Source organism: Schistocerca serialis, chromosome 3, assembly GCF_023864345.2.
Source record: "Schistocerca serialis cubense isolate TAMUIC-IGC-003099 chromosome 3, iqSchSeri2.2, whole genome shotgun sequence".
In the NCBI taxonomy this organism is placed as follows: domain Eukaryota; kingdom Metazoa; phylum Arthropoda; class Insecta; order Orthoptera; family Acrididae; genus Schistocerca; species Schistocerca serialis.
Window position 1 is genome coordinate 375139815 of NC_064640.1, and position 1147480 is coordinate 376287294.

A 1147480-nucleotide genomic window follows, 5' to 3' on the forward strand; every position below is an offset into this window, starting at 1 on the left:
CGTCCCAAAGTTCTCACTGGATTTTAACGTTTTGGACGACTGGCTGCTTTCTGATCTCTGCTAGCAATAAGAGTGGTCAGCCAGCTATGTTCATCTGGGGAAAGCTTTTGCCTTTATCCAACAAATTTTCATTTCCTGAAGCAGTGGTCTTTTGTTAAATTTATCACAATTTTATTTAAATGTGAGGTCGTGTTCATGTGCGTGCTTGGTGACACGCACGTTCACGCATAATTTGGTTAGTTTTATTATACTAATGATTTTAATAATTCACAAAAGAATAGTTTTCTTGAGCCACATTTTTGTTCCAGTGTTCATTGACACGAAGCGTCACGGTAGCATGCTGCATCGTCAGATGCCTAACTATTATTTATACGTCAATTATTATATTACGCATTCCTGTGAAGTGCACAAGAATTTTGCTGGCTGTGCCTGCGAGGTTATGTTCCGAGATATTATTGTTCTTGCCCAGAAATATGAATTTTAGTTTACACGATTTTCGTGCGTTGTATTATGTAAATAATGTCGAAGATATTTTTGCTTAGATGTAGTGGGAATATATCCTCACCTGGCGCGCGCGCGCGCACACACACAACACTATCATTTCACAATTTCTCCTAAAGTTCTTCGCAGTTGTGTGGCTAGTGCATGCCAAAGATTCAACTGCTGAGACAATACTGTGGCTACAGATATTTCTGTAAAAGTATGTCTACATAATTGTACTTATCCAACGTGGTTTTCAGTGTTCTTTTCCAAAAGATATTTTCTCATTATTAATAGGACAAGTACTCTTAAGCATCTATACTGTTAATTGTACAAGCATTCGCTAAAACCGAAATTTATTCACAATGACATCTTAAACATGCAAAACAAAAAGAATGACATAGGCCCGCTATGATAAGACTCCGTCAGAGGAGCGCGATGTGACAATAGGCACAGTTGACAGAGGTTTGTACAGTTGTCCATGGACCGCACGTGTACAGCATCCTACCATTATCCAGGTTTACATGTCGGCTGGCTGGCGCATGATTGCGACTTCCTAGCTCCATCGAGAGGCAGATGGGAGGTTAGTGCTAAGACCCTCCAGCGCGCGCGCTCTCTCTCTCTCTCTCTCTCTCTCTCTCTCTCTCTCTCTCTCTCTTTGCGCCAGAGCGTCAAATCAGCGACCTGTTTGCAAGTTTTCAGTTTATCGTCAATTTGCGTCATTTTAAAATTATTGACCTCTTTCCTTGCTCCCCATTCTAGACGGTTCCTGTTTGTTCCTCTCACTGTCGTCGTCGTCGTCGTCGTCAGTCCTAAGACTAGCTTGATGCAGCTCTCCACACTATTCTTCTCAGTGCAAGCCTCTTCATCATCGCGTAACTACTGCGTCCTACATCTATTTGAATCTACGAGGGCTATCCACAAAGTACATTACGTTTTCGTTTGTCCGTTAGGGGCGGGGCTAGCGCGGCCATCTTGGTGTCATGGCATTCCGCCGCTCAGTCGGCATCCTGCCGTGCTATTGAGAAGTTCGTGCTGTACTCCGTTGAGTTATTGTGACAGTTTGAAATGTCAGCGTTAATTGAAAATGCCGCGAAGTGTGAAGTGCGTGCTGTAATAAGGTTTCTGACTGCAAAAAACTGTACACCGATAGAAATCTATCGGCAGCTTTGTGAAGTGTATGGGGACAACATAATCACTGAAGGTGGAGTGCGTCAATCGGTCATAAAATATAAAAATGGCCGAACTAACGTTCACGACGAAGAGCGAAGTGGAAGACCCAGCATAGTGACTGCCGAACTTGTCGAAAAAGTCGATACCGCAGTCCGTGAAAACCGTAATTTCACAATAACGGAACTCCCTGAGTTTTCCACAAATTTCACGAAGTTTGTTGCACGAAATCATTACCGAAAAGCTTCGTTACCACAAGTTTTGTGCAAGATGGATACCAAAAATCTTGTCAGAGATTCACAAAAATCAGTAACTGGCTGCAGCGTTAACGTTTTTGGACGCTTACGAGAAAGATGGCGACTCATTATTCGATCGCATCGTTACTGGTGACGAAACATGGGTTAAGCATGTGAACTGCGAGACAAAATTGCAGTCAATGCAGGGGGGCACACACATTCCCCCCAAAAACGCAAGAAATGCATGCAGACAATGTCGGCAAGGAAGGTGATGGTGACTGTCTTTTGGGACAGAAAAGGTGTGATTTTTGTGGATTTCCTGGAAAGAGGCACTACAATAAACTCTCAAAGGTATTGCCAAACTCTGCCCAACCTCAGAAGAGCAATACAAAACAAGCGCAGGGGAAAGTTGGGCTCAAAGATCTTGCTGATTCACGACAACGCCCGGGCACACACGGCAAATGCCACTCGTGAAGTTCTCGAATCTTTTAAGTGGGAGTTGTTTCCTCATCCACCTTACAGTCCCGACCTGGCACCGAGCGACTTCCACTTATTCCCAGCAATGAAGAAGTGGTTGGCTATGCGCGTTTTGATGACGACGCACAGCTTCAAGAAGAGGTAACCACGTGGTTGAAGGCGATGGCGGCCGAATTTTACGGCGAAGGAATTTCCAAGCTCGTCCATCGCTACGATAAGTGCCTTAATTTAAATGGCAGCTATGTAGAAAAGTAGTATTTAAATGTGGCTTTCATCTGTATATAATAAAAAAAATTCCAATTCTTTATTTTTTATTCCAAAACGTAATGTACTTTGTGGATAGCCCTCGTATTTATTGTAGGCAGACATTGGTCTCTCCCCACAATTTATATCCCTCATGTTTCCCTCCAATGCTACAAGTAAACTGACGATTCCTAGGTGCCTTAAGATGTGTCCTCTGGACTGGTCCATTCTTTTAGTCGTATGGTGCCATAACTTCCTTTTCTTTCCAATTGGATTCAGTACCTCCTCATCAATTACCTTATCTTCCCATCTGCTCTTACGCATCTTGCAGTAGCATCACCTTTCAAAAGCTTCTATTTTCTTCTTGTCTGAAAATACCTTCAGAAAAGACTTCACGACTTAAATTTATGTTCTTAAAATTTTCATTTTATGAAGAGCTTTCCTTGGCTTCGCCAGTCTGTATTTTATATCCCCTTCACTTCAGCTATCAACGGCTGCTTTTATGCACAAACAGCAAAACTCAATATTTCTAGTGTCTCATTCCTAAACTAACTTCTTCAGCAATGCGTGACTGAATAAATTACATTTCATTACCTTCGTTCTACTTTCGTTGATATTTCTCTTATAACCTCTTTTAAAGGCACTAAACATCCGTTCAACCGTTTTTCAGAGTACTTTGTCTTCTCTGAAAGAATTAAAATGTCGTCAGCAAACCTAAAGGTTTTAACTTCTTCTCCCTGTACATAAATCCGTTTCCAAATTTTTCTGCTTCCTTTGTTGATTGCTCAATGTACAGATGGAATAACATAGGGGATAGGTTACAACCCTGCCTCACTTCCTTCTCAAATACTATTTCCTTTTCATGTCTTTAGACTGTGACAGTTACAATCTGATTCTTGTACTTGATGTAGATACTCTTACACTTCCTAAATTTTATCTCTACTGTCTTCAGAATTCCAGTGTGTGTGTTCCAGTCAACGTTGTCAAAATTTTTCTCTGCATCGACAAATGCTATAAACAAAGGTTTGTCTTTTTCTTCAACCTATCCTCTACGCGACAAGTAAAGTGAACCAGGACTCCGCCGACAAACTGAGACGTGGAAGTGTGAACCAAAACTAGCAAAAAAATCCAGTTACCATGGGCCCTAGAATGCATACCTTAAAGAGCTACGAGCACTTGTTCAGAAGAGAGATGTCTCGCAGTAGCAAATATGTAGTACTGAGAACTCTTTTAAGTATACACTTTGGAGCCCACGTTTACTGGACATTTTTGTTCTTGTTTTAGACCATACTAAAACCTCTGAAAGTTTGTCGATGGTGTTCTGGTTCACCCAATTTATCATTGGACATGACTTTTGAATCACCACGTATATTCCATCCACCTTCTAGCCTTCCCTTCTTTGCTTGGTACCGGCTTGCCATGCGATCTATTAAGATTCATAGAGGTGCCTCTCTCTTTTCCAAAGACTTCTTTAATTTTCCTACAGACGGCATCTACGTTTTTTACAGTCATACATGTTTCTAAAACTTCACATTCTTCCTCTAGCGACAGCTACTTAATCACTTCGCACTTGGTCAGTCTCATTTGGTTCACTTGCTGTAGTTTCATATTTTCTCCTTTCGTCAGATAAATTAAATATCTCCTGTGTTATCCAAGGATTTCTAATGACAAGGGGACAGCACCTACCCGTCATCACAGATTTCGTCCAAATTTATGGTAGGGCACCTCGACCAAATAACGCCACGTACACCTTTAACACCGCCCAAGTAATTTCGTGTAATCGTACCAGGCAGCGCTTGTTGGACGTATGGGTCTGTACTGTGATGCCAACCAGCCGCAGAACAAGGTATTAAAACTTCTCAATCACCCTTCATCTCAACGTCACGCACGCCATTGTGCCAAGCAACTGAACGGCTGCTGTTATATTAAGGTAAGCATTATTGGTTGTTTTTGCCGCTGTATTAATGAATAACTATATATAACTATACATTTCTGTGATCAGTCAAGGTCTTCTTTAAGGTTACAAAACTTAATTCATAAGAGTTATTTGTAATACACAGGGTGAATCACTAACTATTGCCACCAAGAATCACTCGGAAAGTATGATAGGAGCTGAAAAGTTTGTGGGACAAAAGTTGCATGGGACTATGGGGGCCATAATATGACGTTGGTTTTTTGTTGCTAGGTGGTGTCGCTTCAGAGATATGAAGGCCAATTTTTTTAATGAGATGCTGTAGTTCGATATTTATTTTCTGATAACGGCTATCGAGAGGAATCCAATGATATGTAACAGTAAGGTCTTTGAAGGTCAACGAAGGTCACAAACAAAAATCAGCTGCCGAAATTGTAAATAATGTCTCTCAGAAAATTGTTAAGCTGTTCTCTGTAAATAGAGCTGTGGCCGAGCTGTTCTAGGCGCTTCAGTCCGGAACCGCGCTGCTGCTACGGTCACAGGTTCGAATCCTGCCTCGGGCATGGATGTGTGTGATGTCCTTAGGTTAGTTAGGCTTAAGAAGTTGTAAGTCTAGGGGACTGATGATCTCAGATGTTAAGTCCCATAGTGCTTAGAGCCATCTGAACCATTTCTGCAAATACTCTCACTAAATTTTAAAAAGAGACAGTATATAAAAGTCTGTACAGAAATGGCATAACACCATTGATAAACATAGACTTTGAACATAAGTCTGTTGCTAACGCAGAAATTCAAAATTTCTGGATATGTGCATTGATGAGAAATTGAATTGGAAGAAAGACATCGACGATCTGCTGAAACCGTTAGGTTCAGCTACTTACGCTATTATGGTTATTGCAAATTTTGGTGACAACCATATCAGTAAATTGGCCTACTGTGCCTATTTCCATTCACTACTTTCACATGGCATCACATTTTGGGGTAATTCATCATTAAGAGAAAAAGTATTAATTGCACAAAAGCGTGGAATCAGAATAATAGCTGGAGACCACCCAAGATCACCTTGCAGACATTTAAGGAACTCTGGATATTCACAGTACCTTCGCAATACATACATTATTCACTTACGAAATTTATCAATTACCTGTCCCAATTCAAAAATATTAGCGAAGTGCACAGCTACAACACTAGAAGAAAGGATGGTATTCACTATTCTGGGTTAAATCTGATTTTGGCACAGATAGGGGTTAATCATGCTGTCACAAAAGAATCTTTCGTCATTTGCCAAATAACATTAAAAGTCTGACAGCCAACTAACATTTAAAAACAAACAAAAAGAATTTCAGAATGACATTTCCTTCAACTCGATGAATTTTTAGATATAAAGTAGTAACTGCACACAAAATAAGTAATTTTTAAAGAAAACTTGTGTTAAACTGACACGTTCGATATCATTACGAAATGTCGTATTCATGATCTATGGAGCACTATTCATGTAATGTAACGAGGGGTGGGAATGCTGTGAATTGACTTGCCCTTCTACTTGAGACAGCTCAGTTGGCTTTAGCAATGATTGAGAGGGGAAAGTGGTGGGGAACCGGCTCCTTTCCAGGCTTCGATACACTTCTGCGCCACGAATGTAATTCATTCTAATAAGGGCAATTACAAGCGTGCCAATTACTGTTAGTTTATTAGCAATAGTTACACCACTGTTGGCAAGACATGTTTGCTCTAGCTGGAAACTGCTGCATAGTGGATAAACTCATTAGATACTACTAGCAGGTTGTGGCAGTTTGGAGAACACTGACGGATTATCTCCCCGTCCCACGAATTTGTGTGACTTCGACTCCATGCCTGATCACTCCTCGCACACTATACGCAAATCGGCGGTCGCGCCATTCGAGTATCTGACTGTTCCGTGCGTTAATTTCAAAAATATATATCCAAGGACTGTTTGTCTTTACTATTATTTCACGCTGTTCTGATTAGTACTGAACCAGGTTTGTTTTCAAATTAAAATACCGTACCACAAATTCTGCTTCAATTTTTAACACTTCATGCACACATCTTATGAATGGTATTTATGTAATCTATAGAAATATTCGTTGACAAATGTAGCAGAGCCATTACTATCAACAATAGTATCCTGATAATGAAAAAAGTTCATTGCGGTTGAAAGGTATGACCAAACGTGTTACTTGGGTCCAGTTGTGCTTATATACACGGATGATGCAGGAACGAAATGAAACAAGAAAGACATACAAGCTAGCTAAAGCGAAATAGCTGCAAGAAAAACGTGAAGAATTCGAGACAAGAATGGTAGGCAGAAAACAATCCCGAAGACAAGAACGGCAAATACATGCAAAAACTGTCATAAAATCAGCTTAACAGTGCGTGAATCAAAGTTGCTAACCAGAAAAATATTAAATATGAAATTGAGGCTCTGTTAAACGACAGAATGGATTTTTGAAAGGTAACAACAGCAGAGATGCGGTAACGCTTGATAGTGGAAACAAGGTGAAAGTAAAATCAAGACACAATGAAAGTGTTTGACAATGCAAATTGGTGCAAGATATTTGAAATTCACACAAAACAGGAATATTCTGTCGGGAAAGATTGGAGCTATTCTATATGTCCAACAACAAAAAGAGAACAACAGTGAAAGACCGAGAGAAGGGCTCGAATTAAAAACGGCATAAAGCAAGGATGCAGCCTACCCCCGGTACTGTTCAACCTATAAATGGAAGAAGCAATGAAAGAATTAAAGGTTCGAAATTGGAAATAAAATTTGGGGTGAAACGATACCAATGATAACATTCGCTGATGGCATCACTATCCTTTGTGAAAACGAAAATGATTTGCATGGCCTGTTAAATGAAAAGGAGACTCTATAAACCAGAGAGCGTGGATGGGAGAGTAAACTAAAGAAAGGTTAAAGTTTTCAACAGCAATAGCAATGAGACTGGCGACAAAGTGAACATCTAAATTAGGGACCTCGTACTAAATGAAGTGAAAGAATGCCATCTTGGAAGAAAACAACGCATGATTGACGAAACATGGAGGACAGGAGAAGCAGACTAATACAGTCAAGACCGCATCCTTCGCCAAAATAAGTCTGCGAGTATTAAACATGTAATTAGAGAAAGAAATTTGTATGAATGTACGTGCGGAGCGCAAAGTTGTATGGAAGTGAATCATGGACTCTGGAAAAACGGACTAGAAGAAAATTCGCAGCTTTTGAGATGTGGTGTTGCAGAACAACGCTCAAAAGTAAGCTGAGGGCAAAAATTGTAATGGGAGAGCAGATCCAGAAATATGGTGAGCCGCATCAAACTAGTTAGGAGACAGATAACCAAATAAAGAAATAATCAGGAGAGTGATATGAAAAAAATAACGGAAAGAGGTACAGGATACAGGAGTCTTATACAGAATCAAACCTAATTACAGATGTTAGGTGTAACGGGCTCGGTGGTGAGTGACTTTTTACAAATTCCGTAAATAATTTATTCACTTTAGCTCTGCAGATTTTTTCTGGAGAAACATGCCACGATAGATAACTAGATAGAGAATAAACGAAAGATGAAGCGTGAATAGCAAATTTGCATACTTTCCTCAGATATTGAGCTGAGTACCACATCTTCGTCTCAGAGACAAGTCACAAACAGTTCAATCTTGGACACGCAGAGAAATTTTTATGCGACCTATATATACAAGGTTCCCCAGAAGGAATAGTCAGTATTCAGGGATATTACAGGAACGATCATTTGAAGCAAAAACTTTGCATGGACATAGGTCGTATCCCGAATTGTTTCCGAGGCAGCGGACATTTAATGTATATTCCTGTTTTATTCAATATATTGTCAGCTTGATACGTACACCAATGTACAACAGTTACTAAAACATGCGTTTTACAAATAATCATTTGAAAAAGATGTGGTTTTTAACACATTAAATTCTAAGCATTACCGTACACGTCACATTACAAATAGGGCACAGTTAACACCAAATTTTCGAATATCTCACCATCAACTTCAACACATTTGGGCACTCTATATGGAAATTATGTTACTTGTCTGAGTGCCTCTGCACATTCCCTAACGAGAGCAGCAGCGTCCATGATGCGACCAAGCAGTTAATCTCGTGTGTTCACCTTTCGTTTGTACACCTCTGAAATCAACCAGCCCCATAAACGAAAATCTAATGGTGTAAGGTCTGGCGATCTTGGCCAGCTAATTGTACGTCCACGATCAGAGCAGCAATTACCGTAAATGCAGTTGAGGTGTTCCCTCACAAGTGTGGTAAAATGTGGAAAAGCTCCTTCATGCTGCAAATACACTATGTGATCAAAGGTATCCGGACATCCCCAAAAACATACGTTTTTCATATTAGGTGCACTGTGGTGCCAGGTACTCCATATCAGCGACCTCAGTAGTCATTAGACATCATGAGAGAGCAGAATGGGGAGCTCCGCGGAACTCACGGACTTCGGACATTGCCAGGTGACTGGGTGTCACTTGTGTCATAAGTCTGCAGGCGAGATTTCCGCACTCGTAAACATCCCTAGCTCCACTGTTTCCTATGTGATAGTGAAGTGGAAACGTGCAGGGACACGTACAGTACAAAAGGGTGCAGATACCTCGTCTGTTGACTGGCAGAAACTGCCGACAGTTGAAGCGGGTCGTAATGTGTAATAGGCAGACATCTATCTAGACCATCACACAGGAATTCCAGACTGCGTCACGATCCCCTGCAAGTACTAGGACAGTTAGGCGGAGATCAGAAAACTTGTATTTCATGGTCGAACGGCTGCTCACAAGCCACACATCACGCCGCTAAATGCCAAACGGCGCCTCGCTTGATGTAAGGAGCGTAAACATTGGACGATTGTCCGCCCCCGGTAGCTTTTGTGGTCAGCGCGACAGAATGTCAATCCTAAGGGCCCGGGTACGATTCCCGGCTGGGTTGGAGATTTTCTCCGCTCAGGGACTGGGTGCTGTGTTGCCCTAATCATCATCATCATCATCATCATTTCATCTCCATCGACGGGCATGTCGCCGAAGTGGCGTCAAATCGAAAGACTTGCATCCGGTGAACGGTCTGCCGATGGGAGGCACTAGTCGCACGACATTTACATTTTACTTATTGATTGAACAGTGTAAATACGTTGTGTGGAGTGACGAATCACGGTACTTAATGTGGCGATCCGATGGCAGGGTCTGGGTATGGCGAATGCCCGATGAACGTCATCTGCCAGCGTCTGTAGTGCTGACAGCAAAATTCGGAGGCGGTGGTGTTATGGTGTGGTCGTGTTTTTCATGGAGGCGGCTTGCACCCCTTGTTGTTTTTGCGTGGTACTATCACAGCACAGGCCTACATTAATGTTTTAAGCATCTTCTTGCTTCCCACTGTTGAAGAGCAATTCGTGGATGGCGATCGAATCTTTCAATACGATCGAGCACCTGTTCATAATACACGGCCTGTGGCGGGGTGGTTATACGACAATAACATCCCTGTAATGGACTGGCCTGCACAGAATCCTCACCTGAATCCTTTAGAACACCTTTGGGATGTTTTTGAACGCAGACTTCGTGCCAGGCCTCACCGAGCGACATCGATACCTCTCCTCAGTGCAGCACTCCGTGAAGAATGGGCTGCCATTCCCCAAGAAACCTTCCAGCACCTGACTGAACGTATGCCTGCGAGAGTGGAAGCTGTCATCAAGGCTAAGGGTGGGCCAACACCACATTGAATTCCAGCATTACCGCTGGAGGACGCCACGAACTTGTAATTCATTTTCAGCCAGGTGTCCGGATACTTTTGATCACATAGTGTACATTGCAGTCCGCAGGGCCAAAGGAACGTCATCAGGGTGTTCAAAAAACGAATTTTCAACAAATAATGCAAGGTAATTCTGTCTCGTCATTCGCTCTCATAAAATCACTGGGCCTATCAACACGTTACCGATCATGTCGCACCAAACACTGATCGGAAAACTAACTTGGAAATCGGTTTCCACTGTGGCGTGTGGATTTTCCTGCGACCATCAATGATAATTATGTGTGCTGTTGATTCCATTCCATGTAAACGTGGATTCATCAGTAAGTAGTGTTAATGGAAGAAAACAATGATTGTCCTTTAAACAGTGACAAAATTTAAGTCGTGTTGCATTGTCACCAATGTGAAGATTGTGGACACTTTCTCTGAAGTAATGTTCACCATACACGTGTTCGTGAAACATCGATACGTGGAGAAAGTAGCCATATTCTCGTAGTAAAACTACGCTGCATCATTCTGACAATGAGTTGCTGTTACTTCACAGGTTCTTGCACTACACGTTCAGAAGGAAACTTAGAAAAGTAACTGTTTCATGCTATATGCTGCGAACTCTGGTAATCACTCTAGGATCAAAAATTCGACCTGTCGGCGCTTTCCGACAGTATTCTTCGACAGCAGCAGGAGCATTATCATAGCTGAAGCTGATATGCATACTCTTCATTGGTGTAGATGTTCGGCATATTAGCCAGCGAGTGTGCAAACACTGTCAAGCGAACATTGCACGTCCAATTCGATGACATTTGACATTTTCTGTTTTTTATTCTATGATGTACTTTGGCCTTTACTAAACATTTTGGTACACACTGAGGTCACAAAAGTCTTGGCTTAGCGATATGCTCATATAAAGACGGCGGTAGTATCGCGTACGCAACGTATAAAAGGGCAATGCTTTGGCGGAGCTATACTCAGGTGATTTATATAGAAAAGTTTCCGACGTGATTATGGCCGCACGAGGAGCGTAAAAAGACTTTTAATGCGGATTCGTAGTCAGAGCTACACGCATGGCACATTTAATTTTGGAAATCGTTAGAGAATTCGATATTCCGTGATCCACAGTTTTAAAAGTTTGCTAAAAATACCAAATTTCAGTCATTACCGCTCACCACGGAAAACGCATTGGCCAACGACCTTCACTTAACGACCGAGAACAGCAGCGTTTGCGTAGAGTTGTCAGCGCTAACGGAAAAGCAACAGTGCATCAGATGACCGCAGAAATTAATGTGAGACGTACGGCGAACGTACCCCTTAAGACAGTGTGGAGAAATTTGGCGTTAATGGGTTCTGGCAGCAGACGACTGACACGATAGCCTTGGTTAACAGCACAACATTGGTCGCGTTGCCTCTGCCGGGCTCGTGACCATATCGATTGGACTCTAGACGACTGGAAAACAGTGACCTGGTTACATGAGTACTGATTTCAGTGCCAATGGTAGGGTTCGAGTGTGGTGCAGACCCCACAAAGCCATGACACCAAGTTGTCAAAAAGGCACTGTGCAAGCTGTTGGTGGCTCCATAACAGGTTGTGTTTACATGGAATGGACTAGATCCTCTGTTTCAATTGAACCATCATTGACTGGAAATGGTCATGTTTGGAAATTTGGATACCATTTGCAGCCATTCATGGACTTCTAGACAAAGCACTATGTCACCGGGCGCCGGCCGCTGTGGCCGAATGGTTCTAGGCGCTTCAGTCTGGAACCGCGCGACCGCTACAGTCGCAGGTTCGAATCCTGCCTCGGACATAGATGTGTGTGATGTCCTTAAGTTAGATAGGTTTAAGTAGCTCTAAGTTCTAGGGGGCTAATGACCTCATATGTTAAGTCCCTTAGTGCTCAGAGCTATTTGAAATATTTGTCACCGGGCCACAATTGTTCGCAATTGGTTTCAAGAACATTCTGGACTATCTGAGTGTATGCTTTGCCCACGGAGTTAGCCCGACATGACTCCTACAAACATTTATCGGACATAATCAAGTGGTCAATTTGCGTACAAAAATTGTACACCAGCAACGCTTTTGGAATTATGGGCGTATATAGAGGCAGCATGGCACAATATTTCTGCATGAGACTTCCAACGACTTGTTGAGTCCATCCCAAGTCTAGTTGCTGCACTACGCCGGGCAGGAGGTTGTCCGAAACGATATTAGGAGGTATCCCACGACTTTCGTCGCCTCAGTGTATCATTCACTAAAAACAGACAATTTTAAGAGCTTCAAATTATATTTTGAAAGTTGACATGTAACACAGCTTTCACCATTCACGTTCACTGCCACAGTTACAGTCATATTTTGGGAACTGCACAGTCTAGAAGGCTGTGAATTGCCTTGTTCTGTGCCTAATGTTACGTCTCAGAAGTTTGCATTACGAATAAACAAATCAGTCCTTCGTTTGTGGCACTAGCTTTGCTTGAAAGTAGTAGGATAGCCAGCGATTTGTATTGGGCGCTTGCTTATATTTCTTTTTTTTACGCATATAAAACAACTAAGCGTGAAAGCTTGTCTGCCACAGTACCTAACGGTTACTGCTAATGTAATTGTTCTTCCAACAATGTCCCATAGGAGTAAACCAGTTGCGTGTTCAACTGCTGTTCTTGTACTTCAGGTGCCTGGGCTATGCATGGCTTTGTTTAAAAAGAACCGCTCGTTGTGGTCATACACCGAGCCTCGCGTGTCTGTTTTCATGGCCCACAGCTAATTTGCTGCAAGTAATAACCAGTAGCTATGATACTGCAATCAAATAGTCGATGCATTGTATACTTTATAAGATACACAGAAAACAAAATAAAAGTTAAATGACCAATTTAATAATAAGGGCTCTATTCTAAATCCTATAATTGATATGGACGACAGAAAATTATGTTGAATAATGTTTAGTCAAGAAAGGACACCTCAAGTAAATGGGAAGTGGTCCTACGATATTCAATTAAAATGCCAACAGAAAATGCCATTACCAAATGCATTTAAGTTGAGAGCATTGCGAGAATGGTACCAAAATCCCAAAACTGAAAAGTCATCAAAGATACGGGAAAACTAAGTCCATTTCGTAATCACGATACACGAAATATTCACACGCTCAGAACAGTTCAGAGTTCAACACGATTATTCACAAATTATCACACTAGATACAAAGAATAGTAACTCATACTCTGTCTATCCTCAGTTCCGCGATATAAGCAGAAAAGTTAGTCCTACTATGGGGCATATTCAGGTCTCTCGAAATATAAAAGCCCTTCAGAAGTTAAAGTATGGTAGTAGCTGTTCACCGCCCAGAATCAATCACTTGCACGATCGGATACGACTGGTTACCTCAGATAGGTCTGCCTCCTTCAAGCAAAAACGTAAAAGTGTCCAGAACCGCTCCCTTGAGCTCTTCACCCGAAAGTGTCTCAGTCTCCACTTGCCTCCCATAGTGTTCCGCTATTGTCTGCTTTCCCTTTGACTTTAGGCCGGCCGGCCGGAGTGGCCGTGCGGCTCTAGGCGCTACAGTCTGGAGCCGAGCGACCGCTACGGTCGCAGGTTCGAATCCTGCCTCGGGCATGGATGTGTGTAATGTCCTTAGGTTAGTTAGGTTTAATTAGTTCTAAGTTCTAGGTGACTGATGATGACCTCAGAAGTTAAGTCGCATAGTGCTCAGAGCCATTTGAACTTTAGGCCGTCTCCACGTCGTTCGTAAGTTCTGCAGACATGATCTGATTCATCTTGACCACTTTCTGGATTAAACTAACATATTACGGAGGTTGTCCAGAAAGTAATGCACCGCATTTTTTTTTCTCTCAGTGAAACAAGTAAATGAGGATTGATTTTCTCGGCCAATGGCGTCACTGGATGCGGTATGGAGGAGCGCTAGGTCCGCAGTTCACTCTCCCGGCCGTTGTCACTTTTCCTGACCTAGAGCCGCTATTGCGCGCTGAAGTAACTCCTCAATTGGCACCAGAAGGCTGTGTACACACCGTTCCAGTCGTCCCACCACGGAAAAATCCATGGCAATAGCGGGAATCGGACCTGGGTCTTTCGCATGGCTTTTACCCACGCACACCAGTCCGCTATACAGGCGGACTATACAATAGGTCACAGTAGAAAGCACCCTAATACTGTAAATTGTATCATCATCTCTAGTCTCAATAGTGGCCTAAACACGACAAATAAAAGAAATCACGTTCCTTCTGGTGTGCCATATTCAGCTGAAATCACTCATTGATGATTAGAATCCGTAGAGCTACCGTATTGCGGGAATGTTGACTGCTTCGTTTCACTTGCTATTCCAAATAGTCCCGGACGTTTTATGGTATTAAGATAGGTTGGCTTAGCAGGTCTGTCGAAGTGTGACAGAATGCCTAAAGTGTACATCAAACCAGGAACGTAAATGTACGACCATGTGAACACAAATGTTGACATCTTCCGCGACAGGAGTGTTCACAGCATGCTCACCATAAATAATTATATTACTAAGCGACCATCTTGGAATCCATTATCAGTTTCAGGTTGCCTATCTAACGGCTGCCAGGGCCAACAAAAAAAATTTTCAATATTTTGCGAAATTATTGACCGAATTTAAAAATTTTAAACCGTTTCCTAATGTACTCATTAAGAGGTACACTGAAGCTTCAAAGAAACTGGTATAGGCATGCGTACTCAAGTACAGAGGTATGTAAACAGGCAGAATACAGCACTGCGGTCGGCAACGCCTATATGAAACAACAAGTGTCTGGTGCAGTTGTTAGTTCGGTTACTGTTGCTGCAATGGCAGGTTATCAAGATTTAAGTGAGTTTGAACGTGGTGTTACAGTCGGCGCACGAGCGAAGGGACACAACATCTCCGAGGTAGCGATGAAGTGGGGTTTTCCCCGTACGATTATTTCACGACTGTACCGTGAATATCAGGAATCCGGTAATACGTCGAATCTCCGACATCGCTGCGGCCAGAAGAAGATCCTGCAAGAACGGGACCAACGACGACTGAAGAGAATCGTCCAATGTGACAGAAGTGCAACTCTTCCACATATTGCTGCAGATTTCAATGCTGAGCCATCAACAAGTGTCAACGTTCGAATTATTCAACTAAACATTATCGATATGGACTTTCGGAGCTGAAGGCCCAGTCGTGTGCCCTTGACGACTACAGGACACAAAACTTTATGCCTCGCCTAGGTCCGCCAGCCCCGACGTTGGACTGTTGATGACTGGAAATATGTTGCCTGATCGGACGAGTCTCGTTTCAAATTGTATCGAGCGGATGGACGTGTACGAGTATGGAAACAACTTCATGACTCCATGGACCCTGCATGTCAGTAGGGGACTGCTCAAGCTGGTGGAGGCTCTGTAATGGTGTGGCGCGTGTGCAGTTGGAGTGATATGGGATCCCTGATACGTCTAGATACGACTCTGACAGCTGACACGTACGTAAGCATTCTGTCTGATCACCTGCATCCATTCATGTCCATTGTGCATTCCGATGGATTTAGGCAATTCCAGCAGGACTATGTGACACCCCACACTTCCAGAATTGCTACACAGTGGCTCCAGGAAGACTCCTCTGAGTTTAAACACTTCCGCTGGCCACAAAACTCCCCAAACATGAACGTTGTCTGGTATGCCTTGCAACGTGCTGTTCAGAAGAGATCCCCCCCGGACTCTTATGGATTTATGGACAGGCCTGCAGGACGCATGATGTCAATTCTCTCCAGCACTACTTCAGACATTAGTCGAGTCCATGACACGTCGTGTTGCGGCACTTCTGCGTGCTCGATGGTGCCCTACACGATATTAGGCAGATGTACCAGTTTCTGTGGCTCTTCAGTGTATAATCCTATGTTAAAAGTTTAACACATTCAGACAAGTACTACAGTTAGAAACAGCCTGTTTGTTTTGACATAGCCTAACTGAAGGCGTGCAAATACCCGGACTCTGTTCGTCCACTGTTTGACAATGATAGCACTTTACGAGTTCCAACAAACTTTACACATTGTTTAGAAACGTTACGAAACTTTTTCTCGTTGGCACCCCTCACAACATGATGAGAGAGAAAATGTTTATAGCTTACTACATTTTGACTGTTCACGCAGATATGACGTTTTAATTTATTACAACAGTTCGATAATTTAAAGAACCGGGGGTTTACTGGTCTGAAAGGAAAGACAATACTTAGTCACCGTTTTGAATTAAAAATTGTAGTTCAGGGTCAGGTAACCTGTGTTAATGAGACACACTCACGGTACGAAAAAAATCCACAAAACATCATACAACCATCTTCGGCCTGAACCATACCCTTCACACACTGCGAGTTGAACACCTCACTAGGCCACCTTTTCACTCGATGCTTCGCATGAGGCAAAATCACAACTCGTCGGGCCACAGTAACCGTCTCCAGCCAGTTACTGTGCAGTTTCTGTGTTGTTTGAGCGAAATGTCCATAGCACGCAGCTGCCTGAGCAATGTTCGCTCGGAAGATGGTTGAGTCGGACCTGCATTCACTGACAGCAATAATTCGTGTCGGGAGTGAAACGAGTTGTCATTTGCATGGCGTGATCCGTGTCTGAGGTCAAGGTCTTTCAGCATCCTTTAACGACCATTGTTCTTATGCCATGTTACAACGTTGCTAGTGCTACACTATTCCTTGAAGACGCGTTTGACAGTCCTTGTTTATATACCACCGTAGATACACCAAAAAATTGGGCAACCTCTCTCACGGTGTTTTCATCATCAATGGCCTATACTTCGTAACGGATAACTGAAGTAGAGTCAGAAGGTACTTTCTTTGGTAACTTGGCGCCCACAGATGGGACAAACGTATACTACAGTACACCATAAGACGAATTCGTCGGAGGCGATTGTCTACAAGTTCGTTTTGTAGCTAAGCTGTTGAGCCAGACGGCGCCGTGGAACCTGTTGCCATCCTTGATGAGTTTCCTCCACGTGATACGGTCTTCGGCGAGCTCCTTCACTTGTCGCAGTCAGTATTAAATGCGTTCATATCACGCTTGACCGTAAGGTGTTTGTTGCCCCATACTCCTGTGCGGAGCTTCCCGAAAGGGTTCGCCGCTTTCCCAGTTCTAGCGTCTACAGAAAGATCTGACACTAGCGAACCGATGTAACAGAATTTGTCAACTACGTTCAACAAGGAGCCATCTAATCTTATGGCAGGCATATCTGTGTATCCTTGCGCCATAATCACAGATTTCTTTGCATTCACAGAAATGGAGATGGACTTGCACACAGCAGAAAATTTGTCCATAAGTCTTCGAAGGTCGTCATGAGGATCTGAGTAACGAAATGATGTAAAGTTTCTCATCAGCCCTGGTATGTAGATGGATGCCCAGGTTTGCTTCGCCGAAAGCAACTTTGAAGAGCAACGAGAAGAATATACCAAACTAGCCACAGGCCAGTACTCAGCCTTGACGAACTCCTCTTTGCACAAAAAAAGGATCTGACGTGCTTCCACTAAATATCACAGCACCCTCTACATCATTGTGAGCAGCGTTGATCGTCTCCAGGAGTTTTAGAGGACACCTTATCTTCACTAGTAAATTATAGACCCTCCCTGATAGCTGTGTTTTACTTATGTAGATAAAAGCAATGAACGATGGGGTCTTCTGCTCGGGGCATTATTCCTGAATCTGTCGGAGTGTGAAGATCATATCAGTAGTAGATCTCTGGGCTCGAAACCCACATTGAGACTCAGGGTACCAACGCTCTGCAAGTTTCTCCACTCCGTCCAGCGCCACAGGCAATCGCTTTTCCACGCCAACGCATCTTACTGCATTGTTTCCATACAACCAACTGGCACTTACACACTTCACTGCCACGACTTATGTAAACTGTTTAGGGTCTCGTGACCACCTGGTACCAGTTCTACGCCATCTACATTGCTCCGAATAGACTAATGTGCTCATTTAAAGGGCTAACTAGTATTTTGTCTAGTGAAATTATTTCCTGCGCCCCAATAAGCCTCTCGTGCCAAACTGGTGACTGCCATCAGTGTCCTTGGCCAATATCAAGAGATTGTTGCCCGGAGTTGTGGACTTTTTAATGTGATTGGCCCCTTACACTATAAACTTTGTGCAAAAATCACTTACTAAAAATGAGAGCAACTTCGAAGGTTAAGTATTCGATTGGCATTGGGGTATCTGCATCTGAGGAATGTTTAGACACCTCAAAAGAAAGCAACTGGCCTCAAGGACAGAAAGTATAAAGAAGTGATGATGCAAATACATGCTAAAAGTGCAATTATTGTTGCCGCTTTCCAAGTGTTACAGCCTTACGCAGGCACCATGTAGGCAAAAAAGGTTTTGCTCCTGGGAATACAATGGGTCGTAATTCTTGAGGTAGGGGGAGGGGTGGGTTGCAGGAGAGTTGGTCACTGAACAACACTTGAGAAGGGAGCGGGCGCAGGAGAGAAGACTGAAACACTTACACAATAAATAACCTCTTGCAGGGCAATTTTCGTAAATCACGTAATGCAGGCTACCACGACCAGTATTTGAGGTTTTGGTGATATTTCTTTTATCGGCATTAGGCCATAGTCCAAAGCATATTTCTCTGCCTAGCGTTTCCTCTTTCAGTGCTGGAGACGTCATCAGAGGCTACAACTCAGAAAGCAGTTACAATCTCAAAAAAGCTCAGGAAGCTACATTGTTTATGCGTATCCACGCAACGTTTGTGACGTCATCAGACAGCTGCCAAGGATCGCGCAGTCACGCCTACGTGCGTTATGGATTATGGTGTTTTATTTACTACTAAGGCCAACAAACTATCTAATTTAAATGCTTCTTCTTTTCTGCTAAAGTTATTTTTGTGTTTTTTAATTTCTATGACCTCTCCGTACACCCTAGCATAGTAATGACGAGATCTCGATTAAACCATGGAATCGGACAAACGGATTCGGTGGCCCCTGATCCTGCTGCATGATCTTCAAGGTTGATTTATCTATATTGGCCGGACAATTGCTCTTGTTTTCCTTACGGCGAATATTAAAGCTTCTTTTTGTAGTTCATATGAACACTTGAGTGCATGTGAAAGGGATTTCATGTACTCCAGTTGTGGCAAGGGCCAGGCAAAGGTCCTTTGCAGAGTTCAAATATTCGCGCACCTTTCTTATTGGTAAATACTGGGTCAATACTGTGTCTTCTGATTACTCTGCTGATGCGGTTTGTGTTTTTACCAAAGGGGTGGAAAACTTTCCCTATAGTTGCTTCTTATTCATTAGATGCTCCTGGCCATTTAGGGTGTAATGCAAGGATTCATCTCTTTGTCAAAGTAGCCTTTACTTCTGAAGGTAGTTCTTAAATGACCATGCTAGTCCTCCAAGTACTGTGGCTCACAGTTTCTTTTAGCCTGGGCCATTAACGTTTTGATAACTCCCCTTTTTCTGATTGGGATCGTGATTGAAATTCCTGTGAACTGAGTGAGAGTGGGCTTAGGGCTTACTGTAGATCAACCGATCAATTCTTTTAGTCACGTTATGCCACAAATTTATTTTCTCCCAGTTAATACCTTCTCATTAGTTACGAGGTCTACCTATCTAATCTTTAGCGTTCTTTCGTAGCACCACATTTCAAAAGCTTCTGTTCTCTTCTTGTCTGAACTGTTTAGCGTCCATGTTCCGTAAAAAGCTACATGCCAGATAAATGCTCCCAGAAAAGACTTCCTAACAATTAAATTCTCTTCTTCGGAAACGCTTTTCTTGCCATTGCCAGCACCATCAGATATTTTACTACCCAAATAGCAATACACATCTACTATTTTTAGTGCCACATTGTCTAATCTAATTCCCTCAGCATCGCCTGATTTAATTCGACTTCTTTCCATTACCCTTATTATGATTTTATTAATATTAATCCTGTATCCTCCTTTCAAGATTCTATACATTCCGTTCAACTGCACTTTTTAACCTTTTAATGTTCGGATAATAAGTTGCCGTCTCTTTAATCTAAGAATAGATGATCAGTGCAGCTAGCCGCTATCTCTGTGTAATGTCTTGTCTGTATAGATGTGTATCTGTTGTCTTTAAGATCCCTTCACCTTCACACATAAGTCTATACAGTAAAGTAAGGCCCTCCCAGTTCTTGGCTGATCCGTGATAAGACAGGCGAAAAATTAGACTATTGGAGGATTATTAGTATTATCTCTATTTTCATTCGCTCTCTCTCTCTCTTTCTCTCCTTTATCTATGTATAGTTTTTAATATAAGATTTCATTACGTGATACAGTGTTAAAAAGAATCAGCCAAATAGAATCTTTGGTGGAGTCCTTCGTCTTGGTAATCAGCGGCTGGCTTGCTGTAAGAGATCTTTACAATTATTATTATTCTTAAACACTGCAGTCAGTCGGGAGAATCAATCGTTTGGACAATTTCTTCCTTTTACGAAAGACTGCGAATTCCAGATGAGTACGAAGCCTTTTTGGCAGACTCAGTGATTGCAGGCTCTCTTCGACACAGCTGAAACTTCCACACTAATTACAGGGCCAACGTGATCAACAAATGATTCAGGAAAAACTCATCCGTTCATTCACTCCAGAACAAAAAAGTCACAAACCTTATTTATGGAGGAAATCGTGTATTAAATCCATCTCCATTACACGTCCAGATCTCCGGTGATTCCACACCTTAATTATTTTCCTTTTACAATCTCTTTCTCTTCAAAACAAACCGCTAGCGGCACAAATGTTAATTGGCTCGCTTTAGCGATAAGAAAAGCAGAATATGTGTCTCTCAAAAACACGTCAATCCCTCAACAGATACTCCAGAAGCTGTCCAAGTTACCCCTCTAACAACCATGGAGAATGCATATATGCATCTCTGTTATTTCAAAGAATAAATGCACTAGAAAATACTTTGACGTCGACGAGCTGTCGCCCCATATATTACGAGAAAATCAGATCAGATAACTTTTCCAACGTGAATGAATGTGGATGGTTTGATTGAAAATGATTAATTGGTGCGTGGTAGAGGGTATTTGCTGTGGGGACATTACAACTTCCAAGTCCTTTGCTGTCTCTGACAGGATGACACTGTCATCGTCAGACCTCACAGTTTTTATTTCTTCTATCAATCATCCAACATCTTGGATTTTTTAATTTCCTTCTGCTTTATAGTAAGGAAAACAGTCTTACTTCAACAGCCACATCGTAGGAGTGGGGGAAAACCCAGTAGATCAATTGGGCTAATTTTCAATTTCCCGCCATTTTTTAAATTTCCCATCATTTTATACATAGCCCAGTTGGACTTTGTCAGAAATGTGGCAACAGCACATGACAACATCGATGATGTCATTGTATATATTGCAACAGCGCATTCTACACCTGTTCTGTCCTTTTCTACCTACTATTGGAAACAGACCAGTAATCATTTCGACGTGGCTGTGGAAAGAGCGTGGTTGTCACTTGATGGAATCAGACTTCATCTGAACTGAGTTGGGGACACAAAGGAAAACAAATATCAGAATTTTTGGATAGAGATTTGAATTCAGTTCCGTCTGAATATGAGTCCCTGCATGACATTGATCCAGAGATTGCATATATTGGCCTAGAACCACTGAGTTTAGCAGATTCCACAGACAGAGTAAGGTAGCTAGGTTGTCCAACAAATACGTATTTATCTTCTTTTACGCATCACTTACCTTTGGGTGAGAGCACTTGCCTTGTAAGCTGGGCATCAATCCCAGGATCTTCACTTTCGTAACAACCGGTATCACATAGTAGCACATAATGTCTGTAACTTCAATACGCATTTTATGGTAACAGGAAAACTGCTACACGGGAATCTTTGATTACCTAAGAGTCTGCATTCAACCAGAAAAGGCAGGGGTATTCAAAAGTTAAGGACACAAGTTGCTAAAATAATTCTACAGACAATGAAAATCATTCACTTACTGTTTCTCTACAACTTTCCTGAATTCGTCCACATCACAAGAAAGATACTAATGTACCTGTGGTCTAAGAGTAGCGTTTTGGATCACTAATCCTTGGTCTCGGGTTCTAAACCCACCACCGCTTAAACTTTGATTAATAATAATAAGCACTGGCGGCCGAAGACTTCCGGAATCATAAGTCACCCTCATTCTGCCAACGCCCTTGTCAAAGAGGGCGGAGGAACGGACAGAGGTTCAGGGCACTCTCTTGACCTTCAGGTGGGAAACTGCCCCTAAAGGTGGAAGAATCGGCAATGATCAACGGCATGAGGACGCAGAAGGCAATGGAAATCACATAACGTGTATCCACAGGACATGTGGCCTGTAATTGAAAAAGTGTCGTAATAACCTCTCCATTGGCAAAATATTCCGGAATAGTCCCCCATTCGGATTTCTGGGAGGGGACTGCCAAGGGGAGGTGACCATGAGAAAAAGATTGAATAATCAACGGAAGATCAACGTTCTACGAGTCGGGGCATGGAACTTCAGAAACTTGAACGTGGCAAGGAAGCTATAAAATCTGAAAAGGGAAATGCAAAGGCTCAATCTAGATATAGTAGGGGTCAGTGAGCTGAAATGGACAGAAGAAAATGGTTCAAATGGCTCTGAGCACTATGGGACTCAACTGCTGAGGTCATTAGTCCCCTAGAACTTAGAACTAGTTAAACCTAACTAACCTAAGGACATCACAAACATCCATGCCCGAGGCAGGATTCGAACCTGCGACCGTAGCGGTCTTGCGGTTCCAGGCTGCAGCGCCTTTAACCGCACGGCCACTTCGGCCGGCTCTGGAAAGAAGACAGGGACATTTTGTCAGATGAGTATAGGGTAATATCAACAGCAGCAGAAAATGGTATAACGTAAGTAGGATTCGTTATGAATGGGAATGTAGGGCAGAGACTGTTTCTGTGAACAGTTCAGCAATAGGGTTGTTGTTATCAGAATCGACAGGAAACCAACACCGACAATGATAGTTCAGGTATACATGCCGACGTCAGGCAAGCTGAAGATGAAGAGATAGAGAAAGTTTATGAGGATATTGAACGGATAATTCAGTACGTAAAGACAGATGAAAATCAAATAGTCATAGGGGACTGGAATGCAGTTGTAGGAGAAGGAGTAAAAGAAAAGGTTGCAGGAGAATATGGGCTTGGGACAAGGAATGAGAGAAGACAAAGACTAATTGAGATCTGTAACAAATTTCAGCTAGTAGTAGCGAATACTCTATTCAAGAATCGCAAGAGGGGGAGGTATATTTGGAAAAAGCCAGGTGTTATGGGAAGATTTCAGTTAGATTACATCATGTTCAGGCAGAGATTCCGAAATCAGATACTGGATTGTAAGACGTACCCACGAGCAGATGCAGACTCAGATCACAATGTAGTAGTGATGAAGAGTAGGCTGAAGTTTAAGAGGTTAGTCAGGAAGAATCAATATGCAAAGAATTGGATAGTACTAAGGAATGACGAGACATGTTTGAAGTTCTCTAAGGCTATAGATGCAGCAGTAAGGAACAGCCCAGTATGCAGAACAGTTGAAGAGGAACGGATATCTCTAAAAAGAGCAGTCACAGAAGTTGGGAAGAAAAACATAGCTACAAAGAAGGTAACTGCGAAAAAACCATGGGTAATAGAAGAAATACAGGGCTATTACAAATGATTGAAGCGATTTCATAAATTCACTGTAGCTCCATTAATTGACATTTGGTCACGACACACTACAGATATGTAGAAAAACTCATAAAGTTTTGTTCGGCTGAAGCCGCACTTCAGGTTTCTGCCGCCAGAGCGCTCGAGAGCGCAGTGAGACAAAATGGCGACAGGAGCCGAGAAAGCGTATGTCGTGCTTGAAATGCACTCACATCAATCAGTCATAACAGTGCAACGACACTTCAGGACGAAGTTCAACAAAGATCCACCAACTGCTAACTCCATTCGGCGATGGTATGCGCAGTTTAAAGCTTCTGGATGCCTCTGTAAGGGGAAATCAACGGGTCGGCCTGCAGTGAGCGAAGAAACGGTTGAAAGCGTGCGGGCAAGTTTCACGCGTAGCCCGCGGAAGTCGACGAATAAAGCAAGCAGGGAGCTAAACGTACCACAGCCGACGGTTTGGAAAATCTTACGGAAAAGGCTAAAGCAGAAGCCTTACCGTTTACAATTGCTACAAGCCCAGACGCCCGATGATAAAGTCAAACGCTTTGAATTTTCGGCGCGGTTGCAACAGCTCATTGAAGAGGATGCGTTCAGTGCGAAACTTGTTTTCAGTCATGAAGCAACATTTTTTCTTAATGATGAAGTGAACAGACACAATGTGCGAATCTGGGCGGTAGAGAATCCTCACGCATTCGTACAGCAAATTCGCAATTCACCAAAAGTTAACGTGTTTTGTGCAATCTCACGGTTTAAAGTTTACGGTCCCTTTTTCTTCTGCGAAAAAAACGTTACAAGACACGTGTATCTGGACATGCTGGAAAATTGGCTCATGCTACATCTGGAGACCGACAGCGCCGACTTCATCTTTCAACAGGATGGTGCTCCACCGCACTTCCATCATGATGTTCGGCATTTCTTAAACAGGAGATTGGAAAACCGATGGATCGGTCGTGGTGGAGATCATGATCAGCAATTCATGTCATGGCCTCCATGCTCTCCCGACTTAATCCCATGCGATTTCTTTCTGTGGGGTTATGTGAAAGATTCAGTGTTTAAACCTCCTCTACCAAGAAACGTGCCAGAACTGCGAGCTCGCATCAACGATGCTTTCGAACTCATTGATGGGGACATGCTGCGCCGAGTGTGGGGGGAACTTGATTATCGGCTTGATGTCTGCCGAATCACTAAAGGGGCACATATCGAACATTTGTGAATGCCTAAACTTTTTGAGTTTTTGTATGTGTGTGCAAAGCATTGTGAAAATATCTCAAATAATAAAGTTATTGTAGAGCTGTGAAATCGCTTCAATCATTTGTAATAACCCTGTACTTCCGCTGATCGATGAAAGAAGGGAGGACAAAAATGTTCAGGGAAATTCAGGAATACAGAAATACAAATCATTGAGGAATGAAATAAATAGGAAGTGCAGTGAAACTAAGACGAATTGGCTGCACGAAAAATGTGAAGAAATCAAAAAAGATATGATTTTTCGGAAGGACAGACTCAGCACACAGGAAAGTCAAAACAACCTTCCGTGAAATTAAAAGCAAGAATGATAACATTAAGAGTGCAACGGGAATTCTACTGTTAAATGCAGAGGAGAGAGCGGGCAGGTGGAAAGGGTACATTGAAGGTCTCTAAGAGGGGGAAGATTTGTCTGTTGGTATAGAAGACGAAACACTTTAGAAGAGATATGGGATCCAGTATTAGAATCGGAATTGAAGAGAGCTTTGGGGGATTTAGGATCAAATAAGGCAGAAGAGATAGATAACTTTCCACCAGTATTTCTAAAGTCAATGGGGGACGTGACAACAAAACTAATATTCACATTGGTGCGCATGTGGCGACATATCATCTGACTTTCAGAAAAATATCATCCATAAAACTCTGAAGACTGCAAGAGCTGACAAGTGCGAGAATTATCACACAATCAGCGTAATAGCTCATGCATCCAAGTTGCTGACGAGAATAATATACAGTAGAATGGAAAAGAAAATTTGGGATGTGTTAGATGACGATCAGTTTGGCTTTAGGAAAGGTAAGGACACCAGAGAGGCAATTCTAGCGTTGCGGCTGATAATGGAAGCGAGATTAAAGAAAAATCTAGACACGTTCATAGGATTTGTCGACCTCGAAAAAGCAATCGACAATGTGAAATAGAGAAAGATGTTCGCAGTTCTGAGAAAAATAGGAATAAGCTGAGTATGTAATATGTGCAAGATCCAAGAGGGAATAAATAATAAGAGTCGACGGCCAAGAACAAAGTGCTCGGATTAAAAAAGGTGTAAGACAGGGATGTAGTCTTTCGCCCCTTCTGTTCATTCTGTACATCGAAGAGGCAATGATGGAAATAAAAGAAAGGTCCAGGAGTGGGATTAAAATTCAAGGTGAAAGGATATCAATCATACGATTCGCTGATGACATCGCTACCCTGAGCGAAAGTGAAGAAGAATTGCAGGATCTGCTGAATGGAATGAACAGTCTAATGAGTACAGAATATGGCCTGAGAGTAAATCGAAGAATGACAAAAGTAATGAGAAGTAGCAGAAATGAGAACAGCGAGAAACTTAACATCAGGACTGATAGTCAAGAAGCAGATGAAGGTAAGGAATTCTGCTCCGTAGGCAGCAAAATAACCAATGACGGACGGAGCAAGGAAAGTATCAAAACCAGACCCGTACTAGCAAAAAGGGATTCCAGGCCAAGCGAAGTCTACTTAATATCAAACATAGGCCTTCATTTGAGGAAGAAATTTCTGAGTATGTACGTCTGGAGCACAGCATTGTATGATAGTGAAACATGAACTGTGGGGAAACCAGAACAGAAAAGAATCGAAGCATTTGAGATGAGGTGCTACAGGCGAATGTTGAAAATTAGGTGGGCTGTTAATGTATGGAATGAGGAGGTTCTACGCAGAATTGGAGAGGAAAGGAATATGTGGGAAACACTGAAAAGGAGAAGGGACACAATGATAGGACATCTGTCAAGACATCAGGGAGTGACTCCCGTGGTACTAGAGCTAGCTGTAGAGGGCAAAAACTGTAGAGGAAGTCAGGATAGGAATACATGCAGAAAATAGTTGAGGAAGTATGTTGCAAGTGCTACTCTGAGATGAAGAGATTGGCACAGGAGAGGAATTCGTGGCGGGCCGTATCAAACCAGTCAGAAGATTGATAACTCAAAAAAAAAGAATCATTTTTCAGATAACTTTTTGTTGAACTTATGAAGAGTCTGGTCGACGGTGATTAAATTTTGAACGTTGTGAGTCATTTACAACTAAAACTGTATAGCTAGTCTTAGGTACAGTTCTCCGACTCCCTCCTACTTTCTTTCTCTGTTCTCTGACAAATCAGTACGGATGCAAGTGGGTACGCTCTGTAGTGTTTAGTTGTTATTGGGGAAGTTACCGCTGGTACATTTCAGAGTGCAGTTTCTCTGCAGTGTGGTTATGCTTGAGGTCTCTCGATTAGAAATCAGCTTTCCACTGAAGATACTGACGTTGACTGGAATATGCTATTTTAAATTCTGAAGATAGCAATGGTAAAATCCAGGAAGCGCAAGCTTATATACCACTTGTACGAAACCAGACGGTAGCTATAACAGTGGAAGAGAACGAAAGGGAAACGGTGGTTGAGAAGGGAGTGAATCAGGTTTATAGCCCATCCCAGACGTTATTAAATCTGTACATTGGACAAAGAGTAAAGATAGCCGAAGAAAAATTTGGAGAAGGAATTAAAACAAGTTTTTCGAGAAGAAATAAAAACTTTAAGGTTTGACGATGACAGTGTAATTCTGTTAGAGACAACAAAGGACTTGGAGGTGCAGTTGAACGAAATGGACGGAGTCTTGAAAGGAGGATACAAGGTTAATATTAACAAAAACAAAATAAGGGTAACGGAATGCAGTCGAATTAAATGAGGCGATGTTGAGGGAAATAGACAATGAGGCACTGTAAGTAGCAGATCAGTATTGCTATTTGGGCAGAAAAATAACTGAGGGTGCTGGCAATGGCAAGAAAAGCGTTTCTGAAGAGAAGCTTGTTAATACCGAATATAAATTTAACTGTTAGGAAGTCTTTTGTGGGGTCATTTATCTGGCATGTAGCTTTTTACGGAACGTGGACGCTAAGCAGTTCAGACAAGAAGAGAACACAAGCTTTCGAAATATGGTGCTACGAAAGAATGCTGTAGATTAGATGGGTAAATCGTGTAACTAATGAGGAGGTACTGAACAGAATTGGGAGAAAACAAATTTGTGGCATAACGTGACTAAAAAAAGTTGATCGGTTGGTTGTACACATTCCAAGACTTCAAGGAATCGTCAGTTTAGTAATGGAGGGAAGTGTTGGGGGTAAAAATCGCAGAGGGAGACCAAGAGCCGGGTACAGTAAGTAGGATCAAATGGATGTGGGTTGCAGTAGTTAGTTATACATAAATGAAGAGAATTGCACAAGACAGCATAGCGTGGAGAACGCATCAAACAAGTCTGGGGACTAAAAAACACAACAGCTACAACCTCAAAAGATGGTAGCAGTATAAAAATAAGAATGTAACAGAATTCTGTATGTATTTTTATACTACTGTATGGAATATGATGCGTCAACTCCATTGCTATAGATTTGCTGCATTTTTATACTACTGTATGGAGTATGATGCGTCAACTCCATTGCTATAGATTTGCTGCAATAAAGATGGATGGGACCCAGGCTTTTCCGTAAGTTACCTGGCTCTTCAATAGCAAGCTAAAACACTAAGGCAACCAAAGTCATGGGATATATCCTAATATCTTATCGGGTCTCCTTTTGGACGGCGTAGTGCAGCAACTCGAGGTGGGATAGACTCAACAACTCCGCTCAGAAATATTGAACCATGCTGCCTCTATAGCCGTCCATAATGGGGAAAGTGTTGCCGCTGCAGGAGTTTGTGCACTAACTGACCTCTCGATTATGTCCCATAAATGTGCGATGGGATTCATTTGGACGATATGGGTGGCCAAATCATTCACTCGAATTGTCCAGAATATTCTTCAACCCAATCGCGAACAATTGTGTCCCGGTGACTTGATAAAATTATTTCGGAACATGAAATCCACGAGTAGCAGCAAATGGTCTCCAAGTAGCCGAACATAACTATTTCCAGTCAATGACCGGTTCATTTGGATCAGAGGACCCAGTCTATACCATATAAACAAAGCCCACACCATTACGGAGCCACGACCAGCTTGCTCAGTGCCTTGTTGACAACTTGAGTTCATGGCTTCATGGGGTCTGTGCCATACTCGAACCCTACCATCAGCTCTTACCAACTGAAATCAGGACTCATCTGACCTGTCGTCTAGGGCGCAACCGATATGGTCACAGTCCTAGGAGAGGCGTATCAGGCGACGTCGAGCTGTTAGAAAAGGCACTCGCATCAATCATTTGCTGCCATAGCCCATTAATGGCATATTTCGCCCCATTCTCGGATAAGTTCTTCGTACGTATCTCATTGATTTCTGCGGCCATTTGACGCGGTGTTGGTTGTCTGTTAGCACTGACAACTATAAGCAAACGTCTCTGCTCTCGATTGTTGAATGAAGGCCGTCGGCCACTGATTGTCCTCGGGGAGATGTAATGATCTAAATTTGGTATTTTCGGCACACTCTTGACACTGTGGATCTCGGAATATTCCCAAACAATTTCTGAAATGGAATGTCCCATGCGTCTAGCTCCAATTACCATTCCAAGTTCAAAGTCTGTTAATTACCGTCGTGCGGCCATAATCAGGTCGGAAACCTTTTCACATAAATCACCTGAATGCAAGTGACAGCTCCACCAGTGGACTGCCATTTATACCTTAATTGTACGCGATATTACCGCCATCTGTGCGTATTGGTATCCCATGGCTTTTGTCACCACAGTGTATACCCAAACTATCGCTGCTTGAAACACGTTTGGTGTTTGCCACGTATAAGTTTAGTTAGATAGATATTGTCTGCGACAGTGGAATGTGGGATTTCTGGCTATTTGAAGCCGTAATAAAAACAGATTATTCCTGTTAATCTCTTCTTATCTAGGTCGATTTACTTTATGCCGACATACATAAATGGTAAGCCACTCCTGGTGAAGTTCTCGGTTTGTTGCAGTTCGATTATAGTTTGATACTTCGACATTTCTGATGATGTAGCATATAGTCCCGAACTGTTTTAGCAAGTAGGTATCATCTTCTTACCTTCTATCCTACCTAACGACAGTAACAAATCTCTAGAACTTCGAATAACTCTTCTAGCTTCATGATAAACGAAGTGAGGATTGTCCACCCGCGGACTGTGACGCTGATTTTAACTTCTTTCCAGAAGCATTTTAATTTAATTTCGGTGAAATTTGTTTTACTGGCGTTAGGCCGTGATCCAGGGCACATTTCTCTGTCAAGCGTTTCGTCTTTCAGTGCTGGAGACATCATCATAGACTATAACAACGCACAAAGCAGTTACATTCTCAAACAAGCTGAGCGACCCGGATTGCTTATACATATCCACCCAGCGGTCGGCCCGTGACGTCATCAGACCCTCGCCAAGGATAATCTGAGAAGATTCCTACAACTTAGCGTTTACGGTCACTCGCATTCAGCTTGTTTACTGCAGTGAGTCACACCTCTTACATAGCTGCATCAACATAGCAGCAGCTTGACGAGTGGTTTCGACGTTGGTGATCTGGAGATAATTCCGCATGCTGAATTGATTCTGCTCCGATATATCAGGTGCACTATGTAATATAGGTGGTTCAACGATCGGCATGTATTTTGGATATATTGCAAAATCGAAATCTCAAAACAATTCTGTGTCCTGCTTTGATACATTTGGCACTGCATCATGGAGTCAGTCTGCATGCTGACTGGATTTCTGCTGCTGCTGCTCAGATATATCAAGAACTGCGTCAGATATGACAGGGAGCTGTTGGGCTGAGGGTGGAATAAAAGAAAACAATGAAGAACACACACATACACATACACACTTAACGAATAATAAAAATTGAAAGAGAGGTATGGTTTAATACTTACAATCGACTATACAGGTAATTTTTTCCTGTCTGGAGCTCGTACATCTCTGATAATGCTTCATGATGATGACGATGATGATAATGATGATGATGATGATAATTATAATCAACCTCACACTTTGGCACAAACGGCAGGTCTGTTTATTGGCTAGTAAGCCTGAACGCTGAGCATGAGTGGTGGGGGTAGATGAATGCAGTACCAAGGAAATGGATTAACTATTTTGAGCTGACAATGTTGAAGGCTGCATCCATATCCCCAGATACGCCATCTTGAATTATGACGTTATCAAAGACGTCGTGGATCGCCATCTCGGAATGCCTGTAAAGCAAGATCATAGAAATATCATTAACTTACTAAGTGGTTTACAGTGTTGGAGTGTCACAAGTGAATAATATGCTAGAAATTCATAGCAGAGACTATTTCTGAAGTGTTATGACGGATGAGTTGTATAAGACGTCACCAGACAATTTAGAAGATGTTTATATGTAAGGATATCAGACGCTGGACGGTTTTGCTGACATACGTCAAGTTTCTGAAAGTGAGTGCACTGTGTGGTATTCTCATTTTCTATGCTTATTTTCACTGTTCTGGGATGGTTCTTACACACTGTAACCCAGTAACACTATCAGCGCTTCAGCGCTGAACGATGCAGTTATTTGTGCGGAATTCTGAAATAATTGATATCTATCATAATCTGACAGTACTACTTTCACGTCAGCAAATAGCGGATTTTCATAAATCAACACTACATTGGACTCTCGACCTGAAAACAATCCTATAACAACACATTTAACTTTGTAGAGAGTAACACCACATTCATTGTTGTGCTATGTGATGGTAGTGGCGTAGATGATGGAGATAGTGTAAACTCAAAGTCTAAAACAATTGTGTGCGTCATGGAACTTCTCTGGTAACAGTTCTGTGTGCTGCTCCAATATATTCTTCATGGCTAGTGAGTCAGGACGCTAGGGGTGAGTGGTGGATAGATATCTTCTGGAAATATTAGATGTCCTACGTACAATGTAACTCACTTATACTCGTAATTTATCTAAGGAATCTCTTAAAAATGCAGTGCTAGCCTGGACACCAGACCACATTCTGCTTGTAGGATGGATGGTGGGCGTTTAACGTTTCATCAGCATCGATATCAAATTTTCGTCATATAAAGACGTACCTACTGCGAAAATCAGTGTTCGGTAAAAAATGATAGTGTCACCATCAAAAGAATGTCTGATCACTCTGTTACAGTTGGCTGAGAGGTTATGAATCTACAACTACCGCTGGTTGGGGTCTATTGCAATGTGTCGTATGAATCTACCGCTACCACCTTACTGAATGGTATCTACTGTTTGAATGTACTGAATCTACAATTACTACTACTCTTATTACTACTACTACTACTACTACTATGATCACTATACTTTACCAACTGAGCCACATCGACCCAAATGTCTGTATGGACTATTATAGCATATTTTCCTATACAAGAACCCTTACAGTTCATCAGAAAGGATTTACAAATCCCTTGGAAACATTTCATGTATATGTCAGTGGTTTATGGATATAGAGATGTTCAAATGAAAAGGGCTACCCCACCATGTCTAGAACTATTTTCAACATTTGTAAGTACAAGACTTGCACTTCACTTCTGCTAAGCTGCAAGCTGAAACCTTATAAAAGCTACCACGAGAGTGGCGATTGATTTGGGTTGGATACAAACCGCTGAGACACAGATTTAAAAGTAAAATTCCTAGGTGACGCAAAATCGAAAACCAAAGTTGGATCCTCTCAAGACGTTAGAGTCCATCAAACGAAGATGTATGTGGGATGATGTGGGGTACACCATTACGCTATCACATTCTGGTTACAAACCAAGTCCGTTTTACAGCTGTAGCGATTGCAAGTCAGAGACAGAAAGTGGGAGGCTCTGTCAGTTCTATGCATACGTATCTCTAGGCATTTCTTGACAGTTGTGTGTGTGTGTGTGTGTGTGTGTGTGTGTGTGTGTGTGTGTGTGTGTGTGTGTCAGACGTCAAATGCTGATGCTTTGCATTTGTCTGTTTCCACCAAGGAAGGAGCTTGCTTTCATTGTATGTATTGATAAGTCTTTTATTTTGTAGGTATAACTGGTAACGAACTTTGGGTAACCTATGTAGTTGAGTTGAAGTGGCATCCTCTAGAATGGCAGAGATTTGAAAGATACATCATCAACGAATCTATCGCTATTTTCAGTGTTTGAGTGTGAAGAAGACTTTCACGTTTCTTCTGTCAAGCTACGAAACTGTGATCTTAGACGATGTTAGTTAGAAATGATTTAGAAATTCCTTAGAAACGTTTGATGTCTATGTCTGTCGTTTATGTATGTTGTGATGTAGGATATTCTCAGTCCTGTATAATGAACTGTGTTCTGTGAATTGCAGCGAATGTCCTACTGTGAAAAATTATATCAAACTCCTGTATAGGATGGGTGACTGGAGTTTTGTGTATGTTCCATGCCAGTGCAGTACTGCTTTATTGATTTTACTTTAACATATGGACTTACGGGCTTTTGGATGTCATTAAATCATCATTGGCACGTTTACATTGTGTTCTCACCTTGTGTGCATATGTCGGATTCAGTAGGAAGTACCGAGCGAGGTGGCGCAGCACACTGAACTCACATTCGGTAGGACGACGGTTCAAACCCACGTCCGGCCATCCTGATTTAGGTTTTCCGTGATTTTGCTAAATCGCTTCAGGCAAACTCTGGCATGGTTATTTCGAAAGGGCACGGCAGACTTCCTTCCCCAATCCGATTGGACCGATGACCTCGCTGTTTGGTACCCTCAACCCAAATCAACCGACCAACGAGCAGGAAGCGTTTTCATCTGAATATATGTCACTCAACAAAGATGAAAAATGAGCTACCAGTTCAAAAATTGCACATTACAGTCTCTTTCAACCTATCGAGGGCTTACCCGATCTCTGTAACACAGTATCACGACAATGTATTGGATGCGAAAAAAGATATACCAGCAACGCTAGTAAGTAGGTTTTCCCTTTTCTTTCAAGTACTGTCATTGCGTTGGTGCACTCAACTATACGTCTACATCGCTAACTCTGACAGATTGAGAGATGTTGTCTCCACTAATTTTTGGACCTAAGGAGTCTTGGACGGCATTAAATAATTACCAAGTTCATATTGTGAGTTCCGACACGTGTTCAGAGTGGCTATCAAAAACCAGGGAACACTTTCCACTCTCGACCCTTTCTCTGACGTTTCGAGAATACTGTGTGAACTGTCATTATGTTGGTCCACACAAGTAAAGGTATGCATGGCTAGCGCGAGTTGGCTGTTGAGTTCTGGAACATTTCTTATGCCCTTTCAAGAGACAGAATAACAACAAGCATTCCATAACTATTGGTAGTGATAGGTGCTTGTGAGGCACTGTAATCCTTGTGTATACATTAATGGTGCTGCAGGGTGGGTTGGTCAGTGACGGTGTGAGGGGGGTCTTTCAGTCTCTAATAGATCAGTCTCTAATAGATCGTAAATTAAGCACTGTGCTCGAAATGTTAGAAATATGTAGAGTGCTGTCTGATATACTTTGATGATGGATGTGTTCGAGAATTAACAATGCAACGACTTACTGCACAGTCATCTATCCACATTCGCAATGATACTTGCAAAGTGGGGGATGGGGTGGTTTAGCTATGACACTGAAATTGAGAAACATGCTGTCAAATCATTGATCGATGTCGAACTTACTGTAAAATTGGTAAAATTGTTCACACAATCAACTGTAATGATTATTATTTCAGTACATCGGGGGTGTCTTTTCCATCCCTTGCATCCACTGGTACGCTGTTGGTTACCACATAATGATTGACTGACATCTCTTGTTTGAGGTGGAGAAAGAATTTTGGTGGAGGAACAACACCTTCTCGGGACGGATAGCACCGAAACAGTGATCGTGTATATGACTGCAATATGGGGAATCAGTCCAAATGGAAAGCAGAGCCATCAGCTATTCAATCAATGTGACAGATGAGTTTAAATGTAGTTTGGAAACCCACGCCGACGCCGTAAAACTCTTCCAGTTTCCTTATGTTGTAACTGCGTTTTATTTAAAATCATCCAGTGTGTGCGGCATGTTATGGTAGGTGCAGTAACAACATGATTTACACCGTGCGACATCTAGTTTTCTGCGAGAGGCAATGTATCAGAGCGTGTTAATGTCAGTTTAGAACCTGACATCGACCTCGAAGTCGTGGTGGAAAAACAAAATGTATGGCTGTGTAGAAAGCGTGTTACAGCAGAAAAAAAACAATGTTTTAACAAGCAATGACACAGAGTCACAGGGAGCGTCTATAATCTGTGGGATGCAGTCATCCTCCTACAGTACAGGTGATGAAACCTTAAACTGATCTCTGCAGTGTGGATCTGTAGTACCTGTTGTCGTTTGGAGAAAGGTCGCTTGTTTCGAGATATGATTTCTAGAAGATAGCGTAACTCTAGACATCTGAAAAACTAGTGTACATTTGTTAAGACCTCAGTCAGCACACCATCTACTACTGTTTGTGATCCTCCTCAATCAGTCATCGCCTATAACTCAGTGGATATATCTAAGGACCTCTGACATGATATCGAGACAGAATACGTTACAAATATTGGAGAAATATCTAGTGTCAGCGGCGTGAGGGGGCTGCAAATAGCGGTTTCATACCACATTCCTTACCTGAATCTCTTTCAAAATTCAGCGATTTTATGACGGGGTTGCGTCGTGGGCTAAGTGTAACCAGACTACTGGTCTGATAATATACACTCCTACGATCACCGTCTCGGTATTTGGCTGGAAAAACCACGTGATTCGTAGGTAATGCCATACGTGGATTTATAAAGCCGGTATAGCTTTTAACACGGGTTCTTGTGTGCACATGTAGAACCAAGACGGCTTGTGAAAGTAACAAACAGTAGTTGTTGGGATCGGGTTTTTTTAACATCTGGCAGTTTGAAAGACGATTAAACATCTCTTTCTAAGACAAGGTGGTGGCACTTGTAAGAAAAACTTATGAGACATGTCCACCCATAGTTGATTTTCGGTCAGTATTATTTCATATCACCAACAATTATTCTTAGTAGTAGGGGGTGCGTGATAGGTTCGCCTTGAGCATCAGGCTTATAAAGTATGTGTTTGTATTCTGACATATGCAAAGGAAATGACTATGTCCATTCATAAGGAAGGTATGGATTTGACGTCGAGTACTGTGATAGCAAAGGGAAGAGTATGTAAAGTCATAAGAATGGTACAGATATTTCTATTTCCAGAACCACAGCTGTCAACAGGGCATATTTCCGATACTTTGCTCATTTACTTGTAACACCCCACCCGTCACTTAGCTGATTTTGGCGTGTGTTCACCCCAACTAATTCACTAACAGATCAACAGAAAGTGCAAGAACTGCCGCAATATCGGATAACGCAAAAAGTAATATGGCCCTGTGAATCCTGATTGAACTGCGGTGGCAGTGTTGACATTAATTTATTCAGAATTGATCACTTTCAATTAAAAATGGGTGCACATTGATGTTATATTCAGCTATTGAACACCAGATGCAAATGTTGAACCTAAAATTAATTAAGAAAGTGACTTGGGATTTCAACCACTTGATTGAAAACAGGTGCAGTCGATTACCACAAATTGATTTTAACTCCCGACCTTCAATCATCACGTTAAAAAACTCTCCTATCAGGCAGTGGTAATAAATTGCGTTTGCATGGAGTAAAGTGCGATAACTCAAAAGTAATTCCTATCGACTAACTCAGGCATAATGCGAAGTGCGAGAAGAATTCTACAATACACGGCCCATGAAACCCTTGTGGAAACTTTGACGACGTGATCCAACAAATTAATCAGTCGCCGGAGACAGCGCGATATCACCGAATACAGCGTGGTGGAGCGTCGTCGTTGTGCAGACGTCGGCCGACCTCGTGGTGCTGCAAGGCTGCGCACGTCTATTCACTCCTAGCTATCTTGCTCAGTATATAGCTGAACCAAAACTTCCTATCTGCAAGCTCAATCGTTCCATTTGCTAGGTCCTAAACTGCAGAGATGCTCACTCTTTCCCAGGCAAGCTGAGTAAAGAATGCCATGTCCGCACTCTAGGCAAGCTGGGAACGGAAGACATCTATGGAGACTTCTCACAGTCCGCTCTTCGCCTTGGTTTCCCCTCCAGCAAAATCACTTACGCCAATTGCAGCACAAGTCGCACTAATTATGCGTCGCTTTCCAGTGCTGACCAATGCCTGCTCTGGAAAGTGAACAAATGCCCACAAAATTTCCCTTCCTCTCAACTTCTGCTATTTCGCTCCTCCCTGGCCACCCATCAAGGTTAGCGTCTGCACAAACACCAATTTTTCCGGAATTCTGACTCCCAGGAGAGTACTTCCAATTCCTTGGTCCTACGTTCCCATTGGAGGCCGGCGTATTTCATGCTGTCGCTCTTTGCCTGATTTACCTCAGGTTCTGTGGACCGTGAATTCACCGTGAAGTTGCTATAGTCACGAACACGCATATTTTGACCTCTGTTGACCGCTCCACCGTAGCTTTGCGCAGCTTTTTCGCATGTTTCACAGAAAATGGGACGACGGACATTTATCAACAGGCGTAAAGTTCTCCGTCTGATTCCCGGTACACCAGCATGGAGTCGGGGTCAACCACCCACTCACTGTCACTCATCTTAAGGCGGCTGGAGGCCACGCCGCATTACTGCTTTCTCAGAGCTTGAGCCGCCCTAAGCTGCCTATTGTCGCTTCCCTTCGCCGTTCCCCAGCTGGCCACGGTCGACTCTAAATGCTTCCCTGGGATAAACTAGAGTTCAGTAAATCGACTCGTTTCCACAAAGTTTTCATGTCGTGTGAATTACTTTAAAACCATCACCCGACATTAATTATTCCAATACGTCCATACTATACCCTCTACAAGATGCATTGTGCCTTGTCAGTCATTTTTTGTTCAGCCCTACTGTTCGCTCAACATGAGTTAGGTGATCTTTAATGACTTCATGTAAGGGGCATAATTCTTGCCATCTTACAGTCTAATGTCATTCAACTGAGACCGCGATCGTAACATTTAGTTGTAAGTACAGGAATAAAAAATATATGTGACCGATTTCAAAGGATGATGATTCTACCTGTGTGTGCTCGGCATGCAGCGCCAGTGACCTGTGTGTGAATCATTCATGTTTCCTGTTAACTGTAGGAGCTGTCCAAATGGAGAGGCCTGTTTGAGTGTAGGAATGTAGATGATATAACTGTATTGTCCTCTAGACGACCAAATAGCGAACTAATACTTAGTATGTGTTGGATAGATTCCGTGATTGCGTGGAAATGTGAGAAGATTGAATATGAAGGTGAGTTTGCACTGGACCGTTATTCCCTCCCATGTAAATTGTTCGGTTGACTGCTTCTGCACATTTCTTGCCTTTATTTAGTAGTGAGAAGATAGAGTGTGGTGCGTGCATCTAGCATGTCGAAGACACATTTGCCGGTTCTCTTGACATGACAAACACCTTAGTTGACCTTGTAAATTATTGGGATGATTTGGAATCTGCTACATCACTGAAATTGATATTTGTGGGTGGAAATATCTGTTTTCTCTATTTTTTTCAGGTTTCTGCATAAATTTCTACATAGGCGTGACAAGTTTCTAACTAGTCACCGGTTAACATCACGCCCCACCTAGATAAAGTTTCGGATTTATACAGAAATAATATCCAGTCTATATCTTCGTAATTATGTAGCGCTTGATATCGAGAAGTACCGCGAAAATGATATACTATTATGGCAAACCATGCGAAAATACATGTGTTCTTGTAATGCCAGAGTCAGGAGATGGGTATAGAAAAGAAAGCAAGCTAGCAGTTCTGGACCAGAAACAGGAACGCGTTTGTGCTGAGTGGGAATGAGTCCGAACATGTAGAACAGTTCTGACAGTGACTTGGGTCCACTGAGGGTGCTCTGGTCACCTGTTGGGGGTGGATGACCACCGACCTCACAGGTAAATATCTAGTGTTGCGAGGAGTGTATACAGTGCTGTCTGTCTTCGCAGTAAATGTACGAATAATGTAAAAATGCTGATTTTGTATGGCGCAGGATACAAATTGTATGTTTGCTACATCAATACGGTATGCAGTGATATATTGCTGGGTTGGAGATCTGTTTCGCGTTCTAATATTCAAGCTCCTGTCCTCAGTGGGAGAGCAGTGTGATTGAGTAAGAGTCTTTCTGTGTTTGATGATCTGTAGGCCACTTTGCTAGGTTTAGTTGTCGGTGCAATATGGCGATCAGTGTAAAACAATTTTTTGCTGCTGAAAGTCTCATCTGCAGAAAGAAAAAAAAAAACATGGACGGTGCTTCCACACGGGTGGTATCAGTAATTCGGGGGGTAAATTCGATAAGAGCCAGTCATGATCTCCCATTCATTCACAAGACATACTTGGTGCTGCGATATAGGAGTCTCTACAAAGCGCTGAGAACATTTTTGTGTATGTTAAAAGCAGGAAGGATAACATGTGATGGATGGGGTGCCACATCAGGACCACGAGGAATAATGAATTCCCATTTTCATTGTGTTTCTATCAAAAAATGTTCAAATGTGTGTGAAATCTTATGGGACTTAACTGCTAAGGTCATTAGTCCCTAAGCTTACACACTACTTAACCTAAATTATCCTAAGGACAAATACACACACCCATGCCCGAGGGTGGGCTCGAACCTCCGCCGGGATCAGCTGCACAGTCCATCACTGCAGCGCCTTAGATCGCTCAACTAATCATGCGCGGCTGTGGTTTTATCAATAGTGATGATGATTAAAGTACACCAACCTGCGTCGGTGATGTCTTTACAAGCATTACGTCCGCGGATGCGGTATTCATTATCACACATAGTGCCAGATGCCTGTCCTTCAAAACACTTGTTTGAGAGAACCTTTTCAGAATGCAGCACCTTCCAGAAGCACTGAGTTTAAGACTTTGTCAGATAATTTCCTAGGACTGAGGAGAATCGAGACATAGCCGGTGTGAGTGTAGGCATACCATAATTTTTTCAGGCGCTGCACAGATATGAAAGATAACTGCGCTGTTTGTTTGTGTAAAATGTGTATATATTGCAGTGTAAAGTTACTGTGGCTTACGTTGTGGTATGACCAGAGAAGATGAGTGTGTGTCCTATCGTGAGGGACATATAGATTCAGCACATCAATAACCGTGAGGGTATGAGAGAGATTTTTTTATGTGTAATATTATGTGCGCTATATATACTGAGATTCATTCCAGAACCACAGCAGTCAAGAGGAGACATCACCTGTACATCGATCGGTGTCAGGCTGTAGCAGCAATCGTAATATTTAATTGTAGTTACACTGGTAAATATGTTTCTGGCTTCCAATGTTCTTGTGAGTCTTGTATGTATTTGATGATCTATAGACAACTTTTGTGAGCATAACTGTCAGTGCAATTTAGCGATCTGTGCAAAGTAGTTTTACCACTGAAAGTCTCGTGTGCAGAAAATAATGGCAAACAGTGTTCCCACCAGACCCACACCGCAGCTATGCATCATCGCACCAGCAACAGTAAACACATGTGCACATGGCCCAGAGGATGACTTGGCACTTATTTATATAGACATGTGACGTCAGTATAACATTTTAAGAACTTTCACATGCCGTTGGCAGCGCAGTGAGAATGATGGTTCACAGTGGCTTGCATCCGGTGCTAGCTCATGGAGGAAATCGACGCGTGGGCACCCTTGGAGCATCTGCGCTTGGCAACTAGGTCTTCGCCCCCATCTGGTTGCGTCAGCAATAGTGCCTAAATGAACACGTATTTCCAGAGGAATTTCTCAGGTGCCAAGTATGAAAGGGATGTTGCCGTCTCATGTTTGCGGGAGCCAAACGGACAGCTGTGCGTCACTTTGCGGGGGGTGCCGGTGCATCCTGACTTCTGGGAGCATGTGCAGTAGCCTTCTGTGCAGCCCCGTGGACAAGGGGTGGCAGGCAGTGCCTGCGTATGTTGTTTGTGTGTCTGTTGCATTATTTTGCGAGCAGGTCTGTAGGCTGTGCTATGCTTTATTTAGGCAGTTTACAAATTGATTTCGTGTCTGCACATAAGTGTACTGCTTTATTTAGGAGGAGTTTGCATGTCTGCACTGAAATTATTTAGGTAATTTAGGAGTTGTTTGTGTATCTGCAGAGCGTTATTTAGGGGTAGTTTACAGGTCTGTGGGCTGTGTGGCATGACCCCAAGCATGTCAGAGCATGTGTTTTGTATAAGTATGATGAATATACTATCTCAAATCCATCCCTACATAAATTGTTCCAAAATAAATAAAGTTCACTCCTTTCTCTCTCCAGCAGCCAAGCGCAGGCTGAGTCATTTTCCCCTCCAGACAGTCATCTTGGGTTATGCCTTAGAACGGACAACGGTGCCCTCTGGTGACAATACTGTGTTCTAGATCCATTCCTCATGGCGACCACACTGTTTCCCACCATTTTCCCACACTGTCTTGGGTTACATCACAGAACGGACGACAGCACTCTCTGGTGGCGGTACTCTGTACTGGGCTCGAGCCTCGTGGCAAACATATTCTCTCCCGCCATCTTGGATAATGGGACATCATGGCCGCTATCTTGGATTACCTCATGGAATGGACGACAGCACCCTGTGGTGGCTATATTGTGTACTCGGCCAGTTGGAGTCCGGGCCTTGTGGTGAACACACTGGCTGGCTGTACTGTATCAAATTGTTTAAATAAAGACTGGTGGATCCAAAATAAAGACTTACGTCCAGCAGATGCTGGGTCCTTTCCCAGCCATTTCCTAGGATGAGGTGGCAGTCAGGTGACTTAGGTTAGTGGAGGTAGCCTAACTGTCTTCTCTTTCCTGCCATTTCTTAGGTTAGTAGAGATAGCCCAAGTGACCTTTCTTTACCACCAAAATTCAAACTTCATGCCAATCCCTAGGAAAAAGTGGTGATCAGATGATTTGTCTTAGTGGAGGTAGCCCAACTGCCCTTTCTTTCCCGCCATTTTCTTAGGTTAGGAGGGGTAAGTTGTGTTGTCCTGATGGTATTTGAACTTCCTGCCTTTTTCTTGGGGAGGGGGTTACATTAGTGGAGGTTGTTGCCCAATTGACCTATCTTCCCACCAAAATTCAAACTTCCTGCCAAAATCCGCCATCTTGGATTATGTCATCAAATAACTTCACGGCCATCGTCTTGGATGATGTCATTGCAGCCATGTTGGATAACGGTACTTTTGGCCAGAAACAGCTTTGTCGCAATACTGATGTGACACAGAAAATATTACTTAAACAGTGCGCTTCACAAACTGAATATATATCACAAAACTACTCGGAATACACTTGCAAGGAAACCCTGTGAGAGCTGTGGTTGAGATATTTAAAAAAAATTTTGGAATATTGTTTATGGAGTATTGTATATTGTTTAAACAATTTGGGCATTGTGGGGAATATTTCACACAGTTTATAACTGAAGATGTCACAGGAACTAAATGTAACACTGCACAAAGAGCGAGAGAGCTTTACAGATGATGCAAGATTGTTTAAACAATTTGCGATGCAATTACACTTTTTATTCCGAGGAATACCGCCACACTTGAACACAGACTCTAATAAGATCGTGGCGGGTTCTGGTACACTTTTGAAATCTCCCAGTCTTCATTCAGCATCCCTCCCTGCGACGCTTCGCGCGCTTTTGTGGGAAATACCACAGCCTTCCCTTGTCTTTGAGCATAAGCTGCTTCAGGAGTTATTAAATCCAACTTAATATGTCTTAAAAACACTTTCAGAAACATCACAGTACAGTAGTTTGCTTCAAGACGTGTCATAAATAAATCGGTAAACGGTTATCCAGGATGAATTTCACAAATCGAATATGCACTTGCACAGTAGGAAATATTAATCAAAACTACAAATCGACACTACTTTGGAGTATTTGCGTGCATAAACAAATTAGGTGAAGTGTTTGACGCCTCAATACATATGCAAATGTTGCTTTAAACAATTTTACTCAAATACACTCACACACAAAACGCTGCACCGTCTTCCCAGGTGTATGTGGAACAGAAGTACATCGAGTAAAAATAAATGAATGCAAATACATTTGAAAATACATCGTACGGGGATACCGTTTATAAACTGACACTAAAATAAATGAGCGCAAATACACCATGCCAAAACTCTAAAGAGGATCCTACGTCATGTAAAAATATTGTTCAATACACTAATACAGTAGTTTGTTACACGAGGCACTGTCGTAACCCTGCACCCGCGAAGCGGCGCGTCCGACAGCGACCGCAGCTCGCCGACTAGAAGCAGGTTCTCCGGCTGGATAGACGAGCGCATCTAGCGCAGTGAGCTGTAACGTCACGGGTCATACCACCCTGGGATTTAGAGTCTCATTGGCTCCCGAAAATACTGTTCAGGATTTTCCATCAACCGCCCTTCCTGATTCATTTCAGCCAAATCAATGTGGCTATATAAACCTTAACTCCATAAGGATTCAGGACATACCAAAATTTGAGGCACAAAATCCTGGAATATCAGTTCACGTTTTTGGCCTGAAGAAGCAGAAAAGCAAGCCAGATGAAGATGATGATGATGATGACAATCAGCAACTGAAGCAGGACAAGCATACTGTAATTGGACCACTTCATTATTCGAAATGCGCAGGTGAACGTGATCTTCATGTAAACATGCTGCTCTTCTCTGAAGGTGATAATCAGCATTATGTATTGATCAAAGACATGTTCTGCCTCCTTCCAACTGAGTAAACATGTACATAAACAACACGTTTGCTTCAGGTGTCTAAATACCTCTTCAGAAAAAAGTATTTAAAAGCGCATCTGAAGGACTGTGAATCCAAGAAACCAGAAGAAAAAAAAGTTCATTAAAAGAGTTAAAAAAAAGTCCATTTGTTGTATACACTAGCTTCGAACGTCTCTTTGCCCCTACTACCCACTGTGAAGAGAACCACTTAGCCTCACATACCACCTTCACGCAAAAACATGTACCATATGTGGCAGCATACCAACTTGCATGCTCATGTAATTCAAGTCTTAGCTACTATTAATCTTATGTCAGGTATAATCCTGCGAATTGATTGCTCACTGAGCTTGAAAAACTGTCATGGAATGTTGATAGGCTTTACAGCACCAACATCCCCATGACCGAATCAGAGGAGGATAAAAAATTGTACAGTGATGCACTTAACTGTCATACTTGTGCCCTGCTGTTAGATTGAAAAGCTGAAACTCCTTGTAGAGATCATTGTTATCTTCAGGCGAAGTTCTGTGTTGCAGCTCAAATAGCATACAATTTAAAGTACAAGTTACCACGACACACACCCGTTTCCTTCTATAATTTAAGCGGGTATGATGCTCAGCATTTGGCTAATTTCGCTATGAAGAAAGATCAGGTCAGTGTCTTGTCTGAGAGTGGAGAAAGCTATATTTCTTTCTCGAAATAAGTGACACCAAAAATTACGCTCTGCTTCCTTGACTTCACTCCAGAAATTTGTTGACACTCTACCTCAGGAGGATATGCACATCACCCGATCTGCATACCTGATGACGAAAAGTTTCAATTTGTGACTAGGGAAGGTGTTTCCCTTATGAGAATCTGGATAGTAACGCGAAACTCAATGAAACCAGACTACCCGACATATCTACATTTACCAGTACTCTCACAGGCGATGCCATAACTAGTGCAGGTTATGAGCATGCAGTGAATGTCCGGCAGGAATTAAACATTCCCAATTTGGGTGAACACACAAGACAATACATGGGCACTGAAGTGTGCTTGCTTGTGGATTCTTTAGAAAAGTTCCATAGTGTATGCTTGGCCACATCCTCCCTGGACCCTACCTTTTATTACATGGCAATGCTCAAGAAAACAAGGCACAGCATTAAACTTTTGACCAATGCAGATATGATTCTTTCTTTGAGTGCAGGATTCATGGGGATTTCATCAGTGTTTCCATAGACACACCAAGGGAAATAACCCACATATGGGTGCACTGTTCAATGCCTCCCTCGATTCAAGTTATATTCTATATTTGGTTGTGAATAATTTACATGGGTATGCTATGATGCAGCCACAACCAATTGGTGGGTTTCAGTGGGTGCCTGAAAACGAATTGGAGGGAATAGAAGGAAAAATAATGGGTCTGGCGGCTGATTCTGATGTAGGGCATGAGGTGGAAGCAAACCTCATACACCCTGCTAATATGCATGAAATGACAAGCGACTTGCCATTATGTCCACGGGAACAAGTTCCACGAGGAAGCACTGTCACTGAACTAGTGACCACTGTTGGACACAAGCACAGGTACACAATTCATTATCATAAACCCCAGCAGTGTCTCAGTTTATGGATGGAGCTAGGTAGAAACACCCAGGTTATCTCCCTCAAGCAGTCCCCCTGGTTGAAGGAATATATTGAATTAAATACAGAAAAGAGGACGGGTGCGACTAGTGATTTCGAAAAAGATTTTTATAAATTAACGAATAATTCCATTTTCGGTAAAACCATGCAGAATGTAAGAAATGAAAGCAATATTTTGGTTAGGAACAAATAGGAGGGGCATTATGGTGTAAGAAATTGCTTGTCAGACCAAATTTTAAGTGGGTAACTACTTTCAATAAGAGCTTAGCTGCTGTGGAGATGTCGAAGGTTTCACTAGAGTTTACGGAACCTATCAATTTGGGTATGTGTCTACTGGCCATCTCCAAACTCCACATGTACAGGTTACACTATGAGTTAGCTAAAAGTCATTTTGTGGAATCAAAGTTACTTTATATAAATACCATAGCTTCATTTATTGGGTGAAGAACTGCAATCCATATGATGTAATGAGGTGTCATGGTAATGAATTCGACACATCTGGTATGCATCCAATAATCCTTCCGGTATTGTTCCTCCTCAGAACAAGAAGGTTATCGGCTTAATGAAAGATGAGTTCAATGGACTGCCGATAGTGGAGTTTGTGGGTCTAAGATCCAAAATGTATGCATATTGTACAATAGATGGGACCACCCAGAGGAGAGCTAAGGGTGTGTGACATGCAGCACCAGGTGTCCTCACGGTCAAAGACTACTTACAGTCCCTGTACGGTGGTGCTCCACCACAGCCTCTGCATATGGTTCGGGAAACTAGTTGGTTGGGTTGGGTTGTTTGGGGAAGGAGACCAGACAGCGAGGTCATCGGTCTCATTGGAGTAGGGAAGGATGGGGAAGGAAGTCGGCCTTGTCCTTTCAAAGTAAGCATACCGGCATTTGCCTGGAGCGATTTAGGGAAATCACGGAAAATCTAAATCAGGAAGGCCGGAGACGTGTGATGTAGGAATTTTCACCCAGTACTGTTAGTAATGTAGGAATATTCAGTCAGTACAGCAATGTAAGTTTTCAAAAATCAGCCAGCAAAACCAAGAACTGTGAATGTGTGTGTTTGTGTGTGTGTGTGTGTGTGTGTGTGTGTGTGTGTGTGTGTGTGTGTGTATGTGTGTGTGTGTGTAAAAAATTCAAACATAACAAGAACTGTGAATTTAAAAGCTAATTCGTATATTGTAAAAACAACAAGGTTTGTGAACACAAAGCAGTGTTACTACTGTATTTATGTCTGAATAAAAAAATTGTTATTCAGTACTATACGTCTTTGTTGTTATTTCACAAATCCCTACTGTCACAAATGTATGTAAAGGCTGTAGAAGATGCACAAGGTATTAATTTGAAACATTTAGGAGATGACGTTTGAGATGGATAAAAACAAAATACATGAAATGGTGACATGGGACTTTGCCTATGGTGCTGCCCGTATTGGGTTATGGGAGCAGACAGAACGTGACTGTGTCTGCTTCCAAAGACATACAGGAAACATGACTAAAATTATTTTGCCAGTGCTTGAGGAAAATCACAAGCATAGTATCTGGGCTAAACCACATGGATTAGGGTGAAATTAGTAAAAAAGGTTCATACATATTATGAGGTAAAAATTCATTTATTTCTCATCCCACTTAAGGGGAGTTGGAATGCCGGAAATTGGAAAAAATTCACATTTTCAGTTTTTAACCTTATAACTTAATTTGAAATTTTCTGCTTAAAATGGTGCAAAATTTGTTAAGAAATTCCAATTGGAAGTATTTTTATTTAATTTTTCAAAATTACATGTGCGCCCAGCAAAGTTACCCATCTTGTGATTTGTACACATTTAAATCTTCGCATTTCCGAAAACATTACATATAGAAGGCTGTGGATTTCACTCTTCAGTTGTAGAATCTTTGATCCTTCCATAGGTACCATTGTTTTTACGACTAGCTGTGTTTATTGTTCAGTTTTTGATCTGTGAGTGTTTGTTTTGAGCCTCGAGTTTAGTTTGTCGCTCATTTGGAGTTTGTTATCTGTCTTGTTTTGACTTTCAGTGGTGAGTGCGTAGTTTCTACGATGCCTAGGAGTGCATCATTATTTAAAAAGCGAAAGTTTCGCGGTAATAGATTTACAAATAACGTTTGTTCAAGTGATTCTGCTTCAGCACCTGTTGATGCTGGTGAAAGTTCTGACGTTTGTACAGCTGAGATGTGTGAAGGAGACACGCCCACCAGTGCATCAAAAAAGAAGTTATCAAACTGTGCAAGTGAAATTACAGATGAAGCTTCTAATGAACAATATGTTTTAGTCGACTTTCCTGTTTTTACTGAGTTTATGAAGAAATGTTTGTGTTGTAATCTTTGTGGAGGTTCTTTTGATATGAACATAACAAAATCTATAGGACTTTCCTGCAAAATTGCTATAGTTTGTGCCAGTTGTGAAAATGAGACCTGTTTTTGGAGCTCTAAAACATGCAGTAGCAATTTGTTTGAGAGTAATATCAGGCTAATGTATGCAATGAGAGCAATTGGTAAAGGACATACTGCTGCTCAAACATTTTGTGCCATAATGAATCTTCCACCTCCACCTGCTAAAATTGACAATTACACTGAAGTGATAGGAGATGCTGTTCAGTCTGTAGCAGATTTATCAATGAAAGCTGCTGCCAGTGAAGCAAAATATATAAATGAAGGAAACCCAGATATCCCTGTTGCTTTTGATGGAACCTGGCAGAAAAGGGGTCACACATCCAAAAATGCTGTTGCTACTGTTACTAGTGTGGACAGCGGTAAAGTTTTGGACTATGAAGTGCTCACTAAACATTGTTACCATTGTGCATCTGGTAAGATAGAAGCAGCTCACATATGTAGCAAGAATTATGAAGGTACGAGTGGAGGCATGGAGGCTGCCGCTGCTGTGAAAATGTTTAGCAGATCAGAAAAAGAACGGGGAGTATTTTACACAAAATTCCTTGGAGATGGGGACTCCAAGGCATACAAAAGTGTTACAGAATCCATGCCATATGTCAATAAGACAATAACTAAACTAGAATGTGTCGGTCATGTTCAGAAACGAATGGGCACTCGTCTAAGGAAACTGAAACAGAATCTGAAGGACAAAATTTTGTCAGATGGTAAAACCATTAGAGGTCGCCTGTCAGATAAAATTATAAATGAATTACAACAATACTATGGTATGGCAATAAGAAATAATGCAAATAATTTGCAGGAAATGAGACAAGCTGTATGGGCCACATATTTACATCGATCATCAACTGATGATAATCCTCAACATTTTGCTTGTCCAGATGGTCCTCAGTCATGGTGCAATTATAGAAAATCTCAAGCTACTGGGGATCCTTATCACCATAAAAATTATATTCCATTGGCTGTTATGGAAGTAATTAAACCAATATATAGAGACTTGGGGCATCCTGATCTTCTGCGAAAATGTCTTCATGGTTGTACCCAGAATCAAAACGAGTCGTTCAACAACCTCATTTGGACTCGTGTACCTAAGAATGTATTTGTTGGGATAAAAACATTGAAATGGGGAGTCAGTGATGCTGTTATTTCATTCAATGATGGTCATATGGGTAGGCTAAAGGTCATGGCAAGGCTCGGCATTGCTCCTGGTATCAACACCATCAGAGGTCTTCAGCTTCTGGACAGCGTGCGAGTAAGGAAGGCTCAGTATGCAGCTGAATTTAATACAAAAAAAGCAAGGGCAGCAAGGAGAAGAAAGCTTCTAGGTGAAGAAGAAGAACTAGAAGATGACCCTGATTACTCTGCTGGACACTTTTGATAATAGAATAAAAGGTATTTGTGAATTTTCATAATAAATTACTTTAATCGCATTTTCTGGCATTTGACATTTTTAGTGTTACATGTACCTTTATCTCATAAACCACTCAACCAACAACATTCAAATTTTCAGAAATGCTGCAAAACAGTTCAAAGAGGCCACTGAACTAGAATCATGACAAGAACTGGCTTATTCTCTGAACTAGGGAAGTTTATGTTATACTTTTTCCAATAAAAAATGGCTTAATGGTAAAAAATTCATAAATACTATACCAACAAAAAGAAAACATTGGTTCTAGTTCAGTGGGCTCACAATATATGCTGAAAACCTCTGCCAGAATTTCAAAGTTCTGAAGATAATAGTTCCAAAGAAAAAGGTACACAAAGTTAGCAAATTTAACATTGGCGAGATAGGGCATTCCAACTCCCCTTAAATGTAATTTTGCATTTTCATAACCATGCACAGCAACAATATTTTTACACGTCCTCTTCTTGAGACAATGGAGAGGAGGACACCCATACAATTTTAGGTCTTGAATAGCAGCAAACTTGAAGATTCAACACAACCATGAGATATTCTTCTTCATGTAGGTGATGGTATCTGTGTGGTCGAATAATCGAAGCGACATATCAACATCTTTATAGGGTATACCAGGATCATATACTGAGTAGACATCCTCCTCCTTCTTCTTCGGCATTTTCATAGTAAGAAGCACAGAACCTCACACACACATCATATGCTAGACTGTATGCATTTTCGTCCCACTGCAGAAGTAAGTTGTCATACGGGTAGAATTCTGAATTCAGGTAGATTCTGACATTAGTTAACTTGCAGTTTTTGAATACAGTTCAATCATTTGCTATATTCCCTCTTCTATCAGTCTGAAAAGCAAGTATGATGAATCTTGGCGTCTCTGTCTGAGAGGAGGTTTTAATAGCCCATGTTAGTGATAGATACGCACTGGCATTCAGAAATTTTAAAAGCTTCAAACACTCTTTGTTGAATCCTACCTACTCATCGAATATGAGGTGCCTATGAAACTTGCTTCTCGGATCGATAGACAGCAATTCTAGCAAACTGTATTAATTAGTTTTATTACGAAATGAACAATGGCAGTACTTTAACAATAATACAGACGTGTTGCAAGCAAAGGGCGACATGCAAATAAGAAATCTCTTCAGCACATACAATTCCTAAGTCGCTGGTCTTGAAGTGCCTAATCTTGATGTTGCTGTAGAAGTCATAGAACTGGGCCACGAACAGTCAGCGCAGTGCTTATGTCCTCGTCCCACACAGGTCGCTGCCATCACGCCGGAACACTGATGTGAGGCATTTTCCATATTATCTTGATGATTGTGAACATATTCTCTTGCGCTCCTTGAATGTATGAGCTATTATCTGTCACATTCGATAACAGTATGAGTTCCTGTTTCATAATAATCTCCTTGATATCCTCAACGTAGCCCATAAGCATTTTATAGGTATGCATGCAGTAAATCGTTTGTACCCTGCAACTGTTCTATCCACCCTATCATCTATGCACCATCCTGTATTTCCTAAACCATTCAAATCCATGGGTGATACAGAGATGTATGTTTTAAGGGTTACGTTATGCATCACAAAGGCTACTGCTGAACAAGGAGGAGAAAGCGTCACATACAGACCAAACATGAAACAATCAATAGTAATGCTAACTACATACAAAGATGCAATACGCGATACTTACTTTTTTGCTTGTTTCTCTTCTGGAGGGTTGGACTGGATCTCGACTGCTACTGCTGATGCTTCCTGGTTCGCCTCGTGCTGCTGCTGGCTGACAGTGAGACTGAGGTTGCAGACCTGCTGAGCCTGCCTTATATCTCCTCCAATGACTCCACTAGATACTGCAATTCTATTGGCTGAAGCCTATCACCTGACCAGATTCAGCATTCCTATTGATTTTCACTCTTTTTTTCTTGACTGCCGTCTTGGATTATGTCATCGAAGGGGATGGGGCGGAGAGGGGAGTGGGAGAGGCCCAAGAGCGCCCTCTGGTGGTGGTGTTGTGAACTAGGCCAGTTGGTATCTGAACCTCAAGATGAACAAACCCAAAATTTGATATCCCTGCCAATAAATTTGGATTTCCCACAATTTTTTGGATTTCCTGCCAAAACTCCAGGGGTGGAGAGGGCAGAGGGGACTGGAGGTACCCTGTGGGGGACACACATGCTGGCTGGGAAAACCCATGACATCATTAGGGGGTGGTGGTAATTAATTTATCAAATAATTAATTTGCATAATTTATTTGACATCAATATGACATCAAAATTGTCCCAGAACTGCTTTGTCCCACAACTACTTACTACCTTACAAACTACTAGCACCAACTTTAACTTTTCACTCCTTTACAGTTTACTGCCTCTCTCTCTCTGCTGTTGTCATTCTCAAAAAAGATTGTCAACTGTGGAAGAATAATGAATTATCTACATAAATATGAACTGCACAAAACACGGTTTGGTATTCAGTGAAATCAAAGTACAGAATTAACCACTGTGGAGTTTTCAAAAGGATTGCTAGAAGCACAAGACAAAGATAACTGCAAAAATTACGGAAGTAAGAGATAGGTACTGGTACAAATGAAGAGGTGAGAACGAATCGTGAGTTGTGCCTGGTTAATTCAGAAGGTTAGAGTATTGACCACGAATAATCATGTTCCAGGTTCGAGTTCCAGTTTTGCACAATAGTACATAATTTTAATCTGCCAGGAAGTTTCAGAACTGTGCACAATTAGTTGAAAATTGAAGATTCAGTCTGGAAAGATAACATTTTGGCATGCATCTTTTTAGACCTATCAGAGGAAACAGAGTGTTCCTGTGCTTTCTTTACTAAATTTCACTCTGACAATTTACTTTTTTATGAAGGAAAAAAACGGCTTATTATAATTTTAATGAAATAAATGGTTGGAGTAATGTCGTAAGTTGCATTAGGAAGTCTCCATTATTTATGTATGGTGACTAGTTTCTGACTTGCATCCATTCTCAAAGCATCCTATACTAACAGGATTACAACAGATGTTATGGTGGTAATACCAGTACAGCATGAGTGTACAACACGTTGCAACATAATACAAACAAGGTTATGCACCCTATTTTTAATTGAGTGATTACAGTTATGTAGGTACGCATGGAACAACCACAGCAAATAATCCAGAGATGGATAATGGCGGTGTGCACATGGGAAAAAATGTTTATTATCCAATAAACAGTTCTAATACTGTAATGTTATCATTACAAATTATGTAATAATAATCGAAACATATGTTTCATATTTCAGTGCTATAACGAGCTATGATATGGAAATCTGAGGCCACTCGACTGATGCAATTAAAATATACAGATTACAAAAGAGAGCAATCAGAACACTTAAAATATACATATTACAAAAGAGAGCAATCAGAACAATGGGAAACATAAGAATGAGATGCAACTGCAAACATCTATTCAAAAAATATAGGGTTCTAACTTTCTACTGTTTGTACATTTACAAAATCCTGCTCATGGTTTGGGAACAGAAATATAAATTCAACAAAAATGAGGATATACACCACCACTGTACTAGAAACTGCATGAAATTAAGAATTCCACAGCATAACACATATAAACCAGAGAGGATCAGTGGTTGTGCGACAATATAGCTGTTCAACAGTTAATATCACTCATCACAAACGCCAAATCAAAAGTTATGTTTAAAAATTTGTTCAAACAGCTATTATCAGAAACCCATTTGTATTCAGTCAGAGAATTTCTTTCACATAAAACTGACTGAAGTAAATAAGCAGAGTACAAAAAAATGTCCACAGGAGGAGAGAAAAAAGAAAAGTAAAATGAGGTACATTCTTAACGTCATTATTGTATATAAATGTCGTAACTTTGGTACAGTACCATTGATTTTAAATTTTTTATTAATTTAAACATGACACGAGCTAGAATATATATGCCCATATGACTGTTTTATGCTGTATATGTAAAATTATATAAGCACAGTATAAAATTATTGCAATTAAATTTTATTTCAATTGTGTACATAGCATATGCATGCCTCATAAAATCTATGTGACTTACTATAACTAAAATTATGTAACTATTATAGAATATTACAGAAGTATTGTGGCTAAAATCTATTAGTCATCTAAGCAAATCTGCAGTTTGAATCAGTAAAAGTTATGTATTTAAATCTAAAACTAACAAACCAAATATGTAGTTGGATGTGTTGCGTAGATGCACATCATAAGCTGCTTAATAAATAAACAAATAAATAAATAAACATTTATTTCATTAAAGATAACATTGCGGTCGTACTTCACTTACGGCATGCTGGTGATCCGTAAATGTATACTATATTTTTGTTTCCCAACGAACTTCTGCTCCATCTGAAATGACCTCGTTAGTTTTGGGACTTTAAATCTCAATCTTTCTTCCTGCACCTTCGACTATATTCATGTCTGTTTTGTAGCTTGAGGCACCTACAATGCTTTCTCTTATTGCGGTATACTGTTCGAACGTTGTACTGGATAAACCACTGAAGTGATTCTAGAAACGTGGTATATATTATCATCGACAATGACGACTGCTGTGAATGGCAGCTGCTCGCAGTAACAATTGCTACACCAAGGAATTTAAGAAGGCTAGAGTCGCATCCTGTGTCCAATTTACTGCTGGCACTAGATTCCAGCAAGACAACGACGAAAGAAGCAATACTTAATGTCTACGTCTTCTATGTGACGCAAGAGGAAACGCTTCTTCCTAGGTCTGCCTGATTAGCAGGCAGGTCGCACGTGCGATTGTCTGGCTGTGTCGCTCGGCATCTGGCCCATCAGGCAGTCAGTACCAATGAACTGTGGACATGGTTCGGCAACCTGGACCGCGGTACCTCGGAAATACAGTTACACTCATTTTGTTCCATGTTCTAAAGTGAGGTACTCTGTAACATCATAAAATATCTTTCAAGTAACAGCAATTTTGTAACAATGCCAAGAAAAGGATGGACATATCAAATAGTAACTAACCAAAGGCCACAGATGCACTCAACAAAAGGGAGTAACAGGCAAAAGCTTAAAACTTAAAGAAAGAAGAAGAAACAAAGAAACTATAATCTTATTAATACTACTAAAAATACTAATTTCTTTTCATTGTTCCTATTGTCTAACTATTATAGCTTCGTGGTGCTGGTTCAAATGGTTCAAATGGCTCTGAGCACTATGGGACTCAACTGCTGTGGTCATCAGTCCCCTAGAACTTAGAACTACTTAAACCTAACTAACCTAAGGACATCACACACATCCATGCCCGAGGCAGGATTCGAACCTGCGACCGTAGCAGTCGCACGGTTCCTGACTGCTTGCCTAGAACCGCGAGACCACCGCGGCCGGCTTCGTGGTGCTACACTTGATCTCCAGTAGCGTAGTAACTGAAATTCCAATGCCGTAAGTGTTGAATTATAAGGAGAGAAGGTGAAGGATTGAAGGAACTTGCTAGAGTGCTCAAATCTTGGCAGCACATGAACAGTGACCCCGTACTTTCACATCATCATCTTTGCAGGTCCTGCGTTCACTAAAGCAGTTGAAATATACAACATTAAAAATTGTAGGAATAGTGCTATTAGAAACTTGAGCTTAAAGTAAGGAAGATTAGGGTTTAATGTCCTGTCAAGGACATAGTTATTAGAGATGGAGCACAAGATCGGATTATAGAAGGATGGATGAGAAGTCGGTCATGTCCTTTCAAACGAAGCAACCTGGCTTTTACCTTAAGCAATAATTATCATGTTGTAAAAACATCAGTAAATAATAGTGGGAGGACATCATATTTAGTGAAAACAGGCTTACTTGGTATATATTATTTAGTGATCTTTTTACAATATGAGGATTTTACATCTGGCATTTCGTGGGAGCCAATATTTTCTTAATTTTATGGCCAATTTTGAGCTTGATGTCCTGCAATAATGTTGATGACATAAACTCAATCACTTGAAAATGGCATAAATGGCCGAAACATAGAACTTATTTAAATAAACAACAATACAGTCAAACGGCGGTGTGTTCATTTTAAAAAAGCACTGCTCTTTGTTGGATTTTGTCTACCTCTTCTATCTATCCTACCCGCCTAGGATCCCAGATTGATGACAGATGCTCAAGAATCGGTCGAACATGCGCCTTGTAAGACACTTCTTTCTGGATGACTTACATGTCCTTAAGATTCTTTCTATGAATTTGAATCTGGCATCTGTTTTTCTTACTATTTGTCTTACATGGTCATTCTACTTTAGGTCGCTTTGTATATGTGCTATTTCCAGCAATTTGTCATTGATAGTGTAGTTGTACAGTAGTGGATTTCTTTTCCTATATATGCGGAATATGTGACATTTATTGGCGTGCGAGCTCAACTGCCAGATCCTGTACCATTCAGAAATCCTCTGTAGGTCATTCTGTGAATTGATGCTGTCTCCTGGCGTTGCTACTTTCTTGTAGGCAAACACGTAATCTGCATCAGCCTTCAAAATCTTCCGACGTTTTCTACTAGATTATTTACATACGATGTAAACAGTAATGGTCCTGTCACACTTCCTTTGAAGTACTCCAAAAACTATCTTTACGTCTGTCGATTGCGTTCCGTTAAGAGCGACGTGTTGAGGTCAATCTGCAAGAAAGTCTTGAATCCAGTCGCAAATCTGGTGCGATATTCAATAGACCCACATTTTCTTCACTAGACGGCAGTGCGGGACGGTTTCAAATACCTTCCTGAAGTCAAAGAACACGGCATCAACCCGAACGCCGTTGTTTACAGAGCTATGGTTCTCATGGAGGAACAGAGCGAGCTGAGCTTCGCAGAATCTCTGCGAAATTCATGTTGAGTTGTACAGAGGAGATTTTCGTTCTCCAAAACGTCATAACTCCTGAGCATAAAAGATGTTCCATAATTCTACAACAGATCAACGTCAACGATTTAGGCCTATAATTATGTGCATCTGTCCTGCGACGCTTCTTCTAACGGAAATGACTTGCGCTGTTTTCCAGTCGCTAAGCACCCTTCGTTGCTCCAACAGTCTACGATAAACTGCTAGTAGACCGGGACCAGGTTCTTCCACGTGATCTTACAGGTATCTCATCTGATCCCGATGCCTTTCCACTACTAAACAATTGTGTTTGCTTTTATATGCCGCGATCGGCTACCTCAACATCTACCATTTCGACGTGCGTACGATGTTTGATAGGAGGGACCGTACTACAATCTTCCGCGGTAAAACAGTTTCGAAAGACCGAATTCAGTATTTCGGCCTTCTCCTTGTTATCTTCCGTTTCGATGCCAATATGGTCACTGAGTGATTGAGTAGAAGATTTCGAACCGCTTGCTGATTTTACATAAGACCAAAGCCTCTTAGAGTTTATGGTCAAATCGGTTAAATTTTACTTTCAAAGTCATTGAAGGCTTGTCTCAAACGGCTCTAAGCACTATGGGGCTTAACATCTGAGGTCATAAGTCCCCTAAGGCTTGTCTCATTGCTCTCCTTACGTTCATTTTCGTTTCGTTCAGCGTTTGTTTGTCAGCTAGGATCTGACTTCTCTTGAATCTGCAATGGAGCTCTCTTTGTTTATGCAACAGTTTTCTGATACGACTCTGAAACCACTGCGAGCCTTTCCCATCCATCAAGACCTTACTCAGACCTTATTTGTCTAAAGCATGTGAACAAGAACGACTAGCCAATCAGTCCATTTTATCAACAGAAACAAAAGCTTCAAATGAAATAGATTTCAACGACGTCATTAACAATTTCAGTAAAATAAAGGCACGAAAACGTGTGGTGTCACCGCCAGACACCACACTTGCTAGGTGGTAGCTTAAATCGGCCGCGGTCCATTTAGTACATGTCGGACCCGCGTGTCGCCACTGTGTAATCGCAGACCTAGCGCCACCACCAAGGCAGGTCTCGTGATACGAGAGAGCACTCGCCCCAGTTGTACGAGAACCTAGCTACCGACCAGATGTACGAAGCCTTTCTCTCTCATTAGCCGAGAGACAGAATAGCCATCAGCTAAGTTAATGGCTACGAACTAGCAAGGCGCCATTAGCCTTACAGTGATTGTAATTAAAGTCTCCTGTGTATCGTCAAGATCGATGTACCACAATGATATTAAAGATAAGTATTAATCAAGCTACGTACTTTTATTCTTAACATTAATTACGTAGCCTGTTCCAGTACTTCACGCCCGTCTGCGTTAGTCTAGCGTGCATTTTCAGCCATCTCAACTTCACGGTGTCGGCCCAGCTACCGACACAACAAAACGTACTATAATAATATCAATAATAACCACTATCTCGTACTTAAGTGCCAAAAATAACTGATATTACAATTGTAGAAGCTTTGTTTCCAGACAGTTAAAATAAAAGATAATTTTCTTTTTCTGTTCTTTATTACTTCTTTGCACTCTACGTGATGGTTGTTGTGCTAAATGATGATTCATGTTCTGAGTTCAAAAAATGGTTCAAATGGCTCTGAGCACTATGCGACTTAACTTCTGAGGTCATCACTCGCCTAGAACTTAGAACTAATTAAACCTAACTAACCTAAGGACATCACACGCATCCATGCCCGAGGCAGGATTCGAACCTGAGACCGTAGCGGTCGCTCGGCTCCAGACTGTAGCGCCTAGAACAGCACGGCCACTCCGGTCGGCTGTTCTGAGTTCATCACCCATATCTTTCAGTATGTACATTACAGTTACTAGAGCCTAGAGTACACACATTACAAACAGCTGATTTTATTATTGGCTATTACATCTACAACATTCAGTTTTTACAAAATGTCCATTACAAATACACCAGTTTCTAAGCAGACCAGGAGCCTCATTATAGTCATGCCACCACGGGCCTCCGACGCGTTTTCTTTGCTACTGCTTCTCAGCAGCCTCTTAACTTGTAAAACAAAAGAAAAGTCGCACGAAGCAAAACAAGGACTATTCGTGAGGTCATTTATAGCTTTAAATCTGTAGCTAATCAGTTAGTACATGCGCCGCTTCCTCAAGGCTTAAGCCTATTTGTATGAAACAATGTTATTCCTATAACTAGATGCGAAAACATAAGAACTTCCTTTTCCTGCAACGAGATAAAACGTTCCCTCTTCCTGTACGTGTTACACACATGAACGTGGTCTCACACAGACGCCGATCGTAGTGTTTTGGACCACCATTGAATGTAACATTTGGCCTCGATTCTCACATATTGACGGGTATCTGACCAACAATAGCTAAATCACGGATGTTTCGGAGCTCTGAGTACTGACCTCCTTGAGACAACCCCACATACCAAAGTTCGGTAGGGCAATGAGTGTCCACGCGTGTTGAGGAATGCATAAGACTTCTTCGAAAATGACAGATATCACTGTTTCACTGTCGTGTACGTTATTCTTATATGATGACCACAGTTGGTCGACACGTTGCTCGACATGGTCCTCCAGCAACTGTTGATGTTTCGTTAACTCCCATACAAACCGCATACTGGGAGATTTCCCAGGATGGTATCCATGCCCTCTTTGATTCCATGTCACAGCGTCTAGATCGGTAATTGTCAAACTTATTTGCTGAAGGGCCGAAATTGACATTGTGGGCAGGCACCTCGAGCTGCATTTGTATCTATGTTGTTATTAATTGTTAACCTACATAAATTAGTATGTCCTGAGCTCCCAATAAACTAACTATAGTAAGGGTGCGAAAAGTTGGCTACCGGCCCCCAAGTACTGATCGTTATATGTAGGCACCATTTGGAACTGTTTTCTGTTTTAAATTGCAGCCAGGCTCAGCGAGCCAACGATTTGGCACTGTAACTGCCTGGCGAAGTGTTGTTGAGCGTCTGTGTGAACGGATGTTTAACTGATTAATAACAGTAACTGTACTTACATTTAAAAGCGTTATGCAGTACAAGATGCGATCACAGATGTTTACTGAATGTTTTGAACGTCGTTTTTTCTTGCACTCACTGTGGTATATTACAACAGCCTTATTTTAATTTAGTTTTCCTCGTTACAAATGACTACTGCATATGAAGATGACGGTCTCTGCAATGCACGTTCATGAATCGATGTTACTTTCATGTCAAAATTCACACCGTAGCAACTGATCGGTACGAGTCACGCACGCCCTGCAGCTCTCAGTACTGGAAGACAAACGACAAAACATTATTCCTCTCACATCCTTTAACCCCACAATGACCGCAATACTTACCCTTCTGCTCTGAGTAAGCACCCAATTTTACGTAGCTCACGGCCGAATTCGCTAACGTCAATGAAAATTAAGCACATCTTAGAAAACCACTAAGAGGCCTGGCACGAAGTCGGCGTTCCAAAACATCCCAAAGGTGTTGTATAAGATTCAGGTCAAGACACTGTGCAGGCCAGTCCATTACAGGGGTGCTATTGTCGTGTAACCACTTAGCCACAGGCCATGCATTATGAACAGGTGCTCGATCGTGTTGAAGATGCAATCGCCATCTCTGAACTGCTCCGAATTTTACTGTTGGCACTACACACGCTGGCAGATGACGTTCACAGGGCATTCGCCATACCCACACCCTGCCATCGTATCGCCACATTGTGTACCATGATTCGTTACTCCACACAACGTTTTTCCAATCTTCAGTCGTCCAATGTTTACGCTATATACACCAAGCGAGGAGTCTTTCGGCATTTACCAGCGTGATGTGTGGCTTATGAGCAGCCGCTCGACCATGAAATGCAAGTTTTCTCACCTACCGCCTAACTGTCATAGTACTTGTAGTGGATCCTGATTCAGTTTGGAATTCCTGTGTGATGGTCTGGATAGATGTCTGCCTATTACACATTACGACTCCCTTCAATTGTCAGTCAACAGACGAGGTCGGCCTGTACGCTTTTGTGCTGTAAATGCCCCTTCACGTGTCCACTTCACTATCACATCGGAAACAGTGGACCTAGGGATGTTATAAATGCGGAAATCTCGAGTACAGACGTATGACACAAGTGACACCCAACCACCTGACCACGTCCGAAGTCCGTGAGTTCCGCGGAGAGCACCATTCTGTTCTCTCACGGTGTCTAATAACTACTGAGGTCACTGATATGGAGTACGTGGCAGTAGGTGGCAGCACAATGCACCTAATATGAAAAACGTATGTTTTTGTGGGTGTCCGAATACCTTTGTTCACAATATATACAGGGTGGTCCACTGATAGTGACCGGGCCAAATATCTCACGAAACAAGCATCAAACGAAAAAACTACGAAGAACGAAACTCGTCTAGCTTGAAGGGGAAAACCAGATGGCGCTATGGTTGGCCTGCTAGATGGCGCTGGCATAGGTCAAACGGATATCAACTGCGTTTTTTTTTTTTTAAATAGGAACCCCCATTTTTTATTACATATTCGTGTAGTTCGTAAAGAAATATGAATGTTTTAGTTGGACCGCTCTTTTCGCTTTGTGATAGATGGCGCTGTAATAGTCACAAACGTGTAAGTACGTGGTATCACATAACATTCCGCCAGTATTTGCTTCGTGATACACTGCCCGTGTTAAAATGGACCGTTTACCAATTGCGGAAAAGGTCGATATCGTGTTGATGTATGGCTATTGTGATCAAAATGCTATGTATGCTGCTCGGTATCCTGGACGGCATCATCCAAGTGTCTGGACCGTTCGCCGGATAGTTACGTTATTTAAGGAAACAGAAAGTGTTCAGCCACATGTGAAACGTCAACCACGACCTGCAACAAATGATGATGCCCAAGTAGGTGTTTTAGCTGCTATCGCGGCTAATCCGCACATCACTAGCAGACAAATTGCGCGAGAATCGGGAATCTCAAAAACGTCGGTGTTGAGAATGCTACATCAACATCGATTGTACCCGTATCATATTTCTATGCACCAGAAATTGCATGGCGGCGACTTTGAACGTCGTGTACAGTTCTGCCTCTGGGCGAAAGAGAAATTACGGGACGATGACAGATTTTTTGCACGCGTTCTATTTAGCGACGAAGCGTCATTCACCAACAGCGGTAACGTATACCGGCATAATAAGCACTATTTGACAACGGAAAATCCACGGTGGCTGCGACAAGTGGAACATCAGCGACTCTGGTGGGTTAATGTATGGTGCAGCATTATGGGAGGAAGGATAATTGACCCCCATTTTATCGATGGCAATCTAAATGGTGCAATGTATGCTGATTTCCTACGTAATGTTCTACCGATGTTACTACAAGATGTTTCACTGCATGACAGAATGGCAATGTACTTCCAACATGATGGATGTCCGGCACATAGCTCTCGTCGCCGAATCACCATACCATGGCCCGCACGTTCACCGGATCTGACGTCCCCGAATTTCTTTCTGTGGCGAAAGTTGAAGGATATTTGCTATCGTGATCCACCGACAACGCCTAACTACATGCGTCAGCGCATTGTCAATGCATGTGCGAACATTACGGAAAGTAAACTACTCACTGTTGAGAGGAATGTCGTTACACGTATTGCCAAATGCATTTAGGTTGACGAACATCATTTTGAGCATTTATTGCATTAATGTGGTATTTACAGGTAATCACGCTGTAACAGCATGCAGTCTCAGAAATGATAAGTTCACAAAGGTACATGTATCACATTGGAACAACCGAAATAAAATGTTCAAACGTACCTACGTTCTGTATTTTAATTTAAATAACCTACCTGTCACCAACTGTTCGTCTAAAATTTTGAGCCATACGTTTGTGACTATTACAGTGCCATCTGTCACAGAGCGAAAGAAGTGGTCCAACTAAAACATTCATATTTCTTTACGTACTGCACGAACATGTAATAAAAATGGGGGTTCCTATTTTAAAAAACTCAGTTGATATCCGTTTGACCTATGGCAGCGCCATGTGGCGGGCCATCCATAGCGCCATCTGGTTTCCCCCTTCAAGCTATACAAGTTTCGTTGTTTGTAGATTTTCGTTTGACGCTTATTTCGTGAGATATTTGGCCCGGTCACGATAAATGGACCACCCTGTATACATATTGCTTTCTTAATTATCGTTAGTGTTAGTGACAGTTGTGGCATAAGATAAAGCTGTCTTCTTAAGTCTGAGTCTAAGACCAGGTCCAACTTTGATAAATTACCTTAGTCAGAATTATTTCCTAATTAATTATAATCATTTCAAGTAATTAGTTTTGCTAAAGCTCAGTTCAATCAACTAACAGTAATATTTCCTATTCCAGTCACATTGTTGACATGTAAACAGATGTAGTTACTATATTACTGATAAAGTTAGTAAATATTACTGATAAAATTAGTAAAATAATTCATAGAAATCCTTGAAGTATCCATGTAGCTGATTTCAAAACATGGTAGGAACATCAGCACTTAATTAGCTTCTGGGTATTGTTTATTAAGCTGTTTTTTGCAGTTTCGCCATCAAGAAGGCTTATTTCAGTCAAAACTGTTATTGTAACATAGAATTCAGACCAAAACCAATTTTTCTGCACTATTCGATTAATATGAAATGTAGAATTCTAATTGAAAATCGTCGACATTTAACACATTTAACAATATGAAACTTTAGTAGCCATTTTTGCAAAGCTATATAAGCACTGGGCCTGAAGCCATTTCTAAGTCATTATGATTCGAGATTTCGAGCGTGGAACCCGTATCAGTCAAAACAGCAGTAATGTAATAGTGCAATGATTTGTTGTTGTGAATGAGAAAACGGACAGTGAAGAAGGACAATTAACAATGACTGCTGATTAATATAAAAGTGCCACACGTATCGTTCATCTGAGTGAAATTGTTGTAGGTTGGTTATGTTATAATGCGTAGTGACTATTGTCGTATAATCAGAAGTTGCAGTATGTGCATATCTGGTAAATGAGACAGTTACGTAATTAAGACACAGACTGGCCATAACTAATTCAGTGAGGAGCGTCTGACGTTCCTGGAAGTAAAACCTGTGAAACCAAATGTGTGTGTGTGTGTGTGTGTGTGTGTGTGTGTGTGTGTGTGTGTGTGTCGACCACAGTATTGGATGTAGATAGTGCATATATTCACAGCCAGTTTTCCGCCGTGATCGCTGCCACTGAGAAACTACAAGCTGATTTATGACCAGGCATGTCACATGGGCTCATTGCAATTAGCGTAGTCGTGCCTTCGCTGTGCACATAGGAACGTGAATTAGGGGGTTGTGTTATATTCTTAGACTCCTCGCTTAATACGGATTTTTGAAACTTTCGTGGGATAGATAACATCTTTCTTCTAGCGACTTCCAGTTCAGGTTTTTTAAACATTTTCATGAAGTTCTCTTGTGAGCGAAATAAACCAGTCATCACTCATGTTGTCCTCCTTCGTATACGTTCAATATCCCTTATTAGTTCTATTTAGTATGAGTCCTACACACTTGAGCAATACCCTAGAGTGGGTGATACAAGTTTTTATTTCAGTCACTTGTATCCTTCCATGTGTTGGAGCTTTCACAAACGTTGGTATATCAAGACTTTTATCCCAGTGGCAGGGAAAACTGTCAGTTTACGCAGAGGTCTCTCAGCCGCTGTCAGAATCGTAAATGTGTGTATTCCTCACTTCTCATTCCTCAACCCTATCACGAATTTCTTGTTTAGGTTACCAAAACAGGGTGGCTGTTGCTTCAGATGATGATGATTAATGATTTGAAGAGACTAAACATCTTAACGTCATCAGTCTCTTACACACCCTCCAGGATAGAATATGTGTAGTCCAGTAGTAGGTGTCTAATAGTTTCAGCACAGTTTGCGTTCACCAACTTTGACTCCATACAGAACCGTTGCACACAGCAACTGTATATTATTATAAGGAAAGACAGGAACAAAAAATGGTTCAAATGGCTCTGAGCACTATGGGACTTAACATCTATGGTCATCAGTCCCCTAGAACTTAGAACTACTTAAACCTAACTAACCTAAGGACAGCACACAACACCCAGTCATCACGAGGCAGAGAAAATCCCTGACCCCGCCGGGAATCGAACCCGGAAACCCGGGCGTGGGAAGCGAGAACGCTACCGCACGACCACGAGCTGCGGACAAGACAGGAACACAGCAATCAATGGTAATCCCATTTTTTTATATTCTTGCATCTCCAGATTTGAGCTATAAATAAACATTTTCAGTGGACTAGAGTGATATAAAACCCACAAACTCCCAGCAGTACCTGTCACCACACGACTGTCCGCCCCAGTAGCTGAGTGGTCAGCGTGACGGCCTGCCGTCCTCTGGGCCCGGGTTCGATTCCCGGCTGGGTCGGAGATTTTCTCCGCTCAGGGACTGGGTGTTGTGTTGTGTTCATCATCATTTCATCCCCATCCGGCGTGCAGGTCGCCCAATGTGGCGCCGAATGTAATAAGACCTGCGATATGGCGGCCGGACCTGCCCCGCGAGGGGCCTCCCGGCCAATGACGCCAAACGCTCATTTCCATTTCCACCACACGACTATTGCTGTACATGTACTGCTGGGAGTTTGTTATAACTCACTCAAATGCACTGAAGATGGCTATTTAGAGCAGAAATCTGGGTATGCAAGAATATAAAAAAATCACTGGGATTATGAATGCTTGCTGTAGTCTTATCCTTCCTTATAACAGTGTGCATTGTTGTCAGATTTATGATGACATCATCAATGGTGTAATGCATTGTTGCCACAATTCCCCTCCCCCACCACTCCAATGTCACAGCAGATCTAGGCCAGTTAACCTATAAAATAGCGGGAAACTCAAAAAATGGCAGGAAACTCAAGAATCCAAGGTGGTGGACATAGGTCACTTGTCATAATCGTTTACACAAGCCCTATGGCGTCAGAATCCAAGATGGCAGACATTAGCACAGTCCTCTGATGACGCAGACCACTTGTGCTAAGTATAGACTTGACCAACAAATTCAAGATGATGGACGTTAGCACAGCCCTCTGATGTCAAAGACCACTTGTGCTAAGTAAAAATCGAAGACGGCCAGTTGTAAAATCGAAGATGGCGGCCTTTAGCATAGCCTGCATGGTTGCCAGATGACTTCTGCTAATTTTAGAATCCAAGATGGATACTTGTCAAATCCGAGATGGCCACTTGTCCCAAGTTCAAAACTGTGAAATCACAGATCGCTGGCACAGGCTGCATGGTTGTCAGATTTACTGGATTTTCTCCACCCCTCTGGCATCACAGATCACTGGCACAGCTAGCATGGTTATCAGGCCACTTAACCGTAAGTATAAAATCCACAAGCCCAGTTTAAAATAAAGGGGAATTCAAATAGCGCAGTTGTCCTACATTTCAAATAGCATTTAAACAATTTCCCCCGCCTCTCTGATTTCACAGTTCGTTGATGTACCTTACAAGTTCCCCCACCCTAAGTTTAATCCTGTGTAACACAGTTGCAGGGTTTAAACATTTACGTTGTGTGTGTTTGTGTGTGTGTGTGTGTGTGTGTGTGTGTGTGTGTGTGTGTGTGTTTGTGTGTAGTAGGATAAGAGCAATTGCATCTCTGTTTATGCGAATGTAGGACAAACCAGGGAGGCCCTCCATATCGCCACTACCGCAATGCAGTTGTAGACCAAGGGCAACAAGCCCCAAGATTAAAATATAAGAGCCTACCTGTGTCTATAAACTGGCAGGAAAATCTAGTTTAAAGTGACGAGATAGTCCATTTATGGGAACGTCTTCCACATAGCCCCTCCACTTCTTCGTCCCACTTCACGTCTTCTTCACAAACTCCTCCAGATCCTCGTCAAACTCAGCTGCCGCCGTAGATTGCAGGCACCCAGTCCCAAATGTAGACTCCAAGAGCCCACCTATGCTAACTATAAGTTGGCGAGAAATTCCAGTTCAAAATAAAGTGACGCTGCTGAAAAATCTTAATATTACAGGGTTATTCTAAATGATGGACCCTCCTTTCATTGGTATAAAGCTTGCTCATTTTGGATTTGTACATGAATAAATACGAAGTTTTGAAAATGGTTCAAATGGCTCTGAGCACTATGGGACTTAACTTCTAAGGTCATCAGTCCCGTAGAACTTAGAACTACTTAAACCTAACTAACCTAAGGACGTCATATACATCCATGCCTCAGGCAGGATTCGAACCTGCGACCGTAGCGGTCGCGCGATTCCAGACTGTAGCGCCTAGAACCGCTCGGCCACCCCGGCCTGCTTTTGAAAAATGGATCCATCATTTAGAATAACCCTGTATATTGTTGTGTTCACAATGTGTACACTTCACAGTTGATCCACGCACATAAACCAGAAAGCGAATAAACAAAGAAGATGTACAAAGAATAGTAGCACTATAAACAGAATCACAGCTACTATTCAAGTAATCAGAACAGATCATCAATATGTTTTCTGTTGTAAATAACGTTACAAGTATATGGTTTGCCTGGACTGCAATTAATAGAGTCAGTCCTAGCTGCCACAATCTCAAGAGTGCAACGAGGCGTCATTCTAAGGTTCATAGTCGTTTTTCGACACAGCAATAATCACAACAATGTCCTTTTTAGGAACACTCCCTCTGCAACTGGACACTAGTAGGTAAAAAGCCCTATGATATATTATGGATCCAAGACAATCATGTGAAGTTCTTAAAACTGAGAGCAGCACAGAAGAAATCCATGCCACAACTGTGGCAAAGTCAGTGGAACTCTGCAGACAGTTGATATAAAAAATTCACGAATTTCCTCTGAACATTCAGAACCTGATTGCTGCAGAGATGTTCGTAATTTACCTGTCAAACCATCAGAACGACATGTGACAACCTGCTTACACCTGAGGACGAACTATGTAACTGCACAGTGCATGAGGACATAGCGAACAAAGATCAATAGTAAGTGATAATACTATATCGTAAACTATTGTTTGATTAAAATTACTTGATAGTAGACGTCTGTCAGTTACCGCTACAGTGTAGCCACATCGACTGCCTGCTGCCGCTCGATTATGGGTGACACACACACACACACACACACACACACACACACACACACACACACGGCGGGTCGCTTCACAAATGCTGTGAATCTGTAACTCGGGACAATGTTGGAAATGGCCGCCGCTAGGTATAGCGGAAATGTGAAATGCTCTATCGACAGCTGATTTTAAGTAACCAATGAGTGAATTGCGGCAGACGACGCGTTTTGCGGCCCTGAATTTAAACTCATTTCCTAAGCTAACCACAGCTTCGCGATGTCCAATGTATCTGAGAAAACGGCGGTGAACAATCTGTGGCAGAACTAAAATCACGATCGCTTTGTTCACGGCGATTAAAACTAACCTCTACTAGTAAACTCAAGACAAGAAATATTGTTTCAGCGCTAAAAGCAAACTGTAATTTCTCACTATCGGTGGTTACCTGGAACTATCCTCACACCAGCTAAAAGAGCTGCCGCGTTACCAACGGATGAGTGGTCCTCTTTGGCTCTCGGGTACATATTATAGGCGACACAGGCAGCTTCGAAACAAAAAAGCATAATAAGAAGAAAAATAAGAGCGAATGAAGTCAATTTGATGATGAAAATGACGCGGCAAAGGCTTAGAAATAAAAAAAATTACATTCAAACCAATTAACTCAATAAAAATAATAATCAAACTTTTTTGGTTAGATTTAGAAATTTAAAAAAATTGGCTACAGTGGACGAATTCGAACCTATGACCTTACACACTTCAGGTTAATACGCTAAGCAACAAGAGTGAGTTCAGCCGTATTATTTACGATTCTTGTCTCTAGTCGCAACGATGAATTGCAGCACAAAATTGTTATGCCTTTCGTGGCCATTTGTTGACAAACTGCTTGTTGGCATATGTCTCGGGTTCACGCAACATCGTGCAAAGCGTATCTAACGTAAGCCAGTCACTGTAACTATGATAACTGCGTATGTGACGCTGGATCGCGTATCATGCGGAGGTATCCAATGGTGTGTGGTTAGCACTGTGTATGAAACGTGTATATTTCATTAGCGTCGTTTTGTGTGTGCGTTGTTTTTGCTGTGGTTAACATGTGTCATGGAATACGAAATAAAAGTGCCAGACCCATTATTCTGCATCCAAACACATCAAGGAAGAATGTCGGACAAGGAATTGGAAATAAGTATCTATTGTTGTGGTAGCTTGGCAACGGCGAACGGTCCGGGAGCGCTCTGATTGGAGGAAACCAGGTGCAACGCGTGAAGTGTCAACTGCACGGAAGCGCCAAAGGAACTGGTATGGGCATGCGTAATCAAATACAGAGATATGTTAGCAGGGAGAATACGGCACTGCGGTCAGCAACGGCTATATAAGACAATAAGTGTCTGGTGCAGTTGTTAGATAGATTACTGCTTCTACAAAGGTAGGTTATCAAGACAGTGTGTTTGAACGTGGTGTTATAGTCGGCGCACGAGCGATCGGACACAGCATCTCCGAGGTAGCAATGAAGCGGGGATTTTCCCGTACGACCATTTCACGAGTGTACCGTGAATATCATGAATCGGGTAAAACATCAAATCTCCAACATCGCTGCGGCCGGAAAAAGATCCTGCCGCGCGGGATTAGCCGAGCGGTCTTAGGCGCTGCAGTCATGGACTGTGCGGCTGATCCCGGCAGAGGTTCGATTCCTCCCTCGGGCATGGGTGTGTGTGTTTGTCCTTAGGATAATTTAGGTTAAGTAGTGAGTAAGCATAGGGACTGATGACCGTAGCAGTTAAGTCACATAACATTTCACACACGCAAAAAGATCCTGCAAGAACGGGGCCAACAATGACTGAAGAGAATCTTTCAACTCTCAACGTGACAGGAGTGCAACCCCTCTGCAAATTGCAGCAGATTTCAGTGCTGGGCCAAAACAAGTGTCAGCGTGCGAACCATTCAACTAAACATCATCGATATGGGCTTTCATAGCCGAAGGCCCACTCAATGACTGCACGACACAAGGCTTTACGCCTAGCCTGGGTCCGTCAACACCGACATATAACTGTTGATTACTGGAAATATGTTGCCTGGTCGGACGAGTCTCGGTTCAAATTTTATTGAGCAGATGGATGCGTACAGCTATGGAGACAACCTCATGAATCCATTGACCCTGCGTGTCAGCAAGGGACTGTTCAAGCTGGTGGAGGTTCTTTAATGGTGTGGGGCGTGTGCAGTTGGAGTGATATGAGATTCATGATACCTCTAGTTACGACTCTAGCATGTGACGTGTATGTAAGCATCCTGTTTGTTCACCTGCCTCTGTTCATGTCCATTGTGCATTCCGACGGACTTGGGCAATTCCAGCAGGACAATGCGACACCCCACACGTCCAGACTTGCTACAGAGTGACTCCAGAACACACTTCTGAGTTTAAACACTTCCGCTTGAGCATATCTGGGATGCCTTGCAAGTAGGGTGACCAGACGTCCGGATTAATCCGGACATGTCCTCCTTTTTAGCTCTTTGTCCGGGGTCCGGGTGGATTTTTACAGTGTCCGGCTTTTTCGCAAAGTTGAGCGTAATACAGTTAAATTTACAATTCGTTCCGTTCTATTGCTCTTTTCTTAAATACTTTAACTATTGGCGCAGCCTTCGTGATAAACACTCATGAAGGCGACGTTAGTAGGTGGGACCAGGATCGTCGATGTTATCGTTGATCTACCTATAAGCGAATTCAAATATCGATTATTTAAAATTTTCGTTTCATATATTCGCTTTGTATTGGCTTGGCTTCCTGTAGTGCACGTGTGATTTGTGAGTGTAATTTTTAACCAAGTGAGTTACGTAAAATATTTGGCTATGCCTAAACGAAAGGGTACATTTTCTGATGTCCTTTCCTGCAAATATCCGGCTTTAGCCCGCATCTCGTGGTCGTGCGGTAGCGTTCTCGCTTCCCACGCCCGGGTTCCCGGGTTCGATTCCCGGCGGGGTGAGGGATTTTCTCTGCCTCGTGATGGCTGGGTGTTGTATGTCCTTAGGTTAGTTAGGTTTAAGTAGTTCTAAGTTCTAGGGGACTGATGACCATAGATGTTAAGTCCCATAGTGCTCAGAGCCATCCGGCTTTAAGAAAGGGAGAAATGAATTTGAAGCGGAATGTAAGATAGTCTATATGGAGCTGGAGCGTACGTCTCAGTGGCCAATAAAGGTAAGAAATAACTCGACAGATTAACTGTCATGGTTTTATTTCATTGTTTCATAGTCATTCAATTTATTTGTATTCGGAAGGTTAAAGTGCAGTTTACATGTCGTCAGCTGCTGCTTGAATTGTAGATGTTGTGTTGTTGACATAACAAAACAATTGACACCACACTGTCACCACAATAAATGTTTTTAATTTTTTTTATATTGCTCAGTTAACCACCACCTTACCATCACTAACAATTAACTACTAGTTTTACCGGTAATTCCCGGCAGTCACGTGACTTGTCCAAAGCTGACGGGTGGTATCCTCATCTGCAGTTGACCCGTTTGATGTGTCCTCTTTTTTCTTCCTTTGTCCTCCTTTTTGAAGCTGTTTGTCCTCCTTTTTAAACTAATGCTTCTGGTCACCCTACTTGAAAGGTGCTGTTCAGAAGAGATCTCCAACCCCTCATACTCTTCCGGATTTATGAACAGCCCTGCAGTATTCATAGTGTCAGTTCCCTCCAGCACTACATAAGACATTAGTTTAGTCCTTGCCATGTCGTGCTGCGGCTCTTCAGCGTGCTTGCTGGGGGCCGTACACGCTATTAGGCAGGTGTACCAATTTCTTTGGCTCTTCAGTGAATGAAGTACTTTTAATCAGAATATAGTGTTCAAAGATGAATCTAATGTGTACATTTTGGACAATACTGCAGATGCAGTATTTCACGAGGCCAGAGAAACTACACAACCTATGTGACTGCACCCAACAGACAGAGTGCCTTGCACAAGGAGCTGACAATGTGTGCCTGCTCAGGAAGCTGAAGGCTGTTGAGGATAACGTGCCACAATATGGAAGTCTCATGTCAGCGAAAACGCCCATGGAATCCGGTAGATAATGATTGTTGGATGTTATACTTCAGGAAGAATAATGACGATGGCCAACCACAGATGTGATTGTAACATAAGCACATTGAACAAAAAAAATTGTCGTGGTGCCCCAGGACACATCATATTCATACCATGTAACACCATCCCTAGCCATGATAACGGCGTCAGTTCGGTGAGAACAACAGTTTAAAAGTTTCTTCAGTTAGTATGTCATTTACCGCTGAAGTAGTAGTAGTAGTAGTAGTAGTAGCAGTAGTTTATTCATCCAGAGACAATTTACATTGCATGGATTTCGTCAAAAAATACATAGTATATATATACACACATATAGGGTGAACAATACTATACAAAATACAGATGTGCATAGTAGACTACGTAACATCAGACCACATTGAAATAGCATGTACAACTTTGATTATTTACATTGATGTATGAGAAAGACTTTTTACATGGAATACACAGTTGATATTTAGATATAACACATACAATTCTAGCACTTTTGTACATATTATTTAGTTAAGTCATAGCAACAGTCAGATAAAAATTACTATTGGCACAGAGTACATAAATATAATTGTTTAGTATGGAGCTATTACAGGTATTCTTTTACACTATAATAGCAGTTGGTCATTAAAAATTTGAATACTGCTTCTTTAAATGAAGACCATTTTTTTATTTCTTTTATCTTTACCGGTAGTTTGTTATACAATCTACTTCCTTGTATGTTTGTTTGTTTCTGCGCCAAAGCCTTGTTAACTCTTTTTATATGAATGTCATTGCACTTTCTTGTGTTGTAAGTATGTAGATCCGAGTTGGATTGGAAATTGTTAATATTTCGTTTTACATTAATTACGCTTTTCTGTACATAGAGGCACGATAGGGGTAGAATATTCAGCTGTTTAAATAATTGCTTTGAAGGAGTTAGCCTTGAACTGTTGGTAATTATTCTAACAGCTCGTTTTTGTAGAGTGAAGATGGTTTTGAGATTTTTCTTACTATGACCCTAGGAAATGAGGCCATAGGTAATAGCAGAATGTATATAAGCAAAGTAAACAGCTCTGCTACATTCCCTACTACATACAAAGCTAATAACGCGTAAAGCAAAGCAAGCAGAGCTTAACTTATGTGAGAGATACAGGATATGGGATTTCCAGTCTAAATTTTCATCTATATGTACACCTAAGAATTTTGTGGTAGCAACTCTCACAATTTCTTTATTTTGTATTCTGAGATCTAGATCAGAGTGTGACTTTGCTTTCCTGTAGGCTCATTGATTAATAGAACCCATAGAGATACAAAAATGCGGCAATGTTGAATGCTACAAGGCCTGTTCAGAAAGTAACTGTGGTGTGACGATAAGAGTCGGTGGTTTTTTTTCTGTTTTTTATGGGTTGGTCACACTGAGTGCTAGAGTAAGAGTGATCAGAGCGAGCATCGCTTGCACAGGGTTGTAAGTAAACTCACGTTACAATGTCCAGTTGCGTGAAAAATGTCCGTAAGAAATATCGCCAAGATGTCCAGTTGCGTGAAAGATGTTCGTAAGAAATATCGCCAAGATCAAGCCACATGATGCTATGATCCGCTTCCTACTTGCGGAAGGAATAACTCCTACTGAACATTTCACGCAAATCAAAACGGTTTACAGTGAAGATGTTAAGAAGAGAATGAGTGTGTTTAAGTGGTGTGGGGAGTTGTGTGGAGTCAGATTAAAAGTTCATGACTAACAAAGGAGTGAAAGGCCTTCCATTTTGACCGGTGAGTTGGTGCAAAAACTCGAGGAAATTGTTCGTGAGGACCACCAATTGGAAGTGGATGAAATGTCTGCGATTTTGCCACAACTCTCCAGCACTATCTTAGATGAGACACTCACAGAAACGCTGGGATAGCGAAAACAGTGCGCAAGATGGGTCCCAAAACAGCTAAAAGAGCAGCACTAAAAAAATCAGGTCCATAGCGCCTGTGAGTTTCTTGAGCGACGTGAATTGGAACATAAGGATTTCCTGAGTTAGATTGTGACTGGGGGTGAAACGTGGTTCGCTGAATACAATCATGAGACAAAAAGACAGTCGTCACAGCAGCGTCACACCAATTCCCCATCCGTCAAAAAATTCAAAACCTCAATTTCAGGTAAAAGATCATGACCTAGTGTTTTGGAACGAAAAAGGCATTATTGACCATCAATGCACAACGATATTATGAGACCCTAAAAAGCTGAAAAGAAGCATTCAAAACAAAAGAAGGGGAATGTTGATGAGAGGAGTGTGCTTGTCACACCACAATGCCCATACTCCCTCACACAGCTTTAGCCATCAAGGCACTCTTGGGCTCATTTGGCTGGGATGTTTTGAACCATCCTCCGTTTTCTCCTAACATGGCGCCTTCGGATTATCATCTCTACACCTCCCTGAAGCCACACAAGAGCGAAATTATATTTTTAACCGACGAGCATATGCAGAAAGAAGTTCTGAAGTGGGAGAAGGAAATGACTGAAGGATTCTTCAAGGAGGGCATAAAGAAGCTTGTGCCATGGCTCACCATGTGCATTGAATGGAATGACAATTATGTGGGAAAATAAACAACAACTGTAGCAACAATATCCCATAATTTTTTTCATATATAAGTTTTCTAAAAAAGTATAAAAATGTAGTACATTTTCTTACTGAATATGCCTCGTACAATTCACCTGCTCTTCCAGATAGTTCCAGACATTTTCTATGAGACTAAGAAAGGCTGTATTAGGAGATAAGGCAAGGTGCGATAGGGTGCCTGACTCTTCATCAAGCGAGGACGTTATGCATGCAGCACTGTGAAAAAGGCTGTTGTCATCTTGGGGGAACTCAGTGTCCCTAGCACACTTATCATCAATATGTAGAAAAATATGCAACACCTGGCCACCAAGAACGTTGCAATAAACATGCTGATCCCTGTTCACAGTAACCTGCCTCAGTGGGCACAAGTCACGGTATGAAAAACACCCCCAAAACACAACAGAATCACCTCTTATCTGAGCTGCACTCTGCACACACTGTGGGTTAAATACCTCTTTGGGTCGTTGATACAATCAGCACTTTGCATCATTTGAAAAAGGACAAAACTGCAACTCTTTGGTTGCACTACACTCCTGCAATCAGATACTATAAAGTTTCTGTGTTGTTTGCTCCATTGAAGACATGCAGCTCCATGTACCACTCTCAACAGGAACCCAACTACAAAGACCGAGTGAGGTTGCACAGTGATTTGTACACTGGATTTGTATTAGAGAATATGATGGTTTAAATCCATCGGACCATCCAGGTTTAGCTTCCCTGTGATTTCCCTACATCACACCAGGCAAGTGCCAGGATGGTTCTGTCGAAAGGGCACTGCTGGGTTTTGTTCCCCATCCTTGAAACAATCTGAGCTTGTGCTCCATCTCTAATTACGTCAATATCAACAGAATGTTAAACCTAAATCTTCCTTCCTTTTTCCATCTCCAAATGTCGACTGTAGTTTGTTCCTTTCACAACATTTGATGAGAAATTGGTTGAGATGGGCATGGACCTGACAGCAACAATTGCTATCAGATTTGAAACCTACACTCGTTAAAAAGCCATGGCACTCATCTCTGGTCCCTGCTGATTTTGATCTCTTTATGACCACTGTCCCTACACTGTATTACATGGCTGTGAGTGGTACACCATTCCTTGTAGACATGTTGGAGAGTCTGCGCCAACAAACTGGGCAAATTCAATCATGGCGTGGTCATGGGCACGTCCAAACATGATAACTTATTTCTGCTATTCTGGCATGCTTCCACATTGGGCCATCTTACTGCACTGATTCCATACAGGAGGACAGGATTAGTTTCATTTAGGCTGGTCCATTGTGAACATATGTTGGCAGTTGACATGCAACCTACCATAATGTTAGTAATCACAGAAAATTTTAATAAAATTGTTTTTTTCTGTTTTATTTTATTAATGGACAAAGAAGAGGATCCCTAGGAGGAGAACTTTCAAGCAGTCAACAACTGTGAGATTTAATCTTTCTTCAGTATATCTTTACAGAAATGCACAGCTAGATTTTCATTAAGTGCAGATATCAGTGTTCAAGCAAAACAGGGCAGAAAATGTGGTTAATATTTTTAACTGAACTATTGTGTGTCACATAGAGAGAACTCTAATGAATTTGAGGACTTGGTTGTGACCAGTCTGTGTTATAACAAATGCAAGAAGTATGCACTATGTACAAAAAAATGATACTTAGAGAATAAAAGAATAAATACACAGATTATTGTTGAAGAAGAAACAAATACAACTTGAGATATTAAATTAGGCTGAGCTGAAGCAAAATCTTTGTTCATCAGACACACTGAATTCTTCACAAAAGTTTTGGAAAAGGGTATGTATTTAAGAATGGTTGAGCGTACACTATCTGATCAAAAGTACCCAGACACCACTACATAATACAGAATTGACCACCAGATGTTATGAGAGGCAGATCTGCTATGAAGGCAGGAAGTATTGTGTTGTCAGTGGAGGAGCAGTAACAGAGGAATGGGTCAGTCAGGAGAGATCAGTGATTTCAAATTTTGACTAAGCACTGGGTGTCACCTGCATAAAACATCCATCAGCGACATTTCAACCCTTCTAAAACTGCCCAGGTCGACTGTCAGTGATGCCACTGCGAAGTGGAAATGCAACTCAGATCAGCCAAGACCATGCAGACCTCATGTAATAACAGGCAGAGACCTTTGAGCATTGCAGACATAGCTTGTCAAAAAAATGCATGAAATGAGTGGAAGGAATCACTTGTGAGTTCTAAAGTGCTACCAGCAGTCCAGCTAGCACAATGTTTGTCTATAGGGAGTTAAAAATAATGGGTTACAATGGTCAAGCAGCTACTCATAAGCCACACATTTCTCTAGTCAGTACAAAGAAATGCTTGAAGTGGTGAAAAGAATTATGCCATTGGACAGTGGATGACTGGAAATGAGTGATTAAGCAATCTAATGGAAGGTTTTGGGTTTGGTGAATGCCTGGAGAACATTACCTGCATGGTGTGTAGTGCCAGAAGTGAAATATGGGGGAGGTGGTCGTACAGATGGGGGTATTTTCATGGTTAGGCTGTGACCCAATTACAGTGCTTAAGAAAACAATAATTACAGAAGGATAAGAACATGTTTTACAACATTGAGTACTGCTTACGATAAAGGAACAGTTCAGAGAAGATGATCTGTATCACCATGACATTGCATCCTGTCATGAAGCATCAACTGTGAGGCAATGGTTTCTGTACAATAACTTTCCTGAAGTGGACTGGTCTACACAAAGTCCTGACTTGAACCCAATGGAATACCTTTGGGATGAGTAAGAATGTCAACTTTGCTCCAGAATACAGTGCCTGCTATCACTACTTTCTCTAGATTCAGCCCTTGAGGAAGAATGGGCTGCCATTTCTCCACAGACATTCAGACACCTCATTGAAAGTGTCTCCAGCAGAGTTGAAGCTGTCTGGCCACTCTCATTGTTGCTGTATATAGATGACTTTCTGTCTCATACTGAAAAAGCAGAAATTGTGCACTTTGCTAATGATACAAGCATCATGATGTTCAAGCCAACAGAGCTACAACAACAGAATGAGTAATAAATGAAAAATTCAAAAGTATTATTGATTGGTTCCTGGTTGTATCACTTAATTTACAAAAAACACAGTTCATTCAGTTCTGTACAAGGAAAGACATATCACCATCAATACAATACATCATGGGTGGAAGAAATTTGTAAATTGATTGTTCGGTGTTCCTGAGTGTGTGAATTGATCAGCAATGGAATTAGAAATAATGTGTTATTGATCATCTCAAATACTTGCATTCAGCAATGTTTGCCCCACATGTACTTGCTGATGAAAGCATCTGAAAATTTCCGTACTTTGTGCACTTCCATTCACTGCTGTGAAATAATTTTCTGAGGCTGTTCCACATATAAGCATAAAGTATTCATTGCATAGAACTGCACTGTAAGGCAAGGGCGATCATACCAGTGGCAAGGGGGGAGCAGGGGAGGGGAGAAGGGCCACAATCTCCCCTAGCTCTGAGTGGAAGGCAAGAAATATAGTGTAGTCAACTGTTTTTCTTTCAAGAAAATTATTTAAAAGTGGGTACTAAACAGTTTTTTCAACAGGGTCAGAACTGAATTTCTTATGGCTACTTCTAAGTTGCCATTCGTCTTCCACAATATAAAATATATACTCCATACCCCCAAGTCTATCCCCTCCACCCCATCTATACAAACTAAGTACAGTCCCCCTTACTGTGAGGATAATAACTGGCAGCGAACCTTAAAATTCATGTTGGGAACTCTTTAAGGAATTAGGCATACTTTTTGCTGCCTCACATTAAATTAACTCCCTTAAGGAGTTTATTGTGAAGAATCAGGCACTGTGTGAAAACCATAGTAGCAATCATAAATATAATACTAGAAACAAAAGTAGCTTACACTATTCAAAACTTAACCTTCTCTTGTGCAAAAAGTTGCCCAGAATAGAGACATTCTGAAAATCTCCCTTGTGAATTATGGGTGTTGACAGATAATAAAATTTTTAAAAACAAACTGAAATCAGTTCTACATGACAGCTACCTCACAGATGGGTATCTAAGTAGAAAGTATATATGTGGTTGGGTTACATTTACCAAACATTATTGTAGATTAAAACTGAAACAAAAAAATCAAGTATGTAATTGACCAACATATAGTCACACTTTCAGAGAGAAAATGTATCTTATTCATGAACCTGCTAACACATTTCACACCATGGTGAGTTGCTGTTAATATGAACCATTGGATATGCAAAAAATTAACAAAACTAATGCTTAAAGAAAGCATAGAGACTAAAAACACACAATCAAATGTAGTTGCAGTGGATTTACTCATACAAATGTTGCTGCCACCACAGACAGATGCAAGTCTGCAAAGCAGGTGTGAACAACAACACAGTTAATTCCTGTGCTGACTTAGCAGCAGCACCCACCTTCAGCTACATGTCTAATTATACAATGACAATGTGCAGTTGCAGTTCTCAGCTACCTTACTGAATTGATGTTAGTCATCAGGATGTTCCGATAGCCATCAAACTCCACTTACATGAATGTACTTTCACTGAAATGATAGGAAAAAAAGATGAGATCAGCAGTCTGCTCTGCAGGAATGAAAGCACATAGAGAAAATGAGATAATGGTTGTATGGCACCCCTCAAGCTCCAATGCATGGCACAGTTATGTTTCTGGTACATGTGGCTGGCCTATCAAAATTAATTAAGGACCTCTCAAAAACTGCAATGGTCAACAGACACTGTTAAAATTATAGCTGGAACAGGTTCCTAGCTGGCACATAGAAAACAGCTTAAAGACTTAACCTTGCAAAGTACCATCTTAAGCAGTACTAAACTAATAAAAATGATTTTTAGATAGAATAAATATTATCGTGCGCAATTTTTAGACAAAAAATATCTGTGAAATTTCTTGGTGTTCAGATAGATAAAAAACTTTACAAACTATGACATTGATTTGAATTATTATAGGGCTTCTAAAGAGACAATGACTGCATGATATCAGTTGGGAGATGGTAGCCTAGTCAGTTTCATAACCTTAGAAAGACAATTTGACTAAATGTTGAGAAATGATTTTGAGCATAGTGTGGGTTTACTTGCAACCGAACGTCAGTAGTAAGACCCTCAAGACAAGTTGAAGTGAATAATAAAAAATAGTTGATACATGAAAGAGGTTGCATATTCACAGCAGTCAGCAAGAAATTTTAATCAACTGAAATAAATACTGAGCTGGCATGCAAAATGCTTTGGGCAAGTTTAACAATCGGGGGTAGCATAAAAGTTGCTGTTAGATCCTTCTACCGGCTACCACTACATGTTCACAAGTAACTGTATCTGTAGAAAAACACCTCAGTTCAATAACACATAGTCTAATGTTCCAAATCTATACCGTAACAGCTGGAGAAGATTTGAACTACCTGACAATGGATTTGGAAAACTATTAATTCATCAATGATGAACAAGATAAAACATCATGAGAAACTGCTCTACAAGCTTTATCTGAAAATTACTCTTAACACATAGCTCTGAGAGTCACAGAAGCTGGAAATAGGTTTGTTGATGATATACAGAGCCCACTGGATACAAAAAGCTCCAAAAAGCAGCAGTCTACACATTATTAAATTGAATGGGGAGGAGGTTGCCTTATTCCTCAAATGGGAGTTAGAATTATTTTATTCAGGCAATTAATGTATAGAGGAAGCTCTACAAAAGTTGAAAAGCCTCAAAGCTTCTCATGCTTATAATTAAAGGAAATAATTGCTTTTAAAATCAGTCATTAGTTTATTGCAATATATGAAGTGTGATGGAGGTGAATTATTGTGTTATTAAGCATCGGTAAAGGGCTATGATTCTTCTCTTTGCAAACTTGGTACACTTTGTGCGTGAAAGGAATTCTTCTGATGCGTTCCTAGCTGGGAAGTCCGGCGACCAGGTGAACACAGGTAGTGCCTACGGGCAAGTGACAGTCGCGCGCCTATGTCGGCATGCTTCACAGAGGGCAGGCCCCCAGAGGATTAGTGACAGGCGAAGACACTGCATACATCAACACGCTGCCAAGGGAAGCCGTGGACATTCACACGTAGGCCCGAGGCAGCGGAAACTGTAAACTTAGAGCGAAAAACAGCTTTGCTAAGACTCTAGGTAACGTGGACAGAGCGGCAAGTTGAATAACAACAGCACAACTTGGGTGTCCAAGAATCTCAAGTGCCTGGGGAATTTTGGCCATTTCCTGTGAGCAGAACACCTGGGAATGTAGCAGCAATACTCAAAGGGAGAAGTCTTGGTTTATTTGTATACTCTGTCTCACACAGAGTATGGCTCTCATTTTCTCGCAGAATGCAATGGCAACGAGGGAGGAAATTTTGAAAGGGACTTCTTCAATGGCAAGAATCTAATGTTCACTTTGAAAAATAGTATGAGCTATGTAATTTGCGGAAGGGCAGAGACAAGATGCTGGAGGGGAGCGGCTCTCTCTCTCCAGGTGCGAGGAGCGCACTAGTATTGAGCATTCTGAATTTGCTTCTGAGGACGGTGGAGTTCTCTCTTGACTGCTTCCGATAAGTCGCAAGGATTCTCTTATCACTTGTCATGAGACAATGCACTTTGCATTCATCACAAACAGTGTAGAGAACAAAGTTTGTTAGATCCAAGTACGTGAGCTTCACTCACTGTGCGTGTTATCAAGAGCTTAACTCAGGATCACATTTTGATTTACTACATGTCCGATGACGGTAGTACTGTTGGAACAGTTTTGAGCTTTGTTTAATGCAGTTTCACGTAGGTTTGCACTTCCAGATGGACGCATACCGTCGTCCAGTAATGATAACTTCCAGTAGCAGGTTTCGGTCACTATTTTCAGCATAGGGCACGTTAGATGCTATCAACTATGTCGCCGGCAGAGTCTTGATGCAGTCGCACGCAATCAGCCAACTCCACCACCATGCCGATCACGCTATGAACATGGTAATACAGAAAAGCCCACTTTCCTAGCTGTGCATTCTTCTTTCGTTTTCTTCAATTTCTTTGCAATGCGTTAGATGCTCATAAAGACGAAAGACACAGTATTCACCGTTTGCCCGCTAAGAGAGTCATATGTTCAGCTGTTTTTTTTCAATTCCTTCCTCATTTAATACACCAGGTCAACCCGTCTCGCGTAATTTATTTATATGTTAAATTAGAATTAAGTCATACAATGCTCATGTTAAAAGGCAAATACCAGGGCAGGCACCTTATAGAATTCACTTGTTGTGAGCTCCTGGTGCCAATTCAATTCTATTTGTTGTTTTTTTTATTTTTTGATACTTTGTACAGTTCTGGTGACCCAAATTTTTTATTTTTGTTTATCATTATTTGAATAATTTGTGAGTGATTGTTAAATGAATTTGATAAAATTTCAATAATTACTGCATGTGCCGTTTAATGCAGTTTCACTGAATAAACCACTTATATGTTGAGCAGCACTCCTTGCATTTCATTTATAGAATCTAAATAAAATTCACATCTCTTTCTCCCTGCCACACTAGTTATCTTGCAAAGTGAGTACTTGAGTTAATGGTTAAGGGTGCTATGCTTACAAGAAATATCAGGAACCTTCTTCTAAAACAGATGCTGCTGCATAACAGACATGAGGCAAAGCTTAAAACCTCAGATAATAATCCAATGACAATGCATGAACCCCTATCTTACGAGAATCTAACTGTGGGAGCCCCTCCCTAAAACCCTGAATAATTGTGATAATACTTGTAAAGACTACCAGTAGCACAAAAATTAATGTCTAGGCATTTGTTGATAATATAAGTAGAAAAACAGTCAACAGTAAAATGAAAGTTGAAATACTGAACCCTCTATTCAAATTGAAGAATGTACACAGAATACAAAAGTAGCGTAGCAAACACTTGATACTTTGACACCAAAAAGTAGCTGAAATTGAGGAACTCCAGAATACATCAGGGTCCAATAGTGTCCCTGTCAGGCTCTACACAGAATATGTGATTGAATGAATTAGTCCACTCATAACTATAATTTGCTGCAGATTCTTCAAGCAGATAACTGCATGCTAGTTTTAGGAAGCCTATACAGGTCACATACCTATATAAAAAACAGCAACAGAACTTATCCATAGGACTACTGTCCTATACAGGGTGTCGCTGGAGGAATGCTCAGTATTCAGGCAAATGACAGGAATGATCATCTGAAACAAGAATGTCTAGCAGACATGGGCTCCAAAATGAATATCTTATGAGCTATCACTGCTTCTACATCTCTGATGCTGTGAAACAAATCTCTTCTACTGCAAGCTCTTTGCTTTCCATATTTTGAGAGGTGGTAGCATGGACCAAAACAAGAAAAATATCTGGTAAACATGGGCTCTTAAAAGCAAACCTAAAGAGTTATGAGCACTCGTTCATCTTCACTACTGTGAAACACATTTCTTCTACTGAACGAGTGCTCATGGCTCTTAAGGTATGGATTTTAGAGTCCATGTATACTAGGCAAAATTTTCTTATTTTGCTCCATACTACCTCCTCCTAAAATATCTCTGTCTTCCTCTACAGTTTTTGCCCTCTACAGTACCATGGAAGTCATTCCCTGATGCCTTAATAGATGTCCAATCATCCTGTCCTTTCTTCTTGTCAGTGTTTTCCACATATTCCTTTCCTCTCAAATTCTGTGTGAAACCTCCTTATTCCTTACCTTATCAGTCCACCTAATTTTCAACACTCATCCGTAGCACCACATCTGAAATGCTCAATTCTCTTCTTTTCCCGTTTTCCCACAGTACATGTTTCACTACCATACAATGCTCTTCTCCAAACGTACATTCTCAGAAATTTCTTCCTCAAGTTAAGGCCTATGTTTGATACTAGTAGACTTCTCTTGGCCAGGAATGCCCTTTTAGCCAGTGCTAGTCTGCTTTTTCAGTCCTACTTGCTCCATCTGTCATTGGTTATTTTGCTGCCTAGGTAGCAGAATTCCTTAACTTCATCTACTTCATGACCATCAATCCTTATGTTAAGTCTCTCATTTCTGCTACTTCTCATTATTTTGTCTTTCTAAGATTTACTCTCAATAAATATTCTGTACTCATTAAATTGACTCATTGAATTGTTCATTCCATTCAGCAGATCCTGTAATTCTTCTTCACTTTCACTCAGAATAGCAATGTCATCAGTGAATCATATCATAGATATCCTTTCACCTTGAATTTTAATCCCACTCCTGAACCTTCCTTTTATTTCAGTCATAGCTTCTTCGATGTACAGGTTGAACAATAGGGGTGAAAAACTACATCCCTGTCTTACACTCTTTTAAATCCAAGCACTTCATTCTTGGTCATCCACTCTTATTATTCCCTCATGGTTCTTGTACATATTGTATATTATCCATCTCTCCCTATAGCTTACTACCACTGTTCTCAGAATTTTGAACATCTTGAACCATTTTACATCGTCAAACACTTTTTCCAAGTCAACAAATCCTATAAACGTGTCTTGATTTTTCTTTAGTCTTGGGTTCCATTATCAACCACAATCTCAGAATGGCCTCTCTGGTGCCTTTACCTTTCTTAAAGCCTAACTGATCATCATCTAATACATCCTCAGTTTTCTTTTCCATTCTTCTGTATATTATTCTTGTCAGCAACTTGGATGCATGAGCTGTTAAGCAAACTGTGCAATAATTATCACACTTGTCACCTCTTGCAGTCTTCAAAATTGTGTGGATGATGTTTTTCTGATAGTCCGATGGTATGACACCAGATTCTTACATTCTACACATTAACATGAAGAGTCTTTTTGTTGCCAGTTCCCCCCATTATTTTAGAAATTCTGATAGAATTTTATCTATCCCTTCTTCCTTAGTTTATCTTAAGTCCTCCAACGCTCTCTTAAATTCTGATTGTATTACTGGATCCTCCACTCTTCTAAATCAACTTCTGTTTCTTCTTGTATTACATCAGACAAATCTTCCCCCTCATAGAGGCCTTCAATGTACTCTTTCCACCTATCCACTCTCTCCTTTGCATTTAATGGTAGAATTCCCATTGCACTCTTAACGTTAGCAACCTTGCTTTTAATTTCACCAAAGGTTGTTTCGACTTTCCTATATGAGTCAGTCCTTCTGCCAAACCTTTCTTTTTTGATTTCTTCACATTTTTCATGCAGCCATTTTGCCTTAGCTTCACTGCACTCCCTATTTATATCATTCCTCAGTGACTTGTATTTCTGAATTTCCCTGAACATTTTTTTACTCCCTACTTTCATCAATCAACTGATGTATTTCTTCTGTTACCCACAGTTCCTTCACAGTTACCATCTTTGTACCTATGTTTTTCTTTCCAACGTCTGTGACTGCCCCTTTTTAGAGATGTCCATTCCTCATCAATTGTACTGTCTACTGACCTATTCCTTATTGCTATATCTATAGCCTTAGAGAACTTCAGGCATATCTCATCATTCCTTAGTAGTTCTGTAGCCCAAGTCTTTGCACATTGATTCTTCCTGACTAAATCTCTTAAACTTCATCCGACTCTTCATCACTACTATATTGTGATCTGAGTCCATATCTGCTCCTGGGTACGTCTTACAATCCAGTATCTTATTTCGGAATCTCTGCCTGACCATGATGTAATCTAACTGAAATCTTCCCATAACACCTGGCCTTTTCCAGGTATACCTCCCCTTCTTGTGATTCTTGAACAGAGTATTCGCTATTACTAGCTGAAATTTATTATAGAACTCAATTAGTCTTTCTCTTCTCTCATTCCTTGTCCCAAGCCCATATTCTCCTGCAACCATTTCTTCTGTTCCTTCCCCTACAACTGCATTCCAGTCCCCCATGACTATTGGATTTTCATCTACCTTTATATACTGTATTACCCTTTCGATATCTTCATATGCTTTTTCTGTCTCTCCATCTTCAGCTTTTGACATTAGCACATATACCTGAACTATCGTTGTCAGCGTTGGTTTCCTGTCGATTTTGATAAGAACAACCCTATCACTGAACTGTCCACAGTAACAGACTCTCTGCCCTACCTTCCCATTCATAATGAATCCTACTCTTGTTTTACCACTTTCTGCTGTAGTTAATATTCCCCTATACTAATCTTACCAGAAATCCTAGTCTTCTTTCCATTTCACTTCACTGACCCCTACTATATCTAGATTGAGCTTCTGCATTTCCCTTTTCTAGCTTCCCTACCACATTCGCGCTTCTGAAATTCCACTCTTAGAACTTTATCCTTTTGCTGGTTATTCCATCTTTTTCTCATGGTCACCCCCCTACCCCTGCCCTTTGGCAGTGCATTCCCAGAGATCTAAATGGGGGACTATTCTGGAATCTTTTGCCAGTGGAGAGATCATTTTGACACTTTTCCAATTACATCTACATCTACATCTACATTGATACTCCGCAAGCCACCCAACGGTGTGTGACGGAGGGCACTTTACGTGCCACTGTCATTACCTCCCTTTCCTGTTCCAGTCGCGTATGGTTCGCGGGAAGAACGACTGTCTGAAAGCCTCCGTGCGCGCTCTAATCTCTCTAATTTTACATTCGTGATCTCCTCAGGAGGTATAAGTAGGGGGAAGCAATATATTCGATACCTCATCCAGAAACGCACCCTCTCGAAACCTGAACAGCAAGCTACACCGCGATGCAGAGCGCCTCTCTTGCAGAGTCTGCCACTTGAGTTTATTAAACATCTCCGTAACGCTATCACGGTTACCAAATAACCCGGTGACGAAACGCGCCGCTCTTCTTTGGATCTTTTCTATCTCCTCCGTCAACCCGACCTGGTACGGATCCCACACTGATGAGCAATACTCAAGTATAGGTCGAACGAGTGTTTTGTAAGCCACCTCCTTTGTTGATGGACTACATTTTCTAAGCACTCTCCCAATGAATCTCAACCTGGTACCCGCCTTACCAACAATTAATTTTATATGATCATTCCACTTCAAATCGTTCCGTACGCATACTCCCAGATATTTTACAGAAGTAACTGCTACCAGTGTTTGTTCCGCTATCATATAATCATACAATAAAGGATCCTTCTTTCTATGTATTCGCAATACATTACATTTGTCTATGTTAAGGGTCAGTTGCCACTCCCTGCACCAAGTGCCTATCCGCTGCAGATCTTCCTGTATTTCGCTACAATTTTCTAATGCAGCAACTTCTCTGTATACTACAGCATCATCCGCGAAAAGCCGCATGGAACTTCCGACACTATCTACTAAGTCATTTATATATATTGTGAAAAGCAATGGTCCCATAACACTCCCCTGTGGCACGCCAGAGGTTACTTTAACGTCTGTAGACGTCTCTCCATTGATAACAACATGCTGTGTTCTGTTTGCTAAAAACTCTTCAATCCAGCCACACAGCTGGTCTGATATTCCGTAGGCTCTTACTTTGTTTATCAGGCGACAGTGCGGAACTGTATCGAACGCCTTCCGGAAGTCAAGAAAAATAGCATCTACCTGGGAGCCTGTATCTAATATTTTCTGGGTCTCATGAACAAATAAGGCGAGTTGGGTCTCACACGATCGCTGTTTCCGGAATCCATGTTGATTCCTACATAGTAGATTCTGGGTTTCCAGAAATGACATGATACGCGAGCAAAAAACATGTTCTAAAATTCTACAAGAGATCGACGTAAGAGATATAGGTCTATAGTTTTGCGCATCTGCTCGACGACCCTTCTTGAAGACTGGGACTATCTGTGCTCTTTTCCAATCATTTGGAACCCTCCGTTCCTCTAGAGACTTGCGGTACACGGCTGTTAGAAGGGGGGCAAGTTCTTTCGCGTACTCTGTGTAGAATCGAATTGGTATCCCGTCAGGTCCAGTGGACTTTCCTCTATTGAGTGATTCCAGTTGCTTTTCTATTCCTTGGACACTTATTTCGATGTCAGCCATTTTTTCGTTTGTGCGAGGATTTAGAGAAGGAACTGCAGTGCGGTCTTCCTCTGTGAAACAGCTTTGGAAAAAGGTGTTTAGTATTTCAGCTTTACGCGTGTCATCCTCTGTTTCAATGCCATCATCATCCCGTAGTGTCTGGATATGCTGTTTCGAGCCACTTACTGATTTAACGTAAGACCAGAACTTCCTAGGAATTTCTGTCAAGTCGGTACATAGAATTTTACTTTCGAATTCAATGAACGCTTCACGCATAGCCCTCCTTACGCTAACTTTGACATCGTTTAGCTTCTGTTTGTCTGAGAGGTTTTGGCTGCGTTTAAACTTGGAGTGGAGCTCTCTTTGCTTTCACAGTAGTTTCCTAACTTTGTTGTTGTACCACGGTGGGTTTTTCCCATCCCTCACAGTTTTACTCGGCACGTACCTGTCTAAAACGCATTTTACGATTGCCTTGAACTTTTTCCATAAACACTCAACATTGTCAGTGTCGGAACAGAAATTTTCGTTTTGATCTGTTAGGTAGTCTGAAATCTGCCTTCTATTACTCTTGCTAAACAGATAAACCTTCCTCCCTTTTTTTATATTCCTATTAACTTCCATATTCAGGGATGCTGCAACGGCCTTATGATCACTGATTCCCTGTTCTGTACATACAGAGTCGAAAAGTTCGGGTCTGTTTGTTATCAGTAGGTCCAAGATGTTATCTCCACGAGTCGGTTCTCTGTTTAATTGCTCGAGGTAATTTTCGGATAGTGCACTCAGTATAATGTCACTCGATGCTCTGTCCCTACCACCCATCCTAAACATCTGAGTGTCCCAGTCTATATCTGGTAAATTGAAATCTCCACCTAAGACTATAACATGCTGAGAAAATTTATGTGAAATGTATTCCAAATTTTCTCTCAGTTGTTCTGCCACTAATGCTGCTGAGTCGGGAGGTCGGTAAAAGGAGCCAATTATTAACCTAGTTCGGTTGTTTAGTGTAACCTCCACCCATAATAATTCACAGGAACTATCCACTTCTACTTCACTACAGGATAAACTACTACTAACAGCGACGAACACTCCACCACCGGTTGCATGCAATCTATCCTTTCTAAACACCGTCTGTACCTTTGTAAAAATTTCGGCAGAATTTATCTCTGGCTTAAGCCAGCTTTCTGTACCTATAACGATTTCAGCTTCGGTGCTTTCTATCAGCGCTTGAAGTTCCGGTACGTTACCAACGCAGCTTCGACAGTTGACAATTACAATACCGATTGCTGCTTGGTCCCCGCATGTCCTGAGTTTGCCCCACACCCGTTGAGGCTGTTGCCCTTTCTGTACTTGCCCAAGGCCATCTAACCTAAAAAACCGCCCAGCCCACGCCACACAACCCCTGCTACCCGTGTAGCCGCTTGTTGCGTGTAGTGGACTCCTGACCTATCCAGCGGAACCCGAAACCCCACCACCCTATGGCGCAAGTCGAGGAATCTGCAGCCCACACGGTCGCAGAACCGTCTCAGCCTCTGATTCAGACCCTCCACTCGGCTCTGTACCAAAGGTCCGCAGTCAGTCCTGTCGACGATGCTGCAGATGGTGAGCTCTGCTTTCATCCCGCTAGCGAGACTGGCAGTCTTCACCAAATCAGATAGCCGCCGGAAGCCAGAGAGGATTTCCTCCGATCCATAGCGACACACATCATTGGTGCCGACATGAGCGACCACCTGCAGATGGGTGCACCCTGTACCCTCCATGGCATCCGGAAGGACCCTTTCCACATCTGGAATGACTCCCCCCGGTATGCACACGGAGTGCACATTGGTTTTCTTCCCCTCTCTTGCTGCCATTTCCCTAAGGGGACCCATTACGCGCCACATGTCCTGTGGATACAAATTATGTGTCTTTAATGCAGTGGTTTCCATTGCCTTCTCCATCCTCATGCCACTGGTCATTGCTGATTCTTCCACCTTTAGGGGCAGTTTCCCATTCCAAAGACAAGAGAGTGACCTGAACCTCTGTCAGCTCCTCTGCCCTCTTTGACAAGGCCATTGGCAGAATGAGGGTCCTGTTATACCCCTGAATATTGAGCATTCCCCCTAGAACAGCCTGTACAATTCATTTAAATTTCTATCATTTCTGTTTGTAGCAGAATTCTTGAACATAGCCTACTACTGGAAGACTCAGAAAGACAGGAATGATTTTGTCTGGAACAAGCAATAGTCTAATCATGGAAAGGAAGATGATGATGATAATTCTTAGCTCAAGTATAATGACCTGTTGTTGTTGTTGTGGTCTTCAGTCCTGAGACTGGTTTGCTGCAGCTCTCCATGATACTCTATCTTCATCTCCCAGTACCTACTGCAGCCTACATCCTTCTGAATCTGCTTAATGTATTCATCTCTTGGTCTCCCTCTGCGATTTTTACCCTCCACGCTGCCCTCCAAAACTAAATTGGTGATCCCACGATGTCTAAGAACATGTCCTACCAAGTGATCCCTTCTTCTAGTCAAGTTGAGCCACAAGCTCCTCTTCTCCCCAATTCTATTCAATACCTCCTCATTAGTTATGCGATCTACCCATCTAATCTTCAGCATTCTTCTGTAGCACCACATTTCGAAAGCTTCTATTCTCTTCTTGTCTAAAGTATTTATCGTCCATGTTTCACTTCCATACATGGCTACAGTCCATACAAATACTTTCAGAAATGACTTCCTGACATTTAAATCTATACCCGCTGTTAACAAATTTTTCTTCTTCAGAAACGCTTTCCTTGCCATTGCCAGTCTACATTTTATATCCTCTCTGCTTCGACCATCGTCAGTTATTTTGCTCCCTAAATAGCAAAACTCCTTTACTACTTTAAGTGTCTCATTTCCTAATCTAATTCCCTCAGCATCACCCGACTTAATTCGACTACATTCCATTATCCTCGTTTAGCTTTTGTTGATGTTCATCTTATACCCTCCTTTCAAGACACTGTCCATTCCATTCAACTGCTCTTCCAAGTCCTTTGCTGTCTCTGACAGAATTACAATGTCATCGGCAAACCTCAAAGTTTTTATTCCTTCTCCACGGATTTTAATACATGATCCAAACTTTTCTTTTGTTTCCTTTATTGCTTGCTCAATATACAGATTGAATAACATTGGGAATAGGCTACAACCCTGTCTCACTCCCTTCCCAACCACTGCTTCCCTTTCATGCCCCTCGACTCTTATAACTGCCATCTGCTTTCCGTACAAATTGTAAATAGCCTTTCGATCCCTGTATTTTACCCCTGACACCTTCAGAATTTGAAAGAGAGTATTCCAGTCAACATTGTCAAAAGCTTTCTCTAAGTCTACAAATGCTAGAAACGTAGGTTTGTCTTTCCTTAATCTTTCTTCCAAGATAAGTCGTAGGGTCAGTATTGCCTCACGTGTTCCAACATTTCTACAGAATCCAAACTGATCTTTCCCGAGGTAGGCTTATACCAGTTTTTCCATTCGTCTGTAAAGAATTCGCGTTAGTATTTTGCAGCTGTGACTTATTAAACTGATAGTTCAGTAATTTTCACATCTGTCAACACCTGCTTCCTTTGGGATTGGAATTATTATATTCTTCTTGAAGTCTGAGGGTATTTCACCTGTCTCATACATCTTGCTCACCAGATGGTAGAGTTTTGTCAGGACTAGCTCTCCCAAGGCTGTCAGTAGTTCCAATGGAATGTTGTCTACTCCAGGGGCCTTGTTTCGACTCAGGTCTTTCAGTGCTCTGTCAAACTCTTTACACAGTATCGTGTCTCCCATTTCATCTTCATCTACATCTTCTTCCATTTCCATAATATTGTCTTCAAGTACGTCGCCCTTGTATAGACCCTCTATATACTCCTTCCTCCTTTCTGCTTTCCCTTCTTTGCTTAGAACTGGGTTTCCATCAAAGCTCTTGATATGCATGCAAGTGGTTCTCCTTTCTCCAAAGGTCTCTTTAATTTTCCTGTAAGCAGTATCTATTTTACCCCTAGTGAGATAAGCCTCTACATCCTTACATTTGTCCTCTAGCCATGCCTGCTTTGCCATTTTGCACTTCCTGTCGATCTCATTTTTGAGACATTTGTATTCCTTTTTGCCTGCTTCATTTACTGCATTTTTATATTTTCTCCTTTCATCAATTAAATTCAATATTTCTTCTGTTACCCAAGGGTTTCTACTAGCCTTCGTCTTTCTACCTATTTGATCCTCTGCTGCCTTCATTATTTCATCCCTCAATGCTACCCATTCTTCTTCTACTGTATTTCTTTCCCCCATTCCTGTCAATTGTTCCCTTATGCTCTCCCTGAAACTCTGTACAACCTCTGGTTCTTTCAGTTTATCCAGGTCCCATCTCCTTAAATTCCCACCTTTTTGCAGTTTCTTCAGTTTTAATCTACAGTTCATAACCAATAGATTGTGGTCAGAGTCCACATCTGCCCCTGGAAATGCCTTACAATTTAAAACCTGGTTCCTAAATCTGTGTCTTACCATTATATAATCTATTTGATACCTTTTAGTATCTCCAGGGTTCTTCCATGTATACAACCTTCTTTCATGATTCTTGAACCAAGTGTTAGCTATGATTAAGTTATGCTCTGCGCAAAATTCTACCAGACGGCTTCCTCTTTCATTTCTTAGCCCCAATCCATATTCACCTACTATGTTTCCTTCTCTCCCTTTTCCTACTGATGAATTCCAGTCACCCGTGACTATTAAATTTTCGTCTCCCTTCACTACCTGAATAATTTCTTTTATTATAATGACCTATCTGGAACAAATTGCATTAACTGTATCAGTGTATCCAGAATGAGATTTTCACTCTGCAGCGGAGTGTGCGCTGATATGAAACTTCCTGGCAGATTAAAACTGTGTGCCCGACCGAGACTCGAACTTGGGACCTTTGCCTTTCGCGGGCAAGTGCATCAGTGTAGATTGCAAAAACATTAAAACACATGGAAGCAAAAGCTAAATGTATGGCAGATTTGTTTGTTTATAAATCTTAAGTAGATGAAAGGCTGTAGCCATGAAACACTGTCTTCTGTTTCCAGTTGCATTATGTGAAGGCAGAAATGTATGACTATTAAGAATAGATGGTTAACAGATTTGATAAGGATATTGAGATAATAAAACAAAATATAAGCCTCCCCTCTAATGATCTGTTTCCTCCTGGTACCCCTGATTAATGTGCTTCAAATTACTGGTGCTTATAAGTACCAGACAATTAAACATCAAGAAGGCCAGTTGTCCCATCTAAAAGTAACCCACAATACCTAAATTTATCTGCGGTTTGTGGATGTTATACTGCACAGTTTTTAAGCAAGAAGAGAATGTTGATGAGCTAATGGTGGTCACGTGGGTTTAATACAATGGAACACATGGAAATTATTTCCTGGAATCAGTACCCAATATTAAAAAGTAGAGTCTGTAAGAACAATTATATGTCATAAACAATACTCCAGTTGCTCCAGAATCTGTAACAATGAATTCAATGAAAGTTCCTGATTTGATACAAAAAAAGTACCCATCAGTCTACAGGCACACAGTGTCCCTCACAGGAATGAAAAATTGAAAGTAAAAGCAGGAATACTATGAAAAGATAACTGAACTGAAATCAGTGGGCCACACTGTACAAGACAAATTGATAATACTCATACATAGCGGTAATATTGTGAAAGCGAATGCAAGCAACAGTCTGGATTGGGAGGTGAAGAAGGTGGGGGGGGGGGGGGGGGTTATAGGGTATGGGTGGAGAAGGGGAATCAGCACTGTCTGGTGGAGTGTCCAGGGCCTCAAAGTAGCAGGACAAGGCTGCCAGGCACAGTGTTGGGAGACTGTGGTGGGAGGGAGGTGGGTAAAACAGTGAGCAGAAAGGAGAGGAGCAGAGAAGGGGGAAATACTGATGGGTGCATAGACAGAGAGTAGCATACAATGAGGTTGAGGGAACATGAGTTGGAAGGAAGTGATAGGACAGAGGGAGAAGAAACAATCAGGTGGAGGGTGTGGGGAAAATAGATTACCTTAGGCTGAGGCTGGGATGATTTCAGGAGCAGAGAATATTTTGTAAGGACAGCTCCCATCTGTGCAGTTTAGAAAAGTCAATGGTGGAGGGGAGGATCCAGATGGCTGTGATGTGTAGCTGAAATCAAGCATGCTATTTTTAGTTGGATGTCTTGCATAGGATGTCAATAATTCTAAGGCATGATAATAGACAGTCAAAGCCCTGATGAAGTATGTGGCTCAGTTGTTCCAGTCGAGGGTGATACTGAGTGACAAAGGGGGTGCTACTTTGTAGCTGGTTCTTGGGGATAGCGGGTGAATTGGGGGTGTGTGGTGATACAGCAGGGGAAATCTGTTTGCAGACTAGGTCTGGGGGATAGTGCCTGCCTGTGAAGACCTTTGTGGGGCACACACGCCACACCATTACAGAGTCTCCACCATCTTGAACAGTCCCCTGCTGACATGCAGGATCCATGGATTCATAAGGTTGTCTCCATATCTGTACATGTCCAGCTGCTCAACACAATTTGAAATGAGACTTGTCCAACCAGGCAATATGTTTCCTGTCATCAACATTCCAGTGTTGGTGTTGATGCACTCAGGTGAGGTGTAAAGCTTAGTGTTGTGCACCATCAAGAGTACACGAGTGGGCCTTCAGCTCTGAAAGTCCATATCAATGATGTTTCATTGAATGGTTCACATGCTGACACTTGTTGATGTCCCAGCACTGAAATCTGCAGCAATTTGTGGAAAGGTTGCACTTCTATACTTTGTACTAATACTAGATATTCCCTTTCCTGTTTGATTCACAAACTGAATGAGGGAAAAATGCCATGTTTTCATTTCAGCCCTCGTTTCTCTCACTTTGATCCTTACACAAGATGAATGTTGGTAGCAGTTGGACTGTTCTGCAGACTGTTGCGAATGCACTTTTTCAATAGTGCTTCATGAATAGAACATCTTCTTCCCTCCAGGAACTACAGTTTGAGCTGCCATAGCATTTCTTTAAGGGTGGTAGGACGTCAAACAGGCCGACTTGGAGCAGGAGATGCACCACAGTACATTTTATTTTCTACTGTCTATACTTTTACAAATAAATTCATAAAACTTTGTCAGCATGACCAGGAAGGATTCAGAATTCACACTCATAGCAGTGGAAGTGCAAAAACATAACAAAATACATTTTTTTATGACCAGGAAGGATTCAGAATTCACACTCATAGCAGTGGAAGTGCAAAAACATAACAAAATAAATTTTTTTTAGATATGAAATTTCATCATTTTTTCACTTACTGTTGGCTGCATTTGTTGCTATAGGTACGTTTTTCTTCACAAGTAATAGAGATTCTGTGATGAATTTTGCACAGCATCAAACCATACTTACAGGTGTATGAAACTCTAGAATTTTCCAAATCTATTAAAAACTGTGGTAAAAATTGAGATAATTAACTACAAAATTTGATTTTTGTCTAAACATAAAGTTTAAAACGTAACAGCTCATTCATTTTTTTCATAAATTAAATAGATTCTAGAGTTTCAGACACCTGTAAGTATGGTTTGTATACTGTGCAAAATTCATCAAACAGTCTCTCTTACTTATGAAGAAAAGTGTACCTATAGCAACAAATGCAGTGAAAAGATGATGAAATATCACATGTAAAAAAATTATTTTGTTATGTTTTTTAACTTCTGCTGCTACAAGTGTGAATCCTGAAACCTTCCCGGTCGTGCTGACAAAGTTTTATGAGCTTACTTGTAAAAGTATAGACAGTAGAAATTAAAATGTCGTGTGGTGGCTCTTCCTGCTCCAAGTCAGCCTGTTTGACGTCCTACCCCCCTTAATATGTGTGTTTTGATCTGCATCTACATCTACATTATACTCTGCAAGCCACGTAATGGTGTGTGGTGGAGGGTACTTTTGGTACCGCTATTGACCCCTCCAACCCTGTTCCACTCGTGAATAGTTCGTGGGAAGAATGATTGTCAGTTAGCCTCTGTATTGGCTCTAATTTCTCAGAGATAGAAGAACAATACTCAAGATAGATGGAAAATACTCAAGAGTCGGGTGAACAAGTGCCTTATAAGCCACTTATTTGATGGATGATTTACGTTTCCTTAATATTCTTCCATTGAACCTGAGTGGTGTCTGCTTTTCCCACTATCTGTTTTATATGGTCATTCCACTTAAGGATGTTCTGGATAGTTGCACCTAGGTATTTTACAGCAGACTCTGCCTCCAACTGTCTGTCATTGATAGTGATGAATCTGACTGATAACAAATCTAAAAATTATGACAGTGATTAGAGTCAAAATTATGAGTATTCAACAAAATACATTTAGGCATAGTTCTTAATGGGTGTAAGATAAAGAATAACGTTAAATGTGGTTTACAATTGGTTGCTTAATTACTAACCAAATATATTTCATCAGCATTTCCTTATCAAATTATCTCACTATTTTTTTATGCACAGTCATTTGTGATGAGGATGTTGGAGTAGACTGAATAGTATCAAGGGTTGATGTAACTTTGATGTGATGCTCTGAGTGCATTGTAAGATGTTCATCAGCTTCATTGTCAACAGCACCATATGCACCAGCTTATCTCTAGAATTACCCTACTTTGTGAATGTCAATCTGGCGTCTTTGGTCACACACACACACACACACACACACACACACACACACACACACACACACACACACACACACATATGCATCGTGGGGGGGTGGGGGCAAGAAAAACTAGAGAGAGAGAGTTCCATTGTTTTATTTTGCTCCTCCAGCTCTAATAGCAAGATTAGTTTAGAAAAAAGGCATCAATTAGAAGCTACATTTCACTTAAACTACCCCTACCAAGATATACATTAGTTTTCACTTAATGTCCCTTCCAGGATATATATTAAATTTGTAAACAGCATTCTTTTACTCATTGTCCCTGCCCAGGATGTCAAGTTTGTGGGAATCTTTTGTGAGGAAGGACAATTTTTAGGATGACTAATAAGTTGTAAATTTTTTTCAGGACTCAAGATAATTCTACATGTCCAGCAATGCGATATTGTGCAATAGTGTTGATACTGATATTTCATGTGTCCTGTTAGGGGTTCTCTAATTATTCAAATGAGGTATGTGTCACGTGAAATTTAATTATGTGTTCAAGTTGATTGCTAACAATAACAGGGGTTTCTTTCTCTCTCCGGTTAATAAATAATGAAAAGTTATGTCTAGACCATAGTGGGAATTTACATTGCTACAAGATCAAGAGTTAAGGTTTCGAACATGAACAAGGCACAGTCAGCCATGGTCAAGCGAAGTGTAGTTGTCTGTAGGGCAAAGTGGGTGCTATGATCAGAGTTGGGATGAGCTGGGGAAGCATAGTGGAAGAGCATGTTAGTGAAGTTCTAGTCACATACCAAGGCAACAGTGAAGACACTGGGCTCAACACAGTAGTGGACGTAAGAGAACAAGAAAACAGAGACACTTTTGTCAGTGCAGAAGTGGGCTCTGAACAAATAATGCTACCTGGCACAAGTTCAGTGGTTACAATGAATCTCTCGCTAAAAAAAGTTTGCATTATTGATGCAGAAGTTTATGATCATAATAAAAACCTTACTAAAGGACAATCAGTGCTTGAGGAGATGCTAACTAGAAAACTTGAGGCTCATAATAAGACTTTTAATGAGGGACAGCTAGTGTTCAATAAAAAGCCTCGTGAGAGACTGGGAAAATTCAGAGTTAGACTTGATTCAGTCATTATGGGGACTATAGTCATTGTGGAGGCAATGCATCAAGAAGTGACCAAAGTCAGGAAGGAGCTTCCTGCTGTTATACAGTGGAAAGATGAGACTGACACAAAAGTTGATGAGTTGCAAGGGAAACATCATAACTGTCAGATTGCTTTGAGATCCAAGTATTGGTGATTGAAAATGAGGGACAATGGGGCCAGATGTGACGTGTGCTGATAGTGATAAGATTAGGAAAATCATTGCAGAGGTTTATGGCTAAAACTAAGAGACTGCTGAATGAGTGTACTAAACAACTGACTCAACAAGGTTCTGTATTGCAAAAATATGAGACTGAGATGCAACAGGTGGCTAAAAAAGTAGATGCCCTGGTGACAAAAATTGAAGAGGTGTTATTAAGGAATGAATGAGGATCAAATCGGCTGCAACCACTGGTGATCAGTGAGAGTGAAGAGGTACTGTCCCTGTTACATTATAAGCAAAATCAATTTGAAATCAATCAGTACAATTGAGAAATCCTAGACCACATATGACAAATATAGACAGATGAGGGTGGTTTGCACACAGATGGAGGGCGAGGACCACGAGCATAAATGGAAGGAATTACAAGGAGTTAAAAATCTAGAGAAAAGACTGTGGGATATTCAGTGTTTCCCAGAATCTGTGAGTCTGCATGTTTGAGACAAAAGAATGAAAGCTGATGACGATGATTGCTAGAGACACTTCATGTTGGTGCAAAATTACTCACTGTACCTGACTCAGCCAAGGGACAACATCTGTCAGTATTGTTCAAGCAATTTGAAAACTTGATGGCACTTCCCTCGAGGCCTTTGTTGAAAATGAATTTCTCTGTAGCCATTTACAATAAGAGGCACTTGAGTAAATGCACATCTTAATGACTCACAGCTGGACATATGCTGAATTTTGCACCACTTTTCTGAAAGAGTTTTGGTTCAAGGGACAGCAGGATTGCATAAAACTAGGAATTCTCAGGATGGAGAGCTATGGCGACACGAGCTACTGCAATCTGGTTGCTTATTACAAAGAATATTTTTCTGACAAAGTTTCCACCAAAGCTGTAGCATGAAATTATCATACAGGGAGAGGTATGCAAGACCGTACTCCACTCGGGATGTATTTTCGGATATTTCCGCCAACGCTCGGTTTGCTTTGGGTTCACAGCTCATGATGCTTACTTCACACATGCAAAATGTCATTTTGCCACCACTGGATTCGGACAACAAAGAAAAACACATTTCCAGTCTCAGTGCCAAGTTATGCCCCTTGTGCTCATGTGTGTAGGAAGAGTGGGAGAAAGAGCTCACTACATTGAAGGGATGTGGAAAGAAGTATTTTTGCCACTGTATCAGTCCTGACAAGACACACACACACACACACACACACACACACACACACACACACACACACACACACGCACAAAATTTTCTGCTTACTTCCTACAAGTGCACTGCACACTGACAGATGGCAAACATTAGTAGTAGGCAACAATGCCACGGTACCAACTACTTGCAAAACATACCAACTTGAACAACAGCAATGTGGGCCATAACTCTATGAAAAAAGTAGTTATCTGCTGTTGGATCACATGTTCTGTGCTAGTTGTTTGTTAATTTCTTGCAAGTGTTTCCATGTGTCTGTACTGAGTTTATTCACAAAATGTCTGGCATTAACCAGAGAAAAGTGGGTGCTGAATGTCATCATTTCCAGGAGAAATAGATGGAGGATTGTTTCTTTGTCATTGGCAAGGATAAATCTGTTTGCTTGTTGTGTCATGAACCACTATTTGTTGTGAAGGAATGTGATATGAAAAGGCACTTTTCTATGAAAGACAATGTTCAACAACAGCTTACAGGGCAACTGCAGTCATAAAAAAGAAAAATATTAATTTACAATTTGGGTAAGCAACATAAAATGAATATATCTCAAAAACATGTTGTTTTTTAGGCTTAATTTGTTGGTGTGCTGTGTTGTGGTGGAAAAGGAGTGCCACAAATATTGGTACATTATCCCATAAACAATAATGTCATGGACACTATAGTTTTTGACATATTACATCACATGATGAGGTGGCTTGAGGGCTTAAGTAAGTATCTGGATCAGGTCTGTGAGTCACCAAAGGTTGCCCATGCCTGATTTAGAGTAAAACTACATCAGAAGTTCTTTTATGCCTGTACCTGATCCCACTAGTGTACACAGATGAAGCAGAATCAAAAATTCAAACAATGTAACAACAAAGAGTTATCAAACCCACTGTGAGCTCATACAGTAGTCTGCAGTTGGGTATACTCAAAAATAGATGGAGCAATATGGCTAATGTTCCACTCATGGCAAATCAGTACAGTACATAACCTGAATAAGATTGACTTGAGAGCCTGGATGAACTGCTACAGAAGTTCCATAAGATCCAGGTATAGTTTTCTGTAGATTTTAAGGTACAGTTATTGGCAAGTTGGCCTACACCATATTGCCAGCAATACACTGCTTTGCATTGTTATGTCAGGTATTTCCAATCAGGAATTTACGTTTTGGATTGAATGTATCCTCATTTGCCTTCATCAGTGGAATACTGGTGATTCCTGAACAATTGCAGTAAAAAATAACACAATATGTAGACAATGTATTGATTGCTGAGAGGTTATAGGTGGAACACAATCTTATGCTGGATGAGCTGTTTTGTGCCTTTTGTGCAAGTTTGGTGATGATAAATCTGAATAAATCAGAGCTCATACATAAAGAGTTCAATATTCTTGGCCACACTGTATTGCCTGAATACATCCAGTCTGACTGGGAGACATGACATGCTACACATTGGAATTACCTGTGCCTTGATCTAAGTGTCAAGTATGAACCTTCCTTGGATTCATTAATTTTTATAACCACTTTCAAAGAATTGAGAACTAGATGATTCCTCACCTGTGTAAACTCAAGGAGAAGCAACAGGAATTTGAAATGATGAAGATGGCACTGTTATCAGCACCAATATTAGCTCATCCTGACTTAAGCAAGGATTTTTGCTTATCATCCTATAGTTCATACTATAGCCTAGATGTGACCATGTCCCAGAAAAGTGAACAGGATAGGGCAGTAGTATCAAACACTATAGCCTTCATGAATCACATGCTTAATAAAGCCAAGAAAAACTATACGGTAACAGAACTAGAGGCTTTATCCTAAGTTTGGGGGTTTATTTTGTTATTATCTTTTTGAGAGAATGAGAAAAGTCTGTTCCAATCACAAAGTGTTGCAGTCCTTGATAACCAAAAAATTGGCCCATGGTTACTTAGCACTTTGGGCCCTCTACCACCAAGAATTTAGAATGTGCCAAGACCACAAATGTGGTAGCTGATGCCTTGTCTAATGCAGCAATAGAGTTTGAATGAGGAAATGACTGGAATGTGAACAAGAACTTGTATACCCTATGTATATGAAACAGGCCACCTTTGAAAATTACATATGGAGGACACTGAGGAATTTGGTGAAGGCACAACTTAAAGGCCCTGTTCTGAAGAGTGTGAAGGTGAAATTAGGAGACAGGGAAAGCAGCACTATGAAATTTTTATATAACCAACAACCACATTTTATTTGTAGAATGGACCCAGAGAAGGACAACTGAATTGTGTGTGTAGCAGATGACTTTGTCAACATGTTGATTTGGTATGGTAAGTCACGGCCATTCTGATCCATGCAAATGGTTCCGTAACCTACATGAATCAGTGCACTTCAATAGTTTGGAGAAACAGATTTCGAGGGCTACCTGCAAAATCTGTCAAAAACAAAGACACCAATTGTATCACATAGAATGTCTTTATTTCATATAATTCCAGCATGTCTTTGGAAATTTGCAACTGTTGATCTGTTTGGGGCACTGCCAAGAACCATATGGTGGTTTCAATGCATTTTCATTGTGGTGAAACTCATATCAAAGTTTTTAATGTTTATCCCCTTGAGGAATGCAAGGGTATGAATGGTGACACTCATGTTTCTAAATCATTTTTTGAAGAAGGTAGGTCATCCAGAAAAAGTCATCTTTGCTAACAGTCCACAATTTTAACTGAAGTTGATGCATATGTATATGACATAGCAGTGGATTATCGTGGTATCATCCTGCCTCAAACCCAACTGCACTTATCATGAAAAAATTGGGAAAATTATGCTGAATGCAATGTAACAAGACCACTGTACTTGGAAAATCTTGCTGCAGGATTTCCAGAATTAATGAATGGGCTTTTTTATGGGTCAACTGGATTGCCTCCCATCACTTTCCACAAAAATAAGGCACCACCAGATTGGGCACAAGAGTTAGTACACTTTTTGCAAAATGAACAAAGGAGACACACTGAGGTCCTGCAACTTGCTGTCGACCAAATTAAAAGCAAACTGAGGGTTGCAAGCATAGACAGAAAGGGAAGCTATGTTGGGACAATGTAAAAGCAGAAGGCAAAGCCTCGGTGAGCTCACACAGACTGTCAAGGAAGCGCTGATCCTTGTGATCCTTGTGTCACAAATTCTTCAGTGTGTATGCTGTATCTTTTCGTATAAGGAGGATTGTGTACCCCATGTGACAAACCTAAAATTATTCAAGGAGGACAAAGAAATTTGCGGTACCCTCCCACCAAACCTCTAGAAATGATGTTAGGTCATGTTCATTAACTTGTTGATATCTTTATGTATGCTGAATGTATTTGCAAATTAATGTAGTGGTGAGGCCAATATTGAATGTAAGGAGAGACTTTTGTTAGTACATGAGTACAAGAAAATCGACAATTGGGTGGTGGTGGTGGTTAGTGTTTAACGTCCCGTCGACAACGAGGTCATTAGAGACGGAGTGCATGCTCGGGTTAGGGAAGGATTGGGAAGGAAATCGGCCGTGCCCTTTCAAAGGAACCATCCCGGCATTTGCCTGAAACGATTTAGGGAAATCACGGAAAACCTAAATCGGGATGGCCGGAGACGGGATTGAACCGTCGTCCTCCCGAATGCGAGTCCAGTGTGCTAACCACTGCGCCACCTCGCTCGGTGACAATTGGGGATTCGGTGATTGATGAACAGTACTGTGACAAGCAACTCAATAATAAGCATATTTATTGTGGGGTTTTTTTTTTTTTTTTTTTTTTTTTTTTTTTTTTTTTTTTGTGCCATTGCAGTTTCAAGATTTAGGATTCTGTGCCATTTAGTGTCATTGGTTTTCAGTTGAGAAGGAGCACAATGTTTATCTTATGTTTTGTCGAGTTGTCTTGGAGGCAAGAGATGCACCAAAGAGTACAGAGAAGGCAGACTGAATGGAATATGGCAGACACTGTGTTCTGCTCAAATAGTCGCTGGAAACTGAGAATTAGGTACCCTGAAAGGAGAATTCTTGTGGAATTAATGTTTCAGGTGAGCTGTATATGTCTCAACCTTGTAAAAACAAGCTGTTTGAGAGAAGAGGACACTAAGGGAATGAGGACCTGAAGAGTCAATAGGAGCATTGAACTACCCAACACACATGGAGAAACAAAGTTTGTTTGGGAGAGGTATTTTGTGTGTGGATGTTGCTCATTACAGCAGTTATTTTATATGTAAAAAATGGAAAAACATTTGATGTTATGCAGAAGGTGGGTGTTTGGGTATGTATGTCCTTACTCAACAGGTTTGGAGGGCTACAATTGGAATGACATTGCAGATGGAGAAGCCTGAGGAAGATGGAAAAACAAAAATGTCTGTTCTTACTCAGTAGCTCTGTAGGGTTACGATTCTAATGATCTTGTTCAGGGAGCAGCCTGAGCAAGATGGGATGACAAAAGGGACTGGATAGGATCTCAAAATGGTTGGAAGAAGGATTGTGTCATTATTATTGACCATGAGAAAGTTCACATCCTGACAAGACCTGGTAAATATACTATACCATTTGGAAAAATAGGTACAGCCAAGATGAGCTTATGTAAAATCATACCCTTTCTTCAAATATGCAATGTGGCATTCTGTTTTGGAGCTGACCACTGGTTTGATACCTTGTGGCCAGTCACCTATTAATTATTGTGGCTGCAAGCACTGTTGCAGGTCTACCAATTACCAGAGGTGACTATGGAGTGAGCAGTGAGAAACAGGATTTGGTAGTGACTTCAGTGTCAAACCAAAGGAATATAGGTGAAGAAGAAGTCTAACAGATTGGCCTAGTGTAAATAGTTACATGTTCTTTATGTAGAAAACTGAGTGAGGAATATCTTCAGAGTGAAACCTTTACTCGAGTTTGGAAACATACACTACTGGCCATTAAAATTGCTACACCACGAAGATGACGTGCTACAGCTGCAAATGTTAACCGACAGGAGGAAGATGCTGTGATATACAAATGATTAGCTTTTCAGAGCATTCACACAAGGTTGGCGCCGGTGGCGACACCTACAACATGCTGACATGAGGAAAGTTTCCAACAGATTTCTCATACACAAACAGCAGTTGACCGGCGGTGTCTGGTGAAACATTGTTGTGATGCCTCGTGTAAGGAGGAGAAATGCGTAGCATCACGTTTCCGACTTTGATAAAGGTCGGATTGTAGCCTATCGCGATTGCGGTTTATCGTATCGCGACATTGCTGCTCGCCTTGGTCGAGATCCAATGACTGTTAGCAGAATATGGAATCGGTGGGTTCAGCAGGGTAATACGGAACGCCGTGCTGGATCCCAACGGCCTCGTATCACAAGCAGTCGAGATGACAGGCACCTTATCCACATGGCTGTAATGGATCGTGCAGCCATGTGTTGATCTCTGAGTCAAGGTTTGCAAGACAGCAACCATCTGCATGAACAGTTTGATGACGTTTACAGCAGTATGGACTATCAGCTCGGAGACCATGGCTGCAGTTACCCTTGATGCTGCATCACAGACAGGAGAGCCTGCAATGGTGTACTCAACGACGAACCTGGGTGCACGAATGGCAGAACGTCATTTTTTTGGATGAATCCAGGTTCTGTTTACAGCATCATGATGGTCGCATCCATGTTTGGCGACATCGTGGTGAACGCACAATGGAAGTGTGTATTCGTCATTGCCATACTGGCGTATCACCCGGCGTGATGGTATGGGGTGCCATTGGTTACACGTCTCCGTCACCTCTTGTTCGCATTGATGGCACTTTGAACAGTGGATGTGACATTTCATATGTGTTATGACCCATGGCTCTACCCTTCATTCCATCCCTGTGAAACCCTACATTTCAGCAGGATGATGCACAACCGCATGTTGCATGTCCTGTATGGGCCTTTCTGGATACAGAAAACGTTCGACTGCTGCCCTGGCCAGCACATTCTCCAGATCTCTCACCAATTGAAAACGTCTGGTCAATGGTGGCCGAGCAACTGGCTCGTCACAATACACCAGTCACTACTGTTGATGAACTGTGGTATCGTGTTGATGCTGCATGGGCAGCTGTACCTGTACACGCCATCCAAGCTCTGTTTGACTCAATGCCCAGGCCTATCAAAGCCGTTATTACAGCCAGAGGTGGTTTTCTGAGTACTGATTTCTCAGGATCTATGCACCCAAATTGCGTGAAAATTTAATCACATGTCAGTTGTAGTATAATATATTTGTGCAATGAATACCCGTTTATCGTCTCCATTTCTTCTTGGTGTAGCAATTTTAATGGCCAGTAGTGTATGAATGAGTGTGCGTCTAGTTTATGAGTGGGGTAAATGCAGATATGTGAACTACGGCATCCAAAGAGAACCAACCTGCTGTTATTCTTTTCTTGGCTGCCAAAAGACAAACATCATAGACATCTATTAGAGAATGAAGAATGCGTGTGTGGTAGCATGTCTGTCGAAAATAACCACTGTGTGCCAAGTTCTATGCTGGTCTCAATTCGACAAAAGACACAATTTGATCTGGGATGCTAGTCTCATCCATTACAGACAACAACGGGGCAGCTGATGTTGTGATTAGGGTGGACCACTGCAAAACCATTTATGCACTAGCAAAGGATATCGAAATTAACGCCACCAGGGATTAGCCGAGCGGTCTGAGGCGCTGCAGTCATGGACTGTGCGGCTGATCCCGGCAGAGATTCGAGTCCTCCCTCAGGTATGGGTGTGTGTGTTTGTCCTTAGGATAATTTAGGTTAAGTAGTGTGAAGTAGTGTGTAAGCTTAGGGACTGATGACGTTAGGAGTTAAGTCCCATAAGATTTCACACACATTTTATTTCGAAATCAATATCGGTAGAGTGCAACACATAATCTGGGTTGATGATTCCCATCAGCGAGGATGCGCAGCAGGTAGTTATGGACTTCTTCACACCACAGGACAGGGTGGTTTACCAAATGGGTATCTTCAACATGGTGCATTGCTTGAATCATTGCCTCAATACTCACAATGCCTTTGAGTGATTAGCATACGATTCTAGACGGAACAGCCTTTGAAAGGAAACTTTTTGATTGCCTTTATAACACCTCCAAAGTTTTTACTAACAAATAGGAGGATGAAACAGAATGGAAATTTTGTAAAGTATAGGTCAAGAGTCTTCAGTGTCCACCATGAACTTGTTTTATCAGCTGTGATGCTTCGAGAAGGAAGGTGATGGTCAGATGGTGGCGGCTTGTGCTAGACTCCATGAGTCGCTGGCACCACAGTCACTGCCATGCCTAGGAGTAGCCCTGCCTCATGCCAAGCTGTGTGGCCCTGGTGCTGCCGTCGCCACAGCAGCTGCTCCAGCACAGATTGCTGACTGGATGGGTCTGCTGTAGGGGTGGTGCCGTTACCACTACCCCTCTGGCTGCCACTCTTAGCCTGAGAATGCAGACACCACCTGGTCAGTCGCTGCTATCTCTGGTGACAGTTTGTAGTGGTATGCCGGAATGGACTTTGCAGCTCACACAGATGTCGATGACTGATGCACGTGCCATTCTGATCTGGTAGACTGTTGCCACAACAAGGGAGGTCTGAACTTAGTGCCACTCAGTGCACTGACCTACTGAGTGCCAAACTGGTCAGCATTTGCACATACCATTGAGCACAGTGAAATATATGGTTCTTGATGAGTGCCTGTCAAGGAAAATGGACTCAGGTGATAAGTGGTGACTGTGCTGAAGTGATAGTGAGTTGCCATAATGCAGAATTACCTTACAAATGACTAGCAGTCACTGCAAGTAGGTAAGGTGTATCGTCTGGTATGTGGACAATTTAATTTTAGTACCAGCTGTCATGCCTATCACACATCCAATGTCATGAGCAGACTCACACCAGTCAATCTTTATGGCGAGGACCATCAACGTGGCTGATTTATTCCAATACTGTGGTCAGACTGGTGTCAGAACAGATCAATTTCAATAGCAGCTGTTGTGCCTATGACAATCCCATGGTGTCACGCCAATAAATTGTATGTAGAGTCTCACCCACATGACAGACTTGTTTCCGCATGGTGGTAGTCATTAGCGATTACGGGTGGCTATCGTGTCTGCAGGTGAGCCTGGCTGTCCAGATGGCAGAAGATTGGTGTAGAGGATGCTGCAGGAGCGACATCGAGAGTACTTCAGGAGCGAGACTGAAGATGACTGGCGCTCTCACTTTCGAATACAATCTCATCATTGAGACCTTCCAGTGAAGTTGTCCATTCAGGTTGTCCCCAAGGGAAACACCTAGTTTATGTGCGATTTGTGCTGCTCGTGTAGCCTGTTGTCGGTCTAGCGCACTTAGTGTGCATATACGTTCTTCAACGTGTGAGTGACATATTCGCTTAATTATAAGTTTTTAACCATTGCCCAAAATGATGCTCTGCATATGAGGTAATTCTGAGCAAACATCAATATTCCAATCTCACATTATTCGTGCATCATTCATTTATTTTGCTTCGTTTTCTTGTACCACACTTTTTGTCACAATTATAAATACTACACAAACACTTTTTGTTATGGAAAATTTTCGTTTGTGGTGTTGTTTTGTATTTGACGTCAAACAATATTTTTTAGGTGTTAAGTTTATCTAAGCCAACTATTATTTTGAATGAGCATTGTAGGTAATTTACACTGCAATTCTACCTCTTCAGTCTTAACGATCCTTTTAGTTTCATTCCAAATTAGCACTGAAGATGCTATTGGACATGATAGTTTTGTTTATATTTCATGTGCTTGTGCATACGAGAGTTGAAAAACGTACGGCTCTCCCTCCTCTCTAACTATGAAGAAAATATTTTAATGAAACGTGAACGTTGGTTCGTTTCGTATAGACTGATGAAATGTGTCTGACTAAAACTGTCACTTGCGCATCATGCTTGTTGCATCATATTGCGTCTGCTACGCTAAATTCGTACCGTGATACGAGTGCATTAAAACGGATGGAAAGAAGCTGGGACGTGTAAAATGTTTTATTTCATTTACAACTATGGACACCATTTCAAGTTCCTACTTTCCTTATTCGATGTGTGATTGTCATTGAATGAGAATTAAAGTTCCGTGGTGGCAGAGAAAGGAAAGAGGCCACAACCGGCGGGAACGTTGTTTGGATACCAAATTTTAACGAAAACTTTCCCCTAGCACTCAAAACAGAGCGTCGGTTTGTACTTAAGGGAGGCGCGAAGCGTAAGTGAGACAGTCAAATGTAGGGCTTCAAACGAGAGGACGACTGGCGTGTTCAAATCTAACGAAAATTTTCTCCCGCCACTCTAAACAGGACATCGGTTTGGACGTAAGAGAGAAGCTTGAACCATGAGTGATACAGCCAAACACGGAGCTGCAAATGAACCATAGCTGGAGTTTTTTTTTTTAATTTAGCAGAAATCTGCCCCTCCTATCTGAGACAAAACCCCACTTTGGAAACAACAGAGGCAGGCAGGAGCTGAACGAGACAGAGGAACGCAGATTCTCAATAAAGAGGACGACTGGATGTTTTAAAATCTAACGTGCCTCCCTCCTGGAAAAGAGGGTTTCAAATAAGGATGAAGAAGTTACGATAGAAGGGAGAGAGGCTATTTGGTCATTTTTAAATTTAACAAATCTACCTTTCCCGCACTCCTAAGAACAGCGGAATGGCTACACTTGTGCGAATCTTCCACTGCAGTGATCTGTGGGCACTAGACACTTAGTAGCGTCTGCCTGATGTAGTTGTGTACACGATCGTGATCGCCGGAGCGCTTCTTTTGTCTTGATAGGGAGGTGTTCAGATCACGGCAGGGTTGTGTTGTTTTCTCGTTTGGCGACGCTTGTTTAGCGCAGTCACATTAGGGAGGCGCTTGGTGTCTTTCTGATGTCTCATAATGGTTTCGGATTCAACAAGAGCATCACATTTTCCTACAGGAACACCCTTATAATTGAGTGTGTTGTAAAACCTAATCGTGCTAACATTATTTGAGGAGCACTAACGTTGATGTCTAGCCATTAAATTCGTCTGAGCTGAATGCATCTGAGACGCCGTTGGACGTCAGCCCGGCATCCGCAATTTACGGGAAATATGTAAACATGTAATGTCAGATATCTCTGGAAACCTGAAGAACCTGCTGTAGCATGTTTGATCCGTCGACAATCCGAAGCAGTCATGGGGAGTGCAGCGCAATTTGTAACAGCAGTAGATCAAGACATGGAGTTGGATTTTTCATTACAAATGGGTGTTTTTTCATTGACTAACTGTAACTGTTACACAGGTAATCACTCTTATGATGACACTTCACAGTGATATCTAGAAAGAAGGGTGAATTTTATAATATGAAGCAAACTTTTGTTTTTGCACTAGTGATAAGGCCCGCCCGGTTGGCCGTGCGGTCTAACGCATGACTTTCTGGGCGGGAAGGAGCGCATGGTCCCCGGCACGAATCCGCCTGGCGGATATGTGTCGAGGTCCAGTGAACCGGACAGTCTGTGGATGGTTTTAAGGCGGTTTTCCATTTGCCTCAGCGAATGCGGGCGGGTTCCCCTTATTCAGCCTCAGTTACACTATGTGGGCGATTGCTGCGCAAACAAGTCCTCCACGTAGTCGTCGTGGGGTTGTGGACCACTGCGGCTGCGGCGGGGACGTAGCCTCTCCGTCGTTTCTAGGTCCCCAGTTAACATACAATACAATACAATACTGGTGATAAACTTTTGTTGCCATGTTTCCAGAGCCTTTGCACTGCTGAGTGTGAACATACTTTTATGGAGTTACATTGCATTTTCCCTCTTACGTAATTATGTTGTGAGGGAAACGTTAGGTGGCTGTACATCACTTAAAGGAGTGTGTCAAGCAGACTAATGTAGTACCGCTTCTATGACTTTACTTAAAAATAAAGGATCTATGGATTGCAAGATGGTGTTAAATCATTGTCAAGTTAGCATGTGGACTCTGATACGTGTTTAGTGCCACTGCAAACACATTTCACTGACGAACCATTCCTCAACTCTCAGTGGTTACAATGAATTCTGTTGGAATGACTGAAAAATCCGTGACTGTCGAACTGGAGTTATACCAGGATTTCATAAACAAATTATGCCATGAAACTATCTGGCAGATTAAAACTTTGTGCCGGACCGAGACTCGAACCTGGGACTTTTGCCTTTCGCGGACAAGCCATGTTGCCATTTTGTTTGCAGAGTGAATAACTGTATTTGATTCTTCGATCCATAGGTTCAGCGGTAGAGGGGCAGGTTTGATGTAAGAAAAGTGAGATGATAGCGTAAACAATTATTACGAAAAGCGAATGGAAGACTAAAATTTGTGTGAAGGGTTTTCGGAAAATGCTATGTACTGTCTCAGAATGTGTCCCACCAACCGACCCCTTCTTTTGGTCAAGTTATACCACAAATTTCCCTTCTCCCCAATACTATTCAGTACCTGCTCATTAGATACGTGATCTACCCATCTAATCTTCAGCATTCTCCTGCAGCACCACATTTCTAAAGCTTCTATTCTCTTCTTGTCTAAACTGTTTATCGTTCATGTTTTACTTCCATACATGGCTACAGTCCATACAAACACTTTCAGAAAGGACTTCCTGACACTTAAATCTGTACTCAATGTTAACAAATTTCTGTTCTTCAGCAACGGTTTTCTTGCCATTGCCAGTCTACATTTTATATCCTCCCTACTTCGACCTCATCAGTTATTTTGCTTCCCAAATAACAAAACTCATTTACTAATTTAAGTGTCTCATTTCCTAATCTAATTCCTTCACCACCATCTGATTTAATTCCATTATTCCCGGTGCTTTTGTTGATGTTCATCTTATATCCTTCTTTCAAGACACTGTTCAACTGCTCTTCCAAGTCCTTTGCTGTCTCTAACAGAATTTCAATGTCATCGGCAAACCTCAAAGTTTTTGTTTCTTCTCCCTGGACTTTAATGCCTACTCCAAAATTTTCTTTCATTTCCTTCACTGTTTGCTCAGTATACATGTTGAATAACAATGGGGATAGGCTACAACCCTATCTCACTTCCTTCTCAACCACTGCTTCCCTTTCATGCCCCTCAACTCTTATAACAGCTGTCTGGTTTCCGTACAAATTGTAACTAGCCTTTTGCTCCCTGTATTTTACCCATGCCACCTTCAGAATTTGAAAGAGAGTATTCCAGTCAACATTGTAAAAGCTTTCTCTAAGTCTACAGCTGCGCGGAGTGGCCGTGCGGTTAGAGGTGCCATGTCATTGAATGCGCGGCCCCTTCCTGCCAGAACTACGAATCCTCCCTTGGGCATGAGTGTGTGTGTGTTGTTCTTAGCATAAGTTAGTTTAAGTAGTGTGTAAGCCTAGGGACCGATGACCTCTGCAGTTTGGTCCCTGTGGTGTGTGTACTGTAAGACCTTCGGTACACACACCATCAGATTATTTGACTTATCGCTCTAACGAAGTAGGCGAGTGTTAGCAATATGTCTCGTGGTCTTATTGTGGCGTGTTTATCTTCTGCCGTTAGGTTAGATGATAGAAATGCCACTTGCACGCTTAGAGTAGCAGATTGATGGTGACCAACTTTAAACAGAACTTGATTAATTTTCACACACATTTATTAAAATAATAAAAAGCATAGAAATTACTTAACTTGATTCTGGATGCTATTTACAATTGACAATCTGAAGTTTCTTTGGTCTTGGTACGTTAATCTTATTCTCGCATATCTCTGATACTTGACAAAGTGTCTATACATTTCTCTTCATGGCTATGTACAGGAATATGATAATCTTATTAGGCGCAGACTGAAACTTGACTACAGACTAATGCAGACTGATTAATCGGAGGTCTGTGCACTCGTTATAATACCTCATGCATTCAGGTATCACTGCACGAGTGTGATCCGTGAGGAGAAAAGGTTCTACATTAACAGCAATCTCATTGGCTGCGTTACATATTAATACACGGTCGGCGGAAGCAGAATTTGGTCCGTCTCTAAGACAGCGCCATCTCGTAGTGCGGAGACGGACGAGCGCTGCGCCTGTGCTGTTGTGCTTAGCGGGGCGCACTCTATTGGGAAAGTTGTGTACGAGCTGACTACCCAGAACTATGTACACAACAGTCCCTTAAGAACTCACACACATTTGAACATTTCTAAGTCTACAAATGCCATAAACGTAAGTTTGCCTTTCCTTAACCTATCTTCTATGAGAAGTCGTAGGGTCAGTATTGCCCTGCGTGTTCCTACATTTTTCTGGAATCCAAACTGATCTTCGCCGACGTTGGCTTCTACGAGTTTTTCCATTCTTCTGTAAAGGATTCATGTTAGTATTTTGCAGCTGTGACTTATTAAACTGATAGTTCGGTAATTTTCACACCTGTCAGCACTTACTTTCTTTGGAATTGGAATTATTACACTACTGGCCATTAAAATTGCTACACCAAGAAGAAATGCAGATGATAAACGGCTATTCATTGGACAAATATATTATACTAGAACTGAGATGTGATTGCATTTTCACGTAATTTGGGTGCATAGATCCTGAGAAATCAGTACCCAGAAAACCACCTCTGGCCGTAATAACGGCCTTGATACACCTGGGCATTGAGTCACACAGAGCTTGGATGGCGTGTACAGGTACAGCTGCCAATGCAGCTTCAACACGATACCACAGTTCATCAACAGTAGTGACTGGTGTATTGTGACGAGCCAGTTGCTCGGCCACCATTGACCAGACGTTTTCAATTGGTGAGAGATCTGGAGAATGTGCTGGCCAGGGCAGCAGTCGAACATTTTCTGTATCCAGAAAGGCCCGTACAGGACATGCAACATGCGCTCGTGCATTATCCTGCTGAAATATAGGGTTTCGCAGGGATCGAATGAAGCGTAGAGCCACGGGTCGTAACACATCTGAAATGTAACGTCCACTGTTCAGAGTGCCGTCAATGCGAACAAGAGGTGACGGAGACGTGTAACCAGTGGCACCCCATACCATCACGCCGGGTGATACGCCAGTATGGCGATGACGAATACACGCTTCCAATGTGCGTTCACCGTGATGTCGCCAAACACGGATGCGACCATCATGATGCTGTAAACAGGACCTGGATTCATCCGAAAAAATGACGTTTTGCCAATCGTGCACCCAGGTTCGTCGTTGAGTACACCATTGCAGGCACTCCTGTCTGTGATGCGGCGTCAAGGGTAACTGCAGCCATGGTCTCCAAGCTGATAGTCCATGCTGCTGCAAACGTCGTCGAACTGTTCGTGCAGATGGTTGTTGTCTTGCGAACGTCCCCATCTGTTGACTCCGGGATCGAGACGTGACTGCACGATTTGTTACAGCCATGTGGATAAGATGCCCGTCATCTCGACTGCTACTGATACGACGCCGTTGGGATCCAGCACGGTGTTCCGTATTACCCCCCTGAACCCACCGATTCCATATTCTGCTAACAGTCATTGGATCTCGACCAAGGCGAGCAGCAATGTCGCGATACGATAAACCGCAATCGCGATAGGCTACAATCCGACCTTTATCAAAGTCGGAAACGTGATGCTACGCATTTCTCCTCCTTACACGAGGCATCACAACAATGTTTCACCAGGCAACGCCGGTCAACTGTTGTTTGTGTATGAGAAATCTGTTGGAAACTTCCCTCATGTCAGCACGTTGTAGGTGTTGCCACCGGCGCCACCTTGTGTGAATGCTCTGAAAAGCTAATCATTTGCATATCATAGCATCTTCTTCCTGTCGGTTAAATTTCGCGTCTTTAGCACGTCATCTTCGTGGTGTAGCAATTTTAATGGCCAGTAGTGTATATTCTTCTTGATTTCTTAGGCTATTTCGCCTGTCTCATACATCTTGCTCACCAGATAGAAGAGTTTTGTTTGGCTGGTTCGCCCAAGGCTATCAGTAGTTCTAATGAAATGTTGTCTGTTCCCAGAGCCTTGTTTTGACTTAGGTCTTTCAGTGCTCTTTCAAATTCTTCACACAGTCCGTTTTTAAGTAGTGAAAGTGCGACGGTAGTGTGCCAGTCTTGTGCTGCAGATCGCAATGGAATCTAAATCAAGTGTTCAAGAAATTCTCCACAATGTTTTGAAGAAGAGGAGTGTGTGTGGAAAGTTTGTCCCCCATACCCTGACTCCCATACAACGATGCCTGGACACTTGCCACACTGAAATAAAAAATAATTCTCTCCAGGAAAAAAATCGTCACATGAAATGTATTGGCAGCTGCGAATAGTCTATGATCAACCATCAGCTGTTGAAGGGGATGACAACAATGAAAATTTGTGCCGGACCAGGACTCGAACAAAGATTTCCCACTTTGACTAGCTGCGCACGACTCATTGGCCAGATCCAAACTTTAATATGTCGTCGTTCCTGCGTCACAACTTGTACTCACACACACTGTGTAATTCCCGTACGGGTGATGACATTTTAATTGAAAGTCGCTGCCTGGTATCGGCGGTTAAACACGATATTGCAGTGTCTGTGTTGTTAAGAAGAACGATGCAATGTTTCTTCGAACATGCACTTATGTCCGAAGAAACATTGCATCGTTCTTCTTAATATCACAGACACTGCAATATCGTATAAAATCATCACAGGTGGCGAGACTGTGTGTTATCAAGACAAACCTACCACGAAAAGACAAGGTGCACAAAATCACATGAAGGATCAACACTTTGACGAGATAACCGACACTCAAGTCAAAGTGACGTTGGAGATGAACAATATCCCAAATCAGGATTTTTCTGACAGTTTCACATGGTTGTATGAACGTTCTGCGCATTGTACTCTAGTGGGTGGGAGGGGACTGTGTAAAGCACCTGAAGCACTAAAATCAGCATTTTAACTTTCCCTTATTTTTCATTAATATAGTGTTGATAGTTTTTGGGCAGATGGAGAATATCCTATGGTACGTTTATATGTATGGCAAGGATTTTACCTTGTTGCCCGCAGCATCAGAGCTACATCCACAAAGAATGATCGAGCAATGTTTTGCATCACCCCATTTCCCAGAACTCCTGGAGATAGACGTTGACTGAATATTTTATCACAGACACAATCCCTTTGACTGTTCAGAGATGTCACTAAACCCGCCCAAAGATGTAAACAACAATGCATGAGCAAAATGGTTCAAATGGCTCTGAGCACTATGGGACTTAACATCTATAGTCATCAGTCCCCTAGAACTTAGAACTACTTAAACCTAACTAACCTAAGGACATCACACAACACTGTCATCACGAGGCAGAGAAAATCTCTGACCCCGCCGGGAATCGAACCCGGGCGCGGGAAGCGATGCATGAGCAGCGCCTGTTAGTTGGACGTGATTCGACAGCCGATCAGTTGCAGTCATTCCACCAGGAAGGAGGTACACGGCTCGTATTGTCTGCAGTTCAACTATGCCTAGATGGTCTATGCTGTGGTTCGATCGTGTCCGCATTGTTACTTTGTGCCAGGAAGGGCTCTCAATAAGGGAAGTGTCAAGGCGTCTCGGATTGAACCACAGCGATGTTGTTCCGACATGGAGGAGATACAGAGAGATAGGAACTGTCGATGACATGCCTCGGTCCAAGGGCTACTACTGCAGTGGATGACCGCTACCTACGGATTATGGCTCGGAGGAACCCTGTCAGCAACGCCAGCATGTTGAATAATGCTTTTCGTGCAGCCACAGGACGTCATGTTACGACTCAAACCTGTGCGCAATAGGCTGCATGATGCGCAACTTCACTCCCAACGTCCATGGCGAGGTTCATCTTTGCAACCACGACACCATGCAGCGCGGTACATATGGGACCAACACCATGCCAAATGGACCACTCAGGATTGGCATCACGTTCTCTTCACTGATGAGTGTCGCATATGCCTTCAACCAGACAATCGTCAGAGACGTGTTGGGAGGCAACCTGGTCAGGCTGAACGTCTTAGCGTTCTAGCGAGTGCAGCAAGGTGGAGGTTCCCTGCTGTTTTGGGGTGGCATTATGTGGGGGCCGACGTACGCCGCTAGTGGTCATGGAAAGCGCCGTAATGGCTGTATGACACGTGAATGCGATCCTCCAACCAACAGTGCAACCATATCGGCCGCATACTGGCAAGGCATTTGTCTTCATGGACGACAATTCGCGCCCCCATCGTGCACATCTTGTGAATGACTTCCTTCAGGATAACGACATCGCTCGACTTGAGTCGCCAGCATGTTCTCGAGACATGCCTGGGAGACTGAAAAGGGCTGTTTATGGATGACGTGACCCACCAGCCACTCTGAGGGATCTACGCCAAATCACCGTTGAGGAGTGGGACAATCTGGACCAACAGTGCCTTGATGAACTTGTGGACAGTATGCCACGACGAATACAGGCATGCATCAATGCAAGAAGTCGTGTTGCTGGGTATTAGAGATACCAGTGTGTACAGCAATCTGGACCACCACCTCTAAAGGTCTCGCTGTATGGTGGTACAATATGCAATGTGTGATTTTCATGAGAAATAAAAAGGGCGGAAATTATGTTTATGTTGATCTCTATTCCAATTTTCTGTACATGTTCCGGAACTCTCGGAACCGAGGTGATGCGAAACTTTTTTTGATATGTGTACAAAAATGACACCTATCAGGGGATAGAGCATCTCTTCAAGTTTCGATTCGTTGCACGTGCATAGTGAATTACCATTAGGTGTCAAGCTATGGGGGCCAGTGGGCTGTGGATTAAGAGGGGGTGGCACGACTGTCCAAACGACTGCATGCAACATTTAGTCTCTTCAGAACGTTTCTTGAATGGAGAAAATACAGATTTTAGTGTACTAGCAAGTGATGTGATTCAAATCTCCATCTAACGCAACTTTCTGCTCTGATGCCAAAATATAAAAAAAATATGCAAAAATATACACTCCTGGAAATGGAAAAAAGAACACATTGACACCGGTGTGTCAGACCCACCATACTTGCTCCGGACACTGCGAGAGGGCTGTACAAGCAATGATCACACGCACGGCACAGCGGACACACCTGGAACCGCGGTGTTGGCCGTCGAATGGCGCTAGCTGCGCAGCATTTGTGCACCGCCGCCGTCAGTGTCAGCCAGTTTGCCGTGGCATACGGAGCTCCATCGCAGTCTTTAACACTGGTAGCATGCCGCGACAGCGTGGACGTGAACCGTATGTGCAGTTGACGGACTTTGAGCGACGGCGTATAGTGGGCATGCGGGAGGCCGGGTGGACGTACCGCCGAATTGCTCAACACGTGGGGCGTGAGGTCTCCACAGTACATCGATGTTGTCGCCAGTGGTCGGCGGAAGGTGCACGTGCCCGTCGACCTGGGACCGGACCGCAGCGACGCACGGATGCACGCCAAGACCGTAGGATCCTACGCAGTGCCGTAGGGGACCGCACCGCCACTTCCCAGCAAATTAGGGACACTGTTGCTCCTGGGGTATCGGCGAGGACCATTCGCAACCGTCTCCATGAAGCTGGGCTACGGTCCCGCACACCGTTAGGCCGTCTTCCGCTCACGCCCCAACATCGTGCAGCCCGCCTCCAGTGGTGTCGCGACAGGCGTGAATGGAGGGACGAATGGAGACGTGTCGTCTTCAGCGATGAGAGTCGCTTCTGCCTTGGTGCCAATGATGGTCGTATGCGTGTTTGGTGCCGTGCAGGTGAGCGCCACAATCAGGACTGCATACGACCGAGGCACACAGGGCCAACACCCGGCATCATGGTGTGGGGAGCGATCTACTACACTGGCCGTACACCACTGGTGATCGTCGAGGGGACACTGAATAGTGCACGGTACATCCAAACCGTCATCGAACCCATCGTTCTACCATTCCTAGACCAGCAAGGGAACTTGCTGTTCCAACAGGACAACGCACGTCCGCATGTATCCCGTGCCACCCAACGTGCTCTAGGTGTAAGTCAACTACCCTGGCCAGCAAGATCTCCAGATCTGTCCCCCATTGAGCATGTTTGGGACTGGATGAAGCGGCGTCTCACGCGGTCTGCACGTCCAGCACGAGCGCTGGTCCAGCTGAGGCGCCAGGTGGAAATGGCATGGCAAGCCGTTCCACAGGACTACATCCAGCATCTCTACGATCGTCTCCATGGGAGAATAGCAGCCTGCATTGCTGCGAAAGGTGGATATACACTGTACTAGTGCCGACATTGTGCATGCTCTGTTGCCTGTGTCTATGTGCCTGTGGTTCTGTCAGTGTGATCATGTGATGTATCTGACCCCAGGAATGTGTCAATAAAGTTTCCCCTTCCTGGGACAATGAATTCACGGTGTTCTTATTTCAATTTCCAGGAGTGTATACTTTCTAATATTTTCTGCAGGCAAGATCAAGTTATGGAATAAAATTAAATCAATGTTCTTACCTTAATTAATAGGTTTGTAAACGAAGTCCTTTCTCCTCTCTTTCCCTTCAGCAAAATGGTCAAATACGAGCTCATTAAAATTATGCACATACAAAAGTGCACGTTGCTTTAAACCTCTTAATCGTCATTCTGTAAGCTGTATCCACCTGACATCTTTTATCGATTTTGCCAAGCATAGCAAACTCGATGCTACTGTTTGTGTAGTTCATTCGAGTTATGTTTTTTAACTTTGTCAGCTAAAGTGTCTAATGTCTGTCACTTCATGTGTGTTCCAGGCACGTTCTGCAACGTTCATTACCACACACACGAATCAGAGGAAAGCATTTCTTATTTCATATCCACACAGCCAGTCCGCATATTTATATAAAGGAGTAAATTTTCTGATAAAACTACTTTTGCTTTTGCACGCATTTTGAGTCTGTACAACGTTGAAATCAGGTCTTGGCAGTCCTTAACTTTTCAGTACCAACTTTCTCTCAAAAGTAAGATTTTGACTAACGGTAGTTAAAATACTGTTTACGCGATTTACATCATTCATTTTCAACAGGAAACTAGCGGATCAGTTATTCGCTAGGTCGCAATTTCAAACAGTCTGATTCACAAGGAAACAAGAAAACTACTACCACGGGTTCGGCACTACTGTTGCCTTCGACCGCTTCGCGCGGGCACCATCCGAAACAGCGCTGCACAACGCACTGTCCCCACCCAGCTCCCAATTCCTCCATTCTTCCACACACGTCTGTCGCCTGCTTTTAAACCGCCAGGATGGTTCGTCTAGACTAGAGTCCGACAGACAACTGATTCCAAAAACATTCATCGTTTGCTTACGGGGGCTGGTAGTTTACCCATTCTAAAAACATTTATCTTTCGGGTACACGGGTTGGTGGTCTATAAAAATTAAATATGTCGATTTTTGATTCACGATTCATGCATAGTGCAGCCTTTCAAGCGACAGGAATTATTGGGAGGGCGCCGCCCTGGAGTCCTCCAGGTATAGCGTGTCAAGTGTATCAGAAGCCCGGCAATTCGCGTCAGTGACTTTAATGGCGTATTGACGAGCGCGTCTCAAACGGTGCTCATACTGAGCACCAGCAATGTGAATTAAGAACTCGGAGCTGCGCTCTGTTCACTGATATATCTATTTTCTTTCTGTATTATAGTTTTCGTGTAGTTCTCTTGGAGAAACCTTCCAGGTAACACATACAGTTAAATTTAATAATATTTAGTACATTCAGAAAAAGGATGTTGGTAGATCTCATAAATTCATATGATCTGATGCACCGTGTTTTTTTTCCCACGAGGGTGCACAGGAACAGTAGCACAGCCATAGTCAACATTTTTATTCATTCTTCATTACTGGCTGGGCATTCTGTTAGTAAAATAGTGAATGGCCTTTCAGACCATGATGCAAAAATTTTAGCAATGAAAGTCTTTAGTACTCAAACAAATGTCACATTTAATTATAAACTATATAGGAAAGTTAGTCCAACTGCAAGAGAGATTTTTCTAAACCTTGCCAAAGAACAAGAGTGGCAGGACGTTCATAGTGCCGATAACATAGATGACAAATATGATGCTTTCCTTAATACATTTATCATGCTCTTTGAGAGTTCCTTTCCATTAGAACGTTCTAAACGGGGTACTAGCGGTAATATCAAACTACATCAGCCCATTACAAACATTTTTGTAAATTGCTTAAAATGTTATTAGGGAGGCAAAGAGTATGTGGTATGCAAATAGAATAGCTAATTCACAGGATAAAATTAAAACTATATGGTCAGTTGTGAAGGAAGTATCTGGTCAGCAACGGAAAGTCAACAATGTAAAGTCAGTTCGTAGTAAAAATATTCCTGTTACTGATAAATCAGATATATGCACAATATTTAACAATCATTTTCTGAGCATTGCTGGTGAATTAAATAAAAATTTTGGTTTCTACAGGGAATCATATAACTTTCTTGGCAAATGCCTTTCCGAGATTGATGTCTGAAATACTCCTCTGTGATACAGACAAGGGGGAAATTGAGTCAATAAGTAAATCACTGAAGACTAAGGACTCTCATGGTTATGATGGAGTGCCTAGCAGAGTATTAAAGTACTGCGCTGCACATGTTAGCCCTGTATTTAGCCATATTTGTAATTTTTCCTTTAGGAATGGTCAGTTTCCTGAACGATTAAAGTACTCAGTAGTAAAGCCACTCTATAAAAAGGAGGAAAGGGATAATGCAGATTATTTTAGACCTGTTTCTATGCCATCATTGTTTGCAAAAGTTATTGAAAAGGCTGTGTATGTAAGGATAATTGATCATTTTATGTCACACGATTTGCTATCAAATATACAGTTTGGCTTTAGATGTCGTTTAACAACTGAAAATCCTATATTCTCTTTTCTCTGTGAGGTACTGGATGGGCTAAACAAAAGGTTTCGAACACTTGGCATTTGATTGTGTTGATCACAAAATATTGCTCCAGAAGTTGGACCATTACGGAATACGGGGAGTTGTTCACAATTGGTTCACCTCTTACTTTAGCAACAGCCAGCAAAAGGTCATTATTCACAATGTTGAAAATGGCTGTGATGTGGGGTCTAAGTGGGGTACAGTCAAGTGGGGGGTGCCCCAGGGATCAGAGTTGGGGCCACTCCTGTTCCTGATTTATATTAATGATATGCCCTCTAGTATTACAGGTAACTCTAAAATATTTCTGTCTGCTGATGACACTACTTGGTAGTAAAGGATGTTGTGTGCAACATTGGCTCGGTTTCAAATAGTGCAGTTCATGACCTAAGTTCATGGCTTGTAGAAAACAAACTAACGCTAAATCACAGTAAGACTAAGTTTTTACAGTTTCTAACACACAATTCAACAAAACATGACGTTTTAATTTCACAGAATGGGAATATGATTTGTGACATTGAACAGTACAAATTTCTAGGTGTTCAAATAGATAGTAAGCTGTTGTGGAAAGCCCACGTTCAGGATCTTGTTCAAAGACTTAGTACTGCCATTTTTACTATTTGAACGGTATCTGAAGTGAGTGATCGTTCGACACAAAAAATGGTCTGCTTTGCTTATTTTTTCATTCGCTTATGTCGTATGGTATTATATTTTGGATAACTCTTCCCATTCTAAAAGGATATTTTTGACTCGGAAACGGGCGGTTCGGGCAATAAGTGGTGTAAGCTCATGAACCTCTTGTCGACCCCTGTTCACGAGTCTGAATGTTTTGACGTTGACCTTACTGTCATTTCTTGTAAACAATGTTAGTTTACTCCCAAGAATAAGCAGCTTTCACTCAGTTAATACTCGACAGAAATCAAACCCGCATTTGGATCAGACTTCCTTAACTCTTGTGCGGAAATGTGTGCAATATACTGCTGCTTCCATTTTCAATAAGCTACCACTCTAATTCAAAAATCTTAGCAGTAATCCACGCGCTTTCAAATCTAAACTGAAGAGTCTCCTCATGGGTCACCCCCGCAACACAATGGCATATGATATTATTATTACCTTATTTAATTATTATTTTTGTGGGAGGGCCTATCGATTCATGGTGATCCGCATTCTGTTTTTAATGTTGTTAACGAGATTCTAACTCGAAATAAAATAATTGTAAACCTTTCCGAAATAAGTATAAAATCGTTTCTAATCCACATAAACCCGACATAAATATACGTTTTTAGTAAGATACCTTTCCAAATCCATATCATGCACCCACCAACTTCGTTTTCTGAAAACGTCTTCAACATTAATCAATAACCTTTTACGCTTGCTACTACTTTTCCAACTATCTTTCACATGAATGAAACCAGCTCACTTTCTTTGTCTTCTGTTCCTGATCTCAATCATATCCCTTCTGCTCAGGCAGTACTAATAATGTCTTACCTCTCTCTACAGACAACAGCGGTTTTGAAATATTGGATCCCCATGCACATATCAGTCTCTGTCTACTCATGTCTGACAGACTTAGACCCTCAATGAAATTCGTAGCACCTGTTTATAGGAGGATTAAGTTTTCGCCATAGAGTTAACTCTCAACAAACACAAAAAAGTTGTTCTATTTACACAGGTACAAGGCACTGGTTCACATCTAACCAGGAGTGGTTGTTAAACCTCCGCTTTTCTGGAGATTAATTTCCGAACTGAGGCTCATACATTAGATTTCCAAAAGCAACATCTGCAGAATAATTGAATTAAGCCCCATCAGAATAATCAAAGCGCAGTGTTTCCAAGGATTTAGAAATACTGTAACGTGCCACAAGAAAAGTGTGCTCCATAAAGAAAAACTTACTTCATTTGTGGATCCAGGACCCACAGATGTTAAACAACACAACTGCATTCTTTGTGACGAAAATGCCGTTGACCAGCGTACTAGAAGAGTCTGGTCTTTATCAGGCTAGGTATGATTACGACTGATTGTGTAAGAAATTTCGCCTTGGCGTGCTCAAGTTTTCAAGCTCTGGTAGCGCCGTCGCAAGTTTCGCTGCAGTGTGACGCATCCCACGAAACTGTACCGCTGCCCCTATAGTGTCGCCGCGACAAATTTCGTCCGCCGCGAAGCCCGAGTCAGTAAGGAGAATGCCACGAGAAAGAAGCCTTTCACCACGGACAAGGAAAATGGACACTGCTTATCAACTATTGTAACCAAAAGTGTATACATGAAGAAATCAATATGGTATTAACAGAAGTCACGGCACGATATTACTGCAAGGTCTGCTTGAGGAATTACAAATAATACAAAGACATATCTTAGGGAAATTCTAGGTTCAGTCAAAGACAATTGTGGATTCAGATGACGCAACAACCACGAACTCCACGCTCATGTAAAAAGATCGCAATTCGGTTACATTGCTCATACGAATCCTGCAAGGTTGAGTAACCACATCTTCGCTACTTTCTCAGTAAGAAAACCAAGGTGATGTGGTTCACTGGTGTAGAAAACGATCTGCAAAAAGTGGCGAAAACACAGTACAGTATTCAGAAACCCATTATGCTCAATAAGAAACCCCCATAGGCACCTTGGTTTTGAAGAAAAGCCAAAACTAAAAATTGTCAGAACACAAACTGACGCGAGGAAGCATGGGGTGAACTTTGTTACAATAAACGCTTTCAAGAGTCAAACCTTCCGAAACAGAATGCAACTTCAAAAACTTTATAAAGATTTGTTTTGGCAGAACACAGAGAAACTTTGAGATTGTGAAACTTATGTTCATTTACTGCACCCTATGTGACAAACTAATAAGTTTTTATCGTTTCCTTGGGAGCGATGACATTCACAAGAACACCTAAATCAGGCAACGAGGTATATCTCAATCACTTTACCGGGCGTACAGATTAGGTGCGTCGGTGAGAGATTCCTAACACATGACACACGTACTGTCCCTACTGCCGTGTATGACACACCAGACGTGTTTTCTGGTGGTGGTTTCGGTTGACTTGTCATCAAACATTTGATGTTCCCATTTGAAAGCCACTACTACCTTTCGCCTACGAATAGAGTAGCTGTGCAGAATGAACTTTCATTATAGGTCCCTTCCTTACACTTCGCTGTTGCAAACGGACTTACACTACGACACAAACACAAATTTGAATACAGCGAACAGCGGGAGGGCGGTGGGAGAGAATTGGCTCTAGGTAGGTATGAACCCGGCTCGCTCGCATAGCAGTCCAACACCGTGACCACTGATCCACGACGCTGTTTCACCTTCCTGTGTATTGCACTTCTTATCCTCGGGTCGCTCACTGTCTCTATTTTGCCTCTTGTTTTTCGCAGTTCAGTACTGTATATTTAATTTTGTTGCATCTAATCTCATATATACCGAACCGCCAAAGTAACTGGTATAGGCATGCGTATTCAAATACAGATATGTAAACAGGCAGAATACGGCGCTGCAGTCGGCAACGCCTATATAAGCCAAGTAAGTGTCTGGCGCAGTTGTTAGATCGGTTACTGCTGCTACAATGGCAGATTATCAAGAGTTAAGTGAGTTTGAACGTGGTGTTATAGTCGACGCACGAGCTATGGGACACAGCATCTCTGAGGTAGCGATGAAGTGGTGATTTTCCTGTACGACCATTTCATGAGTGTACCGAGAATATCAGGCATCCGGTAAAACATCAAATCTCCGACATCGCTGCGGCCGGGAGAATATCCTGCAAGAACGGGACCAACGACGACTGAAGAGAATCGTTCAACGTGACAGAAGTACAACCCTTCCCCAAAGTGCTGCAGCTTTCAATGCTGCGCCATCAACAAGTATCAGCGAGCGAACCAATCAACGAAACATCTTCGATATAGGCTTTCGGAGCCGAAGGCCCACTCTTGTACTCTTGGTTACTGCATGACAAAGCTTTACGCCTTGCCTGGGCCCGTCAACAACGACGTTGGACTGTTGACAACTGGAAACATGTTGCCTGGTCAGACGAATCTCATTTCAAATCGTATCCAGTGCATGGACATGTAAGGGTATGGAGACAACCCCATGGATCTACTGACTCTGCATGTCAGCAAGGGACTGTTCAAGCTGGTGGAGGCTTTGTAACGGTGTTCGGCATGAGCAGTTGGAGTGATATGGAACCCTGATACATCTAGATATGACTGTGACAGGTGACACGTACATATGCATCCCATCTGATCATCTGCATCCATTCATATCCATTGTGCATTCCGACGGACGTGGCAATTCCAGCAGGACAATGAGACAACCAACACATCCTCAGAAGAGATCTCTGACCTCTGGTACTCTTCCGGATTCATGGTGTCAGCTCCCTCCAGCACCACTTCAGACGTTGGTCGAGTCCATGCCATGTTGCGTGCTCGGAGGAGCCCTACATGATATTATGCAGGTGTACCAGTTTCTTTGGCTCTTCGGAGTAGTATGTCCGGCCACTAATGTTATTTCTGTGTACAGCAAAACTTGCACATGTGGATAATTCAATACCATACTATACAATTATCACTGCTGTTAAAGGGATAAGGCTATTGGTCCTCAAATGCTACCCCAAGGATGTCTTTAGAGGAATATAGTTTAGATCTGATCAGTGTTACACTTCGAAAATAGAACTACTTTATCCCTAAGCCATTAATCTTTTTATGCCGTTTCCCATATGATGAGATCACATCAGTCATTGGGGGCTATCTTATTTCTGGGGTTCTAGCTTCTTTAATAAAATTTAAGTCAGCACTCACAAAGATCTTTGCACAACCTAAAAATATGCATGACATAGCTATCCTATTGCATATAAGTGTCCACAATGGGGGGTTGTGGGGAGAGGACGCAAGTGGGAGAGGGGGGCTGGGGGAGGGGGAGGTTAGGGTGACACCAATGATGACAATTATCTGGGATATAAGTTTTTCTTGTGTCATCTGTAAAATTTAATTCTTGGGGCATGACACATCTCGAAACTGACCATCTCATTTACATTTAAAAAAATGGCAATTTTCGTCTTACTTCTCCCCCCCTCCCCCCCACAAATAAATATCTGTAAGCACCCATAGATCTCTTTTTGTTGTAACAGTTTAGCTCTTCATTTACATCTCAGGACTTCATTTTCCTCAAATTCTCTGTGCTAAATAACATAGCTGTATTTGCTACAATTTATTTTTACAGTAGTGGCACTTATTTTTGGCAATTTTTGTTGAATCATCCCCACAACACTGAAAATAAACTTATTCACAAAATATAGTTTCTGTGGACCATTTATTTGCCCACTTCAATGAAGTTCAGATGGAATGCAATTTTATTTTATTTTAAATGTAGGTAGTGCATTTCACATTGGATCTATGAATTTTAAACTCCTAAAAATGTGAGAACTGAAACGAAATAAAAAATATAACATTTTATAGTGGATTTAAATTTACAATGCATATGTCTGTTAACAAATATAAATATTACTGTAAGAATTAATTTGCTTTCAGTTTTTTTGTCTCTGGCAATATCATCATGGTTCAGGGTCCACATTAAATTGTAGAGCCTGCTATAACAGGTTGACAATCACTCCAAATGTCAGGCATACCACACTCCAATAGGACCAGGACATATAAGGCATTATGATGTTCAAACCTTTACCTTTAATGAATACAGCATAAGATTTTTCTAAAAATCAAGCTGCATATAGTAATGAATACAGACTGATTATTTATCACCATGGCAGTTATAAATATGTGATTAGAAGCAGCTTGAACAGTTCCTTTCACAAAAAAAGTTAGAAAGTGACAAAAGTGTTTTAAAGGAGTTTGTGGCAAGAAAATGGAGGGTAGGAGATGTGCTGCCTGAAGTAAGGTCGTGAGGACAGATTGTGAGTGAAGCTTAGTCAGTAGAGCACTTGCCCATGAAAGGCAAAGGTCCTTGGTTCAAGTCCTGGTGTGGCACACAGTTTTAATCTACCAACAAGTTTCGTATCAGCACACACTCTGCTGCAGAGTGAAAATTTATTTTGGAAACATTACACTGCTTCAAGTAACATACCTAATATGAGAGACCTGACATTTTCTCTCCTGCAACTCATATTCACAGACTATCTTTCGTTTCCTTCCTATTTTCTTATTTTAATTTGTACACTAGATAACACTGTCTAGCTGAAATTGTTCAGTTAATCAGATGCACTTTGATCTCTATTCAAAAATATCTTTGAACTTATTATTTCGATCCTTACCAGCAAAGCTCTATCTTACTTTTTAGGAGAAATAATTATTTCATCAACATGCAATTATATTTCAAATATATTCACCTGTAAAGGTATATTGCAGTTCCTCTGCTTTCCATTTGGTGTACTTTTCACTACTCAGGTTGTAAATATTTTGTGGCTATTTATATTACGGTCAAAACATAGACCTTACATAAAGGTATTAAATTTAAATTCTCATAGCACTGCCACAAATTATCATTAACACAATAGATTTATCCTACTGGTAATTTCAGCTTTGCTACCGTGTAGCCATAATAAAATCTCTTTTCCACAACCAGAGATAGCACTGTCCTGGGGTACAACAGGTGCACTGCACTCAGGTGCAGGATCCACAAGTACCGAAGGTATGGCACACAACTGATTACTAAGCTAATTATCAACTGGTACTCAAACCATTTAATCATGGAAAACAGATAGTTTTATGTCCGTGACAGGCTTATAAACACTTTACAATTAAAATTTGAAACACTTACATATTTAATTAGAGTCTCCTTTAAGTAATTCTGATTCTGGAAATTCACTTATTTCATACTAGATATGACCTCAAGTTTTGCACATGGAGGGGAGAAAATACTGGGGCTAGAAAGTCAAAGCCAGGAGCATACAGCAATCACAGCCAGTGCTGCCACTACACTGTTTCCTTCATACCCTATCATCGCTGGCAGCTAAGCTCCCCTGGCAAGATGATTGCACCGAGAGGAAATTTGCATATGTTCCTCTGCCAGTACTGCGATTCTCGTGTAGACGATGGAGGAGTGCAGGTGGTACTCATGTTTGGGCAACTGTAGAAAACAAACCTCTCACTCATGTATTGGAATAACTCAAAGCATTCTGTTCCAAGCTGCCACAGTTGGCAGTCTTGTGCGTGTTAGGTATGTTTCCTCTCACTTTTTCTGACGAAGGCTGCTGCCGAAAGCTTATGAGCAAGGTCTTTTAATTGTGTTTGTCTACAACTTAATGCGTCACCTTTACGGTAAGTAGCAATGTATCTTTTCCTACATTGTTGATATTTAAAAAAAACAAATGTGGTCTTGTGAGGGACTCAAGTCACGTAAAGATGTATTACACTACTGCACCGTACCAAACTGCAGATTCTGTAACTTCTTCATAGTTGGAATTTGAACTCAATCCACATTTGGAGAAATGATCAGTAATGCAAAAGAAGTGTGTGATGCAGTTGATGCCAAGAATTTCCCCACATCATCTTAGCCACAGTACAGGAAAAAATATATTTTATGTATGGGCTACCGATGAGATGGTAACAAATCCAGAAACACATTTAAAAAAAATTTTTTTCTTTTACTTCCTGGACACCTTTATAACAAAATTTCACTAACACTTCAAACTTCTAAGTGAAAAATGACACTGCTTTCTCTTTTCAATAAAACTTATGATACGTGGAAAAAAATAGATTCAGGAGAAAGCATAAGGCTCTGATCAAATTCACAAGACTGAGCAGCAGCTTAAACAACTCCAACACTCATTTAAAAAAAATCTCTTTAATGAAATGGATCTAACTTGATGATTGCACAACCCCTTTAAACACACTGAATTATTTACTTTCAAACAATTTCAATTCAGTTCCCCCCCCCTCCCCCCCCCGAGATAACTAACACAAGTGACAGCAGTCTACAGTGATATATAATGTCTGTGTGTGTGTGTGTGTGTGTGTGTGTGTGTGTGTGTGTGTGTGTGTGTGTGTGTGTGTGTGGGCGCGCGAGTGTATACCCGTCCTTTTTTCCCCCTAAGGTAAGTCTTTCCGCTCCCGGGATTGGAATGACTCCTTACCCTCTCCCTTAAAACCCACTTCCTTTCATCTTTCCCTCTCCTTCCCTCTTTCCTGATGAGGCAACAGTTTGTTGGGAAAGCTTGAATTTTGTGTGTATGTTTGTTTGTGTTTGTTTGCTTGTCTATCAACGTGCCAGCGCTTTCGTTTGGTAAGTCACATCATCATATATATATATATATATATAATAAAATTAAATATAATGAATTATCTCAGGTCAACATTATCACAAAGCAGACTAACAAATTTATATCAGATTATCACTGACGACAATATCTATATAGAAATTATTTACTCTGTCAAGTATTTTGGCAACCCTAAAAGTTGCAAAGTAGATTTTCTTTAAACTTTTTTTTAAAACTTGAATGACTAATTCTATGTTTTAATATTGTGTGTATGATAATAAATGAAGAAATTGCAAAATATGTCTGTGTGTCTATCTTCCAATAATATCAGGATACTGGAAATAGGTTAGCTACTCCATTTAACTTCATTATCAGCTGGGGACACCTTGGTAGTGCTCATACCTTGGAATCAGATAGGCTAAGGTCACCTACATCCACAACTGTTGGTATATGAAACTACTTTAAATGGAAACTGTGTTTCATGGAGTAATTACGAGGATAAGGCTAACTGTCCTTGCACACACATGGCAATGATTTGGTGAACTTTTTGTATGTTAGTACTCATTGTGCAATAACAGAAATCAAAATGGAACAATTATCATCAGGTCTAGTGGCAATTAATTATGCAAGCAACAATGTTTCCATTGTATGTGTAGCTTTCCAACTAGCAAAAACAATGTTAACGACAAACACAAGTTCTATATACAGATGAATGATGTGGAATGTAGCACTGGTGATTTTAATGTAGCAGTACTGCATAGTCTGTAATTACAAAGTATACACACACCACCATTTCACTAACACAGCATGCCCAATATATCCACAGAAAAATCAAATGATAGTTTCACATTAACTTTAACTTCATCTACACCCCACCCAGGTCTCTTGATTATTTTGGGCCAAATGAATTTATTTTGTGCCTCTTGACTGCAGATAGTGAAAGAAAATAATGGCCATACAATTACTGACTTTTACTAACAGACCATTTCACTGAAACCATCGGAACATCTAATGATTATGTTAACCTGTAACTCAAGGAAGAATACATTACTGTTTCACACAGCAAAATATAAGACATTTAATTCTCAAACAATAACATGAAGTCTATAAGCACACTCCAGCAGTATCCACATTCTGCCTGATCATTTATGATTTATTATGTATAATTTTCTATTGACTATATAGGCTTGCATCAGGTATGGACCTCTAAACACGAAGATTGCCATGAGGCCGCCAGTGGCCACTGACTGCACACAGTGCCTGGTATGAGGCTTTGCTGGGTCTGTGGGTGGCCTTGTGACAGTCAACACATTAAGTACTTTCACAGGCTGAAAATGGCTTCCTAGAATGGAATGAAGCAACTCTGTGTGTTGAAAATATGTGTCCTTTTTATGGTTATATAGTACTCCCCTATTTGCTATATCATTGAAATGCATAAAATAGGTAACATGTATCAGATAATGCTGTCACACCACCTTTTTTGACTGCTTTTACAATGCTATGGTATCTTGAAATCTTCATGAACTTACCTCTGTTCCAGTAACTTTCCTGACATTTCTAAGAACCTTCATTAGGCTGAGTGTGTAGATGTTGGCAGCCTTTCAGTTTCCTTTTTAACATTCTCCACACAGTTTATCATTTTTACTTTGATGAGACCTGTGATAATACACTAAAATTTTGATTTATTTGCAGAAGTTTTATAGTTCTTCTAGAGTAATTATAGTTCTTATTCTACCTCAGATTTCAACCAAATGTGCAAAATATTACATGAATTAGTCATTCTCCTTTCATCAGACTCTGTTGTACTTTTTGCTAACTTCAGCTGCTATGTCTATATAAGGCATGGAATGCTTATCAGCATACATGTCTTTGGAAGCAGCACATGATGTATTTGACTGCACTAAATATGGCATTTCTTAGACCTCTGCTTTCTAAAAATGCCCCACTTGACTAAGCTTGTGTACTCTGCCTGCACCAGACAAGACTTTGGCATTGTTAAAATATGAACATGCCCTTCCTTTCACTGCACTGTCCCTAAAGCACTGGGTTTCTGACCGATGCTCTGGATCTCTCAAATACTGGGCAATGATTAAGCATCGTTCATTGATACTTGTGCTACGACAGTACTCACGCCGAGTTGTCCTATGAGGCGATGTAAGAATATTATGCAGCAATGAGAAAATATCATTCCCAACATATGCAGAAGAAAGGTTCTTTAGAAATCAGCAGATGTTATTGATTAATTTGAAAAAACAGAGATGCACTGGATAATTTAATTACAAGTGGTACTGGCAAAAACTGTGTTAGTAGCACACATTATCTCATACGTACATAGATTCATACAATTTTTGACGCGTTATCTCTCCTGTACTGGAAATAATGTACCCCCAAGAATCCCAGGCACTGCAAAAGCAATCCTGTTACGACTCGGGTAAGTTCCATAATTTATATATTACTTAAAATGTGTGGAGGGTAATTGCAACTCTTTAAGCAGCTCATTTTCCCACTAAAAAAAAAAGTAATTAAACACCTGATATCTCAAAGTATTTAGAATCCACTGCCATGGTTGATGTGGCTGTCTGACAAGTAAATTTTGATCATTTGAAGTAAATACAACTGAGAGACACACTTAAGGGCAGGACTCCAGTTCACTTCTGACTACTTCCTTGAATTTTTATTGTGGATGGTAATAATTTCTTAAGAAGTGTCTTTATGGGGATGGAAATATAGCCCAGTGTTTCTGGAATGAAGCAAACTTACTTTACCTGTCCAGAAAGATTGAAAATTGCTCCCTGAGAAGGGTAAATTATATCCACTACTTCTCTGCTTGGTAGACTCATTTATATCTATTCAAACCAAGAAAGACAACTACTACCATAAACGCATCATGCCAAACACTGAAGTCACAGTACAGAGCTGTTATCACATACCATCATAGTGGTGCATCCAGTGTATTAATGTGTAAAATTTTCAGCCATTAATGACAGGAATGCTGTGACATAAATAATGACTTACCTAAGCCTTAAATCATTCCAGACTGACCATAGCTGCTCACAAAACAATTGCAGCAAATATTCCACATACATGACTAAGGGCAAGGAGTTGGTATTTTTTACCTTATTAGGTATCAACCTCACTGGTATCAGTAATATCTTACAGTCACCAAAAGTTTGATATGGCATATGTTGAGTAAAAGCCTCACTGCCCCTCTCTGTAATAGGAGAATTGGAAAAGCAAGGTTTTCTGATTCCATTTATTAACGACACAAGTTATACCAGTCATTCCTGTCCCATGAGGATGGCTACATAAGGTGTGATTCAGATACTGCTGCTGTGTGTTCATATGTGAAGTTACTTCAAGACACAATAATAGGGTGGAAACAATTGAGACACTGTACACATTGTCGGCAAGAGATGGGTTATATCAAAATCATTCATCCGGACATCCGGAGAGAGGGGGAGGGGGTCGTGGTAGGTACGTAGGTTTATACAACTCTTGATAATGATTTTGCTTGTGAATCTACATTTTGCACACATAGGAGTTATCCATATTCATCACCGTAAACTACAATATCAACATTCCCACAGAAACGTAGCTTCATGAGCATAGATTCGAGCTTCAAACAGCAACTGCATGCAATCTTAATTTGTACTGGATATAGCATGTTCAACCTGCATTCATCCAGCAATGCTTGTGCATTTTTATTAGAAGAGAATTTGTATTTCTGGTCGAAGTTGGTCACTCAGAACTCCAGATGCAATCAACAGTGTCTCCCATTCAATAACTTTGTTAATCCTTTTTATGAGAAAATTGAAAGCAGTTGTACTTCAAGGCTGTCAAATTACAGTAAAAACAGTTAGGTTATGAGTGGCCAACGTGAAGCAAGTTGCATGCCATTTCCCTTACTATTATTGTCAAAGCTTCTGTCAAGCAACAAGCAAACTAAGATCTGTTGCAATGTGTGCTGTTTACAGATATTAGTATTTTAATGTTCCCAAAGCAAGAGATTTCAAACAATCTCACAGTTGAATAAGTAAGGCTTTGAGACAGGGATATAAAAAGCAAATACAGGGTCAAGCATGACGTTATAAATTAATTACACAACTACCACTACCAACATACATAGCTTCAACAATATTTTATCCTTCTTAGCACCAATATGACTTCCTTTGACAAAGTACTTTTAATGGTTTTCCTCAAAATATCTGCCTTGACAGGCTTCTGTTTGTGCCAAATGTCTTACTCTGTAAAGTTTAAGACATCAAGAATTAAGTCTACAACTCAAGTAGCATTTGTGAAAGCATTAGAAGCCTTATTATTACTTTAACACAAGACGCACAGACTTTTCATTGAAAATTAGCTAGAAGGTTTCTCTGAATACCCACAGGTTTACAATGAAATTAATGATAACCTTCGCTACCCAGTATACCATGTGTGTCCATGAATGACAATTTCTCCTACAATTTTTGCTCATTTATCAATCAACGTGTCTCACATTCACATTAACTGGCAAAGAAATGCATGCAGTGTAGGAAATGAGACAATATTTAATATGAAATAATACTGTGGTCCTCCCAGAAGCATGGGCAAAGGATTTTAAACATGACACTTTTGTCTTCGTCTCTCCCACTTTTCCTCCTCTTCTATCTTTTAAATAGATTTTTACAGCAATTTTCACTAATTTGTGCAAATGAGGCAGTACTTTTCAACTCTTTTCATCAACCAAACTTCTTTCCCAGTCATAGTTATGTGGCTTACACAGACATCAAATAAACAACAAAATTAGGTTTATAGCAGCAGGTAGATTGATGGCTTTTATATCATGCAACTCTATTGTGTATTTCTTTGTTGAAACCAACTGACAGGAAGCTGCAACTTTCTCTTCAAATGCTAAAAATTACAGTTTTTTTCTATCACCATGACTCCAATTTTAATGATTCATGACTGTGTAAAGCTTGTCATATTGTCATACAACATTCTCAGAACAAAAAAATCATTTGGTATCAAATATCACTAATTGAAATAACCAAATCACTTTAGCTGTGTTGTAAATTAATTTCAATGTCATGATCTACAGCAATTTTAGTCCTGCAGTGCCATCATGTTAATCAAATATGCGGGTCTGTCACGCAGTTACAAGGATACACCCAAATCATATCCATCCTCATATAGATGGGTATGCTGCCTGTGAGTAAACCAAGATGAAAGATGTAAACAATGGCACATCAAAGTGAGACATGCAATGGTTCCTGTCAAAACACACATTCTTAAACACGGGGCCAACAGAAACTGAATCACACTTAAAATATCAGTTACAAAGCCACTGTGTTACACTGCCCTGAGACTTTGCAAATCACTCCCAGGGCAAACATGAGCTCAGATAGCACTCACCAGACCCATTTCATACTAGCTCAGGCACAGTTTTTCTATCTGAGCAGCAGTCTGTAGTCTGGTTTTTAAGAAATAACTGCAGTTACTGCACAGTTATAATGTGTGAGAAATCCAGCTCAATAATACAGCCTCTTTTACAAAATCAACACTTTAACATAAACAAGCTACACAATACACACAGATAAAATGAGTAGGCATACTCATAAAATCCTTTCAATGCCAATGTTACAACAATTAACATCTAACACAAGGGCAATATTTAGGCAAAATTGGAAATAAGGCATACAAGCAACTTATTTCAATGACAGATGTATGTCTTGGCCTACACTACTCATGAATCTGCTATGACAATCCTATTTTTGTGTCGAGATTCCTTGGCTTTGCGAACACTTGAACCAACGGTCAAATCCAACCTAACCTAGACCTTGGGCTAAGCTACAGATCAGTGTCACCACAACCACATTCTTTCACTTTCACATTTGTTGGCTTCAGTGAATCATAACTGTCACAGGCCAAACTAACCTAGTCATTAGGCTTCAATACAAGTCTGTCAGAAAATCTTGGTTTTTCCAGTTACCAAATGAATATGAAAATCAGTTAGTAAGCCTGAAATTCATAGTAAGAGAGGTGTTCTGATAACTAGGAAGACAATGATGTTTAAAGAGAAAGGTGTTCACCAATTTGGCTGACAATACTGTTTGCTCCACATGATACTACTGTTGGGAATTTGGTATCTAAATCATTTATAGTATTATAATAAATTCATATACTGATATCCAACAGTACTTCTGTGTTGCATTGGTTTGTATGTAGTTGTGAATACAGAGGTCCAGCTCCCATTCCTGGCAACCACGTTAATATTTTCTGGCATGAGAAGGACACTAATACAGTCCACTAAGCCTTGAAATCTCATCTGAGCAGCTGTTTAAACAAATAAGCGGTGAAATTTATGTACAAGCTGCCAAAAAAGTGCCAAATTAAATGGCATACATCTAGCTAGGTGCCAAACAAAATTATTTTTACAAGAACTGTAGTATGTTTACGATCAGTAGAACAATCTGTTATCGTCTGTTTACTTAATTTCAATCACCTTTCACAAAGCGAAGGTATTACTACATTTATTACGAACTTCGTAGTTGTTTACATTACAAAAACGCCGATAAAGGAATCATAAGCTGCACTGCACAACAGGAACGAATGAATAATTATGTACACTGTTGGTGAAAACGCAGTTAATTTTTTAATTGCTGCAAACCTAAACCAGAGTTTCTGAGGTGGTAGTTGAACTTCACAGTCCTCGATATAGATCCGTTTTCATATTCCTTCCATTTTGCTCGGTCAAAAATATGTTGATGCTTTATGCATGTGACGCTTTTATTTGTGCTACTACTAAAAAATCTGGACGTTCCTCCTATGTTTACAAATTTATTCATTCTTTAACAAGATAATAAAATTAATTCATTGCTGGGAACTTTTAGCCAAAGTAATAGTGGAAATTATGTTAAGTACTGCATTATGCAATACACAGCTGTAATAGTATATTTTATGACAGATGATCGATCAAGGTCTAAGATCAGACCATCATCGCGCCCAGAAACAATCCCAGCTATTACCTGCGTCATTATAGCACCAGTTATCAAATGTACAATGTATCATCAATACTATTAGCTGTATAAAATTGTCAAATGTGACAGGTTGCGTGCACGTTATACATATACAGCTAGTAGTGACGATGGATCATTGTACATCTGATAAATGGTACTACAAATAAGCAGATGCGTGTTGACTTAAGTTTTTGGACCTAATGGTGGTCTGATCCTAGATCGAAATCTAGCGTCTGTAATACAGTGTACAGTTACAACTGTGTATTGCATAATGCAATTCGTAACATTCATTACAGCTGTACCACTTCCATAAAATAAAATTTATCTAAATCAATGCCAGGGGAAACGCGTTAGATTCATCATTCACGTTATACAAATCACGTCTTCTGTGAGAACTTCGCGTACACACAAGCAATTACCTTGTTCATATTTTTAAGCTTTTTTGTGCCTTTCTCTTTTCTGAAGCTTGTATGCTTCAAGTTACCTATCAATTAAATCATTTATATAAAAAAGGGAAACAAAACAGCAATAATTTCTGAAACTGCATGTACATATAACCATTGCGGTATTCAAAACATATATAACAACGTCCAAACTAACGAAATTAAAATCACCTATCCCTATTCCACGGCCATTGCCCTTCACGAGTTCACTGTCACCGTATACAAAGATATGTTCACATCCACCAACGATAAATTTTAAGATACTGTTAGTCGTCTGCGGTCTGTGACATTACATTCACGACCGACTGTGGGGCCATGACAACAGCTGGCACCAATAGGTGAACCAATTAAAAGGAGCGTAATATACGCACAGCTAAGCGAGAAATGATCAATCAATTAGGTTCCGAGTTGTTAAAAAAAACTGTAAAAATTTTGGTGGTAAGTAAAATTAGTCAGCGGAACAAGGTGACATTTGAATAGTAGGCACTAAAAACCTCTTAACTCCATTTTGTTAAATTTTTCAGGTAAAGCAAAAACGATTTCATAAAAAATAATATAACGTGATACAGGAAGTTGCTGCGTGTGTAACTGTTTGGTACAAGCCTCGTTATTGACAGATTAGTGAAATCCATGCACTTTCAAATCTCTTTTTGAATATGATTATTGGAATTACGAGTTTTCACAGACAGATGGAGTTACGAGTTTTAATTTCCTGCCATCGATATTCAGATGCTCGTTGATGACGGTAGAGCCGCGACCGAGTACAAAATTCTGCTTTCTAAAATAACTTGACCGAATACCACAACGCATTTCCTACTTTCGGCTGTCGCAGTTTCAAAAATGGCGACGTACTAGAGCACAGAACTGAAAATCAACTCAAGTTGCTCAATAGAGGAAAGAGCCCTGCACATGATGACGTTCACAAATGCCTGTCGGATTCTACGTTGAAAATGCGAAAGAACTAACCCCACCCCTTAGAAAAGTTTAGTGTACATCTCTGGATCAACAAAGTGTGACACGTGACTGGAAAAAGGGGCAGATCATTCCAGCTGATAAGAACGACCACAAGACAGATTTACAGGACTACAGGCCTATCACACTGACATCAATATTTCCTAAATTTTTTTACCGTTTTTGTGCTCTGATATGATGACTTGCCTGAAGATTGAACAACTCCTCTATAGGATCAAAATGGTATCTGTAAGCACCAGTCTTGGGAACCTCAACTTGCCCTGTCTGTTCATGAAGTCCAGAAGGCAGTGAATAGTGGAACTTGCAGCTCAGGGAGAAGGCATGCTTCTTGACTTCCAGAAAACTGTCGCTTAGTAAACGAAATACGCACATACAGAACAGCCACGCCGTACGCCATTATAACCGTTTTGTACATCATTAGTTTCAAGAACTCCTAACAAACATAGCTTAGCACATGGTTCTTAATGGGAAGGAATCTTCAAAGGCAGAAGTAGCGTCTGGTTTAACTCGCGGTATAGGGGTGCAACCACCTCTATTGCCTAACTCTAAGAATGACCTTATGGACAGCATTTACAGTTTTCTGAAAGTGTTCACAAATGGCACAGTTGGAGCAAATAGTGTTAGGATATTGTTGCGAAGTGCAGAAAGACTTGCAGATGATCAGTGTCTGGTGCAAAGATTAGCATCTGTCCCTAAAAGAAATTCGACATTGTTTGACAATGGAGTCAGCGATCAGTCAGTGGAAGAATCAAAACCGTTAAATATTGAAGTGCAATTCTCTATCATATCCTTGTTCGACCAATTCTGGTTAATCGTTCGACCAGTTCTGGAGAACTGTTCGACAATCTGCGATCTTATCAAGGTGGTTTAATGGAAGAGTTAGAGAGGATTCAAAGAAGAGGTGCACACATCTTTGAGGCTTCTTTGTCAGTATGAGAAAATCAAGAAACGTTTAACAAGTTACTATGGGATAAATACGTTATGCATAATGGAGACAATTATAATAATTTCTCCAACACACATTTGCAAAATGACTATGACAGTAAAGTTAAAGAAATTAAGGCTTTTAGAGAAGGATATTGGCATTATCTCTTCCAGCATACCACACACGTATTGAACATGAAAGAGGCAAGTGAATGTTGTACAATATGTTCCCTCCATGAGGTGCCTTGTGGAGTACAGATGCCACTATTTGACAAAGCTTCAGATGTATCTACATTGTAGCATTCTTCATGAACAGCACCTAGAAGTCGAGTCACTGCCATTATCTGACAGATTACTTACATACACACCAGGATCTGAGATAGAGAAAAGGACAATACATATTAGTTTCATGGAAGGAGGAGAAATTGAGGGGTTTGAAGCACAAATTCTCGCAAAATAAAACTCGGAATTATTAAAATATTGTGTTTATTAATCACCAAACATTATAATAGATATATTAAAATATTATATTTGTTATTTACCAAACATTATAGTAGGTACATTATAACTGGCTGCGATGTGTTCAACTGGTATTGTGTGGTTTGTATAAGAAACATGCACATTGTTTTGCTGTCAGACAAGTAGCATTTAGATACATGCGAATACTTTCTATATTCACATTTTAGTAGGTTTGAAATTGGCTGACAAAAATGTGAACTGAAAGCACAACGCCTCTGAATGCTCTTAGAATCCAGAGCTTTGTGGCATTTTCAGCTGCAGGGAGAATATTCGCTGTAAACGGCGAAATAGTTTCGAGATTCCACTACAAATGGTTTTGGGTACAGTTTCCACTAGTCGGTATCACTGACTATTAAAATGCCTGGCTTATTAGGAGCTGCTCGACCATTGTACCACATCCTTTTGAACTCCTAACACACAGTCATTGTGCTAGTTGGACTGCTGATAGCACTTTGGAACTCACGAGAGATTTCCTCTGCTGATTTCATGTAATTTTCTACAATCACCCTGTGCAACACTTGACAGTCCCTGTCTGTAGTACATGAGGTGTGCCTGGTCTTGGTTTAGCTCTAATCGTTCCTTTGCGTTTTCGCTTCACAATCACACAACCAGCAGATGACGAGGGCAGCCTTAGAAGGATTGAAATATCCCTGAGGGATATGCTACTCAGGTGACATCCAATGACTAGCCCGTATTCGAAGTCACTGCGATCTCTGACTGGCCCATTCTGCTGCTATGGTTTCTCTAATGACAATATAGCGGATAGTCCATCTCTTATGACATCTAGTGGTCAATTTTACGTTACATTGTAGTGTCTGGATTCCTTTCATAAGACAGTGTACATTTTTGCGCTATGCTGTCTTTACCTCTGCTTCTGACTATGGCACCTGGTTGAAAATGTTCTGAGTCCTATTTTGTTACTAATGCCATGTCTGGACACTGGACTGATAACCTGCTGATACTTATTTTGTTTAGAAGGTGACAATTCTGAACTACAGAGAAAGCTTTCCGATAGTCAACAGTCGTGGCATCAACTTGGAATCTTCTGGATTTTCTGAATGAGGAGAACGATCTGTTTACCATAGATCACAAGACTTGTTGAACGGTTCTACATCAGACCGAAGCCAGTGGTAGAAACCTGTGATGCTGGATATCTGTGCCTCGGACTTTCTTAAAAAAATGAAATGATCTATAACGTTTCTTGATTACTTGCAGTACTCTACTGCTCCAGAGATATATCATAAGCTGCTTTTTGAAGAAGGATCGAAAAGCCTTCGTCCTACTGAGTAACTTTAGTTACTTCTTTGTAGATTCGGCAAATGCCATTATTTTAGCATCTATGCGATACTCTCGGGTAGGAACTACTGTATTCTGCAGTGAAACTCTTATAGAAGACATAATTTAGAATTTCAGTCTTCCTTTCATCGTCTTCCGTTTTTGTACCAGTACGATCGAGAAGCGACCATATAAGTGATTTTGGTCCCCTTTCTTCATATGCAGTGAATGTCCCTCATATACACTAAAGCAAGTTTTAACTTCGTTTAGTATCTGTTGGTTATCTTTTGGCATCACTTGTATCTGCAGGGAACACACTCTTTCCTAGCAGTGCTGGCAAATCACGAACATTTCTTCCCATCTCTCTTTGTCTTCAACAGCAAATTCTCTGGGTTTGTGCTCTAGATTCTCTACATTTTTCTTCCAAGGGCTGAATGTTTGTTGCTGGTCTCAGATGATATTCACTAGTTGATCAAAAATAGTTCATTACTTTTCATCACTGCTAATAACTGATTGTACAACAGCCTTATGGCCACTGATTCATTCACTTATGGTCACTGAATTAGAACGTTTGGCCTTTTTTACTGTCAAGAGACCTGAGAAGGTACCAGCATGAGTTGACTCTGCAGCTAACTGTGCAATACAATCGCCAAGGAAGGAAGAAAGATTAGACACTAAAGATTCATCAATGGCAAGGTCAATAGAGGAGGACAACAAGATTAGATCAGAGAAAAATGTGGAAGGGAATCGTCTACGCATTTCCAAAGGAACCATCCTGGCTTTTGCCTTAAGTGATTCAGAGCAATTAAAGCAAATCTCTATCTTGATGCCTGGATGTGGATTTGAATCACTGACCTTTCAAATGAAAGTCCAGTGCCCTAACACTATGGCACTCAACTCAGTAGCGTAATAGTCAAAGAACAAATTTAGCACAATATTAAGAATTGTTGTCCATGCTATCATAACATTCCAGACCAAAAGAATAGTCCCCCCCCCCTCCAGGGGACATGACGCTAGTACATCGCCACTGTCCTTGATAATGGCATTATCCCAGGGAGGAAGAGAGTCCCCAGGCTTCTTCTTATGTTACCTACATACAGCTAAAGCTACTCGTTAATGATTAGATCTGATAGCGCTACCACATTGTGGGGATGTTGATTGTTACATTTCACCCACTGTTCCAAATAATTCCAGACTTTTATGTGGGGAATTAAGATTTTGTACATCTCTGTTAACATGGCTGTCGTCATCTTTGAAGACAGGAGTGTCCACAGCATACTCACTATGAGGATGTCAAAAAGGGGGAATACCTGCTCATTGAAGATGCTGAAATAAACATATTGGTTCATGCAAAATATCGTAAAACCACCTCTGGCCTGAACTACAACTTCCACACACTGCTAGTTAAACGCCTCATCAAGTCATCACTGCACTTGTCGCCTTGTGTCATTTCTCAAGAGGCAAAGTCGTGACTCTTCAGAAGATACAACATGCCTTCAGTCAGTTACTGTCCAGTTTCTGTGTTGCGTTCATATCAAAGATGTGCAGATTTATGAGCTGCTGTAATCGGTGTCCTTATGTGAAGCATCTGATTCAAAATGTCTGACACCTACGGTTTCCTTCGCGATTTTCGCACAGAAACAGGTTGGGATGGACCTACATTCACTGACAGCACACTGATACACAAAAAAATCAGGGAGCTTCGTTCATGGTGTAGTCCTGGGCACGTCTAAACATGGTAGGTCTTTTCTGCCATTCTGTCATGTCACCATGAGTAGTATGATAACACGGGGCTGGTACATTTTGTTACTGCAGGTTGCATACATTCAGGGGCAACCATATATTCAAGGGCAAATGTGATTGATTTATTACCCATCCCCTTAACCTATTGTTCTGTTAATTGATTAACGACTTCCTGGAGATAATCCATCCTTCTGATAACCTGCCCCCCCAAACCTTCCACTGCTATGGAAATCTGTGGTGGATGGGAAATACATTCAAGAAGAAGTAGGTTGCATCTATCATGTACCACACTAGCCCTTAACAAAGTAGTGGATATCTGGGAAATCCCAGACCTTCCGAAAATGTAAAGCTGAGGATATCTTGGAAATATTACTTCTCTCTATCAGATTCATTGACCAATTTATTAAATAGATATCCTTTATGTGTGGGCAGTTTTTTCTTCCATCCTATTGGTGGATACTAGGACTGGTATATTTGGTGAGAGTCGATCCTGCAGCCACCCAGTTACCAAATCCTTCTGGATTTTTTTCCCTTTGCCTGCTATTGCTGGATAATGCCACTGTTCTGTCATTTGGTAGGAAGTCCATTACATTGGAGGTAGCTGAAAGCTTTGTCAGACGTAGAACCTCTGGCTCTACTCCCCAGTAATATCGATGCATTAACACAGCAAGAACAACTACATCTTTGTCGGATGAGTTCCCTGTAGTACGAACTCTATCCTACGAGCTTGTGTATATGCTGTGAGAATAAAAGTATTCAGTGTGGCACATGATAGATGCAACCTATTTCTTCTTGAATGTATTTGTTCCATTCACTACAGGTTTCTATAGCAGTGGAAGTCTGAGAACAGAAGGATATACTGATTACCAGCGGCAGGTCTGCAAGAGTGGCGAGGGGGGGGGGCAGGCGAGAGGAATGGGAATGGAAGAGAGAGAGTTTGGGAGGACATCCTAGTCTGTGTGTGTTTTCATACATTGGTTGACACACAAACAGGAAGTAACCATTTGATAGCGAGGGGAGGTGGTTTCCCAGGTATCAAGTATCAAAAGTATGCCGGCTTGTGCTCTGGAGTCACTGGACTGTCTAGGTGGCGAAGGTCATGGCACTATCTGTGTGGACATTTAGTGAACTACTGCTCAGTATTCGTTCAGCTCCCTTCATGACCACGTGCATTACGGGCAGTGTGTGGAGGAGTGTCCTTATGTTCTCAAAAGTCCCTGCAGACAGGAACCCCAATAAATGGCGAGTGTTCTTGATATTTAATTGCTTGATTTGCTTATGTCTTTCTGCACACTTGGGAATGGACCAAGTCACTCTTTGTGATGTGATCTGCAGTAAGTAGTTCCCCCCGATGTCACTTTGGAATGCTGCGATTGCTCGCAAGTTGTCTGGATGCATGGGTACAAAGCTTCTAGCCACCGTGGGAAGCAGGAATGTTGCAATATATGTGTTTGGCTGGGGCTATTTCAAGATCTTTGTCGAATATTTAGATCTTTATTAGCGATTTTTTTGTGATATGTTATTCCCACCATCAATCTGTAGCACTGTAATCAGAGTAGGACATCACATCTGATGTTTGTGGCAGCAGGAAGTTAATGCTTGCTACCACCTTTCACCTATCAGCACAGCATTGCGAAGGCTTGCTGTCACCTGATGTTTTGTTCAGGGATTATCGCGACTTCTGGTCTGCTCACCACACAAGCCGGCATTGTGTGCAGGCCTCTCTCCCAATCTGTTTATGTGGGATTACTCATAGTGACTGGCACGTCTGCCCTGTGGTGGGTGTGAAGACATGATTGAATGATTTTTAACAGTGTAATTATGTACAGTGAGTTATGTTGATGTCGATTTTGTGACATTATTCCTTGCATGATCAGAAAAAAGTGAAGTATTTAATTACTTCTTTTCAATGTATTTTACAAGACATGTTAGAACACAGAGAATGATAATGTTTCCCCACCAAATAAAAGATAGATATCACCCTTGTAAACTGAAATTAAAAATAAACAGTATATCCTATGCTATGTAACTGACATTAGGTTGAATTTCCTGTTATGAGGTCCTTCCTCTCCACCACAGAAAAATTCCTTTTCCCACTAATGGGATGCTGCGGAATTTCCCAGAGGGGGAAGGGTTAATTAGTCAATTAATTTGATACCAAATGTGTGCTTCTATCGGCGAGAGCGTTTCTCAGAGGGGTGGGAAAGGAGGAAGGGTAGTGTGAGGGGTGTGGTTTTCTCAGAAGGATGGATTATCCCCAGGGAGTCATAAATCAATTGACAGAACGGTAGGTTAAGGAGGAAGGGTCATAAATCAATCAAGTTTGGCTTTGAATGTATGTTTGCCTCTGAACGTATGCACTAACAAAATGCACCAGCACCCCTGTTACCTGACTACTTCCAAGTGAACCCCTCTTACTGTGTTGACTGGCACATACACGCAACTGAAATATATGACTTAGTCAACATTAGGGTTCAAATGATTGCCTAGTATCAATTCTATACCACTTACAGAGGCACAGACTGACTACAGTGCTCTTTTAAGGGGTTTTGTAGAACGATCTTAGAAAAATGTGTGTAATATGTGGCTGAAAAAAAAACAACTAGTTCCTAATATACTATTACTAGATAATCCATTCAGCTATTTTATTGATGCTATTTAGCTGATGTGGTCAATTTCGAAATTATACAATTTCATCTTCTGACGTGCTTTAAGCATTCCAACTCAACCAAAATATCAATCATGTGAGTGGGATGTGCGTTGTATGTTGTATATCAGATGTGCTGTTTTCAATGTGGTTTTAGCTAACAGGACTTTAACTTTGAAATATTTCGAGATCTATGCTGTTGAATACTAAAATACCTGACAATAACGACCCCTTTGATTCTAACCCAATTAGAATACATCGTTTTCAAAAATAAAAGACTCTTGAGCACAATGCATGGTCTCTTTGATGTTGTACTATGTGGCACTCGATCTGCGATGTATATAAACATCTAACACATGTTAAAAAGTGAACCCAATATTACTTGTAAAATCAAAATGAATTTGCAAAGAAATTGCTCTATTATTATTTGTAATTCAACATGGCTTTGCAAAAATCGTGTAGTATTTGCAATGTCAATATAGCTTTGCAAAAAAGTAATCCAATATCACTAACTATACCATACATGTCATTATACATGAAAATGAATTGATTATATTTTTTGAGACCACTTGGATCACAGGTAAAATAAATATATAAACATCAATTATATCATTATACAAAGATAATGTTATATACAAACAGAAAAGAGATATTAGTTACCCTTGCCTTAATACTATTTTAAAGAAAACCAGTTTCTGCAGATAACAGAAACTGAAATAAGCAAAAGAAAACATAACTTTAATGAATATTAATCATGAAGATAACGTTCATAGATAGGGACAGTAGTATTATTAACAGTGATGAATCTAACATACCTATAGTACTATAATGCCCCAGTGTAATTTTTTGTATTTCATTATACATAATGTGTAGTTATTTCAAATTTCAAAGACAACCCATTTGTGTAAAACCATTCAGTGACTTTCACAAAATATCATTTATTATTTCTCTGTAGCTGCTTCATTTCTTGACTTCACACAATGTTTGTATCATCTGCAAACGGGACTAATTCTGCCTTCTGATATAAATAAAATGGCAGATCATTAACATAAAGTAAGAACAGTAATGGGCCAATGATCAAGCCCTGTGGGATTCCCATTGTAGTTACTCCCAGTGCAGGTGATGGGGTGTCGCTCTCTGTATTGCTCGAACAGCCTAAGGCAACATTTTCCATTCTGTTTCTTACATAGGAACTAAACCAGGCATTTGCTGAACTATATAGTTCATAAAAATGTGACTTCTCTAATAGAATATTATGACTGACACAACCAAATGCTTTTGATAAGTCAAAGAAGACGCCAGCTGGTGATGTTTTAGAAGTTAAATATTTTATTACATGCTCAATAGATGTACGTATAAGCAGCTGACTCAGTAGAATGGTCCTTTTGAAATCCAAACTGTGATTAGTGAAGTATCCCATAATTACACAGGTGGATGACAGTCTCAGAGTATATTATCTCCAAAAATTGTTATAAGATATCATGAGTCACACTGGATGGTAGTCATTGACATCTGTGGAGTCATCCTCTTTATAGACAGGTGTAAGAATGGGCTATTTCAGTCTTTCTTGGATAAGTGACTAAGAAAACGACATGTTATAGGACCACAAGTTTTTAGTGTGACCCAAGATTTCTTTAGTGACTTCTGATTATTTCGTTTCATTACACATTCTGGAAAACTACTTTAAAAATGGATGCAAGGTCATTAAGAACCAGGCTGAGTTTTGGGTTAGCAATACACTCATTGCTTGGATGATGTTGTCCAGGATACCGAGCAGCATACATAGCACACGCCCGTTGGGCATTTTGATCACAATAGCCATACATCAACACGATATCGACCTTTTCCGCAATTGGTAAATGGTCCATTTTAACACGGGTAGGAATGTTACGTGATACCACGTTCTTATACGTTTGTGACTATTACAGCGCCATCTATCGCAAAGTGAAAAAAGTGGTCCAACTAAAATATTCATATTTCTTTACTTACTACACGAATATGTAATAAAAATGGGGGTTCATATTTAAAAAAACGCAGTTGATATCCGTTTGACCTATAGCAGCGCCATCTAGGGGGCCAACCATAGCGCCTTCTGGTTTCCCCCTTCAAGCTAGACGAGTTTCGTTCTTTGTAGTTTTTTCGTTTGATGCTTATTTCGTGAGTTATTTGGCCCAGTCACTATCAATGGACCACCCTGTATACAGGGTGTTACAAAAAGGTACGGCCAAACTTTCAGGAAACATTCCTCACACACAAATAAAGAAAAGATGTTATGTGGACATGTGTCCGGAAACACTTAATTTCCATGTTAGAGCTCATTTTAGTTTCTTCCACCTACGCTCAATGGAGCACGTTATCATGACTTCATATGGCATACTCTACCTGTGCTGCTAGAATATGTGCCTTTACAAGTACGACACAACATGTGGTTCATGGAAGATGGAGCTCTTGCACATTTCAGTCGAAGTGTTCGTATGCTTCTCAACAACAGATTCGGTGACCGATGGATTGGCAAAGGCGGACCAATTCCATGGCCTCCACGCTCTCCTGACCTCAACCCTCTTGACTTTCATTTATGGGGACATTTGAAAGCTCTTGTCTACGCAACCCCGGTACCAAATGTAGAGACTCTTCGTGCTCGTATTGTGGACGGCTGTGATACAATAGGCCATTCTCCAAGGCTGCATCAGCGCATCAGGGATTCCATGCGACGGAGGGTGGGTGCATGTATCCTCGCTAACGGAGGACATTTTGAACATTTCCTGTAACAAAGTGTTTGAAGTCACGCTGGTACGTTCTGTTGCTGTGTGCTTCCATTCCATGATTGATGTGATTTGAAGAGAAGTAGTAAAATGAGCTCTAACATGGAAAGTAAGCGTTTCCGGACTCATGTCCACATAACATATTTTCTTGCTTTGTGTGTGAGGAATGTTTCCTGTAAGTTTGGTCGAACCTTTTTGTAACACCCTGTATGTGGCTAAAAGGACCCCTAGATCACTTTTCCTGTCAGATTTCTTCAACAAATTTATATTAAAATCACCAGAAACTATCCATTCCTTCTGTCTGACAGAGAATGCTACCAAAATTTTCATGAAAATCTCCCAATTACCCAGTGAAGACCTGTATACTATAAAAATCACAAATAACGCTTCTATACTCTGATCGATACAGAAGTTACTTATTTCTACATTTTTGTATTTGTGTCCCTTTTTTACGAATGTGACACCTCCACATTTATCCACACTGCATCTACAAGAACATGCAGCTAACTTATAACCACTTACTTTAAGATTTTCTATCCATATGGTTATATAGTGTTCAGACAGACAGAGGATGTCAGTTTCTTTCCATTACTAAGATCATGCAAACAAATTAGTAGCTCATGTATTTTTTGGCGTCTAACATTCTGATGAAGCAAGCCGATTTCACTTTTTCCTCTATTATTACAAGATTAGCTGAGGGTCTCTGTCTGTAATGCTGGCTACCTGAATTCTGAATCTCAGCTAATTTCAGAGTCTCATCTGACCCCAATAAGCAGTAGACTTTGCCTTTGTGTGTTGGTGGCCCATCTTATAGTTTCTGCTAAGTCTTCCTGCACCAACTACTGGAACAGCACTAACGTGAGATTTTTCATCCACCTGAAGGTGCTCTCCCAGCTAGCTCCATGTTTACTCACTTTACAGCATCGTTAACTCAGGGCTGGTAATAGCACGGCAGAAACTCTGCAAAATGCACCCAGTTGCTTCCATTTTGTCCAGGTCATCCCTAATACTGTCCTTTTCGTTTGTAGCTAGACCCACCTCTCGTGACATCAAGTGGTCAGTTCTGCATTATATAGGGTTTTTTGGAGACCCTTGATCAGACATAGTAGTTTTCGATTGGAGCTCGAGTTTTCATGCTTTCTACTACAGTATTACCGTCATTTGAAAGAGTATCTTTTATCTCAACTCGTGTATCATTAGAATCAGTCACTCTAAGAAGAAAATCTCTTGCACTTGCAGTAATATCATCCTTCCACATGACTTCTTTCTAGTGTTTGAAGAATCAACTAAAGATTTCTAATGGCTAAAATACTTCATTTTTCTTACTCTTTATTTTATCATTGCGAATTCAATACATATTTTATGAGGATGGGATTAAGTCAACAGCGTTAAAACAATGAGGAATTTAATGGATGTCCTATCTACATAGAATATTATTTACTCCTTTCCTTCATGCTCACAAAGTCAAAAACTGTGCAAAATAGTTATCAGTCAACTTTTTGTTGTGTTTTCCATCAGATACTGGATAGTCTGTTCCATCAACTATGGCAACCATAAAACCCATATGCAAGGGAGCATATTAGGAATTCGCCCATACATCATAAATATGGATCTTTATCTCTCTATCCTTCTTACGAATATTTCGGTTATTTTCAGTCTTCTCACTTACAGAAAAAGTCTGAAATTAGTAGCTTTCGATTGTGGTCATTTAAAAAGAATAAAGACATCATTCCATCCCCATTACAACTGTTTCATTGGTCTCATTATCATCATTCAAATTATCATTTTCATCATTGTCTGTTACAACCAATCTGATCATTAACATAAACAATGAATGAGGCAGTTCATAAATTAGAGGTGCACCAGTCTCAGGATTGGGCCTGACTAAGGCACTGATGTTTGTCTGTCTATGAGAGTTACTGTGTCCAGACTAAGCGCCCGCAACTCTCGCTTCCCGCGAAGCAGACCGGTAGAGCGGGCCCCGGACCGAGTAGGGGTCAGATGACCGGTCGTCCCGGAAACACAGACGCTTCTCAGAGACCACCAGGAGGCGTCCACGGCGCCGCAAGAGGTTGCTACAGCTGTGGACCTCTTTCCTTCCGCTCGACACGTGACAGCAAATAGAGCCAGCCATATCCGCCGCCGCCAACGTACCGGAGCCATCCTCACAGGGTCTCTACTCGTCCTCGGACTCAGGTGACGGCAACGTGGACTCTGCGCTGCTCTTCACGAGACGCCCGGGGCTTGGTTTGGTGAAGTTGTATGGTTACTACAGACAGTTTGTTTGGAAGAATCTCTGATTTAGTTATTGGGAGGCTTGGAGGATCAATCCTACCTCACGAATACTGTTTTGTAAATTTTGAAGAAAGACTTTAGTTTAAATAAAACCACTATAACTCACACTAAGATTTTCCTATCCGCGGACGGCGGATATATTGAGAGTGATCTGTATGCTTTACAAACAAACCATCAACTAAATTATAATTTATATTAAGATAAGTTCAAATTATATAATTTTAGAAACATAATTAGCGATTGTCTCATTGTTTGCTGCAGTAGTGATTACTGAAATGTAACACATATCCACTATTATCCATTTTATCCATATACAACTGAATGCCACTTTTACTAATAACTCTATACAGGGTAAGCGAAATTCGTGCACTTTGGCTTCGCAGCACGACTCCTCACATGCCAGTGACAAAATGTCTCTCACAAAATTTCGTCTGGCCGAGCACATCCGGCAGAAAAAGGACGTTAAAGAGTGGGAATCTGGCGACGCTGAAACCACATGTATGGTAACTGTCTCTGTATGCAGGTATTAGTTACGCTGCACAGGTGGTGCAGTGGAAAGAGTGTTGGATTATCATGCAGCAGGTTGACGGTTCGTTCCTGGGTTAGGGCAGATGTTTTTTATTTGGTAAATGTAGTGCAGGTGGTACGGTATCTGGCATCTTAATCGTCAACAGGGATTGCAGTGGGTCCTCTAGAAGACATTTGCACTTACAAACTACAATCGTAGAAATGGAAGATTGTTCAACTTTGAAAGAAGCCCTTTCCACGTCATGGGCATGAATTTATTTGCACCACCTCATCTACTAGATGCGAAACCTTTTTTCTTTGTACCCCCCTCCAATGGTCCCATAGATTAGTACCAACTATTTTTCTTGCCTCGTTCAGGTCCAGTACATTTCATTAGGGCCTTAAGTTACCAGCAGGACTAGCAACGCCCTTTGTGAATAATGTCCAAACTCGGTTACTATTTGTATGTGTTATCACCATGGTCCCACTAATTACGCCTTTCAACATTGATTCTGGTAACCACATGCTGTTTAGTATGTATCTTAATGCATTATTATTATTCTATCGATGGAATTGTGGAAACATCACGTCTATTACCATTAGGGAAACAGTATAATTCTAAACCGAACATGCAGAACAATATGTGTCAGAGGGATAATGCGCATTATGTGGAACACTGCACAGGTTTGACGGCGTGTTTATACTGTATGCACTGCCCACCAGAGAGGGACTAGTTGCGAGCAGAGTAACGCGCCCATGACAGACTCCAATGTACATGCGTACACGTATCGAATTTTCTCATTGTAAGCCTCTAAACCAGTGTGGCAGACGTATGGCGTACACAAACGATGAATATGCGGATATGCTTCTGGTCCTTGGTGCATCTGATAACCGGGATGGTGTTGCTGTTCGTGAATATGCTGCTAGATGTCCTCATTAACGCCATCCACATAAAAAATGTTTTATCGTCTGGAGCTGCGACTTCATGAGTGAGGTTCTCTCCTTCCACCATCGCGTGACAGTTCGTCCATGGACTTGCCATGCTCCAGCTACTGAGGAAGTTATTCTGGAGGTCATACACCAAGAACCTCAGCGAAGTACACTCAGTGTAGCTAGGAAGCTGCGTGTCTTGCAATGCACGTTCATTAACATGCTGCACGAGCACGGGCTGCACCCCTATCATTATGCTTTCATGCTACACCTGCATCCTGCCAATCGCCATCAGTGATTGCAGTTATGTGGATGGTTCCAACAACAGGAAGCCAACAATGACTTCGTGAACACTGTAATATGATTGAATGAAGCAGCATTCACTCGTGAGGGTGTCTTAAATATGTACAATGTCCACCATTGGTGTGAGGTTAACCCACACATCAACTGCGACTGTGGATATCCAGTTCACTACGGTATCAGTGTCCGGGACGGAATATTGGGCGACAGGTGTTTGGGCCCCTACGTATTGCCTGACAGGTTGACTGCACGAAGGTATCATGCACTCCTCTCGAACTATCTGCCTGATGTGCTGAAAGATATTCCACTTTATGTTCGCCAGAAGATATCGAATGTGGAAGAAGTGGAAGGGCGTGCTCATGCTGCTTTGCTGCAAATGGTCCAGAGCTGTATGATCCGGCAGGTTGCGCTATATTTGGGGGTGCAAGGAGGTCGCTTTGAGCATCTGTTGTTCTGAGGACAATGTATACTGTTATGGATGCGATGCAGTCATTAATATTGACATTATTATTGTCACTGGTTGTTAATGTGCAACATCTGAGCTCTCATATTATATATAATAGAAATGATAAGTAGATGTTGTGTTATTGTACTGTGCAATCATCTTTGGCATCTCGAAACAGCGTGACAAAATGTTGTAAATTTAGGAAACTTGTGACCTAAGAAACGGCATGTATTACAGTACGAAATGTCAGAAAGAAATAAGCAAAAAAAAAAAAGAGCGCCCCAACCCATGATTGAACCGTCGACCTCCTGCATGCTAACCTAAAACTCTACCCACAGCACCAACTGTACAGCATATGTGCTGACAGAGGTAGTTACCATACATGTGGTTACAGTGTTGCCAGATTGCCACTCTTTAATGTCGTTTTTCTGCTGGATGTACTCGCCGGACGAAATTTGGTGACACATATTTTTTATCCCAACATGTGAGGAGTCGTACTGTGAAGCCAGTGTGCGCGAATTTCGCTTCACCCTGTATATAGTCACCTGCTTTCATATTTCATATTTATGTCAGGCTTATCTGTATGAATAAATTTTTCTAAACCTTTCAAAGTGTATTGACCAATAGGAAGTATTATTGTTTATTCATCAAAATACAATTTGTTATTTTAACTTAATTTAGTGTGCAATAATAGGACCAGGTGGGGGTGGAAAAACAACTACATTGATTGATAACTATCTCTTAGCTCCACGTTGGTTAAAGTAGAATGAAATAAACAATTTATACATTTTCTCTAAAAGCTTGAATCACTCAAAGTAGCTAAGTGCTTATAAAGCAATATAAATGGATTGAGGAAGTAACACGTGACTTGTTAGCCTAACTTATTAGTAGCAATGATGACACTATATCATTAGGTGAACATCAAGATAATTCAGTAGTGGTATTTGACAACTATGTATTGGAAAATCAAGAAATTTTGCTAGAGTATTTTACTAGTGGTATACATACTCGAATAAACTGCCTCCATTAAGCTCAAATATATTTAAAGATACCTAAGCAATTAGGTAGAGAAAACCTCAGTTTTTAAATATATTTGGATGAGATGACACAAATGCATACCACCTTTACCGTGAAATGGTTGATGATAACAAGAACTTTGATGCATTCAAAAAATTATGCACAAGCTGCTGGACTGATGACTTTAGTTTCATTAATGTTGATTTAGTACATGGATCATGTTGGGATATATCGAAATACATTTATTAACATGTAACACTCACACACACACACACACACACACACACACGTTTTCTGTTATATAAATGTTTGCATAATACAATCCATAGGTCGGTAAATAGACTAAACGAAGCAGAAGAAATGTTGAAGAGTTAACAAGAAAGATTTAAGCTTTAGAAAAAGCAACCACATACACAGGATTGTCTTGTTATTGATGGAATGAAAGGAAAAGAAAATGAGACTGAAAGCGTTGGTGATAATGTAATAAAGGCAATAGAGGAAACTCGATAAGTTGGAAAGAAACTGATATATTACCATAAACAGCAATAACACGATTTATTTTCAGTTAGTTCATCAGCTGAATCAGTATATGAAATAGGTTCGTTTCCAGAATATGATAATGGCTCATTTGAATAAAATCGAGAATATACTTTATACTCGTAATTTTGGAGAACGTTCTGAGGTTTACATTGATAAAGGAAGTCAGAGAATATTTTTCATGCAAGAACATTCTCAGTCCGCAGCTCGTGGTCGTGCGGTAGCGTTCTCGCTTCCCACGCCCGGGTTTTGTGATGTCCTTAGGTTAGTTAGGTTTAAGCAGTTCTAAGTTCTAGTGGACTGATGACCACAGACGTTAAGTCCCATAGTGCTCAGAGCCATTTGAACCATTTTTGAACCAAGAACGTTCTCGGCATGAGTAAAAGGGTGGGGAAAGTTGCTCAAAAGAAAGAACACTCTCTGATTTTGTATGAACAAAACTAGAGGAGCTTCTCGCAAGCGTGAAGCAGAGAACATTCTGTGTTTTTGTAGTGAGCTGTGTAACACACTCTAAGCTGAGTAAATTCTGTTCGGGGTTAAGTTTTACTGACTTTTTGGTAGTAATGGCGGAATTTATGTTGCTTCGAACGTAAAAAAAGATATATGTAGCCCAAAGAAATGATGGAGAGACAAACTGTAGAAGTTTTTATGGGTTTAACATTAAAAACTTTATTTGCCTGCCGAGATTCCTTACAGAAAATCATGAAAGAAGAGAGGGTGACCTTTCAAACGACGTGAAAAATTGAAATATTTTTGTTGCTATTTAGCAGACCCAAGTTTTCAGATGGATGTGCGAGAAGACTTCAGTATACGTGAAACAACTGTGTCACTGACATTTCCAAATCTTCGTCATCATGCCATCTCTCTGCACAAATCTTATATTTTGATATGTTAGAAATAACTAGAGGGATCAGAAAAATTAATAAGTAGCAATCTGTTTCCGTAACAAACTCCATGGACAACCACTTATGTACTTGACATGTAGCAGAGAATTATGAAACGTATATAACCAAAATTATTGAGTGTTAGAAAAAGTTCCGCTTTGGAGTCGATGAAAATGTCATGTAATCTTAAGATTTCGTTCATATAATGTACTCACTTAACTTTAATAACGAAAAAGATTTCCGCATATTGGAAATTCGATAACATCGCACGAAAATGCATTTTGTAAACTGTCTGTAGTCATCTTAATAATTTGTTACTGGATATAAAAGTAAAATCGAAACGTAGTTCTTCCACAACACACTGATGCCAGTTCCATATTTGGTCACTGAAGAGTTTGTCTATTTGAATGAGTGGAGTGAAATGTAACATTTCACCTGCATTCTGTGCCAGCCATGGCAAACAACACACACTGAGAACCTTCTCAAGAAGGTAGGGAGATACTGAGAAGTAACTCGAATGTCAGAGAATATGCTTCGAAATTTTTATTCATACGAAATTGAGAACATTCCCACAGAATGTTGTTTTGTTCTGAGAATCTTCTTCAGAGGATGTTCTCTTTTTTTTATTTGTATGACCCAAAGATTCATTCCCTCTTCATCAAGAAGGTCACTGAAAACAATATTATCAGAACTAGAATCAAAAGATAAGACATTTGGCAGAAGACTGTAACAACAACAACACTGTACTATTGTACATATAAGTAAATTTTTTTTTTCCATCTGATGTTTCAATAAACTTGAGTAATTCATGTTCTGATTTCATTTGTTTTCTTGTTTCATGCCATTGTGTTAAGAAAACTGTAAACAATTTTCAATGTGAATATTAATGTTTATGTCAAATGTCAAACAATATTGTAATAGAATTGAAAGGTAACAAATGTTGAAACTGTTGTAACAGGTTTGAAATTGTAACTGTGCATCTGGTCCATACGTAGGCAATGTGTTAGAATATGTAGAATGAAAAACCTCGGGTGAATACCCTGTCTGTAAGGGAGCGGTAAAAGGTGGATGGCAGGCGGGCGCGGGAAAATGCGCACGGGCGCTGCACGGCACAACGGGCTCAGCAGTAGTAGTTGGAGATTGGCATTGGTCTGAGCAACACGTTCTGGAGCAAGAAGGCTCTCCTGGAAGACGTAGTTTCATTGAGCCTTGGATATGCCGTTCCAACGCCCATACAGCATGACAAAATTCCATAGGCACTAAATGGAAAAGTATTGCGACGCTATGAAGAAATAAAGTGCCGATACGTCAAGAGCCATAGCTGTGGTTGTATGTGTGCTTTGTGCCTTGCCGTCTCGCCGCCCACCAACCGCCGCATCGATACGAACAGGTTGAAACTTTTGGTACTGTATTCGTATGGACCAGTGTTACTTTTGTTCCATACTATTCAATAACAACTTAAATTTTACCAGAACTTTCCTATCATTTAATTATCCTCACAACTAACCTAGATAGGGTCCTTTCCAAATGTTGTTTAATCTGAGTGTCCTGAAATGGAAAATTAAATTTTGTGTTAATAATAATTACCTGCAGACCTAACTATGTAAGAATGGTGTTTAAAGAACTGTTTTGTTAATGAACCAGTAAATGAATAACGAAGGTCTGATAAAGTTGGAAGATAACTTTAATATTGATTTAGTAATGAAGTTTAATTATTTCGAGACAGATATAAAGGTATTTAAATGAGTAGGAAATAAGATAAAAAGAGTAGTAACTCATATACTGGAAATCTTGAGCGCATAATGAATTCAGTAATCAAATTTTTTTTAATACAGTGATCATAACAGTTTCAGGGTCCCTCCCTTTTTTTTATCCATTTGAATTCTGAGGTGTTCTGAATTGGTTTGACTAGCAAAAGTTAAAGTCAATATATATGTCAAAAGTTATTAGTGTTTTATCTTTATCAAAAATGACATTTTGTGTGTGGCCCCAAAGTGCTACTTCTGGGGTAACCTATGCCCGATTTTAATCAGATCAATAGACAGTACGAAGTTTGGTAGTATACATTTTAGTGTAGTGTTAAGTATTTATGGTTTTTTCATATCAGTACAGAACGTGAAACTATCAGTTCAATAGATTTTCTGGTTCTAAAATTCTACTATATTATGCAGTGTTACTACTTGTACAGGGAAGAAACTCAGTTAATGCCTAATTAGGCTGGCGACCGTATTATTAACAAATTGGTAGCATCTGCTGTGTTGCTTTTTGTCCGTCCTGACGTGTAGTTGCATTTCGGACTTATTTGACGTATCATTGTTATTACAGAGTGGGTGTAAGTCTGATTTGCCACCATTCAGGTACACGCGGTCAATATATATACAAAAATCCTGTCTCGTAAAGTGAACCACACTCACATACTGTAGTGCAGGCTTTAATGAGTATCGTGTGCCCCATGCGCACGTTACAAGACAAGTAGTTTATCAAAACAATATTGGAAATTTGGAAGTTGATTTCAGTAAGGAAGATGTTATGGCACGAAATGAGTGACACATATGTTTTACTGATATTATTAACAAAGAAGAGTAAAAATGAATTAGTTGGCATGTATACTCAAGATGCTTTTCAAAATTATAAGGAAATTGTTAACAACACAAATTTAATTTATAAAAATTTTTACTCAAACACCAATAGTATAAGATCTAGTCAGGTACAAAATAGATGTACATTTGAAACTAAACTGAGACTATATAAAAGAATACAAAGGATTCACAAGAAAAGATTCTATCAAAAAGTAAAATGACAAACTTGTTGAATATGTTTGGTGAATATTTGAACTGCTCTTCCGGCAAAAACGCTAAAAGTCATACATGTCAGCGAAGAGAACCCAATGGTGATCAAACGTAGGAGGTGCCTTGTAGCATTTTCTGTTCATGCGGAAAAGAATATGTAACTCATATTCTCTTTTTCACCTCATTCACACAATGGGGTACATGATCAGACGAACACAATGTGGATGCTTCCTATAACACCTGTGGTTCAATGTGAGGTGCATTGCAGGTTTATGAGTCTTCTATGATATTGATTTCTCTCATGCCAGTAGTTAGGAAACTGTACTGGGTTCGCTCTGACATAAACATTGCTTCAATATTTGCAGGTCTCCTGCCATTCTGCAATCATCTTATCTTTGATCTTCATTTAATAAATTTAAAAGATCGCTAGCCAGTAATTTCATGTGTCACCTCACTCCATCATATATGGATGCTTTGACTAGCCTGACGAATGTTTCAGTGCTAGGTATACCACAGTGTAACGCCAGATTGATAGGTTAATGGCAATTAATGGTGAGGAGGAAGTAAGCAAAAACTATAATTACAATGAAAAAGTTGATATAACACAGGCTAATAAGTAAATTCAATATCATTATCAACAATCACAGAAGCATATCTTATTTAGTAAAGTTTCTAACTAATTTACCACATTTTGGATGAGTGAAATATATGGAAAAGAACCAGTGAACACATTAATTAACAAGTTACCATTTGAAATGCATCTACCTGAATAGTCATGCTGTGGGCCTGACTCTAAGTTGTGGGAAAGGTTTGCAAAAAGATCTAAATATGTTGGTCCATTAGATGAGGTACATAAAAGACATGAGATAGCATAAAATAATTATAACGTTTTAGAGCACAGACATGAAGTACATGAAGTAATTCAAAAAATGGCAAAAGAAACAATCTACAGTAACAATACGTCATTTAATGAAAAATTAGCCACAACAGCAGTTATAAGTATAATTATGTAAAGAGAAAACTACATGTAGGTGTTGACATTTATGACAAAAGATAGACACTGCAGTATTTTTTTGTATAAAATCTTTACCATTGATAACACTGGACTGCCTACTAGTAAACAAACAGTTAAAGTACTTAAGCTCGATATCAATGAATTACACAGTAATGATGATTATTTAACTACTACTCAAAACAGGGAGAGAGATAAGAAGAATAATGGAAGCTTGCTGTTACAACTAGGCATGCATGTTATGAAGATGTATCTTGAACATCTTGTGAAAAAGAAGTAAGGTAATGGACTAATATCAAAAGTATCTGGACACCGTCAAAAAATATGTTTTTATATTATGTGCATTGTGCTGCCACCTACTGCCAGGTATTCCATATCAGTGAGTAGTCATTACACATCGTGAGAGAGCAGAATTGGGTGCTCCGCTTAACGTACAGACTTCGAACGTAGTCAGGCGATTGGGTGTCACTTGCTTCATACATATGTATGCGAGATTTCCACACTCCTAAACATCCCTAGGTCCACCTTTTCCGATGTGATAGTGAAGTGGAAACGTGAAGGGACATGTACAGCACAAAAGCGTAAGGCCGACATCGTCTTTTGACTGACAGACACCACCGACAGTTGAATAGGGCCGTATTGTGAAATAGGCAGACCTCTATCCAGGCCATCACACAGGAATTCCAAACTGCATCAGCACCCACTGCAAGTACTATGACAGTTAGGCAGGAGGTGAGAAAACTTGGATTTCATGGTCGAGCGGCTGTTCATAAGCCATACATCATACCGATAAATGCCAAACGACGCCTTGCGTAAAGATTGGACGATTGTACAGTGGAAAAACGTTGTGTCAAGTGACGAATCACGGTACACAATGTGACGATCCAATGACAGGGTGTGGCGATGGCGAATGCGTGGTGAACGTCATCTGCCAGCGTGTGTAATACCAACAGTAAAATTCAGAGGTGGTGGTGTTATAGTGTGGTCGTCTTTTCCATGGAGGGGGCTTGCAATTTGGGGATAGCGATTGCATCTTTCAACACGATCGAGCACCTGTTCATAATGCACAGCCTGTGGCGGAGTGGTTACACAACAATGACATCCCTGTAATGGACTGTCCTGCACAGTCCTGACCTGAATCCTCTTGAACACCTTTGGGACGTTTTGAAAGGCCGACTTCATGCCAAGCATCACCGACCGACATTGATACCTCTCCTCAGTGCAGCACTCCATGAAGAATAGGCTGCCACTCCCAAAAAAAACTTCCAGCACCTGATTGAACACATGCCCGAGAGAGAGGAAGCTGTCATCAAGGCTACACCATACTGAATTCCAGCATTACTGGTGGATGGCGCCACGAACTTGTAAGTCTTTTTCAGCCAGGTGTCCGGATACTGTTGGTATTTGCTGCATTAGGTGCACTAGGTTCATTATCAGGAGGAGCTGTTGAAATTACAAATGCAGTTAGAAATAAAAAGAAGATTCAGTGTCATCAGAACAAAAGGAACTTAATGAATAATTAGAAAAGAAGTGTACAGAATTAAAAAACCATTGCAAAAAATAATTTATATGTGCTCTAATGCATTGAAAAATTTTGTTGACTTGTTTGGTGGACTGTACAAAAAAAATAGTTACCAAGTTATGACAAAGTAAAGTCTACTACAGTGTGGGGAGATCACAATACTATGTTGAAGTAATATGTGGTTATTTGCATGTATTTGTCCAAAAGTTACCCTTAGATGGATTTATGTAATAAATGAACATTTTTAGATATAAGGTAAAACAATAAAACGAAGTAGTTACAACTAAAGAATTAGAAAAAATGAAACGTGACCTACTTACAACAAAAGAGCTAGAAAAGGGAGTAAAAAAGACAAATGTGTGAATGATTATATACCTAAAACTTTTATAAAATGGAATATTATGTCATCTTTCTTGGAAGAAGAGTAGTTGATATAGGTGATCCAATATGAGACTGACGCAGTTACAATACAGGATCTTGAAAAGAAAGTCATCAGCCTAGCTGCAAAATCTAAGTACACATGTATTGTAAAATGGTTCAATAACTATACCAGCATAACACAATTTATATAAAACATCATTAATCTAAGAACAATGTCTGATGACTTGTTAAATGTGTTTAATGATGAAATTAACAAAGAACGTCTGATTTTGAGTATGCTTAAACTGAAAAGATATATATTACCAGTTTACCACAATTTTGGTATAACAAATTAATATACACTCCTGGAAATTGAAATAAGAACACCGTGAATTCATTGTCCCAGGAAGGGGAAACTTTATTGACACATTCCTGGGGTCAGATACATCACATGATCACACTGACAGAACCACAGGCACATAGACACAGGCAACAGAGCATGCACAATGTCGGCACTAGTACAGTGTATATCCACCTTTCGCAGCAATGCAGGCTGCTATTCTCCCATGGAGACGATCGTAGAGATGCTGGATGTAGTCCTGTGGAACGGCTTGCCATGCCATTTCCACCTGGCGCCTCAGTTGGACCAGCGTTCGTGCTGGACGTGCAGACCGCGTGAGACGACGCTTCATCCAGTCCCAAACATGCTCAATGGGGGACAGATCCGGAGATCTTGCTGGCCAGGGTAGTTGACTTACACCTTCTAGAGCACATTGGGTGGCACGGGATACATGCGGACGTGCATTGTCCTGTTGGAACAGCAAGTTCCCTTGCCGGTCTAGGAATGGTAGAACGATGGGTTCGATGACGGTTTGGATGTACCGTGCACTATTCAGTGTCCCCTCGACGATCACCAGTGGTGTACGGCCAGTGTAGGAGATCGCTCCCCACACCATGATGCCGGGTGTTGGTCCTGTGTGCCTCGGTCGTATGCAGTCCTGATTGTGGCGCTCACCTGCACGGCGCCAAACACGCATACGACCATCATTGGCACCAAGGCAGAAGCGACTCTCATCGCTGAAGACGACACGTCTCCATTCGTCCCTCCATTCACGCCTGTCGCGACACCACTGGAGGCGGGCTGCACGATGTTGGGGCGTGAGCGGAAGACGGCCTAACGGTGTGCGGGACCGTAGCCCAGCTTCATGGAGACGGTTGCGAATGGTCCTCGCAGATACCCCAGGAGCAACAGTGTCCCTAATTTGCTGGGAAGTGGCGGTGCGGTCCTCTACGGCACTGCGTAGGATCCTACGGTCTTGGCGTGCATCCGTGCGTCGCTGCGGTCCGGTCCCAGGTCGACGGGCACGTGCACCTTCCGCCGACCACTGGCGACAACATCGATGTACTGTGGAGACCTCACGCCCCACGTGTTGAGCAATTCGGCGGTACGTCCACCCGGCCTCCCGCATGCCCACTATACGCCCTCGCTCAAAGTCCGTCAACTGCACATACGGTTCAGGTCCACGCTGTCGCGGCATGCTACCAGTGTTAAAGACTGCGATGGAGCTCCGTATGCCACGGCAAACTGGCTGACACTGACGGCGGCGGTGCACAAATGCTGCGCAGCTAGCGCCATTCGACGGCCAACACCACGGATCCTGGCGTGTCCGCTGTGCCGTGCGTGTGATCATTGCTTGTACAGCCCTCTCGCAGTGTCCGGAGCAAGTATGGTGGGTCTGACACACCGGTGTCAATGTGTTCTTTTTTCCATTTCCAGGAGTGTATTTAGCTTGAAAGAATTTTTTCTCTTTATATTTCAATATTTTTATTTTATTTTTCGATTTAAAAGTTCCATTGATTTCATTTATTTAATGAAAAGTTTTAATAAATAAAAAGTTGATAGAAGAATTAAATTTCTAGTTTTATTTTTCACAGTATATGCTTTTCCTTAACTAAATAACTTATTTAATGTTTATTCCTTAATTAATTTAGCTCATGGTTTTTTCTATTTCAACACAGATTGACAAGTAAGTAAAATAAATGGTTGGTAGGATTTGTCATCTTATCTTATAAATTCACCAATCATTAGTTTTACAATTAACATTAATAAATATAAAACAACTACTATAGTTCAAAATTATATTGATGAATAGGGTAAAACTGAATACCCCAAAATGGTGTTTTATTGTAAAATATTGAAATTATTAAGATTCCATTTGATAACTATAATGCAATAGCATCTCCTAGCTTATTTGGATTCAATCATCAAATTCCATAGAAAATTAGAAGTACCATTTATGTTGAATGTGAACAGACATCATGAGAGGGTCTGTTTTGCACCAAATTGTCTGGATCTCCTAGAAGGTAAGGATTCATTAAGGATAATATAATTAGTAATGGTATTAATTTTAATCTGAGGTATGGATGAAGTGCAATTCTTTCAATCTTTCCGTTTAACCATAAAGGGTTATCAGATATTGATTGGTGAAGAAAGAAAAAATGGATTGCAGTTATAATATGGTAATACAAACTGAAACATAAAAAATCGATGTAACATTGCATTCTATACAGCAAAACCTCTTCATAGCCATTGAGCTATATCTATCCCTAAGTATGGAAATGTTGGTTATAAATTTGTAATTACTGTTGCTCTTCAGAAAGATATTTGACCTCAAAGCAGAACATACCATATGACTGCAGAGCCTATAACTAAAAAAAAATACTGTTCTTGTGATTTTTGTGTGTGTTTATACATATATGATCCATAATAAATTCCCCATCCTACATGCAAATAAACAGAAATAAAAAATATAGAGGCTCCATTTGCAGGCAATATTTGAATAATTCAAATATTATTTATGTCTCAACAAATATGAAATATGTTTCTAAATTTTATTTCAATATTTGAGGTATAATGTATAGTTAAAAATAATCTGGTTACAATTTGAAGTTAGTAAACACAGTCCTAGTAATAATCCAAAATTTCATGAAAATGAAATGTTTGTTCATGCATGTAGTTCTCAATAATTGTAATTAAAGGGTTTCTTAATCCTAGCAGTTTATTCATTAGTATAATTATCTTGTTTTATGGCAGAGCCTTCATTAATATTAGTAATTTCAACCACTACTGATAATGCTAGAGATAAATAAATTATTATTATTATTGTTATAATGAATGTTGAATTATTATATAATTTTTCTGAAGATATTTTTGATTCTTTATAATTAATTGAATTATTAATGTTTATAGGTTCAGTATTTTTAAAGAAGTCTATAAATATTATTACAGCTGAAACAATCAGCACAAGTACAATAGTAATTCATATTGTTAGAGTAAAAATTTTTCCTGAAATATTTCGTTTGATGCAATTTTTATAACATTAATACATGAAACTAATATAACACCAAGAAATGTTAAAAATAAAATATATGATAATCAATAATTCTGGCTCTCCACATAGTGCTGATGTACATCAAGATCTGAGCATTGTGCTAGCAGTGATTGCCAACTGTAAATCACACAGGGAAGATACCTGAACACATGTTGCACCTGTTGTATGATCAGAGACTATTGGGAACCATCTGACTGAAGCAGGATTACGATCACATGTGCCTATGGCCAGGCTACAACTGACACCATGACACTATTAGGCATCGCTACTCTAGTGTCATGAAAGAATTGACTTGAGAGTGAATGGCACTCTGTTGTTTTCAGTGATGAGAGTGGGTTCTGTCGGTATGTGAGTGGTGATGTTCATGTGTATGGCATGGACATGGTAAGCTGCCTGTGTCAGAGTGCATTTGCCCATGTTACACAGGTCCCATACCAAGCTTCATGATGTGGGGGAGCCATCAGTTAGAGCTTGTGGTTATAAATTTGAGATGTATGATTTCACATATATATGTAGCAACTGCTGTGGCCAGCGAGATCACCATGTGTCTCGCCAACTACACATGAATGGGAGATGATAAAGTCGGATCTTACTCGTTCCCCAGGGCGTGCAAGAACTATTGCCAAGTTGCAATAAAAAGCGAAAGATTCTTGAGATAATCTATCGCAAGATGCCATTCAGAAGGACCTACCTTTATGATAGTTTGCATGTGAGAATACACGCCTGCACTGTCGCCAGAGTTCACTGTGCACCGATGTAACTATTTGGGCACAACTTACTGTGACATGTATGTTTCATTTCATCTGAATTTGTTTTCAGACATTCCTACAATCATGCATTACCTGTCACTCACTTGTCAACTAAAAAGATATTGTCCTTAAGGGTGCTGCATTCTTTCCAGCATTATATATATACAGGTGGTCCAATGAAGTTTTGGATAAGATTATCTCGAAAACTATACATCGGGTAAAAATATTGGGTAAGACAAGTTCGTAAGCTCAAAAACGGGGTGGGGCGGGGGGGAAACTTTGAGATCTTAAAAGGAAACCCCCATTTTTTATTGCAGAATCGGATTCTCCATAAAAAAGTAATCAAGTTTTGTCTGAAACATTTTTTTAAACCATTGACAAATGGCGCTGAAATCGAGAAAAATTAAAATTGGGGAAGAGCTCCATTTATTTAGAATGATCCTAGAAGGACGTATCAAATCGATACAAAATGTGCACCAATTCCTTCATTACACCAAATTGGGGGGACAAGGAAGGAGCCCCCACGCGTGCACTATCTGAGATAAGAGACCGAAAATCATCTGTCAGATAATGCCGGCGTCCCCAGGAAACGTTGCAATAAAAGACAACGGCCAATCCTTCCAACAGCGGAAAAGCAAAAAGAATGGGCCCTTCTCAGAGCCAACTCTGACGATTGCAAGCCTAAACATTGAGGATATCACCAAAAACAAACAACAAATCATATCACAATTTTGCTGCATGCACAACTGGGACATATTGTGTATACAAGAAACACACAAGAAAGAAGGGGCAATAAGACCAGAAATAGAAGGAATGAAATTAGCCATAGAAAATCCACATCCTAAATATGGCAGCGCTGTCTTCACAAAACCTGAGGTGACCATAATATCAACTAACAGAACTACATAGAATAACGTAGAATTACTGACTGTCGAGTGTAGCACCTTCACCGTAACGTCAGTATACAAGCCGCCCAGAGAGAAATTCAACTTGACTTTGCCGCCAAACTTCAACAACCAGAAAACACAGTTCATCTTAGGAAACTTCAACTGCCACAGCACATCATGGGGCTACAAACATACAGACGACAACGGACATAAATTAGAGCAGTGGGCGGAAATAAATAACTTATCCCTGATCCATGATCCCAAGCTACCATGCTCGTTCAGCAGCAAAATCTGGAAGCGCGAATACAACCCTGATATCTGTTTTGTAAGCGCAAACGTGGAAGACCGATGCTTAAAAACTGCATACGCACCTCTTCCTAAAACACAACACCGACCTATCGGAATCCAAATATAAGCTGCTTTGAGAACAACGAAAATACCATTCCGCAGACGCTTCAACTTTAAAAAAGCTAAATGGACAGAATATGCTGTGGAACTGGATGCAGAAATAAAAAATCTACACCCAATTCCAGAAAATTATCAAACTTTCGTAGAGGCCCTCCAAAAGATTTTTCGAAGACACATACCCCGAGGCTGCAGAGAGCATTTCATCCCATGTCTCTCTGACGAATCAAAGAACATCCTGAGGGAGTACGAAATGCTTTACGAACAGCACCCCTTTAGTGAAGAAGTAGTTCAATGTGGAGAAACACTAATGGAAATGATTAGTGAATCAAGACAAAGGAAATGGGTCGAAACTCTGGAAAGAATGGGTATGACCCACAGTAGCAAAGTCGCTTGGAACTTAATAAAAAAAACTTAATTGTGACTTTGGGACAGCTAAACAATGCTCTTCAGTAACACCCAACCAAGTTGCCCATCAGCTCCTACTAAATGGAAAACCCAACAAGAAATGTCAGAAAATAAAAATCAGAAGAATTCAGAGTCAAGAGTCAAGCATGTTAGAAATACCATTTACCATGAAAGATCTTAATCATGGAATGAACTCAATGAAATACGGGAAAGCAGCGGGAGTCGACGACATATGCGTGGAACAGATCAAACAGCTCGGACCTAGTGCCAAGCAATGGATCCTGCAGCTCTTTAATCATTGCTTAAAAACGTGTAAGATCCCAAAGATGTGGAGGAAATCAAAGGTAGTGGCGCTACTAAAACCTGGGAAAGACGCAGGTCAACCGAAGAACTACCGCCCAATAGCACTCCTGTGCCATCTCTACAAACTGTACGAACGAATAATCCTAAACCACATAGCAAATATCGCAGACCAAAAGCTTACTCCCCAACAGGCTGGATTCAGACCCGGGAAATCATGCACCAGTCAAATCCTAGAACTCACAGAACACATAGAGGAAGGGTTTGAAAACAAACAAATAACAGGTGTAGCATTGGTGGACTTAAGTTCTGCATACGACACCGTCAACCACAGAAAGCTCATGGAAAACTGTACTGTACATTTACGGATCATCAGTTCACAAAAATCATTGAATCTCTGCTGCAAAACAGACAGTTCTATGTAATGCTGGACAGAAAAAAAGCCGATGGCGTCGACAAAAGAACGGTCTCGTCCAGGGCAGTGTGCTGGCCCCCTTACTATTTAACCTATACACCGACGATCAACCAACACCGGAACGTACTACCCATTTCTTGTATGCCGATGATGTGGCCATTACAGCATAAGGAAATAGCTTCGAGGAAGTAGAAGGGAAATTAGAAAGCTCGCTACACGTAATGTCTGAATACTATAAAGAGAACTCCTTCAAACCAAATCCATCTAAGACACAGGTTAGCGCTTTCCACCTCTGCACAAAACAGGCAAACAGGAAGCTGAACGTCACCTGGAATGGCAACAAACTGGACCACACGGACAAACCAACATACCTTGGTGTCGTGCTGGATAGATCACTGACGTACAGATATCACTGTGAAAAAACCTGCCAGAAAGTTGCTGCCAGGAATAATATTTTAAGAAAACTGACGAATAGTAAATGGGGAGCTAGTCCGACCGTGTTACGAACAACTGCTCAAGCACTTTGCTTCTCCACGGCAAAATATGCATGCCCTGTATGGTCTGGATCCACACATGCCAAAAAAGTCACTACAGTCCTTAATGAAACATGCAGGCTAACAACAGGATGCATGAAACCCACTCCACTTGGGAAAATATACACTCCTGGAAATGGAAAAAAGAACACATTGACACCGGTGTGTCAGACCCACCATACTTGCTCCGGACACTGCGAGAGGGCTGTACAAGCAATGATCACACGCACGGCACAGCGGACACACCAGGAACCGCGGTGTTGGCCGTCGAATGGCGCTAGCTGCGCAGCATTTGTGCACCGCCGCCGTCAGTGTCAGCCAGTTTGCCGTGGCATACGGAGCTCCATCGCAGTCTTTAACACTGGTAGCATGCCGCGACAGCGTGGACGTGAACCGTATGTGCAGTTGACGGACTTTGAGCGAGGGTGTATAGTGGGCATGCGGGAGGCCGGGTGGACGTACCGCCGAGTTGCTCAACACGTGGGGCGTGAGGTCTCCACAGTACATCGATGTTGTCGCCAGTGGTCGGCGGAAGATGCACGTGCCCGTCGACCTGGGACCGGACCGCAGCGACGCACGGATGCACGCCAAGACCGTAGGATCCTACGCAGTGCCGTAGGGGACCGCACCGCCACTTCCCAGCAAATTAGGGACACTGTTGCTCCTGGGGTATCGGCGAGGACCATTCGCAACCGTCTCCATGAAGCTGGGCTACGGTCCCACACACCGTTAGGCCGTCTTCCGCTCACGCCCCAACATCGTGCAGCCCGCCTCCAGTGGTGTCGCGACAGGCGTGAATGGAGGGACGAATGGAGACGTGTCGTCTTCAGCGATGAGAGTCGCTTCTGCCTTGGTGCCAATGATGGTCGTATGCGTGTTTGGCGCCGTGCAGGTGAGCGCCACAATCAGGACTGCATACGACCGAGGCACACAGGGCCAACACCCGGCATCATGGTGTGGGGAGCGATCTCCTACACTGGCCGTACACCACTGGTGTTCGTCGAGGGGATACTGAATAGTGCACGGTACATCCAAACCGTCATCGAACCCATCGTTCTACCATTCCTAGACCGGCAAGGGAACTTGCTGTTCCAACAGGACAATGCACGTCCGCATGTATCCCGTGCCACCCAACGTGCTCTAGAAGGTGTAAGTCAACTACCCTGGCCAGCAAGATCTCCGGATCTGTCCCCCATTGAGCATGTTTGGGACTGGATGAAGCGTCGTCTCACGCGGTCTGCACGTCCAGCACGAACGCTGGTCCAACTGAGGCGCCAGGTGGAAATGGCATGGCAAGCCGTTCCACAGGACTACATCCAGCATCTCTACGATCGTCTCCATGGGAGAATAGCAGCCTGCATTGCTGCGAAAGGTGGATATACACTGTACTAGTGCCGACATTGTGCATGCTCTGTTGCCTGTGTCTATGTGCCTGTGGTTCTGTCAGTGTGATCATGTGATGTATCTGACCCCAGGAATGTGTCAATAAAGTTTCCCCTTCCTGGGACAATGAATTCACGGTGTTCTTATTTCAATTTCCAGGAGCGTACAAAGCAGCTGGATTCTCATCTCCTGAATCCCGAAGAATTGCGCACGAACATACAGAAAAATTTAAACAGATTTTCGACGAGCGCCACCTGTTGCATGGTTCTTCATGTGGACGTAGCAGACTTAAATCCCGCAATAGATTTCTCACTAGTGAATTGAATGAGCCTCCGAAGGACTACCCTGCCTCACTAGAAATACCCAGCGGCAGTACATCAAGATGGAAGATTTGGAGAACACTGAACCGCATCAGAACAGGCGTAGCACCAGTTAAAGCAAACCTAGTCAAATGGGGCTTCAAGGACGAAGGAGACAACAAATGCGACTGTGGTGAAGTACAGGATATGGAATACCTTCTACAGTGTTCCATCTGCCCCACAAGGTGTACCCTTGACGAACAATGGCTTGAGAAGAGAGAAACATTGGACTTGGCCCGAAATTGGGCTGAAAGGCTCTGAAACAAGTCTCTGGACACAAAAAAGTAAAGTAAAGTAAGTACGCCAAATTAAGCTCTTTTTTTACAGAATGTATCCTACCCACCACAGTTTTTGATGGGGGGAGGCGGAATAGTATTAAAATCTCGTTAGGGAACTCTTCACAACTGCATTACTCACCCGACTGTGGCGCTACCGTGGTCAAACTGCGAACTATGGCTCAGTATAAAAGTCGGTGCAATGCGATCAGACGTCACTTCACCTTCAGATTGTGAACCGTAAACATCAACTGACGAAAGTAAATGATTATTTTGCGAAACATGGCTCACTATCCTCCTACAGGGATTGTTGATATGTTAATTTTAGGTGAATGCCAAAACGCCAAAAGATATGCAAATACGAATGCATTTCTGCCAATGGGCCTTGGAAATGATAAGAGATGACAATGATTTTTTTTTACATATGTTCTTTTCACAGATGAAGCCACATTCGAAAACAATGGCGAATGAAATCGCCATGATTGTCATTATTGGTACCCTGTCAATCCACACTGGCACAGACCCATTGACAATCAACACAAATTGTCGTTAATGGTCTGGTGTGGAATTTTAAGCGGTTACTTCATAGGACCGATTTTTTTTTTTTTTTTTTGACCAGAATGTTACTGGGGAATCTTATTTACAACTTCTCCGTGATGATTTGTTGGAGCTAATGGAAGATGTTGATTTAGAAACTAGGCAACGAAGGTGGTTCCAACAGGATGAAGCAGTTCCCCATTGTGCTAAAAATGTGCGGAACGTTTTAAATTTACGGTACCCTGGTCAGTGGATAGGACGCAGCGGACCAATTCAGTGGCCTCCACGTTCACCAGACCTAACATCTACTAATTTTTTCTTGTGGGGGTATTTAAAAAATATTGTTTATGAAAGACAGCTCACAACCTGAAACGATATGGAGAAACGCATTCGAAGAGCGTGTGCAGCCATACCACGCTATGTGGTGCTCGAACCTGTGAACAACTTCCGCAGACGATTAACTTTATGCATTGAAGCAAATGGGGATAACTTTGAACAATTTCTTCGTGGCTAATTTCATTAATTAAGCGACCCAAATTGTGAGAGGCAAGGGGACTCACACTAATGAATCACCCCAACATGTAAGACACAAGGGGACTCACACTAATGAAGCACCCCAACATGTGAGAGATAAGGGGACTCACACTAATGAAGCACCCCATGGGAACATCATTCCACTACGTCCATGTCCTTGTTCCTGGGTAACGCTAAATGTTGGATACAGTACATTTTGTACAAAATAGCTTAATTTGACAAAACGAAAGAATTGGTGCACATTTTTTATCGATTTGATGCGTCTTTCTCGGATAATACTAAATAAATTGGAGTTCTTCTCCAATTTTTTTTCTCGATTTCAGCGCCATCCGTCAGTGGGTCAAAAATGTTTCAGACAAAACTTGATTACTTTTTTATGGAGAATCCGAATTTGCAATAAAAAATGGGTGTTTCCGTTTAAGATTTAAAAGTTGACCCTCCCTACCACCCAAGGGAGCGGGGCTGGAGGTCACGTGTAGTATCATTTGATGTCCCCCTTTGATCTTACTAACTTGTCTTACCCACTATTTTTACCTTATGTATAGTTTTCGAGATAATTTCATCCGAATCTTCAAATGGACCACTGCTGGAAAAAATTAAACAACTGTAGCAGACAGAGTATTAAACAACTGTAGCAGACAGAGTATTCTGAATATTATTTCCATCTGTTACATGTATCTCATAGCTTTGGCAGAATAGTTGCACTGTGCTGTGTTATTAATGTTCAAGGAAGTACAAATGGTTGTCATTGGTTTTAGGTGTCATAGACAGATGTTTTGTAAGAATTAACAGGCATAAAGCTGTATTTAAAATATCTAGGTCAGCACTCCACCTCCATTGCAATCTGTGTTGTAGCGTGTATAAGGATTGGCTTTGGCATTTAACAATTGACGTCGACAGAGGTTTTTTTCTGGGTTGACATTTGGTAAAAAAAGGAGGAACAAGTGGTTTTGCATGCACTCTGTAGATTCTCTCTGTCTTGGTGGGAGAATCATAATCAACAGTTGATGCTAAAGAAACGTGATAGGGTAAGCAATGAGAGAACAAATATTCAAGTGCACTTACACACTACATTTGGAAAGATATGCAAAATAGGGAGAGAAATATTAAAATAAGTAAAATGTGTAAAAATATTAATACAAAATGAGAACGCAGGATATTCTGTATTTATACAGAGGGAGTAATAGAGATTTGCGATGTAAGCACTCTATATATGCACAGGGTGTCCATTGATCGTGACCGAGCCAAGTATCTCAAGAAATAAGTGTCAAACGAAAAAACTACAAAGAACGAAACTCGTCTAGCTTGAAGGGGGAAACCACATGGCGCTATGGTCGGCTCACTAATGGCGCTGCCATAGGTCAAATGGATATCAACTGCGTTTTTTTTTAAATAGGAACCCCCATTTTTTATTACATAATCGTGTAGTACGTAAATAAATATGTTTTAGTTGGACCCCTTTTTCACTTTGTGATAGCTGGCGCTGTAGTAGTCACAAACATATGGCTCACAATTTTAGACAAACAGTTGGCAACAGGTAGGTTCTTTAAATTAAAATACAGAACGTAGGTACGTATGAACATTTTATTTCGGTTGTTCCAATGTGATACATGTACCTTTGTGAACTTATCACTTGTGAGAACTCATGCTGTTACAGCGTGATTACCTGTAAATACCACATTAATGCAATAAATGCTCAAAATGATGTCCGTCAACCTCAATGCATTTGGCAATACGTGTAAAGACATTCCTCTCAACAGCGAGTAGTTCGCCTTCCGTAATGTTCGCACATGCATTGACAATGCGCTGACGCATGTTGTCAGGCATTGTCGGTGGATCACGATAGCAAATATCCTTCAACTTTCTCCACAGAAAGAAATCTGGGGACGTCAGATACGGTGAATGCGCGGGACATGGTATGGTGCTTCGACGACCAATCCATCTGTCATGAAATATGTTATTCAATACCGCTTCAACCGCACACGAGCTACGTGCCGGACATCCATCATGTTGGAAGTACATTGCCATTCTGTCATGCAGTGAAACATCTTGTAGTAACATCGGTAGAACATTACGTAGGAAATCAGCATACATTGCACCATTTAGATTGGCATCGATAAAATGGGGGCCAATTATCCTTCCTCCCATAAGGCCGCACCATACGTTAACCCGCCAAGGTCGCTCATGTACCACTTGTTACAGCCATCGTGGATTTTCCGTTGCCCAATATGCATGTTATGCCGGTTTACGTTACCGCTGATGGTGAATGACGCTTCATCGCTAAACAGAACGCGTGCAAAAAATCTGTCATCGTCCCGTAATTTCTCTTTTGCCCAGTGGCAGAACTGTACACGACGTTCGAAGTCGTCGCCATGCAATTCCTGGTGCATAGAAATATGATACGGGTGCAATCGATGCTGATGTAGCATTCTCAACACCGACGTTTTTGAGAGTCCCGATTCTCGCACAATATGTCTGCTACCGATGTGCGGATTAGCCGCGACAGCAGCTAAAACACCTACTTGGGCATCATTTGTTGCAGGGTCCTGGTTGACGTTTCACATGTGGCTGAACACATCCTATTTCCCTAAATAACGTAACTATCCGGCGAACGGTCCGGACACTTGGATGATGTCGTCCAGGATACCGAGCAGCATACATAGCACACGCCCGTTGGGCATTTTGATCACAATAGCCATACATCAACACGATATCGACCTTTTCTGCAATTGGTAAACGGTCCATTTTAACACGCGTAATATATCACGAAGCAAATACCGTCCGCACTTGAGGAATGTTACGTGATACCACGTTCTTATACGTTTGTGACTATTACAGCGCCATCTATCGCAAAGTGAAAAAGTGGTCCAACTAAAATATTCATATTTCTTTACTTACTACACGAATATGTAATAAAAATGGGGGTTCATATTTAAAAAAACGCAGTTGATATCCGTTTGACCTATGGCAGCGCCATCTAGCGGGCCAACTACGGCGCCTTCTGGTTTCCCCCTTCAAGCTAGACGAGTTTCGTTCTTTGTAGTTTTTTCGTTTGATGCTTATTTCGTGAGTTATTTGGCCCGGTCACTATCAATGGACCACCCTGTATACAGGGTGTTACAAAAAGGTACGGCCAAACTTTCAGGAAACATCCCTCACACACAAATAAAGAAAAGATGTTACGTGGACATGTGTCCGGAAACGCTTAATTTCCATGTTAGAGCTCATTTTAGTTTCTTCCACCTACGCTCAATGGAGCACGTTATCATGACTTCATACGGGATACTCTACCTGTGCTGCTAGAATATGTGCCTTTACAAGTACGACACAACATGTGGTTAATGGAAGATGGAGCTCCTGCACATTTCAGTCGAAGTGTTCGTACGCTTCTCAACAACAGATTCGGTGACCGATGGATTGGTAGAGGCGGACCAATTAAATGGCCTCCACGCTCTCCTGACGTCAACCCTCTTGACTTTCATTTATGGGGACATTTGAAAGCTCTTGTCTACGCAACCCCGGTACCACATGTAGAGACTCTTCGTGCTCGTATTGTGGACGGCTGTGATACAATAGGCCATTCTCCAGGGCTGCATCAGCGCATCAGGGATTCCATGCGATGAAGGGTGGATGCATGTATCCTCGCTAACGGAGGACATTTTGAACATTTCCTGTAACAAAGTGTTTGAAGTCACGCTGGTACGTTCTGTTGCTGTGTGTTTCCATTCCATGATTATTGTGATTTGAAGAGAAGCAATAAAATGACCTCTAACCTGGAAAGTAAGTGTTTCCGGACACATGTCCACATAACATATTTTCTTTCTTTGTGTGTGAGGAATGTTTCCTGAAAGTATGGCCGTACCTTTTTGTAACACCCTGTATAGGAGATGAATGACACTGCATATGCACTTAGAAAAAAAAGCATTTTACAGAGGAAGTAATCGGAATTTGTGGTAGGAATTTTAATGTAACCACTAGATAAATTTGAGATGTATGACATCACATATATATCCTTTAATAGCATTGAGATGGGACATTCTAGAGATATGGTGACAAGATGAAGCTGCCATATTCCCCTACATGTCCGCCTTACTCCATCAGTAATAGGCAATCTAAAAAAATAGGAGGGAAGTGCTAGAAGCCATTTTGAGGCTGTGTCATATAAAGCAGAGTTACGTGACGTTAAAATGATATCCTAAAGGATGAAGTGCTGGAACTATTGCATAAGATTTGTGGACATAATGTAGGACTTATCTGGTATTTCAGCAAAAAATGGAGATGTGTAACTACCTAACATGAAAACCTGACTTCTTTGTGCTAGAGGAAGACTACCAGGGGAGTGATTATGTTATTTACAATCCATAAGGGCTATAAAGATGTCTGGAAGTTATAGCTCAGCTCATATGGTTCTAGATTACACAGCAGAAATATAGGTAACTTCATTACAATATCACAGTGATAGTAATACACTGCCAGAAAAAAGTTAGTACGCTTGGAAAGACGACATCGATTTTGATCCAATGATGGAATATACTACCTGGAGGATAGTACATGTGCCGATAATAGTTTTAACACTGAACACCCACAGGTAGCATAATGGCGTAGCTACCAGAGCACCATCTGTCTCTTCCCTTTAATAGGGAGTGCTCACGGCCAGAAGGCTCAGTGTGGTGTAGAATTATTAAGCAAGCAACCATGTCACCGAGATGTACTCATGCTTCCTACTGCCAACTGAATGAGTTTGGAAGGGGCAAAGTTGTGGTCTTTCGAGTGGCAGAACGGCCCTTTCTGAGAATTGCCACGCAAGTTGGACGTGCTGCGTCAGTTGTGCAACGATGCTGGTATCAGAGGTCATGTGAACATTCTCAGACCTATGGATGAAGTTCTAGATGTACACACAACCAGACGCCCGACAGAATCAGTGTTTTGTAAAGGTAGCGGTGGCCGATCTTACAGCTACCACAGCACAGGCCAGAGGGCTTGTGAGCCCAGACCTGTCAACATGAACTGTTGTGAACCGGTCATTAGCAGTGGAACTACGGGCACATACACCTCTTGCCCATCTTCCGCTCATGTGCATGGCTCAACTAGTACCGTCAGAGGATCACTTGGAGGATGGAATGGTGTGCCATGGTCTTTAGTGATGAAAGTAGATTCTGACTGCATGCAACTGATTGTCATTTACACATACGAAATAGACCTGGTGAGTGCTGTTTCATAGAGTGCTTTATCCAAGACACACTGGCCCCACATGAGGCCTTATGGTCAGGGCTGTGATAAGCTACAACTCTTATTGAGCTTTGGTGTTTCTGGCAGGGACACTAACCGGCACCCACATACATGCAGAATATTTTTAGACCAGTTCATTTCCCATTCTTGCAACAGTGGGGGGTGATGTGTTGTTCCAGCAGAATACTGCTCTTTGACACACTGCCCGTGAAACTCAAAGTGCTCTGCAAGACCTGCAGCAACTCTCCTTGCTAGTGAAATCTCTGGACTTCTCTCCAATATTTCACATGTGGTATATAATGGGACGAGAAGTGATTTGTGTGACTTACCAACCAACAACTTTTATAGAACTATGTGAACAGGTCGAGCAAGCATGGAATAGCGTATCCCAGGACAATCTTCGCCATCTGTATAACTGACTGGATGTCAGAGTAAGTGCCTGCATTGCTGCCTCTGGAGGCTATACCAAGTATTAATATGAGTGTTTCAGTATGGGTCGGTATCTGGTACCTCAGAACCACTTGTGCCACTGTCCTGTAAATGCAATCATTTCGTGCACTCAATATGTACTGTTGCAACAATAAATCTTCAATAAACTGGAAACCTGTAAAAGGGTACTCTTTTTTTTCAGCAGTATAGATTGAAATCAATTCATACAAACAGTAGGTTATCCTCCTCCTGACCAGTTATGTTATAATGATTGCAAGCATTTTGTTTACAGTCACCTCTATGACCTAGTTTAGCAACTAATACTATTTTCTTCGTTTGCCTAATTTTAAGACTGATGACCTCAGAAGTTAAGTCGCATAGTGCTCAGAGCCATTTGAATCCCTTGAACCTAATTTTAATTCAATTTTCATTATTTTCAGCATTTTTTCGATTGTTCTCTCTAGCAGTATCATTGCTGGGAAATTCACTGCTATCGATGTATACACCGATTTTCGAAGTGAAACTGACTTATACACATCTGCAGATTCTAAAGTTAGTTCCTTTTCGACATTCAAAGATGCAGCCCTTGCAAACAGCGCTCAAATCACATTGCTATGTGGTAGGTCAGGGGTGCCTTGGCTAAATTGTCAGAGCCACCGGCAGTACTAGCTATCTGTCAGCCAGCGAGTGTCTTTCTATGTATTATGGTTTTAATGTTGAACAGTCAGCACAATGCAACAAATACTCTCTTGCTATGAAGTGGAACTAGCGAAGGATTAGCTCTTTTTAAACATAAAAAATATATGTACTGCAAATGTCATTCTGTGGTAGTAAGAGCACATAAATTCGACTGGTGTAGAAGTACACTTTCCAGACAATTATGATGGTGAATCAAGGTTATAAACTATGCTTCTGTCTGCATACAGTTTTAATTAGTTATGGATATAACCTAGGAGGAGATAGTAACATAGATGATATACATATTACACAACAGGGTGTGTGTATGCCATAGACGACTGTAGCTTTTAATGGACCATTTGTGGTAATGGCAGGAGGCAGCAGCGCACACATCATTATTCTACTGAAAAATGGAAGTGACAGACGTATTGTACACTCTGTCTTGGTAGAAATCTTTGTTACGAATCTCATTCCATTGCTTTGCTATAGTACAAGTTATTCTTCGTAAGCGAATTGCTTTTCAAAATCATTATGGTATGTGTATCTATAGTTTCAGTGGAACATTCCGTAATGGTAGGATGCTCTATCATAGATAGAGACCTACTTAAAAAAGATAACTGTAGTGTATATGATCTTTATTAATACAGACTCCAACGAAGAAGACACAGGTGTTACATTAGAGCTGGGAAAACATTTTTTTTTCTCAGTACAGAACCTTGTTAAAGTGATATTCTACACATTGAAATTCGATATTCAGATGAATACTATTTAAATGAACCAATGTGTCGATCGCCATTCTGCAAATTTGCCTACAGGGGGAATTCTCTGTCTTCCTCCAGTTTTTACATGTACACTCCTCTCCATGACATAGTTTTGATACCTCGTCTAAGGGCCACTTTTGCTGGCACACAGTGCCAGCGGCAAACAACGAGGTGAAAGTCAGAACCCACAATGCGAATACCAATGATGCATTCTGCAGGAAGTAGCCTGGAGGATGCCCTCGCCTTCCTTAAGAATAGGCACCTAGCTAAGAGCCTGGGAGGCAGTGAGAAGAGTGCAGATATATATATATATACCCTTGCAGGCACTAAGACAGATCATAGAAATTCAATAGGAGTGCACACCTGGAGGCATGTGAAACTTCTGGTTGGCAGCAGTGATTTTCGCATGCCTTAAAAAGCGAGACACATGCTGACGTCACACCTTCACCTGCCCATGTTATGCAAAATTTTTCTGCCTGATTCATGTAGTACTATCACAGTCAGAGGGTGGTATGGGACTACAAGTCCCACCGCCACACCTCCAAAGTGAATTGCAGTGACGTAGTCACTGCCCTGTGGAAATTTACCGCCTCACCGACACAGCTAGACCGCAATAGACCGGTGATGCTGTAATGTAACTTATCACCCCGGACTACAAGTCCATTTTTAAAAAAAAAAAAAAAAATGATAACTGACGGACCCCTGTAGCGTATACACAAAGCGCTAAAAGCCGGCCCGTGTGGCTGAGCTGTTCTAGGCGCTTCAGTCTGGAACCGCGCGACCGCTACGGTCGCAGGTTCGAATCCTGCCTCGGGCATGGATGTGTGTGATGTCCTTCGGTTGGTTAGGTTTAAGTAGTTCTAAGTCCTAGGGGACTGATGACCTCAGATGTTAGGTCCCATAGTGCTCAGAGCGAAAGCGCTAAAAATTCGTGCAGGAAGGCTTGTGATACTAAACAACTGCAGAAGATGTCAACCTGCTTAAAAATGTTTTCTGAATGATAAGAATGTTGCTTATAAATCATGAACGACAGCAGATTCTTAGATAAAGTACAAACATGAGACTGACCAAGTCTCACCTAGAGATAATCGTTAAAAAAGAAGTGTGTGGCTGCTTTTACAGCAACTAAGGAATCCAGGAAAGCATCAGAACAAAGTGTGATCAATGCTGAGAATAGACTTCACAGTGTATATGTGAGAAACACGCCAATACCTGAGTCATACACCAGCCCTCGCAAGACAGAAAATTTCCACCCTGCACTGAGAGGCTTGTTCAAAAAATGGCGGTCAGACATTGGGTGGCATTGTAAATTTAGTTCGTCAATGACAGCGCCGACAGGAGGAAAAATTCGAAGAGTCTGTGAGCTTAGCAGATTGATGAGAAGTGAGGAGGAGTTGGTGAGACAGAGCGAAAGCAAGAGGACGTAACATGTTGACTTTGCATCCGATCCCGACTCCCACACTAATGTTCATCGTCGCTTTGTGACTTATTCTCTTCCTGTTCTGTGTTAAGCGGACGAATCCTTACCTTCCGATGCTTGCAAATGAAGTACTCGACTGAGTATTGCTATTTCTTACTAACATCCACCTGCACAGCCGCGGGACAGCAGGGATGGCAACTGATGCGCACCGCATAGATCCGAGGCCTCGCGCCGTACCGATCCAGTACCTGCTGCTGACGTCATCACATGACGAATGACCACGAAGAATAATGAAATGATTCATTCCCCCCTCTTCCTCTTAATAGCTGAGTCGTGTCCATGCCCAGTCAGAGCAACCCTGAGATTTGTAATGTGTGTGTGTCTGTGTGTGTGTGTGTGTGTGTGTGTGTGTGTGTGTGTGTGTGTGTGTTTTTGTGACAGGTACTGAAATAAATGCAATCATTTTATGGTGTCATAATCTTATCAATCTGTTCCAATCTCATAACCTTGTGATTTTTGAGTTCACTTAATTATTGATGTCGCTTAATTATTGGCTCTCAATATGGGCGATCTCATTAGTAATTTGCATACTATGTAATATCACATACGGGTTCGGAGGGTTTTCTACATTTTTGACGCCCAACAAGGGGCAATATGATTAGTAATATGCATGTCATTTTACACAAGAGATCAAAGTGTTCTTGATTCATGACAATTTAGATATATATGTATATATCCAAGATTCGTTCACTATGAAGAATGAGGAGGTATCGTCCGAAAGGCGAGGTGCCAAAGCAAGGCTGGTACCTCGCAATGCAACCACAAGAGAAGATGATCGCTGTAAGCCGCATCGACGGAACCATACCCAGAAACGTTTCACTATACCACCACAACCACTCTTCTTCATACGACTGTGCATAGTATTGTTCAGCCCCAGTTTGGGATCATCAAATAAGATGACAGCATCGTCTCCTAGTAGTTCAGTTATGTGTTCAATGTATTAGGCAGAACGATAGATGAAAGTTATTATTAAATTTACTCTGAGTAGGAGATTGAATTTTGTCTGCTTCAAGTGATATGACAATGTTCAAAGACAGCTGTAAATACTTGTGACATTCCTGTGGAAATGGATTGTAGAAAGTTAAGCAATTCTTCTTATATATGTTGTGAACTAATACACTGAAGAGCCAAAGAAACTGGTACACCAGCCTAATAGCGTGTGGGGCCCCTGCGAGCACACAACATGGAATGGACTCGACTAATGTCTGAAGTAGTGCTGGAGGGGACTGACACTATGACTCCTCCAGCACTGTCCATAAATTCGTAAGAGTACAAGGGGATGGAGCTCTCTTCTGAACAGCACATTGCAAGACCTCCTAGATATGCTCAATAATGTTCATGTCTGGGGAGTTTGGTAGCCAGTGGAAGTGTTTATACTTAGAAAAGCAACTCTGTAGCAATTCTGGACGTGAGGTGTCGCATTGCCCTGCTGGAATTGCCTAACTCCGTCAGAATGCACAATGGACGTGAATGGATGCAGGTAATCAGACAAGATGCTTATGTACATGTTTTTTGTTGGAGCCGTATCTAGACGTACCAGGGGTTCCATATCACTCCAACTGCACACGCCCCACACCATTACAGAGCCTCCACCAGTTCCGCTGCCATGCAGTGTTCATGGATTCATGAGGTTATCTCCATACCCGTACATGCCCATTTGCTCGATACAATTTGAAACGATAATCGTCCGACCAGGAAAAATGTCTGTGTTGACAGGCCCAGGCGAGGCGGGCCGTCCGACCAGGAAAAATGTCTGTGTTGGCAGGCCCAGGCGAGACGGGCCGTCATCAAGGGTACACGAGTGGACTTTCGGCTCCGAAAGGCCATATCGATGATGTTTCGTTAAATGGTTCCTACGCTGACACTTGGACACTTGTTGATGGCCCAGCATTGAAATCTGAAGCAGTACGTGGAAGGATTGCACTTCTGTCAAGTTGAACGATTCTCTTCAGTCGTCGTTGGTCTCGTTCTTGCAGGATCTTTTTCTGGCTGCAGCGATATCAGAGATTTCATGTTTCACCAGATTCCTGATATTCACGGCACACTCGTGAAATGGTTGTACAGGAAAATCCCCACTTCATTGCTACCTCGGAGATGTTGTGCCCATCATGTGTGCGCCGACTATAATACCATGTTCAAACTCTCTTAATCTTGATAACCTGCCATTGTAGCAGCAGTAGCCGATGTAACAATTGCGCCAGACATTTGTCATCTTATATAGGCATCGCCGACCGCCGCGCTGTGTTCTGCCTGTTTGCATATCTCTGTATTTGAATACACATACCTTTACCAGTTTCTTTCGCGCTTCAGTGTATTTTGTCCGTTATAGTATCCATTCGATCTCCTCCCAGAGCAAAGTACAGAACTCAATATTGTGTCAATGAGTGTATTTTCGTCCGATACAACAAATGACGCCAAGTCTGGTTGTTTCTATAAACTTGACTCACCTGCCTGCAAAATGTTACAGTGTGCCTCTTCCCTTGCATTAACCTTGGTTGTCTTTTGATTATTTCTTTGTGTTATATTGAGTGTTTAACCGTATCTGAGCCACCACAGGAAATGTCTCTAAACGAAGTTGCTCAGTTTCAGGCGTAGCAGATTGGACGACTGCTGCTCAAAGTACAACAGATGACAACCCACCCTTCCCAGCTAGCAGCTCCGCTGGCAGTTGCTGCACTTAAGTTTTGCCCATTCAGTGGCACGGAAAAGGAATAGTCCGAATACTGAGCGCAGTTGGAGGCTCACTTTGCCGCATACAGCATTACAAGTACGGCGCAAAGCACGTTTTCTTCAACAGTTGGAGCTGACGTGTACTGTCTTTGTTTAAAACTGTGTCCCGACTCTCGTTCCGAGATTCTAGTTAAGACAAACTGGTTTGACTGCTCAACTAACATGACAGTAAGGTGCATGTCGCACAGCACAAATCAAGCAGCAGTCAGCATTAACTTTGAAACAGTGGTTCGCCATTCTCAGAAGGCTCACAAGCCATTACAGATTTAAGTGCCCGTGTGTACTCAGACATTGTGATGTCATGTTACGTGATGTTCTCAAATTGCCAGATCCTGATCTGAAAACACTTATGCCTATTGTGGAATCTCAAACTATTGTGGACACAATTGAAGTTGATTTTGAGGCTCTGTGTGTTTCTATTGTTTAAAGTGCATATGGCACGCAGTCTATAATTAATGCTAGTGTTAAAGTGTTAGAAATAGGACTTAGACAAACAGCAAGTATAGACGTAAAAACTTGCACTCTCGTGGTAAACGACTTGCGCTACAGAATATTGTGAGGAAGTCCTGTCCTCACGCTTTCCGAATCATGACCGGAAACTGTGACGCAAAGTGTTCCAAGTGTGGAAAACAAGGCCATATTTAAAGTGTTTACAAGAAGACCCAGAATCGAGCAACGGCCGACGTGCGGGCGCAATGCTGCAGCACAGCTGTCAACAAGTGCGTTCTGTAATGGCAAGGCCATTAAAGCCAGCACAAGCAACAGCTTGCACTTCCGCATTGTGGAGTTTGTAGACAGGAGAACAAACTTTCTGTTCGATTAAGAGTGGCTCAAAGGACAATTAAATTGCAGTTGGACACTGGTGGATCTGTTTCTCTTACTAATAAAGACACATACGAAGGGATCGGTAACCCACAGCTACAGCAGCCTACTTCTGTTTCGTCTGCATACAACGGACACGAAATTCCAGTATCTGGGGTGTACAGTTTGCCAGCAATTTTTTGTGGAGTTACGAAATGTGTAATATTTCATGTACTAGTTCTAGAACCAGTGCAAACACTTTTAGTTTAGACTTCTTTGATTTGCTCAACCTATGCATGCTAGACAATGTGCTACAAATCAGCGTTTCAGTGCCTCACACTACGACTTGTGTAATAAGTACAAGGAACTGTTTAAACCAGCTTTAGGAAGGGCTAAAGATTTTGAAGTGCTCATTACTGTTTAAGACAATGTGCAACCGTGATATTTTTCGCACACGGGCTGTCCCCTATGTGAGCAGGTTGCTCAGGAGTTGCAGAGATGGAAAGACAATCGGGTTATTCAACCTGTCTCTGCAAGTCAGTGGGAATCGCCCTTGGTAACTCTCAAAAAGCCATCAGGAGGTCTGCCTCTCAGTGCTGATTTTAAAGCAACAGTAAATTCACAAACCGCCATGGTTTCTTTTCGTCTCTCACGACTGGAGGAATGAATGGATAGATTGGGAGCGGAAAGATTCTTTTCCAAGATTGATTTGCATGAGGCATACTTACAGTTGCCGCTCGGCTAGCACTCCAAGCAATATTTTATGATTAACACTCGCCTAGATTTGCTCCAGTTTCAAATGCTGCCATTCAGAAGTGGTTCAGTTCCTGCTATTTTTCAAGTAGGTCCTGGAACTATTTTGTGGTACTTCACTATTTGGAGTAAGGTAAACGTTGCAGATGGCATTGTTCTCACCTACAGCTTCTAAAGGTGTATGAAGGGGTACAGGTCCGCTATGGACAGAGGTAAGGACATATATTATATTCTCCGCCTGACACCCTGCTACAATCATTTCGATTTTTGTAATATCCCCAATAGCCACAAAGGGCAGGGATCCACGTTGCTGGAAACCAGGTTTCCTGGAAGGCAATGCAGAAAGTGGGTATAATGTTTAAGAGCTGTCATAGCTCAGCCAGGTGGGGAAAAGAAACTAACGTATTTCCACTGGAGGATGATGCTTTCTGTAGTCTGGGAAGGTGAAGGAACCAAGAGGCTGTTTACACCTCAGGGTCACCTGATACCACCTGCAGAGGCTTATGGTCTCTGCGTCCATTGGTTCTGATGAGATCTAGGTCCTCAGGGGACTATAAGATCTCCACCTCATCCTCAGAACTGGAACTTGCAGGAAGACCTCTTCCTTCTTCATCGTTTTTTTCTCCTGTCCTCTAGCTTCTCTTTCAGTTTCTCTGACTGAGAGGGCTTCTTTGAGTTTGTCTCAGGAACGTACGATGATTGTGAAGCCCTATGACTAGCAGTTTGTGGCTCCTTCAGCCACTGGCTGGTGTCCGGCTTCACACTAGCAGAAGCATTGGAAGGCAGTGTCGTGAGGGCCTCCTTCCTTGCAAAAGGAGTTGGAGGAGGCTGTTGCTTCACTGGTTGAGGGGTGGGGGTCAATGTCCCCAACAGCTGGGGGCTGTTGCTCCCTATCGAGCAACCATAAAGGGGGCAGGCACAGTTTGGTGGCACTGGGGGCCCACCTTAAGAGGCGTAGCTGATGGGGCTGCCATTTTCATAAAGGATGATGTTGCCGTAGCTATAGCATATGAGGATGTCATGTGTACAGGGTTAAGACAGTCTTATTTCTTTTTTGCCTCTGTGTAGGTCAGCCTATCCAGGGCTTATATTCTGTTACCTTCCTCTCTTTCTGATAAACAGTTCAGTCCGGCGAACAGGGAGAATGGTGTTCTCCGCAGTTGACACAAATGGAGGAGGGGGCACGTGGAATGTTCATGTGTGATGGATGTCTGCATTCCTGACATGTGGGGCTGGTGTTACATTGGGAGGACATGTGCCCATATTTTCAGCATTTGAAGCCACACATAGGGCTTAACGTCACACCGGCAGACCATCACCTTGACTTTTTCAGGTAACATATCACCCTCAAAGATCAAGATTAAGGCACTGATGCCAACCCTGTAATCCTTAGGTCCTTTATACACATGCCTGATGAAGTGTACACCTTGTCGCTGTAGGTTGGTGGGCAACACTCCATTAGATTGCAAAAGGAGATCTCTATGGAATATAGTCCCCTGGACCATGTTTAAGCTCTCTTGGGGGGGGGGGGGGGGGATGGAGAACGGTACATTACCCAGCTTGGCACAGGCGAGCAATGCATGGGACTGGGCAGGGGATTCTGTTCTTATCAGGACTGACCTGTTCTGCATTTTGGATATTCCCGTCACTTCCACAAACTTGTCTTCTACGTTCTCGTTGAAAAACAGAGGCTTTGTTGTCATAAAGGATTCCCCGTCAAACCCTGCACAAACTAAGTATTAAGGAGAATGTGCCTCTCCTCGACCTTTGGCCCTACATTCCTCCCATGATGTAGCCAGGGAGGGAAACAATTTGGGGTTGTATCGCAGCATTACGTCACATCATACCTCTCTTAGAGACTGCTGTGGCTGTTCGACCACCAGCGTTGGACAACTTCATTTGCTTCAATGCGGATCATTTGCCCTGATGCCACCCACTTTGATCTGGGGCTCTCCCCATGAGCACCACCTAGCCACAGAAAAGGTCACCTGATGAGATGGCTATTGCTGGGAGTCCTGATGTCCCAAGAATATGTACATCTACTCCTTGGCATACAGGGGAGTTTGCAGCTCAGGCAACAGCAGTGCAATCCCTGTGTTGTCAGGGGGCTACAACCAAGAGGGTACATGATGAACTCCACACGACAGACACCGCACCGGACATTGGGTGCAAAAAGATCCATTATTATTGTGGGTGCAGGAAATGACAGCACACAATGGATATGAAGTGTGCACCCCGTAAGATGTCCTTGCCCAAAAGGCTGGATAATGGGTGCAATTACATTTCCATAACAATAATAGGTGCAGATGGTCTCAGGGCACAATGGATACATGATGCACCACGTAAGGCATTCTTCCCAAATGGTCCACACTTCTGCAGAATGTGGAGGTCAAACCCAAAATAGGGACCATAGCTCATTAAGCCAAGAGGTAGGAGACTCCTTTTAGTTGCCTCTTACGACAGACAAGAATACCGTGGGTCTATTCTCGACCCCAAACCTGCAGAGGGGCACAACTTTACTAGCAGAAGTAGTATATTAATTAGTTCTGGAACTTCTTGTGGTGGGAGGTACCTGTTGGGGTGCTTGAACTTGCAGCCAGCTACCTCAAAAGTTGCACGTGGATGGTTATATGTGGGACTCCACCTCGTATTTTTAATTAGGTTTTTTATATAAAGGGCTTACCTATTTATTCTCATCCTATCCATGTGATGGGAAAATTGTTTAGATGGTAAATTTTGTGATGCGTTGCGAGCAGACTTTTTTTTTCACTGTTATTTACAAGTCTCACATGGGCACACCTGAGCCACAGGCTACTAATGCAGGTACAACATAGACTTGGTAGTTACACAGGAAACTACCCATCACAACCCCCTCAGATTTAGTGGTAAGATGGCCCAATGGATAGCCAGTCAAAAACTAAAAAAAAGCAAAATAGAAACAGTGAACGGTCCAAGAACAAAAAGTGCAATAATGAGCAGCCAGCGACAGCAATGGCATTGTGGGTAAGTGGTCATGGTGTTGGACTGTTAAGCAGGCAACCTGTGTTCAAAACTCCCTCAGGACATTTACTTATTTTTTCTCTCCCCCCCCCCCCCCCCTTATGAACTGTCTGTTTGGTCATTGAAATGTTTGTTCTCTTTCTGTAGTCTTGGCAGTTGTCATACTATACACTGGTTGTATAATATGTGCCATGTGGTAAGATGATGTCACCGTCACAAGTAAATGTGGTGACTAGTGAGAGCAGGCAAGATACCAAATAAATGTCTCACTGAAATGAAAAACAACAAATAAATGGGTGTGAACGATGTTTCAACAATGGAATTCAAGAGTGAAGCTTTCCAAAACAGAATGCAACTTCAAAAATGTTGAAAATATATGTTTTCACACAGCACAGAGAAACTGTGTGACTGTGAAACTGTTGCATTCATTTGTAGCAGCTTATGTGCAAACTATTATGTTTTCATCATGTCCTGGGGAGTGATCACATTTACGTTCGTATGAACACCTGTATCGGACAAGGAGGCATATCTCAGTCACTCACCAAATGTACAAGTTATGTGTGTTGAGAAGAGATTCTGGTATATGACACAAATACTGTCACCAATGTCGTGTATGAAACACCAGACATGTTTTACAGTGGCAAATTCCATTGACTTGTCACCTTGTCATAAAACTTTTGTGGTTCCCATTCAAAAGTCACTTCCTTTCGGCTGCTAACAGAACAGTTGTGCAGAATCAACTGTCATTATAGGTCCCTACCTTACATCTTGCTGTTGCAAATGGACATTACATCATGACACATAGAAAAATTTGAATAAAGCAAACAGTGGGGAAAAAAAGTTGGTACGAGGGATGTCTGAACATGGCTCGTCCATTTGGCAGTCCATCACCATAACCACAATGCCATTTCTTTTGCTGGTTGCTCTATATTGCACTTCTTGTTCTTGGACTGTTCACTGTTTCTATTTTGCTTTTTTTTCCCCCACAGTCCAGCTCACCTTCTTGCTATTTTCATGCTTGATCTGTGTTCAGTTTTTGATGGGATGTTCACTGGGCCCTCTTACCACTAAATCTGAGGGTGGTGCGATACAGAGTTTCCCTCTTTAGCAATAGTGTATTTGTTATTAAAAAATGCATCACGGAAATTGTTAAACATTTAAGCATCTCATATTTATGTGTGTGTTTTTCTGGGATACTGGGTGGCGGTCATGCTTTGGAGTGTTTACAGAAAATGCCATGACATCATGTAATGTAGCAATGATGTACAATTGGTACACAACAAGGGTTTGTTTAAATAACACACTGTGCTGTTTAATATTTAAATTCTCAGCAAGAGCATATTTTTGTTGTTCATAGTGCAATGCGGAAATTGTTTACCTTGGGCTATTGGCATATTTTGAAAAAATAATAATGTTCTGCAATAATTGTTAAGCATTTAGGATTGTGTATTTAGAAATATCTCAGAATTTAATTGTGGATGTTTGGAGAATATTGGTCAGAAATTATAAATTGCAATGGGAGGTGGTCATACAATGGAGTGATTATAGAAAACGGCTTAACATCATTAATTTATAGTAATTCAGACATAACTGTAACTTCAAAGTGTCTTACATTATAAATTTTGTTAGTATTTCCTGCCATTTTGTAGACTACACTAAGATGTCATTAAATTACAGCAGTTCAGCCACACACTAGTCACACACTGTAATGCCAAATTTCTTACCTCATTAGTTATGGCAACATTTACTGCTATTTTTTAAGGAGAATAACTCTCCTGATGATGATTCTCCCACCACTATGGTGAACAGACCTCAAATGATGAGACTGGAATAGTTTTAGAAGGAGATGGGGATGGTGCAGATTTTCCATCTTTTTTAAGCCTTCCTATTGGGCTAGAGAGACGAGGAGTAAAGGGAGGGGGAAGGGGAAAGGTGGTTTCATCTTACATCATTACCTGAACTAGAACTACTGCCTCCATTTTTACATCAAAGAACTGCCTGAGAGGCATGACCAGCGGAAGGGGATGACCTTCAAAGTACCTCACACAAGCACCCAACAGGCAAATGCTCATTATCAAGTTACACCATTATCTGATCTCACCTTATCCTATTTTGAGTGATGCATCACTCTATGTTCATCTGTGCCACTACCCACCCTGACCCTCTACTCAGATATGTGCAGTCTTAGAGATTTGATGTACAGTGAATGTTAAACTGTAAGCTTCTTAAAATCAAAAGACGAAGTCAGTCTAACACTCAGTAAATGAGTGTTGGGGCAGATGCGAGAATACAGCAGAGTTGTCCTGGGTGAGGTCCTTGTGGAGGTAGCCTTCCTCTGGCCTGTTATGAAGTGTCAACTGTCTATGTGTATGGCTGTGTGTGTGCGCCTGTGTATATAGTGTGATATTCCTGTTATTTGGATGAAGGGAACAGGATGAAACATGCCACCAGCAACTGGAAAATAGCCTGTTCCTCTCAAATGGCATGAAAGGTCCCATTGAGTTTGAGGTCGTCATCCAATAGACCAGATTGTCATCAACAGTAATAAACACCCTTATTCCATCAGATACTGTGAAGAGGTTTGGTAATCAATGCACATTACTAGCACGAAGTTTGGTGCTCAGGAACTAGACGCCATCGCCTCTCCTCCACTTGCCTGCAAAATAGTACCAAGTAAGGCAGCTAGGTCAGTTCATGGACAGGCAATGAATTACCTCCCCCATCCCCCTCACCTCAAGGCCAAGGCCAAGGCCAAGATCACCCCCTCTGCCTCAGCCATACTAGAGTTCTGGGACAGATTAAGTCCCCCAATCCAAGATGGCTGACTCAAAGACAGAGAACGGACTTCTCCAATCCTCTCTCCACCCTCGATGCCACAACCAGGTTCTGCAGTTTCTGAGACAGACAAAGGATTTTCCCTATTCTTCCCCCACCCATCCAAGATGGGCACTTCTGTGGAGGATTGCTCTCATGAGTGCAACTGGTCAGCCACGTTTAATGTTTAAACAGTTACCAACATCACCAGTACCATAAAGAATTTAGAGCATTACTGTATGGTATCTGTCCCCACCACTGCCACAACCATGTAGGAGGTTGTACATGTGTATACAGGGCGAAGCAGCTAGGACAAGCTATCCCAAATACACACAGAATGAATAAATGTATTGAGGTGCAGTTTTCGCCAAGTTATAGTGGACTATATGATGAATTTAACCGATTTTGTGTCAACATATTTATAATTTTCCCGCGATTTACATTTTATGAAAAAACGTCGTGGAGAAAACACTGACATAAAATAAAGCTGGCATGATGTTGGCCATCAAGTAGCGTTTACAAACATTACGTGGTTAAGTTTCTTGACACCAGGGTGCTTAATTCAGCGGGTTTGACCTAGTAAACATGTAAAAGTTGGAACTATTCATGCTGTATCTCCTACTGCTGCCAAGCTCTACTCTGCGCTCTACTGCACATGTGCAGTTTCGTGATTGGGATTCCCGTGACAACTTTGTCAAACCATATGTAGTGTGTTTTGTCATTTGGCCACTTGTAGTGCTAGCTGACACCTTCGCTCACTTTGCACTGCTCAAATGTTTTTTGTTTAAATACACCACCAATTACTTATTTCTTCATGTTGAGCAAAACGTGTTTCAAGTATTTAGTCTCGTTGTCACTTGCAGTATTTACATATGTATTTTTTGTGATGTTACACACACAATGCAAGTGATAGTTTGCGTGTGTGTGGTTTTCTACATAACTGAGGAGGCACAGTACCTGATAACCTCAAAAAGACAACTACAGTGCAAGAGATGCATAATACCACATATGCCACACCACACAAAATACATATGCAAATATTTGCACTCTAGAGCAAGAAAAAAATTCTCGGAATGTGTCGTACTGAGCATGAAAAAATACATAACTGGTGCAGTGTTTCATTATTTAAACAATGAATTATAGATGCAGGTTCCCAAAAACATTGACTATGAAATATGAAATTCAAAATTTTTCTACTTCCCAGACAATTATTGGTTCCTTTTACACCAGTGGATTTTTATTAATTAATAAACCTTCATCAGATAATAAACAATTCACCGATGAGTATTTTGATGCCTATTATGTACATATATCATACATAAAGTGCAAAAATGTAAGGGGGTAACATATAATTAACTTTTACAGCTTAAAATGTTATTTCTCACATTTTACATCATTTGTTTGGAGTCCCTTGAAAAGTGTAAAATTGGGGTTTCATGTATTTTGTCTTACTTACTCTCATCACAATCAGTACCAGTATTCATTTCATCACTCTCAGTCATATCATTTTCTTCATTCTGTTCCCACAGTACATCATCCTCACTGCCATCTAGCACATTTGATATGCAGCATTTTTTGAGCCCCTTGATGATGGATCTTGGCAAAGCAAGAATCCCCTTGCACAAAAGAGTTATGGGTGGCTTCTTAATCTTACCAGACAGTGTAAGGGCATGGTCTTCTTCCAGAAGTCAATCTGAATACATTTTTCTGAGGTTTTCCTTGAATGGTTTGTTCATGGCCACATCTAGTACCTGTAGTTCTGAAGTCATTCTTCCAGGCATTATGACAATATCTGTCTTTTGTGCAGCAAGTTTATCTTTTACTACAGAAGTTAGATGTCCTTTAAAAGTATCCCGAACTACCATGGCTCTCTTAGCAAGCAGTGCCTCATGTCTGCGATTACAAACAGCAGACAATCAGTCAACCGTCACCTGAGTTTTCATCCAGCCCTTTTCTTGGCATCAAATCACTAAGTCCACAAGAAAGTTTTCTTTTGGCATGGTTTTTCTGTTCAGAATGAGATAAGAGGGTAACTTTCCCATAGCAGCCGTAACACCTAACATCACAGATATTCTACATTTTCATTCCCGGTTCCTCTTAACTAGATACTTCTGTCACTTTCATGTCTACGGTCCTATTGCTCGGCATGTCATGAGACTGGAATTTTATCAACACTGCCAACTTGATTAAAACAGTATGAGTGACACTTTTGCAACTGGATGATGTTATGCTGGAAGTTGACCAGCTTCTCCTTGAAATTTGCTGGCATTCTCTGTGCTAGTGTAGTACTTCATCGGAGAGCAAGATCATTTCTCTGCATAAATCAACAACACCAACTAATACTCACACAGAATTCTCATTGTGCAACATTTAAGACTTCTGTGACTTCCAAGGCCTTCAGTTGGGGAATTCCTCATGACACAGGCATTCCGTCTTTCCTCTTATCTTGCACACTTGAAAAAAACCTTAGCTTCAAGTTCTGGATACTTGTCACATTTTGGTCCCTGTACGATTTTCTAATTGAAACTGATTTTTTACATTTTTCTTCTGAAGCAATCTACTGTTGCACATTAGATTCATCCAATCCATACTTTCTTCCAGCCTCTTTGTTGGTGGTTTTGGCATAATGCACAACTGTAAGTTTAAAGCTTGCATCGTAACTATGTCAAATTCCTTGGCTTGATGACACTTTTCACTCTAAATAGTTGTTCATACCATCATAAATCAGATTTTCTTATCATTATCCAAGTGAAACGGATTTAACGAAACAATACTGGTAGACCTACACTGTGTCAACACCAATAAAACACTGGCAAAAGTTTGCATTGTTGCACAATAAAATGCCTTGTCAGCAAGTTTGGCTATAAACACTAGCTGTATTGTTGCAAGTGAGCTTGATGTTCGTACAGCAATGGTTTATAAAACAAAAGGTAGCAGATATAAGCTGCAACATAACTTTTCATGGGTGAAATTTGGATAAAACATGTGGCTTATTTTCAGGGTCAAGACAGTAGTTTTCTCCACTTGCACTTCACTTTTGTATGACTGCAACTTTTGTTCCACGAAAAACCAATACTTTTACCCTGTTAAATGCATCTGCTTCCTTCACATTCCTCCTCCCTACCTACCAACAGCACATATTGTTAACGCACTCTTTATACAATTGTACCAGTGTTTTGTAATATTATAATATTAAACATTCATGCTCAGTGCTCACACTTTCTGTAATTTGAGATGTCTTCTGTCTTTCAGAGATCTTCTGGAAATTCACAAACAAGTGCCAAAAGAACAGTACAGGGTTTTTAATTTTAAAAAAGGCAACTGAAAAATTTCTACAAAATGATAGTAGGCTTTTTACTATTTACAAGAAAAATAGCACAGATCACATAGACAGATCTCTCATTACAGTTGTGAGACAGCACCTCAATCTTCATCTTTTAACTGCACCACCACTTTGCCTGTTGTTTCATGCCCCTCCATATATTCAAATGCTGAATTGACATCTGCCAAGGGAAATATTTTGGAAATTGCAGGTGCTGTTAAGCCCTGCTCACACATGTCTATGGCGTCTTGGACCGTTGTTCTGAAAGACAATTAGAAAATGCAGAATGTTTCAAATTAAAATAGAACTAAATATAATTATATAACATATTTAAGTAGATAACTACATTTTGTAAGACATGGAAAAGGTTGGGTGACAAAGTGGCATCAAATACCGTGAACTGAGTTACTGTTCGTGCGCAGACATAAGGTAGCACAAGAGGACTAGTTAATCAGGAGGAAGTGTGTATATGTGTGTGTGTGTGTGTGTGTGTGTGTGTGTGTGTGTGTGTGTGTGCGAGAGAGAGAGAGAGAGAGAGAGAGAGAGAGAGAGAGAGGAGGAGGGCAAAAAATTAAGAGAGAGCAAAAAATAACTATGTGATGTACAGAAAAATAATTTGATAGAACACAGACAACTTGTGAAACCTACTGATTACCAAGCAAAGTTCAGGGAGGAAACTTGCAGAGCTGTACAGAAGGAGATGGTAGTTCACAAAAGGAAAAGTGGAGTAATCTAAAGGCGGGTCCACACTGAGTGCGCCGCGCCGTGCTGCTGCACCCCGCGCACAGTTGTAGCAGAGAGTAGAGTGCTGTCCGTGCCGCTCCGAGGCGCGCACTGTGTTCCAGTTGGATCGCGCGCATGGTCTGAAGATCGAGCGAGCGAAGCCCCGTCTAAACTGAGCGCGCGCAAACATGCCACTTCCTTTGATGTACCGACAACAGCCAGAACATGGCGCGGCGCAGCATGACACGGCGCAGCGCGGTTCGCCGTCCACACTGAGCACGCAGAGCTGCGCACAGCCATTTTGCGCAGCACAGCGTGGCGCGGCGCGCTCAGTGTGGACCCGCCTTAAAAGTTCGCAGACAAAACAAACAACAGATATGTCTCCTCCAGCTACTCTCAACAGAAAAAGGCAAACTGTTATCTTCAAACACATCCAACAAGTACACATACAGATGGTCTGGAATGTGTAATTTTTATTTTGTTTATTTATTTATTTAAATTTCCTCCCCACACCCAACACCCTCCACACACACACACACACACACACACACACACACACACACACACACACACACACGCGCGTGCTTTATGCTCCACTGTGATCCCTTCCAACTTACATACTCCATTCTCTGGATACCTCTGTGTTAATAGAAACATTCTACTCTTTTATTTTTTTATTTAGGTTGCTTTAAACAACACAAATATTCATACCATTCTGATACACAAGCCACCTGTGTGTTCTCTCTCCAACCATCCATGACACAGTAGTGTCAAAAACTTTGAATAAACTAAATCTTGCCAGCAATAACAAATGTAATACAGATCTAAATATTCCAGAAAAAAATTGTAGATTTAGAACCTCTCCATTTTCATTATGTTCACTTTACTGTTAAGTAATTTTACAGTTTGTTTCTCTTATTTATCATCAAGGACTTGCTAACTATAAGTTATGTATTTTACGTAGCCTTGTGTACAAGACGTAACTGAAGAAGCATATCCAAGATGGTCACACAATGAAATTTAAAATAAAATAAAGTTGTTCTGTCATCCTCTCTTTTGTATTGCACAGACCTTGATAAATTGTCATATAATTAAGAAAACTAGTTGGTTTCTAATGAATTTTGAAGCGTAGCATGTTACATAATATACATACCTATAAATTTCTAAATCTGCTTTCCGGTATGATCCCAGAGAGATTCCAACAAGACTCATAGAACATGGTAAAAGAATACCAGTGGCAACTTGTTGCACAGTTCTGGATGCAAAACCTGCCAGGATGACTGTACCTTCATGGGCTACACTGAAAATATGCAGAAAGAGCTGTGTTACAACAAGCTAAACACAGATAAAAATCATCAGTAAAGTTTTCCAAAAGTCACTTGTTAATCTTTCTACCAATTATGAAAGTTTCCAACAGAAGTAATAGCACTTTGTGTAATATTTCAGTGCCTGTGTTAGTCTGATTATGATGCAAAGTTCCTTTGGACATGCTTGCGTGTCCAGAGGAACAGGCACTGTGGCGAATACAACTGCTATGAAATATGTGAACAACTGCAAATTTGTTTCATAACACTTTGTGTCACAGGTGTATCTAAGATAAGAACTACAACACTTTACTTGTGGCTAAGGGCAGCATTCCACTTCAGTAAGTTTTTGGACAGGATCAGTGATGAATAAGTATGATTTTAGTTGTGCTCAAATGCACTTGACTATAGGAGCTCCCACAATGACAAAGTATTCTGTTGAAGCATTTAGTTGTCTATAAAAGTATCCCATTACATTGGATTTAAAATGATGTAAAGACTAAAATAAATACATTTTGGAGAGTTCTGCCTCCAGCAAAACAAAAATTCTGTATTTTGTTCTTTTGCCATACATATTTCACTCTCATTACACTATTATCAGTAAGTTTCTTTTTATTTTAATTAGCACCACATATGATTATCCATATTGCCATCTGTCTTCTTTAGTTTAAATGGATGTTTTTATACAATTTGTCATCTACAGTATTTTTTGCATTACTAATTACATCACACTATAAAAAGGTATAGTTGTTAATAACCCAAATACCACAGTGCTTTACTCAGCGTGGACCTATTAGAGGTGGTATATTGTTGCCTTCAACCTGCCTTTGAACCGACTTATCCAGCCAGTTTTACGTGGATTATGAACCACAGTGCAACTCTGCATTTTTCACAATAACAAACACTGCCAGGCATGAAAGAGGTGAAAAGTGATACATAAAAATACATTAGACTAATCTCAATGTAAAATTCAACAAAAACACTCAAAATGGATAGTCTTACACAAAAAAATCAGATCAATTAAATTCCTTCTAAACTTCAAAAGACCATTAATGGCCCACCTTATATCACAATACCCATCTCTCCCAGATACTGCTGGCAAAGTTCTTTATTTAAATTCTGTTCTTTCTTAACAGCTACTGTCATTGTCATTGCAATCCTCTCCTCATTCTTTAGCCCTTCAGCCTTTATAATACTACACATATATTCAAATGTGCTATATATTAATCTATATTATTTTTAATACCATTTCCTATTACTGCATTATCATCATCATCATCATCATCATCATCATCACAACAGTTTGGTATGAAGCATCAGGCTTGGACAGAATACCTTTATAGTTTAAACTGAAAATACTGCAAAACTAGGCCCTTTCCTAGCTCACATTTAATGAGCAGTTCTTGTAAAGATCACTTCTGTCTATAAAGAAATGCACAGAACCACAAATTAATATCCCTAATACCTGTCTTTTGCACTATCCCATGGCATACAAGTTTGAACATTGTGATGTACCTGTAGAAAATAAGTTTTTCTGAAGAATCACCATGTGCTCAGGATAAAACCCCTCACATGAAACACAGCTAAAGTTATTAACCCACAATATCTTGCAAATGGTGTACGCTGGTGAACAGACAGATTCTGTCTTTCTAAATTTCTTAAATACACTCTCTGGCCCCTATGCATGCAGTTATTCGGCTTGACATTGATTGACAGAGTTGTTGGATGTCCTTCTGAGGGATATCATGCCAGCTTCTGTCCAACTGACAACTTAGATTATCAAAATCCAGGTCTGGTTGGAGGGCCCTGCCATAATGCACCAAATGTTCTCAATTGTAGAGATATGCAGCAATCTTGCTGGTCATGGTAGGATTTGGCAAGCTCAAAAACAAACATTAGAAACTCTCACCGTCTGCAGGGGACATTATCTTTCTGAAATGCAACCCCAGGTTGGCTTGCCACGAAGGGGAAGAAAACAGGGCATAGAATATTATTGAAGCACCGCTGTGCTGTAAGGATGCTGTGGATGACAACCAAAGGAGTCCTGCTATGAAGATAAATGGTACCCCAAACCATCACTCCTTGCTGTTGGCCCATATAGCAGGTGACAGTCAGGTTGGTATCCCACCACTGTTCGGGGCATCTCCAGACACATCTTTGCTTGTCATCGGGGCTCTCTTTGGTTGTTAATTTGTGGCACCCGCAACACAGTACAGCAGAACACCGACTATATTCTATGCCTTGGTTTGTTGCCCTTCATGGCAAGCCATTCTGGGACTACTTTTCACCAAGAGAATGCCCGCCAGCACACAGTGAGAGTTTCTTCTGCTTGTCTTCGCACTTGTCAAACCCTATGATGGCCAGCAGGGTCACTGGATCGCTTGTCTTCATGCTTACCAAACCCTGCCTTGGCCAGTGAGGTCACCAGATCTCACCCCAACTGAGAATGTTTGGAGCATTATGGGCAAGGCCTTCCAACCTGGTCAGAATTTTGATGATCTAAGGCACCAACTGAACAGAAGATGGCACAATACCTGTCAGGAGGACATCCAACAACTCTATTAGTCAATCCAACTGCTTGCATTTTGGCCAGAGGTCGACCAGTACATATTGACTTTTTTGTGTATATGTTCGACACTGTACCACTCTGCTGACTGACAAATAAGATGTGATGGTACAGATTATATTCTCAACTATCTCAATCTATCAAAGAATTATTTACTTATACAACTAAGCATGCTATACTGGGCAGTGAATGTTCAACATGAAGTAAAATAACATCAGATATGCCAGCAGAAAGTACAACAGGCCTGTTTATTGTTCTTAACCCTTACATTCATGGTGTCTTCATATGAGGACATACAAAATAAATGCTTAGTATATTGAAATTCATTAAATTTTACCATTTTTTATTGTTTCCTCATATCATCACAAGCAGAGAGTCTATTTGAGAATAGTGTCGACATCTCCTGTCAATCTGTGGTACCCCAAAAAAAAAAAAAAAAAAAAAAAAAAAAAAAAAAAAAAAAAAAAAACAAACAACTGAATGTGCACAGTCACATAGGCACTTCCCAGTAATCTTTGTATCTCCCATCAGCCAGTTAATATCTTCTGAGTTTAGGTAAAAAAAAATTATTTATGGGTAGAAAGGTGCATTCTTGAAGATGAAAACTAAAGCTGTCTTTCAGAACGAAAGGTATGTGACATATTTATAATTTTATACATTTCTCCAAATGAGGACATTGTGCTTGAAAGGTTGTAATAGCATAGAAATTTACAGTGATTTCACAATGTCCCGAGTCCAAGATGGACGAAGGCCACTTACAGAAGAAGAAGTTATAGAGCTCCTTAATTCACCTGAAATTGACAATGTATTTGATGATCCTGGTGATAAATTTGAACAAGAGGATAATGATGGAGGTAATGTTAGAAATGTTGTATCATTCGGTATATTGTAAGCTGAGTAGCCTAGACGCAAAGCCCACTAACAGCATGATAAGTGACACTGAGATAATCACGAAACATTCGTCCCATCCAAACGACTTTTCATTGACTGCGAGAAAGTTATTGTTGCGTATGAATTTGTTACAGCGCAGCCAACCTATAGCTGAATAAGAAAAATATCCATTCTAATCATAACAGAATGGAAGGTAGCTTTGAATGTCCAGATTGGTAAGTCTGATGTCTGTTCACATGCTTTGAATCCGGACATGGCAGGGTGACAGCCACGCCTACTGGGCATTTAGCGGGATTTGCACCCGAAGACAGCAGTTATCTGCTTTTGAAACCAAACACGATTTTCGACAGCCATTTTTCGATAGTTTGTAGCCGGTTTTGCTACCTGGAACATATTCCACCACTTAGGTGCTGAAAGAATCTATACAGCCATGTGCCCACCTCAAAATCGACATAAAATTAATTTAGTGGCTATTTCACTTGGGTTACTCAGATGCACGTTTTTTAGAGTTTTTATTTTCGTAATAGCATTTTTTACTACAGGGTTTGGAGAAAAATGTTGAAATCGACTGGCCAGAAGTTATTCAAGTTTACAATCAACATATGAGAGGGGTTGACAAGATAGATTTTCTGATCACAATTTATCGCACATTCATCAGATCACGAAAGTGGGCGCTTCACATGTTTGCTCATGCAATTGATATTGCATATGTAAGTGCATGGATTAAGTACAAGAAAAATGTATCAGAATTAGGTGTTCCTAAAAATAAGACTCTCGATTTGCTTCACTTAGGGCATGTGTGGCCAAAGTACTGACAAAAATAGATAAGCCAGCTGCCAAGAAAAGGGAGCATCCCATTTGTGAGAGTCCAATGCTATCTTCAAGAACTTCAAAACGAGCCAATGCGGAAGTTTGTCCAGAACTGATGTTCCTTTGGACGACATTATGCATCTTCCAGTGGTCAGTGACAAAAATCATTTGACAGGTGCAAGAAACCGTGTTGCAAAGGTAAAACCACATTTTATTGTGTAAAACGTAACATTCACTTTTGTCTCAATAGAAAAAAAATTGTTTCTTTGATTATCATTCTTTACAAGTGTAAAACCATAGTTCATGTATATAATCAATAAGTAAGCTTTGTGTAATTTATGTATTTTCATGAAATAAAATCAAATAAAATACTTTGACTTTTCGACTTATACTGCACCCACCTGAACACTATGTCCTCATTTGGGGACGTGTTGTATCCCCCCTTGGGGGGGCACCTCGGAAAATTTTATACATTTGAAAAATCATAATTCAATTTGAAGAACTGGATAGCAAAGCCATGATTTTTTTTTTTCCAGGAAAAAAATAATTTGTGACGGAGAGGGTTAATATACACAATTTATCAGATGAAATAGACAGCACTATTGTAGTGAATGGCATTAATCAGTACAGCAAAAAAGGCTATATATACAGGATGATTATTCTTAAACTTTTGCAACTTGAGAGGGCCCCCATGAAAAACGAGTGATCATAGGACAATGAAACTTAGTGGAAACATTTGAAAGGAGATGCAGAAGAGAAATAACAAATAAACCACTGAAATAAACACATTTTAATTTCCACAAGAGAGAGTAACATTTGTTAATTATGTACTGTTTATGGTCCAGGTTACAAACATTGCTCAGTGTGATGACCATCTGTACCCTTGACAGCCTGGACATTTGTTCAAATACTACAAGGGCAAATCAGAAAATCTTTGATCTTACTTTTTTTTTAGCCACATTATGGCTGTAAATCCAAAGTCAACATACCCATTCCCAGCATTGGACATTTCTTACTTTATGCCGGCCTTATTTGGCAGTAGCTCCACAGCACGGTGTTACTCTAAGTTGTTAAAGATGGCAGTTGTGCTTAACATTTCCACAGCATTAGAACCGCAAAGTGTGGTTCATTTTCTGTGGAGCAAGAGACGAACACACACTGAGCTCTACATGGAAGTGCAGCCCACATATGGGGAAAACTGTCTCGCTTTGAGAATGTGAGGTGGTAGTATTGTGAGTTTGACAAATGCCATGAAGTCTTGCATTACAATGAATGGTCCACTGAAAAAGTTACTGGTAGGACAGCAACTCACAAGTAATAAAGAAGCCACGACAGCAGTCTGATGGTGGTTCCATAGTCAGCCAGATGAATTATGCTGCAGGGGCATCTAAAACTTAGTGCTGCAATGGAACAAATGTGTGAACCAGAGTGGGGACCATGTGGAAAAATAGCATAAGGTATGGAGAATAAGATGTATATTTGTCACTACCTGTACGTTCCTTACTTTGGCTAATAAAAAATAGGGGCAAAGACTTTCTGATCTGCTCTCATATTTCACAGTTGTTTGCAGCACATTTTGAGCAGTGTAACATGGGATGTTTAGTTGTCATGAGCGATCTCACGCACTGCTTGAATATGAGACAGTGCATCCAGCATTCTCAGCCATGACAACAGTAACTTCTTCAACAATTTGTGGCGCAACTGGCTGTTGTTCTCTCCCAGGAGCACTTCTCAAATCATCAGTTAATTCAAACTTCTGAATATGTCCTTCAACCCCACTGTGGAAAGAAGACCTCTCTGTATTCCTTTAATGCATCAATACTTGTGAAGAGCAGCAGCACTATTGCTGTTGTTTTGATAAAACAGCTTTATGAGTAAAGCCCTGCTCACCTTGTCCAGACCCATATAGAGTGTCTGCAACCATAAGGCACACAGATGCTTGTGTTTCAACCCAATGTCATTCATATCTGTACTGGAGCCTAACTGCAAGTCATGACATAACCTACTAACAAAATAAATCCCGCAGCGCAGTCTCAACACCATTCCAATAAAATTGGGTACCCATATGGTAAATAGTTTTTGTCTATACTGGCTCAATTACTGAAAGTTTAATAATAACCACCCTGTATAATGATCCAAGGTACTAAAAATGAATGATGATTTCCTCAAGAAAAAGACTACTGTTGGACAAATTATGCTGAAGAATGTTTAATATTTTCTTACTTTTATTCGCCTATGAATGTAATGATTCTCATAAAATGATTGATTTATAACACCATTGTTTAATTTTATTTATTTGTTAAGAAATGTTGATATGAATATATGTCTACAGAAGTAAACTTATGATTAATTTATTTAATAACTGAACATATGCTGATAAATGCAACTGAGATTTTTTCATATGACAAATATTTTTATTTTTTATTTCTTTTATCCACAGCTGGCAAATGTTTGTGAAATTTATGTGCCACAAGAATGTAGCTAATAGCTGACTACTAAATTTAAACATGGAATTTACAGCTGTGTACACTTTGAAGTCATTCTATACGGACATAGTATGTTATGTTTAACAAATTTTATGATAAGAACACTTGCTGACTTTGCTGCAGCACTGATTGACGCATATTTCAAATGAAAATTGATTGAGTTGTCTGGAAAGAGATTGCCATTTGAAACAGGAAAATGGGTTGCTACTTACAATTACCACAGCCACTGTGTGAATAATAAGTAGAGTAATTGTCACATTGTTGTCAGAGCAACTCATAAAAGTTGGCATACGAAGGATAGCTCAATTTGGGTTGCAGGCAGAGCACTCACAGAGGCAACAAATTGTACAATCGAGAACTGTCATCCTGTGGCTGCCAAGTTTTCACGACTTGGCAGCATGTGGAGACTCAGGTAATTAGGAAAAATCACCGTGCAATATTTGAATAGGTTATGATTAAGACAGCTTATAACAGAATACTGAACCCCCATCCTGACAATAACCTTTTAACTACAGTTCAGTTTGGTTTCTGTAAAACCTTATGTTCAGCACAAGCAATATATTTCTCACAACCTCTAAGTCCTGGTAAAACTACGCATAAAAATTATCCTATTGGCATTTTTAAATATTTTGCTACGTCCTTTGATTGCCTGCATCATAATATTCTGCTACGGAAACTAATATGGTATTGTGATGAAGGCATTTCTCTTGTATTGACACTTTGAGGACTGGGCTGCTGGAGTGTTGTTCAACTGGCTGAGACTGCATATTTTCACAATTCTTCTGCATTTTATGTAACAAGGTCTATTGCACTGAATTTAGATCAGTTTATTGCATCTGAAAGGTGGATCTTTTTTTATGAAATGCTGCAAAGAAACAAAGTTCCATTCATGACAGGTTTTTTATACTGAAATGAAATAAGTTGTTTTCACAACATAAAATTTTTTTGTCTTTAATTTCCTACATGGAGATTGTTCCACTATAAAGTCAAGCGCCGGCATGCCAGTCAGAAACGTTAGAGCAGAGAGGGCTGTGAGACGGTGACAGCCTATTGCACACTGACTGACCCCTCTCCAGGATGACAATGGGACTGCAGCAGTCTCTTGGCGAAGAGGACATAAGCACCGCACCGACTGGTCGTGGTCCAGTTCTACATAAGCGTCAAGACCAGTAATCTGGATAGAAGCATCCATTGTATTACTTCACTTCTATTGGAATCAATATTCTGAAGACATTGATTATATAGCATTTCGTTCTTTGCTTGTGACACATATATGTATTTCTCAAAGTTAAGTATTGTTATTGATTCATTTCATAACAAACCCTTTAACACGATTTGCTTGAATTGTTGTCTAGCGACCCAAGAGGCAGGTCTCCTAGACACCCCATCTTTGTATTGAATATTGTGAAGAACCTAAAGCGTAGCTGCTTTTGTGTTTTGCTGGCACCATAATTCTACACAGGCTTTCCTTTGCAGGGATGTGTTTACTTGCTTTAATGGTCTCTCCTGTAGTGTTTTTGCTAATCAGTGTTTTCAGGTTGGTGTTGCAGAAATTTTCTTTGCTTTTGTACTTATTTTTATTGCTTGCCTTGTCTGTTTATTGCATTTGTCTCTCTCACAATGAACAACCCACCTATCCCACCCCCGTTCAGGCGCCTCAGCTGCAAGTGATATATACAACGCGGCTAACACAAACGTTTCAGTTTCAGAGTCAACAAATCACAACTCCACTAAGTAAGGTATAGCAGCTACTCACCGCTCAAGCTACCAGTACAGTGCAGCAGGCATCTACAGGAGCCCCGAGTGCCATACCACCTTTTCACCAGTTTAATGAACAACAAGAGGAATGGCTCAGGTGGTTGCAACAGTTTGAAGCCCACGTAATTTCTCACAATGTACCAGGTACTGTGAAACTCCATTATTTTTTGTCAACAGTAGGAAGTGCAGTGTTTCGCCTCATTCAGAAATTATTCCCAAATGCCGCACCGAGTGAACTTTCCTACGATCAGGTTGTAGATTTGCTAACTAACTATTATGACCAAAAAGTGAATGTGGTAGCAGCTAGATACCAATTCTTTACTTGCAAGAAAAGGTCAGAACAAACTTACTGTGAGTGGGTAACAAATTTTCAGGGTATGATGAGGAAACGCAAATTCAAATGTGCTTATGGTGCTTTATATTCAGATGTTATGTTGTCAGATGTTATGTTGCGTGATGCGATTGTGTACAATGTACCTGATGTCAGATTTAGAATACAAATTTTGAAACAGTCAGATTCACCATTTCAGCATGTAGTGCAAATACTAGATCAGTACAAGTCAGGAGCCGTGTCAGCCAATAAATATGAGCAGCCACCAATTTGTTGGGTTGAGTCTTCCCTTGTTCACGACTGGCCCAGTAGGCAGCAGAAACCTGCATGAGCCATGCTGCATAAATAGTTTTCCATGCTGCATGAACAGTTCTCTAACCAGGCGGCTACACAGGCAAACAGAACGAAGTCATGTCCTCTGTGCTATTAACGACACTACCGCCAAGACTGCCCGTCCCAACAAGCACAGTGTTACGCTTGTGGCAACAAAGGACATGTACAATCCGTATGTTTGCAATGGAATAAACGTAAGAATGCTGCCCACTCACAAAAATCTAGCCCATGTAACCAATGCCATGTACTCAAAGTGTGCTGCCGGCATTAGCAAAATTAGGAAGCAAACAGTTTCTTCAGTGCTACGCCAGTCCAACAAACTTTTTGTTCATTTGCATATTTGTGGAAACCGTGTGCAATTTCAGTTGGACACGGGTACCACAGTTACAGTGCTGAATCGTAACACATATGAACTGTTGGGCTCTCCATGCCTGTCTAAGACTAGCACACACCTGATGGCTTATAATGGACAAGACATTCCAGTTCTTGGAAAATGCACTTTGCCTGCCTGTAATTTTCACTGAGCTACAATTACGCAATTGTGAGAACATATTTGACCTTGATTCATTTGATTTGTTTGGTTTTCACATTCATGACAATATGTTGTCTGTGACTGCATACAATGCAAAAGACAGTGTAGTTCACTTGCTCCTTGAACTTTTTCTGAAGGTTTAGGCAAGGCTAACAATTTTGTTGCACATATCACTATGAAAGACAATGCTCAGCCGAAATTTTGCTGGGCCAAAACTGCTCCCATTGCATTATGGGACAAAGTCGCTGCTGAACTTAAAGAATTGCAAGATAGCTATTGTGCCCATACAAGCTAGTCAATGGACAAGCCCACTGGTTTTGCTCCCCAAACCTCCATGTCGCATTCGCACCTGTGTTGACTTCAGGTCTATAGTTGGCCCACAAACTGTGATTGATTCTTATCCTTTGCCACACCCAGAGGATCTTATGGACAAATTAAGTGCTGGTTGTTACTTTTCAAAAATTGATTTGCACGACTCTTAGCTTCAAATACCACAAGATGAAGACTCTCAAAAAGTGTGTGTTGTGAACGGTCATTTGGGCTTGTTTAAATATTTGTGTTTGCCTTTTGGCAGTGCTTCCACACCTGACATTTTCCAATGGTGTTTGGAACAGCTGACTGCTCATATACCAAACTGTTCAAACTATTTGGACGATATTGTCATAGCAAGTCGTACACCTGAAGAACACATTGCAAATTTGCATGCTTTGTTTCGTGTGTTATCTGATGCAAGACTAACGTGTAGACTGGAAAAGCATGATTTTTTTTTAAAACCTGAGTTGCAGTACCTTGGTCATGTCATAAGCAGTCAAGGTGTAAATCCTCTTCATTCACATTTGTTAGCCATACATGAACTGCAAGTTCCTTGCAATGTCACCAAATTGCAGTCAGTCTTAGGGAAAATGAACTATTATATTTGATTCATATCAAATAATGCACAAATTGCAGCCCCATTGCATCACTTGCATCGCCACAATGTCCCCTTTGTTTGAACAGATGAGTGCCAAGAAGCTTTTCAAAAACTTTAAGATGCATTGCTCAGTGATCGATGCTTGGTTCACTTTGATCCTGCCAAACAAGTTGTGTTGCAATTTGACGCTTCCTCTTATGGAATCGGTGCAGAGCTTTCACACAGAATTGGTGATAAAGACAGGCCTATTGGTTTCCCATCAAAAGTGTTGTCCAAAGTTCAGTGTAACTATTCACAAATAGCGAAAAAGTGTTGGCTATTGTGTATGGTGTCACCAAATTCCACCACTATTTGCATGGCAGAAAATTCTACTTAGTAATGGATCACTAGCCACTGCAGTCGTTGTTTAATCCAATGAGGCCGGTTCTTGTATGAACTGCCCAAAAATTGCAAAGATGGGCTTTGTTGTTATCTCAATACCAGTACGAGATTGTGTATCGTCTGACAGCTCAACATGGTAATGCGGATGTACTTTCACAGCTTCCAATTGGCCCTGATACAGACTTTGACGCTGAGGGTCGTTGTCTGACACTATGCCTTCAGGCAAACCTATGAGGCAAAATATAGAGGATATCACGTAGCACAGTTCTGGTGTTGTCCTCTATATTTTGCCTCAAAGGTTTGCCTGAAGTCATAGTGTCAGACAACGCCCTCAGTTCACGTCAAATGAATTTGAAACATTCTGTGAATGCAATGGCATACAGCACCTAACTAGAGCACCGTTCCATCCACAGTCAAATGGCAAAGCAGAAAGTTTTGTCTGAACCTTCCAGCAGCACATGGCCAAACTTTGCACTGCACACACCAGGGATCAAGCACTGCAACTGTTTCTCATCTCCTATCATTTGCATCCACAAGCTGGACCGTCACAGGTGGAACTGCTTCAAGGCCGCAGCCGTTGGACACTGCTCCACCTGATCCACCTTCTTCAGCATCTGGCGCCAAAGGAAGGCCACAAATATTGCTACGAACTGCATGATATTGTGTTTTTTAGGATTTTTAGTGGCAGCAGACTGTTGGTGCGAGGCGAGATCCATCATTGAATTGGCGCATGCATGTAGCTCATTTCAGGCTCAGACAGATTGCAGTGCTGACATCACAATCAAATTTGCCACTGTCTTGTGCACACTGATCCTTCTGTATCATTTTCCCCAGATTCACAGATCTCAAGGACAGCGAGGCCACAGCAGCCACCAGTGGGTGTCATCACGACACCGCGGGTCAACCCCATGGAGACAGAGCCTTCGCCTCCTCTCGTCATACCGATGGAGCTGGACCTGAGCACGCCGCAGCAGCCGATGTCTTCTACATCTTGCTATGGGCCTCAGAAGGTGGACACGTACCATTCTGGTCATTTTCCGGGGTACATTTCACCCAAAGCGCAGGCTGGATAGCGGTGTACGAGTGCAAGCCTAACGTCCCCTGCAGCCACACCTTCCGGTTCAGAGCAGTGTCCATGATCCTGCTTCCCCTCCCATTATCGAGCTCCTTATACAATGACGGTCTGTTGCTTTGGGGGGCGGGGAATGTTCTGGTGTGAAGTCAAGCGCTGGCACGCCAGTTGGAAATGTTTGAGCAGAGAGGGCTGTGAGACAGCGTCAGCCAACTGTGCGCTGACTGATCCATCTCCAGGACGACAACATAACGGCAGCAGCCTCTAGGCGAAGAGGACATAATTGCCGCACCGACTGATTGCGGTGCAGTTCTTTGAGTTCTACAGAAGCATCAAGACCAGTAACCTGGATAGAAGCATCCACCGTATTACTTTAATTGTATTGGAATCATTATACTGAAGGACATTGATTATATAGCATGTCGCCCTTTGCTTGAGACACATATATGTATTTCTCAAAGTTAAGTATTGTCATTGAGTCATTTCATAATAAAACTCTTTAATATGATTTGCTTGAATTGTTGTCTAGCAATCCAAAAATCAGGTTTGCTAGACACCCATCTTTGACAACTAGGCAGGATACAACAGGGATAAGATTAGAATTCACTTGTACTAAAAATAAAACTGCTTCAAAATGTGTTTTTTTTTTCATTTAAAATTATCTAGTTACATTGGAAAACAAATTCCTACTTCACATTCTTTGCAATAGTACCTGGTATCTCATTGCCACTTTGCCAGATCTTGTCTTGCTTTTTTTCTGCACAAACTTTTCATCTCCTCTGGGGCCATTTTTGACTTTTCTGAAGATGAAATCTGTTTAAGAAAATGTCTTGAGTCTGTTTACAGGTGAACTTTTTGGGTGGAATCTGATTAAATGAGGCCATCTTTGTTCATCAAAGCCTCTGCCAATTCAGTAATGAACTGAACACGATGTTTATTAGTAGGTCTCTATTTTTTATATATATTATATGATGATCAACATGGGGAAACATTGCCTTTCCTCTCGGATGGGTAGTAGCCCATTAGCTGATCACTGTCGTCCACACCAGCCTTGATTCCATTGTAATCCAAGACACAATCAGGTTTCATCTTCTCTATGATTCCTAGCTTCGTACTGACACTGACATTAGATGCTCTCGTTTTGTGTTTTGTTGTCAAAGTAAGTATATCCCTTGTGTCTTCCCATTTCACAAACAATAAATGGTCTCATCTGTGAAAAGGAAGTTCATTTTTTTTTTTCAGTCTCTCTGCTATTATATCTTTAGCTAGCCCTTTTCTATTTTTCATTGCTGTACCGACTGCCTTGGTTTTGTTTCTCTATAAGTGATCGATTAGTTCAGGGCGAGTGTAAAAATCATCCATATATAGAATACAGCCTCTATCATAGAAACTTTCACACCATCTGTTTACTACATGCAAAATGCTGTTATTATCATTTGCCTCACCACCAGAATACATTTCACATTTCAAAAAGTTTTCACTTTCACTTTGACATAACATAAAAAAGTTATGCTATATTTATTAGGCTCATTTTTCAAGTAGATCTTGAAACAACATCTGCCACAAAAAGGGTAAATTCCTTTTTCTATAGCCACATTTGCTTCTGGTTTGTAAGCTCTCTCACTTTTTGTCACGAATATATCAAAGTTGGGTCTTGCCTTGTGAACAGGATCATGCCCTTCTTGATTTTTTGAAATAAAAGTCACATTATCTATGAAATGTAACATTCACTGAATTGGAAAGAAAGGGGGGAAAAAGAAAAAAAAAAAAAGAAACTCTCTCTTGGTAAATACTTTCCTGCACAGGAGGTCTGCAGTATGGAATCTGTAGACGAACAGTTGGTCTATTTTGGTTTTCTAACAAGGCACATATGCATAACCACACCAAAAATATATATATTTCACTGGGTTTCACAGTACTCCACTTAAACCAAACTGAGTGTGGCTTCGGGTTCCCATTTGCATTTAGCTTGTCAACAGTTGTTCTAGTTGTCCTCTCTTTTTACCAGAAGTTCTTAATCAAAAACAGTAGGTGAAACAATCAAACACAGAAGAGTTCCAGTCAACTTGAATTTGATTTCTGCTTGATTCTGGAAAAAATTGGAAGCTGTGCAGCAGTAGTGTTGTCATCTGTCCACTGCCCAGTTGAAAGAGGTATACTGATAGGTCAAGAAAGAGGTATCTCTGATGCAGCATCGGCATCAGCATCAGGTGCTTCATCATTACGGCTCACTGACTCTTTATCATCAGAATGCCTTCTTCTTGTATAGCGTAAATAATAAAAATTAGCTTTCTGGTGTACAGTAGACAATATGTAAGCCTACAGAAAAGATGCGACAAAACAAATAGCTTACCATAACTGCTTTTGAAACTAGAGATTTATTCATCAAGCTCAGAGTCACTACTGTTCAATAAAAACTCTATCTCATCATCATGTAGGGCCATCTTGAAGGCAAACACGAAGTGTAAAACTGACAACACAGACAAAAATCAAGGGCCTTTGCTTCACACGTAACTCATAGGCACTGCACATGACGCCAACGCTGCAAAGCAGGTAACATTTCTTTCCCAGCAATATGATTGACAAGTGCTGCCAACTGTATTCTTTTATAGTAGTACAAGCATCACAACATCACAGAATGAATTACCAATGTAAAAAAAAAAAAAAAAAAAAAAAAAAAGTTGGGAAACACTTACAAAGCTGAGAAATGGTCGACGTAGCTCCTATTTCATTCGTCTCTTTGGAGTAAATTCGTGCAACGTAGTACAAGCTATGTTGCTTTTCTTGAATGTGTTACCAATATAAAATGGAGCGATCACATTAACAAATGATACCACAGGAATAAGACTAAATTTAGAATGGGTAAATGTTAAATGTGGTGTCCTAAAGATTTGGTGTTTACCACATTCCCGTTCTTGACTTATGTACATATTTGTCTGTGCATTGGAGGACTCTTCAAAATACTATAAAGTTTGTTGATGACACAAGTATACTGATAACTGGGCCTGACACAGTGAATTAAGAAAGGGGGGGAAAAAAAAGCATGCACGCACACACTGTAACTGTTTCACAACAAAGACATTAAGGGTTAATCTTACAAAAACTCATGCTCAGACAAATAGAGGCCAGGCACACATTGGATAATGATCGTTGCATGAGTTTCCTAGGCATCCAGACGGATAATAAACTAAGATGTCACCAGCACAGGAATAACTTAACCAAAAATCTCAGTCGTGCCTGCTTTGCTTTTGGAAATATCTCTCGCTGTGTTTATTTGCAGATGAGGTTGCTAGCATACATTGAGTACTTTCACTCGATACTGTCTTGTGGCATAATCTTCTGGACATCTAAAGTTAAAATAGTATTTATTCTGCAAAAATACTAGTAAGAAAGTTATGAAAGATTGATAACTGAGCATCCTGCAAAAACCTGTTCAGGGACCTAGGGACTTATACTGACATGGCAATACATTTACTCCCCAATAGTATTCGTGGTTAATAATAAATGGGACTTTAGGATGAACTGTGCAATTCACAACCACAATACTAGAAGTAAAAATGATTTCCATGTAGAGTATGCGTCCCTGTGTAAGGTTCAGAATGGAGTTTTATATTTTGGTTATAACGCATCGCCAGTAGACAGTCAGGAAACTCAAAATCCCCACACATTCAAACACAAAGCAAAAGCCACTTCTACTGTAATATGCTACAATATTTGGACTCACGGATATAAAATCTGCTTAACTCTAATGGTCATATTAACCCTCGAATGGGTGCGCTTGTGTATAAAGTTCACCAACAAATAATAAAATGATTCTGCACCGTTCCACTTTTGTTTCACAACTGCAGACCCGTACCTATACCTTCATTAATGCTTCAGGTAACACAATGATAATTTGTTTGTCATTTGTCCAAGCGAGCAGCAGTAACACAAAATACAAAGTGAGCTAGGCAGAAAAAATATGATCTGTGCAAAAAAAATTACTCTGATTATGAGCTAGCAGCCTAATACCACAATGAGGCAGTTGTCTACGAGATAATTAGTGATAGAATAGGCAGCTGGATGAGATCTGATGCCACTGCACTGCTTAATGCTTCAAGTGGGTCATTACTGTCTCTGTAACACCTGTCCTTGGTAACAGGGTGTTGTACTGAACATTTATTGCATTATTGTTTAATAAAACAGTGGTGTAGCTCATATTATGTAAGTTTATTTTCTTGTTGTTTAAATAAACTAAGATTAAATTGTGATTTTGATCATACATGACTCACATTGGCAACATAAATGAACAGGGTGTATACATGGACAAGGAAAAAAAATTCCCGGATTTTTCCCGGATTTCCCAGTTAAAAATACTTTCTCCCAGGTGACAGTATATATTGCCTTATTGATCCTTTGAATGGTTATGGTTTTATACACAGGCGTACAATTTCCCGGTACTGTAGAAAACGAAACTCAGGGAAAAAGAGACGTTTTGGAAATATCTTTAATGTGCAGCAACATGTACGCTGCGTATTTTCATATTACAACAACACACATTTGAATTCCACCAAACACCGCATGTTACTTTCCAAATCATTTAAATCGAGATTTCAATGCGCTTTTGTAAGCCGTTCGTAGCTCATGTCATGTGATCTCACCAGCCGATGACAGCGGATATTCAGAGCATAGGACACGTGATGTAGTCAGCCAACACCAACATCACTGTTAAATAGCATGAACACACAAACAGAGAAAGTTTATAGTTTAAATTAATATAGATAGTGTTGCTACAAGAAAAGCAAAGCTTTCACATATAATATTGGTCTCAAGCTGCAAGAGAAGCTAAGCTTTCGCATATACTGTTGATCTTTTTTGCACGTGTTACACTTACGATATATCACACAAACGTGCCAGTAAAATTTTTAATAAGGCATAAATGTCTAATCTTCAGGGTTCGAAATTCTTCTAACTGGCTCATCATCAAAGAGTTGATTTTTAAATGAGAGTCAAACGCTCTGTGATTTAATGAATTCATGGTACATTCTTGCACATAGCTCAACTTACGTAAAGGGATATTTACTTTGAAAGTAACGCTTTTCAAACCACCATTCGCAATATTTTCCCGCGAGCTGTTAGAAATAGGTTCGTTTCAGCAGTTGCAGGAGAGTGCAGATAACAGGCGACACCGCGCTTGAGTAGCTATCATGACGTAGGAAGTCCGTATGTACGTACGTGTAAAACATTGAAAGATCATACATTATGTCATAAAAGAAACAAGACATCAGAGAATACTGAAAGAGCATCGCAATTTCATGAGCCGTATTAAAATGTGCACATTTAAAGCGCATACTTAAAGGGCACATTCGTATGTCCAGATTCCCAATGAAATAGACCTCGACCTGATATTAAGCTTTTCAGTGTGGTTTTCGGGATGTAAATTTTCTTGGAGCACCGGTACTGTATTATATCATGTTTGGGTCTTTATTATGGCATAACGCCATACGTGTTAGAAAATGAAAACGTGCACTTGAAATGCAGTGAACAGTTGAAACTAATAAAATAAAATCTGAAACTAATGACATATTTCAGTCTACCATAATAATGTGAATATGTTTTAATTCACTCGATAGCTCCCAGCCACAGATATCCATTTTGTTTTCATTTGACATGAGAGTAAATGAATGGGAAACAGCAAAATCACTAAATGTAAACACGGGTCACGTGGAGACTACGCACTATAGCTGAAACTGCTCTGCGCATCAGCCCCAGATCTACGACATTTGCAAACCGGGTCAACATAAAAAAAAAAAAAAAAAAAAAATATCTAATTTTCAAAATATGTTCATCTTGTAGCACACATCTTTCTGAAAAGTCTGAAACATAAAACATACGTATTCGAGGAAATGTAAGACATATTATTGGGTCTTAAGTATGCCAAAGTGCAGTGCCACACCTCTTCATAAAGTATTTTTCTACCACAGGTCCTAACTATATTCAGGAGAGTGGAAGTTGAAATGTCCTTTGGTGCCTCTCCTGCTCCCAATAGGCCGGTTTGACAGCCTGCCCCTCTTTAAAAAAATCTCACAATTAATAGCGGATGGGATTATTTGTAATCAAGAAAACAAGAACTCTTCAGAAAATCTGAACTCTTTATTGCCTAATAGCTAATAATTTGCTGTTTTGCCTGACTACGCACTATAGCTGAAACTGCTCTGCGCATCAGCCCCAGATCTACGACATTTGCAAACCGGGTCAACATAAAAAAAAAAAAAAAAAAATATCTAATTTTCAAAATATGTTCATCTTGTAGCACACATCTTTCTGAAAAGTCTGAAACATAAAACATACGTATTCGAGGAAATGTAAGACATATTATTGGGTCTTAAGTATGCCAAAGTGCATAAAGTATTTTTCTACCACAGGTCCTAACTATATTCAGGAGAGTGGAAGTTGAAATGTCCTTTGGTGCCTCTCCTGCTCCCAATAGGCCGGTTTGACAGCCTGCCCCTCTTTAAAAAAATCTCACAATTAATAGCGGATGGGATTATTTGTAATCAAGAAAACAAGAACTCTTCAGAAAATCTGAACTCTTTATTGCCTAATAGCTAATAATTTGCTGTTTTGCCTGACATAAAATTAAATATACGATATATAAAACCATACTGACAAGAGATAAGCAAGAAATTACACATTTCTTCAAACCTTAGCTCCTAGCATTTTTTTCCTCTCTAATCTTGCTACAGCTTTACACGGCGTGCTTTCCTTTCTGCGAAAGAATCTATTACCTCATCAATGTTCATCAAACATTTTGCTACATGAAAAATCGAAATGTCGTTATCTAATACTGAAAAAGCTGTTAACACAAATGATACCCAAGACTGGTGTGGTTTCTCGATCTGATTACGTCTATTTTGTCACTGTCTGCTAGATAAAACAAAATAGGCCTTTCTAATATAGAAGCAATTTTGTAACACACCAAATAAACGAGACTGTTTTGGCACAAATGGCCATTTTTATGACACGACAGAATATAATCCAATAAGTACCAATATCAAATGCCTATTAGGCCTACTACAAGCAAAAAGCTTTATGTTAGGAAATAGTTTCACATTTCATTCATACGCACCAGTTTCTCAAGCATGAGATCGAAAAGTAGTATTACGAAATTTTTATATAAATTTGGAATCGTCTTATTCTTCCATAATTTGTGTGATGTCCCCGTTTCTTCTCCTTCCTCTTTCTAATAAACAATCTTGTCATCACCAATTCTGTAGCTATTGCTGTCACTGTCAAAATTTGTTCGCCGATTAACTTCACTAACCCTGCCAGAATCACAGGTTTAGTTATCCCACGATTATTTTCCAGTTAGGCATTATTACGTGTTCGAACAACACGTTTTCCGTGTTACTTCCAGAATAGAACTTACGCGACTGCTAGCTGGCGACTGTACTACTGGTCCTTACTAGTGTAGTGATCTGGCCAAAAATTTCATTTTCTTGGATACACTGAGAAGATAATACATAATATTTCTCAGCTGTTATTTCTGTCAGTCATTTATTTCCACTCTGGTAGTCTGAATCTATGGATTTCGCTAGTAATTATAACAACGCTGATCATTTGCAAACCCAATCAACCAAATAATCAGACAGCTATTGGCATTCATCTGTTCGGCTTTACTCCCTCAGTTCGTATAGCCCCGTCCCCTTTTGTCTGCAGAAAGTTTATTTCTAGAAGTGACGAGGATTCTCCTGACAGAGACATCACATACACTAGGCATGCATTCAAAAGTCAACTTATGATTCATTCAGAAATCAACTTAAACTGTGTTCAAAAATGTTCAAAAACCAACAGGGAAGCATTTCAAAATGATATGAATAATCGATATGCAAACGTGCGCTGGATGCTAGGTGCTTTGTGAAACAAGTTGTTTTCCTCAAGAATATGAATTTGGTGCCCCCTTTTCCCGATAGCATCTAGCTGCTTGCTGCGACTGCTTGCACAGTCAACAGCCACATTCCTGTTTCCAGAAGCAGGAGAATCTACTACCACAGTCTAGCTAGATTGTGCTACTACTCAACCGTGACTCAACTGTGCATGTGCATGAGTGCGCTCATAACTGCTAAAACAAATCGAATGTAAACAGTTGTGACTTCACGCTCTTGGAGGCGATTTGTTGTTATGGAGCACTGTATAGTCTTCCTAAAGGATTGCCTTATATGGATAAGGCAAAAAACAGCCTTTTGATGTAGTTTCCAGCTGATGGTAAAAGGTTTACGAACAACCTACTCAAACTTCGTCATTTTATAGTCAGTACTGCGAGAAGATGGCCGATTTATTTTGTAGTTTTTCTTTACTGGAAAAGATTTGTAAGTGATAAAGACACTATCAATATACACGACATAATCAACTGTAAGAAACTTGAATGTTTTGTATTTTATCACTGAACTCATTAAATATGGGACTTTAATACAGATGTATCAGAGAAGGAAGGGGGGAATCAGGCCATGGCCTTCCTGAAAGAACCAACCACCACTTGCCTCAAGTGATTTAAGAAATACGAGTGATCAAAAGTGTATAGTTGCCACAGCATGTGTTAAACTAACTGTGACTTGTCATGTGTGTAAAACATGAATAGTGTCTGCAGATGTAACAAGGAAGTGTAGGAGAATGAGTGACCAATTCTGAGGGACTAAAATACTTCAACTTTACTCATCTGAGTATAGTAGTTCCTTCATAGATCACTACAAGGCCACTTTTACTGCTAACTTGCTGCACAAAACAGAAAACCAATTCACAAATGAAAATTGTGTATAATTACTTAATAGAGCACTGTTTTGAAAAAGGGTTGTTTCATAACAACTAAGTGCTGGTAAATGGCTGGCCTGCTCAGAGCCATCAGCTGTGCCTAGCATAATATTCACGAGATATTCTTAAATGCTGATTTAATGTTAAACAACAAACATCCATTTCAATACCTTTTCTCAATGTTAACACAAGTATGTTTGCAAGATTCAAAGCTCTTACAAATACAGAGGAGGATGAAACCTCTTATTAAAATCAGTACATCAGATTGCAAAATCAAAACTGAAATTTAAAGTGAGATGAAGCTCAAACAAACAAGTGAACATGGGCATTTACTTGAACTGAAAATGTTTGCTTCCTTTTTCTTGCTATATATCCAAAAACTGGCAGTTATTATAGAAAGAAATCAGTTTCACTGCTCAGAGATTTGTTTGTGTACATAGCCTTCAAATTGTCATCATCAGCCCCCATCTCACCTGTCTTAGTCCAAGTTCTCCAAAATTCTTAAGTAATCTATGACGTTACAAATGTGCCACATTGAGTTTGTGTATTGTATTTTGTCGGAAGAATGAGTATTTGCAAGAACACAGAAACATGTAAGAATATTCTGACCCAAATGGAAAACTAAATTGCTAGAGATACTACACTATTCTATTGTTGTGCAGCTCACTAATATTTATGTAATAGACCTAGATGCAATACGTAAAATATTTTGAAAATTTTTACATCACAGTGAAGACTATTTTTCAAATTACAACCAGTAATTCACTGGTATTCATTCACAATAAGTTACACTACTTTCCTTACCACTAAATTTTACTATACTCAAAATAATTCAGTACAAATATAATCTCCAAATCATCTCTATTTAAAGTTTTACAAACACTCACCATTTAGTAACATGTTCAAAAACTTTTCCACCAACTGCATCAAATACCAAATCAACACCTTTACCATCAGTAACTTCATCTACTTTCTTAATCACTTCTTTTGGGTCATAGGTGAGGGCAGCCCATGCTCCTCTTTCACGAAGTAAACTCGCTTGTTCTTCACTTGCACACACAGCAATTACCTGTAATATTTAACAAGTGTTACACTCTCTTTCTTTGCCACATTTTCACACATGCTATAATGCAATTTCAGATTCTCAATATGTTCAAAGTGTAACTGAAAAGTCCAAACAACATACCATTGCTCGTATTGTCTAGTGTTTACTGAGATGATTTTGAAATTCATTTTAAGGAAGCACATGTAAGAATACAAAAATAAAAAGGATGAAACATGTGAAAAAACTACACTCATTTTCCATTTAGCAGCCACTGCCATATGTATTAGGCACATCATAAAAAGTTTTATGTCTTGTTTTTCGAAGATGAGTGAAGTACATGAAATATGAAAATCTTCTTTGGGGGAAAAATAGCATGAGAGGGACAAAATAAAAAAATCTCTGAAACCTGCATTCTTTATCAAACCATAAGTACACAGAGGTACTCTTTTTACTCTGACTGGGGTCATTATTGGTTTCAGCCGGGGTGGGTGGTGAGAACAGTGTGAATCCAGTCATCTCCATCCTCATAACTGTGATCAAATACATAATAATGTCAAATTGATTTCCTAAAAAAAAAAAAAAAAAGTTTCAGAAGCAAATCTGCAACACACTCATGGCCATTTGCACTGAACCTTTATTTACTAGCCCAGTTATGGACCCTCTAGAGCAGTTTGTTCCAATGCTGCCTCATTGGTCACGCGGTCCTGCTAGTGCACACAAGCAGGCACAAGTGGTGCAAGCAACCTGCCAGATGGCACAATTGCATGTATTCTGTGAATACATGACCTGCTTGGCCACCTCTGGTTTCCTGAGCTCAGCCAGTGCACTATAATCTGCTGTGCTGCAGCCCAGCTGTTTGCCCAAGCCTGCCCGTCCTATGGGAGGATGTGTGGGACACGTCTTGCATCTAGGTCTATTACAGGGGTATGAGCCATGAGGCAAGGGGTTTGGAGCAGGGGTTTTGTAGGGATGGACAAGGAAGTTGTGTAGATTCGATGGGCCATTGTGGATGGGGTGGGAAGAGAATAGTGGGTATGACATTCTTCATTTCAGGGCATGATGAGAGGTAGTCTGGCTGCAGGCAGAGCATCTGTGGACACCTCCTGTCAGTGGGGGCAATTGTCATCCATTTTGTGAGCCAGGAGTAGTAGTAACAGGTACATATAGTGCAGACAATGTGACAGCACCTGAGTACACCAGATCAACTGATGATGGTGTCTCAATTTCAGTTCAAACTATTGTGTCACAGTGACATTTCATCACTGGTATGCTTATAATCCATGTAACAGTATAAAAATAAGTCAAAGATCTTACTTCACACATCTACGACACATTATTCACTATTTGTATTATGGCTGCTTTGAATATACATGGAGAAATGTTTGTGCTTTTTGAAAAATGAGTGAAACTGACTGCTGTAACTAATTGTGAGAGACTTTAGATGAAATATTTCACAAACACTGCTGAATTAGTTGTAGCTGTGAAAGTCTGGACACTGAATTTCATCATGTGGAGGCATCTTTCCAGTTGTGCTACCACATCAAAATTTCTCTCGCTGTTAATTTTGTCATTTTCATTGTTCTGGCTCCCCTTAAGTCTCTCACTATATGCACGTACTTATACACAAATTTCCAACTGTGGGCTTTTGATGGTGGTTGTGTCTGATGGCACTGTTGTGTTACTGTAGCTGGTTTATGCCTTGGACATGCATTTCAGTCATAATCCTGCCTTTTTATATCGATTAAAACTTCAAACATTTACTTCTTCCACTGAGACTTAATAACATTTACTTTTTCCATTATGATTATAAGCACTATATCTAGTCTCCTCCTACTCAAACAGCTTACTAACATCACATCTGGGTATTCTAATTGCAGTATCACCATGATATATTGCACTTATCATGTATTAATCTTAAGAAACACATTTATTGAGACAAATAACCACATATTATCCCCATTTATTTTTCGCAATGTTTTAGCTTCTTCTTTCATTAAAAAAGTTACATATACAATTTGAATGTAAATTACCTTGGCTCGATAAACATTAGCTGCAACATCCACAGCAGCCAATCCCAGCCCACCAGAAGCAGCAGTGACTAGAACAGACTGTTTCTCTTTCAGCCGGCCTCGTCGTGTAAGCCCAAGCAAAGCTGTAGCATATGCATCAGCAAGAACACAGCCCTTGCGTAGCTTTATAGATTGTGGAAGTAACCATACATCCTGCAACATTAAATTACTCTTCAGGAGAAACTCAATAAGATATTAGTATAAGTTCGGTAACGTTATTCTGAATACTTTGAGAAATGAACATCAGATTCAATAAAAATGTAGTACTGCAACCACAGACACGCCCACTCTTAATGGTAGCTCCACATCCAGTTTTAAAAAGCATTTCTGTAATGTTAGAATGTTGTGTGTTATGTATTAATATACAGAGTAGATGACTCTGATGATTATGTGTAGATTGTAGCGTTGTGTTTTAATTGCTGAGTGACACAAGAGAGAGGGTGAAATCTGGTGTTGGACAGTAGCTTATTCGTCTCACATCACTTAAGGGTTGCTTGTACACACTTAATCATACCATCCAAAAGAACTGTCACCATGAACAATGTCTTATACTCTGACATTATAGGACATCTGGGACAGACCAGAATTTAACCTGTGACATCAGGACCACAACTATTTATCAATCAGCTTATAAATTTCAGTCAATGACCATCTTCAGACCTTAGTAAATGCAATATACTACACATATTGTGACATCAGGTACATGTTATGATTAAACTTTCACAGCTTGAGCCAGTGCAGATGGAAAACTACTTACTGTATGGGCACCCAGCTTACAGGAATGGTGTTCAGATTGTTTATTGCAGGATTTGTGTTATTAGTAATATTAGTATCATGACTTGTCATTAGGCTCCAGTACTGGTACAGTGACATAGGGTTGAAATAGAAGCATCCTTATGCATTACAGTCGCAGTCAGTCAAAATTGGTCTGGAGGTGAGCAGGGCTTTCCTCATAAAGCTGTTTTTAACCCAACATCAGGGATAAGTGCTGCTGCTCTACGCAAGTGCCAACACATTAAAGGAATACAGAAAGGTCCACTTTCCATATTTGGGTTGAAGAATATGAGTCAGAAGTTTGAATTAGCTGGCAGTTTGGGAATTGCTCCTGGGAGAGGCCGATTGCCAACTGTACCGAAAATTGTTGGAGTAGTCACTGTTGCCATGGGTGAGAATATGGGACACAATGTGCGACTTTCAAACAGTGCACAAGCTGTGTCACAACAGCTGAACATTTCATAGTCCACCATTGTTTTGGGCAGCAGTAGGGCAACCTCTAGTGTGGTTCCAGAGTGCTACAGAAGTAGATGGTCATTACATCGAGCAACACATGTAACATGGTACACAAGTAACAAAAAGTTACTCTCTCATATGTAAATTAAAATGTGTCTCTTTCAAAGGTTTATTTGTTATTTCTCTTCTGCATGCCCTTACAAATATTTCCACAAATTTTAACTGTCCTACAATCACTCATTTTTCATGAGAGCCTTCCCAAACAGCGAAAGTTTAATTATAACCACCATTTATATATATGCCGTACTGGCACAAGACTTGGCCGCACAAGCTTTGTCACAAAGTTACAAATTTGTGACATACACGTTAACATTTTGAAGAAACAAGTAATACTTTTTTTTCCAGTTATGCGTGCGAGTGGTTGCATATGGTTATGTGAGTGGTTGCCTATCCTAGATTTGGTCTCTCAGCAGCTTTGATTAGTAAGTAATTTTTGGTGTTTTTTTATTGTTACTATAGTATGTGTGGTAAGTGTTATGTACAGCAGTACTATGTTTTGGAGTTTAGTGTGGGTTGACAGTATCTTGGTGATTGTTTGCACTAAATAGGTCAAGTGACATCTGCAGTGTTGGATTTTGGAGTAATGTGTGGGTTTATGGTACTGCTGATTACGTTTGAGCCATATAGGTCAAATGAAATCTCAGGTACTTGTTTTGGAGTTGTGTTTGGGTTTGTGGCATTGTGGACTTCATTTCAGATGTATATATCAGGTGACATTTCCAGTAATAAGTCCCCCACCCCACGTTGGTCTTGTCTATTGCTAAGGATTTCATTTGCTTCATTTTTATGTTCATATTGATTTTCGTATGTCTTTATTATTTGAAGTGTTATTTATTTTGTTTGACTCCGCCTAAGACCCCCTAATTCACACAGTTGGCCTGATAGTTTATTTGAACTGATGTAATTATGCATATTATTTATGTCTGTTTGCAGGTGTAGTGAGTAACATCATGGTTGCATATTGTTTACATTTGAAATAGGGGTGTCCACTGTGTTGATGAGATCACAGGTCAAAGCTGACATATGGTACCCAATCTTCGTTTCTGCCAAAATATCAATAAAGTCATCAAGTATGAACTACTGTGATACAGAATGTCAGTGTACAAGAAAATGAACCCTTGAAGAGTAATAATGAGTGGTTATGATCTGAGTTGAATGTGAGATATCATGCTACTGATAAAATGCTATAAAAAAACTTACTGTTGCTGATAATGTGATTTGTTGTGCTAATCCTCCGTAGTCATCCTTGCTAAGGCCTACCACTTTCTGACCATTGGTAAAACCTTCTTTTGTTGCTTCAGATCCAACTTCAATTATCTCCCCTGAAATTTCATGACCAGGGACAAATGGCAATTTTGGTGTGAAATCATATTCTCCTTTACACATCAATAAGTCTGATTGATTCAAACTGCAATAGCTAACTTTAACTCTAACCTGCAATCAAATACATAGTATTAACAATTTATAACAAGTAGTGTAAATACAAAAAATAGTGACACAGATCACACTGACAATATGGAATATGTCCACTTATTTACAAAAATGACACAGTTTTTCAGTGAGTATAGAGCTGCATAACAATCATTTATAAGAGGTTGTTGTATTTATAATCAATGAAGCTTTTGGAATACAACTGTAACCAATTAATTTCTTCTCCAACTGTAACCAATTAACTTCTTCTGCAGACATTGACAGTGAAATGTCCTGTAATTTTGTGAGTCAAAAGACTGACAGAACAGCACTAATGCCTACCTTACACAAACCATGAACTATGTCAATACATATGCCGACATACTCTTTATCAGCTGTACAGTTAGTGAGGTAGTTACTTAGACCAGAGTGCCAAGATATACCTTGCTTGCATGCTCTCTCTGACGAAACTCTAGATCTTGAGCTTGGGGGGGAGGGGGGAGGGGGGGGGGAGGGGAGGGGAGGGGAAGGGGGAGAGGCAAAAAGCACTGACGCAGTCTTAAGAGGACTAAGGGAACACAAATAGGAGGACAACTGTGCCCAATGCAGACTATAACACTGATAGTTCAAACATCACCACTATCCAATAATGCATGGCAGTTCAGATCGACATTAGCCTAAAAGTGTTGGGTGCCATGCATGTAGACCTCACATTATAAAATGACAGATATGAGCAATGAACCATTAGTTTCTTTTTTTTAAAAAAATTCAAATCTCGCACACAGAAATGACACTTATTGAAAAGATTCATTGCTTCTATTATTTATTTCATGATAATTGGTCCTGAAATGGCTAACAAAACAAAAATACATCTCATTGACAATCCATTCAAATCTTTTCAAGCATTTTTTTTTATATATGTCAGATGCATCACTACAAAGAACCAAAAATATTGCAGAATACATAAATCATATTACATAGAGTAAACACGTCATGTATAAGGACATGGGGGATTGAAAAATGGATGATGAATGCAGGCAAGTTCAAAAGCATCTGCAGCTCCCCCGAAGTAAACCTTCCTTAGTGCAAGCCAAGGGACAGAGCCTGCACCCGAGCATGTGCTTCAGGGTGTGTAGTTCTCCACCGTTACACAATAGGAAATTATAGGTGGAAATTGAAATTTATGCAGATTAATTTGCAGATTTCTTGTGGATCTTTAAACAATACAAAGTAAGCACTTGTGGGCATGGCACATAGTCCACTTATCTTGGTGACCTGGAGGGAGTTTTTCAGGTGGTTGAGGCCAGTAATGATGGTTTGAAGTTATTACTTTACCTGTTTCCATTCTAGCTTTGTATGTAGTCACCTGCAACATGTTACTGATTTTCATAAAAGTTTTCTGGATCTCAATCTCAAGTGATGGATAATCATGTATCAGATGCCTATGCTTCCTCTGTAGGAGTCAACATGGATTCTAAAAACAACAGTCTTGCGAAACCCAACTGACTCAGTTCATCCATAAGACCCATAAGGCATTAGATATCACTGATGTATATATGAGGTGGAATCCAAAATTTTCAGGACTGGTGCTGCCATCTGGAAAGTAGGAGTAGTAGATCTTTGCACTGCTAGGTGGCAAGAGCTGCATATATGATGCATGGCAGTTCAGATCGACATTAGCCTAAAAGTGTTGGGTGCCATGCATATATATGGATTCTAAAAACAACAGTCTTGCGAAACCCAACTGACTCAGTTCATCCATAAGACCCATAAGGCATTAGATCTTTGCACTGCTAGGTGGCAAGAGCTGCATATATGATGAGTCAGTGTGAGGAGTGGAATTCAGCTGGGAGGACGTGTTGCATAAAAGTTTTCTGATGATCCATCTTTCTTGTGACAGGTTATCACCGGCGACGAGAGCTGGATTTACGGTTATGACCCAGAGACAAAGCAACAATTGCCCCGGTGGAAGAGCCCAGGCTCTCCAAGGCCCAAAAAAGTGAGACAGGTGATGACAGTTTTCTGATGATCCATCTTTCTTGTCACAGAGACTCTTATCAGCTGTACAGTTAGTGAGGTAGTCACTTAGACCAGAGTGCCAAGATATACCTTGCTTGCACGCTCTCTATGACGAAACTCTAGATCTTGAGCTTGGGGGGGAGGGGGGAGGGGGGGAGGGGGGGGAGGGGAAGGGAGGGGAAGGGGGAGAGGCAAAAAGCACTGAACGCAGTCTTAAGAGGACTAAGGGAACACAAATAGGAGGACAACTGTGCACAATGCCCCGGTGGTATTTGGATAAAAGTTTTCTGATGATCCATCTTTCTTGTGACAGGTTATCACCGGCGACGAGAGCTGGATTTACGGTTATGACCCAGAGACAAAGCAACAATTGCCCCGGTGGAAGAGCCCAGGCTCTCCAAGGCCCAAAAAAGTGAGACAGGTGATGACAGTTTTCTGATGATCCATCTTTCTTGTCACAGAGACTCTTATCAGCTGTACAGTTAGTGAGGTAGTTACTTAGACCAGAGTGCCAAGATATACCTTGCTTGCATGCTCTCTATGACGAAACTCTAGATCTTGAGCTTGGGGGGGAGGGGGGAGGGGGGGAGGGGGGGGGAGGGGAAGGGAGGGGAAGGGGGAGAGGCAAAAAGCACTGAACGCAGTCTTAAGAGGACTAAGGGAACACAAATAGGAGGACAACTGTGCACAATGCCCCGGTGGCATTTGGATAAAAGTTTTCTGATGATCCATCTTTCTTGTCACAGGTTATCACCGGCGACGAGAGCTGGATTTACGGTTATGACCCAGAGACAAAGCAACAATTGCCCCGGTGGAAGAGCCCAGGCTCTCCAAGGCCCACGTACTACAGGAATATGTAATAAAAAATGGGGGTTTCTATTTTTAAAAATGCAGTTGATATCCGTTTGACCCATGGCAGTGCGATCTAGCTGGCCAATCATAGCACCATCTGGTTTCCCCCTTCAAGCTAGATAAGTTTCGTTCTTTGTAGTTTTTTCAGCGGAAGGCGAACTACTCGCTGTTGAGAGGAATGTCGTTACACATATTGCAAAATGCCATAGCGGCATCTGGAAGGATTTATATATATATATATATATATATATATATATATATATATATATATATATATATATATATATATATATATATATATATATATATATATATATATATATAAAAATTCCATGTACTACTGTGATGTTTTGCAACGGCTCCTTGAAAACGTGTGGCAACGATGGCTTGAACTTTGGCGTCAAGGGAATTGGCTGCTGCATCGCGATAACACCCCCTGTCACATGTCCTTGCTCGCCAGGACCTAGTAGCAAAAAAAAAAAAAATAAAAAAAAAAAATACACATGGTGGTTGTACCCCACCCAACCTATTAGCCAGACTTGGCACCTTGTGACTTTGCGCTATTCCCAAAACTGAAACTCAAGTTGAAAGGCCATCAGATCCACACTTTAGAGACAATTCCAGAAGCATTGCTGGCAGTGATAAACACTCTCAAAGAACAGGACTTGCAGAAAACGTTTGACAAGGGTCAGACGCGCTGGGACCGGTGTGTATGTGTGGATGGGAACTACTTCGAAGGTGATGGTGACCATTAGTCCAAAGGTAAGGTTTTCAACAGATGGCAGCACCAGCCCCAAAAATTTAGGATAGCACCTCGTATGTAGACTGAAGTGACGAATGAAAATCTGTAACAAGTCTGGGATTCAAACCAGGGTCTCCTGCTCACTAGGCAGATGAACTAACCACTAAATCACCTCGGCACAGTGGCTTTGCACAACTGCACGGAACTATCCTAGCAAGCCTCCTTCTTCAATCCAAATTCCTACTCAGGCCTGAGGCTGCTCAAAAAGCATTGCAGATGGTCTCCAACTGTATTGGAATAGCACTTTTAATTAAATTAAACAATGTGGTTCTAGATACATCAACATGATATCGACCTTTTCAGCAATTGGTAAATGGTCCATTTTAACAGGGGTAATGTATCACGAAGCAAATACCGTCCGACTGGCGGAATGTTACGTGATACGACATACTTATACGTTTGTGACTATTACAGCGTCATCTATCACAAAGCGAAAAAAGTGGTCCAACTAAAACATTCATATTTCTTTACGTACTACAGGAATATGTAATAAAAAATGGGGGGTTTCTATTTTTTAAAATGCAGTTGATATCCGTTTGACCCATGGCAGTGCGATCTAGCGGGCCAATCATAGCACCATCTGGTTTCCCCCTTCAAGCTAGATAAGTTTCGTTCTTTGTAGTTTTTTCGTTTGATGCTTATTTTGTGATCAAAATGCCCAACGGACAGCCGCATGTGAAACATCAACCACAACCTGCAACAAATGATGATGCCCAAGTAGGTGTTTTAGCTGCTGTCGGGGCTAATCCGCACATCAGTAGCAGGCAAATTGCGTGAGAATCGGGAATCTCGAAAACATTGGTGTTGAGAATGCTACATCAACATCAATTGTACCTGTACCATATTTATATGCACCAGGAATTGCATTGTGACGACTTTGAACGTCGTGTAAAGTTCTGCCACTGGGCACAAGAGAAATTATGGGACAATGACAGATTTTTTGCACGTGTTCTATTTAGCGACAAAGCGTCATTCACCAACAGCAGTGACGTAAACCAGCATAATATCCACTATTGGGCAATGGAAAAGCCACGATGGCTGCGACAAGTGGAACATCAGTGACCTTGGCGGGGATGCGGCATTATGGGAGGAAGGATAATTGACCCCCCTTTTTATCGATGGCAATGTAAATGATGCAATGTATGCTGATTTCCTATGTAATGTTCTACCGATGTTACTACAAGATGTTTCACTGCATGACAGAATGGCGATGTACTACCAACCAACATGATGGATGTCTGGCACATAGCTCGCGTGCAGTTGAAGCAGTATTGAACAGCATATTTCATGACAGGTGGATTAGTTGTCGAAGCATCATACCATGGTGTACACGTTCACCGGATCTGACATCCCCGGATTTCTTTCTGTGGGGAAAGTTGAAGGATATTGCTATCATGATCCACCGACAACGTCTGACAACATGCGTCAGCGCATTGTCAATGCATGTGCGAACATTACGGAAGGCGAACTACTCGCTGTGGAGAGGAATGTCGTTACACATATTGCAAAATGCATTGAGGTTGACGGACATCATTTTGAGCATTTATTGCATTAATGTGGTATTTACAGGTAATCACGCTGTAACAGCATGTGTTCTCAGGAATGATAAGTTCACAAAGGTACATGTATCACATTGGAACAACCAAAATAAAATGTTCAAATGTACCTACGTTCTGTATTTTAATTTAAAAAACCGACCTGTTACCAACTGTTCGTCTAAAATTGTGAGCCATATGTTTGTGACTATTACAGCACCATCTATCACAAAGCGAAAAAAGCGATCCAACTAAAACATTCATATTTCTTTACGTACTACACGAATATGTAATAAAAAAATGGGGGTTTCTATTTTAAAAAACACAATTGATATCCGTTTGACCTATGGCAGTGCCATCTAGCGGGCCAACCATAGCGGCATCTGGTTTCCCCCTTCAAGCTAGACAAGTTTTGTTCTTTGTAGTTTTTTCGTTTGACGCTTATTTCGTGAGATATTTGGCCCGGTCACGATCAATGGACCACTCTGTATATATGGTTCCAGATACCTTCTCAAGTCTATAACATTTATGACGTATATATATGGACTGAAGAGATGAATGAAAATTGTCATTCATCGTTTTGGTCTGCATCCTAGATGTTTCAGACTTGAAAAGGTTTTTGCATCCATATAGTTTCATTAGACAGGGTGAGCACAAAGTCTTACCCTGATTATAACAATTTACTACAGAATAACCGTTTGACACAATAATTTACATTTGATGCCAATACATAGGTTAGTGTTACTAGTTTTTTTTAAGACTACTTATGTTAATAAACCTCAACGTGTGCTCCCTTGGTAGCTCAGAGAATGTCGAGGTGGTATTCCAGTTCCCGCCAGATGATTCGTAACATGTGTCCTGTCAAAACCCACAGCAGCTAGTATCCAAGCCTTCAGTTCGTCGATGTCAGCAACTGGTGTGACGAAGACTCTGTCCTTGATATGGCACAAGAAAAAAAGTAATCAAGGGGCATAATGTCTGGAGAGGGGAGTAATGTCCGGATCGGACTGGAAGGAATGGTCCAACACCCTGGCCACCCCACTCTCCAGGCATTACGCCCCTTGACTTTTTTTTTCTGGGGCTATATCAAGGACAGAGTCTTTGTCACACAAGTTGCTGATGTCGACGAACTGAAGGCTAGAATACAAGCTGCTGTGGGTACTGTGACAGAACACATGTTACGAAACACATCGCGGGAACTGGAATACCGCCTCGACATTCTCCGAGCTACCAAGGGAGCACACGTTGAGCTTTACTAACGAAAAGTGGTCTTAAAAAAGACTAGTAAGAGTAACCTATGTAACGGCATCAAATGTAACTTATTATGTCAAATGGTTATTACAGCTGCTACAATGGCAGGTTATCAAAATTTAAGTGAGTTTGAACATGGTCTTATAGTCGGCACACAAGCGATGGGACACAACATCTCCGAGGTAGCGATGAAGTGGGAATTTTCTCGTACAACCATTTCACGAGTGTACTATGAATATCAGGGATCCAGTAAAACATCAAATCTTCGACATCACTGCGACTGGAAAAAGATCCTTCAAGAATGGGACCAGTGATGACCGAAGAGAATCATTCCACATGACAGAAGTGCAACACTTCCGCAAATTGCTGCAGATTTCAATGCTGGGCCATCAACAAGTGTCAACATGTGAACCATTCAACGAAACATTATCGATATGGGCTTTCGGAGCTGAAGGCCTACTTGTGTACTCTTGATGACTGCACAACACAAAGCTTTACACCTCGCCTGGGCCTGTTAACATGGACATTGGACTGTTGATGACTGGAAACATGTTGCCTGGTCAGATAAGGCTCATTTCAAATTGTATTGAGCAGATGGATGTGTACGCCTGGTCAGACAAGTCTCATTTCAAATTGTATCGAGCAGATGGATGTGTATGCTTATGGAGACAACCTCATGAAACCATGGACCCTGCATGTCAGCAGGGGACTGTTCAAGCTGGTGCAGGCTCTATAATGGTGTGGTTCGTGTACTGCTGGAGTGATATGGGACCCATGATACATCTAGATATGACTTACAGGTGACACATATGTAAGCATCCTGTCTGATCACCTGCATCTATTCATACCCATTGTGCATCCGGTGGACTTACGCAACTCCAGCAGGACAATGTGACACCCCATACATCCAGAATTGCTACAGGGTGGGTCCAGGAACACTCTTCTGAGTTTAAACACTTCTACTGGCCACCAAACTCTCCAGACATGAACATTAGTGAGCATATCATGGGAGGTCTTGCAATGTGTTGCTCAGAACAGAGCTCCACTTCCTCGTACTCTTACGGATTTATGGACAGCCCCGAAGGATTCATGGTGTCAATTGCATCCAGCATTACTTCAGATATTAGTAGAGTCCATTCCATGTTGTGTTGCGGCACTTGTGCGTATTCACAGGGGCTCTACACGATAATATGCAGGTGTACCAGTTTCTTTGGGTCTTCAGCGTATTTCCACAATGCCTTGTAATGCCATTCTTAATGGAGACAAGCCTTCAAATGTAGAAACAGTTTTGGGCACATTCAAAGGAAGTATTATAGGGCAATTACTGTTCACAATATACATAAATGACCTAATGGATAATCCTGGAATCCCATGAGGCTGTTGTACATAGAGAAGTTACAATGCAAGAAAATAGTAGCAAAATGGAGGAATAACAGCAGAGAACTGCACAAGCAAAAAACTTACTGCATGATAATACGATTACCAAGCATCCATTAAATATCTGGGTGTAAGCATATGGACAGATGTAAAATGGAACGATCACATAAAAATAATCATAAGAAAGGCAGATGTTAGCCAGTCACTGGAAGAATCTCCACAAAGGGTAATTCACCCACAAAATCTTCATTCAATTCCTTTTCGAGTATTGTTTCTCAGTCTGGCAGCCCACCCAGTAGGAGTGACTGAGGAAACAGACAAGATAAAAAAAACTGCAGCACATTTCACAACAGGTTTGTTTGGTGAGCATGAAAGCATCATGGTGATGTTCATTCAAATCCAGTGATAATGATTAAAGGAGAAGTGTTGCTCATTGAAGGGTGGTTGGCTATGACTCATGATGTCAGCAAGATGGCAGATACCCTACTTAAAGGCGAGGAATGAATGCTAGCTGGACAAATGCACGGTGTATGTAATATTAGTAAGAGTGTTGTCCATGTGTAGAATGCTCTATCTGAGTTTGACTGAGGGCAGGTTGTGATGATCCGGAGGCTTGGCATGAGCATTTTGGAAAATGCATGACATGTCGGGTGTTGAAGGAGTACTGTGGTAAATGTCTTCAGCACACGGTGAAACGACGTCCAGACATTGTGCGGTTAGGTGGCCACACCTCATTACAGATGTCTGACATCATAGGCTAGGCAGACTGGTAAAACAGGAAAGGCAGTGAACTGCGATGGAATTAACATCAGACTTTAATGCTGGGCAGAGCAAAAGTGTGTCTGAAAACACAGTGCACCGAACACTCCTAATGATGGGCCTCAACAGCCAATGACCAATATACGTCCCAATGATAACACTATGACACTGGCAAATACAACTGAAATGGGCACACGACCACTGGCACTGGACATTGGCATAGCAGCTGTAGCAACAGTTGTAGCATGGTCTGATGAATCCCAATACCTCCTCCATCATGCCAATGGGAGGGCAAGAATCCATAGTCTTCCAGGGGAACAGCTCCTTGACACCTGTGTTGCGACACAGAGGCAAGCTGGCGGTGGCACCATTATACTCTAGGGAACACTCACTTGGGCACCCATAGGTCCAGCGGGGCTTGTGCAAGACACCATGATGGCCAAGGAGTATCGTACTCTGATTGTAGATCACGCAACCCCTTCATGATGATCACGTTTCCCTACAGCAATGGCATTTTTCGAGAAGATAACGTGTCACATCACAAGGCCAGGAGTGTGATGGAGTGGTTTGAGAACACAATGGTGAGTTCGAGTTGATGTGCTGGTCCCTGAACTTTCCAGATCTGAATCCGATCAAACACATCTGGGATGTGATTGAAAATGGCACCAGAGCTCCTCGCCCTCTTCCCCGAATTCACGGGAATTAGATGACTTGTGTGTGCAGATGTGATGCCAACTCCTTCCAGTGACCTACCATGCCAAAGGCAGTCATACCAGCTATTAGGTAGGTGGCCACTATGTTCTGGATGATCAGTGTATACGTCAATCTTAATATTGAAGACATACCAAAAGAAACACTAATGCAAAAATCAACAAAACAAAAACCACAACAACCAAAAGTTGAAAACACAAAAACAGGGAGTGGAAACTTCGCTTGACATATGTAGCTCAAATGAAGTATATGATACTATGAACCCACACAATTCTAAAAACCAATACTGCAAATTTCACATGATCTATATAGCTGAAATAAAGCAAACAATACCATGACCAAAAAAACCTAGAAAAATAGCAGTAGTGGAAAATTCACTTAACCTATACAGCTCAACCAAAATTCACTATACTACCAACCCCCAAATACCTATAACTCCAGACCACAATTCACGATACTCACGAATATAAGCTAATATGAGGGTTGGAACTTAAATAGTGGCAACTATTTATTCACAACCAACACAAAAGAGTTACATGTTTGCACCCGTTACTGTCCTTCAAAGTAGTCAGCAGCGTTTTGTAGAACCCATTGCCAGTGATACGGAAGGCGTAGTATACCGTTAGCAGAGCCTGTTCCGTTGATAGTGAGAATGGAGCAGTCTAAAGTTATGGTCATTCTTGTGTACAACTCAGATGGTGTTCTCCTAAAGCATTACGTTCCTCCACGGCAGACCGTCAATGCAAAGTATTACTGTTCGTTTTTGGAACATCACCTGCGACCAGCTTTGCGAAAGAAGCGGCGACACTTTCTGTACAACCCACCCATCATTTTGCATGACAATGCGCAGGCGCATACACCACAAGCTGTGGCTGCTCTGTCCGGTCGATGGGACTGGGAACTACTGTACCATCCACCATACTCCCCAGACTTAAGCCCTTGTGACTTTGATTTGATTCCGAAGATGAAGGAACCACATTGCGGCATTCGCTTCAGAACTGTTCCAAAGATTTGACAGGCAGTAGACTGCTCCAGTCGCACCAACAATAGAACAGGCTCTGCTAATGGTATACTACGCCTTTCACATCGCTGGCAGTGGGTTCTACACAACGCTGGTGACTACTTTGAAGGAAAGCAACAGGTGCAAACATGTAACTCTTTTGTATTGGTTGTGAATAAATAGTTGCCACTATTTAAGTTCCAACCCTCATAATTATGAAGTTCAACTACCAACCCAAACCTCAAAACTATAAACTAGTCCAACATAAATCACGACACTCACAACTCAAAAAAACAATTACACACGTAAACAGACCCACTACAGCCTTACAACACAGACCAAACACAACATGAGAATGAACTTAAAAGCCTCAGTCAGCTGCCAAATTAATCTAGGCTGTTCGTATCCCCCCCCCCCTCCTCTCTCTCTCTCTCTCTCTCTCTCTCTCTCTCTCTCTCTCTCTCTCTCTCTCTCTCTCACACACACACACACACACACACACACACACACACACACACACACACACACACACACACACATAACTATTTCTAAAACTCGCACCACACTAACAACACCTCCCCTAAACACTGCCCACCCACCAACTGATAGCCAACCCGTATCTTCCCAGAATACTAATCTAAGACAAATGGTTCAAATGACTCTGAGCACTATGGGACTTAACTTCTGAGGTCGTCAGCAGTCCCCTAGAACTTAGAACTACTTAAACATAACTAACCTAAGGACATCACACACATCCATGCCCAAGGCAGGATTCGAACCTGCGACCGTAGCAGTCACGCGGTTCCAGACTGAAGCCCCTAGAACCGCTCGGCAACCGTGGCCGGCAATCTGAGACACATCTACCACTCACACCAGTCTTATGCGTACATAACCAGACAGACAGACAATAATACCAATGATACATTAGAAAAACAATATACTGTATGGACGGCCTAGATTGCTCAACCCAAGAACCCCTCATAATCGAGCTCCAAATGTTATCACAACAGCACCAAAACATGTTCTGGTCCCTAGTTCAAGAAGCAGGAACTTGTTAACTTCATAAATTCACCACATGGATGACATCTCATACACCCCACGAAGAGGCCTGATAACTGTAGAAATTTCATAGTTGCAGCCACATCCTCACCCACAGCAGCCAGTAACAAACAACTGTTAAATTTAACTGTCAGATCCGTACCTAGCAACGAACGAAAAACACGCAAAATTAAATTCCTCAAATGATGAAATTTCACATGATCTAACAGGTCCAAAACTGAAGACAAATTGGTAGCCAATAACTAATGAGATTCAAAAACAACTCACTGACAAGCCAACAACAACAACCACCACCTTCAAAAACACCAAATACTACACAGCAAAAAGTACAATGCCACAGAAACATCACCCGCAAAGAAATTAGAAACATAAATATCCAACACTACAGTGTGCCACCACTGGCTCCAACAAGCCCTCTGCAAACAAGATCCATTTCAAAGATGCTGCATTTGAATGCCATCACAAAATACAACACAGATACATTAGGGATCAAAGCTGAGGGGTGGTATCGCAAAAATTGGTTGACACATTTGTTAACAGAAGAGTCAGCCAACATATGTTTTCTCATATATATACCTCATAAAAAGACCATGAGGGTAAAATTGGAGAGATTTAAGCTCGTATGAAAGCTTACCAACAGCCCTTCTTGTACACAATTTGCAATTGGAACAAGAGGGGTCAAGAGTGACAGTGGTCCAGGAAATACCCTACACCATGTGATATATGGATTACAGACAAATATATACATGGTCCAGTCATATTAATGTGACTAGTGCCTGTTTGAAGTCAATGTGCAACAACCACTCACATACAGTTGCTGGCAGCACTAGCAGCAGAGCTTACATAATGCTTGTTGGGGGATGCAGAAAACAGTGCACATGTTGTAATGCGGAAACAGAGAGATTTATCTGATGTCCAAGAGGACATTATCATTATCTTTTGGGTGTTGAATGGAAGCATTTTCAAAACAGCTAATTTCTTATACTGTTCCTGTGATTCCGTGGCTAAAGAATACCATGCATGGCAAAATGGCACTATTCAAAACTGGCACCAAGACAACTGTGATGCACACTGCCCCTATATGACATGGGTGAATGACAGCTGTGGAGATGTCTACAGGTGAATAGATGTGCAACTGATTACCCTGATGAACCTAATGGCTACCAAAAGGGTCTCCTCAATGACTGATACCTGGTTCATGCACCTATGCTGACTGCTGTACATCGATGACAAACCCTGTAATTTGCAAGCCAATAATGCAACTGGACGTCCACTGAGTGGCAACAAGTGGCCTTTTCAGATGAAACATATTTTATGCTCCATCGGACAGATGGCCATTGGCATGTACTGCATGAAATGTCTGAAAGTAAACACCCTGCAACAGTCGACGGAAGGGTCCAATCTGGAGGAGGCAGCATTATGGTCTGGGGAATGTTTTGGGGCATTCCCAGGGTGATCCCATCATTCTGCAAGGCACAATGGATCAACAGAATTATGCCCCTTTCCTTGAGGACCATTCTACCCCTACATGCAGTTTGTGTTTCCTCAGCATGATGGCATTTACCAGAAGGACAATGTATCATATTGCAGCTCTCAGTCTACATGTATGGTTAGAAAAGCACCAGGATGAGTTTACCATACTCCCCCAGCAAACAAACTTCCTAGATATAAGCCCAATCAAGAAACTGCGAGGCCACCTCAATCGGGCTGTATGCACCACGGATCATCAAATGAGCTACTGCAGCTGGCCATGGTGCTAGAGTCGGCATGGCTCCACATCCCTGTTAGTACCTTACAGAACCTCATTGGCTATCTTCCTGCACATTTCACAGTGGTCAGTGGTGCAAAAGGTGGTTGGTTACGCTTTTGAAAGGGTGGTCACATTAATGTGACTAAACAGTGTAGTAAAAACACTTTATAAGCGCATGCAATCAATGAGAGTTCAGCATCTTAGCTTATACATTAAAATGACATGAATCCTACCTACATCTTTTACGGTGATATCTGGTTAAGTTTTATGCCTCAAACAGCAGTGGAAACTACTGCAGAAGTGTTCGAGTTGATTCACAGTTTTTAGGACTATTTGGAGTGAATGTATTATTTTCCAGAGAATAATACAAAACCTGGTCTATTGTTGAATTCATGGCGACAAAGCTAATTACTGTCACGGAACAAATGCCATGATTATATGGCATAGTAAAATTTGTGACAAACAAATACCCTTTTTTCCTATTCTTTGTAGTTAGTGCAGATTTGAGTCCGATGATGTTAGGGTAGGACTAAAATATGCAATTATTTAACTGTGAACACAGATTTTTAAATGAAAAATGGTCACGTTATTATTGTCTCCAATGAAGTGTATTTGTGTCCGATATTTCATTATCAACCCAGATACCAACTACTGCGTAGTCCCAAAGCTGACGACATACAGAGGTTTGGGTCTGGCCGTGAGTCGTGCACGGATAGCCAAATGGTAAGGCGGCCGCTCGCGATAAGTGGGAAATCCGGGTTTGAGTCCCGGTCCAGCACAGATTTTCATTGTTGTCATTCCATTCTACAGCTGATGGTAGTCTACATCTACATACATACTCCGCAATCCACCATACGATGCATGGTGGCAGAGGGTACCTCGTACCACAACTATCATCTTCTCTCCCTGTTCCACTCCCAAACAGAACGAGGAAAAAATGACTGCCTATATGCCTCTGTACGAGTCCTAATCTCTCTTATCTTATCTTTGTGGTCTTTCTGCGAAATGTAAGTTGGCAGCAGTAAAATTATACTGCAGTCAGCCTCAAATGCTGGTTCTCTAAATTTCCTCAGTAGCGATTCACGAAAAGAACGCCTCCTTTCCTCTAGAGACTCCCACCCGAGTTCCTGAAGCATTTCCGTAACACTCGCGTGATGATCAAATCTACCAGTAACAAATCTAGCAGCCCGCCTCTGAATTGCTTCTATGTCCTCCCTCAATCCAACCTGATAGGGATCCCAAACGCTCAAGCAGTACTCAAGAATAGGTCGTATTGGTGTTTTATAAGTGGTCTCCTTTACAGATGAACCACATCTTCCCAAAATTCTACCAATGAACCGAAGACGACTATCCGCCTTCCCCACAACTGCCATTACATGCTTGTCCCACTTCATATCGCTCTGCAATGTTACGTCCAAATACACTCCTGGAAATTGAAATAAGAACACCGTGAATTCATTGTCCCAGGAAGGGGAAACTTTATTGACACATTCCTGGGGTCAGATACATCACATGATCACACTGACAGAACCACAGGCACATAGACACAGGCAACAGAGCATGCACAATGTCGGCACTAGTACAGTGTATATCCACCTTTCGCAGCAATGCAGGCTGCTATTCTCCCATGGAGACGATCGTAGAGATGCTGGATGTAGTCCTGTGGAACGGCTTGCCATGCCATTTCCACCTGGCGCCTCAGTTGGACCAGCGTTCGTGCTGGACGTGCAGACCGCGTGAGACGACGCTTCATCCAGTCCCAAACATGCTCAATGGGGGACAGATCCGGAGATCTTGCTGGCCAGGGTAGTTGACTTACACCTTCTAGAGCACGTTGGGTGGCACGGGATACATGCGGACGTGCATTGTCCTGTTGGAACAGGAAGTTCCCTTGCCGGTCTAGGAATGGTAGAACGATGGGTTCGATGACGGTTTGGATGTACCGTGCACTATTCAGTGTCCCCTCGACGATCACCAGTGGTGTACGGCCAGTGTAGGAGATCGCTCCCCACACCATGATGCCGGGTGTTGGCCCTGTGTGCCTCAGTCGTATGCAGTCCTGATTGTGGCGCTCACCTGCACGGCGCCAAACACGCATACGACCATCATTGGCACCAAGGCAGAAGCGACTCTCATCGCTGAAGACGACACGTCTCCATTCGTCCCTCCATTCACGCCTGTCGCGACACCACTGGAGGCGGGCTGCACGATGTTGGGGCGTGAGCGGAAGACGGCCTAACGGTGTGCGGGACCGTAGCCCAGCTTCATGGAGACGGTTGCGAATGGTCCTCGCCGATACCCCAGGAGCAACAGTGTCCCTAATTTGCTGGGAAGTGGCGGTGCGGTCCCCTACGGCACTGCGTAGGATCCTACGGTCTTGGCGTGCATCCGTGCGTCGCTGCGGTCCGGTCCCAGGTCGACGGGCACGTGCACCTTCCGCCGACCACTGGCGACAACATCGATGTACTGTGGAGACCTCACGCCCCACGTGTTGAGCAATTCGGCGGTACGTCCACCCGGCCTCCCGCATGCCCACTATACACCCTCGCTCAAAGTCCGTCAACTGCACATACGGTTCACGTCCACGCTGTCGCAGCATGCTACCAGTGTTAAAGACTGCGATGGAGCTCCGTATGCCACGGCAAACTGGCTGACACTGACGGCGGCGGTGCACAAATGCTGCGCAGCTAGCGCCATTCGACGGCCAACACCGCGGTCCCTGGTGTGTCCGCTGTGCCATGTGTGTGATCATTGCTTGTACAGCCCTCTCGCAGTGTCGGGAGCAAGTATGGTGGGTCTGACACACCGGTGTCAATGTGTTCTTGTTTCCATTTCCAGGAGTGTATTTAATCGACGTGACTGTGTCAAGCGCTACATTACTTATTCGCAACTGTGAATTCATTTGAACAGCTAGAAAAGTTGTATCTTCTTTGAATAATTTCTATAGTTAATGACAAATGGAAGTCATAACAGAAACAGTGCAGACATATTGCATACTTTCAGAAGAGGCAATCACTATATGTTTCTGTGCCATTCAAATTAATTTTACTTTATTTATTTAGCAAGTTCTATGGGTCCATGCAAGCCAGTCTACTTCATAGCTTAGAGAATGTTCATTGGAAGAATTATAAAAAAGTATTACTAAAACAGAAAAAAACATTATGACAGAGTATAAGAATAAATAAAACATTACAGAAAGAATTTTTCAACTACTGTGAGGAAGCCCTTACAAAAGAGGAGTGTGCCACAAGGAAATCTTCCAACTTAAGTCTTCTGACTGACCTTTTTTTTTAAAAAAAAACCCCCAGTTGTGCTGGAAGTGTACTGAAAATAAAAACTGTGGTAAAACTTTACAAAGGGCTGTCAGTAAAGTTTAGCTATATCTGTTGACTAGTGCATACTGTACAATACTCAAGAAAGTTTAATCCAGGTGAAAATCGTTTTTCCATTTGGTGTTCATGAAATGAATACTGCAGTTTGTTCTGTGTGAGCCAACACCGGCAATAACATATCTCATGATGGAGTATATGTACAGGGATAGCAGAATTAGGATTCCATGATGCCAGAACAACGGCCTACTTGAAGAATGCTAATTGACACTGCATGTCTACTTGACCATTCTTTCGTGGGATAAGAAACTTCTTAATGAGAGTACAGAGTTCCCCCAAAATATGGTACCATAGGACATAACACAGTGAAAGTAAGTAAAGTAAACAAACCTTTAAGTTTCAGTGCCACCTAAAATTCACTGCAAAGACAATAAACACATGTTGATATTTGTATGACAAGTCATGGGAGCATTCATGGGATCACAGAAGCATCCAATTCAACCGGTCTGCTTAGACCTATGACATCATCAATATGGCAGAAATGACCATTCTCAGCATCTCCAATAAGGCACCTAAAACGCCAATACCTAAACATGACAACAAACAATAAAATACATAGAAATACAACAATAACATCTCCCACCAAAAATATAGTCAAACTAACAGGACAAATGAGACAAACTAGGGGTTTTAGGGTGGGGACAAGCTAAATATAAACATATAAATACGCACACCATGATCCCAAACCACACAAAACGATGAAAAACAACTCCAAATTCCCACATTCTGCTATACTCACAAAATCCACAGGAATCAGTCACTTCCCTTCACCTACATAGGTCAACCGCAATTGTCGATACCACAAAATAAAAACCTACAACTACAAAAATTAGAATCAGACTGCAACTATTGATACCACGAAACCAATACATAAAACAACAAAAATTGGAACCGGACACTTCTCTTAACTTATATAAGTCAATCACAGCAGACAATACCGAAAACCAAACACCTACAACTGCGATAAATGAAACCAAACCCACAACACATCAAAATCCCCAACTCGGGAACAGTAGACCCAAAAAAATGACTATTTACGACAAATTCCGGCCCTAAGCACTAGGTTAGCCACCTCTCTCCCTACACGCGCGCGCGCGCACACGCACACACACACACACACACACACACACACACACACAAACACACACACACACACAAAAAAATATACAGAGGACACCATCAACCATAAGACGACATCTACAAAAACAACCAACTCGTAAACTAAATTTTGCGCAGTAATGATGTCACGGGTCAAAGCAGACAGGTGGGATGGGATGCCTCCGGTGACCCGCATTCATTCCATGCAATCCCTCTCCTGTCCTACTTCTTATGTTTAAATGAGCTACATCTATTCATTTGCTTAGCTCATGAAATCATGGTGGATAGTGTGCTAGAACGAGCAAGAATCAGTTGTACAGTTGATACACTCTGTCACACAGATAAAGTCCAGTGATCCTGTGCACTTACTATGTGACAATAATTTTTCTGATGTCGCACTTTACACAGGAAGCTCATGGTGTCATTTGCAAGAGAGTGATTAGAAAACTTCAAAAAGCAGTAACAGTACAATATCCTGAGACAGTAAAACTGCTGGCCATCAGAACTGCAATACAAGGAAGGATAGCAGATAACTAAATTTTACTTGTGTGTATACAACGTACTGTTGTAGGAAGGTAACATAATTAATTTTCTGGGAGTTTGAGGGTATATAAAGTGGGACATTTAGTACACAGAGCTGCAACCTCTGGAAGTAACAACAGCTCTAACTCGGCTGGTCATAATGTTGAACTGACCTTTGATGACAGATATTCAAAGACAAAAACATGTACATCCTTCCACGCTGCTTGCACTATATGTCAGACTTCATTAATCATAATGGCTGCCAAGTGGTGGCCTGGAAGTGTCTCAGTAGCCAATAAACATATGTTTTCAATGGGTGAGGGATCTGAGATACAGGCCGACCAGGTGTATGAATGTAGGTGGGCAACATATGATCTTCTGTTATAATGTCGAAAGGTAATGTCATAGAGGCCTCAAAGATAGAGTACAGCCATAAGTACTAATGTGTATCATAACACTTGCCCCCAAGTTACTGGATATCTGAACCAGAGGTCATTGTGTTTTGCACCCAATGACACCCCATACCATAACACCAGGTATTAGATCGACATACTGATGATGAATACAGTCTGGCAAGATCAGTTTTCTTTGGTGCTCCCACACATTGATATGTCCATCATGACGATGTATCATGGGACTCATCTGGAAAGCTATGGTGCCACTCCCGTCTCCAGTGTTGCTGCATCAAGATTAGCTGCAACAATGGTACACTACTGGCTATTAAAATTGCTACACAAAGAAGAAATGCAGATGATAAACGGGTATTCATTGGACAAATATATTATACTAGAACTGACATGTGATTACATTTTCACGCAATTTGGGTGCATAGATCCTGAGAAATAGGTACCCAGAACAACCACCTCCAGCCACCATAACGGCCTTGATAAGCCTGGGAATTGAGTCAAACAGAGCTTGGATGGCGTGTACAGGTACAGCTGCCCATGCAGCTTCAACACAATACCACAGCTCATCAAGAGTAGTGACTGGCATGTTGTGACGAGCCAGTTGCTCGGCCACCATTGACCAGATGTTTTCAATTGGTGAGAGATCTGGAGAATGTGCTGGCCAGGGCAGCAGTCAAACATTTTCTGTATCCAGAAAGGCCCGTACAGGACCTGCAACATGTGGTCCTGCATTATCCTGCTGAAATGTAGGGTTTCGCAGGGATCGAATGAAGGGTAGAGCCACGGGTCGTAACACATCTGAAATGTAGCGTCCACTGTTCAAAGTGCCGTCAATGCGAACAAGAGGTGATAGAGACGTGTAACCAATGGCACCATATACGATCATGCCGGGTGATATGCCAGTATGGCGATGACGAATACACGCTTCCAATGTGCGTTCACTGCCATGTCGCCAAACACGGATGCAACCATCATGATGCTGTAAACAGAAGCTGGATTCATCCAAAAAAATGACATTTTGCCATTCGTGCAATCAGGTTCGTCATTGAGTACACCATCGTAGGCGGTCCTGTCTGTGATGCAGCGTCAAGGGTAACTGCAGCCATGGTCTCTGAGCTGATAGTCCATACTGCTGCAAAAGTTGTCGAACTGTTCATGCAGATGGTTGTTGTCTTGCAAACGTTCCCATTTGTTGACTCAGGGATAGAGACGTGGCTCCACGATCCGTTACAGCCATGTGGACAAGATGCCTGTCATCTCGACTGCTAGTGATACAAGGCCATTGGGATCCAGCACAGCGTTCCGTATTACCCTCCTGAACCCACCGATTCCATATTCTGCTAACAGTCATTGAATCTCAACCAACGCGAGCAGCAATGTCGCGATACGATAAACCGCAATCGCGATAGGCTACAATCCTACCTTTATCAAAGTCATAAACGTGATGGTATGCATTTCTCCTCCTTACACGAGGCATCACAAGTTCAACGTTTCACCAGGCCACGCCGGTCAACTGCTGTTTGTGTGTGAGAAATCGGTTGGAAACTTTCCTCATGTCAGCACGTTGTAGGTATCGCCACCGGCGCCAACCTTGTGTGAATGCTCTGAAAAGCTAATCATTTGCATATCACTGCATCTTCTTCCTGTCGGTTAAATTTCACGCCTGTAGCATGTCATATTCGTGGTGTAGCAATTTTAATGGCCAGTAGTGTAGTTGTGCTGACAGTCTGCAGGGCTCCAGATGTCTTAGCAGTGACCATGTAAATAAGTGTCTTGCTGCGAACAGGCCCATTTCCAGGCTTAAAGTATGTGTAGAGGCTGTATGATTCTGCATGACAAGTGAAGAATATGCCTGTCCTTTCAGGAGCTAGGAATGTGTACCTGTTAAGATGCTACATAGCATTGAGTATGGCCCTCCTTAACACGTCAATTCCATATTGGTCCAACAGTTGTAGGATTCTAACCAACTTAACTGCATCACAGAACAATAAAAGAACTTTTGATATGCCACGATTATACAGTTGTCAAATTATAACGTGCCGGTAGATGTTTCTCCTTCTTGCAAGAAGCACAACACGATCTTCCTGAGAAACAACAGTTGAACGTGATTCTGATAGAGAAACTCAATGTGTAATGTTTCCTTATATACAGAATGTAAATGGCATTACTTCTACCTATTTTGTGTGGTTGTCACGAAATGCTAATCATTTGCATGTCCAAGCATGTGGCACATTTCATACCAACTTGACATTTGTTAAATGCCGTCTTTACGTGTTGAAATTCTAGTGGTACACAGTGTATTTATAATTTACGTATCCACTGACTATTCAATAAAAACCTATAGCTGGAATCTTCTACAGCTTACTAAAGGTAATCATTACATTCTATTGAAGAGTTTACATTTTAAAGGGAATACTGTTTAGCACCTGCCTGTTTCGCACTGTTCAAAAATAAATAAATAAATAAATAAATAAATAAAATAAAAAATAATGTTTGACTGTAGGTCTACATACTGAAGAAAACTTAAAAAGGGGAAAAACTACAGAGTTAACAGCTAAAACATTTAGGTTAGATTACTTTTGCATAACAATAATAATATTCTAGGTTGTGGTAACAGAAATGAGCATGTCCACCTGTTTTCATTAATTTATGAAGGCAATATTTAGTGCTGACTGCACAGACCGGTAAAAAATATTCATTAAATAACAAAGAAAAATACTATGACAAAAACACAGCAGTGAATCACAATACGGATTAAGGTCTAATACAGAACTATATCTGGAAGTTGATACGGTAACTGATGTAATGAGAAAAAGAAGATTAAAATTATATGGGCACACATCCAGGATGAATAATGACAGAATAAGAAAAAGGGTCTTTGACTTACTAAACAATTACAACTTCAAAATCACATGGCTGAGAGAAGTAGGAAGAGATATAGAAAGTGCAGGAGTTAACTTGGACAAAATAACAAACAGAACGTTTTTTAAAGAACCAATAGAAAAGAGTGGCTTTCAGGACAGCAAAAGGGAAGAACTGGGAGAAAGTGCACAAAAGATGAGAAGGAAACTACATATGACAACAAAGAAACAGAAACAATGTTGATTTGTCGAACACTACAAAAGGGTTACTCAACCCGAAATAAAATAAAACTGGAATTGTTTGTGATGTCTATAGATCATGGAGGACCCTATATTGGTAACTGGAACACCAACCAACAGTTTCAGCAATTCGTTTGAGCTTGCGAGTAAGAGAGATGTCGCATTCAAAACTGCAGTATTAAGAAGAAGAAGAATGGTCTCCGCTATTCTGTAACAAATCTAACTTTGACATAAGGTTGGTGCGCTAGTGACTGAAATAAAGAGGTATAAAACATCCGAACAATGTGTCCAAGAATACGAAGCGTGTGTCTGACAGCAGTAGTATTCTCAAATACAGATTATTATTAAAGTTATTTCTTCTTGACAACACGTATGCCGCAAAATAAATGTTGAATACAAACAAGTACGTTGTTACAAACCTGTAAACAGTCATAAGTAGCGACATAAATAGGTCTTTAAAGACGGGCGTTTAACTTTTGTTCAATTGACACAGTCCACATCAGAACGTTTATCGTCAATACGTGTGAAACACACAAACAGTAACTAAACTATACGAAGTACCTCGTTCTTGCGCAATTTTTTCAGCGGTATCTCCTTAATATCCAAATTTTCCTTGAATTCACGAAGAACTGCTGCCTTTACAGATTTAAATCTAGCACTAGTTGCTACATCAGAGTTTGTAACTTTCCCGAACAAACGAAACTGATTGAAAATAATGCTAATGCCTTTTCTGTTTACAGCTGACATTTCGAAAAAGTTTTCTTCTGGCACAACTGTCGATAAATTAAAAAGATGGCATTGTAAACAACACACCCACACTCAATTTCAAAATATAATAAACCAAAACAAAGATATTCCATATGAACTGACCCAGGGAACTCTTCAGGTACCAAGATGCATCTCGCCAAAGACTGGCTGTGCATTACAGATTGGCTATCCGACAAATTAAGTAATAGTCATCAAATAGCCTATAAAGCTGGTATCTTGTATGTTTTCACATTACATCACTTCATTTTATTGACATTATATCCCTCGCTTATATCTTAATAAAATCCGTGAATGCTTCTTACATGGTGCTACACATCCTTCTTCAGGAATTATCTTCTAAATAGATGCCGGTAATATACGAAATAGACGCTTGCGGGTAGCGTAACTGTTACTAGTTGCTAATAATCGGAGTGTAAGTGCTAGCCTCTTTCCTGCTGATATGGCTTGTCGATAATTTGTGTCTTGCTTTGAAATCATCAGGTCATCTGCAGCAAGAATGGGTGAAAATAGTCAGCTGACATGTGAGTGAAGCTTTCGCTATGGCTACAGCTGCAAATCACTCATCAGTGCCGAAGCATCCCCCATTTCACCCTCTCGCAAAAGTTCACAAACTTTTCGATGTCTACGCCACTTTGCTTCAGAGTACTTGCTACACAAAATAGAACAAACTGAACGCCTCTGTTTCTCATCGCGACCATAATGCGCTGCGTGGAATGAATTAAACGACATTTTCGCACTCAGGACACCACGTGATTGTGTCTTATTAGTTTCATAATCTAAAAAAACCTTTGATATACACATGCGTTGATTGAAATATTTTATCATTTTTGCAACCTCATTGGCCTTCACGAGGAAAACAAAACAGATGTCCTGGACAGTTTTAACGTAAAAGAATTTGCTTGCGTGCACAGCGACCGTTGAATGATCAGATTGAAGAAAGGACAGCAGTCAGTCGTAAAATCTGTAATTTATGGCAGATATGGATTTCGACTATAACATAGTCATCATCCGTACATTGCCAAAGAGTCATATAGATCCCAACATACCAGAGCATGACATATGACGAAATGACACTAGCCATTATATGTGTCTGCCATGTAAATGCTGGTGTCATTTTGTCATATGTTATGCTCTGACACGTTGGGACCTACATGACACTTTGTTAATACCGTGATGGTTATGTTATAGCCGAAATCTATATAGGCAATAAATGGCGGATTTTTCGACAGAGTGCTGTCCTTTCTTCAATTTGGTAGAATAATTGGTCTTTTAAACAGGAATTACACTGCAAATGCACAGGCGAGTTTTCAGCTGCAATGCAAATGGTCTCGTAAACAGTTTGAAAACAGATGCAAGATTGGCAGCCTCTTCAAAACGTTTGGTAAACTATCCTTGAAATTCTTTCAAGGCCACAATGAATTCTTCAGAACTCACGTATTCTTAAACGACAGTGAGCTTAGGGAAATGGACTGTGTTTTTTTTATCAGGCGATTTCCTTTTAAATGCGTCCCCATAAAATCGGAAAAAATTGTTTCTCACCTTGCTGTGCCTTACTATGGGCTTATTGACGGTGTCAGTATAGAGGCAGGGATTAGTGATCACGATGCCATAGCGACGACGGTCATTTAATCAATCGATATCGCCCATTCGCCCTCCGAATGGGTAGGCGGCCACTACTTCAGCAGGGTCTGAGCAGCTCACGGGTGCAGGATTTCCAACGTTAGGCACGTTATGGAGACTCTTAGAGAAATAGCGTTCAGTACTGGAAAGAAAGTCAATGTTCACTTGGTATATCTACCAGAGGACCTCATCGGAGATGTTGAGGAGACCTTGCCTGCGGGTGTCGAGTATGCAGAATGTAGTCTTCTGCAAGTTGTGGCTCACAACAGTACCAGTGGTGCCTGTCGCTTGAGTTCTGAGGCTAACCTCATTTCACCCCAGCGGCTATCGGATATGGTGAAAGGCTGCTACCCTGGCTCATGGGGTGCAAGCAAACCTCGCAACTGGCAGCATTGTTCTCAGGATTGATTGGGGTCATCTGGTTTGGAGCCAAGTGGAGGGCCTCAGTCAAGGGCTTTGTCGATCCTGTGATGGTCTTGGATGTAGACTTCTGATCTGTGTTATCATGTGGGAAGTAGTAGTACTCCCCTTCATAGGTCAGTGGTGTACTACACAAAGAAAGTAGCTATTTGAGTATCAGTGTGTTTGCATTGTGCACTTTTTTTTCTTTTTTTTTTTTAGTCTATCTAGGCAGTAGTTTGAAGTGTTCTGAGGATTCACTTCCCAGTCGACACACAGATAGCGGAATCATACTGTGTTCAGAGCAAGGACATTTCGGCAATCAAAATTTCATCGGTAATTTGTTGAAGTATTCATAACACAATTCCAGAAATTACTACCCTCCATGAAATAAGTCACACTCAAATTATTCTCAAGACCAAGAGCTGGCTGAAACCCAAAGTAGAAAGCTCTGAAACACTTAGCGAGACATGGGACATCTGTCGAAAAGACAAATTTGACGCAGTAGGAGGAGTTTTCATTGCAGTCGATATTGTCTCCATTGAGGTCGAATATGTGTGCGATTGTGAACGTACTTGGACGCATGTAAGTGAAATCAAATTGACTGTTGGCTGTTTTTACACGCCACCCGATTCCGCCACGACAGTTTTAGAGTCATTAAAAGAAGGTTTACGCTCTTTTAGCCTGGAAATACCCAGATCATGCAATATTAGTTCGAGGCGACTGTATAAACTATACACAGGAAACGGCTACACGGGTAACGGAGGCTGTGTGTTGGGGACTGGGCATATTTTTTTTTTTTTTTTTTTAGATTAAAGGGTACCGAGAAACAATAAAAAGATGTCAGTCTGAAAGGGTGTAAGGCAAAAATAGGAAGCTAAGCCCAACAATACTCAGTAGTATTGATGCAAACAGTCGTCACTGTGTTGAGAAAAAACCAGAGCTCCAAGTGCTAATAGAAAGCACTGAAGCTCAAATCGGTATAGGTACAGAAAGTTGGCTAAAGCTGGAAATAAGTTGAGATGAAATTTTTTCAAAGGACCTAACTGTGTTCAGAAGGGATAAAGAAAATACAGCTGGTGGTGGAGTTTTTATTACTGTCAGAAGCAGTTTACCTCATAGTGAAACTGAAGTAGATAGTTCCTGCGAGTTAGAATGGGTAAGAGCTGTACTTGACATGCAGAACATATTAAAGACTAGTTCCTTTTATCGATCGCGTTACCCAGATGCTTTAGTTGCTGAACAGTTCAAAGAAAACATGAGTCTTATTTCAAATATGTACCTCACACTTATGGTTATAGTTTGTGATGATTTCAATATACTCTCGACATTTTGGCAAAAAGACATGTTTAAGGCTGGAGATAAGCATAAAACTGCGTCCGAAATAGTATTGAATGCTTTCTCAGAATACTATTTTGAACAATTAGTTCAGGAGCCCGCTCGAAGTAAAATGCTTGCGGAAACATACTTGACCTCTTAGCAACAAATTATCCAGAGCAAATGGGAACACCCTGACAGATATAGGGATTAGTGACCACAAAGCAGTTGTGGCGTGACGGTATACCGTAACATACAAGCCCATAAAAAAAACGCAAAATGCAACAGATGAAAATTCACTTGACGCTTTTCTAAGATACAGTTTCCACCCCCTCCGATCTGACAATGTAGCCGCAACCAGCTGTGATTTAAATTCAAAGAAATAGTACCAACGACAATTGAGAGATATGTACAACATAAACTGATAAGTGATGATAATGATCCCATATGATACACAAAACGTGTCTGAACACTGTTGCACAAGCAACGAGAAAAACGTGCCAAATTTAAAATAACGCAAAATCCTCAAGATTGCCGAAGTTTTACAAAAGCTCGAAATTTAGCGTGAACTTCAATGAGAAAGGCTTTTAATAGTTTCCACAATGGAACTCAAAGTCGAAATCTGGCAGAAAACTCAAAGAGATTCTGATCAGATGTAAAGCCCACCAGCAGCAAGACGCAATCAACACTTTCACTGTGCGACAACAATGGTGACGCCGCTGATGACAGTGCCACTAAAGCAGAGCTACTAAACACGGTTCTCCGAAATTCCTTCGCCAAAGACGACGAAGTAAATATTCCACAATTCGAATCAAGAACAACTGCCAATATGAGTGACATAGAAGTAGATGTCCTCGGTGTAGCGAATCAGTTTAAATAACTTAATAAAGGCGATGCTTCTGGTCCAGATTATATACCAGTCAGGTTCGTTTCAGAGTATGCCGCTAAAAAAGCTCCATACTTAGCAATCATATGCAACCACCTTAAAGACTGGGAAGTTGCACAGGTCACACCAATACCCAAAAAAGGAAATATTGGTAATCCATTGAATTACAGAACCCTATCACTAACATCATTTTGCAGTAGGATTTTTGAACATATACTGATTTCAACTATTATGGATTACTTCAAGAAAACGATTTCTTGACAAACAGCCAACATGGATTCAGGAAATAGTGTCCTCGAGAAACACGACTAGTTCTTTATTTCCACGAAGTAATGAGGTCTGTCGACAGAGGATGTCAAATTGATTCCGTATTTTTATATTTCCGAAGGCTTTTGACACTGTTCTTCACAATGGACGTGTAATAAACTTGCGTGCTTATGGATTATCGTCTCAATTGTGTGACTGCATCCGTGATTTCCTGTCAAAAATGTCACAGTTCATAGTAACTGATGAAAAATCATCGCGTGAAACAGAAGTAATATCTGGCGTTTCCAAAGGAATTGTAATAGTCTCTCTGCTGTCCGTAATCTACATAAACAACATAGGAGACAATCTGAGCAGGCTTGTTGGCTTGTTTGCAGATGATGCACTCATTCTCCCTCTTGTACAGTCATCAGAAGATCAAAACCAATTACAAAGTGATTTAGACAAAATATCTGTCTATTACGAATAGTAGCACTAGCACTCCGTCTTCAGGTCACAAGTGGCCCTTCGTGGCCGTCCGACCGCCATGTCATCCTCAGCTGAGGATGCAGATAGGTGGGACCTGGGTAGAAAGCCTGTTAACACAAATGGACTGAGCAGGAAGATTGATGTATTATGAGCACTCGGTCACAGGCTTGCAGAATCACAGACGGTACAGGAACTGATGCAGACTGTGAGCTATTCAAAACATGGCTGCAATTCATTGTTCACTATGACTTTTTATGTAAGACAACCAGGCTTGGGCCACATATCATAGTGTCTGCTGCACTGTGAGATTGAAGCACATGACCATAGTTACCAGGACACAGACAATGCAGGACAATGGGTTGTAGAGCAACTGAATGTTATCAGTGGAGAACATAGAAACTGGATGTGGACCAGTATGTGAGAAACTGTGTATCATGTGCAGACTTGAGTCACCAGCTAATGCCATTTCAGGCGGTACGAGAGGCAACCAAACCATTTGAAATGATTGGGTTAGACATCCTAGGTCTGTTTTGACAGAAACCAGCTTGTAACTGCTATATTCTGGCATATATAAAAATTTTTGTAACGTATTACAATGATCACCATTCCAAATGAGAAAGCAAATATAGTAGCACAGGTGATTACAAACAGTTGGTTGTTGAAGTTTGACATCCCTGAAAAGACAATCACCAATTGGGGCACCAACTTCATGTCAGAGTTAACAAAACAACTATGTCACCTGCTACATATCAAAAAGCTATGAACTACTCCATTGCACACACAGGCTAATGGGAAGACTGAATAAATCCATAAAATGATTGGGAAGACGCTGAGCTATTATGTCAATAGTCACCATAATGACTGGGAAGTTTGCTGTTTGTATGTAATGGCTGCATAGAATTCAAAGCTAAATGATAGCACTGGTCGTTTTCCATATGGGGTAGTGTATGGAAAGCAGATGCCATCACTGTTTGAAGTTATTAAACCTAAGGTAGGAAAAAATAGGGAGCCCATATGGGACTTCGCAAGAACACTAAACGATGTGTGGAAGTGAATGCAGGTGAACACTACGAAACTTGAGTGCCAGGGAAAATGGGAAATTATAGTGGTGAACTGTCAGGGTATAGGGCTGGCCAGTGGGTGATGGCTCTGAGCACTATGGGACTTAACATCCATGGTCATCAGTCCCCTAGAACTTAGAACTACTTAAACCTAACTAACCTAAGGACATCACAAACATCCATGCCCGAGGCAGGATTCGAACCTGCGACCGTAGCGGTCACGCGGTTCCAGACTGAAGCGCCTAGAACCGCACGGCCACACCGGCCGGCGCCAGTGGGTGATGTTATCAAACCTGTATACACCACAGGATAAAGTGAAGAAATCTATTATGCAATATCAGGGGCCACATCAAGTTGTGTAATGATGTCACTGGTAAATGTTAAATTTCAGTTGCCAATATGGACAACCATTGTCCACATGAGGTGCATTCGTACTCCAGATACCTTACCACAGGTACCAGTGCCACTACCTGGGAAGAAGATAGGGGGCAAAGATGGGAGTAAGGTTACAAAAACGCACATGCAGGTCACATGGAAGATGCCATACACACTGAGATCACACAATCAGATAGGTAGGTTACCATGTGGTTTTTGAGCGTAATTATTTTTGTGATTAATTATGTACTGTTGTATTCTACTGCTGTATAGGCAGGTGGAAATAGAGAACCATCAGTTAGCACTCACAGTCGAATAACACAGCTCTTTACTTAGTACTGTATAGCCCCTGACTGCTATGACTGACAGAAACACACACGGAATTATTTACACAAATATAATTCTTGACTGTCCAAGTAAACAAGGAAACTGCCAAAGACACTAAGCTGTGTGATATGGCAAGTCTGTAGACCTTGCACTTTAATTGTTTTTAGTATAGTTGCTACAAGCACTATCTGTTAGACACAACTAAACACTGTGAGTATTGAAGTCTGACATAAGCTCGCCAGAGCGATGATGCGACGATTCTGTCCCCTGGAAGTCAAATTAGAACTCTAAATGTACTCCACAAGAACTCAAGACATAACTGCTACGGTTGTCCATTGTGGCTGTTTTTCATAAGCACTGCATTGCAGTGGTGCCTCGAAACTCCCGAGAGGCATGGCCCAAGCCTCGTCTGGACTGGTGCCGCTGGTGGTGATGTGTGGACATGCACCATTTTTGCAGTGATCGACTGCTGGTGTGACATTACCAATAATCGGTGGTGTGACAATACCAATAATCGGCGACACTATGTAGGAAATGAGGAGTCATTGGTAAATGGTGTGGAAGGTTACGATGTTTCATTTTCCTTGTTTTCCAGGGAATATTGTTTGTCAATATGGGCAGATTTGTGTCATTTATTTCGATGCTGTAGACAACCTCTTAGCCAGGGCAACCACAGCTATGACTAATCATCTTGGGTATTAATAAACCACTTCAGCTGTACATAGTCCTTTTTATTTTTAGAGCATTACCACTTTTGTGGCAGTAAAAGCCACATTTGCACGTGAACATCTGTATAACGATAAATTCAGAATGAATAACAACCAGAGAGAATTTTAAAAATTTTAAAATCTTAAAATAATTTTAGAAAATTATCAAGTCAATGGATGTCTCAGGGTTGTTCTTACTTATGAATTTATTGTTATGCAGTTGTTCACCTGAACCTGTGGCTTTTAGTGCCACGACACCGGCAGTGACCTAAAAAGAAAATCGTAAATACAGCTGAAGTGGTTTATTAATACCCCAGATATTTCGATACATTTTGTAAGGAATGAGGGAAGGGGAGGTTGTATTGGAATCTGCATCTACATCATTAGTCTGCAATTCACACTTAAGTGCCTGGCAGCCGTTCCACTCTGAAAAAGCGCGTGGGAAAAACGAGCACTTAAATCTTTCTGTGGGAGTTCTCCCCATGCAGACGGTTGCCAACAGAATATTTTCCCAATCTGAGAACAAAGTTTATGATTGAATTTTAACAAGAAGATCCTGCCACGACGAAAAACGATTTTGTTGTAATGAGTGCCAGCCCAGTCCACGTGCTCTCTCCCGTATTTCATGATAACACAAAACGAGCTGCCTTTCTTTGAAACTTTTCGATATCCTCCATCATTTCGTCTGATGTGGATCCCACACCGCAAAGCAGTACTCCAGAAGAGAGCGGACAAGCGTGGTGTAAGCAACGTCTTTAGTAGACCTGTTGCACATTCTTGGTGTTATGACAATAAATCGCAGTCTACGGTATGTTTTACCTACGACAATATCTATGTAATCGTTCCAATTTCAGTTATTCGTAATTGTAATCATTAAGTATTTAATTGAATTACAGCCTATAGATTTGTGTGATTTATCGTGTAACCGAAATTTAGTGGATTCCTTTTAGTACCCATGTGGATGACTTCACAATTTTAATTATTTAAAGTCAACTGCTACTTTTCGCACCATACAGAAATCTTGTCTAAATCATTTTGCAATTGGTTTTGATCATCTGATGACTGTACAAGAGGGTGAATGACTGCATCACCCGCAAACAAGCCAAGAAGGCTGCTCAGATTGTCTTCTATGTTGTTTATGTAGATTAGGAGCAGCAGAGAGCCTATTACACTTCCTTTGAAAACGCCAGATATTACTTCTGTTTTACGCGATGATTTTCCATCAATTACTATAAACTGTGACATTTCTGACAGAGAATCACAATTGAGGCGATACTCCACAAGCACGCAATGTAATTACAAGTCCCTTTGGGCTTTCGGAAATATAAAAATATGGAATCAATTTGACATCCTCTGTCGACAGACCTCATTACTTCGTGAAAAAAAAGAACTAGTCGCGTTTCTCAAGTACGCTATTACCTGAATCCATGTTGCCTGTTTGTCAACAAATAGTTTTCTTCGAAGTAGTTCATAATATTTGAAATCAGTATATGTCCAAAAATCCTACTACAAATTGATGTTAGTGATACGGGACTGTAATTCAATGGATTTCTAGTATTTTCTTTTTGGGTATTGGTGTGACTTGTGCAACATCCCAGTCTTTAACGTGGTTGCATATGATTGCTAAGTATGGAGCTTTTTTTATCAGCGTACTCTGAAACGAATCTGACTGGTATATAATCTGGACCAGAAGCATCGCCTTTATTAAGTTATTTAAACTGATTCGCTACACCGAGGACATCTACTTCTATGTCACTCATATTGGCAGTTGTTCTTGATTCGAATTGTGGAATATTTACTTCGTCGTCTTTGGTGAAGGAATTTCGGAGAACCGTGTTTAGTAGCTCTGCTTTAGTGGCACTGTCATCAGCGGCGTCACCATTGTTGTCGCACAGTGAAAGTGTTGATTGCGTCTTGCAGCTGGTGTGCTTTACATCTGACCAGAATCTCTTTGAGTTTTCTGCCAGATTTCGACTTAGAGTTCCGTTATGGAAACTATTAAAAGCGTCTCGCACTGAAGATCACGCTAAATTTCGAGCTTTTGTAAAACTTTGCCAGTCTTGAGGATTTTGCGTTCTTTTAAATTTGGCAAGTTTTTTTCGTTGCTTCTGGAACAGTGTTCAGACGCGTTTTGTGTACCATGTGGGATCAGTATAATCTCTTATCAGTTTATGTTGTACATATCTCTCAATTGCCGTTGGTACTATTTCTTTGAATTTAAAACACAGCTGGTTACTGTTACATAGTCAGATTGGAAGGAGCTGAAACTGTATCTTAGAAAGGCGAATTTTATCTGCTTTTTTTTTTTTTTAAAAAAAAAGACATAGATGCATTTTGTGTTTATTTTTGATGGGCTTGTATGTTACGGTATGCAATCACGCCACAACTGCTTTGTGGTCACTAATCCCAATATCTGTCATGGTGTTCCCTGTTTGGTCTGGATAATTTGTTGCTAAGAGGTCAAATATGTTTCCGCAAGCATTTACACTTCGAGTGGGCTCCTGAAGTAACTGCTCAAAATAATATTCTGAGAAAGTATTCAGTACTGTTTCGGACGCAGTTTTATGCCTTCGCCGGCCTCAATCATGTTTTTTTGCCAAAATGTCGAAGGTATATTGAAGTCACTACAAACTATAACCGTAAGTGTGAAGTACATATTTGAAACAAGACTAATGTTTTTTTTTTAACTGTTCTGCAACTAAATCATCTGAGTAAGGCGGTCGGTAAAAGGTATTAGTCTTTAATTTGTTCTGCATGTCAAGTACAGCTCTTACCCATACTAACTCACAGGAACTATCCACTTCTGTTTCACTATGAGGTAAACTGCTTCTGACTAATAAAAACTTCACCACCAACTGTATTTTCTTTGTCCCTTCTGAATACAGTTAGGTCCTTTGAAAAAATTTCAGCTCAACTTATTTCCAGCTCTAGCCAGCTTCCTGTACGTATACCGATTTGAGCTTCAGTGCTTTCTATTAATGCTTGGAGCTCTGGTTCTTTCCTAACACAGCTACGTCAGTTTACAACTACAATACCTACAATTTTTTGTTTTGTTAGCGACCGTGTCGTAATCTTAGAACACCGATAATCAAGGGAAGTTAGAAGCGATTATACGTTAAGCCCAATCGATGGAAAGAAAGAAGGCTAAAAACAAGGACTTCCCCTTGAAGAAACGTCCACAAAATACGCCACAGAGACAACGGAGGTCACAAACTGAAGATTAAATGTCCTTCGCCATATTGCTACGATGGATAAAAAGTATTTACGCGGTCGACAGCCCGCGCGTCGTTCAGTAAAGTGGCAGATAATTCAGACGACAAACGTACACTGGAAAGGAAGCGGTTAAAAACAGGGCGTTTGGTCAGGAATTGGCGAACCGTCAGAGATTGATGACAACGAGCACAAAGTGGCGGGGGATCACCACATAACAAATGACGATGGTTAAAATGATAGTGCCCAATACGCAACGTAGCTAGAATGATTTCCTTGCGACGAGAGGGCCGACAGGACCTCGGCCAAGCCGTTGGGAGAGGTTTGATTCCCTGGAGCTTGTTCTCGTGAAGAGAAGACCACTGGTGATGCCAAAGGGACACCGTCTGAAGACAGACGGCAACACGGAGATCATCCGAAGGAATGGAAGAGGTAGCAGGCCGAGATAGGAGAACTGCAGCAGTGGCAGCAGCCTTATTTCCAGTCAGACCAACGTGGCCAGGAACCCACAGGCACATCATTGTAGCTGCCTCAACAGCGAGCAAGTGGGAGCTTTCTTGGACCTATTGCACTAAGGGGTAGACTGTGTACAGCGCACAGAGGCTCTGGAGGGCATTGAGAGAATCGGAGCATATGAAACAATTAAAAAGCCTGTGTTGCCGGATGTACTGGGTGGCCTGATAGAGGGCAATGAGCTTTGTTGTAAAAATCGAGCAGTGTTCTGCAATCCGATACCGAAAACGGTCGGTGCCAATGACAAATGCTCACCTGTCACCGCTGTCGCTCTGAGAGTCATCAGTGTACATGAAGGTGCTTTCGCTAAGTTCCGTGCGAAGGTCGAGAAACTTACAGCAGTAGATCAAATCCGAAGCAGTGTTCTTAGGAAGTGAATGAAGTCCGAGATGAACAAGGGCAGTCACACGAAGCGAAGGCACTGAAGGGTCCACACTCATGGGGAACGTGGCAGGTAGTATTCTTAGGAAGTGAATGAAGTCCGAGATGAACAAGGGCAGTCACACGAAGCGAAGGCACTGAAGGGTCCACACTCATGGGGAACGTGGCAGGTAATATGAAGTCAAGATGTCAGAGCAGTAGCCAAAAGCGAATTCTAGGAGGCTGCAGAGAAAAATGGCGCGCCCCATACTGGCGGTCAAGGGAGTCATCGAAAAAGACGGCATAGGATGAGTGACCGGTCATGGCAGACAAACGGCATGCGTATCCACTGAGGAGGACACCATGACGGCATGACAGTAGTGGTTCGGCAATAATTGCATAGAACTCTCAAACAGGCTAGTGTAAAAGGCGGCAGTGGCCAAACGTATTCCACTGTGGTGGATTGTGTTAAGGTGGAGTACGATAGATGGATGTGCAGAGGAATAAACGAAACCCCCTTAGTCTAGTTTCGAACCGACAAGGGATCGGTACAAACGGAGGGGAGTGATGCGATCTGCTCCCCAGGAAGTAGCGCTTATGACATGTAATATATTGAGGGACAGGGTACAACATCCCATTGTGCTTCCAGAAATTCATACAAACGTTTCTGTCAGTAGAAAAGTGAAAGACATTGTTAATGCTCCACAAATAAAGACGATCGAGACATCGCTCAAGACGATGCTCAAGAAGACAAGTCCATGGGGAACTACAATAGATCGCAAAGTCATCGATGAAAAGGGAGCCAGAGATGTCTCGCATGAAAGTCCATAGTAGGGTTAATGGTTGTAGCAAAGAGGACAACGTTCAGGACGGAGCCTTGGGGCACCCCGTTCTCCTGGATAAAGGTGCCCAACAAAGCCGAACCCATTGTAGCTTGAAAACTCAGCCTTTCAAGAATTCTTGAAGGAAATGGGGCAGGCGATCTCAGAAGCCCCACAAGTATAGAATGCGGAGGATACCAGTCCTCCAGCAGGTGTCATAAGCTTTCTCCCTATTAAAAAGCACGGACATAGTCTGGTATTTCAACAGAAAATCCTTCATGACATGAGTTGAGAAAGTGACGAGATGGTCAACTGCAGAACGGCATGCACGAAATCCTCATTGTGTTGCGATTAGCAGATTGTGAGACTCGAGCCACCATACCAAATGGCCATGAGTCATACATTCCATCACCTTGTAAACACGACTGGTGAGAGGAACGGGGCGGTAGCTAGAAGGAAGGTGTTTGTCCTTACCAGGCTTCGGCATGGGCTCGTCACACTGGCAGCTGTCAAGTGGCAGCCTTCGAAGACTCACTGCTACAGGGGATAGAGGCTGGAGGATCCTGTTTCATGAAATCTACGGAGGCGGCAGCAATCTCCCTGGGTCAGCCTGTGGATTCCAGGACAGCAAAACGATAGGCGGTGCGCACCAGTGAAATTGAGGTCGCCTGGGTGAGGGTGTCAAACGGCGACACCATTGAAGAGGTTCTCAGAGTCGTGGAAGCAGAAGATCTTTTGCCTTTGTTCAATTTCTTAGAGCCTTTACGGTTCGCAAACGAAGACTCAGACGTTTGTTGGCTGGAGGGACGTAATAAGTTTTGGCGAGAGCGTTCCTTTTGTCCTTTCCAGCCTGTGGGTTGTGTAGCAGGTGATTTCGCCACCATGGTCGACGATTTGGTGGCTTGTTGCGAAGCTGCAGGAGAAGGCGATGGGGACGCTACCATGATACTGAGCGATATCAGAACTGCAGTACTGAACTGGAGGTTGCAAGTCTGTGTGGTCTGTCCTTTGTGGAGCGAGGCGTAGCAAAAATGGCACTATAAGTGGTGGATGGTAAAATTCGGGGCTTTCGACTAGCCAACAATTTGCGTGCGACAGGGTAGGGTAGTTTCTTATTCACCCGGATCTCCTGGACGGCCCACTCATCGAGATACGCTGGACAGTCACGGGATGAGGCGGCATGATCGCCATTACAATTGATACAGTGGGAGAGAAAGAAGAGATATCGTCTTCATATAGTTAAAGGCTACCCGGCCACTTACCTTCTTCTGTGCGAATGCGCACACATTGCCCGAACTCTTACGGGACTCGCCAGCTTAGTCTGGCGCGAGTAATGAGTGAATGGGCAAATATCTATTAGGAACACTACGAATGTAGGTTGTGGACAGTTGGGAATGTGGGATAAGTCCCTGCAATCGCACTATCCTCTGTGCCCTCAGTGGCTCAGATGGAGCCGGCACGGTAGCTCAGTCTGTTCGGTCAGTGAGCTGGCTGGCTTCTGTAATAAAAAAACTGAGTGAAAGGATCAACAAACGAACGGATGTCATGTGAGGTCCGCAACGACCAAACACAACGTTAAAAAAAAAAAATAAATAAACAGAGCGTCTGCCAACTAAGCAGGAGATCCCGGGTTCGAGTCCCGGTCGGGGCACACATTGTCAGCTGTTCCTAGTGATGTATATCAGCAACACCTGTCGGCAGCTAAGGGTTTAATTATCGTTTCATTCTAGAGAAGCTGCGCGGTCATCAATGGTATCTGTTCTTTCGGGAACAGACGCCATCTTGATATAAATATACATGGGATTAAGATATTTATTATTCTTATTGAGTAAAAGCTTTATATTTGAAATTTATTTTTAAAGTTCACATCGTTACTAAAGAGTTTTTTTAGTTTTTTAAACTTTATTTTATTTTGTATAAGCAATGAGGAGACTATATGATAACAAGTATAAATTATTTCATATTTTCCAGGATGCAAACATGGACAAGAAAAAATTCTCGGATTTTCTGATTAAAAATACTCTTTTTTACGGGTGAAACTACACTTTTCCAGGGTGAAAATACATTTTTTCCATGTTAAGTGACAATATACTTTCCATTGGAGCTGTAAAACTTACCAATCCTTTGAATGATAAAAGTTTTATACATCGGCGCAGAATTTACTGGAATTATAGGAAACGAAACCCAGCAGAAAATAACGCGTTTTGAAAGATCCTTGGTGCGCAGCAATGTGTACACTGCATATTTCTATAGAAAAGCTAATTACGGGTGAAACTGCTCAAGAAGCCTCGCACTTTTGTTGAAGGATAGTTATATTTTTTGCCATCCATATTACGTGATTTGTGATCTATAAATGAACTAAAAGAAATATGAGAAACTAGCCTTGACGTTTAGTCTCCTTTAGCGTGTTTTTACCATTACAATATATCAAACACAAATGTACCAGTAAATTTATATATATATATGGCTGGTCTCCTGAGGCTTAAATTTTTCCAAGCTGCTGATCCTCAAAGTGTTAGTTCTGTACAAGAGTCAAACTCTCCGTGATTTAAGAAAATCACAGCACATTCTCACAGAATTCATCTTGCATAAAAGGAAATTTTCTTTGAAAATAACGCTTCTAAAACCATCATTCGCAATTGCCCGGATCTTGCAGGTTGAACGGTTTCCTCTGAAACAGGACAGGCGACAGCATCCGGCTCAGCGACAGTGTCAGCCACAGACAGCACCTGGAACCTGTTTGTCAGACAAACTGAGGAGGCCTTACGTGCGGCCGCCTGGGAAGTCTTTCGCCGCCTGCTTCGCCCCGGGACGACCTCCCACTCGAGCACAGGTGAGGGGTCAGCCTCAGTGCGAGCAGTAACTGGGTTGGCCACCGGTGAGGACCGATTGGAGGACTTTGACGTGCTGGACGTCCGTTGGATCCCCACGGCCGGCCCACAACAGTGGTGCCCATCCATTGCAGCCTCAAGCTGTGTAACCGAACCCATCACAGCCTGAAGCTGAGAGCGAAGTGTCGCCAACTCGGCTCGCGTCCGCACACAACAATCGCAGTCGGTGTCCACACTAAAGGCTGTGGAAAACTAAACTATGCAGATAAACGGACTACTGGCATGTGCTGCGCAACTCTACTGTAGTCCCTGAGGAAAATGCACGAACTGTGTTTAGTAATACGCAGATATTCAAAAACCTATCTACCAAAGCACTCAGGTGAAACTAAGTAATTTGCCCTTGATTAGGAACTTTTAATATGTCACAAAACCGGTTTACTTTCCGACTCAAACGAAAACGCGACAACTGTGGCTATTAGATATTAAATTTACACGCAGATACACAAGAAACTGAACTATTAAAGCACACAGATGATATAATAAAATTCGCTCCTGGTTAGGAACTCGTAAATGACAAATGCCGTTTACTTCCCTGTTGCTGCGTCTGTCGCGGTCGGCTACTGCTGCCTGACTGGTTGAGGGCAATGAGCGCATAGTGGTTGGGGAGCACCACTTAAAAAATGGCGATTGCTAAAAAGACAGTGCACAATACGCAACCTAGCTAAAATGATCTTCTCGTGGCGAGAGGGCCGAGAGGAGGTCGTCCAAGCCGCTGGGAGAGGTTTAATTCCCCGGAACTTGTTCTCATGAAGGGAAGACCAGTGGTGATGCCAAGGTGACGCCACCTGCTGACAGACGGCCACACAGACATCATTGGAGAGAATGCAAGAACTAGTGGGCCGAGGTATGAGAACAGAAAACTTGGCAGCAGCGTTATCGGCCTCGTTTCGCGTCAGACTGACGTGACGAGGGATCTACATAAACATCACAGTAGTTTCATCAAGAGTGAGCAAGGTGAAAGCTTCCCTGAACCCATTGAGCCAAGGGATGGGCAGTATACAGCAAACAGAGACCCTGAAGGGCAAGAGAGTTGGAGCAGACGACACAAATGAAAAGCCTGTCTCGCCGAATACACTGTGTGGCCTGATACAGGGCGAATAGTTCCTTTGTAAATACTGAGCAGTATTCCGGTAGCCGATACCGAAAATCATCGGTGCCAATGACGAAGGCACACCTGACGCCACGGTCAGTCCGAGAGCCATCGGTGTACACAAAGGTACTATCGCGAAGTTCCGTGCGGAGGTCGAGAAACTTCGGCGATAGTGAGAGGCTGGAGTGGTGTCCTTAGGAAGTAAATGAAGTCCACCCTCATAGGGGGGGGGGGGGGGGGGGGAGCGCACCCGCCTTAGGTGATTGCTCACACCTACCGAACACCTGACAGAAGGACCAATCGGCAATTTGGAAATGTAGCAGCTCAGGCAATCACTCCTCCCTGGGCCTGGCCTGTACCAGGGGGTAGGTGCGAGACCCCTACCTGTCGATCCGGGTCTGGGAATTACGTCTTACCCAGTTACTCGTTACGCGTCAGACGCGTGGGCCGGCCTTCAGGGACGCACTAGGAGGAAGAAGAAAAAAAAGAACCTCAAGCGCCGAAGCAGAGGAAGGGTAGGAGAAGGGGAACGAAGAAAGAAAAAAGGAACGAAAGACAGTGGAGAGAGTGTTCTGATGTCGGCTACCAAAAATGCAGAACACGTTTCCAGAAACATCTTAGACATGTTCCCCAAAGGGGGGGGGGGGGGGAAGAATAGCAAGAGAACAGATACGCAGCACGGAAAGAAAAAGATGCTGTAAAGGCTAGGGCCCTGTGGTAGTCTAGCACGAACCCGCCTAAGAGCGGCTACCCCCCTTGGGCGCGGCCATGCCCTTTCCAAGGAAGCATCCCGGCATTTGCCCGGAGCGATTTAGGGGAATCACGAAAAACCTAATGTGGATGTCTGGGCGAAGGTTTGAACCGTCGTCCTTCTGAACGCGGGTCCAGTGTGCTAACTAAGTTCTCGGGACCATGTGAAAAGCATTAGGCAACAGACTGACGAGGTAATACCGCTGTAACAAGCTGAGGACTGCTTGTATAATATACGAAGCAAGCACCAAAAGGACAGCATTAGAAAACAAGACGCTCTGCAGAGAACTGCTACTAAATTTTGTAGAATCTGTCAAACTATGTATAAATAAAATAAAGTATCCTGTCATAGCCTTCTTCGAAACGTGACAAATCCGCAAGCTCTGAAATGACTTTAGTGTTGTCAAGTAACAGCATGATTTTGGTTGATGGTAATTGCTTTCCTGAAATTTGTGTTTTTTTTAACCAATGGTGCTACCATATTTTCCAAAAATTCAGAAGCGATGGATGACATCAGAGTGATATTACGGAAACTAGGGCTGTCTTCCATATTCAGCTACTGAAGAAAGTTGTTCGCGCCAGTTATATAGTATCTACCAAGACTGAAGACGTCTTATATTTTGTTAGGGTAACCCTTTGGGTATTAATAACGCAGCACCACACGTCATTACAATTTCCTCGTCTCAAAGCGTTACGTAGCAGACTATACGAAAACAATACGACAAATAGTGTTGCAGACGAAATGAATACACAAAGAGAAATGTTTGCCGTCATTGTGGACAGAAACAGAATAAGGAACAAAGTCGGTAACATATTGCAGAACCTCGCAGGTAACATGATTCTAACAGAAATATGTTTCTGGTGGCAGTGTGTGCGTGGCTTTAGAAGTGTAAACACACGGCCGACTAGAAACAGTTGTGACGTCACACTCATCGAAAGCAGTTCGTTGATACTAAATATTGCATAGTTTTCGTCCTAAAGTCTTTAAAGCATTTTACTGTTGCTTGTGTGCGCACTGTGTTTTGTTATTGCAACTGTCACTTTTTCTTCGTATCTAAAGTTATTCTCTAGTGTGTGTTTCATTGCTGCAGTATTATTCTGCAGTATCGGGCTAAAGTAAAATTCTATGTCAGAGTGTCAAAAATACAAAAATTTAACTGAAAACTAAAACAATTAAAAATTCCTTGGTTTTTCCAAATGAAAAAATTCCCGCGTTTTTCCTGTTGTCTCGGAGAGTATAATCCCTGATTTTAGTTCGAGCCATTTCAGGGAATATATTACCATTTGTCATGATGATCCTGGACGGGAAATCAGGTCAAAGTAATGAAATAGATCCATTTGAAATATTCCGTTACATATATGCATATCCACATACATAAAAGGTCAAACTAATAAAATCGTAAAATCGCGTAAAATACCAACTACGGAACAGATTTCTCAAGAAATATGTTTTATTAACGTAGAACTATTAAATCATAAGTGTCACCATACACAGCCAATGTTAAAAATACAATACAAACAAATAAATCTTACTGAACAACCAGAAAGAACATTCTCGGGAAAATTTTCTAGCGGCTTTATTCCGTCTTCACCATCAGTCCCTGCATTTGAGCTTGAAATGTCATGTGATAGCCATCCAATTCTTGGCCATTTATCCATGATAAACTAGAAAATAAATACAATTTTAAGTATGTACCTACGAACATGGAAATAACCTTACGAAAATTAGAATTTGTATCTGCAGTTATACGTTATCATAGCCATTACTGAATTTTAATAATACTAGCAGTACACACACACAGCAGTACACAGCTTAATTATTAATCCTTCTTTCACTTTGATTTACGCACCATATCTTTTGCGTCACGCCAAGCGGTGCATTAACTGTCGTCGTCAATCGAATGAGATGAAACAAACGAATGACGAGCAGGGGGCGAGCGGGAGCCGTCCACTGGACGCTCCCCGCAACCCGCTGTCTAACTGCACCCGAGCTGAATATTGGGGCCGATTCTCATAAACAACGATTGTGGGTTCTTCTCAGCACATATTTTACGCCATTCCAAAATAAATTTCGTAACTGTGGAATTATTTAACAGCCTAAAATAATCGAATGATTCAATGATAAACGTAATTTCGCGGAACCCTTGTGACTTTTCCACGGAACGCTTAGGTTCCGCGGAACCCACATTAGGCATCGCTGCGTGGGACAATCTCTAGCTGAATATCATAGATCAGGACGTGAATCGAGTCGATTTGCACAGTGATGAAGTACATCTTCACTTGATGTAGCATCATGGGTATAAAGTATAAATACAGCACACAGAACCCTCGGAAGACCACTTTTCAGTAGTTGCAATACCTGATAACACGCGAGAATTACGAATTTCTGAAATCCATAGGAGTGAAACACGGCATGTTGTCATTTGATATAACAACTCCAATTCAGCTGAGAAATGTATCGTTAGTTAGGAATATTTGTCCCACAAACCTTTTGCTTCAGCAATGTTTACTAATAACGATAAGATTTCTTATACTACATCAAGATGGTTTAACAATTCCAAGCCAGCCGTGGTGGCCGTACGGTTCTAGGCGCTGCAGTCCGGAACCGCGGGACTGCTACAGTCGCAGGTTCGAATCCTCACTCGGGCATGGATGTGTGTGATGTCCTTAGGTTAGTTAGGTTTAAGTAGTTCTAAGTTCTAGGGGACTGATGACCTAAGATGTTAAGTCCCACAGTGCTCAGAGCCATTTGAACCATTTGAACAGTTCCAAACAAGGGCTTTCTATATTTGGAAGGAGTATCTATAACTAAGAAGACTCCAGCAATGATGGTGACATTGGACCTTGCCTGTAATGCATTCGCCTTTATGTTGCAAGAAGTAAGATACGAACACAATGGCGTTGAAATCGACCGCACCAGAAACGCTGCAATCATACATACTCTTAAAACATACGTCTCTGCGTCAGTATCGGATCTGAATGCTTTGGAAACGCTGGATGGATCCTACACAGATTGATAGATGGCTCCATTAGTGTGTGTATCCCACTCAAAATGTTTATGGTGTTCTGTGAAGATAATAAACGTGTCACAGTATTTCGTTATTCCGAAATCGGATAAACCGACAATTCTGTGCAACAATAAGAATGCAGTGGGAATGTATTCACATCTGTTGGACGAATGTTATGAAAACAAACACACCAAACCGACATTTCACGTAAGTCACATCCAATGAAAATCAGTAACGGAACCATCTGCGTGTGGCGTGCTTAGAATTATGTAATATTTATATTTTAGGACAATTAATCTGTAAAAAACGCAGCACATATTAGAAAGAAAGCATGTAATCTGTCTGAAGATGAATCATAACGATTCGAAACCGGTAACGGTACCCTTTGAATGTAGGAACCGAAAGTAAATTTGTGGCTGGTTGCTGTCCCAACACCATCAACATCTGTTAACCCATACTAACCGTTTGGTCCCTGCCGAATGTAACCGTTTGGTCCCTGCCGAATGATGTCCAGAAATCTACTGCTTAAGCCGAATTTTCGATAATTCGTACTAAAAATTACGTTACGTATCTTATTCTTCGTCTAAACCATGTAAGTATGTACATATGTAGTGCTGTTTACGAATGTATTTTCCATTATGCCTTTCACATAATTTTTCTCCATAAAATACTGTACTGTAATTTCGCAACAATGGCCTAACCTCTTGCTTACTGCTCACGTGTCACTTCCATGGCGTGTGATACGAGGGCGGGGGACGAGGCCCACGAGAAAGACAGGCCGTGCGCGTACGTCACAGCACGTGACACTGCAGGTCTTAGAGTACCAACAGCCGTCTCCGCCGTGGAGCGAGTAACTATTTCAGATGAGTTTAATCATTCTTGACTGCGTGTTTAAAGGCATGCAAGTTCTCGATAGCACACAAGGAAATGAAGACCTTTAGTCTGTACCTTTTCAATTAAATATAGATTTCCCGTTGGCCCTGCATGGGGCCCAGCGTTCCCGGTATGTGGCGGACAACACTGCTTGAGGCCCATGAGAAAGACAGGCCGCGGAGCGTACGTCACGGAGGTCGGCCTGAACTCGCCCGCTCGCTCAGCTCAGCAGACAATATGCATTTCCAGTGGCGGCCGTTGGTGCCAAAAAAAACTTAGTTTGGTATCATCGAACGTATTACGGAATTTTGTCTATAATTCATATATTTCATAAGATATTATATCAAACAAAACGTATAGAGAAACAGAATTAAACACTTATTACAACAGAGCCCTTCTTGTGGAGAGTAAGAGATTGATATATTTCTGGAGAACATGATAGCAGGTGTTCGTATAAGAGAGAGAGAAAAAGAGAGAGAGAGAGAGAGAGAGAGAGAGAGGTTGCTTTAGCTATCTTTTTGGCATGTCTGCATGAGATATAAAATGTAACTCTAACTCCGAAAATCTCTGTCGCACACACAAATACACACGCGCGTACACATATCAGCAGCACAATTCTTCACTCCTCACAGGGTATACTCGGTCACTTTTACGTGGCAGTCGTAAGCAGAGGGTGTTTTGCTGTATAGTTACTTAAAACACCGGTGGAGATCGGACATGACCTACCACGTAACGACACCACCAACCTCAGCTAACAAATGGTTCAAATGGCTCTAAGCACTATGGGACTTAACATCTGAGGTCATCAGCCCCTAGACTTAGAACTACTTAAAACTACCTAACCTAAGCACATCACACACATCGATGTTCGAGGCAGGATTCGAAGCTGCGACCGTAGCAGCCTCGCGGCTCAGATAACAACTGCACCTTTGCTTTGAGTTGTGCTTGCTGGTTGTTTCCTTTTTTTATTTTGAAGTGAGTGCAGAGAGCAATCTTGCTCTGTCACAGGGTTCGAATATGACTCTCACAACACCAAATGGAATCAGCGATCCATATGTACATCATTACATCGATCCTGCCTTCCTCGGAGCACAGGGCACGGACGTAGGCTGCCAGCCCTGTGAGAGGGAGGCATGACTTGTGTCCCCCCCCCCCCCCCCACACACACACACACCGCTCTTCTCCACTCTACAACCAGAACTCCTCGTTTGTTTTACGTTCCCGGCCGACTGCCAGAAAAGTGTCCGATACAACATGGATGCCAGTGCGAGAAATAATAGAGCATGCATAAATTATTCGAACTCGTAATCTGGATTTTGCGAAGCAAATTTAATCAAATTACCAACGTTTAAAACTGAAAGCATTGTACTTACCAAAAGCAGCAACTCCATGACTTTGGGAAGACAGCTTCAAAATAATTAGTAGGAACGATATTGTAAATCAATTCGTCGCTCCTTCTTGTTGGCAAATAAATCTGTCATCTCAGATTGAATTGTTCGATTTTACACACGAATGACTTTTCACAGGATAGCATCTCTTTTTTTCATGGTGTTTCGTAGGAGAGTTTTAATTCTCTTTAGCATTGAAAAGCACCACTCAGCTTCTGATGTCAAGACAGGCGTTCTGATTAGCAATTTCAAAACTTTAACAGTCTCGTCGAATGTGTCACGAAGTTCATCCTCTAGAATCAGCGAAAGAAACGGAACTGCTTCAGAAACTGCTCCCAACTCAGGCCTAGCACAGAAGACTTGAAGAACACCCTTCAACTTTCTTTTTCCAGAAATGTATATGTGACTTTAATTTCAAGGTATTTGTCTGGAAAATCTGTGATGTATTTGTCAAACTGATTTACGTCAAATACGTTGGCTGCAATGAGGTGTCCAGTGAAATGAAAACGTAATTTTATTTAAGAAAGGACGAATTCGCGCACTTCCAAAGCATCTCTTTTTTTTATTCCCATCAATAATCCGTGACTTCTTGGCAGGCATCGTTTTGTCATTTTCGAAACCAATCTCTTTAAGTATGGAGGCAATGTCACCTCTGATGTTTTGCATTACCGCTTCAAAGTTCTGGTTGTCTTGCGTTGCTGTGGTCGGTTCGGTCATCTTCTTCTGAAACTGATTAAAAAGTACGTCTGCATGAGGCATTATCTTATAGAAAAATGATAGCCAGAAAATGAATTCGCTATCTTGCAGTCTTTGTTTGTATGAACCAGCTTTTCCAATAGCAGAGGAGTTTCGTGCTCCCACTTGTTTCAGTGACTTCCATAACAGTATTAAGCTTTTTCCCTGTTTTCAAAAACATCTTTTACAAGATGCGGAAGGTAATTCCATCTCGTCACACACACGGGTAAAGCTTTTTTGAATAATGCTATGCAACACTTTTGATCTCTGTGGCGAGTTAGGAAAGGAAGAAGGATTACCTGATAGGTGTGCAAAAAGGGTGCGGACTTTGCGATTAACGGAGGATGCCATAGACTTAAGGTTGAACTGATGCGCATAGCGCTGGATGTAGTTTGCATTTGGATATTTGTCTTTAGTTAATTTTTGAACCCTCATAACGTTTGCACCACCGTATCTCTGAGCTATTAGTTTTGCTCAATCATCGCCAATTAATGGTTCAATTTCTTTCAGAATACTCTCAGCTACATTATGAGCATCCGGACTTTTAGGATTAACAAAGTTCCAAAATCTTTCAACAGGTTTACCCTCAACAACATAATGCAAAACAATAACCAATTGAGATTCGCAAGACACATCTGTGCTTTCATCAGCGATTATTGCAACATAATCGGCAGGTTTTATTTCTTTACGAACTTCATCATGGTACACTTCCAACGGGCATTGCAGTAGTTCGTTCTGAACAGTCGTAGAAATTCCTTTGAACACTCATGCTTGAATAAGATGAACTTGAAGATCTTTATTCAGTTCCGCGCTGAACTGAATTAGCTCACGAAAAACTCCCTTATTTTGAGAAGCATCAGGTTCATCGTTGTCCCTGAGAGCCAGTTCCAAAGCACCACAGAACTGAATATAATTTATAATTAAATTCAATATATGAGGTGCGACAATAAAGTAATGAGACTGATTTTCTTTGCAAGATGGGGCAACTCTGCAGGCTTGCGTAGGCACAATATCTTTGACCTTGGTCTATAAGCTGCTTCTAGTCCAAGTGGCACATTGATGCAACTGCTCAGTTGTGAGTTGTGCTGTAACAAGTTAACACGTGTTTGTGTCTCTCGTCACGGAAATGGAACCGCATAATATTGCGAACGGTATGCCATTTCTTTTTGAGTTAAATTGGGCGAAAACGTGACGATAACTTACGGTGAGCTTCAGAAGGCTTTTGGAGAGGAGGTTATGTCAAGAGCTCAAGTTTTTCGTTGGCATAAAATGTTTAGTGAAGGCAGAACGAATGTTGAAGATGAAGACCTCAGTGGAAGACCATCAACCTCGCGGACGGATGTCAACTGGGCCAGGGTGCGTGAACTCGTACGATCTGATCGAAGATTATCCATGAAAATGATTGCAGAAGAACTGAAAATCAATCGAGAAACGGTTCGTCTAATAATAACTGAAGATCTTGGTATGAGAAAGATTTGTGCAAAAATGGTCCCCATACTGCTCTTTCAGTACAGCAATTTTTAACCTCAAAACAAATTTCAGTACTACCACAGCCACCTTATTCACCAGATATCGCTCCGTGCGACTTTTTTCTATTTCCAAGAGTCAAAACGGCGGTCAAGGGACACCATTTTGAAACAACACAAAATGTCCAAAAAGCTGTGACGAGGGTCTTGGAGGATATTACAAAAGATGAGTTCCAGAAAGGTTACCATCAATGACAGAAGCGCTGGAAAAAGTGTGTGCAATCAGAAAGGAACTACTTTGAAGGAGACAGCACTAAACTTGACTAAAACCGTAAGCAACATTTTTTTTCACATCAGTCTCATTACTTTATTGTCGCACCTCGTATATCTATTCTTTTCTACACGTTTGTTGTGGCTGTTAGTTGTTTGTCTACTTTGCGAATCTAATGCCTACTGAATGTTGGTTTTGCCTAGAAATGAAAGACTAAGCACATTATTCATGTGTCGCTTTGACGTTTCATGTACTTTCATTTTAGACCACATATGCCCAGTATCAGTTATTCCAGTCTTACACCAATGTACATCTTCCCCAAATAACACACAAGGAAAACAAAAAAACAGCGTTGCTTTCTTGACAACCACAAATCTATTTCTTCTTTTGGCAAATTCCTGGACTGAACTTTCGGCATCGATTTTTTGTTTGCTGGTACAGATTCAGATTTTGGAGTGGCATACCTAGTGTTTTTTATCTGAGAGTCCTGCTGCTAAATGGCGTTTTTAACAACTCATTTACTTTGTTCATATTTGGTATTTTCACAGTCAACTGAATTTTCCCTTACAGATAACATTGTGCAGACACCTACATACGGTCGATTACCTGACCTCACAATAACTACAACGTGTTTGTACAGAACTGTATTATGTTTAACGAGTATAAACCGAAATCCTACACCCTTGTTTGGAAAACAGATGCATAACAGGGGGTGAATACATCTTTTTTTCTGTAGCAATAGCCCTGCTGTTGTGAAATATAACAATATTGAAATATGCCTCTTAGTTTCAAAATCTAAGGGCATAATTATAATCAAATTACGTATAGGTATTTATAACGATATTTAAGTGTATTATTTCTGTATTCGAATTAATTGAGCATTAATTAGCGTTCTGGAATGCATTAGCATTAATTTTCAGAATGACTGTAAAACTGGATTACAAGAAATAGGCGTCCCGATGTATTCTAATGGGCTCTCATTAAACTTTGACAAAACACAGTATATACAGCTCCACACAGTAAATGGAATGATTCCATTAATAAATATAGACTTCGATCAGAAATCGGTAGCTAAGGTAGAATATTCAAAATTTGTAGGTGTATGCATTGATGAGGGGTTGAACTGGGAAAAAGACACTGAAGATCTGCTGAAACTTTTTGAGTTCGGTTTCTTATGCTATTAGGGTCTTTGCAAATTTTGGCGATATAAATCTCAGTAAATTAGCTTACCTCGCCTATTTTCATTCTCTGCTTGCGTATGGCATCATATTCTGGGGTAACTCATCATTGAGTAAAAGAGTGTTCATTGCACAAAAGCGTGTAATCAGAATAATTGCTGGAGCTCATCCAAGATCATCCTGCAGATACTTATTTAAAGAGCTAGAGATCTTCACTGTAGCCTCACAATATATATATTCACTTATGAAATTTGTTATTAAGAATCCGAACGAATTCAAAAGTAATAGCAGTGTACATGGCTACAACACTAGGAGAAAGGATGATCTTCACTAGTCAAGGTTAAATCTAACTTTGGCTTAAAAGGGGGTAAATTATGCTGCTACAAAAGTCTTTGGTCACTTGCCTAATAGCATCAAAAGTCTGACAGATAGCCACATAGCATTTAAAAGAATATTAAAAGAATTTCTTAATGGCAACTCCTTCTACTCATTAGATGAATTTTTGGATCTAGTAAGTGGGTAATTTCCCCAACGCTCCACAAAAAAAAGAATAAATAAAAAAAAAGAAATTAAGTGTCATGTAATATTTTGTGTAATGTAATTCTTGTATAGACACCTTTTATTAACCTGACACCTTCCACATCATTACGAAGTATCGTATTCATGATCTATGGAACAAGTACTAATCTAATCTAATCTAATCTGATCTCTACATGGCAGATCGTGCATCTATACGTCCTGTACTTTACTGCTCTCTGGCGGAAGGAACGTAAAGCTCTGAGTCAGATTAGCTGTGGCTCCACCACCGCCATAAGAAGAGTGTAGAAACCAACGGCTGAGCCTTTCACACAGCGCTTAAGAGAGCAGATGGTGTCAATCTGCAGTTAGCTCCGATCTTCAGAAAACTACCGCGTGAGCGCACGCAGCGAAGCGCGTCTCTTCAAATCAGAAAATAATTACTCCGAAACAATGTTTTATGCGCAGTTCGCATAGATTTCTCTTTCTTTCTTTTTTATACAAGTGGTACCAAGGCACAGCGGCACTACCTCAGAAGCCGCCCCTGTGCGTTTGTAAACCTTTTACCTCGAAGCTGGGCGTGCATGTACTAACGAGAATTGCATCTTCTACTGTAATCTGCTTTTATGAAGTCTTACTGATTGACAGTACTACAACAAAATATAATTTAACATCCATACGCGATACAAATGGTGTAATGGCTTGTTTATAGCATTTAGTCTCTTCTGCTTAACAGTCCTCATTTCATACAAGAAGTGGTGCCTTATGCAGCTGATAATCATTTTGGCATGATTTTAATTTTATTGTACCCCAGTACAGCCGTAACAAATTATAAGTAGACCTATGGACTTCCGATCAATGTAAGACTAATAACAGTAAGACTCCATAATAGCGGGTTCCAGAAGAAGATCCTCATTTGTATCTGCACACCTAGTAACGAGTAGAAACGTAGTTTGTCTGCCGAGTTGAGCAAGCGAGCGAGCTCAGGCCTACTTTCGCGGCCTGTCTTTCTCGCAGGCCTCGAGCCTGCTAGTGTGACGTCACAAGTTCGTTGCAGGGCCAGTGTATCTTGTTGTTGGCCCCGAGCAGGGGAAGAGAGGAGTTGGTCAGCATACCATACACAGCGTGTGGCACACCAACAATCCAGTGAGCTCTGTCTCTGTACGTGAACAGTGAAGGTGCGTTTTTCCTTTCGCTCCATCACTCGCAATATGCCGACGAAACTTAACAAAGTTAATAATGTTCTGACGCTAGAACAAAAGTAGAAAATTCTACATATGGTCGACAGAGACGAGAAGATTAAAACACAGGTTGCAGAACACTTTAAGATCTTGAAGTCTAGCCTCTCATCGATAATATGTTCAAGACAAAAAACAGAGGCAAGTCCGGCAAGCTGTTCATTTAGCGCCAATAGTAAATTCATCAGGCCAGCCAAATACGAAGAAGTGGAGGATTCACTGTTTGAATGGTTCTAACACATGAGCTCAGAGCAAATTCGATTGCCCAGCCCCATGCATCAAGAAAAGGCTCGTGAAATCGGCCAGAAAAGGGAAATTCTAGGTTTGTGTGTTCTAAGGAACAGCATTTTCAGAACAGGAATAAAATCAGTGCTGTCGATGTCTGTGGGGAAGTACATAGGGTAAACGATGAAGATGCCAGTGAGTGGGCGTTGGAAGTGTAAACCAAGCTCTCTGATTTGTATCTGTTTAGTATAGACGAAGCTGACATTTTCTGTAAGTTGATGCCTGAGAAAACACTACAGTTCAAGGGCGGAAAATGTCATGGAGGAAAACACTGCGAGGGGATACTGACGGTTGCCTTGTGTTGTAACTGAAATGGTTCTGAGAAGCTCAAACCATCAGTAACTGGAAAATACTAAAACCCACGTTCTTTTTAAAATGTCAGCCTATTTAATCTGCCATGCCATTACGAGAATAAAACAGCTTGGGTCACCAAATTCCTCTTCGACAACAAATTGCTGCGAGGAAGAGAAATATTTGGCTAACTTAGGACCACTGCTTGGGAAATCAGTTCGATGAAGTGGACCTTCCGATCATAGAAGTTGTCTTCTTATTAGCTGACAACACGAGCCGTGTGCAGCCACTGGACCAAGGAAATAATCCCATTAACGGAGCGTCATTACAGACGTCGACATGTTAAAGCTGCCATCAGTGCAACCGATCCACAAGAAACAGTTCCATATTGAAATGTACTGCAAGCTATCTACAACATATCTGCTGCTTGGGGTGAATTTACAGCAGATACCATAACTGGTTTAAGAAGACCTGGATGGTAGCTAACAACACCATTGAAACTGAAGAGGAAATCAGTGAGCCGATAACTGACCTTACTCGTAATGCGGATACAATTTCGGATTCTGATGCTGCTCTTCTACAGGCTTACATTCGACTGGTACCGTCAATATGGAAGAATCGACACAGTCAGACGAGAACATCATTCTGATGATGATACAGAAGAGAATGACAACACATTACTGTCATTTTATGAGAAGGAACATATACATACACTCCTGGAAATTGAAATAAGAACACCGTGAATTCATTGTCCCAGGAAGGGGAAACTTTATTGACACATTCCTGGGGTCAGATACATCACATGATCACACTGACAGAACCACAGGCACATAGACACAGGCAACAGAGCATGCACAATGTCGGCACTGGTACAGTGTATATCCACCTTTCGCAGCAATGCAGGCTGCTGTTCTCCCATGGAGACGATCGTAGAGATGCTGGATGTAGTCCTGTGGAACGACTTGCCATGCCATTTCCACCTGGCGCCTCAGTTGGACCAGCGTTCGTGCTGGACGTGCAGACCGCGTGAGACGACGCTTCATCCAGTCCCAAACATGCTCAATGGGGGACAGATCCGGAGATCTTGCTGGCCAGGGTAGTTGACTTACACCTTCTAGAGCACGTTGGGTGGCACGGGATACATGCGGACGTGCATTGTCCTGTTGGAACAGCAAGTTCCCTTGCCGGTCTAGGAATGGTAGAACGATGGGTTCGATGACGGTTTGGATGTACCGTGCACTGTTCAGTGTCCCCTCGACGATCACCAGTGGTGTACGGCCAGTGTAGGAGATCGCTCCCCACACCATGATGCCGGGTGTTGGCCCTGTGTGCCTCGGTCGTATGCAGTCCTGATTGTGGCGCTCACCTGCGCGGCGCCAAACACGCATACGACCATCATTGGCACCAAGGCAGAAGCGACTCTCATCGCTGAAGACGACACGTCTCCATTCGTCCCTCCATTCACGCCTGTCGCGACACCACTGGAGGCGGGCTGCACGATGTTGGGGCGTGAGCGGAAGACGGTCTAACGGTGTGCGGGACCGTAGCCCAGCTTCATGGAGACGGTTGCGAATGGTCCTCGCCGATACCCCAGGAGCAACAGTGTCCCTAATTTGCTGGGAAGTGGCGGTGCGGTCCCCTACGGCACTGCGTAGGATCCTACGGTCTTGGCGTGCATCCGTGCGTCGCTGCGGTCCGGTCCCAGGTCGACGGGCACGTGCACCTTCCGCCGACCACTGGCGACAACATCGATGTACTGTGGAGACCTCACGCCCCACGTGTTGAGCAATTCGGCGGTACGTCCACCCGGCCTCCCGCATGCCCACAATACGCCCTCGCTCAAAGTCCGTCAACTGCACATACGGTTCACGTCCACGCTGTCGCGGCATGCTACCAGTGTTAAAGACTGCGATGGAGCTCCGTATGCCACGGCAAACTGGCTGACACTGACGGCGGCGGTGCACAAATGCTGCGCAGCTAGCGCCATTCGACGGCCAACGCCGCGGTTCCTGGTGTGTCCGCTGTGCCGTGCGTGTGATCATTGCTTGTACAGCCCTCTCGCAGTGTCAGGAGCATGTATGGTGGGTCTGACACACTGGTGTCAATGTGTTCTTTTTTCCATTTCCAGGAGTGTATGACACCATCACCCCATTTTAAAGTTGCAGCTGCAGTTCTACAGAGATTTTCTGCCACTTCTGACGTTTCCATGGCATTTCAGGCTGTTCTAGATGTCTTATCTTCAGAGAGCGCCATAATATTACATGCAGCAGTCCGACAAACGACAATTAATGACTATTTTCAAATTAATGTATACAGATAAAATGTGTAATGATCAAATCCAAGAGTGTTAAAGAACTGTACATTAAGGTGTTTAAGATTGATTGTTATACTACATGACGCTATAATTCAGTGACTACAATATTGTTCTGCAATGTGTTCTCTGTATGTAAAATGGCAAGCATTTGACAAAATGTACGTAGCTTCCTCAATTTAAAAAATGCCAGAACTATTATAGTTCTTATACACTGTTCTTATTTTTGCTTTTTCTTCGAGGCCATGAAAACAGAGCACGCTCATTCACTGGTACCCACAACCAAGGGAAAAAGTGAACTTAAAAAGTCGTATATTTTTATCAAAAACCTCGTTAGGTCGAACTTCGTTCACCTGAATTGGCTATTTTTCGGTCCCTTGAAATTTGATTAAACGAGGGGGTACTGTATTATGAACGCTAAACAGGAGCTGATTCTAGTTGGAAGTGCTACTGATAATGACCTGTGCGTTCTAAGAGATGGAGAGGAAGACCATTAAAACTTGCTGAGTCGACTGGTATGGAGAGTACCGCATTTTTCTCTATCACATGAAGAGAATCAAACTTTTACATGTACTGAATTCTGGAGTTCAGCTGCCATTAACATTCCGCTGATGGGAGCTGTTTGGATTTCGAATCCTTCCAGAGTTATTTCGCGAAGCATGGGTGAGTAAGACATCTGTTCAGCTATAAATGCCCCGCTTTATTATTATAGCGCTGCAAACAGGCAGGAAAGGGAATCTGAGAAAGTATTTGAGCGTATTTGACAACTGTAAACTAACCAAGGCAAGAGTTTCCTAAACTCCTGGTTTTTCCCCACACGATAACTTGCAACATTACTGTGACAAAAACGTATTAGAACTATTGTATGACATGTATGCAAGGTTTTACCTATTTTACCATGAGACTGATGTTTTCATATGCAAACTCAGCCCACAGATGTTTAAGGATTTATCAGTCATTGTGGTGATAGATTGTTCAAAACAATGTGAGGCGGCAAAGACGAACTGTGGATGTACGTATTGAGTTCGAATCATCGCAAAACTTCCCTGCAGGGACCGCAACGTGTGCAGTATTACTGCATGACTATCTTGTAAACTAATGGCCACTAACAGGAATTGTACAACATGTAGTATAAATGTGGAGGTATTGCAAAACATGTGGAGTATTTTACAATGATGCCTCAAACTACGACCATCATCGCAGACATACAGACATTTCATGATGAGCTTGGACTATTTGTGTATATTCCACAATTGTTGCTTCAACCAAACCGTTTAGCTCAGTGCGGTATGCTGAAACTTTAAAAACAGCAGTGTGGTTGACACGATTTTACCACGCAGAACTCTGGGATGATGATGATGATGATGATGATGGAATGGCGTATGAAGATATGGTGTCATCGCTCCGGTGGTAGAGACAGCATACTTTAGTCAAAGGGCCTGAGAGGATGTCCTGATCTCAAGAAGTTAATGTAAATGCGTCTATTCAGAATCTCTAAACATGCGGATGTCTGCTCTCAATCAGCTGAACCAGAAGAAGAGACATGGAAATTTAGTTTACGAACACTTCAGAAAACGTACAGCTGCTATTGAATTGGTTCAACAATAAATGAATTTTTTGTGGTATGCCTATGTGGTATACCAAGGTAGGAAGACAGGTAGCCATGAGTAGCGGAGCAGTGAACTGTCGCCGTCATAGATCTGCAAAAGGGCAAATAATTAATCCGTACCAATAGTCAGTAAATGTAGTCTACCTTTACCTGAATCAGTCTTTAAGTAAAATCTAGACTCAGAGTGCAAGGTTGCAGCAAAATACATCAACATAAAGCACACAGTCTGTAAGGCAGAATGCGACGTAGTCTGATCTCCATCGCCGGCCAGTGTGGCCGAGCTGTTGTAGGTGCTTCAGTCTGGAACCTCGCGACCGCTGCGGTCGCAGGTTCGAATCCTGCCTCGAACATGGATGTGTGTTATGTCCTTAGGTTAATTAGGTTAAAGTTCTACGGGACTGATGACGTCAGATGTTAAGTCCCATAGTGCTCAGAGCCATCTGAACCATCTGCAGCGTTGTCCTGCATGACCTACTGGCGTCCGCCGAAATCTTGCTATGTGTTACCAACCTTTGCCGGAAGCCACATCCAATGATATCAATTGCAATGACACCACATACTTATTTAAAACTTTATTTATTCAGTTCATATTTTCTGCCTCCTGACTTACAGGCTGCAGGTAAGTAACATATACAGTGTGTCCCAGGTCCGTTAAGACAGTAGGTGTGAAAAATAAAAGTCATGAATTATGCTCACAAAACCATTATATTTGTTCAAGACAGCTTCCCCCCGGATAAAACCACAGGTGAAAGCGTTTTAAAAGTTTTTTGAAACGGCCACTGCTGTCCTTTTTTGGAGCTGCATTTAGTACTGCAGTAAAATTTTCTTGCATCCAAGAATTGCGTCATAACGGTGTCCTTTCATTGACAACTTAAATTTGTGGGCCAACCAGAAGCCGCTGCTGCCAAATCCGGCGAACACGGTGGGTGATCCAGGACTGTGATCAAAACCTCTTGCACAATCTTCGTTTGATGGGCAAGCGTGTCGTCATGATGTAACCAGGAACCTGCCTCTTGGTATTCGGGTCGAATTCGACGAACTCTCGCCCATAAACGCAGCAGGACTCAAAAAAACTTGATGTTGCCTCACTGTTCCATTGCCAATTTCCGACGAGTGTCAGAGCCGTACTGTCACATTCACAGCTAGGATACCTGGTGCAGCAATTTGACTTTCTACACAGCTGCTGTTTGAAACTTCAGGGATCATAAGGCCGTAACTCGCTGCGAGATAGCATTGCAGTTTGGAATTTCACACAAGTAGTTTTAATAGAACTAGGACACACTATGTAAGTTTACTGTGTTCCTTCTGCAGAATAGGAGAAATAATTTTGGAGATTTCAGCTATATAATGCTGTAAGTGGCAGCTGTCGATTGCTGCTTCCATCCAGGAGCTCTTCTGAACCTCTCTGCATATTGTTAAATGCCAGCCATCCAATGCGTGAATTAATGTACACACAGTGTCAGGGAAGTATACTCTTTTCTAGTGTCCACGTCTTTTGTACGAACAGGTACAGGCAGACACGAAGTGGATGTGCCTGGAGCTGCCCTGTGCAAGAGCCGGAAGAGATTTGGCGAGTCGCCTGTGCTCAGGTTGCACTGCAGTGGAGCGCTAGACCTGACTGGCCTTGAGCGTATTGTCTCCACTCAGGTTCCACTGCAGGAGGCTGCACTCGTATTGTATGGTGGCGGCACGTTCTGCGATTTCACTTCGCGTACATGGCGACAGTTGTGAAAATGTATGACATATCTGGATTTTTACCAGAGTCACTTTCCAGAAGATCGTGGAAGTGCTTTACACCTCGTGGTCACACCAGGATTAGTGACATGTATGCAGAGTGTACACACTATCGCAGAAAAATGCGTGACATCATTGTTTTTTTCTGAGTCACTTTCCACGTGGTGATAGCTCCTTGTCGCATCGGAATCAGTAGCACATGTGAAGCAAGAAGCAGCACACAGCGATTTCCATTGAAACACACTCCTGGAAGTGGCAGTTTGCCTGGTGATGAAATACTTTATCTTAGCACATGTGTATGCACAAATGGATGAGAGCACATCATGAGCCGGCCGGTGTGGCCGTGCGGTTAAAGGCGCTTCAGCCTGGAACCGCGTGACCGCTACGGTCGCAGGTTCGAATCCTGCCTCGGGCATGGATGTGTGTGATGTCCTTAGGTTAGTTAGGTTTAATTAGTTCTAAGTTCTAGGCGACTGATGACCTCCGAAGTTAAGTCGCATAGTGCTCAGAGCCATTTGAATTTAGCACATCATGACTCCTGCCTATATACTCCCAGTGCTCAACAGCTCCTACCCATTTCAGTCTGATCAGCGTCAGTCATGATCAATACATGCTGATGGTAACGATGAAATCCACAACCACCACTTCTCTATGGTATATTATACGTGGAGTTAATAAAAACCAAGGATATTGCAAACAAGTACCAGTTATTTTATGTGTGCCTAATTTTTTTCCGATCTTATTGACTGTTACATTGTTTTAAGTTTGGTTTATAATTTTTCGATGTGTCTCATAGATATGAGTCAGAGACCGGACGGATGTGATTGATCTCGGTATGTAACATATTTCCATACATTTGTAACTGTCTGTATTTTTCCCTACATTTTCAGACCCCATTGTGCATAATCTGCCTTCACCATTCACAGAACCAGAGCGAACACGTTTGAATATAAGGCCATATACTGATATGCTAGTTACGCCATCCCAGATATCTACCAATGATGATGATAATATGGAGAGAGAGTGAGAGAGAGAGAGAGAGAGAGAGAGAGAGCACACAACTGCTTAAGGAACAAAAAGTATTGCGTCTGTCGCCTACACCTGTGAGACCCTTAGTGAGGCTCTCTGATGACAAGATTGCAGACAACTGTGTGCAGTCAGGTGACGTGGAAATTTTTTTATGTATCTGTCTACACATATTTGCATGTTTGACTAATTTCACATGATACATGTAGACAGTTGTGATGTGTGTGTTTCAGAATTACTTGACAACCTGGAATTGCTGCCTTTGTGAGATGTCTGGAGGTGGGTTTGCTGCACCTCTAATTCGATGGGCTGGACCGTCACGAACAACAACAACAACACTGATGCAGCCAGACCTCTTATTAATGGGGCATTCTATGTCTATGTGTTCACACCTCACCCCGTCACGTCTGGCTATTGTCCCCAGCCTAGCAGCAGCAGGGTGGGACTGTTGCAAGCAAGACCTCCAACATCATCACTCGACCCCTCACTGATGTGGCCCCTCTACATCTGTGTTGTCATGACCTCGTAAGGGGCCATTTGGTTATCATCCTTGGCCTAGCAGTAGCAGCCCCACCACCCCTCTTGCTAATAAACACCAATCAAAGCATGCAGTTGCAATAGACTACTTACTGGTTACCGGTACTTTCAGGTATAGGCTCATGTAGTCCAGCATTCATAACACCAATGTGGAGCATTGAGATCTGACTACTTTCCTTCGTGCACGCCGGTCAGTGTTAGAAAGGGAGCTCTCTGAAATTATCAACGCCCAGTGGTATCCGCCAGTCAGGCGCAAAACGGTTCTGCGGTGTGCGCTGACGCAATGTGTAACAGTTCAGTGTTATAAATTACAGTGAACTGTTATAAATTACACTAAATATTTACGATTTACACCAGAGTCACACCCTGCTGTATGAAACCTAACAGCATAAAACCAACGTGACAATGAAATTTCTCGAATTTCGCATGGAATGTAGCAAGAACAGTCACGCCAGATATTATTAATATGTCAGAAAAACGTTGACAAAAGTTAAGAACCAAAGGTAAGATACACATACTTGAAATAGCTGAAGATAGAATCACCTCTGACCATAGTCTGTTTCTCTGTAGATGGAAAACATCTATGGTGTGAACTATCATAAATCACGAGAAATATTATGTCAAAATATTACGCCACACTGTATAAAACGGTACAAAATCGACGTGAAAATTATATTTTAGAATTTCACTTGAAATTTAACTAAAACCGTCATCAGATGCAGTCACACCAGATGTTATACATACGGCAGGACAAGGTAGACGTAAGTATCCCTCTTACTTACATAATTTATAAACGTAATATTATTTATGTAATATGTGATAATAAGAAATAAGACTGCAGTTTCTGTTGTACCTCAATAACTCACGAAATTCTTCACTTATAAAAATTAACTCTAATATCTCTGTAGAACTATAGCACATTGTAACTATCAAACTTTGTATACACAGGTACCTGAAAATGGAAATCTTCCGAAACGGCTATCGTAATACTCAATAAACGTTTTAAGCAGTGATACTGGAATATTACTTACAATTTATTGGAGTATCGTGTAAAAATTTGAAATAAAATGGTGTAGAACTTCTCGAGATTTTTTGTAATAACGTTAAACGACGACTTGTCTTTATATAGCAGCATAGATGGAAAGTCATTCTCCTCCTCACTTCGTATGATTTATGTCTGAATATATGCAATCTCTTTTGAAGAAAAATTGTATTATTACTGATATAAACTGGAAGTTAATTTGTTATATCAATGTTATCCTTTCACCAGTTAAGTTAGAGTGAGCACAGAATACCGTGGCCATGAGATGCGCAGATGGCAGGGCACATGTGGGTAGAATGGTAGTGGTGTGGGTTATGGCAGGTATTGTAGGGCAAATGAGCGGAGCTGGAGTCGAAGTGCCATTCTAAGCTGAAGCCCACTCTCATATTTTTTGTAAATATTACGTGGGGTCTCCCCACGCCCACACTTGCATGGGGACCATTCAAAAGGATCTATCACATCTGCTTTGATTAGTATCTAAAAAGAATTCCGCCGAAAATGCAGCGATTTACTTTCGACTGGCTTGTAAACTATTTGTAACTTTCAGAGAAGCTTCACAAGTGACTAATTTTGAGTGAAACCTACACATATCTCTGGTCAGCATGTTAAAATTTGCTTATTTTGCCAAGACAAAGCGTAGTTTGCACAGTCTCACCTTACTAACATGTTGCGCAGAAGCAACTGTGAGAGAATTCTGACACAGTGGTTCATTAAGCTTATTAAGTGGGGAACTGAGGAAAAGTAACGCCAGTAGCTTATAAAAGAGCACATCCTCGGTACAAAAAAAATTGCAATGTCTTCACTTATGTTGTTCCAACACCCATAACACTACTCGTTTCATCAGCTGTCGATGGTCTTTAAAAATTACATTATTTCATCGAAAAAGTCTTTAGTTAGTGGAATGACACGGTAGATAATGAAGTTTTGCGTAATAACGATATGGCAAAATACTATCCTCTTTGTGTGCTATCGTTTGTCAAACTCTCATTTCGATATCTGAAAGTGTTTATGAAATACAAGGAATATTGTGGATATTTCACACTGGCTTTATTGCTGGCGTAGCGCAATCACAAATGAGTTTGCTACGTCAGATCATTTTTCTCGAGATTGATGACAGACACCTCTACCAACTAATAAAGAAAAATTCAATATGTTAGCTAAATGTCATACGCAGCAACATATTAAGTAGTATGCACCAAACGCAAAATCATAGCGACTTCTATTTTTCATTGCAAACTTTTCCGAATTTTTCCACAAAAATATCATATAACGGAACGATGGGCACATCTTCATAAACCTGACAAATAAAGCTACACACACCAAAAAAAGTTTTGCATCACCCCAGTTCTGAGAACTCCTGAAGATAGACGTTGACTGTGGATATTGTATCATAGACACAGTCCCTTTGACTGTTCAGACATGTCGCTAAACCCGCGCAAAGATGTAAACTACCATACATTAACAAAAAAAAAAAATGTGTGAAATCTTATGGGACTTAACTGCTAAGGTCATCAGTCCCTAAGCTTACACACTACTTAACCTAAATTATCCTAAGGACAAACACACACACCCATGCCCGAGGGAGGACTCGAACCTCCGCCGGGACCACATATATTAGCATCGCCTATTAGACGGAGGGGGTCCGACAGCCGATCAGTTCCAGTCATTCCACCAGGAAGAAGGTACACGGGTCGTGTTGTCTGTAGTTCAACCATGCCTGCACGGTCAATACCGCGGTTCGATCGCGTCCGCATTGTTACTTTGTGCCTGGAAGGTCTCTCAACAAGGGAGGTGACCAGGCGTCTCGGAGAGAACCCAAGCGATGTTGTTCGGACATGGAGGAGATACAGAAAGACAGGAACTGCCGATGACATGCCTCGCTCAGGCCGCCCAAGGGCTACTACTGCAGTGGATGACCGCTACCTACGGATGATGGCTCGAAGGATCCCTAACAGCAACGCCACCATGTTGAAAAAGGCTTTTCGTGAAGCCATAAGACGTCGTGTTACGACTCAAACTGTGTGCAGTAGGCTGATGCGCAACTTCACTCCCGATGTCCATGGCGAGGTCCATATTTGCAACCACGACAACATGGACCGCTCAGGATTGGCATCACATTCTCTTCACCGATGAGTGTCTCATATGCCTTCAACCAGAAAATCGTCGGAGACGTGTTTTGGAGGCAACCCGGTCAGGCTGAACGCCTTAGACTTACTGTCCAGCGAATGCAGCAAGGTGGAGATTCCCTGCTGTTTTGGGGTGGCATTATGTGAGGCCGACGTACGCCGCTGGTGGTCATGGAAGGCGCCGTAACGGCTGTACGATACGTGAATACCATCCTCCGACCGATAGTACAACCATATCGACAGCATATTGATGAGGCATTCGTCTTCATGGACGACATTTTGCGCCCCAATCGTGCACATCTTGTGAAAGACTTCCTACAGGATAACGACATCGCTCGACTATAGTGGACAGCATGTTCTCCAGACGTGAACCCTATCGAACATGCCTGGGATAGATAGAAAAGGTCTGTTTATGGACGACGTGACCCACCAACCACTCTGACGCGTTGAGGAGTGGGACAATTTTTTGCGGAATAGTTTCTGTAAAATCGTTTGAGGAAGACTGCATGGCGTGCGCCTCGTTTCTGTCATCGGCAACTGGGCAAAAGATGGCAAACACTTGTCGGCCTCGCCTTCGGAACAAACTAATGAACTCGCCCAGCGCTTTGGACGAAAACTGGTCCCTGCGCATATGCCACGGTATCCCGTGCGGACTTTACTTTAGGATGGAAGCAAATATGATCAATTTTTTGTAGAAATATTTTTATTGACACGACACGACGAGCGGTGCTGTTATGTGAGTGGCCACCATGGCACCGCTCCAGAGGCCCACAGCTCACAAGACAACGTGTGATGAATTCTTACTCTGCAGCAGGTATAACAGGAGCTGAATAAACACATTTTTTACAAGACTATTTCATTGATTGGTAACCCAGAGCGGCTACTGTAGTAGCGTTAAAATAAAAATAGGAGAAAGAGAAAAAAGTTCATTTTCCCAATGAGGTCTTTAGAACCAGGCTTATAAAGTATGTGTTTGTGTTCAGACATGTGTAAAGGAAATGACTATGTCCATTCATAAGGGAGGTATGGATTTGACGTCGACTACTGTAATAGCAAAGGGAAGAGTATGTCAAGTCATAAGAATGGTACTGATATTTCTATTTCCAGAGCCACAGCCGTAAACTGGATATATTTCCGATACTTCGCTCATTGTCGAATGTTGTTCAAATGAGATCGCGATCGCAATATTTAGTTGTAAGCATAGGGATAAAAAATATATATATAACCGATTTCTTAGGGTGGTGATTCTACCTGTGCGTGCTAGCCGCGCAGCACCGGTGACCTGTGCGGGGATCATTCATGTTTCCCACTAACGGTAGTAGCTGTCCGAATGGAGAGGCCTGTTGGAGTGTAGAAATGTAGATGACATAACCGTGTTGCCCTCTAGACGACCGAATAGCGAACTAATACTTGGTATGTGTTGGATAGCTTTCGTGATCGCGTGGAAATTTGAGAAGATCGAATATGGAGCTGTGTTTGTGCTGGACAGTTATTCCCTCCAATGTAAATTGTTCGGTTGTCTGCTTCTGCACATTTCACTCCTTTATTTAGTTGAGGAAAGATCGATTGTGGTGTGTGCATCTAGCATGTGAAAGACACGTTTGTCAGTTCTCGACACATGAGAAACAACTTATTTTACCTTGTAAATTATAGGGGTGATTTGGAATCTGCTACGCCACCAACATCATAATTCGCGAGTGGAAATATCAGTTTCCTCTATTTTTTTTCGAGTTTCCGCGTAAATGACTTCGCAGACGTGACAAGTTTCTAGTTAGTCAGTGGTTTACAGCACGACACACCTAGCTAAAGTTTCAGGTTTGTAGAGAAATAATTTCCAGTCTATATCTTCGGAATTATGTTGCACAAGCGACCGGTTGAATACTGCTGTGCGCTTGATATCGAGAAGTACCGCGAAAATGGTATTATGGAAAATCATGCGAAAATACATGCGGTCTTGTAAACCCAGAGTGTGGAGATGGGTGTAGAAAAAGCTAGAAAGCAAGCAGGTCCAGACCAGAAAGAGTAACGCGTTTGTGCCGAAGGGGAACGAGCCCGATTTTGTAGAACAGTTCTGAGAGTGACTCTGGTCCACTGAGGGCGCTCTTGTCATCCGTCAGGGGTGGATGACCGCGGACCTCACAGGGAAATATCTAGTACTGCGAGGAGTGTATAGGATGCTGTCTGTCTTCGTGGTATATGTACGAATGTCGTAAAAGGGCTGATTTTGTATGGTGCAGGATACGAATTGTATGTTTACTACATCGACACGGTACCCGGTGATATATTGCTGGGTTGGAGAACTGTTTCGCACTCTGATATTCAAGCTACTGACCTCAGTGGGAGAGCAGTGTAATTGAGTAAGAGTCTTTCCGTATTTGACGATCTGCTGGCCACTTGGCAGGGTTTAATTGTTGGTGCAATGTGGTGATCTGTACAACATACAATCATAATGCTCTATTCATTCACAAGACATCCTTTGTGCCAGGACATAGGAGCATCTACAGACTGATTGGAAGAAGATGGAGGCAAGGTATGTACGGAAAGTTCCGAGAAAGCAAGTGTTGAAAGACAAGTTGAAGCAGACCATCCATCTCTGGCTGGGATGTCGTCACTCATCCGCCACTGTGGCATTAGGACATTTCCAGATCTGTACCTGTAGGATACCAAAAATTCCGGCCATTTTTTTTTCTCTTCTCTAAAACAGTGCTTCGAAATCTGTTTACGTAATTGTTCTGATTCCCCCCCGTCAGCGCTTGGAGAGTGCTCTCTTTCCAAACAACAAGAATGCCTTTATAATTAACGGTGTTTTCGCGAGCATGCACGGGCTTTTAGCGGTGAGAACGTTTAACGTTTCTGAGACATATATTGATAGCAGGACTGTGGTGTCACCGCCAGACACCACACTTGCTAGGTGGTAGCCTTTAAATCGGCCGCGGTCCGTTAGTATACTTCGGACCCGCGTGTCGCCACTATCAGTGATTGCAGACCGAGCGCCGCCACACGGCAGGTCTAGAGAGACTTCCTAGCACTCGCTCCAGTTGTACAACCGACTTTACTAGCGATGGTTCACTGACAAAATACGCTCTCATTTGCCGAGACGATAGTTAGCGTAGCCTTCAGCTACGTCATTTGCTATGACCTAGCAAGGCGCCATTACCAGTTACTATTGACATTGTGAGTAATGTACCGGCAAGACCTACGTTCACCATTAATGGATTAAAGTTAAGTATTCCACCAGCTACGTCCGTTTTTTCTAAATTCTAATTTCCTTGTCCTGTTCCAGACCTCACGCCAGCCTGCGTGAGCTAAAACGCGTGCCTTTCGGTTTCCTCTAGTAAAACGATGTTGGCTCTCCTGCCAACCCACAACAAGACGAACATTTTGCGCAATGCGTCAGTCACGCTGGGAATGCGTGCATGGCTAGGTGCAGTTCGCATGTCCTGTTAGGATCGCTAGGAACAATGCTCCCTGTGCTATTCTGTGATGTCAGTATCCGCAGGTATCGTGTCAGCAACCATGAACACACGTGCTGCCCAGAGGCGTCTCGCATATTGGACCAGCGTGAGCGCACCTTGGAGTTCTGTGACATCAGTATAACACTCGAAGAGCTCTAACTGCATACCCAAAAATAGACCCAACTTTCACTTGCTTGCTGTAGTCAGCAGCTGCGTGAGAGTGATGGCTCGTGCTGGCCGACGTTTGGTGGAGGCTCATGGTTGCGTCGACACGCGCGGCCCCTTGGAGCATCTGCATTCCGAAAAATGGGTCTTCTCTCCCGTCCGGTTGCGTCAGCAATGGTGCCTAGGTGATCACGTATTTCGAGAGGAATTTCTCAGGTGTCAAGTATGAAAGGGACGCCGCTGCCTCATGCTTGGGGGACCCTAACGAGCACCTGTGCATGGCCTGGCAGCTGCCGGTGCATCCTGACTTCTGGGAGCATGTGCGGTAGCCTCCTGTGCGATCCAGGCGCCAGGGGGTGGCGGGTGGTGCCTGTGCACGTTGTTTGCATGTCTGTTGCATTATTTTGCGAGCAGGTCTGTAGGCTGTGCTACTCGTTATTTGGACTGTTTACGAGTTGATTTCGTGTCTGCACATCAGTGTACTGCATTATTTAGGGGGAGTTTTCATGTCTGTGTGCTGTGTACTGAAATTATTTCGGTAATTTAGGAGTTGGTTGCGTGTCTGCAGAGTGTTATTTCAATAATTTACAGGTAGTTTACAGGTTTGTAGGCTGTTTGGCGTGACCACAAGCATGTTAGAGCATGCTTTTTGTATCTGTGTGATAAATACACTATCTAAAATCAATTCCTAAATAAATTGTTCCAAAATAAATAAAGTACACTCCTTCCTCTTTCCAGCAGCCCAGTGCAGGCTGAGCCATTTCCCCTCCAGATAGCCATCTTGGGTTACGTCACAGAATGGACGACAGTGGCCTCTGGTGGCGGTACTGTGTACTAAGTCATTTGGATGCAGGATCCCACGGCAACCACACTGTTTCCTACAATTTCCCCTACCATCTTGGATTATGTCATGGAATGGACGACAGCGCCGTCTGGTGTCATTACTGTGTACTAATTCAGTTGGACTCCGGACCCCATGGGAATCACACTGTTTCCCGCCATTTGCCCCCACTCCAGACCGCCATCTTGGATTGTGTCATGGAATGGACGACAGTGCCCTTGTGGCAGTACTGTATACTAGGTCAGTTGGACTCCAGACGCCATGGCGACTACAGTTGATGGTGGTACTGCCTCTAATTGTTAAAATAAATAGTGCATGCTAAATAGAGACTTATGTCCAGCACAGGTCAAGTCCCCTTCTCGCCATTTCCTAGGACGAGGTGGTGGTCGGATAACTTAGGTTAGTGGAGGTAGCCCAATTGCGCTTTCTTTCTTGCCATTTTCTTAGGTTAGTAGAGATAGCCCAATTGACTTATACTTCCCACCAGTTCCTAGGAAGAGGTGGCGGTCGGATGACTTAGGTTAGTGGAGGTAGCCCAAGTGACCTATCTTCCCACCATTTTCTTTGGTTAGTAGAGGTGTGTTGCATTGTCCTGATGGAATTTGTACTTCCCGCCATTTTCTGGGGGAGGGGACAGGGGAGGGAGTTAGGTTAGTGGAGGCAGCCCAACTGACCTATCTTCCCGCCAAAATCCGCCATCTTGGATGACGTCATGCGCTGTTGCCAAGTCTATAGGCCATCTTGGATGACGACGGCGTCGCCATCTTGGACACATCTGGTAACAATGGAGGGTGGGGCCCTACCAGCCTAGTCCCAGTACTATTGTAGAGGCACTGGGTGCAGTCGCGTGCCCGCCTATATCCATCTTTGGCGGCTGGATTTCACCTGGGAATGATTTGTGTGAAGTTAGGCAGAAGCATAATCTAGTGCGTGCTGTGTGAGCCTTGTACCACGTCTGACTGTAACTATGTCGCGCCTGTCTGGAAGCTGGCCGTGCAGTGTGACGCCCTCTCTGTGTATAGCTGTGTTCAATGTCTTTGTAGGACACAGCATAATGTAAGCGGCAAAGAGACCTTGAGAAACCAGGATATATGCATTGGACGTGAGAGCAGAATGTGCAGGCTGTCCTTTGCTCAGTAACTAGGATTGTATTGTATTGTATTGTATTGAACTGGGGACCTAGAAACGACGGAGAGGCTTCGTCCCCGCTGTAGCCCTCAGTGGTTCACAACCCCACAACAGGCTACAGCAGTCCACTCACACCATCGCCACCCCACACCGAACCCAGGGTTATTGTTAGTTTCAGCCCCCAGTGGACCCCCCCCCCCCCCCTCCCAGGAACATCTCACACCAGTCGAGCGTAACCCCCTATGTTTGCGTGGTAGAGTAATCATGTGTACGCGTACGTGGAGACAGTGTTTGCGCAGCAATCGTGGATGTAGTGTAACTGAGGTGGAATAAGGGGAACCAGCCCGCACTGGCCGAGGCAGATGGAAAACCACCTTAAAAACCATCCACAGGCTGGCCGCTTCACCGGACCTCGACACTAATCCGCCGGGCGGATTCGTGCCGGGGAACGGTACGTCTTCCCGCCCGGAAAGTCGTTGCGGTAGACCGCACGGATAACCGGGCGGGCTAGTAACTAGGATAATTTACTTGTTATTAGGCCTATAAACACTTTCCGGGTCAGCTTCATTTTCTCAGCACTTTACAACTACGGAACTATAATGTGTCTGAACAATTCGAGAATTGAAGTCGGATGGCCGTGATTATGGTCTATGGACACTGATTATTCTCTTTAACGGGAGCAGGTTAGCCTACACCTCAGAAAACCATGTTTATTCGCCCAGAGAAGTCAATTCCTTCAAGAGTGTTGGTTACAAATGAATGAGCAAGGTTACCATTTTATGTCACGTCGACATCGAGGTTGCGAAATATGGACCTTTAGCTTAGTCGGATAAGCAAACAAACCGATGCATTGCTGCAGGAATCATTTCAGCATACAAATGTCAGAAGGGGTGGCGCAGTGATGGGTACACGGGAGGCGCCATTCTGATTAACGTTTTCTGTGTTTTTCCCAAACTGAATATCGAGATGGTTACTTTGGTACGGACATGGCCCACTTCCTAGTTCTATCAGAAGTTGTACTGTATCTCTAATTACTCATCGACAGAATGCTGAAGCCAAACCTACTTTCCTACCCCCAATGCGAACACCGTATATTAACCATTAGGCCACTTCCCGCTGTCGTTAGCGATGAGCCTAAAATACAGGATATAAACGACTTTCACTACTGTTTTTCAGCATGTAATACTCGCCGCCACTTACTGCGTGTGCATCTTGCTCGTAGGCCAGATTCTAGAGACATAATATATGCGCGGTGATATTATTCATGTGATGCATAGTCCCACTTTCGGCTACCCCGTCTCCTGGGGTCACGGCAAACACGTCGCACGGAGATGGCCCTTGGTCATAATTTTTTTTCCATAGTAGATTTTTAACAAATAGCATTAGAAGTAAATTAGAAGGTTTTTTTGTTTTCGATTCACACAATCTCTTAAATTTAATCATAAGCGATAAGTAAAAAGGAAAATATGAATACTATTAAAACCTATAGATTTTTCCCTTACCTCTTTGGGAAATTAACTGCCAGGAAACAAACACCACTTGCAGATGGTGGAATAGCAGTTCATAAATCATCACTGAAGCCTTCGTTAAGTGATTCTAGACCTCGCTTTCCTGGTCCTGGACTTTGATTTGGAACTCTAATTGTGTGTTGCTTTGCAACGCATTTCATCTATACTGATTTGTACTCGTGCTACTTGCAGTCGTTTGTGGCACCGTCTCAACGTCGATCTTGGTTTTTAAGCTTTACATGGCACGTGGAAAGCGACGTGCCTAGTTTGTCAGACCGACACAGATCAGTATGTTTTATCAGATTATACAGATCAAAAAGGAGTACCACGCGGGAATGGCTCAAGGATGTACAAATTATTGCCTAATAACTACAGGAGTTGGACAAAAATATGGAAACATCAAAAACGACGCATTAACTTGCCTAATACGGTTTGAGAAACCCGTTGACGTTCAAAAAAGCTTTGCCTCCTCGGACTAGATATATAGAGTACCTGTAAGGTTTCCAAGGGAATCTTATACCATTCTTCCTGCAAAATAGCGGCAAGTTCAGGTACCGATGATGGAGGTGGGCAGTGATCAGGCAACCTTCTCCGCAAAGTAAACCACAAAGGTTCCATAATATCACAACATGTGACTGTTGGCCAGGAAAGATGCGAAAATTTTAGGCTCATCAGTGATGACCGCGGGAGGCGGCGCAATCGTTAATACGCATTCGCATGCGGAAGAAGGAACATAAATTCGGTTCAAATAGTTCAAATTGGTCTGAGCACTATGGGACTTAACATCTGAGGTCATCAGTCCCCTAGAACTTAGAACTACTTAAACCTAACTAACCTAAGGACATCAGACTCATCCATGCCCGAGGCAGGATTCGAACCTGCGACCGTAGCGGTCGCGCGGTTCCAGACTGAAGCGCCTAGAACCGCTCGGTCACACCAGCCGGCGATAAATTTGGCTTTAACGTCCTGTTGACGGCAAGTTATCAGAAATAGAACGTGGACGTGGAAGGAAATTGAGGAAATTGTCCTTTTCGAAGTAACTATCCCGACGTTCAATTTAGGAAAAGCTCATAAAATACTAACGATGGCGACTCCGGTGTACCAATCAGTGGGTCACCTCCCTCGACACTTGTGTACTGAAATGATTTCTTCCGCAATGTATCGGTTAGTTTGCTTATCCAACTAAGCTGCAGATCCATCTTTAGTGACCTCGTTTGTGACGACTACTCTGTAAGGAATTGACTTCTCCAGTGCACTAAGCATGATCTTCTGAGGTCATGACTGGTATAAGCTAACCTGCTCTCCTTAAAAACCACACTCTAAGATAAAAAACGACGCAGAACGAAAGAGTTATGTAAATTATTCAAAAATTTATATTCATACAAGTATCGACGGGAAATTCACAACTGTGAACTTTGGCGGCCGATAGATCAATGTGTGTCGCTGTAGCGCCAATTCACTGCGCTGCTGTGTGTGTGTGAAATGTGTGTGAAATCTTACGGGACTTAACTGCTAAGGACATCAGTCTCTAAGCTTACACACTACGTAACCTGAATTATCCTAAGGACAAACACACACACCCATGCCCGAGGGAGGACTCGAACCTCCGCCGGGACCAGTCGCACAGTCCATGACTGCAGCGCCCAAGACCGCTCGGCTAATCCTGCGCGGCATACTGCGCTGCTGGCAAAGATGGTAAAGAGGGGACATGTCGATACCAGGGTATAAAAACTTTGCGAATTTCAGTACGTGTACTCAGTTGGAGAGTAACTACGTCTTGCAGACAGGCGAATGGACAATATAAGCACACGTAAGCGTTTGGTGACGATGTGTAATTGGGCTCAAAGAAGCTGATTGGAGTAATCAGCGTATGGCTCGAGATATGAACAGGAGCTATGCCACGACATTGGCAGGGATGTGTGAACCATGGCCAAACAAAGTCATGTAGGATGTGATCGATCTAGAGAGACGCCAGAACGTGAAGACCGAGCAAGAGTCAGAGGGGCATTCAGAACCCAGGATTCATCACCGCCATACATCCGACGTACAACTTGCGCTTCAGTGACCACAAGGACCATTAATAGGCACCTCACAGAAAGGGGGCTGAGCTCTCGGCGCACCTTGAGCCTATTATCATTGACCTCTGTACACCAACAAGCCTGTTTGCTGTGGTGCGGGGCACATTCATCCTGGAATACCGTTGACTGGAAAAGAGTTGTCTTCAGTGATGAGTGCCGCTTAGAACTGAGGCGCGATGACCAGCGAAGACATGTCTTAAGACGCCCCAGGTAACGGTGGGATGCCAATCTGACTATCGCTCACCATACGGCACGACAAAATGGTTCAAATGGCTCTGAGCACTAGGGGACTTAACATCTGAGGTCATCAGTCCCCAACATCTGAGGTCATCAGTCCCCAAGAACTTAGAACTACTTAAACCTAATTAACCTAAGGACATCACACACATCCATGCCCGAGGCAGGATTCGAACCTGCGACGGTAGCAGTCTCACGGTTCCGGACTGAAGGGCCTAGAACCGCACGGCCACCGCGGCCGGCACGGCACGGCAACCGGGACTAATGGTGTAGGGTGCAATTTCATTTCACCACAGCATTTCGTCGGCATCCGCCGTACCCTTACGGCACAGCTACACGTCGACGACCTTCTATGGCCCGGTTTCATGCCCTTCATGGCAAGCCACCATGGGCTTACATTTCAGCAAGATAATGCCCGCCCGCACACGGCGGGAGATTCCACTGCTTGTCTTCATGCTTGTCAAACTCTACCTTAGCCAGAAAGGTCGCCGAAACTCCCCCAACTGAGAACGTTTGGAGCACTGTGGGCTGGACCGTCCAACCATCTCGGATTTTTGTCGATCTAACGCACGAGTTAAACCGAATTGGGACTATATCCATCAAGAGAAAATCCAAAAACCATATCAGTCAATGCCAAGTCGAACAACTGCTTGCATAAAGGCCCAGAGATGGACCGATGTGTTATCGACATCCTCAATTTGTGAAGTTCTTTCTCTTGAATAAATCATCCAAGTCCTCAGACTGTAATCGTTTGCCTCTACATGTACATCACATCTACCGATTCCCGTCCCATTCGGCTAATTCCTCCGTGGTGCATCCTTTTTTGTCTTAGACTGTATGATCATTGCCATTGGCCATAATCACGTTTTCTCGAATTGTTCAGACAAATTACTGTTTCGTAGTTTTATAGCGTTACGAAAATGAAGCTGGCCCGGAAATTATCCTAGTTACTGAACATAGAAGTGACAGCGTATTCTGCTCTCATATCCAATGCGTCTGTTTCGGTTTCCCAAGATCTCTTTGCTATTTATTTTGTGCTGTGTCCTTCAAAGATACGGTACAAAGCTATACACAGAGAGGGCGCCACGGTGCACGGCCAGCTTCCAGACTGGCGCTACATAGCTACAGTCAGACGCGGAACGCGGCTCACACAGCACACACTAGATTATGCTTCCGCCTAACCTCACACAAATCGTTCCCAGGTGAAAATCCAGACGCCAAACCCGGATATAGACGGACATGCGACTGCACACAGTGCCTCGACAGTTAGTTCGCCAGTATCAGCACTGCGCCTGAAGACGGCGTCAGGACTATTCTACAGTTATCGTCCAGAAGAGCCCAACTGGACATTCCGCTAGTTAAAGTAGTTATCGTTCACTGGATTCACGATGAGACCAGTGTTCAGACATAGATGAGTGCAGTGAACATTTAATTACATTGCCACTCATCATCTTCACAGTAATGTATAGTATGTTTAGTTAATAAAGTATTGTGAATTATTTCTAATCCGTGTTGCCATAATTTCTGCCACAGTTTCTTCCACAGTTTGCCTATACCTTTTTGGACCTGTGACGTGGCTGTATAGATGCTGCATGCAAGCAAGGCACCTCAGTAATAGAAACTACTTTCTGTGGTAGGGTGTTCTTTTCTGTCACATTCACATCTTAGCCGTCAAAGGCACTTGGTGAATACTACAGATTAATAGAATGCTGCAGACACTTTCCGGGCCATTTTTATTTTGGCAAATAGGCCAAAGTATACAAGGTGCAGAAAAACATTCTGATAATAAGGGCACATCAGTGCAAGCGGCCACCGATTAGAGAAAAATTGTCGACACGCCACCAGATCCAAAATGCCCCGTTGTACAGCAGTGTCTATGGAACGACAGTCTATCAGCACCGAGCACGCAGAAGTCTGTGCATTTAAAATAACTTGTCCCATCTAATACCTCGTACGCTAAAGAGCGCAGTACCCAATTACATTAGCTGAAGACAAAGTTTTCAGCTGAAATGTCAAAAGCAATGCAAACTTCAAATTTCTGTCAATGGCTGGTCGCACTATACGAGAATTTTCTGTAATGTTTACTGGGTAAAGCTTGTCAATTAAAACAACTACGCTGAAAGAAGAGTAGTGCCATTACATCGTTGAGGAAACAAGCTGTACTGCAGAACCAGAACTACAGTAAGACAGTCGGCATATGGTACTGATAGGTGTAACCTTATTATTAATGAAATCTGAAGGCCATACGTAGCAATTTTTGTTAATGTACTGAGAGCTTGAATGAACGTTTATGCTAACAAGTACAGTAGATCAGTAATAGTTAATTAAGACATTAGTGAAAAGAAAACAGAAATTAAAATGCAAACATCTTTTTTCTCGAATCACGGTTTATTTCATTTTATTTATTTATTTTACAGCAAATGCTTGAAATTCCTGGCTCGAAGTGCAATGAACTACAGCGTAAACAGCAGTTGATTATTCCAACAAAATCGCACTGCTAGGAAGATTCTAACACGTTCGTGCACCGGACGAACTTCCGTGCGCTCGTCTCTGATTCGCTGTTTTTCATGGCCATAGTTCCAGAGAGGTGTATTTCCGTCTATGGTTACATGAAACATTTTGATCTCTCTAAGCACTATGGGACTTAACATCTGAGGTCATCAGTCCCGTAGACTTAGAATTACTTAAACCTAACTAACCCAAGGACATCACACACATCCATGCCCGAGGCAGGATTTGAACCTGCGACCGTAGCGGTCCCGCGGTTCCAGACTGTAGCGCCTAGAACCGCGCGGCCACTTCGGCCGGCTGCCTTTTGCAAAGACGAATGAAATGGCACGTAAATCTAGCAACTAGCCCATTCATACAATTAAGAGATGCTCTAAGAGAAAGACAGTCCTTAATTTTTTAAATATTGTACAGTGTAATTGTTCATGAATGATGGTATTTATCACAATCGATGAATATGTAATGCCCTCGTCAATGTGCCAGGAATCGCAGCTTGGAGAAGGAGTCCGTTTTAACAAATATCTCCTTTTATTAGTATTGATGTGACGTGTCCTTAGTCGGTTAAGAGTAACGATATGAAACTTCCTGGCAGATTAAAACTGTGTGCCGGACCGAGACTCGAACTCGGGACCTTTGCCTTTCGCGGGCAAAGGTCCCGAGTTCGAGTCTCGGTCCGGCACACAGTTTTAATCTGCCAGGAAGTTTCATATCAGCGCACACTCCGCTGCAGAGTGGAAATCTCATTCTGGAAGTGTAACGATGTCTCTTCTCTTTTGTGCGCCAAGTTGAAAAACTGAGCGTGGCGTGGGATCTGCAGCTGAATCTCCCAATACCATGTGCCTTTGATGTTACGGTCTATGTCCACATTTTTTCTCCATTCCGTTTTTACTTGGCTATAGAGTCCACTTCAAAAATCGCTGTATGGTAGTGGAATATAGATGGTAGGAAGGTGCTGCGCCATTTTCACCAGTTGATCTGCACGTTCGTTGCCTCTAATTCAAAGATGTACCCAAATCCATTTAAGATGAACCCGTTGACGCAGCTCTTTTGACGAGTCACAGTGCTGTCATGGCTAAAACAGGTAGTAGCCTTCGGTTTGTCCGAAGAATACTTGGGAAATACAATCTGTCTACAAACGAGATTTCTTGCGAATTACTCGTGTCATAAATTTTCTAATGTTGCTTAAGTGTGTAGGACTCCTATCAAATAGGACTGAAACGGGATATTAAACGTAAACAGAGAGGGGCAGTACGATTGGTGACAGGAGATGGTGAGAGAGTATCACAGGGATGCTGAAAGACCGGAACTGGCAAACGCATGAAGATGTACGTAACCTATCCCGGTAAATCCTACTTACAGGTTTACAAGAACTGTATATAATCGTTCATTCTAGGAATATGTTAGGCGTAGTCAAATGAAAACGAGGCAGTTGGGAGAAAGTAAGCAAGCCGTTTATTGTTTCAAAAGTAATCGCCATAACTTAATAAATATGTCCTACTTTGAGACAAGACAGTGAACGCCTTCAGGGAAAATTAGATTGCCTATGGAATCATGATTTAACCCAGGCTTGCACCTCTTCGTCCAAAGCAAATTGGCGGTTTGCATGTTGCCACTGTTGTTTAGATTACGCTGTAGAAGCTTCGTTGGGAAGTCCTTATGTATCTTCCATGCATGCCAGATATCCTCTTCCCCCGGCCCCCACCCCCCACCCCCTGTGATTTCCGTATACTTAGAGCTCTGAGGAAAGGTATTCGTGGCCGTCGACTTGCTTCGGACGAAGGGGTGCACGCATGGGTAACAATCATAGTTCCGTAGGCAACGGCAAGCATCTTCCCATGAAGGCATTGACCGTCTTGTCTCACAGTTCAATAGTTTTATTACGTTATGGCGATTACTTTTGAAGTAATAAACAGTTACTTACTTTTATCCCATCTGCCTTGTTTTTATTTGACTACCCCTTTTATTTGTGGAGGCCTGTCTCAGCTACCTCACGTTATACAGTAATGGTCATGCCAAAACATTATAGCCACTGCCCACGGCGAATATGTACGCTGCCTCTTGCCACCGCGGGCCTGTTACGCGGTTAACTGAAGTATATAATCGGAACAGTGACGAATAGGGAATCGTTCTAGCGACGATGCAGGCCACAAAGAGGGAAATCCATTGACATGTCTATATTTGCATCCATACTTCGCAAGCCACCATACGGCGCTTGGCGGAGGGTACTCTGTACCACTGCTAGTCATTTCCTTTCCTGTTTCACGCGCAAACAGAGCGAGGGAGAAACGACTGTCTGTATGTCTCTGATAAGCCCTAATTTCTCGAATCTGATCTTCGTGGTTCTTACGCGAAATGTATGTTGGCAACAGGTACATTACGTATGTAGATTGTGGACAGCTGGGAATGTGGGTCTCACGGAAAGCGTGCAAGAGATAAGTCCTTGCAGTCGCGCTATTCATCTGTGTCCTCGCTGGCTCAGATGGATGGAGTGTTTGCCATGTAAGCAGGAGATCCCGCGTTCGAGTCCCTGTCGGGGCACACATTTTCAGCGGTCCCCATCGAAGTATATCAACAACGCCTGTCGGCAGCTGAGGGCTTCAATTAATTATAATTTGTAACAGTAGAATCGTTCTGCGTGCAGCATCAAATGCCGGTTCTCTAAATTTCCTCAGCAGTGTTCATCGAAAATATCGTCGCCTTCCCCCCAGGGATTCCCATTTGAGTTCCCGAAGCATCTCTGCAATATCTGCGTGTTGTTCTAACCTACTGGTAACAAATCTAGCAGCCCGCCTCTGAATTGCTTCGGTGTTTTTCTCTAATCCGACCTGGTTGGATCCCCAGCAGTACTCAAGAATAGGTCATACTAGCGTCCTATATGCTGTCTTCTTTAAGGATGAATCACAATTTCCGAGAATTCTCCGAATGCTGAAAACATACAACAGTCAAGATAGTATAAATATTTGTGTATTGGAAACAGTCGGTTTCGACGGACTTTGCTTTCGCCTTCAGGTCTTAAAAATCTTTTTGCTATGAAACGTGTTTATTTTACGTTGGGCCTCGCCCCAGGTTGCCATGTGGATATAGATCAGCACATTACAAAGGGTTTGTCATTACCAAAATAACGCAAAGCACTTTGTGCAAATGGTCATGTCCATGTATACATCGTTTGGTGAGCGATCACAAGGTGCTTTATGTTTATAAATATTTTAGTTATGACACACCTTTTATAATGTACTGGTTTTATCCACATGACAGCTTGTGGTGAGGTCCAACGTAAAATGAACACGTTTCATAACAAAAAGATTTTTTAAGTCCTTAAGATGATAGTAAATTCTGTCGAAACCGGTTATTTTAAACCAAGAAATATTTATGCGATCATCAAACTTCTCGTTCTCAAAGAAGTTTATTATATTCAAAGTGAGAATGTGTTCAAGAATTCTGCGGCAAGTCGATGTTAGGGATATTGGTCTGTAATTCTGCGGGCCCGTTCTTTTGCCCTTTTTACACACAGATTCGCAACAAATGCAAGCTAAGTAAGGGACTAATGTCGTAGAGTACTTTTTGTAAAACCGAACTGAGATTCCATCCGGACCTGGTGACTTCTTTTCAGCTCTTTCAGTTGCTTCTCTACGCCAGGAATGCCTATTACTATGTGTTCCATACGGGAGAGTCAAGCGACGATATATTTGTACGATTCAACTGTGAGAACGATTTCTTAAACACGAAATTTAAAAGTTCAGCTTTCCTTTTGCTATTTCCTACTGCCACACTAGACTGGTCAACGAGTGACTGGATGAAAGCGTTAGACCCGGTTAGAGATTGTACACAGTACCAGAATTTTCTCTGGTTCTCGGCCAGAACTTTTGCTGAGGTATGACGCTGGTAGTTATATGCTTCGCGCATAGAACTTTTTACATACGTACGAATCTCTATTAACCTTTGCCTGTCCTTTGTTTCCTCGGCATTTTCCGAGTTTCGTTGTTAAATCACGGTTTGTCTTTTCCGACCGTAATCCACTTCCTAGGCACCTACTTGTCCCTAGAACGATCTACGATCTGCTTAAACTTTGCCCATAATTCCTTTACGTCCATTATGCTGGCACTAAATTACGTCAGTTCATTATCTAAGAGAGATGCTAACAACTGCTTATCTGCTCTTTGTAGCAGAATCACTCTCCTAGCCTTCTTGACTTATTTACTTAAGTAATCGTAGTCGCTGTGATGACTATCACTAATCCCCTTCTATACGGATGCCGTCGGAGGGCGACTTCGATAAAGGAAGGCTCTATGGACCGCCACATTGGGACGAGCGAATCAGAAATGGCGAAGCTGGTCGCCTGTTCGTGTGCTACTGTCGCGAGCATCTGTAGAAAGTGATTGAAGGACGAGGAAGCCCCGAGTACGCTACAATGTGTTGGGCGTCCAGCCTCATAACAGAACATAGCGCAGGATAGCCGGAGATTTATGGCAGGTCTGAAGGCAGCCAAAACTGTTTCGGAACACATCGTTCAGCGCACATTGTTGAACATCAAGTTCCGCAGCAAACGGCACTTATGTGTACCCATAAGCCAACGAAGTCGTCAGTTACCACTGCAGTGCGCTCGGGATCATTCAGACTGATTCCTGGATCAATGGAAACGTATGAGCTGAATCATGTTTCTTGTTACACAGTGTCGATGATTGTGTCGGGATACCCCACCATCCAAGCGATCGACTGCTCCAAACGTGCACCTCGCTACGGATGCAGGCCGATGGGGTAGTGTTATGCTTTGGAGGACGTTCACCTAGGCATCCTGGGTCTTGCAGTGGTAACTGACGACACCGTGACAGCTGTGGACTGCGCGAACATTATTGTCGACCACCTGTACCCTTCATTCCTGGGTGCTGTCGCGCGGGGTAGCAGTGCGGTCTTGGGCGCCTTGCCACGGTTCGGGCGGCTCCTCGGTTCGAATCCTCCCTCGGGCATGGATGTGTGTGTTGTCCTTAGCGTAAGTTAGATTAAGTAGTGTGTAAGCCTAGGGGCCGATGACCTCCGCAGTTTGGTCCCATAGGAACTTGCCACCACCACTCTGGCTGCGATGGTATCTTCCACCACGATAACTGCCTGCGTTGCAAGGTTAGAACCGAAGTTTGAGGAGCATGATAGCGAACTCACGTTGATGTATTGGCCACCAAATTCGCCTGATCTGAACCCGATGGAACATCTAGGACGCCACCAGGAGCCAGCTCTGCGCCCGCAAACAACTGTCCGTAATTTACAAGAATTGCGTGACCCGTACCTATCCATCTGGTGCCGCATCGAAATGTGAATTATGTGCTTCACTAACACACAAATTTGGTCATCTCATGCAAACATAAATGAATAAAAACGCATAGGGGTGTGGAGTGGAATGACCACATTGGTTTATTCTTGTACAACGTCGAAACTTCCTGGCAGATACAAATTGTGTGCCGGACCAAGACTCGAACTCGGAACCTTTGCCTTTTGTGGGCAAGTGCTCTACCATCTCTCTCTCTCTTTTTTAAATCTCATTTTGTTCGTTGCATCTGCTCGGGGCGGACGTCGTAAGACATCCATTTAAGTTCGTTGTTGATCCATTAACTCAGTTTTTTTATTACAGAGGGCAGCTAACCCTCTGACCGAACACGCTGAGCTACCGTGCCGGCCTGAGGTACCAAAGCACGACTCACGCCCCGTCCTCACAGCTTAACTTCCGCAGTACCCCGTCTCCTACTTTCCAAACTTCACAGAAGCTCTCCTGCGAACCTTGCAGAAACTAGTACTCCTGGAAGAAAGGATATTGCGGAGACATGGCTTAGCCACTGACTGGGGAATGTTTCCAGAATGAGATCTTCACTCTGCAGCGGAGTGTGCGCTGATACTAAACTTCCTGGCAACATTAAAACCATGAGCCAGACCGAGACTCGAACTCGGGACCTTTGCCTTTCGCGGGCAAGTGCTTTACCGTCTTTTTTTTTTCTTTTTGTTCATTGTTGATCGTTGTGTTTGGTCGTTGCCGACGTCACAATGACATCCGTTCAAGTTCGTTTGTTGATCCTACCACTCAGCTTTTTTTTTTATTACAGATGCCAACCGGCTCTCTGACCGAACACGCTGAGCTACCGTGCCTGCATCAAGCATGACTCACGCCCCGTCCTCACAGCTTTACTTCCAGCAGCAGTCCTTCGTCATGACGCCGCCACGGTAGTTCAGCGTGTTCTGTCAGAGGGTTTAGCTACCCTCTGTAACAAAAAACTGAGTGAACGGATCAACGAACAACCTGAACGAGTGTCATCGGTCGCCCGCCACGAACAAAGTCAACGAACAAGAGACCAAAATGAGATTAAAAAATAAATAAAAAAATAAAAAAAAGATGGTAGAACACTTGCCCGCGAAAGGCAAAGGCCCCGAGTTGGAGTCTCGGTCCGGCACACAGTTGTAATCTGCCAGGAAGTTTCATATCAGAGCACACTCCGCTGCAGAGTGAAAATCTCGTTCTTGTACAACGTCATTGGGAGGCGTCGTTTCATTTGATAGAATTTTATCCAGAATCAAATGTGTGTGAATTCCTAAGAGACCAAACTGCTTAGGTCATCAGTCCCTAGACTTGCACACTACTTAAATTAACTTAAACTAACTTACGCTAAGACGAACACACACACCCATCCCCGAGGGAGGGGACTCGAACCTCCGGCGGGAGGGGCCGCGCAGTCCGTGACATGATGCCTCAAACCGCGCGGCCACTCCGCGTGGCGAATTTTATCCGACTGCAGTCCGTCCGTGAGTAAGACCTCTATAAAATATTGATGCTGTCTGCCCTGGAATTCTGCTCGAATATGTGGGATCGATGTCCATTTGGGGAAACCAGGGATCTTCAGTGTTGAAGGAATAGCAGTGTAATCCGTTACGCTACGCCTTAGCTCATGAAACTGTCACAGACATACTGAAATGTTCGAATTTGGAGACGCATGAAGAAGAGTGCTAACTATTTGACAAAATTTCTAGAACCATCTTTCTGTGCAGCGATTAGAAATGCAACAGAGATCCGAAATATTCTCGTGATTATGCTGAAAAATGTTATGCTATTTTCAGTTCGCACAGAGGTGTATGCATGATCTGTGAAAGGAAGACGATAGCTCCCAATATATGATGCCAATCATTTGGTAGTGATTTAGAAACCATGCAACTAGGCACGTGTGTATTGTAAGAGCAAGAAATGTTTATAGACGTCCATGGTTCAAAAATGGTTCAAATGGCTCTGAGCACTATGGGACTTAACATCCACGGTCATCAGTCCCCTAGAACTTAGAACTACTTAAACCTAACTAACCTAGGGACATCACACAACACCCAGCCATCACGAGGCAGAGAAAATCCCTGACCCCGCCGGGAATCGAACCCGGGAACCCGGGCGTGGGAAGCGAGAACGCTACCGCACGACCACGAGATGCGGGCAGACGTCCATGAGCATCGGGTTAAGACGTCTGGTTGCTGTGCAAATAGAGAACTGAATGTGAGTATGGAAATACACAGATTATTGTGCGACATTAAACAACTTATCAGCTTCTGATTCGGATATTTACTAACAACAATTTGAACTAGTTACGTTGTGCAAGTGTGTAGAGCAACTATCCTCGAGTGTATGAAATAGAACAATCAAATGTAGAGTTGAGCACCTTCATTCGGCCCACGTATGAACTGTGAAGAGAGAACCAGATCAATGGGGGAACTTAGACAGTCATTACCATATTTTCTAATCCTACATGACACACGATAAACATCTCACACTGTTGCTACAATTAAGCATCATTTGCTGTGACTGATGCAATTTATAGGTACAGAAGTAGGAGTGTCAGTAAAAGGTAATTGTATCTGCATCATCGCCACGATGCTATCCTTTTGGATGGGCGGTGAATAATCTTCAGCATCAGCCCAATGTTGATACAGTTGTTTTCTTCATACTTCGTCGTTGTAAAGAATATTTTTGCGTGTGGATTTAGTTTTCCGTACGCATAATGTTTCTCTTGATAACAACTGATATGCATTCTTGACGTTTCAAGTGGCCACAATCGTCAAATAGTCAGCTTTCACATCTTACGATTGTGAATAAAAAGCTACGTTTTCTGATTACCCCATATAGTAAAATCGTAGAGTTTTTGCAGGTTTTAAGCGTACTGTCGTATAAAATTTCTGTTAACACACTTCAGGCTCGTTCGTAATTAATGATCAGTTTTCATTCAAACAAGATGTTCACAATTTTAGCTTCGCCATTCAAACAGCTACGCTCTGGTCTGTTGTGTATCTGTGACCCTCGACGATTATTTTCATGCGCTTCCAGTCGTTTGGATTTTTTTTTTTTACTTTATTGAGTTTCGACACCTCCCTAAGGGGGCGGGCTGGCAGCAGCTTAGTACGTCGCTCTTCAGCCTACAGAATTTGTTTTAAAAAAATGAAGATAATAAATAATAAAAGTAGGCAGTAAAATCGGTGACTTAAATGGTAAAATGGCGGGAAATTGTGGAACTTAAAACAAATGGTTGGTGATGCTAATAACATACACAGGAAGCAGACAGGTAAAATTATAGACAGCCTGTCGTTTGAAGAGTACGGACTACTGAAGTTTATTGAGACGACTTGTCGGAGTAAGAGTATGTTAAGCATCTAGCCCACTACTGTCAACAAAATGCTGAAACTGTGAAGTTATAGTCAAACCGCAGGTTTATTAACACACACACACACACACACACACACACACACACACACACACACACACAGACGAACAGTATTTAATTATTTCGCACGCAATACGAATCTGGGAATGAAGAGCGTGCCAACTGCGCTTCCTGACGCCTGCTGTTGGCGGGGTCTACGTAGTTACTCTGTTACTGCACAGATGGCGGGCAAATCCTTGCATGGGGTGTGACGAAAGGCAACTGCCGCTTGCGCTTGCCGTCACACGGAAGTGGAACAGTGGTAGGTGAAATACACTCGTCGTTTCTCGTACATCAGAAGAATATTGCAAATTCTGCGACTTCTGAAGAGTTTGCTGACCATGACAACATTGGATTTCGACTGATAAGGCCCATAAGCACAGTTCGAGGTATTTATCATGTCATGTCATTTAACTATACTAACGTAAATGTGTTATATACGTTTCCCATGGCTAAAAAGAAGACAGCTTATTTACAAATACAGGACCGTCAGCGTAAACTATAGTTTAATATTTTCTGTCGTGTAAACGTTCCTTATTACTTTTCCTGACAGATACATTAGAAACTGTTTACTGTACACGTCCTGGTTTCCGATACATAACCTATACTAAGCATTAATTTAGTGTTAAAGATCCATCGTTTTGTTTACGAGTATAACAGGCAAATAAATTGTCAGTTCTCTTCTTGCCTGACACCTCGTTTAATTTAAGAATGTTTGAATTAGATTAAATTATTTCTCTTTGGAAACAGTTGTTGACGTTTGGTTAATCCAAACAAATATTGCTTTGTTTTTATACATAAAAATTAAATACGTTACCGATAGGTTTCTAGAAGTATACTTTTTTGACGTAACTTTCTTTTTGAAACCGCAGTTTGATTAGCGAACACATCCTCACGTGGTACAGCGTTGTTTACTGACGCTCTGAAATGAATGGCAACGTTTAAATAAAGACAGCATTATTACAGAAATAAAGGATTATTATTATGGTAGCAGATTAATGTTTGCACTCTAATAGGATAATCCACTTTGCTTTAGTTCAACACTATAGTAAACTTTTGTGAGTGCACCTCAAAAGAAGGATACCGTATGGATGGAGTTCGTCAGTGACTTATCTGGCATATCAAAATATCGTGTTTACCGTAAGATTGTCAGTTCGCAGCTGTTGGTCTGCGTCACGACTTGAAATACAGTGGCGACTTGCTCTCATCGCGACTGATGAGTTAGCACTTATATCGATGTCGCTCTGGTTGCGCGATATTTATAAAGGCGCGCACAGCATTTAGTATCCAAAATTCTAATCCAGTTTTTTTCTATATTTAGCGAAAAGATGGGCCTACTATGAAAGTCAACCACTAAAAGACTAAAAACCAGAAGCATATGCCTAGTCCAAAAATTTTATCTTCACAATACTTCATTAAAGCGTTCGTGTGACTTCAGGATCATAGAGAGAAGACCACAATTATTCAACACTGAACTGTTTCCGAAGCGGATGTATCTTTCTTTAACCATGTGTAGTGGACTAGCACAGTTTCAGCAAAGTCTACCGGATGAAATATTCTGAAGGACAGTAATATCTAGTACTTGTGCATTACAAATTTCGGTTTACGAAGGTAGTGTACCATCACTGTGTTTATGGACTGGTATTTCAGATCATTTGAGTTAACTACTTTCTCCTACAGACGCGTCGATTCCTAGTTCGATTTGACAAGAGAGTGATTGGGTCTGAAGGAGGAAAAGCAACAGATCAAACTTGCGACTGGCAAGGCTAAGTTCCAATATAATGTGAGAATGAGATTTTTCTATGCCCTAGCTGTCTGAAGAGGCTTTCAACATCACACATTCAGCAACCAAAATAAAGTGTTTATTTTCGTGAATTACATTAAACAAAACTATTGTAATGTCCTTAATTCAGCAAGCAGGAATGCAGATGAAGTGACTAGACCAATCGTGTAAAATTTGCTGTAAACTGTGGAAGTGCTCTAAATTTTTCATATGACTTTCTTTCCAAACTTTACCACCAGAATAGGTCATTGACACTGTTAAGATGTATACCTTCCATATAGATGAAACCAATGTAGGTGAGGACTTGCGAATCCTTTCCTTTGCCCATGAAAGGAAACACCTTGGCTAGATATTCAGTTTTCACCTTAACTAACCACTAATAACAAACTGGGAGCTTCAACTTTTACAGCTATGAACTGAAAGTGAACTGCAGAAGTCCAACTTTAATTACCGTATTGTTGTGGTTTGCAAAGTTATGCATAGCACAGCGAAGTGCATTGGCTGCCAGCGCGGATCGCTTGGATTCTTTATCTTTAAAAAATTAGCCTTATGAGTAATAACTGCTTTAATTTAGCATTTATCTTCAAATTCTCCGAGCAAGCGTCGTTTAAAGAGATGCCATTCTTAAAAGTGATAAAACACGTCTCCTGGAATCCTTGATGCCCAGGGACCACCTAATAATATTTTGGACGTGTAATGTTTGGTAGTCCATGAAATGAACTGCCAGGAATATTTTTCCATCTATATAATATTGTGCAACCAACACTCACGTAGGCCTTCTAACAAGACGCGCGAGAAACGTCAGAGAAATATTTCCGAGACGCCGCATGCAGTTGCGTGCACTGAGGATGATAGTTGTGGGTGCCTTTAGAAATCTTAAGAAAAGCCATGCCTCCTAACATCCGCGATACGAAATGCTCGTGAGTTCAGTCAAATCATTTTTAGCGTGTAACGGGGTTTCTGCTCCTTATTATCTATTACAAACGCGCTTGGCAGCGACAGTAGCCTGTTTCCTAATTTTGAACAAGTCTGGGAGGTGTGAGTCATGGCCACTGGGGAGATGAATCATGCCCTGACTTTAATTAACGTGATAACTGCACTCTTCTCTGGTGTGCGTGAGTACATCTCGCGTCACTGAGTTCGTTCCACTCATGTTGCTCTTCGTTAATTTTCCATAGTTCTTCGTTGCCATCATTAACTTTGAAATCTACGATTTCACAGACTGTTCGGGTCTCGTCACCGTAATGAGTATGACGTACGAGAGGCGTTCAGTAAATAATGCAAAATTTTTTTCTGAAAGCAGGTTGGTTGTATTCAGTGTTCCAATACATTTTGTTACTCCATTTTTTTGGTTGCGAAACCCCACCTTTCAGCATAATCTCCGTCAATACGGTGGCCTTACCCACGCCACTTTACTTACTGGTAGGACCTGTATGCCCGCGTGGTAGCACTCTACAGGTCGACGGCGGTACTATCATCTTGCTTCATCAATAACCTTCCTATCGTCCAGGTATTGTCCGCCCCCGGTAGCTGAGTGGTGCCGGCACGGTAGCTCAGCGTGTTCGGTCAGAGGGCTGCGTGCTCTCTGTAATAAAAAAACTGAGTCAAAGAACCAACCATCAACTTGAACGGATGTCTTGTGACGTCCGCCCAGACCAAACGCAACTAACTACATCGAACAAAAAAAAAGTGGTCAGCGCGACAGAATGTTAATCCTAAGGGCCCGGGTTCGATTCCCGGCTGGGTCGGAGATTTTCTCCGCTCAGGGACTGTGTGTTGTGTTGTTCTCATCATCATAATTTCATCCCCATCGACGCGCAAGTCGCCGAAGCGGCGAAAGACTTGCACCCGGTGAACGGTCTACCCGCCGGGAGCCCCTAGTCACACAACACTTTATTTATCCAGGTATTGCTTCCCGCGGAGTGCATCCTTTACTGGGCCACATGACTGGAAGCCTGAAGGCGTGAGATTCACGCTGTGGGGGGGGGGGGGGGGGATGAGGGGGAACAGTCCGGTCCATTGTAGTTTTGAGAGATCCTCTCGGCTGCGCAGATACGTGTGAGACATTGCGTTGTCATGGAGAAGGAGAAGTTAGTTTGTATTTTTGTGGCGACACATACGCTGAAGTCGTTTCTTCAATTTCTCAGTGTGGCACATAACACGTCAGAGTTGATCGTTGCACAATGAGGGAGCACATCAAACAGAATACTCCCTTCAGAGTCCCAGAAGACTGTCGCCATGACTTCACCAGCTGTGCTTGGAGCGTACCTCCGTTACACACGCCATTTTGAAGCCTACGTACAGCGCCGCCACCTATCGGAAATTCATGAAACCATAGGGGCCGAAGGGGACTTTTCTACGATGTCCACAACTTCCGCATATTTTAACCAAAATTGACTGAGAGTATTGCATTGTTTATTAAACGCTCCTCTTAGTTACAGTAGTTATACTGATAGGCATAGTCAATCATGAATAAAGCTTCAACCTGTGTCGTCACCGAAGTTCCGGCGAGGCTTGAGCGTGCATTTTTCTCGACATCTTTCAGTTACTCAGGCGCAAGCGATGTGCCCATACACACTGACCAAAGCTGTCCATGGCATTAGAGACAGCGTTGCAACACGCTCGCACGCATTGCAGTGTTATTTTGTGATCTACTGTGACGGTTCATATACACGTATACTCTGCAAGCTACCTGATTGTATGGAGGAGTGTACTTCAGGTACCACGACTGATTCGATCTTCCCATGTTCCATACGGGAATGGTGCGTAGCAAAAATGATTATCAATAAACTTCAGAATTAACCATAATTTCTCGAATTTTCTTGTGGTGTTCATTTCGAGAGACGTATGTGGAAGGAAGTAATGTGCTGTACAGCTCTTCCTGGAACGTACCATTTCGGAAGTTCAATAGGAAATTCTCCGTGATGCACAACGTCTCTCTTGTAGAGTCTGCCACTGGAGTTTACTATGCATCTCCGTAACGTTCTCGCGCTGCCTAAGCGATCCCGTGACCCCGTGACAAAACGCGCCGCTCTTTGTCGGATCTTATCTCACTCTTCTATTAATACGATCTGGTAAGTGTCCCAGATTGATGAACAGTACTCAACCATCGATCCCCCAAGTGTTTTGAACATCACTTCTTTCCGGGTGGTTTTCGTACTATTACAAAATTGTTGAGGCTTTCGTGGCCACTTGTTGACAAACTGCCTGTTGGCTTCTGTCTCGGGTTCTTCGGCCGACGTTCATCTAATGATTTTTCTGACGTTTCGCCAGCACGAGTGGCCGGCATTGTCAAAGCTTCACCCTCCATTGCCGGTTGTGAACTGGAGCCGAGCTCGCGGGCGCAGACTATATGTACCTGGCGCGCCAACGTCCGAGGGCTTCTCCGCGGTCATTTCCGGTGCGGTTCTCCTCTTGCTACCTGCGACGTTCGTTCGCTGCAGTACGGGAAGCCAGGATCCGTTGACCTTAAGGCTTTCCTCTTTCTTGTTCAAACTGTTCGCGTGTTTTCGTATTTCTACAGCTTCTCTGGTTCAAATGGTCTGAGCACTATGGGACTCAACTGCTGAGGTCATTAGTCCCCTAGAACTTAGAACTAGTTAAACCTAACTAACCTAAGGACATCACAAACACCCATGCCCGAGGCAGGATTCGAACCTGCGACCGTAGCGGTATTGCGGTTCCAGACTGCAGCGCCTTTAACCGCACGGCCACTTCGGCCGGCCCAGCTTCTCTGAACAAGCGCGTGTGATAGTGGTTCTCTACAGCCAGAACTTCCGTGTCGGCGAATTTTATTACGTAGTCGGTCTCATTCAGTGCGTGTTCTGCCACAGCCGATTTCTCCACCTGCCCCAACCTGCAATGTCGCTTATGCTCCTTGATCCTGGTGTTAATGGATCGTCCGGTCATTCTGACATAAACTTTTTCGCATGTGCATGGTATGCGGTATATTCCCGACATTGCAAGTGGGTCTCTTTTTCTCCTTCGCCGATCTAAGACACTCTTTGATCTTCCTTGTCGGTTTGAAAATCGTCTTTACGCCATGTTTGCGCAATATACGGCCGATTCTGTCCGTCACTCTGGGAATGTATGGCAGAAAGGCCGTACCCGACATTTCTTTTTCTGGTTCCTTACTTCGCCGAGTGTTTGGCTCTGTTACACTTCTAATATAATTTTTGGAGTACCCATTGCTCCTCAGGACAGTTTCCAGGTGTTGCATTTCTCGTCTGAGGTGTTGCGGCTCACATTTTCGTCATGCTCTCGTTACGAGCGTACTAATCATGCCTCTTTTCTGGCTCGGGTGGTGGTTTGACAGTTTGTGCAGGTGTCGGTCCGTGTGTGTCGGTTTTCGATACACGCTGTGTCCCAGATTTTCGCCGTCCCTTGTGACCAGCACATCTAGAAATGGCAGTTTCTTGTCCTTTTCTACTTCCATGGTAAATGTTATGTTGGCATGGAGGCTGTTCGTGTCTTAGGAAGTCACCGAGCTGTTCTTCACCATGGCTCCACACCACGAAAGTGGTGTGGTACAGGTACGTCGACACACACGGACCGATACCTGCACAAACTGTCAAACCACCACCCGAGCCAGAGAAGGGGCATGATTAGTACGCTCGTAACGAGAGCAGGACGAATATGTGAGCCGCAACACCTCAAACGAGAAATGCAACACCTGGAAACTGTCCTGAGGAGCAATGGATACTCCAAAAATTATATTAGAAGTGTAACAGAGCCAAACACTCGGCGAAGTAAGGAACCAGAAAAAGAAATGTCGGGTACGGCCTTTCTGCCATACATTCCCAGAGTGACGGACAGAATCGGCCGTATATTGCGCAAACATGGCGTAAAGACGATTTTCAAACCGACAAGGAAGATCAAAGAGTGTCTTAGATCGGCGAAGGAGAAAAGAGACCCACTTGCAATGTCGGGAATATACCGTATACCATGCACATGCGGAAAAGTTTATGTCGGAATGACTGGACGATCCATCAACACCAGGATCAAGGAGCATAAGCGACATTGCAGGTTGGGGTAGGTGGAGAAGTCGACCGTGGCAGAGCACGCACTGAATGAGACCGACCACGTAATAAAATTCGCCGACACGGAAGTTCTGGCTGTAGAGAACCACTATCACACGCGCTTGTTCAGAGAAGCTGTAGAAATACAAAAACGCGCGAACAGTTTGAACAAGAAAGAGGAAAGCCTTAAGATCAACGGATCCTGGCTTCCCGTACTGCAGCGAACGAACGTCGCAGGTAGCAAGTGGAGAACCGCACCGGAAATGACCGCGGAGAAGCCCTCGGACGTTGGCGCGCCAGGTACATATAGTCTGCGCCCGCGAGCTCGGCTCCAGTTCACCACCGGCAATGGAGAGTGAAGCTTTGACAATGCCAGCCACTTGTGCTGGCGAAACGTCAGAAAAATCATTAGATGAACGTCGGCCGAAGAACCCGAGACAGAAGCCAACAGGCAGTTTTCGTACTATTCGTTTTACTTGGCCATTCCATTTAAGGTCGCTCCGGATGCTTACTCCTAGATATTTTATGGCAATTATTGGTTTCATAAATTTGTCACCAATAGTGAAACTATATGATCAATTGTACCCCAATTTAGATTTTATTTTGCGAGCGAAACTATGGCTCTTTTTCCCGAAAATGTTTTTCTCACAGCGTCAGATAATATTTCTTTTTATTTTGATACCATACCACTTAACAGAAGTTAGTTTATCCGTAAGCAGGTTTTTCGTCTTTCTCTCTTTCTTTTTTTGTCTGCACCTCATTCACCCTTTCACGACGGTGCAATTGAGATACAACAAAAAAGGATGTCATTGGTGTGAACAGTTGCTCAGCCCACTATATTTACTGTCAGTAAATGGAAGAGAGGCGTAAGGTACGAGGATAAAGGAGCACACATTGAATCCCGAGGACAAGCTTATGTGGCCATTGTGGTAATCTTATGCCACCACTCACTCTACGTCTACATCTACATCCACATCCATACTCCGCAAGCCACCTGACGGTGTGTGGCGGAGGGTACCTTGAGTACCTCTATCGGTTCTCCCTTCTATTCCAGTCTCGTATTGTTCATGGAAAGAAGGATTGTCGGTATGCCTCTGTGTGGGCTCTAATCTCTCTGATTTTATCCTCATGGTCTCTTCGCGAGATATACGTAGGACAGAGCAATATACTGCTTGACTCTTCGGTGAAGGTATGTTCTCGAAACTTTGACAAAAGCCCGTACCGAGCTACTGAGCGTCTCTCCTGCAGAGTCTTCCACTGGAGTTTATCTATCATCTCCGTAACGCTTTCGCGATAATTAAATGATCCTGTAACGAAGCGCACTGCTCTCAGTTGGATCGTCTCTGTCTCTTCTATCAACCCTATCTGGTACGGATCCCACACTGCTGAGCAGTATTCAAGCAGTGGGCGAACAAGCGTACTGTAACCTACTTCCTTTGTTTTCGGATTGCATTTCCTTAGGATTCTTCCAATGAATCTCAGTCTGGCATCTGCTTTACCGACGATCAACATTATATGATCATTCCATTTTAAATCACTCCTAATGCGTACTCCCAGATAATTTATGGTATTAACTGCTTCCAGTTGCTGACCTGCTATTTTGTAGCTAAATGATAAAGGATCTATCTTTCTGTGTATTCGCAGCTCATTACACTTGTCTACATTGAGATTCAATTGCCATTCCCTGCACCATGCGTCAATTCGCTGCAGATCCTCCTGCATTTCAGTACAATTTTCCATTGTTACAACCTCTCGATACACCACAGCATCATCCGCAGACGCCTCAGCGAACTTCCGATGTCATCCACAAGGTCATTTATGTATATTGTGAATAGCAACGGTCCCATGACACTCCCCTGCGGCACACCCGAAATCACTCTCACTTCGGAAGACTTCTCTCCATCGAGAATGACATGCTGCGTCCTGTTATCTAGGAACTCCTCAATCCAATCAACTGCAAGTCGGACAGAGATGGATCCTAAAAACCTCCATTTACCTCTGACCTACACCTCAGTCTATTTTGAATCTTAGCAATTTCTTGAAATTGCTTTTAATTCTTAGCTTAGTGAGTGTAAAACGGGAGCCACAATGACAGCGGGGTGGGTGCACATTATGGAGGAAATGACCACGAGTCAGCCAAGTAAGGCCAATGTGGAGACAGCGAAGTATGGTAGAGTCCTCGGTAGAGGCCTGCATGGAGGACCTCCACAGATTAATAGTCTCCTTTATAACCCGTATTTTGTTTGATAAAGTTAGAGTGAGCCATTCTGTGTTCCAGCCAGCTAAAAGTTTTGCGATGGGAACTGACCCTCGCTCCAGATGCAGTTAAAGCTGGCAAGGATATGACGCTGACAATTCGCTGGTAGGTGCTTGATCATTTGCTTGTGGATGCGGTGTGGCCCTGGGGCTGTATCAGGGCAGTGGGCGAAGACCCTGATGAATTCCTACTCAGTGAATGAAGTATTATATAGCTCCAGGTGGTGTTTAGTAGAAGACAAATGCTTTCCCTCCAGCCGCTGTTTTCGGACACGAAAGGCAGGTTAATAATGCTCAGATGCTAACACTTGAGCATAGTGCAGAGAAAAATGTTTTGCGACAGCGTCTGAGTCAGTGTACACAGTGCCCTTCAAGGTAATACCAGCTACACCTGCAGGTGTCTAGTATCCATAGATATGTCTGATCTTAGCCCACACGTGCTAGCGAGAGGTATGTTTGTTTGTTTTGTTTTTGGGTGCAAAAACAACTTGGGTCATACGCGCCCATGTCAAAACTGTACAACACGAAGACAGAGAGGAGTTAAAAAACGACTACATCAATCCCAATGGACATAAAAGAAGACAGCTAAAATGGGGCCGTGGAGAAAGGTCTATAAAATACATCATAGGGAAACGGAGGTCCAGTACTAAAAATTAAATCGCCTTCGCCATATTGCTACGACTGATAAAAAGTAAAATGCGGTCGCCAGCCCACGTGTCATTCACTAAAACAGCCGATAACTCAAGACGGCAAACCCAAACAGGAATGTAAATAGTTAAAAACTGGGCATACCACCAGGAAATGGTGGACAGTTAAAACTTGGGGGCAGTGTGCACAAAATGGTGGGGGACTGCCACTTAACAATTGATATGGCTAAAAAGGCAGTGCCCAATACGCAGCCTAGTTAAAACGACATCCACCCTGTGGGAGGGCAGAGAGGAGAGAGGTATGTAATCTGATGGTTGAAATACAGGATCACTTCCTATCTTTTTATTAGGTAGTGGACCCAGGTACGAAGCCACGTAAAGGCAACGAGGTGCTCCATCAATGAGTGCTGCTTATGGTATTGGAGAGCCTGCCTACGATCTCGAATGGCCTCTGCAATTTCTGAGAACTGCCAGTGCACTGTCTTCTGTCGGCATGAGGCCCCGAGGAACAGAGAATTGCGAAACCAGCTGCTGGAAGAGTGACTGTTGTTGTGCTCTGGACTGACTCATCAGTATCTCCATACAGCAGGGAGTCAAGGTCGACAGCATCCCAGTCAGCACTGTTGTGATTCCCATCTGGGCAGGCATTCAGGGAAGTGACACTGAGGGAAGGACAGGGAGATCGGGAAATGGTCACTACCACACAAGTCATCATGGACCCTCCAGAGGATGGGTGGGAGAAGATGGGGGTTCAAGTGAAAAGGTCTATGGCCAAGAAGGTTCTGTGTGCCACACTGAAATGTGTGAGGGTGCAAGTATTCACAAGGCAAAGGTCAAGTTGTGCCAGGAAATTTTCGAGATATTTACTGCAGCCAGTGACCACGGTTCCACCCCACAAAGGGTTACGGATGTTGAAATCACCCCAGATTAGGAAAGACGGGGAGAGCTTAGAAACCAATGCGAACAGTATGTTCTGAGACACTTCACCATTAAGACAAAGGTAAACATTGCAGATGGTAATGTCTTTGAAATACCCTTACCTTAACATCTACAGCCTCCAAAGGTGTAACATGTGGTATGGAGAATAATATTTTCAATGTACAGTGAGGCTAATGAAGGGACCAAGGGGGCAACTTTCGCCTTAGGGTCACCTGCTGCCACTGTTATGGCAGCAATATACATAGGTTCTGGGTTCCATTGTGTGGTGTGAACCAGGGTTCCAGTGGCCGCCAGAAGCTCTGCCTCTGCCACAGGAGTGGAACAGGCGGGATCTGATGGCGTGGAGGCCACTGGAATGTCCTTCTTGAAGGACTTTTTTTTGTCTTTTCTCTCCTTGATGGATTTTGATGACTGTGAGGGCTACTCTGAAACATCTCCAGGTAAAGAGGTTGATCATGAAGTGCTGCGACCAGCAGCCTGTTGCTCCGTCAGCCACTGGTTGGTGTCTGGTTGTAGACTGGCAGAACACTTGGAAGAAAGTACCCCGAGGAAGCCCTTCCTGGCGAGAGAAGCGAGAGGAAGGTGATTTGTCTCTGGCAAGGAGGTGGGCACCAATGTCTGGTGGGTGGGAAGCCATTGATCCCAAAGTAGGTGTAGGGGAAGCAGCAAGAGGGGAGCTCGTAACCATCATGAGGGCAGGCATGGTTGAACAGCCCTGAGTGCCCACTGTATTAGGTGTAATGGGCGGGAGTACTGTCAATGAAGGGGGCGATGTCATAGCTGTAGCTATGACATTATTTGATATGCTGTGTGCAGCCACTCACACTGTCTTGATCTCTTGGAAACAGTTTGTCCAGTCTTGTATTCTTGAATTTTCATTTCTCTCTCTGGGAAAGAGCACAAGCTGATGAGCAAGGAGAATGGCGCTTTCCAGGGGAGGTGCACAGGGAGTGCTCACATTATGGGAAATCGGGTGGGGGGGGGGGGCGGGCGAAGGCGAGGGGCATACAATTTGACATCGCATTGGTATACAATCACCTTGACCTTTTCAGACAATGAATCGCGCTCAAAGGCCAAGATGAAGGCTGTGGTAGCAACCCTATTGTTGTTTGGCCCCCATGTACACGACAGGCAGTGTACAACCCATGGCTCCAGGTTAGACTTACAGTGCGTGACAGTCACCGGTATGTCACCCATCTTGTTACAAGCGGGCAGCGCCTGTGACTGGGTAGGGGATGCCATTTTGATCAGAATTGACCCACTTTTCATTTTAGCCACTTGCCAAAACTTGTCTTCAAAGTTCTCCACAAATAACAAGGGGTTTGTGGCCAAGAAGGAATAACAATCAGTCCTTGTAAAAACCAAGTATTGTGGGGAGTATTGCTCCACTTGCCACTTAGCCACACATTCGTCCCATGGTGTAGCCATGGAAGGGAGCATTTTAGGATCATATGGGGGGCCTTTGAAAAGTCCGTGCAAAGTCCGAGAGGTGGCACCACCGGCGCGTATCGAGGTCATGTCTTGGAAAGAACGCACACCAAGTTTCAGCCATATTGGTCTATTTCTTTGTGTTTGGCATTTGTGTGAATCAAGGAAGTCGAGTGATTGTCAAAAATGGACGGAAAAGAATTTCGTGTGGTGATTAAACATTACTTTATGAAAGGCAAAACGCCTCAGGAGACTAAAGAGAAGCTTGATAAACATTACGGTGACTGCACCTTCGATTAGAACAGTTTATAAGTGGTTTCAAAATTTTCGGAGTGGCCATATGGACACAAATGGTGCTGAACGTTTCTGGACGCCCTGTGGAGGTTACGAGGACTTTAAGCGTTGTTTCATCACTGTGGATGAAACATGAATACATTTTACTGTACTCCTGAGACCAAACAACAATCTAAACAATGGGTTACCAAGGGAGAATCCGCACCAAAAAAGGCTAAGACCATTCCTTCGGCCGGAAAGGTTATGGCGCCTGTCTTTTGGGATTCGCAAGGGATAATCCTCATTGACTATCTGGGAAAGGGTAAAACTATTACAGGTGAATATTATTCATCATTACTGGTCCGTTTGATAACCGAGCTGCAAGAAAAACGCCGGCTATTGGACTGCAAAGAAGTCCTTTTGCATCATGACAACGCACCAGCACACACCTCAGTATTTGTGGTCGCAAAATTATTGGAAATAGGATTCCAACTCGTTTCACATCCCCCCTATTCTCCAGACTTGGCTCCCTCGGACTACTATTTGTTCTCCAATTTGAAGAAATGGCTGGCGGGACAAAGATTTTATTCAAACGAGGAGGTGATTGCAGCAACTAATAGCTATTCTGCAGACTTGGACAATTCCTATTATTCGGAAGGTTCAAATGGCTCTGAGCACTATGGGACTTAACATCTATGGTCATCAGTCCCCTAGAACTTAGAACTACTTAAACCTAACTAACCTAAGGACATCACACACATCCATGCCCGAGGCAGGATTCGAACCTGCGACCGTAGCGGTCACGCGGTTCCAGACTGAAGCGCCTAGAACCACACGGCCACGCCGGCCGGCCCGTAGTCGTTGTGCTCTCTTTATCGGGCAATACTCTAAATTCGTCGTCTATACTGAAGAAGATGGCATTGTGGTCATTGCATTTGCGCACTGTTGAACTTTGAAGTTCGTTATCGGGGATAGATCTCGTGTAAGTATTAGATGTATATACCAGATTTGTTTCCCTGTATTCCTACCTCGGTGGTAACGATGTATTTATCACATAACTAAATTTTCGCTGTTTTACACCTCATAATTAGAACCACTGTTGTCACTTCAGCATTTATATGGTTTCTTGGCGAAGTGAAAAATCAGAAAAAATCATTGTTTCTTAAGTACGGTTTCTGAAAGCACGTACCATCTCCGCCCAGTTCCTCACTAATGTTTTGTTCTTCGGCCATAAACAAGTCACCGCGTACACTTCGAGTTTTAAAATTCGAATACCACGCGAGAATGTCTAGTATGAATTAAACGCATGGATGCGGACTGCGTGAGATTAGGGTTTACAGGTCTGTGTACTTTCATTAAGTCCGTATTATATTGGGAAATCTAACAGTTTGTCTCCTGGGAAGTACTTGCCTGATTAGTTAAAACGAGAACTGTACATTTGTTAGCACGCTGCACACGTTCAACGTCACACAATCATTGTCCTGAGTTACAAAAACGTGATGGTCGATCCTTCAGGATTCCAGCCACATACTACGCTTTGCCATGCACCCCACAGTATCTTGCCGATTATAGGTGTAGACAGCAGATGCAGAGATTATGTCTTTATCATTTTGGGCTTATTTGTGTCGTCTGGTAGATTTACGGCTACGACTTCACTGTTTGTCGTCGTTTGCGTAAATATGAGCTTCGGTACATTTTTCAGAATTCACTGAGTTTCTCTTCATCTATCCCAGTGTTAGTGCTGCTAGAGATGATTGATACGGCCGTTATTGACTCTTATTCGCAGCGTCTTCACTATTTTATGTATGATGTGTAGATCGCTGTGAGGTTCTGGCATTTGAAATATCTCCTAGTGTGTACCTGTCATATTCTGGTCTTCAGTTGCAGTTTCGAGTGGTGACTGATGAGGAAACTGTTCCCCTTCTGTGTAGGTTTCAGATCACTGTTACCATGTGGCAGGCGCGTTAACTGCGCCGCATTCTGCAGTCCGGATCCCTTTTACCTCGGGTGCAGTTCTTCCAGACATTTCTTCATCCCTCTTGTGGATAGTAACTTAAATCTTCGTATTTGCAAATCGGTAATTATGAGAACTAATTGAATCATTAGAGTATTCAATTAAAAGATTAGTTTGGTACAGCATTAGCCACTTTCGGTTGTGTTCTAATTCTGCAGGACCACATTGACAGTATTAGTAGTACTCTATTTTATCGTGTGTGGAGGGTATCTGACAAACTGCAGTCATACTCAACATGTATAGCCAACCGTTGTCGCCTTGGTATTGCACAAAGTCAGTTTCTATGCCTCATAAAAGCGATATGATTTTGGTTATCTGCGCGTAGCAATACGAAGAACCGCGTTTTCGACAGTTACAGTGTTTGTGGCACCTATCCATAATCGGTTCAGGTAGCTCCCTTTTCAGCAGCATATTATACGTGGCGCAGACGCTGCCTCTTTCTCATATTGCAAGTCAGAAGAGCTGTTTCTATTGGACCCCAGAGAACACTGGAGTCTCCTACTAGTCAACGAAGCTGAATGAAGTCAGAGTTGTGTAGGATATTGTTCTTTGCTGGATAGATTTTATTTCTGATGAGAGGCCACACAGTCCGGAACCGCGGAACTGCTACGGTCGCAGGTTCGAGTCCTGCCTCGGGCATGGATGTGTGTGGTGTCCTTAGGTTAGTTAGGTTTAAGTAGTTCTAAGTTCTAGGGGACTGATGACCTAAGATGTTAAGTCCCATAGTGCTCAGAGCCATTTGAACCATTTTTGAGAGGCCACATCTGTCAGTAATGCCTATGTCGGCCATAGCCCATAGTCACATTCCTCTGGGAAGCTTTTTATATTCTGTAAGGTGTGTCGTTAGAAGTTCAAATTGGGTCCTGTCCTCTACTTCACCTGCCGAAATGAATAAAACGTTCATTTTCACAGTTGGTGTATCTGGAGCCGTGCCTCAGATTGTAGGCAAGGGATTTTGATGGTACGCTGGGTGGCTGGTTAAAACATTTTTGTGTAGTAATCAGCTAGTTTTATGTACCCGCAGTGGCTTTTTGGTCAGTCATCTTTATTTCCTTTTCCATGCTACATCTGAACGGATTGTTCGTTATGATGTTAGTAAGAACTCCGGTAACAGCTGGTAAAATTGTTCATTAAATCATAACCGGTTTTGCGACCTGAAGCCACATCATCAGGTGCAGTCTACGTGGTGAAATGCAAATCATGGCGTCACCACATGTTGTGGATATTAAAATTAATAAAGGATTGTCTAAATTATACTCACAACCTTAAAAGATCATAGGCATACCCATCCCTCCCAGTCAGAACTTACTATTCAGTGAATATCGTCAATAATATGGCGAGCGAAAGGTAAAGAAGACGTGCTCCGTTCTTTAATATCTGTATGCATGTAAAAAGAAAAAATATTTTATAGAGGGGGGAGTCCACGCTAAAAGTTTTTCAAAAGGTGCCGGATTGGCGATAAAAAATTGTCACTGCTAACACGATTAGTCGCGGCACTATCCAAATTACTGCGTGGAAAGTATGATGTGGAAGTGTGTCACCAGTGTGACGGCAGGGCAAAGCAAAAGCGGCCCGCAAGAACGACTAAGAGAGGCTAGCTGGCTGGCGGAACGGAAGCTGTACATGTGGACAGTGTGACGTCATATATTCATTACTAGCAGCGCTGGGTCGCTACTTTCACAAGCGAGAACAATACAGAATTTTGCGACGCACTAGCACCTACTTACACAATCAAAATTAGCCATAATGCTACAGGTGCTTTAATTTCAATTGGTTATTCAGTGCGAACTGTGCCTTTTTATATCTGAAAATTTCTACTTCCTCTAATTAATTAAGAGAATAGACGTTTTTGACACATGGTAGTACAGGAGAATACTGAAGATTGGATGGGTAGATTGAATAGCTAATGAAGATGTACGGAAGCTAAATGGGAAAAAAATGTTTGGAATACAACTCGACTAAAAGAAGAAATTGATTGATAGAACATATCTCCTGAGGTATCAAAGAATCGTCAGTTTGGTAATGCAAGGGCACACGTGTGTGTGTGTGTGTGTGTGTGTGTGTGTGTGTGTGTGTGTGTGTGTGTGTGTGTGTGTGTGTGTGTGTGGTGGGAAAGGAGAGGCTCGCACTGAGTAGACTAGCGTGGACAGCTGCACCACACCCGTCTTAGGGATGAAAACCACTACAACTACTATAAAATATTTTGAGTTGTCTGAATGTGGACATGGTGGGTGTGTGTGTGTGTGTGTGTGTGTGTGTGTGTGTGTGTGTGTGTGTGTGTGTGTGTGTCATAGGAGCACTTTTATGTTAAATCTTTATTTGTATTAATTACAAGCATAGGATGTAGACTGAACTGTTTTGTCTCTCCGATGCTTTATGTACATCTATTGGCTATTCTGTAAGCACTTTTGGACCCAAATTTCTGTTAGTTTTTCTGAGTTCTTATAGTTAATTTCTGACAGAATTTGTAACGTACATCAGGTATGCCACTATAAGAGCGCCGCTTCGCATTTTGACTTGTGCGTGGTCACTAAAGACAGACTTATTCGATCGCCATCATCCATGTCAGATTCAAAACAGCTGGCACATGTCAGATGCCGACTAGGAGATCCATTCGGCGAGTGATTTGTATTCACACTTGTGCCATGGTTTGTAATCTGTAAAAGTCACCAGTAGGCGATTGCTTTACCGGCTCCTGCCGCATCCGCTTCGTGTCGCTGAGTTGCTGAATGGTCTAATGAAAAGATACACATTTGCTTTATGGTTGCCACGTCTGAGCCAGCATTCCTGTGTCAATACTTCAAGATTTCCCAATTCGTCTTAGTAGAAATTGACACTGCGCTATATCGGCTGTAATAATTCCGTGCCATTGTGGATGATCCATAAATGTTGATCCAAAACTCGTGCTGTACGGGTTAAGTTTCATTCTGGGTATTAACCCTAGGCTGTAGCCGAGGCTATTCTCCCCATATCCTCTTCCTCATGGGTACTTGTGGCTGATGGATTGAAGCCCTTAGTAGCGTTGGACAACCAGTTCATATGGATCATATCTTCGAGCGTTGCTTTTGAAAGTTCTGGCTCTGATTCTTGGCCTGTAAAACAAACAGGACGCTTCGAGCCGAAGAGGAATGGCACGAGGTTTTTTTGTGGCAGCGGCTAGAATGTTTTTTTCACCGTAAGCGTGTCTTTCCTCCATCACGCTGGCGCAACGGGATAGTTGCGTTTGTAGTTGCTTTGGTTATTCCGCGTGATAGTGACTTGGTCCTGTCCATAGTTGCTATTCTCTCATAAATTTCTTCGTAACAAAATAACTTTTATTTGCGGATTTGCTGCTTGTTGCTTTTGATATTTATGCTCGATAAACAGAACTTTGCTTGCGGAAGAGACACTTGCTCTCATTGTATACCCGTTAGAGATAATCGGTGCGCATGTAAGAGAAGTAAGTGAGGTACCGTGCATCGAAACGCCATCAGTGTCAAGGACACTAACGGTTGAACTACGGAAACCATTTGTAATACTCCAATCTCGATAAATATATCTGGGATAATTTTTTTAACCACACAAGTTAAAAATCTCGACTTAGGTTTTCTATATGCCAGCTCATTTCTGTTAGAAACAACAGATGCGGTCAACAGGAAACAGTTTTCATAACGGGCCGGCCGAAGTGGCCTTGCGGTTCTAGGCGCTGCAGTCTGGAACCGCGAGACCGCTACGGTCGCAGGTTCGAATCCTGCCTCGGGCATGGATGTGTGCGATGTCCTTAGGTTAGTTAGGTTTAACTAGGTCTAAGTTCTAGGGGACTAATGACCTCAGAAGTTGAGTCCCATAGTGCTCAGAGTCATTTGAGCCAGTTTTCATAACATAAATTTTGGTTTGTAGAATGTCACTAAAAGTTAATCAGACAGTAGTGTCTGTATCATAAAGTGATTACCACATGGCCCGCAGCAGGTTAAAGTATTATTAGAGATTTCATTTTGTTAGCTAATTGGTTAACGGCTTACAGGTAACTGTACATCGCTTCTGAAGTCAAATGCTATGGACAGTTGTCTCTCTCTTTCCGGTTTTCTCTCTGGTGGAAGGAACCATTTGTTCCAGACGTTGCCACAAGCAGTTAGGATGCAGAAAAGGAGAGCTTGTCTGGCGTGTTGAGGTTCCATTCTATTTGTGTGAATGAAGATGTTAAAAATGAAAGGTGGTTAGTCTAACCTCGTGTCAACACCGAGATCATGTGTGTGAGAAAAATAGTTCAAATGGCTCTGAGCACTATGGAATTTAACATCCGACGTCAACAGTCCACTAGAAGTTAGAACTATTTAAACCTAACTAAGCCAAGGACATCACACACATCCATGCCCGAGGCAGGATTCGAACCTGCGACCGTAGCGGTCGCGCGGTTCCAGACTGAAGCGCATAGAACCGCTCGGCCACACTGGCTGGCTTGTGAGGGAGAGAGCTCAGGCTCAGTTGCTTAAAAATTGAGACGAAATCGGTCACCTCAAACGGCTTATAACTATCTTTGTGACAACGTGATTGACAAACACGAGGCCCCGAGCGTTTGGAAAGCAATATCCCTTTTCGTGCTGCAAGTCTTATCTCTGACTTCCTATATACTCTCCCAGGGACTCAGCCAGTGATTCCTGGGAACGAGCATAGTGAACCCGAGGTTCCCAAGTCAGCGCAGCCACCCCTGGATTACCGTAAACTCTGGAAAGCTACAGCAACCATTGTGGGGGGTGACCGTGCACCATTGTGTGTTTCGGAGAGTGAGGATCTTAGTTTAACTGCCCGGATCGCGAGCCTGGTAAAAACATCTACCAGTTGCAAGATGTGATGCTTGCCGATGAGAAGTATAGCTGTTGGCGGAAAACAGTCGTTAGTGGAAAACATTAGTTGTATGAAGCTAACCCACGTAAGCAGGCATCTGCCTGGGAGGATTACCTAAGGCCCCTAGCTGTTCCTTGAATGGATCTGTTATGGGGATTGGAAAAAACTAAAAACAAAGCTATCACCGGAATGATTGAGCCGTCAGAGATCGTGTACACTCACACAACTAAGAGAGTTCGATAGAACAGTCCGCCTGGAATTGCATTAGGAAAATACAAACTCTATCATTCTAACCGAGCCCAACAGTGTCAGAATGACGTTTTATAATGGGGAGAAGAGGTCGATTTCGAGAACCGACAAAATTTTGAAGAATATTTTGGAACTAAAATCTGCCAATAGACATCGCAACGGAACACTCTTGGTCGAAACTGCTACGCCTCGCCAAGCGACTATACTTCGAAACTCTTAAGAACTGTGGCCAGTGTGCTGTAGCCGTAGAAAATACTGGTCGGCCGGTGTGACCGAGCGGTTCTAGGCGCTTCAATCTGGAATCGCGCGACCGCTACGGTCGCAGGTTCGAATCCTGCCTCGGGCATGGATGTGTGTGATGTCCTTAGGTTAGTTAGATTTAAGTAGTCCTAAGTTCTAGGGGACTGATGAACTCAGATGTTAAGTCCCATAGAGCTCATAGCCATTTGAACCACTTTTAGAAAATACTACCATTCTCAACTTAAATAAGGGTGTCGTAAGTTTTAGAAAGATCGTGGACACGGGCGCTGTTTAACTGCAAAAAGACTGGGAAATGGAAGGCGTAACAGAAGTCAGGTGCGGTGCTACAAATGTCAAAGATATGATCACATCACAGTAAGGTGTAATGGCAAGGGGACGTACAGAAATGGAGGGAAATACACCCACGAGGCTGGGTCATCATGTTCAATATAGTATTTCTGTGCAAACTGCTTAGGTAATTACGCTGCTTGGAGGAGGAATTTCCCAGTATTTTTAGAGGAAAAGAAAATTCAAGAAATGAGTGTGACTGAAAGAATTTAGTATACCGAGGCAAAAACAATTTGCAGAACTAGCGGATAAACTGAAGCGAAAGTCAGTGCTACATAAACAGAGACAATAGATATTGACACAAGCACGTGCACATGTAAATGCGCTTGCAACAATGCCCATGCTAAAGAGTCCGCAGCGCAGCTACTTCTAAGCCAGTTCCAGCAGAGGCAACAACCCTCAGTCACAAAGCTGGATGCACAAAGTAGTTCAACCCGTTCCAAACAACAAAAGGCAAAATACACGCAAAAAAGTCTAAGCAAGAGAAACGACTCGAAATCCTCAGATAACGGACGAAGATTAATCTGAAATGGAACTGGAAATACATGGTGACGAAAACACAAGTCGTTCTACTATTCGATTCGCTGTCTATCCTGTGACCTGTGTGTAAAAAGAAAGGAAACGCGGGAGAGGGACAGGGAGAGGGAGAGATTGGGGGATGGGTTGGGAGGGTGGAACGAAGGAAAATCCTTGTGAAAAATGTGGAGGAAGTAAAGCTTTTTAAAGCTTTTTAAGACAGGATAGGGGCCAAGGCGTGCACCTACAAGACACATTTCAGAGAACGCTATTTTTGAAGGGTACACTACCCACAGGAGCGATGATAGATAAGGTGAGATTAAAGGTGAAGTGTCAGTATTCGTCCATTATACACGCCATATGTATGGTGAGATTAAGGGTGAAGTGTGAGTATTCGTCCACGATACACGCCATTGTGTACCTGTTATCCTCACCAACCTCTTCCAGCCGTAGCTGTTAAGGTTTACACACCAGTAAGAATAACTGATCACCTTGTCTCTCCCACCTCATCAATCTGTGTATGACTTCCCTGAAGACTTCATCCGAAAATACCTCTGCCTCTTTATCCTCCTCAAGGATTTTAGTGCGCATCACATGAAGTGGTGGTTTACTTGTCCCAAGTGTCGAGTAATGGGAGGGTTCCTCTTGTTGAACGATGCCTGCCTCCTCAACACAAGGAAAAAGACACACTTCAATACTGGAAATTGATCTTCTCAGCCGTTGACCTTCGCTTTGCTCTCTGATGCTAACTAATGCAGTACTGTTCTTTGGGAAGCTGAGAACTTGCGTTTTTTCCCATTTGGATCCACCTTCCGCATACATGAACGTCTGCCGCCAAGCCATCTAACTGGGCTATGCAAAGAGCCAGCTGGATGCTTTGCAGCAAGCTGGCTGTATTACAGCACTAATTCAGCATCCAGGATATGGTAGACCATGTCACCACCACCATCCATGTCGTGTGAAAACACCTGGCTGATGGTCAGCATGATGGTGGAACTAAGAGTTTCATTTAACTGTCAGGTACAGGCGTGCAGCGCTGCGAACGTTCCATCACAATCCATCAGCTGACAATGTTTTAGACTTTCACATTGCTCTGACGAAAGCTCTGTACATTATCAGAGAGAAAAAAAGCAGTCGTGGCAAGAATTATTACGGTCTATTAACCGTTTAAACCTTCAGCAAAGATACAAGAATCTATGAGAATGATCACTCAGAAAGGTAAAGTGTGCAAAGTCCATTCAGTACAGTGGTGCTGTGAACATTACATTAAAAGCTGTAACCCAAATGATAGCGAAATAATTCCAAAAGATAACATCTAGTGTCAATCAAGATCCTTCATTTCAACACAGATGGAAATTATCTGAGAGGACACGTTTAACTTTAGCTCCAGCAAGAAAAGCGTGCAACTGGTCCTTTTGTATTGGGGAGTTAGAGCATATGCTACCTGTGGCTCGCAGTTCAGCAGCAGGGTTGAATTCAGCACGTGATGTGACATTTGAATACTGGTTCCAAGAACTACCTCCAAATGATTGTTAACAGCATCGTGTCTGAGGAGCAATACGCTGATCCTTTGAGGGAAGTAATCATGAACCTCCTTCTGAAATCTGGGAAGTATGGCATGAACACAAGTGACATTGGAACGAATGATCAACATCCACCAAATGACATAATAAGGGTTCTTGCAGTGTGGAATGGGTAGGGGGTGGTGGAAAGTCTTGTGAGGATATAATGACCCTTTCACTGACTAGAAACTGGTTCAGACTGCTGACTCCTCACACAATACAGCCCCATGCCCTGATTTTATTCGTTTTCAGATGATACAACATCTGGATGTTACTCAAAGGCAACTATCTTTGACTAGATGATTTCCCCCCACAACAGCGAGATAATACCATTGTACCCGTCCGTAAAACAGACAAAACCGCCACGTCCATCGAAAATATGCTCGGCAAACTGCTTGAAATGATGGTAGCCCGGCGATTATGATGGGTTCTCGAATCGCGTGAGATTTTGTCCCCCTGTCAGTGTGGTTCCTGACAGGGATGAACCACAATCAATCATCTGTCTAGGTTCAAACAGCAACCCAACAGGGTTTTCTAAATGCCAGCAGCTCACTGTATTCTCTTTGATGTACATAAGACACTGCTTGGCGCCATCACATTTTACTTAGCATCCATGACCGGGGCTTTTGAGGCTCCCTATCGATTTTTATTCGTCAGTTTTTATACCACTGCTTGTTTTAGGTTAGAGTAGGTACATCTCTCAGCTCCCCATGGGTCCAAGAGAATGGTGCCCTGTAGCCAGTGCTAAGTGTTACTATTTTCCTTATCACTAGCAATTGGCTAGTGACCTCTGTCGGACCAGTCCCAACTTGAGAGACTCCTCTTTGATAAAACCCTGACATGACTGCCCCATATTCCTCAACTAAAGACATGCTGCATGCAAAAGTGTAGCACTCTGTGCTTGCCCACACCTCCTGGGTTGCGGATTGCTCTACTCTGTTCCATATTTACAGGGCCCTGGTGTCGTTAAAATCAGTTGTCTTTCTCTGGGTCACAGGACATGTTTATATCTCGAGGAATGAACTGGCTTATCGTGTGGCTAGAGAAGCGGATTTATGCTTGCAGACAAGACCTAGCCTCAATAAGAAATGAAACATCTGGTGGGCTACTGCTCTCTTATTCTTCAGAAGGAATCCAGTGTCCGCATTGGCCATACCAGATTAAACCATAGTTTTATCTTATATAACGAGTCACCCCATGTTGTGGTTGCGGAACCTTACGGACAGTGGCTAACATCCTGGTGGAATGCCACCTCCACCTGGATCTCCAAGATAAGCATGGTCTTCCGGATGTTTGTCTCTGATATTGGCGGACTACTCACAGAGAGTTTAGCCCTTCTTTTTATCTGATAGTGATTTTTATTCTCAGAAATAACGTTTTGAACTAGTTTTGGGGGCTGGGTGGTTGTGGTCAGGGAGCATCCATCCGCGTGCTGGGTCTGGTGGACATCGATCGTACATGTTCTGCCAGCTGCTTTTGTCATCACTGTTTTACTCTTAATTGCTTTTAGGTGCAGTTAGCACCTTTTTCTGCCGCGCGCTATTTTCCGTTTTATGGTTCAAAATGGTTCAAATGGCTCTGAGCACTATGGGACTCAACTGCTGAGGTCATTAGTCCCCTAGAACTTAGAACTAGTTAAACCGAACTAACCTGAGGACATCATAAACATCCATGCCCGAGGCAGGATTCGAACCTGCGACCGTAGCGGTCTTGCGGTTCCAGACTGCAGCGCCTTTAACCGCACGGCCACTTCGGCCGGCTCCGTTTTATGGATAGCACTCCGATAAATAGTGGGCGCTGTTCCTGTTTTAAACACTTTGACTGCAATGGATCTGCAGTGGGAGGGATGTGGGAAGAACGACCGGCATCGCATGCAGCTCTACCCACCCACTGACCTGATTATTTCTGTCGTCGTATTTTAATATGCCGGTACATAAGTCCGTTATGATTGTAACCTTCTGACTGTTGCTCTTGCGAATCTCCTGACCAGACATTTTTTTGCTATGTAAGTGTTTTAGACTTTAACAGGGTGACGGGAGAGGGGAATCAGATGCACTTGGGGTTTCTCTCGCCACAGATGTATCCTGGGGGGGAGTCCTTGTGCATAGATTTACAGTACCTGATTTTCAATGTGCGTAAGCTATCGGGAAACGTTGTTGCCGACACGTCAGCCTTACCAACCTTAGGAAAATGAGGACAGTGTCCTAAATCACAGTAAGGACGACACAAGAGACTAGAATGGACAAGCTATCATATGGCTCTGTGCCATTTATGTAAGTCCGGGAGGGACGTTTGTTTCTCTAAACTTATATGTTGTCAACTTGATCCAGATACGTAGTCCACGGAGCAGTCACAATGTGATCACTGCCTATGTTCGACGCCAACATGCAGTAACCACTCACAGACAACAGGTGTTAGCACTAGCAGTGTAGGGTATATAAAACGTGTCGGGGAGACGCGAGAAACGGTGCAATCATAGTCGTAATGCAGAGACGAAGCAATTTATCTGACGTCCAAAAGGTTGTGATCATTGGCTTTCGGACGGAGGGCGGAGGCATTCCAGAAACGGCTAAGTGTGTAAACTGTTCGCATGCTGTACTGGTTAAAGTATACCGTGCATCACAGAATGGGCTATCCAGAAGCGTTGCCGAGGCATCTTGTGGTGCACCACGGGCCATAGAAGGCAGGGGTGAACGACAGCTTCTAAGGCACTGCAGTCCTGTACTGTGCGGCTGGTCCCGGTGGAGGTTCGAGTCCTCCCTCGGGCATGGGTGTGTGTATTTGTCCTTAGGATAATTTAGGTTGAGTAGTGTGTAAGCTTAGGGACTGATGACCTTAGCAGTTAAGTCCCATAAGATTTCACACATATTTGAACATTTTGGACGACAGCTGCGGAGATGGGTAAGGCTGAATAACCGTGCAACTGTTGAGCAACTGACTTGCCAGATGAACCGAGGGGCTACCTGTAGTGTCTCCTCAACAACCGTGTAGCGAACGTTGCTACACATGGCCCTCCGCAGCAGGCGCCAAGTTCGTGCACCCATACTGATTGCTGTTCGCCGGCGACGAAGGCTGGAATTTACATACTAATACTGCAACTGAACGTCCACTGAATGGCGGCAGCTGGCCTTTTCAGATGAATCACGTTTTGTGCTCCATTGTACAGATGGCAGTTTGTGCATACGGCGTGAAACGCCTTAAAGCGAGCACCACGCAACAATAGAGAGAGCGTTATGGTCTGGGGTAGTTTTTCGCAGCATTTCCTGGGTGATCTCGTGATCACAGTGGATCAACTCGTGTATGCATATATCCTTGCGGTGCATGTCCACCCATACATGCAGTTTTTATTTCCTCGGCATGATGTCATCTGCCAGGAAAACAATTGAACGTGCACACAGGTCGAAGTGTACGTGCGTGGTTCGAAGAGCACGAGGATGAGTTTACCGTATTCTCCTGGCCACCAGATGCCCCGGAGTTAAACCCAATCGATAATCTGTTGGACCACTTCGCTCGGGCTGCTCGCGCCATGGATCCTCAACCGAGAAATTGAGTCGGCCTGGTTCCACATCCGCGTCGGTACCTTTCAGAACCTCATTGACACTCTATCCGTTTCACGCTATAAAAGGTGATTATCCTGGCTTTTGACAGGTGTGACTGGACAGTGTATAACCTAACGGAACAGCCTTAGCCGAAACGTTAACTGCCGACCATGCTTTTAGACACCCGTGTATCATCGAAACCAAACTTCTACTTTGGGCTCGCACATGTCGTCGCAAAAGCGTGAGGGATAGAAAATGTAGACCAGATAAATTAATTTCCTTTTCTGTACGTGGAATAAGTACATCAGACTGTTATGTGGATTGTGACATTTGCTGAAATAGGATAAAAGAAGATTGAGCATTGTCGCTAGTACTGACCTGTTGCTTCTTTCTCATTCCCCACTGCCACACAGAAAGTGGATACTTGCTTTCCAGTTTGTGCAGTCAAAAATACTCAGAAAATTAGACTACACTAAAATCTCCATTACACTTAGGTTCTGTCAATACGATTAAAAATTTCCGTTTCTGCGTGTATGGAAATGTGACGTGCTACAGTGGCTCGGTAGTTAAGTGCTACGAATCCAAATGACTCTGGTTCGATCTCTGGTCAGTCCCTTTCATTCAATTATCACTTCTGTCGCCTCTGACAATGTTTGTTAACGTGCAAAAAACGTGCTTACAAGGGAACCTCCCCATCGCACCCCCCTCAGATTTAGTTACAAGTTGGCACAGTGTATAGGCCTTGAAAAACTGAACACACATCAATCGAGAAAACAGGAAGAAGTTGTGTGGAACTATGAAAAAAATAAGCAAAATATACGAACTGAATAGTCCATGCGCAAGATAGGCAATATCAAGGATAATGTGAGCCGAGGAGCAACGTGGTCCTGTGGTTAGCGTGAGCAGCTGCGGAACGAGAGGTCCTTGGTCCAAGTGTTCCCTCGAGTGAAAAATTTATTTTTTTATTTTCAGACAATTATCAAAGTTCAAGCACTCACACATAATCAACTTCGCACTCCTAAATTCCAGGACATGTTCAGATTTGCTTGGACATATGCAGGATTTGACGGTCTACACACGGAAAAATTTGAAAACGTTAAAAACGTTTTGCCAGAGCACAGAGAAAACTGTGCGACTGTGAAACTGTTGCATTCATTTGTTGCAGTTTATGTGACAAACTCTTACGTTTTCATCAGTTTTTTGGGAGTGATTATCACATCCACGAGAAAACCTAAATCGGGCAAGGTAGAAGAATCTTTTTACCCATTCGTGAAGTGTACAAGATAGGTGGGTCGACAACATATTCTTGTCGTGTGACGCACATGCCGTCACCAGTGTCGTATAGAATATATCAGACGTGTTTTCCTGTGGAGGAATCGGTTGACCTATGACCTTGCGATCAAATGTTTTCGGTTCCCATTAGAGAGGCACGTCCTTTCGTCTACTAATCGCACGGTTTTGCGGTGCGGTCGCAAAACACACACTAAACTTATTACAGTGAACAGAGACGTCAATGAACGAACGACAGATCATAACTTTGCGGAAATAAAGAAAGTAAAATTTACAGTCGCAGGAAGGCTTGAACCAAGGACCTCTCGTTCCGCAGCTGCTCACGCTAACCACGGGACCACCGCACTGCTGACTGCATGTGATCAATAATGTTCCTATATTGCACATGGACTACTCAGTTTCTATATTTTGTTTATTTTTTTCATAGGTCCACACAACTTCTTCCTGTTTTCTCGATTGATGTGTGTTCAGTTTTTCAAGGCCTATCCACTGTGCCAACTTATAACTAAATCTGAGGGGGGTGCGATGGGGAGGTTCCCTTGTTAGTAGAGCTCTGTAGTGTTCAAAACAATCTTCACGTTCCCCCCTGCGGGTTCGGGGGTTAGAATAGGCCCGCGGTATTCCTGCCTGTCGTAAGAGGCGACTAAAAGGAGTCTCAAACGTTTCGGCCTTATGTGATGGTCCCCTCTCGGGTTTGACCTCCATCTATCCAAATTATTCCGAAGAGCGAGCCAATTGGGGAAGGGCACCTTACATGGTGCACTGTATCCTTCGTGCAATTAGACCTATTGCCGTCTTTCTCGTCGTTGCGATGGTGTCCCGCTCGTTTTCGATCTCCTGGGCGATTACCACGCTGCACTCTGCAGTGTTTCTTTTAACTGTGACGACGACCTTGGCCATTTTTGCACCTAAGATCCAGCACGGTAGCCAGTCCGTTGTGGTGGGGTCGCCATGTACCCTCTTGGTTGTAGCCCCCTGACAACACAGGGATCGCTCTACTGATGCCTGCGCCGTTCACTCCCCACGTATGCCAAGGAGTAGATGCCCATCTCCCTGGGGCATCGGGACTCCCGGCAATGGCCATCCTGCCAGGTGGCCTTTGCTGTGGCTGGGTGGCGCCCGTGGGGAGGGCCCTTGGTCGGAGTAGGTGGCATCAGGGCGGATGACCCGCAATGAAGCGTGGTACATCATCTCTTGCTGGCGGCCAGCCGTCAGCAGTCTCTAAGCGTTCCAAGGCTCAATTCAAGGCTAATGTGTATGACCCCAAATCGTTCCCCTCCCTGGCCACACCGTGGGAGGAACGAAGGGCTATGAATGAGAGCGAAAGATACTCGCCCCGGTATCTCGTCTGTACCAGAGCTGACGGGGAATCTTTTATGTCCGTGAAGCCTCAGTTCTTTGTAGAGCATTTAGTTTGGGGAGGTGGAGGGCTTGTCTAAAATGCGCTCTGGGTCAGTACTGATACAAACGGCATCCTCCGCCCAGTCCCGCAGGTTACTTGCTTGTGACAAGTTGGGGGATGTTAACGTTTCTATTACGCCACATAAGAGTTTAAATATGGTCCAGGGTGTTATTTTCCATAGGGATCTCCTTTTGCAGTCTGATGACGAGCTGCGCGCCAACTTAGAACGTAGAGGTGTTCATTTCGTCCGGCGCGTTCATCGGGGTCCGAGGGACAATCAGGTTGCTACCGGTGCCTTCATCTTGGCCTTCGAGGGTGATACGTTACCGGAAAAGGTCAAGGTGATGGTCTACCGATGTGACGTCAAGCCCTATATCCCTCCCCCGATGCGGTGCTTCAAGTGCTGGAAGTTCGGCCATATGTCTTCCCGCTGCACTTCCAGCCTCACATGTCGAGATTGCGGACGCCCGTCTCATCCCGATACTCCATGTGCCCCGCCTCCCATCTGCGTCAACTGCGGGGAGCACCATTCACCTTGCTCGCCTGACTGCACAGTCTTTCAGAAAGAGCGCAAAATCATAGAATATAAGACCCTGGACCGGCTGACCTATACTGAGGCCAAACGGAAATATGACAGACTCCATCCTGTGAGAATGACATCTTCGTATGCAGCTGCTACAACAACTGTGCTAGCTCCATCAGTTGCGAGACTTCCAGCCAGCTCGATAAGCAGTACGACTCCTTCTGCCCCCTTGCCCGTGGGGGGCTCTCCCCAACCGGTTGCTCCTGCACCACCTACCTCAGGAGCAACCTCCTCCCACCCGACGGGGACGTCCGTCCCCGCTTCTCAGCAGGAGAAGCGCCTAACTTCTTCGGCTACTCTCGCCCGTAAGAGTTCCCTTGGGACGCTCCCTTCCCAGGGTTCCCCCAGCGGGAACGATGACGGCCACCAGTGGCATAAGTCCTCACCAGCAGCCGGGCGTAGGGCTTCACGATCCTCCTCTGTCCCGGAGACTGCGTCGGTGAAGCCTTCCCAGCCGGTGAAACACAAGGTTCAGCGAGAGAAGTCCAAGAGAAAGACCTCTAAGGCTAAAGAACTTGCGGTGGCACCAACCCCACCGCACCTTTCACGCTCTGCGTCTGAGGATGAAGTCGAGATTCTAGCGTCCGCTGAGGACCTTGATCTCGCTGGTCCCTCAGACGCCATGGATGCCTCTCGTCCGGGTACTGAATCGGTGGCAGTGAGTGAACAAGCGGCGTAAATTGCCTTCCCAGTCCTTTCACGCCTTTCTCAGCCATGGACAATACCATCCTCCAGTGGAACTGCGGCGGTTTTTTTCCACCATTTAACTGAGCTCCGCCAACTTCTCAGCCTTCGCCCTTTCTTCTGCATTGCTCTCCAGGAAACTTGGTTTCCGGCGATGCGAACCCCCGCCCTCCGTGGCTATCGGGGTTATTACAAGAACCGAGCAGCTTATGAAAGGGTGTCTGGTGGCGTCTGCATTTATGTCCTTCACACTCTGCACAGCGAGTCTGTCCCTCTCCAGACGCCTTTAGAGGCTGTCGCTGTACGCGTGTGGACGCCACAGGCTGTTACCGTCTGCAGTCTTTACATTCCACCGGATGGTGATGTCTCGCAGCACGTCCTGGCTGCACTGGTCGCCCAATTGCCGCCACCTTTCTTGCTATTGGGCGACTTCAACGCTCATAACCCTCTGTGGGGTGGGTCAGTGGCAACAGGTCGAGGCGCCATCGTTGAGCATTTATTGTCGCAGCTCGATCTCTCGCTGTTAAATGATGGTGCCTTCACACACTTCAGTGTGGCGCATGGCACCTACTCCGCCATTGACCTTTCAATCTGTAGCCATAGCCTCTTACCGTCTGTCCAATGGAGTGTGCATGATGACCTGTGTGGTAGTGACCATTTTCCGATCTTTTTGTCACTACCACAGCGCCACTCTTCTGGGCGCCCTAGCAGATGGGCTATGAATAAGGCTGACTGGGATTTGTTCTCCTCCACTGCCGCTTTTGAGCCTCTCTCTACCGATGACATTGATGCGGTGGTTCAATCGGTCACCACCGGCATCGTTACTGCCGCCGAATCTGCCATTCCCCATTCCTGTGGGTCCCCTCGGCGGAAGGCTGTGCCTTGGTGGTCGCCTGAGATCGCTGAAGCGATTAAAGATCGCCGGCGGGCGCTCCAGCGTCACAAGCGACACCCCTCCCTCGACCTCCTTATCGCCTTCAAACGGCTGCGTGCGCGGGCCCGCCTCCTTATCCGCCAAGGCAAGAAGGAGTGCTGGGAGCGGTATGTGTCCACCATTGGCCTCCATGTCACTCCCTCGCAGGTCTGGGCCAAGATTCGACGCGTCTATGGCTATCGGCCACCTGCCAGCGTCCCTGCGCTCTCACTGAATGGAGCAGTTTGTACTGACTCCGACGTCATTGCCAATCGCTTAGCAGAGCATTTTGCTATGAGTTCCGCTTCTGCGAATTACCCCCAGGCCTTCCGCTCCATTAAAGAGCGGATGGAACGTCGGAGCCTTTCGTTTCGCACCAACCACCCAGAATCTTACAATGCACCATTTAGTGAGTGGGAATTTCGCAGTGCCCTCGCTGCTTGCCCTGATACCGCTCCTGGGCCAGATGGCATCCACTGTCAGATGCTGAAACACCTTTCAGTGGACTGCCAGCGGCGCCTTCTCGATCTTTACAACCGTCTTTGGGTCGAGGGGGAGTTTCCGTCGCAATGGCGGGAAGGCATTGTCATCCCCGTTTTGAAACCTGGAAAGAACCCTCTGGAGGTGGACAGCTACCGTCCCATTAGCCTCACCAACGTTCTTTGCAAGTTGCTTGAACGGATGGTGAGCCGGCGCTTGCATTGGGTACTGGAGTCTCGGGGCCTTCTGGCTCCGTCTCAGGGTGGGTTCCGTAAAGGCCGCTCCGCCACCGACAATCTGGTGAGCCTGGAGTCGGCCATCCGTACTGCCTTTTCCCGCCGTCAGCACCTGGTCGCTGTCTTTTTCGACATGCGGAAGGCGTACGATACGACGTGGCGTCATCACATTCTTTCTACGCTCCATGGATGGGGTCTTCGGGGTCCTCTGCCGATTTTTATCCGCAATTTTCTGTCGTGTCGTACCTTCCGCGTGCAAGTCGCGGCCTCGTATAGTTCCTCCCACGTCCAGGAGAACGGTGTGCCACAGGGCTCTGTTTTAAGTGTCTGTCTGTTTTTAATAGCCATTAACGGGCTTGCTGCGGCCGTGGGAAATTCTGTCTCCGCTTCCCTGTATGCTGACGACTTCTGCCTTTATTACAGCTCTACTGGCATTGCAGCTGTTGAACGTCAGCTACAGGGCGCTATCCGTAAGGCGCAGTCTTGGGCTGTAGCGCACGGGTTTCAGTTTTCGGCAGCCAAGACCTGCGTTATGCATTTCTGCCGGTGCCGAACAGTCCATCCTGAGCCGCGGCTTTATCTTGCCGACGAACTCCTTGCTGTGGTGGAGACCCACAGGTTTTTGGGGGTGGTTTTCGATGCCCGGTTGACTTGGCTGCCTCATATCCGGCAGCTGAAACAGACGTGTTGGCGGCATCTAAACGCTCTGCGATGCTTGAGCAACACCCACTGGGGCGCCGACCGCTCTACACTGTTGCGGCTCTACCAGGCGTTAATCCAGTCCCGTCTGGATTATGGGAGCCTGGCTTATGGCTCAGCATCCCCATCTGCATTACGGGTGCTGGACCCGATTCTCCACAGCGGGATACGCCTTGCCACTGGTGCTTTCCGCACCAGCCCTGTGGACAGCGTACTAGTGGAGGCAGGTGTACCTCCGCTGCGGTTCCGACGCCAACGTTTGCTGGCCGCTTATGCTGCCCATGTTCTAAGCTCGCCCAGGCATCCAAACTATCGTCTCCTGTTCCCGCGGTCGGTCGTCCGTATGCCAGAACGTCGGCCCCGGTCTGGTTGTACAATAGCGGTCCGCGTGAAGGAGCTTCTCTCTGGGCTCCAGGGTTTCACTGTTCCACCTCCTTTCCGGGCTACTTTGCATACACCCCCATGGTGTGTTCGTCGCCCTAGCCTTCGGCTCGACTTGGCACAGGGCCCTAAGGACTCAGTCCCTCCAGAGGCCTTCCGCCGCCGCTTTTATTCTATCCTGGCCACGTATCAGGGCTCTGGTGTTGTTTACACTGACGGTTCGATGGTTGCTGGTCGTGTCGGATATGCGCTCACTCTAGGGGACCTTTCCGAACAACGTTCCTTGCCGGATGGCTGCAGCGTTTACACTGCTGAACTGGTCGCCATCTTTCGTGCCCTAGAGTATATCCGCTCCTGCTCAGGCGAGTCCTTCGTTATCTGTAGCGATTCCCTGAGCGGTTTACGAGCTCTCGACCAGTGTTTCCCTCGTTCTCGTTTGGTAATGGCTATCCACGAGTCTCTGCATACTCTCGCCTGTTGCGGCCGCTCTGTGGTCTTTGTGTGGACCCCCGGTCATGTCGGTATCCCGGGTAACGAACATGTTGACCGCCTGGCGAAAGAGGCCACCAGTCAGCCATCTCTGGACGTTGGCCTCCCAGAGACTGATTTGCGGGCAGTCTTCCGCCGCAAAATCTTGGCGCTATGGGACGATGAATGGCGCGAACTGCCAATGCGCAATAAACTCCGTGCTGTCAAGGAGACGACGGCTGTGTGGCGGTCATCTCTGCGAGCCACTCGCAGGGACTCAGTAGTTCTTTGCCGGCTCCGCATTGGCCACTCCCGGCTGACACACAGTTATTTACTGCGCCGGGAGGACCCTCCTCTATGTCGCTGTGGGGCAGCCTTGACAGTGGCCCACATTTTGCTGGCCTGCCCCCTTTTAGCTGTGGTCAGGCAGACATTTGCGCTGCGTGCTACGCTCCCTGCCCTTTTAACAGACGACTCCACTATGGGTGACTTAGTGTTACGTTTTATTCGGGCAGGGGGATTTTATCATTTACTCTGAGTGTTTCTGTTTTATTTTATTGTTTTGTGTTGACTCTGGCCTTTGGCCTATGATTTTCCACTGGTTTTTTAATGTGTTTCTAAATGGTTGGCTTTTCCCTATTTATTTCTATGGTTGGCCAACCACCGTCACACTCTGTGTGGTTTTAGTTCGTTTTGTCTTGTCCTTGTCTCCGTCTCTCTTGTTCTGTATCGTCTGTGATCTCTTCTGTTCCTCTTTTTTTATTCTCTGTGGGTGTTCTTTGTCTTTGGAAAAAGGGACCGATGACCATGGCAGTCTGGTCCCTTTCATCCCCCAAACCAACCAACCAACCAATCTTCACGTTGATGATACCTTTATCTTAATTGTTACGTATAAATATACGACGATCTATTACTGTTCGCGAAATTGCAGTGCCTGTGTTGTGAAGACGTGCAATGCAATCTTCATTCGGAAATGCCTATACGTCCGAAGGAACATGCACCGTGGTGACTACAACTGCTAGAAAGACAAATTTATTCGCAGTTGCGAATATGGACCACCGCTAGCTGTGTAATGAAATGACGACAGTGAAAATTTGTGCGGGACCCTTTCCCGTTTTACGCGAGCGGTCACCTTAAGCGCTTCGACTATCTGAGCACGACTCACGACCAGGTGCAAACTTTCACTGTCGCCGTCCATGTGTCATATCTGTACTCTTAAATTACAATGATTTTATTCCTGCACAGGGGAGACATTTTATTGGTAAGTCGCAGGTCCAGTATCGGCCGATAAATACTGGCCTATTCCCACGGAAATGCGTGACTCATGGACGACGACGTATGCAAGTTTGATCCTGCCAGTCAGTCGTGCTCGGATAGCAGAAGTTGTTACGCCGACCGCTAGCGCAAAGTGGGAAATCCGGGTTCGAGCACAGGGCCGACACAAATTGGCATTGTCGTCATTCCATTATACGGCTGGAGGTTGTTCATATTCGCAACTGTGAATACATTTCATTTGTTACTGTTCAGTTACCCTATTGGCGATAAATCACTGGAAACGACCCAAAAATACGTACGAGTAACGGCGCGGAATAAGCTAAAGTGGAATGGTCACGTGAAACTAGTCGTAGGAAAGGCAGGTGATAGATTCATTGGAGGAATCCGTAAGGACACGACCACGACCGAAAAATCAGATAAATTAGAGCACATATAGAGGCTTACCGATAGTAGTTCTTCCCATTCAGCATCCTATAAAGGAATAGGAAAATAGCCGGGGTACCAAAAGTAGGCTACCCTTTGCCACATAGGACAAGGTGGTTTGAGGAGTGTAGGTGTAGATTTTCATTTAATTTTCGTTTTATTTCAGGAAAAACGTTATGGTGGTGGTATCATAACAGTAACTCCAGCAATTTTCCAATCTATCAGTGACTCACATATGGATGTATGTATTGCTATTTATACACGTTTTCGCACTCTTGTTTGCCGTTGCCTTTGTTAATGTTTGCTTTCTTGTGGAACTACATATACCTAAGAAGGTGGTGACACACTTCGTAACACGGATTCACCGACGCTCTCAGTAAATGATATTTGTGTGTTCTTGTCTTTGTAAGCCCGTAATATTATACGCCCTGTGCACAGGAAAAAGACATATTTCCTCTAGGAGGAGGAGGAACGCTGCGAACGTGAATGAACTTGCGATTTTATGTTGCATGCAGAGCGGCTACTCTAAAGGGAAGAAAGAAAGTGAAAGTGCATCTTACGAAAGATCAATTTAATGTAGAGGCACGGGCACCGTTTCAAATGCCTCGTAGTTGCTGCTAACGACGCATATGGAGGTCCGGTTCACGTGATAAAATTTGCAACTGAGGCTGACTTTGCCTACAGGACTACGCAGTGAGTGGTAACCACGCCGTCACATCATATCTAAAAATGCCATCGGGCAGCTTAATGCACCAGCGCCTAGCATCAGACTCGTGGAGCAGAACCAAACCCCAGACCGAATCCGCGCACCTGGCTGGTGTACCGACCAACCTCAGAGCTGTGCTTGTGCAACCGGTTTGGCAAATTCAAAGCTGGTTACAACTGCTGCCCCACACACTCCGGACGTGCACTGTAACACGAAAGCCCACAGAGCACGGTTCACTGAGTCACACACGCTCTTCTGCCTCGTTTGTGTATTAAACCCAGGACTTAGCGATTATCCACAGCATGGTTTGTACTGGGGATATCAGTCCTGTAGCAAAATCGAAGAAACTCTGCGGAGTTGCGAAGCGTGTCGTTTCTTGACACTCGCCTGGGTGCCTGAGTTTGAAAATCATTGTCAAAGAAAGATGGCGATTTGGGTTCGTATGTTGGCGAGGGACATAGTTTGACCTGTCGCTAAAGTTCAGTTAAGTTAGCGACTAGGAGGATAATCTCGACAGGAAATGTAAGAAGGGCAGTATTTTACCCGTAGTAGCCGTAATCACTTCAGTTTAGGACTCAATAACAATCTTACGATCTAATATCGACATGGTTGGGAAATGTTGCTCCCTACTAAAACCAGACGTCGTCCGAATAGCGTCACTTCTGTTTCTGAAGTAAATGACTGAAGCGTTCCTTCCGGAAATGAAGTTGTAAATCAGCAGTCTCGACGCTTCATTTCCACCTAGCTTCATTCGAGCGACAGATGTCGCACGCACAAAAGATGGCGAACGTCTGCGTAAAATAAAACTATTGTACGTACGCGAACGCAGCGATTTACTAGAAATGATAACCTGTGGAATACCGGCGACACCAGGAGATTAAGATGAAGCGTCACCACCAAAACTATCAAAAAAATGGTTCAAATGGCTCTGAGCACTATGGGACTCAACTGCTGAGGTCATAAGTCCCCTAGAACTTAGAACTACTTAAACCTAACTAACCTTAGGACAACACCCACATCCATGCCCGAGACAGGATTCGAACCTGCGACCGTAGCGGTTATGCGGTTCCAGACTGTAGCGCCTAGAACCGCACGGCCACTCCGTCCGGCACAAAACTATCATTTTAACTGTTGCTCGAGGAAGCTGACAATGAGGAACCCCTCTGAATTTTATCGAACTAATTGGCGCAGTTGTTAAGATAGTGGAGTGGACTGGTCAAAACGAAATATTTCTGTTTTGCCCTCAGGCTTTTTCTCCTCAGGCTTATTGCAGTATAGTTCCTTTCTACACCTAAGTACATACTACTGAATGGCGGAGGATTATTTGTATCATTGCCTATCATTCCTTTTCTGTTTCACAGGCAAACGATTGCATGTGTGCCTCTCTGTACGACCATATTTTGTTCTCGCGGTCCTTAAGCGAGGTGGAGGTTGCAGGCACCACATAACCTGTTACTTCAACCCTTCCACAACTGAGCGAACTGCTTAGTCTAGGAAGACGAATACGTTAGACGGTTGTTTCGTTTTAACCTTTATGACATTAGGTGGTAAGAAGTCATTTTAGCCGTCTCAGAGCAGTTACTATTAAGACACATGTTTGTTGTGAAATCATGAAAAATGTGCAAACCATACGACCTGCCTATTTGTACCACACAAGACCTATTTCTCGCCATACAGATGCCACCACGGAGATTATCGCAGTGGTTAAGTAAGACACTGGACTTGCAGTCGGGATTACGTAGGATTCCGAACATACAGAGTCCCTAAAGTATTTAATACAAATTCCACGCTGGTTAATTTTCAAATTAATACTATCAGATATTCGGCTTTGTCTCTAATGAAGTTTCCGTCGACGGAACGTTAAAAGTCAGCAGCCCTTCGTCGTTTAATATTTTCTCGAAATTTATCGGAAATATTGTTCCACTATGTTTCATCGCGACCCAAGCCCGTTGCTGTCTGGTGTATTTCATAACTTCTGCGCTTTTGTTTTTTTTAGTCTATATTTGTTTGAATTACTTGAAGGCATACAACATTATCATGATAATGGTGACTGAACTCCTTGACGGTGGATTAAATTGCTCGAATAAATACAGCAACCGTCTGGTTGCTGTATTTATTCGAGTAATTTAATCCACCGTCAAGGAGTTCAGCCACAATTACCATGATAATTTGATACTCGTTTGAAACGCATTGCGGGATTGTCTCGCAAATTGATTAGTGCCGATTCTTTATGCCCTCCCCCTTCCCCCCTCCTCCAGGTGAACTGTTTTGACTAATGACCTCGATGTAGAAGATACATTCAACTCTTACCTTTTGTCTTCATTTTTTCCTTCCATAGCGTTTAAAACATTTCAGTACATAAAGGGAGGGTTCACAGTTACAAGTAAATATCGATGACGGTTGGTGAATGCTGCTGTTCACCTCTTTAAGAATGAGATTTGGTAGTTAAGCCGCCCTCACATTGGATAAGGAAGCCGATGTGGAAGTGGACGCGGATGGGAAATCCAACAGCGTGAGATAGCGAATACGTCACATGTGACGTGCTGGTTAACGTGATTTGCGACTGCAGCACTCTCCAGCGTCAACTGTCGGCCGTATGTGGCTCACAAACCACAGTTTGTTTACGAAAATGGACGCGCGTGAAGTTCCTGCGTTAGCACCATTAAAATGTCCTTCTCCTCCTTTGTCCATATGCTAGTCCTGTTGTTCTGTATGTAGTAAACATAAACAAAAACTTCAGTCAGTATTCATGAACATGTTACAAGACGAAAAGGAAAGTTCGGTGTTCCCAAAATTGAACAAACTCACTCCCAGCAGAGAGCGTACTTATATTTACATAATATCGAATATTACAGAAAATATATCTATTAAATTAATAAGAAAGTACGACCATTTTTAACAAAACACGAAGATGAAAAAAATTGGGTACAGCATGGGGGGAACCAGCTGCACAGGACTTCGTAATGCGACATGCCGATCTACTGTACTTCATTGAAGTAGTGTGACATACCACCTTGAATGTCATTTTGCTATCTCCTAACGATTTTATTACCCAATGCGGTATTAACTGACAATTATAATAAATCCTAGCAAGGAAAAAGTGTTATAATGAACCTTCAATGTGCCGTTGCCTTAAAATGGCATACTTTCATAACATGCACATTATAATACGAAAATAAATGTGGAAATTCCGTAACCGCCACTATGACGTTTCCCGTCTATTGCGACAATAAATCGTATCAATGACGACGCGTTTTCGAGACACATCGAGCGTGATGGTGCCTTGAAACAGCATATAATCGTAGGACTTTACCTGTAATATGAAAAAGCCACCAATTATGGGCTTCATTAGAAAACGGCTAAATCCAATATGGCGTCTCCCAAGTTCTGCCTGTGACGTAGAGCGTTGTCGCCTCTTATTGGTTCAATGTTTCGTAGTACCTTGCCAGAATATTGCAGGACTGACTTTGAGTTTCACGCGCGGCAATGCCTCCTCAACGTGCAGTTACAGGAAGCGACGCCACAAAACTCTTACAGCTCCACTACACGCCCGCTTCAGCTTTTACGTCCCATGTGGGTTCGCTTTGAGTGGACGTGCAGCGTCCCACTGTACACGCCTGGCGACATGCCCGCCAGACGCCACTCTGAGTCACACTGTTGGTACTGCGTCGTCCCTACTCGCCTCGTCTTGGCAAGACAACCATCTGTTACGATCAGAATACTTAACTTTTATTGCTTTATTACTCCGAGGGCACACTGAAGTGGAGACGTGGATTTGGCACAAAAGAACAGTGATGGATGTGTAAATTAAGGGATCATTGCGATATTACCTCGCTCCTAACGTTTGATGATACCCTCCATTCTTCTTTCATCCCCAGCTGCTGTTACGATACTGGGTATAGTACGAATACGTTTCGATATTGTGAAGGAGCAGACCATCTGGCTCAGACGCATGGCAGCATGCTTGTTGTCCTAAAATGGTGTGCGATACTAAACAATCAGTGTATATTTGTTTCTCGTGTTACTGAGTTAACTTGGTCCAAGTATGTACAAACGTGAGAGCATTATACCAATACGTTGGGTATAATCGAACAAAGTAGAGTATATTCACGAGGATGATTTATGCTCTGTCAGTCATCCTGACAAATGCTGGGATGTTTCCTTCAACAATGTCACGGCCAAACAAGTGTCGTCTCGTCATTAAGCACACATGTATACATTTATATGTCGATATATATGACTTAATTATTCCTTGTATTAAGCAGACAACCCTTATATAATGGGAAGAGTTACCCCAAAATATAATACCTTACGACATAAGCGGATGAAAATAAGCCAAGTAGACCAATTTTCGTGTCGAACGATCACTCACATCAGATGCCGTTCGGATAGTGAAAATGGCAGCATTAAGTCTTTGAACAGGATCCTGAACGTGGGCTTTCCACGACAGTTTCCACGACAGTTTACTATCTATCTGAACACCTAGAAATTTGAACTGTTCAGTTTCACAAATCATATGCACATTCTGTGAAATTAAAAGCCAGGTTTTGTTGAATTGTGTGTTAGAAGCTGTAAAAACTGAGTCTTACTGCGATTTAGCCTTAGTTTATTTTCTACAAGCCCTCAACTTAGGTCATGAACTGCACTATTTGAAACCAGGCCACTGTTGCACATAACATCCTTTACTACTAAGCTAGTGTCACCAGCAAACAGAAATATATTAGTGTTACTCGTAGTACTACAGGGAATATCATTTGTATAAATAAGGAACAGGAGTGGCCCCAACACTAATCCCTGGAGCACCTGTACCCCACTCAGACCCCACATCGCAGCCATTCTCAGCATTGTGAATAGTGACCTTTTGCTGTCTATTGCTAAAGAGGTGAACCAATTGTGAGCTACTCTCCGTATTCTGTAATGGTCCAACTTCAAGAGCAATATTTTGTGATCAACATAATCAAACGCTTTAGTTAAATCCAAAAGTATGCCTAGCGTTCGAAACCTCTTGTTTAACCCATCCAATACGTCACAGAGAAAAGAGAATATAGCATTTTCACTTGTTAAACGACTTCTAAAGGCGAACTGTACATTTGATAACAAATCATGTGCTATAAAATGATCAATTATCCTTACATCCACAGCCTTGTCAATAACTTTAGGAAACACTGATGGCATAGAAATAGGTCTAAAATTCTCTACATTATCCTTTCTCCCTTTTTATAAAACATCTTTACTACTGAGTACTTTAATCGTTCAGGAAACTGACCAGTCCTAAAGAAAAAATTACAAATATGGCTAAATACAGGGCTAACATTTGCAGCACAGTACTTTAATATTCTGCTAGGGACTCCACCATATCCATGAGAGTCCTTAGTTTTCAGTGATTTAATTATTGACTCAATCTCCCTCTCATCTGTATCACAGAGGAATATTTCAGACACCAATCTCGGAAAGGCATTTGCCAAGAAAGTTGTATGATTTCTCCTAGAAACTAAATTTTTATTTAATTCACCAGCAGTGTTCAGAAAATGATTGTTAAATACTGTACATATGTGATTTGTCACTAACAGAAATATTTTTACTACGAACTGACTTTACATCGTCGACCTTGTGCTGCTGACCAGACACTTCCTTCACAACTGACCATATGGTTTTAATTTTATTCTGTGAATTAGCTATTCTATTTGCTTACCACATACTCTTAACATTGATGCTGATGAATAGACCAATAAGTAAAGATTGTTTATGAAAAACAGTTTCCGTTACTTTCTGATGACACCTCGTACATATCGCATTAAGACCACAGCGAGAAAATCTGAGAAACTGGAGCTGATACTGAGGCTTATGGGCGAGTATTCTTTCAACGCACCATTCGCGAGTGGAACAGGGAAGAGGGTATAGTTAGTGGTACTACAAATACCCTCCGCTACACACCGACTAGCCGCGCGGTCTAACGCGCTGCTTCCCGAGCGGGAAGGCATGCCAGTCCCAGGCACGAATCCGAGGTCCGGTGTGCAGGCCAGTCTGTGGATGGTTTTTAAGGCGGTTTCCCAACTGCCTCGGCGAATGCGGGCTGGTTCCCCATATTCCGCCTCAGTTACACTATGTCGGCGATTGCTACGCGAACACTGCCTCCATCTACGTGTACACCATAATTACTCTACCTCGAAACCATTTGGGGTTACACACGTCTGGTATTTGAGTGAATTACGACATTGAACACAGAATTTCCTAAGTACATTTGTTCGCTTTAACGCTTCGCTAGCTTTCCCAACTTTATTGGATGGCTCGTACTGGCGTCACTATTTCGTTACTATTCCAGTATAATGTCTTTTTTGTACAAGAACATTCTACGAAAAGCGTTCCCATCTTCTGACTATCCCTGCTAATAGTAAATAACGCACAACACCTTCCAGCCTATTCGAGAACTACTTATTATGTGCTGACATTCTTAATTGACAGCGACCTGCCAGGTTAGCCAAGAGCGCTAATACGCTGCTTCCTGGACTCGGGTAGGCGCGCCGGCCCCGGAACGAACCCACCCAGCGGATTAACGACGTGGGCCGGTGTGCCGGCCAGCCTGGATGTAGTTTTTAGGCGGTTTTCCACATTCACTAGGTGAATACTGGGCTGGACACCGTCCCGTCTCGGTTACACGCCTCGCAGAGATCTGAACACCTTCAGACTCTTCCATGGATTACACTGGAAGCAGGCAGCTGGGGTTCACTATTTCTGCCCCAGGGAGTACGGTTTGGCGGCAGTAAGGGCATCCTGCCACCCCTTAACATCAACCTTGCCAGATCCGATTCTGACAATGCCGACCCTGCAAAACCGAGGGATCAAGGCACAAGCGAAAGAAAGAAGGCGTTGAATACTGTATCCCTTGCCATCAGTATCGTTTCGATCTGAATGCCGGAGAAAAACCGGTCGTAACATCTAGCCAGCGAGAACTGAATTTCTTGTTACCGTTTCAGCAGAGCAATTTCATCCAACAAGTACATTAGCGACTTATGGTTGGATATAGTCGCTTGAAACTGAATAAACGCGATATCATATGGTATATGCTGGTTGTTTTGACACTTCAGATTTCAAAATATTGCTTCTCTGCTGTTAGCATAGTCTATAGCTACAGCGAGAGCTACACTTAGCACACCTAACAGTGATAGAAAATTCTGTGCACATTGTATGAACACTTAAATTAATGGTTTGCTTTATTCAACAGATTTCGGTCGAAAGATGTTCCCTGCGTAGATTTTTTTTTTATGCTCTCGCAATTTTAGTGCTTCACCATCTTCGTTATTGATGTTTTACAGGAGAGTGAAAATTTCATTCTGGAAACATGTGTCCGCAATATCCTTTCTTCAAGTATTGCTAGTCCTGCAAGTTACACAACAATACTTTTGTTAAGTTTGGAAGGTAGGAGGCGAGGTACTGGCTGGGGTGAAGCTGTGAGGACGAGTCATGAGACGTGGTTGGGTAACTCAGTCGGTAGCGCACTTTCCCGCGAAAGGTAAAGGTCTGGCATACAGTTTTACTCTGCCAGAAAGTTTCATATCAGGTCACACTCCGCTGTTGATAGAGGGAGGAAGGAAAATAAGGGTTTAATGTTTCGTCAACGACGTCGTCCTTTGGGACAAAGCACAAGCTCATATTGTGGAAGGATGGGGAAGGAAATTGGTCGTTTTCTTTTCAAATGCTCCATCGTGACATTTGCCGTAAACAATTTAAGGAAACCACTAGTTGGTTCAAATTGCTCTGAGCACTATGGGACTTAACATCTGAGGTCATCAGTCCCCTAGAACTTAGAACTACTTAAACCTAACTAAGGACATCACACACATCCATGCCCGAGACAGGATTCGAACCTGCGACCGTAGCGGTCGCGCGGTTCCAGACTGAAGCGCCTAGAACCGCTCGGCCACTCCGGCCGGCGAAACCACTAGTATTTTGGAAATTACATTTGCTCGTCGGTGAACACGTGTACATTCACAAAAATCATGTAGATTATGAATTAATCTAAAAGTGCTGCCATTAGCACTAAGCTTCTTCACGGAAATCAGCATAAATATATGGATTTTTAAATAATGTAAATTTTTGTTGCTACAATAGTTACTTTTCATTGTTAAGTGCATTGTCGCGTAACATATGTCGCAGCTGTGTGTGTGTGTGTGTGTGTGTGTGTGTGTGTGTGTGTGTGTGTGTGTGTACACTTCCGTTAGGTGAAAAGTGCGCCGCCTCCGTCGACAAGACGTTTAATAAATGGCCCACGTCATACCTGATTTGTTCCAGTCACCCCTGTATAAATAACTACTGCCAGTAGGTATGAAACCGTTGTAGTATCATCTGTTGATAAAAAACCTGTCTATTATGACAATGATTTTTTTCGTTAATAAAGTAAAACACCGTTATATGATTTTCTTACACAAATTGATGGCTCTGCTATGGTATAAATTTGGACAGTTGTGCTAACACAACTTTCCGGAGTATTGGCTATTTAAAAAAAAAAAATTATTTATACTCGTCACGCCGGTCGTTATGACCGAACGGTTCTAGGCGCTTCAGTCCGGAACCGCGCTGCTGCTACGGTCGCAGGTTCGAATCCTGCGTCGGGCATGGATGTGTGTGATGTGCTTAGGTTAGTTAGGTTCAAGTAGTTCTACATCTACATACATACTCCGCAATCCACCATACGGTGCGTGGCGGAGGGTACCTCGTACCACAACTAGCATCTTCTCTCCATGTTCCACTCCCAAACAGAACGAGGGAAAAATGACTGCCTATATGCCTCTGTACGAGCCCTAATCTCTCTTATCTTATCTTTATGGTCTTTCCGCGAAATATAAGTTGGTGGCAGTAAAACTGTACTGAAGTCAGCCTCAAATGCTGGTTCTCTAAATTTCCTCAGTAGCGATTCACGAAAAGAACGCCTCCTTTCCTCTATAGACTCCCATCCGAGTTCCTGAAGCATTTCCGTAACACTCGCGTGATGATCAAACCTACCAGTAACTAATCTAGCAGCCCGCCTCTGAATTGCTTCTATGTCCTCCCTCAATCCGACCTGATAGGGATCCCAAACGCTCGAGCAGTACTCAAGAATAGGTCGTATTAGTGTTTTATAAGCGGCCTCCTTTACAGATGAACCACATCTTCCCAAAATTCTACCAATGAACCGAAGACGACTATCCGTCTTCCCCACAACTGCCATTACATGCTTGTCCCACTTCATATCGCTCTGCAATGTTACGCCCAAATATTTAATCGACGTGACTGTGTCAAGCGCTGCACTACTAACTGAGTATTCAAACATTACAGGATTCTTTTTCCTATTCATCTGCATTAATTTAAATTTATCTGTATTTAGAGTTAGCTGCCATTCTTTACACCAATCACAAATCCTGTCCAAGTCATCTTGTATCCTCCTACAGTCACTCAACAACGACACCTTCCCGTACACCACAGCATCACCAGCAAACAGCAGCACATTGCTATCCACCCTATCCAAAAGATCATTTTTGTAGATAGAAAACAACAGCGGACCTACCACACTTCCCTGGGGCACTCCAGATGATACCCTCACCTCAGATGAACACTCACCATCGAGGACAATGTACTGGGTTCTATTACTTAAGAAGTCTTCGAGCCACTCACATACTTGGGAACCAATCCCATATGCTCGTACCTTAGTTAGGAGTCTGTAGTGCGGCACCGAGTCAAACGCTTTCCGGAAGTCAAGGAATATGGCATCCGTCTGATACCCCTCATCCATGGTTCGCAAGATATCATGTGAAAAAAGGGTGAGTTGCGTTTCGCAGGAGCGATGCTTTCTAAAGCCGTGCTGATGCATGTACAGCAACTTCTCTGTCTCAAGGAAATTGATTATATTGGAACTTAGAATATGTTCGAGAATCCTGCAACAAACCGATGTTAAGGATATTGGTCTGTAGTTTTGAGGATCCGTCCTTCTACGCTTCTTGTATACAGGCGTCACCTGCGCTTTTTCCAGTCACTCGGGACTTTACGTTGGGCAAGAGATTCGCGATAAATGCAAGCTAAGTAAGGAGCCAATGCAGTAGAGTACTCTCTGTAAAACCGTAGCGGTCGCGCGGTTTCAAACTGTAGCGCCTAGAACCGCTCGGCCAGTCCGGCCGGCTGCAAAACTTTACTCCAGTCGATAGGTACTCTCACATTTAACCATTCGAGAATCAGCGAAGATCGCTTATATTTCCGTGCAGCTACGTTTGCGGCCGCGACGCTGCCGCGGAAGATACCTCGAGATTCGTGCTCCCAGGCCTTCTTGTCGCGTGTCATAAAGGAAACGTGCGCTTAACACAGATCGCGAAGGTGCCTTTGTTATGTTCTTCACCAAACAGTTTGGTCAAGGGCCAGCGTGCCGACCTAGTAGTTTTATTCGGTTCCTGTGCGCGCGTGTATCGCTTCTTGTTAAGTCCGATGCTTCCAGAAAGGTCTTTAGCCTCTGCGATGCACGTCTCCTCGTTGCGTCCTCTGAAACAGTTTGGCTGCGAGCACTTTAGTTGGTTGGTTGGCGAAGGAGACCAGACTGCGTGGTCATCGGTCTCATCGAATTAGGGAAGGATGGGGAAGGAAGTCGGCCGTGCCCTTTCAGAGGAACCATCCCGGCATTTGCCTGGAGCGATTTAGGGAAATCACGGAAAACCTAAATCAGGATGGCCGGACGCGGGATTGAACCGTCGTCCTCCCGAATGCGAGTCCAGTGTCTAACCACTGCGCCACCTCGCTCGGTGCGAGCACTTTCCCGTGAACTGTTGCCAAACCGCTAATGAGTTCAGAGTCTGGTTGAATCATCACGATTGCCTTCCGTTATTAGTTCCACGTGACGCAGTTGGTTTCTTCCGTGTTAGGCAGAAGCTAATTTATCATCACTCCGTTAAAGAGTAAGAAATCTGAACTGCAAACGATTAAGATTGCAGGACGTCCATTACGTTTCAATGGCCATGCCCACTCGAAATCAGAAGGAACAGCTAAGTAGCATGAATCAAGGCTGCTCCCACATGATCAATTGTAAAGGGATAAAGCGATAAGGTTTATTGCTTCAAATGAGACTGCAAGAAGAATGTAAAAATTTCAGTTCCTATGGGGACAGGTGTAAATATTACCGAACTATCAGTTTAATAAGTCATCATTGCAAAATACTGTTTAGAAATACATAAGAATGGAAAAACTGGTAGAGGCCGACCTCAGGGAAGACTGAAATCCGGAGATATGTAGAAACACGCGAGGCAATATTGACCCTACGACTTGTCTTACAAAAATGGTTAAAGAAAGGCAAACTTAAGTTCATAACATTTTTAGATTTGACTAAAGCTTTTGATAATGTGAACTGGAATACATCTTTTGAAATGATGAAGTTATCAGGGGTAAAATACAGGTAGCGGAAGGTTATCTACAATTTCGATAGAACGCTGGCTGCAGATAAAAAAGGCTAGGAAAATGAAAGTAAATCAGTATTTGATAAGTGAGTGAGAGAAGGCCAATCCCCGAAGTTATTCAATGTCTGTATTGAGGAAGCAGTTAAAGAAACAAAGGAGAAATTTGGAAATGGAGTGGAAGTTCAGGGAGAAGAGAGAAAAACTGAGGTTTGGCATTGGAATTGCATCTGAGACGGCATAGGGTTTGAAAGAGCAGTTGAACAGAATAGATATTGTCTTGAAAAAAGGTTAGCACATGAATGTCAACAAAAGTAGAGTATGAGTAATTGAATGTAGTCTAATTAAATCAGGTTGTACTGAAGACATTTTTTTATTGTGATGTAGCTTTATAGTGTCTAACGGGGCGAAAGTAACTGCTGAATAATGAAATAGTTAATTTCAAAATGAACAAACAGCTGACGCAGGAAAATGACTCCCTTCACGCATTTTCGATAGTCTTCCACTTAAACTGCGCCGGTTTCCTGAAGCATGGGAGAGCGATTGATCCCATTCCCAGTCAGTATGTGATTTTTAGAGAAGTATGAATATTTGGTAGACACTGCCTTATCTGCCACTTTCGATGACAAAGCGAGGCGGCGGCGTATCGATTAAGGCATTGGTCACGCAGGCTGAAGTTTTCTGCAGTTTCCAAAGTCACTTTAGATTGACGTCGCTGGCGATTCCTCCCAGTTATTCTTCAGTTGAGCCTGCATTCTCTAAATATGGATCTCGACATCCGCCAAATTTGAAAACTCTGGAATCTCTTCATTCTTTTCCCAGCGCACCATAGTCAGGCCCAGATCTAACGGGGAGGGGGGGGGGGCGCTTCATATGATTTTGAAACGCGTCCCTGTTGGTTTTTGAAAACACATTCTAAGTTGATTTCGAGTCATAAGTTAATTTTGAATGTGTGATTATTGTACGTGATGTCTCTGTCAGGGGAATCCCGTCGCATCTAGAAATAAAAAACTTCCCGAAGACAAAAGGGGACGGGGCTATACGAGCTGAGCCGAATAAACCCGAATAGGTGAATGCCAATCGCTGTTTATGTGGTTGATTGGGTGATCGAATGATAAGCGTGTTATAATTACTAGCGAAATCCATAGTCACCCTGCCGGAGTGGAAATAAACGACTAACAGGAATAACAGGTAAGAAAGATTAATATGGAATCTTTTCGGTGTATACAAGAAAAGGAAACTTTGGCAGAAAATTTTTGCCAGGTTGCTACACTAGTAAGGGTTAGTTTACAGTACCCGGTTTGCAGCCGCTCAAGTTCTATTCTCTGAATAGCGCGGTAAACGGTTTTTATGAACACACAATAACGCCTAAACGCAGAATAAACGCGGGATAATTAAACGGGTGATTCTGGCAGGGTCAGTGAAGTTAACCGGAGAATAAGTTTTGACGGTGGCAGGAATATTTACAGAATTACGAATGACAAGATTTTTTGTTAGAATGAGGAGGGAGAAGAAATGGGGATGTCACGCACATTATATGGAAGAACACGACTATTCCAAATTTATATAAAAATTTCGTACTACTACTTTTCGATATCATGCTTGAGAAAGTGGAGCGTATGAATGAAATGTGAAATGATTTCCTAAAATAAAACTTTTTGCTTGTAGTAGGCCTAATAGGCATTTGATATTGATACTTCGTGAATTATATTCTGTCACGTTATTTATGTAAATGAGTTACCGGTACCATAAAAATGACCATTTGTGCCAAAACAGTCCCACTTATTTGCCGTGTGTTACAATTGCTGCAGTATTAGAAAGGTGTATTTCGTTGTATCTAGCGTTGACAAAATAGACATAATCAAATCGAGAAACCCCACCATTCTTGAGTACTCTTCGTATTAACAGCTTTTTCAGTATTAGAGAACGATATTTTGATTTTTCATGTAGCAAAACGTTTGACAAACTTTGATGAGGTAATAGATTCTTTGGCAGAAATGAGAGCACGCAAAACTGTAGCAAGATTAGAGAGAAAAAAATGCGGGGACCTAAGGATTGAAGAAATCTCTATTGTCTTGCTCGTCTCTTGTATTTGCTGGTTTTATGTTTTCTATATTTAATTTTATGTTACACAAAAGAAAGTTGTTAGCTAATAGGCAATAAGCAGTGCAAGTTTTTTAAAGAGTTCTTATTCTACCGGTTACAAATAATCCCATCCAATATTAATTGTGAGGTTTTTTTTTTTTTTTTTTTTTTTTTTTTTTAAAGGGGGGTACGATGTCAAACTGGCCGACTGGGAGCAGGAGAGGCTCCACAGGACATTTTAATTTCCACTGTCCTGATTATAGGTTTGATGGCTGCCACTACAAAATATACGAGTTTGAATTCCACAGAGCGAAATAGTGACGTGCGATAGAAGAATGCTGCGTGAAGAGACGTGGTACTGCGCTTTGACACACATAACATGTCTTACGTTTCCTCGAACATATATGTTTTACATATCAAACTCTTCAAAAGGTATGTGTAACAAAATGAACATATTTTTGAAAAATCAATTTTTAAATTTTTGACGTTCTATCTCAAACGCTCGAGGGGAGGGGAGGGGAGGGGTGCCACTATCAAGTTTTTGCATCGGTTCGGAAATGTAGATCCGGGGCTGACCATAGTACCAAAGGCTTACACGATCAAGAAATGTGATCATATTTTCCAGACGGAACGTCGAAGGCGCTATGGAATAAGATAAAGTTTAATTACAAGACCTTCCAAATACGACAGGCTCCAAAACGTGTAGGTAGGTAAGACGTGAAAGCGAAGGCGCTCATTTTAAAAAAGTAGCGAAAGGGAATAAATGTGTTTCACAAGAAAACAATATCAGCGCTAGTAGCCATGCCTGCTTGAAAATGACGTTAGCATCATTGGTAGTCGAACCCATTTCAGATAGTTATTCGAAAAACTGGAACATTCGTTGAAGAAGCATGAATATTAAGATTAAACCTCGATACTTAAAACAGGCCAATACTAGTAAACATATCATGAAGTATACCATTATTTTTCTCGTTGGAAACATGTTGATGTTAGAACGTTTTGGAAGGGGTTATTGTTATACAGCTAAATTTCACAAGCTTTACTCTTCTGCATAAAATAATTTGCCGGATCGGGTGATAAAATCCGTAGCAATGATTAAGCTCTGTGTGTTCTAGAAAAGCTGATTATCTAATTAATAGTATTTTAAAAGTTCATTAATAAAATTTTCTTACCACACGACTAAAAGATAAAAGAATTCCCAAATTCAGAGACGCATGACACTTTCTGAGATGCAAGACGACAAAAATGCGTCTTTTTATAATACACTCCTGGAAATTGAAATAAGAACACCGTGAATTCATTGTCCCAGGAAGGGGAAACTTTATTGACACATTCCTGGGGTCAGATACATCACATGATAACACTGACAGAACCACAGGCACATAGACACAGGCAACAGAGCATGCACAATGTTGGCACTAGTACAGTGTATATCCACCTTTCGCAGCAATGCAGGCTGCTATTCTCCCATGGAGACGATCGTAGAGATGCTGGATGTAGTCCTGTGGAACGGCTTGCCATGCCATTTCCACCTGGCGCCTCAGTTGGACCAGCGTTCGTGCTGGACGTGCAGACCGCGTGAGACGACGCTTCATCCAGTCCCAAACATGCTCAATGGGGGACAGATCCGGAGATCTTGCTGGCCAGGGTAGTTGACTTACACCTTCTAGAGCACGTTGGGTGGCACGGGATACATGCGGACGTGCATTGTCCTGTTGGAACAGCAAGTTCCCTTGCCGGTCTAGGAATGGTAGAACGATGGGTTCGATGACGGTTTGGATGTACCGTGCACTATTCAGTGTCCCCTCGACGATCACCAGTGGTGTACGGCCAGTGTAGGAGATCGCTCCCCACACCATGATGCCGGGTGTTGGCCCTGTGTGCCTCGGTCGTATGCAGTCCTGATTGTGGCGCTCACCTGCACGGCGCCAAACACGCATACGACCATCATTGGCACCAAGGCAGAAGCGACTCTCATCGCTGAAGACGACACGTCTCCATTCGTCCCTCCATTCACGCCTGTCGCGACACCACTGGAGGCGGGCTGCACGATGTTGGGGCGTGAGCGGAAGACGGCCTAACGGTGTGCGGGACCGTAGCCCAGCTTCATGGAGACGGTTGCGAATGGTCCTCGCCGATACCCCAGGAGCAACAGTGTCCCTAATTTGTTGGGAAGTGGCGGTGCGGTCCCCTACGGCACTGCGTAGGATCCTACGGTCTTGGCGTGCATCCGTGTGTCGCTGCGGTCCGGTCCCAGGTCGACGGGCACGTGCACCTTCCGCCGACCACTGGCGACAACATCGATGTACTGTGGAGACCTCACGCCCCACGTGTTGAGCAATTCGGCGGTACGTCCACCCGGCCTCCCGCATGCCCACTATACGCCCTCGCTCAAAGTCCGTCAACTGCACATACGGTTCACGTCCACGCTGTCGCGGCATGCTACCAGTGTTAAAGACTGCGATGGAGCTGCGTATGCCACGGCAAACTGGCTGACACTGACGGCGGCAGTGCACAAATGCTGCGCAGCTAGCGCCATTCGACGGCCAACACCGCGGTTCCTGGTGTGTCCGCTGTGCCGTGCGTGTGATCATTGCTTGTACAGCCCTCTCGCAGTGTCCGGAGCAAGTATGGTGGGTCTGACACACCGGTGTCAATGTGTTCTTTTTTCCATTTCCAGGAGTGTATATTGAAGAAGGAAGAAGTGAACCAGTATTTCACAAAGGATCACCCTGTCTGACATGAAATAACACGAGAACGGCAAAGCGCAGCTATGATAGCTGTCAACAAAAATAAAATGCTACGCGATAAAATTCAAATTCACAAATATAAAATTTGATTCCAAATGTGGCTGATAGGCGGCTTCGGATGCTGTCGCTGCTTAGAGAGACTATATAGGCTCTCTAATGCTGCTATACTGAAAATGCTATGACATTTGATACGGCGTCATTCAGCTAACGTGAGAAAGTGCGTTCCACGAGTTGCGGCTGAGTTACAATTAAAGATTTCAACTGTGTAGCGAATCCTGTGGACATCTTACGTTTTTTGGCACTAGATAGTATTTAACACATTCGTGCGGTGCAACAGATGGACGAGTATGTGAACACCAGGCATGCCATGATTGTTATTTAATTGATCTGTTTCCATATGATTCGCCGTTTAGGCCCATTTTCATTTGAACGGTTTCGTTAACAGACAAAAATGGTGACTTTTGTGAACGAAAACCTGTATTTGTTTCACGAGGGGACCATTACTTTTCCTAAATTCCGTAATCGAATCATCGCTTTTGACTGTTGTACATTTACTGGGGCGCGCAGTGACTGTCCATCGTACTTCCCCGACCTGATCCCTACGATTATGTTATGTGCGGATATTTGATGTATATACAATGGCCACGTGTGTTGGAGAAGCGCATTTACAAATCATCTGACTCTGTGGGGCAACGACAGCGCCCGCATTTGTCGAGAAGCATTGGAACTGTAGAAAGTTTATCCCATTTTGACTGGTTTCCTAGTGGAGAGAACTCATGTTGCAACCTTGTATTTCTTGGCGCTTTTGCACTGCTTCGAAGTTAGGGAGCCGATTATGAAACATTCGGAAATAACTTTTTTGATGGTGACGGCTAATTAAACTTTTATTAAGAAGTTGTTTAATTCAAATAGCCAGCAGTTCCCTTTCATTGATCAAAATAACGTGTTCTGGTGCAGACAAAAATCATTTTCTTCATGAAAATTACGTTTTTGTTATTAACGTATCCAAAGCAATAGGAAATCTCACGTTAATGTTGTCAAGTGGCAGCACGTAAAGAGTCCAGTACTCCTCTACCGGACTTTCTAGACAAACTCGCTACCCACTGACAACGAGTCATGAGGGACAATCCGTTGCAGACCAAGTGGATTCGAGTGTAACGTAGCAGTTTTCGAGAAATCTAAACATTCGATCCGCTAAACGTGTACTTGAGGGGAAAATTTGTTGACAATTGGGATTGTGACCAGGTGCTACTAGATCTGCATTCATCTCTCAGCTTCTCTGGACGTGGTTTAAAATTGCACTACTTTTTTGTTTCTAAAAAGAAAAATAGGGCAGACAGAGTTACCACTTACAAGATGTACCTGCAACATGTTTTGAAACCCTACGCCACACACAAAGAAATTGCTTAGAAGTAAATTTTGTCCGGTCTGCGTTACTGCCAACATCCCTTAACCAATTGCAACAGCAGGCCGACCGAATTAGCGTGGAAACTATCTTCCACGATGACATCGACACTTCTGTGATAATCTCTATGCATGATTGCAGTACTACATTGTAGCTGGAAGAGGCTGTGCCGGATACTGACCCCTTATAACCTCCTGACCCCTGCCGTTTACTGAGTAGATCTCTTCTCAACAACTGACAGATACCATTCACTGTTACTTCGGTGCTCATGTCGCTGCTATGTTAAGGGGAGTTGGAACGCCCTATACCGACAATGTTAAATTTAGTGAGTTGGCTTCTCTGTATTTCAGGAACCACTGCAGCCATTGACATGAAACTTTTACAGGACATTAAACTGTATGTTCTGAGTCTACTGAACAACAATAATTGCATTTCAGCCACTGCTTTCGGAAATACAATTTTTTAATTACACGGTTAAAATTATGTGTACTTTTTTGTACGTTATCCTAAATAGTTTTAACTATGCATAACATTATGTTCTTCTTTTAGTTCAGTAGACTCAGGATATGTATATTATTACTCCCTGAAAATCTGAATACTCTACTCGAAGTGCCGGCCGTGTGGCCGAGCGGTTCTAGGCGCTTCAGTCCGGAACCGCGCTGCTGCTGCGGTCGCAGGTTTGAATCCTGCCTCGGGTATGGATGTGTGTGATGTCCTTACGTTAGTTAGATTTAAGTAGTTCTGAGTCTAGGGGACTGATGACCTCAGATGTTAAGTCCCATAGTGATTAGAGCCATTAGAACCATTTCTACTCGAAGGGATTTCTGAGCTAAGGAAAAATGCAACAGAAAATGTAAATTTTCAGGAACGGCTTCTAAAGTTTCAAAGGACTGTAAGTCACTTAATACACGTTTAATTTTTTAATTTTTGGTCACTCAGAAGCACCCTGCACCATACTGTATATCATCCTCTTGATCTTTTTCCAAGTTTTTTCTTCTTTTCTTCTTTCTGGACTCCTTAGTGGCCAACTATGCTACATACTCTGCTTTATCAATGCGAACCTTCTCCATCCGTTCAAGTTCTCCGATGCAGTTTGCTCCATGATTTATTCCCATATGCTGTAGCACTTTCACCCTATCAACGTTGCCATCATTAAAAGCAATAACAGCATCACTGACACCCCACTTTAGTGTCTTCATTCCAACAAAAACATTTTTTGGTAAGCGAGTCCATATAAGATTATTGAACGATTCATTGGGATTTTGAGTCTGACCATGCAGACACAGCTTCAGTAAATCTGGATTTGCCAGGTCTGTGTAAACAGGTTTTATGATACCCATGACTGCTGCTGGGGTGGAATGTTTATGGCTGTATGAAGTGTTTGAGTACTGGGCATTGTGGTAATTGCACCATGAATTAGGTCCAGGGGGGCAAAGGTGGTGTACTGGTTTTTCATCAGTTGACAGTCTGTGGAAGTAGGTAGCCCATACTGCCTGCTTCATTTTCTACAATTTCTCAGTATTATATCTGATGGCCATCCCATAATACTGCTGTAGTTCATCAATCATTTTGTCTGTCAGCCTGCCTCTTACGGTTTTACCATCAGAAAGTTTCTTGTCTCTCAAAATTTGTTTCAACCTCCTCAACCTGGTGCCCATCCTCTTGTGGACATGACCACCACATTCCAGTTTTGTGATAATCTTCCTAGCATAAGGCTGAGCGGCACGTAAAAATTTTATCATTTTCAACCGGTGTATATAATCATTTTATTTGGAAAATTGCAAATTCTATAAAGAGATAAAAATCCGAAAATTTGAAAAAAAATTTCCATTCTAACTTCCCTTAAATGTAAGAAAATAAAAGTTCTTTTTTACTTTTTTGTATTGTGCAGTTATTATGATCTTATGTCTTATGAGCCCTTTTTATCTTTAACAAATTACCGAAAGTGCTTACAACAGTAAATAAACGCGATAGCGATTGTTTTTCTACAATAATTTACTGAAATGTGCGCCAAGAAATCGATCCGTATGTCTGCCCCTATGGTTCGTATACAATGCACAGCATTTTTAATATTTGAATAAAATGCTAGACCATTGTTTCATCGCACTCATTTTTTCGCTATTGCGTTGAAATTTTGTGATGCCTTAGCACAATTGTTTGTATGTGGTAATAATGATGCGATGCCATACACTGATGTGTACGGTAGTTCGTGCAAAATCAAGGCATATCTTTACGACAAGGCCGCGATATGGTCCAGTAGCTGTTTGTTAGCTAATGTCTTGGCATATATCTCTGGACTCTAGGACGTCTAGTTGGACACTGGAAACGTCCGTCTTCAGAGGATGAGTACGGTGGGCTGGAACAACGTACCGAAGACACCGCTAAAAAATAGCAACTCTAAGGTAAAATGGCCGACTGAGAATTAACTTGCCCAAGGCCAGGAGGGGGTAGCAGCCAGACATAGAAACATTTCTTTGAGTATTCGTTTGGCACCATTTCTTTGAGTATTCGTTTGGCACATGAAAAAAAATTGGCACCAAGGAGACCTCCTGCAAGCAACGGATTAATGACGCTAAACCGCGTGGGATGGAAAAGGCACAACGGACGAACAAGCGCTAGTAAATGATGTGACAAAGAAGAGCGAGAGTAGAACGACAGCTTACCACACGGTTCTGTGCTGTTGGAGTCTTGGAGGAGTCAAGATGTCTCACTTAGCGGCACAGCAGGGGACCACCCCTACAAATGTATGAACGTAGTATCAGCTAAACATGCAATAGGTCCGTTTAGAACTCACGTAAATATGGCTATGACACAATAGAAAGCACACTCAGCGCTAGTGAGAAAACAGATAATCAGATGGCGCGCAAAACTAGCCATACATGAAGAAAAAACCATGTAAAAGAAATACGTAGATTAAAATGCGTACGTGCAAAACGTAAGAGGTCATACGAATTATGTAATAAAGATGCCCATGTATGAACAAAGGAAAAAGGTAAAGGTCAAATGATGATAGCGTGATACTAGCGAATGAAGTGTGTCATAAATGCCCAATTATGCGCAGTAAATTGGCTAAAATTGAAAGTGCATGTACAGCGCATGCACTCAATAACCAACAGAATCAAACATCAAGGTACCAGAATCAGGAGTTTCAAAAAGAAAGATCTGTCCTGAGACATAAAAAATACATAACAATGTAAAAATGAAAATGTCATAAACTAAATCCTTTTAAAAATCCCATAACAGTCCTCCCCGTAACTTCTCTCATACCAAAAAGGGCAATATTAAAATAAATACAGAAGTATCATTGCATCAACATTGTAAATATCAGTAACTTTGAATCATTATGTACTTGAATTTTTACTAATAAGTTGGTCGTTCAGTAAATTGTCGTTATCGGCATACACGTATTTAACAATTTCTAACTCCTCGAGCAGATTTCCCCTTCTGAGCAAGATGTTTTCCAATGTGGGAGACTGGTGCCCGCTTGACTTAAGATGCTTGGAAAAAGCGGAATGCTGTTTAACCTAGCCTTTCTCAGTCGTCAAACGCACACAAATCCTTCATACTTATGTGTGAGAGGTCGCTCATTCTGAATGTAATTGTGTTGAAATTTATTACCGGTAGTGAAGACAACACGCGTGTCCTGATTCCTAACAAGCTTAGCCAGACCGTATGAGAGATTCCTCGTGAACGGTATCCTCACAAATCTGGATTTCGAAAACAATGAGGCGGGTGAACTGTACTCTCAGTTACTGATAATGTTTCTTTATACACTTTATCTAGTATTGCAGGACTGTAAGCGTTGCTTAGAGCAATGTGTTTCAAGTCCCCTAATTATTTTTGTATGGAAGATGGGCTGAGAGGTATCTCACCAATGCGGAATACCATAGATTTGATAAAGGTTTGTACTGGTGAGACGTGAATTATAGGGTCGCTACTGGTGGATACGAGATGTCAAATCGAATCCCATGAAGCTGAAGCTGCAGTTCTAAATAGTAAAACATTCTATTATGGTCCATCGCGTCGTGAGTGAATATCACGTTTGGGTGTAAGGCATTAAATTCTTCTGCTATTAAGGGAATGTCAGAGACAGGGCCGTTCGAGATAATAATGATGTCGTCTACACAACGGCGACAGAAGAGGACATGATGCATGAATGCATCCATTTGTTTTACATAGTTTTATATTCATGTACGCGCCTTATGGCTACTTTTGCTCGCCATTTGCTTACCTTTTTCCACGCCCACGCTGTGTGTACTTTCTTGTCTGCCGTAAGGGCTACACACGCACTGACCAACCGATCGATCGACCGACAAATTGGATGTGTGTACTGTGTAAGTGTTTTGACCGACCAATCGACCGACGAAATTACCTTGTCAGAATGTCCCGCGGATAGGACCACCCAAAAAGCCGAAACCCCACCCCCCACCACAAATTGTACCTTGTGTACCGCTGTCGTGCCAACCGCACGACGTAAGTTCGTCTTTTGTCACTGCGCGCAGGATTAAATGCTGTTCTAATATCATATACATCACAGGATGTGGGACGTACAGCGACATAGATTCAAAAAATTAAGCACTTTTTCATTTTTCAGATAAATCCATAATCGTTTCATGTGGCCCACAGAGAAAATAAGTTTGTCGACGTTCTGTATTTCAGTTTTTAGGCTTTATTTCAGTTACTTACCGGAAACTAAATCTAAAAACAGAAATATCGGCATTCAATAAAATATACTTGCTTTATTGTTATCAGTGTTAAAAAAAAGTCCAGCCTGTATCCAAGCCCTATGCTATGAAAAGCGAAGTGTGAGATTTTGTTTACGGCACTAATAGTTGGTAAATGCTTCATTTCTTACCCGTCTGTTGTTTTATTTATTACACGATGTACGCCACCACCATCTGCAGTCTTTCTTCTTCCAACTTGAAATGAGTTCCTTGACGTCACCGATCATCTATTATGCTACATACATAAATTAATAACGTTTTAATGAAGGTCTTTTGTTTTATTTGTTTTGATTTACCATCATGTATTTCCTCAGTCAACTATAAATCACGTTGCAAGTTTCAGAACTCAATTCAGTTAATAATTGTAGGGATTTGAGGTCCTCTTAACTTCTGTTAGCGGCTAAAAATCGTAATGTAGCTAACAGCCTCTTCTCGCAACTTACAGCCTCTCTCATGACTGTATTCTTTTCGTTAAGAATGGTTTGATGATGCTCGACAGCTCCGAACTACATGATTCATCCATTCTTAGATAATTATGAAAATAATTGGCTCCCAGCTGCTTAAGTAACAGAACTGGGGTGAATTTCTTTCCTTGCAAAATGGTTCATAATGGCTCTGAGCACTATGGGACTCAACTGCTGAGGTCATTAGTCCCCTAGAACTTAGAACTAGTTAAACCTAACTAACCTAAGGACATCACAAACATCGATGCCCGAGGCAGGATTCGAACCTGTGACCGTAGCGGTCGCTTGGTTCCAGACTGTAGCGCCCAGAACCGCACGGCCACTCCGGCCGGCCCCTTCTTTGCTCACAGCTTCCTCTCGGCTTGTTACTTCTAAAACAGCCAAGGCAAACCCCCGTTTTTGCTTCTATGTAAAGCCCAGCGGGATCTCGTAGAACATAAACTCAGTGAACTAAAGGCCAAATCAGAGCAACAGGACGATACTGTAATGGCGGAGTGCAGTCGGTTGAGTGTTTGTAGGCTGTCACGGAAATGGTCGGTCGGTCGGCCGGCCGATAAATTGGTGGGTGTGTAAGGAAGTAAAGTCCTATTTGTGTGAGCGCTAAACGGACCTGTTATTCCGTTCACAGCTGATGCCGCGTTTATACTTTTGTAAGCATGGTCCAATGCTGTGCTGCTATGGCGCCATCTTACTGGTTAAATGAAATTTATTATATCGTATCGTCGTCTTTATTAGACATAACGTGGTATCCTTGAGACGTTCGTGACATTCTGCTTGTTGACATTCCTTCCTGGATCTTCAGCCTATGATTTATTGTTGTTCTGATATTTCGACAGTATGAGTGGCTAGCGTTCTTCAAAAAAATGTTCAAATGTGTGTGAAATCTTATGGGACTTAACTGCTAAGGTCATCAGTCTCTAAGCTTACACACTACTTAATGTAAATTATCCTAAGGGCAAACACACTCACCCATGCCCGAGGGAGGACTCGAACCTCCGCAGGGTCCAGCCGCACAGTCCACGACTGCAGCGCCTGAGACCGCTCGGCTAATCCCGCGCGGCTGGCTAGCGTTCTTCACCATTGGCCTTTTATTACTGGTGACGCCGATAATGCCAGCCATTCGTACTAACGAACCCCCAGAGAAACGAATAACATGATATGTTTGCATATGCAGTTCTGTCTGTTGTAAATCGGGCGTAGGATGTTTTCTATAATTTCTTACTTCTTTGATCTTTAATGATCTGTATTTGTGAAACATGTGAAGTTGCACTAGAATCAAGTTAAGCTGTAGGTGGCAACGCAGTTCAGTTAAAAACCTAGGCAAATAGCGGGATGGTTCCTTTGAAAGGGCACTGCCGACTTCCTTCCCTAATGCGAAGACCGATGACTTCGCTGTCTGGTCTGCTCCCCCTATACAACCCAACCCAATTCAGTTAAAAGGCAAGAGCGTATCGCCTGCAACAGGTTAAGTGCTGTGCCATTCAAGTCAACGTTCGGTTTTAGGATTATGGTTTGCTCATTATGTGAAGTATTTCTGTTGTACGTGTAAATTTTACTCAGAGTTTTTATATGAAACAAGCGCAAGTAATGTTTTTATGTTTGTGGCAACAGATAGGTATTATGGTGAAAATTTTAAGCGCTTCAGAGTGAAACACACCACTATTCAAGGTGGACGAGGCGAACTGTGTAAATATTTTGCGACGTGGAACATCTCAAAGGCTGACAAGCCACTTATATTTGTTTGTATCTGGTTTCAAGCACAAAGCGCTAATCTTCGCACTTTTTCATCTTTTTAAACGTTCGTTTAACGTGTAATCATGATCATTCACGCAGCGTCATAGTCAAATCACATTTCTTCCCCATTCTGTACACGGTGTTATGAAGGATATATGGAGCTGATAAGCGTATAGCGTCGTAAACGCTGGACTGAGCTTGAAGCACGTTGACGTGTGTGCTACGTCCGTTCAGTAGACGTTTAGTAATGGTCCTGATGACTGCTGATAATGTGTATGGTGTGTGTAGCGTGTGCATTGTTTGGCAGTGAAAAATAAATGAATAGGATAGCACTAGTTTTTACAGTAGTAAATATCTTCTTTTCAAAACAGTGTTGTATACTAGGGATAAACCGCACGAAGCTGCTCTGTTTTCAACAGACTCGCCCCGTATTCGGAAGTATGGAGTCTCCAAAAGACTGCTATCTCCGTCTGGCCATCCTTACGTTGGTTTTCGTATTTTTCCCTAAATGATTTCAAGCAAAAGTTCTTGCCACAAGGCCACCGCCGGCAATTTTTCCCCATCCTTGTCAAACTAGACCTTTAAGTACGTAAATCCGTGCATGTATGAATTATATTTTTGTTCATTTCTTAATTTGTAATACCATGACATGTGTCGGCGGCTGCTTCTTATTTTTCTTCTTCTTCTTCTTCTACTTCTGCTGCTGCTGGCGTGCTGCATAACGCTTAACGAATCAGATGTCGAAAGTAACCCGTGTGCTCTGGCGAAATAGGATAACACAGCCGTCAACAACAGAACTGAACTGTAGCGAGTTTTAAATGTGTTCAGAAACATAGTCATCCCGTTTACTGCACAAATATCTAATTGTACAGCTATACATCGCAAGTCAGCAAGGGGTGTGTAACAGAGGTACTTGCACCACTTCCATCTACAGCGCCCCCACTCCTTTTCCTTTCCAATAGCGAATTGTGCGCTTTTTCGACCTGCATTTTACATAGCTGGTTTGAATCTTTTTACTCTTTTTGTTCATTTCTAGACAACAAATATAAAGAAAATTGCTTATGTTTGATGTGGGAATGTATTTTAATTGTCTTGCTGTAGTTCCACAGTTGATACACATAGGTGTGCGGAAAGTTAAGACCATCACGCACATTGTTTATAGTTTACTGTACGTTCCTTCGATAACATCATCTGACTTTCGCGATGTACACCGCCAGATAAATTCAACGTGTGGCCGTTAGCTACTAAATTTCCGAAGATGCTCGCGTCTGACGAGTGAAACATGTCGACGAAGGAAATTTTTATGCGAATCGTCGTTGCTCCAGTTTCATTTCTAGCGGTCGCTGTTCCCCCTGCAGGCATTGTCTTCCCTCGCTCAATAACAATCGTGCCGTTGATAAAGTCATCGCCAGACTGTTATCTGGACGTATTGGAGCGAAGGGTCAACCGACACGGTCTAAAACCACGGAAGTATTTTAAAGCAAACCTCGCGGGCGATGAGTGGAGTCTCGTTCTTAACGCAAGATCCTTGAAAAACTCCTCAGGTGGTTCAGTACTGATTGATTTTTCCGTATACGAGGCGAGAACGGCGGCGTTGAGGAGCGGAATTCTGCGCGCGGGAGGGTAAGCAAACGCGAGGCGCCGGCTGCACGTGTGACGAGGCAAGGTCAGACAACAGCTGAGTCACGCCGACTTGCACTTGTGGCGAGGCCAGCGCCACGCCGCGTCAGTTGCCGCAAACACAGCCACAGCCCTACGTCGGCTGCTGCCGAGTGCGGACGCGCTGCTCCACTCCCAGGTCACTAAAGCTTGCAAACATTTTTCTTGGCAACTGCCTTTGTTCTCTTTGCTCTGACGACTCTTTCCCTTTGTAGCTCGCATGCCAGTGCCCTTTTTTCATAGCAACGCATAGACTCCTGAGGATACATTTTTGGACCCTTACATATACATCAATACCAAGCAAGCCACCAGATCGCGTATTGCGGAGGGTACGTCTGGTACCACTAATTGATCCCCCTTCCCTGTTCCACTTGCGAATGGCGTGTGGGAAGAATGATTGTTGGTAAGCATGTGTATTACCCTTTTTTTCCCATTACGCTTGAATTCGCCCTGGATCATAGGTATTTTACGGTAGACACTGTTTGCAGCAATTTGTCATCAACAGTGTAGTTTTACAGCAGCGGATTTTTTCCGAGGTACGCGCAATATGTTACATTTATTTACGCTGATGGTTAACTGCTAATCCGTGCACCATTCATCAATCCTCTGTGGGTCGTTCCGCAAATCGATACCGTTTACTGGCGTTGCTTCTTTCTTATAGACAACTGCATCATCTGCGAACAGTCTTAAAGAGCTTTCGACGCTTTCCGTTGGCTCATTTACATACATTGTAAGCCGGCCGGAGTGGCCGTGCAGTTCTAGGCGCTGCAGTCTGGAGCCGAGCGACCGCTGCGGTCGCAGGTTCGAATCCTGCCTCGGGCATGGATGTGTGTGATGTGCTTAGGTTAGTTAGGTTTAATTAGTTCTAAGTTCTAGGCGACTGATGACCTCAGATGTTAAGTCGCATAGTGCTCAGAGCCATCTGAACCAACCATACATTGTCACACTTCCTTGGGGTACTCCCGAACTTAACTTTGCATCTGTCGATTTTGTTCCGTTGAGAGCGATGTGTTGAGTTCTATCTGCAAGGAAATCTTGAATCCAGTCACAAATCTAGTCCGATACTTTGTCAGCTTGTACTGTTTTCACTAGATGGCAGTGCGAGACTGTGTCAAATGCGTTCCTGAAGTCAAGGAACACGACAACAACTTCAGAGCTGTTGTCCACAGCGCTGTGGATGTCATGGAGAAATGAGCTAACTGGGAGGGGTGAGGGCGTGAGTGTTGAAAATTATATTTCCTGATTCTCACAGTTGACTATTTGTATTCCACATCTATATCTGTGCTGTACGAGTCACTGTAAAGTGAGCTATGTTTAAAATTTCAGTTATGTGGCTCATCAGGAAGTTAGTTGAAAATCCGTTACAAAATTTATATGTACAGACAGATAAAGTTACCTAAAATTACGTATTAAAAATGGATTGATATGAAGACGCGTCAGAATGGCAGAAAGAGCTGTGGTGTTTGTGGGTGTATATGATCAGGCCGTGAATGAACTTGCTCGATCTGGTGGTGTATCAGTGCGGACTAACCAACGTGTGTACAAGGAATGATGTCTCACTCACAGCCATGTAACACAGCGTAAAAACAGTGGTTGTAAAAACTTTGCTAATCGACAGGCGTCGAGATGAGTATCACACCTTGCCAACGAAAATCTATTTTAAACCCTACAGTAAATACTGTTGTCCGTGAACGTAGGTCTTTCTTATGCAGTTTCCGAGCGACCATCGTGAAGGGGACAGTGTGGAGTGGACATTTGGAGTCCGGTACCTCACAAAGGCCCATTGCGCACAGCAACCACAGAAATTGGGGAATACCCGACTGGAGGTTAGTAGTGTGGTCCAACAAGTCGCGATTTTGCTTCTTTTTTGAACGATGCAAGGTGTAGATTACACCAATGGTTGAATGAGGCGTTTGACTCCAGTGTCTGGAGGGTGTAGTTAATGCAGAAGATGTTTCTGTGTTTTGGGGGTGTTGTTCATACAACCACATAGCTTCACGCGGTCATGGACCGTGATGTTTATTTCATCACCACCAGTGAGCAAGTGTTGCGTAGCGTAGGTTTCCATATTTTTGTGATAAATTTATTATGAATGTTCCCCACCTTCCAAGAAAACAGCTGTGTTCGGAGGGCTGCATGCAAATGATATTAGGTTCACGTGTAATCAGGCGCCCTATCGCTCCTGACTGACCCGCTAAGTCACTTCCGTCAGTATAAGATAATAATTATGCCACACCCTAACGGCAAAACGATTTTATTTGCCCACTTTGGTTTGTAGAAAGGATTGGTCGAGAGTGACGAGTCCCATCTCCTTTTATCTGCTGAGATTATCAAATAGAATATTCGGTACTAGACACACTAAAAATTGCAAAATTTACATGAAAAACCTCTCCACTGCGGAAGGTTAACAGTTTGGTGTGGTTTACCTCGCATCTGCATTATTGGGCTTTTTTGTGTATGTGTTGTGTCCTAACACAGGGTAGAGGGGCGACGGAGGCTTACAGGTCAGTCTGAAATTTCCGAGCGGTTAGGTGCAAATGCAGAAAGACAAACCTCCAATGAAGGCAGTTTGATAGCTTTGATCAGCATCATACACTGTCACAGTCCACCTACGAGAGGAATGTATTTTGGGACACTCAGATGCTTAGCGCAGGAGACTCAAGGAACTCAGGGATCTGATTAACACTATTTATTTGCACTCAAAGTATCTACTATCTGAAGGTTAATTCTAAACATTAGAAAAAGCAAAGGATGCTGCTGGTTGCACAAAAGAAGTCAGTGTCTCGAGTTCATGCTGTGAGAGCTAAGAGAAACACCAACCACTGGCCGAATGAATAGTACGAGAGCAGCACTCAAAGTGAGAAAAACAGACTTGTCAGAGCTTATCCGAGGCTGGCGACGATCGACTCGGAGTTGGCGTCCCAACGATCTAACCGAGAGCCCTCTGTACCAACAACTTGGGTTTTTAAAGGATTGAGGCGACGCAATGTTTCTCGCTTCCTATAGACGGTCCCCCAATCCACCGTCACCTTTCAGGCTTCGGCCAATCTGACGAGTGGCTGTGCAGCTCCAGGGCGTCTCTGGCCTATCACATTCAGATTCCTACCCGTCTCTTACTCGGTAGGTAGGGATATTTCTGGCCTTTACATTAACGAACTCCAAGTTTGGTAGCAACAATGTTCAGATGAAAGTTGAACGTCACTGCCATTCCTTTTATGGCTCGCAACAATTTTATTTTAAGACACTTGGTCCCGCCCGGAGGTCTCGTGTGTGGGGGACCGCTGTTATAGTGCTTCTACATCTACATCTACATTTATACTCCGCAAGCCACCCAACGGTGTGTGGCGGAGGGCACATTACGTGCCACTGTCATTACCTCCCTTTCCTGTTCCAGTCGCGTATGGTTCGCGGGAAGAACGACTGCCGGAAAGCCTCCGTGCGCGCTCGAATCTCTCTAATTTTACATTCGTGATCTCCTCGGGAGGTATAAGTAGGAGGAAGCAAAATATTCGATACCTCATCCAGAAACGCACCCTCTCGAAACCTGGACAGCAAGCTACACCGCGATGCAGAGTGTCTCTCTTGCAGAGTATGCCACTTGAGTTTGCTAAACATCTCCGTAACGCTATCACGCTTATCAAATAACCCTGTGACGAAGCGCGACGCTCTTCTTTGGGTCTTCTCTATCTCCTCTGTCAACCCGACCTGGTACGGATCCCACACTGATGAGCAATACTCAAGTATAGGTCGAACGAGTGTTTTCTAAACCACCTCCTTTGTTGATGAACTACATTTTCTAAGGACTCTCCCAATGAATCTCAACCTGGCACCCACCTTACCAAAAATTAATTTTATATGATCATTCCACTTCAAATCGTTCCGTACGCATACTCCCTGATATTTTACAGAAGTAACTGCTACCAGTGTTTGTTCCGCTATCATATACAGTAAAGGATCCTTCTTTCTATGTATTCACAATACATTACATTTGTCTATGTTAAGGGTCAGTTGCCACTCCCTGCACCAAGTGCATATCCGCTGCAGATCTTCCTGCATTTCGCTGCGATTTTCTAATGCTGCAACTCCTCTATACACCACAGCATCATCCGCGAAAAGCCGCATGGAACTTCCAACACTAACTACTTGTTCATTTATATATATTGTGAAAAGCTGTATGAACCCAGTGACATGGTTCTCAGGAGCTGCCTCCGCTAAGACATGACTTCTTGTGACCACCTACTGTGACGTCTTACAACAGCGTCTAGCCGATGGACGGAGTTACCAGTTACATCTCTGAAGTGAAGCTTCTTCCGTGGGACAGCTGCCCAGAGCGTCTGCAATTTGCAGGGCTCTAGCGTTACTGTTTACCTCCGGTAACCTAAACATTAACACATTTGCCTGCTCTCTGCATTGTGTCTTTGATTTCCTATCTTGGTGTGCCCACGCTGACTTCCAAGAGCCTTGAGCTTAACAGTGCACACCTCAATATATCGGTAGTATATGGCCGTGTGTGTGTGTGTGTGTGTGTGTGTGTGTGTGTGTGTGTGTGTGTGTGTGTGTGTGTGTGACGGTTTGTTTTTGTAATTACTTCCTGCCAGAATGTAGAAGTCGACCCATCAAGGTGCGGTTGCTAGCCGTACATAAAGATCACCTATAGTTTTAAAATTCCTTCAATGCGTGGGGATGTGGAATGTGTTACTTGGTCACGTGACCTCGACCCATGTGATTATTTTTTCATGGGACACTTAAAAGTTCAAGTTTACATGGAGAAGCACTTACCCACAATTCCTTTTTGGCATTACAATGTGAGAAATTCAGCAGTTTCCGCGCATAATTCTAAAAAAGAGTGTGGACAATTTAGCCACTCGTCTGCAAGAATATCTCGATCAAAGTGGGCGCCACCTAAGAGGATGTGATTTTTTTGCTTCTATTTCGTTGTGTATCCTCAAATGTCAGTGTGCCACTAATTTATAAAAATAGTGCGTTTTGTAGTATGTGACAGTCATCTCAGCAATACCATTCCTCTCTGCCGGTTCCTGTGTACTGGTTTTTGTAGTGCTGCCAAAGGAAGGATGTTCCAAAGCATTTCTTTATTTCCTTTTTATTAGAGAGGCTTAACTTCAGCATATTTCAGCGAGTCGGGAAATTATCCATTGATAGATGTTTGGAACACAAGTAGCTAAAGATGTTGCTAAACACGGAAATGCACACTGTAATTAAGTTTGTCACAGCCACTAGAATTTTTCAATGTGAAAAACTGATATCGAGCTATACCTAATGCCTCAACCTGTCACAAACAACTGGAAAGAAAGAAAGAAGGAAGGAAAGGTAGGAGGTGTAGCTTCTCGCAACATCAAGATCAATGGACACTGCGGACGGGGTTGATTGAGCAAGAATGGGGAAGTAAATCGACTCTAGTGTAACTGAAAGAACCAATCTAGCATTCACCTTGATTTATGGAAATCGACGAAAGCTTAAGTTCAAGTGAGAAAAGTCGAACGAGGACTTGAACCCTGCTCCGCCAGTATGTTTTAGGCTGTAGTGTTGCAACCAATGAGCCACCACGCTCAGTAAATTTGGTACAACTCGTCGTGCTTTATGTGGTAGACTCAAAAAGAAATTGAGGCACATTGTTGCCCATTTTCCATCGTTACACATGGGAGTACCTTTGTGTGACTGTCTATCGAGCAAAGTGGCCCCGGAGTTGGGACACTGAATTCGTATTCGTGAGGATCGCGTTTCAAATACACCTCCATTTACTTTGATCTAGATTTTACATGGTCTCCCTGAATAATGGGAGGCGGTAAACAGGATGGTTGATTTGTTAAAGGCACGGCCGATATTTTTCTGATCATCGTTAAATTTGAGCTGGTGCTGCATCTCCAACAACCTCGACGTAGATAGGTCAGTACTCTATCTTTCTTTCTTCCGTCCGTCCGTTTGGTTTTGTACAGTTTATTGGCGTTGTAGTGTTACTCTCAAAGAACGAATCCCGACGACTTTTTTTTTTTAAAAAGTATTGTAGGTATCAAATTATATTTGTGTACAAATGCCGTTTCTTAACAGGAATGCAATTTTCCGAGCTGACAGTTACTGTCCACTCTGTTCATGATGCCGGGTGACGAATACACGTGTGAACTTTAGCACATCGCCTGGCTTGCCCAATCACCGTTATCTGTTCAATTAAGCAGAAATCTCTTGTGGTACATCTTCCAAGAAAACAAAGTCTTTCAAAGCTGTAAACACGTACAATTACGTACAAGAGTCCCGTATGCTTTTCAATTTGCTGAACTATAGGAAAGACAATTTTTTCTACATAAGCATCCTGTAATGAAACCTCGCTACCCTCCGTTAATTTCTGTTGCGCTGATTGTCTTGGCCCTGTTTATTATTTTTCTTTGTAGTTTTTATGTAACGCTTGACATTTGTGCTTTTGTAATTGAGTGTATAAATTCTATTCCCCATTTTTATATATATTTTGTCTTTCTTCTAGGTTTCCGGGATTTTCCCTTGGTACCATCACATGCCAAAGAAATAGGTAAGCATTTCCTGCAGCGACAATCGTAAATTCCCTATTAATTGTGTACTAATTTCTCCAGAACCAAGGCCAGCCTTGATCTTAAACTTCTGGGGATACCTTCAGTTTACTTACTGCCAGTAAGGTTTATCCTTTCAGTTTCTGTAGTAACACTTTTCTCTCTCTCTGTTCTTTGTGCTGTCACTTTCTGTGCATAAAAGCAGAGCAATTTGATTATACTGTAGGACATCCCGGAAGACACAGATGCAAAGATAATGGAAGACTCATTATATGTATAGAATCTTGAAGAACTTACTAAGGAGAGCCTGGAAAGCGACTTTACTGTATGATTCAGGACGTGAACGAAGGTAAGGAAGGTGATTCACCAGATTACTGAAGTGAACCCTGAGGTTAGAACAGCCCTCATGAAAGGACAAAAGCATAACCTGTTTATTCGTCCAATGTTGGTAAAAGACTACCAGGTAGTGAGGCAATGCATGAAATTCTATGACCTCGGTTATGTGTCAAAATATCCTGTTAAACATGAATCCAAGAAAAATCAGAAGAGAAGATTTTGTCAAAAATTCAGAACTACGAGCCACCACAGAAAAGCAAACCTACTCTCGGAAATAGAAGCAGCATGGCATTTGGTACACTTCCCACAGCTATGAAATGAAGATTTTCAGTGCAGGATACGAACCTGCAACAAAAACGGTATGGGACATAGAGTAGCGACTTCACAAAAGAAACAAAAGTATACAGGACAAAAAGTATCGGGATGCAGCTCACTAGGCTGGAAGAGCCGATGACTCTTACTACAGCGTTAAAGCATCTAGTGACAGACTCCTAAAGGGGGAGTATATTACTACTCCCGTACGTTATTTTGTAAATTGGATCCATGTCAGCGTAAAAAACTTGTCGACGAATGTGGATAATCTGGAATACATTTTGAAATCGGCTTATACCAGACGAAACAAATTACTACTCTTAGATAGACTATGTGATCAAAAGTATCCGGACACCCCCAAAAACATAAGTTTTTCATGTTAGGTGCATTGCGCTGCCTCCGTGGAACTCACGGACTTCGAACTTGGTCAGGTGATTGAGTGTCACTTGTGTCATACGTCTGTAAGCGAAATTTCCACTCTCCTAAACATCCCTAGGTCCACTGTTTCCGATATGATGGTGAGGTGGAAACGTGAAGAGACACGTACAGAACAAAAGCGTACAGGCCGACCTCGTCTGTTGATTGACAGAGACTGCCGGCAGTTGAAGAGGGTCGTAATGTGTAACAGGCAGACATGTATCCAGACCATCACACAGGAATTCCAAACTGTATCAGGATCCAGTGAAAGTATTATGACAGTTAGGCGGGAGGTTAGGAAACTTGAATTTCACGGTCTAGCGGCTGCTCGTAAGCCACACATCACGCCGATAAATGCCAAACGTCGCCTCGCTGGTTGTAAGGAGCGTAAATATTGGACGATTGAACTGTGGGAAAATATTGTGTGGAGTGACGAATCACGTGACACAATGTGACGATCCGATGGCAGGGTGTGGGTATGGCGAATGCGCGGTGAACGTCATCTGCCAGCTTGTGTACTGCCAACTCTAAAAGTCAGAGGCGGTGGTGTTATGGTGTGGTCGTGTTTTTCATGGAGGGGGATTGCACCCCGGCACTGTCACAGTACAGGCCTACATTGATGTTTTAAGCACCTTCTTGCTTCTCGCTGTTGAAGAGCAATTCGGGGCTGGCGACTGCATCTTTCAACACGATCGAGCACCTGTTCATAATGCACGGCCTGTGCCGGAGTGGTTACACGACAATAACATCCCTGTAATGAACTGGCCTGCACAGAGTCCTGACCTGAATCCTATAGAACACCTCTGGGATGTTTTGGAACGCCGACTTCGTTCCAAGCCCCACCTACTGACATCGATAGCTCTCCTCAGTGCAGCATTCCGTGAATAATGGGCTGTCATTCCCCAAGAAACCTTCCAACACTTGATTGAACGTATGCCTGCAAGACTGGAAGTTGTCATCAAGACTAAGGTTGGTCCAACACCATATTGAATTCCAGCTTTACCGATGGAGGACTCCAGGAACTTGTAAGTCATTTTCAGCTTGGTGTCCGGATACTTTTGATTACATAGTGTACTTCATAAAAGCATTTCGTGATGACACATTGCTGCATAACGTGGAACTACGGACGTGCATGGTCAGATTGTCCATTTATATATCTATCATCCATAACGGAGAAAGGTGGAATAAAACTTAGCCAACTCAACGCAATGAGAAATGAAAGCCTATCGCACAGGGTTAGAAAAATGGCAAAAGCCGTCAACTTTGATGTATTGTATTTCCAAGACAGGTCACCAGTGTGTCAAGAACGATTAACACAGACACTAAAGGATAACGTCGTGTAGTAGCAGTTGTAGTATTTAATAAAGTCACTACAGTGATCGACTATCACAGTATTGTTCAGAACGTGTAATATGCATGGATATGCCTATCGGAAAGAAGAGTTGCATCGTGATTTTCATGTATTTTCAATTCAGCACTGAGACTGATGAGTAGCTAGTGAAGCTAAGGTTATTAAGCACCTAGGGCGGGCGTATGCCATCGATGCAAATAGGAAATTATTTTATGTCACAGCCGCCTGAATTATCTCCGTGGATGGAAGCTAGAAGGAACGATGATGGAAATCAATCTGAAGATAGTGACTACACCCCGTAATCCGCCAACTTCCGAAGGGAGAGTCTGAGAAACTTCAAATATAACAGCGCTAGACCGTTTGTAAGACTGGAAGATTTAGAGTGAAAGGACTTACAGTCCTCGTAATATCATACCCTATCTGCCACTGGTAGGGGAAACGCAAAGTACCAGAGGAAACGTGACGATAAGGGCAAAATAAAACATTTTGAGTGCCTACTGGGAAGAAATGAGACGAGTGTTTCATAATCCGGGAAGTCCATCGTCGGGTGGTGATGTAGATTTGAGAACACAGGTAGTGACAGAGACCATACATAGAGCAATGGAGCTGTCTATACCTATCATTAAGACGTCCTTCTCGGGGAGTATCTTGTATCTTGACCGAAGCATTGCATAAATTGATGTGAACCAAGAGGAGCTAAAAAACTCTGCCAGAGTAGGATAATCCAAGAAGAAAGAATCCGAAGGTGTCTAGTTACAGAATCGTGAAATAACACTTTAAAGAAGAATTACGGAGAACAAAAATTGAAATTATGGAGACTGTTCGTGAAAACCAACCTAGAAATGGGTCCTTGTGGAATACCACATGAAATAGTCAGCGGGAAGACACTATCAATAATAATCCGGCCCACGCTCAAATGAAATGAAATGATTGGACGGCAATAGAAAGAGGGGAACAGAAAGCTGCATTGATGGTAGAAGCACTGCTTTGTGCGATACAGGAGAAAGTGACATATGAGAGATGTTATGGGAGGTCTACATAAATAATAATCTTGTGTATCCTTTCACATAAGAAGAAATTAGGCGAAGAGTTTTACGGCTGAAAAAGAAAATAAAAATCAAAGACTGGATGAGGTTCCTGCAGGTGTAATAAAAGCTTTAATTGCTCAGCCATCTATCTGAGTTGGGTTCATGAAGAGCGCTTCTTGCTGGCAAGGGTGTCTGCACCATCTAAGAATGCTGAGGTGATGCTTATTACTTCCGATGTTACCCAAATCGTATAGTGTGTCTTGTTTCGTTAACGTCCTAGATAATAAATTCGAAAAACTTCTATGCAAAAATTGCAAGGCCGTAGACTACAACAAGGTATCAAACCTCAACAACGCAGTTGCAGGAGAAACAAGGCAACAGAAAACGCAATAAATAAGGCGATCTCGCTTGCGACACACATCTTGGTAGGTGAGAGCGATGACAATAGATATTACGGGTGCTTTCGATAACCTCTAGCCCGTATCCTTCTCTGATTGTCCGAGAGAGTTGGAATGCTTACAGACCCTGTTCAACAGCATTAGATTACTACCGTTGGTGAAAAGCATATTTAATGTGTTGAAGGCAGTCATCTTGAAAATTGTCCGAAGAGCCTGTGTAGCTCAGTTTTGTGTGTATACTGGAACCCGTATTACGTAAGTTACATAAAGCGAATGAAGTGATGTGCCGTGTGAGCGGTGACTCAAGAAGAATTTTAGAGGATAAATCTAATGCTGCGCTCTATGAACTTAAAGGATGTCTCAGATTCTCATTAGCACCACAGAAAACTGCATACCCTCTTCTATAAAGGAACATCTCAGGAAATTTCAAAGCAAAATTAAATTATGTAATGATTTTAAGAAGATTATTAATGAAATACTTTAGTTTACTATAGATGAACGACGGAACTTAACATATTATATAGAGGAGACAAGCATAAAAAATACAAAGGTGAGACATAAAATATCGCAATATTAGCGTCTGTTACGGGATTTGTTGCAACTGTGTGTGTCCATAAAGTAAACTTTTTATTACGCAGAAGAGAGCAACGAGGTGTGCTTCTGAAACTAACAGGCACCTTCCGTACGACCATCGATGAATTGCTGATAATCCTGGAAACATGACACCTGAATCTGGTAATCACAAAAAGATTATCTTTGCATTGGTTAAAGAACGGCGTTGAAACGGAAATACGCAAGATACATGAAAATGAGGGAAACACGGAACAAGAAATACACTATCACAGTGGCAGAATGAGTGGAACCCTCAGTCAGAGGCAGAACAACATACGAATTTCTTCCTAACATCAGGGACAAACTAAAAGTGTTATTATTGGCCCAACGGGTGGTCTGACACATACATGACTGGTCATAGCCCGTACGGAACGTATCTGTATAAGATCAGTAGACAAATAATATAAATGGTATTCGCGCTTGTGGCAGTAAAGCTACTCCGGACAAGACGTGGGACTGTACGCTCTACGAAGATGCAGTGCGTCATGGTTGGGAGGAGGATGTTGGATCCGAAAGCAGTACTGAGGAATGAGTCCACCTAATGCCTCTAGAAGTTCAGTCACTCGACAACGTGGTTTTATTCCCTGAGAGTCAAAGTTCTGTACAGTCAGGGAGAAGGTAATTAATGTAAGCGACACTGAAGGGAGCTGTCACACTGTACATCGTGTCAATGTGAGCGATTAAAGATAGTGGGTTTGTGGATGGCATAGTGAATTTTGGAAGAAACGATGCTGATGTGCCGTTCTGAGCCCAAGTAATCCAAAAGGTCAGATAATGGAAAAACGAATGACACGTGTACTGGTGTATTCAAAGCAACAGTAGTACCAGCAAGAGTATGAGTACTTCGATAAATGGTTAAGGACAGTTGCAATTTTGTAGTGACAGAAAGTAAATTTTTTCTCTCTTGTGCTGTTTCTGTTTGTGGTATTAGTTTCTGTGGTGTTGGTATCTAGTAAATATTTTTCTTTCTTGTTCCCTTTCTGTTGTGGTATTAGTTTCTGTGGTATTAGTATGTAGCAATTTTATTTCTTGTTCTCTCTCTGTTTGTAGTATTAGTTTCTGTTGTCTTAGTATGCAGTTAGTAGTAATAATTATTAAACACACATTTTATTTCATAAAATATGCTGGCCGTATGGCCTGTTTCAGCTGTCCTGATGATAGGATGTAATTGTAAATAAAGAAAGACTGAATAAATAAATAAATAAATAAAGAGATATAAATTTGTGTATATTTTTCAGTAAAATCTGTTTCAATTTGGTCTTTTATTACCCCTTAATTTTATGTAATTGTAAAAAAATATAAAGTTAGGATTCAAAATGTTTTCTTAAATAGATGATGAACTATTATTGAATAAATAGCAAATTATCATTTTTAAAATATAATAGTCATTAATATTAATAAAATGTTCAGAGGACTTGTCCGTCCGACAGGATTACACAGGCGAAGTACATTAAGGGACTGAAAAGTACCAAAAGGCTCATACAGCTAGTTAGTATTATTGCTTCTTGTAATACTTATAAAAACAGTTTTTTTCATCGACACACAAAAAAATATTACGCTCTGAACACTCTGAATGGCGTCTAGATTCCACTTTTGTGTATAAGCAAAGTTCATATCTGCCTCTGACTCTGAACACTATGCGACTTAACTTCTGAGGTCATCAGTCTCTGCCTCTTGAATCGGCAAATGTTGGCCAGTGAGATCCTATATTCTGAAAACGTATGTCGTTTCGTACGGAAAATGCTGCCTTTCTTCTCTTTGGAGTTGAAAGATGAGAAGTTTGATCATTTATGGGCCTACCCTTGAATGTAGACTAAAGATGTGCAAGATTGTGGAATGATTTCTTTTCTTCCACTGTGGATCAGGGACGGATACAGTTTGCATATTTTCCTCTTCATTCTCCTCCCCTTCCTCATTTGCATTTTCTACAGGCTCTGCAACATTTTGTAAAGTACTAGCAAATAGCAAAAGAGGTACAAGTTGAACATCTTCCTCATTGTCCGCCTCTTCGTCACCAGCACTTAGTGCTGGTTCTGCAATATTTTGTGCAATACTAGCACACAACTGAAGATTGGCTGCATTATTATTATTATTATTATTATTATTATTATTATTATTGCGCGAAGGACTCCTAATCATTTCATATTCACTGTCATCACTACGTTCAAGTGGTGTGTCAATATCACCTGAAAAATTTGCTAGTCCAGTGAGAATTTCTTCCTCTGTAAGACCTCTTCTGTAATAGGTTGCCGTAGCCTGAAACAAAACAAAATCTTACTAAATTCACTAATGTTTTGCTAGCCACGCAGCGTTTCTATTGTTTCTTATAAAACGAAACGCCGTGTTGTCCTCAGCAAGGATATGTTTTTATTTATAAAAGGTCTTGAAAGCAGAAAAAGCGATGGACATCAAAGAAAAGCAACCAAAACTCAATCTAACCTCAAGTTGTGAAGTCAGCACACTGTACTTGACGAGACTGCTAAGTCCCGATCATATTGTACGTTGTAATTGAATATTACGAGGGTACTGTATTGATGTTTTATCTCAATTAACAGTAGTATGTATATAGATAACTAAATAAATATTACCACACAACTCAATTCATATATAAACCTTACTTTTATTTACATAGCTTTGCAGCGTTGTTACACACACCAAGCTGTCATTTGCAAAACATCTGTTCACATTCCGGGCTGATGTATAGCGAGCGGTTCTAGGCGCTTCAGTCCGGAACCGCACTGCTGCTACGGTCGCAGGTTCGAATCCTGCCTCGGGCATGGATGTGTGTGTGTCCTTAGGTTAGTTAGGTTTAAGTAGTTCTAAGTTCTAGGGGACTAATGACCTCAGATGTTAAGTCCCACTGTGCTTCGAGCCATTTGAACCATTTGATGTATAGGTTTCCGAATGGCTTTCGGGTTGTACTAACATGAAGTGTAGGAAGCACGAACTGTATGGAATGGGACCTGACCCTTCCCACAGGTCTAACGGGCTGTTGATTTACATAAGTCCACACAAATTTTGCCGGGAATCCTAAGTCCCGCCAGTAAATGAAGGGTTAAGTTGTGTCATAGCTGCCTACGCAAAGTCTTACGAGTAATACTAGTTTTTTTCCTCACTCAAAACTCTTTAACTTTCCCTCCGTGTGCATAACACCGCTCTTTTCCTACCATTTGAGAAACTGAGTATTTGTGTCATTATGTACATATAACATACCCTCATAAAAATCCCAACTTGTACCACTTTTCCTGTATTGTTTTCCACAGTTTTCTGCTTTTATCCAGCGGGTCCAATATTAGATCTGGTCACATAGTGATTTGTCGACACATCACTTCCACTTGTCTCTCATTAACACGGGTTTTTATCATTAGCTGTTATATAGTCATTTTCTTAGGACATTATATTCATCATTGACTGTAGAATGTTTTTCTTTGACAAATGCAATTTGTGCCTTAGGGCCTTCATTAAGTGGTGTACTGCGGGCGGCTGTGCTTAAGCTCGTGTCAAACATTAAAATCCTCAGCGCTTACATGTCATCGTCGTATCTGAGCCTTATAACTGTAAGAATACAGCAACATTAAACGAGAGCAAGGCTGCATACGTCGTAAAGTGATACAAATTACATGAAATATTACAAATGTTGACATTCTTAACCGAATCTCAATGAACCAATGTTTCCGTACACTGTTTACTTGAGTGTGAACCCCAGTTATGAGTTATTATGTAGTTGACAGGTATAGAGCGAGGATCTGGGAGTGGCAGCTGTCAGGCCAAGAAAATAATTATTTCCGCAAAAGAAATTTGTTTTATTTCATCAGTCAAGTACCGCACTAAGGGAATGAAATGCATTAATTAGTTGTCAGAAGGCTTACAATAACAAGACAAACTTCGTGCCAGACAGACACCAAATATTTTGACAAAGGTTTAATCCAGACCGTACAACCAGGTGTAAGCCCGTCATTAGCCGTAGTCGTGCATTCAACCTGGCTTCCTCGCTAACATCACGCAGTAACTGCCAATACTATAACATGTAAGAAACAAGATATTAAAACCCTGCAATAAAAAGGTTGCACAACTGGATATACAGGATAAACAATTTCAAGAATATTTAAATCACAGAAGTGTCAGAGCTCTGAAAATTTTAAAATATTAACAGGACTATTATCCTTCATGATTCAGAACAGAAACTGTTAACATTATTGCAACTATCCATCTTAACTAATAAAATCAATAAAATGATTAAGCCGCAGAAGGCAGAACAAAAATTAGTGAAATGACAACTATGAACTTTAGGAAATACAAAGTGAAATTTTAAGTTTCTCAAGCTCTAAAAACTCATAACAGGCCCCAATCAAACTTAAGTCCAAAGGGAAATTCAATTTTCACCAAACCATGGTTATTGATATGCGAGGTGCCGGGGCTAGCAGTGTATTTAACACTAAATTCTTCTAGAATCTTCATATGGAAATGATGCTTAAGTCCCCCCCCCCTCCCCCTTTTCTGACTCCGACTTTTGCTGTTCCACATGGATTAAGAAGAAACGCGAACTGACTGTAATCGACCCTGCAAGTGGAGTAGAAAAGAGTTTGGCACCTGCAATAATTTAATGTGATAGATCTTAATGTGATAAAGGAAAGTTTCATGAACGTAGTGAGTAAGGAGAGTGCCGCGCGTTATTAGCCGAGTGGTCTAAGGCACTGCAGTCATGGACTGTGCGGCTGATCCCGGCGGAGATTCGAGTCCTCCCTCGGGTGTGTGTGTGTGTGTGTGTGTGTGTGTGTGTGTGTGTGTGTGTGTGTGTGTGTGTGTGTGTGTGTGTGTGTCCTTAGGATAATTTAGGTTAAGTAGTGTGTAAGCTTAGGGACTGATGACCTTAGCAGTTAAGTTCAATGCCTCTGAGCACTATGGGACTTAACAGCTGTGGTCATCAGCCCCCTAGAACTTAGAACTACTTAAACCTAACTAACCTAAGGACATCACACACATCCATGCCCGAGGCAGTATTCGAACCTGCGACCGTAGCAGTCGCGCGGTTGCGGGTTGCGCGCCTAGAACCGCGAGACCACCGCGGCCGGCAGCAGTTAAGTCCCATAAGATTTCACACACATTTAAACATTTGAGAAATGAGAGTGTTGCTCTACCGTTCTACAGAATGGAAGTTCTGTACAAAATAACAATTTGATTTATTATGACTAGACTTAAAATAATAAACAAGACATAAAACATTTACAAATAGCATACTCAAATAAATGCTGTGAAGGTGAAGTTGTCCATAAACTAGCTTGTGACGTTTATGTTAAATTGGTATGTGGAGCCAATTTCTTGCAACTCAAATCTTAAGAGAAACACCCAGCCAACCCAACATTAATTGCTGCTACAGTAGTGAGAACTCAGACAGTAAACACCCAAGACAGAACCACGTTAGAAAAGACGGGAACAAGCGCGCTCTGCTGAGCTCTGATTATCACATAGCAAAATTCCATATCTGCCGGTGCTGCGGACCTACATTACCAAGCTGTCTTATTAACTGCAAGGACACGATCTGGCGTACCGGAGGCGATGGCTGGTTGCTTCGACGTCCCGTCGTGGTGACGATAATGTCACGAGTATAGACCGCAACAAAATATCCTGGTCTGGTTGTTCCAGACTTCCTAGCAATACAAATGCGCCTCTGAGGGAGACGAAGAAGACTCGCCACACAATCACTGACAGTACAGTGATTGATTTTAACAAGCGAAGTCACACAGTAACTCCGATACAGTTAACTTTAGCCAAAACTGCTCAAGACGGACAACATAGGCCGCTTGTACGCAGAACGCTCAATTGCCAACTGTACACGGAAAGTTACGTTGAAGTCGAAACTTCAGCAACTTCGTCAAACAGTTACAATTAAATGAAAGTATATTGGACAGCCAACGGAAAGCAGACTGTCCAGAGCAGCGAGAGCTCCGTCTTGTAACCTACTCCGACCGAGGCGAGAGCCGACTCTCTCAAGAGTACCCGTACAAGCCGAACACAGAACATTACCGCCCCCACCACAGTGGCCATGGTTAAACGTGCCAATCAACAACTCGAAAACCGGTGGAAAATTTCACTCTATTGCCGAAGCACTACTATTCCATCAATGGAGATACTTGGCGCCAATTTCCGCGCCGATTTTGCTGCGTCACGGAGCTATTCCCTGGGCAAGCCAATCACAGTTATGATTTTGCAGAAAACGCGGGAATTTTCTCCCCAAGACTGCTTGGGAACACAAGTTATTCCCACGCCTCGCTGGTAGCCCATCAGAAAGTGTTTTCACTAGTTTCTGCGAAGTAACGGAATCTCTAACCCCAGCCACTCATTCAGGCCCCTGTAGGCGTGTCGCCCCCGCTCTTATGACAATGTCGGCGTCTGGACTGCCTCACACCCGTCGGCATAACCCTTTCAAGATCAACAGAACCCACCTGTCACCGGACCACCCGGGTGACGAGAGACGCTGCGTCGTAAGTCCGCGTGTGAAGGAATAGCAACTTTTCACCGCGTGCAATTAGAAAGGAAAATATTCATATCTTCTGAGTTTTCAATACTAGACTTGTAATGACCATACTCAGCTATACTTCCCCAAATCGAATTACTCAGAGTAAGATATAAGTCACTGTCTGCATCGTAAAGGCATGCCACCTCTCGGGTAGAAGGTCGCCACTTACAAATTTTGAATCTATATATGAGGAGGTATCACATCAAACATTACCGAGCGAGGTGGCGCAGTGGTTAGCACACTGGACTCGCATTCGGGAGGACGACGGTTCAATCCCGTCTCCGGCCATCCTGATTTAGGTTTTCCGTGATTTCCCTAAATCGTTTCAGGCAAATGCCGGGATGGTTCCTTTGAAAGGGCACTGCCGTTTTCCTTCCCAATCCTTCCCTAACCCGAGCTTGCGCTCCGTCTCTAATGACCTCGTTGTCGACGGGACGTTAAACACTGACCACCACCACATCAAACATTATTAAGTGAAAAAGAAAATACTATATTGGAACCATATGCATTGTTGAAGAGTTACATAGTGACCAATTTTCTGTATCTAAGCGGGTGCTGTGGCCAGTACCATCGAAACAGGATCTCATGGATGTTTGTTTTTCTGATTTCCAGGCACTTTTTAGACCTCTCCACGCATTAATATATGAAATAATATCAAGCAGCTGCAGCAGACCGCTTTAAATCGGACTTCTGTATTAGGCCAAAAATAACAGAACAGAGACGATTTTAAACAATATAATGTAGTTAATCCAAATTTGTCACAGAGGGATGAATGGCAGGTGATAGCCTTATCTAAGGGGCAATCAAAACGTTTCCGTTTGAAGACCATACAGTCCAGAATCGGTATGCCATTCAGGCAAAATCGTCGTGAGCATTTATTGAGGCAATCACATCACCGACGCACCGGGCTGAAGATAGCCGTTTGGTAAAACACGGTGTCCTGCTACGTGAAGAAGTCCGTAAGCGCCTGCTGCTCTTCCTCGTCCGACAGGAATCGTCGTCGCTTCAGCACCTTTTTTAAGCCACAGAAGAGGTGATACTCGCATGGTGAGGGATCAGGACTGTAGGGCGAGTGTTTGAGTGTCTCCAGCTTGACTTGCTAAGAAGTTCAAATGTGTGTGAAATCATGGGACTTAACTGCTAAGATCATCAGTCCCTAAGCTTACACACTACTTATCCTAAGGACAAACACACACACCCATGCCCGAGGGAGGACTCGAACCTCCGCCGGGACCAGCCGCACAGTCCATGACTGCAGCGCCTGAGACCGCTCGGCTAATCCCGCGCGGCAACTTGACTTGCGTAGTTTCTGCGTTACAGCATTTGCGATGTAGGTAAGCTGCACCACCCTTTGTCGTGCACCGTTCCACTACGGTAGTTTTCGACAGACATGCTGCCCCGTACACATTCTTCACTCTCTGGTGGATGTCTAACAGTGGTAGTCTTTCGGCAGCCGACAAAAGAAGAACAGCACGTTGGTCCTGTTTGGACTCATTCGGTGGTAATATCTTCGGTATAGTTCACGTTGCCGCATTTACCCCATGCGTGTCGGAAAGATACGAATGCCACACTGATCCCTTGCCTCGGAGACGCAGTACGTCGCATACACGCAGCAGCAACGCCCACAAACGGAAACTTTGATCACCCTTTGTATGTAAAAGGATTTATAAGTGAGTTTTATCTATTCTACTATGCGTGTCTTTTGGAAGTAACTAACGGTCGCCGCGGGGGATTAGCCGAGCTGTCTAAGGCGCTGCAGTCATGGACTGTGCGGCTGGTCCCGGCGGAGGTTCGAGTCCTTCCTCGGGCATGGGTGTGTGTGTTTGTCCTTAGGATAATTTAGGTTAAGTAGTGTGTAAGCTTAGGGACTGATGACCTTAGCAGTTAAGTCCCATAAGATTTCACACACATTTTTTGAACTAACTGTCGTTGCGGTGAACAGCGTGGCGACTTTTTCCGATGAGTTTTGTGGCGACACATGCCGATCGGACGCCATGTCGGCATTAGTGATCCACAGAAGAAACTATCAGACTGAAATGAATAACGAGGAACTACATTTGTAAACCATAAGTCGCTATTTAAACAGTGATTTTGTAAAAAAAATATTACTCTTCATAGAAGTGAGGTAGCAAGAATAAAATAAATGTCATATTTTACATTAGAAACTCAAAAAGAAAAAAATACTATAAAATGACAGAACAGTCTTCATCTGTCAATCCCACAGACAACATTGGCTGTTTATATTAGAACTAGCGTCACCACTTGTCGGCAAGGGACAATACACTTCAGGGCCACTTTTCCCGTCCTGACCACTTTACCACACCTTCCGCTAACGGTCTTACTATTATTTGGTAACCTATGTAAATTAGTATGTTATATTAATTAATAACAGTAAATGCAAGATGAGACACGATCACGAATGTTTACTAAATGTTTTAATGCCTTTTTTCTTTTACGTATTGTGCTGCCTTAATCTGATTTCATTTTACTTGCTAAGAAATACACCACATTTGAAGATGACTGTCTCTGTAGTGTGCATTCACGAATCCATGTTACTTCCGTTTGACATATATGCCATAGCAGATGATCGGTGCTAGTTTGCGCATGTTCTTGAGTTATGAGCTTCGAAAGACAAAATATTCCCCCTATCACTTCTATTAATCCCGCGGTGTCCGCGCTACATACGACTCTGTCCCTGTCGCAAGCGGCAGACTTTACTTACCAAATTAGGCAATAAGTTGCAAAAAACTGTCGAATTACAGTATTAATTTTCTTTATTGATGACTAATTTGGAGCCCTAGTGTCATTATCAAATCATTTACTAAGCTATGCAATACCATTCATTAAGACAGCTACACGACTGTTTATTTTAGTTAAACAGATCATTGTAAAGTAGTGCAGGACTGAACTTCATTCACCTAAACTTTACTTAGCTCACGGCCGAATTCATGACAGTCCGTTAAAATTAAGCACATCTTAAAATATTTTCACTACTTCTGTAATTATTATAATTTGTTATTGAGCAAAAATATACACTCTTAAGAATATAAACTCTCGCACTGTATGGCCATGCTGAGCTTCTGCCGTCTTTACAGTGTAGACTCTTTTTTTTCCTACTGAAAACACTCTAAAGAAGCTTTTAACGTTAGCAGACGTTCTTGGATGCTTGTATTAGTTGTTAGAAGCATACGGCTTAAAATCGCGGGCCGCACTAACACCTGATTCGGCTCGCATGCAGCTCGCGGGCCGTAGTTTGACGAGGTCTTCTCGCAGGAGCAAGGAGGCATGTATTATAGAAGTGTATCCGATGCGAAGACGAGTGAGGAGGACATCGTATCTGCGTGGCTGGAAGGAGGTACGCCATGGTGGAGATGCGGTCTTTACCAGATGCTGTTCGCTGTCTGTCAATGCCAACCACTCTTCTTCCCATCGACGCTTGCGTCTGTACCTCGACAAGGTGGCAAACTAAACGAACTGAGAATCGTGACACATCTCATTGGCTGCTACATCCGCAATTTCGTTCCCCTTAATACCCATATGCCCTGGCACCCAACAGAAAGACACTTACTTCCCCAATCTTTGTAACTGGAGAAAGGCGTCCTGTATGTCCCGGAATTCTTTATCTGCTGGCTACAAGTGTTGGAAAGAGTGAGTGGCGCTCAGGGAGTCGGAACAGACCAGGAATTTAGCAGACACGACACATGCCATCTACTCCAGAGCTCTCAAGACGGCGGATAATTCGACATCAAAGATAGTACAGTGTTAGGTAACCGAAACTAGAGGACACAATCAGGAGAAACAGTAGTGCAACCGACGGAATCCCTCTCTATATAGACCCATCCGTGGATACAGCTACATAGTTATGGTGCCCATTTAAAATGTCGGAAAATATCTTATTTAAAACATACGCAAGAGTGCAATCTCTCCTGTACTGAACTGAATCTAAAATTACTCCGGGGCTCTGCAGTAAGCAGGGCGGCAGTCGGTTAAAACTCTGAATTTGGGCCTATATTTCCTCAACACCAAGTGACTCCATCTCACATTTCACGCGAACCCCAAGCGGCTTGTTGCTCGTGGATGACTGGGGAGAAAGCGTTCCATAGCTGGATGAGCCACAGTATGGTACGCCGGCGAGTTCGGAGCAACGAGAATCTTAAATGCTTGACGTACCACGAGGAGTTGCCGCCGGATGGTGGGTGGCGGTTCCCCAGTCTCAGCACAGATTGTCTTTGGAGCTGGTCCTGCAAGCATCCGTGGCCAATCTGATCCCTCTCATGGTGGATTGCGTCACTAACCTTCAGGTATGAGGGTCTCGCTGACCCGCATACCGTGCACCCATAGTCTAACCGCGCTCACCCGAAAGACCTGTCCACCCCCGAAGACCTGTGGCTAAGGCACTTTGAGATATTGGGTGTGTTCTGGGCCCTTGCCTCCAGGTTCTTTGGGTGTGGTAGCCACAACAGTTTGGAATAAAAAAATGACGTCTATAACCTTCACCGAGTCTTTAACAGGTAGAATGGTGTCCCTCATATGCAAGTCAGGTAAATTAAAAATACGACGAGGACGATTAAAATGGACACAAAAACACTCATCTACAGAAAATGTAGAACCTGTTTTTACAGCCCACTCCAACATGTTCACTGTAAGTTTCAACTGACGAGTCAGTGTTGCCGTGTTGGAGGAGGAACAGCAAACTGCAAAATCGTCCACAAATATGAAGCATTGTACAGGTCACGTGGTGGTTGGTGGTGGTTAGTGTTTAACGTCCCGTCGACAACGAGGTCATTAGAGACGGAGCGCAAGCTCGGGTTAGGGAAGGATTGGGAAGGAAATCGGCCGTGCCCTTTCAAAGGAACCATCCTGGCATTTGCCTGAAACGATTTAGGGAAATCACGGAAAACCTAAATCAGAATGGCTGGAGACGGGATTGAACCGTCGTCCTCCCGAATGCGAGTCCAGTGTGCTAACCACTGCGCCACCTCGCTCGGTACACAGGTCACGAAGGCCCCATTGGTAGAGCGTCCGTAGAATACTATGTCTTCGAGTAGTCTTACGACTTACTGATGTCACACAGAATATACAGGGTGACGAACATTGAACTATATGAAAAAAACGTAAATTAGTTACAAACTACGGCGTGTACACACTTTATTCACCATATAAACGTCACAACAGATATTCGGATTTAGGTTATGATATGATCAATATGCCTGCCATCATTGGCGATTTTGTGGCGCAGACGAATAGCAAAATTCTGCATGACCCGCTGAAGTCTCAGAACATCGACGCTGTCTATGACGTCCTGAATGGCTGTTTTCGGCTGAGCAATGGTTTTGGGGTTATTGCTGTACACCTTGTCTTTAATATAGCCCCGCAAAAAGGAGTCGGGAGGAAATGGTGGCCAATCGAGGCCCATGCCAGTAGCCTCTGGGTATCCTAGAGCCGGAATGCGATCCCCAAAGTGCTCCTCCAGGGCATCAAATACTCTCCTGCTTCGATCGGGTAGAGCTCCGTCTCGCATGAACCATATCTTGTCGAAATCAGGTTCACTTTGGAATATTAGGATGAGATCATCTTACAAAACCTTCACGTACCGTTCGGTAGTCACCGTGCCATTAAGGAATGTCACACCGATTATTCCCGACTGGAAATTGCACATCACACAGTCATCCGTTGAGGGTGAAAAGACTTCTCGATCGCGAAATGCAGATTCTCAGTCCCCAAAATGCGTCAATTTTGCTTATTGACGAACCCATACAAGTGAAATGGCCGACAACAACAATGCACTTGCTCATGCGCGTACTAATTCCCATCATACCCCGCGGCCGACCGTGCAGTTTGAACGTGCTAACACAGACCGTTCAGAAGTTATGACGATTTTATTTCATATAGTTCAATAAATGTCACCCTGTAAGGATATATATACACTCCTGGAAATTGAAATAAGAACACCGTGAATTCATTGTCCCAGGTAGGGGAAACTTTATTGACACATTCCTGGGGTCAGATACATCACATGATCACACGGACAGAACCACAGGCACATAGACACAGGCAACAGAGCATGCACAATGTCGGCACTAGTACAGTGTATATCCACCTTTCGCAGCAATGCAGGCTGCTATTCTCCCATGGAGACGATCGTAGAGATGCTGGATGTAGTCCTGTGGAACGGCTTGCCATGCCATTTCCACCTGGCGCCTCAGTTGGACCAGCGTTCGTGCTGGACGTGCAGACCGCGTGAGACGACGCTTCATCCAGTCCCAAACATGCTCAATGGGGGACAGATCCGGAGATCTTGCTGGCCAGGGTAGTTGACTTACACCTTCTAGAGCACGTTGGGTGGCACGGGATACATGCGGACGTGCATTGTCCTGTTGGAACAGCAAGTTCCCTTGCCGGTCTAGGAATGGTAGAACGATGGGTTCGATGACGGTTTGGATGTACCGTGCACTATTCAGTGTCCCCTCGACGATCACCAGTGGTGTACGGCCAGTGTAGGAGATCGCTCCCAACACCATGATGCCGGGTGTTGGCCCTGTGTGCCTCAGTCGTATGCAGTCCTGATTGTGGCGCTCACCTGCACGGCGCCAAACACGCATACGACCATCATTGGCACCAAGGCAGAAGCGACTCTCATCGCTGAAGACGACACGTCTCCATTCGTCCCTCCATTCACGCCTGTCGCGACACCACTGGAGGCGGGCTGCACGATGTTGGGGCGTGAGCGGAAGACGGCCTAACGGTGTGCGGGACCGTAGCCCAGCTTCATGGAGACGGTTGCGAATGGTCCTCGCCGATACCCCAGGAGCAACAGTGTCCCTAATTTGCTGGGAAGTGGCGGTGCAGTCCCCTACGGCACTGCGTAGGATCCTACGGTCTTGGCGTGCATCCGTGCGTCGCTGCGGTCCGGTCCCAGGTCGACGGGCACGTGCACCTTCCGCCGACCACTGGCGACAACATCGATGTACTGTGGAGACCTCACGCCCCACGTGTTGAGCAATTCGGCGGTACGTCCACCCGGCCTCCCGCATGCCCACTATACGCCCTCGCTCAAAGTCCGTCAACTGCACATACGGTTCACGTCCACGCTGTCGCGGCATGCTACCAGTGTTAAAGACTGCGATGGAGCTCCGTATGCCACGGCAAACTGGCTGACACTGACGGCGGCGGTGCACAAATGCTGCGCAGCTAGCGCCTTTCGACGGCCAACACCGCGGTTCCTGGTGTGTCCGCTGTGCCGTGCGTGTGATCATTGCTTGTACAGCCCTCTCGCAGTGTCCGGAGCAAGTATGGTGGGTCTGACACACCGGTGTCAATGTGTTCTTTTTTCCATTTCCAGGAGTGTACATTGTATGGAAGCCTGCTGGACAGTAGCCTCTAGCAGGGACAGTTTGCTGACGTGACAGACATGTAGCACGTTTTCGGTATGGTTATTCAGGATAATTAACTTTAATTTACGTCGAAATTAGCAGCAGGAAACTGCACTTTCGGGCTTTAAATATTTGCTGCTGATTTTCGTGAACTAATATGCAGTTAAGTGCGCTTCTCCCCACGTGTTTTTGTATCTAGTACCCTGCTTGCAGTACTACATATATTAATTAATGTTTTTTATGCAGCAATTCATATGAAGCCATCATGCACGTAAGTGTTAACCTTGTTTAATAATTTCGTAAGGAAAACTGTAACTGTCTGTTTTCATCAACAGGATTAATCTTCGTGTTTTACCCAGTCTCACACACACACACACACACACACACACACACACACACACACACACACACTGAGTGACAAGTGATATGCTACCTCTTAATGTCGTGCAGGACCTCCATTTGCCCGGCGTAGTGCAACAACTCTGTGTGGCATGGACTCAACAAGTCGTTGGAAGTCCTCCCCAGAAATATTCAGCCAATCTGCCTCTATACCTGTCCATAATTGCGAAAGTGTTACCGGTGCAGGATTGTGTGCACGAACTAACCTCTCAATTATATCCCATAAATGTTCGGTGGGATTCACATCAGGCAATCCAGGTGATCAAATCATTCGCTCTAATTGTCCAGAATGTTCTTCAAACCAGTCGCCTACAATTGTAGCCCGGTGACATGGCACATTGCCATCCGTAAACAATCCATCGGGGTTTGGCAATATGAAGTCCATGAATGGCTGCAAATGGTCTCCAGGTAGCCGAGCATAACCATTTCTAGTCAGTGATCCGTTCAGTTGGACCAGAGGACCTAGTCCGTTCCATGTAAACACAGCTCACAACATTATGGAACCACCGCCAGCTCGCGCAGTGCCTTATTCACAAGTTGGGTTCAAAAAATGGCTCAAATGGCTCTGAGCACTATGTGACTTAACTACTGAGGTCATCAGTCGCCTAGAACTTAGAACTAATTAAACGTAACTAACCTAAGGACATCACACACATCCATGCCCGAGGCAGGATTCGAACCTGCGACCGTAGCGGCCGCTCGGCTCCAGACTGTAGCGCCTAGAAGCGCACGGCCACTCCGGCCGGCGACAACTTGGGTCGATGGCTTCGTGGGGTCTGCGCCACACACTGCCGTTATTTCACACAGTGTTGCTTGTCTGTTAGCACTGGCCGGCCGAAGTGGCCGTGCGGTTAAAGGCGCTGCAGTCTGGAACCGCAAGACCGCTACGGTCGCAGGTTCGAATCCTGCCTCGGGCATGGATGTTTGTGATGTCCTTAGGTTAGTTAGGTTTAACTAGTTCTAAGTTCTAGGGGACTAATGACCTCAGCAGTTGAGTCCCATAGTGCTCAGAGCCATTTGAACCATTTGTTAGCACTGACAACTTTTCCAAACGCGTCTCGTCTCGGCCATTGCGTTGTCCATGGCGAGAGTTAACACCTAAAATTTGGTAATCTCGGCAGACTCTTGACACTGTGGATCTCGGAATATCGAAACCCCTAACGATTACCGAAGTGGAGTGTCCCATGGGTCTAGCTCCCGCTATCATTCTGCGTTCAAAGGCTGTTAATTTCCATCGTGCGGCCATAATCATGCCGAATACCTTATCACAGCAATCACCTGAGTACAAATGAGAGCTCCGCCAATGCACTGCCGTTTCCTACATCGTGCAAGCGATAGTGCCACTATCTGTATATGTACATATCGCTACCCCATGGCTTTTATCACTTCACTGTAATTTCGCTAACGTGTTTATTTCCTTAAAAGAGTTTGAGGATTGATTCTGTGTTATATGCATATGGTTTAAAGCGACCCCTCAGACATCACAATGAGCCAAGCCCGCAAATTAGGTCCTACATTGCCCACACAGTTAGCGACCCATAAAACCTCTAGTGTGCTCGTACGGTCTTTCTTATAGTCAAGAAACTGGGTGAATACGTTATTACCGTCGAGAGGCACAATACGATCTCAGAATAGATGATGTGGCCATGTACTACGTCAGGACCGAACACACACACTCTCTCTCTCTCTCTCTCTCTCTCTCTCTCTCTCTCTCTCTCTGTGTGTGTGTGTGTGTGTGTGTGTGTGTGTGTGTGTGTGTGTGTGTTTCCAAATACCTTGGACCATATGATCAACCGTCTAAGACAGCGTCCTAGTCTGTGTAGAGTCAGGTGATATTATGCCACCATATATACAATAATCCTAACGGAGGTAGTTATGTAACAGGCTTTCCCACAAGGGGATCACGTGGAAGTTGTTTTTAGGTTTTGATACTTCTTTGAGAAAGTTCTAATATCCCGCCACTCCGTCGTTAATGGTAACAGACTCGAGAGTTACGGCCGTAGTATCTGTGGTTTCCGTGGGTCTCGTAGTTAATCTGCAACGTGGCATTTATGTGACCGTCCATAGTACAGTATTTTTTCCCCAGTGGTATTGCTGTGTTCCAAGACAACACGGCCCCTGTTCACACAGCTCGTATCGTTCTTGTGAGCACGTGAATGAGTAGTCGCATCTCCTATGGTCACCACACTCACCAGAACTCAGTATTACTGAACGTTTATGATCGATGAGAAGAGTGCGCGATCGCCATTCAGTTCCATCATCGTTACCTGAACTCACAATCATTTTGCAGGAAGAATGGTATAAGTTCCCTTGGAAACCTTACAGGTCCTGTACTTACCCATTCCGAGACGATCGGAAGCTGTTTCGAATGCCAATGGGTTTCCTACACAGTATTAGGCATGGTAATGAGTTGTTTGTGGTGTTTCCTAATTTTTATTCACCCGTTGTGTTTAGTCTTCTTCTTTTCGTCAATAAAAAGGTATGGTAATTTACTTAGACTTATTGTTATAAATAATTCTACCTCGCATGTAAACACTGTCCATTGCGCGATAATTCCATTTGTCGTCTTTCAACTTGCACACTTGTTGTATTGTGCAGAGGCCGATACGAAGATAACTGAAATTTTGACCTGGTTGAGGCAATATCCCTTTAAAAAGTAGTTTTACGTGAAGTAGGAATCACGATAAAACTTGACATTTTCGTACAGGTCATTGCTAGAGACATCTTTCATTGACAGGGAAACAAATTCCGAGCAGGGGTCGAAGCATGAAGCTTTGTTGTTGTAGTTACATGCCCATTTATGTACGAGGCTACAGCAACATTCAATATAGCATCACGCTTAAACCTATTTCCGTTAAAATGTCGCAGGAACAGTTTCTATAGTTTCGTCATTCTTGTGATGGTCGCCCCTACCACCCACCATGTTGGTCCAAAATAGCTCACTAAATCAAAAGTTAGTCGCATCTTAATAACGTAATACATTGATCAGCCAGAACATTATGACCACCGTCCTTCTATCGATATAAACCCGTCCTGACAAGGAATGACTGCTAGTCAGACAAACGCATGGTGCGTGTAGTATCAGTAAGCGTGCTATCCGTGTTTAGAATGGGGAAGGCATGAGGTCTATCTGAGTTTGACCGAGGGCAGATTGTGACGGGCCAGAGGCTCGGCACGAGCATTTCGGAAACTGCACGACTTGTCGGGTGTTCGAGGAGTGCTGTGGTGAGTGTCTTCAACATATGGCGAAACAAAGGTGAAACCACGTCCAGACGTCGTGGGGTTGGGTGGCCACCCGTCATTGCAGACTGGTAAAACAGGGCAGGCGGCGAACTGTGGCGGAAATAACATCAGGCTTTAATGCTGGGCAGAGAACAAGTGTGTCTGAACACACAGTGCACCGAACACTCCTAACGATGGGCTTTTGCAACCGACGACCCATGCATATGCCACTGTTAACACCACGACATCGGCAGTTCGACTGAATTGGGTACGTTATCATCGGCAGTGGACGTTGGCGTAGTGGCAGAGCGTTGCATGGTCTGATAAATCACGATATCTTCTTCATGTTGCCGATTGGAGGGCGCGAATCAATAGTCTTCCAGGGGAGCAGCTCCTTGACACCTGTACTGCGGGTCGGAGACAAGATGGCGGCGGCTCCATTGTGGTCCGGGGAACATCAAGTGGGCATCCATGGGTCGAGTGGAGCTCATGCAAGGCACCATGAGGTTAAGCAGTATCGTACAATGGTTGCAGACCACGTACCTCTTCATAGCAGTGACATTTTTCTACAAGATAACGCGCCATGTCGTAAGACCAGGAGTGTGATGGAGTGGTTTGAGGAACACAGTTGCGAGTTCCAATTGATGTGCTGCCCCCCCCCCCCCCCAACTCGCCAGATTTGAACCCAATCGAACACATCTGGGATGTGACTGAACGTGGCGTCAGAGCTCATCATCGCCCCCCCCCCCTCCCCGGAATTTACGGGTATTAGGTTCCTTGTGTGTCAGATGTGGTGCCAACTCCTTCCAGCGACCTACCAAGGCCTCATTGCTTGCATGCCACGACGCGTCGCTTCTGTTATCTGTGCCAAAGGTGGATGTACTGGCTATTAGGTAGGTGGTGAGAATGTTCTGGCTTATCAGTATACATCAACGAGCTTTGATCACAAATAAGATTCTTATTCGACGCGAACGGCACAGACGTTCTGGGTGCTCGCCGGCCGCTGTGACAGAGCGGTTCTTGGCGCTTCAGTCTGGAACCGCGCTGCTGCTACGGTCGCAGGTTCGAATCCTGCCTCGGGCATGGATTTGTGTGATGTCCTTAGGTTTAAGTAGTTCTAAGTCTAGGGGACTGATGACCTCAGATGTTAAGTCCCATAGCGCTCAGAGCCATTTGAACCATTTATTCTCCAACACCTCATTTCACATGCGGCCTGCAGGCGCTTGTTGCGCGACGTTGCGCCACTCAGCCGAGGTATGTTGAAATCTTGTGTGCCTGTCACACCGGTGCCGCATTGTTGGTTCCACCTTATACGTCACAAGACAATGACGCTTTATTTCTCTTTGCGCTGTACAATCTTCATGGCCACTACGGACACTAGAGTAGCCTTGCAGTTGTCACCCTCGCCACGTCTTTCACACCACAAAAAGGCTCCTGAAATAATTATGAACTGCGTCAAATCCAGGTCATATATTCTTTTTTCCGGCTACTGTAGAGACCGAGTCTGAACACATGAGATGGTGACAGCTAGAGACACGCAAAGTGATAATGACAGTTAGTTGGGCTGAATGCGTCAGTGAGAATGCGCGAGTGGGAGTGAATGTGTATGAGACATTTCCAGCGATGGACTAGTGCGTGTTACAGTTAGGAGAGCTTATGGAAGTGAGAGGTGAGCTGCACGTTAAAAAGAGCGCGAATATGATACCTTGCCAAAAGTTTTAAAGCTGCTGAGGGAGATAGGAGCAGCAGCTGGTACCCGACGTTTTAGTCAAAGTCTTTTAAATATTGTAATATTCGCCTTTTTGTGCTTTGATGTGTGCATTTTTCCGCTGGATGGATTCATGTTGGGGCCGGCCGGATGTGGCCGAGCGGTTCTAGGCGCTACAGTCTGGAACCGCGCGATCGCTACGGTCGCAGGTTCGAATCCTGCCTCGGGCATGGATGTGTGTGATGTCCTTAGGTTAGTTAGGTTTAAGTAGTTCTAAGTTCTAGGGGACTGATGACCTCAGAAGTTAAGTCCCATTGTGCTCAGAGGCATTTAAACCATTCATGTGGGGGAAGAGCGGGATTCAAATACACGACCTTAACTTCCACAAGACCATGGCTGGTTTCCTTCCCTGTCCGTGTTGAACTTCTGCATGACCCATCCCCTTGTGATCTCGATGTCGAATGACCGTTAACTCTAACTTCATTTTTTAATTAATATTTTTGGACCAGGCCAGTGATTTTGGTTTTCGATACCTGCCTCTGGGATCTAAGGTACATACGTTGCTCTGTGAAGCATTTCATACTGGATACAAACCCAAGGCTGGTCGCAGAACTGTTTTGGCTCGCACTAGCTAACTTCAGGCAGCGTGAGCATTTGTGGGTAGCTCGTCGGTTAAACGCTTAGGCATGGATATCGGATGTTGTATCTAATTACACCCCAAACCATTACGCTTGGCGTTTGTCAGCTATGTTGCTAAACAGTGCAGACCACCACAGTAGCGTGTTCACGTATCCGATTACCACAGTGGGGACTCTTCCAAGAGCACTACATTGAATCATAGCGATGGTCTCCACATGCCTTTTTTAGCCTGAGGCACTTTGGTTTCTGGAAGCTGGCGGAATACCATGCGCGCCACCACAACAGATGGCGCAGAGACATGGACGCTGCAGGTTCACACCACAATGTAGGCTCATCTGTACGGGTAGCTACAAACTTGTGGATAAGATGACGCTGAATCCCCACCCACACTGCTTTGGTCACGTCACATTGTCCAAAACTAGCTCTTCAGTGCGTACAACCGTTTCCTATCTGCTGGTTCCTCTCTCGGATCTTTATCATAGCAGCACGTCTCGTGCGAGCTGAAAGGTCACAGAATGAAGGGCAAAAAGACGACTCCCTGTGACCAACTGTTGAGCCCAGTTGGAGTCCATTTCCTTGGTAATATTGCTCTCTTCGAAGTTTACGAGGCATTTGGCTCTCGCTGTTGCTCTTTCACTTCTTGTGACTGCTCTTAACAGAATGAGCATGTTGACATACTGACCTTTCCGGCAACACAAAACACTGATAGTGCGTGTACGCCATCTCCCTGAAATCTTTATCATTTGTTGCTGGTACGGTATTTTATACATCGTCAGCTTCGGTTCATTCGGATCAGGGTTCATTCGGATCATTTTTTTCTGTGCATTTCAGCCGTCACAAACGTTAGTGTATAAATTGTAGGGTGTGCACAGTTGTAAATTTGTCGCATGGCCAATGGTAAGTAATACATAAAAATAAGCAGCAGAATGATAAATATTTACAAGGGTTTCTGTTTGTAACCCTTCAAAAGAGGGCATTTGAAATGTTTTTCAGCAATGACGATTTCTGTGACCAGATGGTGTATTGGCCTTTCGCCTGGAGACTTCTTTTATACTGTATTTCAGAACCACTTTTGCCGTCCATAGTGGCTGGTTCATTATACCAGCAGTAGCCACTCACTGTCCTGTTCCATTCAGTATGAAGCGATGGAAAACAATAGTGTATCTTCCCGTATGAGCCATAATGTCATATATTGTGTTTGCTTCAGATGTACGATAGACGGATTTCAATTCCTCTGCACAGTCCGCCTCTAATACCGTCTCATTAAATTCACTCAACAGAGTATTGTTGTGTTATGTTTCTTTCTTATGTCTCCTAAATCTCTCTGTTAACATTTAGTGTTAGGTGTAAAGATCTTCTTTACGGTTTCGGCAACTAGTGTATGAATCCCTCACGTTGAATTGACGAAGGCCTGAACACTTCAGCAGTACTTAACAGTAGGTTTTGCTAAATTCTTAGAAGCGGTTTCTTTAACAGATGGAATGCGGTTTTTTCTTTTTTTTTTTTCAAATTCTCCTGGCATATCTAACTCTTCTAATTAAAATCTATACTGCTGGTTTTTAGGTGTTCCTTCAATTTCATATCGTTTTGTAGCATTAGTCATGGCTATTGGGCGATATAGTAGACTCTAGGTTAGCACAGATGTTTTAATCGAGTACTATCGTATTCTTTCTTAATGATGTGGTATTACGTCTAATAGAAGACATTGTAGCTTTGTTGTTTCAGGGAACTAAAATGCCGGTGCATGTGACACGTGTATCAGTTCAAATGGCTCTGAGCACTATGGGACTTAACATCTGAGGTCATCAATCCCCTAGAACTTAGAACTACATCCATGCCAGAGGCAAGACTCGAACCAGCGACCGTAGCGGTCGCGCGGTTCTAGACTGAAGCGCGTAGAACCGCTCGACCAAAGCGGCTGGCAACATGGGTTTCGTCACCTTACATGATTTTTACTTGTCTGCTTTGCGCAGTTTGTCTTACGTGTATTCTTGTTGTTTTCGTTCAGTGCCGTGATTAATACATAATAATTCTGCATTTCATTAAATCTGGTATATGTTAATTTAAATGCTCCTGTAGTGTGCTGCGAAATGCATCATGGATGCCACGAAATAATAAGACGACACTGTTTACAACAACATGAACTATGTTACAGAAGACGTTGAAGCTTTAGGTAAACTCCGAGGTGCTTCCTAAGACCAACAAGATGGCCAATTTGTTAGCACACTGTACTCTCATTTGGAAGAACGGCAGTTCAAATTCCCGAACGGCCATTCAGATTTAAGTTTTTTGTGGTTTTCATGAACAGAGTAACGATTGTTCCTTTGAATATTTCTTTTCCTATCCTCCCCTGCTCAGTCCGAGCTTACGCTGTCTCTCTAATGATCTCGCCATCGACGGTAAAACCTAATCCCCTTTTCCTTTGACAAGGCCATATCGTATTTCTTACGTCATCCTTATTCAGTTGATCTAGTGCTCCATCTTATCAAACGCAAAGCTTGCTTCCTTCTTCATATTTTGCCTTTTACTTCGTGAGCTATAATCGTTCGGGATATAACCTGGATTGCTACAGTGGTCTTGGATACATAAGCGAGCTACTGTTGCAGACATTTTTTAGAACAAACCACGTTGTCTGCTGTTAGCGGGCTTCCTGATCCCCTAAGGTGCGCTTTATGCGAACAGGGGGCTGCATTTCTGGTGGCTTCCTGGCGTCTTCCGGCAGACTGCAGACGGGGGGAAGCTTTACTTGGTTGGGAGTCGGGACGCGATACTGTGGATTACGAAACCGATAGAACTCCGCCTAAGGCCACAAGACGTACAGGGGAGCATGGGATTTTCTGTAAGCACGTAACTTTTGTAAGACTGCTGAGAAGTGAGTGAAAAGCCAGTGAAATTTGAACCCCATGAAGAACGGCTCAGATGTAAATGAAATTATACCCATATGTCGTATGAAGATATGATTAAATGTAAAAGGCAATAAAACATTACATACTCAAAATAGGTGTTTGTCGAAGTTGCTATGGACTGTAATAGCAAAAAGTACATGTTCTAAATGCGCCGTTGAGAAGCGTTATTTCAGGTAGCTGTTATGAGTCCGAAGGTGAATTGTATCGGCTACTGGACATACATCGCGCAGACGTCGCTGACTGATGAAATCGTTCACGTGTATATTGAGCAGGCCAAGGACTAACAGATATCTCCCGTGCAACATGGGGCAGAGTACGGTTCTGCGGAAAAACATCTCCAGAGATATATTGAAGGAAGAGATCTAAATGAAGGATCTAGGAGTGCTCGCCCCAGTTAAAACGGATACAACGAATATTTCATAAGACCTAAAGATAATGAAACAAAGTTTTCGGCAGTCGATGATACGCAGAGGGAATGCTTATTTCACCACATGGTTGGAGTCTTAACAGTTTTATTTACCAGTATATTTTTTAAACGAAACGGTGAACTGCATGGCGGTTGTGTATGATTTGATGCAGTCCTAATTTGTCATGCGTTGTGTGTTTACTTCTGCCATCAGCCAACAGCTAGTGGCTCTGACGCTATACCTGTCCTGGGTGTACAAAAATTAGCCCAGCCACAAGCACCAGCTGCAATAACAACAAGGCATTGGTCGCTGTCGCGATGTCCACCAGCCCACTGGGAAAGAAGATGCTTAACAGGAAATTGCATGTTGGTGTAAAAATAAATACGTTGTATAGTAGAAAACTTTTATGACGACCACTTACATTTACCACCTCCAAAACAACTTCCAGGCAGAAAACTGTGCATTCCGCAGTTTCATCACTCCAACCACTTTTGCTGTCACCTAGCTGGCTAGCAGTTTTCAACATGGGTGCACGCACAGGCATTAGCTCCAGCAGTAATGACTCTGAGGAATTCATTTCTGGTTTCACTGCCTGGGAACTGCTTCAGGTATTGTACCCACTACATGCAGTGACTCCTGGTCCTACTATGACGTCAAATACATTTTGCACATCTTCAGACACTGCATATATTAATTTTGAGGTACAGGGTGAGTTATTTAAAGCGAATTCATTTGCATAAAGTCGATTCTACCCTATGCCACGGACTTCACTATTGCTTGCATTGTATGGATTTAGATGTTCTTTTAAATGGCATTTGAAATCACCTGATGGGAGAATTACAGTCCTTCAAAAATTATTCGCAACAGTGTCTACAGCATTGATGAACTTACTGAAAGCAATTAGTTTCCTGCATTCACTACCTGTATATCAGTTTTTGTTTTGTATATTACGAGGTTTCGGCTTCGTAGCCATTTTCAAGCAGCTGCATACAAATCAGAACAACGTAATTAGAATTCAAGGTGCAAAGCAGCCATTGGTTTTAAACACCAGAGTAAAGACCACTTTCAGTGTTTAACCCATTAAACATGTTTTCCAAGCTTGCCCTGTTAACAATAAAATATAATAAAAATTAAGTACAGGTAAAAAAGGTAAGAAGGCTATAGTTGGAAACACACAATAAAATGGCTCACCACATGTGCGGACCTGGAAACTGTAGCCATAATATCTGGTTCTGTACAAACAGTAGCACACAATCAAGCCATTTATTTATGTGCAGGATCACTGAACTGCATGCAGCGACACCTCGCCTTTTAGTATACAATCACTGGGTGCGCTGAGCACTCTGTACCCTCCAGATATACTCAGCGGCATCGCAAACCATAACCCCCTCTATATTCTTGTTACTGTAGTCAAAACTCCCTTTTACCGACACGCTAGGCACACCACAGCCTTTAATGGCATTTTCTTCGCACACGGAGGCCTCATTGGTTTGGCGTCAGATGTATGTTGCTCAAAGAATGCGACGTGTATTCGTAAGACAATGGTACAAAATTAACAGTACTCAAACCTTTAGAAAACACACTAGATGGCAGTCCACGACGCGGCACTATCATCAGGAACTGTGTGTCATTACAGACGTCGCATTTTATGGTCGACTGTGCGTTTTGTAATCCTGTGCTTTTCGGTTGCCGTCTTCGACAAAAAACATAATAGCAGTAACATTTCATTCTATATGGATTATAGTTTCACAATAAACGAGGAACTTTCACTAAGACTAATGATGTCCCTTTCCTCAACATACCAGTCCCACAGTGTAATTAAAAATGGCGGTAATTAACTAACAAATAATTATTTCTTCGAAATTTCTGTGGCGAGTAAAAGACAGAAACGTATGTTGTTGACTTTATGCAACATAGAATGTAGATAGGCAACACCTATGTTGACTCTTGAAGTGAAATAAAAAAATCGTACTCATCTTTATTTTCTTCATTTCGCAGAAATCGACTCAGCTTTGTCTTTTAATACAGCCGGGTATGCCCTCCGCAAGAGGACCAGTTCTTCCCATGTTTTGCGAACAATATCCTTTTCTGAAACTGATTATTTGATGTAGTGCCTACAAGCAATAATACTCAGTTCACTTTCGCAATAACTCTGCTGGATAAGTAAGTAATAAACTTCAGACTTCTTGTATTTTACCACAGTCAGAATCAAAACACAGTTGGGTATAAACATTTCCATATATCGTCGAATTTGAACAATTTGATATTAAACAGTTGCAAGGGAGACTTCACAGACTTGCCTCCCTACATCTCTACTCCATCGACGCTTCAGACAGATTCTCTTTCAACTTACTAACTTTAGAATAACACAAAGTTAAACAAAGATATTTCATTTCAACAGTTCAGAGTTTCATTGACATCGATACAATCCAGCCGCAGTAACTTTAACGCAGGAAATATTATTCGAATGACAGTCAAATTTTGTAAAATATAATTTCTTACGTAATTTTTAAATACAGGTTTTGTAACGGATTTTTAATATTTTTTGTCAAGAATAAGTTTATCTGTTGCTAGCTGGATGAAAACAGGACTGATCACATAGAATAATTAATATATTCAGAAAAAAGGCGAAAATATGGAGAAACGGATTTTCAAGATATAATGGAAAAAATATAATCTGATAAATGAAATTTCAAAACACTCACAGAGAAACTAAGTTTTGCAAAAGTCAAGAAATATAGTTGGAATAAGAATGGTATCTAGAAGATCATATGACACCGCTGTAGCGTCGACGAAGTATAGAGATCTTGTAGGACTTTCAGCACGGACAGTTTTATCCACTGTCAAGTGTAAACTTGACTTAATTTCATTTAATTGTTTATCCTGAAGCAAGTCGAGCTCTTAGAAGGGCACATTTCAGGAAATACAGGAGCAAAGTTTCTTGGTTTCTAACTGTCACATCCTATGGTCTATGGAGACACTGGAGAAAGAGTCATCTCTCAGATATACTGAGAGTCGCAGCAACGACGTTGTGTACGACCGCTAATAACAAGCAAAAAACATAATCTTTGCCGACGTGCAAGACAAAGACACCCTTCTTCAGCATGTGTAGCAAAATACACTACTGGCCATTAAAATTGCTGCACCGCGAAGATGACGTGCTACAGGTGCGAAATTTAACTGACAGGAAGATGCTGTGATATGCAAGTGATTAGCTTTTCAGAGGATTCACACAAGGTTGGCGCCGATGGCGACACCTACAACGTGCTGACATGAGGAAAGTTTCCAACCGATTTCTCATACACATACAGCAGTTGACCAGCGTTGCCTGGTGAAACGTTGTTGTAATGCCTCGTGTAAGGAGGAGAAATGCGTACCATCACTTTTCCGACTTTGATAATGGTCGGATTGTAGCCTATCGCGATTGAGGTTAATCGTATCGCGACATTGCTGCTCGCGTTGGTCGAGATCCAATGACTGTTAGCAGAATATGGAATCGATGGGTTCAGGAGGGTAATACGGAACGCCGTGCTGGATCCCAACGGCCTCGTATCACTAGCAGTCGAGATGACAGGCATCTTATCCGCATGGCTGTAACGGATCGTGCAGTCACTTCTCGATCCCTGAGTCAACAGATGGGGACGTTTGCCAGACAACAACCATCTGGACGAACAGTTCGACGACGTTTGCAGCAGTATGGACTATCAGCTCGGAGACCATGGCTGAGGTTACCCTTGACGCTGCATCACAGACAGGAGCGCCTGCGATAGTGTACTCAACGACGAACGTGGGTGCACGAATGGCAAAACGTCATTTTTTCGGATGAATCCAGGTTCTGTTTACAGCATCATGATGGTCGCATCCGTGTTTGGCGACATCGCGGTGAACGCACATTGGAAGCGTGTATTCGTCATCGCCATACTGGCGTATCACCTGGCGTGATGGTATGGGGTGCTATTGGTTACACGTCTCGATCACCTCTTGTTCGCATTGACGGCACTTTGAACAGTGGACGTTACATTTCAGATGTGTCACGACCCGTGGCTCTACTCTTCATTCGATCCCTGCGAAACCCTACATTTCAGCAGGTTAATGCACGACCGCATGTTGCAGGTCCTGTACGGGCCATTCTGGATACAGAAAATGTTCGACTTCTGCCCTGGCCAGCACAATCTCCAGATCTCCCACCAATTGAAAACGTCTGGGCAATGGTGGCCGAGCAACTGGCTGGTCACAATACGCCAGTCACTACTACTCTTGATAAACTGTGGTATTGTATTGAAGCTGCGTGGGCAGCTGTACCTGTACACGCCATCCAAGCTCCGTTTGACTCAATGCCCAATGCGTATCAAGGCCGTTATTACGGCCAGAGGTGGTTGTCCTGGGTACTGATTTCTCAGCATGTATGCTCCCCAGGGGGTCCACAACTCTTTTGTGGATACATGCGGGGCGAGCACGGGGCCCCGAGCCATTGCAGCCTTCTTTCTCTTCCGGGCTGCATTTCCTTTCCCTTTCCCTCCTTTTCCCTCCATGCTCCTTTCCCCTCGCCCTCTCCTCTCCCTCTATTGGTGTCCTTGCTTATGTTGGCCCCCCGCTATCCTCCTGGTTCTGTTGGTTTTACACTCCGGCTTTGTTGCGTAATCATCTCCTCCTTTTGGCATGCCTTGGTCCCCCTCTGGGGTTTGACCTCCATTACAGAATTTCTCCTCTGTAGTGTGAGCCATTTGGGGAAGAGCACCTTACCTAGTGTCTCCGATGTGTGCCCTCCTAGTACATTCCACCTTTTTTTTCACGTCGTTGTCTGATGCTAGGGTGCATAGCCAGCACGGTAGCCAGCCCGTGTGGTGGTGTCGCTATGTACCCTTTTGGTTGAGCCCCCTGAACACACAGGGATCACACTTCTGATACCTGAGCTGTGACCTCCTCATGCGTGCCTTGGAGTGGTTGCTCGTCATCCTGGAGCTTCGGAACTCCCGGCAATGGCCGCCGTGCCAGACGGCCCTTGCTGTGGCTGGGTGGCGCCCATGAGGAGAGCCCCTGCTCGGAGTGGGTGGTATCAGGGCGGACGCTATGCAGATGAAACGCATACGGGTCCAAAATTCTGGCCATTCTTCTGCGGTCATCTCTCTGCGTGGAACTGATTCCTCAAGTGCTGCTTCTCTTGCCCCTTCGGCCTTCCCTTCCATGGCTACCCCCTGGGAAGAGGGTCAGGCCGGTCATCTAGGGGCAAAACCTTTCCCCCGTTATCTAGTTTGCACCAGGACTGATGGAGATACTTTCACATTCTTTGTGGAACGCATTGAAGACAAGTTTGGCGAAGTGGACTCCCTGAGCAAGATGCGGTCGGGTTCGTTGCTGATAAAAACTGCTTCAGCTGCCCAATCTGTGGCCCTTCGTGCCTGTACCCATTTTGGCACAATTCCTGTGTCCATTACCCCTCACCAGTCTCTAAATATGGTACAAGGTGTGATTTTTCACAGGGACCTCATCCTTCAAACTGATGAGGAACTTCGGGACAATCTCGGACGGTGGGGCGTTCACTTTGTTCGGCGTGTTCAGAAGGGTCCTAAAGATAATCGTATTGATACTGGTGCCTTTATCCTGGCCTTTGAAGGGGATACCCTCCCTGAGAAAGTCAAGATTATGGTCTATCGCTGTGATGTGAAGCCGTACATCCCACCTCCTATGAGGTGTTTTAAGTGCTTGCGTTTTGGCCACATGTCTTCTCGCTGTTCCCAGGCCCCTCTCTGTGGTGACTGTGGACGTCCACTCCATGAGGGGAGTCCCTGTGTTCCCCCTACTGTATGTGTAAATTGTCATGGTAGTCATTCTCCACGTTCACCAGATTGCCCAGTATATAAGAAAGAAAAAAAGATACAGGAGTATAAGTCCTTCGATCGTTTAACCTACACAGAGGCCCGTAAGAAATATGCACGACTGCACCCGGTGTCCATGACATCTAGTTACGCCTTGGTTACATCTTCACCCCTTCCTCCCCTTTCCTTACCCCCATCCCGGACCCCTCTCCTTCCCCCCTCCCCTGCGGCTCCCACACCTTCTCCTATGGGCGCTGTTCCCCCTCCCCAGCCAGAGAAGTGTCCCACTCCTTCGGCGTCTGCCAGTCAAGGGCATGTCTCCCAGGATGCCCCTTCCCGGCACCTTCCAGGCCAAAGGTCTGCTGCCGCGCGACGACCGCGAGAGCCGCGGTCTGTCGGCCCCCAGGTCGCCCGGTCTCTTTCTGTTCCTGATCTTGCTGCAGCTGGCTCCTTTATACCACACAGCCCTCCTCGATCTCAGCCTGAAAAGAAGAAGAAACATAAGTCCCGGGACAAAGAGCCTCTGGTGTCACCGGAGGTCCCTTCCCCGACTTCACAACCGGATTCTGACCTGTCGTTCATGGATGTCGCCCCCTCCTTGTCGGTGACGGGTGGGGACCCGGCGGTATGACTGGATTTAGCGTGTTCAGCCCTCATTTAAACCATCGTTCTGTGGTTCTCCAATGGAACTGTAATGGATACTATCGTCACCTTCCGGAATTGAAATCCCTTCTTTCGTCCTACTCTGCAGCTTGTGTGGTTCTCCAGGAATCTCATTTTACTGATGCTCACTCACCGACCCTCCATGGGTTCCATGTTTTCTGTCGAAATCGGGTCGGACCCTTGCGGGCTTCTGGTGGCGTTTGTACGTTGGTCCGTACAGACATTGCTAGCACGTGGATTCCTCTCCAAACTACGTTGGAAGCGGTTGCTGTTAGGGTCCACTTAGACTCTGCAGTCACAGTTTGCAATCTTTATCTCCCTCCTGACAGGACTCTTACACCTGCTGCCTTAACCACCCTTCTTCAGCAACTTCCTCCTCCCTTCCTCCTCCTTGGGGATTTTAATGCTCATCATCCTTTGTGGGGCAGTGCCTTTCCATCTAGACGAGGTCTTCTTATAGACCAATTTATTGCAGACCACGACCTGTGCCTTCTTAATGATGGCTCCCCTACTTATTTCAGTGCCAGTCATGGTACCTTTCCTGCCATTGATCTTTCTCTTTCTTCTCCCTCTCTCCTCCCTTCGTTACACTGGTCGCCACACGACGAACTTTGTGATAGTGACCATTTCCCGTTGATTATCACGCTCCCTTCCCGCTTCCCGATGGACAGGTTACCTCGTTGGTCTTTCCACCGCGCCGATTGGCCTCTATACACTGCGCAGGTCGAGTTTTCTCCCTCTTTGTCGGGTTGTATTGATGACGTCCTACGTGACGTGTCTGACGCGATTGTTCGCGCTGCTAGCCTTGCTGTCCGGCGCTCATCTGGACCATTTCGTCGCCGGCAAGTCCCGTGGTGGAGTACGGCCATTGCCATTGCCATCCGTGATCGCCGTCGAGCTTTGCAACACTTTAAGAGGCACCCATCCGTAGCCAGCCTTACTACCTTTAAACGCCTTCGCGCTAAAGCCCGTTATTTAATCAAACAGAGCAAGCGGATATGTTGGGAACGATTCGTTTCTTCCCTTGGTTCTACTGTCCCTCTGTCACAGGTATGGGCTACACTTCGTTCGCTCCAAGGTTGCCATCGGCAGTCCACCCTCCCAGGCCTTCACTTCCCAGATGGCATTTGTACGGACCCATTAGTTCTTGCAGAACATCTTGCGACCCATTTTGCAGTGGCGTCAGCGTCAGCCTCCTATCCAGCTGCTTTCCTTCATCAAAAAAAGCAGGCTGAAGCTTCCACCTTATGTTTCACCCCTTGTAAGTCTGAATCTTACAACGAACCTTTTACTGAATGGGAATTTCTTTCTGCTCTATCTTCTTCTCATGATACGGCCCCTGGCCCAGATTCCATTCATAACCAACTGCTTCAACATCTCAGTGCTCCACAACGGCAACATCTTCTTTGGGTGTTTAACAGTATCTAGCTCCAGGGTTACTTCCCTTCTTAGTGGAGGGATAGCATTGTGGTTCCTGTCCTTAAGCCTGGTAAGAACCCCCTATCTGTTGACAGCTATCGACCAATTAGTTTGACCAATGTTGTTTGTAAGTTACTTGAACGGATGGTAGCCCGTCGGCTCAATTGGGTCCTCGAATCTCGGGATCTCTTGTCGCCTTAATAGTGTGGCTTTCGAGAGGGACGGTCTTCAATCGATCATTTACTTCACTTGGAATCCGCAGTTCGGCAGGCTTTTTCCCAGCGCCGCCATTTGGTTGCAGTGTTTTTTGACCTTCGCAAGGCCTGGCCTGGCCTGGCGCCATCACATCTTACTTACCCTTCATCAGTGGGGTCTTCGGGGCCCACTCCTGATTTTTATCCACCAGTTCCTGATCCATCGTCATTCAGAGTTCGAGTTGGTACTGCTTTTAGTTCTCCACGGACCCAGGAGATGGGCATCCCACAGGGTTCTGTCTTGAGTGTCCTTCTTTTCCTCATTGCTATCGATGGACTTGTGGCCTCTGTCAGTCCCTTGGTCGCCCCTGCCCTGTATGTGGATGATTTCTGCATTTGGGTTAGTTCCTCCTCGATGGCATCTGCAGAGCGGCAGCTCCAGGTAGCTATACGGCGTGCCTCTGCGTGGACCCTCTCACACGGGTTTCAATTCTCTCCTTTCAAATCGCGAGTGGTCCACTTCTGTCGCCGTACTACGATCCACCCTGATCCAGAGCTCTATCTCGCTGCACAACGATTGCCTGTGGTCCCACAGTTTCGTTTCCTGGGTCTTCTTTTCGACAACAAGCTCACTTGGTTGCCCCATATCAGACACCTGAAGGTAGGATGTTTCTTTAAACTCAATGTCCTTTGCTTCCTTGCCCACTCCTCTTGGGATGCAGACCGTTCCCTCCTCCTCCGTCTTTATCGTGCTCTAGTTCTGTCTCGCTTGGACTATGGTTGTCAAGTTTATGGTTCAGCTGCTCCTTCCACACTGCACGTGCTGGATCCAGTCCACCATCGTGGTATCCGTTTGGCCACCGGTGCCTTCCCTACTAGCCCTGTTGATAGCCTCCTGGTTGAAGCTGGGACCCCCCCCCCCCCCCTTTTCTGTTCGGCGGTCCCAGCTTCTGGTGTCTTATGCACTCACTATCCGTTCCTCTCCCACTCATCCTTCCTATTCTATCCTGTTCCCAGACCATGGACGTCGCCCACCTGACTCCCGCCCTTGGGCGGGTTTACCGGTTGGGCTGCGCCTTGCGTCTCTTTGCCGTGATTTTCAGCTTCCTTCTTTGTCCTGTCTTCCTCGCTCCCTCCCCTCCACCCCTCCTTGGTTAGTTCCTCGGCCTTGAATTCGGATGGATCTCCGCCGAGGTCCGAAAGATTCCATCCCCCCGGTGGTGTTCCGTGCCTTTTTCCGCCAAATGTTATGGGAGTTTCGGGATGCTGTTGTTTTTTACACTGATGGCTCTAAATCTGCTGATCGTGTTGGGTATGCCTTCACGTCCTCTGTTGGAACGGAAAGTCATCTGCTGCCACCTAAATGTGGGGTGTTTACTGCGGAATTGATGGCAATTTCCCAGGCCCTTACCTTTATTGAACAGTCCTAACACAACCGCGTTTTGTTATGTATGGACTCGATGAGTGGCCTTCTTGCTATTGACCGGTGTTTTTCGCGCCATCCCTTGGTCTCTGCCATCCATGACCATCTCGCTGATATTCACCGTGCTGCTTGTTCTATTGACTTCCTTTGGGTCCCTGGCCATGCGGGTATCCCGGGTAATGAGCTCGCTGATCGTTTGGCTGGGGGAGCAGTTACTTACCCCCCGTTTTCTGTAGCCCCTCCTGCAGCGGATTTACGGCTTCACATCAAATCCCACTTCGCACAGTCATGGGCCAATTCTTGGGAGGGTACTCCCCTGTCTAATAAACTTCGTGCAATTAAGGTGACACCAGACCCATGGCGTTCTTCCTTTCGCATCTCCCGAAAGGACTCGACCACACTGTGTCGTATCCGCATTGGCCATACTCGGTTGATCCATGGTTTTCTTTTGCGTGATGAGCCACCCCCACTATGTGGTTGTGGAGCCTTCCAGTCAGTAGCCCACATTTTGGTTGAATGCCCTCTTCTTTTGGCTCTGCGGGCTAAGTACATGCTCCCCCACACTTTACCTTTGATGTTGGCTGACGATTCCCGGATGGTCTCTCTGGTTCTCGGTTTCCTCCGGGAAAGTGGTTTTTATTCTCAGTTTTAAGGTTTTTAATCTCTCTGGTGTTGGGGCAGGGCGGTGAGTGTTTGGGTGTCTCCCACTGTAAGCAGTGTTCGGAGATTCCTGATTCACCTCCCTGACCGAATTCCTCTTTTCTTCCCCTTTTACTCTGTTTTTACCCTTTTTTTTTAAGGCTTGGTTAGTCTTTCTATTCCCATACGTACTTTCTACATTATAGCAGTTGTACCTTTTAAGTCACAGGTGGTCTTGCCTATGCTGCTTCAGCATAGTGTTGGGTTCGTTCTCTTGCCGACTTCCCTCATTTTGTTTTTTGCCAATGACGACATGACTGCCTTTTTACGTTTTTTCCCTTTTTCCGTTTTATTGTTCTGACTTTACTGAGTTGTCCCATTAGCGGAATGGCGCATATTTGAAACAAGGGACTGATGACCTTGCTGTTTGGTCCCTTAAACCTCAACCAACCAACCAACCAACTAATCAGCTTGTATGCACCCAAATTGCGTGAAAATGTAATCGCATGTCAGTTCTAGTATAATATATTTGTCCAATGAATACCCGTTTATCATCTGCATTTCTTCTTGGTGTAGCAATTTTAATGGCCAGTAGTGTAAATCAGATAAATGGACAGACGTATCTATACAGGGAGCGACAAACATATTTCATAGCCACTAAGAGTTTCGCAGAAAAAGTATTTATCGTAATTTTCTGTATACCGATGGAGATGATGTGCAGCGGCAAAATCTTGAATATGGATAACTTACTTCCCTTGTAACAGCTATTTAATTACTCTGTGTCACGATCGGTTTCAGAATATCAGATTTTAGTTTTTAAGTGCGTTTGTACAAATTACTAACGCCTTTGCAACATCACGAGGTAACTCTGCCGAATGTTCAGATTGCCCAGAGCGTTAACAAATGGTGCCAAAGCAATGCTTGCTACACATTCCCCATATGACGTCGTGAACATTCATAAAAAGGACCAAACAAGCATATAAGGAGACCAACGAAATATACAGAACGCAGATGCTGCAAATTTAAAAGACCTGGTTGTATAATAAGTGACGTAGCGAACCCCTGGAAACGCAGTCCTGCAGTTCTCGTGTACGGATGTGTCCGCACAGCAAACGTGGCATAAGGCTGTATGTCTAAAATGATGTATTTAGCAGTCATTTAAGTTGAATCTTGGTGCGTACGTGTTAAGTTACGATGTGCTCTACAAATGTTTCGTCCTGCTGGCTGAACAAATACTAAAACGTTTTGTTTCTCATTAATGATAAAAAACTATGCAGTAATTCTGTTTGTGCTCCGAACAACCAGAGTCCGACAAAACTTACACATACTCCTCAGAACACAATGGAATCTAATGAGCCTCGGTCAGGCACCAAAATGGTTACATAAATTGTGTAATCTACGACATTACCGGAAAATATGAATTATTAGCTTTTACAGTATTATATGGCATGTTCGTGAGTTATATCTCCATTTTGTTGGAACTAATTCATAAAAGTCGTTAGAATTAAGTAACAAAAGTTAGGTATTTTTTTATCTAATTGCTCATGACGGAAGATCTTTTTTAAAAAATCACCATGCCCTTTGAAAATCAACTACACATATTTTTAAAGCAATAATTTCCGTTTCCCTTCGAGAATTGCTTCTTGTTGCAATTCTCTAGTGTCTTCAGCCAGAACTTCCCAGTGCCATTGCACAAGTGTTATAATAACTATCTCCTGCTTTTGCTTCAACGACTGAAAGACGCTACCGGTACTAACTTCATAAATGACGCCCTGAACGGACATGCTGCGAAATTGACTACACTTCGTTCTGACATGTGGACAGTTTAGTGCGGCAGCGGTTGACTGTCTCTCAATCGGGATCGTAAGTCGCCAGAGAAATGCAGAGTCCGGAATTGGAGGATATGAATGTCTCATTGTGAAAGTGATCCAGCATGGTTGAAGTTTCAACGGATACTGTAATAGGGGCCGTATGAAAGCTAGAAAGGTAACTGATTATCAGTATATGGACTTCATTTGGAAGCGTCATAGCAGAAATAGAGCGAAAATCCTTGCTAGATGCTTTAAAAGATCCGCTTCTAGATGTACTGTACTCAAAAGAAGTACAGAATAAGATTGCAGAACGCTTTCTTTTGATGACTGCTGATTTTTGTTTGTATGGTGATGCAGTCCGACTGTTCTTTCTTCAGGTGAACGCAAAATTAGTCCATGGTCTCCCAGGGCATACAGTGGTATGTAGGAAATTACAAAGTGTGAGCGCTTACTTGCAAACAGCTCTGTTAGAAGTCAGAATGTGAGATGCATAATGGTGAATCTGTGTGCTCATTAAAACAAAGTTGTCCAATTTTTTACATGTCCAGGCTAACAGTTTCTCTGTCCGAAGACAGGCCACGTTCACATAAGGCTACATAATTGTATTCTCTTTTTGCCGATATGACGCACACAACAGCTACAAAAGGCAAAATGTACTGGCTTGTTTCATCAAATCATTTTTCTGTTGGTATGCTGAGTGGAATTTCTTGTATCTGAAATATTTGAGGAATAGGCATATGTTTATGAATGGGTATATATCGTTGTGTTTTATTGACTAGAATTTTCAACTCTCTTGAAAGAAAAAAAGATGAGCGTATGGTTTAATAGGTGTGTGTGTGTCCCTGCGGATCAGTAACGGCTTTCCCAGAATTCTCGAACGGCTAGCATTTCTTTAAATGTAAGAGCTGCATTAGCGTCCATCAGTGAACATAAATCTGACTTTCCAGTTACGTTCCGCATTAGTATTGTTGCCATAGTGTGGAGTTCAGAAATCTGTGGACATTAGCGAAGGATCAGCTAACTGGGAAAGGAACCAATCATAATTATGAAGCTCACAGACAGCACCATAGGCCCCCTGTTGATATAACATTAAGACTGTACATTACTATTCTAGTGATTATCTGGTAACAGGGAGCGAGGAACGAGACGTGAAGCTTTTCTATTGCTCCAATAACAGTGGTGGGCCACACACAAGAATGTGGCACTTTCGGAAGGATTGCGCCGATTAACGGCCGCAATTTTTTAGTCTCTTTCCTGTCAGACTATTTAAAAGTTATAGCCTGCTTCTCGTAGGGATTTTAAGGCCAGCGCATACATGTTATCGTTAGGGCTATGATATCTGTGCGAACCTTTTCGACTATTTCGGTTACCCCGTTCCCTTTTTCTGAAATGTAATTTAGCGAATTCGACATTAGTTACAGTAGGATGCGGTAAATATCCAAGGAGGAACTGGTCTTCATTGTGCTAACAACGGGACGTTAGCATGTATGACTTACTAATTAACCGGCTATAATCACTGTAGGGAGGTATGCTGTCGTTGCCTCATAGCGTACACCGGCCGAGGTGGTTCCGTGATAAAGTGCGAGGCAGATGTTGGGAAGAACGGGATTCAGTTTCATGCGTGGACATCTATATTTTGTTTATTACTTCCTTAAATCACTTAAGGTGACTACCTAGATGGTTTCTTTGACAAACCCCTTTCCATCCCCAAGATCCCTAACATTTCCTTATGGGGTGTCGCTTTACTCTCAAGAAGTAGTTTTCAAATCCTGCTAGCGAAAGGAATGTTCACCACTAGTATTTGGTCGCCAAGGGTAGGAGAGATGGTAGCGTAAAGTTCATTATTAGATTTAGCACCAATGTGCTGTGTTATGTTCCATCCATTGAAGGCGGAGGACACTGTTGATGGTGATCGTTCGTCGTATGTGAACGTTAGCTTCGCCAGCCCTCATTTTTCGAGAGGAATTGGTTGTGTGCCGGTATCGGGTTTCATTCTTTGCTCTGTCTGTCATAGTCATCAACAAGACACGGCACTGAAAGTCACAACGCACACATCAGTCACCAACACTCAAAAATTAGTCCAACAAATAGCACACTCGGCGAAGGAAGAAAGAAAACTTTTTCAACTAGCTAGCTGAACTTACCCTCTCGGGGTCTCTCAGCCAGTTACGTCATATGAGTGACTTTTTTTCCCCTCTGAAACAGAACGGCAGAATTTCTTCATCATCCTCGACCTGACTGGACTTGGTCAGTTCCAATGACTTCAAACCCTAATCTTCCTTCCTTCCCGATATGTAGTGTCTGAGACGCGCGGGATTAGGCGAGCGGTCTCGGGCGCTGCAGTCAGCGACTGTGCGGCTGGTCCCGGCGGAGGTTCGAGTCCTCCCTCGGGCGTGGGTGTGTGTGTTTGTCCTTAGGATAATTTAGGTTAAGTAGTGTGTAAGCTTAGGGACTGATGACCTTAGCAGTTAAGTCCCATAAGATTTCACACACATTTGAACATTTTTGTAGTGTCTGACACTTCTTCATGCCAACTATTCTTAGCGCCGGCGGCCATAGAGAAAAGGCGCTGCTCGGTGATCGCGCATCCGTTTTCGCTGTTTCACTGCGCAGTTGCTGTCCCGAGAGTTGCGCTTAAGATATCTCTAATGGGCTCTGCCACTACTCGCTGGCTACCGACAAGGCGATCCGGTTACGGCTAGCTGAGGCTAGTTAGTGCCGCCTATCATCAAACATGATATACATGGTGCTGCAATGTCATGGTCAGCAACTAATCGAAGAGGAGAAAGACCATAGAAGAGATAAATCCGTGAAAAGGGAGCCTTTATGTGTACCTTTCTCACTTCAGTTATACAAGGAACTCCACAGCAAAATGCAAACTTCTAGAAGGAAATGTTATTTACACCTAAATAAAAACTCAGACTGAAAGAATTCGATTTGAAGCTAAAATCTAAACAGTGTTAAACTCAACAGTTAATATTCCATCCACTGCGTAACGACAATTTCGCAATTAGACTGGAGTCTTAGATTCAGTTCGGTTTCAGACTACGTTGTGAAGTAGCATACTGGTCAAAATATTGGAATTAAAATCTGGAGGAGCAGTGGCCAAATTTCGTTCCGCGCGTCCTGATTTAGATTTTCCGTGATTTCTCTTAAAAAAAAATCAGCTTGATATGATTCCTCCATCGAGGGTCCAGTCATCATTTCGCCCATTTTCTTGTTAGACCAGATGTCTAAACGTAACGCCTCAGCGTTTTCTGAATTTTCGAGGACATCCTGGGGATGCTGATAATATCGATTGGCGTTTCTAGCAACTGAGGCTATGTAGGCAGTAGACTGCTCGAAAACTGACCCCCATCGCCACATTGCTGATAGGTGCACCGAACGAGGCGACACTGTGGTAAGCCACTGGACTCGCTTTTGGAATGACGGCGCTTCAAATCTCCGTTTTTTATATATTTTTTATAATAAGGGCCTGAGAGAAAGGTCATGTTCGATCATCCAGGTTTAGATTTCCCATGGTTTACCTAAATTGCTTGGGGAAAATGCTGGGATGGTTGCTTTGAAAAGGACACGACCCACTTCCTTCCCCATCGTTCCCTAATGTACAGCAGTGCTCCGTCCCTAATGATCTCGTCATCGACGGGACGTTAAACCCTAATGTTCGCCGGCCGAAGTGGCCGTGCGGATAAAGGCGCTGCAGTCTGGAACCGCAAGACCGCTACGGTCGCAGGTTCGAATCCTACCTCGGGCATGGATGTTTGTGATGTTCTTAGGTTAGTTAGGTTTAACTAGTTCTAAGTTCTAGGGGACTAATGACCTCAGCAGTTGAGTCCCATAGTGCTCAGAGCCATTTGAACCTAATGTTCCTACGTTCTATTGCTGACACGCTTAGAGTACAGATCTAGTAAACCGATGTTAGTCGATACGGAACTGACCACCGGCTGTCATATAAGGGCGCTGCAGAGCGCAGGTTTCTCATCGTGTGTGCAGTCAATTGTCACCCAATGGACTCAGACTTGCTACGGGCGATATCAGGAACTATTTGAATTTTTGCTTACAACTAACAGCAGCTTAGTGTTAGGACTTTATCTTGTGTTACTAAACTGCATATACCATGTGACTCGAGAATATGGAACTTACGTTAGGGTTCGTCACATCCAGCTTATCTTGAGTTTTTGGAAACCCAAGAACAACGCAATGAACAGCATCAAGGACAAACTCTGTGCTGACAAAAACTTCAACAGCGTTACATACAGCTATACCGACTTCACGCTGCTTAACGATACCACGAAAGATTAAGTACTAAAGTTTTCGATCTCTGATTAAAAGATCAAAGTTGTAGCATCAAGGTAGGAGTTCGCAATCGTATAGGGCTTGTGATTGTAAAATTATCGTGCCATCTTGTTACGAGGAAAATAACAAGATAAACGACCAATAGCTGTGAAGCGTGAAGTCTTCTCCGTCGAATGCGGTATTTCTGGCGTCTGTAGACACATCAGTGTGACCGTGGCCTACGTTCGTGTAAGAACTGTTATTTTGTTTTGCTGGAAAAATAAGTGTAATAATAGAGCAACAAATTGTCTTGAAGTTTCACATGAAACTTGGAAAAACTGCTACTGAAACCTGTGTTGTACTACAGGAAGTGTATGGAAAAGGCTTTAACACGAACATTTTGAGTGGTTCAAGCGTTTTCAAGATAGTCGAGAGGATGAAGATTACTCCCCAAGACGCTCTGATCAAAAACGGATGAAAATGCCGAAAAAGTTGGTAATCTGATTCGTTCTGACCATCTTTTGAGTAGCCAACTGATTGATAAAATTGTAGTAAATGACAAAGAATGATTAAGGCAAATTTTACATAACCCATTCATTATGAAAAAAGTGTGTGCGAAACTGGTGCCTAAAATTCTCACGATCGAACAAAAATAAGCTCGTGAAAAAGTGGGGACTGACACTTTGAATACCACTGAAAATGATCCTAATTTCTTGGAAAGAGTGGTAACAAGTTCTCCACTTATGATCTAAAAACTAAGGGCCAATCTATGCCTTGGCTTCACCGAGGGCGATAAAAGCTCGAATGATAAAATCAAGATCCAGAGAAGCGATGATTTTTTTTCCTTCGATGTTCAAGAAATTGTGTATCTATTCCTGAAGGTGTAACTATTAATCAGCATCACTACCTTGAGGTTCTTGCTGAACTCTGTGGGAAAATAAGAAAAAACGACCCGGACTGTGGAAGAACAAGTCGTGGATCCTGCATCAAGAAAACGCACCGGCTCATACCGCAGTGTCTGTTACGAGGTCTCCAGCGAAATACAGCATCCCATTGTTAGACCACTCACTTCATTTGCCTGACGTAGCACCATATGACTTATCTATCCCTGAAGGTCAAATCTGTGTTAAAAGGAATAAGGTTTCATCCGCTGAAGCAATGAAAGGAAAAGCGGCTCGCGTCATCAAGGAGCTCACAGAGGAGGATTTCCAGCACTGTTTCCTTCGATGTAAAATTCGCATGGAGCGTTATAGGGATAGAGGGGGAGTACATTGAGGGTGATAATAACTAAATATGTATGATTTTGAAATAACATGTTTTACAGCAATAGTCCCGTTATTTTATATACTCCCGTTCTAAGGAATTAATATTTCCCATTTTACTACTGGTTGCAAGTCACAGTGGATACGTTACTTAAGTTGTCGGATGAGGAATCGAACGTTAGTGTAATGACATTTGCTGGCTTGTCTGAGTCAAATTAAAATTTGTGGTGTGATGTAATACGATGTATTGCCAGAATAGTGTGGTTAAAACCGACAGACACAATTTATCCACCAGAAGTTTGAAGGGATAAACAAGAGGTTGCCAGTCCAGTTTGGACATACGCTAATATTAATCAGTTGGTTATTTAACGTTACGTGAGTTATATAGAACTGAATCGTGAATATATGGTACTTTGCTATTAGCAATAAAAATACTAGACAGACAGAACTTTCGATGGCTTCACTGAAATACCTCCAACAGACAATTTCGATCTGATACTAGAAACAATAACCACATTCTCATAGTAAGGTGTTCTTATAAAAGTTCTAAGTTCTCTAGCGCTACGTTTCCCAGTAGCATTCTAATCATAAACTGAAAACAACGCAGATTGGCGCACATGGGAGTATCAACATTAGATAGAAAATAATATGTAACACTTTTTTTTTAACACAGATGATGACTATATCTCAGTGTGAAGACGAACACTTAGTAAGTGTTCTGATTCTGTTTAACTTAAAAAAAAAAAAAAAAATTCAAAAGATGAACTTTTCAAAAGATGAACTTTTCAAAAGATGAACTTTTCAAAAGATGAACTTTTCAAAAGATGAACTTTTCAAAAGATGAACTTTTCAAAAGATGAACTTTTCAAAAGATGAACTTTTCAAAAGATGAACTTTTCAAAAGATGAACTTTTCAAAAGATGAACTTTTCAAAAGATGAACTTTTCAAAAGATGAACTTTTCAAAAGATGAACTTTTCAAAAGATGAACTTTTCAAAAGATGAACTTTTCAAAAGATGAACTTTTCAAAAGATGAACTTTTCAAAAGATGAACTTTTCAAAAGATGAACTTTTCAAAAGATGAACTTTTCAAAAGATGAACTTTTCAAAAGATGAACTTTTCAAAAGATGAACTTTTCAAAAGATGAACTTTTCAAAAGATGAACTTTTCAAAAGATGAACTTTTCAAAAGATGAACTTTTCAAAAGATGAACTTTTCAAAAGATGAACTTTTCAAAAGATGAACTTTTCAAAAGATGAACTTTTCAAAAGATGAACTTTTAAAGTGAATCCGGAATGAACAAAAACTGTATTTACAGATTGCTTGAACATTAAGCAGTAATAAGAGTTAAAGCATTAACTGTCATTTCCAAGATATTTTACGGCGCTATGGTACACGAATAAGATATGAAAGAGGAGCCTATTCCAGGTAACACGAAATGGGACAATAAAAGGGTACACACACACACACACACACACACACACACACACATAAATAAACCTTGAAATTTGATATATTCATTTCAGAAAAACACCGATTCACGACTTTACAGTTTGTTCTACTGACAGCTGTGCCTGAAGGCGGGATAAAATATAGAGGCTAAAGTCTTCGTTCTTGTCGTCCACTCAGTTTCTCTGTACATATGGCTCAGAATAGCGCATTTGACTGCATTTGGATTTTAAAGTTGTGACCTCTGATAATTTGCTGTGGAACCCTGCGTTTCAATTTTGCAGACCATGGACACGCAAACTGCAAGCATCCGAGGCGGTTACCTGCAAGTTCTTGTAATAGGCTAGCTAGTGCTTATCCGTCTTGCTGCTACGATAGCCTCTTCCTGACTGAGTGGGGCTTGTAAAAGGACGCGCACAAGTAGTGCCTACCGCCCTCTCCTTTGGTGCCTGAACACCTTTCCGTTTCAGAGGAACTTCTCCACCGATTTTCTGACTTAAATTGAAACTTTATACTATCGATCATCCCTATACATGGACTAGTCAATTAACTTCATAAAACAAACCACATTATTTACAGAATTTAGTTATAAATTCAGCTACAAAATTAATTTATAAAATCTTACATGTTTAGTGTAGAAACTGGGTTGTAGTGTTACAGAGTGCGGACTTCCGCAGACTTAATATTTTTTTTACAATCTGTATGTTCCAACGTTTAATCTGTATGTTCCAACGTTTGAATGTGCAGACCCATGCGGACTCGTTGTTTTCTGACATCGTCGTTGGTTCGATAACAACCTGAAGATGCATTCGGGAGAACTGAATGTCCTACGTAGGACGATATCTTCACATTAGTGTTCGAAGTTCCTCTGATATCGGAGAGGAACTTGCACGTTATGTATTATTTATTTCAAAATAGCTTTCCGCATAGGTTACTTAGAAAGGACATTAAATAGCCACGTAAAAAAGACCATGAATCACTAGAAGAATTAAAGTATCTTGTGAAAGGAAAAGGGAAATATATCTGTTGGCAAGAACCAGTAGAGATCCTGAAGTAGTTGCTCACTACAAGAAATATTCAAAATTACTAAGAAAGATTATTAAAAAAGCAAGGAACTTGGACATAATGCCAGAAAGACTATATGGGATGTAGTGAAACGAGAGACGAGACAACCAGCCACAGAACGGGATAACATCACTATTCAACTGAAGGGAAGTGCCATAAAATGACGAGTCACTGGTATCAAATATTTTTAATGATCATTTCTTACATATAGGAGAAAATAAAGGAACAAAGAGTTAAAGAGGAAAAATAACAGCATGATAAAAAAGCAGGTCTCATAAAATTCAATTGTGTGAATTTATCACAAGCTTCTCCCTCTGCAATTAAGAAAATTATGTATTCTGTCACAAATAAAAGTTCACCTGGGTTTGATGGTGTTTCGAATAGAGTACTGAAGATTTGTTCTCATATAATAAGCCCTGTCTTATCTGAAACGTGTAAAGCATCTCAAACTCAAGGCTTTTTCATGACGTTGTTTTCCAAAATTTTTGAGAAGGTCGTGTATTCTAGAGTAGTATCTCACTTGGGCAGCTATAATATTCTCAGTAAATCACAATTCGGAATTCAGAAGAGTTGCTCTACTGAGAACGCCATTTACACATTAAGTCCCCAAATTTTACAAGCATCAAATAAGAAAATAGTACCAGTTGCTCTTCCCTGCGACCTATCTAAGGCATTTGATTGTGTTAATCCCAATATTCTCCCATATTAATTGATGTTTTATGGAACTGGTGGTATAGACAACCATTGGATGTCATCTCCGACCAAAAGAATGCGAATTGAACCAATATAAAACGGAGCCATTATTCTGGCTGGGAGCAATCACATATGGGGTTCCCCCAAGGATCAATCGTAGGTCTGCTATTGTTCTTCATATGTGTAAACAATCTTCCGTCTAATATACAATAAGCAGCATTACTTATCTGTGGCGATGACACTAGTATTGTAATCAATCCAAGCATACATCCAGCAACAGAAGAAATGGTTGACAATGTTGTTAAGTGTCTGTGACTGGTTTTCTGCGAAAGGTCTTTCCCCCAATTTTAAAAAAGACACAAAATATTCAGTTCCGTACGTCTAGAGGTACTAAAGAAATAATAAATGTAACTCATGGCGAAGAAATAATAAATAGGGTAAAAACTTTAAATTCTCGTCAATATGGTCCCCTCAAATTTTTAAACTGGAAGAAGCACATTCTGGAACTCCTGAAGCAACGTAATTCAGCCGTATTTCGGTTAGAATCATTGCAAATCTTGGGAAGAGAGATATCAATAAGCTGATTATTTTTTACACATTTTCATTCAGTAATGCCATATGGAATAATGTTCTGGAGTAAAACTCGCCTATTAAAAAAGTCTTCATTGCTCAAAAACGTGCTGTAAGAATAATGTGTGGTGCTCACCCACGATCATCTTGTAGACATCAATTTGAGGAGTTACGCATTTTGACCACCGCTTCGCAGTATTTTTAGTCCTTCCAGAAATTTGTTGTAAATAATCCACTGCAGTTAAAAAGGAATATTGTTGTACATAATTACAATAACAGAAATAATTACGAGAGCTACGCCACTTTAAGGTTGTCTTCAGCACAAAAGGAATACACAATACTGCAACTAACATTTTTGCTCACGTACCCAGTGAAATGCCAGATAGTAAAGTAGAATTTGAAAACAAACTGAAATAGTTTATCTTTGACAACTCCTCCTATTCCACAGAATTTCTGTATGGGATGGTCAAAAAGTTTCGATTTGAGGGCGTTGCTGCAGCATATATGCAACGTAACGCGACTACGATGCTGTTATACACTGTCCAGTTACATTAATGTGAACACCGGTCAAAAGCCAGAATAAACGCCTTTTGCAGCCCGGACCGCTGCGAGACATGCATGAAGAGGTTCTGGAAGGCACCGACAGAGATGTGGGGCTATGCCGACACAAGTGTCTTGGCCAACCGCGTTATGTTTCTCGGTTGAGGATCCATGGCGCGTACAGCACGGTCGAGGTGTTTCCACAGATATTTTTTACTGGATAAAATCCGGAGTGTCTGGTGGCCAGGGGAGTATGGTAAACTCATCCTGGTGCTCTTCAGACACGGTGGACATGGTCCCCAAAGAGAGATGCAAACTTTTGTAGATCCATTATGCTTCCAGAATCTCGAGATCACCCAGGGAATGCTGCGAAAATTTGCCCCAGACCATAACGGTCTCTCGACCCTTGCGTGGTGTTCGCTTTCAAGCGTTTCACGCCGTACACACGAACGGCCATCTGTACAATGGAACAGTAAAGGTGATTCATCTGTAACGGCCACCTGTCGCCACTCAGTGAACGTCCAGTTGCAGTGTCGGAGTGTAAATTCCCGCCGGCCGGGGTGGCCGAGCGGTTCTAGCCGCTACAGTCCGGAACCGCGCGACCGCTACGGTCACAGGTTCGAATCCTGCCTCGGGCATGGATGTGTGTGATGTCCTTAGGTTAGTTAGGTTTAAGTAGTTCTAAGTTCTAGGGGACTGATGACCTCAGAAGTTAAGTCCCATAGTGCTCAGAACCATTTGAACCATTTTGTAAATTCCCGCCTTCGTCGCCGATTAACAGCAGTCAGCGTGGGTGGATGAACCAGGCGTCAGCTGCGGAGGGCCATACGCAGCAACTTTCGCTTAACAGTCGTTGAAGAGACGCTGTTGGTAGCCCCTTGGTTCATCCGGCCAGTCAGTTGCTCAACAGCTGCACGTCTATCCACGCGTACACATCTCTTCAGCCGTCGTTCACCTCTGTCATTTATTGTCCGTGGTGTACAAAAGTTTCCTTGAGGGTTTCGATAACGGCATTTTGCCACGCACGGTATAATTTAACTACGGCGGAACGCAAACAGTTTACAAACTTAGCCGTTTCGGAAATGCTTCCACCTGTGGTCCGAAAGCCAATGATCGTACCCTTTTGCACGTCAGATAAATCGCTCCGTTCTTCAATTACGACAGCGACTGCATTGTTTGCACACACCCCACCTCCCGACACGGGTCACATAAATGTGGCTGGATTGCGTATAAGCATCGACATGTAGGCAACAGATTAGTATGCCATTCGTGTCTTTCCGACGTGCGTGCGTTAAATGCGGGAACGTGAACAACGGCGACACCGTTACCAAATGCGTCTGAACAAGACCAACGTGCTGTTAGTACTTTCTTGGTTGCCAAAGGACAAACACCTGTAGACATTCATCGGAGAATGAAGAATGTGTATAGGGCAGCATGTCGAAAACCACCGTTGTGGAATGGTGCGAAAAGTTCCGTGCTTCATGATAACGTATGTCCCCAATCGCAAATGTCATAATCCTACAGTTATGCCAACCTAAGTGGGAGACACTCGAGCGCCCGCCCCATAGTCCTGATCTCTCCTAATGCGATTATCAAGCCTTCAGTCCCTTAAAAAAGGCCTTGAAGGGCCGAAGATCCCTTTCGGATGAGGATGTGCGGCAGGTAGATACATACTTCGTCACACAGCAAGACACGGTGTATTACCAAATGTGTATCTTAAACCTGGTGCGTCGGTAGGGTTATTGCTTCAAAGCTCACGGCGGATGTACGTGCGTGGCATACCGGTTTTGTACTGTACAGCCTTCGAACAGAAACATTTTAATCGCCCCTTTTCTTTAAGTAATTTGTGGAAGGTGGTGCGTAGGAATTACTAACATATGTATATTAAAAAATTGGTCAGCATGTAGCTATATTTACATAATAATTTGAGATGTGAATAGAAAATGACTCGTTCCACATCAAATAATTCCTGAAAAATAAAAACTAACTAATTACAACTGAAATACCTGAGTACTGGTAATTCCAAGATGTTATCTACAGACAGTTCTCACAAGGGAACCTCCCATCGCACCCCCGTCAGATTTAGTTATAACTTGGCACAGTGGATAGGCCTTGATAAACTGAACACAGATCAATTGAGAAAACAGGAAGAAGTTGTGTGGAACTGTGAAAAAATAAGCAAAATATACAAACTGAGTAGTTCATGGGCCACATAGGCAACATTAAGGAGAAAATGAGCTCAGGAGCGCCGTGGTCCCGTGGTAGAGTGGGCAGCTGCAGAAGGAGAGGTCCTTGGTTCAAGTCTTCCCACGGGTGAATATTTTACTTTCTTTATTTTTGCATAGTTATTATCTGTCCGTTCGTTCATTGACGTCTCTGTTCACTGTAATAAGTTTAGTGTCTGTGTTTTGCGGCCGCATCGCAAAACCGTGAGATTAGTAGACGAAAGGACGTGCCTCTCCACTCTGAACCGAAAACATTTGATCGCAAGGTCATAGGTCAACCGATTCCTCCACAGGAAAACACATCTGATATATTCTATACGACACTGGTGACGGCATGTGCGTCATATGACAGGAATATGTTGCCGACCCATCTAACTTTTACACTTGGCGAATGCGTAAAAACATTCTTCTACCTTGCCCGATTTAGGTTTTCTTGTGGATGTGATAATCACTCCCAAAAAAGTGATGAAAACATAAGAGTTTGTCACATGAACTGAAAATAAAAAATTAAAGTTTTCACTCGATGGAAGATTTGAACCAAGGACTTTTCGTTCCGCAGCTGCTCACGTTACCACGAGACCACGGCGCTCCTGCGGTCCTAGTGTCCTTAATGTTGCCTATGTTGCCATGAACTACTCAGTTTGTATATTTTGATTATTTTTTCACAGTTCCACACAACTTCTTCCTGTTTTCTCAATTGATCTGTGTTCAGTTTTTCAAGGCCTATCCACTGTGCCAACTTATAACTAAGTCTGAGGGGGGTGCGATGGGGAGGTTCCCTTGTCAGTGAAGAGAGCTTCGAGAGAATAGAAAATGAATCGTGGAATTTCCAGTATACTAAGCAGCCAAGAAGGTTTGATGAATGCTTCTCCTCATTCATTTCCATCATAAAACATACACTAATTGCCCCCTTGTTAATAAAAGATGCAACGAGAGCAGTAGGCACAAACCACAACATACAAAAAAGTGGCACACGACTCAGTAAAATCAGGACACTTTTATTCATGCTGGAGGACAGAATTAATGGCAGTTTTCAGAACAAGAGCAACTATATATTTATACAAATACGAAATTGAAGCAGAAAAATTAAAGCAAATGAGTACATTTTAATTTCTAAAAGTAAGTTTAAGCGACCTGGAATATAGTAAAAAGTGAAATAAAATTAGGAGAGGAAGAAATCATTATCTCAGTTGACTGTAATACTCCAAATGAATATTTTGTAAACTCTGTAAGTTCCTCTGTATCACGAATCAATGCTACATCTGATGCCGAGGGTTTGCTTTTGCAATCATGGTGTAAGAGACTTATGAAAGATTCACTTGGAGAAGAATTACTGCTATAGTCATTACTAACTCGCCAGACAAGCTGAAAAATTCCACAACGGGAGACTATTATGATTTCAGTAACAATGTTGTAAAATGTGTAATTAAGAAAGTCAGAATGCCCCTACTCTACATTGTAAATAAAATTCTTGACGTTGGTACTTTCCCTGAATGCCTTAAAATTACAATTACACTTCCAACATACAAAAACTGCGACAGAGACATACCAGATAACTACTGAACAGTATCAGTTGTCTAATGTGTAAAGTCATAGGGAGCTGTAGACATATACACATTTACATGTATGTTGAAAGCTACTTTGATTTAGGTCAAATCTATCAACCATAAAAGCCGTTAAAAACTTAAGTGAAATTCGTGATGATTGCGAAAGGAAATTGACCACCTGTGCCGCACTTATGGACTTAAGTAAAGCTCTTGATTTCGCATCACATGAGATTGTTGCAGAAAAAGCTATAATACTACGGTGTTGTAGATAAACCGCTAAATTAGTTTTTGGAAGACATCATCATTATTAGGGAACAAACATTGTACTAGGGGATGGACTTGATTAGCCAAAATAGTTACATAATCATAGGCAGTAATGCGACCTTGCAGAGTAAGCACGGAGCCGATGGAATACCACGATATGGCTGCCCAAATCATCACCGATCCCCCGCCGCGTTTCACTCTTGGGGCGTAAACTCGGCTAATGTTGGAAATAGTGTGAAAAAAAGACTCATCCGACGAAATGACTTTCTTCCACTCCTCTATAGTCCGGGTTTCATGGCTTTGGCATCAGGTTTTCCTGTTACGGGCATTTAAATCACTGATGTGTGGTTTTGGAATTCTATCTTCCACTTCAGTTCTCTACTTATAGAGCTCCCTTTGTGGTGTTTTGGTGCTGGCAAGATTCGCGAGTGCGACATTCGCTTCTGCATTTACTTTTGTAGCAGTCTCCCCTAATTTTTCGTAACAATCCTCTTCAATGCCCGTCCATCACGAGAACTCAGCACGCACTTCCGTCCGCGTTGTGACTTAGCGGATGACGTCTTTTAGCTTTCCCTTTATGCGGTATAAATCTTCTATACAGTGCCTCTTGAAGCACCAAACACTTCGGCTCCGTTGGTTACAGAAGCTCCCTCTGTACGAGCATCAACAATCTGCCCACATTCGAAATCCCTTAGCCCCAACACAACTACACGGAACACTTCTGACCACGACTGTGTCTAGCAGCGTACTGAGGAGGACGTTGCACAGGTGCCGTTCGTCGTCAAACACAACAGCGCAACCTGCAGGCTTTCCTACTATCTACATTAATGTTTAAGCATGCATTTCTCGCGGTCTTTCCACAGTTCCGTCTGGCCTCTGTGTATAAAGGAGGAGAGTATATATTTACTCATATAGTCTGTAGATACGCTATGTGATATACTAAAATATGATTGATGTGTAATGAGACATATCAGTATTTAGATTATATAATGGAAATCATGACTTTCTAAATGCTTTAAAACTGTATGTATCTAACTAAAAACTAAATGTACGTGTATAACTTCAGTTGACAAAGCCAATTGAATGGCAAACATGCTGAAAGGCTAATAAATTGACATCTAAAATTAACATTCAACGAATCGTATTTGTCATTTTCGTAAACTTGTGTTGGAGGCAGTGTCTGTTATGCTACTGACCCCTGTATTATTATTAATAATAATAATAATAATAATTATTATTATTATTATTATTATTATTATTATTATTATTATTATTGTTGCTGTTGTTAAGCGCGATTGTATCATATCGGATCACGCAAAGCTGCTATGTTTCAGGCCGGCTGTGGTGGCCGAGCCGTTCTAGGCGCTTCAGTCCGGAACCACGCGACTGCTACGGTCGCAGGTTCTAATCCTGCCTTGGGTAGGGATGTGTGTGATGTACTTCGGTTAGTTAGATTTAAGCAGTTCTAAGTTCTAGGGGACTGATGACCTCAGATGTTAAGTCCCATAGTTCTCAGAGCCATTTGAACGATTTTTTTTCTATGTTTCAATCTTTGGAGCGGCGTTTCCAAGAACCTTTCGTTTTTCCGTCGCGAATTTTTTTTCTTTCTTCAGTCCTCTTTGTCCCTGGTCTGGCGGTACATCATTCTCCGGCAGTATCTCTCATTTGCTAATTTTTTGTATGTACAAGTTTCTGTTGAAAAGTCTGATGGACTTAAATGAGCCTATTCTAAATCGTTAGATCCAGGGTTATTCTTTGCACGTCACAATTCTGCCACAAGATTCCTTAGTTTTTCGAGATTGTAGTCGGTATCAATCTTCTTCTGGGGCTGAGTATGCTTTTAAAATTCTGCGTTCTTATTTTATATCTCCCACATCACCTTTTCTGTGGAGTGAAAGTTTTTCTCTAGGGTACTAGACTTCAGGCTTAATAACTGTGTTATAGTGCCTCATTTGTGTGTGTGTGTGTGTGTGTGTGTGTGTGTGTGTGTGTGTACATACATTTTTTGTTGTGGATGATGTAGATTTTTGCATTCAAATTTTGCATTTTTTGTTGTGGATGACGTAGATTTTTGCATTCAAATTTTGTGTGGAATTTCCTCTCTCGCCCGTAGGTTCATGGATTATTATTTATTATTATTAATGTCGTTATAGCTTGTCCACGTTTTGCTTTAATTAGTTTGTTTACAACCGCAATCTATCACCAAAATTGAATATGCGTTCTAGTTTGCACGTTTGAAAACAGCAGCCGATATTAGTTTCCCATATACAGTATGACAGCACGACATTTGTGATGATTCTTGACGGTAGCTACTAGGCACGATGCATCAATCGGCGTGGGGATAGTTAGCCTGCAATCGCTCGCTCTACTCTGTGTTATGCAACGGGCGGAGTAGCTGCAGCTGCTGCTGCTACCCCCGGCGGCGCGAAGTGCCGAGTCAGCAGCGGGGAACATCTGCGCTGTCTCGTTAGTTCCTGCGTTTCCTTTTTAATTTCACCGACATACACCCACGCAGCGAGTATCTAGTGCGGGCTGTCTTAAGGATTTCGTGGGTAGAAAAGTAGCGCAAGGATTGAACGCGAAAGATAATTAATTGTGGCTCCGTGGGCTGATCCTGGATGTAACTGAGTTTAATCCCACTGTTGGATGAATTTTAAAATAATTTGAATCCAGCCGGAAAGAAGATCACACTATGGGACCTACTATTCCTTTTCCCCATCTGTTACTTTAGTGCCCCGGACTACATTCTAAATCTTTCGTCTCTTCTCTATGTAAGCTTCTACTTTCTTTGGGATATTATGTGTTTCACATTCCTTGTGAATTTAATGGGCCTTTAAACTGGGGTAACAAAGAACCATTGTTATTGAGCCGATGAGGGGATAGTTGCTAGGTGATTACAGCAATGCTAGTTGGTCAGTTTACGCAGTAAATTGTTTTGGGCGGGAGCTTTGAATTTATAATTTGTACAGTCCTTTTTTTTATGTGAATGGTCTTTTAGGATTATTCCCAAGCGTCTTGAAATGCCACAGAGCTATAACTCGATTTCCAAGCATACTTCTATTGATAGCGATTCTTTGTTTTTCAGAGGGTAGACACTCATCTTTGTCGTTACAGATTTTTGTACAAGTTGATTTCTGATGTAAAAGTCTATCTTTTAGTGAAGTTATTTTCCACAGTTTTCTAACTGATGAATTGTGGAGCTAGAGGAATAGTTCAGGCATAATATTTTAATCGTCTGTCTGTAGGTAAAGTAATTTTAGCTCCCAAACATGTCTAGAAAACGCGATATTGTAATTCTGAACAACACAGGCCCTGCAATATAGTATTTATTCACAGTCACCGGGCAAGCTACTTTCAGTTAAAATGTCTCCCCTGTATGGGAATGTACGTAATGAATGTACGAGTGCAGGTTGTCTGGTTGACGACGTATGAAAGTTTGGGTCTCGCCGTGGAGCATGCTCGGATAGCCTAATTGTGAGGCGAACGCTGGCGATTAGCGGGAAATTCGGGTTCGAGTCCCGGTCTGGTACAAATTTTCATTGTCGTCATTTCAATATACAGATGGTTGCCCATATTCGTAACTGCGAATATATTCCCTGTAATGTAGAAAACGTGATGTCTTCGTTTATACCCATTTAATTATTTTCGTGTCCCTTTTATGGGGACAGAGTGTGGAACATGTTGAATTCTTAAATGTCGATTTGTATCATGTTTTGCGGGAAATGGTTTGTCAATGTGAGACAGCCTCCGAAATGCTTATTGAAGTAACGAAATTGTGGAAAGCATAATCTTCCTTTTACGAGTAGCTCCTGCAACATTTTCTACGATCCGTTTTGTATTTGCATTAGTATTAATTTATAACGTCTAAAGAAATTTTTAAAAGCACTGTAAAATGAGGATGTACATATATATGGAATGCAAAATAAAAGATTTACACCAGAGGCGTGACTTGTCGCAGAAACAGTATTGGTATATATCTTAAGTGACAGCCATTAGTGACACAAATTAGCAAGTGTTGCTTCGGAAATCACATTAATTATCTCTGTGCCGTGCTATATGAATCACTTTTCAGCGAAAATTTCGGCGCCATTCTCCCGTAGTTTATCCACAATCGCGCTGAATGATATTGTCCAACAAAGAGAATAATGATCTTCTTTGTACTTTCCACTCACGACTATTTACCTCCCTGTCTAGCATCGCTGAGCAATGATGTGGTAGGCCACATGTTGAGGGATCAGTATGAGGAAGTTACCACACCAGCTATCTTTCTTTGTAGCTCCACCTATTTGACCATGAAGAGACCTAAGATCATCAGAACAAAGCGATCAGTCCTAATCAAGTACACGAACATAATATTCATTGGACCTGTTTGAGAACGTCACGTTATCGCATGACTATCTTTGAATTTTTGATGACGACTGATTGCTGTCTATAGCTACTAAGCATGACACTGTTGGATCTTCCTTTTTTTTACGAATGAAAGAAAGTTAAAGTGCCGCCCTATCGGCGTCGAGGTCATTAATAAATGGAGCACTAGCTTGGCAGTTCAAGATAAGCAAAGAAATCGGCCGTGGTCACCCGCAGTCACCCTACATGATTTTTGACACCAAGGGAAGAATGGTCTCATGGAAACTGGAATCGTGCTCCTCCCGAATGCCAACGCACTCCGTCACTTTTTTCTAATGATAGCAACAATTGTGACATTCACGCGTATAAACTATTTTTAAAATGCACTTTAGTTTTGTCTAGCAGGATCATGAACTCGTGTGTCATTCGAAAAACAGACATTTGCCTCTTTTTTTATATAAAAATGACGGGGCTGTAACTGTTTTCTCCTGGGAAGCTTCGAAATGCAAAGCTACTGGGAACTGTCAATAAAACTGTGGAACGAACACCACGCAGCGTCAGTGCTGAAGAACAGAACGTGTTTACTAGGAGATCTGAGTGCAGGGTAGTGGAAGCTCACTAAATTTATATAAAGGTTTTTATTGAAGAAATAGAGATGCTGGAAAATAAGTGAAGGTTCGCCGGACCCACAGAAGCTGCGCAGGGAGCGCACAAGTCAGAGAAAGGAGCAGGTGAGTTGTTTTTGCGGCGAGGCACGGAGCAAGACTAAGACTGCGCAGTGAGGATTGCGGCAATCTCTCCCCACCGCTGCCTCCCCTACTTTCCCTGCTATCGTCCACTCGTTTCCCCTCCCAGATTCTGCCCAGTCACCCTGATACGGCTCTTCTTCGTTGACGTACAGGACTCAACGCTTTTACCGGAGTTGTTGCCCAGTGCTGCCTTTGTTTCCTATCTGCTCCAGGAAACAGCTGCCGTTGTTTATCAGTTTCTCCACATTTAGATCATTGTCTTTTGCAGTACAATGTGACATGGCGCAATGATGGACTTTTCTACGAAAAGCACGGTTCAAATCCACATCTGCCATACCTAATTTGTGTCTTGCGTTGTGTACTCAATATCATCGAACAGTTATTGGAAGAACAACTGACTCAACTAGCGCTCATCTCTTCTTCTCATGTTATACATATACTGAAGTCGCCGCCTCGCGTCCGTCTGTATGTGCAGACTAATCTCCAGCACTGCTGTAGAGATTTTGACCCATTTTTGACTAATAGCTACACTGATTCACGTGGAATATTTTTTGTATATAATTTATGAATACACTCTAAGACAAAATGTTATGTATGAAGCGGAACTGTGGGCCTCATGGAAAAAGGGTGACTCGGCAGAGTCACGCAATTTGACTCTTAGTATGATCACGAGGTGTGGCCATTAACTGCACTCGTTGATCACGTAGGCTGACGTGAGGATCAATGAACTATACTTGACGGGATGTATCTGGAACATCTTAGGTGATTAGAAGTTAGTAGACAGGAATACAATTAAATACTTAGCTTTAATTCAGCATCAGCGGTGAACTTCGACCTTGACTTTGCACAATACTATTTACAAGTGCAGTTATAGACTGAACTGCGAATACTTCTTTACAATTCTGATTGCTTCACACATACAGATCAATTGTCAATGCATAAACTGTATGTGGCGCCTGCTAGGTCGTAGCTACTGACTTAGCTCAAGGCTATGCTAACTAGCGTCTCTGCAAATGAGATCTCTGAAGCTATATGAAGTGAACTGTTCCTATTAAAGTCGGCTGTAGAACTGGGCCAGTGCGCTACTTGTCTCCTAAGACCAGCCGAGTGGCGACGCTCGGTCTGCTAGCGTCGACAGTGGCGACTCGCGGGTCCGATGTGTACTGAGGGACCGCAGCCGATTAGAAGCCTACAACCTAGCAAGAGTGGTGCCTTGCGGTGACACCACACAAAAAAAGTTGCTAACGACACATCACGAAGGAATTATTGAAGCGGGTCGTAAATCGGTAGGTGTTATGTACATATAGATGCAAACAACTGATCACAATTTCAGAGAAATTGGACGACTTATTCAAGAGAAAGAATTTCACAAATTGAGCAAGTCAATAACGCGATGGTCAACCTCTGGCCCTTATTCAAGCAGTTACTTGGCTTGGCATTGAATGATGGAAATGTTGACTGTTCTCTTGAGGGATATCGTGCCTAATTCTGTCCAATTGGTGTGTGTTAGATCGTCAAAATCCCGAGGTGGTTGGAGAGCTCTGCCCATAATGCTCCCTAATGCGATCTTGTGCGCCGTCACTAGTGACCTCGGATGTCGACGGAACTTTCAACACTCATCTCCTCCTCCTCCAAACGTTCTCAACTGGGGGAGATCCGGTGACCTTGCTGGCCAAAGTATGGTTTGACAAGCACCAAGTCAAACAGCAGATAGTCTTGCCGTGTGCGGGAAGGCATTATCTTGCTGGAATGTAAGCTCAGGATGGCTTGCCATGGAGGGCAACAACACGGGGTGTAGAATATCGTCGATGTACTGCTGTGCTGTGCGGGTACCGCGAAGGGGTCCTGCTATGAAAAGAAACTCCACCGAAAACCATCCCTTTTGGTTGTCGGACCGTAGGGCGGGCGAAAATCAGTTTGGTATCCCACCGCTGTCTGCGGCGTTTCCAGCCACGTCTTAGGTCTGAAATCTGATTGACTGGAGTAGAATTGTCTTGAGTGATGAGTACAGCTTCGAACTGAGCCCCGATGACTAGCGAAGACGTGTCTGGAGTCGCTCCAGACAGCGATGGGCTACCAACTTGACTGTCGCCCGCCATACGCCCTGACAACCAGGAGTGATGGTCTGGACTGACATTTCGTTTCATACCAGGACCCCTTTAATTATCATCCGCGGCACCCTTAAAGCACAGCGGTACGTCGACTATATTCTACAGCCCGGTTTTTTGCCCTTCATGAAAAGCCATCCTGGATTTACATTTCAGCGAGTTAATGCCCGCCCGCACACGGTGAGAGTTTGGATTTTAACTATCTAATGCGCCCATTGGACAGAATCTGGCATGATATCTGTCAGGAGGACATTCAACAGCTCTATCAATCAGTGCGAAGCAGAATAATTGCTTGAATAATGGCCAGAGGAAGAAGGGATCGGTTGGTAGGGCATATTCTGAGGCATCAAGGGATCACCAATTTAGTTTTGGAGGGCAGCGTGGAGGGTAAAAATGGTAGAGGGAGACCAAGAGATGAATACACTTAACAGATTCAGAAGGTTGTAGGTTGCAGTAGGTACTGGGAAATGAATAAGCTTGCGCAGGATGGAGTAGCGGCCGACCAGGGTGGCCGAGCCGTTCTAGGCGCTACAGTCTGGAACCGCGCGACCGTTACGGTCGCAGGTTCGAATCCTGCCTCGGGCATGAATGTGTGTGATGATGTCCTTAGGTTACTTAGGTTTAAGTAGTTCTAAGTTATAGGGGACTGATGACCCCAGAATTTAAGTCCCATAGTGCTCAGAGCCATTTGAACCATTTTTAATAGAGTAGCATGGAGAGCTGCATCAAACCAGTCTCCGGACTGAAGACCACAACAACAACAATGGCTAGATGTGGGTGACCGTGTTAGTCACTCGTTCACTTTGTGAAGCTCTTTCTCTTGAATAAGTCATACATTTTTTTTCTGAAACTGAAGTAATTTCTTCACGGCAGCTCAGCGTTTTCGGTCGAAAGGCTGGCTGGCCTCTTTAATAAAAATATTGAGTGAAATAGTCAACGATCAACTTGAAGGGATGTCCTGTGACGTCCGCCCAAATCAAATGCCGAGAACAATGACAGAAAAAAGTGGTAAAGCGTCTGCCTAAAAACCGGAAGATTGTAGGATAGAATCCCGGCTGGTTCACTTTTATATTCACTCTGCCTTTTATCCTAGCTTTCACCTCTCAATGATGTGGAGATTTGCCAGAAACGAAACTTGACTCTGATGCCTCATTACGATGTAGCTTCCTTTTTCAAGTCTGGATAACTTGTTACGGACACGCAAGTTGCCAAAGTGATATCCAATTGATTGCAGTCGTTTCGTAACAACTGCATAGCGAAAAGAGCACTCTAATCTAAAACGCCTGGTTTCCAATTCTTTACGCATTAAGAAAAGCGGAGTATGTAACTCACTTTCAGATATAGATGCGAACACGATTCTCTGCTTGGTAGGGCGAAAGATATTGTTTGTTTAGACACTTTCAAGTTATACAGAAGACTGGTAAACGAATTTCTACTGGTGAGGATGAGATTTAAGCCTTTTAAATATCGTAAAGACATGGGCAAGACATTCTCGAATGGGATTCAGAAATTTCTTGCTGATGAATACACAATATTTACAAATATTTCTACAGATGGCTAGGGATGCATTTTGAAATGGTTCAAACGGCTCTAAGCACTATGGGAGTTAAGATCTGAGGTCATCAGTTCCCTAGACTTATAACTGCTTAAACCTAACTAACCTAATGGCACACATCCATGCCCAAGGCAGGATGCGAAACTGCGACCGTAGCAGCAGCGCTATTCCGGACTGAAGCGCCTAGAACCGCTCGGTCACAGCAGCCGGCACATTTCGAAATATGACGAAAAATTCAGACTGCGAATTTCTGCTTCCCTTACATTAGCAATCGCAAATGGCACTTTTAAGTCACTGAAAATTCTTCGAGCAACGGGCAGTGAATTACTCAACTCTGAAGTTTCGTAATAAATATGACCAATGAAGAAAAGATAGCTACCGTATCGTCAGGCTACGATGGAAGAGTTCCAGTTTGAAAGACTCAGATAATTTTATAAAGCTTTCTTCGAGTGGTTGTCTACGGCCGATAAATATTTGGAAAAATCCATTTTTCGTGCCAATAGCTGTATAGTTTTATTTATTCTGTACCGGTTTCGGTAGTGGGTAGAGTTTTCACAGGAAATTCTGCAGGGTACAACACAAGATAATACACGAATGTCATTTTCTACCATCTTACAACATGAATGTTGCTGCAAAAATTTTGAAGCGTCGGATACCTACATAACCTACATAAATTGCTCAAGAATACATCTCTGCCAAATACGGCACAAGTGTAAAATGTGACTAATTATCACAATAATTGTTTCACTGAATTTCCACTGTAGTAGATTTACACAAATGAAATGTGGTAACATGTACGCACTTAAGATTAACATCAAATAACTACCACAAGCTCAGCCAGAACATGCTCTATACGAGAAAACACTACTTCTTCGATATATATTATAATCTACAGTATTAACCCATAGTTTCCCTGAAATCGTTAGAGAACAGTTGCATAGTGAAAAAATATGCGAATCCAAAATATGTGGCGCTTTATTTTTTATGCTTCAAGTAAAACGTATCCCGTAAAACTACTTCAGCAACTTCTCTTCGCTTACATGGAGTACATTCTGTCAGCAGCGCAAGAGATAACTCAGCTTTCTGCTTTCCTCGAATCAGAACTACATCGTGGCACGCCGAAAAAGCCTGCTATCAAGAGCCTACGACAAAGAATTGCGGCAACGAGTCTCAACAATGCATCACAACGCTTAGAAAGCGTCACAAGAAGTGTGCTGCAACACGACTTATACATGTACGTCATGTGTGTATCTTTTATTTTTTATTTTGTTTGCGCCACCTCAGCCAGCCTCAGATACATTTTGAATCCCTTACGCATGCATACAGTATATTGGTTGTAAACGTAGTACTTACATCACGATGTGCTCCCATCACTACCATGAGATGTCACTCCAAACGCCAATTCTGCATGTAACAGAAAACACTCTTGCCTCCAGACAGTTTTCCTACCATGCGCTGCTCACGTCGGTAAGTTATATGAAAATGACGATATTCACGCACTTAACACTATTCTCTGAATAATTCGTGGCCCATAAAAAAGAAAGAACGCTACGCCAGTCAAGTCATATGGCCATAGGTATTTAATGCTACCTGTGCGAAACCGGGCCAGGTCGCTAGTTTGTTAATACTATCAGTGTCAACGTATCGTTACAACGAAATGATAATCTTTCGTAATTTATTTGGACGTTTAACTATCATGTGAAAACTATGTATACATCAGGTTCTATCACAAAAGCGAAACCTGATTTGGGCTATGCTGAGTGAACATTAATAAAACCGACAAACTGCAATAACGGATTCCTGACGGGAACGGGAAGAAGAAAGGTCCTATGAACATGTGTCCGGTGTGCGTGCAACGACAACAAAACGTGCCGGAACACCGTACAGAGGTAAATCACATACACTTCACAACAGATGTTCAAAGTGGCCTCCATGGAACGCAATGCACGCATTCACACGTCATTCATGGATTGCCGCACACTTTCGCACGTTCCGGGCTCTCTCCGAATAGCGTCACAGACGTCTTGAACACGCCGTTGAAGGGCCTACACATTAGTAACTGGTTCAGCATACACAACGCTTTTCAGATGCCCCAGAGATAAAAATCCAAGGGGTTTAAGTCCGCTGATCTAACAGGCAATGTTATAGGGCCGTTACGTCCTATCCAACGTCAGGGAAGATGTTGAAGTGTTGGTGAACTGTAATGCGGACCGAGGTGGTGCTCAATCATGCAGGAACCACATAACCTGTCGTACTGCCAAATGCACATTCTCGAGCAGCCCAGGCAGAGTATTCCGCAGAGATCCAGGTACGTCGCTCTGTCGAGGCGTTGTGGAATAATAACCGGTCCAAGTATGTGGTCGCCAAGAATCCCTGCTCGAACACAGATGTTGAATCGATGCTGATGATACGCCTCAACCATTCCCCGAATGTTGTATGCAGGCCACAGATGACGATTATGCAGATTGATGATGCCATTTCTGGTAAAGGTTGCTTCGTCTGTAAAGGGGCTGGTGACAGAAATCCCATAATTGTCATGGTCTGGTGCAAAAGCTATGGACAAAATCCTTCCCATAGAGGGAAATCCGCAGCTAATAATACTTGAGACTCGTTGCAGGTGATAGGGATGGTAGCGATTGTCATGCAGGATACACAGAATTCTTAGGCTTACACCACGTTGACGGGCTATTTGCCAGGAGATTGTACTAGGGTTCCTCTAAATATCATGTAAAACCCGCTCCTCCAAATCTGGTGTACGCACACACCGCCGCCTCCCTGTACGTTCGTCGGTCTGAAAAGACCCATGATCACACAAACACCCAAAAAGGGCGTGAAATGTTGTGTGATGTTGGTGTCTGTGAGGGTACTTCTTTTGGTCTAGTCGTGCTGCCTCTCTACCGTTTCCATCTGACAGATCGTACGTAAACGTGTCATATATATGCCTTGAAATTCTTTATGGTCCCTTCCCTTTTTTCGTTCTCATCTGAAAGTAACGTAGTACACAAAACCAATATTGTGGTCCATTGTCTCCACTGTCAGTATTTCGTGTCCATTCCTTCATATGAATTCATCACTTGACCAACATATGTTTGAGCCTAGTCACCATTTTTGTCTCATATATTTAACCTGCAAACACGGAGCAACTGAATGGCTACACTCACTCACACTAAACCTGTGCGCAGACTAACGAAACGCGTGGGCTTCCGGTTTTGACGTCAAGAATAGAGTCTCAATCTTCGAAACTGAATAGATCTTGCGTCACAGCATGTGGACGAAAATGTGTTTTATGGTGAAACGATGGGAATCAGAGAAAAAAGACGTTACATAAATAACTTCATGATAGTTATCCCACAATGTTCGAAATACGTTGTTCGTTAATGAAAGGCCATTTTCAGTTGGTCTGTTTCTATTTTTATTGAACTGTATATCAAAATTACATTATTGGGTACCAAGAACGTGTTACTTAAGTTGAAAATCGTTCAGCAGACACGAAACAGCTAAATTCTTAATTATAAAGTATAAACCAAATCAATAGGAGTCAAATGTTTGACAGAAACACCATCTCGGCTTGTTCCTGACTTGAATATCGGACCATTCTGTTGCCTACCGTATGCTGCGTCAGTCACACGTCCTGCAACACACAAGGAACGCACAGCACGTGGTGAGAGAAACTCTGATTCGTCAGCGTCATCTACTTTGGCAACGATGCATTTTCGGACAGATGTTCATAGGACCCTTTTCCTCCATTTCCAGTCAGGAATTCGTCCCTGCAGTTTTTAGATTTTATTAATGTTCACCCTGTATAGTAAACAATAATAGAAGCAAAAACATTCCAGTCATTAAGAGTCTGCAAATGAGCAGATTGCAAGATAACTGTGACTGTGTGGTTTCAAGCCACCACTGACTTATCTATGTAATATTCTCCAAGTTTGTACACATGTATTCGAAATGAAAACTTTTCGATTCAGTCCTCATCTAGTCGGGCTCAATTTGTACGTAAACCAATATGCTGTTCGTGAGTCACCACACCAGCACCGTTTCTTATTGAATGTGCAACTATGGTTGCTAGGTGATTATGTATCATTGAACCACATAGTTCTCCTCAGTCTTCGTTGTAGGATTGTCCAGGATTGCTTGAGGATGTTCCCCTTGCATTACTTTGGGGAATGTGGTACATGCGTGATTGGGGAGCTGGTACCTTTTGCTGCTGACGTAAGGCGGTGTCTAATGTGTCAAGATGCGTAGGTCATGCAGGGCCTGTAACTTAGCGTTCAAGATCACCTGACTACAATCCACTGTAGTTTTCGGTCTGGGTTTATCTAAGAAGTGAAGTGCACAGCACTAACGATGATATGGTTTAAGAACTGTAGTGGAGAATTACACAGTTTAGTTAAGCTGTACGAGAGGATCAGAAGGTATTAAGAGGAATTCATATCTCATTGAAGATACGTGTGTAGTATTGCATCCAAAAGCCAGTACGACGCGTGGAACACCATCTGTAAGAGGTAGGAGTGTAAAACAAACAGTAACATGCTGAAGCAGAAGTCTATGCAGTGGGCCGGTTATCATGTGCTAATGCACACTGTAAATATCACACTAAAATAATGCCATTTTTCTTTGAATGCGAGCCTGAAATCGCTCTAAAGTTATGCCATTACTCTTTGAATATACAAATAGAACGAACAGATACATGTTTTATAGCGCGCTCTCCGCAGTAACAAGAAACTAGTGTACAGTGCTAAAATGATGGTCAGTCGCACTGCGGTCAACTCTGAGAAGGGACGCAGCAGTATGTTTTTTATTGCACGTGCTCAGATGTGATGTCATCCCATTTGGCACCATGAGTGCTACTACATTGCTTGCAGCACGACGTCAGTATTTTTCTTTGAAGCTGCTTGTAGCATAATTTGCAAGCGTAGAGTACGAGGGGTTTTTGAGGAGCCATTGTAACTGCACAGTGCCTGAGTTTTCCAACGTAATGACTGACAATTCCTCAACCCAGGTTCGAGTGCTGCTGTTACCAAATTCTTTCCATTTCATTTCTCGTAATGTTAAACTATTAATTATAAAATTTAAATATATTTAAACAGTTGAATTCATTTACATAAAATTAATATAGTCAATTTAGTTACGATTGCTACCCTTGTAAGTAAAAAGGCTATAGCCTAGATGGTGAAAAAAAGCGACTATACGAGAAAATTTAGTATCAAAGTGTTTTCTGTAGATGATCTGCTAAAGGGCCCAGTGAATCTTTGGAGGATAAAGTGAGATTGAAAGAGTTAGGTAATCTAATTCAAGTGTAAATTTAACAACAGAGGGGTGTGGGATCAGGCTTACCGATCTGGCTTTTGTGCTACTGAAAATTTCTAAATATTTTCAAAATATTTTGATCACTTTCTTAATTGTCCAGAACCAATCCATAGGCTCAAATATTCAAAGACACATGGCTATCTACAAGATCATTTATTCCCAACTATCAAAGACTTAGAAGAAGTTATTAAATCATTATAAAACCAGTGGAGAAGACTCTACTACAGCAGAACATTTGAAGGAAAAAAAAAAGAGCTAAAGTTAATCTTTGAGAAAAACTTGGAAACAGAAAACTTCCGGGAGAGTAGAAGGTGACATTGACACGTAAGAAACGCAATAAACAAGATGTTAACAACTACAGAGGAATTTCTGTGGAAGCAGTTGCAAATAACATATTCTCCAAAATTATACTAAACAGAGTAGAAACAACACCGGAGAGTAATTTAGGTGAATATCAAGGTGGTCTTAGGAAGGGCAGATCATTTTATGGAACAAATACTTAATATGAAATCAATCGTATGCCACAGATTACTGAATTCAAAAGATTTTTGTCGATTTCCAAAAGGTCATTAATGTTATATGATGTGCACATGCACCTGCCCACTTACACTCAGCTTTATGACTGGCTCCAGGGTTTGATGGTTGATATCTGAAGGTGTTGGCTACAAGGCCCCGCGTTCTATAAACATTAAAAAGGAAATTCGTATAGCATGAATGACTGGGAGGCCCAAAAAGGGGAGGTTTAGCCACATAATAGGAAAAGGATCTTCCCTTCGCGGAATATGAAAGCTGTGTGCGTAAGTGGATCTTTGAAGTGTAGCATCACGTTCGTGTTGGAGATGATGAAAGGAGAGGGTGAAGCCCGGTGCCGGCATATAGCTTACTCCACTTGGAGAGCATCAGGGGGGCCTCCGAACTTAATGCCCCTCCGACAGGCGGATCACCATTAAGAGTGTCGCATGCCCTCACTTCATGAGGAACTGCGGAGAGGTTTGGAATTTAATCTAGGACCCAGGCGCAAGGACTGATGACCAGGGACTTTATGCCATCATCCCTCGTATCCCCTCTGCCATGAAGGCAAAGGGAAAATTGTCAATAGTGTGATACGAACATTTGTCATGTCATACGCTGTTCTGGGGAAACATAGCAAAAATTGGGACCCGTTCACTTTCAGGCAGGCTGTGGGACTCACGAAGTACAATACCATTTATTACTTCTAATGAATGAGGACATGTAAGCATTCTATTACCCTCGCTGAGTTATATGCTGAGCTACACCACTCAGACAAGTCAGTGGTCTACAGGTGGCTCTAACTTCCAATGAAAAAAGGGCTATGTAGTATGAACTGGCGGTGAATGGTGCTTTCCATTTGTAGCAAACAAGTTTTTGGAGAAAGGAGATTAGGAGTTAACGATCTGTCGACAATGAGGTCATGAGAGACTGAGTAGAAGCTAGGATGGGTAAAGAAATCAGCTGTGTCATCTTCAAGGAAACCATCACAGCATTTGCCTTAAGTAATGTAGATATACTGTGAAAAACCTAGCTCTCGACTGCCGGACGGGATTTGAACGGCAGTCGTCCTGAACGTGAGTCCAGTGTCCCAGCACTGTGTAAATTCGCTCAGTAGTTTCATGAGAGATTTTGTATGTGTGAAGGACGTTTATCTAAGGCAACAATATTCGATAACACAGAAACGGATATTTCTGTGTGGACTGTGTGAAATGCATGCTTTTCTCTATCTCTAGCGGCTTAAACACACATAAAAAAGAATCTTATAGCGTTGTTCGCTGGGCAACTCAAAGTGGTAGGTTCAGCTGCGTAATGTGGAAAGATTTTCTTCCTCCGCGCCCAATGGCTCCTTCCTTCGCGGTGTGCGAGAGTTGTAAGCGTTTCAGTTGAGTGTAAATGACTAATGGCAGTGTCTAATGTAGCATCGAGTTTTGTTTTGTATGCTATTGTGATAAATAAGGGAGAGAATGAAACCTGATGTCTAATCGTTTCGAGTAGCACTAAGGAAGACTTGGCATCTAGCTTAACGCCCCCTTTCACGAACGGGCCACTATCGGTAGCGTGACGAGCACTCACATCGTGGGACTCTACGGCCGGGTTTAGAACTTAAACCAGAACTTAAACGCAGAGTTTGGTGACCAGGAACTTTATGCCGTCAACCATCCTCCTCCTCTGGTCAAATACTTGCAATGAAAATTTCTTCCTCCACAGGGTTCGAACAGGTTACTTCAAAGTTGATTTCCACAGCACAGGCATATGTTAGCGAGCTTCATCAGTGTTCCCATTTTATTGAAATAGGCGTCTATAAGATCCCATCTTGGCATCCATACATCAATAAGCCGGCCGATGTGGCCGAGCGGTTCTAAGCGCTTCAGTCTGGAACCGCGCTGCTGCTACGGTCGTAAGTTCGAATCCTGCCTCGGGCATGGATGTGTTTGATGTTCTTAGGTTAGTTAGGTTTAAGTAGTTCTAAGTCTAGGGAACTGATGACCTCAGATGTTGAGTCCCATAGTGCTTAGAGCCATCTGCACCATACATCAATACATATAAGGTGAAGAAAAACTCCCGCACTAGGTGGTCGACATACAATTCCTCGTCCTAATTCAAGACAGACGCGGATCTAGCGAAACCTAGTCCCGCCAGTAGGTTTAATACAAATGCGATTTTTAAAACGACGCTCTGGCAACGCTGTAACTGCATGCAGCGTGGTCAAGAACAGGTGTAGCATGAACTTACACTGTGCCGGAGTCGTCCCATAAGCTCAGTAAGACGAGTCAATGCCGTGCGGAACGGATATGCAGATTCGCCAATATTAGAGTCGCGTGCGAGCAAACTTTTTTTTTTAAGTATCTTGTGTATTTCTTTCTGTTACTGTATCATTATTTGAGCATGAGCTTCTTACCGACGTAAACGACCACATTGTTTCCTCCATGACACAAATAAAACCAATAGGAAGTAATAGTGGACAGAGTAACATCATCTGTATCCAGTGAGGCACAATAAACACAATAGGTGGTCTACACATGATTGCACATTATGCTACGCACAATAATTCCATTCTGTACGTTTCATGTCCAGGTTTATCTTCAAAGAGCTAGTACCTCAACGTGCGAGCAACGTTCACTTTAGAGATGATGTTCAAAGTGACCACCTTGCATTTGTAAACACTTTGCTACTCGCTGGAGCATACTTCGTTGGGCCCTAAGCAACACGCCTGCAGCCACCACTGCCGAAGCGGCATGCACCCGAGCCACTCGTATTTCGCTGTGTACACCCACGGGTGGAATACTATAAATCTGTTCGTATAAGTATCCCCACAAATAAGTATCTTACGGATTAGGGTCCGGGAAATGTGGAGACCAGAACACTGGACTTAAGCACATTCATTCTAAAGTGCGGTTGTGCACTATCATACTGAAACCATAGCTGTCGCCAAACACCGAGTGGAGCGTTTTGTAATGCGTCCGGCAAAGTATTGCAAAGAAACGTACGATATGGGGGCTTATTAAATTTGTCTGGTAATAGGTAAGGCCCCAAAAGCACTCCTCCCACGATTCCAGCCCATAGCTTTATGCGAAAGCGTGCCTAATAGCTACATTCATAGGTGACATGTGGGTCGTGTTCCGACCAATAATGGCTGATGTGGCGGTTGAAAATACCTTCACGAGTGAAGCTTGAATCGTCAGTCCATATCATGTTGTTTATGAAACGTTCTGTATCTTTCTCTTGGTGCACAAACCATTCACAAAACTTTACTCGTCGAATGCGGTCTTCTGGCCGCCGGTGTAGAGTTTACGCATAATGATATGGATACAGTTCTTCAGCGTTAAACACTTCAACAACTAGTCTTTGAGATTCTGGAACTGTCCTGCGATAACACGGGTACTTCACCGAGGTAATTGGTGAACGGTTTCAAGAATCGTGTCCTCAGTTTGTGGAGTACGTATAGTCCTTCGAGTCTCTCTGTCCATTACTTGTGGACGAAAATTAAAGGTTTCCCGGAAGACGTTACCCCAGGCGCCGAAAATCATCCTTATCGGAACGGCGCCTTTGAGGGTACCGTTCAGCATACGCACGGGTAGCAGCAGCAGCAGCAGCTTGGTTATCGGACGCACACACCACCAAAAGCATGTCGATGTATTTATTGGTTGTGTGCTCCATCGGGAAGCCGCCCCACGTGAAACTGACGGGACCAGTTTATGGTTGTGCACTGCTCAGTTAGTAACACATGCATGCAGTTTAGTGGATCCCACTGTCATCCGGCCAACCTGATTTAGGTTTTCCGTGATTTCTCTAAATCGCTTCAGGCAATTGCCGGGATAGTTTCTTTGATACGGCACGGCCGTCTTCCTTCCGCATCCTTCCCTAATCCGATGAGACTGATGACCTGGCTGTTTGGTCTCCTTCCGCAGACAATCCAATCCCAGTATCATGTGAAAGACTATTGTCATGTAACAAAATGATGTCCTGCTTATAAACGACGATAACTAGGGAACAGACGTCTAAAATATAAAAAAAGGAACTGACGAAGATTCGTCATAACTCCAGGGTGGTCTGGTTTTTACGTCCCAGCTCTCTACTCAGCTAGCTACGAGAACTGGTATGGTAGTGCAGCTGATACACCTTGCTTTGCACGTTTCGATTCGCTCCACGATGTGACAGTGTTGCCAGCTCCTCGTATTCACACATGCGTTTTCAAGACGCTCCCAGTCTGATTTTGCTAGATAAGCTTTTGTCTTCAATCAGGATGAGGAATCGCATGTTGACCTCAAAGTGCGACATTTTTCCTTCTCCCTGTATTATAAAAGTGGATGTATGTATGCATGTATGTTTTTGTATGTACCGGGTGATCAAAAAGTCAGTATAAATTTCAAAACTAAATAAATCACGGAATAATGTAGATAGAGAGGTACAAATTGGCACACATGCTTAGAATGACATAGGGTTTTATTAGAACCAAAAAATACAAAAACTCAAAAAATGTCCGACAGATGGCGCTTCACCTGATCAGAATAGCAATAATTAGCATAACAAAGCAAAGATTATGTTCTTTACAGGAAATGCTCAATATGTCCACCATCATTCCTCAACAATAGCTGTAGTCGAGGAATAATGTTGTGAACAGCACTGTAAAGCATGTCCGGAGTTATGGTGAGGCATTGGCGTCGGATGTTGTCTTTCAGCATCCCTAGAGATGTCGGTCGATCACGATACACTTGAGACTTCAGGTAGCCCCAAACCCAGTAAGCGCACGGACTGAGGTCTGGGCACTTGCGAGGCCAAGCATGGCGAAAGTGGCGGCTGAGCACACGATCGTCACCAAACGACGCTCGCAAGAGATCTTTCACGCGTCTAGCAATATGGGGTGGTTCTAATAAAACCCCATGTCATTCCAAGAGTGTGTGTCAATTTTTACCCCTCTATCTACATTAGCCGGCCGAAGTGGCCGAGCGGTTCTAGGCGCTACAGTCTGGAACCGCGCGACCGCTTCAGTCGCAGGTTCGAATCCTGCCTCGGGTATGGATGTGTGTGATGTCCTTAGGTTAGTTAGGTTTAAGTAGTTCTAAGTTCTAGGGGACTGATGACCTCAGAAGTTAAGTCCCATAGTGCTCAGAGCCATTTTTTTTATCTACGTTATTCCGTGGTTTATTAAGTTTTCAAATTTATACTGACTTTTTGATCAGCCGGTATGTATGTTCCACTCTTCTCCTAACCCACTGAATCGATTTCAACCAAACTTTGTGCACATAACATTTACTGACTGGAGAGAACCATTGTGGAACTAAGAATCACCTTCCATTCAAAGGGGTGGGGGTGCAAAAGTACTGTAGCTCACGACGCTCTAGTAGCCAGATTATATACATCCCATATTTGCGACTGAGAGCACTTAGTGCCATATAACAAATTTTACACATAATTTCAAACCCTTACGAGACTTTTTCTTGCTGACGCCTTCCACAAAATAATTAAAGGAAAAAAGTTTCTCGCTTATTAAATTTTCGCTATTCAGGCATGAAAACTGCCGCATAGAGCATTCACAACGAATTTTGCAGACAGTTTTCACATATAACACCACTGAATGTATCTGAGAAAAATATGTGATCGTACGACACATAATTCAGGAGATGTTACGTCATAAAGATTGAGCTGTGTGGAAACGAAACTGCAGGGCGATATTCGCTAAACATATTGGTGAAATTTGTTAAATGCATATCATAAGTATGTTTTAGGGGGAACTGTCCATCTGTCCATAGCACATGACTAGCGGCTTTCCATGCGACGGTCCCAAGTTTCCGATGAAATCGGTGTTACAGATTTATGCGTCCCTCTTATACCTGTAACGTTAATTGTGTCTGACCGAGCGACGATAGTACATTGGCTATACGTTAGCGGTACAGGTTTAAACCCTGTTCGTGAACCTTTTCTCTCAATTTCATCGTACAGAATATCATTAAATAGTATATGTCATGCAAAATTATTTAAAAATAGCCATTTTCGCCGTAGTAATTTCATTAATAAATCGATTACTGCATGCTTTTTTCAAACGTGTGTTCCATTTGTAGTTCGTAGTTAAAATTCCAAATATTTGAACAGCTCGAAAGAGTTCTCAACGAGGGGCGAAGTAGTCTATTAGCAGCTGCGAAAGGGTTGTAGATACAGACGAAAGTACTCATCCCTTATGTAATTAATACCGATCAAACCGTCTTCCAGTAGGAATCGCCGGCCGCTGTGGCCGAGCGGTTCTAGGCGCCTCAGTCCGGAACCGCGCTGCTGCTACGGGTGCAGGTTCGAATCTTGCCTCGGGCATGGATGTGTGTGATGTCCTTAGGTTAGTTAGGTTTAAGTAGTTCTAAGTCTAGGGGACTGATGGCGTCAGATGTCAAGTCCCATAGTGCTTAGAGCCATTTGAACCAGTACGAATCGACGTACAAAAGTTCCCTTGCGGAAGAAGGAGAAGCAAAATCCGATGTAAAGAAAATTAATCATGCCTTCAAAGCGCAGTATACTGTAAGTGCGTCAGGAAAGACAGCCCTTTACGTTTTCTTATGTATGCAAGAACTATCCGGAAAATTGGTTGGTTCTTCAAAAAAGAGTTGACAAGTTTAATCAGAAATTTAAAAAATGTAATTGAGACTTCACGAAATCGGAGTTCACGAAACTGCTGCACGAATAGTTTTAAAATATGTCATTCGTCCTTACGTGAGACAAGAAAAAATTCTTTGCATTATTAATTCGTGGGCGGGGCAGACTGATTAAGACACTTCACGATCAAATCTTTGTAGATGAAAGACAAGCATGCTTCTGCATCATAAAAATTATCATGCCCAAATGTACTCCATTTTGCCAACCGTGTGAGGTTACTTTTTACAAGCAGGCTAAAAGTTTCAGGAAAAAATTTAAAAATCTCCCGATTTTCTGAAGACAAGGAAAGGTTCCATAATAGTATATGCTTTAATTCTACATCAGTTTCGTGAAGGTTCCTTCACAGGATTGATCAAATACGCGTGGTTCACATGAAGTTGATCGAAGAAAGAACAATCTTTTTAATTTAGACGAACTGAATTTTCCGGAATCGCTTCTGAAAAGACCGTGTGCCTGGAAGGCAGTAGCTGTCATTAAATGTGCGTGGTGCACTACGAATTTGTGTTTCGGTTGCTTCTGCGACAAATATCATCCGGATTCTATTTTAGCATTGCAAGCCGTAGCAAGTACGACGATTCTCTAATCTATTCTGGAACCTACGGAATACACATTTGAAGAAGATTTTCTGTAATGACCGATTTATTAATTAAATTACTACGGCGAAAATGACTATTTTTGAATAATTTTGCATGACATATACTATTTAATCATATTCTGTACGATTAAATTGAAAAAAAAGAAACAGTATATAGGCGGGGCTTGAACACGTACCACTACAGTACCCTCACTTGGTCGAAATGTGTCTAACGTTACGGGTAAAGTGGGCACGAATGGAGCTTAAACGTCGATTGCCTCGGAAACTCTGAGCCGTGGCATGAAAAGCCGTTACCCAGATTCTGAGGACAGTTCGTGAGTAGCAGATCTGATGGTCTCCTTGTTAGACTGCTGATATGATTTTTACGCTGCACAGCTCATTGTACTACGAAGTTAACTGTTTTTGGATGCCTTTATAAGTGTCCAACAAACAAGAGAGAGGGGGGTGGGTGCTGGTTGAGTTGTGGGTTTCCGATTTGGATCGAGTTGTGCGAGAACGTTCTGTATTAAAAATAGAGAGATCGGCATTTTGCTAGATTTACTTTTCCCTAGGTTTTGAAGAAATTTAGATGGAAGTTGATGAAGGAAAATCGTATGACGTTGGGTCCAACGTTGATAAATTGGTTATTAATGTTTTAGTGTTTTCATGCTGTAACTTGGGTACCCGTCATTCTACCTGTCTGAGACAGGTAAGTCGGCGGTCGAGCGTTCAAGGCATTGGATTACCAAGCTGCTGGACTGTGTTAGATTCTTGGTTGTAGCTTTTTTTCATTCCATATTTTCTCGGTGTATCTAACAAACCTGTGATGAACGAAAACTTTTTTTTCTTTAAATAACGCTACGATAGATATGATTAATAATCAAACAACTACAGAACTATATGTATTGATACCTAAACCTAAAGTATAATACTGCGTAATCTTAACTGATCGTCTATTCCTGAGCATTCTCGCAATCAGTGGGATCAAACCTATCATAGAAACAAGCGGAACAAATATTTCTCGCAGTGTGTAACTCACGAACGAAATCTAGTCGCGTTGACGTGTTTTCCGATACACTGTCCGTAGAAAACATATCTGATTCACATGTCCGCAACTCGTGGTCTAGTGGCAAGCGCTGTTGCCCCTGGATCACGGGGTCCCGGGTTCGATTCCCGGCCGGGTTGGGGATTTTCTCTGCCCGGGGACTGGGTGTTTGTGTTCTCCTCCTCATCATCATCATCATCATCATCATCTCTAATTCACAGTGCTAAAAACAGATATATGAGAGATCAATTTGGATGCATCTCAAGCGTATAAAAGCATATCTTGAAAGACAGGCATGGACATCTGGTTATGGAGCAACACATGAATTTTGACAGCGTACGTCCTATCTTGTAATTCTCTGCTCAGCTGTGTGTCTCATTATTTTGAAGTCATGAGATGAAATTCTGCACCTGTCAGAAGAAGTAAGCTGACACGGTTGACAAAAAAAAAAGGTACATTTCCATGGTATCACTTTCACAGTGCAGGTAGATTGAGAATCATCATTTACGAAAGTTCTATCGTAGCGCGTCATGTATCAAAATGAAAATAACTGTCAGTACATTATATACACTTACTTGTTTATAAATCACACCTCTGGATATTTTACTTAAAAAAAGAAACAGAGCAAAAGAAAGGTATTCACATTATCAGATATACTGAAAAAATATCGAATGAAAAAAAAGCCACGACCAAGAATCGAACACAGACCAGCAGTTTGGTAGTCCAATGCATTGCCCGCTGGACTGTTGTGAGGTAACGGGCGAGTTGTGGCGCCCTGGAAATATTCTAAGTTCGGAGTTGGTGCAGCCGCACGGGCCGCTCGGGAAGCCGGAGCCCGGCAGCAAACACGTGGTGCCGAACGTTAGCGGGACAAGAGGGGTAGCCCCAGCGCATGGTCCAGACCGAGCACGTGGCTGGGAATTCCATGGTGACGCTGTGTCAATGAAAGAGACTTGTATGCCGAGAGTGCCAAAAATGACGGACTTTGTGAAACCATCATGGCAGATTTTATTTAACTGCAATCTTTCATTTATAAATTTATATGTTACTTTCATAATTCGCAATTGCCGAGTGATAGAAACCTTCGACCATTCGATTCATGTGCGTATTCTTTTAGTATTCTGTAGATGGTTCAAATGGCTCTATGGGACTTAACATCTGAGGTCATCAGTCCCCTAGACTTAGAACTACTTAAACCTAACCAACCTAAGGACATCACACACACATCCATGCCCGAGGCAGGATACGAACCTGCGACCTTAGCGGTCGCGCGGTTCCAGACTGAAGCGCTCGGCCACTCCGGCCGGTGTATACTGCAGACTCAGCAGTATTTGGCCTGTAATGCGGCAACTACGTATCCTAGCCCCTAGACAACGAAACCAGCCAAAACATTTAATATTTCAACTGTGAGTCGGAGCGTACGTAGTTGAGGGCCACCATCATTTCATTAAGAATATGAAAGTCCACACTTTCCTAGACAAGTAGAATAGCTGATACCCAAGCTACATCATGAAAACACAAAGCCGTTAATAATTCGAACATTATTAACCTTGGACCGCGTATTATGTCAATAATAATGTCTGTTTTTAGACGATCTTCCGATGTAGAGCATTGGAAATGCAATTTTCCGACATTAACTTTGATCTCGATTTTTTAAAAAACTAGGGAGTGCCTAGTAAAAAGTCGAAATACGTGTCCGTTTTATTTTCATTAGAACGTCCTTTCAAAACTTGATCAAAATCTGCGACCCTCACGTTAGCCCCTCCCCTTGTACGTTCTTTACAGTTAGTAACACAATGTACACGAAGTGACATAAATTATTATTGTTGTTGCTGCCATTTGTTTCACTGAGTATTTCACGTTGCAAAGTAGACACGCAACAGTACAACCGAACGTGTCGGTTATTTTCCAACAACCGGTTGAATCTATCGTTTTCATTCGGTTGCTGCTGCAGTGTTCAGTGTTCCTTCAGCCTAATGCGTGGGGTAATCATTTTTTTATTATCGTCTCGAAAATAGAAAATTTCCAGTGGAATAACAATAAACAAACATGACTTATGCTGCTCATTCCCCAGTTTCGATAGTTACTATTTTCATTTGCATCACTTTTCTTCACTTTTAACTTTTTGTTCATCCCACTATAAGAAATAGGTTGCCAGTTGTATTCCCTTCAAGCAGTACTTTTATGCAGTCAGAAACGCTGTAACGTTTGCAGACCATAGCATTGGCACTCTCGCTCTTGAACTTTTACTCCTGGTCTGAAATTCTTTCTTTTCATTCATTGCGTTGTAGATATACAAGTAAACTACAATCGCAATAAGCCTAAATCCTGGCGTACTCCTTCCGCAACATGATATGAAATTCTTGATTTTTTTTTCATCTCATTACTCTCGATTTATGTTTGAAAGGTAATGTCGACGTTGTCCGTATCTGTGCTCTGTATTTGCTTCTCGTGAGGATTTCTGCAGTTTTCGTCCGCATTGAATTGTCGAAAGCTCCCTCTGTCTACAAATGGAATAAAGATGGACTCCATTTTATTTTCTCTTTCTTCTGTCAGAGTTAACATTATAACTGCTTCCTGGTATCTTTTACTTTCTCCAAACCCAGCCTAACTGTCGTTCATAATATCTTCATTAATGAGATAATTATTGAAGATATCTATGTATTTATATAATCTGAAGTTTCCAGCCCTGTCCATTCACAAATGAGATAGTTGTCGGTGTTATTTCCTTAAACCACTTAAGGTGAATGTGGGATGTCTCCTTTGAAGGGGCATGCCAGATTTACTTTCCTAATCCGAGCTTGTATTGCATCCCTAATGACTTCGTTGTCAACTGTTGTTCTCCATCTGTAATGGACTGTATCTTGACGAGACGAGAGATACAGAGTTCCCTGGAACATTTACCGCTGTCTTTTTGGAATGCGGGCCCAAGACATGACTTTCGCCGTCAGTCTGTTGCACGAGCATCTTATTAATACTCTTAGTAGAAAACTTGAAAGGGATTCTATTTTGACGATCGTCGCAGTTGCCACGCTGTTCGTTATTTTATTTTATGTTCTTCGTTATTTTTTTCAGTCTTAGTTGCTGAGGTAGGCAACACAACCTCCTGCAATGGTGCCCGAGCGTGATGTAGCTAGTTTGAAACTCGATGGTGGAAGTATCTAGCCAGGAGATGAGGAGAGGTTATGAAGTGTAGTTTCTGACCAACAGATTATACACCAGAGTCCTGATTGAAATCTGCAAGTTGTAGAGAGCGAATATATATTGCACTGCTGGTCTCCATTTGTCAGAAGGTGACATTAATACGGAAGGCCCCCATGGTGGTGGTAGAGAATGAAAGGCTGTGCCAGCATCGGGTTTCACGCTTCCCCTTGCTTTCATTGATATAATCTTTTGTAATACTACAAACACAACGCTGCTAGTGTAATCTGAAGAAACGGACTTTATTTCAAATGCACTTGTTTTACTTGTAGCAGGAAAGTATGTTCGTTTGGACGTATGTTCAAATTGCTCCATTCATTACGACGTAAACTTGATTTTATTTATTTCTTAACTTCTTCAATTCCTCCAGATTCACGACTGACATTTGAACATACTGATCAGGACATCTGACTTCCGTGAGTAACACGAGAAGTGTGCACAAGGACCTTATCCTGCGCCGGCCGAAGTGGCCGTGCGGTTAAAGGCGCTGCAGTCTGGAACCGCAAGACCGCTACGGTCGCAGGTTCGAATCCTGCCTCGGGCATGGATGTTTGTGATGTCCTTAGGTTAGTTAGGTTTAACTAGTTCTAAGTTCTAGGGGACTAATGACCTCAGCAGTTGAGTCCCATAGTGCTCAGAGCCATTTGAACCTTATCCTGCGGCAGGAATACGCGAACTGGAATAGAATAGGCTGAACGACGAGGTGGATGTATACACCACTAGTCATGGGACAACCAAGTTGTTTTAACTACCGATTGGTCAGGTGACTGTTTTCGTTCATTTTTTTTTTTTCAGAATAATGAAACAACTGAATGAGACTAATCGCTGCAACCATGTCAGCTATATGAATGTTTTTATTCATTCTCCTGGTTTCAGTGGTTCAGCTTCATGTGAGACAACCGACTGACATAAGTCTCTGACAGTTACAGAAATGTTTTCACTCAGTCTCCGGTTTTGAGTGATTTACTGGAATGCGATTTTTTCGTACTTCCAGTACTAAACATAGGTTTTCCGTAGCTTTTAAACGTTAACAACTGCTGCCACATTGTAAATTTATGTTTAAATAAATCAACAGTTTACTTTTTATTTAAATGTATTGCAGCTCTCTCTCCCCGTCTCGCAACCCCCCACCCTCTCTCTCTCTCTCTCTCTCTCTCTCTCTCTCTCTCTCTCTCTCTCTCTCTCCGCCTCTCCCGCCCCCCTTCCACTCCATCCCCGCTGGTTTGCATCCATCGACGATAACCACTTCGGTAATTGCTAAGGCGACGTCTAAGATACAATTCTTTAAATTGTTCAGTGAGTTAATCACTTGCTTTTTAAGCGTATACTGTCTGTCACTTCTGGAAAGTATTTTTCCGTCGACTTATTGAAGTTTTGCTTTTCTTTCTTTTTGTTTGCTTTATATGAATCAAATAATTTCCTCTTTTGTTTCTTTATTTCTTGTTCTATTGATTGGGATTCCTGTTGCTTCTCGATTGCGTCCCAGATAATGTTTCTGACTTCTCCCCTTTCTTCTGTCTTTTTTAGTAATCTTTTCTTCTCGGCAAAAGAATTATTTCTCTTGGGAACTGAAGTACTTCGTGCTGCTTGAGGTTCATTTACAGAAGTCTGTGAACTTTGGCTCTGGAGAGATCCAGCTTCAACTGTGCATGCATCATTAAATTTATCACTTTGTTCTATAGCGGTCGAAGGTAGGGAATCATCTTCGACGAATATCTGACGATCGATTGGGTAAATGCTGCATATCTTGAACGCCTTTGTTGCCTTCGTCTTAGTGGCCGTCTTTTGATAAGAGTTTCCAAACAATTCAGCAAATACATATCCAGCGTGGTTAATGAGCCACCGTTCGCATTCTTGTGAATGAAAGTCCATCAGCGGCTTGAATAAGCAGCGATCCAGTGACTGCAGTTTGTGGCTGCTGTGACGAGAAATGGTAAGCACATGAATGCTACGGTCTCTGAAATAAAGAACTGCATTCAGACACAAATGTGACGCCGGCCGCGGTGGTCTAGCGGTTCTAGGCGCTCAGTCCGGAACCGCGCGACTGCTACGGTCGCAGGTTCGAATCCTGCCTCGGGCATGGATGTGTGTGATGTCCTTAGGTTAGTTAGGTTTAAGTAGTTCTAAGTTCTAGGGGACTGATGACCACAGATGTTAAGTCCCATAGTGCTCAGAGCCATTTGAACCATTTTTGAACAAATGTGACGAGTGATTTACCAGAATTAACAAGACTAGATTTTCTTGCGTCGGCTGTGTATGTTTCTCAAAATGCCATGTGAAATATAGATCTCAGTTGATGTATCCCCCCTGCAGGTCCGGGGGTTAGAATAGGCCCGAGGTATCCCTGCCTGATGGAAAGTCTACTGAAATTAAAAGTAATTAAACCGAACATGGCTATAATTTGGAAAATGAAAGTTATTTTGTGCATTCACTCACGAACAACACTGGACAGAAAGGGGTACCATTGATCATGAATCCAAAAGTTACACTAATGAACGAAAAGGAAGTAATTAACGGTCGCCAGCCCACTAGGGAAATTTACATCAAAACAACAACAATGACTCTCAGTGACCTCAGCATTACGTTGTCAAAGAAATTTAGAAAAAAAAAGCAAGCGCTTTTTACTTTGCCGTTACTTATTTTGCAAATTGGATTTCATATTATTGTCTGAACAACTGAGCCCTTTTTACTGACTTGAACAGAATTAATACTAGAATACCTACCAAACTAAACAGCCAAGAGCTCCAAGCTTTATATAAAATAAATAAAACTTCCGCACTCTTAATTTGTGCATTTCTTTAGATTTGGATTTTTTCCAGTGATTGAGTCTCAAACTTGAAAAATGAAATTGCTCTACTTTAGTCGTGTACTGAAGCCTCTGTTGTACAACAGTTAATTGAAAGTAGTCTGAGGCTAAAATTCTTAAAAGAGAAGTTATTCATTAATAAACTGGCTGTAACTATTCAATTTGTTTCTTATGACACACAGTTAGCATATTAGGAAAAGAAAGGAACAAGGATACTGCTTGGTAACAATGTCTGGGGGCATTGAGGACAAAATCGCCCTGAGTTTAACTGATTATTATCTTATCAATCAAATCACATTCAGTTGTGCTGCTGGGTTAACCGTTAATACTTTATACTAATGAACAGTCTTACTTCAGTGCTGTGCATACGACGAAACTCGGAGCCGACGACGAAACTGTGTTGCTGGAACTTGCTGCTGTTGTTGAAGACGGCAGCATATTGTGGAGCCACGGCTAATTATGAGAACGGGCAATCGTAATTAATACAGCCTCTTCCCCCCGTCCACTGTCCGTACTCCTGCTATAGACATCTGGCCGCCGGCCGTAGTGGCCGTGCGGTTCTAGGCGCTACAGTCTGGAGCCGAGCGACCGCTACGGTCGCAGGTTCGAATCCTGCCTCGGGCTTGGATGTGTGTGATGTCCTTAGGTTAGTTGGGTTTAATTAGTTCTAAGTTCTAGGCGACTGATGACCTTAGAAGTTAAGTCGCATAGTGCTCAGAGCCATTTGAACCATTTTGAACATCTGGCCGGCGCGCGTACATGATGCCGCCGAAAATGGTACACTCTATTGCGAAAGCGTTAACACCACACTTCCGCACGCTACAAGCGCTGGAACCCGTCTCCCGCTCTCTCCGCGCAACAACTCCCTACCCAAAGATTTTACAGCGCATAAACACTGCTGTTATCGTTGCCAGTCGATGCAAATAAAAATCCCTTTGGCTTTTCCCCAGAGCTTATAAGTTTCACAGTAAAACACAGATAAATACAATGAAACGTCAATAGACTTCTGCCTAAATGTACACATACAGTGCAGCAATGTCCTTACCTACTAAAAGAAAGCATTTAAATTACACATATTTACATACAATAAAAAAAAGTTATATATCGGTAGCAGGTGCCATGCATCCTGCATTTCCGGTATTACAAGGGCTCTGTAATGAGTTTATCTGTACTTTTAGTGGCTATTAACCGTCTAGCAGCAGCTGTCGGACCGTCTGTCTCACCTTCTCTGTATGCAGACCATTTCTGCATTTCGTACTGCACCTCCAGTACTGGTGTTGCTGAGGGGCGCCTGCGGGGAGCCATCCGCAAGGTGCAGTCATGGGCTCTAGCCCACGGCTTCCACCTTACAGCCGCCAAGTCGTGTATCATACACTTCTGCCGGCGTCATACCGTTCATCCTGAACCAGAACTTTACCTTAATGACGATCCACTCACTGTAGTGGAGACATATCGATTCTTAGGACTGGTTTTCGACGCCCGATTGACGTGGCTTCCTCACCTTCGTCAGCTGAAGCGGAAGTGCTGGCAACACCTCAATGCCCTCCATTGCCTGAGCAACACCAATTGGGGTACAGATCGCTCTACGCTGCTGCAGCTCTACAAAGTCCTTGTTCAATCCCGCCTTGACTATGGGAGTCTGGTTTATGTTCGGCGGCGCCCTCAGCGTTGCGTTTACTTGACCCAGTGCACCACTGTGGCGTTAGATGGGCAATGGGAGCTTTTAGGATGCGTCTGGTGACCAGCGTCCTGGTGGAGTCGCTCCATTGAAGGTTAGGCGTGCAGAACTGCTCGCCAGGTACATTGCACACATTCGTAGTTATCCTTAGCATTCGAACGAACGTCTTCTATTCCCACCCACGGCTCGGGAGGACGACAGTTCAATCCCGCGTCCGGCCATTCTGATTGAGGTTTTCCGAGATTTCCCTAAATCGCTCCAGGCAAATGCCGGGATGGTTCCTTTGAAAGGGCACGGCTGACTTCCTTCCCCGTACTTCCCTAATCCGATGAGACCGATGACCTCGCTGTCTGGTCTCCTTCCCCAAAGAATCCAACCCAACCCCCCACCCACGGCGGTTCATCTCCCGCATCGGAGGCTCAGGTCAGGGCTTACGATTGCGGTTCGCATCCGATCCCTTCTGTCTGAAGTGGAGTCCTTGCGTTTACCACCTATACTCGAGGTCCATTCAGGTACACCTCCACACCACACACATGGCCTGGACCTTTCACATGGTCCTAAGGTCTCAGTTAACCCCACGGCTCTCCGCTGTCACTTCCTCTCGATTCTTGAGATGTAGCCGGACCATTAAGTGGTTTACACCGACGGCTCGATGGCTGATGGTCACGCTGGCTTCGCGTATGTTCATGGACGACATATTGAATAGCACTCCTTGCCAGATGGCACAGTGTATTCACTGAAGGGTTGGCGGCCATTTCTCGTGCTCTTGAGCGCATCCGCTCATGTCCTGGCGCTTCTTCTCTGTATTGACTCCTTGAACTGTCTACAAGCTATCGTCCAGTGCTACGTCCGCCATCCTTTCGTAGCGACCATCCAGGAGTCCACCTGTGCCATGGAACGGTCCAGTCGTTCCGTGGTGTTCGTGTGGTCCCCAGGCCACGTCGGAATCCCAGGTAATGAACTTGACGGCAGGCTGGCCAAACAGACTATACGGAAACCGCTTCTGGAGATCGGTATCCGCGTAACTGGTTTTGCTAATATTATTACTCCACAAGATTTTTCAGGTTTGGGAGATGGAATGGCATAATCTCAGTACGCACAACAAATTGCGTGCCACTAAGAAGATTACGAATGTGTGGAAACCTCCATGCGGGCCTCTCGCAGGGACTCTGTGGTTCTCTGCCAGCTACACATTAGCCATACGTGGCTGTAACTGATGTGCTATCATTATTACATCACAAGGTTTTTCATCTTCGGAGATGGAATGGCACAATTTCAGTACGCACAACCAATTGTGTGCCATTAAGAAGACTACGAATGCGTGGAACGCCTCAATCCGGGCCTCTCGCAGGGACTCTGTGGTTCTCTGCCGGCTACAAATTGGCCATACGTGGCTAACACGTGGCTACCTCCTAGGTCCTTGGTGTCACTGTGGCTCGCATATGAATGTCGCCCACATCTTGCTGGACTGCCCATTTTTAGCCCCTCTGCGGCGGACTTTTAACCTTCCCAGCACCCTACCTTCGGTGTTGGGCGACAATGCCTCAACAGCAACTTTAGTTTTTCGCTTTATTCGTGAGGGTTTTTTTTATCGTACCATCTAACGGTGGGCATTTATCCTTCTCTCCGAGGCCACCACCCTCCCTCCATTTTAACTCTGTCTTACTTTCTTTGCATTTGTTTGTGTTGGTGGTCGTCTTTCCAAAAATGGTTCAAATGGCTCTGAGTACTATGGGACTTAACATCTGAGGTCATCAGTCCCCTAGAACTTAGAACTGCTTAAACCTAACTAACCTAAGGACATCACACACATATATGCCCGAGGCAGGATTCGAACCTACGACCATAACAGTCACGTGGTTCCGGACTGAAGCGCCTAGAACGGCTCGGCCACCGTGGCGGCCGCTCATCTTTTCCCTAGGTTAGTTAGGTTTAAGTAGTTCTAAGTCTAGGGGACTGATGACCTCAGATGTTAAGTCCCATAGTGCTCAGAGCTATTTCTTTTCCCTACATGTGTTCATCCTGCCTTGTCTTTTGCGGGTGGACATTTTAATGTATTGCAGAGTGGCTGGCTCATCCTCTTATTGTGATCAGGCAGCCCAGACCATCTGCTCTATGTTTTTAATACCCTCTTCTTCTTTTTCTTGTGGTGTCTGCTTGCCCCGTTTTTTGTTAGTTCTATTCGTTTTCTTTTTAGGTGTGGTTCCTCATTTCTTATCCGCCTTTTGCTTTCTCAAACGTACTTCGGGTGTTTTTGTACCTTGAGTCTTGCTTGCGTCAGGAAAAAGGGACTGATGACCCTGTAGTTTGGTCCCTTTGTACCCCAAACCAACCAACCAACCGGGACAGTCCCGGTTTCAGATTAAAGTACTCGTTGCTCCGAAAAAAACTTTCGGGACGACAGTTTGTCCTCGAATTTGGATTTAAGAGAAATATTCTCATACTATCTATTTTTTCTCCAGATTCTTGTTTGGATCTGTATATCAGCTCCGGCTGTTAAGCTAAATACCGAAAGTTTTTTAGCGCAGCTGACTAAGTCCCTTAATAACTATTATTGCGCTGTAAGGCTGCCGAGTTCCCATTACTCTCCCTTATATCACTTCAGTATAAGCTCTGCACCAACTTAGTTCTCTGTTTCTCTGTCTCAGTCGTATCGCGTTTAATTTGTGATTAAAGTATTTGATTATTTCAAGTGAAATCAAAATGCCAAAGAGAAAGTGTTCATTCCAAGAAAAATTTTCAGAAAAATGTTTCTTCATAAATCAAGGGAGAAGTGATTGTAAAGTAGAACGTGTAAGTTGCGTTACGTTTCCATTGCACAAGGGGGAGAGCAGATATTAAAAAGCACGTAGCTAGCGTAAAACAATGTGCTATAATACCGTTAAACATCGTCTGTCTTTGAAACCAGTGGACTGTACCTCTACGCTAAACTCCAAAATTTTTAATGGTTCCGGAGCAGCAAAAAATTTTGGCCAGAGCAAAATCAGTAGCAATTGTGAAACCAATGATGGCGCGCGACACTGTCAAATATGGATAATTTTCAAAGAGCCGTTATTTTGGTATAGCTACAGACGGTAGTAATCACAAAGCCTTTAAAATGTTTCTTTAATGAATTCATTTTTTGGGCTTAAGAGAAGTGTCCCGGTTTCTGCTTCCCACTTTTCATTTCTTTTTAGTCAGTTTAAGAGAAATGTTCGGGTTTGTCATACAGAAATTATGGCAGCCCTAGTTTTGGCTTTCTAATCCAGACGAAGTCCACTATCAGGAAAACACCTATTCAGAAACATGGTTGAAAAACTGAATTAAAAGCTACTTATTGGCACTCAAAGAAAAGCAGATACCGGAACGGCAATAACAGTGACGACAGACTACAACAGAGCGCAGTTAACAACAATAATTGAACAATGGGAAAACGATCCAAGAACCATGGAAATAACGATGCCTCAGAACTGATCCACCAGACTTCATCGATAGTCGTCATTCTGTTGCTCCCACAAACTGGTCTCATTTGAACGAAATGAATAACAATCCTCCAGGTACGTAAAACAGACTGAATCGATTGCTTCCATTCGATTGTTCTTATCATTATGCTTCGGTGTGTTACGTTATCGTGATGTGAATATTTCAATGTGTGCCAACACTGCAGACGTGTAACTGACAGACAGAAATTAAAAAAGTATTTTATGTTTTCGAGGATTATCTGCCATACATCGCTGCCCGAGACTCCTGTTGTAGCCGCTCTACTTTCCGATGTGATGCTCGCAAACAATAATATCTGACACTAAGCCAGAATCTGGTGTAACCATCAGTTACAGCTTCATACCACTCATTCCCCCTGTTGCGTATTTCGCTTTACAGTCGAACGGGCTGTAGAACATTGAGGTCCACGAGGAAACCTGTCTAGTGGCACCCTTGTTCGTCATCCAGGAGATGGTCTTAGCTAATACTCTTGGTGTTACATCGCTCCTAATTTGTGTTGTTGTCGCCGTCCGACGAACAGTGGCTGCTCATCTGATCCGCGCTCCAGGGTTGAATTTGTATACTATGTAATCAAAGGTCTCTGAAGACATTGCTACTGACAACGCCAGAATCGATATATCGATAGTTAGTCAAATCGAAACTAGCCTCGTTTCTCTCGCACTCTTTCTGCACTGCACTGCTGATTTGTTTTGTCTATCGTGCTTTAAAAATGCCGTTGTGAAATTTTTAGGTGGTGAAGAAGTCCAATAGAACCATGGAAATAACGATGCCTCAATATGTCACAAGAAAACTGGCATGCCACAAGAACGAAGTGAGTGATCGTTTTATGGAATTTTCATTTGAACAGAAGACGAATACACAAAGTGACATCGCCTCTTACTAGGTTATCGTTCTCTCTCCCTCTCTCCTCAGGATGCTCACAACATTCATTTGAAGAAGCTTTAATATCTGTACAAACATGTGTTAAATGTTGTTGTAATGCCAATACAGCCTGATGATGAGGTATAATCTTCAAAACATGTCGCTAAATAAATAATTTAGTTATCATCAAATTTTGTGACTGGTAGCGGTATTTGAAAACCTTTTCATATTTTTGAAACAGTCACGGTCGATTAATAATCGATATGGCTTCAAAAGTCTTTGGATACCTATTAATGGATACCGGTAGTGATATGGAATGTGTCCACCTTTCGCCTTTATGACGGCTTCAGGTCTGCTGGAGAGACTTTCAGTGAAGTGCCTGAATATCCTTGGAGGAATGGGAGTCCATTCGTCCTCATGAGCAGAAAGCAGAGAGGGTAGTGTTGTTGGACGCTCATTGGACGCTCAGGCCTGGAGCCAAACTCATCCCAAAAGTGTTCTATTAGTCGGGTCTTCGGATAGGCCAATACTGTCAAGAATCCATTGTCTCATAGATGCTGCTTTATAACGGTGCATTTTCATGCTGATATGATCATCGGCTCCGAACTGTTAATCTACTGTACGCGGTAATACAGTGTTGTAAAATGTGTTCATATACTTCCACATTTAGCGTTTTCTTAAGCGCTAAATGGGAACGAAACCTTAATCGCCGGCCGGTGTGGCCGAGCGGTTCTAGGCGCTTCAGTCTAGAACCGCGCGACCGCTACGGTCGCAGGTTCGAATTCTGCCTGGGGCATGGATGTGTGTGTGATGTCCTTAGGTTGGTTAGGTTTAAGTAGTTCTAAGTCTAGGGGACTGATGACCTCAGATGTTAAGTCCCATAGAGCCATTTGAACCATCTACAGAATACTAAAAGAATACGCACATGAATCGAATGGTCGAAGGTTTCTATCACTCGGCAATTGCGAATTATGAAAGGAACATATAAATTTATAAATGAAAGATTGCAATTAAATAAAATCTGCCATGATGGTTTCACAAAGTCCGCCATCTTTGGCACTCTCGGCATACAAGTCTCTTTCATTGACACAGCGTCACCATGGAATTCCCAGCCACGTGCTCGGTCTGGACCATGCGCTGGGGCTACCCCTCTTGTCCCGCTAACGTTCGGCACCACGTGTTTGCTGCCGGGCTCCGGCTTCCCGAGCGGCCATTTGGCTCTGAGCACTATGGGACTTAACATCTGTGGTCATCAGTCCCCTAGAACTTAGAACTACTTAAACCTAACTAACCTAAGGACATCACACACGTCCATGCCCGAGGCAGGATTCGAACCGGCGACCGTAGCGGTCGTGCGGCTCCGGACTGAGCGCCTAGAATCGCTAGACCACCGCGGCCGGCTCATAGCCATTTGAACCATTTGAAACCTTAATTACGAAAAATACCGCCACACCGTAGTACCATACCCTTCGTACTTCATTGTTGTCACTACACATGATGGCGGGTAACATTGTACAGGCATTCGCCAAACCCATACCCTTCCATTGGATTGTCACTGGGTACAGCGTGATCCGTCACTCTAAATCACTCGTTTCCAACCATCCACAGTAGAGTGGCGTCTCTCTTTACACCACCTCAAGCTTCGCGTGGTACTGACTGCGGTAATGTGTAGCTTATCAGCAGCTGCTCGACCATTACACTCCACTCTCTAACCTCAGTCGTTGTGCTAGCTGAACTGCTGATTGAACTCGGAACTCACTAGCGATTCCTTCCGCTTGACGGTCCCTGTCCGTCTGTGCATGTCTGCCTCGTCGTGGTTAAGCTGTAACTGTTCTGTCGCGATTCACTTTATTCTGGTGACCTCCAATGACTAGTCGACTTTCGAAGCCCTCCTAACCGACCCATTTTGCTGTTACTGCTTGTCTACCGAAAACACAGTACTCCCCCTCATTTTATATTGGCGGGTCCGCCTGTCGTGATATCTCTTTGTCAATTTCGCATTGCATAGGGATGTCAGGATGCTTTTGATCAGATAGTGTAGATGTATATGGCTGTTATCTTAATATGTGATCGTATCTACAATAAAAAGGAGTGTGTGTTAGATGCATAATTTTTGTGGACTAATTTTCGAAGCGCTGTGCGGAGTTGATGGTGGGTTTCCTCTGTCTGGGCCCACTGGCACAACGTTCACTCAGAAATCGATACACCAAGGACAAGTTCGACTACAGTTGTTGCGTCTTTCAGATATAACTCGCAACGATCTGAGACCCATTCAGAAATAGAAGTCGATAACCTTTTAACACAGTGCGATGTTTGAAACAGGCCACTCGTTCAGCAACATTTTCATCTTCAGTACGCGATTTCTACTAGGTTCGTAGCACGGCGCTTTGAATCGTCCCTTTTACTACCCTCTGTTAGTACTGCGCACAAATACAATGTTTCTTACTTCACGTCTCCAGAGGTCGTCAACCTTCTTTCCCAGTAGTGGGTGTTATCCTCAGTTCAGCATGAAACCTTAAGAACTAGTGTAAAAATGTGGGCTACTACTGTTTTTCGCGAAATGTTTGGAAGTCTGGGACAAACAACGATTTACGTGAAGCTGGTGAATTTGGTGCAATTTTATTTTACAATGTTTAATTTCGTCGTAAGATTCTGACAGCTGAATGATTCTGAGCCCGCCTCGCCAAAAGCTGTGAAATTTTATGCTGATAGGCGATAACGCTTGAATTTGTGTATGGTTGTATCAGCAGTGCCGTGTTTTCCCGGACTTCACTCTGACGGTCCCACTGTGCGCAGTCATCGCGAGTGCGATACGAAGTTCACTAGTTATGTCGCAATCGAGATGTACGGTACTTCTATAATGCGACAAACACTCGCCATCTGCTTCGCCCCGTGATGGAAAACAGTGTGTTTGCTCTACATTAGTGTTTCGCAAGCGCTTGTTTTGTTTTTAGGAACAGTCTTCGCAGGAGATAATTATCCTTTACATTATATTTAGTTTGGTTCATTATGTCAGAATTGTTGTACAGCAAATGAACACATACACACAAAACAGTATAGATAATTTTGAACTTATCTTCTTTCATTGATCTCTTTCACGAAATACTCCACTCAATTCAGTGTTTCGAAGAATGCTAACGGGTTAATTGATTAACATAAACACAAATTAGGTGAAACTCATCGGCCACCAGTGCCGCTGTTATTACACTAGCGAAAATACATTTCTCAGTTGTACTATATAGTTCCACTACGGACGGTCCCAATACTGCAGTGACGGATTGATTCCAAGGTCCTTGCCTCGGTATGATGCTTACATCTTTTAACGCAAAGCTTACATATACAGGGTGTTACAAAAAGGTACGGCCGAACTTTCAGGAAACATTCCTCACACACAAAGAAAGAAAATATGTTAGCTTTTAAATAGTTTTTCTGGGAAAACCTAGCGTAGTTTTCGCGTATCGTATTTCAGTGAGTGTTTCTTGATTATCAGAGTAGCTCATCAGAAGATTATCTTGGGAATTTGTCACCGTATAGAGTAGGGTAAACATAGTCATGTGTAGGGACTGTGGTTGTTGTGAGCGGACGCAAGGAGAATTGGCCACTCTTCGGGGGCAGGTGGAGGCTTTGTCTGTTAGGCTCATCGAGCTCGAGGCGCAGGCGTCGGCTCGTAGTGGCGTTGGGGCAACTGTGGTGAGACCTATGCCTACTTCGGTGGCCTTGGAATCACATGGAACCCCTGATGTCGCTGCGTCTTCCGGCAGTGAGCATCTTACCGGTCAGCCATCACTCCAGGGTGAATGGCGGACAGTGGTGGGCTCGCGCGAGCCTGGCCGAAAGGCGAAGGTGGGATCTGGCCGCGTGGCAGCTGCCTTACCCCTTTCCAACAGGTACGGGGTGCTTCCTAGTGGTGATGACATCGTTTCCGAGCCACCACAGGATGCCTCGCCTGTTGGGCCAGTGGCCGATTCTCCGGCAAGGTCCCGACAGTCACAGAGGGCGGGCCTATTAGTTATAGGAAGCTCCAACGTTAGGCGGGTTATGGAGCCCCTCAGGAAAATGGCGGGTAGGTCGGGGAAGAATGCCAGTGTGCACTCGGTGTGCTTGCCGGGGGTCTCGTCCGTAATGTGGAGGAGGCCCTTCCGGCAGCTATTGAACGCACTGGGTGTGACCGGCTGCAGATAGTAGCACATGTCGGAACGAATGACGCCTGCCGCTTGGGTTCTGAGGCCATCCTTGGTTCCTTCCGGCGGCTGGCTGATTTGGTGAAGACAACCAGCATCGCACGCGGAGTGCAAGCTGAGCTTAATATCTGCAGCATAGTGCCCAGAGTCGATCGCGGTCCTCTGGTTTGGAGCCGTGTGGAGGGTCTAAACCAGAGGCTCAGACGACTCTGCGACTATAATGGTTGCAAATTCATCGACCTCCGTTATTGGGTGGAGAACTGTAGGGCCCCCCTAGACAGGTCAGGCGTGCACTACACACCGGAAGCAGCTACTAGGGTAGCAGAGTACGTGTGGCGTGCACACGGGGGTTTTTTAGGTTAGAGGGACCCCCCCCTTGGGCGAAACGATAAAATACCTGACGGCTTACCAGAGAGGACATTATCATCGTTGATAAAGAACGTCCGTCCTCAGAGACCAAAAACAGGAAAAGTTAACGTAATATTGGTAAACTGCAGGAGTATCCAGGGCAAGGTTCCTGAATTAGTATCTCTTATTGAAGGAAATAGTGCGCATATAGTATTAGGAACGGAAAGTTGGTTAAAACCGGAAGTGAACAGTAACGAAATCTTAGACACAGAATGGAATATATACCGCAAGGATAGGATAAACGCCAATGGTGGAGGAGTATTTATAGCAGTAAAGAATTCAATAATATCCAGTGAAGTTATTAGCGAATGCGAATGTGAAATAATCTGGGTTAAGTTAAGTATCAAAGGTGGGTCAGATATGATAGTCGGATGCTTCTATAGACCACCTGCATCAGCAACCGTAGTAGTTGAGCGCCTCAGAGAGAACCTGCAGAACGTCGTGAAGAAGTTTCGTGATCATACTATTGTAATAGGGGGAGACTTCAATCTACCAGGTATAGAATGGGATAGTCACACAATCAGAACTGGAGCCAGGGACAGAGACTCTTGTGACATTATCCTGACTGCCTTGTCCGAGAATTACTTCGAGCAGATAGTTAGAGAACCAACTCGTGAAGCTAACGTTTTAGACCTCATAGCAACAAATAGACCGGAACTTTTCGACTCCGTGAATGTAGAAGAGGGTATCAGTGATCATAAGTCAGTGGTTGCATCAATGACTACAAGTGTAATAAGAAATGCCAAGAAAGGAAGGAAAATATATTTGCTTAACAAGAGTGATAGGGCACAAATCGCAGAATATCTGAGTGACCACCATCAAACGTTCATTTCTGAGGAAGAGGATGTGGAACAAAAATGGAAAAAATTCAGAAACATCGTCCAGTGCGCCTTAGATAAGTTCGTACCGACTAAGGTCCAAAGCGAGGGGAAAGATCCACCGTGGTATAACAATCATGTACGAAAGGTACTACGGAAACAAAGAAAGCTTCATCATAGGTTTAAGAGTAGTCGAATCATAGCTGATAAGGAAAAGCTGAACGAAGCGAAAAAGAGCGTAAAGAGAGCAATGAGAGAAGCATTCAACGAATTCGAACATAAAACATTGGCAAACAATCTAAACAAGAACCCTAAAAAGTTTTGGTCATATGTAAAATCGGTAAGCGGATCTAAATCCCCTATTCAGTCACTCGTTGACCACGATGGCACCGAAACAGAGGACGACCGAAGAAAGGCAGAAATACTGAATTCAGTGTTCCGAAACTGTTTCACTGCGGAAAATCGTAACACGGTCCCTGACTTCAGCCGTCGCACGGACGCCAAAATGGAAAATATTGAAATAAACGATATCGGAATTGAAAAACAACTGCTATCACTTAGTAGCGGAAAAACATCCGGACCAGACGAGATACCCTTAAGATTCTACAGTGATTATGCTAACGAACTTGCCCCCTTTCTATCAGCAATTTATCGTAGATCGCTGGAAGAACGTAAAGTACCTAGCGACTGGAAGAAAGCGCAGGTCGTTCCCATTTTCAAGAAGGGTCATAAATCAGATGCGAATAATTATAGGCCTATTTCGCTTACGTCAATCTGTTGTAGAATAATGGAACATGTTTTGTGTTCTCGTATTATGACGTTCTTAGATAATACAAATCTCCTTCATCATAACCAACATGGATTCCGCAAACAGAGATCATGTGAAACTCAGCTCGCCCTATTTGCCCAAGAAATTCACAGTGCCGTAGACACTGGCGAGCAGATTGATGCCGTATTCGTGGACTTCAGGAAGGCATTTGATACGGTTCCGCACTTACGTTTAGTGAAAAAAATACGAGCTTACGGAATATCGGACCAGGTTTGTGATTGGATTCAGGATTTCCTAGAAGAAAGAACACAACATGTCATTCTTAACGGTTCAAAATCTGCAGATGTAGAGGTAATTTCGGGAGTACCGCAGGGAAGCGTGATAGGACCTTTATTGTTTACAATATACATAAATGACTTAGTTGACAACATCGGTAGCTCCGTGAGGCTATTTGCAGATGACACGGTTGTCTACAAGAAAGTAGCAACATCAGAAGACTCGTACGTACTCCAGGAGGACCTGCAGAGGATTAATGCATGGTGCGACAGCTGGCAGCTTTCCCTAAACGTAGATAAATGTAATATAATGCGCATACATAGGGGCAGAAATCCATTCCAGTACGATTATGCCATAGGTGGTAAATCATTGGAAGCGGTAACGACCGTAAAATACTTAGGAGTTACTATCTCTTCTTGACCAGAAGAAGGGATCGGTTGGTAGGACATGTTCTGAGGCATCAAGGGATCACCAATTTAGTATTGGAGGGGAGCGTGGAGGGTAAAAATCGTAGAGGGAGACCAAGAGATGAATACACTAAGCAGATTCAGAAGGATGTAGGTTGCAGTAGGTACTGGGAGATGAAAAAGCTTGCACAGGATAGAGTAGCATGGAGAGCTGCATCAAACCAGTCTCAGGACTGAAGACCACAACAACAACAACAACTATACGGAGCGATCTGAAGTGGAATGATCACATAAAACAAATAGTGGGAAAAGCAGGCGCCAGGTTGAGATTCATAGGAAGAATTCTAAGAAAATGTGACTCATCGACGAAAGAAGTAGCTTACAAAACGCTTGTTCGTCCGATTCTTGAGTATTGCTCATCAGTATGGGACCCTTACCAGGTTGGATTAATAGAAGAGATAGACATGATCCAGCGAAAAGCAGCGCGATTCGTCATGGGGACATTTAGTCAGCGCGAGAGCGTTACGGAGATGCTGAACAAGCTCCAGTGGCGGACACTTCAAGAAAGGCGTTACGCAATACGGAGAGGTTTATTATCGAAATTACGAGAGAGCACATTCCGGGAAGAGATGGGCAAGATATTACTACCGCCCACATATATCTCGCGTAATGATCACAACGAAAAGATCCGAGAAATTAGAGCAAATACGGAGACTTACAAGCAGTCGTTCTTCCCACGCACAATTCGTGAATGGAACAGGGAAGGGGGGATCAGATAGTGGTACAATAAGTACCCTCCGCCACACACCGTAAGGTGGCTCGCGGAGTATAGATGTAGATGTAGATGTAGAACATGTGTCCGGAAACGCTTACTTTCCATGTTAGAGCTCATTTTATTACTTCTCTTCAAATCACATTAATCATGGAATGGAAACACACAGCAACAGAACGTACCAGCGTGACTTCAAACACTTTGTTACAGGAAATGTTCAAAATGTCCTCCTTTAGCGAGGATACCTGCATCCACCCTCCGTCGCATGGAATCCCTGATGCGCTGATGCAGCCCTGGAGAATGGCGTATTGTATCACAGCCGTCCACAATACGAGCACGAAGAGTCTCTACATTTGGTACCGGAGTTGCGTAGACAAGAGCTTTCAAATGCCCCCATAAATGAAAGTCAAGAGGGTTGGGGTCAGGAGAGCGTGGAGGCCATGGAATTGGTCCGCCTCTACCAATCCATCGGTCACCGAATCTGTTGTTGAGAAGCGTACGAACGCTTCGACTGAAATGTGCAGGAGCTCCATCGTGCATAAACCACATGTTGTGTCGTACTTGTAAAGGCACATGTTCTAGCAGCACAGGTAGAGTATCCCGTATGAAATCATGATAACGTGCTCCATTGAGCGTAGGTGGAAGAACATGAGGCCCAATCAAGACATCACCAACAATGCGTGCCCAAACGGTCACAGAAAATCTGTGTTGATGACGTGATTGCACATTTGCGTGCGGATTCTCGTCAGCCCACACATGTTGATTGTGAAAATTTACAATTTGATCACGTTGGAATGAAGCCTCATCCGTAAAGAGAACATTTGCACTGAAATGAGGATTGACACATTGTTGGATGGACCATTCGCAGAAGTGTACTAGTGGAGGCCAATCAGCTGCTGATAGTGCCTGCACACGCTGTACATGGTACGGAAACAACTGGTTCTCCCGTAGCACTCTCCATACAGTGACGTAGTCAACGTTACCTTGTACAGCAGCAACTTCTCTGACGCTGACATTAGGGTTATCGTTAACTGCACGAAGAATTGCCTCGTCCATTGCAGGTGTCCTCGTTGTTCTAGGTCTTCCCCAGTCGCGAGTCATAGGCTGGAATGTTCCGTGCTCCCTAAGACGCCGATCAATTGCTTCGAACGTCTTCCTGTCGGGACACCTTCGTTGTGGAAATCTGTCTCGATACAAACGTACAGCGCCACGGCTATTGCCTAGTGCTAATCCATACATCAAATGGGCATCTGCCAACTCCGCATTTGTAAACATTGCACTGACTGCAAAAACACGTTCGTGATGAACACTAACCTGTTGATGCTACGTACTGATGTGGTTGATGCTAGTACTGTAGAGCAATGAGTCGCATGTCAACACAAGCACCGAATTCAACATTACCTTCCTTCAATTGGGCCAACTGGCAGTGAATCGAGGAAGTACAGTACATACTGACGAAACTAAAATGAGCTCTAACATGGAAATTAAGCGTTTCCGGACACATGTCCACGTAACATCTTTTCTTTATTTGTGTGTGATGAATGTTTCCTTGAAGTTTGGCCGTACCTTTTTGTAACATCCTGTATAAGAACTAAGATGTAAACACAGCGCTCGTTCAGGTAGATGATGATATGTCTTCAGTGATAACATGGGTGAAACACCTGGGGCTTAAAGAAAACCCAAAAAGTCACAAGTAATCTTAGTATCTCATCAGAAATTAATAAGTTCATAATTCCGTGAACAATTGCCTAATATGAAGCTCGCCGTTATTCCAGTATCGCGTCATAAAACAGTGAAGAACTTGGTGTAACGTTGGATGAAAATCTCAACTGGGTACAGAATACTGTCACAATGTGCTGGAAAACTTCCGCTTGCCTCCATGCTCTCAAAAAGTGCAACCTCCGCTATTATGACGTAATTCAGCACAGCAGGAGTAGCGAAAACGCAAGACGGTAATAACTAACGATGGACCCCTGTGTGCGTTACATCCGCAACTTCCGCCTATATGACCACTTTAGTGCTTCATACGCCCTATTAGTACGTGAATACCAAACGCTATGTTTACTTCACCGGCCCCTCGTTGCGCAAGCTCCCCATTACCTCGCATCGGGATTAAACACGTTTCATTCCACCATGATTGAAGCACAAGGTCCCACTGATCTACGATTCTAGCTGCGCCCCCTCATATAACAAAAAAATTCCGCAAGCTCCTTCGCTGTCGCTGCTTTCCGCCTGTGGAACAAGCTGCCCTGCACTCTGTGCACAGTTTACCGTTCTGCTGCTTTTAAGAAGGTGAAGCACTTCCTTCTGTCATCCTCATAACGTTCTCCTCAGAAATTAGCGAAGAAGGCCAACTTCCCTTCCGTCAAATATCAAAGCCAACGGTCCTGTCTTCTCCCCGTTACGTTCCTTTCCCTGACGGTACACCCGTGAAATGATCGTGCGGGAAAATCCAAATTCCCACTTCATAGCTGCCTCGGAGATGCTATGTCGCATCGCTCGTGCTTCGACTATAACACCACTCACTTAAACCTTAATAACCTGCCATTGTACCAGCAGTAACCGATCTAACAACTGCACCAGACACTTGTTGTCTTATATAGGGTGTTACAAAAAGGTACGGCCAAACTTTCAGGAAACATTCCTCATACACAAAGAAAGAAAATGTGTTATGTGGACATGTGTCCGGAAACGCTTACTTTTCATGTTAGAGCTCATTTTATTACTTCTCTTCAAATCACATTAATCATGGAATGGAAACACACAGCAACAGAACGTACCAGCGTGACGTCAAACACTTTGTTACAGGAAATGTTCAAAATGTCCTCCGTTAGCGAGGATACATGCATGCACCCTCCGTCGCATGGAATCCCTGATGAGCTGATGCAGCCCTGGAGAATGGCGTATTGTATCACAGCCGTCCACAATACGAGGACGAAGAGTCTCTACATTTGGTACCAGGGTTGCATTTAAATGCCCCCATAAATGAAAGTCAAGAGGGTTGAGGTCAGGAGAGCGTGGAGGCCATGGAATTGGTCCGCCTCTACCAATCCATCGGTCACCGAATCTGTTGTTGAGAAGCGTACGAACACTTCGACTGAAATGTGCAGGAGCTCCATCGTGCATGAACCACATGTTGTGTCGTACTTGTAAAGGCACATGTTCCAGCAGCACAGGTAGAGTATCCCATATGAAATCATGATGAGAACAGTACATACTGACGAAACTAAAATGAGCTCTAACATGGAAATTAAGCGTTTCCGGACACATGTCCACATAACATCTTTTCTTTATTTGTGTGTGAGGAATGTTTCCTGAAAGATAGGCCGTACCTTTTTGTAGCACCCTGTATAGGCGTTGGCGACCGCAGCGCCGTATTCTGCCTGTTTACATATCTCTATATTCGAATACGCGTGCATATACCAGTTTCTTTGGCACTTCATTGTAGATTTAGTATAAAAAGCTTATTAAAATATAGTTTAGTTGTAATTAAATTTTCGATACTTGAGCCAGTGTAGCCGGAAAAACTGTTGACCGTATGGGTCCCTAAATTTACTAAAATGACGACCATGCACTGCAGGACTCTGTAATGTTAGTTTCATGGCCTGCCGTTACGCGTCGGTACTGGTACGACGACGTAGGGTTGAAACAAGCAATAGTGTGCATTACAGTTGCAGGCAGTCAATAGGAGACTGGTCAAGGAGAGCAGGGCATTACCTGTAAAGCTGTTTCATCAAAACAACGGCAAAAGTGCTGCTGCTCGTCGCAAATATCGACGCATTGAAGTATAACAGGATGGACCCGCGAGCTTAGTGTGGGCTTGGATATTCTGCTGAGGAAGGACGTTGCACAGCTGAAGAAGGATCGATGATGATGGTTACAGTGACTTCTTCATTGAGTCTTCATTACAATCATTAGTGGTCGACGCAGAGAATATGACAGCGTGTCCCCAAAGAGTGCGGCCTCCGTCTGCTGACTGTGCATTCTGCTGCTGGGCTGTTGGTGCTGCGTCGCCAGGTTCCCGCGTTTCGTAGCAAACGTTAAATACTGCGCGGTTCCTCCCATTCCTCCATCCTTCTAGCAACTACTGTGGGATAATACTCCTGTAATCTGAACTGAATTGTCCGCCATGTCTTCCCCAAAGTAAGTGATATTCGTACTTGTTTACATATGACTCACGTTGCGAGTGGAGACTTCTAATTAAATGTATGTATTGAAGAATGGGTCGTAGATATGGGTGACTGTCCTGCTGTGAACTGCACTAACCATTGCAATAATGGTTTTCGCATGTTTAGATTTCCAAGTGACCCCAAACAAAGAGGAAGATGGACCATAAATTGCCACAGAGACAACTGGGAACCAGGATGTGGCGCTCAGTAGTGTATTGTACTTTTATGTTAATAAAATTGGTTATAAACCCTAAACCAATTTTATGCAGTTGCGTTTCTTCCCTCAGCCGAAAAGTATACTGAAGCAGTTCGTCTCAAAATTTTTTGATTCCTGATATATTTTCGCAGTTGGCAAAGTGGAGAGAGATGTTTATTGTGATGTATTTGTACATCGTTATCATAAATATACATACATAAATTGAGTAACACTTAAACCCATTTCTTTATACAGGTACGGTAGGACGGCTGATGGTTCAAATGGCTCTAAACACTATGGGACTTAACCTCTGAGATCATCAGTCCCCTAGAATTAGAACTACTTAAACCTAACTAACCTAAGTACATCACACACATCCATGCCCGAGGCAGGATTCGAACCTGCGACCGTAGCTGCAGCGCGGTTCAGGACTGATGCACCTACAACCGCTCGGCCTCAGCGGCCGGGTAGGACGGCTGATACTTAAGATATTTTTATAGATTGGTCATTCTGAGGGAACCTGCACAAGTAACATAACCTCCAGAGAATAAAATTTTAACCACAACTCAACTAGCAACAAATTTTTTGTCTTATTTTTGTGTTAATGTTGAAGACAATTCATAACAGAATGAATTCCAGGTACGAAAAATTTACATTTGGTGTTTGGGGTGTGGTTACTCAGACATCCGTGCTGGACAAGAATTAATTTAATCTAATGAACAAAAAATAATATAACATGTTAGTTTCAGGTAATAGGTCTGTGTGAACATACGGAACTTCTGGGGTTTTCATGCATGGTACAATTGTAGGGGCTTTGTAGTCATATGAGCCTAAATATCTATAGCTATGTAATATTACATTTCAGTTTTTCTGCTGTATGCTGCTGTATGAAAATGGCATTCTGAATATCTGTATACACGTTAATTGTTCGGCACACTTCATACATACCATATCAAATATTTTACAATAAATATTGTGAAAAGTTGTGTGAAAAGCTTAATTACACTCGAAGTAAACATTGTGGATCCTCAGAGTTGCGCAAAACATGGCGGACATGTCAGCCCATGTATAGTAGCTCCACTCGTTAGGGCAGCGGGATATATGGGCCCTGCACGTCACAGTACTCGGCTTGTCCACCACTCTTCGTGAAAGCTCGCCTGCGTGCAGGTCCTACGGGAAATCAACATTTAATTGATAAAATACCCAATAAAGGTCTGAATTATGTCGTGTGCTATCGAAAACTCGCATGCATTTAAACACGCAGTCAAGAATTATTAAACTTGTGGGAAATAATTACTCGCCCCCCACCAGAAACGACTGCTGGCACTGCAGTGTCACGTGCTGTGACGTATGCGCCACGGCCTGTCTTTCTCGTGGGCCTCGTACGGTGGTAGGTGACGTCAGAGCGACGTGACACTTTATGCGACAGTCGCCGTATTCGTTTCGTAGCGTATTGTTTATTGTATTACAACTTTCAGTATGCCATTTCATGTGCTCATGATGGCTATGTGGATGAAGACATCAACCTACGGAACCAAAGAAACCAGGTTCGCATCCAGCTATATGCTAACATGTCCTTTCTTCATCTTCGCCTTGTGAAACAGATGCTGACACCAACGATCACATTATATTCGCCTCTGTGTGAAGCTAACAAGCCATATTTGGTGATTTCCGTATTTACACTTGCGTATTACGAAAATACGCAGTTTCAGTGATATACCACATTAAAGATCTCTCCAAAACGCGTCATTTTTTACGGTTTGTCCTGCGGAAGTGTTAGGGAATGTACGTAAACGTGAAATGTGTGGAGGTAGTGCACTGAGTACTGAATTGAAGTTCGAGCTTAGCATTGGACGTACGTAGGTTGACACTTTTTGCTGGTTTCTCATTACAACTGAGGAGGAAATTTAAATGGAGACTACTAACTTAACCAGAAGAAAGACTGGCATTAACACTCTCTTTATTAGCAACATTTACGCTAGTGACTGTTTTGCATTTCAGTAGCTGCTATACATGAGGTAGGTTTTGGTGTCTGGAGTGACGTGTGTGAATCAGTTCAAGGATTTTATTAAAGAAACTAATGTCAGGAAATTAATGTCAATACAAAATGATTAATGAAATAGATATGTAACCTGTCACAAATGTTACTTGATAAAATCTCCTATATAGTTTGTTAGACCTCAGATGGCGTGATCCTGGGTAAACCATTTTTATTTATCATCAAATTTCTAATATAACAGTGATACATAATGAACGTACTCAACGACAATGATCAGGTCTTTCGTATATTCTTAATTTTAATCAGCGTAATAGATACATAGATACAGAGCTCTCTAGCTCTTTAACTCTTTACTCGCGCGAAGTGTTGAGTGCTATTGACAAGGGATTTAAAATGCATTCTGTATTTCTGGAGCCGGCCGCGGTGGCGGAGCGGTTCTAGGTGCTTCAGTCCGGAACCACGCGGCTGCTACTGTTGCAGGTTCGAATCCTGCCTCGGGCATGGGTGTATGTGATGTCCTTAGGTTAGTTAGGTTTAAGTAGTTCTAAGTTCTAGGGGACTGAAGACCTCAGCTGTTAAGTCCTATAGTGCTTAGGGCCATTTGAACCATTTTGTATTTCTGGATTTCCGGGAGGCTTTTGACACTGTACCACACAAGCGGCCTATAGTGAAATTGCGTGCTCATGGAATATCGTCTCAGTTATGTGACTGGTTTCATCATTTCCTGTCAGACAGTTTCGTGGTAACTGACGGAAAGTAATCGAGTAAAACAGAAGTGATTTCCGGCGTTCACCAAGGTTCCTTATCTATATAAACGATTTGGGAGACTATCTGAGCAGCCGTGTTAGGTTGTTTGCAGACGACGCTGTCGTTTATCGACTAGTAAAGCAGAAGACAAAAAAAAAAAAAAAAAAAAAAAAAATTGCAAAACGAGTTAGAAAAGATATCTGTATGGTTCGAAAATTGGCAATTGAACCTAAATATCGAAAAGTGTGAGGTCATCCACGTGAGTGCTAAAAGGAATCCGTTAAATTTCGGTTACACGATAAATCAGTCTAATCTAAAAGCCGAAAGGATAAGCTAAACACGGTTGGCGGTGGCATGTTTGTTGCTGTTAGAAGTTGTTTAACTTGTCGTGAAATTGAGGTAGATACTTCCTGTGAGTCAGTATGAGCAGAGGTCATTGTTGGCAACCGGAATAAAATAATAATTGGATCCTGTAACCGACCTCCCAGTTCAGATGATACAATTGCTGAAAGTTTAAAGAAAACTTGAGTTTGATTTCAAACGCGTTCCCCACTCATCCAATAATAGTTGGTGGTGACTAATTTACCCTCGATATGTTGGCGAAAATACATGTTTAATTCCGGAGGTACGCATAAAATATCATCCGAAATTGTGCTAAACGCATTCTCTGAAAATTATTTCTAGCAGTTAGTTCATGAGCCCACGCGAATAGTAAACGGTTGTGAAAACACACTTGACCTCTTAGCAACAAATAATCCTGAGTTAATAACGAGCATCAAACCCGATACAGGGATTAGTGAACACAGGGTTGTCGTAGCGAGACTGAATATTGTAACCGCAAATCCTCCAAAAATAAGCGAAAACAATACCTATTCAAAAAAGCACATAAAAATTAACTTGACGCCTTCCTGAGAGACAATCTCCACTCCTTCCAAATTATTAATATAAGTGTAGACCAGATGTGGCTTGAATTCAAAGAAATAATATCGGCAGCAATTGAGAGATTTTTACCACATAAATTAACAAACGAGGCAGCTGAACCTCATTGGTACACAAAATGGGTTAGAACACTGTTTCAGAAAAAACGACAGAAATATGCTAAATTTAAACAGACGCAAAATCTCAAAGATTGGCTATCTTTTACAGAAGCTCCAAATTTAGCGCGGACTTCAATGCGAGATGCTTATAGTAGTTTCCACAACGAAACTTTGTCTCGAAACCTGGCAGAAAATCCAATGATATTCTGGTCGTATGTGAAGTATGTTAGAGGCAAGAAACAATCAATGCCTTCTCTGCGCGATAGCAACGGAGATACTATCGAAGACAGTGCTGCCAAAGCAGAGTTACTAAAACAGCCTTCCGAATTGTCTTCACAAAAGAAGACGAAGTAAATATTCCACAATTCGAATCAAGAACAGCTACCAACATGAGTAACGTAGAAGTAAATATCCTCGGAGTAGTGAAGCAACTTAAATCACTTAATAAAAGCAAGTCTTCTGGTCCAGACTGTATACCAGTTAGGTTCCTATGCTGATGCATTAGCTCCGTACTTAAAAAAATCATATACAACCGTTCGCTCGACGAAAGATCCGTACCCAATGACTGGATAGTTGCACAGGTCACACCAATATTCAAGAAGGATAGTAAGAGTAATCCACTAAATTACATGCCCATATCGTTAACGTCGATATGCCGCAGGATTTTGGAACATATATTGTGTTCGAACATAATGAATTACCTCGAAGAAAACGGTCTATTGACACACAGTCAACATGGATTTAGAAAACATAGTTCTTGTTGAACCCAACTAGCTCTTTATTCGCATGAAGTGTTGAGTGCTATTGACAAGGGATTTCAGATTGATTCCGTAATTCTGGATTTCCAGAAGGCTTCTGACACTGTACCACACAAGCAGCTTGTAGTGAAATTGCGTGCTCGTCTCAGATATGTAACTGGATTTGTGATTTCCTGTGAGAGAGGTCACAGTTCGTAGTAATTGACGGAAAGTCATCGGGTAAAACAGAAGTGATTTGTCGCGTTCCCCAAGGTAGTGTTATAGGCCCTTTGCTGTTCTTTATGTATATGAACGAATTGGGAGACAATCTGAGCAGCCGTCTTAGGTTGTCTGCAGGTGACGCTGTCCTTTTTCGACTCTTAAAAATGTCATCACAATATCAAAACAAATTGCAAAACGATTTAGAAAAGATATCTGAATGGTGCCAAAATTGGCAGTTGACCCTAAATAACGAAAAGTGTGATGTCATCCACATGAGTGCTAAAAGGAATGCGTTAAACTTCGGTTACACGATAAATCAGTCTAATCTAAAGGAGGTAAATTCAACTAAATACCTAGGTATTACAATTTACGAACAACTTAAATTGGAAGGAACACACAGAAAATGTTGTGGGGAAGGTAAACCAAAGACTGCGTTTTATTGGCAGGACACTTAGAAAATGTAACAGATCTACTAATTTTTTTTTTTTTTTTTTTTTGTTTGTGGTTTTAGGGCGCAAAACTTCTATGGTCATTAGCGCCCAGCCCGTGACGTCGAAATTTAAAATCAGCAGCAATGGAAACAAAGTCAGAAAATTTGAGAAACTAAAGGCAGAAGGAATGCTTAAAAGTCCACTATAGAAAGGGGTTGGTTGTCCCCCAAAAAAAAGCTTCAAATGACTGGCGTCATTTCACTGTCTCTAATAAACTGTAGAACGCGGTCAGCTGAGCGCGTGTCATCTGCTAAAATCGACGATAGATCAGGCGATAGCTGTAGACGGGAGCGTAACGGATTAAAATAGGGGCATTCAATTAAAAGGTGTCTGACCGTCCACAGCTGAGAGCAGTGGGGACAGAGTGGGGGAGGATCACCGCTTAAAAGATGTCGATGACTAAAAAGACAGTGCCCTATCCGGAGTCGGGCTAAAATTACCTCCTCCCGACGACGCGTTCGGGAGGAAGAGGTCCAAGCGCAAGGAACGGCTTTCACTTCCCGCAATTTATTGTGGGGAAGTGTTGACCAATGCGCATGCCATAAATGAGTGACTTGGCGACATAAACCGCTCCGTAGATCGGTAAACGGAAGAGACTGAAGAGCTGGCCGAGGAAGAGAGACTGCAGCCTTGGCTGCTATATCGGCCGCCTCATTTCCACAGATACCAGCGTGTCCCGGGAGCCAGAGGAACGCCACTGAGACGCCCCCCAGGTGGAGCAAGCGCAGACAGTCCTGAATCCGGTGGACCAGAGGGTGCACAGGGTAAAGAGCTTGGAGACTGAGGAGAGAGCTGAGAGAATCTGAGCAGATTACGTACTGTATCCGCTGATGGCGGCGGATGTAGTGGACAGCCTGGAGAACAGCGTAAAGCTCCGCAGTATAAACCGAACACTGGTCGGGAAGCCGAAAGTGATTTGGGGTGTCGCCAACAATATAGGCACTCCCTACACCTAACGATGTTTTCGAGCCATCGGTGTAAATAAATGTGGCTTCCGTCATTTGTGCACATAGAGCAGCAAATGCCCGACGGTAAACAAGTGTAGGGGTACCATCCTTGGGAAATTGACATAGGTCTCTGAGCAAGTCGATCCGGGGACGGAGCCAAGGCGGTGCTGTACCCCAAGTTGTCAAGAAGGTTTTAGAAAAGCGGAAGGAAAGAGAATGGAGCAGTTGACGGAAGCGGACTCCCGGGGGTAGGAGGGAGGAGGAGCGGCCTGCATACTCGACATCAAAGGAGGCGTCGAAAAAAAGGTTATAGGCTGGATTAGCAGGCATGGAAGACAGATGGCTAGCATAACGACTCAGAAGGACTGCCCGCCGATTGGACAGTGGAGGTTCAGCAGTCTCAGCATAAAGGCTTTCCACAGGGCTGGTGTAAAAAGCTCCAGACACTAAACGTAATCCACGGTGGTGGATAGAGTCGAGACGCCGAAGAATAGACGGCCGAGCAGAAGAGTAGACTATGCTTCCATAATCCAATTTCGAGCGCACTAAGGCGCGATAGAGGCGGAGAAGGACCACCCGGTCCGCTCCCCAAGAGGTACCATTCAGGACACGGAGGGTGTTAAGGGAACGCAGACAGCGAGCCGAAAGATAGGAAACGTGGGAGGACCAGCACAGTTTTCTGTCAAACATAAGACCCAAGAATTTTGCGACGTCGGAAAACGGAAGGTTGACAGGACCTAGATGGAAGGAGGGCGGAAGAAACTCCTTACGTCGCCAAAAATTTACACAAACGGTCTTACTGGGTGAGAAACGGAAGCCGGTTTCGATGCTCCACGAGTGGAGGCGATCGAGACATCCTTGAAGACGTCTTTCAAGAAGGCTGGTCCGTTGAGAGCTGTAGTAGATCGCAAAATCGTCCACAAAGAGGGAGCCCGAGACATCAGGAAGGAGACAATCCATAATTGGATTAATGGCGATGGCAAACAGTACAACACTCAGCACGGAGCCCTGGGGTACCCCGTTTTCTTGGGAGAAAGTACGGGAGAGAGTAGTGTTCACCCGCACCCTAAATGTGCGCTCTGCCATAAATTCGCGAAGAAAAAGGGGCAGCCGGCCTCTAAAGCCCCAAGAGAACAGTGTGCGGAGGATGCCTGTCCTCCAACAGGTATCGTACGCTCTCTCCAGATCAAAAAATATTGCTACCGTTTGGCGTTTCCGGAGAAAATTGTTCATGATATAAGTGGAGAGAGCAACAAGATGGTCAACAGCAGAACGATGCTTTCGGAATCCGCATTGGGCTGGTGTTAAAAGACTGCGGGACTCCAGCCACCAAGCTAAACGGTAATTCACCATACGCTCCAAAACCTTACAGACACTACTCGTGAGAGAAATGGGGCGATAGCTAGAGGGGAGATGTTTGTCCTTTCCAGGTTTCAGAACGGGAACGACGATAGCTTCCCGCCATCGCCTGGGAAAGGTACTGTCGGTCCAAATTCGATTATAAAGGCGAAGGAGGTAACGCAGGCTATGGGTTGATAAATGCAGCAACATTTGGACATGGATACCATCCGGTCCTGGGGCGCAGGAGCGAGAAGAAGAGAGTGCATGTTGGAGTTCGCGCATGGAGAAAACAGTATTGTAGCTTTCGCGATTTTGAGAGGAGAAAGCAAGATGTCGCACTTCCGCTGCACGTTTCTTCGGGAGAAACGCTGGCGGGTAATTTGAAGAGCTCGAAATCTCAGCAAAGTGCTGACCCAATGAGTTAGAAATTGCGACGGGGTCCACCAAGGTATCATGCGCGACAGTGAGCCCAGAGACCGGGGAGAAACTAGGCGCGCCTGAGAACCGTCGAAGCCGACTCCAAACTTCCGAGGAGGGAGTGAAGTTGTTAAATGAGCTAGTAAAGAATTTCCAGCTTGCCTTCTTGCTATCGCGGATGACGCGACGGCATCGCGCACGGAGCTGCTTATATCGGATACAGTTGGACAAAGTTGGATGGTGACGGAAAATGCGAAGAGCACGTCGCCGCTCACGTATTGCGTCACGGCATGCCTCGTTCCACCAAGGAACTGGAGGGCGCCGGGGCAATTCGGAGGTGCGTGGTATTGAACGTTCCGCAGCTGTGAGAATAACGTCGGTAAAATGTGTGACCTCATCGTCGACGCTGGGAAAGCGACGGTCATCGAATGTCGCTAGAGACGAAAAAAGTGTCCAATCGGCTTGGGCAAACTTCCAGCGTCGCGAGCGCATATATGGCAGTTGAGGCTGCAGTCGAAGAACACATGGAAAGTGGTCACTCGAGTGTGTATCATCAAGGGCGAACCATTCGAAGCGCCGAGCTAGCGGAACAGTACCGACCGCAAGGTCCAAATGGGATAAATTTGCCGTGGAGGCAGACAAAAATGTGGGGACCCCAGTGTTGAGGCAGACTAGATCCGCTTGGTGGAAGACATCTAGCAATAGTGAGCCACGTGGACAAGGATGTGGAGATCCCCAAAGCGGGTGGTGGGCATTGAAGTCCCCAACCAGCAAGTAGGGGGGTGGAAGCTGATCAAGAAGATGAAGGAGATCAGCTCGTTCCATTGGTGTAGACGATGGAATGTATACCGTACAAAGAGAGAACGTGTATCCAGAAAGGGAAAGACGGACGGCGACAGCTTGGAAGGAAGTGTTTAAGGGGATTGGGTGATAATGGAGAGTATCATGGAGCAGAATCATGAGTCCTCCATGGGCTGGAGTGCCTTCAACAGAGGGGAGGTCATATCGGACGGACTGAAAATGAGGGAGAACAAAGCGGTCATGGGGACGCAGCTTTGTTTCCTGAAGACAGAAGATGACCGGCGAGTAGGATCGTAAGAGGATCGACAATTCCTCCCGATTGGCGCGAATGCCGCGGATATTCCAGTGGATAATGGACATAGGGTGAACAGAAAATGGAGGAACGTCACCAAGGGTGCTGTCAACTCAACGACTGCTCAGAGCTTGCGACCGACAGGATGGAATGGCATTCAGTCGAAGGCAGAAGATCCTGATCCATAGGTTGGTCAGGAGCAGCTCCTGCCACCAACGATCGGCCAGTTGACCGGCCACCAACAGTGCGCCTCGGCGACACAGAAGATGGCCGAGGGCGATTTCCGCCAGGTGGTGCTGTAGATGGGACACGCCGTGGCGGAGAAGGAGAGGAACTGTGTTTCTTCGTAGCCTTCTTGGAGGTATGTTTAGATGAAGGAGGAACCGATGGTTGTGAAGTTGCAGTACGTAAAAACTCTTCACGAGAATGCTCTTTTTTTGAAGACTTGGCGTCTGACTTTTGGGCTCGAGATTTAGCAGAACTCGACGAAGGGTGAGCCATAGAGTGGGCAGGCGAAAGAGGTGAGGTTGAACGGGCGATCTTTGCGCTGGCCGATCTGACGACCGTGGTACTAAATGTGAGGTCGCAAGTCTGCGTGGCCGCCTCCTTTGTTGGCCGAGGAGAAGCAAGGACAGCGCTGTATTTTCCTTTCTGAGGCACGGTGGGCTGTCGACTGGCGAGTAACTTTCGAGCAGCAAAGGTCGACACCTTTTCCTTCACTCTTATTTCCTGGATCAGCTTTTCGTCCTTAAAAACAGGGCAATCTCGAGAGGAAGCAGCGTGGTCACCCATACAGTTGATGCAGCGAGGGGATGGAGGTGGACAAGCACCCTCATGGGCATCCCTGCCACACGTAACACATTTGGCCGGATTGGAACAGGACTGGCTGGTGTGATTGAACCGCTGACATCGATAGCAACGCGTAGGGTTCGGGACATAAGGGCGAACGGAAATTATCTCATAGCCTGCTTTGATTTTTGATGGGAGTTGAACTTTGTCAAATGTCAAGAAGACAGTGCGGGTTGGAATGATGTTCGAGTCAACCCTTTTCGTAACCCGATGAACAGCGGTGACGCCCTGGTCAGACAGGTAGTGCTGAATTTCTTCGTCAGACAATCCATCGAGGGAGCGTGTATAAACGACTCCACGCGAGGAATTTAAGGTACGGTGCGGTTCCACCCGGACAGGGAAGGTGTGGAGCAGAGAAGTACGCAGCAATTTTTGAGCCTGGAGGGCACTGTGTGTTTCCAACAACAGGGTGCCATTCCGTAGTCTGGAACAAGACTTTACAGGACCCGCAATTGCGTCGACACCTTTCTGAATAATGAAAGGGTTGACCGTGGAAAAGTCGTGACCTTCGTCAGACCGAGAAACAACAAGGAACTGTGGCAACGATGGAAGAACCGTCTGTGGCTGAGACTCAGTGAACTTACGTTTGTGAGCAGACATAGTGGAAGGTGAGGAAACCATTGCGGAAGAATCCCCCATGATTACCGGCGTCTCCGATGGCGCGCTCCTCCCTTGTGGGGGCCCTCACCGAGGGCACACCCGCCTTAGGTGATTGTTCACACCTCAGGTCACACCTCCCGACAAACGGACGGAGGGACCAATCGGCACTTTCGGAAGGTATCAGCTCGGGTAATGACCCCTCCCTGGGCCTGGCCTTTACCAGGGGGTACGTACGTGTCCTACCTGTCTACCCGGGGCGGGGAATTACGCGTTACCCCGTCACCGGCTACGCATGGAAGTGCGTGGGTCGGCCTTCAGACACGCACAGGGAGGAAGAAAGAGAAAGGGAAAGGAAAGAAGAGGGGGTCTCAAACGCCGCAGCGGAGAAAAGGGTAAAGAGAAGAGGTAAGGAATGGAGAAGGACAAAGGAAGGAAGAAGACATACAAGCAAGGAAGAAGAAGAATGCGGTACATTGACAAGCGTCCGTCTCCGGACGTAGGCGCAAACCATACTCCCAGAGGGGGAGAAAGTGAAGGAAAGAGCCAGAGGTGAGGGGGGGGGGGGTGAAGACAGGGGATGGGGAAGGATGCGGAAAGGGAAGGTATGCAGCCCGGAAAGGAAGGAAGGCCACATTAGCTCGGAGCCCCGTGCTCGCTACGCACGTATCCACAAAAGAGTTGTGGATCCCCTGGGGGGCAGATCTACTAAGGAGACTGCCTACACTACGCTTATCCGTCCTCTTTTAGAATACTGTTGCACTGTGTGGGATCCTTACCAGATAGGAGCGACGGAGTACATCGAAAAAGTTCAAAGAAGGGCAGCATGTTTTCTATTATCACGAACTAGAGGAGAGAGTGTCACTGAAATGATACAGGATTTGGGCTAGAAATCATTAAAAGAAAGGCGTTTTGTTGCGGAGGAATCTTCTCACGATATTCCTATCACCAACTTTCACCTCCGAATGCGAAAATATTTTGTTGATGCCGACCTACATAGGGAGAAACGATCTCCATGATAAAATAAGGGAAATCAGAGCTCGCACGGAAAGATATAGATGTTCGTTCTTCCCGCGCTGTGTACGTGATTGGAATAATAGAGAATTGTGAAGGTGGTTCGATGAACCCTCTGCCAGGCATTTAAATGTGATTTTCAGAGTATCCATGTAGATGCAGATGTAGATATTCGCACTTGTATACTATCACGGAAATTTATTGTGCTTTTCCTTTCTAATAAAAGTTTTTGCTTGTTTACTCCGTTTCTGCCTGGTGCAAGCACTATAATGAAATTAATCGCCTTTATTACGTCTCCAATTGGATCAAATTGCTGCGAATAAAATAGTCATCTGTTTCTGCGATTTTCGAGGGCCCACTCACCCACAGGACAAGTGGTGTAACTGACGTCAGTGTCACACTCAGCTTACACGAAAAGTGCTGCAGGAGACGTACACGTCATTATGACGTCACTTCCGCATCTGCGGAGCCATGCAGGCTCTAAGCTCGTGTGTGTCTCCTGGCCGTAGTGATTGGCCGGCGGCGGCGGCGGCGGCGGCGGCGGCTGCAGAGACGTCGGGCTGTGTCACGCTCATAGGTCGGGGGCGTGGTCGTCTTCTGTTGGTACCCCGATGAGGGCAGAGATGGCTGGAACCTCCTTTCGTACTCCCGGGATGGCGGCCAAGCGCAGAGCTGCCCCTGGCGTCCAGAGTTTTAGGCGGCAAACAGCGGTTCGTTTCCTGGCTGAGGCAGAGGCGTCTGCGTCATCGGCGTGACGCGAAGTAGCACAAGCTTGACGTAACGTCACTGCCCAGCTGTTCGACGATGACTGTCTGGTTCGCACGTCCTTAAATATTGCTTCTCTCCATGCTGATTTCTCCTATTTACATCGGTTAGGCCGTATTACACTATCATATTTCTTTGACTTAATGTGATCAAATATTCGTCAAATTTCTTTGGCAAAGATCTTTGACGTGGCGCTAAAATGGGGTATTACACTGTCGTCATATTTTTCATCGATGTTCAAGATGACGGACAACAACTTGTTGTTATGCGCTGCAGTTGCTAGCACCCCAATTGCGCTGTGTATTTGGATGAAGAGCGGCGGAAAAAAAGGAAACCTACTTGGATGACGCCATAGGTATTTCGTCAAGATAGTAAAAGCATTCAGCAAAATTTGTTACGAGAGCTGTTAGTGGAGGACGTCAGGTCTTATATATAAATTACTTACGAATGAATGAGAGTGTATTTCAGTATTTGCTAAGTAAAGTGGCTTCTGATATTACAAAACAGAATACTCTCTTGAGACATGCTATATGTGCAGAAGACTGACAAACTGTGACACTGGGATTTCTTGATACAGGAGAGAGCTACTGTAGTTTACAATGCAGCACTGGAATATCATATTGCACATTAACCAAAATAGTTCCAGAAACGTGTGAAGCGATTTATAAAGCACTTAAGGGGGAATATGTGAAGGTAAATAAATGTTTAGTACACTATATAGGCAATAAGAACTTTTCTTATTTTTGAATAATTTAATTAATGGAATTAGTGTTCCAACAACTGCAAAATTAATAAAAAGTACGAAACAGATGAAGCGCTTTTTAACTTGTGGCATCCAGAGTTAAAAAATAAACAAAGTAGAATGGAGAGCTAAGAAAGAATTTTTTTTATTTTAGAATGTGACCTCATCCTCTATTTCGGCTTGCTGAAAAGCTGCCTGAGTGTTTCCAGATGTAGAGATGGATGGCTGTAGGTGTGATTGTGGACATTAAGTCGCCTGGAGCATATTACACTTGCCCATCAACACACAATTAATAGCATGCACTGTGCCCCTTGCTCACTCCCCACCCTAGTCGAAGAAAGTTCAAAATTGGTTCAAATGGCTCTGAGCACTATGGGACTTAACATCTGAGGTCATCAGTCCGCTAGAACTTAGAACTACTTAAACCTAAATAACCTAAGGACATAACACAGATCCATGCCCGAGGCAAGATTCGAACCTGCAGTCGCGCGGTTCCGGACTGAAGCGCCTAGAACCGCTCTGCCAGAAGAAAGTATATATTCCAAGGAACACACGAACTTCAAAGCCATGTTTACAAATACTCTACGGAGACGTCAAATAGCTGTAGCGACGCCAGCACTCCAAGCGGTTACATTTCTCATTGCAGTGAACAGAGGACGAACGGCTTTTATGATCAAATCTACGGCGAGGCATATTTGACATAATCATCTTTGAAAAAGAAATACTACAGTGTAATATCGGCCTTAGTGTGTCGCGCCGAACCATCCGGAACGTGTCGGTGAGGACCCTAATAATGCCGGGTTGAATAAATCAGTAAATAAAGTAAATGAAATAAAAAATTATGAGACATTGGAAATCCTAACAAATTTAAAAAGTTACAGGACTCCCAGAATGCTGTGAATGTGTGTACCGTTGGGCACAAATAAAATACTCAACAAAAATTTGTGACCCGTGCGTGACCTTTTTTTTACCTGACACCTCTTTCTCAATAGGAAACCGCTACCTGCAGTTACAGAGGATAGAAGTTAACTTGCATTCTCAGTGTACTAATGTAGTGCGCGCTGTCTCAAATTGTAAATGATTGTTTACGCTGTTTTGCCTGTCAATATACCACGAAGGGTCATTTCAAGTTTAGGCCGTGCACGCGCTGTCATTTAATGGCAAGTGGACTTGTCAGCACGGGAAGTTACACGCCGAATTGATGCACATCACAGTGACATAATTCGAACATTCCGCCGCTATCGTGGGGTACAAAAGATTGGAGATCTTCCTCATGGTGGTCACCGCAAGTACCAAGTGGCCAAGCGGTTCTAGGCGCTACAGTCTGGAACCGCGCGACCGCTACGGCAGCAGGTTCGAATCCTGCCTCGGGCATGGATGTGTGTGATGTCCTTAGGTTAGTTAGGTTTAATTAGTTCTAAGTTCTAGGCGACTGATGACCTCAGAAGTTAAGTCGCGTAGTGCTCAGAGCCATTTAGCCCGCAAGTAACAAATACCAACTGATGACTGGTAATTAAAAATTATAGCTGGTAGTTACCGCGAGAAGAATGCAAAAAAAAAAAAAAAAAAAAAAAAACCCGCGCGCCGCCTTCTTGGAGTCAACTTTCTCAGCACGGTCAGTCTGGACTCTATGCGTCCCTTTCTTATAATATTACTAACTCTCCAGCGTATTGGTGCACCAAGAAGCTGGGCAAGTGGACACCTCGAATAGCGCCTGGGCCAGTGGTGCCGGGACCTCTTCACCAACAAGTGCAGGGTTTGTCTGGTCATCGTAGAAGAGTGCGGAGGCGGGCATCCTGTTGTGATGTCGGATGCCTCTCGCCGCCGTCGAGGGTAATTTTCAGGGCTGTAAAGCATTGGGACACAATCTGCAATATACTTATCAGCCCTACAGTCAATATTTCGGCGATGGTTTCGTCTTCCATGATAATGCATGAGCATACCGCGCCCATTAGTGGACGACTTCCTCTAAGAGACAGATCAGCCGAATGGAACTGACATGAACCCGGCTGAATATGCTAGAACTCTGGTGAAACTCATAGTGCATCGTCATCGTCGGAGGGACCCTTCTCACCCATAGGCTGACCTGAGGAGGGTCACCGTCCACGCGATTGTGGGGGGGGGGGGGGGGGGGGGGTTAGGCTTCGATTGTAACGCCTCGACAACCCTCTGGCGCCCCACCCCCGTGTCAGTCTAAGCCCACACACATTCACACATGAGCAGTTTAGTTCTTAGTATAATAAGGCTTAATGTGCTTAGCAGAAAAGAACATCCACTCTTATAGTCCACAGATAACCAATTTCCATCGCTTGGTATCAGTACACTCACTTAAGTGCGGACAACGCAGTGGACACTAAAAACAATTGGTTTTATAGATATTAGTGCGTGTAAGTAATTAATTATACCATGGATCCCTCATACCAAACGCTAGGCAATACTGATTAGTAGACTATGTTTCCTTGGTAGCTGGGGTGTCTATTAAGCGTTTGGAAAAAGTGTACTAATTTTTCGTGAATTATTATCCTTAATTATGTTTTAGGAATTCTAGAAAAGTCAAACTACAAAAATGCTGCATAAATATTTAATTTTTTGCTTCCCAAAAAATAGTGATTACAAAATATATTACTAACTTCACGATTATTTATGTAGGTAAACTGTATGCTGTTTCATTAATGTACGCATTTATTTCGTTTCAGTAGTGCCTGTGGACTATCTCATGAATATCTACATATGCTGCGTTATGTTCACTTTACAAATACACTAGTGTATAAAACTATAGGATGAAGGTAAGAATGGTTCAAATGGCTCTGAGCACTATGGGACTTAACATCTGAGGTCATCAGTCCCCAAGAACTGGGAACTACTTAAACCTAACTAACCTAAGGACATCACACACATCCATGCCCGAGGCAGGATTCGAACCTGCGACCGTAGCGGTCTCGCGGTTCCAGACTGAAGCGCCTAAACCCGCTGGACCACAGCGCCCGGAAATGATGAAAGTAACTTTTGCATGATATGTCACTGCCAAGTAACAAAACTCTGTGAAACGCGGACCATACGTAGAAAGAACTGCTACAATATAGTACTGAAGGTAACTGGAAGAAATACACAATGAGACGAACACAAACAACTCTTTGTATGAAAGACAGTAATTACACTGACGTCACCGCGATTTGTGACGGTCCCATGGACATTACAAAAGGTGAGACAGGGCTGTTAATAGGGTATGTGATCACCACGGATGGAAATCCGTGCTCTGCAACGTGTTCCCATGCTGGCCACAAGATTGGTAAGGAGTTCTTGTTGTAGGGCGTTTCATTCGTGCTGGGTGTTTGTTGGTGCATATGGACATCCTGCCATACGTCTCCCCTACGCATCCAACATGTGCTCGATGGGATTTAATTTGGCGAAACGGACAGCCCAGTTTATTTACCGAATATCCTCTCGTTCCAGGAGCTCCTCCGCCTGCGCTATTCGATGCAGTCCATTCTTGCCTATTGCATAATGTAGTGGTCATCTGCTGTTGTGGTTACCCGTGGTCGACCATCTCCCCTCTTTCGAGCAGCAGTGCCTTTAGTCCTGAACGCTTAACTTCGTCTCGTTTCCCGATATTTCTTCCCCATGTGAAGTCATCCGAACTTTGTCTCCAGATCTAGTTGTAATGTAGAACACCTCCACACCGTAACTGCTCGCTGAATGACACACACAGTCTTTTCCCCTTCCTTCATCTGTCTCGTGTTGCGGGTCCAGCTCTATTTGACGCTACAGTCATGCTGACCTCACGCCATATGACGTCCAACATTCTGTGCACGACTGCGAGACCTCTAACAACATGCCCATGCACTTTAATTCATTTTCACGGAGTGGGTAATATCTTCTGTTACTTGCTCTACCTCGTCCTTAAATTTTGCGGAGCAATGTAGTGTTAAACTGCGTATAACGCTGAAACCAACATCCATAAGACGAAGCTGCCTGAGAAGGAAATTAAGAGCTCACAGGCAAAAGAAAGCTGGATCTTTTTTACAACGTAATTTTACCGGAAACCGAGTGTGTATGCCATACAGATAAAAGCTGGGTGAAATTCTGGTAAACAACCAGAAAAAATTTCTATCCATCCTGAATATTTTGAGAAACCTATCAAAAATGGTTCAAATGACTCTGAGCATTATGGGACTTAACTGCTGAGGTCATCAGTCCCAAAGAACTGAGAACTACTTAAACCTAACTAACCTAAGGACATCACACACATCCATGCCCGAGACAGGATTCGAACCTGCGACTGGAGCGATCGCGCGGTTCCAGACTGTAGCGCCTAGAACCGCACGGCCACCCCGGCTGGCAGAAACCTATCACTGATGGAGTACCGACATTAGCATTTGTACCTAAATTTAACACTTCAGAACAAGGTGAGAAAACTCAGCATAAAGCTCGAAAAACGACCAATGGGAAAGGATGCGACTGAGGTAGAGCTCCTGAAGGAAGTTTAAATACTCCTAACACTTTTGGCTGTTGTCTGGAAACTAGAATAGATTACATGGGTTGTACATCTACACACTAAACATGACGTGCCAAACTGAAACAAAGGATTAGAGGCACTTCAGTCCTATATAACCACCACGATGTCTCCTCAACCTCTGCAGTTACGATTACAACAGCTCTTTCGCCACGTTGGATATCATAAAAGTTGCTTTCGAGAACACACAGGGCAAATTTCTAATTTGAATGTAACAATAGAGAGGCTTATAAATTACACACTCCCGATCAGTTGACAGACAGATCATCGATAACACCTCAGAAGAATTTGCACAACATGCAAAACCTTATCTCTTATCAAACACTTACTCAAGTCCAAAGTCAAGTTCCGCTGTGAAACGCCTGATAGATTTGATGTGTAAACCACCAGACAAGGTTGTACGTTAACTGCGCCCTTTATTCAAACGCATACTAACATGTAGTTCATATAAAAAGATATGTAGCTATTGGAACATGGTAACCACAAGCAAAAGAAGCCACTAGGCTACAAACTGAATGATGGTAGTTCGAAATATTCAGATTTTCCTGGCGACCTGACTACTTTATGAAACGAGACAGGAGTAGTCACAGAAGGGGTAAGCATGCTTGAGAATACTGCCAGTTAAACAAATCGTAGCAGAAAAACCTTCAGACCTTTTTTAAAAATGAAGCGTTGTTTTGGATCGTACGTATTTAACAGCGTAGTTTTGCTGCAGATGTAGATTGGTTCACACGCTAACGTAATTTAAGAATGCTGCGTAGCTACAATAAAGACATGGAAAAGAGAGTTGTTATTATTACAGTTATAGTAAATGACTGCTGTCAAGTAATTTATTCAAAGAATTCGCTGGCTGAGACACTAATTATGATATCAAATATTGCGACAGATGCGTCACTTGTCTTGTCGCACCCATCCTAACTGAGCCTCAGAAATACTGAGATGGCCAGGACAAAGTTTGTTGGAGACATATCTAGGGCAGGCACTTACAATGAAATACGAGGCCTGTTCAGAAAGTAAGCTCCGATTGATTGCCAAATTGAAACCACAGTGAACATCAGAAATGTTTTAGTTGTAACAATTAGCTACACCTTTCAGCTACTTCTCTACGTAGTCGCCGTTCTGACTTAGACTTTTGTCATAGCGTTGTACCAACTTTTCAATAGCCTCATCATAGAAGGCAGCCGCCAGTGCTTTCCGCCAATTCTCCACGCTGGCCTACACCTCGTTGTCTGTGTCAAAATGTTGTCTTCAAAGACAGCGGTTCATGTGACCAGACATGAAACTCAGGGGGAGACAATTGCGGACTGTATTGTGGGTAATCTAACATTTCCATTTGAAAACGATGCAGGAGCATCTTCATTGCCCCTGCAGAATGCGGCTGAGAATTGTCGTGAAGACGAAACAGCACGACAGTTATGTAATGTTAGCTGCATAGCTTCAGGCGAAATTTCTCACCAGGCCCTCGTACTTGGCGGCAGACACTATTTTCTAGACATCTTTACGCACTCACTGCGAGCTCAGAAATGAGAAGAGCGACGTGATGCTAACTGGGGTTATACTAGAGACACTACCCAACACATCTGTGCAAAGCTTTATCGGATTTTCATAGTCGTTTCCATTTCGCGACCGATCGGAGCTTACTTTCTGAACGCCCCTCGTATTTAGTCGTTTGGAGCCCGTAGTAGTAACGCCGTGCTCAACTACGTTACAGCAGAAGCACTTTAACGGGATTGCTGACTGGTAGATGTTTTGTGGCGAAAATATGTTCTTTAATTTTCGAAGGCAGAGAAGACTTCCCACATAGTGTGATCGTTATGTTTTGCATAAGACACTCATCAATGATTGTGCGTAGCTCTGTTACTGTTTTTTGATTAATGTACAGTAATACTTGCGATGATAGTAGTACGCGTTCCGTTATACTAATGCTGACTGTAGATTAGAAATTACCTGTGACTTCTTCAGGTTCACCTTGAGACCCTAATTTTTGTGACCGCCTCAGTGCAGCTTGTTCTTCATGCTTGAAATGAATTGAAATATTATCTCAGGTCTGTTGTTTACATGCTACTCTATTTCATCAGCATCTAAATATTTGCAAATAATGTGGAACCACTGAGAATCACTGACAAATGAGGAAAACTAGTAGACCTAAATGGAGTCCTATGGGACTTACGAAACTAAATGCATCTCAGTTGTGTCATTTTCAACGGATGGCATACTATTGTCTACATTTCAGGTTAGTTTGGTAGGAATGAAGCAATAGTTCGAAAAATTAATACTTTGATATAACACTGATAAGATCAGTCTCAAAAATGGATGCTTAGTTTTCGTGCAAGACGTATAAGATCGGCAGTTGCTTTTGTTACGATATTTACGATATTGCAGTGCCAATGTTATTCTGATTACGATGCGAAGTTCCTTTTGACATGCATACACGTCCGAAGGAACTTCGGATCGTAATCAGAATAGCATAGGCACTGCAATATTTTATTTATCTGCCGATACCGGGCAAGCAACTTTCAAATATATCTGACCCGTACGGGAATATACATAATGGATGTACGAGTACAGGTCGTAGACGCATGGTTGACGACATATGGAAGTTTGGACTTGGCTGCGGGTCGTGCACGCATAGCCAAATGGTGAAGCGACCGCTCGCGATAAGCGGGAAATCTGCGTTCGAGGGTCGGCCCGGCACAAATTTTCATTGTCATTCCATTCTACAACTGATGAGTGTCCTCATTCGGAATTGCAAATTCATTTAATGTATTTCATTTCGTGTTACTTTTATTGGTTGTCGTGCCATACTGGGGTGTTAACCAAAGCCGAAATTATGCCTATCGTGCATGTTAAATGTAGTAACATGGTAGTAAGATGAAGGTTTAGATAAAAATAAGATGCTCATTTGGTTGTAAACGCAGTGTACTTTCGGCGGTATTTCAAATCTGGCTATTTCCTTACAGTCGGAAAATGGTGGGTATCTCTGTTTCATAAAAGCTCCTGCACATGCTTGTACTGAGACCATCATTTCATATCGCCTCTCTTTCTTCACTATGTCCATCACTATTTCTTTTAAGAATTTGTCATCTGTTTCATAGATACAATCCACTGCCTTCGATGGAAAATAATTTATTACGCAATGAGGACTGATTGCTGTTAAGAAAACAATCGGAACTCATGGCAGTGCTGTTTCCACATATGGGTCAGGGTTATATTCCCCGCCGTACATCCACTCCTCACTCAATGCCTCGGCAGATCATTCGCAATGACATTGCCGTTGTGCCGTCTGTCGCTCTCCGCAGTCGTATCTTCTTAGTATCTTATTAATAATGTCGTCTCACTTAGAGGTGCTGTGACAATACACGCAGATTCAAGACCATGGCATTCAAATGGTTCAAATGGCTCTGAGCACTATGGGACTCAACTGCTGAGGTCATTAGTCCCCTAGAACTTAGAACTAGTTAAACCTAACTAACCTAAGGCCATCACAAACATCCATGCCCGAGGCAGGATTCGAACCTGCGACCGTAGCGGTCGTGCGGTTCCAGACAGACCATGGCATTCTCGATTTGTCCAACATATTGTCAATCGCGAGACACTAATAGATAAAATTCTCACTGCATAAGATATGGGACTCTTGTTCAGCCTGCTACTTTCGAGTAATTATGATACGTTTAAATTTAGATAGCAATATGTCTTCTCAGCAAAATAGTCTTTGACGAGAGTTTAGGTATATGCATACACAGCATGGAAGAAGACTTTTAAGACACCCTTTCCACGCTAGATATAATTGCAGAAGTTTGACATACATATTAGCGTTCTGATGCAAACCTGTACTTCTAGATTTTTTTTTATTACTTAGTGTATCGGACTGACGATGTATTTTGTTTTCCTCTTCTACAGTAACATATGTGGAGGTGTTCAACTTACCAGTAGGTCCTCAATCGTTAGGCTTTTGTAGAATTCTACTAAATTTCAGACGAGGACAAACTGTAGATACCCGCATGTTTTATGCAGCCATGATAACGTTCTTAAATCTGTTAACGGTATATACAGCTACTGAGTGACACAATACGTCATTCTTAGGGAAACTTCGTCTTTCAGATGCTGTTGTGGAAGAAAAACTAGCACAAGGCTATTAAAGAGAATTTTACATCCAATAACAAGACCACCACAACAAAAGTGACTACCAAGCACATTATGCATCTGAAAGCACAGAATTAACGAAAACATGCAGCTGAAAACTGTAAAACAAATGGCCAAGACACAGTTGATACTGCTGAAAATCAAGTCAACCAAACAAATGTGAAGCAGAGCATTCTATGGTTCAAAGACCTGCACTGCCAGGTTATGTCACCACGCAATATGATCCGATAAATGTACACTTTATACTGTTATGTGCTACATGGCATGTTTTCGTGTTCAGAAAGCTAGGGGACATAGACAAAACAGGCTGGTCACTCCTGTCCGTGAAGCTGGGTGGAAGTTTTTTAATGGTTTGCATGATAACATCCCGGTTTTTAGTGAATCCTTCAGATCCATCAGACATGCTAATTGGAATGGTAGAAGCTAGTGTCTATGATAAAATTTCACATAAATATTTTCATCCAATGGCATTTGTTCACAGGTGGAAATGATTATAATGAAATGGCACTTCTCACCTGCCTTTTGTCGGCCGGGGTGGCCGAGCGGTTCTAGGCGCTACAGTCTGGAACCGCGCGACCGCTACGGTCGCAGGTTCGAATCCTGCCTCGGGTATGGATGTGTGTGATGTCCTTAGGTTAGTTAGGATTAAGTAGTTCTAAGTTCTAGGGGACTGATGACCTCAGAAGTTAAGTCCCACAGTGCTCAACGCCATTTGAACCTGGCCTTCGAAAGCAGTAGCAGTAGATTTGAATATTATTGAGGAATTGTGAACATTGTCAGTAAGCATACAAGATGTCCTTGACTCTGAATATCTGGTTACACTTTCAGTGTCAAGTTACCCACTTGGGCGATTTATGTTCAGGTCTCCCCCCCCCCCCCCCCCCCCGGCCCTGATGGAATCACCAGAGAGTGATCAAGCTCACCCCAGTCCATCGCCTCTCCTCCTCCCCACCCCTCGCCTCCTCCCTGGACCAATAAGATTCAAGCACCCCCTTCCCATCCTCATCTTTTATAACCTGAGCACTAGAGTGGCTGGGTTCATTCAGGAGCTGGAGAGGATCAGGGTGTGGCTATTTGTCAGTAACAAATTAATGTTATTGTAATTACCTTATGTCGCATCACTTGAGGTCTAATATGGGGATTTTTGTTAATAACAAATTAAATCCAATATTATGCGATTTTCGTCATTCGTGGGACAAGTGGATGCAACACCCAGGCAGATATATAAGTACTCTCATTTTTCGTATTTTTCAGCAATTTTACGTATTTTATGCACTTACGTAAGTTTTGTCCAACTGCTCATGAAGTCACATTACATTGAAGTCATGATGCCCTCAGCCAGTCACAAAGCAGCATGTGCCCTAAATCATCCGAATTATTTGTCATGGCTAAGCCACCGCTTCGTCACTGTGTGTGTGGGGGGGGGGGGGGGGGCGGGGAGGGGGCAGTGATAGTGTAAGTGGTAGAAACAATGCAGTCACAACGTACTCTGCGAAGTTAAGCTAAGCTATCAGTATATTACTAGAGTATGTGATGTCATAGTTTGTGTGTGTATTGTTGGAAATAATGACGTCATGGTAAATTTATGATTTCATAGAAAAATTCTGATGTGTTCCGATTTCCGACCAAAGATACTGTGTGTATAAAAGAATTAGCGCAGCGCTGCAAAGTATGCATCTAGAGCTAACCAGTATCTTCAGCCATCCCGCAGCAACAAGTAAGTCACTTGCAGGGTATATAGGACACTTCGAACACCGTTGCTTGGAGTGTGGCCGTGAACACACTGCGCCAACCACGCAATGGCGGATAAATGTGCGTTATTTTAGGTGTAATCCTCTCTTACGCGCCCGATGTAGTTACTGGTGCAAAAGGCACCGTTACTGTATCAAGCATTTAGCGAGGGGTCTTCCGCCCATGATGATAAAATAACGGCAAACCGGTTGTAGCATGCCAGTGCCCGCGTGGAAATCTGTGGCTGACTTTGCAGATAAGCATCTTCTTCTCCCCCCTTTATCGATAGACAAATCGGAAACAAGCCCGCTCCCCAACCATCATTACTTTCAAAACCAGCGCACATGTGTTGGCGGCATTAGTCTGTCAGCCAGAGGGGCCCAAGGAGAATTAAAAGTCACATAACTTACCACAACACGATATAAACTGATGCATTATTAGTGAGTGTGTGACATTGTTAGATGGCATGCAAATAACTACGAAAAAATCGGAGTAGAAGTCTTTGCCTTCTTTGGCAATCATTGGTAAGGTCAGTCTGGGGTTGCCTTCAGACATGGTCAGCAGTGTGTAACACTAATGTCAATCTCGATTATACCGATTTTATGTACTTCTGATGTTATCTATTACTGCTGTAGTAACTGTGTTATAATGTTCTTTAAATTTACACTTATAAAGAAATGATTGTTCTTATTTTTGTGAAGTCAAGTTAACAAAATCAATTTGTGAGTGTATTTTTGAAAACTGTTTTTCATGATACAAATATGGTAGAGTGTAGTATGTAAACCTGTTCATGCATAGGGAATGTACGATTGTACGAAATGTAAAATCCTCCAGGGAATTCCCTCAGCAACGAAAAATCTTAGGCGGTAGTGCAAAAGATGGTCTGGCGTGAAGAAGCACAAGTGGTTTTTGTAGCAGATATAGTCGGTGATCAGCATCCAACCAGCTAACATCCTGAGTACTTAATAAGGCAAGAATTGTGGAAAGACTAAATTAATTATGCCTCGGATGTTGATTCTTATTGGCTATTTGAGGATTTGCTATGAATCGTGAAATTTCGACGCCAAGAAGATACTTTATACTGCTCCTAGCCATGATTACTTCTGACAACTTTGTGTTTTAGCCACAGAATGTCGCCACAGTCATTATATTCAGGACAAGTAAAGTTTAGTATTGTGTTTATTTTTATGGACCAGTAATTTTTTGAACATTTTAATAGTGACTATTCCATTCCTAACTTCGTATCAAGAACACTGATTTATTCTCAGTCCCTTACCTGGATAGAGTCCTCTTCCTAGTGATGAAATATTCCCTGAGTCTCCGTTTCTAATGAGCTACAGAACCATTACTGTTCCAAAATATTTATTAAGTTTTGTGAAGTAATAATTTTCTCGAGTGTTTAGTTAATCTTTTGCATGAAATGTTCCTCCATGTGGTCAGTGAAGTGAATATTTCGAGTATTTCAGAAGAATGAGTGCAAAGAAAATGATTTCGTTGCAGAGACTATTTTCGATTTTTATTAAAAGCTTTGCAGAATAAGAGAAGCAATAGAATAGAACTGTGATTGTAAAAACCAGTTACAGGTCATAACAGTTAAAAGGCCTACACAGTTCTTATTTATTTTATAGATTTGCAATAGTGCTTTATTTATATATTTGTGTTTATGTGTGAGTTGTTACTGTGTCTTGTTCCGAGTGTTAGTCCAGAACCCAGTCAGTAGACAGAACAGTTTCTGGGTTCTCCACCTTACACTGAGCCGGTAGTTTAGTAAACTTTACAGTGGAAATATTTATAAAGGTTAGAAGTTATTCTAGAAACATTTGTACAATCAATGTCATAACTGACAACAACTTATCACGGCCAAAACAGATTTTTATAGATTCGGTTAAAAATAAAATGTACAGAAATATGTGATGCCAAAAGCAGGGTATATCAAAAAACACTGACGACGCTAAGTAAGTTGTGCGGTACGGCAAACTGGTCACTTTTCAAGAGAAACGCTTGTTCGGAAATGTTTAGTCGTCAGAGTCTGGGAACGATGATATCAAAGTGTCTTCAAATTGTGTTTGGCAGCCCAATTAGAGGTCATATGGAGGCTTATCGGCAATCAAGCATCCTACGCGCAGCAATCTCGGATGGAACAGGAAATGGATAGCGTAGGTGTAGAAGGAGAGGATCATGGACGGCACGTATCCTGCTGCTTCATTTGCATGATAAAACCCAGGAATGTCCTCCGTTGTATTCATATGTTTCACCTTTGATGACCCTTACAATCTACTTAACGCAGGTAACACCGTGAACCGTGCTCCGCTATTTTAATCACAGTCAGCGACATTCTGTCGTATCTTGGACCGACAGTAACGTATTGCGCTAAACAATATGTTTAAACGTAACTGTTGGTGCCGTAGTTATTAAGACACTTTTGCCTGCAGTAGAAATCCTCTTCCACTGTAACCTATGTTCAGGAGACAGGAGTAAGGAAAAATTTCAGATTTGAAATTCTTATCTGAGTATTATGAAGTTATCGTTCCTAACTCACCACATTCTCTTTTTATGTTACCAGAATTTCTACTTGGCTGTGTTTATTTTTTAAAATTTAGTAAATTTCCCGGGTTTCGCATCTGACCATAGGTTTTTGTGACTGCCACAGAGGAGTAATACGAATCAAAGTCGCTGCTCATCTTTCGTACGTTTGTGGTACATAAGCAGATGTAACAAATATTGTTCTGATACAATGCCCTTCTCTAGTTATTCCGAGAAACATAAGTTCAAACTAATGCGAACTTGTTGAATATTATACGAGAGCGCCAAACGGTTGACTAAATGCCTGCCCTAATTGTTTTTGCGCCCTAAAAGAAAACTGCGTTAGAGTTCCGTCATTTTTCCCCCTAATATTCCACCAAAAACTTGTATCGCTAAAACGTACCATGGTTCTTCGGAAAGGAACAACAACAATAATAATAATTATTATTATTATGGTTCAAATGGCTCTGAGCACTATGGGAATAAACTTCTGAGGTCATCAGTCCCCTAGAACTTAGAACTGCTTAAACCTAACTAACCTAAGGACATCACACACATCCATGCCCGAGGCAGGATTCGAACCTGCTATCGTAGCGGTCGCGCGGTTCCAGACTGTAGCGCCTAGAACCGCTCAGCCACTCCGGCCGGCAATAATAATAATAATAATAATAATTATTATTATTATTTGTATTATTATTATTATTTGTGAGGTACGTTGGGAGTTCAGGAAGTAGGTTAAATTTAAAAGAGATTTTTCACCAATCCGCTAAGTTTCTTCGTATTACTTTTAGACTCATAGATACATTTACACATTTCAGTTATTGTGCAAGTGAGATGAAAGTTACTTCTGTCTTTATTGTGTTATATTATCCAGATTTCTGACAATTATACTTCAGTTATTCTTTGTAATACTGAAACAAATGTACCTATTCGAAATTGATTAATTTTTAAAAAAGAATTAGTTTTGTATTAGAACAATTTTATAACGTTAGCCAAATGTTGTTCTTTCACATGAAACCAAACATCAATATCAGACTCCATCGTACAACGCCATATAGATTATCTTTGTTCAAATTCTCTTCCACAGAGGAGCTGTAGCGTTAATAAATTAAAAAGCGAAATGTTAAATTTAGAAATAATTACACGGAAATATAATCGTGTTATGTCTTCATAGTTTCAAACATACAAATATTCTTGAGGTGTCTAGCAGAGCAAGTTTTAGTTCTACAATAGATTAGATTTTTAGGTCTAATTCTTTAAGCAGTCCTTGATGTATTAGATAATCATTTTTGACCAGTTAGGTGCTGCATCTGTTCCAACCAGATTGGTTGGCTACATGTATTAAGTACGTTTAATGTGTATGATTTGTCGGCTGTCAGTTCAGACCTCTCGGATACGACGGGCAGCAATACTCAGTCACTAAATGCATACAAGCAGTAACTCTCTGATCGTGTTAGCCACTAAAATAATAACAAACAGGCTGGCTCTGAGCACTATGGGACTCAACTTCTTAGGTCATTAGCCCCCTAGAACTTAGAACTAGTTAAACCTAACTAACCTAAGGACATCATACACATCCATGCCCGAGGCAGGATTCGAAACTGCGACCGTAGCGGTCTCGCGGTTCCAGACTGCAGCGCCTATAACCGCACAGCCACTTCGGCCGGCTAACAAACAGGGATCCAAAACACAACCAGAATAAATAATTAATGGATCTCCCTCTTCTTCCCCCTTCTCTCTCTCTCTCTCTCTCTCTCTCTCTCTCTCTCTCTCTCTCTCTCTCTCTCTCTCACACACACACACACACACACACACACACACACACACACACACCAACAGCTGGCAACACTACTCACCGAACACACACACATGTTGAACACAAAATGTAAAGTGAAAGTTATGTTTGCGATGTGTTTAATCAAATGTGGGTGAAAGAACGCCGGAAATCGGCCAACTGGAGCATGGAGACTAATGAACACATCTGAAGGACCACACACAGGGGCTAACAGTGCTGGGAAACGATAATTTCACATCACGAAATTTGTTCTACAAAAGTTGATTCCAGCTTAAAAAACAAGAGAAAAAGACGACAAAATGTAACATAGTACCATTATAACTACCACATAATACGTTTACTATATGTGTAAAAAGGGACGTGTATTACAGGCCACTGAAGGCGCTTCACAAATAAAAGAAGCGAAACGCGTATGTCAATAAACAAACAGCCTTCAATTAGTTGCATAGACGGAACATACCTCCACGAATTTTGAAGCAACTATGGAACGACGGAAAACAGAAAAAAATGACGTATAATAAGGAATCTTGATGAAATGCACATTTACATATAGATACATTCATGCGCGTATCACAGGCACATCGTGCCAGTCATGACCTACTTTCAGTAACATACACTGTTTTTTGCGATACGCACTAAGTGTTTCGATAAATATTGGGTGTTTATAATTAAAGTGCAGCTATTCACAGAGGTCTACTGTGGGCTGTAATTATCGCATGTCACGAAACTTGGTAGGTATGGTAATGCGTTAACGCGGAGCCGTTTTACGCAGGAAATGAAATTAGTTCCAGTTTTGGCCACAAGGTGCAAATCTTGCGCTATGAATGCCAAGACGACGAATAGAAATGTTCCCCTATGTAATGGATTAGGATCGGGACGTGGGCAGAAAAGGTTTAACATGTGAGAAAGGCATAATGTTGATTTTGTTATTGACTGCCACTTACACAGTTTGCTCGATATTAGCACCGGAGACGTCAACGAGATGCTGTACGGCGCCAGATTTGCACTTGGTGGCCAAAAGTGTAACTAATGTTTTTCCAGCATAAACCGGTTCAGTATTAACGCATTAGCGTATCTACATAGTTTCACTGCCATACGATAATTACAGTCCACACTGGACCTCCGTAAGTAGCTGCACCTTAATTATAACTGCAAAATGTTCGTTTCAGTAGAATTCCTTGTTACAGTTCGATTAGATCTCACCACGAGTGAACCACAATGAGTATCATTATTATTGTTTCTTTCCGTAGCAACGTGATTTGTTGCAACGATACAAGTGTTCGGTGGAATGATTAAAACAAGAAGAGTCGACACTCGAACCGACTACGGGCAGGCTTCTATTCTGCTGCCTTTTTAGCTGGCTGCGCTAACACTGCTGCTCGACAGCTGGCGCTTTGTGTGATATTGAACAGGCTCGTCAGAACTTGCATCTCCACTGCTCGAAAACCCTCGAGAAGCGATTCGTACTAGAGCAGCAGTAGTCACAGCTGACCATGCCCTACAATCGTGCGAAAGATGAGAAAATTCGGTGAACCGCTGGGCGTATGTTTTCCTTGTTGGGACATTTAATGCAATAATTGTTTTCATCTAGGGAAAGAGTTATTGAAAATTTTACACTCTACTCAGTGATAATGGGATAGACTAGTCGCGGGTGCTTTTAGGACAAGCGTTATTCCTAGACTGCGGACGGATGCCAGTAAGCTGCATCATATCGTTTTCAGTAAACATGTAATGTTTTGTCTGCTCTCTAATTACAAGCGTTTCGTATATTTATCGGTCTAACCAAGCAATATCATTTGAAAATATTGCGCCAGCTATCGTGCCTCCTCAAACCTGTGCAAGTTTTAGATTTTTGGCACTTCATGCGACACAAATTGAATTTTACAGTCAGTTCCACAAGAAAGTGTACGCCACAATTTTAAATGTAACGGCCGCAGCGACATCTTCGATAGTGGTATCGAATCTGTAATCAATGCGCTTTTGCACAGTGTATGGATAAACAGTGCGAGAATTGAATGTTTTGTTTTGTCGGTTGCATTTTAAAAGGAGTGCAAAATGCATGAAGCGTCACGAGGCAGTGTTACCTGTAAATCATCTTTTTGGACATGGTCTCCTTTAAAAGCCTTGTGTACGAAGCGTGAAAGGTTACCTCAACCGACTGTCAAACATCCGGTATAAGTGCATGTTTGGGAATGTTTCTCTAAACGCGGTTTTGGCTATTTGCCCTCAGTTATAACCAATGTAAACGCTGAAAAAATGTGCAGTACTTATCAAAAATGCCTTCTGAGGTCCGTTAAGAAGCTATTTGGTTCGAACGAGGCAAACTGGATGCTTCAAGAGGATAATAACCCGAAACATGGCAGTCGTCTCTGTACAGCGTGGAAACACGACAATGGTGTGTCCACGATGGACTTGCCTGCAATCTCTCCGGATGCAAATCCTATGGAAAATGTTTGGTTGTAGATTAAGCTGAAGCTTAAAGGAAAGCCAATAAATACTTTGCAGCAGCTGTCATATAAAATCAGGACGGCATGGAGATCGTTACAGAGAGAACATGCAGAAAATCTCATGAAAAGCATGCCGAAAAGGTGCCAAGCTATGATCGATGGTGGCGGCTATTGGTTTAACTTATTCGATAATTGTGCAATTAGTAACAACATGTATTTTCATGTAAACATACGTTTATAGCAGTGTCTTATTTCATACAGATAACGGCGTACACTTTCTTGTGGAACTCACTGTATAATAAAGGTTAATGTAGTTCACCATCCAGAATTGCGGAATTAGCTCGATAATTTTAAACGTTACCTTGCATAGAAAAAATTTCTCCAGAACATTACTTCAAATCTTTCTTTTATGATGTTTTTATCTTGAGAAGAGGGGAAAACTCTTGGTTGGTCAGGAAAGATATTAAGGAAACTTTCTGTATTCGCCTACCGCCGGTCTTTGATCATTAACATTATGCAGCCCTGAAATTCTGAAGCCTACGAAGCGTGAAGTGTGTGTGTGTGTGTGTGTGTGTGTGTGTGTGTGTGTGTGTGTGTGTGCGTGCGTGTGTGCGCACGCGCGTGTGCATTATAGATGAATTTGAGGGAATTTTAGAAGTGTTACTTCTCAGCAACAGTTATTAGCTAGATCGTTAACAACTATGTTTGAATGCGCATTTATTAAAACGCCAGTAACGATGAGACTGAAGTCAAGTTGAGTGCTTGTCACGTACAGATTTCTGCAAATCATGCAGAGTCGCTTGTTTCTTATCTGTGTTCTGCTGCGAAAACAACTGAAGATAAGCGTTCTTTGGCAACTGCTTGCATATCTGTAAATCTTGTCCATCATCTGGCTTCAGTAACATTTCTTTGCAGATGCATCCCGTATTCTACTAATAAATACTTTTTCTATTAATCTCACGATTTTTAAAACATTAAATATAATATTTTATTTCTGTTAAACAGAAAACATGTGTCTCGAACTACCACGTGAAATAAATGCATAAATCATTGTACCAATGCAGCCAATTTCTTGTCTAGAAAGAAAGCTATAAATTCGAAAATGTTTTCTACTGTTCCTGCTATTCTCTGAAGAAAGAAAAAGCTTTGGTGAAAGCCTTGTGTGATGATGATAGTCACCGCGATCAAAGCTTTCTATAAAATCGCTCACATCTCTGTTAGTTGCTGGACGAGGAATAATAGATTCCAAGTTTAATGCGGAACTCAGGTTTTTTTTGGTGCATAATGAAGCAATGTTTCCGTTAATTGAGCCTGGTCATCGAGGAGAATGGCTGTAGTTAATCATACCATCAGCCATACCTAAGCTGTTACTAATTTAGATTACGTCTTATTATCACATTAATCCGAAACCTTCGCTCTGTGTGGGTCCTACCACATACATCGATTCTTTAAGTTTCAGATTAGGAAGGCACTATGGATAGTGGAGCTTATATTCCGTAAAGGCTCCGGACACTATTTGCTGTTCTTTCGAATGATGCCAGATGCATAATTAATGGTGTTCGATGTTCTTTCTCTAGTATTACAGTTTATAGTCTGCGGGAGAGGCTTTCTTCGAAGTTCTAATGCACTTTTGACGTAAATCATTTTCTTGCCGTCAGAGTCCTGATAAAGAGCTGTTGCTGTGTTGTCTACAGATTGATAAGAATTGTAACCACTGTTGTAGTTCATGCCAAAGTTGTCCGATGGCATTCAGAAGGAACGAAGATTAGTGTTCAACATCTCGTCGACGATTAGGTCATTACGGACCGGTTGCAAGCTCGGCTTGGGATAAGAAGTTTGAGGAAGGAAATTGGCCGTGTCTTTTTCAGCAGAATCGCCCGATATTTGCCTTTATCGATGTAGGGAAACCACGGAAAAATTAAATTTTGTTGACAGTAAGGAGATCTGAGCTCCAGTCCTCCTGAATGTGACTTCTCTTTCTTAACATATTGAACACATATCTCGAATAGAGGCATTATTCTCATTGTGATATTTGAGCCCACCAGCCCCGCAGATTCGCCTGATTTCCATCTTCTTTGACTGTCGATTAGCGGTCCAATCTGACCAGTGAAGACGACTCAAAAACAGTCACACCACGACTCAAAAACAGTCACACCACCTACACTGTCGCCACCGCACCCTTAGGAAAGCACATGTCCAAGTTCACCCACACCTATCGAGGGCCAGAACGGTACTTTTCATTCACTGAAATATTTTTCTGATGTTCAACAGACTATTGTGTTCCAGAATGAATCTTTCATTCTTCACAGGGGTATGCGCCAGTTTTGAATCTTCCTACAGGGTTAAAACTGTTTGCCGGACCACGGCTTGAACTGGGAACCTTTCCATTTCCGGGGCGCGCTCATATCGATTGAGCTAGCCACGCACTATGCCTGTGCCTCGATATCTGTCAGGAATAGCATTGCTCGAGAAAGGCAGGGTTCCGGCTTTATCTCCCGGTCCTGGTATACAGTTTTAATTTTTCAGGAAGTTTAAATTATGCGTTATTTGCACCACTACGAGCAACTTCACGCATCATTTGTTGCGGCTAGTGACTTGTAAGGACCAGCAGGACCATGAATGCCGGCTCATACTGCCTCTAGACGAAACGTTCTCATCGACCTCTGAGCCTGAAGCGTAACGTAAGTCCTTTGCAATAGCTGACAGGCGTGTCTGACAATTAGTTCTTGCAGCACGCCTCAGCTTTAGATTTCCCTAACAGGCACTTCGTTAGTGCTACCAGAGCGATTACTCATTTTACACTTCTCAGTCATGTCGGCAAAAGGAAAGCTGGATACAGTTAACTTCTGTGAAACCTTTCCGACTGGAGTGGGTGTAATTGTGAGACCCACTATGTTAGCCCGTTACAATGTTCCAACGAAGAAATTGGAGTGACTTATAATAGAAAACACTGCTATGACGTCCACGCATTGTACTTTCACTTACATACCCTCCGAAGCATAGCTGACGTCACATCAAGCGCATTTAGAGGCAACTTTCGGCCGCATAGTGTAAGTGCACCGACTCTAAATAAAATTATGAAAAGTAATGCCACTCAATTTTTTATGTGAAATCTCTTAGCGCTTTTTAAATAAAGCGAACGTTATTAGCGTTCTACATCATTATTCTTCAAGTATATACATTTATTTCTCAACATAGTCAACCTGCGAATGATCGATGACAGTGAACCCAAAGCGTCGGATTGTTGTTGATGTCGTTCCGCTCGTGTATGATCTACTATTGTCATGGTGAAGGAGAGGGTGCTCCAGGTGTGAAAGAACTCTTCAAAGTCTAAACTCAATAAAGCACGCTGTTTCTCACCCACCGACATCGTTGCGTTACATATCGCCATGTTACACGCTGCTATTCGGAGTCCTCTAGCGGCAGGGTGCTGCAAATATGTAGGGATGACAAAGATGTATGACGTTAATAAAGTTTATTTTATTTAAAAAAGCATTAAGAATTTTCACATAAAAAATTCGGAGGAATTCCTTTCCAACACGCCTTCGTATATTGTTGTTGTTGTTTTGGTCTTCAGTCCTGAGACTGGTTTGATGCAGCTCTCCATGCTACTCTGTCCTGTGCAAGCTTCTTCATCTCCAAGTACCTACTGCAACCTACATCCTTCTGAATCTGTTTAGTGTATTCATCTCTTTGTCTCCCTCTACGATTTTTACCCTCCACGCCGCCCTCCAATACTAAATTTGTGATCCCTTGATGCCTCAGAATATGTCCTACCAAGTGATCCCTTCTTCTAGTCAAGTTGTGCCACAAACTTCTCTTCTCCCCAATCCTATTCAATACCTCCTCATTAGTTATGTGATCTACGCATCTAATCTTCAGCATTCTTCTGTAGCACCACATTTCGAAAGCTTCTATTCTCTTCTTGTCCAAACTAGTTATCGTCCATGTTTATTTCCATACATGGCTACGCTCCATACAAATACTTTCAGAAACGACTTCCTGACACTTAAATCTATACTCGATGTTAACAAATTTCTCTTCTTCAGAAACGCTTTCCTTGTCATTGCCAGTCTACAGTTGATATCCTCTCTACTTCGACCATCATCAGTTATTTTGCTCCCCAAATAGCAAAACTCCTTTACTACTTTAAGTGTCTCATTTCCTAATCTAATTCCCTCAGCATCACCTGACTTAATTCGACTACATTCCATTATCCTCGTTTTGCTTTTGTTGATGTTCATCTCATACCCTCTTTTCATGACACAGTCCATTCCGTTCAACTGCTCTTCCAAGTCCTTTGCTGTCTCTGACAGAATTACAATTTCATCGGCGAACCTCAAAAGTTTTTATTTCTTCTCCATGGATTTTAATACCTACTCCGAATTTTTCTTTTGTTTCCTTCACTGCTTGCTCAATATACAGATTGAATAACATCGGGGATAGGCTACAACCCTGTCTCACTCCCTTCCCAACCACTGCTTTCCTTTCATGCCCCTCGACTCTTATAACTGCCATCTGCTTTCTGTATAAATTGTAAATAGCCTTTCGCTCCCTGTATTTTACCCCTGCCACCTTCAGAATTTGAAAGAGAGTATTCCAGTCAACATTGTCAAAAGCTTTCTCTAAGTCTACAAATGCTAGAAACGTAGGTTTGCCTTTCCTTAATCCATTTTCTAAGATAAGTCGTAGGGTCAGTTCGTATATTGTATGAGTTGTAAATAAATAGTTGCCACTGTTCAATTCTAACATCCGTATGTCACTGTTGTCATTCAGTGAGGTAAAATATACAAAACGTCCCACGCATAAACATTTAATCTAAGAGCTTCCACATACGTCCGGTATCAAAAACCGACTTGCGCGTTTCTGAGATACTTTCGCCGGTTTCTTCGAATCAACTAAATGACTTATGCGTCACGCGCGTAACCCGTTGTTTCATTGGCGCAAGCCGTCGTCTTCTGCGAGAGTAGCTAGTCACGGCGATAGCGCAATTATCCGGGAAAAAACCGTGCGCGATATTAAGCTGACCTTCGAGCTGTGACACATATGTCCGATAAGTCTTTTAATCGAAGTACTTGAGCCGAATGTCAGGGACTCGGGTTCATTTCCCGGTGTTTCCATTAAGACTGGAGTTCGTCCCACGCTTCGCTGTTGAGTGATTACTTTTTTTCTGAATGAATCGTAATAAAGGGGTTTTCAATGTCGGAATTTTTTATACTACAGTTTGTTGCGGCTTCGTTGCTAGTGTCAAAATGGTTCAACTGGCTCTGAGCACTATGGGACTTAACATCTGAGGTCATCAGTCCCCTAGAACTTAGAACTACTTAAATCTAGCTAACCTAAGGACATCACACACATCCATGCCCGAGGCAGGATTCGAACCTGCGACCGTAGCGGTCGCTCGGTTGCAGACTGCAGCGCCTATACCCGCGGGGCCACCACGGCCGGCTTGCTAGTGTCCTTACACGTTAAGAAATTTCTCTGTTTTAATAAACTCTCTCCGTCCGATCACGCCTCGGAAGGCCCAATGGTACTGACTGACCGCCGTGTCATCCTCAGCCAACAGGCGTCATTGGATGCGGATATGGAGGGGTATGTGGTCAGCACACCGTTTTCCCGGCCGTTGTCAGTTTTCGTGACCGGAGCCGCTACTTCTCAATCAAGTATCTCCTCAATTGGCCTCACAAGGGCTGAGTGCACCTCGATTGCCAACAGCGCTGGACAGACCCGAACGGTCACCCATCCTAATGTTAGCCAACACAGAGAGTGCTTAACTGACTTGACGGGGCCGGCCGGAGTGGCCGTGCGGTTCTAGGCGCTACAGTTTGGAACCGAGCGACCGCTACGGTCGCAGGTTCGAATCCTGCCTCGGGCATGGATGTGTGTGATGTCCTTAGGTTAGTTAGGTTTAATTAGTTCTAAGTTCTAGGCGACTGATGACCTCAGAAGTTGAGTCGCATAGTGCTCAGAACCATTTGGCCTGACGGGAACAGGTTGTTCTAATAAGAAATTATTTATTTATTGCTGTATTTATTAAAACCATTGCCTTGTGTATTCTATGCAGAGTGTTGAAGGTAATGAAACCAGTTTTATAATGTAAAACGTCTAACCTATTTACAGCTAACAGTGATTTAAAAAACTTAAAACACATTTGAATAACACAACGCAATTAGAAACAAAAACTGAAAATTAACTTGATAATACAAAATAAGCTAACCTGTTAATAGAAAAAGAAGAAGAAGCTGCTCCCCAACATCAGACATTAGATGAGTGTCCTCCAAAAGCTTCTAGTTTGCTCATAAGCCATCAGGTACTAGCCGAGTACGATATTATTGCACTTTTCCTCCAGTGCCAGTTTTGGGAAACATACGGTGACGTTACTGTAAAAAAAGTGCAGTGGTCAGCAAGGAAAACGCATCGCACTGTGAATGCTTTCACGACAGCTGCGCATGTGCTGTCTTGGTCAAGCGTGTCCTCGTGAAATTTCACGATAATTAAAGATAAGCCGAACGAAGCGCCCTCACTCTCACATGCAGGAACACTGTGGTCGACTAATACGTATTGCTTGTGTTTAGTAACAGTTACTTCTACGTGTACTGCTAGTCAAAACAATGTCTACTTGCACCGTATAACCAACCCTCTTGGTTAGACTTCTAAAGTTTCATGCATGCACTTCCAGTACGTGTCACTAATTTTGCCTTTACTATTTAATGTTCCAAGAGTAGATGCGGATCTGCATAAGTGTTTAAGGAGACCAAACAGCGAAGGTGATCCTCCGACTATGGCGCTGCGATCGGCAACACATATATAAGACAAAGAGTGTCTGGTGCAATTCTCGTATAGGCTACTGCTGCAACAATGGCAAGTTATCAACATTTAAGTGACTTTGAACGTGGCATTATAGTCGGCGCACGAGCGATGGGACACAGCATCTCCGAGGTAGCGATGAAGTGGGGATTTTCCCTTACGACCGTTTCACGAGTGTACCGTGAATATCAGGAATCCGGTAAAACATCAAATCTCCGACTTCGCTGCAGCCGGAAAAAGATCCTGCAAGAACGGGAACGACAACGACTGAAGAGAATCGTTCCACGTGACAGAAAGGCAACCCTTCCGGAAATTGCTGCTGATTTCAATACTGGGCCATCAACAAGTGTCAGCGTGCGAACCATTCAACGAAACATCATCGATATGGCCTTTCGGAGCCGAAGGCCCACTTGTGTACCCTTGATGACTGCACGACTCAAAGCCTTACTCCTCGCCTGGGCCCGTCAACACAGACATTGAACTGTTTATGACGGGAACCATGTTGCCTGGCCGGACGAGTCTCCTTTCAAATTGTTTAGAGCACATGGGCGTGTACGTGTATGGAAACAACCTCATGAATCCAAGGACCCTGCATGTCACCACGGAACTGTTCAAGCTGGTGGAGGTTCTGTAATGGTGTGGGGCGTGTGCAGTTGGATTGCTATGGGACCCCTGATACGTCTAGATACGGCTCTGACAGGTGACACGTACGTAGGCATCCTGTCTGATCCCCTGCATCCATTCATGTCCATTGTGCATTCCGACGGACTTGGGCAATTCCAGCAGGACAATGCGACATTCCACACGCCCAGAATTACTGCAGAGTGGCTCCAGGAACACCATTCTAAGTTTAAACATTTCCGCTGGCCACCAAACTCCCCATATATGAACATTGAGCATATGTGGGATGCCTTACAACTTGCTGTTCAGAAGAGATCTGTAACCCCTCGTAGTCTTACGGATTTATGGAGAGCCCAGAAAGTTCATGGTGTCAGTTCCCTCCAGCACTACTTCAGACATTAGTCGTGTCCATGCCACGTCGTGTTGCGGCACTTCTGCGTGCTCGCTGGGGCCCTACACGACATTAGGCAGTCGTACCAATTTTTTTGGCTCTTCTGAGTAATATATATAATGTGTGTGTGTGTGTGTGTGTGTGTGTGTGTGTGTGTGTGTGTGTGTGTGTGCAAGAAACTAATCAGTGGTCTGTTTTGAGAACTAATGAAGTAATATACATGATACAGTTAGAAACACCGATGACTTTGCAGTTAAATGATAACGGTTGATTTTGCACAGCCACATTTTAACACAGTTTTCCGTATACAATTATAAGTCGCAACAGGTTCGCAAACTATTGCACAAGAAAATCGGCACTACATGGAGCCATCTAGCGAATATTTATCGAATTTGACCACCAAACAATGTATCCTAAACACTCAACTGAGAGCCAGTAGAGAACTGTAAAACTTTTGGTGTATCAGTGGTCAAAGTAACCACTGCGGTCAAAATATATCCTGTTTACGGTACGTTAGGTACTAGATCTCGGCGATGTACCATTGACATCTCAGGAGGACACCATTACTACATATCACCGGACAATAGTATCTGTAGAATGTAGTTTCCACTTATCAGTATTGTTTGAGAAAACCGAGTCGTCGTTCCATTACGATAGAACACATCGTGATCAGTGATCCGGAGAGAGCGATACATTATGAGGAAAGAACACACTTTTGTAAATAAAAAGATCTCTTAAGTTTTGTTTTCTTTTGGTGTACTTTGTGTTTTGGAAGCTGTCACGATTTTAACCTTTTCATCAAGCAGTATCGGTTGTCGCCGGCGGTAGTATGTACGCGTAGCGACCTTGTCGGCGACGGGACATTAAACCACCAATCTTGCTTCTTCCTTCGTGTTAAGGATTTTTCGAATGATGATACAAATTTTCGTGCTCTTACCTCTAAATACTATATGATTATTGCTTTAAATGTAGAATAAATACACTCCCTAACAAAAATGTGAGGCTCTCAGACGACGAAGTCAAACACTATGTAACTTCGTATACGTACACATCATGAGTAGATCTGCAGTTCTCTGTGGCAGTTAGAACAGCCACCATTGCGCATTGGTGGTGCTCGGGCTTACTATTGTTACCAGTCCTGGTAGGATATAAGAGGCTGTGAACAGCATCAGAATTTGGGTGATAACTGTGAAGGACACAGGTGCCGTATACTCGTGTGAGACAGCGTTATCACATCCTGGCAGATTCTGAAAGGGGCCTCATTCTGGGTCTCCATTCGGTCGGGTGGTCGAATAATGCAGTATCCACATTTGTGAGAAATTCGGATGTGGTAGTGGTCTCATGTTGAACTACATGGGAACGCGAGGGCAGGCTTACTCGTTTTCAAGGTTCCAGCCGATCGTGTCTCAGCACCACAATGGGAGATCGCAATATTGTGCACGAAGCACATGTAATCCCTTCCCATCTGCGTCTGCCATCCGAGAACAAGTAATGAACTCGCAGCAACATCCGTGTCATCGCGCACCATTGGCCGGAGACTGGGAGCAGCCAGACAAGGGAATTACTGTCCCATGCGTATGTTGTCGTTAACACAAAAATTCCAACGCTGGAGTGTTGCCGTAATCTGAAATTATGGAATGCTGATGAATGGCGTCGGATTGTGTTAAGCGCGGATTCGCGTTACCCTGGATGTCCATCATCGGCGACCTTGGTTGCGGCTTGGGGAAAGGTCCCATTCTCCTAATGTTTTGGATAGGCACAGCGGTGTTACTCCTGGCATCATGGTGTGGGGAGCGATCGGATATGACTTCAGGTCACGGCTGGTAACAATTAAAGGAACTCTGACGGTACAACGCTACGTCACGGATATCCTGCGTCCTCATCTGTGGGCGCAGCCCCGAATACCCCCCGAAACCAGTTAGGTAAGCAGGTAACAGGACCGAATCCTCCCCAACCGACACAATGCGACAGAGCATTGTGTGCGCTAATGACTACAGCTGCCTGCGGCCACTTCGCAGTTCGCGGCAGATCGTTGTAGAGCAGGGCTTCACAACATCGTGCTCGCGGAGCAAGCTGTGAGCAGCAAGGCGCGAGCACGCTACCCCCACTACCGAACCAGAGCGGAGAGTGGGGAGAGTCACGTGGGGTACACAACAGCTGCCGCCAGTCGATGTAAATCCGCGGCCATCTGCAGGGATATCACTCACGAATTATTACTGCGATAAATGAAACAAATAAAGGAGAACGTACACGTGCCACATAATTTTATTAGCTTAGTGTATGCCTCTACCATCTGTAGACACTGAAACTAAAGAATTCCACGACAATCCTATATTTTCAACACTTTCTTCAACACTACTTAAAATATCACCTCCGGTTGTAGTGTTCTTCATGGCTACTACATCGAGGAGCTCCTCCCTCACCTGAAGATCTCTATTAACACCTCTAATAAATATGGCAAGCTGCGCTGTTCCAGTGATATCAACACTTTCGTCCAGAGCTAGAGAATACTCCATAAAATCTTTACAGATATTTGCAAGCTGGCTCTGGACGTCGTCTGCCATGTCCTGTATGCGACGCATAATGGTCATGTTAGATAATGGCACAATCCGAAACTGTTCAACTTGAGATGGACACAAATGTTCCGCTGCAACTACTAAACATTCTTTTATTAAATCGCCACCAGTTAAGGGGCGCAGGGATTTTGCTAAAAGCAAAGCAATATTGTAACCCACTCTGAGAGCTGCCTCAGTTGATGTTTCTTCGTCGTCCAGATCTTCTTCGGATAGCTTCCTTTTAAGTTTAATAACTTCCTGTGCACGATCTGGTCAATCACATTTTCCACGTCCGTAGTCTTTCGCGTGGTACGACATATAATATCGCTGCAAATTAAATTTCGTAAAAGAATTCAGCGTTTTGTGACATACTAAACATTTTGCAACACCACCTTTTTCAATAAACAGATACAATTCCTCCCAGTGGTGGTTGAACTGCGAAAGCATGGTTGGGGTTACACAACGGCGACTTCACATGATTCTTAACCAGCGAAGTGACTCTTAAGAGCTGATCGTAGTACTTTAAACGTTACACAGTCGGCGCGAATTCAATAGGCAAGCTGCGGCCCTATTCAAACGTGCGCGCGCATTTCCCCTCCCTCCCTCCCTACTCCACGACCTTGCTGCTCCTCGTTTCAAAAACTGCTGAAAGGTGGTCTAGTTCGATGGACAAGAACATTAATGGCTGCAGAAGTTTTGTTAAAAATATTTCTATTGAGGAGCTGGATGTCGTGGAGTGTCAAGAAGAGCACAATCATGAAGAAATGCCTCATAACAAAATTCAGAGGCAAGAAATCATTTCTGACCTAAAGAGAAAAGCCATAGAAGATATTTATGAGAGACCGTCAAAAATAATTCACCAGAAGTTAAAAGGAGAAGATACGCAAGATATAACTACGAGAGATGTCAACAATTTTCGTAAATCTATTTACAAAGCTAGGCGCAATATTCTGCCAAAACTGCCCACGAATGCTGTAGATGTTCATGATGTTATCAATACGCTGAATGTGGAAACCACAGACAGGACAAAGTGTCTATTAGAAAATAACACTGAGGAAAAAAAAAGTGATCATATTTTGTGACTCTGCATACCTTAAAACATTAACGCAGTGTGAATCTACACTCCTGGAAATTGAAATAAGAACACCGTGAATTCATTGTCCCAGGAAGGGGAAACTTTATTGACACATTCCTGGGGTCAGATACATCACATGATCACACTGACAGACCCACAGGCACATAGACACAGGCAACAGAGCATGCACAATGTCGGCACTAGTACAGTGTATATCCACCTTTCGCAGCAATGCAGGCTGCTATTCTCCCATGGAGACGATCGTAGAGATGCTGGATGTAGTCCTGTGGAACGGCTTGCCATGCCATTTCCACCTGGCGCCTCAGTTGGACCAGCGTTCGTGCTGGACGTGCAGACGGCGTGAGACGACGCTTCATCCAGTCCCAAACATGCTCAATGGGGGACAGATCCGGAGATCTTGCTGGCCAGGGTAGTTGACTTACACCTTCTAGAGCACGTTGGGTGGCACGGGATACATGCGGACGTGCATTGTCCTGTTGGAACAGCAAGTTCCCTTGCCGGTCTAGGAATGGTAGAACGATGGGTTCGATGACGGTTTGGATGTACCGTGCACTATTCAGTGTCCCCTCGACGATCACCAGTGGTGTACGGCCAGTGTAGGAGATCGCTCCCCACACCATGATGCCGGGTGTTGGCCCTGTGTGCCTCGGTCGTATGCAGTCCTGATTGTGGCGCTCACCTGCACGGCGCCAAACACGCATACGACCATCATTGGCACCAAGGCAGAAGCGACTCTCATCGCTGAAGACGACACGTCTCCATTCGTCCCTCCATTCACGCCTGTCGCGACACCACTGGAGGCGGGCTGCACGATGTTGGGGCGTGAGCGGAAGACGGCCTAACGGTGTGCGGGACCGTAGCCCAGCTTCATGGAGACTGTTGCGAATGGTCCTCGCCGATACCCCAGGAGCAACAGTGTCCCTAATTTGCTGGGAAGTGGCGGTGCGGTCCCCTACGGCACTGCGTAGGATCCTACGGTCTTGGCGTGCATCCGTGCGTCGCTGCGGTCCGGTCCCAGGTCGACGGGCACGTGCACCTTCCGCCGACCACTGGCGACAACATCGATGTACTGTGGAGACCTCACGCCCCACGTGTTGAGCAATTCGGCGGTACGTCCACCCGGCCTCCCGCATGCCCACTATACGCCCTCGCTCAAAGTCCGTCAACTGCACATACGGTTCACGTCCACGCTGTCGCGGCATGCTACCAGTGTTAAAGACTGCGATGGAGCTCCGTATGCCACGGCAAACTGGCTGACACTGACGGCGGCGGTGCACAAATGCTGCGCAGCTAGCGCCATTCGACGGCCAACACCGCGGTTCCTGGTGTGTCCGCTGTGCCGTGCGTGTGATCATTGCTTGTACAGCCCTCTCGCAGTGTCCGGAGCAAGTATGGTGGGTCTGACACACCGGTGTCAATGTGTTCTTTTTTCCATTTCCAGGAGTGTATATATGTTGATGGTACGTTCAACTGCTGTCCAAAGTTTTTTTGTCAGCTGTTTGCAGTGCTTATGTTAGTTAATGGCCATTACATTCCATTGGTCTTTATTGAACGACAAGAAAACTTCGTCGTATCAGTATGTATTTCAAAGCGTTGCTGATAAATGTAGTGATATAGGCTTGAACTTTTCGCCATCAACAATGTTTTCTGACTTTGAAGAGAGCACAAAAAAAGGTGGAAGTGAGGTCTAGCCTGATATTCGCATTCAAGGATGCAAATTTCATTTAACACAGAGCTGGTGGCGAAAAATACAAACAGTGGGGCTTGCACATGACTACTACGCAAAAAATGAAATTGGAAAGTTTTTGTCATACATATATGGCGACTGTTTTGTTGACGATTTCATGGCAGAGATACCTACATCGGAAAAATTGCAAGCCTTTTGTGACTATTTAGTAGAATCTTACATAGAAGAGAATGCACTCTTTCCTCCATCCAAGTGGGCAGTTGTAACAGACAGCCAACAACTAATGCTTGCGAAACTTTCCATAGCAAATATAATAGTCAGTTCTACTCCTCCAGTCCTGACATTTACCGATTTCTTGAAGTGCTGAAACAAATTCAGCTCGATTCTAAAATTGCAATAAATTCGTCGAAAACGAAGAAAAAGGAAAGAAATTGCCCACACTTGAAATTTATGGAACAGCAAGTGGCAAATTTCGAAGCTGGTAAAATTTCCAGATTTCAGTATGTAAAATCAGTTTCATACAAAATATGCTTTCCTTTGCCTGCTTGGAGTACTCATAACGCTTAGAACTGCTACCTGCTTCAAACGAGAGGATTCGGCCACATCGTTTTTCAGACCCTTGCGGGATTGGGTGGATTCGATACCATTTCTCTGACCGCGGTAGGATTCAGGTCTGCGCCCTCATGTGTACCTGCCATCAAAGGCAGCGACTCCCCCCCCCCCCTCCCTCCGAATATTTAGAAATAGGTGCCCCGCCCCCCCCCCACCCCCCACTCACAAACAATGTCCAAACATACGTTTCTCACCGCCGTCCCCACCCCTTCTCTGGGAAATTTGTTAAATGTACATTGTTGTTAATAGTACGTAATGATTAAGTACGATACAAATGCCGATTTGACGAGCTATAGCAGCTCATCTCTGCTACTGCTATAACGAGCTGTCTTGACAGGGTTTCCCCTACTTCTGTGCTAATGGAACATTTTTACATGGCGCCTGTCCGGAGGCACGCTGGGAACGGAAGTTTACGATCAGTTTGTAGCGCAATGGCTGCCCGGACAGGCCCCGCCTCCTCATCCCACGGCAGCCAGCATATCGCTTATAAAAGACCTGAACGTGTAATAGGTTACTGCGTCATAGAAGTGACACGAAAGTTGATGATGAGTCGCTAGAAGGACCAGGTACCAGTGAAAAGTCTCTACTCAGTTTTGTAGCTAATACAATCACTAGGTACAACAGGGCACACGAATCAACACTAATCACACAATGGCTACTTGTTGCTACGGTCCACAATACTGTTACGTAGCTAATATTGGAAGCGACCGTAAGCATTCCGGAGCGGCCCGAAGTCAGCAAACTTTCACCGATCGCAGAGGGAGCAAGTAAAAGTGTCCAATTAGCAGTCTATGTCCAAACCTCCTATCGTTTGAGGCATGTGCGCTAATACGGCAGACAGCGGACAGCGTTAGTGTTTAGTTAGTCTGTGACTCAGCTGAATTATTAATCACCCTTTCGTCCCTTACTGGACAGTTTAAAATGGACAAGTTTATATTTAGGAAGAAAAGTGCTAACGCGGCAAGTGTTACGTGAACCTAGACCGAGTGTCGATAGTGCCGTGTGTGAAAACGAAGACAAAGTGTTTACGAAAGTGTGGCAGTAACAAGACACTATTGCAAAGAGGAAAAAATCACAGTTGTCAGCAGTTATCAGCAATTTGCCTGAATCGATTACAGTGAAGTAAAAGATGTTATTTTTTGCAAAATATACAAACAAAAATGTGATGAAAATAGTTTTCAGTTTTCTCATAAAATGGAAAAAACTTTCGTAGGAACTCGTTTTTCGAACTGGAAGAAAGGGGGTAGAAAAGCTGAAAGTGTACGAAACATCAGGCTGCCACAGAGAAGCTGTACTGAAATGCAAACCGTTAGAATGGAATGCCAATATCTTTAGACATATTTCAAAAGAGAAACTGACAAAATAAAGAAATCAGAGCTTGTTTACGAAAAATCATATCTTCCCTCCATTATTTAGCAGTGCACGGGCTTGCAATATGAGGACATATTAATGGAACACGTAACTTTGACAATTTATTACGCCTTAGATGTGGATATAATCAGCAACGTTTAATGTGACTACAGTGCAAAACTGATAAATGGACATCCCACATTGTACAAAATGAAATTCTGACCATTTTAAGTCATATACTTCTTAGAAAAATAATATTGGATAACACCAAAAATGCAGAGTACTTTGTAATCATAGCAGATGAAACAACAGACATAGCCACCAAAGAGCAATTTAGTGTCGGTGTAAGATTTGTTGATTCTGTGTTAGAGATAGAAGAGTGTTTCTTTAGGGTTTTGCTGTAGTCAAAGTACTACAGGTAAGGCTCTATTTGATATTATTATCGATAATTTAAGACAGTTTGATTTACCTGCGTCTAACTGTAGAGAACACTGTTATGATGGTACAACTAACATGGCCGGATTATACCAGGTGTCTCTACAAAGAGTCGTCAGGTGCATTTTCTCTTGTGTTTCGGCAGATGTTTGCAATTTCGTTTCCGCTTTGCATAGCCGGAGTCAGCCCAAACAGTTATTGCTCGTCATGTCTTTCATGTGACGAGTGTCAACAGAAAGCGTCAGCTTCAGTCCTATTTTTAAGTTCTCACTCGATAGAGAGCTCCCAAATTAGTCTCGTCCGATATTCGTTTTATCGATGTGTATTAAGACGGATAGTAAAACGCGAAGAATAAATAGCAATCCAGCAGGGACTCAGAAGCGCTGCATGCTTGGCTGAGGCAGCAGCGCGGGTCATGGCAGTGCTATCGCTTCTGGTGTACCGGTTACTCTTCGAGATTTACTGTCCATATTATTACTTATCGATGAAACAAATATCGCACTAGATTAATATGGGATCGCTCCATCGACTGGCCACGTAAAATTCCTCTTTAAAAATAATTTTGTTTGTAACGGATAAAAAACCAACGTTTTTCGTCGGCACTGGGCGTCGCATAAAAGACGTGATGAGCACTATTTGTTTGGGCCGATTCCAGCAAAAACGGATGTTTGGGCCGAAACATCAGGGAAAAGTCGTCTGGCGACTATTACGAGAAATACTTTGTATAATGGTGTCCAGGCTTATTTTACGGAGATTGAGGAGAGAGCTGTATTTGTGCACTGCCTTGCACGCTTTTTAAACCTAACGCTACAAGGCACTGCGAAAGGAATCCTGGAATGTTGAATTGCATTGAATGTTATGAAGGATTTAATACATTTTGATAGAGATTCACTTAAAAGATTACATCTTTTTGTTCACTTAAAAACAGATGCCTCTACAAATTTGAAACCACTCTATCCTACAAGGTGGGCCATAAGGGGCAGTATCTTCGGTTTTGTCCAACTATACAGACCTTCAAGAATCTTTTTTAAGTGTTTCAAAAAATGACAATTCAGACACTGAGGCCAAGTCAAACGGCTCTGTAATTAATATGCAGACATCTGATTTCTTTTTCACGTCATCGGTTTTGGTAAAGCTGTCGAGTCACATTGAGCGGCACATATCACTACAGAGGAAGTTCAAAAATGGTTCAAATGGCTCTGAGCACTATGGGACTTAACTCCTGAGGTCATCAGTCCCCTAGAACTTAGAACTACTTAAACCTAAGTAACCTAAGGACATCACACACATCCATGCCCGAGGCAGGATTCGAACCTGCGACCGTATTGGTCGCGCGGTTCCAGACTGTAGCGCGTAGAACCGCTCGACCACTCCGGCCGGCTTACAGAGGAAGTCTCCACGCTTCTAGGAGCCCAGTAAGATGATTTGCACCCTTGTACAAATTTATGAAAAACAATTTTGAATCATTCTGGTCTGAAACAACATCAAAATGTAAAGATATGTATGTTGAGTTGCATGGGGGCTTAATTAAATAAATGAAAATAATTTTTATTTTTAGTAGCTGAATGTCCGGCTACGAAGTCTCGTAAACGGTTGGCCCTGATTAGTATTAGTACGCAATCTGACTGCACAGAATAACAACAAAGAATGAAAGAAAATTTCCGTTAACACAATTAATTAATTAAGTCCCCAGCAACTATAAAACCTACGAAACCAAAGCACAAGTGTAACAGTTCTGTGTGTGGAAGTGTGATTCAACGTACACATCTGGCACGGTTCTTCCTCAATAAGACAAGATATTTTAAATACCATTTATACTGAAGTAGTTAAAAAAAATAAACAGAAATACTATAATTGCACATCGAAACCAGAAATACAGTCTAATACAAGAACACGAGCCAGATGCTTTGTTGACTGAACCTGTGACCAAGAGGCATTGTTGTTTAAGACATTGAAATAATACTAAAAAAGGATTTTTTTTACCTTCATATATATTGACGAAAAGCACATTACAGCATCCCTAATCCAACAACATCTGGTGTCTAGCCCATCAAAACATCTGCACACAACATGGCCTCAAATAGTACAGGTATCAACACCCTTTCTCCAAAGCATTAACTATCACCGCATCTCAACAACGACTGACTACTGGGACTTGTCAACAAGCACTACCAGTGGAGGCGGCGCAATCTCTGGCGCTGTGGCTCAGTGTAGCCACCTTTCATATGCCCCTCCTCCACGGGCTAGAATTTGATGGTATTTTTGCCAGCATTGGTGGTGAAAATACCACCAAATTCGTAAAAAAAAAACAGACAAAAATAAAAGATAATATTAATACGTAAATATCACATAACTAGATAAAATTTTGGCTTTGCACTGACCTTTCAATAACCTAATATATAAATACAGTAAGGAATACAAATTATTTCATACATGTGACTTTACATAATAGTTTACACAAGTATCATGTGATTAAACAATTCAATCAATAGCGTCAGCAATGACGAATAGGTGTAGGTAAGAGTCTCATAACATTTCATAAACAGTAAATACACAAAAAATCAGTTTATACAAATATTCACATAAAATGCTTTCCATAGTTCAATAAACAAGTAGTTGACAGTTCCAGCAGTAGCACCCAGCAATGGTCAACAGGTGCAGACACCAACAAGTGACATCATCTCAGTAGAAGCAGTTGCATCAGTAGCACCCAGCAATGTTGAACAGGTGCAGACACCAACAAGTGACATTATTTCAATAGAAGCAGTTCCATCAGTGGCACCCAGCAATGTTGAACAGGTGCAGACACCAACAAGTGACATCATTTCAGTAGAAGCAGTCCATCAGTGGCACCTAGCAATGTTGAACAGGTGTAGACACCAACAAGTGACATCATTTCAGTAGAAGCAGTTCCATCAGTGGCGCCCAGTAATGTTGAGCAGGTGCAGACACCAACAAGTGACATCATTTCTGTAGAAGCAGTCCATCACTGGCACCCAGTAATGTTGAGCAGGTGCAGACACCAACAAGTGACATCATTTCAGTAGAAGCAGTCCATCAGTGACACCCAGCATTGTTGAACAGGTGCAGACACCAACAAGTGACCTCATCAGTAGTAGCAGTTCCATCAGTGGCTCCCAGCAATGTTGAGCAGGTGCAGATACCAACAAGTGACATCATTTCAGTAGAAGCAGTCCATCAGTGGCACCCAGCAATGTTGAACAGGTGCAGGTAACAGTCCATAATATTCACTATCACTAATTAGACAGTTCATCAGCAGAAATTAAACATCTCCAAGTGGCACCCAGCAATGTTGAATAGGTGCAAGCACGAACAACAGTTTGAAGGCACACACAATTGCTTTTACAAAATTATATCAATGCTCTTACACTAAACATACAAATTATAATAAACACAAGTGATATCAGATAATTGTCATATTAACTATAACAAATAAACAAATATCAGTAAACCTATAATATTTATGGGTGTCAGTGCAAGCCACAACAAACAAGTAAAATAACATTTAGGAGATAGGTCGGTACCAATTATTTGGGATCAGGAAAGGAAAACACACAAACACACTCACTCATCTTTCATCCACATTAAGTACTACTGTGTAATTGAATAGTGTTAACTGTGTAAATGCAATTCTGTCCAAAATTTTATGTTCAACTTGTGTATCAAGTAGTAGTGGCAGCAATGTATAACAGTCAATAATAGTTAGTCAACGTCATAGTCATCATGTCAAGACCAATGTTTGCCAAGCCAAATCAAAATATACGGTTGCTGAACAACTGTCAGTGAGCCAAGATATGAAAATACTTCCTCTCTCCAAAAAAAAAAAAAAAAATATATATATATATATATACTGCTTAGTGATTTAACAAAGTATGTGTGTAGACAATCTTCTTTCCACTCGAGTGTTCTAGGCTGCCATCTTCATCCTCCTTGTTCCATATAAACCAACAAAAAAAAAATGCTCCTCACTTACTGTACCTCTTATCCACCAAAACTCCAATAATCATCAGCATCTCATAATCTTAATACTTCAATAATACCTCTTACGTCGATACATATAAACCTTATGATCAATATCATTTACCTTACCTCTTGTCCACCAAAACTCCAATAATCATCAACTTCACACAATCTCAATACTTCAATAATACCTCTTCAATACGTCGATACATATAAACCTTATCACCAATATCATTTCACTTCCATAACAACTCTTTCCTCTAGTCAGTCTCCTCGAACAAGTACAGATAAAATCCTAGTGCAAACCTCAATTCATCATCCCATACAATCCGAAGACATAATGTCCACACACAACCTCTGTGTAGTCCACCTGAACCAAATCTTCTACTCATTATGAATTATAAAATACATTTTGGTTACCTTGTCCATCATTAAATAAAAGAAATGCATACATGACCTCTAACAGCCTTTAGTTTGAATAACTCTCAGTAAGTAAGTACGAGTACGAAGTGTGAATGGTAGTAATAATTCACAGTATGTACACCACTTCAAGAATCATGGCAAAACAGAAGCAAACATGTGGAGTATTTCTTGTGTCAAGTGTCATTTGCTATTTCAATTGCTCACGAAGAATGCAGTGTAATAACTGTCAATGGTCTAAACCTAGTGTTGGTATTTCATGTCATTAGCTTCCTTTCTATTAGCATAAATTTATACCGCTTCCATAAAACCTCCAGCTCATGTGACTTCTATGAAGTTTCTTGTACCAATGTCGTTCGTAGCATTATAGTAGTTCATTTCCTTATCTTTAAATATAAGGCACTGAGCGTAAGCAAAACATGCAATAACGAGTAAATATACCAGTAGAGAACAGAATGTCAAGCACAATCCCTACAACGAGGCTCTGCCAAGCGAACAATCTATAATTAATACCATAGTGTGACCTAAACTCCATGTTTGTACACAGTATATCAGCATTTCTATATACCAAAATAAAGAGTAGTTATGACAGCAAAACAAAAATGTATAAATATGCAATCCATACGCACAGCAGCAAATATATATCTTACACAATAAACAGGTCATTAGCATCATATCAGCATAAGCAAATAAATGTTCATATGTAATTAAACACGAAGGCGCAAGCAGATAAATCACAAAGTATAACTTACATACCTAACCATATCAGCACAACTAATCAGGTGACAATTATAATTTAAATAAATAAGCACAGCAGACACATAAAAAAAAGTGACATCAGTCAAAAAGCAGTGCAGCCAAGCGATACATAATATACACAAGTAACAACCCTGTTCATTAATCAATCATTGTCAAAATCAGTTAACACGAAGTATAAACCACGTAATCGCGAGCAGCAAATTACGTCTAAAGTACGTACCTAAGTGGAAATATGTTACCTGAAAAATAAACTCAATTAATAGTTACCTTTTTAGTTTATTAGTTTCTTCTTCGAAATTACATTCTTCCTGAAATTTTCTCGATAGCAAGTCCTCTTAACGTCGGACACACACAGAATTTACCTGAAGTTCTTAAATATTTTATACAACCGTATCCTGAAAAATACTGAACGTTAATAACATAATTTATCAAGTCACTATAGCTTTATACTGAATTTAATCGGAGAAATTAGACTGTGTATTTGTTTACGGCTGTCAGTGCATTCGCACTGAGCGCTCGATCAGCTGTAGGTACGCGTGACGTAGGAAGTGATTGTTTGCGGTCAACGACTGCCTTGTGCGGCGCGCAGACTTGACTGTTGCTTTGAGTCTGTGCCGCCGCCGGAACACGGCGCGGTATCCTTGTACTCTCCGCATGTTTACGTATAACTGTTGGTTTCTCGAAAGTATGTCATTCCACAAAAATTTTAACGTTAGATATATGATGTATTCCCTTAGAGCGTCGAGATTTAAGAGTTTCTACTTCGACAGTGTTATCATGAATAATTTTGCGAACTCTATATGGACCGTTATAAAGGAGAAAAAATTTGCGACACAAGTCTTTTCCTTTATGAGACAAACGGTGAGACTTAATTAACACCTTTTGACCAACTGACAAGATTTTTAAACGACCAGGACGTTTAGCTGATTTCTCTCTTCTAGCAGCCGCAGATGCAATATTTTGTAGAGCCAGATTCACAACTTCAGAATGCCGCAGTTTCCGTGTAGGCGGAAAAGGAACGATTTCAGAAATGCGATTTGTCGGTGCTTTATTTTTTAATATCAATACAGGCGGTAAAGAAGTTGAATCATTAGGGAGTTCATTCAGAATGTTTTGAAAAATATGAAGATACTGATCCCAAGTTCTGTGATTCTGATGACAATAAAGTCGACACAATTTATTTATTTCCTTCATCCATCTCTCTGAAGCGTTAGATTGAGGGTGAAAAAGTGAAATGAAAATTGGTTTAATCTTACGACGCCGTAGAGTACGAAGCCAAATTTTAGAACGAAACTGTGATCCATTATCTGATATAACTTTATGAACATGACCCACTTCTTTAAGAAAATGTTTGATGAAAGCATTAGATACTGAACGAGCTGTTGCTTTGCGTAAAGGTGTAAAACACACATATTTTGATGTCAATTCCACTGCTACCAAAATATACGCAAAACCATTAGTAGAACGAACCACTGGACCGAACAAATCGACTGCAGCTATGTCCTTTAATTTCGCTGGAATAATAGGAAACAACGGTGCTCTGTGACAAATAGTTGGCTGCTTAGCCTTTGAGATAATTTGCATTTGGCAAGAACAGATCGAATACGTTAGATAAATCCGGATGTGAAAGAAGTGGAGCAGCAACTAAAGCATCACGAAGTTGTTCAAATTCTGATTGAACTTCCTCATCCCAACACCAATTAGATTTCTTTCCAGATAGTTCACATAAACGAGGTGTGGCCAAATCGTCCAATCTAACAAAGCGTCTAAGAAAATTACAGACACCAAGGAAACTACGAACATCACGTTTTGTGGTAGGAACAGCATAATTACGAATAGCGTCTAGTTTCTCTGGATCAGGAAGAATACCTTCTGTAGAAATAATATGACCAAGAAATTTCACCTGAGAACGACCAAATTAAGATTTTTTTAAGTTCACTGTAATGCCAACTCTTGCAAAACTACGTAATAATGAATCCAAAATTTTGTTATGCTCGCTCCAAGAACGTTTAGCAATAAGAATATCGTCAACATATGAAGTAATATTGTCGCGAAGATAAACAGGTAAAATTTCGTTTAAACTACGAATGAATGCTGCTGAAGATACAGTAAGTCCAAATGGTAATTTCCGAAATCACTTTTGGGTAAAATAGTCATATCTGGTTATTATTTAACGACTCTCTAGATAGATTGATAGTTGAAGAGTTGTTTTGATAGATGCAAAGAATAGTAAAAGAGTAGGCAGCGGTGCAGAAAACTAAAAGGGAAATAGCACCACTACAGCTCGGGGCCCTGTGCACGCTACGGCACATATTCACTTAGCGTAGTGAATCCCCTGAGGACATTAATAGCCGCACATAAATTCCAGTTTGTGACTTAGTGGCCAATTTGGTGGAAGTGCGTACATAAATTGATCTAACCATGAACATGGATGTATGTCGTTCTTAGAATTGCGAAAGATCTTAAATTTCCGAACAGTTAAGAAGTGTTTATAGTCAAAGTTTTCTCCTCGTGGCGACAAAGACCTACCGCGTCTGTCCCAGTCCGAACGTCGATTATTGTCAATTTCGCGCGCCTGGCGCTCTCTTGTCGCATCCCGTAAATGAAATAAATTATTGTCTTCAAAGCCCTCTGCTATCTGTGATTCTAAATTTCTTCTGCTGTCTTTTCCTACGATTTCGCCTTCAATTTGTTTGACTTGCTTTTATAATGCCTCAAATTCCCTTTTAACGCGATCATTAAATTTTCCCTGATTTTCAACATGCTTATTTATGTTCTGGTACTCTTCGGTTTCTGCAAATGGCAATGGAGCTGTATCATCTGAATCTCTGTCCCCATTTAAACTAAGACTTGTCAGTTTATCTGAAATCTCCTCAACTCTTTCCGATGAGTCACCTATTTTTTCTTTCTGTTTATTTACGTCTTCCGTAAGTGTCGCGACGCGGGATTCAGTATTGACACATTTAGTAGTTAATTGTTCATACTGTTGTGTTAGGTTATTTATTCTGTCATTTGGTACGGATTCCTCGATTCCCTCAAATATTTCTTCCTTATCGTGTGCACGTTGTAAATTTAACTCTGAAAATTTTTGTACTATCACGCGATCTCTTTCTTCCTGTTCTCTATCCTGTTCCTTTTGTCTGATTTCTATTGAAATTAATCTATTATTGTGAGCATTCAAAATCGGTTGTACTTCTTCTCTAATTTCTTTCTTTAATTCATCTTTCATGTTTTTGAAACATGTCCCTATTCGTGAATCTAACCGTGTTTCCATTGTTCCCATATCAGTTTTAATTTCAGATCGTAACTGTGATCCCACTGTTTTTAATTCAGATCTTAACTGTGTTTCCATTGTTCCCATATCAGTTTTAATTGTTCCTATCTCTGTTTTAATTGTTCCTATTTGTGAGTCTAACCGTGATCCCATTGTTTCCATCCGTGATCCAAAATTTAATATAGCACCCATCAACTGCTCCATATTAACTGCCGGCCGCGGTGGTCTCGCGGTTCTAGGCGCGCAGTCCGGAACCGCGCGACTGCTACGGTCGCAGGTTCGAATCCTGCCTCGGGCATGGGTGTGTGTGATGTCCTTAGGTTAGTTAGGTTTAAGTAGTTCTAAGTTCTAGGGGACTTATGACCTAAGATGTTGAGTCCCATAGTGCTCAGAGCCATTTGAACCATTTTTGAACCATATTAACTGGTTCGAAATTCTTTTCGCCCCTAACATTTCCCGCAAAACTAACTTCCTTCGGCATAGCCATAAAGCTATCTGTGTTCGATACTATTCCAGAGTCTTCTGTCGTTAATCTCGTATTCTGAAAATTTTTTTATTGTGAAAAATTTTGAATTGGTTCCGGACTATTTTCCCGACTTATTAAATTGTTTTCAACTTCATTATTCATCTTAATGTTCTCCTGTGTTGGCGAGTTCGCCATGGTAACAATTTCGTCATTCTCACTATCCATCATTTTAGCCTTTTTCATCGATCGCATAATTATTTACAAAACATGCAAAACTCGTCACTATACGAAAATTACACACAATATAACACTTTATAACCAACAATACCATTCACACGAATGCTTCCCGACAAACACGTCTAACGAACAATTAAAACCTTCACAATTGCACAAAATTGTCAGACCTGTATACAAGACATCAAAAATTAAATTCTGCCAAAATACCATTAAAAGAATGACAATTACCAAATCTACACATTCAATATAGACTACAATTAGTAAACTACAAATTACTACAACAATACAACTGTCTGCTATTTTTACAATCAGAAGATTTCCAAGGAACGATCCGAAGCAGCGGTCGCCACGTGCATGGGGGCTTAATTAAATAAATGAAAATAATTTTTATTTTTAGTAGCTGAATGTCCGGCTACGAAGTCTCGTAAACGGTTGGCCCTGATTAGTATTAGTACGCAATCTGACTGCATAGAATAACAACAAAGAATGAAAGAAAATTTCGGTTAACACAATTAATTAATTAAGTCCCCAGCAACTATAAAACCTACGAAACCAAAGCACAAGTGTAACTGTTCTGTGTGTGGAAGTGTGATTCAACGTACACATCTGGCACGGTTCTTCCTCAATAAGACAAGATATTTTAAATACCATTTATACTGAAGTAGTTAAAAAAAATAAACAGAAATACTATAATTGCACATCGAAACCAGAAATACAGTCTAATACAAGAACACGAGCCAGATGCTTTGTTGACTGAACCTGTGACTAAGAGGCATTATTGTTTAAGACATTGAAATAATACAAAAAAAGGATTTTTTTTACCTTCATATATATTGACGAAAAGCACATTACAGCATCCCTAATCCAACAACATCTGGTGTCTAGCCCATCAAAACATCTGCACACAACATGGCCTCAAATAGTACAGGTATCAACATCCTTTCTCCAAAGCATTAACTATCACCGCATCTCAACAACGACTGACTACTGGGACTTGTCAACAAGCACTACCAGTGGAGGTGGCGGAATCTCTGGCGCTGTGGCTCAGTGTAGCCACCTTTCAGAGTCCCAAAAATTACCCCGTAAAAGAAAAATCCGCAAGAATACGATTACTCCAACACTTCGTGTGTAGATACATTCACTGAAGTGTGTGATAAATCAAGATTTTATTAGGAAAGAACGGATACGAATTAGATATAGACAAGGAACGCTTGCTTCTCCACAGAAGAATGTTTCATGAAATTATCCACACAGTGATTCTGCAAACTTTAATTCCCTGGATGATGCAGTGAAATATCTAAAAAGGGAAAAACAGCTAATTGACGTTCTGCCGGAGCTAGTGAAATTCATAAGCATAGTGCTGACAATTCCAGTAACGCCCTGTACCGCAGAGCGACCGTTTTCTTACCTGCGAAGGGTGAAAACGTACCTTCGGGCTGTTCAAATGGTTCAAATGGCTCTGAGCACTATGGGACTTAACATCTGAGGTCATCAGTCCCCTAGAACTTACAACTAGTTAAACCTAACTAACCTAAGGACATCACAAACATCCATGCCCGAGGCAGGATTCGAACCTGCGACTGTAGCGGTCGCGCGGTTCGAGACTGAAGCGCCTAGAACCGCTCGGCCACACCGGCTGGCCTTCGGGCTGTAGTGGGACAGGATCGTCTTAGCGTCACTGCCCTTCTCAATGCCCATAGTGATGAATCAATGAAACTTGACCTTGATGCCATATGTAACGAGTTCATACGCAGGAACGAACTGAGGAGGAGCACAGTTACCGCCAAAAATTAAGCAATGCTTCTTTAAATTTATTTATTTGTCTCTTAACACTTCCGACCAACTTCATGGGATACAAATATCTTAGTGCACCATTTGGTGACGCTGCTAACGTGTTTACATGCAGCTGGCTTGTTGGGAGGGGACAACCGATAGCTGCAATACCACCTGTCTGCTTTGATCCGTGATGTAACTGTGTTCTGTCGTGTGACGTCATGATGACGCGGTGTTTTTGAGTCGGATCTTGTTTGTAGGTGGCATGTTGTGGTATTTACTGGCGCTCTCTTTTTGTTTTTGTTTTGAAGTAGTACTTGATCATTTCACGTTGTTAGCTCGGTGTGCAAGTTGTGGTTGGAATTGCGTTCTCCGGTTCTCTAGCAAGTTACTTTGATTTTGCGTATTGTGGCTAGTGGATTCGTGCTTGTGTTTGGAATTATCAGTACTGTGTGTTTATCTCGGCAGGAAATTTAATATTTTTCTTCTTTGTCGGTTATGGATATGACCAATAAATTTACTAGGATGTCATTGTATGCGGCGATGGGCGAAGACATGTTGTCCACTATCAAATTCTTGCAGTTATTACGACTGTTCACACGTAAGGGGCCGTGCACCGTGAAGACATGAAGTATGCATGTTAATGTTTGTAGTTATCTTGTATATCGACATACCTTATAAAAGTTTTTATGAATTTCGGGCGTTTTATTGTTAATGTTTGGTAACTGAGTTGGATTGTGGATATTGCTTTACCGTCGTCAGTTAGGCTACGTTTTTCATATTAGTTATGGGAATGAGTATTGTTTTGCTGTACTTCGGGCTTCGTTCTGTCTAGTTAGGGTAAGTGAAGATTTGACGATGTAAGTGTTATGGTTTTCAGTATCGCGGGCTTCATTTGAGCTATATAGGTCAGACGAAATTTGCGGTACTGCGTTTTCGAGTTTTGTGTGGGTTACTGATATCGCGGTCTACGCCTGAGCTATGTAGGTCAATCGAAATTTGCGATACCGGGTTTTCGAGTTGTATGTAGGTTCCTGGTATTGCGGTCTTCATTTAAGCTGTGTAGGTTAAACGAAATTTATGATATTAGTTGTTTTGCTATTTTTGGTTGCTGATTGTTGAAAATTTTGTGTGCTTGATTTTTTGATTAATAATTGTTTTGGAATGGTACTGTTATTGGTGTTGTCGCATTTTTAGTTTGTCCTTCCCAAAAATCCTTAATACCCCGTTAGTTTCTTTGCTGAAGTTAAATATTTCGGATGATTTTATGTTTGTCCGCGGGTGTAATAAGTGACGTGTTGGTCACCAACGCTTGAAATAGGTATGTCCACCCTCTTGATGATGTCACGGGTCAGAGCAGAGGGCTGGTATCGTAACTTGCAGTTTTGCCGTTGGGAGCATTCAGAACACGGCCACAAGGAAACAAATGCAGAGTTATCTGTCACATGTAGTAGCTTATGTGGTGATCCTTGTGCCTCCCCCCCCTCCCCCCCAATAATTTTTTTAAGTCGACACCTCAGCTTTTCATGCGACGGTATCGTGGTGACTTTCTTCAACAGGGCAATGCTTCTTCACACGAGACGAGTGTGTCTATGAACTGTCTGCGCTACGTTGAGGTACTCCTGAGGTCAACAAACCCGATTAGTCCCCCATAGGACACGTAGGTCCAGTTTGGGCGTCAACTCTGGCTTAGTGTCAGTATCCTGGACAATAAGGACCAGTTGTGAGCCACCTTGCCTCAGGAAAGGATACAACAGCCTTATGACACACTCCTGAGCCGAAGCAGTGCATGCATCGAGTCCATAGGGGGTGCAATGTCGCACTGATCAGTGGGAACATACTGTCAAAGTCTTTGTAAATTTGACTTTAATTTGCAATCGCTGAAATAACATCAAGTACCCTCTTGACTCGTGGGGTTTCATTACGTTTCCTCCTCCACTTCTGCGTGCTTATCTTCTTTTGTCAGGTAATGTATGTATAATCAAATAATGTGAGAAACTGGTCTTCTGAAATATCCTTACTGCCGCTCTTCTACATTAAAGTTGCAATATGATCGATAACCGTCACAGTTAAGAAATGACAAGCAAGCTGTCTCCGTGATTTACAAATAGCACTGCTACTGTGCTTCGTAATGCCGAGGTCGCCGGTTTGAGTTTCAACTTCGCCACGGACGTGGCTTTTAAATGTGCGGGCAGCATAATCACGGAAGATTACTTTAATCTGTTTTTAGGTTGTGCCGTGTGGCTGTGACTCCAAAATATTTATAATGGTGTGTTGAAATATCAGTTTTGGTTGGCGTCTGGTTCCGATTAAAGACATCTACAGAGCATGCCTACACAGATGTAACACACAAAACTGAGAATATAAAGATCTAGTGGATCTTGCCATTCTGTGACTTCTGACCTTTTTAATGTAAGGCATCTGCAGTGCGTGGGAAGCGGCCTCGCAGAAATAACGAGCTAGTTAAGTGGAGCGGCTGCGAAGTCGGGCAGCAGATGCAAGGCGGATCGAGGACGAGTGTGGCGGTGTCACTGCCGCATTGTGCAGCCTAAGTTTGTACCGCCCCAGGCTGACTGCCGCGTCTGGCTGCAGCGACGTCAAGGGGCTGAGCAGCCGATACCAGGCGCACATCCGCCCTCTAGCGTTGCTGTGATGTCCTCAATGTCACTCCAAGGCACAAGGACAAACTTCGACTGGAGTCAGTATTTCTCATAGGGTTCTCCTGTAGATTGCGGACAGCTGCGTATCACTGGCGACAAAAACCATTTACAGTCTGTGGTAGGGTGTGTCCATAGCTGAGACAGAATTAGAAAAAGAATGTTACTGCACATTACTAATCATAAAATTGGCGCCATTGGGAATTACTTATTTGACTATTCAATATTCATTCTCATTTAATATTCTCTCTCGTTGTTCGTGTATGCATCTGTAATTAATGTTTGGTAGAAGACTTCTTAGTTTCTAGAGAGAACCATGAAAAACGAGTAAATCTATAACATAAGATAAGAAATAACTACCGAGGCAAAAAGTACACTACTGGCCATTAAAATTGCTACACCACGAAGGTGAGGTGCTACAGATGCGAAATTTAAGCGACTGGAAGAAGATGCTGTGATGTGCAAATGATTAGCTTTTCAGAGCATTCACACAAGGTTGGCACCGGTGGCGACACCTACAACGTGCTGACATGGGGAAAGTTTCCAACCGATTACTCATACATAAACTGCAGTTGACCGGCGTTGCCTGGTGAAACGTTGTTGTGATGCCTGGTGTAAGGAGGAGAAATGCGTACCATCACGTTTCCGACTTTGATAAAGGTCGGATTGTAGCTTATCGCGATTGCGGTTTATCGTATCGCGACATTGCTGCTCGCGTTGGTCGAGATCCAATGACTGTTAGCAGAATATGGAATCGGTGGGTTCAGGAGGGTAATACGGAACGCCGTGCTGGATCCCAACTGCTTCGTATCACTAGCAGTCGAGATGACAGGCATCTTATCCGCATGGCTGTAACGGATCGTACAGCCACGTCTCGATCCCTGAGTCAACAGATGGGGACGTTTGCAAAACAACCATCTGCACGAACAGTTCGTCTACGTCTGCAGCAGCATGGACTATCAGCTCGGAGACCATGGCTGCGGTTACCCTTGACGCTGCATCACAGACAGGAGCGCCTGCGATGGTGTACTCAACTACAAACCTGGGTGCACGAATGACAAAACGTGATTTTTTCGGATGAATCCAGGTTTCGTTTACAGCATCATGATGGTCGCATCCGTGTTTGGCGACATCGCGGTGAATGCACATTGGAAGCGTGTATTCGTAATCGCCATACTGGCGTATCACCCGGCGTGATGATATGGGGTGCCACTGGGTACACGTCTCGGTCACCTCTTGTTCGCATTGACTGCACTTTGAACAGTGGACGTAACATTTCAGATGTGTTACGACCCGTGGCTCTACCCTTCATTCGATCCCTGCGAAACCCTACATTTCAGCAGGCTAATGTACGACCGCATGTTGCAGGTCCTGTACGGGCCTTTCTGGATACAGAAAATGTTCGACTGCTACCCTGGGCAGCACATTCTCCAGATTTCTCACCAACTGAAAACGTCTGGTCAATGGTGGCCGAGCAACTGGCTCGTCACAATACGCTAGTCACTACTCTTGAGAAACTGTGGTATCGTGTTGAAGCTGCATGGGCAGCTGTACCTGTACACGCCATCCAAGCTCTGTTTGACTCAATGCGCAGGCGTATCAAGGCCGTTATTACGGCCAGAGGTGGTGGTTCTGGGTACTGATTTCTCAGGATCTATGCAGCCAAACTGCGTGAAAATGTAATCACGTGTCAGTTGTAGTATAATATATTTGTCCAATGAATACCCGTTTATCATCTGCATTTCTTGTTGGTTTAGTAATTTTAATGGCCAGTAATGTATTTATACTCTACGAAAAAAAAGAAAAGAAAACAGACGCACTATGAGGGAGTTATCTGAATGAGACGAAAAACGGTGGATGTGATTTGCATGTACAGATGAACAAATGATTACAATTTCAAAAAAATTTGGACGAATTATTTAAGAGGAAGCGCTTCACAAACCGAGCAAGTCAGTAACGTTGTGGTCCACCTTTTGCCCTTAGGCAAGCAATTATTGGACTTGGCAGCGATTGACAGATCTTTTGGTTATCCTCTTGAGGGATATTTTGACGAATTCTGTCCTACCGGACTGTTAGATCGTCATTATCCCGAGCTGTTTGGAGGGCCCTACCCATAATGCTTCAAACGTTCTTGCTGGGCAAAGTAGGATTTGGCTAGCACGAAGACAAGCGGTAGAAACTCTTGTCCGTGTGTGGGTGGCCGTTATCTTGCTGAAATGCAAGTCCTGGATGGCTTGCAATGAAGAGCAACAAAACAGGACGTAGAATATCGTCGATGTACTGCTGTGTTGTAAGGGTGCCGCGGGCGACAACCAAAGCGGTGCTTCTATGAAAAGAAGTGGCACCCCAGATCATTACTTCTGGTTGTCGGGCAATATGGTGGGCGACAGTCATGTTGGTATCCCACCGGTATCCGGGGCGTCTCCAGACACGCCTTAGGCCTGGAACCTCATTGCGTAGAGTAGAATTGTCTTCAGTGATGAATCCCACTTCGAACTGAGACCCGTGACCAGCAAAGACATGCATGGAGACGCCCCAGGCAGCAATGGGATACCAACCTGACTGCTGCCTGCCATACGGTCGGGCAAGCAGGTGTGATGGCTTGCGGTGCCATTTCATTTCATAGCAGGACCTCTTTGGTTGCCATCTGCGGCACCATTACAGCACAGCAGGACGTCGGAGATATTCTACGCCTCGCTTTGTTGCCCTTCATGGCAAGCAACCCTGGGCTTACATTTCAGCAAGATGACGACCGCCCGCACACGGCGAGACTTTCTACTGCTTTCTGCGTGCCTACCAAACCGCACGTTTGTCAGCAATGTCACTGCACCTCCCCCAATTGAGAACGTTAGCAGCATTACAGGCAGGTTCCTCCAACCAGCCCGGGGTTTTTACGATCTAATGCCCAAGTAGACAGAATTTGCCAAGATATCCCTCAGGAGGACATCCAATATCTCTATGAACAATGCCAAGCCGAACAACTGCTTGCGTACGTGCCAGAGGTCAACCAACGCGTTACTGACATGCTCAAAAAAAAAAAAAAAAAAAGCTCTGAGCACTATGGGACTTAACTTCTGAGGTCATCAGTCCCCTAGAACTTAGAACTACTTAAACCTAACTAACCTAACGATAGCACACACATCCATGCCCGAGGCAGGATTCGAACCTGCGACCGTAGCGGTCGCGTGGTTCCAGACTGTAGCGCCTAGAACCGCTCGGCCACTCCGGTCGCCCTGACTTGCTCAGTTCATTAAGCTATTTCCCATAAGTAAATCATCCAATTTCTATGAAACTGTAGTCATTTATTTTTTTGTAAATGTACATCAAATCTACCGATTTCCGCCCCATTTGGACAATTCCTTCACGGTGTTTTGTGACGGCTCCCAAACCCAAGGTCCTCGACAGTACTTTTGGGGCAGCCACCACAAATTGTATAAAGCGTGGGTAGTGACCAGGATGCAGCTATGTCTGTCGGCCGAAAAATAATTAATGACAAGAATTGCGCCAGCTAGAATGAAGCGATAACTTATCTTTATTTCTGACGAAACGTGCACCAGCAATACAAGTCCAAGTAATATCGAAGAGTAATCCGTGTACTGAGCCTAGTCGAATACAATAGCAAATATTACACTGCAATTGCTCCGCTATAAACTCCACGAAAGGCTAGCAATAGACAATAGACTGTCAGTCTGGGGGCCAGCGCTCCTCCTTATATACAAAAGGCAGAGGGCGCTGCGGACCCTAGCTCAGCTATGACGCGACGTCTTCCGTCGGCGGTAACGCCCTGAGACGCCGACGGCCGTGACAGGAACTGTGGCCAGCGATGTCACGGTCAGGGCGCGAGTTGGTTGGTTGGTTGGTTGGGTCCGTGGATACTACACGGTGCGTCCTTTTTTTTTAATCTTATAGTGTATTTTTTCAGTATGTGCGATACGCCAGGACAGGTGGCAACCTTTTGTCTTGGCCTATCATTTCAGTTACCTTGAAAAATGGAAAGTAAGACCTACAGATCTACATGGGTCGTGTTTGGTGATCCAAGAAAGCGCTTTCGAAGCGGATCAAAATCCGAAAAGTACCAGTCTGAGCCAGTCTCAGTCAGTTGCAAATGTGCCGCAAGAACCGGTGACCTGCAGATTGATCGTCTACGTTTTTGGATGACTTCAGCTGAAGCTAGACTACAGTGGTGGCTATTAAAGCGTTAGACGATGCTGTTGCGAAACTAGTGTCTCAGTATGACCTTGGAGCGTTGGACGCAGGCACCATCGCAGCTGTTATGAATTACCGTGACTCTCAAAAGTAACCACCAGGCTAAGTTAGCCGAACGCTGCTGGCACGAGTCATCTGCTTAAATGGTGCAAGGCCGCACATTGTCTCCGGGCGTATCCTAGCCTGCCTGATCGTCAGATATAGATGCTCCCTCGACGGATGGCATGGCAGTATCGTACAGAGACTGCTACCAATGTGCTTGAATTGAGTAAACTCGAAAAGTTAAACACTAATAACACATCCATCGCGCCTTCATACGACGCTAAGTGTACAGTTTCTCACTACAGGTGGCATTCGAGAGAGTTTCATATTCGTTTCTGAGCGCTCACATTTATAAGTCGGTTTTCTATGATGTTCCTAAAGTCAGTTAATGCAAATGCCAGAATAGCGCGTTCGAAACGTTCACTACTGGTTTAATGTTCTTCTTTGTCCCATCCAAGTTCACGCTCGGTTTTTAATGGCCTGTATGTCGACCGGACCTTATACCCCAAACTTTATTCCCTCTCTCCTTACTTTGTTTCGTTATTCCGTACTTCCTGCCCTCCTACCCCTACGATACCTCTCCGCTGCGCCGCAAAATATGTGCACCATTCCATTAACGTGAATATATCGAGGTAGAACAATGGTGTTCATTTTTATCACTATGCAGGCTTGAGTCCCCGTTCGTATCGTTCAAATTTTGAGAAAGTGATGTATTTGTGTAAACGCGCTCTTGTTAAAATATCAGGAAGGAAGATTAGGGCTCAAAATCCCGTAGAAGGCGAGGTCATTAGAGACGGAGCACAATCTCGGATTACGGAAGGGTGGGGCAGGAAACCGGCCGAGTCCTTTTCTAAGGTTCTCATTATTTTTGTCATAATAACTGGAAAAAGCAACACGCAGAGTGAATCACCTAAAACTTTCACCGCAAATATTCCGGTAATGGAAAGTGCTATTGATGTGTGGTTTTCACCGAATGAACTGGTAGTCAGGGGCTCGTATTGTTAGCAAATAACCGGCCGCGGTGGTCTAGCGGTTCCAGGCGCGCAGTCCGGAACCGCGCGACTGCTGCGGTCGCAGGTTCGAACCCTGCCTCGGGCATGGATGGGTGTGATGTCCTTAGGTTAGTTAGGTTTAAGTAGTTCTAAGTTCTAGGGGACTGATGACCACAGATGTTAAGTCCCATAGTGCTCAGAGCCATTTGAACCATTTTTTTGTTAGCAAATACACAGATTGTAATACTTAGAAAGTATTTTTTGTGTAAACATACGTATTTTAAATGGAACAATGCCTATTGACATTAACAAAGTAAAAGCAGCGTTAATTATAATGTCAGTGCTGTTTGTTGTAGGATTCTAGTCCGAGTCGTTTACGGAATATCGTAATTTGAAAAGCTCCCACACCGATACTTGTACAATATCTGAGATAGTACACAGCAGAGAATAACATAAGCGCATACACTAGTTGTGAGGATTCTGACCAGTAACGAGACAACTGACCATGACAGGTTGTATTCAAAATGACGACCGGCAGCGTCAGTACACGCTTCCAGTCTGGTATGGAACGACTGCAGCACACGTTACTAGCATTTCAGCGGAGTTGTCCGACTAGGCTGCAGTAACACGTCGTTACATATCATCTGGTATAGTTGGTATGTTCCTGTAGACAGCATCTTTCCCCATAGAAGAAAGTCTATAGGCGTCATAACGGGGGAACGGGCCGGCCAAGGTACAGGTCCGCTGCGTCCAATACAATGGTTTGGAAACAATTCGTGAAGACATGCTGTAGTACTTCGTGCATATTCGGCTGGACAGCCATTGTGTTGGTACCACTGGTTCCTCCTAGACTGCAGAGGAACGTCTTCTAGCATCCGTGGAAGACGGTCTGTTACGAGGCTGCGACATTTGTGCTCGTTCAGTGTTCCGTTTATGAAAAAGGGGCCTGTAAACAACGGAGATTGTCAATAGACTTATATGGCATGACTCGGAAGTTTACCTGGCCATGATTGGTAGATGTGGCTTCATCACCAAACATGCGGAGACTTTCAGTCGCGCAACTATTTCGTCTTTTCCAGAAAGTCTGTACAATCATATATATAGATGAGCACACAGAGCGAGGCAACATTCTAGTTGCTCTGGCCGCCGACAGGAACCCGAAGAAACTATCTTCGTCCTTTCTTCCCTCCCATAGTTTATGAGTACGTGCGGACACGGACGACGTTTTGCTTGCAGTCTCTCTGTTCTCTGCAGTTGAAAACTTTGAAGCTTGCAAGCGGGCTGTTGTTAGGGACGAAAAAATCGATAGTGGATTGGTCATAAATGAAGTAGGAAAGAGACCAAAATTGTTCAATAATACTTTAAAAGATTATTAGGAAGCAAATTCGAAGAGTAAACTGTGGGGAGAAGTGTGTTTAAATGTGTTCAGTTCGATCTTGGGCAACTATCTAAAAAAAAAAAAATAAAAAAAAATAAAAAATAAAAATAAATAAATAAATAAAAAAAGAAAAAAAGATCAGTAGCTTTTAATTTTACGAACTTGTTTTTACATTTTTAACGTTGCTATTTTATGACACTTCTTAATGTGTAGCTCCAAGCGCTAATAGAAAGCACGGATGCTCAAATCGTTATAGGCACTGAAAGGTAGCTAAACCGGAGATAAGCTCAGCCGAAACTTTTGCGAAGAACCTAATGGTGTTCCGAAAGGATAGACTAAACACGGTTGCCGGTGGCGTGTTTGTTACTGTTAGAAGTAGTTTATCTTGTCGCGAAATTTAATTAGATAGTTCCTATGAGTTAGTATGAGCAGAGGTCATTGTTGGCAACCGGAATAAAATAATTATTGGATCCTTTTACCGACCTCCCAAAGCAGATGATACAGTTGCTGAAAGATTCAAACAAAACTTGTGTTTGATTTCAAACACGTACCCGACTCATACGATAATAGTTGGTGGTGACTAATTTACCCTCGATATGTTGGTGAAAATACATGTTTAATTCCGGAGGTACGCATAAAATATCATCCGAAATTGTGCTAAATGCATTCTCTGAAAATTATTTCGAGCAGTTACTTCATGAGACCACGCGAATAGTAAACGGTTGTGAAAACACACTTGACCTCTTAGTAACAAATAATCCTGAGTTAATAACGAGCCTCAAAACCAATTCAGGGATTAGTTAACACAGGGTTATCGTAGCGTGATTGAATATTGTAACCCTAAATCCTCCAAAAATAAGTGAAAAATGTATCTATTAAAAAAAAGCACTCCGTCTTCAGGCCACGAGTGGCCTACCGGGACCATCCGACCGCCGTGTCATCCTAAAAGGAGCATGCGGATAGGAGGGGCGTGGAGTCAGCACCGCTCTCCCGGTCGTTATGATGGTATTCTTGACCGAAGCCGCTACTATTCGGTCGAGTAGCTCCTCAATTGGCATCACGAGGGTGAGTGCACCCCGAAAAATGGCAACAGCGCATGGTGGTTGGATGGTCACCCATCCAAGTGCCGGCCACGCCCAACAGCGCTTAACTTCGGTGATCTCACGGTAACCGGTGTATCCACTGCGGCAAGGCCGTTGCCTATCTATAAAATAAAAAATAAAATAAAAAAATTTCAACTTGACACCTTCCACAGAGACAATCTCCACTCCTTCAAATTAATAATATAAGTGTATACCAGATGTGGCTTGAATTCAAAGAAATGGTATCGGCAGCAATTGACAGATTTTTATCACATAAATTAACAAACGACGAATCTGATCCTCCTTGGTACACAAAACGGGTCAGAACACTGTTGCAGAAACAACGGCATCCGCGCAACCGCTACGGTCGCAGGTTCGAATGCTGCCTTGGGCATGGATGTGTGTGATGTCCTTAGGTTAGTTAGATGTAAGTAGTTCTAAGTTCCAGGGGACTGATGACCTCAGATGTTAAGTCCCGTAGTGCTCAGAGCCATTTGAGACAGACGAAAAATCGCCAAGATTGGCGATATTTTACAGAAGCTCTAAATTTAGCGCGGACTTCAATGTGAGATTCTTGTAATAGTTTCCACCAATGAAACTGTCTCGAAGCCTGGCAGAAAATCCAAAGAGATTCTGGTCGTATGTGAAGTATGTTAGCGGCAAGAAACAATCAATGACTTCTGTGCGCGATAGAAATGGAGATACTATCTAAGATAGTGCTGCCAAAGCAGAGTTACTAAACACAGGCTTTCGAAATGCTTTCACAAAGGAAGACGAAGTAAATATTCCAGAATTCGAATCAAAAACAGCTGCCAACATGAGTAACGTAGAAGTAAATTTCCTCGGAATAGTGAAACAACTTAAATCACTTAATAAAGGCAATCAGTCCAACTGTATACCAATTAGGTTCCTTTCAGAGTATGCAGATGCTTTAGCTCCATACTTAACAATCATATACAACCGTTTGCTCGACGAAAGATCCGTACTCAAAGACCGGAAAGTGCACAGGTGACACCAATATTCAAGAAAGATAGTAGGAGTAATTCACTAAATTACAGGCCCATAACGCTAACGTCGATATGCAGCAGTATTTTGGAACATATATTGGGTTCGAACATTATGAATTACCTCGAAGAAAACATTCTACTAACACACAGTCACCATGGATTTAGAAAACATCGTTCTTGTGAAACCCAACTAGCTCTTTATTCACATGAAGTGTTGAGTGCTATTGACAAGGGATTTCAGATTGATTCCGTATTTCTGGATTTCCAGAAGGGTCTTGACACTGTACCACACAAGCGGCTTGTACTGAAATCGCGTGCATATGAAATATCGACTCAGTTATGTGACTGGATTTGTAATTTCCTGTCAGAGAGTTCGTAATACGTAGTAACTGACGGAAAGTCATCGGTTAAAACAGAAGTGATTTCTGACGTTCCCCAAGGTAATGTTATAGTCCCTTTGCTGTTTCTTTTCTATATAAACGATTTGAGAGTCAATCTGAGCAGCTGTCTTCGGTTGTTTGCAGATGACGCTGTTGTTTATCGACTAATAAAGTCATCAGAAGATCAAAACAAATTGCAAAACGATTTAGGAAAGATATCTGAATGGTGCGAAAATTGGCAGTTGACCTTAAATAACGGAAAGTGTGAGGTCATCTGCATGAGTGCTAAAAGGAATCCGTTAAACTTCGCTTACACGATAAATCAGTCAAATCTAAAGGCCGTAAACTCAATTAAATACCTAGGAATTACAACTACGAACAACTTAAATTGGAAGGAACATACAGAAAATGTTGTGGGGAAGGCTAACTAAAGACTGCGTTTTATTGGCAAGACGCTTGTCCGTCCTTTTTTGGAGTACTTTCGCACGGTGTTTTATCCTTACCAGATAGGATTGACGGAGTACATCGAGGAAGTTCAAAGAAGAGCAGCACGTTTTGTATTATCGCGAAATATGTGAGTGAGTGTCACTGAAATGATACAGGATTTGGGCAGGACGTCATTAAAATAAAGGCGTTTTTCGTTGCGAGGGAATCTTCTCATGGAATTCCATTCACCAACTTTCTCCTCCGAATGCGGAAATATTTGGTTGACACCGACCTACACTGGGAGAAACGATCACCACGATAATATAAGGGAAATCAGAGCTCGTACGGAAAGATATAGGTGTTGGTTCTTTCCGCGCTTATACGGGACTAGAATAATAGAGAATTGTGAAGGTGGTTCGATGAACCCTCTGCCAGGCACTTACATGTGATCTGCAGAGTATCCATGTAGATGTAGTATTGGTAGAATAAGTAAGTATTATAATGTTGTTGAGTCGTCGTGAAATCGGAGACCATTTTACTGCCACGAAACAGACCTTCCAGGGGACGTAAAATAGGTTGAAAAATAATTGCGTATTTTGACAGCAGAGACAGTTCTAGCCTGGGATCCAGTGTCTATTCATAAGCTATCTCTGTAAAGTTGATTCCATCTCTCCTGCGGACGAAACTCTAGATCACCTAATATATTTTGGTTATCGTATCACTGAAATCGATTCTAACAGAAAGAGGTCTGCGGAAAATACGTCATTTGTTCGTCAGCATTCCAGACGTATATTCAATCCAATGAAGAGCTGTTGTATGCCTAGAGTTGTAAATTATCTTTAATGCAGTAAGCGTTCTTTTATTAAATGGGTGCAAAATATGCCTAGATACTTTGAAATTGGATTGTTCGAGTAGGTTTTTGCGTCTATAGCACCAATAATGTTAGGAAAATGGGTGTTTTTATAGAATTGTTGAGCAGTGTACAACTATTCGTCTTCACATTTCTCTGGCATAACAATAGGCTGCAAAATATTCCATATTTCAGTGCATGTTACTTTCACTATTTTGCGGATTGTGGTGGCACCAATCAAGTAGTTGTATGAAAGATCGTTGAATCTTGATCCGGTTGTTAGATACCTGAAAAAGTTGCAATACTTCATGAATTAGCCTAAATGATTTAAAGTAACAAAATTTTAGATAGTTTTATCTTTATTCCATGAAAATAAAATCTACTGAAATGTGAAGTGTTTTAATGCATTTTTCCCTAGGAGCGCTGGTACAACGAAAATGAAAAAAAAATGTAAGGACATGCTTTGTGAGAGAATTGCGTGAACAAGAATCAGTGAAGTCAGGGCAACCAGCGGAAAAGTGTTGAAAGTACAAATTTTACGATAAACTTTTGTTTCTTCTACAAAGCGTGCACGTACGTGAAACAAGTGGAAATGCCGAACGAGTCCTAAGGGATGAGGAACACAAGGAAATAATGTTCAAAGGCCACCTGTCGTTTGTTCTCCACATTCCTTCTCCAATCCAAATAAGAAGAAGAGTTATGAGGTACGTCTACTCGATGTACTTCCGGGGGAAAGAAACTTCATCGCACATGAATGACCCTGAAACATGTTTTGCATTGTCTCTTGTGTCTATGCAGACAGCACTACCGACTCACCGACAGATCGATGCACAAATTGAAATGCTTCAGGTAATAAGACATTTCCAGAGACCATGTCCACTAAATGACACACATGATAGTTTTAGTGGTAACGTTGGGTATTCAAATTTCTCCACCCCTGTGTGTCACCAAGCGAGGTGGTGCAGTGGTTAGGACGGTGGACTCGTATTCGGGAGGACGACGGTTCAAACCCGAGTCCGGGCATGCAGATTTAGGTTTTCAGTGATTTCCCTAAATCGCTCCAGGCAAATGCCGGGAGGGCTCCTTTGAAAGGGCACGGCTGACTTCCTTCCCCATCCTTACGTAACCCGATGGGACCGATGATCTCGTTGTTTGGTCCCCTTTCCCAAACCAACCAACCCTGTGCGTCTGTTGACTGGTACGTCTATGTCTAAGAGTCAACCCACGACTGGGAACAGCTCATGCACCGCCCTTACTTTTCATCAAGATTGCAGCAGTGTACAGTCATACGCATCTCATTTTTATGTGCTTTCAGATGGGTTAGAAACCATGTACGATGTCACTGCGCACAACAATACCTGCACTCATCATCTGCCTTGAGCACCCCACAAACCACCACCACGACCACGACCACGCTCTGCCGTTTTCAGTCTGTTGCTTTGGATATATTTATACAAAATGAAACGATTACTTTTGTTCACTGGTGTTCTTGAATAATAAATAATAATAAACTAAATAAAAATAGTATAATTTTATGCAACCTAGCATAATGTAACACCGAGCCTCACTTCCGGTGAAATCACCTGTCGCGTATTTGTATTTTGGTAGGTGATGGCACGTCCCAGAATTGTGACTAACACGTCAAATGATGTTACACTCATGCGGAAATAACTGAAGAATTTCTCTGGGTAGCGTCTTAGCTCTTTAGACATAAGCGGGTGTATCCAATACTTCCTTTTCCGTTGATTTTTCCCGTTTTGCATTATAGGAGCACAAACCACTGTAACCTCAAAAGAAAAATCCAGCTAAAAAACGTGCACTTGTCGACTCCGCTACAAAAACCCGTGAAAATGAGTCTGCTGCCAGGAAACAGTTGCTCATCGTGTGCGAGCTCTCAAAAACAGAAGTAACTGGAATGCTACATAAATGCAATAGTTGCGGAACAAATATTTTCCCGTGTGCGCCCGCCCACGGTCGATGTCGCCTGTTCCGTCTCTGCAGACGGAACGTATCGACACTCCACCCGCCGTCACCTTGGTTACCGACGACGTCTCCTCGGCTATCGTTGCTGGTCTTACGACTCACATAATAACAGTAAGTCCCCGGAGACGGCAGTTATCGTTTGTAGAACCTGTTGCCATTGGTTCGCTGTTAATAATCTTAATCAGAACTTTTTAGTAAACTACTATATACACTAGTAAATTCTGTTGCCATTATGCTAAGAATTATCTATCGAGTTCTTATATTTTGTATTACAATCACGCATGTACAGTACTTTTGTCGCGCTTCTCTTCACATTGTATCTGACTGGCTACTAGTGACGTCAGGCGAAAGGCGGGGGACGGAGTCTCGTCTACCCCGTAGCATCGTCACACTATCCAGCAGTTGACATCCATGTCTCGTACATACGGTCCCTGGGGTCTCTGGTCCGTGTCACCGCCTCCGCCTTCCACCTTTGGGTATATAATCAATTATTTGTTGGTGTTACTTTCAATTCTTGTTTAGACCTCCCTCTAAGTCTCTTAACTTACTCTTATTAAAGAGTACAGTGTGATGATGGTCTAAAAAAGATTGAAACCGGTCACCATTTTTAAATAAATGTGTTTATGCGATCAAGACTGCTCTTTAAATTTTTGTATTTAATAAATACTTTTCTAAGGCATTGTCCCGGAATTTGCCTTAGGGTATTTGGGGAAACCACAGAAAACGTAAATCTGTAAGGTCAGGCGGGGAATTGAAGCACCGCTGTCCTCAATACAATTCCAGTGTCTTACCACTGCAGCACTTCCCTCGGTGTGACAGTATAACATCAAGTAAGTTACAATGCAAGTCACATCTACACTAGTTGCTTTGGCATTGGTACTCTGACACTCTTCACCGGGAATGACGCCCTCTGCTACTCCAAACGTTTCTAATCTACAATTTGAGACATACGCATCGAAAGCATTGCTTGTTTTGCTTCCTGACCTTGCTGATCCACTGCGATATTTTCTCCGAAATAATAAAGTGAGTTAACAGCTACACATTCCTGGCTTTAATGCTTTTCTGTGCGCGAATCCCTTGATTGTTAGTTTAATTCCATCCAAAGAAACTAAGACCTCACCGTAACAAAGGCTGTAACGCTGCTTTGTATAAGACGTAGCAACAGTTTGCACCTCCCCCTTCTTAGTGTCAGCGAACGAGGTGGCGCAGTGAGGAGATGCTGGAATCGCATTGGGGATGACCCCCGTCTGGCCTCCCAGACTTGAGTTTTCTGTATTTTTCCTGAGTAGATTAAGATAAATACTGCGGTGGTTCCTTTGCAACGGCATAACCAATGTCCTTCCCCACCATTCCCCAATCCAAACTTGTGCTCCGTCTCTAATGACTTCGACGCCGACGTGCTTTAATCCTGAGGGGCCGATGACGTCAGTAGTTTGGTCCCATTAGATCTTACCAAAAATTTCCAAAATTTCCAGTTTCCTTTAATCCTGATGTTCCTTTCTTTTTCCTTTTCAGGGTGGAATGCAGAATTTGTTTAAACACGTACAGAATTGATCATTTTTAGTCACGCCCTCATTGATGTAAATCTAACAAATTTTAAAACATAAAACTCACTGTACTGAAATTACTATTTGACTGTTCAGTATTAGAAACATGCTGTCTTGTTATTTATGAAAAACAATATCCTGTAATTTTTAACCAGGCTGTCCGATACAAAGTGTCGATTAATTGTGGAAACTTCCATAAATTGCTGCTCAGTATTTTCATTTTTCTCATTGTGTACTTTTAAGTCGTGAATACCACAAGGAGACCTGAATGAATATATTTCTTCAAATGTATTCAAAGACGTAATCAGAACATGATGGGGGAAGTGCACGAAATAGGAACCATCGGTAGGTTGTATACCTGCGCTAAAACGTATGCTCATAGCAACGAGATAAAGTGTGAACTATCAATCGCCAGTGGTTTTGTACAGCCTTTATACCTCTATAATTCTTTTTAGCTGTAATGTAAAAATTTCCCCAATAAGTTCAAGTACTTCTGACGAAGATAACTTTACACTTGTTGAAACCGTGATCAAGGATTGTTAATAAACATTTATTCCTGCAATTAGTTGGCTGATTTCCTCAAATCATTCAATTCCTTAGTTGATTAGGTTTACTCATTTTGCTTTTGTGGCAAATATATAGCTACAGAATATAAGTGCGTGAATATTGTTAAATAATACTGAGCGTGTATGTTCGTGAGGTTGACGTATTACGTACCGTGCTCACATTACCCACCTATTTTTCGCATAGAATGACATATGTTCTCGAACAAAAGTCAGAACACGTTTGGCAGATGTGCCCACATTCCCCGTCCTATCACCTTCAAGTGACAGATAACCGGTGCGAGCGAAATTTAAAAGCTACACTGAGGCACCAAAGAAACTGGTATAGGTATGCGTATTCAAATACAGGGATACGTAGACAGGCAGAATACGGCGCAGCAGTTGGCAACGCCTATATAAGACAACAAGTGTCTGTCACAGTTGTTAGATCGGTTACTGCTGGTACAATGGCGGGTTATCAAGATTTAAGTGAGCTTGAACGTGGCGTTATAGTCGGCGCACGAGCGATGGGACACGGCATCTTCGAGTCAGCGATGAAATGGGGATTTGTATTTTCCCGTACGACCATTTCACGAGTGTACCGTGAATATCAGGGGATCCTGTAAAACATCAAATCTCCGACATCGCTGCGGCCGGAAAAAGATCCTGCAAAAACGGGAACAACGAAGACTGAAGAGAATCGTTCCATGTGACGGAAGGGCAACCCTTCCGCAAATTGCTGCATAGTTCAATGCTGAGCCATCAAAAAGTGTCAGCGTGCGAACCATTCAACAAAACATAATCGATATGGGCTTTCATAGCTGAAGTCCCACTCATGTACCCTTGATGACTGCACAATACAAAGCTTTAAACCTCGCATGTGCACAGCAGCACCGACATTGGACTGTTGAAGACTAGAAACATGTTGCCTGGTCAGACAAGTCTCGTTTCAAATTGTATTGAGCACATGGACGTGTACGGGTATGGAGACAACCTCATGAATCCATGGACCCTGCATATTAGCAGGGGACTGTTCAAGCTGGTGGAGGCTCTGTAATGTTGTTGGGCGTGTGCGGTTGGAGTGATATGGGACCCTGATACATCTAGATACGACTTTGACTGGTGAAACGTACGTAAGTATCGTGTCTGATCGTCTGCGTCCCTTCGTGTCCATTGTGCGTTCCGACAGACTTGGGCAGTTCCAGGAGGACAATGTGACACCCCACACGTCCAGAATTGCTACAAAGTGGCTCCAGGAACACACTTTTGTGCTTAAACACTTCCGCTGGCCACCAAACTCCCCAGACATGAACATTATTGAGCATATCTGAAAAATGGTTCAAATGGTTCTGAGCACTATGGGACTTAACATCTGAGGTCATCAGTCCCCTAGAACTTAGAACTACTTAAACCTAACTAACCTAAGGACATCACACACACCCATGCCCGAGGCAGGATTAGAACCTGCGACCGTAGCGGTCGCGCGTTTCCAGACTGAAGCGCCTAGAACCGCTCGGCCACACGGCCGGCGAGCATATCTGAGATGCCTTGCAACGTGCTGTTTAGAATACATCTCCACTCCTCGTACTGTTACGGATTTATGGGTAGACCTGCAGGGTTCATGGTGTCAGTTGCCTCCAGTACTATTTCAGACATTAGTTGAGTCCATGCCACGTCGTGTTGCGGCACTTCTGCGTACTCGCGGAGACCCTATACGATATTAGGCAGGTGTACCAGTTACTTTGGCTCTTCAGTGTATATATCAAAAAGGCCATAAGTGCGTACTATCAGAATTATGGCCCTAATTTTAACGCGGGATCGTTTTTTCTCCTTAAATATGTGGCCGAGATAGTAATGTTTCCTGTAAGTATCTACGGCCGGGAGGTTTGTTTGGAGTAGCTGTAATCTTTACTACCATACAGAGTGCTCATAAACAGTCTGAAAAGCTTGTAAGCGTGTTGCAGTGTAGGTTGTGTTGAGAAGTAAATGTTAAGTAAAAAATTTATACGTTGCTACCAGTACGAGTTAATTAGCATTAAAATTTGCCATTCAGACCTTTTCACGCGCAAATTCAAGCGGCCTGCCAGTTTCGGCGTCCCCAAACATGTCCTTCGTTTGGGTTCTTGAAATCGAACAAGAGAGCGATACAAACATTGGACCTGGGACAGTATTGAGGACCGAACCCGAGCCAAAGGCTGAGCAGTCTCGTTCGCTATCATCTACGACATGAGGAAAACTAACAGTAAGTGTGTCTGCAGGCCACTCGAATTCGTGCGGGCAACTGTCTAATAAAATAACTTCAGTGTTAATTAACTCGAAAACGGCGCAACGTATCGAATGTTTCTTAACAATTATGTATCACCGCTATCTGCCCTGCAACGCCCATACAAATTTTTGAGACTGTTTCTGACCACCCTTATAAAGACGAAGTCCTTCAACGTTGTTATCAAAAATCTCCTAAAGTACTTTACCTATTCACTTCACATTTTTGCACGATAGCTGTAATAAACTTTCGGAGGGGCATAGGCCATATATTTTAGTACATATTTTTAGTATCTGAAGGGGAAACGTTTGCAGAAAAGCTCAAGGGCGTGACCGATGTACTTCAATAATTATACGATGCTCGAATAAAAATTTATACCGACGTAGGCAATATATTTTTTTAAAGAAACAATTTACAGGTTTTCTGTTAAAATCAACTGCAAGAAAAAAGCCTAACTTTTTCACAGTCAGTTTTAACTATGATAGGAGGGCATTCAATCCATTAGAGAAACGGTTTACCTCAAACATATTCTTCCTCTTTATATATAATTTTAAACAAAAATTGTATATACAACAAAGTGTTGTGTTGTTTTCTTCCTCGCAGTAGGTTTTAGCAGAAAATAGGAAAGTAGTTTTTATGGCTCACTGGTTCATGATCAAAATTCTACAAAGGACTGTCAATCGTCAGAAACCCTCTAATCCTTCCCGTTCGCAGATGAAAACTATGAAGAATACTGTCATGGAAGCTACTATCCCTATAGATCCAGCAGCTGCAGAGATCTTTGTCACATCTCGTATACGAACCATTTTCCCATTCATTGTAAACGACTTCAACACCCCAGTCAAGGTTTCATTTGCAATAACAATGAACAAGGCTCTAGGTCAGAGAGAGGGTGGATGAGGAGCTGGATAGGGGGGAGGGGGAGGAAATGGACAGAGAGAGAACTTCCAAGGTGAAGGTGAGAGCCACATCTGACTTGTAATTCGCTTATCGTATTTCGGGACTGTTGTTTCTGTCGTCACAACAGCATATCTTAATCCACTGAATAATTTTTGGAAATATTTGCAAATTACTTTAACTAATGAGCACTTGTGCGGCAGGTGATGTAATTACAGGATTGAGTGAATCGTTCGCTCTGCTGCGCCAGTGTGAGCTGTTTAGAAACTTCCTAGGAGATTGAAAGTGTTATGGACCGAGACTTTTGCCCGGAACCTGGACTTTCGCGGCCCATGCTCTTACTGACTGAGCTATCCAGGTACGATTGAAGACCAGTCTTCACAGATTCACTTCTGCCACTGCATCTTTCCTACTTCCATTTCACCTAAGTTTTGGTCAAGCCATTTCTCCATAATACACGGTGTCCCAAGGGGAATGGTCAATGAATATTCCAGGGTATGACAGGAACGGTTATTCGAAGCAAAAAAATCTGGTAAACATGGACACTAAAATGAATACCTTCGGAGCTATGAGCACTACTTCGTTGAAGCTACTGTGAAAAATCTCTTCTACCAAAAAAGTGCTCATCACTCTTAAGGTATGCACTTTGTTTACCAGAAATTTATGTTTTGGGCGTTACTACCACCTCTCAAAATTGGAAAGCAAAGAGCTTGCAGCAGGAGAGATTTGTTTCTCAGTATCGAAGACGAATATGAAGACCTCATAGCTCTTAAGGTATGCATTTTAGAACCCAGTTTTCTAGACCTTTTTGCTTGGAATCATTCCTGCCATATCCCTGAATATTGACCATTTCTCCTGGGAGCCACAGTACAATTTGTCCAGGAGTAGTAGTCCACCAAGGTATATACGTAGATGACAAAAGTCTCCTGTGAGACAAAGCGTAGTGCAGCAACTCGACTTGGCATGGATCAACAAATCTCTGGATGACCCGTGCAGAAATATAGAGCGTGCTGCCTCTGTAGCCGTCCATAATTGCCAAAGTGTTGCCGGTGCAAGATTTTTGTCCTATAGATGTTCGATGTGATTCATGTCAGGCGATCTGAGTGGCCAAATCATTCGCTTGAATTGTCCAGAATGTTCTTCGGACCAGTCGCGAATAGTTGTGGCTCGGTGACATGACGCATTGTCATCCATAAAAATACCATCGTTGCTTGGGAACATGAAGCCCATGAATGGCTGCAAATGGTCCCCAAACAGTCGAACGTAATGATCGGTACAGTTGGACCATAGAGCAGCGTCCACTCCATGTAAGCACAGTCCACACAATTATGGAGCCACCACCAACTTGTACAGTGCCTTGTTGACAAATTGGGTCCACCGGCCTGTGTGGCCGTGCGGTTCTAGGCGCTTCAGTTCGGAACCGCGTGACCGCTACGGTCGCAGGTTCGAATCCTGCCTTGGGTATGGATGTGTGTGACGTCCTTAGGTTAGTTAGGTTTAAGTAGTTCTAAGTTCTAGGGGACTGATGACCTCAGATGTTGAGTCCCATAGTGCTCAGAGCCATTTGAACCATTTTGAACAAATTGGGTCCGTGGCTTCGTGGGGTCTGCTCCATACTCGAATCCTACCATCAGCTCTTATCATCTGAAATCTGGAATCATCTGACTGGCCCACGGTTTCCCAGTCATCTAGGGTCCAACCACCAGAATCACGAGCCTAGGAGAGGTGCTGCAGGCGACGTCATGCTGTTAGCAAAGGCACTCACAGAGGTCGTCTGCTGCCATAACCCATTGGCGCCAAATTTCGTCACACTGTCCTAACGGATACGTTCGTCATACGTTCCACAATGATTTCTGCGGTTATTTCACGCAGTGCTGCTTGCCTGTTAGCACTGACAACTCTACGCAAACGCTGCTGCTTTCGGTCGTCAAGTGAACTCCTTCGGCCTCTGCGTCGTCCGTGGTGAGAGGTAACGCCTGAAATTTGGTATTGCCGGCACACTCTTGCCACTGTGGATCTCTGAACACTGAATTCCGTAACGATTTCCGAAATGGCGTGTCCCATGAGTCTAGCTCCAACTACATTCTGCGTTCAAAGTCTGTTAAATCACGTCCTGCAGCTATAATCACGTCGGATACCTTTTACATGAATCACTTGAGTACAAATGACAGCTCCGCCAATGTACTGCCCTTTTATACCTTATATACGCGATACTACCGCCAACTGTATATGCGTATGTCGCTTTCCCATGACTTATCACCTCATTGTAGAAGAGAGCTTTTGTGAAGTTTGGAAATTAGGAGAGATATATTGCCGGAAGTGAGGGTGTGAGGGAGGGTCGTAAGTCGTGCCTAGATAATTCAACCGCTAAGAAGATTCCCACGGAAGTAAAGGTTCCGGGTTTGAGTCCCAACCCGTCGCAAAGTTTTAATTTGCCAGGACGTTTCAGTTAGAATAACGGCGCAATAAAACCGCATCATATTTACGTCAATGAAATCAAACTGACACACCAGTGCTTAATTGATGACAAAGTCATAACACTCATTTAATAAACCGATTCAGCCAGTGCCCAACCTGAAGTAGGCGGAAAACGTTACATGTATTACGCAAATGAACACACACGTGCGGTAAACCGACTGCGACATTGGAAAGATAGAAGCGAGCAGTTAGTTATCAAATGGCGTGCACTTGTACATCGTTTTGAACGAGGTGTCACACTGGTAAGACACTCTATTCCTATTAGGGAAGATAGCGGTTCAAATGTTCGTCCGACCACCACAAAAGAAGAACTACGTCGTTTGGTGCCTTTTCAGGGTGGTGGGGGAGGGCAAAGGTGGTGGCGGCGGGGCAGTGGTTCCAATGCTTCCGAAAGACACTGCAAACAACACTATTCAAAATGGTTCAAATGGCTCTGAGCACTATGGGATGAATCCAGGTTCTGTTTACAGCATCATGATGGTCGCATCCGTGTTTAGCGACATCACGGTGAACGCACATTGGAAGCGTGTATTCGTCATTGCCATACTGCCGTATCACCCGGCGTGATGGTATGGGGTGCAATTGGATACACGTCTCTGTCACCTCTTGTTCGCATTGACGGCACTTTGAACAGTGGACGTTAAATTTCAGATGTGTTGCGACCCGTGGCTCTGCCCTTCATTTGATCCCCACGAAACCCCACATTTCAGCAGGATAATGCATTACCGCATGTTGCAGGTCCTGTACGGGCCTTTCTGGAAACAGAAAATGTTCGACTGCTGCCCTGGCCAGCACATTCTCCAGATCTCTCACCAATTGAAAACGTCTGGTCGATGGTCAATGGTAGCAGAGCAACTGGCTCGTCACAATACGCCAGTCACTACTCTTGATGAACTGTGGTATCGTGTTGAAGCTGCATGGGCAGCTGTACCTGTACACGCCAGCCAAGCTCTGTTTGCCTCAATGCCCAGGCGTATCAAGGCTGTTATTACGGCCAGAGGTGGTTGTTCTGGCTACTGATTTCTCAGAATCTATGCACCCAAATTGCGTGAAAATGTAATCACATGTCAGTCGTAGTATAATATATTTGTCCAATGAATACCCGTTTATCATCTGCATTTATTCTTGGTGTAGCAATTTTAATGGCCAGTAGTGTATCTCTGTATTTGAATACGCATGCCTATACCAGTTTCTTTGGCGCTTCAGTGTAGTATCGCTACGAAATATGAGCCGTCGATACCCATCCCCGGTGACTATACACTACTGAGAAGTTCGAGAATTTTTTTTTTTTTTTTTTTTTTTTTTTTTTTTTTGCAGCAGCAGCAACATGAGTATTCAGTTATACGCTTCCTTCCTTTACTGTTCATGAACAAGAGCCAATATTTATTTTTGCAATGTCTTTCAATGAATACAGTCCACTGAGTTCGCATCCGCTAAATACATATCTCCCTGATTCATTGCCGGCCGGGGTGGCCGAGCGGTTCTACGCGCTACAGTCTGGAACCGCATGCCGCTACGGTCGCAGGTTCGAATCCTGCCTCGGGCATGGATGTGTGTGATGTCCTTAGGTTAGTTAGGTTTAAGTAGTTCTAAGTTCTAGGGGACTGATGACCTCAGATGTGAAGTCCCATAGTGCTCAGAGCCATTTGAACCATTTGAACCTGATTCATTTTAATTTGTTTACCAGAATGGAGAAAAAAGACCAACTTCTACACTATGCAACCGATCTCAAGAGACTGCCCATTAGAAAATTATATGTGCAGTTTATTTACAGACTTTTAAGAAAATTATTGTCATATAATTTATGAGTTATATGTATTAGTAAAGAAACCTTCTTATCAGGGCCTTCTTTCTGTTTGTTACAGAGAAAAATATGACTGGACAACAGTGTACTTTGTCGCGCGGAAATTGTGTGGGAGATGTGGACAAAATGACGAATCTAAAGGTAAGATGATGTTGTACCTTTTTTATGTACGAGTGTAACATCTCAGTATCATACCAAAGGATAGATTGAAAGATTGCGAGAATAAGCCCAGTGTTTGCTTACTGTCAGCCATTGTAACTCTTCTTTACGATATTAATATATTATTGATAGTATTAATGACCAATAGTTCTTCCGTAAGATCAGAACTTCTAAGTAATGTTTTAAATTTGTATTGCTCTTATCGATAACCAACATATAATTAATTGCAATTTCCTGGTATTTATATTTATTTTTTACCGTTTATTTACACATTTTAAGTATAATTGTTGGAGGATGTATTACTTGAAATAATAGTGCATTTCATGTTATATTAGTTCCACACTTTCTTGCCTTTGCTCAAAGTTTTGGAGCATCCTTCTATACCGATAATATATTGATCCCTGTCCTTACCATCCGTTCCTTCGCTCCCCGAGAGACACCATTTGATTATTCCCTGTTATTATTTACTGATGTTCTCTTCTACAATATGGCTAGTAGTTCCTACATTTTGTGTTAGGACGAATTGATTTTAATCTTCTCGTGTTGGGTGTGACTTGTTGGTGATGTCTGTGAATTTTGAATGGTTTGTCTGTGTAAATTATTTTATATGATCGGCCTTTACCGTAGTCATAGTATCCAATATCACAAACCTAGATCACAACTATGATCACATGATGTCTGTTAATCCACTTATCTCTGTTTATGTAGTTATGTTTCACGTTTTGACACATAGTGTAATCATACAGGAGATGTTAAAAAAAGTAAAAAAAGAAAAGTAAGGAACTCATCCGTGTCTTACTGGCCCTTTGTTTACCGGGACAGCGTACTCTTATGGCGCAGGGTTAAGGAAAATATTCCTTAGAGCTGGTTGGTTGACTTTTTTTTGTGATTTGGGGGGTGGGGGGGTGGGGGGAGGGGAAGGGATCAAACAGGGAGGTCGTCGGTTCCATCGAATTAGGGAAGGATGTGGAAGGAAGTTGGCCTTGCCCTTTCAGAGGAACCATTCCGGCATTTGCCTCAAGCGTTTCAGGGAAATCGCTGAAAACGTAAATCAGGATGGCCGGACGCGGGTTTGAACCTCGTCCTCCGAATACGGGTCCATTATCCTAATCACTCCGGCAACTCGCTCGGTTTCCTAAGAGTAAGAGTTTCACCCTGCTTTTATAGAGAGTGCACATTAATAACACTAACGAAGTGTAGGGACTGATTTCTGAATGGAAATGGAGGAAAATAGGTCTTATGAAGATGTATCCGGAAATGGATGTTGTGTGTGCAATGACAACAAATCGTCTCGGAACAGAGCACAGAGGTGCATCGCATCCACGTCACAAACAATGCTCAAAGTGGCCTCCATGGGATGCAGTGCACGCGTTCACGTGTCGCATTATGTATTGCCGTACTCTTTCACACGTTACGGTTTCTCTCCGAATCGCGTCACAGGAGTAAAACCCGGTCCTCCAGATCCGGTGTACGCACAATCACTGCACGTTCGTCTGTCTGAAAAGACACATGATCACACAAACGCCCACAATGGGCGTGAAATGTTGTGTGATGTCTTTGGTGTCTGTGAGGGTACTTATTTGGTATAGCCGTGCTGCCTTTCGAACGTTTCCATCTGCTTGGCCATACACCATCTTGCCTTGTTCCCGACTTGAGTACCAAACCATTGTGCCACTTACACTACGCTGCGTCAATCACACAGCCTACAAATATACACTACTGGCCATCAAAATTTGCTACACCAAGAAGAAATGCAGATGATAAACGGGTATTCATTGGACAAATATATTATACTAGAACTGACATGTGATTACATTTTCACGCAATTTGGCTGCATAGATCCTGAGAAATCAGTACCCAGAACAACCACCTCTGGTCATAATAACGGCCTCGATAAGCCTGGGCATTGAGTCAAACAGAGCTTGGATAGAGTGTACAGGTACAGCTGCCCATGCAGCTTCAACGCGATACCACAGTTCATGAAGAGTAGTGACTGGCGTATTGTGACGAGCCAGTTGCTCGGCCACCATTGACCAGACGTTTTCAATTGGTGAGAGATCTGGAGAATGTACTGACCAGGGCAGCAGTCGAACATTTTCTGTATCCAGAAAGGCCCGTACAGGACCTGCAACATGCGGTAATGCATTATCCTGCTGAAATGTAGGGTTTCGCAGTGATCGAATGAAGGGTAGAGCCACGGGTCGTGACACATCTGAAATGTAATGTCCACTGTTCATAGTGCCGTCAATGCGAACAAGAGGTGACCGAGACGTGTAGCCAATGGCACACCGTCTCATCACGCCGGGTGATACACCAGTATGTCGATGACGAATACACGCTTCCAATGTGCGTTCACCGCGATGTCGCCAAACACGGATGCGACCATCATGATGCTGTAAACAGAACCTGGATTCATCCGAAAAAATGACGTTTTGCCATTCGTGCATCCTGGTTCGTCGTCGAGTACACCATCGCAGGCGCTCCTGGCTGTGATGCAGCGTCAAGGGTAACCGCAGCCATGGTCTCCGAGCTGATAGTCCATGCTGCTGCAAACGTCGTCGAACTGTTCGTGCAGATGGTTGTTGTCTTGCAAACGTCCCCATCTGTTGACTCAGGGATCGACACGTGGCTGCACGATCCATTACAGCCATGCGGATAAGATGCCTGTCATCTCCACTGCTAGTGATACGAGGCAGTTGGGATCCAGCACGGCGTTCCGTATTACCCTCCTGAACCCACCGATTCCATATTCTGCTAACAGTCATTGGATCTCGACCAACGCGAGCAGCAATGTCGCGATGCGATAAACCGCAATCACGATAGGCTACAATCCGACCTTTATCAAAGTCGGAAACGTGATGGTACGCATTTCTCCTCCTTACACGAGGCATCACAACAACCTTTCACCAGGCAACGCCGGTCAACTGCTATTTGTGTATGAGAAATCGGTTGCAAACGTTCCTCATGTCAGCACGTTGTAGGTGCACCAGCGGTGCCAACCTTGTGTGAATGGTCTGAAAAGGTAATCATTTGCATATCACAGCATCTTCTTCCTGTCGGTTAAATTTCGCGTCTGTAGCACATCACCTTCGTGGAGTAGCAATTTTAATGGCCAGTAATGTACAAGGAACGAACGGCACGTATTCAAAGAAACTCTTGTTCGTCAGCGCCATTTACCGTGGCAACGGTATATTTCTAGACACATGTTCGTAGGACTTTTTTTTCCTCGATTTCCAGTCAGGAATCCGTCCCTGCAGTTTGTCGATTTTATTAATGTTCATCCTGTATACCTGACATGTAACAAAAACGTGTCGTCGAACTATGTCCTGTATATGCCTTGAAATTCTTTCTCATATGAAAGTAATTTAATACACAGAATCAATATTGTGGCCAATTGTCTCCACTGTCAGTATCTCGTGTCCATTCCTTCATACGAATTCATCACTTGACCAACATCTGTTTGAGCCATGTTACCATTTTTATCTCATATACGCAGCCTGCAGACACGTAGCAACTAAATGGCTACACTCAATTAGTGTCACGCTAAACCTGTGCGCAGACTAATGAAACGCGTGGATGTTCGGTTTTGACGTCAAGGACAGAGTCGCATTCTTTGAAACTGAATAGATCATCTGTCACAGCATATGGTGGAAAACGTGTTTTATGCTGCAATGATGGGAATCAAAGGGAAAAGACGTTACAGGAATAACTTCGTAATAGTGGTCCAACAGTAATCGAAATACATTGTTCGTTAATGAGAATACATTTTCACTGGAAGTCTGTTTCTGTTTTTATTGAATTGTATACCAAAATTACAATAATGGCTTCCGAGAACGAGTTAACTAAGGTGAAAATCGTACAGTACACAAGAAACAGCTTTAGTCTTAGTTATTCCCACAAGCCGCAGTATAAACTATCAGTAGGAGTCAAATGTTTGACATTCACGACACGTGGCTGACGAGCAAACTTTGGTTACTGCTGTTGCTGGAATCATCCAATTCACACTTACAGGGGTTGGACAAAAATATGGGAACACTAAAAAGACAGCACATTACCATGACTATCACTGTGTAGGGAACCGGTTGGTGTTCAAAACAGTCCTCACTCTCTCGGGATGGCCCAACAGGACCTGAATGGTTTTCAAGTCAATCCTATTTCATAATTCCTGAAAAATAGTGGCAAGATCAGGTAACGATGATGGAGGCGACGAATAGCGATCGCGCACCCTTCTCTTCAAAGTAGGTCACAAAGGCTCAATAATAATGAGAACTGGTCCTGTCCGCAGTTCGTGGTCGTGCGGTAGCGTTCTCGCTTCCCACGCCCGGGTTCCCGGGTTCGATTCCCGGCGCGGTCAGGGATTTTCTCTGCCTCGTGATGACTGGGTGTTGTGTGATGTCCTTAGGTTAGTTAGGTTTAAGTAGTTCTAAGTTCTAGGGGACTGGTGACCATAGATGTTAAGTCCCATAGTGCTCAGAGCCATTTGAACCATTTGAACTGGTCCTGGGGGATGCGATCTGTGTGAATGGCGGCTCTGTTGTCTTGGAACACAGTATCACCACTGAGAAATAACCATTGTATCATGAGATGGACACGATCAGCCAAAATGGTCACATACTCCCTGGCAGTAATATGAACTTGCAGAGTAACCATTAGGCCCATGGAATACCACGATATGGTCGCACAAATCATCACAAAACCCCCGCTATATTTCACTCTTTGGACGTAAATTTGGCCATAAGTTGCAAACCGTTTGCATCAACACTCACGCTACTTAATGACTTTCTCCCATTCCTCTGTACTCCAACTGTTATGGCTTTGGCACCAAGGTTTCCTCTTATGGGCATTTGTATCATTGATGAATGGCTTTGAAATTTCAGCTCGCCCTATAAATTCCTGCTTATGAAGCTCCCTTGCCGTTGTTGTTCACAGGGTTCTCGAGTGCCACATTTAGTTCTGCAATAGCTTTCGCGACTGCCACCCTCTCATTTTTCTTTACAATCCAATTCAGGTACCGTCTGTCACACACTTTCGTCCACGTTGTGACTTAGCAGATGTCTCTCCGCCTTCCTTGTATGCGCTATAAATCTTCGATAAGGTGCCTTTTGCAACACCGTACACTTCGACTGTTTTGGTCACGAAAGCACCACCCATACGAGCACTAAGAGTTTTCCCACGTTCGAATTCGCTCGCTTAGCTCCGACGTAATGCACTCACAGCTACATAGAACACTGTTCTGAACACAACTGGGACTTGCAATGTATTGAGGACATTGTACAGCTGCCGTCCATGGCCGAATACACCAGCGCCACGTGCAGGCCTGGCTAGCGTCTACATTTATGTTCAAGCATGCATTTCTAGCTGTGTTTCCAAATTTCTGTCCAACCCCTGTATATACACTACTGGTCCTTAAAACGGCTACATCAAGAAGAAATGAAGATGATAAACAGGTATTGGACAAATATATTACACTAGAACTGACATGTGATTACATTTTCACGCAATTTGGGTGCATAGATACTGAGAAATCAGTACCCAGAACAACCACCTCTGGCCGTAATAACTGCCTTGATACACCTGTGCATTGAGTAAAACAGAGCTTGGATGGCGTGTACAGGTACAGCTGCCCATGCAGTTTCAACACGATACCGCAGTTCATCAAGAGTAGTGACTGGCGTATTGTGACGAGCCAGTTGCTCGGGAAACATTGACCAGACGTTTTCAATTGGTGAGAGATCTAGAGAATGTGCTGGCCAGGGCAGCAGTCGAACATTTTCTGTATCCAGAAAGGCCCGTACAGGACCTGCAACATGCGGTCGTGCATTATCCTGCTGAAATGTAGGGTTTCGCAGTGATCGAATGAAGGGTAGAGCCACGGGTCGTAACACATCTGAAATATAACGTCCACTGTTCAAAGTGCCGTCAATGCGAACAGGAGGTCACCGAGACATGTAACCAATGGCAACCCGTACCATCACGCCGGGTGATACGCCAGTATGGCGATTACGAATACACGCTTCCAATGTGCGTTCACCGCGATGTCGCCAAACACGGATGCGACCATCATGATGCTGTGAACAGAACCTGGATTCATCCGAAAAAATGACGTTTTGCCATTCGTGCACCCCGGTTCGTCGTTGAGTACACCATCGCAGGCACTCCTGTCTGTGATGCAACGTCAATGGTCTCCGAGCTGATAGTCCATGCTGCTGCAAACGTCGTCGAACTGTTCGTGCAGAAGGTTGTTGTCTTGCATACGTCCCCATATGTTGACTCAGGGATCGAGACGTGGCTGCACGATCCGTTACAGCCATGCTGATAAGATGCCTGCCATCTCGACTGCTAGTGATACGAGGCCGTTGGGGTCCAGCACGGCGTTTTGTACTACCCTCCTGAAGCCACCGATTCCATATTCTGCTAACAGTCATTGGATCTCGACCAACGCGAGCAGCAATGTCGCGATACGATTAACCGCAATCGCTATAGGCTACAATCCGACCTTTATCAAAGTCGGAAACGTGATGGTACGCATTTCTCCTCCTTACACGAGGCATCACAACAATGTATTACCAGGCAACGCCGATCAACTGCTGTTTGTGTATGAGAAATCGGTTGGAAACTTTCCCCATGTCAGCACGTTGTAAGTGTCGCCATCAACGCCAACCTTGTTTTAATGCTCTGAAAAGGTAATCATTTGCATATCAGAGCATCTTCTTCCTGTCGGTTAAATTTCGCACCTGTAGCACGTCATCTTTTTCGTGTATCAATTTTAATGGTCAGTAGTGTATAAACCTCCACTGACATACTGCAAATTACTGTCAAGCGGCTATCATGTGCATGCAGTGTGAAGGTTTCGTTCCGTACCATTCATGGATAGTACTGTATGTGGCATGATTGTTCACTGATAAGTCTCTGTCCGAACTGTTAGCATCATTTTATCTTTACGGAGTCGGTAGACAGGAATCTGAAGAACATTTGTAGTTTGTGCTCTCAGATCCGCTTCTTGGATTTTTCTGTGCACGTTTCTGCTAGATACACTTTGTCTTTATCCAAATGTGCATCAGTGTAGAGATTTCAGCCTTTCTTTGTATACCTGTTGCCTCAGGATCTCACCAACAATCTTTAAGGTTCTTTTAACCCGTGAATTAAGATTCGTGTGCATGAGGAGTCTGTATGAGTCTGAAAATCAGAAACTGTACACAAATTACAGTTTATTAAAGCCATGTTCGAATCCATTTACGACTGTTCAGACAGCGTGCCCTGACTCTCATTACACATTTAACACTTTCACAGCTATTACTATCGATTTTTTTCGAGTGTGAAAAGACTTGTTTCACGCCGTTCCTGGTCCCAGATATGACTATTCTGACTGTTAAAGTAACAAGCACGCATAAGGTAGGCCTCATCTGTGAACAACACATGGACAAAAAAAAAAAAAAAAAAAAAAACACTAAGTATGCCATACAAGATGTAAAAACTGATGGGCCTACGGCAAACACCTTCTGAAGGTGGTGGCACACGTGAAAGTCTTACTCCTGCATAACTATCGAAATGAATACGTTTCTGTGCTTATAACACGTGGTATAGCACAAATATTGATTTGAGGTATAATAATAAATCACTCCATCCTCAAAATCCTGTGTTTCGACGTCACAGTCTCCGAATGGCTCTGAGCACTATGGGACTTAACATCTGAGGTCATCAGTCCCCTAGAACTTAGAACTACTTAAACCTAACTAACCTAAGGACATCACACACGTCAATGCCCGAGGCAGGATTCGAACCTGCGACCGTAGCGGTCGCGCAGTTCCAGAATGAAACGCCTAGAACCGCTTTTTTTTTTCATTAAAACATTTATTAAAAAAAACAATGTTACACATTCCAAATACATACTAAGTTATACATACATGAAGTTATTTAAACAAAACAGTTTGATCATTTCAATTATGCTGACGTTAAGGAAAGACAACAGAACATTGTGTTACTGACTAAATTACCAGAAAGAATTACGTTAAACATCAAGAAAAAAAATTTTTTTAAGGCATTTAAACTTCAACCTGAAGAAGTAAAATCTGCACTTTGAATTACATGAGCTGCAATCTTTACAGAAGCATAATTTCTTTATGATGGATATCAACAAGTTCGTGGGATAATTTTAAATATAAAACAATTTAATAATCATATTAGGCAATTTCTGAAATACTTGAGAATGGCGGAAAGGAGATATATATTACATTTATCAGATAGAATCTCATGGTTTTAACCAATCGATAAGGACATTTCTATAAAAACTGTCTATTTCCAAATTTTTAGTATAACCAATAATGCACCTTCAAGGTATTGTGTTTTGACACTATTAGTCACACATCCCAATGTCACATAAGTTCTGTACATTAGCTTATAAATTTCAAACACTACTCTCTGAAGTAGAAAAAGCACACATCATAAATATACTGTAAAATCGTAAATAGTATCCTTAAGGTAACTACAATACATCATTGTCAACACAGCCTTGTTTTTTATATTAACCAATGCCCATTCTTTCAAATACAATTTTTAACATATTGCCGAACTTTTTCTTGTGATTCGAATAGCTTCTAATTTTGTGGAACTCACACAGCATGTATACCTTGAACTCTATGAGGCTATCGGATCCTAATTTGTTAAGGACGTAGTTAATAAAGTTTCCCAGCAACCAGTACACAGCGTTATTTTTTGCTTCTGGGAAATAGCGTGCTTCAGGCCTGTGTATCAATGACAGCGATACATACTCAGGGGATGTTCTTGTAATCAGAGCTATTTGCTCCCGGATCCACTTCCAACTATTCATGTGACCACTGCAAGTATATCTATGAATTACTGTGTCAACTAGATGGCATTGTTGACATAAATTTGTTTCACAGAGTCCGATTGCATGCAGTCTTTCATTGGTGCAAACTATGTTGTTAACCGTCTTGTACCATGACGTTTTTATATTAGACGTGAGAACATTAGAACTAATGTTCTTCCAAATCTCAGTCCACTCCATGTTTGGAAATTGTCGTTCTATTTTGTTCCTTCCTTCGCTTTTCTTTCGTTCCCGCATTATGGCTCTCGATGTTAAGTGTCGGGACTGCCTGAGTTCGACACTGACATAACTAAACTCAACATAGAAAATCCTCACGTGCTGTAAGCGACTGTTGATATTCTGCACGTCAATCGGGGGAAGCAGGCTTGGAGGTTTAATGATTTCGAAAAGTTGGCTGGTTATGCTTTCTCGCGAGTCTCTTATTAAATTAACTTGCCTTTTGATAAAAAGAGCAGAGGCTTTATCCGTTATATCAGTTAATCCTAGTCCACCATTTTTAGGATCTAAAGTGGCTACTTTAGCAGGTACTCTGAACACTTCACCTCTCCACAAAAAGTTGGTGATTTTAGACATTATTCTCCTCGCTATCATTCTCGGTATTGGAAACAGCTGGGCAGTATAATAAGCCTTAGCAAGGATGCATGAGTTGATATACTGTGTTCTTTGAACTTGGTTCATATAACGAGTTAAATTCTCTACAATGGCTCCTTGCACTTTATCTGCTGCAACTTTCCAATTTAAAGCCGTCATTTTCATAGGGCATGCTGTCAGGGTGATCCCAAGTGTTTTATGTTGTGGGACTAATTTTGCCCACTCGACGTTTATATTATCAAAACCTCTGAGATTTAACATCTTACTTTTTTTTTCGTTTGCATTGGCTCCAGATGCTCTACAGTACGAATCAATCACTGTTGCTAGAGTGGTTACCTCATCATTGTTCCTTATAATGACCCCTATATCGTCAGCATAGGCTCTTATAACGGTTTTATTTCCTGATAATGTTAAGCCTTTTAATCTAGCATGGACATGGCGGAGGAAAGGTTCCAGCGAAATGGCGAAGAGCGACATGGACAGAGGACTTCCTTGAGGAACACCTCGTTGTATTTGCATCGGCCTGGATTGTTGACAATTCACCGCTATTTTAGCATTTATTCCAGTTGCTATGTTCTTAATCAACTGTATGACCCTATCGTTGAAACCTATTTTCTTCAATGTCTGTAGAAGATATTCATGATTTACTACATCGAACGCTTTATAAAAATCTAAAAACAATAAAGCACACTTTATGTTTGTTACCGAAGTTATAGCAATGATATCCCTGAATTCCGCTAGATTTTGAAAAATGGTTCTGCCTTGCGCACAGTTCTGATGTTGACTAATAATTTTATCTGTAAGGCATGAAATTCTCTTGTTTATTATTCTAGCTATTAATTTATAATCAGAATTCAGCAGTGAAATTGGACGAAAATTATTTAAATCTTTTTTTCCATTATTTTTGGGCACCAGAACAATTTTACTCTCCTTAAACTCAGCCGGAATCATTTTACCCTGAATAACCTCATTTACAATGTCCGTGATTTTCGCACCTACTATTGGCCAGTAACGGATGTAAAACTCTGCTGGCAGACCATCCGGTCCTGGGGATTTTTTTGGTGGTGAGGCGCACAGAGTCTCATACACGTCTTCTTCACTGACAACCTCTAGAAAATTTTCGTTGTCATCTTCTGTCAGCTGTGGGGCTAGGATGTCAAGGAATTCTTCCAAGGAAGCATCACTACTTTGATGTACAGAATATAGCTCGCAATAGTAGCGATAAATCTCGTTCATGATATCGTGCTGGGTTCTGAGAGTCGTACCGTGTTTTGTTCGAATTTCATCAATAAAAGTCCTTCTCCCGTTTTTCGTATGCTTCACTAAATGATATAGGGAAGTAATTTCATCTTCTGACACCGAATTTGCCTTCGATTTTATTTTCAACCCTTCCATTTGACTTCTCTTGATATTAAGTAACTTGGCTTTGACTTTTTTGATGTCTGCTATCCGAAGTGAGGAACCTGCGGAGACTTGATCATATAGATCTCTTAAAACGGAATAGTAATACTCTATAGTGCATTTCATTTCCCTTGCGCTCTGGGCACTGTATTGAATAAGAACTTTCTTCAACTTTGGCTTTGCCATTTTAACCCACCAGTCAATAGCAGTGGCATATCTACTACTGGCTCGCAGGCATATTGCCCATGTTTCTTTAATCAGATCTTCTAAATCATGATTTACTAACAAGGAAGTGTTCAAATTCCACTGATTCTTGAATCGGTGAACCGGCTGTCTTTTTAGATTTATGCAAGCTAAGACACTTGAATGGTCTGAAAAGTACGTAGGAATGGTTTCTACTTTTGTCACGGAAGTTTCAAGATTTTTAGAAATATATAGTCTATCAATCCTGCTACGTGATGTTGCCGTGACATAAGTGAACTCAACAGTGGAGGGGTATTTGATTTCCCATATATCTTTTAATTCTAAACCAGTAACTAGTAGTTTTAGTTCACTTGAGAAATTAAAATTAGGTAACTGATCTTTTCGATTTAAAACACAATTAAAATCACCTCCTAGTAATAACTGTCTTGGCGATTTCCTTAACAAGTATATCAGGTCATCTTTGAAGAAACGTGCCCTGTCAGCTCGATGAGAACTTCCTGAAGGGGCGTACAAGTTGATGATAGTCACATCATAGATATTTAGTCCTATTCCCCTTCCGGATTCCAGTCGTTCCACCTCGCTTACTGTAATCCCTTCCCTCACCAAAATAGCTGTTCCAGCACTTGTTTCGGGAGACACATTTATGTAACTGACAAAGCCGGGAATTACCAACTCCGAAACTAGAACTTCTTGTAATAGGGCAATATCAGTCGCGGATTCGTACAGAAATTCCTTAAGGGCCGATAATTTCAAACCGGTCGTGATTTTATTTATGTTTATAGTGGTGACAGAATAAGATTGCGTCATTGTGTTTTCACTATGTAGTTGTTTTGATGAACTAATTTAGTTTCCTTTGGTTCAGGGTTCAGCTAAGCTGTAACAGTTTTCTCGGAAGGCTGAACATGGAATAACACTTCCATCTGTTTATTAGTTACTGTCCCGTTTTTTTCTGCTTCTGATGTTTTCTCTTGTAACGCAAGCAGAATGATTTCCTGGTAAACTTTCTGATTTTTCCTCCAGTGATTCGTGTACGACCGTTTCGGACTGAACATTCTTTGGGCTTGGGTCGCCCCTACCGGATTTTCCCTTCCCTTGGTTACGAGCTACATTCTCATTTGGTTGCGTCGGTATTTTACTTCGCGGCTTATCTGGAGCAGCAGCAGACGCTTTCGCAATTTCGGTTGCCGGCGCCTGCCCTGAGGTGTTGACCGTGATTTCAGTTTGGCCACCACTTCCTCGTTCTTTATGAATTTCACTCACTTTCTGATCGAGGGAAACAAATGGAGACTGCAGTTTTGCAACCTCTCCCTGAATTTGTTTATTATCAGATAGATTCTGATCTTTGCAATCGCCTACTGCACCTGTTGTTTCTCGCAAATTAATGCTGTTTACACCCCCTTCATTTTCTGGTACCGTATGTGTATTATCTTTCTGTTCATTAGTTTCCATTCGCATTTTGCCTTCAGGTTCCTCTGCCTCCTCATCGCACTGTTTTTGCTTGCGTAGTGAGGGAGTGGGACAAGACAGCTCGTCCTCTGAACAACTATCAGTTATCTCCAGAGGTCGTTTTTTCGGTTGCGTTTCAGTTTCACGAGTAGTGGCAACAGGGTTTCCTTTTGTTGTTAACGGGGGAAATTGACTGTTATCGTGAAGGGACACATCAGTTTGGCCTGCTGCGTTAACATCCTCAACCAGTTGTTCCGGGCTATTCTTTGGTAACAGATCATTTAAGGTAAGCTTCTGACGCTGTATCAAATTACTTTTAAGAACAACAGTTCGCCGCGGACATTCCTGTCTGAAGTGGCCGGTTTCGTTACATATATGACATGTAGCTTCCTGACCTGTATAAACAATTTGTGCCTTATACCCACAAACAGTTATGTGGGACGGAATATTCGTCTTAACGTCCATCTCTACACTGCGGACACCGTTAAAACACTGCAGTTTAAAGCGAGGCGACCATCTTTCATTTGCAATTGATTTAACGTCCCCGTAGTTTGAAAGAGCTTCCTTAATCTTATCATTTTCAATTTCAATGGGAAGATTCAAGACACGAACGGTTTTGTAATGAATGTCCGCTCTATAGATGGAAACCTTACTTTTATAACCATTTCTATGCACAAAATCTACTTCATAGCCCCACTTTCGTAACACTTTATCAACAGTCGAAGCACTGATTAACTTGACAAAAACACAGTATTTTTCCTGATCCAGTTGCCAGGTATGAACGGTTTCAGAATTTAGTCCAATTACCTGTGTAATCCAGTCATCTATTTCCAGGGATGTCGGCTGAACAGGACGGGATTCCTTGTCAAACGCAAATACCAGCGTATTCTTCCTGAGGTTTGTAGCCATGGTTAATTCAGCGAAGCAATTTCGGTTAAACAACCGAAATTCCACGTAGCAGCAGCAAGACCAGAAAGAGCGATCAGATCACAAGGAACAGGAACGAACACGGAGATTAACGGACGGACAGCACTCGGCGAAGCACAAGTACAGCGATGTGATCGGCCAACCCGGCCTGCGTCACAGTCTCCACCAAGACGCTTAGTACATAGGCATTCCGCTTTTCGAAGGCGTAGGTGAAGTATAGAGAAGATACTATAGTGAGGATGTTGTGCGCAAGGAAACGAAAGCTCATGGGTGTCTTACATTGCTTACATTGCCCCTTGTCCGACTGTAACACGTACCAAGTGAGTGGACGCAATGGTAAGCGAGCAGTATTCCATTATTCTGATAGCCTTGTCGTCCACGAGACGTTATAAATCTCAAAAAGTCATTCCACTATGAACTGTACAAGTGTTTCGTGGGATTGTATTTTGTAGATAAACTGTATCCTTACCTATAACGCAAGTTCTGTCATCGTTCGTGCTCATATCTGTATACATTATTATTGAAAAGTATTTGTATTATGTGACCATTACTTGTTGTTACTTATTAATCGTGTACTCAAAGGATATTATTTTTTCACTATGTGGTCAACTTTAAGTGTCTGCACATTAATTGTTATGTACAAAGAGACATTGTCTGGAATATATTTTCAGGAGGTGGTACCCCACTTTTCTTATATTTTTGAAAGATGTCATCTTAACGCCTTCAGCTGCTAGTAAAATTCTTTATTTATACAACCAATTTCAGTCGTCTGATCATCATCATCATCATCAGGTTCATGAAAGTATTCACAACATCATGTTAGGTGAAATATAAAATCGATATCGTTAGGTGATAAAACCATGAACAACATTATGTCATTTCCTCTGCGTAGTATGAATCTGTTCACAGAGTTAATGCCGGTTACAGTTTTAACATAAATGTGTACACTTCATAGTACAGTTTTTATAGATTGACGACGTAATTTATATTACTATATGATGACAGTGTACTATGCATGGTTTTATCACCTGGCGGTAACGATTTTATATTTCGGCTAACTTGATGCTGTGAATATTTCTGTGAAATTGATGGTCAGACGAATGAAACTGGTTGTATAAATAAAGATGGTTCAAATGGCTCTGAGCACTATGGGACTTAACATCTGTGGTCATCAGTCCCCTAGAACTTAGAACTAATTAAACCTAACTAACCTAAGGACATCACACACATCCATGCCCGAGGCAGGATTCGAACCTGCGACCGTAGCAGTCACGCGGTTCCGGACTGCGCGCCTAGAACCGCTAGACCACCGCGGCCGGCATAAATAAAGAATTTTACCAGCAGCTCAAGACGGTAAGGTGACATTTTTAAAATTATCGATAATAATTTTCATACTACACAATATGTCGCATTAACAAGCTCATTTTCATCTCTTGTCTTGTGGCAGGTAGACCGTCAGGTTCCAAGGCTGCATTATATTGCCACATGTTACACCAAGGCAGTCATCTTCAAAATTAACCTCTAGCATAATGGAGATAAATAGTGTAATCTTTCGACTGCGGGCTGTGCAAACGCGTTATCTGATACTTGAGTAAGTTAAAAGTGCCTTTGAAACATTGTACTGACACAAGTTCATATGGAAAACGGTTTAAAATTCGCTAGTAGGTTGGCGTTTTTCTCTGTATTTCAGCACTGTCTCTGCTTCGAAGTCTATGGCCAGCTGTTTATTTTTCTGAGAATTTGTTGTGGATTGGTTCTCTATAGGAAAGATTTGCACGGTTCGGTCACGCTTATATGACGACTGTCTGGTTAAAAAAAAATGGCTCTGAGCACTATGGGACTTAACATCTGAGGTCATCAGTCCCCTAGAACTTAGAACTACTTGAACCTAACTAACCTAAGTACATCACACATATCCATGCCCCAGGCAGGATTCGAACCTGCGACCGTAGCGGTCACGCGGTTGCAGACTGAAGCACCTAGAACCCCTCGGTCACAACGGCCGGCGACGACTGTCTATGTTCGATGTCAACGTGCAATAACCATTGACAGGCGGCAGGTGGCAGCACTAGTAGTGGAGGATATACCGGGTGATCAAAAAGTCAGTATAAATTTGAAAACTTAATAAACCACGGAATAATGTAGATAGAGAGGTAAAAATTGACACACGTGCTTGGAATGACATGGAGTTTAATTAGAACAAAGAAAAAACAAAGTATTGCTAGACGCGTGAAAGATCTCTTGCGCGCGTCGTTTGGTGATGATCGTGTGCTCAGCCGCCACTTTCGTCATGCTTGGCCTTCCAGGTCCCCAGACCTCAGTCCGTGCGATTATTGGCTTTGGGGTTATCTGAAGTTGCAAGTGTATCGTGATCGACCGACGTCTCTATGGATGCTGAAAGACAACATCCGACTCCAATGCCTCACCATAACTCCGGACATGCTTTACAGTGCTGTTATGCCAATTATTGCTGTTCTCATCAGATGAAGCGCCATCTGTCGGACATTTTTTGAACGTTTGTATTTTTTTGGTTCTAATAAAACCCCATGTCATTCCAAGCATGTGTGTCAATTTGTACCTCTCTATCTACATTATTCCGTGATTTATTCAGTTTTCAAATTTATACTGACTTTTTGCTCACCCGGTATAATGCGAGTCGCGGGGCCGAGGTGGGGGGGGGGGGGGTGGGGGCGAAAAACAGCACAGTCGTAACTGTAATGCGAAAAAGGAGCGATTATCTGGCGTCCAAACGGCACGATCGTTGGCTTTAGGGCCAAACGTGGAAGCATTTCCGAAACGACTATGTTTGTTAACTGTTCGCGATCTGCCGCGGCTAAAGTATCCTGTGTATGGCAAAACGGCGGCCGGCAGATGTGGCCGAGCGGTTCTAGGCGCTTCAGTCTGGAACCGCGGTGCTGCTACGGTCGCAGGTTCGAATCCTGCCTGGGGCATGGATGTGTGTGATGTCCTTAGGTTTAAGTAGTTCTAAGTCAAGGGGACTGATGACCTCAGATGTTAAGTCTGATAGTGCTTAGAGGCACTTGAACCATTTGCAAAACGGCGTTATTCAAAACCGCTGCCGAAGTAACTGTGGTGCACCACGGGCCATAGGTGACAGAGGCGAACGACGGCTGCGGAAATGTGTGTCGACGAATAGACGTGAGACTGTTTAGCAGCTGACCGTCCAGATGAATCAAGAGACTGAAAACATTGTCCTCAACGACCGTTGCTGCGTGTGGGCCTCCGCAGCGGTTTCCTGATTCATGCTCCCATACTGACTGCTGTTCACCGGCGACGAAGGCTGGAATTTTCATGCCAATACCGCAGCTGGACATATGCCGAGTGGCAAAAGGTGGCTTTTCAAATTAATCACGTTTGGTGCTCCATCGGACAGAAACGTCTGAAAGCAAACACCCTGCAACAATCCTCGGAACGGCCCAGGCCAGAGGAGGGAGCGTTATGGTCCGGGGATTGTTTTGGTGGCATTCCGTGGGTGTTCTTGTCATTCTGGAAGACACAGTGGGTTTACACAAGTATACATCTGTGCTTGGAGTCCATGTCCACCCTACATGCGTTTGTTTTTCCTCGGAAAAATGCCATCTACTAGCAACATATCATACAGCTCGTGGTGTGCTTGTGTGGCTCGAAGAGAACTGCGATGAGTTTACCTTACTCCTCTGGCCACCAGACTTACCGGATTTAAACCCAATCGAAAATCTGTTGGACCACCTCGAGTGGGGTGTTCGCTCCATGGATCCTCACCCGAGCAACCTTGCGCAGCTGGTATGGCACTGGAGTCGGCATGCCTTCATACGTCTGTCGGTACCTTCGAGAACCTCATCAACTATCTTCGTGCACGTCTCGCAACGTTCCGCGCTGCTCGAGGCGGTTATTCACGTTTCTACAGGTGGTCACATTGCTGTGTCTGGACAAGTTACGACCTCACTCTAACCTGACGGGAGCCATTTTCATTACTTTATTTTTGTTATTTTTACCTGACTATTGGGTAGGACATAATTCACTTGCTCTTTGGCACAAATATAGGTGCATTATGAACTGAACATATCGTTGAAGCTATTTTTATTAACTGGAAACAGTGTGAACGTGAAATATGGACATAAAACGATTACTTGTTGTGAGTGAAATTGTTTTTGTGAGTTATTGCCATTTACGGCTGCAGAATGAAAGGACGATGCTGGAAATAAATAAAAGCTTTTACGGCTACTGTGCTGATTGAGAAACGTGTTTGTAATTTATTTCTGTCTTTTTTTTTTTAATTGGCCTCTGAATACCACAACAACTGCCAGCCACCATGTGTTGCAGCCATGTACACACGTAAAGTGCTCCGTAATCATAAAATTATTGTCAGACGATCACAACATGAAGTATTCTCATATAGAAAGTCACTCCTTATATAAACATTCGTTGCTGACTGGGATTCATTTGACACATGATGTCAACTTCATGGGGTCCCCATGGTTATTACGCTTCCGGAAGTTAATTATACGAGGTTAAATATGGGATGATGAGTCTAGTGTCTCATTTAATTAAAGGCTGTTGCACAGCTCCGTACTATACTGTTACAACGATCTGTCTTTACTTCCGCACGACGTCTTTTAACTTCTAGCACACCTTTTCCGCGCTCAGACTTCGCCTTCGACAAACTTTGCCGCTTTCTACACCGTATTGTTCGTTATCTATGTGAAGTGACCCCACAGCAAGCTGGTTTATGCATCTAAACTTCGTTTATATAGTTTTTTGAATCTCTATTCGGAGTTGTGTAGGTGTCTGTATATGGGTAAATTGTATGTCACCAATAGTTTCTGAAGTAACATCTCAAAATTCTGCTCAGGTTAGATAGAATTAGAGAGCAGGATAACTCTTTCAGAAAAAAATTTAGCTACCCTGTTTCATGAAACAGAAACATCTAATTCCCGAATTAGGGTACAGTTAAATTCTTTTTAAAGTAGCACAGAACAGTTGCAATTAGTTTCATCACCAAAACCGCAAGGAACTAGATGGAAATACATATCCGATTTTAGACGTGCCTTCCTTAAACTGAAGGTGTACTGCCACTAGCATACACTGCACGTGGATCTCATCTGATCAATAGTCTAACCACTTGGAGAAGTTTTCCATTCCTTAGGCCAGATATAACTTGTTCATCCTCTTCAGTGCCGAAACCGGTCTAATCAGATCAAGTGACAAACAGATTACTGCATTTCTTACTCCATGATTTTTTTTAATCCATTAAAGTGACAAAAGTCATTGGATATCTCCTAATATCATGTCGGGCCTCCTTTTGCCCGGCGTAGTGCAGCAGCTCGACGTGGTATGGAATCAACAAGTCATTGGAAGCCCCTGAAGAAATATGGAGACGTACTGCCCCTATAGCTGTACATAATTGCGAAAGTGTTGCCGGTGCAGGATTGTGTGCACGTACTGGCCTCTCCATTATGTCCCATAAATGTTCGATAGTATTCATGTCAGGCGGCCTGGAGTGGCCGAATCATTCGCTCCAACTGTCCAGAATGTTTTTTAGACTGGTCAATAACAGTTGTGGCCCAGTGACATGACGTGTTGTCATCCGTAAAAATTCCGTCGTTGTTTGGGGACATCAACTCTATGAATGGGCGCAAATGGTTTCCATGTAGCCGAACATAACCATTTCCACTCAATGATCCGTTATTTGGACCAGACGGCGCAGTCCATTCCACGTAAACACAGCCCATACCATTAGGGAGCCACCACCAGCTTGCACAGTGCCTAGTTGACAACTTGGTTCCATGGTTTCGTGGGATCTGTGCCACTCTCGATCCCTACCATCAATTCTTAACAACTGAAATCGGGAATCTTCTGACCAGGGCATGGTTTTCCAGCCGTCTAAGGTCCAACCGATATGGTCACGAGCCTAGGAGAGCCACTGCAGGCGATGCGTTGTTCAAAATGGTTCAAATGGCTCTGACAAGGGAACCTCCCCATCGCACCCCTTTCAGATTTAGTTATAAGTCGGCACAGTGGATAGGCCTTGAAAAACTGAACACAGATCAATCGAGAAAAGAGGAAGAAGTTGTGTGGAACTACGAAAAAATAAGCAAAATACCCAAACTGAGTAGTCTATGCGTAAGATAGGCAACATCAAGTCTGATATCAGCTCAGGAGCGCCGTGGTCCCGTGGTTAGCATGAACAGGTGCGGAACGAGAGGTTATTGGTTCAAGTCCTCCCTCCAGTGAAAAGTTTAATTTTTATTTTCAGTTTATGTGACACACTCTTATGTTTTCATCACTTTTTTGGGAGTGATTATCACATCCACAAGAAAACCGAAATCGGGTAAGGTAGAAGAACCTTTTTACCCATTCGCCAAGTGTACAAGTTAGGTGGGTCGACAACATATTCCTGTCATGTGACGCACATGCCGTCACCAGTGCCGTATAGAATATATCAGATGCGTTTTCCTGTGGAGGAATTGGTTGACCTATGACCTTGCGATCAAATTATTTTCGGTTCCCATTGGAGAGGCACGTCCTTTCGTCTACTAATCGCACGGTTTGCCGGTGCGGTCGCAAAACACAGACACTTAACTTATTAAAGTGAACAGAGACGTCAATGAACGAACGGACAGATCATAATTTTGCGAAAATAACGGAATTAAACTTTTTAGTGGAGGGAAGACTTGAACCAAGGACCTTTCGCTCCGTAGCTGCTCACGCTAACCACGGGACCACGGCGCTCCTGAGCTCAAGATAGCCTTGATGTTGCCTATCTTACGCATGGACTACTCAGTTTGTATATTTTGCTTATTTTTTCATAGTTCTACACAACTTCTTCCTGTTTTCTCGATTGATCTGTGTTCAGTTTTTCAAGGCCTATCCAGTGTGCCAACTTATATCTAAATCTGAGGGGGGTGCGATGGGGAGGTTCCCTTGTGAGCACTATGGAACTTAAAATCTATGGTCATCAGTCCCCTAGAACTTAGAACTACGTAAACCTAACTAACCTAAGGACAGCACACAACACCTAGTCATCACGAGGCAGAGAAAATCCCTGACCCCGCCGGGAATCGAACCCGGGAACACGGGCGCGGGAAGCGAGAACGCTACCGCACGACCACGAGCTGCGGACCAGATGCGTTGTTAGCAAAGTAACTCGAGTCGGTCGTCTGCTACCATAGCCATTAACGCCAGATTTCGTTCTTCGTACGTCCCACATTGATATCTGCAGCTATTTCACGCAGTGTTGCTTATCTGTTATAATCCGTTCATCATAATAAACCTGATGTAAACATTGCACTATGTATTCTTCCGCGTTTGCTGGAACCTCATTGGATTTCCGTTTCACGTGGGACTGCAGCCAAGCTGTCTCGAGTACTGTCAAGTACGATAATAAGGGTACGTTTTGTGCTGTGCGTTACGCGCACATCAACTTAGCGATAATACAGGACAACAGCTTTACCGGCGCATTTAGCTTTGACAGCACTGACTGGTCAGCTGGTACAGCTAGCGTGCAGGTACGTGGCCAGCTGCAGTACACACGTAAAAGGAGAAGAGCAGAGGAGCAATACACTTTCGAATGTCATTTAATTTTTAAGCAGAATGAAATAATACAATGCAAATCTACCACAATACGCTTCTTAGACGACTAGACGAAAACCACAACACATCGTTTTTAGCTAAAGTACTATTGTAATTGAAAACAAGAATGATTAAAATTCCCGACTTAACCACAGGGTAATTTTCCTGCGTAACCTGTGTGTAACGTACGAGAGTTAAATATTTAAGCTACTGGAGGTATTACATAGTCAGTCGTCTGGTAATCTCTTAGCACCTTCCTTATCCGAATCCGAGAAATACTGGAAGTGTCACTTGCTATGTTGATAACGAGCCTGTCAACAACAGCATCAATGAAGCAACCAGGCGCAGCATTTTCTGTTCTTCTATGACCAGCCGTTCTATATCCAGCCAGTGTTCGGTCGTGACGTGTGAAAAATCTGCGTGCGTTAGTTCCAACACGACTTCTCGGGCCAAATCCCGCAGCTTTGTTCCAGATCAGTTCTGGTGGGTTCAAATTGTAATGGTACAGTAGCAAATGTAAAAATGCAGCATTTGTATGACGTGCTCGATGCTGTGAAAATGATTGTTTTTCATGTTTCTACGATACTTATTTCCTCTGTGGTATAAAACGATGGACATAGTCCAAATAAAGTGGATTTGGTTTTTCATTTTCGCCTTAAAAATTAAATTGTTATGTTTTCTTTACTGAAGTAACTTTTATTAACAGTCTTTCATAAAACATCGATATTAAGAATTTGTATTTGAAATGGAAACAGGAATTTCGCGTCCAATGCCGGCCGAAGTGGCCGTGCAGTTAAAGGCGCTGCAGTCTGGAACCGCAAGACCGCTACGGTCGCAGGTTCGAATCCTGCCTCGGGCATGGATGTTTGTGATGTCCTTAGGTTAGTTAGGTTTAATTAGTTCTAAGTTCTAGGGGACTAATGACCTCAGCAGTTGAGTCCCATAGTGCTCAGAGCCATTTGACCCATTTTTTTTCGCGTCCAATAAGTAATTAGAAACAAGAAGACGCGCATTATTCATAAAAAATGATTAGTTTTATAATTATGAGATGTAGGTATCTCAAAATGAACAAGAAGCAAAAATGAAGCCAGAGAGATTTGAAACTACGCACGAATAATGGCATCTAGTTAACATACCAATACCCTATCGACTGCGCTACACGTTCATTGACGGTTAGTGAACAACTGCATTGTATACAACTCTGGGAAAACTTCTAAGCCGATTATCTCCGTAAATTTATGAAAATCATTAAGAGCAGCTATTTCTCGGCAATTTTTAATCGTGTTCAACGAGCATGTTTCACTACGGAATAGAAAGCAGCCTCAGCCATTTTCATAATGAGCATTAACAGCGCGACAATCAGAGCACAACGCTGCAGAGGCTGTGACTGTACACGATTTTTGAAATAAAAACTGCTTTGCTAAAGCGTGATTAACAAAAACGTTGATGGCTGTTAATGCATTTGTATATCTTACAGTTTCTTTTAATGTAACTTAGTAAAAAGATATGTAATACATAAGTAGGACCTACTTCCAAGAGCATAACACCAGTGTACGTGTGCTACGACTTCTGACCAATCATCGCGTTTGTGTTTGTGTACATCAGGTTAATTCTTATTATGAACGCATTATACGAGGTGCATTCAAGTTTTAAGGCCTCCGATTTTTTTTCTCCGGACTGGAAAGAGATAGATGCATGAGCATTGTTTTAAAATGAGGCTGCGTTCATTGTCAATACGTCCCAGAGATGGCAGACCGTACGGCAGATGGAATCTTACCGCCAGTGGCGAGAATGAGAACTGTTTTAAATACTTAAAATGGCGACGTTTTCCTTACGTGAACAGCGTGCAATCATTCGTTTTCTCAATTTGCGTGGTGTGAAACCAATTGAAATTCATTGACAGTTGAAGGAGACATGTGGTGATGGAGTTATGGATGTGTCGAAAGTGCGTTCGTGGGTGCGACAGTTTAATGAAGGCAGAATATCGTGTGACAACAAACCGAAACAACCTCGGGCTCGCACAAGCCGGTCTGACGACATGATCGAGAAAGTGGAGAGAATTGTTTTGGGGGATCGCCGAATGACTGTTGAACAGATCGCCTCCAGAGTTGGCATTTCTGTGGGTTCTGTGCACACAATCCTGCATGAGGACCTGAAAATGCGAGAAGTGTCATCCAGGTGGGTGCCACGAATGCTGACGGACGACCACACGGCTGCCCGTGTGGCATGTTGCCAAGCAATGTTGATGCGCAACGACAGCATGAATGGGACTTCCTTTTCGTCGGTTGTGACAATGGATGAGACGTGGATGCCATTTTTCAATCCAGAAACACAGCGCCAGTCAGCTCAATAGAAGCACACAGATTCACCGCCACAAAAAAAATTTCGGGTAACCGCCAGTGCTGAAAAAAATGATGGTGTCCATGTTCTGGGACAGCGAGGGCGTAATCCTTACCCATTGCATTCCAAAGGGCACTACGGGAACAAGTGCATCCTACGAAAATGTTTTGAAGAACAAATTCCTTCCTGCACTGCAAAAAAAACGTCTGGGAAGGGCTGCGCGGTTTGCTGTTTCACCAAGACAACGCAGCCGCACATCGAGCTAACGTTACGCAACAGTTTCTTCGTGATAGCAACTTTGAAGCGATTCCTCATGCTCCCTACTCACCTGACCTGGCTCCTAGTGACTTTTGGCTTTTTCCAACAATGAAAGACACTCTCCGTGGCCGCACATTCATCAGCTGTGCTGCTATTGCCTCAGCGATTTTCCAGTGGTCAAAACACACTCCTAAAGAAGCCTTCGCCGCTGCCATGGAATCATGGCGTCAGCGTTGTGAAAAATGCGTACGTCTGCAAGGCGATTACGTCGAGAAGTAACGCCAGTTTCATCGATTTCGGGTGAGTAGTTAATTAGAAAAAAAATCGGAGGCCTTAGAACTTGAATGCACCTCGTAGCACTGAAAAGCCGTGACGCAAACGACGCTGCTCTTGGTAGCTAAGTGAAGTCCTTCGGCCACTGCGTTGTCCGTGGTGAGAGGTAATGCTTGAAATTTGGTTCAAATGGCTCTGAGCACTATGGGACTTAACATCTGAGGTCATCAGTCGCCTAGAACTTAGAACTACTTAAACCTAACTAACCTAAGTACATCACACACACCCATGCCCGAGGCAGGATTCGAACCTGCGACCGAAGCGGTCGCGCGGTTCCAGTCTAAAGCGCCTAGAACAGCTCGGCCACACCGGCCGGCTGAAATTGGTATTCTCTTGACACTGTGGATCTCTGAATACTGAATTCTCTAACGATTTTCGAAAGTGAAAGTCCCACGCTTCTAGCCCCGACCACCACTCCGCGTTCAAAGTTCATTTATTCCCGTCGTGCTTCCATGATCACGTCGGAAACCTTTCCACACGAATCACCTGAGTGCAAATGACATCTCCGCCTATGCACTGCCCTTTTATACCTTATGTACGCGATACTACCGTCATCTCTAGATGTGCGTATCAGTAACCCATGACTTTCGCCACCTCAGTGTAAAGGGAGCCTGCATATTCAGTCAAAGTGTGATGACGATGCGTGAACAGCCCTCAACATTCAGAAGAACAGTAGCGATTGGGGTGCCATTCGCTTTATACGATATGAGCGTTAGGCGTGTCCATGTAGACGGTATACGTACGGGGGGAAAGGGGGTAATAAAGTTCACTGTTGTGATCATGTTGTGTCGGTATCGGCGTATTCAGAAGGAGACGGACGGATCAACCTCAAGAGAATTCACTGGATCATCTTCGCCCAGCCTAAACCACTAAGGATATAAACTTGAAATGTGGAGAGAGTGTAGGCATAGTATAAGAAGGGATTGTTCGAAATTTCACTCCTAAAGGCGTAAAACAGAACATGACAGGCTTTTTGAAAATATGTCACTATTAAGGTAATTTTTAACCTAGAACTGCGAGAATTGGTATTTGGTTTCTTAGTCCGAAATAAAACAATACGACTTTTAACATTTTTGGAAAGTCAACCACCAAGGGTTAAAAGAGTAGGTGAAAGTATTTTGAAGGTGAATCATTATTAAGGAACTACTAAAGCATTGTTAAACCTACTTTTATGAAAACTGGTATTTGACTTCTTGGTTCGAAATAAAAATCAGTGCTTTAGTATTTTCAGTACATAAAGCATACAGCCAACCTGTTGGCTGTAGGCTATTGACAATTTATTTACAGATGCTGCAATCAGCTATGTTTAAAACTGCGTATTTGAAATTCAACGCCCTAAGGGAGTGAAATATGAGGAAAAAGCTTTATGACATTATTTCATTAAGAAAGAAATTTCAAAGCTAAATCTACGAAACTTCGTATTTGGCTTCTCTGTGGAGGTTCGGAATTTGATACAGGATACTGTATTAAAGTGGTGAAGTGGTCAGAGTCGTACTCTCCTTATTTTTGCTCATGAAAATGCTGTTTCCCAACGAAATTCCAACTACCTTCTTCCGGGTCTTGTCACCACAGTTTGGAGACCTCAATGACAGTGTGTGTGTGTGTGTGTGTGTGTGTGTGTGTGTGTTCGTAAAGCATAACTCAGAATGAACAGACGCGAATTTGCTGCTTTTTGATAGCATACCAATTTTTGTGTGTGTATTTGGGAACAGAGGTAAATATCCAGTTTGCAAATGCAACTCAAATTTGTGGTAATAATTACCAGATCTACCCGCGGCATAAACGGTTACTACGGTTTCGATTGTTCTTACTCGTTCCACGTGAAGAACTCGCAGTTTGTTTGGTCTCTGCACTGTGACACAAATTTTTATTCGGCTCTTATACCCTTTACGAGATTCAGTCTTTGTTGTAAGATTCGTGCTGGAATTTACGTAGTGCACTATTCCACTGCGCGTCTATCATCAAGAGCAGGCCGCTGCAAATAGCCGTTGGCGCAGTGTGTAGTTACAGTACGGTAATTGCGTCGTGCGTGAGGTGTGGAGCAGTTAGCAAACTCTAGTTGGCGAGGGGACGCGTGCGGCGGCCAGTGCAGGCTGCGCGCTTTGTGCTGAGTCACCGCCCAAGGCCACGCCTCCCGCCGCCGCCGTTTTCAGATGCAGATCGACTACTCCCGCCGGAGGCCCCCGTTGCTTGGAATGTGTCTCAAAACACTGCCTCAGCACACCGGTTGATGTGGAGTGAACAGCGTACCCCAACTCCATCCTCCCTCCGTAAACTACCCTACGGCAGGTGGCGAAGGGTACTTAGTGTACCACTGTAATTCCACAACCGCCCTTGTTTCTCACTGCATTCGACAATAGTACGTGGGAAAAATGATCTTCCTTAAGCTTCCGTATGTATTCGAATTTCTCGAATCTTTCTCCCCGTGGCACAAAAACTCCTCTTCGTAGCGTTAGCTACTGGAGTTTGATGAGCATCTTCTTGACGCTATCACGCATGCTACACTTACCCTGATCTTCTATATACCCATCTACGTCAATACTCCGCAAATCACCTGACAGTGTGTGGTACATCTGGTACCACGAAATGATCCACCCTTCCCTCTTCTACTCGCGAATGACGCAAAGGAAGAATGATTGTCGGTAAGCCTCCGTATTAGACCTAATTTTTCGAATTTTTTCATCGTGGTCATTTCTCGAAGAGAAACTAATGTGCTGCCCGACCCTTTCCGGAAAACACTCTCTCGAAATTTCAATAGTAAACCTCTCCTTGACGCACAACGTCTCTCTTGTAGCGTCTGCCACTGGAGTTCTTTGAGCATCTCTCTAACGCTCCCGCGCCTACTAAACGAACCCGTGAAGAAACGCGCCGCTCTTCTTTGAATCTCTCCCCCCCCCCCCCCTCTCACCCTTTCTTTCTTTCCCCCCTCCTTTCTCTGCCTCGTGATGACTGGGTGTTGTGTGATGTCCTTAGGTTAGTTGGGTTTAAGTAGTTCTAAGTTCTAGGGGACTGATGACCATAGATGTTAAGTCCTATAGTGCTCAGAGCCATTTTTTTCTCCCCTACCATCAGTCCTACGTGGTAAGGGACGCAGACTGATGAACAGTACTCAGGAATCTGTCGAATAAGCGCGTTGTAAGCCACTTCTTCCGTTGATGAGTTACATGTCCTCAAGATTCTTCCTATGAACCTGCTTTCCCTACTATACAGTTTACGTAGTCATTCCACTTCACTCTGGATATTTACTCCTAAATATTTTGCGGTATATACTGTTTCGGGAAATTTTTCATAAATAGTGTAGTTGTACAGTAGTGGATTATTTTCCTATGTGTGCTCAATATGGTACATTTGTTTACTTTCAGTGTCAACTCCAGAGACTGCACCATTTATCAGTGTTCTGTAGGTCATTCTGCAAACCGATGCTGTCTTCTGGCGTTGCTAATTTCTTATAGACAACCGCATCATCTGCGAAGTCTTAAAGAGCGTTTGATGGTTCCTACTATATCATTTCTACACATTGTAAGCAGTAACAGCCTAATCACATTTGCTTGAGGTATTCTGGATATTACCTATACATTTGTCGATTTTGTTCCGTTAAGAGCGACGTGTCGACTTCTATCTTCAAGGAAGTCTTTAATCTAGTCGCAAACCTGATCCGATAGTCGGTAAGCTCGGTTTTTTTTTTTTTTCACTTGATGGCAGTGCGGGACACTTTCAAATGCCTACCTGAAGTCAACGAATACGGCACCAACGTGAGCGCCGCTGTCTTTAGCGCTATGGATCTCATGGAGGAACTTCTCATAGCCTCTATTAATCCTACCTGGTAAGCTTCACAAACTCATGAGCAGTACTGAACGAGTGTTTTGTAAGCTACTTCTTTGGTAGACGAATTCCATTTCCGTAGGTTACTTTCAATGAATGTCGGCTTGGCAGCGTCTCTTCAGGCCGCTCCGTACACATATTCCTGGCTTATGGCTGTTGTTCGCGGTGGATGATCACCACTCACGTAATTGAACAATAATGAGTTACTTCCCCTGTTTGTGCGCAATACGTTTCATTTAATCAAATTGAGGCTTAAATGCAGGCATCGATTCTGCGGTGGTCTTTTTGCAACAATTTTCTGACGTTGCCACTTTCTTACACACAACGTTATGAACTACTAACAGCCTCTCGGAACATCCGGCATTACTCACCACATCGCTTGCATATGTCGCGAACAGTAATCATCACAGAACACCCCCTTGGGATACGTCTGAAAATTCGCTAAGCTTCATTGACCTATCGACATGAGTATGCAAGACCTCGTCCGTGCAGATAAGGCCAACTGCAGTACTTTCGAAATTTAAGTACGTCGAAGATAAGAATAAATGTAAGTCATTTTGAGGTTATCAACGTGGCGAAATGCTTTCTGCCCCACTGCATTACTCAGTGGGGTGTGGAATACTCTGTAAACGATATGAGAGTTAACAGCTTGCTTATTTGGGCAGCTCTTGCGGTGTTGGTTGGTTGGTTGGTTTTGGGAAAGGAGACCAGACAGCGAGGTCATCGGTCTCATCGGAGTAGGGGAGGATGGAGAAGGAAGTCGGCCGTGCCCTTTCAAAGGAACCGTCCCGGCATTTGCCTGGAGCGATTTAGGGAAATCACGGAAAACCTAAATCGGGATGGCCGGACGCGGGATTGAACCGTCGTCCTCCCGAATGCGAGTCCAGTGTCTAACCACTGCGCCACCTCTCTCGGTTTGCGGTGTTGACGAGGCGTATATAGTATCCCAGTCCGTTTATTGACTTAAGTGATACAGCAAGGCCTTCTAGTGTTTTATGAATTTGGAAAGAAAATATTTCTTTTTCATTGTTCGTGTATATCTTTATGTTCACTAAAGAACGTGATCTTTAAATGAGACTGACTTCTCCTTTGAATCATCAACACAGGATCTCGTTTTTTTAGGTGCGAATGCCTTCCAACTGAATAACAGAACGCTTGGGACTATAGGAAAAAAGTGTAATCTCTCTAAATATCCCACGAGAGGCGAAGGATATACAAATCGATTTGTAAGCCACCGTACGGTGTGTGGCGGAGGATACGCTACACCACTAAGAGTCATTTCCTTTCCCGGTCCACTCGCAAACACAGCGAGTAAAAATAGACTATGATAATGCCTCCGTACGAATTCTAATTTCTCGTATCTTTATCTTCGTGTTCCTTATGCGATCGTTCTGCAGTCTGCTTCAAATTCCGGTTCTCTAAATTTTCTCAGTAGGTCGCTTTCCCTTTAGGGATCCGTTTGAGTTCCCGAAGCACCTCCGTAATACTTACGTGTTGTTCGAACTTACCGGTAACAAATCTAGCAGCCGGCCGCTGTGGCCGAGCGGTTCTATGCGCTTCAGTCCGGAACCACGCTGCTGCTACGGTCGCAGGTTCGAATCCTGCCTCGGGCTTGGATGTGTGTGATGTCCTTAGGTTAGTTAGGTTTATGTAGTTCCAAGTCTAGGGGACTGATGACCTCAGATGTTAAATCCCATAGTGCATAGAGCCATTTGAACAATTTTTGAAATCTAGCAGCCTGCCTCTCAATTGCTTCCACGTCTGCCTTTAATCCGATCTGGTGTAGATCCGAAACACTCGGGTAGTTGCAGCATTAGTGTCTTATATGCGATCTCCTTTTCAGATGAACTACACTTGCGTAAAATTCTTCCAATAAACCGAAGTCGTTCGTTAGCCTTTCTTAGTACAATCCATACCTGCTCGTTCCATTTCATATCGCTTTGCAACGTTACGCCTAGATATTTAATCGACGTGGCTATGTCAAGCGGCACACTACTAATTCTATATTCGAACATTACCGGATTGTTTTTCCTGGTCACCTGCATTAATTTACATTTTTCTACATGTTCAGCCAGCAGCCATTCATTTCCAACTAGAAATTTTGTCTGAGTGATCGTGTATTCTCCTACTCTCACTCAACGACGACACCTTCCCATGCACAACAGAATTATCAGCCGCAGACGGCTGCGCACCCTGCCCGCCAGACCTTTTATGTATATAGAGGATAAGGGCGGTCCTATCACACTTCCCTGGAGCACTCCTGAGTCCTGCTCTTGTGAACACTCACCGTAGAGGACAACGTACTGGGTTCTGTTACTTAGGGAGACTACAGTCTAGTCACGCATCTGGGATCCTAAACCGTATGCTCGCATCTTCGTTAACAGTCTACTGTTGGGCACCGTGTCTAGGAATATGGAATCTGCCTGTTGTCCTTCGTCTGTTGTTTGTACTTTGCAGGTTAGCCGGCACGGTAGCTCAGCGTGTTCGGTCAGAGAGCCGGTTGGCCTTTGTAATAAAAAACTGAGTGGAAGGATCAACCACCGAACTTGAACAGGATATCTTGCGACGTCCACAACGACCAAACACAACGATCAATAACGAACAAAATGCAAAAAAAAAAAAAAAAAAGATAGCTGAGTGGTCAGCGTGACGGATTGCCGTCCTATGGGCCCGGGTTCGATTCCCAGCTGGGTCGGGGATTTTCTCCGCTCAGGGACTGGGTGTTCTGTTGTCCTCATCATCATTTCATCCCCATCCGACGCGGAGGTATGTAATAAGACCTGCAGAAAGGCGGCCGGACCTGCCCCGTAAGGGGCCTCCCGGCCAATAACGCCAAACACTCATTTTCCATTTACCTAACCCGTGCCCAGCCAGGACTGCGAGTTTTGCCTGAGGTGTTTGCCATTTGACACGATCCAGGAGGCACGTGCAGCTTATCGAATGTTTCATGCACGGTGAGCTTTACTTCTCCTGCTCTGGCCATCACTACTTTATACCGTTGTAAATTTTATCATTCAGTTCCTGTGTGTTGCTGTAGATGCACGCTGAAGCATTCATGTCAGTGGTGGGACAGACAAATCATAGCGCCACATCATGTCCAAGATTAACACACTTGCCTCGAGGTATTTAGGAAATCACCCAGCCGTCTAAAGTGCTCATCGCAAGCTGAATCTTTCGTTAAATACCCTTTAAGACAAAAAAAAAAAAAAGGCGGACGACAAAGGAATTATCCGAATGCAACAGAAATCGATAGATTTGATGTACATGTACAGACAAACACATGATTACAATTTCAGAAAAATTGTTTGGTACTGTATGTTTTATTCAAGAGAATGAACTTCGCATATTGAGCAAGTCAACGTCGTGTTGGTCCACCTCTGGCGCTTGTGCAAGCAGTTATTGGGCTTGGCGTTGATTGATCGAGTGGTTGGTTGTCCTCCTGAGGGATATCGTGCCAAATTCTGTTTGATTGGGGAGTTAATCATCAAAATCCCGAACTTGTTGGAGGGCCCTGCCCATAATGCTCCAAACATTCTCCATTGGGGCGAGACCCAGCGACCTTGTTGGCCAAGGTAAGTTTTGGCAAGCATGAAGACAAGCAGTAACTCGAAGCAGGACTTATCGCTGAAGACAATACTACTCTAGTCAATGAGATTCCAGACCGAAGTCGTGTCCGGAGATGCCCCGTACAGCGGTAGTATACCAACCTGACCGTTGTCGCTATACGACCTGAGAATCAGGAGTGATGATCTGGGATGCCATTTCCTTTCACAGCAGGGCACCGTTGTTTGTCATCCGAGGCACCCTTACGGTACAGCGGTACGTCGACAATATTCTGCACCGCGTTTTGCTGACCTTTATGATAAGATGTCCTAGACTTACATTTCAGCAAGATAATGCCCGCCCGCACACGGCGAGAGTTTCTATTGCTTGTCTTCGTGTTTGCCAAACACTGCCTTGGCCAGCAAGGTCGTCTGACCTCTCCTTCCAACATATGGAAAGCAAAGAGTCTGCAGTAGAGGAGATGTGTTTCACAATATCGGTATGAAGTGCTCATAGCTCTTAAGGTATCCATTTAAAGCCCATATTCACTACACATATTTTTCTTGTTTTGGCCCATACTGTCACCCCTGATAGTTTGTAGATGGGGTTCCGGCTCACACTGTAGACAGTCATTTCTTCGTAGCTCAAGACGCGCGAATGGAGTGGGAAAGAGACTTACTAATATTGGTACAGTGTACCTTCAACCACGCACTGTATATTGGCTTGCGGATTATATACGTAGATGTAGAATTTAATAATGTTCAGATTTGCTTACCTGATGTAGCACTACAGTGGTGTTTACATAGCAAAAGGATTTTCAGTCCTAGAAAATATTCAATGACCGAAATTTATCAGTGCCTCATTGGCTAGTCAGTCCATGACGCTTTTGTAAAATCGAAGTGCTTTCTGTCTATAAGCTGTATTGCGTTTTTTGTGGGTAAAGTGTGAACACAGTATTACGCTGCACAAACACCGATCACATTCACTCATACCATACAGTTGTGCACATGAAGGATAGTAGGAAGCCATTCTGAAACATTTCCAAATTCAGGACCACTTGCCGATTCTCAATGCTTCATTCCATTATTGGGCGTGGATTCTCAGTATAAGAAAATATGACTTGAGGAAAAGGTTTCCCTTTGGAATAGGCCACCGGAAATGGGTCGTTAGTCACTGTCAATAGTGAAATATTTGTGGGTTTCCCCCGGAATGACTCACAATGAAACGACAATAGATATCTACTTGCGAAGGAAAGATAATGCCGTGATAACGGTAGAGAGTCATCCGAAGAATTCTGACAAGGGAAGTGCGTAACTTCGAAAGCTCAGAACTGCACGAAAATGTGTTTAGAATATAGACAATCGCATACAAAACTGCGTGTCTTACCACGAGAAACATTTGAATGATCACTTGTTCAAGGTGTAACAAAGGAACCGCGCCTACTCGTCATCACCGATTTCGTCCAAATTGATGGTATGTGTAGGACTTGACTAGAAATGGCAGTTGCAGAAGTGGGAGCGACAGATGACTAAGCGTTAAGCAAAAATAGCATTTTTGGAGCGGATCGTGTGAGACAGGAACCATAGTGTCGGAAGTTCCATGCGGCTTTTTGCGGATGATGCTGTAGTATACAGAGAAGTTGCAGCATTAGAAAATTTTAGCGAAATGCAGGAAGATCTGCAGCGGATAGGCACTTGGTGCAGGGAGTGGCAACTGACCCTTAACATAGACAAGTGTAATGTTTTGCGAATACATAGAAAGAAGGATCCTTTATTGTATGATTATATGATAGCGGAACAAACACTGGTAGCAGGTACTTCTGTAAAATATCAGGGAGTATGCGTGCGGAACGATTTGAAGTGGAATGATCATATAAAATTAATTGTTGGTAAGGCGGGTACCAGGTTGAGATTCATTGGGAGAGTGCTTAGAAAATGTAGTCCATCAACAAAGGAGGTGGCTTACGAAACACTCGTTCGACCTATACTTGAGTATTGCTCATCAGTGTGGGATCCGTACCAGATCGGGTTGACGGAGGAGATAGAGAAGATCCAAAGAAGAGCGGCGCGTTTCGTCACAGGGTTATTTGGTAACCGTGATAGCGTTACGGAGATGTTCAGCAAACTCAAGTGGCAGACTGCAAGAGAGGCGCTCTGCATCGCGGTGTAGCTTGCTCGCCAGGTTTCGAGAGGGTCCGTTACTGGATGAGGTATCGAATATGTTGCTTCCCCCTACTTATACCTCCCGAGGAGATCACGAATGTAAAATTAGAGAGATTCGAGCGCGCACAGAGGCTTTCAGACACTCGTTCTTCCCGCGAACCATACGCGACTGGAAGAGAAAAGGGAGGTAATGACAGTGGCACGTAAAGTGCCCTCCGCCACACACCGTTGGGTGGCTTGCGGATTATAAATGTAGATGTAGATGTAGATTTAGATTTATGTTAGCGTAGTTTCCAGGCAGTCGTAGGCACAGCGGAGAGTTCAGAACGGTAATCCGACGGTTGTGAGGCCCGAGTCTCTATGGGGAAACATTTTTTATTTATTTTTTATCAGTTTTTACGTTGCTTACTCTGTGTGCAAACCGAAATAATGATTAATGTATTGTATTTCTTAATATTTTAATAAAATGCGTGTAAAGGAAATCTAACGAAAATTTTGAATTGCAAATAAATTTCGTGCAAGGGATTGTACTTATGAGTGAGCACGAGGCTTATGCAAATACCTTTCGAAGGAGGGACTGTTGTTAAAGTGCGAATGGTTTTGTTATGCGTGGTGTGCTGCCAAATTGTCCTATGAGAAAGAACCTTTTATGAATGTAAACTAAGTTTGTTTCTCTATAGAAACCATAAAACAACCGTGTAATTGTGAAAGTGCGGCGTTTATAACGTGTCAAAGATACCGATAAAATTACTTCTTGCTTTTTATGATGAGTATCACTCCAGCACAAATAAATCATGGACTGCAAAATAATTAAAAGTGTTTAATTTTATATGCGAAGTTTTCATGTACCTAAAAATTTATTTGAAATCCCAAATTGACCTTTGCCTTTCCTAAAAATGGTTCAAATGGTTCTGAGCACTATGCGACTTAACTTCTGAGGTCATCAGTCACCTAGAACTTAGAACTAATTAAACCTAACTAACCTAAGGACATCACACACATCCATGCCCGAGGCAGGATTCGAACCTGCGACCGTAGCGGTCACGCGGTTCCAGACTGAAGCGCCTTTAACCGCACGGCCACACCGGCCGGCTTGCCTTTCCTTTTCATTCCTTTTATGAAAATAATAATGCAGTATATTGAGCAATGTTTTGGTTTATTTGCAGTGTAAGCAACGTTAAATTGAAAATAAAAAGAAATAAGGTTTCCGCGTAGAGACTCGTCCCGACGACCCTCGGATACCGGTCTGTACACTCTGCGCTGTGCCAACCGCTGCCTGAAAATCACTTTAATATAAGTGGCTCATATTTCACCCAGCCTGCACCAGAAGTGATGTTTTTTCTAAACGCTCGGCCGTCTGGGGCTGCCACATCTGTCAGTTTCCTTCCTGACCATGCCCTGCATATACCATAAATGCACCATTGTAAGAGAGGAACTATGATAAGGTGAGAAAACAAAATATCGGTATAATAGGATGAAAATCACACCGAAGGCAACACAGTGCTGCCAACCTATTACTGTGTACTTCTTTAGATAATATAAGCTTTACACGAGAATTGTAGTTGACTTTGTAAGACTAAAATGTGAAAAATCGCTAGTGAAGTTACACGATCAATTTCATCATCAACCACACTTCAGTCTACGCTATACAGCCAATTTTCTTCACCGAAGTACAAACCTATGTTATTATACGCTTGGAAAAGGCAGGCTATGTGACTGACACAGCAGTGCTATACTTTGAAACTGTAATTAATGTGGCGTTTGATTCTGGGCTGCTAGAATGCAGAAGTGATAGTGAACGTGAAAAAGTGGCTTTAGTTGGACGTACCTATTGTTCTATTCCACTTTGCTTCGACCACTTCACCGAAATCTCACACCTGAGTAGTTGTGCAACACTATCAGCTCTGTAGTTGTTTAGATAGCGTAATTATTTTAAGGAGAGAGAAATACATCAGTAAGTCACGACACTGAAATACGTGTGTCTTTGGTCCTGTTATATCGATATTTTGTTTCTTCGTGTTACCAAAGTTCCTCTCTCAGACCTTACGTAGCTGTTTATTTAAATGTCTGTCGTGGCAAGACGTTCAGTTTTGCATGCCAATGGCTCATACCACGGTTTTTGGGAATAGCAATTTACATTCTGAGCAGGTTTTCGTGTGCTTCTATGCGTTCGAGGTCACATGCTTCCCTTGGTAGAAAGTATAATTTATATTGTAGACGCAAAATTTCCTCGGACCTGTCCTAAAGGTTTGTTCTTCTGTCTGCGTTTCTTACCAAATGGGATTACCAGAAATAGTATGGAAGGTTTAAAAAAAGGCTGCCTGGTTCATCATTGGGAAAGGGTTACTACGCTGAAGGAAAAAAATCGTAGCACCAAAAAATAATTAAGGTAGTCTTTTGAAATTTCGGGAATTAATATGTTACCTAGACAAATTTAAGTGATTAACACTGGAAGATCACAGCCTAATGTAAGCGTGAGGTAAGTTATTGCAAATGTGAAATGGTAGTACTTCAATAATCGGTATAACCGCCAGAATGTCGAAGGCAAGCATGCAAACGTGCCTGCATTGGGTTATAAAGATGCCAGGTGTCAGTTTGTGTGATGCAGTTCAATGCCGGTTGCACTTGTTCGGTCAATTCGGGGCGAGCGTTGTCCTGTTGGAAAACACCCCTTGAAACGCTGCTCATGAATGGTAGCACAACAGGTGGAATCACCAGACTCACGTACAGACTTCCAGTCAGGGTGCGTGGGACAACCTCCAGGTCCCGTGCGTCTAGCGCGCAGACAGTTTGGTTGTAGGTCCTCAGCTGGCCTCCTAACCAACCACAACCATCCCTGGCACCGAGGCAGAACCAGCTTTCATCAGAAAACACAACAGACCTCCACCCCGCCCTCCAATGAGCTCTCGCTTGACACCACTGGCGTCGCAAATGGCGACGGTTTGGGGCCAATGGAATGCACGCTACATGGCGTCTGGCTCGGAGCTGTCCTTGAAATAACCGATCTGTAACAGTTCATTGTGTCACTGTGGTGCCAACTGTTGCTCACATTGCTGCTGCAGATGCGTACCCCGAATACGCTGGCCTCCATGTTGATAGTCCCTCGTGGCCGTCCGGAGCCCGGTCTTCTTGCGACCGTACTTTCTCGTGATCACCGCTGCCAGCAATCATTTACAGTGGCTAAATTCCTGCCATGTCTTTCTGCAATATCGCAGAAGGAACCTCCAACTTCTCGTAGCCCTTTTACACGACAGCGTTCAAACTCTGGAATTGTTGGTAATGGCATCTTTGTCGACTTAAAGGCATTCTCGAGTAACATCAACTCACCGCTCCCAATCGCAAAGGTAATTAACGCACATGGCCGTATTTAAAGAAAACCTAATTTATATCCTCACAAGCCACTCTCACGCGATTGGCGCGACATTTGAAACATCATCTTTCAGATGTAGAAACACGCCTACCAACTTTCTTACATGTCGCACAAATTAGATTTCTATTTAAACTCTACGGAGTTGTAGAAACTGCTTAGTTAGAAGGGCCAAATTGTTAAGTACACTACTGACCATTAAAATTGCTACACCAAGAAGAAATGCAGATGATAAACGGGTATTCATTGGACAAATATATTATACTAGAACATGTTATTACATTTTCACGAAATTTGGGTGCATAGATCCTGAGAAATCAGTACCCAGAACAACCACCTCTGGCCGTAATAACGGCCTTGATACGCCTGGGCATTGAGTCAAACAGAGCTTGGATGGCGCGTACAGGTACAGCTGCCCATGCAGCTTCAACACCATACCACAGTTCATCAAGAGTAGTGACTGGCGTATTGTGACGAGCCAGTTGCTCGGCCTCCATTGACCAGACGTTTTCAGTTGGAGAGAGATCTGGAGAATATGCTGGCCAGGGCAGCAGTCGAAAAGTTTCTGTATCCAGAAAGGCCCGTACAGGACCTGCAACATGCAGTCGTGCATTATCCTGCTAAAATGTGGGGTTTCGCAGGGGTCGAATGAAGGCTAGAGCCATGGATCTTAACGCATCTGAAATGTAACGTCCACTGTTCAAAGTGCCGTCAATGCCAACAAGAGGTGACCGAGACGTGTAACCAGTGGCACCCCATACCATCACGCCGGGTGATACGCCAGTATGGCGATTACGAATACACGCTTCCAATGCGCGTGCACCGCGATGTCACCAAACACGGATGCGACCATCATGATGCTGTAAACAGAACCTGGATTCATCCGAAAAAATGACGTTTTGCCATTCGTGCACCCAGATTCGTCGTTGAGTACACCATCGCAGGCACTCCTGTCTGTGATGCAGCGTCAAGGGTAACCGCAGCCATGGTCTCCGAGCTGACAGTCCATGCCGCTGCAAACGTCGTCGAACTGTTCGTGCAGATGGTTGTAGTCTTGCTAACGTCCCCATCTGTTGACTCAGGGATCGAGACGTGGCTGCACGATCCATTACAGCCATGCGGATAAGATGCCTGTCATCTCGACTGCTTGTGATACGAGGCCGTTGGGATCCAGCACGGTGTTCCGTATTACCCTCCTGAACCCACCGATTCCATATTCTGCTAACAGTCATTGGATCTCGACCAACGCGAACAGCAATGCCGCGATACGATAAACCGCAATCGCGATAGGCTACAATCCGGCCTTTATCAAAGTTGGAAACGTGATGGTACGCATTTCTCCTCCTTACACGAGGCATCACAACAACGTTTCACCAGGCAACGCCGGTCAACTGCTGTTTGTGTATGAGAAATCGGTTGGAAACTTTCCTCATGTCAACACGTTGTAGGTGTCGCCACCGGCGCCAACCTTGTGTGAATGCTCTGAAAAGCTAATCGTTTGCATATCACAGCATCTTCTTCCTGTCGGTTAAATTTCGCGTCTGTAGCACGTCATCTTCGTGGTGTAGCAATTTTAATGGCCACTAGTGTATGTTCCGCGTGGAAGGACTCGTCGGTGGTGCGGGGTTAACTGATTGCCGTGATCTGTGGCCGCCCGCTGCCGGACGCTTTCCGTGGCGCGATTAGGATCTGACGGTGGTACTGCGGCGCGGCGCGCTCCGTGCCAGCGATTTCCGTATCCAGGAGCTATTCCGTACGCATGAGGAACTGTCTTATTGAACCGCAAGTCTAAATATAGCGGTGCCAGCGCAGCCGAGACAGCCTGTGCTAGCACGGCCAGGCACGAGCTTGCCACCGGCTGCCGTGCGCCGACAGCAGGGACATGGCGCTCTGACGCTCACCACATCCTCTTTGCTATTCTTACCGCCAGTGCTGTGTAAGCAAAACGGGAGACTGAATTATATGCAATATTTGTTGACCTTGAGAATGTTTTCCATATTCAACTCGTCGCTCCAATAGACCATACTCTACAGTTAACTTTGACACGGAAGCAACAAAATTTACTATTATCTCGACCGATGAAGACTGCCTGGCAGTACCAATAGCTACCATCGATTTCAGAAATAGGTGAGACACACACTGGGTACGCCCTAGACTTAAACGGAGAGATCAGTGCGGGTCATTGTGACTTCGAAATTATTTGTCATAACGGAATTTTAAGCTCTGTTTCCATGCTTCAAAAATGGCCCTGAGCACTATGGGACTCAACTTCTGAGGTCATTAGTCCCCTAGAACTTAGAACTAGTTAAACCTAACTAACCTAAGGACATCACACACATCTATACCCGAGGCAGGATTCGAACCTGCGACCGCAGCGGTCTCGCGGCTCCAGACTGCAGCGCCTAGAACCGCACGGCCACTTCGGCCGGCTGTTTCCATGCTTCCAGATAAAAATAATGAACTAAAAAGGGTGCGACTTCTTGCAAGAACAATTCTTGTTTTATCCTCAAGCATATTTTACCAAAGTCGCGTCATATGTAGTGAGTTGTTTGTTTTGTTGTTTCTGAAATATACATTTAAATTTTATGTGGGTTATGAATATGCTGACATCATATTTTTGTAGTTGTTTAGATTACATATGCGCTTTGCCTTTTATTTGCAATTTATGTACCCTTTAGCTGCCAATAGAAATCAGCCAAAAGTCTGAAGTAATACATCATCTGCTACACAGGGGTGTTAGGGCAACGTCTGGATCGAATTTTTGTTTAGAAACTAATATATTTTGGTAAAATAGTGGCATAATCCCATTTTTTACGCTCATCATTGTTGTTCGTCTCCTCTGAACTGTACTTTGTTTTTATTCTCTTGTGAAATGTGTTGTTATTGATTTTATGTTTAAGGTAACCTGTGGATGTCGGCAAAATTTCGTGTGCTTTTGGTTTGGAACACTGTTGTGCTTGGTTTGCTATTTATAGGATGTGTTGCGGATTTACAACGGCGTCTACTTACCGTTTCCGCTGCTCGTTGGTGGCTTAGACGCACTTTTCGCTGCACATTTACGTTTCAGATACGCTGTTGACAGTCGTTCGTTTCACTGTTTTGTTTTCGATTGGCGGCCGCGAAGTTTGAATTTGTTCCGATGTGTTTTCATCTCTCACACACAAAATTTCAAACACGTTCCCCACTCATCCAATAATAGTTAGTGGTGACTAATTTACCCTCGATATGTTGGCGAAAATACATGTTTAATTCCGGAGGTACGCATAAAATATCATCCGAAATTGTGCTAAACGCATTCTCTGAAAATTATTTCGAGCAGTTAGTTCATGAGCCCACGCGAATAGTAAACGGTTGTGAAAACACACTTGACCTCTTAGCAACAAATAATCCTGAGTTAATAACGAGCATCAAACCCGATACAGGGATTAGTGAACACAGGGTTGTCGTAGCGAGACTGAATATTGTAACCGCAAATCCTCCAAAAATAAGCGAAAACAATACCTATTCAAAAAAGCACATAAAAATTAACTTGACGCCTTCCTGAGAGACAATCTCCACTCCTTCCAAATTATTAATGTAAGTGTAGACCAGATGTGGCTTGACTTCAAAGAAATAGTATCGGCAGTAATTGAGAGATTTTTATCACATAAATTAACAAACGAGGCAGCTGAACCTCATTGGTACACAAAATGGGTTAGAACACTGTTTCAGAAAAAACGAAAGAAATATGCTAAATTTAAACAGACGCAAAATCTCAAAGATTGACGATCTTTTACAAAAGCTCGAAATTTAGCGCAGACTTCAATGCGAGATGCTTATAGTAGTTTCCACAACGAAACTTTGTCTCGAAACCTGGCAGAAAATCCAATGATATTCTGGTCGTATGTGAAGTATGTTAGAGGCAAGACACAATCAATGCCTTCTCTGCGCGATAGCAACGGAGATAGTATCGAAGACAGTGCTGCCAAAGCAGAGTTACTAAAACAGTCTTCCGAATTGTCTTCACAAAAGAAGACGAAGTAAATATTCCACAATTCGAATCAAGAACAGCTACCAACATGAGTAACGTAGAAGTAAATATCCTCGGAGTAGTGAAGCAACTTAAATCACTTAATAAAAGCAAGTCTTCTGGTTCAGACTGTATACCAGTTAGGTTCCTATGCTGATGCATTAGCTCCGTACTTAAAAAAATCATATACAACCGTTCGCTCGACGAAAGATCCGTACCCAATGACTGGAAAGTTGCACAGGTCACACCAATATTCAAGAAGGATAGTAAGAGTAATCCACTAAATTACAGGCCCATATCGTTAACGTCGATATGCCGCAGGATTTTGGAACATATATTGTGTTCGAACATAATGAATTACCTCGAAGAAAACGGTCTATTGACACACAGTCAACATGGATTTAGAAAACATAGTTCTTGTGGAACCCAACTAGCTCTTTATTCGCATGAAGTGTTGAGTGCTATTGACAAGGGATTTCAGATTGATTCCGTATTTCTGGATTTCCAGAAGGCTTCTGACACTGTACCACACAAGCAGCTTGTAGTGAAATTGCGTGCTCGTCTCAGATATGTAACTGGATTTGTGATTTCCTGTGAGAGAGGTCACAGTTCGTAGTAATTGACGGAAAGTCATCGGGTAAAACAGAAGTGATTTGTCGCGTTCCCCAAGGTAGTGTTATAGGCCCTTTGCTGTTCTTTATGTATATGAACGAATTGGGAGACAATCTGAGCAGCCGTCTTAGGTTGTCTGCAGGTGACGCTGTCCTTTTTCGACTCTTAAAAATGTCATCACAATATCAAAACAAATTGCAAAACGATTTAGAAAAGATATCTGAATGGTGCCAAAATTGGCAGTTGACCCTAAATAACGAAAAGTGTGATGTCATCCACATGAGTGCTAAAAGGAATGCGTTAAACTTCGGTTACACGATAAATCAGTCTAATCTAAAGGAGATAAATTCAACTAAATACCTAGGTATTACAATTTACGAACAACTTAAATTGGAAGGAACACACAGAAAATGTTGTGGGGAAGGTAAACCAAAGACTGCGTTTTATTGGCAGGACACTTAGAAAATGTAACAGATCTACTAAGGAGACTGCCTACACTACGCTTATCCGTCCTCTTTTAGAATACTGTTGCACTGTGTGGGATCCTTACCAGATAGGAGCGACGGAGTACATCGAAAAAGTTCAAAGAAGGGCAGCATGTTTTCTATTATCACGAACTAGAGGCGAGAGTGTCACTGAAATGATACAGGATTTAGGCTGGACATCAGTAAAACAAAGGCATTTTTCGTTGCGAGGGAAACTCCTCACGAAATTCCATTCACCGACTTTCTCCTCCGAATGAGAAATTATTTTGTTGACACCAATCTACAAAGGGAGGAACGATACCACGATAAAATAAGGGAAATCAGAGCTCACACGGAAAGATATAGTTGTTCGTTCCTTCCGCACGCTATACGGGATTGGAATGAGAGAACTGTGAAGGTGGTTCGATGAATCCCCTGCCAGGCACTTGAATGTGATTTGCAGAGTATCCATGCAGTTGTAGAATAAAAACCCAGCTCAGCACAAGTAAACTACTTCAACGGCAAGCGTCAAAAAAGGTCTAATTGGCAGTATTTTACGGAATATATTAAAGTTATATTCTAAACAAAAATTTAATGTAGATGTTGGCCTGTGGTTTTTGTGTTGCCGATGACTATTGTATTAATTTAGACTTGTGGCCGACTGCTACTTGCAGCCACAGGGTACACATAATCCAAATAAAAGGTGTAAAAGGTGAAACTCATATCTAACACACACACGCAAAGATAGGCGTTGACTGAATAGTTTATCACAGACACAGTCCCTTTGACTGTTCAGAGATGTCACTAAACCCGCCCAAAGATGTAAACAATCATGCATGAGCAGCGCCTATTAGATAGAGGGGGTCCGACAGCCGATCAGTTCCAGTCATTCCACCAGGAAGGGGGTACACGGCTCGTGATGTCTGTAGTTCAGCCCTGCCTAGCTGGTCAAATACCGCGGTTCGAACGCGTCCACATTGTTACTTTGTGCCAGGAAGGGCTCTCAGCAAAGGAAGTGTCCAGGCGTCTCGGAGTGAACCGAAGCATAGTTTTTCGGACATGTAGGAGATACAGAGAGACATGAACTGTTGATGATATGCCAAGCTCTGGCCGCCCAAGGGCTACTACTGCAGTGGATGACCGGTACCTACGGGCTGTGGCTCGGAGGCACACTGGCAGCAACGCCACCATGTTGAATAATGCTTTTCGTGCAGCCACAGAACGTCGCGTTACGACTGAAACTTTGCGCAATAGGCTGCACGATGCACAACTTCTCTCGCGACGTCCATGGCGAGGTCCATCTTTGCAACCACAAGCCGGGCGATGTGACCGAGCGGTTCTAGGCGCTTCAGTCCGGACCCGCGCTACTGCTACGGTCGCAGGTTCGAATCCTGCCTCGGGCATGGATATGTGTGGTGTCCTTGGGTTCGTTAGGTCTAAGTAGTTCTAAGTCCAGGGGACTGATGACCTCAGATGTTAAGTCCCATAGTGCTTAGAGCCATTTGAACCATTTTTTGCAAGCACGACAGCATGTACCGCGGCACAGATGGGCCCAACAACATGCCGAATGGACCGCTCAGGATTGGCATCACGTTCTCTTCACCGATGAGTGTCGCATATGCCTTCTACTAGACAATCGTCGGAGATGTGTTTGGAGGCAACTCGGTCAGGCTGAACACCTTAGACACACTGTCCAGCGACTGCAGCAAGGTGGAGGTTCCCTGCTGTTTTTGGGTGGCATAATGTGGGGCCGACGTACGCCGCTGGTGGTCATGGAAGGCGCCGCAACGGCTGTACGGCGCATGACTGCCGATAGTGCAGTCATATCCGCAGCGTATTGGCGAGGCATTCGTCTTTATGCACGACGCTCCAATCGTGCATATCTGGCGAATGACTTCCTTCAGGATAACGACATCGCTCGATTAGGGTAGCCGGCATGTACTCCAGCCATGAACCCTATCGAACATGCCTGCGATAGATTTAAAAGGGCCGTTTATGGACGACGTGACCCACCAACCACTCTGAGGGTTCAACGCCGAATCGTCGTTTAGGAGTGGGACAATCTGGACCAACAGTGCCTTGATGAACTTTCAGATAGTATGTCACGACGAATACAGTCATGCACCAATGCAAAAGGCCGTGCTACTGAATATTAGATACACCGGTGTGTACAGCTATTTGGACCAGCACCTCTGAAGGTCTCGCTGTATGGTGGTACAACATGCAGCGTGTGGTTTTCATGAGCAATAAAAAGGGCAGAATTGATGTTTATGTTGATCTCTATTCCAATTGTCTGTACAGGTTCCAGAACTCTCGGAACCTAGGTGATGCAAGACTTTTTTTGACGTGTGTATTAGAGGGTTGTCTCCTTTACGGATGTGCCTAATAATCGATCAAAAACTAATATATGAAACGTATCACCAGAATCTGGAGTCATATCGGGAAATTGTTGTTTCTTAAAAGTCGACCAAACAGGAAAGCATGATTGTTTGCCTCAAACCGAAAAAAGTCCAAACCTTGCGTTGCTGATGTAGTACGTGCAGTAAAGAAAGCAAAAGTAGTCGCTCAAGCAAAATGTGATTGGCAACATCTTCTCGGGACGTTCGTGAACGCGTTTATGAACGGATTACATGCTATAGTATCCCACTGAACCACTGTGTTCAGCATGCCTTAACTAAATGGCGAAGCACTCTGTTGCTGATGGTAGCCGAGTTCTTTCATAATGAAATAAATTGTGCAAATAGGTTACCGAGCGTTACTCTCATATATACATCATTCTTTTAGATATCTCTATTTGTATCATTTTTTGATCGGTACACATCAACTTGTCACTTTGTATAAACTTGTTTTGTTCTCATTGTGCTAGATATATAGTGGGTGTGTAGATGACTGAAGAATTTCTGAGAAAGCTGGGTGTTTGCTATGAGCAACACATTTTACTGCCTGTTTTAATGCTGCCATCTACCCCACACACATTTTTTGTGATGAATTTTACAAAATACAACACAAACGACTTTCTTGGGCTCCTGAGCCACTACACAAGTCTTCACCAGGAGAATGAATGTGCTTATGTAATTTTTTGAATTTTCCTGCAGAATGTATGTGTGGGCTATTGTTCGTTTTAAACTTAGGAGAATTTTGAAATTCCCACCATTTTAGTGTGGGTTAAAGTATAAGTGTGCTTTTTGCATTTTCAAATTTACATGCCATTTTTAGTTAGGTCACATGGGCTGTGACTGCAGCACGATGACAAACAACATACTAGTGGCAAGAACTGGGACTATTATCCTGAAATTAACATTAGGCAGTCGAAGTAGTAGTATGTGTGCAGTGTCCCTGTTTGCAAGCTGAGAGCAAGCAGCTAGTGGGACTTGGTGCTCATGGCTCCAGCCCTCTGATGACGGCAATAGTGAGTGGGACATGGCGCGATGCATAAACCAGTGCACAAGGGATACCCGTGCTGACTGGCAGCAGCACATTGATAGGGGCGGTGGCAGAAGCCCTCTCTGATGTGGAAAAGACTACTGTTTGAGCATAGCACAAGTGGGCTGTGGGTAAGCTGTTAAGTTGTGACGTTAGAGGGGTGGGAGAAACTGTTTAAACCAAATACAGCTAATCTTTAACTGAGACTATACAGAGAAGAAATGACCTTTCTAACCAAGCAGACGTCAGTAGTATCCCAGAAGCCCCCATCTTATATTTATCACAAGAGACCTACTTCTACAATCTTAGATTTTCAACCAATAGGATATCTCTCCATGTTGGGTTCTTGAAATTCCTGTCAGTTTACACTGGGCTCTGAGCAGTGATGTCATAGGGGTGGAGGAAAACCCTGAAGCACAATTGGTATATTTTGAATTTCTCACCAGCCTTGAATTTACCGACATTTTATACAGAGGGCATAAAGAGGGATGGGTAAAATCTTGCAGCAATGCATAGTGCACCAGAAAGCATGCAGCCCCACCACTCTGATTCTCATACATTTCCGGTATACGACTGCAAAGCAAACAGTCTGATGTTTTAGACAATGGATTCGTATTCAAAATGAGCTAGTTTCAAATCGCCGTCAGGCCATCCGGATTTAAGATCACTCAATGAAATTCGTCTGAAGTGATCTAGAGATTCCATTCATCCTTGTTCAGCTGAGCTAGTGTTCCAGCTGTAATGATCCCAACATTATTGTTGAGTTGAACATAAACCTTTCTACTGCCTTTCCTTTCTGCGAGAGAAGCACCTTTAGTTGCGGTCTGAGGACTCCCTGAGAACAACTAAATACCTCGGTAGGCGATTTTCACGTCCTGATTAGCTGTATTGTTCCAAGTAAATGGTTACTGTATTCTCGGCATAAGAGCTAGTCTCCTCGTTTCTAGTGGCGTCTTGCTACTCAACACAGCTCAGTTATAAGTACACTATCTGATCAAAAGTTCTCGGACACCTACTAGTAGGCATTAATATAAAGTGTGCCCATCCTTCGAATTTATGACGACTTTAACTCTGCTGGGGATGAGGTGTCAATGTCTGTGGGGATGGTAGCTCTTTTTTCCTGAGAAACCGAAACGGGAGAAGGTAGTGATGTTGGACGCTGGAGTCTGGAGCGAAGTCGATGCTCTAACTCATCCCAAAGGTGTTCCATCGGGTTCAGGTCGGGATTATGGGTGGGTTGGTGGGCGGGTGGGTTGGTTGATTGGTTGGTTGGTTGGTTGGTTGGTTTAAAAGAGGGAGGAAGGGACCAAACAGCTAGGTTCCAAATAAAACAATGCCACAAGGGTGAGAATGAAACAAGCAAGACTGACAACACAAAATGGAGAGAAAGGAAAAACCACAAGAACGACGGAAGGGGAACAAACACTTAAATGGAAAAAAGGGGAGAAGAAAACCACAGAAAAGGAAGAAACAGGTAGAAGAGATTAAAACGACCAAACAGATTACCATGGCTGGCTGACCATGAGAATAAAAAGGAGAAGCCAGTCACTCTGCAACACATTAAAACCACCACCCTAAAAGCACTAGGGTGGAGGACATAAACAAAGGACATGCGCTAAAATTTAGATCAAATGATAAAACCCACACTCACGAATAAAACGTAAAACTAGATCAGCCGATGAGGCGTGGCCAGATAAAACTAGCTGTAACGAGTCCGGTAACCGAAGATTTCGTCGTGGGGCAGTGCACCAGAATATGGGCCACTGTCAACCGGGCGCCGCATCGACACTGAGGCGGGTCTTCACGGCGCAGGAGGTAGCCGTGGGTCGCCTAAGCGTGGCCAATGCGGAGCCGGCAGAGAACCACAGTCCCTGCGAGAGGCCCGCATGGAGGACTGCCACACATTCGTAGTCTCCTTAATGGCACGCAGTTTGTTGTGCGTACTGAGACTATGTCATTCCGTCTCCCAAAGCCGAAAAATCTGGCGACATAAAACGAACGCAGGTCAGTTATTGGAATTCCGATCTTCATAAGCGGTTCCCGTGTAACCTGTTTGGCCAGCCTGTCAGCAAGTTCGTTGCCTGGGATTCCGACTTGTCCTGGGGTCCACACAAACACCACTGAACGACTGGACCGTTCCAGGGCATAGATGGGCTCCTGGATGGTCGCTACCAAAGGATGACGAAGGTAGCACTGGTCGATAGCTTGTAGGCTGCTCCAGGTGACAGTACACAGAAGAAACGACACCCCAGGGCATGAACGGATGTGCCCAACAGCACGAGATATAGCCACCAGCTCATCAGTGAAAACAAGGCACCCATTGGACAAGGAATGCTGTTCAATATATCCTTCATGGACATACGCAAAGCCGACGTGACCATCAGCCATCGAGCCGTCGGTGTAAATCACTTCATGGCCTCGGTACATGTCAAGAATCGAGAGGAGGTGACAGCAGAGAGCCGCGGGGTGAACTGAGTCCTTTGGGCCATGTGAAAGGTCCAGGCGAAGCTTCGGCCTAGGTGTACACCATGGAGCTGTACGCGATCGGACTTCGAGTATCGATGTTAAAGGCAAGGACTTCAGTTCAGATAGAATGGATCGGACGCGAACCACAATTGTAAGCCCTGATCTCGGCCGCCGATGCGGGAGATGAACAGCCTTGGGTGGGAAAAGGAGACGGTAATTCGGATGCGCAGGAGAACTACGAACGCGTGAAACGTAACTGGCGAGCACTTGTGCACGCCTGACCTGCAATGGAGGAACTCCAGCCTCCACAAGGTCCCATCGCTAGTCGAACGCCACAGTGGTGCACTGGGTCGAGTAAACGCAACGCTGAGGGTGCCATAAACCAGACTCCCACAGTCAAGGCGGGATTGAATAAGGGCTCTGTATAGCTGCTGCAGTGTAAAGTGATCTACACCGCAATTGGTGATGCTCATGCAGCTGGGGGCATTTAGGTGCTGCCAGCACTTCCGCTTAAGCCGAAGAAGATGAGGAAGCCAAGTCAATCAGGTGTCGAAAACCAGTCCTAAAAATCGATACGTCTCCACTACAGTGAGGGGATCGTCACTAAGGTAAAGTTCTGGTTCCGGATGAACGGTAAGACGCCGACAGAAGTGCATAACACACGACTTAGCGGCAGTAAACTGTAAACCGTGGGCTAGAGCCCATGACTTCGCCTTGTGGATGGCTCCCTGTAGGCGCCGCTCAGCACCACCAGTACTGGTGGAGCAGTACGAAATGGAGAAGTCGTCTGCATACAGAGAGGATGAGACTGTTAATGGCCACTAAAAATAGAGATACACTCAATACAGAGCCCTGCCGGACCCCATTCTCCTGTATATGGGGGAGAACTATGGGAGGCACCGATTTGGACAAGGAAAGTTCGAAGCGACAGGAAATTCTGGATAAAAATCGGGAGTGGGCCTCTGATACCCCACTCGTACAATGTGCCAAGGATATGATGTCGCCAGGTGGTGTCATACGCTTTTCATAAATCAAAAAAGACGACAACCAGGTGTTGGCGTCTGAAAAGGCTGTTCGGATGGAAGACTCGAGCGACACAAGATTATCAGTGGTAGAGCGACCCAGGCGGAAGCCGCCCTGGCATGGAGCCAGTAGTCCACCTGACTCCAGGACCCAAACCAACCGCCAACACACCATACGTTCCAGCAGCTTACAAAGGAAGTTGGTGAGGCTGATGGGCCGATAGTTATCCACATCAAGCGGTTTTTTGCCGGGTTTGAGGACTGGAATGATGGTGCTCTCTCGCCATTGCGATGGAAAGACGCCATCGCACCAGATCCGGTTAGAGATGACGAGGAGATGTCGCTTGTAGTCAGACGAGAGATGCTTGATCATCTTGCTGTGGATCCGATCGGGCCCAGGAGCTGTGTTGGTTCAATGCGCAAGGGCACTGAGGAGCTCCCACTTTGTAAATGTGGCGTTATAGGGTTCACTGTAGCGTGTAGTGAATGAGAGCTTTTTCCATCCGCTGTGTGAGAGTGCGAAAGGCTGGGAGGGGGGGGGGGGGTAATTCTCCGACGCAGAGGCGCGAACATAGTGCTCAGCAAAGTTCTCGGCAATCACGTTTGCGTCGGTAGATACTACGCCATTTATGTTAACACCAGGAACACCTGTTGGGGTCTGGTACCCAAAAACTCGTTTGATCTTTGCCCAGACTTGAGAAAGTGAAGTATGGCACCCAATGGTCGACACGTACCTCTCCCAACACTCCTATTTCCGCCTTTTGATACACTGGCGAACGTGGGCATGGAGCCGTTTAAAGGCTATGGGGTGCTTCGGGGAAGGGTGCCGCTTATACCGCTGTAGAGCTCGCCGACGCTCAATTGCCTCAGCAACTTCCGGCGACCACCAAGGCACTGTCTTTCCCTGGGTGCACCCTAAAGAACGAGGTATCGCGTTTTCCGCCGCAGAAACGATCGTTGTAGTTACCTTCTCAACCACCACGTTGCTGTTGCCATGTGGGGAGATTCAAGGGTGACAGCAGAGGTGAATGTTCCCCAGTCCGCCTTGTTTGAAGTCCATCTGGGCAGACGTCGTGGGCCTGACGCCGGGGCAGTTACAGGAAGATGGGGAAGTGGTCACTACCACACAGGTCCTCATGTGCTCTCCAGTAGATGGATGGGAGAAGGCCAGGGCTGCAAACCGAGAGATCAGTGGCCGAATATGTGCCATATGCCACTCTGAAATGTGTGGTGGCCCCAATAGTTAAGAGGCAGAGGTCAAGTTGTGACAATAAATTTTCAACTCTGCCTCGGCCAGTAAGAACTGTGCCACCTCACAAGGAGTTATGAACCTTAAAATCTCCCAAAAGTAGGAAAGGTTTAGGGAGTTGATCAGTCAGTGCAGCCAATGTGTTCAGTGGTTCTGCTCCATCTGGAGGGAGATATATGTTGCAGACAGTTATTTCCTGTGTCGTCCTTATCCTGACAGCCACAGCTTCAAGAGGGGTTTGAAGGGCCACAGATTCACTGCATACTGAGTTCAAGACATAGCCGCAAACTTCACCTGACAGCCGGCCAGGGTGGCCGAGTGGTTCTACGCGCTACAGTCTGGAACCACGCGATCACTACGGTCGCTGGTTCGAATCCTGCCTCGGGCATGGATGTGTGTGATGTCCTTAGGTTAGTTAGGTTTAAGTAGTTCTAAGTTCTAGGGGACTGATGGCCTCAGATGTTAAGTCCCATAGTGCTCAGAGCCATTTGAACCATTTTTCACCTGACACTCTGTTATAGTTGCTACGGTTCCTGTAATATCCCTTATAGCCATGGAGGGCAGGGGTCCACATTGCTGGGAACCAGGTTTCCTTTAGGGCAATGCAGAAAGCAGGTGTAAAGCGTAACCGTTGCCGTAGCTCAGCCAGATGGCGAAAAAAACCGCCGCAATTCCACTGGAGGATGACGTTATCATGATGCTGGGAAGGCATGAAGTGCGCAAGGAGGCAGGTTATGCCTCGGGGTCACCTGATGCCGCCAAATGAGTATTTCATCCATTCCTATTGTGGATGATCCATCAGTGAGATCCAGGTCCGCAGGGGACGCTAAGATCTGCACTGCATCCTCAGATGCAGAATTCATAGGGAGTGGTGGTGTTGGGGCCACCAGAGGGCCCTGTTTCTTAGCAGACTTCATCTTAGTTTGCTTGCTCTCTCGCTTCTCTTTAGGGGCTTGCTGGGAAGATTTCTCCAAAGCAGCTTCAGACATGGAGGAAGACCATGAAGTTCTTCGTCCAAGAGCTTTTGGATCCTTGAGCCACTGGTGAGTGTTCTCCATGACATTATTGGGGACCTTGGCATAGATGGCCCCAAGGGACCCCTTCTGCATGAGAGGAGCCAGAGGAGGCTGCTGCTTCTCCGGCATTGGGGAGGGTACAGAAGTCCCCTGCATTTGGGGGGCCTTGCTCCCGACGTAGGTGCTATGGGAGCAACAGAGGAAGGTTTCCCTACCACCAAGGGGCGGATGTATTCTGGTGGCCCGGAGGGCCCACTGTTCGTGGCATAGAGTGAGGAACCACTGGCACTTGAGACTGTGATGGTGATGTAGCTGCAGCACATGTCGATATCAGCCGAATGGGGTGTAATCTTTCGAATTTACGTTTAGCTTCTGTGTAAATACCGGTAGAGGGTCTTGTACTCCATAATTTTCCGCTCGTTTTGGAGAACTGGACAGTCTGGCGAGCAGGGGGAGTGGTGCTCTCCACAGTTGATGCAAGTGGGAGATGGTGCACATGGAGTATCTGGGTGCAGTGGACGTCCGCAGTCTCGACGTGAGCAGCTGGAAGTGCAGCGGGAAGACGTGCCCGAACTTCCAGCAGTTAAAGCACCGCATAGGGGGAGGGACGTATGGTTTAACGTCACAGCGTTAAACCATCACCTTGACCTTTTCAGGCAGGGAATCACCCTCAAAGGCCTAGATGAATGCACTGGTAGCAACCCTGTTGTCTTTAGGTCCCCTGTAAATGCGCCAGATGAAATGAACACCTCGCAATTCTAAACTGGCGCGGAGCTCGTCGTCAGACTGCAAGAGGCGGTCACGATGGAAAATAATCCCTTGGACCATGTTGAGGCTTTTATGGGGAGTGACGGAAACAGGAATATTATCCAGCTTGTCACAGGCGAGTAACACTTGGGATTGGGTTGGGGATGCTGTCTGAATCAAGACTGCGCCGTTTCGCATCTTGGACAGCGCTGTCACTTCTCCAAACGTATCCTCAAGGTGTTCAACGAAAAATTGAGGCTTCGTCTGTAGAAAAGAGTCCCCATCGGTTCTGCTACAGACTAAAAACCGAGGTGAATATGTCTCACTCCGTTCTGTAGCTCTACGTTCCACCCATGGTGTAGAGAGGGAGGGAAACGATTTAGGGTCATACCTGTCGGCATTGTATTCTATCTTGCCCTTCTTAGAGGCTGCTGGTGTCGTACGGTCACCAGCAAGAGATGCCTTGGTCCGCTTCATTGTGGGTCATCCGCCCTGATGCCACCCACTCCAATCAGGGGCTTTCCCCACGGGCGCCACCCAGCCATATCAAAGGCCAACTGGCATGATGGCCGTTGCTGAGAGTCCTGATGCCCCAGGAAGACAGGCATCTACTCCTTGGCATACGTGGGGAGTTTACAGCTCAAGCATCAGCAGTGCGATCCCTTTGTTGTCAGGGGGATACCACCAAATGGGTACATGACGGCCCCACCACAACGGACTGGCTACCGTGCTGGATAGTGGGCGCACAGAAATCTAATATTGCCTTGCGGGCGAAAGAGGTCAGGAGACAACGGAAGAAGATGACATAGCCCGGAAAGTGTCCTCGCCCAAATAGTTGAATCGCAGCTGGGGATGCAAAACCATGACAAGATATTCAGGAGATCGAATCTAAGGGCACTCGTGCACCACGTAAGGCATCCTTCCCCATATGGTCCGCACTTCTGTAGAATTTTGAAAGTGGCAGGTCAAACCATAGAATGGGACCTGATCTCATAGGGCTGAAAAGTGTGACACTCCTTTTAGTCGTCTCTTACGACAAACAGGGATATCTCGGGCCTATTCTAACCCCTGGACACGCAGGGGTTGCGGAGACCTATGTGAGGCCTTGCGTTGTCATGGAAACAGGAGAAGTTTGTATCTTTGTGGCGACGAATAAGCAAGTAGTTTCTTCAATTTTTTGCGGGTAGCACAATACATATCAGAGTTGATCGTTGCACCATGAGCGAGTACATCAAACATACTAACCCCTTCAGTGTACCACAAGGTGGAAGTCGTAACATTACTGGCTGAGGGTGCGCCTTTGAACTTTTTATTCGGAGAAGAGATGGTGTGTCGCCAATCCATGAATTGCCGTTTCGTTTCCGGTTCGAAGAGATGAACCGATGTTTCCTTGCCTGTGACGATGCACGACAAAAAAATTGCCATGATCAGACTTAACGCGCAAGCAAATCTGCACACAGATAGTTCTTCGGTGTTCTTTATGAGCTTCTGTTAGGTGGACGAGTGTGTCAGCACTACTAACAGAGACGTCCATTTGAACAGTGAGGTGTTTTATTGTTATCCTTCGATCGCGTCGAATGAGAGTGTCCGCATGTTCCAATATTATAGAAGTCACAGCTTTGTGCGGCCGGCCGACACGCGGAAGATCACACAGATTTGCGTGACCTTGTTGCGATGGTTGCAGACGCCTTTGCCAACGACTCACCATGTCTTTTTTCACTGCTATGTCTTCGTAGACTTTCTGGAAGATCCTGTGAATATGTGCCATGTTTTGGTTTTCCGACGAAATAAACTCAATGACAACATTCTGCTTGTAACGCACCTCCGTTACAGACGTCATTTGCAGGCAACGTATAGTGCCGAAACATGTCTGAGCTTCATGAAACTATAGGGGCTGAAGCGGAAGTATTCCTCGCTGTCCCACAACAAATAGTGCATTTTTTCAACCGAAATTGCCACGAAGAAAATGAGTTGCATTATTACTGAACGCCTCTCGTATTAAACACACTGATCGGGCCGAACCTACTATCGACCCAAACCCGCCCAGGCGATAACAGCGTCAGATGACAAGGAATGGCTGCTAGTCAGACACACGCATGTTGTATGTAGTATCAGTGAGTGTGCTGTCCATGTGTAGAATTGGGGAAGGCGTGTGATCTATCTGAGTTTGACCGGGGCAGATTGTGATGGCCCAGAGGCTCGACACGAGCATTTCGGAAACTGCTCGACTTGTCGGGTATTCGAGGAGTGCTGTGGTGAGTGTCTTCAACACTTGGTGAAACCACGTCCAGACGTCGTGGGGTTGGGCAGCCACCTCTCATTACAGATTTCGGACGTCGTAGGCTGGGCAAACTGGTAAAACAGGATAGGCGGCGAACTGTGGCGGAGCTAACAGCAAACTTCAATACTGGGCTGAGTACAAGTGTGTCAGAATACACAGTGCACAGAACACTCCTAACGATGGGCCTCTGCAGCTGACGACTCGTGAATGTGCCAATGTTAACACCATGACATCGGCAACTACAGCTGAAATGGCCACGTGACCATCGGCAGTGAATTTTGGCGCAGTGGCGGAGCGTCGCATGGCCTGATGAATCTCAATACCTTCTTTAAAATGTAGGTGGAGGGGGCGAATCCGTTGTCTTCCAGGGGAACAGATCCTCGACGCCCGTACTGCGGGTTGGGGACAAGCTGACAGCGACTCCATTGTGTTTTGTGGAACGTTCACGTGGGCATCCATGGGTCCAGTGGAGCTCGTGCAAGGCGCCAAATTCTAAAGAAACGGATACAACTGCATAACAGATGTAAAACTAATATAGGACAATAGATAAAGAGATGCTAAATGAAACGTGTTTGGTTATCAAGAGAGCAATGCTTGAAACCTTCAGTGACTACTGTAGCAGAATATTATCAAAGGATCTTTCACAAAACGTAAAGAAATTTTGTTCGTATGTAAAAGCTGTTAGTGACACCACTGTTAGCATCCAATTACTCACAGATGATACAGGAAATCAAATTGAAGGTAGCAAAGCAAACGCACAAAAGCTTGTCTTTTCAAATGTTGCTTTACAAAGGAAATCAAGGAGAATTGCCCCAATTTAATCCTTGGATGAAAAGACGAGTGACATAATTGTTGCCGGCCGGAGTGGCCGTGCGGTTCTAAGCGCTACAGTCTGGAACCGGGCGACCGCTACGGTTGCAGGTTCGAATCCTGCCTCGGGCATGGATGTGTGTGATGTCCTTAGGTTAGTTAGGTTTAATTAGTTCTAAGTTCTAGGCAACTGATGACCTCAGAAGTTAAGTCGCATAGTGCTCAGAGCCATTTGAACCATTTTGAACATAATTGTTAGTATCAGTGGCACTGAGAAACAATTGTAATCATAAAAACTGAACAACGCTCCAAGCCCCAATAAAATCCCTATCTGATTATATACTGACTTTGCAGCGGACTTAGCCCGACTGATAACTATAATCTATCGTAGATTCCTCTAACAAAAAACTATCCGCAGTAGCTGGAAGAAATCATAAGTCACCGCCATTTACAAGAAGGGTAGAAGAATTGATTCATCGATTTGACATCGATTTGTTATAAAATCTCAGAACATCTTCTGATCTCAGACGTAATAAGAAATGTTGAACAGAATGACCTCCCTGTGCCACCCAGCATTGATTGCGAAAACATTGATCATGTGTAATCCAACTCAGTTTTCTCACATGACAGACTGAAAGCTCTGGATCAAGGCAGTCAGATGCAGTACTTCTTGATTTCCGAAAGACTCAGTACCACATCCACGCTTACTACCAAAAGTACGGTCGTATAGAGTATCAAGCGAAATATGTGACTGGATTCAAGGATTATAGGGAGGATGCAGCACGTTATCTTGGATGGAGCGTCATTTTCAAATGTAGAAGTAACTTCAGGTGTGCCGGCCGCGGTGGTCTCGCGGTTCTAGGCGCTCAGTCCGGAACCGCGTGACTGCTACGGTCGCAGGTTCGAATCCTGCCTCGGGCATGGATGTGTGTGATGTCCTTAAGTTAGTTAGGTTTAAGTAGTTCTAAGTTCTAGGGGACTGATGACCATAGATGTTAAGTCCCATAGTACTCAGAGCCATTTGAGCCAACTTCAGATGTGCCCCAGAGAAGTGTATTGGGATTTTTGCTATTCATGTTGGGTATTAATGACCATGAGGAAAATATTAACTCTAACTTAAGACTTTTTGCAGGTGATGGAGTTGTCTGTAATGAAGTACTGCCTGGAAGAAGCTGCATAAATATTCAGTCAGATCTTGATAACATTTCAAAATGGTGCAAATACCGTCAACTTACTTTAAACGTTCAAAAACGTAAAACTGTGTACTCCGCAAAACGAAACAACGTAATATCCTATGGCAATAGTATCAGAGAGTCGTGGTTGGAATGAGACAGTTCGTACAAATACTTGGGTGTAACACTTTGTAAGGATATAAAATGGGATGATGGCATAGACTAAGTTGGAAAGCATGTTTATTGGTAGAATACAGGAGAAATGTAATCAGTCTAGAAAGGAAATTGCTTGGAAATAACTCTTGCAACCCATACTAGAATACTGCTGAAGTGTGTGGGACCCGTATCAAACGGAAGACTACCAGGGGAAAATCTTATTCTGGAAACTAACAGGGGATGTTGAACATGTACAGAGAAGGTCAGCACGAATGGTCACAAATTTGTCTGATCTGTGGGAGAACTGAAGAAACTGAACTAACAGACTCTTTAAGATGACGCAAACTTTCCAGAGAAAGACTACTTACAACGTTTCAAGAACAGGCTTTAAATGATGACTCTGCGAGTATACTACAACCCCCTACATATTGCACCCGTAGGGATCGTAAGGACATGATTAGATTAATTACGGCATGCACAGTGACATTTAAACAATCATTCTTCCACTGCTTCATGCGTGAATGGAACGAAAAAACTCCAATAACTGGTATAATGGGACGTACCCTCTGTTATACGTGTCACAGTGGTTTGCGGGGAATAGATGTATATGTAGGTTCATTCAACCGCTCTCTAGTAAGATTTTACACCAATTCAGCAGGTTGGCGAGAAAATAGCGTTTCTTTAGTGGAAAGCTGCTGAACATTCAATCAAGATCTTGGATTTACTGGTTCAAACTTTACTAAAGTAAAAGATTACATTCCTTGGTACTCAAAAGGTATAAATTGATAAACCTCCAACACAATTTATCACTAAATATATTAGTCTTTAAAAACCACAACACACAGGACCAAGTCCCAGCAGGAATAACATTAATGTAAAACTGAATGATACAATCAAAAGAGAACTCTTAACCTACAATTACATTTTAAAAGAGAACAATTTCGTTCAGCTCATTGTACATCAAACAATGTAAAACATTACAACAAATCTCGATGGGTTCCTGCCCATAATGTGAAGTTTTTAAAGGAAATTCTAAAGTGTTCGCCAAAATTTTTTATTGTGAATAAATACGAATAAGTACCCTGTAACGTCAGATTTAACAACCTTTTTAGTAATACATTACAGGAGATAATAAAAATCACATAACTTCCAATCTAACAACGATATGCTAGCATTAACAAATGACTATTGTTCATTAGAAATTGGTTGCAATAACACTGACAACTAAGCAGTAAAATACCATCGAAAACTTAATCCCGGAAAATTTCTTTATCACTATACCTGAACATCCAGCTCTCGGCTGGTCAAGAGCGAACAAACCTGTTGTGTCTAGACAAGACAGCCTAGACACAATGAGGAAGCCGAAAGGCACGCGCTAAGCCAAAGCAGGGTGCGTGAGGTCTGAAACAGGATACGTAATGAATGTTATAAAGAACTTAACTTAACTTTAATCCATCCTTTTGGTACATCTGGAGATTGTGGAGATACAAGTCAGACTCTTTAGATACATGCAATGTTACTAATGGCGGCTTACTAGATCGTAGCCATTGACTTAGCTGAAGGCTATTCTAACTATTGGCTCGGCTAATAAGCAATGCTTCGTCCATGTAGTCGCTAGCAAAGTCGTCCGTACAACTGGGGCGAGTGCTAGTCCGTATCTCGAGACCTGCCTTATGGTGGCGCTCAGTCTGCGATCACACAGTGGCGACACGCGGGTCCGACATGTACTAATGGACCGCGGCCGATTTAAAGTTACCACCTAGCAAGTGTGGTGTCTGGCGGTGACACCACAAAACCCGCTACAGGTCGCTTGCAATTACGAAACAATCCCGTGGTAGCACGGAAAGCTAGTGCTCAGGGTGTTATCGGCTTCTACAGGAAACAGAAGTGAAACTAGTTAACTCAAATAATATATACGTCATTACGTGCGCCTAATTAGCAGTTGCAACGTGCTTAATGGACAAAACACAGCAATCCAAAACTGTTTTTTTCACAAATGCCATATATGCGAAATATGTAAACCCTCCCATAATAGCTTCTTTCGCAATTTCAACACCTAGCGTAGAAATGTACAATTAGCCATTTGAACGGAGCTTAAGGTTGGATTAGCACTATCAATTAGAGCTTTGAAATGCCTATAAGGACATAAATTCAAAATCCAGCGACTACAGCGAAGCCCTGTATAAAATATCTAATGAGCCGCGATGCGACGTCAGCACAGTCTCCGAAAGTTCAAAGTTCCAGTTCACCGTAGAAACAGCGGTCCAAAACTGCTACGAAACGCCTCTCACCTCACAAGTCGTCCACACACCGCTTCCCATCAAAACTAGGTGTTTAATCCGGCCCACGGTGCTCGCTCACTTCTGTCGTCTGCTCCTGTCCCCCGTAATGCCACACACGTAGCCACTGCCGGCACCAGAGTCTTCTGCGCCACCTCGTGTCCCACTTGCCAACCTCCCGCTCTGTCCAACCACCGCCTTTCGTCCAGTGCACTTCTTAAGGCCCTTTTCCTCGTCAAACGGCACGTGTCCGGGAAGTGTTCCGTCGAGTGTTGGGAGATGAGCAGTGAAATGACCACGCATGTGGACTTTGGGAAACTCAACTATTTTGTGGGACGTTGAGAAATTTCACAGTACGCGCAATATATTTTGTGACGGCTCCCAAACCCAAGGTCCTCGGCGGTACTTTTGAGGCAGCCACCACAAATTGTATAAAGCGTGGGTAGTGACCAGGATGCAGCTATGTCTGTCGGCCGAAAAATAATTAATGACAAGAATTGCGCCAGCTAGAATGAAGCGATAACTCATCTTTATTTCTGACGAAACGTGCACCAGCAATACAAGTCCAAGTAATATCCAAGAGCAATCCGTGTACTGAGCCTAGTCGAATACTGTAGCAAATATCACACTGCAATGGCTCCGCTATAAACTCCACGAAAGGCTAGCAATAGACAATCGACAATAGACTGTCCGTCTCGGGGCCAGCACTCCTCCTTATATGCAAAAGGCAGAGGACGCCGCGGACCCGAGCTCGGCCATGGCGCGACGTCTTCCGTCGGCGGTAACGCCCTGAGCACTATGGGACTTAACATCTCAGGTCATCAGTCCCCTAGACTTAGAACTACTTAAACCTAACTAACCTAAGGACATCACACACATCCATGCCCAACGCAGGATTCGAACCTGCTACCGTAGCAGCAGCGCAGTTCCGGACTGAAGCGCCTAGAACCGCTCGGTCACAGCGGCCGGCGGCTATCATTATAGGACAGGTGGGACGGGGACCTGGCCAACGAACTACACTTTGGCGTTTCACACACGAGCTATTGCGTTCACGTTTTCATTGCAGTTTAAGGTGTGTGTGGTGTCCGAACCCTGGAAGCCGACTTAATGGTGTGCATGGAGTTGTGCTCTGTCAAAATTACGGTATGGTTGTTTTGGTGCAGTGCATAAATCGCTTAGTAAATGGCAGGATTACCAATAGTACTGGTAGTATTGGTAGGGAAATAAACATAACTGAATGTGTAAGAGAGATACTGGAAGCCGACGACTTCTCTTTGTTTTTCATTTGTTTGTTTTGCACGTAATTAGAGCTGCAGATCGTCCATTATTGGTCCATTGTGTATTTTTCTCCTTAACTGTGCTGTTTCTCTACACTCACCAGGACGAATACTCGTGAAGAAAATTGGTTCTGGTGAGGTGGTAAGGAAATTTATCACTTTGTACGAACTTGCAGCATGCTGCATGTGAAAAATAGGTCCTCAGCGTGTCTTATAATTGAAATAAATGATTGTAGCTCCATCATAAGTTGCGTTAAGAAGTATGTTTTCTGTTTATTGTTAGTGACTAGTTTCGGACACCTATGTCCATTTTCAAACCATCCGTACCATAAGTGTGACAATACAGGCGAAAGCCTACGTATAGAAATTGCCCCTGCAGGGACGTTCTCCAATTTCTGTCGTATGTGGTTTATTTACTGGTGTTGAGTCGGTCATAGTGTCGCTTTGATAGTCACTGAAGGGGCAATTTCTGTACAAAGGCTTTCGTCTGTATTGTCATACTTACGATACGGATGGTTTGAAAATGGACATAGGTTTCCGAAAGTTGTAAACATCAAGAAATAAAAAATGTGCTCCTCAATTCAACTTACGACAGAGCTACAACCGTTTATTTTAATTACTTTGTGCCCGCTCACATCTGTCCATCCGTCAGTGAGGGCATTTGAACGTTTAATCTTATCTGTGACAACAGTGTTAACACGTTGATGTTCAGCGTTGAGCAAAGTGGTACCCATGGTTAAATGAAAACTTTTCCTCCAGTATTGGGTCTCTAAAATCGATAACGGGGCTGTAGCAATGACTTTGTTTACGTCTGTCAGAAGTTGTGGAAGTGCCCGGCGAAGCTGATGAGGTGGCGTTCGAGAAACTATGTTGTTCGTCAGGTGAGTTCGGTGACATAGTAGACACGGACATTTCATTAGTTGTTTCACAAGTGGTCCTCGAATTTTTTCCTCATCTTTCTAGAGGTTCCTGAACCACAAGTTTGATAGATTGTGGACAGATTCTACATCTCTGTAGGTTAGCCACGCAGGGTAGCCGTGCGATCTGAGGCGTCTTGTCACGGTTCGCGCGGCTTCCCCCGTCGGAGGTTCGAATCGTCCCTCGGGCATGGGTGTGTGTGTTATCCTTAGCGTAAGTTAGTTTAAGTTAGATTACGTAGTGTGTAAGCTTAGGGACCGATGACCTCAGCAGTTTGGTCCCATAAGACCTTACCACAAATTTCCACATTTTTCTGTAGGTTATCTCGCAGACGAGTAGCCACTGCATATTGGTTCCACAGTATTCATACATGGTTTCTGTCCTGTTTTCGATGGTGCTTGTATAATATAATTCCCATAATTCCAGACGATGATGCATGCTGAAGACCGATTGTCAATTACCAATGTTTCGTACGTTACACAGTCCTTTATATGTCCTCACTCAGTTTCTAGACGGTTCAACGCTTCGGATTTGAAGGGGAATCTCGCAAGGCACTGATCGCATACGTAAACAAAGCCATCGAAATGAGGTAACGCCGATAGGTATACAACACACCTAATTTACAGGTAACGCGGATAAGATCTTAACTGACCAAATCTGCTGGGGAAACTTCTGTAGTGTACGCTTACTTATGATAGCTTAAGGTAGTTGTACAGTTCTAGGTAAAAATGCCACTAGCCCACACTGCTTAAAGACGACGTCGATCCGTTGACGCAGAAAGGTGGAGTGCTCCAACTTCGAACCAGCACTGTGGGCGAAACTTTATGGTCCTTTGCGGCTATCCGGACAGGTTGGAGGTTAGCCTTGGCTATGGTTACATTGCGCAGCCCACCACCCACACGTTTGGGTGCACCCCCGCCCCTCTCCCCAACATTTCTATCTACTGCTGCAACATAGACTTAGCAGCACGCCTTGTATGAGCCGAAGTGTTACGGAGTGGCAAACACATATCGCGGAACCTATCATTCCGCCGCACTCGCATACATGCAGATATTGCGCGCTTTGACAACGAGGCATGCTGACATATGCTTTCTCATTTTCCACTTCTTTCGACGGTTCTTACAAAATAAGGCGTTGCAGTGGTTCAGATACTGAACATGCATTCGAGAGGACCGACGATCAGATCCTTATTCCAACAACGAGATTTACGTTTTTCGTCGATTCACGGAAGCAATTTCGTCTACATCGTTAGTCTGGAATTCACACTGAAGTTTAGTCTTTCATTGCTCGTAAACGAATTTATTCTGAATATTTTTCTTAGTATAGAAATTTTCACGAATATCAGTATGTATCATACTGATCATTGGCCGTTGTTGTGAGAATCCAGTTAACTCAGCTTTTAGGTATTCGTATATTGGTAGCGTTTGCAGCTATTGTCAATGAAGTAATTCCATCGGGTGTTTTAGGTGTGTTGTACGTTTATAATAATAAAGTAATTACCCGTGGTGAAATACACTGACAGAAAAATGGAAATCATGAATCTGAAATGGAATTTGATTTGTTAAATGGGCGTATGGGGTATCATTTCCTATGATTCGGTTCGTTCAGGAATTGATGCGTTCTTACGTCCTCTTTGCGGAAAGTTGTCTGAAAGCTGCTCCGCATTCTTCACCTAACTGCCCTGTAAGAAGACCGCTGAGCGTTGACAATACTGTGTAAGCAAACACGCTGTCAACACCACCAAGCATGATGTCACCATTACGTGGTGTCACCATTAGTGCGCTACTTATTTTACTAGACGTTAAAGATTATTTGCAATGCCAGAAGACTGTAGCGAATTGCAGGAAGACCAGCAGAGGACCAACAATAAGTGCAGGGACTGGTAACTCACGCTGAACATAAACAAATGTTACGTGTTGCGCAAAAATAGGCGAAGAGATCCACCATTGTTTAAATACGCTGTTGGCGACAAATCACTGGAAAAGTAACAAGCCAGGCCATCTTAAAATGGAATGACCACATCAAACAAAATGTAGGAAATATAGTTGCCAGGCGGAGCTTCATTGGTTGAATCTTAAGGAAATGTACACTGAGGTGATCAAAATAATGGGATACCTGATAATATCGTGTCGGACCTCCTTCTGCCTGGCGTAGTGCAGCAACTTGACATGGCATAGACTCAAGAAGTCGTTGGAAAGCCCCTGCAGAAGTACTGAGATATGCTGCCCCTATAGCCGTCCATAACAGCGAAAGTGTTACCGGTGCAGGATTTTGTATACAAATTGACCTCTGGATTATGTCCCACAAGTGTTCGATGGGATTCATGTCGGTCGGTGTGGGTGGCCAAATCATTCGTTCGAATTTTCCAGAATGTTCTTCAAACCAATCGCGGACAATTGTTACCCCGTGACATGACGCATTGTCATTCATAAAAATTCCAATATTGTATGGGAACCTGAAGTCCATGAGTGGCTGCAAATGATCTCCTAGTAGCCGAACATAACCATTTCCAGTTAATGATCGGTTCAGTTTGACCATAGGAGCTAGCCCATTCCATGTAAATATAGCCCACATCATTATGGAGCCACCACTAGCTTGCACAGTACCTTGTTGACAAAATGGTTCAAATGTCTCTAAGCACTATGGGACTTAACATCTGAGGTCATCAGTCCCCTAGAACTTAGAACTACTTAAACCTGACTAACCTAAGGACATCACACGCATCCATGCCCGAGGCAGGATTCGAACTAGCGATCGTAGCAGTAGTGCGGTTCCGGACTGAAGCGCCTAGAACCGTTCGGCCACAACGGCCGGCGCCCTGTTGACAATTTTGATTCATAGCTTCATGGAATCTGCGACACATTCGAATGCCATCACCAGATCTTACCAACTGAAATCGGGATTCTTCTGACCAGACCACGGTTTTCCAGTCGTCTAGTGTCCAACCGCTATTGTCACGAGTCGAGGATGTCGTTCTGTTGAACGCACTCTCGTCGGTCGTCTACTGTCATAGCCCTTTAACGCCAAATTTCGCCACATTATACTAATGGATACGATCGTCGTACGTCTCACATTGATTTCTGCGGTTATTTCACGAAGTGTTGCTTGTCTGATAGCACTGACAACTCTGCGCAAACGCCGCTGCTCTCGGTCGTTAAGTGAAGGCTGTTGGCCACTGCGTTGCCCGTGGTGAGAGATAATGCCTGAAATTTGGTATTCTCGGTACACTCGTGACACTGTGGATCTCGGAATATTGAATTCCCTAACCATTTCCTAAATGGGATGTCCCATTCGTCTAGCTCCAAATACCATTCCACCTTCGAAGTCTCAGTTCCAGTCGTGTGGCCGCGATCACGCTGGAAACCTTTTCACATGAATCACCTGAGTACAAGTGAGAGCTCCGCCAAAGCACTGTCTTTTTATACCACGGTATTGCCGCCAGCTGTATATGTGCATATCGCCATCCCATGACTTGTCACCTTAGTGTCATTCATCCACAGAAGTAGTGGTTCGCTAAACACGTCTTCGGCCGATTCTTGAGTATTTCCCACCATAACAGAAGTGTAAAAGAGAGAATCCAACGAAGACCGGCACGTTGCGTTAGAGGATCGTTGGGTTGGTGTTACGCAATTACGAGGAGCGATCTGTGATCGTGTGAGATTTGATCAGTATGTCTTCAATTCCTCCAGCCGTTATTGCCAGTAGATGAACCGTGGTGATGCCGCTGTTTATTTATTCAAACAGCTTCTCATGTGGCCTCGAGGAAACCGAGTGGACGCGATTCCAGACCTCCTTATCTGAGAAAAATCTGAGATAGAATCGGGAATCAAACCTGGGTCTTCCGCACCTCAGGCGGCGACGCTAACCATTCGGCCTCGAAGGCGGCCAATTAAAACTAATACGGAGGTTTGCAGAAAATTAGTCCTCCACGGACTATTTGTGTATTGAATAGGAAAGGGAGAAATATACAGGGTGTTACAAAAAGGTACGGCCAAACTTTCAGGAAACATTCCTAACACACAAATAAAGAAAAGATGTTATGTGGACACGTGTCCGGAAACGCTTAATTTCCATGTTAGAGCTCATTTTAGTTTCGTCAGTATGTACTGTACTTCGTCGATTCACCGCCATGATTTCATACGGGATACTCTACCTGTGCTGCTAGAACATGTGCCTTTACAAGTACGACACAACATGTGGTTCATGCACGATGGAGCTCCTGCACATTTCAGTCGAAGCGTTCGTACGCTTCTCAACAACAGATTCGGTGACCGATGGATTGGTAGAGGCGGACCAATTCCATGGCCTCCACGCTCTCCTGACCCCAACCCTCTTGACTTTTATTTATGGGGGCATTTGAAAGCTCTTGTCTACGCAACTCCGGTACCAAATGTAGAGACTCTTCGTGCTCGTATTGTGGACGGCTGTGATACAATACGCCATTCTCCAGGGCTGCATCAGCGCATCAGGGATTCCATGCGACGGAGGGTGGATGCAGGTATCCTCGCTAAAGGAGGACATTTTGAACACTTCCTGTAACAAAGTGTTTGAAGTCACGCTGGTACGTTCTGTTGCTGTGTGTTTCCATTCCATGATTAATGTGATTTGAATAGAAGTAATAAAATGAGCTCTAACATGGAAAGTAAGCGTTTCCGGACACATGTCCACATAACATATTTTCTTTCTTTGTGTGCGAGGAATGTTTCCTGAAAGTTTGGCCGTACCTTTTTGTAACACCCTGTAGTGGTATCAGGAAGTTTTGTTCACCACACATCGTAAGGCGGCTCTCGGAGTGTAGATGCAGATGTTCTGTACGTGTTTCCATCAACGGTAAGCTGTTGTATACAATAACATTTCAGTTCCTTTTTTTCTTTCTCTATAGTCAAAGTTCTTTCCAACATTAGTGCAAGAGCCGCTTAAAAACAAAAAATTACTGAGATACTGATTTTGGCCAATCCTTTGATGTAATTTTGAGAATATGATTTAAGATGTCAACAGTGTGGACATGTTGCACGAATATTTAGGACGAACTGAAACTGAATAATAATAATAATAATAATAATAGTCTGTATACTAATAATACGAGGGACGTTCTATATGTAATGCAACACATTTTTTGTCTTCACTAAACCGCTAAGCCGATTTCGATGAAATATAGTAGACAGCATAGACGCTGATGAAGAACGCAGGCTACTTTGTAAAGTGTGTGGTACAAGATATTTATTGATTTGAAGATATTACGCAAATAAGGGAAAAATATTTACTCTTTGAAGAAACTGTTTGTTCTTTGACAAATGAACTTTGAATTTGTGAAAATGCTTTTATTCATTTATATGTTCTACATAATACGATTCAACATAATGAATACAATGCCTGTACATTCGTCAACGTGCGTTACTCCAAACTTCCACACTATAATACAAACTGTGTGAAAGTAACTCTGTTAAGTTTTCACTATTTAACCGCTGGACCAATTTCGATGAAATCTGATACGGAGATAGCCTGAACTGTGGGGAAGAACATAGGCTGCTTTGGAAAGTAAAAAGAAAAGAAAAAAATCGACACCTGGAAGTGTGAAGTAGGGGATGAAACATCTTTTTTTTTTTACTTAAGTGGACATAACCATATTAAACAAGTATTAAATTTGTTGCGCAATGTACGCGTTGAATCATGTATAGCTACTTCAGCAGCACGATACAGGGCTGTGGGCTGCTACCAATACCGGCATGCACCGCTCGGCAGCAACGCTGTGTGCGTGTCGCATCACCTTGCATTGGGATAGTGGGAGGGATGGGCTGACGCACATCACGAGTTACGCTTACTTGAACAGGCAGACACATGAGTACAACTGACGTTATTGCACTACTGGTATGCGAGCGCAGCCAGTATTGCAGCTAGTAATAATAATACACTACTGGCCATTAAAATTGCTACACCACGAAGATGACTTGTTACAGGCGCGAAATTTAACCGACAGGGAGAAGATGCTGTGATATGCAAATGATAAGCTTTTCAGACCATTCAAACAAGGTTGGTGCTGGTGGCGACACCTACAACGTGCTCACATGAGGAAAGTTTCCAACCGATTTCTCATAAGCAAACAGTAGTTGACCGGCGTTGCCTGGTAAAACGTTGTTGTGCTGCCTCGTGTAAGGTGGAGAAATGCGTACCATCACACTTCCGACTTTGATAAAGGCCGGATTGTAGCCTATCGCGATTGCGATTTATCGTATTGCGACATTGCTGCTCGCGTTGGTCGAGATCCAATGACTGTTAGCAGACTATGGAATCGGTGGGTTCAGGAGGGTAATACGGAACGCCGTGCTGGCTCCCAACGGCCTCGTATCACTAGCAATCGAGATGACAGGCATCGTATCCGCATGGCTAGAACGGATCGTGCAGCCACGTGTCGATCCCTGAGTCAACAGATGGGGACGTTTGCAAGACAACAACCATCTGCACGAACAGTTCGACATCGTTTGCAGCAGCATGGACTATCAGTTCGGAGACCATGGCTGCGGTTACCCTTGACGCTGCATCACAGACAAGAGCGCCTGCGATGGTGTACTCAACGACGAACCTGGGTGCACGAATGGCAAAACGATATTCTTTCGGATGAATCCAGGTTCTATTTACAGCATCATGATGGTCGCATCTGCGCTCGGCGACATCGCGGTGAACGCACATTGGAAGCGTGTATTCGTAATCGCCATACTGGCGTATCACCCGGCGTGATGGTATGGGGTGCCATAGGTCACACGTCTCGGTCACCTCTTGTTCGCATTGGCGGCACTTTGAACAGTGGACGTTACATTTCAGATGTGTTAAGACCCGTGGCTCTACCCTTCATTCGATCCCTGCGGATCAGGCTAATGCACGACCGCATGTTGCAGGTCCTGTACGGGCCTTTCTGGATACAGAAAATGTTCGACTGCTGCCCTCGCCAGCACATTCTCCAGATCTCTCACCAATTGAAACCGTCTGGTCAATGGTGGCCGAGCAACTGGCTCGTCACAATACGCCAGTCACTACTCTTGATGAACTGTGGTATAGTGTTGCATGGGCAGCTGTACCTGTACACGTCATCCAAGCTCCGTTTGACTCAATGCGCAGGCGTATCAAGGCCGTTATTGCGGCCGGAAGTGGTTGTTCTGGGTACTGATTTCTGAGGATCTATGCACCAAAATTGCGTGAAAATGTGATGACATGTCAGTTCTAGTATAATATATTTGTCCAATGAATACCCATTTATCATCTGCATTTCTTCTTGGTGTTGCAATTTTAATGGCCAGTAGTGTAATAATAATAATACTCTCTCTCTCTCTCTCTCTCTCTCTCTCTGTGTGTGTGTGTGTGTGTGTGTGTGTGTGTGTGTGTGTGTGAGTGAGTGAGTTAGTGATAAATTTATTTAGAGTATATCAGTTGCAAGTTTCGATCATGGGCAACCAAGTGCCAGCTTGACATTGACCACGGCCGCGTTCGGTCCACTGTCAGCGAAAATTCATATGGCTTATATTAATTTTGGCATGTGGAGCAAAGCGAGACCATCCTCTTCCTGATATGGAGTGTTGCAGTATTGCATTATCGCCGTGATCGTCATATCATTAAACGAAAACCGTCGCCAGACACTTGGTCCAGTGGAGTAACTAGGCAATGCTGCCATGAGGCTCACGGACTATATGATGTAAAATCCGGGGACCACTGTCGTCGAAGGAACTTCGAACGTCAGAGAGAGAGAGAGAGAGAGAGAGAGAGAGAGAGAGAGAGAGAAAGAGAGAGAGAACCCTCCTGCTTCCCGATCGCCCTCCCTCTCCCGGCTCCTCTCATCGTCCCTCTCACCCTTGCCCCCTCCACTCTCCCACCCTCTGTCCCTCCCTCCCGCTCAACCTTCGTCCCTCTTGCCCACCCTTCCTCCCTCCTCATCTTACTGATCTCGTTGTCCATGAGACGTAAAACTTAAAATGAATAATGAGTGAAAGTAAAACAATAGGAGCATTATGCTGGGAACAATGCAGAGAATAATGATTATGCTAAATGGAATGGCAGAGGACATTGATTTCTTCATAGGTAGCCGAAGTTTCTTCTTCTTCTGCCTTTGTCCCACATCGGAACAGGGTTGGCATGCTTAATTTAAGGGGTGGCCAGATTCCCTTACACCTTCAAGGATGGTATATTGTACCCCAACTGTCTGTGTATAGTGTTATTCTTCTGGGAGTGGCTGAGGGGGGACTTGGGTACCAGCCCGGTATTCACAAAGTGGGATGTGAGAAACCGCCTAAAAACAACGTCCAGGCTAGCCGGTACACCGAAATGGTAATCAATCCGGCGGGCAGATTCAATGGGGGTCCGGCGCACCTTACCGTCCCAGAAGCGGCGCTTTAACACGCGCGATTATCCGATCGATTTTTGTGTTAGATATTTTATTTATTGTAAACTATTACATGCAAACAGTTAATAAGTACAGAGGCAGGCGACTGTCCCAGATGCTCAGTCATTGCTGGAATTACCGGCGCAAATCCCCGTTATTAAAATACATCACACTTCATTTCAAGTAAATAATATAAACCAGACGTATCAAAGGACATAAGCCGACAATGATATCAGATAGTCTCGCAACAGGTGGGTAGCACAACTTAGTGACACGCCCTCAACGCCCGAGCTGTTAGACATCAAACGAAAATTTTTTTGTAGTTATCTGTCCTTATCTACTCTCTACTGCACCGTAAACCATTACAAGGAATTGAAGATTTACAGGAAATAAACTTGGCTTAATGCGAGTACCTGCCTTTGTATGCGTAAATTGTAATCACAACGCTGACACAGGGAAGGGAACAACACAAACAATGTCTTTTTTTTCCGAAGACATTCTCCGGAACATATTTCGCTGTGTGTTCTCTCGATTCTCTCGACAGTATTTGAGGTTGACATGCGTTAAATAACAATTCTCAGAGCTGAGTACGGTATCTTTTGTTTCAGTCGGTCTGCTCGTGATGACCACGTACTGTCACTATCAAATTCATTTGCGTATTGCCTCTGATAACTTATCGTTTCCGAAGTACGACTGGTGAGATTAAGCTAATCAGTGACCCCTTGAACACAGGAATGCTCCACGGAGCATAATATCGTCATCAGATATCAAAGTAAATTCTCCTTTATTTTAACGAGAACGGCCGACTAATTTCATTTGAGAAACAATAAGTAACAGGAAGGAAACGGTACTTATTACTCGCTTTTGCGTCCTACTGGGCCACGCTATGTTCAGCAAAGGAGATTTTCAGAGATTTTTAGCTTTTCTTTGTGCCCATATTAATTTCATTCTCTCAGGATGTGCCATGCCAGCTTTCCAGTCTTGAATTTTTTCCCTTCAAATTTTTCTCTCTTGTATATCAAATTGTGTTGTTGCTACTTCTTTCTGGTTTTCTTTTTATAGTTCTAATTTTCGTTTCACACCTGTCTTCTACTTTGCCTATTTCAATCAAGTTTTGAAATTGTGTCTATCATGTAAAGATGTAGCAGTATTCAAGCTATGAGATGCATAGCTTCACTGGTTTTTGAGTTCTGAATTTTTAATGTGATTTTTGAAAACCAACCTTTGGTTCTCATACCTCAGTTTTCATATTCCAGATTTTTTAGGTATATTCACAAGACATTTGTTCTACAGTTCTATGCATTCATTCTATGAGAAATGTTATTAATTTACATTCGGTATTTTTTTCAGTTTCAAACTTAAATTTTCTTTAACTATCGGTACATAAATGCGGTAATAAAATGGAGAAACTATATTTTCGATAATACACTCTTAACACAAAAACACGACGCACCACGAAGGAGTTAAGCAAATGATCACAAAGTGATATTCATAGAATTATCGACGGAAAATGCAAAATTGTACCCTTTGGCGGCCGACGGCTGAATGTGTGACGCTACAGAGCAATTCGCCACGCAGCAGGCACGGACAGTAAACAGGGATATGTCGGCACCAGTCTTCGCGAATTTCATTCCGTGTATTCAGTTGGACATGAACTATACATCACAGAAAGGCGCGTGAACAATATACGGATACGCAGAAGTCAGCATTTGAGAGAGAACGTGTAACGCGGCTCAAAGAAGCCAGTTGGAGTAATTGGCGAATCGCTCGATATTTTAATAAGAGCGATGCCACCATTCGACGGTGTTGTCGGGAATGGGTGAACCATGGCCGAACACATCGTCAAGAAGGAGTGATCGACATAAAGGGACAACAGAACATGACGATCGAGCAATAGTCAGAGAGGCACCTGAGCCCCGGATTCCTCATTATCATAGATCCGATGTCCAACTGGTGCTTCAGTGATCACAATGACCATTAATTGGTGGCTCACAGAAATGGGGCTGAGGTTAAGGCACCCCCTGCGCCGACGTCCATTGACCTCTGTACACCAACGCGCCCGTGTGCACTGACGGACATATTCGGCCTGGAATCTCATGGAATAGTGTAGAATAGTCTTCAGTGATGAGTCCCTCTTCGAACTGAGCCCCGATGACCACCCAAGACGTGTCTTTAGACGTCCCAGACAGCGGTGGGACACCAGCCTGACTGTCGCCCGCCATACGATCCGACAGCCAGGAGTGATGGTCTTGAATACCATTTTACACTACTGGCTATTAAAATTACTACACCAAGAAGAAATGCAGATGATAAACTGGTATTCATTGGACAAATATATTATACTAGAAGTAACATGTGATTACATTTTCACGCAAATTGGGTGCATAGATCCTCAGAAATCAGCACCCAGAACAACCACCTCTGGCCGTAATAACGGCCTTGATACGCCTGGGCATTCAGTCAAAGAGAGCTTGGATGGCGTGAACAGGTACAGCTGCCCGTGCAGCTTCAACACGATACCACAGTTCATCAAGAGTAGTGACTGGCGTATTGTGACGAGCCAGTTGCTAGGCCACCATTGACCAGACGTTTTCAGTTGGTGAGAGATCTGAAGAATGTGCTGGCCAGGGCAGCAGTTGAACATTTTCTGTATCCAGAAAGGCCCGCACAGGACCTGCAACATGCGCTCGTGCATTATCCTGCTGAAATGAATGGTTTCGCAGGGATCGAATGAAGGGTAGAGCCACGGGTCTTAACACATCTGAAATGTAACGTCCACTGTTCAAAGTGCCGTCAATGCGAGCAAGAGGTGACGGAGACGTGTAACCTATGGCACCCCATACCATCACGCCGGTTGATACACCAGTATGGCGATTACGAATACACGCTCCCAACGTGCATTCACCGCGATGTCGCCAAACACGGATGCGACCATCATGATGCTGTAAACAGAACCTGGATTCATCCGAAAAAATGCCGTTTTGCCATTCGTGCACCCAGGCTCGACGTTGAGTACATAATCGCAGGCGCTCCTGTCTGTGATGCAGCGTCAAGGGTAACCGCAGCCGTGGTCTCCGAGCTGATAGTCCATGCTGCTGCAAACGTCGTCGAACTGTTCGTGCAGATGGTTGTTGTCTTGTAAACATCCCCATCTGTTGACTTAGGGATCGAGACGTGACTACACGATCCGTTACAGCCATGCGGATAAGATGCTTGTCATGTCGACTGCTAGTGATACGATGCCGTTGGGATCCAGCACGGCGTTCCGTATTACCCTCCTGAACCCACCGATTCCATATTCTACTAACAGTCATTGGATCTCGACCAACGCGAGCAGCAATGTCGCGATACGATAAATCGCAATCGCGATAGGCTACAATCCGACTTTTATCAAAGTCGGAAACGTGATGGTACGCATTTCTCCTCCTTACACGAGGCATCACAACAACGTTTCACCGGGCAACGACGGTCAACTGCTGTTTGGGTATGAGAAATCGGTTGGAAACTTTCCTCATGTCAGCACGTTGTAGGTGTCGCCACCGGCGCCAACCTTGTGTGAATGCTCTGAAAAGTTAATCATTTGCATATCACAGCATCTTTTTCCTGTCGGTTAAATTTCGCATTTCTACTCCGTATCTTCGTGCTTGTCAAACCCTATCTTGGCCAGCAAGATCACCAATCCCTCCCCAACTGAGAACGTTTGCAGCATTTTGGTTAGGGCTCTCCAACCAGCTCGGGATTTTGACGATCTAAGGCGCCAGTTGGACAGAATTTTGCACGATATCCCTCAGGAGGACATCCAACAAGTCTGTCAATCAATGAAAAGTCGAACAAGTCTTGCAAAGGGGCAGAGGTGGACCAATGCATTATTGACTTGCTCAGTTTGTGAAACCCATTCTCTTGAATAAATCATTCAATTTGTCTGAAATTGTAATCATTTGCTTGTCTGTACATTCACATCACACCCATTGATTTCCGTCCAATTCGGATAATTCCTGCATGGAATACCCCAAGACTACTTCTTGCAAAACTTTAATTGAATTTGGTTAATATTTGGGATAAAAAAGTTGGCAATGAACTAAGAAAAAAACTTACGGGAAAATGTATTTTAAAACTTGATTAAAAATGAATGTTAGTACAAGACATGCCGATTAAAATTCACGAGCACCGTACGTTTTCACTGCCAGGTCGTCCTGTAAGGCTTCTTCTTCTCCTTGTAATTTCAAGACCAGGGTAGCCTTTTTCTTAAATTTTTCCTTCTCCAGCAACCATCTTGTGGAATGCTTGTTCCGTAGTTCATCTGTGGATAAGCATACCTTTATCTGGGAGGATGATAAAGGAGTCCTGAGACCCCTGCTCTCTTCAGCCTTCAAACATCTCATACTGAACTGAGACACACTTCTACAAGACCCAAATATACCTTTTTTAATTTTTTTATTCTTTAGGACACTTGGACCAAATGACGCTGTGAAAACTTCCATTTGTTTTTTGTGTCTTGCCATCAGCGCATCTTACCAGTAGTGCCTCAGAGGCAGGTCTCTGATAGACAGGTACTATTTTGACCAATCGAAAGCTGTCAGCGTGCCATGGCCCCTCGCACGGTCCACATCTCAAATATTTCGTAAACGTACTTGTAATTCGAATACAGCCAAATTATTTTGCAATCTAAGAGTAAACACTCCAAAGATGTGGTATAGCGGTTACCCTTTTTTTTAAAAAAAAATTCAGGTTTTTGGGGTGGGGTCTTCCCTTACTATGCCCGTCGCACTGTAGCTTGCTTTTTTTCATATCCGAATAAATGTTGTATTCTTTTCAATTCCTTTATTAGAGCCTAGCCTGAGTTCCTTATTCAGAAACCTGGCTGAAACCAGGTGTTAATAGCACTGAAATTCGTGGACGCCGTTTGTGGAGGGTTGTTTATAGCTGAAAAAAATACTATAACATCTAGTGAAATTTGTACATATACCGGATGCGACATTATTTGGGTGATGATAAGTGTTAAAGGTGGATCAAACATGGTCATCGCGTCTTGTATAAAATTGGAAATTTGTGGTAAGGTCTTATGGGACCAAACTGCTGAGGTCATCGGTCCCTAAGCTTATGCACTACTTAATCTAACTTAAACTAACTTGCGCTAAGGACAACACACACACCCATGCCCGAGGGAGGACTCGAACCTCAACGGGGGGAGCCGCGCGGACCGTGACAAGGCGCCCTCGACCACGCGACTACCCCGTGCGGCTAGTGCTTTTATAGACCTTCTGTCTCATGATCCTTAGTGTTGAATCATCTAAGGGGAATGTTTTTTTTACTTTACTGACATTCTTTACGTACCGATACAGCCATCTCAACTTTATAAGCCCGCATCTCGTGGTCGTGCGGTAGCGTTCTCGCTTCCCACGCCCGGGTTCCCGGGTTCGATTCCCGGCGGGGTCAGGGATTTTCTCTGCCTCGTGATGGCTGGGTGTTGTGTGCTGTCCTTAGGTTAGTTAGGTTTAAGTAGTTCTAAGTTCTAGGGGACTTATGACCACAGCAGTTGAGTCCCATAGTGCTCAGAGCCACTCAACTTTATAAACGGATGTTATACAACGGTTCGTGTTGACAATTGGGGGTACACATAGGCTTCAAAAAGGACAGATTCCGACATAAAATAAGTTTTACATCCACAGTATACTGAAACAAGTAAACAAGACGAAAATGTAGCACAGGAGCCAGCCGGTGTGGCCGTGCGGTTCTAGGCACTTAAGTCTGGAACCGCGTGACCGCTACGGTCGCAGGTTCGAATCCTGTCTGGAGCATGGATGTGTGTGATGTCCTTAGATTAGTTAGGTTTAAGTAGTTCTAAGTTCTAGGGGACTGATGACCTCAGATGTTAAGTCTCATAGTGCTCAGAGCCATTTTTTTTGTAGCACAGGATACACAGAGGTAGTATGTTATAAAAATCCTGCTGGTAATACAGTAAAAAATTATAAAACGTCGCTGGTACACATTTGCGATATTTCCAATTCAAACCTAAATTAACAATAAAATTTTCTTTTTTATGTCCTGTAAGAATTGGTTGAGAACCTGCGTCTAGAGTATTGAATATTTGTGCGGGTTTGCAAATACCATCTAGACAGAACACGAGAACAGTATAGAGTAACCAGATTTGGGTATTACACCCATACGTACAGATACACCCTTATTGAGGTGAAACTTGGAGAATATTTCGCGTAAATTTTCGGGCCGTGTTATAGTACAGTATTTGGTAAAGACTTCAACTTAGCAGCTACAGAGTGAGGTCTCCTGAAATCCACACACTCCGCTGCAGAGTGGAAACTCATTGTGGAAACGATTCCCAAGGCTCTGACTAAGCGATGTCTCCGCAGTAGTCTTTCCTCCTGGAATGCTAGTCGCGCAAAATATGCTGGAGAACTTCTGTGAAATTTCGAAAGTAAGAGATGGGATACTAGCAGAAGTAAGCTATGAGGACAAGTCGTGAGTCATGCTTGGATAGCTCACTCGGGGGAGCAGTTCCCCGCGAAAGGTCCCAGTTTCGAGTCCCGGTTCGTCACACATCTTCAGATGAATGGAAATTCTTTCAAGGTTTTTGAGCCAGCTGATTTCACAAGTTCTGCAACACCTCCGTCTTTACCAGGTGCTTTGTTATTTTTTAATCTTTTAATTAATGATGATTATAATGATGATGAAGATGATAGTGAGGGTAAATCTTGGGTAATTTACGCTGAAATACCTTTCTTTCCGTAATAGACTATGGGAAGCCTATAGTTCAGGCACAAGTTAAGGAAGTAACAGCAAAGCACACATATACAGTGTGAACACTTGTCGAAAATATTCAAAAAATATCCTTAGACAATCTCCGAATTTTTGCCGGTGGAATTCGGGCTAGCCCTATTCATTTTAAGACATTACGATGATTGGCAGAGCACACTTTCCGTAGCCAGAAGTCTTCTCCGTTGTAGCCGTTGTATATTTCACAACCAGTACTTGTGTCGTAATTTCTCTGAATGCATCTCAGTGCTAAATGTAATGAGCTACTGGTGCAACGTACATGGAAGTGCACTATGCTCTGAAACTGGGATCAGACCGATACCCACGGAAAAGGCGGAGGCATAGTGGTAAGAGACTGGACTCTTTATTTCGGAGGATGGCGGTTTAAATTCCTGTTCGACCATCCACATTTAGGTTTCCCAAGATTTCTCAAAAATCGCTTAAGGCAAATAGTTCATTTTAAGAAACAAGGCCAAATTCCTTATCCATCCAGCGATCTGTACCCAATGACCTTGTCATCCATGGGATTACAAGTTCTTAAGCTCCCTTTTCCTACCTGAGCCACACCTGACCGAATCTTCATTGGCTTGATGATTATATTTCTGGTGGAAAAGAGAGGGTGGGTGCGATTTCTCGCTATTTCTCACTTGCATTGAGGCAAATACCTGACTGATAGCGAAAATCTGCTAGCAGATATTAAATCACAGAAGCTCCCAACACTGTTCACATTACTCGCAGACAGATGATATACGCGAGGTTCTTCCTTATAAATGAGGATGCCGTTGTGACGTCCGTCCTGGAAACATGGCGAACCCTGCTAGGAAAACTGCGTTGCGGCAGTAGAAAACATTTACGTGAACTGCCATCGACATTTTTCAAAAAAAAAAAAAAATTGTGTGTGAAATCTTATGGGACTTAACTGCTAAGGCCATCAGTCCCTAAGCTTACACACTACTTAACTTAAATTATCCTATGGACAAACGCATACACCCATGCCCGAGGAAGGACTCGAACCTCCGCCGGGATCAGCCGCACAGTCCATGACTGCAGCGCCCCAGACCGCTCGGCTAATCCCGCGCGGCTCGACATTTTTCACGTATCCTAGCTTTTCAAAGAGCATTGTAACATTTTGTATTGCTTTTAAAATTAATTGCCCACGAGATATGCATTTCGTTTGACAATTTCGTCAAAAGTGAATTTCAAACACAGGCAATTTTCGATTGTACAGGGTGGTCACAAACACACTGAAAAGCTTGTAAGGGCGTAGCAGGGTATTTTGTACTGATAAATAATTGTTAAGAAAAAAAATAATACGTTGCGCCCTTTCCGAGTTAATTAGCATTGAAGTTAGCCAAACAGGTTGTTGCGCACGCAAATTCAAGCGGCCTCAGGATGCAATTAATGTCAGTTGTTCTCATAGCTTAGATGATAGCGCACGAGACTGCTCAGCCCTTGGCTCGGGTTCGATCCTTTCTACTGTCTCGTCTCCAAGTTTTGTATCGCTCTCTTGTGCGGTTTTAGGAAACCAATCGAAGAACATGTTTGGCGGCACCGTCTCTGGCGGGCCGCTTGAATTTGCGCGTGCAATCGCCTGATTGGCTAACTTCAATACTAGTTAACTCGTAAATGGCGCAACGTATTGAATTTTTTTGTTAAGAATAATTTCAACACAACTTACCCTGCAGCATCCTCAGAAGCTTTTCAAACTGTTTTTGGCCGCCCTGTATATTGAAGTAGAAATCATTGGATAACACATAAAGTATAGAACTTGAAAGGAAATATAAAAATCCTGCAAACGAAGCAGGCAAAAAGGAATGCAGCCTTAAAAAAGAGAGATGGTAAAATGCAAAACGACGAAGCAGGTTGCTTTTCCCGTGGATAAAATGGAGTGCTGTAATATCCTATGCTTTACTTCAAATGTGTATGTAACATTCCATTTCCTTCAGATATTGACACGCGTAAAAATCATGTGCCAAGTAAGGCTATAAGAAGTGTTACGACGAAAATTCGTCAGCGAGTGGACGAATACATGGTCCTTTAACGTCGATTTAGGCCGAATGCAGGATATATGCACGTTCATTAATCCTACTGTGCAGGAGTCTGTGCTTACCCTGACCTTCTCGGGTTCCCGGGTTCGATTCCTGACGGTGTCAGGGATTTTCTCTGCCTCGTGATGACTGGGTGTTGTGTAATGTCCTTAGATTAGTTAGGTTTAAGTAGTTCTAAGTTCTAGGAGACTGATGACCATAGATGTTAAGTCCCATAGTGCTCAGAGCCATTTAAACCATTTAAAACCTGACCCTCTTTTGCTTAGCTGTACGTGTTCAGCCTTGTGGAGGCTCAAGACCAGTTTCCAAACGGGATCATTCGAGATCAAATAGGCAAACATGAAGTCGTGACCCCTCACATGCCCTTTAAGTTCGCGGCCATCGCATTCACGATGCCGCAAGACGACAATTCTACGGAATGACACCTCCGCTTTGCGGCCGAGGGTTGCTCAACGATGTACGTTCTTGACTGATTAATGTTGTGTACTGGACCGGAACTGTAATCAGATTCGATCCTGGTACTCCATAGCCTCTCAACCTGTAAGAATGTTTTAATATTTTACTGCACTGTACTACGAAACAAACTTTTACGTGACGATAGTATCAGCACATCTTGTAAATTTGAATCAATTACTGCCGAACTTCTTGATCGTCGTGTGTATAACGTAACTATTCTTAGTTTATGTCCATAGATCTACGATGAAACGCTAAGATTCTTTGATGTTACTACATGTAACTGAATTACCATTACTTTCCTCTACCGTTGCGTAGCTAAATGCTTTGACAGAAATCTTAAAAAAGGAATGAATCTGTAACTCTGCAGCGGAATGGACGCTGTTTTGTAATTTTTTAATATAATGTAGCTGTGAGCCAAACCGGGACTCGAACCTGAAACTGGCCTTCCGCGGCGAATGCTCTTATCTGCTCAGCTCAGAACGATTCACAACGCATTATCGCAGCTTCATTTCTGTCAGTGTCTTGTACCTATCTCCTAAACTTAAAGAGAAGCTCTCATGCTTTGCCCATGTAAAACAAAGTTCCAGGTTTTAGCCCCAGCCCGACACACAGTTGTAGTCTGCCAGGTAGTTTCATAATAAACTCACTTTACTGGTGTACAAACTCGGACCCTTTGAGCCAAAAGTCCCTGGAAAACCCCTGCCGTTGAAACACCGCGACGAGAAAAACGCATGAGCCGTGGTGAGGAGTTAGATCTCATACGGAGGTTTACCGGCAACCATTTTTACCACGCACCATTCATGAACGGAACAGGGAAAGCTGAAGAAAGGTAATGTTAGAAGTACTTGAGAATTTTAGTTGCAGATTTTTATCGTTCCAAAGACGCCAGCCAGGTGACTAATAACGTGTAAGATAAACTTTTGCTACTATTATAGCGTTCAGTGTTTGGGAAATTCTATGTGATATGTTTGGGTACAGTGAAAGGAGAATTTGTTTCCATCCTTCCTGAGATTCAACATTTCATTATTGTTGTTTGGTTTATGGGCAAATTGATCTAGCACGTGACCGGCACTCTAGTTAATCTCATATGGGGTTCAGCTCAGGACTTCTAGTAGGCCAAGCCAGCATAACCCACTGACTTCTTTAGAATCTCAACTATGTGACCCATGTTTTGTGAACATGGTTCTCATGGTGATAAAGAAAATGTTCACATCTATATTCTTGCTTCGGTGTGGGAAGTGTTATGTTTGTAAAACGTATTCGTAGATACTCACGATTCTTTATTTTTTTTAAAGACCATAACCATTGGTGGGAGGGCAAATCAGTAAAGGAAACCTCATATCATCATAAATCTCAACAGAATTAGCCACAACATGCTGGTCTTCAGTATCCATCTCGCTCACACACACTCATCAGAGTGTCATATCGTGCACGTTATGCGTTACTTCACAGTACCGTTTCTCACTACTCCACACGAATATGATGGTACTGTCTACAGTATTCAGCGATGTCACGCAATCCTCCTTATAATCACTGACTTCTGAGGAGTAGCAGCACGGTTATGAAATCAGTCATAACACCTCTAAACGGATCGTTTCTCACTGACATCTGTATCTCAGCTGCAATATAAGTCCTTTGCCGTAATTACGAAGGGTGACTCACGATTGACTGACTGCTGAATTACGCTTTCGAATTCGGCGGTCTGCAACAGTTAATTCCTTGGGTTTTTCAGAACTGTAACTGGATTTAGTGCTTCATTGACATCTGCAGTTAAGTTTATCACTAACTGACAAAGGAGGTTTGTTACTTCTCCGAAATTTCTCTGCCGGCCGAAGTGGCCGAGCGGTTCTAGGCGCTACAGTCTCGAACCGCGCGACCGCTACGGTCGCAGGTTCGAATCCTCCCTTGGGCATGGAGGTGTGTGTCCTTAGGTTAGTTAGATTTAAGCAGTTCTAAGTTCTAGGGGACTAATGACCTCAACAGTTAAGTCCCATAGTGCTCAGAGCCATTTGAACCATTTTTGAAATTTCTCTTAGTAAACACCTGAACTCCGGGCCCCTAGAACCATGCCACTTTGGAAATCATGCTCTTCGTCGATTCATTCTGGTAAAGCTGTCTGTTGTGTTGATTTCTTGTAACTGCATGTACTGTACAAACAGTAGTTTGAGTAGCCTGATATTGTACATGGTTGTTTTAGAGCTCCTTACCAAGGTTTTTGACCACACGGTGTAACATTGGCAGAAATTGGACGTCGTAGCTCTTGCCAGTCTGATAGCATCTATCGGCTCAGTTTAGGTTTCCATATACAGCTGTTCCTATTTCCCTTTGCCCCTAAGTTGGGGAGGCTTAAGCAAGTGTGCAGTGTTGTACTCGTTCTAAACCTCTATGGTCGAACAAACATTGGAAGCTTATCCCTAACAAATGAATAAGATGCAGACCATTCGAAGATGGTCTGAGCTGTAGGTGGCGGTTGTATTTACTGAGCATAAAAATACCAGCGGAGAAATGCTCCTGTCGGAGCGCAAAAAATGCGAATATGTTGCTGTTTATTTAAAAGGCTCTCACTGAAAAGTGGGGTACCAGCGACCCTCTTCTTGGGTGTAAAAATGGTCCCTAGCCCAAGAGCTATCAGAAACGCTTGACCCTACCATTTATCACCAACAGAAACCGAGGTTTGTGCACTGGAAAATTCCTTTTTTATGTGCGGCGCTTTAAAATCTTCCAATCAGCGACATGTGTTATCGTCAACTTTCAGGAATATATAAGAACGTAGGTATTCCGAGCCGTTGTCTGTAATGTTAAAAATTCTTGGGTTTTGGCACCAAGTCATTCGTGTACTATTTTCTGCTCCGACGTTTAGGCCTTCTTGCCGGAATTGGCTGCGCACCCTCAATCTACACTCCTGGAAATGGAAAAAAGAACGCATTGACACCGGTGTGTCAGACCCACCATACTTGCTCCGGACACTGCGAGAGGGCTGTACAAGCAATGATCACACGCACGGCACAGCGGACACACCAGGAACCGCGGTGTTGGCCGTCGAATGGCGCTAGCTGCGCAGCATTTGTGCACCGCCGCCGTCAGTGTCAGCCAGTTTGCCGTGGCATACGGAGCTCCATCGCAGTCTTTAACACTGGTAGCATGCCGCGACAGCGTGGACGTGAACCGTATGTGCAGTTGACGGACTTTGAGCGAGGGCGTATAGTGGGCATGCGGGAGGCCGGGTGGACATACCGCCGAATTGCTCAACACGTGGGGCGTGAGGTCTCCACAGTACATCGATGTTGTCGCCAGTGGTCGGCGGAAGGTGCACGTGCCCGTCGACCTGTGACCGGACCGCAGCGACGCACGGATGCACGCCAAGACCGTAGGATCCTACGCAGTGCCGTAGGGGACCGCACCGCCACTTCCCAGCAAATTATGGACACTGTTGCTCCTGGGGTATCGGCGAGGACCATTCGCAACCGTCTCCATGAAGCTGGGCTACGGTCCCGCACACCGTTAGGCCGTCTTCCGCTCACGCCCCAACATCGTGCAGCCCGCCTCCAGTGGTGTCGCGACAGGCGTGAATGGAGGGACGAATGGAGACGTGTCGTCTTCAGCGATGAGAGTCGCTTCTGCCTTGGTGCCAATGATGGTCGTATGCGTGTTTGGCGCCGTGCAGGTGAGCGCCACAATCAGGACTGCATACGACCGAGGCACACAGGGCCAACACCCGGCATCATGGTGTGGGGAGCGATCTCCTACACTGGCCGTACACCACTGGTGATCGTCGAGGGGACACTGAATAGTGCACGGTACATCCAAACCGTCATCGAACCCATCGTTCTACCATTCCTAGACCGGCAAGGGAACTTGCTGTTCCAACAGGACAATGCACGTCCGCATGTATCCCATGCCACCCAATGTGCTCTAGAAGGTGTAAGTCAACTACCCTGGCCAGCAAGATCTCCGGATCTGTCCCCCATTGAGCATGTTTGGGACTGGATGAAGCGTCGTCTCACGCGGTCTGCACGTCCAGCACGAACGCTGGTCCAACTGAGGCGCCAGGTGGAAATGGCATGGCAAGCCGTTCCACAGGACTACATCCAGCATCTCTACGATCGTCTCCATGGGAGAATAGCAGCCTGCATTGCTGCGAAAGGTGGATATACATTGTACTAGTGCCGACATTGTGCATGCTCTGTTGCCTGTGTCTATGTGCCTGTGGTTCTGTCAGTGTGATCATGTGATGTATCTGACCCCAGGAATGTGTCAATAAAGTTTCCCCTTCCTGGGACAATGAATTCACGGTGTTCTTATTTCAATTTCCAGGAGTGTATTTCTACACGAAGCCGTCAGCAGGAAGGATCAGAAGCTTCTAAAAGATGACGCAGTGCCAGTGACGAATAATTTTTAACATCTACTTCCAAGAATCTATTTTTAGGAAGAAATGCAACGGCTCTTTGTTTCGGCTTAGACACAGAGGATTTTAAAAGCAATAGCAGTAACGGAAACAACATGTTACATCTGGCGTTGGTCCATCTGCGTCCTGGCGGGCAGTTAAGATTCGTCTCGAATAGGCATAGACCTCTCTGAATTTATGCACTGCTCGTACCCGCCCGACACCCTGCGCGGCGCCCGCTTTCGGGACGGAGACGCGCCAGCCCCGTATCGAATTCGCCCTACGGATTAACGACAGCCTGCATGCTGGCTAATCTAGTGCTTTTTAGGCGGTTTCCCCCATCCCACTAGGTGAATACCGGGCTGATACCCAAGTCCCGCCTGCCTCGTGATGACTGGATGTTGTTTGATGTTCTTAGGTTAGTTAGGTTTAAGTAGTTCTATGTTCTAGGGGACTGATGACCATAGGTGTTAAGTCCCATTGTGCTCAGAGCCATTTGAACCATTTTGAACCCAAGTCCCGCCTCAGATTCACGCTATACAAGCGATTAGAAAACTTTCTCACACTTGTACATAGAATTTACTCTAAACGCATAATGATTCCGTCCTGAGGGTGGATGGCGAATGGGAACCGTAGATGTTTAGTCTTCTTCAACACGTAATCAGCAGCAGCCAGCAATGTACTGCTCGTCTCGAAGCACTTGCTTCCATAAATGATGACCAGCAATAAATAATTCCCATATTTTTGAGACGTTCTTGAAACCGAACCAAAATATAGGATACTACTGAAGTTGGGCTATTTGACGAGCGTGGTTGATGAATAATTTCATCCGTGTTTTAGCAGAGCTCATCGTGTGAATTGGGAAAGTGTCAATTCGGAAGACAACGACAATGCGGTCTGCGACCGACAGCATCAGTTGGAATTAGACTGTGCAGTAATGCGCTTTGTACGCCCGCCTTTGTTAACCCGCCCTATTTTCCTTAATTCGACGGAGGCTGACTTATTGGACTAAATTCCTCTCTTTGAGTCATCGTTGCTCGATGCTGAATATTCACCACACCTCACCATTTCCAGCGTAATTTCCTGTTGATGTTACCAACTTTCAGGAATGGTGGGGAAGAGTAAATGTATCAATTTCAGGTAAGGGACCTAAGTCCGGAAACGACCGAGTCGAAACGTGTAAGTGAAAATCTACTGAAATTCCGCCTTAGCCTTGAGCAACAGTCAAAGTTCCGAACCCTGATTGTGACGCACAGAATTTCCACTAAATATTCCCCAACAGCCTCAGAAAATTTAACATCTTGATAGACTTGTAACGACACACGTCCTAAGTATACGGTACTGTAATAAGGTAATCCATTTACCTGCACAGATTTCACAAGCTGCTACATTTAGAACAGTTTTCAAACTGGCATCCCCCAGCGTAGATTCTGGCATGCCGTCGTCACACAAAGTTCCGTCGTACCCGTTTTAATATCCCCAGTGTCGTTTTAACAGTGTCACAGGGAGTGAGAATTCTTGCGAGGAGGTACCCTTCAGTCTCGACAGGCATCTCGTACAAAAGACTTTTCACTTGGCCCCCACAAGAAGAAATCAAGTGGGATGAGGTCAGCTGAACGTCCTGGCCACGAAATAGGACCCCCTCTGCCTATCCACTTTTCTCGGAATGTCAGATGCAAGTGTTCACGAATCCTCAGTCGGGTGAGCACCATCATATTGGAACCACATCGGTTGACGAATAACAAGTGGGGTATGTTCAAGGAATCTGGGTAGTATTTCCCTGATAAATGCTGTGCACACTGGTGCATTTAAGTGGGGAGGAAGAAGAAATGGACAAAGTACGTAATCACTGATTATGCCTGCCATGAACGAAGAAAGAGACGAAGTACATAATCACTTACTGTGTCTGCGCACATGTTGACAGTTAATCTGTGTCAATGGCTCTCCACCTAAGTGCTCGTCGGGACTGCCTACCCTACGATCTTAACAACAACAGCACCGGTTCATGTATTCCATTGTCAGAAGTATCAGAAGGATTTTCGCTTATAACTTTAGACTCAAATTCGACTTCAGTTGATACAGTTACCCTTATCCATCATGCCTGAAAGTTAGTAACAGCATCACCGAAACGTCCTGTATATCGAGCTACGATTTTACTGGAAGTAGTTAGAAATTTAAACGTTGCCCCTTGGTGGAAGACGTTCGATTTAAGCCCATCATATCGCACTGTGGTTGCTTAAAAGATTGTCGGAGATGATCTCTCAGTTAGTGCTTCCCTTTCATTTCCATTGACTATTAGAACTGCACTCCATTTTCTGTACAAGCTGCAGATAACCTTTCGCCACCTTTATTTTATTCCTGATAGCTTCAAAAATAAAAAAGTATTCCAATATTTTTCTCTTCAACTTATATTTTAACAGAAGTCGAAGGGGCATCATTGCTTCTCGTGTTCCTCAATTTCTTCGGAGCCCAAACTGACCCTTTCCGAGGTTAGTTACACATAAAATAATGCGTTGATTCAAACGACACAAACCGTATTGTAAGTTATTTATATAAGTTTCAAGAGAATGGGGCGTGGCTGATTCATATTCCAAGGTCCTAATCAGTATGAAAACATGAGTTTGTACCACCGTATTACTTATTTAGTTCACTTGATAAGTCAGTTCTTAAGCGACAATTAGTTTCAGTTCTCTGCCTTCACCCTCGTCGACGTGGGATTTTCATTCGGAATTTCTTAATGCTTTGCGTAAAACACTTATCGCAGTACCACACTATCCATTGATGGCGAAGATACAAGCACACAGTGTCTTTTCAAATGGTTCAAATGGCTCTGAGCACTATGGGACTCAACATCTGTGGTCATCAGTCCCCTAGAACTTAGAACTACTTAAACCTAACTAACCTAAGGACATCACACACATTCATTCCCCTAGGCAGGATTCGAACCTGCGACCGTAGCGGCCACGCGGTTCCAGACTGAAGCCCCTAGAACAGCACGGCCACACCGGCCGGCGTCTTTTCAAATATTTGGTTAATTCGAAGAGTTTTTCAGCAATACAGGCAACGCGTTAGCCTAAAGTGCTTCTGAGAAATAAGTCACGTATGGTACGTAAACGACTTGGAGAACAATTATAAAAAAGCTTTGATTATTTACCGACAATGCAATTCTGTACTCGAAAGTTTAATTATTGAGTTACTGCTGGAAATTTCGGTGTGTCGTAGACAGAATGTCCACGGGGTGTAATGAACTACAGTCTGCTTCAAAGCTGGAAGTATGCTAGATAATGCTTATGAGAAACAGTAAAAATCTGCAAGGTTTCAGTGTACCATTACATAAGAATTTGCTGCTGGACCCAAGTAGCAACGATTCAACATGCATGTACTAACCATTGTGAAAATTACAACTCCACGGATACATGTTACTGAAGGTAGTAGCATACCACGTATTAGGTACATGAAAACACACAATGGGCACTTTGCATGATCTCAGACTTCGGGAAGCCAACATGTGTTCCAATCAAAGGTTGTAAACACGGTGGTATTAAATCAAAGAGCACCTGGATAAGTTTCTGGATCTCTTCCCACGCAGTTTGTAAGTCCATAAAACGCCAATAGCGGTTGTTGGAGGATCCTGACGGTCAATTTTTCAACCAAAAATATCTCAATCATGTGCTGAGATGAGCCGCATTAAACTACAGAGACATTACGCACGTATCGATTGCAGCTTGAGGCGTTTTTGGTTTCTGGTAAACAGAAGTAGAAAAGGTAGGAGGCTTAACGTCCTGTTAGTGGAACGGAAAGACGTACAACGAACTCGTGTAGGGAAGGAAATCAGCCATTTACTTTTTAAAAGAAGTATCCCAGCACCCTACAAAGTGTCGACGCTTGGCGCTGGGACTGCCAACTGATCCTCAACATAGGCAAAGTAATTTATTGCATGTACTTCGAAAGAAAGATCCATTATTGTATGATTACACGTTTGCAGAACAGTCACTGGAAACAGTTACTTCCATAAAATATGTAGGAGTATGCGTACTGAGCGATTTGAAGGAACGACCACATAAAATTAATCGCCGGCAAGGCAGATGTGAAACTGAGATTCGTTGGAAGCATCCTCAGGAAATGTAATCCATCAACAAAGGATGTACAGAGTGTATCAAAAAGAATCATGTGATTTAAAAAAAATCATAACTATTATGTTATTAGATATATGTGCGTGAACAACGTACTGTTGAAAAGAGCAAACTCTCCAGTTTTACATGGTTCCTGCTAGGTAGCAGCTATGTGCGCCCACGTCAGTTCTATTGAAAATGGCGTCGGGGCAACGGAAGGCGTTTTGTGTTCTACGTTTTACGTAGTGCGGTTCAGTAATAACGGTTCAGCGTGACTTCTGTACAAGGTATAGTGTGGATCTTCCTACGCCACACCGGGTAGCCGAGCGGTCTGGGGCGCCTTGTCACGGTCCGCGCGGCGCGGCTCCCCCCTCCCCCCCTCCCCCCCCCCCCCCCCCCCCCCCCGTCGGAGGTTCGAGTCCTCCCTCGGGCATGGGTGTTTGTGTTGTCCTTACCGTAAGTTAATTTAAGTTAGATTAAGTAGTGTTTAAGCTTAGGGACCGATGACCTCAGCAGTTTGGTCCCGTAAGACCTTACCACAAATTTCCAAAATTTGGATCCTCCTACACCACAGAGCATTAGACGACGGCATGAACAGTTTCGAGAAACAGGTTGTTTGCGTAAAGGCAAATCGCCTGGCCGTCCCTGAGTGTTTGACACAGACGTCGAACGCATCCGCCATAGTTTCTCAAGGAGTCTGCATAAATTCTGTCGCCGTGCAGCTCGACAGCTCATCATGCCCCCGATGTCCGTCAGGCGTGTGTTGCGTCGAAGTTTACACATGAAACCATACATACAAAATTCAGCTATTACAAGCTCTTCGTGAAGTCACAAACAACAATGTGTAGAGTTCTGTAATTTCATTCTTGGCAAGATGGAGGATGACAGCTTTCTTCCACGCTTAGTGTTTAGTGACGAGACAACTTTCCATTTAAATGGAAAGGTGAACCGTCACAATGTGAGAAGATGGGGTTCGCAACAACCACATGAAATTGTACATCATGAGAGGAACTCTCCAAAATTTAATGTGTTTTGTGCAGTTTCACAGGAAAAGGTTTGTGGCCCATTTTTCTTTGCCGAACACTATTAGAGGAAGCACATATTGCGATATGCTTGAGAACTTTTTTTCCCACAGTTGGGTGCTGATTCGAACGACTACATTTACCATCAGGATGGGGCACCGCCACACTGACATCCTGGAAGTGCGGGAATCTTTAAATCAAAGGATTACCGAACGATGGATAGGTCGCACTGGACGAAATGATTCAGCCTTACATTACTGGCGTCCAAGGTCACTGGGCCCGACTGTATGTGATTATTTTTTGTGGGGGCTTATAAAAGACACTGTTTATGTGCCTCCGTTACCAACAACAATGAATGAACTGAGACATCGCATAACAGCAGCTGTGGAAGCTGTAACTCAAGACATGCTCGCTGCAGTGTGGGAAAAATTTGAATACCGCATTGACATATGCCGTGCATCTCAAGGAGGGGGGGGGGGGGGGGGAGGGGGCGTATTGAACACCTATGAAAAGGTATAAAAAACTTTTTGAGTTTCCCGTTCATAAAAAAACAAAATTCATTGTATATGTTTATTAGTTTCAGAAATATAGAAGTGATACAGCCTGTAGCTTACAGAAACCTCGTTCGACCAATACTTGAATATTGATCGGTAGTCTTTAATCCATATCAGATGGGAATAGTAGAGGAAATATAGAAGATCCAAAGAAGAACATCACGTTTTGTTACAGTTTCGTTTAGTAAGTGCGAAGGTGTCACGGAGATGCTCAGCCAACTACAGCGGCATGCGTTGCAAGAGAGGTGTTCTGCATCACGGTGTGGTTTACTGTTAAAATTCCGAGAGTGTGCATTTCTAGAAGAGTCAACCAATATATTGCTGCCTCCTACGTATATCTCGCGAAAATCCATGAAGATAAAGTTACGAGTTCCGAGGCCTTAAAGAGGCTTGCCAGTAATCGTACTTTCCGCAAACCGTTCGCGACTGGGACAGGAAAAGGGAGAAGTGACACTGACACAAAAGTGGCTTGCGAAGTATAGATTTAGATGTAGAATCGGATTAGGGAGGTTGTTGAAAACCTACTCAAAGTGAGTGGTTGAGAATGTCAAATCCGCTCCCGGCGAATGTGGGTCCAGAGTGTTGCCCGCTGCGGCGCCATTTGCGGTTCCTGACGCGGCTGACGGCTGTGGTCATCGCAGTGCAAGAGACGTTCACAGCAGACGCATTTACTAGAGTGCTTTCGCCAAGCACCTGCGGCCTGCGGCTGAGACATGAGAATGAGTTTTCCGATTTTCTTGTAGAAAAAGAAAAATACTGTTCGTAAATGAAGCAAAACTGGAGGCAGTTCCTCACTAGAGGTTCCCTTTTTCCTTTTAAAAATTGAAAGTCATTTGTTTCATATTTACACGTATTCTCCACTATTAATACTTCTCATTCGATTTTGTGGAAATTAATTGCCACACAAAACTGATTTTTTCGTGTCTTGTAGTTTCCTGCCACAGCCTGATGATGAAGTGGCTGTTTTCTTAATACTGGTCATAGTTATTGCCATACTTGGAAATTAAGTAATCCATCGCATAAAATTTGAAGAGTTTGCTGTGAAAAATGTGGAGGGTGCCCATGTTATGTTCGGTTCACTTTAGGTGATACATTGCTGCGCACGAGATGTAATTAACATATATAAATTGTACTTACAGCTGGAACGAAAGCCATTTCTCACTAGACTGTGGAGAAAATAGGTTTTCATTTGTGGACGCTGGTGCAGAGCGCGCTGCCTGTTCGCGCTACATACAAGTAGCCTGCAGTTTGCGATCGAACAAGGTGGCACAGTGATTAGCACACTCGACTCATATTCGGGAGGACGACGCTTCAAATCTGCGTCCGGTCATCCAGATTTAGGTTTACCTTGGTTTCCTTAAAGTGCTCCAGGTAAATGCCAGGAAGGTTCCATTTGAAAGCCCTTTGCCGTTTTCCTTCCTCAGCGTTGAAACGGTCTGAGCTCGTGTTCCATCTATAATGACCTCGATGTCGACGGGGCGTTAAACCATAATCCTCCTTCCGTCCTTCGTGAGCAGTTCGTGGAAGAATACGCACGTTTCTCAAAACGAGTAAATGCGACTCATTTTTGTACTTTGTTGGAAGAAAATAATGAAGAAGTCATTCTGCTCTAACAGTTACATAATTAAGAAGCCGAAACACATCCTATCTTTAACAAAAGGCTTCACGAAGGTTTCCTTACGACACTTAAAAATTTTCATTTATTAAATGAAGACAAAGTTTTGCGAGTTCTTCAGGTTAAATATGGGCCAGTTTGGCTATGTCCTAGATCTGGTCAAAGAGGATCTGAGGATGGGTTCAGCATACATACATGGTGATCCAGAAAGAAAGAACAGATTTCATTTGTTTATTGCAGGCAAACTGTGAAACATAGAAAGACATTGCGCATGTCACTGCTTAGGGGAAGGTTCAGAGTTTTATGTTTGTACAGCCACAATGTCATAACACGAACACCATGCGTTGCTCGAGAAACATCGAAACGGTAGTCCATTTCACTCCTCAAACAAATCAACAGGTTCCCGTTTACTGAATCGACGCCATCAACAATACGATTTATCAGTTCCTGAAGAGTAGCTGCCATAGGTGGGACAAGAACTCTGTTTTTTATGTACCCCCACGGAAAAAATCGCAAGGTGTTGTAACACTACAATGAGGATTTAATGCATCCTATTAAAATTAAGCGCTATTTAAAGGTATTTTTCCCCACACTGACGATGTCCACTGTAACACTATCACAGCACACAGGGGTTGAATGCTGAAACTATCGTCTGCCACAATGGATACAAGGGGACGCACAGTGATGCTATGTGTGATTTACAGGTGAAAGTCTAGCGCGTCCGCACCCTACTTCTCGTAACTGAATTTCAATCAACTTGCTTACCTCGCGTCTCGTAGGTGTTACCGCAATTCGTTTCTTCTCCGTCGATCGCGACTCTAGTGTTTGTGCCATAAACAGTGCATAATAATGTGACAAGTAGATAGGTTTAAATGTTAAGCATAAAAAGAATCGTAAAGTGTTATGACGCCAACTGATTTTATTTTATTTCACAAATCGTAAAATTAGTTAAAAGATTTCTAAAGCCAGTCTATCGTTAATATTCATAACAAGATTCACGGTCATTAAACATTAGTTCCCGAGCACTACAAAAGTCACAGAAATTCTTCACACTATCTTAGAATCAACGAGAGATCTCACAAATATGTTTTCCGAGGCAAGTTTAACAATTAATTCTATCTTTACGCGGAGTCCCACTTCACACACTAGTTCGCATGTTTCCACATCGAAAATCGATCGTAGACTGCCTTGGACTAACACAAAATCGCCCAAGTACGTCATATGAGGCAGTGTTTCAACAAACTGTTCCGTCTTTACACGAGATCAGATTTTATACACGGATTCACGTATTACCCCCACGGACACCCATCGTAGACTAGTAGTGAGCTGTCTTAGAAGTTTGGCGCTTGCCAAGGGAAATGAAAATATAGCAGATTACATTCATTTTCACAATGACGTTAAAAAGGAGGAAAGAGCCAAGAGAGGGATTTCAATAGCCATCCATAAGAAGCACAGAAGAGATATCAAATGCTGAGAGGAAATTTCAAAATTTGGTACAAATTAATCATTGTCGGGCTTATGCACCTACAAATGACGCTAACAGGAAAGTCAAAGATGAGTTTTATGAAAAATTAACAAGTGAAAAACCGTTACTGGATATGTGTGAGACATTATCTTTGAGGATTTTAAATCGTTTCTTTCCTCAAAAGCAGATCCACAAGTATGCATGGGAGAGTCCTTCCAGAAATATCAGGTCAATAATAGACTATAGTAGTCAAAATAAAAATTCCAACATAAGAACAAATGGTGTAGAATCTACAGAGGTGAAGAAGGTGGCTCACACCACTTCCTATTAGGTGCAAAACCGACAGTAAAATCAAAGGGCCAAAGACAAAGTAAATAGGCAAATATTCCCACGAGAACAGTGGATACTATGAAATACAACTTGGATAGCTTGAAACAAGAGTCCGTACAATTTCTTTATAAATTACGGCTGTACAACAAACCGAGGCACTTAGAAGAAGAAACGGCGTAACACGTCTACCAAGGAATTAAAAAATACTTATATGAAGCAGCATTTGAAGCACTGGGTAGCAAGAGGAAGAAAGAAAGGTCGCCCACAATGGCGGACTCTAAGCACTGAAGAAAAAGTGAACCTAAAAAAGATGTTCTATAATAATTGGTTGAGAACACGGGAGAAACCATGGTAGAACCTTGTACACTGCTGGCCATTAAAATTGCTACACCAAGAAGAAATGCAGACGATAAACGGGTATTCATTGGACAAATATATTATACTAGAACTGACATGTGATCACATTTTCACGCATTGTGGGTGCATAGATCCTGAAAAATCAGTACCCAGAACAACCACCTCTGGCTGCAATAACGGCCTTGATACGCCTGGGCATCAAGTCAAACAGAGCTTGGATGGCGTGTACAGGTACAGCTGCCCATGCAGCTTCAACACGATACCACAGTTCATCAAGAGTAGTGACTGGCATATTGTGACCAGCTAGTTGCTCGGCCACCATTGACCAGACGGTTTCAATTGGTGTGAGATCTGGAGAATGTGCTGGCCAGGGCAGCAGTCGAACTATTTCTGTATCCAGAAAGGCCCCTACAGGACCTGCAACATGCGGTCGTGCATTATCCTGCTGAAATGTAGGGTTTCGCAGGGATCGAATGAAGGGTAGAGTCACGGGTCGTAACACATCTGAAATGTAACGTCCACTGTTCACAGCGCCGTCAATGCGAGCAAGAGGTGACGGAGACGTATAACCAGTGGCACCCCATACCATAACGCCGGGTAATACGCCAGTATGGCGATTACGAATACACGCTTCCAATGTGCGTTCACCGCGGTGTGGCCAAACACGGATGCGACCATCATGATGTTGTAAACAGAACCTGGATTCATCAGAAAAAATGACGTTTTGCCATTCGTGCACCCAGGTTCGTCGTTGAGTACATAATCGCAGGCGCTCCTGTCTGTGATGCAGCGTCAAGGTTAACCGCAGCCATGGTCTCCGAGCTGATAGTCCATGCTGCTGCAAACGTCGTCGAACTGTTCGTGCAGATGGTTGTTGTCTTGCAAACGTCCCCATGTGTTGACGCAGGGATCGACACGTGGCTGCACGATCCGTTACAGCCATGCGGATAAGATACCTGTCATCTCGACTGCTAGTGATACGAGGCCGTTGGGATCCAGCACGGCGTTCCGTTTTACCCTCCTGAACCCACCGATTCCATATTCTGCTAACAGTCATTGGATCTCGACCGACGCTAGTAGCAATGTCGCGATACGATAAACCGCAATCGCGATAGGCTACAATCCGACCTTTATCAAAGTCGGAAACGTGATGGTAGGCATTTCTCCTCCTTACACGAGGCATCACAACAACGTTTCACCAGGCAACGCTGGTCAACTGCTGTTTGTGTATGAGAAATCGGTTGGAAACTTTCCTCATGTCAGCACGTTGTAGGTGTCACCATCGGCGCCAACCTTGTGTGAATGCTCTGAAAAGCTAACCATTTGCATATCACAGCATCTTCTTCCTGTCGGTTAAATTTCGCGTCTGCAGCACGTCATCTTCGTGGTGTAGCAATTTTAATGGCCAGTAGTGTATGTTACGATGAATTGAGAAGTAAAATGTGACATGTGCAAAAGTAAACGTGAAACCTGGAAGGTTAAACGCGAAGAAATCGGTCGATGCATGGTGGGGCACAAAAGTGGCGGCAGCACGAAAAATGATTGCAGGACACAGGAAAGAATTAAAAGAATGTGCAAAACTGCCGATCATCAGTGTGGTAGAGTGGGAAAAACATTTTAAAAGCCTGTTAACGGAAGAAAGAGCAAAGTACAGGGAAATAAAGTGGGAGATACGTGGCTGGCCGGAGTGGCCGAGCGGTTCTAGACGCTACAGTCTGGAATCGCGCGACCGCTACGGTCGCAGGCTCGAATCCTGCCTCGGGCATGGATGTGTGTGATGTCCTTAGGTTAGTTAGGTTTAAGTAGTTTTAAGTTCTAGGTGACTGATGACCTCAGCAGTTAAGTCCCATAGTGCTCAGAGCCATTTGAACCATTATTTGGGAGATACGCGAGAACTAAGAGAGTGAACAGGTCGAGCAAATAACTACGAAAGAGCTACACAAGGCGACTACACAAATGGTAATAGGGAAATCACCAGGGCATTCTGTGTGAATACCTATGCAAGTTATTTAAGAAATGTACGGGATGGGAAGGAAATTTGAGCAGAGTGGAACTTAATGTGTCTAACCCCCTTACATGGAAAAGGAAGCAAGAAAGTATGTACAAATTCTCGTGGCGTATGTGCCACAAGTTCAGCTAGCAGGAGCAGGTTGAACGGGAGGATTTTAAAATCAAGAATGGAGAAGTTTGTAAATGAAATGGAAAAACAAAGTGGCTATAGAAGAGGCAGGTCATGTGTAGATAACATCTTTACCCTAGGACAGATCATGAAGAAGAGATTGGAAAGGAATCAAAGCAATCATCTGGTTTTCATAGATATTGAGAAAGCAGTTGTCACAGTGCCACTAAAGGTACTGTTCGAGTTGCTGGGGTTAGGGAAGTGCTGAAACTTTATATTAGAAGTATCGTAAACCTAGACAAGTCAGCAAAAAAAAAATGGTTCAAATGGCTCTGAGCACTATGGGACTTAACACCTATGGTCATCAGTCCCCTAGAACTTAGAACTACTTAAACCTAACTAACCTTAGGACATCACACAACACCCAGTCATCACGAGACAAGTCAGCAGAATGTGCCATTAAAGTAGGGGAAGAAATTTCTAAAGAAACCTTCAGAATAGCTAAAGGACTGAAGCAACGATGCTGTCTGTCTCACACACTATTTAAGATGTTTGTGCAAAAGACACTGGAGCTGAGGTGTAGAAAGTGCATGGGCATGGGGATTTAGTAGGATACCAGTGTACATACACGCTTTTCCTATACTGATGATCAGGTCGTTGCAGCAAAGAGGATGTATTTTACACGCTTAGGAAGTTACTCGAAGAGTATAAAAAGTGGGGTAAGTAAATTAATTTTTAGAACACGGAACACCTATATTTAGGAGAAGAGGTAGGTAACCTGGACGCTACGGACACTTTATTAAAGTGTGTAAAGAATTTAAGTACCTGAGTAGTATCCTATCATGTGATGTAAGATGTGACAGAGATGTCCAATGATGGATCAGGCTGGGAAGGGCGGCTACCAAAAAACTGAACTATGTGCTTTCGTCCTCTAAAATGAGCTTAAAGGCTAAAAATTATTTATACAAATCCATCGTTGAACCAATATCAAGCTATGGGAGTTAGTGTTGGAAACTCACAGAAAGAAATAAAAAGAGACTTATAGCTTTAGAAATATACCACTTGATAAAAGCCTGTAGAATTTTCTCACTTGACCACATAAGAAATGAAGAAGTTACAGAAAGGACACAGACTCCTTATAGTGTTACGCATAAAATAAAAGAAAGACAGCGAGAATGGTTTGGGCATGTCAGAAGAATGGATGAAGACAGATGGCCCAAGTGAGCATTTTCATGCCAATCTCTGGAAGGAGAAGAAGAGGAAGACCACGAAAATGTGGCTAAGTGGCATCCAGGAAGCGATGGAGAGAATAGGAATGTAAGAAGATGAGGAAGAATGACGAGATCGAGGCATTTGGCGACAGAGGGCGGGATGCGGCGACAGCTGTAAGACCCCCGCAACAAGAGGAAGTACTGTAAATAATAAAAATTCGCTTCTTGGCGACCAGCGTGGCAGGTGAATGCCTACTCTCTCTCTCTCTGCTCCAGTAAGATAGGGCTCTTGCTTGACCTGCCGACTTCACGCTGTGAGACCTTGTGGTGTGTCGTTACATGAGTCTGCTTTGTGATCCTACCTACTCGCTCGCATCCCGTAACAAGATCTTCCTATACAGTTCATTAAAACATAGCAACAAAAAATGGAATAAACCTGGGCACGCCACAGTGTGAGATCAGGCGACCTGAGATGCCAACAGCAGTGAACAAGATCTTGATGTCCACCTGTTCCAGTCCAACGTTATGGGATGGTGTTGTTAACATGACCCCACACTTCAAGGTGAAAGTGAGGTGTGGCGTCGTCATACATAAAAATGAAATCATTGGAATCTTCGTTACGTTGAGGAAACAGCCAGTGTTACAGCGTGTCCGGATATGACATTCCCGTTACAGTTTCTTCCGCAAAAAAGGAAGGTCGATAACCTTTGTGAAAAGAAACGGCACAAAAAACAATCGTTTTCGGTGAGTCTCTTTCATGTTCGACGGAGGCTTCAGGATTTTGTGACCTTCAAGTTGTTACATTATGCCGGTTTACTTTCCCGATAGATGAAACGTCAGTTCGTCCGAAAAGATGAGTCGTTCGCAAAAAGTGTCCTAAAATGGAAAATCCGTACCTTCTGTTGTGGTCACCGGGACGCAATTGCTGCAACTTGTAAGGCTTCGTATGCAGGCGTCGTTTCAGAACACGCCACACTGTTGTTTGATATAGTCGAAGTTCTCGGCGTGCCTGTCTTGTGGACCTCTGTGAACGCATCTCGGATACGCTCCACATTTTCATCAGACGTGCGTGGTCGACCAGTGCCCTTCCCTTTGCATATGCAACCAGCTTCCAAAAATCTTGTATGCCAGTCATAAATCTGCTTGTGCAGAGGCGGCTTCTCGCAGAATCAAAGGCGGTATGCACTTTGCACTTGAACGATGGATTGACTTCGCGCAAATTCCAACACACAGGATCCTTTCTCTTGTGGTGTAGTCGCCATGTTGCTACAAACAAGCAACAGAGCAGCTGTGTCTAAACTTTGAACCTTCCTCTGTCCAGTGACATACGCAATGTGTTTGTATCTTTTGTAGTTTGTCTGTAATAAACAACTGAAATCTGTTTTTTCACTGTGCGGCTGGTCCCGGTGGAGGTTCGAGTCCTCCCTCGGGCATGGGTGTTTGTCCTTAGGATAATTTAGGTTAAGTAGTGTGTAAGCTTAGGGACTGATGACCTTAGCATTTAAGTCCCATAAGATTTCACACACATTTGAACATTTTTGAACATCTGTTCTTTCTTTTTGAAACACCCTGTATATTTGTGTCGAATAACAACTGACGAAAAATTAGCCACAACGCCAAATGTGTGAAAAATCGAAAGACTTTGTAGACGACAGTGGTTTATTTACGACGAATATTCGATTTTTTTTAATATCCAGTAAAAACCATTTACAACGAACTGAAGTTTGTTACTCCATCGGGTAGTTTTTCCGTCATCTACAGCTGCAAAAGACTCTTGTAGCAGACATTCTCAGTAGCAGCAGCACCTTATTATAAGTTGCGGCTGCACTGTTTTCCGAGCGTTGTGCCGCACGGCTGACGCGGCTCATCTGTCGCTTTAAGGCCACAGACAGCGTCCGCTGCCGCTGCCGCTTCCGCCAGCCGCACGATGGGAACCGCAACTACTGGTTCGATAATGGAAGACAATAAAACGGCATGGCTGCCGCGCAGCAGAAGGTGTCGATCAGTGACTCAGGCAGGTGCAACATCTGTTGTGGTGCTGCTGTGTCGAGCCAACATTGTGCACGTAGTTGTACCGTGCCAGACGTTGTGGGGGCCTTGCAGTCCGGTGCTGGATCGTCTCAGCGTATGACCCTCGCTTCTAATGGCTGCGTACCCGAATCGTTTTTGTTGCAGCGTATCTTGTACGAAGCTGAGTGACCCAGTATGACAAATCTGGAAATTTGTGTTAAGTTCCTATGGAACCAAACTGCTGAGGTCATCGGTCCCTATGCTTACACACTACTTAATCTAACTTAAACGAACTTACGCTAAGGACAACACACACACACACACACACACACACACACACACACACACAGATGCCCGAGGGAGAACTCGAACCTCAGACGAGGGAAGCCGCGCGAACCGTGGTAAGGCGCCCTAGACCGGGCGGCTACCTCGCGCGGTCAGTATGACACACATTTTCCAAGAGACGAATCATTCTGTGCGCTCGAATTCTGACACATGCCGATACTGCGCCTTACGATGTCGACGGAGCATCACAGTACTTGCATCCAAGTTTCGGCTTCGTTCGACAGGTCTTCAGTGGCTGAGATTGGCATAACACTGATCTCTCCAATCAAACAAGAGAAGATGTTAATGGGCCTTCATGTGCACCAGCCCTCTGCAATCTTACGCACTTACTCCTGGAAAAGTGCTCTATACAATACGTTCTCGTAGTTAGAACACATAGGATCACTCTCTTTGCGTGTTGCGATATTCACTCTCGTTAATGTATTTGAGGGTAATTCTACAAAGTAATGTGAAGTACGTGGATTTAAAATCAGTTGTTGGGAGGGGTGATGGGTAAATTCGATTTATTGGGAGAATTTTAGGAAAGTGCATGTCAGCTGCAAACAATATTATGTACAGGTCGCTTATTCGACTAATTCTTGGCTACTCTTTGAGTATTTGGGCTCCTCATCTGCTCATATTAAAGGAAGAAATCCAAAGAATTTATAGTCATGCAGAGAGATTTTTAACCAGTTCAGTTTATAGGAACGTGTGACGGAGACTTCGGTGATCTTAAATGAGAATTACTGCGACCTTTTCACAATGTTAAAAAAAAAATGGCTCTGAGCACTATGGGACTTAACGTCTGAGGTCATCAGTCCCCTAGAACTTAGAACTACTTAAACCTAACTAACCTAAGGACATCACACACATCCATGCCCGAGGCAGGATTCGAACCTGCGACCGTAGCGGTCGCGCGGTTCCAGACTGTAGCGCCTAAAACCGCTCGGCTACTCTGGCCGGCTGTTCACAATGTGCTATTGGAATGTTTTAAAGATCAAATGGCCGAGATACGTTTTAACTCCCGTATATTTCGGGAAAACATCTTAAGAACGAGATGAATAACAATAGGGCTCATTCACATGGAACATTTAACGGCTGGATGAATAACGGTACGAAGACACGATGGCTTCGGTACAGATAATAGGCTTGTTGCAACAAACCATCTTCATGTAAAATCGTAGTGTTCTCCAACTTCGTGTCACCTGCGTCTGGCGTGTTGCGTGGGGGAATGTGCAGTATCCTACAGCGAGCACTACAGACCAACTTCTGTCACCGCAAGAACAGATGGCAGTCAAGGCGCATGACTGGTCATCGTCACCGCCTCAAGAGATTGTCGTTTTCCGTAATGCAATGAGTTCGTCTCGTAGGCCGGCCGGGTGACCGCTACGGTCGCAGGTTCGAATCCTCCCTCGGGCATGGATGTGTGTGATGTCTTTAAGTTAGTTAGGTTTAAGTAGTTCAAAGTTCTAGGGGACTGATGACCTTAGCAGTTAAGTCCCTTAGTGCTCAGAGCCATTTTTGTTTCTTCTCGTAGTCATGACTACAGTATGTAGTGCGTCTGAAAATTAGGTATGGGAAACATATTTCCGTTTGTTAAAGAGAGATTTCCGTACTCGTTACCTCCTAAACCGTTTAGCTGATGGCCAGTATTAATTTACCGAGCGGGGTGGCGCAGTGGTTAGCACACTGGACTCGCATTCGCGAGGACGACGGTTCAAACCCGTGTCCGGCCGTTCTGATCTAGGTTTTCCGTGATTTTCCTAAATCGTTTCAGGCAAATGCCAGTATGGTCTCTTTGAAAGGGCACGGCCGATTTCCTTCCACATACCTCCATAATCCGAGCTTGTGCTCCGTTTCTAATGGCCTCGTTGTCGACGGGACGTTAAACACTAATCTCCTCCAGTATTAATTTGTAGAAATATTGCAGTTCCTTTGACATAACGTATTAAATTCATTGCGAATAATGTTACTAAGAGGATGTAAAGCTCGCAAACGCGATAAGTGGGAAACGATGATAACTATTATTAGTGAACAAAGTTCTTGGAAAACTTTAGTTTGCAATTTCTGTGTCTCAACGGAATACGCAAATATACTTAACCTACAATGTTCGCACGTAACTGTTACGTACGTCGACCTAAATGAAATCCGAACGTGAGCAAATGATAACTGTGCATCCTGTGAGCGGTGTTGCCCTTTTACGTTAGTAATTGCAGTGTAATGTCTGATCAGTACTGGAATAAATGGTGTGCAAGACGTATGGACCAATATTTTACTTATTCTTAGCTGAAAGTCAACAATATCGCACCACTGGAAATTCTGGCTGCCTACTGTTAAGGAATAATAATCGTCATGTGAGTAAAAACGGCACAATTGTATTATGTAAAACTACATGCAGACTGCCTTGCCAAAAGTAGCAGCATAGGCCTTTTTTTATAATTACACGTTTAGGTAATTGTTTAAATCAAAATCTGTATTAGCAAACGACTGATCGGGAGCTTGGTCACATAGTTCATGTTGCAGATTGCCTAACGGCTTCCAAGGACAACAAAAAATTGATTTTCAATATTTCAGTTAATTATCTACGGAATTTAAAAATAATAAATTCTGTCGTAATCTCTTTGAGTGGCACAATCTAATGATACAAACAAACAAAAACTACGTCCGAACAGGTCTCGGAAGCCCCAACGTTACTGACCACCGCTCTGTCGTCTTCAACCGATAGGCGTAAGTGGATACGGATATGGAGGGGCATGTCGTCAGCACACCGCCCTCACGGCCGTTGTCAGTTTTCGCAACCGGAGCCGGCTACTTCTAGTCATAAAGCTCCTCAATTGGCCTCACAAGGGCTGAGTGCACCCCGCTTGCCAACAGCGCTCGGCGACGCGAATCTTATGTTAAAGTCTTAACACAACAAGACAAGTATTACAGTTAGAAACTATGTGCTTGTTTTGAGGCACCGTAACAGCGCGCAAATGCCCAGGCTTTAGTCATCTAGTTCAAATGATTCAAATGGCTCTGAGCACTATGGGACTTAACATCTGAGATCATCAGTCCCCTAGAACTTAGAACTACTTAGACCTAACTAACCTAAGGACATCACGCACATCCATGCCCGAGGCAGGATTCGAATCTGCGACCGTAGCGGTCGCGTGGTTCCAGACTGTAACACCTAGAACCGCTCGGTCACCCGGTAGGCTTAGTCATATAGTATTTGCGAATGAGAGGACTTAGCGACTTCCAAAAAGCCTTACATATAATTTCTAACCTTTAAGAAACTTTTTCTCGCTGACACTCCGCACAAAATGACGAAAGGAAAAAAGTTTATCGCTTATCACATTCTCGTTGATCGTGAAGTAAAACTTCAGCATCAGGTGCGACGTTTTTATTTATTACTTCTTTACCACTAACTCTATTCACAACATATTGTGCAGACATTATCCTAGTACACCACTAAACAAACCTGCAACACTATGTTATTGTACGACAATAGTTCAGGAAATATGACATCACAAGCACAGAGATGTATGAAAAATTTGCTTTTGCTTAAAATGGAGCTGAAATTACCCAGGCTATATTCATCCGGTGCTTCATAATGAGAGCACTCAGAGGCTTCCGACAAACAAAACATAATTTAAGACCTTTTCAAAACTTTTTCTCACTTACGTGCTTAAAGCCAAATATATAACACTTTACATTTTTTTATGAAGTAATGGGGCATTTGAAGTTGTTTTGTGCACGGGAGTTCGATAGTTCGATTCATCAAGGATTCGGGGGTTTACTTGTTAAATAACATCCCAGTGAAGACGCACGTGAGTGGAGAAGTATAATTTGGTAAAAAATAAGGAATTATTATTGTCAGCAAAAAAGTTACGAGATAAAGAAGCAGAATTCCTTACAAGACACGATACTGTTTATGCATATAGCCACCATACGTTGACATGAGCTGTAGAAACTGTACATGTAAGCGTTGTCGAAAAATTGTGTCTGTTCATCGGACCCCGTCTCTCATCCGCGAAGAAGGTAGCTAAGGAAACTCCTGTCTGGTCTATTCTCAAGGACTGTTCTCCTCTCTGGGGGTCACCAAACAGCGTTACCTGAATATATGGAAAAGTTCTAAAATAACTGTGAAATGTGTCACAAGTTTGTTTAAAAATGTAAGAGTATTTAGAGATTTGCTCAACAAAATTCGATGGGGAAATCTAAAACAAAGTAGTTTGCGTCATGAAAAACAATCCATCTTAAAGTCCGAGAACCCTCCTCCTGAGAGAAGTTAAGAAATTTATTGCTGCGAGACACGTATAGTTAAGTCACGACTGTATGCAGCTATTAGACTTCTCGTGAATGGCGGAGTGCACAAATACTCCATTTACGATTCGCCAATGGTCGTCATTCGGATCGTTTTTTCTTTGCGTGCCAGCGGTTTAACAGGACAACGAAGATAAATAACTCCTCTGCATGTGAATTACGGTCACTGATTAGATTTCTCAGTGTAAAAGGTCATCAAGCGACAGAAATTACGCCCTTTTGGCCCACGTTTATGGCTTTCAGCAATGAGTGAAGGAAAAGTAAAGTAATTGTTTTCTGATCTCGAGCAAATCGGTGTGAATATACACGATGGGGAGATGAGTGACACTCATATGCTCCTGGTGAAAAGTTGTTGGAAACACGCTGCTTCCCAATGAATGTGCTTGTATGTGTGTTTTGTGGATGTGTTCTGAATTTTACACTGGAGCAAATGAAAGGATGTTTGTAATCAATCACAGATGGACATGCCTCAGCAAACCTGACCAGCAGGCAAATTTGTTAACGTACACAACTTAAACAGATAATTACTATTAACAAACCGTACATAAATACGGCAATCACTAGCAGTAGTTGATAGGCATTGCTACAGCCATTTATTTTGTTCTCATTCTTGTCCAATTCGGGAGGACGACGGTTCAGACCCGCGTCCGGCCATGCTGATGCAGGTTTTCCGTGATTTCCTTAAATCGCTTAAGGCAAAATGCTTCCTTCGAACCGGTACGGCCGCCTTCCTTGCCCATCCTTCACTAATCTGGTGGAACCGATGACTTCGCAGTTTGGTCCCCTCCCCTAGATCATTCAACCAACCATTTTTGTCCAGTCCAGCTCTCCGTCTTTACGAACATGATTTTAACAGGACGTTAAACTCTATTGTCCCAATGATTTCTTACTTCCCACGGGCATGTCATGTACGGTGGTGAAGTTAGAGATATTAGGTCTTATACAAAGGCGTGTAGGCAACCTTTCTCCCTTGCATCATCTGCGAATATAAATTTTCTTATTATTTATTTCCGGAAGTTCCACGGAACCGTAAGAACCAAAGTTATTACGTCGCGGAAGAAGTAACTACATGTGTGATTCGATGGGCTCACGATCTACCCATCTGATCTTCAGTATTCTTCTGTAGCACCACATTTCGAAAGGTTCCATTCTCTTTTTGTCTGAACTGTTCATTGTCCACGTTTCACTAACGTACAAGACTGCACTCTAGGCGAATACCTTCAGAAAAAGACTTCTTAACACTTCAGTCTATATTCGGTGTTAACAAATCCTCTTCAGAAACGATTTTCTTGCCATTGACAGACTGCATTTTATATCCCCTCTCCTTCGGCCGTCATCAGTTATTTTACTGCCCAAATAACAAAACTCGTCTACTACTTTAAGTGTCTCGTTTCCTACTCTTAATTCCGTCAGCATCACCTGATTTAATTCTACTACATTCCATTACCCTTACTTTGCTTTTGTTAATGTTCGTCTTATATCCTCCTCTCAAGACTCTATCCACCCTGTCCAACTGCTTTTCCAAGTCTTATGCTGTCTTTAACAAAATTACAATGTCATCAGAAAATCTCAAAGCTTTTTTTCTTCTTCCTGATTTTTGATTCCTTCTACAAATTTTTCTTTGGTTTCCTGTACTGTTGGCTCTGTGTACAGATTGAATAACATCGTGGATAGGCTACAACCCTGTCTCACTTTCTTCTCAACCACTGCTTTACTTTCATGCCCCTAGACTCTTACAACCGGTGTCTTGTTTCTGTACAAGTTGTTGATAACCTTTAGATCCCTGTTTCTATCCATGTCCTCCAGAATTTCGAAGAGTGTAGTCCAGTCGAAATTGTCAAAAGCCTTCTCCAAATCTACAAATGCTGTAAACATAAGTTTACGGTTCAAATGGTTCAAATGGCTCTGAGCACTATGGGACTTAACATCTGTGGTCATCAGTCCCCTAGAACTTAGAACAACTTAAACCTAACTAACCTAAGGACATCACACACATCCATGCCCGAGGCAGGATTCGAACCTGCGACCGTAGCGGTCACGCGGATCCAGACTGAAGCGCCTAGAACCGCACGGCCACACCGGCCGGCTAAGTTTACGGTTCCTTAACCAGTCTTAGAAGATAGGTGGTGGGCTCAGTATTGCCTCATGTGTCCCTACATTTCTGCAGAATCTAAACTGATCTTCCCAGAGGTCGGTTTCCACCAGTTTTTCCATTCTTCTGTAAATAATTCATGTTAGTATTTTGCAACCATGACTTATTAAAATGGTAGCTCGGTAATATTCATACCTGTCAGCACCTGCTTTATTTGGAATTGAAATTATCAGTCTAAGGTTATTTCACCTGTCTTATACATCTTGCACACCAGGTGGAACAGTTTTGCTATGGCTGGCACTTCTAAGGATATCAGCAGGTCTGAGGGAATATCGTCTGCTCCAGGGATCTTGTTTCGGCTTAGGTCTTTCAGCGCTCTGTCAAATTCTTCTCTCAGTATCATATCTTCTATCTCATCTTCAATTACGTTCTCTTCCCTTTCTATAATATTGTCTTCAAGTTCATTACCCTTGGCCGGCCGGGGTGGCCGAGCGGTTCTAGGCGCTACAGTCTGGAACCGCGCTACCGCTACGGTAGCAGGTTCGAATCCTGCCTCGGGCATGGATGTGTGTGATGTCCTTAGGTTAGTTAGGTTTAAGTAGTTCTAAGTTCTAGGAGACTGATGACCTTAGAAGTTAAGTCCCATAGTGCTCAGAGCCATTTGAACCATTTTTGAACCCTTGCAGAGACCCTCTGTGTATTTCTTCCACCTTTCGGCTTTCCTTTCTTTGCTTATTACTGGCTTTTCATTTCAGCTTCTTACATTAATACAGCTGTTTTTCTTTTCTCCAAAATCTCTTCAATTTTCCTGTAGGCGGTATCTATCTTTGTATTGGTTATAATTGCTTCTATATCCTTACATTTGTCACCTAGCCAAACCTGCGTAGCCATTTTACACTTCCTGTTACTAATTTTTTTTTAGAAATTTATGTTTCCCTTTGACTGCTTGATTTGTTGTATTTTTGTATTTTCTCCTTTCATCAATTAAGCTCAGTATCTCCCGTAATATCCAAGTATCTCTGTTAGACCTTATCTCTTTATCTTTTTGATCCTCTGTTGCCTTCACTATCTCATTCGTCTTCTACTGCATTCCTTTTCCCTGTTTCAGTCAACCGTTGCCTGTTTCAGTCAACCGTTGCCTAATGCTACCTCCAAAACTCTCAACAACCTCTGGTTCTTTCAACTTACCCAAATCCCATCTCCTTAATTTCGTATCTTTTTGCATTTTTTTTCAGTTTTAATCTACCGTTTATAACCAGTAAATTGTGGTCAGAGTATACATCTACCCCTGGAAACGTCTCTCATTTTAAAATCTGGTTCCGAAATCTCTATCTTACCATTATAAAATCAATTTGAAACCTTCCAGTGTCTCCAGGTCTCTTCCACGTATACAACCTATTTTCATGATTCTTAAAACAAGTGATACCTATATTTAAGTAATGCTCTGTGCAATATCCTACCAAGTCGCAGTCTCATTCCTTTCCCCCAGTCCATATTCACCTACTAATTTTCCTTCTCTTCCTTTTCCCACTGCCTGATTCTAGTCGCCCAACATAATCACATTTTCCTCTCTCTTAATTATGGGAATAATTTCTTTTATCTCACCATACATTTCTTCAATCGCTTCATCATTTGCAGAGCTAGTTGGCATATGCAGTTGTACTATGTGGTGGGTGTTGCTTTCGTGTTTATCTTGACAACGATAATGCGTTCACTATGCCACTCATAGTAGCTTACCCGCTATTCCTAACTTCTTATTCATTATTGTGTCTACTCATGCATCACCCCTATTTGATTTTGAAGTAATAACCCTGTACTCACCTGACCAGAAGTACTGGTCTCCTTGGCACAGCACTTCACTAATTCCACTATATCTAACTTCAACATATCCATTTCCCTTTTCAAATTTTTCAGTCCGTCTGCCTGATTAGGGTAACTAACTTTCCATGCTCCGATCTGCAGACTACCAATCTTGTTTTTTTCTGATGACATCTTCCTGAGCAGTCGCAGCGCGGAAATTCGAATGGGGAGAATATTTCACCTTTTGAATATATTTTACCGAAAAGGATGCCATCGTCATGTAACCACACAGAGCATCACGCTCTTGGAAAAAATAACAGATGTAGTTCCCCTTTCTTTCAGCAATTCGCACTACAAGCACAGCAAGACGACGTTGGTTGATGTTAGGACGCCAGATCAGTCCGTGATCCAGAATGTTGCCACCCACAAATACTGAAAAGGCTGCCGACTCTCCTTTGGAACCTCACGTTTGTTTGGCTTGTCAATAGATACGCCTCATTTGAATGCACCCACGGTACGGCATGCGTATCTTCGATGCACGCAAGCCGACCCACGACGGCAAGGTCCATGGCTCATGAGGTGGAAAACCTGATTAGCCTGGTTAATGACTATCCGAGACTCCGCGGAAGACGGAATACCGCGGTTAATTCAGAGTGCACACATTTTTATCGAAAACTACTATTTGCTAAAGTTAGAACACATGATACATGTCACATTTGAACCCCCATTTCATTATTTACGCCTTAGCCTACTCCCCAGACACTGACAACTTATCATTACACATACTGTATTTCACTGTATTTCGTATATTCTGTTTTCAGTAAATAACAGTCAAAATTTTTTGTTTATTTTCGATTCATTTTCTTCCTGTCGACGGTTCTAGTTTTCTGGAGAGTCGAAACTTGGTACATTCAAACGAATTTTGTCCTGCATTATCTAATAACACCGAGCGAGGTGGCGCAGTGGCTAGCAAACTGGACTCGCATTCGGGAGGACGACGGTTATATCCCGCGTCCGGCTATCCTGATTTAGGTTTTCCGTGATTTGCCTAAATCGCTCCAGGCAAATTCCGGGATGGTTCCTTTGAAAGGACACGGCCGGCTTCCTTCCTCGTCCTTCCCTAATCCGATGAGACCGATGACCTCGCTGTCTGGTCTCCTCCCCCAAAACAATCCAATCCAAAATCTAATAACAGATCCACGAGTTTCAGTGGGTTGGCGTGCGTGATGACGAGTTCCTCCATCACCGACGAATTCATTAGATCATTTATAAAAATACGAGGACACGCTGAAAAGCAATTCCTCCGAATTTTTAATGTGAAAACCCTAAAGCTTTTAAAATAAAACCAATGTTATTAACATTCTACATCTTTATTCTTCATGTCTACATATTTAAAGCCCTTTGCCGCTAGAGGGCTCCGAATTGTAGGATGTGTGGCGGTATGTAAAGTAACTCTGTCGGTGCGTGAGAAACAGAGTTTCGAATTCGAAGACTTTGTCCGCACATGGCATTCTTCGGCATTACAGTGCCAGACCGCACACGAGCGCTGCGACATCTGCAACAATCCGACGCCCTGGTTGCACTCTCATCGATCTTTCTCTATACAGTCCCGACTCGGCCGAACCCGATTAGCATCTATTACGAGAACCTAAAGAACACTTTCGAACACTTCACCTTGGTGGTGATCAAACAGTGCAAGCAGAGGTGAGATTGTAGCTCGTCAGCAAAATTAAACATTCTACAGTGTCAGTATCAACAAACTAATCTTATCTACATCTACATACTCCGCAAGTCACCGTATGGTGCGCTGTGGAGGTTGTCCTGTACCGACACTAGCCATTTCGTTTCCTTTTTCAGTGTCAAATAGACCGAGAGAAAAACGACTGTCTGTATGCCTCCGTATGAGGCCTAATTTCTCCTGTTTTACCTTCGTGGTCCTTGCGCGCAATGTATGTTGGCAGTAGTGGAATGGTTCCTGATTATTAGAGATCTGATTAGGGGGTGAATCGCCTTCTGACGCTACAACGTGAGTCTCATGCATAATAGCGTACTCTAAACGGAAATATTCCTTCTAATTGTACACTACTGGCCATTAAAATTGCTACACCACGAAAATGACACGCTACAGACGCGAAATTTAACCGACAGGAACAAGATGCTGTGATATGCAAATGATTAGCTTTTCAGAGCATTCACGCAAGGTTGGCGCCGGTGGCGACACTTACAACGTGCTGACATGAGGAAAGTTTCAAACCGGTTTCTCATACACAAACAGCAGTTGACCGGCATTGCCTGGTGAAACGTTGTCGTGATGTCTCGTGTAAGGAGGAGAAATGCGTACCATCACGTTTCCGACTTTGATAAAGGTCGGATTGTAGTCTATCGTGATTGCGGTTTATCGTATCGCGACATTGCTGCTCGAGTTGGTCGAGATCCAATGACTGTTAGCAGAATATGGAATCGGTGAGTTCAGGAGGGTGCTACGGAACGCCGTGCTCAATCCCAACGGCCTCGTATCACTAGCAGTCGAGATGACAGGCATCTTATCCGCATGGCTCTAACGGATCGTGCAGCTACGTCTATCCCTGAGTCAACAGATGGGGACGTTTGCAAGACAACAACCATCTGCACGGACAGTTCGACGACGTTTGCAGCAGCATGGACTATCAGCTCGGATACCATGGCTGCGGTTACCCTTGACGCTGCATCACAGACAGGAGCGCCTGTGATGGTGTACTCGACGACGAACCTGGTTGCACGAATGGCAAAACGTCATTTTTTCGGATGAATCCAGGTTCTGTTTACCGCATCATGATGGTTGCATCCGTGTTTGGCGACATCGCGGTGAACGCACATTGGAAGCGTGTATTCGTAATCGCCATACTGGCGTATCACCAGGCGTGATGTCATGGGGTGCCATTGGTTACACGTCTCGGTTACCTCTTGTTCGCATTGACGGCACTTTGAACAGTGGACGTTACATTTCAGATGTGTTACGATCCGTGGCTCTACCCTTCATTCGATCTCTGCGAAACCCTACATTTCAGCAGGATAATGTACGACCGCATGTTGTAGATCCTGTACGGGCCTTTCTGGATACAGAAAATGTTCGACTACTGCTCTGGCCAGCGCATTCTCCAGATCTCTCACCAATTGAAAACGTCTCGTCGACGGTGGCCGAGCAACTGGCTCGTCACAATACGCCAGTCACTACTCTTGATGAATTGTGGTATCGTGTTGAAGCTGCATGGGCAGCTGTACCTGTACACGCCATCCAAGCTCTGTTTGACTCAATGCCCAGGCGTATGAAGGCCGTTATTACGGCCAGAGGTGGTTGTTCTGGGTACTGATTTCTCAGGATCTATGCTCCCAAATTGCGTGAAAATGTAATCATATGTCAGTTCTAGTATAATATATTTGTCCAATGAATACCCGTTTATCATCTGCATTTCTTCTTGGTCTAGCAATTTTAATGGCCAGTAGTGTAATGGAATGGTTAAGGCTTTTTTTCCAAATTCCACGAACTCTGTACTGATAATCTGCAAATCTGATGGGCACCCGTATAATCAGGAGCTTGCTTCATGTAAAAGCTGTAGGGCTCGACCTGCTGAAAACAATTAGTGTAAGACATAAGGAATGTTGCAAAACTAGCTGCAGTAAGGTAATATATTTTTTAAATATTTTACACAACAGGCCTGGTTCGGCTTCTTGACATTATCAAGTGACGTCTAGTTGGAAGTGACAACCATGTTGCATCCACAACAAATTTTTTCTGTCATGCCTTGGTAAGTATATTACCTTTTGTAGTTACGAAATGTAAAAATACGTTTTTGTCGGATTACCAAGATATGACAAAGAATTTACTACAGATGCTAATCGTTCGTCACTTCGAACTAGACGTCACTTGATAATGAAAATAAGTCGAAACTGACCTAGCGCGTTGTATATATATATATATATATATATATATATATATATATATATATACTGGGTGATCAAAAAGTCAGTACAAATTTGAAAACTTAATAAACCAAGGAATAATGTAGGTAGAGAGGTAAAAATTGACACACATGCTTGGAATGACATGGGGTTTTATTAGAACAAAAAAAAAAAAAAAAAAGAGTTCACTAAATGTCCGACAGATGGCGCTGGACAGTAAAACGTCAGTGACTGCACATGACAGTCGTGTATAAAAGGAGCTGTAATAGAGAGAAACGGATGCGCCAGTAGTCGCAGCATGTTGACGTTACCTGAAAAGGCGCTTTTAGTGAAGCTGTATTATCAGACACGTGAAAGATCTCTTGCGCTTGTCGTTTGGTGATGATCGTGTGTTCAGCCGCCACTTGCGTCATGCTTGTCCTCCCAGGTCCCCAGACCCCAGTCCGTGCGATTATTGGCTTTGGGGTTACCTGAAGTCGCAAGTGTATCGTGATCGACCGACATCTCTAGGGATGCTGAAAGACAACATCCGACGCCAATGCCTCACCATAACTCCGGACATGCTTTACAGTGCTGTTCACAACATCATTCCTCGACTACAGCTACTTTGAGGAATGATGGTGGACATATTGAGCATTTCCTGTAAAGAACATCATCGTTGCTTTGTCTTACTTTGTTATGCTAATTATTGCTATTCTGATCAGATGAAGCGCCATCTGTCGGACATTTTTTTGAACTTTTGTATTTTTTTTGTTCTAATAAAACCCTATGTCATTCCAAGGATGTGTGTCAATTTGTACCTCTCTATCTACATTATTCCGCGATTTATTCAGTTTTCAAATTTATAATGACTTTTTGATCATCCGGTATATAGCAGCTAGTTTTGGGGCATTCATTATGTCTTATACTGACGTATACTATGCTGCGGGCCCAACGGAACGTAAAATATTGAAAACGTTGAGTAAAACGTTCTCGGTTTTCCAGCCGCGTCAATTCGAATAAAATCCTCGAGCTTTCGATGGCGGAGACGGCCATCGAAAGCTAGAGGATTTTATTCGAATTGACGCGGCTGGAAAACCGAGAACGTTTTATTTTTTATTTTATTTTATTTATTTATTGCTCTGTGGGACCAAATTAAGGAGAAGTCTCCATGGTCATGGAACGAGTCAATACATGAAATTATAACACGATAGTAGAAATAGATCAAATGAAATACAAGAAACGTATTTAGGCGACAATTCGTAAGGTTAAATAAAGAAAATCAACAAGGAAACACTGGAATTTGCTTAATTTTTGAGCTCTTCCAGGAGCTCCTCGACAGAATAGAAGGAATAAGCCATGAGGAAACTCTTCAGTTTAGACTTAAAAGCGTTTGGGCTACTGCTAAGATTTTTGAGTTCTTGTGGTAGCTTATTGAAAATGGATGCAGCAGAATAGTGCACTCCTTTCTGCAAAAGAGTCAAGGAAGTGCATTCCACATGCAGATTTGATTTCTGCCTAGTATTAACTGAGTGAAAGCTGCTAACTCTTGGGAATAAGCTAATATTGCTAACAACAAACGACATTAAAGAAAATATATACTGTGAGGGCAATGTCAGAATTCCCAGACTCTTGAATAGGGGTCGACAAGAGGTTCTCGAACTTACACCACATATAGCTCGAACAGCCCGTTTTTTGAGCCAAAAATACCCTTTCTGAATCAGAAGAATTACTCCAAAAAATAATACCATATGACATAAGCGTATGAAAATATGCGAAGTAGACTACTTTTCGTGTTGAACTGTCACTTATTTGAGATACTGTTCTAATGGTAAATAAAGCAGCATTTAGTTTCTGAACGAGGTCCTGAACATGGTCTTTCCACAACAGCTTACTATCTATCCGAACGCCTAGGAACTTGAACTGTTCCTCTCGCTTATAATATGCCCATTCTCTCCGATCAAAATATCAGTTCTTGGTGAATTGTTCATGTATGCCGTCGCGAAAGACTCCGAGGACATATTGAAAAAGTTTTTAATTATTTGTAATGTTTAGCGGAAGATCATATGTGAAGAGAAGCCATAGAGCAAGAACTTAACCCTGTGGCGCCCCTTCCTGCTCACAGCACCCAGATATTTTTTTCGCTCTTTGTTGACACAGGGAAAGGGAGCAGCGGGCTGATGCGGAAGGTACGTACCCCGCCAGCGGCTGGCGGAGAACTAGTGCAGATGTAGATGAGGTAATGTCTGCGGCGGCGGCGGCGGCGGCGCGCGGTCGTGGCGCTGCGAGCCGCGGCGGCTGAGCGATAAGCGCGCAGCTAGGCTGACTCTGCAGTTTGGTGGCGGCAGCCTGAGCGGGTGCGTCGCGTTGCAGGTGACGCTGCTACGCCTGTGACCGCCGCCGGATAGCATGCGCTGTGCGCCCAGGACGCCGCCGCGACCACGCTCCACCCGGCCGCCCAGCTAGCACCCGAGACTCGAGCTCCAGCGCCGCAGTGCCTTGTTCCCCGGGGGGAGGGGACGGGGTGTCGGGGGGGATGTGTCTGTAGCGGCACAAACGGACGCCTGTGGCGAGTGCTCGTGTGAGCGATGGACGACGGCGAGGACTACTTGGGGGCTCCGAGCTCGGGACCCGAGGTCAAGGGTCAGCAGGCGATGGGAGGAGGCTGCGTCTTCAACAAGGCGGCGCCGGAGGTGGTGACCAAGGCGACGGCCGGAGGCAGCAGCGAACTGGGCGACATGACCTTCTGCATGGCCAACTACGTCAAGGACGCCATGAAGGTACCAACTCTGCTTTTCGCGCTTCCTGCTTGCGCACCACTTTCCCTCAAAGTAATCCTTATTTGTAGTGTCTGCACCGGCGACTTCACTATTGCAGCGTCAGACCATTTTCCTCTACCGTTACTTTCGACAAACCTCCGTTATACCCGGAGCACTAAATCGAAATTTGTTGGCATCAGCTATTCGGTTGGGTATTTTCTTTCTCCAATTTCGTATTCTCAGCAGTTCTCTCCACCTGCAAGAGAATTTGCGCTCACAACTGCCGTGCTTCTCGCTTCCGTGCCAAATATCACTATGCATCGCCTTTTCTTTTAGTCGACCTACTGTGACGTTGTCTAGCCAGCACGGAAATCTCATCGCAGCCTCCACAATGAGCCTAATTTCGCGCTCCACAAGGACACGTCTTTCCTCATTGTCAGTGCCCTCTGCTGGCAGCCGGAGAAGGACCAGCCGATGTCGTGACGGTGCTCGTAGATCGAGGAGGATGCGCCCGCTGGCAGTGTTCCCGGTAGCGTGATGTGTGACGTGCGCCGAGAGGCCCTGGTATCTGTGCATGGGTGCCGCTCACACTTATCACCAGAGTTCCCTGCCCGCCATCTTGCTAAGCAGCCACACTGTACAAGAGAGCGTTAATCGCCTAATGAGAGACAATTGAAGCTTAGGGGGCGTTACAGCCCGAGGGTCAGTCACCTATATATCCGCTGCTTCTCATCCTGTCTACTTACGCAGCTGTGTGAATACGGAACGTTAGTTCACCAGTGTAGCCCAAAATGAAAATGAATGGCAACGCTTTTTCCCATAACGTTGTAGAATATAGTAACAAACGGATACTCCTTTCCTTTCAATTTGCACCTACTGTACGGTCACAGCGCGTACGAATGATTAGTTGGACGTAAGAAGGCGTCAGAAACAAGACGGTTCTTGATAAGAAGAAAAGAAAAATAGGTTCATTGTTGTCAGTGACGCTAGTGTAGGAATGATTAGTTGGACGTAAGAAGGCGTCAGAAACCAGACGGTCCTTGATAAGAGGAAAAGAAAAATAGGTTCATTGTTGTCAGTGACTCTAGTGTAAATTCTGATTTTCTGAGACATGGTACTTCCATACAGGTCCAGCACTTAAACGCATTTATTATAGTTTATCCTCTCCTTTTTCGGACTGCGTATTGGGTAACTGTATGGTCGCAACTGGGCAGGGGGTTGCCGTTTTGTATATTAGGCTATTCGAAAAGATATATTTAGATTTATTCAGACTCTGGCTGATTAACTTCTAATTAGCAGCTATTTGTGTAGAATTTTAAGCTGACTGCGGTGGTATTGGTAACTCTGTAGTTATTCGATACCGTTCGCAAAAGAGATGGAGTCAAACTATCGGACTACGTGAATAGTCATACATCAGCATACAAGCGCGACTTCCACATTTTTATTACGATACTGAGATAAAATTGCTCTACTTTTTTTCACAATATACGCCATGCTGATTATTTGTTTCATGGGACACTAACTTCGATACTCTCCTTTCGTGGGCAATTTGTTAACACATGCACACTACTTGATTAGTAGTAAAAGGTACGTAGAGGACCCCGCTGCTTATTTCGTAATTTATGTACAATATCTGTACATAGTATGCATGAATACGTGTCGGAAACTTGTCTTTCATCTAACATACTTCTTCTGAATTTACCTCGAAGTTTTAGTTTTTACGGTAAAAAGTTCATTAAATATCACAAATTGTATTTTTAAGTGTTTTGACGAAACCGAAAGGCTGATGATTTTGACTGCACCATCACGTGTAACGGCGTGATATGTGTACTGCAACACCTTTTCACTCAGTTCTGGAGATGGTCGTTACCGACCGAAATTAATTATTTGATTACAAATAAACATTGCGATACAAGACTGAAATTATAATAAAGAAAATGACATAGTATTTAAATATGACGCTGACGTAAACATTAGGCTACGTTACAGGTCAGTCTGTTACCTCAATATTTATTTGGCTTTCACATTCGTTGGCTTCGCCAATTCACCATATTATCACCTTTCACCCTAACCTAGGTCTCGCGCTACGCTACAGGTCAGTCTGTCACCACAACAAAGATTTCAGAGGCCAATATCGCACTTTAACTAATTAGCTGTACTACACTAGCGCACAAGCACGACTTCCACTTCTAGGGTAAGATATTCGGGAGGAACAGAGTTTATTTAAATTCCCGTGATTTCTCTACATCCGTTAAGGCAAATACCGGGGTGATTCCTTTAAAGACACTGTCTGTTTCCATCCCTTCCCTTTCCTTCCCCTACCGTAATGACACTGCCGTCGACGGGACGTTAAACCCTAATCCTTTCGTAAGTCTGTTGAATTAAATGTCGACTGGAGGTTAAACGTTTACATTCCTTTCTTCTGTCCTTCCTACAAATGTCCGCACCTGGCGTCATTAATTTTCCTGTCTGTTAGTTCCGCTGCAACGCGCCTTTGTTCTTTGTATTCGGAATATTGCCAGGCTAGTTTAGTTGCAAACTTTGTTTCATTATTCACTATGAAGAGATAACAAGGGAACCGAATTATACGAGCGCACGTTCTGTGGAAATGATAAATTTCAGATAAAGAGTATATTTCATTAGGGATGATGTTAAATTAATATAGTTGTATTAGAATGTTCAGATGAATCTGCGCGTAGTAGTCTCAATTACTTGCCGTTAATACTATTGAAGCAGGAGTAATACCAGTGGTCTCAAAATGTTCACATCTACTGTTTTTTAGGTGCGATGTGAGTGCATCTCATTGAAATAAGTTACTTCACTAGTCAGACTGTGCAGAATGTAAGTATACTGGTTGTAAACGATAATTGTTTACATCGTAACACAATGGTATAGAGGAAGTCGAGACGTAAAATAGGGCACTACGTAAAATTGGCCTAAAAAAATTTAGGTTTTCAATATTTTCTCGCTCTCTTCGCACAAACTATTAGTCCTAGGAAAAAAGATAATAGGTGCTTTTGTGTAGGAAGTTCTAATTTTACACCGGGATACGTTATCGCTAGAAGCAGCGGTTTTCGAGTTATAAAAGAAAAACGTAAAAAAGCGACCTTTAAAAGCACTCCCAAGCACCCCTCCCGCCCCTCACGCGCGCGCGAGCGCACACACACACACACACACACACACACACATACGCACAGCACGACTCAGGATTTTTAATATGGCGTCCCATCTACCACTGTTCGAAACTTTGAGGCGCATATGGTAAATAATTCGTGTAGTAGCAAAGTTTTTTAGAGTGATAGGAGAGTGTGCCATGAACAACAAAGTAAAAACCCTGACCGGTGGTTAGTGAGGCGGGGGTTTCGCTGAAGGACACTTTTTTTACTTTTTTCTTGAATAGTTCGAAAACCGCGGCCTCTAGCGAAAATGTATTCTGGTACAAAATTAAATTGCATACAAAAATGTCCTATTATATATTATTTAAGACTAATAGCTTGCGCAAAGAGCGTGAGAGAAACTGAAAATCTCGCGCGACGTGCATGCGCACGGGTTTTGTAGGCCGACTCGAGGTAGTTACCCGGCTTGATTGACCACAGGTGTCCTGCATGAAATTGCTCGTCTCGTCCTCCTCTATACCACTGTGGTACGTTGTATAAATACCCAGTGTCAAAAATTATTTCGTATCTTGGGAACAGGTATCCGCGTGTGTTAAGGGTATTCGGTAGCGGTGGTTAACGACTTGTTGCGTAGTTTAAAGGGATTCGATTTTCAATTTTCATTCGTAAGCTGAGTCCACGATTCGGCAATTTCTGAGTCTCGCAGTCTAATTCCTATGTCCAGAATGAGTTAATGATAACGGGCAGTTATGCTATGTGACAAGCCGGGAGGAGGGGGTGAGGGAACGTAACGACCTACTTTTCTCTAATAAAAGCGTTTTTCTGGATTATTTACATCTTTGGGTGGTGGTGCACCTGGTCAGGGGATACGATCCCGTTTTTCGAAAATTTTTATGGTGAGATCGTTTCATCTCATTTTGCATTCCGGAAGACTAATATTTAGGATTTTAAAGAGCACCTGCTGCGTACGTTGTATTTATTTCATCCGCTAATTACTGTGATTTATTCTCCAAGCGGAAACATGCCGCACTACTGTGGTAGCGAGTATAGACACACCACATTCGGAGGCGTTTTTTCCGTTGACAATGTCTAGTCTTTCATGCTTACATGAAATCGGAGATTGTTATTAACGATATCTTTCGCGTTTGACTATCTACACGAAAAGCGTTCAGAACATTCACCACCAGACTCTAGATTTTGTTCATGTTATGCTGATTAGTTGATTGCTTCCTGTACCTTCTTCCAGGATGTTTGCGCCTGATTTCCGGAAATTTTAGGAATCACGATATGCTAAATGCTTCTAGGTCGCAACAGTTAAAGATTCACAGGGAATGTTTCGGTTTTACCAACGAAGAGATATTACTACGGAGTTAAATTTCCGAAGGCGAGAAATGCTTTACCCGCCATCATTTATTTGATATGTGCTTTCGCGTTCCCAGCAGCAACTTAAGTACTGAGAAAACGGACATTATCTCTTTTCCATTGAAAGAAATCAAGGTCAAGAAAAGCAAATGGAACATAGCGGATGATGCGAGAGAGCTGAATATTGTCACGTCACAGAGAGGGTTGCACCGTCAGTATTTTCCGTGGATGAAGTTTGACCTTTTTTAAAACATCTAAAACGCGGAAAAAGTCCACTCTTTATCAGAGGCACGTGTCATTCCGCGTTACTTGAGAACTGCACTTGCAGCAATTACGTTATTTGTTGCCAATGCAATTATTCCTCATTCGACCGAGCAGATAAATTGTGTTGCAATTATGTTGACTCCTTTGTCCGGAAGAAATAATGCAATGAAATGCAGCGAAACACCTACGAGATGTGAAAGTGAAAATATTATGTGAACGACATTTGTAATTTACAGGTGTAACACTATTTGTTATCCAGTTAACGTCATTTAGGCGAGCATCTTCGTTCATACCTTACCGTTTCCAAGACCATGCAAAACGTTTGCTTGGGACAATGTTATACTGCAGGTCGAATAGATACTCGCGACTCAGGTCGCGACTGCGTCGCGTGCCTTCTTCTTTAATTACTCTGGAAAATGAAGTCTCATGTGTGTATCACCAGAGGCCATAAAAACCAGGTCAATTTCCCTTCTGATTTTATATATATATATATTTCCAAGGAATCATGCAATACAGATTCCTCACAGATTCTCTCTCTCTGCGTCGTTTTCTTACATGAGTAGTGGACTTCGTATTTAGGAAAGCGCAAGACCATCTAGTATGACCACATGTAGAGATGAACTCATAGCTAGGTACTTGCACCATCATTCTCGAGAGAAAAACTATAGACCCATAATATCAAAGCAGCTCTCGTCAAATTTTATATTTGGAGTTACAGAGAAAGGCTTAGTGACGATTGTGGTATTCTAGAGGCTCAGCATCCACAGTTATGTGTATTGATAAAGGCTCCATTGAGCTGAACTTCAAAAGTTTACTTTGTGGACTTTGCACATTCAGGGCGCCAGTTATATAAAAATGTGTTTCATGGGATATGATTAATTTCTTCCAAAAATCTCGTTGTGCGGTAATATCGTTAAGCAGTCCGCTCCCGATAGCTGAGTGGTCAGCGCGACAGACTGTCAATCCTAGAGGCCCGCGTTCGATTCCCGGCTGAGTCGGAGATTTTCTCCGCTCAGGGACTGGTTGTTGTGTTGTCCTAATCATCATCATTTCATCCCCATCGACGCGCAAGTCGCCGCAGTGACGTCACATCGAAAGACTTGCACCCGGCGAACGGTCTACCCGACGTGAGGCCCTAGTCACACGACATTATCGTTATGCAATCTAGACACTGTGAAGACATTGCATAGATTTTGCACAACAAAAGGTTTAAAGGGTTTTTGCTTCTGTCTGATTTAGTTAACCGCAAATTCTTCCTTCAGTTCGTAGTTTTTAGCCGTGTTGCGACTTTCTGCATTCTTGTTATGTTGAACCGGCGCCAGAAAACGCGTCAGTGCAGCGACCACAGCAATTTTTTTTTTAAAAAACGAAAATTCCATTATTTAGGCACCGTGGTCATTTTACCAGAGACCACTCACCACCACGTCAATTTGGAATCTATTTCTAAGTGTTTGGCGAGAATTTCTAAATCGTTTTCTTCTTATCAACAACCGTTTGACACAAAAATGCCTAAATGTTATCCAAATTTTCTGGATCACATTTATGATTCCAGCGGATTTATAATTAGTATTTTGATCGCATGTTATCGACGTCAGTGAAACGTTCCGCAGAAGGCAAATGAGATGCGTAGCAGTTATATATATTTTTCCAGCATCCCTGGACAGCCGTACTTGATACCGTTACGTGCGTAACGGTACTAGGCAGTTAAGTGCACGATTTGGTCGGCATTTTCAGTCCAGCTAGTCAATATGATTCAAAGAGACTACGACCTCTTCATTGACTATAAAATTCATACTAAGGGCAGGCACTATTATTGAAGGCTTTGTGTTGATAAATGCTGGTGTTTGTTTGGAAGATGACAAAGATTCACAGTGGAAGAATTTGGCATAGATTCTCGGTCGCTAATCTTTACGCACCAGCTGCTTTGTCTTCTGAGATACTGTGAGAGCCATGACGACTCGAAAAACTTCACTCTTTCTAAATAAAAATAATTTACGTAGTATCCAGGCCGTTACCATTTCATAACCCGCGACCTTTTTAAAAACTTATCCGTCACAACATATCGGTATCCGCATCAAGCGGGTCTCTACCAAAATTTACGCCCTGTTATCCTACGCTCACTATATGGCGGAGAAAACCTACTGTCACTGCTATTTGTCTCTTTTCCTTACCATTATACAGATGCTGCATGACTTACAAAATGAGCTGAAGCAATGCTTTAAATATTAGACTCGTTTTCGGTAGGACGACGATTCAAACCCCTTCAAGTCATCCACATTTAGCTCTTACATAGATTCTCTAAATCGCTAAAGACAAATTCTGAGACAGTCCATTTTAAAAAGATACGGGCATTTTATTTCCCTATGCTTCCCCAGTCCTTGTATGCTACGTCTTTAATGACCTCATCATCGCTGGGACATGAAACAACAGTCTTACTTGGCTTTGGGTGTAAAGAAACGAGAACTTTCAAGCTTTAATTGTTTCGCGACTGCTCAGCTTTTTAACATAGTTGTCTTTATGTGATAGGATTTCACGGGCAAATGATATCTTGTATACTTTTCTCTGAAGATATATTTGTATAAAAATTTGGATTTTGTAGCTCAATGACAAAAAAATCTTAAATCATGTTACCAGAGGTATCTCAAGTCTTGAGCCAATTCGCAGTGCTTGTAGTTAGGGACGTATTTTTTTCTTTTTTATAGTTTTTCGGATGATCTCATTCAATTCCATACATAAATGGCAGAGACATAGCACAAGGTACTTAAGGGTTTCCCCTGCACAAGAGACAAAATCATGGTTCCTAATACTTGCTGGTTGCGCACGAAATATCTAGTACCTACAAAGCTTATTCATGATAATGAACCGTATCTTGCGAGGTTCCTAAAAAATCGTCGTCACGACATGTAAACTACTTAAAAAAAAGAAAAGAAAAACGAGGCCATACAGTTTTGAGGGGCTATGTTTATGTTGTCCAGATCACTGAACTCGCATTGTTCTACTTTTGTCGGACTATACACCACGTTAATTATTTTTGGAAAGGCAGAATTTTTTTTCCGCACTAGGACTCGAACGTGTCTACTTGGTTTCCACGGGCAGTTTGCTACCATATTTGCCAGCAGGGCAAATCTCACCGTCACTTATTTTGGGGATCCATAGAAAGAATCCGGAGAAACTCTGTCGATGAGCATATGTCTGACGTTCATCTTGTAACACACCAAATATTGTCTACCAATAAACTGGAAAGAAAATATGTGATTATAGCGTGCAAAGGATAACAAAACTGAAAATACAGGTCAGGTCGTATCTAGAGTTCCTTTGTGCTATTGGCGACAGTCTTACATAAACACCGATCACGCTGTTTGTTGCCTGATATCCACGCTTCTTACCTGGAGCTGAATGATGTAATGTCACTAGAATATAACAAATACGTACCAAACTAAAACCAACTACGACCATCTTAGTTGTGAAAAGAAAAAACGCTCTGTCATGCTACTACCGTGACCTCAACCCTCGTCTTATCACAGCACTCGATGATAAGTGCTGCATGTGAAAGAGTTTTCTGACGTTCTGTGCATATTGTGCAACTGTTAATGATTTCACTTGTATAAATGTTACAGCAACCGAATTCGGAGAGCAGCAAAAGTTCGTTGATACAAGGTAGTCCAGCCGTAGCGAGCTGTTGGCTTTAACTACAGTGAAACTAGAGCATTACTGAGATGTGTTAATTTAAAACAACTCTGAACAGTCGTCCTATGGCAGTGTGTCGTTAATGCGAGCCAGAGATGAAACATTTTTTTAGAAATAACATGATAAGTACTATATTTGAAAATGTAATAGCTATTTAATACAAATATTTCCTCTTTCGTTCACTGAGTATACCTAGCACTCAGAGTAAACATTTTTGGTTTCAGCATCAAAGAAGTCACAAATAATTTTGTCGGTCAAAAGTGTATATACATAGCAACTTGGTACAACAGCCGCAAATGTTAACAGTACTTAAAAATAAAAATCAAATGTACGCTTCATAATTTAGCTTGGTGTCCCACAAGTGAAGGTCGATATTCCACAAGTTAACAGGAATGGCCATAGGAAGCGAAAAAATTTTTACAGAGGAACTCTCAATTTCGGCTAGTTGTCGAAAACAATTATAAACATTCATATGTTTCCCATAATTTTAAATGGTTTCGTTTCACTAATTTTTATTCGTTATTGATTTGTTAGGTTAAAAATTTGCAGCAATTCACGAAAATTTCAGCAGTTTGTAATAATTATTAAAGGCCACACAAATGAAGTTCATAATAAATTTACCAATCCCCTAACTAGAGAAACTGCACATGAAATATGTCTCAGGTGTGTTGTGAACATGGAAGGTTTTGAGGGATAGTGTTGAGGGAGTGAGAAGGGGTGGGTGGGGGGGGGGGGGGGGGGAGGAAGCGGGCAGTTCCATCGAAGTAGAAATACATTGCGTTCCATGCGGCCAGTGAAAAGCCCTTTGGTTGTTCAGCTGAGGTATTTTATAAGGTAAGATAGTAATAGCTATTGATATTATCCAGACAAGAGCATACAGCTACATGAAATTGTTTTGCTTTAAACGGCCGTTTCTGTCACCTCCCGAAATACTGACCTGACATGCTACATTTATAAGGTGGCTATAATTTCGCATCTTACAAGCACTCATCTACATATTTTGCCGTGTTTTACAACCGGAATTAGGTATCATTTGATAGGTTGGAGGTCATATATATGAATATTTAAAGAAGACTGACATTGTGACGTACACCTTGTAAATAGTTGTTAACGCTTGCCGGCCGGAGTGGCCGTGCGGTTCTAGACGCTACAGTTTGGAACCACGAGACCGCTACGGTCGCAGGTTCGAATCCTGCCTCGGGCATGGATGTGTGTGATGTCCTTAGGTTAGTTAGGTTTAAGTAGTTCTAAGTTCTAGGGGACTAATGACCTCAGCAGTTGAGTCCCATAGTGCTCAGAGCCATTTGTTAACGCTTATTGCGTGAAAGGTGACGGGGTGTCTTTATTATCAAAACAGCGTAATGAATGACTGACTGCCTACAATAGTAGAGGTTGGAACGCCAGTGGAAATGAAACGACAAGTGTAACTCAAGCCCTGGGTGGAAAAGCCTGCACAGGCGTGTTGGTCCTGCTTGACACAGGAAGTAGCCGAGACGGATGGTCGGGGCACCTGAACGCTGAAGCACAATGCAGCGGCGGCCGGCTGGTGGTGTAGCGGGGCCGGAAGGATAACCGGATAATACTTCGGAAACTCTGAAAATCTTGGACGCGCAGAGAGGAACCAGGAAGCGTTACCTCGGAAATCACGCAGGATGGGTTATATCCGAGGATATTTACTCTGAGAAGCATACCATTCATTGTATGTATTCCTAATTAAGGGGTATGGGTATTTCCTCGCAAACTTTCCCCGCTGGACGACAAAAGACTAAAATATGATTGGTCGGCGTTCGGAAGAATCTGTAGAGATGGAAAATATTCCATGGTTTCGAGTATATGATTCGCCTTCTGCAGTTAAGAGGGAGGGGAGCCGAGCTTTGCTGGGAAGCCAGTGGTGGAGAAAATGAGTCTTCCGTTTTGACCGCCCGCGCTTGACGGTCGTTCAGTATCAGCCTTTATTGGTACAGACGGACTTGCTGTCTTTGCTCTCAGGAGGTTTTATAGTTATAACGGTTAGGCACTGCACTGTTGCGAACTTATCTGGACTTCGTCTCCGGGTAGGGAGTCGTCGTTGAGTACGCAGCGTTCAGTGATTGAGAGCACTTCTTCTGTCTATACCCACGTTGAGACGTTATCTGAATTCTGGTCTTGTGCCTTTTAGTTCGCGTTTCTTGTCTGTAGAACACAGAGAGAAGACGACAGTATTAGATTATACTAGCCAGAGGCCCGCCTTCTGCCGTCCTAGTGTTTGAAAGAGTTTTTTATTTTGTGGCTGGAGTTCCATCGTCGCTGACGTGTACGAGAACCATCACTCCGACACTGTACCTATTGCTAATTGCTTCGGCTTATTAGGGCTATAAAGTGAAACAGCTGTGATCGCGTAAATTTTATTTTCACTGAGGTTGCACACCACTGTAGATCATCTTTGAAAGTAGTTTCTTCTAGTGTTTGGTACGTAGATGATGTCAGTCATCTCCCGTTATTTATATTAGATTGCGTAGCCATAAAAAGGGGCAGATCTGGGCAATTGATCAGTAATATCAGTTAGGGAATTAATTTGTATCTCTTTTATGTCCACTGGACATTGATATATAAACATTTGTAATATACAAAAGGGGTTTTAATCTACAATAAATGTATAAGCAGAAACAACATTTATCATTTAGTAGTTACTAGTTCCCTTAATCATTCATTTATGTTCATGTTGTAATTTATATGTTAAAGAGCAAGAAGGAGAAAATAATATCACTATTAAGAGATCCGAAGATCTGCTTCAGTGGGTAGTGCGATAGGGCCAAATCTTCATTTTTGCGATCAGTATTTTCCGTTGCGCGCATTCATTTTTACACCCGCCTGGAGTAGCATCTTGGACATTCATCACATATGTGAGATTTTCGGATTACCAATTGACATTTGAACGCTACTGCTTGAATCTCTCACTAGAGAATTTGTTCAAGAAACAAACTACTGGAGATTGGAGAAACTGTTGACAGTTGTAGTTAGTGTTAGAATAGTTTGTTCCATTGCTCATAACAAACTGGACGTTAGTTATATTTGTACCAAATGCGAAACCTAGACTCCATCTTTGTAACGATGTCAATGTCAATTCAAGGAAGGAGTGAAACGTCTGTGAGGTATACGTAAATTTTTTATCGTCTTTGGAAGAAAGACTGATAGGTAACGAAAAGGACTAGTGCCTGACACCCCGTCGACGTCGGGGTTTTTAGAGACAGTTAAAAGAATGGGGAAGGGGGAGGGCAGAGAGACGTAGTCGTTCATCTGTCTAACACATTTTGTAACTGTCTTGTTCAGGGAGCCATAAATTAGGAAATTGTTCATACAGCAATACGTAGTAGTTTTTGTCGAAACAGTTTCATATTGTCTGTTTCGATTAACGTACCAGATTCATTCTATAATGATTTGATGCTTCTGAAGAGTCTTCTATCGCATTCTTGATGGCACTCTTTTCTTGTGACCACATTACATGACCAATCTACTTAATTCTCTTGGCTTTTATTTCTGCTATAATGTCGTGTTCTTTAAATATGTTTAGTTATCGGTTTCACCATTCTCAACCATTCTTCACTGCTCCAAAAATTTTACGCAGCGTTTTCCTCTAGAACATTCTGAGTGCCTCATCTGTTTCCGCCAGAGTACTGGTTTCACATGCATAGATTAGAAACTGGCTGTATGACTTATAGTCGCATATCTTAGTTTTAATAAGTATATTTGTGCGCTTTACGATCTTTAACAGGGCACAATACCAAATATTTGTATTTTGATCCTAATTTTCATTCTATTTTACATCATTTGCTGTATTGTAAAAAATCCTAGATATCTGAATTGGTTTATTTGCTCACATGTCTGTGGGGCTACGGATGAGCGCAAAATAATTTTTTCCTGTTTCGTTGACTTCAGTTGCAAACGAGCTATCTGAGGATATCGAGTAACTGATGTTTGAGAGCCTCAGTTTCAGTTTGTCTCCTAAAACAATTGTCACCAATACTGGAATTAAACTCTTTACTCGTCTTTTCCATACACACGTCTATTAGCCAAGTGGTAACTGAAACCTTGTAGCAGAATAAAACTGCGTGCGTGTTCTCCCCTGCAGTTGAAGTTGTTAAGCTGTTCCAGCCCGAGCCACTGGAGGGAGGCGTGTGTGAGGAACGCTGACCGCGCAGGCCTGAAGTTCCGGTGCCGCGCATTGTTTCAGCGTGCCACGAGGCTTCATAGCAGCTTACGCTCCACTACTACGTCTAAGAGCACTCTTCTTCATTATGGTGGAAATGCGCTGATGCTATAAAATTTACTCGAAGTATTATGCAATTTTAAAAGCCTTCAGAATCGTGGAAGTAGATGTAGCGCACAACCACAGTATCGCATTGTATGCTTCTCAGCGTACGTGTTAATGAAGAATGGACAGAATACCAAAAATACGTAAGAGAAACCTACCTGGAGCACCATTAACTCTTGACGGACTAACGTTGAAGAGAGTTGACCGCTTCAACTTCTTAGTGAGTCTCTTCAATGAGGACAATAGATTAGATAAGGAAATAAATGCACCTTTAGCAGATGATGACATAAGATTTTGCAGTTATGCCAAAATTCAAGGGGAAAGAACGTTTAGGACCAACTTCAGTATTGTATTATATCACTATACTATAATTCCGTACTATTTACATGGATCTGAAGACCTGAGAATAAGAAAAAATAAAGGAAATTCACTGACATTCGAAAGAAAAAAATTTGAAAACATTTTGGACCTGTAATCAATGGAGGTACAAATGAAGTAAGTAATAGAAAAAAAGTAGTATGTGAGTTTCACAAATATCATAGCTTTTTTGCTGTCATCAGTCTCCTGATCGGTTATATGTGGTCTGCCACGAATTCTTCTCCTGTGCCAACCCCGAGTAATACTTGCATCCATCGTCCTAAATTATTTGTTGGATGTATTTCAATCTTAGTCTTACCCTACAGCTTCTGCCCTCTATATCTCTCTCATTTACAACGAAGTTATTCCTTGATGTCTTAACACATTTCTCATCATGCTGTCCCTTCTTTTTATCAATACTGCCAGCTAAATAAAAGATTCTAACTACACTACTGATAGGCATAGTTAGCAAATGAAAGATTTTGATAGAGAACAATGTATTTACCTTAATAGTGTTCAAAAGTCATCATATATTTATATCAGTTCATGATATACAGTATTACAAATTTACTCTTTCTGATGGACACGCGTCCAGATCGTCCGCTCTCAAAATTCTGCCATCTCTCTTCCCACATCCACCACTGCTGGCGGCTCACCTCCAACTGCGCAACACCACGCGCTGTTCACATCCAGCTGCCCAACACTACAATAGCGAATATTCCAACAATGTCAACCAGCCACAGACTGCACACAGCACAGCCAGTGATTTTCATACAGAGCGCTACGTGACGTTACCAACATAAAAAACTAAACAGCCTACTTACATGTAAGTTTGCCCAGGTGAATCAAGGGGCTACCAACAGTGTCTCCTCAACGACTGTTCAGCGAACTTCGCTGCGTATGGGCCTTCACAAGAGGCGTCTCTTCACGCACCGATGCTGACTGTTATTCTTCAGCCGAAATTTGGACGCCAATACCGCAACTTATACTCCGTCGGACAGATGGCCATTGGCGTGTACGGCATGAAAAGTCTGAAAGCAAACACTCTGCAACAATCGTCGAAAGGGCCCAGGTCGTAGGAGGGAGCGTTATGGTCCGGGGAATGTTTTTGTGACATGCCCTGGGTGATATTATCATTCTGGAAGGCACAGTGGATCAATACAAGTATGCATCTATCCTTAGAGTCCATGGCCATACCGTTTGTGTTTCCTCGGAACTGTGGCATCTATCAGCAGAACAACGCGATTTGTTACACAGCCTACGTGCATGGTTCAGAGAGCACCATGATGAGTTTCCCATACTCCACTGGCCATCAAACTTCCCGAATTTAAACGCAGTCGAGAACAGACAACCTGATCGGACTCCTTGCGCCATCGATCCACAAGCGAGAAACCTTTTGCAGCTGGCCACGGCAAGTCGGGTCGGTATGGCTCCAAGTCTCTGTCAGTACCATCCAGGACCGCACTGATTCTCTTCCTGCACAGCTCGCAGCGCTCCGCGCTGTCAACGGGGGTATTCAGGCTTTTGATAGGTGATCACATAAATGTGACTGGACGGTGTACGTCATGGTATAGAAACTGAGTTATCGATAAGTGGTAGGATATTTGCTATGTATTTAATATTTGTAACTTCTTATTGCCGAGATATTCAAGGGATCGGGGCTTCTTTAATGGTATTCGAAAAAAAGTGAGGAAGTTCACGGCCGCGTCGACAAAGAAATCGTTAGAGGCTGAGCAGAAACTCGTATCGGACAAGGATGTAAGAAAAATCAACCGTGTTTTTGTCGAAAGAACCAGGCTGGCACTCCTCTTAAACATCCGGAATCCACATGCCTGGAAGAAAATTTGAACGCCAGTCGTACCGAATGAGGCCCAGTGTCTTAACCGCTGCGCCTTCTCGCTCGCAACGACATTTGACGTTTCTCGGGAAGAGTATACTAATATGACGCATGTTAGCGTTTGCAATGAAACTTTGTGCAAATAAGGCTATGATCGTAGTACAACTGAAAAGAAGACTGGCTGTCCAGTGCACATCCAATTCCACTCTGCCAGATAAACGGGAGGCGCAACTTTTTTTTTTTTTAACCTAAACTTCGTCTCTAAAGGCCCATCAGTATCGACCGACAGCCGTGTCATCCTCAGCCGATAGGCGTCACTGGATGCAGATATGGAGGGCATGTGGTGAGCACACCGCTCTACCGGCTGTTGTCGGTTTTCATGGCCGGAGCCGCTCGTGCTCAATCAAATAGCTGCTCAGTTGGCCTCAGAAAGGCTAAGTTCATTCCGCTAGCCAACAGCGCTCGGCAGACCCGAACGGTTACCCATCCAGGTACAAGCCAGGCCTGACTGTGCTTAACTTCGGTGATCTGACGGGAACCCCTGTTGCCATTGCGGCAAGACCGTTGACGCAGCTGAATTGCCGCTTCGTACGTAGACTTCAGTCTCGCATTCATGAGATTTCCGGTTCTTATTGTCTAATCTTTCACTGCAAACAATAACAAGAGTTATTGCGCTCCTCTTTCGAGAGAATCGAACGCCGCAAAAATGACACTGTTCCATTTAATCAGTCGTAGTATTTTATCGATGAATAAAAAGTTGAGTGCTGACTCTCCTTTTTGCGTACTATTGCGGCGCCGCGGTTCCGTACATCCTTTACCTGCATCTACCTGTGAACTCGTTGCAGCAGATCGCCGCTAGGAAAGCCGAAACCTATCCTACTGCAACTCGTACCACGCTGCTTACAACGCAACTGTCCCAAGAATCGGGGAAAGGTCTTTATTTTGAATGAAAGGTGGAAATACTGGCATAACTTCGGTATATTCTGAACCTTGATAATGTACACGTTCGCTGCCAAGCCTGTGCTTATCTTAACACAGTCATGCACAAACCCTTTCATTCACGTTAGCAAATTTATGGTAACGTATTTTCCGAAATCAGAACAGCTACTAAGCACGGATTGTTCTTAAATTAAAATGCTCGCCATGCTATTAAGTTTATTGGTGTGTAATACACTCAAGTTTTTAGTCACCGATGTGCTCAATATGCCACGCGGAATTACTGTCTTTTCTTATACACAAAATTACTTAAAAACCCGTGCTTTCTAAAAAAAAAACACACCGGAATAAATATGTCTTCACTTTAAAACACTTTTGGAACATGTAGCACAACTAAAACCGTCAAATTTCCTTCGGAGCTCATACTACACACGACCGTACCATTGAAAGGTTGAGCTCCGACTCCCTTAGACTGCTGTAAGCATTCTATATCTCCAAGAGAAAAGACGCGTGAAGAAGACTCCGTACTGGTTGGTCAGTTTTCTTTAAGGCCAACAGAAAAATATTAGATAACACACTTACGAACTGTACTTTTTCCCGGAATAAATATTTAACATTCTGATTTTTTGTTTATACTTTACGTTATTAACTATTTTCATTTGCGCTCGAATTAGCTTTTCTTTTACCATAAACTTATTTAACATACTATGATACAAAATTCCCCGTCGTCTGCATTCACTCTGTCTAAAAAATATCTCACGCTAGTTCGTACAACGTTTATCAGTAGAACAACGTTCTACATATTTACTTCAGACCACATTCACGTATCATTCACACTACTAAAAGCATATACAAAACTGTAAAAACATAAATAAATAAAAAAGCCTTCAAGAAATAAACAGAACAATTAACAAAAACATTCTCTTGAATGAAACTTCCTGGCAGATTAAAACTGTATGCCCGACCGAGACTCTAACTCGGGACCTTTGCCTTTTGCGGGCAAGTGCTCTACCATCTGAGCTCTTGAACTGTTTCCTGAATGTCTCTGTGCACTACTGTCGTCTAGCAGATGAAAATTAGAACTACGTATTCGACTGAACCTGCTTCAGACCATCTGTCACTGTGCACGCATGAATCATTTTCGTTTGAGTTATTTATGAGTTATCATCATCTGCATTGCGTCGGACAGCCTCTAAATTGAACCAGTAAAATGTGAAACTTGTCCAATTTTCTGTGCGTTGCTAACATTTACGGATTTGAAGGAATTCAGTCAGTAAGGTAGTATATTTAACACTTTACCATACATCAAGGCAGTTGCATTATTAACGTCATGGAGGTCAGTAACTACACCCACGCTCATAAATTAAGGATAATTGCAGAATGTGGTGCCACACAACGTGGCACTACACCAAGCTGGCGCTAATAGAATAGGCATATAGGGAACACATACGACACAGATCTGAAAGTCCAAGGTATTAGTGATAAGTTGACAAAACCGTCCCAAAAGACATCTGCTACAAAACGCCACTGTTTCCTGCGCATGTACCCCGACATCAATATGGGATATGATCACCATGCACACGTACACAGGCTGCACAACGGGTTGGCATACTCTGGATCAGGTGGTTGAGCAGCTGTTGGGTTATAGCCTCCCATTCTTGCACCAGTGCCTGTCGGAGCTCCTGAAGTGTCCTGGGGGTGTGAAGACGTGCAGCGATACGTCGATCGAGAGCATCCCAGAGGTGCTCGATGGGATTTAGGTCTGGAGAACAGGCAGGCCACTCCATTCGCCTAATATCTTCCGTTTCAAGGTGCTCCTCCACTTTGGCAGCTCGGTGGGGCCGTGCGTTATCATCCATCAGGAGGAAGGTGGGACCCACTGCACCCCTGAAAAGGCGGACATACTGGTGCACAATGACGTGCCGCTACACCTGACCTGTTACAGTTCCTCTGTCAAAGACATGCAGGGGTGTACGTGCACCAATCACAAACCCGCCCCACACCATTAAACCACGATCTCCATACAGGTCTCTTTCAAGGACATTAAGGGGTTGGTATCTGGTTCCTGATTCACGCCAGATTAAAACTCGGCGAGAATCACTGTTCAGACTGTACCTGGACTCGTCCGTGAACATAACCTGGGACCACTGTTCCAATGATTATGTACTGTGTTCTTGACGCCAGACTTTACGGGCTCTCCTGTTACCAGGGGCTCTCCTGTTACCAGGGTCAGTGGAATGCACCTTGCAGGTCTCCGGGCAAATAAACCATGTCTGTTCAGTCGTCTGTAGACTGTGTGTCTGGGGACAACTGTTCCAGTGGCTGCGGTAAGGTCCCGAGCAAGGCTACCTGCAATACTCTGTGGCCGTCTGCGGGCACTGATGGTAAGATATCGGTCTTCTTGTGGTGTTGTACACTGTGAACGTCCCGTACTGTAGCGCCTGGACACGTTTCCTGTCTGCTGGAATCGTTGCCATAATCTTGAGATCACACTTTGTGGCACACGGAAGGCCCGTGCTACGACCTGCTGTGTTTGATCAGCCTCCAGTTGACCTAGTATTCTACCCCTCATAACGTCATCAATATGTGTCCTTTGAGCCATTTTGAACACACAGTCGCCATTAGCACGTCTGAAAAAGTCTGCACACTTCTCGCTGCAGCGCACTATGACATCCACCAACACATCTCTGCGTATGTGGACTGCTGCCAGCGCCACCGTGCGATGACCGCAGATCAGATGCACCGTATGGTCATACCCCGAGGTGATGTAAACCCGCAATCCACTCACTAGAGCGTTGTTTCACCATGTATCAGCATTATCCTTAATTTATGAGCATGAGTGTAGGTCAGTATACTAAGTGGCATACTGAAGTGTCGCGCGGGATAGCCGCGCGGTCTACGACGTCTTGTCATAGTCCATGCTGCTCCCCACGTCGGAGGTTTCGAGTCCTGCCTCGGGCATGGATGTGTGTGTTGTCCATAGCGTAAGTTAGTTTAAGTAGTGTGTAGGCTTAGGGACCGATGACCTCAGCAGTTTGGTCCCATAAGAGATTACCACAAATTTCCAAATTTTCCAATACTGAAGTGTCATATTTTAAATTTATGGAGTGATTCGTAGATCATAACAACTTTATATGACATAAGCCAATCCGTAACCTCAATTTTAATGTCAGTTTTTATCGCCCTTACTGTTGTGTGTGAATCTGAACGCCGCATCCGATGCGTTACAAAATGTCTCACTACGGCTGTAGACCTCAGAACGCAGCGAGTTTAGTGTAAGCGTTACAAAAATGGATCAAATGGCTCTGAGCACTATGGGACTTAACATCTGAGGTCATCAGTCCCCTAGAACTTAGAACTACGTAAACCTAACTAACCTAAGGACATCACACACATCCATGCCCGAGGCAGGATTCGAACCTGCGACCGTAGCAGTCCCGCGGTTCCGGAATGAAGCGCCTAGAACCGCTCGGCCATAAACTTTACACTCTGGGTCCTTTCGCTGTGATCTTAGCGTGAAAAGTACGTGGGGGACAGAGAACTTGTCTCATATGCTCTGAAGATACGGTATCACGGGCTGGACAGAGGAACAGCTTGTGCTGTTATGTTCTGGCGGCCATTTCCGTGCGTTGTTTTGCTGAATAAACATGCATGTTCACCGTCACGCAGCGCTTCTCTGGAGTTTCTCAATAGTCTTTATCACTTGAACGTGTGAGTAATCTCCCATACCTGCTGAGTGCTAAAGAAATAGTCACGTCCGGTTTTTACGAGCGGTTTCTTTATTTGCAGTATTCACATCGATAAACCCTCTGTTTGTCTCCGCTTAAAGTACAACTGCTTTTCGCTGCTTCGAATAGTTGGGTATTACGGTGATATTCCACTCGATTTGTATCATGTTTTGTCATACGCTTGTGCATATTATATATTGAACACCAGTCTGAACGGTACTTTCGCCTTATATATTACATCAGTAAACCGTAATTTAGCGTAGGAACTGTAGGTTAAGACTCCTTGCAACGACATTGATGCTTATAAGTAATAGAAAGATTTTGCTGAATACAACAGACTTCAATCAACACGTGCTGCGGTAGTTCCTCTATACGAATGAATTTTACGAGAACAGTTATCAGGAGCAGTCATGTAAAAACGGCATCGTCACCAAAAAGATGTTTCAATTTTATCACCTGACAAATAATCTCTGTAGCTTGGTAATTATCTCACCGCAAAGGTCGTTCCCCCTTTCGTAGAGATATTTAGGTCGCTGACGTCTCTATCGTAGGACGTATATTTAAGTTGGTTCTCCCTCTACCTACACACTCACACACACACACACACACACACACATACACACACAACGTATTCACAGAATAGGCAGACGCTTTCTTTGCAGAACGATAGTTGTTCGTCCACAGCATTTCTGGGAATTTTATTATCAGTATAGGCACTACAAGTCTGTACTTTGACTCACAACTTCCACACTTTTTTTTTGCTTTTACAGCACATGAGGCCGTGTACCACTTGTTACGACTGTACTACTGCCTACAGCCTATAGGTGTACTATAATCCAGTGACCCTATCGTCTCGGCACTTACGTAGATGACTTCTTTCCTGGCTACTGGTCTGTTTTCTTCAGACTGATCATTATACATGAGAGTTCTTAATTTCTTGCTATTGATAATGCGTAATCAGTGTTGGTTTTCACAATACGAATGAATCACGCGTTATTCTACTTGGAAAGTGTTCTTTCCAGGATGATAGGCCGGTAGTAATCGGAACAGTTATATTAACTCTTGTTATCTAGAAGATATTTTATTCGTTCGTGTCGTTATTGTTCGTATGTTTGAACGGCTGTTCTCTGGATTTCTGCGACTGCTACATGAAGTAAGGTTGGTTCAATTTATTTTCTATTGTCACTAAAAACTAGTTCATAGTTTTCTCCTTCATTTCAGCAACTTCAATTTCCTCGTGTTTAGTATGTAGTTCTACATTCGACATGCATTAGCCAACGAGTAGACAAACACGACTGGAATTTTTATAATTTATTTCTGTTTAGGCGTTTGAAACTGAATAATATTTCGACGCAGCACTTTTGTTTCCAAATGTTTAAATCAACCCTTTCTCTTTGATCATATGCGACATTTCAATCTGTAGTCGTAGTTCTTATTGCGGTTTTTTGGTCTTAACTCTTTCCCTGTGCTGAGTCTTCATCTTTGTCTCCTAGACTCCGTTTTACTTAGCACATAGTGACCTGTACGAACAGAAAGATGTTCGCAGCTCGTGGTCGTGCGGTAGCGTTCTCGCTTCCCACGCCCGGGTTCCCGGGTTCCATTCCCGGCGGGGTCAGGGATTTTCTCTGCCTCGTGATGACTGGGTGTTGTGTGCTGTCCTTAGGTTAGTTAGGTTTAAGTAGTTCTAAGTTCTAGGGGACTGATGACCATAGATGTTAAGTCCCATAGTGCTCAGAGCCATTTTTGAACAGAGAGATATACACTCAGCCACTAATTCATTTCATATTCCACACTGGAAACGGGTGTCTGAGACTCGTGTTCTAAATAAACCAAGCGTTTTCTTTCCAATAGACCACAGCTCGGTGTCTCAGTTGGTAGCCGTCAAATAACAAATTCAAAGTTTCGAAGTTCGACTCCTAGTCGGCCATAGTGTTTTTCTGTCGCTTATCATTTCTTTTACTTCTGGCGACGATATGTAAGTGTGAAAAATGCATGGTTAGAAGTCCATCTTGAACTGTATGGCTGGCTAGGACAGTTCACAAAGTCGGAAGAAGGCGACGTCATATCACCTTCAATAGGGTCATGTCCAGTAAAACACTGTTGTGTTCAAGCCGAGTTTGGGACTGACTGTAGTATTACCTTTTTCTAGAACACGGTAGAAAGACTTTACAAAAAGAGTTATTGCTAATATAAACCATCCATCCAAAAAGTTCGGAGACTGATTTTATGCCTGGCATACAAGCGAGGTCAGCGCGGTAACTACGGTGGCTTCTTGAATTAACAACCATAAACAACAGATGTGCAGTCAGTTGTGGGCAGGCAGCGTGAAGTAGGGGCCGAGTGGCCGCAGTGTCAACGTTGTTGGTAAAATCCATGCCCGAGGCAGGATTCGAACCTGCGACCGTAGCAGTCACGCGGTTCCGGACTGAAGCGCCTAGAACCACTCGGCCACAACGGCCGGCTGTTGGTACAAATTGCGATGAAGCAACATCCCTATACGTAATGTTCAAGACATTCTTTAGAACGAGACGATCGTGTGAAAGCCAGCTCGCGCTATTCGTCCACGAGACTCAGAGGGCCATAGACACGGGTTCCCAGGTAGATGCCGTGTTTCTTGACTTCCGCAAGGCGCTTGATACAGTTCCCCACAGTCGTTTAATGTACAAAGTAAGAGCATATGGACTATCAGACCAATTGTGTGATTGGATTGAAGAGTTCCTAGATAACAGAACGCAGCATGTCATTCTCAATGAAGAGAAGTCTTCCGAAGTAAGAGTGATTTCAGGTGTGCCGCAGGGGAGTGTCGTAGGACCGTTGCTATTCACAATATATACAAATGACCTTGTGGATAACATCGGAAGTTCACTGAGACTTTTTGCGGATGATGCTGTAGTATATCGAGAGGTTGTAACAATGGAAAATTGTACTGAAATGCAAGAGGATCTGCAACGAATTGACGCATGGTGCAGGGAATGGCAATTGAATCTCAATGTAGACAAGTGTAATGTGCTGCGAATACATAGAAAGAAAGATCCTTTATCATTTAGCTACAATATAGCAGGTCAGCAACTGAAAGCAGTTAATTCCATAAATTATCTGGGAGCAGGCACCAGGAGTGATTTAAAATGAAATGACCATACAAAATTAATCGTCGGTAAAGCAGATGCCAGACTGAGATTCATTGGAAGAATCCTAAGGAAATGCAGTCCGAAAACAAAGGAACTAGGTTACAGTACACTTGTTCGCCCAGTGCTTGAATACTGCTCAGCGGTGTGGGATCCGTACCAGATAGGGTTAATAGGAGAGATAGAGAAGATCCAACGGAGAACAGCGCACTTCGTTACAGGATCATTTAGTAATCGCGAAAGCGTTACGGAGATGATATATAAACTACAGTGGAAGACTCTGGAAAAGAGAGGCTCAGTAGCTCGGTACGGGCTTTTGTTGAAGTTTCGAGAACATACCTTCACCGAAGAGTCAAGCAGTATATTGCTCCCTCCTACGTATATCTCGCGAAGAGACCATGAGGATAAAATCAGAGAGATTAGAGCCCACACAGAGGCATACCGACAATCTTTCTTCCCACGAACAATACGAGACTGGAATAGAAGGGAGAACCGATAGAGTTACTCAAGCTACCCTGCGCCACACACCGTCAGATGGCTTGCGGAGTATGGATGTAGAATTTTTCGAGGAAGAGTGTGTGCAAAGTTTGTCCCGCACTCCATGACTCCTGAACAAAAACAACGACCCGTGGGCACCAGCCGTTACTTGATTGAAATGCAAATCGCGGACAATTCGTTTCTAGAGAAAAATCCTCACAGGTAATGAGACCAGGATTTATCAGTACGATCCTACTACAAAAGACGAAGGGCAGAAATTCGGATGAAGTATCAACGCTTTGACAACACAACCGACATTCAAGCCAATGTGACGCGGGAGTTGAACAACCACCTATAGAAGAATTTTTCTGACAGTTTCATACGGTTGTGTAAACGTTGTGTGCGTTGTGCTCATGGTTGGGGGGGGGGGGAGGGGGAGGGAGGGGACTGTAGAACATCTGAAGCATTAGCACCACCATCTCAACTTTTCTCTGTTTTTTACTTTTTACTAACCCAGTCTACAAACGTTTTTGACTGAAGGGGTTTTGCACTGACTTTCGTACATAGATAACTAAGGGGACTTCATTTTCTCTACCATCGAAATTTACCAATCTGTAACGATAGCTTGTTACGTGATACAGATGTAAGGCAGATCTTGTCTTTGATTTTCATTTTTCTGGGAGAATTTAACGTACATCAAATCTTCTCGTAAACGGAGGACGGATGTTGGCTGTATTTCTCACAAGTGGATTTGGTCACAATCTGTCAGGTTTCGGAGAACGTATTCAGAACCGTTTCACAAATACGGTTATTTCTATCGTCTGAGAACAAAATCCCCTTTCTCAGAGTATTGTACTCTACTGTTGCGATTGTTCATTAAAGAGAGCTATGGTCTATTTTATTCTTCACTCTTGTATACATTGAACTTGGTTCAAATGGCTCTGAGCACTATGGGACTCAACATCTTAGGTCATAAGTCCCCTAGAACTTAGAACTACTTAAACCTAACTAACCTAAGGACATCACACACACCCATGCCCGAGGCAGGATTCGAACCTGCGACCGTAGCAGCCTCGCGGTTCCGGACTGCAGCGCCAGAACCGCACGGCCACCGCGGCCGGCATACATTGAACTTGCATTCAGATTCTGAAAACCTCGTATTCGACGAGAAGTGAAACGTAAGCTTTCTTTCCGTACTCCGGAACTCGTGTGGAAGAGCCGACTGCAATATTACTTGAACTGCCGATCTATTGTGCAAATTTAGCAATCGTCGATAGTCGTCATCCGTTGGAGCGGCCGCACTGGTTAAGGCACTGGACTCCTATCCAAAAGGAAAGGAGTTCAAATCCCTGCCAGACTTCGAGATTTAAATTTTTCGTGGTTACGATAAATAAAGTAAGGCGAATACCCAAATGATTCCTTTAGAAAGGGTGTCGCAGATTTCCTTCCCCATCCTTGTCCAATTGTAGACGGTGATCTGCTTGTAAGTGCCTTAGCGCCGACTGGAAGTTAAATTTTAATCTTCTTTGCTTCGTATTTCGCGAAGAGCTTTAAATAACGAGCGTTTTTTGATGTTGGAAATAATTCCGGTCATATCAAGAAATTTTATGATTATTCATGTCACCTTTGTTTCGTGTATTGCGTATCACGCTCAACAGGATGGTTGCAGATTGATCTCTGACTGATGCATGTGACGCGTAAGTGTGTTTTTGTGTCATTTGTGTTGAAAGATCTGTGCTGCACATTTTCACTGTATTTTCATATTCTCATCGTATGTTACGACGAAAATCGTCCTTTAAAGGGAATGTGGTCTGGATTCACTTTTCCATCATTACCAACTTTTCTCTCAAGCCTACGTAGATCCACTGTATGTTTTGAAATGATCCACGAAAGAATGTTCTCTCTCTCTCTCTCTCTGTTTCTTACAATAGACAGGGAATCACATTTTATAAAGGAGCTTATTAACATCTACTTCTACATCTACATCATACTCCGCAAACCATCTAACTGTGTGCGGTGGAACGTTCTTCTGGTACTACTAACTTATTTCCACTTCCCTTCTACTCTACTCTGTTTCATTCGCGAATGGCGCGTGGGAAGGGTGATTGTCGGTAAGCCTCTGTATGGTATCTAATTTCTCAAATTGTCTCTTTCTGGTGATTTCGCGAGACGTATGTGGTAGGAAGTAATATGTTGTCCGACTCTCGAAATTTCAGTAGTAAACCTCTCCGTGATGCACACTGGAGTTGGTTATGTATCTCTGTAACGCTCTCGCGCAAACTAAATGATCCTGTCACGAAACGCGCCGCTCTTCGTTGGATCCTATCTCTCTCTCTCTTTTATCTGTCCTACTTGGTAAGGATCCCATATTAATGAACGGTACTCAAGACTCAAGTCCTTTGCGGATGAGTTCACTTTCCTAAGGTTCTCCCTATGAATCTCAGCTTGGCATCTGCTTTTCCTTCTATTTGTTTTATGTAGTGATTCCACTTAAGGTCGCTCTGGATAATTACTCCTAGATATTTTACGTTGATACAGTTTCTAGCATTAACAACGTGGTAGTACCGTGTTGGTTTCCTTTCCCTGTGTATACACAATATGTTACATTTATTTACGTTCAAGGTCAACTGCCACAGCCTGCACATTCATCAGTCCTCTAGGTCATTGAGTGTTGCTACTTTGTTACAGACAACTGCATCATCTGCGAACAGTCTTGAAGAGCATGGAACGCTTTTTACTAGATCATTTACATACATTGTAAACAATGACGATCCTGTCACACTTCCTTGGCGTACTCCGGAGATGACCTTTATATCTGTCCATTTTGTTACATTAAGAGCGACGTGTTGAGTTCGGTCTGCAAGAAAGTTTTAAATCCTGTCGCAAATCCCGTACAATAATCGATGCTCGTATTTTTTCATTAAACGGCAGCATTAATTATCCTACTGAACAGACTACCCTAAGATACGTTCACTCAGTCAAAAACACACGTTTTGATTCCAGCCAAGCCTCACAGTTTTTCTGTACTGATTATATCCACACCAGAGTCCCAGGGGAAGAGCCGTGCTCGGCAACTCGCCCAGACGCCTTGGAATTTCATCGTGACGCATGTTTCTGTGATTTATCGTAAGGAATTCTCACCGAACTTGACACTGAACTCAGCAAACGCACAAGCGCCTGATTAAAGATAAAACTAAAGTTTCGATGAATCAACGCAATCATTACGTCATTAAGAGAGGGTCGCCCGATAAGTCCGCCTTTAGTCCGAGATATGGCGCAGCTGCAAAAGGTATTGTAATTATTGTTGATACGTAGCACTTTTTGAAGGTTGATGTTCATATGCATGATTTGACTCTTCCCGATTAGGAGAAAAAAAAAACCGGATTCGTTCACACATTTCAACAGAAAACGTTTCGTGTATCGCCGAACCATTTCTTGGAAGATAAAACATAGCCGATTTCACAAAACCATATCTTTCACATACACTTACAATCGTAGTGTAATTTTTACATTTGCCCTTAGGATCAAAATTATAATTTACCTTTCACAGATGTTCATTGTGCTCAGCGTGGCATACGCGATCGCATCGCGCTCCAGCGGCAGTTGCTGGTTGTACTTGGCTCGCAAATCCCTTTGTTTACGAAATGGATGGCATAAAATTTCTTCTTTAGTTCTGTTAAAAAGCACATTTCCCCCCCCCCCTTTTCCATATACTAGTCATCTTATTCTGCCCATACTATATATAAATAAAAACTTCAACATTCATGAACATGTTATGCGACAAAAAGGAAAGTACCATGTCCGGTAGTAAGGACATGGTCTTACAAAAGTTCCATTACAAATAGTGCGATACAAATTACAGTAGTTCTCCATGTAACGTAAAAATCTTTCATCTTTCTGACTTCCTAGTAAAAACCTAAGATTATTCGTGCTTGATCACTGTTCTTATTTAGTAGCAGAATCTTTACAACATGCAAAATACAAAAATTGAAACAACAAACTGCGACATATACTCGCGCGAGTAGTGAAAGCTGTCTTGTAGATCAAGCCAGTCGAACAAACTCACTCCTCAGAAAGAGCGCACTTATATTTATGTAACATCGAATAATACGGAATATACTTCTATTAAACTAATGCGAAAATCTCAGAACCTCTTAGAAAACGCGAAGGTCAGTAAAAAATACACACATGAAAAAAAAAAATTTGCATCACCTCGGTGCCGAGAGTTCCGGAACCTGTACAGAAAATTGGAGTAGAGATCAACATAAACATCATTTCCGCCCTTTTTATTGCTCATGAAAACCACACATTGCATGATGTACCACCATTTGGTGTAATAAAATGAATTATTGTAACTTGCGTATTATGACAACATGTCGTTTCAAAGCAACGACATCCTGATGATCCGTAAAAAACGCATTGTTCTTGGTACAATTTGTTAGAATTAAACATCAGTTACTAACATATCTACGATTAAAGCTTCCAGGAGATGTCAAGATGCTTGGTGTGGTCGTATACAACTCACGGCCGGGGTACGAAACGAGTACAGAAGCTGAAATTACAGGTAATAGGCTTGTTCGCGTCTCACTGTAACTAAATACTCACATCAAAAAAAGTTTTTCATCACTCCTGTTCCCAGAACTCCTGAAGATAGACGTTGACTGTGGGTATTGTATCACAGACACAGTCCCTTTGACTGTGCAGAGAGGTCATTAAACCCGTCCAGAGATGTAAACAACCATGCATGAGCAGCGCCTATTAGACGGAGGGGGTCCGACAGTCGGTCAGTTCCAGTCATTCCACCAGGAAGGAGCTACACGGCTTGTGTTGTCTGTAGTTCAATCATGCCTAGACGGTCAATACCGCTGTTAGAACGCGTCCACATTGTTACTTTGTGCCAGGAAGGGCTCTCAGCAAGGGAACTGTCCAGGCGTCTCGGAGTAAACCAAAGTGATGTTTTTCGGACATGGAGGAGATACAGAGAGACAGGAACAGTCGATGACATGCCTCGCTCAGGCCGACCATGGGCAACTACTGCAGTGGATGACCGCTACCTACGGATCATGGCTCAGAGGAACCCTGACATCAACGCCACCATGTTGAATAATGCTTTTCGTGCAGCCACAGGACGTCGTGTTACGACTCAAACTGTGCGCAATAGGCTGCATGATGCGCAACTTAACTCACGATGTCCATGGCGAGGTCCATCTTTGCAACCATGACACCATGCACCGCAGTACAGATGGGCCCAACAACATGCCGAATGGACCGCTCAGGATTGCAATCACGTTCTCTTCACCGATTAGTGTCGCATATGCCTTCAACCAGACAATCGTGGGAAACGTGTTTGGAGGCAACCCGGTCAGGCTGAACGCCTTAGACACACTGTCCAGCGAGTTCAAAAATGGCTCTGAGCATTATGGGACTCAACTGCTGTGGTCATTAGTCCCCTAAAACTTAGAACTACTTAAACCTAACTAACCTAAGGACATCACAAACATCCATGCCCGAGGCAGGATTGGAACCTGCGACCGTAGCAGTCGCACGGTTCCGGACTGCGTGCCTAGAACCGCGAGACCACCGCGGCCGGCTGTCCAGCGAGTGCATCAAGGTGGAGATTCCTTGCTGTTTTGGGGTGTCATTATGTGGGGCCGACGTACGCCGCTGGTGGTCATGGAAGGCGCCGCAGCGGCTGTACGATACGTGAATGCCATCCTCCTACCGATAGTGCAACCATATCGACAGCATATTGTCGAGGCATTCGTCTTCATGGACGACAATTCGCGCCCCCATCGTGCATATCTGGTGAATGACCTTCTTTAGGATAACGACGTCGCTGGACTAGAGTGACCAGCATGTTCTCCAGACATTAACCCTATCCAACATGCCTGGGAAAGATTGAAAAGGGCCGGTTATGGACGACGTGACCCACCAACCACTCTGAGGGATCTACGCCGAATCGCCGTTGAGGAGTGGGAAAATCTGGACCAACAGTGCCTTGATGAACTTGTGGATAGTATGCCACTACGAATACAGTCATGCATCAATGCAAAAGGGCGTGATACTGGGTATCAGATGTACCGATGTGTACAGCAATCTGGACTACCACCTCTGAAGGTCTCGCTGTATGGTGGCACAACATGCAGTGTGTGGTTTTCATGAGCAATAAAAAGGGCAGAATTGGTGTTTATGTTGATCTCTATTCCAATTTTCGGTGCAGGTTCCAGAACTCTCGGAACCTAGGTGGTGCAAAACTTTTTTCTGTGTGTATTATAGGGTTATCTCCTTTACGGACGTGCCTAATAATCGATCAAAAACTAATATTTGAAACGTATCACCAGAATCTGGAGATATGGCGGGAAATTGTTGTTTCTTAAAAGTCGACCAAATAGGGAAGCACGATTGTTTGCCTCAAACCCAAAAAAGTCCAAACCTTGCGTTGCTGATGTAGATCGTGTAGTAAAGAAGGCAGAAGTAGTCGCTCAAGCAAAATGTGATTGGCAACGTCTTCTCAGGACGTTCGTGACATAACTTTCGAGTTTTTGCATAATCGCAAAACAGTAATTGCAGAATATTATTCAGTGTTATGGGACTGAAAGACGAAATGAAAAATTTCTCCAGTTTGGCCAGAGGGGCGCTTTTTCATTGAAGTTACAAGTTACCTCACCTTCCAACAGCTTCAGCAGCAAAATTAATTAAATTACTCTCTTAAATCCTCCCTCGTCCTCTTTACCTTTCAAATTCAAAACGTTCGATCTCTCTTTCTGAATGTAAAAATGTGGCTCATAGGGACCAAAAATTGAGTAACGGTGATTTTCTACGAATACTGCTTTCAATAGTTGAACAGTTTTCAGTAAATGAAGATATCATAGTTTTTGACATTCAAGGCGGGAGAAATACACTCCTGGAAATGGAAAAAAGAACACATTGACACCGGTGTGTCAGACCCACCATACTTGCTCCGGACACTGCGAGAGGGCTGTACAAGCAATGATCACACGCACGGCACAGCGGACACACCAGGAACCGCGGTGTTGGCCGTCGAATGACGCTAGCTGCGCAGCATTTGTGCACCGCCGCCGTCAGTGTCAGCCAGTTTGCCGTGGCATACGGAGCTCCATCGCAGTCTTTAACACTGGTAGCATGCCGCGACAGCGTGGACGTGAACCGTATGTGCAGTTGACGGACTTTGAGCGAGGGCGTATAGTGGGCATGCGGGAGGCCGGGTGGACGTACCGCCGAATTGCTCAACACGTGGGGCGTGAGGTCTCCACAGTACATCGATGTTGTCGCCAGTGGTCGGCGGAAGGTGCACGTGCCCGTCGACCTGGGACCGGACCGCAGCGACGCACGGATGCACGCCAAGACCGTAGGATCCTACGCAGTGCCGTAGGGGACCGCACCGCCACTTCCCTGCAAATTAGGGACACTGTTGCTCCTGGGGTATCGGCGAGGACCATTCGCAACCGTCTCCATGAAGCTGGGCTACGGTCCCGCACACCGTTAGGCCGTCTTCCGCTCACGCCCCAACATCGTGCAGCCCGCCTCCAGTGGTGTCGCGACAGGCGTGAATGGAGGGACGAATGGAGACGTGTCGTCTTCAGCGATGAGAGTCGCTTCTGCCTTGGTGCCAATGATGGCCGTATGCGTGTTTGGCGCCGTGCAGGTGAGCGCCACAATCAGGACTGCATACGACCGAGGCACACAGGGCCAACACCCGGCATCATGGTGTGGGGAGCGATCTCCTACACTGGTGATCGTCGAGGGGACACTGAATAGTGCACGGTACATCCAAACCGTCATCGAACCCATCGTTCTACCATTCCTAGACCGGCAAGGGAACTTGCTGTTCCAACAGGACAATGCACGTCCGCATGTATCCCGTGCCACCCAACGTGCTCTAGAAGGTGTAAGTCAACTACCCTGGCCAGCAAGATCTCCGGATCTGTCCCCCATTGAGCATGTTTGGGACTGGATGAAGCGTCGTCTCACGCGGTCTGCACGTCCAGCACGAACGCTGGTCCAACTGAGGCGCCAGGTGGAAATGGCAAGGCAAGCCGTTTCACAGGACTACATCCAGCATCTCTACGATCGTCTCCATGGGAGAATAGCAGCCTGCATTGCTGCGAAAGGTGGATGTACACTGTACTAGTGCCGACATTGTGCATGCTCTGTTGCCTGTGTCTATGTGCCTGTGGTTCTGTCAGTGTGATCATGTGATGTATCTGACCCCAGGAATGTGTCAATAAAGTTTCCCCTTCCTGGGACAATGAATTCACGGTGTTCTTATTCCAATTTCCAGGAGTGTAGATCGAATGGAGAAAACAGAGGGACAAATTGTTTGGAGAATTCTAGGCCAAAACAGGTAGAAATGGCAACTAGAGTTATAAACACTCCCGTCCTGAGTGGCGGAGCGGTTCTGGGAGCTTCAGTTTGGAACCGCGCTACCGCTACGATCGCAGGTTCGAATCCTGGTTCGGGCATGGATGTGTGTGATGTCCTTAGGTTAGTTAGGTTTAAGTAGTTCTTTGTTCTAGGGGACTGATGACCTCAGAAGTTAAGTCCCATAGTGCTCAGAGCCATTTGAACCATTTTTTATAAACACGTTTTCAAGAATAAGACAAAAAGGAATGCAGAAGAATTATCACTGAAGAATAAATTAACGGTATAAAAGAACAAAAAGATACAGACAAGAAAAAATGAACATACAAGCAGAAAGACTAAATTATCGTGGTCCAGAGTTGGCTGATGATCTTTTCGTGGAGTCAGTGGTTACATGTGATTTCGTAACTAGGCTAACACTGTTTACAACTAGGAAGTCGTGCCCGAAGGAGACAAGGTGACTCAAGGGGTGTTATCGCCTGGAAGAGGTGGGGACGCCACCAGAAGGGACCGCAGCGCATTTTCAAGCGCTTTGTATAAAAAAAATTAAGGAACTGTGGTTTCATTACACAACAGTATGTTGTCATTTTGAGTATGTACACTTAACACGACCGGTTTCAAGCAATGATGTAAAATTGATGACAAGCAGCTGGAGTTCCCAGGACTCGAAATGCATCGTGCTTCGTAATAAAATCGCGATTTGTGACTGAAGTATGCTTGTTTACTTACCATTTCTACGAAAGTGATGCAGTCACGGCGACAGCACTGTCAGCAACTGACAAAATTAAGTCAACTCATATGTTCTCCTTCATCTAATAATTTGTAATGGAGTAAACGCCTGCATGGGGATAGTAATGATGAAGGGGGTTTTGAAGGAATGAATATTAGAGTTTGCCGCGCGGGATTAGCCGAGCGGTCTAGGGCGCTGCAGTCATGGACTGTGCGGCTGATTCCGGCGGAAGTTCGAGTTCTCCCTCGGGCGTGGGTGTTTGTGTTTGTCCTTAGGATAATTTAGATTAAGTAGTGTGTAAGCTTAGGGACTGATGACCTTAGCAGTTAAGTCCCATAAGATTTCACTCACAATAAAAATTAAATATTAGAGTTTCAAGGATGGTGAAGCAAATCGACCGTGTCCTTTAAAAGGAACTATCCCGGCATTTGCCTGGAGTGATTTAGGGAAATCACAGAAAATCAAAATCTGGGTGACTAGACTCGGATTTGAACTGTCCTCCTCCCGAATGGAAGTCCAGTGTGCTAATTACTGCACCACCTCGCTCGGTAAGAAAGTTTTGATAGATTTATCACATTCCTTACACCTTGTCATGGTCTTTAGTAGGAATGTGTGAACTTAAAAACTAGCGCTAATTACATCAGAATGATTTCACGGCTTAGCTAAGCTAGGGTATTCAAAATGGCGGTTGGTGTTCCTTCTGTAGCAAATGTGAGCACACTTATCATGCCTGCAATGTACGTATCGAACAGCTGTGTTGCAAGATGACAGCGTTCTTAGCGTGGACTCGTCTTTACGCTGACCGAATTTGCGTTAGACTTTATTTGGTTCTCAATGACGACCACTACACTTCTGGTTAGTGGGGCTCCTACCAGCTTCGTCGTGATGTCGGTAATATACACTGATTGTAACCAGACGTGATCCGGATAAGCAAACTGAAACGAATTTTTATTGCTTACAGAAATAATTGAGGTTATGTAAAGAAGAGTAACAGAATAATTTCTACCGTAGAGAGATCTGTTTTCTGATAAATGTTGAACCACTGAATATTATAAAGGACTGTCGCACCTGGGCGTGCCATCCATCCCGATGTATCTGGACCGTCGTCTTATGGACCCTCCTGTTTCGACATCCCGACAAGACCCAATTTTGTCCCGATTTTGCAAAATATTGTTACGAGCTTGGCTCAGGTACTCAATCAAGTAACGGCATCTGTTAGCGCAACATGTAAATGCAGCCTCAGTTAGTTTTATTTCTGTCAACAATTTTTTGTCGACAGGGTCGTGCGTATCCTGTATCGACGATGCAAGCATTTTCTACATCTAGCGCCATCATTCACAAAAATACCAGACTTCTCCAGAAGTACAGGCTAGTGCTATTTAAGCAGCGTCACACCGAAGAATCGGGGAATTTCCATTTGAATAGCGAGTTTATAAGACGATTCCTTCTTAACGTAACTACAAGCTGACATGCGTTGAGTTTTATAAATACGTACGAGTAAAAGGAAAGAAAGACTTGCAGAAAAAAGGTGAAATATTCCGAAAAATATGATGTACCAACTACTTCTGCCACAACAAGTTCCATGTAAATGTGTTCTAAATAAAAAGTAATTATATTAAATAAATTTTTAACTTCATTTGTACACTCCCATGTCAGTGTGCCCGATGAGATCCCAGCTAGATATGCAACCCTAGTCACACCAGAATAATTTTAAAAACTATCAAGCAGTATCTGTTGCTCGTATCCTGTGGCCTTTTGTTTTTCCCTTTGCTAATATTTAGAGCGCAATCTCAGTTACCTAACCAAATCTTTTCATAAGCTTTCAGCTTGGTATGAACGTTATCGTGGGTTACAAGGGAAGATCGTACTACAGATGCTGTCTATGCCCATGTCACCCTCTGATCTTTGAGTTAATTTATGCAAGTAGTCGTGGGGAAGGAAGGAAGATTGGGTCTATGTCCCATCGACATCGAGGTCGTTAGAGGCGTAGTACAAGCTCGGATTGTGTCAAGCATGGGCAAGTAAATCGGTCGTGTCCTTTGAAAGGAACCATTTGCTTGGAGCGATTTAGGGAAACCACGGAAAACCTAAATCTGGACGGCCGGGCGCGGGTTTGAATCGTCGTCCTCCCGAACGCTAGTCGATTCTACTAACGACTGCGCTACCTCGCTCGGTCTAGCCGTAAGAGACACTACAGTTTAATGTAGGCTACGAACATCGCTACGATTTTGCGTTTTTCACATTTATATTTTATTGCCAGAGATGAGAGTAGCGATAAGTGATAGAAAAATTCTATGACCGATTGAGGATTGAATATGGAACCTTTTGATCTGTAGGCGGGCCCCTGGATACCCACGGAGTCCCCGACTGTTATCTGCAAAATGTAAACACGAGATAAATTCCCTCTCGCTCCCTCGCTCACTTCAAGCCAGATTTTTCGGTTTTCGTTGCAACACGCATGTCATAGGCTAGCGAAAGGTGAAATAATTTTATTTCCTATATTCGAATATTATTTGTAGTAAATCAGCATAACAATGGAAATAGAAGGCACGTTATATGAAAACAAGCGTGTAAGTGTAGATAATTACATAAAATGATATAATGTTGTACTTATGGTAATATTTTGTGATTTATGGCTACAGTATTTGTTTTGCCTATGAAAAATCATTATGCATACAATTATGGTTGGTGGTGCCTTCAATCTACCCTCGATATGCCGTTGAAAATACATGTTTAAAGTCAGTGGTAGGCATAAAATGTTGTCCGAAATCATACTGAATGCTTCTCCGAAAATTATTTTGACCAATTAGATCAGGAGCCCACTTGAAGTGTAAATGGTTGCAAAAATATTCTTGACCTCTTAGCAACAAATAATTCTTAGCAAATAAGGGGTATCATGACCGATACAGAGATTAGTGACCACAACGTCGTTGTAGCAAGACTGGACACCATAACATCAAAATGCACCAAAAATAAACGCAAAACACACGTATCTCCAGATAAAGGAGCAAATTGGTGTGTCACTACAATTTTCAGAATGCTATATGTACATAAATAATGTACTGTCTTATCCATATATATTTATAAAAATAATCTTTGACATGAAACTCTTTTTAATGTAACAGTATTCGCTCTAAAATTCACAAAATCAATATCTCTCTGTACTAGTGTAAAATGCGTTTCAGTTGCATAAGTGGATATATGATCCCTTTCAAGACATGGGACGACTTTATTATATTACGCTATATCATAGCATCTTGACACTAATGTACTTGTAAACACTATGTATCTATCAAGACATGTGATGCATGTTAGAAATGTATTCTGTGACAAATCTAAAGTGCTCAATGACACAAATTCATGTGTGCAACAGTAAGAACGCGGTGGAAATGTATTCTGTGACAAATATAAAGTGTCCACTGATACAAATTTATGTGAGCAACGATAAGAATGTGGTGAAAACTACGAACATCATTTGTTGGACGAAAACGTTGAAAACAAATACTCCAGACCGACATTTCGCGTAAGTCACATCCCAGTGCAAATCTGTAACGCAACCATTCGTGTGGCGTACTTATAATTATGTATTATTTATATTTTAGACAACTAACCAATAAAGAAATACGCCACATGTTCTAATGCAAGCATGAAAGCCGTCTGACGATGAATTGTAATGATTCGAAACCGGTAATGGTACCGTTTGAATAAAGGAACTTAGAATAAATTTATGGCTGGTTGCTGTCTCAACACCATCAACATTTGTTTTCAAATAACAGTCATGGTCTCCAGCCATGTCATCATATGACAAAATTGCAAAATATATCTGAAAAAGTAGATACAAATTCGTTTGTCATCTTCCTAAAAGACAGTTTTCACTCCTTCCAAAATGACTATGTAAGCGTAGACCAGCTGAGACTTAAATTCGAAGAAATACTATCGACGGCGGTTGAGAGATATATAGCAAATAAATTAAAAAGAGATAGTACTGATCCTCATGCTACACAAAACAGGTCAGAACAATATTGCAGAAGCAACGAAAAAAGCATGTCAAATTTAAAAGAACCCAATATCTTGAAGATTGGTAATGTTTTACTGAAGCTCGAAATTTAGCACGGATTTCAATGCGAGATGCTGTTGATAGTTTCCTGACAGAAAATTCAAAGAGATTCTGGCCGTATGTAAAGTCACAAGCGGTAAGACACAATCAATACCTTCACTGCGCGATAGCAATGGAATGTCACTGATGACAGCGCCACCACAGCGGAGTTACCAAACCCGTTTTTCCTAAATTCCTTCACCAAATAAGACGAAGTGTATATTCTAGAATTAGAATCACGAACAGCTGCCAACATAAATAACTTACAAGTAGATATCCTCGGGGTAGTGAAGCAGTATCACTTAATAAAGGCAAGGCCTCCTGTTCGGACTGCATACCACTTGTAAGTTCCTTTCGGAGTATGCAGATACAACAGCTCCGTACTTAACAATGTTATACAACGGTTCGCTCGTCGAAAGATCAGTACCTAGAGACTCGAAAGTTCCACAGGTCACACCAGTACTTAAGAAAGGAAATAGAAGTAATCCGCTGAATTACAGACCCAAATCACTCTCGTCGATTCGCTGTACATTATGACTTACCTCGAAGAAAACTATTTAAAAAAATACCGTTCTTATTCTCACGAAATAAAGAGTGCTACCGACAGGCAATCTCAAATTGATTCCGTATTTATAGATTTACAGAAGGCTTTTACACCGTTCCTCACAAGCGACTTTTAATCAAATTGCGTACTACAGAGTATCGTCTCAGTTGTGTGACTGGATTCGTGATTTCCTCTCAGAGAGGTTACAGTTCTTAGTAATTCATGGGAAGTCATCGAGTGAATCAGAAGTGATATCAGGCGTTCCCCAAGGAAGTGTTATAGCTCTCTGCTATTCTAATCTCTATAAATGATTTAGGAGATAATTTGCACAGCCCACTTAGATAGCTTGCAGATGATGCTGTCATTTACCGTCTCGTAATGTCATCAGATGATCAAAACCAAGTGCAAAATGATTTAGACAATATACCGATATGGTGCGAAGAGTGGCAATTATCTCTCAATAATGAAAGTGTGAAGATATCCACATGAGTACTAAAAGGCATCCGCGAAATTTCGGTTACAATATAAATCACACAAATCGCGTTGTAAATTCAACTAAATACTTAAGAATTACAATTACGAATAACGTAATTTGGAACGACCACATAGATAACGAGGGGAAAGCTAACCAAGGACTGCGGTTTATTGGCAGAGCGTTTAGAAAATGTAACAGGTCTATACTACACTTGTCCGTCCTCTTCTGGAGTTTTACTGTGCAATGTGGTATGCGCATCAGATAGGACTGACTGAGAATATCGAAAAAGTCCTAAGAAGAGCACCTCGTTTTGTATTATCGCGAACTGGTGAATATGATACGTGAGTTGCTGTGACAATCATCAAAACAAAGGCTTTTTTCGTTGCGGCAGCCGGCCGTTATGGCCGAGCGGTTCTAGGCGCTTCAGTCCGAAACCGCGCTGCTGCTACGGTCGCAGGTTCGAATCCTGCCTCGGGCATGAATGTGTGTGCTGTCCTTCGGTTAGGTAGGTTTAAGTAGTTATAAGTCTAGGGGACTGACGACCTCAGATGTTAAGTCCCATAGTGCTCAGAGCCATTTGAACCATTTTTCGTTGCGGCAGGAGCTTCTCATGAAATTTCAGTCACCACCTTTCTCCTCCGAATGCGAAAATATTTTGTTGGCTCCTTTCTACATAGGGAGAAATGATCATTGTAGTAAAATAAGAGAAATCAGGGCTCGCACAGAAAGATTTGATAAGTATTACTTTTTCTCACGCGCTGTTCATAATTGGAACAGTAGAGAAGTAGCTTGAAGGTGGTTCGATGAACCCTCTGCCAGGCACTTAATTGTGAATTGCAGAGTAGTCCTGTAGATGTTACTCCCGTCAGTCACGTCTGCTTTGATAGAAACGCAGGTCCATGTTTCTTTTACTCTGAGAGAGTAGTGTTTGTGTGTGTGGCAGGGATAGCTTCATCTGCTTCCAACACACCCCATTCCTATTGCACACTTAAATTGAGTGTGTTAGTACGTTCATTTCGACGATTCGCTGTCGCTGCTCGTGGCAGTAAAGATAAGCAAATAAAGGCAATAAAAAATAAACAGTGAACTAAAGTAATTTGAAATCTCTTGCAGTGTATCAGGTCTGCTTTTCAAAAGTTTATCGTTGCTGGGATGAAGAAATGTGGTTTATTTTATAGTACAAGCGTTGCAAGCGGCGGATAATTTGCTTCTAGTAGGCTGTCTGTTGAAACTTCATGTTTGCATAAATTCTTTTACGGGATTTTATTACTGTCGAGATAAAATGGAAGTGTACTGTTGTCGAAGCCGCTATATTGGGTAACGAAGGGATAACAGATTGCGAAAATAATCTGACGGGGCAAAGGACGCTACCAATAAAATTGCAGCTGTTTGAGAAGATAATGGCCGTATTTGCAGCTCTAAATTCAGTTTTATGCATAGGGAGGCGATTTACCAGATTTAAGTTTGATCTCAGAAATTTTAGTGCATTTTGCTGCGGACAGAATCTTTAAAGATCACATTTGGTAGCGCACTGCTCGCGAAGGTATGGGTATGTGTTAAGAGTTTCGAAGCAGCACACAGTTTTTAATGTTTGACGAGTGCTGACGGATATTTTATTCCCATTTTATTTTCTTTTAAAGTAAATGGGTAGACAGGGGTATTAAAAACTCATTGTCCACTATCAGCAACCTACTTAGTTCCTGAAATTAATTGCACTAAGATGAGGGAGTAATATTTCTTTTATTTTTTGGCTGGATGCGTGTGCGTTCCTGGCTATGATTACCTGCATCGCATAGATGAAAAAACTATTCATTACTTCATGAGCAAATGACGACTAGTTGGCAAACCGTTTCAGCTACATTTGGCCTCCCTCAGTTTTGCATCGGTTCTAGAAATCAGCTGTTTAGCCGTTAAACATCCCTACGGGTAACGTACCAATGTTAAAGGTTCGTGTAAATCTTATTTAGTGTTAACGGTCATGAAAGGGAGAAGCTGACTGAGCGGTGAACAATGGAAGTCGTTAAAATGAGAGAAGTGAATAGCTGTCACAGGCTGCTTTAAATCACAGCATTCAGCATCTCCGTAAGTCTCTCCATTGGTTCGAAAGAAAAGATTTCATAAAAAACGAGTAACACGGTCCTAGAATTTTAGCCTCACCTAACAGACTGATTTACCTACAGCGTTTTTTTGTATTCATGGACCAACAAAGCTGAAAATTTCCCTCTGGTAGTCAAATCTTTGAGACTGCAGGCGAAGTGAATGCTCTATGGGATGAGTGACTAAGTCCCGGACAGGCGTGACGAATCGTGGTGGCCAGCTAGCGCAAGTCACGTTGTTTTCTGGCAACTGTTTGTCGACTCGGTATGGCGTGCTTCCTTTACCGAGGACTTGACCTTTTTACTGCGGCAGTATTCGTCAGTTTGGACACTGCTATGGCTATTGCACGAAAGTACCTGTTACTGCCTTCTACATCTGCATCCGTTCGCCGCAAGTCAGCGTACAATTTGTGGACAGGAGGGTACGTGATGTATTGTATTGTATGTTAACCGGGGGCCTAGAAAGGACGGAGAGGCTCCGTCCCTGCCGCAGCCGCAGTAGTCCACAACGACTACCGCAGTCCATTTCACCCCTCCGCCGCCCCACACCGAACCACTCTTTCACAACGACTACCGCAGTCCATTTCACCCCTCCGCCGCCCCACACCGAACCACTCTTTCAGCCTTATTGTGCGGTTCGGCCCGCGGTGGCACCCGCCGTGACACTCTCTTCCCTATTTCGCCTTAACAGCAAACGAGCTGCCTGTATTTAAAATTTTTCAGTGTCGTCCGTAAATCCTATCTGGTAAAAATCCCATACCGCTATCAATACTTTAGAAAAGGACAGAGAAGCGTTGAGTAGGCTGTCTCTTTTGTACATTTGTTGCATCTTCTAAGTGTTCTCTGTGTGGCTGGTCCCGGCGGAGGTTGGAGTCCTCCCTCGGGCATGGGTGTGTGTGTTTGTCCTTAGGATAGTTTAGGTTAAGTAGTGTGTAAGCTTAGGGACTGATGACCTTAGCCATTAAGTCGCATAAGATTTCACACACACACATTTCTATGTGTTGTGCCAATAAAACGCAATCTTTCGTTTCACTTTTCCACAACGTTTTTTATGCGATGGTTCCAATTTAAGCTATTTTTAATTGTGATCCCTAAGTATTTAGCTGAAGTGAAGACTTTAAATTTGTGTGATTTTACGTGTAACCAGACTTTAAGAGATGTTTTTAGTACTCATGTGAAGGACTTCGCACTTCATTTTGTTAAAGGTTGATTGCCACTTTTCCTAATAGTTTTGCAATTTTTTTGCTCTTCTGATGCTTTTACTAGAAGGTAAACGATGGCATCATGGCATCATCTGCATACGATCTAAGAGGCTGCTTAGATTGTCTTCCTAATCGGTTATATAGATTAAAAACAGCGGACGGCCTGTAACGCCTCTTTGGAGAACCCCAAATGTCATTCCGGTTTCACTAGATGACGTCCAGTCAATAACTACGAACTGTCAGCTACATGCAATCACGAATCCAGTTACGCCACAGAGTTGTGAGGAACAGTGTCAAGAGCCTCCTGAAAATCTAGAAATATGGCATCAATTTGAGTTCCCTGTGGACAGCACTCGCTATTTCACGTGAAAAAAAGAGTGAGTTGTGTTCTTCAAGAACGATATTCTCTGGCTCTGTGCTGGTTATGTGTCATTAAATCGTTTTCTTCGTGGTAATTTATAATGTTTAATCGACATGACTCCCCTGATCACCTTCCAACAGAACGGCATACTATTCTTCAGAGAAACGTTCAGCACAGAAGACATAAGCATCAGGAACTTGTACGGAAGTCACTCACCAGCCAAGAAAAGAGACAGAGGACGCCCCTCAAGGGGACTAAGGACTAAGCCGTTTCATAAAACCGCACTGAAACCCTTCAGTGTAATCAGTCATGCAGACAACACTCTAACAGTAGTCACCGGTAAAGTGAATATAATAGGTGCGCACTTCACGCCCAACAGAGAACTCGAGAACTTTATCGACCAGCTAGGAAAGGCACTGGAGAATGTAGAAGGTGGCAAGCCAACATTTCTGTTAGGGGATCTGAATTGCCGCATAGACTAACGGAACTAAAAAATTCAAATGGTCACAGATTTTTTCACAGGCTACCGTGTGAGACTGCTAAATCTATATCTATACCTACATCGACACTCCGTAGACCACAGAGAAGTGAACGGCAGAGGGTACGTCCCAGTGTACCAGTTATTAGAGCTTTCTCCCGTTCCATTCACGTATGGAGCATGGGAAGAATGATCGTTTAAATGCCTCTTTGCGTGCTGTTCAAATGGTTGAAATGGCTCTGAGCACTATGGGACTTAACTGCAGTGGTCATCAGTCCCCTAGAACTTAGAACTACTTAAACCTAACTAACCTAAGGACATCACACACATCCATGCCCGAGGCAGGATTCGAACCTGCGACCGTAGCGGTCGCGCGGTTCCAGACTGTAGCGCCTAGAACCGCTCGGTCATCTCGACCGGCCTTTGCGTGCTGTAATTGGTCTAATCTTATCCTCACAATCCCTATGGGAGCGATATGTTGGAAGTTGTAATATATTCCCTGTGTCATCATTTAAAGCTGTATCTTGAAACTTCGTTAGTGGACTTTCTCGGCATAGTTTCCGTCTATCTTCAAGAGTCTACCACTTCAGTTCTTTCAGTATCTCAGTGACAGTCTCCCGCGGGTCAAACAAACCTGTGACCATTCGTGCTGCCCTTCTATGTACACGTTCAGTACCCTCAGTTAGTCCAGTTTGGTACGAATCCTAAGTGAGCAATGTTGCAGGATGGATCATACGAGTCATTTGTAAGTAATCTCCTTTGTAGATTGATTACATTTTCGTAATATTCTACAAATAAACCGAAGTCTGCTTCTTGCTTAACCTATGGCTCTGAACACTATGGGACTTACCATCTCAGGTCATCAGTCCCCTAGAACTTAGAACTACTTAAACATAACTAACCTAAGGACATCACACACATCCATGCCTGAGGCAAGATTCGAACCTGCGACCGTAGCGGTCGCGCAGTTCCAGACTGAACTGCCTAGAACCGCTCGGCCACTCCGGCCGGCTTGCTTAACCTATGACTGAATATATGTGATCGTTCTACTTCAACTTCGTACTAAGTGGTACACTCAAGCATCTGTATGAGTTTAAAGATTCCAGCTATGACTCACTAATATTATAGGATACTATGTTTTTCGTTTTGCGAAGTACACAGTTTTACATTTAAAGCAAGTTGCCAATCATTGTACCACTTTGAAATCTTATCAAGGTCTGACTGAATATTTGTACATCTTAGTTCAGAAGGTACTTCGTTGTAGATAACTACATCATCCGCGAGAAGAGTGAGGTTACTATTAATATATATCGGCTGTATAAGTAAGAAGGAACCATGCATGGAGCCGATTTAAAGTCCGTCGTGTCAGCAACCTTAATGCGTTATCTTGCGTCACTTAACGGTTTGTACGACCCTCTCCTGCAATGCATTAATGGAATCCATACATCTGAACTACGAACGTCTTGCTGTAGTTAATGGTCTCACCGATCATTCGCATCTCAAACACAAGTTGCGTCAGTAACTGTTATGCCTTGTCATTACGAAAACGCCTAAAAATAGGGCGTCTCGAGATAATGCAACCCAGAAAGCGTCTATTCACCCGAACACACAGCACTTATCGCAGCAGTCAGTGCTCGTGTGTAAGCCCAATCTTCATCCCGTTAGAATTACGCTGGCTGATTGTTAGTTATGGCTACGAGTTGCGCTCTAAATCTTTCGGAAACTGTGATATCAAAATAAAAATTCATTTTTGCGGTTGTCTGTTCCTACATGTTACTTACAAACATACTAAAATTACTGAAATTAACATCTATTTCCTTAAGTTATTGGTAAATTCTGTTATGTTAAAAGACTGATAAATTTTGAGTTTCGTTTCTTTTTTCTTAACGGTATGCCAAGCGAGCTGGCCCACTGATTGAGGCACGAGTGTCTCTTTCCGATGCATCAGAGTTCAAACCTCCGTACAGTCAATCAGATTTAGATTTTCTGTTTGCATAACAGATGCAGACAAATGCGAAAGCGATCCATTTAAAAGCAAAAATGGTTCAAATGGCTCTGAGCACTATGGGACTCAACTGCTGTGGTCATAAGTCCCCTAGAACTTAGAACTACTTAAACCTAACTAACCTAAGGACATCACACACATCCATGCCCGAGGCAGGATTCGAACCTGCGACCGTAGCGGTCGCGCGGTTCCAGACTGAAGCGCCTAGAACCGCTCGGCCACAACGACCGGGTCTCCATGGACACTTCAAACTTTTTTCGTCCAATGATACTGTCACTTCTCCTCTTCAATGGATAACGTCTCTAAAGCATAGATGACCGAAAACGCAAGCGTTTGTGAGCTATTCGTGCTTTAAACTGCTGCCAGACGTAGATGGTAACATAATGAGTTTTCTCCTGCATGTTCTGTTTACACACAGGTGAGTTTTGCTGAATAAAAATCTTAAAACCCTTGGAACAATGTGTATCTTCCTGCACTCACAACTAAGCAAGGGTCGAATCACACGATGCACCATAGCAGACAGAAAACGGTCATCAAGGTTTCTCACGTCGTCTATCCGATTTCTTCTCAATAACAGCAAACGCTGACATTTTTCCTTTTTTTGCCTTTAGTTTGACTATTGCTAGAGTATTCTGATGTTCTACAGTTCTCGTGCATTCCAGGATCAGTGAGTATTCTTCGGCTTGCACTTGCCTACCACAAAGCGACTACATCTTTACGCGCCATTTTAAGAATCACTTTTTATCATGATGGACGATTCTTACAAAATACATACTGAGTCATTACTTGTTATACACAGTGCCCTTCATTAACTAAAGCCTCTTCGATAAATCTCTCGTGCAAAATGGTCACACTTTTCCTCGTAATCTGAAAGTAATCCACTCACCTAGTACTGGAAATAAATACTTCAAAGTGCTATATGCATGAAACAGAAATAATGTTACAGAATATCACAGAAAGAGAACTCACAGTAGTCTAAAGGCGAAAAACGTCAGCTTTACAACATTCGGCGGCTTCATTCCTTTGCTATATGATCGTGGATACTTCTGTAAACACGCCCCGTTATTACTACAGCGTAGCCCCAGTCAAACCACTTAAAGATATATTAAGCAATTTTAAACGCCTCAAACTGAATTTTTAGTGTATAATTATTCCTAAGAGTCTGTTTTGTTACTACATACTTCTCCACACGACTATAGCGTCGTGTGAGCCACACGCGACGAAAGACTTTTTTTCTAGGTTTTAGTTATGGACTAAAATTTTTTCAGTTAAAGTGACAGTAATTTGTGTGTTTTAATCGTTATGTTTCTTGTGACATAAATAGGAGCAGTTCCGGCCATGAAAGTTGATACCAACAATGAGGAAAAACCTACAGCAGGTAGCTGAATCACAGTCACTGCCCTTTTCTGAAATGTTAGAAGTGACGCCTGGTAAATAATTGGCATTAAAACAGCCAGTGCAGAATATGTATGTTTAAATTCTTAAAACAGTTTCCACAGAACTTCGCCGGCACGCTTCCACATATCTGAGAACAATAACAGTAATAATGATATGATGCACGAACTTATCTGAAGCATTGTGCGTCAGCGACGGTAGATCGGCAAATTGGAGGCTTATCGCTAAGCACGTGCCTTCCTATTATGTTGGAAATATGACGTCACGTGTATATATTTGCGAATTAAATGACGTTCATAGGCAGGTTTCGTGACATAGTTAAATGACTAAGTGCTACGTGAAAGACTGAAATCGCGATTTCTTTGCACCATCGTGTTTGCTCAGCGCTAGCAAGTCACACAATTGCAGTGACGCCCAGTATGAACGCGGAGCCATTACATTATAAAGCCACACTTAAAAAAAGAAATCTTTTTACTGTGCACCTCAGTACAACTTTCGACCACGGTGCCGCGACTTTTCTGCATTGAAACACATCTGCTTTCATATTATGCAAGTTCATAGCACAGAATACTTCCCATTGTACGGCGAATTAGTATTTTTTTTCCTTAACATTCCGGTACAGAGCGCGCCAAGAACGGCGGTTTAAATGCCTTTGTGCGTGCTGTGGTTAGAGTAACCTTGTCTTCGCGGTCCATACGGGGACTATATTAGGGGGCCCTAGTACCAGGTGGTTATAATTAAAGTGCAGCTACTCACAATGGTCCATTATGGGCTGCAATAATCGTATGGCAACGAAACTTGGTTGATATGCTAATGTGTTAATGCGGCACAGACTTACGCTCCAAAAAATTAGTTGCAACTTTGGCCACCGGCTGCGTATCTGGCGCTTTACAGCATCTTGTCGACGTCTCCGTCGCTCATATTGAACGAACTGTGTAAGCAGTGGTTCATAATAAAATCGACATAATGCCTTTCTCACATGTTTGACTTTGTCTTCGCCAGATTTGCACCTGGTTTCCAAAATTGGAACTGTTTTTTCCAGCGTAAATCGGTTCCACGTTAACGCGTTAAAATATCCACAAGCTATACGATAATTACAGTCCATACTAGAACTCTGTCAGTAACTGCACTTTATTTGTAACCTCCCGGTATATTCCTAGGTCCTCCGTTTAATTCTGCTTCTTGAAACTTTTTAAGTAAGCTTACGGGGAATAGTTGGTGTGTTCCTTCAAGCGTCAGCCAGTTAACTTCACAGCAGTCCGTGACGATCTCCTGTATGTTAAATAAACCTGTGACCACTCGTGATGACCTTGTTTGTTTACATTCAGTATCCCCGATGGTCCTATTTGTTATGTGACGCACAATTGTTTTTAAACAGTCTCCTTTCTTCATCTACGACTAAGCCTATGTGACACTGCTGTTCTATATCCCCACAAGTCGTTACAACCAGGTATTTGTATGAAGTAGTAGAAAATATAGAGAAACACATTACAACTACACTCATAAACAGTTCAACTAGAAACATCAACCTAATATCGTGTTGCACCCCTCTTGCCGACGTAGCATGTACACCACGAGACATCGGAAACGACGAGGACCCATCGTGAGCCATGGCCGCTCGATGACATAAATTGTGTACTCAATAAATTTATGGCAAAAACTGGTAAAAAGATGGGTTAGGTTTATAAGATACAGCAAAAGGCATCAAGGCTCAAATGGTTCAAATGGCTCTGAGCACTATGGGACTTAACATCTGAGGTCATCAGTCCCCTAGAATTTAGAACTACTTAAACTTAACTAACCTAAGGACAACACACACATCCATGCCCGAGACAGGATTCGAAACTACGAGCGTAGCAGTCCCGTGGTTCCGGACTGAAGCACCTAGAACCGCTCGGCCACAGCGGCCGGCAGGCATCAAGGAACTGTCAGTTTTTTGGTAAAGGAAGGAAGTGTATGTGTGTGTGTGTGGGTGGGTGGGTGGGTGGGTGGGTGGGTGGGTGGGTGGGCGGGTGTGGGTGGGTAGGTGGGGGTGGGAGGGAATAAAATTGTTTAGAGAGAAACTGAGGCTTGAAAACAGTAAGGAGGTTCAGATGGATGTAGGTTGCGGTAGTTATACAGAGATGAATAGGGGTGAACAGGATACACTAGTGTGGAGAGCTGTCTCAACCCGGTATTAAAACTGAGAGACCACAACAAAAAAACTGAAGTCACATGGTCCTAAGAAAGGAGGAGGGTCGGAGGCGCACAAACTCTGTTAAATTTGTGGACTGTTCTTTAAAGCATTCTGACGCAAAAAAGCATTCTGACGCAAACTGGAGGCGATAGTGTTTTACGTCGACATGGTACGTGATGCTTGTAGGATGCTGTAGGCGGACTGTGTGTTCCTGTATCGTTTGCCGGTGAGAGACCATGGTAGACGTACGAAGAATCTCATCCCATGTCAATATCCAACTCTAGAATACCTCCACCGCCTGACTGAACGACGCCCTGTTGCCATGTGGGCTGCATCGTCTCATCTGGTTGTAACATACACACACGCTGCCAATGGCATTTACGAACGAGTGCATTGACTCCTCAGTTCAGGTGTTTTTTCTCTATGATTAGAATATCTAACGGCGGTATTCTTGCATCCAGACTAATCTCCCTCCCCAGTGCTGAGCAGTGAGCAAGAGTTACACATATTTGGGAGTATGCGTACGGAACGATTTGAAGTGGAATGATCATAAAAAATTAATTTTTGGTAAAGCGGGTGCCAGGTTGAGATTCATTGAGAGAGTCTTTAGAAAATGTAGTCCATCAACAAAGGAGGTGGCTTACAAAACACTTGTTCGACCTGTACTTGAGTATTGCTCATCAGTGTGGGATCCGTACTAGGTCGGGTTGACAGAGGAGATAGAGAAGGTCCAAAGAAGAGCGGCGCGTTTCGTCACAGGATTATTTGGTAAGCGTGATAGCATTACGGAGATGTTTAGCAAATTCAAGTGGCAGACTCTGCAAGATAGGCGCCCTGCATCGCGGTGTAGCTTGCTGTCCAGGTTTCGAGAGGGTGCGTTTCTGTACGAGGTATCGAATATATTGCTTCCCCCTACTTATACCTCCCTAGGAGTTCACGAATGTAAAATTAGAGAGATTCGTGCGCGCACGGAGGCTTTCCGGCAGTCGTTCTTCCCGCGAAACATACGCGACTGGAACAGGAAATGGAGGTAATGACAATGGCACGTAAAGTGCCCTCCGCCACACACCGTTGGGTGGCTTGCGGAGTATAAATGTAGATGTAGATATGTGGCGCGGCTTCTGTACCCATTAGCCAGGTGGTGTTTCTGGACGATGAAACTGCCCTCCAGTCGTTGATGTCAAGAATTCAACGGGCGAGTAATTTGTTGCTTTCTGGCTCGTCTATCTGCTGTTACGATCTGCGATTTTCGACTGGGATAGCTGTCATCAATACGTCATTATCCAGGGCAGTTGACCATGGTAGTGACGATCTTCCCCGAGTTCGGACATTCACGGTCGGACTGCGAGAACGCGATTTGGATACATCGCAGTCACTCGACACGTCGTACTATTTCATTCTCCGTGGCGTCAGGGACGCATTCTTGCCAATAAGGCAGCAATGTATAATTCAGTTACTCATGAGTGTATTTACAACTACAGATGGCGTTAGGTTGTCCCCTCAGGAAGTACAATTCTGATGCAGCCACTGACATTGCTGCCATGTACAATTAAAATAATTGCGGGAGTGGGGGTTGTAACATTCTTAGCACTAATAACATTCAGTAAGCTACACATGTCTGCTGGGTCTGCAAATAATGAACTGTTCAGGAAGCTCGATCAGCAATGAAAGGGTACATGAGGAATCCAATTTTTCCTGAGCTGTAGATTGGTTAGCGTTGGCAGTCCTATGTAATCGTAATCTCTGGCCTTTTTTCATCGACCACCGTTGAACTCGGTCGTAACTCCCCGGAGCGTGATGATGGCACAACTATCTAGGATTAACTGAAGAATTCGATACCGCTTCCCCAACTCAAAATCAAACTGTCGCCTTTCGACCTAACCTAGACCTCTGGCTACGCAGCTCGTCAGTATGTCGCTATATCAAAGATTTAGTAATGACATTCCTCGGCTTCGCCAAGTCTGAATAAAATACCCACCTTCCAACCTAACCTAGACTTCGGGCTACATTACATTTCACCACAACCTACGTTGCAAAACCTAATATGGACGCAAGAGAAATATTGTCAGTGTTCTGGTCTCTTACTGTATAATCATAAATACTTTACAGGACAAAGCCACCATCCATGTCGGTAAGTTGCACTATAAGGGTGAGAAAAACAATTTTTCTTCTGGCGTACCATACGCATCGAAATTAGAAGGGGGGGCAGGGTAGGGGGAGGGCGTGGGGAGGCAGGTTAATGAAAGTATAGTGATATGTATTCTCTGTGACCCCGACCCCTACCATAACAGTCTGTGGTGTGGCACTGGGTATCAAATCATAACTTACAGCTGACGCACGTTATTTCCTGGAATGAATCACGTTTCCGAGAACATTTAATACTTTTGTTTTTCTTATTCGCACGTACCTAAGACTTTTTCCCACAACGAGGTCAAAGCAACTGACGTAAATGTCTAAATGTTTATTCGCATTCCTGTTTCATTCCAGAATGGAGCTAGACGAGGTGACCGACTATATGTATCTGCATGTATAAAACTACCTTCTTATGTGAAACACACAATTGAACTTTTTCTTTCTCTATCATATGCTTGTTCTTCGAATTTAACCCGTCTCTAATAAACTCAATGTTGACTGGACGTTAAACTCAAATCTTCCTTCTTTTTTCTATGGAATTTACCCCACAGTTTATTCTGAAAAGAAAGTCTTCTTTCTTCCAGCAATTCGCGTTTAAGTTCAATAGACATCTATATATCATTCCTGTACTGACGAAACCAGCCAGTTACAGTCCTACCAGAAGTCTTTCTCTTCCTCCATTCAGTCCGAATAACATGCGATCTATACAAAAATGCACTATTTTCCTCCAGAAGTATCCCAAGAAATAGAAGTCTTCAATTACTTATTTGTTAGTGTTTTTCCTCCGCTTCGCAACAATTCGCAATGTCGTGCTTAAGTATTAAATTGATGTGTTCGTAGGCTTATTATTATTATTATTATTATTATGAGGGCTGTTATGAGCACATTTGCTCTCATTAAACCGAGCTATATGCCACATTAAGTGTCTATGTCGTTCTTAGCTTCCTTTGCAACAAATTCTGGGAAGATATTTTTTAGTAATTGGCGTGTGCCTGGTTGATCATACTGTAAGGCCATTAGTTTCTTGGACTTCCGCGTCACCTTTGTAATCATTATTAACGGACGAGGGTAAATTCTTGTTCATTTCGTTTGCAAAGATCATACACATATCCGCAATACACAACAGTAGTGTACACAAACAGTTACACCACATTTAAAAAGGTTCACATGACCGATCGGTTCAGGATCTCACCTTTACACAAGGTATCTAGCAGTCACGAGACTTAAGAGGCTGGCGCGAAACGAAAGATTTGTTTCTGCTATGTATTCAGGGCGTTTCTTGCTTCCACAGCTGAGGTCGCTCTCGACCCTACAGGGAGATAACCGTTTCAAATTCAGTTGCTCTACGAAATAATTTCTGATCACCAGCATTTGTCCAGCAAAGAACGCGAGGTCGTGACGCGAAATGTGTTGTCATCAACTCTGCGAGTATCCTAGATGAAACTCCAGACTTCTTGCTTGCTCCTCGTGGGGTGGACATGTGATAGTGTTTTTGATGGCTCTGTCATTGGGTGGGGACGCAAAGCTCGACCAAACCCGCGGTGCCATTCGAGAGAAGTAGATCTGTGCGGGCATCGGGTCCTACACGCTTTTCCTTTAATAGTTTATCTGTCTAAAACATGGACACAACAGTACACTGCACAAGCAGTTATCAACAAGGCACAGATGCAGATTGGACACCATAGCGGGCTGGAGTGTGCTCCGTTTCCAGTGACCTATTCCCCCGAACTTGTACTCGCTAGGACAGCGCTTCGAATCCCTGGACGGCCATCCACATTTAGATTTTCAGTGGTTTCCGTAAATCGCTTTAGACGAACAGGAGATGGTTGTTTTGAAAAGGTTGCAGCCGATTTTCTTTCCCATTCTGAGTCTTTGCTACATCTATAAAGAACTCCATTTCGACGGAATGTTAACCCGTCCCTCCTCCCTTTAATGACGTGTCCGTTGACGGGTCTTTAAACCCTTATTTTCATCCCTATGTTCCTTCCTTCCTTCACCCTACCCTATATGTGATTAAACAGTTGATTTTATAAGCAGTTAGTAGAAACCATTTATCGAGACGGAAGTTCTGGTTTTTCTTTTTTCTTTTTCTTTTTCTTTTTTTTTTTTTTTTATACCGTGACACAATAATATGTTACAGAAAGACAGAGGAAACTGAACTGAGTCATGCCGAACATACTTCTAGTTTTCTGGTAGACGTCAGTCAAGTCAAAAAATAATTCTTATATCGTCGACACATTCAAGAAAAAAGAAAAGTCATGGGATAGCGGTATGCATATATGCAGACCGCAGTAGTATCGCGTACACAAGGTAAAAAAGGCCAGTGCATTGCCGGAGCTATCATTTGTATTCAGGTGATTCAAAAAAATTCAAATGGCTCTGAGTACTATGGGACTTAACTTCTGAGGTCATCAGTCCCCTAGAACTTAGAACTACTTAAACCTAACTAACCTAAGGACATCACACACAGCCATGCCCGAGGCAGGATTCGAACCTGCGACCGTAGCGGTCGCGTGGTCAGGTGATTCATGTGAAAAGGTTTCCGACGTGATGATGGCTGCACGACGGGAACTAACAGACACTGAACGCGTAATGGTAGTTGGAGCTAGAGGCATGGGACATTCCATTTCGGGAATCGTTAGGGAATTCAGTATTCCGAGATCTGCAGTGTCAAAAGTGTGCCGAGAATACCAAATTTCAGGGATTACCTCATACCACGGACACCGCAGTAGCCGCCGGCCTTCACTTAACGACCGAGCCCAGCGGCGTTTGCATAGAGTTGTCAGTTCTAACAGAAAAGCAACATTTCGTGAAACAGGAGTCAAAATTAATGTGGGGCGTACAACGAACGTATCCGTTAGGACAGTGCGGCGAAATTTGGCGTCAATTGGCTATGGCAAAGACGACCGACGCGAGTGCCTTTGCTAACAGCACAACGTTGCCTGCACCGCGTCTCCTAGCCTCGTGATCGTATCGGTTGGACCCTAGACGACTGGGAAACCGTGGTCTGGTCGGATGAGTCCCGATGTCAGTTGGTAAGAGTTGATGGTAGGGCTCGAATGTGGCGCAGACCTGACGAAGCCATGGACCCAAGTTGTCAACAAGGCACTACAAGCTGGTGGTGGCTCCATAATGGTGTGCGCTGTGTTTACGTGGAATGGACTGGATCCTCTGGTCCAACTGAACCGATCATTGACTGGCAATGGTTATATCTGGCTACCTGGAGATAATTTGCAGGCCCGGACTTCATGTTCCCAAACAATCAGGGAATTTTTATGGCTGACAATGCGCTATTTCATATGGCCACAATCGTTCGCAATTATTTGAAGAACATTCTGGACAATTTGAGCGAATAATTTGGCCACTCACATCGCCCGACATGAATCCCATCAAATATTTATGGGACACATTTGAGAGGTCAGTTAATGCACAAAATGTTGCACCGGCAACGCTTTCGCAATTATGAATGGCTATAGAGCAGGGGTTCCCAACTAAGTTTTCTAGAGGACCCCCTCATCGAGCATGATTGGTACCTTGCCATATCACAGTATCAGGTACCTAAAAAAGCCAAATTAAGAATCTTTTTATACGTTTTCTGCCGGCCGCGGTGGCCGTGCGGTTCTAGGCGCTCCAGTCCGGAGCCGCGCTATTGCTACTGTCGCAGGTTCGAATCCTGCCTCGGGCATGGGTGTACGTGATGTCCTTAGGTTAGTTAGGTTTAAGTAGTTCTAAGTTCTAGGGGACTGACAGTTGAGTCCCATAGTGCCCAGAGCCATTTGAACCATTTGAAAACCACGCTTTACAAACACTACTGTTTCAATACAGAATATTGAATATGTAAACAACACGGTCTGTGAAAGCACTGGCAATAAATTAACAATGGCCGATTGTCGTCTGAAATGCGAGTTTCTGTGTAAAGTGACTGTCAGTTGTCGGCTACAAAGAGGCAGCGCGCGTAGTCTAACGGCATACAGCAGAACTATTTGCCTCTATCTAATTCTAGTTTTGCGCTAGTGTGTGCTAGTGTCAGTTGGCTCCAGGAAGACGCTAGACGCAGAAGTTAGCGTTCGCTAAAGCTCTGCTCATGCAGGAAGCGGCGAAAACAAAAAATCTGTTATCATAAAATATATTTAATATATTTTTTTATTCTAATAGCATCTTGAGGACCCCTCTGGCATAGCTCGTGGACCCCTGGGGCTGGGGGTTCGCGGACCACCCGTTGGGAACCACCGCTACAGAGGAAGCATGGCTCAATGTTTCTGCAGGGGACTTGCAACGACTTGTTGAGTCCATGCCACGTCGAGCTGCCGTACTGCGCCGGGCAAAAGGAGGTTCGAACCGATATTAGGAGATATCCCATGATTTTTGTCGCCACAGTATGTGTTTTAACCTCGGGACGGTGGAGAAAAATGTGAGGATACCAGATTTTTATCATACAGTTGTAGAGATTATCGCCGAAGATATTTCAGCTCCCACGCTTGCGGGTTCTGTGGAGATCGAGACATTAAATGAACTGCATATTCATTCTTAAAGTTCACAGAAGATGTTCAAAGTCTCACCCAGAGACTCAGTACGTTTTTCAGACTATCCTAACAGTGGATGACACTCTTTAGAATATTTAATGCTCGTTTTGAATTAATTGCCGGCCGGTGTGGCCTAGCGGTTCCAGGCGTTTCAGTCTGGAACCGCGCGACCGCTACGGTCGCAGGTTCGAATCCTGCCTCGGGCGTGGATGTGCGTGATGTCTTTAGGTTATTTAGGTTTAAGTAGTTCTAAGTTCTAGGGGACTAATGACCTCAGATGTTAAGTCCCATAGTGCTCAGAGCCATTTGAACAACTTTTTGTATTAATTCACAAGCACAGAATCTTCGATCGAGCATTTAGTCCTTGTATCAGATTGTGTGATGTGCACGAAATCCCTTGCATGTTCCAATAAAATTTTTTTAACGGTAATTTGTTGTTGGAGAAGAGGATGGTAACGGTAATACGTTGCTAGAGAAGAGGCTGGCCGGTGTCGTCAGTATTTGCCACCATTTTGTACTTTACGTCCTGTGAAGTCTGGGATTCTGATGTACAGGATGTGGCTACATCTTCCACATACCTTGCTGTATTATTTCTACAAGACGGCACGATCTTTCTGTCGCTCGAATCGTTGTAGCCGTTAATTAACAGAGAGCTAGCTAGTATTTATGACATCAGGGGTTTTAGAAATTCTTCCAATCCATGTGTGGCATACAGCAAACCAGTGCTTAACAGTATTGGTTAAAAACAATTTTGGTTGCAATTTTAGTTTTTTGTTTTTCAACGGCGCGTTTCGCCTTATTTAGGCATCTTCATGTTATCTTTTCTAGATGGACGTGAGAGGCACCAAGATCTGCATAACGCTTTCCCGTCCACAGGAGCGCTGTGAACGGAAACGCGTTATGCAGATCTTGGTGCCTCTCGCGTCCATCTAGAAAAGATAACCTGAAGATGCCTAAATAAGGCGAAACGCGTCGTTGAAAAATAAAAAACTAAAATTGCAACCAAGACTGTTTTTAACCAATACTATCAAGGTTTTTGCTCCACTGAAGGGTTTGCAATGTTTAAAGCGCAGCGTAAAATTGTGAAAGTAATTAAACAAGTTTCTTCAGAGGCCTGGGCGCGGGCGCGCGTCCCTCAGATAACGAGGCTTATCAGCGTGCAGAGTCATGCTGGCGCGACATTAGCGCAGTTTCGCTCCCACTGCGCACTGACGGCTAAGCCAGCCAATCGGACCTAGCGTTCGAGCACGTTTCGTTCACTGCCCTTTACGACATGCTGTTTCACGTTCGTCCTCCACCTTTCTGGGTGGAGTTGTCGCTACCCTTCTCTCTGCCTCCCTCTTCTAATCTGTTCGTGCTTTCTGTTATACTTTCGCAAAGCTTCGTGAGTTCATTAAACTACCGGCTGCACGCAAAAATATAATTCTCTGTAGAATGCGGTCACGCACTGCTCTGTAGCTAGCGTCTCACACAGAAACAACACAATGTAGAAAAGGAAAATTAGTGTTTAGCGCCTCATCGAAATGGACGCTAGATTAATAAGTAGAATTCTCGAAGACGTCGCGCCTCATACCACTTCACTTAAACTAGTATAACTGGGTTTTGTAATACAACTTCTGTGAATGTCTCTGCCAGACTCCAGGAATTCGCTGTTGAATTATATAACATTTTATTACCCTTTCGTTGTTTATTGAACTCAACCAGTTGAAACTTATGTTTTCAATGATATCACAGTAAAATTTAGAGCAAAAGTTATAAACTAAGAATATAATATAGAAATGTACTAAAGTGAAATTCAGAAAAAACGGACCTTTTAATTTTTTTAAAAATGTAGAAATAAAGCTACTAATTATTCCTATGCTCTGCCAGTCTTTTGTGGAGAACTTAGAATCAGGAAAAGAAACAAAACTGCTGGAAATTTTGAACGCCATATGCACAATTTGATATTAAAATATCAGCTGTGTTAGAGTTCACAGTTTGGCTGTCGCATAACGTGTAGTTAATAATTCGAAAGTTGAGTGCGGCACATGTAGCCAACATTTTCAAAACATAAAAAAGTATGATACACATTAAAAATTTGTGAAACACGTAGATGTTTTTCATTGAGCGTCTAACAGCCCCCTCCCCGCAGTCCAATCAAGGAGTAATTGCGGAAATAGCTTAATTTAAAGAGTTATATTTCTTCGTCTGTACTGTCAGACATGTAAATGTATATCAGTTTATGAGTTTATCATGGGTAACGGCACTGTAAAATAGAACTTTCAGTGTTGGTCGTTGCATGAACTAGAAGACTATAATAATACTCAGCTAGATATTTCGAAGAAATTTGTGGCTCAGCTCGTCATCCAATACATTTTGGGCTATGATTCTTCAGGAGGCTAAGGTTCGAAACTTTTCAGTAAATATATTAATTTTCAGATAACAAAGCGTCTTGGTTGATCGTCAAGTTCAACGTATCGAACAAAACGTGTCTTGTTATAGTCGTTGGTTTCTAATTGATATTATTGCGTTTCTTTTTTTCGTTGTAGTGCTATAAAAATTTTATGTTAGACACAGTGTTCAAACCTAACGGTTCACAAAAAATACATCACTCCAGTTTACAAGAAAGTTAGCCCAACACTTGACTTTTTGCGACTGCACTCTCTCCATTTCTCTCAAAGACTACTACTTACAAATTAAACAAAGATAGCATAACTCGTTGGTGCTAAGCAGCAAAGATAGATCTTACAATATTAACATTACCGGTACAATATTTCCTGGTATTTACGAAAAATTATAACAGTTTTTGTTTTTATGGTTAGTGAAACGTTATGATGAACTTTTTATAATTAAATATTTTACAGTGTTAAATATGTGCCAGTTTCAGTCGAAAGAAATAATTGAAATTTATAGGCTAATTAGCGTTTTTAAAAGAAAAAAGTGCAAATGGATTTCCAAAATTGTATAGAAAATACAAAAAAGAAAGGGATTTCGAGAGGATGTTCTTATACAATTCATCGATCCCAAAGTTTCCCTTATTGAATGTCAGACATGCAATTGTCAAAAAAACATAGTTGAAAAATGAATTGAATCGTGAATTTCGTTAGTCAGGATGTGTATCGTAATCTACTATTAAACAGAAGTTCCTATAGCACAAATTCGTTATGAGCAGCATAATGCACTGCAGTCTTTCTTTTACTCCAAGCAAATTGGTTTGCCATAGTTCTGTAATTCCTACTTTGTTCGGGGCGTACAAGTCGCGTGTTTACGAGACTCGAAAGATGTAGGCTGTTCAGGTTTCTCTTGTTCATCATCAGTCTGTAGAATCATCCTCATGCAGAATGATAGTTCACGTGCGCTGTTGTGCATCAGCTAGCCTCCTATGCATTTTTGGATAGACCATTGCATTTTTGGAAGATTCCTCATAAAACTGAGGCTGATCATCTTCTGAACATCAGGGTAAGGATCACGACGAAAACTTCACTAATTTGTTCTTCCAAATTTGTTTCTAAGTTTGGTCAGTTTGCTCTCAGAAGTCGATGAGAACAACCGGAGTTTTCAGCCTGTTTTGAGTTGTGAGATGAACAAGGTCGTGGCTCCATGTTGTACGAATTACTTACGAAAGAATGTCAGCATTAACAATGAGAAATTGAACTGCAATAATCGCAGTAAACACAGAGGTGTGATAAACACATCTCACGAGCAGTAGTCACGGAACTGATAACATATGTTTGCGAGACATAGCTGCGGTCATACCGCGCATTTACTGAAGGTCAAGTACAGCGAACGGAATTCCGCGCTCACTGCACGGTGCCAGCACACCAACTGAAAGGTACGTTAAAGAAAAAGGCAGAACTCTCCCGTAAGAAGAGATGGTCACCGCAGTTCGGCAGCCGTTTCAGAGACGTATGATACCAGTTAAGTGTAAGTAATCTGTGTAACGCACTCTCCCGGATGCTAAATCGATGTCTTGACCACTGCCTCACTCTGAGAGACCACGAAGTCCTTTGTAGCTGCCAACGCACCGTTGTGAGGTAGCGGTAGAGCAACGCTCAGGACATCCCAGATCAGTTTCTAAAATGTTTCTACGACATTTTACGTAAAAATTTCGCAACAGTCATTTGTTTACCCTTGGGAACTGTCAGGCGATTAGATTTCGCTTTCGGTGAGCGTTTAGCGTCCCATGGGAAACTCTTTCTCGCGTCTCTTCTCTGCAGCTATTTGTTAACTTATGAAGATGATGTACATTTAAAAATACTTTCAGCTCCAGAAGAAACTTTCGGCTGTGTACTTGATTTGTAGATGGAAACGAAGGTAGTCTAGATTCAATTTCGCCTACATTTCGAATATGTATGGACACCTGTTTGGATGCAAAATCTTTACCGCGCAGTCCTTTAGAGCAGGGGCTCACGATTAATATATGAAGTTACAAAATCTGTAAGAGAACCCCTGCCGTGTCATGCCGTTATCCTTAAGTGACAGGAAAATCTGGGAAAACCTGTAACATGTTGCTCGGTTTATGGTTTGAACCTGGCGCCTTCCGAAAACGAGTCAGTGTCTTAACCACCGTGATACGCCACTATCTTTTATTTTATTATGAAGGGGCTTAAAAATGTCTGCTTAAAATACCACCTGTGCAAGTGCTGTAAGATGTTCTAGGCTCTGACAAACCTGGAAGGACCGCAACTTCGCTAATGTTAATTAATACTGTTCTTCTTTTGTCCCAAGTAAGATGATTTAGCATCGACACAACGGATAATTGATTAGAAAGAGCATGATGTAATTCATGATGGAACCATGCCGATTTAAGGCTTCTTAAATAAGTACCGGCGATAGTGTTAGTTACGTAAGACCACTACCGATATCTCAAACAGTCAAATGTGAATATGTGAGCTGTCTCGAATGGTCACCGCACCCAAAGGATTTTAAAATCCAGAAATGAAAGAACGGATCTAGGGACATCTTGTTTTATCATTCTAGTTCTCAGTGCAATCCACAAAACAGTTTGTAGCATTGCTAGAATCAAGTTGGAGTCACTAATATGCGTGTACTTCTTAATTCAAGGACATGGTCCAGGAATATGTGTGTTCTTCCTAAGAAAGTGAATTTTCGCAGAAAATTTTGTGAGAGAAGCCGAGACTTAAGTCACTAGACATACATGCGGTGTGACCCGCACAATGTAATCAAATACACGTTGATATTGAGGACGTCAGTTGTATTTCCATTGTCATTTAGTTATTTATTCATTAAAATACTAGTTTACATTGGTATTATACATTTCGGCTTATACAGAGGAAAAACATAGTTAAAAGATTACTAATTCAAATATATTTACAGGTCTAGTATGACAAAGTTTTATAGTGTATATACAATGCTGATTTGTATAAACATGCTTGCAAACAAATATTTTGGCAATACCTTCTTGTATAAACCTTTTTCAGTCACACAAATACTAGGCATATTAACGAAAGAATGCCACTAGCATTTCTGTAGGAGCTAATAAGCTGTTAAACATCGGCGTATGTAAACTTTTGATAGAACCTAAGTAACTGAATAATACCGTTGGGAACCAAGAGACTTCATTCGAAATACTCGATGAAAAATGATAAGGTAGGAAATATTACACAGCTCAAACGACTCTTCGGTGCCAACATCTTTCATCTTTCGGGAAAATATTCCTGTAAGAGGCGTAAATCTCATCTTCACATAGTTTAAGCTACAACCATTACATGGGATCGATGCAGAATTTATTAGGCAATGAATGCCAAACTAGTGAAAATTTGCAACAGATCAGGATTCGAACCCGGACTCCTTGCTTATGGCGAGCAGTCGCCTTAACTATTAGGCTGTCCGAGCATGCCTCCAGCACGATTTACTTTTAGAGTGTCCCTTATGTTTGTTCATATTAATTCCAAACAATGCAACCCGAGGTTCTCCTACAAGCTTTATGCGAATAACATTAGTGGGAGAGCAAGCAAATTTGGAGGAAGACAGAGGCTTACCCTGAAACGCAGGCCGGAGTGGCCGAGCGGTTCTAGGCGCTACAGTCTGGAACCGCGCGACCGCTACGGTCGCAGGTTCGAATCCTGCCTCGGGCATGGATGTGTGTGATGTCCTTAGGTTAGTTAGGTTTAAGTAGTTCTAAGTTCTAGGGGACTGATGACCTCAGAAGTTAAGTCCCATAGTGCTCAGAGCCATTTGAGCCATTTTCCTCCAGAACGCGAGTCCAGTGTGCTAACCACAGTCCTATTTTGCTCGCTAAGTTGAACTGAAATCTGATGTTTAAGTTGTGTGGTTGGGTAAGATATCTGAAAATTTGTAGGCTGCGCAGCGCAGCTTAGGATATGAGCACTAGCAGGCAGCTAATTTATTTAATCTTGACCGTCAAGGAGAGCCGCAGCAACGTGGTACGTCGCGAACCGGTTTTTGTGTGTCGTATTCTCTTACTTCCCTGCCCGCGTAAACAGCTTCACCTACACTAACTTGTAAGAGGTTAAGCGCTTTCTGTTACGAAAATACGAAATTGGAGAAACGGTATCATCCATCCATTATGGATCAAGGTACTAGAGGAAAAATCATTTCTTCTGTCAAATTAATTTTTGTCTACAAAAGAGAATCACAGTGTATCAGTTTATTACGCATTATTCTGTATCTGAATTAAGACACATATCTTCGCAAGTTTGGTACTTCATAGTTAAAAAAAAAAAAATAAGATGCCAAATATTCATTTGTTTCCGTAATGGCTTCATTCTTCTTGCCCTTCAGTGTCCTTGTGACGTATCTGAAATCTAAGGCTTTCACATTAACGAAATTTGCAACAAGGATATTATTACATCATTAAAAACAAATGCAAATGGCTGTATACAGGCGTTCAGGTTTACTGGCCCTTGTACTTAACTCTAAGTAGGCTACAACACTGAGTTGCAGCGATAAAGACTTCACCAGCGACTATGGCAATGACAGAATTTGTAAAATAAATCGAAAACCCAGTGAAAAGATAGGGCGACGTGACTTGATAGTTTAATGTTTGTAAATGGAAGGAAAAAACTTAGATTCCCTAGCAATAATGTCCTACGTCTACTAAAACACCGATATGGATAGAGCGACAAATGGTTCAACCATATCTCAAAATAGTTGCCTATATTCTTAATTTAATTTTATAAGCGTAAAAGTTTGAGTCGAAATCCTAGCCTTCTGGAATTATGTTCTGTTGTGAAGTTTACACTTTCACAGATGTCATAATAGATAACAGAGAGAGAGAGAGAGAGAGAGAGAGAGAGAGAGAGAGAGAGACTCAGTTCACAAATATAGCGTAACTGCTGATTATTAGAAGAAAAAGTAAGTAGCTGGATACTGTTGCGTTATTTCTTCCTTCTTGATTTAACACTCGAATAACGGATTTGTCTCCAGATACCCATCGTTTATTCCACTTATCCAAACATACGAGATTTAAATTTCAAACGGTACTCCAGCAACTTGCTTCTCGTAGGATTATTTAGTGTAAAACACACTGCAAAGTTATTTTTAGACTGTCCGTTTACTGTGTAACGTATGTAAGTGGACGCGTTCTGGTTTTTTTGTAACAGCAGCATCGATGGCCTGAAATAATATTACGTTTCGATGGAAAAATATATTTACAACTATGGTCTGGCGAAAACATTTTCATTCAACTCGAATAACTTCATTTTGCCTCTGTCGCCTACTTTTAAAACATTGTTAGCACTCCGTAGATTTATTTTTTGTTTTTACTGAAGACTTACCAGTTAAATATAAATGTAGGTCAAACCATATATTTGAATAGAGTTGTTCAGTATATACATACATCAGTTTTGTGGTCACTGATGACTGTTTAACAAAAAAACGTGAAACCCTTTTGACATCACATTGATTTTTTTATTTGTCACGCAGAAGATGGACGTTTCAAAAATAACATTGTACCATTATAAACAAAGAAGCAATCGACAAGGTACATACACCAAAATGTACCTCATAATCCATTTTCTTCTGTATTTTCACAAAGTCACCGTGGTATTAAATTAATCACTGGCCATTCCTTAAGGCTGTGACATACGGCCCTGTTTCTGACTTCTGACAGCCCCCAGTTTTCATTTGGTGAATATTCAGGGCTCAGTTGTCGCATCATCTATAGGCTCCACGTCAGCTGATACTGTTTCACTAATGAATATAGATAATATGTTGCCTCGACACGTTTGAAGTGATTCCTGTGTCATTAATATCGCATTGCAGACCACTAAAATCGCTATTTACTGAGTATCTGCTGTATAGAAAAGACTTCATGCCGACGTCTTTGGACGAATTGATGAGCTATGCACAGAACTAAAATCATCAAGCATTGTTAATTTATTTATACAAGTTTCATAGAGGATGTCATGTCGCGCACGATAACAGATACCAGTATGGCGATGTTTTCTTAAGATCCATCACTTGGCTCAACAACAAGTCACCTCTTCCGTAATTAACCTTGAGCCCTTTAAAAGTTCAAGGACAACCTTTTATGAGCTAAAGCGCTCAGTATACTTGCAAACTTTTCACGATTTTCAGGATACGAATTGTCGTATCAGAAATTCAAATAACTATAATAGGGACTCGATATTACATCTTGAGGATAAGAAATTATTTATTCAAGTGTGTTGCGACTGCACCATGAGTAGTATTTGTTCAAGTAAGAGAAGTATCGGTACTTAACTTTTTAGAAACCAGTTTCAGTGATTTCTGCCTTTTGCAGGCATAACGACAGAGAAATTGATGACTTTTCCTCTTGTCGTAGTCTTGGAAGTTGTCTTCATCTTTGTCTCTCAGTCTGTTTTACGGACACGTCGAATGCCTATACCATTTGTGAACGTGTGTTAGAATTTCTCTCGGATGTTTTCATTGTAATGCGGTTCCACTCGCTCTTTCTAGATATTTGCAGTTGTATAAAGAACTGCTTCTGTTTATTGAGCTGACACGTGTCCGTTTTCATTTAATGTGGTTTTGTTACAAATCTGAATACCTAATTTTCACTTCTGAATGGGCGACAACTGCTGCGAATACCGTGTTCCATTGAAGGAGCTGCAGTAAGCCTTACATTCTATGCAGGTCACATATCTAACAAAACCAAGCAAAACTGCGCTATATATTTTCTCAACGACGGCAGTTGTAACACGTCTTTGGTGAACATTTATGATAAGCAAACCATTGGTCCGTTGCCATCGCCAAATTCCAGGTTTCTCAAAATTCTCTCACTTCGAGAAACTTATGTAGGCAGAGAAAGAAGTAGTAACAGTGAAAATTAATGAACAGAAATACTGTTTCCAAATTCCTAAGTGTTTCTGATCCGTTTGGGAACTTCATGCAGCTTTACTTCAACAAACAAAAGTTAAGAATGAAAGTAACTTTCGCATGATGTGTCACTTCCAAATAACATATCTCAATCAATCTTAGACCATACATTGAAAGAACTGCTACAGTATACTACAGGAGATTATTGAAGGAGATACGCAATGAGACGAACGGAAATGACACTTTTATTCAAAGACAACAACTCCACTGAAGTAACCGCGATTTATGATGGTCCCCTGGAGACTTTGTTTTTAATAGGGTATTTGATTACCAAGGATGGAAATGGATGATCTGCAATGTGCTCCCATTCTGGCCCCAAGGGTGATAAGGAGTTCTTGTGGCAGGACGTTCCATTCCTCCACCAACACGGTTGACAACTGTTGCATGGTCGTTGGTGCCTGTGGACGTGATGCAACTCGTTCCTGGTTGCAGCATGATCGTTTTGGTGGTCCAGGTGTTATGGTGTGGGGAGGCGTAATGTTTCATGGGCGTACTTACTTCCAATTCTTTGAACACGGTTACTCAACAATCATCGTTACTGTGAACTGTCCTCCCATTTGCGTCTTTTCAGGGGTGCATTATATGAGGCGTGTTTTTTAAGTAAGTACCGTTTTGAAATTAAAAAAAGACGTGCTAAGATATATCAATAATTTTATTTTTGCATGAAAGCATGTACTTTAATCTACTTTTCTACATAATTTCCGTCAATATTGAGGCACTTGTCATAATGTTGTACCAGTTTTTGAACACCCTCCTTGTTAACCACTGCATCACAACTGTTTTGACTTCGTCATCGTCTTGAAGACGCTGACCACCCAGGTGTTTCTTCAAGTGCAGGAACAGATGGTAGTCACTGGGCGCAAGATCGGGGCTGTACGGAGGATGATCTAGAATTTCCCATCGAAAAGATGTGATGGGATCTTTGGTCTGATTCGCCACATGTGGACGGGCATTGTCTTGCAGCAAAACGATGCCCTTGCTCAACTTGCCACTTCTTTTGTTCAGAACTGAACGGCGCAGATTATGCAATGTCTTACAGTAAGCTGCTGCATTGATTGTCTCATTACGAGGCAGAAATTCCACAAGCAATACTCCTTTTCTGTCCCAAGAATCTGTACACATGATTTTCCGGGCAGAAATTTTTTGCTTAAACTTCACTTTTCTGGGTGAATCTGAATGCCGCCATTCCATGGACTGATGCTTTGATTCTGGTGTGACGTAGGCCACCCATGTTTCATCGCCCGTAACAATTTGGCTTAGAAATCATCACCGTCATTGTGGTACCGCTCAAGGAAAGTCATTGCACTGTCTGAACATTTGGTTTTGTGCACATCTGTCAACATTTTCCGTACCCAACGTGCGCACTATTTTCGGTAATTCAAGTGTTCGGTCACAATGCCATACAAAACACTACGAAAAACATTGGGAAAATCATCCCGCAAGGCGGAAATCGTAAAGCGTCTGTTTTCTCTCACCTAATTGTCCACTTCCTGCACCAAACTTTCATTAATCACCGAAGGACGCGCACTCCGTTGTTCATCATGCACATTTGTGCGACCATTTTGAAATGCTCTCACCCACTTTCTTACCATTCCATCACTCATAATGTTTTCTCCGTAAACTGCACAGATTTCACGATGAATATCGATCACTTTTAGGCCTTTAGCACTAAGAAATCTTATAACAGCCCGTACTTCACAGTCGGCGGGACTCACGATTATCGGAGGCATCTTAAACACTCAGTACACAACGTAAACAAGGAAGAATCAGACTGTAATGGCGTCAGTGCGTTGACAACAGATGTAGGTACCCAGTGCGCATGCCCAGAACGCCGACGGCAGCGCTGCGGCCGCGGTGTGGCAAAACGGTACTTACTTAAAAAACACGCCTCGTACTATGTTTTTATGGGTGACAATGCGCGACCGCATCGAACTGCACGGGTGCAGCCGTGCTTGGAACGAGGAATTTCGGCTAATGGTCTGGTCTGACCGTTTTTCCGACTTAAATTCCTTCGAGCAAGTGTAGGATGCGGCCGGCCGATGTGGCCGAGCGGTTCTAGGCGCTACAGTCTGGAACCGCGCGACCGCTACGGTCGCAGGTTCGAATCCTGCCTCAGGCATGGATGTGTGTGATGTCCTTAGGTTAGTTAGATTTAATTAGTTCTAAGTTCTAGGGGACTGATGACCTTAGAAGTTAAGTCCAATAGTTATCAGAGCCATTTTTGAACGTGTAGGATGCGATGGGGAGACATATTAAGCACTTCGACATGCACCAACGGCTATACAGCAGTCCCCAGCCGCGTTGGTGGAGGAATGGAAAGCCCTACAACAACAACTCCTTACCATCCTTGTGACCTGCATGGGAACACATTGTACACCATGCATTGCTGTCTGTGGTGTTCACACACCCTATTAAGAACCATCATGAATCGTGGTGACTTCAGAGGAATTATTGTCTTACAGTAAAAGTTTCATTTCGTTCACTTCATTGCGTATTTCTTACAGTTACTTTATGTACTGTACTGCAGCAGTTCTTTAGATGTACGGTCCAAGTTTCGTCGAGTTATGGTTACTTGACAGTGACACGTCATGCGAAAAGTTACTTTCATGGTTTAGCTGTGCACGTGTCTGTTCCCCCATCGTAGAGTTGTGCGTAGAAGGGACAGCATTTGACGCACGGTACCGAATCTAAAGTACAGAAACATTTTTGGAATTTTTTTTTGTACACGAGGAAGGTCTTAGACAACTGCGTACACCACGGACAAAGTTACCTAGGGATCATCTTGTTTACTGAGCGAGGAGGCACACTGAACAAATACATATTACACCCTCTGGAAGGGCCAAGTTCAAATCAACGTGCTGACTTACGGTTTATATGGTTTCCCAATATCATTTCACACGAGTGTCAGAAAGGTTTCTTTTGCCAAAGATTCCTCCCCGTCGGCTCTACACAGCTATTGCTCTACGAGGAGACAGGAGAAACCATTTTTTGCTCCTCATAGTTTGTATTATCTATATTTTCTGGATCTGTCACTTGAATTACCTTATACCAACGCCGTTAGATAATCCTAGGTGCCCAAATATTTTCTTACAGATGCTGCAATCTGGTTGTAGCTTTGGTGCGGGAAGCCCGTTTCTAGTTAGTTTTATATTGTTTTGCTGATTGTTGAGACGTGATTTGGCATTCGTTATTGGACTAAAATCGGATGAAACAGTGAGCAACTTCCAGGTCTGTTTTGTCGATTGCAGTATTTGGCTCCGTCGAATGGATGGTATAACCGCTTTTGAACGACTCGTCTTCCCAAAGGCAAACCCAATACCGTTGTTTCGTTCTTGCGCCCTCAAATTACTTTATCCACAAACTGTGAATTGTTTCTTAAAGGTATAATTCTTTGTGTAAATCACTCTTATTGTAATAATTTGACAGTCTAGCTTGCTTAAGAGGGCAACCGTCTCAATTGTCTTCATTTTTATAAACGAATAATGTTTATTTCTTCTTCTCATTCTTCTTCCCCCTTCGTTCCAGAAGAAATGAAGAATATATAAAACTTTAAATTGTTAAGCGTTTGCAAATTACAAGGTCAACCCGATTCATATTAATGAACAGTTTGGCAATATGAAGAGGTTGAAATGTCATTTAAAGTCAAATTTTAAGAATAGTCTTCTCCTTAGTTTGTACTTGTTTCTCATCGTTTCGTCACAACATCATCTAATGAAATTACTCAAAAGTTTCAAAGAAATCTATACAAAAAACTTATACTGCGCTTGCTTCTAAGAAATTACTTGTTTGGTCTTCGGAAGCGAGCACTTTGATTTATTCATGCGGCGCTTACTTAGTGATACTGTTAAGAATGGATTAATTAAAACAGACATCTCTCAGATTGCAAACAGTGGACGTTGCACTGAATTTGTAATCAAACTCCTGCATCAGAATATCGCTCACTGCAAGCGATTCAGCATGTTCCGTTGCAAGTAAACATGACATTTGAGAAAAGACTCATTGTTCACTGGTCGTCAGAATTCAAGGGAAGACGAGTTCATTCAGCAGTCACGAAACTACTTTATGGAAACTCATTTGTTATCGTGAAGTGGTGGCAGTCTGTGTTCGTACTTTCCTGATCGTAAATCCAATTTTCGCGTCTTGAAATTGTTTTTCCCCTCTCATGTTCCCCATTTCACTGACGAAAAAGAGACTGTTAGGAAATAAAAGGCTTACCAGCAGTGAATATTAATGTATTAATCATAATATTCCGGTGTTTCAACTAAATACGGCAGTGAATCTACACTGGTGTCCAAAATCAAAGCAACAAACCGCTGTTTCCTCGTCCTGTCCCTAATTCACGACATAATCATACAAACTGTCATTAGATGTCCGCACGATCGTGTATAGCAGGAAAGATGGCATTTCGGTCAACGAACAACCACGCGAACGATGAAACCAGGGCACCTATCAAACGGGGCATTGTTTGCCGGATAGTCTCACATCCACAATCGCTGTGTACACAGTCACATACGGTGCAGTCTGGCACACAGAAGACGCCTACCAGACTCTCTGCGGTGGAGGGCTATAGGAAGAATGGAAGCAGGAAATTCGCAAACTGATATGGCCCGATGGCTTAAAGTGAATCGTTCTGTTATTTCTCAGATGTGGCGATAGTTTATAGAGACCGAAACTGTTTCCCGAAGACCAGTACAGGAGCGACCACGTGTGACACCAAAAAGAGAGGACGGTTATTTGGCTATAAGGGCGCGATGATACCGCCTTAGTACGGCACGGCAACTGGCATCTGGTCTCGCAGCATCCACTGGACGTGGACTGCGTACAAAAGGATTCGGCAGAGTGGCCTTTATTGTCGGGGATCTGCTGTATGTGTATCTGCGACCCGTCTTCGGGTGGAGTCGTCAACATACCACTTGGACAGTCCTCTTCATAAAATTTTATGGTTGAATCGGCAAGGTTTAATTGCTGTCAGATATCGTGACAAGTTCTTGGGGTCTCATGTGCTGTTGTTGCGAGGTACTGTGCGACCAGACTTTGTTCTGATGGACGATGATGCTTGACCTCACAGAGTACGGGTGGTTGACGTTTCTTGGAAACGGAAGATACTGTATACATGGCGTGGCCTGCTCGTTGTCCAGATTTGAATCCCATAGAGTGTGTCTGGTATGCACCAGGGAGACGGGCTGCATCACGTCAGCATTCACCAACCATTCTCCAAGACGTTTCCGCTTTCGTTGTCAGGCCTGTATTGTTAGCAGAGGTGGTCACACCCCACACCGTGCACAGTAACTAGGTGTCAGAACGTGTATGCAAATCAGTTAAGTTGGAAGAAAAGAAGAACATTTTTGTTTACCGTTATGCATGTTGCAGTTGTTTACGTTCTGCGTTCATTACATTGTTTCTACTCTACTATCACCTGTTCATACTGTTTTGTGGCAAAATAAACGCAGCGTTATAAAATTTCCGTTTGTTGCGTTAATTCTGGACACCAGTGTAGATAGATGATAAGCGCTTAGCCCACTCACATCTTTCGCCCTTAGTTATCTCGATATTTTTGGGTTATTACAGTTTCTGCAGCAGATTATGAAAAAAAGTGTAATACAGGACAGCGTTTCTCTGTTCTCTAATGTAATCAGTTCTGTAATCATTTTCGCTTTCATGTGTTGCTGTTATCTGCGGTGTAAGCGAAAAAGATAATCCTTCGCGATATCTTTCACTTATCAAAGTGCCATGTCTTTAGTAATGTATATTTTAAGCAACTAATGAGCCCCCTTCTTTCTTAGTGTCCAAACTAAATGTTACATTACACAGTATCTGTACTGAAAATGTTGCAAACTGTACTTCTCTATTCGAAAGAATGAACAAAACAAATTGCTGTCTTCCATTTTCCTAAATCATTTAAGCCCATTACCTGTATGACTCCTGCAAAAAGGTCGATGTTCTTGTTGTTCCCTATCCTTGTCAAACTAAGCTTATTCTCTCTCTCTCTCTCTTTGTAAGAGACGTTGTACACAAACATTTCCTTTTTAGGCTACTTCGCTCCTATTCAACGCTGGGGTACTTTTCGATTCCGCGACTGTAGAAATCACGTTGTTTTAAGGCGAAGAACTCGTCGAGCCATTTCGGAGCGCATTTTCATCTGGAAAGGGAGTTTCTTGAAGGTTGTTGAGTAGAGAGCGGAAAATCTGAGGGTGCAAGATCATCTGAAGAGGTTGGGTGCGGAATGACTTCCTAACTCAACTGCTGTGAAATGCTTTTTGTCACTGTAGCAGACTGCTGGCGGGCCTTATATGGAGTAGCTTCACTTGACGCAGTCTTCCTAGTCGTTGTTCTTGTAGTGAATCTGCAAGACGTCTCACTTGTTGACAGTAAATGTCAACAGTGATGGTTACACCTCGGGGAAGCAATTCGTAGTACATCACAGCGTCGCCGTTCCACCAGATGCATAACATTACCTGTTGTGGATGCACTTAGATCTTTGTGCGGGGAGTCGCTGCATTGTTTGGGCTCAACCACTCCTTTCTTTTTCTTATGTTAGCATGAAGACACCATTTATAGTTACCAGTAACGATACAGGATAGGAATGGCCGGTGTTGTTCATGAGCCAGGTGATGACGAGCAAGCAGAGATGCACAAATGGTCACCTGCTGGTTTTTGTGATTTTGGCTTACAGCACGCGGTATCCATACACCCGATTTTTGAACCTTCCCCATCGCATGCAAATGTCACGCGATGGTGGAATGATCACAGTTCATCACATCTTTCAGTTCTCGAGTACGGTGACGTGGATCATTGCAGATTAATGCGTTTAAACGACCTTCAACAAACCCCGAAAGTCTTCCTGAACGTGGAGAGTCACTAATGTCAAGACGATCCTCCTAAAAACGAGCAAACCGTTTTCCTACCGTGCTCTGTCCAATGGCGTTATCCGCATACAGGCACATATGTTTCTGGCTGCTTCCGCCGCTATGGAACTCAAATTGAGGAATATGTCACAATGTTCCGATTTCTCCACTTGGCATTACATTTTCTAGCTTCCACAGCTTCATTCGCGATGACAAAATGACAACATGTACACAGAAACAGTAACAGTGAATTAAAAATGGCAATCGACAAATAAACCCATAGCAACGGGAATACCAGCATGCAAAACAAAAACGCTACGAACTTAAGCACCAACCTAATACTTACAAATTAACACTAGTGCTTGGAATTTTGCAGGTTGTCGTAAGGTTCTCCGTAAAAGTTATTTCCTTTTATTGGCGATTAGAGGTTCCATAGGTTTTCATTCAATCATATATCTGAGAGAGTGGCCTGTGTGATAGTGCTTTCGCTGTCATTTTAGTGAGATGGCGTATTTTTAGCTTTTCGGAAAACAATGAATGCAAACTTTACCGATGTAAGTGATTGTTCCTGTGTGCTCCAAAATTCGCTATGTGAAGAGAGCAATCTATTTTCTTCAGGAATGGCGTTACAGAAACCCTTGTTGATCTGAAGGTACACCATGCAGAGAGAGATTTGTTATGGGTGCAGGAGAGAGGCATTCACGCCTGGTGCAGCTATTCTTTCCCTTTACATCTCTTCAACTGTCTTCATCAGTGACTCACGTCATGATACGCTCAACCATTCTATCTTCAATGCATTATGTTCTTTGTTAGGCGTTTTTATCCTTTTTGACTTATTACTGGGCGTCTTCAATCCGTCCTAGATTAGTCCATTCCGAGCGTGGTGACGCAGGGTAAGGCTCATATTCCCGAGGACGGTGGTTCAGATCTCCACAAATGTGATTGCCAAGATGGTTTGTTTCAAAGGGCACGGCCGTCTCCCAATCCGGACTTGTGCTCCCGAGCACCATTATTTCGTTTTCTGTGTGCGTATTGTAGCCATCAGCTAGGACTAAAAAAAAATGGTGCAAACGGCTCTGAGCACTATGGGACTTAACATCTGAGGTCATCGGTCCCCTAGAACTTAGAACTACTTAAACCTAACTAACCCAAGGACATCACGCACATCCATGCCCGAGGCAGGATTCGAACCTGCGACAGTAGCGGTCGCGCGGTTCCAGACTGAAGCGCCTAGAACCGCTCGGCCACACCTGCCGGCAGCTAGGACTCGATCCATTTATACTGTCCAGTCGCATTAATGCGACCATCTGTCAAAAGCCTGAATTGCCTCCTTTGCAGCGCAAGATGTGCAGGAATAGAGTCAGTGAGGTTCTGGAAGGTACCGACAGTGATGTGGAACCATGCCGAGTCCAATGCCATGGCCAGCTGCGCTAGGTTTCTCGGTTGAGGATCCATGGCACGAACAGCCCAATGGAGGTGGTCCCACATATTCTCGAATGGGTTTAAATCCGGGGAGTTTGGTGACCAATGAAGTACGGTAAATTCGTGCTGATGCTCTTCGAACCTCGCACGAATGCGAGCTGTTCGAGCATTGCCCTGCTGATAGAAGCCGTGCACCGAGGAAAAACTAACTGTACGTAGGGGTGGAAATAGTCCCCAAGTACAGATGTATACTTGTGTTGATCCAGTCAGGGAATGCCACGAAAACATTCCCAAACCATAACGCTCCGTCTTGTTGACAGTGTGTTTGCTTTCAGGTATTTCACGCCGAACAAGCCAACAGCCGTCTGTCCAATGAAGCATAAAACGTGATTTATCCGGAAAGGCCCCTGTCGGCACTCAGGTGGACATACAGCTGCGATACTGGCGTGCAAATTCCAGCCTTCGTCGCCGATGAACATCAGTCAACATGAGTGAATGTACCAGGCGTCTGCTGCAACAACGTTCGCTGAACTGTCGTTGAGGAGACACTGTTGGTATCCCCTTGGTTCATCTGGGCGGTCAGTCGCTCAACAGTTGCACGTCTATTCTCCCCTACACACTCCGCGACTGTCGTTCACCCCTTTCATGTACGGCCTGTGCTGCACCACAGTTGCTTCGGTGCCGGCTTTATATGGCGTCATTTTTCCATGTACGGTTTACTTTAACCACGGCAGCATGCGAACAGTTTACAAAATTAGCTGTTTCTGAAATGCCTCCACCCTTGGCCCGAAAGCCAATGATCATGCCCTTTAGGAGTCAGATAAATCACATCGTTTCCGCATTACGACAACGACTGCAGTTTTCCGCGTTCTCCCGATACGCTTTGTACAGGGTGTCACTCCTGAGAGCCGTCAGCCGCATTCTCTCTGGTGTTTCGGCAGATATTTGCAATTTGGTTTTTGGAACGTGTAGCTGGAGTCAGTTCCAACAAATTTTGCTCATCACGTCTTTCATGCGACACCCAGCGTCGACGGAAAGCGTCCCTTTGTTACCTGTCACAAACAAAATGATTTTTAAAGTGGAATTTTACGTGCCCATTCGACAGAGTGGTCAAAAATTAGTCTAGTGCGATATTATTTTTACCGATATGTATTAATAGGGCCAGTAATACACGATGAATACCGAGTACCCCAGCAGCATCGGCATCGCCCTGTGTGCTACCTGCTACCTCCATGTGGCAGCGTGCTGCTCAGTCGCTGCTGTAGTACCGGTTATTCCTTGTTTTTTTACTGCTCCTGTTAATACATATCGATTCAAAAATGGTTCAAATGGCTCTGAGCACTATAGGACTTAACATCTGAGGTCATCAGTCCCCTAGACTTAGAACTACTTAAACCTAACTAACCTAAGTATACCACACACATCCATGCCCGAGGCAGGATTCGAACCTGCTACCGTAGCAGCAGCGCGGTTCCGGACTGAAGCGACTACAACTGCTCTGCCACAGTGGCCGGCTAATACATATCGGTAAAAAGAATATTGCACTAGACTAATATGGTAGCACTTTGTCGAAACGGCACGTAGAATTCCAATTTAAAAATATTTTGGTTTGAAACGGGATACAAACCAAAGCATTCCGTCGACGCTATGCATCGCATGAAACGAGTGATGGACATTATTTGTTTGGGCTGACACCAGCTACACGTTCCAAAACTAAACTGCATACACCTGTCGAAACAGCAGAGAAAATGCGCCTGATGACTTTTAGGAGAGATGCCCGGTACTCTCCACTGCCGCTGTCGTCTGCGAGTGGTTAGTGCTCGTTGAAGTCGAACATAGGCGGGGGTCACATTAATGTGACTGGACCGTGTAATAAAGAAACCGACTAAATTCCTGTTCACTTTCGATTATTACTGTTACGTCGTCAGCGAAACGTATCGTTGTCGTTTTCTGCCTGTCACAAACTCCCACGTAGAGAGAGCTTTTTGCTTTCGTGATGGTCTCTTCCATATGTAAATAAAATATAAGTTGTGACCGTGGGTAACTATGCGTACCACACATCTTGTATAATTTCAGCAGTGGTGACCACACCAACCAATTTCCCATAAAGCGAATGGATTATCCTTCTATCTCTGCATTTGTACCTTTCTGTCTAAGAAAAAAAAATTAAAAAAAAATTACGTTTACATAATCAAAAGCATTCCCTGAAATCTACGAATACAATATATGATCATTGTTTTCCTAAATCTGCCCTCTATTAGTATGCGCAGTGATAAAATTGTTTCGGGAGTGCCCCTGCTTTTCCTTAAACCGAACTGGTCCTTTCCTAATTTAATTTTAGTTTTCCTTTCGATTATTCGATGAAGTACTCTCACGAACATTGTTGTTGCTCGTGATTCCGAATTGATTGTGTGGAAATTTTTATATCAATCCACTCTTACTTTCTTCGCCAGTTTAGTGATCATCTAATGGAATATCCTAAATTACAAGGGTACTTCGAGTACCACTAACTGATCCCTCTCCTTTCCCTGTTTCATTCGCGAATGTCGCATGGGAAGAATGACTGTCTGTAAGCTTCTGTATTAGCTCTAATTTATAGAGTTTTCTCGTTGTGGTGATTTCGCGAGACGTATGTGGTAGGAAGTAATTTGTTGTCCGACTCTTCCCGGAAAGTACTCTCTCAAAATTTCGATAGTAAACCTCTCCGTGATGCAAAACGCTTCTCTTGTAGCGACTGCCAGTGGAGATGGTTAAGCATCTCTGAAACGCTGTGGCGCCGACTACGCGATCCTCTGATGAAACGCGAAAATCGCCTTGTATACCACTTCATTAGTGGATGAATTACATTTCCTTTAGATTCCTTCTATGAATCTCAGTTCTGGCATCTGCTTTTGCTACTATTTGTTTGACGTGATCATTTCACTTACGATCGCTCCGGATAAATACTCCTAAATATTTTGCGGTAGTTACTGTTTCCAGAAATTTGTCTTCAATATTGTAGTTGTACAGTAGTGGATTTCTGTTCCTGTGTATGCGCAATGTGCTACATTTATTTATCTTCACGGTCAACTGGCCGTCCCTACACAATTTATTAGTCCTCTGTACAGCCTTCTGCAAATCATTACTGTCTACTGGCGTTGCTCTCTTCTGATAGACAACTACATCATCTGGGAATTGACTTACAGAGCTTCCTACGCACTCTGGTAGATCATTCTATCAGACGTCCTTGGGGCGCTCCCGAAATTACCTTTACTTCCATCGATTTTATCCCTTTAAGAACGACGTGTTGAGTAATATCTGCAAGGGAGTTTTGAATCCAGTCGCTAATCTGGTCCGATACTCGCTAAGCTCGTATTTTTTTCACTCGTGGGCTGTGTGAGACAGTCGAGGAACACAAGAACCAGAGTGCCGAAGCCTACAAAAGTCTACAGCGCTGTGGATCTCATGGAGAAGCAACATCCCTGTTTCTGGTATCTGTATTGATTTTTAAAGAGGAGGATTTCGTTCTCCAAAAGCGTCATAATACGTGAGAATAAAACATGTCCCATAATTCTGCAATAGATTGACGTCAACAATATAGTCCTATATTTACTCTGCAACTCTGCACACGACAGCGGACGTTCGCATCCGATACCACCGCAGAATCGTCTGAGACTCTGGCTTATACCATCCATTCTGATCCATACCAGAGGAACGCGATCGATCCTGGCTACGATGCTACAGATAGCGAGATTTGCTTGCACCCCGCCTGTGATGTTAGCTGTCTTCACCATACCATCCATCCGCCTGAGGATGACCTTAGAACCCAAGGGGAGGCGTCGTTTGTCCGACATGACCCTCGATTTACAGCCGGTTGCACTCACTGCGCTCGATATCCGCCGGCAAGGCCTCCACTACATCTCTGACGAGATCTCCCAGCAAACACAAGTGCACGCTGGTACTCTTTCCTGACCTACATGCTATTTTCCTGAGGTACTCTATTACTTGCCTAACGCTGGAGCTCCATATGACGATCATACCAGTCCTCTGCACTTGTCCTAATTGGGTAGGAAAATCGGCCACTGGTCCAACAGCTGGCGTTCCGTGCTAGCTGAGAAGTATTATCAAGACTGGGTAGCATTTAATTTAGCTCTTGCCAAGGCTTAAGGAGCCAACGGTGCGGCCTGTTACCACTGCCTTACGCCCAAACACACGCGTACCCACCACTGTCCACCACTCACTCTGGAGTGAAGACAGACCAGTCTGGAGTTGCGTGTCGGAAGTCGCAGCGACAACTGTATCAACAGGTGATTCAACGGCACCAAAGGTGTCGGAGGTCTTGGCTCCGATGCCTCGATGTCGCCACAGCTTTGAGCAGTAGCCAGTAGTCTGCTGACCGTCGCCTATGCAGCTTCCAAATGTTTACGGACAGTGACCACTTCCCTTCGTGTGCCCACACAACAAGCACATACCCTATCCACACCGTACTTTGTAAAAAAAAAAAAAAAAAAAAAAAAAACTCTATGAAATAAAAAAGTACTGACAAAACAGTCTGGACTAGAATGAGATTTTTCGCTCTGCAGCGGAGTGTGCGCTGATATGAAACTTACTGGCAGATTAAAACTGTGTGCCGGACCGAGACTCGAACTCGGGACCTTTGCCTTTCGCGGGCAAGCGCTCTACCAACTGAGCTACCCAAGCACGGTGCGTGAGTCGTGCTTGGGTAGCTCAGCTGGTAGAGCGCTTGCCCGCGAAAGACAAACGTCCCGAGTTCGAGCCTCCCAGATTCCCGGGTTCGATTCCCGGCGGGTTCAGGGATTTTCTCTGCCTCGTGATGACTGGGTGTTGTGTGATGTCCTAAGGTTAGTTAGGTTTAAGTAGTTCTAAGTTCTAGGGGACTGATGACCATAGATGTTAAGTCCCATAGTGCTCAGAGCCATTTGAACCAATTTAGTTCGAGCCTCGGTCCGGCACACAGTTTTAATCTGCCAGTAAGTTTCAGCCTGGACTAGCTAGGATAGAACAAGCAGACCTCCGCAAAAGAATTACCGGATTCTAGCGTTACAAAATATAAACAATAAGAATAAACGATCTCTAAAATCTGATCTGTACGGTTCTCACAATAGCCTAAGATTTCGAGATCAGAAAGCTCTTGACACAGAATTAAATTACTCTGCTGACAACACATGTATCAACAGCTATTTGTCAATATAGACTTGACTTTCGCAGAAGCTGCTGCAGCAAATAAATACCATTGTTCTAAATGTAAATAAACAGTAGTCTGTCAGACAAAAACTCAGTTAATATTCACTTCTTGTCAGAAGTTTGCTTAGGAAAAAAAGGCATTGGACTAAACTAAACGCTGTGTAGTAACACAAACTGTTGACTCTACCGCTACTGGACGCTCCTGCTCCTGGGTTTTCATTCGGAGGCTGTGCATAGCTTCTTGATATGCAGCAATAAATACTGAATCTACCCTATCATCATCTTGCACCGTCTGCTCGTTTTCAATTGGGCTGATTTCTTTTGGGCAACTATATACGAGGGTTATTCCAAAAGTAAGGTCCGATTCGCCGTAACTATTGAAATTTGGCGCCAATGACAAAACACGCATGCGCGCCGACTCCCGGCAAGCCTTGCGCGTCAAACGCTGCCATTCGCTTTGTTACTGTTGCTGAGTGTAGTTCACAGTGTCACTTTACAATGTTTAAGACAATTGATCAGCCCGCCGATTGTGAAGTAAGGGCAGTGATACGGTTTTTGTCTGCAAGAAACAATTCAGCGGCGGAAATCCATCGGCAGATTACTGAAGTGTACGGTCCTAACATAATGAGCGACAGTAAAGTGCGCAAGTGGGTGCGAGCTTTTAATGAAGGACGGGATAATGTGCACGATGAACCACGGTGTGGCCGACCATCAGTGATTTCAGACGATTTGGTCAATGCGGTTGACAAAAAAATTCGTGAAGATCGCCGATTCACTATTACAGACGTAGACATGCATTTTCCGAATGTGAGTAGAACAACTTTGTACAGAATTGTGTCTGAACATTTGAAGTTTCACAAATTGTGTGCCCGTTGGCTTCCCAGGCTGCTTACTGAGCCCCAACGAATGAAAAGAATGGCTTTTGCTCTTGATTTTTTGGAGCGATATCATAAGGAAGGTGACAGTCTTTTAGACAATGTTGTCACAGGGGATGAGACATGGGTTTCTCACATCACTCCAGAGTCTAAACGTCAGTCAATGCAATGGCGTCACACGTCATCGCCAGTCAAGGTCAAGGCAAAGCAGACAATCTCAACACGTAAGGTTATGGCGACTGTGTTCTGGGATAGACGTGGAGTATTGTTAGTCGACTTTATGGAGAGAGGAACAACGATTAATAAAGCCGCCTACTGCGCTACCCTGACTAAACTTCGACGTGCAATCCAGAATAAGCGACGTGGTCTTTTGTCGTCTGGAATCTTGTTGTTGCATGACAATGCCAGATCCCACACTGCAAATGAAACGCAAGCTCTGATCAAGAAATTTGGATGGGAACAGGTGGACCATCCTCCTTACAGTCCGGACCTGGCGCCAAGTGATTTCCACCTGTTCCGTTACTTAAAGGAGTTTCTCGGCGGCAAGCGCTTCGACACAGATGATGAAGTGAAAGAAGCAGTTAAGGACTGGTTATCGTCACAGGCGGCCGATTTCTATAACATGGGCATTCAAAAGCTTGTTGAACGGTGTGACAAATGTTTAAATAAGTATGGAAGTTATGTAGAAAAATAGATAAAGATGTAAGGAATGTAAATAAAACAATTGTTTTGAAAAAAACATTTTAGTTTTGATTTTTTTTTTTATAACCGGACCTTACTTTTGGAATAACCCTCGTAGTTTCTCCCCATAATGTTCGATCTTCTCTCTTTAGTTTCTACGTCCATTGACTAATTACCTTTTCTATCTCTAATCACTGTGCACCTCGTTCTGTGCTCCCTGGAAGGACTGTTAGTCCGTGTGCAGCATCTTGTTTCCGTCTTGCGTCTCTCTCATGGCGGCTTTCTTCCATCTATTCTTCTTTAGTCTCTCTGGACTTCTGAGTAATTTCATTCTTGAATGAACTACGTTGCTGCTGTTCACTTATAACTTATGTATATCTTTGTCGTTTCTGTATTAATTGTGGTATCTCATCTGTTACCAATTGCTATCTTATTTCTCCCTTTTTCAGTCCTAGTACTTTTTCTTTTGCATTTACATTTATTTTAAGACAGGTGCATAGGTTTTCCACAGCAGTATCTCCCTGAAGTGTTGTTTTCTTTTGTCACGTGTTCTCCCAAGAACGTTTAAGTACCTTGTCTAAATCCCAATTTTACAGGCACTTCTTTCATTTCAACAGGCATTTCATTAGTACTAAGTTGTAGTCTCTATTAACGGTAGCACGTGGATAACTCTTGCAATCGTTAAATTGATTTATGAACCTCTACTTTAACGATATGTAGTCAATCTCATGTCTTATTTGATCGCTGAGGATCTTCTATATGTACTTCCTTCACAAAGGGTTCTCGAAAAGTGTATACGCAACGTCTAACTCCTGTCTAGCACAGAATTCTTCTAAGTCGTCTCTTCTCGTTTCGCTTTTTGAGACCGAGCTGCCGGCCGGTGTGGCTGTGCGGTTCTAGGCGCTAAGTCTGGAACTGCGTGACCGCTACGGTCGCAGGTTCGAATCCTGCTTCGGGCATGGATGTGTGTGATGTCCTTAGGTTAGTTAGGTTTAAGTAGTTCTAAGTTCTAGGGGACTGATGACGACAGATGTTAAGTCCCATAGTGCTCAGAGCCATCTTGAGACCGAGCTGTCCCGTAATTTTCTGTTCATTACCTACACGGGCTACTGTATTTCAGTCTCGCATTTTGATTAAATTATCATGAGTTGAATAAGATCATCATACACTTCTTATATTTCACAGCCATCTGCATCTCTGGTTGACATGCGTAGTTGTTATATTACAGTATATGGTGTCTGTCCATTCAGTGTCATCATCAGTGTCCTTTCTGTTTGCCGCAGGCAGTACCTTACTCGGTTACCAGTTTTCGTATTCGTTACAATCCATACTTTGCGCTTCTCTTTTCTGACCCATTATGAAAAGTCCTATGATCGCCATTTCATAGATCTCCTGCTCTGGACATCAACTCTCTCTGATTTCTAAAATATCTACCTGCTTAGCTGTAAATGTTCTACTTTTACGTATCATCTTAATTAGAGTTCTATTCTTGTCTGATAGCTTCTGTCTAGTAGTCGCGCTCGTATATCTAACTGGGGGATTCCTTCACTTCCGGAATATTTTACCCATGAGGAAGCCATCAAGACGTTTCTAACAGATAACTGGATGTAATAAGGAAAGATAATGTGGTGGTTTCCCATTGCCTCCCGCATATGATGCTGTGGCTGTTAACGCTTGAGTGGGTGCGACAGTGTATGAAGTGAAGTGCTCCAACCCCAATAACATTGTCTTGTACCGCTCCATTGTTGTTCTGCAATTGCGAGCCCGTACCTATTCCTTCATTATTGTTTCAGCTAACAGAATGATAAGTTGTGTTGTTATGGTCCAATTGGGCAGCAGTAATACAAAATAAACAGCTAGTGTGTCATCTTAGCGTTCAAAGTACATCGGGCGCCCGGTCATGTGAGTAATATCTCCTTCAGTTTTATTTTGTCACCTTTTATGCACAACAAAATATAATTCGTAAAAAAATGGGTTCATATCACTCTGCGTAGGGCGAGATCAAAGCTGACCGACAGCGAGGTTGAATGACTACTCAGTGAGGATTCAGGTTTCAGTACCGCAGCAGACAACGAAATCCCTCCCGCCGGTGGTTCGAGTCCTCCCTCGGGCATGGGTGTGTGTGTTGTTTTAGCATAAGTTGGTTTAAGTAGTGTGTAAGTCTGGGGACCGATGACCTTAGCAGTTTGGTCCCTTAGCAATTCACATACACACACACAACAGAAATGATGACGAAGAAGTGGAACTTATCACACAAAGTAACCACGATACAGATTCTGAACAGTAACACGCTTACCGAGCGAAGTGGCGCAGTGGTTAGCCCTGTGAACTCGCTTTCGGGAGGACAACGGTTCAAACCCGCGTCCAGCCATCCTGATTTAGGTTTTCCGTAATTTCCCTAAATAGCTTCAGGCAATTGCCGGGATGGTTTCTTTGAAAGGGCACAACTGATTTCCTTCCCCAATCCGATGGGACCGATGACCTCACAGTTTGGTCCCATCCCCCAGACCAACCAACCAACCAACCATCCAACCAACCAACCACAACACGATGCAGTTGATGACCGTGAAGAGCAGCTGTCCACTCGTGATATTTTTACTGAAAAGAATAACACATTTATATTGAAAAATGTGGTAACGTGAGCACAAAAACGAAAAGAAAAATTGTTGCAAATATATTTCCTGGGCCTAAGGGAAGGGATGGGTCGTTTGGGGAAGGAGACCAGACAGCGAGGTCATCGGTCTTGTTGTGTCTAGACAAGACAGCCTAGACACAATGAGAGGAAGCCGAAAGGCACGCGCTAAGCCAAAGCAGGGTGCGTGAGGTCTGAAACAGGATACGTTATGAATGCTATAAAGAAAAGTACGTAGCTTCTGGAATACTTAACTTTAATCCATCCTTTTGGTACATCTGGAGATTGTGGCGATACAAGTGAGACTCTTTAGATACATGCAATGTTACTAATGGCGCCTTGCTAGGTCGTAGCCATTGACTTAGCTGAAGGCTATTCTAACTATCTGCTCTGCTAATGAGCAATGCTTCGTCCATGTAGTCGCTAGCAAAGTCGTCCGTACAACTGGGGCGAGTGCTAGTCAGTCTCTCGAGACCTGCCTTGTGGTGGCGCTCGGTCTGCGACCCCTGACAGTGGCGACACGCGGGTCCGACATGTACTAATGGACCGCGGCCGATTTAAAGCTACCACCTAGCAAGTGTGGTGTCTGGCGGTGACACCACAGGTCTCATCGGATTAGGGAGGGACGGGGAAGTAAGTCGGCCGCGCTCTTTCAACGGAGCCATCACGGCATTTGCCTGGAGCGATTTAGGGAAATCACGGAAAACCTTAATCAGGATGGCCGGACGTGGGATCGAACCGTCGTCCTCCCGAATGCGAGTCCAGTGTGCTAGCCACTGCGCCACCTCGCTCGGTGCCAGAGGAAGACAAGAAGGAAGAGTAACTGGTAAACTTGCTGCAGTACGGCAAATTTTAGATGAGTTTGTGGTGAACTGCAAGAACAATTACAATGCAGGCAATTTTGTGACAGAAGAAGAAAAGTTGCAAGCTTTCCGGGGTCGCTGTTCTTCTGTTCAGTATATTCCTAGCATACCGGCGAAATACGGGACAAAGATTTTTGTTTTAGCAGTTAATAAAACATTCTTCAGAAGTGACACTGAAGCGTATTGTGGGACACCACACAGGACCACACGACGCACTCAGTTCTCTCTGTGGAGTGGCAAGGCTTGTTACTCACACTGAGGGCTGTGGAAGAAACGTTTCAATGAATAACCGGTACACCAGCAATTCTTCAGCCACCTCCTTATTGAAAAAGCGGCTAACATGCATCGGGACATTGAGAAAAAACAAACGCGGGATCCCACAAGACTTTTTGCATGAGAAAGGTAGGGTTGTCCATTCCTCTCCGTTAGATTTCCAAAAATATATGTCGTTAGTTTCATACGTGCTGAAAAAAAGGAAGCATTACTAGTTTCAACTACGCACGATTTTGGAACTGTTGACGATGCTACAGGTAAACCAGAGATAATTCTGCATTAAAATGCAACAATGGGAGGAGTCGACACAGTCGCATACTGGAATGTGCGTATTCCGTCGCACAGGTGACAAAAAGGTGGCCATTGGTCGTATTGTAAGCGCTAATGGATATAGCAGGAATCAATGCTCAAATTATTTTACATGCAAATGAGGTAAATAAAAAAGAGAAGGATTTCTTGAAAGACAGCATTTTCCCTTATGAAGCCTCAGCTAGCGGAAAGAGCGAAGATTCCTTCACTTCCTGCTGGCATAGCAACTTTCCTCGATAGATACAAACGACCACAGGTTGAAAGAATTGAGGAGCCAGCCACCAAGAAAAAGAGGACTGTGTATGACATGTGGACGAGCACCCCTCCAGAGTGTAAAGAAGTACATCGGCCATTCTTTTAACAAATCAATGCCACCCGAAAAAAACTTCGACCACAATCAGGGGGACTTTTAGAACAACCCTATACATGAAGAATTCATTTTCTAGTTGAGTTGAAGGTTAAGTATTCGAGATCTTGTTACAAAACACAGAATATTTCATTATTAATGAAAACGTCTTTTTGTTGATTACTATTGACTGCGTATATAAGAATTAATTTGTTGTTAGTGGATCGTCGGGAACGCGATGAACAGATGGAGCAATCACTATCGTGCTGTTTGAACGCCAGCGTTCGAAGTGACTAGAACATTAGGCAGATAACGTCCCAACTGTTTCAGATAACGGCTCAAGTGCGGAATCGGTGGCTGCGTCTTTCATTCGAGAAGCGGAGAGTCCAGTTATCTTGGCTTAAGCTTTCTCTCGATTTCGTAAATTGCCAGGCTGTTGGGTGTGGGTTGATCCTTACGGCTAAGTGCCGATCAGAGCAGTAGTGGCACATGGACTGCTGTTAAAAGTAGCATAGCTGACAACCCCAAGGTTGTCACTGTATTCTACTAATAACTGACATTCTCTTACTTCTTACCAGCTTATGAGTTGGATCACCTGACAGATTGCAGGTGGACCTATAATTTACATGGAAGCCAAACTAAGACGTATTGTGGTGTTTTTCGTATACACAATAGACTGTCTGAAGAGAAAATCTCGTTATGTGCTAGAAAACGTGTAGCAGCGAACGCCAATCGAGTCTCGTATTTATGGAGATTTAATTTGAAATTTAACTGCCCAATCTGTCCTATGTAGGATTCCTTTAAAATTATATTTAAAAGGGAATTGTAATTGGTTGTAGAGGACAAAACTTTGGATTTCATTTCACATCTCGCGCTGTTCCTTGTGCAATTCGCGCCTGTGAGCATTTGCTGCTGAACAAGCATGACTACACGATTCCTATAGAGAGTGCAAATTTGCTGAGCTTTGCATGCCCTCCCACGCGTCGCTGTAAGCCTTGCACCAACTGGACCACTAGCCACGGCTCGTCAGATCGCTAAAAGGCCTGAGAGCTGAGCAGAAATACGAAGATATCTGCAAGAACCTCAAGAGATTATACCATTCGTAATTGACCTTTAACTTTTACGTCTGTGATTGACGTCCCATCTTACTGTGAGGCCGTTTCAAATAATCCCGTCGTCGACAGGGCGTTAAGCACTCATCTTCCTCGTGACTGAGCGAGACTGTGCGTTGTCCCAGTGGGACAAAACTGGAGCAATAAAGTGACCACTTTTCATTTAAGAAACCAGTCCCGAATTCACTTCAGTGATTTACGCTATCACAAAAAAGCGAAATATGAATGTACTGGAAGGCAATTGTAACTATGTAATAAAAAAAAGCACTCCGTCTTCAGGCCACAAGTGGCCCATCGATACCATCCGACCGCCGTGTCATCCTCAGATGAGGATGCGGAAAGGAGGGACGTGGGGTCAGCACACCGCTCTCCCGGTCGTTGCGATGGTTTTTCTTGGACCGGAGCCGCTACTATTCGGTCGAGTAGCTCCTCAATTGGCATCACGAGACTGAGTGCACCCCGAAAAATGGCAACAGCGCGTGGCAGCCTGGATGGTCACCCATCCAAGATCCGGCCACGCCCGACAGCGCTTAACTTCGGTGATCAGACGAGAACCGGTGTATCCACTGCGGCAAGGCCGTTGCCTTTAAGTATGTAATGTCCTATTTGTAATATTTCCATTCTTCGCTCAGTTAATATTATAATATCTGCCCTCCGTATGCATTTTCATTTTTTCGCATCGCCACATGTAGCGCATATTTTTATTGACGTGTTGACAGAAACACCCTTTCACTGTTTGGAATGTTGTGCTGTGTAAAGCTAAAGCATTTTCTTGGATTTCTGCAGACACGGAATGTAAAATCAGTGTAGAATCTATAATATCTAGATTATGACATTAAAAGATTCCCTCATTTACATGGCAAATGTACTAGGTAATCAAGAAGAAAGTAGGGATTTTAGGCCCTTTGATTAATCACTCCTTCTCTTAATGGCAGTATGAAACACGTTTGGAAGAATTTGTAGAACACTTTAAGAATGGACGAGGGGAGCCAATGTTGTCAGAGTTGTTTGCTAATTTTTATATCTATGGCTTATTCCCTACTATGTCTGTTAAGCTATGGACTATAGACCTTATTGCTTTCAGGAAAGTTTTGCAGTATAGCCAATGTCATAGTTGCAACACATTTGGGAAGGGTGAGGTTTCAGTACCTAGTGGCCATACAGATTCAAGTTTTCCTTATTTTCTAAATCACTTAGGGTGAATGCTAGGGCAGCTCCAATTTTGCGACCAATTTCGCTTCACATCACAGGCCTATCAGAGCATGTACCTAGTCTTCACCTATCTCACTGGCAACGGTACACTAAATTGTAATCTTCTAATCTTCCTTCTTATTCTGTCGAGTGGATGTTGATTCTGTGTGTGTGTGTGAGTGTTTTTGAATGATTACTAAACACCACATAATATTGCAGAGAGATGTTAAATGATAGTCATTAATCAAGTAGCATTATTTTTAAGTTCTTTTACACTCATTTTACATAATTAGATATGACTGAATGGTGACTAATATGTGTATATTTATTGTGTGATAACTTTATTGATACATTTGCAGTATACTCTTGCATTGTCTTTGTCATGTCATAGATTAGTCTGGAAATGAAGGGAGGGAATAGGTGAACACTGGTACCAGCTCATAATTTACTTCTCCTGAATAACATCAAGAGATCTGGAGTGCTTAATGTCCTCATCCAGTGGATGAAGCATAGTAAACAGAGCTGAGTGTTCCCTCTCCATGAGACACTGCAGAGAGATTGGGGGTGTAAACCTATATGTACTGACAATGGGAAATTTGTTCCACCCCATGATTTTAATCAATTATCTCCAAGCCGAACGCCGTCACTCTGTGTTACTGGCCTTGGCCATTGCAGGATAATTAGATTATTATGCTTTTCAGAATAATTTCCTCTGTGATCAATACATACATCTCATAATCATTTTTTGACCCTCTCCTATCTGATTACCTGGTCACATTTATTGTTCTATACCTGTAGGAGCTCTTCATCCGTGAAAATTCACCATTCTTTGAGCTTTGTCTTTGCTTGTGGAAATAAGGCAATAGGGGAGTACCCTAAAGAAAAATGCAACCAGTTGCAGCCAAATGACTAGGATAAATTTTTTAGTGGAGTCCTGAGACATTATCATGGCGAAAGAGCCAGCTGTCTGGTTTCAGTCTCTGGCATATTACAAGTGTTACTGCCATTTGGGACAGGCATTGTTATTTGCACCACTTCCCAAATTTAAATACTTGCTGATGTCCTCCTCCTCCTAAATGTGGTTTACTAGCCATGGCAAATCATGTTGAGGGAAGACATATTCAGTTCGTAACTGGGAGATGTGCCATCCAAATCAGAAGTTAATCAGTTGCCAAACAACAGGTCATTTCAGGTGATACTGTCTTGCAGCTTATTCCCATTTTGCTTGTATTGTAGTAAGTGCATATGAAATATGTCTGTAAGGTTAAGTGGGCAGAATCTCACGATTCACAAAAAAAGTCCCCTGTAACACTTATAAGCCCCATTTAATGACTTGGTAACCATATGAAGTTGCTAGCAATAATGTTATCACAATTAAAAAGAGCCATTGTCTTGACAACAACATGTTTATATGTGACATATTTATCACAATACTGAATCACTAATTTCTTGCTTTGAAATTTTGTAGGAATATTGTAGCACTGGAACCACTGAACTGTCTTTAATATTGTTGTTCATATAATCATATGCACAATTCTCTTATTCCTTGAGTATCTGTAAGTACCACATTTCATGATGTACCATCTGCTCCTCCCTCAAAGACCATTGTACCTATGAGGAAGATATCTTCACATGATAGATGGATCCTGAAGAATGTTGTGAACTGCAGGAATGGGTAGGCCCAAGTTACTTCTGCAGAAGTCATGCCAGTTCCCTCCAACAGTCTCCTTTCTTCAGTGAAATTGTCTTTGGTTTTCCTTATGCTTGTGTCCAAAGCAATTGAACATTGGGTAAAAGAAGTCATTTTTTCCCTGACACAATATATTATTTGAATGAGACACCTTGTTCATCACTCTTGGCCAATTTCAATCTAACAGTCATTTTCAAGGGCACAGCTACTGATAGTTAATGTAGATCTACATGTGTACAGTATAACACATATTTCATTTGGCAATAGCTGTCAGCATAGGTACCTGGTATTGCATTTTATATTCAGTTGGATCAGTTATGCTTTTTTAACATGCCTTTACATTTTTTCTTTGTTTTTGATTTCATGTATGAACTGCTATTTCTATATGCATAATTGTATATACATGTACACATGAAAATGACCATTAGGCTAAAATTAGGCAATAGTGGTGAGTAAAGCATCATATTCAAATAATATGAAGCTTCATTGAAGCTAGGACTTATTTTAATTCTCTGTGGAATTACATGGAGGATCATCCACAAGAGTAAAGAGTGAACCTACTTACCAAAACTCTCCATCTATTACAATGACCTCAATGACACCTAAGTGGTGACCGCTAAGCTTCCTTTCTTGTGAAACACTCTTAACTTTCTAAATACCTTAGTGTTTTGTGGGTTTCTTCACGAAGTACTAAAGAGACATTTGATGATCAGTTGTTAGTCTTTGAACAAGTATGTACCACAAAACTGCAGACCAATCTCCTTTTAGTGCTAACTAATTAGCAGCCGTAGCAAACTCAAAGTACTACTATGAGCTCTTGTCTGTAATGCATGTAGGGATAGGTCTAAATGCATACTAAGGCATATGGTGGCTTCTATGCAAAGAGCATCACAAAACTTTGGTAGTTTGCTTTGTAGTATTCAGACTAAAAACATTAACTGGAAATTTATGGCCGTAGAATGTATGGAAGTATCTTTTACTGCATGTGTCCACTGTTTTCTTTGTTTTATGAGTTGAACGATGATGTTGCCTCCTCACAAACACAAGCATCATCTTGAACTATCTCACTAATATAATTTAGAGTCACAACTATTAAATACAGAACTTGTCATACTTCAAGTAACTGCAAGTCATCCAGGCACAACAATGAGCTTTTCTTTATATAATGGTTTCTGGCTCAATCTGCCATGATAACTGACAAGTGTCTACTCATCCATGATGTTAACTTTACATGTATTTCTATTAGCTTGTATTTACAAATGAATAGAATAACTTTTTATGCTCTAAAATAACACTTTCACTTAAAATGATGTGTAACATATGTTGTTACAGATGATGTGTATGATGAGGAGTAATCGAATGCTAACTGATGTGGTACTGGAGGTTGGCTCAGAACTCTTCCATGCACACAAAGTTGTTCTTGCTGCTGCTAGTCCATACTTTAAGGTGAGAGTTCTGTGAAATAGAAAAAAAGTAACTCTATGAAGTTGTTTGCCACAGTTCTGGGTACTTTTGTGTAGAACGTGTGCCATTTATTGCAAGTGCTATTCCATAAGAAAATGTAATGTTACAACAAATGTAAAATAAAAGTAGCAAACTTTTTAGCTAGTATTGTCCTTAACACAAGATCTTTGTTGTATATAATGAACTGTTTATTGAGAGAGGTGATGTATGTTGACTCTATATTCTTAATATTATAGAATTAAAAAAATATATATGCACCTAGGACAATAAATTAGTTACAAGTGCAATTTTAGACATCTGCAGTTTGTGAAGAAAAAGGTCGAGTGGTGGTACTGAAGGCAACAGTTTAGGGAGTGTCGAGTAGTGCTCAGTGTGTCCAAATACATGATCCAGTATTATAACAACATATTAAACATGGAACATAACACTGATATAATCAAGTAGCAAAAGCAAGTGAGTTTCATTGGGCGTACCAAAAGTAATTCACTAAAGAAGCTTGGAGAATTTACCAGTGTGCCACCACATACTGCTGTAACATCTAAGCATACAGTGATTCATCCAGCAATTGTAGCTAAAATGAGATGACAGGTTGGGACTGCCAGAATATATCCCTCCACATTGCTAATAATGGCTTTGCTATGTCATTTGAATTAGTATTCTTTTGAAAACTTCTGGGACCTTTTGGAATGAAATGCGCAGAGAGCTAAAATTCTTCCTCATTGATTAATTTTTGTCCCTAACTATGCAATTCAGTCATTTGAAAATGACTACCACCTACATTCAACATCAACATGCAATGACCACCTGGCACTAGCTGTGGATGGTATCTAACGTGTTTAGCGGGGACATGGAAAACAGTGCAGTCATTGTCATATTTTGGGAGCAACTTATCTGACATCCAGAAGAGCATGATCATTGGATTTTGGGTCAAGGGTTGATGCGATTCCAAAATAGTTTGTAAACTGTTTGTATGCCACCATGATTGAAGTATGCTGTGTCCAGAAAAATGACGCAATCCAAAACCAGAGCCATGACAACTGTAGTGCACCATGGGCCATAGATGATAGGGGTGAATGACAGCTGCAGTGATGAGTGTGGGCAAATAGACATGCAGTTGTTGAGCAACTGACCACCCAAATGAACCAAGGGGCTACCAACAGTTTCTCCTCAATGACTGTTCAGTGAACTTCACTGTGTATGGGCTTCTGCAGCAGGCACCTGTCTCATGCAATCATGCTGACTGCTGTCGATCAGTGACGAAGGCCGAAATTGGTGCGTGAATACCCCTGCTGGACATCCAATGAGTGATGGCAGGTGGCCTTTATAGAAGAATCACAGTTTATGCTCCATTGGACAGGAAGCAAACACCCTGCAACAGTTGTCGGAAGGGTCCAAGCCAAAGGAGGGAGTGTTATGGTCTGGGGAAAGTTTTTGTGGCATTTCCTGGTTATCTCGTCATTCTGGAAGGCACAGTGGATCACCCCAAGTATGCATCTGTCCTTGGGGACCATGTCCACCCATACATGCAGTTTATTTTTCCTTGGCGGGATGGGATCTGCCCGCACAACAGTGCTTCATGCCACACAGTTTGCAGTGTACGTGCATCATTAAAAGAGCACCAGGATGAGTTTAACATACTCCAAACTCAACAGATTAAAACCTAGTCGAGAATCTGTGGGACCACCTTGACTGGGCTGTTAGGGCCATTGATCCTAAACTGAGAAATGTAGTGCATCTGGCCACAGCATTGGAGTCAGCATGGCTCCACATCCCTGTCAGTGCCTTCCAGAACCTCATTGACACTCTTCCTACAAGTCTCACTGGGATTTGCAGTTTGCACTGCAAAAGGCTTTTGACAGGTTGTCACATTAATGTGATTGGACACCGTAATATGATTAACTTTATCTAGATTAACAGAGATTTTATGCATTCATATCAGTCTGTTTGCTAGGATTATTATTCTATACAGTGGCATTTACTGTTATTTAAGGTTTACTGTTAAGATTTCCCATGTAACTTTTTAGTGAACTATATCTTTGTGTTCACAGGCAATGTTCACAGGTGGTCTGAAAGAATGTGAAATGTCTAGAGTGAAGTTACAAGGTGTATGCCCCACTGCAATGGCTCGTCTCATGTACTTCATGTATACTGGTCAGATACGTGTCACTGAAGTTACTGTATGTCAACTTTTACCTGCTGCAACTATGTTTCAGGTATGGTAGAGATCAACTTAGGCATACAATCTTAAGATGTTTGGCTCCATATATGGGATGTCACTTTTATATGCTTTCTCAAGATATAAAATATACAAATTAGTTTTGCATTACACTTTTAAAACTGTAGCATTTGTAGAAATATATGGTCTAGATGTGCGCATTCATTACAAGAGCATAGGCTCCCAAAGGAAATAACCGAATTAGCCTTGATGTTACTCTTATATGCAATGCTTATCCCAAATAAAAGCATATTCTGACCCACTGTTGACCATAAAAAACTGAATGGCCATGCACATAAATATTAAAAAAAAACACAAAAAATGTTTCTTAACGAATATGTCTGAGCTAGCAATAAACACAGGAAACATGGCAATCGTGAAAATAGGAATCTGTTTTGTTGCTGAAAATTGTGACACTCCAACTGTGACAAGTGCAATGGGAAATAATGATGAACTGGAAAAGCTGTAGCCCTCTAACAAAATATAGTTGTAGTTGTACCATTGTGCAGTTCAGGTGTTGCAGAAGTAATCAGAACTCGCAAAATATAACTTTCATACTTCAATACACTGTACAAAACACTATTAGAACATGAATACATGGGTGTGTGTACACATGCGCATGCGTGTGCGCGCTAGTGTTGCAGTAGTGTAGTAATGTCTGTTGATGGTAAGATGGAGTCAGTAATCTAATAACGGTAACACGATTTCCATTTGATCTTCAAAACTACTTTAGGCCAGTAAAATGCTGATTGCTGAGTGTGATAGTAGTGGAGTTCATTATAAACTTGCATGAATTAATATGTATACAAGATTGTAGAAAGATTTCATTACATTTTCTTCCCAACATGTTGTTCTTCATGTATCAATTGTTTCATTAACTTTTCTTTTTCCATTTTATTTAGGTGACTAATGTGATAGATGCTTGCTGTTTGTTTCTTGAGCGACAGTTAGATCCCAGCAATGCAATAGGCATTGCTAAATTTGCTGAGCAACATGGCTGTAAAGATTTATGCCAAAAGGCAAATCAGTTCATTGTACAACATTTCACCCAGGTAATAATGTACTCTGTGCTTTTTTATATTTTATATCATTATTATTTATATTTTTAACTTACACATCTCAGACAATAATAGCCACTCCTGCAAAATCCCAGAGAACTACTAGACCATATGCAGATACTTTTCCATAATTTACCTTATTATGTTATTTTGTATTTTGTCAGTGATGTAAACAGAGATATTTTGGAAGGTGATACATTAATATTTTGGCCCATTCAGTATCATGCATTGATGTATTGCAGAATACGAAAACAAAACTTTATTAATAGTGATAAAGTTTGGTAAATATTCCATTTTTTCATAATATTAAATCGCTGAAAAACTGATATCATTGCATCATGGTGTTCAGTCTCAGAAATGTGTTACTATATTATTTGCTAACCACTTGAAGATTTAAATTTATGAAATAAATAGTGAACATAAATGTAGTATTGTCATAATTAATTAGTCTCTTCGACATTCAAGCTCTTATAAACTAGTATCATCACATGAAACTTTTATATTATTTGTATTAGATGAAAGGGCAACAGAGCATTATTTCTGCCTACAGGCATGAGTTTCTTTAACAAAGATTCACTATGTTCACCATCTCTTGTCCAGTTTTCATTTTTTGGTTCCTTTTAAGATGTTTTGAATGCTGTAACTTAATGATAAAAGACAAACAGTGCACTTAAGTACAAGAACATTCATTTCGGGAGAATTAAGCAATACATTCTTCTCATTATGATGAAAACTGTAGGTAAATGTTAGTGATGACAGTTTACTTCTATCAATAAAAGCTATTTTAGTTTGTGAACTGTATTTATCTGAGTGAAGTTAGGTATTTGGAAAATAGTAATGAATGCCTGTCTATATATAAATTTAAAATGCCTATCCATATATAACTCACCATGGCCCAGTGCAACAAGAAAGTACCAAATGTAGTATTTCAACAGGAACCAGCTTCTTACATCAGAGTCTCAAACATATTTAGTGTGCCATCCACACATCCTTTCCCTTTTGGAAAAAAATATGTATCCCCAAGTACAAAAGGCAAAAGAACAGAACTATGTACAGACTAGCTTTTTTGCCTATGAGCTGTCTCATTTAGCCTGAAACTCCTTGGGAGAATGTAATATTCAAACTATTTTTCTCATAGTTAATGTGACTGGTGAGTTTTTAGTCCCTGACAATAGCATGCTTCTCTGCTTGTCTCCGTGCCCGGGTTCCCGGGTTCGAATTCTGGCAGGGTCAGGGATTTTCTCTGCCTCGTGATGACTGGGTGTTGTGTGATGTCCTTAGGTTAGTTAGATTTAAGTAGTTCTAAGTTCTAGGGGACTGATGACCATAGATGTTAAGTCCCATAGTGCTCAGAGCCATTTGCTGCTTGTCTCTCACTGAAGGTCACTCACTGATTTTGCAACATTGTTGTGTAATACTGCCATAACTTACAAAAAAATATACGTGTTTTGGGCATATAGTTGTAACTTGTGAAAATGATTCACCTTCAACAGATACAGACATGAAGAATGATTTGCTAATGGAAGGTATTACTGGTACTGGTATTTTGTAGTTAATGTTTATAAATATTCTGGAAAAATGTAGGGTCATGTAGTCCTGAAGAAAATGCATTTTGACTGTCAGAAACTAGAGTTTCCTAAGAGTTGATTTATTTTTGTAATTGAAATGTGGTGTTATAATAACCTTTTGATTGCAAAACTGGCATTTTTGTTTGTGTATAGGTCTGCCAAGAGGAAGAATTTCTTCAGTTGTCAGCCATACAGTTGGTTGCACTGATCAAGAAAGATGAGCTTAATGTAACAGAAGAAAGAGAAGTGTACAATGCTGTTTTGAAATGGGTGAAATATGATGAAGAAAACAGGTTCCCAAAAATGGAACACATTCTTCATGCTGTAAGGTGCCAGTTTCTTACACCAAGCTTCTTACATGAGCAGATGAAGAACTGTGATGTTCTAAAGAAATTACCTGCTTGCAGAGAATATCTTGCACAAATTTTTAAGGTTAGTGAATGGATACAGTGTCAAAATTTTATAATTTTCTGAATTATTGTTGAAAAATGTGAAATACACTCCATCTATTTCTCACAGAATCATCTTATAAAGTTGTTTGCAGTAAATGTCCATCAATTATTACATTTTTCAAACACTCTCTACAAGAGACTGTGACAGTGCTATTGTTTTGTTTTTAATGTGGGTCAAGATGATGCAACTTCAGCATTGCTGCCCATTAGCTGAAACAAGATATAACAAAACCTTCATGACAATCAGCAACTTTTTTTTTCAGGATCTAACTCTGCATAAACGGCCATGTGTGAAGGAACGAACACCAAATACTCCAAGAGTTATTTATATTGCTGGAGGCTATTTTCGAAATTCACTTGATGTAATGGAAGCATATAATGTGGATGATCGTACATGGACAAAACTTGCTAGCTTAACTGTTCCACGATCTGGTTTGGGAGGCGCGTTTCTAAAGGTGTGTATAGTGCATTTTTCATATTCAGAAGAGGTAGTGAATAATCAGAGTCTAAAGAGGTTATTAAAACTCAAGTAAAACTGTGTGTTCCTTTTGTTCTTTACCAGAATCCCAACATGCATTTAGAAGGAACTGTTCAAATGAATCAGCAATATTTGTTCTGTATGAAACAAATCATGCAATAGATAGTATTTGGTGTCATAGATGTATGTATTACCTAATGGCTGGTCAAATGTCTATTTTATACCACACAACACTAGATTTACAGGAACTGTAAATAAATAAAAAAGTAAAAAATTCTGGCTGTCACCAAGAAAAAGAATTTCTAGAAAACTAATCATATTGTGCAGTCAAACAAGAAGAGTATCTAGGTCTCTATGTGTCCCTTTAGTATGAAAAATTCTGTGATACAGTATGCATTATTGTAGACTTAAGTGATCAGATGTAGTTATCAACATGCATCAACTGGAAATTCTGGTGATTCCTATAAGAATACACACATGAATGATGTACCATATATTTCCCATACAACAGACTGGGTATAACAGAAATGATAAAATTTTATCTCCTTCCACTGCTTCTCTGGCTCTGTCAAAACAACATAGGAATAGCAGAAACTGAGAATAAAATAAAAACAAAATAAAAAACTAAACTGGAAACATAACTGTCACTAGCTTCAGACTTTGCTAATTTTGTTATGATAGTCATAATTTCCAACTCTTTGTTGTCTATTCACATCTTGAGCAGCTTGGAATGAGGGGGCATGAGAGGAGCTATTGACATAAATGTGTATATTATATGCTGACATTAAAATACACATTTTTTTTAAAATCTTGATCCCAGTTGTTGAGGTTTCTTTCCAGCTTTATGGTCTGTATTATTTGATTGGGATTACATATAAATGTTTCCATAGTTGAAGGAAAATACCTGCTAATTATCTAGGAAAAGTACTATTAGAACATAGAAAACACATAACTTACCGTACTGAATAATAGTTCTTCTACTAATTACTATGTGACTCACATTTTTTTTTACACTCTCATATCTTGCATAGGAAACTGATATCAGCTGTTTCTCACAATGAAATTCACATTGTGTACATTATCTGTGTTACAAATACTGTATATTTCTTGTATTTGACTTTGTCTTTATTGAGACTTATTCATAAATAGCATCAAACATTGCTCTCCTAGATTGAATCAACATTTGTTTTCAGTTGTTTTGATTCTCTAAATAACCACCTGTGAAATCCCATTTTGCTAAAAGTTATAATAATTGTTTCTCTGCCCTGATATTTTGCCTGCATCCAACATAACAGATTTACCAATTGATTTCAGTTCTATTTACTACATTTCAGGTCCAAAATTTGAACTACCTGAGACAAGTGAGACAACAGATAATCTCCTCTCTCCCTCTCCCCCCAACCCCCTTCCCCCTTACCCCCCCCCCCCCCCCTCCTACCACAGCCTCACACACCTCTTATTGAGACAAAACTATTTACTGTTCTTCTAAAATTACAACTTACACCTATAAAATTAAAATAAGGCATATAATCATATACATCATTTTAACACACTTATTGTAATAACTGTTCGTTATGTACAATAATTAAAAAATACTACTACCACTACTACTACTACTACTACTACTACTACTACTACTAAATGGAGACTTTTTAAACCATTTTAACAAAGGTAACATAATGTCCTGTGGTGCAATCTCATATTCTGTTGTTCCTAACAGTTTTGGATGTTGCAACTATAGTACAATCCAAGATGCGATGAGCCTACCCATTGTATAATGTTGCAGTTCCTGAGGTTATTCATTCATAAATATGAGTCAATTGTCAATTATGCAAATTATGTATGTTTGTTCTCCTTTGTGCTGTTGCTTTCTATAGGTGCCCCATGGGCCATTCATTGTTACTAGGAAGTAAGCTTTATAAGTCTTCACCACAAATAATGCTGCTTGTTCATAAATCATAATAGCAGAGAGACTTTAAGCAAAACTAGTTCCTATTTTGCATTGCTCTTCTGAAATGTAAAGTCTATAGTTATTTTCAAATGTAATCCAAAATATCACATTCTCTTATTGCAGGGAATGTTCTATGCTGTGGGAGGCCGCCACAACTCTCCAGACTCTAGATATGACTCAGACTGGGTGGACAGGTATAATCCTGCTAAAGATGTATGGAGACCTTGCAGCCCCATGTCTGTTCCGAGAAACCGTGTTGGTGTGGCTGTTATGGATGGTTATCTGTATGCAGTTGGAGGTTCAGCAGGCTCAGAGTATCACAACAGTGTTGAAAGGTAATTATATTTTACTTTACAGCAACATGCTATCAATTCCTTCCATGTTGTGGGTGTCCTACAGCTGTCACCACATCCCACATCTCTGTCATCAAACAACTTGATCTCCACATACTTCCTCATCCTCTTATATTCCTCTTCTCTCCACCACTTCTTGGATATCCCTTAGCCACCCTTTTCATGGACATACTTTTCTTTTTCTTTAACCATCCCAGCTGCCTTTCTTCTATCCTATCCATAATACTATGATAGATTTGCATTCTTTCTTGTATTTTCTCATTTATTGTCCAGTGAAGTCAGGAGATACTACATGCTCTTCTCAAGTGGTCCATTTCTAAAGCTTTTAATCTCTGTTTTTGTGAGTCCTCAATACACTTTTCCATAACTTGTTACTGGTTCCACTATGGATTTCTGTAATTACATTTTAACTTTCAAACTTATTTTGTGGAACAAAGTACAGGACTTAATTTTTAGGTAGTCACTCTTCCCTGCCTGTTCCATCATTGGATATCAGTCACATCTTCCATTATGTAATTACCCAGATGCTTAAACACATTACAAACTTTGATCTGATGTCTATCAATGGCCAAGTTATTTCTCTCCTCTCCACAACTTGGATATTCTGTCCTCACAAAATTAATTTTCAAACCCCACTTTTTATATTCTTCCAACAGTTTCCTAAGTGTGTAAGACATATCCTCTTAATTGTTTGCTTCGATGACCTGATCATTAGCATGAAAAAGTATGTGATAGGCAAAGGTCCCAAGTTCGAGTCTCGGTCCGGCACACAGTTCCTCATTTTAATTTCTTTCCCCATACTTTTTGACTGATTTCTTTCCCTGTAATTGACAAGTCCAGGGAAATGATCTGTCTCTAATTCTCTAATGATGTTGTTGTTGACTGAATGTGAAACTCAAATTTTCCTTCCTGAACTTTCTTGTAACAGTTGAATATAACTTGAAAGCTGGTTTATTTATGAGTGGTACAACATTTAGGCCACCGACTGAATAATATAGCAAATCATGTTCTGGAGAAAGCTGCTCTTGACTCGGAGTTAACAGGCAGGCTCTTAATTGCAATACAAGATAGTACACCTATATACTTGCAGAATTCTATTCACATGGATATTTAAATTTCTAACCATGGGGGCACAATTTGTTCAAGCTGGAGCCACCAGACTTGTGGGCCTCTCCTGGAAGGACACGTTCATGAGCATGACAAACTGCAGAATATGAATGGAGCCACCTTATTGTCACTGTGGCAGTCTTCAGTGCAGGACTGGTTTGATGCAGTTCAGTGTTAGTCCATCATTTGCAAAACTCTTCATCTCTGCATAACTACTGCATCCTACATCCATTAGAACCTACATACTGTAGCAAAACCTTGGTCTGCTTCTGAAATTTCAGCACTGCCTCCCCCCCCCCCCCCCCCCAACTTCCCTCCATTACCAAATTGATGGTACATTGGTACATTGATGTATCAGGATGTGTTTTTATCAACCAGTCCCTTCTTTTAGTCAAGTCCATGGCTATCTTAATTATTATAAAATTGTCCACACTAAAATTGGTGTATGTTGCATACTTTAATTCCGTGGTGTCATACAGGCTATAACTTTGAGAAAACTTGGTTCAGACTGAAAGAATATATTTTGTCTGAAAGCTAACTGTCTGAACCCTATGTTCCATTCACTTTCACTGGGAATCTTAATTTAACATTACAGAACATGTACTGACTCACAAGACTGCTGGTTGAAAACAAGAACCTCAATGAGCACTCAATGAACATAAGGCAGAGCTATAATATCTATTTAGGGAACACATTGTTAACTACTGTTCAGAAAGGTGTCTGAAACATAAATTCTTGATCAGTTTCCACAATGGTTGAAGACTTTCACTGTCAGACTGCAGGTTTCCAAACTCAAACCCACACTTTGCTGAAGGAAGACTTTAGATCAAGTTAACTGAGTTTTATTATGCAATGGAATAGCAGATAATAGTTTTTGTTTCTAAGTATTTTAGATCTTATCAGTTGTTTTATTATGATTATAAACATTTCAAGTACAGCGTATGTTGATGTAAAGAGGATACTGGCTTATTGACTTGACCCAGCCATTCAAATTTGGGTTTCCCATGGTTTTTCCGAATCGTTCCTGTTGTTGTTATTTTAGTTTATTTTTGCTTGTTAGATACAGGTATCTACACATCCATAGTTGTTGTAGGAACAGATAATATCTACTTGAAGAGGAAATTCATCCTGTTGCACAGGCACCAAATTCTTTCGTCAACAATTTTCTGGATATTTACATCTACAAACATACTCTGCAGGTTATCATATGGAGCATAGCTGTGGATACCTTACATCACTGTTAATTATTGCCTTTCCTGTTCCCCTTGCAAATGGAGAGAGGAGAAAATGACTATGCTTCTACATCTACACAAGCACTGATTTCTCATGTGTTCACAGTCCTTACGTGAGGTATATGCTGGTGACAGTAGAATTGTTCTGCACTCTGTCACAAGTGCTAGTTCTCAGAAGTCTCTCAACTGTGTTTTGTGAAAAGAACATAGTCTTCCCTCCAGCAAGTCCCATTTGCGATCTCTGAGCAGTCTAATAATATTCATGTGTTGATTGAATCTAGTGGTAACAAATCTAGCAACATGTCTTTGATTTGCTTCGATGTCTTCCTTTAATCTGCCTTTGTGTGATCCCAAACACTAAAGCAGTATTCAAGAATGAGTCGCATAACTATTTGGTATGTGTTTGTTCTCCTTTCTTGTAATTATTTCAGTAGACCAAAGTGGACCATTCATCTTCCATGACCATAGGTGCCCTTTTCATATGCCAGTTATCTTTCACGTGACTTGCAAATTACTCAGTTTCTGATTTCTGTTTTGTTTATATTGTATGCAAAAGTGAATTTTATGAAATTGCAGTTCCTGTTTTTTGCTCCTACCTGATCAGCTACAATCAGTTGTCTAATTAATTAACAGTGATTGATTCAATCTGAACACAGCGTATGTTTTTATCTTCTGGTAAACCTTCCGGGATGTAAGGTCGTGGTCCATGAAACTCTTCAGCTCCTAACGTTTCATCCAGAGCTGCGCTGGACATCTTCAGAGGGGTGTTTCTCCTCCGGTGAGTCTTGCCGAGTAGAAACACCCCTCTCAAGATGTCCAGCACAGCTCTGGACGAAACGTTAGCAGCTGAAGAGTTTCATGGACCACGACCTTACATCCCGGAAGGTTTACCAGAAGATATGTCATCCGGTCGTGAAAGCTTTCATACTATGAACAGCATATGTTGTTCACATTTCAAAACATGAACAAGAGTATAATTAAATTCCTATGGTGTATCCTTTCCCAGTAATCTGCACCTTAATATCAAGTTATTGTTTTTGTTTCATTTTCACCTTGTTACCATTAATTTCTGTGTAGCTGATATTATAATATATTCTGTGGCAGTGTGTTACTGACAACTGAACAAAAGCTGTTTAAGTAATGATGATCACAAGATGAGGTGCAGTGGTTAAGACACTAGACTTCTTCTTGGACCTGGGCTTCAAATGCCAACTTGTCACTCTGGTTTAAAATTGCATTTGTTTCATTACAATACTAGGATACTGATGGCCTCAGAATATTATGGGCAACATATTGAAAATTATATATACTTACAGTGATGCAGCATTGTACAATAATCATTGTTTGTTGGTGATGTGAACCATGCTTTTTACCTAACACCTTCAGACATGAATAACTTTATTAATATATGCATTTCATTTTAGCCTACATTGTTAGGTGTGTGTTTGTTTCTAAAATTCCATATGTGTCTGTGTAATGTAAATTGAATTCTACTCACCAAGTGGTGGCAGAACATGTACATGAAAGGAGGTTATAATTAGGTAAGCTTTCAGAGCCACTGTCTCCTTCTTCAGTCAGACGAGTTGGAGGGGAAGGAAGAGAGGTGAAGGAAAAGGACTGGAGAGGTCTAGGAAAAGGGGCAGATTTTGGGAAAGTCACCCAGAACTACAGGTCGGGAGAGACTTACCACATGGGATGAGAAGGAAAGACTGATTGTTGGGGACTGCATCGGACAAGATTTGAAAACCTGAGAGCTTAAAGGTGGAAGATAGGGTAATATGCAAGACAGAGTACTGCTTAAAAATTGTGCCGGAGTTAATAAGAGTGAAGAGCTAAGTGCATTGTACATAACATGGGTAGGAGGGAGGGGGGGGGGGCAGTGAAAAAAGTACAGGTAAGACAATGAAAGATGTAGAAAACTAAAATGCAGTGAAGCAAAGAGTAGTTACTGTAAAGAAATGCTGAGATGGAAGAAACTGACTTAAATTAAGGTTAGGTGGGTGGCAAGAGCAAAGGACATGTTGTAGTGCTGGTTCCCACCTGTGGAATTCTGAGAAACTGGTGTCCGGGGGAAAGGATCCAGATGGCACATGTGGTGAAACAGGTATCAGGCTCATGACTGTCATGTTGTAGAGCATGTGAAATGGTACATGTCATATGCCAGCTGTTACGTAAACATTGTTCAGCCTTTTACATCAGTACAACATCAATTAGGATGAATGGGCACAGGCAGAAAATGTACACTGACAACATGCAATATCCTCTTGCAGAGCATGTCCTACAACATGAAAATCACGACCTTGGTACCTGTTTCATCACATTTGCTGTCTGGACTATTCCCCCCACACTCCAGTTTCTCAGAACTCCACAGTTGGGGTCCGCAGCTCGTGGTCTAGTGGCTAGCGTTGCCACCTCTGGATCACGGGGTCCCGGGTTCGATTCCTGACCTGGTTGGGGATTTTCTCCACCTGGAGACTGGGTCTTTGTGTTGTCCTCATCATTCCATCATCATTTCGTGGAAGTGGCTAGATTTAACTGTGCACAGATTAGGAATTTGTACGGGTGCTGATAACCGTGCATTGAGTGCTCCACAAACCAGACATCATCATCATCATCATCATCATCATCATCATCCACAGGTGGGAACTAGCACTACAACATGTCCTTGGTTCTCACCACCCACCTGGCCTTAATTTACATTAATTTCTTCCACCTCAGCATTTCTTCACAACAACTACTCTTTTCTTCACTCTGTTTTAGTTTTCTACATCTTTCATTGTTTTATGTGTCTGTTTTTTACTGCCCCCTGCCACCTCTGTTATGTACAATGCACTTAGCTTTTCACTCTTATTAACTCCTGCATGATGTTTAAGTAGTAATCTCTGTCTTTCATATTATCCTGTCTTGCACCTTTAAGCTCTCAGGTTTTCAAATCTCGACCCATGCAATCCCAAACAATCAGTCATTCCTTCTCATCCCATGTGGCATGTCTCCCCTGACCCACTGTTCTGGGTAAATTTCCCAAAATCTAACCCTTTTCCTTGATATCTCCAATCCTTTTCCTTCACCCAACTTCCTTCCCCTTCAACCTTTCTGCCTGAAGATCAAGTCACTGCTCCGAAAGCTTACCTAGTTATAACCTTATTTTATGTGTGTGTTCTGCCACTGCTTGTTGAGTAGAATTTTTATCCATCCAATTAAATTATTTTGTCAAAAATTGATTGTTTTTGTTGTTAAATTGAATTCTTTTTTTTTTTTTTTTTTAAGGTTTGACCCTGATGAAGACACATGGACAAATGTGAAGCCAATGCATGTGAAACGATTAGGAGTTGCTGTAGCTGTTGTCAACAGGTTACTTTATGCTATAGGAGGTTATGATGGCAAAGCCAGGCAGAGTAGTGTTGAATGTTATCATCCAGAGAATGATGAATGGACTATGGTGGCACCTCTTAATGTCAGTCGCAGTGGTGCAGGTATGACATTATTAATAAAAGTCTTTTGGCATTCAGCATAGAATTCTTATCTTTGTGAGTATGTATGTGTGCATTCATGTAATATATGGCAGTAAATGCTAACAAGTAATTGGTTTTGAGTCCATCTTTGTAGCTGAGTGGTCATCATGGCATTGATTTGCAGAGCAATTTGGGAATGATGAAATGCTGAAACACACACACACACACACACACACACACACACACACACACACACACACACACTAGAAATGCAAGAAGGACTGGTATGGGGTACACTCAGTCTCCTGATGTGAACTGAGGAGCTACTCAACAGATCAGTAGTGGTTAACAGGTAATGTCTGGGAGAGCAATGTGTTGACAATATGCCCCTCCATAGCACAACCAATGATTCCATTGGCAGAGGATGACACAGTGGTTGATCAGGGAAGATTGGCTCATCTAGGACCAGAAGACAGAACTTTACCTTCACCTAACTGATTTTGAAGGTGTTTTTTCTTCTAATAAAATGCCAAAGTAAAATAATATGTAAGAAATGAAGATTAATTTTGTATGATACCCAAATAAAAGTTCGTTGTGAGATCCAAGTTCTCCCAACACATACAATGTTCAAATAACTTAAAAGAATGCAGCTGGGTGTCATCATCAACAATCACTGATATTTCGACGGGTGATCACCCTGTCATTTTCAAGGCAAAGGTGCAGCATGTAAGCCCTGTACAACGGAATTTAAAACCTTGATTTGCAGAGCAATTTGGGAATGATGAAATGCTGAAACACACACACACACACACACACACACACACACACACACACACACACTAGAAATGCAAGCGCCACCACACAACTGAATTTGACTAATGCCAGACCTTATCAACAGTGAAAATTACTAAACAATATGTCAGGTACCATTAACTCTGTCCCTCTGTTTTTTCATAAAGAAGAGAGAGCAGGATTCCACACAGAATTTAAGCAAAAATCTCCATCTCTATTTATAAGGTTACTTGATAATTTAATTTCAGCTGCTTCCATAATAAGACTATCCCAATAGCTGGAAACGCATGCCAGAATCTCTGCATTGTTATGTTCCACAGGATGACTGCTGCCAAAACAATGTTCTACAATAGCCAATTTTCTTGACTACTGTAAGCATGTTGTGATGCTTATGCTCAGTACACTAGCCCTCCATGGTCCTAATAGTCTGATCAATATATGACATTCCACACTTGCAAGGAATACAATAGACATCTGCTTTATGCAAACCAAGCTCATCCTTAACAGAACCTAAAATAGCTTTAATCTTGGATGGAAGTGTGAAAACACATTTCATACCATATTTCCACAAAATACAGTCAATTTTGTTGGAAACACCTCTTGTGTAAGGCAGAAAGGCAGGAGACCATGATGCCAACTTGGTATTACCATCACTCACACGGTGCATGATCAGTCAGCAGCACAATGGACAACTGATCTGTCTTTCACAATACCCATTCTGATGAAAGGTGTCCACAACAGGGGTTAACTCCACCAACAAAGTCTCAGAGTCTGAAACTGCATGGACCCTGCGAGCCAATATACAAAGTACCCCTTCATGCTGAGTCTGATGGTGACAAATAGCAGCTCATAGATACAAGTCATTGTGAGTAGGCTTCCTATAGCCAGCATGTCCAAACATACCATCAGCCTTCCTCCAGAGCAACACATCAAGGAAGTGAGGACAGCCATTCAGTTCCACCTCCATCATGAAACAAATATATGGGTGGACTGAAGCAGGTGTTTTGAGATGCCATTCAAATTCTCATTGACATGAGGCTAAATGACAAATTCCTCAAAGTCGTCCATAAACAAATTTGCAATACTACATGGCAATGTGCTTCCCATGGAAACTCCATCTGTCTGCTCAAAGTACTGGTCATTGAATAAAAAGTAAGTGGAAGTCAACACATGTTGAAACAGGTTTGTTAATTCAATACCAAGCATTTCTCAATTAGCTGTAATGAATCAGACAAAGGAACGTGAGTGAAGAGAGAGATCATATCAAAACTTGCTAGAATTTCAGAGCCATTTTTATTTATTTTATTTTACACATTTAGTACCATAGGACCAAATTGAGGAGCAAATTTCCAAGGTCATGGAATGTGTCAGTACATAAAATTACAACAGAAAAGTAATAAGAGATAAAATAAAATGTTTATGGATCCAAAAAAAATGACAAGCTATAAGTTTATGTAAATGCAATCAGCTTATTTTTTCAAGGAACACCTCAACAGAATAGAAGAAGTGACCCATGAGGAAACTCTTTATTTTGGATTTGAAAGTGTTAAGATTTTTGAATTCTTGTGGTAGCTATTGAAAATGGATGCAGCAGTATATTGCACACCTTTCTGCATGACAGTCAAGGAAGTTTGATCCAAATGCATATTGGATTTCTGTCTAGTGTTAAGTGAATGAAAGCTGTTAATTCTTGGGAATAAGCTGATATTGTTGACAAGAAATGACGATAAAGAATATATATATTGAGAGGCCAGTGTTGGAATACCCAGACTAACGAACAGGGGTCTACAAGAGGTTCACGAACTTATGCCACTTATTGCCTCAACCACCCATTTCTGAGCCAAAAATACCCTTTGAGAAAGGGAAGAGCTACCCTAAAATATAATACCATACACTATAAGGGAATAAAAATAAACAAAGTAGACTACTTTTCATGTTGAACTATAACTTACTTCAGATTCTGTTCTAATAGTAAAAATGGCAGCATTAAGTCTTTGAACAAGATCCTGAACGTGGGCTTTCCACAACAATTTACTATCTATCTGAGCAACTAGAAATTTGAACTGTTCAGTTTCATTAATCATATGCACATTGTGTGAAATTAAAATGCCAGGTTTTGTTGAATTTTGTGTTAGAAACTGTGAAAACTGAGTCTTACTGAGATTTAGCCTTACTTTATTTTATACAAGCCATCAACATATGTCTTGAACTGTGCTATTTGAAACAGTGCCAATGTTGTGCATGACTTCCTTTACTACAAAGCTAGTGTCATCATCAAACAGAAATATTTTAGAATCACCTGTAACACTAGAGGGCATATCATTTATATAAATAAGGAACAGGAGTGGCTCCAGCACTGATCCCTGGGGCAACCACCTCCCCCCCCCCCCCCCCACATTTAACTGTGCCCCACTCAGACCCCATATCATAACCATTCTCAATACTGTGGAGAATGACCTCTAGCTGCCTGTTATTAAAGTAAGAGGTGAACTTCCCATATTCCATAATGATCAAACTTCTGGAGCAATATTTTGTGATCATCACAATCAAACGCCTTTGTTAAACAAAACAAGAAGCCTAGAACTCAAAACCTTTTGTTTAATCCATCCAGTACCTCACAGAGAAAAGAGAATATAGCATTTTCAGTTGTTAAGCCACTTCTAAAACCAAACTGTACATTTGATAGCAAATTATGTGAAATAAAATGCTCAATTATCCTTACATGCACAGCCTTTTCAATAACCTTAGCAAACACTGATGGCATAGAAATAGGTTTAAAATGGCCTACATTATCCGTTTCCACCTTTCTATAAAGTGGCTTGACTAACGAGTCCTTTAAACATTCGGGAAACTGAGCATTCTTAGAGGCAAAATTATAAATATGGCCAAGTACAGGGCTAACATATGCAGCACAGTACTTTAATATTATGATAGATATTCCATCATATGCATGAGAGTCCTTTGTCTTCAGTGATTTAATTATTGACTCAATCTCCCACTTGTCAGTATCACAAGAGGAGTATTCCAGACATCAGTCTTTGAAAAGCATTTTCCAAAAGTTATATGGTTTCCTGCAGAAACTAAGTTTTTATTTAATTCACCAGCAATTTTTGGGAAGTGATTGTTAAATACTGTTCATATATCTGACTTATCAGCAACAGAAACATTTTTACCATGTACTGACTTTATATAGTTGACCTTGTGCTGATGACCAGACACTTCGTTGATTACTGCCCATATGGCAAATTAGCTATTCAATTTGTGTACCACATACTCTTTGCCTTCCTAACAACATTTTTAAGCATCTTACTGTACTGTATGTAACAGGCTACTGTAGCTCAATTGTGACTTCTTCTAAAATTTTGATATAATTCCCACTTTGTTCTACATGATATCCTTATTTCACCAGTCAGCCACCCAGGCTGCCTTTTACTGCTAGTACCCTGTGTAGAACATTCTAATGGAAAGCAGCTTTCAAAGTACATGAGAAATGTGTTAAGGAAAGCATTATAGTTGTGAGCTGTGTTATCAGCACTATTAACATCCTGCCACTCTTGTTCCTTAATGACTCTTAAAGAGCTCTCTATTGCCATTGGATTAGTTTTTCTGCATAGTTTGTAATTATATATAACACCTCTTTGAGTATAAAAACCTTTTAGTGTTAAAATCTGTGCATTGTGATCTGGAAGGCCATTCACTCTTTTACTAAGAGAATTCCAATTCAGTAATGAAGAACGAATAAAAATGTTGTCTGTGGCTGTTCTCCTGCACCATGGCTTGAAAAAAATACAATATGCATCAGATCATATGAATTTAGGTGATCTTCCAACATCATTTTCCTTGCACAATCACATACAAAATTAATATTGAAGTCGTCACATGCAACAAGTGAATCAGAACTAGCTTGAGCAGAAATGCTCTGAAGTCAGAACAACAATTAGAAGTTTAGTTTCACTGAATTCAACTTCCCTGAATAACAGTCAAATACGTGTTCAGTGCAGTGCTTTGATATGTCTATGGACTCAAATGGAATACTGTTTTATATATACATGGCTATTCTCCCTCTCCACAAAGAACACCTTGAAAAACAGCCCGCTAATATGTTTCCTGGTAAAGCAAGTCTCTGAATTGTCAAATTATTTAAGTGGTACTCCGATATACCAGTAATGTCAGAGTCAACATCTATAAGCAGTTCACTGACTTCATCTCTAATACCTCTTATATTTTGATGAAATATGCTAATTCCTTTGCTACTTGGATACCTGGCCTCCTTTGAAGGTGGTTCCTTTGTTAGAGAGACTTCCTTTAAGCAGGGATACCTTTCAACTGACTTCCATCTAAAAAAGATGCAGCTTTAACACCAACTACTACAGGAATTTTCCCGTGAGCTCACTGTCACCAGTGAGCTTAGACAACCTATCCTTCCCGTACCTATTGAAATGCAAGCCATGGCTAGTGAAACCCAATCTATTGATAGGCTCAGCTGGCACCACTGCAATGTGAACCATGCCCTCCACCATCAGTGCCTTCTAAAGCCCTGTCTTAACATGCTTAACAGCAGCATTAAGATGAGACCAATCATGATGCTGAAACAGTTTGAGTAGCTATCTTTTCCAGGTCACCCCCTACATCACAGTCCTTGTCCCTATGAAGACTATTCTGCTCCACCCACAATCACTGCTTGATCCTCTTTTGTAAAATTTCTACCTAACTCCCCTATGTTAACAGTCTCACCTGAGCCAACCCTGCACTAGGCTTCACAATTCTGGTGACCTGGTACTTACTCCCCAATGTTTCTTGCAACTGCTGGCCTACACCTTTGCCATGTGAATTACCTAGCAGCAGAACATTCTTCTTTCTATTAGAATTTGCAACTGCTCCTTAACTGCTGAAGTTTGCTGCATGTTCCTACACCTATACCTTCAGCTACAAGAGGCTCCTCTCCATTAAACTCTGACAGTTGGGCAAATCTATTGGTGATAAGCGAAGTACAAATGTGTTCATATCTTCTCCTCCTATCTGTCTTCTTACCAACTGCCAGTTCCCACTCCCCAGCACCCTTTTCCCTCCTTATCCTATCTAGTTCCTCCTTTGCATTTTGTAACTGTACCTGAAGGGCACAGAGCTTATGCTCCTGCTCCTCTATCAAGTTACTTCTGCTACAAATTCTGGATTTTCAGGAGTGGATCTCACTAGAATGCCCACTGGCTCCCCCACTGCATAGCCTCCAATGAAAATATTTTGAAAAAATTTGCACACAGTAACCCACTATGCATTTCCTCTAATCAACCTAAGAAATCCATTGAGTTCATAATGTGATCCTCACACTGACCAACTAGTGGGATCAACAGAATAGCAAGGTGTTTTGCTACATGATATGTCAGAGTACCAATGTTATTTGCAACTGGATGAAAAGGAAACTCTTCTTTCTGGATATTTGGAAGACTGTATAGCCTATGGGGAACAGCATAATAAGTATTAAGACTGTTGGTAATCTCTTGTGACAAGGAACCTTTCTTTAGGAAGCTGTTAATCTTTCTCTCAGCACTTGTTGTGGAGTTAGCACTGATGCCATAATATGCTGAATGAGATAGTAAACACTGCAAATTTTCAATGTAATCCTGCTTGTTCAGAGCAACTGGAGCATTGCTCTTTTCCACAAGTAAAATAGCAATATCCAGATCAACTCTAAGTGTATGTAAAGCAACCCTCTCTGCTGTTGTTATATTACTCTTAGGTGCATGTGCCCCAGGCAGCACACAACAAGCCTCCCCCCTAATCTCCTCTGCAGCCTCAGAAGGTAGTTTAAAAACAACCTGTTCAACAGTGTGAAGGGGTACTTTGCACCTGGATTCACAGGGCCAATGTCATTTCAGACACAAAGAGTTTGTCTTTTCAGTTAACCCATCTTGAGGTCACTTTCATCAGAGCAATGAAAGATAGATCAGACGCGAGTTGTGCTATTGACCAACCATGAAACAGGTGAATGATCATAATACTGAGATGTCTCACACTACTAGTATGCATCATCTCCATGCCCTTCACAGTGATCGCTTAACATCTGATGCTGTTCATGCCCAGTCCTGGTAACAACACTGCTGATGAACAACACTAATCCACCTGTCATGGAGGATTACAACTCTTTATCACCCTTATGCATGGATCATTTCCAATAGTATTTGTCATATTTTGCAGAAATATGATGTGAAATGTGTTTTCTGACTTCCATCTTAGGGTCCTTTTAGGTTCCATTAACGATGATCTTGGTTTACATAAGGTGAGTGTCTGTCACATTCCTTGCAAATGTGGCATGTCATATATTGATCAGACTATCAGGTCAGTGGAGGACTGATGCACTGTGCATGAGTATCACCGGTGCTTACAGCAGTTGAGCAAATCGGCTATTGCAGAACATTGTCGTAGCACTGGTCATCCTACGGAATATAACAATGTAGAGACTGTGGCATGCAATTCCAGCTATTCAGATACTGTTATTAAGGAAGCAGTTGAAATTAAATTATCGAGTAACTCTGTAAATAGAGATGGAGGTTTTCACTCAAATTCTGTGTGGAATCCTGCTCTCTCTCTCTTGTCAAAAAACTGAGAGGCAGTGTTAATGCTACCTTAGTAATTTTCACTATAAGTAACTTATGGCATTGGTTATCTATGAATCTTTGTTATGTGGTGGGGCTAGTGCTTAGAGAGAGAGAGAGAGAGAGAGAGAGAGAGAGAGAGAGAGAGAGAGAGAAATTAACAAAAGTTATAAAAGAAGATAAAGATGTAAGCTAAAATTTTCAGAACTGAAGGTGGACATACATATTAGCCATTTATTGAACAAGAATGATAGGGAAGTAGATACTGATCACCAATTGGAAGAAATACTGTGAAAGTACATAAAAGATAAACTTAACTGCAATAGATCAGTTAAGGTACATAGACAGAAGTGAAAACATGGTTGGGATTTACAGAATGCTATTGACCTTGCAAGGACCCAAGTAGAATATATGCCAAAGAAAAATAAAGGAAGAAGAGGTCCCTTGTTGAGATAAGGTAAATGTTGAGGCATCACAGATAACTTGGAAAATCTTTTGAATTAAAATGTTCTCTGCTTGGCTAATAGATGGCCTGACAAAAAAAGTGACTCACTCAGAAGGTGTGAGGAAATGAAATAAAACACAGTTTTACAGTTTGAAAATGTATATGATGTTATTTCAGCAAATATTGAGTCAAATTTACAGAGAAATTTCCAGTATGTGCACACTTATTAGTAGGATATTGCACCTCCTATGGCATGGATGGATGCACTGATTTGGTTGGAAAGGGTGTCATAACACTGTATCCTCTCCTAAGGCAAGCTACCCCAAAACAGTTGTAACTGTGTTTGATATCCATAATACTGGCACTGGGATGGACTTGACATCCTAACTGGTACCACACAGGTTATATTGGGAACAGATCTGGTGATGTTATTGTTGATGGGAGTACCTTAGCATCGCTCAGATAGTTGATAGACACACATTCATCATTGTGTGTGTGTGTGTGTGTGTGTGTGTGTGTGTGTGTGTGTGTGTGTGTGTGTGTTACTGTCACAAGAGAGATTACACATAAGTATGCAGGATATGTGTGACATGCCATTGTGCTCTAAAAGACTTCCCTCAATCACTAACAGTGATGACCTGAAGTCCATTGGAAGAATGGGACCCCTCCCCCCTTACTGACAATGATTATTTGGGGTAGTCCAGAACTTTGATTCATCGCTGAACATGGTGCGATGCCATTCACCAGCAGTCCATGATTGCTCGTCATGGTGCAACTCCAAACATAGGTATTTAAGTTGTGATGTTAATCACAATCTGTATGCGGGATAGTAATACCATAGTGTGGCTGCTGCTAGTCTCCAACCAATGGTGCAGGATGATACAGGCTGTTGCAGGAGTTCATTACTTGCTCTCAGGTGGCAGGCACAGTTACGTATGTGTTAAGAAGTGCTTGGTGCACAACACAGTGATCCTCACTTGTGGCAGTCAGACATGGTCAACTGGAGCCTTGACAGTGCATATGCATACTCTCATGTCAGTGTGCTGCTCAACACTGGGCTACCATCAATTCTGAATTCCCCATAAATCTGGGTGTTACATGATTCAACCAGCCAGCCAATTGGAGACCCCTAACAGGTCAGGTGCTTATAAAGCTGTCTCACATTAGTATGTGGCATCTCTGTGTCCTTCACAGTGATCACTTAATATTTGATACTGTTCATGCCTCTTATATACCTATCCACACTAATGCACTTGCACTCTGATGGCTGTCCTACCTGTCACAGAGAATTGCAACTCTTTATCATTTACATACCTGTTGATACTGTTGGTGTGTACAACCATGTCTTCCGGGTGCTTCACTTTTCTTTGTCCTACAGTGTATAGTGATAAAAGAAATCAACTGCGTGTAGGCCAAACTGTGCAGGCCTGTAATAATGGAGTCTTCATTTATGACTTACTGCAAAACTGAATATCTGAGTAACTAGTTGTAGAGTGATTTTGGCTTCATTAGGTTATGTTTGCCACAAATTTGAAATTTTGATATTTATGCAGTTAAATTTTGTGAGGTGTTGCATGTTTTGGCGTGTTTTATTACATCTTAGGTAAAGTATACCTTTTGTATTTGTAAATTTTTGTATTTTATTGTAGGTGTGGCTGCACTCAACCAGTACATTTATGTTGTGGGAGGTTATGATGGACAGCGACAGGTAAATTCAGTAGAGCGCTATGACACAGAACGTGATATCTGGCAATTTGTTGCAAGTATAAGAATTGCTCGCTCTGCTCTAAGTGTTACTGCTTTGGATGGAAAACTTTATGCTATGGGTAAGTCATGGTGTTAGTTTTGTAGTAAAATGTAAAACTATATCCTGAAAATTTAATTCTTGGTATAATAATTTGCATGTGATTAAGGACAATTTTGTGATGTTAGTAAAGGCCATCGACATGCACTGAAATTTTTTCGGCAGGTGAGGTTGGCATTTACAAAATTCTAAAACTTCCAGTTTTGATGCAAATGAGTTGGTCAGTTTTGAAATGTGTCATGCCATGAGAATTATATTTTATATTGACACAAGAAAAATATTATGTCCTAGAGAACTGGAGGTGATTCATTCATTATTAGTCGTACCTGATTCTGTAGTGATAAAAACTCTGTACTCAAGATACTGCCGCCACCGCCCTCGTCCTCCCCCCCCCCCCCCCTCGTCCTCCCCCCCTCTCCTGCCACTCCTCCCAAGGGAGGAGCTGTGGCCCCTCTTCTGCCCCCTTCCCCACATTTTTCCAATAACTATGGTTGTGGGATCTCGTGTGTTAAGTTTTTATCTTCCAACAAACATTTTGTTAACCCACCTCTTTACTAGGGAACTGAGTCCATAGATTTGTATACATTGTATCCACCCCATGTAAGACTGGCTATCCTTGCAGGAAACTGTGGCAGGTGTTTCAGAAGTGTATTTCTTTATGCATCATATCTCAGCAGATCCAGCTAAAAGTTGTTATTGCTTCTCCATCCTTCCTTCAAATGAAAATTGTACAATAATTATAACAGTGGTGCCGACAAACCTCCACTCAGGTATTAATATAAATTTTATATGTGACACAGTGTTATCTTCATCAGAAATCCATTACACACTTTCATAATGGTGGTGAAACTAACTTTATATTACGTACAAAGTAAGGAGCACATTGTCCAAAATTCATACCCAAGTTAGCCAGCGGTCTCTTCATCCCAAAAACTACAAGGTCCAGTATGAATGTAGAAATTGTAGTATTATGACATATTATGCAGAGCTAATTTTTTTATAGGTTTACTACAGAACTGAAAAATTTGAGTAACAAGCCTAAATTTTGGAATCAAACAAATTGAAGTGCTTTCTTGTGGTGCTCTCCTTTTTTTTCTGTACACGTGTTCCTCACAGTAGCTTAGAGTCTTGTGGTATAATACATTATTTATTGCAGATACTTTTGTAAATAAGTCTTATGTTTTTTATTAATTTTTATAGTGTTCTTTGTTGGTTTATAAATTTTGACATCAGCCTTCTGTGAATGACATAGTGACTCATTTCCTGATTGAGTACCTTAGGCACCAAACTGTCACAGAACCTGAAAAATTAAATTAAAGATTGTTACTACAATAAACTTAGTAGAAGTGGCATTTTGATTGTTTCAAAGAACAGTGCAAATGCTACTTCTGCTGACAACCAGAAAGTTTTTCAATTCCTTAGAAACAATAAAATACAAAAGATCTTTCAATGGCTTGTTGTAAAGGTAGTACTTTGTTACATTGTTTTTAGTGTCTGTATTAAAAAAAAATGTGTTCTTCTTAGTTGATTTACAAATGATTTACAAATGTGGTATCTGATATTTCACAGGTGGCTATGATGGCACAGCATTCCTAAATATTGTGGAGGTGTATGACCCTACAAGAGATGTGTGGGAGGAAGGACAACCACTTACAAGTGGCAGATCAGGCCATGCATGTGCAGTATCATATCCACAATGCCTCATACACTGTGAGCACATGGACCAACCTCTTACACTTATGGACACACCAACTCCAACACCAGGGACCAGTGGTGCAAATATATAACCATGTGCAGTTTTTAGGATTTTTGGAAAGTGTTAAGTGCTTGCTTGAAACAGTGGTTCTCAGCAGAATGGTCTGAATTGTCATAACCGTGACCACAAATAACTCTGAAAACAGTTTAACTTTTTGTGGGGGACAGTTTTACAAAACATAACACTGTGTGTGTGGACAAGCATCATTATGTTATTGCTTGTGACTCATGCCAGATGAGTAACTTCTCAAAGTTAACTCTGGAGAAGCAAGATGTATTAGAATGTAATGAATCAGACAGAAGTGATAGTGTATAAATATTGTGCTGTGAATTTTGTAGTTAACTAAAATTGTGAATGATAATGTTTTGTGGTGTTGGAAATATGTTTTATGGTGCTTGCATCAATTGTAGACATGCAACTAATGACAATTTTAATAACATGGGAAGGCTTTACAGTGAGGAGAACTTTGTGTCTCTTGTTGTTCCCCAGATTTAAAACATTCATCTTTCTCTTGAACAGTTGTAAAAGACACCAGAACCAGGACAATCAAAAGAATATTGCCATGAAATCGAATAACATTTCTGGCAAAATTTTTACTTCCTTCAACATATGTTTGCTGTGAGATACAATACGCAGTCTTGTAAGTATAATCATCTGAAGAGTCTGTGGGAGCCTAGCAGTTTTGAGAATAATGACTTTGTTGCACCTGTGTCCTGACATTGAATTGATATTTTAATTAATTTTATCTGCCACTTAAAAATTTTATTATGCATAACTGCAGCAGAAGATCTTTTTTGTCAAAAAATATCTATTACTGACTTCTGCTGCAGCAAAGTTTTTTTGGAGAGCTGAGAACTTTGTTATAGGTTAATATCATCTTTAAGTAAATATAAAAGCATACCATCAGTGTGGTATGGTGATTCCTAAAAGACTGAATTGTTATTGTTGTTGTTATAATTATTGTTATTAATCTTATTATTATTATTATTATTTTCTTTTTTAGATGTAAGCAGTAAACAGAACATAATGATCTTCTACTTCTTGTTGATCCTTTAATCTAATTATATAAAAAGTGGTGCTGAAATTTTTTGACAGCATCACTGAAACTTTGTTTAACAGTTTCATTATATCTTTGTTTTCCAATGTTACACCAGTTAATATGTGATTCTTTGATAAATTACATCGCATAGTCTGGGTTACAGACATTTACATATTTGAAGTGAAATTTTGGAAATTGAATAATTGTCTTAAATGCTATTGGTGTTTTCAGTATAGCAATACAAACCATAGGTTTATTTCTGTGACATCAGTTGTTATGATACATGGATATAAGGGTCACATTTCAGCAGATTGTGGCTGTTGGTTGTGATGTAAGCTCATATACTGAACGAACCTAAGGTTGGATGTTTACTGAAAACTTCAATTTTTCAAGATATATGGAAGTGTTGGTAAACAATAATGTACCCTTTAAGAAAGCATAGATTGAAGAAGAAAATAAAGGAAAATATCTCTGTGTAAATATTAATTGGGACCATCAAAATTTTGAGACAAATCAAGGAAAAATGTGAAATGTGCTTGTTTACAACCTGGACTTTCCTGTATGCTTATAGTTGTATGTAGGGGCTGTTGTCGATGTGTCTTATTCATATATGACAAATAAACAGTTGTCTTTACTTTCCTTCCTCAGTAATATTATCATAATCTTCTTCTTCTTCTTTTCTGCCAAAATGTTGATCATTATGCTGTTAATTTACCTTTTATTAGTAAATTCAGCAATTTTCTCAGTGCATATTTTCTTTACTTTTAAAATTCAGAAAATATCACTCTTTAAAGGTTTTCCTACTGCAGTCATGGAGGCTTCATAAATTTTCATGGAACTCTTATTAAACTGATTTCTTACATGAAACAAACAATTTTTACTTATTGTTGGTACTTGTACATGAAGGAGCGAGAAGAATCTTTGTTCTAAATGTTGCAATGGTGTTGTGAGATATGAATAGAGATTATAATTAAATAAGTTAAGCATATTGATTTTCTACTACTATTATATTGTGTATACAGTTAAAATTTGAGTCTTATATATTCTTTAAGGGGACATGTCCTATGCTGCCAATGTTAAATTATCAAATTTTGTGACCCATTATCTTGGAAACTTTTGAGACACCAACTTACAATTTTCCATAATTATTGAATGCACTTTTCTAGATACACTGAACTAGAATTATTACTAAAATTGTATTGTGGGGCATATTATCTTCTTTTATTTTCAAACACTCAATTTTTTGACAGAATTTTGCAAATAACTGAACATAAAAACAGAACAACTTAGGCTATTTTAATTATTCTACTTCCATATGTGTTGAATCTCACACTTGGCATGCTGTGAAAATTTCATGTCTCTACCATCAGTACTTTTTTAGAAAACGGGTCATTTATTGCATAAAATGTAGTTCATAGACATTGAGGTTTAAAACTTTTTTAATTACTAATTCTTATACAGACTTACATTTCAGCATCTTTTAAGCACTAGAATTGCCATGGCCCACAGTCTGCATCTTCTTCAGTGTTACCACAGCCCAGTGTTTGCCTCCTCCTTTTCTTTCTTGCTTCTTTTGTCATTTGCTGAGCAGTTAACTCTGCTTCACGTACATGAAACTCATCCAGTTTCCGCAGTCCTTTAGCTGTGTTCTGTCCAAATCTCAAGCCTAATTTCTCCAGAACCGTAAGTTTTTCATAGTTCCCACCATTAAAAGTTATCACAGAATCAGACACTGCTAACTTTACAGTCATAAGGCCTAAAAATACATTTTTTGGCACACTGCACCACACAACATTACTGAAGGACTCATTCACAGTCTGGGTCTTCCCATGTAAACACTTTTTTAGTAGCTCAGGATTTGCCAAATATCTGTAAATAGGTTTGATTGCCTCCATTACTGCCAAAAGAAGAGAATGTTTATGTGTAAATTCATGTAGGGTGCCAGAAAATTCTGCTTGCCTATATTTACAAGTGTTTGGTGGAGGTGGACACAAAGCATGACATGACTTTTCACCAGTTGATATTCGATGAAAGAAAGTGCTCCATACAACTCATTTCATCTTCTCTAAATTGTCACAATTATCTCTAATGGCCTTCGCATAATATTCCTGTAATTCACCAATTACTTTGTCTGTTAGTCTTCCAGCACATTTTATTGTCTTGCTATCTGACAGTTTTGTGTTACCCAGCTTGGTTTTTAGCTTTATTAATATTGCCAACTTCTGAAATGTAGCAGTAGGCACAAAACAAAGCAATTCACAGCCTTTTAGACTGTGTAGTTCCCAAGATATGACAGCTCAACTGCGGCAGTATATGCATAGCTGCGAAATTTGACAGTCACACGTCATCATTCAAAATATTATTTGAAGGTCTCACAATTGTCTTATTTTAATGTATTATATACCAAAATGTTCAGGAAGTCCAAAGTACATTATAGAGTAGAAAGCAGAAAATGTCAAATTTCAATGAATTTCATGTACAATGTCCCCTTAAAGAAGAGAAATGCTCTATGGAAGAAAGAACAACAAAGTTACAAGAACTTGTACTTTTATGTGTGACAAACTTAACTGACAGTATCTGTGAACTATTACACAGTGTTTCATATACCAGTCACTGCACTGCTTGTATTTTGAGAAAAGACTGTGTAGATAGTGCAAATCTGAAAATAGGATTACACACAGTATGTAGAGTATTAGCAGTGCTATGTTGTTGTTGCTAGTCTGTAGGTTGTTTTGATACAGCCGTCCATGCAAGTCTATCCTGTGCTCCACTATATCTAACTTCAACTTATTTATTTATCTTTTAAAGTTCTTTAACCTCCTTACAATATTATGTGATGTATGAGTCATTTCTCTGACTCATGTTATACAATAAAGCAGTATCGCCCCAGTAAATGTTACAGCTATAGTTTCTCTTGCTTTCAGCTACACAACATTGGTAACATAGAAAGTCCATCATGGCTAAAGTTACAAGGCCAGATCAGTCAATTACCTAGCCTGTTCCCCTTGCAACTACTGCAGGGTTGCTCTTTACAATTTAATTAATTCATAACCCACAGCAGATGTACATTTTTACAAAATGTTTGTGTGATGTGGGTATTAAATTTTAAATAAAAAAAGTTATTGTAGAGTTGAAAGTGAATTTTGTAGATAGGAAGGTCCAGTTTGAAAACTACAGTATTGAAATGATGGTGGATGAGGGTGTTTATATGTTATTGATTAAGGTTATTAAAATTTACTTAGCACAAATTAACAGAATTGAAGAATTGTGTTGTGAGACATGAACTACTGTTTTCATCCATTTGTAACCTGGAAAAATATTGGTTGAAAATTTCCTTCAGAGCAGAACTCATTTGTGGAACAAAAGTTTTTGAAATGAGAAGCATTGTGACTCACCTTGACAAACTGTTTACTTTTTTTAATTTATGATTTTGGCATTAATTTTTGATACTATTTTTAAAATATAAATGGTGTAGATTGTACAATTACATGAACTAAAATTTCAAACCCACCACCCACCTATTCCATCCTGCCCCCCCCCCCCCCCCTCTCTCTCTCTCTCTCTCTCTCTCTCTCTCTCTCTCTCTCTCTCTCTCTCTCTCTCTCTCTCTCTCTCTCTCTCTCTCTCGTGTGTGTGTGTGTGTGTGTGTGTGCGCGTGTGTGTGTGTGTGTGTGTGTGTGTGTGTGTGTGTGTGTGTGTGTCCATATAGGCAGTTTTGAAAGGCGTTGTTTTAGGTTCAAGGTATGTTGATACCATGCTCTGTTTCACTGTCAAAATGAGTGCAGTTCATCAAAAAACACAGAAATTAATGTTAATCGGATAGTTGTGATGACTATCTGTCATACTACATGTAATGTGTTGTTATGCTAAAAGCAATAGTCTTGTTAGTAACATTTATATTATTATTATTGTCATTGTCTTAGTGTATATTGTTAATTTTTCACACCATCATTGTACTTTCAGAATTGTATCACTACACAGATGTACAAATAGGTATTTAATTTGTAATTTTCTTTCTTTCTTTTTTTTTTTTTTTTTTACATTATCTGTAATAACAGATTTCATGTGGTAATTGGAGAGGAGATGGAGTTGATCAGAGAATTGTGATATATCTTTATTCAGATTTTATTGGAAAATGTGATTTAAAGGTACAGAATTTGTCAAAATTATAATATGTGATTGAAGTTTCATGGATGCCGTTGCTTTGTAAAAATTATATTCAGCTTAAACTTGTGTGCCACAAAATCATTTAGCATCTGTCTGCATTGATATGAAATGAAACAATATGGGAGACAATATGTATAGTACAAAGACGAACTAGGTGAATAATAGTACAGTGAGATTCATTTTTGTGTTACTCAAGTAATTGTGGGGTAGTGCTGAGGAGAGTTTAATGGAAAGCCACTATTATTGTAAACATTTATTGAAACAATTTTTGTCCAGAGCAGGCGCAACTTCTACATTTGATTATTTATGTAGTACCGTAAATAGCATAGAGTCATATGAAAGTTATTGTCAAGGTACAGAAGTTATATAAGCATAAGAAATTGTTAGACAAATCAAAAATTCAGTTATATCAGCCAGAAAGAATATTTAGATTTTGGACACCTGACAGCTGGGGACTTGTTGAGACTGCTCTTAAGAAGAATTTTGTTTCATAATTTACCATGTGACAGTGTATAGTGTGATCTAAAGTTAACTTGTATGCTAAAACAGTTTTGCAAGCATTAATATGAAAATTTACACATATTTCTTCAAGTGATGTATATCTGATTTAGTATGTTTTTTGCTGAAATTCTGAGAAAAAGCCTATACATGGTTACATAGAGACATGGTAGAACATTCTTGAATCACATAAGTGATTGCTTATTTACCAATCTGTCTTTGCTGAGTGTGATGATGATATGGTGATGGTGGTGATTAGGAGAAAATGACATGTAACAACATGTAATAGCTATAATATTTGAATTTATGTAGTCAGAATCAGTTAATACAAATAATATTTGTTTTAAAGAAAATTTGGATTTTAAATAGTACTAAATGTAATCCAAACATATTAAATGCAGTAGTATGTGTAATTTGACCAGGAATGATAATGGTGGTGAGAATCTTCAAAGAAATAGCAGAATTTCAGTTAGGTTTTTTTATTTGTTTGGTATGACATACTATATGAATACTGATATTCATGAATAAATTATCATTATTTCTGCAGAAAGCATGAGAATTTGTATTTATGCAAAGTACTGAGTTAATTTGTTAGGCTATGAACTTATTCTACTTCTTTAACTGTTTTTGATGCCTAATAATAATGTGCACAACATTTTGCATTAGGTTTCCTTCAGATAAATGGCAGTAACTTAATTTTATGTGCTTGGAAATGTCCTCAGTCTGTATCAGTTTTTGAAAGTGCTCAGAATATGTTTGCAATATGTTAACTGTTATGAAGACATTTTGCATTAATATTTATGTATTGTTAAAGTTATATGTAAGAATACAATTAGCTCTGCCAGATATTGATTTTAGTCTATGTGTCAGTACATTCTGTGACATATAATTTATTTGAATTTGTGTAGAGACTGTTATAGATAACCAGAATTGAGAGGTAACTATTGTTACAGATTTGTCAACTGAGAATTTTTTTGTGACAGCTAAAAATAATTTTCTTTTAGTGCCTGGTACTGTGAACAATGTGTCTATTTACATTATGATGTTCCTACTTCCATTTTCTATGAATACCATATAAACCTCTGGACGAGTGATAACAGAAATGTGCAATAGTCCACTCTTATTATGAATATCAAATGGACATTAACTGACTAGCATAATATTACAGTTACAGGTTGTAACAATGTGACATAAATGTTAGGATACATCAGTAGTTGCCAACTGGTGACTGAAATTTTCAGTATAATATACTGTGTGTATATATCTGTATAATACTATTTAACAGGCCTATGGGCTGTCTTAGCATGAAAATGACATTCATTTGAGATAGCTGATATTAATGATATCACTTATTGATACTTACTGAAATGCTTGTACTTAACAGTACATGATTTTCTGCAAAGTGCAATCTAAGACAGTATGTGTAAAGTTCTTTCATTACCTTCGTTTGTGTGCTTACAACTCTGTCAGTCCATGATTTTCAGTTTTATTACAGGATTTGATTTTTAATTTTTTTCACTGTTAGGGTATTAGATATTGTTAAAATTGTATGATATATTTTTATAGGTCCTCCATTTTCCTCATTGAGGTAAAGCTTTAGAAATATAATATGACATTACTTAACATGTTGTCTCATGAAGTCATGTATCCCAAATAATGTATTCTCAGATAATAATTTTAATTCACCAGAAAAATGTACACAGTATGAACAAACATATAGCATTAATTTAATAAATTATATAACATTATTTATTCAGTACTATAAAGGTCCTAATTAAGTGTTTCTTGCAGTAGGTTATATATAATTTATTATTTCCTTCTTCTGTTTCCCACTGAAGCACTAAACCAGTATTTCACACACAGCTTACATGTAAAGTATGCCATGTTGAGTTTTCATGAATTCAAATTTTAAGGAGTGCATCAGTCTCATTTATTTAAAAATTTTCTTTCCAATTATAATAGTTTCTGATTATGCCTTGTAATATATATTATTCTGTTTTTACCTCATTTTCACATCACTAGAAAATGCTAAGCATTCATAGCCAAAGCTAAAGATCTGCATGTTGCAGTTCTTTTACATATTATTACTGTTTGCTGAATGTTTCAACAGTATCTTTCAAAATAAAAACAACAGTTTGAAATTTATTAGCAATTGTTTATTATGGAAGTCACCCAGTCCCAATAACTACAAGTTTTGCTGACCATTGTTGCAAAACATTTGTAAATGTGAAATTATAGGAAATGTGTTCCACTGATTTTTGAACAAAATACAAATTATCATACTTGTCACCTGAATATATTTCAGTAGAGCTATAGTAACTGAAAGTCCTTGATGGAATATACATCATTTAACAAGTGAAAGTAACAATTCACTGAGTACCTGAGGTGCTAGGTTACCACCAGGCTCATAAACAAGACTGGGAACTTTACTAGCTTTTCAAAAAATCATCATTGAGAGCCAGGAAAAACACAAATACACACAAATGACTACATAGTCATGGTCTGGGTGGCTACAGTTTGCCAGAGAGCATGCCCATCAACCACACACAAAGTTTTATCAGTAGAAATTTTGTACTGTTGGTCGTCTGTAGGTATCACAGTATGTGGTTTTTTAAATGTATTTCATTCATTATTACTGTTACGTTCCCCTGTCAGTATTTCTGCTGTAGTTATTTGGACATATTTACTTCATTTGGTTCTACAGTTGATACATTATTTGTGGTTTTTGATTATATTTTATTTGATCTGATCTTAATTACCTCGTTAGAGTTGAGTTGAAATGTGTCGTGTTGAGTCTTTTCCCATTCAATCATTATGTTTTCATATTAAAAAAAAAATCTTCCATTTCTTTATTCAATACATGTAGGTTAATGTTGCATTTTGGACCATTTGAAGCAGATAAGCTTCTTGTTTTGTGAGACATATCAGTTAAACTGATGATTCTGCCATGAAAATTTTACATCCTTGTTTGAAATCAAGCACAAAATCATCATTATTCCATTACACTATGCCCTATGACAATGGTGACTCATAAATAATGCAAATGGGGATTTATATATGAATTTAAAATCTTCCAAGCACAAAGTTTACACAATTGTTCTATTAAATGTAACTATAAATGAAAGTAATTGTCTAAATTATATCAGTGTCAACTGTACAAGATAAACAACCATACCTATGCTCAATTAATATACATACAGTCCTTTCTTCTTCCTTTCTTTCTTTGACCAAACAACTCAATAACTTGTTAATTGAAATTTGGTGTGCATTGTATCATGTTGTTTTCTATGGAGAGAATTATTAATGCACTCAACCTAGGCTTGATCATGGTGATTTTGGAAAATGACAGTTGTGATGTGCCATGGCATCGAGTCTGAGGCACTAAGCAGACATCTTAATCCATGACTGCTCAGCCACCACCCACCTTGTGAAGACTGCTCAAATGCTTGCATATGGTATCCCATATGTGCTCAGTACATTCGGGATTAGGCATCCTAGGAGGCTACCTGAGCTGGATAGTGGCTTCTCTACTCCAAAGTACAAAAATGGTTCTGGTTGCTAGAACTGCTCATGTTGTTGTTGTACAGCATTGAATTGGAAAATTATTAGCTACACTGTAGCCTATCTGTTAACTGTTACAGTTCATGATAGTCTGTGTACCTCAGAAATTGTCTCAGATGTATGTGGTTTTCCCAGAATCGAAGGTGATGGTACAACTCAAAAGCCAAATACCTCCATAAATTCAGATATGGAGTGTCCATTGTGTTTGGCACTCACAGTCTGATGTAATGAAATACATTTTGTATCAAATTTTTTTGTGGCTCAACTGCAAAGCCATAAAGCCAGTGTCCAGTACAAGGTCTGAACTCACAGTCAAGTTACATATAGAAATACTTGATCTATCATGGCCACAAGAGGCCCCCCTCTCTCTCTCTCTCTCTCTCTCTCTCTCTCTCTCTCTCTCTCTCTCTCTCTTGCTTGCTTTCTCTCTACCCTGGCATCTGTCTCTAAACCTGGATCAGAATAACAAATTTACTAACAGCCAGTTGTTTATAGGACAGCTAGCATAGCAACAACCAGTCAGAGCACAAGTTTGGTCATGCCTCTCTTCTCTGCACAGCTGTTATTGCTCTGATCCATCAGCTATTGGTTACTAGTCAGTTGTGGACTAAAACTGCAGTCTGCAACATAATTGTTGTGATATGTTCTTATATCCTTTTTTTCTCAGTGAACATGCTCTATATGGAACTATAAAGCAGCTGCTTCTGGAGCCATATTGTGCTTGGGGGTAACAATCAACTGGTATACCCCTCTTCCACACTCAGCTGTCAATCAAATTGTTATTCATAATAGTTCATGGATCCCCCATTTCAAGGTCTGTCATCTGGCTCAACATGAGAGGATACATCGTACCTTGATACACAGGGTTTATGTCATTTTGAACTCAGCCTACCAGCTGAGTTAACTAACCTAAGTTATGCTTTTAGACAGGTTAGTTACAGTGAGTAGCAGATGGTTGCATTTTGTGTTCATGACCAGCTGTAAATCCAAAGGATGTACAGACCAAGGAGTCTCACAAATCCATAGCTATTTGCACTGTGCAGGAAGTATTGGATCCCTCCCATCTACATGTTGGTCACACACAGGCCAGACCACCAGGGCCACTGAAGTCCATTCTACTGAAATTTAGTGTCACATATTTTATAACAATGATGCAAATCTGTGATTGTAGAACACTGGTTGGCCACTGGCCACCCTATGGAATTTGTCAATAGAATTGTTTGTTAGTGCAACCATTTCCAACTTAGGTTTAAGTGATGTTGCACAAACAGGTCACACTGCATTTTGTGCCCTGGAATGGGGAGATGAGCTGTCGAAATAGTGACAGGATCTATCAGTTTTACTGAGTCGCTTTTGTGTGATCTAGTTGAATAGTCTATGATCTGGAAGACGTTAAGGGTTAATAATTATTATGAAATCACTACCAGAGCAGTTTTTTCTTTTAAATTTGTGTGGTAGAAAGCAAAGTGTGTTACTTCCATGTCCCTCACACAGCAATAGGCACTCTCAGTTTGGAGCAGTTAGACACGGAGTCCCAGAAGATTTTGTTTTACCTTCTTTGTTGTTTCTAATGTATATTAATGAACCTAGATTTGCATTGTCACAAGATGATTCAGTAATGTGTTATAAAACTTAATTAGTTCCAGAAATTCCAGTGGAGACTTTTTCAAAACAAACTGGTATTATGATGACTGATTCACAAAGCATAAATTCATTAATGTTCTTTTTTGTGACTAATATTTCTCTTTACTCAAACATTAGTGCAAAACCTAATTATAGTGGCAGGAAAAAGAAACCTATACAATAAAATAAAGGGTTTAATATTAGTACTAACAAAGCCAGATATGTGGATATACATGCATTCAGTGAACTGCCAGAGCTTCCTAAATATCTTGTGGGTGATATAGTGAGTCAAATAACCAGCTATTGGCCAACTCCTATTCCACTGGATAGAATTCTCACACTGCTGCCCACATTTTGGCATTCATCTATTCTGGAAAATGTAACATGATATCACATTTGCTGCAGTAAGAAGCTGCTGTTTCCATTTATTCCATAACAATTGATTAATCCCTTAACACAAAGTTATCTCATTCTTATTATTTTGACAGAAATGGAAAATCCTGAGTATGATTTGGCCACTTTTCATTCCTACATTTGTAGCCTGGCTGCTATGTTTTGGTTCAGGTGGTTGCTAATAGATATCGCTTTTACTGTGTACAGCTTTAGATACTTGACAACAAAATGAACGCTTTCGTCCTCTGTTCTGTGTTACTGTTTAGGCAGTGCTTCAGAAAATGGATTTCCATAGTCATCCTAAGATTGACATTCATTTAGTGGCTCAGAAAGTGAAGAAGAGTGTAATGTTCCTGCATTAGAGACAGAAAGTGATGACAGTTTGTCAGATGACTGACAGGTGCTCGCACAATGGTACAAGATACATACATCCACTGTGCTCCATCCAGATCCTTCAAGATTTCCATTTATAGGAAACCATACATGATTTGATACCATATATACACAGAAACTAAAAAATAATTTTAAATTTCAAGAATCTTAGTCAAAGACCAGTGGACAAGTATACTCAGGATTTTATTAATTGTGACATTCAAAAAATTGTAACTCATTATTTTGAGCTCTAAATGTTATCTTTGTATGTCTGTATGTAATGTCATACTATTTTTGTAATATAATTTGTAAAAAAATGGAACAATATGTTAAGAGGTTGAATGTGGTGGATAAATACTAAGAAAAAAAGAACATTGTGCTCTCAAGATGGTAGAGTTAATAATAAAAAAAAAGTGAAATCAGGGCATCTAAAGGAAATGTCCCATCATTTGTTTACTATCCATAAAGAGCAACAAAATGTGTAAAGAATCCATGAGTCAAGATTTTGCTTTTAATATTAATACTATGAGTACCTGCCTCTTGGCACATATTTGCAGATCACCCACAAAATATTTAAATTAATAATTTTCTTCTACTCTGAGTTCTCTGAAATTCCACTCACCACCACACATTACCTTCTACTGTGTGGTTTACAAGCTGATCTTTTAAAATACTTTAGTATCTTGAAATCACTTCTCATTTTCTGACTGTCAGTAGTTCAGTATCTGTAACAGCAAGGCATCTCACCTGTCTGTGAGTGCATATCCTTTTATCACTTGCTTTGAATACACCACAAAACAACAGTGCAAACCACTGGCCAAGCTTATGTCAGAAGGCTCTACAGTTGGCTTTGTTGAATACTATAGTGTTTTAGATTAGTTTACATAAAATTTATTTGGCACTAAATATGTACAGGGTGTCGTAGGAGGAATGGTCAATATTGAGTGATATGACAGGAACCATCATTCAAAACAAAAAAGTCTAGTATATGTGGGCTATGAAATACAAACCTCAAGAGCTATGAGCACATCATCTTTGATACTGTGACACAAATCTGTTCCACTGAGCTGTCCACATAACTGATGTGTCATTGGCACACATACCAGTTTTCTGATCCAAATTGTCAAAGAAATTATTTACGTAGAGTGCATGAAAACCACCCTAAGTACCAAACACTGTAGATTTCCATCCTTAACATGTAATAACTCCAGGCTACAGTGGGGCATATTTCCAACATGTGTATTATTATGATCCATAAAAATTTTCTTTTTATCAGTTTTGAGCTTGAGATGATATAAGCACTAACTGCAAGTTGAGTTTTTCTAGTTGGTAGCAAAGAGGAGGAAAATTAACTTTAGCCTACTCCTGTCAGTGTGCCTTGCACTGTGTGGTACATATCATGATGGATAGAGTTTACTCTTAGGATTTTCTGGTATCCCACCTGAAAATGTTAAAAGTAAGCATATAACAAACGATATTTATTTGGCACCTGCCTACAGTATAAGGCACATTTTCTCTCCACATATTCCATTTTATGGAGGTTTTTCTTGGTAATATTGATAATGGAATGTGGTAAAAATACTCTGAGCATCCCACATAAGTCATCAGGTGAATATTCTCCAATATTTTGGTAGATATTTGTGATTTTTTTAAATTTTTTATTTATTTATTTATTTATTTTTTTTTTTTTACTGTAGCTGGAGCCATCCCAAACAAATATGTCTTATCATGTTTCTCCTGTGATGCCCAGTGTCAATGGAAACAAATATGAAGACAGTAACTGTTCTGAAAAGAACGGATTCCACTGATGATTGTGCAGCATCTCTAGAATAATTGATAATTAATTGAAACCCTCAGCTGCTGAGGACACAGATGAATAGCATGACTGCAGGGACTTATCCCTTGCACGCTTCCCGTGAGACCCATATTCCCAACTGTCCACAATCTACATACGTAATGTTCCTAATAGATACTTTTAAATGGCTACTTGGCCATTGACCTTCTTCTGGGCAAGAGCGCAACGTAAGTGGGTGCAAGTAACAAGTGGATGGGCAAAGTATCTATTAGGAACATAATGTATGTAGATTGTGGGCAGTTGGGAATGTGGGTCTCACGGGAAGTCCCTTCCGTCATGCTATTCATCTGTGTCATCGGTGGCTCGGATGGATAGAGCATCTGCCGTGTAAGCAGGAGATCCTGGGTTCGAGTCCCGGTCAGGGCACACACTTTCGGCTGTCCCCATCAAGGTATGTCAACAACACCTGTCGGCAGCTGAGGGTTTCAATTAATTATCATTTAATGGAAACAAACTTATTTTTAAAGTGGAATTTTACATGCCTGTTTGACAGTGGTCTCAAGGCAGCCTAACCCAATATTCATTTTATCAATATGTATTATCTAGGACAGCAACACAGCAAGAATAACCAGTACCCCAGGAGCAACTAAGCAGCACTGCAGCATGAAGATAGCAGTCCATGCAGAGCAGGGTCATGCTGTAGCTGCTGCAATACTAGTTATTCATAATGTTTTACTGTCTCTGTTAATACATATCATTATCTCAAAAATCTCACTAGACTAATTTATAACTGCTCAATCAAATGGACATATAAAATTCTGCTTTAAAAATGGTTTTATTTGTAATGGGAATCAAACTGATACTTTCTATCAACACTGGGCCTCATACAAAAGATGTGACAAGCACTATTTGTTTGGCAGGACTCCATCTACACATTGGGAAAATGATATCGCAAATTTATACTGAAACAGTAGAGAAAATGTGCATGATGACTCTCAGAAAGGATAGCCTATATATGTGTGTTTCCTAGTGACTTTTGATCTAGTTTACATTATATCTAGGTACAGTAATCCACTATCAGTTTACACACTACATATGTTAAATGAATTTTAGTGTGTGTTACTTCTGTAGTCCCATGTTTTGTACCTTATATGTATCCACTGATATTTCTATGCTCTGCAAGGACAGTTGTTAATTATAGACCATTTCCTTGAAGTAGTTTTCATTAGAATGAAAATTGACCAATACTAACAAAACTAAGCTGTTCTTATCATTTATTTTCATAGTGCTGACTTCTAATTGAAAATTAATCATCCAAAATTATACATACCCTGCCTTTATTTTTTGTCAAATGAAAGCTGAAAATCTTTGTTCTCTTTTTACTGTAAATTTTCCATTTAGTGAGTAAATGTATAGGTAAAAAACAAGACTAGTAAGTAAATAAAATGACACTGATCAAACAAAAGGTAACAATGAGAAGCAGACCAGAAAGGTAATAATTCTAGTAATTTATTATCACATACAATTTTATTTTTGTTCTTAGTACAAAATATTTGCCTGTATCTGCTACTTTCACAATGATCATTACTCTTTTAAGTACTATTTACAATATCTGTGACATCAGCTGCTTATTAATTTTTAACAGCTTAAGCAGCATGTCTCCCCAGACATTGTAGGTATTATAGAAATGACCTTTCTCTCATTTCCACAATTTTTGCAAATCTGATTGTATCATTAATCTATAATGAAGAACATGAACCCAGTCTCAACAATGTTTTTTTTTTAAGTTCACATGCTACTCAGGAGCAGCAAACATTTACACAGTTCTTTACACTCAGTTTTTCATTCTAATTTACAATGATGACTATGTTTTCAATTTTGATAATCTCACTCATATTATATATATTAAAAGTTTCTTATAAAGCATCACTCAGGAAAGAGTTGCTCTGCAACATTTCTTATAATGAAAATACTGACAATTAATACTGACATGTGAATCATAAATTAAGTTATCAAAAAAAGATATTCATTCTGCATTAAAATAAATTTCACTTTCAGTGCAAAATATCATCACTGATGTATTGTTGATAATTTGACACACATTAGTGATATGTACACCACGAAATTCCTTCTGAAGCATCAACATTGGTTCTTTGGTTTACAAAATAATGTTCAGTAACATTCTGATTAACATTCCTTCACCTTGGATTTTTGCTTTTATCAGGTGCAAATAACTTCAGCAGTGAAACAATAGGTGCTTCAAAAGCAAGTGAAAGAATGAAAGAAAGAATGTATGATGCCACTACTTGTCCAGAAAATAATATGAGCTGCAAAAAGAAAAGAGACTTAATTAATGGTATTTCATCAAATACTTTGTGATACCAATAATATGAGCAGTTAAGTTCATCATTAAAAAAGAAATAATCTTATTGTTCATGAAAATAAAGATAACAATTCAGTAAATAGAGGAGGTACTGAGTAGATGATGAGTGCACAAACAAGAATTTGAACACTGTTCTTCAGCGTACAAACTGGTGTTCTCCTGCAGCACACACAGACTGGTAGAGCAATATTTTCTAGCTCGGCCTACTCTAGCCTTTATATGCTTTGAACAACAGCACAAGGTCATAATATACACAGTTATATTCAAGTTCTTGTTTATACTGTAGGCACTTAAATGTGACAGTCCAATGCAAGTGTAAACAAATGAGAAATTAAACTGCTATTGGGAGAGGATAAGTGTAGGGAAACAAACTTTGCCTCCTTCTCATGGGGCTGACAACCTACATGCATTTTTTGCGCTTCTGCAGAAGCAGAACTGACACTAGATCATAGGACTGACCAATCCCTTTTGGTGACATGCAAGATGTACTTTACTACAAAAATAAGAAGTAAAGAGAGATCACCCTCCACGCACATTAATTATGACATTATAATATTTGTGCATTTTACCACTAAGAAGAAAATTCTATATTAAAATGCATTTATGCATTAACAGTTTTCTCCTAATATACATACCACTGTCACTATGCTTAGATGGAAGGGGCCATCTGTTGTCATCGCCATAACTCTTATCATGAGAGGATGAACTAAGTATGCACAGTATGTCACTCTGCTTAGAGGATATAGTTTTGTTGATGAAAGAATTTTGTTTATGATTCCTGGAAAACAAAATGAAAGGGAGCTGTAATTACATGGTTTGGTTTGACATCAAACATTACAGTTTACAGATTATGATAATTGTAAATATTTGGTTCATGCTGCAGCACCTCTCCAGGTTACCATAAAGAAAAAAAGATTATTATTGTTCAATAAAATACCAAATTCTAGGAGTGCCTCATATTTTAATATCTCCCAAGACAAATGGATGGTGATGGCACATGCTGAACATAAACAATACAAACAGAGATACTGTATGTGAAATTTAAAACTTTTCCATTATATACACTGTTCCATGAAATTTTAGCCAAACCTCCAGATGTTAGTAACTTTCTGCTGTGATGATTCAGTAGAGAGTCTTCTGGCTGTATTGAACTGTACAGTGATGAAAGTACACTGAGGTCACCTGTTTAAGACCCACCAACACATGCAGTATGAGATATTCACTCTGCAGCGGAGTGTGCGCTGATATGAAACTTATTGATTCTGCAGCAGTGTGTGCGCTGATATGAAACTTCCTGGCAGATTAAAACTGTGTGCCGGACCGAGACTCTGTAAAGTTTGGAAGGTAGGAGACGAGATACTGGCAGAAGTAAAGCTGTGAGGACGGGGCGTGAGTCGTGCTTGGGTAGCTCAGTTGGTAGAGCACTTGCCCGCGAAAGGCAAAGGTCCCGAGTTCGAGTCTCAGTCCGGCACACAGTTTTAATCTGGCAGGAAGTTTCAACACATGCAGTGTTTTCCAAGCTGTCACCATGTGTGTGTTGCTTGAGCACATGTGCTGCAAGTCTCTGCACTGCTCTGATCACCTTCCATGCTGAAAGCTCATCTCATGAATATAAAGGTCAATTGTCTTCACATGATAAAGTCACAGAATGACACCAGCTACATGGTGCACAAAGTTTTTCTGTGACAGCATTCCATGCACCATAAATGAAAACTGCTGTTCTGATTGACAAGGGCCTCAGAATGTTGTTTGCCCTTTGGTTAATTGAGAATGGAGTCCCAAAAGTTCAAAGTATGGGCCACAATTTGTATTTCATTGTATGTCATTGAATGACCAGTAGAAATACAGTGTTCAGCAATATCGGATTTGCTAGGTTGGAGAAGGTGAGTATGCCACTGATGTTCCTCGATGCACTCCTGAACAGTGAACATCATTTTCCCTGTATAAGGTTTGCTGCATTCATATGCAATCCTATAAACACATGCCTTGTATGGCTATAAGTTACCTCTGTTCAGTTGTAGAAGTGCTTATAGTTTGATGGAGGATGAAAGATCACTTTAACTTCATGGTAGACTAGTTTAACATTATGGTATTGCACTACCCATTTTTGTAGAAACATTTTCAATATTTGGCAGATAAACTGTCATCTTGATGGCCTCATCCTCTTTCTTGTTCTGTCACTTATGTCTGTAGACCTCTCTCTACCTGGTGAGGTGAATATCCACGTCCCAGGAACACAGTTGAGAGATGTTCCAGTCCCACTTGCAGGTTATTGGCTTGGTGATATAAGACTTCAAAATAAGCAGCATAGCATGTGCCATCTTGCAACAAATGCACCGGGGGAAATTTCTTGGGAGTCTTGCTCTGTGTTGACAAGAGCCACACTGCTGAAGAGCAACATACCTTCTATGGATAAGGTCGCCCTCTCTATCTTATGAGCAGATGTGGATATGATTGTACCCAGAATCAGATGAAATCAACCTTACTGTTCTCATTCCATGGAACGAACATACTGATATGTTCATAATTAAGAACAATTGCATCTCACACACTCAACTATTGCAAATTGCTATTATATGGTTTTAAGGTTTCATCATGATCTTTTTTAATTGATATGCAAGCTGTATCTCACATAAAACCCTTAAATTGTTCCAGTCTGGCACATTGCCTCAGTATGATGTTGTGTATGTCAAAACATGTATCTATTGTTACTGTTCATAGCCTTTCACATTTGGGGTGCATAAACCCAGGTATCGGTCTTTTTTAGTGTACAGACTTGGTGAAAGTAGGTATTTCTAGTGTGTTGTGGTCACAACTTCTGGTAGTGTATTACATGATGTTAATTATGGACATATACTTGGAGATAATTTCCAAAATTGTTTGCACTTGCATAGATGTGAATGCCACCCCGAACATAAATTCTATGTTTCCTATGTCAATGTGAGAGTGTTTGAACATCTAAATCTACATACACACTCTGCAAGCCTCAGTATGGTATGTGATGGAGGGTATTTTGTACCACTAATAGTCATTTCCCTTCCTGTTCTAGTCACAAAGAGAGTGAAGGAATAATGATTATCTATATGCCTCCGTACAAGTCCTAATTTCCCTACTCTTATGTTCATGGTCCTTACACAAAATGTACATTGGTGGCAGTAGGATTGTTCTACATTTACTTCAAATGCCAGTTCTCTAAATTTTCTGATAGTGTTCCTCGAAAATACTGTTGCTTTCCCTTGACGGATTCCCATTTGAGTTCCCAAAGAATCTCCGTAATACTTGCATGTTGACCAAACCTACCGGTAATACATCTAGTAGCCTGCCTCTGAATTGCTTCAATGTCTTCTTTTAATTTGACCTGGTAGAGGTTCCAAACACACAAGCAGTACTCAAGAATGGGTTGCACTAGTGTTCTACATGCAGTCTTCTTTACAGGTGAACCACCACTTACCTAAAACTCCCCCATAAAGTGAAGTCGACTACGCACCTTCCCCACTACAATCCTTACATGCTCATTCCATTTCATATTGCTTTGCAGTGTTATGCCTACATGGACCTGATTGTGTCAAATAGCAAACTAATAATGCTGTATTTGAACAGTACATGATTATTTTAATTACTCATCTGCATTAACTTACATTTTTCTCCATTTAGAGTTAGCTGCCATTCATCACACTAATTATAAATTTTGACTAAGTCATCTTGTATCATTCTATAGTCACTCACTGACAACACCTTCCTGTACACCTGCAAAATCAGCACATAGCAACAGATTGCTGCTCACACTGTCCATCAGATTATTTACATGTATAAAGAATATTAGCAGACCTATCACATTTCCCTGGAGCACTCCTAATGATACCCTTGTCTCTGATGAACACTCATCATTGAGGACAACATGCTGGTTCTTATTACTTAATAAATCTTTGGCCATTTACACATCAGAGGACCTATTCTGCATGCCTGACCTTTGTTAACAATCTGCAGTAGAACAGTGTGTCACATGCTGTTCAGAAATCTAGAGATATTGAACCTGCCTGTGGCCTCCAGGCATAGTTCACAGAATATCATGTGTGAGAAGGGCAAGCAGAGTTTTGCACAACTAATGCTTTCTAAATGCATGCTGATTTGTGGACAGCAGCTTTGCCATCTCAAGGAACTTTATTATTTTTGAACTGAGAATGTGTTCAAGAATTCTGCAGCAAACTGATGTTAAAGATATTGGTCTGTAATCCTGCAGTCAGTTCTTTTACCCTTCTTACATGTAGGAGTCACCTGCACATTTTTTTCCAGTCACTTGAGACTTTGTGCTGGGCAAGAGATTCATAATAAATGCAAGCTATGTAAGAGTCCAGTGCTGCTGAGTACTCCTTGTAAAACCAAATTGGAACCCCATCCAGACCTTTCGACTTATTGTTTTCAACTCTCTAAGTTGCTTCTATACTCCAAGGAAGCCTATTACTATGTCCTCCAAACAGGAGTCTGTGTGATGATCAAATGACACTATATTTAGAATGTCAGATTTTCTTTTGCTATCTTTTACCGCCGCACCAGATTGTTCAACAAGCAACTGGATAGAAGCCTTCGACTTCCTTAGTGATGTTACATAAGACAAGAATGTTCTCAGTTTTTGGCTAGATTCTTTGCTAAGGTATGCCAGTAGTAGTTCTTCTATGCTTTGTGCATCAATCATTTTAATGATACACAGCTCTTTACTAACTTCTGCCTGTCATCATTTGTGCATTCACTTTTAAACTGAGAATGCAACATTCTTTGCTTCCCCAGCATCTTTCAGATTTTGTTATTAAACCATGGTGGATCTTTTCTGTCCTTAATCTGCTTATTCAGTACATACTCCTCCAGAGCAAATATTTATGATCCATCTAAACTTTGCTCATAATTGCACTTTGACATCAAACACAGGCATTGGTCATCTTAATGTGAATGGGCCATGTATATATTCCAGTGGAGTATTGTCCTGTAACCTCCCCCTTAATATTTTTCAGAGCTGAAGATGGCACTTTAATTTTGCTAAAACTAGTTATCAATGTACAAATATTTGTGATCTTGGCTAGTAAAGTGTTCCCACAAAAAGACGACACCATTCATATTAATAGGATCAATGTTTTACTATGTAACAGAATATCACAAGATTGATTAGGACCCTACTAACCACATCATAAAACAAACGGCGGTAATTTTGACTTTCAGTACTATACTAAACAAGATCATTAAGAGACTGAGAGCACATGTTTCAGTTCCACCTAGGCTGTATGGATTGCCTAAGATCCTTAAAAAAGGTATACCTTTATGACCTACTGTGAGCAATATTGGAGCAGACACCTATGACTTGGCCAAGTTCTTGATGTCTTTCTCATACAAATTGCAGAAAAGTATTTACATCATATAAGAAGCTCTACTCATTTTATCAGCAGATGTAAGATGTGTATAATTTCCCGTGCAAGTGCAGCAAATCCTATTACATTGATAACAACACATACTGTTCATGAGCATATTGTGGAATATCAACAGCATACTCTCTTCCTCTAATCCAGCAAATCTGCTATTGCTGAACACACAATTTCTACTGGCTTTTTGATGAAACACAATGGAACCCCACTATAATGAGTCAATGGACTTTCAGCTGTCTGAAGCCCTTGTCAGTTGCTACAATGCAGTACTTTGTGCTCTGTGTGGCCAGCTTCAGTCTTCGATTTTACTATGTGAAGATGATTTATATCAATGTGCTGAGTTTCCACAATGGAGGTTGTTTAGAGTAACACACAAAAAAATGGTACAAATGGCTCTGAGCGCTATGCGACTTAACTTCTGAGGTCATCAGTCACCTAGAACTTAGAACCAATTAAACCTAACTAACCTAAGGACATCACACACACCCATGCCCAAGGCAGGATTCGAACCTGCAACCATAGCGGTCGCTCGGTTCCAGACTGTAGCACCTAGAACCGCACGGCTACTCCGGCCGGCCGGAGTAACACACAGACTTGCAACAAGAATGTGTGTGTTCAATCAATGAATGTGCAGTGACAACTGGGTATCCCATTTAAGTGCAGGCAGGGTCTTAAAAAGAAGACAGCAGTGCACTTTTGCCAATATATGCCTGAGGATGGGCAGAAGACTCTGCTCCAAAATATCATTGCAGGTTGTTACTGATGTTGGCAGTTTGACCAAAATGTCATGGAACAAACAGAAATACAGTGAAACCTCACTTTTACACTTTTTAAGGAAAAAAGATGCAAAATGGAGAAAAACATAAAAGGTGGGAAATTGCTATTTAAGTAGTGAAAATTACATATAGAACAACCTCACTCACATTTTCATAATTTATAAATGATATATGTAAATAATGTGCATAAAAATACTCATCAGAGACTTGTTCATAATCTAATAAAGGTTTTCTGAGTTTTGTACTGTGTTCATCCACCAATGTGCCATTTCATGACACTTCAGCACAACAACTTGCACCAAAAATGACTTATTTTGGAGAGAGGCAGAAAGTAGCAGCTGGAGCTTTTGAGAAGCTAAGGAACAATATTTGGTGATATTCGTGGATGGTTTCATGCAAGTGTGACATAATGAACAAGTTGGTAAAGTTGTTCTTCATTTTAAGGAAAAAAAAAGTGGGTTGTTTTAATTTTTTCACTATGTTTTTCCAGTTCATAAATATGATGGAAAGCTATAAGATCTACATCTGCAGGAGAAATATATGTTTTATTGTCTTCACTGCTGCATTTACATCTGCACTGAGTTATCCAGTTGCAGCTTTTCCCACAATGAAGCAAGTAGGGTCATCATTATTACACAGATCTGGTGTGTCACACCAATTTCCTTCATCTGCTTGAATTAATCCAACTTTTTGAAAGTAGTTGGAGATGGTGGACTCTGTAACTTCTGTCCATGCATTGGCAAAATAGAGTAAAGCATCTAAAATTGGCACTTTAAAGGAAGATGGATATTTTCTACCTTCCAGCAAACTTAATATCTTCTGCACAATGGCTTTTCTGTAACAAGTTTGAAGGTATGGATAATGACCAAATAGAAGGGCTGCACATCGCTTGTGCAGTCTGGTGGCAGGAACTCTAACTTCACATTGGTTAAATTTATATTTTTTGAATGTGTAGGGTGCCAATGGGCCAACGGCCTTGCTACAGTGGTAACACCAGTCCGTCAGATCACTGAAGTTAAGTGCTGTCAGGCTGGGCTTGTACTTGGATGGGTGACCATCCGGTCTACTGAGCAGTGTTGGCAAGCGGGGTGCATTCGGCCCTTGTGAGGCAAACTGAGGAGCTACTTGACTGAGAAGTTGTGGCTCCGATCTCAGAAACTGACATACGGCTGGGAGAGCAGTGTGCTGACCACATGCCCCTCCATATCCGCATTTAATGATGCCTTAGGGTTGAGGATGACACAGTGGCCGGTCGAAACCGTTGGGCCTTCATGGCCAGTTCGGGAGGAGAGAGAGGGTGACAGTACACAAGTCTGATAGTTTTCCTGTTATACATTCCCATTCTTTCATGAGGGATATGCAGCTGCTTCTTGAGTAGTCCCAATTACGCTTTGTTATTGGCAGTGTAGTTCATGGGCAAAGATTTATGTGTTAAAAATGTGCTTTTTTCCAATTTTTCCAATCACAAATAGTTTAATTCTGTTAAAGACACCAGTATTTCTGTCTAGCTTTATTGTAAGACCAACTTTACTGTGTATCCCCACATGGAAATTTCATCTCTAAAGGCAAGTGTTTTGTTTGGTAGGGTGCTGAAAGAGAGAACAGTTTCATCTATGTTGAAGATGTCCTTTTGTCCTTTGTAAGTGCTTAAAATTTATCACTCTGCCATTCGCTAACAGTTTGTATGGTTACACTGTTTCCTTCATCGCATATTGCTTTGAACACCACATTATATACCACTTCTTGAACTTATCGATCCAATCATTAGGTGCAGAGAAGTCCTTGATTCAAAACATATTAGGTGCCTTCAGCAGCTTTTTGTGCATCATGCTATCCATGATTATGTTGGAAGCATGTGCAGTCAGAAACCAGTTCATCATAATTTCTTCCAGAACTGCATATTTAGTGTATCTGGCATATTTTACAATTTTTAGTTCCAAAACATAATGTTTTCAACAACTGTGTCCAGCATCATCACAGGTACCACTAAACTCTGTGCTTATGCAATGTGCCATCTGAAATGAACTTGAATTCTTTTAAGAATTTTTACTTTCTTGTGTATCAAAAGGGTTTTCCTATCTCTTTTTGTAATATTTTCCATTTTAAAACTGTGACAAGAAACACTCAACTTCTACTTTAAAGAAACAGATAAAACCACAGTACTTCAATCACTTACACAAGACTGTGAATAACACCACACAGTACTCTTGCCACAGTTGTTGACAGAAATCTACATTTTTATAAAGTATAGAGTGCAGCAATCTAGTGCCTAGCCATTATTAATGCACTATTTTCTAATCTTGATGCATGTTCGTTCCCTGTCGTTCGGGCACCAGCCATTCAAAGAAATGTGACTGATGCCTGAACAACATGGAACTAAAATGCATTGAGATTAGAAAATAGTGCATTGATAATGGCTAGGCACTAGCCGAAATATGGATTTGCATAATAAAATCTGCAATAAAAGAAAGGATGACTGATTGCTGTGCTATATAATTTATAAATCACATAACAGTCGCTGAGTGCACCCACTTTCCTAATGGAAGGTAACATGAGAAATCTACTTGCCTTGGTCTGTAGTGACAGCTTTGTAAGAACAGCCAACATAGATGACCTTAGTTAGCAGATTACACTGTGTCTCTGTGTATTCAACCCATAAAATAAACTATATGATTAGTTATAAATTCTGGGAAGTGGACATCATCTGCTTATGGTCATAATCACAGAGTTCTGTGTCTCTGCCAGATGTGGTACACAATGTCAGCTTCAGAAAGCACCACACTCCAAGCAGTCTCAGCATGGCACCACACACAGTAACGGCACACATACCAGCGACTTTTTTATGTTTCCACTACAAAACATTCAATTAGCACATTTATTTGGCAGTAGTTATGTCTGCTACCACAGAGAGTGTTGAAAGCCAGAACTAGTTGTGGCATCCCCAAAATAGACTTCTGTTACACATAACTGTGCCAAGTACAATATTTAAGCAGCTGCAAACTGATGCTCAGTCAGTTTGATCCATTTCCAGTTACCTTTAGTTGCCTACAGTTCTTAGACAGTCTTCACACAGTTCTTTTCTACATCTATCAGTTGCTGACCAGGAAACCATCAGACAGTAAAGTGTCAAAGATTGTTTGAAGTGTTAGTCAATATGTTTACTTATTGAGAGACAGAACTTCCAGACTCTGTAACTACAGTCCAAATCAAACTTCAGTTACATTAGTCAGTAATCATCTACTGTGTTAGGTTACATTAAGCCCGCCCAGTTGGCCGTGTGGTCTAACACATGGCTTTCTGTGCAGGAAGGAGTGCCAGTCCCCGGCACGAATCCGCCCGGCGAATTTGTGTCTAGGTCCGGTGAGCCGGCCAGTCTGTGGATGGATTTTAGGCAGTTTTCCATCTGCCTGGGCAAATGCGGACTGTTTCCCCTTATTCCGCCTCAGCTACACTATGTCGGCGATTGCTGTGCAAACAAGTTCTCCAAGTACGCATACACTACCATTACTCTACCATGCAAACATAGCGGTTACACTTGTCTGGTGTGAGACATTCCCCGGGGAGGGGTGGGGGTGGGGGGTGGGGGGGGGGGGGGGGTGGGGGAAGTGGCATCCCGTCCACCGGGAGCCGTACCGCACAATAACTGTGGGATGGTGGAGGGGTGAAGTGGATTGCGGTAGTCATTGTGGGGTTGCGGACCACTGCGGCTGCAGCGGGGATGGAGCCTCTCCGTCATTTCTAGGTCCCTGGTTAACATAACATAACATAACATAGGTTACATTAGATTAATAACTTTACATCACTGTCATGCCTTCTTACAAAGCAAAAGCTGAATATTTTTTATGCAAATTTTTAAAATAAATTATTGTTCCTGTTACTCATGTGTTGCCACAGTTATTCTGCTTTACATATATTACCCTGTGACATGACTGTGGTAAGCATGCTAGTAGGCCCCTTTCCTATAGCCATGGAATGCTGTAGCTGGGTGTTCACTTCCTGCTCTCTTTATAATGGTTACCGTACTAAGTTAACACAACCAAGAACAGAGTTAACACTGAAACAATATGCCGACAATAAAATCAACATACAATACTGCTTATGTTATGGCAAACAGAACTAAGAGCTAAGGATCATAGATCAAAAAGTGATTCATTTTTAATTAAATTATTGTTACTCAGTGATAGTTATGTATTAGGTAATGTAAAATTTTAATGTTTGTCATTTTCTACAATGACATATTTGGCTTTTTGTGTACATGGAAATATTAGTTAACTAATTAATGAATAAGCAATGGTTTTAGTACCTCATTTGACTTTAGGTATATTCTCCAGTTGTATGTATATCATTCAGTACCTGCTCTGTCAAGTGACACTTTGCTTATAAAAATCACATGATGTGTTTAGGAGTTACACTTCCAATGCATATTATTTCTAAACCATAACTCACTCAGAGCAATTATTAATACTAAATAATTCTCCTCTCTTCTTCAACATGACACCACTCACTTCACTGAATAATTAGAAGTTTACACATTTTATCTGTTTCATGTGTGATTTAGTTCATGTGATCCCAACTTACAGGCGGATAGTCAACCCAAGTCTTACAGTATGTGTAGTTAAATCACTTTCATTTTTTTAACAAGGATTAACCACTAGTATGACATTTTCAGCATATAAATTTTGTATTGTACATCTTTCCATATGAAGCAGCTTGTTATATTCCCAGCCTAATCTCTCATTGTGAATGCCATGCAACTCTAAAAGTAAAATAATATTTCTGTGTTCACAGACACATAGTGCTATTTCAGAATAAACTGGGTCACTTAACACACAAAATCTGCTACATGGAACATTAAACCCTACTTGTTTTGAGAGAGACACAATTTTTAAGCATATTTTCTATTAATTTAAAATGCAGTTATTAAATTATTGTGCATATGTCTATCATAAAACAGAACATGGTGATAATTATTTGCCTTAAGATACTGTAATCTGTTGAAACAATAAGAGTTGTTAGATAAACTAAAGTCTAGTAAAAATATTTTCATATAAAAATGTGTCATGTCCCTGCATGTATAAACTGAAGTTCACCTTACTATTCTTATATTTGTTATGATAAATAATTTCAAGTGATAACGTAGTTGCAAAATACTCAGTCACAAAAAAGGAAATGTTAGTCATCATTTCCCATAGAAAATTTTGATTATTATGTTTACTGCTTTACACAAATATTTTGACTCCAGTACTGTTATTTCAACGAAGGAATGTTTACTTATTTATTTATTTACATTTTCTTTACGTGGAGCCATCGTAATGATGGCTTTTGCAAACGTCACACTTAATACTATGGTTAAATTTACACTTATAAAATACACTATATTCTGTAGCTGTTGCCTCTTATGTCTATTTTTTACATTTATCACATTACAACCGATATGTTAATGCCTCACGCTACAATCACTATCTTAAAATTCGTTGAAAGAATATAAACATTTTTCTATTAGAAAAGATTTTAATTTTGCTTTAAAAACATTTCCCGTGTACATTCTTAGAGTGTTAGGTAGCTTGTTATACCAAATCAAACCACTGATATATGGACTTCTATCAGTCATTTTTAATGTTGTTCTGTTACGGAAATAATTACACTTTGTTCTAGTGTTGTGATCATGTACATCACTGCCCTTGATAGCTTCTGTTGGTTGACTTATAAAAAATACAGCTATTTTGAAGATGTACAGAGAATATATTGTCAGATATTTCTGCTGCACAAACACTTCGTGACATGAATCTCTATGTCCCATCCCATGTATATGTCTTATTGCTCTTTTCTGTAGTAGTAGTAGTATTCTTTTTAAATGTACATCAGTTGCACAGCCCCATAGTTCAATTCCATAATTGAGAAAGGGGTGAAGTGTTCCATAATATACTAATTTCAGTGCTTGGCTAGGAACTATCTTTGCGAGCTCGCTGAGGAGATATATGGCACTACTGACTTTTCCACATATGAAATTAATGTGGTATGTCCACTGCAAATTTTCATCAACATACACACCCAGGAATTTACAGTTACCATTTTCTGTTGCAGATATATTACACACACTATTCATATTGTTGTGGTGAGAACTGCCTGTTTTAAATTCAGTAGTTTAGATTTGGTGACATTCACCCTGAGTCCATGACGATTGAAGTATTTTGTTACTTCTGTTACACCACTAGTAGCAAGAGATTCTAGCTCATTAGATTCACTTCCATAGATTAAGATTGACATGTCATCTGCATAGCTTACAATATGGGAGTTAATGGGTTGCGCAATGTCGTTGATATATATAAGGAAGAGAAAGGGTCCAAGGACTGAGCCCTGTGGTAAACCTTGTAATACAGGTTCATTGGTGGATTTTATTATCTAGTTTGTATGACAATTTAGCACTTTGCTTACGATTTAGCAGGTATGTGGTTAGAAGATTCATGGCTTGATCCCCAATACCATAAGATTTTAGCTTTTTAAGAAGTACCCTATGGTTTGCTGTATCAAATGCTCTTGTCAGGTCGAAAAATATACCTGCAGTCTGCATCTTCTGATCCAACAGACAGTAAGCTTCATGGATGAACTGTGTAACTGCTGTGGTTGTACTTAGCTCTTTTCTGAAGCCATGCTGTGAATCTACAAGCAGTTTATGTTTTGTGAAAAAGGTACTTAGCTGAGAAAGGACAATGCTTTCGAATATCTTACTAAAAGTGGAAATTAATGATATTGGTCTATAGTTGGAGACATCTTCCTTACTTCCCTTTTTATACACTGGTTTCACTACACTCATTTTTAGAACCGTTGGATACATGTTTTCTCTAATGCTGCAATTAATCAGGTGAGTAAGAGGTTTAGAGATTTCTTTTAAGCACACTTTAGTAATAGCACTGGATACGTGATCCCATCCAGATGAAATTTTTTTCTTTAGCATGTATATTGCCCTGTGAACTTCCAGCTCATTCACTTCCACAAATTCAAATTCGGTACACTGGGTGAGATGGCATCGGGTCTCTAGCTGTGAATCTATAATATAGGTTGAGTGTTCACCAGAAATGTAGTAGTTATTAAAAATATTACATATAGTATCTGGGTTTATTATAATGTTACCATCATGTCTTATGCTGAGTGGTTCCATGTTCATCTTGTTAGGACCTTTCCGGTATTTGTCAATCAGCTTCCAAGATGCTTTGCTTATGTTATCAGACTGTTCCATTGTTTTGCTGTTAATCTGCTTCCTTAGGTTAACAATTTCAGTTTTAAAAGTTTGCGTAGCCCTATTGTATTTTTCCTTGAAAACCTGCATAGTAGTAGCTTTATAAAGCTGGTATAGATCATGTACTTGCTGCCTGAGCCTAATCAGATTTGTTGGGAGATTTAGTCTAGGATTACTTCCATTTTGACAGTGTTTAAATATCTTCTGGATTTCTCTGACTGGACAACTATATTCATAGTGATGCAGTAGGGTTGAGTAGAATTCACTCCATTTCTCATCTGACCCTTTTACCTGGTACACAGAATTCCATTTCTAATTTGCTAGTTTGTCTTTAAGAGCATTAGTATTTGAGGTATTCAGCATTCATTTCTGTAGCACAATTTTTGTTATTTTAGGCACAACTGAATTTTTGTATTCTATCACCTTTACCTTATCTATAACATCTTTGTTGATTACAGCATAATCTATTCTAGCGGAACATGTGTCCATCACTCTTGTGTCAGAGTTCATTATATTTACAAGATTATATGAGGTCAGTACATCACTGAGTTTCAAGTTTACTATTCTATTTGAGTTTGCATCTATATTAAAGTCACCTAATATAATAAGGTCATTAGAACTGGCCTGACCAACAACACAACTAAGTTTATCCATAAACAGCATTACATCAGTGTTTGGTGGCCTATATACTCCAATCACGTTATGCTTTTGTAACTTAAGTTCATTACTGTCATTTCAATTGATCCTTCTTTGGTGTGGTATTCAAGAAAGGAATTTTTTTTAGCTTCTATAGCCTTATTAACATAAACTGCCACACAACCACCTTTATGGTTTTGCCTACAATAACTATTTGCTAGTATGTAACCTTCTAATCTATAATATATTATTTCACAGCATTTTAGCCCATGTTCCATTATTACTAGAACATGTGGCAAGTGTTCCTCTATAATATATGTTGATATTCTCCTGAAGTGCACTATGGCTTACATATAAGGATTATAATTAACTTTTTTACAACATTACACAAATAATATCATGTATAGTGCGTTTACACTGTGAAATCCTCAGACCTTTTCCAAGGGACTAATATATTAAGGAGGCAATAACATAAGTGCCATGGTCAATATTTTTAAGTCACAGGTCTACAGGAATACTGATTCTATCAGAGTGCTTTCTGTTGACTCAGATGTTGAATTCTGATGTCACTGAATATGGCTATAAAATGTAATTAATTACTAATGGACTGAGTAGTTCTTGTAAAGGTAGAGTAATTTTTGAAAAAACGTTTTTGCTGTTACATGCAAGTAAAGAAAATTTAAAAAAAGATTATATCATAGATTTACTGGACAAGTAGGGCCTAGAAATACATTTATTTTGTTATGGAATTTAGTTACAAGTCTTACCACCATAGCCTGTTGAACAAGCTACAACAATCCATCCCAGAGCCAATGCCCAGGCAGAATGACTCAGTGAAGAATATGCAGCACCAGTTACTGGGTGCAGTTCCACATTGTACAGGCCATAGATAAGTGCCAGGATGCCTGTTATTGACAGCAGCCATCCACATATCACTGCAAACTAAATTAAATGGTTCATTAAGAGCAGGGAAAATATGCTTTACCCAACTGAAACACATTAATTATAATTAATTAATTCAGTTATTTAATAAATGTTTTACTATATGAGTAATATGAATAACTCATCACAGATGAGATAATGTGTATTTGAGAACCTGTCTAGTTGTGTATGTGAATGTGAGCATCTTCTGTTAGAAGAAGAGCCAGAGCTCAAAAGCTAGTTGTTAATAATATGTTCTGTTACATGGGTCTATTTACAGCACATAAGTCAGCTGAATGTGAGTGACTGCCCTTCCTTTATTTTTCATATTCACTGAGGTCACAAAAGTATCTCCTAATATTGTGTTGACCTCATTTTGCCTGGAGTAGTGCAGCAACTCACATTGGCATGGACTCAACAAGTCATTGCTCAGCCATGTGCTTTTTGTCAAAAACTGACATTTTGAGTCCATGGTTGTGTAAAAAATATAGGTTGACTCTTGTATAGAAGATAACAGCAACCAGCCACTTTTACAATGCTATTTATTTATTTAAGCAGTCCTGTTACTGGTTTCGAACTGACAGGTTCATCTTCAGATGGCTACTCTGTGTTTTACATTAGCTTTCACCTTTTGTTCCCCCAACTGACAAAGTTTCTTTGGGGTGGTGGTGCCCTACAACTAAAACAAAATGTGAGACAATGTCTTTTTAACTGTAATTGTGCCTCACAATGATTTTAAGTGATGTAAACAAGCTATTAAAGGGAAGATATTTCGTTTACTTACAATGAAAAATCCACATCATTGTGTTCCAGTGCAGACTGCTTATGATCTAGCAGCAGTAAAAAACTGTATGATGCACTTTTTTTTATGTATATATATGCACATAATGTAAAACGAGAGTGGAAGAGTTTGCCATTGTTATGGTTGTAATATCACCATCCTTGTATACATACCTCCATGTGATCAAACTTCTTAGTGTGTTGCTTTACATTATGTGATATATATATATATATATATATATATATATATATATATATATATATATATATATATATATATATATATATATATATATATATATATATATATATATATATATATATATGTATATATATAAATAAGAGTGCATGATACAGTTTTACGCTGCTACAAGATCATAAAAAGTCTGCACTGGAACATAATGGCGCGGATTTTTCATCGTAAGTAAATGAAACATTTATCATTTAATAATTCATGGAGAAGAAATAAAAACTTTGAGGTTCGCCGATGACATTGTAATTCTGTCAGAGACAGCAAAGGACTTGGAAGAGCAGTTGAATGGAATGGACAGTGTCTTGAAAGTAGGATATAAGATGAACATCAACAAAAGCAAAACAAGGATAATGGAATGTAGTCTAATTAAGTCGGGTGATGCTGAGGGAATTAGATTAGGAAATGAGGCACTTAAAGTAATAAAGGAGTTTTGCTATTTGGGGAGCAAAATAACTGATGATGGTCGAAGTAGAGAGGATATAAAATGTAGGCTGGCAATGGCAAGGAAAGCGTTTCTGAAGAAGAGAAATTTGTTAACATCCAGTATTGATTTAAGTGTCAGGAAGTCATTTCTGAAAGTATTCGTATGGAGTGTAGCCATGTATGGAAGTGAAACATGGACGATAAATAGTTTGGACAAGAAGAGAATAGAAGCTTTCGAAATGTGGTGCTACAGAAGAATGCTGAAGATTAGATGGGTAGATCACATAACTAATGAGGAAGTATTGAATAGGATTGGGGAGAAGAGAAGTTTGTGGCACAACTTGACCAGAAGAAGGGATCGGTTGGTAGGACATGTTCTGAGGCATCAAGGGATCACCAATTTAGTATTGGAGGGCAGCGTGGAGGGTAAAAATCGTAGAGGGAGACCAAGAGATGAATACACTAAGCAGATTCAGAAGGATGTAGGTTGCAGTAGGTACTGGGAAATGAAAAAGCTTGCACAGGATAGAGTAGCATGGAGAGCTGCATCAAACCAGTCTCAGGACTGAAGACCACAACAACAACAACAATTTGTTTACATCACTTAAAATCATTGTGAGGTGCAATTACAGTTAAAAATACATTGTCTCACATCCTGTTGTAGTTGTAGAGCACCACTATGCCATGGAAATTTCATCAGTTGGGGAAACAAAAGGCGAAATATAATGTAAAACGTGAACTAGCCCTCTAAAGATGAACCTGTCAGTTCGAAAACGGTAACAGCACTGTTTAAATAAATAAATAGCATTGTAAAAAGTGGCTGGTTGCTGTTATCTTCTATGTAAGAGTCAGCCTATATAATACTGAGCCATGTTGCCTCTACAGCCATCCATAGTTATGAAAGTGTTGCTGGTGCAGGATTTTGTGCATGACTGACCCCATGATTATGTGCCATAAATGATTGATGGCTAGCCAAATCATTCACTCAAATTGTCCATAATGTTCTTCACACCAGCCATGAACAATTATGGCCTGGTAACATGGCACATTAACATCTGGAAAAATTCCATCATTGTTTAGGAGCATGAAGTCTATAATAGCTGCAAATAGTCTCCAAGTAGTTGAACATAACCACTTCCAGTCAATGATCAGTTTAGTTGGATCAGAGGGCCCAGTCCATTCTGTGAAAACACAGACCACACCATTACGGTGCCACCATCAGCTTGCACAGTGCCTTGTTGACAATCTGAGCCACACTCAAACCTTATCATCAGCTCTTACCAACTGAAATCAGGACTCATCTTACCAGGACACAGTTTTCCAGCTGTCTTGGGTCCAACCCATATGGTGATGAGCCCAGGAGAGGTGCTACAGGTGATGTGCTATTAGCAAAGGCACTCACATTGGTCATCTGCTGCCATAGCACATTAATATCAAATTTTACCACACTGTCCCAGTGGATACATTCATAGTAGAAGCCATGTTGATTTCTGTGGTTATTTCACACAGTGTTGCCTGTCTATCTGCACTGAAAACTCTATGCAAACACCTCTGGTCTTGGTCATTAAGTGAAGGCTATCAGTCACTGCATTGCCTGTGGTGAGAGGTAATGCCTGAAACCTGGTATTCTTGCTGCACTCTTGACACTGTGGATCTTGGAATATTGAATTCTCTAACAATTTCCAAAATGGAATGTCCCACATGTCTAGCTCAAATTACTGTTCCACATTCAAAGTCTGTTAATTCCTGTTGTACGGTGCTAATCATGTCCAAAATGAGTCACCTTAGTACAAATGACAACTCCACCAATGCATTGCCCTTTTATACCTTGTGTATGTGATACTATCACTATCTGGATAGGTACATATAGCTATTCCATGACTTTAAATTTAAATTCAAACATAAGGGAATTAGTCGTAAATTGTAAAGAAGAAATTAATATGTAATATATTGTAAAAAGTCATCTACATACTATGCTGCAATCTTTTTTTATATATATATAGGTTAAATTTTAGAGTAGACTATGTAAATGTCATTGTACCATCAAAATGACAGGGCCTGTATGTAATGATACAACATTTATCACTCATAATACATCTAATGACTGAAATAAATAAATGTATTCAACATTGTAACTGGTGACAAGATACATGGTGTTTCAAAAAGAATATACTTATTTTGAACACATATATTTATTAAATTGTAAGACATGCAACTATGAAGCTTGGGACATATATTTATAAATCTCTCAAGTTTAGATTACGGATGTTCAATATGTTCTCCACCAATGGCATGAACAATGTCACATTGATACTCACATTCCTTTCATACTAGAGAATGCATGTCCAGTGTGATTAACGTTATGGTAGTACTTATTTGGTTCTTCAACTCCTCTAGGTTCTGTGGTAGTGTTGGTACATAAACATTGTTCTTAATGAAACCCCACAAGAAGAAGCCATAGGGCTTCAAATCTGGTGACCACAGAGGCCAGCTGTGAAGGGCTAAGTTGCCAGCTGTTTCACAACCAATCCAATGGCTGAGTAGAGTTCCATTCACTTTGTGACTCCAAAGAGGGGGTGCCTAATCTTGTTGATAAATGGAGTTTCACTTGTACATCCTCAGAAATAACCAGTTTTGTAACATAGCAGGATACTACTGACTGTTAATAACAAGTTGATTTTATAGGACTACATTGGAAAGCAGCTGAATCTGTGTGACATTTTCATCAGAAACATGAGGGTGGCTGGGACTCTTTCCTTTACATACACATTCTGTGTCTACAAACTGTCGATACCGTCTGTGAATGTTCCATCCATTCAGAGGATCAGTTTGGTACCTCATTCTGAAATGTTTTTGTACTATAATCATGGAATTCCACTTCAAAAACTTGAGAGCACAAAATGATTTCTCTTGCAGAGTAGCCATTTTGCAACATGATGGTAATCAAGAAACAGAAGACAAACAACATCTGGCAGCAAGGAATATAAACTAGACAATGTATTTGTTCCTCCAATAACCAAGCTGTGGCACAGTGACTGATAGATAATACATTGTAACATGTATATCCTTTTTGAAACACCGTGTATAACTCTATCAATATGTCCCAGGGACAAAATAGTAGTCACATATCTGGAGCTTTCCTGTTGATGGTTATTTGACAAATGTGATGAAAACATGGAGCATGGGTAAATAATGGTGCAAACTTTCTTTACCAGTAGTGGGCACATCACCACAATTGGGTCTGAAGAATGAGCAACAGTAATGATGGATCAACAAACTGAAGTATGCTTTCCTAAACTTCTTTGAAGAATCCAGGAGAAAGAGCCACAACAGGTCCCATGTGATCTGCCCATGTGCATCTGCTCACACTACAGAAGAGAGAGAGAGAGAGAGAGAGAGAGAGAGAGAGAGAGAGAGAGAGAGAGAGGGGAAGGATGATGAAACTATTGGAGATGGAATACAATCTCAGAATGGACAAGAAGAATGGGGGTCAAATTAGCAATTGGCTCTGCCCTTCTTGAAAGGAATCATTTTAGTGTATAGATGAAATCATTGAGAGAAATCACAGAAAACTTAAATTTGGATTGGTGAATGAAAATGTGAACACCATTCCTCCAAACTGCAAATCCAATGTCTCAATCACTGAGAGTTTGTTAAAAAAATCTTAAGGGTTTTGGAATAAATGCATTTTAGCATCCAGCTTATAGTCTAGTCTGATCCCTCGGGAATTTTTATCTTTCCAAAAGAGACATAAATTATCTGTGACCATTGTTCTGAGCCCCTCAAAATGACTGTGTCTGCCTGCAAGCCCTGATAAGTAACTCTCCCAAGGAGACAAAAGAATGAATCTTCACTATACAATTGCTGAGAATACAATGGTGGATAAGCCACCGAGAAAATGTAAAGTTTTTGGGAATAAACCAGTTTGTGTTACTTTCACAGAACTTGCAAAGTATCCACATAAAAGACAAATAAACCTCAGAGTTTATGAATGAATAATCCTAGATACATATATCCACAATAATGGCCATATAGGGTATAAACTGGACTGTCAACAGTTTAGGAATGCAATAAATAAGAGCATGGAAAAACTATTTCATTTACATTTTTCTTGGTACCTTGTTCATTGTTATTTTGCAGTCAGTTTTGTACAGTAGCCACCCTACACACATTCCAATGATATATGGACCTAATCTGGTCCATGGTTTGTCATATATCTTATCAAACAATGCTAGAGGATCATCTTCACTGAAAAATAAAGAGAAAAGTAGTTATTATTTACATTTTATTGGATTGAATGGAAGTAATACAAGCAATGAGTCAAAACAGGTTCCTTGATGATTGCTACTGATTTCATTGGGAACAATATTGGCACTAGCATACAATGCAAAATACAGTGAACAACTGTAAAGTGCCCTGGATTCTGTTTTATCATGGGTTTTCAAATAAAATTTGTGTCAGAAAGTATTGTTGTGCTATTATATATGTAGCCTTGAGTGATTTATACATTTGTATTGTAGTTTTTGTGTTGGTAATAGTTAAAAAACAAATAGTGGAGAAGAGATATTAATCCACCGTCTAAACTATAATTGATTAGGTGTACAAAATTTTGCTAATGAATGTATGACTTTTCCACAAACTAAATCTATGGGGTAGTAATGATAATGGAATGAACAAAAAATCTCCCTAAGTAATTGTTATTATTGACAGTCAGTCAACAAAAGCAGGGAACAAAGTCCCTGAATTACATGCATCCAGTTAAATACTTTTTTCATCACAAAGACAGCATTAATTATGCCTAATTCAATACATTACTGTGTGTTTTAGTTGTGTTCACGATTATGTTATCACTTCGTCATGACCTAAGGTTTTACATCATCAGTTTCCAGTACATTTCTCATCTCATCACGGCATCATATACACAAGATCACAAATTGACTTATTCTGCAACATATTGGTCAACAAATAAATAAAAGACTTAATAATGAAATACTAGAAAACATAATAGAGTTTGTCTAGTCATTCCAAAACATTTAAGATTACTGCTATGTTACATTATAAGTTATTAATAAATAACATTAACAGTAGTGATCCTATCTCCCTAAGCTGAGGCACACCTAGCTCTTGCATGGGTTGAAACATATCTTAACATCAAAAAGCAAAGGAACACATTAACAAATAATACAACAGGAATAAGACTAAATTTAAAGTGGAGTAGCATTTAATGACTCATAAGAGTCAGTGCTGGGCTCACATCTATTCTTGACATACAATAATTATTTACCCATGACATTGCAGGAAATGTTTTCTGATGACACAAGCATACTGATAAAGGGTTCAGATATGCCCATATGAAACATAGGCAGGAGGATAATGGAATAGACTTACAGCTGTTTCACAGCAGACAACTTAAACCTTAATTTTACAAATATTCTTTTTACAGAACTACAAACAAAAATGACTTAAATGTACCAGAAGTAGAGATCAAGAGGCACACAAAGGATGAGGCTCCATGAGTAGAGTTCCTTGGCTTCCAGATGTACAATGAACTGAAGTCGCTCCAATACTTGGATAAATTAATCAAAACACTGTCATGCTTGTTTTGTATGAAGAAATCTGTGTCATTGCTTTGACTGGCAGATGGGATTGCTACCATACTTTGCATACTTTCACTTAATGTTCTCCTATGGTACAATCTTCTGGAGCACCTCAGCTAATCTCAAAAAAGTAACTACATATTTGGTGTCTGGTCTTTTGGACATGTCTGAAAGAACAGACACCATTTTGACACTATAGCCACTATGAATTGAGACACAAAGGAGATAAAGACATTAGCTGCCAGTGGGCATTGAGTTATATCAGTGGGGGTAGTTGAAAATTTGTGTCAGACTGGGATTCAAACCTGGGTCTCTTGCCAACTAGTCAGTTACACTGACCACAATTCCATCCATACACAGTGCTCACAACAACCATGTGGACTACCCCAGCATGCCTCCTGTCAGATTCAAAATCTCAACATATACCATACACTATTGATATAGTGCCCCTGCTCATTAGCTTCATTACTCATGGAATTTCGCCAATTCCTGTAAAAGTTCGAGCTTGGTATGCATCTGTACTGAAGGGATCATTAGCCACCATCACCTTAATTAATGACATATGTAGCGGCTAGTCTTTTGGACACGTCCTAAAGAACAGGCACCATTTTGATCTAAATAGACTCCAATTGATCCAAATGGATCAAAATGGTGTATGTGGTTTAGGATATGTCCAAAAGGCCAGACAACACATATATAATTAATTAAGGGCATGATGGTCAATGACCCCTTCAGTGCAGATGCACATCGAGATCGGACTCTTATGGGAATCAGTGAGATGCAGCAAGTAATAAGCCTAACGATCAGGGTCACTACATCAGTAGTGGGTAGTATAAGTTAAGGATTTGGGTTTGACAGGGGGCATTCTAGGATAGTTGATGCAGTTGTGGTGACCACTGTGTCTGGATGGCATAGTGATCAGTGCAACTGCCTAGTAAGCGGGAGACCCAGGTTCGAAACCCATGTCTGCACAAATTTTCAATGTGCCCCATTGATATAAATCAGTGCCCACTAGCAGCTAATCTCTTAAATTCCCTTGTGTCTTGACTAAAAGAAGTGTTTATTCTACAGAAGTGTGTTCTACGAATATTATGTAAAGCTGATAAATAACAACCTTGCAGAAGGGCTTTGGGATTCTTACACTTATATGCCAATGTGTAAACTCCCTAATGATATTTGTGATTAATAACAAAAGTAAGTTTATGATTAACAATAAAATTCACAACCACAAGCCTACACTGCTGGTTACTGAAACAGGAATACAAGAAGGGATAGAAGATACATTTTACTTATTGTGCATATACATCAACATGCCATAAACATTATAAGTATTGCCCACCCTGATGTGGGATGCCACACGATTGCCTTGTGGGCATGTGATGCGGTGAGAAAAGTACATAAGCAGAGCAGACATGATGGGGGATCACCCTAGCATAGATATGGGCTGCAAATGGGAAATTCTATTGAGATAAGCAACTCTGACAATGGACAGATTATTATTACGTAGAGCCTATGATTGAGTATCTTGAGAATAATGAGGCTGGTTGAATGTTCATGTGCTATTGTCATGACCATCTCCAGAAAGAGGAAGAAGGACAGTGAAACTACCACTAGGTGCTAAATGGTTGGACATCCCTGACAAACCCAGAACATGGGGTTTGGAGGCTTGCCTGCTCTGTAAAGTAGGATAGATGGTGATCTGTCGTATCTCTGTTGAAAGAGCACAATGCTGGTGCATGCACAAGTGTTTCAGAGCATACTGTTCATCATACATTGTTGAACATGGAGCTCTGCAGCAGACCAGCCCTATGCATTCACATATTGACCCAATGACATCATCAATTATGACTGCAGTGTGCCCGGGACCATCAAAATTCAATCGTCAGCCAATGGAAATGTGTTGGTTCTTTGGGTGAATCACACATTTGTTACACTAGGTCAATGGTCACCTCCACAAAAGTCATCATCAAGGTGAATGGCAGCTTGAAACTTGCAGCATGCCACAGACACAGCCTTGTTGGAGCAGTATTATGCTAAGAGATACATTTTCCTGTGGTTGCATGTGACCTGGTAGTAATCAAAGACAAGCCGACAGATGTGGACCCCCAGCACCTCTTCATGCTTGATGTATTCCCTGAGGCAATGTCACCTTTCAGCAGTATAACTATCCATGTCTCAGAGCCAGATCTATGCCACAGTGGTTTGAGGAGCATTATAGTGAACTGATATTGATGTCTCGATGGCCAAATTCACCTGATGTAAATCCTATTGAATCCGTAAGGGTCACTATCAGGTGCTCTCACCGCATACACAAATCAGCAGCCCATTATTTATGCAGAAGAGGAGGGCATTAGTGTTTAACGTGTTGTCGACAATGAGGTCATTAGAGATGGAGTACAAGTTCAGATGGAGGATGGAGGAGGAAGTTGGCTGTGCCCTTTCAGAAGAACCACCCTGGTTTCCTCAAACGATTTAGGGAAATCATGGAAATCCTAAATCAGAATGGTTGGATGCAGGTTTTAACCACAATCGTCCTGAATGCGAGTCCAGTGTACCCACCACTGTGCTACCTCACTCAGTGTTATTTATGTGAATTGCATGACCTTTGCATAGACGTCTGATGCAACATACCTCCACAAACCCACCAACAAACTGTCAGACCCCTGTATACAGAATCAGTGATGGACAAACAAGCTATTCAGCAGGTGGTCATAATGTTTTGGATCATCAGCGTACAGAATAACAGAAAGAATATGTCATTAAATTTGTAGGTGATTTGGTGGTATACAAGGTGCAGAATTTACTACACAGAGCTACCATCCCTGCCAGCAACAATGGCTCTAAAACATCTGGCACTGGGTTGAACTGAGCTTGGAGTACAGATATGGGTATGTCATTCCATGCTGGTTCAGCTCTGTGCCAGAGTTCAGTGATCATTGTGACTGGTGAGTTGAGGTGTGCCAGTCTCTCAACAACCCATGACTAAATATTTTCAGTGAGTGAAGGCTCTGGAGAACATACTGCCTGGGGCAACAGACAAGCAATTGAGGCTAGGTCAGGATAACATGGTCAGGGTTTGGTCATGCATTACCTTATTGAAAGATATTTTTATCAGATCTTGAAGTTAAGCACAACCACTGGCCTTAAGATGTCAGAAATGTAGCCCCTTCAGTCCAAATTACCAGCTAAGTGCCAGCCGGAGGGGCCGAGCGGTTCTAGGGGCTACAGTCTGGAACTGTGCGATCACTACGGTTGCAGGTTTGAATCCTGCCTCGGGCATGGATGTGTGTGATGCCCTTAGGTTAGTTAGGTTTCAGTAGTTCTAAGTTCTAGGGGACTGATGACCTCAGAAGTTAAGTCCCATAGTGCTCAGAGCCATTTTGAACCAGCTAAGTCAACAAGGGATGGAAAAAAGACAGTGTGTATCAATAAGTGATAGAGTAGCATGGAGAGCTGCATCAAACCAGTCTCAGGACTGAAGACCACAACAACAACAACAACAACAAAAGTCAACAAGGGACCCCACACCTTCATGTCAGATGCTGGCTCTATATGATGTTAATTCATTCTGGAACCTCCAGACACACACACACACACACACACACACACACACACACACACACACACACACATGTAGATACATACATTGTGGTGCTAACACAGAACTAGGACTCATTAGAAAACATGACATGGTGCCACTCCTTCTGCATCCAAGATTGTCATAGGGTGCACCAATGTCAGTGTGCCTCTCTTTGCTGCCATGAGAAAGAAAACCACAACAGTGGCCACAGACAGTCCAGTGTGTTCCAGACATCATCGCGCTTCTTGTGTAAATACAGGGTTATTAAAAATGATTGATGCGATTTCACAGCTCTACGATAACTTTATTATTTGAGATATTTTCACAATGCTTTGCACACACATACAAAAACTCAAAAAGTTTTTTTTAGGCATTCACAAATGTTCGATATGTGCCCCTTTAGTGATTCGGCAGACATCAAGCCGATAATCAAGTTCCTCCCACACTCGGCGCAGCATGTCCCCATCAATGAGTTCGAAAGCATCGTTGATGCGAGCTCGCAGTTCTGGCACGTTTCTTGGTAGAGGGGGTTTAAACACTGAATCTTTCACATAACCCCACAGGAAGAAATCGCATGGGGTTAAGTCGGGAGAGCGTGGAGGCCGTGACATGAATTGTTGATCATGATCTCCACCACGACCGATCCATCGGTTTTCCAATCTCCTGTTTAAGAAATGCTTCTGCTTTAGCCTTTTCCGTAAGATTTTCCAAACCGTTGGCTGTGGTACGTTTAGCTCACTGCTTGCTTTATTCGTCGACTTCCGCGGCTACGCGTTCAACCGTTTCTTCGCTCACTGCAGGCCGACCCGTTGATTTCCCCTTACAGAGGCATCCAGAAGCTTTAAACTGCACATGCCATCGCCGAATGGAGTTAGCAGTTGGTGGATCTTTGTTGAACTTCGTCCTGAAGTGTCGTTGCACTGTTATGACTGACTGATGTGAGTGCATTTCAAGCACGACATACGCTTTCTTGGCTCCTGTCGCCATTTTGTCTCACTGCACTCTTGAGCACTCTGGCGGCAGAAACCTGAAGTGCGGCTGAACAAAACTTTGAGGTTTTCTACGTATCTGTAATGTGTTGTGACCATATGTCAATGAATGGAGCTACAGTGAATTTATGAAATCGCTTCAATCATTTGTAATAGCCCTGTACTTGCATTGCTGCAAACAAGCCCATATCCTGACTCAATGTGTGTGACACAGTTCTATTATCCTGCATTGTTGAGCAAACAATGTGTCTGTCCTCCCATGAGCCCAATGACTCCACATTCACATGACAGTAGTGCATTTGCAACTGATGCAGATTGCAGTATTGCAGAATGATAAACCACAACCCAAAGAGGCCATCATCCAGCAGCTGTTGACTTCCATGTGTTGGTAGAAATTTCTACTTGTTATGCAAGTCTTAACTCAATCGCCTTTCAAACAAACCAACTTTCAAATGTGATTTGTGACAGAGAAATCTACTGCGTAATCTTTTCTGATATACAGAATGTAGATGGCATTTCTCCTAGATGTTTTGTGTGACTGGACCATACATCCAAGATGTAGTCCATGTCAACTTCATATTTCTTGCATGTCACCTGCACAGTATTGCAGTTTTAATGGAAGCACTGTTTAAGGAAAAATAGCAGCCATATAGGCTATGAATCCATCTTGAAGGTTCAGAATGGAGTTTTATATTCTGGCACAAAAGTCTATAGCAGGTGGTTAGTAAATTTTGAGTACAATTTTGAAAATCCCCAGATATTGACAAAAACATAAAAGAATATTTTATGAGCCATTCCTTCTACAATTTATCAGAATATTTGGAACCGCTTATCTTCAAATTTCAGAAAGGAGCTATACGAATCATAACACATAACTCTCCAAGAACTCATTGTAGGCCCCTTTTCAAAGAACTGCAAATACTCACAACACCAACACTGTATATTTTTAAAAGCATTGTGTGTACAAGAGCACATATGAAAAATCTACGTACAAATGAGGACTGCCATAATTATAATACTAGAACTTGTAAGAATTTGTATGTAGAAAGGGTAAGGACAACACAAACCCAAAAGCATGTAAGTTATTTTGGAATAAAACTTTACAATGCTCTGCCAGTGTACATGAAGGAAATAATAGATGAAGTAAAATTTAAGACTGAGCTTAAAAATTACCTTTTAAGCAAAACTTTCTATGACGTAGAGGAGTACTTTGATTGTGTGTAAATTTATTGCCAAAAATTTTAATTTATATGTCTAAATTTGTACTTTTTAAAAAAATGCCTTGAAAGTGATATTCCATTATTATGTCTGTAGTACTTGTACTAGTATGATAACTTTGTTGTGACAATTCCTACATCATGTAAATGATTTACAGGAAGATAATAAAATGAAATGAAAACACAAATATAATAACCCAAATTATTCTTAGATTATATCCAAATTTAATGCCTGAAATTGATTTTAAAATCTCATATACAGAAATGTGATGCAGCTTACAACAACATGTTTCAGAATGTATGGCACAACAATTTATTGAATTGTCCTATATTTTGTGTGTCACATGGGAAGTGGATAGTAAATGACATTACACACATCAAAATATAACTTAAATCATAAGTAAACATTTTGTAATGTTAGGAATATACACTGTTGTGCAAAACTTAAGAACAAAAGCAAGTTTTGCATGGTGTGTCACTGCCAAGTAATACAACTTGATGAAATTTAGAGCACACACAGAAAGAATTGCTGCAGTGTAGTAAAGAAGGTAACTGAAAAAAAAAGACATGCAATGAGATGAACAGAAATAACACATTTGTTCAAAGGCAATAATTACTCTGAAGTCACCATGATTTATGATGGTCATGGTACGTAACAGGGTGCGATCATCATGAACAGCATGCCTGCCCTGCAGTGTGCTCCCATGCCAGCCATCAGGTCAGTAAGGAGTTCTTATGGTAGGGTGTTTCATTCCTCCACTGGTACAGTTCACAAATGCTGAATAGTCATTGGTGCATGTGAACATGTCCAATGCATCTCACATGTGCTTCATGGGATTTAAGTTTGGGGAATGGGCAGGCTAGTCCATTCATTCAATACCTTCTTGTTGCAATAGCTCCTCTACTGCACTATTCGATTTGGTCATGCATTGTCATCCGTTAAAGTGAAGTCAGGGCTGAATGCACCTCTGAAGAGACACAGATGGAGAAAAGACACACATGGAGAAGGAGTACAGTGTCACAATAACAGTGACCAGTGCAGGGACATTACTAAACCCACCCAAAGACGTAGACAATCATGCATGAGCAGTGCCCATTAGATGGAGGGTGTCCGACAGCCAATCATTTCTAGTCATTCCACCAGGAAGGAGGTTACACGGCTAGTGTTATCTGTACCTCAACCATGCCTAGATTGTCAATACCATGGTTTTATCATGTCTGCGTTGTTACTTTGTGCCAGGAAGGGCTCTCAACAAGGGAAGTGTCCAGGTGTCTCAGAGTGCACCAAAGCAATGTTGTTCAGACATGGAGGAGATACAGAGAGACAGGAACTGTCAATGACATGCCTCACTCAGGCCGCCCAAAGGCTACTACAGCAGTGGATGACCACTACCTATGGATAATGGCTCAGAGGAACCCTGACAGCAACGTTACCATGTTGAATAGTCCTTTTTGTGCAGCCACAGGACATTGTGTTATGACTCAAACTGTGCACAACAGCCTGCATGATGTGCAAATTAATTCCTGACATCCATGGTGAGGTCCATCTTTGCAACCACAACACCATGCAGCGTGGTAGAGATGGGCCCCACAACATGCCAAATGGACTGCTCAGGCTTGCCATCATGTTCTCTTCACTAATGAGTGTCACATATGCCTCCAACCAGACAATCATGGACACATGTTTGGAGGCAACACAGTCAGGCTGAACGCCTTAGACACACTACCTAGTGAGTGCAGCAAGGTGGAGGTTCCCTGGTGTTTTGGGGTGGCATTATGTGGGGCCAACATATGCCACTGGTGGTCATGGAAGGTGCCATAATGACTGTACGATATGTGAATCCCACCCTCCGACCGAAAGTGCAAGCATATCAGCAGCATATTGGTGAGGCATTTGTCTTCATGGACGTCAATTTGTGCCTCCATCGTGGACATCTTGTGAATGACTTTGATCAGGATAATGACACTGCTCGACTAGAGTGACCAGCATGTTCTCCAGACATGAATCCTATTGAACATGCCTGGGATGGATTGAAAAGGGCTGTTTATGGATGATGTGACCCACCGACCACTCTGAGGGATCTACACTGAATCACTGTTGAGGAGTGAGACAATCTGGACCAACAGTGCCTTGCCACGACAAGTACAGAAATGCATCAATGCAAGAGGATGTGCTACTGGGTATCTGAGGTACCGGTGTGTACAACAATCTGGACCACCAACTCTGAAGGTCTTGCTGTATCATGGTATAACATGCAATATGTGGTTTACATGAGCAATAAAAAGGGTGGAAATGACATTTATGTTGATCTCTGTCCCAGTTTCCCATACACATTCTGGAACTCTTGGAACTGAGGTGATAGAAAACTTTTTTTGATGTGTGTATTTGGAGGTCAGTACACACATGCAGCATTATGTCTTCTAACACCATGATACCTGGACCACCAAAATGATCATGACTGAGAAAGTTCCTGTGCATGTTTTCACCTCTCTTCACATAAGGATACATCCAGAATCACTACTCAAGCTGAATTTGCCTTCATGTGAGAAGAGGACATGACTCCACTTCTAATTGTTTCAGTCCCTATGCTCTTGGCTCCATCACAAATGGTGACACTGTTGTTTAGGTGTCAACAGAACTCAAAATCCTTTGGGGAGCAGTGCCTGTGGTGAGGAATGCTCCCAATGCATGTGAAACAATGCTGTGAGCAACATCAAACTGCAGGGCTACACATGTCACACTTCATCCTTATTTCAGTTTCCTGATGATTCTTATTCATATGAAGTCACCCAAATGTTATCCTCAAGTCATGTTATAATGAAGAATGCCACCACAGTGCACTATAACTGCTCACTGATTGATTTCAATTTACCAGATATCGACTGGGACACTCAGATGTTTAGGACGGGTGGCAGGGACAGAGCATCGAGTGACATTATACTGAGTGCACTATCCGAAAATTACCTCGAGCAATTAAACAGAGAACCGACTCATGGAGATAACATCTTGGACCTACTGATAACAAACAGAACCGAACTTTTCGACTCTGTATGTGCAGAACAGGGAATCAGTGATCATAAGGCCATTGCAGCATCCCTGAATATGAAAGTTAATAGGAATATAAAAAAAGGGAGGAAGGTTTATCTGTTTAGCAAGAGTAATAGAAGGCAGATTTCAGACTACCTAACAGATCAAAACGAAAATTTCTGTTCCGACACTGACAATGTTGAGTGTTTATGGAAAAAGTTCAAGGCAATCGTAAAATGCGTTTTAGACAGGTATGTGCCAAGTAAAACTGTGAGGGACGGGAAAAACCCACCGTGGTACAACAACAAAGTTAGGAAACTACTGTGAAAGCAAAGAGAGCTTCACTCCAAGTTTAAACGCAGTGAAAACCTCTCAGACAAACAGAAGCTAAACGATGTCAAAGTTAGTGTAAGGAGGGCTATGCGTGAAGCGTTCAGTGAATTCGAAAGTAAAATTCTATGTACCGACTTGACAGAAAATCCTCGGAAGTTCCGGTCTTACGTTAAATCAGTAAGTGGCTTGAAACAGCATATCCAGACACTCCAGGATGATGATGGCATTGAAACAGAGGATGACACGCGTAAAGCTGAAATACTAAACACCTTTTTCCAAAGCTGTTTCACAGACGAAGACCGCACTGCAGTTCCTTCTCTAAATCCTCGCACAAACGAAAAAATGGCTGACATTGAAATAAGTGTCCAAGGAATAGTAAAGCAACTGGAATCACTCAACAGAGGAAAGTCCACTGGACATGACAGGATACCAATTCGATTCTACACAGGGTACGCGAAAGAACTTGCCCCCCTTCTAACAGCCGTGTACTGCAAGTCTCTAGAGGGACGGAAGGTTCCAAATGATTGGAAAAGAGCACAGGTAGTCCCAATCTTCAAGAAGGGTCGTCGAGCAGATGCACAAAACTATAGACCTATATCTCTGACGTCGATCTGTTGTAGAATTTTAGAACGTGTTTTTTGCTCGAGTATCATGTCGTTTTTGGAAACCCAGAATCTACTATGTAGGAATCAACATGGATTCCGGAAACAGTGATCGTGTGAGACCCAACTCGCTTTATTTGTTCATGAGACCCAGAAAATATTAGATACAGGCTCCCAGGTAAATGCTATTTTTCTTGACTTCCGGAAGGCGTTCAATACAGTTCCGCACTGTCGCCTGATAAACAAAGTAAGAGCCTACGGAATATCAGACCAGCTGTGTGGCTGGATTGCAGAGTTTTTAGCAAACAGAACACAGCATGTTGTTATCAATGGAGAGACGTCTACAGACGTTAAAGTAACCTCTGGTGTGCCACAGGGGAGTGTTATGGGACCATTGCTTTTCACAATATATATAAATGACCTAGTAGATAGTGTCGGAAGTTCCATGCGGCTTTTTGCAGATGATGCTGTAGTATACAGAGAAGCTGCAGCATTAGAAAATTGTAGCAAAATGCAGGAAGATCTGCAGTAGATAGGCACTTGGTGCAGGGAGTGGCAACTGACCCTTAACATAGACAAATGTAATGTATTGCGAATACATAGAAAGAAGGATCCTTTATTGTATGATTATATGACAGCGGAACAAACACTGGTACCAGTTACTTCTGTAAAATATCTGGGAGTATGCGTCCAGAACGATTTGAAGTGGAATGAGCATATAAAATTAATTGTTGGTAAGGCGGGTACCAGGTTGAGATTCATTGGGAGAGTCCTTAGAAAATGTAGTCCATCAACAAAGAAGGTGGCTTACAAAACACTCGTTCGACCTATACTTGAGTATTGCTCACCAGTGTGGGATCCGTACCAGATCGGGTTGATGGAGGAGATAGAGAAGATCCGAAGAAGGGCGGCGCATTTCGTCACAGGGTTATTTGGTAACCGTGATAGCATTACGGAGATGTTTAACAAACTCAAGTGGCAGACTCTGCAAGAGAGGCGCTCTGCATCGCAGTGTAGCTTGCTGTCCAGGTTTCGAGAGGTTGCGTTTCTGGATGAGGTATCGAATATATTGCTTCCCCCTACTTATACCTCCCGAAGAGATCACGAATGTAAAATTAGAGAGATTAGAGCGTGCACGGAGGCTTTCAGACAGTCGTTCTTCCCGTGAACCATACACGACTGGAACAGGAAAGGGGGGTAATGACAGTGGCACGTAAAGTTCCCTCCACCACACACCGTTGGGTGGCTTGCGGAGTATAAATGTAGATGTAGATGTAGATACACACTGTCTTTTTTCCATCCGTTCAACTGCCTAGTGCTGCAGGGCCAGCCTCATTTGGTGCTATAGTCATACAGACCTCATGCCATGTGATGTCTAGCTTTCTGTGTATGACTGGAAGACCTCTGGCAACATATATCTACACTTTCATTCATTTCCAACAAGTAGTTAATATGTTATGTTACTTTTTCTGTCTCATTCTTAAGTTTTGCAGAACAGAATATTTATATCAAATAAAAGATGTATTTAGTTAATAAATCATATTCAGAATAAACTAAAATGTGGTATATTACAAGAACATACAAACGTAAAGGACAATATGGTGACATCAAATTTGTAAACTGTAATGGGTCCTTAATATACTATACTATTAAATGCTACTATGGGATATATTCTGATGCTTTAAGCCTCATATCTTCTCAGAAGCAATATAGCAGTTATTACAAAAATTGGTTATAAAAAATCTAGGAAGTCAGATACTTAGTTTTGAGTGATGGCACAGTTACATAATTTAGTCCATAACACTTAAATTTTGTCTTAACTTACTGGAATAATTATTGTTAGATTAGATGTAACAATTTTAGTAATTACTTATAACTCAGCTGGGGCACAAAATATTGCAAGGGGGAGAAAAAGATTTTCTTGTACTGTATCTTCATGGTTGTAATTCAGAAACATATAATTAGATATCTGGTAAATCCACAGTTTGACTGTACCTTGGCATATGTTTATTTGTGTAAGCAATAAATGCAGTTGTGCACCATGAACTCATTAGAAGCATCACAACCATTGCTGCTGCTACCTGAAAATGGCTGAAAAAGACAAATTATTCTTTACTCAACAAGGAAATTTAATTTATTGTACTTATAATCAGCTTTTGAATTTTAAGCTAACAAATTTTTGACAGTATACAAAAAGATTTCTTTAATCTGTTTCAAAAGCACATTCTTTCATTGTTACCTGCTATATGATATGTTTCAGTGATGAAATAATCATTAGAAATAGCATTCATGCATGGTTCTTACCTAGCTGCCACAATAAGTATAGCTATCCCAAGTATATAGAACTGTGTGTCATCTGCTAAATACCAGCTCCACAACATGCACTGAAATGGAAAAGCGTTAGTTTTCAGAAGAAAACTGAAATAACAATGTCACTAAATCACTTACTTCTTAAAAATTCAGATTAGGTTGCAGTATATATTATTTTGTAAACTGAAGACTTTGATTCTAAAAAAACATCTGATCCTATTACTGACAAACTAGTATGTAGCTTAAAATTCAGGTTATGTATATGAAAATAACTGGCAATTATTTTGTCCATCGTAATATTGGTGAAACAACACTAGGTGACTTCATTGTCTGAACACCAAGACCACTTGACTGTGAATAGTTGAATTCTGTGTAACCAGTGGTATTTCTTGTTTATATATTAATTACAGTGTTATGTGTAAAACTTCATAAGGAAAATAAGGAGACTAAAATTCTCTTAATTAGTTATAATAAATGAATATATGAATAACTGAATGGATATTTGGTACTATAAAAACCTCAGAGGTCATCTGAGGTACTGCAAGTGCCAATACAATATGTTTACGTTAATAAACTTGTATAAAAGTCAATAGATTGTTTGTATACACACACACACACACACACACACACACACACACCTAGTCTCCAATCACTGAAAAAATACATATTACATTCATGTCCATTTACAGCCAATACCAAACTCTACAACTACAAGAGTACATATATATCAAGTCACATCCATTTCTTATGTTTCATTAGAAATGCATCTTTTTTATAAACATTTATTTCTGATAGAAATATTTTGATGTTTTCCTTGAACTGATATGACAAGGTATGGCAAAGCAAGTCGATGTTTTTGATTAGTTAAAACTGAATGATATTAGGTCATACTTGATCCTAGTATTCTGGCCATTATTTTACTATTGATAGCAGTAATAGTTCTCCCTGACATGCTTCAGGCAATGTATAATAAATAATGTTAGCAATCTTATAATATGAAGTATTCTAAAACTCTGTCTACAATGAGCTGTAGGTATTACATTGCAGATTATTCTCATTGCCTTAAAAGCATACCTCATTACTAGTAGTTAATAGCTAGAATAGTGTAGACAGACAATTTTAAACAACTTCTTCTCTGTAGTAACGTATTTATTCCACACCTCCAAAAACTCTCCTTCAATCTGAGATTTGTAGGACACAATGTGTAAGTGAATGAATAGCCATATCAGTATGAATGGTATGATTTTTCAGAAGTACAGGCAGAAATTCCTTTTAACTGTTAATTTACATTTTGTTGTGGTCTACTTCTGTTACATTATGATGTAAGTGAATATCTTAAAGCCCAGTGAAGCTGACCATGATCATGAAGTTATGACTATTTCACAATGGAACCAGGAGTATAAAAAGTAACACATGTTCAGGATATTGTTCTGGGTCTGAATTAGTATTTTTTGCCTAAATGAGAAACTTCTCTCACTTCTGTATGTTGCTGTTATAATTTTTGTGGTGTATTTTTGATTTTCCTCTTTCATCTAAATTGCTTTCCTTTTGATAGATCAGATACAAAATTGTTCTGAAAGCTCAAGATTCTGAATTCTTATATGTTTTTCTGTGAAGCAGTTTATTTGGTATAGTCTTTAGTGGTAAAATAATTGTTAGTGAAAATAAAACTGATCTATGTCACGAAGAATGTGATCATGGGTTTGTAATGAAATAAACATATGCTGAGGGAGTGCTTCACATTGGACTAACTGTATAGATACTATGTATTGTTGTACAGGCAGATGGTGTTGACAGTAATATGGAGATCCTCAAATGGAAGCAGAGCACAAAGGAATTTTATTCAGTACGTCTTGAAATTTTGCTGGCATAATGAGTGTTCCATAAGGTTTTGCGATTCGGATATGTGATGACTGCTTTCCATAACAGTTTATCTGACAATAAAGCAGTCATATTCAAGAGAGTTTTACAACTAGTAATTCCTTGTGCACATTGTTATGTTTATACCAATAAGGCAATTTTTTTGTATAAAGCAATTTCCAGTTATACAGCTCATTGATGGTGAATGATGGGCTGTCAATTGGAATATCATGACAAGAAATTGACTCAGCTGGCTGTAAACTGAAATATTGTTGATATACAATCACAAAAGATTGATTTATGCCTTCATAAAGCCATGGCATGCAAGTGTAGGGTTGCCAACACTGTTTCATTGATGTGGAAGGAAATATACTTAATGATGGACTGAGTGAGGTGGTGATATGGTAAGACACTGAAATTACATTCAGGATGACACAGGTTTATACCTCTGTCCAGCTATCCAGATATAAGTTATTGTCCAGCCATCCTCTTTTAGATTGTCTATGGTTTCCATAAAATATAGGGATTACTCCTTTAAAAAATAAATGGCTTAATTGCTTCACCAACCATTCCTAACCCATGCTTCTGGTCTTGTTCTAATGATCTTGCCATTGACAGGACATTAAGCCCTAATCTTCATTTCTTTAACATATTTCATGATGGGAGAAATACAGTAAATTAAAAATTGGTAGAATTGCATGCAATTACTCTTCAGTGGTACATCTTGACTAGCATCTTTATTCCACAATGTAGTTTCTGTAACCAGAATAAGAGAGTTATATTGACTATAGAAACAGGGTTCTGCAGTGAGAATACTCAACTTTCTTCTCTGTACTGGTATTCTGTGACAGGTAGAAAGGTCGCCAGAGTGTTGTTCATGTTTAGTGTTTCTACCCGGCTTGGGCATAGACAGGATCAGATGTTGACCGATGTCTGTGAGAGACACAGTCTTGCTATGTACGTGTGGGAGAAAGTGTTGTAAGATCCTGCCATAACTTGAAAGGGGCCCTATTGTGGGTCTCTGTTTTGTCAGCTGGTTGAATTGTGGAGTATCCAGATTCTTTGGACATGTGGACATGACAGTGGCCTGATGTTAGACTGCATGTCACTCACAGTTCTATTCAGGAAGTTATGTGGTAAGTGTGTGCAACAATTAATTCCTGAATATAACTGTGAGTGACATTTCAACTAGAGCCATGCTGCATGATTTTAATGTATAGAAATTAACAGGTCCTGTTTTCTATAGCAGAAGAGAAATTAGAAATTTTTTGTCACAAACAAGAACCATGATAGATGCCAACATCACTTCTGACAATTCTGAAAACAGATTGAGATTGGAACTTTGAAAAACTGGTTGGAATATAAGGAAAATTGAACTCTGGACATCTGGTTCACGTGACACAAGTACATTTCTACAGTTGTTTACATTTCTGTGTTGTGCTGTACTTTATAGGAGTCTGGGAAATATTGCTAATAACTACAGACATTTGCATCATAAGAATTACCAGTAGGGGTGTTCAAATATTTTGACATGGCATAGTTTTCAGCATTACTAGACAAGATTCAACAAGAATCAGAGGAGGGGAATAGGGTAGAACTAATTCAAACAGCTGTAGAAACAATAGAAATCAGTTCTTCAGGTCTAGAACAAGCAGGAAATAATGTTTCACAAAACCTTGCAAACATTTTGAATAAGCTAGTTGATCTTCCTGCATGTAAACCTAACTCTGCTCAAGAAATGGAGGCAATAATCAGAGAAGCTATGAAAAAATAGGTGAAGCTAAAAAAATAAAAATAAAATATAATATACAATAAAAAAACAGTAAAGGTGACTCAGATGAAAGTGGGAGATCCAATGTTAGTAAAACACATTAGAGATCAAAGTTAATCACTTCAGAATTGAAGAAGGTTTTCCAAATTTATATTGGACCTTTTGAAGTTGTGGAAAACCCTCACCAAAATGTTTATAGGTTAGTCAACCCAAGATCCACAGAACTGGTTGGTTTGTGAAATTTCACAGATTTGAAACAACAAAGAAAAGCCATAACAACATAAGGGACCTAACAAAAGACAAACTTATTTACTGCAATCTGATGTATGTTATGTGGAAAACAATAAACTTTTCACATACATTTACTTCAGGGGGCACACAACTTTTGAAAGCCATGTGCCTGACAAACAAAAGAACCCCATCTCTACAGTGTTATTCTTCTATTACTAATGGTTGTCATTGTACCTCATTTTTGGCTTCTGATTTTATTTATTACATGTGTGCAAATGAATGTTTCATTAACAGTATCTTGCTATTAGGTTAAATAAAATGGAAACTTCAAGTAAGCACTTTTAATTATGCTCTACTGAACAACTAAGATATTTAGGTTTGAGAATAATTCATGATAATTCCTGAGAATAATTCCTGATAACATTTACCTAACAAGTATGATGTTTTCTTATGTATCCTGATTAATTTTGTGTAACTCTTTTATTTTTGATAAGACACACCAATGTTAGTTTATATTATATTGTGTGCCTAGTCAGTGTGAGTTAGAGCTTCAAATGCTTCCTCATTTTGAATATATGTATTTTATCTGCATATTTACTTCCTTGTTCATTCAAAAGAAACTGACTTTTCATGCTATTTTGAGTAACTTATTCAAATCTCAAGTCAAGCCATAATACTTGATTATGTGCCAAGATCAAGATGACAAGGGTTGTTGCCAGAAGTAACACAAGAACTGTAGTTCTTAGTATTGAGGGCACATTCTGTGATGTTCAAAGAAGCTGCAGAAATACATCTGACATTGTTCTTATTTTGTTTGAAATGCACTAATAATCATTTTATATACTAGTTGGACAATATTCATTTTGTAGATTTAGTAGAATAAAACTTACATATTTTCCTAAAACTTTAACTTTACTGTTATGTCTAAAAGAGTCTGCTACACAAATTGTTGTAGCATATAAGGTGTCTCATGAAAGACTGATAATTTAATTTTTTGACACTTGCTTGGTTTTAATTATGCTTTCTGTTGTTCCTTGCACATAATGTATTATGTAAAATCTATGGTTCTGACAGAGGAGGTTGTGTTACCCCAAAGTGAAAAATTGTATTTTTCATCTTGGCATTTTCATCTCAGAATTTCTTTTTATTTTTGTTCATGGGTACACTCCCAGTCTTCCAGTTATTTTCAGGACTTGGAAGATTATAATTTTAAGTATCTGGGTTCTGTTGTTGAGAAAAAATTCTACTGTTGTAGGGAAAAATCACATGCTAGAAAAAATCAGCCCTAAAAGGGAACATCTGCTGAATACAGAGAGACAAGAAATAAGAGCATGGAGAAAGATGTTCAAGAAAACTGATGACACCAAGAGAGGTTTTGGCTGTTTTTAATTCTGAAAAACATCAAGAGGAACATTTTGTAAATTTCTTTAACCATTAATTAATCAATTATAGTTCATAAAAAAATCTTGATTTAAAATCATGCTTCTTACACAGGTTAAAATACGTAATGTCATTTTAACAATTCAAAAGCTTTAGTATCTTCATTTTACCTTTTTAATGTGTTAATTTAGTGTACTTATTTACACACGTTTTCAAATACACAGAATTAAGAAAAACAAGTCAATTTTATCTGACAACAAACATGTATGTTTTATAAATACAGAAATTCTAATGTATAAATGGGCAAAAATGTTAGAATTCTATCCACAATGGAATATGAATGCAATACTAAAGGGGTGCTGTAACACTTTAGGCTAGGTACTGGTTAGTTTCCTAACCAGCCTCGTCAGTTGTTGAGCACTGAATCACATGTGCTAGATGTTGATCTATGCAGATGAAGTTTTCATGTTCTATTCCAGTGAATAACACTTGTAGTTGAAATGAATCTTTGTTATTATATTACTACATGGTGTCTGTGTTCTTCAGATATGTCAGAAAGAATGGACACTGTGTGGAGTGTACAGCTGTGATATATATATATATATATATATATATATATATATATATATATATATATATATATATATATATATATATAAAAATTGAAGGTGGTGGGGGGGAGAAATGAAATCAAATGAACTATTGATGTCAACTGCATCAGGACTTTATTTAAAATCAGCAGCAACAAGTGAAAATGTGTACCAGATTGGGACCCAAACCTGGGCTCTCCTGCTTACTTGACAGTTGTATTAACCACTGCACTATCTACACACAGTGTTTATTGCAGTTGCGTGGGCTATCTCTGCATGCCTCCTGACTGACCCACATTCCCACTTAGTGCAACCTATCTCCAATCCTTGTCCATGTGCTCTATGCTCACTACTTTGAGATTCCCACAGGAGGTCAAACAGAATATTGCTGCATTGAGGGTGATGGATTCATTGCCCATCCAGGTGAATCAGTTATTTGAACGTGTGGTGTATTTGTATAACTCATTCACCTTCACGGGGAATGAATTCACCCCCTTCAGTGTAGATACACAACTCTGTTCAACTTCTTGCAGGAATCTCAAAACAGCGAATGTGGAGGGAATGGGCAGGGACTATGGATTGGTAGCACTAAGTGGGAATGTGCGTCAGCTGAGAGGCATGCCAAGATAGTCCACAAAATTTCAATAAAAACTGTGTCCATTGGTGCAGTGGTTAATGTAACTGCCTAGTAAGCAGAAGATCCTTGGTTCAGATCTTGGTCTGGCATACACTTTCACTCATCAACACTGTTTCTGCATAAAGTCCCAATTCAGTTGACATCAATAGTTTTGTCCATTTCAATTCCTTTCTTCCCCCTCCATCTTCAATTTACATAATCTTTGATATAATCCTTGTGTTCCCTACACTTAATTAGCATCACAACAGTTGATTTATATTTTTACATTTATAAACAATAATAAAGTTTGACTAACAACCCATAATGACATCCACATTTGAAAATATGCAATAACTCAAAACCAACATACTGCAAAGCAGTTCAAGTAACAATAGCATGCAAAGTAGTCTGATAATGACCACAACTTTTTAAATAGGCATGTGAGCTACTATGAGATGGAACTGGTACATAAACTGACAAAATACATAATTTGCAAATTTAGTTATTACAAAAAGCAATTATCTTTCTAAGAATTAATACCTCATCTGGAAGCTTAGGTGGTAGAGGATCCAGAATACATTCCATATTTTGTCAAACATGGTGGCTTGAATCAATATTGAAACATAAAAAATTTAAAGTACATCATGTTTCTGAATTTCAAAACACATTACAAATGTAAAATTGTTAATATCACTATTCATTTTGGATTTTTGAACCATTAAAATAACACACAACAGTTAAAAAGACCTCTTCCAGAAAAAAAAACTTTAAAATGAAAATTTATCTAGGGAATTTCTAAACAACATCTTAGATTGAATCATCTATACTTATCAACGCAAAAATTATAAATTATGTTTCCAAATAAAACAATGAGTACATAAATTCTGAATTAGAACTTGAAAAGCATCAACAACTGATATGTTTTTATCATAAATATTGGGCTCTTTTAATAGGGAGGTCAAAATGTAATAGTGTAATTGAAAATTGCAATTTATCTGCCATTTGAAATGTTGAGACACTGTCTGGAAATTCTGCAATGCTGAACAGATGCTTTTCTTGTTGCACTTTTCTATAACTAGCGTGATATCATCATGTCAGTCTCTGTGCAACATTCTATTACTTCAAACGAAAGTTACTCTAATTGTGAATAAATGACGAGTTGTAACCAAAGTTATGGTCTTTGTTTTTATCTGAAGTTTCACAAGACCCTATTAATGTAAATTATCTAAAAAAATCTGAATCTGAGATGTACAGTGACTTAGATTCAACATCAAGGGAACAAATGCAACAAAAGATAAGTAAAAAGTATTAATTGAATGTATTCCATTTTTGTATAGATTTTTATTTTATAGGGTTGACATGGTGTGATGACTGATTGCAACTATGAATGCCTGCATAGAGCTGTGAGTGACATTTTAGTCAGAATGTGGGGGCAACCATATTTGTCATCAAGGTTCCAGACAATCACACATAACCAACAAGAGGGAGGATTGCCATATTCTGCACCAAGCACATCACAACCCCTTCATGTCTGTGCCTGTCATCCAAGAATAAGCAAAACATGAAAATATATATGGCTGTGACCATTCAGCTGATGGAGGAGGTGTCGGGGGGGGGGGGGGGGGGGGGGATGGGGAGTTGAGTTCCTAGTCATATTTCACAGAACTGTAAATAATGGTATTTTTCCCAACAAATTTTTGGGTGAAAAAAGGAATGTCACATAGACTTAATAGATTTCAAAGAGTGTGTGATCATTATTACAATAGGAATAGATAGACAGGTTTTAGAATAATAAAAAAACATTATCATAACCAAAAATAAGTGATTCAGTCAGACCTTAAAGCAAGCCATAAAAATTCTAAAGCACAAAAAAATTTCTACAGAAAAGAAGAAGGATTAAAACTAGACAAGTGTAGGCACTAGTACTAAATAAAACAAACAGTGCCATCTCTTCTTGACTACATGCTCTGTAGCAGAAATTGGCATGACTCTGCAGTCTTAGGCAGTGGTCTGATGACTTCAAAAAATGACTGTTGCATGGATACATAAAACAGTTCAGTTTCATGAGCTTGTTTGAGTCTGTAATAACTTTCCAAGACAGTAAAGCCTCTGATGATGTCTCCAGTGATGGAAGATGAAAAGACAATTATGCCTTGGACCACAGCCTTATGCCCAGAAATCAAATATCAGAAACAATGCAAATACCAGCCATAAAGGCCAGCATTTTATGAATTAATAATAGTTGCATCAGACAATAAGACACAAGCAATGTGGAAGATAATTAACTGTGGATGTAATAGGGAAGGAGTAGTCAGACCCAGTGTAGTAGTTTAAATTTTTCACATTTCCATAGACTTTTAATGAGAATGTACAAAAAATAATAAGGAATGTCAACACTCCCAATGTAACCGATGACTGTAACTACTAATTGGAGAATGTACAAAAAATAATAAGGAATGTCAACACTCCCAATGTAACCAATGACTGTAACTACTAATTGGAAAATATTGCAAAGCCAGGACACACATTTAGATTTAGATTGGCTGAGGTGCAAGATGTTTTTAGTATGTTGAAATAAAAACAAGGAACAACATCAATAGTCACATTTATGCATCATATACAATAATATTAAAATATGAATGAAGTTGAGTAGTAAAACTGCTTACACATATAGTGGACACATACTTATTCAAAGTCCAATTTCCATGGGCATTAAAGTATGTGAAAGTTACTTCAGTTTATATGAAAGATAACTTTTCATGTTATAACAATCACAAGCCTGTATAAACTGATCCATTGCTATCCAAAGCTGCAGAAATGGAAGCTGCAGAAATGGTGCTCAATAACTAAGTTGTAAAATACTTTGAGGAACACATAATCTTCAGCAATAGTCACTTTGTTTTCAGAGCAGGTTTGAGTACAGTTAAAGCTTCTTTGTCAGTTCTGACAGAGGTGCACTTAGCAACTGGAGAATGGGTAGGTGTTTCAGAGTAGAATTTCCAATTAATCAAATTTTCATCACAGTGATCTATGAAATCCTGTTAAACAAACTGTTGTTCTATGGATTCAAAGAAAATGTTTTTGAGTTAGTAAATTCCTCAAGATTCTTTACTGGCTTCTATCTTATTTATTATCGATATTAATGATTTCTCATATAATGTCAGAAACAGTAGAGATATCTAAATATGAAAGAGCTCAAACCACTGATAAAGTTATATTATATACTGTATATATGGTCAGACCACCTTGATAACTTCAATGCAGATGCACAACAGGATCCATGTCTCTTATGGGAATACAGCACTTGCTGCGAGCAAGTAGGTGAATGGACAGTGACTAGCGCGTGACAAGCTGAAAAATTGGGTTGGATGGGAAGCAAGTCTGGATATCCAAGTTGGTTAGGACTACCACTAACATTAAGTTGGAGATCTGGGTTTGAGTCCTGTTCCAGTCCAAATTTTCAAACTTTCTCTATCAAATTGTTTTTGTGCCTGATTGCAGCTGGTATGTCTTTCTTTCAAAATTTGATATTTTTTGCAACTGTCTTAACAACAGTGTGGCATTTGTTCTGTTGGACATGATGTCTCCAGCACAGATGTCCAACAGAGCACATACACACACACACACACACACACACACACACACACACACACACACAGGTGTGACTGCCTTGACAACTTCAATGTGAATGCACAACAGATTCTGAGCCTCTTGTGGGAATACAGGGCTCACTGCAAGCAAGTAAGTGAATGGACAATGAACACTGTTTGCATGTGACAAGATGAATATTTGGGTTGGCTAGGAACCATGTCTGGATGGCTGAGATGCCGGCATGGTAGCTCAGCATGTTTGGTCAGAGGGTTAGCTGCCCTCTGTAATAAAAAGACTGAGTTAATGGATCTTGAACAAGTGTTATGGGACATCCACCCCAAACAAAGACAATGAGCCATAATGAACAAAATGAGATAAAAATAAGGTGGTTAAGCCAACTGCTCACATTATGTGGGAGGTTCTGGTTCGACTTCCAGTCTGGCACAAATTTTTAAGTTTCATCATCAAATTATTTCAATTGGCACTGGTCTTTCCTTCACAGACTGATTAAGTTGACCTTTGGTGTAATGTAAATTATCTCTGCATCAAGCAAAACAAATACCAGGATGTACATATTAACTAGTATGACAACATGCCACTGCAACGAGACTTAAGTAATGTTAATTTCTGTGAGCTAACAATTAAACCCAAACTCTCTTGGGGTAGACATGCTTAAGCATTGTTATACAACATTAGCAAGGATTTATTTGCTTATTATTTTTATGTAATGTCTGATGCACATCAAAGGAATCTATCACAGCTGTCAACAGTAGGATATGTGCTAAAATGGCAGGAACAAAAATGATCTGACATAGTTGCACAGTAACTACTCACAGAATTGCTTTTTATTCAGTTAAACTGTTGAGTGTCACACCAAAATGTTTTTAGATTAAGCCTTTACCTAATTCCTTACTGTATCAAATTTCTCTGTCTAATCACTACAAACTGGAAGTCTAAAATCTCAACAGTAGCAGTGCATCAGAATATGGAATTGTGTTCTTGTTACCTGAAAACACTGACACAAAATTATTACTTCTGGATAGTTTATTCCCACAAACCATATAAAATCATTATGATGCAAGATGCAGGTCATAATTAGAGTCTCAAAATAGACACACATTAATAAAAGCCCAAAACTCAATTCCATACATGTACAATAATAATTGCTCAGTTCTTCTGGCTTGCCTGCCATTGTCTTTATAGAAACACAGTCTTCAATTTCTTCTCTAGTATCCCTACATAACACACTTTACAATGTTCAAATAGGGTTTCACCAGTGCGAGTAGAATGGTATGTACTCTAGTGATATGCTCCCCGACTGCATTGTCTGTCCTTGATTCCAACTATTTATAGACTCTCCTTCTGGTGGCAGCTCACAACTTCACCTATTTTTTTATCAATTATAAGAAAATGGTAAACTGAATAATAATACTAAAAAGTAAATATTGTAGAGTTTTCCAGGCGAGATTTTTAAGACTAATTATTTCATGTGCCAAAAAACAAAGGCACTCCTTTTTGATATCATAATTTAATGTGCAATAAATTTCCCTTGCTTCTAATGACTGAATATGTTACTCACCATGTCTTGGACTGGGTAAAAGGTGTTGATGAAAAGTGCATTTCTCCACCAGTATTTTGGACAATTTATATGGTCCATTGTTGGTGGTTCAAATACAGAATTATAATAGAACCATTTCATGCTTATCTCCACAACTCCCAGAACAAACATATATGGAACAGTCAGTCTGTATGAAAATAAGGACAACTGAATCCATTATTTGAAATTAGCAACATGAGATTTTTTAATTACAGACATTAATCAAACAGTAATGGATTTGAAAAATAAGAATAATATTCTCAATGTTATGTGACTTAAGCAAAGCTCAGATTCATTACTAATGAGTGTCTGCTGTAAGCCTTCATTTCATTAGTGTGTGTAACTTCTTGGTAGCAGTACTCACAAATTTTTGAATATTAGATTACATTTCTTTCTATTAGAAATACTTAGTGAAAAATTTATGCAAATTTACTGGAGGACTCTACTGCTGGATGCTTTTCTTTGTTGTTATCACCTTGCTGATCATTATTTTATGTTAATGATGTTTCATTTAGTTTAATGGTAGGCCTTTACCTACATCATATCAGGACATTTGAATTCTATGTCAAGTAACACAGCAAGCTAATTATTCTACACTAAATTAGTTATCATTCATATTTACTACATAATTCAGACAGAAACAAATATTTTCTGATAGTACCATCTAAGAAAATAGAAATAAAATAAGTTATATGAGATGTTCTTCGTATTTGGTTCCCCTTGCCTTCACAGCAGGTGGGTTCTCCTTAAACAGAGGTTTGCCCCTCTTTTCCAACCTTTCCCATCCAGTCTTTTTCTCTTTACTGAGGAAGGAACACACAAGCTCTGAAAATGTTCGTCACAAATACTCGGAATCTTGATGCTTGAAGGTAATTACCAGCCAGCCAGTCTGTCCCCTTGTAATTTAACAGTTTTCAAAAGATAAATTCAATGTTGACTTAAGAAATACAATGTTTCACTGCCAAGTTGAGAAATTCTCTGTCTGTATTTTCAAAACCTTTCAATCCAACAAATATTCCCAGAAGATGGTTCTTACACTGAAGATCCTCCTTTGCCGTAGCCTGTATTTCACTTGGTTTGTCATTGGTCAAGTGCCTCAACTTGAAACCACAATGACTGTAACTGAAAACCTTACTGAATTCTGTAACCCACATCAAATGACTGTTGGTCTGATATTTTGCATTTGGAGCTGGTAAGGGCTACACTTCCACAACTACCTGGATTAGTGAAGTCTATACAGGTTATCACATTCCTCTCTGTGGCTATTCACACCACATTTTGTTAAAGGAATAAGTTAGGAAATCATTCTGGGATGTTAGTTTTAAGTACTGCAACATATGTTTCTGCATTCAGTTTACCTCATATTGTAAGCCTTAAATGAGACATACTGCAGTTACAAATACAGGGTGATGCTTGTATTCTTCTGTTTTGATGGAGCTGAAGTATATTTCTGTGCATTCTGAACTGTACCAGTTTGTCACATCCATATTAACTTTAGATGTTACTGTGTGGATATCCACCATTATCCTACTATACTTTCTGGGGTATCTCTTACTACACTATATCTGTGACTGAACTACTGCAGTGCATGCATTACATTTCTTATTAAACTTCCCCACTGATTGTGATGTTTGTGTTGATAGAGTGATGTAATGATAGATTGAAAGAACCACTACCATATCCTCTTGTCTCTCTCTTGTAACACAACTGCCATTTGTTTGTGCCTTAAACAAGGCTGTAAAGTTTGCATCTGTGAATTATTCCACAAATTTTTGGGCGTGCATCTGGGACATCATTACTTCCTCTCCCAATATTTTGGTTGAGAACTTTCCAGTCACCATAAATGAAAGTCCATGACTGACTTCCAGTGTTACGGGTGCCTATTTATTTGTTGAACTGCCCAAACCACTCGACTCAAAGCTGTGCTGGTGAGTATAACATGCATGCATCACAGATGATGTAGTTGACACAACGGTGCCAAGTTAAGTATCAAAGATAAAATGATGCAAGTGCTGAGTACAAACAAACATAGAGCCACTTAAGAAGCTGAAAAGCCACTATGATTATGATTAAGGTGGACCATCATTCACATTTGTGAGAGAAGCCAGAGTAACAGGCAGCAAAAGCTCAGAACAAAACCTGCAGTGAGAATCAAGTCATAAAATTAGATGATTTCTCTAGATAGAGGTCCTCATCAAACATGATCTTTTCAAAAATCTAAAGTATGGTTTTAGAAAATGAAGATCTAATGTTGACAGCAGTAATAACTTTCGTACATGAAATATCATACAAACTGGATAAAAGAGATAAGGAATCAGGCACTTTGCAGGTATAAGTAAAGCTTTTGATACTGTGAATCATACCACTTTGTTGTGTAATTAGAAGAATGGAATGAGAGGTGTAGTTTTAAAACCACTTAATTCCCTTTTAAAAGACAAGGAACGCTGAGTTGAGTTAACTTATAAATGGATTGAACAATTGCTAGCAGCTATATCTACCTAAAGGATACTTCAATATGGCATGGTTCAAGAAACTATATTGTAGCCTATTCTTTTCCTTGTGTTTGTTAATGATTCAACTGAACGCAAAAAATGCAAGGCCACAAGCTATGCAAATGTCAAAATTTTTGGTGGCTGGGACAGTAATCTGCAAACTTGTACCCACATTAGTGAAACTGGTTACAATATTCCATAAATTTACCTTGTTGCTAATAAGCTGTTTGTAAAAAGACAGTGAGAATGCAATTCCTACTTTGCTTTAATCTAAATACACTCCAAACGATACTCTATTAACTCCTCCACTGGCACTTATCTATACAAATAAACACAAGATTTTGGGTGTAATTGTGAATGAACATCTGTCATGGAAAAAGTATAAAGATCATACTTGTAAGCAAGTCAGTAAAAATATATTTTTACTAAAACAGGTCTCGGCCTTCCTGGACTATGATACTTTAAGGCAAAAATATTTTGGATTAATCAATCCACATCTTAAGTGTCATATTGAGATCTGGGGTGGATACCAACAGTGTATAGTACAAATAAGCTTTAATATATACAAAAAATGCAGTAATAATGATAGCTAAGTTAAACACGAGGGAGATTTGTAAAGAAATTTTTAGAAAAATTGAAATACTTACCATTTATGCATGTATATCCTGCAGGCAATCATGTTTGTCAAACTAAATCCGGAATATAATGTAATGACAGTGATGTACATAACTACAATATATACAGAAGAGGAAACTTTCACAGCATTACATACAATAAAAAAGGCTGCAGACTGCAGTCCATATATGACAGGGACAGTTTTTTTATAACAGAATATCATATGATTTTAAGATAGATTATCTAAATATCTTAAAAATGAACTCAAGCACTTAGTAACAGAGAAATGTTGTTATTCAATGGAACATTTTAAACTGTAATGTTTTCTTGTAAAACTGTTAGTGTGCATAGCAATTAGGTTGTTTTTGTAACAGAAAATTGATTATATCTGATCTTCACTTTGTATTCATATGTCAATGTATAAATTTATCTTCTCCTGGTAAGAGAAGTACAATTAGTACAATCTCATATCTATATATGTGTGAACTAAAGCTATGACATTTTCTGAAAACTGATTGTTACATGGACAGCAAACAAATAAATAGTGGCTAAACAGGTCATCTGCCAGATGTTCTTCATTGGAGTCATTAGCCATAGACTCCCAGAAAGATGAGGCTGTGACACACACTGAAAAATCTTGGAAGGTTGTCAGCCAAAATTTTGTAAGAAGTAAAAATAATGTCCCAAATGCATACCTTAAAACTGGTGGAGTAATAAGAGCCTTGCTCTGAATTACAATGTCTATGTGTTCTGCATACTTTAGATTGTAGGACGTCAGCTACAAGTCCAGAAGGGCCTGACATCCTTTCTTAATATCAGTGAAAGAGCAACAGCTATCTCAGAAACAAAAGAAGCATCCCCAAAAATGTACCTAGGTTTCAGTCACGGACCACAGGGTCAAACTTTGTGCAGAATATCTTGGACACATCAAGAGTGCTTAGGTAAGGATGGTGTTCAGAACACCAGTGCCAGTGCAACAGAAAGCATGTGTAAAATGTGAAGCAGCTCAGTCAATACACCAGGGAGTACATCTAAATCTACATGAATGTAGAGCATATGATGATGATGAGTTGAGTAGCCAAATTATTGTACCAGAGGGAATACAAGGAGCCAGTCTTCAGTGGTGGCTGGTGTTCATTTTCATTGGTGGGGCCTAAAAAACAGTCAATAAACTTTATAATGGGATTGCTCCAAATTATTTGTTATATAACTTTCATTTATGTCTAACTGCTTCAAAAGCACTAGAAAAATAGTAAATATGGTAATTATACACTTATAAATATAGGCCTAATCCGAGGAATACAGTATCTAATAATAAAGTGTATACAGAAGTGATTTCATTTTTGTTTTGTTTTTTGTGTGTTGTGTGTAATATTGTAGTTGGTTGATTTGCACCTGACCACTTGATTTCTAGCTTCTCTTCCATACTTAATAAATTAAAGGGCATTTTTAGCAAGCAATCTACTTTATTAATTTTTAAAGAGCTCTAAGAATACTTGAGTCTCAACATTGCTCCTGAATACAGAACACTACTGAGAGGTGGGCCCATTTGCTGCTTAACATTTCCTGTTGAGGAATGGCAATATGGGTGAAGGGAGGGGGTTGGAATGCAGGACCAAAAATGTATCAGTTCGGTTATATGTCAGCAGTGTGTGTAATTCATACACCAGCTGCCTACATAGCCAGTTCATCTCAACAGTGGAGCTGTTGCTGGAAATTTGCTACAGTATTGTAGGATCTCAAAGGTTGAGGACAGGATGTTGAAGCTATTTAATGGAAGTATTCCTATTTTTGTCAATTTCAGCCAACTGAGGACTGGAGCAAAACTGTTTAAGCTAGACTGCTACATAATATTTGCTAGAATAATAAGTGAAACAGGAAACTTTGTGTAGACAAGTGGACAGCAGGACAAGGAGGGGAGAAAGAGAGAGAGAGAGCTGGGTTTTGGGAGAAGGAAAAGAGAGATACATGTGAACTGCTCCATATGGGGGGCCTGCCCAAGCTGGCCCTTTGCTATGCTACAGTGAGGGGCAAAGTGGAGAAAGGGAAACTGCTGGGCCATGTCACTGTGACTGCAATTTTATGATCAGGAGATGTGGAGGGAGTATGGGCCATCTGATGCTGGGCCCTGGTGCTAGTCAAATGACCTGGCTACTTACAACTCAGAGTAACATCATGCCTCTGCAATCAAGCAGTGGAAACTGGGCCTGTGTACCTCTGGTCTGTGTCACTTTTGCTACATCAAAGTCATGTCACACTCATAGTGTTTGGTATAATAAATACACAGAATAAAATTACATCACAAGATTTCTGGTTGGGCTGGACCCCTCTGGCTCTTAAGAATGAGCCACCACTGCCAGTATCTTACTTGCAAGAATATTGGTACCAGTAGAATGTCAACTATTGTACTTATTTACTTAGGCAGAGCATATGAGCCAAGGGCAGCTTATTTAAGTTAGGGTGCACAGATCCCCAAAATATCAAAAGTTAATATAGAAACACCAAATGTTAATATAGGCTTTACCTAAGAAATCAAGTTATTCAGATTTTTTACACATTGCTCACTGAAAAATTGGAACTATTGTCTTTTTTCCTACAGCACTTTTTATCTTCAGGATCCAGATGGTAAGTAAAAAATTAGATTGTTTGTAATATTTACACACACACACACACACACACACACACACACACACACACACACACACACACACACACACACACACACACACACCAGCTCCTCCTTCCCCCTTGCTGCCTGTCCATTTCCTCCCCCCCTCTTTCTCCATATTATCACATCCACACTGATAGGGCACTGGTGGCTCTTATCCCCACAGAATTTCTTTTCGGATTGTAACTGATATGTGTAGCAAATTTGATTGAAATCGTTTCAGGTGATTAAGATTAGTTTTTTATCCATGTCATTGCTCGCATACACCCATGTGAAATACATGATATACTGATATGTGATACAAATTTGCTTGATATCATTCCAGGGGATTAAGATCAACTTTTTATCCATGGCACTGCTTGCATAAATATATGTCAAATACATTTCACAAATGTTTAACATACTTCACCCTTATTTGTACACATATTTCTCCTGTATCTCGAGTGAATTTCGCACTCCAGTTTCACTTTCACAAAGCTTTATGTTTATGAAGTATCTCCTGAACTATGGAATGTGCAATGATACAATTTTGCGGGTATGTCTAGTGGTTTATGTGGCTGCTGTCTGCAAAATGTGTTGTGAATAGAGTTTGTAGTAAATAAGTAATAAATGAAAATGTCATGCTGCGCAGCATTTGTGCACCGCCGCCGTCAGTGTCAGCCAGTTTGCCGTGGCATACGGAGCTCCATCGCAGTCTTTAACACTGGTAGCATGCCGCGACAGCGTGGACGTGAACCGTATGTGCAGTTGACGGACTTTGAGCGAGGGCGTATAGTGGGCATGCAGGAGGCCGGGTGGACGTACCGCCGAATTGCTCAACACGTGGGGCGTGAGGTCTCCACAGTACATCGATGTTGTCGCCAGTGGTCGGCGGAAGGTGCATGTGCCCGTCGACCTGGGACCGGACCGCAGCAACGCACGGATGCACGCCAAGACCGTAGGATCCTACGCAGTGCCGTAGGGGACCGCACCGCCACTTCCCAGCAAATTAGGGACACTGTTGCTCCTGGGGTATCGGCGAGGACCATTCGCAACCGTCTCCATGAAGCTGGGCTACGGTCCCGCACACCGTTAGGCCGTCTTCCGCTCACGCCCCAACATCGTGCAGCCCGCCTCCAGTGGTGTCGTGACAGGCGTGAATGGAGGGACGAATGGAGACGTGTCGTCTTCAGCGATGAGAGTCGCTTCTGCCTTGGTGCCAATGATGGTCATAAGCGTGTTTGGTGCCGTGCAGGTAAGCGCCACAATCAGGACTGCATACGACCGAGGCACACAGGGCCAACACCCGGCATCATGGTGTGGGGAGCGATCTCCTACACTGGCCGTACACCACTGGTGATCGTCGAGGGGACACTGAATAGTGCACGGTACATCCAAACTGTCATCGAACCCATCGTTCTACCATTCCTAGACCGGCAAGGGAACTTGCTGTTCCAACAGGACAATGCACGTCTGCATGTATCCCGTGCCACCCAACGTGCTCTAGAAGGTGTAAGTCAACTACCCTGGCCAGCAAGATCTCCGGATCTGTCCCCCATTGAGCATGTTTGGGACTGGATGAAGCGTCGTCTCACGCGGTCTGCACGTCCAGCACGAACGCTGGTCCAACTGAGGCGCCAGGTGGAAATGGCATGGCAAGCCATTCCACAGGAGTACATCCAGCATCTCTACGATCGTCTCCATGGGAGAATAGCAGCCTGCATTGCTGCGAAAGGTGGATATACACTGTACTAGTGCCGACATTGTGCATGCTCTGTTGCCTGTGTCTATGTGCCTGTGGTTCTGTCAGTGTGATCATGTGATGTATCTGACCCCAGGAATGTGTCAATAAAGTTTCCCCTTCCTGGGACAATGAATTCACGGTGTTCTTATTTCAATTTCCAGGAGTGTATATCTCCTGAACTATGTATTGTACAATGATATAATTTTGCTAGTATATTAGGTGATATATGTGATTAGTATCTCCTGAATGAGTCTTGAATATAGTTGCTCCCTGTGGCAGTTTTACTGCATGAATAGTGAAAATGGAGAAAGTGATAAACTCTTTTCCTTTTGTCATTTTGTGGGGGTTGTCATTGAGAAAAAGTTTCTTATAGGTTTGAAATTATGTGTAAAATTTGTTGCAAGTCACTAAGCACTCTCATTCTCAAATACTGTGTGACTAAAGCATCATCATAAGCACGTCAAGGACTACACTAATTTTTTGCCTCCACCCCTTCGATAGGTGGGTGGGTCTTATCTCTAGAGCGATTCATTCCAGACAATAAATAATATGTGTACCAAGTTTGGTTGAAATTGGTCCAGTAGTTTAGGAGGAGATGTGGAACAAATGTACATATACAACATTTTTTTTCAGCTGATAATCATTCACAATTAAACCACTAAATTCACATATTACTGACAATGGTATTCTGTTACTTCTTTTTCACATTTATATCTGGTTATCAGTTTTTAAATACTGGTATCTCACAAAAATGCTCCTTTATTAACTAAATGTTCTTGAATCATTTAATGAATTTCAATTAATGTCTGTTTTTATAACAAAATTTGGTTAAAGTAACAAACCATATTGAATATAAATTTAAGGAAATACACATAAATAGGTTTGTTTGACATACACATGAAAGAGATCGCTTGGCTAATCATTGAAATATGCCATAGTTGCTGGTGAGATTGCTTTCACAGTTAGAATTTCACATTTGTCATTGTCATATGCACTATGCACACAATGCATAAATGCAAACATATCAGTAGCAAATTTGGTAAATTATGTGAATAGGATCCTGCAGAACATGTTAAGACTGCTGCTACACCAAGAAGTCACAAAATTCAGATTCTGATTAAATGTAGGCCAAAGTCTAATATCCTGCCTGATATATTACAATTTTGCATTTAAAAATATTAACAACTATCTAATTACCTGCCATATCTATAGGCCAACATGCCAAGGTATTCCAGAATCTTGGATTTGATGCCTGTTGTTCTTGTCAGTCTCGTTACATCTACTTTAGAGATTGTTCTGAAGTAAAGGAAGGAAACCAAAAGCCCACTGAAATTAAAACGAAACATGGTTATTTCACTGATGAATTAATTCTTAGTGTAAAAAAAAGAAATTTCAAGACTTCAAAAGAATATCAAAGATGGGAAATATCTATATGTTTCTAAAATTATGACTGAGCCTTTTTTTAGCTCAAGAGGTAACTCTGTGATGTACATAGAGTGTAAAAAAGTATGTGGACAAGCTTTGAGGGATTGTAGACAGGATGTTGAGAAACAGATTGAGGGTAAGAACCCCTGTCAGGGAATTCAGGGAATGTAACACAACAACTCTACAGAGCATCAAGGTTATAGGGGAAGACAGCTGACATTAGGCTACCCTTTTAGCAGCAGACATATGTTTGTGCACTCTACAGTATTCCTGAGGCATGTGTGAATGTGTTTGGTGCCGTTTAACATCTTATACGCTGTATAGGTTTAATGATAGGAGTTTTGTGTGTGTTCTGTCATCATACAAACTCCTCTCTACTGCTGAAGGGGAGGCTTAGTGCAGACATTTCTCCTACAACTTTGATGCTCTATAGTGACATCAGATGACATTTCTTTATGTAACTTCTTATGATCAACTTGTTTTTCAAGGTGCCATCTACAATGCCTCAAAGTTTGCCAGTATATTTCTGTTGCACTCTGTATATATTCTAATCAAATTATTTGGTCAACTCATTATTATTTCCTTACATTACACAGTGTTTCAGACTTTCATAAACATAGACCTTTCAACATGTTTTATATAGTGTGAGATTCTAACATTTCAGAAATAAGGTGTCCACATTTGTGCATGGGTTCTTACAAGGGTGCTTGATAGTAAATATCTACAGGTGACTGTGGACTGCTGACATTCTCTGTTATATGAAAGTCTGTCTTTAGCCAGCAGTATTTTGGCAGTATTTTCTGCAAACACACTCTGAAAATTACTACAGCAAAATCTGTTGACACTATGTGGCTGCATTACTGGCTTATGTAGCAAAATATTTTGTAAGGTATTGCAACATTAAGTGTTTGAATCTTGTAAACAATACTTGCAGATTAGGCAAAGTGGCTGACTGCTATCTACAAATCAGAATGAGGAGCAATCTATGATTGTGGGACATGTGATAAGCATGTTGCCAATCCTGCCAGCCACTACTGCCAGAAAAAGTATTGTCAGTTCAACTGTCACCATGTATTCAGCCAAACTGATAATCCCATTTTTGTGCTCAGTGTTTCTGTGGCTAGCCCAATTGTCATCATCAGGTAAAGCAGTGGTTCCAATTACATTCACTGTCTGGACTACAAATAGACTGTAAGGTACTATTAGCTCAATTAATGGTTGAGTTTCACTTCTGGTGCCTGCTTTACCTATTTATCATCCTTTTTTTCACTAATGCACATCCTGTTAGCCTTTACAGCTCAAACAGATGAGTCAGCCAACAAAATATTCCTACACTAAGTATCATATTTTAAACCTTGCTTGACTTCAAAGCTTCATCCCTGGTTATGAGGTTTTGGAAATCATTATTGTAGTCATACTTTATTTTATGATTGTTCTCTAGGCAGAGTTTGGTAACAGGTGATTTGCTTGGCTGTATATGTCATGTGTCTCACTGATGATCCTGATATCTCTCCTTCATTGTTATAAATGTCTATCCCAGAAAAGCAGTACGTGTTGATCTGTTTTGCAATGTTAAAAGCAATATGACCTCTGAAAAATGGATACATGCTACATTCGGCGACAGTATGACCTACTGTATGTGGGACAGACCATTAGAACTGTTGAGCAATGGTTTAGGAATGGCCACATAAATCAGTTAACATCTGTCACCATCTGGAATGTAATTATAAAATACAATATAACAAAAGCTGTAACATAAAAAAGAATGCAGGTCAAAGGGGAAGCGGGTGCTAGATATGAAACTTGGTTAAAACAGCAGTGTGATAGTAACAATGTAGCACAGTCTGGTTGCAGTCCACACAGTAAGGCTATGTACAGTGAAACCCCTATTTTATATTTTAAAAAATGCAACATTGAGGAAAATGCAGAATCAAGGAAAATGTACCCCCCCCCCCCCCCCCAAATATGAGCAAGAACGCATGTAATTGTCATATGTGATTAAAAATTGTGATACCTTCCAATACTTTGTATAAAATCTAGTGAAGGAAATTAAATATACAGTACAATGTTTATACAATAGTTTGTGGTAATGAATTTCATCAGTTCTTAAAAAAACACAGATGAGTAACAGCACATAAAAACTCAACAAAAAAATTGAAACTGTTATCTGGGTACAAGCTAATAAAGCTGTTTCCTGACATGCTATGACCACAAATTGTATGTTCAAAACATGCATTTTTGAGAGATAATCCTTTGTGCTCATCCATAAAAAAGCAAAAATTGATGAACATGTTGAATTAAACTGAAAGCATCACAGCAGCTAAGGGGTTAAACCATAAGCATAAATGTGGACATCTGCTTAATGACATACTTTGTCATCATTGCTGTTATTGTTTAAAGCTTTTCTCATGAGCTGCACTTCATATGCTCACCACCATTAAAGTATTATTTTAGGCCTGATGAGAGAAACAGAGATGTGAGAAAATGAGTTTACTTCCTCAATTAGAAGTCAGCTCAGTGAATATCTATACATTGTGTAAAATGAAAATTTGAAATAAAGCTCAGGTGCTGCAGTTTTGCTTCATGTCCTCTATCACTGCTGCCAATCTTTACAATATACAGGGTGTGATGGTGTGGTGCAAAATATATACATGAGTAGTGTATGTATTTGTGGCAACTGCATCATGTCAAATATGAACACGGAAGTTTTTAAAATGTGCTATTGCAAAACCCTAGCTCTATTTCTATGTTAACTCTTTGTCACAGCACATCATCTGCATGAAAAGTCTATTTGCAGAACTTTAAAAAATGCTTTCACCCCTACAAGCACTCCCATCACTGAAGGACCACTTCCCCTCTCCACACATCTAGCAGGCAAGCTTATTTTACATGTGTTAGTGTGGTGTGGTGGCTGTGCTGGCTACTGCATGACTTAATAAGTCACCAGCCAACACTGGTTCACTAGCTAGAAATGGGTGATGTTTCCTCAATTACAGCCAAGCATATTCTTCAAGACTCAGTATTTGAATATAAAAGGTTGACAACCGATATTTCGGTTGAATATAGTACATCAAAAATACATGAAAAAAAGATGAGACTGAGTTATAAGTGGCGCAAAAAAGTGGTGGCTGGGTCCCTTCATCACTTATTGGCTCGCTCCATTATGCTTTGCATCAACTGTCCTGTCTTTCAATTACCATTAGAATCATAATTCTGTGGTGAGGCTAAATGTTGCAAGTTGTTTGGAACACCAATCATGGATTACATCAGCATTTCCTTTCTCACATCTCCACTCTCCGCAATGACCTAAAATATCCCCTTAACTCTGCCACCACCTTTGGTGTGAATCATCTGTCTTTTGTGCCGCTTATAACTCATTCAGTCACATCAAATGTCAATAGGAAGAAAACGGGATGAAGTTAAAAGTCAAGGGAGACACTGAGTAAGAACTTAGAATCAAGGTAAACTTTAGTAGGAAGAAATGTAAAATAGGGGAATTTCTAGCATCGATCTTAGGGGTTTTTCACAGATGCTACAAATTTATGGTGTAGAATCATGGAAAACATAAAATTGGAGAATGTAAAATTGAATTTACACTGTAAATTCACTCCTTGCCACACGTAAGAAGACAGGCCAATCATTAAAATACTGAACACAAAAATCAATTTGTCAATTCTTTTCCCTACATCTGCATCTATATTTATGAGGACATGCTGGAAAGTACAAAGGCTGTTTTTTTTTTTTTTTTCAACTTCCGATCGCTTAGTATAGAAGCTATGCGAGCGGCAGAAAGTGGTCATGCACTATATGCTACTGCGCAACTCCTGCACTACACACTTCACCATTGCCAACCTCAAGGCATCAGTCTGTGTTGCACTACAGCCACGTAAACATGGATGCCATCATTGTTGCTCCCGCCAATTGTGAATTACGAAGTGTAACTCGGTTTCTGCAAGCAGAAGGGAATAGTGCAGCAGAAATTCATTGGAGAATGAGCCAAGTGTACGGAGATAACTTCATGACTGATGATGTATGGCGCCGAAAGTTTAAAGATGGCCAAAATGATGTGCATGATGAAGGGGGCCAAGGATGCAAGTCTGTCATTACAGCCGACCTTGTCGAATGAGTTGAGAGGATGGTTAGAGAAAATCGTAGGTTCACCATAACTGCTTTGTCTATGGAAATTCTGGAAGTTTCAAGATCTGTTGTACACTTTATTGTTACTGGACATTTAGGCTACAAGAAACTTTGTGCATGCTGGGTTCCAAAAATGTTTACGGATGCCCACAATAGTCACTGAATGGCGTCAACTTTGAAGTTCCTTGACCGTTGTCACAATGAAGGAGAAAACTTTTCGAAATAAATTGTTACTGGAGATGAAACTTGGATCCAATACGATACACCAGAAACAAAACGACAATCACAACAATGGATGCATCCAAATTCACCAAACAAACCAAAAAAATTAAATTACACATTCAACAACAGAAAGGTTATGGCTACTGTGTTTTGGGACCAAAAAGGTGTGCTGCTTGTAGAGTTTATGCAGCCCAGAACCACTATCAATGCAGCTGCTTATTGTGAAACTTTACGAGGTTTGTGGAGAGCAATTCAAAACAAACAAAGAGGAATGCTGACTTCAGGAACTGTGTTGATCCAAGACAATGCTCATCCACGTACTGCTGGCACAACCCAATGGCTCCTTGAACAATTTCAATGAGACATTTTCGATCATCCATCATACAGTCCTGACCTGGCACCGAAGAACTTTCACCTTTTCCCTGAACTGAAGATGTGGCTAGGAGGGCAGCACTTTCAAGCCAATTAAAATCTTCAAAACAACATCAATGCTTATTTGAAATCATTGGCGGCAACAGTTTTAAAAAGGGAATTGCAAAACTTGTCCACAGGTATGATAAATGTCGCAATCTTTTCGGTGATTATGTTGAAAAGTAACCATAAGTGTACAAAACTTTTGATAGTAAAATAATTGTTTTCTATGAACTTGTCTTTTATTTATAGTCTATCAGAGGTCGAAAAAAAATTGCCCTCGTAATACCTTTGAATTTTGTATGTGAAAACCTTAAAGCTTTTAAAATAAACAAACATTGTCAACAGTCTACATCTTTATTCTTCATGCCTGCATATTTATTTCTCAACATAGTCACCCTGGTGACGACCACATTACTGCCAACGAGAGACAAGTTTGTTGATAACATCACCATAAAATGTTCGAGTTTGTTGATGGAGCCACAACCTCTCTTTTGCCTGCACTGTTTCATCACTGTCAAAGTGAAGTCCTCAGAGATGTTCTTTAAGTTTTGTAAACAGATGCAAATACGATGGGCCCAAGTCAGGACTGTATGGAGGAGATGAATGACAATGAACCCAAGATGTTAGATGGTTGCAGATGTTCCAATGCTCATGTGTAGTCTGGCATTGTCATGCTGAAGGAGAGGGTGCTCCATGTGTGGATGAAGTCTTCGAATTTGAAACTTGATTACAGCAATCTGTTTCTCGTTCACCACCATGTCACATGCTACAACTCAGAGCCCTCTAGTGGCAGAGGGCTGCAAACATAAAGACTTGAACAATAAAATTTTATTTAAAAAGCTTTAACAATTTTCACATAAAAATTCAGAGGTCTTACTTTTCAGCACAGTCTCATGTTTCTCCATCGATACTCTACAATTTCTGTTAAATGCTTAGCAGAAGATAGCTGTGATAAGAATGACTGCCTGCATACCTCTGCATGAGTTAAGCCTGTGTGATTTATGTATGATACATACACAGAGATGGAAGAATACTGATAGTTTTTTCACAGTGCTTAAATTATTTTGTCACCTTATACTTGTGAGATTGGTATGTAACTTTATTATATCAAAGCATTTTTGATGTAGTATTAGTTCCATTTTTGATGGTAATAATTGTGTTATATGTAATGAAGTCTCTGTTCTATTTTTGTCTTCAAAAATATATCAGCTCATGTTATAACTATATATCTTTTCAGTCAGTCTTTTTCTTTAGTATCTGATTATTTCATCGTATTAAAAATTCACATATTTTATCCTCCATCCTGTAAAGTAACCTGTCTTTATGTGTATTTGCAGTTCAAAGTAACTATTTTCACATGTCCTTGTTGTATTACTAGCAATCAATAGTTATATTTCCTCTGAGTTTGTTTACTAGGAGACTGGAATCAATGGCCACATCAGGAATTTTCTTAAGAAACAGTACCTGATGCAATATTAGTAAAAACCATATCATAAATCACATATAGTCAGACAGTTATAAAAACACATTTGGTTGCCTGCAGTGCAATGCATAAGCCCTTCAGTGCATCTGCTGTAAAATTTTATCACAATACCTCTCAAAATCTTAATCAATTTTTGTCAATTTTAAAACTATCAGTGGTAAAAAATTTATATCCACACATTTGTTGATGGCCCATGATTCAGAATAGTCTAATAGTCTATAGAAAAATGAAAGACAAAATTTTGAATTCTATTTTAAAAGTTTTCACCATGAAGGCAAAGCAAACAAATGTTGCCACTACTCAACTGCATACACAAAAGAAGAAAAAATCTCACATACTTCACACCAGATATCTGACAAAGGCAATGACAGAAGCGACCACATAGATTTGGCTTTTATAGACTCTTAAAAAACTTTTATTTCAGTAACACACTGATATGTAGTGAAGGTAACATATTTGCACAAAACATCAAGCCAACTGCAGTTATATGCATGTATTGTAATGTACATTACACATTTTTTGATATCTTCGGAAGTGCCATTTTCAACTTTGTTATGTTGATTTAAAAATTGGCCTTGGCCCGAAACTAGTCACGGAATGAAAAATATAATATTTGCAACTTGGACTGGTTTTTCATTCTACTGATTAACAGAAGTTGTTGACCAAAGTTACTCCAGCATGCTGGAAGTTTGTAAAGAGTCATTGTGCTTTTTTTTCAGCTCTGATCAATCACCTATAGAATATTTGTATTTCTTGAAATAACAGATTCATGCTACAGCGTTTCCACCAGCTGTTTTCTTGATTTTGTGCAGAACCTCATCTTTAATGCTGAAATATTAATGCCTTTTGTAATCCAAGGATTTTTCTTTTTCTAGCTGATGAATTTCACTCATTCTGGCAACTTATTAGGAAAGTAGCGCAGAAAAACCTGCATGAAACTATCAAACTTTTTATTTACCATTGTAGCAGTCAGCACATTTTCCCACACCTCATTTTGTAAGTGAAAAGTAAAATTATTTATATTGGTGTTGCTATAGTTCCTACATCTTGTAATTAGCTTTTCTCTTAGCAGTAGCTGATGTAAACTAGCATGGGTAGAGAGTGCGCTGTGATCTGAGAAATTCACAAATATTATTTCTACATTACAGCTAAGATCAGTTGATGCCTGATCAAGTCAGCTAATTATCATAGTTGGTGTCATAATTGATCAGCTGCAACTTTGTCAGATCCTACAAGAAAAATCAACAATAAAATCACCACATATAATTACACTTCTACAGCTATTCTGGCATAATTTCTTAACAAGGAAGACAAGGAGTCATGGTAGCTAGTAAAGTGGTCTACACAGGGTGAGTCTTATTAATGTTTAAAAACCTCCAAAGCTACATAGATGATGTTGAGACAAGTTATTTAAAATAAGACAAATGGGGCTGCAAATGTTGGGAAATACACCAAAAGTGGATGACATATGTTGAAGATGTGATGTCACCAGATGACATGCTTCACCACAAGTGCAGTGGTTGAGCCTATTAGTTTGTCACACCTAATCATCCCACCAACGCCAACCAAATATTGACTTGGTGTTGCTCTGGGCCTTCATGCAAAACTTTAGTACATGGGGCTAAGAGTTCGAGTCCTGTGTCTGGCAGGCAATATTTTCTTCATTGTGTTAGACTATTATGAGTTTACATTGAGATAAGATTTATTATTTTATTTATTGGTCAGACAGTCTGCACTGGTTTCTTGCAAAGTACAATGCAACAAAAGCCTCCGGCATTCCTTAGGTAAATGAGTATAAGCTTCTGAATTGCATTGTTACCAGTAAATAAATTGTTCAAAAGTTGCAACATTTGCTTGAATTCAAGTAAGCAATGTGTAGCATTGCCCCTTACTGGTGAGAGCAGGATCAACATGCCAAACCACTGCACATGTGGCAAGGTACATCTTCTGGTGATGTCACATGTTCATCATTAGTCATCCACTTTGGGAGTATTTTCTGACACTTGCAGCCCCATGTGTCTCATATTAGATTACTTATCTCAGCATCATTTAGGGCACTTTGGAAGTTTTTAAACATTTATGGGAATCATTCTGTATGCTGATATTATATATGTATTTAAGTCTGTATGCATTGTCCCCACTAACTATATATCTTTGTCTGTATCATATCTTTCACAGGTAAGAAGGGGATTACCTCTAACATCATTTCCTAGGTGTACACAAGTTCCTCTAGTTTTAAAATGTTGCCTGGAATACAGATGAACTAATGTAAAATTAGGAATATGAGAACAAATCACCTCAGATTCCTTTATCTTGTGCTCATTGATGTACAACAAGTGCATTGCTGACAGTATGTTGTTTTCACTGGCAAGAATTTCAAATTTACTTTCTTTATTTCTCAGCCACTGAACACTATGACATTATTACCTACAGCATACAGCAGCTAGCATACAATCTAGAATGGAAAGTGTCATTCTTTGAATACTTAAGGTAAGGAACTAAGTCAAGCAGATACAGAAAGATGATGCCAAAATTAATGGCTATTTCCATTTATGCCATTTTTGTGACTTAGTATTTGTTGTGTACTTTAATTAGACCAGAATTTCAGATTATTTATGATATTATGTGTATTGTTAATGGGTGGTGTACCCACAGAAAAACATCCAATAATAAAATGAGAAACTGTCTTCCACCAGAAAAAAATGTATGAAAATAGGTTCATGGTTGATTCTAGCATATAAATTATTTACAGAAAGTTATTTTGATAACATTTATGTAATTTGTTAACTGTTTAGTTTGTCAGAAATTGCATTGTAAAAGTATTGACTGGCCACTCAGTAAGCAGGGGAGAGTGTTGTACCTTGGAAAACTTTTCAGACCTGTAACAGAAGTTCAAATATTTTTTAATTCCATTTCAAAATGGTAGCATTCACTTTATGAGTGCTACAGACTTTTCCTGAACTTAATCTGTAAAGGTAAAATTTTTCTAAAAGTGAAAAAGGGTTCCAAGGTACAACATGGTGATGTACCTAGGAACTAATGTTTGTTGTTGTTGTGGTCTTCAGTCCTGAGACTGGTTTGATGCAGCTCTCCATGCTACTCTATCCTGTGCAAGCTTCTTCATCTCCCAGTACCTACTGCAACCTACATCCTTTTGAATCTGCTTAGTGTATTCATCTCTTGGTCTCCCTCTATGATTTTTACCCTCCGCACTGCCCTCCAATACTAAATTGGTGATCCCTTGATGCCTCAGAACATGTCCTACCAACCGATCCCTTCTTCTAGTCAAGTTGTGCCACAAACTTCTCTTCTCCCCAATCCTATTCAATACCTCCTCATTAGTTATGTGATCTACCCATCTAATCTTCAGCATTCTTCTGTAGAACCACATTTCAAAAGCTTCTATTCTCTTCTTGTCCAAACTATTTATCATCCATGTTTCACTTCCATACATGGCTACACTCCATACAAATACTTTCAGAAATGACTCCCTGATGCTTAAATCTATATTTGATGTTAACAAATTTCTCTTCTCTCCTTTCCATTGCCAGTCTACTAATATTAATTTCAAATTTAAAAAGTGTTAGAATTCAAAATTTTTTGGCAATATTTCATTTAACAGTCTATGTGTTACATAGTAATACTCTATTAAACACTGATAATCAGTAAGTGAAATCAGATTAATAACAAATAATATCAAAAACTAGTTACAAGTTAAAAGCATTCTGAAATGGACGCTACTGGAAACTAAAACAGATTCCCATTTTCAAGATAGGGAAAACTGTTAAAACATTTTAGAAACTCAGTTCATTTGCAAATATCATGTATTCCATTGTATAAGACTTATTTCTGTTTCAAGGTAAAAGATGGTGTATGATCAGTGAAGTATGGTGTAACTGTCCAAATGTTATGTAACCACTATTACAAATATACAGAATTTTACTCACCATAAAACTCTGTAATTGAATAAGTAGCAATATCCTCCAAACAGCTTTAATTATTGCATAGCACTTAAATCTGTGGAACTTGCAATATTTAAAAATGGTGCAGGAACACAACCTCATGTCTCACAGTAACAAAAACAAGAGAAAATACTGGAAATTTCACATGGCAGTTTCTAGTATGTGTTGCTTGATGTGATTCTAAAATCAATCTCTAGATTCACCAGCAAGCATAACCTATTCCTACATTCACTATCTTCGAAGTAGAACACTCTCCCCTCTTGTAATTAAGCCAAGAGTATTTTTTACACTACTTAATATATTCTTTTAAGCCCAAATAATAGTAAACTGTGGTAGATACTATCTTCTGAGGGATGTAAGTTATAACACCAGGCCATTCTGCAAAAATCTCTTGTACGTTATACTGTAGTAGACGGTATCGGTACTGTGGCTACAAGGTGTAGTGTTGATCAGTCTTGAATGCAGCCATTAGCAACAATGAATATTGAAAGATCTGTAAAATATTTGTTGGCCATGTCTTCCTTGTATAACTCTGCCCTTTTCCTCTTGGTCCATATTGTAATCTTAGTCTGCTGCTGCCATGCAGCAGTAGTACTCATTTGCCGCTGGTACACTGTTTTTTGTCATGTTTTGCTGTACCTATCAACGCATATTGTCAATCAAGTATCACATTACACAAGTCTGAAACTGCTCCACTTTAAAAATTATTTTGTTTTTCCAAGAAACATGTTAAAGTTTTCTGTTCAGGTAGGGGACTGCACAAAACATGTGATGAGCAGTATTTCTTTCAGCTGATTCCGTCTACATATTACAGAAACAAAATTGTATGTAGCTGTACAAGCACTGAGGAAAAATGCCCAAAAGCTCTTAGGATAGCTGCCTACTGTGTATGTATAAAAAAATCTAGGACTAATACTCAGAATTATTGATGTGAGTAGATTAGCATTAGTTGTAACTGATTATAGTATCCTTTAGGGAAGTAGGCCTGCAGTAACAGCTTCTACCAATTGATGTATAATTTGTCTGAGCCTCAAAGGATCTTCATAAAGGAATTTATGGAACATGATGTACTAATGAATGAGTGAATGAATGGCTACTCTAGAAACTCTTTACCCACAGGTAAACTGACTATAGCTTTTCAGTGCATTTGTTTCTTTTTGAAGTTTGTTGACAAGAATGTACCATAGAAAATGACATAATATTCACAATGTAAGACTACAGTGAGAAATTTACACTATCCATCATTTAACTTTTACTGTGGTATCAACAGGACTGATATATTCAGACTTACAAATCTTTAACCACCAAATGATGTGAATATGCATAATTAAGATAAATTTAGACACACACTAAAATCATATCTTCTTGACGACTCCTTCCTTTTATCCCAAAGAAAAATTTCTGAATTTTGTGTGACAGATCACTGCCACAACCCGCCACAGGCCCCAGTCTATTTAAGGCTAGCCAAACTACACTCACCCTCAGTTTTCTATGTGTACTGCTACAGCTCTTTGTGTACATAATTGGTTCCTGCTGAATGTGATTAATGCATCTGTGGAGTACAGCTATTTTCAGTCAACTGGTCATGTTGTACTTATACCTAATTGCAATATGAATGGAGATGAGGGTGGTCCTGTTCTCTGAGCAAATTTCTACTCTGGCTGGTCCTCCATTTATTCTCACAATGGCTGATGGTGTTACAAAGGACATTTTACATCAGCTGGTTGAACAGCATGACTCGTTCACCACAGCACTGCACCCACCACTCACAGGTGCTGGACAATCAAACTCAGGTACTTCAATCATTGGCTTCTGTTTTGTCTAGTCGGCATGCTCCTCAGTCTGTGTCACCTGCTATTTTGCCCTCTTTGGCTTCCATGGTTTATCCAGCACCCTTTCCTATGTACAATGAGTCCACTGAGAAGTAGGACACATTCAAGAAATTTCTGCAACAACACTTTCAAGCTTTTGGTATTAATGATACTATTTTATGTCATGCCTTATTGCTTTCATGGATACTGCCTTGAATGTATCAAGTCCTGTGTCAACTTGCTACTTTGCAGTATCTATCTTCTTTACTGTTTGACCAAATGTGTGAACTTCTTTCAAAATGCTATGGTAAGAGCACCCATGTTACTGCATCCTAGGGTGAGTTTTACCACTGTAAGAAGCAACAACATCAATCCTATTGAGCATGGGCGGCTGAACTCCATGAGTTAAGTCACCATTGGAATTTTGTGTTCAATGTGCATAACGAGCCATATGCTGATAAGATGGAGAGAGATGCTATCATTTATTTAACTCCAGATCGTGAGGTGTGAGAGTGTGCCCTCCAGTGTGAAAATCCATCCGTCTCTGAGGTTTTAGCTATTGCACAGTCGTTCGAGATGTCAAGAACTGCAGGTAACGAAATTGAGTCATGGTGTGAGGTATCGGCAATCCAACCCTCTCCTCCACTCCAGGCTTCAGATAGTTCACAGGGGGAAGACATGAATGTTGTGGTCTGCACACGGTCACCATGTCTAGGTGGCCGGCCTCACTCCCAGCAGCAGCAACACCAGAAAAGTAAACAGGCCGGTAAACAGCAATGTATGCATTCCATGCTCTGTCCTGCCCGTATTGTTTCGTTAACCATGAGCACCCAGACTCCCCAAAATGCTGGGCTACCTGTCATACTTGCAAAAATTCAGCACAATGATCCTGATGTGTATAGGGACATAAACATTGTACTGGCTGTTACTGTTACGTCAAACAAGCTTTTCATCAATGTTATGGTTTTTCGTAAAGTTCTGCACATGCAAATGGATACAGCAGTTGTGGTAACCTTGTTAAACTCACAAACTTATATGGATTGGGCTCCCCTCCACTTCTCCCTGTATCACAAATTTAGTAAATTACGGTAAACAGAGTATTCCTATTCTCAGCCCATTCTCTGCCACAGTGACCTTCAAGTCAGCAGTCTGGTCACTCTCACTTCTTCTTGGAGATAACACATGTATGGAGAATCTTTCTGGATTAGATGCTTTTAAGTTGTTTGGTTTTACCATTTCAGATGAATTGAATTTAGTGTCTGAACAAGTGCTCTATATACAGGTAGATGCAGTATATTCTGAGTTTTCCTCTTTGTTCTCTCCTCGATTGAGGTGTGCCAATAATTTTCATGAAACCTACTTCATGCCCTCGTTTTGTCTGGGTCTGTCCCACTAAAGTGGCAGTCAGTGAACAAGTCAAAGATGAATTAGATCACCTCACAGAATCTGGTCATGCTCAGCCTATTGTATCAAGTGAGTGGTCTACCCCCTTAGTAATAGTAAAGAAACTGTTGGGCCAGTTATGGCTATGTGGCAATTTTAAAGTTCCTGTGAATGCAGTCTATCACGCCTGAACGAAATCTTTGCTAAGTTGTCAGGTGGTCAATATTTCTCAAAAATTGACTTGTCAGATGCCTATTTACAACACCCTGTCCTCCACTGCAGAACATTTGCAAAATCTCTGTATTCTTTTTTCTGTCCTCCAAGCAGCTTGGTTGAAAAGTAATTTAGAAAAATACCAATTGTTTCAGCCTTCTATCATTTGTCTTGGGTTTGAAGTTTTTCATGAGGGTCTCAAACCCTTGTATCAACATGTTTCTGCTATTGTTTCACATCCACATGCTATGTCAGTCAAAGAATTTCAGGTTTTTCTAGGCAAAGTCGCCTACTACCATAAATTTTTGTGTGGGGCAGTGACAATCAGGCAGCTGTTATATGCCTTGCTGTGCAAATGGACCCAGTTTTGGTAGTTACTGACTTGTGAAACCATGTTTTCCACCCTTAAGACCATATTGTATCCTGTGCCCTGCTCACTGACGTACTAAGCAGGCCTCCTCTTGGTTCTTGTGACAGACACTTCACAGTATGAATTGGGGGCGGTACTGGTTCATAGAAATCATGACTTCGAGCAGGCTATTGCTTATGCCTGAAAAACACTGACTCCTGCTCAGACTAGGCACTCTCAGATAGAGAAAGAAGCTTTGGCCATTGTATATGCTGTGAAAAAGTCCATGTTTTTCTCTATGGTATCAAATTCCACCTAATCACTGATCCTTATTCAATCCTTCTGCATCATTAACAGATAAAACAGCACATCAAATTTAATATTGGGATCTTTTCCTTTTGCATTATTCCTATAAGATTCATTTCTGCCCTACAAACCAAGACATAAATGCTAATGCTTCTCCCACCCACCAGCTCATTTGCATGCAGGATTTGATCAGTAGAAATCGCTTTGTTTCCACATTGTATCACCACACAGAAGATGGTTGATGCTTTTCCTGTAACTAGCACGTGGATTGTGAAGGCTGTAGCTTCAGATACCATCTTGCAGAAGGCCATAACATTCATACAACATGGTTGGCCAGATTCACCACCTTCTCATGTGTCTGACCCCTCCATAATTATTACATTTTTGACGTTGGTTCTCTGTTGTGGATGGTGACCTGATTTTAGACAAAGATCATGCAGCCCCTCAGGTAGTGATCCCCTCAGTGCTTCACTTGGATGTTCTCTGTTTATTACATGCAAATCATTGAGGTGTCTCATGCACAAAAGTGTTGGCCCCTCAACATATGTTTTGCCCAGCTTGGACAATGACATTACCAGTACCTGCCTGGTTACCTCCTGTCCACAGTATGTGATGCACCAAGCAGCTCCCTGAGCACCATTGTCTCCTTGGCCAATGGTTTCACTTGCATGGGATGGTGTTCATGTGGATTTTGTTGGCCCTGTCTCAATACTTATTGGCTGTTGGTCATTGATGCCTATTCTCATTTCCCATATGTCATTCATTGTGTTTCCACACCAACAACTGCCACCATAGAGCTTTGTCCATTTTTTTTCACTCAAAGGCTTGACCATGATGTTAGTGTCTGATAATGGTCCACAGTTTTCATTGCAAGGGTTTGCAACACTTTGAATCTGCCATGGTATCCATCCTTGCCCCACTGTTCCATCCACAATCTAGCAGTGAGGTGGAACGCATAGTGCAAACATTCAAACTCATACATAAAAGTGTGTTGCTAACTCTCCATCCGATGTTGCCTTAAATCAGTTTCTCTTCTCATGCTGTTCGATGAGAAGAGCTACTCCATGGCCGTCAGCTGAGATCACTGCTCCACCTCCTTTGTCCTCCACCTTGACATCAACCTGTGCAGCTGCTGTGCCTCTTCTGACTGGGTGTGGCTGCCTGGGCTTGCAGTTTTGGACATCACCCTAAATGGATTTCAGCTGTCATCACCAGATGCGAGGGGCGATGTCTCTGGTAGTTCCAAACAGAGGACAGCCTCTGCTCAAGGCACCATGATCAACTTTGTCTTCATATGGATAGCTGGGCACCCTCTGATATCACAACACTGCCTTCGAGCCTGTCCACAACGGGCATCACATCACTTGCTGCTGCCAGTTCCCCACTCCCGCATGGGTGGGGGCATCTGTCCTCAGCTGCCGAACCAGCAATTCCTCTATTGCTTCTAACACCATTATCAGGGATTCTGTCACCCATTCCTGATACCAGTATCACCTCCACCATGAGCACTGTCATCAGAGCCGATGCCCGAGGTCAACACAGAAACAGCCCTGGTATCACCGGTGTTGCTGTATTGTTTGACATGGGGAGGTGTGTGCAGAATGTGACCATGCCCAAATCACTTAAGACTATATATTCCCATTCCACCACACCCCCTTAGCCAGAGCTCAGCAGATGAGGAGGACAGCATGGGCATCTCAAGAATCTGTGAGCTCCCTAAGAGAGGAGGAGTGCAGCAATGCATACGCGTACTTCCAAACAACCTTATGTGTGGCAGTGCTGTGTCATGTACGCCTCAGACTTGAGTGTGTGTGTGTGTGTGTGTGTGTGTGTGTGTGTGTGTGTGTGTGTGTGTGTGAGAGAGAGAGAGAGAGAGAGAGAGAGAGAGAGAGAGAGAGAGATCCCACCAAGGGCCCCAGTCTATTTAAGGCTAGTCAAGATACGTTCACCCTCACTTCTGTATGTGTATTGCTAAGCTCCTTGTGTACATAATTGGTTCCTGCTGAATGTTATTTAAATACTGTGTTCAAGATGTTAATGATTCCATGGAATAAAGTTGTGTTCAGTCTACTGGTTGTGTTTTACTTATACCTAATTACAAAAATGTACGAGGGTCATTCCGAAAGTAATTTTGTGGTGACTTTGGATGTCCACACCAAATGTTGTTGGTGTAGTGCTAATGCTTCCTCTTTCATTTGCAGGTGGTTCTGTTGTTCTGCGGTAGATGGTGCCAGCAGAGGAGTGTTCCAAAATGGAGTCTGATATGGTCATGTGTATTAAACAACAATGTGTGACTGAATTTCTCACTGCTGAATAAATTGCACTGATTGAAATCCATCAATGCTTGCCAAAGGTATATGGAGATGATACAATAGACATGAGCAATGAGAGGCAATGGTTAAAACATATTTGAGATGGTGAAAAGGGTGTGCATGACAAGCCATGGCCTGTTCGAACCTGCAGAGCTGTCATCTCTTGTAGTCAAGAGTGTCTTCACAAACTCATCCATGCTGATTGCTGGATAATGACCAGAGAACTCTTTGAAAGGATAAATGTCAGCTGTAATGCCTTGGAAAAAATGTTGGAACATCTTGGTAATCCAAACATCTGTGCAAAATGGGTTCCACAGATGCTTACAGGAGAACAAAAATCTTATTGAATGGAATTTTGTTGAGGCCTGCCGGACCAATATGAAGGTGAAGGTGACAATTTTCTGAATAGCATCGTCACCAGAGCTGAGACATCGTGCCACCACTATGACCTGGAATCAAAAGACAGACCACAGAATGGTGACATGCAAATTCTCTGTCAAAGAAGAAATTCAAGACACAGCGAACTGCAGGGAAAGTGGTGTGCACAGTCTTCTAGGATACCCAGGGTATGGTTCTTTTGGTTGTCCCGGAGCCTGGAAAAACTGTCAGTACAGCATGCTACAAAACAACACTGACTAAGCTGAAAGCCCAGATTTCCAGTGTAAGGCCAGAGAAGAAGACCACCTTTCACCGGCAACATGGTAATGCCAGCCCCCACACAAGTTTTGTGACCATGCAACTCATTGCAATATCTGGCTGGACTGTCTTACCACATCCACCATACAGTCCCAATTTAGTGCCTTCAGACTTCCATCTCTTACCAAGATGAAAGATGGACTACATGGTGAACATTAACAAGACTAATGTGCTCTTCTCAAAGCTGCGAGGAAGTGTTTAGCCTCAGCAGCTTCTGATTTTTACAAGCACAGTGTGCAGGCTCTGTTTCATCATTGGCAAAAGGGCATAATGAATGGTGGTGACTATGTGGAAAAATGACAGTCTGTAGCTGAAATATATCTCTATTTAGCTGTGCTGTTGTGATTTATGTATCTCCTGTGGTTTCCATGAATAAACATAGGAGGCATACTTTTGGAATGACAGAAGGCTAACCAGATCGGTCCGTCACCATACTAATTTGACAGTAAGAGAACTGTACAAATGTGAATTCATTGTATGAGTCAGGAAAAAGCCTGCTGGAAGCTAGTGGTCTGATTTGTATATTGCACAGATGACATACAGCATCATATATTGGTTTCTATCACTACAAAGGGATGTTGATGGTAGCCATTACTGATTCCATATTTAAATTTTCAAACAATTTGAACACACTTAAAAATCTGATATTTCAGTAGAAAAATGCATCTTTCATAAGGGAAGGATTGTTTATACTTGGCTTGTGGGTCACATTCGTCTGATTTAAACTTAAATGAGTATTTATACAGTGAAGTAGAAACATCTCTTCAAGTCTGAGATCTTTCATCTTCCAGTAACAGCTGCTGAAGTAGTTTATCTCAGAACTTTCCTAGAGGCCACATCTCTAGTAATTGAAATGATGACATGTTGAATTGCATTGCTTTGGAAGACCAGATGTTTTCCATGATATTAGGCAACCAAACCATTATGATATATCAGTGAAATTTTTCTGTCAATATGTATGATAGAAGAATACTCTCTTATATTAATTGCTGTGATTAAATGAAAAAAACCTTACCTTATGAAGAAAAATGTATCAACAGAGAAAGCTGCATTGTTAATGCCTTGGAAGAATACCTCTCTCTCCACAACTCCACGATATGCCATGTTATCTAATAAAAGAAGCAAATACATTTATTTATTTATTTACGTATTTATTTCACCTGGCAAAATTAGGGCCTTCAGGATCTCTATTACATCTAATGAGACTTCCTCAGTGAGTAAATGTTACAATTTATATGGTATGTGAACAACATATAATAATAATAATAATAATAATAATAATAATGATAATGATAATGACAATACATATTGTAATGAACATGTGGAATTTACAAAATGTTTCTTACTGGCATTAAGCAATTTCCTAATTAGGTTCGTGTCAAATGTGAGTAGTGATATCTAACAGAAATGTATGACAACAGCACAGAGGAAAAAGGAGAAAAAGTTGAATGGTTACATGAAGAGCAAGACATAACAGGACAAGATTAGCAGATCGCTACACCAAGGATAAAAGATGAAGTTTTAATCTCCTCTCAAATGCAAAGTGAATTTGGACAAAGTGCAGATTATAGGGTAACTTGTTCCACAGTCATATGAGTGAAATGCAGAAGGAGATGGAGAAGGATTTAGTGATTCACAAAGGTAAAGCCAACATGTTGCAACATGTTGGATGTATTTGATCTGGTATGGAATGATGATAGGTATTTGAAATGTGAGGAGAGTTATTAAGGACAGCACTGACTAAGAAACTGACAACATAAGGAGAGTGTGTGAAAATTATACCATCTATCTGGTTGCATCCCACCAGAATGAAAATGGGAAAGACTGATATGATCAAACAACCAAATGCTACACACATATCAGACGCAAGCATTCATCACTAGGTTAAGAGTTTAGAAGAAAGAGTATGTTAAGTACTGTGTGGTTTTCAAGGATCTGTACTCATGAAAATTGTCAACTGGTAGAACATTAAGCTCTTCAGCAGAGATAACAATATTTTTGTTCAGATTGAACCAAAAGGCTATGAAAAATGTGCACCTTTAAATGGAAAACTATGCCATTCAAGTACCTATGACCAGCTATAGTCACATCAGATAATGTTTTTATAAGAATTAAACATTATCAAAAATATCATATGTCATTTTGAGAACTGAATGGATACTGATGTGTAATCAAGAACAATGAAAATAGGAATAATGTTTGAAGTGTAGAGAGGTTAGAAAGTGCCTGTGTTTCAGCTTCCCCCACTAGGTTGCTACACATTCAGCATTTCCTGTAACGCATTTGATTAACTGTCACATTTTTCTGAATTGTGCACAGAATAACACATTTCCTTATGTTATAATTTTCATCAGTTTTGTGCTTTGTAACTAAAGAAGTAGCAATCTTCACAATATGTAAACAATTTTACTATGGCAAGCAATCTTTCTTTTTGGGTAAAGAAAGATGGATTAATACACAGTGATGCACAAGTATTTAATAATGGGATGTACATAACTATTAAACAGCATACAAAACACACTTTGTGGAAGTAACTTGAATTACAGAGTTACAGGGTATACACAGTGTAGTAAACATCCATTTTTGTTTTTAAACATCTGTTTTGAATGGGAGATGGCTGTCTTTCCAAAACCATGAGGATAAGTATTATCACATATCAATTACATGTCACTGAAATCATTTCTCTACCAAGACTGTGTATTATATTTTTGTACATTTCAAAAACTTGAAACTGAATAATTAAGCTGCAAGAGGCACTGAAATTGTGATCTCTAACTTGGTCTCCTTAAGTGTTAGATAAACAATCACATTTTCTCATCCTGTGTAATTTTACTGAAAAGAGGGGTTTACATATTAAAATCACTACTGTAACATACAGGAGATGAGTTCTAAAAAAAGTCAAAGACTGACTACTGTTTACATTTTTCTGGAGCTACTTGAGTGCTCTTATGTAACTACCAGATACTCAAGAACACACAAAATCTTGACATTTCTTGTTTTGTCCATCCAGTTTTGCTGTTGTCCATTGCTGTGATGCATATTTTTTAGTGACCGTGTGAAGCCTTTAACCTTATGAAGAATTGCACTTGTCAGAGAGCTCCTAATCATCATCTTTCAGTTGTACCTTCTGCTGTTACGAGCAGCCAGTATTCTGAAATGAGACTGGACTGGTACAGACAACTACCTTAAAGTCAGGTAAGTTGCAAGTTGCAAATTGAATATAACAGCAACCAGTCAGCATGGAGCCAGTTTGTAATGGTGTGCCATCCATAAAATTGGTTGATTCTCACTTGCGAGCAACCAAAGAACAAAAATTAGTTCAGGTGAATGTTTGTAGTTAATTGGCATCCAAATAGTCATACAAGTTGCTTGAATAGTGTTCAAAGTACAGAAAAGTTGTTTCAACCTTAGCTATCTTGACAAGGCATACCAAAACGAAAAACAGATCATATGGAGTTTTTGCTTAAGTTTTTATGAAGAAACTACTACTAACACTACAGATTCTCCTTACAAAGGAGTTTATCACAAAACAAGTGCTTTTAATGCTGAAAGACGGTATCAGTACTTTGACATTGCCTTTCAGCTTTCACTTTGGCTACATTATAATAAATAAGGAAGACTATTGACCATGTTTTACTGATGGTATTCATGATCATTTTTAATGAAGGAATATTAATACATGACTTGGCATTCACAACTACCCCATCCTTCTATGAGCAAATATATTTTGATTTTATACTGCCTTTATTTCTTTTTTATTAGTTTGTTTTATTCAGGAATTCATTTTCAATTAGTTATAATGGTAGACAATGATGACATTCTAATTTTATAAGAAAAATGAGATGGTCTAGGACGATAAACAAATTTTCATTTTTCAGCAATGAATGTAACATGTGCACCTTTTATCAGAACAGAACTGATTTGTTTTACAGGATTGCATTCTTTTCATTTGGTCCAGAAATGACAGATAATCTTATTAGAGTACTACTCTACTAACATAAAATATTTTCTTTGTCAAATGAAAAATGTAAACTGCTTACCTGAGTATTTGAAAGCAACAATACAGGTATGTCCTAAAATAACCCAGATCATGCTCAGTGATCTCAGACCATGAATTGTTGGAATTGTGTCACTTCCCACTGACCGATCACAGATAATATTAAAATTTAGCCTCACAGAAAATGAAAGAATAATACGCTGCATGACACCTGAAACATGAAAACAGAGTACAGTGGTACTGTCAAAATCTAAAATGGGTTGTGATATATGCATATGTAATGACACTGAAGTTTCTCTGTAGTAGAAAATTTCATAAAGATTAGAATTTATTGGAGCTTGTGTCAGTATACACCACATTTTTTTATTGCTGGTAATATACTTGTTGAAAGAATGATATGTACTGAGAAGCTTGAATTAATTAGTTTCATATACCGTACAATGCTTTCCCTAAACCTATTAGAAAATTTACTTGTAATTTTACAGGCCAATTTAAACATTCTTACAACATTAATCATCATTACTTCTATGCCTCTTTCAAAAACTTGACTCTGATTCCTGTAACCATGAAATGTTTAACAGTACATAAAAGGAATGCTAAGAAGATTGTGTCTGGAAAAAAACTGGGCTCACTAATTTACTGAAATAACTAATCATTGCTGCAACTCATACTGTCACAGAAAGTGATCCTGTAAGTACCTGTTTACACTTGAAAGCATAAATGCATTTGTATACATTCTTTTCGTGCACTAACAAAGTAACACGCAAAAGAATACCAAGTATGCATGATCGAACATCTGGAATCTGTTCTCAATTAGAGGCAAAAATTTGGCATAGCTTTTACTCCTTTCTGTAATTCCATGCTGACTTCAGGATATGAAAATGATGATCATGTGACACTGCATGGACTGAATGGATTCCAAGAACATTTTGACTGGACTAGTCTCCCTTTCATGTTACTGTTCAAATTCCCATTTAGCCATCCAGATTTAGGTTTTCCATGGTTTTCTTAAATCAGTTACGGCAGATGCTGGGATGGTTCTTTTGAAAAGGACATTGGGAATTTCCTTCCCTACCAATCTCAAAAATAGGTTTAAGATCCGTATCTAATGACATCATTGGGTCTTTAAGCCCTTTCTTCCCCTCATGATAGGAGAAAGAAGAGAGAACACTTACACTGCATTTGTTGTTACATTCTTCATCTACATCTACATCCACATTTATACTCCACAAGCCACCCAACGATATGTGGCGGACGGCACTTTACGTGCCACTGTCATTACCTCCCTTTCCTGTTCCAGTCACGTATGGTTCGCGGGAAGAACGACTGCCAGAAAGCCTCCGTCCGCACTCGAATCTCTCTAATTTTACATTTGTGATCTCCTCGGGAGGTATAAGTAGGGGGAAGCAATATATTCGATACCTCATCCAGAAACACACCCTCTCGAAACCTGCACAGCAAGCTACACTGCGATGCAGAAAGCCTCTCTTGCAAAGTCTGCCACTTGAGTTCGCTAAACATCTCTGTAATGCTATCACGCTTACCAAATAACCCTGTGACGAAATGCGCTGCTCTTCTTTGGATCTTCTCTATCTCCTCTGTCAACCCGACCTGGTACAGATCCCACACTGATGAGCAATACTCAAGTATAAGTCAAACGAGTGTTTTGTAAGCCACCTCCTTTGTTGACTACATTTTCTAAGGGCTCTCCCAATGAATCTTAACCTGGTACCCGCCTCACCAAGAATTAATTTTATATGATCATTCCACTTCCAATCTTTCTATATGCATACTCCCAGATATTTTACAGAAGTAACTGCTACCAGTGTTTGTTCTGCTATCATATAATCATACAATAAATGATCCTTCTTTCTATGTATTTGTAATACATTACATTTGTCTATGTTAAGGGTCAGTTGGCACTTCATGCACCAAGTGCCTATACGCTGCAGATCTTCCTGCATTTCGCTGCAATTTTCTAATGCTGCAACTCCTCTGTATACTACAGCATAATCTGCGAAAAGCCGCATGGAACTTCCGACACTATCTACTAGGTCATTTATATATATTGTGAAAAGCAATGGTCCCATAACACTCCCCTGTGGCATGCCAAAGGTTACTTAAACGTCTGTAGACGTCTCTCCATTGAGAACAACATGCCATGTTCTGTTTGCTAAAAACTCTTCAATCCAGCCACACAGCTGGTCTGATATTCAGTAGGCTCTTACTTTGTTATCAGGTGACAATGCAGAACTGTATCGAACGCCTTCCGGAAGTCAAGGAAAATGGCATCTACCTGGGAGCCTGTATCTAATATTTTCTGAGTCTCATGAACAAATGAAGCGAGTTGGGTCTCACACGATCACTGTTTCTGGAATCCATGTTAATTCCTACAGAGTAGATTCTGGGTTTCCAGAAATGACATGATACGCGTGCAAAACACATGTTCTAAAATTCTACAACAGATCGATGTCAGAGATACAGTTTTGCGCATCTGCTCTATGACCCTTCTTGAAGACTGGGACTACCTGTGCTCTTTTCCAATCATTTGGAACCTTCCATTCCTCTAGAGACTTGTGGTACACGGCTGTTAGAAGGGGGGCAAATACTTTTGCGTGCTCTGTGTAGAATCGAATTGGTATCCCGTCAGGTCCAGTGGACTTTCCTCTGTTGAGTGATTTCAGTTGCTTTTCTATTCCTTGGACACTTATTTCGATGTCAGCCATTTTTTCATTTGTGCGAGGATTTAGAGAAGGAACTGCAGTGCAGTCTTCCTCTGTGAAAGAGCTTTGGAAAAAGATGTTTAGTATTTCAGCTTTATGTGTGTCATCCTCTGTTTCAATGCCATCATCATCATCATCCCAGAGTGTCTGGATGTGCTGTTTTGAGCCACTTACTGATTTAACGTAAGACCAGAACTTCCTAGGATTTTCTGTCAAGTCGGTACACAGAATTTTACTTTTGAATTCACTGAACGCTTCATGCATAGCCCTCCTTACACTAACTTTGACATCGTTTAGCTTCTGTTTGTTAGGGAAGAGAAAGAGATGTTTATTTTTACAGGAATCTTAAAGATGAACTGAATCTTTTCTTTAATGGAAATTTTCAGGCAATGTCAGCTAACACTGATTTCATCTGCTCAAACAAAAAAGGAAATTCCTTATATGTGACTAACATGGAATAGCTCACATACAAGAGTATCAGATAGAAATTCAGATTCATACTGAATAACAGAGAACTGCTGAAAATGAGTTTTTTTAAAAAAGAAACTGCGGCCTGATTTATACATCTATGGTTCCATGAGTTTCCAAGTACTATCCATTTCCAGAAATAATGTTTACTCTCCATGGAAATAACCGACCATTAGACTAACTGCCCATTTTAATGTGTGAGGTAAATACTTTTAACACGAGGAACATTGTCCAGTATGGGAATAGATTTAAAATTTGGTCTGAAACTAGTTACAAACAAAGGCAGATGATATCCTATACACAATAAAAGCAGCTGTAAACCAAAGAAGGGATTTACTACTCAGTAGGAGTTTGAACATACAATGAATAGTTTGAATGAAATGTCACAATGATTTTATTTATTCTACTGAAAGAGTAAATTAATTGTACAGGTTTGTCACTCACAGCAAAGTACTTCACAATTTTTTTTCCCAAGAATCAAGAAACATTGCCATGCCATGTGTGTTCTTCACATGGCAGTTTAACACCATCTCTGACATTGCTACTGTCAAGATCTTCTTGGACCCCTAGTGAGGAAATGGTAAACTTGTGACATTTTTGTAACATAAAAAAATGTTCCTCTGGAATTTTACATCTGGAACAATACTTAGGACTCAGAGAATCCATTTTATGATCAAAAGATATACAAGACCTGGTAATAAAGAACTTACCAACTTGCAAAGAGTAGTCTGAATGGATGAACTCACAGGCAGCAGAGTAATATCCTAAATAGGTGACAAAAATGTTAATTCTAGAAGGGAGCATATAGAGAAACAGTGGTCATCATTCCAAAACTTTGAGAAGTGGTCACCAGTCATAACATTTATTGTCCAGACACTTACTGAAAACTCAGTAGCTGAAACTGGTACTAGGAAAATGAGGCAAAAATATTAAGCTCTGTTTCCATATGTTCCCTCACACTAAAACAAAAAGCAAGAATATACTCATAGCCCCACTATAAAGAGAATGTTTAAGATACAAGTAACAATGCTAGCAGGTTTACGGAAAGTGTCATATGTTATATGAAATCAATTAATTTGAGTTTCTCAATGCATGACACTTCACAAAGTCCTGCTACCTCATAGAGTTTCTGTGAGAGTTATAAGGACTTTGAAGCTGAATGAGCTTGTCTTGACCATAACTCACTGCTGGCTTTTTGAATAATAAAACTGTCCCCAGAGACTGCAAAAGGGCAGAAGTTATAGCCATCTAGAAATGAACGAGAAAGGTCCATAATCATAAAATTGTTTCTCGATACAACAGGCTGCTAGAAGTAGCAACATCCTATGATATACTTAAAGTTCAATCCTAATAAGATACTTTACCCATTGTTGTGACATGTTGCACATCATATTGACTGATCATATGAAAAAAGAACAGCTGACACAAAGTAAAAGTCCAATACACAGAACTAACTTCAGGCATAGTTGTCAGTACACAGCAAATGATAATCTTGAATAAAAGCCTCACAGCATTCTTGCCACATCAGATTTGTCAGTCTTGAGCTTTCAACAGCTATCTCCAATGCCATTATCAGGGGATATTTCTGTAGCCCTGTGGTGACTATTGACCAAGTTGTGTATCAACATCTTTGTTTTCCAAGCTCTTTGGGAGTGGAGTGTGGTCCCACATGAAATGGTAAGCACATGTGTACTGGGAATCTACTAGATGTATATGTACGTGTATGTGCTTTGGACCAATAAAATCATGCTTATTACATTACATTATTTGATCCAGCAATCCTACAACACTAAACCCATACTGGTGACCCAGAATTTATTTGCAAGTGCTATAATGAACTCTCGTTCTATTGTGCAGTACACAGTGAACCACTTGCTGCCTGCTACATTGCACAGGAGCCAACTAGGGTTTCCAACGGACACCCTGGCATCATTTTCCAATTATCTGCCTTGTGTTCACAATAGTCCAATGCAGTTTCTGAACACACCGACTAGCTGTACTCAACAGTACAGTGTTTCTACATTTCCACAGTCACATGTGCCAGCATTAGGTACGAACAATAACTTTTCGTTATCCTACATGAATCAGCTATCATGTGGCAGTGCTCCATACCAACAGAACATTTTTTGTGCACAAAACTTTGCATGCAAACATTTTACATCAAATGTGAACTTTCCACGTGTACTGAGTGCTCAACAATGGCCGACACAATGTGCTCAGTCACCAGTGACTATGTTTACAAATTTCTCAAGTGCTAGTGAGAACTTTCACCAGGGTCAATGGCGTTACAAATCGAGCCAGATGCTCAGGACAGGAAATTTCATGTTTATCCCAGAATTCCAGATTTTGCTCCAGCACCCCCCACCCCCTTCCCCATACTACCAGCACCTGCTTTATGAGTGTTTCCAATGGCACATACCATTTTCTGCCACATCTGGCATATGTGTTCCACAAATGTTAGGTGATTTCGATAACTTTAATGCAACTGTAGGGGAGGGGCCCAGAAACTGTACTCCGTTGCTTTTCACACATTGGTTGACTATGGTCAACTCTTCTATGCTGGTCCAACTCTACACCTGTTGGCATTACTCTGTCAAATGCCCGACTCGTTGATTTATCGATCATGATTGAGCCAGCTGTGCCTACCGTGCCACGTGTCACTGACAGTGATGGGAACTGGTACACCGCTGCTGCACCCAAGTCAGTTACGCTGCAGAGTTACGGATAGGGAACGGTAGTTTCCGACAAATTGTTATGCCAAGACTTCCCTATCCACTGGCCTGAACTACCGCCCCTTCATAAGGACCATCCATGCGCATGGTTTTCCTTGGTCAACCATGTCCTGCAGTTACATGGCATTGCTGACAACAACTCTAAATTCCTTTGCTTACTGTGTCACCTCTATGATGAACCAGACCTGATATGTGATGTTGTGGCTTTGCCTCCCACTATGGACAAATATGCATTTGACCAGTGCATCATCCTTGCGTGTCTATCCAGATCTACAGGGGAAGCTATTCACCTCATCATCAGTTATGAGTTACTGGGTTCCAGATCCCTGTTGCAGCTCTGTCATCATCTACGTGCTGTGATTGACACACGTCATATGTGAGGAGTTACATACTGTCAATGTCTTTTATGTGCTGCCCTATGAGAAGGATACCCTTTCTGGGGTATATGAAACCTAGATACTTAACAAAGAATTGTAAAAAGGTGCCATTGCTTTAGATTCCATTTCAGGTCACCATTCTGCAATGTATTGCTCAGCATGTGAAGGTTCTGCAAATGCTCATCTGTATTAACACCTATGAAAATTATGTTGTGAAGATAATTGCAACATGCAGAAATACTGTGGATCAACTGTTCAAGAAACCACTGAAATACAGTAGGGTGACAGAAATCCCAATTGGGAGCCTTCGATATTGGTATAATGGCTTGTTTAAAACTAAAACCTGTTGAGACTCTGGATGTAATGGAAGTAGTAAATATGTGTCAAAAGAAACTGCCTTGGTATAAGGTACAAAACTTTTATTTTGAAAAGTAATTTTCTGGGTTGAGAGATTGTAAATGTGTCTACAACAACTTCTGAGTTTACTGCCTTGAAATCCCACATAGTCAAAAAGAGCTGTTTGCCTTCTGAACAGTTACTATGGTGCCACTCATGAGCTAGATAACATGGGCATACTGACAGTTTGTTCTTGTAAGCAGTCAGGTTATGCCTCCACTTGTGGAGGATGTGGGATACAGGTCATACTTGGGAAAAATGGGGAACTGTGTTTGGCTTCAAATGAATCTGAGCTTATACATCCGTTGTGCAGCCTAACCTGGGAGGAGAAAGGTCTGAGAATTCTGTGTATAATTTTTCAGTTGCTTGGAATGAAATCTGAGTGGACACTCGGTGGATTTTGTTATTAATTGAGAATCCAAATTGATTGAAAGCATCGAGGATAAAAATATTGTCCGTATTCAATGAACTAATGCATAAAAAGTAAACATACTTACAAGAAACTTCAGTTTAAAATGTTCCACTTTCCTGTAACATATGTGCACTGTATGTTACAACTTTCTTTGCAAATAGTTGTAATGAAGGTGATCCAAAAGTTATATATGTATTCAAATTCATATGTGATGCATGTTTGCACTTGACATACTGTTGGTTTGTCTAAGATTCATAAACCTATTAACGATTTTTTTGGATCGTCCATGTTGGGGTTTACTACAGTTTGAACTGTATGCAATGGATCATTGTTGTGGGCTTCTTTGCCTAGAAAGAAGTACAACAATTACAGACACTGTGGTGGGACCACATTTAGTGCAAGCAGAAATATTTAGAGGTATTTAGGCCACTGGTGGCATGTGGTAGCAAAACGTGGTGAGTATGCAACACCAGACACCAATAAAATTTGCCATAAGACAGATGCAGAATTTGAACAAGACAGTGGGTGTGTTGTATGCCTATTTCACTTCAAAATCTAGTATGTCTATTAAACCTGTTGTTTAAGAATGTTTTCCCTAAGTGTAGCCTGCTGCCTCACTGGCCAAGCTGGTTGTTTTTCTCCTATAGCCATGCACACTGCAAAAACTTCTGAAACTGTTTGCCAATGCTTTCCATTCCCTTGTGAGAACTGAAAACTTTTCACAGTTCTCAAAACTTAATCCGAAGACAATTCTGATAAAAAAATTACCTCTAAACCTTATTTGGATTCTACAATTTGATCTCAGTAATTAACTTTCCAACAAGGGTGAAAAAAGGTAGTAGAATCCTAATTGACAATGTTTTCTTTGATGAAGCTTAATAGTAAGAAAATAACTGGAGTGCCAGTAACAAATGCTCTCTCTAATCATGTTGTACAGTTAGTTAGGATAAATAAGATACCATAGTGGATTATAGTATTGCTACTCCTCAGTGAAAAGCAGACAGAGTAAACAGAGAGTCTAGAACAAATGTTTTGAAAAAAATTTACAAGAGATGATATGGGTGAAATTTATAATGAACCATATGCTGACATAAAATTTAATCTATTCCTTCACAAATTCATATCAATATTTGAAAGCAGTTTTCTGCATAAGCTAATCAGAAAGGACATTAAACAGGCATGTAAGAAACCATGAATCACTAGAAGTATTAAAGTATCTTGTGAAAGGAAAAGGGAAATGTCTCTGTTGGCAAGAGCAAGCACAGATCTTCCAGTAACTGAACATTACAAAAACTACTCACAATTGCTAAGAAAAAGTTACTAAAAATAAAGGACCATGCAGATTGTCAGAAATCCGTAATTCCAACAATGGACTTAAGGCTACATGGAAAGTGTGTTGCTGAAAATGGCCCCCTTGTGGAGATACTGTGCATCTCTGAAATTTTGTCACATGAAAAAGTGTTTCTGTTTATCTCAGCTAAACACTCGAAAATTTTGCGTACATAGTTCTTTGCAACCTGAATATATATGTTTTAATATGTTACGGCAATCAAAATTTTTGCCAGTCCAGATACGAACCTGAATCTCCTGTTTGTCAGGGTCAGCTATAGGGGTCATTCAAGGACCACTTGAGGATCAACTGAAATTTTCAACATTATTGATGTGCCCTACTTATTGCTTCTTAACACTACAAGCAGAGCTTCTCCCTCTGTGTAAGGGGGAGTAACACAGCTGAGAGAACAAACTTGGTGGATAAATTTGGCTCACTCTAACATAAGGATATGTCAATGAAATGAAGTAAGTGAAATCACTGGGGATAAAATTATTGAATTTCAGTGACATGCATGTCAGATTTGCAAAGATGGCGCCTAGTGTAGATCGGGGGTATGTTAGTTCCGTACAAAAGTCAAAAAATAACGAGGAAAAGTGTTCGATATGCAACAAATTCTGTGTGTATTATGACAGTACATGTATGCCATGTTATATTATCGCAAAAGTAGACGCCAAAAAAAACCTGGTAACAGGAAAATTTTATAATCAGGCATCTCATCCAGCAAGTACTTCGACTCATTCGTGGGAAATGGTGAACTCTGATACAACATGCCATTGCAAGAAACGTGTTGTAAGGTTTTTCATTATTCGTGTGTTAATGTCAGTCCTAAAAGGAAACTATGGTTCTGCAATAGCTGTTTCAAAGGCGACTTAGGCCAAAAACCTAATATGAGAAACACCAAAGACGAAGTTATCAGTGCTCTACTGGAAGAGTTTTCAGTTATAAAACATCACGAACACGATCTGTATGAAAAAGAAGCAAAGAGGCTTAGCGTTTTACCTCAAGATACTGTAACTTTTGTTAATAACAGTTCTGTTGTTTATGTTTGTAGAAAGTGCGGGAAAACACAAACAGTGGTGTAACCTGTTGCGAGTGCGAAAGAAAACGTCAGTCTAAAACTCCCGTCCATGTTCCAAAACTTTACATTTTAGGCGATAGCCACAGCCGCGGTATTGTCTCACGCATAAATAAAGCTTCAAATGTGAAATCGATGAGCTTTGTAAAGCCTGGGGCGCCCCTCTCAGAAATAAGGAAACTAGTTTTTTCTGAAGAAATAAAAAAGCTGTCTTCGAAAGATTTTGTTGTCCTCTTTGGTGGATCTAATGACATTTATCAAAATGATACATCTAAAGCCTGTTGCGAATTAAACAAGTGTTTATCTGAACTAAGTCATAGAAACGTTATCCTTGTAAATATACCACAAAGGTACGACTTGATGTCCTGGTCGTGTGTAAACAAGGAAATTAGTGCCGCCAATGAACTTTTTTCCAGTATATGCAAACAATATAGAAATGTTTCTGTTGTTAATATTAATACCATTGGACGCAGATTCCACACTACTCATGGGCTGCACTTAAATGGCCTTGGAAAGCAACTTGTTACATTAAAGCTAATGGAAATTATTCAGAGACTGCAATACTTACCAATAACATCATCAGTGGTACCTGTATCATCATCACAGAAAGTATCTCTAGGAGTGACTAATGCAGAATCAGATACAGTAACAGAAAATGCAGCAGAAATACCTAAAGAAGCAATACTAACAGAAGTAGAATCAACAGCAGCGTCAGAAGAACCACGTTCAGTAACAGCAGAAGTAACTCCTCCAGCATTAGAACGAGCTCCTACAGCAGTAACACCATCTCCCTCACCAGCAGTAACAGCACAAACTACTTCACCAGAAATAGCAGAAGAAACACCATCAGCAACATCAGAAGCAACTCCTCCAGCAGTAGAACCAGTTCCTATAGCAGCAGCACCATCTCCCACACCAGCAGTAGCAGAACCAACTCCTTTACCAGTAATAGCAGAAACAACTCCTCCACCAGCAGCAACTAAACCAACTTCACCAACAGCAGAAACAGTACCAACTCCTCCTCCATCACCTTCAAGAGTAGCAGAAAAGAATAGACCAGTCACAGTAAGTAAAGTATCATCTTTGTCTCATGATGAAGAGATACCAAATGATTTGGGAAAGCATGTTCCTATAAAACTTGTGGACAGTAAAGTGAAACAAACTTCCAACTGTGTTTCAAACAGACCCAAAAAATTACCTAAGAGAAATGAAGATTTTTTATGGTTTATCCCAAGGAAGTCCAACCGCCACCTAACATAGATTCCAGGGCTGAAAAAACAATTAAATGTTCTCCATTGCCCCATAATACTGTACTCCTCCCCTCCTGTGACAGTAACTCTATCTTATTTCTGCACTTAAATGTCAGGTCTCTGAAAAATAAAGCTGATGAGCTTGGTATACTATTAAAAAGTAACAAAAGAATGATTTTATGTTTAAACGAACATTGGTTAAAGGAAGAGGATATAAAACTGTATGTACCATCAGGTTTCAGATTAGCTACATACTTCTGCAGACCCAGTGAATCATATGGGGGTTCATCCATATACACTCCTGGAAATTGAAATAAGAACACCGTGAATTCATTGTCCCAGGAAGGGGAAACTTTATTGACACATTCCTGGGGTCAGATACATCACATGATCACACTGACAGAACCACAGGCACATAGACACAGGCAACAGAGCATGCACAATGTCGGCACTAGTACAGTGTATATCCACCTTTCGCAGCAATGCAGGCTGCTATTCTCCCATGGAGACGATCGTAGAGATGCTGGATGTAGTCCTGTGGAACGGCTTGCCATGCCATTTCCACCTGGCGCCTCAGTTGGACCAGCGTTCGTGCTGCACGTGCAGAGCGCGTGAGACGACGCTTCATCCAGTCCCAAACATGCTCAATGGGGGGACAGATCCGGAGATCTTGCTGGCCAGGGTAGTTGACTTACACCTTCTAGAGCACGTTGGGTGGCACGGGATACATGCGGACGTGCATTGCCCTGTTGGAACAGCAAGTTCCCTTGCCGGTCTAGGAATGGTAGAACGATCGGTTCGATGACGGTTTGGATGTACCGTGCACTATTCAGTGTCCCCTCGACGATCACCAGTGGTGTACGGCCAGTGTAGGAGATCGCTCCCCAGACCATGATGCCGGGTGTTGGCCCTGTGTGCCTCGGTCGTATGCAGTCCTGATTGTGGCACTCACCTGCACGGCGCCAAACACGCATACGACCATCATTGGCACCAAGGCAGAAGCGACTCTCATCGCTGAAGACGACACGTCTCCATTCGTCCCTCCATTCACGCCTGTCGCGACACCACTGGAGGCGGGCTGCACGATGTTGGGGTGTGAGCGGAAGACGGCCTAACGGTGTGCGGGACCGTAGCCCAGCTTCATGGAGACGGTTGCGAATGGTCCTCGCCGATACCCCAGGAGCAACAGTGTCCCTAATTTGCTGGGAAGTGGCGGTGCGGTCCCCTACGGCACTGCGTAGGATCCTACGGTCTTGGCGTGCATCCGTGCGTCGCTGCGGTCCGGTCCCAGGTCAACGGGCACGTGCACCTTCCGCCGACCACTGGCGACAACATCGATGTACTGTGGAGACCTCACGCCCCACGTGTTGAGCAATTCGGCGGTACGTCTACCCGGCCTCCCGCATGCCCACTATACGCCCTTGCTCAAAGTCCGTCAACTGCACATACGGTTCACGTCCACGCTGTCGCGGCATGCTACCAGTGTTAAAGACTGCGATGGAGCTCCGTATGCCACGGCAAACTGGCTGACACTGACGGCGGCGGTGCACAAATGCTGCGCAGCTAGCGCCATTCGACGGCCAACACGGCGGTTCCTGGTGTGTCCGCTGTGCCGTGCGTGTGATCATTGCTTGTACAGCCCTCTCGCAGTGTCCGGAGCAAGTATGGTGGGTCTGACACACCGGTGTCAATGTGTTGTTTTTTCCATTTCCAGGAGTGTATATTAGCAATGACCTAGAGCTAAAGTTTTCTGTTCTTGAAGTTAGTGACCTATGCACTAAAGGTGTTTTTGAAGCAGCTACTTTTATTATACCTAGTATTCAGCTCATAACTGTGTCTTTATATCACTCCTGAAAGTAATGTAGAACAATTTATAGAACGTTTAGAAAAACTTGCGATCAGTATACAAAAATATACTAAATACAAAATTTTAATCTTTGGGGATCTAAACATAGACATTAGGAAAATGACAGCCAGAAATGTTAATTTAGTAAACATGTTAAGATCCTATAATCTCTTTTGTGCTAATGAAAGTCCTACAAGGCACTCCTCCTGTCTTGACAATCTAATAACAAATGTATACAAATGTGATTTTGAGCTAGGCTTACTTAATGTCGATTACCTGTCAGACCATAGAGGTATATGGGTGAAACTAATTACTAAAAAACTAAAAGAAGACAAGGAACAAACTCAGTGTGTCAGACTATCTACAGATACAAATATTAGCAAGTATAGAGAAGAACTTAAGTCTATAGATTGGAATACTGTTATACATTCCTCCAGAAATGTTGATGAAGCCTTCAGCACATTCCTCAAAATCATTTCTGAAATCTTCCACACATGCTGTCCACCGGTTAAAAAACAAAAAAACAAAAAAGTTAGGAAACCTAGTCACTCAACTTTACAGAAGTGGTTTTCATCCCAATTACAAAAACTGAGACTATTGGTAATTGCTTGTCACGATAAGGTCAAAAAGGAAGCAGTAGATAAAGAAACTTACAAAAACCTGAAAAGAAAATATAGATCTGAAATTAAAATAGCCAAGTGTAAGGCAAATGGTGATTTCATTAAAAAATCACACAATAAATGTAAGGCTGCATGGAAAGTAATAAAAGCAGAGCTAGGTATGGATATAAACTACAAAGACAACACAAATGCTGCTAACGTCACTGCTGATGATTTCAATCACTTTTTTGTCAACTCTGCCAATCTTAGCCTTCCAACCCATAGCAACCAGAATTCCAATTCAACAAATACACCTATTTCTCACCCCATATCTGGCAGAAATTTTCAACAAAACATTACAAACATAGTGTCAGCTTGTAAATGGAGAGAAGTACAAGTGACTGATATAATTAAAGCAACCTCTAAATTAGGATACTCTAGATCTGAAGATGTGTATGGCCTGTCAAACTATATAATTAAAAAAGTTGTAGATCTCATAACATACCCTGTTTGCATACTGATAAACTGGATGCTCTCGAGTGGACACTTTCCAGAATGTCTCAAAAAAACAGTTGTCATACCATTATACAAAAAGGGTGACAAGCCCTGTATCAATAATTATAGACCAATTTCACTTGTGCCTATTCCCTCAAAAATAATAGAACCTTGCATAATGCAGCAAATATGCAAACACCTATCAGACAATAATATATTAAATGATTCTCAGTATGGATTCAGGTCAAACTTATCAACAGTCAAAGCAGTTGAAGACCTTATCTCTTTTGTACTAAGCGCATTTGAGTCAGAATTATCTGCTGAAGCCATTCTAATTGACTTGAGTAAGGCTTTCGACTCAGTTAACCACAAATTATTATTAGATAAACTGTGTTGCTATGGAATCAAACACTTGGAACTCTCACTAATTGAATCATACCTCAGCAATAGAAAACAAATAGAAAAGCATAATGATCAACAGTCACAGACTTTAAGTATAAAACGAGGTGTTCCTCAGGGCTCAGTGCTTGACCCTCTACTATTTATATTGTTTGTAAATGACTTTCCGAACAACTTACCCTGTAAATCTATCCTCTATGCTGATGACACAACATTAGCTAATTCTGGAAAGGATATAAACATATTGAAGGAGGAAAGTGAAGAGTGTCTCAAAATATCTAATATCTGGTTTAAAGCTAATGACTTATCTATGAACCATGAAAAGACTGTCAAGATAATCTTCAGTTTATCAAACAGTAACATGGAGTTATCATCTGTTAAACTACTAGGAATACACATTGACTCAAAATTAACTTGGGGCACACATACAGATTATGTATGTTGAAAGCTATCACGAGTTATCTACCTACTAGCCAAACTACACACAAGATTTATTGCTTCAGTCATACTATGCCTTCTTTCATTGCCATCTACAATATGGCATTCTTTTATGGGGTAACTCTCCAGGAGCCAAAAAAATTTTCACTTGGCAGAAGAAAGCAATTAGACGTTTGTACGGAATCACTGACAACAAGACCTCATGTAGACCTTATTTTAGAGACTTAAAAATTCTCAATGTCCCATCTCTTTACATATATTGTTGCCTATTAAACATAAAAGAAAACTTAAACCACTACACTATAAGGAAATCAGTTCATCAACACAATACTCGACAAACAAAAATGATTGATATACCCACAACCAGGCTTAAGAAAACCCAATCTAGCTATGAATACATAGGCATAAAATTGTTCAACACTTTACCCGTACAGGCTCAATTGGTTTCAATGGATATTTTCAAAACTAAAACCAAAGTGTGGATGAAGAAAAATACTTTCTACAGTGTAGAAGAATTTCAGAATAGTTGTAAAGATGATCTAATTTATTGATAAACTAAGGCTTACTGTTATGTATAGTTATGGATGTAGAGGCAGCTAGCTATAAGCTAATACGGTACAACACTATCTTTTTTTTCCATGTAATATTTTTGTTATATGAAACATAATGTACAAATAGCTATAATACTTTTGACAACATTGATTGCATGTTAATGCTGATAAATTATGGCTTACTGTTATGTATGGATCTAGGTGTAGAGGCTGTTGTAAGCTAATAGTTTACAACATTGCTATATTTTTACTATGTAATATTTTGGTATGTAAAACATAATGTACAAATAGCTGTAACTCTTCTGACGACATCAATTGCATGTAGGTGCTGAAAGATGGATAAAATAAATAAGTAAGTAAAATCTCCAGAAATACTTTTTCTGGCCTCCATCTTCCCCTTGTAAACTATATTTTCTCCTTACATTCTCATCAAAACATTCTTCAGCAATCCATATTGAAAATAAATGGGAATTTTTTTCCTTAAAGAGAAAATTTGCATTATTTCTGTAACTAAAATTCTTCTTTAAGCAGTTTTAAAAATTAAATCTTTTGAAAAACTAAAATTATTATCAGAAACACATTAATTTATTTACTCATCGAAATTTAAGCATTCACATGCAGTTGATGTCACGATGGATAACTTAAAAAAATTTTCACAGTGGGAACTGACATGTCAGATAAATGTGCTTACTTATTGTATAAAACTAGCAGTACATAGATTGTAAAGGTAAACTATAAATAGCAAATTCATATATAAAGTTTCACTGGTAAACTACACAGTCTGGTAAACATGGAACTGCACATTGTTAATAAGGAACTATACATACATTTTACTGTATGAAAGCCTGTAAACTGTCTTTTCTTCAGCTGCTTGTGTGTTTTATTTTTAAAGACATTTAATAAGAGATGATGTATCTCTGAAGGTAATATATTAAATAGTTTTATACCTACATATTTACAACTACAGTGTATTTTCTGAACTCTAATTGTAAGTATATCTATCTTTATCGTGGTGATCGTTTCTCCCTATGTAGGTTGGTGTCAACAAAATACTTTCCCATTTGGAGGAGAAAGTTGGTGATTGGAATTTCTTGAGAAGATTCTGTCGCAATGAAAAACACCTTTCTTTTAATGATGTCCAGCCCAAATCCTGTATCATTTCAGTGACACTCTCTCCCATATTACACGATAACACAAAATGTGCTGCCCTTCTTTGAACTTTTTCGATGTACTCCGTCAGTCCTATCTGGTAAGGATCTCACACCGTGAGCAGTATTTTAAAGAGGACGGACAAGCGTAGTATAAGCAGTCTCCTTAGTAGATCTGTTAGCTACATTTTCTAAGTGTCCTGCCAATAAAACACAGTCTTTGGTTAGCCTTCCCCACAACATTTTCTATGTGTTGCTTACAATTTAAGTTGTTCATAATTGTAATTCCTAGGTATTTCGTTGAATTTACGACCTTTAGACTTGACTGGTTTGTTGTGTAACCGAAGTTTAACGAATTCCTTTTAGCACTCATGTGGATGACCTCACACTTTTCGTTATTTAGGGTCAACTGCCAGTTTTCGCACCATTCAGATTGTAATTCTAAATCGTTTTGCAATTTTTTTTGATATTCTGATGACTTTATTAGTGGATAAACGACAGCGTCATCTGCAAACAACCTCAGACGCCTCCGCAGATTGTCTCCCAAATCGTTTATGTAGATAAGGAACAGCAAAGGGCCTATAACACTACCTTGGGGAACGCCAGAAATCACTTCTGTTTTACTTGACAACATTCCGTCAATTACTACAAACTGCGACCTCTCTGACAGAATGCCACAAATCTAGCCACATAACTGAGACGATGTTCCATAAGCACGCAATTTCACTATAAGCCGCTTGTGTGGTACAGTGTCAAAAGCCTTCCGGGAATCCAGAAATACGGAATCGATCTGAAATCCCTTGTGAACACTTTATGCGAAAAAAGAGCTACCGGTAGCTGTGTTTCACAAGAACGATGTTTTCTAAACCGATGTTGCCTATGTTCCAGAATCCTGCTGCATCATATGGGCCTGTAATTAAGTGGATTACTCCTATTTCCTTTCTTGAATATTGGTATGACCTGTGCAACTTTGCACTCTTTGGGTACGGATCTTTCGTCGAGCGAATGGTTGTATATGATTGTTAAGCATGGAGCTAGTGCATCAGCATACACTGAAAGGAGCGTAATTGATATACAGTCTGGACCAGAAGACTTCTTTTTTGAAGTGATTTAACTTGCTTCATTATTCCGAGGATATATAATTTTACGTTACTCAGTTGGCAGCTGTTCTTGATTCGAATTCTGGAATATTTACTTCGTCTTCTTTTGTAAAGGCATTTCGGAAGGCGGTGTTTAGTAACTGCTTTGGAAGCACTGTCTTCGATAGACAGTGCTATTGCGCAGGAAGGCATTGACTGTGTCTTGCCGCTGGCATATTTCACATACGACCAGAATCTCCTTGGATTTTCTGCCAGGTTTCGAGATAAAGTTTCGTTGTGGAAACTGCTATAAGCATCTCGCATTGAAGTCCGCTCTAAATTTCGAACTTCTGTAAAAGATCGCCAATCTTGGGGATTTTGCGTCTGTTTAATTGTAGCATGTTTGTTTCGTTGTTTCTGCAACAGTGTTCTGACCAGTTTTGTGTACCAAGGAGGAACAGCTCCGTCGTTTGTTAATTTATTTGGTATACATCTCTCAATTGCTACCAATACTATTTCTTTGAATTCAGGCCACATCCGGTCTACACTTATATTATTAATTTGTAAATGTGGAACTGACCACTATACGTCATGAGAGTCAGACCTGCCAGTATAAAAGAAGGCGGAGTGTTTTGTGTTGTCAGCAGAGAAGCAGTAACAGTACAATTGTCTCTCGGAACAGCTCAGTGACTTCGAACATCAATTAGTCATTGGATGTCACCCAAGTAACAAATACATCAGGAAAACTTCAACCCATCTGAAGCTGCCCAAGTCAACTGTTGGTGATGCAGTTGTGAAGTGGAAATGCAGAGGAACAAACACAGCTAAGCCAAGACCAGGCAGACCTCATGCACAGACGGACAGAAACCGTCGAGCATTGTGGAGCGTTGTTATAAAAAATCCCATGAAATCAGTGAAAGGAACCACTCGCAAGTACCCAAGTGGACCCAGCAGTCCAGCCAGCACAATGACCGCACACAGGGAGTTAAAAAGGCTAGGGTACAATGTCGAGCAGCTGCTTGTAAGCCGCATGTGTCTATAGTCAGTGCTAAGTGACACGTCAGTTGGTGCGAAGAACAACGCCACTGGACAGGGGATGACTGGAAACGAGTGGTTTGGAGTGATACCCTGTGCCAATCAATGAGAGGGTTTGGGTTTGGCAAATGGCGGGAGAAAGTTGTCAGCCGTCATGGGTAGTGCCAACAGTAGTGAAGTACGGAGGCGTTACGGTATGGGGTGTTTTTCGTGGTTAGGGTGTGGTTCTGTTATTGCTCGGAAGTCATAAAGAGCTTCTGTGAGGCGATGATTTGTGGATATTAACATTCCTGAAATGGATTGACCTGCCCAAAATCCTGACCTGGGATTAGAACGTCCACTTCACCTCATAACCCTGTCTTATCAGGATCATTCCGAAATTTTGAAATTATTTTAATCGTAATTCTTTTGAAGATCATATCTTTTCTTCCCTAATGTAGCGCTGCATCTGGGCAGTGCACTGGTTTGGGTTGCTCAGAACAGATGTTTTGTGGCATTTGTTTGCAGAATTCAATAAGCTGTTTGCCTAGAAGGAACGGTATCCACTGAGTACAGATCTCTCAAATCCGAAGATTCATGCTCGAGATAAAAAACCGCTACCGATCCAATCTCGAGAGTGTATTTAATTTGTTGATAGGCTGAGTGGGGATATGAATCTTGTTTTTCCCAGTAGTGGCCGTTATCTGACATCTCGACCGACTTTCAGCTCTTACATCAAACCATTACAATGGCGAGTTATTGCTAAGAAAGTCGCCAAACACCTGCTGCAAATGTTTCGAACACTAATTTCGTTTTAGTCATGCATTTACAACTGAGGTAGATAGAAAACTAGCGGAGAAATTGCGTCCTACCCAGTAGGCTGAGCAAGTCGTAACTAGCACGACTTATTGGAACTGAAATATTCAACACTAAACCAGGAAGCCACAGAAAATTCCGAGTGATCCTCTCAGTGCCGTCTCAGTCGACCGTGCTAGCATTTGAATGACGTTAATGTGACAAGGGATTTGACGAATCAGAGTAAACCGACATTTCTGTTATTCACGAAAATGATTTATTTTGGGAAATATGTTTACTACTCTACAGGAAAACAATTACACAAAAACAAAAACAAACGCCGTCCGAACAGATCTTGAAGGCCCAACGGCACCGACCGACCGCCGCGTTAGCCTCAGCTCTAAGGCGTCACCGGATGCGGATACGGAGGGGCATGTGATCAGCACACCGCTCTCCGGGCCGTATGTCAGTTTTCATGACGGTGTCGCTACTTTTCAATCAAGCAGCTTCTCTGTTGGCATCACCTCGCTTGCCAACAGCACTCGGCAGACGACGAGAGCCGGTGTTACCACTACGGCAAGGACGTTAGCAAATACACGAAAACATGCAAATTTATTGAAACTTGAAAGTGAAATGCAACCTTGCATGATGTATTTGCTTCATTACGGTGGAAACTTAGTATGTCGTCGTGTTAATGATACTATGTAATTTGTAGACACTTGTACACACACAAACACAAAGTGCCCTTACATACCTAATCGCTGTCGCGGTTTTGTTTCAGTTACCGGAATGTCTGCTCCCTCAGCCGCAGGACTTACGTTCCTGTTACAGCGGCATATATCTGAAACATCAACACATGCTGTTTTTTTTAACTTTGCACAATGGTGTACTTCCTTCAAAATATATTTAAAATAAATGTAAGAATTTAAGATTACCATTGTTATTCACATTCGGTTGACAACTTTTCCTTTTATCTGGAAGCTTCCCATTCGGTGTTTTACCGTTTGAAATTGTCGTAATTTCATATTTGTAATCATTTTTCACCACCGGTAGCTGACTCTTTTGCTTCGTGTTACTCCAGTAGTAGTCATATCCTGTCCCTATTGCCAGAAATATCACCATCACAGATGATACTGAACTGAAAATAAGCAGAATGCAACTAAGTAGCTTGTATGTACACTAAGAAAAATAAATGACATTGTGAGACACATGTGCCCCACATATATTCTCTCTCTCTTCTTGTCCGCAGCAACTTTCTCTCTCTGACACACATACACACACACACACACACACACACACACACACACACACACACACACACACACATGCTCTGAAGAACACACTTCTGAGAAATTATCGAGTCTCTTGCGGCCACGTCTTACCAGGGTTGTCGTTCGATTCGCGATATTTTGTAGACGACTTTTGCTGGTTTTTCTAAGGTTTAGAAAATGCCTGTGAGTTATAAGCAGTCTTTCCGAACAAAGGTTAACAAACAACGTGATCAACAGCATAAAACAGAAGAACGTCCTAAACTAAACCACGTGAATGACTATACATATTATGTGCTTTGTTCTATAAATAACAAAACTCAATAAGGGGGGGGGGGGGGGGGGCGGCTCTGAGCACTATGGGACTCAACATCTTAGGTCATAAGTCCCCTAGAACTTAGAACTACTTAAACCTAACTAACCTAAGGACATCGCACACACCCATGCCCGTAGCAGTCCCGCGGTTCCGGACTGCAGCGCCAGAACCGCTAGACCACCGCGGCCGGCTAACAAAACCCAACACTGTGTATTAAAGTAATAACGAATAGGGATCTGCGTATCAGTATGGACAACAATAAGAAACTGAGTTGCTTTTCAATCTCAGTACAGTGTCTGAAGAGTGAATCTACAGAGTGTTTCCGTAATAGCGTACAAAAATTGGGCCGGCCGCGGTGGTCGTGCGGTTCCAGGCGCTCCAGTTCGGAGCCGCGCTGCTGGTACGGTCGCAGGTTCGAATCCTGCCTCGGGCATGGATGTGTGTGATGTCCTTAGGTTAGTTAGGTTTAATTAGTTCTAAGTTCTAGGGGACTGATGACCACAGCAGTTGAGTCCCATAGTGCTCAGAGCCATGTGAACCATTTGAACAAAAATTGAATAGGACATAGAGGACGCGCCAGTGAACAATTTGAAGTAGGGAACCTGGGGTTGGAGAAGCCAACTTAAGGATACAATAGGAATAAAATCACATTACCGTGTACTTTTTTATTTACATTAGTCACAATTATTTGCAAATAACATCACTGACACAATGAACGTACCATTTGTACATTATCTTACAAAATGTGCTAAAACTAAAGGCCATCAACTTCAATGCAAGCATGACAAGGGCGAACAAGATTCTGACGCACCCTGACAAATATCCCTGGTGTGTTTCGAGTCACATCACAGGCGGCTACAATTCTTGCAACTAATTCCACCTCCGTATCCACTGGGGTCTCATACACAAGCGACTTTAGATATCGCCGTAGGAAATAGTCAAGGGGATTCAGGTCAGGTGAGCTCGCAGGCCATGGAATAGGACTTCCCCTTACAATATAGCGACCAGGAAATACAGCATTGAGATAGTTGCGGACATCCACACTGGAGCGAGCCTGTGCATCGTCATGTTGTATCCACATCCACCCACGCACAGCAAAGAATACGTTCTCCAACAACTCAGGCAGAACTCTTTGCACGAATCCCTAGTACAGGTGACCATTCAGATGGCCAGGTAGAAGATATGGCCCAATGAGCTTGTCGCCTACAAAGCCGGATGATGCCTGTTGGGAAATCTTTCCTTTTATAGTCTTTCAACAGCGAGAGCATTGCAACGTACTTCCCCATACACAAGGTGCATGTCAGTGAGTTCTGCGAAACTGTACCGATACTGCTCCATCGTATTGTACAGTATGTCTCTGAAAAGCACTGAGTAATGCATGGGTCTGTCGTTGATTCATAGCACGTTCTCTCATGGGTCAGTGTAAATACGGTACAACAGTGCCACCTTATGGACAAGTAAAGTAAAATAACCTGCATCATGATTTCCTGGTAATCAGGCTCGTCCTCCTTGTTTCCTTGCAGGAGGTAAAGAATGTACATGTAAGTAAATAGTACAGTACGTGTAAGCTTGTACACAAATTAGTTGTAAATAACGTAATGCTGGACAAGGCGGTAGACAAGTTTACTTCCATATCCCCTTCAGTTGCCTTTCCGGCCCCAGGTTTCCTACCTCTGATTGTTCAGTGGAGCATCCTCTATGTCCTGTTCAATTTTTGCACGCTCTTACGTAAACACCCTGTATATCGAGTAGATGAAAATTTTGCGTAGTTGTGGGTGTTACACGAAATGAAAGGCTGGAAGTACCTATTTCTCTCTCAAGAGAACGAAAAGGCCGCTGTGCTTGATATTCCTATCAGACAGACCGAGCGATATTGACAGTGCCCCACGCCCTCACACTACACGACATAACGGACATACACTCCTGGAAATGGAAAAAAGAACACATTGACACCGGTGTGTCAGACCCACCATACTTGCTCCGGACACTGTGAGAGGGCTGTACAAGCAATGATCACGCGCACGGCACAGCGGACACACCAGGAACCGCGGTGTAGGCCGTCGAATGGCGCTAGCTGCGCAGCATTTGTGCACCGCCGCCGTCAGTGTCAGCCAGTTTGCCGTGGCATACGGAGCTCCATCGCAGTCTTTAACACTGGTAGCATGCCGCGACAGCGTGGACGTGAACCGTATGTGCAGTTGACGGACTTTGAGCGAGGGCGTATAGTGGGCATGCGGGAGGCCGGGTGGACGTACCGCCGAATTGCTCAACACGTGGGGCGTGAGGTCTCCACAGTACATCGATGTTGTCGCCAGTGGTCGGCGGAAGGTGCACGTGCCCGTCGACCTGGGACCGAACCGCAGCGACGCACGGATGCACGCCAAGACCGTAGGATCCTACGCAGTGCCGTAGGGGACCACACCGCCACTTCCCAGCAAATTAGGGACACTGTTGCTCCTGGGGTATCGGCGAGGACCATTCGCAACCGTCTCCATGAAGCTGGGCTACGGTCCCGCACACCGTTAGGCCGTCTTCCGCTCACGCCCCAACATCGTGCAGCCCGCCTCCAGTGGTGTCGCGACAGGCGTGAATGGAGGGACGAATGGAGACGTGTCGTCTTCAGCGATGAGAGTCGCTTCTGCCTTGGTGCCAATGATGGTCGTATGCGTGTTTGGCGCCGTGCAGGTGAGCGCCACAATCAGGACTGCATACGACCGAGGCACACAGGGCCAACACCCGGCATCATGGTGTGGGGAGCGATCTCCTACACTGGCCGTACACCACTGGTGATCGTCGAGGGGACACTGAATAGTGCACGGTACATCCAAACTGTCATCGAACCCATCGTTCTACCATTCCTAGACCGGCAAGGGAACTTGCTGTTCCAACAGGACAATGCACGTCCGCATGTATCCCATGCCACCCAACGTGCTCTAGAAGGTGTAAGTCAACTACCCTGGCCAGCAAGATCTCCGGATCTGTCCCCCATTGAGCATGTTTGGGACTGGATGAAGCGTCGTCTCACGCGGTCTGCACGTCCAGCACGAACGCTGGTCCAACTGGGGCGCCAGGTGGAAATGGCATGGCAAGCCGTTCCACAGGACTACATCCAGCATCTCTACGATCGTCTCCATGGGAGAATAGCAGCCTGCATTGCTGCGAAAGGTGGATATACACTGTACTAGTGCCGACATTGTGCATGCTCTGTTGCCTGTGTCTATGTGCCTGTGGTTCTGTCAGTGTGATCATGTGATGTATCTGACCCCAGGAATGTGTCAATAAAGTTTCCCCTTCCTGGGACAATGAATTCACGGTGTTCTTATTTCAATTTCCAGGAGTGTACTTACGTACAGACTGTTTGACCAGGAACTGTGCGCGGCACTCCTTTCTTGATTTGACGCCCATTTGTTGGTGATGGAAATTTATCTTTGTACTAGGATACGAAGCGGCAAGCTTCCACCACAGTGTTCTGCGTGAGAGCGATCTCGGTTACCAAGGGCCATCTTCAAGTTGCTCGCCTTTCTAAAGCGAAGGCTAATTTCTGTATTTTATTTCGTCTTAATACGTTATGACGGTATAGCCTTCCTCTTTCTTTAACTGAATTGGTGAACAGGATTATTTCACAACGGGAATCTACATATAAATTTATCCTCTGGTAGCACCGTTTGCACTGAAGCTGACAGCTGGCTAGTTTTTCAATAATTAAGCTTACGTGCAAATGAACAAAGACAGGTTCTCTCTTTTAGAGTGTCCTGTGTATCTAAGCTTGAGATTTGTAAATATTAAGAGCAGTGTTATAGTTCTCAACATAAAACTGTGGAGATAATGTATAGTTTCTGGAGTTTCTATTCCGCTATCTCTCGTTATGTAAATTCCTTTACACAGTAAATTTAAGGAGGTCTGCATATTGAGAACAAATCTGATTTACCAGCCACCTGCTGTTCGGATCAACTTGCTATCTACAGAGGATGGACAAAAATATAGAAACACTACAAACAGAACACATTGTTATACCTAATACGGTGTAGGAAAACCGTTTGCATCCAGAACAGCTTCCAGTCGTCTCGAAGGGATAAACACGAGTTCTGTATGGTTTTCAAGGGAATCTTAGGCCTATACAATTTTGTCTCCCAAGTTCAGATAACGATAGTGGAGGTGGACAGCGATCAGGCACCCTTCTCTCGGACGTAGACCTCAAAGGCTGAATAAAATTGTGATCTGGTGACTCTGATGGCTAAGGGAGATACAAAAATTCATCCTCGTGCCCACAAAACCAGTCAGAGACGGAGAGAGCTGTGTGAACATGTGTTCTGTCGTCTTGGAACTCGGCATACCCACTGGGGAACAAACATTTTACCATAAGATGGGCCTGATCAACCAAAATGGTCACATAATCCTTGGCAGGAATGTGACCTGGCAGAGTAACCGTGCGGCCCATGGAATACCACGAAAAGGCTGCCCAAATCATCATGTAGCCCCCGCCATGTTTCACTCTAGGGACGTAAACTCGGCCAGAAGTTGGAAACAGTGTGCAACAAGACTCAGTCGACGAAATGACGTTCTCCCACTGCTCCATAGCCCAGGTTTTATGGCTTCGGCACCACATTTTTCTGTTACGGGTATTTGCATCACTGATGAGTGATTTTGGAATTACAACTTACCCTCTAAGTCCTTGTTCGTTGAGCTCCTTACGTGTTGTTTTGGTGCTGAGAAAGTCTGTAGTGACTTTTGCTGCTGTATTCCTCTTATTTTTACCCGTAGTTACAATTCTATTCAATGACCGCCTTTCACTGAACACACACTTTCGTCCGCGTTGTGACTTAGCGGGTGATGCTTTTTCGCTTTCCCTGTGTGGGGTATATATCTCCGATACGGTGTCTCTTTAACACCAAAAACTTCGGCTCCCTTGTTTACGGAAGCACCCACTACACAAGCACCAACAATTTACCCACTTTCGAATTCATTTAGCTCCACCAGAATGCACTCAAAACTACACAGAACACTGTTCTGATCACGGCTGACAATGGCAACGTATTGAGGTGCTGTTCGTGGTGAAATACAACAGCGAAACCTGCAGGTTTGGCTAGCATCTGCATTTATGTTCAGGCATGAATTTCTCGCGATGTCTTCATATTTTTGTCCAGCCCCCGTATTATTCTTCTACTCTGGAATTAAATGGTTATTATCATATCTACCATTGGCACAACTGATAATACTGTTGTACTTACAAAAGAACCCAGAAAGTTGAGTCTTCTAGCATGTTGTACAAGTTGTGAGGAGATTTCACTTTGGTTACTAGTATACTTCTTTCTGTCCCGTCAGCATCGTTTTCTCTGATAGAGAATTCCATTACACTATAAATATCCTCGCTTTTGCAACTGTATGGCAGACAGACACCAATGAGCACCTGCTGTGGCTGTAAATAAATTATAATTGTTAGAAATATTCACTAAATAGCAACAAGTGTTTTTATTCTACAAAATTTCACTATCCAGCATATCTATAATGTCGACAAATATACCGGCCTCATGATTGCAGTTTTAGGAGTTTATTAACAGTAAACAGAAGACAAGAATGTATGTCGTGAACGGAAGCAACAGAATATTGTTGATGAGTCTCATACCTCATCTGCAAGCATATTAAATTAATAACATCGAAATAAGAGTGATGTATCCTAAAAAATATTATTTTGTGAAGAATCGCATAACCAAATAAATCTGGTGACTACATGAAGCTATGAACGAATTAGCCAAATTATCCAAGTTTCAGCTACATATTTCAATGTTGCTGTTGTGGTCTGCACTCAGAAAACTAATTTGGTGTAGCTCTCCACGCTAGTCTATCATGTAAAAGCCTCTTCGTCTCTGAATAGCTACTGCAACCTATATCCGTTTCATCCCGCTTACTGAAGCCTAACCTTGGTCACCCTCTTCAGTTTTTATCCCCATACACTTCAATGCATTACTACAGTAACGATTCATTGATGCCTCAAGATGTGTCCTAACAATTGATCCCTTTTTTTAGTCAAGTTGCTCTATAAATTTCTTATTTCCCCAGTTTGATTTAGTACTTCCCCATCCATATGTTATACTGAGCTGACAAGTCATGGGAGAGCGATATGCACATATGACAGTAGTATCGTGTGCACATAGTACAAAAGGGCAGTGCATTAACGGAGCTGTCATTTGTACTCAGGTGTTTCATTTGAAAAGGTTTCCGACGCAATTATGGCCGTACGACGGGAATTAACAGACTTTAAACGCGGAACGGTAATTCGAGCCAGACGATTCCATTTCGGAACTCCTTATGGAATTCAATATTCCGAGATCCACAGTGCCAAGAGTGTGCAGAGAATACCATATTTCATGCACTACGTTTCACCACAGACAACGGAGTGGTCGACGGCCTTTGCTTAACGACCGAGGCCAGCGGCGTTTGCATAGAGTTGTCAGTGCTAACAGACATGCAGCATGGCGTGAAATAACGGCAGAAATCAATGTGGCACGTATGAAGAACGTATTAGTTGGGACAGTGTGGCGAAATTTGGCGTTAATGGGCTGTGGCCGCAGACGACCGACGCGAGAGCCTTTGCTGACAGCATGTCATCGCCTGCAGCGCCTCTCCTGGGCTCGTGACCATGTCGGTTGGACTCTTAAGACAGCTGGAAAAGCGTGACCTGGTCAGATGAGTCCCGCTTTCAGTTAGTAACAACTGATGGTAGAGTTCGAGTATGGCTCAGACCCCACGAAGCCATGGACTCAAGTTGTCAACAAGGCACTGTGCAAGCTGGTGGTGGCTCCTTAATGGTGTGGGCTGTGTTTACATGGAATGGACTGGGTGCTCTGGTCCAACTGCTACTCCGGCTACTTGGAGACTATCTGCATCCATTCTTGGACTTCAGTTCCCATACAACGATGCCATTTTGATGGATGACACTGCTCAATGTCACCAGGCCACAATTGTTCTGGACAGTTCATGCGAGTGATTTCGCCAACCAGATCGCCCGACATGAATCCTGTAGAACAGTTATGGGACATAACCGACAGGTCAATTCGTACACAAAATTCTGCACCGGCAACACTTCCACAATTATGGACGGGTACAAGGGCAGCATGGCTCAGTATTTCTACAAGGGACTTCCAATGATTTGTTGAGTGCATGTCACGTCGAGCAGCTGCACTATGGAGACGTGACATTATACTATGAGGTGACCCATGACCTTTATCACCTCACTGAACATTCTCTTTAGAGCGACAATCGTCAGTTATTTTGCTGCCTATATAGCAAAATCCACTGACTTTCTTAGTGTCTCATTTCCTAATCTAATTCCCTCAGTATCGTATGAACAATTTTGACAAGATTCCATTATCCTTGTCTCATTTTTGTTGATGTTCATCTTATAATTTTTGTTCAAGGCACTATCCACTCCGTTAAGCTGCTTTTTCAAGTCCTTTGTAGTCCCACAGAATTGCAGTGTCATTGGCAAATCTCAAAGTTTTAATTTCTTCTCCTTAAACTTTCATTCTTTTCCTAAATTTCTCCTTGGCTTCCATCACATTTTGCTCAAAGTGCTGATTAAATAACATCGGTGATTGGTTACAACCCTGATTCACTTCACTCTAAACTACTGATTCCCTTTCAAGTCCCTCGACTCTTAGGACTGCAGGCTGATTTCTGTACAACTTCCGTATAACCTGTATTTTATTTCTGCTGCTTTCAGACTTTCAACAAACATCATCAAAAGCGTTCTCTAAATCTAGATACGACATTGAATTAAATAATGAGAACGCTTTACGCAGCTCCGATGCTGGCGGATTCCAGCCTGTACAGCCATAACCTTAGCAAAAAACAATGATATCCAACACATTGAATGTTTTAAGCAGTCTCTGCCTAATATCCGGTGTTTGTGTAGCTATTGTACCACCACTTTCTGTTTTTATATCTGGCGCATTTCTCCCTATTCTTATGGAAAGTTTCCCAGAGAACCTAACAAACACTGTATCATTATACTCCTCGATAAGAGGAGTGCTCTCGAATGTCATTAGACAGTAAACTGGTTCTTTACCGAGGTAGCTTAAAAAGCTTAATCTATTGAGCGCACAGAAAAATACAAAACTTCTGTTCATTACCATTAATCAAAAACTTTTTCTGTATTCTGAAAAATCTTTGATAGAGTGTGTCTGTGTTTGGTGAGACGTCAAATATTGTACCGAAATTCGTCACTTTAGTTTTATAACGCAATGAAAACTGTACTTCAGGAATGTCCGTCCGTTTTCGTGTTTGTATTTCGATGGAGCTGACTATTGCGTGTTTTGGTACTTACGTGGTGACCGGGCAGCCCAATCAGAGAGAGATTTAGGCTCACAGACGAGAATCCTAGTGCAAATGGCAGCTCCCCGGTGATGTTCAGGTTCAGCTGATCACACTGGGCTTTGGAACCAGTCCAATACTCGTTGCCCCAGAATATTCCGGAGCTGTATCTTCCATTGGCGTCGCTCACTGGAAAATAAATGACAGTTACAGTTACGTGCGCCCTTGGTACACGATATTTAGTGATGAAACAATTAGTTTGCTAGCGGATTTCCTTATTTAGTTCAGTACTATTTCATTATTTACTGACAGATATCTGTACCTGATTCAGTACTGTAACAGTTATTGCCTACAGGTATGAGACAGAATAACGTGGGCACACGTAGCGGGAAGTTTAAGTGAACATTGAAGTAAAGTGAAATGAGATATTCATATGAGATCGGTTAATCCGTAAATAGTTTTCGTAGCCCTATTCTCCAATGATAATACACATTCTGCAGGGTCAGTAGTTTTCGTCTGTTTAAATCACTTTACATTTTAATATTCAGGTCAGTTATAAGGGGCGATCAAAAAGTTTTTGTTCGAAGTCCGTAAAGTCAAGAATCTATATGCCAATCAGACAAAATCACTGCGAGCATTGAGACAATCATCCCATCCACTCACAAGATGGAAGATACCAGTTTGGTAAAATCCTGCGTGCTGCTGCGTGAAGAAGTCCGTAATTGCCTGCTGCATATCCACGTCCGACAGGAATCGCCGACCCTTCAAGGCGTTATTCGAGGGGCCAAAGGCGTGATAATCGCATGGGGCGCGTTCAGGACTGTAGGAGGGGTGCACGAGTTTCTCCCACTTGAGTTGGCACGTAATGGATGAGGTTGGCTTCCCAAATCGACCGACATCTTGTGTCGAATCGCGAACTTGCACGATTTCCACAACGGTGCTTTTAGATAACATCCTGCCCCATACACATTCTTCGTTCTCCGAAGGATGTCTATTGGTTTAGTCCTTTTTGGATACATTTGTTAATTACGTCGCCCACACTAAGCCCTAGCCTACATGTCGCTCCTTATGTATCCACATCAGCGTGTCGTTACGTTGCATGTACGCAGCAACACCGCCCTCAAACCAACTTTTTGATCGCCACTTATACACTACTGGTCATTGAAATTGCTACACCACGAAGATGACGCGCTACAGACGCGAAATTTAACCGACAGGAAGAAGATGCTGTGATATGCAAATGATTAGCTTTTTAGAGCAGCCCCGGTGGCGACACCTACAACGTGCTGACATGAGGAAAGTTTCCAACCGATTTCTCATACACAAACAGCAGTTGACCGGCGTTGCCTGGTGAAACGTTGTTGTGATGCCTCGTGTAGGGAGGAGAAAAGCGTACCGTCACGTTTCCGACTTTGATAAAGGTCGGATTGTAGCCTATCGCGATTGCGATTTATCGTATCGCGACATTGCTGCTCGCGTTGGTCGAGATCCAATGACTGTTAGTAGAATATGGAATCGGTGGGTTCAGGAGGGTAACACGGAACGTCGTGCTGGATCGCAACGGTCTCGTATCACTAGCAGTCGAGATGACAGGCATCTTATCCGCATGGCTGTAACGGATCGTGCAGCCACGTCTCGATCCCTGAGTGAACAGGTGGGGACGTTTGCAAAACAACCATCTGCACGAACAGTTCGACGACGTTTGCAGCAGCATGGACTATCAGCTCGGAGACAATGGCTGCGGTTACCCTTGACGCTGCATCACAGACAGGGGCGCCTGCAATGGTGTACTCTACGACGAACCTGGGTGCACGAATCGCAAAACGTCATTTTTTCGGATGAATCCAGGTTCTGTTTACGGCATCATGATGGTCGCATCCGTATTTGGCGACATCGCGGTAAACGCACATTGGAAGCGTGTATTTGTCATCACCATACTGGCGTATCACCCGGCGTGATGGTATAGGGTGCCATTGGTTACATGTCTCGGTCACCTCTTGTTTGCATTGACGGCACTCTGAACAGTGGACGTTACATTTCAGATGTGTTACGACCCGTGGCTCTACCCTTGATTCGATCCCTGCGAAACCTTACATTTCAGCAGGATAATGCACGACCGCATGTTTCAGGTCCTGTACGGGCCTTTCTGGATGCAGAAAAAGTTCGACTGCTGCCCTGGCCAGCACATTCTCCAGATCTCTCAGCAATTGAAAACGTCTGGTCAATGGTGGCCGAGCAACTGGCTCGTCACAATACGCCAGTCACTACTCTTAATGAACTGTGGTATGGCGTTGAAGCTGCATGGGCAGCTGTACCTGTACACGCCATCCAAGCTCTGTTTGACTCAATGCCCAGGCGTATCAAGACCGTTATTACGGCCAGAGGTGGTTGTTATGGGTACTGATTTCTCAGGACCTATGCACCAAAATTGCGTGAAAATGTAATCACATGTCAATTCTAGTGTAATATGTTTGTCCAATGAATACCCGTTTATCATCTGCATTTCTTCTTGGTGTAGCAATTTTAATGGCCAGTAGTGTACATTCGTATTTTAAAGTTAGTTAATATCGTTTCGGAAATCATGAAATTTCTCCATTTAACATCAATGGTCCACTATAGTTTGTGGGTTCTAAACAATTGAAACTGTACTGCGGCATGAAATCTTCGGCGTGTACAGTTCCACTCGCCACTAGCTGAATGAAATATCAAAAAAAGGAAAAAAGTACACGAGAAGCCAGAGAACGGTGATCGTTGAAACATAATAGATGAACATGACATATGCTACCCCTTAATGGTCGTATATCTGCCAGGGAGGACCATTTCACAGTTTACTCGTTCTGTTCAGAATCCGCAGCTGTTATACATTACATGTAAATTGAAGGTGGAGAGTGAAGAAAGGAAGGGGATCACTGGTATTAGTTGCGATGAGCCATTACGAGGGATCAGCGGAGACGAGTGAAAATGTATACCGAATCTACATTCGACTCTGGGATCTCCTGCTTACTGGGCAGGTGTGGTAATACTGCGACATCCGGGACACAGGCCTAGCTGGGTAATGGATCGACCTTCAGGGTGGATGCACAAATACGTCCGACCTCCTGTGGAAATCTCAGAGGGCGAATACGGAGGAAACGGAAACACTGTGTCACCGATGGCGCAGTGGCTACCGCACCTGCCTTGTACGCAGGAGATTCCGCGTTCGAATCCTGGTTCGGTGCACATTTTCACTCGTCGCTGCTGATTCCGCGTAATGCCCCATTACAGCTGACACCAGTGGTCCCCTCCCTTTCCTTCCTTCCGTCACCTCTCCACCTTCGCTTAACATATAAGTGAAATTGGTAATAAAAATAACAATATAGTTCTCACATGCGTACAGTTTCTGAAAGAACAAACACAGGGTAAAAAAAAGTCTCAGATTTCCTGGTTATCCTTACATATTTTTTTGTAGGGACTTGGGACTCAGAGAATAAAAATGAAACATAACAAGTGAATCTTATACTAATGATTGTAATTCTTATGGCAAAACGTCTGCATTGAGATGATTAATGCAAATAAGCTCACGAATTCCATGAAAATGCAGTGACGACAGAAGACCACTAGCTGGAACGAGATTCACAAACTCTAAGATCTCCGAATTCTCACAATCACAGGTGAAGTTCTTAGTTTCATAAAAACTGCAAGAAGATATGTTTCCGAAATGGGAGAAACATTATCTTAAACCTAAGGAACTTAAGTTTGTCTACAAAGATGCGCTGTTTACCTAAGACTGCAAACAAGGAACCTTTAATATCAAAATACATGTTTTGTCTGTCTCCCCTTGTTTCTGTTGATAAAGTGGTTTCATGAGAAACTGGCGTGGGGAATATACTCCAAGGGGAAGTAAAGAGTCAGCAGATTTTTGATTAAAGAAGTACCCTGAAAAGCTTCGTCACAGTAACGCTTTTTGAAACAAATCCGTGTGCTTCAGTTATTGCGGAATTGCATTATAGAAAACATCAATGTTTTTAATATGAGTACCATTTTTTAACTACTCTATTCCAGTACTGAATAAGTTATTGGAGTACAAATTAATTGTTGTAGACAGCAAATTTCGAGATTACAGTTCTCTATTGATATCCTGAAGATCGAGAAAATTGTAATTCCTGATTTTCGGGGAATATAGTTTACGAGTTCGCCTCTAGCATTCCAGTATCCCGTTTGTCCGTATAGTACTGTTAGCGTTTCTGTAATAGAGTGTTAACTTATGTAGAACTCAACGTAAATCTAGTTCCGCATGCGGAATACGGTTGGTACTTATTAAAACCTGTTCTAACCTGTTCTAATATCATCGTAAAATATATATTTAATGTGCATTGAAATTTTTCGGTGTAATCAAGTAAGTGCATTTTCAATTAAATATAAACTCCCAGTGCTGATCTGAACGGGTGTCCTTCGTAACTGATGTCTGTGTCCTTAACCATAAAGTCACAGCTATAACGAACATAATGGAATTTTTAGTACGTATTATGACCAGCTATAAAACTTTACTGTTAAGTGGATAACTAACCATATATGTAACTTAGGATCGGCAGTCAGAACAAAAATAAAAATTCTCTTACAAACACAAGCCTGGTTTACACTGTAGCAAGTGAAGGAGACTAAGTGAACGAGAATTATCTCAGGTGTAAACGGTGGGTGAGCCCGAAGCACTCAGAGGCCCGAGTGGGGACGTGAGAAAGACGATCAATGCGCTAGTTGCTTCCATCAGGCGGGAACGGAGTGAAAAGGCAACAGCTTTTGTATTCATTTTAGTAAAAAGGAACAGCACATAAATTTTAATCGAATGCGAATATATGTCTATTACGCTGATTGGTGTAAAATTAAAAATATACCAAAGAACTGATCAATATCGTGACTTACGTTCATGGTAGCTGTAATTGCATCATAGACGTATCACTTTTACTTCAGGTGCTTTTGATGTAAGAACTGAATAAAGAAAATTATCTCCCCTCCAAAAAACTGTATATAAAATTTTATTTTTTGGAAGTTTGGAAATTTGTGGTAAGGTCTTACTGGACCAAACTGCTGCGGTCATCGGTCCCTAAGCTTACACACTACTTAATCTAACTTAAACTAACTTACGCTAAGGACAACACACACACCCATGCCCGAGGGAGGACTCGAACCTCCGACGGGGGAAGCTACACGGACCGTGACAAGGTGCCCTAGACCGCGCGGCTACACTACGCGGCCTCAAATTTTATCAACTGGCGTATGTGACAGATCTATGTTTTACGTTACATTAAAGTTACTAAACAGACATTATCTACTTTGTACGTACTTCTACAGAATACATAAGCGGTTTGCGTTCACCGTAGACAACAGGAATTGTCTGAGATATAGCGACTATTGAAATGCGAATCAGTTACTAATGTAACTTTGTGCAGTCGCTAAGACTTATAGTGTAAAATGTTAACCTTTTTTCATGTTATGTTGCTCGTCGGTTATTAGTGTCCCGCTTTTAAATTTAAACCTCAGTTCCTGTAAGAAAATGCACACGTTTAGGGTTTCGAAATAATGTTAAGAAAGGCTGGAGCTGCTGTCTAGTGATAAATGACCTCCACGCGTTTAACGGTTAGGGGAAAATTCAGACGCTTACATTTTTCTTTTCGTATGCCACTTAAATGGTTTCGTCAAAAACAGGGTCTCACTGAACAGAACAATGCTATCTGAATATCATATTTTTGCATCGTGGCTGTAACTACAGTTGCATCCAGAGAAACCAATGTACTGATTATTAGCACCAAAATATAATAAGGCAGCTTTCGTAGAATGGACACTCCGTGCCTTTCCTCTCGCGTTCTCTTCAGCTCCCCGTACTGTAAATACTAGTTCATAGTAATAGTGTGGCGAATTGTCTGCGAATGGCCGTTCTCTTCTGTTTGCTTCCATTCTCTCCTATATAAAGGAGGCGTTTTGTCACACACTTACGTGCCTGAACGTGTAGAGAAGAGTTCTTACAGAGCTCCCTCAAACGTTGAAGAAAACTCGTTTGACACCGAAGCGGACAGACGTGCCCAGACAAAAGGTTATGCAACCCAACGTGCAAGTTTAGCGGCAGACCCGAACCGTGTTGTAACGCTGTGCCTCACCGAACGACCAGAGGTGTGGCTTGTTCGCCTGCCCGTGCCAACTTCCGCGTTGCTCTTGGCCAGCAATGACCAGGTCAGCTGTTTTCTACAAACGTTACCTAGAAACCTGTTGATGGAGTACAAATACATCTGGTACGTTTAAATTAATTTAAGTGGGAAGTGGAAAAGAGAGACGGGGATAACAATAAAATATACAATTCAAAGTTGCTAAATGCTACTGTGTTCTTATTGTGCTGTTATTACCATTTGCATAATTGCTGTTACACAAAACAGATGAGAACGGTTATCTCCGTTACTCGCACACTTTTTAACATCTAAGAAACGTTTCAAATTATTGCATACTCATCTTCAGGTGGATATGCTGAGTTTCTACATTAATGGTTATTTGTACATGTGTTCTTACGGTTTATGCAGTCAGTCTTTTGCATCAGTTTGTGTTTAGTGTGGGACTGTATTCGTAATTTTCTGTCAGAAAAGTCACAGCTCATACTAACTGGTGGGAAGTTATCTAGTGGAACGGAAGTTATTTTTGAGATTCCACAAGGAAGCATTATGGGCTCTGTGCTGTATTAATGTTTACAAACGATTTAGGAGACAATCTAAATAGCCATCATCAAGTCAAAAAGAATTGGGACTCATAACCTTGCGGTTTAGTGCCTTTAATCTACAAACCAACCAACCATCAAAACGAATTACAAAATGATTTGATGGTGCGAAAATTGACAGCTGACTCGCTAAAATAGAAATCTGTTAAATTAATGTTACACGATAAATCACACAAATTTGAAGGTTGTCGATTTAACTAAATACCTAGGGATTACAATTACGAATAACTTAAATTGGAACCATCATATAGAAAATGTTATGGGGCAGGCGAACCAAAGACTGAGATTTATTGACAGAACACTTAGAAGGTGCGACAAATCACTACGTATGTTCGACATATTCTGGAGTAATGCTGCGTGGCAGGGGATCCTTACCGCATATGACTGACGGAGAACATCGATAAAGCTGCAAGAAGGGCAGCTCGTTTTGTGTTATCATCAAATATTGGAGAAAGTGCCACGGGTATAATAAGCCAGTTTGGATAGAAATACTTGAAACAAAGGCACTTTTAGATGTGATGAGATCTTTTCACGAAATTTCGCTCACAAACTTTTTCCTTCGTTTGAAAAATATTTTATGGACTCCCACCGACATAATGTGAAACGTTCATCGTGATAAAGTGAATGAAATCAGAGCTCGCACAGAAAGGTTAAGGCGTTCATTTCAGAAATGGTTCAAATGGCTCTGAGCACTATGGGACTTAACATCTATGGTCATCAGTCCCCTAGAACTTAGAACTACTTAAACCTAACTAACCTAAGGACGTCACACAACACCCAGTCAGGCGTTCATTTCTCATATGTGTTATCCTAGAGTGGAACAGCAGAGAAATAGTTAAGAAGTGGTCCTATTCAACCTCTGCCACACACGGAAGTGTGAATAGCCAAGTAATCATGTAAATAATTAGTAAATGTAACATATTATCAAAAATATCGTACTAAAGTACTGCATTAAAAACAATGTTAATTAACTTCCAGGATATTATTGTAAGTAACACACTGCTTCATAAATAAAAGGCCACAAATGAATTTCTATGAAAAGTTAGAAACCTTCGTCAATAACATGGAACACGGACAAAAACTTCCTCAAAGGTAAATCTGAAATAATAGTGATAAAACTTCTTAAAAGCTTCACAGCTATCTCCTTTGCAACATTAAAAATTGATAAAACCCTGAACCATTTCCCACTGTCTTAGCTCGTAACGGAAAATAAATATACTTACAAACTTTGGTTCTCTAACAATTCTGTTATAAAGAAAACAATTTAAGAAATTGCTTAATAAGATTAACTTCAGTGACAATTGTATCTTAGGTTACTTACACATGCTCTCTGCCTCGTAAGTCACTACTGGTGTACACGATCTATAGATCCTTTTAGCTTTTTTATGCCATCCAGTTCCACAAACATGTGCATTTAATTGCATATTCTGTCAAATATGTGATACACCAACTATTTTTACAGCAAGTAAAAGTAACATATGTGACTGATGATCCCCAACAGAAATAAACATATACACAGCGCCAGTCATGTAGAAACATACAGCACACTGTTGAAGTTAAAGGTGCAAAGTCTTGAAACGGATGCCACAGTTATCTTCTTAGGAGACACACAGTTTATGGAAAATCACCTCGGAAAAATATGAACTCTGCTGTTTGAGCGACGTTACAAGGAATTCTAGTGAGACGAAAATAAATCTGATTCTTAACCAATTCCGTACCTACGTGTTTTCTGAAATACCATGCTTCCCCACAAATCCGTAATGTAGCATGAACGCTAACAACAAAATCAAGGAAGAAGTGCTTCTAATAATTTTCATGTGGTGTTATAAGTTCACAGATGATCCGTCCAAAACACACACGACAATAAGATGCATTACAATAGTTCAAGAGCAGGTTCTACATAGATAACAGTTCCGATCATATAACTGTGATGAAAAATTCTGCTACCAAACCGACCTATAGTGAGCGGATTTCTATCTGTTAGGACAACTGAAGTCTCGTTACGAGAGAGAGAATTTCGAGACCATAACGAACTCATTGCGTGTTGTGAGATTCCATACCTATTATTTGGGTTAAATGTTAGTTCTGAATAGTGCATTCTTTTAGCTGTTTTAGTTTTGTATGGCGTCTGACAAGTGATTCGTTTTACAGCATTGGTGGGTAACCTTACTCTCCATGTACACATATCACAGAAATAAAGATCTTAACCGTGTGCCTATAGGAACGATCTCTATAAAACTTTTATACTGAGTTCTGGTCATAGCTAGTTCAGTAAATCCTTAAAATGATGAGAATGGTTTCTCGAAATTATGAACAGTTTGTATGAAACACTTAATTTATTGTACTTTTGTACAGAGAAAAATGTCATTGCGGTTACTTCTGTCCATTCACACCACTGTAGTGTTCAGCCGATTCCACAACTCCTCTCGAGTTAGCCTTGGTTGTCAGTTACAATATGGTCGCCATAAAACTGTGTCTGTTTTCCCATTTCATATGAAAACGCACGTACATTACTAATAATCTTCGTATAATTTTTCCGCGTCCCGAATACGCGGCTGTGCGCGCGTCACAAGCGTCCGACTCACGCTGCCGACAGACACTAAATCTAACTTAAAATACCATACTTTGTCCCATATCGTACAACACTGACGGGAATATAAAAATACCATTGTCCTCGCCTAGTTTCCATACTTTGCCACACGACTGCTCACATCGCTTTCGCCCGCGACCTGCTCTGTAGGCGACCTCACAATTATACCACACGGCATCCAGATTTTTGTATTACATTAAGTTCAGAACTCAGATATTAATCAGCCAACGCAGTTCCAGGAAATTCTAAAAAATTATCAAGAAAATCGACTTTATAGTAGTCCGAGCTTCCATATTATCCTATAGCAAGATCGTCATTCCAATGTGCCGCGTGACTCTGTGATAGATAGTTCATCTATTATGCGGATGGCCCAGATTCGATTCACATCGATGATAAAATTTTAAACGAAGTTTCATGTTCCATGAACATTTCTGTAAACATCCCAGGGTTGTTGTGCGGTCGGCTCCCAGTGGGCCTCCCTTCCCGGGAACGTCTCATACCAGAGGAGTAACTGAGGCAGAATAAGGGGAACCAGCCCGCATTCGCTGAGGTAGATGGAAAACCGCCTTAAAAACCATCCACATGCTGGTCGGCACACTGGACCTCGACACTAATCAGCCGGGCGGATTCGTGCCGGGGACCGGCACGCCTTCCCGCTCGGGAAGCAGACCTACGTAGTACTGACCGACTCAAGAGCTGCATTTGAGGCGTAGAAACATAGAAGAGTGCAGTACAGTACATCAAGTGGATCCTATATTTAGTACAATGTAGAGTGAACCACTGTCCTTGTCTAAAAACAGACAGCATGAAGCGCCATATTATTATAGTTATCTGACTAGAATAGAAAGGTAGGAGGACGTAAGACCTTAAAGTCCAATCGACACCTGTGTCATTAGCTATGAAGTGGTAGTTGAGTAGAGCTACGTGTGGTGGAAAATCGACAGCAGTTTAAGGACAGAACGGGAAGCCTAGACGAGGGTGACCGGCCAGGGAATTACACCTGGCTCCTCTCGAACACGAGCCAGAGCGCAGTGCTTTAATTACGGCGCCAGGTCGATCGACACGTCTACCTGGAAATCTCCTACAGCTTGGGCTCAGCGTGCGATAGTAGAGCTGGTCAACGGATCCGATTAAGTGGCGAGTAACTCGGAGTTCCGACTAGTGCGCTGTCTCCGGTTAGCTACAGTGCCGCCATAGGGGGCTATGGCTGTGAGGAAACGGACGAGGCGGTCATCTGACGAAGTACAGCGGATGGACACTGACACTGTGTTCTAATATACTGTACATGAAGTGTCATACTAAGAAACAGCAACGAATAAGTTTGTATGGATGCACGTATTTTTCTTGCAAAATTCCTTCATCTGAGAATGTTATTACATCTATGACTGGAATATAATTTTTTTTTAAGATATCAAAACGAAAACTGGATGTATTGCTGCTTTGAAATATTGGAAGTTAAAAAGAAAAGAAAGCTAGTTGTAGCCTGTATGGGCGGTCCTAGGCCATATGTCAAGGAACGCCTAATATCTAGAATTATTTGAAACGGCTGCACAAATATTCTTATTATTACGGCAAAAATATGTAAGTAATTGAAGTACGAAAAGTAAAGCATGTACATGGAAATTTCTGAAGATAATTGTATGCAAAGGTATTGAAAACGTCTAATGTCTAATTGGAACAGAGGACACACAGTCTGTAAGTCTGTGTAAGAGAGAGAGCGAGGGATGGACAGTAGATACACTATCGGTCCAAAGTTTTCGATCATCTCTGACAAATATGGGTTTGTGGATAAAACAGGTATTTCGTTTTGAATATTCTATCATATCTCTGTTCTGATGATAACAAGAGAATGAACATGTAAAGACTAAGCGTGTGTGATAAGTACCGGTGCCTTGACTGGTTTTTGGAATAGAGGCGTGCTGATGAGTAATCGCAACAACAATGACGTGCCCTTACCGGAAACGGTTTCATTCGAATACGCCTCATTCCTTCAGCTGTCTGTGTAGCACTCAGTTCGCATTAGTTTACACTACATTGTGTGCATCTGGCAGTGTCTTTGTATTCCGATCAGGTTCGTACCATATTTTCTCGTAACGGGACGGAAGCAGGAGACTGGAATAAAAAAACGTGCTGTAACTGTAGCTCTGCACCAGAAAGGCTGTTGTAGCAGGACACTAGAAACAATAGTTGGCGCAGCCCCATCTACAGTGGCGCAAGTGTTTCGCTATCTGAAATAGCCGAGTAACAGCATACAGGAAATATCATATGTGTACTGAGTAAACGTCAGAGGACTCGTACTGCACCAGAAATACCCGAGCAAGTAAACAGTATGCGACCTGCTCCAATCTCTGACTCAATCATGCAACGCCGTCTTTGCGAACAGCGCTTAATGGGTGCATAGCGGCCAAAAAACCTTCATTACGCAAACAAATAATGTCAAAAGATTGCAATGGGCACAGCAGCACAAAAATTCGGGCGTGCAGCAATGGTCCGAGGTATTACTCATAGGCGAATCTAACTTGCACTTTTCGAAAGCCGTCGTCGAATGTTTATTCGTGGACTTTGTGGAGAATGTATGAAGAGTCGGTGTATGACGTCAACGGTAAAACATGGTGAACGGTCGGTCATGGTGTGGATAAGTTTTGCGGTTGATAAAGTCGGTGGTCTAGTGACATTAAACATTAAAGAAGGCAGGATATCACAGAATGCTGATTAACAATACAGTTCCGTCTGACAAAAGATTTGTTGGTCATGGGTTTGCTCTGCAGCAGGACAATGATCCCAAACATACTTCTGATTTGTGCAGGGGGTATGTTAACAGAAAATAGAAATGTGGGGAACTAAAGAATAGTCTTCTGAATTAAATCCGTTTAGCTCTTACGGAATAAACTGTTAGTGTAAATAGTCAGATAGGAGAGAGAGAGAGAGAGAGAGAGAGAGAGAGAGAGAGAGAGAGAGAGAGAGAGAGAATGAGTGAGTGATTGAGTGAGAGAGTAGTTCAGAGATATAACAAAGAACGTAGTAGGTCTGGAAAGAAACAGTGTAGAAAAATGCATTTAGAATTAGGTTATCTTGATGTTTTTGTGGTAGGCTGAATCCAGCCATAATGCTTCTCTCTACAATAAAATGCTTCTCAGAGACAGGAGACACTCGATTAACTGTTTATTGGTCTTCTGAAAATTTGAATAAAGTACTGAAGAATGAAGTCTATGAGGGTCTGGCGTATTGGGCCATACGCTGACGTTCTTGCAAAAAAAATTAGTGTCGTAACGTAATTAATTTGTTAATTTTTCTTAGACTCACAATGATTTATAGTAATGAAGAATAAACTGACAATGTAAAAACGTATCGAGAATGCATAAAGAGCAACAGAACACTTGTACGTGCACCAGCATTGTGCTCTTTCGGCAGAGAGGCCACAGATCATCATCTACCCTACTTTACAGAGCAAAAAGCTTCCAAACCCGACGTTCTGTGAAGAATCGTGGACGTCCAGTCATTTAGCCCCTAGTGGCAGTTACACTGTCCTCTCCCTTTCTGTAGATGCTCACGACAGTAGCACTTGAACAGTCGACCAACTTCGAGATTTTCGATGTACTCGTTCACAGGATCTGCGTAATAATAATCTGCCTTTGTAAAAGTCGCTTATCACAGTGCATTTCCCCATTTGCAGCCCATATCTTCGTTAGGGTAATCCCCCGTCCGTGTCTGCTCCGCTGAGGTACTTTTGTTGCCGCGTCACGCGCCCATAACGTCACCAGGCGCCATCCAACGGGGCAGTGGGCTGTGGTCATAATGTTTTGGCTGATCGGTGTACACAGAGTGCTGCACGCGCGTGATCTGAGATCCGGCTTGTCTCGGCATTACTCGGTACATCTCGGCATTGGTCGGTCCTTCTAGAAACTACTCGGCATTACGCACATTTCATTTAGTTCTGCAATGCGACAGTTACTTCCGGCATTTTTCGCTCGGCACGATTTTCTTTACTTTGGCAGAATCGTTGTCAGCGCTGTTTAACATTTGCTGACTGTTCGTGGTATAAAGGAAGTTCACAGGTACAGTGGCTATTTGCACAAAAAGAGGCCATCCAGCGTCGTCACAAGCCCTTAAAAATGAAATAGTGTCACAGAGGAGAAGGATGAGAATACTCAGTACCTGTTTTGCAGTAGCATCATTAGCTACGAAACTGCAGTACAACTCTCTGCAGAAAGAATTTCAATATTTAGTTGACAATGAAAGAGTGAAAAGTTACAACGACTGACAGACGGTTTTTACAGGATTCATTATTCTGTACCTTGTGCTAAATTTGCAGGCGTGGAACACGCGATCAAATTGGTTTCACGAACAGTAAATTTTGTGAAGTCGCACGCATTACTATGTGGTCAGTTGCAATAGTTTCTGATTGAATTAACTGAAGAGTATGGAGATATTGTGTATTACTGCGAAGCATGTTTGTTAAGTCAAGGAGTATGTCTGGAATTTATGATCGAAAAAGGAAGCCAAGAAAGAAAGTGAAAAGACCAGGAATGGATTGCAGACCTCGTATTTTAAATTCAGATCGTCCCAAAAAGCACCAATAAACTTTAGGGACAGGTTACTTGCATCAAAACAAGGAAAAAAAGTCTGGTAAAATGGTTCAAATGGCTCTGAGCACTATGGGACTTAGCTTCTGAGGTCATCAGTCCCCTAGAACTTAGAACTACTCAATATTTCTTCCTCTCGGGATATAGAAAGCAAAGACCTTGCAGTAGATGAGATCTGTTTCATAGTATCAAAAGTGAACAAGTGCGTATACCTCTTAAGTGTGCTTTTTAGAGCCCATATTTACTAGACATTTTTACTGATTTCTGTATAAGGAAACTGTCCCTAAAGTTTGTTGGTGTTGTTTTTTTTTGGGACACCCTGCAGAATTGATTGTAGACTGTTCTAAGTAAGACATTTCAAAGTGAGAAGCAACACATTTCTGATTTCGTGGGGTAAATGAATGCATTTCAGAAGGGAATCGCATTGTGGGAGGCACAATGTCTGACATAAAACATCGTCCATTTCCCTAAAATCACTGACGTTAAAGAAAACTCAAATTTTGAAGACTTTATTGTGGTGCTGAAAAAATTAAAAGAATAGGTCTCTAAACATTTCGAGGACACTGCAGATCTTACACCTGTTATTGAAATGTTTTCGAGGCCATCTGTCGTTTCAATTGAAAGAGCCCCTGTGCATGTGCAGTTGGAACTGGTCAATTTGGAATGTAATTCCTTTTTAAAAGACAAATTCTCTTACGTTAAAACTGTCCATAACTTCTATGTTCTTTTCCCCAGGAAGAGTTCCCACATGTTCATAGTGATGCTGCAAACGTGACATCAATGTTTCAATCAACATATGTGAGTGAAAGGCTTTTATCAGTTACGAAACTAAATAAGTTATGATTATGTGGCAACATGAGTGACGAAATTCTGCGAGAATGTTTGTCTGTGCCCGCATGCCGATAGTTTGTGCCAGATATACATTTTGTTATTTTTTCAGCGAGCCAAACATAATTAAATAATGGTGAAAATGTGTTTTGTTTGTGATCTATGTTGTTGAGAAAAATGAAATATGAACCCAAGCTGCATGCATGACGTTCAATGTCGCTTGCGCGACTGCACTGCCATTTGATGTGACATGTTCACGATTTCCCCCTCTGCCGTTCGGAGAGTGTGGTTTAGTAGAACAAATGTGCACTGAGGCGTGAGAGATTTGCTCACTTGGGAGCAACTCTGCAGCAACACACGTGCAGAGTTCTTAGCCATCTCTGCACTGAACCAAATATCGCGCTAGACTAATCTGGGACCGCTCGTTCGACTGCTCACGTAAAATTCTGCTTTCACGCATAATAGACGTGACGAGCTGTATTTATTTGGGGTGAGTACAGTTACACATTTCAAGCAATAAATTGCAAATATATACCGGCTATTTAAAATTCGCTGCTTCCTAATTAAACGCAAGTCGGAGGGTTTGACTGAAATGGCACGAAACACTTGATTCCAGTAAGATCGCACCCTGATCAGCATTAGATACCATGGAGTAGGAAATATATTTCTGCATATTAACGAGCATCACTTGAAAGTATGTATCTCTATCTTTTCCGTAAGGTATCTAAAATTGTCTGAAACTAATCATCTCCCCAATTAATTAGCATTGAAGCTTTAGACAATTGCTAACTTCAGTTATAAATTATGTCAAAATTACTGGTAGACTCTGAACTTTGCAATTATAATTCTGTTTATATATTTTTTACGTTCCAGTTGACGTACAGCATTCGTTAATTAAGTCACTAATTAGAAAGTTCAGTATTATGAAGGTCATAAAATATTTTAAGATGGTTCAAATGGCTCTGAGCACTATGGGACTTAACAACTGAGGTCATCAGTCCCCTAGAACTTAGAACCACGTAAACCTAACTAACCTAAGGACATCAACACATCCATGCCCGAGGCAAGATTCGAACCTGCGACCGAAGCGGTCGCGCGGTTCCAGACTGTAGCACCTAGAACCCCTCGGCCACGCCGGCCGGCATTTTAAGATGGCTGACGTCAGTAATAAGTAGTGTAAAACATATTGTTCATAGGGGAAAGTATGTACAGACCTAGCACATCTGAGGTAAGGCTGCCTGCTGCTGAGAATAAAGTGAGCAACACCTATGTCTCATGTCTGAGTCCGATAACTAACATTCTGAAATATACACATATATTGCGTACTGTTCGTTTTCTTCACTCGTGGGTTTAATTCATGACGTCTGTGGCGGTAATTACTAATTAATTCCGACGGAGAACATATTAGAGGAACACAGTGATTATTGCCACCTATGAACAACAATGACTTGTGAGCAGGGTAGAATTGACGGTCTTATTGATTATTTTTGTGCACTATCTCAACTGTTTCGAATTCTTTAAATGTGTATGAGGACAGTGATATAGTGAACTGATACGTCGAATTTTTGCCACATGTGAATCGTTTTGAACCACTAGACTGTGTTGTGTAATTACTGCTTTAGGACAATTTAACAATCAAATAACTAGTGTAGTAGGTAACAATCTGCTTTCCTTTAATTCGAACTATATGTGAGACCCGAAACTTTCCATATCATTGAATACTTTACACCAATAGTGTTATTAACGTGTTTTAAATCTAACTCTGGTATCGACCACAATATTGCTATAGACTATTAATAGAACTAATATCTTTCAGCCAGTTTTGGAGCCAGCGCAGCTGCCGAGAAGAACAGAAGAGGCTTATACAGAAGGAAGCAGATTTGTTCCACAGTCAGTGAAACCTGCGCTGTCCAACATATTAGATCTCCACCTTCATGTTGGTGTACCTTCTTTGGAACGCATTCTCGTCCATCTATCAATGTGGCACTTTTTGCTGTTTCTCCTCTCTGGGATCGTTTCCCACGGTTTGTCCCCATTTGGCAAAATCATCCTATATATATTAACGACGAATCAGTCTTACTTTTCAACGTACAGCGAGTTTCATTGAGAGGATATCGGGATAGGACACTTTGTCTACAAAAGAGTTTTCTTATAAACGCTCCAAGACATATATCCTGAAAGTTATTGAAATGTGTCGGGTCCATATCAGATTGGACTAACAGATGTGAGAGCATATACAAAGAAGAGCAGTACGAATAATCACTTGCTTGTTTGACTCGTGTGATTAGTGTCGCAGAAATATTGAAAGAAATCTTAACTGACAGGTTCTCAAACAAAGATGCCCAATATTACAAGCTTACTTCAGAATTTCAAGACCCGGTTTTCAGTGTGAAATATAAAAATGTTTTTCACTATAACATACCGTTCCCAAAGAGGCTATTCAGACATACTAACAACATCTGTTACAGTATTCTGCTGAGTTCCACCCGAGAAAGAAACAGAAGGGAATCATAGTATTAAATTCAGTAAAAATTAGTACCTTACAAGCACCTAATACTGGTATACAGATACGCTCGAAAGGCGCCTTAGAATTTGAAGTATCACTGCTGAGGAGTCTTAATTACTCCCATATTATACGACATCTGAAGATCATTCGCTGAATACCGTGTCTTTTTCACAGTTACACTTGCTGAGTGTCAGGTGGAGAACAATTAAAGACAGACATTACAAGGAGCGCACCTTTGAAGTTTCCTGTCCGAAAATCTTCGTATGGGACCAAGTTTCAATTGTACTGCAAGAATTTTCTTTCGATATGAATTCCTCCCACAGTGCGTAGTTTTTCGTAACTGTTAAAATACTTTCGCATTAAGTGTATAGTTCTTTATTGTTCGCATTCTAAATATTATACTCTGTCAATTGAGAAAGTAGGACTTTGTTGATGGTGACTGGTCAGTCTGACAAGACCTTTAAGCCCAGGGAAGCCCTCCTACTATTCGAGAGGAGGAGACCGCCTTACAGCTCAGTATTTCAAGCTCTGTGTTCTCTCCATTTCATACTCATTCAAGTTGTTGTTGTTGTCATCAGTCTCAGGACTGGTTTGATGCCGACTATCAAGTTGTTTCAAGTATGAAATAGTATTTCTCCAGAATCCACTACAAGGAAACGAGAAAACTTCCCCCAATAAAAATAGCCATTCAGACAGTGTAAGTTTACACACATTTTATACAGCAGATGCAAGAAGTATGTGCATGTACCTAAACGAAAAGGTTCAAATGGCTCTGAGCACTATGGGACTTAACATCTGAGGTCATCAGTCCCCTAGAACTTAGAACTACTTAAACCTAACTAACCTAAGGACATCACACACATCCATGCCCGGAGCAGGATTCGAACCTGCGACCGTACCGGTCGCGCGGTGCCGAACTGAAGCGCCTGGAACCGCTCGGCCACACAGACCGACCGAAGATACTTTGACTGTAGACTACAAGTATACAGTTATCACCGAAAAATATTGTAATCTACTCTGTGATTAACTGGTCACAAAAGGTAGGATTGAGCTTGTGATGTGAATTTTGTTATTCAAGGAAGTTGCGCTAGATAATTATCACGCATCCAAAACTTACAAACCGGCAATTGCCTACTGCATCATGCTGGGCCCATACTGCTATGTCAGGGCATGTAGTCCACCAGCATGACAGTATCGCGAAATGAGTTGCCTACTTCCGAGGGCGAACGGGCCACGACAACACAAGCAAAACGAAGAAGCGGTAACAATAATAAGCAGAGTTGCGCTCGACCAAAACTACTGTTCGGTAGTTTTGGTACAGTACTTAATGACGTAGCAAATGGTAGGATTACCGGTAGTATTGTTACAGAAAGAAACATAAATTAATGTGTGAGAGAGAAACTGGGAGCCGACGACTTCTCTTTGTCGTTTGTTTTGCACATAATTAGAACTGCACATTGTTCAGTGTTAGTTTATCTCGTATTTTATATCCTTAAAAAATATAAATAGCATTTTATAAGTAATAAAAATAAGTCGATCACGCTACTTCTGCACTTTTATGTAACCACAGCAGTTACCTCTGATGCAAGTATGGTTTACATGCCCAAACACAAAAAAATTACTTAATTATTTTTGTTATTTCGTACTCAGTAGAACGTTCTTTATCATGATGAAAGGCAAGAGTCTTCTGTTAATACTGATAAGTGAGATAGTTATTTATGAATAACAGAAACATGTTTTATATATGCTCAACGAAGTATGAAGCGATGATAGATTTGTTTTTGTTTTGTGTTTTTTTTTTTAATTTTACCATTTTTCCTTTTGAGGAGATTGCGTTTTCTAGCACTGTATGATACATCTGCATGGTTTTTATATTTTTACTACAACATACCTCCGTTCCACATTACAAATCAACAATTTTCGAGTAAAGCCAGAACTAAACATTAACAATTTCAATTTTGCCATAAGTAGTGTTTACTTTTAAGTAACAGACAGGAGGATAACTATGTAGGACATAAATGTTCCGTAGGTAACGTGGTCATTTATATATCCTCACTCAGTTTCTAGATGGTTCACCGATTACTGTTTCTGGGGAAATCCAATGAGACACTGATTGCATGCACAAACGAAGCGATCTGAATGAGGTGACGCCTGATGGTATGCAACACGGGCAATGTACATGTAGTACGGTTGTGGTCTTCACTGACTAAAGCTACCAGGAATACTACCGACGCCCACGCTTACTCGTGATAGTCTACGGTAGCCTACGGTAGTTTTTCAACTCTAATAACAAAGCATGTTGCAGAGAACAACTTTGGACGCCACCTCTGCGACTCTGGGTGCCCGCCTCGCTGACGGATGACAGCAGCATCACTCCTAGGAGGCTCAGCTAGTGCGGAGCTGTTTGCCTCTGTTACATAACACGCTACAAATAATTCACAAGTAATTCATCCACCCACCGATACGTAAGTCGTTAGCCAGCTCGTTCCCAGCAGTTAACCTGGGATCGCTGCCTTGTGTAGCTATGTGGAGCCGCCAGCAGCCTTCGTCCTGCTAATGCAAGGCCTGACTGTCGAGAGACACTCAGGCCTCCCAGTCTTTTGTAACTTGACGACACTGTGACTGTGTTTAGAGGCAGTTGTCTCACCGAATGGTTCTTAAGACCTTGAGACTTGACTTCGACTAATAAACTATTTTTTATGTTCTTGCGAATTTATTCTCCAAGGTGGAGAAGAGGGAATTTATGTTATTACTAATAAACCTGTTGTTTATTGTCTACCAGGCTTTTGTAGTCTCTAGATAATGATTTCATTCCTGCCTCAAGAAATACCTGACAGGAATCTCTTAAGCTGATCATAAGAAGTTGTCTGCTGATGTCTAATAGCTTGTGGTGAAATAAATTTAGGGCATATAATTTCCAAGTCTGTAACCGGAAATATTTGGAGGAATAATTATCTGATAAGAATATTATTTAGGGCAGAGATTTTACAGTAACTTGTATGTGACTTGTTAGACAGCCGTGCCATGGAATGTGACCTAAACTGTCAGAAGGCGAGAGCCAGTGTTTGGAGGAGTTTCACAAGAATGGCCTGATACATTTTTTTTATAAGTGTTGATAATTTTCAACCCCATTCTCATATTTACTGTAGTGAGTTTCTTCATTATCTGCTGCAATTCTTTTGCAGTAGAAATAAACTAATCAGTGCCCTCAGGAACTTGAATGTGGCGTAGATAAGAACCTTTCATCTCAATCTACTGATATGCAAACCAGTTTCAAAGCTGCAGAAAATGTAGTTTTCATGAAATTCAGCAACTTTTACTAAGTTCTTTTGCGATTGTGCTAGGCGTAGATGTTACTTTAAATGAAAACAGATACAAGTACCTACGATTCATAGTTATACAAACGCTATCTGTGCAGATCTAAGCGATACAAAGTGAACGCTTTCTCAGAATCTAAATAATCTTGAGGAAGTGGTTGTCGTACTCTTTATTCTTTATTTTTCCTCCTTATTTAGTTCAACTAATAGGCGAGCCATCGTGGTGTACCTTCTGCCTAAATTGATTCCCTCTTTCCCCTGGGATAGGTGTAATGTTTTTCGAAGTCTTTTAGAGGGAATTTTGATAATACTTTTCAATACCATTGCAAAACAAACAGACCTGCGGGTCTCTCCATATTGTCTGTTTCCTTTCTTGCAATTTAAAGCACTTACTATATTACTCCAACTATCCTATATCGTCTTACTGCGCTGAAATTTGATGAGTAATGCACTATAATTACACATTGCCTCTTTTCAACAAGCTCCCCGCCCAGGCTTTATGGTCCAGGGGACGTCGACCGAAAGCCGTCGCATCCCTTGCCATGCGTTCTCATGTGGATCAATATAGAGGCACATCAGTCTTCTGGCCGTTCCGTCGACTTTCCAGACCTTGAAGTCGTTACTTCTCAATCAAGTAGTTTCTCAATTGGCATCACGAGGCTGGCAAGGGAATGTCCATTAGGACATGTCGAAACATGGCCTAAAACTGTTATACTGGAAGACTACATCGGATGAAAAACCCTGTCAGAATTTTAGCTGCTGAGACACACTACAAGTATGTTTAAAAAATGTTGAGAATTCCCAAATTCTTAGCTCGCCAGGCGCCTGGAGAATTTTATACCCTTACCGGAGCTATAGCAGACAACACATATGCAATATGGCAGGTGCATATCCTTGGTTGACGGCGAACTGGTAAACAGATAACATGACTCGCAACTCATTTAACATACATAATAATTACCAGTTGCTTTTCCAGTACGTATGTGTTAACAGTAGAGAGAAAACTGAATTAATATTCATTGTGTTTATCGCTTGACATCAAGGAGCGTACAAACTCGGTTTCGCATTCGCAAAATCTGACAGTGAAATAGAAGAAAGACTTACATGAAGTAATAAATACGTGTTAAAATGAAACTCACAAAACTGTGAAAGAAAAACTATCCGAAATATTTACTGTACAAGTTGGTCACAAAGTCCCGTTAACCCTCATTAATGACCAACATAAACCCCTAAACTTGAATAAATAACAGTCAGGTTTCGTGAAGGAACTGCGAGAGCAAACCACACTTTACCATTTCGATACAAAAAAGGCAGAGTCTATTGTGCAATCGATTAGTGCTATGACGCATTCATATACGCCAACTACAGTAATAAGTATGAGTGAATTACTGTTTGCGCAGCTTTATATCTGTCTTCAGCGACCGTGGAGGCATATTACTACCAAAAATAAAAAAGGGCAGTTGAGCGGCAAAAATCTTATAATCGGCATATCAAAATCAGGAAAAATAAGAAAGAATAATTTTTAACACTTCATTCAAAACGTTTACTAATCAATGGCAGAAATTTATTATTTGCTTTTGCTGGGCTCTTGGTCTATACAGAATGATATCGCTGCCTTTCAGGAGGACGACGAAAATACTGTTGATATAATTCAGATTCCACATGGAACACCCAATGTGACTCTCGATAAAGACGTTTTACGTCTTTGAAAAGTATTTTTAAGGAAATTGTTGTAAAATATAATTTTCGATAGTTCCTTGTCATTTAGAATTATTCTTAATTCTCAGTGATTCGCGCACTATCAGTATGCATCAGCACATTGCTTTAAGAATGCTCGGTATATTGCACTATACGCAGGACAACGGCCACGATCATCTCTTACTCCACGGCAATTCTGTCTAAATAAAACTAGTAATTACTGAGACGTACCTGAAAGAATTAACTTTTCTTTCGTCAAGGGTGCCTGGTGTAAGGAAAATGTTTGTTTTTGTCATTAAAATGATATTTCGCTTTATTGCGACGACTATGGGGAACAACAAGGAACTATTTCATTGTTACTAAAATAGACATTATTCAAAAATCATCATAAGAACTATGCTACAGGAATTGTTATAAAATGATATATGAGTAAGAAATATTTCATTTCAGTAAATCAAAGTCATGATTGATAGAAGTCGTCTGTAATGTAACATTAAACACTGCTTTGATTTATTTTCCTCTGGTAGTCACCTGAATAAGAATTACGTATGCAACAATTTAGTAGCCGACACGAACTTCCTCTTATTCAAAACATTAATGATACGTGATATTTTTATATATTCGCACTACGCGACGCTATGCTCTAGTCAAGGCCGATCATGCGCTAGGCAGGAAGAGCTACACAAACAGTTGTCATAAGCAATAATCCATTAAATTTCGGGCATGCAGCCGCGCGAATAAAATTTCCTCTACTGATATTTCGGCCACGTATCGTCCGGCCATCTTCAGAGCGAGTCACAAGACAAATGCACAGTTGTCATAAGCAGTTCTTCGTGCGACAAAAACGAGTAACTTTAACAATTAAAAAAAAAAAAACAGTTGCAGTGGGTCTTACCAGCTAAAATTTTGACAGTGCATTTATTTCTTTGGATTCTTCCTGCATCAAAATTTTCAAGGTGATTTTCGACCATTCCCTTGTGAGCGCAACCCATACTGGTCTCCTCACTAAAGAATAGTTCTCCGTATTGCGGCCATCTACACTAACCACTCGGCCACAGCTACCACCTCCATTATGATCCAGTTATTAACAAATATATTTAATTTCGAAATTCGTTTAATGGATTTACACTTATCTTCTCACAGTATTCAAGGAAAACATAATTACAGGCTATTAACTACTTCACGCGCGAATAGTGGGAGGCCGGCCGGAGTGGCCGTGCGGTTCTAGGCGCTACAGTCTGGAACCGCGAGACCGCTACGGTCGCAGGTTCAAATCCTGCCTCGGGCATGGATGTGTGTGATGTCCTTAGGTTAGTTAGGTTTAAGTAGTTCTAAGTTCTAGGGGACTGATGACCTCAGAAGTTGAGTCCCATAGTGCTCAGAACCAATAGTGGGAAATTTTAACGAAATGTTCCTACACATTTAGTTGTTCTCTCTGTTTGTCATACTGTGTAATCCAAAAACTTTACTGATGGGATGTGACAGCTACCCAGCTTCAGTTCTGCGAATACTTCATACAGCATTTCAGAATCATTTATTTAACTGACGGAGTTTTCTCTGCTCTAATGTTTTCAGAGAGGAACCATGCCAAAAAACGTGAACCAGCAACTGTAATTTCTGTAGTTGGTGTATGCTACCGACGTAATAGATAAATGAATGTTGACTCAAAAATTGAAACATTCCTTCCCTCTTCTTACTTAATTTCATGACATCACGTCAAGTTTCCTGTGTCCTCAGCTGAAATCTATGTGCTCTTTATAGCGATTTGCTGTACGCGAGCCAAATTACTTGATGTACGACGCCTGTTCAGAAAGAAAGCTCCGATTGATTGCCAAATTGAAACCACAGTGAACATCAGAAATGTTTTACTTGTAACAATTAGCTACACCTTTCAGCTACTTCTCTACGTAGTCGCCGTTCTGACTTAGACTTTTGTCATAGCGTTGTACCAACTTTTCAATAGCCTCATCATAGAAGGCAGCCGCCAGTGCTTTCCGCCAATTCTCCACGCTGGCCTACACCTCGTTGTCTGTGTCAAAATGTTGTCTTCAAAGACAGCGGTTCATGTGACCAGAGATGAAACTCAGGGGGAGACAATTGCGGACTGTATTATGGGTAATCTAACATTTCCATTTGAAAACGATGCAGGAGCATCTTCATTGCCCCTGCAGAATGCGGCTGAGAATTGTCGTGAAGACGAAACAGCACGACAGTTATGTAATGTTAGCTGCATAGCTTCAGGCGAAATTTCTCACCAGGCCCTCGCACTTGGCGGCAGACACTACTTTCTAGACATCTTTACGCACTCACTGCGAGCTCAGAAATGAGAAGAGCGACGTGATGCTAACTGGGGTTATACTAGAGACACTACCCAACACATCTGTGCAAAGCTTTATCGGATTTTCATAGTCGTTTCCATTTCGCGACCGATCGGAGCTTACTTTCTGAACGCCCCTAGTATTTATTCCGCCTATTAGTTAAGGAAACGTTTATCGGCGGACAGGGATCATTTCCCGCCACTACTAAATTTGTGAAACGTTCTTAATAAGGTTCAACATCCCCGTTTTGACCAATAAGACTTGCTTAAAACAGTCATCATTTCTACATCAATAACACAAGCCCTGTAGCCATATATGAGGGCTATTCGGAAAGTAAGGTCCAATGGGGTGCGAAACGCAAACCACAGTGAAAATCCGATGAAGCTTTGCACAGATATGTTGGGCAGTGTCTCTAGTATGCCCGTCGATCACGCCACTTTGCTCTTTTCAGTTCTGAGACCACAGTGAGCACGTAAAGACGCTTAGAACAATAATGTCTCCCGACAAATATGAGCGCCTGGTGTGAGATTTCGCCTGGTGTCATGCAGGCCACATAACATTATTGTCACACGTTTCTTTCTGGATGATAATTCCCGGCCGCGCTCTGAAGGCGCAATGAAGATTTTCGATGTGAAGTGTTTGATCACCCACAGAAGAGCCCATAATTGACTCTCCCTGAGTTTCATCTCTGCCCACATGAACCGTTAACTATGAAGACAACATTCTGGCACAGACAATGAGCGGTAGCCCAGCGTAGACAATTGGCAGGAAGCACAGGTGGCTTCCTTCTGTGACGAGGGTATTGAAAAGTTGGTACAACGCCACGACAAATGTCTCAATCGGAGCGGCGACTATGTAGAGAAGAAACTGGAAGGTGTAGTTAACTGCTGCAAATAAAACATTTTTGATTTTCGCAGTAGTTTCCACTCTGCGGCCGATCGGACCTTACTTTCCGATTATGCCTCGTAATTACATTCAGAAACACCCCAAGATTAGACTATTGGATTGGTCTGGCAAACGTACATCGCTAACAGTTACTACACCAAGCTCCATTTGGTTCTTTGAAACTTCTGTAGGGACCTCCACAGAGTTAATTCAAGACAACAGTCGAAAGCCACAGAGGTCAAAAGCCACACACCACCATAAAATTCTTTGAATATGTATAGAAACTGCTCTGTGTGGACCGTTTGCTCTCGACCTGCAACCCCTCTAACATTAGTGTCTTGCAAATGGCCTACACGGCGAACCCGCAGGGGCCACACCTGTAGAAGACAGCAAGGAGACCTCAGGCGCCCACGGGACCGAGAAACGGCAGCGTGGGTGCTAAGATCGCTGGCCCCGCATACCTGCTTGATTCCGGGGAGCCACGTAGCCGCAAATAGACCCAGCTATATCCTGGCGTTGCTAGCGTGTCTAGGCCTGCACCGAGCTGTGCCAGGCCAGTTCATTCTTCCGTGTCCTCTGGGCCTGGCACCCACCACATCTATGGTCCAACAGTCACAGCTCTGGCTGAGGAAATCATCAGAATCTCCAATGCTGCGCCATCACCAGTCGCTGCCACAAAGTTGAGCCGCCAGTGACTACCTCAGGTCTCACCAGGAAGCCTTTATACTGGAGACTGCAGTAGACTTTGGTATTGGTCGTTGCAGTTATTCTTTTCAACACCAAACTAAACTCAAATTTTAACTTTGTCATTTATTGGGGCCATCTGTGAAATTAAGAACTTGTGTTGATCAAGTGGTAACCAAAACTTTGCCATGAATGGGTCTCGTAAAAGCACTCTCTACAAGAAGGAGCCTTTGTTTATATTTAAAAAAAAACATATTCTGCATTGTTTACCTGGACAGTGCTCTCGTTGCGTCTCCACCGGAGCGGGAGATATCAGAAACAAATGCAGTTTGTTTACTTCAATCCAGTCTAGACAAGTCCTTCGGCAACATCTTCTTCAGCTAGTTAATAACTCCAAGATCTAATACAAAACTGGCGCCAACCAATTATATGGGCAGATTGTATGCTTCAACATTCGCCTGCGAAAATCGTAAAAGAAAACTGATCGGAGCTCCATACCTGCTCAGGTGATTTGCAATGTCGAATTATTGCATGCTTTACATACTGGAATAATTACTTTGTCGACCACTGCGGATCATTATCTTCATAATGTACAAACGTATATCCGACTTGTTTCTTACACAAAGGACTGCCTGACTGACAAGCAGGTTTTGTGGAGCTGCAAACAATTCCCAAGATACTTTAAACATTAAAGTCTTTCAGCCAACTAGCCCACAAGTGCGGAAGGATTGACTTTTGACTTAAGCGTGGGCATTCTTATTGGTCATCTCTTTTCTCACACTACTAATACTTCCCTGATAACTGCTGCCTCCTGGCAGGGCTTTTCACATTATTATTTTCCGCTTAATGGTACTGTGAGAATAATTGATGATATCCTAATGTATCAAACACTTAAGTGAGACTAGTAGTCTCCCATAACAACAGTGAGCACTTCGGCTCCTGGCTGAAGACAAAAGCCAGTACCTCTAGCTCCCAGGACCTGTTCCTGTACTTCGCGCGTCTTTAGCTTGCGGAAATTTTGAAATTTAACTATTAGGTAATTCCGTAAATAAAAATTTCAGTCTGGATGTTACATGACCATCACTGTTAATCTAATGTTTCACCTACACATCTTCTTGTCTCCTCTCTTTCCTTTACATTTACATTTTCAACTGCTTATTTTTGCGTCCTGTTTAAAGATAACAATTACCTTACGAATTTTGACAACTAACTTTTGGCAGTAATGTCTTTCTGAAGTTATTCACCTATATGTTTTTGGTAAAAAAATCGATTATCGTTTGAGAATAGTTTTGTAACCAGATCAGAGAATCTGTTCTTAAGATAAATAAGAACAGTGCAGCGTTTAAAATGTGTGAGTTAATTTTTTTCTAGCAGTATTTCAGATAGTAATTATGTGACAAAATACTGTTTTCATACACGTCATCACTCATGAACATTATGGTTTAGACACTTTGCTTCATTTACGAAAACAATATAAAATGTAATGCAGACCATGCTGACAGGAATTCGAAAGATGAGCGAAGGTAAACTTCTACGTTTTTCTTTTGAGCTCCATAATTGTTTGGTTATCTCTGTGCGTTTCACAACTGCGGCGAGAGTGACGCATGCCCACAAGCATAAGTTTATAGAGGTCAATTATCTCCCATAATAATGTTATTAAGTTTCTGAGTAGGAATTTTATATTTAAGTGAGTAGTTAAATGTTATAATCGCTTATCACAGAAACGTAAGAACTTTAAGTTTATACTTATGTGCATGCTGAATCTGAGCACAAGGTTATTCAGCCTTAAAAGGCTCTAGCAGATAAGCGAAAGTGGACAATAACTTCAGTTTTATGTATAATTCAGAAGCTTTGTGTGGCAGTTACCTGCGACAAACGGGACGAGTTAAAGCCGCATGAAAACGTGACGCCGAAGTTCCTCTAGTTTTAATGTTTCCGTTGTCGAATTTGACGAGGCAGAAATTACTGCGGCAGACACATCTAGTACCTTATACATCTGTACACTGAAAACTGCGCTTATTAACTGGGTTGCCTAGCCAGAGAAAAAGTTGAAGAAGTTGCATGTTTGACACTGTTGAAGGAATACCGTCCGTTGGATGAGGGTATTAAGCTCGGTGGCCCTCTTGGGAGCAGGCTATCTGCCGACACCGGATTTCGTCATCTATCTTCTCTCTCTCTCTCTCTCTCTCTCTCTCTCTCTCTCTCTCTCTCTCTCTCTCTTTCTCTCTCTCTAACACACACACACACACACACACACACACACACACACACACACACACACACACACAAAGTCAGCAACTACACAAACATGACATTAATGTCTACAAGGACACATCAGCGCTCGACAGATATGCCTATGAGAAGGAAAGATTGCATTGCGCATGAGTAAGAGTGATTTTTTCCGCGTAGGCAGCCCAACAATCACTCAGGTGTGTTCTTGCCAGCGATGTAATATGACTTTGCCTTTAATTAACACAATAATAAGAAAATATTGATATGAAAAAATGTTTAAAATCCACATTTTTTAAATTATTGGTTCAAATGGCTCTGAGCACTATGGGACTTAACATCTATGGTCATCAGTCCCCTAGAACTTAGAACTACTTAAACCTAACTAACCTAAGGACATAACACAGCACCCAGTCATCACGAGGCAGAGAAAATCCCTGACCCCGCCGGGAATCGAACCCGGGAACCCGGGCGTGGGAAGCGAGAACGCTACCGCACGACCACGAGCTGCGGACAAATTATTAATGAAAGAAAAATTTACGAAGTTCTCGGTTCAGATATTCACAACGAATTTTCAAAATGCTCTCCGTTTGCTTCTTAATACTCTCCGGATCATGGACTTTCGACCCTTTCAGAGTCTCCTGGACGGTATCCAATGATTTCGCAAGCTTTCTTGACACTTCGGTGAAACATATCTGCAGAATGAATGTCTGCTGCACAGATAGTCCCACAGATAATAATACGAAGGACTGATGCGATGGAACTGGTCCTGCAGTAACTATCCATCTGTAATGGGATATGTTGTGCAATTAATCTCGAACGTAGGATTATAAACCACATTCTACCTCCTATTTGCAGGGGGACAGCCTGAGCTAAGTATGGAAGAGTCTTCCGAAGACAATCTCTATAGCCACATCCTCTAAAGGGGTGTCCAACACGCGGACCCCAGAGTTATGATATATTGACTGTCTTCAGCTTGAAACTTCCACCACACGATGCTCACCTCTCTATCACTCTGTTTTTTCCCACGTAATCTAAAAGGTTGGACACCACTGCTCTCACTCATACTTCGAAAACATACGGACCTATCGGTCAGTAACAATATAAGCCGACATGGAATTCGTTGCTAATTCAAGGTGTTGTCCCAGACAGATTAAAATTTGACATTGTTAGGTCCCACTACAATAGGGTGACTCCTTAGATGTAAACAACCACCGTCCAGTGTGACTCCTTAGGCCATTTTCTAAAGTTTTTGACGCGGTAATATACTCCAGGGTTGTCAACCACCTGTGTAGTAATGGTATACGTAGCAAATCATACAATGATCACTATATTGAAAACTATTTATACCTTTACTGAGCGCATAATAAAATCTTTAAATCATAAAATATAACCAGTAGGGACATTTTGTGGCTTATCGAGAGCACTAGATTGTATCAGTCAGAATATTCCATTATAGAAGTTGGGAGTTTACACGCCCGAATAACCGCGCGTGTTAAAACGCCGCTTCTGGGACGAGGAGGCGCACCGCCCCGGATAGACGAGGGTTGTTGTTATGTCTCCCCCTGGATGTGGTGTTTAGGCGCTTCCCTCATCCCACTAGGTGAATGCCTTGCTGGTATCCAAGTCCCACCTCAGTTACACGATTCACAAACATTTAGAAAACTTTCATTCATTTTCACATGAATAACGCTATAAACGGACAGTTGGGGAAAACATATTCCGTCCTGGGGGGTAACAGGGGACGACAGGAAGAGCATACGGCCACCCATTAAATTATTTATGTCAAAACCGTTCATAACCTTGCCGGTCCTGCGGCAAAGCAGGAAAAAGGGACAGGAAATAGGAGAGGTAAAGAAGTTGAGGTTTGATGGGATATGTAATTCCGTACCTGCCTATATAGTTCTTATTTAAGGAATATTAAGCAGAAAGCTATCCTTGCCCATTTGAATAATACACAGAGGGACGTCACATCAGCCACATAAGGAGCAATTACATTGTGGGTCCCACAGGGTTCGACCATTGACTTCTACTGCTTTTGTTTTATGTTAATGATCATCCATTTTATTTGACTAAGCGGTCATAATTTCTCCTTTTTGAAATGATACAAGCTATGTTGTGAAGACGAGCAAAGAAGTATCAACAGAGAAAATACAAGTAATAACTGACGCTTATGTGAAAGTTAATGACTGGTTTTGGACAAATTGACGTGGTAATTTTCAATTTTTCCGTTTCGGTAATTTAACCATCATCAGACCATCAGCGTGCTACCGAAATAGATTTAACTTAAATTTGTACCCTGATAGGGACATGCTGCTTGACAGGAGGTATCTCATAGAATATTCTAAATTCTTAGGTATATATTAATAAGAACTTGAAGTGGAAGTCGCATGTCATAAATAATCTTAAATGTCTAAGCACTGCAAATTTTGCGTTACGGGCCATATTAGATTTTAGAGTTGAAAATACCAACAAGTTGAGTTACTTTTCCTATTTTGATTTACTAATATCTTATGGCATCATGTTCTAAGGTAACTCATCACTGAGGAAGAAAATATTTGTGGCTCAGAAGCGCATAATATGGATGGTATCCACTGTAAAACATCTTCTCTTTAAACAGACATACTGGCAGTGCCCTAAAAATAAATTCCTATCTTCTGAAGTTTGTTGGCAACCATTAATATCAATTTGATAACAACAGTAACATCTGTAAATATAATGCTAGGAGGAGAAACGAGTTACATCATTATTCCCTCTGCCACAGTGTGGCACATAAAGAAGTGACGTATTCAGCCATAAAATTCTACTCAGTGATGTAAAGAATCTAATAGATAATAAATGCAACTTAAAACGGAAATTGAAATCATATCTGTTTGACATCTCCTTCTAATCTATGAAATAATTTCTGAATGTGTAATAGTATTTTGTTTGTATGTATGGTGGAAGGGGTGGGTGGGTGGGAGGTAGCATAAGATGGCAATATAAATGGGTTGCATGATTCCACATTTTCACTGAGGATATTTACTGTAGTTGTAAATGTGACTCATTCTGTCGCACTTATGATCCATGGTATTCTTTTCCCTGTCCGGTGGTGGTGGTGGTAGTGGTGGTGATTGGAGCGAGGAGGGGGGGGGGGTGGCTGCTGTAGAACATCCTGTAGGTTGCGTGGTCCCAGATACACGGGAGTCCTACAAGCACCTGTTTGAGTCACTTCCGATTCGTATAGGTGCAATCTGTGCTGTTAGTCGCTGTTACTTTGAACAGAATGTGAGTCGACGGTACATGGGAGATTAACATTAAGAAGTACTCGTTGTTTTGATTTTGAATACTATAGAGTCATTTTGCCAGTTCTATATGAGGTAGCTCTATGTGACCTCAAATCCAGACACAATTTTTGATGGTAAGATCGACATTGCACATCGCCGTCACTTGAAGACTCGACAACACATCACATAAACGAAACACGTGAAGCTAAAAGTTATGTTCAAGCCCCCACAGGGACTCGAATACTTAGCCTTATAGTTAATAACTCCGAGCTTAGCGAATACGGACCGGCGTTGCCTTTGCATCACACAGCGTCACGCCCTGTGGAATGTTAACGAAACGCAGATTATAGAAAGCTGCCCGGCCTCTTACACCAGATCGCTATAACTTTTCCTGCGTTGCAAAACACCGCGTCAAACGAGGAATTATAACCTCACTGCAAGTTCAAAGTCACTGCCGTAATACCCAATTAGACACGCTTTACAGTCATACCTGTTTTTCTTGCTCCTGTTGAAGTTTATTACAGTAATTTCGCATTGCAGAAGGCACGGTTAGAATGAATTCGGGCGTGAAAACTGCTAATCTCTTACGGATCCACTGTTCAGGGTCAACGTTTCGGTTCTGTTGCTCGTTCCTTGTTTAGTTAACACTGGGTTTTATATCGTCGTATGAGGGAATTTATAGGAGCCAACAATTAACTAATTTTGTCGGAGAAAACCGTGGTTGTATCCAGAACTTTCGATGGCTGGCAAATCTTAGTTCCGTACTTCACGCGTCTTTAGTTTTTGTCATTAATAATCCGTTTTAGTGAATTCCAACGGTTAACACCTCGGTTTCCGCTTTATATATGTAGATAGTGTTTTCACAAATAAAATTGCTATGTTATCGGGTATTCGCCTGTTTCCATGGTTATATATATTTTCTAGCTAAGTTCCTCCAAGTACCGACGGAATATTCTGTAAATGTATTTTTACTATTTAATATTCAAGCAGAATATTAGAATTAACAGAAACGTCAGCACATTCAGATTCGCTAGGTTTCACTGTAACAGTAAACTAAAAATTATCAGGTTTCTTCATCTGGATGTACGGTGGGCAACCTGTGCGGATTCGCACAGACGAAGGTCAATGACTGGGTAGCCTTTAACTATATATATGAAGACAGTAACTGTTCTCGAAAGGACAGAATACTGTTGATGACCGTGCAGCTTTTCCCTGGAATAAATGATGACTAACTGAAACCCTCAGCTGCCGACAGGTCAGGGCACACATTTTCAGCTGTCCACATCGAGGTATATCATGAAATCAGGTTGCCCAACCTCTTACGGGAATCGCCAAAGCGTGCGCGAGTAATGAGTGGATGGGCAAATGTCAATAAGGTACATTACATACGTAGAATTGTGGACAGTTGGGAATGTGAGTCTCACGGGAAGCGTGCAAGGGATAAGTCCCTGCAATCGCGCTATTCATCTGTGTCCTCGGTGGCTCAGATGGATAGAGCGTCTGCCATGTAAGCAGGAGATCCCGGGTTCGGGTCCCGGTCGGGGCACACATTTTCAGCTGTCCACATCGAGGTATATCAACAACACCTGTCGGCAGCTGAGGGTTTCAGTTAGTCATCATTTAATAAAAGAAACGTTACGTCGATGCAGTTTGTAGGAAGGACAGCCTTTACTGTATGCCTACTCTACACAACAGTACTTAAAAGGACTAAACTACTGTACTAAATGTACCCGTACATAAGAAAACAGTATTGCAATTACTGTTCTACTAAATTACCTTCCCCATAGATGAGTAACATTTCTACCTTTTCTTCGTTGGTGTACCTTCTATTCACACAACTCTTCAACTGGCGATGGTTGACGGAATGACGGGTGTGTATTCTACTTATGTTTACATTTGTCCTCTGTCAACGTCAGCACGTGGATGTGTTCTATTACCCCGAGAACCACTAAGCGCTGGGAGCGTCAATGTCGGTGTTGTGTCACGTAATTAATAACGTTGTATTTCAGTGAATGGTACACTGTGATAGATTTTTGAATAAGTCTTTAGGAGAGGAAATGAACTGCCGAATAAAAAATACGAGGTGCCATTTAAAAAAGTCATACTGCTGTTCATATCTTTGTAAAAAACAAATCTACAACGAAGGCAGTCATGCTGATTGATGACCCCATGACGGATAAAGAGCGTTTGCTTGAAAAAATTTGTAATTTGCATCTGGACCAACAGTTATTTAGGGTGGTCAAGATAAATGGGACACACTGTGTAAAGTACTATGAAGTGTGCGGCGAACAGTGCTTTTCGTTGTATGATATATTAAGGTTCCATTCACTGATGGAGCGCGGGAAGTATGATTTATGGTACACTCCTTTTCCTACAGCCATCGAGAAAAGGTCTCCCTTTCCTTCCTCCGTGAACACACTGAAAATTAATACACACTGTAAAAGTGATTCGCCCCGCAACACATCGTTCCACATTGCACAGATGCCCAAATCTACTACTAGCATCCAAATACCGTTGTCCTGTGAGCTCATAATAAAGACTTAACGTAGTCGTTTGCGTCACAGCAGTAGAACCCAGAAAAGGAAGAGAACTACATGTATACGATAAATGTGACCATGACTGTAAAAAACTGAGATTGACCCGAGAGTGAAAAATAGTGCTTAAAATTAGTTTGACCTATTTCTTCAGCGCGCATGAAATTCTGAATTTGCTGTAACTTTCTACTTGTTTCTGAGACGAAGCATTAAGCAAGCTGTAATTCAAGGTTTTTCTATAAAACTACTGAATTATGTGGTTTCTTAATTTTTTTATTTACTTTAGCAGACCGAGGAAGGTCGGACACAACGTGGCGTTACAGTGACAATGAATATAGTAAAACGTGTATCCGGCGGCAGCAGGCAGCACGGGGCATCAAAATGCACAGCCATGCTTTCGTTGGGACACGAAACTAGCTACTGAGAAATATTTTCAGTGCCACAAAGATTTATTTATCACTATTACAAAGCAGTACATACGAGTAATTATAAGCAAATACGTACGTTTGCCTAATGAAATTAATACCTCGGAATTTTTTTAAATGAAAACTCTTAAAACTTTTTGAATAAAAGAAACGTTACTAACATTTCGCATCTTATTCTTCGTGCCTATATACACTACTGGCCATTAAAATTGCTACACCAAGAAGAACTGCAGATGATAAACGGGTGTTCATTCGACAAATATATTATACTAGAAATGACATGTGATTACATTTTCACGCAAAAAAATGGCTCTGAGCACTATGCGACTTAACTTCTGAGGTCATCAGTCGCCTAGAACTTAGAACTAATTAAACCTAACTAACCTAAGGACATCACACACATCCATGCCCGAGGCAGGATTCGAACCTACGACCGTAGCGGTCTCTCGGTTCCAGACTGTAGCGCCTAGAACCGCACGGGCACTCCGGCCGGCCATTTTCACGCAATTTGGGGGCATAGATCCTGAGAAATCAGTACCCAGAACAACCACCTCTGGCCGTAATAACGGCCTTGATACGCCTAGGTATTGAGTCGGACAGTGCTTGGATGGCGTGTACATGTACAGCTGCCCATGCAGCTTCAACACGATACCACAGTTCATCAAGAGTAGTGACTGGCGTATTGTGACGAGCCAATGCTCGGCCACCATTGACCAGACGTTTTCAATTGGTGAGAGATCTGGAGAACGTGCTGGTCATGGCAGCAGTCGAACGTTTTCTGTATCCGGAAATGCCCGTACAGGACCTGCAACATGCAGAAGTGCATTATCCTGCTGAAATGTAGGGTTTCGCAGGGATCGAATGAAGGATAGAGCCACGGGTCGTAACACATCTGAAATGTAACGTCCACTGTTCAAAGTGCCGTCAATGCGAACAAGAGGTGACCGAGACGTGTAATCAATGGCACCCCACACCATCACGCCGGGTGATACGCCAGTATGGCAATGTCGAATGTGTGTTCATCGCGATGTCGCCAAGCACGGATGCGACCATTATGATGCTGTAAACAGAACCTGGATTCATCCGAAAAAATGACGTTTTGCCATTCGTGCACTCAGGTTCGTCGTTGAGTACACCATCGCAGGGGCTCCTGTCTGTGATGCAGCGTCAAGGGTAACCGCAGCCATGGTCTCCGAGCTGATAGTCCATGCTGCTGCAAACGTCGTCGAGCTGTTCGTGCAGATGGTTGTTGTCTTGCAAACGTCCCCATCTGTTGACTCAGGGATCTAGATGTGGCTACACGATCCGTTACAGCCATGCGGATAAGATGCCTGTCAATCCGACTGCTAGTGATTTTTTTTAAAAATCTTATGGGACTTAACTGCTAAAGTCTTCAGTTCCTAAGCTTACATACTACTTAACCTAAATTATCCTAAGGACAAACACACACACCCATGCCCGAGGGAGGACTCGAACCTCCGCCGGGACCAGCCGCACAGTCCATGACTGCAGCGCCCCAAGACAGCTCGGCTAATCCCGTGCGGCGGACTGCTAGTGATACGAGGTCGTTGGGATCCAGTATGGCGTCCCGTATTACCCTCCTGAACACGCCGATTCCATATTCTGCTAACAGTCATTGGATCTCGACCAACGATACGATAAACCGCAATCGCGATGGGCTACAATCTGACCTTTATCAAAGTCGGAAACGTAACGGTTCGCATTTCTCCTTCTTACACGATGCATCACAATGTTTCACCAGGCAACGCCGGTCAACTGCTGTTTGTGTATGAGAAATCGGTTGGAAACTTTCCTCATGTCAGCACGTTGTAGGTGTCGCTACCGGCGCCAACCTTGTGTGAATACTTTGAAAAGCTAATCATTTGCATAGCACAGAATCTTCTTCCTGTCGGTTAAATTTCGCGTCTGTAGCACGTCATCTTCGCGGTGTAGCAATTTTAATGGCCAGTAGTGTATTTGTAGCCCTCTTCCACTAGAGGGTTTTGAATTGTAGCGTGTAACATGGCGTGTGTAACGTAACTATGTCGGTGCGTGAGGAACAGCGTGCTGTAATCGAGTTTCGAATTCGAGGAGTTCGTCCACACATGGAGCACCCTCTGCTTCAGCGTGACAGTGCCAGGCCATATACAAGCGCTGTGATATCTGCAACAGCCCGACGACTTAGGTTCATTGTCATCGATCATCTTTCATACAGATCCCACTTGGCCCTATCAGATTTGATCTGTTTCCGAAACTTAAAAAAACGTCTTCGAGGACTTCACTTTGATAATGACCAAGAGGTGCACTCAGACGTGAGTTTGTGGCTCCGTCAGCAAAGTCAAACATTCTACAGTGACGGTATAAACAAACTGGCATCTCGTTGGGAGAAAAGTGTTAGTCGTAAAGGCGACCATGTTGAGAAATAAATATACAAACATGAAGAATAAAGATTTAGAACGTTAATAACGTTTGTTTTATGTAGAAAACGACAAAGAGTTTTCACACGGAAAAGTCGGAGGCATAGATTTTCGGCGCGTCCTGTACGTTGAGTTTCCACTCTGTTTTATTACCTCCTCATTTAGAGCGTGCTCTCTCTCCGAGAACAGCAAGCCACATAATTCCTATGAAATTGCATCGAAGTTATTTGCCCAGTTCGGCACTGTCTTCTTCCCCCTCATCCACCCCTCCTGCCCACCCGCCCTCATCGTCTCCATCCTCCCACAGAGTCACAATTTTCTGTATGCATTGTTTATTACGCACCCCATAAATATCGATGTCAATTCTTAAACTTAAGCGCCACTAGAAGTCATGCACAAACGAATTTGGTCACCAGACCACCGGCCATAAGGTGCGACAAACTAAGCACAAACATTTGTTTGCGTCGTCCTACACAGTTCAGGTTCAAAATGGCTCTGAGCACTATGGGACTTAACATCTGTGGTCATCAGTCCCCTAGAACTTAGAACTACTTAAACCTAACTAACCTAAGGACATCACACACATCCATGCCCGAAGCAGGATTCGAACCTGGGACCGTAGCGGCCACGCGGTTCCAGACTGAAGCGCCTAGACCGCACGGCCACACAGTTCAGGACCACTACTTTTTTCAGTCTGAAAGCAGTTTTCTCACGGGTTTCCATAAATGTCAGTTCTATTTTCTGTACTAAAGTTTATTGCTGAAATACACATTTTTAATTTCTTAATTTTTCTACGCTGGTTTGACATCTATTACTTACTGTTTCGTGTATTATCTTCACGATACGTGTTACGAGGAGAAAATTTTAATTTCATATTGAAACCTAAATTCACTTGAGCCAGCTTAGATATTGGTCGTGAACATAATTTTTAATGATAAGTGCTTTTCTTGCTATTACCTGGCTCTGTTTTATATTCTCTCTAGTTTTGCCATCGACAGTTACGTTGATTCCCAAATAGCAAATCATATCAACTACTTTCAGTGTATTATTTCCTAATCTTCTTCATTAGTGCGACCATAGTGGCCGTGGATGATATACAATTATCTAAGATATTTCGTTCTCTTCGTATAACCCCATTAGTCTTGTTTTACTTTTGGTGATGTTCATTTTATAAATTCTTTTCGAGACAGGATCTATGCCGTTCAACTGATCTTCCAAGTCTGTTGCCGTCTTTGACAGAATTATAATGTCATAAGCAAGCCATAATTCTCACTAAACACTTGAAGCCAGAACAATATGCCATCGATAAGTACACCTAGGCAACAAAAGGCATGGAATAACTCCTAATATCGTTTCGGACTCCTTTTGTACGGCGTAGTGCAGCAACTCGACGTGAATTTTGTATATGTCGGGCGATCTGAGTGATTAAATCATTCACTCCAATTGCCAAGAACGTTCTTCAAAGTAATCGCGAACAATTGTGGGCCGGTAATATGGCGCAATGTCATCTAGAAAAATTCCATCAAATTTTGGCTGCAAATGGTCACCAAGTGGCCGAACATAACCATTTCCAGTCAATGATCGGTTCATTTGGACCAGACGGACTAGTTCATCCCATGTAAACACAGCCGATGCCATTATGGAGCCACCACCAGCTTGCCCAGTGCCTTGTTGCCAACCTTGGCCACTGGCTTCGTGGGGTCTGTGCACTACTCGAACCCTACCATCAGCTCTTACCAAATAAAATCGGAAGTCACCTGACCGGGTCACGGTTTTCCTGTAGTTTAGGGTCCAACCGATATGATCAAGAGTCCAGGATAGGCGCTGCAGGCGTTGTCGTGCTGTTAGTAGAAACACTCGTGTCGGGTCCCTGCTGCCATAGCCCATTAACAACAAATTCTGCCACATTTTCGTATCGGATACGTTCGTCGTAGGTCCCACATTGATTTCTGAGGTTATTTCACGCAGTGTTGCTTGTCTGTTAGCACTGACATCTCTATGCAAACGCCGTTGACCTCAGTCGTTAAGTGAAGGCCGGCGTCCACTGCGTTGTCCGTAGTGAGAGGTAATGCCTGAATATGGTATTCTCGGTACACTCTTGACACTGTGGATCTCGGAATATTGAATTCTCTAAGGAGTTCCGAAATGGAATGTCCGACGCGTCGAGTTAGCGCTCCCCGTTCAAAGTCTGTTAATTCCCGTCTTGCGGCCATAACCACGTCGGAAACCTTTTCAAATGAATCAATTAACTACAAATGACAGCTCCGCCAATGTACTGCCCTCTTATACCTGTGTACGTGATAAAGCCATCTCTATGTGTGCATGTCGCTATCCCATTACATTTGTCTCCTCTGTGTAAATTCAAGTCCTTGTGCTACTGTAGCTCATTAGGATTGGAAAGGTTGACTCGATGATTTCGCCGGCCGGAGTGGCCGAGCGGTTAAAGGCGCTACAGTCTGGAACCACAAGACCGCTACGGGTGCAGGTTCGAATCCTGCCTCGGGCATGGATGTGTGTGATGTCCTTAGGTTAGTTAGGTTTAAGTTGTTCTAAGTTCTAGGGGACTTATGACCACAGCAGTTGAGTCCCATAGTGCTCAGAGCCATTTGAACCATTTTTGATGATTTCGATTTGCAGGCGCACTTACAGATTTTCGATGGAAACTGAGTTTGGGGGCAGTTCCGTCTGCAATTTGAGGAATTAGTGATTATAATAAAAGAGGTAGAATGTTACTTCAATCTACAAGGTGATTCAGTGATGATGTTACAAACCTTCAGGGATGAAGGAAAAGGGAAATGTATCTATTTGACGTAAGGGACCCTGATCCGGAAACGACTGAGTCGACAGTTTAGGCGAAACTCGTTCTGATAATCCTGACAGTGAAATACATGTACCGGTACTGTTGCTGCTAAGACTGCTGCCGGCGAGCATTTACGTGTAGAAGTTGGGACAGCAACCCTACTAATCTAATGCAGATGACGTACTGTGTACTCATACGAGAAATTCTGGTGTACAATGTCTGTATTGCAGTAGACTCCAGTCTATGTTTACAAGTTGACGCACTAACGTCGATCAGCCGTAACCAAATGGAGTTTTACATCGAGACAAAAGTTGCAGAAGTGATTTTCGTGTGTGGACAAGCAAATGAAAGCAGTAAAGAAGTGGAGAGGTTGTACAGGACCAGATGTGCGCGTAAAGCTCAGACCATTTTTCCAAGACTATTCCAACGATTAACTCAAACACGGCAGTTGGTACCACAGTACGACTACCAAGGAAGACGACGAACTACACGGACTGACGGCTTAGAAGATGCATTGCTTGCTCGAGTGTATGACGTGCATGCAATCAGCACTCGATCAGTTGCACGTGAAATGAATGTTTCGTAGAGCACTGTGTGGCGAGTGTTATGGGAAATGCATACTCTGACTCCGTCTGGCTTCGGACCTTACGTCGTGTTCAGCCAAGTGTTCTTGCAGCGCCTTACAGTCGATCCACACTTTCCTGCGTATGTGCTTTATACGGAAAAAACCTTTTTCACCAGAGACGGAATGCTCAACAGTTGCTGCAGTATGTTTGGGCCGATGAGAATCTCCACGTTGCAGGCATCAACACGGATTATCAGTCAGCATGTGGGCAGCGGTAACCAATAATCACGTACTAGTCCCGTTTCATCTTCGTCCTCTCTTAAATGCACCAGTGTACGCGGCGTTTATCAGAGACATACCACACATACCTGCAACATATTCCATTTGTTATTTGTCAAGTTATGCGGTTCTAACATGACGGAACCTCACGTCACTTTGGACTGAGGGTTCATGAAAACCTGTATCAGACATTCCCAGAAAAGTCGATATGTAGAGGAGATCCTGTTTCGTAGCCAGCACGTTCATCTGATCTCACTCCACGGGATTTCTTCTTGTGGGGCAGTGTGAAAAGTCTTGTGTTGAGACGCCTGTCGAGACTGAAGATCCGGAACCGTGCTGCTGCTACGGTCGCAGGTTCGAATCCTGCCTGGGGCATGGATGTGTGTGATGTCCTTAGATTAGTTAGGCTTAAGTAGTTCTAAGTCTAGGGGACTGATGACTTCAGATGTTAAGTCCCATAGTGCTTAGAGCCTTTTGAACCATTTCTGAGACTGAAGAGAATCTCCTGGCAAGAATTCACGCTTCCCGCAACACTGTTCAAGCGATACGGGGGATATTAGAACAAGTACGGCAGAACTTTGTGCGATGATGCCATTCCTGCATTGGCCCTGTGGGACGCCATCTTGCACAACTGTTGTAAATGTAGCAGCTTGTGAAACTTGTGCAGGAAAATGGTATTCATTATAACTGTATAACAGACATAGTATTTTCGGTATCTGTGACACCAAGTTACGTGCGCTATTACTAGTCCCTCAACAGGGGAAATTATCTTAGGGTACTGGAGAGTATTCAGCGGCAATTCTGTACGTCACGATAGGGTTCGGATGTTGGAGCCGTCAGTTTGAGCGCTGCACGAAGCTAAAGGCGGAACGTGTGTAACTTATATTTTCGCTTATACCTTTCGACTCGGTAGTTTCCGGAGTAGGATCCCTTACCTCAAATTGATACATTTACCCTTCTCCATCAGCGCTCAAAATTTGTAACATCATCACTGAATCACCCCGTGTTCTTTGCGTAAACATTTCTCTTTCTTTTCTCTTTATTTATTTTATAAATTGTTTTGCAGTCTATTGCAATGAATAATTTGTAGCTGTAATTTATCAATTTGGTCTTTACGACTGCATGTCGCACCAGCTGTCAACTGCTTCATTATGCTCGTGTAAACTGCAGAAAGCCTTAGCGTTACTGGTGGAACTAAGGAAATGCATCATTCTGGGAGAAACTGTACTGCATTCGAACGGTTGATAGATATGCAGCTTAAGCAGTGAGACTGTATGTTGGAAGGAAGAATCAAGAGTAGGGTATAACGCTGCATCGATGACAAGATCATTAGAGAAGGAAAACGTATGTTAAGTGACTTAAGAAAATTTGTGGCCAGCAATGCGACTCTATACGGCCAGAATAAATGCATGTGTTTTGGAAGAAAAATTGGCTGCTTTATGAAGTTACTGTTGTCATAAGAATTACCGTTGAATGGGTAAAAATAAGTAGCTGCAAGACGCTTGTCCCAATTTAGAAAAAATTTAAAAACATTTATCTAATGATGCGTGTAATGACTTATTGTGTTATTAGAACCTTTCGACACCAATCGTAGAAACACAAACTCATACGTAGATCGTCATATTTCTATAAAAAGACATACGGTAATATGTTTGTTTACATGGTCATCTTCCGCAGCATCTATTAAATCAATTATTATTGGATTCTCCGTTTTAAGCTTACTGCAGTTAATCAAAGGGAATTTTACACTGGACACGTTTCGCTTTTATTTATAAAGCATCTTCAGTAATCATTCTGCAAATATGAACAATGTCTATTAGATTTTATCGTATCCATATTTCCAGAATGACCACAGAATATGCTTTGTAAAAGTATTCATATTTGCAGAATGGCCACAGAAGATGCTTTATAAATAGAAGCGAAATGCATCCGGTGTAAATTTCTCTATAAATAAATGCAGTAAGCTTAAGATGTAGAAGCCACTAATAACTGATGAGAATATGATAATTTGAAGCTCCTCAACTTGTAAAGTTTTTCAGATAAAGGCAGAGATCTTGCCAAAATAGAATTTTTGATTTATGTAGGGTTTTTTCCTAAAACTTGAAATTGGCGGTGTAGTATTGTTTTTACTGATGTTGTATACCACTTCAACGTACTGAGACTGCCTGGGGTCATTGAGTACTTGCAAAGGGTTTAAGTCCTATTAATCTGCATTTTAAAAAACTGAATTTTCTACATTAATAGTCTGGGCTTAACTGGCAAATTACTATCCTAGTGTTTGGTACTTTCTGCCTATCCTAGCATAGTGTTTCATGTATGAAGCCAAACAGTATTGCGCTGACACAGTTAAATAGTTAAGGTAGCAATTATTTAGAACAAATAAGTTGTCGGTTAACGGATTTGAATCGGTGTATCCGGTACTTAAGAGTTAACTAGTAACAGGCAGCTAGTCTCATCAAAAAAAAGAATTCTAAGTAAATTATTTCTAAATAAATTCTTGTTGTATGGAATCAGATTAAACAGTTTACACCTCTGAATAACATATGCTTGAAGTCGCTTTTGGAAAAATGGTTTCGATACGCTCGTCATGCTTCAGTATACATTTACTTTTAAAATCAAGTCAAGTAGGCAATTTTGGCTAAGGTACAGCTTATGTTAGTACAAGGAAAAGTACCGGTACGCCTGCGGCGGTGACTTCTACTGAAGGAAAATATAAAACTAAATAAAGTTAATAAAGTAACAGTATCGCTAAAGAGCTATCAGTAAATTTGGTATAATCAATCTCATTATCACTCACTTAATTCTCTCTCCAGTAGACTACATGATGTCAAATGTCCAAGAGACTGTAGCTATTGCCTGAGTGTCCTGAAACAACCGCAATCCAGAGAACACGAGCGGTTTAAGGGGTGGGAGCTGTCGTTCGCTGTAATGGAAGTCAGATGTACGACCGACAATAAAGTGTCCGCTAGGAGCACTCTTCTAGAATGCCCTGCAGTGAGACGCTAGGAAGCGAGCGCTTTGCGTTAAAGCTGGGAGAAAGTAGCGGTCAGTGCGCCACAGGTCATCCACATACAATGTCAAAATTCGCTGTGTCATTTACTTCCGGAATCTTTCTTCCTGACTTCTGCAGATAATCATGCATAGACACTCGACACCATTCTTACTTAAAGTACACTCCTGGAAATGGAAAAAATAACACATTGACACCGGTGTGTCAGACCCACCATACTTGCTCCGGACACTGCGAGAGTGCTGTACAAGCAATGATCACACGCACGGCACAGCGGACACACCAGGAACCGCGGTGTTGGCCGTCGAATGGCGCTAGCTGCGCAGCATTTGTGCACCGCCGCCGTCAGTGTCAGCCAGTTTGCCGTGGCATACGGAGCTCCATCGCAGTCTTTAACACTGGTAGCATGCCGCGACAGCGTGGACGTGAACCGTATGTGCAGTTGACGGACTTTGAGCGAGGGCGTATAGTGGGCATGCGGGAGGCCGGGTGGACGTACCGCCGAATTGCTCAATACGTGGGGCGTGAGGTCTCCACAGTACATCGATGTTGTCGCCAGTGGTCGGCGGAAGGTGCACGTGCCCGTCGACCTGGGCCCGGACCGAGCGACGCACGGATGCACGCCAAGACCGTAGGATCCTACGCAGTGCCGTAGGGGACCGCACCGCCACTTCCCAGCAAATTAGGGACACTGTTGCTCCTGGGGTATCGGCGAGGACCATTCGCAACCGTCTCCATGAAGCTGGGCTACGGTCCCGCACACCGTTAGGCCGTCTTCCGCTCACGCCCCAACATCGTGCAGCCCGCCTCCAGTGGTGTCGCGACAGGCGTGAATGGAGGGACGAATGGAGACGTGTCGTCTTCAGCGATGAGAGTCGCTTCTGCCTTGGTGCCAATGATGGTCGTATGCGTGTTTGGCGCCGTGCAGGTGAGCGCCACAATCAGGACTGCATACGACTGAGGCACACAGGGCCAACACCCGGCATCATGGTGTGGGGAGCAATCTCCTACACTCGCCGTACACCACTGGTGATCGTCGAGGGGACACTGAATAGTGCACGGTACATCCAAACCGTCATCGAACCCATCGTTCTACCATTCCTAGACCGGCAAGGGAACTTGCTGTTCCAACAGGACAATGCACGTCCGCATGTATCCCGTGCCACCCAACGTGCTCTACAAGGTGTAAGTCAACTACCCTGGCCAGCAAGATCTCCGGATCTGTCCCCCATTGAGCATGTTTGGGACTGGGTGAAGCGTCGTCTCACGCGGTCTGCACGTCCAGCACGAACGCTGGTCCAACTGAGGCGCCAGGTGGAAATGGCATGGCAAGCCGTTCCACAGGACTACATCCAGCATCTCTACGATCGTCTCCATGGGAGAATAGCAGCCTGCATTGCTGCGAAAGGTGGATATACACTGTACTAGTGGCGACATTGTGCATGCTCTGTTGCCTGTGTCTATGTGCCTGTGGTTCTGTCAGTGTGATCATGTGATGTATCTGACCCCAGGAATGTGTCAATAAAGTTTCCCCTTCGTGGGACAATGAATTCACAGTGTTCTTATTTCAATTTCCAGGAGTGTATTTAAAAGATACAACAAGTGTTATCTTTTCTCTTGACTACAGTTCTGCTAGTTAAAATATTACCGCCCTATGTCTCTATATTAATAGTGCTTGAAACAAAAACTTTCGTATTCCACGTAGAAGCAGTGAGTTTCCTGGTATGACACTTAGAACATTCCTTTATAAATGATTTACTTTCTACCTTTTTTTCTTTTTGCTGTGATGAGGTGCGCAGAATAATTTTGTGGTATCCAAATACCGTCTCAACTTTCTGGGTACAAGCAAGTTATGTGCAAAGAGACGTACATGGTTTTTGCTTCTCTGACAAATGTGAGATTTGTCATTTACAAGCTTTCAAGTTCCTCTCTTCAAATGCTTCCACTGCCGTACCACCTCACGAACTAATCCATGGTTGACCCTATCACACCACACAATATAAAATTAGAAGCTGAGCTCCTCCGACAAAATTTCTGAGATTGTTGATTTTGAGTATGTTGTTAAGGTATAGTTTTGAAGTACCGGTACCCGTGTTATACTGTGGTTCGTTACAAGATAATAGCACTTAGTTTGATTACTGACCGCCATTTATATTTCTTTCTATGTTGCATTGAAAATAACTGCAAAGCAATGCAGTATGATCTGTGTGTCTTGTTTGGAAACAAATTTGTTTAATACACGCACGAGATTTGCTGGTGACATCAGTAATGCTCCGCTACTCTTTGCCTTCAAGTTTGTATTTTGTACTGCTCGTTTCTGTCTGGGGTTTGTTTTACCGGAAGTGTCAGTTATATGTTGACAGAGACACACAGGAGAATGGATAGGTTTACTGATGAAGAGTTGCCTGATACGCACGTCGTGTATGGGTTCACTGAACACAGTGGAAAAGCGTCACAGCAACGCTATGACGACGGCAATCACATCACGTGTTTCACGTGAGGGCTGTTGCATTACTACTTCTTGTGTTGTACGTTTTCTTGATTGCATATTAGAGGCTTCTTCACTATTGTGCAGGTATTTTCACTGGAGAAAAGGTAACTGGGGTAATAAATGAAATAAATCATAATCACATTAATACTCTGTAATGTTTCACAGGTGACCAAGAGTCCCTTGTTCCAAAATACTCCGAAAATATTCCTGAACAACCTCCCGAATTTTGTTTGTGGAGTTCTGGTTCACCTTATCTGTTTTAAAGAGGACGTGTGAAAATTTGGAAGACTGCATTCCATAACAATCAGCACTCTTGAACTCACGGAGAATTTCAAGGGCAAAAGTGACATTATAAGTAATGTATCAATAGGAAGAAATGTGATCAAAACTGAACTACAATCTTTGAGAGCTGTTAACTGATTAAACGGATACTCCGTGCTCCCGTCTTTTCAACTAGCTGTCTATATACCGACTCACACAGTTACGCATAAAGGAGTAGTTCAAGCGAAGAAGAAATCTTACATGCGATAACTTAAGTCTTCGCCGGTTTACGAGTAAGATACAAAAGCGTAAAAACGTCCTAAGAATAGAATTCATGCAGTGATTCAATGCTTCACCTGCCTTGCACTTAATCATACAAGCAGCCACAGTTCTCTGTTCCAAGACGGTAATGATGCTCACGCCGATAGCCTCACAATTGAAACTGGAACTGCAACGATTCGCACGACGCGATGAACATAACGTGCTCGGATTACGGGCGTCAACGGCACATCAAAGCCACTAGTAGGAGTGGCGTTATTTTCAAGGAAATGGGAATGGTAGCTTTGCAAAGGCTGCATGCAGAATAAGTGTGCGTCCTCTAAACCTAAGCGCTGAACGATCCATCCGAGTTCTGACGACATCTCTATACAGAGTTACCGTCAATCAACGGCGGTTTCAGGTTGCCTGCCGACGCCCACGCTAAATTGGAGGCCTCCGGTTAATCTACTCGGATCGATTCGCGCAGTCCTAAACCGCCGCAACAGCAGAATCACTCTTGATGAAGGCCCAGTCCCAAGTAGGAAGGAGGAACATCCTCTTTCCCCCTGTGCTGCTCCTTTCCAAAAGAAATTAATCAGATTAAAAAAAGAACATGCTATTAAAAAAATTCTAGACTCACCATCACGACTAGTGCGTTCTTTAGATATAAGTCAAATGTTATCAAAGCTCCCAACCTAGACAACAGCAAAAAAAATCTGATTTTATTCTTCAAAGAATGGCCTTCAAGAATTTACTTGTTCAATTTTTGAAAGCTCTTCATACATACCTCTAGTAAAGGTGACACCGGGTAGCGAGCAGCTGGAAAACTCGGAAAGCTTTAGCTAGATAAGTGAATGTGCAAGGAAAACCGTTAGCTGCCAGGCATTTCAGTGCGAGTTTCAGGGTAGCATGTAGATGTGGATAAGGAACAAAACAATCCCAAGGAATAGTAAAATCGTGAGGTACCAAACAGATTATATTTTTTCCCTTGTATGTTACAGGAGCCTGTGCCATGAAGGTAATGGAAATACATAAGACGCGAGTAAGTGAAATGCAGCTTTTAAGAAGTCAGATAAGAGTAACAAAAATGGAAAAGATGAGAAATGAAAGAGTTGGTGAGGCAACACATGAGGAACCCTTACAAGAGGAAAATAGTCTCAAATGGTATGGATTGTGAAGAGAATGGATGGGAGAATGCCTAGCAAGATGGATTGCAAGAGACCAACTGGAAGGCCAAAGGACAAGTGGCTAAAGAAGTGAAAGAAATCGCTCGGAAGAGATGAGAAGCCGTATATTGAACCACAACAGTGTCGATACTCTGCAAATGACGTAGATGCCCACCTGTTACCCTTGTCAACCATACACACTGTTCAATTCCGCCGTGTTTTTACTAGTGCATTGAAACCCCATACTTGTAGTTCAATTACAAATAAAGAAACAACATACGACAAAATAGCGACTTCTGTTTTGTGAAATGTGACTCTGTAAGTACTGTGTGTTTCCATATACACTATCTGATCAAAACTACCGAAACATCCCTATGTAATGCGGAATTGATTACTATTAGGTTCATTCTGCAGCGGAGTAAGCGCTGTTTTGAAAGTACCTACTAGGTTCAAAGGTGGGAGAGGAGTACTGGCGGAAATCAAGCTTTGAAAGTAGGGAACGGGAGGGCCGGGGGTTCGTGCGTAGATAGCTCACTCGGAAAGGGCATTACCTACGAAAGGTAAGGTCCTGGGTTCGAGTCGTGGTCAAGAACACAGTTTTACTCTGCCAAGAAGTTTAAAAACCATGCACACTTTGCTGCATTGAGAGATTTATTGTATACTGATCTTTACAGATAATGTAAATGGAAGTCAACACAGGATGGCTATGCCACAACTGTACGCTGTGTTTAGTGAAAGTAGTATCGTATGAAGGGCAGCTACCACTCTCAGATTACTCGAATTTTAATAACTTATAGACGGAGCACTGTAAGATAGCTGCGTCGCTTCGATGCTGCGTAACTGGATGTGAACAGCCAAATTCCCGCGCGCTACAGGATACACAGATAATTCTGGAAGTATGTCACCGGTGCTGCTAAGTGGTATGCGTCCATCGCATGGTACGGGCGATCGGTAAACATGGTAAAGATTTGTAGTGGTATCCATATCTGGCGTATATGTAACTGTTGTAGTCTTCAGACCAAAGGTTGGCTTGGTACAGCTCTCCACGATACTCCATCCTGCACAAGTCTTTTCATCTCCGAATAACTGTCGCAATCTTCATCCATTTCAACCTGCTAACTGTATTCAACCCTTGGTCTCCCTCTACAATTTTACCCCTCGGCCCTTTCCCCGCACTTCCCACCATCACCAAACGGGCGATCTCTTATTAGCTCAGGAAGTGTCCTATCAATCGATGCCGTCTTTTAGTCAAGTAGTGACATAAATTTATTTTTTCTTCCAGCACTCTTCGATACTTCTGCATTGGTTACTCTATCTGTTCACCTAATATCCAGCATTTTTCAGTAGAACCACATTTCAAAAGATTCTATTCCGTCCTATCTGAACTACTTACACTATCTGATCAAAAGTATCCAGACACCTGACTGAAAATGACTTACAAGTTCGTGGCGCCCTCCGTCATTAATGCTGGAATTCAGTATTGTGTTGGCCCCCTCTTAGCCTTGATGACAGCTTCCACTCTCGGAGGCATACGTTCAATCAGGTGTTGGAAGGTTTCTTGGGGAATGGCAGTCCATTCTTCACGGAGTGCTGCACTGGGGAGAGGTATCGTTGTCGGTCGGTGAGCTCTGGCACGAATTCGGCATTTCAAAACATCCCAAAGGTGTTCTATAGGTTCCAGGTCAGGACTCTGTGCAGTCCAGTCAATTACAGGGATGTTATTGTCGTGTAACCACTCCGCCACAGGCTGTGCATTATCAAAAGGAGCTCAATAGTGTTCAAAGATGCAATCGCCATCTCCGAATTGCTCTTCAACAGTGGGAAGCAAGAAGGTGCTCAAAACATCAATAGAGGCCTGTGCTGCGATAGTGCCACGCAAAACAACAAGGGGTGCAAGCCCCCTCCAAGGAAAACACGACCACACCATAACACCACCGCCTCCGAATTTTACTGTTGGCACTACACACGCTGGCGGACGATGTTCATTGCACATTCGCCATACCCACACCCTGCTATCGGACCGCCAGATTGTGTACCGTGATTCATCACTCCATACAACGTTATTCCACTGTTCAATCGTCAAATGTTTATGCTCCTTACACCAAGCGAGGCGTCGTTTGGCATTTACCGGCTTGATTTGTGGCTTATGAGCAGCCGCTCGACCATGAAATCCAAGTATTCTCACCTCCCGCCTAACTGTCTTAGTACTTGCAGTGGATCCTGATGCAGTTTGGAATTCCTGTGTGATGGTCTGGATAGATATCCATCTACTACACATTACGACCCTCTTCAACTGTCGGCGGTCTCTGTCAGTCGACAGACGAGTTCGGCCTGTACACTTTTATGCTGTACGTGTCCCTTCACGTTTCCACTTCGCTATCACGTCGGAAACAGTGGACCTAGGGATGTTTAGGATTGTGAAAATCTCACGTACAGACGTATGACACAAGTGATACCCAATCACCTGACAACGTTCGAGCCGGCCGGAGTGGCCGTGCGGTTCTAGGCGCTACAGTCCGGAGCCGCGTGACCGCTACGGTCGCAGGTTCGAATCCTGCTTCGGGCATGGATGTGTGTGATGTCCTTAGGTTAGTTAGGTTTAAGTAGTTCTAAGTTCTAGGGGACTGATGACCACAGCAGTTAAGTCCCATAGTGCTCAGAGCCATTTGAACCATTTGAACCACGTTCGAAATCCGTGAGTTCCGCGGAGCGCCCCATTCTGCTCTCTCACGATGTCGAATGACTACTGAGGTCGCTGATATGGAGTACCTGGCAGTAGTTGGCAGCGCAATGCACCTAATATGAAAAACGTATGTTTTTGGGGGTGTCCGGATACTTTTGATCACATAGTTTATCGTTTATGTTTCACTGCCGTACAAGGCTACACTCCAGACAAATACATTCATAAACAACTTCCTAACGCTTAAATATACATTAGACGTTAACAAATAACTCTTTTTCAGAAATACTTCTCGTGCTATAGCCAATCTACATTTCATATTTTCTCTAATTTGGCCATCATCAGTTATTTTGTTTCCCAAATTGCAAAACTCATTTACATGTATTAGTGTATCACTTCCTTACGTGATTCCTTCACTATCTCCTGATCTAATTCGAATACATTCCATTATCATTGTTTTTTACTTTCGTTAGCGTTCATCTTATAACCTCTTTTCAAGACACTATCCATAGCCTACCATTCAGCTGTTCTCCTAACCCCTTTGCTTTCTCTGACAGAATTACAATCCCATAATTAAACCTCAAAGTTTTATTTCTCCTCCCTGAACTTTAATTCCCTCTTCAAATTTCTCCTTTATTGCTTGCTCAATTTACTGATTGAATAACGTGGAAGATAGGTTGGAACCCAGTCTCACTTCCTTGTCTACTACTGCTTCCCTTTCACGTCCTTCGAGGCATATAGCTGCAGTCCTGTTGTAAATAACCTTTCGACTCCTGTATTTTATCCATTCTGCCTTCAAAATTTCAAATAGTGTATACAATCAACATTGTCAAAAGCTTTCTCTAAATCCACAAACGCTGTAAACATCAGTCAGTTTGCCTTTCTTTACTCTTCCTTCTTGAATAAGTCGTAGGGTGTATTTCACCTCGGATATTTCTACAGTTCCCCGGAACCCAAACTGATCTTCCCGGGGTCGTCTAATGAGCTAGTTGTTGATTGGTCGTTAAATCCTTTTTTAAGTGTCCATTCACTTTTGTATTCACTTGTTCTAACAAACTGTTCTTCCCCGAGGTCGTCTAATGACCTAGTTGTTAAGTCTCGTTAAATCCTAAATTTCCTTTTTCCTTTTTTAAGTGTCTATTCGCTTGTTGTATTCACTTGTCCTAACAAGGGAAATAACCAAGCTCTAACTGCTAAACCAAACAAAATTATTTTCGAATACAGAGACGTGTCTAATCTACTACTCATCAACGTCAGTTATGTGTGAAGCTCCGCATTTGTGTACAATCGATGTTTGAAGATTAACTAATCTAAAGAGGACAAAAGCATATGTCGCTGAAGAATCAATTTGTAACAGACAGTTATGACAAGCCGACTCACAAGAGTCATAAACAAATATTTTTAGAAAAAAAGCAAAATATTTACTTGGAACAATACACTATCTGAACAAAAGTATCCTATTACCGGACATTAATATGGAGAGTCTGCATCCTTCGCCAATATGACGGCTTGAACTCAGTTGGAGACACTTTCAGTGAGGTATCTGAATGTCTGTGGAGGAATGGGAGCCCATTCTTTCTCAAGAGTCTAAAGCAGAGGAGGCAGTGATGGTGGACGTTAGGGTCTGGAAAGACGATCTAACTCATCCCAAAGGTGTTCCATTTGGTTCGGTATGGGACTCTGGGTAAGCCAGCCCATTTCAGGAATTGCAGAAATAACATTTTGTAACACGCTACACTGCAGCACAATTTAATCTTTATTTACAGGAATGTTATTGTCCCTCAAAGCACTGCTTCACAAATGGTACTTTATGAAAAGGAGAATTGTCATTCTGATACAATCATCATCTGCGAACTATTGAACGAAGCACATAATGCTATAAAATAAGTTCACATCTTTCCACATTTCGCGTTTCCTTAAGCGCCGTAAGGGAACCACACTAACCACGGAAAACACCACCATACCTTAACACCATTTCTTCCGTATTTCAATACTAGTATACATGATGACAGGTAACGTTCTCCAGGCATCCGCCAAACCCCAACCCTTCCATGGAACTGCCACAGGGTACAGCGTGATTCCTTACTCCAGAGCACTCGTTTCCAGTGATCCCCTGTCCAGTGTCATCGCTTCTTACTCCACCTGAAGCGTCGCTTTGCATTGACTACAGATATGTGTGGCTTACTTGGAGCTGCTCGACCAATGTACCCTATCGTTGTTAATTCCCTACTCGCAGTCATTGTGCTACCTGGTACCACTTTGGAACTCACGAGTGATTCCTTCTGTTAATTTAATGTAATTTTGTACAACCACCCAACGCAATAATTGATGTTCCTCGTCCGTCAGCACATAAGATGTCCCAGGTCTAAGCTTATCTGCGGTTGTTCCTATGCGTTTCCTCTTCACAATCACATCACCAAAAGTCGACGTGTGCAGCTTTCGAAGTGTTGAAATGTCTCTGATGAATATGTTAATCAGGAACCATCCAATGACTAGTCGATGTTCGAAGTCGCAGGACGCTCCTGGCCGATCCATTCGTCTGTTGCTGTTTCTGTAGTGACAACACTATATTCCCCGTCTCGTTTTATTCTGGTTCAGATGGTTCAAATGGCTCTGAGCACCATGGGACTTAACATCTGAGGTTATCAGTCTCCTAGAACTTAGAACTACTTAAACCTAACTAACCTAAGGACACCACACACATCCATGCCTGAGGCAGGACTCGAACCTGGGACCGTAATGGTCGCACGGTTCCAGACTGAATCGCCTAGAACCGCTCGGCCACAACGGCCGCCGTGCAATAGATCCTCAGCCGAAAAACCTAGCGCAGCTGGCTACGACTCTTGGGGTTGGTATATCTCCACACCCCTGTCGGAACTTTCTGGAATGTCATTTACTCTTTTCCTGTACATCTCGCAGCGGTCCTCGCTGCAAAAGAGGATTGTTCAGGCTTTTGATAGGTGTAATGTGACTGGACAATGTATATTGGCCAAACAGTTCGTACCATTCGAGACAGATGTGTTGAGCACCATTGCCACACACACGCTTATTACAAGCTGAGAAATCTGTGGCGGAGCACTATCCAGGCGAGGGACATAGAATGTCGTACGATGAGACATACGTGCGCCCCGCTTTTGAGACTTTGTCTTAAAGGAATTAATTGAAATTAGAGTGGCAGACAGCATTATAAGTAGGGACAAGCGTTACCTTTCAATCGCAATTTGGATCCGGTTTTATCTGACATTAAAAGATAGCTATGAACGGGGATTTATCATTTTTTTATCGTGTTACCAGTAGGATTTTTATGGCATATTGTCTCCTTGTATCCTGTGTTACATTTTCGTCTTTTTTACTCGTTTCAGTACACTGTGAATGTAAAATTTGTTTATGCAGAATCTACCGTTTGTTAAGCTTCTGTAACGTCATTCCATGGTAGAATGTACATGTACTATGAATTGTCAAAACTAACTGCTGTGAAACATTTCCCGTAGTGAATTGGCTGTATGTGTACGTTCCTAAAGCCAGTAAATTAGAAGAAAAGACAGTTGCGTTTGAACTGGCTGGCAGAATGTATTGACAGAGGTACTCGATAGCGATTTATCGTTTACGGCAGATTCCACCATTGTCGTGCTGTACCTTCACTTGAGTTAGGGGCAGTAGCTACGATTTTTGACACACTCGCTGTTGGTCTTTAAGGCGTATAAAAGGGCCGCCGTTTACGGTATGAATCCGTTCCGGTGAGATTAGCAAACAGCGTTCTCATCTGGAGATGGCGGCCAGATGATTGTACGATGCGGCTGCAGACCTGACAAGAACATCATCCGTTAAATGTAAATGTCGAGTGACTAGAGCCTCTCATCGGGTAGATCGTTCGCCGGGTGCAAGTTTATCGATTTGGCGCCACTTCGGCGACTTGCGCGTCGATGGGGATGAAATGATGATGATTGGGACAACAGAACACGCAGTCCCTGAGCGGAGAAAATCTCCGACCCAGCCGAGAATCGAACCCGGGCCCTTAGGATTGACATTCTGTCGCCCTGACCACTCAGATACCGGTGGCGGACATCATCCGATAATAAGGCGGGAAAGTCTACGCAGTTTCATTATCATAGTCTGTTGTTAAGTCAATGCACAACAGTACTATTTATTTATTGTTCCGTGGGACCAAATTAAGGAGAAGTCTCCATGGTCATGGAACGAGTCAATACATGAAATTATAACACGAAATTAGAAACAGATAAAATGAAATATAAAAAAACATATTCAGGTGACAAGTCGTAAGTTTAAATGAAGAAAATCAACAATGTTACACTGGAATTTGCTTAATTTTTTAGCTCTTCCAGGAGCTCCTCGACAGAATAGAAGGAATGAGCCATGAGGAAACTCTTCAGTTTAGACTTAAAAGAGTTTGGGCTACTGCTAAGATTTTTGAGTTCTTGTGGTAGCTTATTGAAAATGGATGCAGCAGAATACTGCACTCCTTTCTGCACAAGAGTCAAGGAAGTGCATTCTACATGCAGATTTGATTTCTGCCTAGTATTAACTGAGTGAAAGCTGCTAACTCTTGGGAATAGGCTAATATTGCTAACAACAAACGACATTAAAGAAAATATATACTGTGAGGGCAATGTCAGAATTCCCAGATTTTTGAATAGGGGTCGACAAGAGGTTCTCGAACTTACACCACATATAGCTCGATGACATGATCTTTGGTGTGACGTCATAAGCGAGTGACTGCGTGTGAGATCGCTCTCTAAGTTTTCATATATTTTTTTTTGTTTCAGATTCATATTTTAACAGTTTTTTTGATAATATTTACTATATAAGTGGCGTATTAGTGGTTTCTTCATTCACCTCTGCCTTTCTTGTGTTGTGACCTGATATTTGTGAGTGTTTCGTATCGAGCAACTTAACCTCTTGCCTGTGTTTACATTCCGCGCTGAGCAGTTGCAGCTGTAGCAGCGCATCGAAAGCTAAGTACTAATTAATTGTTTGTGTATAGTGGTTTATTTAGGAACTTTAGTAGTCTTCAACCGGTGTTCTTGGTGTTTTCTGGTGAAATAATTTCAGAAGAACCTTTTGGGAACTGTTTTCAGCTTCGTTACTGTGTCATTAGACGTTTGAATCTCTTTCTGTATTAGTGTTTTGCTATATTCACATTTGTTGTTTATTAATACTGTTAATAATAGTAGTTACTTCCCTTGTAGAGTAAGTTTGTGATTATTGTAGTCAGGTTTTTAACATCTTCTTATTGTAGTAGCGGAACTTAGAAAAAGTAAAATTTTACCATGAGTGAGAAGTGTGGGCTTTGCCGTAGGTTCGTGAGTAGTGGATTGCGGTGTGAGACTTGTTCGAAGTATTTTCACTGGGGGGGAATGCAGTGGGGAAGCCAGCGGGCATTCTGGTGAGAACCTCTCCTGGAACTGCAGGTTATTTAGCAAGAGTAAGTTGATAGAGGAACAGGAGAGTAAGATCTGTGCCCTTCAGGTGCAGTTGAAAAACGCACAGGAGGAGCTAGGTAGGATGAGGAGGGAGAAGGGGGTTGGGGAATGGGAGCTGGCTGTTGGCAAGAGATCTGCTAGGAGAAGAAGATTTTCAGATAGTTTTACTATTGGTGTTTACAATAGATATGACCAACTGTCAAAGTCTAGTGGAGAGGAATCTCTAGTAGCTGTAGGTGTAGGAAGTATGCAGCAGACCTCAGTAGTTACTGTGCCTAGAACAGTTGCAAAGTCGAAGAGGAAGAAGAAGGTTCTACTGTTAGGTAGTTCTCATGGCAGAGGTGTAGGCCAGCAGTTGCAGGAAGTGCTGGGGAGTGAGTACCAGATCACCAGCATTGTGAAGCCTAATGCAGGATTGGCTCAGGTGACTTTTAACATAGGGGGGTTATGTAGGGATTTTACTAAACAGGATCAGGTAGTGATTGTGGGTGGGGCTGGTAATAGTATTGATAGGGATGGGGAGTATAACATAGATGGTGACCTGGAAAAGATAGCCACTCAGACTGGCAACACAAATGGGCATTTCGTGGAACTGTTTCAGCGTCACGATCGGCCTCATCTTAATACAGCCGTCAGGCGTAATAACATGAGACTTGGGGGTGCGCTGATGACAGAAAGCATGGGTCACATTTCAGTGGTGTCGGTGGAGTCTATCAGCAGGACGGGTTTCACTAGACATGGCCTGCACCTCAACAGGTATGGGAAGGGGAGGTTGGCAAAGCTTATAGGTGACAGCATAGGTGGGGTTGGTGGGATCACTCATGGGAAAATTCCTGCAGTAGTGGGTGTTAGAGCTGCACCTTTTTTAGATTAAAGTCAGCTGATAGGTATTCCTGCTTAAGGGAAGTCTCTCTAACAAGGGAATCACTTTTGACAAAGCTTAGGTATCCGAGTAATGAGGGAATTAGTATATTTCATCAAAATATACAAGGTATTAGAGATAAAGTTAGTGAACTGCTTATAGATGTTGACTCTGAAATTATTGGTATATCTGAACACTTCTTAAATAAGGAGATAATTCAGAGGCTTCCTTTACCGGGATACAGGTTGGCTGGCAGCTTTTCGAGGAGCTCTTTGCGGTGTGGGGGAGTAGCCATGTATGTGAAAAACGGTATCCCATTTGAGTCAATTGATGTTTCAAAGTACTGCACTGAAAAGGTGTTTGAATGTTGTGCAGGTGTGGTTAAATTTAACGGAGCTAAACTTCTAACTTATGTTATTTATAGATCCCCAGACTCCGATTTCACAACATTTTTGCTAAAGCTAGATGAGGTTCTTGGTTCACTTTATAGGAAATACAAAAAGTTAGTTATATGTGGTGACTTCAATATTAATTGTATAAGTGATTGTGCAAGGAAGAGGATGCTGGTAGACCTCTTTAATTCATATAATCTTATGCAAACCGTATTTTTTCCAACGAGAGTGCAAGGGAACAGTAGAACAACCATAGACAACATTTTTGTTCATTCATCATTACTAGAAGGGCATTCTGTTAGCAAAAAGGTGAATGGCCTTTCAGATCATGATGCACAAATTTTAACTTTAAAAGATTTTTTTGCTGCAACACGTGTTAAATTTAGTCATCAGCTGTTCAGGAAAGCTGATCCAGTTGCTGTAGAGACCTTTGTAAACCTTATAAAGGAACAAGAGTGGCAAGATGTTTATAGCGCTGATACAGTAGACGATAAATATAATGCTTTTCTCAAGACTTTTCACATGCTCTTTGAAAGTTGCTTTCCGTTAGAACGTTTAAAACAGGGAACTAGCACAAACAGGCAGCCTGGGTGGCTGACTAGAGGGATAAGAATATCTTGTAGAACAAAGTGGCAATTATATCAAAACGTTAGAAACAGTCAAAATCTAAATGCAGCAGCCCATTACAAACAGGATAAAATTAAAACCATATGGTCAGTCGTAAAGGAAGTTGCTGGTCTGCAGAGACAGGTCGAGGATATAGAATCAGTCCGTAGTGGGAATGTCCGTGTTACTGATAAGTCGCATATATGTACAGTATTTAATAATCACTTTCTGAATATAGCAGGTGAACTAAATAGAAACCTAGTCCCAACAGGGAATCATATAGCGCTCTTAGAAAAAAGTGTTCCGAGACTGTTACCTGAAATGCTCCTCCATGATACTGACAAGAGGGAGATTGAGTTAATAATTAAATCACTAAAGACCAAGAACTCTCATGGATATGACGGGGTATCTAGCAGAATACTGAAGTATTGTTCTATGTATGTTAGCCCAGTTCTCAGCCATATCTGTAACTTTTCCTTTAGGAGTGGTCGGTTTCCTGACCGATTAAAGTACTCGGTAGTGAAGCCACTTTATAAAAAGGGAGACATTGATAATGTTGACAATTTTAGACCTATTTCTATGCCATCGGTGTTTGCTAAAGTTATCGAGAAGGTTGTATATACAAGGTTACTGGAGCATTTAAATTCACATAATTTGCTGTCAAATGTTCAGTTTGGTTTTAGAAATGGTTTAACAACTGAAAATGCTATATTCTCTTTTCTCTGTGAGGTTTTGGGCGGATTAAATAAAAGGTTGCAAACGCTAGGTGTTTTCTTTGATTTAACGAATGCTTTTGACTGTGTTGACCACAAAATATTACTGCAGAAGTTGGACCATAATGGAGTAAGGGGAGTTGCTTACAATTGGTTCGCCTCTTACTTTAAGAACAGAAAGCAGAGGGTAATTCTCAGCAATATTGAGAGTGGTAGTGATGTTCAGTCGCAATGGGGCACTGTTAAGTGGGGCGTTCCCCAAGGGTCGGTGCTGGGGCCACTGCTGTTTCTTATTTATATAAATGATATGCCTTCTAGTATTACAGGTTATTCAAAAATATTTCTGTTTGCTGATGACACCAGCTTGATAGTGAAGGATCTTGTGTGTAATATTGAAACAGTAACAAATAATGTAGTTCATGAAATAAGTTCGTGGCTTGTGGAAAATAATTTGACGCTAAATCACAATAAGACTCAGTTTTTACAGTTTCTAACTGACAATTCAACAAGAACCGATATTTTGATCAGACAGAATAGGCATATTATAAGCGAGACGGAACAGTTCAAGTTCCTAGGCGTTCGGATAGATGGTAAGCTGTTGTGGAAAGGATCTTGTTCAGAAGCTAAATGCTGCTTTATTTACCATTAGAACAGTATCTGAAATAAGTGACACTTCAACACGAAAAGTAGTCTACTTCGCATATTTTCATACGCTTATGTCGTATGGTATTATTTTTTGGGGTAATTCTTCTGATTCAAAAACGGGCTGTTCGAGCTATATGTGGCGTAAGTTCGAGAACCTCCTGTCGACCACTTGTTCAAAAATCTCCTAGGATTGCTAGTCCCGTATGCTGTGAAGCCTGGAACGCAGGAGAGAGAAACAGGCCGTAGTAAACCTATGAAGGTGAGTCATGAGTCATGGTTGGATGATCATGTGGTAAAAAAATTGCCCATGAAAAGCAGGACTCCGGATTCAACTCCCGCTCCGGCACACAGTTTTAATCTGTCAGGAAGTTTAATGTGACACCGGATTATTACTTTCACTGAGGAGATACACTCCTGGAAATTGAAATAAGAACACCGTGAATTCATTGTCCCACGAAGGGGAAACTTTATTGACACATTCCTGGGGTCAGATACATCACATGATCACACTGACAGAACCACAGGCACATAGACACAGGGAACAGAGCATGCGCAATGTCGCCACTAGTACAGTGTATATCCACCTTTCGCAGCAATGCAGGCTGCTATTCTCCCATGGAGACGATCGTAGAGATGCTGGATGTAGTCCTGTGGAACGGCTTGCCATGCCATTTCCACCTGGCGCCTCAGTTGGACCAGCGTTCGTGCTGGACGTGCAGACCGCGTGAGACGACGCTTCACCCAGTCCCAAACATGCTCAATGGGGGACAGATCCGGAGATCTTGCTGGGCAGGGTAGTTGACTTACACCTTGTAGAGCACGTTGGGTGGCACGGGATACATGCGGACGCGCATTGTCCTGTTGGAACAGCAAGTTCCCTTGCCGGTCTAGGAATGGTAGAACGATGGGTTCGATGACGGTTTGGATGTACCGTGCACTATTCAGTGTCCCCTCGACGATCACCAGTGGTGTACGGCCAGTGTAGGAGATTGCTCCCCACACCATGATGCCGGGTGTTGGCCCTGTGTGCCTCAATCGTATGCAGTCCTGATTGTGGCGCTCACCTGCACGGCGCCAAACACGCATACGACCATCATTGGCACCAGGGCAGAAGCGACTCTCATCGCTGAAGACGACACGTCTCCATTCGTCCCTCCATTCACGCCTGTCGCGACACCACTGGAGGCGGGCTGCACGATGTTGGGGCGGGAGCGGAAGACGGCCTAACGGTGTGCGGGACCGTAGCCCAGCTTCATGGAGACGGTTGCGAATGGTCCTCGCCGATACCCCAGGAGCAACAGTGTCCCTAATTTGCTGGGAACTGGCGGTGCGGTCCCCTACGGCACTGCGTAGGATCCTACGGTCTTGGCGTGCATCCGTGCGTCGCTGCGGTCCGGTCCCAGGTCGACGGGCACGTGCACCTTCCGCCGACCACTGGCGACAACATCGATATACTGTGGAGACCTCACGCCCCACGTGTAGAGCAATTCGGCGGTACGTCCACCCGGCCTCCCGCATGCCCACTATACGCCCTCGCTCAAAGTCCGTCAACTGCACATACGGTTCACGTCCACGCTGTCGCGGCATGCTACCAGTGTTAAAGACTGCGATGGAGCTCCGTATGCCACGGCAAACTGGCTGACACTGACGGCGGCGGTGCACAAATGCTGCGCAGCTAGCGCCATTCGACGGCCAACACCGCGGTTCCTGGTGTGTCCGCTGTGCCGTGCGTGTGATCATTGCTTGTACAGCCCTCTCGCAGTGTCCGGAGCAAGTATGGTGGGTCTGACACACCGGTGTCAATGTGTTCTTTTTTCCATTTCCAGGAGTGTATAATGATCGCTTCTCGAACATGGTAGGCCTCTAACCAAGTTCGTCAGTTGGTCAACTTCTAGTCAACAGTGGTCTTCAGCTTTTCTTCGTTCTGCCAGCGACGCGTTCTGTGTTGCGTTTGTTGAATAATGGGCGATGGAAAATGCAAAAATTGATATCTAATTAATATCTGGATTTGTTATTGCGGGTAATACATGGATCAAAAAATGGTTGAAATGGCTCTAAGCACTATGGGACTAGACATCTGAGGTCATCGGTCCCCTAGACTAAGAACTACTTAAACCTAACTAACCTAAGGACATCACACACATCCATGCCCGAGGCAGGATTCGAACCTGCGACCGTAGCAGCAGCGCAGTTCCCGACTGAAGCGCCTAGAACCGCTCGGCGACAAAGGGCCGGCATACATGGATCCAATCCTTGTTTCCAGAAACCAAACAGCAATGTAAGAAGCGAGTGGAAAGCAGTTGTCCTGTGTCATAAAGGCCTAACGTGATGATAACTGGCAGGAAGGTCGTGGAAATTGTTTTTTCAGATGCAGAAAGGATTCTGCTTGTTGGCTGCTTTGAGGGGAATTAAACAACAACCGGCGCATCTAACCTATCTCTTTTGGATCAACTAGATTAAAAAAATATATTCATCAGGACAATGCATCTGCCCAAAAAGGTATTGGAAGAATTGGAAAACCGAGCCATCTGCAGTAAGTATTGTCAGACCATCCAGTCTGTTCACCATATCTGACAAGCTCTGCCTTCCGTCTGTTTCCATTTGTAATTAAATTAGGGGTTGGGGAAACCTTTCGTGTCAGCTGGGTAGGTCATGCCAGCCGCAGATGAATATTTCGCAGAGAACTTCTACGTTGTCCCTTCAGGGATTTTTTCTACTCACTGGGAAAAGTTATGGTCAGACTGTACTGATCTATACGGAAATTACATTGAAAATAGTTTTTTTAGTGTAAAATCACAGCCTTTCACTGCCAAAGTGTGTTTCTTCTTGATCTTTAGTTTCACGCCTCCTTTGTAGACGACAGGCAGGCTACAAAGCCGACGGAAACAGAAGACTTTGTGCTTTGGACACGCTTTCTTCCTTTACCCTGCACGGTCTTGTGGTGAGAGGCGAGACTCTCTGCTCAGACAGTATTGGAACGCAATAACTTTTATCTGCCGGTCAGTCGCTCTATTGTTTCACTGCTGTAACCAGCACTTTCTCTCACTGACGTCCATCTTCAGGTGGCTTTACTAAATTAATTTAGCATGTCTCTACTGAGATATCGAGTGCGGATCTCACAACATGGGTTTTTGTAAAAGCGTATCAAATATAAAAATTTATGAACTAAAATAAAAAGTAGGATTATACTAATATTGAAAAAATTTAGTCACATAAAGCTGTCAATAGCAGCCACACAATGTTCTTTTATTGTAGGCTATCTGAAAATGGATTGATGATTTACGTCAGAAAATTATTCCATTAGATTCTACTAAGTGGAAGTATGAAAAAATTGTCGCCGGCCTTTGTGACCGAGCGGTTCTAGGCGCTTCAGTCCGGAACCACGCGGCTGCTACGGTCGCAGGTTCGAATCCTGCATCGGGCATGGACGTGTATGATGTCCTTAGGTTAGTTAGGTTTAAGTAGTTCTAAGTTCTACGGGACTGATGACCTCAGATGTTAAGTCCCCTAGTGCTCAGAGCCATTTGAACCATTTTATGCAAAAATTACTGGGAGGCTGTTTCGTTTGTTACTAAGACTACCAATTAGACGAAAAGCAAAAGTATAAAGAGCGATTAAAAAGTTTCCTTTCGAAGGCCTTGTAGTCCAAATCGGTATGCGAATCAGACAAAATCATGGCAAGCATTCAAGTATCATCCCGCCAACGCATTAGATTGAAGATACCCGTTTGGTAAAACACAGTGTCCTGCTGTGGATATCCGTAACTACCTGCTGCACATCCTTGTCCGACAGGTATTGTCGGCACTTGCAGAAGGCATGATAATCACATGGGGGAGATCAGGACTACTGGGCGAGTGTTCGAATGTCTCCCACTTGAGTTGGCTCAATGGATGAGTCTGGTCTCCCAGGTCGACTGACGTCTTGTGTGGAAGCGCGACCAGTACGGAACTTGGAGCATCATTCCACAACGATTGTTTTCGACAGACACGCTGTCCTGTACATATTCTACATTCTCCGGTGGATGGCTCTGAATACTATGGAACTTAACTTCTGAGGTCATCAGTCCCCTATAACTTGGAACCACTTAAACCTAACTAACCTAAGGACATCACACACATCCATGCCCGAGGCAGGATTCAAACCTGCGACCGAAGCGGTCTCGCGGTTCCAGACTGTCGCACCTAGAACCGCTCGGCCACTTTGTTCGGCTCCGGTGGATGTCTACTAGTGTTTGTCCTTCGGCAGCCGGGAAAAGAATAACAGACGTTGGTCCTGTTTCGAAGCATCTGCTGATGACGTCACCTTAGTTCACGATCCCCCCATTACTGCACCAACTTCGGAAAGACACGAATGCCACACTAATCCCTTACCTTCATGTCGGTGCTCATATACCTGCATCGGAGTCAAGCTGCGTTGCACATACGATGTAGCAACGCCCCCAAACGGAAACTTTTTGATCGCCCCTCATAGCTGAAGTTAATTGTTTGAGCAGCTCAGTAATATGCTTCTTCCAGTTCATATTTTCATAAATATGTATACCCAAAAATTTTGGCATTTTACCCTAGAGATGGTGGCTATTCTGGAAAGGGTCGAGAAACAAATAACCACAGTTTTCTGAAGGAATCATACCAGCAATTATCCGACTTTATTTTGAGACATAGTGCAAAATAATGACCAGAACACTGAGCGGAGGTATAACCTGCGAATTATCTGGTTTCATAGTGTAGCTTGCGCCTGTCTCGTTACATTCTTCAGTGAGATTGCTGGTCTCGAGCCTTACTTGGTCATCAAAATCTAAATGTTGGTAATGCCACAATCACAACAATCTGCATTATCCATATGGACCAGTAGTAAACCAGATATATTTTACTAATTATTGTGGCTCTTTTACAATGTGGGCGCTGCGTTGAAGTCGTGCTCTACTGGAAAACATGAAAGACATCAGCAAGAGAAAGTGCACTCCTGACGGTCAAGTTACCGTCAGCTGCATATGATGGCTTAACCGCATAATACATAACTCGTTTGTTTATGATTGATGAGAATGTTTGTGCGTGAGAAGGCACACAGACACTGCATCTGTTATTCTACTGGCGAATAGCGACACGTAAGCGGTTTTCGTCGGTGGAAATCATACCAATCGGTCTGCAGTCAAAAGATACCATGACCCTACAAGACGGCGACACATACTCCGTATTAAAATACGGTTAGTTGTAAGATCAAATTAATGGATCGGATTTAATAGCGAAAAATGCCCAAATTCAGATTTATGCACCGAAAGTGGACCCCTAGCCTGCTGGCGGCGCATACGTCCGATCTCTATCGAGACCGGGCTTAACTATTAAATTACGTTTCTACCACGTTGCAGCGAAGCGTGCGCATACTCGGCTGACTTATTGCATGACATATTTTTTTTCCTGATTGTTCCTGAATTTCAGCATACAAGCCTTTCGACCTATATATATTCGTAAGTGATAATTTTCAGGCTTGTTTTTTATTATATAACTGTTTTATTTAGACCTTTGGTTAGAAACTTATTGGTGCTGTGCAGATGTGGGCTGCTGTCTCGCAAACCGGACAACTTATTTTGCAAAGTTCCCTTTTACCTTTTTCGCAAACTTATTATTTGCAACATATTGCAGGTTGCAAGAGAATTATGTGGGGATGACTGATCAAGGAATGTGGAATACATCTATCATGAGAAAAGAAATTGACGCCCTTTGAAAAAAGAAGATAGAGTAGCCACACAATGGACATGCGTCACTGCGTCGATCTTTTACTAGTGAACCCAACAAGCGCGTAAGTCTGTGGCCACTTTTAACTGTAAAATAACTAATTTCGCAGAACTCTATAAAATCAATGGTATTAGACTGCCAATAAGCAGCATGTTGTTGTTCGTTCTGCTCACAAGATTATTTAATGTGTTATTGTATCCATATCTTCTACAGAATTCCCGTCATCAACTGGCACAAAACCCCACCACATCTTGTTCTCCCAAAGTCTAACTACAAGTTTTATCCATGGATACAATAATGCGAATGCAGGCACTCCATAAGCAGTCACGTCGTGCGCACTTCCGCTACACTCGCAGTCTGTGCTGAAACTAACAAGGTATATCAAGAAATCATTATTTACTGTACTGTTCCGGGCTTCACTGTCGCTATACATTTACGTTGAGAAAATTTTCTGTCGTCTTCTTCTTCTTTTTCCTGGTCTTAATCTCATACATTCCGGGGTCGGCATGTTAATCTGAATTTGTCAGTGTTAGTGGTAGAGAATGGCTGAATGAAAATATGTCTCCACACTTCCAAACCCCCCCCCCCACCCTTATTGCCCGAGGGACAGAATGTGTGTACCTCAACTGCGGCTAGTGTTATCCCATTCGAACCGTCTAAATGAAGAGGAGCGTGGGTATCAGCCTGCTATTCACCTAGTCTTTTGTGCGAAACTGCCTAAAAACCACATCCTTGCTGGTCTACACATCGCCCTGGACGTTAATCCGTATTCGATCTGTGGCTGGCGCGCCCGAATCACAGAAACGTCCCGCTAACGAGGGTAGCTATCCGTGCAGGTATCGACAAACGTTTCCCCGTTTCCCATGATTCTTACAAGTATTTTGCATCCGCTGTTTCTCTTCTCCTTACCTTTCTAATAAACGTCTAGATTGTATTTGAATTTGGTAAACTGAATTTTTTCAACACGATATTGTGTCTTAACAGTGTCTTAAATTGCCCGAAAGCCTATTTCCTTCTCGTCTTTGGGTGTGTTACGCCATCAAAACTGGTGCCAGAGACAGGGAATCGTGTGGTATTGTTCTGGATGTCTTGTTCGTAAATTACCTTGAGCAGATTGTTAGAGAACCAACTCGTGAGGGTAACGTCTTAGACCTCCTGGCAACAAACAGACCTGAACTTATTGAATCAGTTAACGTAGAGGAAGGTATCAGTGATCGTAAGGCTGTGACAACATCTTTGACGACGGGTCCTACAAGGAATGTTAAGAAAGGTAGGAAGATATATTTGCTCAGCAAGGGTGACAGGACACCAATTTCAGAATATCTCAGCAGTCATCATCAAATATTCGGTGATGAGGACGAAGATGTGGAGAACAAAATTCAAATCCATCGTTCAATATGCCCTAGACAAGTATGTTCCGAGTAAGGTTTTAAGGGATGGGATAGATCCACTATGGTTTCATATCCTTGTTAGAAAAGCGCTACTTAAACAAAGAGCACTTAACCTCAGATTCAAGAGAAGTAAAAACCTAGTTGACAAATGAAAGCTGAACGAAGCGAAAATGAGCGTAAGGGGAGCAACGAGAGAAGCGTTCAATGATTTCGAAAGTAAGACATTGTCAACCGACCTGAGTAAAAACCCTAAGAGATTTTGGTCGTATTTAAAATCATTAAGTGGGTCAAAATCATCTGTTCATTCTCTCAGTGACCACACCGGCACCGAAACGGAAGATAACAGAGAGAAGACCGAAATACTGAATTCGGTCTTTCGAAGTTGTTTCACCGCGGAAGATCGTAACACTGTCCCTCCTTTCAATAGTCGTGAGAACGTGGAAATGGCTGATATCGAGATGACCGATTGCGGAACTGAAAAGCAGCTACAATCGCTTAGTAGTGGAAAGGCTTCACGACTAGATGAGTTACCTATAAGATTCAACAAAGATTATGCGAAAGAACTTGTTCCCCTTCTAGCAGTAATTTATCGTAGATCGCTTGAGCAACGAAAGGTATGTAACGACTGGAAAAAAGCGTAGGTCATTCCCGTTTTTAAGAAAGGCCTTAAGACAGATCCACACAGTTATAGATCTATATCGTTAACGTCAATCTGTTGTAGAATTATGGACCATGTTTTATGCTCAAGAATTATGAAGTTCTTGGAAAATGAACAGCTCCTCTATAAAAATCAACATGGATTCCGCAAACAGAGATCCTGCGAAACTCAGCTCGCTCTGTTCCTCCATGAGATCCACAGTGCAGTGGACAATGACGCTCAGGCTGATGCCGTGTTCCTTGATTTCAGTAAGGCATTCGGCACCGTCCCGCAGTGCCGTTTAATGAAAAAAATACGAGCTTATGGAGTATCGGAGCAGACCTGCAATGGGATTCAAGACTTTCTTCCAGACAGAACTCAACACGTCGCTCTTAACGGAACTAAATCGATAGATGTAAAAGGAATATCCGGAGTACCACAGGGAAGTGTGATAGGACCGTTGCTATTCACAATATACGTAAATGATCTAGTAGAAAGCGATGGATGGTCTTTAAGGCTATTCACAGATGACGCAGTTGTTTATACCAAAGTAGCAATGCCAGAAGATAGTACGAATTTGCAGAACAACCTGCAGAGAATTGATGAATGGTGCAGACTCTGGCAGTTGACCCTGAACGTAAATAAATGCAACATGTTGTACATTCATAGGAAAAGAAATCCACTACTGTACAACTACACTATTGATGACAAACAGATGAAGACAGCGTCTGTCGTAAAATATCTAGGCGTAACTATCCATAGCGACCTTAAGTGGAATGACCATATAAAACAGATAGTAGAAAAAGCAGACACAAGACTCAGATTCATAGGAAGAATCTTAAGGAAATGTAACTCATCCAGAAAGAAGTGGCTTATAAAGCGCTTGTTCGCCCGATTCTTGAGTATTGTTCATGTATCTGGGATCCCTATCAGGTAGGACTGATAGACGAGATAGAGAAGGTCCAACGAAGAGCGGAGCGTTTCGTCACAGGATCGTTTAGCTGGCGAGAGAGCGTTACGGAGATGCCAAACAAACTCCACTGGCAAACGTTACAAGATAGGCGTTGTGCATCACGGAGAAATTTACCACTGAAATTCCGGGACAGCACTTTTCACGAGGAGTCAGACAACGTATTACTTCCCCCACATACATCTCGCGTATTGACCACGAGGAGAAAATTCGAGAAATTAGAGCCAATACAGAGGCTTACCGACATTCATTCTTCCCACGCACTATTCGCTAGTGGAAGAGGGTTGGAAGGATCAGATAGTGGTACCGAAGGTACCCTCCACCACACACCATTAGGTGGCTTGCGGAGTATGATGTAGATACAGATGTCTAATACGAGCCAGCGATACGCCAATGCGAGAGATAACAAGAGTAAGTTTCAAAATTTCCACACAAAAAGGGAAGGTGTAATTCGCAGCTGAAGTCGACGTGTTGATGTAACGCGGTAGTTGGACATTTCCCTTCCTGGAGACAGTGGCTCAGTAGCTAGGACAGAGGATGCGTGTGCGTGGAGATGGAACCCTGGCGGAGGTTCACATCCCTCCATGAGTCACCATCAGACGAAGTGCCGAGAAGGATGTCACCTCAAAGTCCTTGCGTGCGTTGCTGTAAGGAACTGAAACCATGAATAAGTCTCGTTAGATACTCGATATAGGCAAGGGCTTTATTCCCCAATTGTAACTTCAATTTGTATCCCTCTCTGGTAAAGGCCTTAGCATGTCTCATTTCTGTCCTGGTGAATTAATTCAGAATTTTGTAACTCCTTTAAAATGTGTGATTATCGTTTGTTGCTAGTTATTAATTTGCAATTTAACAAACTGAGACAGTTACATCTGACACCTAGTTTAATAAATTATTTTGTTTTTTCGTCCTACGTATAGCACATAAAATACCTGAGAAGACCGTACGTAGAGAAAAGGAAGTATGTCTGGGTTAACGACCCGTCGAGGAAGACGTCATTAGAGCCGTAGCACAAAGAGGAAAGACTGGGCCGTGACCTTTTCGAGGGAACCGTACCAGCATTTGTCTTAAGGGATTTAGGGAAACCGCTGGAAACGTAAATCTGGATGGGCAATGTGTACCACCGTCATCCTGAGTATGAGTCCAGAATCTTACTTCTGCGCCACCAAGTTAGAGAGGAGAAGTGGCAGAATAATTGAAACAAATGTAGACGGTGCACACAATGGCAGATCGTGCAGAGAAAGTGTCTTTATTATAACACAGCTGCAGAAAAATTCCGAGAATTTTGTAGATCTACATATATTGCTTTTCACTGACCAATAAAAAGCATTTTACTGGGTAAGCAGAACAAAATTCTTTCAAGTCTAATAGGATAAGAGTCTTCTGCAGAATTTAGTAAGAGTAACATATGTACATAGGTTGTAACAGGTATAAGTGCAGATATTTCTATTGGTGACAGAGGGCAGTGAGCAACATTAAATCAGTATTTACGTCATCTGCAGACTAATAATTGTAGCCATTACAAGTTTATGTAGTTAGGTTGGTTAGTACCTGCAAGTTCATGTGGCAAGAGCAAGCCATTAATGCTTGTTTTCCCCCAGGCAGCAGGTCAGGTCTTGAAGTGTAGATGCGTGGACGCAAAACAATTAGTCTATACTGACAGGCGTGGTCCACTTAATGGTGCAGTGCGATCGTGTGGGAAACATCGGGTTGTAAAGTTTGTGACATGTTTGTGGGAAGACTGTTCGATACATATATAATAGAATGACGCAGTCTAAAATAAACCAAGGGCTTAGACAGGGGAGTCCCTTTCGTTTACCTTCTTATCTACTCCCTTTAATGTTGTAGTTGACAAAGTCATAAATAAATTGTAAAAATTATTAGCAAAATATTGAAAACTAAATAATGCTGTTCCAGGCACAATACTCTTGGCAGACGACTGAGTGATTGTAACTGGAACAGAAGATGATATACAACGTAGGCTGTACCTGTCCATGAAAGTAGCAAATGCGAGTAATTTAAGTATCTCCCAATCTAAAACAAGCTGATGGAATTAAAAGAATGTGAGCTAGTTGTGCTCAAACTAGTCATTAACAACGAAGCAAGTTAACAGATACCTTTTATCTATGTGTTGATATTACTTATACATCAAATAACGTTCTGCGAACAAAGCCACATTTTAAAAATAACGGAAGAGAAATATTACTGAAACTATATAATACCAGTACAAACACTGTAGTATGGAGTGTCTGTTAGGAGGTCACTATACCGGAAATAAAAAGGATAGGATGTGCAGAGATGAGATTTCTAAGAACAGTAACTGGCTCAACAAGGCACGAAAGGAAGAGAAATGAATATCCGAGAAAATGATTATACATATGTAGTCTGAATAAATAAATAGTTAACTGCAGGAACAATTAGAAAGAGTGTGTAACTAGGCTCCATGAAACCAGAACACCGAATTGAAGGCAAAAACAAGGAAGAAGGTAGGCCCGTCAACAAAAAGATGGAAGGCGGAATAAATTTAAATTGATTAGTGCTTAATGCTGTTGATGATGACCTTTCAGTTTTAATAATAAATGGTTTCATGTCAGTTTACTGATAAATGAGTTATTTAATAATTAAAAATACAATAAAATAATCAGGTGCCAGTGATTTCGGTAAGCGAGAACTACAAGTTAAGGGTTTTGTTACGGCACCTTGCGTTTCACCTATCGTTCACTCCATTAGTAACAGCATATTGACTCTGGAAATAATGCTTTGTTTGGAAACCGTTGCTAGAAAAATTTCCACAGTAACAGATGCTTGTGTCTTCTTACTATAAAATGCGGTATATGCGGCACCTTCCATTTCACCTAGCGTTCACTCCATTAGTAACAGCATATTGACTCTGGAAATAATGTTTTGTTTGGAAACCGTTGCTGGAAAAATTGCCACAGTAACAGATGCTTGTGTCTTCTTACTATAAAATGCGGTATATACTTAATTATACTAAGGTACGAATTACGATATACAGATGTAAGGAATCAAGAAACATAAATTATTAGCACGTGGTTATCGCAGTACGACCCGTGACAATGGACGGAAGGATCGTGGTAATAAACCTTGGAACGAGCGCTTTTATAGGTTGGTTCATTACGAATGGCGCAATTAAGGTTACAGTCACGAAGATAAAGATAACGCCAAAAGGCCGTAAGCACCGAGTAATCAACAGGGATGGTCCCGCGGCATTACGCAAGCGCAGATTCGGGCGGAGACCTTCGCTGTTGTGGCAAGAAAGTATGACCGCCCCGGGCCAAGGCGCACTTTCGCCGACCTTCTTCGCCTTACTGTTCCGTCGAAAAGCTGTCGCAAGCCGCTGCCCGGAAGCTGTTAAGTCACTGCAAACTTTCTCACCGGCTTGGGCGGCCGGTCTTCGACTGGACTGGCATTGCTGCTCGCATCCTCTGCAGCGACTTCAGCGTGACTTGTTTGCCACTGAACTTGCTCTTTTTTTGCCAGTCTCCAAGATCTAGTGCAGTTGATCGACAAGTCAACTACATTCGCAGAGGAACTGAGTTGCCAGACTTGCTTCTTCCAGATCTGGTAGCGTAGTGAGAGACGCTCTTAAACCGGTTATTTCTCAGGAATTCAGGTTGTCTGTGTGTAGAAGTGCTCAGACGAGTGTTATTTAACACATCTAAGACATGGATTATGCAGTCATGAATATACCGGTTTTATTATCTTTTTAAAGCTCCTCTATGTCACTTAAGTTTCATCTCATAAGAGAAATTTCCTATTATCGGTGTAAGAAATGTGAAAAATTCATATATAGGGTACCTTGAGCGTAGCGTGTCTACAGAATTGTAGACTTCCCGGCAGATTAAAACTGTGTGCCGGACCGAGACTCGAACTCGGGACCTTTGCCTTTCGCGGGTAAGTGCTCTACCAACTGAGCTACCCAAGCACGACTCATGCCTCGTCCTCGCAGCTTTACTTCTGCCAGCACCTCATCTCCTACCTTCTAAACTTTATAGAAGCTCTCCTGCAATATCCTTTCTTTCAGGAGTACTAGTTCTGCGTGGTTCGCAGGAAAGCTTCTGTAAAGTTTGGAAGGTAGGAGACGAGGTGCTGGCAGAAGTAAAGCTGTGAGGACGGAGCGTGAGTCGTGCTTGAGTTGGTAGAGCACTGGCCCGCGAAAGGCAAAGGTCCCGAGTTCGAGTCTCGGTCCGGCACACAGTTTTAATCTGCCAATAAGTTTCATATCAGCACACACTCCGCTGCAGAGTGAAAATCTCATTCTAGAATTGTAGACGTTTCCCTCCACCGATTCGTTTAGAAACACGTTTAATTGCTTAAATTTAAAAATGGTCTTAGCGTAGGCATTTCTATTTGCGCGTATATCTTATCAAAAGGAACAAAAAGTGTAATAATAATTTAATGTAGGGCCGATAATTTAATAAATAAATAACATTATGTGTTTCTTCGCCGTGCTGTCATTGGCCACCAAGCCGCCGCTGCAGCCGGTATGGCGGGAAATGATCCTGAGTGGTGCGCTAGTGCTTAATATAGTTGGTGTGCAAAGATCTGTAATGCGTACATCCCCATCACCCAGTATCCTTACCACTAATCAATAATTCAGGTACCATTCTGCGCCACTACACTCATGTCCCACATTCCATGAACATTCTTACGTTATTAGAGCTGCGCTCTACCAAAACTAAGGTTCTATTGTTTTGGTACAGTACATAACTGACGTGGTGAATGGTAGAGTATCCGGTAGTGTTGGTAGGGGAAGAAACATAAATGAAAGTGCGAGACAGAAACAGAGAGCTTGGGACTGTTTTTTGTTTGTTTTGCACATAATTAGAACCGCACGTCGTTCGGCTTTTGTCCATTGTGTATTTTACATCCCTAAAATATAAATTGCATCTTATAAGTATTAAAAATTAATTGAGCACGTAGCTTCTCCCATATTATGTAACTAAAGCAATTACTTTTGATGCAAGAACAGTTCACATGCTCAGACATAAAAAATCTATATAATTGTTGTCGTTTACCTGGTAATAAAGATGCAAATCTATATAGTTGTTGTTTTGTACTCAAAAGAACGTTCTTCATCATGATAAACGGCAGGAGTTTCCTGTTAATATTGGTAAGTGCGAAAGTCGTTTAGCAATAGGAAGAACATTTCTATATACGCTCGAAGAAGTGCTCGATCGATCATTGATGTGTGTTTGTTTTACGTTTTTCTTTAAGTTTACTTGTTTTTGAGGAAATTGCGGTTTCTAGTGCTATATGATAAATTTCTATTTTTTAATTTTTAGGCGCTGCAGTCTGGAACTGCTCGACCGCAACGTCGCAGGTTCGAATCCTGCCTCGGGCATGGATGTGTGTGATTTCCTTAGGTTAATTAGGTTTAAGTAGTTCTAAGTTCTAGGGGACTGATGACCTCAGAAGTCAAGTCCCATAGTGCTCAGAGCCATTTGAAGCATTTTAATTTTTACTACAAATTCCCTCTGTTTCCTGTTAAAAATGAACAATTTACAGATAACTCCTCAATTAAAAATTTCAATTTGCTATAAATATTGTTTATTTTGAAGTAACAGACGGGAGGATAAATAAGCAAAACAAAAATTTTCCGTAGGTTAAGTGACCCTTTATATGTTCTCACTCAGTTGCTAGAGGCTTCACCGATCCAGTTTTTAGGGGAATCTAGAAGACACTCATAGCATACACAAACAAAGCAATCGAAATGAAGGAAACACTGTAGCCTACGATTACTCGTGATAACGCTACGGAAGCCTACAGTAGTTTTATAACTCTATGTATTATTCATTCTCTCACACCAGATCATCAACTAACTCTCGCAACCCAACGACTAAATCTGTTGCGAGATTTGTTTCCAGTCCTAGTCATAACACTCCATCTCTTTTTATTTCTCCCACTCCCTTCCCCTCAGTGCCCTTAAATCGCAGCATGCAGTTCCATAAGCCTCATAGCCGCATTCATTATTACACATCCATTATTAATATCATAATTTCATGCACCAACAGCATCACCATTATACCATAGCAGAATTAACGTTATGATCAATGATTATATTTGAACTGTAATATAAAATCATCTAAGAAGTTTAAAAGACCATAAAAATTATCCACCAAAGTGTACTTTAAAAAATATCATTTATTTTCATCTTTTTTTTTTTACTCAGTTTGCGGTGGCATTCAGAATAACCAAACGAAAGTAAATCTAACCCTAGTGTTATAAAAATTCAATGGTTTGACAGGTCTGCGTAAAGTTTATTCATAAGCGATGCGTGGTGTGGTTTTAACTGCAAGCATACTGCGAAACAGTCTTTCTGTGCATTCGTGGACCTGCGCAACACGATAGCACCTGTCAGGTGGGGTGGCCGTAGCTTAAGAAACACACTTACCAGCTTCTGTTTGCCGATCCTGGAACCGGTCGGTATTTGCAAAGAAACATTGCTGTTGCAGTTTATAAAGTACTTTTCTTTTTTACTTTGGGGCAGATTATTTACTTCAAACATGGAAACAGGTCTATATAAATAAACATCCAAAAAGCTTTAGTTTTTTTAGTTGTTAAGGAAATAACGTTTTTTGATGTTATCAAGACAGAAACTCATAAAAAAAAGTGGGAAGTGACCTCCGTTTGCTTACAAACGGGCATGCAATTGTCGGGTTTGCAACACATTTTGAAAAATCCCAGGATGGCGTCATCGGACGATACAACGGTATATACGGAAGTCTCATCATCGGATTTTTTTTCCGAAGTGCATGAATAACTTCAAATAGTCTATGCTTAATTCAAAGATTGACGACTGATTCTCAGTATAAACGTTTCTATTATGAACGTCGGAATAGACTGATATTGGCTTACTACACAACCACCCTGCGTAACTGGGATCTGTCACAATCATTCAATTTTTGACGTTATCCATCCGGAGTGTTGGAACATCAATTCAGTTGTGGGAAACGTAGATTCCACACTGATTCGATGGAAGACTAATGTGAAACTATAATTAATCGACAAAGAAACCACCTGGTACAACTCTTCTCCAATCTACCTCTGAATATCAGTCATCAGTTTCGTGCTCTTATCTGTTTGGATGATCGGAACAGAAGGTGAAAATTTAAAGTAGTGCATGATTGTCACCGGTTTGTTCAATCATCACAACAGCGAAGACCGTCACGTAAATTAGACACTCGACAATCCCCGTGGGGAACGGGTGGCGGGAGTGGGGGGGGGGGGGGGGGTTGAGGGTAGATGTCTTACAGAATAGACATCGTTTTACTCATAAAATTCCGAGACTGTTTCTCCTGAAACAACTCAAGAAACCCATAACCTCCTTGAATATACGTTTCATATAATGATGGTCATGGTAAAATTAGATAATACGGAAGCGTGGCATTCTACCTGCGCTTCATCAGATGGAACAAGAGAGAGCAAATGCACCCTCTGACGCACACCATACGGTGGATTGCGGGGAGCTGATGAACTCCGGTGGGGAATGAACTCTTGTAACCATTGCACCTAACAGTTCTCTGATTACTGTTGACGAACCACAAATCTACGATCATTCTGGCCCATGTTACGCAGTACTGCGGTGACGATTGCAATGTCTTCCGTAGTTCAGTCAACGCACTTTGATGTGTCACTTTTCAGTTCTCCTTACGCAAGTATAGTCTGTGTGTTAACTTAATCTGTATTCAGGCGTTGATGCTAAGCGTAATCCTTCGTCTTAGCTAATCTGTTCGAGGCTAGCAGAAAACTACCCGCTACGCAACCTTACTCGCCAAGAGACTTGGCACCAGTTCTGCTTAAGTACTGCAATAATACCTCTGAAATTAACTGAAATTCTTTTCACAGTTTGAGATCAGTGGATGCGCTCATATGAACAGACCACATTACATGTGGAGATAGTAATGATGCCCCCACATGATACCCCCACTGTCCAGGGCTGTTTTTTGGAGATAAAGAATTAGAAATGGAACACGTAAGAGTAAGTGTAACTTTTAAAGTCGATATTAAGCTTCTCTGATGAACTTGTATTCATCAGGAGCGATATTAAAATTTTTATATCCTCAGCCAAAATGAAGCTTTCCGTGGTTTCTCTAAATTATTTGTGTTAAATGCTGTGAATGTACTTTCAACAAAGTCACAAAATACGATACTGCAGACTCCGTGTTACTCTGAATTACGATGCAAAGTTCCTTTGGATATGCATGCATGTCTTAAGGAACTATGCATCGTTATTCAGAATAACGTAGGCACTGCAATATCGTATTTATCCGCCGACACCGGGCAAGCGACTTTCAAGTATAATGTCTAACCTATGCCTGAATATACGTAATGGATGTACAAGTACAGATCGTAGACGCATGGTTGACGACTAACCGAACCCACGACGAAATGCGCCGCCCTCCGTTGCCTCTTCTCTATCTCTTTATGATAGTCTTGTAGTTCTTCTTTCCAACATTTCTAGTATCTCAGTAATAATTCAATGATAGACATTAATTCAGTCTGACTGTGAAATTATTTGGATGCTAGTAGCAGGCTTAGGTGAACTGAAGTAAATTACCTGATGTTTTTACCGGCCACCCGATTCTGCCGTAACAGTTGTAGAATCGGTCAAAGGAAGCCTATGTTCGGTAGCGTGGAATACTCTGATCATGCAGTATTAGTTAGAGAGGACTTTAATTTACCGAGTATAGACTGGAACGACTATGTATTCATTGCAGGTGTTACTGGCAGACAGATTCCTGAAGTATTTTTGAACAAATTTTCCGAACACTGTCTTGAACAGCTAGTTAGGCAGCCCGCATGCAATGGAAATATTTTAGACCTTGAAGCTAGAAACAGACGTGAACTTATCGACAGTGTCAATATAGAGATAGGAATTATCGATCATAGCGATGATGGTTACTAAAGTTAATAAATCGCCCAAGAAAACTAGGAGAGTATTTTTGCTAGAAAGAGCAGAAACAATACCTAGGTCAAATGTGATGGAGGTAGAGGAATCATAGGCGAGGTTTAAACTGATTGTAGATCACTCCATGGAAAAGTATGTGCTGAGTAAATGGATTAAGGACAAAAATACCCACCGTGGCTTAATAACGAAGTTGGAAACATACTGAGGAAATGAGACCTTTGCGCTCTCTGATCAGAAAAGAACGCGGGAATGAGACGGGCAAAAGCTTGTAGAAATTGATGCGCGAAGTGTACAAAATCTTCCACCGTCATAGCTTACTGAAAAATCTTGTTGAGAACCTGGGACAATTCTGGTCGTACATAAAATGGCCAAGCGAATCGAAGGCTTCTGTCGAGTCACTCATTGGTCGACCAGTTTGGTGTGGCAATAGAAGACAGCAAAAGCAAAGCTGAAGTTCTAAATTTCAGGTTCAAGAAATCATTCATACAAGAGGGTTGTACAAACATAGCGTCGTTTGCCGTCGCACAGACGTCCGTATGGAGTAAAATAGTAATAGGCATCCCTTGCATAAAGAGCTGAAAACAAGTAGATCACCAGGTCTGCGTTGAATACCCGTTCGGGGTATGCTGCGGCATGACCCCTTTCTTAGCTTGACTGTTTGCGAATCTCTCGCACAGCGGCATGTCCCAAGCGACAATTTAATTCAATTTATTGCTACTAATTTTAAACCTGTTATCTGGAAACTCTGAACAGGTCGTACAAATTTGTTAATCATGGTGACAAACAATGTTTTATATTATGTATGTAGTAGTAAATCATGTTAACAGCAACCATTGGTAATATTAATGTAGAAATGAAAAAGAACGTTTGAAAAATAAGAATCAATTAAAAAATAACATAAAATAAAGAGAATTAACTCAAGTTCCAAGTGAATAACTTCCATCTTACATTAGAAGGTGTGTTACTGGCAGACTCGGAAGAACTAGAGGTTTGCCGGCTAACTACAACTACACCTACTTCCAGACCTATGGTTGCTATATCACCAACACTGGTACGTGCGTGCCTTAGCAATCCTCGACGACGACGACGACGACGACGACGACGATGATGATGATGATGATGATAATGATGATAATATTTGGTTTGTGGGGCGCTCAACAGCGTGGTTATCAGCGCCCGTCCTAAGTCCCAGTCTTTTTCACAGTACAGTCTCGCCACTTTAGAAGTAACCTTATCTCGATGTATACAAAACCCTAATTAATATTATTACAACATTAAATACGATAAACGAGGTCACTATCCTGAATTTCACTTTTTATCACTAGTCAGACACTTCCAAAGCATCTAGGACTGTGTAATGTATCGGCGGATAATTCATGCAGATCCCAGTAATGTGGTATTTAGTAGTTGGCACATGAGTATTTTATGAATGCCTATTGTTGTCAAGTACTCAGTGAGGTCTTTTGACACAAGTACTTCAGGTTGTTTCTCTCCGATTCTGCTATAACATGGAGTGGCCGTGTCAACTATACGTACTTTGTTTTTCTCCACAGTTGTGAAGTCTGGTGTATTGTGTTGTAGCATTTGATCTGTCTGAATTCGGAAGTCCCACAGAAATTTGGTACGTTCGTTTTCGACAGCTTTTTCTGGCTTGTGGTCAAATTCCTTACCACTGCTGTATGGTAATTTTGGCATAAGGTGGAGCTGATCATTCGTGATTCGTGCCACACTATTTTGCCTCTATTTGTAATCAGTATGAGCGATCTTTTTGCAACAGCTTAAGATATGGTCAACTGTTTCTTCAGCTTTTTTGAGTTGTGCCGTTAATTTTTCGATTCCGGCTTTCATGGTGTTAGTTCCGATGGCTTGTTCCTCTGCAGCAAAAATTAATCCGTGAGTTTGTAAGAGGTCCATGATTGAGAAATTTTTTGCTAGTGCACTCGAGCAGATGTAATTTCGATGGATTGCTCACGCGCTGCCTGCGATATGTAAGGCATAAGAGAATCTCAGACCAAAGAGCAGTGTTGTATGCAGTAGGAACTGTGTGTTAGTAGCAGTAAGTAGTTGCTAGCGAGCAGTCGTGTGTATGGAGTTGGCTGGGCCGGTCGTGGTGGAGCGATGGCGGAGCCTGAGCGTAGTATAAGGTAAAAGCAGCCTCGCGCATATGTAGTATTGTTATATCTAGTCCCATGTAAATGTTTTCAAAAAATCTGTTAATAATAATCTTTCTCATAAAAAGTAACTTTTGACATTCATCTCAATTTAAAGAATTCACTAATTTCTCCAATCCTTCGTCATCCCGATTATTGCAAAGAAAAATCAGTTGTTCTTTTTATACATGACAAATCTATCGGCCAGCATTGCACAGGGCTGTGCCCGAATAATTTCTTATAGGAGCAGATATATATGCGTTATCCGGCGACCTAATTCAGGTAAGATATATCAATTTATTCAGAATGAATTTTCAGGGCCATGACGCAGCACTGCTGACGTCCAAACTTTACCGGTTTAAATTCACAGTCAGTTATTGAAAGGTTATAAGTGGGTCGCATTTTTATTATTGAGAAATTAGTGACATTTTATTATTGGTAGGTTACGGAAGTTTTCTGTTGGGAGTTTACACTGAAAGAAATAAATAATTATTATATTGTTTTTAGTGTTGGGAGGTTACACTTGGCGACAACCGGCCAGGATCGTATTTTCTTTGTGAATTTTTGAGAGGTAGTCAGTTATATATTTGCTCTTATTTACTTAATATTAAATGTAGTTTGCATCTGGCGCAACGCATTTACTAATTTGTCACTCTTTCCTTCACAGATCATCGGAAATTTACTGCTCTTTGTTGTAATTGTATTTGTTCCATTTTTGCTTTGACTTTGATTGATTTTGTGCCTAATTTTGATTTGTGAAAATGCCGCGAAAAACTGTTAACAGTACATCGCGATGCGCAATGAGCGAAATAGCCGACTCAAATAATTTGACTTGCGACACTCAGTGTAATAGTGATAATCCCCTAATTACAGATAATCAGTGCGTGCCGATCACTAGTAATGATATTGATCCTAATGATGAGCAAACAAATTCAATTATGTCCACCGTAAATGTAACAATTGATGACGCGCCATGTTCCGTTACAATGAACGCTTTTCAGTTTGACACGCATGATTTGCAAAATATACGTAGCGAACAGATAATTGTTTCTAACGAAGGTGAACAATATACACAAAACACGTCAAGTTTATTTGATTCCGATGTAATGACCAACAGTGCACATCCGATTGGCAAACCTTTTTGTGAATCAGACAATGACCAAATGCTTACACAAAACGTGACAAATGCAGATACACAATCACACAGTACAGTGAATAGAGTCGCTAATTTTGGCTGGGATCAAGTTATGGCAATATTGCTACAAAGTAGTGAATCGCACAAACAACTTAATGAAAATTTCAAACAACCAATTAATGAAAATCTCAAACAGCAGAGTGAAATACTAGACAACCATTTCAAACAACTTAATGAAAATCTCAAACAGTGGGATGAAAAACTAGACAACAATTATAAACAACTTAATGAATCGTGCAAACAACTCAATGAAAAATACGACAACCATTTCAAACAACTTACTGAATCGTGCAAACAATTTAATGAAAGTTTCAAACAGTAGAATGAAAAACACGACAACCTTAATGAACAGAACAAACAACTTAGTGAACAGATTACAGCCATTACCGTGCAACGTTATGACACTAAAGAACAAGTATGTGAAGAAATTAAGGCTTGTGCTGGGAATAATAGTGAAGAGTTACGTAGTACACATGCAGACACAACAAAATCACTTAGCCATGAAATTAGTGCGGTTGGTAAACAATGTTCAGAAAACGCAACACAGTTACGCGACGAGTTTAATTTAATGTCACCAGAACTTTCACACACTCTGGATGCGAAAGTCGATAGGAGATTTGAACAACAGAACAGCCAAATTGACGAACGTTTTAAAGTGACAGAAATGAAAAATGTTTCACTCTCTAACACGTCACAGCATCTGCCACATCTTGAACATTTGTCACACTCACACAGCCAGTATAGCTTAGGTAATCTACAGAGAGTACGTGACTTAGATTCCGAACAGTCACAGATAAACAGATTATCATACAATCCTGAACCATTTCACACATTCAGAGACGATAACGTTGATTATAAGCAATTTTTATCCGTGAAAAAATCTAAGGTATTTAAAAATGACAGAACACAAATACATTCTTTGGGCTGGATACGACAATTTGCTTTTGTATTTTCATCAGCTTGGCCTGTAATGCAGAAACTAGAATTGGCCTGGATACAACAATTTGTTTTTGAATTTTCACCGGCATTGTCTGTATCGCAGAAACTAAAATTTATTTGCAGCGCGTAAGAGACCTCGGGGGATTCATTACACTTCGATGAATATGTGCCGTAGCGTGCACAGGGATCCGAGCCATAGTAGTGCTATTTCATCTTTAGTTTTTTGCACTGCTGCCTTCTCTTCTACTGTCCTTTATATCTATCAAAACAGCTCTTCAACTATCGCTCTATCTAGAATTAAGAATGAGTAAAGAAAAACCAGATATGACAAGTTTTACTGAAAGTGACAGTTTTCATTAGACACTCGTGAAATAAAAAGAAATACCAGCATAATTTTAATAAGACAAAATTTTAGTCATCAGTATGTACAAAATTTTCAGCAACCGCAAACACAGTTTGGTAACAATAGACGTTTTTCCACACAACAGCAAGAAACCAGCGGTTAGCATACCTAACCAACAATGTAGTCTGCAAGGTCAAACAAGTTTTAATGTTTCGCCGCCTAGACGTATAACGTCGGCTCCATCAAATAGTAACGCACCGCAACAAGGAAATCAGTACATACAGAAAACATATCATTTCAATTCCTATCGCAACGCGCCATATAGCAATGATTATCATGACAGACGTAAAAGTAATGAGCACAGTTTTTAGCCTAACTGTCGGTCTTACCAACAGCAGAATCATCCGCAACAACAGATTATTGTGAATGAACCAGACAGTCGGTATCATCCCGAACCTAATACGTCAGGAAGAAATAACAGAACAGTACAAATAGATGAAATGCCACAGCATCCTCCCGTAAATAACAGCACGTCAGAAAGAATTTGACTAGATACAGTACAGACTGAATCTTTCAGCAACATAAGCACTACTTTTGACAAACAGAATCTTGTTCACGAAAATGTTATTACTTTTGACGACATCCGAGACACACTTTTACAAAACTAAAGTAAAAGGAGCAGTATCTGGTAAAGGAGTAGATGTAAAATTACAGACACACTTATAGTTTTGTATTGCAGGTCATACGTTCCACTCAAATTTTTGGATTGTTCGCTTATTGACAACAGACGTTATTTTAGGTACGAGTTTTTTGGTACAACACGACGCAGTTATCGACTTTCAAAATTCCTATTTAATGTTAAAGGATGAAAATGTACAACTGGCATTAGAATTTCTGCACTATTTATCTGCACAAGAACAAACAATTAATCGTACAGAGGTCATTTCTGCATCACGTAACATAGACTGTCATTCCACATTGTTCACAGAAACGTATGTTCACAACTACAATATACCAGACGAAGCCGACTATGACGTTATGCAAATGATTTCTGATAAAGTTAAACAAAGCAGTGCAAATACAGACGACGAACGTACTCAACTACGCAATATTATTTTACAGCAAGCTCCAGTTTTTGACAACATCCCTGGTACTATGTCCGGTTTTATGTATGAATTTAAAGTTAAACAGCACGACACATTTAAAGCTAAACATTATCCGATTCCATTTATTCACAGAGAACAAGTTAAGAAAGATTTGCAAGCTATGCTTGACCAAGAAATTATTGAACCGACAGTTAGTCCGTACATAAACCCGCTCCATATTGTTAAGAAAAAGGATGGCTCACTTCGCCTCGTACTTGATTCGCCTCACATCAGTGACATTATTATTAATGAAACAGATCGCCCACAGACACTAGAAGAACTTTTACAGAAATTTCATGGTACTGCTATTTATTGCACATTAGATTTGAAATCGGGATTTTGGCAAATCCAGCTCCATCTGAACTGCAGAAAGTACACAGCATTTCTCTGTTTTGGTGACTGTTATCAATTTTGCAAATTACCGTTCAGTTTAACAGTTTATTCAGCAGCATTTATTCGCGGTTTGAATAGTATACTTCCGACAGAACTTAAAGACAGAATCACAACGTATGTAGACGACATCCTTATCGCAGAAGCTAACTGGTCTGAACACAATTTGATTCTGAAAAAACTGTTGCAGACTTTTCGTGCACAAGGACTGACAGTTAATCTTAGCAAATCGCACTTTGGCAAAACTTCTATAAATTTTCTTGGACATGTAATTTCAGCAGAAGGCATTGCGCCTGACCCGGAAAAACTTCAAGCTATACTTGACATTACTGTTCCAACGACGAAGAAACAACTACGCAGGTTTTTGGGATTACTAAACTTTTTCCGTAAATTTATTCATTACTCTGCTTTAGATACCCCTAGATTATGCCAATTGACGGGTAAAAACGCTATTTGGTCCTGGGATAGCCAAGCACATTCTGAATTTGTTAATTTGAAACATGCCTTGTTGAATGCACCTCTTTTATCACACCCAGATCCTACCAGAAATTTTTCCATTGCCACCGACAGTTCTAACACCGCTTTAGGCGTACACATTTTTCAGGAAATTGAAGAAGACGGTACTTTAGTAATTAAAAACATCGCCTTTGCAAGTCGCATTCTGTCATCTGCTGAACGTAATTATTCTGTCACAGAACTTGAAACATTATGTGTTGTATGGGCATTTACCAGATTTAGGCATTTTCTTTATGGAAGACACACTACCATTTACACAGATCATAGAGCTATTCAGTTTTTACTTTCCGCTAAATTTACACACGACAGATTAAGCAGATGGAAACTTTATTTACAGGAATTTAATTTTACAGTTGTTCACATTCTCGGTAGACAAAATATTGTAGCAGACGCACTATCCCGTTCTCTCAGCAACAATCAGCAAGAAATCGCAACCAACTTCTGCCAAGCAAATTTTAGCGTCATGTATATTCAACAAGTCGCATTTGAAAATTTCATTTCATCGTCATTACGAGACATAGCACAAGAGCAGAGCAAAGACAACGTGTGGAAAGAAATTAAACACCTTTGGCAAGATAGGAATAATGTTACCATCAGAAACCATTACACTGTACGCAATAACATTCTGTTTCGCCGCTCTCACCCTGACACCAACAACTGGTTATTATGCATTCCTGACGAACTTGTTAACAAATTGATTTGGTATAATCATTTAAGTTACGCACATTATGGAGCCAGAAAATGTTTTCTTACACTGAGACAGAACTGTTAATTTGCCAATGTGGAGAAACGTATTCGACGCGTTTTAACGTCATGTAAAATCTGCCAGAAAGCTAAATCGGACACGACTTCACATATTCCTCCATTACATCCCATTGTACCCGTTAAACTGAGACACATGGCCGCTGTAGACATTTTTGGTCCGATTCCCAGATCTAATAGAGGTTTTTGCTACATCTTTGTCGCTGTTGAACTCACTTCGAAATTTGTAACCTTCACTCCGTTACGCAAAGCTACTGCTAAAACTATTTCGAATGCATTTGTAAAACATTTTCTATTTCATGTAGGACATGTATTAAAAGTAATTTCTGACAATGGACCACAATTTCGATCTGCAATATGGACACGTATGTTACGAGCTAGAAACATTTCTCCGATCTATATATCCAAGTATCACGCTTCTTCGAACCCTTGTGAACGACTGATGAAAGAAATTGGTAAACTAAGAAGAATATACTGCCATAAAAAATATATTGATTGGGACGCACACATACTCTCATTTCAGGATGTAATTAACTCCATACCAAATGAATCTATTATGCTATCTCCGACTGTTATACTGAAAAATGTTGAACCACCCAACAAAATTAAAGAAGTAGTATCTCGTCGATTACGCCACCATGAAATAATTTACATTGCGCTGAACAACATCAAACGTGCCGCAGAGCGCCGAAGGAGACAGCAAAAACAGGTTTGTACACGCCGTGACTTTCACATTGGACAGAAGTTATTAGTACGCACGCATTATTTATCCAACAGAGGAAAGAGTAGATGCAGTAAATTTGAGCTTCTATACGCAGGTCCATATAGAATACGACGCATTCCTCACCCCAATGTAGTACATGTTGAAACTTTGAGAACCAGAAAAAGCAAAGGCAATCACCATGTCTCCAATATTAAACCCTTTATCGAATGAACATACTTTATGATTTATCACACTCTAATGCCATTTTCTGATATTTATATGACCACTTATGCAAATATATTTATTTGACTACTTACTGATAATGATCGTATTTTTTCTTGGCAAGTACCCGGCAAGGTAAGGTTAGCAGGTCGCTTTTGTTGTCGTTAGACATCAGACCGTACACATTTTCCATTTTTTGGTGTATGAATGATTGTTTTCCTACCGAAAGTAGAATTTTTGTCTGTATGTACTATGTAATCTTTAAGATATAACAAACACCAGTTGACTTTGACATTTTGCCCTATGATATCTCAACATCGTGACTATTTTACATTTTTTGCTACTACATTATGATACTATGTGTACATTTTTTGCACTTGAAAGCCGTCTATGTTTTTGACCTAGTACGTTTTCTGTCAAGCTATGCTGTATGCTTGATTATATCACTAGAAACAAGTTTTTATTTAATGAGTATATGATTTAAATGCAAGATATTAATCTTCATTCATCATTTTCAGAAAGCAATGACGTGTAAAAGAAATAAATTAAACAACCACAGTGGTTCACTATGAAATGGAAATTTTACCATCAGAATGAAGGAAAGAAAATGCAATATCATGTTATGAAGAGTAAATGGATCAGAATTAACAAGCATTAACAAGAATATACTATACACACTGTATAATGGCAGTCTTAAATAATTATTTTTTCTTTCAGAATACGAGGCGATTGATGCAGGCTGTCAGACAGAACTACAGATGTTAATTTTAGTGATGATATGTGCTAGAAGTAAGAAACTCTATACTATATGAAGTAATGAATGATAATGAATAGTTGTATGAAGTAAATGGTAATATTAATATGAATAATGAAGTGTGTATTTTTTGCAGATGATAATAAATGATGATGAATAGTTGTATGAAGAATATGGTAATATGAATAATGAAGTTTTTCTTTGCAGATGAGAATAATGATGAAGTTTATATATTTACTATTAGTTAAGAGATGCTATGTAGTTATTTAAGTATTTGTTGCAGTTCCTTTTGACAGTATGTCTTATGTCGCATAGTATAATGACTGAATGAATGATTTGGGAAAGACAGCTACAGTACATACATATTAAGTACACGTTTCATTACCTGTTAGTTTGAAGTTTGCTGCTTTTCAGCATAATATCCATTTTTTTCTTTCAGCTCAATAATCCACTTTGTATTTTTTCCAGGAGAAGCTTTTTCATTATATTAATATGCTATAAACACTTTGTTATGAAACCTGTTCTAGTACTTGCATTTTTTTACCCAGTTGTGTCTATCATTTATGAATGTGATCACATATACTGCCTTCGTTTCATAACCTTGCTACAGCTGACTCATGGCGAATGACGTTATTAATCCTTATTTCCAGCAATAAGTCAAAAGCATATATTTTCATGCCCCAGCAATTATCGATTCCAACGCAATGCATTGCTAGTAAAAAAAAAATTATTACTGGTCTCAATTGTTACCAGTATACGACTAAATAATGCTACCAGTTTAAGATATATTTCTAGTCCTAAATATAACGCAAATTTTTCTGATGTATTGAATGCATTATATCTATGTATTATTGGACTACAGACCTTGACTAATAGTTCCAATGTCTTATATTTAAAATATATCATATATGAACACCATTAAGTTGATGCTACACTCAATAGCTCCTGTTTTGAATGATGACTTGTGAATAATACTGAATAATGTTTTCTAAAACTATATGAATACTTTGTAACTGGCCAATGAGTGCCAATAATTACTGCAATCAGATGAGTTATGAATAGTGTTTTGTAATACTCAATACTTGCTACATGTTTAGTAACTGGCCAATGAATGCCACTGTTTACTGTAATATGACGACTTATGCAAAATGGTTCAAATGGTTCTGAGCACTATGGGACTTAACTGCTGTGGTCATCAGTCCCCTAGAACTTAGAACTACTTAAACCTAACTAACCTAAGGACATCACACACATCCATGCCCGAGGCAGGATTCGAGCCTGCGACCATAGCGGTCACGCGGTTCCAGACTGTAGCGCCTAGAACCGCACGGCCACTCCGGCCGGCTCTTATGCATAAATGCTATGCCATTAATTAACTCTTGCTTTGAATGATGACTTCTGAATAATGCATAAAAATGGTTTGTAACTGGCCAATGAGTGCCAATATTTACTGTAATTAGATGACTTATGAATAATGTTCTGTAATAATTACTGTAATAAGATGACTTATGAATACTGTTCTGTAATACTCCATACATAGTACAGAAATGTTTAGTAACTAACCAATGAGTGCCAATAATTATTCAAATCGGTTGATACACTAATGTAATTCTCAATGATGACTAGCATAAGACTTAATGTCCTTCACCTTCTGACCTAATTACCAGAAATTACTGCAATATCCGTTTGTCCTGTCCATCCTCATGATCATCGAGCACTATATTTGGTTTTTGCACCAACTCTACGTTGATGTAAGAGTATGGATTCTACAAGAATGTGGTGTTGACGTACCAAGCTGTCCACCACCTTGCACGATGGAGATGTTGTTATGATCCTACTGTTTGGTGTACCTAATGTACTACCAAAATGATAACATACAGTATTAATACAACATTTCAGTGTCCTGGCTACACTGATAAATACTTCATGGAAGAGAACTTCAGATTGTGTCACTTGGTGTTGTGCTTCTGTAGAAAGATATGGACTTTCAGTGCAGCTACGTGCAACCTACTGTGCTACAACCATGATGCAATCCTTCCCATTCCTTTCCTACTTCTTGAAAAATGGTAAAGACTTATACAGTGCGTTTAAATTCTTGTAAAATGATGAAGACTTCTACAGTGCGTGTGCACTTCATTTCATTTTTTAATAAGATCAGTTGTCCTAAATATGCTAAAGACTTCTACAGTGCGTGTGCACTTTGTCATTTGTTAATATATTTTGTACTCAGTGCGTGTGCACTTTATTTCACTCCTTCATATGTCTAGTTCTTGTAAAAGAATGCTAAAGACTTATACAATGCGTGTGCACCTCATTTCATCTGTTAATATGATTAGTTGTCCCAAATATGATAAAGACTTTTATAACGTGTGTGCACTTTATGTAATTTGTTAATATCTTTTGTACTCATTGGGTATACACTTTGTCAATCAGTAATGTATAGTCTCTGTGATTGTAGCCTTAGTAAACTTAATAGATTATAGAAAAATTTGTTGCTCATGGCAAGTCCAATTGACTCACCATCGCTGCCAAATTTTTGCCCCCCCCCCCCCCAGTGGAGGGTTATGTAAGAGGTCCATGATTAAGAAATTAGTTGCTAGCGCACTCGAGCAGATGTAATTTCGATGGATTGCTCACGCGCTGCCTGCGATATGTAAGGCATAAGAGAATCTCAGACCAAAGAGCAGTGTTGTATGCAGTAGGAACTGTGTGTTAGTAGCAGTAAGTAGTTGCTAGCGAGCAGTCGTGTGTATGGAGTTGGCTGGGCCGGTCGTGGTGGAGCGATGGCGGAGCCTGAGCGTAGTATAAGGTAAAAGCAGCCTCGCGCGTATGTAGTATTGTTATATCTAGTCCCATGTAAATGTTTTCAAAAAATCTGTTAATAATAATCTTTCTCATAAAAAGTAACTTTTGACATTCATCTCAATTTAAAGAATTCACTAATTTCTCCAATCCTTCGTCATCCCGATTATTGCAAAGAAAAATCAGTTGTTCTTTTTATACATGACAAATCTACCGGCCAGCATTGCACAGGGCTGTGCCAGAATAATTTCTTATAGGAGCAGATATATATGCGTTATCCGGCGACCTAACTGAGGTAAGATATTTCAATTTATTCAGAATGAATTTTCAGGGCCATGACGCAGCACTGCTGACGTCCAAACTTTACCGGTTTAAATTCACAGTCAGTTATTGGAAGGTTATAAGTGAGTCCCATTTTTATTATTGAGAGATTAGTCACATTTTATTATTGGTAGGTTACGGAAGTTTTCTGTTGGGAGGTTACACTGAAAGAAATAAATAATTATTATATTGTTTTTAGTGTTGGGAGGTTACGGAATATGTTTTGTGGGGAGGTTACAAGTTTCCTTCTCTGCTTGTTGATATAATTTGATCACGTGACTGGTGGAAGCATCACCTCAACTACGATAGCCTATGCGCTATACATATCTCCAAGTAGTTCGAGTTACACGGATACATCGAGATGCTGGCCACAAAGGAGCCTGTTTCAGCTGCCCAACGGCTTTCGGCCGAACGGCGGTGAGCCCGCAGGCAATGACCGTGGTTACGTAAAAGAAAGCGGTGTTTGGTTGCTCGCCCATGGGCCACTGAACTGCGTTGCGGCTGTCTGCCTAGTCCAGACCGGAATATTTCGACACTAGCTTGCCCCACGGCTGCCCGTTAATATAGGGCGGCGTTGTTGCCCTCAGATTTATATAGCTGGTTACGTACGTTAAAAAAGTATGAATCTGTGACTAGGAAAGAGCAGGATTGCTGAATCTGAATGTACTACTGTGTGAGGAGGGAACAAAGGAGTAAACAACGAAGGTTAAGAGCTTAGCGCCCCGTCGAAATCGAGGTCATTAGAGAAGAATCGGCACTAAGATAGAGAGAAAGAATCACTCGCGACCTGTTGAAGAAACCGTACCAGAATTCGCTTGAAATGATTTAGTTAAATCGCGGGAAAACTAAATATGGAGGAGAGGAAAGGGATTTGCACGCATAATCACTTAAATCTTTCGGATGTTGTTAGAATAGATTCAGTTTCTGGTGGTTTACGAGGACGATTCACTAAAAACCATTGTCCTTTGTGTGGCATTCAATTACATGTGGATTTCGTTGCTTTCCGACGTAAGGGTTCTTATTTAAGATGGTAATGAGTTCTCCTGGTACTGGATCAGCTAATAAGGAGTGAGGAATCAGTAGCAGAATAGCTTGGTTACATACACTGTACACATATCTTTAACATGAGAATTTTTGCGGTGATATGAAATAGTGTTGGAGGTTCGAATCCTGCCTTCGGCATGGAAGTGTGTGATGTCCTTAGGTTAGTTAGGTTTAAGTAGTTCAAAGTTCTAGGGGACTGATGACCTCAGATGTTAAGTCCCATAGTGCTCAGAGCCATTATGAAATAGTGTTGGCGTAAGATGGGATGCCTCTGGTAAACCACGAGAAACTGCCTCCGGTAACATGAAAAAGACTCCTCATTCCGAATGTTTTCAACGATTCTGCTTGCAGCGTTTATATTTTGATTTGTGAGATAGAATATTTCATCTGGTTACTTCCGTAAGTTAGAACTATACAAGAAACTGTGGCTGTTTGTCGCTCAGAAACAACACATAAGTGAAAAACATAATCTAACTACATTTGGTTAACAGGGGAGGAGACCAGACGTTTAGAGCATCGAAATGAATAAACCAGTGGCCATGTTTGTCAGACATACAACTTGAGCTAAGTTGCTAGATCAGTGAAACAACACCTGAGCAGCGCCCATTGATACTAATGGATCATAAAGATGGGGTACCCAGCATAGTTACAGGAAGGCACGTGCAACGAGCCCGTCTGTTGCCAATCTCTCTCAATTTAGCGCCTTACGTAACTGCGTAGAATTTCTCCTCGTAACATCTGATTCTCGGACAAGGGCAGCAACGGCAGAACTCTCATATCCCAGCATCAGTTAACGCAGTAAATGGGATGGAGGAAATAACCTGGTTATTTAGGAGAATGTACTAAGGCTGCTTCGATTTCTCCTTCATTATTAAAGGAAGGGAGGGAGTATAAGTTAACGTTCTAACAACATGGTATTTGATGAAACTTCCTGGCAGATTAAAACTGTGTGCCGCAGTCGAATTCGGGACCTGTGCCTTTCGCGGGAAAGTGCTCTACCATCTGAGCTACCCAAACACGACTCACGACCCGTCCCCACACCTTCAATTCTGCCAGTACCTCCTCTCCTACATTCCAAACTTCTGTGAACGCTGTCACGGTAGCTCAGCGTGTTCGGTCAGAAGGCTGCCCGCCCTCTGTAATAATAATAATAATAAAAAAACTGAGTAAAGGAATCAACGATCAGTTTGAACGGATGTCTTGTGACGTCTACCCAGACCAAACGCAACGAGCATTACCGAACAAAATGGAAAGAGTGGGAGGGAGGGAGGGAGGGAGGGAGAGAGAGAGAGAGAGAAAAAGATGGTAGAGCACTTGCCCGCGAAAGGCAAAGGCCCGAGTTCGAGTCTCGGTCCGGCACACAGTTTTAACTTAAATGGAAGTTTCATATCACCACACACTCCGCTGCAGAGTGAAAATCTCATTCTGGAAATGGTATTTGATTTCATAGGGAGTGACATTTAAAATTAACACAAGGCCCTCATCACTCATGTTGTAGCATAGGAATTGCGTTCGGCTGTATTTTTCTTATGACAGACCTAGATCACTTTTCAGTAAAATCGTGAGCAAATACACTCCTGGAAATTGAAATAACAACACCGTGAATTCATTGTCCCAGGAAGGGGAAACTTTATTGACACATTCCTGGGGTCAGATACATCACATGATCACACTGACAGAACCACAGGCACATAGACACAGGCAACAGAGCATGCACAATGTCGGCACTAGTACAGTGTATGTCCACCTTTCGCAGCAGTGCAGGCTGCTATTCTCCCATGGAGACGATCGTAGAGATGCTGGATGTAGTCCTGTGGAACGGCTTGCCATGCCATTTCCACCTGGCGCCTCAGTTGGACCAGCGTTCGTGCTGGACGTGCAGACCGCGTGAGACGACGCTTCATCCAGTCCCAAACATGCTCAATGGGGGACAGATCCGGAGATCTTGCTGGCCAGGGTAGTTGACTTACACCTTCTAGAGCACGTTGGGTGGCACGGGATACATGCGGACGTGCATTGTCCTGTTGGAACAGCAAGTTCCCTTGCCGGTCTAGGAATGGTAGAACGATGGGTTCGATGACGGTTTGGATGTACCGTGCACTATTCAGTGTCCCCTCGACGATCACCAGTGGTGTACGGCCAGTGTAGGAGATCGCTCCCCACACCATGATGCCGGGTGTTGGCCCTGTGTGCCTCGGTCGTATGCAGTCCTGATTGTGGCGCTCACCTGCACGGCGCCAAACACGCATATGACCATCATTGGCACCAAGGCAGAAGCGACTCTCATCGCTGAAGACGACACGTCTCCATTCGTCCCTCCATTCACGCCTGTCGCGACACCACTGGAGGCGGGCTGCACGATGTTGGGGCGTGAGCGGAAGACGTCCTAACGGTGTGCGGGACCGTAGCCCAGCTTCATAGAGACGTTTGCGAATGGTCCTCGCCGATACCCCAGGAGCAACAGTGTCCCTAATTTGCTGGGAAGTGGCGGTGCGGTCCCCTACGGCACTGCGTAGGATCCTACGGTCTTGGCGTGCATCCGTGCGTCGCTGCGGTCCGGTCCCAGGTCGACGAGCACGTGCACCTTCCGCCGACGACTGGCGACAACATCGATGTACTGTGGAGACCTCACGCCCCACGTGTTGAGCAATTCGGCGGTACGTCCACTCGGCCTCCCGCATGTCCACTATACGCCCTCGCTCAAAGTCCGTCAACTGCACATACGGTTCACGTCCACGCTGTCGCGGCATGCTACCAGTGTTAAAGACTGCGATGGAGCTCCGTATGCCACGGCAAACTGGCTGACACTGACGGCGGCGGTGCACAAATGCTGCGCAGCTAGCGCCATTCGACGGCCAACACCGCGGTTCCTGGTGTGTCCGCTGTGCCGTGCGTGTGATCATTGCTTGTACAGCCCTCTCGCAGTGTCCGGAGCGAGTATGGTGGGTCTGACACACCGGTGTCAATGTGTTCTTTTTTCCATTTCCAGGAGTGTATATTGTAATTATTCAAGACGTTTCGTTGTCATTTACAAAGTTTCAATGTAGCCATTGCAATGTGAACTCACTAATATACCAAGTTCAAACTTAGTTGTTGACCAAATGTTTTTTTCGTTCTTCTACGCAAAAACCACTTCCTGAATTCACTTGGCCGGTGTGGCCGAGCGGTTCTAGGCGCTTCAGTCTGGAACCGCGTGACCGCTACGGTCGCAGGTTCGAATCCTGCCTCGGGCATGGATGTGTGTGATGTCCTTAGGTTTAAGTAGTTCTAAGTTCTAGGGGACTGATGACCTCAGATGTTTAATCCCATAGTGCTCAGAGTCATTTGAGCTATTGAATTCACTGTGCTATTTTTTACATTCTTCTGATCATTTCCTGCTTTTTATTTTAACAGTTTTCCGTGTATTTGTATTTTGTAACTAGTGTTCCAAACGCCACACGATTTCTTATGATGTTCTTTGTTGTAAATTGTCATCAGCTTCTTTTAGTCAGTAAATGTAAACTTTCAGGAACTAATTAATATTTTTGATAACCTTTTTGTCTATTTTATAAACACGCTCATATTTGTAGAGCTTCAACCGTACGGTGTCAATGAAGCAATTTATTACGCTTTTGATGTCTGTCATTTTTCTCTTTATCTGAATTACACTTTCTCATATGGAGTCTTATATTTTTCTAAGAATTTTCAGTTTTTGCTCTCGACCCGAACCCGGGGTCCAGTAATGATTGTAGGTTGCTTATCTAACGGTCTCCAGAGACAAAAAAAATTGTTTTCAATATTTCGTGTAATTACTGACGGAATTTAAAAATTTTTAAATGATGTATTAATGGACTCATTAAGAGGAATACTCTTATGTCAAATGTTAACACAATAAGACAAGTATTACAGTTAGAAATTGTGTGTTTGTCTTGAGGTAGCGTAACCGATAGCGCGCAAATACTCGGAGCTCAGTCATCCAGTATTTGCGAAAGAGAGCCCTAAGCCACTGACAACAGACCTTACACATAATTTTGAACCTTTACGAAACATTTTTCTCACTGACACTACTCACAAGATGATGAAAGAAAAAAAAACTATCGCTTACTACATTTTCGGGGCAACGGCCTTGCCGCAGTGGATACACCGGTTCCCGACCGATCACCGAAGTTAAGCGCTGTCGGGCGTGGCCGGCACTTCGATGGATGACCATCCGGGCCGCCATGAGCTGTTGCCATTTTTCGGAGTGCACTCAGCCTCGTGATGCCAATTGAGGAGCTACTCGACCGAATAGTAGCAGCTCCGGTCAAAGAAAACCATCATAGCGACCGAGAGAGCGGTGTGCTGACCACACGCCCCTCCTATCCACATCCTCAGCTGAGGATGATACGGCGGTCGGATGGTCCCGATGGGCCATTTGTGGCCTGATGACGGAGTGCTTTACCACATTTTCGGTGTTCATGCGGCAAAACTTCAGCAGAAGACAAGACGTTTTAATATATTATTTCTTTACTATTCTCCCTATTCATAACACACATTGCACAGAGTGTCTACATATTTCACTGAATGTACTTGCAAAAGTTAGTATATCATTGTACGACGCAAAGTTCAGGAGATATGACGTCATAATCATTGAGATGCCTGAGAAACTAGTTTGTGCTTAAAATGGAGAGCAAATTACGTAGACTATAATCATCTATGTTTAATAATGAGAAGATTTAGCGATTCCTAACAAACGTTAAGCATAGCTTCAAACCGGTTCAAAATTTTTTCTCGCTTACATGCTTAGCGTCAGATATGTAACACATAAACTCATGTGTAAGTAATCAAACTTTTGAAGCTGTTTTGTACGCGAGAGTTCGATTATTTCAAGAATCGGAGATTCAGGTGATTTCCTAAAACAACTTGTAAAATTACAATTTTGAATCTTCTGACGTTACTTTATTGCTGTAGTGGTTTCAGGTTAGGCGGTATGCCTGTCTAAGTGTTCGCTAACTCTTAACGTTGTTGCACTACGAATCATCGACTGAGATGGCGTAGTGATAAGACACTGGACTCGTATACGGGAGATCGGCCTTTCAGATCCCCGTACGGTCATCCATATTTAGGTTTTTTTCCCTTAAATCGCTTACGACGAATGCTAGGTCCGTTCCTTTGAAACGGCATGGCCGATATCCTCCCCCGCTCTTCCCCGATCCGAGCATGTGCTCTGTCTTTAATGACCTCGTCGTTGACTGAGCATTAACATTCTCACTACCAATTATTTTTCGGAGTGAAAGACATTAACGTATGGTAATTTTAGTTAATATCATAGTCAGAAGTAACCATATAAAAAATATTTCCCCACCGTTTCGTTTCCCAAAACGGGGAGGGGTGGAACATACAGGGTAGTTCATAAGTACATCAGGTGTTTCAGAAGACCACTGCGTGAAAAGTAAGAGACCTACAGAAAAGAGACACACATCTGTGGGTAGAGAATCTGTAAGTTTTGGTCTCACATTACAGTTGTTCAATACGGGCACCGTTTGTGACGCGGGAAGCGTCAGTACATGAGTGCAGTTCATTGAGACGAATTGTCTTGGAAGGTACGATGGCCTATTCTGCAGATCTATTCATTAGGTTTCATATTTACAGGCGAGAAATGATTCGGTGCAACAATACCGAGGAGAGCTCGGCAGAAGGTTAACAATGAGACTTGAAGAAAGCGCAACCTACAGGTGCAAGCTGTAATTATAAGAATTCTACAAACCATTAATAGCCTTCACTATTCCAGTGGAACACGGATACATAGCAATAACATGCAGCAAATTCCCACTGCTTCTCTGATAATCTGTTGTGGGACAGATACGTCCCAATGGTAGTGAAATGGTTAAACCCTAGTCTTCACTTCCGCTTGATCTCTCCAAGGAATATGATACATCTCAAATCTTCCCGTATTCCATATCTGCTGAAGCTCTGATACTGATATTGATTTTCCAAGTACTGGGTATTTCGTAGGGTTTCTGGATGTCTGCCTTCGAAGCTATCGTGTGTAGTCTGCGGCATGTATAGTTTCTTCTTTAGTCTTGATGATAACCGATTGTTATCAGTGCAGGCTTGGTTTTAAATTTATTGAAAGTATTGACAAGTTTACTTTATAATTAATAAAAGACTCACAAGACACAAACTGAAGATTTCGGTTCGTTATTGTTATGTTGTGGTCTTTAGTCCGAAGACAGATTTGATGCAGCTCTCCATGCTACTCTATCCTGTGCAAGCCTCTTCATCTCCGAATAACTACTGCAACCTACATCCCTTTGAATCTGTTTGCGGTATTCACCTCTTGGTCTCCCTCTACAATTCTTACCTGCCCTTCCCCCTTCACTTCCATCCGGTACTAAATTGGTGATCACTTGATTTCTCAGATTGTATTCTATCAACCGATCCCTTCTTCTAGCTCGGTTGTGCCACAAATTTCTTTTCTCCCCAGTTCTGTTCAGTACTTCCTCATTAGTTACGTGATTTACCCATCGAATCTTCAGCATTTTTCTGTAGCACCACATTTCAAACGTTTCTCTCCATACATGGCTACACTCCATACAAATGCTTTCAGAAAAGACTTCCTTACACTTACACCTATATTCGATGTTAACAAACTTCTCTTCTTCAGATATGCTTTTCTCGCCATTGACAGTCTATATTTTATGTTGATGTTCATCTTATATCCTCCTTTCAAGACTCTGTCCATTCCGTTCAGCTGGTTTTCCAAGATCTTTGCTGTCTCTGAGAGATTAACGTAATCGGCAGACCTCGAAGTTTTTATTTCTCCTACCTGGACTTTAATTCTTACTCCAAATTTTTCTGTGGTTTCCATTACAGATTGCTGAATGTACAGTTTGAATAACATCGGCGAAAGGCTACAACCCTGTCTCACTCTATTCTAAATCACTGCTTCCCTCTCGTGACCTCTATTCTTATAACCGCCTTCTGGTTTCTGTCCAAGTTGCAAATAACCTTTCGCTCCCAGTATTTTACCACTGCTACCTTCAGAAGTTCAAAGAGAGTGTTCTTACAAAGATATAATATTAGGTCTACTACTTGGATTCCGCCGTTTTGCAATAAATCGCAGTGTCGGGAAGTGATGGTGCAGATGGTCGGTCGTAAGTTCATAGAGTAAACTTAGGCAATTGTAAACACAACGCCATCAAAATATTAGTCGATTTGTGGTCGTATCACAAAGTTGTTCTCCGTTAATTATGTCAACTTGCGAGTCCAGTTCTCGTCATTTGCGGGAACTTTTAATTTTCTTTAAAATGAAGAAATCTGCAGTTGAGGCTCATAAAATGTTGGCTAAGACCTATGGTGAAGCACCTTTTAGTGAAAGGACGTGCAAAGAATGGTTTCAATGCTTTAAAAACTGTGATATTGCCGTCAAAGACCGGCGTGGCGGTGGAAGAGAGAAGGTTTTCGAAGCTACTGAAACAGACGGGAAAAATCACAGTAGATCGTTACTGAAAGCTGCTTGGCACCAAGCCGCAAAACGCGTCAAAACGTAGTTGGAAACGTTGAAATGGGAAGTCCTATTTCACCCTTCGGGTGACTGCCACCTTTTTCGATCAACAGCACACGGCTTGGCTCACCAGCACTACCGGTCATATACAGAAGTGCAAAACTATATCAAGGGTCTCCTCAAAAGATGGCCAGTTATTCCGCCGTGGGATGCATATGCTGCCCGAGAAAGTACTGGCCAGCGATGGCAAATGCTTTGAATCGTAAATTTTCGTACGTTTTTCACAGTAAAGCCTCGAGCTTCGAGAAAAAACGGCAGAAGCAAAGTTTTAGGCCCAATACTTAAGAATTACTCTATTGACACAATTCTTTGTTATGCAGAAGGGAATAAAGGTTAGAGCTTAATGTCTCATGGACAGCGAAATAGTTATAGAACGTCCTACTCCGAACCGTCTGCTCTGTTTATCTGAATTGCAAAGAACAACGTGCGCTCCAGAAACAATTTATTGAATCGAGTTCTGGACAATACTAACGAATGCAAACAAAATCGTGTGAGGGAATACACAGCGTCGCGTAATGTAAGGTATCTAGGAAACATAGACTCCGACCGGAGCGGCCGTGCGGTTCTGGACGCTACAGTCTGGAACCGAGCGACCGCTACGGTCGCAGGTTCGAATCCTGCCTAGGGCTTGGATGTGTGTGATGTCCTTAGGTTAGTTAGGTTTAATTAGTTCTAAGTTCTAGGCGTCTGATGACCTCAGAAGTTAAGTCGCATAGTGCTCAGAGCCATTTGAAACATAGACGTCAGTAATACTAATACAATACTTTAAACTATTTCCTTAATTTTATATTTGAACTCCCTACACATGTAGGGTCATTACCGCAAAATAAATATAGCAAGAACCTGGCATGATTTGTTTCGAGGAACAAAGCAGTTGTGATGACTGAAAAAGCCTGGAACGACTGATTTGGGACAGTGAAGGGCTGACACGAGTATCCGTGTAGTGGTCGAGGCGCGTTAATCAACACTAATCGAGCAAAAGTAGAGTGAGTCGTATCTGAACGTAACAGTCGTCTCTACAGAACACAGCCTAACAGCGTTTCACTGAAGTCGTTCTACATTCTTCACCGACTTATGATAAGAAAAGCTATTCATGTCGAGACGTGAACCATCATATTTGAGTGGTCCCCAAAACAGATTGTTACAAACGACGATATAGGTTTCCTATGTCTCGATTTGAAACTAAAATCCTTTGAGTAGTATAGAAGGCAGGTTCAAAAAGTTAAAAAGCGCCACTGGGCATTTCCAGCTGGAGGTTTAAGATCTTTGGTAGCCTTTTCCTCACTCAGTTTACTTACTTTGGGTTGCTTACCATGAAGGAAGAATGGACAGAGTGTCGCTGTTGTTTTTAATAATACGGGCATCCTAAGATTGCAGTAGTGTATTTCTCCTCTTTGCGCTGCTTTTACTAGCAGACCGATGTCGATAGCCTTAAAGACTAAGCATATTCCCCCAGCTTTCGTAAGATGTAGGGAAAGACAGCGCATGGTCCCCACAACGCGTGATTTCAGCTTTTGGCTAAAATAACGTTGAAAAACGACATATTACTTTGTTAAAATGTGCAAAATCGTTTTTCAGACATCTTTTACTTACCTAGACCGCATACATATACAAAACTTAAAATATTTTGACTAGACTAGTTTCAGTTGTTAATGAAATGCTCGTATTAAACGCAGGTTGAACAAAAATTGTAAATACCAGTACAAACCATATCATGCAATTACTTGAACTCGTACAAGAGGCGAGTTCAATGGAAACGTTTTTTTTTAGTTGTAACATCACAATAAAAATGAGACTAGTTCTGCATCATGGGTGATAAAGTCGTAGTCAAACGTAGAATACGAAAAGGCCATCGTTACACCACGTAATTTGTCGACAGAAAAAGAAAATGATTCCGCGTCCAGTCGGACTAACTTGACCAATACTCATTCAAAGCCATAACGTAATTGATCTCTCTGACTGAGGAAGAATTCAAATTTCTTAAAGATACAGATCTGCGCACGAATTTACCTTCATAGCTTAGGTTGCCAACGCTTGCTAGTGGGATGGTAGTTGTTATGGACGCAGTTGGAAAGAATCAATGCAGTGGAAGAAGATTATATCATAGCATTTTGGAGGACGGGAGGTGTGCAGTTCCTGATCACCAGGCTGTATGCCAGTTTCCTGGGTTAAATCCAGACCCCTTTTAAGTACATACGGATATTGTTGATGGCGATAGTTCAGACGAGTGGGACTTTAATACTATCAAACGCCATGAGACGGTTCAAGAGGAGCGTGCTATGCCTTAGTACAGAATTTGACCCAACTCCTTTCTTTCACTGCATGTTCTGCCTTAACAGCACAAACACAATAGTACATTGCACAAGCACTGATTACAATCATCCACAATACGCTGAGGTAACTTGAACCTTTTTCATGTCGAAAAGAAAAGAGTGAAAGCTCTGTTTCGTCATACCAGTGAAAGAGGTCGTCACCAGCGCCTGCAGGCAGGTGGAGGGTAGACGGTTGTGTAGTAACGAAGCGATCATTATCTACCTGACATTGAGTGAAAGTATGTAAAATATTGAAGGAAGATGAAAAAAGATCGACCGTGTGCGAATTGCTTCACTAGTTGAGTGTCATGTCCATTAGCGCAGCACTGATTGTTAGGTGGCTGGAGTAAATGGCGCGCTTCTTCCGGGGAAAGTACTACGCTGTCTTTTGTGAAGCTTCAGTATGTGGTGCAGAACTTTCCATCGCAATAGCCTCTGACAAGTTTCTTCCGAAAGATGTAAGACAGTCCCGCGGAGAAAGCTGCCATCATAATGCGGTCCAGAGGTTTTGTACTTCCTGACATGAAGTTGCTTACTCACGCGGCAGTGTTTTGAGAGATCGTGGTCCAGATACCAGTTCGGTCGGGTGCAAGCGCACGTAACACTGTCTTTTGTGCCAAACACTATAAGAGGAAGTGATGTTTGTCCGAGATATCGCTTTCACATTCAAAGACGGTACACTCTTTGTAAATCTATATCCAAGATATGTTATCGTTTTAAACGACGCGTCTTTCCTCTTTGAAAAATAGTAATGGTGATTTTGGAGTTCGAAAATTTCGTAAATATAGAAAATTCGTATCGTCAGACAGCAAATATTTACAAGGAAGGTAGTGACTACCCATTCCTTAATTTTTTGATTTTTTATTAATTTCGTCGCGGTCCGTGGAGCAACCAACTTGACCGTAGCTCAGATCACGATAAATAATAAAACATAGGGAAAGGATTTGAAAAACTACAATAATTTTGAGAGAAATAACCTCTTCGCGAGGAAAAGGTATATTAATTTTACGCTGCTGGAATGTGATTCACTGTTTACATGAAAGGCTGAATGGATATGAAACGCCTTCCATGGATATGTAGTCATTATTTCACTAGAAATTTACCAATTGGACAATGTCAGAGCGATGCCTACGAAGACAGCCCAACGCATAATTACATATCTTAGTCCCTTCTGATTCCGACCCAAGGATCATGCAAGTCTTAAACAAATAGAAAATGCCTAAATAAAAAGTTATATCGTGATGTTATCAGGAACTAGGTTGTTAACTGTTTGTTTCTTAAAAGTAACTGATACTGGACGGATGCTGGAAGAAACTGTTAGTTGAAGATGCTGCTTTTAGTAATCAACAACAATGACAGTTTCTTTTCTTCATGACGTACATCTTATGTAGTTGTTGGTGCGAAGCAACATCTCTTCCTTTAGACATATCTTGAAATGCTTCGATTCGTATTTAGACTAAATAACAGTATCCACATTTTTGAAGTTAAACCATCAAAATGATAGTTATTATTGCTGGACAAATTTGTAAGAAAGAAAGAAGGAAAGAACATTAGTTTTTTTTCAAATTTGTGTGAGATCTTATGGGACTTAACTGCTAAAGTTATCAGTCCATAAGCTTACACACTACTTAACCTAAATTATCCTAAGGAGAAACACACACACCCATGCCCGAGGGAGGACTCGAACCTCCGCCGGGACCAGCCGCACAGTCCATGACTGCAGCGCCTTAAACCGCTCGGCTAATCCCGCGCGGCGAACATTAGTTTAAACTCCTGTATACCAAGAGGTCGTAAGAGACAGAACACAAGCTCTGATTGGCAGAGGATTCTGAAGGAAAACGACCGTGCGCTTTCAGAAGAGCCATCCAGGAATCCAACTTCGATTTAGGAAAACTACGGTAAGCCTAGGTCTGGATGGCTGATCTGGGCTTTAAATCGCCATCTTGATCGGTAAATTCACGAGTATTGATCGTAAACTGTATAACATTAATGACTCCTGTTCCATTTTCAAAATTTCGTCTCCGCTTCTAGAGTTAGCTCACAACACGGTTTTGTAGGGTGTTTATTCCTCTGCGAAAGATAGTAATACTTCTGCAACAAATTTACATGACCAAGATGTATACTGATGACAAACCAGATACTATTTTGCAATGAAACATAACCCTTTAATCTCATTGAGGTAACATTCGAAGCGCTCTTGTTGTGTTTTGACGACGGAAGAGCATCTGAACCACCTGCACGACTCCAGGGTATTGACTGGCGTTCCGGCAAGAGGACGGGTGCAGTTAATTGGAGGTGCCATAAAGAATAACTTTCGCTCGTCAGGTACGAACGGCCGGAAATGGTGTTGTGGCTACAACGTGACCTGCAGTCTAATCCGTGAGGTATCTCAGGCGTGCATCAGCGTTTGAAGATCTCGAGTCGAGCGGCGAAACCACAGTCGCCTTATGTGTTCTTAGGTGTCAAGCTGAGCCAGCGAAAACGATTAACCCTTTGCATTTATTTTCACAATAATTTCAATACCACAAGATCGTCGCTAGTAGGATGACTTACTCCTCTTAGGAAATACAAACCTATAAATTAACCATGCGTTAAAGCTCTGGCAACGGCTGTCTCAGCAGAAAACCAAGAAAGTGCTCTAACAGCGACTGGGCTTAGAAATGTGAAATGTTCAGATGATATAGTTACACTATGTGGTGAAGAGTCTCTGAAAATCAATTTTTGTTCGTTCGTAAGACGCTAGTCATTTGACTAATAGATCGAAGGACCTGCTTTACCAACTACTAAAACATTTAATGTTCTGGAAAACTAGCCACTATGTTCTGATTCAATGAAGACGGAATTTCTTTCCATTCTCCCTGAAACATGATGCACAGAAGTGCAAAATCAAACAGAATACAGTGGTGTGCAGAAAAGTGTGTTGTGAAATACATAAGAAATGCATAATGCTACAGAACAACTAAAAATTAGACCACAATTATCAGTGTTTAATGCAGAAAAACGACGATGTGCTAGCAGACGGCATTTCCCGATGTAAGCGAGAAATCAACCGAAAATCACCGTAAGTACACATCAACTTACTCTTAACGAACTGTTTTTCGATCTAAAAGCAAATCAAAATGTAAATAACTTTATTACAAACCACTGATGATGCTTTACTTAAATAAAGCGAAACGCGTCTGGTGAAGAAAAAAGAAAAATCACACATTTTTGTAGTTGCTATGACAGAACAAAATACCCTCACGAATTATAAAACAACTACGGAAACTATGGCCACACAAATGAAGAACTTAGGTGCTAGCCTTGATCGCATGTAGGTACAGTATGACGTCTTCTGTGGAACGAAAAGTATAATACACGATATTACAATTTGTAAAAGTAGGCGTTCTGCCATAGTTCCGTAAAGTGAACGACTCTCATACTGTTATCTATACTGTGTCCCAATTGACGTCGTTAATTCAGTCTTTAACGATGTTTTGCGTTAACTGCCTAATTGTAAATAATGTTTCCGATCTTAAAAAAATGACAATGTTTTATATCTTTTATATTTTCCATTTTATAAGACTGAAATTGCACATTTTCCATTTTAAATGATTCACACTTTATTATCTCATATACTGTTACATGTACGTTTATATTGTTAAAAAAACTAGAAAATATCTATTATTATGCATGAAAGTGCTGCGATACGGTGGTACTCCTCTGTATTACTGATTAATCCAACTGGTATCCGGTAGTATGTAACCGGCAGTCAACTCAGGCACATGCTGCATTTCTTAGTGTGGCACACCTGTACGGCTCTGTGTTGCCATGAGGACAGAGTTATATTTTTTAACGTTTTACTCTCTTTTCATCATGAGGTAAAGTTATCTCAGGCGTATATATTTACTGTAATAGCTTACGTATAGGTAATTTTATTTTGTATTTCAAATTAATAGTCCGTTGCGATGATACAAAAACAAACGTCCGGTTCATCGCACAGCGTGATTTCATAACCTGTACACTGAGGGTCTGGCAAAAGGAACTTACCTAAAGTCTTAATTTATGTTTACAGCTACAACGGTGTAATGTTTCTGTAACTTTTTTAACCTTGCAGATCTGGAAATGGCACCTTAGCCCTGCCGAAGTTAGTAATCCAGCGAACCTTAATGTTATCAAGGCAATAAAAACTTCGTATCTGAAACTTTCTTTGCATTGAACTGATGACCGCTTTCCTGCTGACCATGTCAAGTGTTTACAGTTTTAGTTTAAGTTAACCTAGAACTGTTTTGATTACTTGTTTTGCTACTGGAGTGGCTACTGGGGTATTTGGAGGGAGGTGGTGGGCGTGGGTGGCCAGTGATGCCTTCTGCTGGTGTGGAGCTGTGCCCCGATGTTCTGATTGACACCACAGTAATTTTCAAGTCGCAAAGCTTCATCTACATCGTTTGTGAACTGGCGGAGCTGTTGTTCAACACTATTGCTGCGCTTATTTTAACACTGTTATTTGACGCACTTTCACAGCATAAACTTTTCTCCACAGACATAAGCAGTATATCTTAGACACAATATGGCGGCCTTTCAGAGCGTCCCCTCGCTCAGTGACCCCTGTCCACGCGGCGCGTCTTCAGTGTAGGTGACAGTAAGGGGTTACGCTTTTGTTGCATGACGATGAGAGAAGGGAGAAGAAGATAACTTGTACCGGTACATACTCTACTCCTCTCGGATGACACTAAGGAGATCGTCGGTCTTAACGTTCGTATCCGGCGGACGGATCTCCGTCAACAGTATGCCCTCACATCACGAGACACTGCGGAGAGATTGGATTTTAATCCAGGATATTGCGGCAAAGTCAGTTGATGAGGAACTTTACATCATCATCTCTCCTCCTCTTGGCGGACAAATACTGTAAGTAAAAATTTCTTCCATCACCAGAATTCGAAACGACTACCTCCGAGTCTAGCGCTACCACATAGGTGGACGTTAGCGATCCTAATTTCCCCCATGGGCTGTTGCATTAACGGCTTTTTCCTTTTTTTCCAGAAAAAGTGGTATCGGGGGCAAAGTGGGCACATGTAGCAACCCGAGGCTTGGCCACTATGTCCCGTTCTCCCTTTCAGAACTAAGAAGGGTGAAGGGCATAGGATCCAAGAGGGCCAAAATGCATCAAGGAAGAGGTGAAAGGAATTTCTTTTTGTGCCATCACCAATGAGTTGCAAAAGCTTGTGCTATGACATGCCTCTTAATACCGAGGGGAAGGGAAATGAAAGCCAGTCCCAGTCGCCACCAAACAGGAAGAAAAACAAAAGAGGTCACTCATTATGACGTGCAGACGCTCTATGGTACTACTCGCTGCGGAATTATCGGTGCATGTCTTCTCGTATCAATGTGGTCGTCATACGGAGTTCAGTCATAAAAAAAGGGTTCGTCGCTTAACGTTTTCTGTCACGGATAATTCAGCAGCGTGGCAGGTTACAGAACGCAAAATGGTTCAATTGGCTCTGAGCATTATGGGACTCAACTTCTGAGGTCATTGGTCCCCTAGAACTAATTAAACCTAACTAACCTAAGGACATCACACACATACATGCCCAAGGCAGGATTCGAACCTGCGACCGTAGCGGTCTCGCGGTTCCAGACTGCAGCGCCTAGAACCGCACGGCCACTTCGGCCGGCCAGAGAACGCACTCCAGAGAAAATACGAGACGTATTGACGGTACACTCGTTCGACCTATACTTGAGTATTGCTCATCAGTGTGGGATCCGTACCAGATCGGGTTGACGGAGGAGATAGAGAAGATCCAAAGAAGAGCGGCGCGTTTCGTCACAGGGTTATTTGGTAACTGTGATAGCGTTACGGAGATGTTCAACAAACTCAAGTGGCAGACTCTGCAAGAGAGGCGCTCTGCATCGCGGTGTAGCTTGCTCGCCAGGTTTCGAGAGGGTGCGTTTCTGGATGAGATATCGAATATATTGCTTCCCCCTACTTATACCTCCCGAGGAGATCACGAATGTAAAATTAGAGAGATTAGAGCGCGCACGGAGGCTTTCAGACAGTCGTTCTTCCCGCGAACCATACGCGACTGGAACAGGAAAGGGAGGTAATGACAGTGTCACGTAAAGTGCCCTCCGCCACACACCGTTGGGTGGCTTGCGGAATATAAATGTAGATGTAGATGTACTTGGGGTTCGTTATGATCGATCAGTATCGTTCGTTTAAGCAGTGCAAGCAATCAAAGACGCCTTCTAAGTGTCACCGAACGAGTAGCGGACGGCGTGACTGCTTATGCATGTCACAGAATTCGTTTTTGCTCTCGGAAAGTACACCTCATACAGGAAGAGGAGCGATTGAGCAGTTATCCTGTCGGGAGTCACACGTGTGAGGGAAGCCAGCATCTGGCGCACCAAAAGCCGAACATCCTTCACCGATTCGCAGACAAGGCAATGGTCATCCGTATCCATCTCTCCGCAGGTGACAGACATTGAAGAATCCTTGAGGTGAATTTTATATAGGCGAGACTGGCACACTTGCTTCCCATTAACCATTTTGTACCAAGCGGACTGAACGTCCACATCAAAAGTGGCGGCGCTCACTCCCTCCCACACAACACGCCACTCAATATGGGAGTATTTCCTTTCCGTCACATCCGGCACTCTACTTAGTTGGACGCTGGTGTATATCGCTTTCGCCGGGGTCAAGTGTGTGGGCAGCTGTGCAGTGTGGATGTAATTAAGTGCAAGGAAGAATTGGCCAATGTAGAAGAAAGGCGCTGGAATGTACTATGACAGCACCTGGGGGGGGGGGGGGGGCGGGGCGGCAGAGATCAACACTAAGGCCTCCAGCAGCAGGCTTGTTGTAAGATGTCGGAAAACGTCGCCACGTCGCCACATCTTCATGCGAGAGATTACAGATAGGACTTTCGCTCTGCCCTGAACATGAAAAATGCCCAACCCCTCTCTGTTCCTCGGGAGGGTCACGGACTCGTAGCGGACCTTAAACAGAATGACCATACTAACAAAGGATCCCAAAGCAGCCAGCATGTGGCGGGCCAGAGATAACGGGTTCGAAAGCGTCTGCGCAACATGGGAAATGCGAGACGCCAAATAGACGACGGCATATCGCGTCCTTTGCGGGAAGTCGAGAATCCTAGGATGGTGATCAGTTATCCCTGCTCTGATCTGGTTTAATAGACGCCTGTAGTCGACGGTTGTCGAGCGCCATAGGTCAGTTGTGAAATTCATGCCCAAGCAACGTATCGTGTCACTTACTCGTAGGGGGCGACCCACCCGCCGGGCGGCCCCTTACCTATTGATAAAGTATGTGATTTTTCGATTTTGAGATTACTGCCCGATGCCGCGCTGTAGGTCGCCACCCTAGCTAACGAATCATCGCCGCCACGGAGGAGGAGTACCAGATCCCCGGACTGCCAAGGAATTTTTCTTAGTGACAGAACTGGAACGGGGTCCACTCAACCTCGCGATGCCAATTGAGGAGCTACTTGAATGGGAAGCAGTCGCTCCAAGGTCTTGAAAACCAACAGGCGGGAGAGCGATATGCTGACACCATGTCCCTCTGTACCATATCCGCATAATGTCGCATGGCAGAGGACGACACGTCGGCCGGTCGGCATCGCGCGATCCTCTGGGACCGATCGTGAATTTAAAGTTTTCAAAAATTAATATTATGCGTCTGAAATAAAAACTTAGTATACAGTGAGAAAAAATACTTAGGAAACAGCGAGTGACTAATTGCGAGGAATTCTTGCTTCAGTACTGATCGTACGAAGGTACAAACTAAGAAAAATGAACAGCTAATTTTGGGTAACAATCTGTGTTTGGCGAAAGAAAAGAACGCGAGATATTCAAGGAAATCCTAAGTAAGTATAACGGCTGTTTTTACTACCGTTAAATTCTGGCGTGGTGGTCTAGTGGTAAAGCCCGTGCCAGGAAACTGAGAAGTTGTGGGATCGAATCCTGGTCGGACTACGGAAATTTGCGCTCTCCTTTTTTTCTAGTCTTCACCTCTCAACGATCTAAAGATTCTTCAGGAACGACACGTGGTTCGGAATGCACGTTAAGCTGTAGGTCCCCTTTCTCGTTTGGATAACGGGGGTAGATTAAGGACATGCAAATCGCCGCATTGGCGTCAGGTTGAAAGACTTGTACTTGTTCATTGACCCACAGGAAATGATGATGACTACCGTTAAACCATATTATAAACGGAACGATTATTGCTACAGCGATTACGCATGAAGTTTTGGAATGAAGCAAAACGCGTATGGCGTAGTGAAAGAGTTATTATAGTTGCAAAAGACGTAATAGGCAATTTTCCTGTGTTAAGAATATGGTTCAGATTGTTATTATTCTGAACGATTATAGCATTCAAGTATCATTTACGGTCAATATTCTCACAAAATATCTGTTATTTTTCTGCAATTAAAGCTTAAAAGTAATTAAATATCAAGAGATTTGGTCAAGTTACTGGCTGAAGCTTTGGTGACATCATAGGCTAGGAGTACGACGAAACTATACATGTGTTATCGGAATGTTAGAACCTTCCGAAAGGTAGTGCGTTTATGGTCCACCCATTTAGAGAGGCAGTATGTGCAACGACGGACATACTTTTCCCTGCTCCCTGCAACATCAATAAACTCGCTCAAAACTAAGGAATCGCAGAACTTTTGCAAACGGATCCGTATCTTATAGCTAGATTGACGACTATTAGTCATGAACTACCATCCAAAACACAATAAAGTCATTCTCGGCAAATCTAAGTGCTGGCCGCGTGGGATTAGCAGAGCGGTCTTAGGCGCTGCGGTCATGGACTATGCGACTGGTCCCGGCGGAGGTTCGAGTCCTCCCTCGGGCATGGGTGTGTGTGTTTGTCCTTAGGATAATCTAGGCTAAGTAGTGTGTAAGGTTAGGGACTGATGACCTTAGCAGTTAAGTCCCATAAGATTTCACACACATTTGAACATTTTTTCTTAGTGCTAATTTCCTCTATATAAAACACTTGGCAGTGAGACATCTCTATTCAGATGATGTGTGGCGCAACGGATAGTGCAGTTGAAGAGGACATAGGTTCGAATCTTGGAACATTCGTACATTTTTAAAAGTCTTACATGGAATACGAAAATAGCGTTAGCAAAAACTCGTTGTAAGAGTTGTTTAAATGGTGGAATGTATTAAATATAGATTCAGATTAATCTTATTTTGAGCAATGGACAACTGAGGATAAATGCTTTTACTTTGTGTACAAACAATTCACTTTTTTAGAAAGCATTGCTAGTAGTATGCCCACAGTACAACGAGGTGTAGGATAATGGGATTTTGTATACGGAGAGATATAAAGCATGTACAACATGCAGGTAACACCAACGTAATGGCTATGATGTTTGTGAGTGTATACTAACATCGTATCTGAAGCAGACTTACTTCATATTTATGTTAGATGATGAAACTTCAAAAGTTTAAACAATAAGGTTCCTAGCTGGACAGTACGAAGATAAAAAATATTGTTTCTAATAAAGTAAAAAGTGTGGTACTTACATTAACTAGAAAATACCTTTTTGAACATGACGTGTAATGTATGAATTTGTAAACGACAAGGGAAACAAAATAATACTCATTCTTTGATCGGTATGGTGAAGTTTTGTAATCGTGATTCGGTTTTCGTGTGACAGCACTGTCAAGTCATTTAACAAATAACTTAAAATATTCTTTCGGGCTGGATTCGAACCAGCCGTCTTTGAATATTGCCTTATATAATTCGACGTTCTACCGCTATAACAAATAAACTACATATCAATGTACGTGAAGTAGGGTGAAACTACAACTTTCTGTAACAGTTTAATTTCGTTGAATGACGCTCTCCTTCCTTATAACAGTGGGAAAGCATATCTCGGAGGTAAATTAACGTTAACTTCAGAGTGCTAGATATTTTTAATTAAGTTAGGAAACTTGTGCGTCGACGTGGTGGCGTTTTGCCGAAACACTACAACCACATTTTACGCACCTTCTCATTCTTTGGAACACTCAAAAACAATTCTTCAGGAGTTTTCAAAGATGTATTTGTACAGTGTAGCACTACACACCGTTTGTAACCCATTTTCCGAAACGTAAATCCCAAAACAAGACACCACTGTGAATGAGTTTTACGGCAGCAGGAGCAACGAGCTGGCATCACATGACTCAAATGGAGCGTTTTAGCGGGCTTTTAAAGTATTTGAATTTCATTTCCGTTTTTGTAAAAGAATACGGAAATTCGAGAGGAAAAAAGAGCATGTTGTGAGTGCTAAATGACATAATTAACCGTTTAAGACGATTTCCAGAAAACAGTCAAATACTCTATTGTCGAGGTAATGTTTGCATCACCATCAGTGTGGAAAGAGATGGTATTGTGCGGCCTTGCGGGTGTCAACTTCCCGCTGGCCTCTTACAACGGAGTGGTTGTGACGGAAGAATTTCAGACTAGGCGGGATGATCCGGCAGGCAGCTGAGTTGTGGAAAGCAGCGGCAGAGAAAGTGCATGTTGCGTCACGTTGCAGGCGGCCTTGGAGGCCGCTTTCATTACCCACTGCCTCACTGCTGCCTGCTTGCATTTCTGCCCAAACAGCGCCTTCTGTGGGCCATTGTCCTCGCAATATTCCGAATGTTGTCATTCAAAAAGTTGTAAAACATTTCAGTACCATAATTTCTTTTCAGAGTCACAGTTTCGCTTCAGAATTGTTCCTGAACAGAAAACCAATTTATTTCATTTTATTCTCTTTTCTTAATATTTTTATGCGTCTGCAGCATTGGTTGAGTTAATAGAGACGATCAGGGTGGTACGTATCTTAATTAATTAAGAAAAAAGATCTTGATTGCATTGAACACAGTGTACTCATGCATGAGGTGTGCGTTAAGGAGCTGGACGAAACGTTCATCAACAGCTGACTTTTATAACTCGAAAACCAGAAGCAGAAAGTTCCCACCCTCTATCAACTGACTCAAAACAATTTCGATCACACTGGGACGATGTAAAGTCGGCTTTAAGCAGGTTCAAATGGCTCTGAGCACTATGGGACTTAACTTCTGAGGTCATCAGTCCCCTAGAACATAGAACTACTTAAACCTAACTAACCTGAGGACATCACACACATCCATGCCCGAGGCAGGATTCGAACCTGCGACCGTAGCGGTCTCGCGGTTCCAGACTGTAACGCCTAGAACCGCACGGCCACTCCGGCCGGCAAACCGTAAACAATGTTGATTTCTGTGTTCAGTGGAAGTAACAAGTAAAGTTTTATTAAAACCCCGTAAAAGAATCAAACTCCCGTGTATAAAACAGCTTCCGATACCTAATTACCTAGCAACTGAGTTACCGTGTTAAATATTTGACTTGAAGCGTGTCAAAGAGAAAAAGTTTAGGGACGGTTTGAAACTATGCTTAAAACTTTGTTGGAAGTAATGAAGTGCCGTCATTATCATATACTGGATGAATATAATGTGGATAATTTGGGCCCCATTTGAAGCAAAAGCTAGATTTTTACGCATCTCAATGATTATGACGTCACACCTCCTGCTATGTATGTGTCGTACTATGATATAATTTCACAGGTCTAGTCAGTGGTTTACGTGGATACTGTCTACAAAGTGTGTTGTGAATACAGTTAGAAGTAAAGAACAAATAAATTGCCAGCGGCATTTCAAGGAAATGCTAATTTTTCACGCATTTAAATGCATATGACGTCATGTCTTCTGAACTGTGTGTCGTACAATCATATACGTTTGCAGGGACGTTCAATGATACATGTAAATCCTTCTTGCAAAGTGTGTTACCAACAGAGTTAGTAGTAAAGAAGTAATAAATTAAAACGTCATGCCTGATGCTGCCGTTTTACGGTATGCACAGCGAAAATATAGTAAGGGATAAACTTTTTCCTGTATCATTTTGTGGAGCGAACGAGAAAAGTTTCGAAAAAGTTTGTAATCGCGTGTAAAGTCCGTCATTCTCAAATACTGGATGAATCAAGTGCGGGCATTTGCACGTCATCAGTTACGTTGCATCGATACAAACACACACTTTCTAACTATAGTTGTTGCCCTATTGGGTTAAACTTTTAACATTAGATTACACCGCTCAGTGAGCAGATGACAGTATTTTAATTTTTTTGCTCCTGGAGGCTGCTTGATAGACAACCTACAGATGGGTTTAATAAAATGTATATGGATAACATTTTCGATGGAGATTGAAATTGCAGGAAGATTCAAAATATCACGGTGACTTTACTTGTTGCTTGCAAAAGGAATACAAATCAATGTAATTTGAGCTTGTACCACTTGAAGATTACGAGATAACGATCGAAATACAGTGTAGTTATATCATAAAGCCAGTGACTGATTCTGTCTTTTTGTTGGTATTTTAAGTGTGCAGTAGCAGACTCAAAAGCCATTCCATCTTGAAGGGAGATATTTTTTTAATAAAATACGTGTGATAGTTAATATACATAACTAACTCAATAATAATAGTACCTAAATAACTTAGTAATAAGAGTATCGAAATAACTTAATAATAATAGTATTTCTACAACTTTTCCGATTTCTGTTTATTGCTGCGGCCGTAAATACAAGGGTCTGTTTTGCTACCTCACTATCGCAACTTCCTATGCCAAACTTCCCTAAACCTAGATAGTCTGGCATTTAGTTTCCGCTCCAAACAAACAATCGGAAAAGTAGCGGAACTATAGGGCTTTTGAGTGGGGACAACATAATCATTACAAAAAACCAACTATAAACAAATTCGGAAGACACAACACACCTACATACGTTTCACGACCCATGCAGTCCCCGGTACTAACAGTAAAATACTGACAAACATTACCATCACAGTATCAGAAATTTCAGTACATTTGCGTACATAAACCGTATTTTCCAATACAGCACTCTCTTGTAACAGCAAAATACTGAGAAAAATTGTCCATTCTTGTACTGGAAACTAAAGTAAACCTTTATACACAACCTACATTTTCCGGTACACGTATACGCTATTGACAGCGAAGTCTTGAAAGGTGTATTCGGACACTTAAATCGTGGCAGTCGGCTGCTGCACCAACAAACGAGAACTTGGGGGGCCTGAGGGGCGAGAAGCAGAGTGGGGGAACTAGCCCCGCCTCCTTCTGACGAGACTGGCAGCCTACTTCCGTGTTCTGTGCCCATGCGAAACAGAACTTAAGTAATGATCATAATACAATCTAGTGTTGTGAAGGACGCAATGGATCGGCACCACGGTCCATTTCTAGTCTATTCACTCATTTCAAACTAAGAAAAGAAAACAACGATCAACGTATAACACAAAGCAATGCGGAGTATACAAAACATTCGCCAACAGCTATAGAGCAGTGGTTTGCTGAGGTTAGCAGTATCGGAAACATGTAGTTCGGGGCCGGCCTCTGCTGGTATCTTTAGCAGCTATAGTCCAAAACACACATTACCTATAACTGCCACGATATAGCGACTGTATATATCATGCTTCGATACGAATGACATCACTTTCCCAACAAGCCACACACGAAAGACAAATTACGCCTCAAGCAAGCGTTTTCGAGAGTATATTCATTTTAAGTTCATCTGGAAAACAGAAAAATTGATACCACTGAGAAAAAAGTGAAAAACTGTGAAATACAAAACAATACATAGGTGTTTACTTGCTATTTTGTCTAAAACTGACATGGTGAGACCGTGGCTGTGTACAATTAATGTAGGTTAATTCTTACAAAGAAGAGGACAGCAACCAGCCACTATCAATACTGCTATTTATTTAGGTAAATAGCGCCGTAACCGATTTCGAACTGGCAAGTTCATCATCAGACGGCTGTTCACATGATTTGCAAGATACATTTTACATAATTGTCAGTTTTAGATTTTTATCCTTCCACCTTTATTCGCCGCAGTGGAAGAATAAAAATCGAAAACTGAATGTGAACAGCCGTCTGATGATGAACTTGCCAGTTCGAAACCGGTTACGGCGCTATTTACCTAAATAAATAGCAGTATTAATAGTGGCTTGTTGCTGGCTTCTTCTTTGTAAGAATTAACCTACATTAGGTGTTTACTTGCTTTTAAAACCGATTAATCCTTCTGTTGCTATGACTGATGGCTAAATCATCAACCACTTTTTGCAAGTCAGTGGTCTTTGTCAAAGTCCTTTCTATTGCAAGAATAGACAAATAACTTAGGTGTTAATCAGACAATGAATTTATTAAATAACATTTTACACGTCGCATACACGAAAATAGTCTTTCACATGATGCAAAGGAAGCTGAAATAGTCACTGCTATTTGACTTAATTTGTACAGATCGTGTAACGCAATTTTATATTGCCCGAAACAACTTGAGCAATGCAAGTAAACTGTCAGTCTTCGCTCCAGTTTGCTGTTCATGTCTAATGATAAGGTTTTTTAATATCTTAATTTCTGCCTCCGACGATTCAATATTGCGTGAATAATTTTGTGCCAACGGCACTAACATTTGTTTATCAATAAAATATTCTCTTTTTGGATTTAAAGATGTGATTCCTTTTATTATTCCACTGTTTGAAATAAGACGTCCCTTTATGAAATACTAAAAATTAGAAATCAGTTGGTTGTACAGGTTCCAGGCTGTCTTTATTCGCCAAATCACGAACATATTTCTTAAGATTCTTTCGGCACATTTCGAATCCTACCAAAAAGAAGAGGAATCTGTAGGAATATTACCACCTATTTCTTCTGCCACATGTACACTTTCCTTCCATACATAAATGAAACCTGATGCTAATTCTTGCATTTGATTGAACTGATCCCTGGTAGCTTCTCCTAAGTCGATTGCAGCAACAATATCACCGTCTTTGCCCTGAAGGAAATCAGATAGTAACTTGCAATTTACTAGCAAACATGTGAACAAATGGTTCAACTGGCTCTGAGCACTATGAGACTTAACAGCTGAGGTCATCAGTCCCCTAGAACGTAGAACTACTTAAACCTAACTAACCTAAGGACATCGCACACATCCATGCCCGAGGCAAAATTCGAACCTGCGACCGTAGCGGTCTTGCGGTTCCAGACTGAAGCGCATAGAACCGCTCGGCCATTTCGGCTGGCAAACATGTGAACAGGCATAAATGGAAAAGGAAAGAAAAATTTGACTTTGCTCTAAATCCTGATGCTTCTGCAGCTCGTTCTAAATTTTCTGCCTGAATTTTTAATAGGGTTACAACGGTAGCTTAAACTGTCTTCTTCACAGCCAACCATGAAGCTTATTGACAGGCCCATCTAGTGTCACTTAACTTTTCTAATTCTACTTTTCCAAACTTCATTATTATTTGTGTATCAATAAACATTCGATGCACTGCTGACCCGTTAATAAAAACGTACGAGTCCCTGCAGTGTCATAATAAAAATCTGTAGCCGACTTGATCCCTCTGCATGTTGCTAGTACGATGAGATTCAACTTATGGTACATACGGTGTGTGTGTGTAGATGCCTTGTGGAACTTCCCAACTTAAACGGGCTTGAATACCTGCAAAAGAACCACTTATAACTGCAGCTCCGTCATATGTTTGTGCAATACAGTAATTTAAATTAATTCCAAAGTTAGCTTTTTTTAATGGTGACTAACAAAGAAGAAACATCCAGTTTTTTTGCAGGTTCAAAGCCTAAAAATCTTTTGTATATGTTATCATATAAATAGTACCGAATGACACTAGATAACTGCTCAGTTTTTGAACAATGTTTTGACTCGTAACCATTAGGGCAAAATACTGAACTTTTTTCACTTCATCTGAGATATCTTCTAGCACGATGTTGCTCATAGTGCTAAGAATTTCGTTTTGTATATCATGAAGTGTGTATTTTTCTCTTTTAGATTCAAGTTTTTTCCTAACACTCAATTCTGTTTTCCCTATAAATTCCAGTAACTCTAAAAAATTTCCTTTATTTGCATTATCTTTCGATTCATTATGTCCTGTTTGAGCTACTCATTAAAGGGTTGTGTATCGAAGTACATCGGCAACCGTTTTTATGTGTCCTCTGCTTTCCTGAAATTACAACGCAATACGTTTCATCTAACAGAGCGGCAACTGATGATTCTCTCCAATCATACTTTTTAAATTTTTAAAAGACTCCCAGGCAACTACAGACTTTTGTGTGTGAAGCTATTCTCATGCTCTTTAAAACCGGAAGTAGCCTCTGTTGCTCTTTTTCAAATAGTTTAAACCCTCACACACAAAACTAAGCAATTCGCTTTTTGTGCCTTGAGTTTGGGAACGGCAAAAATCGACTGACAAAAAAATACGCAGCATCATGTACGATGCTATATTCCAGCCAAGGATTAATTTTGTACCAACCTGGCTGGAGATTTCTGTTTATGTCTCCAAACATGTGGAAAGTAAAATGCCTTAATAGAGGCTGCTTTCGTTCGTTAGTAGGTTTCGTAGATATATCGCGAACTGCAGCAGACGAATTCGTGCTGCTGGTGCTATTACTAGCAATAGAAAATAGTTCTTTACCTTTATTTTCACTGAGTTTTCATTTTCCAACTGTTTTAATTCCTCTCCTACTTCCGCTTCTTCATAATCACGAAACACAATTTTTTCTACGTCGCTTTCTGGATCGTGTAAAACTAGCATCTGCAGTTACAGTTGTAGACGCTGTAATGTCCTCGTTCGGCTTAATAACGTTTTGTTGCCGACTGATGAAATCTGAAATGCTAAGCCGTTTAGCCATGTTACTACAATCAATATTCATAAAATGCGTAGTTCACTGCCAATAGCAAAACAGAGACCACAATGAAATCAAATATGCCTTTATTGTTTACCGTTAATGCAAAGTATTTAACACACGCGCAAACTCAAAACAGACAGTGGGGGAGAACCGTTCGTTCGATAGATCGATCGACTACTTTGTTCAACTTGTTGTTCAACAAGTGCGGACCAACGGATAGGTGTATGTTAATTGTGTAGTCATAAAATTCATTCCAATGTATTTGTACGTCGATAACTATATACAAGTTACGTTAATTTTATAAAATAAAGTGGCCTACCTCTGGCGCCGCCACTTGCTCAACTGTCAGTCTTGCAGACTAACTCGCTGTGCGACAGACCTTACGAACACAAGGGTATTGATTACAGCAAGACAACTGAAAACTTGGTCTAGTGGTGGCATGTAACTGAACCAGTCTAACCCATGAAGTAAAATATGTCTATGGATCTCTGTTTACAGTTGCGTTATTTGTTGTGTTGTTTACTGAATAATTTATGGCCATCCTGTATTACAATGATAAGCTCTGGGAATTTTCGAGAATATGATGAAGGGACTGGAGCGCTAATGATTTATATAGGAATTGGGCGAAACGTATTTTATTTGTGATAAACTGATTAATGTGGTAACACTAGAAACGAGGAGAACACGGCAATGCCACCACCCAACCTCCCGGGAATTTCACTCAGTGGGAGAAGTGTCAAAATAAGCGAACACGTGTCTCAAATTATCCGTTCTTTAAAAAACGACAGTCAAAGTTTTCGAGTTTTTTTCCGAGGTACTTTATGAATTGTATTGCGGCGCGTTATCCTCAGACGGAAGGGTGGCTCAGTGGTTTGCGTCGCAGCTTATTAATTTTGCACCCCCTTCACGAAACGCGATTATTTTTTACTTATTTTATTTTTATTGTCTTCATTTATCTACCCATGTCCGTAGAAGGTTACTACACGAATGCTTCTTATCAAATTAGGGCCTTATATTAACTGTAAAATTACAACTGTATTTCACAATAAGTGTCACACATTTATTATATGTCCGTGAGTTCCGCGGAGTGCCACATTCTGCTCTCTCACGATTTCTAATGACTACTGAAGTCGCTGATATGGAATACCTGGTAGTAGGTGGCAACAAAATCCACCTAACATGAAAAACGTATGTTTTGGTGGGTGTCCGGATACTTTTAATCACATAGGGTATGTGTGCATGGTATATTGAGGGGTTACAATTTTTTTAAATTCTCAAATTATAATACTTCATTCTCATTCAATTCTTATACTAATTGTTATGTTTTATTCAGATGTTTATTGTTCAGGAGGATTTTTTGCATTCCGTTGGATGATACCGATCGTAGACACATTCGGAACACAGATATTCGGAACACCACCGGCATCGTCTGAAGGCTGGTTTGCCTCAGTGACATTTCTTCGTATGAATCTCACTCGGGAAAGAAACGCCGTTAACACTGGCGAAATTTCGTGTGTTCTCAATAATTTCGACGTAAACCATACGTAGCGGATCACTTTTCCGAAAACTAGCGCTTGAAATTGATTATGAATCAAGTTACCCTACAGAAATTTCACCGCAAACAATTTCAAATAATTATCTAATTTTTTAAATTCTTTCATCTGACATACAATTAGTAGACGAATAAGGACAACATCGTATCAATACACACTGAAAAACATTCGTGTAGTGAGATTCTACAGACATGGGTATACAGGGTGTTACAAAAAGGTACGGCCAAACTTTCAGGAAACATTCCTCACACACAAAGAAAGAAAATATGTTATGTGGACATGTGTCCGGAAACGCCTACTTTCCATGTTAGAGCTCATTTTATTACTTCTCTTCAAATCACATTAATCATGGAATGGAAACACACAGCAACAGAACGTACCAGCGTGACTTCAAACACTTTGTTACAGGAAATGCTCAAAATGTCCTCCGTTAGCGAGGATACATGCATCCACCCTCCGTCGCATGGAATCCCTGATGCGCTGATGCAGCCCTGGAGAATGGCGTACTGTATCACAGCCGTCCACAATACGAGCACGAAGAGTCTCTACATTTCGTACCGGGGTTGCGTAGACAAGAGCTTTCAAATGTCCCCATAAATGAAAGTCAAGAGGGTTGAAGTCAGGAGAGCATGGAGGCCATGGAATTGGTCCGCCTCTACCAATCCATCGGTCACCGAATCTGTTGTTGAGAAGTGTACGAACACTTCGACTGAAATGTGCAGGAGCTCGATCGTGCATGAACCACATGCTGTGTCGTACTTGTAAAGGCACATGTTCTAGCAGCACAGATAGAGTATCCCGTATGAAATCATGATAATGTGCTCCATTGAGCGTAGGTGGAAGAACGAAACTAAAATTAGCTCTAACATGGAAATTAAGCGTTTCTGGACACATGTCCACATAACATCTTTTCTTTATTTGTGCTTGAGGAATGTTTCCTGAAAGTTTGGCGGTACCTTTTTGTAACACCTTGTATAAATGAAAACGAAAATAATAGTCGGGTTTCGAATACGGGACGAAAAATTAAAAAAAAAATCTGCAACGCTAACCACTATGCCACCATTTCGTTGGTGAAAATTTCGCGGTAAAGCAGACATCGACACATTGTGTATCTACGGATAAGGCGAGACACGCATTCGCTTGTTTTGGCCCCTCTTCCACTAAGCGAAGTTTCTAGGAAATAGGGTGACGGCATTAGCCTTGTTCTCCTCGTAAGTTATAATTGCTTTGAAGTAATGGGACAGGTGGGGGACCACCAACAGAATAAATATAGTGCATTTACAACGTCACAATGTGTGTGTGTCTCATGTGTCGTTTATTACGGAGCGTTTTAGTTGGGAACACATATAATAACTAATGTACAGATATATTCCCGCAGGGGCCGTATTATTTGGTTTATTTGACTAGTTTCGCTCATCAGATGCGAGTGTTCTCAGATATTCATTTCCCTGGTGGCAACACGTTAAACTATTAAAGTTTAAAGCACAATTGGACACCATCGTCACGGTTCTTTAAGCTTCCTGTGGTTCTTTACCTCTAAATTAATTACAATGGTCACTGTGTCCCCTGCAGACCTTAGTTTGTTAAAAATGTAATAGTTACCAGCGTCTCAGATAATTATAGTTGTTACTGGTAATGAAGCTGAACAGCACTGTAACGACAGACTTTCACTTCACATTTAGCAGATTTTTCGGATATTTAGCGAAACCTTTCATTGAAAATATAAATAAACAAAAACATATTGTCACTAGACTCTTCTTTCTAAAAGTTTCTGAGTGCCACTAGAAAAAGTACATTGTGCCGTTTACATCAAACTGTAATTACTTAAAAAGTACGTATGTTGAGAATACACAAAAATATCTCTCGTTTCCGAAATTTTATTTGCAGAAATCACGTTTTAGATGTCTTGAAAAAATGACGATAAATTTGTAGTTTCTACGCAACGTGGGACGCCATTTTCAATAAAAGCATTAGACAGTTACCAGCCTTAAACAATAGCCCCATCAGTCCCGACCTGCCATATGTTTGTATAATTACTTCGGTTCTGTTTCAAGGTAAGTCAATAAATGTGATCCGAAGCAGCATGTTAAAATGACAGTTTTTCTATGGAAAAGGTACATGTATGATGCTTGTTGTATAAGAACTCGGGATAACTTTCATCTGCACTGAAACAACATTATTATTTTCTTCTGGATAATTAAGTAATTGCAAAGTAAATAAAGTGAAATGGCTGTATTGACTGTGACATGTCTAGGGATGGTTTCAGTTGTCTGATTGGTAAGGTTTTCTTTCTTCGCGTATTTTTATACCTTTTATTCGAGCAGTGCGAGTCTTTGATCCTCTGTGTAAATGTTGAGCGTAGATAGCGAGTGGGTGGAGAGCGTAGTGTAATTTTAATATTGTCGATGACGGTGGGAAAGAAAGGAGAGAATGAAACGTGATACCGGCACATTGCGTACGCCTTCCGAGCAGCACTAAGAGGGTGACACAGCTTAGCGTCATCATCTCTAACTGTATCACGTGCCTAACTCCATGGTGCCCTGACGAATGGTCTCATCACCAGTTACAACTCCTCCTGCTGCCGGCAAATTTATGGCAATGAAAATATCTTTCACAACTGAGGCTTCCGCCCATACCTGGAGGGGGGGGGGAGGGGGGTTCACAACCTCCTCACCCCCCCCCCCCCAAGCTCTCAGAAAAAATAAAAAATATAGCGCTTTCAGGTATTTTTATTTCAAGAAAAATATTTATAAGTCGGTGTTATGCTCGTCTAGGTTGGAACTGGAGCTTTTTTACGGCTAGTTACAAGTCACCATTCGTCTACCAAAGCATTAAAAATACCCCACACGCCCAGGTCTAGCCTGCCACCCTCCTCTCCCTCCCCTCCCCGACAAACCTTCGTAAGGACGCCCTTGCATAAGTGCGATTTACGGTTGGAGACAGTTGATATGGGTCTGGACAAGGTGAGCAAGGCTTTGCTGACAAAGCTGTCTTACCAAAAAAACAGGAGTAGTGCTGCTACTCTTTACGAGTATCGACACATTAAACGAATGCGGAGAGGTCTTCTTTCCGCGTTGCTGTTGAGGAACATGATTCGGAAGTTCCAATTAATTGCCGGCCGGTGTGGCCGTGCGGTTCTAGGCGCTTCAGTCTGGAACCACGTGACCACTACGGTCGCAGGTTGGAATCCTGCCTCGGGCATAGACGTGTGTGATGTCCTTAGGTTAGTTAGGTTTAAGTAGTTCTAAGTTCTAGGGGACTGATGACCACAGATGTTAAGTCCCATAGTGCTCAGAGCCATTTGAACCAACCAATTAATTGGCCATTTTGGAATTGATCCTGGGAGAGGCCGACGGCTAATTGCGCCACAGACTGTTGAAGGAGTTACTGTGCCATGGCTGAGAATCCTGGACGCAATATGCGATCTTCAAGCAGTGTGCGAGCTGCGTCATGACAGCTGGATTTTCTATTATCCACCGTTTGAAAAGTGCTGCAGGCAGTTGTGAAATGATATCTCTAGTGCGGCTCCAAGCTGACATGGATGCAGATGGTCGTCACATTGCGTGACATATGTAACCTGGAACGTAATATTGGTACTCAGTTAACAAATGTTACCCTCTTATGTGGAAATTGTGTTTCTTTCACTGGTTCATTCGTTATTTCTCTTCCACATGTCCTCACAAATGTTTCCACAAGGTTTCATTGGCCAACAATCACTCATTTTTCAAGGGGACCCTCTCAAATAGTGAAAGTTTAATTACAAACATCCTGTACACCTGGGCCATAACTGCTTATCATCTGCTAAATCTAGCCGGCCGGTGTGGCTGAGCGGTTCTAGGCGCTTCAGTCTGGAGCCGCGCGACCGCTACGGTCGCAGGTTCGAATCCTGCCTCGGGCATGGATGTGTGTGATGTCCTTAGGTTAGTTAGGTTTAAGTAGTTCTAAGTTCTAGGGGACTGATGACATCAGATGTTAAGTCCCATAGTGCTCAGAGCCATTTGAACCATTTTTTGCTAAATCTAGCCCGTGAAGCAATGAGCCACGACGCTCGCTCTCCAAGCCGAAGGAACTGCATATCAGTGGCGACTGATCAGATGAGCGAAGGTAGGCCAGGCCTCCTCACTTTTCTGTAGTAATGGTAGCATTAGCAATAATGATCTTTACGATAAATCCTTATGAAGTTTTGGCAGCTAATGCGAATAAAGTTAGCTTCTGTTGTTTCTTCTAAGCCACCAGCACCAGAGAGCAAGTCAAAGTGCGAAAGCTTGGCCCTAACCTAAAGCAGACAGAGGCGCGAAGCATATGACGAGGAGGCCAGTCACAATCCAGGTCGCCTGCAAACGTTCGGTTGCCATGGTAACCGTTACATCATTGCTGGAAGCAGGAGAGCGGTACGGGCTGCTTAAGTCGAACTGCTGTGCGGCTCCATGCCACGGGAGGCGTTGCCTTGGTGCCACCTATCTTAGTTTCTCTTACGTTAGTTCTCCTCATTTGTAGTAAATACGGATAAAGCCCAGCCTTGTACAAGCACTGATGTAACAATTTTGAGTGAGGATATCTTTACTTCCTTGTAGGAGATTTCGGTTTCAAGGAGATGCGAAACTGAACGACATGAAATTTGAAGGATCGACGTCCAATGCCAGGATTACACCTCCTTCTGAAAGAAAGTCCAAAACACGTACATTCCAAATATCATGGCATGAGCGGAACAAGTGGTTTCGCGTTTGCCCTACAACAGGAATATTATACTACTGGCCGTGATTGCTCTTCAGCACAAGAAAAACTGTATGGTCTGCAGAGGGTTTCGACGATCTGAAGAATATGTCTAGAGGTTTAGCACGGCATCTAAGTAGTTTTATTTCAGTTAAAGAACTATCCAAACAAGTGTTTAGTATTTCAAAGCTACTTAATGAACGTCACAGACCATTGAAAGTCAAATACAACAGTGAAGTGAAAGCTAACAGAGAGATCATGAAAATTCTAATTGACATCACACATCTTTTGTGTAAGAAGTGGCTCTCTTTCAGAGGTCATTATGAGACAGAAGATTCCCTGAATCCCGGAAATTTCAGAGCAATATTTAAACGTGTGCTAAACAGAAACGAAGATTTGAAAGCACACTGGAAGAAAATGGGCTATTTGTCGGATTTTAAAAAACTATACAATACGAACTTACTGATTATTTGTGAATATATACATTCAAATTTTTATAGGATCTGAATTTATGCCTTCATTGCGGGCTAAACAACAGAAGTTTTGGAGTAGTCACAATGCTCAATTGTTGTGAGGCTGATGGACTGCAACGGCGACATTCAATAAGATTTTCTTGGATTTCACGATGCTGCTGCTTTATTCATTGCGCTGAGTTGCGTGTTTCAGAATTATGATTTGAAGAACCAAATGGCCGAGAACTATGACTGTGCATCTGTTCTGGCAGGAGAATTAAATGGCCTGCAAGATAAGGTCCGTAAAATTGCCTCTCAAGCTCTTTTCACTCACCGTTTGGCACATCGTTTCGATTTAGTTTAGCAGTAGAGCTGTTCTTGTATAAAACAAGCAAGGACTTTTTTCTCCATGCCTCAGGATATTCCTGCTTTCTTCCACCCTTCTTCCAAGCGCACAACACTTTTGGACAGTGTAGTTGGTATCTCTCGATTCTCGAAAACCGTCGAGAGCTAACTGAGATTTTAAATGAAATAATCGACTGTCGAGACTCTAGTGTAACAACGACAGAAGAAGACTGTGGTTTCAAAAATAGCCTCCTAAACTTTGACTTTGCTTTTCTTCTCTCTGTTTTTCAAAGCATATTTTGAAGGACTGAACTGACTATAACATTCTTCAGAAAAAAACAATGATTCCTAGTTTTGCAACAATGCTGTCTCAAATGCATAGATCACACGAAAAACTTAAGAAATGAAGATAAACTGATCGAATTTTTAAGTTCCACGAAATACTCGACTAATTCACAACATGAAGCATCCATGCATAGAGCTGAAATGATGGATGAATTCATTGGCACTCCACTGAAGTCAAAAGACAGATAGGTGTACTTCGAAGTATTGGATAATACTGTAACACAACTGGAAACAAGATTTTTCACAATGTGATAAACTGTTCTTTCTTAAATTAGGCGATATTACTCAGTTCGCTAATTATGTTCAGTTATGCCCCGTTGACGGTGTGGATGCATTATTACAAATGTATGGTGGTCCTTCAGTCGCTCGCAGTTAGGTGCAGAAAAGGAGCTATATTTTCTTCCCAGCATAAATAAATATTTATTTCAGTCTGTTATTTCGGGAGAAGAATGACTGAGAATGAGAGGAACAGCACGGCCCAGGATCACTTATCATCTCTAGCTTGTACCTCAGTTGATAAACGAGTACTGCGAATACTTGAAAGCCGAGACATGTTGTATGACGATGCCATCGAAACATTCGGCAAGAAGAAGAATCATCGGGTTAATTTGTGTTATGAGTAATAACACTCAAACATCCAATATTCCAGTTCGTTTGTACATAACAGTGAGTGTCGTTATTAAATAGTAGTTGTAATAGTAGTAGTGGTGGTGGTGGTCACCGTCGTTGTTGGCGTCGTCGTTAGCAACGCTAGGAAAGGGTATTTTCCAATAATTTTCCTGGCCTCAATAGAATTTAGGCCCATGATCCGCCAGTGATACGCCTGCATAAACACGCATGTATACTTGCGCTTTTGAAAATGTAAGTGCATGCGTAAATTCAAACAGAAAACGGCACGCGTGGATGCACCCTTAGTGGCATTTCCGAATGTTCCAATAAAGAGTGAATTTTTCTTGCGAACGAAAAAAGGGCTCTGGTTAGGGGCTATTACACTATCAGGTTTATTGGACAAAAAAATTTGGTCAAATGTCGGACAAAAAGCTTTGACAAAAATCTCTGATGGGCCGCAAAAAGGTGATATTACACTGTCATCCAACATTTCGTCAAAGTTTCGGAATGGCAGACAGCAACTTGTTAGTGTGCTCTGCAGTTGCTTGCGCCACAGTTGCATTGTGTCTGCATTTGAAAGAGGAGCGGGAAAAAGGAAAAGGAAATGCGCTTGGGTGTGGCCTTGCGTTTCACGGCGAGATAATAAAAGCACACAACAAAACCTATTACGGGAGCTGCCAGTCGGGGACTTAAAGTTGTATGAAAATTACTTGCGAACGGTCGAGAGTACATTTCAGTATGTGCTCAGGAAAGTGGTTTCTCATATTACGAAGCAGAACACTCACCCCAGAAGTACTACATCCGCCGAAGACAGACTTGCCGTATCACTGTGATTTCTTGCAACAGGAGAAAGCTACAGTAATTGAAAGTATAGCACTAGAATGCCGAAGTGCACATTAACAAAAATAATACCAGAAACGTGTGACGCTATTTATAAAGCACCGAAAGAGGAATATATGAAAGCAAATAACTATTTACTACATAACATAGCCATGAAGAAATATTTTTATTTCTACAAAAGTTGAGATTTTCTCCTCTCTATCGTCTGGGGTACATCCTGGGCGCACTTCACGGCTACTGGCCTCTGCAGTGTTTTTATAGATTTCGTTTCTTCTTATTCTGTTTTTATATTCGGAATGCCGCAAGTCATACAGTTCTTCATTTGCCTCGTACATTTCTATCAGTTTCGTTATAGATGCGATGCACCATGTAAATTCGGAAGCAGCGTTGGTAGGCATTGAATGTGGGGCATTTGCAGCATTGCTAGCGCTCCAAGTGTTACATTTACAGTAAACAGAAGACGAGCGACTTCTTTTATGAAATCTAAGGCGAGGCGCTAGATTTGATCAAATAAATTAGACGAAAGGGGACGTTTTACTAAGGTTCCCTATTACACCACGTCCAACATAGTGGACAAAATAACTTTGTCCAATAAATAATTTCGGCCTTCGAAGAGCGTCGACGCGCTCGTCATCTGCCCGGCAAATTTGGAAACTCGGCAAGCCTCAACCGTCAGAGCTCACCATTTTATGTAGTTGGTAATAACGGAAACAGCCAAATGGATCAGATAGAGAATTACATACTTCGAGTAACACACATAGCACTCTTAGTGGAGTAGTAGCACCGCGAATGTTCCACCCCTAAGACGCCACCACATCGGTACTGTACCCACAACTTTCAGCCGAGGGGAAAGCTCTTCTGACGAGATGACCTGACCTTCTCACTTCTCAGAACATCCTGCACCATATTATCTGGCTGATAAAATACTGACGGAACCAGTTGTGTATATTTTATAATTTATTTTTTTTAATTTTGCATTACACTTTCATTACTTCGATTCGACAATGACTTGTTGGATGGATCCAGTAGTGTTAAAGATAATTAAAATGACGTCAACGCCATTGAAAGTATCATGGGTGGGGGTGGGGGTGGAGGTGCAGGATGTTCTGAGAAGTGAGGTCAGGTCAGGTCATCTCGTCAGAACAATTTTTCCCTCGGCTGAGAGTTGTGGGTACAGTACCGATGTGGTGGCGTCCTAGGGGTGGAACATCCACGGTGCCATCATCGAGCTGAGGACGCAAAGAACATCGACGAGCCGGGAGAATGAAATAAAATCGCTCCACCACAAAACAACACTTTTTAAAAAAAATTCATAAGCGTTCTTTGTTTTGCGACTTTTCACTCGTATCCTTTTCTATTGGAAATCCAGGAGGGACTGCCCCAACTTAGTTCTCGCACCACGGCTAAGACGAGTTATATAGATAGAAATCAGTGCTGTTCAGAAACAGCAAATTGAATGAAGCTCTAGAGCCTGACTGAAGCGGTATACCGAATTTGCGGCTGAATTAACATCTCTTTTAACTATACTCTACCGTAGATACATCGAACAAAAAACAATTCGCAGTAACTGAGAGAAAAGCACAGGTCATACTCGCCTACAGGAAGGACAACAGAAGCGATCCCCAAAACTATCCTTCTACATCTACATCTACATCCATACTCCGCAAGCCACCTGACGGTGTGTGGCGGAGGGTACCTTGAGTACCTCTATCGGTTCTCCCTTCTATTCCAGTCTCGTATTGTTCGTGGAAAGAAGGATTGTCGGTATGCCTCTGTGTGGGCTCTAATCTCTCTGATTTTATCCTCATGGTCTCTTCGCGAGATATACGTAAGAGGGAGCAATATACTGCTTGACTCTTCGGTGATGGTATGTTCTCGAAACTTTGACAAAAGCCCGTACCGAGCTACTGAGCATCTCTCCTGCAGAGTCTTCCACTGGAGTTTATCATCTCCGTAACGCTTTCGCGATTACTAAATGATCCTGTAACGAAGCGCGCTGCTCTCCGTTGGATCTTCTCTATATCTTCTATCAACCCTATCTGGTACGGATCCCACACTGCTGAGCAGTTTTCAAGCAGTGGGCGAACAAGCGTACTGTAACCTACTTCCTTTGTTTTCGGATTGCATTTCCTTAGGATTCTTCCAATGAATCTCAGTCTGGCATCTGCTTTACCGACGATCAACATTATATGATCATTCCATTTTAAATCACTCCTAATGCGTACTCCCAGATAATTTATGGTATTAACTGCTTCCAGTTGCTGACCTGCTATTTTGTAGCTAAATGATAAAGGATCTATCTTTCTGTGTATTCGCAGCTCATTAGACTTGTCTACATTGAGATTCAATTGCCATTCCCTGCACCATGCGTCAATTCGCTGCAGATCCTCCTGCAGTTCAGTACAATTTTCCATTGTTACAACCTCTCGATACACCACAGCATCATCTGCAAAAAGCCTCAGTGAACTTCCGATGTCATCCACAAGGTCATTTATGTATATTGTGAATAGCAACGGTCCTATGACACTCCCCCGCGGCACACCTGAAATCACTCTTACTTCGGAAGACTTCTCTCCATTGAGAATGACATGCTGCGTCCTGTTATCTAGGAACTCCTCAATCCAATCACACAATTGGTCTGATAGTCCATATGCTCTTACTTTGTTCATTAAACGACTGTGGGGAACTGTATCGAACGCCTTGCGGAAGTCAAGAAACACGGCATCTACCTGTGAACCCGTGTCTATGGCCCTCTGAGTCTCGTGGACGAATAGCGCGAGCCTTCAATGTCGTTGACATCTAATTGTTGTAGAATCTTACTACATATCGTCACCTTAGTACAAACACTAGGTAACTTAAAATACTCGTAGCTGTTACTGAAACAAACGCGTTTCAAAATTTCTCGAAGCTTTAAAGCTTCACTGTACAAAAAATGTTTGAAATAATTCTAGTTTGATGCGCTTATTTAGTTTGAAAATTTAAGTAATGTTCCGTTTGTTCTGATTTCACTTTAAAAACTGATTCCTTTTTCACCAAAATAGCAGATATCTACTTGTTACACTGGTCCAGATGGCGAGTTACCTACTTGTGATTTCCTAAAGAAGCCCAGCTGATATCATAATCACACTGATATGCAAAGAAATACATAGTAACGTTGAAATATGCAAGAACTATTTTAATCATACACTGATAAGTCGAATCTTGTGGAATAAACTGTCGCTGATTCACTTTTTCACTTTCAAACATACCACGAAATTTCAAAAACAATTGTCATTGTCAGAAGTTATTCACTGCATCTTCAGATGATGATTCACATCCTTCCGAGTTAATGTTGTAGGTTCTCGTAAAATGGCCGATGGTCCTATCCTAGTACGGGAAGCACCTACTTGAACAAGGACATCAACTCACTGTGCTTTTCTTTTGTTCCAGGCAGGACAGTAATGTACAAAGAGTTGGTGTCTTATAGTACGACCTTCTTGATTTTTCTTGTTTTCGTGTTAGGGTCAAGAGCTCTAAACTCCTCATCAAAGTCTTTTTTTAAAATCGCATAACAAGTGAATATTGTTTTTTGATGTTTAATCAGCACATCCTCGGTCATCCGACTGGCTTCCCATTCACATCTTCTTTCCTAAAAGTCATGTCGTGAATCAGATGGTACTTCCAATGTATAACCTTCTCATGGGTTATTTCGTGAACAACATATGTCTTGTCACCCTCTCTTACTGCACTTCTGGCAATAGTCTTCCAACCAGCAGGCCAGTTCACTTTTCCGACTCTTTTATGTTCTGTAGGGGCTGGCGAATGCATTGAGACGCATTGCAAAAAAAAATGGTTCAAATGGCTCTGAGCACTATGGGACTTAACTTCTGAGGTCATCAGTCCCCTAGAACTTAGAACCTAACTAACCTAAGGACATCAAACACATCCATATCCGAGGCAGGATTCGAACCTGCGACCGTAGCAGTCGCGCGGCTCCTGACTGTAGCGTCTAGAACCGCTCGGCCACTCTGGCCGGCAAGACGCATTACACTTCACCATGACCAACAACCATGAATCGCAAATCAATGGTTTGTAGGTTAGATATTTTCTGATCAGCAGTCAAGCACATTCCAGCAACAAACGTATTTACATTCTGTGCTGCACAGCGATCGATAAAATTGGAAGTGTGGTTTACCACTGCAGGGAGAAATTTGAAATATTCGTACAAACAGTTTGTTGTCTCACGGCTTCCTAGTTTTCATTCTCTTTCCGACCACATGAAACAATCCCGAAGCTGGTAAGGCCCATATTCACTGGAAGTTATTTTCAGAGGAATACAATCTCGGTTCTCATCGTCCCAAAAGAGACCAACGTCGTCTATGCATTGTCTACAGTAGCGTTGCGGCCAAGAAAGATGAAGTTACATATAATTATAATACTCAGCTTTTAGAAAAAGACAGGACTCGAGGGGAGAAGAACCAAGACCAGGAACTTTTGTAAGTTGCAGCTTCGACCTCCAGCAAGTTTTGTTGACACCAACTTAACCCATCAACGATGTTTCGTTCTACAAGCAATGACTGAAACCCTGTAACTTTACAGTGTATGACGTACAATCGAAACATGGAGACTGTTTCATGTGGTCAGAAATAGAGGGGAAAACAAGGGAATTGTGAGACAGCAAGATGTTCGTACGAATATTTCAAATGTTTCCCTGCAGTGGTAAACCACATTTAGTATTTTAGCGTACGTCTCAACAAATTTGTTGCTGCAAATTGCTTGATCGCTGTTCGGGAAATACCTATTATAGAGACTACTGGTTTAAAATTTATGGTTGTTGGTCATAGTGAAATGAAATGTGAATCAGTGCATTCAGAAATCACAAAAGTACGAGTAAAATTACTTGATAGTTGATACTTCAGGCGTTGGAGCGTGTTTTCTCTAATCAGAGCGCTCCTCACGCCAGAACCGTTGGCTGTTGCGAAAATGCCACAACAATAGGTCAGTTCATTTACAATTCTTTGTCTGGCTTTCTTTCTTGATGTGTTTGGATCCCGAATCCTGGGTGTGGCCCTTTCATTTCACATTTCATCACACATGATAATCACACCGAAAACAATACACACACACACACACACACACACACACACACACACATAACGACCCTAGTGCGGATGAGTAGGAAAAACAAACCCGTAATGTTCGGATACAGCATTAATAGCATCCTGCTTGACGAAGTCACTTCGTTTAAATATCTGGGCGTAACGGTCCAAAGCGGTATGACATGGAACGAGCATGTCAGGACTCTCGTAGGAAAGGCGAATGGTCCACTTAGGTTTATTGGGAGAATTCTAGGAAAGACCGTATATAGGACGCTAGTACGACCTATTCCTGAGTACAACTCGAGTGTTTGGGATCCGTACCAGGTCGGGTTAAAGGAAGACGTCGAAGCAATTTAGAGGTGGGCTGCTAGATTTGTTACTGGTAGGTTCGAACAACACACGAGTGTTATGGTGGTGCTTCGGGAACTGAAATGGAAATCCCCAGGTGGAAGGCGACTTTCCTTTCGAGAAACACTATTGAGAAAATTTGGAGAACCGGCGTTGGAAGCGGATTGCAGAACGATTCTGTTGCCTCTGACATACATTGAGCGTAAGGACCACTAAGATAAGATACGAGAAAACAGGGCTTAAAGGAGGCATACAGACAGTCGTTTCTCCCTCCTTCTATTTGCGAGTGGAACACGAAAGGATATGACTAGTAGTGGTACATGGCCGTAAGGTGGATTACGGAGTATCGATGTAGCTGTAGATGCAACGAAATACACACGTTTCACACACGGCATTACCAAACACTATTGGATCTTTCCGTGCAAGTTGCAATTCAGCGTCATATACACGATTATTATAATGACAGAGATCGGCTTACATTAAATAAGATTAGCACGACACTGCGTGTAGCCGAGTTTTTCAAGGCTCCAATTCATCGTAGCGACTGAGTCAGCTGAGTCGTAAACACAACCACCTTCCACAGCGTCGTAGCGTAGCAAATTGGTTAGCGTGTGAACCTGACGTATAATCCATGGTAGGTTCGGATCTCGTCAGCTGCAACGATATTTTTTGTTAATTTCTAAAGCTAATCAGATGACTTTCATTATTATTTTTATTCAGTTAATTGGTTTAAATGGTTTTTTATTTCTAATACTTCGCCGAGTCATTTTCATAGTCGTGTTGACTTCTCTATGTGCTCTTATTTTCATTCCTGTCGTTCTTTCTTCGTTTGGAATGTGCCTTTGACGCCTATAATTTGCAACCAAGTGCCAGTGCACAGATTTTTAACAGGGTCGGAACTGAAACTTTTTTATGGCTACCTACAAGTCACCATTCGTTCTCCAAGATATTGAAAATAATCCATACCCATTCCCCCTACAAACTATTGTATGGGCGCCTTGGTGCGAGTTGAACTTCAATCTCATGACGGAGGCAGGTGACGAAGTTATCTATTTTCTACGAGGTGCTTTGGAATCCTGCAATTCACATGACCTATAACAGTCGTACACACAGTTGCGTGCTTCTACAGTTCTGAAATGAACAAGAATCATGATGTCCGCCCCTGGACATAAAAGAACAACATGTTAACAAGAGATATAGGCTACGTGGGAGAATATTATTGCTATTTGCAGTCGCTTATACTCAGTTGCTACCTCAATGAGGTTTATGTTGTGGATAAGAATGACTTACTAGTCTTATGAAAATTATTTTAATTTTGCTTCGTGCCCAGTCTTAACCCGCTTAAATGACTTAAACATCTATAGTTGTCCACAACGGAAAAGGCTAATACAAGCATTTTCTCAGCATAATTGTTTTGTTTTGGATTGATTGGTTTCGATATGCATTGTTTCGAACAGCATTTGTTGACTGAATCCTTGTTTACACTTTTTACAACTGAAGAATAGATTAAATACTTAATTTTATTACTGTCTGCTCTTTATGTCCATTGGCCTTCTGATCGACTGTACAGCTTCAAAAACATTTAACTGATTTTATAGAAGTTTACGTTACCGTATAACGCAGTGCAAAATACACAAAAGGCAGCTGCTCATCTGCTTCTTTTCCTGCCTGGGTAAAGTGGTGTGAGTTATATACGTCGTTCTCTGATACGGAGTTAGTGACGACAGCAAAATGAGACACTCATTTGCTTGTTGCTGATGCAATAGCTGTTTTCTGGCACCTGATGCTTGTTACTCGCTGTTACATGGATATCCTGCGAAACACTTTCGATGGTATTGCATGTTACAGCCAGCGAACGTCGTGGTTGGAACACTGATGCACACGATTACGGTGGAGAAAGCGTCACGTACGTTGACAAAGACGTAGTGCGCGAACCTTGCTGGAAGTTCAAAGCAGCAGGAAGCCGTGTTCGACTGAATGCGGCAGGCGCTGTGAGGTAACTAAAAGCCTCGCAAATTAAAAGGACATTGAAGCTCAAAATCAGACTAGCTTACAAGCAACCTGAATCTGATTGCAAGAGACATTCTTTTATGGTCGCGAAAGAGGTAGTACACAAAAGTCATATAACAAACAAGTGTAATGGACCATGAAAACTAAAAGACTTTCAAGAATCTCAGATTTAGAGGAACATCAGAAGTATCGATTATGCTCCTGTTTGCTCCACGTTTTACTGCTCTCTGAAGTTGTACATAAAAGTAGAACTCTGAAGTCAATCCTTACGAGACTCAATGCGAGAGAAGTAAATTTGTTTTCGGGTGTCTTCCTGCTCTGTAGTAGCACATAAAGACGCTTTAAGCTATAGTTTAGGAACCTGCAGGACGGAAATATTCCATCCTATCGACATGTGGACCTCGATACCTTTGCGGTGTTATACAAAGTACTTCGGACCAAATACTATACCCTACATCCTAGTCAATAAAAATTTATTTCTAAATTCGATAGTTAGAAGCAGAATGCATGTACCATCTGATTCAATAGCGCCGTTTGAAGGAACACTATTTGCTACAAAAGTTACTCCGATTTTAATTTTCGTAACATTAACGCCTTTTAGCTCACTTTTCACAGACTATGTTAATAAATAAAGCATCACAACTCGTGCTCTATAGTAACTTTGTATTTAATGTTTATTAGTTTTGCAGAAACATAATTTTTTTGTACTCATCTGCGCTCCGTCATATATGTCATATAAGAACATTATATATTACGCTATAGGACCAAGACGCTGCTATGTTCGATTTTTTTTTACAATAGGCCTATTTCGCCGTGACTGCCATCATCAGGTTACATCAGATGGTTTTGATGTCCATATAATATCGCTGTCTTTGTTGATGTCAGGAATGTGTAAGTTTGCTCCTTTGATAATGGTGGTGCTATATTAGGTGCTAGACTGTAGCTGCTGCAGTTGTTTCTGAAGTTTTCCAATTATTAAAGTTTGTTTCATAATGACGTTACCTGACAGCTGAATTGATAGCACTAAAACAAAACAAAAGACGAACGCATCTCGCAGTATCAAAACTAAGTACACGAAATGACAAATGGTAGTAGATCAACACAACACAAAAACGTTTGTTATTTAGTTTTTGTGAAAGTGCTGTTTGCTAAAATGTACCACATATGTCTAAAAGAACGTGAAGTTAAAGTGTGAGAACTGTTCATCACCATAACAAAAAATTATGGTGTCCACTGGAGATACTTTAAAATGAAGTGAAACGCGTTTTGTTTTAATAAGATCCTTACTACAGTTACAAAATAACAAGTATAACTCGTAATACTGCGATTACGGAGAAAAGAGGCCATAAAACAAAGAAGACATATGTACTGTCAATTTGATTCTGGGGAGAGAACAGACCACCTCGTCAAAACTGGGATGAAAGAGAAAACAATTCGATACGTAACGAAGTACGAAGTAATTAACTGGTCATAACAGATCTAGGATGGAAGCGATGTTATAACATGGATAAATTGATTTATATTCTAACTTATATTTTCATGGCGTGATTTTTCTGATTGTAGCTTAGCCACGTGCGAGCACACGTCACGAATTTGAAAATTTTCCTCCTTTTACAGTTTCTCTTTGGCTGCAAGAGATGCCGTACACTATATTTGCGCATGACACGTAGCAACTCAGTATCAAAGAAAGTAAAAAAGAGCGTTCGGGAGTAAGTATATCTGTTCTTGCATAACTCAAACCTAACGATCAGCAGCTCACAGTTGTTGTTGTGGTTTTCAGTCCAGAGACTGGTTTGATGCAGCTCTCCATGCTACTCTATTCTGTCCAAGCCTCTTCATCTCCGAGTACCTACTGCAATCTACATCCTTCTGAGTCTACTCAGTGTATTTATCTCTTGGTCTTCCTCTACTGTTTTTACCCTCCACGCTTCCCTCCAGTACTAATTTGGTGATCCTTTGATGTCTCAGAATGTGTCCTACCAACCGATCTCTTCTTTTATTCAAGTTGTGCCACAAATTCCTCTTCTCCCCAATCCTTTAGAAAAGACTTCCTGACACTTAAATCTATACTTGATGTTAACAAATGTCACTTCTTCAGAAACGCTTTCCTTGCCATGGCCGGTCTACATTTTACATCCTCTCTACTTCGACCATCATCAGTTATTTTGCTTCCCAAATAGCAAAACACATCTACTACTTTAAGTGTCTCATTTCTTAATCTAATTCCCTTAACATCACCTGATTTAATTCCACTACATTCCATTATAATCGTTTTGCTTTTGTTGATGTACATCTTATGTTCTCCTTTCAAGACACTGTCCATTTCGTTCAGCTCCTCTTCCAGGTGCTTTGCTGTCTCTGACAGAGTTACAATGTCGTCGGCAAACCTCAAAGTTTTCATTTCTTCTCCATGGATTTTAATTCCTACTCCCAATTTTTCTTTTGTTTCCTTTACTGCTTGCTCAAGATACAGATTGAATAACGTCGGAGATAGGCTACAACCCTGTTTCACTCCCTTCTCAATCACTTCTTCCCTTTCTTGCCCCTCGGCTGTTATAAGTGCCATCTGGTATCTGTACAAATTTTAAATAGTCTTTCGCTTCATGTTTTTTACCCCTGCCATCTTCAGAATTTCAAAGTTGTCAAAAGCTTTCTCTAAGTCTACAAATGCTAGAAACGTAGGTTTGCCTTTCCTTAATCTATCTTCGAAGAAAAGTCGTAGGGTCAGTATTGCCTCACGTGTTCCAACATTTCAACGGAAATCAATCAGATCTTCCCAGAGGTCGGCTTCTAACAGTTTTTCTATTCGTCAGTAAAGAATTCGTGTTAATATTTTGCAGCCGTGACTTATTAAACTGATAGTTCGGTAATTTTCACCTGTGAACACCTGCTTCTTTTGGGATTGGAAATATATTCTTCTTGAAGTCTGAAGGTATTTCATCTGCCTCACTAGGTGGAAGAGTTTTGTCATGACTGTCTCTCCCAAGGCTATCAGTACTTCTAATGGAATCGTGTCTATTGCCGGGACATTGTTTCGCCTTAGTTCTTTCAGCGCTCTGTCAAATTCTTCACGCAGTATCATATCTCCCATTTCATTTCCATCTACGCCCTCTACCATTTCCATAATGTTGCTCTCAAGTACATCGCCCTTGTACAGACCTTCTATACACTACTTCGACCTTCCTGCTTTCCCTTCTTTCCTTAGGACTGGTTTTCCATCCGAGCTCTTGTTATTCATACGGGTGGTTCTCTTTTCTCCGAAGGTTTCTTTAATTTTCCTGTAGGCAGCATCTATCTTACTCCTAGTGTTATATGCTTATACATCCTTACATTTGCCCTCTAGCCATCCCGCTTAGCCATTTTGCACTTCCTGTCGATCTCATTTATTCGCCTGCTCCATTTACTGAGTTTTTATATTTCCTCCTTTCATCAATTAAATTCAATATCTCTGTGTTACCCAAGGATTTATATTAGCCCTCGTCTTTTTACCTTCTTGATGCTCTGTTGGCTTCACTATTTCACCTCTCAAAGCTACCCATTCTTCTTCTGCTGTATTTCTTTCCCCTGTTCTTGTCAATCGTTTCCTAACGCTCTCTCTGGAACTCTCTACAGCCTCTGGTTCTTTCAGTTTATCCAGGTCACATCTCCTTAAGTTCCTACCTTATTTCAGACACTTAAACTTCTCATCTGGAGTCAGTTGTATACGATGGCGCGATGTAGACAGCAACAACATATTCACTAAGAAGGTAGCGATACTTTTAACGTTAAGATGCTAAAACTGATTGTAACCAATGAAATGGTTTGCTAGGAAATTATAACTGTAAATACTGCGTTCCACGTAACCTCAGATACATAATAACCCACTAACGCTGCTCTGAAATATACGCAAAGATCACTCAAGAATTAATTCCCTTTGCAATTAAAAATAGCTACAGTAATGGTGCAAAAATGGTTGTCTGCATCAGTGACATGAGTTCTAATATCATAAAAGATGTGTTTCGAAGAGTAGCTCTCAGTTTGAGGGAGATAAACTAGGTGTTTACGTGACATCAGTCGTTTCAAGATAACGGTCCAACATGGAGGGAATAAGGTTCCAAAAGCGATGTTAATAGTACTTTCGAATAAATACACTAACCAACATTTTTGTATTATTGTCTGCGTTATTGAGATACTTATCGTAGTGTGGTACCTGCTCATGAATATGCTCGCAGTAGGCATTTGGCGTCAGTGCTAACAATTTTAGGCGGAACTGTTTGTGAAAGAATTGGAAATTCGAACGCAAGTGTCTAATTACAAAACGTATATTTTTTTAGCTGCAGCATCAACCCATTCCCAACTTGGCTGCTTGATTCGCCTTTGAATGTTATCAACACCCCTAATAAAAATCTGCAAATTCTTGCAACTATTGACTCACATACTGAAGCGTCACATACACTGAGGTGACACAAGTCACGGGATAACAAAATGCTCACATACAGATGGCGGTAGTATAGCGTACACTAGGTATTAAAGGACAGTGCATTGGCGGAGCTGTGTTTTGTGCTCAGGTGATTCATGTGAAAACGCTTTCGAAGTGATTTTGACCACATGACGGGAATTAACAGACCGGCCGTGGTGGCCGAGTGGTTCTAGGCACTTCAGTCTGGAACCGCGCGACCGCTACGGTCGCAGGTTCGAGTCCTGCCTCGGGCATGGATGTGTGTGATGTCCTTAGGTTAGTTAGGTTTAAGTAGTTCTAAGTTCTAAGGGACTGATGACCTCAGATGTTAAGTCCCATAGTGCTCAGAGCCATTTGAGCCACGGGAATTAACAGATACTGAACGCAGAACGGTAGCTGGAGCCAGACGCATGGGATATTCCAGTTCAGAAATCGTAAAAAAATTCAATATTTTGAGATCCGCCGGCCGTGGTGGTCTCGCGGTTCTAGGCGCGCAGTCCGGAACCGTGCGACTGCTACGGTCGCAGGTTCGAATCCTGCCTCGGGCATGGATGTGTGTGATGTCCTTAGGTTAGTTAGGTTTAAGTAGTTCTAAGTTCTAGGGGACTGATGACCACAGCTGTTAAGTCCCATAGTGCTCAGAGCCATTTGAACAATTTTTTGAGATCCACAGAGTCAAGAGTGTGCCAAGAGTACTAAATTTCAGGCATTACCTCTCATCTCGATCAACACAGTAGTCGATGACGTTCACTTGACCGAAAACAGTGGCGTTTGTACAGAGTTGTCAGTGCTAACAGACAAGCAGCACTGTGTGGAATAACCGCAGGAATTAAAGTGAGACGTACGACGAACGTATCCGTTAGGACAATGCTTTGAAATTTGGCGTTAATGACCTAGGACAGAAGACGACCTACACGAGTGCCTTCGCCAACAGCACATTGCCTGCAGCGCCGCTACTGCGCTCGTGACCATATCGGATGTACCCTAGACGACTGGAAACCAGTGGCCTGGTCAAGATGTTCCAGTTTCAGTTGGTAAGAGCTGATAGTGTCACGCAGACCACACTAAGCCGTGGAATCAAGTTGTCAACAAGGCAGTGTGTAGGTTGTTGGATGCTCCATAATGGTCCAATTCAAACGATCATTGAGTGGAACTAGTTGTGTTCGGTTTGCTTTGAGGCCATTCAAACGCTTCATATTCCCGAACAACAACGATGAAATTTTTGTGGATGAGTATGCACGATTCCACGGCGCCACAGCTGTCCGCAATTGGTTTGAAGAACATTTTGGTCAGTTCGAGAGAATGATTTAGCCACTCAGGTAGCCCGACATGAATCCCATCGAACATTTATGCGTCCTAATTGAGAGGTCAATTCGTGCACAAAATACTGCACCGGCAACACTTCCGCAATTATGGACGGCTATAGTGGTAGCATGGCTGAATATTTCTTCAGGACGCTTACAACGACTTGTTGAGTCCATGCCACATCGAGTTGCTGTGCTATGCCGGGAAAAAGGAAACCCGACACGATATTAGGTGGTCTCCCACGACTTTTGTCACCTCAGTGTAAACCGTATTGATTTGACGTTGAATATATTCTGTTATCGTGTATCTTGCGATCACAGCACAAATTTCTACCAGAATCTCACATGTAGCAGTATTTTCGATTCTGTTTATATTTATAAAGAAGTTTCGCCAAACGTTCACAGCTAATAGTTAAATGCAAACCCCGTGCAGCTCATGTCAAAGCAGTAACTTCTTTGGGTTTGGTAAGCAAACTGGCATAACACAACAGTGTGGAATGGAATCATCACTGAAACGTTGTTTTACTATTACATCTTGTAAAGAAGATACGTTTATAGCGCAAAACACAATTTCTAATATAGGTCAAAATGAAGAAGTCCTAGAAAGTAAAAATGGAAAGAAGGAAAATTGGGGCTTAACATCTAATCGACGACTAGATTATTAGACGAGGAGTACAAAATCGGACTGGACAAGGACGTACAGAAATCAGCCGTGTCCTTTTCTAAGAAACCATAACCTTAAGGAATTTAGAGCAAGCAGATAAAATCAGGACGGCAGGACGGAGATTTCAACCTCACTTCTCCACAATGTGTGTCCTTTTTCTTAGCCCGCCGGCTGGAGTGGCCGAGCGGTTCTAGGCGCAGGTTAGAATCCTGCCTCGGGCATGGATGTGTGTGATGTCCTTAGGTTAGTTAGGTTTAAATAGTTCTAAGTTCTACGAGACTGATGACCTCAGCAGTTAAGTCTCATAGTGCTCAGAGCGATTTGAACCATTTTTTTATCTTAGCCATTGCGTCACCTCTTTCGCTAGAAGATAGATAGGCCACATCCTGTATGAACAGAACTGTGCATCTGTGCAATACCTTGTGTAAGACAACAGACAAGTATCGCATAGTGAAAAAGACGTCCTGAAAAGTGGATGGGCTGAAATGCAATCTGCGTCTCACAAAACGATGAAGTCGTCAAATCTGTTTACATCTGAGCATAACGGAAGTGAGATGATTGCTGTCGTCATAAACTGTCGACTTTCAGCGATAGGAGATTTAAATTTGTACTTTGTATAGTACAACCGAAGAAATGTCGTTAAGTATAAGTACATTAGCGAAAAAAGTAGCAGTCAACACTACACTATTTTGGTAATGAGCCTTATCATAGGAAGTGGAACAAGTACATAGCACAAGAAAGATTATTTCACAATGATAGACTAATACAGCGACAGAGGATATAATTTCAAGGGCGACACGCATTGTCGGTGCCATTTTTATATTCAGTATTTCGATAACTAACCTAAGTGCCTGCGATCGAAGTTTTCAAGCATCGTCGCTACTTAGACTGGAGGCACAACATTATGTAGGAACAGCTCTTGATTAAGAACAACAGATACTAAAAATTATACACTGCTTTTCAAAATATTTTACGGCATGCCTTCAATGTACTCAAGCTGGATAACTTACTGTTTGGTTCTTCTTAAATACGAACGTAATTTCATCAGAGACAAGCAGCTCTTGAACCTACATAGCGTCGCAAGCTCCTAATATTTTGCGCAAAAAAGTCTGAAAGCAATGTAGTCCCTTGTACGGCTCGTACATGGATTTCTGCGAAACATCATTGCTTACAAAAGTGAAAGATTCTGTGACCTCGGTTCTAGACCTCTGAAGAGTCTCTTACAAGTTGATATAAGGAACCATCAATAGAGCAAATGGTAGTACCACGTATCGATACCATCCCACGGGCGTCTCAGTCGACGACAGAATTGCAAGTTTCTGTCAGACGCCGACAACGTTGCCCGGGATCCGGAGGACCCAATGGGGCTCGCCCACTGGGCCACGTCTCCAGTGGCTGTGTACTGCGAGCACCCTCTGCTGCCGCAATATAGCAGCCACACAGCCAGTTTGAGTGTCTTCGCTACGACACCATTGTTTGTGCTTAGTACAGTGAGCCCCTTCCTTGTTAACATCGAGAGCTGGACTCAGTTTCTTGCTACATTATTTGTAATGGGTCTTCATACACTTGGAGAAATACAAGTTAAGTAAATCTTCTGGTTGTTGTGTTAACTTGTTCGCTAATAATTTCTGCTTCTGTCCGACTTTTTTTTGCTGCACCACACTATAAAATGGCTCTGAGCACTATGGGACTCAACTGCTGTGGTCATCAGTCCTCTAGAACTTAGAACTACTTAAACCTAACTAACCTAAGGACATCACACACACCCATGCCCGAGGCAGGATTCGAACCAGCGACCGTAGCAGCAGCAGCGCGGCTCCGGACTGGAGCGCGTAGAACCGCACGACCACCGCGGCCGGCTGTACCACACTATAGTCTACCTTTCCTTAGCGTCCTGTATGAAGTGGTACACAACATAAAGGAAAGATGAAAGTAAGACAATGACTTATTTAATACACATGTCCGATGACTCTCAGGAAGAAAACTTTAAATGTTTTGAAGAACGACGAACTGCTAAGAGAGGGACCATTTGATCAGTGAGTCAAAGACAGGGACCGTGGAATAATGTAACTACACCATCATTGAAAGAACTATCCCAGTACTTCGCCGCTAGTGCCTTACAAAAACTGCAGAAAACCTAAATCACGATGGCACGACACAGATTTGACACCACTCCTCCCAAGTAAAACTTAGTTACTTACTGGTTCCATAGATCGTCTTCATGATAAACGATATGACAAGAAACTCATTATCTGAAAAAACATAGAACAGTCTAAAAATATGAAGAAAGTATTTTATGTCTAAATGCTGGGAATTTACAGGATTTTTCCTTAAAAATAACTAATTATTTTTATTCAAGTATTCCTCTGTGATACAAAAGGAGTTGTTAAGGAGGAAAGTCATGAATCTACATTTGAGAACAGTTCTGCTATCTTTGGTTGGTTGATTTGGGGGAGGGGGTAACAGCTAAGTCATCGGTCCAATCGGATTAGGGAAATATGAGGAAGGAAGTCGGCCGGGCCCTTTCATAGGTATCATCCCGGCATTTACCCGAACCGTTTTAGGGAAATCACGGAAAACCTAAATCAGGATGGTCGAACGCGGATTTGAACCGTTGTCCTCCCGAATACGAGTCCAGTGTGCTAACCACTGCGCCACCTCGCTCGGTTCTGTTATATTCCAGACACTGTATTTCCATGTGTAAATTATCAAGCAGTTTTATACTTGTATACTTCACCTCTTTCCGTTCCAAAGAGTGAGTCATTCAAGGGTAACACAGATCATTTTTCCTTCTAGTATTGTACTTGTGGATATCTCTGTTACTCTCAGACTCGTATGGATTGTTGCTATCATGAATGAATAAACGTACTGTGAAGCTATGCTTAATACTGCCAGCTGTTATGAGGGATGAATGCAAGATGCATATTAGTGAACAACTCACATAATTCTAATCACTTTCTTTTGTGAAATGAATGTTTTTGGCCCAAGTCAGGAATTATCCTTGAATATGATCCAGTAAGACATCAGCGAATGATAATAGGCAAAATATGTTATGTTAATGACATATATATCTCCAAAGTTGGCTATTATTCTTGTCATAAAAGTAACTGAACCTAAACGTTTTAGCAGGTCTGCCATATAGTTATTCCAGTTTAAGTTTTCATCAATATGCACAACTTAGAACTTAAAACCTTCTATCCTGTTTATTGTTTTTATTTTGGTGTACTAGGTTAACAAGAGGTTGTATCTTTTTGACAGTACAATACTGGACAACCTGTGCTATATTTTTAAAAAAAAAAGCTTAAAGTTACTTCATTTTTGCAAAACAGGTCAGCAAGTATAACAAAAACGACATTTAATATTTTATCCTTTGATGCTTCTTTGCCTGACTTCAGAAAAATGCTTGTATCACCTACAAACAGGGTTCATTCTGCCTCTTGAGTCAAATAAAATGATAAATCATTAGCATAAAGCAAGAACAGTACCGGATCAATGGTCGAACTTTGTGGGAGTCCCGTTGCGATTTTTCCCCAGGCGGATGGCATGGCATTCCTCTTTGCATTAATCGAACAGCCTAGGCCGTAGGGTAGTTTTTTTCCATTCCGTTTCTTAAATAAGAACTAAACCGGGCAGGCACTGAAATACGTATTCCATAAACAGGTAACTGCTCTAATAGAATTTTATGATTGACACAATCAGTTGCCTTCGATAAGCCACAGAAGATCCCAGGTGGTGATATTTTATCACTTAACGATTTTATTATGTGCTCAGTAAATGTATAAACAGCTGACTCCTTAGAACGGCCCGCTCGAAATCCAAACTGTGATTGGCTAAGTATCCCATTTCTGCACCTGCGGGCGACAACCGTGGTGTACTTTACCTCCTTAAAACTTTTAGAAAATGATGTAAGGTGAGGAACTGAGTGCTAGTTATTAACATCTGGGGAGTCAGTCTCCTGAAGCTCGTTTCAGTTTCTTAGCTACTACACTCCGTCGCTCGGTGGTGCACAGCGACAATCTGTTTGGAATGTCTGGCAGATAAATCATTTACACCCCAAAGACGCCTCGTAAAATAGCCAGGAAGTATGTGTTCGACGAAATTGAAGGTAATGCAGCGGCACGAGACCAGTTATATAAGAGCAGTTACGATGAATTTCAAATTGCTAATAACTGCGTGGTAAATTATTAAGTCGAAGATGGGTCAAGGTAGAAAGCTTTCATCGCATTACAAGCATTAGCTGCATAGATTATTTTGGGACCAGAATTAAGTTAATGGTCGCAAGATAGCCTTTTGTAAGCTGGTCGAGTCACTGGTAATTGACTCTAATTTCATCAAAAATGCAGCTGCTACGATATCGTGACTTCTCTGTTTTCCGCCGGATAATATTCATCCTAGTACCCCTTAGAAGATAATAGCAAAAAAATTCTGTAAAATACCTATGTAAACTACTGGTATAGATTCGCTACAAAACCGGCTATTATGTTAAAGCTAACAGAAACAGAGGTGTGAGACAAGACCCAAACGCTTGCCATCAGACGTTTCCTTCTCAAAAAATGGCTACGGTAAGAATAAGAAGAAAAATACAGGACTTTTCTTCATAAGTTCTGATAGTAAAAATAATTATTGCCCCAGAGATACCTGGACTCACTTTAAGAATATGATGCAGACGTGACTAAGGATGAATGGAATGTAAATCATGTTCCTCAGACATGCACTGAATGGACTGGTTAGATTGCCTTTGCCAAGAGCTTGCATAGAAGCTAAATAAGCATTGACTGTCTGTCGTTCAATGTTTTATTGTCAAATGACTCGTCTTATAGACGGTACTTGGCATTAACGACTTCGGTATCCGAGGAGAAAAAAAAATAATAGCAATTTTGACTTCGAGTAAACAAAACAAAGATGATGAGTGCTTGCTATATATCAAATAATCTCGCTGCTCCTCGTTTAAACACGAATATAGTCATAAAATGATGTCAAAAGTATCAAATGAAACGTGACGACGCACATCTTGGGTTGCGCAGCATAACTATGGACTGAACAAACTGTGATTGGCTTTATTGTTTCCCATTGACTGAAGCGTTATATTCTCTTCCGACAAGCAAGCACTGTATTACGAGGCACAGCAGTTCAGACAACTGAGCCAATGGGCGCGATACTGATGACTGGACTATAATATTCAACAGAATTGTGCTAATCCTGAATTTACCTCTTCCCACTTTCCTTTCCTCAGCGATGATGACGTTAGGGCATACATTGTCTAAAGTTTATCGCTCAGTCCGGGACCGGGCGACTGCTATGGTCGCAGGTTCGAATCCTGCCTCGGGCATGGATGTGTGTGATGTCCTTAGGTTAGTTAGGTTTAATTAGTTCTAAGTTCTAGGGGACTGATGACCACAGATGTTAAGTTCCATAGTGCTCAGAGCCATTTGAACAATTTTGTAAAGTTTATGACGAATTTAGCTGTCGTGAAGATGTTGTTCGTGTTGCTGCTGACGGACAAATAGAACATTTGTAATAGCATAGCTAAAACTTTAAGATTTTTTGAGTGTTTTGCAATTCATCTCATGATCGTAGTATTTTTTTATCAATAAATATGGAGTTTAGAAGTCTTGTCATTGTCTTTGAAATATCCCGTATACGTGAAAAATAATGATCCTATAACATTTCATGAGTTACACCCGACGTTATTTTTACTTGTGAAGATATCTCTTCGATAAAAGTGACATTCTGTGTTGTGTTTGGTAGAAACTCTCCAATACAATCTAACAGCACGCCTGACATCCCGTACGGTCGCATTTTGTTCATTAGGTGGCAACGGGAACTGCATACAACGCCTTCCGGAAGTCAAGGAACACGGCATCAACGTGGGCTCCAGTATTTGCTGCTTTTTTGCTCTCGGGGACAAGCAAAACGAGCTGGATTTCACACGCTCATTGTTTTTGGAACAGATGTTGATTCCTACACAGATATTCGGTCTGCATGAAGCTCATAATATGAGAGCATAAAATATGTACAAAAATTGTACAACAGACCCACATCAGAGATGTAGCCCTATAGTTTTATCGGTCTGTTCGATGACTCTTCTTGAAAACGGGAATGAGCTGAGCTTCTCCAATGATTATGAACGCTTCGCTCCGCCAGCGAACGTTTGGAATAGTACGCTAATGTTAGAGGAGGAGCAATTTCTTTCGCATACTCTATGTAGAATCGCATTGGTATTCCATTAAGATCAGTGGCCGTTCCTCTGTTAAGTGATTTCAGATAATTGTCTACACCATGTTCACTTATTTCGTTATCTGTCATTCTGACGTTCGTGCGATGATTTAAAGTAGGAATTACTACGTGATCTTTCTCGGTGAAACAGTTCTGGAAAAAAGACATTTGTTATGTATTTCAGCCTCCTCTGTGTCATCCGACATTTTGATGCCATTGTGGTCACAGAGTATCTGGACAGATGGCTTCAATCCATTCATTGATTTAACATAAGGCCAAAAATCCTTAGGATTTTCTGTCAAGTCGGTAGACAGAAACTTACTTTCGAATTTGTGGAATGTTTCTCGCATGGGTCTTCCTACGCTAATTTTGGTTTCTTTCAGTTTTTGTTTGTCTGTGAGGCTTTGGCTACGTCTAAATTAGCACTGAAGCTTTCTTTGCCTTCGTAGCAGCCTTCTAACGCGGCTAGCGTACCATGGCGGGTCTTTCTCATTCCTCAACAATCTGCTCAGCACATACCTGTCTAAAGCGCATTGTACAATACTCTTGAACTTCGCACATTAACACTAAACATTGTTAGGGGTGGAGATTCAATATTCATGCTGATCAACCGGTAATCTGCAGTCCATTTCATGTCACTTTTGCTAATCAGGAAAATCTGTCTATCTTTCTTTGTATTCGTATTTACAACTGTATTCTGTGATGCTGTAACAGCCTTATGATCACCGGTTCCCTGTTCTAAGCTAACTGATACAAAAATATTAGGCATGTTTGTCATCAGCAGTAGTAAGATGTTACCTTAAAAATCGGTTCTGTGATCCACTGCTCGAGATAATTTTCGGATATGGCATTTAAAATAATTTTTACTGCATTTCCTATCCTTACTGTCCACCCTAATCAGTTGAGTCTCCGAGTCTATAGCTGGTAAGTTGAAATCTCCACCTAATACTATAACGTAAAGAGGATATGTACTCGAAACGTTCTACAAGTTCCCCTCAAGTGTTCCGATACTACTGCTGCTGAGGCAGGGTGTCTATAAAAGCATCCGGTGATCATGTTTGATTCGCCATTGACACCCATCTTCATCCAAATTATTTCGCTTTCTGTATCTGGACTAACTTGACTAGGTATTATCGTAAGTTTTGTAGTTATAAACACGCGTCCACCACTGACCGTCAACCTATCTTTGCGATATAGATTCCAGTCGGAATTCATAGTTTCATTGCTGTTAACATCTCATTTTAGCCAGTTTTCTGCCGATAGTACTACGTGAGCATTGTTATCATTTAGTGAGACTATTTTTGGGACCTTTCCTCAGGTGCTCTTGCAGTTAACTAATTTTATGTTAACAGTTTCTTTCCCCGGTATACTATGTCGAATGGTCTTCTTTCCCGATGTGTCCGCTATTTCCCTAATGGGTCCATCATCTGCCTAACACTGGAACTCCCAGTAACAAACAGTCCCACCCTGCACGCTTGTTCGAACTTTCTAAGAAGATCGGCCCGACTGCCAACAGGCGATGCTTCCCGTGCTGTCTCAGAGAGACTTTCAACAGTGGGCAATACTTCAAACCTGTCCTTAGGGCGCAGAGGGACAGTCGTGCGGCCAGTACCCACTTTCGCCTTCCGCCCAGAGGTTCGTGACCCCGCCACGATACGCCAATCAGCGTCAGATGAGTGTCGAGCGGCCGGGACTTGAGAATCTGGAGGCCTTGCGACATCACGCATCTAAGGCGACACTATAGGCTTTAAAGGAAATAAAACTTTCTACTGAGGTGCTCAAACTCCACCATAGCTCATGGCAGCAGCAGCAGACAGTTGCCTGTCGATCGCGGCCAACACAGCTCTTTACTGTTTACGGACAATGGCCAATTCCCCCTGCGTCCGTGCACAACATGTACAGTCTCTGTCCATCTTTAATCAGTTTTCGTGTATATCATAAGTAGTATAACATTAATACTTGGAGATCGTTGATGAAATCTAAGTTTTGCTGCTACACTGTTTCTGGTTTTTACTGCACTGCAAAGTAAGCTTACACAGTGTTGATGCATTAAAATTTACGCATAAACTTAGAGTAAATTAGTATACAGTACTGTGCACAGTAAAATAGACAGATAACATTCATATCTTCAGAGAAGCACGTGAAAAGAAAAACTTTACAGATCCTGTGTTTAAAACAGAAGCAGATGCTGCTGTTCATCACGCGTCTGCTCGATTCGGATACTTCTGCTACACTGGTACTAAACGTGGTGTTAAACCTCAGATGACACATAACTAATGATGTCAATTAGACCTCTTAGAAAGAAGTGCGCCTACTTCACTCCAGATCCCAGCGTCCATCATTACTACCTTCTCTGGTTTCGGCTCTTGAGGATGGATAGGCTACCATTCCTTCACAGACATTCAGAGACATTACTGAAGGTGCCCGCAACAGAGTTCGAGCCGTCGTAAAGGGGAAGGGTGGACACATTCCATATTAATGTCCATTAATGTATTCTTTTGAACAAACAGCAGATATGGGATTGAATAGTGTGTCCCATATAGGTGACACCGGTAAACGATGCATTTGTTCATCTAACCAACCCTGAAGGCGACGAAAAATGGTCAAATGGCTCTGAGCACTATGGGACTGAACACCTGAGGCCCCTAGACTTAGAACTACTTGAACCTAACTAAGCTAAGGACATCACATACATCCATGCCCGAGGCAGGATTCGAACCTGTGCCCGTAGCAGCAGCGTGCTTCCGGACTGAAGCGCCTAGAACCGCTCGTCCACAGCGTCCGGCGAAGGTGACGAAGCGCTTTCCATAAGTCAGTGAGTCACCGTGTCGTCCCCGACCCTCTACGGACGTGAGAGAGATTTTGCGGTCCTCCGTTACCTTAATTAAATTCTACTAAGCACATCCGGAAGAGGATTAAGCGAGATGTGTGCGACGTGGACTTAACTGTGACCAGGCTCCATGGTTTGTGGGTGGCACGTGATGGTTGAGCGACTGTCAGTCAGGATGACTTCTTTACGCTTTAGGCGTGTCGTGAGGTCCGGACCATGTCACACGGCTGCATTCACCAGAGCGAAAGAAGCTGGTATGCATTACTACGTAAGAGTCTCTAATCCAGCTGCCCACTAACGTAGCTGCCCCATCATATTCCAACAGTTTAACTATTGTATATTTTGAACTGTCTTATGGTTAGGACATTTTTAAGAGTTTTCCCTTTCTAATTACATCACCGACGAAAAATTAAACACAGCTTTCTTTTATACACGGGAGTTTCTTGCTGCGAATATTTCGAACATAGTTAACTGACTGTTTAATTAGTGCGTGAAGTCACAGAAGTACTAACAATCCCAAACTGGGGAATGATACACGAAAGGCGTTGGACATACTACATGGTTTTCTGTAAAAACGAGTGAAGAAAAAGAAAACAAATGAGTAAAAAAACACATTACTCGCTCTTACTTACACCTAATGCAACTACCACAACAGCGAAAAGACTTACACATATGCAAACGACAATGGTTCTTCCTGCGCAGCCTTAATGAATGAAACAGATGGGGACAAAAGTAAAAATGGTACATTGCGTGTTTTCCGCGACACACTTCACCGTCGTTGATGTAGCCACAGCTATTGCGTGTAAGTTGCGCATTAACCTTACGTAATTAAAATTAGAAGAAATAAACCAAGGTCTTCAGCTATGTACTTAAGTCATGCGGGAATCAAGACGAAAATAATTATATAAAAGTAGAAAGAAATTAAATTATTTTGTACTAGCAATAATGACGGGAAAAGTGACAGAGGCAACTGCATGTCATACAGCCATGAAAACGAGGAACTGAGCAGCAGGGGTAAACTTAAGAGCAACGAGATCTGGCTTCGAATCGTTGCTGGTGAGCTATGTCTCTCCCTCCCCATCGTCCGTGACTGCTGTGCTGAGGAAGCAAGACGCTCTTCCCCTGGGACACTGCGGAACAGATAAGCCGCTATCACGCAAGTCCTCCGTAAAGGATATGCGCTTCCGCTTACGGTTACTTCGTTACCCCTACAGCAATTTGCGACGGATTGTTTTCCCTTCTGGTAGACCTTCGCGTGGGCGTTCCGCGTGTGTAACGGCCTTTTCTTTCGGAGCGTAATGTCCCGTCGACAGTGCGCTCATAAAAAGGACAAAAATTTTCCAAGGTATAACTGAGGACAGCAGCTGAAACTTTTACACATGTGTATGAGGAAATTTCTAAGAAACCCTTGGAAAAAGAAAACCATTATAGGCGGGAAATGTTGCTTTGAAATATATGCTTGATTGTACGTTATTCACAGCAAAAGATGAACACGTTCTACTGACATGTACTACTGAAATTTTAAAACATAATTTCTTTGTACATTTTCATTTTCATGAGGAGGTTAGTAACAACTGGATAAACATTTATGATAGTTAACTCAAAAATTGCACTTAAGCAGACAAGACACTTTTACTTTCCTGTACCCAAACTTCTCAAACGATTTGTGTGTATCACATAATTACACTGATTCTGTAAAGTCGAATATATTTCACTGAGGCCTACGATGAACGTTTTAACTGAGTGGTCAAATAAGTGAATCTACTTAATGTGTGTTCTGTTACTTTAGGTAATTAAGAGAGTGATCAGAAGTATCAGACTGAAACCGCGTGACCGCTACGGTCGCAGGTTCGAATCCTGCCTCGGGCATGGATGTGTGTGATGTAGAGCTCTGCATTTCGATGAAAACAACCGCTCGAGCATTTCCCGTTTCGTGCCGCTGCTCGACGGCTGGGAGAGGCCTACGCTGCAGTACGGCTGTGGCCGTCTAATGCGCCATGTGGCCGGTTGTCCTCCACCTCTCGGTTATCGGCTGGGCTGTCGAGCACTGCCGGGCGCTCGAGCGTACTCACAATCTCGGCCGGTGACAGTACAACCGCCGTGCGCTCTACAGTGCCGATTCGCATTAGAAACCGTGTGTAAACGCAGTTGACGACCTGGTTTTGAGCAGTGCAGACAGCGTTATGGATAAGCCAAGTATAGGTCGTAAACGTTCCATTCATGAAACGAAGAGAAGTATTACGGCTCATTAGTCCTGAAGAAGAAAGACATGTCGGAAGAGGAGACGAAAAGTGAAGCTTGGAAATCGTTTGCACTTGTAGTGGATCCTGTCACGCAGGCTTCTGCTGGTTTCGTGCAATGTACCACACGCGATACCATACTTTCGTACCAGTCAAGCACAACAGGTATGATTCGGCACTGCAAAAGTAAATGCGAAACACAAGTCCACCGGCCACTTTCAGTACCAAGTAGCATAAAGAAAGTTGTTGTTGATAGGTTGGTCGATATGAGTGGAATAGATTTGCTACCGTTAAATACTTGTAGTAAGATTGGCTTCAAGATTTATTCGCAGGAGCTCATCAGTGTTGGCGCCACTTACGGCAAAGTCAGTATAGAATATGTTCTTCCGCACCCTACAACTGTATCGCGGCATATTAAAGAAAAGGCAGAAAAAATACGGGTGACAATGGTGCCCAAGCTAATATGGGCCTTAAAGAACAAAATGTGCGCTTTAGACGCCGATCTGTGGTCTGGTAACTACAAGAAGAGAAATTTTTTGACTGTGACGTCGCATTATGTGAATGATGAGTGGCAGCTGGAAATGCTTGTTTTGATAACAACCGAGTTTCCGGACGTACCTAAGACAGGAGAGAACATACGGCACGAAATCGAAGAGCGGATGCTTGAGTTAGGAATTAACAAGAATGATCTAACGAAATGTTACTTTGCCACCGACCAAGGAGCTAATATGAAGAAGGCACTTGAATCTTACGACCGTTTGTCGTGCTTTGATCACTGCTTGATGACTGCGCTTCGTCACACGTTTTTAGAAGTCGTGTCTACCATCAGCAAGAGCTATAGTAGGCTATTTGAAGAGATCGGGTCACTCGGGGCGTCTGCGGCACTCTGTGAAGCAAGAAGCTGTAACTCGGTGGAACAGTATACTGTTAATGCTCAATTCCATCATAAGTCAAATCGACGATATTCGAGATCTACTAGAATCCCGGGGGCAATCGACACTCTTAGAAACGTTCCAAGAATTGTGCGTACGAGACGTTGTCGCTATTCTAACCCCCTTTAAAGACGCGAGTTTGGGCTTGGAAACTGCAAAGATGACAACGCTGGAACGTGTGCTGCCGTGGTACAAGAGTCTGTTACATCATTGTGAACCAATAGACAGTGACAACGAGGTAAGAACACTTTCTACAGGTTACGATCCTTTATACAACTGTTGAATTATCGGAGTGCAGTTATGTATATTGGGTTTCCTTTGCAGCTCATGGCGAAAATAAAAAGGAGAGCAGCATACTTTATCACAGAGAAGTGCAAAATTGAGTCTATCCATTATGTTGCCACGGTTCTATGGCCATCACGGCGTCATTTGAAGAAACTCACAGCAGACGAAAAGCAAGCCGCGTATGCTGAAGTTCGACGATTGTACTTGGAACTGCCCGTAGATGGTAAGGTTCATTCACTGAAACCAATTAGTAAACGAATGTTTGTTTGTCTAATCTGCCACATTTCGTTAGATCAACATTTATTACGTCTAGAATGTGATATTTGGGAAAGGTTTCGCAGCTTAAACATTCCACAATGCGTTTTGATATTTGTGCGATATATATAAAATGTCACCGTAAATATAGTCGTTTAGTAACCAGTAATTCTAACTATGGTGTATACATTTTTGAAGGTGACAGGAATATCTTACGGATGTTTTCATTCATGTTTAGAGTCCATTCAAGTAAACAGTGACCAAGTTCTTCCCATGAAAAAGTCCAGGCTGGACTGGAGTTCGGATGAGGACGACGAAGATGGACACACAGTTACTACCAATGAACTCGACAGGTACCTTTCGCTCTCCAAATCCGACTGTAGCTGTGACGAAGGACAAATTTTGCAGTGGTGGAAAACGCACGCGGGGTTATTTCCAAGGCTGTCGGTAGTAGCCAGAAGAGTTTTCTGTATTCCTGCCACTAGTGCTGCTAGCGAGAGAAATTTTACCAGGCCGGTCACCTGCTGTCCAGTAAAAGATCGTGCCTGGTATCAGACAAGGTGAATGATCTCTTATTGATCCATCACAATTACGTAAGTATTCACAACATATCACGTAATCACAAGGAAGGAAACATTCCTCAAACTCTATAAATGTATGATTCCACTTTCATTGACTTCACAGGAAGAAGTTCAAACCGCCAGCGGTAGTAATAGCTCCAGGAACACAAATGACGCCTCTGTATCAGGGAGCACCAATGACGAAAAACGAATTGTATAGTCATGATTCACTTGTAACGTTTTTACAGGTCATAATTTGTTCAGAAATTAACGTCTGTGCAACAAAATTTCGTGAGTATTACTTTTAACTCCGTCATTCCTTCCCGATCCTGCATTCAATATTAGTTCAACGTATACGTGGCCGAGTTTGGAGATAGGCTACACATAGTCGATGAGTAGACTACTGTGTTCCCGTTTGTCTACCGAACGGAACAAAATACTAAATACAGACATTACTGTTTTTATCGTTACAATTACTGGAATACATGATATCCTCAAAGGCGAAACTCCAGTAGTCTGCAACATATTAACAAACATCAAGTGTAACATATACAAGTGTATTATTTAGGTCATAGAACTGGTAGTAAACAACGAAAGACATTTGTTAAGGAAATAAGTGAGAGGTTAATGTGAAGCGGTGGCCTCTGATCTCAAGGAGTGTGACGAAGCGCCGCTCGCTGGCACTGAGTCCACCGGTTACTGGCGACCGGCCGAGCGTTTGGCGCAGTCGGCCGAGCGCTGGCGATCGGCTGCCCACAGCCGGCGGAAGAGGACGCTCGGCCGCATACTCCCGAGAGCCAGAGGGGCGAGTGGGACTCGCCGGTAAAAATCGGAGATAATGCAGACCTCTAGTGTGATGTCCTTAGGTTAGTTAGGTTTAAGTAGTTCTAAGTTCTACGGGACTGATGACCTCAGAAGTTAAGTCCCATAGTGCTCAGAGCCATTTGAACCATTTTTTTGATCAGAGATAAAGTCATAGATTATTTTCAGAGACTGAGCTTATTACACAAGATTTGCTTTTAACAGTAAACATATTTGGATGTAAAATTTAACTTTAGAGGGCATAACGTTAAGTAAACTGTGGTTAAAATAACTAAGGGAGAAAATAAATTGTTACAGAAAGGCTATTATTTCCGTGCCGTTTGGAGTACAATCTCTTTGTATTCCTACACTAAACGAAAAGAAGTTTTCCTATCCATTTAGACACGGGTGTGACTACGTAATGTTAATAGAGAGGAGGCCAGAAGGGACGAATAACGCGGTCTCGCAGCTCCACGAATCACATATAGGGTGTCCACCCTAAGAGTTCTCAGGCGCTGGCCCGCACTGACTGCTACCGTCAGACAGCAGCGCTGCCCAGTCGCTGCTAGAGTACTGGTTATTTTCGAGTTCTGCTGTCCCTGTCACACATATTGATAAAACAAATATCGAACTAGACTAATTTGGGACCGCTCTATAGAACTGGCGAGTAAAATTCCGATTTAAAGACAATTTTGTTTGTATCTATCATTCCATTTTGTTTGTATCTATCATTCCATTTTGTTTGTAATGGGAAACAAACCGACACTATCCGTGGACACTGGGTATCCTATGTAGCGGATGATTCCAGCTACACATTGCAAAAACGAAATTCCAAATATCTGCTGGAACATAGGAGAAAATGCACCTGACGACTCCTAGGAAGGTCACACAGTGTGTCCAGTGAGACGGTTTGTTTCGGGAGGAATGATTTTGCATATCTCAACATCAGAATATGTTAGTTTCGGTAATGTGGCTTGCAATAGTAGGAACTGACTGGTTGTAGAGTACACCCAAGGAGGTGAAGACATCATTTGACAGCTCATACTGGGATGAACTGATACCAGTCCTGCTGTGGCACACAATAACATGGACCGTGTTCACTGCCAGTCTGAAAACGTAGCTAGATCTGCTATGGCACTCTGAAATACAAATCTCGTATTTGAGCACTGCTAAGCCTAGCCTTCTGACAGGTATATACTGCCTGACGAAAACCATCTGGACACCTACTAGTGGTCATACCCACGGGGTGTATCAATCCATTGTCTTTAAGACGGTTTCAACCCTGCTGGGTCGACTTTGAGTCGATGTGGGGGAATGTCAGCCCATAGCCCGTTCTTCCTCAAGAGCCGAAATCAGAGAAGGTATTGATGTTGGACACTGATTAGCGAAGTCGGCGTGTAGGTCATCCCAGAAATGTTCCATTGGGGGCAGGTTGGGATATGCGCAGGCCAGTTAATTTCAGGAATGTTATTTTCCACAAAACATTGTCTCACACATGCTACTTCGTGACACGGTGTGTTGTCTTGCTAATACAAACAATCATCGCCTCCGAAATTTTCCTCTACTGTGTGCAGTACGCAGTGCTATGAAATATGTTCATATCCTTCCGCATTTAGCGTTTTCTTAAGCGTAATATGGGGACCACACCCTGAGCTCGAAAAACATCCTCATACCATATCACCACCTCCTCCGTACGTAACTGCTAGCACTCTAAGTAGCCTGTTTATATGTTTGTATGTTGGCAGCGCTATAGACTGTATTAATATCTCTGCAGCGCTCTGCGCCCTCGGTAAGAGACTCTGTGGTTGGACGGAGCAGTTAGCAGTTAGCGAGCGGACGGCTTGGACATGTGTCCTTCGTGGAGACTCAGTATTGGTAGGATATGCATTGTAAAATGAGAATGGATGCAGTTGGTAATGTTTGGGCAGTGGAATTATTGACAACAAAAATCGTTGATCATTTGCCCAACAACATAAAGTGCCTGGCAGGTAGCAGATCAAGTTTTAAAACTAGCTTAAAATCATTTATTTTTTAGTATTGCGACAGGGAGTAACATGAATCATCACTCCGAATCACTCGTTTCCAGTCATTCACTGTCCAGGGGCGTCGCTGTTTACAGCGTCGCTTAACAGTGACTAGGTATGTATGAGTTATGAGAAGCTGCTTGATCGTTGTACCCATACTTTTTAATCCCCGAAGCACAGTCATTGCGCTAGTTGGACTGCTGATAGCACTTTGGAACTCACGAGTGATTTCTTCAGCTGATGTCATGCGATTTTTACAGTCACCTTCCGCAATTCCCAACGGTCGGTGTCCGTCTGTACACAAGGCCTGCATAGTTTTGGTTCAGCTGTGGTTGTTCCTTCGTCTTCCACTTCATAATCTCATCACCAAAAGTCGATTTAGGCAGCATTAGAAGGGTTGGAATGTCCCTGATGGATCTGTTATTCAGGTGGCATCCAATGACTAATGCACGTTCGAAGTCACTGAGCTCTCCTGAGAGATCCAGTCTGGTGTTACTGCTTCTCTACTGATCATAAATACTCCACGCCTCGTTTAATACTGGCGGGTTCGCTTCTCGTGGCATCTAGTGGTTAATTCAGCATTACACAGGGGTGTCCTTATAGTTTTGGTCACATAGTGTATAAGGTTACAGAAGAATAGCGACACAAGGGCACGCAGATTTATTCCATAGCAGAGTACAGGTTGAGCCGATGCCAGCGGCGCAACGGTGAGAGCGGCCGCCGCCCTGTGTGTGCCAGTTGCAGGGGCCCACTACGTCCCTCACTCGTCAGGCTATACACTGATGTGGCAAAGGTCAGGGGATACCTCCTAACATCGTGTGGGACCTCCTCATGCCCGGCGTAGTACAGTAAGTCGACGTGGCATTGACTCAACAGCCGGCCGGAGTGACCGAGCGGCTCTAGGCGCTACAGACTGGAACAGCGCGACCGCTACGACCGCAGGTTCGAATCCTGCCTCGAGCATGGATGTGTGCTATGTCCTTAGGTTAGTTAGGTTTACGTAGTTCTAAGTTCTAGGGGACTGATGACCTCAGCAGTTAAGTCCCATAGTGCTCAGAGCCATTTGAACCATTTTGACTCAACAAATCACTGCAAGTCCCCTGCAGGAATACAGCGCCATGCTGTCTCTATAGCGGTACATAATTGCGGAAGTGTGACACGTGCACGCCTTCTCGATTATGGCACATAAACGTTCGATAGGATTCATGTCGGACGGTCTGGGTGGCCATATCACTCGCTCGAATTGTCTAGAATATTATTCAAACCAATCTCGAACAATTGCGACCCAGTGACATGGCGCACTGTCGACCATAAAAACTTCATCGTTGTTTGGGAACAGGTAGCCGAACGTAACCAGTTTGTCAATGTTCGGTTCAGATGGACCAGAGGATCCAGTCCAGTCCAATGTGTGTAAACGAAGCCCACGCCATTATAGAGCCAACACCAGGTTGCACAGTGCCTTGTTGAAAACTTGGGTCCATTGATTCGTGAGATCAGTGCCACACTCGAACCCTACCATCAGCACTTACAAACTGAAACCGGGACTCATCTGACCGGGTCACGCTCGTCTAAGGTCAAACCGATATGGTCACGAGCCCAAGGGAGGCGCTACAGGTAATGTCCTGCTGTTAGCAAAGGCATTCCCATCGGTTGCCCGCTGCCATAGCCCATTAACGCCACGTTTCGCCGCGCTTTGCTAGCGGATACGTTTGTCCTATGTCCCACATTCACTTCTGCGGTTATTTCACACAGTGTTGCTAATGTGTTAGCACTGACAACTCTACGCAGACACCGCTGCTCTCAGTCGTTAAGTGAAAGCCATCGGCCACTGCGCTGTCCGCGATGAGAGGTAATGCGTGAGATTTGCTATTTTCAGCACATTCTTGATTCTGTGGATCTCGGGGTACTGAATTTCTTAACGATATACGAAATGGAATGATCCATGCGTCTAGCTCCAACTACTATTCCTCGTTCAGAGTCTGTTAATTCCCGTCGTGCGGCCATAATCACGTCGGAAACTCTTTCACTTCAATCAGCTAAGTGCAAATGGCAGCTCTGCCACTGCACTGCCATTTTATACCTTGTGTAAAGCGTACTACTGCCATCTGTATATGTGCATATCGTTATCCCATAGCTTTTGTCACCTCATTGGAGATATAGCTAGGTTGTGCAACTCTTACTGACTCAAAACTGTCAATAACATAACACAAACATTAAGCAGGCTCTAATCTGGTCCTGCTGAACACATGAATACGCTGATTTTGATTAAAAAAAAAAAAGCTCGAACGTTTGTCAACCGTTCGCTTCAAATCTCCCGCGTATAACGCAGCAGACGTCGCAAGTATTTTCTTGTTTGCTTCTATTGAGTTAACCATGCATACTTGGAAGTTCATTTTTATGGTTATCGAAAGAAAAGAATGGTATCAGCAATTAGTATTTTCGAGGCTCTAAGAGAAAGGGACCGATGACCGTAGCATTCTGGTCCCTTTAATCCCACAAACCATCCAACCTCTAAGAGAAAAAGCCATTATGCGAATTAGAGTTGATGGGGATCGTACAATTTTTGGAAATCAGATTAGAATCATGGAGCGAGAGGGGCCAGTAGTTCACACTCTGGTGTTGTATTTGAGTAAGAGTGTTGTCTAAATCACCACCCAACTACTCACAGTTACGTTTAATATGATTTTTCTAATCACTTCAGGCGAATTGTGGGATGATTGTCAGCATATGTACAAGTCCTTTGTTCCACAACCGTATCCGTATGCAACCGGGCATATGCTGCGTTTGTAATGACTTAGTTAGTGATGGGAAATTAAGTTGCACCATCATTCAACCTTAAAATTAGAATCAGTCACAAGAGCCATTTTGGCAGAAGAAATTTCACTTCCTTTGTTCTGGGAACTACGAATGGCCAGAGCGGTGGTACATTTACTTATCTGATCGGTGGAAGCTATTACACCTGTTCTTACTGGTATGGATTGTTTACAATATCTGATGATATGTCAGATGATAAAGAGGCAGAGTACATACAATGGAAATTAAGTGTCGAAATCAGGGACTGACCGAAAGAGCGCCAGATAAACCTCAACATAAACTAATGTAATGTTGTGCAAGTATATAGCGATGAAGCATGTGTTGTTCCGTTACACATCGCCCAGTAATGACTACAATCGGTCGCAAACGTAAACCATTTAGGGGTATTAATCCCGAAAGATTTAACATTGAATAATTAGTCTAGATTTTACAAAGGCAAATCCCAGATTCAGAGCTATTCGAAGAATTCTAAGATAGCGCGAATCATTCACAAAAGACGTCGCACAGAACACTGCCTTCTGACCAGTACTGAGGGTTGTTCGTCAGCCCGGTTCCCTTACAAATTAATTTAACGGGAGGGGTAGAGAAAGTTAAGAGAAAAGGTGCGGAATTCATTACGCGTTTATATAATTAGCGTGCGAATCTCACAAAACGCTTAACGATGTTCAGTAGGAGGCGCTACTGGAAAGAAATAATGCGTCACCTGTCCCCTTAAGAGCGTGCACGTTCTTAGACGCGGTGAGAAGTATATTATTTCCTCTAGTTTACACTATTGCAATGAGTATGATAGTAAAATTACGGAAATTTAAGTTTATACGGAGGCCAGTCATTCATTTGAGCACCATCCCCAAATTGAAAAGAAAGGGAATAAAGTGGTCAGAGCGGCGGCTTTCTGATTACTGCCGCACGTGTAATAAAATGCACGTAGCATAAATTAATGGATGTTTTCCGACTGCCAATAACTTTATAAGACTTAATGACTTGTTTAATCAGTATGAGAGTGATATTTATATTCATATATGATCCGGGCAACGAGCAGTGATAGCTAAGACAGACCCTTCCCGTGATTACTGATGGGACTCTGGTATTGTCCTTTCAGGCAGTATTGGTCTCAAATGAAGAGAACTGGGTTCGACAGATTGTAATAAACAAGCCAATCTTGTCTGAGCTTTTAGGCTGTTTTCTATAACCACAGCTGCAGGCGAACATTAGGGTGGTCTTGTAGTCTCTCTTTAACATCGCGTTTGTCTAACCTGTTTTGTTTTAAGGAATGCTGTATTTTTGGGAAACCGAACTCAATTCTTTGGCTACTTATTTGCAAATACGGCACGTGTGAAACAGACGCTGGCTAGCGCAGTTATCCTTTAAATTTTCCAGGTGAACCAGACGCTAAATTATTGTGAAAATAAACACTGTAGGAAATTTTTTGGAGGTGTAGTTTTCAGGAATAAAAACTGAATTCCCATATTAGTGCTGCAATGTATGTATATTTTCAGTTCATACGTGTTTCACTTTATAGTTAAAAACATCTTGACTAGGCATTCTGAAATATTATGTGACTTTTCTTGTTTCTGATGTTACTGTACATTGGTACATATTTAAAACAACTAATTTGTTGATTTTGTGCTTAATGAAATGATACAACTTAATTTACTTTTACAGCTTCTGATCAATTTGCTGTGTTTCCCGCGTTACAGCACAGACTGAGAAATACAGTTGCACAGAACTTTCGAGCGTTTTCTGTGCGTTGAAACAAAAATTGTTTTTTTTTCCCTCGGCAGATTTTAGTGCACTGTATAACAGTTTAGCTGCCGTTTGAAATGGTTCAAAATGGCTCTGAGCACTATGGGACTTAACATCTATGGTCATCAGTCCCCTAGAACTTAGAACTACTTAAACCTAACTAACCTAAGGACAGCACACAACACCCAGCCATCACGAGGCAGAGAAAATCCCTGACCCCGCCGGGAATCGAACCCGGGAACCCGGGCGTGGGAAGCGAGAACGCTACCGCACGACCACGAGATGCGGGCTTTGAAATGGTGCCTAGACAATTAACAGAGATTTTAATTTACACTGTGTGTACAGAATAAAGTCTGATAGAAAGGAAACTAAGAATTTTTAAATTGTATATTTGGATAAGACAGGAAAAAACAGTGTAAATGTGATTACCAACATACAGTAATATAGAGAAAAAACGAAGTCGTCGGGGAAAAATATCTGTGTACATAATTTAATTTCACGAAAAATCACTCTATGAACTGTTTAAAATCTATAATTCCTGTTTTTCAAAACATAAGGAAACCCACGTAGTGTTCAGAGTGCCATTGAAGTTGGTTTTTGAATAAAAATCAGAAACACGTCTGCGTTAAAAAAATTCACATTGCTACACGGAATATGCAGTTTTGTTTATAAAAAACATGCTTACAAGTCGACTGATGTCTGTTCTCGGACTGTTGCTTGGGATACCAAAGTTTGTAGCTCGTACCTGACAGATCTTGCTCTCTGACACGGCTCTGAGTTTACTTTGACAGCAGTCCTTATACTGCAGCTGATTACGAGAAATCAAGTAGTGGCTGAACGTTGCAATACAAAAGACACTCTCGCAGCGAATTAACACGCGGCGCGACGCCTGAGGAGCGCCCCAAAGGCAGCCGGGTGAAAGCTGGGCGCCGGGCCCACGTCACTAAGGCCACTCACTTTCGTAACGAGCGCTTCTGTCGCGACATGCAAGCGGCCAGCCTTTCATTCATCCGCTCACTGCACGCTATAATAAACATTGTCATCACCTAACCGTTCCACCGGACTCACATTCGGGAGGACGACGGTTCGAAAATGGCTCTGAGCACTATGGGTTGCGCGGTTCCAGACTGTAGCGCCTAGAACCGCTCGGACACGAAAGGGAATGACTAGTATTCATTGCAAGTAGTAGTGATTGCAACTAAATTGTATCCCTTGCGTAACTCCGCTATGATCTGACGAACACAAAGATATTCAAACTGAATTGGAGTCTTCAGGACGTCCAGACTACTTCGTCACCCGATCTGGAACGTTAACATTGGTGGCAAGAGTGACATGGTAAAACTGACAAACTTCATATATCGTCACAATTATTGTGTTTGCCGTTACCGACCAGAATGAAGGTGTGTGGAATAATCATAACAGAACGTAATAAGAACATTCTCTTGACAGTCCACGAATGGGTTGAGAATGTAAGGAAACGGAATATTTACCATCTATTCATTTTAAATTGCAGCAAGGTCGAAGAACACAACAAAAGTTAGTGTGTCACGAGGAGCTGTCGCTAACATTTTCCACACCTGAGCTCACGCAAAACTCCGTTAGAACGTTAGCATCGAACGGTTCTGCCGGAAACTCGTCTTGCAGGCTGAGTCCCACAGCTATACGTAATACTCACGACAAAAATATCCAAAGAAGTGAGCCGAAATTAACACCACCCAATACATATACGGATATGTTTATCAAATCGCTGGTTACGAAATACTGTTGATATGAACATGCAGTGTTCAGTAAGATGGGCGTTTTCTTTGACCTGTACCTTTGACAATTGTTTTGTGGCGTACAGAAGCTTTATCTTTATAAATGAAAACGCTTAACGTTTTTCTGTATCATTTATTTGTATATACAGCCACTGATCTCACAGTCCTCATACAAACTATGGAGAAGGTAAGACCTGTATCGTAATTCTAGCTATATGGAGTACATGGTAGTGATAAGTATAAAGTGTAGTGTTGCATGTATGTCGAGAAAAACGAAAGGTCGAGAGATATACAACGTGCCGCATCTCTCTAAGCACCATGGGGGCTGAGAGCCACAATATGACCGATCTCCAATACAATAATCTTGTCTTTACGCCACAGACTGTTCTCCCCTTTCCACTGTCAGCCAGATAATAACATCGGCAGAAACTGTGACTGATTAATACTTGTACTTGATTAAAAAAAAGAGGTTTGACTATGAATTTCAGTGAAGTCTCAGAATTCTTTTACTCTGTTATATTATTAAATAAAAAGCGGGCGTGATGCAGACGGATGGAGATGCTCATAAGTACTCGCTTCCTTATCCTTTGTAAGGAAATGTTGACGAAGAGACAAGAGCTGTTGTTTACTATTAAGCATGCGAATAGCCGGTAAAAGAATTAAAACGTTTCTCCGCCTAATAAGATTTGCCCATCTGCCTCTCTCGAGAAATAAGGCCTAAAGGTCAGATTTTAACGTCTCATCGACGTCAGAATCATTGCAGATGGAATACTATTTCCGGTAGAGAATAACGGGGAAAGATAGTGACTTTGATTTGTTTAGGGAACCATCCTCGCATTCACAACAAGCAACCGAAATCGTAATTCAGGATGGTGATATGAGGATATGGATGTCATCCTTCTTGAATGGAAATCCACTACTTTAACTGCGTTACTTTGATTTACTCACTGAGGGAAGTACCTTCTCATCAACAATTTTAGCTGCACTGTCAGCCGGCCGGGGTGGCCGAGCGGTTCTAGGCGCTACAGTCTGGAACCGCGCGACCGCTACGGTCGCAGGTTCGAATCCTGCCTCGGGCATGGATGTGTCTGATGTCCTTAGGTTAGTTAGGTTTAAGTAGTTCTAAGGGACTGATGACCTCAGAAGTTAAGTCCCATAGTGCTCAGAGCCATTTGAACCATTTGCACTGGTCAGGATACTGTTCACTTTTGGGATTCAGTAAGTGTGCATTCTCTTCTGTTATTCGGTCTGATTGAAAACAAATTGTTTCACCTTTGATACTTTTATAAGATTTGATTAATTCTGACTGAAGAGCTTCACAGGGTAACGCAGCACACGTTGAGTTATTAAATTCATGCGGTAGTCAACTGTGCAACTAAGAACTGAAAAATAGATCAGGGTTGCGATGGATACGAATATTGTCAAACATACCAGTAATAGGCTAGCTTGGCTCATGACGACAAACGTATAAATTAAAACGTACAAATAAAACACAGTAACCAGTCGCTGTGACTTTTCTGTTACGAAACTCGAAAATCCACTATTGTAACAGTGGCTAAATCGATATTTTGACTGCAATGTGATTTTCAAATGTTGAGTATTATAAAAATTTTATAATATGATTTGTGATGTCGTATGGTTGAGAAATTAAGTAATGAATTCCGGTTTTACGTATCGTGCTTTAAGTTTTGTTTCCGAATTGTGTGTCGCGGCTTATTGTGTCTGAAGAAGCAGATCAGCAGGCACACTCTTAAAGTCAGAAACCATGAATATATCTTAAAGCATCACGAGCGTTTCTAACGATCTCGCTGTCGACGTGGCTTGACACTCTCTCTAACGAGCATTATTTAACGGGAGCTGTACGTGTTGCTAGAGGCGGCGCAACTGAAGTGACTGGGTGGAGAAAGCCCAACAAGGCGCTGGCCGCTGTCTCTATGTCAAGTATCGTTTGAACTTCTTACTTTCTGCGTGGATATACCCGAACCACGGTAACTTCTTCCGTTTGATGTACTAGACACTACGATGAGCAGGCTTGATACCATTACAGTGAGTGAGTGTTAGTGTACATCGTCGGTAAGTAACTGCAAGAGATCAGCACTTTCAGTAAATGAGATTGGTAAATTGTGTATCTGTCGTTTGAAACTAACAAGAGTTATTTAATGGGAATTAAAGTTCAGCTTGGCGAGGCCCTGCAGGTCGATACGCCATTAAGGCGTGAAGTCAAACTGTGTTGACTCCCGTGGCGAAAGGTAATACATCAAGTTTCTCTTTCAGGTTCCGTGGTTGACGCGATAGAATCGTATTCGAGAAGAGTAGGGATTTATATCGGGTCTAGCAGTCCCGATTCAGATCTCTGGTGGCTATGCACATGGCTTCAACTGAAAGCCAGTATCGTTTGTACAAGCTCACAGCGAATACCGCCTTATTAACGAAGGTCAAGATGCCGACGAGTCGTTAGGTCCAGCTTTCTTTTTGTTGTAACTTCACTGTCATCTCGGAATTCAGACTTTCAGGATTCCTATTTAAGCAAGTTTTAGATTCTTACTGATTACTGGAATGACCACACGACATACACAGCACGCGTCTACGTTGCCTTGTCGCTTAACCACTTGCTTTTGTGTGGCAGCGAGCTGAGACTGTAAACCAAACGCTGGACGTGACAGAACGAACGCTCTGTTGTGAGAATTTGCACGCTGCAGAGATAAGCAAAACATCGGATACAGACCCCTTTACAGATAGTAATTCACCATGCGATAACGTATAATGGGAAGCCCACGTAAGAAGTGAAACGCAGTTTGCTGTAGTAAAAAAAAATTCAAATGGCTCTGAGCACTATGTGACTTAACTGCTGAAGTCATCAGTCCCCCAGAACTTAGAACTACTTAAACCCAACTAACCTAAGGACATCACACTCATCCATGCCGGAGGCAGGATTCGAACCTGCGACCGTAGCGGTCGCGCGGTTCCGGACTGTAGCGCCAAGAACCGCTCGGCCACTACGGCCGGCTTTGCTGTAGTACAAATAGGTTTATTTTCCTAATGGTCTCATGGATGAAGTGAAGAGTGGAAATGAAAAACCTTATAACGGTCAAATGCAACATTTGTCATGGGAATGCAAAAACACACTATCTATGCTTGTACATAACTGATGTGCATCCAAAAAATTGAGGAGGTGTTCTGATACTAAAGAATTATGCTGCTCATTGTATCATTGAAGAAAATTAGAAAATAAATACTTTACTAAGAACGTTCTAAGTGCCATACCAGGAAATTGACAGGGTATAATTTTCAATAAGAAAGTTTTTCCAAGTTGATTCTTATAAAGAAAAAAACAGCAATCAGCCACTGTAAATAAAGCTGTTTATTTACATAAATAGGCCACTTATCGCTTCGAGCCGACAGGTTCCTCTTCAAATGACTGGACATGTTTATAGTATATCTGTTATTGTTTACATTAATTGCTGGCTGTTTTTTTCTAACAACTAATTTGAATAACAGATCCATACAGATTATAAAAACGGGTGTGCGTATATATGTATGTATGTGTGTTCCATACCCCCTACTAAGCCAATGGACCGATTTCAACCAAACATGGTACACCTCTCACTTGCTGTCCCTAAACCATCGCTGCTGGGGTAAGGACCACCTACCTATCAAAGGGATGAGGGGTGAAGGAGCTAAAGCAGTGCGACTCAGGACGCACGAATACCCATACTTTAGTCATTTGGTATATGAGAATTAAAACACTTAGTGATCTGCGAAAAACTTTACACATAATTTCAGGCCTTTACGAAAAAATTTTTCTGGTTAACAACCTCCAAAACATAACGAAAGGCACAGATTAACGCTTACTGCATATTCGTTGTTACAGCATGAAGCACGAAGATTTCATTTATTATTTCTTTACTACTTAGTGTATCCGCGGTACATTTTGCAGACAGTATTCACGTATACCACTGAACGTACAGAAGAATCACATCATTGTACGACTCGTAGTTCATGAAATATGACGTTATAAACACTAAAATGCGTCAAAAACTGCTGCATCGTGTTAGACGTTTAAATTTATTACTTCGCTGCTACTACATCTATTCGCAACACTTTTCGCGTACGGTGTCCGCATATGCCGCTGAATGTACTTACAATAGTATATCACTCTACGACTCGTAGTTCAGGAGATACGACATCATAAACATTTAGCTGCGTTAAAATGAAACTGCAGGACGAAATTTGCTAGATATGAACTATGTATACAAATATATGTAAATATATTTGACAGGTGCGTACGCGGGCAAAGCCATGGGTAACATGTTCATCCTAAGCCGCTGATACGATTTCAACCAAATTCGGTGCACATATTAGTTGCGATCGGGAAAGAAATGCTGCACGTTCTATTGGAGTGAGCGTGATAACGTGGAAGGTGAAGGGTGGAGTAGAAGATGGACAGACAGCGAGGGGAAAGGAGGAGCTGGACGGGGAGAGAGGGGAGAAGCAGATAAACAGAGCTAGGGAGAGAAGAAAATGGACAGTGAAAGGGAAGAGGAAGAGATGGACACAGGTAGGAATGAGGAGGAGAGTGGGGAGGGGAGGAGACGGACAAAGAGAGGGGATGTAGGAGGTGGAATTAGGGGGGGGGGGGAGATGGAGATGGACAGAAGGGGAAGGAGCAGATGGACAGAGGAGGGAAGAGCAGATGGATAGAGAGAGCAGCAAGACGGACAGGAAGTGGTTGGGGTGGTGGAGGAGGTGAACAGAGAGGGGCAGTGAAGGAGGTAGAGAGACGGGGTGAAGGAGAAGATGGACGTTTGAAAAAGAACCTCTCGTTTCGAAACCGGTAAAGTTTCGTATTAGCGCACTCTCCGCTACAGAGTGAAAATCTCATTCCGGTAACTGTGTTATTTGTGTAAATAAAAACATTATTAATAGTGACTCGTTAATGTTTTCTTGTTTGCAAGAATTAGCTTGTATTTTCCACACACCCACAGTAAAAAAAAAAAAAAAAAAAAAAAAAGTCAGTTTTTGACGAAATAGCAGGAGGGAAGTTTTTGTTCTAAGTGTCATTAGCATCAGGACATTACGTAATGTTTGTGATAATACAAGTACAGAAATACAGCATTAGATTCTTGACTAACAGAACAGCAGCCAACAAAAACACTTCTCATATCTTCCAAATTTTGTAACTCCAGAGAGAACCAGAGCCTGCATAAAGACCTTGTGGCATTTACTAACGCATTTCTGAAAGACTTTCTTCGTAGTTTGGCACCTGCATCAAGTCTAAGGACATGCAACAGAGTACCGACGAGAACACAGTAGCACTGAAAACGCGTTTTGTGACGAAATGACACTTAGAACGTCTTTGATTTCCACTCTTAAAATGATAAGCCTCGTGTGCTATCCTTGTCACACTATCGACAAAAATTATCTTAATGTTGTCGGAAACACACAGAACCAAATTTATTGATCTTGTATTCATACGAGACCTGAGGTTACAACAGAATGGAATGACGCTCTCGCAAAATACTGCAGTTATAAAATTCAGGACTCGAAGTATCGGGAGTACAGCTTGGACCGCAATCCCGCCTTCCGTAATTAGATTTTCGTTATTTCCTAAAACTAAGCGAATGATTTCGTCCGCTTGCCACAGCCGATTGCTTATACTTTTTTCATACATGTCTAAACAATAAAAAAAGTCGGTTCCCGGAACTCAAATCTCTTCAGAACGCCTACCACATGTAGTGAAATAATAATCGGAAAACAAATGTACGAGTTTACTATTGTAAAACAGTCTTGTTTCATACGTAAAACACAGAGTTGTATAAGCAGGCGTTTCCTCTTATCGCGGTTTTTTCTAAACGCCACAAATGAAATGTCTTCACGTTCTCAATATTGTTTCATACGTGAAGAGCTTAACAGCCATAAACATATCAATTTGGAGGAACTTGGAACCTATCACTTTGTAGAAAGATAACATCTGTTATGAGAGCAATACAGAGACCTAGTCTGTGACGCTTCTAATGTTGAATGCGATAATATGGAACATTTTATACGAAAAGCAGACAAATTGAAAACTATAACGAACTTCATAGGTACATGTTGTAATGGCTGCTTGCATGTCTAAAACATTATGCTGCTGTTACATTGATTTTCTTGTAGTTACTGACTATGATTATGTAGTTAAACGTAAGACAGTTTCAGAAGAACTGAGTGCAAAAATATTGCTTTAAGTGTTTTTTTAAAGAAGTTTTGAAATAGTGTTAGCTATACTGGTACTTCTTCATGTGGTTGTCCCTTGTGAAGCTAATATTTTTTCATATGAAAGTCTGTAGTTTTATACCCGCCTTTATAGCAGCAGCTGTCTGCGAATAAATTTCTCCGCTAGCTGAGAACCAAAGTTGTCCCGCATAGCTGCGAGCGATCCCGTGCTGTGCGTTAGTGACGCTGACGCAACAATGGTAGGACACGAAGAGAAAACGTATACCCCTTTTTTCTGTTCGCGTTGCAACTATTGAACATCGTAAATTACTGTGTTCGGTTTATAATGGAACTGACATGGTGCTAATTTGCAACTAGAGTAATTGTGGACATCACAGGCTGATGATAACTTCGCACAGAGATGGATGGAATTTCTTAGTTTTCAGGAATGGAGTGATCAGTTCTGCTGGCACATTTCTCCGAAATTCACTGGTACGGGTAAGTTAAACGAGAAAGAATGTTCCTAAAATATTGAATTTTTAAAACACTATAAAAATTTGAAAGCACTTCAGACCACTTTTCCGAGACAAGTATCGAAATTTAACTCCACCAATTACCAGGCAACTACATTGTCAGAACGCGACGAGAAGAGTGAGATAATAGACGGTTTGAATCTAAGAAGAGATAATCTTTTCAAACAAAACTTCAAGCCGGAAATTCATACTTTGAATTATTAGGATCACTTTCTTCTGCGGACAGTCATATTAAGTTTCGATCATATATAATTAACTGCGTAATGGATCTTTAACCATTTACTGGGACACATTTTATAAAAGTTTAGGAACAGAATTAGTTTTCTAATCATCATTGAGATATTCTTGTGCCTTATGAACGTGTCATTGTTCGGTGCAGTGTTTGATGTGAGTGGTTAAGTCTCTACAGTCTATTAATCTCGACTAGCAACGAGACGTACATGCCATGTACAGCCACAAGTTAACGATCACAGGACGTTTGAGAAAACCAAAGGAAATTTCCCTCTAGTGTAGCTAAGTGAGTAGGGTATTCTATAAAAACGATTCACTGTGGTTATTTTGTACATACACCTCAATAGACAGGGCTCCGAGTCAGGTAGCGCAGTGGTTAAGTTTCAGAAATTGTTTTAAGGAAGGACGATGTTCAGACCTACGCTGGGCCATCTAGGTTTCAGTTTTCCAACGTTTACCTAAATCATTTAAGGTGAAAAACGGTGTAGTTCGTTTGATAAAGTCATAACCGAATTCATCCGTTATCGTTCTCCAATTGAGGTACAAGTTTGTCTCTTCCAACACCGTACACGACGAGCTTTCAACACTAAACGGCCATTTGCTTACTTCCAAGAAAAAGGAAGGAAGATTCGGTTTTAACGTCCCGTCGACATCGAGGCCATTAGAGACGGAGGTTGGATTGCTTCTAGCATAGGGAAGGAATTCGGCAGTGCCCTTTCAACAGAACCATCACGGCAACTGCCTGGAGCGATTTAGGGAAGTCACGGACAACCTAAATGAGGATGGCGGCACGCGGGTTTAAACCGTTGCCCTCCAGGATGCGAGTCCAGTGTGCTAACCACAGCGATACCTCGCTCGGTCTGCTTACTTCCAAACAGTAGCTTTCTTTAGAAGGGCACGGCCGAAATATTCCTACCTTCCTTCCTTCCAAGTAGTAGCAGTCTCATTATATAGAACAGATGGAGTCACGAAGTCTTTGTGCAGCGAGTTTCTTTTATTGTGCAGCGAGTTTCTTTATAGAGTTTAGTTTAACCGACAAATTTCAAGAAAAAATGAGCAACAAGTGGATCTGTTACTTGCGGAAGGCTTTTTCCTCGAAGCCGACGGTAAATCGACTGTAAAATGGTCTGGATTTTTATTCACCCTTGTCGAAGCACTGACGCGCAATTCAATGTATGAAAACATAACGATGCTACTGGCGCATAAACTGTAAGAAGTTGAGCTGTGAATCCTTTACTCTTGTTGCTGCGTGCACTACGTGACAATGTAAAACAGTATGCCGTACAGGAAATCGAACATAGCATCTGTCTTTCTCGGACTGATCTGTCAATAGAACCACCAGACAAGGCTTCGACTATAAGTTTTACATTATAATTTCAGACGGACTGAGAGGAGCAATCGCAAATTGTAATTTTGTAGGATTTGAAGTGGAAATGTCGACCGCACTGTTCTGCACTTACTTCTATAGCTCACAAGACTTCGTGTACCATTGTAACGTCTTTAATTTTCTATTCCGATAGCGACTGGTGCGCGAAAAGAACCGCTAGTGTTAAGTCTCCGTATAATCTCGCATTCCTTTATTTTTACCCTCACGATCCTTTTTTGCGAGATATATTCAGGAACTGATGTATGTCTTGGAAACGTCGGCTGTTGCAAAAATCGTAAATCACTTCCCGTTCTGTTTAACGAAATGAAACGAAGGACATGATTTACAAGGTGCCTGTTCGAACGGTTCTTGAGTATTGTTCATCAATCTGGGAGCCTTACCAAGGAGCACTGATAGAAGATCCAACGAAGAGGGACGCTTTTCGCCACGGGATCGTTTAGTCGGCGAGAGAGCGTTACAGAAAAGCTCAACAATCTCCGGAGAAAGACGCTTCAAGAGAGGCGTTGTGCATCATGGGGAGTCTTACTATTGAAATTTCGAGCGAGCATTTAAGGGAACAGTCGGACAACATACGAGGGTTGTTCGGAAAGTAAGGTCAGATCGGGAGCGAAATGGAAACCACAATGAAAATCCGATGAAGCTTTATATAGATGTTTCGGGCAATGTCTCTGACATGCCCGTCGAATGCGCTATGTCACATTTTTCACTTCAGTGCGCACAGTGAGCAAATAAGGATGCCTCGAAAAATAGTGTCCACCGGAAGTGTGAGGACCTGGTGAGAGATTTCGAGTATGTCATGCAGCCCATATAACGTAACTCTCATGCATTTTCTTCTTCATGACAATTCTCGGCCGCACTCTGCAGGTGCAATGAAGATGCTCACGTAGTGTTTTCGATAGGAGGTGTTTGATCACTCACAATACAGCCCATAACTGGCTCTCCTTCACTTTCACTTCTGCTCACACAAATCGCTGGCTATGACATCATATTGACACAGAGAACGAGCTGTAGACCACCGTAGAGAATTGGCTGAAAGTACGGGCGGCTGCAGTCTATGATGAAGCTATTGGAAAGCTGGTACAACGCTACGACATATTTCTATGTCGGAGAGGCGATTATGTAGATATGTAGCTGGTAGGTGTAGCTAACTGTTGTAACTAAAACATTTTTGATTTTCTCTGTGATTTCCATTTCGTGACCGATCGGACCTTACTTTCTGAATACCTCTCCTAGTAATTCCTCGCACATACGAAATGACCATACGAAAATTCGAAAAATTAGACCTGATACAAAGGCTTACTGACGATCATTCTTCCGACGCAGCATTCGCGAGTGGAACAGCGAAGGGGGGGATCAGTTAATGGTACAAAAAGTACCCTCCATTACATACCGTTAGGTGGCTTGCGAAGTATGATGTAGATGTGACGTTTGTTCCTAGAGTTCGATGGGAATATCCCTGGCACTTTCGCATTTTCTAAGCGAGACTGTAACGAAACGCGCAGCTCTTCTTTGGATCTTCTCTATATCCTCTGTCAACATTACCAGGTAAGGGTTCCACACTAAGGAGTAATGGTGAAGTATTGGTCGAAATGCATACTTTGTGGAACCACTTCGTGAGGATTCTCCACTGAATCTGTCTGGCATTTGCCTTTTCTAGTATTATTTCTATGTGGTCGTTGCACTTCAAATCGCCCCGTACACATAAATACCGATGTTCAATGGATGTGACTGTCCCCAGTGCTCGTTCGGCAACCATTGTAGATAGTGTTGCCGCGGGAACTTCTCTGTCGTGCTGTTCTGCTTCTCCGAAAAGGTTAATAAAAGGCGTAGAAGTGGGTCTTTAAAAACTACGAGCATTCGGTGTGGTTGACAGCGAGGAAAGCGAGCTCGGCAGCGACGCGGCTGAGACTCACTCTTGAGCGCCCAGAGGTGTCCGCGCCGCAGGTCCCTCAGGAAGGCGGAGAGGTGTCGGTCACAGGCGTCAGACAGCGACGGCCTGCGAGGCCAGGCGTCGGCGAGCCGCCGCGGGCTCCAGGCGTCCAGCAGCGCCGGCACGTCGGCCGGCTCCCTGGGCGGCGCGGCCGTGGCGGGCGCGGGGGCGGCCTGGCGCGCGGGCTGCGGCACGCGCATGATGTTGGAGTCGGCGGCGGCGGCGACGGCGGCGGCGGCCAGCGCCGCGGCGACGAGCAAGGCTGACGCGACCATGGCCGGGCGTGCTCTGGCCGCCGTGCCGCCGTCCCACGGCCGGCGGGCTCGCACCGCCTGACGTCACGCGCTTTCACTCTCCCCGCGCGCGTCTGTCGTCTGCGCCGTGGCCCACTTCCGGAGCCTCCGAGAAATGCGCACTGGCCCGCCACTGGACACGGACGCCGGACATCGCAACAGAGAGAGAGCCGCCACAGCTCGCGTGCCTTACCACTCTTTTTTTCGCGCAGGCTACCTCCGCCGGAACGAGCCCTCGGACTTTCGTTTGCCAACCTTCGTCAATTTCTGCGAAATGCGAGGTCTCGTGTTAACCTACATTTAATACCTGTTCCCTCGTCTTCCGTTTCAAGCACGTATAATGCAGTGAGGTGAAAAAAAAATCGCGGGATACCTCCTAATATGGTGTCGGAACTCGTTAGGGTATTCAGTATTCCAAGATCCACAGGGTCAAAAGTGTGTCGAGAATATCAAATTTCAGGCGTTACCCTTCACCAGGACAACGGAGTGGCCGACGGCCTTCACTAAAAGCAGCGGTGTTTGTCAGTCAAGCAGCACTGCATGAAATATCAACAGAAATCAATGTGGAACATACGACAAAGGTATCAGTTAGGACAGTCGGCGACATTTGGTGCTAGTGTGCTATGGCAGCAGACGACCGAGGCGAGTGTCTTTTCTGACAGCATGTCATCGCCTGCAGCGCCTCTCCTGGGCTCGTGACCATATCGGTTGGACCCTAGAGACTGAAAAACCGTGGCCTAGTGAGATGAATATCGATTTCTGTTGGTAAGAGCTGATGGTAGGTCCGAGTGGGGTTCAGACCCACGAAGCCACAGGCTCAGGTTGTCATCAAAGCTCTGCGCAACCTGGTGGTGGCTCCATAATGGTGTGTGCCACGCACAGTGCAGCAGCTCGACATGGCGTGGGATCAGCAAGTCGTTGGAAGTTCCCTGCAGATATATTCCGCCATGCTGCCTACATAGCCCTCCATAAATGCGAAATCGGATTTTGTGTACGAACTGACCTCTCAATTATGTCCCATAAATGTTCGATGGGATTCATGTCGGGCGGTCTGGGTGACCAAATAGTTCTCTCGAATTGTCCTGAATGTTCTTCAAACCAGTCGCAAATAGTTGTTTTATTCACAAAAATTCCATCGCTGTTTGGGAACATTAAGTCCGTGAGTAGCTACAGTTCGTCCCCAAGTAGCCGAACATAATCATTATAGTGAACGATAGGTTCAGTTGAACCAGAGGACCCTGTCCACTCCATGCAAACACAGCCCACACCATTATGGAGCAACCACCAGGTTGCACAGTGCTTTGTTGACAACCTGAGTCTGTGGCTTCGTGGGTCTTAACCCCACTCGGACCTACCATCAGCTCTTACCAACAGAAATCGGTATTCATCTCACTAGGCCACGGTTTTTCAGTCGTCTAGGGTGCAACCGATATGGTCACGAGCCCAGGGAGGCGCTGCAGGCGATGACATGATGTCAGAAAGGACACTCGCGTCTGCCGTCTGCTGCCATAGCACATTAGCGCCAAATTTCGCCAACTGTCCTAACTGATACGTTCGTCGTATGTTCCACATTGATTTCTGTTGATATTTCATGCAGTGCTGCTTGACTGTTAGCACTGACAACTATACGCAAACACCACTGCTTTTAGTGAAGGCTGTCGATCACTCCGTTGTCCCTGGTGAGAGGTAACGCCTGAAATTTGATATTGTCGGCACACTCTTGACCTTGTGGATCTTGGAATACTGAATACCCTAACGATTTCCGAAATGGAATGTCCCATACGTCTAGATCCAACTGCCATTCCGTATTTAACGTCTGGTAAATTCCCGGCACCCTGTCATAATCACGTCTGAAGCTTTTTCACATGAATCACGTGAATACAAATGACAGCTCCGCAGATGCACTACCCTTTTGTTTCTTGTGCACGCAATGCGACAGCTATCTGTAAGAGGTGCAATCGCTAGCCCATGACTTCCGTCACCTGTGTGTACACCGCATGACGTAAAAAGTAAAGCATCCAGAAGGGAAGGGAGAAACGAAAAGAAACTTGACGGGTTGAGAAGGTATGGGGTGTTGCTGCAGCGATTACAAAATCGAGACAAGTTTACAAATAACTTGGCAGTATTAGCACACTTATCAGAATGGCGTTGCACCCCCTCTGGCCAGGATGCATGCACTGGTTCGGTTGGGAAGGCTGTCACAAAGCCACTATATCCTCTCCTGAGGAAAGCTGACCCACAACTGCTGTAACTGGTCCTTAATATCACGGATAACGGCTCTGGTGTGGACTTGACGTCCCAGGTGACCACACATGCGTTCTGTCGGGGACAGATCCAGGGATATTGATGGCCGCAGAATGACCTCAGCATCACACAGGCGTAGTCAGTTTGATCGTGGTTTTAAGGGAGTTAACGGACATCTGACCATGACTTTACAGGAAGTTTAAGGCAGATTTAGTGGCAACAAATTTGAGCTCCCGACTACATCACGTCTTCTTGGAATGGGTGACAATGGAGACATAAATATTAAAAAACTGCCTTATTTTTTTACATTTACTCTATTATATCGTACTGTATCATACTCTGGGGTAAGTCCAGAAACCGAGATAAATTTCTTGGAGTAAAAAAGCGTGTATAATACTCACGTGTGATGTAAATTCAAGAACAGCATGCTCAAACCTATTCAGAGAACTAGTTTTTCTGAATATTGCTTCTCAGTATATTTATTTATTCCTTGATGAATTTTGTTTTAAGTAATATATCTTCAGTCCTACTATTTCACTAATGTTTGGAACATCAATTTCTTTGTGTTTTAAACCTTTTAAAAACTTTACCCACCTTTCTTCTTTTGTTCCTGTTTTCACCATACTCCGAGCACTTCCTGCACCATTAATCTCTTCATATAGAGTTCTTCATTTACAAAATCAATAGTAAATTTTCCTACTATGACTTGTAAGTGTTTGAAAGAATGTTGCCTGTAGCCGGCATTACTCCCATGAGCGATGCTTAAGTTACGCTTCCATAACACACAGTAAACTGGGTTACCGTTGGAGGCCATTGATTATAACAAAGAATATGGCTTCACCCACTTCTTCAAATAAACACATGAGAGTATTTAATCGTTTTTGTTTCGTGGAGTTTTTACATCTTCATTGTCACTGTGATAGTACATGATGGCAATTCATTCACATCAGAAGCAAGTGGAGACACATGTGAACGCTGAACAGTATTGTTGGTACGATTACGGAAAGAAGTATACAAAAAACAGAAAATCTCATGTTGACTGTCCTGTAGTCAGTTTATAAATGAATAATGTAACGCGTCTGGTTAAACACAAACATCTGTATAACCGGCTATCGCGAGTCCTTGTTACTTCCGTGTTATTTTATACAGTACCATAGATGCTGATCAGTATGTGGCGAGCGCATCACTAATTGCCAGTACGGCGGAGAAACGAGTAGACATCCCCCTCTCACGATCGCTCGACGCAGAGGCTATGCCATTCTTTCACCGTTCCTCGCTTTCCCTTGAGCCCAACCATCTTCATTCCGTACCAGCACGAACACAAAGAAGACTATACGTCGACAGCATATCGATTGTTATATGAAAACTTTTCGAGATCTGTTGATCAGGAAAGTTGAATTATCGATAGTCCATCGCCGGATTATATTTCTATGAGTGATCACTGACGAATCATAAGGGAGAAACAGTTGGTTAATACATTACGTGATCAAAAGTATTCGGACATCTGGATGAAAATGACTTACAAGTTCGTGGCGCCCTCCAACGGTAACGCTGGAATTCAGTATGGTGTTGGCCCACCCTTAGCCTTTATGACAGCTTCCACTCTCGCAGGCATACGTTCAATCAGGTGTTGGAAGGTTTCTTGGGGAATGGCAGTCCATTCTTCACGGAGTGCTGCACTGAGGAGAGGTATCGATGTAGGTCGGTGAGGCCTGGCACGAAGTCGGCGTTCAAAAACATCCCAAAGGTGTGCTATAGGCTTCAGGCAGTACATTACAGAAATGTTGTTGTCGTGTAACCATTCCGCCACAGGCCGTGCATTATGAACAGGTGCTCGATCGTGTTGACAGATGCAATCACCATCCCCGAATTGCTCTTCAGCAGTGGAAAGCAAGAAGGTGCTTAAAACATCGATGTATGCCTGTGCTGTGATAGTGCCACACAAAACAACAAGGGGTGCAAGACCCCTCCACGAAGAACACGACCACACCATAACACCACCACCTCCGTATTTCACTGTTGGCAATACGCACGCAGGCAGATGACGTTCACCGGGCATTCGCCATACCCCTACTCTGACATCGGATCGCCACATTGTGTGCCGTGATTCGTCACTCCATACAACGATTTCCCACTGTTCAACCGTCCAATGTTTACGCTCCTTACAACCAGCGAGGCGTCGCTTGGCATTTAGCGGCGTGATGTGTGGCTTATGAGCAGCCGCTCGACCGTTAAATCCAAGTATTCTCACCTCCCGCCTAACTGTCATAGTACTTGTAGTGGATCCTGATGCAGTTTCGAATTCCTGTGTGATGGTCCGGATAGATGTCTGCCTATCACACATTACGACCCTCATCAACTGTCGGCGGTCTCTGTCAGTCAACAGACGAGGTCTGCCTGTTCGCATTTATGCTGTACGTGTCCCTTCAGGTTTCCACTTCACTATCACATCGGAAACAGTGGACATAGGATGTTTTGGAGTGTGGAAATCTAGCGTACTGAGTTATGACGCAAATGACACCCAATTACCTGACCGCGTTCGACGGCCGTGAGTCCGCGGAGCGCCCCATTCTGCTCTCTCACAATGTCTAATGACTACAGAGGTCGGTGGTATGGAGTACCTGGCAGTAGGTGGCAGCGCAATGCACCTAACATAAAAAACGTATGTTTTTGGGGGCGCCCGGATACTTTTGACCACATAGTGTAAGTGTGCCGAGAGGACAGAAAAAAATTTCCATGATACAAGAGATTCCGGTAAATACGAGAGAGTTGGTCTCACTAGTTCATAGACAAGTGCCATATGTGGATGAGCATTGTCCTGTTGGAAAAAGGCCCCACGATACTGACGCATGAGAGCTAACACATGAGTACGCAGGATGTCCGACACATAGCGTTGTGTCGTCAGTCCCCATACCATGGTGCCAGAAGTAACACCGCCGTGTCCCTCCAGAACACTGGAAAAATGAGATATTTCCTCAGATCGCCGCCAAACTCGACGACGGTGGTTGTCCAGTGTAGTGAGAACCGCGATCACCGTTGAAGACAATGCGACGCCATTCATCAACAGTCCGTGCACTCCGGTCAGGGCACCCCTTCAGACGCAGCTGTTTGTATGGTGGTGTTAACGGGAGGCTATGCATGGAACGGTTATTCCCTTGTCCGGCTGCCGCTTGTCTTCGAACAGTGGTGTGGGATGACACAGAATAACACAAGGAGTCCATTACGTGTCTCGTATGGGAGGCGTAGATGTGAATCGGTTACGATGTGCTTGATGCACAATACGGCGCGCACCCCTTGTGGTGATCAGACGTGGTCAACTGGAACCTTGACGACGAATATTTTTGAATCCAAACCTTCCCATCTAATGTCGGGACCAGTGTCAGATCCGAATGGCGCACATATCCGTGTATTGCACGATTCGACAAGCTAGCTAAACGCAGACTTACAACTAAGTCCCTTTCCCAGCCCCTTTCAAATTCTGTCAGCTGCTGATAATGCTGTCTCAGACGAGTACGCGGTATCTGCGTGTCCTTCAGTGATCACTCAACATCTGACGCTGTTCACTCAACTACATACAACCTACCAGGCTCGGTAGCAACAATAAATATGAATAAGTCTGGTGGCCTCTCTACCTATCACGTAATCGGTATGCATACCATAGCATGCGCACGTAATTTGCTCCAAAACTCCGCGCATAAAACCGGGACGTTTCTGTACTCATACCTCGGGTTCTATTCGTGATAAAAAGATGGAGTCAAGTGTTCTGGATAGCCATTGAGCTACGGACCATTTGTTTGCCCAACAAAAGGATCACTATCCTGCAGTACAGGGTCAAAATATGAATACTTCACACTTCCTCCTGTTTAGGCAAATGGAATAAATCTGTTGGTCCTTTTTGAATTTCATGTGATCTGCGGTGGGTCTGATGGAACTTATGGAACTACCATTAGTTTATGGGCGGTTCCTTAGAAAACCTCAAAAAAACGTTTCTTACACTACTTTCACCGTCACCAGCAGACCAAAACACTCCCGAGGATTCCAAGATGGCTATGCACACATAAAAGGAAGGAGAAGACGTAGTTTATAAAGTGACGTATAATTGGGAAATAAGATGTAAAGTGTCTCCGTTATCATCTGATAACCCCACGTTGTAGTACTGAATAACATGAAACACTTTTTGGCACGCAAAATTCGGTCTGAGGTGTACGAGTAAAATTCGTTTTGCGTTGTTTTCATATGAGTTACATGCTCTGTTTCAACAAGGGAAGAGGGGAACCAGTGGAAAAATGCTCCTATAGGAGTACAAAAAATGCGAATATGTTCCTGTTTGGTGTGTACGTGTAGGAAGTTACATAGACATCCGACTTTATCTTCCCGGTGCTCCTCTTTTCTGTCAGGCAGTCTATTTTTTTACCACATTAAAGGGAAGGCTAGATTTCAGCATCATATGTATCATGGTTAGTTCTTAAGCTTTAATTATCACCTCGAATAAATCAGGCAGTGACTATGAAATTAGGTCTTAATCCTTCACCCTTCAATGCAACGCATTTTCCCAAACTAAGGATACCTTGGCGGAGACCTTGGCTGTAGTAGTCTGCATTTCGGCTCATCAGGAAATGTCCCATCTCAAAACTCACACACTCGTTATTCTGGAAATTACTGTCATGCAATCGGTTTCTTTAGCTGAGGAAAGAGGAAAATGTCAGCTTGTATTACACTGTTCAGTCATATTAATATACTCAGCTGCCAAAAACCTGAATAACCAACTTCCGCATCCCGAGACAGGCAGGAAGAGAGTCAGTGAGGTTCTGGAAGGTACCGACAGGGATGCGCAGCCACCCGGACTCCAGTGCTGTGGCCAGCTGAGCTGGGTTTCTCGTTTGGAGGTCCCTGGCGGAAACAGCCCGATCGAGGTGGTCCCACAGATTCTCGATTGGGTTAAAATCCGAGGAGTTTGCTGGTTAGCGGAGTACGGTAAACTTACCTTGGTGCTCTTCGGACCACGCACGTACACTGCGAACTGCGTGACACGTTGCATTGCCTTTCTGGTAGATGCCATCGTGCCGAGGAAAAGCAAACTGTATTATGCAACAGTTCCCATTGCTCAAACTATCTTGACGAAATAATTTTCACTCGTATCACCCAAGAAGATCTCCTGTTTAGCTTCCTAAGTACTTTTCCTCTGCTACTCTGAATGTTTTACAACCTGAATCTGAGTATCTGTGTGACCAACTGAGTCGCACGGAGTACCACATGCAGGCAACACAGGTGACGGCGACCATCGGTATAAAATAATTATAGTGAGCACTTAGGAAAATTAATTATTATTGAAAATGAATCCCAATGCTTCAACAATAGCTGCACCATTAAGTGAACTGTGCAAAGCTAATGCAATTTTTTTAACCGCACATAGTTGATGCACACTTTTTTGTGACACCTAAATGTGAGCAGGTTTTGCATTTCCTTACAAGTTGCCTACTCAGAGCTTAATACCTTTTGAATAACACGACAGAATGCCTCTTAATTCTTAACAACGGAGTCTTCCACCTACTGCTTCGGTGCAGTTCTGTCCCACTGCGCACCGGACGGGCTTATGTTTCAAAATGTTTGTCTCAGGCCCAGAAGAATTACTCACGCATTGGAAACGAAGCCCTCGCCATTATTTCCGGAGTCGTGATACTCCAGAAGTATGTCTATCTTCTTGTGACCTCTTTTTAACTGTTCACATATAAGAAACCAGTTCTGATAACTTTTGCACCTGCCCGTTGCATTTCTGAACTCGCCACATGACTAATGAGACAGCAACAGATCAGCCACCAAAATGCGGCAGTGGAGGACAAATTTGGTACCTCTTTTCTGTACGGATATAGAAACATCCAGCACGGAATCGATCAACATTATTAATATCATGGGTCTTTAGTCTATTATATTTTCCTTTCTTATGATTTTGATTTTTTCAGTGTTTCTAAATCTGCATGTGATTACACTGAGTCTGCTTCTTATGGAATGTGCTTGGAGAATAATGTTGTTGAGACAAGGGTTCTGTTTTTTTGGGGAATTTAGTGTTAAAAGTTATTATTGTAATATGTATTTTATTAGTCCTTCATTCTGTATGATTTTTATCATATTTTAGATGTGATTGTGCCCTAAATAAAAAGGAGTATATAAATGCTAACAACTATTCTCCATGGACGGAATACCGTATTTTCGTTCCTATACCAGTTTTTGTTTCTCCGTTGCGTATTGATTTGACAAGCTGTTCTCAGCAGAATAACGTAACCGGGCTGGTGTGCGTCTAACTGTGACTACGTTCTCACCACTGCCATATTCAATAGCATGCCTTACAAACCTGTCGAGGGTGGAGAGGTTGGCATTTCTGAAACTCAGTAGATCGTAGCCACTATTTTTGCGCTTTGACATGCCTTTCCAACTCTGTGATTTACGCTTTTGCTATGTAGTTCTGTATTCATCTGATACATCTTATTATAGTGCTTTGTGTACCAGTTTTACGGCCGTATTTGCTGACTGTTCGGCTGTGACAGATGAGAACTGTATGTCTCTATCATAGCCTCACTGTTTTTGAGGCCTCGTAGTTTAGCAAACACATTACATATTTCTGCGTCAGCATACGATTAGATCGCTTTCAATATCTTCAGTGGAAAGGAAGTAGAAATTCTCGCGTCCAGCTTGCGTTGCAAACAGTTTGGCTGGTAGATAAGCAATGCTGCGGGTCTCATGATTTCACTCAGCCTGTGGAACAGAATAAGTACTGTACGAGCGGCTCGTCTGGTTGGTCACAATATACATTACTCGCATTCTGATCAACCTGTTACATCAGACTGGCCATTCTGGAATTTTAATTAGCTTACCAAAACGCCGACCCCGACAGGGCCAATATTTATTACTTATAATATTAGCCTTTCTTCTTTACTACAGGGAATGGTTACGAAACTTCCTTGTTCTGATAATGAGACAGTCCTGTTAGTAAAAGATCAGTCTCGCTTCGAGCAGTTAGCTGGTGGTAGGAGAAAATCCACGTGTAGCAATATAATTTTGGGGCTGGTCGCGCAATGAGTTTCAATGGAAACAAAAACGTCATCACGGCTAATGGCACCCAGAACGACGTCTGATGTCTCTTACTCTCCCTCACTTTTCTTGATTGGATGGTGGTTGAACGCTCTCACATTTGTTAGTATACTTTTTCTCTTCGAGATTACGTAATGTATTACTGCCAAAAGAAGAAGCGTTAAAGAAAGCCCCCCATTCTGCACGATTATAACTTGTTAAAAGCTGTAGCCTGCCAACTGTATGTTGCATTGGCCCATTATTTATAATTACCAACTGATTACGTACATTACTATAAGGTACAAGAATCCACTTGATTCTAGTTTACAGTGGGTGTCTTAATCCAATTAATGTTTTATATTAGAAATATATTGTCCTCTGAAATTCTTTTTGATCTATGTAACGGCAGGCTGACTGAGTCGTCTACTAGTTTAGATGAATCGGTTAGGAACTTAATAACACACAGTGACGAATTTGGAAGAGTCGCGATCTCTCTTTCCGGCCTTAGATTTGTCGTATGTACAACCAAGCAAATCACTGGATATCATACTCTTATGGAACCGGCCCGTTTCACCACTTGGCTCGTAATTTCGTGTTTTTAATTTATATTACGTACTTATCTTTGTAATTCACACTGTTATAATTGATATATTCTGAAAATTGCACTAATGTTAACTTGACACCGTTATAACTACTGCTAGATGTACGTTGTTGGTCATGTAGTGTTTTTTAAGAACTTAAGTTTGTACGTTGAACTCTTCATATTGTTCTACTGTGAACATTGCATTTATGTTAAAGTGGCACTTTTGTAACCACTGTTGGCTGTATAATTTTTTCTGCCAAAGTCAAAAATAAATAAATTAATAATAATAACACAAAGGCACATTATCTGAGTAATAACAGTTGCAGTGAGTTTTTCTCAAACTTTAACAATATTCCGTGTTTGATACCCTTGGTGTCAACAGGAACTCTAATGTTAAGGAAATACTTTTGGGAAGTAGGTCTCTTAGTGCTACCATTAGTTCCCAGTGTTACTGCTTTGTCCTTAATCCGTGTTCGAAGTAGAAAAATTCATTTTGTAAAGGATGAGAAAGTAATCGTCGAGGACATGTAATATACTCCGCTTAATTCTTTCATTTCAAACATCTTTTGGCGCTTTAAAGATATTGGTAATATTTGTCCCAAATTTCACTGTATTGTGTTTTGGCTCCCGAATGGGAATTCTAGATTAAATGTATTTTATACATAATGGATGCAGTTAAACTCCGTAACTGTTCCTTTATAAGGTGTGGAATAATAACCCGCTACCAGTCACAATTTTTTTTAAATAATAGAGGTTAATTTTGTTTAACACACGGTTGGTTTCGGGCTTGTGACCATCTCTATGTGGTTTACATTCAGGTACGTATTTCCACACCTAGTGTTGAAGATCAGTGTTTCAATCACAAACAAATAATGTGATGATTACTAAACAGGCACAAATGAAACATTTGGAAGTGGCCGAGCGAAATGTGTTGCAAAATAATACAGTTATTACACAAAACTGGTGTATCCATACTTTTTTCAAATTACATTTATCAAATATTTTGTACAAAAAAATTTCGTGTTTTAGAGGATAAGTGTATATTAGTCACTACGCTAATTATTGATGCTTCCATATTATGTCTTTGATAAAGTAGTATCACTTTAGATGTTGGTAACTCCAGACACACATGCACTCACAACATCCAACTTGATTACATTTGGAAAACGGAGGTTATGGTCAAAGAGCTTAAGTCAAGGAAGTACAGAGATGATACACATGCAGATACATAACTGATGTTACAAATTATTAAAACGAAATTTTTACGTGATTGTGGAGCTACACTGTCATTTATAATATATAGAATGGTTGCTGGTAAATTATATAAGGTTAAATAGACATCTTTTTTTCCAAAAAATTGCTAGTTGTGATGGGGCCATGAAATTACAGTTTTTGGTGTTTGAAATATTTTTTTAAAGATATATACAAATGAGTGGTAACGGTTGTTGTTCCACACAACAATCCTAGATTAGACGATATTACATATGCAGTGTGAGCCCGAACTCCAACGACAAAATTTCGGAGGCTGTTCATCGATGTTCCTTGGGTGCCCAAGGGACCCGTGACCTGCACTTTTTCCAAATAGAATAATTGCATTTAGTTCCATTTCTTACTCCCGTTTATCTCTGTATCTGTAGTGCACTGAAAATATATGTAAACGAAAAAAAATTATTCCATTCAATGAAGGCACTTGCTGTTGACAACAATAATACCCACTTTACCCATCGCCCTTAAGCATTCATTCAGTTGTACTCGTTTCTGTCTATGATTTGTCGTTCCGACAGTGTCAGTTGTACGTTAATAGTGATACACAGCAGTATGGATAGGTTTTTGCTAATGTAGAGTTGGCCGACATTTATGGACTTACTGAATGCAGTAGAAGAGCGGTACAACGACTCTGTGTTGAGCTATTCCCGTAGAAATGGCAACATCACAGTAATATAGTATCTGTTTGGGAGTTGCTACATTACTCTGTCATTTGTGTTGCACTTTTTGATGTCTGTATACACTGAGGTGACAAAAGTCATGGGATACCTCCTGATATCGTGTCCGACATTCTTTTGCCTGGCGCTGTGCAGCAGCTCGACGTGGCATGGACTCAACAAGTCGTTGGAAGTCCCCTGCATGCTATCTCTATATCCGTCCATAATTACGAAAGTGTTTCCAGTGCAGGATTTTGTGCATGAACTGACCTCTCAAATACGTCATATAAATGTTTGATGGGATTCATGTCGGGCGATCTGGGTGGCCATATTATTCGCTGGAATTGTCCAGAATGTTCTTCAAACCAATCGCGAAGAACTGTGGCCCAGTGACACGACATAGTCTGGGAACGTGAGGTCCATGAACGACTGCAAATGGTCTCCATGTAACTGAACACAACCATTTCCAGTCAATGATCAGTTCGCTTGGACTAGAGGAACCAGTCCATTCCACGTAAGCACATCCCACACCATTATGGAACCACCACCAGCTTCAAAATGTCAAAATGTGTGTGAATTCCTAAGGGACCAAACTGCTGAGGTCATCTGTCCCTAGACTTACACACTACTGAAACTAACTTAAACTAACTTATGCTAAGAACAACACACACACACACACACACACACACACACACACACACTCACACACACAGAGCCATGCCCGAGGGAGGACTCTATATCTACATCTACATATATACTCCGCTAGCCACCAAGCGGTGTGTGGCGGAGGGCACAATTCGCACCAAAGTCATATCTACCCTCCCACTGCTGTACTCGCGGATCGCGCGAGGGAAAAACGACTGTCTGGACGCTTCAGTACGAGCTCTTATTTCCCTTATCTTTGAATGGTGATCACTGCACAATTTGAAAGTTGGTGGTAATACTATATGCTCTACATCCTCGGTGAAGACCGGATTTCGGAATTTAGTGAGCAGCCCCTTCTGTTTAGCGCGCCGTCTATCTGCAATTGTGTCCCACTTCAAACTTTCTATGAGATTTGTAACGCTCTCGCGATGGCTAAATGTACCAGTCACGAATCTTGCCGCTTTTCTTGGGACCTTCTCAACCTCTTGAATCAGACCCAACTGGTAAGGGTCCCATACAGGACTCGAACCTCCGGCGGGATGGGCCACGCAATCCGTGACTGGGCGCCTCAAACCGCGCGTCCACTCCGTACGGCACCACCAGCTTGCACGGTGCCTTGTTGACAACTGGGGTACATGGCTTCGTGCAGTTTACGCCACCCTTGAACACTACCATCAGCTCTTACCAACGGAAATCGGGATTCATCTGGCAAGGCCACGGTTTTCCAGTCATCCAAGGTCGAACCGATATGGTCACGAGCCCAGGAGAGGCACTGCAGGTGACGTCGTGCTGTTAGGCAGCAGCAGCCGGCCGAGATAGACGCAGCAACAGGGAAGTAACGAATTTTCTGCACAGTTTAGTTTTCCACAGTCCTTAGTATGGATAGGGACTGTGATTGTTGTGTGAGAATGCGAGACGAGTTGACGAAACTTCGCTGTCCGCTCCAGGCTGTGATGGCTTTGGTTACACAGCTTGAAGCTGCAGTGGATGGGCTCCACTGTTGTGGGCCGCCTGTGGGGATCTAACGGACGTCCAGCACGTCTAAGTCCTTCAATCGGTCCTCACCAGTGGCCAGCCTAGTTACTGCTCGCACTGAGGTTGACCCCTCACTTGTGGTCGAGTGGGAGATTGCCCTGGGGGCGTAGCAGGCGGCGAAAGACTTCCCAGGGGGCCGTATGTAAGGTCTCCCCCATTAGTCTGACAAATACGTTCCAGGTGCTGTCTGTGGCTGACACTATCGCTCAGCCAGATGCCGTCGCCTCTCCTGTTTCTGAGGAAACCTCCTAGCCTGCAAGATCCAGGCAATCACGGAGGGTGGGACTATTGATAGTTGGGAGCTCCAATCTTAGGCGCGTTATGGGGCTCCTTAGGCACATAGTTGCCAACAAGGGGAAGAAAGCCAATGTGGACTCCGTGTGCATACTGGGCGGAGTCATTCCAGACGTGGAACTGGTCCTTCAGGATGCCATGAAGCGCACAGAGTGCAGCCAACTGCCGGTGGTGGCTCGCGTCGGTACCAATGATGTGTGTCACATTGCATTGGATTCTCTCTGGTTTCGAGCGGCTAACACAAGTGGTAAAGGCTTCCAGTCTTGCTTGCGAGACGAAAGCAGAGTTGACCATTTCCATCATAGTCGATAGGGCCGATTGCGGACCTCTGGTACAGGGCCAAGTGGAAGTCTGAAACAGAGGCTCAGACGGTTCTGCGACCGTGTAGGACGGAGATTTCTCAACTTGCGCCATAGGGTCGTTGGGCCTCTCGGGTTCTGCTGAATAGGTCAGGAGTCTACTAGATGCAGGAGGCGACTAAACGGGTAGCAGGGGCTGTGAGGCGTGGACTAGGCGGTTTTTTAGGTTAGGGGGTCTCGGGAAAACACAAAAAGGGCTTCAGTCTCAAAGGGTACTGCCCGAACACAGGATGAACGCAGATACAGGTACCATCCGTACAACAGTTGTAAATTGTCGTAGCTTTGTTGGAAAAGTACCAGAACACCAAGCGCTAATAGAAAACACTGATGCTCAAGCCGTTATAGGCAATGAAAGCTGGCTAAAGCCGGAGATAAACTCAACCGAAATTTTTGCGAAGAACCTAACGGTGTTCCGAAAGGATAGGCTAAACACTTTTAGCGGTGGCGTGTTTGTTGCTGTTAGAAGTTGTTTATCGTGTCGGGAAATTGAAGTAGATAGTTCCTATGAGTTAGTATGGGCAGAGGTCATTATTGGCAATCGGAATAAAATAATTGGATCCTTTTACCGACCTCCCAATTCAGATGATACAATTGTTGAAATGTTAAAAAAAAACTTGAGTTTGATTTCAAAAATGGGCTCGACTCAAACAACTATCGTTGGTGGTGACTTCAACTTACCCTCGATATGTTGGCAAAAATCCATCTTTAATTCCAGAGGCATGCATAAAACGTCATCCGATATTGTTCAAATGGTTCTGAGCACTATGGGACTCAACTTCTGAGGTCATTAGTCCCCTAGAACTTAGAACTAGTTAAACCTACCTAACCTAAGGACATCACCACACCCATGCCCGAGGCAGGATTCGAACCTGCGACCGTAGCGGTATCGCGGTTCCAGACTGCAGCGCCTAGAACCGCACGGCTACTTCGGTCGGCATCCGATATTGTGCTGAACGCATTATCTGAAAATTATTTCGAGCAGTTAGTTACGAGCCCACGCGAATAGTAAACGGTTGTGAAAACACACTTGATCTCTTAGCAACAAATAATCCTGAGTTAATAACGAGCATCAAAACCGATACAGGGACTAATGAACACAGGGTTGTCGTAGCGAGATTGGATATTGTAACTCCCAAATCCTCCAAAAATAAATATATTTTTTCAAAAAAGCAGATAAAATTTCACTTGACGCCTTCCTGAGAGATTATCTCCACTCCTTTCAAATTAACAATATAAGTGTAGATCAGATGTGGCTTAATTCAAATAAGTTAACAAACAATGGAACTGATCCTCCTTGGTACACAAAACCTGTCAGAACACTGTTGCAGAAAAAAGAAAGAAACATGCCAAATTCAAACAGATGCAAAATCTCCTAGATTGGCCATCTTTTACAGAAGAGCCGCTCCGGGTAACCGCACTGTCAGGGCGCTTTGCCACGATTCGCGCGGCTCCCCCGTCGGAGGTTCGAGTCCTACCTCTGGCATGGGTGTGCGTGTTGTCCTTAGCTTAAGTTAGTTTAAATTAGATTAAGTTGTGTGTAAGCCTAGGAACCGATGACCTCAACAGTGTGGTCCTATGGGAACTTACCACTAATTTCAAAGTTTTACAGAAGCTCGAAATTTGTCGCGGACTGCAATGCGAGATGCTTGTAATAGTTTCCACAACGAAACTTTGTCTCGAAACTTCGCAGAAAATCCAAAGAGATTCTGGTCGTACATGAAGTATGCTAGCGGCAAGACACAATCAATGCCTTCTCTGCCCGATAGCAATGGAGATACTGCCGAAGACAGTGCTGCCCACGCAGAGTTACTAAACACAGCCTTCCGAAATGCCTTCACGAAAGGAGACGAAATAAATATTTCAGAATTCGAATCAATAACAGCTGCCAACATGAGTATGGTAGAGGCAGATACCCTCGGAGTAGTGAAGAAACGTAAATCATCCAAAAGTGGTCTTGTACATTAAAAATGTTGGAACAGTGTTATGAGTGCACTTGTGTGTCCATCATATCGAGAAAACTATTGGTTTCCGGACCTAACGGAGTTGGAAAAAAATATGGAAACATCAAAAACACAATACATTAACATGCCTAATTTCTGGACAGGTCCTGCACGGTTTTGTAGGGAATTTTGTACCATTTTTCCGGCAAAATAATGACAAGTTCAAGTAACGATGCTGGAGGGGGACAGCCATCACAAGTGCTTATCTTGCAAGTAGACAACAAAGGCTCAATAATATTGAGATCTGGTGACAGTAGTGGCCACGCAAGATGTAACAATTCATCCCTGCGCTCACGAATGAGTTGTGTCAACATGGGCCTTGCGTCGTGGAACATAGCACCATCATTGGGTGTACCATGCGATGGACCTGATCAGAAAAAATGGTCACATAATCCTTGGCAGTAATACAAACTAGCAAGTAATCATGGGGTCCATGAAATACGACGACATGGCCGACTAAATCGTCATCGAACACTCGCCATCTTTAATTTTTGGAACATGAATTCGGTCAGAAGTTAGAAACAGTTCTAACAAGACTCATTAGAGCAAATAACTTTCTTCCATTGCTCCATAGTTCAGGTTTCATGGCTTTGACACCACGTTTTCCCGTTACGTGCATTAGCATCACTCATGAGTGGTTTTACAGCTCCAGTTCGCCCTACAATTCCCAACTTCTGAAATCCTCCTCGTGTTGTTTTAGCGGTGACAGGTTTCGCGAGTAAGGCATTCAGCTCGACAGTGACTTTTGCAGCTGTGGTCCCGTACCTTTCGTCATAATCCTCTTCAATGACTGCCCTTCACGACCAATCAACACACACTTTCGTCCGCGTTGTGACTTAGTGGATGATGTTATTCCGCTTTCCTTGAATGCCGTATAAATCTTCGACATGGTACCTCTTGAAACACCAAACACTTTGGCTGCCTTGGTTACAGAAGCACCCACCATATGAGCACCAAAAGTCTGCCTACGTTCCAATTCACTTAGACGCGACAAAATGCACTCAACTACACACAACACTGTTCTGACCACGACTGACACAACGTATTGAGAACATTGCACATGTCCCGTTTATGGTCAATTATAACAGCACAAGCTGCAGACTTGGCTAGCATTTGCATTTATTACCAAGCGTGCGTTTCCCGACGTGTTTCCGTATTTTTGTCCAACCCCTGTATGTTTGGTAGGATTATTTGTTTGTTCACTGTCCTCTACTTGGTCCTTACGTTTGTACTTATAGTGGTCGAACCCACTGTATATGTCAAGCAATTGTGTTGAATCTTTATTTCGAGCTTTTTGTAATGATTTTCGTATTTGTTTGTTGTCTGCCCTTGGTGTCATTCGAAATCGTACAAATGATAATTGGATTGGTGTTAGGACTTGGTTGATAACATGATAATGATTGTACAAGCCACAATAATAAAATAAGCTCTTCATCTGAAAGTAGGCAGCTCTGGCACAGTCTTTTAGTTAGGTACGGCAGTGGACGTCTTACATTCTGATTAGTAGTGTAAACCCGCTTGGTGAGAGAGGTGTAGTCGTTATTTAAAAGCGCTGTGGGCTTATAAATGACATTGTTATGTTGAGAAATAAGAAATAGTGTCGGTTTATTTGCTCATGGGGATTACATGATGAGCATTGCCAGGGGTACAAGCGACGGTAACTCCATTACCCTCAAGCCCGTCCCGGAGGGGAGGGAAGTGAAAAGGTAAAGATGACTAAGCCGATTGGCGTGTGCTCTGGCGACTCGCAACAGAAGACAGCTCTGTTTTGCAACCGCTGCTCCAAGAGCTCTCTCCGTCTCACAATGCAGGTGACCTTGTGGCGTGATTTGATTGACAAGCTGACTTCACTCGTGACGATTTGACCTATTCCGGCGTGAACTGGTCGATTCTTATCGCATCAATGGAGACGTGACGGACGAAAAAGGAGTTATTTTTCTTTTTTTTTAATTAAAAAAATAAATAACTGTCGATGTTGGTTCTTGGGGGCACGTTGTACAGTAGTATGATGACAACATTGCCCACTGTCATATTGAAATGGAGCAATCCGTTTTTATTTTTCGCTGTATGGTGATAAAATTGACGCAATATTTTTGTTAGTAATTCAGTTTTCAATATCACCCCAAACATCAAATGATGAAACTATGGATGTGCAATCCTGAACAAATCAACGACTGCAAGATAAATGTATATCAACAGGAACTGTGAATTTGAGAGACTACTATATGGGGACTCGTTCGCTACGTCAAACTATTAAAACACAAGTAGATCTGAACGTCAACCTGTGCGGCCATCATGTTTATGTCATGGTGTTGAAGTATGTCAGTCTAAAGGGGGGTACTTTCTTACTTGGAGACTGAAAGAATCAACCAAGGGACTACGCGTGTAATGTGTGCTTGGTACTTTCTATCCTACCGCATGGTCGTTCGATTGTAGTTTGTGTTTTGCCTCGGGCAATGCAACACGGATGTCCCTGAGACGCAGCGGGTCCTCAAGAGGAACTCGAGTGTCGCCAGAGCTGTGCGGCCACTCGCCTTAAGCGACTTCCGCGCGACAAGGAAGCGGCGGCGCCCCAGCGTTTGAGCGGAAAGCGAAACGGACGCGAAGAAAGTGCCCGCCAGTGACGATGGCAATTTTTTCATTGTGCCGCCCGTTCTTGACCACCAGCGGAAACACTGCGGAAGTGCAGGCTACGTTTCTCCCGTTCTAAATATTTTGTATGAAACAACTGAACGTAAATTTTCATAAGAATTTCGATTACAGAAATAATTGATAACACTTTATCATCCAAATTACATCTGCATATACAAAAAAAGTATTTTTCCTGGTTACAAAACATTACTTCTAAGGTACTGTGATAGATACAGTTATGCGATTTGTTTCAAATATTACGTTCACTTATAAAGTTTTTTATGGTGCTCGCTACGTTGTTTGCCTTTGAAACGCCTGGGAGATACTCAAGCTATCTCCACAGTTTCACCCGAGCACGGGGTCTCGCGTTCTATTCCTGGCGGGGTCACGGATTTTCACCTGCCTCGAGATGACTGGGTGTTTGTGTTGTCCTCATCATTTCATCATCATTCATGAAAGTGGCGAGATTGGGCTGAGCAAAGGTTGGGAATTTGTACGGGCACTGATAACTGCGCAGTTGAGCAGCCCACAAACCAATCATCATCATCCAAGGTTTAATCGATGTCTCCTCCGCCACCGCCTCCACAACGCCTCGCATGCGTGCCATTAGTGTTTCCACATCAGGAACTGGCGAACTGAACATTTTATTCTTAACGTAGCCCCATGAGGAAAGCCAATCGGAGTTTTCTGGTGAATGTGGTGGTCATGATTTTGTACCGTCTCTACCGATCTATCTGCCCAGAAAGGTTTCATCCAAGAATTGAAGAACAACCAGCATCCTGTGTGACGGTGCACCGTCTTGTTGAAACTCTACTTATGGTTGAAATTCCTGTAACTGAGGTCGAAAAGTTCCAACATGTGCACGTAAATAGGTGATGGGATGGTGGGCTCAGTGAAAAAGAACGCTCCAGTAACTGAGTTGTGCATGAAGTCACATCACACACTCACTTTCGGGCTGTCTCTTATCTGCTGTACCACGGTATGCGAGCGCTCTGACCCCAAATCCTGTTACTTTCCCTGAGATATCAAAAATCACGTTATCGGTAAAAGAAACTTTATTAAAGTAGTTATTGTCTGCGTCGATTCGTACCACTTTGCGCTTTGTGTGCATGGAAATGCAGCCGTTTGTATAAAATTTTTACCAAAGTTCTCCAACGGATGGCCGTTTCTCTGCAAACATGGAGCGTCAATCTGCACGAACTGCGTTGATATGCTGTACACAACACTATCGTAAATCACTCCAGGTCTACCGCTTCGTGCCGGTCTCTTTAAACTTTTCATGCCATCCTTTGATGCTCTTTAAGCTTGGAGGATGTCGATCATATGCACATCGGAGCAGCCCGTGAACTGTAAAAGGTGATCGTGTTTCATGAACCCAGAAAACACATTGCACTTCCTGCATTGACGCCATTGTGACGGCAGCACTCCCATGTTGTGTTGCCTGTACCGATAGAAATATATGTGCTCTTAGAGAACATGTAGACGTGTATCCACAAAAACTTTGTGAGTTAATACATAAAAGACATGTGGAAATGTATCCATAAAATTCTCCATGAGTTAAATCAGCATTTGCAATGAGCCGCATGACTGTAACTAGCATAGTTCCCTAGAAATAAATGTTTGTAATCAGGTAAAGATTTTATGTTCATCCCATAAAATATACAGTCTATTGTACAGGCCATGATGGAGGGTACTGTCACCGCCAGACACCACACTTGCTAGGTGGTAGCCTTTAAATCGGCCACGGTCTGTTAGTATACGTCGGACCCGCGTGTCGCCACTATCAGTGATTGCAGACCGAGCGCCGCCACACGGCAGGTCTAGAGAGACTCCCTAGCACTCGCCCCAGTTGTACAGCCGACTTTGCTAGCGATGGTTCACTGTCTACATACGCTCTATTTGCAGAGACGACAGTTTAGCATAGCCTTCAGCTACGTCATTAGCTACGACCTAGCAAGGCGCCATATTCTTCAAGAATGTATTCTGAACTGATAAAATTGTGAATCATGTACCGTCAAGAGCGACGTTCATCATTAATGGATTAAAGTTAAGTATCAAACTAATTCCGTCCGCTTTCTGAATTCTAATTCCTTGTCATATTCCTTCTCTCCTCACGCCAGCCTGCGTGAGCTAAAACGCGTGCATTTCGGCCTCCTCTAGTAACACGGTGTTGGCTCTTGTGCCAACACAACACTTTGCACCAAAATTTTCGATTTTCTGTCCTAATTTCATTCGCGTATCGAGTGAGGAAAAAAAACGGCTGCCAGTACGGATTTGTTCGTGCAGTAGCGATGCTGAGTGAATTAGGTTAAGAAATGAGACGCCAAAAGTAGTAGATGAGTTTTGTTATTTGGGCAACAAAATAAGTCACATTGGCTGAAGAAGAAAGGATATACACTGTCTATTCACATTAATGCGACCACTTGTCAGAAGTCTGAATAACCACTTTCGCAGGGCGGATCGCTGTAAGACATGCAGGAAGAGATTCAACGGGGTTCTGGAAGGCACTGACAGGAATATGACGTCATTCTGACCCCTGTGTCATGGCCAGCTCGGTTGAGGATCGATGCCGGGAACAGCCCGATCGAGGTAGTCCCGCAGATTCTCGATTGGGCTTAAATCCTAGGAATTTTGTGGTCAGGAGAATACGGTAATCACATCCCGGTGCTCTTCAAACCACGAATGAACACTGCAAGCTGTGTGGCATGTTGCAATGCCCTACTGGTAGATATCATTGTGCAAAGGAAAAACACACTGCATTTAGTGGTGGACATAGTCCCCAAGAATAGATGCATACTCCAGTTGGTCCGCGGCTCCTCCTGTCCGTCGGAGGTTCGAATCCACCCTTGGGCATGGATGTGTGTGTTGTCCTTAGCGTAAGATAGTTTAAGTTAGATTAAGTAGTGTGTAAGCCTAGGGACCGATGACCTCGGCAGTTTGGTCCCATAGGAAGTCTGTTGATCCACTGTGCCTTCTCGAATGACGAGATCACCCAGGGAATGCCACGAACACATTCCCCACACAATAAAGCTCTCTCCACCGGCCTGGAACCTTCCGGCGACTGTCGCCGGATGTTTGCTTTTACACGTTTCACGCCGTTGGAGCATAAACCCTGATTCATCGGAGAAGGCCAACTGTCGTCACTCAGTGGACATCCATTTGCGGTATTGGGGTACAGATTTCAGCCTTCGTTGCCGATGAAAGGAATCAGCACGGGTGCATGAACCAGGCGCTTGCTACAGAAGGACATATTTAGCAACGTTCGCTGAACGTTCGTTAAGGAAACACAGTTGGTAGTCCTTTGATTCATTTGGGAGGTCAGTTGCTCAACTGTTGCAGGTCTATTCGCCTGTACACAGCTTCGCAGCCGTCTTTCATTCCTGTCGTCTACGTCCCTTGGTGCTCTGCAGTAGCCTCGGTGCCACTTTTGGATAGTACCATTGTTGTCATGCACGGTATATTTTAATCACGGTGGCATGCGAACAATTTACTAACCGTGCCGTTTCGGAAATGCTTCCAACTTTCGCCCAAAAGCCGATGATCATGCCCTTTCGGACATAAGATAAATCGCTCCGTTTCTGCACTACGACAACTGCACTGTTTTCCGCGTCCCCCCGACACGCTGTACACACCCTCCACTGCTAGTGCTGCCATCTGCCATCTGTGAGTGGTCATTGAACGTTGTGGTCGAATACAGTCGGCGTCACATTATTATGACTGAACCTGTAAAATGTAAACTGGCATATTAAGAAAAGTATCTGTTACAAAGGGGAATTTGTTAACATCGAATATAAATTTAAATTTAAGGGAGTCTTTTCCGATTTTTTTAAGTGTAGTGTTGTACAGAAGAGAACCGTGGACGATAGACAGACAAGAAGAAAATACAAGGTTTTGATTTCAGTTCTTGTCATCCGTTTATTGATCGGAATCAGTCGAACAGTTCAAAAGTTTTCCCGCCTTTATATTTCCGGAAGGACCCTTGCCTACTCTTCTCGTCACACTGTTGTCCTAAGTCCATCTTACCAGCTGTTCTGCAGACATTCTGCTCCAGCCTGCTGTCTGTGCGATCTGTCGATATGATTCTCCCCTGGCCCCCTTTGCCAGTGATTTTATAATTTTCATAGTCCGAAAGATGGATATAAGTTGTACATGTACTCCTTTTGAGCATACTGCTTGAGATCTCCGCCTGATAAAATTCATCAACGTTAGACGCACCAACAGCCATCGGGCGCTTCCACCTTTCCTCATCTGTAAGAATGGCATATTCTGTACGGAAAAGGAGCTCGCATAAGGCTGAAATTTAAATCGCCATATACCAAAGTAATATAAATACTGGAATAACAGTTTATTAGTATTCAAGGTGCTGATGGCGTAACATTATTACGGACAGTGTATATCGGTGATTCTCCGTAATGGGTTAGATATTCCATTGTTACTCATGCATTCTAGATGAGAATGTGGTGCTGGACGAAAGTACTCTCACCGATACGACGGTGAGTTCTTTGGTTTGCTGCGGGAGGAGATTGAGTGGAACTATAGCACACAAAATATTAGCTCATTTTATTACAATATACATATGAAAATGTACAACTACCTCTAAACATTAAAGTATCACTTGATACAGGCAATTTTACAAGACCCTTCACTTGAAGAATAACTAACATAATTTTCACATTAACTTCTGTCTAAGATATTTGATATACTGACGGCCATTCTGAGACGATGCTGTCGTCTTCATTGATGACCGTGAACTGGTTCGAGCGTTCCTTTGCTCAGTCGCAAGTAGACCATCGATTACGATCTCGTAACGAAGTTGTAGGAGGTGTGGCTACTCTGGCGTTTCTCATTCATTGGCGCGGCATGTAGCGACTATTGTTTTCTGTGGTTTCGTTGCGATATGCCAAGCTTGCAGTGGCACCGCGTCCTTTGATCTACACTACATTCCTCTCCCTCACGGCCCCCCCCCCCATCCCCCAAACGGTCGCACTGTCGTCATGTAGAGAGGATGCACGTGACAACGGGGGGGGGGGGGCGGGGTGGGGGGGCGGGGGGCGGGTTGGCTTACTGAATGGCGACGCAGTGACCGGGAACACTGAACACTGGCCAAAAAACAGTCACAGGATGAACGCCAGTATCTAGAGACGCAGACGCTGTGGTCGGTTGAATAGCAAATTGATATTCTTTGGTGGCGTGACGACGTTCCGGGGGCACGGCCACGGACGTCGGTTCTGGAAGCTGGACTATCGTGGAAAAACATTTAGCAGTAGAATATCTGACATACTCAGAAACGCGCAGCAGCTGGTTTTGGTGTCACCGCTGCAACCCTGCAGAACCTTGGATGACGTAAGCAGAACGTCTAGTGGCTTTTGTAACGACTCTGCGCTCCAAACGCTGTTTTCTTCCAGAGGCTTTGTAGAAGACTTCATCTTTAGGCTGAAACTTACTGTGACCTGGCGGAACGAATTGTCTTCGCGGGGGCCGCAGAACATGTAACAGGGTACGGTGTCTACGACCATGTAACAATTCCGCCGGTAACTTCCCGTCACAAGCAAAAGAGCAGCAGGAGGACAGAAAAATCTTTAAAGGTTGCTCCCATGTGTGGCGGAACGGAGTTTCTCCATATTTCTTTTGATCATTCGAACGAACTGTTCAAACTGTTGGAAATCGACAGACGTGAATTCTAGTCCATTGTCTGAGACACCGACCACTAGAAGACCTTAAAGACAAAAAAAAAAGACAAGTCGATACCGTAACTGCAGAAGTGGTGAATGTTATGGAGACAACAAAAAGAAATTTATTGTAAGCGTCTACCACTAACAACCATCGAGTGTTCCAGATCGGACCCGCAAAATCTGTAGAAAGCATTATCATGGTCCGTACGGACATCGCCACTCAAAAAAGCGTTGCGGGGGAGCTGACTGATGTTCCGCACAACCTTTACAATGAGTTACTCAGTCGGAACGTCTTCTGGCCCATGCCAAGTACAATATGATCTGGCGAATTGCTTCGTGTAAACTACATCCCAGTGACCTTGGTGCAGACAAAACTCCCCGCTGTAGGGACTGAGGAATCACAACCCGCGCAGTGTCGTTCTCTGTACGCAACAGCAGAATACCTGATAGCGCGGATAGCACGTGACGATGCAGAAAGTTGCGACACGTCACTGAGCGGTGAATTTCTTTGAAACTGTTTGGCCATCCGTGGCGCACGTATTGTAACACAACCTGCGGAGTTGCGTCAGTAGCAGCTGCTGTGTCAACACGCCGAAAATCGAGAGGAAAATTTTGAAGACATTCAAAACCCTGGGAATCGATTTCTCAGATGAATCAAACCGCCTGTCGGTACCAACAGGTAACCAAGGGAATTACTCAAATGTTGGGCAGTGGGCCTGTACAACATTTCATATTAATAATTAGACAATATGAGAGCCCAACGTTGTAAGTTTTGTGCTGTCCAATAGGGGACAGACTTGACAAGGTTGAATATGGCCGTCAAAGGTTGATGCTTTGTCAGCAAATATAATTTCCAACCGTAAAAGTATTGGTGGAGCTTTGTAGCACCATAACTAATGGCAAGTGCCTCTTTTTCAAGCTGTCTGTAGTTACATTGCGGTTTGTTAAGAGTTTTCGAGGCAAAAGGAATAGTTCTATCAGAAGAATCAATTTTTTGGGAGTGCACAGCTCTGGTTTTGTAAGAAGATGCTTCCACATATAATAAGACAGGCTTAGCTGGGTCAAAATGAAACAGACATCGGCTACTTAACTAATTGCTGAAATGAGTTCTGACATTCTTTGGCCCACTCAAAAGGAACATTTTTCCAGAGCAGCCGGTTGAACGGTGCAGCAATTTGAGCATCGCTATGGATAAATTTGATATAATAGGTGAGATTCTCCATGATTGATTGGATTTCCTTGATGCTACAGGTCGCCGTAAGGTCTCTATCGAATTCAAGTTAGATGTAGGAGGATGAGAATCCTATGCATTAATTGCGTGACCTAATTATTTCAATTTTTCTTGGAAGAAGGAGCACTTTCCTTTGTTGCGCTTTAGACCAGCCGCAGAAAGAACCTGAAACAAGCAGTCTAAATTTGATAAATGTTTAGCAGGCGTACGACCTGTGACTACAATATCGTTCAAACGGTTTGTACAGGAAGGGACTTTCGCTGTTAACTATTCCAGGAACCTTTTAAAGCCCGCAGGAGGCGAACCACTTCCAAATAGTAGTCTTTCAAACTGGAACAAACCTAGATGTTAATCACACAGTATTGCTTGGACTGTTCGTCCAATGGTAACTGTAAATATGCCTCAGTCAAATCTTTGAACAGTATCTGCCTGTCCCAGTGCGTCCATCAGTTCTTCCTAACGTGGAAAGGTTCCACAACAGTTTGCGGGTTTACTGTTGCTTTAAAATCAACACACAGACGTAAACCACCTGAAGGCTCCTTGAGAATGACCAAGGGTGATGCCCACTGGCTTGCAGAAACGGGTTGGATAACCCCATTGTCTTTCCATCTTTGCAGTTCCTGAACAGTTTGCTTACGTACTACCTGGGGGACAGGTCATGTGAGAAATAATCGCGGTTGCTCATTGTCTGTCGCAGTAATGCACGCTTCAAACTCTTTAGCCCTTTCTAAATGTGGTTCACACAGTTCCTCGTATTTACCACTCAAGTCACAAACTTTAATGTGAGGCGGTGAAAAACTGATTTGTAACACTTTGTTCTGTATGCACAGGTTGAACAAATCAAATAAATCTACTTCAGATATGTTTGCACAGTTTCTAGAATTGAGTACATGATACGAAACGCTTTTTGTCACTCCATCAAAAGCTGCGGGCAAACTACAGATGCCAAATACCGGGATTTCTTGTCCGTTGTAGGCAGATAAAATAGAACTAGGCTGTTGTAGCACTGGGCTAGCTATTCTGTCATACATGTCTTTAGTAATTGGGGAACCAGATGCACCAGTATGCAACTGAAATGTAATCGTCTTTTGTGCCACCCGTAACTGAACAGAAAGTTTGTTCGCCCTCCTGAATATTGCAGTTGAATATTTCCGCGGTGCGGATGTGCGAGGCCTCCTGTGTGCATTCGTTGACAACTTTGCGACGGTGGTATACCGCGGAAACATAATGTTTGAATGTGACCTAGCTGTCGGCACTGCTAACAAGGACAAGCTTTTCGGTCGTGATTCGGAAAGTACAGATTTTTGCAGCACACGTCATGTACCACGAGACTGAAGTTTTTCGCTCCTACGCTTTCTGTTCGTCTGAGAACTATTTTTAATCACTTTAACACTATCATGGACTTAAGCCTGTCTTGTGCACTATGAAAAACAAAAATACGCAGAGCCTCAAAATCAACCTCTGCTGAGTCCACAACTGTTTGAGGTCGCTAATAGACATAACCGTGTTCAGATCAGCATCCAGCAGATTTAGAACTTCAGAGTGAATGCTTGCGTCTGACACATTCTGCGTGAATTAATCTCTTAAAATGGCATCACTATATCTGATTCCTCAAGAATACTTAAACTGACAGTGCCTTGTGAGCTCTTTGAGTTGGGCAGTGCATTATTTTAGTGTCTGTGCAGGCTGCTACTTGAGACGAAGAATTTAAACCTTGCTGCTACGACATGGACTAGAAGCTGAACGAGGTCGTTGTACTTGACTGATTCGGGACACAGTTTCAAACACAGACGGCAAATGTCGGCTCTAACGGTCGACAAAAAGAAAGCATTGCATTCCATACCTGTGATGTTGTGTGCAGCAAAACGAACCTCCAATGGCGCCTGATATTCCGACAACTTTTGTTCTTGACTGTGGTATGGGCGAAATTTAGGTGCAGCAACCCGTGGCATCGCTGCTTGCCGAGAGGGTAGCGACATCCGACGCTGGACAGTGAGTACCGGGCGTTTAATTTGCTGAGTAATTTCGTTTAGCTGACCGGAGTGGCCGAGCGGTTCTAGGCGCTACGGTCTGGAACCGCGCGACCGCTACGGTCGTAGGTTCGAATCCTGCCTCGGGCATGGATGTGTGTGATGTCCTTAGGTTAGTTAGGTTTAAGTGGTTCTAAGTTCTAAGGGACTGATGACCACAGCAGTTAAGTCCCATAGTGCTCAGAGCCATTTGAGCCAATTTCGTTTAGTTACATTTCCTGTGTCGGCTCAGATATGGGGAAACATTTGATTTTGTACATCAAATTCAAGAACAGGGAGCTGGCAACACCAGGTGGTGAACCAACTGCACTCTCACACACAGTAAGCATGCGGCATCTGAGGCAATTCTAGTCTACGACCAGCGTCCTCGCTATTTGTTGTGCCGGACGAAAATACACTCACCGGTACCACGATGGGTTCCTTGGTTTATCCGGGGGGAGATTGAGGAGAATAATAACAAACATAATATTAGTTAACCTTATTACAATATAGATATGAAGATTTACTTAAACTGGTGCAGCCCATTTCCACCGGAATGTCTGATTATCTATGTCTGTCACTGAATATTAAAGTATTACTTGATACAGACAATTTTACAAGACTCTTCACTTGAAGTATAACTGACATAATATTGACATTAATTTCTGCCTAAGACATTTAATACACTGGCGTCCTGTCTAAGACGATGCTGTCGTCTTGATTGGCGACTACGAAGTAGCTCAGCCGCAAATAGACCATCGACTGTGGCCTCGTAGCGAAGCTCCAGGAGGCGTGGCTATTCTGGCGTTCCTCGCTCGCCGGTATGGCATGCAGCGACTATCGTTTCCTACGGTTCCGTTGCGAGTTCCCAATCTTGCTTTGGCACTCCGTTCTTCGGACGACACTGCACAGAGCGCCTTCCGCACCAATACTCATTTACATTTAACTGTCTCACATGTGATCTGTTCATTAGTCACAAACGTTAAGTATCTAATAGCATCTGCCGTCGGCTATTTTAAAGTGGAACTACCACATAAATATAGCCGTGGGGAAGTCAACTGGCAGAGAGATTTTTCAGAAGAATGCGAAAGACTTGTAGGCGCCCTGCATAGGAGGCCACTAACTAAATCCTCATTAGAGCGATTATTGAACATTACTCATCGATATGAGATGTTTACCAAGTCGAGCTAACGGTACACATAGAGAAAATTCAAAGAGCTACGAAACTTGTCTCAGATTGTTTATTATGGACGAAAAAACTACAGAAGTGCTCGACTAACTCCAATCAGAGATACTTCAAGAAATATGTTGAGTACAGCGAATAGTCTTATTTTCAAAATTCCAAGAGTCCTCGTTCCAGTTGTAGTCAAGAAACATCCTATTTCCTCCAACGTTTGCCTTAAGCCATCGGAGCATGGACCGAGCAATTTGACGTTGAGAAGCCGGCCGCGGTGGCCGTGCGGTTCTAGGCGCTTCAGTCCGGAACTGCGCTGCTGCTACGGTTGCAGGTTTGAATCCTGCCTCGGGCATGGATGTGTGTGATGTCCTTAGGATAGTCAGGTGTAAGTAGTTCTAAGTCTAGGAGACTGATGACCTCAGATGTTAAGTCCCATAGTGCTTAGAGCCATATGAACCATTTTTGACGTTGAGAGTTAAGCGTGCCGAGTTTGTGATGCCCTAGTATGGAAGAAGCACGTTGGGGAGTCTTTTCGAGCGTGCAGAACACTGTCTGACATGCCAAACATTGTGGACGTGCGGTTGAAAGTTGACCTATGAGATGGAAGAACGCCACCTACGTCACATGCACGCCTTATCTCTTCAGTACAGACTCACGAGACGCCATAATGTTTTTCAGTTGAAGCCCATGTGTATATATGCCGTCTGTAAGCATCTGAAAATTGAGGATCTCTCGAAAACCTGTCGTTAATTGTACAATTTGTTGTAACAAAACGACGGGAAACGTCATATTGGCGGCTATAGAATTATTGGAACTTGCGTATTATAAAAATATGCCGTTTCAAAGCAATGGCATATTCAAGATCCATAAGAAACGCAATGTTCTTGGTACAGTTTGTTATAATTATATATAAGTTAGTAACATGTCTATGAGTAAAGCTTTCAGTGGACGGTAAGATACTAAGTAAGATGTTTCAACATTTACGGTTCATATAGTGTAATGAATAGCGTTCTACACTAACAAGCCGGCACGGCAGCTCAGTGTGTTCGGTACGAGGATTAGCTGCCCTCTGCAGTTAAAAAAACGGAGTTAATGGATCACCGATGAACGTCAACAAGCGTCATTGGACGTCCTCGCCGAACAAATACAGCAAACAATAACAAACAAAATGAGATCAAAATAAATTTAAAAAAGGAAAAAAACACAAAAAATTAAGAAGTTAAGAGGTGATGTGTCGCTCGTTCGCGTCCCAACGGCGCAAATTATTGTAGCTACTAGGATTCGCGTTATCTGATTGGTTCTAATGCTTTCTTATTATTTTCTTAAAAGTATATTCTATAACATTCGATGTTATGTAAGTATAAGGGCACTCTTTCTGAGGAGTGAGTTTGTTCGCTTAGCTTGATCTACAAGAGAGCTCGCACTATTTGCAGTAAGATATTTTGCACTTTCTTGTTTTAAATTCTGTATTTCACATATTGTAAAGATTCTGCTGCTGAACAGGAACAGTGATCATGTTAAGAACTGCTGTATCCCACTATTTGTACTGGAACTCTTATAAGCCGATGTCCTTACTGACTGGACATGGTATACTACAGACAGAACAACATAACTACCGTATGGACAAGGGAGCATATGTGCGTTTTACTAGATCTAACGGGAAAATTTCACGCCCGTCCATTTTGTTAACAGAGAGATGTGGCAGTCAGACACAGCCGACGCTGCGATCGCATATACCACATTGAGTCACACGTACCGTATGCGTAAGTCGCATCATTTATGAGCGTTCAGCAGCACATTGAACTCGGCACGCTCAACGTTGACGTTCGACAGCACAATCCGTGTACCGGCGGCTTTAGGAGGGAGTACTTAGAGCAATCCGGGCATATACGGAGGCTACAGATGTCAGCCAGTAATGGAACAGGAAAAGGGGAAGAGCGAGTGAAGTTTATGATGCTTCTTTCTAACATAACATTTACATCATATCATCATACCCATACCAATTCTTCGTCTATATTTTCTGAAAAAAAAGAAGAAAATTCAGTTCAGTAGCGAGGACCATTGTAGAACTCTCCATTTCTCTTCCAAGTAAACTGTAAAATGGAAAATTACACATTTGTACTTACTGTGCGATACATCGGAAGGTATGTTCGTCATTGAGACTATTTGCGTTATTGTTGTTATTATTGGTATGGACTCAGACTAATAACAATACCTGTTTAACAGACAAAGCGCTGTAGGAAAAAAATTACGTAGCAGAAAAGTAGCGCAATTGAAAAGCTACTATTAATATTAGAAAAGAGTAGGGGTTTGTGGAATAATCTCAGCTGAATGCCATTGAGAGTGTGTAACGTCTTCTACACCCCGATCGGTGGAAGAACTTGATCGTATCGGTCAAAGCATTTGATCGCGTGATTGCCTACCTGTGGATTTCGGAAGCAAAGCTATTGGTTCCGAATGCCATCGAATCGAAATGGGGAAAAACATGCAACTCACTGTCGGGAAAGGCAATGACTAATCACTGAACTATAATATTTTTGATATGGGATTAGTAACGAATAAAAGGATAAATTTAGTACTGATCTTTCACAGAAATAAATACCGGGTGTACATAAAGTCCGGAAACACTTTCAATTACTTGTTGCACAAGAACTAAACATTGTACAGATGTCCTACATCTTGCACTTTGAAGAGAAACTATGAAAGGATTTTTACAAAATTTCCATATGCGAACCATGAGTGACCCGGTAGTCGTCAATACGTTAATCGAATTCTTGCCATACCCGTCGCAGCATGGTACCGGCGACTGTGGCTGTCGCTTCCCCTATTCTCTCGCGGAACTCTGCTACTTCACGTGGTAGAGGCGGCACATACACCAGATCTTTAATGTGCTCCCATAGAAAAAAGTCACACGGAGTAATATCTGGTGATCGGGGAGGCCATTTCATGAAACTGCGAACAAAACTCAAAACGCTTGTCTTTGTCGTCGTCACTGAGCTTCTGCACTAGCTCCAATTTGAATGGTTTCATAGACTGCTTCTGTCGCAGGAATTTCCACGCTGTCATTGGAGCCATTTCGAGTTCACAGGATACATGACGCAGCGATTTCTTTGGACTGCATATGAATGTCTCTCGTACGCGCTCCACATTCACTTCACTCACACTGCGACGTCCGCTTCTCTTTGCTGGGCACAAGGAACCCGTCGTAACGAGTTTGTTGTGCCAGTGGTAAATGGCCTTCCTTGTTGGTGGCTTCCTACCGTACTTGGTTCTAAACATCCGTTGAACAACTGTAGCACACTTGTTTTTGTCGAACTCCAACACACAAAAAGCTCGCTCCGCACCTGAACTCGCCATGTTTGCGACTAGCGCTGACTATCGGCAAATTACCAAACTATACAGTGGCGGTATACATGAAAAAAGCTTTCAGGGTTTCTCTTCAAAATGGCATACTTACGGTATCTGTACACTGCTTGGTTCTTGTGCCATAAATAATTTTTAAAGTGTTCTCAGACTTTGTGGTACACCCTGTATTTCCTCTGGCTAAATCGGTAAGTATGTGGCAGCATGCGCCACCAGTATGTTGCTAAACGCCGCGCATGAAAAATGGATTTTTCCGGGGCTCATACCACTGGTTGTATTGGTGATAGAAAGGTATGGCAATTGTTCTGGATAGCGCTTGTGCTAGGGAGCTTTTGTGTACCCAACAGAAGGATCGTCTTACTGTAGCTATCCTACACTACAGGTTCGAAATTTGAATATTACATATTGCCTCCAGCTAAGGCAAATGGAGCAAATCGGTTGGTTCTTATTGCTTTAAATGTCGTCGATGGAGAGCCTTAAGGGGCTTGTGGAGACACCGTTTAGTCTATGTGTATCATATAAATAAGGCTTACCAGCCAATGATCTTCTTCAGAGCGGATGCACTCACATTGCCCGAACTTTTACGGGAGTCGGTAGATTGACTGCCGCGAGTAATGAGTATAGTGGGAAGGGGCACTACGAACGTAGTGTGTGTACAATAAGTTGGAAATGTGGGTCTCACGGGGAGCGTGCCAGAGATAAGTTCCTGTTATCGCACTGTCCTCTGTTTCCTCGGTGGCTCAGACGGATAGAGGGTCTACAATGTAAGCAGGAGATCCTGGGTTCGAGTCCTGGTTGGAACGCATGAATTCAACTGTCCCCGTTGATATTCGTCAGCACCTGTAAGCAGCTAAGGGTCTGGATTTCATTGTAATTTAGTTTATGTGTGGTTCCTGAGAAAACCCGAAAAAGCTTTTACACCATCAGCGGCGGATATGTAAATAACTAATAGCAGCAAGTTATTCAAATTTCAACGGTATACTCTCTAGGAGATGTGCAATCTTCCGACATTCAAACATATTTATCTCTTATCGAGAAACGCTCCAAAATCATTGGTTTTGCGTACCAAAACCGATCCGGGGATTACAAGACGGCTATACACAGCTTCAAATGGCTCTAAGCACTGTGGGATTTAACATCTGAGGTCATCAGTCCCCTCGACTTAGAACTACTTAAACCTAACTAAGCTAAGGACAGCACACACATCCATGCCCGAGGCAGGATTCGAACCTGCGACCGTAGCAGCAGCGCGATCCCGGACTGAAGCGCCTAGAACCGCTCGGCCACATCGGCCGGCCCATACATAGCAAATGGCTGTGATTTTTACGATATATTCCTAAGATCCCAATCTCGAACATACTTTTGATATCGTTATCCGTTTCCGAGATATAGAGGTTCAAATTTAACCTACTCGTACACGTAAAATACGCATGTAAATTACGGTATGAGGCTGAAACGTGGTTTATAAAGTGCCATAACAGGGAGAAATATGCTGTAAAGTGTCTCCGTAACTATCACAAGGGTTGTGGGAGCTCCATGTAGTAGTATTGAAGCAAATGTAAAATTTTAATGTTCGTAAAATCCGGTCTGAGATGTAAAATTTGATTTACGGTATTTCAGTTTCACGTAAGTTAACTAACAACATTTTATTGAGCCATAAAATTATTTTCGTATGAGGGGTATGCTCTGTCGTAGCAGGGAAAAGACGGAAACCAACGGAAAAATGCTCAAATGCAAAAATGGACAAAAAAGGCAAGTACGTTCCTGTTTAAAAGAGTTTGACTGAGAAGTGGGGTATCACCTGCATCATTCTACCTCCCCCAGCACCTTTAAGAATTTTCACAATACTTCGGACCTGCCAACAAATTCGCAGCTTTTTATGCTGAGATAGGAGATAGTGGTAGTGGGAAAGAGATGAGAAACTAACAAATATTGCAAGTTAGTAGACAGTGTTTGTGGTATAGAAACAAGAGGAGACAATGGTATTTTGAGAGAAAAAGAGGGACACAGTGGCAGTGGAGTGGAACGTAGTTGACAGTGACGGAACAGTGCTAGGAAAAGAGTGAATGAGACAATGCCAGTGGGAGAGGAACAAAGAGAAGGAGAAAGTTGAAATGGCTAAGAGCCAGTGATAATGAGAGATAATGACAGTGAGTTGGGCTGAATGAGTGAGTGAGAATGGACAAGTGTGAGTGGATCGGTATGAGCGACTGACACCAATGGACTGCTGGGTGTGAGCGGGCTACAGTTAGGGGAGCTCGTGGGAGTGAGAGGTGAGTTGCTTGTTAAAAACAGCGCGAATATGCCCACATGCCAAAATTTTTGGGACAATTTTTAAACGTGCTGAGGAAGGTAGAATGAGGCAGCTGGTATCCTACTTTTCAATCAGCGTCATTTAAACAGCAGCATACTCCCCTTTTTTGTGATCCGATAGGAGCATTTTTCCGCCGGTAATTTACTTGCTTGAATAATTTTGAAGCAATAAGGTTGCCAGTCAAATTGGACAAACTTCCTGTGAAATTAATTGATTGCAGGATACGTAATCTATTGATTGCGTGTATAGCTCGATTACTTAATTTTGTATCATGCCTTCTGATGCAAATATTACCTGCGATTACTGAATTTAGTGTGTGTGAACCGCTCTGCTCAATAATTTTGGCAGACTATTGCTAATCCTATAAAATGTACTGTAATTACTTTAACATTGAAATGACCTTGAACATGACGATACATAGACATCGCAACGCAACAAACTAACACTTAGCTTCACAAATTTATAATTACAGAAATTAATCAGATCAGAAAATTAAAACTTTCAGACTACTGAAACTCATTACGAAACATCACCTGTTGAAGCACCGTTGAAATACGGCACGCCAAGCGATCAACAGACAACAATAATTTACATGCGTAAGCAAATTGATTTCAATATTAGATTAGTGCCAACATCCAAATTACATTAAAATTATTACTTTCAAATAAAAGTACACTACAGTGAAGGCCTGTTATTATACAAACTGACTGTTGGATAACTTATATTTTCTCATGAATTTTTCAAAGGAACAAAATTCTATTGCATATTTGAGATACAGTAGGAATCTTGCAATCAGGAACCTATCCCGGGTCATACTGATAGGTGTCAATAACGTAGTCTACCACACACAAGCGACACTGATACGAAACACTATATTCAAGGAAACTTACTGTTTTCAAAAGAGTCAATTTAAAATTTAAGTTATTGATCATTCTAAGCGTCAGTCTTGAGGTTTTGTCGAACTTTGTAATCTAACGGAGAGGTTGGTGGGCAGCGACAATGGCGAAGAACTACTCCACATCCGAAGTTTGTGACAACTCATTACTTTGTATTATTGGGTAGTGGCATAATCTGTTGTCAAACCTCTCTTCGCTGTCTATTGCATGCCAGGAGTGTCACGCTTGCGAGGAATCGTATGTTTTTAAGCACCTCGTAAATGCGTGAGAGTGGAGTCCGCCGTATACGAGTGAGCCCACATCGTGGCTCGTACGCTATGTGATCAAAAGTATCCAGACACCCCCAAAAACATATGTTTTTCATATTAGGTACATAGTGCTGCCACCTACTGCCAGGTACTCCATATTACCGATCTCTGTAGTCATTAGACATCGTGAGAGAGCAGAATGGGGCGCTCCGCGGAACTCACGGACTTCGAACGTGGTCACGTGATTGGGTGTCACTTGTGTCAAATGTATGTACGCGAGATTTCCACACTCCTGAACACGCCTAGGTCCACTGTTTCCGATGTGATAGTGAAGTGGAAACGTGAAGGGACACGTACAGCGCAAAAGCGTACAGGCCGAACTCGTCTGTTGGCTGACAGAGACTGCCGACAGTTGTAGAGGGTCGTAATGTGTAATAGGCAGACATCTAACCAGACCATCTCACAGGAATTCCAAACTGCATCAGGATCCACTGCAAGTGCCATGAAAGTCAGGCGGGACGTATGAAAACTTGGATTTCATGGTCGAGGGACTGCTCATAAGCCACACATTACGCCGGTAAGTGACAAACGACACCTCGTTTGATGTAAGGAGCGTAAACATTGGACGATTGAACAGTGGAAAGACGTTGTGTTGAGTGATGAATGACGGTACACAATGTGGCGATCCGATGGCAAGGTTGTGGGTATGGCGAATGCCCGCAGAACGCCATGTGCCAGCGTGTGTAGTGCCAACAGTAAAATTCGGAACCGGTGGTGTTATAGTGTGATCGTGTTTTTCATGGAGGGGCTTGCACCCATTGTTGTTTCGCGTGACACTATCAGAGCACAGACCTACGTTGATGTTTAAGCACCTTCTTGTTCCCACTGTTGAAGAGAAATTCGGGGATATCGATGGCATCTTTCAACACGATCGAGCACCTGTTCATAATGCACGGCGTGTGACGGAAAGGTTACGCGACATTAACATCCCTGTAATGCAATGTCCTGTGCAGTCCTGACCTGAATCCTATAGAACACCTTTGGGATATTTTGGAACGCCGACTTCGTGCAGGCCTCACCGACCGACATCGATACCTCTACTGAGTGCAACACTCCGTAAAAAATGGGCTGCCATTCGCCAAGAAGCCTTCCAGCACATGATTGAAGGCATGCCTGCGAGAGTGGAAGCTGTCATCAAGGCTAAGCGTGGGCCAACACCAAATTAAATTCAAGCATTACCTATGGAGGACAGCACAAACTTGGAAGTCATTTTCAGCTGGGTGTCTGGATACTTTTGATCACATTGTGTACCTGCTGCTAATGACGTGTAAGGTAACCGAATTCCTTCTCTCGAATTCTGCGTTCTCCAGCGCACACCAAGGTTGAAATTCATTGGTAGGAAGACGTACCAGCCCTTACTCTTACAATTCTCTTCGCCCTATGGTATCCAAGGAATTACAATACTTACCGATAAACATAAACCGAATATTTTATTGGTATGAGCTTCATTAAAAATGCACAGGAAACGATGAAGATGACTATTTTACTTTGAATATGAGCAATAAAAAAAGTTGTTCGTAACTATGACTGTTCTGGGTCGTTACAAGTGCCAGCAAATTTCCAAGAGTTACATGAAGTATTTAAGCGAAAGCTGAACGATTGTGCAAAATAATGAATGAAGGGAAGGAATACCTCTATGAAGCTTTGCTCGATTACAAGCAAAATTTCTAGTTCATATATTCACTGTCTACGATGCAGAGAAATTTGAGTTGTTTGGTAAGGGAGACCGCGCAATTACAAAATCCTACGGTCACTGTAGTAAAGGAAATAACGAGACTGTGTCTTACAAAACAGACCACACTTTGTGAGTAAAAACTAACATCTACAATGCATGCAATTACTCTACTGAGAATAATGTCTACGTACTTTAAGTTAAACGAGACAGTATACCCGTTGGATACAAGCAATTTAACAGTTTTGTCTACGAGGATAATATGTTCTAAAAATACTGAGAGATTCCAAATTTAGGAGAGAATAATGTACGCAATTATTTGCCTCCAGCTACATCCGAAGTTCATAAATAATCGCCAGCCACTGTACAGCGCATGTGGGAGGTACATCGCAATAATATTGGCTACTCTTTCTCCTATTCCATTCGCGTATGGCTCGAGACAAAGATTAGTGTCGGCCTGCGTTCGCAAGACACTTAACCTCCGTGTTATTTTCTTGAACCCTACACGATGTGAACGACTATGCCAGTAGAGTTGTTATAACGTCTGTAATGTGGCTTTTCAAGTCCTATGGGAATTAATTGCAGGAGGAGTAATTATTCGATCCGGATTTGAATACAGAGATCAATTTTACATGTGTTTATCAAGGTGCTGAAGTCTACCGCAATCACTGTTATGAGCGTTAGCTCAAATGTTCAAATGTATGTGAATTCCTAAGGGACCAAACTGCTTAGGTCGTCGGTCCCTAGACTCACACACTACTGAAAGTAACGTATGTAAAGAACAACACACACATCCATACGCGAGGGAGGACTCGAACCTCCGGCTGGAGGGGCCGCCCAGTGCGTGACACGATGAGCGATAGCATCAGCTCGATTTGCACTAGGCGTTCTAAGTCACAAGGCGACTGGTATACACTGAGGAGACAAAAGTCATGAGGCACCTCCTAATATCGTGTCACACCTCCTTTTGTCCTGCGTAGTGCACCAGCTCGACGGGGCATGGATTCAACAAGTCGTTGGAAGTCCCCTGCAGAAATAGTGAGCTATGCTGCATTCATAATCGTCCATAATTACGAAAGTGTTGCCGGTGCAGGATTTTGTGCACGAAGTGACGTCTCGATTATGTCCCATAAATGTTCGATGGGATTAATGTCGAGCGCTCGGATTGTTCAGAACGTTCTTAAAACCAGTCGCGAACAATTGTGGGCTGGTGACATGACACATTGCCATCCATAAAAATTCCATCGTTGTCTGGGAACATGAAGTCCATGAATGGCTGCAAATGGTCTCCAAGCAGCCGAACATAACCGTATGTTCACTTGGATCACAGGACCCAGTTCATTCCATGTAACCACAGTCCACACCATTATGCAGTTTGCACAGTGCCTTGTTGAAAACTTGAGTCCATGGCTTCGTGAGGTGTGCGCCACACTCGAACGCTACCATCAGCTCTTGCCAACTGAAATGGGGACTCATCTGACCAAGCCGCAGTTTTCCAGTCGTTTCCGGTCCAGTCAATATCGTCACGAGGCCAGGAGAGGCGCTGCAGGTGATGTGCTGTTGGCAAAGGCACTCGCGTCGGTCGTCTACTGCCATAGCCAATTAACGCCAAATTTCGCCGCGCTGTTCTAACGGATACTTTCGTCGCAAGTCCCACATTGATTTTTGTGGTTAATTCGTGCAGTGTTGCTAGTCTGTTAGCACTGACAACACTACGCAAAAGCCGCTGCTCTCGGTCGTTCAGTGGAGGCCGTTGCCACTGCGTTGTCTGTGGTGGGAAGTAATGTCTGAAATTTGGTATTCTCCGTACACTCTTGACACTGTAGATATCGGAAGAGTGAATTCCCTATCGATTTCCGAAACGGAATGTCCCATGCATGTAACACCAACTAACATTCCGGGTTCAAAGTTTACTAATTCCCGTCGTGTGGCCATAGTCAAGTCGTAAATCTTTATACCTGAATTATCTGAATACAAAGCACAGCTCCGCCAATCCACTGCCATTTTATACGTTGTGTGCGCGATACTAGCGCCATCTGTGTATTTGTATATCGCTATCCTACAATTTTTCTCACCTCAGTGTACTTCCTTTGTCGGTAGCGTTAGGGGATTAGGTGTATTTTCCCGGGTATAGGGCTGCACACGGGAAAGCTTTCTGTGCACAATAGATACACTGTTGGTATTGTGGGGCTATTCCTGTCTCTAATCCGAAACCACACAGTTTCCTGTGACGTCACAGGAACTTTGCTCGTCATTAGTTTGTAAATTAGGTTAGACACGTTCTCTCAGACGGCAGTACTGAATAGCTGAACGATGGGAATAGCTGTGGGCGAGAAAGTAGCCAATTATTCTACAGTTACAGTGCCGGTTTTTTTTAAAAGGTCTCAAATGTTCTACTAATTTTTTGGAACTGACCTGAACTCGATAAACGGAAGGCAGACAGGTGTCTTTAAATATATTTTGGGTAGACACCAAGCGTCACTTGAGAGTGAGTTGCTCTTATGGTTGGTCACATAGATTTACAGTAGTTTTAATTTTTGTGAGACAGCGAAATGTAGGTTGACAACAGCGTATAAACATGTGCGATGTCTGCCACGAGCGACCTCCATCAATTTTTTATAAAGTAAATACTGAGATATGAAGACCTGTTTTACTTATCGATATCTACATCTACATCTATATCCATACTCCGCAAGCCACCTGACGGTGTGTGGCGGAGGGTACCTTGTGTACATCTATCGGTTCTTCCTTCTATTCCAGTCTCGTATTGTTCGTGGAAAGAAGGATTGTCGGTACGCCTCTGTGTGGGCTTTAATCTCTCTGATTTTATCCTCATGGTCTCTTCGCGAGATATACGTAGGAGGGAGCAATATACTGCTTGACTCCTCGTTGAAGGTAAGTTCTCGAAACTTCAACAAAAGCCCGTACCGAGCTACTGAGCGTCTCTCCTGCAGAGTCTTCCACTGGAGTTTATCTATCATCTCCGTAACGCTTTCGCGATTACTAAATGATCCTGTAACGAAGCGCGCTGCTCTCCGTTGGATCTTCTCTATCTCTTCTATCAACCTTATCTGGTACGGATCCCACACCGCTGAGCAGTATTCAAGTAGTGGGCGAAAAAGTGTACTGTAACCTACTTCCTTTGTTTTCGGATTGCATTTCCTTAGGATTCTTCCAATGAATCTCAGTCTGGCATCTGCTTTACCGACGATTAATTTTATATGGTATTTTCATTTTAAATCACTCCTAGTACCTGCTCCCAGATAATTTATGGAATTAATTGCTTCCAGTTGCTGACCTGCTATATTGTAGCTAAATGATAAAGGATCTTTCTTTCTATGTATTCGCAGCACATTACACTTGTCTACATTGAGATTCAATTGCCATTCCCTGCACCATGCGTCAATTCGCTGCAGATGCTTCTGCATTTCAGTACAATTTTCCATTGTTACAACCTCTCTATATACCACAGCATCATCCGCAAAAAGCCTCAGTGAACTTCTGATGTCATCCACAAGGTCATTATGTATATTGTGAATAGCAACGGTCCTATGACACTCCCCTGCGGCACACCTGAAATCACTCTTACTTCGGAAGACTTCTCTCCATTGAGAATGACATGCTGCGTTCTGCTATCTAGGAACTCTTCAATCCAATAACACAATTGGTCTGATAGTCCATATGCTCTTACTTTGTTCATTAAACGACTGTGGGGAACTGTATCGAACGCCTTGCGGAAGTCAAGAAACACGGCACCTACCTGGGAACCCGTGTCTATGGTCCTCTGAGTCTCGTGGACAAATAGCGCGAGCTGGGTTTCACACGATCGTCTTTTTCGAAACCCATGCTGATTCCTACATTGCTCGTTGTTACAAAATCTGGCAGCACAATTGGACTCTGGGATCACAGACGTGTGATCGACTGCAGCCATCGAATTTATCACATCATAATGATGAAATCCACAAGCTGGATTTCTGTAGTGCTTGTGCTGTATTGAATGGAGGCTCGGACATTTTTCTATCGACTTCAGCATAGATAAAAGCCTTCCCTCGTGAAGGGAAGAAGGCGGATCTGGCAGGACATGGAGGCAAACTCTATCGGCAATTCCGAGTTACGTAGATGAACGATGTCGTTCTGGTACAATTGCGCGTTGTTTGACGTCTGCAATTTTTTTGTAATTATAGTTTTGCAGACCGGAAAGCTAAACGTTGCCTGGAGGAGGTGCTACTCAAAGAAGCGTCTTAACAAGGTTGGTGAAAGTGTTCGTGAACTGTATGGTTTCCATGGAAATAGAAGGCGTCAATTTTTGTGTAGTTTTCTGACCTTCATATTTTTGAAATTTATCCAGAAACTTTTCTATTTTGAGACTGTCGACGACAAAGAATCACCTGAGGGTGTTTTCAGTCCACAGGTTAGATCGTGGAATTTCCCCGTGCGAGATTGTATTGCTGCAAAGAATGAATCAATAGAGTTGTAGTTGTAACCTGTTAATCCAGTGTCATAGGACACATCAAGATTAGTGACCCTTAACAAAAACTTTCATTGATATAGCAGTGCAGAGAGTTGGCGTGAGTCTTCAACAGTCCCTTCACCGACAAGGGTGCAATTATGACTTGTAGCAGCATCGCGTGCACCACAAAATCTTGGAGCGCATGGTCTGCGGCACGAACATTTTTTCGCTGTTTCTGTTGTGGATTGGCAAGAGCGCCAACCCACTAATGTAAGAGGAAGCCGAAAGGCACGCGTTTTAGCTCACGCAGGCTGGCGTGAGGTCTGGAACAGGACAAGGAAGTTAGACTAGAAAAAAATGATGTAGCTGGTGGAATACTTAACTTTAATCCATTAATGTTGAACGTAGCTCTTGTCTGTACATTCTTTACAATATCAATAGCAACTGATAATGGCGCCTTGCTAGGTCGTAGCAAATGACGTAGCTGAAGGATATGCTAACTATCGTCTCGGCAAATGAGAACGTACACTCCTGGAAATGGAAAAAAGAACACATTGACACCGGTGTGTCAGACCCACCATACTTGCTCCGGACACTGCGAGAGGGCTGTACAAGCAATGATCACACGCACGGCACAGCGGACACACCAGGAACCGCGGTGTTGGCCGTCGAATGGCGCTAGCTGCGCAGCATTTGTGCACCGCCGCCGTCAGTGTCAGCCAGTTTGCCGTGGCATACGGAGCTCCATCGCAGTCTTTAACACTGGTAGCATGCCGCGACAGCGTGGACGTGAACCGTATGTGCAGTTGACGGACTTTGAGCGAGGGCGTATAGTCGGCATGCGGGAGGCCGGGTGGACGTACCGCCGAATTGCTCAACACGTGGGGCGTGAGGTCTCCACAGTACATCGATGTTGTCGCCAGTGGTCGGCGGAAGGTGCACGTGCCCGTCGACCTGGGACCGGACCGCAGCGACGCACGGATGCACGCCAAGACCGTAGGATCCTACGCAGTGCCGTAGGGGACCGCACCGCCACTTCCCAGCAAATTAGGGACACTGTTGCTCCTGGGGTATCGGCGAGGACCATTCGCAACCGTCTCCATGAAGCTGGGCTACGGTCCCGCACACCGTTAGGCCGTCTTCCGCTCACGCCCCAACATCGTGCAGCCCGCCTCCAGTGGTGTCGCGACAGGCGTGAATGGAGGGACGAATGGAGACGTGTCGTCTTCAGCGATGAGAGTCGCTTCTGCCTTGGTGCCAATGATGGTCGTATGCGTGTTTGGCGCCGTGCAGGTGAGCGCCACAATCAGGACTGCATACGACCGAGGCACACAGGGCCAACACCCGGCATCATGGTGTGGGGAGCGATCTCCTACACTGGCCGTACACCACTGGTGATCGTCGAGGGGACACTGAATAGTGCACGGTACATCCAAACCGTCATCGAACCCATCGTTCTACCATTCCTAGACCGGCAAGGGAACTTGCTGTTCCAACAGGACAATGCACGTCCGCATGTATCCCGTGCCACCCAACGTGCTCTAGAAGGTATAAGTCAACTACCCTGGCCAGCAAGATCTCCGGAACTGTCCCCCATTGAGCATGTTTGGGACTGGATGAAGCGTCGTCTCACGCGGTCTGCACGTCCAGCACGAACGCTGGTCCAACTGAGGCGCCAGGTGGAAATGGCATGGCAAGCCGTTCCACAGGACTACATCCAGCATCTCTACGATCGTCTCCATGGGAGAATAGCAGCCTGAATTGCTGCGAAAGGTGGATATACACTGTACTAGTGCCGACATCGTGCATGCTTTGTTGCCTGTGTCTATGTGCCTGTGGTTCTGTCAGTGTGATCATGTGATGTATCTGACCCCAGGAATGTGTCAATAAAGTTTCCCCTTCCTGGGACAATGAATTCACGGTGTTCTTATTTCAATTTCCAGGAGTGTATTTTGTCAGTGAACCATCGCTAGCAAAGTCGGCTGTACAACTGGGGCGAGTGCTAGGAAGTCTCTCTAGACCTGCCGTGTGGCGGCGCTCGGTCTGCAATCACTGATAGTGGCGACACGCGGGTCCGACGTATACTAACGGACCGCGGCCGATTTAAAGGCTACCACCTAGCAAGTGTGGTGTCTGGCTGTGACACCACAGTTTCGCTCAGCTAATAATAGGAAAATGACATTGTTATTAGTCTGTCTTGTATATCGGTTTTGTAAATGAAACGTCACCTACTTCCAGTGACTGCAATTAAAATTCCCTGAGCATCTCTGTTGCATTTTCGTAGCGGCTGTTTCGACCTGTTTCGTCGTCTTCTTTGACGCCAATTCTGAGAAGCTGCAACCACAGCGAACGCAAAATGGTCAGATGATCTGAGTGATAAACGTATCATGCTGTTTTAACACTGCTGTGGGCCTTTTCTATTCCTGTGTCTCCTTCAGTATAACACAATCATAGGCACAGGAACATTCAGTCCGTGAAATTTATTTGCACTTTGCTTTAAGAACGCCTGCAAAGTCAATTTTAGCTAGAGTGTCAAGAATCTTTCGATAACTTAACATTTCCGTAGCGGGGAGAATGGGGATGTCTGTGACAGGTCACACCAAGCGTGTAATAGTTTCCTCTTCTAGTGCAAGATGTAAGCATCTGATTGAAACAAATTGCAAAAAACTACCAAATTCTGGAAGGTCATCATGGCGCCGGAAAATAAATGCGTGCCACTACCGTTACTGAACGTACTAAACTAAAGGAAGTGTAACTGGAAATGTTTCTGTGTAGCATTATTTGCTTTATAACAACACTCTTGCATTCGTATCAATCTTCCCTAGAATAAAAAGAGAGAAAAACTGTTTTCCGTTAAGGTAACGGTGTTTTTTAAAGTATTTATTTCACACAACTGTTTTAAGTAGTGATTGTTACAGTAAAGAAATCTATTAAAAGCACTTGTCATTTGATACATAAAATTTATTACTGTCGTTTCTTTAGACAAAAATAAATAGCGCGAATTAATATTTTATTTCAAAGTAACTGTCTGATTGGGAAATAACTCCTCTTAACACGATTCGTTGAGGCTGTGGAACCCAGTACAAAAAATTAATGAACTTTAAAATGTTAATCAAATTCATCAATTAGGTTTGCAATCTGGTTCCTCAGCCACCTGGCAAACAGTCAGTTCAAAAGGGAATTGTCAGCCTCATCCATGCTGCTTTAGGGTTTGCCTCCATAAGGCTATTTAGAATTGTCTCGGAACCAGACGTAAGTCTGCGATAATGCTGTCAATCAAGACACTAGTTTGATTAGAAGGACGGTGTATAATGGCCTCTCTGGTTTTATTTCGTCGTCAACTGACACTTATTGTAGTTATTCCATGCTGATGAAGTTAGGAGTCATTCACAGTTTCGCGAGAGCGGCACATAGTTTGAGGGAACTAAAGACTTCTCAATGCTGCGATGCCTCAGAACGAGAGGTTTCTGGTGACTCACCGTTATGCTGCGAAAGTTCTTCCTGTTGCAAGTGATGAGTAAGCCATCCGCGCAGACGCCAAAGGCTTCTCCCCGAGAGTTAAGGTGAAAGTATTGTTTCCGTCTGCGTGATTTACGCACGTTTCTACTGCCGTTTTACATAAAACCTAATTAACTAATAAAATCCCTAAACAGTTACTTATGTGTTCAGTCACGCTGTTCTTCCCTTGTGGTTACCCACAGAATGTAATATGATTCGACCACAGAAAGTTTTATTGCTTTTCAACCCAGAAAGCTGATGAGAGATGGCGTATTATATTCGACCCGGAAATACACGGCACGGACTCAAGACTGTAAAAATTCATGAACATTATTTGGGATAAAAGAGAATGAGAACTGGTGGCTTGGCTTTCATCTTCCATTTTTGCCATTTACAAACTCATAGATAAAAAATCCCAGATGCTATACTTTCACACATTTATTAGAGTCATGTCTACGATAACTCCAGAACTACGTTAAGATAAAATGTTGATTAGGGGCTGCTTATTACAATAAGTAAGTTTATTTAAGGCATTGTAACTTGTCGCATAATGGGAGCTACTTTTGTTGGTTAATAAAATATATCACTAGGCCACTGACGGGTGTATAAACTGAAGCATGTTTCTAAAATTGTCATTTGTACAGTAAATGAGTCTTCTTTCTTCGTCGGTCAATGATTATGCTTTCGAAAGATTTGATAGACGCCTGCAAGATAACATGCCTAGGGAGATTTTCCTGGGTCAGGACATTTATTTAGTAATTCGTCGCAAGATTCAACATTAGGTTCATTACAGTTATTTATTTACGTAAATGAGCTTCCATTTAACATAATTATACAACACGTAGAGCCAGTTGCGTTATAGACGACGCAGCTGTCTTAATGAATATACATATTGTTGAAAATTGAAAACAGTACCTGAATTTTACCAAGCAACTCACTGTCACAGTAAGTAATGGAGCGAAACGAATAATGAAGTTACCATACATTACTGATTTAAATTCACTATGACGCAGTATTTTGGGTGGACTCATAATTAATAAACATGGTTTTCGTTAAATAAAAGCTTATGATACAGTAAGAATTATAAGCAATGCTCAACCACAACCATTCTGTAAGCAACTGTTTACAACTTTACAGAAAGTGAGTATTTTAACTACATCTACACCGTAAAAATATGTTATCATGAAATTTACTGTAAACGGTTTATTGCAGTGCAGAGGGAATAATGGTGTTTACAGTTATTGCAAGATCTTTCATCATTCTTGATGAAATCATATTTTGTCTCATAAGTGGATGAATAATGCTGTTAGCAAAATAGTTGAGCGCTTAACTAATGATACAAAATGCCTGACAATCAGAAAAGCTATATTTTTAAACCAATCACAGGTTCCTACTTGGCAACTCCTGTTCCACTGATTTTTTTATTTAGAATCTTATGGCTTACGTATTGCAAAATAATATCTTACTTCTGCTGTCAAGCTATTATTTTACTGTTGTGCGAACTCATATGGATACAGTCTGCATAAAACCAAATTTAAATGTGAATTATGTTAAGCAGCCTGTAAACTAACTTGTTCAACGTCACCGTAATGTCATACTAAAGACACACAGAATTATTAACTAACTAAACTGAACTATTTTTGAATGAAAAGTCTCGGTTCCAAAATTCTTTTTATTAGTCACAATACTGTTGTAATATTGGTACTAACCCCCCCCCCCCCCCTCCCCATGACCCATGGACCTTGCCGTTGGTGGGCAGGCTTGGGTGCCTCAACGATACAGATAACCGTACCGTAGGTGCAACCACAACGGAGGGGTATCTGTTGAGAGGCCAGACAAACGTGTGGTTCCTGAAGAGGGGCAGCAGACTTTACAGTAGTTGCAGGGGCAACAGTCTCTGGATGACTGACTAATCTGGTCTTGAAACACTAAGCAAAATGGCCTTGCTGTGCTGGTACTGCTAACGGCTGAAAGCAAGGGGAAACTACAGCCGTAATTTTTCCCGATGGAATGCAGCTTTACTGTATGATTAAATGATGATGCCGTCCTCTTGGGTAAAATATTCCGGAGGTAAAATAGTCCCCCATTCGGATCTCCGGGCGGGGACTAATCAAGAGGACGTCGTTATCAGGAGAAAGAAAACTCGCGTTCTACGGATCGGAGAGTGGAATGTCAGATCCCTTAATCGGGCAGGTAGGTTAGAAAATTTAAAAAGGGAAATGGATAGGTTAAAGTTAGATATAGTGGGAATTAGTGAAGTTCGGTGGCAGGAGGAACAAGACCTTTGGTCAGGTGAATGCAGGGTTATAAATACAAAATCAAATAGGGGTAATGCAGGAGTCGGTTTAATAATGAATAAAAAAATAGGAGTGCGGGTAAGCTACTACAAACAGCATAGTGAACGCATGAAATGTATGATGAGATAAAAGAAACCATTCAGGTAGTGAAGGGAGACGAAAATTTAATAGTCATGGGTGACTGGAATTCGATAGTAGGAAAAGGGAGAGAAGTAAACATAGTGGTGAATATGGATTGGGGCTAAGAAATGAGAGAGGAAGCTGCCTGGTAGAATTTTGCACACAGCATAACTTAATCATAGCTACTTGGTTCAAGAATCATGAAAGAAGGTTGTATAGATGGAAGATCCCTGGAGATACTCGAAGGTATCAGATAGATTATATAATGCTAAGACTGAGATTTAGGAACCAGGTTTTAAATTGTAAGACATTTCCAGGGGCAGATGTGGACTCTGATCACAATCTATTGGTTATGAACTGTAGATTAAAACTGAAGAGACTGCAAAAAAGTGGGAATTTAAGGAGATGGTACCTGGATAAACTGAAAGAACCAGAGGTAGTACAGAGTTTCAGGGAGAGCATAAGGGAGCAATTGACAGGAATGGGGGAAAGAAATACAGTAGTAGAAGAATGGGTAGCTTTGAGGGATGAAATAGTGAAGGCAGCAGAGGATCGAGTAGGTACAAAGACGAGGGCTAGTAGAAATCCGTGGGTAACAGAAGAAATATTGAATTTAATTGATGAAAGAAGAAAATGTAAAAATGCAGTAAATGAAGCAGACGAAAAGGAATACAAACGTCTCAAAAATGAGATCGACAGGAAGTCCAAAGTGGCTAAGCAGGGATGGCTAGAGGACAAATGTAAGGATGCAGAGGCATATCTCACTAGGGGTAAGATAGATACTGCCTACAGGAAAACTGAAGAGACCTTTGGAAAAAACAGAACCACTTGCATGAATATCAAGAGCTCAGATGGAAATCCAGTGCTAAGAAAAGAAGGGAAAGCAGAAAGGTGGAAGGAGTATATAGAGGGTCTATAAAAGGGCGATGTACTTGAGGACAATATTATGGAAATGGGAGAGGATGTAGATGAAGATGAAATGGAAGATATGATACTGCGTGAAGAGTTTGACAGAGCACTGAAAGACCTAAGTCGAAACAAGGCCCCGGGGGTAGACAACATTGCATTAGAACTACTAACACCCTTCCATTCCATTAGAACTACTGACAGCCTTGTTTGAGCCAGTCTTGACAAAACTCTACCATCTGGTGAGCAAGATGTATGAGACAGGCGAAATACCCTCAGACTTCAAGAAGAATATAATAATTCCAATCCCAAAGAAAGCAGGTGTTGACAGATGTGAAAATTACCGAACTATCAGTTTAATAAGTCACAGCTGCAAAATACTAACGCGAATTCTTTACAGACGAATGGAAAAACTGGTAGAAGCCGACCTCGGGGAAGATCAGTTTGGATTCCTTAGAAATGCTGGAACACGTGAGACAATACTGACCCTACGACTTATCTTAGAGGAAAGATTAAGGAAAGGCAAACCTACGTTTCTAGCATTTGTAGACATAGAGAAAGCTTTTGACAATGTTGACTGGAATACTCTCTTTCAAATTCTGAAGGTGGCAGGGGTAAAATACAGGGAGCGAAAGGCTATTTACAATTTGTACAGAAACCAGATGGCAGTTATAAGAGTCGAGGGACATGAAAAGGAAGCAGTGGTTGGGAAGGGGGTGAGACAGGGTTGTAGCTTATCCCCGATGTTATTCAATCTGTATATTGAGCAAGCAGTAGAGGAAACAAAAGAAAAGTTCGGAGTACGTATCAGAATCCATGGAGAAGAAATAAAAACTTTGAGGTTCGCCGATGACATTGTAATTCCGTCAGAGACAGCAAAGGACTTGGAAGAGCAGTTGAACGGAATTGACAGTTGTAAGGTGTCAGGCAAATCCAACACCTTTCATGAAAACCCTGACATGATAAGCAAATCCAGTAGTATGTCACATAGCTCCGAATAAATCGTGACATTAAATTAACCAAAGTAATACGAGTAACGAGTGAGCAAATGGAATACCACAGACTAACACAAGAATGCCTAAATGCATGTCATACCTTCCCACCGTGAGACAGACGCAGTTCCGAGGGGAGAAACGAGAACAGAAGCCGAGAGGAGAACCGTGTTAAGCTGGAAGGCCCTACGATAAGGGACGGACGGACACCCACGTCGCCAGCTAACCGCTAGGACCACACCACCCGCAAGTTTTAGCGTGAGACTTTTTCGCGTCTCTGTTACATCAGGACCACCCCCCAGCCAAAGTTAAAAGCTAGAGCCCTCCAGAAGAACAGTATAGATCTTACGATAACACAAAAAGGGCTACACCACCCGCAAGTTTTAGCGTGAGACTTTTTCGCGTCTCTGTTACATCAGGACCACCCCCCAGCCAAAGTTAAAAGCTAGATCCCTCCCGAAGAACAGTATAGATCTTACGATAACGCTAAAAGGACCACAGCAGCTGCAAGTTTTAGCGTGAGACTTTTTCGCGTCTCCGTTACGTTGCAAACTTTAAAAAACATTGCCCCACCACGAAAAGTATAACGTTTCTCATTGGATAGACAGAATTTTTGTAGGCTGAGCTTAAGGTTAACATTGAGACCCTGACTGGTCAGATGAAAACACAGCCAGATAGTTTTTTTTAAACCAACTTCGGTAAATTGTAGTAAGGAGAAGTTAGGAGGGAGTTGCTTCCGAGACGGCGAGGTGAGCGGAGCTGTGCTGTCCGCTGCCCCCTGACGAACACCGACAAGGTAATGAACGCACGCGATGCCGCATTTTTGAGCGCATAAAGCTTCACTCAGAACTGCAGAAGTCTCATCTGTTACACCCCTTTTTGCGTAATACTAGTGTCGATAGTCAATTAAAGCTCATGGTGTTCACATTTGCCACTTGAAGAAAAATCTAAAACGCGATGATTTTTCTATTATATAGTTATTGAGAAGCCACATCAGCCACTGTAATTTACGACAAGTTAGATAAGTAATTAAAGATAATTGAGGGTCACTGTAGACTATTTTGATAGTTTTCTGATTTGTGAAACTTAATTTAAACCTAAATTATAGATGTGATATTCATCCTTCGATCCATTGTAGAACTTGGAAACCCATTCAGGGAATATTCGTTCACATTTTTATTGAACGCAGTTGGTTTTTACCATCCTGTATTAAAACATTTCCTTTTATCAATAGTGCAATTTATAAACGATGTTTTGTGAATAGAATAAAATTTCCAATGGTAAACTTAACTGCTTTTTCGACGTTATTTTACCGGCTAACTAAAAATAGGAAAGCCTTGAACCCGTTCCACTAAATTTAGTTAGTATTAAGATTCTTTTACAGGGAGTGCAGTGGAGCTGACGTTGAAATCATTAAGTATTTGGTTGTATCATCGCTAGTCTCACTGAACTCTTCTGAATTCTACATGTCATGTGTGGTCTGGCGTCTCCTTACCAGCAACAGGTCCCAGGTTCAAACTAGTCAATTCCTTAAAAAACACGCTCAGAGCATCGTTGCGCGAAAGTGGTAGGGTGACACGATATAGAACAAACAGACACCATGCAGAATGTTAGAAAATGGCGAACCTGCCAGGATGGTAAAATACCATAATTGAAGGTCGACCAAAAGCCTAACTAGGTCAGAAAAAATATCCTGTTAAAAATTTTTCGTAGTAAACAATTTTTTTTTGAAAGGCATACATAGTCGGAAACAGTACTGCAGCGATAGATAGACATTATAGCAGAGACAATAGTATAATTAAGTTATGAATTTTAATATTGTTAGAATTAAGTTTTCTCTCCAATGCAAGCGCACAGGTGACGGATACATCGTTGACAAGTTGGTTCTGACCCAACAAGTAAGTGAATTGATTGTCAAGTCGTGTGTGTAAAAAGTTTATAAAACGCGTGAGATCGTATGAGCGCATGTTGACTCGAAGTAGGGCGCGTGAATTGCTTTTAAAACAGAAAATAAGGGATTCGGAAAGATTAGCAATGGCAGATCGAGACCTTGACCGAATTGAGGTAGAGATCCAGAATGGAAATGGACAGACAATAGAGGACAGTACAACAGACGATGCAGTATCGCGAAAAATAGGACATATAACGCACCATAACGAGGATAATGTACGTCAAGGCATAGAAAACATAAGTCAGCATACGACAGAGGAGCAGGAAAGTAGAGAGACAGTCGATGAGGATTCTAACTTGCGTCTTGAATACGTAGAACCCATAGTACAAGTAATCAGAGCTCCCTCACCACAGAGTACAAGGAATGCAGGCAGAAACATGTCACCGCACAGTTCAATGCAATCGGTTGCGAACCAACACTTGGGCGAAAACACAGAGCGTAGGACGTCGGAAGAAAACGCAATAGGACCCACCAATCTTACAGAATTATTACAACAAATTACGGAAACCATGACAAGACAAAATAAAGACATAGCGAACGAAATTAAAATTCAGAATGCAGAAACCACGAGACAAATGCGTGAGATTAAAGAACAAAACAAAAAATATCCAGTTACAGCTAAGTCATATTGAAGACGAGGCAAAAGAATCTCGAGAAGTGATAGGAAACTTAATAAGAGGTCACAATCAATTGAGAACAGACATTGACAAGGTACAAGCGGACGTACAAACATTGCGTAATGACATTCAGGACGAGACCAAAACATTACGTAACAACACCCAGGGAGAAGTCAAGAAACTAGAGAAACATATAAACATAATTACTAGACAAGCAGCAGGTACAGCGCGTAAAATTGTTGAAAACAGTGTGTTACACAAACGTATCACAAAAGCAGCGCTGAAAAGATATGATAGCCGCATAGTCAAAATAGAAGCGTAAACGAAGCGACAATTTCAGAAATTGCGAACAGAGTTGTTGCAAACCATTGAAGAGCGTAGTGAACAGGATCGAACAAGCACAGAGTCTACAACCACATCTGTATCTGTAACAGCACCGGAAAAAGAAGCAATTAACGAAGATATCATGCATTTGCGATTCCAATCACAGGCGGAAAGTAACATACGTGACAATGGAAAGCCAGGTCGCGAAGAGTACAGTGCAATGCATTCAGCTACACGTTCACAACCGATGGAAGAAAATTATTGCGTACCACTCCAACGATACTACGCAAGGGTAGGTGAAAGTTACAGTGGACAATATCCAATGGATCTACCACAACCGGAAAGAACGACGGGAGAAATGATCAGAAACAAAAGTGGCGAAGAATCGCGAATTTCATATGGAACTATGACGAAGTACGACAGCGATCATTTCCTCACAGTCAGAAAATTTCAACACTTTCGAGAAGGAAACTCATTACATCCACGAACTTTTATTGATCAATTCCGAGTAGGATTACCAGAACACTGGACGCTAGCACACAAATTAGACTTTATATGTGCACACATGTCAGGAACAGTCACAGAAACCATGCAGAATGTTGCAGCGACATGCCGATCGTACGAAGATTTCAGAGAGAAGTTTCTCTCACGATATTGGTCCAGCGAAGCACAGAACAGAGTGAAGTACGAATTATTACAGAACCCATATTTTGAAAATTCAGGAGAGAAGAGTCCCGTGAAATTTTTCGAATTAATGGCAAAGAAAAATCAATGCTTAGATGTACCATACAGAGCCGGAGAGTTGATTAAATTATGCGCGATGAAGCTACCATTGAAATACCAGCAATCATTAGTAGGTCGCGGAGGCAATGACGTCGAAGCATTTAAAGGTATTCTAAGGGAACTAGAGTTCATATTTTCGGAAGATGACGGAAGAAAAAGACGAAGCGCACGTGAAAACGAAAGCAAAAAGCAGTGGAATCCACAAGACACAGTACGAAGAAACAATAATTACGAACCACGTGAAAACTTCGCACCAAGAAACGACAGTAGATTTCAACAAAGAACCGGTTATGGGTTTAGAAGAGAATATGGCAATAGCTATAATTCACCCAGGAACGGCAACAACTATTACAGAGGGACTAACGACAACCGGAACGGGTACTGGAGAACCAATAGACCGACAAATTATCAACAAAGAAACCACTATCAACAAGCTGAACAAGAAAAGAGAATACAGATAGAAGAGGTGGAGGTAAGACCACCAAACCCCGATAAACGTTCGAATTGACAGCTAAGCGCCCATGCCAAAGAGAATGACGCACCGACCCAGGACAATTGCAGCACCTTGAACAGAGAAGTAAAAATCTTATCACGAGAAGAGAAGAAGGAAGAAACAAATCCGCAGGGACCAGATGAAAACGTAGACAAGAAAATAACAATATCGTGTTGGGACGAAATTAATAGGGAGAATACTGACGAGGAAGATGAATTACCAGAGACATGCACAACGAATGTAGGAGGAAAGGACGAAGTAATGAGTATTGCAGAGCTATCTGAGATGGAACCAGGGAAAGCGAATTCAATGAGGATAATGCGCAGTCGACAGAAGTTGAAAATAAGTTACGAGTGGGCACACAACCCAACGTATATAATGAAGGAAGTTATGAAGCGATAATTAGAGCATTTCGATGCGATTATGTGGAAGTAGCGACGAAGAAGGAGAAAATAGACGAGGATGAGGAAAAAGTACAGGATGTTGAAGAAAGCGTAAATGAAGGAAGAAATAGAGAAGAGGAAATAAAAGAGAGAGAAGTAGCAGTCGAAGCTTATCCTACAGAAAGTTCGAATTCACAAGGGAAATTCCTAAAAAGACTCATGTATGATTCAGTGGAGGATTCGTTGATGCAAGAAGAAGAAGAACAGAACTAACGCTTTCAAATTCAACCAATTGTGAAGGCCATGGTAAAGCATATCCCAGTCAATATTGTAATTGATAGCGGAAGTGAACTGACTGCGATCTCAGAAAATTTATTCATGCAGTCTAATGCCAATGAGGAATTGCCAGTTCTGAAAATACGTAAAATTAAAGTAAGAGGTCCTATTAGAAACAATGCTGCGGAAGTTACGAGACAAACAAGGTTAACTCTTTCGTGCCAAGGTCAAAAGATCGAAGCCAACTTCGTGATTATACCCAAACTAACTCTAGATTTGATTATAGGTGCAGATTTTTTAAATGAGAGACGAGTGATAATAGATATGGGGAAAGGTAGCGTAAGATTCGGGAATGTCACACTTATCTTCGAGCAAAAGCTAAAATTGGAAGAAATACCAGTTATAAACAAACAATTAAGAATGACGCGAGATAAAGAGGATGAAGAATTAGAATGGTATGCACAAAAGTGGGAATCGCCTCAACTCATGTTAGAAGTCCATAAAGAAATCGACGAAAAATTGCAAGAAGTTCAAGGTATTTCGGAAAACAGTAAAAGAGAATTAGAGGGTATTTTACGAGATAAAGCAGAGGTATTTTGACCTAAGACTGGCAGTATTAAGTACTTTCAGTACAAGTTTGAAGTAAAACAGCACAAACCATTTAGAGTGCCACCCTATACAATCCCATTAAGCTACAGGAATAAAGTATTCCAGGAGATATCTAAAATGTTAGATGACGATATTATTGAACCTGCTACCTCCACATATAACAGCCCACTCCATATTGTACACAAACGAGATGGGAGCATCAGGTTAGTGCTTGATTCCAGACAGATCAACACAGTCATAATCACTGAGACAGATCGCCCAGAAAAATTAGAGGAATTGATACAAAACTTCCACGGTGCTAAGATATTTTCATCAATTGATTTATGTAGAAGTTTCTGGCAAATACAATTGGCCCCAGAATGTAGAAAATTTACAGCATTTATCGTATTCGGTAGATGTTACCAGTTTAAACGATTGCCATTTGGTTTAAACGTATAATCAGCAGCGTTTATCAGGGGATTTAATACTATACTCAGTCCTGAAATTTTGCAAAAAGTTACGTGTTATGTTGATGATGTGATTATAGCAGAACCCTGTTGGGAACATCACAACGACACATTAAGTCAGTTTTTACAGATCACGAAAGAGCATGGGGTCACAGTAAATATAACAAAATCCAAATTTGGAAGGCGAGAGGTCAAATTTGTAGCACACATAATTTCCGAGAAAGGGGTAATGCCCGACCCAGAAAAACTAACGGCAATCAAAGAATTCTGTACTCCATATAATAAGAAAACTCTCAGAGGATTTCTAGGTCTCACCGGATTCTATAAAAAAATTATTTGGGTCGACTCTCTCGCAACAGCAAGCCTATGTGCATTGACTGGAAAAAACACGCCATGTGTATGGGATCAACAAGCCAATGAAGAATTCTTAAAAGTGAAAAACGAACTAACAACAGCACCGATTTTAGCATATCCTGATCTAACACAAAATTTTTGTATGGCCACTGATAGCGCGAAAACAGGTTTAGGAGTTGTTTTATTCCAAGAATACCAACAGGCAGGGCTAAGATCATATAGAACAATTGCATTTTCCAGTCAGGTACTCACAAAAAGCGAGAAAAACTATTGAGTCACGGAGCTGGAAGCATTGGCCATTGTATGGGGCTTCCAACGTTTTCGATACTTCCTATTCGGAAGAAAAACGAAAGTATACACTAACCACAAAGCATTAGAATTTCTGTTATCCGCCAAACTAACTCATGGGAGGTTAGCCAGATGGATGTTAATACAACAAGAATTTGACTTCACTATTACACACATACCAGGACCAGCGAATGTATTATCAGATGCTTTATGACCATGTCCACAGGGTGCATCCAATAACATACGTTTGGAAGCAGCAGAAGACCAGTTTACAATGTACTATATGAAATAAGTACCTTTCGAAAACTAGATTACGACAGCATTGAAAAACATAGGCAAAGAACAGGACAAGGATCCCGAAATACTAATAATCAAACACAAGTGGAGAAGTAAGGATTTTCCAGACATTCGACAGCACTATCTCGTAAAAAACAATGTTTTATTTTTTAGACGAAATGTTGCAACGAATGTATAGTTAATTTATATCCCAGATGAACTAATTAATAAGTACATATGGTATACACATTTAAGTAATGGCCAATTTGGACCAAAGATATGCTTTTTAAAAATAAAACAAACAAGCCATTCTCATAATAGGGAAAGACGAATTAGAACAGTATTAGTCAAATGCAAAAAATGTATGAGGGCTAAACACGTCACTTTCCAAACCAAATCACCTATTTTTCCAATAATCCCTAAAAGATTAAAACAAATAGCTGCAACAGATTTGATGGGGCCCCTCCCACGCACAAAAAATGGATATATTTTCATATTTGTCGTTTTGGAACTTACTTCTAAATATGTTACCTTGACACCATTAAAATGGGCAACAGGTCTTACTATAAGTAAAGGATTTAGACAAGATTTTCTCAGACAAGTAGGTCGAGTGGAACGAATAATTCCGGATAGAATAATTTCGGATAATGGCCCACAATACAGTGCAATGGCAGAACACATTAAAACAACACAAAATAAAACCCATCTACACATCTAAGTACAAACCTAGCGTAAATCCAGCAGAACGATCTATGAAGGACACTTTATGCCGATTATATGCAGGCAAAAGACACGTGGGATATATACCTTAAAGATTTTCAAGAAGTAATAAATGAAATGCCACATAGCACTACACTACTACCTCCAGTTACTGTACTTAATAATATTGAACCCCCAAACATAACCAGAGAAAATGTTAGATTTCCTATTGTACCACGTAGACAGCATAAACAAGTCATAGCAACAGCACTCTCCAACATCAGAAAGGCAGCCATTAAAAGAAAAGAAAGAGGAGATAGAACAGCAATTAAAAGAACATTCTCAGTAGGCCGTAAAGTATTTGTAAAAACACACCATCTCTCCAGCAAACAGAAACACAAAATACATAAGTTTTACGCTGCATACAAAGGACCTGTCATAATTAGCCAAATTGCTCATGATAATGCTGTGGAACTAATGAACCCAAAAACAGGCAAAAACCTTAGGACTTCACCATGCGAGCTATATCAAAAAGTTTGAAGATTAATTTTATTACTGGTAAATAATCAGCACAATATTTCAAGATTATGTTGCAGATAAGATCGTCAGGAGAAAGAAGAATGAAGAGAGCGGAAGGTGGGAAAAAGAAAGTAGTTCCAATAAAAACAAAAACAAAAATAACACCAATAGTACCATAAATTATGGTGAAGGAATAAAACGTAGATAGTCTAACACCATGAAATACTAGAATGCTATACACCATGACACTACACAAAAAATTAAAAAAAATGCGAATTTGAGGATTTTTGTAGAAGTTAAGACTCAAAATACCTTAGAATTGTAACATGGAAAAGGTGCCGAAATTTGTAAAGCTTTTTAAGAAGGCGTAAAACAATGTAGGTACTAGACATATGTTAGATGATTATAAGTAAAACATTTTGTAAGAACCATTGTAAGAACTCCAGCAAGGACAAGTTGCAACAAACCACAAGTTGCAACGCAAGAAGTATCAAGAAAGAAAAGGACGTAATTAGCTAGACATGATTCCTACAAGGCAGAAGCGTCAAAAGAAGGGAAAGGACAGCGAGACCAACAGAGGGCCCTCATAGAGTGGGCAATAAATCTGCCTGCTAGGCGGAACCCTGCTGGGACGGAACATGGAGCCGCACAGTGGCAGAGACCTGCAGAGACGCAATGGGACGCCGAACGCTGGAAGCGTCTCCGAGCACCCCGAATGAACGGAGCGAGCAAAAAACGGCCCGACGAGAAGATCGCTTGGGCAAGCCACCACTGGCAAAAAAATATGTGTAAAAGTCACACTACTGCTATTAAACAGCACGCTGATGCACGAAACTGAAGAAAACGTCCACAAAGTAGAAATGACATGTCCAAACCATTTATCAAACTGTTACTAGGAGAAGAACTTCAAAGCGACTAGTTATCAATAAATATTTCCATATCCTGCCCAGAGAAGAACCAAGAAGCAAGTAAGAAGCAGAGAAAAAGCAGGAAGAACAGAAGTTGAAGATTCGCAAGATTGAGACCAAGAAAGAAGATGGGTGAAGAATAGACGACATACCTTCCCAAATCCCTATCCTATTGTAAACTAGTCGTCTGCGAAGTATTACAACGAAAAACGACCACTTTCAGCGACACATAACGATGGCTTTCACGCATACAAAGCCAGTAAACCACGAGATTCTGCACTCACAGCTCCATTCCATTATGGGACCTCCACAACAGCAACACACACTTGCAAAGCCAACAAGGAACGACGAATGTAGCTGTACATCAAATACTTGCCCACATCCATCTCGCTCAAGTCCATCACCTTCGTGCAAAAACATTCGCCAACCTCATGCTTAAACATTCATAGGATTGTGTGAATGTGTGAAATCAAATTATGTCATGTAGGAATTGTGCAAAAGAAACGTGTGAAAAACTAAATAAGTTAAGCACACCAGACAGCTAATAAACTACAAAATAACAGTCATTAACTATGAAATTAAGTAAAAAATAGACTATCGATAAAAATAAGTCATTAGTTCTGAAATGGACAGTATATAAAGGACAAAAGTAAGGCATAATAAACAGTAAAACTATATGCCACTTATTTTCTCCTCATAAAAAATAAAAGAATAACTATATTTTACTTATTTTCTCCTTATAAAACCAAAGAATAAAAAATTTTCTTGTTGGATGTTTTCCCTTTTTTTTAACATTTGTACCATTTGCTAGGATAATATTTCAATACTTCTGTATGTATATTTCTTTGTCAAAGCAATTCTTTGAAATAATTCTTACTTGTTAGTGTAACAATGTTGAAATGAGTGTCTAGAAACAAAATCATTTTACTTGTACATGATATTTAGAAAATGTGTTAGGAATAGATTTTACTAAACTACCATATTTATAAAAAAAATATATTTCTAAGAAAATCGATGTGGAAGACTCCTCACTTTCGATAACAAACTTCTTAAAAAACAAACTTCACACTTAAATAAAGAAAGAAAATAATTAAAAATTAATAAAAGCATAAAATATTCTTCTCTTGTCATTTTTGAGAATAATGTCGAAGAATATAAAAATATAAATTAGTAATACAAACTAGCATAGAACCAGAATAACGTGGCTGAACAGTAAGCAACAAAATTTAGATAACGGAATAATTTTTGACTGGCTTAGACAAAGATTCAATCATTGCCTAACTTCAGTACAAAAATTAAGTTCGAAGGGTGGTGATATGTAAGGTGTCAGGCAAATCCAACACCTTTCATGAAAACCCTGACATGATAAGCAAATCCAGTAGTATGTCACATAGCTCCGAATAAATTGTGACATTAAATTAACCAAAGTAATACGGGTAATGAGTGAGCAAACGGAATACTACAGACTAACACAAGAATGTCTAAATGCATGTCATACCTTCCCACCGTGAGACAGACACAGTTCCGAGGGGAAAAACGAGAACAGAAGCCGACAGCAGAACCGTGTTAATCTGGAAGGCCCTACGATAAGGGACGGACGGACACCCACGTCACCAGCTAACCTCTAGGACCACACCACCCGCAAGTTTTAGCGTGAGACTTTTTCGCGTCTCTGTTACATCAGGACCACACCCCAGCCAAAGTTAAAAGCTAGTGCCCTCCAGAAGAACAGTATAGATCTTACGATAACACAAAAAGGGCTACACCACCTGCAAGATTTAGCGTGAGACTTTTTCGCGTCTCTGTTACGTCAGGACCACCCCCCAGCCCATGTTAAAAGATAGAGCCCTCCAGAAGAACAGTATAGATCTTACGATAACGCTAAAAGGACCACAGCAGCTGCAAGTTTTAGCTTGAGACTTTTTCGCGTGTCAATGTGGCAAGTCGTATATTGGTCAGACGATGCGTACCGTCGAGGATCGATGCCGTGAACACCAGAGGCACACTCGACTGATGTATCCGAGCAAGTCGGCGGTCGCTGAACATTGTTTGTCGGAAAATCACGCTATGGAGTAAGAACGCACGAGGATTCTGGTACAGACGTCGAGATATTGGGACAGCGTTGTTAGAGAGGCCATCGAAATTCGCACCAATGACGACCTCATAAACCGTGACTGTGGCTATATCTTAGCAAGGCTTGGGAATCAGCGATTGGGTTAATCAAGAGTAAATCGAGCAAACGTATAGTTGTGACGGCCACGGCGGACAGAGCCATCACACCGACGTCATCTCAGACGCCGTCGCAATCTGTACTACCACGCGAGCGTGGCGCGGGGCGCGGACGGCGGAAGGAGCGCGCCGCGGGCGGATGGTATTTAAATCGGCCGCCACCGCGACCGAACCCAGTTCCCTCTGAGCAACCATAGCGTACGGATCTCCGTGCCGGCACGTTCACAGGAGCTCAGTCCGTCAGTTCACCTGATGATGGCGACATGTATGATCGCCGAAATATTGTGCCCGTTGGACACTATAGACCGGCAGTACACCCGTGGAAGTTTTGATTATCAAATACGCCGGGAGAAACTCAAGAATCACAACATTGTTACTAATAAAAACAATTTTACGGCCGAGGTAGTTTTCATTCAAAATTATTCATAACCGGTTGCTGCATTAGACAACCAAAACGGAGTAGAACGGGTATAAACTGAACTAGATAGATCACAGTCTCTGTATGTCCAACTTTTCATGGATGGTTGCGGGACTCGATTGTTCGCTACAGGATGTCAAAACAAACACCTTTCAGCCGTCTAATTTCCAAACTTATTTTAATTGGCTAACAGTTTCGGCTATTTAATACGCCATCTTCAGGCCCCTAACTAACGTGTAAGAAGATTCCAACCTCGGTTCCAGGCTGCATTCAAATACTGGTATCGTAATTTCTGCTTTCAATCATCATCTGGCGATCTGGTGTTGCCAAGATGAATTCATGGTCTGGCTGCAGACCTGAGCTGAGTATTGCAACAATTTTTTTCAAGTTAATTGCTAATTTGTAGGAACTAGGTTCTTTTGTAAATAATAACCTGGATATAAGTAATGGCTTTATATTGAAAATAATTTTACTTTTTTGTGCAGTTTAAAGATGCATATATACATGTTTTTGGTTTTAAAGAAAATGTGGATTATATGTACAGCAGTGAAAAGATGATATATGTACAGCATTGCAGAGATCCACGTTTATCGCACAAATATTGCTATGAATTTTATTTTCTGTATGTTTTATATACAAAGGAGTGAAAAGTTGATCTATATGTACAGTATTGTAGAGATACACTTTCTACGTTTTCATTCTAATAATAACACTATGGATATTTTCTGTATGGCTTACATATACAGTAACGGAAACAATTTTTGAGAATATATATATATATATATATATATATATATATATATATATATAAAGTTGCCAACGATGTGGACGGCATAGTATACCCTTGGCAGAGCCTGTTCTGTTGATGGTGCGAAGGGAGCGGTCTATTGCCTGTTGAATCTATGGAACAGTTCTGGAAAGAATGCCACGAAGTGGTTCCTTCAGTTTCGGAATCATATCAAAGTCACAAGGACTTAAGTCCGGGGAATATGGTGTATGGTATAGTACTTCCCAGTCCCATAGACCGAACAGAGCAGCCACAGCTTGCGCTGTATGCGCCCATGCATTGTCGTGCAAAATGATGGGTGGTTTGTGCAGAAAGTGCGCCGCTTCTTTGGCAAAGCTGGTCGCATGTGATGCTTCAAAAACGAACAGTAATACGACTTAAGTCCTTGTTTTTTGTATACAGGGTGCTCCACTGATCGTGACCGGGCCAAATATCTCACGAAATAAGCGTCAAACGAAAAAACTACAAAGTACGAAACTCGTCTAGCTTGAAGGGGGAGACCACATGGCGCTATGGTTGGCCTGCCAGATGGCGCTGCCATAGGTCAAAGGATATCAACTACGTTTTTTAAAATAGGAACCCACATTTTTTATCACATATTCGTGTAGTGCGTAAATAAATATGAATGTTTTAGTTGGACCACTTTTTTCGCTTTGTGATACATGGCGCTGTAATAGTCACAAACATATGGCTCACAGTTTTAGACGAACACTTGGTAACAGGTAGGTTTTTTAAATTAAAATACAGACATTTTATTTCGGTCGTTCCAATGTGATAAATGTACCTTCGTGAACTTATTTCTGAGAACGCATGCTGTTACAGCGTGATTACCTGTAAATACCATATTAATGAAATAAATGCTCTAAATGATGTCCGTCAACCTCAATGCATTTGGCAATACGTCTAACGACATTCCTCTCAACAGCGAGTAGTTCGCCTTCCGTAATGTTCGCACATGCGTTCACAATGCGCTGACGCAAGTTGTCAGGCGTTGTCGGTGGATCACGATAGCAAATATCCCTCAACTTTCCCCACAGAAAGAAATCCGGAGACGTCAGATCCGGTGAACGCGCGGGCCATGGCTTCGACGACCAATCCGCGTGTCATGAAATATGCTATTCAATACCGCTTCAACCGCACGCGAGCTATGTGCCGGACATCTATCATGTTGGAAGTACATCACCATTCTGTCATGCAGTGAAACATCTTGTTGTAACATCAGTAGAACATTACGTAGGAAATCAGCATACATTGCACCATTTAGATTGTCATCGATAAAATGGGGGCCAATTATCCTTCCTCCCTTAATGACGCACCGTACATTAACCCGCCAAGGTCGGTATGTTCCACCTGTCGCAGCCATCGTGGATTTTCCGTTGCCAAATAGTGCATATTATGTCGATTTACGTTACCGCTGCTGGCGAATGACGTTTCGTCGCTAAATAGAACGCGTGCAAATAATCTGTCATCGTCCCGTAATTTCTCTTGTGCCCAGTGGCAGAACTGCACACGACGTTCAAAGTCGTCGCCATGCAATTCCTGGTGCATAGAAATATGGTACGGGTGCATCGATGTTGATGCAGCATTCTCAACACCGACGTTTTTGAGATTACCGATTCTCGCGCAGTTTGTCTGCTATTGATGTGCGGATTAGCCGCGACAGCAGCTGAAACACCTACTTGGGCATCATCATTTGTTGCAGGTCGTGGTTGACGTTTCACATGTGGCTGAACACATCCTGTTTCCTTAAATAACGTAACTATTCGGCGAACGGTCCGGACACTTGGATGATGTCATCCAGGATACCGAGCAGCATACATAGCATACGCCCGTTGGGCATTTTGATCACAATAGCCATACATCAACACGATATCGACCTTTTCCGCAATTGGCAAACGGTCCGTTTCAACACGGGTAATGTATCACGAAGCAAATACCGTCCGCACTGGCGGAATGTTACGTGATACCACGTACTTTTAAGTTTGTGACTATTACAGCGCCATCTATCACAAAGCGAAAAAAGTGGTCCAACTAAAACATTCATATTTATTTACGTACTACACGAACATGTAATGAAAATGGGGATTCCTATTTAAAAAACGCAATTAATATCCGTTTGACGTATGACAGCGCCATCTAGCGGGCCATCCATAGTGCCATCTGGTTTCTCCCTTCAAGCTAGACGAGTTTCGTACTTTTTAGTTTTTTCGTTTGATGCTTATTTCGTGAGATGTTTGGCCCGGTCACTATCAATGGACCAACCTGTATATGTAACTAAGTATATATATGTAACTAAGTATATATATGCAACTAAGTATATGACTACGCATATATAGTTATTCTCAAGCGAGTAGTGTGAGAATGGGAGGATCCTGATCCCATCCACACAAATGAAGCATTTGTCATGGAGCGACAGGCTGGCTTCTAGCTGCAGTGCAGTATGTATTGAAAGTGTGCTTGCCATACTATATATGGACCATCATCTGCAATACTGTGGAAGCACTCCTCATACTTGCGAACCATGGATGAGGGGTATCAGACGGATGCCATATTCCTTGACTTCCGGAAAGCGTTTGACTCGGTGCCCCACTGCAGACTCCTAACTAAGGTACGAGCATATGGGATTGGTTCCCAAATATGTGAGTGGCTCGAAGACTTAAGTAATAGAACCCAGTGCGTTGTCCTCGATGTTGAGTGTTCCTCGGAGGTGAGGGTATCATCTGGAGTGCCCCAGGGAAGTGTGGTAGGTCCAATGTTGTTTTCAATCTACATAAATGATCTTTTGGATAGGGTGGATAGCAATGTGCGGCTGTTTGCTGATGATGCTGTGGTGTCCGGGAAGGTGACGTCGCTGAGTGACTGTAGGAGGATACAAGATGACTTGGACAGGATTTGTGACTGGTGTAAAGAATGACAGCTAACTCTAAATATAGATAAACGTAAATGAATGCAGATGAATAGCAAAAAGAATCCCGTAATGTCTGAATACTCCATTAGTAGTGTAGCGCTTGACACAGTCACGTCGATTACATATTTGGGCGTAACATTGCAGAGTGATATGAAGAGGGACAAGCATCTAATGGCAGTTGTGGGGAAGGCGGATAGTCTTCATCGGTTCATTGGTAGAATTTTGGGAAGATGTGGTTCATCTGTAAAGGAGACCGCTTATAAAACACTAATGCGACCTATTCTTGAGTACTGCTCGAGAGTTTGGGATCCCTATCAGGTCGGATTGAGGGAGGACATAGAAGCAATTCAGAGGCGGGCTGCTAGATTTGTTACTGGTAGGTTTGATCATCACGCGAGTGTTACGGAAATGCTTCAGGAACTTGGGTGGGAGTCTCTAGAGGAAAGGAGGTGTTCTTTTCGTGAATCGCTACTGAGGAAATTTAGAGAACCAGCATTTGAGGCTGACTGCAATACAATTTTACTGCCGCCAACTTACATTTCGCGGAAAGACCACAAAGATAAGACAATAGTGATTAGGGCTCGTACAGAGGCATATAGGCTGTCATTTTTCCATCGTTCTGTTTGGGAGTGGAACAGGGAGAGAAGATGCTAGTTGTGGTACGAGGTACCATCCGCCACGCACCATATGGTGGATTGCGGAGTATGTATGTAAATGTAGATACTCCTTGATCATGAGAAACTGAGGTCACAAGTGCACACCCTTAGCCTACCTTCAAGTGGCACCTGCATCAATGTGTTATGCGTACATTTTGGATATGAGCCCGACAAACTCCACAGTCTGCAAGCAATTCGCCTAATCTTTCATCTGACTGATAACCTTTGAGTTCTGAGGTATTGTGTCGTAAGTATTATCGTCCACATATCCAGGTTTGTCAAATTTCTCGGGATTGTACCTGATTACTTCATCAGTACCACAGCTATCCACCCAGTAGATGTGACTGTATCCATATAAAGTGATTTGGGCTCAGCCAAGATTTAATTGTGCAAACGCATAGTGGAATCGATACATGCAGAGTTTGGAGTGGTCCATATACTGCTATAGACAGGCTTTGTGGACCTTACTAAAACCTTAGTCATCTCCACAGTGACTAGTTCTTCATGGAAGAATGTGCCCCATTCAAAATTGGGCCTGATGATGTAATCTCTGGCACCATAACACGCATGCTGTCAGTATACTAAATGAATTTCATGGTGGTTTCAAAATTTTTCCACGGTTTTGCCGAAAACAGCTTATTCATCAATTTATAGAAATATTTTTAAAATCATATGTCTTGAGAGCTCTCTTTTTGGTATTAACATCGATGTACTCCAACTATGAACGCTGCTTAAAGGAGGTGCATCAGTTGATTCTATTAAGTCTTACCCTTAAACTGAGACATTGCTGGAGGTTTCTGCAAAGCAGAATGTACTTATTCCCCAGTATTGTCATTGGCTTGTGGATGGAATCATTTCGTGGGAATAGGCACCCTCGACACAGTGACAAGTCACTGTGCGTCATGCAAAGTGGCAGGATATTCCACGTTTGTCTGCAGGACATATCCCACACGGGTGTCTGTAGCGACATTTTTAATCTCGTCTTTCAGTCTGACGGCTTCATCTTCAGTCAGTCATGGGAACTCTCCGATAGGCAGATACTGTTGCATGGCGTCTATGTAGAGATTGTTTTTAGATGGCCTGTAATCCTCCTCAATCATTCTTTGGTTATTCACCTTGGTGTACCTGTGCACACACCAGCAAAGTCACCTGAGAATCCCACATTCAAGAAAAAGCAACATATGAAATTTGGCTAACGGTCCGAGGTTTATATGTGTCTTTCTTAACATTGTGCCCTTCGAAAGCCCTGGTTCGATGAAACATAAGGCAAGATCCAGATTCTATGTGCCCATGCATACACTCTGGAATTTGTGAAAGATGTCTATGAGCAGCTGCACATCTGTCTCAATGTATGTACAATTTAGCACTGGCACCAAACTAGAGTTACCGGACTGCTGCCAAATATTGAGCATGTGTCTGTACTCTGCATACATTATCGGAGTGCCCGTGAGTTTGCTGCTCAATGTGGGTATATTGGGCAATGTGTTTTTGCAGTTTCTATTAAGTGAATCCAGGTATTCATGAGCAAAAACTCCTATCTTCGCCACACGCTGAAACTTTACGTCATGCAGCTTTGGTGAGATGCATTTCCCCCCGACACACTGTCCCAGCAAATTTCTGACGAGATATGTGCATCACGAACTGTAATGAATATAGAAAATGGATGGGTATTTTTGGCGTGATTCGTTTGGCGAATGAAATGTAGTTTTCTACAGTCAGGTATGACACTGACCTTATCTTTCTCTAACCAGAAATCATCCATGTGCTCAACAGCAAAGTGAGCATCATAACCACTCAAATTATAGAAGAAGACAGGTAGATGCTGTGGCAATTTGTATTTAAAGTTGAATGTATTGCGAGGTGCACTGCGGAACTTCCCCAATAGATGACAGTGGTCTCTACATGGAGGTCCCGATTTTCTCTCTAGCGGCAGCCCACAAATATGACATTAAACTGTGTGCTCATATAAGGCATTATTCTCCTGCACAGTGGTAATTTGAATGTTTTTGCGACAAACCTTATCAATACTCACTGCAAGTGGATTGAGCTCAGTGATAAACCATCTTGCAAGATTATCCTCGTCGTACGATTCGAAATGACTGACGCTGGAATCATACAAGCATATAGCTTCATATGCCGCTGCATATCGTACATACCGTCCTGTGAAAGAGGTACAGGAAGCTGTAGGGTCACCTTCACAGAGTACCACAGGAACTAGTAAGGACTCGAAGTCAGCATATATAGTGAAAGAAAAGTGTTCCTGGTGGTGGGCGTTCTCAACATTTAAAATGGTTCAAACGGCTCTGAGCACTATGGGACTTAACTTCTGAGGTCATCAGTCCCCTAGAACTTAGAACTACTTAAACCTCACTAACCTAAGGACATCATACACATCCATGCCCGAAGCAGGATTCGAACCTGCGACCGTAGCGGTCGCGCGGTTCCAGACTGTAGCGCCTAGAACCGCTCGGCCACCCCGGCCGGCCTCAACATTTAAGAACTTTCATCCTGGGTAAACACTTTTCCACATGCCAGTTCCTGGCTCGACCAGGTATCTTTCTAAATGTGGTGTCACCGCCAGACACCACACTTGCTAGGTGGTAGCTTTAAATCGGCCGCGGTCCATTAGTACATGTCGGACCCGCCTGTCGCCACTGTCAGGGATCGCAGACCGAGGGCCACCACAAGGCAGGTCTCGAGATACGGACTAGCACTCGCCCCAGTTGTACGGACGACGTAGCTAGCGACTACACTGACGAAGCCTCGCTCCTTTGCCGAGCAGACAGTTAGAATAGCCTTCAGCTAAGTCCATGGCTACGACCTAGCAAGGCGCCATTAGCCTTACATAGCTTGTATCTAAAGAGTCTCACTTGTATCGTCAAGAGCGATGTATACAACAAGGATGGATTAAAGTTAAGTATTCCAGAAGCTACGTACTTTTCTTTATAGCATTCATTACGTATCCTGTTACAGACCTGCCTCTTGCCTGCGTGAACTAAACGCGTGCCTTTCGGCTACTTCCGTGGCGTGGCTGTCTTGCTACGCCACAACACTAAATGCTTGTTCTTAGTGACAGAGTTGAGACATTGGCGGCAAAAATGCCTTGTGCAATAATGTTTAGACAGTTTTCCAGAAAGCATGTGGGACATAATTTTGGTTAAGATATAGTGATGCTTTTCACCCTCATAAAATAATGTGTGTTGGGATGCTGAATAGCTACTTTGGAAAAGTGGTGGGGTCTGACGACTTTATGCCTCACATCGCCTGGCTTGCTTTTATTCTTATCGACACCAGACGATAAATGTGACCTGAATAATCAGGGTGTGTCTCTCAAATTTTGGTAGGTCTGGGATTGTGGCAGGAAATGAGATGCCTCCAAAGTTATAATGATCACAGACATCAGTTATTTCACATGTATCTGTAAGATATACATGTTTTGAGTAATAGCTATCACAAACCAGCAGCAACCATGCAAAGCAATATTTACCCTCCTCTTTGGTATTATGGACATTAATACATGCCTGTTTAGGGGCAATATGTAGAGGAAGATTGATGTAACTGGACTCTTCTTAACTGGATCAAAGAGATGTGAGTACATATCAAGGTGGAGTTCACATCTGAGTGCCTTACCAGATCCTCTGTCCTGCAAATTGGAGAAATAGCTCAATGTGATGCTCCATACCACCACACAATCCACGTGTCCCACAATATCACAACATAATTCACACAAATTTTAACAATATTTTTCCCTACTGCATTACCAATTCATTTGGATAGGGGGAGGGAGGGGCATGCCAGGGCACAGTACTGAACTGCCTTGGACCTGATAGCGCGGCACCAATGCTTGTTGATGATTTCGGGGAGTTTCCTTTGAAACATTGCTCAACAAACATGAAGGAAAGTAGTCGGGACTCAGTAACTCAGACTCGTATTATAAATGTGGGCTTGCAAGATCCTGTCTGCAAAACAACTAGCAACTATGAAGAAGTTCATTCCAGCTTGTGTTCATTAACAAGGCAGGCTGCAGGACTGCGTCTGCTTCTGCTGCTGCTGGAACCTGAATGATGTGTCACTCTGGGCTGGGGCAACAGGGCCACTGCATGTGATGTCAACCGTGAGGACAGAAACTGTGACCGCCAGATTGACGCTCCAGGCTGTGTCAACAGGGTCACAAGGGGTGGCCACCAGTTTGAGTATGTAGGCTGGGCCAATGTAGTTACAGATGGTGGTCACCAGTTACATTGTTCAAGCTGTCGTAATGAGGGACACATCATCAGGTCCAGCCATGGTGTTGTAAGCCTTCCTCCATAAGGGGACAATACTCCTGCACAGAAAAGGGTTACTGATAAATGTCGCACACACACATTCACACACAACGTATATTCATCCATCATTATTAATAATAATTTCTGATGCTTGCACTGTGGTTCACTGATTAGTTATTTTATTCAGTAGTCACCTTCATTGTCTGCTATACGGTTTGAATATTCCGATATTTTATGCTCCATTTCTGCATGTAGATCAAAGCCACCTTCCCATAAATTAGCTGTGAGGGAAGCCATGATCTAATCATGGAAGGGGTGTTGTGTGCTGTCCTTAGGTTAGTTAGGTTTAAGTAGTTCTAAGTCCTAGGGGACTGATGACCATAGATGTTAAGTTCCATAGTGCTCAGAGCCATTTGAACCATTTTTTTAATCATGGAAGAGTGGCTATGCTATGCTCGAAACCAAGTCATCAACACCAAACGAACTAGCACGCTTACCAGTGCCATCACAACTACCAAAATCAAATCGTCCCTTCATACTGATGCAATAGACAATGCTCACACTTAAGTGGGACAGGAACTGATCAATGCATTTTATTTTATAGATGACACCTGCATGCATGTCCCGACTTTACATATAGCAACTACTGTGTGCATGATAAATACTGCAACATTTCTCCAGCAGCGGGATACTGCCCTAGTCCTGGTATACACGTTCTGCAGACGTAGTGTCATGTGGCAGTTCTTTGAATTTGAGACACGGCGCACTACTGGTGAATGTCGTATGACTCCTAGCTGGAGTGGTGGATGTTTGTGACCTGAAATACTTACCATGCAAACACTAAAAGAATAAATATACAATATCATTTATTGATCACCCAGACTGGGTGAACATGGAAGAGGAGAAAGTTCATTTTCTGAATGAGGAGTACGCATCAGTTCAGACATTAAATTTTGGAGTTTTTCCACGTACAGAGAGGCTTGTTTTGGTCCTGGCTGCAAGCAGCCGTCGACTGCTGTCGCTTCCAGCGTCGTATAGATGGAGTTTCTGAAACTATTTATCCAATTCGTGACGAGTAGAATCGACAATGTATGTTAAATACTTACCTGAGATCTGTAACTGGGGTTATGGAGGAATGTCATGAATATACAAATACAAAACCTTTATTTAAAGTTATTTTTTGACTATCGAAGTTAAAAGTATTTGTTTATTTTCTGATGCACACATACAACTTGTGTTTGCTGTAACTCTACCATTGCTGGACGCCCCTGCTTCTCGAGATTCCTTACTGACACACTCTTGAAGATGTCCCGCAACCACAAAACCTTTTCAAAGTGACTGGTATAAAGTGTGCTGTCGTTATGATCATAGGCTTGGAGTGATGTCACCATATTTTCATATGATGCTCTCTCAGCATCACCTACGTTCCATGATGATGGTAAGCAAGCCATACAATGGTCCGACGAATCTTAGTACACTGTACTGTACTAAACAGTCTGGGAAAAGCAACGATTGTGGAATACTTCAACACTTGTCCAGTGTTAGAGAATGCAACATCTTAAAACACATTGTCTACAGGCGTCGTAAAACCCTTGTGTACCCAGAACTCTGAGATGTTTGAGATGTGAAAAAGTTGACGTGGAGTAGAAACAGTGTGCGAATGAGAGATATGTTTATAGTATCTTAACTGACGACACTTCTGAAGGAAGTCTTACGCAACTTCCTGGCAGATAAAAACTGTGTGCCGGACCAAGACTCAAACTCTGGAACTGTGCCTTTCGCGGGCAAGTGCTCTATCAACTGAGCTACCCAAGCACGATTCACGACCCGTCCTCATAGCTTCAATTCTACAGAGTGAAAATTTCATTCTGGAAACATCCCCCAGCCATGTCTCCGCAATACCCTTTCATCCAGGAGTGCTAGTTCTGCAAGGTTCGCAGGAGAGCTTCTGTGAAGTTTGGAAGGTAGGAGGCGAGGTACTGGCATAATTGAAGCTATGAGGACGGATCGTGAGTCGTGCTTGGGTAGCTCAGTTGGTAGAACACTTGCCTGCGAAAGGCAAAGTTCCCGAGTTCGAGTCTCGGTCCGGCACAGTTTTAATCTGCCAGGAAGTTTCATGTCGGCGCACACTCCGCTGCAGAGTGAAAATCTCATTCTGGGGTCTTACGCATTGACGCAAGTTTGTACATAGACAATTAGCCCAAATGCGTCTACAGCAGGGATGCAGTGCAGCCAGTCTCTGACATGGTGAAATCCCTTCCCAGGTGCGTCCACATGTTGTATGAAGAAGAGAAAACATCTGCAGTGTTTCTCCAGAAGTTACCAATGCCGCCCACCAAACACAAGACCACTAGCCGCCGTTGTTTGACGGATGAGTTTTTACGAGCAAGTCAGTTTATTCATTTACAACTGCTCGTTTTTTTTCATCTCAGTGTTGTCTAGATGCTGTTTAAACCAGTTCTGACCGAAGTGATAAAAACAATTTCTGGTCTTTCATCGGAATAATTTTTTTGTTCCCACTTCCAGCTCAAAAGTCACTAGTACAATTTCCACATCCTACTACACAGTTTCTTACAGGCATGGCCACTTATGTCAAATGTAACTGTCTGTTCACAGTAGTAGCTGGCATATTGAAATATTGCAAAAGGTCACACTGCTATAGGGTTTGGCCCGCTAACCGTAGCACAGTGACAGACTTGGCCCTTAAGAAAACATGTGATCCTTCAGAGATAAAAAGTTAATGGTTTTATTTGAATCATACAGAATAACACTGCCTGTAGGCATTCCGGCTTAAGTTCAGGGCAGCTGCACCAAAGTCATAGGTAATATTTTTCACTGATTGTTCTCTAGTTGATTGACAGTGTATGAGGATTTTTTTATCAGATCATGACCTACAGATTGTATTACTGGAAACGAATTAATATGCACTCATATGTCAGTAAGCCAATCTCGATGGACAGGCTTGGCAAGAAGTCTACTTAATACATTCCTACCAGCCTTTATTACATTCCTCTGTAGATCAAACACACAAAAGAATTAAGGCTAGATATACAGTATTAATAATCTACTGGCACCACAGAGCAATGCAGTTGGGTCACATGTATAAGAATATGTGGTGTCATGATCACGTGACTCGATGTGTCTTCATTTTAGGTCTTTAGAGTATATAATATCGTAGTGGATGTATGTGAAAGTGTATCAATGACATGTACAGAATGGAGATACTACACATCCGTCTCATAAATAAGTACTGCAGTGTAGTTCAGTGTGTGATGTGAGCCAGAGATCTGTTTTAGCTATACTAAGAGCATTTTTTCTAGGAATTAATATTAGTTTAGTAAATGTATTGCAGGAAACAAAATATGCCTATTCCCAGGGAAATATAATAATATTTATACTGGAATTAAACACACATTTAACCTGTAGAAAAAAATATTGATTTATTACAGCTTCATCTCATGTACACATATGTAGACCGCCTTTCTCAGAATCAAACTCAAACAATATGTTCCACAGTTATAAATCACAGCATAAAACAACTTTTTTTGTGTTGAATGAAGTTATACATGTATTGTAACTCTTAAATACAGTAATAATGTATTACGTTTTTTCTTGTTTGAGTATTTAGACTTTTTGATACATGCTCACTTTCCCTCCATCAAAACCACCTGCCATACATCAGAATTTGCTCAATTTTAAGCATACTAAATTTACTGTGTGTGTAATCCCACCCATGAGCTGCTATGGAATCACCCAACTGGGAGCCAACACACAGGCTATCTTGCATAATACCTTGCACAATGTCATCAAACAAAAAAATGATTCAAATGGCTCTGAGCACTAAGGGGACTTAACTGCTGTGGTCATCAGTCCACTAGAACTTAGAACTACTTAAACCTAACTAACCTAAGGACATCACATACATCCATTCCCGAGGCAGGATTCGAACCTGCGACCGTAGCGGTCACGCGGTTCCATACTTTAGCGGCTAGAACCGCACGGCCACTTAGGCCGGCGTCATCAAACACATTCTTCACATCATCACTTAATGGATATACACGGTCGGCGGAGAAACATATCGCATCACGTAACACCTGGATGTATGAAACACTTTTTTGTTTTAATAGTGTTTATAGGTTGCCACACAATCAAAGAGTTTTAGTGCTGTGCCGCTATATACACTTACTATTGAGGCAATAAGATGCTCACTACTGGTGAAGCCACTGGTGTTGATGCTGTCTGGTCTGAACTCGTTGGTTAACTAGCTTTTAATGTACAATAGTCTATCGCACAAGTGATACCAGTGTATCTGCTTTAACTGGACCTTCCTACGATGTTCCACATCCCCTATTTCAACTACCGCTGCCATAACTTAGTGTCAAGTGAGATGCTGACATTGACACACTGTGAACTAAACCGCAGTAGCACAAATAAAACGTTCTCAACAACAATAGTATCACACTATTTATCAGGCGGGTTTATAATTATGCACGAATTCACTCCCTCTCCATCCCCATCCCAGCTGTTGTTTACCAATCACCTTCCCACACCTGCCAAAAGGGTATCCTAGGACCGTTCTCCAAGACAATTAGTACAGAGTGTGTGTGTGTGTGTGTGTGTGTGTGTGTGTGAGAGAGAGAGAGAGAGAGAGAGAGAGAGAGAGAGAGAAAGTGCTCCTCGATGCATATGAATGCATTGTATCTACCCTCCACATTGAATTCATAGGTTCTCAGTTGTCTATAAGAAGGAAGGACAGCAGCTCGTGAGGTTTCTGGTTTAGATGTAGGACTTCGTTCGATACATCGGCTGCCATAATATTGAACGTCGAGTGCTATAGCCTGTACTGTGTTTAGTATAGTGCACGTTCGGTGTGACAGCAAAGTAGTTCTTGTACGATTCATACAATGCTGACGGTAGAATTATCACGAAAATTACTTTGACTTTCTTCCATGGAATACCGAAATATATATGAGTTGGTCTGATTTTGACCATCATAAATGGTTTTTTCGGAAGCCTGCGACTGAAAACAATGGATTTCTTTATACGTAACTTTTCTTCTAAGAGGCACGATTTTCTTTTGTTCATATTTTACACGGCGTGTGACGAAATGGTTCCCATTTTCAAGGGTGTTTTCTCATTGTACTATGCTATTTTTACATAATGTTTTCGATGTGTGAGGCTCTGCTTTGTTTTGCTGACTTCACCGCTATCTATAAAAACGCACAATTTTTAATTATCTATTTTTAAATGTAGTTAGTGGCGAAATTTGGAAGAAGTTGTACTTACAATTTGCTTATGGTCCATTTGCGCAGAATCTGACATGTTACACATCGCGCACACGGCTTTCAGTGCGCAGTATACATCGAGGATAAATTACATAAACAAACAGTTACAAAGATGGCTTTAAATGTGGTTGACGAAGGTAATGTTACAGATCTTCTACAGAGTAGGATATGCTTTTGTACAAAAGCTATGTATCTTAACAACATGGGTTATGCTCTCCTTACATCTATTTTACAAGTGTGCTTATTTCTGCGTTTTACTACTTTTATTTAAGTAATTCACCGATTCACTTTCAAGTTTTTCGTTTAACACTTCCTCTTCATATTTTCTGTAATGTGAATAAATCTCCAGTTCTGACAAATTCATTTTATGCTCTTTGTTTAGTCGGTGGACCTCTTTGACATTTTGCTCTACTTTTCCAAATGGGTATCCTGTAATGGGTATGTGCGTAGCTACTGTTCACGTATGTCTTATGTCTGTAGGCTTTAATATGCATTGTGTACCTGGTGTTGAAATTTCGGCCTATTTGTCCTAGGTAGAACGTGGAGCATTCCTGACGCTGAACCATTATGACAGCGTATTATTAATTAACAAAGAATAAAAAGAAGAAAAAGAATATTACGATGACATCCCACCACAGTGCGTTATTTAAAACAAATAATTCGGAAGATTTTGACAGTTGATTTCGACTGACTTTTTTTCCCTGGTTCGCTGCACTGTTGCTGTTGGAAGGTGGGACGGTTGGTGACTGCGTGGATTTGATGTCAGCGACGCAAGTATGTCCTAACCAAAACCATCGTGGCCACCTTGTGTCTTAAGGTGATATGAACACAAACACACACACACACACACACACACACACACACACACACACACAAACAAACACACACACACACACACACACAAACAAACAAACAAACAAACGTACATCTAGATGCAGTACACTGTTGGTCTGCTTAGACTTCCTGTACCATGCAACAAAACTGAAGCTTATTGTCTTATGATACCAAAGAACACACACTGAGCCATTTTACAACAGCAGCGATTGTAGTGCTCCCTATCAGCAAACCACAAATTCGTAGGTTCCATAGTTTTTGTAAAAAATAAATATCGACTGATGATTATGGCCTCTCCGACTTGACAACTGCTCTGTTATGGGGAAGTATTTATGTTACTTCAGTGGTGTTCTATCTCAGATAGTGACGATGTACCATACGCATACTCACAGAAAACCCACACCAGATTTAATTCTTGAATGTTAGTGTACTATCATGCAGATGAGTTGTTTCATAGTGGTCCTACAGTGTAACTGAACGACCAGTACTTGAGCTAGTGCATTGGAGAAACTGTTTTACCGTGTGGCTGCCAAACTTTATAGGAATGATGTTAAGACTGACATTCTGCGCCGGTACTGAAACGGCGAAACACAAGTAGACAGTTTAGTTGAGTGCTAATTTAATCGTAACGCTGTTTTGTCACACACCATCTCCAACAGTTTGAAACACATCCTCTCGTGGAATCTAAGGATTGCAGCATGTTCAATTGCATGAATAGAAACATTAAATATTTAGAAGTGTGCTCCTGTATACGGGTGCACTCTTTCCGGTTAAATAGTTTAATTGTTCGTGCGAAGTCTTACTGAGATAGTCTGATCACCTATTTGATGCACATCCACTACGTGGGGATGTCGAGGAGGGGGAGGACTAGGTTTAAGTAAGGATTGAACATCATTTGTGACCAAAATATTTATTGAACAATGTGTGCTTAGAAGATCAATCAAACCAATTTAGAAAAATTTACTAGTAAAATTTCAACAATTAATTAGAAACACGTTAAGAACAACAACGACAAGCCTGCAAAGTGATTAAATTTCGTAAATGTGCACAACGCTGATCATGTGCTGCAGTGTTTACTTTGAATTCAAGTAAGACTTCGATACACCGTCACACTGTTCAAGGCGACAAATGAGTTTTACACTTAAACTATCACAGCTACGGAAGAAAATACTTTCAACAACTCACATTACAGAGCCAAGGAAATTTGTTGCAGTTCCTTGAGAGTTAATTATGTATCACTAAGATTCGATTCCTATAATGGGTGACCATGTAATTATTAGGACACCAAAATTTTTTTAGAACTAGCTTATGTGACAGAAGAACGACGTAAGAATTTAAAGCAGTATGTATGCTTCAAAACAACAGCCGCAACAAGAAGAATTTGTTGGTTGGTTTAAAGGAGGGGGGAAGAGACCAAGCAGCTAGGTCATCGGTCCCTTATTCCGACTAAACCAATGCCACAAGTGTGAGAATAAAACAAGCAAGACAGACAACACAAAATGGAGAGAAAGGAAAAAC

General features: G+C 42.1%; 4 protein-coding genes, 1 non-coding gene and 2 pseudogenes across 5 annotated transcripts; 3 read left to right on the plus strand and 4 right to left on the minus strand.

Annotated features, from left to right (window-relative positions):
* Window positions 1–190749: 190749 nt before the first annotated feature.
* On the minus strand, window positions 190750–241952 carry LOC126470200 (quinone oxidoreductase-like protein 2 homolog). Its single transcript, XM_050097871.1, has 6 exons — window positions 241676–241952; window positions 219273–219506; window positions 216744–216935; window positions 214556–214737; window positions 192661–192807; window positions 190750–191045 (listed from the first exon to the last, which is right to left on the minus strand). The coding sequence occupies exons 1-6, from the start codon at window positions 241859–241861 to the stop codon at window positions 190886–190888; spliced, it is 1101 nt and encodes a 366-aa protein (XP_049953828.1). The 5' UTR covers window positions 241862–241952; the 3' UTR covers window positions 190750–190885.
* Window positions 241953–248315: 6363 nt separating this feature from the next.
* LOC126470874 (uncharacterized) lies at window positions 248316–663279 on the plus strand. The gene is made up of 5 exons (XM_050098890.1): window positions 248316–248469; window positions 301389–301595; window positions 369102–369146; window positions 550697–550776; window positions 663144–663279. The coding sequence occupies exons 1-5, from the start codon at window positions 248316–248318 to the stop codon at window positions 663162–663164; spliced, it is 507 nt and encodes a 168-aa protein (XP_049954847.1). The 3' UTR covers window positions 663165–663279.
* A 12-nt stretch (window positions 663280–663291) lies between these two features.
* On the plus strand, window positions 663292–777227 carry LOC126470201 (kelch-like ECH-associated protein 1B). Its single transcript, XM_050097872.1, has 10 exons — window positions 663292–663550; window positions 751382–751495; window positions 753562–753726; window positions 754631–754780; window positions 756508–756786; window positions 757070–757261; window positions 759359–759570; window positions 765195–765400; window positions 774859–775035; window positions 776583–777227. Exons 1-10 carry the CDS (start codon window positions 663359–663361, stop codon window positions 776798–776800), a joined length of 1905 nt encoding a protein of 634 aa, XP_049953829.1. The 5' UTR covers window positions 663292–663358; the 3' UTR covers window positions 776801–777227.
* Window positions 739500–739574, minus strand: Trnas-cga (transfer RNA serine (anticodon CGA)). The gene has a single exon. It is a non-coding gene; the product is annotated as a tRNA-Ser (tRNA).
* On the minus strand, window positions 747636–747753 carry LOC126471814 (5S ribosomal RNA; annotated as a pseudogene).
* Window positions 777228–792340: 15113 nt separating the features above from the next.
* On the minus strand, window positions 792341–901361 carry LOC126470875 (nose resistant to fluoxetine protein 6-like). Its single transcript, XM_050098891.1, has 15 exons — window positions 901322–901361; window positions 897575–897750; window positions 894480–894667; window positions 888603–888805; window positions 888422–888508; window positions 868581–868748; window positions 865556–865649; window positions 847025–847153; window positions 838312–838477; window positions 826688–826767; window positions 826379–826474; window positions 813156–813285; window positions 807428–807602; window positions 793236–793378; window positions 792341–792544 (listed from the first exon to the last, which is right to left on the minus strand). The coding sequence occupies exons 1-15, from the start codon at window positions 901359–901361 to the stop codon at window positions 792416–792418; spliced, it is 2004 nt and encodes a 667-aa protein (XP_049954848.1). The 3' UTR covers window positions 792341–792415.
* Window positions 901362–991789: 90428 nt separating this feature from the next.
* LOC126472061 (5S ribosomal RNA) lies at window positions 991790–991907 on the plus strand (annotated as a pseudogene).
* The last annotated feature ends 155573 nt before the right edge of the window (window positions 991908–1147480 follow it).

Bases quoted from the DNA above. Each gene is read 5' to 3' on its own strand.
- LOC126470200 (XM_050097871.1), bottom strand. From the start codon at position 241,861: ATGTCAGCTGTAAACAGAAAAGGCATTAGCATTATTTTCAATCAGTTT. The intron at 219,507-241,675 runs GTACTTCGTATA...ATTTGATTGCAG, and splicing joins AAAAATTGCGCAAGAACGAG to GTTAGAGTTAAAGTTAGCTA. The intron at 191,046-192,660 runs GTATGTATATTA...ATTGTCTTTCAG, and splicing joins GCAGATTTAGAAATTTATAG to AACAACGGTCCAAGACGCCA.
- LOC126470874 (XM_050098890.1), top strand. From the start codon at position 248,316: ATGAGGTGCATTCGTACTCCAGATACCTTACCACAGGTACCAGTGCCA. The intron at 301,596-369,101 runs GTATTTATCATG...TCTTTCTTCTAG, and splicing joins GCCCATAAGCACAGTTCGAG to GTTTCCGGGATTTTCCCTTG. The intron at 369,147-550,696 runs GTAAGCATTTCC...TGTTTGTTACAG, and splicing joins ATCACATGCCAAAGAAATAG to AGAAAAATATGACTGGACAA.
- LOC126470201 (XM_050097872.1), top strand. From the start codon at position 663,359: ATGGACGACGGCGAGGACTACTTGGGGGCTCCGAGCTCGGGACCCGAG. The intron at 753,727-754,630 runs GTATGGTAGAGA...CATTTTATTTAG, and splicing joins CTGCTGCAACTATGTTTCAG to GTGACTAATGTGATAGATGC. The intron at 775,036-776,582 runs GTAAGTCATGGT...GATATTTCACAG, and splicing joins TGGAAAACTTTATGCTATGG to GTGGCTATGATGGCACAGCA.
- LOC126470875 (XM_050098891.1), bottom strand. From the start codon at position 901,361: ATGTATTTTGATATTAAAGGTTCCTTGTTTGCAGTCTTAG. The intron at 826,768-838,311 runs GTGAGTAACATA...TTTCCATTTCAG, and splicing joins TTTACCCAGTCCAAGACATG to TGCATGTTGTGGAGCTGGTA. The intron at 807,603-813,155 runs GTACCAAGAAAA...CATTTAATTTAG, and splicing joins GCAAAATAACAATGAACAAG to TTTGCAGTGATATGTGGATG.